General features: G+C 38.1%; 4 protein-coding genes across 17 annotated transcripts; 1 reads left to right on the top strand and 3 right to left on the bottom strand.

Annotated features, from left to right (window-relative positions):
- Positions 1–39,431: 39,431 nt before the first annotated feature.
- On the bottom strand, positions 39,432–488,748 carry PTPRM (protein tyrosine phosphatase receptor type M). Of its 11 annotated transcripts, XM_050306131.1 has the most exons (35): positions 488,304–488,748; positions 385,120–385,242; positions 350,557–350,822; positions 340,383–340,461; positions 337,367–337,482; positions 322,984–323,158; positions 312,581–312,874; positions 255,149–255,457; positions 251,940–252,049; positions 249,054–249,255; positions 244,682–244,784; positions 217,551–217,824; positions 216,381–216,417; positions 211,182–211,256; positions 193,691–193,823; positions 186,795–186,824; positions 134,664–134,815; positions 132,570–132,644; positions 132,337–132,363; positions 128,230–128,241; positions 127,287–127,474; positions 98,358–98,445; positions 92,172–92,248; positions 89,361–89,397; positions 72,627–72,724; positions 60,067–60,183; positions 55,355–55,509; positions 54,914–55,049; positions 54,185–54,334; positions 53,536–53,709; positions 51,615–51,746; positions 48,437–48,562; positions 46,486–46,649; positions 44,593–44,728; positions 39,432–40,330 (listed from the first exon to the last, which is right to left on the bottom strand). In XM_050306131.1, exons 1-35 carry the CDS (start codon positions 488,374–488,376, stop codon positions 40,277–40,279), a joined length of 4,497 nt encoding a protein of 1,498 aa, XP_050162088.1. In that variant the 5' UTR covers positions 488,377–488,748; the 3' UTR covers positions 39,432–40,276. The 11 variants fall into 11 exon arrangements, with proteins under 11 accessions (XP_050162088.1, XP_050162092.1, XP_050162128.1 ...); XM_050306135.1 differs by lacking the exon at positions 128,230–128,241; XM_050306171.1 differs by lacking the exon at positions 211,182–211,256.
- ARHGAP28 (Rho GTPase activating protein 28) lies at positions 70,849–794,339 on the bottom strand. Of its 3 annotated transcripts, XR_007627579.1 has the most exons (16): positions 794,157–794,339; positions 752,792–752,994; positions 748,031–748,248; positions 742,587–742,674; positions 740,508–740,665; positions 736,828–736,993; positions 736,623–736,714; positions 735,215–735,292; positions 731,790–731,952; positions 730,535–730,617; positions 727,672–727,869; positions 726,825–726,968; positions 724,969–725,123; positions 724,250–724,314; positions 719,112–722,462; positions 70,849–70,859 (listed from the first exon to the last, which is right to left on the bottom strand). XR_007627579.1 is itself a non-coding variant. In XM_050306222.1 (15 exons), the coding sequence occupies exons 1-15, from the start codon at positions 794,279–794,281 to the stop codon at positions 722,371–722,373; spliced, it is 2,028 nt and encodes a 675-aa protein (XP_050162179.1). In that variant the 5' UTR covers positions 794,282–794,339; the 3' UTR covers positions 718,302–722,370. The 3 variants fall into 3 exon arrangements, 2 of the variants coding, with proteins under 2 accessions (XP_050162179.1, XP_050162190.1); XM_050306222.1 differs by lacking the exon at positions 70,849–70,859 and having other exon boundaries at positions 718,302–722,462; XM_050306233.1 differs by lacking the exons at positions 70,849–70,859; positions 794,157–794,339 and adding an exon at positions 768,689–768,752 and having other exon boundaries at positions 718,302–722,462.
- LRRC30 (leucine rich repeat containing 30) lies at positions 591,756–592,796 on the bottom strand. The gene is given in 1 exon segment (XM_050306245.1): positions 591,756–592,796. A coding segment is annotated over 1 exon segment (1,041 nt).
- LAMA1 (laminin subunit alpha 1) lies at positions 617,218–717,070 on the top strand. 2 transcript variants are annotated; one of them, XM_050306106.1, is made up of 63 exons: positions 617,218–617,311; positions 637,834–638,004; positions 638,353–638,465; positions 646,768–647,010; positions 651,115–651,294; positions 654,120–654,209; positions 654,668–654,785; positions 655,878–656,056; positions 657,383–657,488; positions 657,975–658,135; positions 661,031–661,171; positions 662,135–662,308; positions 663,885–663,986; positions 664,709–664,920; positions 666,204–666,315; positions 667,215–667,325; positions 667,728–667,855; positions 668,464–668,550; positions 668,789–669,000; positions 669,487–669,593; positions 670,569–670,749; positions 671,981–672,117; positions 674,708–674,944; positions 676,001–676,144; positions 676,514–676,693; positions 677,314–677,499; positions 678,317–678,444; positions 679,519–679,639; positions 679,781–679,918; positions 681,364–681,485; positions 682,382–682,468; positions 682,728–682,921; positions 683,834–683,976; positions 686,668–686,766; positions 687,738–687,849; positions 688,004–688,166; positions 690,872–691,082; positions 691,321–691,437; positions 691,525–691,688; positions 692,550–692,688; positions 693,880–693,973; positions 695,174–695,290; positions 696,694–696,876; positions 697,195–697,349; positions 699,091–699,234; positions 700,052–700,185; positions 700,343–700,493; positions 701,022–701,146; positions 702,432–702,582; positions 703,671–703,815; positions 704,443–704,584; positions 705,752–705,866; positions 706,057–706,227; positions 706,660–706,811; positions 707,297–707,482; positions 707,940–708,096; positions 709,204–709,316; positions 710,418–710,607; positions 712,561–712,719; positions 713,905–714,058; positions 714,626–714,759; positions 715,842–716,064; positions 716,543–717,070. In XM_050306106.1, exons 1-63 carry the CDS (start codon positions 617,218–617,220, stop codon positions 716,701–716,703), a joined length of 9,300 nt encoding a protein of 3,099 aa, XP_050162063.1. In that variant the 3' UTR covers positions 716,704–717,070. The 2 variants fall into 2 exon arrangements, with proteins under 2 accessions (XP_050162063.1, XP_050162074.1); XM_050306117.1 differs by having other exon boundaries at positions 707,940–708,100; positions 709,208–709,316.
- Positions 794,340–982,614: the final 188,275 nt, after the last annotated feature.

Genomic DNA, 982,614 nt, shown 5'->3' with positions numbered 1-982,614 from the left:
CTACATTGCTAAAGCAGGGAGGTTGGACCAGATGGCCTGCTGTGGTGCCTTCCAACCTGACCCATTCTGTGATTCTGTGACTCCATAATTCTGTCTCACCCAAATTTACCTTCAGGGAGTCAAGCAGACCCCAGCCCTGGGCCTGAGTCCCTGAGTGTGGCAGCACATGCAGGGCTGGGCTGGATTTCACTGTCAAATCTGAACCTGGTACCTGCTGGCTCATGGGCATGGACCTTTTCATAACAACCTCCAATACCAGCTCAATTGTATTCCAAGAAAAGGAAAACATGGCTTTAGAGAAAGTAGAATAATAAATCATGTGAAGGAAAAAAGACTAGGATGAGTCATCATTAAAGATCATCTAGTTCCAATACCCCTTCCATGAGCAAGGATACCTTTACTAGACCAGATTGCTTAGAGCTCCATCCAACCTGGCCTTAAACACTTCCAGGGACAGGGCATCCACAACTTCTCTTGCAGAGGTAGGAAGGATTCATGGTTTTAACTGAGATCTATGGGTTCAGCATCCTCCTGAACACCAAAAGAAAGCTAGCAGAAATGTGAGAAAATTTGGTCCCCTTTTGTAGATTCTCACTAGTGTTTGTAAGCTAAGGAAGTTCTACAAGGGAATGTCAAATTGGGATTTACATTTAAGAAACCATTGCCATGCAGGAATGATTTTCTGAACAGCTAATTTTCTTGAAACAGGACCATTTGACAGGAAGAGCAAAAAAGAAAACAACAACAAAAGCGACAGGAAAACCATTTTTCTTAATTGCCACTAATTTTCATCAACAGAATTATTGGCAGTCTTTCAAACAAGTAGAATGGTCTAAACCTTAAAACAAGCAAACCAATTCCATAATTCCTTGTGCATTACTCTCACCCCTTCCTGTTCTTATTGATTATCTGTAGTGCTATAATTAAGTATTTTGAAGGGGCAATCCATCTCTAAGAGTGAAATATTCTAGCAAGTAGAGCATCATAACAAGATAGCCTTTTTGAGCTGGGTTTTTTTATCCCTCAGGTCCTTTCTCTAGAACTATAATGTTCTCCAAAATCTGTATCTTTGATAGATACTCAAGACTGCTTAGCACTTCCTGAAGGGTGCAGACCACTAGGTATGTTGTAAACATACAGTCTACAGTTGTAGGCTGTTCCCCCACATTCATTATTGGTCATTAGAAGACCCTCAGTTCCACATGCTATTTTGTGTTCTACCAATTCACTTTCGAACAAGCTAATTCAAGCAAATCTAGATTGACCACTCTATTTCTATACCTGCAAAGTAAATTCCTTTGTGCCTCCAGTTTGTCACATTTAGCAATCTGTCACCAGCCATTGCAGATCTTCCTTTTTATTCCTCTCTGGCTGTTTAGTGGGGTCATCTCAGCAAGCATATATAGATTTTTCATGTTAGCTAGTCTCTGGCATCCAGACTTTTCCTTCAGCATCTATTTTCAGCTTCCCCACACTGACATGCATAGTCAACTGCTGAGTATCATAGAATCATAGAATTATTAAAGAGAATATGTCAAGTTGGGAGGGACCCATAAGGATCCAACTCCCAGCTCCTCACAGGGCTGGCTAAAACTAAACCATCTGACTAAAGTTGTCATACAGATGCTCCATGAACTCTGACAGGTTTGGTGCTCTGCCCACTGCCCTGGGGACCCTGTTCCAATGAGTGACCACAATCTCAGTGAAGAATATTATTCAAACATCCAATCTGAACTTTCACTGATGCAACTCTCTCGTGTCTCACCAGCACTAGAGAAAAGATCAGCACCACCCTCTCTGTTGCCTGCCTTCAGGAAGCTGTAGACTGCAATGGGATGCTTCCTCAGCCTTCTATTCTGCAAGCTGAACAAACCAAGTGACCTCTGCTGCTCCTCCTAAGTCTTGCCCTTGAGGCCTTTCACCATTTTGGTCACTCTCCTCAGGACACACTTAATAGTTTCACATCTTTCTTGTATTGAGGTGCCCAAAATTGCACACAAAAGTCAAGTTGTGGCCACCCCAGTGCAGAGCAGAGTGGGTCGATACCCTCCTTCATCCAGCTGGTGATGATTTGCCTGATGCCCCCCAGGACACGGTTGTCCCTCCTGGCTGCCAGGGCACTGCTGACTCGTATTCAACTTGCCACCGACACGTCCAATAGACCAAAGACTTGCCATCAACCCAAAGCAACCAAAGGAGCAATAGATTCTTATTTGTCAAGATTAAACTAAAAATCTTAGGCAAAATATGAAGTATTTGGACAACCTGATGTACTGCAGAAATGAGTTTGTCATACCCTCAACTACTACATTCCAAAAAGAACAAGTTTTTTTTCCCCCCAATAGCTAGGTGTGGATTTTCTTTAGAAAACAGACAATTCCACCAGTAGCTGCTGATGGAGAATTTTTCAAATAGACTTCCAAAATGGTCTTCTGAGTTTTGCTGTTTTATACCAGACAACATAATTTGTTGCATGGAAGGAAGTTGAGAGACACTGGTGCCTTCATCTAGATTTCTTCCTCTCCTATCCATGCCAGAGGAGTCATTATAAAAACATGTAAAATGAGTTCTCTGGCTATGGTGGAAAGAGATGATATATAGGAAATGTTAAGTCTGATTTATGGCATAAAGAAATTATTCTGAATTAAAATTGGATATGATTTTAATTACTTGTATTCATCTCAGATGAGTTTAACTTCTTTTAATTTTAAAAAATGTGTTTGATTTAAGGGATAAAAGGTGTTAGGATCTGAACTGCATGGTTATAACATGGAACAACTTTGACTGAGAGTGTGATTTTTTAAAACCAAAATACTGTTACCATTCACTATGTGAATACACTTTCTGTTATAATGAGATTTATATTGTTATGATTCATACACTTTCTCTAAATAGTAGCCTATATATATCATGTATTAAGTGCATGTGCATCAGCAGAATCATACCTACCTACATACCTACATACATGTAATAATAATAATTATAACATACATGTATGCATACGTAAGAATGCACGGATATTACTATATAAAAAATTTTTGGTAAAGCTGTACAACTTTTATGGACATCCTGGCCTACATTTCAACTCATTTATGTACAGAAATAAAAGGTGAACATGGGGAAAAAAACCCCACAATCAATCAAAAACTAGCTCAGAAAGCAGAGGAAGAGATGAGATTTTGATTTCCTTGTAATTGTTTGGTGAAAAATAATCAATATGCTGGTAGGTAGTATAGTCTGAGTTGCAATGTTTTCATTACAAATTAAATTGGTATTGTCCAGCAGAAAAAAGCTTGGGGCAAAGCTCACATGGTCAGTACAGCAGCAGGGATGAAATAGAAAAAGAGCTTCTGTCATCTTGAAAACAAAGAAATGAAAGAAAAAGAAAAACCCCCAAGACCTCAAACTTCTCATTTTATTAATAAACATAATGGATAAACATTACATATATAAACATGTATGGAAGAAGAGCTATTTTAATACATTATCCAGCTGTGTTCTTGAGGCAAATCTAAGCTAATATTTCCATCCTTCCTCTACATCCCAGGCACTCTAAGGGAAGCCAGTGCATGTCCTATGTTCAGAAATGTGAAAGGAGCCTTGCTTCAATGTGATGAGCTGTTTTGAGATGTCACTTCATGTCTATACTTTTAATTTCCACTGTACAGTCTTCAGTATGTGTTCCCTATATGCCATCTGTCATGCCCCAGGTCTCAACTCTTTGTTTTCATGCAGGTTTTTTTGCCTTCTTCTGTGTCTTGTGCTCTTCTAGATTTGATCAAGGTGAAATTTATTTCGGGAGAATTATTTAAAAGAAAACACGTGAAGTATTCTTTTGGAGAGAGTCGGGAGAGCAGGACTGATTGGAGTCCAAATCAGCCTCTGTGACTGTCAAACCCAGCCTCTCTAAGCTTAAAGGATATTGACCTATTGGTCCTCGTTCCAGTGGAAGGAACTCTTGCTACTCAATGGAGTACGGCATTATGGTTAATTTAAATGTCTCTTTAATCAATCTTTCTCACAGTCTGTTGTGTGATACTTACACCATCACATCTGAACTATGTTAATATTATAACTAATTTATATTTTCAGTACACATCTATAGGGATACCATTGTGCCCATATTACAGATGGGAAACTGAGGCCTTGATATTTATGGCTGTGTACTCTTTTAGACTGATTAAAAAAAAAAGTTAAGACCATAGCAATTAAAAGGAAGATAGGGGCTGGAAGCTTACATATGCATGATGCCAGAGTAGTCTAAAAGCAGGACTTCAAGGCTTCTGCTATAGTACATTGGAAAATTTATAGCACCTCAGAAGGGTGATCCAAGAAACAGTAGTCTTGAACTACTCTGCAAGAAATGCTCAGCACAGGGTATAGCTAACATCTTTCTCCCCCATAGAGTTCAAAGTTTTACAGAACTTCTTCAAGGTGCATGGCAGAATGGAGATTCTCCCTCTCAGATAAGTATCCTAAAACAATCTCTCATCAAATATAAGTTAACTCAGTGGCTTCTGTTTGCTTCATTGCTCCTTTTTCTACTTTATGATTTTGTGAAAAGGTATCAGTGCTCTGAATCTATATGCAACTTTTTTTAATAAAAAATTACCTTATTTGCAGAAACTTCATCAACTCTGATTATTTTTTGCCTCCTCATTTCAGAGTCATCAACTGTGATTCCCATGTGGATTTTAGATATACCTTTTAAACAGTTTTTATTCTGAACAATAAACCTCCTTTTTAATATGATTTGTTCCTTTTCACATTCAAAAGTTTTGTTTACTGTGTGAGTGGACTGGAAGAACCTTTTTCATGGGCTATCAGAACCCATTCTAGGATATAAAAGAATAAAAATATTGAGTGATATCACACTCTGCTATAGTTTCACAGTATATTTTTCCCTGAAAATTCAATATTAGCATTATTACATCCATATTAGTTTCATTTTTGAGAAACTCCTTTCATGGGTGGGATATTTATCATCCAGTGTCAACATGTCAGATTGAGTGTGATTAAATACAAGAAGAAAACAAATGAAAATTAGGAAAAGTCCTACTGTAAACAACTCTGTGAATCTTTTATTGTATTATCAATTTTAAGCAGGTCTTCTCATTGATTTCAGTGTGGAGTTTGATTAAAAATCAATAGTATGAGGTGGCCTCCTGATTGTACATTAAAATTTGTACAAAGACAATAAAAGGATTTTTTGTGAGGGAGGGACCTTTTTACTGGTACCATCAGTGTGAGAGTTAATGAGCTGTATTCTGATCACTATCACTTCTGAGTAAATTTTCCTTTGACACATCAATCACACAGAAGACAGATGTACAGTGGAATCCATACCTTTCTGCATGCAGGAGTGAAAAGCTTTCCACTTCTTTCTGTGATCAGAATTGATTTCTACATATGCAGGGGCCCTTGGGAGTGGTAGAAGGAAATAGCTAGGAGAAGCAGGCGTTCACTTAGCCCTCCTTTTTTAACAAATTTGAAGATGAAGAATACCTAATACCCTTTAGCTATTGCCATGGATTTGTCTGGTCTACCTCAGGAATTCTAGTCTGTCCTGTGAAGGCAAGAGGCTCCCCATCCCCAGTGGAAGGGTCTTGTAGAACTATATTTTGCTGAATTCCTTAGTTCACAGAAAAACACTAGCACAAAGGAACAACATCTTTCTCATCATTGACTTCAGTGGAATGACTTCATAGCTGCACAGTGGCTTCAGGTTTGGCCTTACTTCTGTAGTGATGTGTTACTGTCAGCTTTCCAGCTCTCTGTTTGTTTTTAATGTAACAGGAGATTCTTCTAAAAGAAGATGGACGGCAGTTTTGAGAGCTTCAGTACATGTATAAGATCTACCCATCCATCCATTTATCCAGATAAGGCTGGCTAAAGTTCTAGATGAACTGTGGGATGTAGTGAGGGAGAACAGAGAAGTCCAGCCGTGACCAGTATGTGGCTTGGACAGCTGCTTCAGCTTCTGGTTACCAATGTTTGAAGCAATTCCCACTCTTCTCTTGGTCCACCCATATCATAGCCCTTTGTGATGCCAAAAATGGAATTCAATGACATCTATCAAACTGATACATACTTTTTTTTTTTTGTCACTGAAGTTTCAAATAAAGTTCAGAAGAAAACAAAGAAATGTACAAAGTTGTTTTGCTGATGCCAGCATATTTGCCTCAGTCCTGTTTCTAGCAATGCTTCAAATAAAATATATTTGCTATTGAAGTGAAAAACTCTGTAAAGAGCAAAAAATACATCCTGAAGATGCATGGATCTACAAGCAAATGATTAGAATAAAATTAAAGCTTATGATCCAATCATCTCTGACTATGGTAATATGATAAAATATGAAACACACCTTCAAAGTATGCAATCTTATGGAGCTCAGGTTGTTATAATAAGCTTGACTGACCAAGTTGCCTCATCTCTTTTATTCTGTGTTTTTCTTAGCAATTTCAGAAAGCTATTGTTGGATAAATGAATTTTTAATTCGTTTAAACAGAATAAACTCTGAGGTTTGATAATCAATATTGATAATTATTATGATTAACACAAAGGCCTTGATTTTAAAATGGAAGGGTTACAGTTAGATGAAGGCATTAAAGTACTTTGCTCACTATAAAGAATAGCAGATTTTTTTTGTAAACTGTGGAGGTTTTATATGACTTGTCTTCATTGTAACCAATTACTTTTAAAAACTCAAGGGGTTTTTCTTCCTTGTGTTTGTCTGCGAAATAATAAAGGATAAATTCACTCTAGATAAAGATCTAAATCTCAGGGAAAGTAAAAAGTAGAATGTTTCCCTTCACATGCCAACGCATGTATACACGCATTTGCGTTTGCACACACACACATATGAAAATAAATATTTACTTAAAGTTCATGAAATGCTTGCTTCAAGAACTCAGAACTGTTAATGTGAACTGTTTATGCATATCAAGACCACTAGGTGCTGCCTATTCACTGCAGCAAATGTTACAGTCCCTTATAGTGAGAGGAATTAAATGAATTATTCATAGTATCAAACTGAATTTGAGACCTTTTGTTTCCCACTGTAGTCTGAACAACTGAGAATAAAGCTAAAAATATGTAGAGGGCTTATGTTGTGTAATTAGGGGAAGCATTTCCTTGGCCATTCAGTTTTGAGCCCTCAATTACTGACATGGTGAATAAAAGGTATCAAGAAAATCCTGCAAAAAGCCTTTCCAGTGTTTTAAGTAAAGAGAACACAAAAACCCCTCTCATATTCTAGTCTGACTGGCATAGGAGGGATTTACTGTCAGGCAATTACTAAAAATTGAAAATGTAATTAAGGTTCACTTAAAAGTTTATAATCTCACTTTAACTCTGATGCTCATTATCATCTTAAATGCGACATCTTTTGTTTTTTAAATAATGTGTGAAGAGCTGGGTTCTTACAGTTAACACTCAATCCTTCCTAATATATTTCATTACCTGCTAATTCTGTACATGCAACTGCAGATTAAGGATAGACAGGAACAGGAGAAGAAAGTTTATTCTACATGGTTATAATAGAAAAAAATAATGCAAATATCTAGCTTTTTACAAGCCTGTCCATGATAGTTGTAAACATGCTTGAGAGTGAAATGCCAACAGCAATCACAACATGTGAGCTGCCTATCCACAGATAAATGGAAGCAAATGGCTGCAACACATTTCGTGGAAACCGTTGTGATTTGCTGCACTTGACAAACCTGTATTTCAATCTCCTAGAAGATGGACTACTGTATGAAGTTTAACACCAACAAGTGCTGGATTCTGCACCTGGGACAGGGCAGCCCTGGGTGTTCATAGAAACTGGGGAACGAGAAACTGGAGAGCAGCTCTGTGGAAAAGTGCTTGGAGTTCTTGGTTGATGGTAAGTTGAATATGAGTCAGCAGTGCCCTGGCAGCCAGCAGAGCCAACCATGTCCTGGGGACATCAGGCAAAGCATTGCCAGCCAGTCAAGGGAGGCGATTGTCCTGCTCTGCTCTGCACTGGTGTGACCTCACCTTCAGTATTGTGTGCAGTCTTGGGTGCCACAATATAAAAAAAGACATTAGGCTATTAGAGAGCATCCAAAGGAGGACCATGAAGATGGTGAAGGACCTGGAGGGGAAGCCGTATGAGGAGCTGCTGAGGTCATTTGATCTGTTCAGCCTGGAGAAGAGGACACTGAGGGGAGACCTCATTGCAGTTTACAACTTCTTTATGAGGGTAAGAAGAGGGGCTGACACTGATTTCTTCTCTGTGGTAACAGGTGACAGGACCCAAGGGAATGGCCTGAAGCTGTATCAGGGAAGGTTTAGGTTGGATATTAGGAAAAGATTCTTCACCCAGTAGGTGTTTGGGCACTGGAACAGGCTCCCCAAGGAAGTGGTCACAGCCACAAGCCTGACAGAATTCAAGAAGCGTTTGGATGATGCTCTCAGGGACATGGTGTGATTCTTGGGGTGTCCTGTGTAGGGCCAAGAGTTGGACTTCAATGATCCCTGTGTGTCCCTTCCAACTCAGGACATTCCATGATTCTATGACTAGTTTGAAAATAGATATGGGACAAGAAATAGAAGTAAAGAGCATTGCTAGTGTGTTTATATTAGCATATTATGAAAAATGAAACATTGAAATAAGATGTGCAGTATGCAGAAAGCAGGGTTATTGCTCCTATGTGTGTTTTGTACCACTGTTCTCTTTTCTAACAAAGAAGTGATGAAACTTCATTTATCCTTTAACTCAAATAGAGCATTTTTTTTCAGCAGGAAGAAAAACAGAGATATGAAACTAATGTTGAAAAGCAGAACTGAACATTATCAAAAGTTTTTGAAAAGATTTAGATAAAAAATTGCAAGAGTACAATTGTTCTCTCCACGTCAGTAAAATGACTCTCAGAATGAAGCTGTACCCACATAATTTTCAAGATCTGGAAAAAAAAAGTAACGCTCGAGTAAACAATGTAGAAAATTAGTAGTCTAGGCGAAGAGATTCATCATTTCTATAAAATATCTCTCTATTAATACTTCATGTAAAGATTGTCTTAAGAGAAGATATATTCAGGTGACAGAACACCCATAGAACAAGGTCATAGTTAGAGAATGGGTAAGATTCTGAAGCAAAGTTTAGAAACTGTAAGAGCCTGCACATTCAGCTTTTCCTTTTCCCTCTCTTTAATTGCAAGATACAAATTATATGTCCCAGAATGATGTTATCACCCAGAAAATTTAACATGAATCAAAACACACTCAGAGTTGTATTTTTTCAGTGGGAAATCCCAAGTCCACTTAAACTAATGGGAGGTTATTTTTTTTCATCTCTAATTTCACTATAGTTAAAATCCATCCATGTTTCATTTTAAGCACTGGCTAGGAAGCACAGGCTGCTGCCATTTGTGAGGAACAGGAACAACATTCCTATCCACGTCTCTCAAACCCTTGTTTTGGGGGGTTTGGGGCCATCCAGTCAGTGTTCTTTGCTGCAGATGTTCTCTCCTGTTGCAGAACAAGAGACTTGGCATCAGCTATTCATACTGGCAGTGTTGTGTGATATTCACTGAATATGGTCAAACCAAAAATGTCATGTCCTGGAGGTGGGAAAAGTCGAGCTCATCTGGTCCACGCCACTGCTTTTTAGTGCACATTTTGCTTCCCAGCAGTGAAAATGAGGATGACCTTGGGAATACTCTTAATTGTCTGCATCATTCCCTTCTCCAGGAGATCTGACAGAAAAACAGCTTTCAATCATATCTGGGAGTATGGAGGAGGTACTATGGCAGAGCCTGCCCCAATGAACCAGCTGTGTGGGGTCAAAGCCTTAAATTCTGAATTCCTGAAAACCATCAGTTATTAAATGGTGTTATTTTCAGCCACAGATGGTAAGCTTGACAAAGGACCTGCTTAGTGAATTTCACTGTTCAGAAATTAGTGTGTAAATGCCAGACTCGTGTCTAATCTCACAGTTGCCCAAGTTACAAGGTGTAACTTTATTTGTCATGAAGCTAGCTTCTTTATGACAGTGATAACAAGATCGCTGTAAAAAACATTTTATTTTCTGGGTAAGAAAGAACATTTACTCTACCTAAGGAATGTAGAAAGGAAAATATCTGGTAGCATCTTCTAAAATTAAATATATTCATGTGCTGTTAAAGTTCTACTTGAAATGACATTAAATAACAATAATTTTCAAATTAACTTGGAAATCTGAAGACGTGCCAGGGTGAATTTCCAGCATTGTTTTAGAGAAAGTGAAGGAAACTCAAGGTTTTACTTATTTACTTAAATACCATGCAAAGTAAAAAAAGTTAATTTTGTTAAAAATAACATCATAAACTTAAACTTTCAAGCAACATAATTTCATGGCAAATAGATCTTTCCAAACAAACTGTTATGTTTATTTTATAGTGAACATAGTGGATCTGATGGAACAAGACAGTTGTATTGATACACTAGTGTTGGATTTCTCCAGTGGGTTTGATAAAATGGTGCACATTCTGAAAAAAAGATATGATTATCATGGGACAACCAGAGTGCACAGCATACAGATTTAAAGTTGGATTACTGAGAGGTCTTGAAATGCAGCTGATACCAGGCTGTCAGAGCTGGGTGTCTCAAGCAGGTTCCAAAGGGGTCATTAAAGTACTTCAACGCTCTTTTTAAAATCAATTGTGTAGATGATGATACAGAATCTTCGCCTGGATGGTTTAAAGATGACATAAAGATCGACCAGGGAGTATAATGAATACAAGTTGCTTTACAGAGAGGACCTCATTACCTAATTAAATGCAATTACTCACTCCAAAGAACTGTGATTCAGAAGAGCCACATCTATAACTAGAAGTCATTACAGGGCACAGCAAAGTCTGAGCCAGCACCAAGTACTCTTCAGCAGGGCTACATTGTCTTGGCATGTGGTTTTGGCTATTCTGTCTGTTGTATTCAAATTAACTCTTCAGGGGCCATCTCAGGCGTATCTCAACTGGCTTGGATCCAATTGTTTCCAATTGGGTTGGATCTTGCTTACTCTGTCTTGGTAGATGAGTGACTCAAAGAATAGCTGAAGGTTCACTGTAGGTGATCATCTCAAAATCAAGCATAAAGTCTATGTTTTAGGAAGAAGGAGCGAAGGGAAACAGCGAAGTGACTTTGCCAGTACACATAGCAACAATAACAGCATTACTAGAATTCTGTTTTAATTTTTCATAGCTTCGCTATGAAAAGAACGTGGAAATGTGATTGAAAGGTGCAGAAACATACAGAGCAATGTCAGCATGAGGTCTGTAGATATCCTAGCTTGGTTAATTGGCTTCTAACTTTCAGGGAGTTTGAAAGAACGCAGAATACCTTTCCACCAGTGGCTAGTGTTCATACTTCACTTGCATGGACTGTTCATTACTTGGTTAGAGAAAGTCTGAGCTAAAAGTATTCAGCATTGTTTTGAGAATCACATCTGCCTAGTCTCCAGTCTGTGCACTGAAGCAGTTGGACTAGGTGATCATTGTAGGTCCCTTCTAACTGAAATATTCTAGTTTAGTCTAGACTAGTCTATTCTTCAGAGTTTGCTCTATCATTGGTTCTTTATCTTTGGGCTTTTCATCCCCCATTTGATTTTTAAGCGGTCCATATCTTGGGACTTTCTTTTTACGAAAGCCTATTGCACACCTAGAACAAGATGAGTAAAGGAGGTTAACTAAATAAGCCATGCAGAAGCAATTGCATAATACTGTAGGCTTTTTAAAATTTAAACCTGTTTTTTTTTTAGAAAATGTGTTAATCATTGTATACTATTCTAAAGACCCTCTATAATTACCTTTTCATTTTCACTGACTTCACTGATAGCAGAGGGTGGACCAGTAATGATCTTTGACTACATAGCACTTTCTTCCTTTCAATAGAAGGACAATAGATAATTACAGCTTATTAATGGACAAGAGAACAGTTATATGCATACAGGAAAAAATGTTTGGGTCTCATTCAGAGCTGCAGAGGGGAGACTTTCAATGCATAGAGGCATGTCGTTTCATCAGAAGACTTGGTTTTTGTCTTTCCCCAAACACTGATTCTTCAGAAGCTCAATAATATTTTACATACTGCATTATTCTGTTATGTAGAAGTGTGCAAGATTTGCATCTTATGGAAGGAGAAATCTGCCAAAATTTGAAGCTGTTTCTGATTTGGTTTATTGACTCTAGTTCAATTATGTCTATCTTTTTTAGTTAACTACAGATTTCTAAACAGGAATTTTAAGTGTGATGTAAAATGTTCCTGCCCCCGAAAAACTCTTGCAATCTGCCAGCATCCTGGATGACATTTCAATGTGTGCTTTTGATATTTTTAAAGATCAATTTTTTATGTAACTTCAGTAACAACAAGTGTTATTTGAATTTAAACGGATTCCAGAATATGTTGTAAGTCTTGTGGCTGCAAAAACCCATATATCTCATTAATAAAGCTAGGCCTCCTGCCTCCTGCCTTGATCAGTACATCAGGTGTTAGGAAGGGATAAAACTATGCTGTAAATTGTAGCTATTTGTTTGCACTCCAAACCCTTTTAATTACATTTTTCTTTCTTTTTTTTTAAGGGAAGAGAAATATGTCCTCTTCCCCAGTACCTAACAAATATTGCTATGACTCAGAAGTGCAATTTGAGATTAGGTTATTTCCAATTCAAAAGGAGCTTTGCGAAGAGCGGATAAATGGAAGATGCAAAACCACTGTAGTCTTTATAGACCACGATTTCTGAACTGTAACAGACTTTTTTTTTTTAATTACTTACTGTTAATAAGATGCACCACAAGATGTCTCTCTAACAACAAAAATAGTCACGACATTCAGAGCTGGTTCTAAAAATAGTTGAAGAGCTCTGAGTGGGAGTAAGTTCACCAGCACAAACAAACCTATGTGCGGTGCTGTTGCAGCTGAGGAGTAAGAGTTTAACCACCCAGACAATGCCTCATGAATCCCTGTTTTTTACCTGCATGTTGTTGTTTGTTCATAGAAAGCAACCAGAATCTAATAACACTTGCTTAAAGGTTTGACAGTAAATAGCTATCGCCACCTGTGACAAGGTAACAGTGTATTTGTTATGTGGCTACTGAATGTTACAGCAGGAGAACTCAATGGGCATTTTGAGCTAAAGAATAATTTTAAAATAATTTATACCCAATTTTGTGTGAAAGAATGAAGCATTTGTTCTTAATTTGTACTATTTTTACGCTACTATCCTACTGAAAAGAAGATAAGTATGTTTCAGAATTCCATTTATTTACAAAAATTATGTACAGAGTTATTATTTGACTGGTTTGCGTGTTGGAAACAAAAGTTTTCATGTGTGCAAAAGTGTGGGGAGAGAATATGCATATGGAGAATACATGACCAGTTAAAGCACCAGCTGCAACTTGTGTGCTCTAATAGTCTTAAGCAGGTACAGTCAGAAGTGACTACTGGGCAAGGCCATCTCCTAGGAAGTATGGCTTCGCTGGAGATGAAGCACCAGACTTTTGTATTCTTGTCCTTTATCTCATAGATTATTATCAAACCCCTGAGTTTTTGTGTCTGTAGCAAAGACTAAAACAAACTTCATTTTTTAAAAACTGTTTTTGGAGAGCCATTCGGTAGGTGTACACAGTCCCAGTACAGGACATTTCATGTCCTGGGTAAATGAAAGATGCAGAGACTAGTCTAACTTGACTGGTCTAGTCCAGTCAAATTCTTCTTGGAGCTGAAGTGCAAATTTCACAACACAGAGGAAGAAATAAGGTCGGCATCTAAGACTGACTCCCCTAATCTTGCTGAGCATATCAGGACCCACAGAACTGAGAGGAGAAAGTCAGAAACTGTCCTTAGCTTCTCCTCATCTATCGTTGCTGATAGCTGCAATTCAATAATTGCCCATGTGAACACTTATGGACTGTGTTAGGATAAAAATCAATTTAAATTCACCTGTTTGAATTTTCCCCTAGGTGGAGCATAAGAGCCCTTGTAGTTAGTTAACAACTTTCAGCCAAGGGTTATACACTATCCAATTCATAGCAAGGCAAAATAACAGATTAGTTTGAACTATCTTCAGCAGCTTCTTAAGATAACATGTCCTGAAATGAAGTGCTCCCATAGCCAGACATAGCAGAGATGTGATGCTAGAATATTTTTTTCCTTCCCTCACAGCTGCTAGCTGCTGCCTCAGACCCATACCTGACTGTGGAAAGGCTTAGGGAGTACTAATAAATCAAAGGAAGGCACAGATTTAATGTGTTAGTGGTTTTGCTGTGACTGAACTTGGGATAGAGAGCTTAGCCACAACCCAGTGTTATTATGGTGCTGATAGAAACCACTTCACAGAGGCTTGTGGTGCTAGTAATGAAATATAAGAGGATTACTGTTTTGGACAGAGATTTATATCTAGTCTTCCCAGCTCTAATAAGAAATGGTCCTAAGCCACATAAAATGGGATTTAAGACTTTCCTAAAGTTTAGTTGTGTTCTGAATGGGGACTTTGGTTCAGAGGAAGTATTTATAAACTTACAGATCCCGAAGTGTCTACTGTGTGAGGCTCCCTAGCTCTCTCTACAGCTCCCTGTGGAGCAGTCCAGCAAAACTACTGTGATGAAAGTTCTGCCTTGCAGTTCTTCAGCCCTAACCCTGTCCATGTTTCTTATAAAGGGCTCTTGTTGCTGAGCTGGGCTCTTTGGTTACTGCTCTTCATGTAAATTATCTTTCACAGGGGTGAGCTATGCTCACAGACAATGCCAGCAGCATTCTCCAAATTTGTTATAATGTGACCACTGTTTGATTGCCCATGTGAAATCAAAGGATAGACTGTGTCTGTTGACTGATGCCAAGTGACATGATGTATTAGACACTGAAATGGCTGGATTAAACTGGAAGTGATGACTGATTCCTTCCCCACTAGTCTTATATCATCCTGATCATTTTCTTCATTGGAAGAGTAACCTCCAGTTGTGATCTGTTGAAAAATTTAATCTGATGAAAATTACTCATTTTAGGTGGAAATGGAACAAAAAAGGATCCCTAGATCTGTGGAATGGACCAGGCAGATTATATCCATTGTTACAGAATCACAAGATGGTTGAGGTTAGAAGGGATCATCCCTGGAAGTGTTCAAGGCCAGGTTGGATGGGGCCCTGAGCAAGCGAGTGACATCTCTGCCCATGGTAGGGAGGATTGGAACTAGTTGATGTTCAAGGTCTCTTCCAGCCTCTATGATTCTGTGACCTTCTGGTCCAACCTCACTACTCAAGCAGGGCCCAGAACCATGTGTAGTCAGATTTTGAAGAACTCTGCAAATGGAGACTCCACAACCTTTCTGGGCAACCTCATCCAGTGTTTGGGCACCTTTATGGTAAAGTGTTCTATCATGCTCAGATGAAATTTCGTGTGGTTTAATTTGTGTCCTTTGATTCTTCTCCTGTAACTAGGCACCACTGACAGGAACCAGGCTCTGTCTTCTTCACTCCTTCCATAAGTTATATATATATAAATTAGTAAGTTGTCCGTGAGACTTCTCTTCTCTAGGCTGAGCAGTTCCATCTCTCTCAGCCTTTCCTTGTGTGAGACACACTGCAGTCCCTTCATCATCTTAATGGCCCTTAGCTGGATTTGCTCCAGTAAGTCACAATCTGTCTTGTACTAGGGAGCCCAGAAGTGAACTCAGCATGCCAGGTGTGGTCTCACCAGTGCTGAATATACAGGAGAATTACTTACCTCCTCCTTTTTTTTTGTCACAGGAGTGCATTGCTGGTTCAGAGTCAGTTTGTTATCCATCAGGAATCCAAGGTCTTTCTTGGCAAAGCTTTCCAGCCCACTGCTCCTAGTGTGTGCTACTGCCTGCTATTATTACTCCCTCTGCACTTTCCCTTGTTGAACTTCATTACATTTCTTTCTGCTCAGCTCTCCTGTCAAAGTCTCTCAATAGTGGCACAATGATCTGGTGTATCAACCACTCCTCTCTCTTTCGTATTATCTGTGAACTTGCTGAGGGTGCATTCTGCCACGTTCTTGAGGTCATTAATGAAGATGTTGAACAGTATTGCCCCCATAATGGAACCCTGTGATTTGTGCCACTATTGACTTGTGTCCAGATGGACTTTGGGCCACAGATCACAACACTCTCGACCTGGTCATTCAGCTAGCTCTTAATCCACCTTACTATATATTTTGTCAGCTTGTCTATGGTGATGTTACAGGAGTTGATCTTGAAGTCTTCACTGATGGTGAACATTGTCCACTGCTCTCCTTTTGCCCACTAAGCTAGTCATATATCATTGTAGAAGTCTATCAGGTCAGTCAAACATGTTCTCCCCTTTGTAAATCCTTGCTGACTCCTCCCCACAACATTCTTGTCCTTCATGTATTTGGGAATGCTCTCCAGGAAGATTTTCTCCATCGCCTTCACAGAGACTGAGGTGAGACAGATTGGCCTGTAGTTCCCTGGATATTTGTTCTTGCCCTATTGAAGATAGGAGTGATATTTTCTCTCTTTCAGTCTTCATTAATCTCTCCCAGTTGCTATGACTGTTCAAAGTTAGTCAAACTCAGCCAGCTCCCTCATCACTCACGAGTGCTACCTGCCAGATGGTTTAAGTGCTCCCTGAACTGTTCCTCCTTCACCACGGTAAGTCTTCCTGACCCCAGACTTTCCCTCTGGTCTTAGGTGCCTGGGGTTCCTGAGGGATGAGGCAAAAAAGGCACCAGGTACCTCAGACTTCTCTGTATGTATCATTTGTCACCAGCTCCCTTGATGCATTTGACAGTGGGGAGTGGTCTTCCTTTTGCTGTTTATGAACTGGTAGAATACTTTCTTGCTGTCTGTCACACCTCTTCCCAGACTTAACTCCATGTCAGCCTATATATGTCAGACTCTATACTCCTCTTGGATTGCCGACCTCTGCTTCCACCCTTTGTACACTTATCTGTCATAGCCATGTACCTGCTGAAAATACTTCAGCAACCATGGAGCAAAGCAACAAGATTCTTCATTCTCCACCAGTCCTTTGCAAGACAGACTGTGCTGAGTTTGTCAGCTTCTCCCTTCATGGGAGAAACTTTATGTTAAAGCATGGCTTTAACACCTAACTACTGTCAGCAACTTCTGCCCCAGAAGATGCAGCGTCACTGGTGCTGCAATGGAAAATATTGGGGACTAAGGTTCTATTCCTACTTAGATGGCTTACAACTGCACTAGGTGTTACAGAGATGAAAACTCTGCTGGTCTTGCAATGCCAGCCTTCCCAGCAGCGCCAGGAAGAGAGTGTGAATAAAACCAAGACATTGCTGGTCTTTAGTGGGGATAAGGCAAAATACAATGTACACTGATTTCTGCAGAAAACCCAGTAGAGCACTTTGCAACCAGCTGGATCTACCCAACGTGCAGCTCAGGTTTTGCAGCAAGGGCTTCCAGGTCCCAGTGCCACAGTGGGAAAAGAAGGAAGCACAGTGGCTGCAGCAGCATCTTGTGATCTGCAGCAGAGTTGTACTGGGCACTGCCATTGGATGTTACATTCCTCTCCCGTGTTTCCATTTGGTAAATCCTAACATGGACTTTTTTGAGTCTTGGTATATATTTACAAGAACAATGTATCTTTTTAATAAATAAAGGAAAATGATAAAGAATATAATAAATATGTTGCATATGTTGTTTCATTTATTTCTGTTTAATAATTTGTTATTGAAACTTATAATGACAAAAGTGACTTGGCGAGTTGGAACACGCAATCTGCGTACATTGGTCTTTGGCAAGAGATGCTTTGGGATGCACAGGACATATCATCATTGCAGTTACCATACCAGGGAGACAACTGGAAAAATATACAACACAGTAGAAATCTCTTGATCTTGTCATGGGTTAGAACTCACAAATCTTTACAGAATTAAAGGAAGGAAAAACGTATTTTTTATTTTGTTAGGATTAAACTATAGAACATTAATAACAAAAACAATAGCAATGCTTTGTAAATAGAAGTATAATAGTATACTCTGTGCATTCTCAAAAGTTAGCAATTTGAGTAAATTCGGTACAAATGAAAATAAAACACAATAAATTTCATCTGTGGTGTTCAAATGTATCACTACTCTATTGTGAAATTTGCAGTCTGTGGCTCAACTAATGATACTTGAAAGTCTGAAGCAATAAAGCACAAAACAGTAGCTCATACAGAACAAAGAAATCGCATCAACATCCACTCAGCAAGTAAGGCCATAAGAGGGAACAAAAGGAAAGAAAATTATGGTTATGCCTTCATTGCTTTTAGAGACAATGTGGGGATGGGAGAGGAAGATACCTGTTTTAGAAAAATACTTAATTAAAAAAAAAATCTATTGACTTAGTCAGCAGTGAATAGTATTCTTGGTGTATTAAAGCATCAACCAACATATTTCATCTTGTGAGATCTGTATCATTAATCCATACATGTCCCCAGTGCAATGCTAGGTTAAGTAGGTGCAGGTGGTTTATCGAAGTGTATAATATTTTCTTATATCTGGCAGTCTCTGGGAAGATGTCACACCACTGATCAGCATTAGAAGAGGCAAAATACTTTTCCCCTCCATGTGGGGAGTTTATGTTCCTAGAGAGCTGACAGGACACCAGAGACTTTTATTTTCTCATTATTAAAGCTGAGTGTGCCACCAGCACATGGCCAGCTTTAACTGAAAGGTGTAATTCAAAGCTAATGTTGATGAAGATTTTGGCTCAAGGAATACACTGAATGGACAGTTTAACTTTCCAGTGCTTGTGTAGCTGGACCTGCATTGGAATCAAAGGTGCCTGTATGTCCTCACATGATTGAATCTGATCAGACATCAGAACTGTTAATTTTCAGTTCGAAGTTGAAATACTGAAAGTTGGGCTGCCAACACCATGTTGAGCCATCAAAGCACACATTCCAAGAAGGTGCAAAACAGCATCAGGCTACTCCTGAGTGAGTAGCAGTAGAGTGGGCAGTGCCCTCCTGGTTTTCTCTTGCACTCATCTAGCTAGGAGAAATAAAGATTAGCCTTGAGTGAGACTGCTAATATCACTTTGAAGATTATATAAAAGAAGTCAAGAGGCTGTAGCACCAAATCCCAAAGTTCATCTCCTGGGAAAGAGCAAATGTTTTCCCCTGTACTCCAAAAGTTCCTTATTGGTGAAAGAGCTGCCAGTTTAAGAGCTGAGGTTCAAAATTTCCAGGCTTTAGCCTGCTTTGCCACACAATATTTTGTGTGTTGAATACCACTGTTTTCCTATCGGTAAATTTAAGGACAGGCACATGTAGTGTTTCAATGTCCTAAAGTAGTTCCTGACACCTGGTACTGGGTATGTCAGGAAGAGCACCTTGCCTGGTTCTCTGCTGTACCAAGCTTTTCAGATGTCCCATTAAAATCAGTGCTCTATCAAAATATATTCAGTATAATGAATGTATTTATTTTTTTTTCATCTAGGATGGAGCTATTAGCAGAGGCAGTAGTAAATAGGTTAAAAAAAAAGATTAAAAAGCTGTTCATCTAGCAACAGTATTTTTCAGGCTCGTATGCTACCACATACACACAGGTCTTCCAGGGTTAATCCCTGGAGCATGGGGTGCTGGAGTTCCTTAATACAGATAAATAATCTGTAGCAGAACTAGTCCCCTGGAAGAAGATGCCTGAGTATGTGCAGGGCTCAGCAGTTCTGTATTTGCATTGTGCAGTTACAAATGCCAAGCTGAATGGCACTTGAGTGGTTAAATTTTTGCATGAAAGAGATACCATCGCACTGTAGTAGATTGTCTGTGCATTGGTCCAAGGCAGTGTTTTCTACAAAATTCTGTACTAAATTACAATAATAATGCTTTATTTGCTTAATGTCAAGCTATCATCAATCCCATGCAAACTGTTAGCTTTGCAGCAAAACACCATGTAATTGTCACTACAATCTTAAGCCTCAGCAGTCTTGATTTTCAAAATACTAGTTCATCAATAAACCATTGTAAAGGCTTTAAGCTCCAACAGGAATGCAGTAAAGAAGCTCTTTTCATCTGTGATGTCAATAAGCTGAGATGAGAAAAGAAACTAGATTCATCCAAGTGACAAGTGGATACATATATTTTAACCATAATGAATAAATGACATCCCTATTAATTATTTATCTCCTTTCAAGATTAACAAACAGTTCTAGTGATAATGACTAAACTTTTTTTTGCATTAAAAAAGTAAACTGACACATACCTAACATAGTCAATTAAAGCCTAGTTCGATATTCATAAATGCTAGCTTAGTGTATGGAAGCTGAGTTGGTAATTACAACCAGAACTACTCATTTTCTTTTTTAAGAGAAGATATGTGGGAATGCCATTTAGTCATTACTCAGAATTACTTGTTATCTTTGATGAACTTAGTCTATGCTTTCATCTGGTACCAGACTTCATGCTAATGCCAATCAACAGTGTAAATATGTAAAGAAAAAAAAATTTGGATGCAAATTTTAAATAAGCTCGGTGTCATTTTCACTCCGATCCCTCCCATTGAGTCAGAGACTGCAGTAGCAGCACTCTCTTCAAAAGTGCTACCACTGGGACAAGAGGGGATATCGTAGTGCTTAGAGAAATCCATCTCTATTCTTGTGACAAGAAATGCACTGCAAATGGGCATTTTTCCTGTCCCTCAGTCCATTCCATTTGTTCCTATTCTTATACCAATTTCAAGCCACTCACCCATATCCTTCCCATTAGAACTGGTTAGTACGTGCTGTTCATTTATCATACAGGAAATAGGCTGCTTCACCAGTCAGATGCCTTTTTTCAGGAAGGTATCCGTTTCAGCAAGGCTTTTTCTGAAGGTTTGAAAAGCAAGAGAGTCCCATGTCCCATGGCAGCCAGGGGTCACAGGCGCAGGCACTGGATAGTGAAAACCAGTATCTGTTTGCTCTGTTTTGTGCAAACAATGGAAACAGGGTGTTTTTGTCCACGTACAGAGAAAAAAGCACAGCAGCAACAATAAATGTCACAACCTGAAGAGCTGCCACAAAATAGAAATGTCATCCTCCGGTTAACTTTTGGAGGCATTTAGTTTGGAGATCTAACTCAGCATTTAGGACACACACAACACACATACAAAAAAAAGCAAAAACCAACCCAAACCAAACCAACAAAACACCAAAACAAAAAGATGATGTAGCTGTTTTTCTGAAATTTACTTCTATTTTTTTTTTTTTTGTTTACATCCTTATAGTTAAAATTTCTATTTTAAGCTTTACTGTAGTGTCTGTCATCATCCCCTTTAGGTACTGCAGAGGAAATTTTGAAACACAAATACTTAATAATAATAGTAATAAGAAAAACAATAACAATAAATATGAATGTCAAGAAGACAATTACTCCTATTTTTGCCTATGAAAAGTTCTCCCACTGAATCATTAAACATCCCTAGAGTTCTCTAACCTCAGTACATTTATCTGTAGGGAGATTAATGCTCTTTTGAAGTTATGGGTCATTTTTCAAAATGTTGCTTTCCTCCTGTTTTCTGTTCATTTTTCTCAAGATGCCTCTGCTCTATGGAGATGCTGGTTAGTACATTAGCTCTTCACCTTTGAAGAGCCTGGGTGAAAGATTTTAGCCTTTCACACTTGTCCCTTATATTTACTCAGGCATAAACCACAGCACAGCTACCAGAGAAGCAGAAGGAAACGCAGAGTGGAGTTTGAGCAGGAGGCATAGGTAATGTTAGTACAGCTGCAAAGGAAACACTTATTAACGGCAGCAGACCTAGTTAAATCTGAGTTAGGCTGTCAGCACTGAAGTCAAGGCACCTTATCAGCTAGACCAAGGTGAAATCAGGACTTACCCCCCTTTTTCTGCTGGTTGCAGATTCAATGCCTCACTCTAGCAAGACTGTAAGAGCTCTCTCCCCACCTTTGGAGAACAGACATTAACCTTGAAGGATAGCTATTTGCATAAAATATGTTGCAAATACTGGATTTCTGAACACAGGCTTCTGTTAACATATTTCAATGGAAGCACATTAAAAAAAAAAAAGAAGATGGTTATTTGGAATTGTCACGCATTACAATGAATACAAATACACTCTTATAAATGAATAAAATGCTAAAGCTTCTTATGTTAGGATCTGTCAGTCAGTCTCAGTGGAACTTTATCCTCTTCGTAAAGGCTTAAATTTTCTCCTGAAATAAATATAAATCAGCACCTCATTCTCAGTCATTGAAATGGCGGTTTGCTTTGTTTTTCCTCAACAAAAATCAGATGGGATCCAGTTGGCAAGCTCGTGATAAATGCCTCAGTGGTCAGACTAATCACCTTTAGTCATTTCAAGCCCTGAGCCTTTCTGACATAAAAAGGGAAAATCCAGGCATTACTGTCTGCACCTTCCTGAGAAAAACTGTCTTTGGGCGCAAAGCCCAGCGGAGGCCACGACCTGGGAAAGAGGGGCCAGAAGAAACAGCAAAGTAAGTTTAGCCTAGCCTGGAAGTGTCCTCTGTCCCCGGAGAAGGCTTCTGCGGCCCTTCAGGCATGCTTTAACCTAACTGGGGAGGTGCAGGGGAAGCAGAGGGAAAAATGATAGATAGTCCCTCCTGGTGTGATGGGCTGTGCAATTAAGCAGAGAGGCGCTATTGAAGAGCTTCAGAAAGTAAGCTTTGAGAAGCTGGCTGGCAGGAAGAAGCGAGTGTGTTGTTTGTGATTCCTCACTCCCAGGAAGAGGGCCCTCAATCTCTCTTCGAATGAGGATGTTTTATAGAAAGTCATCACAAATATCAGGCCAGGCATCAGGCACTTCTGAGGTCTCACGGTCCTCAGATTTCAGAAATAGTGTATATAGGCCATTTTGTTATTTACACTGGAAATCACAGCTTCCTAGCAGGGGCTGGGGAGGTTAAATGAGATTTGTTAACATCTCTGGAAGTCCTGCTGGGCTGAGGTCTATGGTTGGCATGCAGGTGTTGATAGTGTCTCTGTATGACAAGGAGACAGAAGATAGAAATGAAAATGGTTTTTCAGTGTGAATGTGTTTTGTGACCACAGACTCTGCAGTATCCATGAATCATCTCTTATCCTGTAATAATAAGATGTAGAAATGTATTTCCTTTGGAAAAAACAATGTTAACAGAGCTTTTAAAGTCAAGTTTCTACCCTTTTGCCCAGTTTTCAGTTATTATAAGAGTAGAGAAAGACAGGCATTTTCTTCTTCCCCTTCCTCCCTCTTCCAGCTCCCATTTCTCCCTGATCTTCAAGCTCTGTCAGGCTCTGTCTGTTGTGCATGAGGTGCTGTTGGAGCTGACTGATTGCAAACAACATTTAGGAGAAAACTTCTGGACTACCGCCAGAAACAAAGTGAATGGAAAGGAGGGGATAAGGTATGTGTTACAGACCATTTGTTTTCAAACTTTTCTGTCCCCCACAACATCATGCAATCAGATCTTGATTATCTACATTAACAGAGACTTCAGATGGCTTGTGTAAAGCAAAAATAGAGCTAACAAATACAAACCATATGGCAATTAGACTATTGGAACATGAGTGAAAAAAATAACAGAGGAGAGAAATAAGGCCAGTAAAACTCTCTAGAGTGGAGCATGGTGGTCCCCATCCTAACACTGATTTGAGCTAGTAAGTCCACACTACCCTTTAGAACCTGCTCCCAGATAAGGGAGTGCTGTAGAAATCTTTCTCTAGGAGTGGTTACTTACTTCAAAGAGTCTGCTGAAAAATGTTTCAGAGGTAGTGACTCCAAAGAAGCTGCAGGACCTCCTTTCTTCCTGCATTTTCATGAGGAACAAGGTCACAATCTCCTGGATTCTGTCCTGTCTTAAGACTGAGTTCAGTAGAGGACCCTTAATAGCCATGTCCTTCTCTGATTGGTTGGATTAACATGGTACCAAGTTGTTCTAATCTTTTTATTCAACAAAAATAAAGAAAACTTCACAGAGTCCCTCAGTTTACTCATCCCTTGCCCAGTAGAGGTCAAAGCAAGATCCAGGCCCTAGGTTTGTTTTCTTTTTCCACACAAAAGTTGGGATTGACTCCTGCGTTTTAATGCCAGTGTAAAACACAACACTCACCCTTCAACAACTGCATTGCAAACCTACCACTTGAAAAATTGGGCTTTAAAATTATTAATCCCACTCTGTCTTCTCTGTGGTCTCCTGGAATAAAAGAAATATTTGTCCATGCTCAGCAACCAGCCGCTGCAGGTTAAGGTGCCCGGTGGTCAGCACTGAGGGATAGTACATGCAATCACAAAAGGTTAAATTAAAGCTTGAATGTGAAACATTCTACCTGCTTAGTGCCTTGCCTGAATAATGAAAGGCCTGGGATCAGAAAAGGTTCCTGACTGATGAACTGAAAATGACAGCCTTTGAGTAGTTCATTGTTTAATTGTCCCATTAGGCTTCAAAGTGCTTTTCTCATCAAGAAGATAAACCTGAAGAAGTTGCTTGACCAAGATGTGTAAGAATAATTTGTTTGTGAGTTTCCTATGTTTATCCTGTCCTAGTACACTCCAGTTCTCAGTGGAAGGAAACAAGAAATTATCCCTCTTAAAAAGGTTTCTCTCAAAACCAGCTGTCTGCTGATAGTTTGATTGAGATACAAAAAGTCTTTGCTGTTTGGGAATGTTGAGTGCTACCCTTCGGCATTAAAAGCAAAGACTCCATAGTGCATTGTGAACCAGATCTTGGGATTTCAGGGCATGATGAAAACATATGGGGGACTTCAGATGTAGAGCAATTGTGAGGGAAAGCAGTAATAAGGAATCTTACAATGATAGGACTGAAACCACCAGATTCCCCATGTGCTATAGGATGTCACTTGTCTTGAAATCTAGCTCACTTTTTCCCACAGTACTGCAGTGAAATGACTGGAAGGATCCTGCAACCTCTCCCCACCTGCTACGGCTGTCAGAGTGTCTTCTGGTGAGTCTAATATCAGACTGTAGTTCAGTAATGGAATACTAAGTGGAAAAGAACTCCATACACATCTGGGAGATAGAAAACCCCAAGGAAAAAAATCTGTGCACGTTTGCAGAGAACAAATTGTACCACCCAAGCTAGATTATTTTTGATAGAATTACTAAATTAATGAATGATGGGAATGAAATCGATTAAGCGGTTCTGAGCTTTCAGTAAGGTATTTGATATAGTGTGTCACAAAATCTGGTGTGAAAAATGAGTAGCCATCTGAGCTGCAAAGAAATTGTCATGGATTGAATCAAGGACTTAAAGGGAGGGAAATAAAGCTCAAAAAAATAAATGACAATGACAAACTAGAAGGACGTATTTGCTCTGGGCTCTCCAAAATCCAGTGTTCATTTCACTGGTATTTCATGCCCTATTAGGGAGCTGTTACAAAAGGTAGAGGTGACAATAAATTAGGAGATTCACCTGAGTTATAAATACAAGCAGGAATTAGTAGAAAGATGAATTTCCCCTCAGCCTCAGATTCACTCAACATCATTCACACACACACTCCGGACCCCCCTTAAAACATCAAATCACACCTAATATACTGGGAGAAGGAGAGGGAAACAAGCAGGACTGAAATGTGTGCCTGGAAGGAGTGGTGTGGTGAGGTCAGCACAAACCTTGGTGCAAAGGAAGGAGGAGACCTTTTGACTGACTGACTTCTGGTTCAACCCATCTTATCATCCAACTGGAGACCCTCCAGGCTGTGGGTTTTGGTTCTCTCTCACAGCTTGCTTGGCCTGACAGGTGTGCTCTGCTTGGAAGGCTGAGAATTCAGCACAGACCTATGGAGATGGGAATTCAAACTAAAAAAAGAAAAATTGGCAATCCTACTCACATGGCACAGAAAAAGGGTATTTTAAGGAGTATGCAGGAATCCTTCATATCATGTCATGGGAAGCTCCTGTCTGCACAGTGATGATGGAACTAGGCTTCAGCTTTGCTATACTGATTTTTATTCCCATTTCTATGTCTCTTCAATAATAACTAGTAATTTCTCCCCACTTCTCAGGTTAGCTGCACCTTTTGAAAATATTACTTCTTGAAAATAAGCAGACAAATAACGCACATTCTCAGATAAGCCAGGCAAAGTGGCAGTGCCCTGCCCTGCTTGGTGCCAGGGAAAGGGAACAAGGAACAATTTCTGTGCCTCACTGCATAAAAGTTCTTTGATTTGCCCTCTCCTGTATTCACTTGACTTAAAAATATCTCATGGCTGTGCACATGAGATCTATACTACCAACTTCCAAGGCATTTCTAAATAATGGGGTAGGTATGGTCTTTTTTATCTTCGTGTCCTACGTGAAGAATTGGAGGTGACACAACCAGGCTAAAGGGTCAGCATGGGTCTGTGACATAGCCTAGGACAAACCCATGAGCCCCTGATGCCTTACAACTGAGTGCCAACATCATTTTTTTCTAACTTCTTATAAGCAGTTATTTCTCTCCCTCGCCCTTAATATTAACATTTATTCCCAAATGTCATTGTCTGAAACCACTAACAGATCTGGAAAATGCCTTTTATTCCATTATATGTGTTGCAGCAATTTCTATTCTGAAGGCCTTGGGCTTTCTGTGACTCATTTTTTTGGGTGTTTTCAGATTTCTGAGCAAGCGAAGTAGCAACCCTGAGTGATAATAAAACTTTGCCACACAGAGAGACTAATTTTCTTCTGTTGCAGAGATTAATGTTACTCTTTTTGGATAAAAAAGAAATCTCCTGGCTGATGAACTTTGCTCTGACACTGGGCGGGAATGGCTCCAGACTTCGTTATTCTCTCTCTTTCTCCAGAACCGCTTTTCTCAGCAGCTATTTGTAGGATACTGAATAAGCCAAGGAGCTGTGCCAGTTCCTGCTGAGAATCAGTGATCAGCTCTTGTGCTGGGGGAAAAGGCAGTAGGAGCTGAGCCCTTCTGAGGGAAAGCTGCCTTGCTAAAGACCTGTCAGCTGCTGCCAAAGTCAACAAGGCGAACAGCCCTCATGGGCAGCCGTGAACCCATGGGATTGGGAGGTCTTTGATGGTGGCACAGTCCACTGGGTAAAAACACCTGTGGTTTGAAGGAGGCAGCAGTCCTTTCTGATTAACAGCCTCTTACAAAACACATTTTCATCTAATTTACCTCTTTTGGCTTTCAAATAAGCAAGTAATGTCACACCTGCTAAGCAGCTAGAATTATGCGGCGTAATAAATTAAACTTTTTAATTTGCCAAAATTCCTGGCTTATGCCGTTTATCATTCAGAGTCATCCTTCAGAGAGGCAGAATTGTTTCCTGCATGACTGCGCATGAGAGGGGAATCTTTTTCCCTTGTCCTGAAGCACAGGATGAGGCACAGGGGGCAGCGGGTGCGAGCACCAGAAGCTCTCCAGAAGGATGCATCATTAGTGAAGCCATTAACCCAGGACACTTGTGTGGCAGTGCTGTGTTTTGCACCATGTACCTCCACAGCTGCTTTAGGCTGGGAGACTGGTCCACGAGTCCTGCTGGCATAGTCAGAAGCCCTACAGTGCAGGCACCTTCCACCAGTGGGGTAGCACCTGAAGAGGCAGCTGCTTTGCTGATGTCAAGTACTGTGAGAAGTCCTTACAAATGGGAGCGTGATGCTCACATCAGTGATGCTGTTCCAGCTGAGTAGGCTGGCATCAACTTCAAACATTCCTCCTTACAGGGTGGGAAAGTGCCCTTTTGAAGTTGGGTAGTTTTGGCCTCCCTCTTCCTGTCCCTTGACTCAAGGCTCAAAGCTGCTTAACTCATGAGAGAGGGAATCAGCAAAGAGGCTACTTCTGTAAATGTTTTTCAGTGATGGAAGCTGGGCTTTGAAGATTGTTGTCTCTTGAAAGCTATTTAATGCAGTGAATAGCTGTTGGAAAAATATTGATGAGATTGGGTTTTACATTAAAGAGCAAGGTGACGCTGCTGCTTAACACAAGCTCCCTGGAAGAGAAATCAGAAATGTGATCTTGTCCCAGGTCTGCTAACTGCAGAAAAAACGGACTGCCTGTATTCTCTTTTCCTGTGAACTTTTTCAGTGGGTTTTCTCCCAGTGCCTTTCCTTTCAGGCCAAAAGCTGAACCCTTTTCATTGTTTGTAGAATGGTGGTGGGTTCTCCTTCCTAACAAGAAATAAAGATTTGTTCATGGACTAGAATAATTTGAGATCAGGAATGTAGAGTGGAAACACTCTACTAATAAAGTAATTTCCTTTTGAAGAAATACTTGAAGTCACGACAAATTGTTTTTTGAACAAATCTATGAAGAGTTATCTAGGCACCAAGTATTACAAATGAGTTCAACTGCTCATAAGCATTTGCCCTTTTCCATAAGCAAAAAATCCATATCAAAAGAGATATAGATATATGTGGATGTGCTGAGGATAAAATAACTGCATTTAAAGAACCCAAAAATGGTCTAGCAAAAACACAAAGATGAGGGTGATTTATGGTACCTTGAAGAGAGAGAGTTTAATTTGGATGCTACACTTTCCTTCTGTAAAACATACACATAGCTGCTGGAAAACAAGTTGGGAAGGAGCCAAGAAGAACAGCAGTGAATGGCATGAACCCCGCGGAGGGAGAACAAAGACCACCAACTGAGTGCAGCACAGCTTGGCTTTCCCTCTCTGCTGCCGGCTTTGCTCGGGCCAGCAGCACAGCCCCGGGTCAGAGGGCAAAAGGCAGGTTTCATCTGCCGGGCTGGCTGTTGGGAGCCTCCTCCCATTAACTACGAACAGCCTTCAGAGGACCTGCAGCTTCTCTGGACATTCTGCTGCCTGTTTTACAGCCCCGCTGTTCCAGCAGGGGCCTGTGCCAGGGCCACGGCCCTGGGCTCAGGGAGATGCCCGCGGAGCAGAATACCATGTCCTGTGCCCGCTGTGCCTGAGCCTGCAAGGCAGTGCTGGCTGATGGAATAGACTGTCCTGTGATAGACTAACCCACAGACAGAACTGTTTGGAAAATTATCCTGAAAAGGCTACAGTTCCTAATACTTCAGGAGCAAACTTCGGCAAGGCCGGAGGTGTTTGCCAGTTGCTGTTTGCACTGGTTTCCCTCTGTGTGTCCTTCTGGATAGCCCTCTTCCAGTGGGATTCTGGGCTTTTCATGGGGAGAGTAAAAGAGCTGTGAAATCTCAGAGATGCACACGCTTACGTGAGACACCAAAACTGCTCTTTGACATCAAGCAATCAGAACAATTCATGGAGGTTTTATCTTGTTGTGGTGTCTTCTGAGAGAAGACAAACTCTTAATCAAGTTAAATATGCACATTGCATGTGTGATACTGATAAACAGTCTTCTACATTATATTCCTGCTGTTAGGGATATAAAAATCCTTTGTTTAAGTTAAGACTACATTATTGCTGTTCACATCTAAATCAAAGCGTGGAAGCCAAGTCTGGAGTAGTTACACACATCTCTTCCCGAAGGCCTGAGCCATATTTATTCAGTCTAGGGATAGATGTGGGAGGCTCAGGCTCTGTATAAGCCTATTCATGCCTACGATGTGCTGGCACCGCTGATCCCCTCTCAGTTAGCAATGTGAATGCATCCTACGGGTATCAGAGTGTGTCTTGCTTCAGCTTACTGCTGGGTCTGGAGAAGCAGTGCAACTAATTCCAAGTCCAGTGGTGGAACAAACCCATCCCCATGGGTCAGTACTATTAAATATCTTCTGGAATCCAAATCAAGTAAGTTGGATACCTCATCACCATGTGAAGCGTATGTAGAACTTCACACCTGTGAGTTATAATAAAAAAATATGCTAACATATACAGCAATAAGGTGTGATTTGTGATGTTAATGACTTTCCCCTCTGTACATTTACTGACAAAATATATTGCATAATTTATGGAATTGCTTTAATGCTCAGAGCACAAATGGAACCTCCTGATTGGCTCAGTTCAGTGCCATCTGTTATATAGAAAATGTATTTATACTCAGTGAAGATGTAAATTCTAAGGAAGCCTTGAGTACAATGATAAAATTATAAATGCATTTTCCGCTTGTTGAACACAGAATTTATATTTGTAATCTTATCTTGGTTGTGTTGCAACAGTCAGCTTGGCTTTTGTTTTCACCCCTAAAGGTTTTCTTCAAATATTCCCCTACTAGAAGCATTTCTTGAAGCTCTACAACTAGACAATTAAGTGAGTACAAAGAGCACAAGAATGACTCCACACTGCACGTATCATGTCATGTGTGGTAATGCCTTTCTTTCTCTCAGTTTATTTGATCTAGTGATATGTTACACTGACAGACTGGCTTCCAAGTCCATATTCAACTCAGTTCCAATCACTTTTAAGAGAACGTTGCTGTTCAAAAAATACATGAATGTGCAAAAGCTCGAAAGCTTGAGAGTTAAAGTGATCCAGGGATTTTTCATTCTCACTAATTGAAGAAAGCATTTCAGTTTTAAACTCTCCTGATATAATTTCACACACACACACACACACACACACACACACACATATATATAAATTGCATTTCCCCAATTGTCTATGATGTGTTATCATAGAGCAAGTTACTTTAAACAGTAAATTTGTCCTTTCTGAAAGGATTTAGGTGCAAAATATGTAAGAGGAGAGGAGAGAGAGGTAATGGTGGCCCTTATTACACATACATCATCACCATCAGTCTGTGGAGGCAGACAGATCCCTTCAAGATGTGTCACCCCACAGCCATGGAAAAACGGTTTTGGGGTAGGCAGAGTCCTAGCAGGGTCCTCGGTCAGATGGCCATGCTGATTCAGAGCCTTGGAGCATGTGTTTTATTTGAAACACAGATTTCTGACAATCCTGGTAGATATTGGACAAATTGGCCAAGTTTTTTATTCTTTCCTAACTCCTTTCCAGAGAGAAATGAAGGTCTGTTTAACTGCTGCCAACTTCGTTAGTTGATTGATAGGCTTGCTGGCCTGGCCGAGCACTGCTCTGAAGGTTAGGTTCCCTGAAAGCAGAAGGAAAATCCCCCCATGATCACCCTGGCACTTGTCGAACAAGCAATTTGTCTGACTGGTTGCTGAATGTATTAATATTTGAAGTTAATTTGTCTCCTTGAATAATCTGGTGCCAAATCATGTAGCCATTTATCAGCTTTAATGGGAAGATACCGCTCTTGTCCGACCGCTTCTAGAAAGTAACCACCATAATCTCAATATATTTGACACAGCTGGTTGTGGAAAATTACACTGCAATATTGTTCTGACTGCTTGGTTACAGGAATTTTTTAGTAGGTTTATATTCAAGATTGGACTAAATTATATCTTTGTTGTCCAGAAGAAGTGTAACAGACGAATTTGCAGTTGTACTAAGCAGTACCAGTTAGGGGAGGGTGTACGATTCTTCCTAAGAGTCTCAGCTAAATGGGAATCTCATGCAACATGTATTGAAAGAGAGCATTCTCAGCAGAGGTTTTGGGAGGGGAGAGAATGCTCTATTTAAAAACATGGAAGGTAAACAGCCCCCAAGCCAGTAAACCTCCGCCCACCTTCAGGAGATGATGCTCTGCCCTGGGCTGCACTGCTGACAGATGTGCTGGGATGGCAGACAGGAGAGCAATGCTGTCAGCATGAATGAGAGCCTTTGCTGGAGAACAAATGTTTGGCAAAGCTGCCTGTCAAAACAGACACAGGATGACCACAGACTGATCCTTCAAGTGTAGTCAGACATTCAGAATGTGGGTCAGAGTGATTTGGCAAGAGGGGAGGTTGGCAGCAGGAAGGGAGGAAGGAAGGGATGAGGGCCAACAGAAGGAGAAAGAAGCTCGATTTGACCAGCAGGCTTTGTCATCTGATAGAAAGACAGTACAGTTTAATGCATCAAAAGCTTTCATTTAATGTATCAAAAGCTTTTATTCAAATCAATTACAGCAGCACTCGCTTATGTGCCCTTTTGGCTGTCAGGCCAAGGCGTAGCTCCACGCAAGGCAGCCTAAAGAAGGCAGAAGACAGACTGATAGCAGTTCATTCATTTATTGTAATTGAAAGAGATACAGATTTGTGCATGTGCCATCTTCTTGCTAGGACTTGGCAGAGGTTGGTACAGGCAGGCTAGAAGAACCTGTGAAGAGTGAAGAGTATGTAGTTTGGGTGATGGCTTGTATTTTGCTCATATCCTACCAAGAAAAAAACCTAATCTGAATAAAATGAAGAGTTGCAAGCCACTGGCAGATGGTTTTTTAACAGTGCTACCTCTATGGATTTGCTCAAAAGCTGGTTGTTTTCAGATGAAGACTGTAATCATTCCAAAACTCAGGGCTGCAATCCACTGCAATCCGGAGCTGCAATTCAGCATGGCTGAATGTGTGCTGATCCCCTGTAACAGCAAAGCTATGTTTTGTTTTATGTGGTGTGTAATATTGATTAAATTCCTGTACATGGCCAACAAAGGACAGTCCTCTTACATCTGGGTGTGCAAGAGTTTCCCAGGTGTTCCCACCAAACTGTGCAGACTGGAGAACACAGAAATGAGCAGATAATGAAGTCTTCAAGGACCAACATCAAATTCGATTCCAATTCTCGTGTGGCAAGGCAGTAACCGTATGTTACTGCAAGGACTTTTCATCCCCAAAAGGCTTTATATTATAGGCTGATTGTTATACACCATATAAATCAGAATTTCAAGGGGCCACAACAACAGTCTAGTTCCTTGTGCATTCAGCTCAGCTTCTAAAGGTTAAAAATACAGAGAGTAACAAGATGGCATACGTACCAGTGTCTCTTTAGAGGCTATCATTACTAGCCTGATGTGTAATAGAAGTCTTAAGTATGTGATTCATTGTGGTGCTCTGCCTTCTGAGTAATCTGAAGTCAAACGTCACCCTCTTGTAAAGTGTCTGCAGTTGTGCAGGCCTGCAGCTCTCAGGCAAGGTTCTGCTGCACCTGTAACATTCATTCATGGCATAGGAAAAGCACTAGCTGAGGGTTTTTTTTTGCTGCAGTAACTTCTGGTTATAGACATTACTTAAAATGAACTGAATACTGTACAGATACAGAGAAGGCCAAGTGTCTGCCCCAAAGTTTCTGCCATACACAGTTAAATTCAATGTTTTTATCACTTTGAGTGAGTAGGTCAATCTGTCCCATCTATTTAGATCCATTTTCAAAATGTAGTTTTAATAACATATATCATGTGCTTAATTTTTTTACACCAACTAAGCAATCCTATTCATTTTCATAGAATCATAGAATCAGCTGGTTCAAAAGGACCTCTGAGATCATCAAGTCCAACCCTTGATCCACTACCACCATGGTTTCTAGACCATGGCACTAAGAGCCACATCCAGTCTCATCTTAAGAACCTCCAGGGACAGAGAATCCACCACTTCACTGGACAGCCCATTCCAATGCCTGATTACCCTCTTTGTAAAGAATTTCCTCCTAATATCCAACCAAAACCCCCCCTGGCAGAGCTTAAGACCATGCCCTCTTGTCTTACTGATAGCTGCCTGGGAGAAGAGACCGACCTCCACCTGGCTACAACCTCCTCTCAGGGAGTTGTAGAGAGAGATGAGGTCTCCCCTGAGCTCCTATTAAAAAATTTTCTTGAAGCACATTGTTTACTGATGGCTGTAGCCTATTAGTCCTATTAGGCTGTACCTATTTGTCCTACAAACACTTCAGTGCTCTGGTGGACTGACCCCAGACAGCAGCTAAATCTCCACAGCTACACTTGCACAGTCCTTCCACACTTGATGGGATGGGGAGAGAATAAGAAGAGCAAAAGCACGGTAACTTGTGGGTCATGATAAAGAGAGTTTAATAAGTGAAGGAAAGTGGAAGGAGAAAGTGGAAAAAAAGCCACAAACAATTTATGCAAAAGCATTAAAAAATTCACCCACCTTCTCCCACAGAGAGACCAATGCCCAGCCAGCCTCCTAGAAATTGCTTTCCCCCTCCACCCCCATTTGGTTGCTGATTGTGATGATGTGTGGTATGGGATATCCTGTCTTTGGTCAGCAGAACTCATCTGTCCCAGCTGTGTTCCCTCCTCCTCTCTAGCTGGTCTTGACCATCGGCAGGCTACTTGCTGGGGTGGAGGCAGAGTGAGAACCAGAGGAGGTCTCGATGCTGTGCAAACATTGATTGGCAATAGCTAAAATGCTGGTGTGCTATCAGCACTGTTTTAGTCACAAACAGAAAACACAGCAACATATGGGCTGTTATGAAGAAAATTAACTTAATCTCAGCCAGACTCAATATAGCATCATGACAGGATATGCACAAGGACTGATGAACTCATGCAAAATGTGAGTATCAGATTGATTTTTTTGTGCAACTTGGAGTAGACAAGAGGGTATTGGTGCAAATGTTTGCAGGACTAGGCGTTCTGATTGCATTTACTCAGGCCTGGCAGCAGCATTACTGCATGTCTAGCATGAACGAGACTTAGGCTTTAATTGTGGCCCCTGAGCACATCATCACAAAAAACAAATTGCTAGAAATATCACAATTATTAGAGATACAGTTAAAATTTTTCTAGCTGCTACTGAAAACACATCAATACAAGAGTTTGAGGAGTGAAAATACCATCGCTTGGAAAGACTGCCAGTGAACATGAGATATTAATCTCCCCTGACACATTCCCTGAGACAAGCTACAGCAAGCATCACTCTCACTCTTCATTGTCAAAGCCCATTTTTCCTGTGCCTCTGTACATTGAGTACTATCAGCAACATTAAGCAAAATCATGATAGAGTGTTTGTAGACATCACATGCTGTGGTGACAGGACTGGGAGGGAAGAGGGGGCACCAGAGGGCAATGCATCTTCCAGGAGGGCCCTTGGAGGTGGAGATGTGACAGCCTTGCCCTGAGAGTGGGTGAGGAGCTGCAGAGACAGACTGGAGGAAGTGGGGGTGGCAGAGGATGGATTTCAGGCTTGGAGCAGATCAGGTGAGTCTGGAGAAATAACCAATGCAGGAGCTTCCTTTTCAGCCTTCCACAGAAAAGTCTGCTTGGAAATACCCAGCAGAAGTGAAGAAGGCATTTTGCTGTTACTATTTATTGCAGTTTGCAAAGGGTTGACAAGGCTTTGGAAAGGTTCCTCCATTAATGTGGGCTGAGATGCTGAAGGGGAGTGTCATCAGCTGAGTTGGGGTGTGCAGAACAAACCCCCTCATGCCAGTGGTGTACAGAAAGCTCCTGCAGAGCATACGAATGGCTGAGGCAATGCAAACGCACCTATCAGTTTATAATTTCACCATATAGACAAGGTCTAAGCTACAAAAATCAACCAAAAAGAGCTCCATTAGAAAGAACGTTATTTTTCACATGGTCTGTTGGGTTTTACTGGTACTGTGCCCCCAAAATTGACATTGCCTTCCTTAACAAGCATCACATGACAGACCTAAGCTGTAAAATTTTCTTTGATTCCTAATTTATTTTTCTTTTAATAAAGCCTCATGTCTCCCATGAGATATGGGCTGCATGAGATTTTGTAGTTCAAGGCTCCAAGTTGATAAAAAAGGTGTAAACCAACAATAAATGTAAAATGATATGACAAATCATTCTGTTACAGTGATCTGTCTACATACCTTGCTGCTTCTGAAAGCAAATGCACAACTGCTTGAAGAAGTTACTTTGGGAGGCAGAGCAACCAAATTGCCTTTGAATCAGAAAGTTAATGAGGCTGTAAAACTTGAAATAAACTTTGAAACTTACTTTCCTTCAGTCATCCTTGATATGAGGGAGAGCACAGGGAAGAAGAGATGAGAAAAAACAACCATGAAAGGAGACTTAGGAGCTGATCCTGCAGTATGTTTTGGATTGAGTAATACCAAGGGGCTTTAAGTTTGCTACTGCCATTACAGCCTCTACAGGCCTCTCACAGGGAAAACGTCTGGAATAGCTGCTACTGGAAGTGTCAATTTATCATTGCCACATGTCAAAACCAAGTCTGTTGTGTCTTTGCTATGTGTCATTAGAGGACTGAAAAGGAGCATGCACAGTAAGCAGCTGGACCTGGGGGAACACCCACACACAGTGAAATAAAAATTTCAGAGAGATTAAAGATGAGCCCTAACCAGATGAAGGAGAAACCCAAAATGAAGATGGTCTTGATGCTGTATAGTACCTTCAGATCAAGTCTCTGTGGCACAGACATCCTTTTGAGACACACTGTTTACAGCTGGTTAAGAAATTTTTTCTATGTTTTAATTTTCATTATTACTAGATGCAGTCCTTAAGCTAATTAGTACTCCATGAAGGTACCCTGCCAGTGACAGACTCATTTTGCTGATAAAGAATCCTAGGAATCTGTTGGGAGCCTTCATGTTATAAAGATACAGGTTAGCTGCATCTTTACTTCTCTCACCATCCCCACCTCTGTTCTTTGAGAATAGCTTAACAAAAATAGTCTACCTCAAGTCCCAGAGAGGTGATGAGCTGGGTGATACAAATGGCTGACCATTTAAAGTATCTCATTATTCATTGACATACCTCTTATATATTGGGCATTGAAGAAAACATCCCTTCCTCTGTTCCAAACTCACACTGATGTCTCCCTAAGTTGTGCAGCTCTATTTGGCTTGTATTTGTGTAACTTACTTCTGAAAAGGGAATTTGGTTTATGAATACTTAAAATGGCTGCCACTTTTTTTGTCTTCTCTGGCACACTCTAGATGACTTTCAGAGTTCTTGAACACCAACTTCCCATGTTTATATAGTCTTTCTCCTCCCTTCTGATTCCTTATATTTTCTCTGTCTGTAACTCCTGAATTATAGAATGGTTTGCATTGGAATACATTGGTCCAAACTCACTGCCATGGGCAGGGACACCTTCCACTAGATCAAGTTACTCAGAACCTAGTCCAACCTGAACCCCTGAAAGTTTCCAGGGATGGGACATTTACCACCTCTCCGGGCAACCTGTTCCGGTGTTTTGCCACCTTCATTTGAAAAAATTTCTTCCTCATATCTAATGTAAATTGATGCCATTTTAGTTTAAAACCATTACCCCTCATCCTACTGGCAACACCTTCTTTCCTGTAGGCCCCCTTTAAATACTGAAAGGCTGCAGTAAGGTCTCCCTGGAGCCTTCTCTTCTCCAGGCTGAACAACCCCAGCTCTCTAAGCCTTTCATCATAGAAGAGGTGCTCCAGCTCTCTCACCATCTTCATTTGCTTTTTTTTTTTCTTACCAAAGTATTGTTTTACCTAAGCCTGGATTTCTCCATCATTTGTATTGATTGATAGCTGTAGTGTGAGAATGAGGACACAGAGCTACTTGCTATGCTTTCTTTAGCTGGCTCCAGTTTTATGGCATCGTAGTTCACGGAATGCCTTTTGGAACCACATCAGACAGACTGTAACGTGTACTCCATAACTTCTGACTTATGCCTATGTTGAAAGAATTAGGGAAAAAAGAGTAATATCAGTAAAACAATAAGAAACACTGCAAAACTCTTTTCCTCATCTCCTTCCACCCCTCACTCCCAAAGATTTACCTGTGCAAAGAATGTCTGCAAGAGTACAGCAGGTGGAATAACGTCTGGCTGACAGGGGCAGTTTCTGTCTTCAGGAGAGGTACCCACGATTCTTGTTCCATTTCAATCTCGTTCACATTTGGGATCACGTTGCCAGAATCACCTTCTTGTCCAAGGGTTCCTCTGGTACACTATCTTAGTTATACTTTCTGAAACACTGGACATGCCCCTGCATATTTCAAAGGATACATCACAGAAGCCAACTTTTTATGGTCCCATAATTATTACAAAGAAGCATGCTTGGCTGGCATACCTGGTCTCTCAAGATGATTGTGAGGAATACGATGTTAGAGGTTTGGATTTTGTTTCCTAACACTAGGGTTCTAAAATGAATCAGAGCACATTCTGCAACAGGCTGAGGGTTTATCCAAGGACCATCATTCTTCTCAGGACTGGGGTTGTTTTTCCTAAGTTCTTCAGTACTTCTGTGCAATTTATAGCAATGGCCAATATGTGTTGGCTACATTTTCAAGCAATTTTAAAAGAGATGCTTTCCAGCTGCAGAGGAAACCTATCCTCATGTCTTCAGATCTGAATTTTGGAGTGGCTTTGAACTGGGAGTTTGCAAGATGTGAGTCATTCTGTCCAAGTTGGATCTGTCAGATTTAGAGGTTCTCAAAACATGTTGACTGATACATTTATATAGCTACTGCCCCCATTCCAGATGGCTAGCATGTTGAAAGGATCATTTTAAGAGCTGAAATACTGTGCAGTCTACCACTTCCTTGAATTTGGTTTCCCATATAGCTTTGGAAGGCTTCAGTATTAAGCAGTTGCTCTGCCTGCAATGTCCCCTTGACACCTTTGGGTGAGAGAAAGTTCTGCAGTTCCAGCAGATGGTGCAGCAAACCGTTTCTGGCTCATTCCTCCTTTTTGCTGCTTTGTTGCTGCACCTCCTGCATCCATAAACATCAGGCAATTCCAAGCATGTTCAGACACCTGCGAGTGCTTTGTAGAAAGGGGAACCATCCAAACGCATTGAAGGTCACTAAAGCTATTCTCAGGACAGGCAAGAGCTTCAGTGCTTTAAACTTGTTCAGTGGCAGTACTGACAACAACTCTACTAACAGACACAGTTTCATGAAATTTTTAACAATTTCCTGACCCTCCTCAATCACTTTAGTATTAGTACCTTTAACATCTTTAAGAAGAGGAATTGCATCCTGCTCACAGCACTCATTCTTCCCAAGTGCACCATCACCCCTTTCGCAGCAGCAGCACAGAGTGAATGGCAGGGAATGCGCAGGGCTGCAGAGGGATGCTGTGACAAGACTGAGCACCACTAGCCCAAAATCATCTCTCCTTCAGAGCAGGGCATCTTTCAGGTTCTGCATTTGTGCACGTGCACCTTTAAACATATGTTCCAACTCTTTTATATGGTGGCATGGCACAACCTTGCTCTGGTGAGACCCTACCTGTAGCACTTGTATTCAGCTGCAGGATCCCCAGCACAGGAAGGACATCAACCTGTAGGACCAAGTCCAGAGGAGGACCACCAAGTTTGTTAGACAAATTGAGCATCTCTCCTGTGAGGAAGGGCTAAGAGAATTGAGTTTATTCAGCCTGGAAAAGAGAAGGCTTCAGGGTGACTTAACTGAGACCTTCCAGTACCTGAAGGGAGCCTATGAGAAAGATGGAGAAGGACTTTTACAAGAGCATGTAGTGAGAGGACAAGGAAGAAATGCTTTACTGTGAGGGTGGTGAGACACTGGAACAGGTTGCCTAGAGAAGTTTTTGATGCTCCATCCCTGGAAGTGTTCAAGGCCAGGCTGGATGGGGCTCTGAGTAACCTGGCCTGCTCATGGCAGGGAGCTTGGAACTAGATGATCCTTAAGGTCTTTTCCAACCCAAACCATTCTATGATTCTATGATTCTATGACCTTGCTATTGGCTGGATCAACAATGGATAACATAATAAACACGCTCTGGAGTTAGCTCAGTATTTACCAGATTGAATCTGAAAAGAGGCTTAGTTGAAGTCTCTCAGATGCCAAGAGATACTAAATTAAACGAGATTTTATCATGTATGTAATTATTTATTGAGCTGAGAATCCATACAAGGTAAACAAATGTTTACACTATCATACAGTAAGCATTTCTAGGGCTTAATAAAAATGATTGTCACTCACTGTGCTTCACAAAAAAATCATTTTAATGAATAAATAATTTGATGAAATCAAAAAATATTTACAATATAAACAAATGAAAAAGCTTTGGATATATTAATCTGAACATCCTGTATTTTGCATTTTCTAACTGTATTTCAATCAAGATTCTCTCTCTGAAATGGTACAAAGTGGATAGAAATTACAACTCAACAAAGTTAACATGATTTGGTACATTTCTTTCTGTTAGTTCAGATAAGCTACATATGATTCATTTATTATGCATGTGTTAGAATACAAATATAACTAAAATCATATATTATCAAAATGGCAGACAGCATTCTCCACAGAACAGAAATGTACACTAGGCTGTGACGATAACTGAGAATCACAGGCAACGAAATATAACAGAAAGGTACAAATTCCTTCATAAGAATATAATTGTGCTCTCTTATTTACCAGAGGACTATGCTGCTTCACCACGTCAATGGCTATGTATGAATACGGTGTTCAACAACTGCCATGTGGTTCGGTGTACGCTCGTAGGGGTGTCAAGCAGCGGCATTGTAAGTGGAAAACGGGCAGTGCAAGCGGCTTTATAAACACGTTTCGGGGCTCTTAAAAAGAGCCAATTATACAAAGCAGTATAAGCGTAACACTGAGAAGTCTTCATCTCATTTACACAGATATCATGAGGCGACTTGCTTTGTTTGTGGTGGTGAAAAGGAGCAACTTTGTCTGCGCTGTTTATACAATCAGCCAGAATTCAAGTATTCCAAAGCCACTTCGTAGCAGAATTTGTATTGATCCTGAAAAATCAAAAGAAAACCACAAAGTCAGTTACTGAAGAAACTTAATTAAGGGGATCAATATTTCTCTTCTGTTGAAATTATTTACTACCAGCTGTTGTCAATGGGATCCAGTTTGCAAATCCAATTTGTATTCAGATAAGAAAATCTTTATATTTACCAGACAACAGACACTACACACAGTAACTTAAGGTACTGTTTATGTTAGATGTGTATTTAGCTGCTCTAACACATTTGCATGAGAAAAATTGGCTGCACGTAAGCAAATTGACTTGCAACCCTTCTGTCATCTGTCAAAATGCTTGTGTAGCCCTTTACCTGAATTGGAGCTATTGAAATTCCTCCCTGGAAATGTTTACCTTAAAATAGATCCCGTGTTTAGTACTTCCCAGACTGTAACTTTTATTTTAATGTCATTCATACACTTGCTGCATTTCAGGGCAAGAGCCACTTACTGCTGGTCCTCAACATGCAGCCCAGACCCATTCTGAAAGTCTGTCCCCTATCCAATAGGCAAGCAATATGCTTGTGAGATCAAGCCTGAGCTAAATTAATTGAATTCATTCCAGGTAATTTTTAGCAATTAACAATGATGCACAAGTTAGGCTCTTAACAGCTCTCTTGTTACCCAGGGTAAGTTTTCAGGGGCCAAGGCTGTGCTCCAAACGCAGACCTGCTGTTTTCATTTACAACTGCGCGGAAAGAGAGTAAATCCCAGGGAAATCCCCTTCCTGAGGGATGCAAACCCAGTCTGCATCCTTCAGGGACAAACGGTCTCGACTTGGCCCCCTTCACATCTTCAGCAGAACAGAGAGGCCAAGTGCTTTTGACTGACCTTTGCCCACCCTGCAACTTTTAATGATGCAACTTTTAAATGATGCAGTCACGGATGCCTTCACAGTTTCGTACGTGCACACGTATCCCCCTTACGTTTTCATTCTTGCTACTCGCAATACTTAGCAATACTACACACATTCAAATGAAACAAAAAAACCTGAAAGAAACAGTAGGTGCAGATTCCCTGAATCCAAGGGCTCTGGCTTTTGAAAATCCAATTTGGAAACAACTGCCGGTTTTATGACTATTTCTGATACAGAAATGCCTCTTTTGCTTATGCACTTTAATCAATAATAAAAAGATAACTAGGCACATACTGTCATCTAGGAACAACAACAGGCTTAACTAGCTGACAGCACTCAGACTTCCCCATCCCAGCATCATGAGTAGGAAGACTGAAATTACGCTTTTTGTTGAAGCAAACATTTTAGAGGATTAAGTCTTTTGGCCTGTACTTGTGCCTTTGGGTCACATTTTAGCTGAGAATAGAGTCCACCTTAACATATGGAAGACCACATACCATTACAATAATCAAAAAGCCATCAACAAGCATGGACCATTTCCAAGTTCTTTTGTTGAGAGCTGCGACTTTAAAAGAAAACAAGTTTCACATATAACCTAAGTGATGAATGAGTTGTATATGAGATTTTAAGACCTGCAAGGTTCCATAAGCTGCTTGTGTCTTCTTCAGAGTGAGAAAAGAATAAAAAAAGTAGAAAGAAAAGGAGTATTATGTAAATTCCTTTTCTGCTTTTATTGTATACATGTTTCTAAATAAATGGAAATTATTCTATAACTACAGAACAGACCAGAACAAGAGATCAGCCACTCATCCACTTCCACTCTTCTATGCTCATTTTATGCTGATTTACTGATCCAGTTGAATAAACGTCATTTTTAGTAAACAGAATACCTGTCTTAAAGAGCAGACATATATTATTTCCCACTGACTTCACTCATGAGTGTCTTTTGTACATTTTATTATTCACTTGAAGGTGGATATTAAAAGAGGTATATTTAAAATTTTTTCTAGGACACCTACAGGTAAGTCGAATAACATTTGTCACAAAACGCTTCGGGCATTCTGTAATAGAGATTTTGTAAGTGTTACCTTTGTATGATGGCTTAAAAATTTCACAGATTTCCATATTGTATGGATGCAGTATTCAAATTTTTACACTTTGAGGAAAACCAAAGGTTTCAATGAAATTAAGAGATGAATCTCTAAGTATTGATGTAAAGACAGCCTTTTAGCTTGTCAGAAAGTGCCCAACAGGTATTGATAAAGCAGTCTTAAAACTATTTTTGTGAAATACTGTCATGATTCTGAGCACTTAATCTTTTACCATAAAATTTTACAAGGTAGATGAATATTACTGTTCTCATTTTTCAGATATGGAAACTGAGGCAAAGAAAGATTAATGTAAGAAAGGTCATAAAGGATAAATTCAGTAACAGGAGTAGGAAAAAACCTCAAGTATCCCAATTCCCTTATACTATGGAGCAATCTACATGGAAATTGAAACCTGGCTAATTCAAATATTTGTTCCTACAAGGTAGCAGCCCAAGATCAAAGAGATGTCATTCTAACTCTGCTCAGTCAGTGCATTACGTGATAGTGGGGAAAATTCTGACTGTCCCCTGCCTTCATTCCACTGATCTCGTTCACAAGTGCTTTGAAATTTCTAAAAAAAAAAAAAAAGTCCCTACAAGGCCTTTCAATGCCTTCCAGATATTCTCAATAACACCCTCAATTTACTAAAAGGTACTTTTATATTCTAAAATAATACACTTAGCTTTTGATTAAAAAAATTCTCTTCTGCAAAATGAAGACAGCTGCCTGACAAATCTGTACCTGGGAAACTGTCACAGATGGGAATTTATCGAGAGCATTTTCAACTGTACATCTTCACACAGGTAATTTTCTTTTTATTTCTATAAAATAAATGAATAAGATATCAGTGTATTCTGTGGACTTGAGCTCTGGGAGAATGGGGAACAGCAGGCCTGCCAAGTCTCTGTCCAAGCTATACTACCTGAATGAAGATGTAGGACATTTTTCTTAATATCTAGGAAATAAAAATGTATGGTTCTCAGCATGATGATTCTTCTCCTGAGAATATAAACTAGAGGAAAAGAAGCCAACTAAGCTGCTGCCTCCCAAGTGAAAGCCTGGCAGTTTCTCACTGATACAAGATTCACAGTTCCACATTGCTGGCTCATAGTGCCATGGTACTGCTTGTAATTCCCCCTCCTTGCTTTGCACAGCTGACAAAATCTGGTCTTTTTCCAAGTGCCTGGCCCTAGCAGGGCCCAGGGGAGGGTCTTGGACTTCACAGGCAGGCTGGAAGGGAGCACTGCGATGGGGGATGTGGTGACGTGAGAGATGGGGCACAGTGATACCTGTGTTGGGCAGGTGGATATCCCTGCCTGTCTCCACATACACCTGAAAGCCTCACTCTTTCTGCCCATTCTCCAGCATGTTTTGCACTCGGACAGTGTTAGCTCACCTGAGGGGGATCTCTCCTAAAATTACAAGAGCTTGGGCCATCTTAGCGGGATGCCTCCTCCCTCGCCCTGGACTTGCTGTAGAAAAGTTGCTAAAAAGACCCAAATTTGTTTAACCAGAACTTGCAAAATTGGCTCAGATTGGGTTAGCAGCCCTGAAAGCACCCAGATGCTGCTTCCTCCTGACTATGACATTAAATCAAACACAGCTGCCTCTTAAGCAGCTACCTCTGCAGCAGGATGTTGTAAAACAGTGTCTTTTATAGCCCAGGCTTCAGAACAGGTTATTACACTACACCCATCCCCAAGTACAAAACTGCACACTGGAGTGTAAGAACCTGCTGGTTTAAGCTGTTCTGCAGCTCTTCTGGCATAGCAGCTGGCACTTCAGCAATTCTCCTTTTAAAAAAAAAGCTCATAAAACACTCTCTAGGAAAATAATTGCACATGGCCCCTTGTTTCTGAACTTCTTTAATCTTTCGATGAGATAGAGCAACCATAATTAAATGCAATATTCTGGATGTCAAACTGAAATTCATGGCTTTGATAAATATTAGGCGATTAAGCTATTTATAAAATATATAATTTGAAAATCTGGCATTTCATTTTACGTAACTATTATTTCTACCATGCAAGGGCTGCTCTCCACTTGGCTCAGCCTGCTAGAAAAGGAAATTAATAAGGATGTTCATCTGAAAGTTTAAAACTCTTAAAAAATTCAAATGAACGGAGACAAAGTCTCCTTGGGAAAAAAGCAGTGTAAAAATACTCTTACAAGTGAAGTGACTTCATTATCCCCTTTGAAAATGACTTGCTTGCTTTGTGAACAACTCCCATTGCAAATCCTGGAAATCTTACTGAGTCTTCTGAGAAAAAGGAACATTTTGTATTTAGTGGTGCAGTTAAAAAGCTCATACCAGAAGGTCCACCATGTTAGGCTTATTATTCCTCAGTGTTTTCACAGCATGGAATACGTCAACAGCCCTCTGATGTCGAAGCATTTCACAAACAATACTGATTGCACAAAAAGTCCCACTGCGGCCACCTCCATTCCTACAATAAAAGCGATAAAACGGCTCAGTTACAATTGAGTCTGTGTTACGTGTTTGTACAGCAACAGGGATGGCTACAGAACACACGAGTTCCAGCAGGGAGAAGCCACAGAGCATTCCTGGCCCCAAAGGCTGCTGAACTCTAGGCAAAACACACATTTTAACTGGAATTAATGTGATGAAAGATCTCAAAGCTACAGATTCAGAATTCAGCAGGCTGACAGCCTGAAGGGAATTGAATGGCTGAGTTTTACACCACTCTTCCATGCTGCCATGTTCCCCTGGCTGATGCCCTCACCCCGCGGCAGCAGGCAGAGGGGATGGCTTGTTTCAGAAGCACTGGTTTTAAAAAGTGTATCTAGTTCCCCTCCACCCACAATATCAGAGGATGAGAACCTGAAGTGACTTGCTAACAAAGAAGCCAGGCACAAATGCTCATACGCACGACCAAATACAGCATTTAATAATACTTTATCCATGGTTATTTTTAATCTTCAAGAGAATCTCTTTCTTTCTGGAAACCCCATTATTTCTGCCGCTATTCTAATCAGAATTTTTAGGCTGCGCTTCACTGAAAATAATAAACCTTAATAATTACCAGAGTGCAGACTAGTTAGGTAGCAGGTCTTTCAAACCAGCTTCGCAAATGGTTGATTTTCAAAGGAAGATACAACATCGCACATCTGTCACATCCAGGCAGTATGAAAAGAATGCTCTCTGCTGCCAAAACATTGCCTGATATTGTGGGACTCTTTGAGAATTTTAATTAAAATAAAGTCATTTAAAAGGATTATATTAGAGCTTTTTCTTTCTTTACTGCCTGGAAGTGACGCATGTGTGATGTTGTACAACTATTTAATATCATCAGCCACCTCAGAGATAACAGTAATTTGCACTTCAAAAGGATCTTTTCAGCTAAAGATCTCAAAACATTAATTAATCACACTGCACAATGCTCCTTTGATGAAAGTATTATTATCCCCATTCTACAGATGGGGAAACTGAAGAGCAATGACTTGTTCAAGGTCAGTGATAGTGGGAATTATTAATATATTCTTAGATTTTCCTCCATCATTCTAACATGGGGTCCCAACTTTTGAACATGGTTTTCCTCTTAGCATGACCCTTCTCCATCATGGCAGCACCTTTAAACAGATGTTTGGAGGAAAAGGGATACAACTTCAAGCACTGAAGACTTGGTCTCACAAGACTGGCTACTGCTGAGGGCAAAAAAATACTGTACAGGTATTAAACCATATCAAAAGGAGGGTGGTGGCAGAGTGGATGAGAATCTGCATCAATGGATCACAAAATCACAGGAGGACAAAAACATATAACATTATTAGAGAAAGGTAAGGCAATTACAGGATCATCGTCACATCTGTCACACCACTTTTGCTTCTGTGCTTTATGAGTGGAAGAAAAATCACCCTTCAGTGCTACCTATTTCTAAGGTTCTTATCTCTAGAAATAAAAGGTACATTGTTCTGAAGGTACAATTCTGATTTACTCTGAATAAATATGCAACTTTTCCATTTGCAAAAGTCACTGGACATTTTTATATAAAACAGACTTAACTTGTACCCATGATCTTCTCACAGGGGTCTAACAAAGGACAGAGGGGGAATTACGCAATATCTTATCATGCAGTTCCAGATTAGACAGATGCCTCTTTATCTCTTCACAGATCTTTTAAAATCTGTCACAAATTCTGTAACAGTATTCCCCTACTTTCTCTCTTCCTTTCCCAGTACTTACAAGCAATGTACAACTGTGCGTCCCTCTCCCCCATTGTATTCTTCCTGCCACTTATCCACTTGACGGATGAGTTTCAAGAAGGAGCGCTTAGAAACGGGAGTGTCTCTGTACATGGGCCATCCCAGGAACTGAAACTGCTGCACCATCCGATAGCCGTCTTGGGGCTGCAGAGATTCAGAAAAAAAGCAGGAAAAATAACAGCATTTTTTTGGGGGGTAAATAATTTAGATATTTGCATCAGCAAGGGAAGTTGTTCAAGCAGATGATTGCTGACAAACTGCTAACGTAATTTCAACTGCCCTTGAGGACTTGTGTGACTTCTAATTTCCAACTAAGTTATTACAACAAGAATTTTTAAATAGAGTGCCATACAAATAGTCTGGAATAGAGCAATAATACAGCTGCATGATCAAGCAAATAATTAATTAATATGATAGCAGGAACTTGGTAGCAAAGATGGAGCTGCAACACAACTTCAGTTATATACCCTTTTCACATATATGCTTCAACAATTTTAAGAACGTTTATGTGTTTCTGTCTTTTTTTATAAGAAAGGTCAAAACCTTTCAAGATATTTTGAAGCAGGAAACATATAAAAAACTTTCAGATGTTTCTGGCTTATAAGATATATCTAACTATATTTTGTTTTATTGTGTTCTACTGCAGCAGTCAGAACCCCTTTGGTGAAACGTTACTGAGCAGTTGCTTTATGGTGATTTAAAACAAAAAGGGAGCACCGAACAAGCGTTAGTGGCAGAAAACTACAGTCCTTTGAAAAGGGCATAATAAACGTGCACATGAAAACTGGTTGTGTAGTCCACGATTTGCCACTTCTGTGCACAGTGAGGGCATTTTAGTGCCACTCTTAAAATGAACAACACACAGAAATGTTGACATTACATTTTATTCTCTAGATAAGAGTTAATAGAGAGAGGATGTAAGATTAACAAGATTCGGGAATAAACCAAACTGGATGAAGCATGAGGTATGTTCTCCAATCAGTTTTGTCTGATGTACGTCAAAATTTGGAATTTACTGCCTTCCTATCCAGTTTCTTTCAGCTGATGGCCCCTCTTCCCAAAGCAAAGAAGCCAGACCCAGCTCCTGCTGAAGCTCACATCAGCAGTGCTGGAGGTTGTGTTTTCATATTGCCACATTTACTGAGAATACGAGGCCTTTATAGTATTAAAGAAGTATCTTTAAGTTTACCATCTGCTTCCCTGTTTGGATATTAGCATATTTTTGGGTGTGGTTTTGGAGTCTTTCACTGTACTGAGATCTATCAGATCTCAGGGCAGTTCTTGATTTTTTCAGCAGGGAGTGCTACTTATTCCCTAGCTATGGCTCTTTTGTGATCGATACCAGCCCAATGCAAAGGCTCCCTGGATGGGAAGAGATGCCTGGTCTGTGGTGGAATCTTTTTTCCTCTCAGCTCGAAAGACATGCCTTGTTTAGTCTTCTATCACCTTTATGGGAGCATAAAAGCTCGATATGAGAATCCACTTGCCTCTCTGAAGCTCTTACATATTTTATGAAGTGTGTTTAGTGAGGGCAGGATGTTCACTAAGAGTTTGGGACTGCTACTGAAAAACGTGCCTTGCATTGGTACACAACTTTCTTCACATGACACAGGATACAAATATGCAAGGTGGCCCATTTCAAACTGTTGAAAACAGACCTAGTTTCAGTATTTCTTGGCCACCATACAGGCTGAATACTGCATTTATTTCATTTGCATTTAACACACCTGTGATATGCAATAAAATATTTTTCACTTATACACAGAAGGGTTCTCATTCATTATGGTGTGACTCAGTATTGCACCATTGCTTTCAAATAAGTAGGCTGAAAAATGAAAATGGTTCTCTGTGAGTTTAACTTTCATTTTTTTGATTTGAGTAGATTCAGTTCATCTACTGATACAGAATTGTTTTGCAAATAACATCCTTACTCGGGCTGCATTATAAATTCGGAATATCCGGCTGATTATGTCTTCTTCTAAATCAGCTGATACAAACTCCACCTGAATAGGACCGTGCCGGTGTACTCCATTTTCTGGCCAGTACTGAGGACATAGCTATAGAAGAAACATGAACGAAAAAAAATACAGTTAATCACTTTGAATTTCATGCTGCCTCAACATACTTTTCTGTATTTTAATTTGTGATACATGTATTACTGAAATTCTTGCACAGTATCTCTATAAAATACACAATCTTCCACCAGTTTTGAGCACTCTGCTTTTACAATTCCTTTTCATGTAACTGAACGTGCTATTTCTTGCTGCTGCACTCGCTGTTCTCTGGTATTTGGAGTAAGACACTTCTGACACTCAATGTTAATTCTGCAATACATTTTTACAAGACAGGGAGATGCTGACAAGTATTACCATATCTCGGAGACAGTGTGGAGCCTAAAGACCAAAGACCAACTGCCCTGAAAGGTGGCTAATAATTCAAGCTACATTAGAATGTGTGATTTATACTATGAAGGGTTCATCAGTTCTCAAAACTGGGGACTTAAATTTCACATCTGTTTCACCCGTGACCAATGATATTGTCTAATAACAGCAATCCTTTAAATTTCAACAACTGCCTAATTTCTTCTATGAATGACACCTGAAAATATAATCTTCAGTGCTCAGAAAACACTAGTTCTAGGTATCTAAAGATCACAAAGTAATATTACAATTATCTTGCACAGTTTTAGTGTCTAATAATATATGATGGCTTAATCCAGGAACCAATTATCATCTATATTAATACTTTAAAGATTAAATCAACACTTCCCAAGGAGGTTTTTGAAGCTAGACTCTGCCTGTCCATTTTTATTTCCATGAAAATCCGAATGATTTTTTTTTTTTTTTGCCAGGGATATTTAGAGCAGTTCAAGCATATAGCTTTTGTAAGCATTCACCAAAATTAAATACGAACTCATGAAATTTTGTTTGCTTGCAGAAGTATTGATGTCAGATTTGGAACTTTTTATTTTCATTCAGCAAAACAGCTGTGGTCTTCATTCTGCTGCATTGCTGTTGGTGATCCAGAGCTGAGCTGACAAATCACATTTGCTCCAGATGTTGTTTTGCATTTCTTATAACACTTAGTCCTCAACAAAGCTGTTTAGAGATGACTACATTTTAGGAAAACATAATCATTTACTACATCAATTAAAAAGAAAACAGGGTCTGATTTGCAGGAGATCACTTTAACAAGTTAAAACCAGGAATTTCAAGTAGGAAAATATATTTTCATTTATTTTAACCCCCCTCTATGATTTGGTCTGCTGAGCGAACTGCTTTCCAAATACTGTCTAAATCTTTCACAAATTTTTTTTATGAAACATGCTAGTGTACAGGATAGCAAAATACAATGCATACAACTGGTGCAAATGCCAGTGCTCAGATCATTTAACACATGCACAATTTTGGACACATGTTCCAAATACATATGAATACTGTTTCAACAGATATTTGAAAAATACTTAAATGATAAAAAACAAAGATGTTTGCTGGAGCTGTTTCAGGAAGCCAAGATTTTCAATTTCTAAAGAAATCAGAAGCATTGAGATCTGCACATTTTGCATGCAAGTGATGCTAGCCACTCTCTTTAAGCCAGAGTCACTGTGGAGGGTTAAATTTCATTTCCCAATAGAGCATAACAATCCACATAAATGGTAATATCTAAACAGAGCTTTAAACACTTCATATATACATAAATAATAATGATAACAGTAATTATTAATAAATCTGTATGTAATGCGTGTTTTTAATAAGCTGTGCCCTCTCTCCACTTCTGTTTGCTCTGAGGGTTTTGAGATTTATTCCTAATGAAAAGATTGTTACTCACATTAGAGGTAAAAGGTTTAACATACTGCAGAGGCAGGTGCATTAACTGCATATCCCAATAGCTTTTAAATCCTGTGAGGGTAATAAATGCTTGAAATAGCCATGCCCTATTGTAAATTCAAAACACAGCCGACAAATTAAAAAAACTCTGTTCAGCACTCCCTAACAGCCTGACTCCCTTGAGTCTTTCCTTATTCACTCAGAAAATAATCTTAGATTCATGAATAAAAGTTTTGTCTTTCATTTCTATTTTTTTCTCCCTGTAGACAGTGAAGGGCTTGGAATCAGAAATTCAGTCTTTAAAACAGTGTGTGGAAACGTGTTCCTTTGAAAGACCAAACGGAAGATTAGGATCTTTTAAGAAAAAATTCTACATGTTCAGAAATTTTTCTAAGTGTGTGCAATACTGAACAAAGCTAAAAAGACTTTTGATCATATCACAAATAAAAATGACGTGCAGTCTTCTATAAAAAACCATAACTGCCCTTAACCAATAATTAACAAATATTTACATATTAAGAATCCAGATTACCACCACAGTATTCCAGCAGAGGGCTGGTGCAGTTTTTTGGAACTAAGGAAATTATATCAGTGTAAGAACTTGGAATTGCACAGTTGTGACCGAGGCTCTAGGATGCTTAGTGATTAATCCTAGTGATTAAATTGCCAAACCAGTAGGTTCGGTTTTCCAATTTTCTGAACAACATCTACAGCATTGTACAACCCTTTTGTAAGGTAATTACATTCCCACACACATTCCATTGCCCTGTTTTCTCTTACGAAGGAAGCTTAGTCTCCAGTCTTGCTTAGATGCTATCTCCTTGCTAACGACGACATCATTTTGTGCAAAACACAACAGAGATTTCCACACTGGGAACACCTATTTCACTGGTAAGCAGACCAAGGTCATTGACCTGTTTCAGGTAGGCTAAGGAACAGCTGTTGGCTTCTGTTTGTGGCTTTTGGCTATTGTTAGTATGTTTCTGACTTGAGTCACAATTTTACAGCCATCATTTTTGGGCTTTAGCGGCTCTTCCCAAACCCATGTTCTCTTAGAATAAATTACAGGCGCATACATTTATGTGTGTGTGCATTAAGATTTTGGTGGAGAAGCTGCTGGTGGTCTGATTTATTCCTCTTTCCCTAAGTGTATCCGCAAGCTACAGATCAATTTTTTAGCATGTAAGTATTTAATGTTGTTTTATAAAACTAATTACATCCTAAAGCTCTTCTGAAATTCTGAAGCACTCCTCTTTTGAATGAAGCAGTTTTCTGGACTTACTTGTGCAGGATCTACATCATTCAGCATAACTATTGAAGTGCAGTGATAATCTAGGACCAGTCTCCAGAAATCTTTGACGGTATTTGGTAAAGGATGCTGTGTAACTATAAAAGCCGATGGTTGCTTGTAGCTCTGCAAAGAAGTAATGAGATGATGAGAAGAATGGTAAGAGGTAAAAATCCATTTAGCAGAATGTCAGTCATAGCCCCAAAACTTTGGGACTGAAAGTATTATTTCTATTTTCTATATAATTAATATATTGTTTTCAGCTCTTTCTTGAGATCTTATATGCTTCAAAGTTAATAAACTGCATTTGGGCAGAATATAACTTCTGCAGATGTTATATTTCTAAAATGTATTTCATGCCACAGGCATAGAGTAAAATCATCAGAGGTTTTTGCTTCCAATTCAACTCCTAAAAAATTTTGAGCAACGGGTTTGTTTCGAGCTGCTAATGGACAGATTAATCTTCGATGTTTGCATTTAGCTCTAAATTTGAATGATGCCTGTGAAAGGAAATATCTAGTTATTTTTCAGAAATATTATTGAAATTCTGGTCTATCTGACAGCACTGAGGATACCCAGGGGATACATTTTAGAGCTCTTTGTTTCTTTTAGTACCAGAGTATGTCATTGACAGAGCTGTTTGTTGGAACTTTTCCACTGTGGATCTCAAGCTAGCATTTTCACTCCTGAGTAGAAGGCTAGGGTGGCCATTCTGGGGACATCGCTGGGATGGGGTGCCACTGCCTTCATTAAGGAGGGTGGGGAAGTCTCTAAAGGCCTTGCGGGTCTCTTCCAACTCAGGATATTTTATGATCCTATGACCTCTCTTTCAGAGATGTTGTTTCAGTAGTGAAAAAGGGAAGCATTTTCAAAGCAAATATTAAGGCACTGCTCTTTCTGAGCATTACCTAATTCTCAGAACAAATGGTGCTGAACTCTCCAGGAAAGAAGACAGCGTAAGGGCATGGCTGCAAATTGCCAGTTAAGAAAGCTCTGTTTTAATATGTAATGTCACTGACCTACTGTGGGAATCTGGAGAAGTCACTTAAACTTTTGTTCTCACTTTCTCTGCATAGATAAACATAAAGATACTACTCCTACCTTTTCACAAGACTGTTTTGAACTTAGGCTTATTTTAGGAAAAGGCTTTGAGAACTTGCAAGGAAAGAAATTAAAACACTGCTATAAACTGTTATTACTCTAGTTTCACTTTTTAAAAAGGCCATTTACAATGTGTTCGTTCTTTGCTAACCTCTGTTTTCTTGTTGTTTATGTGTATGACAACTGTAATGACTATAGCTCTAAATCGTCAAAAATAGACTACAAATATCTACAGACTGTAAAGGCAGTTTAAGTGTCTTTTTACTGTTACTCTTTTAGCAGATTAGAATTACCATAGATGCACTAGAAAAAAAAATCCACACACACATGAAGAGGAACCATTCATTAAAACAGAAATAAACAGAAAGACTGAAGTAATGGCTTGTGTACTATCTTGTGCTGACAGACAATTACTTTTTTGTTAATTACTGTTTAAATTATAAACAAAGGGAACTGAAATATTGCTGCAAACCTTATTATTCTATTTAACTGCCTTAGTCTCTTAATAGGTAACTCTTGTTTTCCTAGGCCAGATGGTTAAAAATTCAAGCACTAGGGAGAAATCCAGACAGATTTAATTTATCAAAACTCCCTGAATTGCTCTCTGCGCATGGCTTTGGAACCTTGGCTGCGACATAACATATGTGTGATCCTAAATGTACTCAGAGGTTTAAAGATTTTGTGCCATGCTTTTGGAAAACAAAACAAGCTAGAAGGATTTCAGTCTTCTTATGCTGACTCCATTTTCTGGCATTGCTCAGTTTGTAGGGCTGCTTATTCCCTTTTTATTATTAATGATGTAGAGGAGACTTACATCCATCAGTGCAGCATTGATGTAGTTACTGCTCTCCCCATCTATCGTTATGAGGAAAGGCAGGCATCTGTCTGGAGGCAGAACATCCATACAACGATTCTTTTCATGATTTCGTGGTAGAAGCGCTATGCTGCAGTCTTCTACACGCAGTGTCGGAGTCACCATATTTAAAGTCTTTCAAAAAGAGTAAACAATACAACAGAAAAAATTAACACAGCAGTGAAAGCAACCCAAAATATTTAAGAATAGATCAGCTCAGCATTCAGTTTCAGTGGGAATCAATATGCAGAGAAGTGAAAACACATCACAGTCAGCAGGGTTTGGAAGAAAAAAAAAATCCTGGAAGCAAACAGATCTGAAAAATAACCTCAAAGACAGCTGCAGAGTAGCCTGCCTTCTGGAGAAAGGACAGTGGAAAGAACTGACATATTTCCCTCGAGTAAAAAGAATATTTTACTACTTCCCCACTGCAACCTTTCATGATTCAGCATCACTCAACAGCAATGAGAGACATGTTATTTTTCCTTTTTTGCACTCTTTCCCTCCCAGCCCTGGTCCAAAATTCCCGTAGTTATAAATAAGCACTTAAACAGAAGTCTGTAGTATAAATAAACTGTATAGCTTCTAGGTAGTGTTAGCCACCACTTACCCTAAATTCCTCTTTGATTTGGCTGGAGTTAGTTTGAGGATCCAGTTTATTCATTTCATAGTAAGCAGACCTAACTTGAGAAGCTGGAATAGATGTGTCCCCACAAAGGCAGGCCTCCAGGATAGCATCATGAATGAATACATACTGTTCCTGGTAAAGTAATTAAAATATATAGTTACTGACATAGAGAGCCCAGGCTATTAGTATTTTGGTAAATAAAAAATAACAACTAATACAGTATCTACTTCTCTCTTGAGTTTAACAGCGTTGAAGCAAGACCAGAAGGAACACCACAGCTAATAAAACTTTATCCTACTCACTTAGAAATTAGTACAGAAAGACTGACTTAAACTAACTACAAGTAGTTAGAGAAGTACAGTAACACTCTATAATAAAATTCAGAATGTTTCTGGTATTCTCATTCCTCTATACAGATCTGTAGGTGCTATCACATAACTGAGCCTCAACTAGATGTACTCCAGAATGAACCCTTCCCAGAGAGGAAACACTCCTGGTTTTCCTTTTTTTAAAAAAACAACACTGTGAACCTTCAATGCAGTTAAACTGTGCACTTGTTTGGGCAGGAATTCTTCAGGTTTGTGTGGGGATTATTTTCTGTGTATGATTGAATAAATTACTTTCTGGAGGATGCGAACTACAAAGCTCTGTCTTTATGGGCTACAAGAATATTTTGTTTGCAAAGCAGAATTCCAGTACATTTAACAATACCTCAGTCTGAACCATGTTAACTCTCCGGGATCGAAGCTCTCTCACGCAATTGTATATGTCTACAACACCTTCTCTTTCTGCCATGTCTAGCATGATGTCAATAACAATGAAGCATCCAGTTCTGCCAGCACCAGCACTGAAGTAAAAGAAGAGCACAGTTAATGTTTAGCAGTGTGTACTGGAAATGTGAGGGGTAATGGTTCATCTCACAGGTACTCGATCAGTTGGATGATTACTGAAATGGAGCCAGGTATCTGCAGGACTTCAGACTCAATATATTGCATACATATATATTTCATATATATTTTTTCTCATTTATAGTTATTGTGGGTAGAGCTCCAGTGGCTTCAGCAACCTGTGCGGGGATAACAAAGTACAGGAGAAGCAAAAGTAGGTCCTGGGTTTAGCATAAAACACAACAGAGAGATTTCTGTTACCTACCTGCAGTGAACAACCAGAGGGCCAGCATTTGGTGGGCTCTTGGATTTGACCTGCCGTACAAATCCCAGCAGGCCCGTCGCATGGTAGGGTACGCCGTGGTCTGGCCAGCCCGTGAAGTGAAACTGACGTATTTCTCGAATCTCGTGGGCACCTCTCTGTTGAAAAGGCAAGGGTTGAAAACTTCAAAAGCCTGAGCCTTGCTGAGAAGCATCCACCCCCTACCAACACAATCTGTACAGGCTGTTGGAGAGCTTTCTCATAGCATGAGAGCAAGTTCAAAGGTTAGATATCAACTGGCTTCAAAGCCTTACAACAAAATTAAGTAAGCTCTAGATTGGTTAGAAACCTTTAGCAACAAGACAGATGCTCATCTCTATATTTAAGCACTAGGTTGCTCTGCAAACTGTGGCCCTAAGACGCATGCCATGATCACAGAATAGGTCAGCAGCAAGGCTGAACATGGAGCACAGATGACTTCTTTCCCCTCTGCTCTCCACAGGAGTTTTGCTGCTGACTTCAGGGAACTATAGCTTCAGCATAATTTTCCTTATCATTTGTCTCCTTCATTGGTCTGAAAGAAACAGCTGAATAGTAAGAAACCTTTTTGCACCTCCAATCATAGGGGCTGCATTTGTAGCCCTCCACAAGCTAAATCTTCAGGTGATTTGCTACAGTCCACAAGGATATGGATACAGTGAGACAGGGATGAATGAGAAGCCAATCGTGTAAGTAATTTCCCATGTGACTTTCGGGAGCAGTCTGGATATTAGAAGTGTGTATGCTAAGTTTTATTTTCTTAGTGCTTGTATTTTCCCTTCGTCCTCTAAAAATTTAGCTGCCAGTATTTTATTCTTGTGAGAAATCCACGGTCTGGAGGCCATCATACATACTTCATCAGCAAACAGCAAAATTATGGCATATCATGTTTAGGCTGGCCTAAATGTCTACAATATTAATAACTGGTAGTTTACAGTTTTTATTCTTAAAGACATATTTCCTGTCTTGGGCTGGTTTGCATACAGAAGGTCTTACTCCCTTTGCATAATAAGTAACATAAGTTTCCTAATTTATTACTAGTATGCATAGTCTGGGATTTTCAATGGGTGAGAAATTTTGACAATGCCAGTGTCACATGATTGGGGATGGTTTGGTGTATCTTGGAGTCTTTGATACTCTGACAGCTCAGGCTGGGGATCTGTGGAGGCAGGGCATCTGCTCAGAGGAATATCTCATCTCCCTCGGAAACTGTGACACAAAAAGGCAGGCAAGGTTGAGGACTGAGAGCACATGCAACAGTGGTGTATACTGAGGAGACCACATCCTTGCAACATAAATGACCTTATCGCCTAAAACCCAATTTTAAAGCATATTGAAGCCCGGGAATAGACAAAACAATTTGCATTTTAAGACAGTCTAGCAAACACATTCGAATGCAATTTGGTCTCTGTACTCTGGGGATTTTAGAGTGTGTTAGTTAATACATCTCTTTGCTACTGTAAACAAGGCCTTCAACTGAAATAGCTGTGCGTAGGTGGGGTATCCATGTCTGAAACACTTTTATATCGCTTGTAACAACTGCCCATGATCCCCTAAGAAACAAAGATCCCACAGAATATAGCAATGCCATGACTATACAAGCTGAGGACCCAAGTGAGTGCCCCATACAAATTCTTCATGCTGCATGCAGCCCAAATTTTCAAACAATTTACAAAAAGCAAACTGCACCTCCAAAACAATGTGCCCAGCTGTTGCACAGATTAGGTTATGGTTCTGTGTATCCTGTGCATTAGTTTTGAAAAGGCTGTCTGTCATGCTGACTGCCTTTCTGCCTATCATTGATAACAGCTACTTAGAAAAGGTTTTGCATACAGGATACTTTTATAATGAGTTTTCTTATAATACCTCCAAAAGAATGATTTTCATGTCTGTAGTTTCCTGCTGGTTTCTAAACCCAAAATAGCACCACAACTGTATGAATCATAAAGCATATGCTCAGCTTGGAAAGACTATTTTTTACTTTTTCTTTCCACTGAAACAAACAGAAAATGGTGTATATTGCTAACAAACCCTAGGATGTTAAAGTGCTACAAATGCTTATGCTGCTCTGTGTTACTATCTGACTGATTCATCTGAGTTAACTCTTGTGCTGTAAAGGAACTGCTCCAAAGGAACTGCTCATTCACACAATGCAAAGTGTATCTAGGAAGTGGTTTTCAGAATCAGGCTGCACTTTTGGGTTTAATTTTCCTAGCATTATCCCCCTACTATTCCATAGCCATTAAAAAAAAATTAAAATAAGTGATCAATTTATCTTCAAACAAATCAACTTTTACATTGTACTTCAGGAGCATCTGAGATGTTCATCAAGAAACAGAAAAGAGGGTCAGAAGGGACCTCTGGAGATCTGCAGTCCAACTTCCAACATCAGAGTGGGTCTATGGGCAACACTACATCTGCCTAGCTGAGCCCTGATGACCTCCAAGAGCGGAGATTCCACAAACTTTTTGGGTAACCTGCTCCATCACTGCACTGCCCTCCTCCTCACGGAGTTTCTCCAGTGCAAACTTTCCATATTGCAACTTCTTGTCCATTAACCCCTTCTTTGGCATCTACTACTACTGAGACAAAAGTGGAGAATTTGATGCCTCTGATTTTCTAAACATATTTGAGGTAGTTGCAGGCTGAAATTACATCTTGCTTACCCTTCCTCCTCATCTATACCACACCAAACAAGGTTTGTTGCCTTAACCCTCTTCTTTGCAGCTCATATGTCCTAAATCCACAATTATTCTGGATTTCAGATGTTGTCCCCGGATGTCAGCCTGTACTGACACAGGGTGTTAGGCCACTTAAGGCACAGAACTTGGCAACTTTTTCTTGTTGAATTACAAAAGTTCCTGTCAGCCAAATCTTCAAGTCTTTTGGAATTGAGGATCCAATGATAAGTGTTCCAACACCATCTTTCACTTGGTATTATCTGCATGTTTGCTTAGGGTGCTTTCTGTCTCATCATGCAGGTTGACTTAGAGAACCCGAAAAGCATCAGTCCCAGTACCTCAAAAATATAAACTTGAGAATTATGGTGGAAGAGATGTATGGATTTGACCTTCCAGTACCACTGGAAGAGTTAAAAAATATGGAAAATAGGGTAAAAACAAATGTACTTTACTCAAACTACACTGACACTGCTTTTAGAGGCTTACTGAAAAACTACCAACTATTAAAACGCAGTGTCTAAATAAAATCTTTTCAAATGGAGATTTTTTAAAAGAAATAAAATGTTTAGTGCCTTTTATCTCTATCTGTTCTAATGCACTTATTCAAGACAGTTTGGTTATGTTCAACTGTAAAATCCTCTAGGTCTTTTTTTTTCAGTCCCAGTTAAGAAGTGAAAAGCTAACATCAAAGCATAAGCTTAAAATTCGCAGAATAGAAATCAACCAGTGCTTCAGCTACTTCAAAGTGTAGCCACCGTTTCTCATCTGTTTATTAAAAATACCTAAATGCAAGGAAACAACAGGCTCGAATGAATTCAATGTACAATATGTATAGTGGTAAACATGATACAATATTTCAGTTCATTCAAACCACGTAATTCTATTATCATTAGCCTCAGGTTGCTGTTTTGATGCATATTTAAGTATTAGATTGAAGAATAAAACAGGAAAAAACCTAATTCCTTTGTTACTCTCAATGTATGTACAGAGACCCTGTTGGGTTGTCTTTTTGGCAGTTTCAGCTACCTGGGTGCAGAATTCTTTGATGTTAAATATTATGTTCTTCCAAACCATAATTGAATACTATTTCATCATTAGAGAGAACCAGGATATCACAAGAACTGCAACTAAATCTAAAGGAGTTTTCTAAGTTTGTTAGTTGAAAATCTACTCATGGTGGTACTGAGTGAACATAACATCGTTGTGCCATTAGGAATATCTAGTCTTCCAGAGAGGTCCTCTCCGTGGTGTTCTGCAGCTCAGATGAGTCCTGATGTGTACAATTAAAACATTTCTGTCCTTTACTGAAGTCTGAATGAAACTGCTGAATTGACACAAAATGCATGACACCATTGACTGACCCTGCCCACTTCAGTAAGTACCTTCTTTGTTAATTGCATGTTTTCCATATATTGTAAGCTGTTTGGGAGAGCTACAAGTTCTAGTAAGCATCAAACAAATTCCTGGCATCATTCTAATAAACAATAATGCAACACACTGATTGGAATTCTCCATATAAAGACAGATTCCACATGAAGAGGTAAATTGCTTTGAGAAGAAAAGTAGTTTGTTACAACTATATCTCTGCAGAGCAAGAACACACCGATCCAAGAGATAACAGTATTCTCCACCACTTCTGAATAATGTTGCATGCAGACAGAAAATGATTGCAGGGAACATAAGATGGGAAAGCAGCACGAATGTGTTTTTCAACTGATTGTTGGGAGGGAGGCTTTGATGTCTCTCTCCTAGGTAAGGAACTAACTTGGAACACTTAGTAACTCAGGCAGGGGCCAACAGTGATGAAAAGCACGGAGAAGTTGCTGCATATAAAGAAAAACACAGTTTACCATAAGAGGGCGGTAGTCGTTTACCCAAAAATAGCTACAAATCCGGGATGTCAGTCAAAAGGTTTAACTTTCCCTCCTCGAATCTCTATATAAGTTACTTCAGCAGACACCATTGTATTTAAGAAAACTGAATTTGGAAACTTACCTTTTCTACAGCAAATGTTCGAATCACATATTCAGCCAGGAGCTCTGTTTCTATTAGGGTAACTTTAATGTCTTTATATATCTCTGTGTCATCTGGCCAGTATTTGCAGCATTTGACCTTTAAAATATACAAAAGAAATTAAGGTTCATTTATTTTAGAAGGTTCACACTGAATCCATTCTGTATTCTGTGCAATGATTTCTGATTTAGAATGCAATCATGCACGGAACAGTCACATTTTCTGCACATGGAAATGATTAATGTTTAAAGAACATTGCCTCTTCATTTTTTAAAGACAGTTTTCAGAGTTGCAGGTAAGCTTTGTGTTGCGGTTAGTGAAGTAAGGCAAATTTGTATGAAGCACAAGGGATATTTATACCCTGCACAACTCAGTTACAGTAACAGTTCATTTCCTGTGCTTTCCAAAGCAAAGTGTGCCCAGAGGAACAACTACCACCAGAAGGTTTTTTTCCTCAACCTCCAGATGGTGATTTGTCTCAAAAATATCTTACCCTCTTCTAAAATGAAAGTGTTTTGCAGACAGGAAGGACACCTCAGTGCAGTTTACAACTTCCTCATGAGGGGAAGCAGAGGGGCAGGCACTGACCTCTTCTCTGTGGTGACCATTGATGGGACACGAGGGAATGGCCTGACGTTTTGTCAGGGGAGGTTTAGGTTGGATATTAGAAAAAGATTCTTCACCCAGACGGTGGTTGGGCACTGGAACAGGCTCCCCAGGGAAGTGGTCACAGCACCAAGCCTGACAGAGTTCAAGAAGTGTTTGCATAATGCTCTCAGGCACATGGTGTGACTCTTGGGGCTGTCCTGTGGAGGGCCAGGGGCTGGAATTTGATGATCCTTGTGTGTTCCTTCCAACTCAGGATATCTTACAATCCTCTACTGCTAGAAAAGTACCTGTTTTCTCAGGTTAACTTTCCAAAGGAACTGATGAGAGATCAAATAGCAAAACTCAGTGACTTAAATCAAGAGGTGAGTTTTATATCCAGGTTTTAACATTAATTCACTAGACAACCCCAGTGACCATGGTTAGGACTCATCACTCTTAGCTCAACCTAAAATGAGCAGGACTAATGCCTTCTAGAGGTGCATTTATTTTTGTTAACTATGAAAAAAGTCTAGATGATTGCCTTCACCTCGGTGTTTGGTTTTTTAATGACGTTAGGTGAGATGAACTCTCCCATACTGCTATCACTACGCTTTTGGAGCTTTGTGTTCTTGGCAAATTCATCTTAGGAGATGGAAAGGAGGTGTATTTTTTGAACTGTATTTCAGATTTTCTAAGCCCTGATGTGGTCTAGATGGGATGGACTTCACAGTACTTACTGTATACAACATGCACTGTTCTGCTATTTTTTTGAAGTGGGTCATTGTGGGGACTGTATGAGACAATGTAGATAGCTGACAGGCTTAGGAATTTTCTCCTCCTTCCCATTTGTGTGGACAAAGTGGTGGGCAGGGAAGCTAACATATTACTTACATCTCTCACTCTGCTTTATCATGTTAGTAGCTATGCTATCACCACTGCATCATCCAGTAGTGCAGTATGTGCTAGGAGTGGCATCTGTTACACATCTGCTGCATGGAATGGTTTCTGTCTTTTTCCCACCAACGGGAAAATTTAAAATGGATCTTTTAATACATGTAAATCTGGCTTACTTAAATATGCACTTAAAAGGGTTGCGTAAAAACCCCAAACACTTCAAATATTCAACAGAAAACTGATTAAAAAAATTTAAAAATTAAACTTCACAACTGATAAGAGTATTTCTCAAATCCATTTTCATACCAAAATATTTGGATTACTATCATGTCTAGTCTTGAGCAAAAGATGAATGCATGTATAAGCATACGGTGAAAACTGTAATGCATGATTCAAATGATTTATTTATACAACATCCAGGTTCAGTATATAAAGGATTATTCAGAGAGACAAACCTTGTCCTGTCAGGCAGAAGAAAATACTTTTCTCAGAATTTATTTCAAGGATGTAAGTTATAATCTGTACAACCCCTCTTTACTGTCTCGATAGAAGAGAGTGCTTGCCATATTATAATAGTGACATTGGCTGATAAAATAAAAAGTTCGTTCAGGCAGGGTCAGTAGTTATGATCCTTTTTCTGACTCATTAGCAGGATAAAATTTAAATCCGAATAGAACTGAGCTGAAAGGCTGGAAAAACACAGCCCCACATCAGGATTCTCTTCAGAGAAAAAGAGTAGCTCGGTCAGAAGCCCTGGCTCTCAGCCACAAAATTATACAAGCATCCAAACAGCTTATTCCTGCTTACACAGCTGATGGAAAGCTCCTAGAGCAAAGCTGAAGTTCAGGTAGCTTTATAAGCAGGTTTTTATTTATTTTTCTATGCTTGTCTTCAGACCCAGTAACTATATTAGTATTGGCCAAGAAAAAATTCTTGATAGTCTTCACATTTCATCTGGTATTAAAGGTGGTTTCCAGACAAGTGGCAAACATCAGTCTATACAGTTCCCCTCCATAGCAAGAGGCTTGGAGCTGGGATACTGGACAGTTCTCACAGTGCTCAGCACTCCTGTACCAGGGGCAAGGGTAGCAAGACTGCTCCCCCCACCACGCTCAACAGCCAGCAAGCTGACAGGGTGTCAGTGGGGATGAGAAGGTTTCCACGAGCCAAGGGCCAAACTGAGGGCCATTCCCAGGATGCCTAAATGACAGGATCTCCGAAAAATGTGTATTTATCTCTAAAGCATATCTATTCACCGTGAGCAATGAACAACCATTTCAGAAGCATTAAACACTGCTGCAAGCAGTTTAGCAGTTACTGTTGCTATCTCCTGTTGCATCTACTTGATATTTATTCAGATCTTATCTTGTTTGAATATATTTCCAAAAGATAGAAGCTAAGTGAAAAACACTGAAAGCTCATTGTTTTGTCTGTATTGTTAAAATAATCCAGAAAATTCACACTGTTCAAATCCCTCAGGCCAGCAAACCGACCCTTCTATAGTCACTGGCATGAACTCCTTGAAACAGGGTTTTCCTACGTACGGCTAAGAAGGTTTTTTGTGTCCCTCCATGAAGAATAAGGCATTTCACACTGCCTCTGGGCTGGAGCAACACACTGACAACCCCTTCTCTGGAGTCGATTCCCTTTTCCTGCCTGTTCACATATCCGTTCCATAGGTGGAACCTGAAGCACACGAAGACAGCCAGCACACGTAGGAAGGGAGCAGCTGCAGTGGTGACCCTAGGCACAGCACTACGGATCAGCACGTCTCTTTGTTGCTAACTTCAGCCTCGTTTTTTTCTGACGGGCACCTGCCATCCTCGAAACAGCTCTAGTTTAGGAAAATAAACAATCAGGGGGAAAAAAGCGCAACCCTGGATGAACTAAATTGCTCAGCCTTGAAGGAAAACATGCCTGTTTCTAACTAGCTAAGTTTAGACAGTCTGGATTATGACTAAGAACTAGGGACATTCAGAAAGACTAATTTAGAAGAGCACAGTCCCTATCTTATTATGCCTCAACTGTTGGATTTGCTTCCACTGTTTTTTAAACCTTATTTAAGATGATACAGTGGAATAATTAGGGAAGCATTGGGGGATGTTGCACAGAAGTTATAGCCTTTTGTGTCTCGTGCAACTTGGGCCCACCAGGGATTTCTTACTCCGCTGCACAGGGGATTTTGGGCACAGAGCAGACTGGAGCTGAGCAGAAGGATCCATGACAACACAATTTCCTGAAAACTCTCCCAAGTGGAATAGGGGCTGTAAAAGCCATGGGAATGGTGCCAGAGCTGCAGTCAGAGCCACAGACCAACTGATGATTCACTCACTGGAAGGGAAAAAACCCACCCAAACCCAACTTTATTTTAATTCAGGCGTTTTTCCTACTTTTGGCTCTTGTTCTGAAATGCTCTGCATGTATTGAGCTTGGGACCTGGGAACTCCATGGACTCCCGGTCAGCCAGAATTTAAGTGAATGCTTAAAGATCCATCTTCCATTGTCTCCAGGACCACTCAAATAAATGCAAAGATGTCTTAAAGACAGAAGTAGATTAAATAGTGCAAATCAAAATCACATTTATAAATGCTTTTTGGATCAGGGCCTTTATTTGCACAAGGAAAGACAATTGCAACAAAATAGAATATGGTTTTACTCATTAAATATGAGAAACACTGCTGGTAACATATGCTCATTTTTTCTTTTTAGCACAGCTTTAGCTATCGTAACTTGATGAATCTCTTTTCCATTTTATAAACATTTGGTACATGTTTTACAAAAAAAGCCTACTAACAGAAGGTTTAGCTAAATAATTGATACACGATTCCAGAACTGAATATTAAATGCATTACTTTTTTTTTCCCCCCACAGTTGCTACCATAACAGTAAATATCGTCCTCAAAGCAGAAAACATAATTTTGAATTCTCATCTGAGCAGAATTATAATTGAGAGTTTGTTCAGATACACTCCCCATTTATATACCAACCACATGCCAAAAAATACAGATGTTCATAACAAGATGAGATAAAGGGGTGATTGCCAGAGACACAATGAAAATGCTCTGGTTTAATCTATTCATCCCAAGGTACACTGTCCAATTGTTTCAAACACGTTTATTTTACTAATAATTTTAGAGATTTGGAGAAGAGGATTATCTACTTCCACCCTCTAGTTCCATTAAACATAAACCAGTTTAATGTGAGAAACTTAGAATTAAAAATTAAGGTGGAAAGTTGTTGTTGGTAGTTCTAAATACAACAAACAATGTAGGCAGTGGATGGCTAACAAACCCAAATTGTGACTTTCGAAGCTGTATATTTAGCAATTTGGCAATGTGATACATCTAGCTAAAGGCAGTATGAAAGCCAGGACAGTAATTCAGTTACTTAGAGGTTTGGAATAGGAGTAATATTACAGACTTAATATGTGAGCTGGTTGTGAAATATACTTCATAGTCTGTACAGAACAGTTTAAATAACACTGATTATTCAAAGTTTCCAATTTCCTTTGATTCTGAAATACTCTTACCAAGAAGGTGATTTAACTGACTATGCCCTGCATGGATTGTCATTAGTGAAGAGCAGTAATATATATTCTAATTTAAAATTAATCATGCACTAAGTAATGATGATAAGGCAGACATAAATTCTGAAGTGAAACCTCTTGGATATAAAATGAAATAGCCAACCAAGCTCACTGCTGAAAATTTTTAACAGATCTTACAGATGTAGCTAGGATAACATCATATACTTCTATTTGGCTGACTTGAAATAAAAGGACATCCAATAATTGAAAGTATTTTTATCTAAATACTTTTCAAACAAAAAACGTACTGCAATTTAAGAACATTTTATATGTTATAAAACAAATCTTTGACAGAAGATAAAATCCAGTCTTTCTTTTTTTCATTTTCTTTTGTTTGCTTTTGAGCAAGTCGGTTAATTGTTTTATACCTCATTTTAGAGGTTTCTAAAAGAGGTGTGGAAGACTATTGGGAATTACAACTTTTGAGACACTCTTTGGTACCACTGGATGAACAGGTCTCTATAAAGTTGGCCAGAAGTCTCCATGAATTTCACTAGCTCAGTCTGACTTCTTCCAGGGATGGCTCAGAGCTGACATAATTTTCCACCTTCTGCTGCTCTGTGTTGCCTCAGCAGTGCAATCCTAAGTCGCCTGCTGGATGTACTCTCATATCAACTTCAACCCAGAACAGATGGTTTTCTAGACATGTCCAGTAGTAGCCACACACTAATGCTTTTCACCTGAGAAAATGAGTGTTATCCCTTTGTTCTTAAGAATCAGGTATCCTGTTAGCTTGCCATCAGCCTGGTTGCTTGGGTTAGATGAAACTAAACTGACAAGCCAAACTCATGGTGTGGTTTTCCTTTGGCCATAAAGAAGAGTTAGTCTAGAAGAGTTGCTTTAGGGTAAAGGTAGTCCAAGGTAAAGTTGTTCTAGTGTTCCTGCCTCCATTGTTAATACCAACATATCAAATATGAGTGCTCTCCATTTCATTGCTTATGTTTAGGCAATTTTGTGCACCTTAGTACAGCCCTGGAGGAAAAAAGGTTGAGCACAGAACACATGAGAAGGGTGGTCCTATGCCAAGACTAACAATGGTTACAGGATTAGCTGGAGCTCCTCACAAGCTATCTTAATTCCTGATACAACTGTGAAACCATGGGTATATTTCTCAGATCCTCTGCTCCGAAGACCTGATGTGCCTACATCGAGCAGAACAGCCTGTGCTCTGAGACATGCTTCCATTCTAAGAGCAAAATCATGCCATTAGCTGAGTACAGAGCACCACCCAGTTAGCGGATTGCATTCTGGTTCTAAAACCTGATCAGCTGATGCCAGGTTAGAAAGCTCTCCATGTTATTTTACTGTGTAAAGTAAAACTGTGTCAGTGCCTCCAGGATATTTCTTCCCTTATAGGGAGACAATGTCATGAGACTGTTAAGGTGAGGAAACTTGCAGTTATGAAGCAATTTTGCTGGCCCTGACATTTCAAAGAACCTGAAGCCCTACCTCTTTGCAAAATGCACTTAAAGTTGCATCTTACACCTTGGCAGCACTTCAGCTAGTCCAACAAGGGGGTCACTGCATTTGTGTATCCTTAAACCTCTTTTGTTTATTTCTCAAAGTGAATTATCTCAATAGGATTAGTAAGCATTAAGATATCAATCTCTGTTGATTAACATTCTTTGAAACATAGCTTTTACTGGAGATGAGAATGCTGAAACCATGTCTGCTTTGAGTGACATGGGACAGTGCTGAATGCTTGGAGCTTGACGTTCTTTTTGATGATGCTAACATTGCTAATCTGGCGACATCTTTATTATATGATTGCAGAGTCCTTTCTTCTCTTTTCTGAAGAAAAATGTCCAACTTTTCCCTAAGAGCTCCTCCCTTACTATACATAATGCAGTAATGTAAACTTGTTATTTCTGCTTAGAAGTCTAGAAAGTTGAAATCTGTTTTTATGACTAGAAGGGTTCTCTGACTTGAACGTTTAATTGTTTTTGTGTTTTTCCCATTGATACTCTGTAAAAGCATAAACTGTAGTCTATTCGATAAGAGATACTGGAATTATAGTGAAATCTAAAGTATAACGACAGAATATAAACCCATGTGCTTATGTATCATAAGAACAAGTCCCTTTTTTCGGGTAAACATGTTTAAGAAAAAGTTTTCTATAGATGGGGAAGGAAACTATTTATAGATTTAAGAAGCTGAGAGTAGAGTTACCTAGAGGTAGGAAATGGATTCATATAGCAACCGTTTCCTCTCTTATTTACAAAATGTGGTGTCTTTATTTCAGTAGAAAAGTTAAAATGAAATTTTAGTCACCAGTAAGCATACAAACTCTTTGGCACATCTCCTAAGGAGCACTAACACCAGTATCCTGAATTAATTCCAATCTAGGTAATTTGGCTTATTACATTTAGAGGCAGTTTCAATTAGACAGAGTGTTCCTCCATTTATACTAAATACAAATGTGCTGTTTGTGAGATGTGCTGAGGAGCCACTGTGTTTCACCTCTGCAAGATCACTGTCTTGGGTGATCTGAATCTTAAACACAATTTGAGTTTGTTTATTAGAGGGTTCTTCTGCATGGAAGTTTCTCAAAACTTGTAAAATGTGTAAGTGCAAGCTTCATAATAGATTTGTGTTAGAAAATTCTGTTTTCATTCTAAGCATAGGTAGCAAATCCATTGTAAATTTCACACAGATTTTATGTTGTTAGAATTTCCAATGAAGTTTTTGGTTTGCTCTTGCAATCTGTTTTAAGTAAGAAGACTTTGGACAGGGCTTTACTTAGAAGTTTTTCTTGGATATCTAATGTCTGTCTAAAACAGAAATGGATCATCAGGTAGATATGAAGATCTAGTTCATCTACTAAAGACTTCTGTATTTTTTTGTTAAGGAAACATATTTGTATCTGTTTTAGAAACGTCTCTTGAAGGCTGACCAAGGCTGCCTGTCCTGAGCACCCAAAGACACGAACATAAGACTGCTTAGGGCTGGGCCCACTGATAGGCTTTCCTGAGAAGAATAACTCTCTTCTGACAGCATTTATCTTACTTTTTAGCCAGCCAGATATTCCCTGTCTGTCACAAGACCATTGTATGGATCTCCTCACTGTCATGTGGAAGCCAATACTCTTTTAAGCATGAAAAGTCGGAGTCATCCACATTTTTGTAGCACTGCAGGTAAGTGCTATATATGTAACATGTCAGCCGCAGGTCTGGTAAAACAACCAAAGAAAAAACTAAACCACCACTGTATTCCTTCTTTTCCCCTATGCAGACACAGCCATTCTGGCTGCTGGGACAGAAATGTCACCCAGGAGGAGTGTGAAATGGCTATCAGGAAAGCACACCACGCCTGAGAGATAAGCTGGCAGTGAGAAGCTGTTTTGGTAGCATTAAGGTGTGCGTGCAGGCACAGGGGCTATTTACCAGTTTACAGCTGACCTTCATTCCCCTGTTTGTGTCACATTCCTTCTGTTGTGGTCAACCTTGCTTCCTTTCAAAAAAATGGATCTTTTGTGTGCTTATTAACACTATTAGCCCTGGCTGTTTTCTAATTCTGGATAATAATTGAGAAACTCTAATTACGGTAATTACTATGCTCCTGGGGTGAGGTTTTATTTTTTATAATTATTTCTAGTGATTTTGTTTGTGAATACTTTTAATATAACAGAGCACGATAGACAATCATGAGTCCTTGCACCGCATTTATTTATCAACCACCTCCACTAAATTTCATCAGTGCCCTTCACCATTTATTAATCAGATACTACTTAATTTCTTCTGCCTCAAGCAAGCGGGAAAGCGACTACTGACAAACATGCCAAGTTTGATTCTGCCAACTAAGAATTAGTACCAGCCCAACAAAAGCAAAGATGGAGGTGACAGCTAGATGGCACAATTGAATATATTCTAAATGTTCCCAACATGACTCTTTAAGGAGGAAAAAAAGGCTCCGATGTGTGCGAACACTGAAACAAAGCAAGAAGCAACCTGAGACTTTGGCCAGTACATAAAGTCATTGATCCATTCCCATTGCTTTCCACAGAAGGATCCAGTTGTGTCTTTTGGAGTTTGTACTCCAGAACAGTCTCTTGGAGTGAGTAAGCGAGATGTTCTTCTGTGTCTGTTTTCTGATCACCCCAACACTGGTGGGATTAAAAGTTTTGTTTCTTCTGGAATAATCCACCAGATTATGCTAAATTGCTCAGGAAATGATGTTCCCTGAAATTACACTACTATTTTCAGTTGTTCTATCAGTTACAAAACATGGGCAGGGAGGCCTCTTGCATTAATATAATCCAAAATACATTATTTTGAAATAGCTTGTTGTCAGATTGATGTAATTTTATGAGTCTTAATTCTTGGTTATGCTTTTACCCGTTAGTGTGTAGTTTGGAAAATTCTGATCCTTGGACAAAAATGTAGGTATATTACACCACTTGTAATTTCATTTTTGTGAACTTCATTGTGAGTGGAAAGTTGTTGACCCGGCATGAAGAAGACATGGACTTTTTTTTGAGGCTGCTTCAAGAGCTGCTTATTTGTTTAGTTTTTTTTTGTAAAAGCTCCTATGTCAGCCTAGGCCAATCTCAACTAAACACCGCTTCATCACCTGTTATCAAAGAACCGTTCACGCAACTCAGCAATGATTTTCCTAAATGACTGTGAGACCTCATTTAGATTTTTAATAAACAGTCACATTCTAATGAGGTCTTCGTAAAACTGACTAAATATGTTTAGAAATCATTAGCTTAAATTATCAGTACAAAAGTCTCCTTAGGGAGCCCCGCAGATTTTGTGATAAGACTTCTGGCAGATGGATTAGTGTAACAGCGCAAGTGAGTTCTGAATTTCCACACAAGCAGTGTAAATGTGAGTGACTGGGTAACAGGCTACTAGATAAAGAGCTAAATGTCCCTCAGGTGGGTTCATTAAAGAGAGAAAACAATCAAAACACATTTCGGTGCCATTTAAATACCAGGTGCACAGCAGTGTGCAGGTGCCAGAAACACTGACAAGGGTCCCTCGCTGGAACACACAAGAGCTTAAAGGGATGTGTGGTTTTGACAAGTGTGCCTCAGATAATGACAGATATTGGCTGATGTACCCGGACCCTGCTGGAGGGTAATGTGGGGACTGAGTCATTTGCAGCAGGTGCTTGCATTAGGGACAGCCTCATGGTGATTCCTCCACCCGCAATTAAAACAGTCCTGATGCATAATGCTCCAGGGCAAGAAGCAAGTTCCTAGCACTGATTTAATGACTATCCAGCCAGTCCTGGTAAACAAACACACATAAGCCCCCTCAATGATTAATTCATGAAGGCTGTACACAGTGTGGCAAACATGTTAAATAGATATCCCTCTTTCCTGAAAATATAAGGGAATTTTCCTCCTCGGCTTACAATGGGTCAACAGGGTTAAAAAATTAAAAATAATAAACTCCTATAAATCTTATACCAGCAATAGCAATTGAAATAGAAAACCTCAAATTTGGGAAGGTTATAAAGTTTGCCCTACAGGAATGCTACCAAAAGGTCCATTAAAATCATTACTAATCAAGGTGGCACTGAGCTTGTGTTAGGGGCTGCGGGACAGATGGTGTGTTTGTAATTTGCCTCCTTGTTGCTGATGGTTCCAGCTCTGGGAGTGGCACAAAAACACCAGCGGAGGAGTGACTGCATTGTTCTGTGGCTCATACAATTTCATTTCCATTAAAAGCTCATTTCAATTTCTGCTCTCCGATCTCACCTGTGCTGGCCTCCAGAGAAAGTGAGAACAAAGTCATTTCTACCACTGCCAGAAACGACAAAGCCACAGATCTGTATCCCACTAGGACTCTTGCACCCTGAAGAAATCTCCACGGTGGCACAAACCATTATTTGCTGCTAAGGGAATGTGCTGTGTGTCTGAATGCTGAGAGTGGAGGCTGCCAACACTGGCACCAAGACTGGCGTCTCCCTTGCTGACACCCGACAGTTCACTCTAATTGGCGCTTTCAAATACTGACTTTAGGAAAACAGTATGTGGTTTTATGCAGCATGCTATTTTTGTTCTGAGGCTTGTTTATTCATACCCTGAAAACATCCCTTTTTTAAGTTGTCCACTTGGGTACTTACAAATGTGTATAAAGCTTTAACAAAGAGGTTTGCTGGAGAGCTTACTATTCTTACAAATCTATCTGTTTTGAACTGATACGTGACTATCCCGCTATTTCTGCCTTCTTTCTTGCTCAAGGGACTGAGGAGGAAGCAGCCTCCATGATCCTTTTTTGTCTCTGCAATTAGTTGTACACGTGTTCCTGCAGCAGGTGTTAATTGCAGTCAAAACCCCCATCTTTGTTATATCTAAAAATAATATTGGCACTTGATATGTGCTTGAGCACACAGACATCTTAAATGTTAGGATTTATATTATCAATTGACAAAGGATATACGGAAGAATAAACTGAGATTGTAAAACTGGACTTGCTAAAAAGGACTTCTACCACACAAACAGTACTCTCTCTCCTCACACAAATGCCACAAGGCAGAGGGGGTATCAGACACTCCACCAGCATGAAATTAAAAACATCTCTTAAAACCACACAGTGCACACACCAAGATGTGTGCACTTGACTTCCTATTTCAACACTTCGATTTACAATAATTGCAGTACTTCCCATAAAAGCAGGGGTTTTTTCATTGCAAATGAAAACTATATGCCAAGTTCCCAGGCAAATTTTCTTGAAAAAAACATCCCAGAAGAGAATTAAGACACCAGTGCATAGACAAAGCAGTAAATGAAAAGACTCAGTTATTGACAGTTGTGGGAAACAAAGAACAGGGTTCCATTCAATACTTGTTGAAAACAAAATTAGCTATAAAGACTTGCGTAGGAGGCTTACTTTAGAAGTTACCAAGCAAAGAAAGAGAAGTACACTGTATCAACCAGGTAACTCAAGCTTTCCTTTACTACCCAGCCCCTGAAGATAACCTCCTGATAAACAAATTTAGTGTGCAAATGAGTAAAACTAATTTTTTTCTGGTTTAGTCCAGGAGGCTTACAGGAAGTAAAACCCAAACAAACCAGATTGATTTAGACTTATATACAATGAAGCAATTTCATACTTCAACTACTTTTCCCAGACATCTGTTTCAGAATTAATCCCCTTAGCCTCCCTTTAAAATAACGATGATTCCATACTTTGTTCTGCAACAAATTCCCTGATTTCCTTAATAGAAACAGTATATCTGAGATATGTAAAAAGATATGGTACCTTCTCTCTTTGGCAGTCTTTGCAGACTCTGCTGTACATAATGCAGCTTTATCAGTTACTTTTTCATTGTGCAAATGTTATCAAAGCCAAGCATCCAAGGCATGTTTAAAAACAATTGATAACGAACCTCTTAGTACAGGCAGTCGTAAATATTTTATGTGCTATACTTAGTATATTAGCATCTTGTTGGTCTGTTATTTAATTTCCAAAAGCAAACACCTGGGATGTCTTTCATCTTTTTAAGTACAAAAATTACTTACCCTTCCCACTTCTACGAGATTAGTAACCATGATTATGCTGGCTGTGTTTTCATGCCATACCATTCTCCAGAAGTCATATATTGTCTCCTGCATTGGTCCTGAAACAATAAATCAAATGAAAGGTTACAATCTGAAAGTCTCATGATTGGAAGCTCGTCTCTGGGGAACTTTGAGAGACCATGACTATACACATATATTCATATCACTATCATCGTATTTTTCTTTTAGGGTCGGTCAATTTCTTTTCTGTCATCCCACCTATCTGCATTTAAGTATTTTCCTCCTGAAATAGTGTTCTGAAAGAAAGTTAGTTCTCCAGTGCTTAGGTATTTATCTCCATAATACCCAGAAGTGGAATTATAAAAAATGGATAACATTACTCTTTCATTTTAACAATTGGATGATACACCTAGGGAAGGTGTATTTGGAGTAAAATGAGCCTCGATGGACTATGTGGCCTTTCCTGGTTTCCAATATTTTTCTTAGTACACACTATCCATCAAATTAACCCAGCTCCTAAACTGTAGTTCCTGAAGTGAAACAGTTTTTTTGCTGCAGTATATCACTTTGCAAAACAGTGGGGAAAGTGGCAAAGAAACCTGACACGCCATGGCAGCGTGTCCTCTGCACTGCTTTCTTGAACAACCTGTGCACTTTTGTACATGCTGGGCTTCCTCCAGCACCGTGATGAAGTGGGGTACCAGCCCATAGGAAATGCTACAGAAAGGTAAAATGTTGAGAACCACCACACCACTCTGCATATGCCTGGTCCTGTCTGTTTTTGGTCTACATGCCCCACCCTTTGTGTTTGGTGTACTACTGCAATTTTAAACCCCTGCTTTAAAATCACTGAGCCATTAAGAATAAACAATATAAACTATAAACTTAACATCCATACTGAATCCATTACCCAACTGTCACACTAGAGTAAGCAATTAGGGGCTTATTTAGAGCAATGACTTAAATCAGCTAATTGGAGAACAAATGGATAATGTATTGACCTAAATGTTCCTTCAGTAAAGAAGTAAACACTCTTAAAGCATTACAAAACCACACATTGACAGATCTGGGTAGTTTGCATCCACACTTTGGCACTTTGAGCTCTCTTTGAAAATAAAATCTTCAGTCTTGAAATCAAGTATTTTGTGGAAAATGTAGTTATACATTATTATTACATTATCATGCACAGGGGTCGGACTAGATGATATTTGAAGAGCCCTTCCAACCCAAATCATGCTGTGACTCTGTGACGTTGTGATATTACAGACAAGCCAAAACCAAATCATGAGGCAAGTAGCGCCACTACAATGACGTAACTTATTAGAACTCAAATTTAAGAAAAAGGATGATAGTCTAAAACTCTGAACACTTTAAAATTCCAAATGATAATTTTATCAACCATAATTTGCATAGATCATTTAAAGAACTTATGCATTCTCCCCCTTACTTTATCTGTCTTCAAAAATGCTGCATATAAGTTTCACAGGTTTTATCGCAGTCACCTGACTTCTCTTTAATTGTTTTGGTTGTTCATGTAACAGGAGAAAAAGCCATTTAAAACAACAGGAAGCTACGATTGTTAGAACATGAGAAATGCCAGAAGGTCTTAAAGCAGAATTAACAGCACAACCTAAAATTACAGTTTCTGAAATTACTAAATTCAAGACGACGCTGTGGCTGCAAAACTGGACATCTTTCTTTTTTTCTTTTAATTTATAGCACAGAACAGGAGATACTTTTGTGAGATTTCTTCTGAATTATGATGAGAATTAAATCACTCTCCATCACATGGAAATTTACAGTATTTTACTTCTACCAAAGTGTCCTGGATATGTAATACAGTCATGGTCCAAGTGCAGTTTTGAATGTCACAGTAATATAATTAATATACATTACAGTGAGAGGTTAGCTTGTTTGTGTTTTAATATTGTAGGATTCAATGTAGCTTTCTGTGACAAAGTCTCAACAGCATTAGAAAGGTTTTGTGTCAGCCTCTCCTACTGATAAAAGGAAGGAGACTGTTCTAGTCACTGTAGGAATCTCTATATAGTGTCTTCCTTTCTCTCAAATGTCAAACAAGTATTGAGTGGAATCACTATTGCTATCATCTTGCAAGGAGCACTGTCACAAATAGGGTTAGGGTTTTACACAGAGTAATGTCCTAGAAAGAGTCTGCAAATTCATGACCCCTTATTACTACTATTTAAGTTTGATCAAGGACCAAAAATAACAACACTATTGCTTCAAGAATTCTGGTTTAATGGAGAAAATCTAAATGGTTCCACTGCATTCTGTCTCCATGGGACTATGCGATGTTTCAAGAAATTTCATCTATTTTTGGTAACGCTGCAGGAAAGGTAAGAAAAGATCTTCTGTCCACAGTTTTCTTTTCCTCTTGTGAGAAGCCGGAATCTTTGAGAAACTGAGGGGCAATGTAACAAGTCTCTCTATGCATTAATTCAGTTTTCTTTCCCACAGATTCATCTGAGGTACAAGACAATTGGGCCCTACTTTGCAACAGTCATTTCTTTTTGACAGCTCTGGGATAACCTGCAACAATTTATTCCCGACTTAATTTTTTTTCCCTACAGACAGCATAATTTTGTCATGATTTAAATATTCCTGGATTTCAAACCCTGCAATCACAAATTACAATTGGGAAGAGATCCTAAACATTAATTTATTACTGTTGAACTTGAATTTATCATTCTCTATAAAGGAAAAGGTAATAGGTTATAAGAAAAATAAATCTTTGGAGAAAGTAGCAATTTTTTTCAGGCCAGAGAAAGACTTGAGCTCTGACAAGTCTTACAAGCTTGATTCTCAAAGTACTTTGAGAAGAAATGTCCTACTCTGCAATGCTGAGTATGCTCTTCTCAATCTTACTATCCAAATGATAAGACAATCATAATTAAAAGTGCGTGACAGGATTTCCTGCTCTCCTCATGTATTCTCACGTGTCTTCTTGCTTTTCCTCTCCAATTCTTACATGTAGCCTCCAAACTTCTTTCACATTCAGGACACTGAAAAAAAAAGCCCCAATCCAAAACCTACCTTAAAGTTTCAGAAAGTAATTCTTCTATACCCCATTTTTCTTTTCTTCTTGACATTTTAAAAATTATTTTCTGACATATGAATAAATTATTACTCGTCTCCAGTGAGAATTGAAAAACATTAGAGACCAGGTAGGTTTGGAGGATTTATTGTCCTGAAGAACTGAACAATTTGATTCCATAGACTCATGGCAGGGAGAGAAGGAGACTATAATTGTTCTAAGCATCAGCTGAACAGACGTGTGCACAACAGGTAGAAAGGTTATTTGCAGCAGTTGCCCCCTTGCAGAAGGAGAAGGTTGGAAGAGAAGGTACTCTGCTACCTAACACTCAGCCTGTAGTGTACCCCATTAGTCCCACAATATAGTACTTGGTATCAAAGATCTCAGCTGTGAAAAAAAAAACAAATCAGCAACACAGTGCAACCAGAAGATGAAAAACAAAGGAAAATAAGAAAAAGAAGTCAAACCTCCAAGCCCCTAGCTAATTAAATGCATTATTGAAAAAACTCAACAGAAACAATTGGTTGTATATATCACTACCACTAGTTGTATTGCCAGCAGTTGTTAGTTGCTGCTCTGGGAATGCAAACAGATTAGGAAATGGAACATCACACAGCTTTTAAGAATGGCTTAAACTCTTAGGAAACTGCTTTTGTACACAGAGATTTCTAGAGCCTCTATTTCTGCTTGCTATCATGAGACCCAGTTTGAACAACCAGTATTGCTACTGGTGTATGTGATCAATTTGAAAGTGATGAACTAGCTTAGAATACAGGAAAGAAAGCAAACATACCAAGAAACAAGTAAAACCTGAATCTTGAAATGTACCTGATACTTACTCAGACACAGGACTTGTAAACCTATGGGTAACTTTTCAATTTCTAGAAAAGCATCTTAAACAAGGAACAAATAGCTTCTAAAACATTTTTTCTAGCATAGAATGTCAAATCTGCAAGTTAACATTTGGTCCACCAAGTTCAATGATAGATATTAAAGCTAGAAATGTGCAGAAAATGCATAGATACCCTTAAGCTTCAAAGGTTCCCCAGGGACAGTGCTTGGGCAGTGGGAGCCATAAGTATGTGTTGACAAAGGCAGTGGACTGACAAGATGCAAGACTTATATCTGCAGCAGTTAAACTCCACCTTGAGAAGAGTGCAAAAACCTCCTCCCAGTGAGTAGATGCAACTGCACCGCATGAAGAGGTGATTATAAAATGGTCCCTTCACCTAATGGTTACTGCATTTTCTAGTAGCAATGACAACTGTCTTCACCTTTTGCTGAAGCCAAACCTACTGCTTGCTACTGTGACTGCTTACAACTTGACCCCTAAAGGACAACTAGCAAATATGCCTCCCTAGAGGGAGCTGCATTTTAGCCCTCAATCTTTACTGTGTATGTTCCATTCAAAATGAACTTGAGACTCAGTAAATGTTTTCTTATTAAGAGATATGGCTGCATGGCAACAACAACAACAACAACAACAACAAGCCCAAAAGCAATGATTCCCTTTGCAACTACACGGTCAAAAAACCCCAACCCCATTACATAGCAGAAATTGTCTAAAATACATATGAAAGCATAAAACCAGAGAGGGAAAAAATACTTGGAGAGGAGACTAAAAGCTAATAGATTAAAGAGTTCAAGAACTCTCATTTTCCTAATAAACCTCTTATCTGGGACAGACATAGCTGTTAGTAGGATAACTTAAAGAGTATTTCACAGACTGCAGGCAAGAGAACATATCCTGTAACTGAAATACATTTTTTCCCTACTCAGTAAGGCAATGTGCCCAAGATTTTACCAACAGGAATTTGCAGGTGCATCATTATGTGATGAGGCTTTCATGAGTGTTCAGTTCTGTTAGCCTCCAAGCTACCTCATGGAAAGCTCATCACTGGTCATCAGCTCTGCAAACCTTTCTGTGACCAGGTACAGGCTAAGGAGTGTAAGATTGGATTCTACTTTTTCATAAAGTAAACTGCCTTCATCTTTCTATCTAAAATAGTCAGCTTACTATAAAAAAAAGGTGCAGATCCCAGATGTGCTGACTTAGCCAACCAGCAAGATAAACGGCTGGTTCACTATTTTTTTGTAACTCCATGGCCACAGAGCAGTGCAGCGGTTGCTGGATCATCTCCACCCTCCCCAAATGAGCTGGTTTCTGAATAGAAGGTTCTTTGAGGATCTGATCAACTGCTGATCATCTGATTTGTCAAGAGCAGTCCTCACCATATGCTTGTTGAATAGTTATGGTATTATATACATTTACCTTTCACTCACACTTCCAGGAGTTCTTAATGGTTTAGTGCCTCCATGGAAGCCAGCAAAGTCCAGAACAAAGCTGTGCTATAAAAACTTAAAAAACTCATACAGTCTTTCTGCCCTAACTTGCCTCAAAATCAGTGTAGACATTTATTTTCTACCATAACATATACACTTTAAATGCTTACAGAGGAGTGTTTTCATAGGCACAGTATGTATGTTCCTATTATGTGAATAATTTTGAAATCTGCAATAAAACTGTGGTCAAGGTATCACTAAACCACATGGGCCTGCTGCTTACCAGTAGCTATCCAAATGCATACAGATTAAGTCTTTCGTATTTTTAGGTCTCAAGAATGTAATGATGAAAGAAAATCAGGTCATATAACCTGGATGTCTTCTAATGCTTTAATTAAAGCCCTCCCAAGTCTGTTCCAGAAACTAAAACAGCATTGAGGGTAAAACATACCCCAGTGCCAACCACCTGTTCACTTTTACTGAAGTTTCCTGCAGGCCTATCACTGTCACAATTAGCACATTAAAAGGCAACAGACATTTGTACTGGCAAAACTTGGCCATAAATGCTTCAGTGTTATTTTATTAATTGCTGGTTTCTAGTTGTCATACTTCAGTATTCATTATTATTTGTTGCTTCTGTGGATTCCAGCCCCATACATTTTATGCACTAAAGAATCTCAATGAAATTAAAGTAAACCCCTGTAATGAGCTGAAAAAACCCCACATATACTTGCTTTTATCCCATTATTTCCTTTGTGTTACAGTGTTGACTGTGGTGGCAGCTGAGAAGCACCTTCCAACTTTGGGCTTACAATTTTTGTTACATAATCTTCAGCAGGGGTATATTGTAATTACCCAGCTATGCTGGATTTCCTGATAAAACTTTCTTAGAAATTGCTCTTGCCTTGGAAAAAATATAAATACACAAAGATGTGGATGGACTCCCAATGAGGCTCGTTTCCTATAGGTATGTTAAGCCAGTAAGGAAGCCTGAGGCTATGGCTATTCTCATGTGAGGCATGGAAAAAAAATCTGCTCCTCAGTTTTAGACCTTATTTTAACAATTTCTCGATCGTAGTAGATTCAGAGATCGCACACACAGGAGGCACTTGTTTGCAGAGGCAGTAATTAACACGTAGTCAGGTAAGAAAAGAGACCATTTTGTAAGACAAAATTCTAGTAGAACTTAATTCCCAAGCAAATAAAATTGTTCTCTTCCTCCTAACATTAGTTTTAACCCAGGCTTCAGAATATACCATGCACATCAAATATATGCAAAATCTGTATCTGAGTGGTAGCCAGTCCACCATTTCTTTTTTTGTTTTTTTGCCTTGCAATGATACCACCCTATAGTGCAAGACCCCCAAGAAAACAGTATGCAGCAACACTGTTCTACAGTAAGTCACCTCAGCTATACTCAAGTGGGTTAATCAGGACTGAGATATGAATTTAAAATGTGTTTTTCATTATTTCCTTACTTAGATGGATTGTCAATAAGAAGTAGATCTGACTGTATCTTGTTAGCTTGACATTTCAGGAAAACACTGCTTATACAGTAAGCTGAAATACTTTATTGGGACTAATCCTGCCCAGTGCAGCTACTGGCAACATAGAGGCTTTTCTGTATCCTTTGCTCTGGAAAAACACAGCTTTCTCTCATTACCAGCCAAGGGACAGCAGAGTGAATAGTAATTGGCTGATTTTCAAGCACAAACTAAATCCTACCTGCTTTGAGCCAGCCAGTCAGCATGCCCTGCTGCCTGCACACTGCTATATGTGAAAATTGGCTTTCACAAAATGAAATGTTCAAAGCGCTTTCAAGTCCCATTAGCTTTCAACGAGGCTTACATTACTAAGTGACTGAAGAGCATGTAGAAATTTTATCTGTAGCTCCCATGAGACTGACCAGTGCTTTGGCTGGCTTTCTATACCACCTCCTCCTATATTTATGGTGTTAGCACTATAGACCTCTTCCGGAAAGAAGAAAAGCAGAAGACCTGTGAATTCTCCATCTCTTTTCAAATGTGAAAAGAAAATAAAAACGTTGCTATTTACAATGTGATAAGCCAGAGTCCCACTGTTTTATGAGTTACAGGCAAGTGGCTCACAGATAACTAAAATAAAAAAACCCTCCATTCTAAATTCCCAGTTTAATATAGAGATGCTTAAAAATATATATCCTTTGAGTAATGACAAAACTGATTATTCCACAGGATATTTGTCTTTAAAATTGCTCATTTGGTAAAGCTAGATAATCACTTTGAAAATACGTTTTTTATGAATATCTATATACACATACACATCAACTGTTGGCTAGAGCTGGATAATTTCTCTTGCTGGCATTTCCTCTGATCCTATTCTGCATTGACTCTGAGGGTAGTCAGATGGGGGGGATGTGGTATTTATTCTCTGGAATACCACATGGTATTTTCTTTTCTTTATTGATGCAGATCTAACTGGGCTGGAACAGTGCACATCTCAATGCATTATTCTGTCTGCATTATGGTACTATCTAGAAATCCCAGTTCAGGACCAGAACTCCACTGTAGCAGAAGTGCATTACATATTAAATGACCATGAATACACAAAAGGTGTTCATGCCCCTCACAGTCACAAGTCAAACATACCTTGGAAGACAACAGAAGCAAAGTAGGGTTAGAATGAACTGAACAGTCTTGGTATAATATACAGCAACCAACATGCCAGCTTTTACCATTTCTGACTAATCTTATGTGTTCCTGTTCCAAATTAGTATGTTCAGAAACAAGTCTTTGCTGCACTTGTTTTTAAGTCTGAGACCACACTTTATTTGTGCACTCTTGACAGGTGCTGCTTAAGACATTTTTATAACACTACGGTTAATGCTGCCAGCTAATTTTCCATCTAATAAAGTGTTACACTCTTATTGATTGACATTTCTCCACAGCTAAATTTCCAATACTAGCTGAGTTTGTTATATATGAACAAAATAAAATGAGAATGTCATATGGTTTCCCAAAGAATAAATAGCACATTTCCATAACACCGTTTGACTACTCACAGAAGTACTGCAGACTGGGAACAGAGGAACTGGCAGCAACAGAAATGGTCCAGATTTATACAGTTAGCCTGAGATTAGGCAAAGCTGAATGCAATAAAAGCTGTGTACATAGTACTAACACCCATGTATGCATCCTTATGCCATTCAAGAAAATGGCTTTTTCTATCTTAACTGCAGGAAACCAAAAAAACTCCCCCATCAAATCAGTGTAGTTGTAGTTTAATGTAGTTCATCCATTACCATTGAAAAACTCTTTCTTTCACATAATTTTGCTTGTCACACAGCAGGTATGTTGAATGGTCCGTTCCTCTCATTAACATTTCCTAAGACTGGATAAATCTGGTATCTTTCAAATGTTGAATTGCATGTAGCACTCCTGGGGCTTAGCAACTCCCTAGTGATGGCCATGGAATACCTCAATAAGGCTGGAGCATTGAATCTTTACCTCGCAGCTTTTAAGACGGCACTGCTAGACAATGGCTTGCAGGGAGCATGTTTCAGTTTCTTCTATGAAACCTGAATACTTTGAATTAACTGTAATTATAGAGGCCTTGATGTATTTTCTGGTGGGGTGTACTGGTTACAGAGAAACAGGTCTCACTCCCACATGTACCTTTTTTCTCTCTATGTACTACAATTACTATTGTAATTGTTTAACTACAGTCAAGCATGTTGGGAGAACGATAGGTTACTCATCTGGGAGACTGAGATAGAGATCAAATAGTAACATGAGGTATTGTCTGAGGTCATGGCTGACTGAAGGCTTATTCCAGGAGCCTTGAGACCATGGTTCAAACCTGAACTCTCTTTGTGAAAGGAGCCCAACAGAAAGTTTCATTTTAGCCAAATCAGTGTTTTCCACTAAGAAAGCTAGTTTTATTTCTAATTTGTGCATACTTTTCAATAAGGGTGATTTGCATCACAGAAATATGAATACCTATTAATCACTCATTCTAAACAGCTCATCTGAGCTTGGGAAGACTAACAAATACAGAATTTATTTTGTAAAAAACATGCTGTCTCTAACATTTCCAAAACTAAAATCTTAGGTAATTGACTTGTTGGACTGGGTTCTTCATATCAACTTATAATGCAGAATGAATTTTGATGATGGATGAGAAGTTTAAGATCATTTTATCGCCTTCAGTAGAAGGTTCCTTAGGGAATGGACAAAAACCCTAATTAGTCTTTTGCATTTCTACTTTCTATTTTCATGTTGAGTCAATCATAAGCATCAGGATGTAATAAAATCATCACTATTCTCTAGTTCAAAAATATGAGTTCATTTTGGCTACTTGTTTCTTTTATTTTTCCCCAAGGACCTTATTGTGAAGGAATGTTGCTCATGCATGTGAGTAAGATATTCAAATGCTGTATTTTTAAACTTGTACTGGGAGTTTAAGTGCATTAACATGAACGTTTTACCTACATGAACAAACAAGATAATTTAGTCTACATTAAAGCATAAGCAAAAATGTTAGAAAAAAACCTGTCACAATTTATTGTCCTGATAGATATCTCATGAGTGAGATGTATCACTCACAATATCTTTTTCTATTTAAGGCTAGAGAACATTCGTACATTCATTTCTCAGTCATAGAAATAGTCAGTAGCAAACAACTGTTATTCAGATCAAGATACATATGAAAGTCATTAAAAATAAATGTGTATTGGATATTTTTCCTTTCAATATTGAGATAATTACGGTAAAAATTAAATATGCATGACAACAAATTCTCTCAGCACTCTTATTTGTTGTCATTTTTTTGAGAGCACATTGGTAATTTTCGCCAGGAAAATTTTCACTGGTTATTTTCAAGCAGGAAAGGGAAATGCTAACATTTTAATTCTATTTTTTCCTTATATTTTATAGGAGACTGCAGTATTTGAAGTACACTGTAAACAAGGAAAACCATTCTAACATGCCACATGCATTTGTGCTTAGTTCAGACACAGTAACATGAGCATGCTTGCAAGAGAAGGAGATTAGCAGTAGCAGAGGGAATCTCCACAGTCTACATCTGAATATGCATCTGCGTGGAAGAATACAGATGGACAGGGAAAGAAATTAATCCAATAAGCTTGTATATTTTCTTTTTTCCAAAGGCAGTGCTTAAAACATCCAAACTGCCATGTGCATTGGTGGCCATATCAACACAGAGATTTCTGTTGCCGTCAAAGGATACATAATAGAGAAAAGATGACAGGTTTCACGGATTTGGATATGGTGACAAGACAAAAAAAAAAGAGCTACCTTATTTGTTTCTTGATACATTTGTTTCTGAAATACATTCTGTTTGTAAATTTGCTACACTCTTTTATTTTCCAGCAAATGAGAGGACAAAAAGCCTTCTTCCTTCAGGCTGCTGAAGACCAGCTGGAAAGTAAACTTTACAGAAAAAGGGATGCTTTATGATTTTCCTGACAAACTACATTTTTCTGCTCCTTTTTCTGCTTTAGCATTAGCCTTCACTGATTAACAGGCCTTTTAACAGTACTCTGTCAAGGGTGCTAGGTACCATCCTCATCAAGTCCAATTTATGACTGATTCTTCATCAAGGATGAAAAACTTAATCATCCAAAATCAGCTTTTCATAATTTGCATTCCCCAAAATACAGACATGTAAGTTAATTTGTAAGGCTGATGTTGTATACATCTTTTTTTTTTTTTTTTTTTTTTTGGTCTGGACAAAAAACCTGGATTCTAATGCATAATATAGGTAATTTAGAGCCTGAGCACCATTAATAGATGGCCACCTCCATAATGTTCTTTTCTGAAAGTGTTTGGTTCACAAGGACAGTTTGCTCAGCTCTTGAGTGTCAGGAAAAGCATAACTTCCTTGTTTGCAGAATATATTTTATAGTCACATTTTTTGAAAGAGCATAAATATATTACTTTTCACACAATCTTGTATTTTTTACATTACAACCTTGAAACATTTCCTTTTGCCTGATTCACCTCTGTCTACTTATTTACAGTAATCTCTCATTTCTCTTATTTCTTACTTCTGATATGCAAAGGTCTGTTGTAACTATTCTAGATTCATTTCACAACAGAGAAATCAAAGCAATATCTTATCTTAGAGAAAGAGATCTATATATATGCTCTGAAGACCTTTATGTCTGATTTACAGAGGGGGAGAGGATAGGAAGAATTGCTTTTCCTTCCTCTGTGGCTTTGACAGTGGACTACAGAAAAATCATCAGTTTCTCAAACTGTTGTTTCACAAGCTGCATTAACAAGCAAGTGAAAGAACAGCCTGTGTGGGATTTGGGAATTTTTATGGGCAAATAAATATTAAGTAATTATTTTTAACGTATGTAGAGCTTGTTTGGACTTTCAAAGAATTTCTGAAGGTTTACGAAAGGCTGGCATATATTCTATGCAAAATGTAGCCAAAGGTGAAGAATGTAAGAGCGTCCACCTAGTAATGAATCTATCAGCAGTTTTCTAACAATGCTCCCATTTCACTTGGTCTATACACAAAGATTCAGAGAAATCTTAGGCAACAAAGCCTAAGTCAACCTTGTATCATAGGAAACTATGCTAGCTCTGCATTTACAGCCTTCTAAGCTGAATGGAAAGCCACAGAAGTGTCTCGTTCCCTGTACAAACAAAACTAACACACAGCTGATTAAGACAAAGATAGAAAAATACAGATATGACAAAAATGGTGGAAGATCACTGTTCTGACCGGTATCCCTAAAATCTTCTATTATAAAAAAAAAAGAGGCAGAGAAACTCTGGTATTCTCATTTACCATAAAGTGATAACTGTTAAAGAGTGTTGACTTTGATAGTTACCAGTTTCTAGTACACACTGTCTCTTTTTGTACTAAACACTAGTAAAAAGTACCAACTTTTAAAAGAAACTCTAAGGTTGTAATTGTTTTCATCAGCCTTTATTAGGAAATGGTACCAAGAGAGCTAATGTGAATTTGCCATGTGGCTTTACAATATAAACTGGAAATATACTTCCACATGTAAAGGGTCTATTACTCCTATATGTGTTTGGGTTGGGGGCAAAAAATGCCGACTTCTTTGGCATTTGTCACAACTACTGCAAAATAGGTGAAGGACATGTTTCAGGAAGCCTCACCCATTAAAAGGGGTGCTTAAGAAGGGGCTCATCTCCCTCACTGAAGACAGATGGCTTCAACCACCTTTTTAACATTTTAAAGAAGTAAAGAATAGCATCAAACACAGTCGAATCTTCAAGATTAATACAGGCACATAGAATTCAATCACTTCATATATATATCAGGAAAACAGCCTGCCTGATTTTAGTCCTACATCCTGCAAAAAATGACAGCATCTATAAAGCTGAAAAATTGTGTAGAACTATTTTGCTTTTCTGTTATTCATTTCTCCCTGAAGTAATTTCAAATGTTAATATTCATCTGGAGGCTAAAACTATAGAAGCAAAAGTTTCTTTATAAAAAGAAGTGTTGAGCTTCCACACTGCTGTAGTTTTGACAACTTTTTGCAACATAAAAACAAAAAACATGCCAAGCAAGTTAAGAGTATTATTATTCAATGCAGTATTTCTGCTTCAGATGCCTAAAAGAGAACTTTCAGTTTGGAAGAAATTGTACTTTTGTTTCTGAAAACCCTTAATAAAATGTTCACTAAACATATACAGTTGTGTGTGGAAGAAAGACAAGTATTTTGCAGAAATGAGAAGAAACATGAAAGGGGTTATTACAGTGGCAAGTTTATACTGTTGTAGTCAAGACTGTAAACATTTCCCTTGTAAATATTTATTTTCAAAAGTTTATAACTTATTCCTTAAAAAACTCTTCCTGACTGAAACTTAACTTGATGTCTGCCTACATAATAAGCAATGCAGAAAGCAGTTTAGCATCTGCTTTAGTATTGGATACAAACAAAAGAGATTGAAAGGCTACACTAGGTCATTGTATCTAAAATGGCTTTATTTTTAAGAGCTCCTTTTTACAATCATTAAGATATGTTCTGAAGTACTTCCACAAATTATCTTAGATCCGGTTCCTCTGCATGCTGCAGCAAGCAGAGACAATCTGAACTGTGGGGAGTATTCAAAAGTCTGAGATGCACAAAGGAATGTACTTTATATACAAAGACGTGCAGGTTCCATGTGAGTATCTGCTGTTTCACATGTGATTGATCTGCTTGAAAAGCAGCCCTGGTGGAAATGGCAATGAGTGATGCGGCAGAACTGTATTAACATTCGTTTCTCACTCGTAACTGAGTTGCTGATGCTGTGGTGGAGGAAGCACAGAAAACCTTTGACAGAGGCTTGCTAAAAGAAGCTGTGATAGCTCAGTTAACTACACGAATTTCAGGACACAAGGAACAAGTGAATACAAAACCAATTATTTTTTTCCTGCTTAGTAATCAAGGTGAGACATGCAAGACCAACAGTCATACAATAGTCAGAACATCCAGCAGTGTGTATAAGTACTGTACAGATATTCAACACAACACTCTCACTGACAGACCTGGTTAAAATTCATTGATTACTTAACTCCTGTTAAAAAAACCCCTAGCTGCCAGTAAATTGAACAGATCATACAAGAGCTCGATATTCTGCTATTAAAAAAAAAAGAATTATATCCATGGGAACAAGGGATATATAAAGCAAAATAATGAGTTTTAAATTGCACCAGCTTGCTGGTTCTGCATGACCCGATAGGCTGGCTTTTGACAAGAGATTCTTTTTAATCATGGTGATTCAGGTGTGGATCCCATCTGTTGATGCCAGTTACAGCACATAACCAAAAGCCTTTATTAGCTGTAAATTCAGTCTACCCCTCACATTATACTTACCACATAAAGGAAAATTGACATTAACTTTATAATTGAAATTGCACACTCTGAATGTATTACTCTTAAAAATGGAAGTAAAATCTTTTTTGATTCTTAGGTGAGAAACCCTTCATTAGCAAAGTCTTTTAAAAAACGTTTCACCCCTAATTCATATTAGCAGAAGGATGCTATAACTGCCAAGGTGGAAATCTGAAAGTTTGTATGTCAAACTCTGGTTAGTATGGAAAGCAGTAACACTTTAATAAACAGGTGATTAGGCAGCTCTCAGCTCTGTTAAAAGCAGATTGGTAGTCTATTACAAACTGATTAAATTTGCCACTTCTTCACTTCAAACAATTATATTTGCTCATTAACACTTGATATGTTGAATGCAGCTTAAGAAGAACATAGGAAAATTAAATATCAATCATTCTAACTCCTCAGAGATTTAAAACTGACTCACATAATGATACTTTCCTTCAAAGAACAATAGGCATATGCACCTGTGAAAGCTGCTGTGGAGGAGAAAAGGGAGAATGGGAAAAGTTATTTAAAGACTGATGAAAAGCAGACATCAAGGGAATTAAACATGCAGCTTAACTGTTGTGCTGCCCTGATGTGTTCATACACATCTATATGGAAGTGTGTTCTAAAACGGAGCATGCACATGGCTGGCTGTACTGCAGGCTGTGGCACATGACTGGTTTACTAGTAAGGAAGACAGAAAACAGAATCATAGAATATCCTGAAGTCCAACTTTGATCAAAGTCCAACTCCTGACTCTGCACAGGACAGCCCCAAGAATCATACCATGTGCCTGAGAGCATTGTCCAAACACTTCTTGAACTGTGGCTTGGCGCTGTGGCCAGCACTCTGAGACATTTGGAGGCATAGTCTGTTTAACATGTGAAACAAACGCCTTTTCTTTCAGAGCCTTAAAGGAGTTTAGAAGATTATTCCCCCTTACATTATCACCTTTGCAAAAGACAGAGATGCCATCTTAATGGAAGCATTACTATTGTGCAAAGGCTTTGTCAGAAAAGTGGGATACTGGAGAATAACACTAACTAGCTTTTACACAGCTGCATCTATCAGGACATTGCAGAGAACTATAAAAAGCAGGTGAATGTTTTTAACCCTATTCTGATGATGGGAAAGGTGAGTCAGAGGACGGAAAAGAAACATTCTCATGATTCTTCATCAGGCCACAGAATACATAAACCTTTTGAGATCGGTGCTCTTCATTCCTCCAAACTAGATAGACAAATCTGCTTTCTACCAACCTTAAAAAACAAGATGCTAAAGATGTTTCCAGCCAGATAATTTTGAACTTGCTGTAAAATGTATGCCCATTTAAAAATGAATTATATATTCTTCAGAGAATTAGTTTCTCACTCACTGCACCATGTGTGGCTATTTACCATCCTTGAGATGCATCCCTGTGTGCACTTACCTGCACCTACCCAGCAGACACTTATGGGACCTGTCCCAAAGTTTGATAGTTGGAACGGTTATATATCCTTTACATCTTGGAAGAATATTAGTTTATACTTCTCTTCTTGACAGAAAGAGCTCTTATTTAACATGCCCAACATTTTATCTGCTTTGATCAAAAGTCATTATAAAGTATATGTAACCTCTAAATCCAACACATTAAGATTATTCTGAGTGTATTATACCCAGGGTTCCAGCGGGGTCCCTTAAAAGGTTGAAATAACATCCATGGGTATAGCTCAGGTCCTTCAGATCCATGAGAAAATGCAGGAAGCTCTGTCACAGACTACCTATTGCAGAAAAGATTCCCTCCAAGCAGCGGAGGAGCAATCAAATTTTCACATGCATGCTATCCAAGTATAGGCAGGAGATTGGCATATTGTTCAATATTGTGATTAAGCAGTCACAGAAGACTCATCTTTCCCATTCGTTCCAGCTCTGAACTTGACCAAAAAATAAATAAGGACTGCATCAGAATGTGCAAATTATGTCTTTCAAGACAAGTACAAATTGAAAATTAAATAATTTGTGTGTTGACAAAAGAATAGGTTCTCACTCACAAGCAAGCTTTTAAATGATGGCCTGTAAAACTGTCTCTGTAGAGCCCCGTGACGAATCCCCCTGGCAGTGTTTAAGTGTCTTTGGGTCCTCTACCAAAACTTGCTAGCTGAAGAGTTTTGTATTTTAGGGACCTAAAGCCTAGTTATCACTGAACAGTTAAGAGAACATACATTTTCATGACACTGTTGTATTGGTGTAAAGTTTACTGCATGTTTCTACCATGACTAATTTCTTTTTTCATGAGTAACAACATGCTGAGTAACTTCTTCCAAAATGGATGTATTTTGCTTTTTTTACTCAAAACCTATTTTAACACAAAGGTAAAGGACTGCTTACTTAAAATACCTGAAAATGTGATAATAATTCAGTTTCTTTGCTTCTACCCAAATGATTGAGCCTCCTCTATCCTGGCTACTGACTGTGGTAAGAACGCCTATTAGACAGAGTAATTCACAATCCAAGTACCAAAACCTCTTAGCCTCACATAACCAAAAAGAAAGGGTGATAAACTTACCTTGTGTAGCAATGTAGTGATTCGGTCTATGATAACCCTAAAAAAAATTGGAAGAAAAAATCAGCAATATGCACCTTGGCTATATTCCTATGAGTGAAATTTCATTTAGAATTGTATTCAGGAAACCTCAGTACAGGTAACAGATACAAAAGTTTGTTCGAGTTGAGAAAGGGCAAGTGAGAAGGGAAACAAGAAACAAATGTGTTTTCTGCAAGATACGTAAATTGCAGCCATGTACATTCAGGGCCAGAAGTAATTCATTCTTTCAGTCCCTTGTTGGCTCTGCTGAAAATGAACAGCATGAAATCCTCTCTAGCACTTGCAGCTAAGGGCTGCAGATGTTCTTGGAGTCTAAGATATACCTTCACCTGTTGCTATTGACTGCAAAGCCTATCCATTTTCTAACAGTTAAAGAATGTCAGATTTATATTCAGCCTGGTGAAGGGAGAGAGGAGGATGATGTTCATGTGCCCATGGTGAGCTGTTTATGTTTTATTTCAGAACTGTAAAAAGGAAGGTAAATTCTTTGACTAAATGGTTTGGTATGAATACACTTCTTCTGATCTAAATAGGAAGAACATAAAACAACTCTGTTACTCTGATGACAAGAGCAACTTAATCACAAGTTGGCCAAACAATAAAGACTAATACTCTATGCCTTCTCTGCAACATCAAACAGATTGCCAAAATGTAATGATAGCATTTTTATAGTATTTGAGTTTCTGGTGTGATGGGAGTGTCACCAAATGTTTAGATCGTGCACTAGTATGTTGGTAAATTCAGTTGCAGGAGTGTTAATATTTGAATAATGGTAATGATGCACTGTCAGTCATCAACAGGAAGAACTTAAGGCTGTAGCATGCATGGCCACTGCAATCTATTTGTAAAAGAGCAAGGGGAAGTGTAGTGATACAAGATGGGAAAGACTCAAAACAACTGAAGATACTTTGAATATTACAGAAAGAATAACATTCATTATGGAATTGATTTCTTTACATGACATTGAAGCAAAATACAGAAATCTGAACTGAGAAGTGTTCAGAGAGGTACAGAGTAGATTTTTTTTCTGCTATGTGTTACCTAATTCTTAGTGGCTGGGATCAGACACTTCTATTTCCCAGTGGAAAAAAAAAAAAAAAAAGGAAGAAATACAGCATAACCATTGTGCCTATGATGGTGCCATTCCTTTATTCTCATGTTTATTCTGACAACACAACAACTCTACGAATAACTGCATGCAAGAGCAAAATTAAAGCTGCTTCTGTAGTAGAAAAGCAGTGCTTCCCATAGAAACCTGAGTAGCAGGATTATAAACAAACATGCTGTGTTTTGTGGTGAGTTGTCTTTGGAAGATGCCTGCAGTCCTCCAAGCTTTGCAATGAAGCCATCTGCCGAGGATGAGGGAAAGACTTTTTTGCTGCTCAAGTGTTGTTGCTTTTAGGACCACATTCTCTCCATCCTCTTGTACTCTCATAAGCAAAAAAGAAAAGGTTGCTATGCAACTATCAGCATCTTATATGAGACTGTATGATATAAGCCTTCTCACATCAAAATGTGACCAGTCAGATCAAAATCTCACAGAAGAAGATATTACTAGCCTAAAATGACAACAATCCTCAGTGTTGGAGAAAGCGTAAAAGTGAATTAAAATCTAAGTCCCCAGTGTGAACTCTCTCTTTCCTTTCATGACAGATTACTCCCTTCAGAGTTTAGTGAGGCATCTAACTAAATGTATTTCCATATGTGCCTTTACTGCTTGGTGACTGTGCTATTTTTTCAAAGGGGACTAAGCATAAATCTGAGCTTAGCTTAATGATTCTTGAACATGCTTATAGACATCAAGAAGGAGGTATCTTCATAAAGTTCTGTCAGACTTCAGATTGTTACAACTTAAGTACCTACTTTTCTTGTACAGCTCTAGTTCCTCCACATTTTGAGAGAAAACATCTGTTACATTCCTGTTTCATACCAGTAATTAAATTTGAACTGCAAAGTGTGGCACCATTTTTCAAAGATGCCACTGATGAACAAGAAGTCTTTAGCAGATTGTGAAGCAACACTTGTTTTAGTTAGCCTAACATCTAGCACGCCATGTAAACAGTAAAATTATTATCTTTGCTGTCTATAGATTTCTGGCTTTAGATAATATTGACTTTCTAATGATTTTCAATTCTAGTTTTGAGTTCATTCTTTCAACCAAAAACACCTTGTCTCTTAAAGAATTTATTCTAATGTAAAACATTAAGTTAACATGATGCAGAATGAACAAAGAAGCCACTTTCAATAATTAAACAGCCTACATATTTAATGAAATGTCTTGCTTGCATTAGAAGTACTGGTTAACAGCTGCAGAATATACTTTGAAGGCGACTTAAAAGTGCAGAGATGACAAGAGACTGCAAATCTCCGCATTAGGCATTACAGAGTTTTGTCACATTAATATGCAAACAGCTTTCTTTTAAATGTGGAATGATGCCAAGCTGTTGACAGAAAGTGAAAATAACATTTTGCTAGCCCATATAAGCACCAGCAGGCAAAGTAGCCACACAGTGTTGCTGGCAAGGTTTCAGTCCAGTGGCAGTTGGAGGAAATGACTCATTTCATTTACTCATCGACAAAACCTTTGAGACTTTTTTATTTCCTCCAGTGTATACCTAGCTTCCAAAGATAGTACTTTCCAATGCTAAACAATGTTAGCAGCTGATATTAGCTGCGATATCTATTACAAATTATGAATAATGTGAGAATAATAAGAGTTCCCTCTTTGACTGAACACAACATTAAGCTTGTTGACTACATCAGTATACGCACATCAATATAATTTCCATTGATGTAATCGGAACTTGTTTCTCCTTCAATAGGCTGCAATCTCACTCGAGAATGATCATCTGAAATGGGAACAATGGAGAGGAAAAAAACAGTAATTAAAGACACATTCCGTAAAAAAGCCTTCAAAATTCCTTTCAAGTCAAACTAAAACCTCAGCAATTGCAAGTTCATGATTGTTTGGTTGTCCATGAAAAAACACTGTTATCTACATTTAAACCTCATTTCAGTCATTCATAGGCTTTCTAAATCCCCTCTGATTTTCAGCATGAACATCTTAAATATTGTAATGTGAAACCCATTACAATTACAATTTTTGCTTTGACACCCCCTGCTTTTGCCAATAAAATAACACTAAGCTGTCAAAAGTTTAATCTCTTGGAAATGCTTCTGCTAGTACTCAAAAGAAACTGAAGTTATTGCACAAGACATACAGTTTTTGAAGGAAAGTCATTATGTTTTCAACAGGGCAGAAAGCAAAATAATGACAAAACCCAAGCAGTCAGGCAATGATTTTGTCACTGAATTTTTCTCTACTGTGGTCATCTGTATCTATCCATGAACGTGCAAACATTTCCAATTCTATTTTCCAAATTCAAATCCAAAACACCATGGCATGAATTTGTTTCATGTCAGCTGCCTCACTTTCTTCATGATATAGTAACACTGCTAGAGGCTAGTTCCCTACCCTGCACAACAACATCTGTATGCTGGCAGGCCTTTTTCTTCTCTGGGACTCCGTAAGCTCCCCTTAATTCTCCTAGTTCAAAAACAACGAAGCACAACGGTTTTTCCAGAATGCTAAACAAGTTGTTGATAAAATAATTTGAGGGTATATCTCAAGGATGGAGAGATGGTTAAGAGCCACTTTACTGCTGCTTTGTTTAGGAGTTACTTTTGCTAATTAGATACATGTGTATTATTGTTTCTGCTGCTTGCCTGCTGAGCTAATATTACTTGCAGCTGATGACAGACATTCATGACTGTCATTATTTTGTTGTAAATGTAAATAAGCATTAAAACACCTGAAACTTGCCACCTATGTTCTGAACAGCTATTTTTCTCAGCTTTAAAATTCCTAAAAGATAACAAATGAATGAAAGAACATGAAGTGGCTTAAAAACCTCAATCATAAGCAGGATAATATTTGCCCACATTATGGTGGAGGGAGAATAAGGGAAGTTGTTCTTAGGATAGCATTGTTTTACAGCTACAAGTCAAGAGATTTTCAAATGGCTGAGAAGGAAAGGAAGAGGTAAATTCTTTACTTCATCCTCTTTTATGCTCAAAATCTCAGGAACTAGAGATCTCAGAGCTTCATTTATTTCCCTGGGATTCCCATGGGAGAAAGAAAGGGCACAGTTTAAACCCAAATATAGTAAACCAGAATGAATTAAAATTCCATCTCTAAGTTCCACACAGGTTTTACTTTGCTATTTTCTTGTGATTATTTCATTTAACAGTCATCAAGAATGAGTTTTCTCAAACATGCTGGAATATTCATATCAATTATGTTAATCAAGTCAGTCTTTTCAGCCTCTTTATTCATTTTTTTGAGAATAAAAATTTATAGAGGCGTGACTCTCCATTACATAACCCTTCCTGATCTGATCCTACCACGCTATGCTTATCCAAGTGCTGTACTATTCTCTGCTTAATTAAGCTATTTATCAGTTTCTTCAAGAACAGAGGTTTGGCTCACAGGACCTTAATTCTAAAAATCCATCTTACTTAAGAAAGATACTAAGAAACTTTCTAAGCTCCAGCTTTTTTTTACTGTTTTGGGACCTGATACAACTTCTGCTGAAGTCAGCAGACTCTGAGGTCAAGCTTGCTTGGACTTATGGTATGTCTTCATCCATATTTTCTTGATATCCTGCATCACTGCCTTATAAACATTCTCACCAGGACAACTCAGGCTAGTAAAGATCTTCACTTTTGTATTCCTGGCTGTATTTAGGACAGGGTTCAGTTGTCTAAGCACAAACAACTCATACCACTTTATACAGCCACCAGGACATACTGCCTAGCTTTTCAGCTGCCACTTTGGAAATAACATGTTTGTTGTGTGCTGTGTTCCATTTGTTGGTCCTGTAGAGATGTCTCAAGTCTATGTTTAGTCAGCTGAATCCCCTATTTAATGTCTAACACACAATTGAGTTCCATGTTGGGCAGAATAAGCTTAAATTTCCCACTAAGAAATATCTTACAAATATAACTTCCTGTTTTTCTTTCTGACTGATTTATACAATTGAATAATATGCAGTAGTATCTTTTCATTACATTTCCTGTATTTTGTTCCTTTCCTTGCTTACTCCATTCTTTCCTTGCAATAACTCTTGTTTCAGATAGAGCAAAACTAAAGAAGTTACTCTATACCTATATCTTCATATCACCTTTTGCCCTTTTTTTTCTTTGTATGTGCATCTTTTCTAGTACCAAATTCTCAGCTAGAGTTCTGTGAATTTTCGAGGCAATGGACTGTTCAGTACCCATTTATTTAGAGCGAAACTGGAGTGATTCCCTTTTTTTATTGCTTTGAAAACTCTAGTTGACTCCTTACTTCATGGTAGCACTTCTTAATTTGAAAAAAAAAATCCTTCAGTCAACAAAAAGAAATGTTACCATGTCTTTGCTGTGTTTATGTCAGGTAGATCCAGGCCTATGAGGTACACAAGCCATATATTCTTCAACATGAATGTTGATTCCTAAATAGCTACTAGGTTAACTGTCCAGATTTCTAGGGTATTTTTTTCCTTTATACTTCAGTTACTCTTGACAATTCTTATACCTTTTAAACACTCTCTTTTCCATCTCATTGTTATTTTGATACCCTTCCATTAAGAGATCAAATTTAACTTTCCACTGATCACTTAAGTTTTCAAAGTTAGTTATGATAGAATCAATATGTCTTTGTAGAAAATGGTAATAGATAATAAATATAAGCATTATATTCTCACTCCCCTCATGTTACCTACAACATGAATATGCCACCCTTCAGACTGTGATCTCTAACAAGCCCCTTGAGCACCTGGTTGATTAGCATGCTTTGCCACTGACCCTTTCTTGGGACGTGCCTTGCTGATTCTTTGCAAATCAAATCTTTTATAAATGTCTCACCTAAAATCTTTAGCTGCTTTTAAAAGCTGTGATCAATATTCTCTTCTCATTTAGTCAATATTGAGTTAGGTAAAAATAAATACAGAACCACCCCACACCCCATTCCCAAATTACCTCAAGATCTCTCCTGAGGAAAAAGTAATAGATTTTACCAAAATCCATGCATAACCCTGTACAATTATGTCAGAAACAGAATTTTTCTTATGTAAAGAAATATTCATTTAGCAGATTCATGCTGGTTTTACTTCCTAATTAGAAAACGCAAAAGTTTTTGCATTCACTAAAGAAGGAGCATGTTTTCTGTGGGGGACTGGACTGTGATCATGATTCAACTTTTTGATACAGTGGCTCGCAAGTTGTAGCCACTCATACAATGGGTAGGGCACGCTTGGAGCCAATTAAATGCACACCACTGGAGTAACATAAAGCATACCGCAATTTTGACAAGCTCCTGCAATGCTGGCCACTTGGTGCTATTGTTTTAGTTCCCTCTGAGAACAATAATGACTACAAGCAATAATGAAACAGTAGTATCTTGGGAAAAATTTAAACAAAGAGGTTAAACAGAGAGAAAAAGATTATATTAAACACTTAGCAGAAAAAAATATACATTTCATTATAATCACGTAGCCAGTCAATGGCATCTGAACCCCAGTATTTTTAAGTGTTTGAATATAGCTAAAAGGGCAGTTTATTAAAATGCTTTTAAGCTAAAGCATATACTTTATTCAGCTATCTGGGACAAATTTTAAAAAGTGGACCACTGAAATTGTACTCTCAGACTCTGAGAAAAATGATCAGTTATCCAGCCAAACAGTTATCCACCAGAAAAAAGCATAAAATAATTAAACAGTTAACTACACCATTTGCATACATGCATTTAATGGACATACATTTAACTGTGTAGGTAGTTTCAGTTTCTCTTTTAAGATACTGCATTTAAGTCTAACAGATCTTAATTTTAATTTGTGTTATCTTTGTTCTCACAGCCACATGAACAGGAAGTGTTTTTGATAACAACTCCATCCAACTCCTTCCCTTTGCTAAATACTGAGGATATTTCAAGTAAATTGAGGTCCAAATGCTCTGAGTTATATTTGACCTCTCAGAGAGCCTTCAGTATCACTTGTAATTGCCATTGATTTGTGAATCTAATATCTTGTTTTCCCTTGGCTACTCATCACTTCATTACCTCAGACATAAAGCACTAGTAGTCTAGTTTTCTTCAACCAAAGGGTGTCAAAATGTAAGAGAATGGCTAACTTGACATTAAAGAGGGGACTGACAACACTAAACCTGACTAAAAGAGAAGATCTATTTTAAAAGGCTTGGGCTGGAAATAAAATTCCACAAAGCAAGGATAAGCATAAAACTTCTTGGTATTCTTATTTATACCTCCTTCAGTATTTCTGCTTAAATGATTAGTCATTACTCAGCTAATGTGTTGCTACATCCTCACAAAATAACAGGTTTGTTACACATTAAACATTGCTGGAGGAGAACAAGCAAAACCACATTCAGCAAACTTAGCTTCTTTTGTTTATGCACCAGCCCACTGTGATATCCACATTTCTCTAGAAGATTTCATTTCCTTTTTCAGTATGTAGCACTGTACACACCCAAAATACACAACAATACTATCATGCCCACTCAAAACGATGTGGTAGATCATCTCTTGCTTGACAAGCATCTCTTGCTTAATTTGCCTCTGCCTCCACAAGCATTTGTTGCGGGTTCTCATTCTGCAGCAAGTTACAGAGCTGTTTTCTCTCTGTAGATCATCTCAGCCTGGCTGGGCCTATTCATATCACCTACTGTAAGTCACTAAGTTAGGAGTTTTTCTCTCCAGACTCATTACGCAGGCACTGCAGAGAGGACCACTGGAGGTGGTGATTCAAAAGCATTCACATGGGCTCTATTTCTGAATCATTTCTCTAAAAGGCCTGTCCTTCCCTCTGTTAAGTTCATGTGTGGTACACTGATGAGGAAACCTAGGTAGATCTGTGCCTGGGCAAGCACCTATACTAGGTGCTGAAGTTAAGTCACTGTAAATAAACAGCACATGCTCCTTCTGCAGGTTGTCCAAATGTTAAGACAATCTGCACGACTTACTCTTCCATGCTGTCCCATGTGCCTAGGGCTATATATGATTTCTAAACTGCAGTATCACTAAATGATCCCTCCTAAAGACCGTCCTTCATGCTTACAAAACTTCTGACATGCTGTGATGGCTGCATATTTCTGTATTTATACCTCCTTCATGGTTATCTGGCTGGCTGGTAGAAACAAATATATGCTCCATATCTTAAATTTAGATTTAAAAGGAAAAATCAGGGAAGGGAACATCTCCTACAGACACATTAAGAACTTATCCTTTAGGTGCAACAATACTGGGGTGTACATAATGTATTTGTGGTGAATTTGACAAATCTTCTGCCCCCACATTCATGTGCAGCATCTCATCACAATGCTTTGCAATCTCATAATACCAGATTTAGATGTCACTCTCCAAACTATGCTGTCATCTCCTCAAGTTATTTGATTATTAGTATATCTAATCTTTATCAAGCTTGGCCTCTTAAAGTAAAACACACAGAATTTCTTTTTTTTCCTTAGAGTTTGTCTAGCATTAAAAGGGTAAATCGGGACAGTTGTCACTGTTATTGAGGAACACTTAAGCAGCAGTACTGTCTGCTCCTACAATATCCAGGACCTAAACCCAAGGTTTAGGATTATCATGGGCACTCTTGCACCAAGCTGACAGGAGCAGTTTCAGAGCTGTTACGAGCCGAGTACTGGTTAAAGGTGTCATTCTCATTAGCCAAATGTTGATCACAGGATGAAAGGTATACATAAGGTTAGTTGAGAAAACGCATTAAATCTGACAGTTTTCTCAAAGAAAAAAAAAAGTAAAATAAAGTAACATCTTCCCTCACTTTTCTCTTCTTAATTAGAGAAAAGGAAACCTGATGTGAGCACAAGGCTGGTGGTCATTCCTATCTAGTTCTGAAGGAAGTTAACAAAGTGCACAATTATGCTGTCAACACTTACATGCAATGATATTCCCATATCTATTTTTCATTCTGTTCTCATCTTTCTTAGCCGAATCCCACGGTGCGGACTGTCCTTCAAAGAAACTCTAAAAGAGGAAAGAAAGCGACATTAAGAAAAGCATGCAGAAAAGCATGTTTACCTTATAGGTAAATAAAGGAGAAAGACAAACAGTACTTGTGGGTATTTTTGTTAAAGTACCATTTAACTGATTCTTTTATTGAGAAAAAATATGAGTCTCCTGTTTCAGTGGTGTTTATGCATAGCTTCAGATGTTATTTAAAATTTGACATGAGATTAGCTGTGTAACAGCAAGAATAACTATTTGCGAGTGAAGTGCTATTAAATCTTCCCCAATCTGCATGCTTGCAACACTGAGAGTCCTTCATATCTGCTATCCAGATTCCCCACATAGTTCTTATACACACACATGGAGCTGAAGGAGCTTCATCATCATGTTGGAGTTGCTCCAGTATTTGAGTGTAGAATTACACACTGTACTGACACGTTTTATTTTTGACATATCAAGTTTATTTTACTTCTTGGCAGATGACCTCATGGATCTAAACATACACAGGCATTTGGAAAACATGGATTCAACTAGCATACATGTATCTTTTTTTTCTTAAGCACAAATTATGATACCACCATGATGATTGTTTTCTCAGAGAATAAAAATAATGTGACTCTGTGAAACGTACTATCTTATTCAACCAACCACTGCGCTCTAGTTAAAAAAGTTCATGTAAATAGGAAAGTTGAAAGTGCTAGAAGTGTATTTTTACATGAATAAAACACAGAAGCAACCAAAAAGGCAGCAAGCAAGTCGTTATGCCCTATCCATTCTGTGCTTTCTGTGGTCTAAAAGAGAATTTTCACAATTTCTTAATTTACACACTGTATCCATAAGTCATACAAAGTAGATGCAATTTATCATTTCATATTGAAATATTAATCTTGTCTTAAAAATATTTAGTTGTCAAGCAAATCAGTGGAATTCTATCATGATGATGGCCATTCTTAACTCATGTTTTTATCTTTTTACTAGAATGATCAGTATATTAAATATTTTGATTCAGGAAGGACATGAAGGTACATGATAACTTCTCTGGTAACAGAAGCTAAAAATGGCTAAGCATCAACCTAAATAGGGAACACCTTTGGAAGTTTTTATCTCTTGCAAAACCTCAGCACATTCTGAGTGGTTTAAAACAGATAACACCCATTAAATAGACTACCATTAGTATCCTTTGCCCTCATACTTGATAAAACGTTGTTCAAATCCCAATGATTTCCAATAGCAAAAAGCATAACAGTCAAAATAAACCCTTGATCTCTTGCTGAAGTCAATGGGACAAAAGGGCATTCAGTGTCCAAAATGGGTATTTCTTTAGTAAGTTCACTAGAGTACTGGTTTCCAAATTATGATGTAGAAATTCCTGGGAATATGTTGATTATTTCTAAAAAGTTTGTAAATGATAACTCAAGAAAAATAGGACTGCCAAATGACTTCAATCTGTTTGTCCTTCATCTCTCCACATTTTCCATAGAAAATTTTTAATGATTTACAAATTGAAATGATTAAAACCCATTAATACAAATAAATTTCTCCTTTATCATAGCATACCATCACTGGGTACAGCTCTGAGAAATGCAGATTGTTACTAGGATAGAGAAGTGAAACTCTGTAAATTCTAAGATGATTTATAGCTTTGGGACTGTTTGCCAAAAAAGCATCAATTGTTATCTGATTACAGATTTGCCAATGGCATCTAAAGCAAGCAAGCCCTCCCACTCCAGAGCACACTCAACTCAGTCTGGATGAAAAATACTTTTGTAATAAGCCCAATTGAATGGCGTAAGGAATGACTTTCTGCAGGCAAAGATCTATGTCTCAATTTCTTGCAAAGTTCACATTCTCAGAAGACACTGGATACTGAACAATTGAACACAGTTAAAGGCAAAATAGACATGGAAATGTTCAGCAGCAAAGCTCCAAAGACAACAAACTAATCATTCATCTGATCTAAAATCTGATGTGGATTTCAGGATTTTGCATTTCAGACACGTAGACAGACTACTGAAAATTCTAACTTTCTTACAGTCCTTCTGATAGAGACTAGTTCACAGAATTGGTTCATAAGGTATTACCCAGCAAGTGGTTTTCAGTTTAATCCACTAAGCATTGCATGTGCTGTTACAGAGAAACTGCTGATACAGCTTCTGAGCCTACACCAAGCAAAATGGAAGACCCAAATATATTCCTAGGGACATCTTGCTTCCCTCTGTCCCATTAATGAACTTTTACAAAACCAATCAAATAAAGCAAATCTCTGGAGACAACTGGGAAAGATTTACATGGTACTGAATTCAGGGAGGATATATAACAGGCAATGTACTGCTTTGGGCAGCTGATCTACGTCTCATCTGCTAATGTATGGGTTCAATTTCTCCCACCTGTTTGGATCTTCTGAAAACAATGATAAGTTTAATGAGCCTTACAGTTAAAACATCTCTTAACAATATGTCTGCAACATAGATAATTCTCTTCTCTAGAATACATATATATCAAACCTCACACAATAGTGAAAACAGACAGATTTACATTTCCAGCTACTGCATATTGACTTCACTTTCTTTATTAAAAATGTACTATAGAAAAAGAACTCCACATATATTTTTTCTTTGGGTTTTAACAATAAATTAGTTAATGAAATAAAACATATCACATACGGAAAATAAGACAAAATTATGTAGATCCATTTTTCTGTTTAATTCATTTTGGGATACACATTGGTATTTCAGTGAGAAGTGTACAGAAAAGATAATCTGAAGGAAGAGGTATTACAGTGCAAAAGCATAAAAAGAAACAGTTATTGTAAAAGACAGCTGGAGTGTCATTTCCTAAATTCCCCATTTGCTGCCATTACACAAACCGCAACAGAACGATAATCCACAACGTATTATATGGAGAAATCTCATTTGTCCCACAAGTAAAGAACAGAGCAGATATCTCATAACAGATGATCTGTCAAGATCTTTCCTTACTTGTGAGAAATATATGTTTCATTACAGAAATTTTTCTAATCTCTTTCCTGACATATCACTCCCCAGGGAAACTGCTGCATAGCAGCCCACACATTATCTTTGTGGCTATTCATTCTAATTCATCCTTAGAAGTTTCTTAAAATTGTGGACCATTAGGAAGAAATATGCCCCCAAACAGCTTCCCTCCACAAAATGCTTGGTAAGGGCAATGAAGAACTGAAAACGAATGTAGGACATTTCTCATGTAATTTAAAATAAGCATTTCTTTAACTCAAATCACATAGAACCCTGGTTACCCAGCCTCCACGATCTTCTAGAAAAAATGAAACACTTTTCAAGCCAGCTGTTCTTACAGCAGACATTTCAGTGCACAGTGTCAACTGTCATTCTGTTTAGCAGAACACATTTCAATGATCAGAATAAAACACTTACTGAAGAAAAATGAAATACAGAGAACTGCTTTATATGCAACACGAAAACTGGTCAGTGATGCAGCAGATGGACCATCTTAGGATGACTTTTGCATGCTTTAACTCAATACTGCAGTGGTTTTCCATTAAAAATTAAATATTTGCCAAGGGCTAACTCACTGTGACCCTCAGACTAGAAAATAACTGCAATATCTCAAATGAGAGGGAGACATAATTGTTGCAAATACAGATTTTTTAAATTATTCTCTTTCCTCATTTAAAATTCATAAGGCAAAAAATATTGGAAGGGACCTACACAAAACTACAGTTTGAAGAGGCTGGAATGTGGAGAATATGGTAAGATCTTCAGAATACAATTTATAACTCTGTTGATTGTAATTTTTGGCAACACACTGTCCATTCTAGATTTTCACGCTTCCAAGTAAGGATAGTAAAAATAATGCATCTTTGTGAGCGCTTTAAGATCTACAAATGTAAACTGTTGAGTGGAATTACTATTTTTTATTGTTAATTAAAAGCCAAGCAGCAATATTTTCAAAAAAATACTTCATAGTTGCTAGGTGACAACAGTGTAGACTCCTACAATGTCATTTACAAAATGCAAGCTCTTACAAGCAAAGAAATGAGAAGTTAAGGACATCATAAATCTTGCTTTGCCTACTTAATAAGCAAGAACATTATTCATAGGTACAAAGAAATGCATATTGCACTGTATGAGTCTTAAGTTTGATCTGTGGATTTGTTTTTAAGTGTATAACTCTTTATGATATCTCATTTTCTCTATTGACTCTGAGTTTCTCCATTGATAACATTAATTTTCCATTGGTATTTCTAAATAACCAGATTAAATTCTAGCAAAATTATCAATTTGACCTATTCAGTTCTAAACACCTCTGGATTTGTTTTTAAGCAGAAAGTTATGGAGAGTGTCTAATTTAGGCCAGACCAGACATCAAACAGTGATCCTAATGGAAGTCCCTGTCTAAACTCAATTAGCTATAGAAGAAACTTATATTTCTACTGTAGTTGTTTGACTTGCAGCTAAATTAGATGCCTAAAATGGCCCAAATTAGATAGCGAAGATTCACTATTAGTTTTGCCTAAATATATATCACCTTTCACTAATGCTATGTCCATTTTGCATGTAGAGATTACAGACGGTAAAAAATGCATCCATTACAGTCTGAATTAAGATTCTAGGGCCACATAAGACTCTTCTTTGTATTTACAAAGCCTAGCAAACATGCGCTCTATTTTAAGCAAGTCCATAAGTGTTTGGAGGACAAGGATCTTCAGGCTCATTTAATGAACAGTACAAGATTTATGAGTACTGTAAATCTGTCAGTTTATTGGTTTTTCAGTACTCAGAATCTGCTAAATATCTGACGCATGAGAATGTTCTTGTGACTTAGCAACATAAACAGGTTTTTTTAACAGAAAATTGAAATAATCATGTTCATTTTGTTGATAACTGAGTATTTAGATTATTAAGGAATAAAGAAGTCATTGATAGTTACGTTAAAAGAAATCTGCAGGGAGGTCCAAGCTATGAAACAACATTTTTAATCTTCTAGTCACTCTGAGGGAAGATTTTATCATTGAAAATGCATTACCTGTAAGTAATAGATCACACCAAGTGTTTGTGAGCAGTGGTAAATGATTTCACTGATGGCAACCCACTGTATGCAAGCAGCTCCTCATACTTCAATCATTGCTTTGGTCACTGAAAGCATTTGTGGATGACAGCATGCCACTAGAGAATATGTTAACCATCAGCTTTTCCTTCTCTGTCAGCTTCAATCACTGAGAATTATTTCCAGTTTTCAAATAATGGGATTTTAAAAAAAACATTTTACTATGCCTAACCTTGAAAACTGTCTGCTGCAAGAGCCAATGTGAAAATCTATCTAATCAATGTAAACTGCCTTCAGCAGTTATAAAGCACTTACCGGTGTGTTCCTGTAGCCTACGTCTGAACACAGAAGGAAAAAAACCCCAACAACAAAGACTGTTGCAAATAGAATATATTAATGTTATTGCTAAAACTACCCTGTTCTGTTTAGAATTTTCTGGTAAAATTAGGCTGGTAGTTTACATAAAGTTTTCTGTAAGATAAAAGATGCAGATCAGTCTTAATGCACACACAGAGCTATAGTCTGACATGCAGCACCTCTCTAATATTATTCCTGGTGCTCATTTATGTGGTTGTGCTTCCTTGAACTGATGTAAAAAAACCCAGAAACCTCCACTCATAAAGGCTTGCATAGCCAGAGGTAAGAAGCAGAGTCTTTGCCTTCTCAGGTGCAATTACATTAGTCTGCATTACACCCCAGAAGAAGAGCAGGAAAGCAAAAGTCCTTCTAGTCTTTTGAGACACTAAACATCATAGTCACTGCCTACATGAAATGCTGAAATGGAAGGGAACTGTTGTCTCCTAAACTGACTAACTGCAGCACGGCTTAACACTCAGGTTTAAAAAATTGGACTAAAACCACACAGCAAGACATAATCTGGTACTAATTCTGTGATTGCACTGGTGCTCTCATTTATCAGAGGCAGTGCTTTCAATTAGTGTATTTTCTAATAGATTTGTATTTTTGAAGTCCCAGAATTTGGTACTCCCTGGACAGCTGGCCACTCTAGTCAACCTATAGCTGCATAAGGAAAACACAGTAAAATGATCAAAGTGCTTCAGTGTGGTACTATGAATGATACAGGTACTTGCAGCAGTTAGTATGAGTTAAATCCAGTTGACAATAGCATTAGCAAATATACACGAAATTTAGTTAAAGCTACAGGACGAGAGAGTAGCTCAGTTACAAGAATAGAGCAGTAACTTCAGTGAAAAGTGACTTGTCAGTCACTGTGAAAGTTGTGAAGGTTTGCACACCTTTGGGAACAGCAGGTTGTGAGTGCCAGCCGTGGTGAAGGCTAGTTTTCAGGTGCCAAGTGCACTTGAACAAGATAACCAAGAATTAGCTATTTTTTGCCTACTGAGCACTCCTATCTGAAAGTCTGTAGGGTTGACTGGGGAAAGGACCCAGAGGATGAGGCCCTCTGAGAGACACTGTAGGAGAACACATAGCATGGCTGGAACCACCCTACAGACCCATATAATTTCTTTCCTGGAATGTCTCCTCTCTCCTGTGGCATAGGAAAGTTGTGCAATTTGTTAAATTGCATATACTGGTGACTGAAAATATTTTAGTAGCTTAGTACATTTAGTCTCCAATAACCAATTGTCATTTGGTCTTAAAGCTTGACAATACTGCAAAAAAGAGTGTCAAGGTGCACTTCTGTAATAATGGACAAAATGTTACTTTATATATATTTTTAACCCAACCTATTTATGAGATCTGTTGATGTAATTTCTTATCTTGTCATCCAACATTGAAGATAACACCTGTAAGATTCAAAGCACGAACAGAAATCTTTACAGATTCTGCAGGGTGGTCTAAAAATTTGATAGATAACCTAGTTTTGATAGGCTTTCAGAGCTATTTCCATTTTACCTTCACAAGTTTTACAAACTCTATTACTTTTATTCCTTTAAAATTCTTTAAGACTTCTGTATAAGGAAAGATTTTAGAAATATGGTGAAATGTGAATTAGTAAGAGGACTGCAATAGAACATACAATTAAAATTCTAATTTAGAAACTTATTCCCCGGCATACTAGAGAGCAATAACTTAACCTCATTAATCTTCCTGATTTATCTCCAGCAGAAAAATATAGTATGTTGATAGGATTTTATGATCCTTTTTTATAGAAAGGACCCTCTGGGTACAATATACACACTTGCACTGTAACTAATGTGCAGGATATATTATTTTTAACTTCTGTGTAAAAGGAAATAAAGTTTGGTCTCAAGCAGTGCTTATTTCCTCTTATGAAAATAAATTTGCTGCTTTTGGAGGATTTAACAAATACTTTTCATGTACAGCCTGTGGGATTTTCTTATCTCCCCACTCCTTCCCCACTTTTTTTTCCCCACACAGCATGTAATTAAAAGTTTTGTTCACAACTATCATATCTTGTGTGTTTTCAAGAAGAGAGTGAACTTGAGCAACACTCGTGACTGTAACGTCTGTAAACATGAAGTGAACGAACACAGGCTATTTTGAATACCAACTAGTTCTGTGCTTTGATAGGAAACCTCTTTTGGGGAACTACAGAAAGACACTGACCACCACAGAGGCACTATCCATCCTTTCGCGAACAAAATTATCTGCTTCATTATTCAGTAACTCTACCATCTCCTTGCTTCCTCCCTAAGTTGTTCCAAAGGCTCTAATTACATGTCAGCTGTACACACATGAGTAAAAGATGGAGCAGAGTTGTTTATTTCTTAATGAGAATTCCTACTTACCAAGATGCAGGTATTTCTTCACAATAAGGATGGTGTGGCACTGGAACAGACAAGTTGTGGATACCTCACCCCTTGAAGTGTTCAAGGCCAGGTTGCATTGGGCTCTGAGCAAGTAGTGAAAGGTGTTCTTGCCCATGGCAGGAAGGGTGAAACTAGATTATCTTTAAGGTCGCTTCCAGCCCAAACCATTCTGTGATTCCATGATTTACACAAAAGGGGTAGGACTCAAAGTTACATGCAGTGCTTTGAATGTGTAGGTAAGACAGATTCTAGATTGGCTTTTTTATACCATCTTTGGAAGGCTAACGTGTAAATACCTCAAGCGACTTGGATGGGAGGAAAATATTCAGTCTGATCACTACGACATGGTTTGAATGAGGCCAAAGGGGAGAGGTATCTTAAGATACTGTGTGACATCAGTGATACCAACTCTGAGCTAATGCCAGTAGCCAAGGTACCATTTCAACCATCTACTAGTATACTACTACTACTGCCACTACTACTACTAATGTTACTGTTACTAGTGATCATGATTATGGTGATAATGTGCTTCTTTTGCCCCCACCTTTGCAAACTTGCCTCACTTTCCTCTATTAGAGGATATGTTATCCAAAGTAGCTCTTGGCTGTCAAATTATCAGTGTAAATGACTCCTTTTTTCAATGTCACAGTGCAACTTGTGCTGCTTTTTTGTTGCAGTTGTTTTTCAAGTAGCCACAAGGACAGGCCCCTGGAACTTCCAGACTGAGCAAGTTGCAATATTGCTGTCAAGGGTGCAGGCTTTGATTACTTGCATCATGGATCTGCACTGTTTGCTAAGATTCCTTGAGTCTTTTTGTTGAGTAAGCATTGCAGAAGAAAGGAAATGACATCCCTGTTTTTCCCTAGCAGCAGTTTCCTCCTCTTTCCTCCTTGGCTGCAACTCTGTTTCTCCTTTCCCTCTGTTTGGAGTTACATTTACATAAGGATGTCTGTATGCCTAGGCATTGCTACTCTAACCAGAATTTGGAAAACCACGGAGTTGTCTCCTCTTGTATTTTGTTACCAATTTTTATTCAAGAAATTGTTTTTTTCAGACCCTTTCTGCCAAGCAAAGCATTCCTTCCACAATACTACTTAAAACTCAGAAGTACATCACCCTTAGATTTTCTCTGTTGTACTCAGAATGTTAGCAGGCAGATGGATTCCAAAAACTGGTTTAGGTACCTTAGAGCTTTGAGGCATTATTTGGAATCTTTTTGTGCACTTTAAGTTTTAATTCAAAAAACTAATAGAAGATTTAAATATTTTTTCGGAGTTTAGCCCATTTTTCCACCTAAAGATTAGCACTTTGATATTTAATTTACTTTACAAATAATAAAAACTTGCCCCAGAGAATGGTTTCAAAGAATAATGAAATGTTATTAAAGCAGAGCATAAAAATACAATGTGCTATGAAAGAAGTAGGCAAGAACTACAGATTTGTTTTTCATACAGTAAAGAGAAGAGTTTGCAATTGGTTTAAAATATAACAAAAAAAGAAAACAAAAGGAAGAAAAGAAAAAAGAAATCAAAATGAAAAATTCAGAGAGCGAGAGAGAAGGAAGAAAAGCAGAAAATATAAAAAAAATTTAGTCATTGTAAGAAATAGTCTGTATTTAGCTGAGGTGGTAAGCGTTGTGTTTTAGTCATTAAATTTTTCTGTCCACTCATGTTTTACACAGTGATTGATGAGAGCTGTTTCACTCACTGCCTGCATATGCTACATAATGCACAAAATGAGGCTTAAGGCTTTAAAGAAACTCCTGAAGTAAGTGGGAAATACTTACTTTCCATGGCAAAATACTTACTTTCCATGACTTGACTGACATTGTAAACCTATGACATTATTCTTTGAGCAACTATATTATGTGAAGAGGTACTATTTATTAACAGCTGTGCACTTCTGCTTACTGAAGATTATTTCTAACGAAAGGTGATCAACATTAAACTGGTGGACACATACACTGGTAAGAAAGGTGACTAGTGACACATTTCTAGCTAATCCAGTAATATTTTGATCTGATTAAATCTGAATACATAATTGTAATTGAGACAGTGCTCTGAGCTCAGAATTCACAAGAACTGCCTGACTCCAAATTATCAGCTCACCCAAGTACAGAAAACCTGATAAGATCTTCAAATCCCCTGTAAAGACAAGCTGTTTGTGATTTAGAACCACACAATTTGGAAAAACCTTGAATGTAATAAAATTCCCTGAAGCAACAGAAAATGGCATGTGGAAAAACGAAACAAAAGCAAACAAATGTTGAATTTGAAAAGTGAACAAACCCCTCCCCTATCTTCATCCAAGTTGTAATGTACACACAGCTGATCTAACCTTTCAGAAGTGATAAAGCACCCCTCAGATTTGGCTCACTAAGTGAGCCTCAAGGGTTTTCATGACTGTATCTAGGCTGCTCTAGTTAATATAATTTGAATAGAAGATAAAGAAACAAAGCTCACACAATACAATTTTAATTCTGCTACAGGGCGACACTGACATCACATTCAACTACAAGATAAAAGCCAGAGTACGCTAGCGTGCACAGATGAAACACAAATATTTTGCACACTGTTGTTTTTCCCAATGTATAACAGAGTACTTTTCAAGGGAAGTAAGAGCAGTAGGGTATGCTAAAATAGATAAGGGTCTATTTGCAGTGCCGTTTCAAAAGAAGGACGGCACTTCATTGTGCTGGTTCATTACATTTTTTTGATCTTCATGGGAAACTTTGGTGCCTCAATGTCTGCTTTGCTTGTTTGCAAATACACTCTTTGCTAGCATATATGAAGTCAATTAGTCATTCCTCTGGGCTTGACTTTTAGCCCAGCATTTTCCCTGTTCTAAAGAAAATAATCTCCTATCTAAAGTTGCATGTCTATTTACCACTTTTCCTGGATGACATCCAGTCCCTGAGCCTATCATTTGCTACACTGTTCTGCTTGGGGGAGAGCAGTAATGTGTCACAGTAGAGCCACTGAGTACTTCCACAGTAACAGGAGCTCCTCCTACTTCACTATTCAAAAATCCTGGCTCCAGTTTTTAAAGTTATATTTCCTTTTCCCAGACATCCCTCTGCAGGCTCTCACTCTATAATTGCTTCCTGTCAATCATCTTCTCTTTGGACAACTGCACACTTACTGGGAAGGAGTGGTGAAAACTTGAAAAAAAAATTGGTCTTGGTCCTAGATGATTTCCCAGCTCTCTGAAAAACCACTGAAACAACAATACTGAGTATTTAAGAGCAAAAAAAAAGAAAATCGGCATAAAAATAGTAGAGGTAGTAATGGGACTGACAATAACAAGTATTGCTGTCAGTGGTTACCCTAATTATTTTTAGTTTGCTCACTGTATACTGACAGACAGCAGCACTTCAATAAAGCCCCAAGACTACTTGTTAGAACAAAGAGTGTCTGCTTAGGCACACTAACAAAGAGCAGCAGCTTACCAACCTGAATTGCCTTATTTTGATGTCTGAAATGTATATACAGCACTTTCTCATTCAGAGAGGTATCCCTGCAGCAGTTTATCAACCAGGCTTAAAACTAGATAGTTTATTTGTCTATATAATACATGGAATCAAGGCTCCTCAAATGCTGCAGGCTCAGTTAATGGGTCATGTGTAGAGGAAGTACTCCGTGGAAGTTAAGAATAAGGGAGGGGCAAAAGGAGTTTCTGTTCCTAAAGGTTGTCATTTGAAGACCACTTCTGCATCATTAATCTAGCATCACACATGTGGTACTAATGTATAGAAGCTTATTGATGGACATTTGGTTTGTCCAGCTCCCTTTCCCTGTAATCAGCTAGTAATTCCTGATGCCTGAGAAAGAAACATTCAAAGAGCCTTGAGAAATCTTTGGAACTTGTACTGACCCTGTGCAATACAATGGAGATCTCTGGATATTGGAGTGAAAATGTCTCTTCTTCCTTTTTATATCACTCACACAGAGAATATACGCTGCAAGTGAAGTAAGTATTGGACTAACTAAAAGAAGAAGAGCAATCCATCGGACAGAAATGGGAATTCGAGTGTCATCAGTTACTTACAGGGCAGAACTGCAACAGAGATGTCTCTTCTGCTCTAGTTTGGTGGTGTTTCACAATTGCTATGTACAAGTAACAGCACAGTTTAGTAAAATAATGACCCAAATGTAATACTCACAGAGAACAGACTCTGGAAAAAAAAGGAAAGGAAAGTGCTATTGTTTGACAGATTAGTCTTTATTCTAAAGGACAATACGGTGAGGACATGAAGGTGAGTTGTTTATGCAGTAAGGGAGCTAACTGAAAAGTTACAAAGTCTATGTTAACACAAATGGATTATGACGTAAGAAACTTAAGAAATAAAAGGTTAGTCACAAAGGAAAAACATTGTAAAATACTGTTTATACTCACAGCTTTAAGAACAGAAAAGAAGCAATCATAGTTCTGCACTTAGATCACACCCATGACATTATTCTGTGGATTTTTTCCTGGTGTACAGCACCATTGTGAACATGTCACCTAGATACTCTTTTGTTCAGATTCTGATCTTGCTGAGTATCAAAACAATTCTTCAGTAATGAAGACTGAGGTTTAATGACTTGATGTATAATTTTGGTTTTTGCAATCTGCTTCTTCATTTTCTCTTTTGGATTAACTGAGCAAAATACAGCAATTTATCAGCTCTCTGTGGACATTTCAAGATTTATATACATTGCAGCTCTACATTTTTATTCCTTTCATTAGGACACTGCACTGAAGCTAGATTAATTGAGGCAAGCCAACACTATAAAAGCTCTGTTGAATAGCAGCAGATGCCTTTATTCTCTGCATCCCTCTATAAAACAAAACTTTTAAAAATTTGAGTCACTATATAAATATTTTCCTTACAAGACAATACAAAGATTCCAGGCATCTGTCTCTCATTAAGCCAATTACTAGTTGTTTAAAATAATCCAATAAAGTCCATATTTATTAGGTTTCTTATTAAAAGTATTATTAAACTCTATAAGCCAAATTCTGCAAATGGAACACGATGAAATGATGAAGAGTGAGCTAGATGGACAAGAGTGACTTGGCAATGAAATGTTCCAGTCCTGACATTTGGTGGGAGTTCTAACTTTGAGAAACACCCACTTAAACAACAGGGGGTGGCTTACTGCTATGAGACTTGGAGATGTCAGCTCAGTAGGGACCAGAGCGGGAGTACAAGGGGGGGACATATATTAAGGAGTAAACAGCTGAAGTGTTAGGGAGGTCAGCAGTGCTCAAGATTTTCCTTAATTACCTGGATGATGGGACAGAGTGCACCCTCACCAATCACAGAATCATTCAGGTTGGGAAAGACCCTTAAGACCATCGAGTCCAACCATTAACCCAGCACTGTCGAGTCCACCACTAAACCACGTCCCTAAGTGTCATGACTACCCTTTTAAATACGTGGCAACTTCACCTCTTCCCTGGGCAGCCTGCTCCAGTGCTCAACAACCCTTTTGGTGAAGAAATTTTTCCTAATATCCAACCTAAACCTCCCTTGGCATAATTTGAGGCTGTTTCCTCTTGTCCTGTTACTTGTCATCCGGGACAAGAGACCAACCCCTACCTTGCCACAACCTCCTTTCAGGTAGCTGCAGAGAGCAATAAGGTCTCCCATCAGTCTCCTTTTCTCCAAGCTAAACAACCTCAGTTCACTCAGCTGAAGAAGAAGAATGATGGTTACAGGAGCTCTTTGAATGCAGATTGTGGCACTAAAATTCTACCTGTCAATGATTAGGATACCTTCCTGACACCAGCAATTTGCTGGAAAAGGGACATAGTATTCTTTAAAATTAAGTTTCAGCCCAAATTTCCTCAAAACTAAAAATGCCCTGGAATTACCTAAGTTACAAAAAAAGATTTGACTTCCAAAACAACACCAGGGTCCTGGGATATTGGAATGGTAAAAACAGTCAAATTAGTAAAAGGTGGTATGACATTAAAAGGCAGTAAAACTGTTTCAGACCCAGTGAACCCTAAACTCCGTTTTTTTCCCCATACTTACAGTACAATAAAACCTCATTAACCACACCCCTTTTCCCATCCTTTGATATAATAAACAGACATAATTCCTTAGTCTGTGGACCATCCATGCAAAATGTCCAAGAAATATCCATTGCTAACAACAATTTAGTTTCCATGAGGAACCTTTTACTGGCTGTAAAGTGCCTGGATTTAGTGCAAAACTGTCAACATAACATGGTGGTCCCATGTCCCACTCTGGCTTCCTACCTTGCCCTAAGTCAGCCTCTGTAAGCTGAATTTTAGTTCTGTAAGAATACATTTAAAAATATATCTGAGACAACACCCCAGAAATGTATGGTTAGCCTTTTTCATATTAGATAGCTGAATTTGGAAGCTTCGGTTCTCTGTAGCTTCATTGTAGTCATAACTGCTGGCAACTAAACTTGTCCTATCAGTTAAAATACAAAAACTTGGTATGATACCAGATAAAACCTGAATTCTAGGATAAACTGAGATAATTTTTCTGCATTTCATTAGAAGATGCTGAAACTTTTCCAGGTGTGGGCAGAACTGCATGGCGAATGGAGTACTTCACTGCTTCATGCACATGTTTCAGCTTTTTAAAATGTGGTGCGTATTAGCGGCATTCAAAATAGTACTTTCTGTAGTGCATTTTTTTTTACCTTTTTCTGCATGAAAATAGACCAACCTTTTTCATGTTCTTATATAATTGCACTACTAAGCTTGAGCATTACAACACACTGCTCCTCCACACTCAAACATAGTCACATGGGTAACCCTATGCAAATATTCCACTACAACAAAAAAAATCATGTTACTACTACACTTACAGATGAGTCAGGTTTCCATGGACTCTGGGACTTGCTAAACCACAAATCGGAGGAAGAGGACATGCAAAACCACGGCCTGTTCCTCCCTCAATCCCAGAAACACAGAATCACTACCCTAGTATAACTCCTTTCCACAGTTGTTTCCATATCCTGACCTCCTCAGTCAGGACATCTTCTCCACTGTTTCTCTGGAGGAAAAAGATTACTTATGGCTGAAAGGAGTAAAGCAGGAATGTAGTCCACCTCCTGCTCCTCACTTTTCCTGGTGTTAGGGAGGAGGACCCCTATCCACCGTGCTGCCTGCTATGCTCAGGAGGAGGAGGTGGCAATGGCCTTGGAAAAGGCCACGATTTAAAAAGATTCAACCTGATCCCCTATAAGATATTTAAGGCAATTCCACTGTTGTGAACTTTAGCTAAAAGAAAACATATTCCAATTTATGTCAAAAGGAAAGACATTTGCTTCCTAACTAGGCTGTCCTTCTACCTCAGAAACGATCAAATATTGACTGATAGCACAATTATTATGTTTTTAAAAAATGCCATAAAAAAATCACAAACACATAATCTCAGTAACAAGAAATAAAAAGCAATCCACAAAACAGCTAAACTTCAGAGAAGCCCTAAATGTTGCAGATAGCATCACTTTTTTAGCTTTCTTTGTGTGCCAGACGCACGTGTGCTTAGTAAATATCAGTAAAAAAACCAAAAATGCTGTGCAAAAAACTGACAAACGGAGGGAAAATATGTCAATCTCAAATCAGATCTACAATTAGACACATAAAAAGCATGAGCAACTTATGAAATTTTTCTTGGATTAAAATGTTTCTGTAGGCTGTAGCTACTGTCGGTTCTATAGACTTGATTTACAATGTAACCATCAAAACGAAAAATTCAAGCTGGTGATGTTTTAAAAGAAGAGACAATTAAAAAGTCACTGGTAAAACTGAAGTGTGTATAAAACTACTAGGAAAGCAGCAAGACACCAAATTTGCTTAGATTTGAAATGTTTTTCTCAGTGCAAACCCAAAACAAATGCTTTGGTGTGGTTTGGAAGCTCAACCTGTTTAATTTCAAAATCCATACAACTGTACCCCTTTTGCTCTCCAACGTAGTTTACTGCCCACACTAGGAGTTTAATTCCACTACCTCAATGTACTGTAAATAATACAAATCTCTTGAAAGGGTCTAATTAATGGAAACAAGGTTCTTTGTAAAATAAAGCACTACTCAGAATAAAAGCTAAAGGATTAGGCTTTAGCATAGCAACTACATGCACTTTGAATAAAAATATTTTGCAATTGGATTTCTTTTTTTTCTTTTTCCCTTTACAGCATCATTAACCTGCAGCCCCAGTCCACAGAGGTCCTATAGTCCAATAGCAAGACAGTGGGCCAAGAAAACTGCAACTGAAGTAAAAGAACTACAAACCACTGCGAATGCTAACTGACTTAAAGAGTAATTTTTGTACTTCATAAACATAAGTGATGTTAGTTCTATAAAACTGACTACCAGTATGGGAAAAAACAAGAATTACCATTTCACGCCACATTGTTTGCTTTGTATATACAGGAGCATTGATTTATTTTCTTCCTCTTTATGTGTGTTAACAGCCATACTGGGTCAAACCAAAGGTCCATACAACCAGTTAGTTTTTCTACACCAGAACTAATAGCAGATGTTTACAAAAAAGTATGAAGAACAGAGCAAACAGAGAGTGAATCTTTCCCTAGCATACCCTTTTAGCTTCTAGCAATCAATGGCTTTCCTGAGCAATCTCTTCCTCAGCCGAGACTGCACACAGTCATTGTGTTTAATAATGAATTTGTCTAGCCCATTTTTTAACCCATTTATAATTCTGGCTTCACAGCATCTTGAGGCAATGAGCTCCACGATGTAATTATGTGCTGTGTGAAAAATATTTCCTTTTGTTCACTTCAAACCTGCTGCTAAATAGCTTTGCTGGGTGCTCCCGATTCCCTGTAATATTAGGAATAATGAATAATTGCTGTTAGCATTGCAGAAGTAACACTGATCTCTGGCACAGCTCAGAATTTCCTAATGGGATATTACAGCAGCCACGAATATGAGTGATATTTCATTACCCTGGAAAGTAGGTAGAGACTTGGTACCGGAACAGATAAAAAGTACTGTCCGTGTCACTTTAAGGATTTCCTTACTCACATAATCTTTACAGAGTTTATGAAAAGTTTATGCCAACTTTAGAGAAGCTGTGGACAGCAGCATTACACAGAGTACAAAAGCTGGAGCTGAAGTATGAATTGGTGAATGAGCAAAATTACAAACTGAAAATGCAGTTTTACTGTAGTTTTTTTTGTCTAGCTTGACCAGAGACACCACAAACAGCCAAAGATAAAAATTAAAGCTAAGTGAACAAAAGCTCAGCAGATAGCACAACCTAATGCAGTGGACAATGTTCTGAAATACTCTTCAAGCTAAGAATACAACAAAGTGTTCTGGCAATGACTAATGGTTGACAGCACATGGAAGAGCAATACAGGGAGCACAAAAGGCTGAAGAACTGTTGCATACAGTCTATCTCAAGATTAAAAAGTATGTGTCTCAACTTGACAGTCATGCTTAGGTTCAGAGGATCTTGGAAGGATGCGAAAAATCTAAAAAGAGCTTTACACTACAAGCTTTTCTCCATCTATTTAAGTCTCCTCTGTTCTTTCCTACCTATTCATATGGGGTTGGAGGTGGCTGCTTTTACTGTTCTTTCATGAGCCAAGGACACAGGATCTGACCTATCTTTCTAACATTTGTTATGGCATACTGGAATTCTTGTAAGGAAAAGCACAGAGATTGCTCATGTGAAGGTATTTACTGTAAACAACGTGAATGATAATATTATCTCACATAAAAACTCTAAGTTCTGTGATACAACCAAGTATTTAAGCATCAAAGGCAAAGAACTTCTGTTGTTTTCTCCAGGACTAATCACAAACTAAAACTTTATGCTTACTTCAGGAACCAATACTGCACCACATGGAAGCTTCCACCACTCCAGAGCAAGCTGCAGGACACATCTGTTCAGAAGAGACTGCTGCCACTGCATGCAGAGGACAGAGACAAAAATCTACAGCGTCACTAAAAAGAGCTTATTCCCCCTTTACAGCAGGCTGCCTTTGCTAGGTGAGTGCAGCCACAGCTATGTCTGCTTCTGAACAGCCCAAACCTGTGCATCAGGGAAGGTTCTCACTTCTTTTTATTCCCTTTGGTGTGTGGTGTAAGAGCAGAAATAGCCTGTCTCTTAGAGACTCAGACCTCTCTTGTAGATGCAAGAGCTTTTCTGTTACATATTAAGAATAGTTATTATTGCACAGGAAAGCACCTTAAAGCTAAATGAGTAATAACTAAGCTCAGCTGATTTTAACCTTACAGAAACACATGCCACTTATTTTTTCAACAGACCAAAGCAGAGCACTGTCAGCCATGATTCTTTTAAAGATTTTAAGGGGAAGAAACTGCACCATTTTTGTGGACAGATATTCAAGCTTCATCACCATTACATGAACATGTCTAAACTATCATGTGTCTGATGTCCTGGTGCTCCTTCCATTTATGTGAATGGTAAAATGTAAAACAGGAAAGAACGTATATTAAAAGCAACTTCAGAACAATCCCTTAAATCCCTTTAAAACCAACTAGACTTAAACACGTGCTTAGGTCTTCCCTGCCTTGGTCTCCAAATTGTGTTGTCAACCTAAACCTTTCAGCTCTTGGGTACGGATTTACGTTGAGTGACTCCAATCTGCTGTTTCTGTCTTGTGAAGAAGTTGTCAGTATTATGACTTTTCATCAGTCTTGAACTGAGCTGCAAACCCAGTAACTCCAGTAATTTTACGAGACTGATGCTGCCATCACGTAATTTCTGAAATCCTGACTCTCACTAACAGTATTTCACAAGTCCAAAAAGCCAGCCTACTTTTACTTCTCCTCACTTCTTGGACTCCTTTTTTTCCATGGGTTCTCCAGACTTCCCATCAGCTTTGGCCTGGAGGCCAATTTTATCCCCACAGTTGTCCTGCTAATCTTTGCCTGACCAAGATGCCTGCACCTTCTCATGTCCTCTACATCTCTCAGATGACTTGCTGAGGATTCAGGACAACGTAACTGCTAATTAATAAGACAGATACAGAGCCAAGCAGTTAGAAAACATCACGGCCCCACAATAGCGCAGGCAGTGGCACGACTGAGATCCTGTGTGAAGGGTATCTGGGGAGCAGATATCACACTGAGACAGAGGCAATGGCAGGAAACCAGCAAGAGAGAATGGAAGCTTGCCAGCCCTCTTGTCTTCCCAGTGACGACCTGGTAGATTTTCAGTGGACTTAGCGCTTCCCAGAGACTCCTTTGGACCAATCAAATCAGAATGTTGTACCAAAAAGAAATCATTCCTGCTAGAAAGTGATGATCATCTGTTCCACTGATAGGACAATTACTCAAGTACTACAAAAAACATGTGAGAAGTCATCTTGAAATCTTGTATTCCAGTTAGAAAACTTCTTAAAATGTACACTGATCCACAGGTTACACAAGAATAAAAGTTTTCAGTTCCTGAAAAATTTATAATATTTAAAATTTATTACTTTAACTTATTTAAAACAAACGCATTACAGAAAATATTGTGTATTTTATGTATTCTGTGGGTAAACTGATGCTAAATGTAAACCCAATAGCTAAATTATGCTAATTTGATTTGAAAAGCGTTCCTCTCGCTTTACAAACAGCTAGTATTAATGCTCTGCTCATAAGACCAGTAATGGACTAAAATGCCTAATTATTTGTAGTGAATAAATGCAATCTATAGAAAGCACATAGGGTGCATATATAATTAATAATAGATTATAATTGCATTTAGCATCATTTGCATAATTTAAAATGGAATAACTACATGACTGATTTTTTATGTCTTTTTAAAGGGCACTAATAAAATATGAAGAAGGTAAGGAGGCTTATATGAGTAGAAAGTAATGAATAATATCTTCAACATTAAAGCACAATATATTATTCTGTGCACATAAATTGGACCAATTCATTTTTTCAGGTGCAATGGGAAAAGTACAGTACATCAGCAGTTTTCAAAAGTAAATAATGTGTTAACTGAAGAAGGGATTACAGATTCTGATCAAATATTCAATGTCTTATTTGAATAATTAATAAGTCAGGCTGGTGCAAATATGCAGCATATAGCCTGCAATGTTTCAAAAACTTCTTTCTTTCAAATCATACTTGTCACTAGCATTTAGAATGTTTAACCTATCACCCTGCTGCTGTGAGCATTAAAGCCATTCTTACATATTTCCCTCTGGAAACTCACATTATGACTGAAATGAAGTTCAGTGGCCCCATTTAGTTTCCTACTGTGGTGTTCAATAGCCCATAATGATGCACAGATTGGCTAAATCTAAAACTAAACCCTAATTTCAATAGGTACAGAGAGAGCACAGATTTCATACTAGCAAAAGCACAGTAGCAAGATTGGTCAGAAGAAGTGACTTGACTGACAGATAACCAGAGTCAGTTATACTCTGAGAAGTCTGCTCAGTACAGTTTGACTATTTCTCAACCAGTGGCTGCCAAAGGGGATGAAGACAAGAAAAGCTGGAGAATAACGGTGCAACAGATTCCACGTGCTAAAATAGTGATGTGTGCATGCTGGTTATTGAAAGAATAAGAATACACTGCTGTGTACATCCAAACATGAGGAAGCAGTAAGATGGAAAAGGTTAATTCTTCTCATTAAAATGATATAACCCCTGTGTTAATTACTTGCACTTATCAGATGTGAATACAGGATTTCCAAAGATCTGCTTAGTGCCAAGTTGACAACAATCACTGAAACTTGGAAACTGCTTCTTTTACTGCTCCAATTTTACATTGCACATGCCCACAAATCTTTCCAGAATAAACTGAGAAATATTTTACACTGTCTTTAGAGAATAAAAGATCCTAATGATGGAGTCATAGGCCAGGGAAAAAGGGAGCAAGATTAAAACAAGTTTTGAAAGATTTCTGTGGTGGCTGGACCCAAGAGGGGAAAAAAACTTCCTTAAGTAAATTGAAACTTTATTACCATGGGATAATTAGGGGCCAGAAGCATATCAACAGAACTGCATGCAACAGTTAAAATTATCTATTTTAAATGCTTAAGCAGACGCACTCATTAAGGATCAGGAATAACATCAAGAGGTGCTTATCATTCTTTAAATGACTTCTAGGTTTTCAATCCAGCTATACTGAAATATGAAACAAATGTCTGCTAAATATCTGTACATGGAAAAGACTCCCAGGGCATCTTCAGGACCATGAGAAATGACATATTACAGCACATTTTTTTTTCTTGATATATTTTGTACTCATTACTGTGTTTGGCACTGCATGCACCAGGAATACCAGACTCAGCGGACGCAGAGAATGACTGAAATAGCTGACAGAGTTCCTACATAAGAACAACCTGCACTTGGTTTATTCATTCAACTGATCAGCTTAAGAATCTATATCTCACGACTTTTGAGTGGGCCAACATTTTCGTGAGTGGATCAATACCACCAGACTCTGTTTTAACTGCTTAGAGGGATACAATGGTCATGAAAAACGCACTTAAAAGCTACCAGGCTTTCCTCAAGACACAGTCTAAACTTCACATCCAAGACTGAGACTGGTAGACTTACATGAAGAAAAACATTGGGCTGAATTAGTCATTCTTGTTCTTTTTTAGGCATCCTTGCTGCCTGACATCACAGACAGTTCAGATTGTTTAGGCTACTGAGAAGAAGAAAACAAGAAGTTCATACCCAAGTAAATCATAGACTGATCAGTACCAAAAAAATAGCTGAATCGCAGCATGAGCAAACAGCTGCCTATACCCTACTGAGAATAATCCTAAGGATACTGGAAGTGTTCTAGTCTATACACTTCTTCAATTTTACTATTCAAACAGATAAAAGCACAAAGCCTTTCTAATGAAGCCATGACCTGCCTAAATCTATTTCCTGTGATAAGGATAAATTCTAATTAAACAAAACAAATTAGAGAGCTGTTTCTGCATATACATGCACTTCTATTTAAATTGTAGGAGAGTGGATTTAGCAAGGGTGGGAGAGGGAAACAGTGTGATTTAGAAAATCCTGGGACACCTTGATCACTACACAGTTAACCACTCTGTGGCACAAGGCAGTGTCATGTGAATGATATTAAGCACTGTGACAGCACTTCTCATACATTTGAAATCTGTTAAGAAGAGAAATTCAGGGCTATTAAGTATAGGTTTAGAATTGCATAAAACTTGCTGACACACCAACAGACATTCAGCAAACTAAGTGTCCCTCCTATGAACCGAAAAAAAAAGTTCCAAATTAATTCCCATTAACTGCCATACAGTTAAAATTGTTGACAACTGATTCTTGCTGATCAACAATGGTAAGTCACTATGAGACTTATTAAAGAATTAAATGGATATCGCATGCACTGTGTCACTAATAACATCAGCTATTTACTAGTGAATGTAGCTTCAGGTTTGAGATTACTTTATTTCAACAACCTGGTATTGGAGTACCTTAGGATTTTCAAACCAAAACATGCTTTGTGGACATGGCAGTTGCTCTTTTTTACTGTTACTTTCAACCTCCCTAGATATGATCTCCCCAGTGCCAAGTCTTCCAGTGTCCAAAAGTCAGCAATAATCCCAAGCAGGAAAAAGTTACCTGGGATTGCTGGAAGGCTGTTGCAGATCCCACAGCAATCTGAAGAAACTAGCACGGTCCTTTGATAAAGGAGGAATAGCTACCTCATATAAAGGACCTTCATATCCCCATTAGCTGGAGTTACTCTTCATTGAGAGAATACTTACATAGTAATATATGCCTATAATCAAATCAGAGCAACATTTCAGTATTAGAGATTGAAGATTCAACTGGGCATTCAGTTTGAGTTCCCAGTTCCATCTAAACAGATGAAACCTGTTCTGAGCCCCATCTAAACTGATGGAACTTGAAAAAAAACCCCACAAACTTATGATCTCTATAGTTAATTATTTCTAACAATTTTCCACATCATTTTTATGACAAGAAAGAAACTGTTACCTGCTCTTGGTTCTTGAGGACACAGATGCTGTCCTTCCTGTACTTACACTGTGGACTAATGCCCCCCATTCCCACCCAATGTTTCAGAGTCTTTCTGTTTTCTGTGTAATTTGTGTCTGGTGGGATAGGAAATAACCTGCACTGATTGTGGTATTGACTGTCTCAGCTGGTGTTGCAGAATATCAAAATCAGAGAAAAAGGTGTGATAAAAATGTACAGGTTGGAAGTGAGGAAGGTTAGTTGCAGTCACAAGGAACATGCAGGAAAAACCAGCACCAGTTGGGTCTTACCAGTAGCTACATCAACATAACATAAAAAAATACCTATTTTTCCTACTATTTTCAGGATTTCAGAACAGGGCCCCTGAAGCACAGGGCTTAGAAGTGTCATGTGGAAGCAAATTTGTCTTCCAGCTGAAACCAAAAAGAAAGAAAAGATGCGACTGGAGACTGGGTTTGAGTGACAGGATTCTAGTCTGTTATGGCTTTACATGACAGCAGAAAATGGAAATAATATCAGACTTCTTTCCTAAGTCAGACATCAATCTAACAGTGGTCTGGAGAAAGCAAAACCTTAAGCAAGCACCTATGGGGTAAACTTCCTCCATAAAAAATCTCCTGCTTGCCTGCAATACTTTCTGTCCCCCAAAACAAGGATCTGTATTTCTACTGGTTTTAGAGATGGTTTTTTTGCCCTATTTTGCTTCTTAAAACCATTTTGTATTTGCCCCAGATTTTCCACTTGCCAGTGAAAAACTTGGTTTCTTTTGACTGTTAGCACGTCTACCTTATCACAACTACCTTAGCATAACTTCTGAAGCTCCATTTCAGTGAACATACTGCTATGAAGACAGAATTTCTTCCATACCCCCACTTACTCTCAACACTCACCTCCAAATCCTCTTTGAATTATCCATTTTTTTAATGATCACCTTTCACCACAATCCCCCAGGGTATAACTGAACAATGACCATGGTCAGATAAACTATTTTTCAATAGTTCTATCCATCTACAACAGGTGCTAAGAAGTGCTCAACTGAAATGAATTGTTTAACAATACATTTCATGTTCCTGACCTTGACAGGCACTGTAAGCCTGTCTTCATCTATTTAACTGCAATGATTATGACATTAATACAGTTATGTTGGTGCAAGACAGCAGAGTGGAGACCATGCAGCACAAAAGGGACAAAATCAGTGCAGTTTTATCTTGACTGCATGTAACTTCACTGTATTAGAAACAGTATTTGTTTAATGGCATAATATAATTTCCTGACTGAAACAGTTAACCACCAGAAAACTTGAGAAAGGATGTGTTTGACAGAAGGGGAAGGGAAGGAAGATGAAAGACAGTGGGGGCAAGGCCTTAAAGATAAAGCTACATGGAGAAATCTTTTTTTAAAACTCTGTTATTGACCGAGTCCTGTTAGTGACAGTAAGTGAGGCTGATTTGAGCAGGATACCCTTTGCAAATCTTGGGTTTTCAAAGAAACCCCTCGTTTTGAGATAATGGAAGCTCAGAACTCCCCGTCATGGAACATAATGTGAAATTGATTTTCCAAGGCTCTATCTACACAAAGTTGCACTGGTTTAATTAAAGGTGTGGTTTAAAATCAATTTTGTTAAACCAGTCCAAGCTCCTGTGTGGACACTCTGAAATTGATTTGAAACTGTCTTATGTCAACTAGCTTTAATTTGGTAAAGAACCAATTTATACTGAGGAGGCACCAATTTAAGTTGATCCAAATACAGGGTTAAAAATAAAACATATCTGAAATTATAAGGTTTTTGTTAAATTTCTCTGTTTCTGTCCTAGCTATGCCAAGCTATGCTGGCTTCCAGTAGCATAGTCCATGTGTTTAGGAAGGAGAGGAACTTGTTTCTTGGATTCTATGGATTTATGGCCTTTTGACAGATACATGTTCTTGAGAAAGAATACACTGTGATAACCAGGGAGTCTGAAAACAAAAGGTGAAAGGTGTAAGGAAGAAGAAGCAACAGGTTGTCAAGACCATTTTTCTCTCCTTCTCTATTTATTTTGTTTCTTTAATGCAGAAAGCAGATGAGCAACAAGCCTACTTTGTGGTCAGTAAAAGCTCTCCCATGCTGTAGTATTGGGGAACAGGTTAAATAACCCAAAATTAGAGCAGGGGAGCATGGGAAATCAGGCCAATGTTATCCTGTAAGTCTAACACTGCTGAAGCTGAGATCAAATCTCTCCTTTCTTAAGGCTCTGGCAGGGGATAGAAAGGATTTTAAAAATCCACTGCAGACTAGCTCTGGGGAAATTTCCCCAAGTTCAAGGATTTCTGTGCAACCCCAACCATTCACACTCCAGTAGGCTGCAAATGAAGATCTGCATTTGAGTCCACAACTTACAGAAATGCATTCACATTTTTTGACGCCTGAGAAACTTAAGGGAAGCAGGCAGTGAACTCATTCCTGGTGTGCTGCTAAGGACGTGTCTGCATTTCCTCTGGTTCTACAGGCACAGTTAGGCACAAGATGGGATGCTGCACCGCTCCAACCAAGTGCCAGGGCTTGATCCTGCTTGAGGGAACAGCAGATCGCAGGTGCCATCGCAGAAACAGGGCCAGGCTGTGCAATGTGTTCCTGCTGATACTCAACTGAAGTCTTTTCAGTGACAAGAGCAAAAGCATTTCTGCTCCTCCCAGAAGGAGAACAAAAGGGCACCATCCTGCAAAGAAGGATGTTCCTTCAAGCCCCCATGCACTGGGAGCTACAGACACTCACTATCCAAAGTAAATCCTACTGCAAGGTTGAGCACTGAGTGATTCAGTACCAACCTGCCACTGCTTAAATATGATTTTTCAGCCTTTATTCTTTGTGTTGGTTATTTTACAACAAAAACTTGTTCATGACACCAATAGGACTTAAAACTACATACATGTGCTCAGAGGGTGAACTATAGCCCTAATTATTGGGAATAGTGGCCCTAATTATTAGTTTTTATTGTAAAGTACTTAAAACTATGCATGACAGTAAGTGCTCTATATCCTTGCACTCCTCTGAAGTGTTCCTAATGGGTAATGTGCTACTTTACTTTCTGTTGAGTTCAACAGATTTATTTTCACAGTGAATCCTGTGTGAATTCCTCCTGAATCAAACTCTCTCCCTGGTGAGACTATATAATCCTGCTGTCTTGTTAGAGCAAAAACCATCTACGAGACTTCATTCAAAACAAATCCCCTGTCAAACTATTTCTTCCTTTTCATTTGGACATTTATCCTTCTGATAATATATAAGCAAAAAATTCTTTTGTTGCCCAGTTCAAATTTGTAAAGAGGACAGAATCAGTCTGACAGCAGTGTAAACAAAGAGATCTGCAATCTTAGCAGGGCTAGAATATATTGGGCAGTTGTTCACTGCATATGGAGGTAAAACAGCAGTACTGTAGTATTTCAATGGGAAAAAACCCCTCAAAGACATGGCTACTTATAAAAATTCCCATATATAAAGAGGACTTTTTCAGATGCAGCTGCACTATTTCAAGTTCCCCTTCCCTGTCACTATTAACAAGCTGCACCCTAATGTATTGCATCTACTGGCATTAGTCATGACTACACCTACTGTCTGTAATGGGGTGCCATTCATCACCTTGGTAGGCTCAGAATTAAGTGATTTTCCTGGAAATTGTTTCTCAGCAACATCATTTGATCCGCTGTAGTTAAAAAGCCATGTCATTGGTTGCACTATAAATTCCATTTTACAGTCTTCATTTTTTTTTTGTAAATTAATTGTAGTTTTCCTCTAGGCTTAACGCTGGTATAAAAGGTTTTGGCTGATGAGCAAATCTTTTCCAAAGACAAGAATTTTCAATTCTATCATTTTTAAATAACAGTGGCATAAAAAACCTCACAGGAACAAACTTGTTTAAGTCAGCTACACAAATGAAAGTTGACAAGTGATTAGCTCCTTCTGGGAATGAATTGTTATCTATGTTTTAGGGGAAAAAATGTCTTCAGTGACTTTGGAAGTGGCCTGAAGCATGGGTTTTAGAAATCTAATACTACAAATACCAGTTTAAACAATTATATATTTAAGCAATTCTTATAACATGAAATTGCCATGACAAAGCGTGAAGTTAAAAAAACACCATCTCTGGTAAAATGCAAGCAGTATGCACACTTGTAAAAACTCAGCAATGTACTAGTAATTGTATTAGCCATTTTGAAGGACCTGCAATTTGAATATATTAGTTCCTACCTTTAAAACTTAAGTATGGTATATTGAATCTCTAGAGCAGTGCATACCCAATATGCCCAAAGAGAAACTGCTGCTTGCCCAACTGGATGGAAATAATTTAAATGACTTTGCTGTTTGTCCTCCTCCCTCTCTTTCCATCACATAAAAGAATGAGATTTTTCTTTTTTTTTTTTTTGGCTTCTGCTTTGAGGACACAGAATTAAAAGTGAATCTGTACCATTCTCCTTCTTGCTGGCTATGTCAGAGCCACATCAGAGTATGACCCATTTACACCCTCTGATTTCTCACATTTTAATGTCCAAGGAAAGGAACTTCAGGGCTGTGTACTGGGTTGGAGATGCAGTGTAATTTGGACAGGTTCCTCAAGTGGACAAATGGACATTAACATATACAGAGGCCAACACAGGCTTTGTCAGGTGTAGCTTGCTCCTGGAAATGGGAGAGTGGACTGCTGGTGATCAGTGTTTGCTTCCTAGAGCACACAGCAGGGAATGATCTTTTCAAAAAAATCTAATTACACCATCTTGGGTCATAGTCCACAACAAGTATTAGAAGTCAAGAGAGTATTTCAAAGGTGACAGCTTCAAGTCTGCCTACAGATCAGACCCCACAGGTTCCTATGCATCTTCCTACCTGATCAATCAGAATTATCTCAAAAATTCTTTGACAATTTACAGTCCAAACCTCATGATCAATCTTATGTACCTTTCCCCTATGAAGTATTATGTTTGTGCTACTTTGTTTTGTGGGTCCAAATCCACTGAATTGTAATCTGCAAGGAACTACTTGCTGTAGACATCTTATCAACCCATATTAGTGTTTCTGTATGTGAGAATCATTCACAAGAATAAACTACTTAAATGCTGAGCTAAAAGGCAGAGAAAAGTGGGCAAAAGACATTTGTTGCTATCCCCTAGCAATTAAAATATTTGACCTACGCAGATTTTTAAAGGGTCTCATATCTTCCCTCACATTAGACAAGAAACCCAGGTTGGTAAGTCTCTGTTCATTCAAATATATGATTTGGATGAGGAGTGGTGCATTCTTGAAACTCTCTAGCAAAGCTAAGTTTTTGAAATCAGGCATAATATTACTCTAATTTTTGGCATGAGAACAAGTTCTGCTAGTTTTTTGCTTTTTTTCACTTAGTGAAGTGACTCATCTCACAAGGAAGTCAGGATCCACAGCGTAGTATGCTGAATTCCTACAATATTTGCCAGGATGTAGTGGTCATGACATTTAAAACAAAGATGATGACAGGGAGGAATAGGTTAATCTAGCATGAAATGAAGAAACAGAACCTGAATTTGAAAAAAAAAAGGAAAAAAACCCAGACTATAAATTCATATGAAAAATAATGAGGATTAGAAAGAGCCTCCAGCTACTCCAAAATGGTTCAGGCACCACAAAACAAATTTTATAGCCCTATGGGACTCTCTAAAGATTTGTGCACTTCCTCTCCATGATGAATGCTGTTATTCCAAGAAATACTGCTTGTAGAACTTGATTTCTAAGCTAATATATTGTTACAAGGTACCTGTAATTAGACAATCTGCCATACAGAACACTGCAAAAAAGCTATATTCTTCAGTAGTAAAAGGAAAATATGAGAAGTTCTGGGGGAACGCTAGTGGACCTGTTTTTTTGAATATTTTTCGAATTCTAATTCACAAAATTAGAATTAAACAGAGATTTCCAAGGAATCCTGGCTGGCTACAATCAGAAAATTTGCTCATTGTAGAGGTGATCCTTTCCATTCAGCATGTTCTCTCACACAAGAAGATGGTTTACTTGGTTGAGTAATTATTTTTCCTCTTCTGTGGTACAGGCAGCAGACAGATACAGCCAACAGTGCAGAAGACAAAAATAATCAGTTCATTAGACCTGACACTTACTTCATATTCCTCTTTAAATCCATAGCCTTCTGCACACTTCATCTGGGTGATGTGCTGTAGCAAGTCAGCTACACGGATGGCTGGATGGAGCTGTCCGGTCTGGTAGGGCACATCCACTGGATCTCGCTTCTTGTAGGTATGGGATTGGACCAGGCTGCTTGTGTCACTGACCATCGTATGGGTTTCATCTAGAAAAAGAGCATCTCACAATGTACTGACTCATTTTCACTTATTAAAAGAAACAGAAACTACACAGATTTCTAGAGGAGTGGCAGAAATCTGACGCCATCAGCATTGCTTCTGTCTGTGAGGGCTACACCAGAAGAACAGTAAATCCATGGAGCAGTTTACACAGGAAAATTGCAAGACTGATTGGAATGAGGCAAAGTCCATAGTTCTACAATGGAAGCATTGCAGAGCAGTCCAAACTCTAATATTGTTTTAAATATCACTAGCTGATTGTATTTTAAAAACAGGCATTTGGTTTTAAACTGCACAAAAGTTTAAAACTGAAACTTCAACAAGTTCCACGGAATGAAATTGGACTTGTATTCTTCAGAGATTACCAAAGAGCTATGTTTTACACTGCAAATTTAGAGCAAATGTTTGGAGTGAGCAAAATAAAAAGATACACAAAATGGCTTATGGTTTCATCAAGCTAGGACTGCAATGGAAATGTAGATCCGAAAACAACATTTGGAGACACACTACAAGAGGACAAATGCAAAGGATCATCTGATAAGGAAAAATGTCTTGACTGACTGCTGAACATGCTTTAGGACCACGGCATATCATGAGCCACCACATTAGGCATGGAATGTTATATGTCAACTGACATGCAAGCCAACAAACAGGAGACCCCCGTGGGCTGGTTAAAATTTGTACGAGACACATACTCTCCCAACCCTCCACATTTCTTCCATGGGGCAAATGGGCAACTTACCATTGATTGGCACTTTTAAGAAGATACATATCAGGAGAAAAAAAGAGGAGGAGAAAAAGGAAACAGGGCATAAGCAACAGTACTACATTAATAATTACAGGTAATTTTATGTTTGTAATTTAGTCTTTACAGAATGATTTCCTAAGTGAGTTAGATTCTGATCTCAGTTTCACAGTATAAATTAGATTTACTGAAACCAAGGTATCTTACTGTGAGTCAATTCACACATATGGAACTGAGATCAAAACCTACACTTTGCAGTGAACAGATAGATGTGCATTCTACCTAAGGAAGCAATATGACTTTCTTCCTGTTTAGACGGAATTCTAAAAAATTTTTCAGACTTGACAAAGAAAAAAATCCAACCCAAATTCTACGGTCCAAGTATCATCATAAATATTTTATCTCTTTACCCAAATAATAATTTTTTATAGATAATAATATCTATATACCCAAATAATTATAAATCTAAATAATTAGAGTTTTTGAATTTTAATGTGAATTTAAATGTGGTGCTTTGACTTATCCAAGCTACTCCTCACTGACTACAGACTAAATAAATATACTAAATCTGTAAAATGTTCATAAAATATGGTATTAGAATAATATGTCCACATTTGTAAGTTAGATATATTACAGTAGAAAGTTCCACAAATAATCTCTATGAAATCTGTATGTACCAGATTCTCACGTACAACCCAAAAATACTAACACACCTTGTTAAAGGTGAGATTCTGGTCTTGGTTATACAACTGAAAATTGATGTTAAAGCCAGAAACCTCAACGAATTGTATTTCAAGAATGATCTGAAGTTTTCTTAATTCCCACTAAGACACATGAAATCTGGTCCTCACTAAGCATACAGTCAATATGAATTGAGCATTTACAGCTAAACCAAAAATAGCAGAAAAAAATTTATGGGTATGAGTATGGGCATTTCACTCCCTTTTCTGCCAGCCTGCTAACCAGATCTAACACAGAGGAAAGGGATTTACCTTTTAGTAATAAAATTTTACAACATACTTCTAATGTGATATAAAATTGTACTGCAAAGCACCTCAGGATGCATGGCATGAAGCGTGGTATACAAGTGTAGATACAAGTATGTTGCTGCTGAAATGGCACCTGAAAACTACAAGGTGGCTAAGACACAAAAGACAAAAAAAGTGTAGAAAGTTGATCATGATTTTTTGGATTGCTTATTTGAATTTTAGAAACAAGTTAGAAAACTCGAGGATTGATTTTTTTTTTTTTTTTTGCAAACTAGGGAAATTTTTTATAACCTTTTGTTAGTAACTAAGATGAAGGCAAAGTTATCAGATAGCAGGGTCTTGTACTATGAAAGCAGCACTAATACTTATTAATCTCTTTCCTGTGAGCTCTCTACTTTTAGAGTAATTTTCCTCCTTCCATTTCTTTATCTGTTATAGTTTCATTAATACTTTTTTTTTCTATATTTTCTCTATTTGGGAGTTATCTTTTAAGTTGTTTTAAATAAAGTTCTTTCAACTCTTGATCTATATGGTACATATATTTTTACTCTGCCTCTGAGAACTGCAGGGTGAGCTTTTCAGGCTATGAGGTTTATGAAGGGTGAGTTTCTTCAGATGCAGTATTCATATGAAATGGAAAGTTTATTCAGCTTAAATACTCCTACAGCTGCAGCTGTCCTACTCTCCACTTACTGCCATAGAGCTGTACAACATGTGTTAAATAATATACTTATTTACTAGTTAGATGAACTCCCAACATGGAAAATATCTGGAAACGCAGCCCATTATCCTTTCTGGGCTGAGACTCATTTCATTCTCCAATTTCAGAAACATGCACATCACTGATACTAGACAAGCATGATCTACAGTCATGCTCAGACACTATAAACCTGGTCACTGTTATGCAAAGTTGTTCGGTGTGTGTTTTTGTTTTCTTTTTTGTTTTGTTTGTTTGTTTAATTTCAGGCTTTTGCTTACGTTATTAGGCCAATAATGAAAGTTTTCCTTAAAATAGAAGAAAATTTCTTCATCTGAAACTAAGTAGTCAGACTGTTGCCTTTTGCATCATTTAAAGAGCTTGCCACTAATTACCAGTTCCTAATTCACGTAAATAGTCCAAACATCCTGTTGTACATAAATTTGGAAACAGTAAGTGTGTTGTGGCTTTTCTAGAAGATTTTGAAAACTGAACTCAGCCATTCACCACACGTGTAGCCTTCCCAAGAGGTCACAGTGAAAAGTTCATTTAGTTCTAACTCCAGGCTCAACTCTGCAGTCTAACACAACTTCTTTGGACATTGGACGACAGCAAGAGCACATATTAGTTGCAATTAAAACCCAGCATACTTTATTTATAGCTATATTCCCCTACCAACTCAAGCATAGCTAATCTGATTTACCTCAGATAAAACATTATTCCTATACAGACAGTCATAAACATATATTGGCAGACAGATCTGATCTGAATGGAGTACTATTCATAACATGGTGCAGTATTTTTAATACGCAAAGTTACAAAAATATTTCTTTTAAGCAGTGAAATAACTGGAAGATTTTCTAAGATGAGTAAGCACAGGTTTGCTGTAGTAGATCATAAAATACATATCTAGCTCATTAAAGATTTTATAGACTTAGTAAAATCAGAGAATTTATTTTTCCCAGTGTGTGTTTGCCTGATACCTGAATTACTTGCTTAGAGATTATTTCTTGTGGGGAAAAAAAACCCTACCGTAATTTCACCATCATTATTACATAGAAAAAGATCACAAAAACAATCAGAGAAACCATTAACTAAAACTTAATAATACAGATAGGAAATCTCAAAGTTTTTCTCCTGATAACAGTACTTTTCTCCTTGCCCACCCACAAGGTCAGAAAGAACATCTACTGGATGAAGCGTTGAATGAATGCTAAAGCACACAAAAAAATCTAACATCTCAGGCAGTTAAAAGGCACTGCAAATTTCATTTGCATGCAGATTATTACATTGTTACAGTCACTACCATTACCTTCTTCCAGATTTACATAATGTATAAAACCAGCAAAGTTCCTTCTCAAAGTTATCACAGTGAAATGCACTGCACAAGATCACCTTCCTAAACTTCTGCCTCTTATATGCTTCACTCTACTTTTACATAATCCTGTTTAACTTACAGTTTAAAGGCAAGAATCTGCTAAGAAGTCTTATGTTTTTTACAGTGATTTAAGAAAAAGGAGTATATTTGTTGTGAAATTCTAAATTGAAAAATGAGGAAATAGGTTTAACATTGGAGTTTGAATTCTTGTTTCAGTGCAATGTTATATTTTGACTTATTATTATAAAAAATGCCCGTTTAGTAAGTTAGCATGGGAAGGAGGTGTAAATGAATACAAGCCACAAAGCAGTTAGAGTTAAGCACTGAAAATGCAATAGTGCTTCATGCTTATTATTTATCACTGTGCAGAAACCTTTCTCATTTTGACATTGGACAATGTCAGATTTTCCTAAATTCCCAGAGGAAATGCTTTACACTTTGACTGTATGTTTTTAACCTACAGTTCTTCTGTTTTATTTCATTCCTGTGACACCTAATGTATAATAAAGTATATACTTTAAGTGTCATGTTATCATTTTGCTGTTCAAAATACCATCTCCCCTCTAAAACTTCACTTTGACAAGCACATCAGGAACTCTGCAGTATTGTGAAATGACATGATAGCTGGTAGATGGCCAAAACTGTATTTTAGCTGAATTTCTGTATCCTGAATAGTCTAATTAGGAAAAAAACATTATTTTTAAGAAGTGACATCTTCAGTCCTGAGATAAAACAGAAAAAAAATGAGGGAAACTATTTGAATTGCTGCAATAATCAAATTCTTTTGTGTCACTCCAAATACATGCATAAACATTTCCTTGCAAATCCACTTGTTAAAATTCTCTCTTTTTTCCCAACTTGCACTATGACAGTAGTAATCAAGCCTGATAACTGTCCTTAGCACCTCAGTGTAGCCAAGTCTACCACCCCTTCCCTTAGCTTAAAACTCCAGCATTTTGCATACTATTCTCAGTACCCCGAGAACTGCAACCTCTGAAATTACTTCAGCAATAAACTTTGATAAAGGGAAATGTTCTCACCTAAAATTGCAGTTGGCACAAATGGATCTGTCATACATCATAAGCAGGTCAATGCAGAAAAGGTAAAAAGAGAGAGAACAGTAAATGATTGATACATGTTCCCGAGTTTTCTTTCAGAAAGCTACTGTAAGCAACCAGTATGCTGCTTATATATGTATTAAGATGGCAAGAAGTATAGTAACATTAATATGTACACTTTTGTTATGCAAGGGTCTAAGAAAAAAATCGGTTACCTGGATAGTAAGAATTAGGCACTGTTGTGCTCAATGTGTTAGTTTTCATTGTAAATGAAGATGGTGAAGATACAGCTGCAAAGAGAAACAAAGCTGGTTAGAGACAGCAAAGTGATATGCAGCTATTTAAGCTGAGTGATCCAGCATATGTGATTGACTTGGCTTAGAGTTCATCCTGTTGGGTTACTTGCACTGGAATCAGGATAGATATAGGGAAAACCAGGCATGCCTAGTGAATGAAATCACTTATCAAATTTGACTGGTTCTCTAAAAAGAAACGTCATCGGAGAACTCATTTTGATCGGTGATGGCAAATATAATTCTTAAATCACAAGATTAGACTGAATACTGATGCTTGAAAAAAGACATCACAATGACAACACGTGTTTTTGACAGAAGCTGATCTTTAGGAAGTTTTCTTAATAATACTGTAAATACTGTATGCAAATATTCTACTAAGGTTTATTCTTACCTCTCCTTTTTTTAATGTGATTTGTTCAGCCAGGTGGATAATGCAAACAGAGATATTAACAGACAGTGAATATTACCCTTTGTTTAAGACTGGTTTTCAGGGAATGACACACAGACTCATTGGTATTTAATCATTTAGCCATTTGTAAAGCCAGTGGGAAAACCCTATGGATCAAATCAGTTTGTCCCCTGGCATACAAAGATCAGGGTCAAAGACTGAGGTCAAGGCTGCAGAAGATAATAAAACTTGCTCGATAGAGAATGCAGGTAGAATAATGAAGTTTCATAGGAAGTAGGAATGTTCTAAATCTCTTGACTACAATGCCTTACACAAATACTATTCCTAAACACTATCAGACTGCTTATTCTGGTGACCATGTTTCTTATGGAAAGTCTAATTAGAGGTTTTAGCCTTCCAGTGGTATAAAAAACTTGTTATGCCAGTGATTGCAAACAGGTTTGAGGTGATTTGCATAAAGAGAATTGACTCTTAGGAACTCATTGCAGCTTCTTTTGTAGTTATGACCATTCAGTAACACCACTGGAAAACTAAATCATGATGATGGAAGGTGAAGTCAAACCTCTTCATCTTTTCACAGGAGTGAGCAATCTCATTAACTGTAAGAGTATATTCTCACTAGAAAGGCAAGTCTAATTTGAAAGACCTATTCAAATCTATTTCAAAAGTAACTCAAATGCAAACTAACATTGCAAACTGTGAGCCTAACACTGCTGAGAAAAGTCTCACTGCGTAAACCTCACAGAGTGTTTGTATAATTGAGTTTGTTAAAGAAATTCTCAAGCATATTGTTGAAGAGTGGGAGTTGGACCTTGCAGACTGCTAGTACTCGAAACAAAATTTAATCTTTGACAAATTTTGAAGATGTTAAAAACCACTGGCAAAAAAACCTGAGGCTCCTTAAGGACTACAGAATTAAGAAACTTTTTGAACACAGTCATTCTTTTTAACAGTTATAAAAAACTGCTGTTTGTTTTGGTCTTTGCTTAGTGCTAACCCTCTGATAGGAGTGAAACCTTGACTAAAATTCTAATGCAGGAAATTTTATATCACAAATTTTATTTATTTTGGGATGGATACAAGAAGACCCATGACATAGAATCTCTTATGAAATTGCAGAACAGATAATTACACTGAGTTTTTCCTTTGCACAAGCAAAAGAAAGAGCATCATCTAAAACTGGAAATAATGAGACAATCAGATCATCATTATTAGGTTATGACACTGAAAAATAAATTTATCTTAGAAAAAAAGAAGTGAGCAGGGGAAGCATTTGAAGGACTTGGGACAGCATGAGGAATACAAAATTTTTAACATAATAGAGATTGGAGAAAGGTAGAACTACTGTTTCAGTGATGTCATTGCCCTTCTGCAGAGGAAAAGGATGGACAGAAAAAAGCTCAATTATCCTTATTATTTTTAAAGAAGTCTATTCTTGATGTCTGACTGTCTTACTCATTTGAATAGACACTATAATGCGCTGCACAGTGGGAAACTCTGCATCCCATGGATTTTCCATGACTGAGTAATGAGGAATATTTTAAAAACCATTTGCACCTTTCTTCCACCTTCAAAAAGAAAGAGAAGAAAAGAAAAAAACTTACATCTCCCATTTAGATTGTGCGTGTCCATGAAAGAGAAAGCTTCGTCACAGTTGGTGCCTTGCTCATTGTAGCTTTTATCCATTGAATTCACCATCACTGTCATTTCCTGCCGTGTACTACTCAGTGTCTCTTTCCGCTTTTTAGCCAATTTTCTTAAGAAATGAATGATGAGAAAAAAAAAAAGAAAAAAACCACAACTCTCAGTAAGCAGACACAGTCTTCATGTTATTTATATCGGTACTGTAGTTTGTAACCACACTATTAAGTAATATTTACATTTATTTCAGCATTTCTGAAACCTTAAATTTTACTCTCATGCCTTTCAATCTGATAATCAAGGGATAGTTGCCAGTGCTCTGAATTAATGGTCAACACTTCAATCCTTGGGGACCACCACTGAATTAAAGGGGACTACTTGAATATGAAGGTGATGTGAGCTCCTGTATTAGAGGCTGGACCAGTTTAAACATGTAAATAAAAATGACAGGAGAGAAGATTTCACTGGAACTGACAAATCACTAACAATATTCACTTCACATGCATAGAACTGTCTGGAGCTCTTTCCTTGAGACACCATATAACACAGCTGTCTGTTATTTACATAACACTGTATAGTACATATTTAAACACTTAATTCACATTGCACACTCAAGTGACATTTTGAATTGACTTGCATTCCTACAGACTATTTTCTATCACTCTTGATTTCAGGAGAATTAGTCATGTGAATTAGTCGCTTCTCAGCAGGAGTAACCTATCAGAGACAAAATCCGATACTGGAGTATCACAAATTGCTTTGGATGCATTAACCTCTTTTTTTTTTTTTCCCCCAGATCTGTCTGTTTCAGTCTAAACTATTAAAGTCTCATTGTCTCCCCCTGAGTTATGCTGAGCTACATCACAAAATAACATGTTTGAAACTCTTGGTTTTTCCTTCAAGCTCTGTGAGACATCTGTGATCCTGATGACAGTGGATCCCATGACCATTTGGTTTATTTCCCTGGCCTTCAACTTCGTCTTAGACCATGCCTTTCTGTAAGTTCTTGCCTACAGCATTCATTTTAATTGTTCAGATTCCTCCTGTACAGTATTTTCAAGGTACGGGTTTTAGAGAAATAACAGCTCCACAGACTTTGAACTTGTCCTGTCTGTTAATTCAATGACTTTTCCTCGTGGAAAACATAATGAGCCATCTCATACTCATCTGCCAGAAACATATTTTACATATCTTCAACCAGAAATTACAGGAGCTTATTATCTCATCTAGGTTTTCTTCCTCTTCTAGAGGCCAACCGCATCAAGCGGTTAATAATAATCATAATCAACTTGTGCCACCTTTCAAAACCTTTCTCTTCGTTAACTCATTCATCATGAAGAGATGACTCCCACCACAGACCAAAATTTTATACCAACCTCCTCTAGATTTTCAAACAAGCACATTCGTCTCCACTCATGCTGCACAGGAGGGGCTTATTGTAACCCTCCCTACTCATATCTCCTTATTTTGCTTCAAATCACTGCCTGAAGATACATTTTGTAAAGTCCTGATATTGCTGCTCACTATGCTGAGCAGGACTGCCTCTGAGTCTCCTCATCTATCTACCTGTTGTCTCTATCCTACACCTACATAACAAGCCATTTGGGTAGGAGTTGTGGTTGTGTTCTCTATCAAAGTAGTACCAAGCTCAGCAGTATCTTAGTCCATGACTACAGCTCAAAATGCCTTTGCAACTAAAGTCTTGCAAAACAAGTAGGAATAGTAAGTGCAGGCACGGTATTGAGTCGCTGCACACGCAAGTACTGAGGGTCACATTTGCCCCTCAATAAGGTGCTAGATTGCCACCCCATTCATGAGGCCATGTCCCCATAACTGGGAGAGAATGAAGTACTCTGCCTTAAAAACCGGCTACAGTATCTGCAGCAACGAGTAGTGTTATGCCTTGGCTCATCCCATCTCAGGAGTCACCTGCATTTGCTTGAGCCACAAAGAACACACTCTAGACTGAAAATGAGGCTGAGGAGGAATGTGCTTATGGTCAGCTGGATGGCAGTCACTTGTGGGTCTCTGTACTATGCTATAACTATACACTTAGATGTGCAACAAAACATCATCTGTAAATGCTCATTATTGTGGACTTCCAAAATCACTAATGGTAATACAGTCCAGGTAAGCAAGAGGGGAAGATAAACAGTACCAAGTCCTGCAGATGAAGTTTAACTCCTGATTTTGAAATACCACTGCTGGACACCAAATATAACTCAGTTTATAAACTAAGTTTTGTTTCTAAATTTTGATTTAATTTTGATTTAATGAGATTAAAAGGAGGAACTTGTTAAGTCCCAGTCTGAACAACACCACTTGACTTAGCAGACTTGATAAAAAACCTGGTTCTTTACTACTTCATGGTGCATAAACGCAGAAGGGAGCATTAGATAATGGTCTGAACTCTTTCATATCAGTGACAGTTAAATTAAGTAAAACAAAACTCTTAGATCTTTGCATCCCTCAATTTCCCTCCTCTTTCATATCTAATTGTAATGAATGAGTCATATACTATTCAGTGTGGAATCTGAGACATATCATCTGAGTACACGAATTACTTAATCGAAGTCCTTTGTAAGGACAGGCTTATCAAAATGATAACACGATTAGATGGCAGTGAACTAAGTCATGCATGGCTTCCCTTTCAATCCTCTTTAGCCTTAAGCTGAATATACATACATCTACTCCCAACACCTGCCAACAACTGGGCAATTCCCAGCTTATCTGGGCTGTGAAACCAGAACCTGAGCAGTGACAATGATGGCATCCACAGTGTGATCACTGAAACTTCACCTGTAAGTCACGTTATCATGCTTATTTTATTTCATGGCTCTGCAGACCTGAGGAAAGTACTTCAGGACAATCCAGCCCTACATCAATGCTTCAGGAAGGCATGCAGAAGGAGCTTCTCTTCATGAGCCTTCCCTTTCTTCAGGCTGGAAGTAACAGGTTCTTTTTAACCAACTGCCAACCCAATTAGCGACCTAAACCCTGCATAGGCACTAAAGCCAGGAAACTGCATATACAGTGGCCTTCCCTTGCCCTTCAGCGGACCTGTGACTACGATCTCTATTCACAAAACCTTTAATCACTGTTAATCTTGCTAGCTCAGCACTTTATCCAAGAACTTTTGCATCTGAATACTGGTGAACAGATGAAGAAACGTTATTAGGAGAATCACCCTGAGCAGAAGTACGTTGATGCCAATCCATATCTGAAAATACACAATGTGGTAAAATACATGATACCAGAAACTAAGTGGGATTACAAAAAAGCCCAGTCCCAGTAGAGTGCACATCTTGATCATCTGCTATTACAAGGAACGTCCTTTGTTTTACAGTAAAAATTGTATCCTTCACAAGGAAAGCCAGAATTCTTGCTTATTGCACCAAATTTTATAAAAACCAGCTAATTTTCTTAAAGAAATTACACTAACATTTTCTTGTTTCCATAATTTTTGGTTTTGGCCCCATAATTATGCTATAATAATTTTTTTTTTTTATGATAGTAACGACTGTACAGTACTTTTTAATATGAATCTAATTCTGGAAACAGGTCTTGTGGGAAAAGTTCAAATCTGAAACAACTGTTAAAGGAAGAGAGTGATACCAGCCAGACTTCTGTACTGTGAACAAAAACACCCACTGGACTTAGTCAAGTAAACTTTAGCTGAATATAACATTTTTTACATCGGCAATTTTCAGATATTGCTGAAAGTGTTGCAGTCTTGCAGTCTCTGCAACTCATCCATTCCTTGGATCTCTCAATCCCCAGGAGGCTCTAGTTATACAAGATTTAAGACACTTGTAAAACCAAGGTGCCTTACATCACTATCACCATTCATGCACTTAGATTTGAAGTAAATTTTGGGGGAAAAAAAGGTTTAAATATTTGATCATCTTCACTCACGGAAAGGATGATCAAAGGCTACTCTCTGATGTTTCCTCCTTCTTAAAGGAAAAGAGATCTACAAACAAAGGAAAAAAATAAAACAGATGGAAGCTCCCAGATGACTACCTAGGATGAAATTATTTTGTAGGGAAAGCAAAAATGATTAGCTTATCACACAACTAATGTTACCATCACTATATGAGGAAAGAGAATGTAGTACGTCAGACTCCGAAAAGAGAGCCTGATATTCAGAAAAATCTCAAGACTAGCTAGGAACTGTTGGAATTTTAAGGCACAAGAAAATAGCAAGAAGTCAACCGGTGTAATGGTAAAAATATGGTAAAATGCAGAGCAGACAAACATATAGACTTCTGCTGCAAAATTGTGTGGAATTCAGGGTACAGTTTACTCTGCTCTGTTACAAATATAATTAAAAAAAGCCTAGGAAAATTATAAGCAAAACACTTCATCACAGTCTGTCCCCATTTTATATACCACTATGAAACTCTTGAATGCTGCATCTTCTCCTGTACAGTCCCCTCTAAGTGAAAGGATTACCCTGCAAAACTTTTGCAAGCCTAACTCAGTGCCTTTCTCAAAATCTTCTTTGTGAGTTCTCCCTCAAACCCATCCAACAAATCAACTCCAATAACTGCTAAGTTTCTACTACATTGTCAGCCTCTGTTTGCTTCATTTTCCATCTACTTTCTCTGTCCTGTCTTGACTTAATTAACAGACCCTTTTGGACCTTGCTTGCCTTTTCCCTTTATAAAGCACTGGGCACAAAGAACAAGGCACGATGGAACACTAGTATAGTTAGCAAAAATTAAATTTTTAAAAAAATGGTGACTGAGGTTGATACCTGGAATCAACTGAGACCCTGAAAAAACAATGTGCCTTCCATTTTAATTTAGGAACAGTGAGAAAAGCATATCATTTTGACTCAAACAAAAGCACTCACTTCCTGCTTCCTCATTCCAAACTGAGTAGCACTGTCCTTTCTGTATGCTTCCTTTCCTATGAGGAAGATATTTGCTTAAGACAAAATTCAGTGTTGACAGACATAAAGTCAGGCAGATGGGAAAAATAATCCTAATTATACAGAATCAATATTGCATATAAGTGACTACATAAATAACAGAAGAAAGAAATCTGTTAGTCACTGATTCTCTGAAGACAAAAGTTCAGTGCTATCTACGGTCAAAAAGGCATAAAACTGTCAGAAATGACTAGGTAAGGAATAGAGAACAAAATGGAAAATGTTATTAAGCAACTGTATTAACATACGGAAGTTCCACATTTTGAACACTGCATGCAGTTCTGCCACATGCCTATCCAAAAAAGACTTTCTCAAACTAGAGAAGATATACGGAGAAGTGATGAGAAGATCAAAGGAGCAGAAGTCCTTACATAGATAAAGAGTCCCTAGTTTAAAGAAGAGGCAGTTGAACTGAGAATATGCTAAAAGTATATATAAAAAAAGGAGAAAACAAAGAAATTAAGAAAAAATTACTATTTCTCAACAATGTTAGAACCAGAATCAGAGAGTATAAAGAAATTTTTAAACATAAAAGTAAACACTTTCACAAGACCCAGAAAATGTTCTATTCTGCACTGGTGTAGCCTCACCTTGAGTACTGTGTGCAGTTTAATATACACAATATTAAAAAGATTTTAAGCTATTAAAGAGAGTCCAAAGGAAGGCCATGAGGATGGTGAAGGACCTGGAGGATAAGCCATATAAGAAGTAGCTGATGTCACTTGGTCTGTTCAGCCTGGGGAAGAGGACACTGACAGGAGATTTCATTGAAGTTACAACTTTCTTGTGAAGGTAAGAGGAGGGGCAGGCACTGATCTCTCCACTCTTGTGACCAGTGACAGGATACGAGGGAATGGTCTGAAGTTGTGTCAGGGGAGGTTTAGGTTGGATATCAGGAAAAGGTTTTTCATCCAGAGGATGGCTGGGCACTGGAACAGGCTCCTCAAGGTAGTGGTCACAGCACCAAGCCTGACAGAGTTCAAAAAGCGTTTGGACAACACTCCCAGGCATACGGTGTGATTTTTCAGGTGTCCTATGCAGGGCTAGGAGTTGGACCCAGTGATCCTGATGGGTCCCTTCCAACTCAGCATGTTCTTTGATTATATGAAAATTATGCAACACATCACCACAGAGATATCTAGAGATATCACTCTAGAGATATCAAGGTTAATACTGGTAAAAGAAGAACTGATTAAGGGTTGAGCAGAAGGCAGTGAATGCATTACCTTATCTTTACTCTGTTTATGTGTTCATGTAAAGATTTGTTCCTGGTCACTATCAAAGACATGATGTGGACTTTTATTCCTAAATTTTATGCCATTTTTTATTGTATTTACAATCCCTTCACAGATTTTCCAGGAAACAGGACGCAAATACACTATCTGCTTTTCTAACACTCAGAATTATGCTTTTTTTTTTCATTGTTTAGGCTACCTATAACACCAGCAGTATTAAATAACTCATAAAATAATTACTTTGCCCATCTACTTTGGCTAATTTTGGGGAAGATGCTTTAACCTGAAACAATTTAATGAGCATAACTGATTCAGTGACATTCAGTATGAGGATGTAATTTTATAACACAAGAAGCATTTTCTCCACAAGAAGCATGTAAGAAAGTCTGCAAATGTAACTGACTTATTCCTTGTCTGTAGAGTTTTATACTTTTTTCCAACTTATGATGCAATTATTTTTTCTTTAACAACAAAACAGTCCTTCTCAATAAATGTGAGTGCTTTCCTATGTTCAGCAAGGGGTCCTCTAAGGTAGAGACAAAACCACGCATCACATGTCACTGTGAGAATTACATGTGTGCGATGCAGTTTAGGTTTAATCTGTCCTCTCTGGTTTGCAATAGTACACATTTGGTAACACTGGGTATTGTTCTAAACTGCATTAGAAAATTCAAAATACTACTTTCCATTTTTTAAATTTTTTTTTTTAGGTATACCTTGAATCTCCAATGTCTCATTTGTAGTCTTTCTGTTGCTTTTTATGGTTAAAAAGTTCTCACAGAGTACAAGTTTTAGGAATCTGAATATCTAATCCAATTCAATCAAAACGCTAAAGTTCTTTAGTTGTTATTAAATAAATACCATTACAAGCAATTAATATTTTTGTCTACTTTACAGTTCTTACGAAACATCACCACTCTGCACAGAACCCTTTCTATCTCCCAGAGATGGACTGAAACACAAATATGAAGCAATTGAAATTAAGTAAGGAAGTCAAATATAAGTAGTATGGCATTAGTGATAGTGAAGTTCTGCTCACCATGAACTTCTGTCATTCAATTCCACATTTATATGCTTTATATTGAAATGCCGTATGTTCAAGACTGCAGTTTCACAGTGACATTGAACTGTGTTCTGTCAATATTCTATCAGACAGGAAATAAAGTTAGGAGAATTATTTTTAAAGGCACTACATTTTGCATGAAGAACTAGTGAACGCTTAATAAAATACTTCAAAAGTGGTCCCCACTTCAGGAAATAGCATTTCTAGGGAACAGGCCAAGGGAAAGTAGTTGTCAGGAGAACTGAAAAAAAAAGCAAAAGGTAGGCAGGATATCACTGAATTCTGTTGCTTCTTGCTTATGTTCCCTTAGTATGCAAACCTGTATTAGATTATAAAATTATTCTTTGTCCTAAGAAGTTCCATATATATATTTTGTATTGACATCAGAACAAAGTAAAGCTACAACAGTATGGAAAACTGATGTAGAGATTATGAATATTTTACTACAGCCAAGGGTGCATAAGCCTTTTTACCTGACTTACAAAGGGGTGGTTTATTATAATTTCTTTTAGGTGCCTTCTCTTTGTTCTAATTATCAACCTTCCTCTTCAAAGCAAATGCTAACATTATTCATTTCATTTTTATCCTGCTCTTGCATTCTCTGATAAAGAAAAAAGAATTAACTTTTTTAAAAAATGCTGTGATGATGCTTGAATTTTGGGAACAGTGTTTCTGACACCATAGGATTTAATTTCCCCCCCTTTTATCACTGAGACTTTCATTTCTTTTCACAGAGACTTTAGATGCACTTCCAGTGACACCAAAACCAGTACTGGGAGACCAAGAGGACATCCCAATACTAGCAGGACTGTCTAGAAAGGGAAAAGGAGAAAAGAATACAAGTAAAGAGGTGGGGGGAAGGATTCCTTTAACTTACGGAGTTACAAGATTTGAGCGTAAGAAGAGTGCAAACCTTTTACATAAAGGTTAATGAAAATGGTTTTGGTTTTTACTAGCATAAACGAAACCAGTTTTGATTTCTGTGGTATTTAACCTGCTTTTTTACTCACTGCATATAAGAACTTTAAAGGTCTTTTTGCACTTTTTTGTTACTAGTAGATTGGTTCACTTGCATCACAAGAGTTCAAAGCAAAAAGAAAAGTTATTTGGCTACATCCCAATACCAGTGTAAGCTCACAGGTAGAAGTATTGCATAACTCAAGAAACAGTGGATCAGAAAAGAGAAAGAGGAGAATGGAATATGAGAAGGAAAAGACCATGGAAAAGTGACATACAGCTGCAGCCACAGACAAGTAGCTCACCTACTTTTGCTGCTACGTGTTCTTTCTTGCATTCCAGTGTACAGCACCTGCTTTGAGATTTTCTTATTGTGACATCATTAAAAACTCTGCTTATTTGTTTCTTAGTTTCTGCTTAGTACGAACTCCTACATCAGGAGTTTCTGCAAGTGAGGGTTATAGCATAAAACTGGAGAACACCTCAGGTCAAAGAAGGCATTGCACTGACAGAATTTCTTTGCTGATGCAGTGGCTGATGCAGAGGGGGAACACTTGTGACCGACTGATTGTGAAAAAGATGGAGCTATGTGGTGCATCAGATTAATGTAACAACATTTATTTGAAATGAGCTGACTCTTGTCTTAGCTCTCAGAGGAAGTTAATTCTGTGGTTACAGTTTAGTTCTTGTTTGTCCATCTAAGAAGACCTCAATATATTTTAGTGTGATTGACAGGTTCTTCAGGGAAGGCTCTAGGCTATGGTAGTAAAAGGGAATTTGAGAAGCTTTGGTAGAACTCTATATCTGCAAAGCTTCTGGCTGAACTATTTTTGGCTCAAGTTAGTCACTGGTCTTGGTCCATAGAAAAATGCACTCACACACTTAAAAAAAAAAAAATTCAACACCCTTCTGCCTCCCCAGTAGGAGAATAAAACAGTAAGATAAATAAAATAAAACAGTAAGACAAGAGCAGCAATATTTTTTGTAATTTACCATTATCTAATTTTGACCACGATCCTGAATATTTTAAGTAATGAATCAGACACTAAAATGTCCCTTCTTCTTAGTTGAACTAAGGATAGAAAAATGAAAAGCACAAATTCTCTGAATTTGTTTCAAAATTTAGCAATTTTGCAATATGAATTTTGATTTGTGTTTTGATTCTTACAATCCTCAAATTAACCAAGAAAATAGTGTATACAATGCTTAATTGACCTAGAGGTCCTCCTGAATTGTAAGGGTGTGTAAGAAAAATATTTTTCCCCAAAAAATTAATTACAAGGTAAATGCTTATGACTATGTTAATTTCACTAAAGACTTATTTACTTAAGTGATTAGAGCAGCCATGTGGAATTACTTGCAGGATGTGGATCAAGGTGCCACTTAGAATCTGGGGGAGGCCAAATTAGGACAAATCCTTTATGAGCACAGGGAGGAACCCAGCAGCCCAGCTAGAACACCTGAAGTTCAAAAAAATCAGAAAGTGACAACAAACTGCTATGCGCTCGTCCTCTCTTCCTAGTAAGAGAAGATGACAGCCAGGCATCTGAGAGGGCTGTTACGGTGAGAATTGCAGGGACCTGGCGCAGCTGGGAGCAGCTAAATCAGGGTATGGAGATGAGGGGGTGAAATGACTGCATTTCACCAAAAAATATCACTGCAGTCTTTGACACAGGAGCAGGTCAGCACCGAGGCCTCTTATGGCTGATGACCCTGCTCATTAAACAAGGAAGTCACACTTTCTGATCCAGTCGACCTTGAATTACTTTCCTCAAAGCAGCATATTTTAAAGGTTTTGGAGAGTTCTTCCCAATAAAAACCATGTATAACCAACCAACAAACCAATCAGCCAACCAACCAATCAATCAACCACCCAATCAAACAAGGGACTAGGACCTTCTGATAGAAAAGGAAATGGACTTTCAAGTGTTATGTGACTGAACAGGGAATTCAACCTTCATCTCTCCAGTAGACAAATACTGGACAGGGAGAGACTGACGGAGCTCTGTTTGTTCTGCCTGGAGAAGAGAAAGCTCACAGAGGACCTTAGTGCTGTTTTTAACTACCTAAGGGGGGAGGATAGAGGAGACAGAGCTACACTTTATGAACAAGGTACAAGGACAAGATACACTAGACACAAATTGCAGTTCAGGAAATTCCGGAATATATCTCAGTAAAGTTTTTGTCACCATTGGGGTAGTCAAACAGTGGAGCAGGTGCTCAGAGAGGTGGGATCTCAGCCTTGGGAGATACTCAAAACCCTGCTGGACAATGTCCTGAGCATCTTGATTTAGTTTAAGTCTGCTTTGAGCAGCAGGTTAGAAAAGATTATCTCTAAAAGTCCCTTCGGATCCAAATTATTCTAGGATACCCATTTAATATTCTGGTAATAGGTGGTTTTTTTCATAAAATGGAAGACATGGGGATTTAAAGCATTACAGATTTGAACACAATACTCAACTGTGCCTTTTCTTTGAAGAGTCCTATATGTGAGATTCTGTCAGAACCAATACAGGATACTACTAGCAAAATTACAGTCAAACAATTAAGTATGATGATAGATATAGATTCTTCTTATTTAATTATTTCATTTTTAATCATCATTTTCTGCCACGTACTAAACTACCCTTCTAACTTAAGGAGTAAAGCTTGCATAAATACTTTTATCAATGAAGCCTTTTCATTAGTGAGCTAGTTACATTCACATTGAACTGCATAATGTGAATGAAAAAATGTTCAATGAAAAAAGCCGAATTGTGTTTTGATTTTTCTAAAATGATATTAATAATAACATGTTCTTATTTTAATGAAAATTAAATGTTCAATTTTCCATTATGTTTCATTTGTATTAATTTCTGGTACATTAATTGTACATAAATGTAAAATGACATTACGCTACTTTACAAGCTTTTATTACACTATTTCAATTTTACTGAAATGAAGTATTTGAAGACTATGAAGAAATCCTTTTCTGAAATGTATGGTCACAGCAAAATTCCACACCTGACCTTTCCTTTGCCTTTCTCTTCGCTAACTCTGTTTGAGGAGCAGTAAATGAAAATCCTCACAGAAACTGCACTTTCTCTTTTGTTAGCATGTATGCCGCTTTACTTAGAATTACAGAATCACTAAGATTGGAAAAGACCTCCAAGATCATCAAGTCCAGCCTCTGACTGACCCTGTCAATTAAATCACAGCACTAAGTGCCACATCCAGTAGTTTCTTGAACACTTCCAGGGATGGTAACTCCACCAGTTCCCTGGGCAGCCTGTTCCAGCACCACCTTTTCAGTGAAGAAATTCTTTCCCATGTCCAATCTGAACCTCCTCTGGCACAATTTGAGTCCATTTCCTCTTGTCCAATCACTAGCTGCCTGGGAGAAGAGACCGACCCCCGCCTTGCTACAACCTGCTTTCAGGTGGTTGTAGAGAGCAGTAAGGTCTCCCCTGAGCTTCCTTTTCTCCAAGTTAAACAAGCCCAGATCTCTATTTAAGAAGAGTACGTAGGTTCTTTTGTATGAAAATACATATACATACCTCATTTTCTTTTAAAAACCAAAACTTTAAAAGAACCTATTTAGATGAATAAAAGACGTATAAGTCATATCGGGCTCACAGAGAGATATATTTCATCCACAGTACCGTGTAGATGGGTATTAAAGATCCTGTACATGGTAGAAGAATACTCCACTCATAATATTTTGCATTTGACATTGCAATCCTTCCCCTTTGTCTCAACAGCTTTTCTTTTTCCTCTTTCCCCCCATCACATTACCCTATGATCTGAATCAAGAACCAGACAACACCGGGGCCTACTCAGGAGGAGGCAGTTGCGTGATGTGCAGTGCCAGACAACATGAACATGAAAGCTTTTCACAGGAACACATCCACGACAGATTTTGAAATTCTATTCCAGAAACTAATTACCATTTTAGAAAAGGCTGGCTAATGATGAAAGAAAACACCTTCTTATCCCATAGCTGTCAGTTTTAAGTAGAGCCTCAAACTCCTGGGGATGGTGTGCACTGCAGGTGCCCAAAATCCCTCTGATTTCACAAACCAAGACAAGAGGCAGTGTTAAACTAATGCAAATTTGCTCTGGGATGATTTTGACCACACCAAATTTTCACCACATTTTCAGAGGTGTTCTCAGTCAGCATGAGGAATTCTGAGTTGTATGGCAGATGTATCTATTACGCGGTAGTCTCACATCCTCTCTTCCCACTAGCCTCTGTCTCTGAGATTTCTTATGGTATTTTGAGTCCTTAAGCATGGTCCAGCAAATGTTCTTCTTCAGAAGTAAATCTGTCGCAGAAGCAGTTCCCTCCACAAACAGTAAATCCGTAGCCCCACAGCGCATCACTATCTGATGCTCACCTGGGTACAGGACAGGTATGTTTTATGTGAAATACCTTGTTACTTTCACTATGGGGTTAGAAAGTTTGTCTTCCAAGTTCCAGTGGAGGAAACAGATCCCCAGATCTCTGCAGCATCCAACAAGTTTGTTCTAGGCTTGCATAGGCTCAAGCTGATGGAAAGCAATAGTAACCGGGACAGTTTTAAATACAGGAAATAGCTTTCCCTCAAGGTATTTAGGTCTGTACACAGATATCTCTCTCACTGGACACAAATTAAGGCATTTGAGGGCCAATGGATCTGCTGGGTATACATCAGAAGAAGCAAGCTTATGACAGGCATGGTCCTGTGAGGCCAGGTTGAACAGGGCTTTGAGCAACTTGATCTAATGGAAGGAGGTTTTGAATTAGATGTCTTCAAGATCCCTTCCAACTCAAGCCATTCTATGATTTAGTTTTATCAGTATAAGGACATAAAATGTCACCAAAATAAATTGTTTGAAGTTTTCTGAAACTTTCCTTAAAGGATATTAGCATATTTTCTATTTAAATATATGTAAATGTATTATATGTATTGTATATAATATATGCATGCATGTATATATGTAAACATATAATTAAATATATGTAGTGGTGTAGTACAGAACCAAAAGCAAAGGTTTTGATAGGTTTAATCTAATACAACTCATTCACTGCCTTACTGCTCCCCAGCAGTATAATACAAAAGAGCAAAAGGTTTTTTGCTGATGAAAAACCCTACTGTGTTAGTACAGAAGTTCTGGTAAAGAGATAAGCATCCTGACCTAGCTCCTGCATAAGTCCTGAAGTGGGAGGTACTTTTTTGGTTCCTGGCTATATTGCCTGCTATGAAAGACAGAGTTCCTTGTTCATGTTGGCTTTTGATCCACAGTCCTCACTTGAATAGATAATTTTTGCCTCTCTGTATCCTAATACAGGCAGCAGCCTGTACAACATATTTGGTAGTCCTGGTACTGAGCATTCACAAACTGCTCATACGTGTTTTTTTCTGCACTACATACACTTCATCATGTGCCTTTCACTTTTTCAAGCAAATCCCTCCTTCAAGACTTCCACAATATTCATTACACCTCAGCAGTTCAAAATACCCAACTGCATAGAGTTTTAATCAGTCTTCTAGAGGATTCTGTCTTCCTTTTCATCCATGAGAAGTAATCTCTCCCAACAAAAGTCACTGACTAAAAGCCCAGAATAGGCAATACTCAGCCATGTAAGAAAGAAAATCATTTTTCCTAGGGGGCTGCTGAAATTGGGCCACCCCCTTAGGGTGGGTAGAATAACTAGTGGGATGCATGAAGATACACCTGGAGCACAGTGCTCATTAGTGCACTGATGTAACAGTGCTCTGTGCTCACTGGGGGAAGGCAGGCACTAAACAGTGGTCCTTTAGCAGCATGTAGCTTGTAAACCATTCAAGTGCTCTCCCAGGCCATGGGTACATCATTAATTGGCAGTGGAAGCTCAGTGGCAGATGGACTGCTGGTAATCCAAAGACACGAGCAGAGAAGGAAGTGGTCCAGCTGAGACCTTGTGCGCCTGACACTATTTGGTCAGTCTAAGATGCAGCTGCACGCTCAATCCAATTTAATCCTGCACAGCAGAATGCGGCTTCTGGGAGAAGCTGTCATCTGTCCCCTGTATAAACTGCTAATGAAGCTTTCCAGCCCCTATCTCTCTCTTAGCAGGTGTGTGTGTTGGGGTCTTACGTACTGTATCCACTGGCTCATAAGGAAGATGTTAATATGAGGCTTGTATGGCAAGGAAGGTTGATTAATCTGCTTTAGGGGCTCTTATACCATGGTGGAAAGGACAGCTGAAGTAGCTGCATACCATGGTGGCTTTAGGTAAGAACATTTCAAATACATATGTTTAGATCCCTTCATTTCTAATTCTGGCAAACTTGAACCTATTAACACCAAAGGCTTTTTAATTAAAAGATGTAAGAAAGGTGTCAAAGAAAGCTTCTCTAAATCCTTCTAATACAGTTTCATCTGAAAAATAAAATCGGTTTTATAGCCACAATAATGTTAACATTTGAAAAGAATTTTAATTAATGACTGCATATAATATGGGATTTTCATTCAGGGCTTTGCCACCCACAAGCAGAAGGATAATCCAAAGACTGAGGAATCAAAACTACTGCATGGAACCACGTTACCTTTAAGTCTACACCTCTGTCACAGAGACACAAACAAAAAAATGAATGCCTTGTACTTGTGCTCAAATCTAACCCTAATTTCTGTGAAAATGCACTTCTAAAGACAGAAAGACATTTTTTATCCTTGGAAAAGGAAAAATCTGAAACTTCTAAACAGAGCTTGCACAGTAAAGGTCCTTTTGAATGACAAATAATGTCATAGGCCTTCTCCTGATGAAATCATCCATTACAAGAATATTATGTGTACTAAAATGAGCTGCTAGGCACTGTGCTGTTCTTCAGAAGGCAACAACCTCAAACTACTAAAATACTACTGTATCATTAAAAATCAGTCAGTTAGAATTTGCAAGTGCAACAGTAATGACAGTTGCTGTTTTTACAACACACAGTCCAGTAGTTCAAATATATTGAAATTTTAAGTTTAGGGTAGTGATGTAATACAGTAAGTATACTGAGATTTACAGAGATACACAGACCTGCCCAAAGAGAGGTGGCCATGAGACCAGAAACAGAACTTAACAGGCTTTTGCGTTGGAAATAGCAAACTATTCCTTTGCAGTAAAAACAGACAATGGTGATTTCTAAGATACAATGTGTTAGTGCTAAAATTAACTCTCCAACTTATCATTTCCAGGAAGGATATAAATTCTGACAGCTGCAAACTGCTTGCTCTTTATTAAAAACAAACAAACAAACAAACAAACAAAACCCACAAAACCCCCACAACATGATTTGATAACAAAGAAAGCAGTATCTCTGTAGCGAAAATTAAAAGAGTTCCATCAAAATGATTCTGCACCCCTGAAGAATGTAATGGTTTATAATATCCTTTCTATGAGTTTATTCAATAATATACCTAACACCTCTGTTAAAGCTCTGTATGATTTGGGAGATGGTACTTAGGAGGAGTATCTTAATGCTTGTAATAAACTGTAGATTAGGTTAAGAGACAGATCTGGATAAGAGTCCCATTAACAGAAATCAGAGAGAGAGACATTAGCAGGAGATTACATTGCAAGACAATAGTACCAGTCAATAACATTTGGGAATATGTGGATATTTAATCCTCCCAGAGAATCTACTGAAATTTTTTCTGCACTTAAAAAAAAGTGAGTAGGAATGTTTCTTAAGTAGTGTAGTATTTACTGTAAAACAGGTTCTTTTTAAGTTTCAGCATAAGAGCTGTATGTTTTCTAATGAAATAGGTTAAGTAATCCATACTATATTTGTTATGGCTATTTAACTATAGGAAAGCACGTGAAAATATCTATAGTTTTGTGATTGTTTTCTAAACCTAAAGAAATATGAATGCACAATTGCAACTATATCACATTCATAAACTAGATCATAACAATTTCTCTTTAACATACTGTTTGATTCAAATTATAACTATTCTATGATCACCTGTCAAAAAAATGTTTTGACTAGACTGACATTTCCTAGCCTATCTAGACAACTTGTTAAAAAGGAGCATGTTTCAAAGGAAATTACAAGACTCCTTAAAGTTGACTTCAGTGGAGAGTTAAGTGAATGAGGAATTCAGAACAGAACATTCCACTCCTGGCCTTGGAGAAAGGAGTGCTCTTTCATGGAGCTAACAGGTTTCCATTTGCTAACTTTTACTTGTGTGAGACCAAATGTAAAAGCAGGATCTCTAGTAGAGCCATTAAACCCAGTCACTCAGTAAACTTAGTAATGGAATCCTCTTAGTGCAAAGACGACCTAAGTGCTGCACCGTGGGTACTTAAAGAGCATTACAGCATTTAAAAAGTACCCCTCGACCAAGGGTAGTGTTGTTCCATACAAATCACTGCATGGAACAACATTACCCTCCATCAGGGGGTAATTTTTAACAGTCATCAGTAATCTTTAAACTTACAAACATTGGATCAAAAATAGTACTGTGACAGTTTCTTCAACAGCTAGGAAAGAAGCACCTTGAAAACAGATGAGTGGACATCTGTGTGATTCATCAGGTACACATGTTCACTATTTAAATAGCATCTTCCTTTAAAATGCTGCAACACTATAACTAACTAACTAACTAACTAAGAGTGGGCAATGACACTCCAGTAGTATTTTGACATAGGTGAATTACAGGTGAGGAGAATCTAGCTGACTTTAGATGAGAAGCTATGGTAACAAGAAGCTAAATAACAAAGAATTTTCCCCAAATCCAGACTCAGAAATGCAGGCTGAAGGAGATACTGGGCACATGGATCAGACACTTTGACATATGTTAGGGTAGAATTTTAAATTTCTGATTTCAGAAATTAGGTAAAGTTTATGAATTATTGCCATGTGCAGGTAAATCTGAAAAAAATTGGCTTACTCTGTCAGGGGCAGACAGAAATGTTTGCATAAATTGGAAAATCTGTTTTACATGTCAAAATAGCCTACAGACAGGAATGTGTTAATATTGTGGCCTGCATCTGATAAGAACAACTAATCTCCCCTCTGCAGTCCCAGCCTGAGTTTGCCAATTTCTACATTTTTTTCCCACTATGACCTATGAAGTTTGTGTTTTTACACAATATAAGACTCTCATGCTATTTTTCCACTTTACTAATATCACTCCTTCCACCTGAGGAGGTTTAAATATTTCATAGACTTTTACTAATTAAAACTTACATCACCCTCCGTGAAATATGGTAAGGGGACAGACAAAAACCACTTCATTCATTAGTAACATGGATCTTGTAAGGAAGTCAGCAGTAGGCTGACAGCAGTGTTAGTCTTTAGACAGAAGATGGAGAAGACTATTGCATTTGGTCGACAGATGAAAGGATTTCAGTAGGATCAATGTTTTTATCTAAATGGAGGGTTGTTCCAGAAAATGGAAGCTTTGCATTTTCAAACAACTTTATTTATGAGCAGTACAACTAATGGATTCAAGCTTTCTACGAATTAATGTCCTATGTTCTCTGAGTATTGTTTCCCCAGACCACCTCTTTGTTCCCAGCACCTGCTCTCCAACATCTCCCAGCTACCTCTCCTATTTGGATAATGAAGTAAGTGGCACTAAATGATAAACAGTAACAAGGCTAAAAAAAGGATGAAATTTTAAGTGTCTCCATATATCTGTAAATTCCTCATTTAAGATGATGCAACAGATGGGCAGAGTGTCCCTCAGCACTCTACTGGGACAGTGATTCAAAACAAATTTGTGGATTTCAATTTAGGTAAGAATTTAAAGAGAGACTATAATTTAAGCTCGATTCAGGGTTGTCTCTACAAGTACTGAGCTCCAAGCAATCACATGATGACAAGGCTTATGGCAGTTATGGACCACTCTTACTGACAGACTGGGAGAGCTAAGCATGTCTTGCTATATTTATTATTTTATCTCCTACATCTAATGTCCCTCTCTCAATTTACCTTACCCACTTTTTCTGTCTGATATTTTGGATTTCAGGTTCAGCAGTGGTAAAACCTTCACTGACTAGGTGTTTGAACACCTAATCTGAAAGTGTGACATGGAATAGCTTGAGTGAAGTATTTAGGTATTATTTTACTAGCAATTTTAAATTAACTAACAACAGGCAAAAATATCACAATATAATATGAAGTAATCTCAGTGCCCTCTGGAGGTCCTCATCTCTCTCCAATGTTTCAAAATGGAAACCAGGGATAGTAATATATTGTATTATGTTTATTTATTTAGCATTATGCACACTAATGCATCAGCTCTTACCTGCTAAAAGTAGTTCAGGTCTAAAACTGGTTTGAGGCACAGAGAGAGAGGCAGACACATTCATAATATTTTTATTTTGGCACTGACGAAAGCACTTCAACTGCGAAATAAATCGCAGTGACTGGCTTATGTGCACTTATGTTTACTAGAGTGTCCCTGCTACTAAACCAGGTCCCAAAAAAAAAAACCAATCAGGCAGAGTAACTCCTGGTAATGCGAAGAACTACTTTGCATGCATAACCACACCTGAAATATTTTGATTTGCTTCTTGGAACTAATGCATTTTGTTATTTGCAGGTACAGCCAATATCACACGAGTTATTAAGAAGCAGGAGGCAAAAATAAAAAGAAAGAAACTACTCAGTTTCTTCTTCACTGTGTGCCCTCATCACACTGTCTTTCTACTGGTTTTATAAAGAAAAAGAAGGGGTGTAATGGTTAATCTATTGTTTATTCAAAACCACCAACAGAAGTTAATAGACAGTTATAAACTAATTGAGTGCGTCTGTAGTGCTATCTCCTCATTCATCTCGCTTATTCGATTTAGCTCTGTTAGTGTTCCATATGGTACAGTGCCCCTGCTGCTAGGAACAGTCATTCATTGCAAAAAAACCCCTGTAACAACAGGAAGCTAATAGTTTAACTGTTCCTCTAAATTTGTTTGACAAAACTGACATTTAGTACGCCACGTCACGTTGTCAGTAATCTGCAATTTACCCTTAGGCAGGCAGTGGATGCTCATTTTATTTACCTCTCGTAGTTAAAAGCATAATTAATATTCCACTCTGAAACAAAGATTAGAGATTTGACAAACATTGCAATTTAAAGTCTCCATTATAGCAAACATTAAAATTAAACATCTTTCACACACCCCATTGCATAAAGGACACGTGTAGCTGTAATTTAACTTTTTAGTTTTTAATACCACAAACTAATTTCTGCTGTCAGTTTAATGAGGTGGAAAACACAAATCTTGTTGCACTCTGTGCATGCAGGCTGGGACAGTTAGATTGCAGAGAGACTGAATCAGTGTGCCTCACAATGTTTCAGTCAAAATCCCCTGTTTTGTGAGTCTTTACATTATTGTGACTCTAAAAAAGAGAAAAGTATAAAAAAATGAAAATGTCTTAAAGACTTTGTTTAACAAGAGGCTTCAACGAGAACTTCAGGAACAAAAATAGTGTAACCTCACAGTAGTTTTCTGAACTGTTGTAGGATTGCTGAAAAACTTCCAATAATTGTAGTCTGGGCTGCAACTTTGCATCAGTGCTACTTGTAGTACAAAGCCCAGATAAATCTCCAAAGATTGCATAAGGAGGGCATGCTTCCCTCCTCAGCATCTGACCTCCTTCACCCTGCTTTACACACAGCTGAGGTTAGGCAGTTATTCAAATCATTTAATCATGGGCTTAAGGCAGAAGCAGTTTGCAGTGATTCCTGACCCGGGTCAGCTCTCAGGTTGGATGCAGGGGCTTGGCTGGCATTGTCTCTGCCCCTTTCCCAGTACCTTCGAGGCCAGACTGGCATACTCCTCCCTCCTCCTCATGCTCCTTCAGTCTTTGCTCCATGCCCACAGATTTTACATGTGTAACAAATGCAAAACCAATTGCAGTGCTTTCTGCTCACAGTAGCTGTGCTCTGTGTACAAGTCCCATTGCAGGCTGCTCAGCGGCGCCTGCGTAACAACTGATTTATTTGTGCCAGACTCTGTGACAACAGGGCATATTATCAAACTGGCAAAGTAGGGGGAGCTCTCAGAGAAATAAATGACTGCGGTTTTAACTCATGCTAATTTCAATTGAAATTCTAGCTCCATAAATTCTGTGTGACTGATTAAAATTATTAACATGTAGAACACCTTTAGGCAACCATGCTGGCTCATTAAACATGGAAGCCTAGAATTATCTCCTCTGTAACAAATGTGTGTGCGAATGTGTGTGTTTCAGAGATATACATCAGGAATTTTTAAATTTTTTTTTTTTTTTGAGATTTTCTTCACAGAAGCACTGATTATGCAAAAAAGAAAACCCAAAAAACAACCAACCAGACAACATAAACTCAACAAAGAGGCTGCTGTTACTCTCTTCTCAATCCATCCTATGTAGTAACCCACTGACTCCTGACTCCTTCACAAGACTTCATTAGTCACTGCCAACTTCAATCTGCTTCAGTTATTTTGCATTCAGGTCCCAAAGGAAAAGCATTCTCCCCCACTGATCACAGGCTAAACTAAAGATAAACTGGCTCATTTTATAACACATCAACCGAACATGTCCTGAATCACACCAGCATCACAAACCAGGAAAGAAATCTCTGAATGTTATCTAACCCTGTCACAATACTAAATAAGAAAGATGCACATTTCTAAAACTGGATCTCCAAAAGAATTCCAGTTTTAGATGCAGAGAGGTTAGTGTTATTTCTCTCTTAAATGTCATAAGGAATGCCTACATATAAAAAAAATCTTAATAGTAGTAGTATACTTTAGAAGAGTGCTGCTGATGTACAATCTGAGATTCTGTGAACGAATAACTTGAATGAGCAAATATTTGAAGAGGTTATAGCAACTGAATGGAAGTTACTTAGATTTTTATTTTATTCAAAATGAGATGTATGTTATGAGGATGTATAAATCAGGTGATAAGTAGCAGAGCCACAAAGGTCAGAAACACAGCTGTTGATAAAGGGAACCTCATTAATCATAATATAAGAATTGCCATGTTGGATTAGACCTGAGCCCAACTGGTCTTATATCCTGCCTCCATGAAGTTCTGGAAGTTTTAAGAAAATTATAAGAGATACCATGAAATGCAGATGTGGAAAAATACTGTTTCCAATTCCTTAACGGCAAGAGATTGCTCTAGATTCTGAAACATCAAGGTTTGCAAGCCTTCCAAAGTGCTTTTTTAGCAGTATTTACATGTGAATTTTAACCATTTTACTTCCACATATTCTTCAAATCCACAGAGATGTCCAGTTTACCTTTGAATCTCGCTATAATCTTAGCTCAAGTAGCACCTGGTGTCAGTCAGTTTCATAGTGTAATTGTGCATTATTGTAAAGATTTCCCTTCTATTTTAAATGGAAGTTAATTAAAAAACTGTTCCCTTTATGCTTGTATTAGCAGACTTGTGGAGAATAAAAATTCCTGGTAGGATCTACAGTTTATTAATGTATTTACTTTTACTCTGCCCATTTTTATGTTTTTCCTTAAATGGTCAATACCCAGTGTTTCAGTCCCTGGTCATGTACCTTCTGTGACTGACTGAAATTTCTCCCCCCCTTCAATATTCTTTCTTGGATGAAGCCTGATCAAATTAAGAGTGACTTAGAATTGTACAACTCTAATGCTCGTCTTTAATGCAGTGTTTAATTCTTTCACTACTTTACTCTAAACTGAATCCTTCCACTTTTTGTTATGAGACTGATTGCAACAGAGACTCTTGAGAAGCCACCTGTAAGCCTTTTGTGTTTCTGAACCACCTAACAACAAACAGTGGATTTTGTAAGAGCAAATTAAGACAGAAACTTGCAGGACAGGAAAATTTATTTCTTTCCAAATTCTAAGTAGCAACGCTTGACTCGACATGGTTAACTTTTCCTCTTCCAGGTAAATGGAAAGACAAGATGGCCTTCAAGGAAAATCAAAGAGGCACAGCACATTTTGGTAGCCCTCACATGTAATTAATATGCTCCACTGGCTCAGCAATACCATAACAAGAAGAGGAAGGGACTTCTTCCCTTGGGATTGTCTAGAATGATACAAAATCCATTAAATTCTCAGGACACCAGATTTTTCATATACAGGGGAAAATGGGAAAGCCTGACTTTCATTTGAAAAGCTAATAACCATACAGGGAAAGTGTCAGGGGGTTTATAAAATCTGGTTTATATCTATGGTGGACACGGAGATCACAAGGTTTTCTGTAACCTATTCAGAGCTGCTTTTGTCTCTTTGCCACCTGACTTGCCCCCTAGGACCAAATACAAAAACTACCAACATTCTCATCAGAGTCTCCGGGATTCTTTTTTGAGTTTTGCTCTCTGCATCACAAAAATCACCTGCAATTATTTAGGCTTTGCATGACCCTCCCTCTCCATAAAATTCCTCCCTCTGATCACGCTACAAAAAGCTAGAGAAATCAACACAAGTTGTTTTACTCAATCAGGACATGGGATGCACTTGTTTTTTCCCCTTGCCCTACTTTTAAGAGAGAAATAAAATATACAACAATTGCTGTGGCAATAGAACACCAATAATTAAATTCTTGGCATTTTCATGCTCTTCTAAGTGACACGCTCTAATCAAGAAACCTTTAACTTCTGTGAGAATGGTCTTCAAAAGAGACCAAGGCAGCTGTGAATAAAACATCCAGTTTGAAGGTTTCACTTGAAATGTTCCTATCTTTGAATGATGTTGAAGGTTTGTTTCAACATTTGTACTTTAAATGCTGAGATTAAATTTATGAAGAACAGTCTGGTGGATTCTAATTAACACAAATTTCTGGGATTTTTTTTTTTTTGGTCTAATTTAAACAGCACAGCAATGTCTTACTTCCCAAGTCATTCAAGAAGCTCTTGACTCCACCTGTGCCACTCCTTTGAGGCACAATGGACAAAATTCACAGGCATTCATGAAATTATAGCATTCTTACAGATAGTGCCTTTTCAGCCTGTTCAGGGGGAATCTACCATCAAAACATTCAGCTTACTTGCTGTGAGACATTGCAAATGTTTTGCTGAAACTGACAGAACTAACTTAGATTTCTAATCTTTTGCCATAAAGCTTCTCCTCAAAGAAAAGCAATTTTCTCAACATGGAAAATGTCACCTAATATAAACTCCACTTAGGAAACTGAAGTTCATTATACACCTAAAATGAGACTCTATCATATTATACAGAGTATGCCAACATTATGTCCACAGATGACTAGGTAGGCAATTAAATATGAAAGCTAACTGAATAAACAGAGGTATTTTTGGCAGTCTAGATCATAGCTAAAAATGTCTTTTTTCCTGATCTGTCAAATTATTTTCAAATGTATGTATAATACAGATAAGTGTACATGCATCTTTCCGCATTACCAGACTAATGGTACAGGGCAATATAATATAACAAGACTTTCCTTATTTCTATTATATAACCTCTTAAACAACCTTTTCCAACTATAAACTCACATTATATGCAAATAGACAGTGAACTGACTTTACCATTATATGTTTAATTTGATGATGCTTAGGGCTTTCTTTTAAAATCTTTCCCAGTGAACTAATTCATTCCATAAACTTAAATGTGCTCTAGGACATTACTGTATTGTAAATTGTTTTTTTTTTCCTTCACAGAAGTCTATTAAAAATTTTCAAATCTGCTCTGCCACTGACATTTGGGGATAATGAGTGAAAGTCTTGCATTGGTATCTACGTGAGTGGGAGCTAAGTGTAAATGCTCAACACATCTTGAGAGTCTGTACCTCAAATCCTTTATGAGAAAATTTGTTGTTGTAACAGCCATCATTTATTGAACTTTCCTTACAACATTAAAGTATTATTTCAGCCCACTTACCAATTCTTTTAAGAGTTTTTAGGAACTGGACAGAACTCTCCACACACTCTCTCATATTCCTTTTAGAACATGTGATTTACAAATCCAAAGTATAGGCGTGAAATGCACAGAAAGCTCTGAAGGGAATGTCTGCATTCCTGAAAGGCTATTTAGGCATTTATCACTGCAATAGATAAGTCAAAAGTATCTACTTATTGTTCAGAATTGTTGGAAACCCTATGATTTAATTGGTTATATTAATATATTAAAGAAGGGCAGAATCACAGACATGGTATTATTTTAATATTTTCGGAGTGGATTTGTGTCAGTACAAATATAAACAAAAAAATCTTGATTTTTTGATTTGTACTGTATATCAGTTCACTCCTTTATCCCAGGAAGAATGTGAATTGAAGCTGTGCTGATTGGATTGGCCATAGATTTGCAATAGGGAGTGACATAGATAAAGTTCTTCATCAGGGGCCTCTTCTAGTGTAAACAGCTTTTTTTTATTTCCAGTTGTTTCTAATGTTCCTGGGATTCTGCAGTTTTCTAAGGTAGCTGGCAGCTAATTAACAGCCATAAAATTTGCCAAAAGCTCTTGCCAGGAAGGTTCTACTCATGCATGCTGTGTTTAAGTTGTGTATATACCGTGTAAATGTTTATATGTCTGTGATGGATGAATCATTAGGTAGATAAAGCTAACTGAACAGTAGAGAACTGCTGTGTTTTAAAAAAACTAATTTTGCCTGTTCTAGATAGTACCAAAATGTATTTCCTTTATACATGACTATGACTGTGATGGTTTGATATACAAAGCTCTTGCCAGATCTCAGTCTTAAATGGATGTTTTATCTCAGTTCTCTTAATACTACAACAATCTCAACATTTGAGAAGACACACTGCATTTCACTACTCGAGACACTTTAAGTCCCCATAACCCAGCAACAGGGTAAACAGGGCACCATTCTGGGGTGCCCACCTCTGGGGTTTCCAAAATAAGAAGGACCTGTAAAGTGAGTCCAGAGGAGGCCATAGAAATGATCAGAGAGCTGGAGTAGCTCTCCTATGAGGACAGGTTAGGAGAGTTGGGATTGTTCAGCCTGGAGAAGACTCCAGGGGATGTTATAGTACCCTTCCAGTACCTAAAGAGGGTCTGCAAGAGGGACTGTAGAGGGCATGTAGTGATAAGACAAGGGGTATTGGCTTCAAACTGAAGGAAGGTAAGCTTAGATTAGTTTTAGGAAGAAATTCTTCACTGTAAGGGTGAAGGGTGGAGGACTGGAACAGGCTGCCCAGAGAAGCTGTGGATGCCACATACCTGGAAGTGTTCAAGGTCAGGCTGCATGTGGCTTTAAGCAACCTGGTCTAGTGATAGGTGTCCCTGCCCAAGGGGTTGGAACTAAATGATCTTCAGGATCCCTTGCAACCCAAACCATTCTATGATGCTATGATTTTATTCTTTTGGCTAGAATACTTATCTGATTGACAAGCAAATTCAATAAACTCTCAGTATTTAACTTGGTAGTATTTGGGTCAATAACCACTCCATAAAAGCAGCAGTAAAGTTAAAAGCAGTACAGGTACAAGCAACCTCAGAAATTACATATCTTTTGAAGTTTTCATATAATCTTTTTGAATACCATAACTATCTCCATTACTAGACCCGAACATTACAGATCACAAAGAACTGAGAGAATTCAAAGGAATAAAAGTAACTTAGGATGAAAGAAAGTTGAAAAGAATAAATCAGCATACATGGAATAATAGGCTGGAGATGATGTATAGATATGGAACTTCCAATCCAATCACACTCCTGTATCAGATGCAAATACAACTTCAGGTAAGTTTTAAGTGAACTGCAGAAGACTGACCTTTCTTAGGACACCACCTTCCGTTCAGCACACTTCCCTGATGCAGATACCAGGCTGAAAACCAACTCCTTTCATCTCTGAATCTTTCTCTCCCTCCTCTTCTCCTCCTCCACACCAACCCCCACCCTAGAAAACTGTTACCGACATCAAGGTATGTTCGTCCCTTTTTTCCCACTATTTTGTAGTCTGTAAGCAGCCATTGTGCTTTCAAAACTAATCTTCTTTCTATTTATATATCAATAAAAAAGAAAGCCTAGACTGCAAGCATTTCACTAAACAACTTCAGGGATTTGAAAAGAAAACAAGCCTATCTCACTTCAAAATGTCAAGATTCAATTCACCCTACCACACTATTCAGCACACACAAAGAAGGGATAAAATATATCCTAAAGTGTAGTGAGTGACTACCAATCAAAAATGTCACATTTAGGCAGAGAGCTATTGATAAACTTGGGGGAAGAACAGGAAGAAGTGGGAACTAACAAAAATTATACATGCACACATCTCCAAGAGGGGGAGGAAAAAATGTGATAATTAAGACTTTAATCTGTGTATCCAGAATAAATACTAACTGACACTAAAGCAACAGAAATGAGTTCACTGTTGTCTCTGTTAGCATCCAGAATACAGTGATAGCATCTGTCTGTGTTCTGTTCCTACAAAAATAGCAATGGCAGTTTAAGTAGAGAGACTGTTCTGAAGATTTTTCAAGGTTGTTTTCCCCCTTTTTCGTCTGTCTTGGAAGAGTGCCTCTATTCTAAGGAGATGATTGCAAAATAATCTAAGGAAGACACTTTCAACTTCAATACCAGCCACTAGAATTCCTCTTGCCTTTTTTCTCCCATTTTCATGACGTTATGTTTACTAAGAACAAATGCACAGACATAAGCCAAGAAAGAATAAATCACTCCTAGATATATAATGAAAGTTGGTCTTGAAAGCATAATTTTGAACAGTCTGCAAGAAACTAAACACTGGAGAACTGCCTTTCAGCTATTAAAGGTATGCTCTACATAATTTGCAATATTTAATTAGTTGCTTATTTATCACATCAAAAATGCTGGCAAAACCCTCCGCTGCTTTAATGCAAAGGTATTTTGATCGCACAACATGTTTTCACTACATATACTGTACCACTCAGGGATTTATTCTATTCTTGTTTGCATTGTGTTGTAATGACTCCAGGCAGTTCAAAGGAGTAATCTAAATACTGCAAAGCACACAGAGATGCATGATTATTTTCTGCTGTCAAAATATCTACCTTAACTTAGCTTTAGATTAGCACAAGATTGCATGTACAGCCAGGAGAAGCAGAAGAGACTGTGCGGAGGAAGACTGAATGTCAGCTAAATTAACAAAGATGGAATCAGTGCAACTTGCTTCAATGAACCAGTTATGCCTTACTGTCCTCATCACTGTGTAACCTTCTTGCCCAAGTAAAGACCCAAGACTGCAGGAACAGTGATTGATTATAAACCCTGAGAACCCAGGGATCAAAGGACAACACTGCCAACCAGCATACCATGCCACCTCCTCAGTTTCCCAGATAGCAATTAATATTCATACTATGTTAAAAGTGCTAAAAGTTATTTATCATAAGATTGCATACTTTCTACTATTAAACTCCACCATCCTCTCTCCAGTACTTTCATCCTGGGCATGCAAGTTTCACTTTACTTTTTGCTTAAATAAACTGCCTTATCCCAAACCACGAGTTGTTTTTTCTGCCTTAATCTCTCCCTTATCTGGTTGGGAAGAGTAGTGATAGAGCAGCTGGATGGGCACCTGGCATCCAGCCAAGGTCAACCCACCACACATAACCAAGCATCTCTCCTTCGATCTCTTTGCGTGCTTCAATTTCTGTAATAATTGCCATCCTGCCTAGCTTAAGTTAGTACATATCCAAATGGTATTGCACCTGTTGTCTTACTGAATACCAGACAGACTGACCATCTACATTTCTGCTGTGTAGAAGATAATTTATACTATTACAAAAAAAAATCCTATTAATCTAGCACCACCTACCCTGGTAAATCTTCTTTCGTACAGTTTACCTTTAATCTCATTTCCAAATAATTTTATTAAAAAAGGTTCTAAAGTCTTGAATAAAAGTAGGATTATCTGAGACAATAGTTGACAGTGTAGTTTTTTTCTTGAAGACAGGGACCACACTTAATATTTTCCAGTCAGACAGAACCACTCTGACTCAATAGCTCCATTAAAAACTTTTGCTAGTGGACCTGTCACTTCATCTTATACTTCTCTTGGAATTTGAGAGGGAGCATCATTTGCTTCCTCCAGCTTGGGGCATCAAGAGTTTTGAGTTTTGCTTCCACCAAACAGGGGCAATTTCCATTTCTATACCTTTATTCATGTCAGTCATTCTCCCTACAGGCATTCATCCCCATGTTTACCATGATGATAAGATATAAACATAGTCTTTGTTCAAGAAACACTTTAAAGCATGAAGACCAGGAAGAAACAGCGTAAGAAAGATAAATCATGAATAGAGAAAAGGTATTATGTTGAATGGCTCAAATCTTTGAATGCTGACATCTTTGATGATTTACTTGGTAAGTTATGTAATAACTGAGCCTTATGGTAACAACCTGATCTCACAGCTATAGGAAATTATTTGAAGAATACTACTTGTGTTGATTTTGTGGTTTCAATCATCCCCATGTCTGAGCACTGCTGAGAAGCAAAGAAAATATATTTCCACTGGTGCTCTGATGCAAAATATCACATTGCTCTGTTCCAGAGAGGAATAGAAAGTTTGACTTGTCCCAGGACATGCAGAAAGATTTTGATAGTGACAGAAATTTTAATGCAGCCTTGGGATACAATTTAAAAATAATTCGACCTTCCTATTGTAAGTCCTACAATTTAGTACAAAGTTACACACTGACTTTTAGTATCAAGGATTTCTGGTAAAAGCTGAGAGCACATTATAGGAAAATGAAAGAGGAGGTAAAAGACCTGGGTATGTTATTTATCATCAGATTATTATAAGCCATCAATATGGTGTAGCCTTAAATAAGGAAATCCAATTCTCACGTGTAACAGGACAGACATTTCCAGAGACAGAAAAAATATTAATGTCAGGGTATGAGGTACCAGCAATACTTACCTGGACTCCTCAAGATGGGGAAAAAAAAAAAAAAAAAAAAAACCTCAAATTGGATCAACTATGAAGTAGGGGTTCTGGGTTATCTAGAATGGAGACCTTATTTAATGGTGGAGAATTTTCAAAAAGCACATACTGAATAAATGAGTTCCCCATAGGACACATACAGATATGTGGACAGACACATGAAGACCACATACAGGTAGGAAGAACTAAATGTCTGCCTTTAACAATTAATAGCTTGGAGATAAAGAGAACCACACAGATTAGAGGACAGTGCTGGCACAAAATAAAAAAAAAATTCTATAAAGTGTATGTGCTGGAAGTAGTAAAATATGGACCAAACTGTCAATGTCTGGACCGACCTTCAAGACAGAGGAAGCTTCTCAGTAAGTATAAATTTATCAAACCAATTTTATTACTGAGAAAGTGATTAGTTTTGATGATCCTTCTAGTCTGAGTATCCTACGTTTTTAGAAATTTATGTCCTATGATAATCAAAACAGCAAGAGCAAAATTATCATACATGACATTGTGCACATGGGTTTTTACTGATTTATGCAACTTGGCAAAGTAAAATACCCATATTTTCTGTACACACATTTTTTGTGGTTGGATAAATAGTATATTTATCTGTTGAAATTTCAGTGGGGAACAGTATCTGTCTACTAAACAACGCAAATCTGATGTATTTTAACTAAGTTTTTACACTATTACAAGCTATTTTCTTGACAGATCAGTAAGAAAAAAAACCCACCCAAGATGGGCCAAACCTTGCTACTCCCTAATTAATGAAAAGGCAGTCAATGAGAGTACAAAGAAGGTAGAATACAGATAGCACGTTAAACCTTTAGCTTGTGACTTATATTTCACTCATTGTCAACAATTTTTTTCCAATTGAATTAAATTAAACGTAGAAACTAACTGAAGAGGGTTAAACGGAGCTGCCCATCTTGATTAGGTGGAGTACCTTTTTGAAGCAAGGGCATCTTGACCTACAGTTTTACTCTCTACTTGCCTTGCCTGATTTATTCCTAACAGAAGACCTGTACTAAGAAGTTAGTGAGTACAACCCTCTGTGACAGATTTCAGCAGAAACGTGGCTGATCTGTAGACAGACATGAGTGCTTAAAAAAGTAGCAGACATAAACGAGGTGTGAGTCAAGCAGTGCTGATCACATGTAAAGCTTGAACTCAGTCCAGTTTCCTGCATAAGGAGGTACTTTAATGTGGTACATCAACGGACATGTTACGAAATCCTGCATCTCATAAGCGGTTTGCCTGAAAGGGCAGGAAAAGAGTCTATATTCTCAGAATGATCATACTGAATCACAGTAGAATATAATCTAGTCTATTATTAATTTAAAAAAACCCTCCCCCCCCTCATGAAGTGCAGATTTACAATCATGGCTTTTACTGAGAGTTACACACCCTCAGCTCTCTTGCACTGCTGCTGCCTTAGATAGCATGTGAAGGGAGTTTGGTGATTTAGTCATACTGTAAAATGGAACCCCAAAAATGCATCCAGCTGTAAATGAACAGAGTGAAGCTCAACGATGTGCTTCCTAAAGATGAAGTTTCGGTGTCTGGTTCCACTTACAGAGCGTTGTGCCTGTACTGAAGAGCTAAAGTGAATTTGGGATCTATTCAAAGATGCAATTTAGGCCCTCGTGACTAAGCTGGCTATTTTTTCCCAGGAACTAAGGAGAATATTCCCTTCTTGCTCCTCAGAAGTAGAATAAAAGGATATTAGATACAGAATATAATTGTCTTTCCATTGCTATTGCAGTGGACAAGGAGAATCACAGTTGAGGCTGGTCGTAAAGGCTTTACCTCTAAGATATCTCATTTAGAACAGCTGGATCAATAGATTCCGGATGTATTTTTCTACTTTCGCAGTGGAAAACAGACATAAAGTTGACTTAACTGGGTAGTTAAGTCCAGTTAATGGCTGGCTTGAATCTCTAAAGTATCGCAAAGCAGTTGGAGCATAGTAGTGAATCTGGCCTTTGCAGTTTTATTTTGTCTTTAATAGCAACATTTTAACGAGGTTTTCCTATGCTTAAAGTATATTTGTTTTTAACCTCAAGTCTCTCTAAAAGTATTTTGGCATAAATTTATGATGTTGAATTGGATTTTGTGATCTTAAAAAAATAAAAAACCTCAAATAAAATGCACTTTCTCCAATGAAATCTTTTTCTCCCCAATAAAACTACAAAATGTATATTTTATATAGTTGATATGTACACAAAGTATCTTATTTTTTCAATTCATTTTTTTTCCACTTCTTTACACCAACTGCAGTAGCAAGCAGCTTTTTTTCCAGATTCTTCAATTTATCATTGAACAAATTATCAAGTGTTGGATTATGAAGTCTAGGGGTTCAGATATAGAATGGAAAATGGTTTCTCATATGTGCAATTAAAGAGATGGTAAAAAATATCCCTTAAAAGAGGATTTATTTAAAAAGTTGCTTGAATTATGTATTTTATTTTAAATCCTGCAATTTTTAACAGTCAGTGAAAGTTGCTCTTTAATACATCTGTAGCAACTGGGGGCAAACTGCAGAGGCAGGTCAAGATGCAGGAAATTTGCAGCACAGTCTGGACGGTGGACCCTGAAAACATCTTGTGAGATGTCTGCTTACATAATGTATTGCTATGCAAGGGTCATTTGCAAATTAAAAGCATGAAAATGCTGATGCTACTCAAAATACTCTGTATTAGCAGAATCACAGGACAGCATGTGGCCTGATTAATCTTATGAACTCGGCATTAACATATTACTAGATCACAATGTAGATTACACATTTATGAGCATATCAACATCCAATGCAGAGTAAAATATGCCCTGGAGCACCTTTTGAGTGTAATTTTCTTCTACAAATAAAAACAAAGGTTTCAGAGCAATGGCCGGTAGCACTTTCAGGCTCAACAAGAAATAATTTGGTCATATTACTTTCAGTTGCCACAAATGGATGCTTCAAAATTCTGTCTCCAGTTTCAGACTAAGTCTATGATTACAAAGAATAAAAAAGAAAATCTATATACAAAGAATTATTTTCTGTACAATCCTCTCTCAAGACATATGGAATTCAACATTTACTATGTACACGTGTGTTGCTAATTTTAATATGCAGCTAGTCAAAAGGCACGAGGGGAACATCTTGAAGTTACTTCTCTGTGTTGATGGTGTGTAGTCAATCACCAAAAGAAAGTACATGTACATACATGTACTACTCACATGGTTGTTATACTCTATAAGAAACAAACAAGAAAGACATCCTGCCTGCCATGGCTGAATTGTGTGATTTCTAATACTGCCCATGGGATTGGTACTGCCTAGTATTACTTTCTGTCTTTAAGGTAGATATAACTGAAATATTGAGAAAATGGGTAACAGTATGAAATCAAAGGCCAAGAAGGAATAAAATGTATGTGTCTGGGATCTTAACAGATCATGCCTGATGTAATCTTGATACAATATTTTCAATACACCTCAACACAAAAATACAATAAATATTTCATGCTCTAAAATGATTTCCACTTATTTTTTTCCATTATTTTTTTGAATCAAAGGGCCTCTGTGCACAACATAGCTGCTCTGGGAGTGGGTCACTGAAAAGCTGACATTCAGCCTGCCTTTGAGCACAGACCCACTTGACCAGTTTCCAGGCCCGCATCTACAGAAGGCCCCAAGCTCTCACCAACAATATTCGGTAGGTCTGACAATGAATATGACAAACACACCACTTGCTTTGCGTGCACATAACAACTGCGATGCAATGGAATTACTGCATTGGGAACAAGCATGCTCAGTGTTTCTAGAAGCATGCAGGCAGCCCAGCCAGCTGTGAGATAAATTTGCCAGTGTCAGAGGGTCTGACATAATGTAAAGCACAGAAGTTTTGTCTTGTCCTTTGTCTAGTTTAGCACTAGGTGACCATATAGCGTCTACGACTCTCTTCCATCTAGAATTGGTAACAACTACAGATAAAACAGGAGACTTGGAAACAGCCTCCAAGTCCTGGCTCCTTGTGCACACCTTGAAACTGTACTGAACTGCACCAGTTCAGTGCATCAGTTTGTTCACCTTTAGTGACCTGGTTTCATGGACAGGAAACATGAAAAGATTTCTGTCTGGGCCTTACATATTGCCAGTATGGTTTATTCTGGAGGAGACTTCAGATTCAGGATACAGCCAGCCCAGAACTGTGGGGATGCAAAGAAATTCTTTCCAGCACATTTTCACAAGAGCTTCCTTGAACACATATAAGAGGGCTTGCTGAATAATTGCAACACAACTGTTAAGAGTTTTCACATTTCATTTAGTGAAAAAGCTTTGTGTAACTCAGCTGTTAACTGATGATACAGCTCACCATCCAATAAACAAAACAGAAAAAGTAAAGATTAAAAGAATAATTGTGAGGGATAACCTTTTTTTTTTTGAAAGGTCATTCTAAATGACAAAAAAGTTGCTGAGGTTATTTCCTACTTTATTTATTTCTAAATATCAGAATGTTCTGCTTACAAAACACATATCACAGCTGCTCCTACCTTTTGTCATCTTGATTTACTGTACCGGATTCTAAACACCTGTGATTGCTCTATCAAAGGCATTTCTAAATATACAGGACATTTTACCAGAACAGATTCAATGACGTCCATATGATGATGTGACAGAGGATAAGTGTCATCAGACCAGATGCCCTCACAAGGTCCCTTCCAACTTAAATTATTCTGTAAGCATGGATCTGCTTACCTACTGATACTTCCGATATTCAGAACAGCCCAAACTCATCAAAGAGAAGGCTACAACTAAACGAAGAATTATAACAAGGCTTATCATGAATTTCACTGCTCCCCTCTAGTGATCTAATATATGTCAGGAATTTGTACACAGATTGTACCTCAGACACAGGGGAGATAAAAACTAAGAAAAAAATTCCACTTGCTTTTGAGTTAACTACATACGTCCTACTATGAAATTCTTTCTTGTTCTGACTGTGCTCAAGCCAAATATTGCTAATGTAGTTAAACAAGCAGGAACTCTGGTAAGGAATTTTTTTCCTTCAAAACTGGGATCATTGCCTATCAGGGTTGACAACGCATGTGTGTATTTTTTCCATCATATTATGCCCTTGTAGTTCATAACAGAACAGACGGAAGGCATCCTACTTTTTCCTTTGTTACCTGCTAATAGGACAGGTGTTGACTGTGGCATTACATAAGTTTATGAAACATCGTAAATTGATTTATTTCAGAGTTTTCTTCTTTTTGCTATACATCTGCTGACATTCAACCCCACAATAAGATACTGCATTAAAAATTCAGTTTCCACTTGGCTGAAATAAAATTTACGAACATGTTTGATATGAAAACATCATTTGTGCAACTGGTCTTCAAAAAATTAACTGTTTTCCAAGCAACAGAAACCATGATCTCTGTGAAAACACACTGCAGCCTTACCATATCTTGCTGAAAGATGAGATACAGTCAGTGGACTTTAGAAATAGCCTTTTAACTGCCAGCTGTATAATGAGAGCAAATATCAAGAGAACATAAATTCACTGACAGTTATTGAGAGCAAAACGGTTGTGTCAAAACAATACGATACTACAGAATTGATATGGTAGGCTGCTTTTCTTAATAACTTGTGCTAGTTGGATTCAGCTTTCCTGCAATTTAACATGTCTCTTCAGAAAGATGGTCTATTTCATTGCTAAAGGTAACCTACTGAAGAGCTGGCTGAACAAGAGGTTGGTTTGCAGTTACGATTTGTTTATCTTAGATAAACTATTTGGCATAATTGCATATGGGAGGGTAATCATTAGATGCCTGAAACAGTGCTGCATCTGTTTGGAGCAAAGTACAGTATTGCCATAAATGAAGTACAGTATTGACAGTCAAGAATTCTCTTTCTTTGGAGTCAGTGGTTTTATATTTGGATGAAGATTAGGCCTCGAATTTACGAACTGCACCATGTGCAAGCCACACATACATGAAAAAAAGAACAGCCAATAGCTGAGGGACACTTCTGGCTCAATTTTTTTTTTTTTTTATATGAAAAGCACACTGAGATACAGAAGCTTTGCTTTTAATGTTCTTTGTGAAACATCATTCTTTTCAAAATCTTTAATGGGATTTGTTCCAGAAATGCACCTTTCTGTACTGCTACATCAACTTTACCTCTGGAAGCTTGGTCATCTATCACACTTTTAACCATATGATCACGTGTAACTAAGTAATGATAAGAAAAATGCACTTTCTGAAAATTAACATCAGCTCCAGGACCACTGAAAGGACTAAGGTAGAGTGCTCTTTGCTTTTCTTACAGCTGTGGTGTGATTTACTTGGGAACTACTCATCCTTCTTGCTCCTTGTTAAGTCATTTAACACCTGAAAATGCCAGAAGAATGTTGTTGTTGTTTTTTTACCACTATTTTTCCATGTCAATGTGAAAATGCCATTTTCTTTACCATTCTACATGTTGCCCAGAAAGAAAAAAGATTTAGAGGCCTGGTTCAGTATAGAGTATCAGTATTCACATGCACATTTCTGGCAGAATTTGCTGCAAAATTATGGGTTGGTCTAATGCTATGGAATAGAAAAATGGCAGCTGCTGCTGCTACAATAAAGGGTAGCAAAAATTCCAGCTGTGGATATGCAATCCCTTTTTCAGTGTAATACAAAAAGTGATATTTCCTATGACTAAATGCAATGTGCAACTTTGGCTTGTTTCTCTCTAATCTCATGTTTTCAGCTACTTAACTTTCTTCAGGATTGAAAAAAACAGATGCTCAATGCACCACTCCCACAAACAAAAGTATCCATGGAATAATTAATGAAAGCCATGTAATTTCTTTTTTCTATTTGTGAATCAACCCATAATTTCAATCTCTTCTGATTTCTGTATAAACATTTATTTTTAGCTTCAGAGATGAAAAGCTCTCAGGCTTGGTAAAGAGACATTCAAAAGAAATAAGGCATAGGAAAATTTTAATAGCTATTAGATATAAGCATAAAAATGCCATCTGTATATAAACTCCAAGCAGCATATAGGAAGAAAAAAATGCAGCTGACATTTTTAAATGTCTATATTTCACTGGTAAATTAGGCTACTGTAGGAAATTTTCCAGTATTCGTAATGAAAGATTTAGTACTGTCTTGTAGTGGAGCTGGCTAGATAGATGGTGAAGGAAACATAACACTGTACCGCTCCCTTAGGTTTGCAATGGAAGAATTTAATAACAGAATGTCTTGTTGCATTCTGCTACAGACTAAACCACTGAGAGCTGCAACTTCAAATTTGGGCCATCCTGAAGTTTCCGTGGACCTCTGCCACCTCTTTCTTCAAAGCTTTTTATGTCATATGGAGTTAGTTACAGCACCACAGCAAGCTGCAACAAGTGACGGGTCTCACGTTCCTGCTGTATCTATCTCCACTTCAGCAATACTCGATGGGTGAGTGCCTGGCACAATGTTGTGACAAGGTGTGTGGGTATCAGGTCAAAGAGGAGAAGGATCACAGTTACTTCTCCTCCCACAGAGTACCTTTGCTATCGTATCACTGAGAATTACAGTCCAAGTGGTACCAACTAATTATTTCTCTGGTTGAATGATTACATGTGCATGTTATGCTCTAAGAAATTTGTCAGCATCTGAGGCACTGTCAGCTGAGGATTTTCAGTGCTTTTCCTTTTACTGATAGTGCTATTGCAGTCTCACAGGTATTTGCTTTCTCTGGTTGCCTCCTGGAACATTTCTTTTCCTTATCTGTTTATATTTGGGTCACTTTTGTTCCTTGACAAAGCATACAGATGTGTCACAGCTTATGGCTAAACTGAGGAAACCAGGAGCACTCATTAGTTCCAGCAGCCTGGTGCATGCCCTGACTTCATCCTGGCTCTCAGGTGAAACTGAGAACGATCATACCAAAATCCAGACTGTTTGGTTTCCTGGCAGACACAAGTTAACCAACATACTCAAGAAACTAGCATGTACAGTGGTGTCTACCTGTCTTGCAACGGAGTTCCTGAAGGAAGGACTTAGTGGCTGAGGACGCCTTGGCCTTCCAGGAAAGTCATCAGTGGGATGACGTGGCCCATTGGTTGCTACCAGCTCACAGTCATTTGTCTCACATCTTACTACCTGATGCCTATGGGCTGTTTCAGTTGTCTCCTGCAGTAAAGATGTGAAGCTGTAATTGCCTTATGTCTTGAGATTTTTAAAAAGCATAGTTAAATACCCTGAGATACCGTAGCACAGGCTTCCAAATTTTCTTCTCAAAAAGTTCTGTTGAGTTACAAGACAGCAATATGAAGAGCTGAATGGCTTGCTTTTTCAAGACCATCCATGCACACACTGCCTGATCTTTTAGAAAAGGAGTGTGAGCAAAATGGAAGTGGAAAGCTTGTTCAAAGATGAGGTCATAGCAAGCCAAGTTTTATAGCTTGTTGCATCATCTTAAACCCACAAAAAGCCCATTTCAGGATAAGAGAGTGAACATAACCCATACTGCACTACTTCTCCAACAGCCTGCAGTAATGACGTTACTACAGAAAGCCACAGGACTACATCAGTCCCTTTAATTTTGAAAACTGGTGTACATGGATTATCATCAAAATGTCGGCAACTAGATGTTAATAAGATTTCATCCAAAGAAGTCAAAGTCTTGTCTTCAAAGCTTGATAAAAAGTCACAGCTCAAAATCAACCAATGGAAAAGACTCAAAGGAGGCACTTATTTACTAGTTATTGGGACAAAAACCTGAGAAGGTTTACTGTGCAGAGCACAGGTACACGCACACTTACAGAGTTCCAAATTACAGCCTGCATAGAGAAACAGAGGTACGAAATACCTGAAGTTAGTACTCTGGCACATCATTTCCTTCACTTCAGATACATCCGCAAATGATACAAAAATAGACTAGCATTACTTTCTGACATGACTAAGGATCTTCAGTTTTGATCTACATACAACTACATCAATAATAGATTAAGGGTTGCTATCAAAGCATGATCACATGCTCCAGAAGGAAGAAACTACAAAGTACAGCTGTCAAATCACTCTCACTAGCTAAAGCAAGGGCAAACTAACCGTATCTGAACTTCTAGGACATTTGCTGATCTATTCAACCTCTCTTTAACATTTCATTCCTCAGCAATGACTTGCATGCACATGACACAAGCATTCTCCTTCTCCTACTTACTGACACTGGACAGATAAGGAAAGAAAAGATTTTTTTCTGTAAAGATGGCAGTATCATCATAGTACTTAATGCAATAAAACAAAGAGTCTGCAGAGAGAAGGAGGAACCATGGCATTAGTATTTTGTTAGCTGATACCACAGAAATACCATGTGACATAAGTTTACTTAGTATCTCAATCGACATTCTCAAGGATTACTAAACATTGAGTGGATGATGTCACTTCAAAATGCCAAAACTATGAGTAACCATTTAACTACTTCTTGTTTCCTTGTAACTATGTCACTCTCTTAAATATGCAAACTAATCTGTTTGGCCTGTGTGTGTTTTAAAAATAGCTGTTTTGATTTACTTTCTGATAAGCATCCAACAGCAAAACAAGAAACAAAAAAAGACAGCCCTTCACTGTCTGTCCTCTGAAAGGCAAAGCCATGCTGCCAGAGTCCACTGCAAAATCTGCAAAGTGGACATTTCTCAAAACCAAAGAGAAACCAAGCACACAAAACTTGCTAAAATAACAACAAATGGCTAATGGAGACCCCTTTGGTCACAAACAGACATGATCTTCACAAATATTTACAGACAATCACAGAATTGTTGAAGTTGGAAAAGACCTCTTGGATCATCAAGTCCAAGAGTACCTCAATTACAGGTACTCTGGAGGTTAATGAGATATGGGGAAGATGAAGACAGGCCAATTTAGCTATGAACTTCTGGTGACAAATCAGCAATCACGAACCAGGACAGTGACCTTTCTTGCTGAGTTCTCATTCCTGGTTAGTCACTCCAATTGCTCTCAAATACTGCAAAATGAGAAGCTTTTTCATTCATAGTGAATTCACAAGTACCAAAATAACATCAAGTGGCTTTTTATAGGGTTTTATAACTTTTTTGACCACTGAACTTTCTCACCCATATTAAAAAACTTTTGTAAAGAGAACTGATTTTAGTTTAAAAGTCTAGGTTCTCCACTCTTAGTCAGAAGTAAGAGATATATTATGAAAATCCTATGCTACAAATTTCGCCGAGTTTTTCACTAGACACTGGCAGATCACAGCAGGAAAAACTAGGCTCCCAAGAATGTCCACAAAAGGAAAATAAATCTAATGTTAAAAAGGGAGACATATGTGATAAAAACGTTAACCTGTTGTCAGTATTTTCAACACACCAGGCAATAACTTAGTGATTGGAAACAAAAGATATTAAGTGATGTGGAAGACAGCACTGCTCAAACAGACCTATTTACAGTAAAATACAAAACAAAGCACTAAATTTGATAGAATATTAATGGGATGAGCACTATGACCACATTTCTTGTGTTCCTAAAAAATAGTGTGAGACAATAAAAAAAGTGAAAATAAGTTTTAGTTTTTGGATCCTATATTAAGGATGTGCATTCCCCTGTAAATAATCAGAATGGCAGTTAGAGTTCATAGCTCCAAGAGAAAGATGTGATTAACCAGCAGCAGCATATCTTGGAGTGCACATAGTGGACGGTAACCTTTCATTTATCATTGAGGTTAATTTCCATTTCTGAGGGTCACTAACTTGATCATATTTGCTTGAGTTGCTGTTGATCTTCTTTAATCATAGCAAAAAACCTTTTTAAGTAATGCCTATCTGAATGCAGCTAATTTAACCATATGACCTTTTCCATCTTATTTTCACCCTATGGCTGTATGACTTCTAATCAGACAGCAAATTATTAGACTGTAAATGGCACAGTATGCTCAGTTATTTATGCATTTCTGAAAATGACGATATGCTAAATTATTATATTATGCTGTTTTATTGTTTTCATACCTTTATTGAAAGGAACCTACTATTGCAGTATCTGGGCTTTAAACAATGATGCTTTTTTTTTTTTGTGTGTCAAACACACAAGAGTGCACAAGAGTTCAAGCACTAAAGCTTGGACGCTGATTATTCCTACTGTGGGAAAAGAGGCAGCACTGCAGTCACTGAAGTGTCAAAATAGGTAGTGTCAGAGAAAACACTTTACACCTCCCCTGGTACTTTTGCAAGGGCTACTCATAAAAGAACATGTGTTTCTGCAAGTGTATGTGGCTAACCCTGACTTAGCTGGTGATATCTCCATCACTGATTTTCAGGTACTAATATTCCAACGACACATATTCTTTAGAAACACAAAGAACAAATTTTCTCAAATCCAACTGATGATAAAGGAAGCATGAAGTACTCTGACTCCCTGACTATTAGACCTCCAATAGCTCTGATACCACTGCTCTGCAGCAGTTGATAGGAATCAAAATTTAACTAATGTGGAGAATATCGCACCCAAAGGCGTAGGAACTGCCACCAGCAAGTTGGTGGCAGAAACTAGACTTCTTGATTCCCACACTCTTTCCATAATCTACTTGGAAGCTTTTTTAAAAATCAAATGCTATTATTAGATTTTTATGCCACGAAGAAGCCTATGGGAAAGAAGTGAACACCAGAATTCCTGAAAGGATGACTTCAAAGGACTGCAAACCTATGGATCATACTGGTGTGAAACGTTCTGCAAAAGAATTCAAATTACAAAACCAATGGAAACTGTGGGGAAGTTGCAGCCCTACAAACTTCCACTGAACAGACAAGTTTATTCCCTGCCACCACAGCTCCATCACTCACCAGTTAATTTCTTTTATATTGCATGGCAGCAGTCATGGCAATATTTAAACACCATTAAAACCTGCTTTAATCAGCTATTATTTGGATCTGAGAGATGGCAATAATGTTCATGGTGGCTTTATTGCCTTACCAAAACTATATCTCTCTTTGTTTTTAATAGAAAAATGTACAACTGGGCCACAGATAATTTTCAGAAGTCAGTATGTAGAAAAAAAAAAAAAGTCCCTTATGCAATCAAATCTACATTCTACCGATGTATGCCTTACAGTATCACATATTTATATGAAAGACAGTAAACCAGCTAATTCATTACAGAACACAAGACAGTGATTTATTAGTCCTTTGTCGTGCTGTGAGAAAAGCTGGAGTCTCTCGAATTTTAGTCTCATATAGTTAGGTTTTGCAACACCCTAGCAATTCCACCCAGTTCAGTGTAGCATCTGACTCCATGCAGAACACAATCCTTTAGTCATCAGGCCCAGAAAAGATGGATACCTATTCTTTAACCTTTAATTAGTACTTAGCTACATTACTCATGCTGAGCAGAAGATTAGCCATAAATGCTTCTAGGGGCACTACACACTTACTAGTAACCTCTGCACGTAGAACGTATGTATTTCACTCAGAACCAGCAACTGGAAAAATAGCACAGGGGGTTGGACAGCATATAATTAAACTCGCTTTGCATATTAGGTGAGCGACTAAAGCAGAAACCATTACTCTCTGTCTGAGAAGCAACTCCCAAGGTTGTTGCAGGCAGAACCACAGAGCCTTGCAATACCAGGTGTGCTCTGCATATGACCAGTGAAAAATAGGCTTTTTGTTCCGGCAGGGCTGAGATATCCAAACACAGGACCAGGTTCTGTACAGTGCCGAAGTCAATGGGAATTGAGGGCATTCAGTACTTAAATGAATTTACACAGCAGGATATCAGAATGGACCTTGTTTTAGATATTTTAGGCAATCAAATTTAAGTGGTTATGCTGAGTTTGTTTTATTCATTTGATGTTGGCTTTATCATTCCAAGATTTTAATTCAGTGAAACTTTCCACTGTCTAGTCAAATTACCATCCGTTTTCTTTAAGGATATGATTTTAAGGAGCATGCTGATTTCATTACATTATACAGTGGGGGAAAAATATATTTATAATCTTAAACATCTCATCTAATACCAAGCAATCACACCCCAAACAACTAAAGCAATATGTTCTATTGAATCTTTCAGTGTTTTTTTTCATGGGTATGTCAGCACTTTGTAAGTCTGAATACATCATAATGGACTCACACTAACTTAAGTTATGAACATTTTTTGTGAACAATACTTTCTACTTCTAGACTCCATGTCATTGAAAAGTCAACTAATAACGATGCTTAGAAATTAATTTATTTGTGGTATACTGTAACAATCATAATCAGCCATAAATCCTTTTGCCCTGTTTGCATTTACTGAATTTGCCTTAATTATACTGCTGCCTAATTATGAAGCTCAGTCTAGAGGGGAACTCGCAAGAAGCAATGATGCAGAAAGCAGAGGACAGTTTATTCCACTTCATGGATTTACAACTTTCTACTACCGCAAACCATTTGGAACAGACTCTGTTTGTGAGGTCATTAACATGTAAACAGTGTCACACAGAAGATGCATGGCAATGACCTACCATGCTAATGAAAAGTGATATTGAGTTTGCTAATTCAGATAAGGGTACACAGATTGCCTTTTCTCTAACGTGCAAGGGCCTGTCACCGAAATAAATGCATGGTCCTTGTTGCAATTAATTTGATTCTTGTTCTTTTAAAGCTTTACTTGTAGATTTAATTAAAGCTTTCATGCTGCACACACTTTCAGGAAGTATCTATGTTTAATGGCTCTTTCTCCTAAATTAAAGAAACGAGTGAAGGTTAAGATTCAAAGAAGAACAAGAGATCATAAAATGAAAAGCTGTGCTTAATACAGCAAGCATTACCTTGTTTTGACATAAGCAAATATGCAGTATTTATACACACTTCTTAAAATTAATGTTATATTGCAGCTCCTGTTGTGAAATCATTTTCCATTGCTTAAGATAATTTTTTTTGTTTTTGAACATAAAATATTGCATGCTCAGTTTCAACCTGGAGGTGAATATTTTAAACGCCTTAGTAAAATCAATTTTTGATAAGAAAAAAATAAGCAAATAAAACCATTGTATTGTTTCCCCCAGAAACTAAAAAAGAAAAAAACACACCATTGCAAAAAAATTGTGGACATGTAAATCAGTATTTCCTTAATTTTACCTTGTGAAATGCTTCCACAGAGTCAGTCTATCTAAGCAATAATCTTCTGGTAAATATCAAGAATAAAAATAATTAAAAAGGATATTCTGATGTTCTCTCCCTTTCCTCTACAGATTCTGAGGAGAGAGCTGGCATGACTCCCGTAAGGTCTTTGACATTGTCCTACCCAACATCCTTATTTCCAAGTTGGAAAGACCTGTATTTGAAGTGGGTACTATTTCGTGGATAAGAAACTCGCTGGACGGGTGCAGCCAGAGAGTTGTGGCAAGACAGACATGCACGTCGTGGAAAGAGTCCAGAGGAGGTCACAAAGATGATCAGAGGGCTGGAGCATCTCTCCTATGAGGAAAGGTTGAGAGAGTTGGGGTTTTTGAGACCAGAAAGAGAAGGCTCCAGGGAGACATCATCTTCCCCCTCCAGTACTTAAAGGGGGCTTATATAAAAGGGGGAGAGAGACTTCCTAAACAAGCAGATAGTGAAAGGAAAAGGGCTTTAAACTAAAATATGAGATTTAGATTAGATGTTAGGAAGAAATTCTATGCTGTAAGGGTGGTGAGAAACTGGAACAAGTTGCCCAGAGAAACTGTGAATGCCCCATCCCTGGAATTGTTCCAGGCCAGGTTGGATGGAGCTTTGCTCTAATCTAGTGAATCCCCCATGGCAGGGGGTTTGGAAAAAGGTGATCTTTAAGGTCTCTTCCCACACAAACCATTCCATAATTCTATGATTCTGTGACATGGAGCAAGAACAAATGACTAGGCAGTCTGAATTAAGTATTGGGAGATAAAGCAGAGCATAGAGAATGAAAATAAGGCAATCTTAAGGAAATATTTTCCAAGACATGACAGACAATATAGTATCTGGGGGGGAGAACGGAAAAGGGGATAAAAAATGGGAGGAGTAAGTAAAAAGAGGAGCAGAGGAAGAAGAGAAATAACAGAAAAAGTAAATTATAAGAAGAATAAGGAGTCAGGCCTAAGAGCTGGGCATATACATTAGTGTTGAAAGAGAAAAAGTAGCTGGAAAGAAGACAACAACAGTTAAGATTTAAGGAGTAAAATCCTGTTTTGGACAGAGAACTGGAGAAAGACACTTCCATGAATGCTCAGTACTCCTGCCTCAAAATAATAAAATAGTTATAGGGTTTTGGATTCCAACAAAAGGCAGCTGAAACTGCATTAATCTATTCATAAAAAAATAAACCTGTTCTTGCTGGAAGCTTGTATTACGACCAAGGCACCCTGTTTTCCATTTTGTTTTTTTTTAAAGCATATTGTAGGTAATCCTTTTAGTTTAGTAATACCCTTACGTGCTTCTCTTTTTTTGTTAGTTTAAAATATCTTATATAATCTTAAGCATATTAAAGTGCAGACATGATTCCTCCCTACTCAGCAAGCAGAAAGGAAAGTCCTACTTCCAGTAACACGTGAATGTTACAGCTAAGGATAAGGGCTCTGTTCTACGATGTATCATAAACATGACAATCTTACCTGAAAAATGCCAGTAAATACAAAGCATTCAGTATTTCACCTGATTTTGAAAATACACTGTAAGCCATGAACTTAAATGATATGAAATGACCTTTCCATTGACAATTTCCAAATAGGACCATAAATGGCAAAATACGTACCATTATACCTAAAGCATACCTAAACACTACCTAGCCTACCTAAAACTGTTATTTGTTGCAGAAAATATTGCATATTGCATTTTTATGCTCAATATGAACATGCTGGTGAAATCCATACTGGAAGATTTTATTTTTGGCTACTGATGTCACCACACAGGAGGAAGGAACACTATCACTTTGCAGTAGGGGATGTGGAGTGGCATAATCGCTCTGAAATAGCTGTTTCTCTCATTCCTGTATGATTGTGAAATGCACAAGTTGGCTTTTCACAAATGGAATGCTTTACTTTCCCCTTCCTTCAGACGAGACAGATGCCTTTGGTAGCTCTAACTTGTGTCTTCATGATCAGAGGAATCAGTGAATGGGAAAGAGGGAAAGAAGCTACCTCTCTCCGCAGGTGAACTGAGTATAACTGAGACAGCCCTGGACATTTGGTTCAATATCTCACTGAGGGATCTCAGATCAAATGCAGAAGCAGTCCTCAGCTTCAGCTGAACACATAAAAATAAATGTGCTGCTTTATGTTCACCAGCTCAGTACTCGCAGGAGCAGACAGTTCACTGCACAAGCCCTACAAAACTCTGCTCTGCTCCAACTACTACTTCTTTTTATTTGGATCACTGCTGCTGTCTGGTTGGCACAGGAACTGATGGAATTATGCAAGACTTTCCTGACAGTCCTACAGATTTCTCTCTATAGCATACACTAAATGTTACAGTCTAATAATAATAATAGCAGTAGTAACAAACCCTTTCTTGCACGCTAGTAAATGAAATGAAGTCATGATTCTAATATACTATGACAAGTCTCATAAAAGATATTCTTTTGCAACAGGTTATCTAGGACTGAAGAAATACCAGGCATGCTTTGCTGGATATGTAAGCACTCAGCACAGTCATTCTTCTGGTTCCTTGTTTGATTAGTTTTTGTTATGCTCAGTTTCAAACCTGGTGCAATCTCCCAGATACAATTTGCCCAGAAATTAGGAAGGACCCTGGTCAGATAGAAACCTTGCCCAGATTCTCACAAAGGGAAACACAAGGTCAGAGTGATCAGGAGTGGTAAAAGAAAGCAAGAGATATTTTATTCTCCCATATCAGAAATAGGTAATTTATTGCAGGAAAACAATGACCAAGAAAAATTACTGAAAGAAAATTTAGAAATGAATGATGATTTTGGTCAGCTAGCCATTCCAGAAAGCAAATGGCCACTGTTGTTCCCTCCAGGTATCTGGCAGTCTAGACTTTAGGGGAGCTCAAGGTGTACTGTAAATAAGAAAGGAAACGTTAAGGCGAAGAAGGAAAAGAAGCCAAGATTAGAACATTTTCCTTGTGAAACTAAGAGTGAGCAGTGACGGATGCTACTTTGAGGTGGATTATAATTCACCTGCCCATAACCCTGCAGACAGCTCAAGAAAAATGTTTCAGGTGAAGCATCTCCTGGGGGATTCAGTGGTCAGAGAACAGATTTCAGATAACAAGCTCAACAAAAACAAACAAACACTCTCCCCCCCCAAATCATTCAACAGAAAGTATCCTAAAAGAGTATATGGAATCCACAATTTCTAAAAGCAATCTCAGTATTCAATTCAAATCCCACATATTAGTTTAGAAAACACCACAAACCTTTTATTAAAAAAATATGGAAAAAACCAAGATGTCTCCAAGCTGCATAAGTATTTCTTTTTTCTACAGACACATTGGTTCCAAAACTAAATGCCTGGTACCTTCACAAAACAAGCAGTTTCCCCCTTCAAGATCAGAAAAATCTCCAAACCCCAGCTCATCTGCAATCTACTGCCTGACACTAAGGGAGCAGAGACAGTAACTGTGATGTGGTTTAGGAATGGTATTCTCCAACTTATTGCTCCCACTGAAAACCTCGCTCCCTCCCTCCTGCCTCCTCCTCTCCCCCTGTGGCAGGACAGAGAGAACTGGAGGCACAAAAACCAAAGATCACAGGTTGAGATAAGAACAATTTACTGGAAACAGCAATGACATAAACCGAACAGTAACAGCAACAATACCAATAACAAAGGGTACAAGGAGGAGATAAACGATTCCTGTGGAATCCCCCCCCCAACAACAGATAATACCTGACCGCCCCCTCTGACATGCTATGGGACCTGGAAGGAGCCCTTTCCCCTCTTGCCAGAAAATGATGTGAGATGGTATAGAATAACCTCCAAGTCCTGGCAATGCTGCCTCCTGGCTACTGCAAAAATTAACCCTGTTCTGGCTGGAACCAGGACAGATTGTGTGACCAACACAGCAGTCAATCACTTCTGATACGTCACCTCTCTCTGTCATACTTATTTATTTGAAAACCTCTGTCTTGCAGTACAGATTATGGTTTCTAACTCAGTACATCTGGAATATTGTGGTTTTAAAAGTCTAGGTAAGTTCTGAAATGACCATGGGTTTCCAGTACAGGTATTGGAAAAGTAACCTGACGTGAGTATCTAAACATGCCCAGAAAAGATGAACTAGAGCAGAGCTCTTCTTCCACATAAATGATCTCATCTCAGCTGCACTTCAAGGAAGCTATTTCATATAGTCAGATCACTGTCCTGTGGGGCTCACACACTTCAGAAAGAGCTGACAAAATTTAAAAAAAAAAAAAAATACTGGTGGTCTGTCTGTTAAGCATTATTTACAATTTTTTCTACAGAGAAATGGGAATGTAAGCCTTGGCTATAAAGCAGTACAATTAGATCCAAAAGAATCAGAGGATACAAGGAATCAGTATACGAAATAACAACTTTAGATAGGTTTTTTTTTTAAATTACGTAGCATAATTTAATTGAAAATAAAGTCTCAATTCTGAGACTGCTCAGTATCTCTGCATGAAAGCTAGATACCTCTGTACACAAAGCATATGACACATAGCACACAAATGTGTTTTTCTGCAATGGCGATTTACTAGAACATCCTTCTTGCTATTTTGGAACTAAGTATTTTCCAAAGATTTTAATATGTTGGCACTGTAGACTTTGCAAGATGCAGCAAAACTCATGGGACATCCCCAAATCATTTAAGTCTACCTTACAAGACAATTACAGGAATCCATGTTTATTTTTGATTAGTACGCTATTCTATGATACAAGTCTATGTACCTACGCATATTTAAAGATTCAGAAGAGATCACAGGTCTAACAGATCAAACAGTTCAAACACATTCATGTTTTTCTGTTCAGTATTCTCTCCCATGTACAAGATGCAAACTAATGATCTTATTCTGGTTCCAGGGGTAGTTGAAAATACAGCACTGTTTTCAAATTATTGCAGAAATTTAAAATTTGATGACTGCATATTCCCTGGAATTATCCAGAAATCACTGTTAAGAGATTTTATACCATTGATTTTTTAAAAATTTGATTACTTCAATTATTAGGATCATTTTGCAAATCTAATAACCTTGTGCCTTCTGCCATAAGGTCAATGGCAATGGGACTAGAGAAATAAGCCACAAATTAAGGCTCTGAATAGAGATCCAGAAGCCAGCACTGAGTATCTGCCAGTGAAGCAAGAGACACAAACATAACTAAACTGAGAAGAGACTCCCAGGCTCCTGAGCTCAAGTCAGATACCAAGAAAAGCATACTTCAACTGGGCCCCAAACTACTAAATTCTTGTGAAAAGGGCTGACATTTATATGAAAAAGCTCAATGTTTGTGGAATAAATTTTCTTGCAGCAGGAATTCTGTCGTCTGAGTCATACATACCAGGCAACAGAGCCTGTAGTCCTACACAGTCTATGTTTCAATATAGTACTGGGCTTTGGGATTGAGATTTCCATACAGAGGATGTGCCTTGGTGCATTTCTATTCCAGGTCACCCAACTAAATTATCAGTGCTGCGATAGACAACAGTAGATTTCACACTACGAAGAACATAACATGATTAGGACTGTAAAAGAATACTGGGCAATAATTGTCTCCTATTGAAATGACTTGTGAAAAGGCACAAAAATAGAATAAAATTATGCACCTAACTGCTGTGCAGCCCTGTTGTTGCGTAAGCAACTAATTTCAATAATAATCACAACTTACAATTTTGATATCAAGCTTAAACTGAGGAACAGCACCAAAAGCTGCCTTCACAACTCTGTATTTTAATTTGGTGTACATCCTACTCCTAGAAATATAATGAAGTCTATTGAAAGCAACTTATCAGAGCCACAATCTCCAACTATCATCTCCTCAAGAATTTGGGGTAAACTGAATTCCCCAAATTATCTATCAGGCAACAGTGTCTTGAGTAACCTGTGATGGTCCAACCACTCACTTTGTCTGATATTTGGATTCACATGAATCTAGCTGTTAGCTCCTGCCTAGTGAATAAAGACCGCCAAGCACAGAATCTTTATAAAAATTAAAATCTTGAATATAAAAGTTAAAGGCCAACAGTCAGCACAGTGGTACTTGTTGTCACCTTAACAACAGGCTTGCCTAGTTCATTCAAACATAATTACACACACAAAAAAAGAATGTATTTTTCTTTCTTCCGTCAATGGTGCAGTGATTTTGCCCATCAGAAAATGTGTCAGGAGTAAGCAGTCATGCCAATGCTTCCTGCCATGCTGGGAATGCCAGTTGTTCCAAGTGTAACTAATGATACTATCTCCATTCTTCCTTTTTTCCCACCTGGAATCGACTGCCAAGTCAAAAGACCTGCTGCAGAGTTAATGAGCACTATTAAATTTGCTCGAATCTTAAGAACAAAGGAACTTATAGAGGACTAACTATGGCCAGACAAAAAAACGAAAATCTAATCCCTGACTGAGGTGAAAGGTAAAAATGCACCAGTTTTCAGGAACACAAGAGTGGGAGGAAAGACTGGCAGAGGGCCTTAAGCCCATTAAAAAGAATTCTCAATAACAGTACTCAACTTCTTTTCTCTAATGTCTCTTGACTGGCTAACTAGTAAACACAAGATAAAATAGAAATAATTATCAGCCAAATATGCACAGCTGTAGGTCCACCTCTGATGATTCATCAGCAGCTCCTGGCATCTGCCAATTTTTTCTTTTTTAATTTTAATTTAGGATGGATCTAGAAGTGGCAGAGATGCAGTCTACCAGGGAAAAGGAGCCCACAGTACACAAGGAAAGCAGCACACAAGACAACAGTAACTATTTCAGTGCATAGATGCTCGCTTGGATGTTACAGCTTGCATTTACAATGACTAATCAGTAAATTTGAATATGATGCTCAGTATAGAAGTGGCAAATTAGCAATGGCAAAGTACTTGAAATTATGTTTCTCAAAATATAGAACATTTTATAATCCATACCAACTTTCTCAGCTAAAAATAAAACTGTAATGAATTCTGCATTCATCTAAGATTTCCATCAATTTCAGTGAAATTCCATAGTGTGTAAACAGGTGGAGAATTTGGTCCAAAATACTTCCTCCTACTGACAGACAATCTTGACTGCTCTTTTCAGGGCTCTGACTTCGCTTCTTTTGCCAGACAGGGAACAAAACAGTACAAGGTCAAGATTCCACCATTTCTTTTGGACGACTTAATGGACCCAAGCTACAAAGTTACTGAATTTGTATCACACTAACAAAAAGATAGATCTTTTCTTGAAGCCACTGGGAGAGTATTTCAAATAATCCAGAGACACCCTACTCCATCCACTATTAACACTCCCTATTATTTCACAACTGGGGACAAAACCTGTTTGTAAAACTTAGAAAACCCATTTCAATTCACATATTTTCCTCTGTCAGTGGAAAAGGAGAAAAAAAATATAATCCAATTTCTTTGAATAATGAAACAGTGTTTCATTTAATGTTCCATTTGTTTCAATTTTGGTTTTGACTTAGCCTTGAGACATGAATCATATTAAAATATTAATTTAAATATATTTACTTATTATAACAACAACATACTATATGACTTAGTGTATTATATTCTTTTGACATTTTAAAGAACTACATTTAAATGATCCCAAACTGAATTTATTTTTTTATGCCTAAGAAAATATAGTCTTTTCATCTCAAGAAATAAATTTTGAAATACTGTATCTGTGGCAGAGATAATTTTTTCTGACCTTCACATTAATACACTGCTTTAAAGAACAGTTTTAAAAATTGCACTTCATGTAGAGTGTCAAATAATGTAATATGAAATCTGAATTACTAAGCAAATGAGCACTTTCAATATATTCAGAAGTGTTAGGGAATTTCAACTAAGAGGTTTAAATTTTAGTTGCTTTCATTCACTTGAAGCATAAGTCTACTTACCAAGTTTTCAAGCTAGAAAATATTTACTAATTTTTCCATAAATCCTATAAATGAATTTTTGATCCTTTTTCAAAATATCAATTGAACAAATGTGTTTAAAAAGTCCGAAGAGCAACTAGAAAGGAACATGAGAAACTTTATATTGCTTTTAAATAAAAACATTACTGAAATGTGTTCTGTGCAAGAGCATGCTACTACCATATGTACTTGAAAACAAGTACTAATATTTGTCTCATGCAAGTAACACCCAAACTTCTCTAACTATATAAATATATCTCATAGGTTCCCATGACTTTTAAATCTGAGGTTTAGAGAAAACTGCTGGCCAGTAAGATTAAACAAGATTAAATGAGTCTCATTTTGCAACTAAGCCAGACCTCTAATATTTCGTTAATTCAAAAACTATTATGTACTCCTTGTACCTGGAAAGCAAGTAAAGGTGAAAAGCCTAAGAAATGGATTTGCTAAATTCACAGAAGGACCCTTCCCATTCATCACCTGCTGACAGCAGGGAAGAAAACGAAGGCTTTGGGTAAATAAAGAAGCATATAATGGTATTACTAAGGATTGTATCAAAACAAAAAGTTGTTACTTACTGAAAGTTATGCTTCATCCTGCCCTCATTTTTTAGTGCTCTCTCCTTTGAAATTCACTCCAGAAATGGTAACTCGTGATGTTTACGCATTGTCGTTATTCATGAAAAAGTAGTAATATGTACACAGCAACAAATGGAAATGCTTGTACATGTCTAACCAATGCTATATTTTCAACAGAACAAATGAGAAAGAAACTACTAAATAGATTCTGAAAATAGTTATTCAGGCATGAAAATTTCTCATTGACATGGTAGTGGTATTTATACCTACTACTTCTCAATTAAGAAAATTCGTTACATAATGATATTCAAAGGACTCTAATGCACAGTACGAGGCATAAGAAACTGTTATTAAGCTAAAAGCTAAATATTTCATTACATTATTGACCATGTTGTTTTTATCTTGGTAAAACTTTTACAAAGTATGTTTTTATACAGGAACTTTCAATATTAGCATTCACTACTTAGGCATGGAACAACATGGCAGAAAGTGTGTCTCTGATGACAAAGAAGTTACTTACAGGTAATAAGTGTAGGAGTGATAGCTTCTTCTGCCATGATGGTGGAAGGATTAGGCAGTGGTGGAAAAGATGAAATGGAAGGAAAGAAAAGTCAAATATTAATGTATGAAAAATCAAGATGAAACTGAGACCTGAACTGGTGACACAAATGAAAGGTAGCAAGAATGCATATCTGGGCACATCATGCAATGTGTCTGAAATAGACAGATGACAAATCCAATCTCCATAAAACTTTGAGCAATACAATATATAATGCATCTCCAACTGTTAAACCATCTTAAAGTACACCTACTAAGTAATGTTAGGTATTTAATGTGTATTTATATCTGCATATACTACACACAAACACTCTCAATGGAAGTGCTAAACCACCTCTGATTACACCTCAGCTGCATTAGGAATAAGGATATGGAACTTCCAGCATGGTGTTACAAGGTTAACAATGCAGAATTTCCGAACATGTATGAAGTAGCTTCCCTTCCTGTCACAGTACTGTAGAATCTTAGGCTATCCCTTTCTTAAAGAAATCAATTCTGCCATTGACAGGACTTGAACTTGTTTCCAGAGCATCTTTTCCAGAGAAAATCAATGGCCACGGCTTTTTCAGTACCTCAGCTTTTTAATAGCCTTTTAAATTCTAAAGAGAAAGATACTTATTGTCATGCAAATAAAAAGGCTATCTTTGCTGGTTAAAATTACATTGGTGGTATTTCCCCATGTGGTGGAGATAAAAATGAGAACTAATCCTGTATCCACATTATTTCTGTCCATATGAACGGCACAAAAAGCAACTTTGCAGACCTAGCACCATCAGCTTGAGGAATATGGACTCAGTCAGTTTTGCATAACCTCTTGCACAGCCAGATCCTCCACCCAGACATGCTTTGTGTGAGCACAAAGTATAGAAGCCCTCCAGCTATGCTCTTCTGCTTTACATCTTTCTCTCCCTCAGTTATGAGCCCACTACAAGCAGGACTGCAACTCTCCAAAAGGGGTAAGTTTCAACCTAAATGATTTCCATATATTGACTGCAATTAAAAAAAAGCTAGAGATCTTAAAACATCTCTGAGCATAATGTCAAATAGCATTCACATGTTGGTAAGATAAAAGACTGAAAGGAACCATGTAGGCATTTGTAATTTTGAGAGCACATGCATACAGCCCTTTGACTACAGAGGAAACATGTAAACAGGCCTTGCAAAGGACTATAACTAACGTTAACTTGCCTCTGGCTACATGCTTCAGGCATCCCTTTGAAAACTAGGCTTTCATCAAATTTTCTCTCTCATCTTCTTTGTGTGAAGATGCCGTTAGAAATATTTCCCAGTTTTTATTCCCGTTTTTCTGATGCAAACAGTATTGTTCAAACACGAGAGGCTACATACTGAATATTTAATCACGTGGCACATCTGGAAAATGCATACCTGTTAAAGTTGAGCTTTAAAAGATATCTTAAGAATAGAGCAAGGGACAAGCTGCAAAACAGTGACATGCTTCCTCCACCTGCACATACCCCACTGCATTCAGTAAGGAGCACAGGATCAGGTCCTAAGACATCAGCAAGGGGCTGTTTTCTGGTTCAGTCATAATTATATTTCCCCCTGCCTGTCTTTTCAAAATTACTTATTCTCTCACTTTGATTTAGAATCTCATGACACTGCCAACCCTGTTTCTTGCCATATGTTGCCATGAGAGAGATTTAATGTAATTAGTACAAATATTCTCCTACTTCTAAAAGATGTATAATAATTTGAGAAAAAACAATAAATACAATTAATCACCGAAGCACTGATGGCTCTTATATGCAGAATTTTGCCAGATATGTAATAGAGATAAATTATTCCTTAAGAAAAAAATGCTGAAAATCCAGGAGCCTTAATTGTGTAAATGTTCCATTAAGAATTTGTGTAAGATGAGAAAAATTGGAAGTCTCAGGCTCCAGTTATTTTTATATTGCTACAGTTGTGAGATTTTTCCATATAAAAGTCCCTGAAAAAGAGCACTGTGGTTTTTGACTATCAAGAATACATTACGCTGAAAGAAACAGGTAAAAAGAACAAATTAAAATCTTGCAAAACCAGAAAGTTTTATACTTGCAAGTCCTCAGGCCACATGCTAAAGCACCATTTGTAAGTGAATGGATTTAGTTTTTTTAATAAATATGAACAAGTTCCATTTTACTTCCTACATAATGAATACAAACTTAGGTCTTCATCTATGCATGAAAAGTCTTTTTCTGTTAAAAAGACTGATGCAAAAATTCTAGCTAACCTAGGCCAAATCTTCTTATGAGGATAGCCTCAGTCACTTCCCAGTAGTGACATTATTTTATATCAATAAACTGCTTCTGCATACAGTGACAATCTAAAGCATTTTTATATCCTTTACAACTGAAGACATAAATAAATTTCCTGACTACCACTTGTAGAACAAGGCTGCACTATAAAATTTAACAAAACCAGCAGTGCTGGATGCAGGAGGATTGTCCCACTGGAAGAGAAACTTCTCGAACTGTGTCATTACCACAGTGTTTTCTTTCATCATCTCTCTTTTGTAGTTGGCCTACAGGGAAAAACAAGGTTCAGGGAGAGGAGGCTGGAATTTTCCTTCAGCCTTATTATCTTCAATTTCTGTCCTAACTGCTTGAAATTGTTGGCAAAGGTGTATGTATAACTGAACAGCCTGATTTGCTATCATGGAATGAGAACAATGCATTCCCAGCACAGCTCCACTGAGTGCAAAAGCCTTGCTTATCCACTGCCAAGAACCAGGGTCTCTGACTTAAACAGATGCCGCAATTGCATATATTAGAAACTACTGGAAAGCTCAGGCATAGAGACAGCTGAAAACAGAAACTAAAGACAGGCAAAACAAAGTAACCTCTTTATGGAGAAATGTGATGATCAGAAAAACTCCATTCTACAATGGAAGCAGAAGCCAGTGTAATAAAATTTTAATAATGGTTTCCTTACTGCACTCCCACTGCAGTAACAAGATGGCAGCCTCAAAAGAAACAGCTGCCCCAAAGACATATATGCTTTTAAGCAAATGCTGGATCAACAACTTATCAACTTATGCATTTTTTTTTACTTAAGTTATATAGAATATAAAGGAAAAGAAAAAAAAGGAAAGGAGAAAAAGCTGTAAGTGTCTGATTTCTGCAAGCCTTGATTTAATTGCTATTGCTTTTCCAAAGCTGTGGGAACATTACTCTCATTTTCATTGCTCCACTTCAAGGTGATCAAAAGGGAAACTTGCTATATTCTTTATTTTTTACTTTTTTATAAAGTCCTGTGCAGGTATATCAAGGGCCTCAAGCGAGATTTAATATTCAGGATGAGATTCAAAATTCCCTTTACTGTGGATCAATATTGTGTAAACACATGTATTGTTCTCATCTGATTTTGTGTTAACTCTTACATGAGAGATACACAGTATATCTGAGGAGGAAAAGCTTATTGGTATTATTCTGACTTCAGAGAGACGAATCACTGCATTGGTATTAACCTTTTGGTATTAGCAACAGCTTGCAGGTTCCTAAGCTATGTTACATGACACCTTTATGCAGGAATGCAAATGGATAAAGAAAACATAGAACAGAATGGATAAAGAACTCTGAACAACCAAGTGGAGAGACAAACCGGAAAGCACTAAGTCTTCCCCTGACCCAGGGGACAAATTTACAGGTTTGGTTTACTTCAATCACAGCCTGAGTGTCCATACAGAAAATGTGTCCATGATGTTTCTACCCTCACTAGTGACTCCATACCACACACTGAAATCTCTAGGCCACCTAATCTCTCTGTCACCTGGTTTATAATATAACCACTTCAGAAGACCACTATACAGTGAAATTAATAATGTTGCCTAATGACTATTGATATTTGCAGAAGTTCTCTACCTACTGCTTTGATAGTGGCCAAAGCATGTCTGTATGGCACTGAAAACTGCTTTGAATATTGGTCTTCTCTACTTGGCTACTGAATTAAAAGTTCAAGAGACTAATCTGTAATAATCTGTGGTGCATGGCACCAACCAAGCAACGAATGGTTGCTGAGTGAAATGAGGTGATTATTAAAGGAATGCGTTGGACAAAGTCATGGTTATCACTTAAGTAAAACTGCTTTCCAAATTAAGTTAATTAAGCACTGTGAAGCCCCAGAGTAAGTTTAATCTACTGGTATAACCTGGAGATCAAGTCTACAAGACTCTTCTCTGTGAAAGAAAGAATAACACAAAGTACAAGCCTTGGGATATGCCTTGGGAGAGTGGAACGTGAATGGGATACTGCTGTAGCCAATTCCAAGCAAGACAAGTTTCAGAACATGTAGGCTCAGTGTGGTGGAACCTGGCATTGTTGCCCAGAGAGTCTGCACGTAACAGTGCAGAGAACAAAGTAGTTCTCAGAGGAAAGGTGACACTGAATTACAAGGTGTTATTTTATTTTTCACTCAGATCTTTATGCCAGTAAAGTTCCTGGTAAAGTAAATGAAATAAAATGATCAAGTGCAGTAGTCAAACGACACAGTAACTTGATAAGACTGTTTCCCAAAGTAGCACCTAAAGTATCATAAAACTGCAAAACTACTACAGTTACATTAAGCTTGTGGTATGATTTATACATTTTCTTCAAATGCATAATGTATACACAGTAACTGAACCAAGGTGAAACCACAAGGCCTCTCAGCAGCCTAGTGAATTAATGCACCAATAACAATCTACTGAATAATCTGCTCATCTTTTGCTTAAGTCATGAGTGTAATCGTATTCAAGATATTCTATGCTACAGCAGATGCTTTAAAGGCCTGGGTCACGATATACCCACCTCCTGAAACTCTCATTTACGCCTGTTACACAAACGAACCGTTCTTACTTTTTAATATTCACTTTAACTCATTTCAGTTTGTTTTGCTCAAGACTGCAGCATCGTTCTGGGATATGTTTAAGTTATTGGTATTGTTATTTCTGTATTACATAATGAAACTGTATGTATTTGGTAACAGGAGTTCCTGGATTTTTACTTTCAATAGTTTCATCTCTGTCACAAGCAAATTTATTCCAAACCCCAAAGAAGCTCACATAATACACTTTTCTTCTAGCAACAGAAGTACAATGAATAGTAATTACTCTGCTGTAGTAGACAGAAGGAATCAAGTATCCTTCTGCATTAATGCAAACACTTAGGATCTGAGACCTCCCGCCTCTAACAATTAGATTATCAAAGAGTTTTTCTCTCGAGAATTAAGCAGGAGCTGGCACAGCATGCATTTAGCCAGAGACCCTGACACCTTATTCACTTTGAAACTATTTGTATCGTTTTGCAATGCTCTCCCTTCAAAATTAAGAACTTGTCTCCCTTGGGTGAATACATTCTACCTTTGGCAGAAACACTAAGGAGAGGCTCAGAACCGGGAGAGAGAGAATGATGAATGCTGGTCAGGAAATGTTTGAAGAAGTACTGGCCAGAAAATGCAAGCAGCCTTCCTTCCTGCATGCCAAGTTCTGTGTCGGGCCCTAGGGAGGAGTTTGGGAGTTCAACTGTTAAAATTGAAGGTATGAATGATGCAAGAAATCAGAAGTGGGAAGAAAAAAAGTACTGCAAAGTCAGAACAGAACCCTGATAACACTGTACTTTATTGAGCAGATTTGGTTATTGGGTCAGTTTCATTGCCCCAGTCAGACTTACCCTGGGGCTTAAGTCTCAGGCTCTTCTGTATGGAAGCTTTAGACTGTTTTACCTACCTCTTGTCATGACCTAGCCCCCAGCCCTGGCCACAGCTCACCTTTCTCTTCACAGAGCCCTTCTAATTCATGGCCCTGCTTCTGTCTTCAAGGAGAGTGAAAAGCAGCTACTTCTGTTGCCTGCCCTGAGGCACTGTCAGACAGCTGCCTCCTTTGCTGTGCACCTCCCCTGTTCAAATTCTGGAAGAAATTCAGGCAGCTCAGGGGTTTGGACTATCTCAGACCTGCCAAACTAGTTAACATACAATTAAATCACATAGTGTTGGGATGAGTAAAATGAGGCCAGGATTGCTCTCAAAGGAAGAAAAGGGGATAATACAAAGTGCAAAGCAAGAAGGTCAGGGGTTATGGGACAGTAAGGAGACGTGGTAGAAGTGGAAGGAGAATTTGTGACTCAGATCCTTTACACAGCATTTGCACACTCCCAACCGAACCTCTAACAGCTGCAAATCTCACATTTCTCAAGATACAACCTAAAACCTTAATTCTATTTGCTAATTAATTTCTCCCAATCTAGACTTAGCTTCTAAGATCACATGGGGGTCTTTTTCTTATCTATGCCTCCTCCCTAGATATATTTTTCCCATTACTATTTTTCCTTTTACAGTGTTGAGAAAGGCAAGCAGTTTTAAAAGCCTCACTCTTCTAATACTGTAGCAGTTTTCAAATGATATTTGAAACAAAACAATGTAATGCGTGAGTGTGTTGAACCAGCATTTGAAAACATTCAGCACCACTGTAACATTTTTCTTTGTTTTCAGGGAATGAAGTTTATGCAGAACAACATACTCCTCATTCTTAGCACAAACTACCTTAGCTCTAGTTCCTGTTTGACTAAGAATTTCTTTTACATGAAAGAACGAAACTACATCTAACTTTCAGCTGTTCTCTTGAATAGGGTGGAGACTCACAGGACAGAGATATTCTTCTGTTATTAGAGCCCATCATGCAGTACTGATCTAAAAAGTACTAGAATCACTAACCTCGAGTTGGAATATATATATATATATGTGTATATATATATAACAAAGAGAGAAACATTATTTCTCCGTGGACATGAAGGTGGCTGGACACTTCTACCATTACCAAATTGAGAACTGCCACAGGAGATGCAATATGACTATGTACATGGAAAACATCCACTAATTGCTCACCTTTTCTTCATTACCAGCACGACCCCCAGAAATATAATGACGAACAGCAAGATGCCTGCAATGACTCCAGCAATTTTAACAGTATGGTCGGTCTGTTTCTCAGGCTCTGGGTCCGGTTTTCGAGTGGCAGCCCCTATGGAATAATTATAAGAGAAAGAGGGAAAAGAATAAAGGTGTTATTCTTTTGATGTTTGTATACTTAACCTATCAGTGTTATTAGTCCTATCCAGGGCCAACAGATATCAATACTAGGTCTTTTAAGAAAAAAATCCTGCTTTCATATGCATTGTTGGGAATAGAATTCTCTCCATATATTCCAAGACATTTTGCAAGACCACAATACAGGCAGATACCACTGCCAGACCTAACCCTTTTACAGGAGCCTCTTCACAGATTCACAAATTTCTATATTTTTATTATCTGTGCCGGCTCCCTTTTCTTCCTGCCATTTAGAAACTTGCTAACAACACAATAACTATACTAAGCCTTTATCCAAATTTGATTTGCTGGAACATTTTCCTCAATTATTTTTCATAAATGAAGCTGTAATTCCATAACATATTAGCTTAAACACCTGGAAAAGTGAGATAAGCTCATTTACCATGCATTTTACCCGCAATTGTTTTTTACACAATAGACTTTTTTTTTGCCTTTGGAAATCTAAATCTAGGTCACATCTGGTAGGAAAAAAGACTCCTTCTAAGCAATTTATTCACAAAGTGGGAAGCAGCTGATGATCACACCACTGGCACCTACATTTAATATCTGTTTAAATGAGATAACCAGTGCCTTACAGCAGCTACTGTCTGAGCTCTTCCAGCTTCTCCATTTAAAAAAAATAACATCGTTTGTACTGTTTACTGTATAATGTGATGGAACGTCAAATCCATGTCTGATGAAATATCCATTTCCCCTACTAAATGAGTTCAGGATGAAAAACGTTAAGGAAGCAACATTCAATTCACTAAGCTGATTCTGGTTTTTTTATGGACTTCCATTTTTTTTTAATCAAAACGTGACAGCATTCATCATTTGAGGCACCATGCCATAAAATGGACACAGGGATTTATGGATTGCTTTTCTGCTGTAGCTTTTTTTTGGGAAGGGAAAAGGAAGAGTAAAGCCTAAGTAAAGTGTAATATTTTAAGACGATATTCTTATCTTGCTGTCTGAGATAAGATCTGCTCTTTCAGAGAGGATTTTGAAAGCACCAACTATGTTTTACTTGTTTCTTCATTTCATTATTCTGGAAAGAAAGCAAATTAAGGCTTAATTTATATGCAGAGATATTTTCTGAAAAGTAAAAGGAAAACATTTCCAATGTCTCTTCTCAGTTCTAACCAGGGTATTTTAAGATCCAGAGCACTTTTGAGTGCCCACAGTTACAATTTTGGACTACATCTTGCCAGGACGAATGCCAGGAAAACTTGCCAGAAAAGTGATAACCATCCTTCAAAACATATCTAAAGCTAACTGCAGGAACCAGATTCTTGGGAAAATTCTGGCCATGGTATTTAGAATGAGTGCTAAATCAGAGAGGATGATGGGCTACCTCTATCTGTGCCCAGTCCCACAAGTGTATTAGAGTATATATATATCTATCTATTAGAGTCCCACAAGAGTATATACTATTCTGAATTAGCAAAATCCTGACTTTGTATGAATAAAGGTAACAAAATCTGGCTCTGTATTTTCTTCAATATAGATGCATAAAATTCCAATATAAACAGTTTTATTTTTAATCTTCCTGTAACACATATAAATAATTTTGTTAAATTCTACATTGCTGTAATCTTCACAGCACTCAGAAGGGCAGTAGATGTCTAGACCATCTTCATGAATAACGGAGCTGTTGAGCTGAATTTGGCAAACAGTGAACCAAGTATGATGCAAATATTAAAACATAAGAAGGACTCCAAAGTTCTCTTTTAAATCTAAAATCCAAGCAAGGAAGAATGTGAAGTCAACAACAAGTAGTATCTTTTTAGATGCAACTTACAGAGTTCCTTCCAGAGTATATTCTTCATTATCTCCTTCAGGCTACCTCACACTACTGGAATACTCATCAGTAATGCCTTCTTAACAACAATTTCTGCCTTATGGTTTCATTCCTTTTGTTAAGGCTTCCAGTGTTAGTTTTGGGAACATGAGTGCTAAGCAGTTAAAGTAAGTGAAGGCACTCTTGCTGTGTTTTTACAGAGAATTCTCAACTATCCAAGGTGTTCTATCTCAGTGTCATGTCTCTGACAGCTCACAGTCCTCACTTCAGTGGAACCAGCTAGACTTAAACTATCGCACACATTTTCTATACATGACAGAACAAAACTTTCATGAAATGCCTTCAATGAGACAAAGCATTACCCTCTGAGAGTCGTGGACAAGCTGAGGAATTCACCACTATTGCAAAACCTCCAAAGCGAGCCTACACAAGAAGAGATATAGAGCCTAACATCAGGACACTCAAACTCCCACGCTGAATCATCTATTGATGATTCTATGAAAAGATACGTAATGTCAATCCAAATTAAAAATAGTGTAGTGCTTCTCACAGTAATGGATTCAGCCTGACTCAGAACAGAGATTGTCTTAAACTGGAAACATGGTGTTTGACAAGCCTTTTAAAAACTCCTATCACTAATTATTATTATAAGCCCCCCAAATATTTGGATTATCTCAATTCTCCTTTATTTCCATTCAGCAACTCATTCATTCCCCAACATAATGTTGCTCCTTTCCCTGTGTCAGTGGTTTCCAAAATCTACTTGGGTAAAAAAACCAAGTCTGCCACCTTTCACCTCTCTTGAGCATCCCTCGAGTCTTTTGATATTAGAAATTTGGGATTAACTTCCTTCATTTTATTTAATACTGTTTATTCCTTTAACGTACTTCAAACCTACTCTTAAAACCATGCAGAATGCTAAGGGGGATAATTTCAACATCAGATGGACATTGAACATGTCACTGGTGCATTGTTTACAGTGAAACCTGCATCCCTTTCTTCAGTGCAGTGCTCAGTTTTGAACCCTTTATGAGTCAGAAGTCATTTAAATTTAGCTCTGCTGAACACTACATAGCATTTATCAAGACTGCAGTTTGAGTTGGTACTACTTCTTCATTCAGTTTGCTTTTGTCTTGCTGAAATTCTTCACAGTCCTGTGTGAATCCTGCTAACACATATCATCTAGCATCATAATCAAGAGCTGCTGCCCCAACAGTGACTCACACACATTTAATAAACACACCGTACCACATTTAATATTAAATCCTAAAGTGCATTAGCTATGATCAGCAGTGTCATTTTACTTCTCTCTAGTTTCTATTTGACAGGCAGATATTGTTCCAAAGTGATATCTGCCTCTCACCTCATAATTACTTCTTAACTGACTTTTAACCTATAGCCACCTGGGCAATTGCACTGGCACCATGAAGAGAAGGGTAGGCTGTGCCTAAGGGGATTGAGGAAGCTAGGGGCAGTAGTTCTGAGGTTCATTCTGCCTCGTGATAAACTGCAATGTCAATCTGTGCACTGAGTTTTGTTTGTATGTTTTCAAGAGAGATTGGGAAAAGTACTATTGTAAGTCTAAAGAAAAGGTGCTGTGGTTTCTCCTTTACTCTTCTGTACTGACATGAGCTAAAAAAATTGAGTCAAATGTCATCTTCCATTAGAGAAACAGTGTAACCACCTATGCACTACTGAATCAGGATGCTACTAAGTCTTGGTGGTTTATTTATTATTACTGTTTCAACCACTTCTTCTGACACAGTAATTTTTAATTATTTGTATTTCTTTTGATCATTTTACTTTTAGGGTTTTGATTCTACCCTTGGATACAGAAGATTGACTTTAAACCTTGCAAAATAATCTCACTTCTCTTTTCTTACTGAGACTGTCTGGGCTAGTGGAGCCAGAATAATCAAGGCCAAACTGACACACAGACTGTGGTGCACCTCTAGAAAGACAATAGGTCAGTAAAGAGCAGCAACTGCAGGATAGCTCAAGGGAGCTGCTTAGAAAATGAAAGGACAAGGAAATGTTTCCTGCCAGTTTAAAAAGGATTAAGGTGCTGACTTTGGAAAGTCTTTACTTGATGAAAACAAACTAGAGTGCTTCCTGCCAGAAGTGAAAAACAGAGATACACTTAGAGATAAACCCTAAGGTGCCACAAAACCCAGCAAAGTATTTCCCCAGGCTTCCTGCACTGAATAAAGTGGAAAACAGTAACATTGCTTAGTTCTACACACTTAGATATTTACTCTTCGAATTAATCTAAGCAATTCTAATTTCCCTTCTACTTATTTATTCCCTATTCTTTGTGGCTCTCTCTACAGCAGCATTTAAAATGTGAAATACCTTTTTTTTTTTCTTCACTTAGGAAGAATGGCATTCAGCTGGCCTGATTTATGACTTTTCCTCATGGGTTCCATTTTGTTCAGCACTTTGCAAGCCCCAGTGATAGTATTTCTAAGTAGTACCCATGAAACACCTGAAGATAGTATTTTGCTTATTTTTTACTCTCAAGACCTATTCCACTAACTTTTCCTTAATACTGGAATCCCATTCTCTGAAGTTTAGTGATTATTCAGCCACTTCATGACATTTTTCTTCAGATTGGGAACTGAATTATATTCTAGTTGGTAATATTTGATGTCTCTCATACTTTGAATTCTTAAATTAGTTCGGGCAGTTAAATTTCTATGTCTGCACTATGGGCTAGAAGATTGGGTAAAAAAAACCCCAACTCTTTGAAGAACTTCTAGTTCTGCCACTTCCTTGGGTGCAGAATTTCCCTTTCCTTTCTCACTCAGAAGGCACACGTATCATGTTACTGATCAACCTCAAGATTTTATAAAGAATAATCTCTAGTAGGTAGTTTATGGATAGAAAAGTTGGAGAAGAACTATTTCTCATTAAATGGAAACTAAGACTATTTGCTGACTGAACTAGTCAAGCAAAATATCATTCTTCTGACTTAGATGCAAGCATTATCTTGTTTTCCAAAACCAATGAAAATGTTCTTTAGTAAAAGAAATGCCCTCTACCAAACTGAATAACAGATCTCTCTCCTTTTCTCTTTGTAAATGAACAAAGTTTGGACTTTTTCTCAGTGTGTCTCAGTCCCTTCCAAAAAAGGCACTCAGAAATGACTTAGTACTGTATAGAGTAGATTGATCAATAAAATAACCCTGGTTCAAAAGTCTAGGAGCTGATGGTTATACTTTTAAACAAAAGAAAAAAAATGTTAGTATTAAAAAGCAGCTGTAGGTTGCTTTGTCTAAAGCAATCTTAAAAATCCATGTTTCTTCTCCTATTTGAGTCGAGTCAAAAAACAATCCCTTCAACTAATTAAGTAGACCGATCTCATTTTATTTCTCCCACTCAAGGCTGACCATAATTGCTGACTTTTTTATTCCTTTCTGCAGCTTTAAGCTCTCAAAAAGTAAGTGCTTGATAAGTCACTTGCAAGCCTTTCCAACTGCATTTCATCCACAGGTGTTCCAGTGACTGATGTAAGGGCTAACTTTACAAGGCTTTAAAGTAATAATACAGTTAGTTCACATCATCCTAGTTTCCAGTCAAACTCGAAACTAACTTTTTGAGTTAGTAAGTAGACCGTGATTTTTTTTATGCAGGCAGTGCAATTCAAACTATCATGTCTCAGCACCTACTTTTGAGTTATTTCACAGAGTGAGTCAGGAAAATGAAACATTATACCCCTGTGTGACAGCTGCACCATGATTAGGAGGCAGAAATCATGCAAAATGGAACAAAGTAGAAGCAGGGCAGAGAGGTGTGAATCTTCCTTGAAACACCCATCACTAGGATGCTATTGTCCCTGCCAGAAAGTAAGAAGACTGAAAGATCAGAGAACTTGGATTTGCCCACGCTCTCCAAGGACAACGCGAATCACAAAGGCTACTATCATTACTGCTCTCTGTTATTTGTGTGATAGTAGGATCTAGGAGCTGTAAATCAGACTGGGAGCCCGACTGTGCTAAGAACAGTGCAGGCACACAGTGAAGCAATCTTCAGCACTAAAAGCATACTGCCTAGCTTAGCTGGGCTGTAACAGGCAGGTGTGGCAATCACAGGTGGAAGGGGGAGGCAAAACCCTTTAAGAAAATGCATTCACAATATCCAAATAAATGAACAGTTCTATCCTTCCTGCTCTTCTAGCTAGCTGGTATCACTCAGCATTTCCAGCTGCTACCACAGTAGAAGCATATCTTCAAGTGGGATTTGAGGAGCAGAGTAATGTATTTATGGATGATGTTGGTTGGGGTGTTTCAAGGAAGGAACCAACATAAAAGTTCATAAACATAAAGGCAGGAAAAGCAGAGGTGCCATAAGTAGTAAAGGGCTGGGATAAAGGGCAGTATGACAAGGTTACCGATATGAAAAGAGGTGCTCCACAGAGGTGGGTCCTTCTTATAAATGTTAAATGACCAACAGGAAACCCAATCCTATATCACAAACTGCAAAACTGAATGGGGTAGTAGTGCAAACTGACTGGTGTCCTCCAGAAAGTTCCTCAGCATTTCTACCCTCATCTCACCCACGGCTGCAGAAAATGGTACTCTAATTTTTAAATCTGTAGCAGTATTACCAATGTTGTGAAAAGACAAGCCCATCCAATGTCCTTTTTATGAGTTTCAAGTTCACTCCAGATGCCAGGATTTGAGACTGTCTTGGAGAAGACCCAAAACACATACAGATTTCTAGATGAAATGAGTTACCACCCTAGCTATTCTGTTTATACTGTAAGTGACTGGCACTCAGTCCTCATCTGCTAGCCAGCATGTATTCCGCTTAACAAAGTCTTTGTTTTATTACTCCTGGTAGAACTCCAGCTAAGGGAGACTTTTCCCTTGCCATCTTCATTGTTAACTTTCCAATCAGTGTTTTTCATTCTCCTTTAAAACTGCAGGGTTTTTGTCCATATGGCAGAAGTTACAAAGTGTTGTTGGGCAGGGTATACTTTCTGCCAAAAGGTGGTTTTGATCAGTATTTTTTCAGTTTCCTCTCTCTACTCCAGGTCTTGAATATAGTAGTTTAGTAAATGTCTCACAGTAAGTTCTGTTTATCTCTCCTTTTACAATACTTTTCCCTTTCTGTTCCTGGTTTCTTTTGGAAATGCTCATGTATAAACTGCTATTTCTACATGGCAGAGATTATGTCCTCCTTCTGTTTTGCTAAGCACAGGAACTGTTTAAGTGTTGAAATCAATGTAGTTTGATTTTCCCTCCTATGACGTGTTAGTGCTCACCAATCTATTTTTTTAATGTCTGGGAAAAAAGGACAAGCGGCACTTACATTTTAGCAGGACAGTATTTTCTTTGCAATTTATGATCATCAGCACAATACATATGGCTCTTCTTTTCCTAAAAAAGGTTTTCTGTACTTCCAGGACAACCATGTTGATTTGGGCATTTTTTATTTGATACTCTTCAAATGTAGGAAGAAACAGACTTGCTAGGTCTGTGGTAAGGGACTATCAAAATAAGGCTCCGCTGTGTAACAATAATTATGAATTATTAATTTTGTTTGTGATATGCTTTAGGAAAATGCAAATATAGGTGACAAAGAACCGCACAAATAGAACTCATTTAACTGACTATCAAATGAATTGTATTTCTCACTGGTGGATGTGAGTAGAAAGACATTTTTGGTTAAACATCTGTGTTTCCAATTGTCAGGAATAATAACATTCTTTACAAAACATGATTAAAACAAATAAAGTTCCCATTCTGACACATATGTCTTGGTCTCAGCATAATTTATTTTTTAACAGGATTTTAATCCAGACTATTTAGACTGGATTTTACCGGAGACTCTGTTTTTTAAAGAACTTTTTAAAGGACTTATAAGCAAGCAAGTCTTGATAAACAGCTCATTTGTTCCTTTGCAACAAAACCACCAACCTTTCCGCTAGCTCTTTTTTATCTTTTCTTTTAATCAAAGAAATCTAAGTAATTAAAATTCATAAAAATTTTCCTCTCTAGTAGGCACCCAAGGTGCTGGAAGCCCTCATTCATTCTGGAAAAAAGTGAAAGCCCTCAGACTTTAATAGCACTGAGATCATTATGGGATGTTTAAAGATTACTCAATAGCTACACCACAACCAAAAATTATTAATAAGTCTTAAATATGCAGACACAGTGTACCTTCTTCTTGGAAATAAATCATTTACGAAAGAAAAAAAATATAAGGCCTTTGGAACCTTAAGCTTCCAAATGCCCGTAGAAGGGTACTCCCACACACTTTAGATTACTTTTTGAAGAAAAAAGGGTTGTTAAATATTTACAAGTACTCACTATGTGTGGCCGAAGAAGAAGCCACAATGGTGCCCATCACAGATTTCTATGTCAACAAAAGGAAAAGTCATGGCAGCATACCTGAAAGACAGACCTCACCACTGAAGTGAAAGACAAAATTCTCCTGACTAGTATGGAAAGAAGAAAACGGGCCAAACTTTACCAAACTACTCTCTGACTACCCAAACACAGCAAAGGTCCATATGATGTCATAAGACACAAATTTCTGACCAAGGTTGACTGAGGAGTAATGAGAACACACTTGCATCAAATTAGCTGTATACACATAGGTCTCATTCTGAGTAAGGATGAGGATGTCTGAGAAAGAGGCACCAGCAAAGGCTGAAACTTCAGGTGTCACAGTATTTTGAAATATAGGGCTTGTTACAGCTGATGCTGAGTGGAAGATATCCCACCTGCAGCCATTAGAAGTGCAACTACATCTTACAAACCTGACTTCTGTGAACAAGAAGTCATAGAGGTATACTATCCAAGAAGGGGAGCCTTTAGACCTAAAATATTTGATTTTATGGTTCTCTACATAATCTCAAACAGTACTCAGAGTAGAAGAGTAACTCAAATTAGCTCTGAGCAACTGAAAGCAATCAGTCCAGACTAATCCTGTCCATACACAATGCATTTTCTAAGCAAGTCAGCATCACTTTCAGGCCATCCCTATAGAAGCAGTGGACTATTCATCATCACCCATACCAAGGACATTTGCTCAAGGAGACCCCCTGCTTTTAACACCAGATCTACACTTGAAAGTACATTGAGATATGTCAAGAAATATCAGGCATCACTGAAAGTTTATTTCAGCTATGCTTTAGTAACTGAAAAGGTGAGGATATGAAGTCTGCCTTCTTTAGGGGAGGTAAAATGTTTTCTAGTACTCAGATGGCCTTCACCAAGCAGGGAAGACATGAATTCACATCACAGTAATGTTTCTGTAGCTGACCTACTCAGGGTGAAACTCAGCTACAGAACTAAATGTTCTTGGCCTGGACAAACACAGCTATTTTATTTTCCATTCATGAATGCAAGGGATTGCATCCAGCATGGAAATAAAGTAACCTGAAGCTATGGGTAGGAGGTAGCGGAGTGAGGTACCATCTTCTGATCTTGCTGCCAACTGAGAACTTAAGTAGAACACTAATGAACAGTTCCCAATGGAAAGTCAGTGAAGGCCATTGGGAGGACGGGGCCAGAAGGACAATGCAGTATAGGAATCCTCAGGGGAAGGTCTGTACACACATGGATTTATCGGCCTGTGCTGCCATTGGCTCATAGATGAGGCTGACGTTCCTGGTGATTTCCACTACCACCCTCCTTTCACTCTGTAACCCTTATGAAGGGTTCTTCAGAAATCCTTTAAAAACAATAACACTCTAGCAATTTACTTATCATTACTCACTACCTATGTATTTTCTTGGAAGAAAGCATAACAAAGTCCATTCTACTCAAAAGTAAATGGAATTATACATATAATGACACATGCAGAAATATAAAAATATATTTGTGATAAATTTATAAAAAGTAGGAAAAAAAGCACAAAATCTTTTTTCTTTTAAAGCTTTTCAGAGTCAACACTGGTTTTGGTCAGGAAGGTTGGCTAGAGGAACTGGAAAGGAGAATCCACACAACAAAGGAAAAATAATTCCACGGAATTCTAAATGTGCCCTTGTGCCGATACAGTGTAGCAGTTCTTTTTTCACATTTCAGAAACGTTTACAGTATTGACAATAAAGAAACCTTTCCAGACTGAGACATTGTTGAACTCACTAATATTCTAGTACTGGGAAAAGAATAAACTAGGCCTCCTCTGAATAATTTTCACTGATTTACATTTTATTTTTCATATATTTCATGTAGGTTTTAGGGGTTAAAGGAAAAGCTCCATCTGTCTTATTTTATTAAGAATGCCTTAAACAGTCAATTCTATCATCAGTTCTTTTCACTTTTAATTATTGACACATTTACTCATATCCAGAAGTGGTCTAATTCAATGATAGCCCGCTGAAAAGTACAACTATTTTGCTTCAAAAAAGTTGAAAGAATACTTTATTTGCTTCTGAACAATGGCTATTTACCATTTTTCCTCCGTTTCCCTTAGTGCTTCTGATATGAACTCAAAAGATGAAAGAGAACCTGATAATACTTATTTCCCCTCTTGACAGCTTGAAACCCTGTAAGACATCAACTTCCACTCACTTTTATGCAAAAGTGTGACTCAACTTTCATTCGCATGGGAGTTTGCCATGTAAACAAAAACTTCTTAGTGGTCAGCAGTAACAGAATATCAGATTAAGAGAAGGAAAGGAAAATTCAATATTTGGAAAAATAAAGACTTGGAAATGCACAGATATACTTGAATGACTTTCTTATAGCTCTAAAATCATCAGTTCTTGCAGTAAAACTCCCATTACTGTAGAAAAGGACATTTTCAATATATTGTCTGAAGAAGGTGTTTAGAACCCACCAATCACTACAAGTCATGGCTTGCACAGTGTTCAGCAGACAAATGCAGCTTAGATATTTATTAAGATTTCAATTATTTCAAGGAATCTCAGTTGAGTGAATCGCTGAAACATCATTCTGCCAAATGCAGTATCTTATGTAACTCTTCATTACAGTTGGCAGTATTACTCTCCTCTTTACTGAGCTACTCTATTTAACTGTAACACATCTGAATGTTCATCTATAGATTAACACAGAGGTAATCCATGTAATATTGTATTACACATTTGTTAAACTCTTTAGTGATACAAATACCAGATTTGCAGTTTCTGAGGACTACAGATTATTTTACTCACAACTGGTCTGACATTTTATTTGGAATTAGAATTCAAATTGTTTAGCATTTTATGAATACAGTCAGTAACTACAGATGGGAAACATTCAAATTCACAGGAGTTTTTTAGTTACTTATTATATCTCTGTTCCCTTATCTCTCATTAATTTTTCACTGTGGTACATGCCAAACATGTTCTGCTTCGAATGTAAAAATCAGAGGCATAGTTTTTTTAATACAGAAATGAAATAACACAGTATATGACATACAGCCATACTCCAAAATTACCTAATGGTGTTTTTGCTTTGTTTTCTGTTTTTTGCTTCTCTGTACATGCTGGTGTTTAAATATTTTGGATTAGGTGTGATACTGAACAGTACCAGTACTATCCAGATGGCAGAGATTCCTTCAGTGTGTTAAGAATTTATCCTGGTGATTTCACTCACAGTGTTACTCTCGTGACTGGGTTTTGTGTTTCCATTCTCTGTAATGAGATCAAGGAAAGCAGCCTCTCTCCCCAGTCCAACCTCAAACAGCCTCACAGATATCCTGACATTAAGATTACACACTACTAAGAAAACAGATTATTTTTCAAGCTAGGATGAACCAAATAGACCCATCTTTAGTGGTTTAAGTTAAACTCAGCTCACGCTCTTAATGAAAGCGATATCAGACACTGATACTTGGAATCATATTTTTCTCTCAGCTACACACTGCGATGCTTGAATTTCCAAATTGGTTTTGTAACCTGAGGGACGTAACACAACTGCTGCAATGACTGACTACAACTTCTGTGGCAACCAACTTTTTAACTCATCTGACCAAAAATAAAACTGTTGCTTCAATGCAAAACAAACCTAATTAGGCTACTTGTCCTTCCTAAAGGGTAAGAGAAGACTGATACTTTTTTCTAGGTCATGGGATCTTCTCCAGTTGTTCCTACCCGAGGTCTGTAACACCAGCTGGCTCTGGTGATAAAGTGCCAGGGTAGCTGGAGAACCCACACCTTCTTGGTCAACCATAAGAATCAATGGCCAGAGCAAAACCTTGGATATGACCCATTGCACTTTATCCTCTCTACTCCCCTACTTACGCAGGAGAGTTGCAAAGGTCCCACTGTCTCCAACCCTACCTGTTCAGAGTAAGAGGAGTTGAATGGGAAGAGGTCCTGAAGCCCTGTTCAGAGCCTCTGGCTTTTCTGTAGTTACTTGGAATGCATTCAAAAGTGAGGCTGATAATTCATTTTCAGAAAACCTTAAAGGAATTATTATTACTATAAAACATGAAGTGGAGTACTTAATATCACTAACAGAACCCCACTGGTAACTGACTTCTAATAAGCTCAGGTCCTCTACTGTCTGCAGCTGGAAAGGGCTTGTATTTATATCACAGGTTATTTCACCAATTGTAAATTGTTATCAGCATTATTTTTGGGCACTCTTAGGTCTTGTTAACTTAAGCTCTTCTACAGGTGCTCTGTGGAAAATGTACATATGCTTAAAATCGTAGATGCTCTGGCTGCACTGTCTTACAGAAAACCTGACATTTGACGCTGTAACATACTAGTGGGAAAAAGAAGGAGAAAAGGATACAGCAGTTCCCATGGCACTCCTGTATCCTCTTAACATTTTCTTGTAACTATACTGTTTTATAGATGAAACTGTCACTGCAAAAATGACAAATGTAACACATAAAAGAACAAAAATGGGCAATAAATCACAAATGACACTCCAGCCCATTGAAATGCATTCAGCCAGTGCTGCAGAAAGTATGAACATTTCCTTGTTTTGCATTCTGCCCAGCTGAGCAAGAGGACCAGAATCCTTGAACAACTGGTACAACAATCGTTGCAGCCATCATATAAAAATAGGCTTCAAATTTCACTTTGGAGAGCGAGATTCATTCTCATTCTGCTTTCCTTGTCACTTGGCCTTGTCACAGCATTGTTAATATGGCTTTGACATTACAGCACACAGGTGCTCATTCTCCCCTGGATAATTATCCACAACTCCCACTGATATAAACATTGTTCAAAAGTATCAAGAGAAGAATAAACTCCTAAAATGGTGTATTCAACCTGCAGACTGACACATCTGCACATAGCTTTGTTATTACAGACACCACTGAATTCTCAACTAGGAAATAGTGGGTTCTACATTACACAAAATAGCACTTCAAGTTTCAGCATATCAGAATACATCTAAATCAATGTTACATGGTTCAGGATGGAGAAAAAATGAATGTGAGTGTCTGCCCAGACCATGTTGTTATACCTCACATGCACTCTAAAGTACGACAAACCAGCTAAACAGCAAAATTCCTTCTCAAATTCATGTTGTCAGGTTTTGTGTCAATAAACAAGCTGTGCTTTCAATAATACAGTATAAACCTGGAGTAAATCCCTTAAAATAAAAAAATTCCATGAAGTTGCGATTTAATGATTTCAGTTAATTTTTTTTCACTTTTACAGTGGAATGGTTGAGAACAGAATCTGACCCAGAATATAGCAATAAATCTTGCTATATATTGAATACACATCTAAAGAAATCTGTATATTTAATTACGTTGCTAACTTCATAAGGCAGAATAAGCCAACCGGGATTATTTTATGACTGCCTTCAACATGTTCATAAAATATGCTGCTCATTTAGACCTTAAGGTTTGCAGGGTAAAAATCACATAAGTTTTAAGCTTTTGCCACTATTTGTTAAAAAAAAAAAATCTTTCTAATTCTTAAGTATCAGTTATTCTACAAAACTTCTGATGTATCATGTTGCATCTGATTTGTACCAAGAATTTAATCTATGAAGACTGTACAATACAGAGCTCTCTCTTCCAGCTGCATGTGTAATTAACAATGGGTAGTAAAAAGGGCATTTTATAGAAATCAGTCTTAATAACATCTAGTAGAGTAGTGGCTGCTCCACTAAATCACAAATGGAAATACTTTAATTTAAATATAAGTAGCTCAGACATATTTCAACAATTAAGAAAATGTGTGAAAGAATGAACACCCTAATCGTAATTCCAAGCATGTTATTTTATCAGAATGCAGACAAAATACATGAGGGCCAAGTGAATACCAAATATGGCCAATTTAAACCTATTACATGATGCGTCTCTTACAAAACAGTGAAGCAAACTGCAAATGATTTCAGTCTTTCTCAAAAACATGGTTTCGTTACTCAACTTTAAAGTTAAAATCATAGTGACATACATATGTGTAAGTCTTTTGATAACCTTCTACGTGATTTCAGCTGCACTGTTAAACAGTATTTGCTTATGAAAACGCAGAGACAGTATCATGAGGACTATTATGCTTCATGTATATAGTGTTTTCTCCTAGCTGACAGGTGTTAGACAGTTTGATATTCTCCCTGTCTGTTGGAGGATAGGATCAATTGAGCGGATTTCAAGTTAGTTGCTTTTTTGTAAGGATAACACTGAAAGCTAAACACTATCCCTCAAATTTGAATTCCTTAGTTACTAAGTTATTGAATCAATGATAATAATGTATTCACTCATACTAACAACACTAATTTCCCTATTTTGGCTTGTAAGAGTAAAAATCACACAGCTGCCTTTACAGCATGTTGTTTTATGCTGTAACTCCAGGACAACTACATTGTAGGTACTTAAATGAAACTGCAAGGAAAAGTTCTGTTTTCTACAGTCTGCAAAGGCTGTAGCAATGGGTAAAGCAATAGGTGGCTGTCAAGGTATTTAGGGCAACTAGCAGGTAATCCTATAAATGGAAGACATATTATTTTTATATGAAAAAGGAAATGAGAAAAGAAGGACAAACAGAAATTAATAATGCATTGTTTATAAACTGCATCCTTAAGAGACAAGTTGATGATGAGCGTGGAGGAAATGAGTGCAAGTAGAACTGGCTTGAAAGCTCAGCTGTATTATCATGATATTTCTGAAGAGACCTTTCAAAATTGGTAACGATATTCAGGAATGCAGCCAAGATTTTAGATTTTCATTATGCAAGAAGCATCAACTTCCCACTTAAAAAAACCCGAAAATGCCAACCTTGACCTCCCCACTGCCAGTTATGTATCTCCTCAAATGCTAAAAGACAAAAGTAATTTCTTTATCTCAAATGTAATTACTTTGGTTCTGAGCAAAGAAATGAGGAAAAGGCACTGAACAGAAAATGCTAAGTGACACTATTTAACAGTTACAGGTGTAGGGCTTGTGGTAACTAGAGTTAGCAACAATCCTATCCTTTCCGCATGAAGAAGTTCTTTTACATGCAGATCCTTTCCACAGTCTTGGAATTCATAGGAGAAAAACATGGGGAGAGTGTGCAGTGCTCCCTGCTCCCTCATGTGCAGTCCAGCTTCTGCAAACCTCCTTCTAGAAAACCTTTGGGTTTCTCAGGATATTGCAGATCCCATTACTGCTGTACTGCTGTAAGGCTGTACTGTTGAAAAAGCCTGCCTTGTTGCTATCATGGGACAACGATGTGGGCTGGGTGAGGTTTCTTCAATCCTTACTGCAGTTGTGGCAAAGGAAAAGGAGGAAGATGCTTCTTTCCTTTTGAGCACAGAGTCTTTCAAACATGAGAACAGGGTTGGAAATTATGAGGGGATTTTGAAGGCTTTCTAACACATTTCGTGGGTAGCCATAAGTGGTGTTCACAGTTATCATTTGATACTTTCTTTTCTCATTATAAAATCAGATTCTAGTAGAACTTCTGGTTTTTTCTTATTTTTAATAAAAAGTAAGCAAAAGTCACAGACTGCCAATGCCACCAGTGACCAAAACAACCAAATAAATACTTTGCCAGCTATTCTATGCAAGTTATATCTCTGTTCTCTCACTGTTAACTACTCTAGCCTTCTTGAGGAACAGGCATATCTCTAGTGTTTCATATAGCTACCCAGTTTTGCATTGAAACAAATAGAACAACAAAACAGGAGAAGAAAAACATTTCATCCTCCACATTGTAAAATATATGGGCTCATCTGAACCCTGTGATGAAGAAATCAAAACCTGCTGAAGTTCAAGAATAGGGAAGAGATCTTGTCTCTTCAATGCTTTATTCGAATTGTCAAGTAAAAAATTAATTGAGGTATAGAAGTGTATGTGGTCACAGCTTCTGACAAGCAGATCTATCAAGAGCAAGCTAGTACTTCCTGGCATCATCCAAATATGCTGTTCTGGTTAGTTCATATGTTATTACATAATACAAATATACATGCAACAATCTCGTCTTGACTGACAAGGCAACTTGGGCATTATGGATCACTCAACTTTGTTATTATAACACATACCCCAGAATTAACAGCTATAGCAGACATGACATTAATCCTCTTATCTTAAACTGAATCATTTAACTCCCTGTTATTGTCTACAGCAGTATCCAGATGCTAGGCATCTGAACTTGTCCTGATCTCCTAGACACCCCCGTGGCAACATACACATGCTTCCCAAGGAACTATGCCAGCATTCTTGAAAAAGGTAATTATTTTATCAGATGCTAAATGCTGATGGACTAGGTCTGACTTCCCCCGTTACACATTCCATCACACTCAACTCAGATTCTAGAGTTTTTAATGCTCTTGGCTTCTGTTTGAAAATAAAAATACTTGCAAATAACTGAAAATATTTATGCATGTGTTTATATTCTGACAAAATGAATATTTTCCCCAACTTCACAAAGATTTTCTGGTATATTCTGAATCATCCTTCAAGTCACATACAGGCTAATAATGGTTTCCCTTGCATACTGAGTTTACTTTGACAATTAGATTTTAAACCCTTAAGTCTTGCTTGTTCTCATATGTCACATGCTAGTTTATTTTATTTTAATCCTAGAACTCATGTACGACATAATTAAGAAGGAATCTATTTTATTTATTTTAATTTCTTCCATATTAAAATGTTGCCAGAAAATATGATCTTCCCAACATTACACAGAAAAAAACCCTAATCCACTAACACTAGATTTTTGTCCTAACTTGCACATGCAACTCTTGAGCCTAAATTATTTAGAAATTCTAGTGTCTTGATCTAATAACACAGAAAAAAATAAACAGGTACACAGATATATATCTATATTCAAACTGTCATTTAATTTCCGGATGGAGCAAGACTAGATCTCTTTACAACATCAGGCTTAAAGGAACATTCCACAGGTCACACACACAATGGGCACATGCAGCGGAGTTGTATGTACAGGGATGTGTGTGTAAGTCTTGGTGCCAAGCGAACCATTTCATTTAATGGAGCTTAGGAAAAACTTGTAAACGAAAAGAAACTTTTAACATAGAAAACTGTTTATGAGCAGAGAAAAGAGGAAACTGTCAGGGAAAGGGAGCCAAAGAAAATGAGACAAAATGCGCATGATGACTTGTCTGTACTTGAACATCTGACCTGTTAGTTGGTCGTCGCCTGCAGCAGGGGCGATGCGAATGTATGGTGTTGTAAGCTGAGTCACGATTATCGCAGCTAAGGCAAAGGAAGATTTCCAGGTCAGCATGCATGAGGGAAAAAAAAGCCAGACTGAAGCTATGCCAGCAAGAAGAATCTTAGTCAGTAGTTAATTGTCTGAACTTCTCACAAATAAAAACAAAAAATTCCCGTAAGTTTTCATCTTCAGTTGTTAGTTTGGTTATTCTGCAAATTAATAAGCTTTTGTATGTGACTTTCATTCAGGAAGAGGACTCAAAGCACACTATTTACATATAATGCATTTGAGGAAACTGGAGACTCTTTGGGTCTGCTAGTCACAGCACTGGGCTTTCTAAGCGAAAGCTAACTGCTTATTCAGATTACTCTAGTATGAACTTCTCTAGGTAACTTGACATTGGTTTCACTTTTTATTTTCCTATTTCATAATACTACATTTCTCCTACAATTCTTTTAAGATAATGTTTATGTAAAGTATTTTTGAGCTAGTTAAGATTAATTTTTCTTATACCCACTTGGGTTGTTGTTTGGAAAGTGCACACACTACACATATACTTAACATTCAGCACACAGAGAATGACCACTTAGAGGTGGCAAGCTTTTAATTAGGTGTGTATGTAACAGCCTGAGGTCTGAGTTTTACCACTAAGACAAGAAAAAGCTGAAAACCCTGAACTGTTTATGTGCCTGAAGTATTCAGTTTTTTCTGACAGAGCTGTAACAATCACTGTCTGCTACAGATAACTATTACCACAGCTCACATTAATAAAGTCTGTTGTTTGTTCATTTTCCAGCAGTTCTATGATTGCCTCTAAATGGTTAAGCACACTCTGATACATATATATTAAGGAATATAAAAAAAATTAAAAGGTCAGATCCAACATGATGCAGCTGGAGAATGATGCAAAGAAAAAATATTGGAAAATTAAGGACAAAATTATATGAAAGCTCACTCATTTACATAGAACAGCCTGGGTGCTATTAGAAATGTGGCAACGAGTGAGGAAAATAGATCATCTACCATCTGCAGACAATTAAACTCAAAACTGCTGCTGCATAATATTTTGAAATATCCCTCTGCAACACTGAAATGCAGTGTTGATAGTAGCTTCTAGAGCACTGTTGCTATTGGATTTAAAATATTATAATATCCTTTTCTCTCTCATAATTAATGAAAGGCTTCCAATATTGCAAAATTAGAACAATGATGTGTCCCTCTTGAGAACTGGATTCCTAGGAGATAATCAAGATGTTTCTATCCAGACAGTGTTGTAAGTCATATCAGGAAATATAGTCTTAATATAAATCACAAACCACCCCAAAGTTGATAGTAATAAACTTGGAGGAGTTTTGGAATGTTTTCAACTTCGTCTGCTGAGATTTTACAGTCATTTAGCTTGAAAAAAGAGTAGGTATATGAAAGTCATATTTCAAGCAATATATGACAACCTTTATTACCACTGGTACAAAAAGTTCTTCCTGATTTTTGTTTGTTTGTTTGTTTAATTATCTTGTCAAAAATAATGGGAGTGGAAACTCTGCAGTCTCCACATTTGTATATACACCAAATAGTCTCAGAGGTCCTAGAAGCCTTTCTCTATAGAAAACTAAGATCAGAAGACTCCACATCACAAGAATATGCTGTCTGATCCTTCTCCTAACAAAGTCAGTGGCAAAGGCTTCCTTTGACTTCGGAAGAAGCAGAAGGAGAACTTTCAGCTCTACAAAACCCAATATTCTCATCCTACATTACACTTGCAGTCATTGCAATTAGGATTTTTATATGATCTCTAAAAGAACGCATTTAACAGAGGTTTCATTTGCAAAGACGTAATGGTCATAAAACAAGAGCATTTTTTAAAAGGGTACAAGTTGAGATTGCTTAAAATATACTTGATGGAATGAAAAGAATTATCTAGCTACTGACCCCAGACATGCATTTGATTCCAGTAGAATTAAGCTGTACTTTTTTAGAGATGGGCTGTAGTCTTCTAAGAAGCCTGTCAATACGATAATTGATGTCTGGTGCATTTTGTCTCTGATATAGCAACACAGTTTAGTGTCACCAGTTGAGCACATGCTTTATTTCTGTTGACATCAACTTGAGGGGAAAGTGTACTCAAGGTACAGGACAGTTCTGCTGGATCTGGGGAAAAACCACTTTCTATGCTACACTTATTTATTTTTATTTTAACCAAAAAAAAAAGCTTGTAGTGGGACACAGAATGAACACTGCGTGACTCAGTGATAAAACTGAATCTCAGTGATCTTACAAAGGTCTTAAAGGACACCAACAGATTTATTATCTGGAGGTGAGATAATTAAAGGAAATACAGCTAGCAAGTGATACAGCTATGCTCATGACATGTTCTGAACTGCCATATTGGTCCTGAGGGCAGAGTTCAAACAGGTTAACCACATATCCTTAGTACAGACAACGAGGTGGCTTGGCCAATCTTAGCTGGCTCAGTGGAGCAGCTCTGAGGTTGTCTTAGGTGACCTTGATCCCAGGAATGGCTGCCAATGCACTTGGTGTGATCATCAAATTACATAGGAATGGAATTGCAGAAAATTTCAAGGAAAAAAGCAGACAGTTAGCTACACTACCATGTTTATTTTGCAGCTCATATTTTATGGCAAAGGCCTTTATCCAGGATATGTCTACTTTATGACAGAATAGTTGCAATATAGTCAGGAAGATTATTCTTTGTGCTCCAAATTAGGTACATAACTGACTTGATTAAGGCCTAAAAGCATAAGATTTCCAACATTCATATGAAATTCTAGAGCATACCCACTAATTCCAACGCCCTACACAAGGCTGTAGATAATTTAAGGATCATTTAAAAGAAGATTTCAACAGTTTTATACATGAATGGCCTAAAGCACTTCCTCCAGCTTTAAAAACCATCAAACTTGAACTTCTGAAGATAAGAGAAGCCTAGAATATAAAGATTTCAGAAATGCTAATATATGAAAACCAGATGTTGTACTGGAGAGCGTTCACAATCTTATTTGTAAGAAGCACTACAGTGCATAAATAGAGGGACCTAACAAGCACATAGAGCTTAAGTAGCTTACTGTCTACTAGCTACACTGTAGTCAGAAAGCTCGGTGGAAACTGGTGCAAGCCTGTAAGAAATCTGACACAGAAAGCCATCAGAGCAGCCTTTGCTTACTGGGTAACAGACAATATGAACGCTACACTTAGCTGTTTGGGGGGTGGGGGTGGAGAGAAGGAGAGCTGAATGGGAGAAGACAATTTTCTGTCTTGTCCCAGTGCAGGTGTGGTGACTTCTGACCTAGAGACGTAGGTCATTTTCGCTATCTTTTGCTAGTCCAAATGTGGGAAGTCCAAAGAGGGCACAGAATTCTGCTTTTCTCTTAAGTATCTCTGTTAGATCTGAAGGGAAAACATCTGCTTACACAGATATTATTATTAACATATTAAAATATGTCATGGTCTCCATTTAATTTTTTTGATTAATACAGATTAAAAGTACAATATAAACATTCAGTTGATAAGCAGGGAAATTAGTGCTTTACAGAAGCCCCCCAAGAAAGTTTTGTACCAGGGACCTGCTTTCAAAGTCCTCACAACAACCTCTCCCATTATTTTACAGGCTTCACAAAGGTATTACGAAAGATTAAAAAACATGCTTTCAAAACAGAAAGGTAGAGAGATCTGTTTAAAATAAAAGCTGCATTTCTCACATCTCCATTGCCAAATGGGTTAGCTCAAAGCAGCTTGTTGCTATGGGAGTTATTCCAATACACAAAGTTACCCTCGCTTCTCAAATGAGAGAGTTAGGAATTTTCAGTCAGTCAAGTAATTTGAATAGTTGAACATCCATTAGTGATTATGAACACAAATCTTCAAATAATTTAAAATCCATTCCTCTAATCACTTATTATGATTTCCGAGGCAACATAGTCCACTCCTGGTATCTCCGATAGTACTCAAAAGTAACAACATAGGATTTCACTTGAATCTGGAATTAATCTCTCATCTATATTATATTGGGTTTTAGTTCAAGTATTTTCCATGTTTTAGTAAGCAGTCAGTTAGTAAATTAAAATCACAACTACTTCCTTTGGCTTGGCAAAAAGACACGAATCAGTTCAAAGAGGCATAAAAATGTATTTGTCACATAGGGAAGATCCAGCCTTTCAACAGGAGCAACTTCATGCTAACATTACTGATACTTTTAACTGATGAGATTCTCATCCATCCCATTTAGAGACTTAGTGGTGGTGGTGGAATTGTGGAGTCTGCATGTAAAGGAAATCATAGTGGGATCAGCTGAAACAAGCATGATCTCCTTCAAAATACAGTGGTATGATACAGTGCTACAGGGAGGAAGCATTTTTTTTTTCATACTCTTGGCCAGGTGCCCGAACTGCAAGGTGGTATTACCTGTTCCTACTCACAGCAGCACTTTCTTCCCTTTTCCTCTATTACAATCTCCAAATAATTGCACTATGCCATCACTTCTTTTTCAGATTTTGAAGTTGCCACCAGCTAGAAGTACTACAACAGTGAGACTACAAAGATAATCACAGACAGATCTAGACCCCACAGATAAACAGGTCAGCACTATGTTTTTCTTTCCTTGTTTGGGGATAAAAACTGTAACTATCACTGTCTCAGTTATACAAACTTATTTCACAAATAGCAGTATCATGTGCTGACAGTCAAATAAATATAGATGATCTGTACCATGAAAATGAAGAACATGTATTCTCTGCTCTTCTTTTATAAAGCAATTAAGATAACACACTTGCTTATGAGTAAGGCGTGATTTTTCACTACGGATACACAAGCAGCTAGTATGCACTCTGCAATTGGCAACTTTAAAACTCTACTACATATGTAAAAGTCAAAAATATTTATTGTGAGATCATATAAAAACCCACAGAATATATTTTAAAAACTGTGTTCAAAAATAAGTAATGCATTTATTATTAAAACAAACAAACAAACAAATAAACAATTTTCCTAAATCTCAGCTAGAAATGCAAATGATTCTATGAAAATTCTGTAATCGGTTTGTAATAGTGATGCCTTTGAGCAATATCATCTCTTCTGGAAGGTTGCAAGGACCATGTGAGGAGAAGGTCAGCAAGCTGAAGTACAGAACACATGACATAACATGAACATACCTTTTGTGGCTACCCTGACGCAGTCGATTTTGGTTTCCTGTGTTAAATAAAGAGGAAAAAGGTCACACCTTGTGTTTCTAAGAAGAGAAAATCATCCACAATTCTATTCTTAAATGTACCGATAAAATGTCAGAGAAGAATGTGCCTCATTACATACTTAACTGCTTATTAGGTAACTCCAAAGTGCGTTCATAAATTGGACAAACACTGCTTGGGTTTGCTACATAAACATTTCACTTAAGATTCCTCTAAAAGGAAAAATATGTGAAAGATATTCACAAGAGCACAGGCAAGTGTTCAGCTTTTTAACTTTGGTAACATAATGACTTTTGGAGATTTTTCTTTTTCTTACAGATAGTATAGTTTAAGGCATCATGGGAGATAGTTTTGGAAAGAAAAAATAATCAATGGTGTTTCACATTTCTGCACCATCAGTGCACTGTGAAAGAGGGACCATTATGGTTTCTGGCAGAAAACATTTCCAGGCTGTCAGCACCGACAGCCAAAGCTTATCAAGAATTGAAGGGCTCTGTGTAGGTCTGTCCAGGAAATGAAAAACAATTCCAGGAAGAATTAGTCTGATGAAACATGATCTGTGAAGATCCTTTTACACACTTTTCGTTTTAGTTCCATCTATCTCTTTTTCTTTTACTGTTTGGAGAAAGGAACAAAAAAAGTGGTTTCTAATTCAATCAGGGCAATCAAATGAGAAAATGAGAGTTCAAGGCATTAGAAACTAAGGTAATAGGACTGGACATGCCAAGACAGATGTGCTAAAACCCATAATCAAGTTTGGCTTAAACTTAACAAAAAAAAATCACAACATTCTCCCGTTCAAAGCAAAAAACCAAAAACAAACAAAAAAAGAAGAAAAAAAGCCAGTCAAATGTGGTCACTGGACAGCTTTTAGATAATAAGACAGAATGTTAACATACTATTTTGCCTGTTCACTACTGACAAAATGTGCTGTTTTTCCCTCCTCTTTCCTGTAACCTTTAATCATTAAGCAATATTGTGTAAGGAAAACTGTTATTTTTTAAACTCAGTGTGTTATATTTCATGGTTACTTCATTTTCTCATTAGCAACTAAACTGGGCATCTTGCTAGTTGGTGCCAATCATTTATTTACACAAAAATACTGTACAAAATCATGCGTGTCACAAGACTTACCCCATTGGCTCTGCTAGCAGCTTGAAAATAGATGCTGTAGCTCTTATGAGGAAGAAGAGGAGTGTTCCAGAAACCACTGTAGGTTTTGTTATCACCAATAGTAAAAGGTTGAGCAACTTGTAAACCATTGGCTGGGAACTCTGCAGCAAAGTAGTACTGGGAATTCAAGAGCGAGGCATTCTGGAAATGAATGGGCACTGGGTAGCATTTCAGGATTTCAGTTGTCTTTTTGGTCCTCCTTGGGCGTTCTTCTTCAACAACTATTTGATAGACACTAAGAATGTAGAGAAGAAAGAACAAAAGAAACACACTGGTTATTTTAAGACATGGGCAGTCAACTCATTCTGAAACCACCATACAATATTTACGGGAAAAAAGAACTGTTAAAAAGCAAGGAACACAAGAAAAAAGTGTCATTTTGATATTGAGCTGTATACATCTCTGGAACAGATATATACTTTCAAGCAAATTCAGTTTCTTTTGGAAAAACAAAATTAGCCATACACACCACAGCTTTTCATGCAATGGATGAAAGAACATTTTCTTGTTCAAACTCTTGTACAGAAAAAGTGTGTTTAATTAGTGCTAAAATGTGGAATTAAGTATTATTTTATTCACCAAAATAAGTATAAAGCTATAGGTTCCATTCTCTATCCTGTTTATCCTATCTAAATTAAATGAAATTAGTACTAAGTAGAAATTAATAAATAAATTATAAAGAGACAGAGAACAGCACTTGCTTAACTGTTGACATTAAACTATTTATAAAAGCACAGAGTAAAGTTTCAGTAGCATGTTGACTATTGCTGAGCGAGAATAAAACATTTTTTGATGGAAGTTATTCTCACTGAGAGAATAACTCTTACACACTTCAACAGATAACCATATTTTTAAGTGTTTCTCTATTCTGCAAAGCAATTCAGTTTGCGCTTGCAGTCTTTGCTGTACTGGGACCCACAGAGAATGGTCCATCTCTCTCCACTGTAAAGGTGCTATGGACATTCAAGCAGGAACAAAGAAATTGCAATTTCTGCTGTATATGCAAACTGTAATCATTATACCCTTGCAGTTGCTGAAAAAGACTGAGTCAGTGCTTTTAAATTTGTGAAGTGGGAAGTCCATGTCTCTAAAGAGGACTGGTTTGCAAGTTTATTGCTTCACTGGGGACCAGTGATTCTTAATCAGTATTTGTCTCCTGGAATCTTGAATCCCAGTAAGCATGTTAGTCTAGATAATTGATGTTAAAGTGGCAATGTGTCCACATTCTTGCACATCATCCAAATCCAATAACAATTTATGATCTTTGAAGTTGATAGTTCAGAAAAAGCTGCAATCTCTGGGTAGGTTAAGTTTCTTAAAGACGAAATATCCACAGTCTTCTGACATATTCCCATTCCATCATCTGTAGGTAGAGGATTATGTTTACAGAATCACAGACTCAATTAGGTTGGAAAAGATTTCTGAGATCATCGAGTCCAATCTACGATTTAACACCACCATATCAACTAGACCATGGCACTGAGTGCCACGTCCAGCCTTTTCCTAAACAGTCCAGCCTTTCCTTAAACATGTTCAGGGACTGTGACTCCATCACCTCCCTGGGGAGCCCATTCCAATATCTAATCACCCCTTCCGTGAAGAACTTCTTCCTATGTCCGATCTAAACCACCCCTGGTGCAGCTTCAGGAAGAAGACTCTGCCCAAAGTACAGTGACACTTGGGCTGAGCCTCTGCATGTCTGTCTCAGTCTGGTCCCAGTGGGGCTTATTGGCTTAGACATATCACTGCACAGCTACGGCTGTTCCTCTTCTGAAGGCAAATCTGGTTTAGAAATAGAGATGACTTTGTGCAGCCATCAGCCCAGCTCACAATCAGTGAGCTCCTGCACCTGCTGGGGCTGTGCTAGGCTCGAGCTCCTTTGGGTGCTGGCATAGAGCTCTCCAGCCCTTGCACTCTCTCAAGCCTTACCCACTCAGCACACAAACAGACTCACATACTGCTCCTACACTGGAGCTGCCTGTGCATGTTGAGATAATGCCGTGTGCTTGAATGATGCCTCACCAATGGGACTTTAAGTAACGTGGTCTAGTGGAAGGTGTCCCTGCCCACATCAGGGGGTCAGACTAGATGATTTTTAAAAGGTCCCTTCCAATGCAAACCATTCTATGATTCTCTGACACCACAATGCTGAGTTTGCAGAGTCTTTGTAGTTAAATATCACCAACAGGCAGAAAATCTCTCCACCTCACTGTCTTTTTACCAGACTTACAGACCCTGTGCCACAGACCCTGTTAATTATGATTTTAAGATCTAGCATCTCCACTAGGAGATGTTGCCTTCTATGCTGACAAAAAATGCCCAGAAAGTTGACACTAAGAATGCTTAAATACTTCTTCTGTCTGATGCAGACTTTCACCACAGTGCAGCTTTAGTTTAATGTTAACACACTCAAATCTAACTTGTCTTCATGAAGATACCTACACATACACAGATCTACATATCCTAAAGAACTGAGCAGGCAGAAGGTGACTGCTTTTAGGTCAAGTTAATGGCTTCCCAGGCTCCACTGACTATAATAACTAAATGCTCAGCTCACATGTAGACATTTATAAGTGGACACCTAAACTTAAATGTTTAAGTCTGATGCTGAAGCCTACGCAGAAATCTAACAATGCATAAATTTAGTACAGCTAGGGAGACAGAGAAATGTCTTGAGGGTCCACTGGAAGGCCACTGTCTGTACCTTTTGCAGCTCTGTGCAATGAATTCTTCATATCAAGCAGAAAGATTTTCATTAGTTGATTAATTCCATCCTGAGTAGTAAATGAAGGTCAACACACAGCAATCTTTCTTTGATCCTGTGAGAACTGATTTGTAAAAAAAACTAGCCAGAAAATATCGATATTACAATCTTGTTTTTCTCTTCCAAATCAATTTTTGACATGATTTTAGAAATTAATTTTCTAGAACAAAACAGTTGCTTAGAACCCATATTCCAAGCTACTTTGAAGACAGCATGTTACCTCCTCTAACTACTAATTTACAGTGAATCTACAATAAATACCAATTGAGAATTTAAATGGAGCATTGGGAAAAAAAAGTAGAAGGTGATGTAAACTTCTATTCTTGCAAGGCAGTGAAGTTGGGTACACTTGCCTAATACTGTAGCAAATAAAAGAATCTCTCAGTTTCACTAAAACATGATGGATAGTAAGCTGCCACCTTAGGAGAGTACTGTTACCTTTTTATTGCAGCAGAATTGAATATAAGAAGGACCTCAGACCAGATGAGGCAATATGCCCTGTTTCAGTACTGGTTGCAACAAGGATTCTAATAATTTTTCACTCAGTGAATAAAGCTAAAGACTGTAGATACTTTAGAAACAAATATGTCATTAAAATGTTCCTTTTCCTGGGGGAAATCCGTGTTTAGTTATACTACATGCAGTACTCTTTGTATACATTTAAAATGCCTGCCATCTATTCATTCTCAGATACTTTAAAGAAAGAAGTAAGTTGAATGGAGCAATTTCAAACTCAAAATGTCTTTTAATCCTTACTCCACAGACAAATTAGATTTGCAAGCATCTAGACCTCAAATCTATTTGCTCTTTAATAATTTAAGCACTGAAAGGTCAAACAGCTCTTTTCTGTTCCCCTTCATCAAAGTCCAACTGCTAATGAAAAATAACTAAATCCTATCTGCTGGCCAATTTCCACACACTGCTGTTTCTGTCATGTAAATTAACACATTATGAGCACCTGAGTCAGTGGAAACCTGACAGAATTTTATGAGTGATACTTTTCACATCTGTAAAAATGAGATCATCTTGCTAATGAATTTTTAAAAATTACCCCAATTACAATTACAATCCAAAAGCTATTTATAATTCTTACTATTAACACTGCTTTCTTTAATACGTAGCAGCTGATCTGCCTACTCTGAAAAGGGTTCAAACTTAGTGAATTGAGCTAGCACTGCACCAAGATTCTATTATTCCCCTTAGGTATTAGTCAGATTTTCCTGCTTGTTTGAAGTTGTATTATTCCTTTTCCACACCTCTGCAATTCAGAGAATAACGTTTTCCTATCTCTAATCCAAAAAATAAATTCTACACTGCAGTGAAAGGTGCCAAAAGCATATCGGCTATCGGTAGAATTTAGACTGATCTTTCTGAAGGAAAGAAATGTAATTTAAGTATAATTCACATTATGCAGTTCTACTATAGAATATCCATGCCTTGGAAATTAAATACAATTTCTATTTTTATATAGACTGAAATTTACTGTTGCTTTCAGAAAGGAACATATGGGAATTATTTTTAACCCTGGATTCAAATATCTCAAATTTGAGGATTAAAAAAGGTTTGTGGCAAAAGGAAAAAAACTCAATGTAATATTTAAGCTACTTTTTATTTTTATTTTTTATTTATTTTATTATTATTTAAGCTTCTATTTATTTTTTACATATTTATGTAAATGATTATGCAGAGATACAGATCTGACTATAATAGCTTTAAGTTTTGTTAGAAATTAGACATAGCAGGCTTCTAAGATACTACTGAAATTGTATTGTTTAAATTGAAATAGTATGCCAATGCCTCATAAACATACTAATTTTTTTCAGTCAAAAAAGTGACATGAAAGAAGCAAGAAAACATGTTAACAGAGTAATAAAAGATGCTCAGAATATTTAGACAAATGAACCAAACCATTCAAAAAATTTAAAAGAAGATTTAAGCATACATCTATTCTGAAGTATACAAAAGGATGGATTTTAGTAACTTCCCGAATCAGGAAATTATTCCACGTTACTGGAATGCAGTAAAACAAAGTTTAGTTCATCAAAGTCTCATTCAAAGTTATGAAATAACTTTCCAAGAAGGACCCACTGGATACAAGCATGGACTTCAGGATTCTTCATACAGGAGTCCTTAACGTGCAATCTAAGCATTTATTACTTGAAATTTAGGAATCTACAATTATACCTCCACCAAAAGTAATTCCAAATCAAAAACAAAAGAAAAACAATCTTGATTACTTCATTATTGAATCATCAATTTTGTCTCTCTAAAACAGTCTTGATGCTTCACATAACTGAAGCAATAAAGAATTTTTTAAAATTCCTTTTACAGAAGGAACTGAATATAGACTAAGACTATCTGAAATTATTTACTAGTCTTAATACAGCTGCTGTGCATGATCCTAGGCCAGTCAATTCAATATTTTGGGCCACAGATCTCTGGCTGCAAAATGAGAACAGGAAACTTTCTTATTCCCTCTGGCCTGTTTCAACTGTTGAAAACTTTTCAAGACCTTCCTTCTATTTTCCTTGAAAAAAGGTGGGTTTTTTCCCTAGAAAATGTACAAAGCCTGTAAAGCTCTTAAGCCCCAATAAGAGTGCCCTGATCAGCTGTGTAAACTGTTGGGCTACCTTAGCAGACTGTTATGGTGACACTCTTGAGCCTAATTTGAACTTTTCTGCTCCCTGTAGTTAAGTATCTTCTTATTCTCCTGCTTTATTTCAATTATAAATAACTGGTACTTTTTATATATCTATTTCTGTATCTTGACTCGCATGCTTGCTTTGTTTTATGCTAACAGATTCAAACAATAGAATGACCTTTAATCTACAACTTGACCATTATTTCAGTAACGCATTCCCATAATTGTATTTATCTATGCTAGAATCACTTCACTGCATTCTTCTACTAAAATACTAGTTACAATAAAAGGCAAAATTAAGCCACCCTGTTAGCTCAGGTTTATGTCCAGAATTGCTCAAACCATAACAGTCTATAGAGTCCCAACAGCAACACTTCTGTAGACCCTGAAAATTCGCCTATTGTACTGCCATTTAAGACATAAGCTCTTTTTAAAGGTATATTGTTTTGTCAACGTTTTGCTTCTAAAGCTTCATGTATCTTTGCTCATCAAATGTGATGCAGGTTTATTACCTAACACTGCTGCTGGAAAAGAATATAGTCTTCAGAAATTTTTTTTATATATTACGCAACATAACTTTATCTCTGTCATCAGTTGTCTCTGAGACAGTCATAACATATTTATATGGATTAAGATTGGAGATTTTGATCTACTTCTTCCTGCCCTTATATTGCAGTAGATTCTTCTAATTCATCCTATAACTTACAATTTCACAGTCCTAGAAATTATATGTAAATCACATCTTGAAATGGAAGAGAGAAATTACTCTTTAAAGGCCAGATATTAATAATTTACAGTTAGCAGGCAAATAGAGGAAGGCTACAAGAAATTGCCACTCACTCTCCTCCTACTGTGCAAGAGTCTGTGTATTGATTATAGGTGGCATTAAATAAAGGTGATAAGCAATCTCTGATTTATCAGGTGTCTCACCATCACGGCTACATAGGCTTTTCCAGTGATCAGGAGTTCTAGCAACACATAATATATAGTGAATAAAATATATTTTCAGTTCAGATGCGAAGCCAGAGAACCAGCTGAATGGCTGTCCTGCCCCTCTGACCACTGCAGAATTTTGCATATTTTATCAGAGGGGGAAGCACACGCTGTTCAGCTGTGGACTAGAAGTACGACCAGGGAGTTTTTGATTAGCAGTAGGACAAATGAGTATGACTGTTAATGATGGAGAATACTCATCAAGGTAGACCCCTCTATTTCAGAAACATTTTATGTGGGAGATCAGAGATATTCTGAGCTTTTTGCAAAACACAGCATTGCACACTATAACTTCTAAAATGATAAAAAAGTGAAGAAGCCTAAAAAAGATCCCTTGTAGGAACATAATGTTCAGAAATGAAAATATAGAACTTACAATAATGAAAACCAAGCAGACCAAACAAAACCTCCAAATTAATCCTGCTATACTGAGGAAAACAACAATATAAGCATTGTTAAAGTAATATATTACTATATAATTTATAAAGGGGGAAAAAAAGGGAACTAAGCAATGCTGTAAATAATATTAACACAACAAAGAAGTAATCAAAATTCTTCCAACTGTTCACATTTAAGCACTTCACATATCGGTGTTTAGAGGTGTATTGCCTTTTTCCTTGTGTGAGTGAAGGGAGTCCTAAATGCTTATAACTTTTTTGTTTGCATCTTTACTTGGCGTCAGGAAGTTTTATGTAAACAAAAGCTCCACAATCTTTGGCAGGTTTCTAACTCTGTAGGACAGTTGTTCCTTCACAGAAGTAGGAAAGGGACTAAGTAAATAAAATACTTTGTGCTAGCAGCTTGTTGAAACTTCAATGGAATGATTCTACTTCCATACCTGGCTTTATTTACTAGCTTTGTAGGTCAAGAGATAAGTCTGGCTAGATTCTCCAAGGCAGGGTCTGTCTTTATTCTAAGGAAACACTATTACTGGCACCTGAAATTTCCAACCCATGGGAAAAAGTCAAACTGAAGAAATTTTTCTGAATCAGACCTGGAGTGAACATAAGAGAGACTAATATTATACAGCACCTCCATTGTCATGCAAGGAGCCCTATTTGTCAGATCAATCAAAGCAGAAATACTTAAACAGCTGTAAAGGAGGAGATAAGACAGCTTAGGTTCAGTCCCTAGAGGTACTGCCAAATGTAAACTCTCAGGTGTCGTAATAAGCTTTATCTTCACAGACCCAAGCCCACTGGGGAACAGTATCTGGTTTTTAATGTAAAAGTCCTAAGCTGCTCTGTGACTGCCCAACCCTTTTGTATGGACAGTCTCAAAAACTTAAAAGCCAGTATTTACAAAGGAGATTTTCTGGGAAAAACACATCCAAGCAAAACCTCTCCTTACCATTCCTATGAATTTATACAGGAAATCCTGAACAATTTTTCAAATGGGAAGAATTGTTTCACTGGAAGTTAAAGATATTATGCTTGTTCTTTCCTCCAAGGACAGTCACTAGGGGGGGATATGAAAATAGGTTCAATTCCCTTGAGACAGAAAACATTTGCTACATAATATCTTAATAGCAGAATAGTCAAATAGGGTCTGAAAGCGATAATTCAACAGCCACTATAAGTTCATCATAGATTCAAATGCTTTTTCCAAACACAGAAGAACTGATAAATTTATATTAATGCAAATTTTTCTTAACGCAAATCTGGACTCTCTAGGAATTAAGGGACCCATTAGAGCCTTGGCTCCAAAAATTCTTAGAAGAAAAACTGCAGGGAAAAGGAGACAACGATGCATGCTCCTTCCACTTTCCAGTGGCCAGAGGACAATTACTGGTTGTAACTGCAGACAACCACACACCATTCACGAAATGTTTCTGAAATGTTTCTGCCTTCAGATTCGGTTAGCACAAATAACAATTCAAAATACAGTTTCGTTTTGTTAGTAAGTGAGTCGGAGAAGGAGGGAGAGAGAGAGAGAGAGTAAAAAAGTCTTTTAAGGATTTCAGTTTGTAATTCTTTGCTATTTAGCAGGTTGGACTTGATGATCTCAGAGGTCCTTTCCAACCCAGCTGATTCTATGATTCTATGATAATCTATATTCTGATTTACAGCATATAGCGTACTGAGGGACTGCAGTTTTAACTTTGTCCAATCTTTTGCAAAAAAAATACATTCAATACATTTGCTAACCTACCCTTATTCAAAAGAAGTATTAATTTATTACTGAAACAGCATATTAAAATTAAAAGAACCATTTGCCCAACACATATATAAGTGGCGGTTTAACAATGCCAACAGAAAGTGTAACACAAGAGAGTACTCTGTTGTTAACTGAGATTTGTGAACGGGCAAGGGCATCAAAACTGTTCTCTCAACACTACCAACCCCTCTAATCCTTGATAAATATTGAAGAAATTATATCTTTTTCTCCCTGGCTATATATATATAGCCCCATGGTTAATTATTTCTACTTATTTTAATACTGGTGCCCAGCTACGCCTTGGCACTGATATTACCACACTGGCCTAGAAGTGTGACTGTCATGATTACCACAAACAGGATGAAAAAGATGCAACTATGTCTTCACATCTGTTAAATACACATCTACACCTGAAATTCCTTAATCTTAAACCCTCACTTTCCAAGGGACTGAGTACTACTCTATACTGATATGATCAATTTGATGAGACATAGGATTAGCAACTCTCCATACTTAAAAATAACCACATAATTCTATCTCTCTTTTTTTTTTCTATAAAGGTAATCACATATATTCTTTTGTCATACTGAAGGCTTTTTATTATTTTTTCTTCTGCTGAAAAAATAATTGCTCTAAAATATTGCAGGCCACAAAAAACCTCTATGATCAGATACATACTTTTTCTGAATATTTATAACTTATCTGTGGCTTCTGCCCTCCACTTATAATATTAATATATGTATTTGGTTCTATTTTTGTCAAACTCAAAAATGTCAAGAAAATATAAAATTTTTGTAAAGAGTCTGTAGACCTGCATGGAACAAAGCGAGTAAAAAATGAAAATAAAATTAAACCTACTTATAATAGTACTGTTTCACACTCAGTTCAAAGTACCTTTCTAGAGATGTCAGTAACATAATACAAGACAGGATTTGGCTCTATATTCATAAATTCTTTCAGTTGTTACTTGTGTGTTTGCTGGAAAAGCAAAAGGCGTCTTTGACTACAGATCTCCCCTAATGTGCTCCCTACTGTATCAATGAGATCTACTAAATACAGACTGCAAGTGACAAGCTAAGAAAGGCACCAGAGACTTGGCAGTGTTTTTTGGTTGAGCTTTTTGGTTTGTTTTGTTTTGTTTGCTTGTTTCAGAAAAAAAAAAAAAAAGAAATGTTTACAAGGAAGGAACTGTAAGGACACAGTTTTAGTCTGCAGTAAATAACTGTGCATATAAAAAGAGAAAAAAATCGGGCAAACAGAACTAGAAAATGATTGAAACATTCAAGAATACGAAAGGCTACACAGGATAGGAATGTAGAGAAGAAGAGAAGAAAATAAAGGAAAATAAAAGAACACATAATGTACTGAAGACAGCTGGAGATGTACCATCATGTTTGGTAATCAAGAAGTGAAAGAAAAAGTAACAGTAGGAAAGATAAAATAAAAATGAAGTCTATCTAATATAGTTACACTTTAAACAAAGCATTTTTTAACAACTTAGTCAGCTATTTTTTATGAATTACATGCAATACACTTGTAAAAGGTGCTTGATTTCATAGCACTATTACAAAACACCTTTTACAAACAATTTGCACATAATTTATAAAATTATATATGGTTGTGAAATCATGTCACATATTTTTGTAAGAATGCCATTTTTATCCAAGAAAGACTGCTACAAGATCTCTTTAGACTCACTATGATCTGCTCAGTATTTTTCTAACTGTACTATCAGCTGATATTTGGCTTCTTCCATAAATAAGTCTGGTAAACATAAGCTTACAGTTTTTCCAACAGGTATGCCACCATTATATTTTTGGCAAGCATAAAATCTCTCTGCTGACAACTCTTCCATGTATATGGGACAACATCCCACTTACAATGATCATGCACTGGGTTTTTTAAATGCTATTGGAAACAGAAGATGCTTCAAAGCCTTATAAATAGACTAAGATGCTACAAGGTTTTCAGCAAGAAGTTCAGAATGTGTACCCAAGAACATGCCGTAATCCCATTTTATATTCCACATGTCATCCGTGATACCCAACTCCCACCCTCAGTACGCTCAGCTCCTTTTAGTATCTCCCAAAAACACACTGGAAAAGAGGCAACACATGCTGTGGCTGTTTCTGGGCTACATACAGGCTTGCTGCTATATGAATTGTAGCTCTCTACTGGTGGACCAAATGAACAGAACTAACTAACTAACTTACAGAGCCTATCCCCAGATTAGCACAGATGCTAATCTGGGTCCTTCACAGAGATTCCAAAATATGTGAGAAACTTACTATTTATGCAACATTCAACTATTTCATATGTGCTTGAAAATTTCTAAGAGGTCCAATGTTAATAAGGGAAGGAAGGAAGGAAGGAAGGAACATACAGGCAGTTGAACAGGGTGATACTTAAGACTTGCTTTCTTAGGAAACCAGGAATCAGGTGTAAACTTTAACTTAGTTATGTTCTGGAAAGTTTAATTCTGCTCCTAGATATATAATATAGCACACACAAGTGAAGCAGCACTCCCTTTCTTCATTTTACCAGTGAAAAGTTTTATTCCTACTGAGTAAGGACTCAGTCCCTCTAGGCAGCAGATACTATTGATCTTACTCCACAAGGCTTTATGCTCTTAATTTAAACCCAAGCAGCAATATCACTAACTTAAATGATACTGGTCTAAACTGAACTAACCTAAAGCTTCAGATTCTCCAGGGATTTGAGACTGACTTCACTACAGAGAAGCATAAAATAGGGATGCCTCCTACTTTCTTTATAGTCTGCTCACAACATGGCTTTAAAATGAATGCAAACCATGGACAGATTGCGAGGATATTAATTTCACAAAATAGTCTACAAAACCATTATTCTGAGATCTTCCAGGGGTCAACATGGAAAAACTGAATAATAAAAAAACCAAAATTATCTTCAGAGAGTTATCTATACAGATTAACCAGTTAGCTGGTTATTATGGCACTCCTCACCACTGACAAGTTGTTCACAATCATACACAGACATGTATCTTTTTCTTTAAAGAGGAAAAGGCTATTTCTATTTATTTTAACTTTAGAAAATAGGAATGGAAGAGAGCACGATATATTGATTTGCAGAAAGTTACACAGATTGTCACTATCCGCACCAGAAATAAAGCTGTGCTCCCATCTGTATCGAGCCCCAGTGCTGTATCTTCTAGGCCATCCTTCCACCACTGAAAGATTATGGGTTTTCTGTAACCAGAAACACACTGCTGTTCCTCTCCTGACCATCTGAAGAGTCTTTGCTCCTCTTCATCTCTGCAACAGAGCTCTCCCTCTGGGAAGAGAGGCCCACTCATTTTCTAAGTGGCTTTGTTGTGTATAAACAAATAAAAATTATTTAAAAATGTTGCAGGTGTAGATTTCAAGAGGCTATTTCTGCTGATATGAAAGAATTAATACACCAATTCAAGTACAGAACTTCTTCTACAAAGGCCTGCTGGTGATCTGTCTTAATTTGAGTACTTTTTCCAGCAATCATCTATGCAAAACAGTGAGGAAAGGAGGAAGAGGGTGAGAGGAAGGCAGGGAGAGAGAAGAAAGCAGAGGAGAAAAAGGAGAGAGGGAGAGGGGTAGGAAAACTTCTGTAAAATCCTGCCGAGAACAGGAACACCAGCTAGTCAGAAATTACTTGGGAAGCTTTTATAATGAAAACCACTGATCATCGAAGTTATCTAGGTTTATGAAACATTTCTCTACAATCTTGTTTACAGTTATTTATATGATAAGACTTCCTCCATCTTCCAAAATTTATATTAAAAACACCTTATTTCCATCATAATAGCTTAGAGTAACAACTTTCCCACTCCCACCCCACCTCAGTACACAGTGCAGTGAAAGGAAAGCATTTAGGTTTATTCCAGTTTAAAGAACAAATAGCAAAACAACTCAAATGCTCTGATTTTTACATCTGTCATGCTGTGGAGATGTTTGTGCTTAGCACAGCTCAGAGAACAGTGTGTAACTCTTAGTACAAAAAGCATATGACTTAAACTGGTCTTACTCATAAAATACAATAATGAAAACAGCTAATAGCTGGTCTTGCACAGACCATTTTTGTTAAGATGCCACAGGTCTGATACAACAGCACAGCACCGAGCATTTCAGTCTCGTAACTTTAATTTCTCTTTGTCCCGGTTTGATCAAGATAGGATCAGTTCTAAATTGCTTTGAAATATTAGCTGGGTACCATGCACGTATTTTGTATTCTCTCAACCATAACTCATTACATGGAACTTGTTTGGCATCGATAAGTCACTCTCGCTTTTGTGTGTGCACGCGTGTGTGGCAGCGTGTGTGTGGCTCAATACCCTGCTGCTAGGCTATTTAGTGATAAAATCTGATATAATAAAATATTAATTACAGCTGAAAGGTTGGGCAAGAAATATGAACTCAATTACAGTCCCATATTGTGAACAAAGGGTAGAGTGAAAAAATCCTTTAGTTATAGAAGTTTGGGATAATAAAAGAACAACTAGAACATTAGATTCAAGCTGAGTGCTCCCTAAAAGGCCACCTGTTAATAATCTTCACATCAGGCACAGAAATTCAAGTAAATTAGGTCAAGATGAAAGATTTTTGGTGCTGATTTTTTTGACTTAACTAATTTAAAGATTTCTTTATCTGAGCATTTTTTCTTTGATGTCATTGCAGCTCATTAATTAGAAATTTGTAAAAAGCACAAGGAAACATTAATTGTAATTAAAGGTTAGATATCATACATGGTATGTAAAATGATCACCTTACACGGTGACAAGAATTAGCAGTATATTCCAAGAGTCTTCGTTTCAGTCACATTGGCAGTTTCTCAGCATCAAACTGTAGCAGAAGTGGTTCTACCATCTTCAAAAGCCTTTTTTTTGGTTTGCTCGTTTTTCAAAAAATGTCGGCAGTGGAATATAAACTATTTTAAGACTTCTTAAAAAATACATTTTTGTTCATCTGTTCAATTTACCTGAGTGTGAATTCAGATGTATTACCAAAGACTTAAGAGAATGAGACCAGAGTGTAAACAAACACAACTGTGAGCCAAAGCTAGTCCAATCAAATAATATGACCTTGAAATCACATGCATAGTAGTGAATCGTAAGAACTGAGCCATCTTATCTACTACTGCAGGCTAAAATGTGCCATTAGATCATAAAATAAGATTTTCATTGTCTGAAGAACCCTGTTCTCTATTAACAATGTTTTCTATTTCAACAAATGTTGCTGAAACTGTGGCAATATATTTTGGTACCAAGCCAGAAAACAGACTTTCAGTGAATTTACATTTATGATACTTGGAACAATCCAAAGACCATTTCAAAGCTTCTTAATCAGCTTTATGTTCTTTGCTTAATTTCTTTTTAAAAAGAACACAGAAAAATGATAAGTTCATAAGTTTGAGATAAAAGTATCTTGGTACAGCAAAGAGGTGCTTTTATAAGCCAATATTACACCATTTAACTCACCAGTTTTCAGGTTGCCAAGGCCGATTTATAGAACAACAGGAAAGCATGAGAAAAGGAGTAAAGTCTTGTCACAGATTAAAAGAAATTAAAGAAAGCAAAACTGTCTAAAATGATTTAGTCTAGAAAATAATGAAGTTAGAGGGGATCTGAAAGAAATACTCAAGATTGAAAGCCATGGCAGGGCTGACTGATTCTTTCTATTCAATCTGTCACAGAGAAAGAAAATACTGATGCACAATGGTACTGAAGTACAGATCAGTGAGGAAGGAACAAAAGGAAATTCCAGGGGTCTAAACACATACAAACCAATATGCAACAATCTGTGAGATCACACAGCCCATCTTATCAGAATCAGAAGTAGCATTTCTGAACGTGTATGTTTTACTTTGTGATACTGAAAGAAAGCTCGCTACTGCTTGAAAACTGTGGGTCTGCTTCTGACTAGAATGCATTACAAACCACTTTCAGCTCCAACAAAATTGTTGATGGCACCTGAACCATCAGATTCTACCTGGTTCCATCCTGCTATGTAAACCAGGGTGCAAAGAAGAAGCAAATTAATTATTTTTCTTATTAAACAGCTATTACCCACTCTTCCCAAACTGGGTAGGAACAGATATAGCAAGGTTTAAATGACCAGTTCACTTGGATCTCCAAGGAAACAGGAAGGCCAACTCCCACTTGACAGGGCCAGTCCCAACTCTTTAAGTCTACATAGGATGAATGTGTTGTGTTATTTGCACTAAATAATTTTGAGATTTGAGTATTTGTTTTTAAATAAATACTATACAATGTTGCTATCATTCTATAATCTTCAGAGTAGCTGTACATAATATGATAAAATGCTGTACTGGAACTGAAAGGAATAGAGTAACAGAAAAACATGGCAGTCTTCATGCAAGAACCTGCCCAAGCAATTTCTCTTTTCAAAGAAATCCAGGGCCCCTTGCAAACCAGAGGTTTCTTCCTCAATAGCCATGAACAAGAACAGTAGCAACACAAAGCTATATTAAGAATAATGAAAAAATATACTTTGGGGAATAACGTGACATTCTTAAGGAATATTTGCACAGATATAAATCCATACATAAATGATAAGATATACTATTGCTCATTCTCGTATATTCAACTCCCAATTTCTCTTTACTATGTGTGACGGTGCATCCTAGAGCAGTGGTTTTCATTCTGTTCTCCACAAATACCTAGAGAAGTACTTTGCAAAAGGTAAGAAAAATATACGTAGAGCTTATAGATTTAAAATCTCAACATAAAGATCTGCACGTACACTGCAACATCTTTGGGGATTTACAAATGAAAAAAAAAAATCTATTAAGAAAAACAGATTACAAGCAAGTGATATACTACTACAATATTTTCTAGTGAACCATAAACCACTGAAATTCTGTGACTATGCTCTGGAGAGTGTCCAGGAGGTGTGGACACTCTGCAAATGTAACAATGCTCACATGCATAACTACAGCCAGTTGCGCAGCTTTTATTTACAAATGTAAAAAATTATGCACATGGATATTGATCAAGGAACATGAATGTTACAAAGAACTTAAGAAGTAGTATTTAGAGCAGAAGATGAGCTAATGGATTAATGACACTGTTAACACTAAAAGAAAAAGATCTTTGTATCTACAAAGCTGTGTGCAGGAAATTCACTCCTGAATTGAGCTAGGGAATTAAGCAAATAGATGTATTAAAATGAGTGACTTATAAGTAGAGGGAGAATGCTTGTTTTCTCCCTTTTTTCAGGGATGCTCTGCAATCTGCTGGTTTGTGTGCAGTACTGAAAGAAAAATATTTGCTGAGGCAGCTGAACGAATACACAAGCCAATTTCAACAGGTTTTTTTCGATTCAAAGCTTGAAAATTGTTTACCGCTTATTAAAACACTCACAGAGGATATGAAGTTTTTAATCTATTCAATGAGGGGACACAACATGGAGCACAGAGACACTAGCTCAAACAGATCCACTACGGTCATTTAAGATGTTGTCTCATTTGTCTGTTTTCTGCTGCCAGATGCTTTGTTTTCATGGGAGATTGGTGGAATGCCGCATGTGCCTGTGCTTCAGTTGCAACTGCAAAGGCTGGTGTTATCACTTAAGCAACCCAAAGCACAGACACATTTTTCCTGCCGACTCTGCTGTAGGAGAGCAGGACCATAGCAAAAATAACCACAACAAAATTCTTGCCTCTCAATGCTATCATCTCTTTCCACATCTTAATGGCAGTGGGTTCTGGTCCAACAATTTGGAAGCGGAGATTACTGTGTTCATTTTCATCCTTTCTTCCTTACAAAAAGGCTCTGCAGGGCACTTTAATCAGCAGTGCAGAATGATGCAGGCAGACACAAATAACAAGTCATTTTTTGTGGCATCGTCCCCAGCTTCTCAGGACTTCTGTGGATAAATACAAGGCTGACCTTCTATTCTGTCAGTGAAGGTATAACTCTTCCTCCTCCCTGCACTGGGAATGACTCTACTAGGATTAGGTGGCATAGAAACCTTGGCAGCATGACATTGTACAGCTCTTCCCACAGGAAATCTGGCCGTAGATAAAAGATTCTGCACAGTTCAGGATTAGCACAACTGTTAAATACAGATGAGATTTTGGCCTTGTGCTTCTAGTACCCTATGAAGCTAATCTCGAAAACAGCTTCAACTCTAGATGTAAGAATGCAGCTAATTCATCCGTCCTTGTCTGATTTCCCCATGGTAATTTCTTCCTAAATTCAACATTTTTATAATGCCTTAGACATCTATCCTACTGCTCTCTGAGCATGTTTTAGGCTGAGGCATTTCTACTGCTCCTGACTAAAGAGTTGCTGCTTTCAGTTGTAGAGCCCAGTAAGTGACTCTAATGTTTCTTTATGTCATTTAATGTAATCCAGTTGAGCAGATTAGCTTTTACTTAGCAATGCTTTAGAGTCATGATGTTTGTTGTAAATGCCAGTGATTTCCTTTCCTACTTCAATGAACAGTAAACCAGCAAGTTTTTATGTTAATATTCAGTAAAATGAATACTCCTTCAGCATCCAGTGTAGGAAATGCCAGCGTTTCACTCAGAGTGCAACTACACCTTTTCTTCATCTTTCCATGTAGCATTTCCTTTTTTTTGTTCCCTTCACCATTACTTAATAATAAGTAAGTTCGCTTGCAATGCATGATCAAAATGCTTTAATACACATAGAATGGTGCAATCAAATATTATTTACATTGAGAGTTAGAAACTGCCCCAAATTACTTTGTCCTGGAAACTACAGTCCTCCAGCCATACATTTATGTATTAGTAACAAAATCTTTTTAAATGCAGCCATTTAGTCTTTGCTAGTGAATAAAAGGCTTACACAAACTTGCTCAAAATGCACAATATTGGAAGAAAAAATCCTAAGGTCAGTGGCAGTATGAAAATGTACCATTGTTAAAGAATCTACGGAACAGGCAATTAAAGTGGTACCAGTTACTTCTGTGTTGCAGAAGTTGTGATTACGGTACTGTGGTGCTTTCCTGTGTACGAGAAAAGCCTCACTGAATTTTGTTTCCCTGTCACTTGGACAACCCAGGTTCCATGAGAGAATCTTGTCAAAACCTTGTGCTTTTTTTTTTGAGGGGGGGGGACTGTCGCAGCACCACATCTCATAATCATTTATATAAACTTAACTAGCACCACCTTCCTGACATGTATATCCACCTGTTTCAATGCACCACTGGGTAGAGAATTTATATTTGAGCTGTTTATATATATATATGCTCTCTGAACTGAAACTGCTTTCCTTCCCCTCTGAAGTTTATTCCCCTGATGTATTTTCAGAAAATAACCAAGTCTTCTCTTGGCCTTAACAGGCTACCTGAAACAAGTAGAGTTCTCTTGGTACCTCCATATGTAACACAGGTTTTCCCTGACAATTTATGCCATAACACTCCGCTGCTGCAGTGCCAGTAAAGGGGTATTCGCAGTTCAGCACTAGGCACAGGAGTTCACTTGAGGTCCTACCAGTGTCTTGTACAATGGTGTTCACAGCTTGTCACCTTGGCTGGAAACCCCACTCGGTGTGTAGTTGGTTTGCCTGTTTCACAGTCATGCCATGTTTTGATGATTCACAGTCACACTGAAAGCCATCCGTACACACTTTCTTCTCCTATGTTATTTCCAAAAATGAGCATCTATCTTACAATATGTATCTTTGTTAACAGCTCATAAAATGAAAACTTTGCATCTCATCCTGAACACTATTCAGTATTTTCTGTACAATGTTCCAACCCAATGCTGTAGGTAGGATTACTGTTAAATGGATTATAATGTGTTATATTTATATTTTGTATCTACAAACAAAACACTCAGAATGTCATTGGGTCACCTCTCAGTAGATAATTCAGTTCTTCATAAAATAGCACAGAGAACCTGTTCTTATATCATGGTCACTGGTTTATAGCTCTTGTGAACCACTTAAAAATACACAGTTGATTTAAATACTTATGAAAGAAAAGGAACTGAATCTCAAGAACCACAAAAAATATAAAGTGCACGACATAGCTAGAGCACAGAAAGACTGGTGTGCATCACTGCCAAGGCTTCAGTCCTAACAGGGTCCAAGAAGATATGTCTTCCTGTAGGACCTGCAAACCTGACTTGAGTGCTTATTGAGTCAAATGGGTGAATGAATGTGAAAAGTGACACCATACTTTTCACTTGGGACACCTCACTTGGGCACCTAGCACTCAAGAGTAAAAATACCGATGGGATTCAAACCTTCACAAAAAAACAAGAACTGAGGTAAGATGATAAGCTACTGTGGAAAATATAATTTCACGTTGACAAGGATATGAGAAGGGCACATACTATAACACATAATAAGATCAACAGTGAAAGAAAGCTATGGGTTATACGTGCCTGACAATTCCTAACTACAGTTTCACAGGACTTTAGAATTGGTCACTCAGCACTGTGGCTACAAACTAACATACAGCTACTGTGATACACACTGTCAGAAAATGACTTTAAAATGTCTCCAGAAAGTAGGTCCACACATAATCCTGTTCAACAGCCATTCAGGGAAATGTAGCTTACTCAGATACTCCCTCTTCAATCTTTCCACAGCACACAGTAAAATGAAAACAAATCCCTGGCACACTTCAGTAAGCACAGAGCAACAGCATCTCTTTCTTACATATTCAAGGCGTGCTCTGGTTGTTCTGTGTTTGAAACTTGGGTATGTATAAACTGACCACCCTTTCAAAAATCATGCACTGCAGCAATTTACATTAATGTTCATAACTTTCATTATAGTCCCTCCATTAAACACCTCTTTCTCTCAAGGCAAACACCCAAACACTCAAATGCATTTGACCCCCTACACATTCAGTGGGAGAAACTTGTCTTTTTGCAACTCCAGAGAGCTACTCTGACATGATGGTAGGATATGACCTATCATACTGTCTCTATGGGTTGATCAATGGACCCTTTAACTGAGGAACTTGCCAAATTCAGCCAGAAGTAGATGCTTACATTGAAAGATCTAAAAGGCACTTTATTTGGGGCTTTACTGTATAGGTCTGTATCTGCTTAAGATATAAATGTCTGGGCTCTCTCGTGAGAGGTTTGACAGTCATGCCAGCTTTTTCCATAATAACCTAACAACTCTAGCATGTTCTCAGAAATTGGTTTGTCTGGGGTTCAATACTGTTTTCAACCTGAGAGGCTTTCACTGTACTGCTCCCACACCCCAGCCATCTGTACAGCGCTTCTGTGATCGAGGCTGAGGCTGGCCTAGCATGAAAACAAAAATACAAGAAGAATCAGAAAACCAGGAGAGCATTCAAGAAGAAACCTGTCTAATCAAATGGAGATTCTCCTTACTCTGTCCATTATTTCTGTTTTTATGTAAATACTATCTAAAATGCAACGAACACACTAAAAGTCACATGAGAAAGGAACGTGGATCTCAGGTCTCTTGCTTGCCTAGGAGGAGCTTTAGGTGTACTTCTAGTTAGAGGTTTCTACTTGTTTACTGAGAACATGATGATACGTGAGAACAAGTTGGTGACTCAGACTTGCTAATGCTGAGCTGCCTAAAATCCATCTAACCTATATGTGCACCACTCTCCTCCTGTTAGATGGTTTGAAAGGTCCCCAGCAGGGCTGTGGCACCCGCCAGCTACCATTCTTCCCAAAATTTCTAGACATTAATCAGGGCCCATTCCCAACTAGCAATCTGTAAGAGGTCCCAGTGTCTGGGAGCTCTGTAGCATGAATATGGACTGGTTTTAGCCAGCTGGTCTCAGTACAAGAGAACTGTATTAGGCACACAAATTTCACTAGTAAATGCACACACTTGAAGTCAGAACTCAAGAAGGTTAATCTGAGCACTGAGCAGACATTCCTTAGAAAAATATCATGAAAAAATGACCCTGATCTCTTCCTTGCATACTCAGAAATTGAGCAGCTCATTTTAGAGAGTAGATTTAATAAAAAACATTTTTTATCAATGCTGACTGAAGTTGGCAGTCCAGAGCCAGCAAAACAGGTATGAGTTCCAAGAGCTTATGATTCACGAAGTTGAAATGCTGCTGGATTTCAGCCTTCACCAGGGAGATGGTAAAAACCCAGTGGACTAAAGGATCTCAACAGCGAACTAGCCCAGCTGAACTAGACTACTATCATGCTGCCACAGTGAGAGGTACGCAGTAGGGAGGACTATCATTAGGAATTATGCAAACATATGGTCTCTACTGCAACCTATTTAAGGCCAGCATGCAGAAGGAAGGTTAAAAAAAAAAAAAAAAAAAAGAACAGAACATCATAAAAGTGCAAAGTTATGGAATAATCTATTTTCTTTTTTATTCTTGAATTGCTCTAGCTTGCTTTATTTATCATGGATTAATTTCTATGAATTGCTAAATGACAGACAGCCTTATGTGCTGGGGTCTCAGTGACACAAATTAGTACACAAAGAAATCATGGATCAATACTCCTTTACCCAGGGACCATGTGAGAAGTCACAGGAAAAGGGCCACGGAAATTTCTGAACAAGTCAGTAGGACTTGTGAAGGTGCACCATGCATGTCCAAGCAACACACACCATAAATTCTAACTCAGGTCACAGCAAAAAATCCAAGGACAATTTCTACTGAATAACAAAAAAGAATTACAGCATTTTTACAGCATAAGTAGTTACTGCACTGTTACCTCAAGGAAACTGAAACTGACCTTTCTGCTGTTAAATAATTATACTTGTTGCTATAGAGAAGGGACGATTATGGACATTAATAAAACCCAGTCCCCTTTGTACCAGTGACATCCTCAAACAAATTTACTGGCCACATCACAGGTTTTAAAACTATGATTTGGGAAGAGTTGACCCTATAAAATACAATTCAAGCCCTTACTCAATCCTCAAGCAATTGAAGTGATGCTTATGGCAAGCAAATGAAAGAATGGACAGTATGTTCCCTTCACGCTCTCTAGACCTTGTGGTCTCACAGTATTTAAAAAGGCTATATTTTGAACACAGCATTTCAGAATACTAGTGAGTTAGTAATGCTACTTGAACACGTATAGTTACATTATTTCAACATAATAATTTCTTTATCATTAATTCACCAAATATCCAGACCAAATATCCTGAACTCTGGAAAGGCCAGAGTTCACTTTTCATTTTATTGTGAAGTTTTCAACTGTTTAATCTACAGTTGTGATATTTCTCTCCTCAGCTGTGTCTACATAAGCTTTATTTTTTTCTCTTTATTGCATTACCATGTAAAGTCACTGAGAATAGAAGGAAATTACAGTAACATGCTAGCATTACATAATGTGCAAGGTAGGAATTGTGAGAGAACAAAGCTATAAGTACAGATATTGTAATGCCTTTATTTGCATGTGCCGTTGCCATCTTTCTGCCCACACGAACACTAACACATCTCTTACTGTGCAAATCAGCATTCTCCCATTTCAAACCTCACTTCTTCACGTGTCCTGAATTTATAATCATACCCATGATATCTGTCTCCATAATTCATGCATGAGAATTAATGCTGCACTCTTACCATGCAACATGGAAACTGCAATTGAGATACCAGTACTCTTTCTTTGAGAACTGGATTGCAACTTTGAGGCCCAGGCCTGTGGCTGTCATGTGCTCCACAATACCAATGCAAGTGTTTTGTGTTCTTTTCAAAGTTATGGAAAATATCCTAAAACTTTTTTATTCTGAGTGTTTGAAACTCTGATACTTTCTGAGTTCTAGTGATAAATGCCATGAGTTTCCAAACACCCTGTCTAGCTTGCTAGTTGGTTTTTGTTTGTTTGTTTGCTTGTGGTGTTTTTGTTGTTGTTGTTGTTGTTTCCTGATTGCCAGGGAAACAATTTAATCTGCTGATCTCCTGACCAGTTGGCGTTTTTTGTAAAGATGGTACGCTTCAAGAATAAAAATAGGCAGTGTCTTCTCTGGAAGGCTGTCTATCAGATTGGAGGATCCTGAAAAATCTCTCTTAGGCTTCAGATGATCCCATTTCTTCATGTGGAAGCATATGCATGACCTAACTGATGTGGCACAAGGAGTGAAAACACCTGCTGCCAGCAGGAAGGTTAGGGAGTAGAAACAGTGACAAAGCAGAGATGATGGCCAGACTTGAGGAAGGCTGATCCTCATAGCACCCATCATGCTGAAGGAAAGAGATGAGGCCCTAAGACATATTCTTCTGCCTTAAAATGTGTGTGGCAGGAATAGGAAGACAACTGTGACCTCTGTTTCGTGTGTAGCTCATGGTGGTTCTGGCAGGGAACTGCTGCATCACACACAAGTCTTTGCATTTCAAAGGTGATGCCCTCAGTTTAACTTACTCCTTCCAACTGCCAGTCAGCAATTAGGAACTGGATGTCCTCTGTCATTCAATTAAAAATTACTGCACTATGAGTGCTGATGAAATGGCTAAATCACATACAGAATGAAGTAGTCTCTGGACTTGGGTTGACAAAGGTTTCTTTACACCATGCATCTTCCTTGAATCATGCTTTTCCTATTCCAGGGACCGTGTGCAGAAGGCCTTCATTCCACCTGTGACAATGAACCAAGTATTTAAAGGGTTCCTCTAAACGTCTGGATAAGGCCAATAAGAAGTTCTAAAGCAATCTGAACATCTAATGAAGAGTTCCTCTAATGAAGTAGAAGAAAGGAGTGCTTATCACTTTAAATAACATGTAGTTTGAAATTTCTACATTTATTTTAGCAGTTGTAATGCAAAATACTTAATAGCTTATTATTGTATCTCTTCAGGGTAGAGAGATTAAAAGTATGTTTCAAAATTAGCACTTCAAGTAAAGAGATGTTTGCTGTATTTTCCCAGTAGAGTTCTTATTTATTTATATTGAAGAAGACAGAGATGACAAAGGGTACTCATGAAGAGTATACAGATTGCCTCAACTCTATAACACTCAGCTTTCAACTCACATAATTCAAAGTTTATTTGCTTCCTTCTGCATGTTTGTTTTTTTTTTTTAAGGTACTTTTAAATTATACTACTTGGTGATCGCTGCAGATCTCCCTCTCCTATCTGGGTTTTGCAGCCCTAGGTGATGCTGGACTGACCTCACATACTCAGAGCAGGAAGTACTCTGGCATCCCAAAGTATTGCATCCACAGGGCTTTTCTAGCTGACATATTTGGTCATCCTGTTCTCTCACTGTAGACTGGAAGAGGAAAGGACCAACTGCCTGTGGTATCTCTAAGAGAAGAAAGGTTGGCTGAGTGGGCTATTAACCAGGATTTAATGGGGCAAATCCAGCTGAGCCAAACTCTGTAATGTAATATGAAAAAGAGAACAGGAGGCAGAGCAGAGCCTGGATGTTCTTGCCTTCTCTCTTACTCATCTTGCTGCTTTCCCCAGCCTGCTGCTCCCATTGTGTTTGCTACTGTCAGGTGGTTTCGGTGTTATCTGGGCCAAAATCTTTGGGATGTTTACTGTTAAAAGTTTTTTGAGGATGTTGCAAGGAACAGCAGGAGGAGGTGGTATGGGGACATTTTGCTGCTTATGTAAACAGATAAAAAGAGTGGAAACACTTGACCTTTAACAAGGCAAGACTTAATGGAAATAGGTGCAACGAATAGAACTTGCTCCTCCCCACTGAAGCTAAAAGCTTGTAGGAAAACTTTTCCAGGGAAGGTCACAAGAACCTTTTATAATGGAACGTGGCAAACAATCTAAAGCTTTTTCTTACACGGATGAATATATAAATAACACTAAATACATGCAGTCACTGAGCATTACAGTTCTCATTTCTGTGTATAAGCCACGTCTTTGCAATAAATTAGCATTCCTTAGTTGAAGTATATGGATATACATTTGCAGACAATTTGGCCCCAGAGTCTTCTAAGCTTTAGGTTGATTTGCCCTGAAGAAGTAAAAGATACAAATGTCACTGCCTTGGAAGAATGACTCACCCCTCAACAGATGTTGAAGAGCCCTCATAGAAAAAAATATTTGCATTTGTATGCTTTTTATGCAAATTCTTTAAAACTTCACTGACTCTTACATACACATATCTGAAAAAAAGAGAATATCCAAAATAAGACATATACTACACATTTTCCATAGAGTCATTACCTTAAACTAAACTTTTGGTTGTTTAATTTAAGCCTTGCAAATTACAATCACTCTAAGAATCAAAATAGCTTAGCCAGCTGTTAAAGAACTACATACATTCATCATTACTGAATGCATTACTGCTTTAAACATATATGATTCCAAAATAATCTCCTTGAAATAAACACAGCAAGAGCCACAAAACATGCTGGATCTGAAATTGAAGACAAAGCAAGCAGTATTTGTTGTATTAAAAATCTGACAAAATACATTTTAATCATGTCCAGTCTTATGAATTCTTAAACAACCTGGAATGCCATTTGGCCTTCATGATTAATGTGTACTTTATCATTGTAACCATTTTGAACATTTCTATAAAGTCTTTTTGAATCAACATTTAAACAATCAGCATTGCCCCTTCTATCCTTTTATGTTGTGGTGGTTGTGTGCACATTCTGAATGGCATAAGATATAAGGATTTTTTGTATTTAAGCAGAGAAAAAGAATCAAATCACAATAAAAAGCTGGAATTCTGAATGACCTAAGGTATCAGCTTTGTTGACTTGAATGGTAGAATTTGTGCTCTCTTTATTCATCTCAGAAATTAAAAAATTTCATGTGTCATGGTTGATATGTTGATCAATAAAGCAACAACATTCATTTACACTGCAAGTTTAGTGCAGTTTCAAAAATCTGCATTAACCAAGCCAGTAGCTGTAGCAGAATCAATAGACAAGGCATCTTGCTTAGCGGTGTGGATAAATGAAGTATGACTAAACTTTTAGCACCCAATGAATACAGATTAACATGATAAAATCCATATGCAGAATGTGTACTGCAAGCAATGTGCCTGAGAGTGGAATGCACAGGAAAATGTTAGAAGTATTAAGAAATTCCTACTTTCATTTTCACTCTCTGCTTCACTCAGCATTTACACTGTGAGTTTGCAGTCAGTATTCATTTTCTTTTAAGACCTGTTGCAAAGGACCTCAGTAAATTCGCTGCTGTGTGTTCATCTGTCAGTTCTACAGCTTCATCTCACTTTAAATCTCTCCCTTTATTTTCCTAACCACTCATCCACTTATTTGGCACACTTTAATCTCCTAATGAGCTCCTTCCTATTGTCAGTGAAGTTTCTGGTATGTCATTACTGGTATAGGAGTCAATCATCCTTAGTTCATGATGCAGATAAAAGGAATGAAACCATTTTTTTATTAATGGCCTAATACGTTCATGTTTAAACAACAGTGACTCCAACTTGTATTATTTTAATCCAGATTCTTGAATTTAGGAGTACACTAAGCTTTGTGAGATGAAGTAAGACAAACATCAAGTAATTCTGTTTCTAATCTAACCTGCTAAATCAGTTTCATTAAATGTGCAATGTTTTCTGCTTTTTTCCTCAGGTGGTTTGGACTGCCCCAAAGGGTTACATTTTCTTTTTAAAAAAGCTGTCCGAACCACCAACCGTATAGCATTTCCTAAATGCATACCCATGAAAATATAATATATATAGCTAATAGTAAAAAAACCCCGAATTATATGAAATGCTGAATATTCTCAGGAAACCTAAACAACGCATCTTTTCATTCCTGCACATATAAAAATACCAGATCCGTATTTCCCAAACAGAAATTATCAAAAACCTTATAATCGGGATGAAAACTTGATAGTCACTCACTATAGACGGAAACTCTTCCTACAATAATGAAAGAATTAACAAGGATACACAATGAGCCACACGGAAAAACAGTCTACAGCTCTGAAAAGTCTCCCATCTAAATAAAGACCTAATTTCTGGTTCTCATTCAAAATAATCTAACCATTCCTCTGTCTTCTTCACTAAAAAGCAGGCATCTTTTATTCTAGCCAATGAAGAACTTACACAATACCATGTATCTGGCATGGAAATAAACCTCTGAAAATTGGAAATTTATTAATGGGTGCTATATAAAATTAAAGAATCCAATCTCCTGGTTTTCCGGGTTCATTTTTAGAATTATTATTTCTGCTTTCATGGTCAAATAATGTAAATACTTTATGAATATGACAGTACATACTGTTTAAATTGGCTAACTTACTAAGAGTTGACTATCTTAAATCTGTGAAGTAAACAAGAAAACTGAATATTAAAGACAGTAGCTCAGCATAAAAAATGTGATATGCCCTTGAACTTATAACACTGCAGTAAGCAATTACCTTAAAGAAGCCACCCACACAACAGAACTATGGCTTTGTTCCTTATCTTCAAAGAACAAGCCACTTGCATCTGGATCAAATCCTTTAAACAATACGCGAACACTCAACATCAAAGCACTTGCATTTTCTTCAGTTATTTAATTTAATTAGAGCTAATACGGACACGAATTTAGACACTGATTGCTGTGTAGAAAATCCCCAGAAAACATGTTCAAGAAATTAACCAATTTGGTTTTAATTTTATAAAGATTTTTCCCCCCAGTACCTGACAGGAGCGCCTCTGCTCTGTGCAGGTTTCAGCAAGACTGTCACAGTGCTGTCAGTTTGATTCAAAGGTGTTTCAAGTTCATATGGTGGCATAGAGGGTGCTAGAACAAGAAAAGAAAAGAAGCACATAAAATCATTATTCCTGTGTTTCCTCTTTCAAGAGCAATATCTTTATCTGAATATGTAATTTTAAAGGTTTCTTCAAATACAAAGACCAGACTGTAAGTCTAAGATACTTTGTGTTAAAATGCAAGTGTGAGACAACTGTTAAATAACTTCAGGAAAAAAATAACAAACCAACCCCAAACAAAGAAATACCAGTTCACTGCCAATTTCAAGACAGGAAACAGATACTAGCAGGATTAAGTTTGCATGAAGTATTGAGAATCCATGACTTGGAAATGAAAAGTTATCTTGAGAACAGCATCTGCAAATGAGCATGCAGTGACTATAGTTTTTGAAACAGAGCCCAGCTTTCTCAATATGTCAGTTGTATCAGGATGCACTCTCAGAATTTGTCATTCCTGGAATTTTAACTAGTGCTATAACTGTCCTGGGTCTGCTGTCCACCACAGACATTAATTTACAATAATGAAGCAGAATTATCACCACAAGAGCTTATCTTAGTTCCAAGCCACACTGTCAGCACTTTTCCAAACAGTGTCTTCATTACAGAATTACAGTTGTGATTAAAACAAATGATGCCTCAGTTATTGTTTTTTACTGTTGCTACTTCCTTCAGTGCTATCCTCTAGTCCCATTTTTATCACTACATTGGATGGATGGCTACTCCGTTAATTGGTTGTTTGACAGCCTGTCGTATCCTTTTTGTCCAGTTGTTAATGATAATGCACATTCAACAGATTTAAAGCCTATAGTAGCAAAAAGTGGTCATTGAAATGGTCTTTTCTGACCACAGGAATAATGCAGGGCAATGAACTTCCCTAAAATAATTCCTGCTTGAAAGAGAAAATACATTTGGTGGGGCAGAACATCTTTTCCTCAGCAGATTCTTCCAAAGGCTAATTATATTCCACATGTTGAATGTGGAGACCCATTTGACATTTCAACTCATCTAGTTTCTTCTTCCAGTCACTGGATACGTTGTGTGTACCATAACAATGAAGATACTCAAGAGTGTATTATGCTCCCCATACAGACAGTATCAACCTCTAGGCTCCTCTAACAAATTAAATAACACCAACAATGTGAGTCCTTCTTTCAAGTGTATTTTCCAATCATTTTTACCTTCCCAGCAGCACCTGCATCTACTTGAAAGGTAAATGAAAGTCTCTCTCCTTATCCATATTGCCCTACATATGCAAGTAAGGACTGCATTAATACTTTATTGAAGAACTCCTCAGTGAGTTGTGAAAATATTAACATCTCCATTGCTTTTCATTGATATTTACCAGTTTTGAAATACTTCACAGATAAAAAAATTAATCTTCAAAAACCTCCTTGGAAGCTGAGCAGGTTTTATTCTGTTTACAACCCTGGATATAAGGCACAATCATTTAAATTAATCATTTTAAGTGATTTGGATACTCACTTAAAGGCATTGTATTACACAGTATTTTAAAGATTAAGAGACAGTTTACAGTTCTGAATATCAGAACTTGTTCATGTAATGCCCCATTATCAACCTGACCATTCTGAAAATAAGGATGGAGGGTAACTGCATCTCCAAAAAGCTGAAGTTCAGAGTATGAACTCTGAACATTACTGGAATAGTCTGTCATTTCCTGCCCTTGGTCTCCTGCTCACATCTTCACAAGTCTTTTAATTTTCCTAATTTATGACTCCTAAGTCCCTACTTGCTCTCTTTACTAATTTTAGTGTTCCTATCAAGACCAAAACTGTCTTCCTGTGCCAGATAGGATTTGTGGTTCTCCCAGCCACACCCTTTAGTCCTGGCTATTTTTCTCTTCTCTATTTTCTCCTGTCTAGGTTATGACTCTTCCTTCTCCACACTGCTTGGAGAACTTAAATCTGTTTAGTGAGTATGGCAGCTATAGTGACATACCCTGCTCAATTCTGTCGAATTTCCACCATTTGTGTGCAAACTGTAACATTTACAAGTTGCCTGAACTGAACAGACTTTCAGAGTGATGGCTGAGAGTAATGTGTCTCTTGCTAAATATTTAAATCCCCATTTGAAAGCCCTTCAGTAATTTATTGGTCCTCTGAGTTTTTAATTATGTCAGCCATGTCCCTGAAATGGATGAAATTCTTCTCAGAATGAAAGGCAGCATACAAAATTTCAGCATCCACAGTTGACTTTTCACAAAGTTACATGCAACAGAAAACAGTCTCCTAATAGAGTGCCCATCAATTCTGAAGCATGTACTGCTATCAAAAGCTCTGCTTTTGGTAATACGTACAGATCACTTCATCCATCAGTGCCAATCACACAACTGTAGAACAAAACACAGCAATGATTTACAGTACAGAACAGCACTACTCAAATCACTTAAGGCAGGAAATTTAGAGATTTTTATTCAGAAGAAAATACCACCTAGACTTACACAAAGTAAAGTGCAGAAATTGGTCAGAACGCACTGTTGCCACCTCATATGTTCTAAAAAAGAGTGAAACCTTAGAGCCATAAATGTTAAGCAGTATTGTTTCACAACTGTCCAAAATGGAGAGCACTGGCCAGATGAAAGAGCCTCAAAGCCTTCCAGCGGGACAGTGAAATGACAGACCAACAGCACTGCAAAGAGGGTACCAGATTCAACAGCTAAAATGTCAAAATGTCAGTTGTTCGTTTTTCAATTATATTAAAAAATATATATGCATTTTGTTTCTATTCTAAATTCATCAAGAGATTGGTTTTAACTACCCATGGAAAAGTCACAAACAGTCCTTGTTAGTACAGTAACTAACAGGAAGCAATGAGAGAGTGGGGTGCAGACAAGACAGTTTGCAGAACCTCGCCACATGGTGACTTGGATGTTAGCCTCGCTCCCTGCATGCCTGCAGTGTCTGTTCCCACTAATGAATTTTTGTCTGGTGACATGTAATTTTAGATAAACACAATTTAAGATCCAGTACTATTCTCAAATGTCCAGATTCTAATCCATGCTCAATACCTCCTTCATTCCTCATTCTAATAAGAGTGCCAACTCTTAGTGCCATCCCAACTCATATAAAGTTTTGCTGTGTCAGAAATTATATTTCTGACAGAGAAACTTTCTTCTCAGTACAGGAAAGGGGATGGAAAATGAACTCTATTTATACGAAGCAGTGTTAATTATATTTAGATGTTCCACAAAGAGCAATTGTCTCACTTGAAAATTAACACCTTTTTTTTTCTCCAGAAACACCAGTATTAGCAGTAACTTCCACTTGGTATTAACTGCCCTTTCCTATAATAAGAAAAAAAGAAATCACTCTATTTCTCATTAACACTTGTCAGTTTTTTTCATTCCAGTGAGGGCAGAAAATGAGGGATGGGGAAGAGTACACAGAATGAGAGTAAGAGAGAAAGACGACTTTGGACCCAAAAGCTTTCCTTTATCCTTTCTGAAAAGCACAGTTTACCACAAATAGATACGGCAACTTTCTGTAAATATTATCAAGGGGCCATAGTTCAACTGCCAGTTTAATTCCAAAGTGGAACTGTAGTGAAGTGGAGAAGAAAGGGATTTCAACTGCAACTTTGGAAAACATTTTGTCCTCAATTACATAAGCATTTTAGAGGATGTAATAGTATTGCATCCCAACAACCAGAGAAATGAAGTGTTCCTTTGCCTCTGGGAGGGCTTTAAAATATTGCTCAAGGATCTGCAGAAGTGACAGAGTCACACTGCTGTTATTTGAAAACCACTAGTCTTGATGTTCCTGTCTAATACAGTTTCATATCCACTTCAGTCCACACGCCTGCTAGGAACATATGCAGACTGGCAGTTAACTACACTTTCTAAGCGAGCACTAGACGTACAGTATTTCTGCTCTACTCTCAATTGTTCATGGCTCATTAAAGAGATTTTCCAGCACTGTTACTGTACTAATTTAGAATCATGTCAAGGCTGACTAAGCTCTGAATGAAACCCTCATCTTCAGGTCCAAAAAACCCTATGCTGAATGTTGCAACCGCAGCTGGCACTGGCTGCAACACATAATTCATACGGTTTCTTGAGTGATATGTTACAGTTGTGAACACAAATTTCAAAGTATGAGCTAATACTGAAACACTTGGAAGTTCTTCAAATATGGTAATATATGTCACTTTGACATCTTCAGGGATGAACATGTTTTTTACTTTTTCAATTTGCTGTTTGTTAAATTATAAAGAGGACGTAAACAATAAAAGAATTACCCAACTCGTTATCATAAGGAAATAATAATATTCTTTGATCAAGTACCTGATATTTTAGTGGTGAACTGATTTGTTATTGGAGGTCCAAACCCTTTAGCTGTGCTGGCTCTGATGGTAAAAGAGTAGGTAGTGCCAGGATACAGTCCAAAAAAGAGATAGTGCGTTTCATTTCCTAGCTTTGAGACTCGTCCACTTTGATTGGATAAATCTATTTCTGGGTCAAAGGAACTCACTGCTTTGTAGGTGATCTGCAAAAGAATAAGAAAGTTATAAACTGCCTTGAGCAGATGGACAGAGATTGCATCTTTATCCAGTAAACCCTTCTGATGTATGCGCTGTCAGACATTTTGTGATAAGCTATCTTACTCTCTTATACTCTTCAAATCCCGAATCCCACGAAGGGACACAGAAACTCAGTTGTAACTGGTATGAGTTATTACTTCTATAGATACAGAGACTTAGAGGCAGCTAGATTACAACTCTAAATGATGGGTTCAGGCTTACATTAATTCCTTCAAGATGCTGGCTTTAACTGTGTCATATTTTGAATTCATCTCACTGTTGGTTTTGATCAGCAACGGTAACAAAACCAAAACAACCAGGTAAAAACCGAGAAGTGAACAACATGGGGTGTAGCCCCCCCGGTTCCAGCTGACTTAACTGTAATTACACTTTGCCCTGAATAAGGAAGTCTACAAAAGATAATAAGTGCAGCTTAGGGCAAATTTTTCAGAAACTGGGTAAAGCTTCTATTTTAGTCTAAAGCTCAGCTATTACATTTGCTAATTTGGAATTTTTCAGGTTATTATATTGTACCTAGGTCAGATTCTCATTTGAAGGAAAGGAGAGATAAAATGTTAAGTAATATATGCAGAGGGTATAGTGTATCCTCAGTTTGATTCAAACGGTATTTTTAGTTTTCATTAGAAATATTAATGTAAGTTCACAGTAAAACTTGATCCAGATTTCTTCTATTAATTACTGATTTCTTTGCACTGTAATGAGAATTTAAAAATAAGAAAACCATAAAAAAACTAAAAAGTAAAAATTATTCATACCCCCTTTTTACTTTTAAAGTTTCATTTTTATGCGAATAATTCCAACACCCTTATTATATAAAGTGATAATTGACATTCTTTTGGCTATATTTACTCCACATCATTATAATTAAGAAGACACATAATACAATACATCGAAACATCCAAGTGTTGGCATTACACACCTCAGAAACTTGCAATTTCCTAAAACCTTTGACTTAATGAAAATTGATTTTTATATGACCCATATAGTATAACATCAATAAAGTGCTAGTAATTAGTAATAAAAACTTTGATACCATTTAAATAAACCTGACATTGTTTCAGTAGATTTGGTAGATACTCTCTACTCCTAATCCATAAACTGAACTAAAAGTGCCTTAAAAATGATCCCACTGACCCTTCTAATTCTTACAGATGACAGAAGAAGACTACATTACTAACTATCTGAACTTTTATCGGTAAAGAAATGGAAGTTATATATTGCTTAACTGAATCTCCCTATCTCATGCTAAGTGTTGTTATGTCTGATTTTGGGAGAGTGGGTCATAACTTTTTTTTGAGATTTTAAAACACAGGTTAAACAACTACATCACAGATAAGCTTTAAATACAGGTGATCCTGTTTGCCACAGATACGTGAACTAAATGACCTCCTGCAGCTCCCTTTAATTCTGTTTTCTGTATTTCTATGATTCTTAACTGGATTTTCCAAAATCTCACTTAAGTTTTACTCAGACTCTGATACCAGGCTATCAGAGAGTCAGCAGTGTATGTTAAGATTCTTACAAAAATTTTGCAGTGTTTAGTTATTAGACAGCTAAGTGGCTGATGTTCCACAATGAAACATGTTCTTCCATGGTTCATGCAGAACACACGAAAAAAAAAAGTGAATACACCTGCACAAGTCTCAGTGTAGCTGACAGACTTAGATTCATGTACATATTTAGGAATGAACTGCCCATATATGTATGTATAATCCTCAGCAGAGTAATTAGACAGTCATGCACTTTCCTAAGCACAAGGAGGATTCACCACTGTGTGTTTCTATGTACATAAGGTCTAACATCAATAATAACATTAACACTTAACTAAAACATTCTGATCCCTGAAGGCAGACAACTGTTGAACTAGCTACGAAGTTTTTAGCTTTATAAAAAAAAACAATTCATACTTGTTCATAACATTTTAGCCTCCTACAATAAAGTAGTTTTCAAAACAGAATCAATAGGTTACCACTCAATTTAACTTTTCTTTTACACTGTATCTCATTTAGGTGGGTTTTTTTAAACAAAGCATTTCAATACCAATTTTATAGTAAGGTCAGGTAAGAAGCTTAACAGTGATTACTGTCTGACAGCTTAATCTGTGCAGTCTTTTGTCAATTTTTCTAAGAGGTATTCAGGCAGAGGTTCCACATGAGAAAAAGCGGTGATTTTTTGACATCTAACAACATACAATTTTGTTGAATTTGCATTTAAAAAATGCTAGATTTTTTCTGAATTATGCCTGCTTGTTGCTATTATAATAGGCTTCCTGTAACGAGTCCTATCTAAATGTGACGTGACTGTCGCTGCTGTGTTATGTCTCCTATTTTTTTACGAAATTCACTAAGATCTGTCTTCCAATCGTTTAAATATTTGATCCAGATTACTCGATAGACTGCGACATCACATGGTTGTAAAAACAGCAGTTCTCTTAAAGCTGGTAACTCAAGGACATTCTGGGTCCTGCATAATTCACTCCTACATTATATTTACTTTCCAAATGCTACTATTTTCAAACTGAAGTTAATTTTACATAAACTGTAAAAAAAAATTAATTTTCATACTAATTATGCACTTCTGAAAATCAGAACGATACATAAAATTTAGAACATGGCAAATTTCTAGATACCTCATACAAAGTAATAACACCATAGGTTTGCACTGGTTCTCTCCACTGAAGAAAAATCTTCTCTTCAAAGGTGCTCCCTTGAATGGATTCAAGTGGCACAGCACTCGGGACTAACAGATAAAAGAAGAAAAAAAGGAATTTATTTGAAGAAAAAATTCAGAAGACACACTCTGTTTAATATTTCCACTGCTGAGGCATAAAAACCATCCCACTATTATTTCCCCAAGACTGAAGCAAAGGCCAGAGTAGCTCAGGAGGAGAATGATTTATTTAACAAGACAGTGCCATTATGCGTCACCTTCAGTTTAAGAAGGAATTCGTGAGCATCACACATTTCCTGTAAAACTTTATGGATGATAAAAGGACAAATCAGCTTTTTATAAGGAATTAGGCAGTATCTCAAATATAAATTTTTGCAAATAAAACCTACTTGTGATACCTACTTATCAACAGTGTTACTGTCCTAAAATGGCAAACACATTAAACATTCACATATGAAAATGGGCAAGCAGTGAAGTAACAAGGTATAGTTTCAGGAGACAACTAGAAAGGTTAACTTGGAAAGACGAGCCATGTTGAATAGAACACTAATGCTCACTGACGTTAGGCCTGAAGACCTACAACAAGATGAACATAAGAAAATTACAAAACTAAAAATCTGACATTATTAATTATTCACAAAGTCTCCTCATATATGAGAAAGACCTCTGAAGAATCAGGGAAGTCAGAAGGTTCTGATAAAAGGTATGTGAATCACCCTTGGGTATCAAATTCTGTTTCCCTTTTGCTCTGCAACCATTACCTCACCCCCGAGACAATCTCAATGCAGTTTTCAAAGAAGGAGGCATGTAAACAGCACGTGATCACGCACCTGTGGTTTCATTTTGTAACAACACTGTCAAAGGAATGTGGAAAGAAAATCCAAAAAAATACACACAGGGCTGTTGTGAGGCAAAAGGCATTGAGGCGTTAGCACCTTTCCACAAACTGCAGGTAAAAATCCAGCATGAAAATACACTTAACATTTTCCACTTGCTACAGAAAGAAGGTGGGAACTGCTTTTTGCATTGGTTGAAATAACTTCTCATACCCCTTACTGATGTTTCCTGAATGGTTAAGGAAGAGAAAGATCTGCAAGCAAGACGTTTGGTGACTCCTTCCTGTTGACACTTTTGGTAGAGCACTATTCTCCTCCTGCTGCTCCATGCTGTTGGTACAGGAGTTTACAAGGTCCATAGCTCTCCACAGAGTTCCCTGTTCTACCAAGGGGAAGATCCAAGGCCACAAGTGGGGGTTTCTGAACTGGCCTATCAGTCCTCTGTGGACCAGTAAAACAGCACCTATAGAACATCTTTAATTCTGGGCACTAAACCTTTCTTCCAAGTAGGAGAGAACTGGTAGAACTCATTCGGAATCCTGGGGTTAATGATTTATGTGTAGAGGATGAGAAATTAAATATAGCATAAATAAACTGCTAAAACAGCAAAACTCCGTAGTAACCCTCTAAAATTATCTGAAGGTCATAAACTCTGAGGAGTTATGCCATTAGCAGGGGGTCAAACACTGGCAGAGGTCACCTAGACATGTACTCAGACTCAAGTGTACAAGACCTTGAGCAAAATGCTCTCACTTAACCTTCTCTGAGCAAAAGGCTAGACTAAGTGAGCTCTGAAAGTCCCTTGCAACAAACATGAGTGTGTGACTCGAAAAATTAAGATGATTATTTGGGTCCATATACTCTGTTGTGTTAAATTCAGATTTATACACTTTACTGAATGTGTATGGTATACTAAAATTTTGTAATTTTTGTCCAAGGTACTCTTACAGCCACTGATGCTGGTTTTTAGTAGGTCTTAGACTAATATAAAGTTCCAGAAGGCCATGAATAAGGCAATTTATATAAAAAATAAACATCCCTGATAACAACAAGCTCTTTAGCTTTGTCATCCTACAATTGAACTGAATCAGAGTTAGAGAATGACACCAAAATTAATTCTAATTAAACACTTTTTTTTGTTAGCTACGCTTTGTTGAATCCATTGCATTAGTAACTGTATATTCCTAAATTGTTTAATTTATTCCCTTATATATTTTGATTAGAAATTAGTACAACATAAAACCAATGCAGCATACATTAAATAATTTAATGGGTTTAAATGACAGACTTCAGGTATTTATTATAAAAGGAACTCATCACTGCTGAAGTTTTTACTAGAAATATTTCCAAAATGTTTGCAGTAAACCTATCATCGATCTGGAAGAAAATACAAAGCCATTCCTGCTCAGATTGCAGACGATAAAAACGGAAGGAGGACAGCTCTGTTATACAAAGCGATGCCAGTCATTTGATAAGGTTTCTTTGAAATATATGCATTTAAAATAGTTAAAAGCAAGGTCAAAAAAACTAAGGTATGCTTGTAGAGGGCACTAAGGGACTATATATCAGCACAGAATGTTCTGGAAAGGTGAAACTGATTCCTGGTGCATGACCAATTCAACAGGGAGGTCCCATTTTGGTATAGTAGCTACCAGAGCTCCAGTAAACTCTCTGCATGTGTAATCAAAGTAATATCATGGAGGACTTAGGAGGATGATATAACCTTTTCATGTAATATTTTTAAGAGCACCTCAAAGACACAGTAGCAAATTCTGCTGTCCCTGCTTCAAAAAAGACATTTTCAAATTAAATTATGCTCCAAATAAAATATAATTTTAAAAAAAGAGATCTAAAAACCCCATGTGAGTTGAAAATTATTAAAAGGAAGGGAATATCTGTATATTTCAATGTCTATATATGGAATTGTCTAAATGAGCAACTAACATTGTCCAGTGGTTAGAAAGCCAAAGTCAGAGAAACTGAAACTGCAAATCAAGAACAAATATTTAATGCACATCACTCAACAGAAAAGCTTACATGAGGATACCATGGACAATCACTTGAATTTTCTTCAAACTGATGCTGGAAGTTTAAAGTGGCAGAATACAGTTCCAGCACAAGTTACGAGTTTAATGAAGGAATTATTAAACGATGTGTGATGTTACAGGTTATGTAAAAGATCACTGTAATAATGTAGCTTTACTCTCTTAAAGTTGGTGAAGTTGGTGAAAAATCTCTGAAGAATTTTAGTGAAAGTGGAACATTTACTTACACAGAAAACTGCACTGAGTAACAGGCCATGGACAATGTATATGTAAATAGAAAAACTCACCATCTTCATCAGTTTGCACTACGAGTTCTTGGCTTTCTTTTCGTCCTTCGGGATTCATTAATACTAATTTGATGCTGACATTTGTGTACGGTGACAGATTGGTAATTGTGTGCTGGGGATGTGAACTTTCTGTATCCCAGCTTACTTCTTCTCTCACTTGCTCTTGTCCTCCCGCCTGGTAACGGTAATGGACTGTGAGGTTGTACCGATGGCAACGTGTGACATTATATCCAAATGGTTCCCAGCAAATAGTGATTTGCCTAGATTTGATCTCCACAACTTCTAGTTTTCGTGGTCCGCGCATTGGATCTGTAAAAATTGCCCACATAATTCTAGCATGACTATTTTTTCACATTATAATAGTAAGCAACATGAGAAATAAGGAGTTGTACAATTCTATAAATATGACATATAAGCAGAAATAGTAATCCATTGCTTTATAGAATCACAGTGTAATAGAGATATAGGCTTCTGACAAACATGAAAAAAAGTGAGGAAAGAAGAGAGAAGCATCTTTGATGAAAAATGAAGAGCAAACCAAACACTAAAAAGTTCTTATTCTTAGACTCAAATTGCATGATACAGCTGAAACGACACTTACTTTTTAACTTATCTGTTGCTTGCAAAAATTAAGTCCAATTTTTTTTTTTTACAAATTAATTTTTGTTAACATTTTTAGAGCAAAACCCTGTGAAAATAAGTATCTAAAAAGAAAATATAATTTCAGAGAAAACTAGCAAATACATGGTGATTTTCTTGAAGGACTGTTTATACAAAGGCTAGATGGTTCTTCAGCTATTTCATATTCATGTGGTTTTAAGTTGGACTGAATGCAATTACTTGATCTCTATTTGCCAAGAACATTAAGTTAATAATACAATTCCTTTAAAATAGTCCGTAGGGGTTTTTTCCTACAGAAACATTAGTTGTTAATAATGCAAATACTTCAGCTTGTCATAGTGGTTTAGCAAAGAATCTAAAGAAGCAAGACAGGCAAGACATCAGCTCCTATTCTACTGCACCTGTGCTTTCCTAGTGATCTCCCAGTTGATAATATGCCATCGATCCCATCTACCAAAATCTACATACAAGCACCAAAGATTGTGGTTGATGAGGTCAAGTTCTCTTCAATCCTACAGATCCCAGCGACTGAGATAGAAAATTGAATTAAAATTTCCACCATATTACAAGCAGAACCACTGAGCTGACACACATCCCACGTTTTCAAAACACTGCCATTAATAGAGCTATTATACATATTTAGCAATAATCTGGGTTTTTTTCATATTTGAGTCCTCCAGAAGATTAAAGACAATGTCAGGTTTTATCCACTGCTTCACTAGTTAAACACTTAGAAGACTTTTAATGAGTTAGAAGCCTCTTATACATAAACAAATTAATATGCATCTTCCCTCTTTTATGTTTATTAATCAACATGGCTTCACTAGGAAAGTTCTAAACAATTTACACAGGATTTCATCTTTTTATTTTTTAATATAATCCCCGCATGCTTGAAATATTTGTTCAAAGATGTTATTCATCTTAACTCCTTGAAGAAAAGGTGTTAAGAAATTGCTTGTTCTAACATCTACAAAGCAGGGTATTTTTCCCCCCTTTCAAATCATCCAGCTTCTTTTTTTTTTTTTTTAATTAATTTTCGCTATCAAACAGTGTTGATCACCAGTACAGAGTATTTGGCAATTGGTGAAAAAACGGCAAAACAAAACAAATTCTAATCCTGGTCTCCTTTCTAGTGACTCAACTGAGAGGTAAAAATGTCTCCAATAAGGATAAATCACTGTAGAGCCATTTAACTGCTTCGACACTCACATATCCCAGTGTTTGGAGGGCTTGAAATGTTTTCTACTGCTACAGCATATAAAATTAATAAGAAGCAAATCTCAAGGACTGGAAAGTCTTAAGAGTTTCACATATCCCTAAACATTTACTTCTGTGTAGTTCAGACATAAATTTCATGGAAAATGAATTTCCTTTTTTTTTTTTTTGTTTCATTTCAGCTTCCAAGAATTTCTTCATTTAGGTGAGATGATGAATAGCAAAGGACATTTGATAGTTATTGTGTACTATCTGAATGGGCTAAGTAGGACTAGAAAACCATCAAAATTGAGGTGACCCTGACATAGAACATTAAGCAACTGAACAGAGCTCCTAGCTGCAACAATATGGAACAATCTGCTTAGTTCCATGGTAGGCACATCAGAAAATTCACAAGGGACCTGAGAAATCATTTTATTAGAGACATAAAACTAATTCATAGCATTTTAAAACTGAAACTGAGTGGCTGTAAAAAATATCTGGATCAAAACCTACCCAAGATTTCTGCCCAGGAGGAAGATATTCTTATGTCATTTTACCTTAATAAGAAGTACAAGTTAGCTCTCTAGTTAAATCTTGAAGTCACTGCTATGAGAATGACAGATAAATTTTCACTTCCAACAAAACAGACAAAGGAAAAAAGAGATTAGATTGCAAAAGATGGAGACAATACAGCTTCTGTTGATATTCACTGGATAAAACTCATCAGACAAGGCAGACACCCTGGTTGCTTTTGTTCCTGACTTGATTCTGTAATCTATAGCATCAGATAGGTACATGGCTCATATCTATTTTTCTTACCATTCATTCAGAGATAATGTAACTAATAGGGCCCTGATGACCCCTGCAGCAAATGAATGTTACAAATAAGGTCACTACTTTTGACCATAAAGAAAAGGCTAAGGTAACAAATGAATTTAGGGATTTAAAAAAAACATGTGCTTCAAAACAGCCATGAAAAATAGCAATTATTGCAACAAAAGACAGAAAAAGAAGCTTCCATTTGATCAAGTTAGTGCTGAACTTCTCTGAAGGTATTAGTGTATAACCCAAAGGAAATATTTCATAGAACAGAACCAGCAAGGTTGAAAGAGACCTTTAAGATCACCAAGTCCACCCAGCACTGCCACTGTAACCTCTGAAACACTAAACTGTATCACCCAGCGCCAGATCCAGACTCCTCTTAAGCACTTCCAGTGATGGTGACTCCATCACTTCCCTGGGCAACCTATTCCAGCACCTGAACACCCTAATAGTAAAAACTTTTTCTAATATCTATCTATCTTTAACTTAATATGGTTCTGAGAGCACTGTACATAACTTCCAATACACTGGAAGGTATATGCTTTTCATCAGGAAGGATACAGGATACTTGGGGAAAGAAAACTGCATAAAAAGAATGACAGCTAATGACTATGATTTAAAAGGGAAAGCTGAATTAATTACTACAGCATGATGACTCCATTTAGTTGATTTTTATTTTCTACAGGATCTTTTTATCATTTTCCCACAGCAAGTTCCCAACTTTAGGTGAAAAAGTGGGCATTCTGTAGAGATGCTGCTATTGTGCTCGTGAGACTTGCACTACCTATTCATGCATTAGTAAAGGGTTGTCATCCTAGCAATGGTCTGCCCTTGGTAACTTGAATCAGGTAAAAAAAGTGATAGCTACATAAAGAAGTGTCATTTCACAGTGTTAATCACAACTGAAATGGCACTTTTTGGAGAAGATGATGAATAAGGAGATTAACATACCACACTGATTGTACTACATACAACATATGCGCTTCAAACCACAAAAGCTATTTGCTGAACCTTTGCTTCCTCCTTACTCAGTCAACTCCTACCTGCAGAGAGGTCATACAGCCAGATCTCTCCACCCACTGCAGTTTACTAAATGAACCGAGCCTCTGCTGCTCCTCAGTATTCTAGCTGTTTTCTTATGCCTCACTGGCGAGGCAAATGGGGGAAAGTAAGGTCTACCAATTCGTAAGAGAAGAGGTTTTCCTCCCAGAGGAGCACACTGCCTGTCACGCTTGAAGCTTAGCCAGGTAGTTCTTACCAATTCCCCTGCTGGTGCCTGCAGCATTTTTCATACTGCTCTCCTTCTGCCAGCTTCAGCAGGGTATCAAGCAGTGAATTCTGACAGTTGCAGCTCTGACCTGAGGGACCAGCAAGACCGGTTCTAGCCCCTGGCACTTCAGCATCCCGTATAATCGGGGATCTTGGCTCCTTCTCTGCTCCACTCTATTTTCCTGAGAATATGGAGCAGAGACTGACAGACAGGATCAATTTCCATTGCAGCTGCAATTCACAGCTCATTTCTCTGGAACTTCACACTTTACGTCTTACCACAAGTGTAATGCTTTTTCAGAAACTCGATTTCAGAATCACAAAGACATTTAGGTGTATTTTTAGTATCCTGTCACTGATCATCAAAACTCTGGTTTTAGAATTAACACCCAGACTGAAGTTTTGTCTTTTCGTCAAAGACTGCATAGACCTACTGAAATAAGAGATAAAGAAAGCAATGGTGTGGTGATTTTCTGCCACTCCACGATACTCCATGATACAGGAGCTGCAAACATCTGGTATGTGTTAGATACTAGTTGAAATACATCCAAATAATAGGAATTAAGAATCTACTTCTTGTCTAGGCAAACTGTTAGTGTGGTTTAGCTATGTAACAACTCCTGGGACTTAAATTCCAGATGGCACTCTACTGTCCTTCCACAGGAAGTAAGAGATAAACAGAACAAGAAAATATACAAATTTAAGATGAAACTGAAACATTTGAGATTTACATTATTATCCACTATAGCTTTTTAAAACACAATACTTAATTAACCATAATTAAATGTAAAGACTTTTTCGCAGATTGTCTAAGCAGTCTTTTTCAAATCACTTAACATCTTTTCACATCAATTCACTCTGAGTAAAGTGTGAGCCACAGCACTCTAGCATCAGTATCCAACTGACTCATATAGTTTCATGAACACCTGCAAGGAACTTGTATACTACAGTGATGGAGATCATCTATAGGCGAACACAAAATAGATCTTGTGAGTCAGCTGCTATCAAAGTAAGAATATATGACTTGTTTCTAGAAAACAAATCTACAGATTTGCATACATCTATAGTCAACACCGAAGAGGAAAACAGGTAAAATAATTTACTTGTTTGTCTTGCATTTATTTGATTTGATTTGATACCCAATCTACACGACTGCTAACAATTTGAGATTGATTGAAAACCTGGTCAGACGCTTTTGTAAAAGACCCCATTTAACTGTGATTTTTGTACTGTAATTATTCTTCATCTGAGTTCTTCAATAATAGATTGAAGTTCAAAAGGGTTCTTCCCTCAAAATACCACATGATCTACCAGACCTGATAACTGATCAGGGGTTTTCCAGTTTCATTTTACCAAAAGCTGCAGAATGCAGTGAGGAAAGAAACAATGGGCAAGACTTTGGGTGGTGCAATTTCACACATTTTTATTTCAATCAGATTTGTTAATAAAAAGAGCTGCTTTGTAGTTAGGATTAGAGGAAGAAAAGAAACCCTTTACCCACATGATTTTTCATACTGTCCATTACTTGGGTTATAAAAGAAAGGAATCCAACAAAGAGAAGGCAAACGAAGAAACAAAGGGACAAATGGCTCATGAGCAAAATCAAAATCCTAATATGAGGTTGGTGGCATGATTATACTGCTGAGTCCAATTATTTTAAAGTGAAAACAAAGACTAAGCTGCCAGTGTGCACAAAACTGTTAAAGATCCAGAAACAACCCTTGGAGTTCCAAGAGAGACACATTAAAGGTTGGCCATCTTAAGAACACAGCATGTTGAGGTAGCAAGCAAAAATGTTAAAAAACAGCAAAGAACAATTATAAATTTGTGGAACCCTAGTTTCATATGAAATATCTGTACTTCCTGTCATGGAGTAGACATGGAAACTGATAGCAATAGTTACTAGGAATATTCAGGTAAAAGACCATAAAAGATACACAGCATCTCCTGGAAAAGATTCCAAATTACAGCAGTCAAAATTCTTAGCAATCTTTTATATTACTAACTAATAGCATTTCTAAAAGAATATGTCCCTAATTCTGCAAAACTAGATGTCTCCCACAGAAAAGCAGCACTTCTATCAGTCTTCTAAATGTACTCCCTGACACTTGAAAAAATATTGGGATGCAAACCCTGCAGAGAGCTTCACCGCTAATGAGAGAAAGAACTGTGAGATAGTAAAACTGAAATGGTAGTCACCGCCACAGAGGAAGGAATAATTTAGCTTATATATATATATATCTATGTATGATGTGCTGAAAGCTAGATTATGCTTGTTTTTCTTTGAGCAAAATCTGGGGAAAAATGGCTTCCTTTTAATTGTTTTTTGTGTGTATGTGTTTTTTTTTTTAATTATTCTTTTCAAATATATTCTTTTAATTAAAATTATTTTTTTCCACAGACAAAATGCTAGTGAAAGAAGATGAACAGAAGGGTGTATATGCCCTAAAGCTGGCATGCTAGCTTCAAGCAGTAGCCAGGGGAGCCCTTCTGCACTCTTGCAAGTAATTGCTGACTTAAGAGCATTGAGAAGTAGGAATTAGCCTCCTATACACATTTTCCCCAGCACCTTTAGTACCATGTTTAGCATCCACAGTGTCACAATGGAGAGAAGGTGTTAACAGGACAAGACTGAAGCAAAAAAAAGCCCCACATCTCAGGGCAAACATCCCCCAGAGAGAGTTTTTGTCTCTCGACTAAACTACTCTCTGGCATCTGAGAACTGGAAGATTCATACTTAAAACATGTGCTCATACTCAGGTTCTGTTTCCTGGCCAAGATGCCAGCAGCCTATGGACAAAAAAGAAAAGCTAGCATCTCCCAAACTACCCTGCTGTTAAGATTACAGCTAAGATCATTCTTCTTCACTGTGGAACCAGATGCAAGACTGTGCTTGTTTTATCATATACTTTGGAAATACTGTGTAGTTAAACCTTATATATCTATATCAGGTAAGAAAATAGCATATCACCTAGTTTATAGCCAAAGAAACTGAAGCTCAAAAGAAACTAATTATCTGCTGAAGGTTATGAAGCTTCAGCAAAAGCCGTGGAATCCTAATTCTCTGTGTGATTTCTAAACCACCAGAACACAGCACTAACAGAGTCTTTTCTGTACTTTGTAGCCAGAAGTAGTGGCTAGTTCCAAAATGTAGGAGCTCAGAAAACAATAAAACAGATACTCACAGTTCACAGAAGTAAAATGAACAGGATGAGTTCTTAAAACAAGTCACCTTGAACTCTCACTCACTTCACAAATTAAAATGTGAGAGGTTACAGAGATCTCCTTTTTCTAGGAAGGATCATAAATACTAACATCAGCTTATCATTAGATTTTTTTCTGTGATATTTTGAGATGAAACATAAGCTAAAATACAGGAATTTTTGTGAGAGAACCATAATATTTAGCTAATTATAGAAGATTGATTGAAAGCAAATTCTAGTAAGTACCCAAGGAATGAGCTCACTTCTTGAAAAAATAAGTGTAGCTGTTGCTTGAAAGTAGATCAGGCATTGGATTTAAGAATTTAGTAATGCATTATTACAAGCACTGGATACAGAAACATGAATGAGTGCTATAATCCTTCACAAGATAGTTTCCTTAACTTTTTATCCCGTCTTCTCCAGTTCATGGCTTCATGTATTCCATGAGGCCTATGTCTTCAGACTGACGTTCACAGTTGCAAAATCTATAGGTCTAATCATCAATAACAGCCCTTTAATTATCAATTACATCCTTTTGAGGTCAGTAGGATTTTTAAGTATTGGTTTCTATACACTATTTTCTTTCATGAGAGGGCTGATATGAACTTTTCATTTTATAGCAAAATTTAAATCCGAACCAATGCAAATTGAATCTAATATTTCTTTATGTTGTCATTTCATAGGAATGGTGTGTCATTTAAATTCTAATACATTTAAATAAGGAATGAAAGAAAAACACCATTTGATATATTTTTGTCAAATTACCTACATTACATGATTACTCCTCCATAATCAAAATCAGATTTTAAGTATGAATGATACAAACAAGATTACATTCCAAATCTGCAGCACAGATTTTAGTTGCTTGTTTAAAATGACATACCTAGCTATTCAGTAATCACTTTATAATAACCCCTTTCATTTCTAAATCTTCTTAGCCATCAGCCACTAGTGAGGAAAATGCTGGCAGTAGGTTTTACAACTACACATTAGTTTTACATTTCATGACAAGCTAATTCTACAGAGTTTGGAAGACAGACAAGCATGTGTTCTTAAGGGTTTCTTTCTTGTGCATGAAGAAAGCACATATCTAACTGAGAAATGAAAAATAAAGAGTGCAGACATATACTTTTCACTTCACATATATGGCAGTGACAACTTATCCCAACTTCACCCCAGAAACTTCCATGAATACGTAAACCAACAAGAATTAAAAGGTGGCGACAAATAACTCTCAGAAGAATTACTATGGTAAGACAGCAGATAAAGTGCCTATTTGTGGTAGATGTTACCTTTGGTAGATCTACCTTTGACAGGTACTTGGACCAGAACAATCTTTCAGGAAAATTAAGATCAAACGACCTATGTCTCATATACTCTCCCTCTCAACTGAATCTATCACAGGCTTAATTTAATCCTTTTACTGAGTTACCACATGACTGCTTTACAGTGTCATTACTGTCCTTGTCGATCACTTCTCCATCAAATGTTAACAAAGCACATGCCATCACCTCCTGATCTGACACAGAGACACATTTAGGCAATGTACCTCCACACCTGTGGCACCCTTCAGAAGCTGGCATAGACTTTCAGGGAATTTATACAGAATGCATGCCAGATACTGTTCATATTTGAGAAGACACAGGGAACACAAAGGAAGGCCTGAGGAGTTGCTTTTGTGGTCACACGACACACCTCCTCCACACAGTTATCACGCCACAGACTCGCAGTGACTGAATGTGAAACCATCTGGTAATACAGGGTCAATACATAAACTTTCAGAGGTACTAAGGAATGGTGCAGGTTGCTGGCTCATAATTAAGCATGTTCACGAGAACAAGAGACATAATTTGACCATACACCATGAATAGGGGAAATGGTATTAATGTAACATACACTTTTCTACTCACTGGTCAAAAAATGGGAACCCAGGAGAATAGTATAAACACTTAAAAGTTCTAGTGTGAAGGAAAATTCCATTCTAGCCCATTTTCCTGGACACAGCTGGAATACATCTATGGTGTTGTAGTACAGCAAACCATTCTCTTTATACAAAAATACAGTACATGTATTTTTTTCAATAAATGTCTCAATCACCTCCTGATTGTGACTAATATTAATGGCAAAACTGTTGCTCTGTTGTGTGATACATCAGCATGCTCAAACTCATTAAATTTTATGGTACAGCTGCTTGAGTTACCCCTGAAGTCAACTGGAGAAAAGATAAACCATTGTGTAAATTAGTGAAGGTTTCAGCTGTTCAATACCTGCCCTGGAAGTACAAGCCAGAGATTGTTTATTATGTTGCACGAAAGAATAAATGGGCAATTCTGTTTCATAGATCAGTCAGAATAAGATGTAGCAGCGTGTTCTGGTTATCACTGTGGGCTATTGCCACTGACAAATCACATTAATTCAGAGCTGGTACGTACAGCAGTGGTACCTAAATTGGGGATTGAAAACAGGCCTTTACTGAACCAAGATGACAGGACAACATGGTCACATAAATCTGCGTAAAAGAGAAAATGCCACCAATCAATGTTATTCATCGAAAAGGAGTATTTACCATTCTTTCTAATCTGACATGTGCAATCAACCTCAACCAAATGATGTAGAGTGAGATCAGTTTTGACAAATAACTCTCAAATGCATAAACCTGGTAAATGAATCAGATGCTCTGTAGCAACTGGTAAAAGAAACTTTGAACTTACATACATGACAAAGGGGAACAGAATATTCTCTCTTCCTACTCACTATTACGTGCTAACCACTGTTAACACGTAAGTACAATACTTAATGAGAGGTAAGTACTATAAAATTGACACAGTCATCTGTTTAATTTGTGACAAGACACAGTTCCCGGAAGAATCTCCAGTGTAATTGCCACTCAGTCTCAACATAGTCTTTAACCTTCCTCATGTTAGATCCATCCACAGGACTATCCCAGGAGCTCCACACAAACCTGAGGAGTTACCAGCTGCTGAGTAAATTAAGATGCTTTTTCGGCCACAATCTAAACTACCGTCTTTGCCTTTGATACTGTCAGTAATTAATAAATTTGGCTTCAATATCAGTTGCAACATTCAACTATGCATGGAATCTTTATATATTAAAGTACTTGAAAAGCACTTTTATTGAGAGTATACACTGCGGACTTACTGACTGAATATATTCAGCCTTTTTTTTTTCCTGTTATATCACAGTATCTAGAAAAATTCTTCAAGAACTCCCTCAGATTCCTCTCTCTTTGGTAGATTTTTTTGAAATTTCCTGTGACAGATCAAGAAGTTATTAGCCACCACTCTTCTCTGCTATGCCATTCCCTGCAAAAAGCAAACAAAAAAACTATGCTTGCTGATGAAGGGAATTTATACTGTTAACACTGCACCACCAAATATAGAGGAAACAAACCCATCCCTGTTTCTGACACATTTTAACAAGGAAAAAACTGCCAGACAGGAAGATAGCAGAAGGGCTGAAAAAAATGGGTGTACTGGATGGTAAACTGTTTCAAAATTATTTTTTTTTCTTGTAAGATTTAAAAGAGTCATAAGAATTCCCACAAAAAATATATACCTAGGAATTTGATATCTGCCTTAACACAGATATATATGATCTACTGACAAGAAGAGTAGGAACAAATTAATACAAACACGGAATAAGAAAGAAAATAAGAAAATAAACAAGCTTTTGTGTAACAGATTAGTTAAGCCTGTGTTGTTTATTTCCTTTAAGCCATGTTTTATTTCCACACATGATCTTGAGCTTGTGTTGTTTATTTCCTTTCTCTAGTCATAAAGATTAATCATTTATCAGGACTACATTTCCCTCTGTTGCCTCCAGCATCCCCTACTTTAATCACTACAGGTCACTTTGCATTTGGTTATGTCCTTTTGCTTCCTTCTCCTCTTCTAAACTTGGTCCTGTCAAATGGATTAAAGAATGTGTGCATTTATGCCAGAACCATAAGTGACATGGAAGAACACAAAGCAACCATTAAATATTCAGGAAAGAGGGGGTTATGGGAGGTTGCTAAAGTACCTGTGCTCATGAGCAAAGGAGAGGGGCCAGGACCAGATTACAGCTTTGCTGGTCAAAGACAGGCAGATGCTTTACTGTTGAGACATAAACCAGCTCTGCAGGTTATTCACAAACCCCAGATCCCAGTTTTACCACACAACTCAAGGAAAACACAGAAGAGGTGACTGGTAGAAGTCCACCAGACATAAGCTGGTGCAACAATTACAGAACTGCCTAAGACAGCAAATACATAAATCTGAAAACTCTCTAGTTCTATCACCAATGACATGGGATTCTAGGCATTGGTTTTTTTCCAGTTGAACTGAACTAATGGGAAGTAATTTCTATGCTGAAAAAGGTCGTACACAAAGCAACAAAAAAAAGCAAGTATTATACCATCTCTGTTTATATGTTACTCTAATTTGAATTTATAAACTGCTGACATATGTTTCAAATCATGCAAACATGATTTCTTCCAAACACAGACATTTTTCATTGCAGGCTTTCCCCTGTCTTTATCACAATCATGAAACTGAAAAATTCAGCATAATAAGTTGAGAAGAGTTTGTGGAGTGCTCAAGTGGAGTGCTTTAATCTTTAAGGATGCTTTTCCTAACAAAACTGGGGAGATAGTAAAAAAGAAGAAAAAAAAAAATCCCCAAAACCCAAATTCACAAAAAGCAACAAGAGCCTACGACTGCTCAAAATGAGCACTTCCCAGACTTTTAAGTCAATGAATAGCCAAAGAAGTGTCCTTATTTAAAAATGAAAATACGGTTTTAAAGAAGTTGAATTTTAGAAAACAGGAAATATTCAGGAAGACATAAAACATGCATTTTAAGTATCAAAATTTGTATTTACATGAGAGAAAATGTAAGCTATTATTGCAACTCACAATTGAACCAAATGAGAAGGTGACAACAGAAGAGCTGATGCTTTTGCATTTGCAAAATGGTGTAGGGGTTGTCTATTTTAATCTCAAATTATGACAATGCTTTTTTTTTTGTCCATAGTTTCTGGATTTAGTATATAGATGCATATAGTATGCATTCTAGTATCTAGAAATATTCATATAATGTATAACCAACTTCAACTAGAAGTTTCTTGACAACTAAACATTCACTTTGTGTTTATGCAAGCCTGTCAGCAGCACAACTGCATTTTAAACTATATTTGCTGAAACAAGTAAATTCTTGACTTGTAAATAAGATTGTGATATTAAGAACTCCATTTCCAATAGTTAATCTGCAAAAACAGAACATAGCCATTAATAAGGTATTATAAACATTAATTGATATTGTTGTACTAGATCACAGAATCACAGAATGTTCTGAGTTAGAAGGGACCCACAACCTATCAGCTGAAGTCTGTGTGGATCAGTATTACTCACACAGGTGTTAGGGCTTAGTGAAAAGATCCCTGTACCAGAGAATTTGAAACCTCAGCTCAATTTCTGGTTTAGGTACTTGTCCCTGTAAGATCATTAAAATCCTGCTCACTGCCTCCAATTTGCATAACTAAATCCTCAGTTTGTAAAGCACTTTGATACTTATAGAATCACAGAATAGAATCAGAGAATCGTTAAGGTTGGAAAAGACCTTTAAGATCATCTAGTCCAACAATTAACCCAGCTCTGCCAGGCCCACCTCTAAACCATGTCCCTAAGTGTCACGTCTACGTCTTCTAAATACCTCTAGGGATGGTAACTCCATCACTTCCCTAGGTAGCCTTTTCCAGTGCTTGACAATCCTTTCCATGAAGAATTTTTTCCTAATCTAAATTAGGAAATCAATCTAAACCTCTCCAAGAGCAACCTGAGGCCATTTTCTCTCATCCAATCACTTGTTACTTTGGAGAAAAGACTGGCACCTGCTTCCCTACAAGATCCTTTCAGGTGGGCGTAGAGACAGATAATGTCCTCACTGAGCCTCCTTTTCTGCAGGCTAAACAACCCCAGTTCCCTCAGCTGCTCTCTATAACGCCTGTGGTCTAGACCCTTCACCATCTTCACTGGTGTTGCACTGGAAGGAGATCTTACCACTTTTTCGGAGAGTCAGGGTGTCTGTAGCTATTCCACTGCTGAGCACCCTCAGCACTTCATACAACTGCATTGAGCTACACATATGTGGCACTCTGCTTTACTGATATGTGACATCAGAAACGATGACAAACTGATGTCAGGGAGGCAAGTGATTAATTCAAGACAAAGGGGTGAGCTAGGACGGTGTCCTGGGTGCAGCTGCTCAGGCACTGGCAGAGGGGCTGCAAGGCAGCCTCTGTGAGGAGAGGCCGAGGCTGTCCTGTGCCACACACAGACAGCTCCAGATGGCTCCAACCAACACACTGCAGGACATGGCTGTGAGGATGGGCAACCTTGTATTTTCATTTTGTCTTTGTTTCTCACTACCCAAGCCTATTTCAACTCACATAAATTCGTATTAGTTTTCCCCGAGTTGAGTCTGCTTTGCCTCTGATGGTAATTGGTAAGTGATCTCCCTCTCTTCAGCTTGACCCATGACCTTTTCCATCTTATTCTGTCCCCCATCCTGTTGATGAGGGGGAGAGAGAAAGCAACTGAGTAAGCGACTGGCAGGCAGAGCCAGTAAGGGTTAGACTGGTATGGGATTTTGAACCTTTTTCATCGCATTCAGGTACTAGTGAGTGTTCCCTGAATGAAGAACACGGTATCAAAGCCTCCATATATAGCAGCATAAAACAGACATGAAATCTTGCACTATACTGATTTTATTTTGTTTAATTTTTGATGAATTCACACTGTATTAAGTATTGGAGGAGAAAGCAATCCTTTTAAATTCTATCAGCACTAGCAGCATGTAACCATGGTAATTAAAACAATATTATTTTTTAAAATTACAAAAGACTACTCAAGACATATAAAAAAGAAGTATCCAAGAAAGAATATCTTTCTTTCAATAACTACAGTTCGTTAAGTCTGGAAAATTATTAAAGGCACAGACATTTTTCACTCCTGCTAAACAATTAGTTAGATATGCCACAGAATAATGATTTTAATTAAGAATTAAATTAAACAGGGAGTTTGCATGGACAGAACTTTCAAGAAGCCTTACAGCACATTACTATTAGATGTCTGAGAGAATATTTTGATTAGAATTTTCTTTCTCTCTACTTATATGAAGATTTCACTACCTTAATGTATATTTACAACTATTCTAATACAGGAGTGGTTCCCAGTTGGAAAAGAAACCCACCACCAAAACCATAAAAAAATCTGTCCTTTTAAGAGTTAAAAAGAAAGTGCTCACATGACAGCTCAGAAGCATACAAGCCCACTTCAGTCCTTTCTCTGAACTGAACTAAACATCTAGTAGTACCATTAAGAATATAAATGAATAGGGGTTGAGGGACTGGTCCCTCATAATGTAGTCTTTGCTTACGACAGATGGAAAAACTCAGTAGGAAACAGCAAGAAACCACTTAAGTACTGATTGATATAATAATGTTTAGCGTGACACAAAAGCATTTTTATTTAAGTCACTGATCTGAAACAACTTCTAACACTGGCTTCTGCCAATAACAAAAAAAGATACATTCTTGGAAGAATTACAAGAATGTTCAATATGGCAAAACAACTATCCCTGGAGAAAATCTGGTTTTGATTATGAACTAAAATAAGAAAAATGCTTCTGCAAGACCAAATGTAGTTGCTTCCTCCCTGAATTCATGAGTGAATTCAGCCACTGCATAGCCATACATGTGGTTGTCATAGAAAATGTTCTGTAGCCCATTACACTGAAGAAAGATTTGCAATTTCAGAAGACACATATCCTTTTCCCTTTCCAACGTGCTGCAATTCCCCAAAGGGTCATATGGTGCATAGGATCCCTGTAGTGGCTTTCTACCTACAGCAACGAGATCTTAACAGTTCCCAGACATTACCTGAAGCCCATCAGTTAGCAAAGGGAAGTTTTGCCTTAACTGAACAGGAGGGTGGATGACAAACTACTGATAGGTGAAAGATTTAAGACAAACAAGTCTCACACATTCCCAAGTTTCCCATCAAACACAAAATTGGCACCAGAAGTCAAAATACAACATGGTTACTAACACTAAGAGACTGTGGCATGTAAGGTTAATCTCCTATCATATTCAGGGAACTTCTCATCCTTCCCACTTAGAGTTGTATTTAAACATGCAAATGCCCTGGGAGAGATGTCCACCACAGCACTATCATGTATTCCTGTGCATGTCCCCAGTACTATGACATGTCCTATGCTCTGGATGCATCCCAAGAACTTGCTGCCTTTCCTGAGTGACAGGTGTAGTAAAAGCTGCTGGCTCACATAAACAGGAAGAAGACACTTCTGGTTTTCTTCATTTCTCTCTGCTGCCCTTCGCAAAATGCAGAAACAAGTGGAGATGGGAACAAAGGCTTCAGCTATTTTCAGCTTCCTACATGAAGCATAAGTGACCCACCACAGATATGTAATTGGATAATGAGGAAGCTCAAGGATGCTGGAAACCTTTGGTTATTTCTATGGCCATGCTTAGTGAAAGCTTCAAGTTAACCAGACTCCCTGATAAGAAGCAGAAGTCCCAAAAGTCTCATCAGAAAGCCTTTTCTTGGTACTGGTTGATTGTTCAGCTTAGCAGATTCAGGGCATACGAAAAAACAGCTGAATAAAGACAAAGTCTAATTATTTAAATTATGCTTTGGCTCAGAATGTCATCTGTCACTAGAGGGAAGCACTACATGTCAATGCCATAGGTGAAAGAACAAACCATGCAGTGTTTAGGCATGCTGTGCAATGCCACCTTATATATTTGTAAGAAGGCTTTAAAAGCACAAACAAAAAGCTTAAAAAGCTGAACCTGTTATTATGGTGATTTTGCTTTCTAGCAGAGGGAAGTCTAAATCATCTATTTTTACAAGTTCATGCCAAATCACCTATTCAAAATTTCTTTAGATAAATTTGCAGTAACAAGATTAAAAACACACAGAAGAAGTTACTTACAAATGGCAGAACAAACCCTAGGAGGCTTCTGGCAGCTTCACAGGCATTAATCATGGTCCATACAAAAGTATTCCCCAGGAACTCACATTAAATAAGGCAATAATTCCATCTACAGTTGCAACGACATGAACAAATGACTCAAGATTCAATCCTGTTGTTTATGATGTTGCTAGAGCCTCTTGATAAAGGTAAAGCCTAGAGTTTACAACTACAGACACATTATTTTTTACAGTATGTTGAGCAGACCATAGTATTACCTACACAACTGTATGTTGTTGAAAGAATTTTGCTTTCAGTACAACTGAAAACCTATTTAAAATTATAGCAGATATAAACCCATTTGCTTCAAAAGAATTTGCAACCCATTTCAAATTTTAAAAATAGAAATAGTTTTCCTGGTCATAACTTAGAACTATCTCTTAAGTCAAGAGGGAAACATAGGGACAATGAAACAAATATAGCAATACTGTGGAGATAAAAGAAATACATGCATGAAGGTTGTCCTATATGTATACAAAAATACTTTATTCTTGCCTAAGACACTGTCTGAAATGTCCTGAAAGAAAATTCCTAATAGCTGCTTTGAAGTTTCTCAATTTCTTTTAACAAAGACTGAAGAAGAGCACCTGAAACATTCTAAGGGCAATTTACCAAAATCACTAATACAGAGTTCCCCATATAACACCCAGTAATAATTATAGCAATCACTTTACATACAAATACCATTATGAAAACATGATCAACAGTTACAAAAATGCCAGACAGTATCACAGACATCACTGAAAGTCTCAAGTTGCTTTAGTAATTAAAAGAATTATAGAATTTTATTGTTTCTCAAAAAAGCTGCAGAAGTGCACAAACAAGGCTGGTATCCATTCCAGCTCTCTTGTGGTTATCTTGTGTATGGCTTTAGTATTACATTTAGAGGTAGGTATAGCTGTTTGTCTTACCAGGAGAGAAATTTAGCAGTTACCTGCAGATATCTCACTCCTCTGTAAATATATTTTTATGTGCATTTAAGTCTGGCGGCCCATATGGCAACACTAACTGTTTCAATTTAAAATACATCTACATATCCAAAATTTAACTAAGGCAATGTCACTACATGAATTTTTATCTTGGACCGTATTATTAAGTAATATTAAAAAAAAGCCATATTAAAAAATTTAGTATCATTTGCTTTCCTGAAAATAAACAAAACAGCTTTTAAATAGCTGGTTTTTTAGTTGAAATAGAAATGGATAATTATAGAGGTTATGGAAAGAAAGTAAAGAAAAATCATAAACTGCATGAAGATGCAAGCTGGAGAAGAGCAGAGAGAGTATTATCAGAACTTGTATTAGCACAGCAAAACTCTCTGTATTCAAAGCGCAAATTTCACAAAATACAAGGTTTGTGTTCTTGACTGCCATCAAGTTTATGGTTGAGATCTCACGTAAGATGTTCATCGATAAGCGCGTGTAGAGAAAAAAACCTGAGCTCTTCATGTGACAGCTGGTATACTGCCACAGAACTGTCCTCATTTCAGATCACAGGCAGCTTGGCGGTCCAGGCACAACTGGTCAGAAACACTGCAAGGGCAGGAAGAGACATTCCCAAGTGCTGTGGAGGAAAGGGCAGCTTTGAGCACTTACAGGAGAACATCTTTACTGGTGAGTAGAATTTTACATGGCAGCAACGGCAAAGACGAAGTTTAAGGAATGGAAGATGCTGGCAAGATTCCAGAGGAGAAAGAAGTTTTCTATACAGAAGGACCTGTATAGAAAGGACCTTTCTATACAGAAAAATGAGAAGAAAAAGAAAAGAAAAAAGAACTTAAATTACCACCTTTACTTAGCAATTATTCCAATCAGAGAAGTATATGGATAGTCCAACTCATACACTTTTTATGCTGTGGATAGTCATTGCATTTCACTTTGAGTTTGTTATTCTAAATAAAGTATTTTTTCAGCAATGCTGGGGAAATAGAAAACTTAACTTTTATAACGCAGTATCTGAGGTTGAAGAAGAACAGAAGTCATTTGTATAAATCAAACATTCATGGCTTAAGGCATATGGCAAAGCGAAATTGGTAATGTTTATGGTTTTCTTTCCTTTTGCAACTGACTCTACTTTCTAAAATGCATCTGTTTCACTTGCATCCAAAACAAAAACAACTTCATCAGATGGCAAATGGCTCACCTTGTGACCACAGGCTAACATCTCAATCTTGTATTATAGTAAAACACTGCCTATAGTAAAACACACTCTGTCATTTCGGGTCAGGCAGCCTGATACCTAATGTACACATCCGGGGGCAGAATTGGCCACATGAGTGCAAAGGAAATAAATCCATCCTTTTGACGAAAGACAAATTGCAATGTTACAAAGCTAAGCCAAGCACATTGCCTTGGGTATCTGCAAAGTGCTTGCAGACTGTTCACCTACTAGTTGTAAAGTAAGAAGACAGAGGACTAGAGGTCGTTGTGCTACGGTGGTACATCAGACCTGAGGCTCTTGTATCTTAAAAAAACCCCAAACAGTACATTTGAAAGAGTTTTCAAATCATTACTCTTTTATTCTTAGGTGCATATTTTCACTTAATGGTCCTTCTTTACTCCAGATGATGGTTCTTTAATCTTTCATACCAATTTCTAACCTGATTAAACAGTCAGCATCCACTTTCATTAAATATTTGAAGATTACTTAGCTCTCACAAGGTGAAAAGTTCCTATGTAGGTTTTGGATGTTTTGTAAAGTCCTGAAAGTGCACAAAACAATGTTTATGCCTTAAAACGTAGCTAGGTATACACTGTGATACAGAACAGCTAGTCTGCATTATATCTGAAAAATGCTTTAATTCAAAATAACGCACAAGCATTTAATGTGTGGCAACCAAAAGCCTGAGTGCACAGTTTTGTTTTTATCCACTAATTTCAATGTTTTCAGCAGTAATACAACTTGCCTGTGCTATTATGCATCATTGGTTTATTTTATTAACAAAAGTCATGAAGACATTGCCTGTCAAATCAAAGCATTTACTACAGTGCTTATCTCTAGGAATAGAGAGAAGCCTCTGTGAAGAAATAATGTTGGCAGTTGATTTAGTCTGTAAATTCAATCTGGAGACATCTCTGCCTGGGAAAACATTCTCTCCGGTGCTCACAAGCCTTGCTGACTTTGCTTCTTTGGCAACATAGCCCTGCAAGTTTGTGACTCCTAGCAAATGGATTCATAGTAGATTTGGTGCTAATGATATTCCTGGCTTGCATATGCTCCGATGTCATGTTTTGGTAAGTTTGTCAGGAAACCAACCGTAACTCAAGGGTTTGGAATGAGTGCAGTACAAGCCTCAAAAATCTGTATGACGACTAGACTGTTCTGATTGTCAAGCAAGGAGGCTGCTCTACCAGACAAATGACAAATTTAGTCTTGCAATCTGTCATGACATTTTCACAGAGCACTTCAATTTCTGTGAACAAGACAGTTTTCCTTGCTGGTTTTCCTTCAAGGTGGAAGGCTGGCAAAGAGGACCACATTTGGTCAGCTGTTAATATCCACTCTGTGATGAATTATCAGATCCACGTTTATCCACTGGGCAAAAGATTCAATCTATGTGAATCATATGGCTTCTTCCACATGTGATGAAAGACAAGACGTTAACTTACGGATCACCCTACTGGAAAATGGAACAGCAATGAACAAAGAATGTTGAAGCCTGAGATTTCATGATGGATGTCAAGGTTTCCATGGGGTCTAAGATCCTAACTGGAATACTGAAAGGACATTATCACCACTTGAAGCTACTGCCATAAAGTCACAATAACTGAATGCAGTATTCATTCCCTATGTGCTATCTTCGCTTTGCAGGCATGTATCAGGAAAACACAATTTCTGGAATACACTGATTTCTCTTTCTAGAAAGCATGGAAATAAGAGCAGTCCATTGCAGAGCCTCCCCCAGCAGTCCGATGACTAGCTAATGATATCTAGAAATACAAGGTGAGAATTGCCTAAAAGCCTCATGGTTTTGTTTTCAGCTGCCTAAGGTACTATTACTATTCACTATTAAGGTGAACTGGAGGCCTAATGGGAGGTCTGTACAAAGACACGGCATCTTTAGCAAAAGCTTCTCATTTGTTTGCACTTTTGATAAGGAAAGTGGCCAATAGTTTCAGATTTATTTAAAAGACAGGAATACTATAACTCCTGGTCCCATGCCAGCTCTTCTTCTCAGGTGACATGTGGAGTCTCAGGGAGAGAGCAGTTCTGAACACATTTCACATCTTGCTCTGTTTTTGCAAGAATTGTGCTAAAACATCCCGACTTTGTGGCTTTGTCACTGTAAGAGTATAATTAAAGGTCAAGTGTGTCTGCTGCAAAGCACTGCAAGTGTACAGACATGTTGGTTGTAAGCTGTGAGCATGTGACTGACATCTAACTATTCGCAGAGAAACAGCACAGTGTTGGTATTTCCCACAATTTGTAGATGAGAGTTGTAGCAGCTGCTGATGCATCTGGCAATACTGGGAGCTAGCAGTGATGGAGTGGCTCCTGTTGTCACAAAAGGAGAGAGGAAGTGAGACTTCTCAAATAATGGAAAGATAGCTCCAAAGATGAGCAAATCCCAGTGTAACATGAGCAGCTGACCTAGAATGACCACTTTTATTAGGTGCCAGACCTGAACTCTCCACATTACTAGAGCTACAAACACTTACAGAGTCTGCAGAGACCCCTTTCCAAAATGATGCCATTATTTCTATATTAGCATAAGTATAAATGACATTTTCCTCAGCCAGTGTGCTTTCAGCATGTTATCTGAACTGTTTCCAAAGCTTAGAAGTATAACTAATAGCAAAGATGTTTTATTCGGCCTCTTCCTTTCTGTTAAAATGCCTCCTGGTAGACAGGTAAAACTGAAGTAGTATAGGAAAACAGACTGCAGAATCAGAGCTTTCTCATACACTGGAGGAAAGCTTCCTACTTCTTATTTTAATACAGCATTCGTTTTTATCTTTGATTGCAAATTACATGTTTAGAACTCTTTTCTCGTGTTAGCGCTTGTGGATCTGATGAACAAATGTGTTTATATTTTCGTCTCTGTTGCTCTACTTCTCTGCCTCTGACCGGTTTTTTTAATCTTACAGTTTTTGTTTGTGTGACCACACAGCTCTGGTTCTCTTTCAAGTAGTAGCTGTTAGGAACATTGAAACACAATGCACTGCTTTCCTTATGCCATAATTAAACAAAATCAGATCTCAGAACATAATAAAGAGACTGGCTGAAGTAGAGACCATATTTTTGGTATTTTTAATTGCAGCTTAAACGAAAAGAGAGGGAGAAGGGATGTGAGATAAAACCAAAAACAGATGAATAAGTTATTGAAGGACTCAAGCTCACAAGTGAGAACCACCGTTTCTAACTTTTTCATTAGTTTCTCACATACTGTATTTGACAGAACTATTGCTCTGCTTGCTGACATAATCCACTGCCCTCCAGATATTGTGACAGTAATGTCCTGGTCAAACTTGACACCTGTTTTTCATGTCCAAACATTGATTCTCCATCTTACAGACAATGTATTTCATAAGATTAAATTACCATTATCAGCAAAATATTGATTAGGCTAAAATTCCTACCTGTAAATTTATAGCCTTAATTTTCAGTAGGTTTCATCAGTTATCTTCAAGCAGATGAAGATGTAATGGAGTCATTAACATGTGTGAAGCAAAATGTGAGCTAGTCTCCAAAGTATTTATTAAAGTTTAATGAAAACAATGAATAAATAATTACTTCCATATAATTGGAGAGAAACTAAATAAAAGCACAAGCACCTGTTTAGGGACAGACAACAGAAACTCAGAATTATAAGCCACAGACTTTATAGCTAAGTAATAACATCGGCAAAAGTCTACAAGGAAAGAGCATAATTCTTGTAGCTGCAGAGCAAGAAAGAGGTCTCTCAACATTCAGCCTATTACCAAGGCCAGTTCTCTCTGCCCCTGTGGTACTACCAAAACACAGCTTGTCTGCAGTCCCTGGTTCCTGAAAGCCTCCTTGGCTGAGTTATCCTGCATAAATGAAACCCTCTCTGACCTTCACAGCTCTCATATTCCACCTGAAGTAGCAGAACTACCTTCTGCCGTTTGTTCCTATAAACTGACATATGCTGTCTTCAGTTTGTCATGCGCCATTTCATTATATTTAACTTCCACATCATGGGGAGATATTAATTTTTCCCTACATATTTCCACAGTTGTCATCCTCCTGATTCCCTTCTCATTCATTCAGCTTGCACTTATTATTTTGTTGTATCAGTTCCTCGCCCTTGGCCCTTGACTGTTCTTTGTGTGAATCTGTGCTCTCTCCTCTGAGTTTTTTTCTGTGACTTTTCATGTTCTGCCCCTTAACTCTCTATTCTTGTTATTCTTCAGGGCCATGATGATGCTAGTTAGCTACTGTAGAAACACTTCACAATGCTCTCTTGTAAAAGGTTCTGCAACAAGCATTGTGCTCCATCATTTTGCCAGGTGCCTTATTTTGTATGTTCAAGTTGAAATCTTGGACATTAGATCACTGAAGAAGAGGGTCCAAAGTAGCTTTTTTTAGCAGAGTGATCTGTCAAAGCAGCCTATGAATGTAGCTCTTCTGAGCCTTAGAAACACATGAGGACACTTTCCAACATACAGTGCACCTCTGAGACAAACAAGAGCTCTGGGAGATCAAGGGTATTCTTTTTTCTTACTATCCTTTAAAAAAATTCTTTGTTTTGCTCCTTCAGTTACCAAATCATCACCATCTGTACATTGGAAGAACAAATGAGGCATTTTCATAGGGAACAAAAAGTAAATTTGTTTACTTATAAAGTGTATTTCTAAAAATTACACTGTTCTGATTTAATTGATTCAAAATGCATTTCAGGGATTAATTTAAGGATCAGAAGTTTTACTTATTTTTCACACAAACCTGTGTTTTTGGAAATTATAGCTGAACAAAGAAACGCATGTGAATGTACACATTAGTTGTGTGAACCTTGTGAAGTTATTTCATGGACCATATATTCCAGAAGATTATGAAGTCTCAATATGCCAAGAATGCAGGAATACATTTCTGATAGTGCATGATGTGTGACCCGTTTAGTGGATGAGGGAAGAACCGTGGATGTCATCTCTCTGGGCTTTTCTAAAGTCTCGGACACTGTTTTCCAAAGCATTTTCCTGGAGAAACTGGCTGCTCATGGCTTGGACAGGTACACTGCTGGATAAAACACTGGCTGGCTAGATGGCCAGGCCCAGAGAGTGGTGGTGAATGGAGTTACATCCAGCTGGAGGGCAGGAAGGCCCTGCAGAGGGATCTCAACAGGCTGGATGGACAGGCTGAGTCCAATTGTACGAGGTTCAACAAGCCAAAGTGCCAGGCCCTGTACCTGAGTCACAACAATCCCATGCAGTACTACAGGCTGGGGGAATAGTGGTGGGAAAGCGTGCCAGCAGAAAGGACCTGGGGGTGCTGGTCAACAGCAGCTGAACACGAGCCAGTGTGTGCCCAGACACCCAAGAAGGCCAATAGCACCCTGGCTTGTATAGCAAATAGTGTGGCCAGCAGGACAAGGAAAGGATCATACCCCTGTATTCAGCACTGGCGAGGCTGCACCTCAAATCCTGTGTTCAGTTTTGCGCCCATCACTACCTCAAAGACATTGCGGTGCTGGAACATGTCCAGAGAAGGGCAACAGAGCTGGTGAAGGGTCAAGCTTTAAGAGAAACAGCTGAAGAAACAGGGGCTGTTTAGCCTGAAGAAAAGAAGGTTGTAGCATGGTGGAGGTCAGTCACTTCTCCCAAGGAACTGGAAGGGAGGAAATGGCCTCAAGTTGCTCCAAGGGAGGTTTAGATCGGATATTAGGAAAAATTCTTCACGGAAAGGGTTTTCAAACCCTGAAAAAGGTTGCCCAGGAAAGCGATGGAGTTACCATCCCTGGAGGTATTTAGAAGACATGTAGATGTGACACTCATGGTTCTATGTAATCCCTGAAGCCTCTTTCTCTGTCTTCTCCCTATAACATATAATTCTCATATTTCTTCTTCATTATTCCTTCAGTAAAGAAGTTATTTTACTTTCTCAAAAGAAGTACTTTTACACTGAAAATATCAATCTAAAGTAAATGTATGTGGTTTATTCAACAAACTTGTGTTGTCTTCAGCTGTACTGACAATGATACAGCTAGGAATGAAAATCCTATAGAGTGACACTACATGTTGATAGTGTAAATAGAGTAACTCACTGTTCATTAATTAACCACATATTAGGACTGACAAATGTGAGAGAGACAAAATGACTATAAGAAAAAATGCTACATCTTGCTATTCATTTATGCCTAGCTCTACAATATCCTGGAGCACCTTTATATGGACATACTCAAAATTTCCCTGGACATCAAGACATAATAGATGAGATTTACATGCTCAAACAGCAAACAGCATAAAATTCAGGAATTACAAAGGTTTCTGGGGAAACAAATACATAGACATTTTTCAAATTATATGCAAGGCATTTACACTGCTAATGCTGATATGCATTTCAGGGGGAGAAAAATACACAGTGTTCATTGTGACTGACAGAGTTGTGCCTAAAACCAGAGAGGCAGGTCATTACTCCTTCAATTTACAGTGCATAATAGAAAATTTTGCAAACTGTATAAATATTATGCTCTTGTTTATTCTGCTGTTGAGTTAACATAGTTTATGGTTGGTCAGAGTGACATTTTACTTCTGAATAATGCAGAGAATCAACAGTCCAACACAGGAGAGGGGCAGGGGAAAGGATGCTTTGGGGGACTTGCAGAAAAACTTTACTAGTACTGTGCATATTAAACAAGTCCCCAGAGACCACAGAGTAATACAGATACCTATGCAACCAGGTCTAGTCCGCTACCAATTTCTCTATACAGAGTTTGGAGGGCTTTATGCACCTCTAGCATTTATAACCTATGAAATTTTCATTGGCTGCTACATCTTGAAAAGTAGGTGTTATCTTCTTTGGAGCAAAGACGATGACAGTTAAGGAGTTATCCAAGTTTACAGAACCATCCTCTGTACTTTCAAGCCTTGCAGATGAGAAGGAAACATATGACAAAGGTGATGAAATCACTAAGTACAGATGCCTGGCCACAAAGACAGAATCAGTAGGGTGCAGCAAAACTCTGCAACTGTAAAACCAACTATGGTGAAAAGAATACCAAAGAGAGAAGAGGTTTGCTGTTGAACAAAAAGGAAAAGCATTCAGTATGGACATCAAGACAGCTGAAGTATGTAATGCCCTACAGGAAAGCCTACTAAAGCTTACAGTAGGGAAGGAACAAGTATGCTGAAAGGTACTCAGATCTAAGTTGGATATTTTCACATCTCTAGGTTTGTTGGTCAGCCTGCTCACTTAAAAATTGACTATCTGGGAAACTTGTGTGCAAGATCACAAAATGGCAAAAATAAAGCTGTATGCTTTTTTTTTGAAGGCTATTTCGAAAATTCTAAAGGAGAATTCAAGGCCCATAGAACAACTAACTAGACCCTCTGCAAGAAATGGAACTGCTCCCCACCAAATTAGTAGAAGACAAAAAAGTGTTGCTAAGAACACATCACATGGAAAATTAAAAACATTTTATTTCTATGACAAAGCAACAGGCCCTAACTTTGGAAACAAAGTAGCAGATAGATTTGTTTTGACTTTACCAAGGCTTCTAGTACTACTTTAAATAAGTTTTCCATAGCTCAAAGAAGCTAAGGGGGATTAGTCTAAATGAAGATGCTACATTGTGGACTCAAAATCCCACTGGAAAACCGCACTGAAAATGCAGTGATCTGGTACCCTGCCAAAGTGAAATGTAGCTAAAAGGAAATCTGTCTAGGATCTGTAGCTATTCAAAATTTTCACTAATGGTGTGTGCAACGGCAAAGTTGAGAAGATCTTGGCAACCAAATCTGAGAAAGAAAAGAGGAATAATCCCATCCTACCATCAACCGTGAGGACATTATTAGTAAGTCAAAGTTGCAAGCTGTTAAGATGAGGCAGGAACAATGAACTACACAAACTTTTTTGTTATTTTTATTTAGCAATATCACATGAAGAAGGTGACACTGTTGGAACCACTTGGGACTCAATCAGAATGCCATGTTCAGGAAGAGAATTACCTTTTCTCTGTATCTATAGCTGAAAAAACACAGATTTGCACTGCAGCAAAGAAGACTGAGCAGAGATTAGAACAATTTCTGATAGCATGAACTTCTGGAATAGGTGGGATGAAGAAATTACAAAACCTAATGTCTTTGAGAACTTTCAGAAAGCTAGTCAAAAAGATGTAACAAACAACAGAAATGTAGCTGATACGCTATACAGAATATTTCAGGACAGGGAAGGAACACAAAAGGCCTCAAGAGAGCTTTTCCATTCTAGGACCCTATGAAAAGCAAACCATGGTGACACACAGAAATTAAGAAAAATACTAAACAATTTATTTAGGGTTTGGCTTGGCTTTAGTTTTTTTGTTCATAGCTTTTACTAAGAAATATTCAAATATTATTATTGCACCATTATTTTGAAATGTAGCTCTCAGTAACTAATGTGGTTTGCTTTGGGCAAGCCCCTAGGAAACTCAGTTTGACATTGTTTCCTTGAATAAAGTTTCTTAGTAAAAAACATGAGAAATTAAAAAAAGAGAACGGAGTCAGTTGCTTTCCTTCCAAGCAGAAGTTTCCCATTAACTGTTCCCTCCCATGCTTACCTTTTGAAAAGCAGTGCTATGAATGGACTAAATATCTAAAAATCAAATTCTGATTTTATCTTAAAAAAACAAACCAAACCAAACCAAACCAAAAAATAGCACCCAAAAAAATTCTACAAAAAACCCCAAGCCATCTTGCATTTGATGGCAATCACAATGATTATGGCCTGTATACTACACATTCTTCTTTAATCTGCCATTAATTTAAAACAATAGCTTCAGGAGACTTAAAATCCAACTCTGATGTCAAGAAATCCTTAGTTCCAAAACCTGCCTACAGATCAGCATCACTAACTACTTTCTCTTGCTGGCTGGCTATTCTCTCTTGCTCCCAAGGCAGAGGTAGTGGCCGCTCTGATGTTAAAATTCAGGATATAATCTTTTGAGGGGCTTGTCTGTGTGTGCAGGAGAATGAACACAGAGGTGCCTGAACTTGAGTGATCATTTACAAATTAGCCCTTCTCTCTCCTGAAAGGAGGTATTTCATCTAGATATGAAATGGTATCCTGGATTCATTCAGTTGGTATTTTCTTCATCTCCTCAAGAAGCTTAAATGTAATGATGTCATGCCAATAAAAGTTTCATTTCTTTTGATAAGTAGGCCAAAGTAGCAGATGTCTAGTTTAGCCTGGAGGAAAGGATGTTTAATGGTGTGTTACAAATAAGAAGAAATAAAAAAAAGGCAACATTTTTTCAATATTGCCTACTTTAAAAATGTGGTTTTACTGTATTATTTAAGTTGTACATCCCTGCTTATATTGCATTAGAATGACAGTAATAATTTCTCATTCAAGACTGGGTATTAAAAACCACCATAGTGACCTTTAATACACTTAATAGTTAGCTCTTGATTTTATTAAAGTCTTGACCCACTACTTATCTCTTGAATAGCCATCTACGAAAACTGGAGCATGATGGAGCTAAATACAAGGAATCAGTTGTTTCATTCCTTTCAAGCCCTTCACGCATGTACACTGCAAAATCCACTCGGCTCACTAGACTGGTTTAAAATGCAACACTGGTTTCCCAGAGAGGATAATGGACTAGTGTATAAAAAACCAGAAATGTAAAAAACCACAAAAACGCAACAAGGCAGCCCAAGTGATAGAAGCCTCTCAGGGGGGAAAAAAATCATCTTTGAAAGGGAAAAGATACTTTAGATACAACATGAATATAGTTTTCAACATCAGTCTACCAAAAAAAAAAAAAAAACCAAAAACAAAAACCACAAAACATGACAATTTAAATATATTAAAAATAATAATGTTATAACATTAAATTATCAACAAAGCAGACAATACTTTACCAGTAGTGCCTAATCTACCATAAATAATAATAATTATCACATATTACTAGTGGGCCTAGATTATATAATTATTCAATATTTCACTGACCTACTAGCTAAATACATATAAAATTAAATAAGAGCACCTGTTCCCTGTTTGCAATCCTAGCAAAATCAGAGACCACAGAACTGATTCACACACAGGAATGGTAGAGAATAAGTGAAAAATCAGATAATATTCATTATGTACACAACATGTACTTGATGTTGGGGAGGAAAAAAATTCCTACAATCTGTATTTTAAAACACTGGAAAAAATCTATCTCTACACATCTCTGGCAAATCTCTTGGATAACTCCATCTTTATCTGCAACTTGTTTCTTTTCCCATAGTCGATAAAAGATATTACTTAATTAGATGTGAAGAGACTCTGATCATCTTGTTTTCTATTCTGGATAGTCCATGAAAAATACTTAGTATTTTACAGAATACAGTTTTAAAAGTACTCCTCCCATATTCTTGTTTTTGGAATAAAAAGTCCCTAGTGTGGTGGGCTGGATTCTTTAGTTAATTTTGAACCAAAACATTCTCCGCAGTACTTACGCAGGGCTCTTGCACACCCTGCGAGCACAAGGGGATATAAGAAACAGCACAGGCCTGAAAGGGACAACCCTCCACACCAAATTCTGTCTTCCACAGTCTGTATCTAGGCTACATTCCTTCATTTCCCTTTTCACGTGTTATAACATTTAGCAAACCAAAATGTGTTTCTTCTGTTTTTCACCAAAAGTCATGGACACAGAAACAAAATTTTTCTTTCACTGCTCGACTGCATGTTTTTACATTTCATGGAAATTCATACTCCAGAAGTTCCTTTGGAGAGCAAGGTGGAAAAGGTGAGATCTTAATTTAGGATGCTTCAGAAGAACCTTTAAGAAATAAGTTGACTTCCCTTTTACTATTAAGAATGAAATAAGGAAAATAGAAGAAACAGTGAATAACCCTGTATTATTTTGTCTAGTATGTGTGGTGGATGTTGTGAAAGGCATTCTTTCAAAGCAGTGATTAGGGTCAGTGTAGAGAAGAACTGTACACACTCTACTTGTGATTACATACACAGTTTATGCCCTTTCATACTGTGATTTAGTCTGCAGCGGATGCTCTAAATAACGCGCGTAACTGCAGATTTATTGAAAGGAGACAATTTCAGCAGTTCACTGAGCTTATCAGAATGAGTTTGCAGATGAAACTGCACAACATTTTTAGAAATGAAATGTGAAGGACAGAGATGAGCAAAGTCTTTTTCTTCAAGGCTCTGGCTGGCTACCAGAGCATACAAGTGGATACTTGTAATTGACAATTTTTCTCTGGATTTATAGCAATACATTACTGGGATGCAACATACATGCCTAACAGTCACAGGGAATGGTGCATACTTTCCATGGTAGAAGAGGTTTTTTACAAGACTACAGGCTTAGCTGACTGAAGACTCACACTCATACATGAAAAAAATGTTCCTCACTCAGAAGCCACAAGCAAAGAATGGGTTCCCCATCTGTCAAGCTCTCGCCTTCATTATTGCCTACTTTGATATCAACTTTTCACATTTCACTTAGCAGTAAACAACTGAGGCATAATGTACCCGTAAGAGGCAATTATCCTCACAGTGCTAATTGCTATGTAATATTTCTGCACTTTAAGAGTAATAGAATACAAATGGTTGCCTGGTGCAGAAGCAGTATGCGGATGAAGATGCTACTGTACTAATCTATCAAGATTTCACCCACACAAGCAAATAGTAAAATCTGAAAATATAAATGAACAACATATTCATCCACACAATACACTGCTTTTGAGTGCAGTTTAGTTGCCTGCTACCTGCTATGTTCTAGCATATCTGACTGATCTGTAGAAGGATTTCAGATACAATGGCCTCTGTGGGAGATCCTCTGTCCTTCTGGACTGGCAGAGAGACCAGGAGGGACACTACAAGGAATCTCCAAAGATACTCACAAGTTGACTGTGTTTAGGGATCTGACCTGAGCCTTACGATTTTAAGGGAAACAAACTAAACATGATTACTTAGGACCTTTTAAATAACATTTTGTTCTACACATGACTTCATGACTTCTTTCTGTACCCACTGTACTGCTGTACTTCTTTTTTCATTCTTCATGAAGTCATAAATGTAAATAACAAAACTAACTCCAGAATGATGGAAAAGAAATCCTTCAAGTGGTAGTTCTGTTTCAGCAAAGTGTAATGCTGTCTGTAGCTAGAAAAAATTTGAAGGTGTGAAATGAATTCACATGAATTGAGAGACAGACTATCAGAAGTTAGCTTTGTATTTCAGAAGTTGCAGTGAATTAAGAAAAGGGAAGGTCTTAGAAGTAACTGATTATGAAGCTCTTTCTCATTCTTCTGTGCAATTTTACACTGATATCATCAATATTAAGCTTCTCAAGCAAAGAAAAATTTTTATTCCAATCACAATATGAATTCCACACTGCTGGAGGAAATGAATTAGGGAACATACACATTTGCCCTTTGCAGGTTATTAATGTGCTTACCTGCTTGAAAAGTAGTGCTAAAATGAATCAACAAAACGTGCCTTGCTGCTCTAGCTGCGGGGTTTTTCATCAGCCTCCCTTTAGCCATTTCCAACAACACTTAAAAAGAACCCATCACCTCTTAATTTTGTTTCTTGGATGCTGATGTTGGCATGATATGACGCCACAGGACAAAAGTATGCTCTCAGTTTTCCATGTTGGAGCTTAGAAATGCTTCTCCAGCTGAACTTGCAGGACTCCGAGATGTCCCTCCTTTGGCCCCACGTGTCCGTGTAACATAAGCTGAGTTGCACTCTGCAAACTGAGTCTGAGAGCACCATTTGCCTTCAGAGCCATATCCCTTCACTGAGGTAAAACCAATGTCTACATTCAAGTTTTTCAAGCTCTTGTGCAACATAAAGCCACGGATAGGTGGCTTTGTAAAGTGGAACAAGCAAAGAAGGTTTTCCTTGTTTGTCTTCTGGGTAACACCCATTTCCAACAAACCTTGAAGGTGTGAAAAAAACCAGAAGCTATTCCTGTTACTATTACTCCATGGAAAAGACAGCCTTCTGCCTTGGAAAAGAAAATCATGTGCTTTGTTAAACACTTCAAAAAATTTAAAAATAATTGTTTCTTAATACATTCATAGTGCTATATGAAGATGATTACCTTTTTCGTTACTGATCTGTTCTAAAAACAATTTATACAGACAAAAAGGTGAGTTTTTTTCCCTAAAAAAATTTATTTTAAGCTTAATAATGAAACATTTCACCACCTTTCTTCCTCACCCATTAATTTTCCCACAGTGTGTCAGAGCAGCTGTTTATTGACCTTTTTAACATCTCTTTTGCATTGTATAGGACTTCACTGTCAACCCCCTCCTGTACACATCTGGTAGTCTGCAATTTCCATGCTATGTAGGAGGATGATCTGATATTGGTAGTTAACATGGCAGCAATATTAGCACCTTGCTAAGCAGGCAAAGACTTGTTATGTAATATTCCTCTGCTAATTTACCACATATTCCAATCAGGAAATAACAGGCTGAAAACTATTCACCTACATTCACCTGCATTTTACATCTCCATACCAAAATATTTGATGATCCTCTGTGGGGACCTGTCAGGGCACATGACATCTAAAAATTTCGTAATCTGCATAACCAGGCATGGATACTTGATCATTTTGCAAAAATATTCCAGAACAGCCCTGAAATTCTGTCTTTTCCTAACATTCCTAAGATATTTGACAGCATTAAAAATTAAAATGCTTTATTTTCTTACAAAATTTGCATCACATTTGAGTTAGTCTTAAAGAGGTTCATCCAAGTAAGGATTTTAGTTTGCTAATATGCCCCAGAGCCACAGCATGTCCCTATTACTTCAGAAGCTATAAAAATTAAAATTTTTTTTGGCATTATCTAACTTTTCAACACAGCTGGTGTAGTTTTTATGCAGGACATAATGATTACAGAACTCAGTTTTATTTTTATTTTGTACCTTTCCTGATTAAGCAAATACCTCCAGAGAGGAGGTAAATCTGCCTACGTGATCGAGGAAGTACTGAACAGACCCACAGCTAAATACTACACGTCTGGTTTTATGGTAAGTCAACAAGTCTGGCAATCCAAAAGCTTCTGCTCAGAGCAGAAGCTACAATCCCAACATATCACACTTCCTGCCACCATTTAAAACCTACTGCTCAGGAGGCAAAGAGATCTGCCAAAGCTCTTTTTTGACCAAAGAAGCCATTTTTGAGAATAGAAAATTTGTGAATAGGGCATTTCCTCAGGACATTAAGCTATTAAAGCTTTAAATGTTCCTGGAGACTTGCTCCTTCTTTGCAGGACTAAATTCAAACTCACGAGTAGGATTTCACAGCTCACTCGAAACCACATATGATCCCAGATTTTGTTCCACTGCTTTATAACAGGTTTAACAGAAGTATAATTTGGATTAGATGGGCCATATTCAAGTGTCCACAGACATAACACCCCACCAGGCCACTGCAGACTAAGGTTGTGGAAACTTTACTGGGTTAGATTTCCTTCTCACTATGGTTGGCTGAGAAGGTAGGAAACACAGCCACCAGCAGTTGAAAAAGACCTGAGCAGTTATACTTGTAACTATCAAGAACAAAAATTCCTCACAGAAAACAGAGAAGTGGCAAGATGCAAATCTTAACCAGTTCAGATAAAACACTCCAGCCCTTTGTTCAAATTTGCTTGAGAATGCCTTATTTAGCCTAAACAAGTTTCTAGTTACCTTAATATTATCTGAAAATTTAGAGAGTGCACACACATTTTACTCAAGCTACATCAGGCTCATATACAAAAAACTGGACCAAGACAATTAAGCTAAACATTATGCCAGGTCAAGAAAGCTGCACAGTATCTGGAATTTATCTGATTAGCATTTGGTCAACTTGTAGCTCATGCCTCAAAAACCAGTATAAGGCCAGGACTCCAATTAAACCACTACAGCCTTACAGGCATACATCATAAGCTACAGCGCCAGCCAAGTTTGCATGGCTGCGAGCCATTAAAATGAAGATACAATCAATTATCTATTGCACAGATTAGTGGTAAGATGAGATAACTGAGATGTAAAACATTTGTATAAATTAGGCCACTGCAAAGTTGAAATGGAACGTACAATATGGGAGTAACACAAAAAAGACAGCCTGTGGAGAAGGCTCAGGAGGAAATGCCTATTTCTCCTGAGGGGTCCAATGCACAGTCTCATGCAAACACATCCATGTGGTTTCCAGACCCCAGTTAGTTCACTGGCAGCCAGCTCAGGTCTCTGCACTGGTGGCACAACCTACCCTGAAGTTGGATTATCTACCATTGGATAACCATGGGCTGAGTGTGGCTCAATTTCCTAGTAATGTACTTTGTGATGGGAGATCATGATAACTAGAACTGCTGTTGCTAGAAAAATACTAGCTAAGAAATAAGCAACCCAAGTCAGTAAATGTAAAATAAATATTTAGTGTTGTGAGTTTCACCTGGAATTTCTCTCTAGTCTACATGTCACACAGCATCGTACATTTCCTTTAATGTATATAATATAGCTACTAATTTTATGTGATACGGCTATAATATATAGCTAGAAATATAACAATAGGTAATAATACAGTTTAAGTATAATATTATAGAAAATATACTTTCTATACCGTAGCTACTACTTTTATAACCCATATAATTACTATTTAGGGATAACACTACCTTTAGAAACTTGTTTTCTTTTTTAGCCTTTGCAGGGAGTTATTGGTTACTGGGTTATGTATGGGATTTTTTTTGAAAGGCAGAGAGGGGAAAAACCAAAAACCTCAAAAGATAAGAAAATAATCACATAATTTTCTCTATCTGAATTTCTTAAGTTGTGTACAACCTCAAGAGGGTTCTGCCCATACAAAAGAATCTGAACCCCTCCAGCATAGGCTTGATGTCTATTGATAAACTAGAACAGAATAGAATACTGCATCCCTAATTAGAAATATTCCTTTAAACTACAAATGATTTGTCTAGGAAGAACAGATTAACATGGTAAGACACCAGTGCACAGAAGCGTAAACAAAGCTTGACCTGTGTTTATTATTCAGGAACGCACATATTTTAGAAAAAGCTGGCTATACAAGTTTTTAGGATGACTGTATTCCAAGAACTTAAATCTTCAAAAGTTATTGTCTAATGTCTAAGGGTATTGTGCAAGCACTGAGCATTTTCAGGATCCATTCCTTCTAATACAGAACTTAACTCAGCTAGTAAGCTTCCCAAAGCACAAACAAGGAAATGTGCATTTTCCAAATTCTCACCTGTTTTTTCACAGGTAGTTTCTTTTTCCTTGACTGAACTTTTCACGGTTTATTTTTAACTTTTCTTAAAATCATTCACAGTTATCTGATATTCCTTACTAATACCTAGAAACAAGATACATGTTGTATTTGATCTTTGAAAAGACTTCTACTATCACTAAAATAAAACTTGTTTGAAATTGAATGTAAATAAAGCATACTACAATAACAACACTGCCTTATTCTATGTCAAGTATAACCTCTGTTTTGGTATAGACCAAAAATTGCAGGAAGAACAACAAAAAAACTTCACAATGGAAGTATATCTGGATGCTTCTTGCTATTCAAACTTTACCATATGGAACATGTTTTTTTTGTGTACTGAACAATCAATATCAATTATGAGCAGCAGTTATGGCCTGCACTGTTTACGTGAAGTTTAGGAAATCCTTACAACATTCAGCCGAGGAAACTTTTTATGTTGAGCTCTTTTACATACAATAAACTTACTATTATAAATGCTTTGGAGTAAATAGGGTAAATATGGCCTAACATTTGTATCACTATTACTGCGAATCTCTGATCTTATCACAGTGCCTCAAAACTGAGGCCCTCAGACGAAAAGCCCTGGTCTCTTGTTTCGTGCTTCTGCAGGCACTGCTGGGTTTTCCATTGCTTGGTATGATGCATCAGCAGGCCCATCTGAGCTCCAAAACCTCTCCTATGCCTCACCTGAGCTGCTACAATAGGAGTGCAACACAGGACTTTCCAAAAAACACACTATGCTTCTAACCACAGTAGGAGAAACAAGGCAAAGAGAAGTTTTAGCCCCTCTCACACCTAGAGGCATTCTCTTAGCAACACTTATACAGACCTAATTTGGGTTAACAAAAATCTTATCTATTCCTCCTCCTCCTAGAAAATTCCTTTTTCTCTCCCTCCCATTATTCCTGAGTCAGCAAATACCTTTAATCCACACTGTTCTGAACTGAGCTTTCAGAGATGATCAAATGAAAAAGTCTGAGAGTCGTGTGTTGTACTAAAAGGCTACAAGAATAGAGATGTTATCAGGATTTATGCAGAATTTAGCACAGGTCTGAACCATCTGCTAGAAAACACACCCTAAGCAACTGAGTAACAATCATGTAGATTTACAGTGTTTCTAATTCCCAAAGTGTCACTATCCAATTTAGTCTAGATGACACAGTTTACCATAAACCCTTCTATAAATCACCAGGATTGGTGTTTCTCACCGGAGATTTCTGGGGCTCCATCAATTATTTCTATGTGAACCTCAGCAGGTAACTGAACAGATCTTGAGTCAATAAGCTTATATGCATTATCCAGAGCGCTGCATGCAGTAATGGTACAGCTGTACAGCTGTTAAAATTTTTATGGAGGTCTGCAAATGAAGGACAAGAGGAAAAAAAAATAAAATAGAGTACTCACGCAACTGTCCTTTACCTAAACTTAAAACTACCTGATTTATCAATACAATGAAGGTACAAATTAAGAGCTCTAACCACCATGTCTCCAAGACTAATTTTGAAATTAAAGATTTCATGAGGTTGCAAGCCATTTCTGGGGGAATTCTTAATTAAAAACAAAGCACTAGTGAAATTACCCTTCTGCCTGCAATTTTATAGAAGAGGTGGTTGTTATCACTATCTGCATCCAAGACCAGGTAGTTTTGACCACTCTGAAGATCACAGCCTGAGACTTCTCACAGTCACAGTGATGCTAGTTACTCTGGCAACAGCAAAGCTCCTGCAGAGAAGACAAGGCCCCAAGATCTGAACTTTTTGTCTGCAGTCTAGCAGAGTCAGTTCAGCCCTAATCCAGTACAGCCACGAAAAAGCCTGGAAAGGACCACACCAGTACAGACTTTTCAGACACCTAGTGGTTAAAATGAAACCACTAACTGGTAACAGAATCAGGCACTATAAAATCAAATCAAAATAAATCAAAATAAAAGCATGAAAAATACATGAAGAGTAAGATCCACAACCCTGTCACAGACTGATTTTACATGACTTATTACGGTGAAAGTCAGGTGGTGTAATTAGTTTCACATCATTACCGCTACGTGTTTTGGAACCACATTTAACTACAGGTATCATTAAAGTTAAGGAATTGCTTCTTTTATGAGGAGAGAAACATTTGCAGCTCCACAAAACACAGACTAGCCATCAGGGAAAACATACTAACATCTGAATTTAATCATATGTTCCTTCCATCTCAACAAATGGACTTCAGAAAGTTTAGTACCAATGCAGTAGTATCAACACAAGATGTGGAAAATGTTCTTGTGGTTAAAATGTACTTGGAAGAAATATTTCAGACTGCCATTTTCATATGCCAAGCTTCTCCCAGATTGAAGTTCATAAAGGAAACGAAAACACTTTTTCCATCTACTTTTGCTCTGCCCATTTTTTTATTTGCTGCTTGCATGCATGGAAAAGAAAGTTGATTTTGCAACATGAAATATTATGACTTACAGCTTGTTGAAAGGATCATTATATATTTCCTCCTATTTCTTTCCTTCTGCTATTAACACTTATCTAAGTAATAGCTATATTCTGTATAAACTGTATCTTGACAGCAGATCTCTCCACAAATCAACATTTCAGGTATAATCCATGACATTTAAGATCTGCAAGTACTGTTCCTGATGACAATCCTGCTACTTATTATAGCATAATCTGGTTCTATAAAAAGTGGCTGATAAACTGGCTTTTTCCAAGAAAGGATAAGGTATCACTTCTGTATTTTCTAAAGATCTTCCAACCCATGACATAAGAAAAATTTCACCATATATCTGCATGGTAATAGGATTTATATAGGCTGTAAATCTCTTTTCATCCCTTTTTAAAATACTGATTTCATGATTCTTTCTTAGAAGACTAGGCACCCAAAATAGCTTTCTCTGAATATCTGAGTTCTCTCAAAATTTGACTTTCAAAAGCAAAACAGTGAGACTGAATGAAACTGGTCTGTGAAAAAGCAAAAGGCCTCCAAGAATCTTGGCTTGTGTGTATCTAATGGCAAAAAATAATCTACGGCTAAATCTACTTGGATGTTTGGTTATCCACATGATAATTTTCATCTCTGCATTTCCAGAGAAACCCTGAAACTGGTGCAAAAACTACGGGAAAGCATATGTGCTGGGGCTGGAATCCAAACCTTTGGGAAGCCAATACTCCTCCTTATGTCTTTCTGCAAAAATACTATTTGAAACTAGTCCAAGAATTATTTCCTAAAAGACTTCTCATTACTAGGGACTTTCCTCAACAATTTAACACTCTCATATTCCAAGATGCTAAGGCTGTACCGCCTTCTGACTGATGTCCAAATTCCTAACCTTACTCCTTCTTGGAATGTGCTCTGAAATCCAGAATGATGCCATCTGCCAGCAGACCCTCCTTGCACACAGGGTTACCCAGGTTTGTGTCAACTAAAATATTACTAACGGGATTCCAGCTACTCCTTTGCATCCAGGATTGGTTCCATGATGAAGTTAGCACTTTTTGAGCAGGTTTGGAATCTCTGTGGGGAAAGAAATCATTAACTCTGAATAATCCAAAACATGACGTGTATCTGGAAATCTGTGCAGAAACGCAGCTTTCATTTTTCTAAATCTGATTTCTGAAAGAGCAGGTCTGTCTCTTTCGGTGTTTATCTGAATCCCTGGAGAAGTCAGTGGTCCACTGAAGATGAGACTGCTTTAGTCTAGATTTACTGCAAATCAATGAGCGCTGAGTTCACAATTCACTCTGGTTATATTCTAAGTGACTTTTCTCTTGGATGATGGCTTGGTAAAACTGTCATTCAACTAAAGAAAAAAGTTCATCACCGCAAGTTTCAAAAAGGCTTTACTAATTCTTGGGATCATAGAGAAGCCAAATGGCACATACATATCAACGATAGATGTCCTTTCCATGCTGAAACTTTACGTTAAAAAAAGTCTCCTCCCTGGTTTGAAAAAACATCAAAGAAACTGTCAAGAGTTTCTTGGATCAAATTCGGCTCTGAAGTAGCTCTTTATTTTACAAGGAAGATTAACCAGATGATGCAGGACATTCACACTTCTTTGATTCCTTTGACATTATTCCCTTTGGGATTTCTCTGATCTGTTTCACAAGGCAGTTCTGCTTGAAGCACCTGAAGAGGGCCTATGCCAAATATAATTCCTCCACAGGACAGAAAAGAGCTGCTTCTCCCTTATTGGCATTCCCTTTGGATACTTCAGCAGACCTTGGCTGGCCAAGGACAACAGATCACAACTGAAAGAAACACTTAGCCAAAGCTTCCAAGAAGTTTCTATCCCTAAAAGTGGAACTAAGGAGAAATGGAAGGGCTCAGACCACAATCCACAAAATCCTAGCTTTACTGTCAGGTAAGTAAGGGTGGGAACATTTTTGTCGTCATTGCTATGACCGAACCTCTTCTATCGTGTGATAGATAAAGTTTCATCCTTTTACAAACAAAGCATTCCAATGTCTTATTTCAAATAACGTGCCCATAGCTTCAAATTTTTAAAGAATTCTTTTGATCATTTCTAGTACTTTGAAAAACTTTAAATCCCATATGTATTAGATTTTCTTTAAAACCTATTAAAAGTTGGGGGAAAAGAAAAGAAAAAAAAGAGACTTTCCCTTAGATCATAATGCCTTAGTTGATTTTCTTCTAGCATTTCCTTTTCTGGCGGACAGGATACTAACAGTAAAGAAACATACAGTCTGCATTGTAAAACTAGGTTTTCACTCCATTCAGTCTTACTACACCAAGCAGAGCAAAAATGGAATAGCATAAAATTACCACATTCTTTCACGTGTGCATATTTACGTCACTGGGACTTAAGTGTAATGTGATCCTAAATGCCATGCTTTTGAGGGAGAGGTTGTCTAAATCAGAAGCAAAATATGCAGCAGAGGAAGAAGAGTAAAAAGTAAAGGTTCTAGACAAAAGAAGCTGTCAAAAGAATAAACTAAGGGAAATAACGTGAAAAAGTAGGTAGCACAGGATGACGTTCTAAGAATAATCCGAACTGTGTATAAATGCCCTAAATGCAAAACCTATGCTGAAACATTAAAAAAAAGAGAAAAAAACTCCAAAAGCAGACATATAGGTAACCTGTATGTCCTATACTGATTTACCTACAGCAATGTATTACATCTATTTTTAGGAATATAATATAGTCTCTTTTTAACTGTTGACTGGAAATAAGAAAATGCAATGCCCATTTACAAGCACAGGTGGAACCACAAGCCTGTCAGCCTGACCTTGCACCATGGAAGGTCATGGAGCAGATCATCCTGAGTGCCATCACATACCATGCACAGGCCAACTAAGCCAGCATGTGTTTAAGAAAGACGGCTCCTGCTTGACCAACCTGTCTGTTTTTACGACAAAAGTGACCTGCTTAGCAGACGAGGGAAAGTCCACGGATGTTGTCTACTTAGATTTCAGCAATGTGTTTGACACCATCTCCACAGCATCTTCCTGGACAAACTGGCTGCTCACAGTATGGATGGTTGTACCCTTTGCTCGGTGAAAAACTGACTGGATGGTTGTGCCCAGAGAGTGGTAGCGAATGGAACTAAATCCAGTTGGTGTCCAGTCACAAGTGGTGTTCCCCAGGGCTCAGTATTGGGGCTGTTCCTGTTTATTATCTTTGTCAATGACCTGGATGAGGGGAGCAAGTGCACCCTAAGCAAGTTCAGAGATGACACCAAGTTAGGTGAGGGCGTTGATCTGCTGGAGGGTAGGAAGACCCTGCAGAGGGATCTGAATAGGCTGGCTGGATGGGCTGAGGTCAGTTGGATGAGATTCAACAAGGCCAAGTGCCAGGTTCTGCACTGAGGTCACAACAATCTCAGGCAATGCTACAGGTTGGGGGCAGAGTCACTGGAAAGCTGCTCAGCAGAAAGGGACTTTGGGGTCCCTTGAACTGGTCAGCTGAAAGCAAGCCAGCAGTGTGCACAGGTAGCCAAGAAGGCCAATGGCATCTGTCAGACACCAGATCAGTAATTACTGGGTCAGAACCATCTTGTGGGGAGTGTGTGTGTGTGTGTGTTTGTGTGGAGGGGGAAGGGATGGGTCGAACCTCACAGAGGTGAGATGGCATTGTATCCTTCATGGTAGGCCCCTGGAGCCCACACAACAGCCCAGGAAAACCCTAACACACCACACCTCCTGGACCCCATCACACAGTTTAGATTGGCAGGGACAGTGAGGACACTGCCCCTCACCCTGGCCTGGAACCCCAGGGTGGCTGGTGGATCAGAGGCCCCACCTCTATACTGCTCCCTCTACTTCTCTTTCTTTGCTCCTTTCTTGATGTTTTGGGGTAGCTTGGAGATGGAGGGATTGGATTTTGACTTAAGTGTTGTGGATTAATATGTGCTCGGTTGGAATTGTGGTGGAACATTTTGTCTAGCTTGTATAGTGCCCTTTTTAAACCTTTGCCAAGTTCCCTTATTTTCTCCCCTAAATTAGTACAGAATCCTCTTGGGAACAAGTTCATGGGTTATTCTTTTGGTGCTATCTCGAGATACTAAAGAACCCTATATCTATACTTTAAAGTAAAACTCCTAGCTGAGCCCATGAGCCCGCAGATCCAGGGCTGGAGTTTTACAGCATCCTGGCCTGTGTCAGGAATAATGTGGCCAGCAGGAGTAGGGCAGTGATTGTCTCCCTGTAGTCAGCACTAGTGAGGGCACACCTCAAGCGCTGTGTCCAGTTCTGGGCCCCTCACTTCAAAAGGACAATGAAGTGCTGGAGCATGACCAGAGCAGGGCAATAGAGCTGGTGAAGGGTCTGGAGCATAAATCTTACGAGAAGCAGTGCAGGGTGTTTAGTGTGGAGAAAAAGGAGGCTCAGGGGGGACCTCATCACTCTACAACAACTTGAATAGAGGGTGTAGGGAGGTGGAGAATGCTTTCTGCCAAGTCTCAAATGAAAATACGAGAAAAAATGGCCTTAGGTTGTGCCAGGGGAGGTTCAGATTAAATAGTAAAGAAAAAAAAAATTCCCTGAAAGTGTAGTTAAGCAAAGGAATATATTGCCCAGAGAGATGATGGAATCACCATCTCTGGAAGTGTTCAAGAAGTATCTTGAATGTGGCACTTGGGGATACGGTTTAGGGGTGAATATTATGGTTGTGTTAGTCTGACAACTGGACTAGATGATCTTGCAGGTCTCTTTGAACCTTGATGATTCTGTTATTATGTGAAATTTGACAAAAAAAGATCCTCCAGACAGCCTCTCCTCTTCCATTAAGAACTGTTAAAAATACCCAATCCTTCTGACAAGATCACAGAATTCTTTTTCCTTTCTTCTAGAGTATGAAACTCTGCCAGTAACACTATACTGTTGTCAGCTTATTCTCAAGCAGCACAACTACCTGGCATCTCTCACAGTATTTCAAATCAGTTGCATAAAATCCAGAGCAACTGACTTCATAATTTGGTCTTTATATCTGGTATGGAAATTTCCTTGTTTATATTAGATCTTTGGACAACTTCTAACCCCACTGACATAACAAATAGTATCATCCTTGAAACAGTTATTGAAAGCGAGCAGAGTCAGTGTGTTATACTTCAACCTTGGCAATGGCCCATCTGAAAATTAATGGATACAGTCTGGAAGATTAAGGAGACATTTGTCTTCTCTCTTCAGAATAAGAACACATTCTGCTCAGATTCAGAAAGTCAAAGCACCATTTCACATTATATCACAGAACTTAATCAACAATGTCCTAGCAGTGAGGCTTTAAATAAGATCTTTGTTTTAGGAAAATAACTGATTTTAGCCCTTCTTCAATGGATATTAGGACTGACACTATCACCGTTTCAACAACCCAGGCAGGACTTTACATATTTTATAGGAGTAACTAATCTTGCCTTCATCCTAGAATGCTTTATCTTTATCCCCAAAGAGACTTGTGGGTACTTACAAAGATACAAAGATGTTAGTCCATCTAGAAGCATTTTATCATTAGTGAAAACATAAGAAAATTTAAAAGATGAATGTAAAACAGAAAATATAAAAGGGTTTCACTTAAAAGATGAGTAAGAACATCTTGTTTAGATCCTGCTTTGAATCAACCTTTTACAAAGCTGTCCTTCCATGCTGACTACAGAACTTATGAAAGATACACTAATAGCATAAGTAAAAGCTGGAGGCAATTCTTAATCTTATACTTCTGTCGAATCTTAAAAAATAAGTTCATGGCAGTAATATTTACTGTTTCCATAGGCACTAAGCTGTCTAAGGAACCACAGCATTTCCTTAAATTACTCATAGTAATTCTGGGGCAAAATCAACAGAAAGTTTATTATGAAAATATTGACAAAACCTTTCCAAGTTTGATCACAGGGGGGCAAAATTAGTCTAGTCTTACTGGCTGATATTTACTTTTGCCAAAATAAAATGACCTGAAATAACAGCATAGTGGCAATACAATTATACAGCAGAATCAGATCCTTATCAGTACATTAAAAACAAACATTTCTTTGCTTCTGTGATTACTCTGATAAATATCATAGACTTGTCTCAGAATTTTTTTTTTCAGCAATAGATCATTATTAGTCAAAACCAAAATCTGGCAATATTTCAATTATTGCTTTATCAACTGTGCTTTTCAGAATTATGCTTACATAACCTACGGCTGACACATGAAACGCTACTCAAAACTGGTGGCTAACATAATGAATAAAATGGAAAAGTCCATGACAATGAGGAAAGAGGTTTTCTTCATGGATATAAGCAAAAGAAAACGCTGAAAACCAGCAAAAAATGTAGGTCCAGGTGGGATTGGATTAATGAGCTTCAGTCAAAGCAAAACCTTAATTTTTACCAAGGGAAAGGACTCAAAGTCTCCTGAACATCATCTAGAATGCTTCTATCTGAAATAAGCTTACTCCTTTCCCTCTTCTCTCATCAAAAGGAGAGAGATTCCACATTTACTTCTGCCCAAAAAAGCTACTCTGCCTTTTGCCCTTTTTGTTTCTCTGTATGAAGAGTTAGGATAAGTCTGTAAGGAGTATCAGTTTTTACAAGTCTTAAGCTTTGAGCAGCTAAATGCTTATTGACCCATGACACTTTCTCTATCTTCCTGCAGGTATCTCATTCTAGAGCAATCTTGAGTTGCTGCACATTTCAGCTTCTGTTTTTCACTGGGAAAAGTGACTCCATTTATAATCTCCACATCTAATACCACTCCAACAGTGTTGAAGCCTTTTTTCCCTCTCCCAAACAGCAAACCCAGAGATTTTTGTAATCCATGGAAATGTAAAACTGGAAAAAAGGTAATTTTTTTTCTTCTACACCATGTGCCCCGTGCCTTTTATTAGAGCAACACAAGATTCTGATTTGATCAAAAATTTTGTACTATCAAAGACAAATAACACAATTTTAAGTTTCTTTAAAAAGAGTATCTGAGTAGCATATATTCTTTATTACTTCATACTGAATAAAATCAAAGATACTCACTACTCCTACTTTAAACTATATTCAATGTATTTTATTTTAGCCATACATCATCTACTGCATGTTAAAGCAACTAAACATCTTCTGAATTCATTTGCTAACCTGAAATTTGATGTTTTGCATGAGAAACAGCACAAGCACGTATACGCCTACAGACACCAGTGCACAGTCACATTTTATCATCAGTCCCTTACCAACTGCTTGTGTAACTTTGCCAAATATTAGCAAGTTGGTGTGAAATTACTACTTTTCCTATTCTAGCATGATGAAGATTTTCAGCAAACATAGTTCAGTTTTTGCTGAGAATGAGTTTAAAACTAGTTTATCCATTACTACATGTCTTTCTACCATCATTTAATAGCTCCACCACCGCTTTCAGGCAAGAAATAAATCTTGTGCAAAAAAAAAATCAAGAAGAAAAAAGAAATTCGTTACCTGTGCTCACAAAAATAAACCTACGTGTATGAGCTGAAAATCTGAAAAATAAATAAGTCATCATTTATATACATCCTAAGAACTTCATAAAGATTTTCTCCAATCAGTTGCTCAGCTTTGCTAGATGCAGCCAGTTTTTATGAAAATAGTAAGAAATTATTTCCTATGAAGGAATAATTAAATGTTTATGTGGATCTGTGATTTAGTCATGTTTACAGAATTCTCGGAGGGTTTTCTTTTTTTTTTGTTCTTCATGTACCTTTAGGACATTGCAAAAGCAGAACACACAGTTGTCCTGCCATTTCAGCATTTCAACATGTCAAATCAACTGATATTAGATTATAATTGTTAGAGAAGACATCTAGGACCATGCCACCTAAAACTTCTCAATAACAGTAGACAGCTCAAAAATCTTAAGGATAAAACCTCATCTGATCCACTGCAGAACTGTGCATCTATGAAACTCCAAATGCAGAATAAAACCTTAAGATGTTAAATAATTGCAAATTATATAGTTCTAACAATCAATGCATGAATCACTTTGTGGGGATTAAAGCTGTTGTCTGGATGAAAAGAAAGAGACATACAAACTGGTCTCAGTAGCTTGCAGAAACATCCAGGAAGCAGCTACTGCAGTGCAAGAAAATGAATAGAGAAGAGTACTTTTCTGACACATTCTAAGATATTAACACCGACTGCTTTTATAAGTAATGGTCTGTAAGTGGAAACTTCACAGTGGAACTGTGAAGTAATAGTATATGCAAAAGTAAATAATCACTTCAAATTTTAGTAGACTCTGAAAATTCTCATTAGGGAAATAACCTATTTTCAAGTCACTTGTTTTAGGAACTCAGTACAATATCGTATGCTAACTGCTTAGAAGACTGTGCTACTGTAACACAGAATAAACTAAATTAGTTTTGGAAGATTCATACCAAACTATTTTGTGATGTTATCAGAGCAGAAATAGTTCCTTGTTTTAACAGATTCATAGGTAGGATCAAAGGCAGTTTTAATCAGTCAAGAGTCCAACTTTTCTGTGAATGTAAGAATCATATTTTGAGACGAATGGCACATAGACTTTGTTTAAATAATGAACAGATAGTATAGTAAGAGCAATCAGTGTGCAATTAGACTTGTGTCTAATTAACAGCGATAACAAAAGCACATAAAACACTTCTGTAAATATGGAGCTCAAATAGGTGTACTGAAGAAGAATTATCTAATCATTAAATCAGAGTGATTCTGAGCTTTGCTGTTGCCTGTGAAAATTTGGTGCCAAAACTCTTTAAAATACTAATCTTTGCTGGTGCTCCCTTTGAAAGATTTTGTAAGAATTAACAGGGTACCATCATAATGGTTTTTTTCACTGTCTTTGAGACTCCATTACCAGAAACAAAGGATCCATCTCAATAACTGGAAAATTTGGAAATCAGAATATGTTGTCATTTCTTCTATCACAAACAGTTCTGTTCAAGATTAAACAGAATCTTGATAAAATGGCCTTAGAAAGATCCTACTTCTCCAGGAACAGTCTTATAGACCAAGACAAAGTCAATATTAATGAAGGGAAACAGTCTGAGAAGCCCTATCTGCATAATATTACTCTGAATTACTGCAAGACTTGATTCAACCACCAGAGTTTTTCAGTTCCTTTTACAGTAAGTGAAAAAACAACAAAAGAATTTTTAGTTTCTTTTTAGAACAACTAACAATGCAATGCTGTTTGTCAGTGAAAGGTTTTTTGACAAAAGAAATGCTTTCATTGATTACCCTGAATTATAAATTATAGCTTTCTAATTCTTCGTCTCATAAATGAATACTCTTCACAATCTAGCCTCACATGTCAGACAAAAAAGATGAAACTTTTATAATGGAAATTTAATTATAGTACAATTTTTGCCAGTTGTCATTCCAAAGTCATCTATAATTATGCTCAGGTCATTAAATTTCTTTTTTCCATTTACTTGGCCAAACATGCCAGTTACACATTGGTTCATCCTCTCAAATTCAACACTATACAACAGTAATTAAGTAAATTATTGAATTTTTTTTTATTTTTTAAGCTAATTGCAAATAAAATATCTGCAAAAACAGTCAAAACAAAGAGTAACTGACAGACAATTTGATTTTTGTTTCCAAAGAACATACATTTTTAGAAATGAAAAGGCACTTCTGCATGTCAAGAGTAAACACTTATTATTGCCTTTTTGCTTTACATGCATTTTCCCATATGTATAATTCTAAAAGATAACAGTCCACTATAAACATAATTTTCTACTGCAAAATTTCTGCACCAAAATACCTTCAGAGTGCTTTTTCAAAGTTCTGAATCATGCATTAATGAATAAAACTAAACTCTCTCTTTCCCAAAAGAAAATCCTCTTCTTTCCTTCCAAGAAGCAGATCAAGTTTCACAGAATGAGCAGGCATGAACTAAATGCACAGATAGTTGTTAATATACTTAAAATAATAACAAGGGTGCTTAAATGATGGTATACATTGAAAGACAGCTAAATGCAGACATCAGCTGTATAAATTTGAAAACAAAATTGTTACAAGTATTTTAGATGGTTGGGTATACTGAAATGCAAGACCCCTAAAACATTAACTTCATGGGTAGTTTTGTTTTAATCTCCACTATTTTTCTTTTAATACAGTACCTCATGATAATGCTATGCAATGCATTTCCCAATTTTATTTCTTATTTCTTTTTAGATATTTAAGTAAGCATTAGCTTGCTCAGTGCTTTCATGCTCAAATGTTTTATTTACTTTGGGCCAGAGTTCATCTAGCCATGTAAGCACAAAAAGAAAAAGAAAACAGAGAAACTTTACTCCCTCAGATGTTTGTGGTCTACAACAGTCTGGAAGAACCTCACTTCCACAGGGATGCCCCTCCCTGCCTAACCAACACACTCAGCAGCAATTAGATGGATTGCCAAACAAAGCCACTTTTTTTTACATCTATAGAAGTTGAGGTCTAGCGCTCTGTGAACTGTCTCAACTTTGTTTTTCTGTAGTTGTAAACAGAAACGTGATGCACACTTGCTCACCAGAAAAGACAGCACTGCAGTGACCTAGCACCCTGGAAAAAAAAAAAAGTTGTGTTTTTTTCTCTAAAGTCAGGATACCTCTTCAGGATCTGCCTTGATTTCAGGTCTCAAATTAGGCACATAGTCTAAAGTCTAGGCTATAAAGTTGTAATTGCACTTTATAGCAAAAAGTAGTACCAGAAAAGCCAGAAATCACACCACTGGCTCTTCTCCCTCGAAACTTTCAGGAAGTTGGACTGAATTCTGCATACAGCTCTACATTTGTAAAACAAACAGGTCTGCAAAGCCAATATGCCTCCCAGGCACTGAAAAAACCTGAGTGGTGCCATTGTTCATTTCCCTTTGAAGTGAGGTAAAATTAATATACCATTCATTCTACAAACCTTTGATATTGCTTTTTTGTAAGCAATTTTAAAAAACCCCAAACTACTAGAAGGTTTAAAAAAGTGAAGTATCTCTGTGTTTCCGTATAGTTCCTGGATGTTTCATGCTTCACAGATACTCCAACAGAATTGTGTTTTTTTACAGCTGGCCAAAGCTGCTGGGCAAGACAGCACATGGTCTAACAGTTTCAAACAAAAGAGCAGGCCTTAAAAATATCAAAACCAAGGAGCATGCCTGTCTGTTGATCTATTTCCATCTTTCAACATCTATTATAACTATTGGCAAATTTCATCCAAATAACTTGTTTATAATTTAAACTTATTTGATACGGTGGTGCCAGAATTTAATTCCACAAGATGAGAGAGAGCCAAAGAGTCACTTTCTAGTACCCACAATGGTAGTGAATTAAGGGTTGGACTTGATGATCTTTAGAGGTCTTTTCAAACCCAGCTGATTCTACGACTCCATGATAAAGTAGTGCCCTCATTCAGGTGGCTCAGGGCAGGCAAGTGGAAGTCAAATACTCCATTCAACAGCAAATTTGTGGTTAGTTTGGTGCTACTTCTTGCCTTGCAGGTCTGTTGTAAGGGAAAATGGGATTACCCTCATAATGTGGTGATATTTAGAAGACACACCTTTCAGAAATTAGGCTTCTGTTGTCTATAGGACATCTTATTTTCTGACTCCTCAAACAGAAGGCTCAGAGGTTCATGCAACTTTTTTTTTTTTTTTTTTTTAATTACAAAACCTATCCTTTAGAGCCTAGATCCTCTTTGATCATAGAAGTGATACACTCATATATATATATATATATATGAAGGAAAAGAGATGGAAATATGTATGTGTGTGTGTCTGTATACACATATACACACTTGGGCATACACAATTAGTTATTCTTTTAGACACAAATTTAAGTAAATATACTTTGGACACTTCAAATGTATAAAAGATTTTGCTTTGGTTTTGAGTAAGACCTTCTCCATTGACTAAGAGGAAAAGCCATACTTTCCTGTCTTGTTTCCTAATGTTTTTGCCAAAGGATCAGCATTATTAATAGTGAAGTGTGCCTATAACTGAAAGGCAGTACGGCATAACTGCATGCGGAAACTGGAACAACTGATGTAAAAACTGGCCTCAGGAGAGGGGAGAAAGTGCTCAGCAGAAAGTTGTTACAGAAAAATCCAAAGCACTCATGGAACTTCACAGGGAAGGCAAATATACCCAAACCATGCCCTTTCCCATTACTTCTAATTACTTTTAATAATAGAGTACCGATACATTTATTTAAATCTGCAGTAATAATACTTTTGAAAAGAGAGATCCAAAGCAACTATGAAACAGTTCACATTCAATTTGTTCTCAACACAGTAACACTAAGGAATGCCGTATCCGTATTTTTCACAAGTATATCTAATTTAGCATTTCTATTAAAGGTGCCCGCATAACGGTCTTTTGTTTATAACAAGTACACTCCCAACTTGCTGAGTTTTTCTCATTCCACAATGAGACATTCTTCCTGAATTTAACTTGGGTAAAATAATTGAGTGTGTGTTCTTTGGAGCTTATCTTTATAATTAATAAAAACCTGCAACAATTCTAGATATTGAGATACGTCATAGGAGAAATCATATTATCTACTTTTTCTCAAGGGTCATTATGTTTTCCTCACATTCCCTCTACCTGGCAGATGTGAAATTAATAATTTTGCCCCTCAGGTTTGCTGTAAGTTGGTGAAGGTTCATTTGTCTCAAAGAGCAGGTTAATTTCCTCCTCTACAAATGTTTTGAAATGGGAATCTAATGAAGTGAAGAACTAAGTCTCCATTTATATGATTGCTTTTCACATGACCAAAGACAGAACTTCTGGCAGTTCTTTTTACACACACTCAGTTTCCACTCCTCTATTAACTCAGATGCAACTGTCAGGAATACTTTCTGATTATTTTCATTTGGAGCTTCTCAAAACAAACCAATCTTACGAGTCAGGTTGCATACTCTGTGTCTTTATCATCACGAGAATGTATATATATTCTTCACATACTTCAGCACACGTGTCAGAGAGCAGGCCAACAGACCTAGGTATTTGCAGTTTTCCTGTCTTCTTTTTGCCCTCCCTGTCAGATGGTGGGAAGGGAAGATATTCTGTTTCTCAAGTGAGATCTCTGGATGCTGTAACTAACCCAAAAATATGTATTTAGGGGCTGATGGAGACACAAAAGTACAGGTATTACTAATTTCTACATAGCACCAGCTTGCTATGTAGATATTAGGAAAGTATTTTTGTGTGATTTCCCCTGCAAAAGAAAGACACAACTGGAATGAAAGGGCAAATACCCTGATAAATGTTTTACTTTATAAAAGAAAATGTTTATTTTTCCCTATCATTGGCAACCACAAATCTGAAGAAGCATCCAGAAATAATGTGTTGGAAATCAAACCTTTTTCTGTGATGAAGTCTTTCCATCCCACTGTACCTTACTGTTTGTACAGCTTCAGGGAATGACAGGAATATAGTGGAGAGATCATGATACATCCCTGCTTGTGAAAGAAGAGTCTAGGACAGTTTAACAGACACCATGGTCACAGCTCCTCTTCCTAGAGTTTGAAAGAAACTCAGAAACACAGAAAGGCTGAGACAGGAAGGGTCTGGTTCATCTGGTCCAACCACCCTCTCCACCAACCACCCTTGCTCAAGCAGAGCATCTGGTATGTTGTCCAGATAACTTTTGAGTATCTCCTCTCCTCCTCACCTACCGAATCATTTTATCGCATAAGGCTATCATATTCATCAAGCATGACTTCCTTTCTGTGAATCCATGCTGACTTCTCCTGATTATGTTTTTGTCCTTTATGTGCCTGGAAATGACTTCCAAGACTAGTTGTTCCATCACCTGACCAGGGATTATGGTGAGGCTGTTCAGCCTGAGTCTTCCCTTTTGCCCTTCTTGAAGACAGGATTGGCATTTGTTGCAGTTGCCGTCACTGCCACTTGCTGCATTTATTTTTTTTTTCCCTTTTAGGGACTTTAAGGACTCCCAGAGGGGATTTTTAGCCTGTGAGACAAAGAGGAGGAGAACTGAATTTAAAGAGATCTTTTATGTGAGGAATTTGGATTATTTGGTTTTTTTCTTGACCAAAGATTTCCAGTAACACAAGGGAAGGTTGTGTTGTAAGACATCATCAGAGAAATCATCTTAGTAAGGAAAAACATGGGGACTTCTTTCCAGACAAGTGGCTGCCAAAGAAGAATTTTCATATACTAGTCACAGCTGAACATCATTTGTGTTTTCTGTAGGGTCCTTTACAAGAAGATGGGAATTTTCGTTTCCTCATCAGAAGTAAGCAACAAGTGACACAGAGACATGGACATGCACTTTGTAGTGTTTTCTTGGAATTGTATGAAAGTCTATCAGTTTACTTTCTGCACATCCAAAAGCTGAAATTCGCCTGCTACAGTGCAGAAAATTCAATACTAGCTTTTATGAGAAAATAGACCTTGTATGAGAATGGTTTGTGTATCAGAAAGGCATTAGGAGAAAGGACAATACGGTAGGCAATTACTTTCACAATAAAACCATAAATGAATGTGAGTTCACTGTGGACTTCTAGCACTGATAAATCAATGTAACTTCCCACTAAAGTTTATTACAGTTTCAGGTTAGTAATGGGGACTTTAAAAATATCATGGAACTTTTCCGTGGAAAATAAAATGGTGCAATACCTGCAACCCTCCTCCTCAGGGTTCAGCTGTCTGTGACCTGAGGTCTAGCTCTAATACAACACAGCTGCAAAACCTTGGTTCAAACTTCTGAGAAAATTGCTAAGTTCTGAGAAAGAGCTGTGGAAAAGAACCTGTGGTACAGCTCCAAGTTGACATTTTCTTATGATCACAAAACGAAGCCATGTTAAGACTTTGTTATATGTCTGAAAAAAAAATTTGAACCTCTTCACAGTCAGTCCTCCAAGGTAAAGCAATGAGAAGGAATAACTAAATTCCCAGAACAGTAAGATCCTTCCTCTCTTCTTGAGACAAAAAAGTTGAAAGATCCAAAGAAGCCTTCAAGGACATAGAAAGGCAGCTGCCATTTCAACCTAAAGAAGTTTTTAGGAAGGAACTCATCTTTCCTAATAGTGATATAGAATGGGGAAGGGCATGGAAATAAGCAGTAAGTACCACTGAGATTTAAGAAAGGCTAGGGCATGGACACTGACAAAAGGAGGAGACGAACTACAAAATTAATAACAAAAGAAGATAGGAGGGTAAAAAACAGGGAAGACCAACTGCAAAAGTGACTTTGTATTCAGAATGTTGTACGCTAGGGGCTGCAGACCATCTATCTTGTAGGACCTGGCAAGTGTTCCATGTTATGGGGCAGGAGGAAAGTGGTGCCATGGAGTGCTGTCTAACATACCTGAGCACACTGAATTTACATGCAGGGTTCAAGACAGTTGCTGGTGTGTACCACTTGCCTAAAGATACTTCTGTCTGTGGCAACCTGATGCAGGTCTTAAGTGATCAGAGGGAAGAGGATGCTCATTCCATCAGTGTATTCTGGCACATGTAGATTTTTTTTTTGCCATGCCAGTGGTTGCCAGTGTGCAGCACAGAACTAGTGAAGTGATCTGTACGCCTTTGGAAGGTTTATCCAGGTTAAGCTAGGGCAGTAAGCAAAATGAGTAAAATAAAGATTATTCTTTTTCAAGAGTGGGGATTTAAAGAGTTCCTCTGCTCTGCTCTTACAGATCGTAACAAGCCTTCTAGGAGTACCAGACATTTTACAACAAACCTGAAAGGAGTGTTTCAAGAGCTCAGTTGTACGGGGAGTAACAGCTTTCCTCCTGACAAGATCAGGAGATGGGGTAGAAGAGACAGCAAATTCAACTATGTTAATTAAAAAATTCCTGTTACTTCATCGTATGAAAATTGTTGGTTAAATTGACAGTTATTGTTTTTGCAAATACTCCAGGGCAATAATTGTTTCTCAGCACAGAGAAGTAGAGTTCTGACTGTTAAAAAACCCCCACAGTTTGGGGATAATTAATCAGAAGTTACTTATATTGCAGTCTTTTGGTTTTTTTTCTTAATTTCCAATAGATTTTCTGGTTCAGCAAATAAAAATATGCTAATTTTCAGGAATTATTCCAAATGTCACAGTGAAAAAAGAAAAATTATGAGAAAAAAGCAACCATTTTCCCTAGGGAGCCTTAAAAATTCCCTCCCTTAGCAGGAGAGAGGATTTTATTTTATCTTTTCTTCCCAAGGTAGCCGTCTTTAAGATGTATCTGTTCACCAGCAGATTCAAGAAACAACATTGCTTAAAAATAGTCTCCTACTAGAGAGGGCATAGCAAAAAAAAAAAATAATCAGGAGCTCATTTAGCAGTTCTGGATTTTGCAGGAGTGTTTTAACTGGGGCACTATCTCACCACTGGAGTGGAGGAACACATACTAGATCAAGATTTGTATCATACAATGCATGTTAAAGACAGAACTGAAATAAATAATTCTACCCACAAAAATATTTATATGGATAAGAAGAAATTACAAAATAGTCTAGCATTAATCCTTCCACATACCTACCTAAGTTTTACTATGCCCAGCTCTACTGGTTTTGGGTCAGAGTGGGTCTCATCAACAACTGTAGTGACAGGACAAAGGGGAATGGTTTTGAACTGAAAGAAAGTAGGCCTACATTAGATGTTAGGAAGAAATTCTTTATTGTGAGGGTGGTGAGGCACTGGAACAGGCTGCCCAGAGAAGCTGTGGTAGAGAAGGAAGTGTTCAAGGCCAAGCTGGAATGGGGATTTGAGCAACCTGCTCTAGTGGAAGGTGTCCGGGCCCATGGCAGGGTGGCTGGAACTGAACAAATGTTAAGGTTCTTTCCAATCCAAACCATTCTATGATTCTATGATTTAGAGACAATTTGATTCAGGACTTTTTCAGGCACCAGAGAATTCCCAATCTATTTCAGTAAGAGATAAGAGGGTGGTTTTTTTAATAAGTACTGATTTTCAGATCCTCAAACTTCTTATATCCCATACGGCAGAGCTGCTCTAAGTACTGTTATATGCCTACATACAAGGTGATTTCTTTGGCTCAAATACTTGTGCAGCTATTTCTCTGCTAGCAACAGCTCACCTAAGCTCTCTATAGCAGTGATTGACATTATGAGCCTCACACTGGCTAAGAGTCTTGTTCCTCAGATAACGGTGCCTGAAGTGTGGGTGACTATTTTGGAATAGTTTACACCAGCCTAAAAATGTATCTCCAAGTAATTTGAAATATACTGTATAATGGAAATGTCCTGCCATGTGCCTATATCCTAATGAATTTTCTTCCTATCTGTCCCTGCCCCTCTTTTATTTTAATTGGCATCAGTCTTCTAGGTTCAACCATATGAGATGTTGTGGGAAGAGGGAGCTCTGAGCACAGTAACTGGTGATTCAAATTCCAGACAACCTGGGAAGGCCTCCATTTCATACCCTGAAATAAGAAAACCCCTTTTTTCTAGGCCTGACTCAAATGTGGTTCACAATGGCCAAAATCCACTAAACTCCTCTTTCTTAAACCTGAGCTCCACATTCTCGGTTAAATCTAATCCAGACCTGAATGTAATTCCTGGACCTTCCTGAACATTATGCTGAAATAACACTTACATTTACGATATATTTCAGCAAAAGGAAGCAAAGCAGTTCCAAAAGTAGTAACTGCTCCACTGAGCGTGATGCAACCAAGCCTGAAGAGATATTTTTTTCTTTGCATTCTAATTATAGATGCTTTTATTTAGTAAAGTTACAGATAAGACTTGTCTATTACAAGCCTCTGAAATCTCATTTTGCTAAAATGAAAACATATTTCAAATGCTTTGGAGAACTATTAAGATTATTGAATGCCTAGCATACTGCTTCAAGTCTCCAAGTGGTTCACCATCTTCCCCTAGGGAACAGGCAAGCAGCATACAATTATCACAGTAATTAAAAAGGTGCAATGATTCTTCTCTTAAAGACTCCTGTTTTATTAATTCTATGGTATGCTTTGGAGACTGGCATTATTTTACTCCTATCCAGCTTAATTATACCATCATTAGTTTATCAGCATCTCTTTTCAAACCCTTGGGCCAGTTATTAGCATGTCACTTGCTAACAGTTAACCAATAACCACTACACCTTCAAAGCAGGATATTCTGCTATAAAAAAGCCAGTTTGTGGAGACAGATTTAATATCATCATTCAATTTACATTTTTCAGTCACTTCAGTTTCTGCTTTTAATTTAAGAAGGTTACTGCTTAGCTTAATGAAAACACAAATAATTCTGATATATTACAAGACATTACCAGGTAGTAAAATACTTCCAGTACACAGTGGTTTATGAAACTGAATGCATGTTTTATTACTGAACAGTATGTACCACTGAAAAGAACAGAAAGCATATGATGTTCCTAAATATAAGTAAAATTCTGGATTTCACTTTCTACTAGGTCTGGCCCAGATGGAGTTAATTTCCTTTATACAGCCTGTATAACACTGTATTTTGGATTTGTAACTAAAACAAGCTTGATAACATACCACGTTTTAAATGTGCTTTCGCAGACTCAAAGCTTTCTTTTTCCCACTCCACTCCCCCAGCAAATATACTGGAAGTGGACAAGAAGCTGGTAGGGACACAGCAGGAACTGTTGACTTCACCTGACCAAATGGATGCTCCGTATCGTATGGTGTCACAGTCAGAAATCAAAGCTCAAGGAAAGGAGGAGGAAGGGGGGATGCCAACTGTTATGGCACTTGTCAAGTAACCAGTCTGTGTGCCAAGGCCCTATTTCCCAGGAAGTGGCTAAACCTCTGCCTGCCAATGAGAAACAATGAATAAGTTTCCTATTTTGTTTTCCTTGCAAGTGCAGCTTTTGCTTCCACTGTTACACTGCCTTCACCTCAATCCATGAGTCTTCTTGTCTTTCATTTTCTCCCCATCCCATGGCAGAAGTGACCAAGTGACGAGCCCTGTGGATACTTGGCTGCTGGCTGGTGTTATCTCACCAGGCTCTCTAACCCTTTAGTATAGACAGGCTCATTTAGCACCCACTATTGCAATAACTGGTCATATAAGCAGATGGTCAAACTATGAGAAGAACTGTTTTCATTTTAAAATAACTGAAGTACTTGTGTATTAAATACATAGTTCCCTTGTCTAGACAGGTATTTTATGTTACTACAAAGGGCATATTGACCTCAAAACCCTCCTGAAGGAAACTATAATTAATTTTTATGTTTCACTGTTGACTAAGTTGAAATAATCTTTGTCTGATGCAGAAAATCCTACAAATACTAAACACTTAACCATTATTATAACTTAGATGTAGTGCTTTTGGTATTTTTCATTAAACACTTCTTTCCAGTAATGAAAGGAAGAAAAAAAAAAAATCAATGAGTGAGTACTTGTATAAGCTTGCATCTTCAAAACATAAAACTGGGATTTTGAAAGCTGCTATATTTCATTTGGTGTTTGACATCACACCAATTCAATTTAACTGAAATGCCATTTAGTTACTGACAGATGGCCAAGTGACTTCGCAACAAGTAACTGTACTTTCACATGCACTGCAAACACACAATTATTTCTGTTGAAGTGTGTAATTTTTCCTGTTCAAAGGACAAATAACACCAAGTCATTCTTTAAAAGACTAAGAACAATAAGCTAATCGTACCTGCTTACTTCCATTTCGCTCTAGGTACACTCCTGCCTATCTTCCACCAACTTTACAGTAGCAGAAAGAAGATTCAAAATATTGGGGGAAAATACTAATGATGAAAAAAAATCCAGGTCACAGTATTCACTATTATTTTTGAGCACTTGAATCACCAAGTAATATTATTTTTTAATCAGCTGAATCCCAAAGTAATATCACTGCCACTCTTACTGAAAATTATTCTGCTTTGTATGTTTTTACAATCAGAGGTCAGCTCTATTAATTATAGCATCCAAAACAGAAGCCAAGATTGCTACAACGCACCAGCAATTACACTTTCTCATTTAATAAAAAGACATGCTGTCAGTCACTCAAGAAAGCAGTCCTTTGCTAAACCTCATCTGCTAATTGAGACTTAACAGTGAATGCTTTTGCTGTTACAAAGGATCTTCTTCCACTTTATCTACAAGTTTGAGATGACTGACATTGAAAGAAGGAAAAAAGTAACTTCAGCCAAAACAAACAAAATTTTAATCAAGCTTGGGAAAATAGCCAGGGGAAAAAAAAATAGAAAGAATGAACTAACCTGAAACTCAAACACACACCAGCAAGAGACGGGTGTAATGAAATGGAGAGAGCTCAGTGCATACCTGAGAGTAAAGCATGATTTCACCTACAAACTACAGTGGCAATGAAGGCTAGTTTCAAGGTCATCACAGCTGGAAAATGTTAATAGCTTATACTTAAAAACATTCAGTTTTAAATTCCTGCAGGTTTTAAGACAGACAGTAAAAACTGCTAGCGAAATAACTTATGTTTTCAGCCCCAGAAAGATGCTTACAACTTTCCTATCACCTTTGAGTACTCACCAGCACATTTTGTTCTTGTTTTGAGAGCTGGGCCAGGAGATCCTGTTCCTCCTTCACCTGGCCTTGTAAGTAATACACTGATTTCATATTCTGTATCAGGATCCAGGTGCCCAATCTTATAGCTTGTGGAGTCCACAGGTTGTATGTCATACCAGCTTCCACTTGAAGTGCGATACTCAACTTCTCTTTGAATAATGGGTCCATCCCCATTGATGGAATTGGCATTCAACTGTATCCACAGGTAAGTTGCACCGACTGAGGACAGCTGAGGTGGAGCAATGGGAACGGGTGGCTCTGAAGGACAGTCACAAGAACAAGCAATGATTATACTTGCAATTTTTCCGCTTCTAAAACATTCAAGTAAGTGATGTGTTTCATACCATATTAGAGCTGAAGACTGCATAGAAATATGGATATAAAGAAATCTCCACGACAGACTGACTTATTTTCATTAAATTGCAATATGCACACTCTTTTGCTTGTGCACTTGGAGATTCTAACATGAAGCTTTTGGTTTATATCACATAACTTCAAACAAGGTGCAAATGGAATTTTATTCATTAGACATTACATGGTAACCCAACTTCAAATTTAAAAAGAAAGATAATCTCAGGTTTTCCTGTTCAAATACAGATCTTCCCGGATGTTAATGTTATTCCTACTCAAAACTAACATTTTTAAGGTAAAATTGATGTTGTAGTCTATACTTAGACATAATCAGAACAGTAATTTCTGCATGAAAACAAAACGAATTTTTTTATTCATCACTTTTCGTGTACTTAACTACTCAGAATTCATATTTTCAGACTTTTCTGTAAGCAGAATAAGTGTAGTCATTTTTCAAGTCCTATACTCTAGTTAAAATGAAAGCATTTCTAAAGGAAAGCTAGGGGATTTCTGGACTTTTTACTACAAGTCTGATTCTACTTCATGTAATGGCTTATTTTCACTAACTACCACATAGAAGCAATACCCTATCACAGAGCAAGCATGCATGCGATATCCTGATAGTTAGGACTCCAAAGATTTTAAAAGTGAGCAAAATTTTAAACCCATTTTTATTTATTATGTGATGGGCATCTAATTTTAAATTAGACTGCAAAAATAATTTACAAATATCATCTATTTTTAAAGGTAAATAACAAATTGGGGTTTTCCCTACTGGTTAAATTACTCTGCTGCTTCATGCATCACATCTGCAAAAAATTCACCTTCCCACTGGTTAAATATATTCAAGTAGAATGAAAGCAGGCCACTGTAATAAGGTACTGTTTGATCCAATAGTCTTAACATATCTATCAGCAAACACTGCCACCTTCTTAAGGGTACACAGAATACGTAATGAACGTGGGACATGTCTTCCCTAAGCTTTAGATTCAGATTTATCCTCTTCTGCTAACCATTTCCCTATGTGTTGAGATATAGGTAGTCAAACAGACAAGAAGCTGAATTTATATATTTCATCATTTTCTCAAGGACTTCAAAGTCACAGCAAAGAACATAAAAGAATGAAACAAAAGGGAAAAAAGAACTCTGGAAATAAGTCAGTATTTCCTGAGAAATAACAGAATTGCTATTTTAACAAACATGTAATTATCCTACAGCATGCTTTTTTTGATTTACAGAAAGAGTAACTCAGAGCACTAAGCACACTGAAGATTAGCTATGCCTCAGATAGATGGTGTTTCTAATTAGCACCATGCACTTGTATACAAACTTCGATCTGTGCAATCTGTTAGCAACTGCTGAATATGACATTACAAAACTGCAAAGATAGGAATCATCACTATATATTCTCATCCTAACACAATTAATTGATTATTATAATGAAGAACATGATACAAGGGCAGTAAAACAGTATGTGTCCAGAGATGTCTACTAATACTTACTAATGGGAACAGACTTAAAAATAGCTTAATATATTGTGGTAGATTCCAGCATATAGGGACTGTTGTTTACATTTTCAAATCAGTAGGGCAAACACTGCATTAGCAATATACGGCAATCTGATGTCATCACTGGGTTAGAAACATACTGCAGTTTTATTGAAACTATTCTTCCTGAAATATATAAACTATGGTTTCATACAGTGATACAGCATGTCTGGAAACAGTTCTGACTTGACTCAAAATGATTTAGAATCAATTTAAGTCATTAGGCTGTTTTGTGAACCAAGACATGAAATGGAACTTTTATAGAGCATCCTAAGGCATTTACTTAGCCATGCTGAAAGAACAGTTAATTACTTTCAAGTTTCAAATGCTACTAAAGGCTGTTGAAGTGCCATTCAAAATGCAAACTCAGGAGTTAGGTCACTAAGGTTAGTGGTTACACCAATTCATTCCAAGTATTACAAGTACTTGGAATAGACAGTATTTTATTGTCTTTTTATACCTCAGGGAATAATATTCATTTCTCTATGGCCACAATGCCAAAGGGTAATGCAAGCTGCATTATTTCAGCACAACCTGCATATAGTGCAGTTTAATACTATTAGCATAGTCTAATACTAGAAGTTGTCTTCTTACCAGAGATGAAGATTACATAAAATCAATCTTTCATTACAAACATGATGCCTTTATTGAGAGACTATTAAAAACATGAGACTCAGGTAAACAGATTCTTTAACACAAGCACTACATATCCAAATATGATGGGCCAATTTCACGACTGAAGTATGAAAGTTATTTCTCTGTCTTTTTCATCTATGCTTTCTTTAGATAGAATAATTTAATTTTTTTATGATACTGAGGAGTTTGAATCCCTTAAGCCAGGTAAGTACCACACTGCAGCACTACTGTCTTTCACCAAGAGCAGCTTTATGGTTGCCAGTGGGGCAATCTCAATTAACTACCACGCAAATTAATGCCTTTATAAAATGGTACAATAGACCTGAGATCTTACAGATGTGCATGGCCAGGGAAGGAATTTGAACTGACAGCAGAAATGAGTTTGTAGCAGTGGCTATTTAGTACAATGACCTAGCTTAAATAGGAGCTCTTCCTTGTAGATCTCTCCTGAAGTAAGTAAACAAAGCTATTCAGTACTGTAAAACCCTTCAAATAACAGTTTTTAAAATAGAATATTAACTCAAAAAAAGAAAGTAAGTTTATCCATATATTCAAATTTTACACTTTTTAGACTTCGGACAGATATGTGACCTCTTCTTGAACTCTATGACAAATTATGATGGATCCAACCCTTTATGGAAAGAAAATAATGGCTGCCTTACAAAGCCAGAGGTCTGCAGATCACAGAAAACTTTAGGCAGATGCTCTGTCACCCCACACAAATGGATCATTTATATTAAATAAGATAAAAAGACTGCCTCTATGATAAGGAGGCAACCCTTACACAGAGGATAAAAACAAATGTAGCCATACATGCACGTAAACTACTTATTCTTATGCACTTCTATATTAATTGAAAACATACTTGAAACTACAACTCCTTCATTTAAATGCTTTGTACTTAAATTATACAGAATTTCCAAACATTTTCTACAATATCTTAACATCTTTATGCTTTGCAGTTCTTAAAAAATTTTAATTGGGAGGGGAAAGGTATCACACAGAGATGCCAGTGGAGATAATGTAAATCTCTAAGATTTGAGAAAGGTCTAAAGAAGACCAAAATAATAGACATTACTTCTCTGTGGCTCAGAACCACTAACTTGAAAAATGACAAAAACCTACTTCAATAGTAAAAATAGCAGTTTTCTATTTTTCTTTTGAGTTACAGAGTGGGAGACGGAGCCATGCTACATTTGCAGGAGGAACACGGAAGAAATATTTATCCTGCAAGCTGATTCATCTTACTAAATAGTAACTGTTAGGAAGACAATGCCATGTTATTCTCACGTGACAGTGTTCAGCACATCATGAGCAGCTGAAGTGAAAAAAATGAGGTATCAATCATCTCTGATGCTATGCCCACATTAATAATATCCTAATTATTATAAAACTAATCAAATAATTACAATTTATACTGTTAAAATCAACTGAACTGCTTTAAGAATATTTTTTCCCATCTTCCTCTCTAGTTTTTATGTGTATGTATTATTGTGCTCCTTTTTTTGAGCATGCAAATTATTCCATCGCTTTGGAAACTATGGAGAACAGTGCCATTTTGCAGCATTTAACTTTGGATGAAGGGCAACAAATAACCCCACTGATAACTATGATTTTGAAATACCACAGTTCTTCATGCAATATTTTTTTTTTAAATTCTTGCAATAATTTCTGCCAAACTTTTTAATTATTTAATTAAAAAATACCTCTAAACAGTATCATGGATAATATGTGAACTAACTTTACACTATTCCTATACCGAGACTGCTCAGGATGAAAACTTTATGTGACTCAGTATTCTAATGTTCCTAAAATTACTTGTAAATTAATCATTTTAAAAAATTTAATTGTTCTACTCTATACATATTTTAAAATTAAAAAAAAAAAATCCCAAGTATCCTTGTACTGTCCACTTATGCAGGTACAATCTAATTAGCTGGACATATTAGTAAATATCCTGCTAAGCTCTGTAACAGTAGTAGTACTTTTACCACCCATCCCTAATTTGGCACAGTTTCCTTTCCCAAACAGGATTCCTCCCAAATTCAATTGCTCTGACTTGTGTACTCCAGCCATGCCACCTCTCTCTTATGACAGAGGTGTCTCAGCTTGCACTGCACTCGCTTCATCCTCATTTCCTTACTAAAGTGGTCTAAATCCATCCACTTTTCTTCCTCTCAGCTTTGCTCAGTTTTTTTCTCCCCACACTATGGGTCACCATCTCCATATTACACTCCAAATACCACTGAATTTCCACTCCAGGTTTCTTTGTGTTATTTTTTACCTCATCAGGCTTTATCAATAAGCTCTGTGCCTGCTCCTCTCCTTGCCATCCAGTCTGCTGCTGTTCTAATCACGCCTCTCCTAGCATCTGCTTTTCCTCTCCCCTCCTGCAATAGAAAGTTATCCTTTCCAGACAGTTCCTTTTTCCTGGCCCCATTTTTGCATATGCATGTTTGTATATATGTTTATCTTCTACTCATTGTCACAGAATCATAGAATCAGGGATGGTGACTTCATTACCTCCCTGGGCAGCCTGCTTCAAGGCTTAACCATTCTTTCACTGAAAAAATGTTTCCTGATGTCCAACCTGAACCTCCACGGAACAGCTTGAGGCCATTTCCTCTTGTCCTGTCACTAGCTGCCTAGGAGAAGAGACTCCCCATCCTAGAAATAGGAGTTCTGTTTAGTAGCTTGTAAACTGACTATACTCGAGATCAGACTTTCACAAGAACAGAAAACAGCATTCTTGACATAACTAGCACTCTTCTGAAAAAATGTTACTGCTTCAGAGTCTTCAGCATTTTCCTATGGCAAGTTTGCTAAGATGGATGAACTGTGTCAGCTGCTTTGGCTGTAGGTTTTTCAAAATCTACAGGCTGAGGCACACACCTACACTGAAAAATACTACTCTCAAGTCAACTGGTCAAAATATGAGCATCTGAAAGCAGAACTTCATGATAGGAACTGTTAGGCAACCATAAAAATAAGTCCCAACACCAGCACTATTTGTAAAAAAGGGGTACAGACTGATGACTCCAGCATGAAAGGTTAGTTGGCAGAGAGCAAAAACAAATATCAAGGATCTGTGTATATTTAATGTATGAGAATAACTGATACCACAGATAAGCAATTGTTAATATTTTCCTACTGTGTCTTCGATATCAAAATGACTTTGCCCTCCAGAATAAATTCTTTGTTCTAGAGGTCCTGAAGGGCTTTGGTTCTGTTCCCAGTGTTAAATTTTTCATTTGGAAAATGCAGACATTTAAGCTGCCAGCATTACAGATGGCTACCTTTCTATGTCCTTGCTTAAAAACCTAACCAAACTCCTTTTAACCAATTTGACACCTAGGTTTACCTTGTTTGAACTCAATAAGCAGTCTGAACTCTGTAATAATCTGATGTCTGCTCAGACAGGCTCATTCTGTTCTCCTAAATCTAATCTGCGTTGGATCTGCCCACTATTATAAAAATTCAACCCAGGGACCGTATGTAGAACTCTAATTTACTTCACCAAATACATTTAATCAATTCCACCCTACTATTTTCCTTTTGCTCAATGTTTGATTACTTTTATGTCATCTATTAGATACGAACTGCCATTTTTTACAATAAGTGGGTGATCTGACAAGGCCAATTTCATGTCTCCCATTAGATAACGTGACATTTCAATCCAATTCTCTGACAAACTTAGATGAGGACACTGTGCAGTTTGAGCACACACAATGACAAGGCACTTGTCTTTTCAGCCTTTCCTATCAGAACAAACACTTGGGTAAATTGAAAACCTTCCCTTAAGGATTTATTTAAATAGAGCAATCAATACTTTATTTCACCAACCTCTAAAAGGCATATAACACAAAGAAGTTTTCAAAAAAAAACCAACCTTTTTTTTCCCCTTGTTTAAGGCCAGACTAATTGTTCACTGACAGCCTTTTTCTCATTAACTAGACAGTATTCATGTTTACAATTCTTTAATAAGAGAACATGGGATTAACTGACAGCTCTTTAATTGCGCTTCCCCCCTTCCCTCCCAATCTGATGAAACCTTGCTATAATGTGCCTGCTCAGGTAAAAAAAAAACAAAAAAAAAAAAGAAGACAAAAAAAGAAGAAAAAAATCACATCTGATAGTTTCTGACATACCATTCATTTCCAAGATTTCATTCCTATTCCTTTGTGATTTCAGGTTTGGTTTGCAGCACCTGACACTGGAAGACCTTCTGCTCATTTCAAAAGTTCTGGTACCTGGTCTCCAGTGCCACACAACATCATGCCACAGCAGAACTACAAGCCTTAAAGAAGTTTACATACATAATCGGAATCTACTGAAAATAAGTTCTTATTTCGTGAAATTATGTCTCCAGTGAAGTAGAATGAGTGTTGTACGGAGCTATAACCCATTCTACTGTGCAAATGTCCCTACTTAAAAGCAAACATATTTTGAAAAAAGCCCTACTGCAGTGCAGGACTTACTTTTTGAAACTCGAGTTAGAAGTTCAGTAACCAGAATGAAAAAGAGCATGATAAATGTGAAAAACTGATCCTCTAACTTAAAAATGCTCAGTCTGACTCTCCTGTCATCCTAGCAATGTAAATACAGAGAAATTCCTCTTAAGTCAGTTTAGTTACACCAGCGTAAATGAGAAGAGAATTAAATTCATTGTTTGTAACAGAGTAATTACAGGGGAGTAATTACACCACTGTTTCTACACATGCTATTATTAAGCCATCAGTAATTCCCAAGTATACTAAGCATTACATGCAGTGGGTATACGTACATTTTTCATGAATTATTGATGATAATGATTTAAAAAAATATATATAGCTTTAGTGAAAAAGTAGCTAAAAATTAGGAAAATACAATTTCTGAATTATGCCATCAGTAAGAAAGCATATTTACTAATTAGCCCCTAATGCTATTATTTCAGTATAGTCATCTAAGGTTTTAGAGTACAGTGTTCAAAATGGGTCTTTTTAGGTCAGAAGGAATGACCTGCAGGTGGTCTCATAAAAGCTCCTACACAGGCAATAGGGATTACCATAATTACTTTGCCACTCTACAAGTAGTTAATGGGATTACACCCTAAGGCTATCGATTTGCTCACAGTACCCAGTGCAAATTTTCTGAAAGAATCTGGGTAAGCACAAATGCTTTAATGATACGTTTCATAATTTCATCTACTGTACCTCAAAAATAGAATAGCACTAATAAAATAAAACACCCTGAATCAAAGAAACTGAAAAAAAGACTAACTCCTTCGGCTTCCTATACCTCCTGTCACTGATGCAGTAACTCTTCTATCTGCCTCCTTCAGGGAGTCTCCTTTCTTCCTTGTTTTCACTCATGGTAGGTCTGAAAGATGCTTCATCATTCCTACTGGGGTTATAATCCATGCTTCCTTTCTTTGCTGACTTTCATACATATCTATTTGTGGCCTACCCCTTTATTTCCTTTTCATTCTTGGACTGAAATTACCTCATTTCTTCCACCATGCCTTAGAATTAAATTTTCATCCCACCCATTCTATTTGTTTCTTTCTTCATCTGTCCATTCAAATAGCTCATCTAAGTTTTCATACTACAATTTGTTTTCTCCTTTTATCTTCATACCTTGGTATGAAGACCATAACATCTTGTAACATCCTTGTCCTGTCTTGTTTCTCTTTAATTTCTCTACAACACACTCACTGAAACCATATTCTTGCTTTTCGAACATGGTCTATCCTTCATTTTGGCTCTCTTGCATCTTCTTCTATTGGTGATGGATTATTTCCCAGTATAAGCAGAGAGGTTCCAGCTGACTGGAAGCTGGCTAAGGTTGTCCTGGTTTTCAAGCAGGGCAAAAAGAAGGGCCCCAGCAACTACAGGTCCATCAGGTTCACCTCAGTGCCTGGTAAAGTCATGGAAAAGATTATTCTGGGAGATATTGAAAAACTCCTGAAGGACAACACAGTCATCATTTACAGCCAGCATGGCTTCATGAGGCAAAAGTCCTGCTGGTCAAACCTGATTTCCCTCTACAACAGGATAACCCACCTAGTTGATCTAGGAAAGCCTGCAGGTGTAATGCCTTTGGACTTCAGCAAAGCTTTCAATCCTGTCTCTCACAGGATCCTTCTGGACAAAATGTCCAGCGCACAGCTGGATAATCATGTTATACGACAGGTGAACAAGTGACTCACGGGTCAGGCACAAAGGGTTATAATGAATGGGGTGACATCAGGCAGATGTCCAGTCACTACTGGGATTCTGCAGGGCTCCATCCTTGGCCCAGTTGTTCATTAATGACTTGGATGCCGGACTTAAAAGAATACTAAGTAAGTTTGCCAACAACACTAAAATTGGGAGGAACTATCAACTCCCTCGAGGGCAGAGAGGCTCTGCAGAGGGACCTCAACAAATTAGAGAGATGGACAATCACTCTCCATATGAAATTCAACATGGCAAAGTGGCAGATTCTGCACCTGAGACAGGGAAACCCGTTGTGTGTACAGACTAGGGAACTAGAGGCTAGAGAGCAGTACTGTAGAAAGAGACCTGGGGGTCCTGGTCGATAACCAGCTGAATATGAGTCAGCACTGCCCTGGCAGGCAGGAGGGCCAAGCGTGTCCTGGGGGGCATCAGTCAGAACATTGCCAGCTAGTCAAGGGAGGGGACTGTCCTGCTCTGTGGCCTCACCCTGAATAGTGTGTGAAGTTTTGGGCACCACAATGTAAGAACAAACATAAAGCATTTGGAGAGCCTTCAAAGGAGGGCAGCGAAGGGTCTTGGGGGGAAGCTGTATGAGGAGTGGCTGAGGTCAGTTGGTCTGTTCAGCCTGGAGAAGAGGAGCCTGAGGGGAGACCTCATTGCAGTCTTGAACTTCCTCATGAGGGGAAGAGGAGGGCTGGCACTGATCTCCTCCCTCTTGTGACCAGTGAGAGGACTTGAGCAAACAGCATGAAGCTGAGTCAGGGGAAGCTGGATATCAGGAAAAGGTTTTACACCCAGAGGGTGGCTGAGCACTGGAATGGGCTTCCCAGGGAAATGGTCACAGCACGAGGCCTGTCTGAGTTCCAGAAGAATTTGGACAACACTCTCAGGCACATGGTGTGATTGTTGGGCTGTCCTGCACAGGGCCAGGAGTTGGATGCAATGATCCTGATGGGTCCCTTTCAACTCAGGATATTCTATGAGTCTATAACCATAACAACATGGCTCCACAGCTTAGATGCTAAAGAATTTGGTTTTGCCTCTGATAGAACAAAAATAAAATCCTGTTCCTCCAAAATACTAATATAAAACCAAGAAGCAATCAAAATGCAATTTAAATATAATGAATGTTAAAAAACTGCTCTAATGCAGTTTTCCATAATAAGGATGTGGAGTTCCATATGTATTCTATTTAACATTTAAGTGTTTCCCAAAGTTTTTAAAAACACCCCTCATATACCAGAATGTGTGATTTTTATGTGTTCATTTTAATGCAAATCTTTCATATTTTGAATTAAGTATATTTTTAGAATACCATCTCCACAAAGGATGCAAAGAGGCATTATTATGTTCATAATTTAAATAAAAGCTTGGAAAGATGTATAGTTCTAAACAGTGCATTTTAGGGAAATATTTAAAACAACACTCAACAAGTAACAAGTTAATTAGCCCTGGATGCTTCTGTCATTCCCTTTTTACAGTTTGCTAGACTCTTAATATTTACATAAACAAAATCTACTCGTTGAACCTCTTATTGAGTTGATCAGGCTATGGGCGACATTCTTACTGCATTAGCCATTGCAGATCCTTATTCCATACACCAAGCATGCAAATACTGATTGGTATCATGAAATACCTTTGACTATCAGCTCTGCATAGTTTGATACACCAACTCCTCCTTCCGTCCGAATCATACAGCGATAGTTGCCGGCGTCCCTCTTCGTGGCATTTACCACACTAAAAAGAGCTACAAATCGTCGAGCATTGAACACTTTTATGTCCTTCAAAGGTGCATCCCTTACATAAATTCCCTAGGCAACGAAACAAAAATAAAGAATATTGTTAGTCATATTTAAAAAAAAATACTGACAACCAGTATTATTTCTCCCAAGTTCCCCAAGAGGGAAGGCGAGGTAAAAGTACAATTCTGTATGTTACTTTTACAGATATTTATGCTGTGTGAGACTTTACTGCCTTCCCATGTGAGTTAAACCATTCATCATGAGTGGGCAACTATTCATCTGGAACAGCTGCTTTCAACTCTTCATACGTTAACTAATAGAAAGATTTAAGAGCCATGTAATATTTACTTGCTTAGCTTGTCTTACACAAATATTGAAATTAATTTCTTTTAAAGAAACATGAAATCCAGCATAGTCAGTCTCTGCTTTCTCTTCCTTCCCTGCATCTGCTACTTGGCATACGCATTTTGCACATATGCAGTTGCACAGATACATCAGTGGATGGTTCTCAAGGCAGCACGCACACGAGGGGTTATCAGCAACTCAGGTAGAAGAGACTAGGTAAAGATCTACCCAGCAAATAACCAGTAAGGCTGAAGCTGTCTCTACCTCTCACTTTCTCAGCATGGTATTGGGAACGAGGCAGTTTCTACTCCACTGCAGTTTCTTGCTCTCAATACAACATACTACATTTATGGCACAAGAAAGTGAGCCATGTAACAGCCGAGGAGAACAAAGAGTGAAAAAGAGAGGGCAGAAGACAGAAGAGTGCAGCAATGACACTTGGCATGTTCTCTGAGGGCAGAGAGACTTGGCTCTCAGGTCCTCATCAGAACTCATGCTCCGCCTGGCCATGAAATAGGATATGTGCGCTAGGAACACTCGGAAGCCCTCAGAAAATGTGTAATCATCGAATTATGACAGCTGGATGAAAAAAACAAACAAACAACCACCACCAAAATCTAATAACATTTACTCAAACAAGCAAACAAGAAAAACACACTTTTTATAAAAATATATGTATTTCGACAAACTGAAGACTGCAGCCATTATCAAACATGACAAGAAACCGGAAAACCCCAACAATCACCTCACAAAACCTGCTCTCTCCACAAAGGAACATGCTCAGTCTGATGCTATATAATGATATCAGTTATTCTCAGTAGGTTTTTCTGACTTAACGAGCTTCAAGCAGGTCAAGGGTCCTGCACTATTGACCTTCTATAAACCATCAACACACCTGGTGATATCTTTTTTTCCTGCCCTAGAGTTTGTATTTTGTCCAGCAGAATTTAAGACATGTAGGAAATACTCATCTAATTTTGTTATGACCTTTGTTTGACACTACATTGGAAGCACCCTTGCAATGCCAGTTATAACTAGGTAGAGAGATTCAAACACCAGTCACACAAAATTAAACTCATCCATAAATCACAAAACCAAGTCTAAGTTAGCCATGTTGTTAACATCAATTAAAACTGATTCTCATGCACAGTAAGGTAATTTCCTCTTCAAGAGCAAATGTGGGTGATGCACAGCTTATTGAAAAGAAAAAAAAAGCTTGTAAGATGCCCAAAGAAGAATGTTCTATCATGCCCTAAAAATTACTCAGTTGTAAATTATTACTTCAGAATTACTTCCGGTAATTGACAGCTCCTCAAAATTCCTCCAATTTTGAGCTGACAATAAACCAGCTTGTGTGATGTGGCATGGCAGTAACCAAAAACTTAACTTGGAAAAAACCATTTCAAACTGCTATTTCAAAACTACTATTTTTACTGGTTTCACCACTGTAATATCCTGCAGCGAGGATGGCTGCAGATAGCAAGAAGCAAGCAGAGTGGGTTAATTAGGATTCTGGAGAATAAATATTTCTTAAAAGCAACATTATTTTTCACCCAAGACAATAACTTATTAATCCTAATTATCAGAGCTGCTAATCAGTCACAAACAAGAAACCAATTTTAAGGTATGTTACTACAGCTTCTAGACTCTTTAAGGATCTTGTGCATAGCCAAGTCATGTGCTCACACTACATCCACCCACACTAGTTTTTCCTTTTTTCTAGTCACAACACCAGGAAGCTTTACACAGGCTATTTCATCCTGCCAAGAAATAGGGTAAATTATTCTCTAGGGAACAACATACTGCCACATACTGATTAATTCTAGTACCTAAACTAGCTCAGCTTATTTAGACTGTGAACAAACTCCTCTGCACTCCAGCCTGCACAGCACATTTACCCTTCCACATGGGGCACCTGCATCCAGAATTTACCAGGACTCCATGAATTACAACACAATTGAAGAAGCATGTAAATAACAACAATTTCTACCACCCCACCATGCCACTCAGACCTCCCAGCACCTGGTAGAAATCCTGAAACACACAGTCTTGGTCTTCATATAAAGTGCTACCAATGCTCAAAGGGAACCACTCAATAGCCAGCCCCACAGGGAATTATTTCCCATCTTTTTCGTGCCTATGCAGAATGAAAATTGTAGCTAATCAATGCATTGCAGCATTTACAATAAATTACTGTCTCACTTGGGTCCCATAACCTTTTTCACCTTCTGCTGATCCTCGAACACACTGATCGCCTGATTTCAAATGTTTTAACTGCTGTTCTACAACAGGAAGTCTCAGTTTGATCAAACAACTGGCTTTGCGACACATGCTATCCATTCACACACCAACAATTTTAACTGAAAAAACGAGAAGCCAGAGCACATTTTAGAGGCAAACAATTTGCTCAAATGAAGGAGGTACATGAGCCTTAAATGTAACTCAGCTTGGCTCATTTGAGCATTTTTATCCTCTATCAAAATTCAAATGAGAAAAGATTATTAATAATGGCTTCAAAACTCACTAAGCAGCTCTGGAATAAAAAGCCTTTATTATTATTACTATAACACACCTGTAAAACACATGTGAGATTATTATCAATAAAGATCACCTTGACTGACTTCTCTCGAACATTACAAACTCACGGAAGCAAAGTGTACCGTGGCTAGTTAGAACTCAAATAGTCCCACAGAAATCAGTAGCATGACATTTTCTATTAGAACTCAAAGGGGTAAAACCCCCAATTTTTTTCTTTAGTCTCTTTGGGAAAAATATTTTCAAGGAAAACATAGTGTCTGGAACAGACAAAGACTAAGAAACGTAATTGCTTCATGTTCCACCAGAAAAAATACAGCCCAAGAGAGTAAGTCTTCCCTTTCTTTTGGGACAACAACAAATGAGTAGGAGAGTTGCCTAACTGATTTAAGCCCAAGCATAAAGGAACAGTAATGAAGGTAATGAATTCAAGTATAAGAAAAGTTCAATCCATAGGTATGGAAGAAGGGAGTTAAAATAGCTGCACAGTAAAAAAAAAAAAATAAATCCCATAGCTACAACCTCTCCCAAACTCTTATTTCAGCAATGGAAGAATGGTAAAAGACTATTTTTCGTCTGAAAAAAAAGCTATTTATAATTTGATAAGATGAATACAGAATTGTTTCTGTTGTAACTACAGCCACATGGGCAGGCTTTGCTCCCTTTATTGTGATTCACGTTTTGTTCCCTCTGACCCTGCATTGACGTCAGTAAGCTACCAAGGTATATCAGTGGTTACTTTTATGGGTTAGTTAACTATCTGAGATTTGGAGGAGAATGCAATAATATTTTCTTTTCCAGTATTTAACAGGCCCATTTAAGCTCATTGTCTGATAAATTACAAACTCTCAGTCCTGACTGTCAACAGCTATTTCATTTCGAATGGCCAAAAATAACATATCCAATGAACATTTGTTTATTAAACATATTAGCACATCCTGCTACAATTGCTTTTATGAAGAATTATTTTTAGTAGCATTCAAAAAAAAAAGAAATAGCTTTTAGTACTCACTAATGCAACAATCTGAAATTCCACAAATAAGTGTTTGCTTTTGATATACTGTTTTACTGATTACGGTCATTTAAACTTACATCTCAGGTTTTTTAAGAGATTCTGAAATTTACCAGTAGGTCTTGCAAACTCCCACTTTTTATGTGAAAGCCTGAGTCTTCCCAAACACATCACATTTTATTGAAAATTAAACAAGAAAATGACAAGTCTGTAATTTACTAATCCCATTCCAGAAAACAGTAAAAGATTCATGATTTACAATGCAACACTGGTGTTCATATTAAGACCCATTAGAACGGCTTGTTGGAGCAAATTTGTACTATCCTCTTTTCTGGGTGGGGCATATTTCTTTGTTCTAAATACAATTAAAAAATAAATATGGTTCTTTTACTTTCTTTACTTTAGCCCTGATCTGCCACATGAAAGGCTGTGGCTTTAGTACCGATTAAGGCTGTTAGCTTTTCCTGCCTCTGGGACTCAGAGAACTGCGTGAACAGGGCACTTCATGCTTTGGAAAGAGGAAACTGCTGAAATCATTTAATGCTAGACCTGCTTGGACTGCAAAGGCCACGTCCCCAGGGGAGAGCTATCTAACCTTCTTAGAGCAGAATTATGACCACAAAATAAATATTACAAAATGCTGAGATCTAAAAATTAAAATAACAGATTCCAGTGGCTGCTGAGCAACCTGTGAGTTTTCAAATGCTCAGAGAAAGCTTTTAAAAAAATACCAAATACACATATCTGAAAATACTACTTAAGCCAACTAATGAAAATATTTAACTGGTAAATCAGTTGTAAGAATAATTTTTCTACTAAACAACAAGTTATTTACTACATAGGGATATAAAAAATAATCTTAATTAAACCTCAGGATATACACAGCTTGAAAATCCATATTCCTAGTACCAGCATATTAAACGCATATAAAGACAGCTTTAAGTACTTTAAAATGCACATTATTTTTCCATCTTGGGCAAGCCAGAACGAAAAGAAATAGGTTGATGGTTATTTAAATTAGACTTACAGGCTCTTTTAGGCAATAAACTAACTCTTAAGTCTTTTAAATGAACAGCAATTTCGTCACAACAATCTATATATTAAACCTTTCAGAAATACTTTTAACAAAAATGCAGCACTAATTCAAAGGCATTGAACTTCTGGGATGCTATATGCAGTACTATTACTGCATTAATCACTCTCGAGGCATGTGTCAACAATTTTGCCAGAAGAGAGTTAAAAGGAAACATCAGTCACCCTCTGCCCATACAGGTAGATTAAGCAGCTTTTCATACATTTAATAAAAGAAATGGTTTGCATTAGCCCACTTTCAAACAGTCCCATTTATAAAACTGTGATTAGAGTTATACCAGTGGGATCTCAAATAACATCAGTAAGGCCAGAAGAAATTTTGTTTAAAATACGCATAAAATCTAAATCAAATAGTAATTAATACCTAAAGAAAATTGCTTTGCAGAGTTCATAAAATTCCAGTAACTAAGACAGTTGGCTCTACTTCTGAATTTCTAGAATTGCTTTCATAACCAAGACAACCGTTTGTCAGTCTAGATTAGAGCCATCACAGATCCTGTGATTATCTTATATTTATTCCATCTGTGTAAGTTAACAAGGATATTTCATTCAAATAATGAGGCCATGCTGGAAAAAGATTATTATTGTTCTATTTGGATTTATTCTGCTGTGAGCCAGAACTGCACTCTGCATGTGAAACTAATGGGCATGCAAGCAAACTGTTATTATTTTACCTTTCAAGAAAGATTTCAGCTTTCATTATTTTAATGTTTGATAGCTGAATCTTTTCTTCAAATCACACAGCTCTCAGGAAATCCCTGTTTATTATGACTAAACCTAAATACTGGCTGGAGCTGTCAGGTAATACCGTAAAATACTACCGAAGTTATGCACCCGAGTAGTCATGTTATCAAACATTAAGCACTGATATTTATTTGAAAATACATTTAAACACACAGAAAGTAACCAAAGACAATTAATTTTCTAGAGTCATTAAACTCAGTGTAATTTACCAAAAACAGTTACTTTGTACTTATAAAAGGAAAAAACCAAAACCAAAAACCTATTCAATCTATTTTTTATTTTTACATTAAATTCAGAGAAGCTGAGAAGAGTTAATATTCTCTAACAATTTGTCAGTGCTCACAAAATACGCAAAATTCCAAATCTTTTTTGGATTCATCTTTAATAGCACACAGTAGAATACAAAATGACTTGTAGGAAACTACATGCTCAGAAGCATCTGGAGAAAACAGAGCATCAGGAAATCTCTCTCTAACGGGGAGTTTAACACTTTGGATAGAAATTCTGGCAATGATCCATGCATCTGCTAAGCATTTTCTTGAACTTGTAGGCTTACATATAAAGTCACTTAATGTAATACTGTATTTTAATTCTTTAAAGTATGCAACACTTAGTACTTCTTATCATCTTTTTATTTGTATTGAAAATTCCAAGAATTAGGATGAACACCTTGCTAAAAACTGAAGAGAGCATACACAGGATTTTAAATACTCTGGCTTGGCGTTCTGCAGATGCCAGGCTTTTGGGGGGCTGGGAAGGATCAGAGTGAGGAGGAGAAAATGAGAAAGTAGAGTTCATTAGCATAATTTTCATCCCTACACACAACACAAAGTATAGTAATCCAGGTATTTGCCTTTTCTATGCAACTACATAACAGGAGACTTAAAAACCAGAGCACTCACATCCCATATTGCCATCATTGGGAAAGTGTCATCTTCGGAAGAAGAGTAGCTCTGGGATGAAGAAACTACAACATGCAAGTTCTGGGGACAACCTGAAGTCTATTCCAGAGCTGCCACAAACCAGAACAGCAGTCAAAATCAAAGTGATACTGAGTCCTACAAAGCAGGTAAGGAAGAAGCAGCCAAGAAAGAACATATGTATTTGATGATAAGACCCCATGCCCTCTTAAGGGCTTAGCTCTGGCCTCCTGAAAAGATGCTTCCAAATGGGAGGAATAAATGGCGAGAAGACAGGCAGGCCCTATGGTTAAAGCCAGCTGTAGTAAAAAATGTCACACCTTCAACAGTGACATTGTAATTTGTGAATTAAGACAACCATAGCAGTAATAATCACATGTTGGTTCATGTAACAGGGAAGCTAATAGAGGGGTTTGGCTAGAGGTGTTTTGGTCTTAATTACTGAGCAGGTCACAGTACTTAAGTCACAGTTTAACAGCTCCCACCCCCAAACTCACCTTCCCCAATGCTCTGTTTTCATCCCATTATCTTCCCTTTGGATTTAATTTAAATTTTACTTTGGTTCTCCTTGCCTCAAAACAGTTTTCACAGTCCTTACTTCTTAAAAAGAGAAGCCTCTGCTGAACTCCAGTTTGAACATGGTACCTCCTAGCAGTAAATTTGTACATTTTGCCTACAGTATTCACGGTCATTGTTTCTTTCTCCCAAAGGTCCAAGACACAGTGTAGAAAGCTTGTTGAATTTATTTCAGCAGTTGGCTAATTCTTATGTGTCTTTAAGTGATTCTACTGCTGCTGACCTCATATCAAGGAGGTCCTTGAGGTCCAGAAACAGGATGTCTACCATGGTCTTGAAAAGCAAGTTGAATTTAACCAGCCCCTTGTGACAGAGGTCAATAGTTCCATTATCTTGGGTGTGGCTAGTCACCATATACTATATGATTTAACAATCCAGACTAACTGGAAGACTAACACAGAATGACACAGAATCACCAAATCAACTACTTTGGAAAAGACCTCTGAGATCATTGAGTCCAACTTATGAAACATCCCACTGATTTTAAAATCAGACAAGAATTTCAAAAAGGTTTGACTGATAAAGGTAATCCCAGAATAACTTTTATTACAAGTCACTTTATCAATTTAGAATATATATGGGGTTGGATGAGGATGGAGGAAAGGGACAGGTTTACATATATCCCCTCCGACTTGCATATGTCCATATATGTCTGCAGGTAAGTAAATTTTCTGCAAATCTTTATATGCAGCCAATTCATTAATATTTGGCAGTTTCTGAATACCTGAGACACACATCCAAAACAGGGGAAAAAAAGAAGCAACAAGAAAACTACCTGTTACCAGAAGGTAACAGGTGCAGAATCCAAGTTCTACATCATCCTTGCTATATAAAAATAATAATGGCTGTCTTAGGTGATACTTCTGACACTCTTTATAGATATAATGTACAAAAGGGCATCTTCCACAAATGCAGAGGACCGCTGCACGTGGTTTACTACTAAAAACACCAGGTTCAAATGTTTCTGCCGGTCAGCTCTAAAACACCACTGAAGTCAAAACACTTCACAGATAGATAGATTGATTTCAAGATGACTTTTTGTTTCTTGCCTATGTTCACTGGGATTCATCCTTAACAGTCCACAATGAATTAATTTCTCCCAGTAGGTATCAGATTATTCATACTGAAGACAGATAATGCAGCAACAGCTTTCATCAAATATCACAGCTCCTTAGACACTGGCTAGAACGAATATGATACACATCACAAGCCTCCTATATTCTGTTCTTCATAGAAGTTTCTATGCCATATAGTAAGAAAAAAACAACTGAAACTGATTAAGATCAATTAACAGAAAATATAGAATATATACTGCAAGAAAGCCACTAAATGCGTACTGGAGTGGAGATGGGGACACAAAAAAATTAAGATACCAAAACCTGGAAATAATATTAAATGGTCACCAGAATTTAAAAAAGAAGTTTTAACTTTCATCTATGCAGTAATGGACAGTGTCCTTTCCTACAGGGCATTAACTATTCTTCCAAAGTAATATCATCTCAGCTTATCTACAAAAAAATCACATCACGATGCACATTCAGGATACATGTAATCTTGGCAAAATCTTTAGTTGCCTAATGTCCTTAAAGGCAATGGATGTCATTCTCAAGGCAATGGATTCAAGACAATTTGCTGAGCACAGTTTGGCCAGTCTTGGAAGAATCTGCTACTTAAGAGCGGGAGGAAGAATGATCCTGTGCACTCCTGTAGTACACAAATACACCTACTGATCAAATCCCAAACATTTTAATATTCAAAAGAATGTCTTCTATCCCATCCCATCATAAAGTTTAGTTTAATAATTCCACCTGTTTATGTTATCAAGTTGTTACATATGTATACGACTTAATCTAACAGGTTTCATTATCTTAGTACTCAAAAATGGCTGAAACATTTTTTTCTCAAGTACTTCAAAACTTGGCAATGAAAATGGTAATTATGAGACAGTCTCAGAGAGTTTACAGCACAACAAAAAAATTCTTATGAAACTCCAGGACTCTGGTTCATGTTCTGGGATATTTCACGCAATTTATGTAAACAAGCACAAGCGCACACACACACAAACTATTTTGTGTATCTTATCAATATATTTTATTTTCATCATCTGTCAAGAGTCATTTCACTGGTTCTACATTCTTACAAGGATGTGTTTGATACCTCTCATTTGTGTATGTGTGTACTCCTGAGAAAAACAATTTGCTTTCTAGAACTCGCTCTGACACAGGACTATATCTCTTCCTTTGAAAGAATAATAAATAATGCATACAGGTAGTTTTGTATATAGATGAATAAAATCTTTGATACCCTTCATACTTTCAGCAAAAGATTACTGAAGATACAAGAAAAGATACACTGAATAAGGTGAAAGACAGCTTTCAGGAAAGACAAGAAGAAAAGCCAAATCCTGGATTAACAGGTAATAAACTCTTTACATAGGGTAGAGGAGAGATTGGCCACAGGAGTGATACTGTTCTTAGTTTCTTGGCTGCAAACAATGTAGTACGTGTTCTGCATGCATAAACCATAGGTATGAGAGATTTCACCCTCTACCCTTCTATCAGAGAATATCCATTAGTATCTTGCTGTTGGTAAATCTGATGATGCTGCTTACTATAGCTGTCAGACACATCCTGAGATCCTATTGCTATTTGCTTCCCTTCAACAGATTTTTACTCTTAGTTCTGTATTTTTGCAATAAAAGTTATATGTTTGAGATTTAAATTTAAAAAACCACCATATTTTAGAATAAAGCTAGAAAAAATAACTTTAGTGAAGTTGTCTTTCCCATCAACTGCAGCTTGACATTGTTTGAGAAATCTCTACCAAGAAAGGCTACTCACACTGAGTCAAGGCACATGTCTGAAAAATGCCACATTTAGTGACACTACAACAAATCTTCAGAAATGAACTGTATTTCAGAAAAGATTGTGTTGGGAAACATATTAAAATGTAATTTCATAATACCTGGGTATCACGTGACAGCAATTTCCCTGAAGTCACACTCTAGATCATTCTAAGAACAAGTAGCATGCAGAGGGAATTGAAAGAAACCACTGCACATCAGCAGAAGCAGTAGATGAAAATGGGAAAATTAAGAGAAGGAGCCAGGCCTGAGAAGCTAAGGAAAAACAAGCCCATTGTTTGCAGCCCATAGGCTGCACCAAAAGCATGTTACTTCCAAAAAAGAATTCCACCCTCTCTCTCCTATAATATAGATTTGTGTTTCCACAATTTACTAAATACTAACACAGGCTTTACAGAAGACATTGTCTCAGCTGCTTTCCTTTGACTATTAACTGTTCAACCTGTTCCTTTTTTTCCAGCAGTGGGAGCAAAGGAAAGAGCACAGGAATGATATTTTTGCTTAATTATTCAATAGAAGAGAAAGAGTCATCCCATACTGGCAATAATCATTACTGTCCACAGATGTGAAAAAAATGAAAGCAGATTGGATACATCTATTAATTATAAACATTCAGATTTATTTTAAAGGTATTTTTATGTTTAGAACATCAGCTAATAGGGACGTGACTTCATAAACGTACAATCTAACCAATGACCATATTAACTGGACCCTCATTATGATTACAGAACAAAAATTGTATGATGCTGTGCTGTGTTTTTCATTTGACTTTAACCTTAAATGGTATCACTGAAAACACTCACAATTGTTTTCAAATTATCTGACAAGCTTGCAATCACAGCTCATGCACCAGGGTGCATGTCTGCCTAGTTGGGGTGAAGAAAAAAGGTTTTCTTACAAAGCACTGCACTACACAGTGGTTAAACAGCTTTCTTTCTTCCCCTTCCCGAAAGAGTAAATACTGATCACAGCATCATGAAATAAATTTCATGCCTCACTGGTCTAATTTGGGCAGCTATTGTACGAATTGTGATTCCTCATCGCCCTTTCAATTTTAAAAGCTGTCATAATACTCCATAAATTAACAGACTTCATATTCCCTAGGGAATAGGAGTAGGATAGACTTGAAAAGGGGGGGAAGGCAAAAAGTATTATCTATGGATTTCACTTAGGAGTGCTTCAAGCCTTTGGCATTATTAAACCAAGAGCATCTAGGTTGTTTCCAAAACTACTCAGCAAAGACAAGGATACTAAAATAACCAACCAACTTAAAACTATTCATTTGTTTTAAGGAACATACATCACTCACAGTCTAACAGACTGTAAAAAGTAAAATATTTGCTCACCAGAAAAATGTGTCCTACTAAACTTGAAGTCTGGAGCATAGAAGTGGAGCGGTACTATATTAAAGAGACAGAACTACAGGAGTAAAATCCTGCCACCAGGGGAAAGTGTAGAAATATCACTGAATTCAGTGAGTTTGTGATTTCAATTTCACCCTGGCAATTTACCTGTACTTCAGACTGACTATGTCAATCTGAAAAAAAAAAAAAAAAATGACAGGTACCAGATATCATTTGGGAGCAAATTATATCACAGTTTTCTGGAACTGCCACATCCAGACAGATTAAACATCCTGATATGACTAACATGGAAGAAATGCTGAGAGACTGCATGATTTGTTCACAGTACCACTAAAGCCTGAATCCCTATGACCTGAGTGCTACTGGAAATGTTTCCAGAGACTGGTGTTCATTTTATTCTGGCTCTGGTGCATATAAGAACGTCTTTCACTGAGATGTTTTGTAGTTTCATATTGGTTCTATTGCTATTGGGAACGAAAGTATCTTTAATGTCCATGTGACCAGTCATATGATGTAGAAGATGCCACATTTTTTGACAGCTATTACAGACAGCTGCATTGTACTCATGGTCCTATGTCAGCGTCATAAGATGTCATACGCAGGCATATAAAAAATTCCTCAGTATCACACCATGAAACCAGACAGTCACCTGATTGATGGAGAACTGCAAGGCCTGGGGATCTGTTACCTGATAACCACAGTATCACTGAACATGCTGAGTTGGAAAGGACACATATATATAAAATATAGGTCATAATGACCTAGCATGCTAAAATAAAGCTAATCCTTTAGGGAACTGTATCTCATAGCCTTGATTTGCAACATCCCACACACAGAGCTGTTTGTTCAGTCTTACTGTAAGTTGCAGCAGACATCTGTGGAAACTGGCAAACAAGTACAAAAATAAATCCAAGCTATCCAGGAGATCCTGTGAACTTTTAAAATGTTCTTATGCAAAGGCACACCTGGAATATGCACAACCTTGGACTGATTACCAGAGAGACCTCTAGCTGTCTAGGCAGAATAAATACACAGTGGCCCTGTAGGAAGATAAAATTCCTCAAAAATCTGTCACTACTTTCTTATCCTCCATATAGAAAAAGAAATCTCATAATCATGCATAAACAAGGAATTGACTTAACTAAGCTCAGCAAAGGTATTTGGGAATTGCTACTGCTGTTAAGAAAATTGTTTTATATTACATAAAACCTAGAAGGATATTTAATTTCTACAATAAAGAAATTACATTCCAGCCTTGTAAAGAATTTATGTGTGTCCTAAACTCCAAGAAAAAAAAATTAAAGCTGAAATTATATTGTCCTGAAATGTACGTAAAAACTAAATGGAACCAGGATTTCCCTATATTGAATTCTACCTTCATTTTCACAATAGAGAATTCTGCTAAAGTTCACAAGTTCTACAAGGGTATCATTGATGAAATAGCAACCCATTATTTTCCCCTATATGCTAAACCCTTTTCATGAGTGGAAAAATCATTCTTTAAAAAAATCTTGGTGGCTTAGGAAACACAGGAGTCTAATTCTACCAATTGAAATGTGTAATATTGTCTTTAAAAGCGTTAGAGAAATATTTGCCTTATATCAGCACAGAGGTTGAAAATAAAATCCAAATAAAACCAAAGCAGATTTTCATTACTATCTACTGTATTTGATCAGGTTCTTTCTGAACAGACATATCAGTTCATCATTCGTATACAGATAAATATGAGTCTTTGCTTTTCAAGTGGTTTTACTTATTTTTTTGTGTGTGCTAGATTTCATATAAGTACTCCGCTGTTTAACCTATCACACTTACATGAATAATTTATGAAATACAAATGCAATGTTAAAGGAAAACTATAGTAAAAGTATGAAATTGTTTAAACAGCAAAACCACAGAATTTCATCTCTAAGTCCCACCTGTTACCATTGCTTCAAATTCTCTTTTTCCTCCTTCTCCCCTAATCGCAGCTTCATCTGACTGATCTCCTTAGGCACTGTTTCATTTATTTTAATTGCCCTCACTTCCTTCTCACAGATAATGTCTCAGTTCTAGCATGTTGTTTTCCATGTATGTAAATCACTGGGATCTGGAGGTCGGTATGTACCTAATGCTAAGTTCAAATACTAACTATTGTTTGCTGTAGGCACCAACTCTGTAATGATGGCAAGAAGGCAGCAGTTAAACCTGCATGCCCATTACTGAAAGAGATCAAGCAAAAAAGGCATATTTTTGATACAAGATTACACATACGGATAAGGGAGACTGTCTTCACTGAAAGAAAATGAGTTGGAGAAATACTTTGAGCCAAGATCCAACACCTATTTAGAAGCTACATTACTGATTAAGTAATAAATAATGGACTCAATGAATATAAGAAAGATTCTTTGGCTCTATAATAGAGAAGGTCAGATTTGATTATCATACTGGTCTTCCCTAGACTTAAAGAGTAACAATGCAATTTTAGCTAAAAATACTAAGCAGAGATAGAGGCAAAAAAAAAAAAAAAAGTGTAATACTGCAGTTAGCCAGCATAGACATTTTAAGAAAGTCATGTGCTCTTCCTTGGGGATTTAGCCTTTACTGATGATAGCCACATGTAAGAAAAACAGTACCTTTATTTTTAATAAGGCATTCCACTGAAATAAGAGAGGAAAATCTTCCAGTATCATTTTCTACAACAGAATACCTACTATGCAGCAGTTCAAAGGCATTATAAAATCTAATATTGATGAAAAGGACAGCCCTATAATTTTTGATGTTTTACGTTCCTCTCAAGAGTCTCTCCTTTCCAGATCTCAGTGCATCAGGAAAGAAAGAAATTACCTGTAACCAGAGTCTGTCACTTGAGTCTGTTCCACCATTGGCAGTGCATTGAAAAGTAGCAAACTGTCCTGCATTGACTTCCACACTTTGAAGACGCAAGAAATGGGGAGTTTTTGCTGTTGGAAAAGATAAAAGTATTGAAGTTATGCAAGACAAAAGTACTGGCTATGAAAGCAAATGAAACAGTTCTGCTTTAAAAGATTCAACTCATTGACTACACATTAGATTCTAGGTTGGTTTATTTCTGTACCTGGGAAAGAGCAGAATAGAAGGATGCTGTTTAATTGTTCCTGCTGTGTAAATTACCTTAGCTCAGCATCCCTTTTGTAATAACGTTCTATTAATAAAGATCATATTGGAAACTAATAATGTTTTGAAGGAAAACCTGTTAGATGCTTACACTACCAACTAGAAAAAAATGTAAGAAGTTCAGTGATGTTATCAAGGGAACAGGTTTTTCTTTTCAATCAAGTACAATGTCTACAGAAGAGATTGGAAAATGTAGCATAACAAACAGCTAAAATACTAACAGAACACCAACTACAGCTGTATTCTTTAAATGCAATTCTTTTCAGCAACACTGCAGAAAAAAAACAAAGCACAACACATTCTCCATACAAATGTTTATATTTCATTTAGAAAGAGAAAACAATCCCAGTATAAGTCAGGGAAATATACCTATAACCTTACAAATGAAATTGATCTTCAAACAACAACTATGTCCACTAAAGGAGGAAAGAGAGTGTGTGTATTTTTGTTTTACTAGAAGGAGTCAACCACATGACACAGAAAAACATAGATATTTGATACAGAAACTTATCCTTTAAAACACAGTATTCCCCCAATACAGTCTGCAGACAGGCAGACTTCTTGCACTGTCTATACTAACAGATAAGTCAGGCTCTGAAGATTGCTTTTTGACATGAAAATCTTAGTACTAGCATTAGACTAGCAAACTAAAAATCTATTTTCTAGCAGACCATCACAACCATTTAAACTGTTGATATTTTTTAGAAGACCTTATTACTGGGACAAAGCACATTTTTAAGGCATTTATAAATAACCAGCGACCACAATCCAAGAAAAAGTTGCTAAATATCCAGTGCAAGGCAGCATAAGAAGGATGAAATGGAATAAAATACCCCAAATTAATATTTAAGTATGAAATAAAATATTTTCATGATAACTATCCTTATGGTAAATTTATTACACATACTGCTTTTTTTTTTTCTTAAACACTTCCCAGTTAAGAGAGACAGACTTTAAGCCAGAAGCATTCTCCTTTTTGCCTATCAAACTATTAATGTCCTACTGCAGTAAAATTCTTCACTATACTCCCCTTTCTCGGTCACTTTTTTTTTTTTTTTTTTTAATTTCTGTTTTTACCCCACTCAATTTTACTTTTTTCTGGGTCTTCTTAAATTCTGGAAAACTAGCTTTATTGAATTACCAGGTATGGCCTAAGTGGAGAAGGGCATAAGGTTTTAAAAACAAACAAACAAACATGCAAACACGCACACACAAGAAAAAACCCACCCACCACAACACATCCCTTTCCTTTCTACATGCTCATAACTTGACCTCTGCCTGGTTTTTGTACTACACAAGGAATTGCCTCTCAAAGTTTTCTCATTTAAATTTTTTGTTTAAAGAGTTAATCATTCCAAAAGTATTTTTTCTGGCAATATACAGAAAGAATAGCATTATGAACTTTGCCAAGTTTTAGACACAGAGTAGTTCTATTCCAATTTTCACACTTTTTCAATTTTCTTGTAGACAATTTAACTGGTTTGATGTCTTAATTTCTAGCATTTTAATTACTTCATCAAAGAACTTTTCATTAAAGCTTTTGCATTTCAACACTGTCATGTTAGAACTCTAGGTGCTATGGGCTGTAACTCAGTCTCCACAATAACAAGAGCAGGTTTTGAGAATGGATTGGTACAAATGCACAGATCAAACCTCTCAAAATCTGTATACAAAAAAATAGTAAGCTGCTAAAATGCTGCTTTAGACTTACCCTACCTGAACCAAAGATATAAATTGAAAATGCAGAAGCACATATATTGTCTAACAACCTGAGAGCCTGCTGTGTTTATTAGAACTAAGTGATTCAGAAATAACAGCTGCTGATTCTGCATAACTGTCTCTGTATTTGAAGAAATGTGTGTGTCTTCTTGCCACTAAAACTAAAACCATTTTTATGACATGCTCTGGTACTAACAGATACAGTACATTTTATTTGGAATCACAGCTCTTACCTTTAGCCACAATAAATGCATAACAAGATCAAAATGGTATAAGAAGAACAATTACAGAGAAGTTGGTGTCTTGTCTTCTTCCACTCAGTCATTTGGTCAATAAGACTACAAAATACTATTCCATGTATGATCTTAATATACCTTATTAAAAGAATAGTATATATATATATATATATATGAATTAATAAGTTTTCCTTAATAATGGAATGAGAAAGCGTATCTGAAACATAAGGAAGCAGAACAGTGCAGAAATGAGCCATGAACCATGGGAAGTACCCTAAGTAGCCTTGCTAAGCAAAGCTTCAGTCCTCAACCAACTGAGTTTTCCTCCTTCCAAGCCTTGGAAAAAATAATTGTACATATATTCAGCTCTTGTGTTGCTCATCTGTTCTCACTCATGTCTCATCCTGCAGCCACACTGAATTTTTGATGCAGACAGAAAACTCGTTCACAGATCTTAGAATCACAGGATCATGATGACTTGGTGATTTTTTTCTAAAGGAGTTGCTATATGGTGCAGTTGAGGTCTGGGACTCATGCAAAGTGCCGTACACAAGGTGCATGTAAGACAGATGTCTTTAAAGCCAGTAAGGTGCAATGATGCTATGTCAGGAACACTTTGTACATACACAGCCAATATTCACAGTAGTGACATTGTTTTCTCACATTTTCCTTACCTTTACTCCACATTTATTCAAACATAATGGCACATTGATTTTAGGGGTCTGGCTTTACAACAGAAGATAGGTACTTACTACATGGATGTCCTAAAACTTTGACTTCATCAATAGCCACATATCCTGGGTGACCTGAAGTAACCACTTCAAACACAACCTGAGAAGCAAAAAGAGAATTTCAGTTAGTAGCTTTGTAACACAAGGAATATAAAAATATTGTCGTTTATAAAAATATATCAACATTTTTAACATGTTGAAAACACCCTGAAAACAAAATACTATCATAAAACCCTCAAAAAGTGCTGTTCCTAGAGTTAAAATTAACCAGAACATTTTTTTCATGTTTACATCACTTTTGGAGATTTACAAGTGGGATCATATATAGCTCACAGTAGAAATAACCAAATCTCCCCAATATATGGTCTGCCAAAGTAGTTATCTAATAATCACCTTAAGTATTAAGACTGGTATTTTATTTTCAGTCCTCTGTCTTGCAGAACAAATTGCTTTCATTTTAAAAATTACAGTTCTGTAGTACACAGGGATTTGCAGAGTATCACACACAAACACACCTATTCTCAGGAATCTATTTTCCATGTTGTTAATCTTCCACCAAATGTAGAGAATTAAGTAAAGCAGATCCATTTGCCACGGTTTGTTTAATGGCTATAAATAGGTCACAAAATAAATGGACCGTTCTTGTCATTTGAATTAAGTACACTCTAAAGTAAACCTCTCCAAACTTTGGCAGCCTTAGTTTTGAACATACCGTGAATGTTTATATGGAACAGAAGAAAATATGCCAGTAATGTTAGCAGGTACATTTCCAAACCATTGCTCAAGAAGTTCATGCTTAAATCCAAGTTGTGGTTTCTTTTTTTTTAGTACTCCCCTTTTGCTTGGGAAGTTAACTCTAATTGCCTCTTGTAACTAATCTCAGGAAGCACGCTGAGGAGGACAAAGTTTAGAAACTATTTTTCACACATATGCTGTACTTGACCTTGGAGCAGATGTAGACACTATGTTCTTTCAGCAGAAAGAGAATGATACAGAGTGCAAACATATTACAAGGATAATATACAGCTCCATAATATATCACAATTTCCTGATGCTGAATAAACAGTCAGAGAACTGACTCTGATTCAAAAAAAAAAAAACATCTTGAGGTGAGAAAAATCTTCACACTCTCTTGCCTCTGCCTTCTCACTTCTTTCTCATTGCTTTACCTGTGGACACCGATCCTGTTGTTCTCTCCCCCATATCAACTTCCTAAACTGTGTGCATTTCTCTCTCCCAGCCTCCCTGGAGTGAAATTGATGTAAATATGGCTTTAACTCCACATGCCAAAAATACTTTTCATTCTAGTTCTGCCTCCTGTCCACACAAAAATTTCAACCTACAGCGCTAATGTTGCCCATAGATGAATCATGCAGCAACAAGGAAAACACAAGATGGGAATGAGCAAAGTCCAAATGCCACCAAACACATTTTTCAGAAGCAAGTTCTGCCAGAAAAGGATTGCTCCTTTTCACAAGCCTCAGCCTGTAACCCTCTGAATGCCGGATGGCACTCTACTGGTGTTTTAAGTTACTGATCCACAGCAACAGTGTATGCATTGGGTTTCCAGCATTCAGTAGAGCATCCCGAACAAGACTATTCAAAATTTCCAAATATCTCTTTCCTACAGAGTGAAAGAATCTTCCGGTGGAACTGGTCTTAAGAACTATATTGGGAAACAGAAGTCCCTAAGAAGAAAAAAAAGTAGAAGACTCATAAAGAATAACTTGAATTCAGAGACCCAAAATAGCCTTTCCAACCACGACTATTCTTACCCTCACCTTAACTGCTTTGAAATGAAAACACAGAGAGAGGTGATGTACACAAAGTAACCCTAAGTTCTGATGGCAGTGCGAGACCCACAACAAGAAGCATTTCTATTAACAAATGTGACAGAGTTGCACGTTCTCCAATTGTATTATTCTATCTGAAAAAAAAAATATGCTGGTGCCTCTGGAAGAAGGTGGAGATGCTCTATTTCTGGAGGAGCTACCAAGCCTATTCAAAACAGAGAACATCTGAAAGACCACAGGGTCTGAGAACCACAGCATAGCTCCGGGAACCTGCACTTAGTGCAGAGATGTTACAACATGGTAGTGAAGAACTGGGAGCAGACAGACAGGTCTCAGAAATGGTGGAAAAGTTTCCCAGGGAAATACACTGTCACAAAGAAAGTCCCTGAGATAACTGAATCCAGCTGTGAAAGCAAAGACCTGCCCATAAAGACGAAGGGCTGGGGACAGTTATTGATTTGTTTTCTTTATTCTCTAATGGCTTTGAATTTTCTCTGTTTAGAAGAAAAATACCCCAACAATTAAATTTCTGGGTTTTATTGAAATATAACTTTTTAACAAAATAAAACCTCTCTTTCTTATGGAGCACTCAGTATAGGAAGATCTGCGCAAAGCCATCTGAAAGGCCTACCAGATCTGTGATCCCATCACTGCAGAGCAAAGTGAGTCTTTTCAGGTTCTCAACTTTTAGACAAGCTAAGTTCTAAAAAATCCCATGAGGAACTGGCACATGCACACCTGTGGAGCAGCCATCCAAACCAGTTTTTAGTTTTCTGTAAAAAATATTACTGCCAGACAACAGGGACTTTACTATTATTTTAAAATGTTGCATAATAGTGTCTTTTCTAAAGAAGTATCTGACTTCCAGCAAGACCAATAACCTGAGCTTTAGGAAAGAAAACATACACAGTACCTGATTACATCTCAAAATAATTTCTGTAATTCCAGTACCTAAAAGGGACCTAAAAGAGAGCTGGAGAAGGACTTTTGACAAGGGCATGTTGTGATAGGACAAGGTGTGCTGGCTTTAAACTGAAAGAGGATAGATTTAGATTAGACATAAGGAAGAAACTCTTTACTTTAAGGGTGGTGAGGCGCTGGAGCAGTTTACACAAAGTTGTGTCCCATTCCTGGAAATGTTCAAGGCCAGGCTGGATGGGGCTTTGAACAACCTGTTTCAGTGAAAGGTGCCCCTGCCGGTGGCAGGGGGGTTGGATGATCCTTAAGGTCCCTTCCAACTTAAACCAGTCTATGATTCTATGAACATGACAGTTATTCTAAGTTTTGTAATATAATCCCTGTTCTGTTCACAGGCTGTGAAATACTATCAGCTGCAGCATACAAATCCAGTATTTTATTAAAATTTATTATTATTTAAATTGATAAATGAAGATTATGGACTCAAATATCTCCTTATCTAAGCACTTTCTCTTTTTAGACTAAAAAAAAATTTCATTGTATGCATGACACGTTTCTGAAAGTCCTAGCAAGTGGGCTGCATACTGTGAGAGTGTGCTCAGGAAGAGACCTAGAAACACTTCCAATAGCTCATTTATTCACTGAAAACCTTATAGTAGGGTTATCAAGACTCTTCACAGATCTGGATCAGTTTTGCTAGTAATTCCACCAGAAATGAAACTTAGAAACTTATTTCACATCCAGTTCTCTCCATCATTTCGCATTTGAAAAGTAGCCTGCCTGGTAAATGCTAACATTTTTACTTGTGCCTCCAAACTTTGCCTTTTCTCATGGCTGACACAACTCCCGCAGGCAATGTAAAAGGCTCCAGTCAAAACAGAGACAACACTCCAGCAACGTCAGACTGGGCGGCCCTTGGATTTTTTTGCCTATTATTCCACCACCTTATCAGTCCGGAAACAACTGGTTAAAACACTGAATTCATTTGCTCAGGAAAAACTCTGCTGAACACTGCCCTCAAAGCTGTGTAACACCGTTCTCCCTGCTGCAAGCCTGCCAAACAGGAACCAGGGAAGCAGCTTAGCACTGCACTGTCCCTGATCCTCCCTGCTTCAGTGAAGAGCAAAATTAGCTTTTCATTCCTGCCATTTCCCCTTGCTACATATGAACAAAGAAAGGAGGTCTGCTCACCAACATAAATGCTTACTGCTGAAAATGTGCGACTCAAGATAACCCGTCTGCGCCAAAGAACAATAGAAATAAACAGGTTTTGTTGCCACACAACCTCACTCAGTAAATTCCTGCCTTTGTTGCTGCAAAATTACAACGCTTTTAGTCAAAAGGTGGATTGTACCTCATATAAACACTCTCTACTTCACACGACTTAAAAATAGCACTTTGCAAAAACAAGAAAGAGAAAGGAGCATTAAGAAAGCTGCTTAACGTCAGGCTGCAATCCCGCCCCACTGCATCCCCAGCAAGCAGGCAGTGCTGTACCACACGCTGCCTGTATCACCACGCTTCCTCTCTGCCTGCTCTGCTTTACTGCACAGAGTGCCTTTCTTCAACTGCATTTTACAAGGTGCTGGGAACAGTTTCTCTCCAGAAAATTGGCATTGACTTGCACCCCGTGGGTTGAGTTCTTCTCCCCTTTCTGACTCATACCTGCTTTATCACCAGGCCACAATCACAGCGGCTGTTTCCTCATCACAGCCATGTGAAGGGCGGCTCCTGACCTGGTCCTTCTCAGGCCCCACAAAAGTCCATCACAGCTTATTGACTTGGGCTGCCTAAAATGTGTTCAGGCCTCCCTGGCTGGGAATTCCGCTTCACGCTGTTCCCCTCCCCACCTCTCACTCCAACACAACTGGCACTTGGCACTCACATGCGCACTCAAGCACACCAAATAACATTTTGGTGACTGCTGCCAATCTGAGACTACAAAGTAATCTCTTATAAGCAAGAAGGACTGAAAATCGAGTCCTGACATTAAGGCTTCTTAAATCTTATTCTTCTCTTTTTGTTTTTAAACCAGTTGTTGTCTTAATATTTCTCTTCTGAAGGCCAAGAAGCTTTCCTGGTTTAGGAATAACGGAAGGGAGAAAATAATAGAGCCTTGTGTATATGACCAAAAGCACATGCCTGATGACTCTTGGACATTTTTAGACTGCTGGGGTTTTTAAATTTAGCTATGTGGTTTGCCCTGGTGCATCTTTCTCAAAATATCTATTCCCAAAGCACCCAAGTCAATGAAGAAGAGCTATTTAAGATGCCTAACACAGGTTTTTGATTCAAAATGCAATATGCATTTCAAAGTTTCTCTGGAGTTCAAAGTGCAGTTCAGGAACCGTATGTGTGCAGTTGAATGAAACATACAAAACACATGAGAATGTGAGCCTGACCTTTACTGCACAAGAAGCTTAATTCTCTGTCCTGGTTGATGACTTAAGTACATTGCATGAGCGAAACTCCAATCAAAGCATGTACAAAGCAGGTTATGAAAGAAATGAAAGTTTAAGTCCAGATTTGAAAAGGTAGGATGGATCTGCTGCTTCTTATTCCCTAAACTCCTAATTTACAGTGTAAAGTGTCAGAATGGTAAAGGGTAAATCTTATCTCTGTGTGAAGTGAAACCATGTAACTCCTTTGTGTCCTTACTAAAAAACATCAGGAATTACTGCCAGGCTCTTATCCCATTTTTTTCATTCCAGCTTCACAGGAATTTATGTTTAAAGATGGTGCAGTGGCGTAGACAGTTGCATTATTCCACTGGAAGTTATTTTTAATCCTTTCAATTCCATCTTTGGATTTTAAGTCTGTAGAGTTTGTTGTTTTATTTAATCAAGATTTGTTTCACTTCACTGCTGCCATGACTGACTCCCAGCAAAGTACAAACCAAATAATTCAAAATACAAAAACTGATGGGGGGACAGTGTGTAGCTTGCAACAGTGCTGTGCTAAATTGCTTGCTTGCGGGGTTAGAAGCAGGGAACACAAAGCCACTCACCAGACTCAAACCAGCAGTCATGTTTTGCATATTGTAATGTTCCAAAATGGCAATACTTCAAAAACATAAAATATATTTTAAAAACTATTAATTGGTCTGAGAATCATTAACTAACCCAGGAAAAAAAAAAAAATAATTACTCCTTCACCCCAAACACACAAAACAAGAAAACAACCCTGAAATCAACAGATTTTACTCCCGCTAAAAAATCCAAATGAGAAAAAGAAATCAAAACTTAGAAGAAAATAAAAACATACATCAAAAAACCCTCAAACCCTCCCACCCTCTCCTGACTATAGGAGCTGCCTTTTCAGGACCTACTTGTCAAAGCATAATTTTAGAGCCTCTCAGCCTGCTGAGGCTGCTCCCCAAAAATCTAAAAGCAATCTCGCCACTAACCATAGAAATCTATGCAATGTTTAGTTCTCTTTTTCTGTATACATTCTAATTCTATTCAAGTAAGGAGGAGGGTGAAGGTCTTAGCAATTATGTGAAACCTTGTTTTGTTTGCAGGCTGTCTCTAAAGGCATGATACACTCCTTGATGCTCTTGCTTAAGATGCACCAAGCAGACAATAGCTCAGTAAAGCAAACAATTTCTCCCGTGACCAACGATAAAAAGAGGAAGGCAATGTTCCCTCAGGGGAGCACTCCTAAAGCGATTTTATAATACAAAAAATAAGACTGGTTCCTGTAGAAATATACCAGCCTCGAAACAAATAGCTCAGAGACCAGGAGGCACAGTAGAAAAGCACAAGCTGTGCTGATTATCTTTGACCCTCAGAAGGTGTTTGGAAGCTTGAATCCATGTTACTGCAACTACACTGTAATCGCTAACCGGACTGCAATGCAGACATACCCTAAAGTCAATGGCAGATGTTAAGCAGTGCTACTTAGAAGACCATTAATTATGGAGTTAAATATATCCTTAATCATCAGAATACTTGACAATTTAGGTTTAAATAATCGGTAAGTAAACAACAATTAACGTTGTTACATGCAGGTTATAATTGTGATTTATATATGTAATACAGTTTTCACATGGGGTGAAACATACACAAATAACTACCTAGTAAAAAGAAAAGGGTATACATTAAATGAAATTAATTACTTTGCTCAGAGACTGTACTTCTGAAAAGTCGATTCTAAATGTAAACCCAACCTGAAAGGTATTAACAAGCTTGGACAACTGGCGATACAATAATAAAGTACTGTTAATTACTAAATCTTTTAAATGCTTTGCATGTACACATTCATAATACATGGTTTAAACAAATAAATCTTTAGAAGTTGGATTAAAACTCACTCCATACTACATAATCTGATTTGTAGTCAGCTACCTTTAGTGGGAGTTATTTTGCCTATGTTTTTCAGGAATCAACAGCAAAACAGACACATCACACTGTGTTTTTAAAAAAACTGAATTGTATAAATAACTCTGAAATGTTATCATATAAAATTTGTCCTCAGAGTTCTGTAGTACATTTTGGTTTCATTTGCAGCTAGATATCTTGTATGTGTTCCATTAATGGAATGGAATTATAAGGCATTCACAGACATGCAGATGGATACACGGATTATGCAATTTAAAACACAACGAAGAATGATTACACTGCTTTGTCCCTTCATCTACTAATGCCACGTCTTCTCTTGAAGATCACTTATCACTAACTTACCATCCTTCATATACATGAAGCTAAAAGGTCTTCATCATTCCTTAAAAATCTTCTTAGTGGACTTATCTTAATTTTGTTCAATAAGGTCACACAAGCTCCAAAAATCACTGGGAGATGAAATCTTGTACATTTTGGAGGTTTCTTGAGGAATTAATGGATTCGTGCCAAGAGAGGTTGGGAGTTGAGGAATCAAATGAAAAGCAACTTAGGGAACAGACTGAGTACTGTACACCTGTCAGATGGGTCCTCTGCCTTCTCCCACTATTCATGTAGTCATCTGAGCTGTCACCTAACTTGGAGGCACACTCTCACAAGGCCCACATACACCTTCTCTCCTCCTCCTGCCATCCTCCCGGCTGCTTGCAGCTACCATCCTGACTCCCCCCAACAACAGACTCTGTGAAGAAGAAAAAGCATGACAACGGAGGAAAAGAGTTCAGGAAACAATGAAAAATTGCAAGTGTCAGCAGGTGAGTGAGGAAATTGCATTACAGATTTCTGAGAGGATGAAGGCAACCAAAATGGACACAACTGACCATAAGCTGTCGAAATGGTGACAGCGCTTCCTGAAGAATAAATTAGCTTATCTACAATAAACCCAGTGAAGTTACAGTATTTAACACAGATTCCTTGCACCACCAGGGATATTAACACAGCATAAGATGTTTTGGCACATCAGCTGAACTGTAGTACCTAACCAGGTATTATTTCAGACTAGATGCAGCAAATGCAAAGAAAATGACTTACTGTACTCCTCAGTGAAAGAAAGATTATGCAAGAATTTCTACATTTCCAGAGGCAAAGAAAGCACATGGAATCCATGACAGAAAGACTCAGGCACCTATTTTATATATCAGATGACGCATGGTAATTTTCCAAACTGCAGTACCCCATCCAAGCATATAAGGGTTCACCTGTGAATAAGGGCGAACAGTCCAGACGGCAGGTTTCGAGAAGAAAGAGGACAAGAAAGGTTATCCCTCTATTTTGGTGTCCAAATGCCCATATTACTCAGACATCAGTTAGATTTATCACACTGTTAGAAATCTGACACAGATTATTACTAATAACATTAGTAATAATGAGTACTAATAACATTAGTAATAACATTTGAAACTGTCGGAGCTTGCGTGTATTTTATGAATATGTTAATTTAAATTAACATAAATAGTCAGAGTCAAGGCTTCTATTAAAATTCCTCTGTCCACATTTGGTTCAGAGCTACAGTGAGGCTTTGAAGCACAACCATCTTCTTTACTGACTGATGATCATGGAGTATCTTGAGTTGGAAAGAACACTTGAAGATCATCGATTCCAACTCCCTCCTCCTCACAGTACTATCTAAAACCAAACTATATTACTAAAACCACCATCTAAACACTCCTCAAACTCTTACAGGCAACAATTAACACTCTGGCCTTTCAGCCTGAGAGATGTTAAGGTATGGCTAAACCACACTTAGACTCTGTCATCTGGGTCTGCAAGTACTGCATGCACTGACAGGCATCCCAAATTCCAAGAGAGTAATATGGTCCTGGCACTCCAAACTCATCTTTTGGACTAGAACTTTCTGTTTCATTCCGGCTGAAACAATCACAGAGGTAAAAACTCCAGGAAGTCCTTTGTCTTTATCTTTTTTTTCTTTTTCCTTAGAAGAAAAAGCATTCAAAAGGAATGGGTTCAGTTCACATATATCAGTTGCTGCAGCTACAGAAAGAGGCCCTCTATAACCTCCTCACAGTGGACACTGACAAACTCATCATGAGAAATTTAGTCACCTGGAACCGCACATGCAGGAACAGAAACAAGACTCTGCCACACATGACACTGATAATCAAGGCATTGATGTAGGAATTAAGATGTCCCCCCCCGTGGAACAACATGGTGGAAGAGCAACATTGTACTTCCTAGGGAGGTCTACAGTCAAAGAACCCCCATCTCTGGGACAGCTTTTCTTCAGAAAGTTTCACACCATAAGTATGGTGAGAATGTTCAGTACAGGGGACCAAATAAAATCCAAATAAAACTTTCTAAAGTGCATCTGAAGATGGAGGATCCTCAATAACATCTGTGTTTTACTGGTCTGCTCTTATTACACCACATTACTTGTTTGTGCAGACACAGACTACGCTTTCATGGGAAGAAGGAGAAAAACTGTTGAACTACTACACAACAGTAAATAACAGTATAATCTGTAAACCTTCCTACAGAAAAGCAGCACCCTGGGGAACTGTCAAGTGAAATTCTCCCTAAATCTCTAGGATGCAATCAGAACCCCATTCCTATGACAGCTACTATTATATCTATTCTTACTACTGGACAGAACAAATGTATATTACATTCAGAGTGAAGACTTCAACTGAGGATTCAGAGGATTCTGCTGGTTTTAAAGAACCACGTATTGCTGACCTAAATCAAACTTGAAGATTCTACTGTAATAAAATTTATTGGCATTCAATTCCAGCACCCCTAATGAACTGAAAGAATGAGTGAATTTATTAGAGAGAAACTGAGGTAATTGACTGAAACCAATGGCAAAATTTCTTGTTTCAACATAATTAGTTCATACACATTTAAAGCACGTGTGTGTGCATTCATTTCATACGCATCTATAAATATATATAAACTTATAAACACAGTCATATGTATGTAAAAACAAACATTTAGCATCATGTACAAAAAAGTAATTAAGATAAATATCAACTAGACATACTGAAAGGTATTTTGATTTAAAGTCAAAATTACGATTAAGAATGAGGTGACATAAATGAGAAACAAAATTTCATAAAAAGTAAAACATACCTGATAAAAATTGGGCCAGAAAGTGCTAATTGCCAGTTCTGTTCTGTTCCAAGCACCAGTGATAGATGTGTTCCAGACCGGGTTACCAAGAGGACCATCATTAACCTTCACATATATATTCAAAGTGCCAGGGCTAGATCCACTCTTGCTTGAAACATAATAGTGGAAATCAATACAATGTGTATCATTTTCTTTCAGATGAGGCATCAGGAGGTGAGCTTTCTGTCCCGCAAATCTCCCAGATGTATTAACCAACATGAAAGAACCTGCAAAAACAAAGTCACTGGTTCAATTTTTTTTTTATTTTATTTTTCTCTTCCTAATATGGTGATCTCTAACTAAAGAACCGTTAAAAAACCAATAATAATAATAATTCATCCATTTTGCTTTGCTTCTATTAACATAACAGTAGTTTGTATTCAGTAGGTATTTAATCTCAAATTACTTTTGGAGGATCTCAAGATTCTTTTGCAAAGCTAGTAAATATTGCAATCCTTATCCTACAACTGTAGAAAGAAAGACAGAGAAAAACCCAAACACTGAAGCGACCTGCACTGTGCTAAATCTAGAGATGTTAGTACAGAATCAACTGCAGGTCTTAACTACCTGAGGGTTTCTATATGCAAGTCTTTATTGGGTTTGCATGGCAAGGTTTTGGTGAAGGTGGAACTACAGAGGTGGCTTCTCTTGAGAAGCTTCCCCCCGTGTCCAGCAGAGCCAATGCCAGTTGGCTCCAGATGGATTCACCGCTGGCCAAGGGTGAGCCAATCAGCAATGGCAGTAGTGCCTCTGTGATAACAGAATTAGGGGGGAGGAAAAGAAAACGACAGAATTGCAGCCAAAGAAAGGAGTGAGAATACGTAAGAGAAACAAGCCTGCGGACACCAAGGTCAATGAAGAAGGAGGAGGAGAGAACTGGTGCTCCAGGCAGTGGAGCAGAGATCCCTCAGCAGCCCATGGCGCAGACCATGGTGAGGCAGCCCAAGGAGTCTATGGATGGAGTAGATATCCACCTGCAGCCCATGAAGGATCCCATGCCAGAGCAGCTGGATGCCTGAAGGAGGCTGTGACTTCATGGGAAGTCCACACTGGAGCAGGTTTACTGGCAGGACTTGTGACCCAGTGGGGACCCACGCTGGAGCTGTCTCTGTGCCTGCAGGACTGCACTCTGTGAGAGGGACCCCACTCTGGAGCAGGAGTAGACTGAGAGGAGCCCTCCTTCTGAGGAGGAAGGATTGGCAGTGACAATGTGTGATAAACTAACCACAGCCTCCACTTCCTGCCCCTCTGCACTGCTGGGAGGGAGGAGAGAGAGAAAATCGGGAATGAAGTTGAGACCAGGATGAAGGTGAAGGCACTTGGCATCCAGCCAAGGTCAATCCACCACAAGAGATGTAACGAAATTTAAGAGAATATATGTGTTCAAATGGTGTGTATGACACAGATGGAGTCTATCTAAAATGTTCTCAATTCCTTAGCCTTACTCTAGCTAATCACAAGTTATCTACTTGACTAAGTGTGACAATAGTCTCCCATACTCAAAAGCTGACAACAGAACGAACAAATAAAAATACAAACAAACCAGCAAGCTTTACAGGTAAAAAAGGGCATGTTGGTGTGAATTTTATATTATCATCACAACTTAAAACAACAAATGACAAGAAATGTAAAAGTATTCACATAAAATTACATTCAAATAACCCTCACACGAGTAGCTAGTCAATTTACACGCTGTTTTTCAATGCCTATTAATGTATTTCATTGAACTGTACATTCAAAATAATCATGTTACAGAACAGATGTGAAACTAAAGAATCTGTACTACTATACAGACATTAGAAAAATATAACATGATTTTCAATGTGACACTGAGATGTGCTGTTTTAGTGTTTCTGATAAAATGTATCTGGTAAGCTCTTCTTAGTTCATGAGAGGAGTAGGATGTAAACCGATCCTTTTAATTGTTTGACTGAAATATCATCTGAATCTCAGGAAATACACTTGGCAGTGTCATGACAGGTAAATCACATCACCTAGGTCTTTTGGGGCAATTTGATTTCCCACTTCTGCAAGTCTCACCAACTAATGCTTTCAGAAGCTGAAGTTTCCTCTATTGCAGTGCAACTGGAGCAGCAGCTTCACTCATAGAACTTTAGAAGTTGAAAACCAAAGGACATTCAGCCATCTAGTGTGGCCTTCTAAACCCAGAGTTAATTAAATAATGTGTAATATCTTGCTGTATCAAACATAGTAACTTCTACCGTGGCCTAAACTTATCTTCTAGACAGAATTTAACAAAACTTTCCTGGAGCAAGAAGGAATCTAGATGATGGATCCAGGAACACTGTACTGTAGGAGCCTGCTTCTGGCTTCATAAGAGAGCAGACTTCTTGCACCAAGCAAGGGTCACACCTTGTGTGCATGACAATGAAATCCTAAAGAGTCTGTGGATTAAGCTCTGTAAAATCAGCCTGTTCAAGGCAGAGTTAAGCAATAATGAGAAACTGATTATAGATACATCTGCAACATTACTCATTTTTTAAATTACATCCTTTGCTACAGGTACAAGAATGTGCCTGTCTACCTAGAATGGCTAGCAGTGCTCTTTTGAATGCTTAGGTGTCTTCTTCCAATGGGCCAGATGAACACAAAACATACACACAGTGTTTTGGTACACACTACCATCAGCATATGGGGCAAATCTAAATTTCAGGTGTAATCCAGCAACGCTGTGTGGGTTTCACTGAGGTCAAGCAAAAAGAAAACATGGATAATAAATGTCATGGAAGCCCCCAGCTGATGCCTTAAACCCTTGTCTTGGAAAGGCTGCCACACGACATAATTCACTATTTGGTTTGACAGAACCAGTTTTTCCAGGCATGGGAATTCCGATAAAGATCAACTTAGCTTCTACACCCAGCTTTAACTATGGATCTTCCCACAAAAAACAAACAAACAAACAAACAACAAAACAAAACCCAAAACCACTAATGTGTATTAAAATGAAATGCCATAATCACCATCACAGAATCGTAGAATGGTTCGGGTTGGAAGGCACCTTAAAATTTGAAAATTATGGGGCTGCTGTAATTTGAGAAAGCTCTCAAAGCATGACTACCACTACCTAAAGAAGCTGGAATTGTCATTCAAATGACATCACCTAAAAGGTATGTGCACACAAACATCAGTGCCACTTACACCCCTGAACTGGCATAATGAGGTGTGCCAGTTGAGAGTCTTCCCTTCAGTGCCTCAGCTAACATCCATCAGTTCTGCTCATTAACTTACAAGGCATTATTGTCTCAGGTGAATTTTAAGTCTTCTTTTGAACAATATTTACTCATATTAAATTTAATGTGATAAATTTAATCATTATTTATTACCCATCCTAAAAACATCATTAATCTCAACTTTCAAGTTGTTTATCTTCCAAATTTGCAACTATTCAAACTCTTGGAAAAAAAATCCATTAAACTATTCCATCATAAGTCTTGCATATCATTTGAAAAGATCAATTCACTTCTACCCATAATGCCCTCATCGTTTTACTAGAACTAATAAGCCTAATAATTCTTTTACCAAATTCAATTCTTAAAATTCTTCCTCATCTCATATGCATAGATACATCTCCCATTTTTTGTTGGAAATCGCTTTGATCAAGCTCAAACATGAAATCACAGATTTCCGAATATTATATTACTGCAGCCTCTTTTCCAGTAATAGCCAGTAAAAAAAACCTGCTTTCTGATGAATACTGCTTGTTTTTTCAAGCTTTTTTAATATTTAATGATTTTTGACTACTCACCCTGTAATCTTTTTCTGTTTTCAACATGACTATTATGCTTATAAACACTCCACTGGCATTTTGAAAGCTATTTCTTATATAACTAATATTATCTTTTTGCAAAAAGCAAGCAATGTATAGTAGGTCCATACAGACACAAGTTCACAAGCTATCATAGAATCATAGAATTAACTGGGTTGGAAGAGACCTCCGAGGTCATCAAGTCCAACCCTTGATCCAACCCCACTGCGATTACTAGGTCACGGCACTCAGTGCCACATCCAGCCTCATCTTAAAAACCTCCAGGGATGGTGAATCCACCACCTCTCATGGGCAGGCCATTCCAATGCCTGATCACTCTCTCTGTAAAGAACTTCTTTCTAATATCCAACCTAAACTTCCCCTGACAGAGCTTAAGCCCGTGCCCTCTTGTCCTGCTGCTGATTGCCTGGGAGAAGAGACCGACCCCCACCTGGCTACGACCCCCTCTCAGGGAGTTGTAGAGAGTGATGAGGTCACCCCTGAGCCTCCTCTTCTCCAAACTAAACAACCCCAGCTCCCTCAGCCTCTCCTCATAGGACTTGTGCTCAAGTCCCTTCACCAGCCTGGTTGCTCTTCTCTGGACCCGCTCCAGCACCTCAATATCCTTCCTGAACTGAGGGGCCCAGAGCTGAACACAATACTCAAGGTGTGGCCTCACCAACGCAGAGTACAGGGGAAGGATCACTTCCCTGCTCCTGCTGGCCACACTGTTCTTGATGCAGGCCAGGATGCCATTGGCCTTCTTGGCCACCTGGGCACACTGCTGGCTCATGTTCAGCCTCCTGTCAATCAGCACCCCCAGGTCCCTTTCTGCCTGGCTGCTCTCCAGCCACTCTGTCCCCAGCCTGTAGCGCTGCAGGGGTTGTTGTGGCCAAAGTGCAGGACCCAGCACTTGGCCTTGTTGAACTTCATCCCATTGGAGTCAGCCCATCTCTCCAGTTTATCCAGGTCCCTCTGCAGAGCCCTCCTGCCTTCCAGCAGGTTGACACTCCCTCCCAACTTGGTGTTGTCTGCAAATTTGCTGATGATGGACTCAATCCCCTCATCTAAATCGTCGATAAAGATGTTAAACAGGACTGGGCCCAGCACTGATCCCTGGGGGACACCACTGGTGACCGGCCGCCAGCTGGATGCAGCCCCGTTCACCAGCACTCTCTGGGCCCGGCCCTCCAGCCAGTTCCTAACCCAGCACAGACTGCCCCTGTCCAAGCGATGAGCTGCCAGCTTTTCCAGGAGTATATTATGGGAGACAGTGTCAAAGGCTTTGCTGAAGCCCAGATAGACACATCCACAGCCTTCCCCTCATCCACCAGGCAGGTCACCTGATCGTAAAAGGAGATCAGGTTGGTCAAACAGGATCTGCCTCTCCTAAACCCGTGCTGGCTGGGTCTGATCCCTTGTCCATCCTGTAGCTGCTGTGTGATTGCACTCAGGATGATCTGCTCCATAACCTTGCCAGGCACTGAGGTCAGGCTGACAGGCCTGTAGTTTCCCAGGTCCTCCTTGCAGCCCTTTTTGTAGATTGGCGTGACATTCGCCAACTTCCAATTGTCTGGGACCTCCCCAGAGAGCCAGGACTATTAGAGAAAATAACTGCATGTGCATAAATTCTGAGATATTTGTCTCAAGTTTCAGATTCAAATTCTTATGCAATCATTGCATTTTAGGAAAAACAGAAATCAAAGTAAGAAAATACTTCAGAACAGGCAGACCCACATAAAGCTTCCAGAAGCATCTCCCCAGGTCTGGAACAGTCAAATTCAGGTTGAGGATTCTGAAGCAGGGAGCAGGTATATATTGGAAACAACTAACTGAAATTAACTGAAAAGTAATTAAAATTACAGGACAATGTGAATGTTTCCAAAGTCCTAGTATCATAGAATCCTTTAGGTTGGAAAAAGACTAGAATGTTGACTTTGAATAAAGATTAGTTAATACTGGGTTTGTATAAAATTTTCTGAAGGGTGGGGAAAAGGGATCACATTTGAACTGCAGTTCCACTCATGAACACAATTTTTCTTTTTCTTTTTTTTTTTTTGTTAACAGGAAACCTGACTTTCCTGAATTCGAGGTTGATGCAGCTACAAGGTAACTCTCCATCTGTCTGATAAGGAGAGTCATGTGCAGTGTGGGTTATGAAATCTCTAAGGAGTTGTGCTACTCCTCTCACCCCTGGAGAGCCACTTCAGATACAGTAAGGCAGTACCATCCCAGGTGGAGGGCTTACTTAGCAGCTCTAATCACTCAGAAAATCCACAGGCAGATAATCAGCCAAGGTGTACACTTCATGGGGAAGTTTTTCACTTTTAAAAGAACTGTGCTCCTTCTGGGGTTCAAAGAGATAAGTTTGGTGCAGGACAACTTTCTTCTTTGCTTTAATTTCTGTCATCCCACATTTGGCCTATCCCAATATGCTCTGGTGGCTCTACCACTATCTTCTACAGCCAGTGAGAACTGTGCTACAAACTCCTAAAACTGTGAAATGATTTAACAAACACACTCACAACAGAGAGCTTCCCACAGAAGGTATGCAAGTTTTCTTCAAATCTCTCAATAGTTCTCATGATGCAGTCAGCTGGATTTCTTTAAAGGTGACCTAACATATTTCCCCAGCTATAACATCTTTTTAAGTTTTATGCTATGACTGGATCTCAAACATGCCACAGCTTTGAGACAGATCTGTCTGCACTTTTCCTTTAAAGTGAACACACCAAAAAATACCAAAAGGGCTTTGAAGAAATGATGTTTTATTAGAACATAAACTTGAACAAACTGTCTTCTGTCTGAAAACCCAGATTCTTTTGAGAGAGCAGTAAAATACAGCCATTTGAAAACAAATACCTTTTCTGTCCATGTCTTTGCAACAAGGACCCTTTTCCTCTAGACCTGCTCTGTACCGTAGCAACCTTCAATAGCCTTTATGGATTCAACAAACTCTACTTGTTCTCCTCTAGGTCAAAAGAAAAATCTTTCCTCTTCTCATCATCTCTGGCCTAGTTTTGTGTCCCTTCTCTATTACTTTAAGAAAACCTCCCAGGTGCAAGCTCTCCAGTCAGCTCATCTATTTCTGCCTGTCCTGTTCTTCCATGGAAAAATTTCTCCCATGGTCAGGTGCTCTCAAAGAAGGAATCTCCGTCTCTCCTGAGAACTTCCCCTAACCAAAAAGCATTCAGTTACCAACCATGGACTTATGACAGCATATAACATACATACAAAAAATAATTTTAAAAGACACCTTGAATCCTTACCTCATTATCACACAGAGAATGATATTACGTGCATGAAGAATTTTCTGTATGTTCCTTCTGTATTCAAGGAAATGAGATGAAGTTTCCAACGTCACCAACAGAATAAAACTTGTTCAGCACAAAGGCTTTCTCCCTGCCTCTGAGGTTATATTCACAGATGTTTCCTTGCCTTGTTTATTCCTAATAGGGCACAGGTCCACTAATTGATTGTTTAGCCTGCGTACCTGCAGTGAGATTTAAGAGGTCTGCCAGACACATCTGCTAAGTCTACCCTGAACAAAAAGAAGGGAAATCAAAATACAGGATACAGTATACAAAAGATTAAAGGATAGGAACAGAAATAGTAACAATCCACATTGTAACAAACGAATGGCCCTTGCTAAATAAAAAACCAAACCAACTCTTGGTTTTATACCTGGAGGGGACTGCAAATATTATTGAAAAATAGAGCAGCTAAAGATATAAAAGACTTCTGTGACGTGCTTAACGTAGTAAACAAACTGAGCAGCACAACAGAACACATCATATGTATTAAAAGCTGAGTAACTGAAGCAACTGTTAATGAAGAAATTCCAGGAAACATGGGATGAGGCTCTACTAGTGGGATTCTTTGCATCACTGTTAAACCAGATGCTATTTAACTTCTTTAACAAGGACATAAAAAGAGATGTAAAATTTTCTCTATGACAAAAATGGAATTATACAAACACTGGCAAAAAACCCCCTCAGGGCCCAGGATGAGTCTTCCAGCCTGATGGGCAGAGGGCTGCTGCAGTTCCATGTCCCCAGATCCATCTGGTGGTGAGGCTTCCCAACACAGGCAGACAGACACACACAGAGAGGGAGATGGCCTCACAGATCAAATACAGACAGAAAAAAGTGCCTTTACCAGCATCCCTCTAAACCCACAGAGCACTCACATAAAGAGCATGGACTGCCCCACCCTGTACCTCCTCTCCAGCCAAGGGGAATCTCACTCTGCTAGAGGAACCCACACCCTGCTCCTCCCCAGGGGCTGGTCCCCACACCCAAAAGGCTGTGACTTCCATGGTCTCACACCAGCTGCTAGCACTCCAATCGCTTCTACTATTTCCTGGTTAGCCTGGTTTGAAGTTTATGAGCATTCACACACACAGTGAAGATCAGAGCACATCCACACACAAGATTGTGAGAAATAGGATTTAATAAGAACTCAGGACAGATTGCAGTGATCAAGCATCAGGCATACTGATGTATGCACCAGCATACTGAGAGGTCAGATACATACACGTGATAAGACTCTATTTCTCCCAAGCTTGCCCCTTCCCAAAACAACTTTCCTCTTGCCTTTGGTCCCCACATTAACAGCTGCAAATGCAGTGAGAGCAGCAAACAAAATGGCAAGCTGTGTTTTCCAGTGAGTTGCTTACCATATTAACTTGCATTTTATTATAACTTGGCATTCAAAGCATGAGACAGTTGTTCTGTCACTGAAGATAAGTATCTGTAAAACTAACCAGCACATGCTAACAATTACTGCTGCCGCCCAGAAAGTCTCCCTTCTGTTCTAAGCACATTCTCTGTGCTGCACCACCAATAACATTAGTCATTATTTTTGTAAACCATTCAACCACGTAACTCAGCATTTAAGAAACAATACTCAGGAGATAAGCAGAAATCAGCTTTAGCAGGTTTCAGGGGAGCTCCTGGGGCAAACCAGTTAGCTTTCAGATAAAAGCTTTGGGGAAGTAAATATAAGAAAATGGGGGGGGGGGGATATGGCTTAATCCTGCATGTTAGCCTTATCTGAAAAGGGCCATCTCCAAGAATAGGGTTAAGTGCTACTGGTGCTCTTCTCCCTTCCCAGTGACAGGCTGAAAGGTTTGTTGAACACAGAGGTTAATGTAAAAAGCTTCTGAAGGCCCGAAGACAGTGAGCTTTAAGACTTTTATAGAAATTCTACTTTCTTTCAGCCTCAGGTTGCTAGGTTAATGTTTGACTAACGATCATACCTATGTATACTCTTCCAAATTTTAGAACACCTCAGCAATAAGTTACTTTTAATTTAAAAGCTGACTGTCATTGTACTTTCTGCATACAGAATTTCCTAGAAATCATTCTGCCACCTGGCTGATTACTGATTTCCTAACTACTGGTAAAAGCAAAATGTTATCATAATACTATCAGGTGTATATACTGCAACTAAGGTGTTGCACAGACGAGTATCTGCAGTAACAAAGCACATGCAAATACCATCCATCTTTTGAATTACACTCAAATGTCTGACAGTTTTCCACAGATCTTTAAGGCATAAAACAAAAAATTACTATATTGCCTATGGCACTAAATCCCACAACAATATAGAGCCTTCTGTAATCTTGTTCGACATATCAGTAATTTCAGAAGCATATTAGCCTCAAGGGCCTTTCTGTTACTGGAGTAATCTAGTCCTGGTTACATGAGTGTGAAGAAAGACAGCTCATAAGAAATCTACATTATCCATCAAAGTATCTATCAAACGAAACAACTCCACATATCTACAGTAGATGACAATGTAATGTTTAACCTACTCTTTCCAATCAAAGCAGTCATCTTTGTCTCATCTGTTTATTACATTCATCCGAAAGTTCCCTTAGCGTGGGCCATGTATCACCTCAATTCTTTTACTTCCACATGAAAAATCTTCCTCAGAAATTAGAAGTTTGCCAGTATAATTATAATCACAGTGGCTTCTCTAAAATATACGTTTATGCTCTGTTTTTCTAAACTGAATCACTCACTGAAACCCCAAAACACAAGTAGTGGGCTTTCTTCCCTGGTTAAACTACAAATTACTTCAGATTAATATTCACAGCAATTTTCTTACACAGACACACTTCAGAGACCTTAGACAAGACTTGCTGAGTAAAATTTTAAGCACATCAGGGCCTGGGTTTCACTGATGAGCAACAGGATGGCTCAGGATCTTTACTCTTGAGCTCATGTCCCACAGGAAAGCGTTGTTACACCAGCACAGAGGCATGCATGCACCCCATGGCAACTACATGGCACTATTAGCCTTAATGGATTAACTACTGCACTTTCCACAGGCATAAAGATTGTCTTTCCTTAAAGAACATATTAAACTATTAATTCAATATATTTGAAATATCACTTCTAAAATAAAACTCATTTTGCAAAAAAATGCCCTCTTGGCAGGAAGAAAAAATACTTACTGTTGGTTATTTTATTTTTGACATATTAACCACTACAGTACAATCTATCTTTAAAGGCTGTTATCTAGAAGGGATTACATCATAAACTACATCACAAAGAATGAATACTGTGCAGGTTGCCAATTTATCTGTGTTTATTCACATAATAATTTCCTTCACTGTGGCAACCGGCAGACTTCCCAAAGCCATCTGCACACTGATAAAGTGGGAATTTTGCTTTTCATTTTTTTAAAGAGACTTCTTCCAAGCCACAGATGGAATTGGGTTTAAGCCTTGCATTACTATGGCTATTTGCAGTGTCCTAGTTAGTCTCCACTTGTATCCTCCTTAAATACAGGAGAAAACATTCCTAAAGCATTTAACTGGTATACATAATAAAGTTAACATATTTACCACATGGAACTATGTATTGCATTTTTCCTGTGCAGTCCCATGGAGGATACTGTTTGATGTACTTATTTTCAAGTTCTAGTCTGCTAGAGATGCATTAAAAATATTAATTTGGACCTGATTCATCCCTGAAACAAGCCTTCCAGTTTCCATGACTCACAATCCCAGGAACTAAGATTGCCATTAAAGAGAACAACAGGATCAAGATTTTTTTTCCAAAAAGGAAAGCTTAAGACTCTAATTAACACAAGGGCTTAATGATGTGCTTAAGTACCATTCAGGAAAGCACTGAGACACTTACTTAATTTGGCTTCAATGGGATTAAAAATTGAGAAGGTACACGCATAATGTTTCTACATGATGCTTTCTGGAGTTCTGAGATCCTGCTATTGCAGGAACCCGACATTTCACAGCTTATTTTAAGAATTGTTAATTGTGATGACATTGTATTGACACACACAATTTTCAAAAAAAACCCCAAGTAACACAGAAATCCTGGAGTTGATTTCATGAGAGCTAATTTGTCAACAAAGAACAACAGCTAAAAACAGCTACTTAGGAGCTGCAAGCTGTAAAATTTTATTGGCAGATATATTTACTATGCATATTAGTAGTGCATCTGAACTAACCCTTGCCCCAGAGAAGGAAGTCCTAATCAATTCAGCAACTCTTAAGCCCTGAAACTACTTATTTTTGAACAATATTCAAGCATTTCTCAGTAGCTTTGCAACTCCCAAATTTCATAGGGAACACAAACCATGAAGAACCATATTCAGCACCATTCAGTATTGGGAAAACAGATAAATCTTATATTAAGGGTGGCTGGTGGTCTGTAAGAAAAGTTAAGGCTTTGTAGCTGTGCTCAAGGCAAAAAAATTTGGACAACACTGACATAAACTCTAGAAATTTGGGGGGTTTTTTTGAGCCCTGAATTTAATCCAGTAGTTAAATATTTGGGCAGGTGAGTGATTCAGAATGGGAAAGAGGGATAAGTAAGTGTTTTCACTGCCGTAAAATGGGAATGTATATTTACATATATTTAAAATATGCTGCAGGATAAAGCAGAGTCAAACAGAAACCAAACTAAAAGACAACAAATGCTCTGCACTTTTCTTCTTCATTGACTTTGTCTTACCTTTAAAAGCTTCTAGGCCGAAAATTAGAGAGACAGCAGAATCCCCTGGATATAACTGTGTATCAGTCAAACAAAAACTAGGGAACTGAAACAACTTTTTTTTTTTTTTTTTAATCACCTCACCCTTTTCTGCAATAATTTTAGCCTGGCACCCTCATGATGCATTATGCTTCTCCGTGCTCCCCACAGAGATGTGTCACTCCCCACTGAAGCTTTCAGGGGCATCTCCCCAGTGAGACCTAGACTGCCATTTGAGCCACTGCTCCATCCTTGCCGTGATGTGCCTGCCACTGCCAAGCTGTGCCTGGCTGCTGGGAGGACAGAAGGAGCCACCCAACAGGGCCATATTGCCCAAAAGAACAGGGTGAGATGCCCAGAGTGCTGAAGTACTACAGACCTTTTGTTGTTGTTACATTTAAACCCTGTTTCATATAACCAAATAAGCTATACCTCAACAGCATCTTATGGGACAAAAATCTTCTATTATGAAACATTATCATAATGAAACAGATTACATTCAAATATTAAGGGAAAATGAAAATTTTATAGTGACTAACTGGTAGGCTCAATTATACCTTAGAGTATAATAAATACTGTGTGTTTCATTAAGACTACAACTTTGTGTCAAAAGGAGAAATGCAAAACATAGCAACATAAATTCATTTTTAGGCAAGTAACTTGGTTTTACTTGAGAAACTGTAGCATTTACTTTCTCTCACCTCACTTGTTGCCTTCTTATTCTGCCTAATATAGTTATTTTTGTTTTATTTACCAAATCTAAACTTGCATGAACCACAGTTTGTTCTCCTGGAATTTTTTCTGTGATCCTTCAAAGCCTGGATAACTTAATTTTTGAGTATTTTCAAATGTTTTAGTGATGAAGTTTGAACTAAACGAAACATGTACCAAATGCTAAAGATTTACCTGCGATCAGACCAGGGATAATTTAGCAAGGAAATCATACTAGTGGCAGAACATACTCAAACTAAAAACTCCACTTCTAGCACAGGTACTTTTCAATCAGCTATTATTACAAGCAATACCTACAGCTCTAATACTTAGTCAAGATTAAAAAAAAATATTCCCCATTTTTCAGTGTACTTGGTGTGTGTGTCAGACAATGCTTTCTATATAGAAGCATTGAGATTCCAAGCTGGAGATGGAATGGAAAAAGAAAAGAAAAAGACTGGTGGTAGATACGGTTCCGTAAACACATTTAAAATTACTTCGGAAGTTGACTTATTTTGAAATAGAAGTCCACTTTTCCATCTTCTTTAAGAGTGTTAAGTCCCTTCTTCAGAAAAGATAGAAAATAAACTATAAACAAAACCACACCTTAGAAAACACTCTCTGAAAAGCCTAGATCCTCAGGCAAAATGGATCGTTTGCTAATCTGCTGTGTTAATCTGAACACTGAGCACTACTCACTCATTCACTCACTCACTCGCTCTCTGTTTATTACAGTTGTCATATTCTTCATTTCCTTCTTATCATCTGCTGAAGACAAGCAGAAAGTTGAGAATAGCCTACTGGAAAGAGAATGCACACTTAGTTAGCAGACGTCGCAATCTATTTCACGTGTTGCACAATTACAGATCTACAAATTGAGAGATTAAGATTAAAGAACACACTGAAAACATTTGAATGAAAATTCTTCTAAATGTATTTCTTGAAGCGTGAGGATATATTAAACAAATATTCTGAAATGCCTGCTAAGACACAGAAGTTGCTATGTGGAGCCCAACAAACAGATATGTACTGAGTGCTATTTACGCACAGAAGCTCTGCACCAATGTTTGCATTTTGCTTAAAGTTTGCACTAACTTTTTTAACTAAAGAAGCCTGTTGAAAATAAATCCTCTTTTTACTCTCTTACATAAGTCTCTAGAGATATGGTGTTTTCTTTCATCATTTGAAATGTACTTATTTTTAAAAGAAAAAAAACTTTTCAGTTAGGCAGCGACATCACCCATTTCATAACACTCAAACCTGATTTTTTGTGCAGATTGTAACTCGACAGACTTTGCAATATGATGAACAATTACTAGATAAATGCATCTAGGCTATTCCTACTCTTTGCTCATCATTTTGATAAGGCCTGTCATGAGATAGGAGGCAAGACTCGCCAAGCTTTAACAGAATGTAAGTTAATTTCCTGAAAGAATAATGTAAGGGAGATTTTTATTAAAGCCTAATTACTTCTACTTCATTATCACTTCAGTAGGTGGATTGGTTGATATCATTATCGTAATGGAGGTCAGTGAGAATTAATCAGTCCAGTCTTACAAATATACTGCTTCCTCTCATCTTTTTGTAACAGTGTGCCACCTTTTCATGTATTTCAGTAATAAAATTCAGAGAGGTCATACCAGGAAAGTGAAAAAGTAGTGACTGAAAAGGGTCAGTGACAGACAAGCTCTTACTGCCTTTTTAAAATAAAAACTTCATTCAGAACTTCCTCTACGTGTACGGGCTGGCAATATTGCGAACATGAAATAATTTAACATTCAGCCTGGTTTGGCAGATGAGAAGAATATGTTATGAATCTCTTGGTTTTGTCAGAAGTCAGGGTCAAAACTTCTCCTCAAGCAAGTAGACTGGAATAATCTTGAACTCCTGTTTTCTCTAGAAAGCCCCTTTTCCCCAGACAAATATTTTAAAATAAGATTAGAACTAAACTTAAATGGTTACAATTTATAGCCTGTTTCAGTTATTTAAAAGCCTTTGCTGTTGATTAAGCAATTGCTGTCTTGATACACTTCAGGTGAACTTTTCATCAACAGTAGTCTGCAACTACTGCTATCCAATCCTTCAGAGTAAAAAGCAAACATGGGAACAAAAGTCTAGGAAAAAAACAAAATCCTACAAAACCTAATTCCTTTTAAAAATAGAGTTGCTTTAAAAAAAAAAAACCACAACCTATTTTTATGTAAACCTAGGATTCCTAAGAGGAGAGGTTGGTTTTTTTCTGATTGTAGCTAGGCTCCCTGTGTTATTTTTAACAAATACTGGCATTTATTTCACACCTACAAAAACTAGTCTAAGATTCTCACAGTTTATATGTCTAATTCTTTCTTTAATTTTCTGAAGTTTCTTGTCCTGCCACACTCTACTTAGCTTCTTTGCTGCATGAGTGATGCCAACCTCATCAATCTCTTTGGCTTCCTCCTGACCATGTCCCTGCATACCTTCCTTATGACTGAATATTCAACAGCCCAACACCCTTTCATCCTTCAACTAAATCAGTTTGAAAGTGCACTCAATATGTTAACAGACTAAAGAAGATGATTTTTGAACTTTGCAGTTTCCTCTTGAAAGGAGGATTCCTTGAATCACGATTCCTTAATTTCTGTTAATGAGGGATATGGACACCATAATTTCTAAAACTGTAGCTGGACTGTGTATATAAGTATTTATACTGTCTGGCTTGTCCCAACTTCATGGGTACCAGGAAGATTGCTACACGGTAGATGAAGACTTTGAACTTCATCAGAAATACGTAAAATTATACAAAAAGCAACGTAATGTGATCTAAACGCACAAAGAGCTTCTTAAAGCTATAGAAAGTATTCACATCCTTACATCCCTCAGTTATCTACCTATTATGTGTTCTAAATTATGTGTGAAAACCATTCTTTAGATGAACTGATTCTAATTCTGCACTAAACAACAAAAATAGTATTTCACACTTTTAAAATCTCAAATGATTTTCTAACAGATGGAAAAACAGAGATTGAGCCAAAATACAAGCACTTCAGTTATTCTCTGTAGCATTCTCTTTATTTCATGGTAGCTAAAAAGATATTTTTTTCCTTTTCTTTCTAAAAAGTGAAACACTAGCTCCGTCCATTAAAAAAAAAAAATCTCAAAAAGATTTTCTGAGATGCTACTAAAAACGTTGTTTAAAGGTTCTCAAATGCCCAAGAAAATCATTACCAGGAAATTACTTTTTAATCAAGCATGAGGAGGAAAGCAGAAAGTATTTTATTCCCTATAACAACATAACACATGCTTAAATAGTTAGAAGCATTATTTATACTTCAAGAGAGACCGCATCCCCAGAAATAACTAAAATTCTCTAATATTTAGCTTATATCCACAGGGAGAATTAAACTCATATTTCCCTGTAGCTTACCTTTGCTTACAAATTTCTAGCATAAAATCATATTTATCATTTTTCATGTGTCTCAGCTAGGACAGTAAAACTAGCTGTTTTTCCTTTTACGCTATGCAATTTCAGTAGTTAGGTTACTAAGACCTAGAAAGATCTTTCCGATCTTTTTTTTCTTTATTTTTTTTTATAATTGTCTGATAAGAAGAAACGGATACTTACTACTGTAATTACTTAACAATTACTCCGATATCTCAGTAGCATGCATAAGTAGTATTTTAGGGTTGGATGTGTCATGAAAGCTCAGCTAATATAATAATAGAGTAATATAAACATTCACCATTTAAAAAATATAGTTGGCGTTTTAATAAAAAAATTCAGTGGAAATAATTTTGAACAGTCTACTACAAGCTCTGTATTTATATACTTTTCCTTATCCTTCTCCTTTGTTTTTCCATAGATTTTCACACAAAAATGTCAAAAATTTTAGTCTCAAAATGGTCAAATTGATCCTGGGTAACAAGGGATTCCCAGGACTTTCAAATCATCACCAAATATGCTGAAAAACATGACCAGTGACCATCTAGACCTGCATGGTGACTTGGTCTCTAAAATGAAAGCCTTGGCAATGAGAGAATAAGAAATTTCAATAGCCAAAGAAAATCACTAGCTCTTTAAAAGCAATCTGCATCACAAATCTGTGTCACCTGATAACACTTAGAAATTTAAACAATATATTTAGTACTGCTGACAAGTAATAACAGAATATTATTGTTTATACATGACTGCAAAGTAAAATTAATCTGGAGAGAAAATTTCACATTTGGAGCAATTATACAACATTCTGTTGCTAAGTAGAGGCTGAAGAGGTTTAGCTCAGGCTTTCTGAAACAAAACTCCCTAAAGAATAAGAATGACTTTTACCAGCCTTGGACTAGGATAAAGAGATGCTTCACCTGAGTCAGCTGTGAGCTGAAGCTCACTGCAGTGAGAAAGATACGCAACATTCGAAGCCACATCAACACCTGTCACATTATGTGGGGATACCTGCACTGCTTCTAGTGCTTTTCTTTGTAATCACCCACTGCTGAGTGCAAATATCCATTATAAAAACTTGGTATTTTGTCAATGCCTCTTTTATTAAGGACTTTTTATATTTCAGTGAAAGCTTGGGATAAAGGTGATTGCAGATTTTAAGTCAGCATTGGTGTTCTGGAGTGAAAAGCAATATAGGCGTCCTGTTAGGAATCGTAAACAAGCTTAAGTATTTCTCATCTTTATTTCACACTCTGACATTGATTCGTTATCTCAAGTGAGTCACTTAACTGTCATAGGTCAGTCAGATTGTCTGTAAATTATGCAGGACACCCCACAGCCGAATGGTTGATATGAGGTGTTACTCATTTCTGGAAAAAAAAACAAGAGTGTAAATTTATTACTGCCAGCTAATGGGAAATTAGCTTATGAGGGCCATGTTATGTGCCGTTTGCAGTTATTTTTGCATGATAAATGATTCTCCCAAATAGTCATCAGTGATCAATGTCACTTTTCCTAATCCCAGCCGTTTTTAATATTTGCAAGCTTCTACATTACTGTGCAAGAAAATAGGCATGAAACAAGGACAATAACTGTCAGTTCACACAGAACTGACACAGAAATGGGCACACAGCATCCACAAAAATGAGATACAGAGTTCATTTTGTTCTGCAAATTAAAACAAACAGTAACTTTTTAGTCATGATTACTATGTCCTTGACTAATTTTCTTGTTTCCTGAAAAGTAGAACCAAACTGTGTAAGCAGTACTGAGCCCAAATACTTAGTTTACAATGTACTATTATTTATTTGTCAGGTATGTTAGAGTCAAGCCCATTGAAGCTGTTTATGTGGCGTTTACTGTTTTATTATTACTAGCAGAAGGTGGAAACAGAAAGGCTGTTTACTACACAGTAATAAGCAATATTTGGCATTAGCAGGCATAAGAGATACCAAGGTCATCAACTTTGAGTAAGGGAATACACTTTGACTGGTTAACCACAGGAAACACCTTGTTACTATCACCTTCTTCTGGGCTCTTTCCCCCCTTATTTTAATTAAAACAAGACTAAACTATTTTTGAGTTTTGCTAAGCAAACCGAAAACAGACCAAGCTGAAAGAAGAAGAAAAGGTCTTTTCTCAGGAGACATTTCTTAAATGCATAACCTTCAATTACCTTACCTTCAATAACCTTTAGCTTCTCTAGGTACAACACGAAAATTTTGTTGAAGTCAAATGCAATTGTTTTTTCAATGGGCAAAGAACTGTTGGAACTATTACTGATACACCATCTCTTACATATCAGCTAGACAGACACACAGAAGGTAGTCTAGGAAGCACTTCAAAGCCTACCTCTGTAGCCAAAACTGCTCTTTAAGCCCTACAGAGTCATGCTGCTACTGAAAGTGATTCACACATTTCTACCTTGCCTTCCTATGTTTCTGTCCTATGAGGCTGCAGAGTAAACCAAACCAAGGACTCAACTGATTTTCTATTTTCTCTCTGTTGTTGGATTTTTTTAGTGCTGGGAATGTGTGAGACGGTGGTTTTGGATCCCCAAGGGGCACTATCAGGCCATACTATCCCACCCTGTACCTTACCCGTGGGCCCTCATTTCAGCTCAGCCCTGGGCCATCAGTTCCCATAACAACCGCTGACTCCGTCCCCTTCTCCTCTGGCTCCTACACCAGGCCTTCAGTTGGACCCTGGACCTGGGACCTCCCTTGGATCCCAGTAGCATGACGTTATTCCTGTTACTGGCTCTGCATTTAGATGCTGTGGAACTGCACCCTGTCTGTGAGGGCACAGCCAGTGCCAGCCCTTGCTGCTACCTAACAGAGAAAGGAAGGTGTTGCTAGAGTTGATAAAACCATGTGTGAAACTACTGCCTAAAAACCTGGCAGAGTTAATCCATAGGAAATAAAAATAATGTCTGTTCAAACCTCAGTAAAACTGAAATCCTAAGTAACTCTGATATTTAAACAATCCTGTTTGTTATGTGAGATAGCACTTACCAAAACAAAGAGCTATTGCTTCAGGTCTTCTGCAAAAGCAGTTACAGAAAATTTAAACAATTCCATCACATTTTAAATGTTTGCAGCAGTCTAACAGCTAGAGAGTCACTTCATTAATTTCAGTGAGAAAACTTATGCAAGAAATCTATCCCTACCCTAATAACTGCTTGATCCTTAATCTATCGTAAGAAAAGACATTATGGCTCTCCCAGTTCTCATGCTAATGACAGACCAGGAAAACTGACAGGGATGAGCTGACAGAAAGTAACAGCAGTGTGACCTATCACACTTCTTTCAATGGATGATTTTGTATTGCAGGAAAATGGGAGCTGAATGCATAGCATGATCGTGAAAGGCTTCTAAAAGCAGGAGCTATTCCACTCCATTTCAAAATGCTGAAGAAAGTGTTTCAGGATTAGAAAGATTAGATTCATTTGACAGAACCCAGAAAGGACTCATTTCAACTTTATATTGATTTAGGACAAAAAGAAACTACCAAAAAATACCCAAAACAACTGCTTTGGGAGTTTTAATATGCATTAGACTTGAATTAATGTAAACATACAATTTTTCAACATCATATTGGATGTTTTATTTTTTAAATGCATCCTGCCTTCCAAATTTTGTTCCACGAGCTACCGATTTTACTGACCACAGATCATGACTGACCAACTTGCCCCACTCCAACCACAACATGGTCTTTGTCTGCTTATCTAGCACAGATTCTTCTGACTCCCACAACAAGATAAAAAGGGACAACATTTATTCATTGGATGGTGTCTTGAACTAGACTTAAAGGATGATTGTTGACAGACAGTATGTACCACAAGACCATAAAATAAGTATGTACTTTTCCTATTTTCTTATTTTCTAAGCACCCCTTTCCAGTTGTATATTGTATTGTATCATATTGTTTTACAATATAATGTAACTAATGGAAAAAAGTCTAAAACTCCAAGAGGACCCTACCTTTGAGCTCTAAGTCTGAGCAACATTTCAGCTCCCTCTTATCTCTATTGAGAAGTACTGCAAAATACTGAGGGGAACTGCAAGAACCTCGATGTGGTAATACTAGGTTGGATCTGATGCCAATCTATTCCAGCAGTTGGCATCTGGACTGGGCCGAAAAACAAAAGCAGCCCTTTGCAGATAGGGGCTACAAACCATAAAGCAGGGTGGCCTGAGGCAATTCGGATGCCATGTCAGTCCTTTCCTGACCTCTAGTAGTCAAAAAAAAAGGAAAAAAAAATATTTTATAGAAGTAGAGAAGCTAATGCTCCCAGCTTAGGGAAAAAGCATACTACAACATGATGCAGCCATATGGCCACACAGCTTTATTGCCTTGAATTTTTTCCTTTAGCTATTTGTGTGGTAGCATTTAATACCTGCTCTATATTTGGCACATCAATATTTAAATATTATGCTACTTTATTACACAACTGTTTGCATGAAAGTAGTTGATTTATTGTTTCAAAAACTGCAGTGGTTTTGGTTTACTGGAGCATGGGGTTTTTCATTAGTTTTTTTGGGTTTTTTAAAGAAACCTAATATTCCACTCTCATTCACCAGAAGTAATACATATATTTGAAAAGTGCTGCTGTTTGAATATACAGAATACTAAGACATGTAGTAAAGAAACAAGAACCAAATATAAATCCTTCTCCCAAAGGAACTTCAATAAAATTAGAAGTACATTCCCATTTCAGTCTCAAATTAAAAATATTTCAGGGATTCTTACAAACCATTTCGAACTGCAAAGTAAACCTACAGTTATATTTCCTCAATATAAAAGAATTATCAGTATAATACCCCAAATTAAGGTAATACAATTATACAGAACAAGCTACTCTTTGTTGTTCCTGGAAAAGGATGTGAAAGCAGAGGGATGAGCAGTAAGACAGCAGGAGAGGAAAAAATAAAACAGAAAAATTACTCAGTCATGTCCTCTGCATAAAAGTTTATCATTATTTTGAATTACAAGCAATCTATACTCCCAACATACAGTGTACTACAACTGAGTTGTAAGCATTTGGATATATCTAGCCTAAAAAGAGAAAATAAGGTTCAGATGAAGTCAATGGCAGTGATGGACATTTTAACTGTAATTCAGCTTCAGACCCCAGTCAGATAAAATATCCATTTTTTTTTAATCATTACATTGCTAAAAATAAACATGTTGTTCAAATTTCAAGTATCCTGTCCTCATAACTTCCATAAAGAAGTTTTGTCTTTTTATGATGTGGGAGGAACATGTTGAATGTGTGAGCAATTTATATTGTGTGTTGGACTTTTATAAATTTTTTATGCTTTTATATAGTTTTATAAGTTCTATAAGTTATAAGTGCCAAGATGGCTGTGAGTCTCTTTGCTAGAACAAAAGGAAATCAGTGCCAAGAAGAAGGTGGAGTTTGATAAAGTAAATAATTGCCTTGTTACCTGTTAATAACCAATTATAAATGTATTTGTAATGCATGTTTACATCTGGACAGTGACCTGTAACCAATTATGTGCTTCTTGTCACGAGACCTTGTATACAGATACTATAAAAATTCTGAGTTATCCTAATAAATCAGACATATTTTAGATCTCACAGGTTATGTATGTATGTCTCGGAGCCTCCCTGCCAACATTATGATAAACATTTCTATTAAAAAAAAAATACTCAGAAATTTAAAATAATGAGATATGGGTCTTGTAAAAGACCATAAGAATATTTGATGCAAAATACTTTTTGACACTGTAAGAAAGAACGTACTGAACAAAGAAAAATAATAATTAAAATTTTCATTACAATGTTGTAATTAACACTTCATGTATAACAAACTTCAGAATTGTAGACAAATAATATCAGATGAGGGCAACACTCAGTGTCATCTGCTATTTGCACTTAATTAGCAACCAAAAAATTGCAGAAAACTTTTATCAGTTTATAAAAACATGCTTTTTCACAATTTAATCTTGGCACGGAGAGAAGCAGGTGTTATGAAGCTTTGTATTAAGTATCGAAGCACTGAAGAATGTCTTGGAAAAAAGCACACTATTATTATTTATCTTGAATATAAGTAATGCATCTGTGCGTGCAGAAGCCAAGTGAAACCAAATCTCTTCATGTGTTCATTTCAAAGTAAAGGCAACTACCTTGCTCAGAATATCCTGTGGCTCAGCAGATGTATTGAAAATCATCAACGTGGTTACATCCAATTGCTAGTCAGGCCTTCCGGAGTCGAAATACACGCAGCCATAAATATTAATGTGTGTGCTTTTCTAGACCTATCTTCAAATGTTCCATCAAATTTTCTTTAAATGAGGAATAACATAAAGGAACACATTTTAATAGGCAAAGCTAAGCAAAGCTCAGGCAACTATTAGGTAAAAAAGGATATCCCAGAATTCTTTAGAGAATTTAATAGTCTCTGCTTCCCAAGACTCTGCATCATTGACATGTTTAAATGCGGTACACCAACAAAGCTTTCTCTGGGAAATGAATCCGCTGAAAAATAACAATGCTTAGAAAAAGCACCTCGAGTTTAGAGATGGCAAAGAGAGAAATTTGGCACACAATAAACAAACATGACAGCTGATGTAAAATGTAAAGTCTGTGTGTGGCTAGAGCATTCAGCAGAATGTAGAGAGGCGCTATGAAGACTTTCTGTACATAGAAATCTCATGAACACACTGAGCTTAAAGCAGAAGGATGAGTGAATTAAATTCTTGTACATAAACATATTCTCCCAGGAAGGGAGAACGGCACATGAACTGTACAGAATAGGAAAAAGAAAAGAATCTTGAAGCAACAAAACCCCAGAATCTCAAAGTAACAAAAATGAATAAATGTTTTGGCAATTAAAGTTTGCTTTCATTGCAAAGACCTGTCATTTAACAAAGGTAGTACAAAAATTAGAAGTTCTTTTAGGCTTCAGCCTTAGAGTAGTATTGAAAGGCTCTTAAATGGCAAAATAAAGGAAAATCACACCTTCAACATAAAGGCAGCCTACCTATTTACACACAAAATAGTGGCCTTGGGTTACATAATTTTAAATGCTTTTCTTCTCAATATGAATAAAATTCACCAGTGAAAGAAACTAGACAGCCTGAGATTATATCAGAGGATTTTCTATATTCTTTATCCTATATTACACAGCATAGGTTTTATTTGCCAAACACAAAGGATAAATAGCAGCATCACTGCAGCATCCATTTTTATTTCCATATTACAGGTGGCAAAGTAGCTTTAGTAGCTTTTCCAAAGGAGTATTTTTATCTGAATGACAGTAATATGGGTTAATAAAAGATCTCAGAGGAGCCCTTTTCGGGAACTTTAAAGGCAAATTCATTAATTGGAAGCAAACCCACAAAACTTTTTATTTCTGTCTGGGTAATTTCACACGTGCGTTGCTAAGCATCTTTCAGTATATCATAACAATTGTGGATTTTAGATTCCAGAAGTAAAACACTTTGGTGAAGATTTCTTTATGACCCATTTGCTGTTGAGTCAGAACATCACTGCAGTTTAGTGAAAATGACATCTACAATCTATAAAGGGGAATAACTTGATAGAAATGGATGCATTTATACTGAACCTTAATACTACAGAGAATGTCAAATCAAGAGTTGGAGGTATTTTCCTTACATTTAGGCTTCAAGAGAAGCTGGAGACAAGAAAGATGAAACTACAGGGGAGGCGGGACAAGGTTAATTAACATATATGTGTACCACCAGAGAAATACTGTCATACTGCTGGTGCTATGCAGCTGTGAAGACTACACCTAATATAAATTCACTTTTTACATGTCAAAATCCTGACGATTGACTTCACTGGTACATACAGACCATATCCAAGGTGCCAAGGTGTGTATTCTAAGGGCTTTTTCTTTTCTCCTTTTTTTTTTCTTTTTAATTTAAATCTGCTTTTTTATAGACTTCACAGGAGCTAAAATGATCTGCTTTAATATTTTCTGTTACCATAAAAGTACAACTCAACGTATACAATCTACAACATGGATAATTGAAATTCAACAGGCACTGTAATATATCCTTGCAAAATATAGTTTTCCTTGGTGTAACTAAAATAATCATTAAATTCTTACTAATTATATAATTGTTAGTACATCTACACTAAAAAGCAGAAAAAAAAATCTGCCAGTAAAGCTGCTTGCATTTTGCAAGCCATGTCAGTAAAGTGCCTGAATTGACATTTCTCTAAACAACTTTCTGCTTCACAAATGTGCCTCACACTAAAATTAAACACGGCAAGAACGCCATAGCCAACGTAACACCTAAATGCGACTGCTGAAAAATACCACATATTTTTATAAATCGTACATCAATTTATTCCATTAAAATTTCAAGGCCACAGGCTGCCTTAAAAGTTTCACATAGAACATAGTGCACTCATGAAGGAAACTTAATGCTGTTGCTAATCAAGTCTACTCTAGAATATGATGACTTTTTTGTTTCTGACACCTAATCATTACTATTGCTGCTACTCAGTGAGCTTCCAGAACTCAGGTAACATCTTCACCTTGTCCTGCCTCATGTTTTTTAGATTAATCAGTTCCCAGAAGCACCAGCTCAAGAGCCAGTGCACAATATCCAACCCATCTCCTTGGAACAGGACCCTCATCAACTATCATCCTGGAATTTTTAAAGGTGTGGTTCCTTAATAAGGAAAACTCAAAAGGAAATGCCAAGAAAAGCAGCAAGTTTTACATCTCGTTCTTCAGCTACCCTGCTAGCTTCTACAAAAGCACCCCTCTTTATTTGGGATACAGAAGAGTCCAGAATCCTCCTCCCAAAGCCTGTCCTCTCTTTCATTTTTTTCTTGGGATATCACTTGTAAGAGATCGTGACACTGCCCTTTCAAGTAGCAGTACAACGGTAGGATCCCTTTCCTAACATGTGAGAACCACAGGGTAAGTGCTGTCTGCCACTCAAACAGCAATTGGCTTTGATTCCTATTAACTGAAAACTGCTGAAATACTTTAGGGGCAAAAGACTGGACCGGGGACTTGCTTCTCTTCACCTTCTGTTTTCCTTTCCAGAGCCTTTCAAATGCCTGACAAATCTTAATTTCTCTTCTACAGATTGATTTCTTCTCTACAACATGTCCATGTGCAGAAAGAGGGCAAATTACAAACTTAGGTTTTCATCTTGGGAAGACATGAATGTAAAAAAGTTTCAGAAAGAAGCATCTCCAAGTCCTTTGAGCAGTGGTCTTATTGCACAGCCCTTGCATGGAAGAAATCTGCCTCTTCAACAAATTTTCATTCCCTTCCCTTCTTTTGTAGCTCTCAACATCTAAGTAAGAGAATACACTAGGGATCATCCCATTGTCACTATGTCTCTGATCTATTTCTTGTGCAACTGCAGGAGACAGCCATGCTGGGAAGAACAACCTCTGACTCCCGGGTTCAGGATGGTGCCACCATGCTCAGCTGCACATGCACCAGGCACTTGGAAAATTCCCCTTCATTACAGTGTGACTTACATGGGTGCTTAGGTGCTTCCAGGAGCAGGTGACAACACTCTGCTCTATCTATCGATCAGTTTCCATCATAATTTTGAACCTGTGCACCTTAATTTCACTCTTATCCTACTGTGGGTTTCTATGTGCCTTTATGAATCTAGGTCTCACTCTCACCTTTTTCTGATGTGAAAGTGTTTGGGGTGTTGGGAAGAGCTGAATGCTGCAACGCAGTAACTAATGAACAGTGAAATATATCCTGCCCAGTCATCCTTCAGCAGAAACCAGAATGGAACAAGATTTGACTGTGACATCCGGAAGAGGTAAAGACTGTAAAAGCATGGGGAAATCAGGAACTCAAATCTGGCAGAAGAACATTCCTCCCCTCTAGGGTACAGGGAAAAATGAACTAGTAAAAATTTAAGTACCAACACAGTCATATTTAAACTTAATGCAAAATCATAGTATATGAAGTTACAGGAGAGGAAAGTGCATCCGTGGCTTCCATGTTCTAATACAAATACATGTGTACTGAAAAGTTTTTTTCAAATCTGTAACATGAGAAGCACAAAACTGTGATCAACTGCTTGCATGCAATTATCACAAATATTTGATGTTATTAGCTGCTGCAACATTATCACTTGGATAATTACCTGCACCTGTTTCCTCATTAAATGGCTGTGTACATCATTACATTTTCAATGAGGTCCAGACAGGATTTTTTTTCCTTCGTGCTGCGGTAATACAGGTGATTGTAAATATGACTTCTAGATGCAGAAAGCATTATGTCCACTGGTGAGGGAAATAACTACATTGCTTTAACCCTGAGAACAAAAGCACTCAGCTCTTTAATTCGGCTTATGACATTCATGAAAACCTTTTAATTGCTTCTTCTCTGAGTTCTGCTAAGTATATATAAAGGATTAAGACTGTGTCTGATATATTGGGAAATACCAGAGGACATGAAATACAACCCAACCATTTTGCTTGTGCAATAACCGAGCTCTGCTGCCACGTTTGCCACATGACAAACGTGTGGCTTTCCCCAGCTTGGGAGCAAAGTCCAAAAAGTGTAGAAATCTGTGAGCACTTGAAGACGCTTAGGAAGCGGAACTTGTAGGTGGCAATACGTAGTCTCCTAAGTGTGCTGCTTTTGGCCGAACCAATTCCTTTCATTGGAAAAACGTTGTGTATGCCCAGACACCAAGTGTCTGCAAAATTATAGCCATTTTCCAATATACTTCTACTGTATATCAGAATTCAAAATACTACACAGAGTATTTCCTATGAGGCTTGATTAAGGTTAATGAAGTTAATTTAAACCACGTAATTCTCTGGTAAAAGAAGAAAGACAACAGGAGATGTTAAAAACACATTGGTTTTTAACTGTGATGAAAATATCAGCATACAGGCCTGGGTTTTGACACTGATGAGGGAGCAGCTTTCTTTACCGCTATCTTGTACTTCAGAGTAATTTCAAATTCAACCCAAAGAACCAGTATTCTATGAAAAATAGGCTTGCCAAATAGTTTTCTGATACAGCATTTAATGACCTGTGCCTCAAATCAATGCTTTTTTGGCCACTCTTACTACAGTCATAGCTAGACCTGCTAACAACATACTATCAGTCATAAATGCCTGCCAAGAAATTAAGTGTTGTAAGAAGAGATGAAAAAAAATCTCCTATAAATCTAACTGAGACAAGAAATCCCTCTTAAATTTCAGCAGAAAACTTAACGTTTGTGCTCCTAAAGAGGAGTGATGGAATCCATCTCCAGCTCACTGTCACTGACTTCCAACTCAGGAAACAACTGACTTAGGCTCTGAAATGGAGGCAGTCACATTCCCCACTTCAAAGCCTGTAAATGCAAGGAAAGGTTTTGATCCACACTTTATTAGTTTCTAAAGGGCAGGAGGGATGAAAAGAAATCTAATGGGATAAGTATGAGACTGAAAGAAAAGCCCTGAAGACTGCAAGAAATTAAGAGGCTTTTTTTTCCAGTAGATTAATTACTAAACAAGAAAAAGCTTATTTAGGAATACTCTGATTATTCTCCTTTCTCCTGATCCTGCAATGTAGTGAGTGCAGCTCCTAGAAGAAGATCTTCAGACTCGGTTTTTATTTGCATTCCTCACAGACTTTTTACAGGCCACAGCTTTGCAGGAACTGGTAAAGTATTTTCATTTTTCAATAGAAGAGAAAAGCCAAACAAAAAGCATAAAAATGGTATTGCTACTTAATAGAAGTCTGCTAAAACTAGAACAGAAACTGTAATGGTTTCAGTAGAGACAGTCATGGCAGGGTGCAGTAACATGCCTTCAGCACCAAGTACCTAGGGAACCCTACACTAAAGCATGTGCTACTTCCTTTATAATTTTACGGAGTCTCAAGCTACCTAGATTAAAGCTTCTTGAGGTACATTTACATGTTTTGGGCATATATATGCCCAAGACACAATGTTTACATTCTTCTCGTGGTCTTTTCTGAATCAAGAGCCTGCACCAGAAGTAAATTCATTTTTCTTTTCCAGACCAATATTCCACTTGAAAAATTACTTTTCACCAGAAGGTAATGCAAAAAAAAAAAAATTTTTTTTACTGCCTTTACAACTTTGTCTCTCTCCTGTTGGGATTCTTTTACCTCAACTTCCTCTCTCCTACTGGGGTATTCCTATCTCATCTGAAGGAACTCCTCGTGACTACTCCAGGAAGGGAAAACAAACACACAAACAAAAGCTCACTTATTCAGAGTAGTTCTACTTTTAATCTAGCAGGGAAATACGAGACTAGATTCTGATGTACTTAACCAGCAGGATAGTGTCTGGCACTATGGGTGGAAGACTGTGAGGGAGACTGGGTTTCCAATATGTAACAGTAAAACTTTCTAATCCTAAACATTTTTGTTTGTCAAGAAATCCATTTCAAACTCGGCTCCAGTGTCTAGCTTATTATGTTAGCTGCTTCTCAGCATATATGATGGCAGGTGTTAGATATAACCTCAGCAGGAGACATGTAATCACAGCAAGGTAAATGAATTAGGCTAGAGGACTTGCTTAGCACTCTGTGGCTCTACATGGTGTTACACAGAATTACCCTCAGCAGTCAACTTTATCTTTCATGTTACTTTGAGAGTACTCTGTTTTAATGAGAAGTGATTTCCCAGATCTTTCATACAGCCTCTGTCTTCAACAGAAGAGTTACTCAAATATTTTAAAAATGCCATAATTTATTATATCATTATTTTCCAGCCAAACATCTTTAACAAATCTTTATCATATACTGGTAGTTCTAATACAGTGTCTCCCACTTAATTCCATGAGTTGTAGCATATTCTGCAATTTTGTACTCAAATATGCCATTTTTAAGAAAACAAGAAAACTGATATCCCAAAGTTACAGTAATGAACATCACAGAAACCTTGTTGCTTCAAAAAAAAACTCAAAAGTCAGTAATCTATGTTAAGTATTACTTCATAATCCCCACTGTTCATATTCAAAATACTTTGTTCTATATAAGAAGAAAAAAGTGTAAACTAAAAAGTCATATGTAGAGAACATCTACAACAAAAGAGTAAGGAAATCATTAGCACTAATTTCTCTGAAAGCTACTGGGCTTTTTGTATTAGACTTTATTTGTAGGCAAAATATGTTAAAATAACTTGTCTAGTTAGCCAATTAAGCAAGTCAGGAACATTGTCTGTCAGTGATTCAGAAAACGGATTTCTGATGTTGATTAACCTTTTACTTCCCTTTGCAAGAATACTGGATGTTCAAAGCTTGAAATAAACCCAGAATTTGTGCCAGGTTTTGAAATCTCTGTATCAGGTCAGAAGTTACAAAAATTACTGTAAGATTCCTGTAAGTTGTAACAATAAGCAACACCTCAGACACAGCTGGTGGCATTATTTTGTTTTTTGAACAAACCTGTTAAGCGCCCTACTCACTAAGTCTTCAGGTGTGTTTTTAAAGTAGCAAACCCCTCCAGTGCCTGTATGGTAGCACAGAAGTAGCTGTGTCCCTATTCTGGTAGTTTGTTCAGTCTGATCTCCATGTTGCTCTGTGTTAGCAGCAACTGGTATTAACTTACACAGTTAATTGGAAACTGGCTTGAATATGTCAACATGGGCTGGAGCTGCTTTGCCAAAAGCCATGTCCTTAACAGCTGCAGCTATTACCTGGATGTGCAATAAAATGCTAAACATGCTAGTGTTCCAGGTCTAGAAAATTCTATGAAAAAATTTAACTTTAACACAGCGAGCAAGCTGCAACTCCCACACCTTGATAGGACTTTTTGTTATTTCTTGATGGTAATCAAATGAATTAGAAGTACAGCTAGTTAAAGTGATCTGGGGGAAACCGAATTGAGTATGAAATGTATTGGATTCTCTTCAATATGAATGAAAACGGAGAAGAGCAGCCCCACTAACATAAAACATAAACACAATGCAGCGCTAAAAAACATTTAACAATAAAGTACCCATCACAATGGAAAATCAAAAGAACTACAACTTTACATGGCAAGACACTGCAGTTGGCTTGAACTACACACTTGCCAACTGATCACTTTACCTCTCTTTTTAAAATGGATCACAACTCTTCTACGCACAATTAAACAACAAAGTACATTTTTCACACAACTACTTCACATTTTATAATACAAAATACTCCTTTGAATCACTGTCTAGTTTATAGGATATCTGCTGGCTGTGCAAGTCTGGTTACTAGGTCATTTAAAACAATAATTAATATAAGCATTTTCTGCAGATGTTGCATAGGCATTGCTAAACATTATGCAACATTAGATATTCAGAATAAAAATAAGCATAGTAGGTCATTGAAAAAAATCACACACAGCCATAAAAATCATCTATTATCACCTCAAACAGTACAAACAGAATCCTCTTCCTGGCTACGACCAGCACTATATTAAACACAGAAGGTTTCATTGCAGGAAACATCCTTTCAACGCACTGAAAGGCAGCCTGTGAAGATTTGATTTTTATTTGGATTTGAACTGTTTTAAAATGAATGAAAGGCCGATGCCAGTGACTCATTGCAAATGCAGTGACATCCCCTTAGAGACATCAAACCAACCAGTGCCTCGAATAAAAATGATGCTACTGTCCTTTAGAAATCAGCTGTAACTGTGAAACATTGTGGAAAGATTTTACACAACTGAACACAGTGTTTCGTAAAAAAAATACAAGGACATGAACAAAATTATATCCAGCAAATGATAAACAGAGCAGACTCTTGACAACATTTGTATTTCCTAACAGTAATTCGTAACATTCTAATTGCATCACTGTCAGTGATGACTTCCTGTAGCAGAACTAATACAACGCACTAAATTTCTAAAAAAACCCACAGGCCACACGTCCTGCAAGAAATCCAGCCCCTGTGTGGGCTCCTCTCCATGGGCTGCAGCTTCCTTCAGGGCATCCCCACCTGTTCTGGCCTGGAGTCCTTCACGGGCTGCAGGTGGATCTCTACTTCACCATGGACTTACAGGGACTGCAGAGGGACAGCCTGCCTCACCATCGCCCTCACCACAGGCTGCTGGAGAATTTCTGCTCTACTTCCTGGAGCACCTTCTCCCCCTCCTTCTTCATCGTCTTGGTGCCTTGCAGGGCTGGTGCTCCCACATGTTCTTACTCCTCTCTCTGACAGCAGCTGCCCAGTGTTTTTTACCCTTTCTTTAACATGCTATACCAGAGGTGCCACCAGGACCTCAGCTGTGCCCAGCGGTTGGTCCACTGGAAACAGCTGGAATCAGATGTGTCCAACACAGGGCAGCCACTGGCCTCTTCTTGCAGAGGTCACTCCTGAAGCCCACAACTTGCCAATAGAGTAATCTGCTGTTTGGGCATATTTTTCTGAAGACATCTTTATTGGACTACAACTAGAGGACTTAGAGTCAGCTGTAATTGCGAACGTGTATTATATAAACAAATTAATATCAAACCAATGTAACTGTTCTGTTGGATAATGGAAGATGGCATTAATAATGACTAAGTGTTTCTATAATTATAGCTGTGAACACTGTTATAAACACACATTCTTGGAACAGAAAGACAAGGAGAAAGACAGGCTGAGAGGAGGGAAGAGTCACTCTTCCTACAGCATTTACTCCATCTGACTCACAGGACACTTGAAACAGAAGAGCAATGGATTAACCACTCTGATTTAATTCATACAAATATATACAGAAATACATACATGTCATTACTTTTTGGGTCTATTTAACACAATTTCAGATTAGTACTAACTCACTAAAGGCCATGCTTTTATTTATCAAGAAAATTGGAGCACTGGCAGCCTACTTACTCTCCAATTTTTATCTAAAACAAGATCTCTCAAATAACTACTAATATTCACAAACATTTAAACAGATAATGTGTACATTAGAGCATGCACACATATGCACGAATCTTATATGACATTTCTTTTGTCCCACTGAAATAACATACCAAGCCAAAATATTTATCTGAAGTGCAGCCATTCTCTCAACAGCCTCATGTGGATTAAAATAAACCAAATGCCATAACTAGTGTGCTTCCCCCTGACTGCCACCAAATTATACAAAATATTATATATCGACATCAACTCACTTACTGGAGCATGTTGCCTGAAATTAGGAACGTTATGTGCATTAATTTTTTCTACTGACAAGGGAGTACTGAACTGGGAGTTCTTGTTTCAGTCTAGTATTACAACATTGTTGCATAAAGCATTTTGCTTTCAAGCCAAGAAATTCCCCACAAACCATTAATCTAAGATGTTCTACTCATTATCATCTGAAGTTATTTCTTCTAAAATATGTAGCTCAGAAACTGCTGACAAACTACTTGAAATCATTTTTTAAGTGTATCACATAACCCTCTGGCTAAGGCTAACTGAAAACTAATTAAAATCATTAAGATGATGATTTGAACAAGAACAGGAAAAAACTGCCTAGATGAAATTATGAGGAAAAATTAGATATCACTTGACTGAATCGTGCCCTTAGACACACTGCTTCTCATTTGCAAAAAATGAGCATTTCTTTCCCTCTCAAAGGGGTTTTTGACCTTTTCAGGCACCAGTATCCTCAACCCTCCTCAGACTAACTCGTTCATCTTCTGACCCAAGGCTCTCAAAGCATATTTCACTTCCTTTATGGGCAGAAATAAAACTCCCCAAACTGTAAATATAACTTGTTATCAAATTTAATACCTTTTTACTTGATCATCAGAACATTATTTCAGAGTTCTGATAAAAAGGCAGGAACACAAAAAAGAAACAAGCTGTATGATATCTGATAAATAAAGTTATATGTATCATTTTCCCTCTATAGAAACACCAGTTCCTAGTCTGGACTCCTGCCACTGGGAAAATAAACTAAAACATCTTCAAGCCTATGATCATCACAGAAGAGAACACTGATCTGGACCTGTTCTATCTGCCAAGAAGACTGAACATCACATACCAACAACTGCCTTCACAAAAGCCAAGTGTGGTGAGTAATTAATGAAATTTGGAATAGAATTTCCACTGACTGAGAAAAAGAATGTATACCTTGTACTGAAAGCCAAGATGACTGATAAGCTATGTGTGTTAGCTCCAACTTGAGAAACAGTATTAAACACTAATGAAATGGTTCAGAAAATGTTTAGGAGTATATGCCAAGACCACTGGACAAAAGCCAGTTTAAAAAGGAATTTGAAAGAACCTCCTTTATTTGGGACAATGAACTTATCGTAGAAGGATGATCCAAGTGCCAGAAAAACTGAACATTCATCTTCAAGTTGGGAGTCCTGCCTTTGCCAGAGGACAACAAGATGCTGAAGGAAAAGGTACTAAAGTTCAGCCATGAACCTCAGATACGATGTCTACAACACAGGGCAACATTGATAAATCTACAGTGAAGACCACTGGAGGTATTTTTGTAAGTGAAGGATCTCCAAGGTCGATTGATACACATCATATACATCACAGTACATTTATCAGTACACTACTGATGAGTGCATATGTTCAGGTTTTGTTTATACAGTCACTTCTGAACATTCACATTGTTTATCTCCTAATTGCCTTATTCAGAAACTAGGGAGGAACACTTTCTCAAGAAGGACAACTGTTAAAGACATTTTACACAAATGCCAAAGTACAATACAGGTCCTTTCAAGACCTAATTGAAATGGATGTGAAATACCAGGACATTCATCTGCAATGCTTTTAAGTGTCATGGATATATTTATACTGTTATGAGGCTACTGCAGAAGAAGTCCCACGTTGCTACAATCAGTGACTTTATGTAGCACCTTTTTGTTTCGCCTGCTTTTAGGTGACAATAGTCACACAGGAGGCTCAGTCTATAAAGCCAAAGCAGATGCTGAGCTGGGTTTAAGGCAATCATCTCCCAAGAGATGGAGATTAGTACATGGGGGAACTCTTACCATGTCTAGTAAAAACTAGAAAAAAAAGAACAACTGGTAAATTTTAGGCTAGTGAATAGTTTAAAACCAATGGACAGATTCTACAAATCTGTGTGGGTGAAGCCCTAAGGAATGACTGCATTAACAGAGCAAGTTTATAGTTCAGCAGAATGCAAGGGTTGTTGCTATGGAACAAGGTCCAACTGCATGCAGTGCACAAAACACATTAACTCATAGTATCACAACTGTCTTTTAAATGCAACAAGCATATTATCATTGAGATCCTTTGTTTTGGGATATCTCTGCTTTTTCTCTCACCTCTTTTGCTTTTCATAGTAGATTTTGAGTAATATCTCTTTCAATTAAAATGCCTAAGGCCATCTTTGTTTTCTCTCTTATTATTCCTTCTTCCTTTGAATCTCAGTAGTCCTGTCTACCTGTTTCTAATACTACTTCAGATTCATTTCCATGACGCCATTCTGTTTTCTTTCTACCTTCCCTGATGACACCAACTTTCTATTTTCTAACCTTTATATTCCCCACACAACAAAAGAAAACCTTTGATTTGCAAAATACCCCTTGAAAGATCTGAGGACTGCAATTAACAAACAGATTTCGATGAAACAGCACTTCAACAACAGTGCTCTCAAGAAACGCTGAATAAAACACAAGAGGTAACGTCAAAGAGAAACAAAGAGACGTCAAAGAGAAACAAAGCAAAATAAAGACCAACCCGATGGCATCCCTTGACCTGAGGATGGCTTTATCGGTGCGTTCACCTGATCCCAGTTAAGATCATCATCATCTGACTGACTATAGCCACAGGAACCGAGGGGCTCATCGAAAGTACAGCATCCTGTTAAAGAAACACAAAGATAAAAATTAAACAAGGCATGCAGATAACAGAGGATGAACAGCTAATCCTAACAACTGCAACATCATTCAAGGCAGGCCATGTCCTTTTTAAGCATCGTTTAATACAAACATTTATTTATTTAATAATCATCACTTTCTGAGAGGGCATAAAACCTTCCTGTCACGAAAACGAGATCCCAAAGGTAAAAGAGCAGATTTAGGACTGCAGACAAATTTTCTCTTACAATGTGATCATCAGGTATCAAAAACAAAACAGCAAAATAAAAAGCAGCAAAACTCAGAATATTAAAAGATTGCAAGATTAGCATTCCTCAGGGGAAACAAACTAATTGATGCCCGAGGACCTAGATTTTAGAAGAAAACCATAAGGGTGGGAACATCGGCTCCCATGTACCTTGGTTACCAAGTAAGGGAAGGCCTGGGTGCTCCCAGGTGTGCTGCGCTGCAAACAAGTACCACCATGGGCAGGATCAATGTCTCAAAATGTCAATCTATGCTTAGTCTCAAGCTCTTAGAAAGAAAACAGTATCATTTTCTCTTTTTTTCTCACTCTCTTATAAGTAAATTAGGAAAGAATGACATGTTATAAACGCTCATGCTATCCCAAGCTGAGGTAGGGAAAAAAAACCATTCTGAATTTAGAAGAATAGATTCTAACATTATCCACGAGAAAACAGAAGAGGTTTGCTTTTTATCCTGTGGAAAAAAGCAGGAAACTTCTCCAGCTTTGTTACATCGTTATCATCCAACAGGAGACTAACACAGGGTTACAAAATTCTGTTTTATTTGATGTTTCACTCCAGTGAAGAGTGACATCTTTCCTATTTGGGAAAATAAATATAACCCTAGTCACAGATATTTCTGTCCATATTAAAGGAAATTCTGCAGCTGTTCAAACAAAACTGAACTTTAGGGCTATTCATCATCTTTGCTATCTCTCCATAGCTACAGTAGGTTTAGCCTTGCCAAGCTGTATTTAAACAGGAAACAGACAAAATCTAGCTTTAAGAATTACTTTAATAATCTAAATTTTCATAGAAAATGGCATTACAGAATACCTTAATGAAATGCAGAATAGAAGGCAAAATTCCATTATACCTGACAAACTTCACCTAACTGAAGTCCAGCCTTCTTAACTAGTCCAGTTGTATATTTGAGATTCATGGCAAGAACTCTGCAACCATATAATCTTCAATATAAATTATTTTTATATGCAATAGCTGAATAATTTAATTTTTTGTTCTCTTAACAGTGAGAACATAACATTGGCCTTTCCAGACATACTATGTTTGGCCTGCCCTCAGATACAGGTCATCCTGTACTAGTCTCTGTTCTAAAATATCCTTCTGTAGGAAGTCTCTGTTAAGATCTAAGAGGATGAGGGAAATTGGCACCTCTGGCCACTGTTTCTTTCTATACAAATTAAAGTGCAAAAGATTCAATTAGATAATCCAGTGGGAACAGAAAACCCATTAAAAAACTGACAAATCCAAACTCTAACATTTCACCTCAATGATAACAACATATATAAACTCTCTCTCTCCTGAAGTTAAACAAATTGAGAAATATGAGAGATTTTTATAAAGCATATTAAATAACATCTGCAACATTTCCAAAGGGAAGGCTTAGAAATTTAGGCAGTCATTTAAACATTTGTTCTAGTACCTGCATTACTTGCATAAATATTACTTCAACCTTCATAAAATAACGTCACAAGCTAGGTTTCAGGCATAAACGCTAAACATCAACTTTCATAGACTGTGCTTTTTTATAAGGATTAACAATAAAAAACCCACAGGTAAAGCAAAAGGTAGTTTTCTTGCAGAAGTACTGCAAATGATAGTAGGACATAAATTTAAATACCAAGTTATGCAGTGGACAATGTAGTCAAGCTTGGCAAAAAATACACACCCAAGTAAAACCTGGCATAAATCAGGGTTTACAACCCAAACCAGGATCAATGGATGTATGGAATAGTTCCCACACCTCATTACACCATATATATCTCTAGTGATAAAGAAGAGTTTAAGGTGTCTTCTCACTCAAACCCAGAAGAAGCCAAGCACTGCAAAACGTCCAATCCTGGAAAAACGGCACGAGCTGCGATTCCAGATTGTTAGTAAAGGCTTCTATGCTTCTCAGGAATTAGGAAGAGATGTCAAAAATGTGGATAAATAGAATGACTGTTCTACTTGTCTAGACCTCTTGTCTGTCTCACTGCTTGGTTTTCTTCATTTCTCTTGCAAGTCTGTAACTCTGTCGGGATTATTTTATTTTTTTTGTCCTTTATGTCCTTTTGCCATTTACATCCTTCAAAGCTTTGCAAGTTTACTATTACTATAATTTCCTCCAAATGAGTACCTAACCTTCACATCTGCTATAGGAAGAGTTTTAAAGGAACTTCTGAGCTCCTTCTATTCCTAAGCCCTTTCCACCCACAACTAATAAGGAAAGTGTAGCAAGTATTACTATGAGTAATCAAGCCGTACAGTCACCTATCCAGAGGATCGACCAGCATACAGAAGATCTTTAACAGCACAGATGCCAAGCCGTGTTTCTTTTTACAGCCAGCCACGAATGATAAGATGAATACTAATGAAGGCTTTGCACAGCCATGACTTTTTGTAAAGTCTTTTGGAGATTAAAACAGAATATATATACGTGTTGGAAGTGGAGGCAAGCTTATAGACTGAACATCTTAATGGGAAAAACAAAACAAAACAAAACAAAACACAAAAAAATGCTTAGCCAAATTAGCCAAGATATAATTACTGTAAATCAAGAGTCATTGACAGGCCTAATGGCTTGTGCTTTCTCCCAAAAGTTCTGACCCTCACATCTGACTCTACTACAAAAGGTGAAGATCTTTAGAAATAGGTCCTAACATTTGACAAACCTCTACATTTGCCACTCCTGAAGCCCTACTGCTTTCTTCTGCAGCACTTTGTCTGTTTTCCAATCAGGATACCCTTACTGTACAAGGTTCCAGTTCATAAAATGTTATGGACACATGGTATGAACAAGCACTGCTAAAATCTGAGCAATTACCAGCGGTCTTGAACATCTCTCATCATCACACTGTTTTGAAACACGAGCCACTGCCAAGACAGGCAATTGTTTATAATCAACTAGCACACTTGAGAAATTCTGCTCATTTTTTGCTATTAGAATTGAAAATAACAATCAAAATACATATTGTCTGTTACAGAGTTTAATCAAGCAAAGCAATTTCCCTTCCTCTTATACTGACATCCCAGTTTGGATAGCCAAACTGTATTTTAAAAGATGAATTCTGCGCTGACTGAAATATTTATAACTAAAACAGGAGATACATACCCCATTAAGATTCTTTGGCTTATGGTGCATTTTATAGATATTTTTGGATTCCTAAGAGGACATGAATTGACAAATGCAAACGATGCAACGCAGTCTATTACAGCCTATGGTTCTTTCAACTGCAATTATCCATTTAACCATCATGAATCCAGTTCAATATAACCATGCCATTGTCTAAATGTAGTCCTTTTTGGATGCTTCTATTTTTATTTGGTTAAATTACTTTAGATATTGCAAAATTTATGAGTTCAAACAGGGAATATCATTTAAGATGAAAGCAACCAATTAAAGTAAAAGGGATAAAGAATACACTATATTTTTCCTATTGTGAATAAAGTTTTATTCAAATTATTTTGTGTTTTACAACTATAACATTTGTTATAAAGCATTCTCAAAGAATATCTTAACAAATACTAGGATAGTAAAAGAAGAAAATCCGTTAAGTGACAAAAAACAACATAGAAAAATGTTCAAGTTACACTGCACACTGCTTTGTTTTCATTGGGTTTATATACTTCAAAGATCAATATGTACTTTCCATCAAAAAATTTGCCGCCAAGTGTACAAGTGCTAAAACTTGTTGTGTTAGTGCTAGCATTGGCAAGGAAGGTATGTGTATACCAAAACTGGTGTGATGGCCCTTCTTCAGTATAAAATCAATTTTTTTTTTACAGCAAAGCCCTATGGTTTATGGTCTGCCATAGTACCATGAATGCTATTGCAGAGTATGTGAACCCAGAAGACGAGTTTCCTGAATTCCCCATGTTACTAGTATTCTCCTTTATCTTATTTTAAAAGTATTTTTTAATTCTGCTGTCTCTATATTTTCAGTCTCATACTGGGAATATGTTTATGTCAATTAACCCTAAATACAATGTAGTGACTCTTAGAAACAGAAATAAAGATTTTCATATTTGATCTGAAAGCCGTCAAACCACATGATATATCAGGGGCTTGGATAATGCAGTGATTCATTTCCTATTAGGCAATGGATCTTTCTTTTCTGTCTATAACAAAAAAAAAAAAAGCCTGTGCCTAAACCAACCATACACCCTTCCTCAGCCAACCTGATTCCCTCCTCTGCTCATGAACACCACGGCATCCAAGAGCAATGGAGCAAGCGCATCACCAGGACAACATACTGAGGTAAATGAAAACTAAAATAACTGAAAAACTGTGACAAACTACAATTGCTAAGCTTGCTTAAACCATGAATGAGTCAGCTTAGCCCCAAGGGTTACTGCTCTGGACAATCATCCTATCTAAACACTCTCATGACAATTAGAAAGTGATCTTAGAAACACGGCATTAGGAAAATGGGATCCTGAGCCTCCAAGTTGACAAACCATCCCATTAGAGAATAAACAACTACTTCTTTGGTGGTAGATAAGCAGTCATAAAGTGGAAAACAAAAAATCAATCCCAATTATAAACTCAATAACGGAGAAAGCAACAGTGGGAATTAATGGACAATTTTTAACATTAAAAAAAATTAAAATACTGCCTTTAAACTTGTGTCACAGGTCTGATCTGCAGTGTAACTTTTACTATAGATTGGGTGATGACAGGAATTGCCTAATACAAAACTGTTTGCTTCCCTGAAACCAGTAAATTGTTGAGCCAATAAAGCTGAAATAAATTTCAAGTTTTACTTGAGTAAACAAACCAGAGGTACATAAAAGGACGGTTTAAGGAACATATGAGAAACTGGACATAGTGGTCTGCCTGGATCTGCTCTCTGTGTAGATTCTCAGTAAAAAAAGGCTCTATCTGCCCTTTCAAAAGTTGTTATAGCATTGCATGTTTAAAGGGCTTTCCAGACATGCGAGCTCAGAGATAGCTACTAAAAGAAACTCTTCTCTGTGTGCCTCCAAAGTACACACAGATCTGCCACATATCTGCAGTAACAAACAGGCACCAAAAATTCTTATCCAGGCTTTACAAGTGAGCTTTTAACAGTGGGTAGTCTGTTTTAAAATGTAGCCTTTATTTTCTCTCAAAATACACCAAGTTTTTCGTTTCTACTAAAGGCGAGTGTTCAGAGCTCTAAATTAATCTTGTAATCTGTATTACTGGTCAGGGAGTCTGAAAACCCATGTGCTGCATAAAATTGACCAAATTTAAAACAGGATCTACATCCTGTCATGTCTACATATGCATGGGGGTAAGAAAGAAGAGCAAAACGAAAAAAATTTACAATTAGATAACTTCTTGATGGTGACTGTGCTCAGAAAGGGTTTTAAAAACAATAGAGGATGGGAGAATTGGTTGGAAAAATCTCATGAATGAGAGCAAAGATGATGAGGTAAAAGTATGCTTTGCAACTAAGAAAGGCCAGATATTAATTCTGTCCATGAGGGAGAATAACAGATTAAAAAATTATACAAAAATGTACTACGACACGCTGAAAATGTGGTATGAGAATGCTAGAGAGTTATGAATTCATGGACACAATTCCAGCAGTATCACAGGTGATGACAGTATACAGAAAAAAAATAATTTCAGACAAAGATTTAAAGCTGTTATTTATAAGACTTCAAAAGCTCACCACATGTTCATAAAACATTTACAGTTGTTCTCTCTGTTCTCTCTCCACTTACCTGACAGAAATTGAATCAACATAAATGTCATCAAAAATGTTTCAGTTTTTGTGACACAGGACACTGTAGCAAAGTTGAATTTCATGGAAAACTTATCTGCCAGTTTTAACTTTCCCTGGAAACCTATCCACATTTAGGCAATTAAAATGTTTTCTAAACAATGACATTTGTCTAATAAATACTGAGAAGAACTCAAAATTTGGGTTTCTGGACTTAGGTGAAAAACCCTGAAAAACATTTCCTCTCAAAATATGTATTTAAAGTCCTTTGAGCTACAGGACAGACACGGGAAGAAACACCACTCACCAAGGCAAGACACTGAATAAGGGCTCTTAAAATAAATATCATTCATCTTATGTAAGCAAATAATATCCACACATTTGTGTCATTTTTGTATCAGTGAATACTTATGACAACCACGGAAAAATGTGTGCATATTCCATGAGCAAACTTATTTCTGGCATTTTTTTAATGCCAGGGTGTTTGATTTTGCAATATTAGTGACAGCTAAGATCATCATTACTTAGGATATCCACCAAGAGAAATATCTGAGTGTTCAAACCAACAAAGAACTTACAGAATTACGCAGAAATTGAGTAAGGAAACCCTATTTTGAAAGGTACTATTAAAACAAACATACTTGCAGAAGCCATCAGATCTTATGCTTTAGGGCAGGATATCACGCTAGGTGCTAAAACTACTAGCTGGTCTTCCAGTTCAACAGAAGTGAATACTAAGAGACATTTCTTGTATGAATAGCTGCTATGGATAAATTTTAGTGGTTGGGGGATGGTTGGGATTTTTTTTTTCAGGTTTTATTTCTTTTTTGGTATAAATACTGTTGCCCTTTTCAACCATTAATTTAATGCTTACACTGAGTTCGAGATTAGGGAATTGACTTCAGAAATGTATGTTACAATAACTTTCTTTAAAAAGCCTTATAAAAAAGGCTTTTTTATATGAGAAGTACTTAGGAATGACTTTCCAAGAAAAACTAGAAGTCCAGTTTGTAACACCTATTTAACCTACAGATGCATACATCTTATTAAAAAGATCACACTGGACATATCAGTTGCAAAAGGGAGACAGGTGATTTACATTTTTATTGCAGCTGAGTGAACCTGATGAAATTCCGGACCATGGTCAAAACCACTACAAAAATGAATAAACAAAATGGAGATCTGCCATATGTTTTGCATCTTGTTTATCACAAATACATGACAAAAACGTTCTTCCAAATGCAAAAATCTCTTTTATAAACTTTCTGAAACGTTCTGACATAAAACTCTGACCTATAAACGACTAACAAAAGGAACCTTCTTTTCACATACTTAGAATTAAAAATTCAAACGATATTTTGGCAGCAGAATAAGCCTACTGAGAAGAACGAAAACGCAACTGCACACCTATTTCACATAGTTTATATCATAGGATTTACTTAATTTATTTTTCTAGCTACCACCCAGGAGTGCACAAAGCCCCTTTATTAAATATGTAAAAGCATCTAGTCATCCTGGCTGGCAAAGAAAGCAGATGCCATGGAACAGAGATGCGGAAGACATTATTTTTTCCCCATATACTTGGAGACTAGTAAGGACATAACCAGGAGCATGGGATGTACATAGTGCATTAACATATACAGAAGGTAACAGTAAGGCATACTTTCTTTTGACACCATGCAGTACCTCTTAAAGGACTTGAAACTGACACCTCTGTTTTGAAAAACTACAGTAAAACACATGACAATGTTTTCTGTACTCTTTTTTAAGGAAGAAAAGAAAGAGGAGTGATTTTCAGCCCAGCTCCTGGACCACACAAACATCCCTACCTCCAATTGTGACTTTGAAGCAGCAGCAGCCTGCAGCACTTCACTGTTCTATCATCTGAGGGACAAAACACATACCATAGGTATCTCTTTTCCTTTCAGCATCTATTTGTGATTTCTTATATTGGTAACAGATGCTGCCTCCATTAATTTAATTATTATGCAGAATGCCTCTATCCTTTCCTCACTTGGATTTTATTGTAATTTTACCTTCACTTCTCCTTTCAGTTAACTGAGGAGATCTATCACCAAAATATGTCCAAGCGTATGCAGCTGCAATGAAAAAGAAAATATCTAAACATACTAAGTAATTATTAACTTGATTTCTTTTTTTTCCTGGTTTAGTTTGCTCTTCTAGAGCTACCAAGGCCTAAAGGCAAAATCCTAAATTGTTTCCTTAGGTGAAGTGTTGCCCTGAAAAAGCTAAGCTCAAGAATCACTCACTGTTAATCTGGTATTTACTAGGGATGTAAGCAGTTGTGCTGATCTGTTGAAGATAAGCAAATTCCAAGAAAAGAAGACAGCTGAGACAGCTGTCTGCTTTCAGTATTTTCATATTCATTCCAGTTTTTTAACTGATTATCCTAAAAACAGTTTAGTCCTTTTCATTTCACCTCACCACAGTAACCCAGCATCTTTATAACTCACTAAAATACAACAGAGCTGTCCCAGAAAGATCCATCCAGGGAAGGGAAGAGCAGGGGAAGACATTTGGCAAGCCACACAAAACTGTACAGGTGGAAAACAATATGGAACTGCACAGATTATGTTCAAGAAAGAACCTTATATAATGGAAAATCTGAAGTGAAACAAAATGTAATTCAGAAGGAAGATAAAAATGGGGTGGGGAGATCCATTCTTCCCCCCACACACACAACCTAGCTGTGAGGAAGAGATTGAAATGCATACCTTGCAGCCAATATTTATCATAATAAAGGGTCTGTTCACCCCAACACTTTATTTAAATCACAGTGTAACCTAAGAAACATACAATCATCAAGACTGTCGTTATTAGACCACACCGGACCATTTCTCTAACATCTGTTCAGGAAACACTGTATTAGACTTTCAGTTTGTCATGAGGACAAACCTTTTCATGCTACATCCATCCTAGGGCTCTGGGGAAATACAGCCTAATAAAAGACAGTCAAACCACCTTTTCCACAACCAGCACTGCCAGCCATTCAATTCACAAAGCCATTAAATTCCTGATCCCACTGGATTCTGATTTTCACTAAGGTACATTTTTAATAACTTCGAAAAACAGAACTTTTTTCTTAAAATTAGTAAAATCCAACATGTCAATTCTTAGTTAGAAATTGTGCTACTCAACTACACCCCCTGCAAAATTTTTCCCTATTCCTCATGTAATGTATATGCATCAATGAATGGATGTGAATTAAGGCAAAAGTAAGCAATACAGTAAGTAGTCACTGTTCTTTTGTCTATGGTTGTGACAGGAGTCATACAAGTTTTCACAAAACAAACAGCTATGAAAAGACGACTATGTTGCTTCAACACATTGCATAAATTAACAATTCAGACTGAGCTAAAGAACACTTGTTCTGACGGAACAAACCAAACCAAACCAAATGTTACTTGCTAGGTCACTACTGCTTTGTTCACTCCTTGCCTTACAGCATTAGGTAAATGGACAGACACTGACAAGTAATCCTTACGCTCTCATAGACTAATCAAAACCTGTGATATTTTAAAATACTTTAACTACTGTGTAACAACTATAACTGTATCTGTTAACAGCACAGATTATATCTGAAAAATAAGCAAGTAAGAAGCCATATACTGATTTTAAAGCTCAGAATCATGTTTACTAAAGTCAATAAGTACAACAGTGCAAAACAGTTCAAAGTCTTGATTTGGTAAAAGCCAGCTCTAGGACAACAGGCCCAACACAAACTATAGGACACCACAGCTTGACTGCTAGCACAGGAAGAATATCCTCAAAGGGAGGCCCCAGACTCCTTTCTTGCCCAGCTTCCACAACGTTTACAGGCAGTTAATGCTGCCTCTGAAGTTACCAGATAACAGGACTGAAGACAATGTGTTTTATCAAAATACAATTTTAATAGCTGAGAGGTTAACTATCATTTCATTCTACTACCAGGACATTCTGAGCTGAGTAAGTGTTTTGGGATTGGTTGTTTTGGTTTTTTCCTGATGTTGTCAAAAAACTACTAAAACACGCCATTTATCTCTATATAAAGGGACTTCATCAAGAAACCTGACAGGATTCTTCTCATCTGCCAGTTGAGCTTTTAAAATGTATCTTTGCCTTTAAACTCTTCAGGCTAAAAAACAAAAGTGTACTTCAAGCTCAATCATTCTCCCTGGTGCTGCTCATTTTTAATGAGCCTCTTGTCTTTACCTCTCCCAGCAGACTCCACAAAGCAATCTCAGGTGATGTGAAACCAATGCTTGATGCTTCTCCAAACCTCTGTCTTTTTGAGCCTGAAATCTTCCTGCTAAACCCATATGGGACTGATGGGCCATTTCAGTCAAACCCAATTTCACTTATTTATCACAAGCCCCTACTTAGAAACTCTACTGTGGATTGCTTGTACACACAATCTGTTTCCAGCTTTGAACTTTAAAAAGGATTTAAGCAGTCAATCTCAATATCATTATAAATCCAATGTGCATTACTTGTCTATTGATTGTGAGAAACTAAAAGTTTGAAGCTTGATTTCAGGGGTAATCTTTCCATTTGCTTGATGAGTTCTGCAGTTGTTAGAGAACACTTAATGCATCCTCTTAGATAACAACATATTAAGCTTGGATGAGAAATACAGACTATTTACAACACAGTTCTCACTTTAAGTAAAGAACAAAGGCAGCATTAGCTTTGCTAGTCTCAAGAGGCTTTTCAGCTATGCCACAATTAAAAACAGAAAAAAAAAAAAAAACCCAAAAAAACCCTAAAAATGTCTTTATAAAGGATTTCACAGCATGCATCAAAATATTTATTAAAAACTAATAACATTAAGATGAATTCTGTGCAATATATCAGAAGTTTATACTCTAGTTCTTCAATGGGTAGAGCAAAAGAAAAAGGTATTCATTCCTCTCCTTATCAGACTACACTATAAATGGTATTTTTCCCTATAAACTAAGTGAAATAGTTTATCATCTAATTAAATGAGCTCTTAATGTTTTGAGTTCTAATGTGTCTACTGAGACATCTGAGAACAAATGCCATAAAAGAATTTTATATATAGAAAGAATTCAAACAGATATTGAAGCCCATGCAGCCTCTCTCCTGCCTGCTAATCCAAGAATTCTCCCACCCTTTTTTCTTTTTTTTAAACCGTGGATTCTCCTTCAGGTGAGAAAGGCCATTACTCTTTTTGGTTTGCTTTTTAATGTTACTATATGTGCATTTTCCCATGCAGTGAGTATGAACTGCTACAGATGCATCCCCAACCATTAAGTTCCATGATACAGCTCTACCTACTCAATCAATAATTCAGGAAAGTATTCATCTCGTTTTAGTTACTGCTGTCAGTACAACTCTGTGCGCAGATGAAAGGAGAGCAGGACCTCCATCTGGAGGTTCTACCTGTGCTGCTCAGTGAATTAACCTGTAGGAGGTGCCACAGTGATGAAGCAGTCAAAAACCTCCAGCAGGCAATTTCATCACACGGGTAATTAGTTCACTGCATCAATAACGCCTCCAGTCATTAGCAGCACTAAGGCTGAATCCCAGATCTGCTTGCTAAATTCAGTTATCACAACAGGCTTTAACTGTGCTACAGGTATAAGTAAATTTCTATTTTTAAAAGTAGTTAGCTGCTGCTTTTCTTCCCTCTGTTTTAGTCATTATCTCTTGCAGTAAATTATACTTTATTTCATTCAACACATCTATAGCCTTATTTCAGAAGAATTAAATAATTTTAGAAACCTCTGACGAGGTCTCATCAACTATATGAGAGATCCACACTTAACACTGCTGTAAACACTACCACTGCAACACTGACATGCCCAAGCAGATACGACCCAAGGAGTGAACTCTTGAACCTCCCACACAGAATAACAGGGCACTATCACTACACTACCCAGATAAAATAATTACTTTCAATTCTTGCCTATAAGAGGATTAAGTCAGCAGTAAACTTGCTTAAATGTTGTTCTGTAAAAGAAAAAAAAAGAGAAATGGAGGCCACACAGAGCTTCACACTTTCTAACCTTGTAGAAACTATTTCAGGTCTGTGTGTGAGGGACTGTAGTCATCTAGGTACAAGCAAATCCAAACACTACTAAGTTAATTCAAGTAATTTTCTGCTTTCCATTAATTCCTGCTCCATGCCTGATGCAAGGGATGTTTTGTCCAGATCATAAGACTGGAATAAGCATCTCTGATCCTTTGTAAAAAGGGTCTGATATTCCTGGGGCCCCAGTATGTTACACTGGGAAGGTCTTACTCTCTCAGTTGCCAAAGTTTGCTTCAGGATAAGCCAGTCTAATAAAAGCTAAGTGTATGCTCACATCTCCAAACAATATAGATTAAGACAGTATCACTGATTTATGACAGATTAGACTAGCTCAGAGGCTTTTGGCTCAGTTATCTGAAAGTGTCACACTACTGTTACACAATCAATTGTTATATATAGTGTATACATATATATATTTTAAGTGTGTTTTGAAGTATCTTTCTTGCTTTACCTCTAATTACTTAGAAAACAATAAACGCTTGAGCTTTTGGGGCAATTTTCTTCTTGTATAAATGCACTTTCAAATGTTTAAAAGTCTTCATAAAAGTTATGTTTGGTCTCTCTACATGAAGAAGCAAACAAGTCTAAAGATTTCAACGTGTGATAAGAATTGTGTGCCAGGTGACAACACCCAAACAGTTTCTGACTATCTTTAGGGCTGGAGACTCCACAACCACCATGGGCAACCTATGACAGTGCTCAGTTACATCTTTCACAGCTTCCTGCTGTTCAGAGGGAACCTCCTGTGTTTCAAGTTGTGCCTGTTGCCTCTAATCCTCTCACTGGGCACCACTGAAACAAGCCCTCTTTGAGTCCTGCCTTGAGGTATTTATAGATGTTGGTAAGATCCCCCTGAACCTTCTCTGCTCCAGGCTGAGCAGTCCCAGCTCACTCAGCCTTTTATCATAGGAGAGATACCTTTGCTGCCCTTCACTTAACTTTCTTCAGTATACTCATGTCTCTGTTGTACTGGGGAGTCCAGAATGGGCCCAGCACTCCAGTTGTGGCCTCACCATTGCAAAGCAGAGGTGAAACATCACCTCCCTTGACCTTCTGGCAACATTCTTACTACTGTGACCCAGGATACCACTGGCCTTTACTGCAAGGGCACATTGTTGTCTCAGAGTCAAGCTGGTGTTCAGCATGATCCTTGAGGCCTATCCTGCAAAGCTGTTCCACAGCTGGTCAGACCCTAGCCTGCACTGGTACAAGGGCTAGTTCCTACCTAGGTGCAGGACTTTACACTTCCCCTTGTTGAACAACCCCTTAGTGTATCAGCCACCCCTCCCCAGTTTTGTGTCATCTTCAAACATGCTGAGGGTGTGCTCTGCCCCCTCATCCATCCGAATGAAGGTGCTCAGCAGCACTGGACCCCTCAGGTGCACTGCCACTCACCAGCCTCCAGCTGAAACTTTGTGCCACTGGTCACTACCCTTTGGACCTGGCTGCTCAGACAGTTTTCTGCCAGCCCCACTGTCTGCTCATCCAGTCCATACTCTGCCAGCTTCTTTGTGAGTTACTGTGGTCAAGGTGGACAATATCCAGTGCTCTCCCCTCATCTATCCAGCCTGTCATTTCATCGTTGCAGGTTATTAAGGCGTTCAAGAAGGTTACCAAGTTGGTCACTTCCCCTTGCTGAATTCCTGCTTACTGCTCCTGATGACCTTCTCGTCCTTCCTATGCCTGGAAATGGTTTCCAGAATTAGTTGTTCCATCACCTCCTGAGGTGACGCTGACCTGCCTGTCGTTTCCTGGATCCTCTTAGTTGCTCTTTTTAAAACCAGGAGTCACTTTTGTTTTCCTCCAGCTTTCCTCTCTCCCAGGTTTCATGATCATTCAAAAGTTATGAAGAATGGCCTCATAATGTCATCAGCCAGCTCACTCTCATGCATCCCTTTCGCATCACAGTTACCAAACGAACAGCAACTTCAACTCTTCAGTTTTTCCAAAAATTAATTCACCTAATTCTCAGTCTAATTTTGTTTAGTCATTCAGGCCTGTTTGACTAGTGGCCTGCCTCAATTTAAACAGCAGTTCCCTACAGCATGCTTGCAAACCCAGAACAAATATTATAAATTTGAATTACTGAATAGATTCTGGTAGCAGATTTAAGAAATTTATAATGTGTGCTTCCAAACACTTAGTGGTTCAACAGAGTTCTTCTGAGCACTCCTGAGTCTGTGGTCCTTCATGAACTGTGATGCTGCATGAGCTAGATCAAGTATTCCAATGACATAATAATAATGCCAAGTATTCCTCCTGTTTCAGATACATTTGATCACACATCAAAAAGCATGGTTTCCAAATCTTTTTGAATCACTGTTTCCTTGATAGTGTTTCTTGATGCTGGAGGCACGTCTTCATTTCTGTGTCAGAACATACAATGCTTTCTTGCACTCCAGCTTGCAAGATCACTTAGCTCTCCTCTGATCACTACTTACCATGGCACTAGCCCTGTTGTCATCTGCATGTTTTCATCAGTAATGACTGTATTTCTCCTTCATCACTAATAAAAAGGTTAAACACCATCAGATTTAAAATTAATCCTCAGAGGACCTCCACATACTCCACACTGATTACCTATTAACCATTTTTTTAAAACACACTTCTAAATCAACATATCCCATGGCACTAAATCAAACATTTTACAAATATTAAATGTCACATATCTCTGCAAAGTCAAACTTGTTCTCTCAAAACATCACGTTTTCCTGAGAAAAGTACCTTCTACAACTTTGTGCTGAGTAAAATTACCTAATGAAGAATTACAGATACATAACACAGTGAACTCTCAGGCAGCCATGCTACTTCTTGCCAGATTAATGTCTGTTTGACTTACTATTTAACCTTTTAGTGCTTTGTCTTACCAATTTTAAACAATTCTTAGCATCTTTTTTATTGCACATCCTATTCTCCTTCTCCTCTTTCCCCTACTTCCTCTCTACGTTTGTAACTTTTTTTACTTTTTGTCCCTTCTTAACAATGATAAACCAAGCAATTCTATTATTGCAACTAGTAATATTCTGCATATAAATCTGACTATCTCTTCTTCTACTCCTTCCAAATCCACATTATTTCTGCTTCCAGAATAAGTACCTATGGATTGTTAGAAAGAAATGTCTTATCCTCATGATAATTTATGATGCTAGTAAATAAATTGTCAACAGCAGAGGTAGAGACACTACTGGGTAACTCCTAACCTAAAAAGGAGTTCTGAATTGTGAAGCAGGGAAATTCTTTAGCAGGTCTATCCTTCCTCTAAAAAAAAAAAAAAAAAAAAAAAAAGGAAGAAAACCCACCTAATCCAAACCCTAAAAAAACCCAACCAAGAATTAAACATAAAAACAGCAACATAGATAATTTTACAGAATTTACAAATCCAAAACGTTTCATGAAAAAAGCATATAAAGCCAAATACTCAGAGTAGAGATGCAAAACAACCACCTACACCAGAAAATATCCTCATCATCAGCAAAGTTACCGCCCTTTCCAATAGTTCCACTAAGATGGACTGAAACTTTTAGGAACACACACATGCCTTTTAACGCAATTTGTTTTATTCACAATGGTAAAAAATTACTGTATAACTCATCTGTAGCATGAATTGATTAGCAGTGTCTGGGAAATATGGTATTTTATTTAGAAAGGCATTGATTTGCAAACAATAGGGCTACAGAAATAGAGCTCAACCAAAGTAAATAAAGAATTGAACAAACATTCATTGAGACAGGAAATTCTGTACATGAGAACTTTCTGGAGAGAAATTTATAAGGTTTTGTTCTTTAAAATTAGGCTAGCAGTTGCAAGATGAATGGTCAGCTTTACTGTTTGTAATAGTTTCTATTCCTTAGAAGGTTATTTTATTAATGTAAAATTTAAACCATGGCTGACAAAATGCAACTCTGTTTCTCCACAGTTGTGAAAGTTCTAGAAAATAATGGATCTCCTTTCTGCAGAAAATTGCCTCATTTACAAGACAAGTGTCCTACATTTTATGCACACATTACATTTAGACATATTTTCCCATATTCTTAAGCATTTTTTTCCTTTTCTCTCTGTTACCTCAGGTAAGCCTGAGAGCAACCAAGAATTAACCTACAGCAATCACAGTGAAATAAAATTTGTATTTCTTATTTTTGTTACTGCTGGTTAGCACATTTACCTTCCAATTTTTTAGGATAGTATTTTAGTCTAGCTTCAAATTCATGCATACTGTAGACTTATGGTAAATGGTGTACTAATCCTATAGGAATCTTCCTCCACTGAGTTGCAGCAGTAGATCTGTTCTTTGATCCCAAAGGACTAGTGGCATTCACCCATACTCCACTCCTTGCACCTTTTCTCAGGGTGGGGTGGGTGTGTGTTTTGTTATGATTTTTTTTCCCCCGCAAAATAAGCATATTAAAACAGAAGAAATGGTCTACTCACAGTCTGTGCTTTTAGCCAGCCATACTTCAGAGACAGGTAGATACAGGATATGAGGCTAATGAGGATGTTGTACATTCACTCAGCTGCCCTCTGATCACATTCTTCCCAGGCACTAGAGCCTCCTTCTATGCTTGTTGGCTGTCGATCTCATTACTTACATATATGCAATGCCCAGAATCTGGCATTTTCTTTGCAGGGAACTGAATGCCTGTGTTACAATACCCTCAACATTATGTGGAGCCATTTGACATTCACCAAACCTGACAAAAAAGAAAACCTGAGGTCTTTTCTGGTAAAGCAGAAAGTAGCCCCTGAGAAGGTCCACCCTCAACAGACAAACAGAAAAGGAAGCCTTCAGAATAGTGAAGCCAAAGATGGCTTCACTATTTTAAAAAGGACACACCACCATCATGCCAAGTTATGTGTGAAGAAAGTTTCAAGATAACATCTGAAATTAACACTGCTGCAGCAGTTCTCACAGATGGTAAATCAACAACAGCTTCTGTGCTGTAAATCCTTTACTAAAAACTGTAAATCCGCGCCTTTAAGGCCCATCTCTCTGTAATCATCTTTGTTCATCTTTCACTCCATTGCCAAAAGCCTCTAATTAGTATCATCTTAGGCTGCCTTTCACTGCTCCTCAACCTAATCAGTTGACTAATTACCTGCACATAATCCCAGAGTCAGGTTAAAAGATGGTTTTTGAATGAAGATAAGCATGTGGAAGAATTCCCTTAACTAGAGGGCACAGAAGATAGCCCATAGGCAGCTTCGGGATGAGCCCTGAGTAGCAGGTGGGTAAAGCTATCGAGTCTTGCTTAAGGGAAGCAAAGGGGGAGGAAGGATGCAATCACAGCCAACACCAAAGTTACAAACATGATAATCCACAAAAGCCGACAGCAGGAAGCTTTCAGTGAAGAAGGCAACTCAAGGGAAAGACTGCAGTCTGAACACTCATTCTAGCATGACAGTGGGGAATGCGACTTTGGATTACCAGTGGGTTATATTAAGCAACACCAGCAAATGCTGCAGGAACTGATGGAGAGGGAGAGGAAGGCATACAGAAGTGTTTTCTGCTAAGGCAAGAAAAGAACACATCTGATTTAAGGAATATATGAAAATATTTGGAGATGGTATGCACGTGTGACAGAAAAGAAAGCACCAGACATGTACCCCAAAAAAAAAGTAACAAGTAATTAACCAAGAGCGTGGGTAAAAACAGAAAGAAGAGCAGTGTTGAGAACAACACTTAAGAGTATTTAACTGCCCGCCAACTCAGACAGCACTGATGCAACTACCTCAGTGTAATTATATGCATTAAAGAGTAAAGGAGATAATGCAGGAAAGAGGAAAAGGACTGGATTAGGAATGCAATAATTTTGAGACTCTTCTGCAGAGAACAGACCTCACACCTGTGTTGTTATACGAACCAGCAGCCAAGGATGTGGGTTTACAGTACAGCCAGAATCTCCAAGCTGGTGCTATGTGTCCGATGGAAGCCACATTCCAATAGTTTAAAAAAGAAACCCGGACAGCCCCTAAATTCATGGTATTTCAGGCAGAGGATGAACATTTAACTCCACAGTTGGCAACAGTGTTGCAACACGTCACGTCAATCTGTAAGTTTCACACCTGGGCAGCGTCCAACATCCAGTGCATCCTGCCCTGTGGATCGTGACCGGGGAATCCTCTCAGTAATTTCTACCCTCCTTTGCTACTCCCCTTCGCAGACAGTGACACGATCCAGAAGCAAATGCTTACTCTAAATCATTACATGCCAAGACCCAGAATTCAGAGTTAGCATGCCATAACTTTTTTTTCTATGAAAGCTTCTTGTGGAATATTACAAGTCCAAAAGAGAAGTTCTCACTTAACACAGCATGTGGATCTGATTAAATGGCTGTCACATATGTAAAAAACTACAAGGAAACTACCTGGTTAACTGGATTTTCCTCTTTATTTAGCTTATTTCTTATTAATGGCGAGAAAGTTTAGTTTGGCTAAACTATCATACAAGCAACATACAATGTTTCTTTATTTTAACAACAGAATAAATAAACTAAGGCACCTACTAAACCTAAGGGTTAAAGAGTCTCAGCGCTGCAATAGGATTCACCTCCCGTTTATTTTGGACACAGCAGCTTAAACCAGAAAATCAGTTCCCTGGAAGTCCTGGCCCCCCATCATCTAATCCAGTGAACACACAGGTACTTCTAAAGGACACTTGTAGTATGGGTTCCTATTTACGTTTGATTGCTGCCATTTATGTCTCTATGGAAGTTTGTTTTTAAAACAGCTTGAAAAAAATCTCCTGTTCAAACTAAATGTTTTGTAATACATGTCAAAACTGAAAGTCACTGAACAGTAGCAGTAAGCTGACAAAGAAGATGCAACTTGCTCAATACTGTTCTCTGAATCTGCTAAGCCAGAAGTTGTTTAATACAATTTATCATACCCTGGAGTACAGGAAAATAATTGTGATGGATAGCAGCATGTCTTAGTCTTTTCCATTTGTTATATTATGATAGATGAATTATGCACATTATTGAATTTCAATGCATTCTTTCTGTTCACCACGCCTGTTTCATGAAAAGCACCCAGTCAATAAACAGTCTAGATCCACCTCCATCAGAACAGTGCGATGTTCTGCAATTGCAATAAAGAAGTTGAAAGACAAAAATGTTTCAGAATAAGTCCCTTGATATTAAGACAAGCAATAAATGTATGCAATTAAGGTAACTAAGACTTACTACTGTCTCTTTTTAAAACAAAGTAACTCGACCTGTATCTGGCAAAAATTCTTGTTATTAGCACTTCATGAGATATTTGGGGGAGGGAGGACTACAATGAATCAACCCCCCAAAAGACACAGACTTGGTTTTTTTCTCTCTCTAGCAATTAGCTAACAAGGGTATTGAAGTCACACCGATAATTATGTAAAAACAATTCTTTCAAAATAGAAGAGTAAAAAATATATTGCTAAATATAATAGAATGTTTTCTAAGAATAACTTCACTTGAGCAGCCATTAAGTCTGGTCTTTGTCAACACCCTCACAAAGAGTCCTAGGATGTACAGTTTTTCATTTTAATGAAATCCCACAGCACTAAGCTTCAAAAAAGAAAATCCATACCATCTACTTTTTCAAAGGGTTTTTATCCTGCAATAATTGTCGCATGTGACTGCATCTGACTCCTAGCCATCTCTGGTATCCATGCTTAACCAGTGAGGCACTTCAGGAGAACGTTTATTTAGAATTATTCATTCAACTGGATTGGTCTTTCTTTAAATCACAGACTTACAGCACCTTAGGTTCCTCAACTGAGAGAAAATTATAAAGTGAAAATGACTGCTATGGATTCCCTTCAGAAGAGGACAGTGTATATCTCCATGTATAGCTCTGTATATATTCACAAGCTACCACAACTCAAAATGTCTGACAGATGTACTGGAAGATTAACAGAAACCACTTCTGATTTCAGATGTGCTGATGTGCGCCAGGAGTGCGTCTGAGAAATCTGTGGAGATGCATCAAGGAAAGACAAGTCTGCAAAACAACCTAGTCAAGCTTTAAACGTGTCCCTCAAGACTTATGAAAAAGGAAAACAAAATCAAGAAAACAAAAAGGATTTGGTTTGACAAAGTGCCACACATTTCAAAGATTACAGGTGTTTACTTTAACTGTTGGTGAGGTATAATTTAAGACAGCTGAAGGACAGAATTATGTATACGATTCACGTTAAGAGACTAAGGTACCTTCCACAGTAGGTTTTTGTAAAATAATAGATGGAGGGACTCAACTTAGAATGGTTACTCCAAAGCATAAAAGGAGCAGAAAAAAAAAGAAGAACTAAAACTAGCCTATTAACTTCACTAGCGAGTTTCTCCATCTTTGATGAAAAGACTTATAAAAAGTTTATGAAAGTACAGACACGAGGTAGTAGCTCTGTCAAATCTCAGCGATCTGGTCTGACTGACAGGCACACAGTTTCACAAACACATCCTGACAGTTACACACACTGCAGCACAAGGAATCTTATTTTAAGTTTGCAAAAACTAAAATGTGACATTTACAAGACTTCTGAGCAAAAAAACCTCAGGGACAAATTCAATCTGTATTTACCTTCATTTCATCCTAGCTTTCCTTAAATATATTGTCCCAGGATTGTTATATCTCCTTTCCAGATAAAGGCCTAATGCCTAGGAACTACCTTGTCACTTTGTGTCTGCCAGGAGCTTTCAAAAAAGACTTTTATCTTAAATATGAAGTGTTTTCCTGCTGGCAAAATGGCATTACATCTTGCAGAATTCTTCATTCATCCCCAGTGATACCACCTACTGTGGAAGGTTAGACCTGAATCATCTTCCTTAAAGGAAGCTTGACAGTTCATTTCAGAGGTTCCTTTTTGTCTCCAGTTTCAAGAAGAAAGTAGTGTACATTCAGAAATTTCAAGCAGCTGTGCACCACTGCAAGTGCCACAGAACTAAAATAACATTTCTCAGAATTAGCCTGTCATAGTTTAAAGCATCAAAATTGTTAAGCAATTCTCGATTGACAATGTAATTACAGAGTACAGCCTCAGTGATGCCATATACTTAAGGTTGAAAAATGCTATTTCAGTCTAAAACACTATTTTCAGTTTCTTGCAACTTTCTTGGTACACCTCCCTTTAAGGCATACCTGACACAGGACAGAGAGAAGCACTCTTTTTTGACATAGGCCTCCTTCACAATTCCAATTTTCATTGGCTAAACAAGCTCCTGTTCCTTGGAGATGTTATAGTCAAAGAGAAGAGATAAGAAATTGCTATACATAGACATCACAGAAAAATAATTAATTAAAATCATTCATTCTCGTCACACTAGGTCCTACCTGGATTACAAATGCATTATCTACGCATGTAGATAAAAGCAGGTTATGATAGCAATGTGGACAATATGAAATGTTGAAAAAGCCCCTGGATTACGTGTAGTACAATTTGGAGGAAACTGTAACATCAAATCAGCTGTTACTTGTTGTCCCTACTTAGTTGTCCCATAATCCTGGACTGCCTAAACGTAATGAGTGACAGAACTTCCCTCTGAATTCCCTAGAGCTAAGGCTATGACGAACCCAAAAGGGCTGCATGAAATCGTTGCATTTGACTCCTTGCGTAAGTCTGTTTTTGAAAGCTCAGCTGAATAATCAGGTATGAGCTGAGCCCCGCCACTCTTTCTCCACAAGTCTAACTTGTGCCAAATGCTATCACCCCTACTGAGATCTAAAAGTGAGACAGCTTCTAACTGCAGACTCTTGAGATGCTATTTGTAACACAGACCATGCCTAGCACACACTCCAGGGAAGGAACGCCACACAACACAGTAGCAGACACCTTTCAAAAAGCAAGAGAAGAGGGTTGCCCTATTCCCTTTTTTAAAGCAACAGACTAGATCTGAAAGTTTACTGGCCAACATAAAATCATCCTGCTGTGCAGAAAATGATGCAAGACTCACCAGCTGAAAGGTGAGGAGACAGAAAGATGATGACACTACAATTTCACAATAAAGAGAACTTAACTCTGTGGATGAAAAACTTTTAAGTTATTATACAATAACAGAAGAGAAAAACAAAATAAAAAATAAAATAAATAAATTTAAAAAAAAAACAAAATCTAAAAAAAGGGAGGGAAGCAAACAATTGTATTAAAGAGCAAGTTACAGACTGTTGGGAAGATGCATCCACCAGAAGACCCACGAAAGCTTTTGAGCATTGAGCTGTCCTCATCGTTTCCCTGCTGGTTAGATCTAAGCAGGTTTGACAAGGTGAGCCGATGAACCTGCCTGCCTACTCTGCCAAGCATCCTGGAATTCCTGTCTTTCTCCTTGTTTCACAGAGAATACCTCAAATGTATTAGGAAGACCCCACATGCCCAAAAACAAGCCAGCGTTTCACTGCAACACCCAAAAAGCTCCACAGTATGACAACTGAGTTCTTTTACCCAATGCTTCTCACTTCAGGCCCTGAAAATTGGAAACATCATTGCCCATTGATAAATTGTGTTCACTGCTTGCTCTGGCCCATTTCAGCAGATTTGTGGTTAACAATCATCAAGACACACTAAACAGTTTTTACCTGCCCCTTTTCACAGTAGCCTACAGGACAGGAATACAGACAGCCACAGTTTCCTCCTTTTCTTTCTCCTTCATCACTTTTTAATATTCAATAACTTCTTAGTTCTGTAGCTTTTTCTGGGCTTTCTCAAGTGTTTATTCACTTACAAAGATTCATAGTGCAGGATGTTGTCAGTTTTATACAAAAAATAGCTTTTTTACCCCCACTAGTACTCATCTTTAGTAATTACCAGTCAATAAGCAAACAATGCCTGTTTAGTCATATTAAAATTCTTCCCAGAATATGCCATAACTGTTTCCTTACCAAGACTGCCTTTTCAATTGTTAAAGTTGATTGAAGGACACAGGGACAGAAAAATCACCCGCCATTCTTTCCATCCTACCACATCTGTGTAGTACTTAATCCAACAGACACGGCAATTTATCGCACAACACATGCCAAGATCATGAAAACATAGATTTTGTTATTCTACTTCCACTTTTTACCAGATTTAGTTACTGAAACTGGTCCCTGGGCTGCATGTAACAAGTGAATGTGCTGAATTTTTATTGATATAAAAATGGTAAATTCTCTATTGATTTATTTATTTATGTATCTAGGGAGTAGACTCTATTTCTTCCTTTTCCCTAATCAACACAGACAGTAACTATCCTTGATTTCTGCAGGTGAGGTCCCTAAATGTCAACTTAATAGGAATTTATTCTGAAGAACCGGAGAGGATGAAACAGAAATATGTCTCATAAAAATAAATAAATAAATAAATAAATAAATAAATAGATAAATAAATAAAATAAGTGGGAGTCCTTTTGGCATACTGAAAGTGAGAGCTAGTGATCTTAATAAGCAACTTTATTTCAAGACTGCTTAAAAACCACTAATGGCTTTAAAAATAGAAATGAGGGTAACTCCTCAGATCCTTTCTTTCTTCGAAGGAAAATTAAGAATGCAAAGAGATCAAAAGAGCCATGAAAAATGATTATTCAGCAAATTTTCACAGAATCACAGAATATGCCGAGTTGGAAGGGACACACAAGGATCAGAGTCCACACAGAATCATCCTCAAAGAGTCACATCACGTGCCTGAGAGCATCATCCAAACACTTCTTGAACTCTGTCTGGCTTGGTGCTGTGCCCACTTCCCTGGGAAGCCTGTTCCAGTGCCCAACCCCACTCAGAGTGCAGAATATTTTCCTAATGCCTAACCTAAACCTTTCCTGACACATCTTCAGGCCATTCCCTTGAGTTCTGTCACTGGTCACCACAGAGAAGAGACCAGTGCCTGTCCCTCCACTCCCCTTACAAGGAAGTTGCAGACTGCAATGAGGTCTCCCCTCAGTCTCCTCAAGGCTGAACAGACCAAACTCCCTCGGACTGCTCCTCACAGGGCTTCCCCTCAAGGCCTTTCACCACCTTTGTTGCACTCCTTCGGACACTCTCTAAGAGCTCGATATCTTTCTTATGTTGTGGCGTCCAAAAGTGCACACAGTAATCAAGGTGAGGCCACCCCAGTGCAGAGCAGAGCGGGACAATCCCCTCCCTCAACTGGCTGGCGATGCTTTGCCTGATGCCTCCCCGGACACAGCTGGCCCTCCTGGCTGCCAGGGCACTGCTGACTCAGATTCAACTTGTAATTGACCCCCAGCTCCCTTTCCACAACACTGCTTTCCAGCATCTCATTCCCCTGTATGCTCTGTACGTGCATCCAGAGTTGCCCCATCCCAAGTGCAGAATCTGGCACTCTCCCCTGTTGAACTTCATACGGTTGGTGATTGCCGAGTCCTCTGATTTGTTGAGGTCTCTCTACAGGACCACTCTGCCTCTGAGGGAGTCAACAGCTCCTCCCAGTTTTGTGTTGTTTGCAAACTTGCTTAGTATCCCTTCCAGTCCTGCATCCAAGTCATTTATGAAGATGTTGAAGAGAACAGGGCCCAAGATGGAGCCCTGTGGAACCCCACTAGTGACAGGTCACCAGTCTGATGTTACCGCATCCACTATCACCCTCTGTGCTTGAATCGTGAGCCAATTGCTCACTCACCACATGGTATGTTTATCCAGCTGTGTGTTGGACATTTTGTCCAGCAGGATACTTAAAACAACAGTTGAAAGAAATTAAAAGAAATACAGAAATTTGTGAAACCTATCTCACAGACTGAAGACATAGAAAATCATATTTATTATTTATTATTAGATTGAATAAAATTTTTTATTCATTTTGTTCCTTTCCATCTTCCAGTCATAAAGCTCTACATAAATTTATTTCGTGCAGCTTTGAAATAGAGCTCTTGAGAGAAGAGAATATGGGTGGGGTAAGACCTTTTCCATCTGCAATGACCAATCACTGAAACGCACCAACATAACGAACCAGTCCATTATTTTAAACTTGAACTAAAACTGACATTCTATCAACAAAGTGTATTATCTGAGTTTTATTAAGACATTTTATTAAGACCTAATAAAAATTCTTCCTCTTTTGTACGTACAGTCAACATGACATTTTTCCTTCCTCCCAAAAGCTGGAGACAAAAGAATTAATTTCATCCCATTGTGAATAACCTAGGCCTATTTCAATACTTATTACATTTCCCTGCAACAATTTATAAGCCGAACACTTGCAGTGACAAACACTAGGACACAATTTTTCAGTAAAATGATGAAAAGAACACAGTAAGTAAATAACAGAAAATGTTTTCAGCAAACAAATTGCTCCCTTAAAAATATAATCTCCAGCAGATTCTACAAAGGAGGCCTGATTATAATTTGCAGTCCTTCAGACCAGGTTAATTTAATATAAAGAAACTGGAAGCCAAATTGTTTCATAATTACCAACAGTTATGTTTCACATAAATCACCATCGTAAAATATGTCTCAAATTGAGCCTAGAAAGCTTTTTTCTTTCAGTTCAGATATTTTTTCCCCAAAAATCATGTAGAAGCACCTTGGATGTGGACAGGTGTCAAACTTTTATCCGTGATTGTGAGAAAGGCTGTTAAGAAAGTCAAAACCAGTCTTTCCCAAGATGAAATACACAAGGTGAGAAGCAGCAATGCTCCTCCATGCCTTCTGCCTACTGTCAACAGCTGATAGTGAAAACAATGCAGGAAAAGGTATTTCCAGTCCTTCTACCTACAGACATTTCCCCAGTAATTTTATTTACTGTAGTGAACTACAAAATGTATAGGCTTCCCCATAAGAATAATTCATGCTCTAATGTTTAATAAAATGCTGGATCTTACCCATATCAAGACTCTACTGAGACAGCTTATACAAAGCCTATACACTTTCTGGCTATAAAGCACAAAACAAAAACAGGACTTTGCAGCTTATTCAGTGACAACAACTGGACATTACTGCTAACTTCAATGCAATCAATAAAAATTAAATGTATACGTTACATTTAAAATAACTACAACTGCTTGAACAACTTACAGGTATGTCCTCAACAACGATCAGAATAGACACATAAATAGTAATTTTTTTTTTTATGGAACCTTTCTCATAGTCATTAAGCTTTTCAGAAAATTAGTCAAACATAAATTTTGTATCAACCACTCATAAAGTTTGAAAATAACATGACCAGACCTTCAACCTTCGAAACTAAAAATGCAACACTCACTTTAGACATCTTTTTCGATGTAATAATGTCATTTATTCCCCCTGTTTTGGCAATTTGCAAAAGGTCAGCTTTTTACACACTGTGGAGAGAATTCTTAGACCATAAATTATTAAACTGAGTTACATGACATTCCTCATCAACCCTAAAGTTATTCCCCGCTAAGAAGTCTTGCAGAAAAAACATTAAATTGCAAGATTTTATAACTACACCTCCAAACTGTAAATGCTTAGCCTTTCAAATATATATTGAGAAGCAGAGGAAAAATCACCATTATATCCAAGAGGAAAGGCACTCACAGAAAGGAATTGTTTTTAAAAAATTCTTAATTCTCCCTGTGCACTACAGAACATCAGAAATCCATTCTTTGATGATGCTGTAATGAAAGTAAGTTGCTCTGGTAATATACACAAAGCCCCAGATAAAAGCTTACAGGATTAAAGGATTACATGAAGGTTATTAAAGGGGCTGGGGAGGGAGGGAGCAGGATGCACGCTCTTTTAAATAATGATCATCATTCTGTTTGGAAACACGATAAGTTTGTTTTTAGGTTGTGTTTCAGCTTCAGTAATAAATGCTCTACTTACTGTCTTTTGAGCAAAAACAAACCAGTAATATGTACGGAAATAAGCGCTGAACTTGGTCTTCAAATGTAGAAGAAAGATTTGTTTGCAACATAAATCTGTTGCACTGGCATAGCTTCATTAAATAGAGTTTCAGTTCCAAACTGGCACATTATATACTGCACTTTTATCCATAAGACTGTCAAGCACCATATTTTCAGTATTTCTTGCTATGGAAAAAATGGATCTAAATGAAAATTGACGTATTGGTGTAATGAATTACACTGTTTATTGCTCCTAAAATAAATACATGACTACTGTTAATTTACTCATGTTATCCATATACATTATTCATGAGTGTCACAAAGTCTACAGTTCACCAAGATTAAATCCACTGTGGCATCTTATTTCACTTATTATTGAAAGTAAATGCAACTCATCATTTGAGCAAACATCTTTTATAAAGAACCTGGAGTTTTCTCATACATCTCAAATTATCAAGGTTTCAGCTCATCCCCAAAAGAAAATTCCAACATTAAGAATATATAACTGCCTCCCAAGGGGAAAATCCTCAATATGATTAGGAATTATTGTGATTATTTAAAAAGCACTGGGTGCACCATACCCACTATGATTTTATTGACTTCAGTGTAGTTAAACTGACTTTATTAAATATAAAATATTTATCTCAGACATGTAAGGTATTAGACTAATGGGCTATTATTTTCTTCTAATGCAGCTGTACATTTAACAATTAAAGCTTCCTTGAGAACTGATTTCTTAAACTGTAAAAAAATTAGGAAAAAAATTAAAATCAAACATTTCTTGATTCTGAACAAAATACTCATGTTCTCAGAGTACCGGCTGTAGTTGGTATAGAAAGCAATGAGTGAAGTAATTGAAACAGCACTCTAGCTCCTTGCAAATATAATGAAATACATGACATCTCCTTGGGGACTCATTTGTTCTTAATAATTAAGCATAAATTGAAACTCTTGCTGAGGGCAGATCTGTAAACAAGTATTTACCGTAGCTATCCAAGAAAATAGGGAAGCCTGTCTATTCTGCTAACCAGCAATTGCTAGTAACTCTGAATCATAGAACGGGCTGGGTTGGAAGGGGCCTTTAAAGGCCATCTAGTCCCTGCAACAAGCAGGGACATCTTTAACTAAAGCAGGTTGCTCAGAGCCCCATCCAACGTGATCTTTAATGTTTCCAGGGATGGGGCATCTACCACCTCTCTGGGTAAGGTAACTTTTAAGGTAACACTTGGATTTAAGCTCAAATATTTGGACTGTACTCAGTAAATGTATTTCATTTTACACATAACAAATCCTGTTCATATATTATACAGTCCAATGAAAAAAATCAATTGAGATAGTTTATCACTTTCCAAAAGCAGGTTATTTTGCAAGTTCACACAAGAAAACATTTTACAGTAAAATATTTCTTCTGCACCTCATAGTATATGTCACAACATCTACTAAAACTGGTACAGAAATTAGCTGAAGACTCTGTGATCAGGTTTTTTTTACAAACCTATTTTAAAATAATTAATGTAAAATATATTCACAAATTATGTAATAACTGAAAAGATCCAGAAATCAAAAACATAGGTATGTGTCTGATATCCCACTTAAGAGGCATTTGAAACCAACATTTTAAGTCTTTTTGCCAATCACTAAGTTATCTTACAGACAACAATGGGAAAAAAGGCCAGAAAGTGAATATGCATGAAAATAATGAAATGTATGAGAAACCCAGATTAAAAAAAAAAAGCTTTACAATTAATAATGAGAGAACGTGGGAACATCATTTAAACATCAATTTTATCCCTTCAATAGTCTTAACTTTTAACCTGTTATCCTAATAAACCCACTGGAAAGAAATATTGCTAAGTAACCATGGATAGGTACAGAGGATTTACAGTAATAATTTTATCAACATTATTGGGTGCCACTAGCATAAACTATAACCAGAAAAAAACACGATATAAACCTACAAACACAGATGCAATATGTACATAATTTTGCTTGCATTTATAATACACTAATCCACTATTAAATCCTTGTGTTGCACAGCAGTTGCACAAAATCCTATCTGTTACTGGCACCTTCCTGGAGAAAATGTCAAAAAAGCTGGTAAGAAAATTCCAAGCAATTGAGAACATGATTTCCTGAATTCCACCTCAGTATTTCCTATGTACCTTTCATTCGTAAAGATGAGGGGATTTATGCCCATTAAAGTTATCAAGTATTCATAAGTAATTTCCCTCCATTCTGCTGGTAGGGAGAAACTATTAAGAGACACAGGCTGGAGCATATAGCGAAGTCACGCTTTTCCCAAAACACTGTCCAGCTCCTGGCATGGGAAAAATCAGTAGTAAGACTCCCAGCACTCCAAAGCTGTCTTGCACCGTAACCACTAGCAGAACTTAACGATGGCCTGACAAAAGGGCACAAAACTGAACCACTCATTCTGAGGCCAGACCCTGCCTTGGACCTTTTTCTCTGCTGAAGAGTCCCGCATTTCATGTAACTCCAGTCTTCAGGACAAGCTCAAATAAGCTACATCCCAATGGTATTGCCAAAATTTTCTACAGATGGGCAGTACTCACTACACTAGAAAGCTCAGAGATGCAGCTTCTTTGGATAGTTTACTAAAACACATCACTAAAGCAGGCACATTCATAAATTATCTTTGTTGTGTTTTATACCTTTCACTTGCAGTACTTGCCCAACTTGCTCCAGTTAGAAAGCTTCATACATATGGATAATGCTCCTTTGTATGTGCTAACAATCCTGGCAGGTTTTCCTTCAATAAACCACTCCAGATGTTAGTCTCAGTAATTATGTCTGACATCTCTCAGCTTTGGTAATGAAATACTGCTGATACAATTCCTTGTTTGTATTTCTATGGATCATTTTCAGACATAAAAACTACAGAGTTAAAACAGGCACATAAACGAGCACAGAATGAAAATCTGCTAAAATGAATACACAGCAACCGAGTGATTAGCATAAACAGGATAAATATGGAAATACAGTATTCTGTGAGAAAACTATCAGTTATACAGTATACTTCACTCTTCTGCTTAACAAAGTTGTCCTTTAAAATACTATATATACATATGTATGAACTACACAAAAGACAAAATTATGACTCTTATCAATAACATGTAACACCATATAAGATATAACCTCTTTCTTGCTTCAGAGAATCAGAATTCAACTTCACACAATAGATCTGTTGCCAACAAGGTGTGAGAAGAAAGATGCACAGAGGAATTTCTACCCTGGGAGGTCAAGATTCAATACTTACTTTGCCTATGATATTACCACATCGGCTAAACTGAACATTAAAAGTGTTTAGGCAAAAATGTAGCTAAATAATTTCCAACCAAAAACTTGAATTTTGCAGATTAGTTCTTAGAAAATGCAGATTCTGGAAGGCATATTATAAAACATGTACAGTTTCTACATTCCTAAATAAGCCTCCTCAAGAAGTCTTCATAAGCCCATACAGTTCTCTTCGGGTTTTTAAATTACCACATTAAATGTCAACACTAACAATAAAGTAATTAAATCAGTACACAGTTACTGCCACTGCCCAAAATTTCAAATATTAGTAGTTCTGTCAATGTTGTATGGGGCCCATAGAAGGGAATTTAAGCAGGAGCTGATTTTTAGAAATAAATATAAATTAAAAATAAACATTTCTTACAGTCTTAAGCTGTAAGAGGTGCCAAGCCAATAATTCTGCTAACATTATTTTACATCAGATAAATTATCAAATAGTGTTGACAACTTTTTAGTGATAATAGCTTTTCTATATATCATACACAATAAAATCAGACATATTACACAAACATATTAATTACTATGACTAGCCCAGCACTATTAAACCCCCTCATTAAGAAGCAACTTTTAGAATCTATTAGCACAAACCAATGTTTGGGAGTTTTTTAAGTAAGAATGTAAAAGTCACTTCAACTACTGACTTCTGGAGGACTGAAACTAAGCCAAAGTAACTTAAATCAGTAAAAACTTAAGTGAATGCTAATTTGAAGTCTCCTTAATTGAAAATCAGGAAGCTACTCACATTTACTGAAATATGCAATTCCACCATTTTCATCACATAAACCAAAAACTTCAGCACATAAAGCAACGAAAGAACTTCCCCACAGGCTACATGAAGTATGAGAAATGGGTTGTTTCCCAAATAGTATTATGACTGTTCATATTGTTACTCTGCCACTTTATACCATAACTGAAAATCATTCATGAAAACACACAATTGCCATAAGGATGTCCCATCACTGAACATTTTGTTTACATAAGCATGAGCAAATGCTTTAAACAGAAATATGTGGATGCACATACAGCTGCCCATTCCCATGACAAAAAACCCAGAGACTCTTACAAAAGCACATGCAGTACGCTGGATGTGCTTTTGTAAATTGAAGGTCATCCAAAACAGTTAATGGTTTTGGATTTCTCCAAGTATTTTGAGGCATTTAAGTCAGCAAAATGTTTGCCTAACTAAAACATGCAGTTAATGATCAAACAAGAAAACCAGCTAACTGGCCACCCATGACAAAATCTCATGACTAGAGTTTACTACTGAAGCAATAATTATGTTTGTAAGAAATAAGGAAGTATATATTTCAAAGGGGGTCATATATTACAAAAAAACCCACTTTAATATCTCAGAAGAATGAATTAGGGGTTATCCCATCAAATGAGAAAAGAAAGGTAAAAAGAAGTCAGATGACCATTATCTGCAATTCTGAACATCTCAGTTTGTCCATCACATGAACTCTGTTAACAACAACTACAGCATTTAAGTGGAGGAAGTGAAGATGCCAATGCTGTCATTCATAACAAGGTATATGAAGTGTCCTGATAATAAGATGATTTTATTTAACCTAGGCTGTGCTAGTTACTTTGCAAGTTATTTTTTTCCTGGTAGGATGAAAGCAAAGGACTAAGAAAAGCTCAGCAGACTTGGAAGGGAATGATGCCAGCAGTATCTCAGCACTGTATTTTGAAGGGGAGACATGAGAAGAAATATACCAAATGCTTCAGATGATTCAGAAAGTTCAAACAGGTAGTTTTACAGACACTTAAGATTTTAAGACACCACTGCTATATATGACTTTAAACAGAGAATCATCAAGCTCAGAAATAAAATTTTTTAAAAAGCTGCATATTTTAATTGTGCAGATTCATTAAACTCCCTGTGTTTTCTTCTAGAAAAGTCTGGCTGAAGCCTAGAACCAATCAATAGGAAAGAGCTGACACTGGGGATTACACTCTGCATGAGTACATCTGAATTTATAAAAGAGTCAGCTCCTTACAGAGAGGACAGAAAGACCAACAGAGCATTAGTACAGGCTTTTCTAAGATTCAGATGAATGATTTCATGACCTAGGACAAAGCTGATATGTTGGTAAATTAAATTCAAAGGCAAACCTTCCTTGTCCATGCATATGGCCCATCCTGAAGGTATACCATGGAGAGTGATAAATTGAATCTCTTAGAAGCAGCAGTGCAAAATGGCACATCAGAGGCACAGAGCTCTGTCTTCCTGTAGCCTAGGCCATCAACCTATATTTTTAAATATTCACACCATGCAAAATAAAAACGTTAAATCTTTTATACTGACTACATGAAGAGAAAAGAAGAGCCAGGGGAAGATAAAGCAGTAACAACTATTCTTTGTGAAAAACAATAAACTATGTGTTAGGACTGTTTTATTATGCAGAGCAGATAAAGTAACTTTAAATAGCTCTACAGTGTTATTTTCTGTGTCTTCTCCGAGAAGAGAACCACCTCCAGCTAAAGAACTACCTCTTGATCACTCTGTTCTTCAAGTAAAGCCTTCCTCAGCACTATATATAAAAATGTACTTACTTAGGATCCAAAGAGCATCATTATTTTGACAGGTCTGCCTACAGAACAATATGTTTGTGCTAGACTACTTTGCTTAATTGAGATCTGAAGGCTGAAGTAATGAGAGAAAAAACATGAACTCCATCACATTCTCCAAAGGCAAAATGACTGACTACTAAGCGAGACACCAATTTCCACAGCCAGAAGTTCCTGTTCAAAAACCTTTAATCTGTGATTCCTTCCAAAATGGTTTAACAGTAGAGCTTAAAGACCTCAGTTTAAGAGGGCTCTCTAGAGAGAAGCCAACACCACTCTGAAATCCATCAGAAAGAAACAGGTAGCTTATGCCATGCCTGGATGTATTTCCCAAACAAGGGTTTTTCACAGAATCAAAACATTATGAATTCAAAGACTAATTTTATGTGCTCTCATACAATATGCAGCAAACCTGTTCCTCAAAAAAAAAGATCCTTTCTAAAAACACAAGACCATACTAGTCTTCCATTATCAGGTATCATCTTTGCTACTGTTTTTCAGTACAAGCATCAAGTAAGCTCATGTTAAAAGTTTCTAGAAGAAATATTAACTCCTAAAAAGCATCATTACTGCCTTATAAATTTCAAACCAAGTAGGAGGGCATGCACAAAACAAAGCTGCAGCCTTCTCCCTCCTGGCCTATGTGGAGCTGAACCAGCTGGCCATTCTTTGAAAAGGCAGACTCCTATTTGTGGTACTTAATTCCAAGCCTAAGCTAGCTACATCCAGAAAATAATAACTACTTTTATTACTTGGTTTCTGAGATAAGAGGATTTTGTCATTAAAGTGTTCTCTTATGCAGTGCTTATTCCTGTTCTAGCATACTGGTTGAGACTGGGAAAGCTCGGAATTGATCGCTTCCATTGTTTTAATAAACTGCCCTACTAAACTCCCAAGGCTGTATTGGCTTCATTCTCCTAGATGTTCCGATGACGGTGGTTAAATGTGTCATTTTCAGATTACTTCTAATTACTATTTTTAAAGGAAGTATTAATTTATTACATATTTTCCAGCAAACTACACAGATATCCTATGCAAACTATGAAGATATAAAAGCCCTGTTTCTATTCTCAATGGAATAAGTAGCATGTATGCAAAGAATGTGACGCAAAGAATTAGTATGAGTGTCTTTCTGCACCTGAAAATATCTTGACAGCTGCACTGCTTGAATATTGTTATGAGTTTACATGACCATATGGTTTCAGGAGGTTTTGAGTATGTTTTCCAAGTAAAGTTCTTATTTTATTTGAATCCTGGCAGTGTCGGATCCAGGCCAGCTGAACACTGTTACTATGTGCTCGTACTATGTTTTAAGGAACAACGACTGCAGGGGGCTTTGCAGTATTTCCCCCCACAGTGGAGGTGGAGAACATGATCAAACCCAGTCTCAGAGGAATGGCTACACGGCAGCACCATGCCAGTAAGATTGCATCTTCAAGTAAGGACAAAAGTGCACACCCTCTGTAACAAAGCAGTCTCCTGCAGCACTGAGTCACAGCACAAGTGAAAGGTAAATACAAAGATACAGACATGAAAAACAGAACAAGTTCCTGAATCTTCTCAGGCTGCGAGTATGTGACAGAAGTAAAGAGTTGATCTGGGTCAGAGGAAAGGTCTCATAACCTCAGATTCTTCCCCATAGTTTTTCGTGTTACTGCATCACTAACAGATTGGAAATCACCATTTTCTCCCCTTTATCTCCAACTATTAACACCAGATTATGCTCGGTTCTGAGATCCCCAGTACAAGAGAGATGGATGTACAGGAGAGACAGTCCAGTGATGGGTCACAAAGATGATGAACGACTGGAGCATTTCTCCTGTGAGGAAAAGCTGAGAGAGCTGGGACTGTTCAGCCTGGAGAAGAAAAGGCTCAGGGGGATCTTATTGACATGTACAAACATCTAAAGGGAGGGTGCAAGGAGGATGAAGCCAGGCGCTTTCCAGTGATGCCTACTGCCAGGACCACAGGCCTGGAAGACAGGAGGTTACCTCTGAATATCAGGAAACACTCTTCTCCTGTGAGGGTGTCCAAGCACTGGCACAGGTTGCCCAGGGAGGATGTGGAGTCTCCCTCCTTGGAGATATTTAAAAGTCATCTGGACATAGCCCTGGGCAACCTGCCGTAGGTGTCCTTGCTTGAGTAGGGGTGTTGAATGACACCCAGAGGCCCCTTCCAACTCCAGACATTTTGAAATTTTGTGAATTATGTAGAGGTCAAAAATAATGTCTGATCCAGGATTTGCCTGTTACACCCAAATGACAGGAACACTTATTTTCAAGTGTCCATTATAAACCTGACCAATTCCTTCAAGTTTTGACTGCTAGGAGATGCATACAGTATTTTATATTACCCCAATCAGACTAAATTAAATGATTGTAGGAAGAAATTAGTATTTTCAAGAAAGTTGTGAATCCCTGTGTGACTTACCTTCTCTAAATTCTAGTATATTTTGAGGCATCACATTAGTTTTTAGAAACTCAGAAGTTCATATATAACTAAAGCACCTAACGGAATATGACTGAAAATAATTGGTAAATACTTCTGTCTTACAGAATATTTACTATATATTTATGTTGGAACATGGTTAAAGTAATTAATTTTTTTTTTTTACTTTTAATAATATGGTATATGTTATTCTAAGTTTTAACATCAAGTAAAATTTACTAATTTCCCCCCTTTAAACATATTTCCTTTCTGTTTCAATATCGCATAACATGATGCAAAACCTCCGTCTGACTCCGTCTGTAATTAATTTAATATTACACAACATAACCATTTATATTCTAAAGTCAAATAGCTAGCCAGTATCATGCCAAACATAACTTATTTCCTGTATATTCACAGGAATATTAGTTTAAGACTCTATTTACCAGAAAATGTGATTTTCTGTAGACACAGAAAATACACTTTCTTTTGCAGTAGTTATTTGTCATAAAGCAAATACCACAACCTTTTTTGGCAAGCTGTTACTCTCCTACTTGAATTACATCTTTCAGCTTTCTGTAGCTGTCATTAACTTTGGCCTCTTCTTTATCTTCAATCTGAAGTTAATTCTCTGGCCAGCATGTTGCTTGCCGCTTTGAGGGATTAAATATAAGGGTTTATGAAGAAAAGGAGCTTTTCATACAATGTTATTACACCATGATAGCTTTCACGGAAATTGTTGACTCTTGAAAAATGCACGTTAAACATACATGCTGTTCATTTAAAAAGAAATATTATCATATTGCAAAATAATAAAAAAGGATTATTTTAAAGCATTCACTAAACATATACACAATCCTATTACAAGAAGTAGACAGTAACATACTGATATTGTCAGCACGGCACACAGACATTGGGAATGTTGTTTGCTGTTTATATGCCGTGTACCATTATTCTTTTGAGACAAATTTGAAATACCTAAATTTTTACTTACAGAGGAAATGCTCTTAAGAAAATGGTAAATCTAGAGAAGCATTCTGCTGTTGCAGAGTTACAAATCTGTGTTGCTATTGTATCAGCCTTTCATTTCACCTCATTTTAGCTGCAGATGAAGTGAAACGTTCATCTACAGACCAATTTTGAAATTTAGGACAGTAATTAATTAGATGGTTTATGCTAACCATACTAGAGTGTGTCTGTACTAATGTCTAAAATCTGTCTAAAACCAATGGATGCAATAACAGAGGAGAAATTTTGTGTATTTGTGGACAACACTTCCTTTCACACATACTTCAAAACAGAAACTCACAGGTAATTTTTTAGTGATAATAAATACTTCAATTCTTAAAAAATTTTGCAATTTCAGCTGACCCTGCTGATCCAGCTGAGTACAAGTACAGTACCCCAGGTTTTTCCATCACAAAAACCTGGGAAAATCTTAGAAATCCAAAGTATGTGTGAGACACTAGCCAGGGTTAACCTGGACCAGGTCCTCAGTTGGGAATAACAGCAATATCACTCTCATTTCCATTCCCAACATGTTTTCTATCCCATAAAGTGAAGAATGGTATAGGAAGCTGTAAGAGACAACATTGCTAACAATTTAGCTACTGAAACGTCTCCACAGTTGAGGGAATTTTCCATAGCATCTCAACATCTACCACTACCTAATACTATCCATTTAAAGCCCCAAATTCTGCATAACAAAAAAACAAAGAAAGCCACCAAAGGTACATTTCAGTCAATATGGGAACACGATGCACCATGATTTTGTTTCACTGAAAATCACATTACACGCAAAAAAGAATGTACCTATCTCTGTTCCCAGAAGTATCAGGTCGTATCACATAGTGACATCACAGGGTGTCATCGGGCACACGAGCCTATGGGGAAAAATAGGGTGCAGTACCATAGACTCTACCGCTAGGGGAGCGGTCCCACTGAATAACATGGGACTAGGTGGCGCTGTTGTCTATGGGAAAGCTGTGTGCCAATGTGCCAAGGAGCCAAGGGCAATAATAGGGCTCCTGGCACTATCTTAACGGCACACGTTGCTACAAAAAAAAAAGGGCGTGGCTACAAAAAGAGTTGGCACTATGCCTAGTCGGGAGAACACGTGACAGGGGTCTGTTTAACGGAACCTAACTATGTCAGTTTCTTCTACAAGCAATAATCACTCAGATGATGTGCTTTCTTGCCTGAAGTGCTCTGAAATACCAAAATAAAGACTGTTTCTAACTTCAGTTAATTTGCACCGGATTACAGCTGAGACTTAAGTAAAAAAAATATATTATTAATATTACACCTGTTACAGATGGAATAAACATGGATAAGCATAATCTTTTCATTGCTTTATGGACCCACAATCCACCAGCAAGTGTACAAATCCGCATGATTGATATCCTTGAGTGCTGGATTTAAATTTGGGTCTTGGAGAGAGGTGAAAGATGTGCAAGAACTTAAGTACACAAAGAATCCTTAGCCGACTAAACATATAAGCTAGCTTTTGCAACTCATTTACAGGGATAAAGCACATCTTTATTCCAGTATAATCAACATAATTTTTCACTTATTCCTGAATTTCTAAAGGGTCAAAGAATAAACACACAAATGGATGCAACTAGGGCCTTGGGAACCTGCAGTTCATCAAAGCACACTGCACTATTCTTTCCACAAGCTCTCCACGAAAATCAGAGACAAAAGCTTTGCTGGGGTAGCTCTGAATGCAAAAGCCCTGACATATATATCCACTCAGCAAGGAAAATTAACTGTCAGTGAAATAATTTTTGTTCCAGTGTAACTGTATATACGGTTGGACTTCAGCACTCAAAAGTTAGCAGCCTACATAATATATACAGTTATTTATATTTTGAAATACGCTAATACCCATATCTCACTTTTCTGGATGGCACCGTTACCTTTGAAAACATTTTGAGTTTATCTCTTTAGACCTTGGCTTCCGATTAGAAAAAACTAACAGCAGAAACACTTCCCCTGAAAGTGTTCTAGAGAACTGAAAGACATTAAATATTACGAAATATGTCAGATAATCAGACAGAATGAAGAGTTAGATGTCCTCACAGTCAGAGATCTGAAGTATCACTACTTTCCTGCTAGGTACAAAATCTCTCTCCTTTCCCTAAGTGTCCACCACTGATCATGCAGTAACTTTCCAGAAATCTCTTCAGCTCACCTTCCATTTCTAAACAAGCTGAATATGCAAGCACAAAATTGCTGTTCCGCCCATTCCACAAGAGATTTTCCTTGGCAGAATACTTTCCCCCTACTTAACATGCACAGGCCAAAGGGGAAGATGGTAAGCAGTCCATCATTTTTACATTCCTTGTCTTCCTTAAATACTTCAGGTAATTAATTCTAAGCACTTATTTAAAAGTTAAGCTACATAAAACACACCTGTCTCCCTGCTCACTGGTTGTGTATTAGACCAGCCTTTATACTGCATATTCAAGAGATGAGAGACAACATACAATCAACGTGTAACAAGCAAGGTACGGAACTGAATAAGCAGCATATTGCCATATAACGTGCAAAAGTTAGCAAAGTAACATATCCCAACAATACTCACCAGTTATTACAGAATCACAGAATCAGTTAGGTGGGAAAAGACCTTTGAGATTGTTGAATCCAACCTTAAGGTAAACACCGCCATGTCAACTACACCATGGCACTAAGTGCCATGTCGTCTTTCCTTAAACACCTCCAGGGATGATGAGTCCACCACCTCTCTGGACAGCCCATTCCAGTGACTGACAACCCCTTCTTGAAGAAATCCCTTCTAATGTCCAGGCTGAACTCCACTGGTGCAGCCTGGAGCTATGCCTTCTTGTCCTATCACTAGCTGCCTGGGAGAAGAGACTGTCGCCAACATGCCTACAACCTCATTTAAGGGAGTTGGGGAAAGCAATAAGATCCACACTGAGCCTCCTTTTCTCCAGGCTAAACAACTGCAGCTCTCTCATTTGTTCCATAGGGCATGTGCTCCAGACCACTCACCAGTTCTGTTGCCCTTCTCTGGACTTGCTCCAGAAACTCAATATCTTTCCTGAGCTGATGAGCCCAGAACTGGTCACAACACTTGAGGTGTGGCCTCAGAGGTGCAAAGTACAGGAGGAAGTAGCCACTGGAAGCTGATAGAAAGATAAAGGTCGAAGGGACTCCACTCCTAAATGTGATAACTCGCATGAACACACAGATGAAGCCCTCCAGCATCTAGGAAAGAGGGCTTTAATACTTCAACATCTGCTCTTCAACAGCATCCTGCTGAAAGCTGAGGGGAGGCCTTCCACTACTGGAACTCTATACATTGGGAAATGGCTCTTTCTTTTTAAACAAAATTGCTTAGTCTAGACCTCACATATTCTGTTATTTATTGTGAGTGTGTAGGGGGTGTTAATTGAAAAGGGCAAATTAGATATGAGGTTCAAAGCGAAGGTTAACACTGTACTCAGTCACTTCGATTAACCAAGCAGCATTCAGACAGCACTTGTCTCTGACCATTGGCTCGGCCTGTACGTGAAATACAAAACTGATTTACCTAATTATTTTAAACTAGGCATGAAGCCCTTGAAACTTACAGTACGGGTATAACAATGAACAGTAAACAAATTCTTCACAGAAAATACCAGCACAGGTGTCTACAGGATACTCTGTGTTACACAAATAGCAGATGAATTATTATTTAATTAAGCATGCCTTGAAAGAATATCCAAAAAAGCCCTGAGCATCTGTTTCTCACAGAAAATTTTGCCTTCATAATGTTGACTATCTACTGACAAATACACCACTCTTCCAAAATTTCTGTCATCATTCTTCTTGGTTGACTCTTAACTTCATCTGCACAACTGAAATAAGTTGATGTCAGTTAATAATACTACTGAGACCTATAAAAGCCCCTTGATGGCTTGAAATAGTAAATTAAGAATAATTTCATAGTCCCAGATCCTAAAAAAAATCCTAAATGTATTCTGAAGAAATTCAAACTTGAAGCACTTCACCCACTAAGTTTTTGGACACCATCAAACCCACATTGTACTCTTCAAAACATAAGAAACGCTTATTTAGACAACCTATTTAGACAAGAACATTCTTTCTTTCCTCTGCTCCCTAGCTGGGTCACAAACCATTTGTAGTTGAAGATAAGCCATTTAGCTCTCAAAGGTGGTTTAGAGTGAATTAAAAAAACAACAGCTGGGGAAAAAAAAACCAGTCAACATTAAGGAATATTACATTGCGAATTGGAGTTTTTTAGAGATGTAGAAAATATCTGAGTCTAGTTCAGAACTTCTAGCCCAATAATACGCATACAGAACCGCCACAGGAAGTATCCTGCTCTCTGCAAAAGCTATCCAATGGTTGGCACCCTGCTCCCAAACAGGAACCTGAACTCAGTCAAGAGAATAAAATTAATCAACTTTAAAGCCCAACTTTACACTGCCAAAATTAAAAGTCTACTAAAATATTAAATAGATTAAAATAATCTTGCGAGCATGTAAGTTTCAATTAAAATTTTAGTGGAAAAAAATGAGACAGCAGTAAAATGTAAATGTGACATGGTGTAACCCAAGGACAATGAACCAGTTTACACAGCACAGAAGCAATGAAGACTGGGAACAGAGTAAATCCCGTGACACCTTCTCAGAGCTACAACAGGATGGATTCAATACCTATCTAAAATAATTAGTGTGGGCTGAGGGAAGCAGGTGAAAATATGGTGGCAATCATCTTAAAGCTCACTGTTGAGAATGTTACTATCACTAAACAGCTCAGTGACCCTTTTCCAGATTGTACATCAGCAGTTCCCAGGTTTATGCCAGGCACCCCTGCCAAAATGACTGATCCAGCCCAGAGCACGCTCAGTACTCGGAGTCAACACTGAAACTGGACTTTGCATAGGATGCTGCAGTTGCTTAAAAAGCAGAGTTTCGTATCATAAAAATTCAAACTAAGGTAGCCATTATCTTTTCAGGTGAAATTCAGTTTATTAATGTTTTTTAAAAAATACTCAAATAGACCTTATAGATCATCTACCCTCCTCACACTAGGTTCCTCAGGTAACTTATGTGTTCTAGTAAGAATTCCCCTCTCCTCACAGAAGTGAGAATTCATATGACAAAGTCTACTGTACAAGGCTGTTAATATCTGTACTTTGTCCTCCATTTCCATTTCTCATTAAAGTTTTCTTCTTGTGACTTTACAGACCTGATTCCTTCTCCTCCACCTCACCTCAGCCTTACTCTGTGGGCTGCAATCCTTTAATTTATGATATTTGAAGACATTCATTCAGTAAAACCAAGGAAAAAAGTCTTTTACTATATATTTTTTGTGTATTCATTCTTTTATTCATAGGGGAAAAGTCTAGAGCATTGAATAAATACCTTGAGGAAAATATACAAAACCATATTTCAATCAAAATAATTTGCCTCCAGAACAAACTCACCTAGTTTCTCCTGGAAACGGAATTTTCAGATAGTTCTGTCTGAACAAAGTAAATCTGGAATTTGTTAGATAAAGGAAAAGTGGGTCAATCAAAATCTCAATTGTTCATGAAGCAGAGAATGGTTCAGTGTTGTGTGTCACGATCATAACCAGTTTCAAGTTTGTCAACTGCAGTTTCTCTGACAAGGGCTGGTAACAAGTCAACTTTTATTCTTTTATCCCAAGGCTGAGAAAAGAAGAAAATTCTTGAAGGAACATTAAACTGACCTCACAGTGCTAACTCAGTCCACTCTAAAGTGATAAATGACCAGCTCTACAGGGCGCCACTTAGAAAAACTTTAAATAGCACAGCTGACCACTAACACTAAAAGGTTCTTCAGTTTTGACCCACACTTTTCCTTACAGATGCAGGGAAAGGGAGGGGGAAAGATTTTATCCTGAGGGCAGGAAAGAGATGCTGATTGAAATCTTAAATGATACTTCTACTTAAGACGCTAGAGAATATACTTTTTTATGTTACTGAGAGCAATAAATATACTTACTACATGTTTAACCTTGACTATTCGAGTTTTTCTCAAATCACCAGAGACACAAATATGGTAATACAGAGGCTATAAATTCTTCTCCTGGTCAAAATGCTCAAAGGTTTCCAATTTAATTAAAATCGTTGTTAATTTATTATCAGTTTCAACTGACTTGTCTCTATGTGTCAGGAGTACTGATTTTTTTAAGAAGTTTGGTGGGGTTTTGTTAGGGGGATTTTTTGCAGTGTGGTTTGTTGGGGTTTTTTTTTTGGTTTGGGTTGGGTTTTGTGGGGGTTTTTTTATACATTGGGGTTTTTTAAGCAACATTTTATTCATAGTGTTATGATCAACAGTAGATGTGTAACTAAGTCATCAATTTTGCTTATACTATTGAAAGGATGTGCTTCACCTATTTGAGTAAAATTATTGATTCCTGCTGATATCAGAGTGCACTGAATCATAGGCTTTTTCAGAGGTTCAAAAAGTATGTTTAAGAATATCTAATTTACAAATTATGGTTATATAGCAATATGTCATGCCAGCTATAATTTTTTATTAACTCTGAATTTCTTGTTGGAAGTGCTGAAAATAAAGGACAGATTATCTCTAAAACAGTAATTTCATATTTATGTAAGATCTTCCAAAATAATCTCTTATCATTCCTATATCCACAGCAACTGCATATAGCTATCCACATACAAAAACTTGGGTTATGAACTACATAAAACACAATCAGATGTAAAAAGATACATATTAAGGAATATTGCATTGATACTCAATACATTTATTTCATAGATATACACTATGTGAACCTTCAGAAGACACTGGAACATTTTTTTCCCAAATTAATAAAATGTAGCATTCACCCATTCACTTAAAAAAACCCCAACAAACAAGCAAACAACCCCCGCACACCCACCAATGAACAAGTCCTTTCACTCAACACCCCCAATATATTCCTACATCCAAGAGAAAAGTAACCCAGAAGTTATGGTGGTTACCCTACCAATGGACTCAAAAGTGTCAAAATGAATAATTGATCGACTGTGACACTGCAATAGCTGGGACTACACAGCAAAAGAGAGAGAAAGATCCCTAAGGACCAAAGTGCACATCTCTGTAGTGAGAGTAGCTGTAATAAATCTAAGCTGACAAGTATTCAGAGACTGAAGCAATGTTCCATCAAATATTTTTAAAGTCAGTTCCACACAAGTCAACCCAGCTTCGCCTGGAGATTTATCAGACATTTAGCTGGTGCACGTGATCACTTGTTAAAGTGAAGAGGAAAGCAAAAGAAGTGGACAAATGAGAGATACTGGACCACGGCACAGTAAGATTGTAATGCCTAAGGATGAACTTTCACATTTCATTAAAGTATAGAAACATCTAAAAAACTGTTCTCACGACTTGCCTTTTTAAAATACCTTTTGTTTTCCCCTAAAGGTTTTCATTTAAGGAAAAGAACTGAGAAACTACTTACTTTCTTTTCCTAAAATTAGGAATGTGTTCCAACCAAAGCTTCTGAATTTTTTTTTTTTTTAAAGTTGCATGCATATGTTGTTCTTTATGTCCTAATGCATTTGCACATTTTAAATTTCTGAGGTTTTATAGAGAAGTTTGTAAAATGCTGCTGGGAAACCCAGGAAAGAAATCATACAAAAGCAACCAAGACATTTGATTAAAAGGACTTCAGGAAACTACTAGAAACGTAAGATCTCATTTATTCAAGAAAAATCAGTTTAATAATATCCTTCACAGTATCAGCAAAAGAATAAGAATAGTCATGGAGTCCCTGTTCAAGAACCACCATCCTCAACGGCCAGATCGAGTCTCTTTAATACTGGGAATTCTTCAAAATATCTATCAAAAGGGACAACTTGACAAATCCTTATGTCAGCAAAAAAACCCCAAAATATATCGAGTACCTAATTATTCCAGGCTGAATCTGTATCCTTCTTCAATCCCTACCTCCACAAGAAATGTGCAACAGCTCTCAAATGCTGAAACTCAATGCAGTTCAAATGCAGACACCATTAACCAAACTCTGCTAAGATCAAGCCTTCCCTAAAATATAGAAAATGATAAAGCAAGGAGTGGAAAAAGGAGATGGGAAAGGGAATAGAGCAACACACAGAGGAAGGAAATAAAAAAATCAACTGAAGGTCTTAAAACAAGACGAGAAGGCAGAAATCCTGTACCATTTCACAAAGACTGTTCAGGGAGAGTGGAGATGAGAATCAAGACATTCTCCAATGTGAGCCGTGGCTCCATGCTCCTTCTGGAGCATATGCGTGGTAATAACACAGACTGCAAGCACGATGCCATTCATGGTGTTAATGGTAATTCTTTTGTTTTGGTTTCATACAGGTGAAACGTAAAGACATTGTGGAAAGTCCTCAGTGGTATTCCAGACTCAAACAGGCTATCTGCTCCCCAGAGGTTCATGTTGGTAAAACTTAAAGGATCTGAGTCAACTGATTTAGGGATTCTGGAGTCTGAAGGTATTTCTACAGAAGTCTCTGAATCTCACTGCCAGCAGGAAATCCGGTGACGACTTCTACTCATTTACATCCACATTTTCATATCCAAGTTTGATGACAGCCATCTACTGACAATTAGGTTTATGGAGTGAACGTGGATGGATAAACTGTCACACAAACTGACATCCACAGTTTTACTCATCTGATGATGGAAGCTGGCACCAGCTCGTCTATGTGAATGAGAGAAGACAGCACAGGGTGGAGACGTATCGTACGGGTTGTTAAGGTCCCTGAACACAAACACAAGGACTTTATAATTGATGAGGTAAAGATGTAAGAGCCAGATGGATTTCTATCACACAGTCTTTTTTCATCCTCGTTTACGTTCTCTCCTGTTGAAGTATGCGGGAGCCACTGGTTTCAATGATGCAGAGCTACCCTACCTAATACCCATCGTGGCAGAAACGTGCCATTACATCTGGGAACCCTCCTACTGCAACTGCCATGGAGAGCTCAGCACAGACTAATCCCAAGAAAGGAGATGCAATTCTACCTCTGCTGTAGAACCAATACTGTCACAGTACACAAAGAAACAAGAACTACAGCAAGATAACCAAAACGAATATTTTTTTTTTTTAATTTTAAGCCTTTGACTAACTTCAAAATTATTGAACAGCTTCAGAATTTTGAAATTCACAGGTAAGCATTTTTATGGACCGACATTTATCAACTACAAACTGAACAACAAAACCTAATTGTCACAGAATGGTTGGGATTGTGAGGGACCTTAAAGATCATCTCGTTCCAACACCCACTGCAAAGGGCAGGGATATCCTCCATTAGACCATTAGAGCTCAGAGCTCCATAAAACCTTGCCTTGAACACTTCCAGGGATGAGCGTCCACAGTTTCTCTGGGGAACCTGCCTCAACACCCTAACAGAAAAGAATTTCTTCCTCATATCCAATCTAAATCTACACTCTTTCAGTTTAAAGTCATTATCCCTTGTCCTATTTTCCAATACCATTCTGCAACATTATTGATATCTTTGATACTGAGACCCTCCAGAGTTACTGTATTATTTAGTAGCCTGTGTAGATACTAACATATAAAGAAGAGGTTTTTTCATCAAAAGGTACTAATACAGAATGACATGTGTGTTAATTCAAGTTATGGAGGGGTCAGGGACAGATCAAGAAAAAGAAAAGAGTGCCCATTTATTTCTGCTTTACAGGAGCTCAGTAATGACAGAATTGATGCTGATACTGTGCAGCCGCAGCACCATCTCTGAAGAGGATTCCCAAAATACCAATGAAAATACCAATGAAACCACTCACTGTATTTCATGTCTCTACAACCCATTGTTTAAGTTAGTCATTTACAACCTCTCTATAATAAAGATTAGACAGACACTGTATAAGCTAATTCATCCCATACTAAGAAAGACAGCCAAGAAAAATGAGATGTGTGACCCTACAAGAAGTCTCTTGCCACTATCAACTGGAGAAGCTAAAACAACTAAACTTACACAAAATGTCTGACTTAACACACAAAGTCAGAAGAAATAATTCAATCCCCTTGTTTGCTTGACTGAGTTGGAGTGCTTGATTTTATGTTAACTGAAGAACTTACTTTCCATTAACTTCTCTAACTACAAATAGAAGACAATGCTTCAAAAGAATCAAAAAGCAGCCAATGAAACTGATTTATTTTTAGCTCTTTGTCACACTTTAAAAAAAGACAACTCAAGGCTGTTTTCATTCACAGAAATGCTATAAAAACCACAGAGTGGTAGAAATTAATTTTAAAAAAAAATATAGATAGATAATTTTCCAGTTTTTCTGTAGTGCTTTTTAAAACAGCTGAGAGGCAACATGGACATTGCCTACTCCAGCTACTGCAAAGCAGAGAAAGAGCTCTAATAAATTTTGCACTTGTTTCAGAGAGGTTGGAAGATTGAGTCCTTATCTTAAACACCAAACATGATTGATTTTATTTAATAGGACTACTCACGTTAGCAAAAATATTTGTATATTTGTCTGTTTGCAGAGTAAGAGCTAAAGCAACTTTGTTCTCCTTGACATTCTTTCATGCACAGGCCTTTTATTTTCCACATATGACACTCATATTTTATACATGGCAGCTTGGAGAGCCCCACTTTCATCAACCTCGGCACCTTTTTGAAATCCTCTGTTGCACTGAAGCTCATGTCAGAACACAGCAAATCTGTATTCTGCACTTGAGATAAAGGAGGAAGCTGTTGTTTGAAAACACAACACAGAAGACTGAAATAAAGTATATAATTTAGTGAAGAAACAGAAACACGTAAGATTCATACATCTTTCATGGGTTTTATATCACAAAGACAATGCCTGCGAAGTACACATATATTCTGTGAGCTGGACTCAGATAATTTAGGATTAAAAACTGAATAAAATAAGTAAAATAATTATCTGAATAAGCAAACATTAATAGGAAGTAATTTCCTTCATTTTCACTTCTCTGAATAATTATACCTGTGGGCTATTATGAATAATTTATGAGATGGCATGCAGTTTACATGTAGCCCTGAAAGTCTATGCATTTATAATACGATCACTCCAAATAATTCTGGGGCAAACCATGCCTGGTAAGTGACTTCTGCACAAATAGTCTTTCAGCCTTAGGATACTTTAGGCTTCTGTTAACTGAGTAAGGCACACCGTAAAAAAAAAAAAAAAAAAAAAAAAGTATTTTTAGTTATTTAAATCTCTCTCCCACAAGTCGCATTCAATAATTCATTAAAATCTTGTAACTCCAAACTTCCTTTAAGCTTTGCGAAATATTGACTAACTACTTTATATATTGATCTTTACAGTGATTAAATTTTTAAGGCACTTGAGACTAAATTCTGGTAAGGGCAAAATCTTCTTTTCCCAGCAGCATACAAATTATGTCATGCAGCCCAAACCCAAACCATTCTGAGTACCATGCTCTAGTTTTAGAAGTACAACATTGTGTCAAGAACAAAAAACCAACTCAATCAAAATGTTCTATTTTCTGACACAGTGCAATATATGGGGAGCATTTAAAACAATTACATACCATTCTATTGAAACTCCTGTTTGCCAAGAAATAGTTTACTGTAAAGATACTAAAAAAAACCCCAAGAATATGCAAAACCCCTTTTTTTGTCTACAGTGAATTTTAGTCTTGACCAAAGATGAAAAAGCCACTTGCAAGAATATAATAGGACTACACATTCTTTTCTCTCAAGATCACTGTGCAGATTTGTAAACACACAGTACTTTGTCTTCCAGAAGAAGTAAACTATACTTAATGACGAGAGGACCACTGTATGAAGAGATAAACTAGAACAAAAGACATTCTGCAAAACACAATGCAGTCTTTATGCATAAATTAGCCATTCACAATACTGGCGTCTTTTAATAAATCTTGGCCTTTAAAACTTTATTAGCTTTCTTTGTTTCTAACACATTTACTGGTTTTATAGTACATTTTACTCCTTTCAAGATGCAGTGGAAATAACAGTCCAACGACAGAAACTGTATATTGCAAAGCCTGAAAGTTTATTTATGAATTCTTCTCTGCTTAAAATGTGTATCTCCAAAATATGCCTATTGTGTTCCTCTGCACTTTAAATTCACAGGCTGAAGTTTATTGTTTCATCCATATTTCCCTTGTACATCTGAACCTATCTTCACAGTAAACTACAATGTTCCTTAGAAATTAAAAAAAAAAAAAAAGAAGAAATATGTTCCTGACAACCATCCAAAGCACTGACACAGCTCCATCTTCTACCCACTGCATTTTGCTAATTATATCTCAACAGCTCAGCTTTCATAAGACAGAGAAGGAAGCAGATGACACCATCAGTATGCCAGGCAAAAGAGTCAGGGGAAAGAGTAACATAAGTAAGCAAGGGAACCCCATGAGGGAGGAGAATCGAGAGTTGCTAAATTTTGTAGCAAATACCAAAACCCAAGACAATTGTATGTAAAGATGACATGTGCCTCAAACCTGCAATAAAGCCACTCTTTGCCAAGAACTACCATGTGTACTCCTCCTGTGCATAAAAAGGTTGGTCTGCACACAAATTTTATGATGTCAGAGTAAAAGATGTGAGAAGAAAAATAGCCTGTTCAAAATAACATGGGGGAAAAAAGACTCAAAGGTTTCCTCTTAAAATAACTTTCCTTGTCCTAACATCCTCCATCTCTTGCTACTGCATGCTTTTACTTCTCTCCACCAAAAGCATGAGGCTTTTGAGTTTGGACTACTTTATCCCTTATATCTTCTCCAGTTCAAGATCTTCCAGTAACACCAAGCATCTTACCTACCTTCATCCAGAGCAACTCGCATCCTACTAGCACTTCAAATTACTGAGCACATACCAAAAATAACGATTTTTATAAACAGAGTTGGTACTGTACAAACAACAAAACTTAGTAACCTTTAGCCCTGCCTGGAAAGGGCATTGAGCAATACCTACCCTACTTGGAAGCTGTTGATGTATCTGAGAAGTTCATCAATTTCCTTTATGAAAAAGGTCACTGGCCAAAGAACATGATTCCAGATGTCCTTTCTTGACTTTATTATTTTCCATTTTGCTCCAAGGGTGATTACACATAAAATTTTCCTTCCATAACATATGTTACACCATATTCAAGCATATGCTTACATTGTTTATAGCACTGAAGTACACAAGCTAGTTTCAACATCAAAGCTCTAGTATCCTCTTCATTGTAAATGAAGCAAACATTTAAGATTCTTAACTTAGAGACCCATTCATGCAAGTGAAGTGGAGAAACTACACAGCTACACAGCACTTGTGATCCAAGGAAAAACAAGTTAAGCTTGAATGGGGGGAAAAGTAGTAAAAAACATTCTAGTTTAATTCTGAATCAGCAATGCAAGTATTCACATTAACCCACCGTTTTCTGCTATCTATTGCCAATGGCACACCACAAGAAAACTTAATCAAAATTAGTAATAAAGCTATTAAAACTGGAAAAAATTTCTGTGGGCCAGATAACCCTGCATAAGACTTTTACTGCATGAGAGAGAAAGAGATGCTGTTCATGTAATGGTTCTCTTGATAGGATACCTTAGCCAATTTCGTATCCTTCCAGCAGAAAGGGCATGTCAAGAGGAGGGATGACAAGATCAAAAAAAAGCCATGTTCAGCCATTTCCTAGCAAATGCCAGTATAAAAAGAGCATTAAATGCAAAGATGATTCAGAGAAATTTGGCTTAACTTTACATGAACGTCTATTCAGTTGCATAGTAAAAAAAAAAAAAAAAAGCACAACACAATCTCTTCCTCTATCACTTGCAGTTGAAACGAGAAAAATGACGTATAATGTATGACTATAAAACATTTTCTGTTTTATAAGACATAGACGGCACCAAAAGAAAGTGTAATTTCTTACAGAATACTGATTTTTCATTTTTACTGAATAAGTGGCGATTCAAGAAATTTAGTTAATCCTAAAACAACCTACATGGCTATTTCACATGAAAAACTTCAGTAAACTGGATCTTCATTTCCTATTATCTTTTCTCCTGAGAAAACTATTGGTCAGGTTTCAACTATCTATGCTAGAAGACGTATGAAAGCAGGCAGATTTCACAAAGCACAGATGGTCCACTCGATACTGAAGACCCAGTTTAGAGCCAGTCATTGGGCAAGCAGAGTCAGGAAAATGAGACACAAATGGGCAAGCAAACTCCATCAGGTTTTTGGATCTGAAGCATGGTACCAAGCAAAAATAAGATGGAAGCTGCTTTAATAATTGCATGTAATCCTTGTCCTCCAAAGAAGGAACTATTTATGAAGGCAGTTACAGAGTGAATCAATTTAGAGAACTTTTGGAAATTGAAGGCTTCACAGAAGTTTTATTTGCATGGTGTACTAAGATTCATGTGCCTACAGAAAAACACCACACTTGAAACTTTCTCTTTTCAGAATTATTATTTGACATAGACTGGTTTTGCTTTCTTGTCCAGGCCTTATTTATCTAAGAGGGTGATTTTTGGAAGTCTTTGTATTCTGGAGTTAAACACATGTGCACAAGTACAAGAGAATCATGCATATCTGACTGAAGCATCTATGATTAAGCAATAAAATATCCTGCCCTCATTTCCACATACATTTAAGGATAAACATGCCTTAAAGCAGAGGAAAAATAGCTAGTAGACAAGAAATTATTTTTAATTCATGTTTGTAAGGAAATAAAGAAGAGATGCTTGAGGGGCAATATATGTTAAACCAAGAGACAGTCAACACAAAGAAGGTTTGCGTGTTTATGGCATGCAGTATTTTACTGCGTAAATACTAAGAACTAAAACAAACAATTTACCAGAAGAAATCTAGATTTTTAACATGGGAACCTGGTGCTATATCATCGCATATGACGTCTAAGTCCTATTAAGTACTCCTCCTCAGAGTACAAATGTCTGGAATAATACAACTTGAAATAAGTAATTATTTTAATGAAATCAGAAATATCATCTGCAAAACTCTTGCCAGGCACACTGTACTTTAAATGGTCTATTAAAAAGGAAAGCTGGCTTATCTCTGGAGATCAGTCTTTCAAATTAATATCTTTTAAGTTCTAAATAATGTATTGTAGCTCAGCAGCAGAGAAATTGGAAAATTTATGAGTAACATTATAGATGATTATAAAAAATTAACCTTTTCATTTTTTTCTTGAACAAATCTGGCATACTATTCTTTTTCAACTCATAGTAAAGCATCTGCAAATACTCGTGATAGTCCTTTTTATGTTTTCAAATAGCAGTTTTTCTGTATTAATACTAAACACGCAGCAGCAGTATCCTTTTGGGAACAGATATGATTTTACACGTAGTTTTTATCCATAAAATAAAGCTGGAGAAACAAATCAGTCACAGTGGTCAGTAGAGCTTCATAACCCAGTGTAATGAATTTCTCAGTGTAATAACAGACACTATGAGAATTTTTGTATTTTCAAGAATGATGGATTAGAGATAAATGAAAGATGTACACGCCTTTATTTTGGAAACAAAGCCCAAACCTTTCTCTGTCCTCATAATTTGTCCCATGGCAGCTCAATTTGCAAGAGGATTAAACAGCATAAATGAAGACCTAATACATTTTGTCACAGAACAACTTCCCTCCAAAAATTTGGATCTTAATTGTTTTGTATACAAAGGAAGAACTGGGGAGGAAAAAAAAAAAAAAAAAAAAAAGGCAGTTTTGGTTTTTTATCACATTATTTCTTAAGACATGACAATGTTAGAGTAAGGAGGGCTACAACGACAGAAGGCAACAGACACACAGCCATTATAGTTCTTCAAGATCCTTAAGTAAATGAGCATACATTGCTCAGTTCTTCAACAAACAAAATCCATAGCTGAAGAGCTTTCTATTTTCAGCCATACAAAACAGTACAAAAGCTCACACACTCAGCTGACAACTGAGCAGGTCACAGTTTGTCTGGTCTCCAGCTTGTAGGTGGGCCCCCTCATCTTAAATAATCCTCTAGAACTTAATTTAAATTCTCTGAAATTCATTAAAAAACTGCATTACCACAGCTCCATAAACTGTTCTACACCACACACAGGAGCATCTGAAGGGGGAAACAGCAGAACACTGAAAATCTCATTTTAATTCACCCTTACCACTGCTATTTGTATCTTCAGTGTGTTTGAGTAGATAAACACTATTCCCTATTCCAAAAGACTACTTTCTTTCCCTTTCCAGATTATTACTTCAATTATAAACCCACACTCAAAACACTGAATATGACCGTAGATTTGTAATGGGTTTAGTATTTTTGATAGTTGTAGTGTGATTGTAGTAAACTCAGACAATAGTTACAGAGTAATAAACTGAGTACCTGCACATTCTTTAGTATCGAGGCTTCATTAAAAACCAATGAAAAAGCCACACACAAGTAAAGAAAAAAACCCAAACCAAACCAACAAAACCCCAAAAAACCTCCAACACTTTATCCTGAATGATAGTTGCATAAGGTCAATGTCAATTAAATCTTAAGTAACGTTCCATTCATGGTTCAGCTCTTGAGGCTCCCTATATAATTTTGCTAGAATATACAGCATATAAAATGAGTAATGGAGCTTGTATTTGTATTCTGTCATTCTCTATTAGTGTTGTGTACAGAAAACAAGACCCAAAGAGTTAGTGATGAGTGAGGTGAAGAAGGGAAATGAAAATGTCAAATGCAGGAAGAAACTGTTAAATGGCACCAAGTGCCTGGGTGAGGTGTTTGTCTACCCATGTGCTGCTTGTCTTTCTCAATCTATCATCAGAAAGGACAAGGAACCTCAGGAGGGATGAATGTCCTAAGTCAGAAGGATGGAGTGGGCTACATCTTTGACTGCCTCAGGCAATAGCATGCTTGCCCTAAACTGTCAGTTTATGGTCTTCACTGCAATCTGCCTCCTGTCAATGTAAAATTCAGAAATTGAAATCCGATGTGACTTATAGCCTTCAAAAATAAATACTTTTTTTTCCTCCGCCTCAAAAAAATGGTAGAACAATGATTACAGGCACGTTCATGGGGGGAGGAGAGGGGCCACAACATGAGAAGGGACACACACTTCAGTGTACCAACTTGCCTTGTTTTTCACACAGACTGATGCTGAGAGATAAGAGACTGACTGGGAGCAGTTGGCCCAAATGACCATCTGACCATGAAAGAGAAATATGGGCTAAAATTTGAAAGGAAGTCCTAATGGAAATGTAAAGCAGAGAGAAGCTGCACTGCCATTACTGTCAGTAAGAAAAGACTGGAATAACACATGAAAGTTGATCAAAACAGTTAAAAATAAGAAAAGGCACAGAAACATGCTTGAGTTTTTACACCTCATTTCACCTCTCCTGTTTCATAATAAGCAATGACATGACAAACAGGAGGAAAGCTAACAGGTAGCACACTCACCATTGTTCTCAGAGATGAGCCACAATTCTGCTTGAAAGACCAGAGGCCACCTACTTCTACAAACAAAGCATCATGAACATGGTAGGTACATCTGAGTTTATCCTAGTTCTGTTTTGCCTTTTTCTTTTTCCTTTTTTTTTTAGAGTATTTTTATTTTTTCATCTGATGTTGGGTGTCTGAGCATATTACAAAGAGAAGAGGTGTCCATGAGTGTTAAATTCAGAATGGTTGTTTCCCTTTTACAGCACAAAAGGTTACTAAGAGGGTTATATCCTATTTCATCACCGAAGAGCAATTTAGAGTTTATTTTGTTAAATCTTTCTTATAACTGGAGATTTTTAAAGAGTTATTTTCACATTTTCTAAGATTATTTTATAAATGAAGGCACATTATTAATATTAAATATTCCAGAATACTTACAATATTACTAGAAACCATGGATGTCATCCCTTGGTCAGGCACAGACACAAAGTCAAAGCACAGATCTGACAGTATTTTACTAAGAAACTCTAAAATTCACAACCCTTTAATGAAGTCTAAGCCACACTGGACTCTTGCTCTAGAAGTTTTTATTATAGAGTGTTCTCACTGAGTACACAGTAAATTAATTTAAACCAAACACATTTTGTGTAAGATCTCCAATAAAGACTTACATTTACAGTCAGTTTACAACTTGAAAAACAATGTTACATGACTTCTACAGTCATAAAAATCAACAATGACAAATTTTATTCTTTTTTTTTTTCAGAGTAACATAGATCTACTTTTGATTTTTTACTGAACCCCACAACCAGGATACCAGCCTATTAAATGGTAGCAAAGCTAGGTCACAGTTTAAATCTGAGACCCAAACACTACATCCACAAGGGTATCTACAAGGGTGAATGTTGCAATCTTCTGGGTCTTACACACAGCATACTTAGGACTAGATGTTGTGCTACAGCAAAGCCTACTGCTACTCTCAAGCAAAACTAGTGTCCTCTTCTCATAACAAAACACTGAAGCCCAGAGAAACATATGCTGGTGATTTACAAATAGCCACTATAGGTGAGAAGGACATGGAAAACACGGGCATGAACACACGTGCTCTGGCAAGTAATGCCCAATTTGCCTGATGCTTTAAGCAGGATACCAGACAACCTGCACCCAGCACAGTTACTGTCTCTAGGGCAGCTGCATCAGGATCAACAAGATTTTTTTGAATAGCCTCCAGAACCTTAAGTAGTTGCTGGCATAGGTTACACCTTGGCAAAGGGGCATGCTTGAAAGTTGACTGTATAATTCTGATGGGGTTCTGTGCCAAGCCAGGCCATGTTTTCACCTTCTCCCCTACATGATGAGCACTGCTTCCAACCTAATATCCACATATAAACAGGAAATAAAACAGTTGGTGGAAGACTGTCACACAGTTCTGGATTCCTCTAATGGTGGTGTATAGTACAAGCACAAAAAAAACCATAAAGCTTCATTTGTCAACATATGCATTACTGCAAGAATTTTCAATCTATTTAAAGGTATTAAGAAATGCAAAAAATTCTTAAATTCAGAGTAACTGCAAATTCTATCTTTTGTTGTTGCTGGTTTTGTTTTCAAATGCAAAACTGTCCAAATATCTTGAATTGTAGCCTTTTCCTCTTACAGACACACAGCATCTCTAAGATAAATGCAATGTGTGGATCTATCTATCTATCACCATCCTCACTACTCAATAATTTGGTGTGATACCAAGTAACACCATTATGACATCTTTTCCCCCTTCCACCCTGTCCCCTCATGTCCCCCCCCCCCCCCCCCGCAAAAAAAAAGTTTGAAATTAAATTACCCACCTTACACTACCTTGGAAAATAAGCCCTAATAGAAGACCAGATAGTTTACTGAAGACCCTCCATTCCCCTGCTCACTGCTGACTCACAGCTTGCTTTTCTTTCCCCTTCTAAGCTCCCCAGTCTCTGACTCTTCCCAGGCTGGGTTTTTGATCTTTCAGCAGTCCCTTCTACCTCTCACTGTCTGATTTTCCTCCCAGGACTCTGCTTTTGCAAAAGCAGATATGGCAAAATATGCAGTGTAAGGGGGAGACAGCAGAGGAAAAGACTTCTAAAGACAAAATAACTTTTAAGGAATCGCACAACAGTGTCTCTATATTCACTTTCACAAAACAAGAGTAAATGTAGTAACTCTGCAAGATTTGCCATTCTCCCTCAACAGCACGATATTCTCTATGGGAAAGAACAGAGAGAAACAGGTATGGGGCCATAGAGGAAGAAGAAGAAGCAGGCTCAATGACTTATGACACAAGATTTCTCTCCTAGCAGGACTAATCTCCATTTACTCTATTAAGATGGAGCTTCTTTATGGTACACTTCTTATACAGCAGGAGATTATTGATTCACTGTCCATCACAGACAAATTTTATTTTTTTGTTTTTAAACTAAATAGCTTTGTATTTAGAGTTCTACTGGATACATGTAATAAGACTGTTTCTTACTTAGTGGCTTATTGCCAGGTATAGAAATAATATCCCAAATATAAAAGTAATTCAGCTTCAGCCTCATCCCACCATAACTACCTATCTGTCTTAACAGTATGATCATCACTGACCACAGGTCAGATTGCCTTGGGTCAAGTGAATTTGCAATGATCTTGTGATGCAAAAATAATTTAATTTGAAGAGAAGAGAAAGCCCCAGAAGATACAAGTAAACGCCAAACTGCTGTCTTTCTAACTGCAATAATCACAGAAACAGCAGCTTGCTCTCCAGAGCAAGAGAAACCCAGCCCAGGTTTCCTAAATGAAAAAGGGACTCTCGCCCCTGCCCCCATAACACCAATCAGCAAAGACAAGACAGGCTTACAAATAGCCAAAAGAGGAAATGCAGCGTTTTTATTCAGCCCAGTGGAAAACAATCCTGATGGCTTTTCCAGCATATGCAGATTCTGATCATAAAAATATTCTGCTGGGTTTCTTACTGAATTTTTTTATAAATAAATTATTATTGGTCAGATATTCTCCAAGACCGGACACAGTCTCTTCACAGTCTTAGCTAAGGGTTCGTATTAGGAAAACTAGAGCCAGCCAGTGCAAAGGGGAAACACTAACAGACACAAAACTGAAAATGCAACTGTACCAATTTAAAAGTTGAATCCAACGTGGTGTTGCTTTTACTCCAGCAGCTCTGGTAAGTTGCTTAAGGTTCGAGCTAATAAAAGGTCACTCTGTAGCATTTTTTTTACTTTATTTTTTAATGTCAGAGAAATCCCCAGGGCTGTTGCCAGTTGCTCTGAAAATGCCATAACACAGGATGGAAGAGAACAGCTTTCGGGCTGGGGGCAGGCATCTGCGAGAACCCAAACCTTCTTGGTCCCCAAGGTGACAGTAAAGATGAGCCCACTGCATAGATTTAGGAAGACGGACGGAGCTACTGAAGGCTATGACAGTCTGCTCTCAGTGCCCTCACATAAAATCTGCAGAGTGAACACCTCTTTTACACAACCTTCCACTTGCTCGTAGCATACACTGATCACCTACTGTTTCACCAAATCAGGAGAGATGAGAAACCTGGAGAGGATAAGGACTAAAAGCACACACAATTCAACCAGAATCATTCAAAAAGGGTAATTTGGAAGATAGGCTGTTCAGTACAATAAAATAATCACTTCCAGACAGAAAATTCTCACTGAATAAAACAACTAGAGTGTTATACGAAAACACTGCACATCAGGAAGACTATAATTGCCCTCTGAAGAAATTGCAGAAGGAAGTTACAAGAAAAATGAATTAGAAGGTAAAGTCAGCAAGTTTAAAGATTAAAATCATTACTTTTTGCAGAATGAAGAAAACTGATCTACTACACTTTCATCTTTATATATAACATTGGTAACACGAGGTGGTCATTCAAAAATATGGAATCTATGAAACTGGGCACCATAGTTAGCACATTTCTGACTCACTCCAACTTACACTGACTGTATTTCTTCCCTCAGTAAAAATCCACATACAGCAAAAACTGTTAAAACACAAAACATTTCAAACCAAAGCTAGAAAGGCAACACAGGAACTACATACAAGTCTGCTTTGTGCTTCACACGGTCATGGCCAAATTACCCAAATTTTCCCCTAAATACCAAACACTGGAACAAGCATCCATACCTGTCTCTCCTCCATATTAGACAGCTGATGGTGAAATGTACCCACAATAGGAAATCACTTTAAATCCTGTGCAGAACTCTGCAGCCCGTATACCAGAAAATGCAGCCACACAAGCTACCTATGGCACTAATGAAATCCCAAAGTAGACTGACCCTTATTTATCTGAAAGCTCTCGTTTCATCAAAAGAGACTTAAGTCACACTACTGCAGCTGCAATAAATGTGATACTACAGCTAGAGCTCCAGTACATAAAGGATGAACAATTGACATGGTATTTTCAAGGCATATTGCAAGGTTGCTAAATGTCCACAAACACAGAAGACCCAAAACATTTTCACAATGAAATTACTTTTGAGTATTTTTTACCACTGGCAGTAAGTTCATATAAATGGTCAACTTTTACACCATGAGCGTATAACTAAAATTCAGCAAATATGTGTTTGCTAAATGGACCTCTCTCATCTCAGACAGCCAATTGCTTTCATTCATTAATCTTAAGGTGTATTGAGTTTTTTATGTTGAGTTTTTAATGTTGAGTTTTATGTGTAGTTTTTAATGACCATGTTTATTCCAATAGGGTTCTGATTTGAAATATCTTTAGCTCTACCATTAAAAACCATTACACATCTGTCAATAACCATTTTGCAGAAGTAGTGCCATTATATCCAGTCTAAATATTCAAAGGTGCAGATGACCATCACAAGATGTCAATGAACTCCACGGATAACAGAGTCTAATAATAAAACATTTGTTCAAGCAGTTGTTGCTAATTTCCAATTAAGAATACAGGGTACGCAACAAGCCAATGCACTAAAATAAACACAAACAGAATTCCACCTGGCTTTGGCTTCACCTGTATTAGGTGATACATTTCAAGGAAAGAAAGGAAAACAAACATATTTACTTCTCTCCCACCTGCCTCCATATTGCATCCAAGCAGGGATCTCTTTGGCCCTAGCAAGGACCAGAATAAGACTGCCTTCAATTAAATCCCCACAACCCTTCCAGTAACGGGGATAAGGCAAGAGTACATTTTGGCAAGTGGATTTATATATATAGGTCATGATTGACCTGGAGGCTGTGTGATTTTGGCAGCAGAATAAGTAGGAAGCCCTCAGCTCTTCATTTTCTGTGGAGTTTGAAAGCCAGTCAACTGACCTCAAAAGCAGAACATACTAAAGAGGCTAGTGGACCTGGAAGCAAAGACAGTGGCTGACCTGCAACAAGAAGTAGCCAGATGTACCCTGAGCTTTACAAAAAGTAGGCAGAAACTATGAGGCCAGAGCGGACAACCTTTCTTAACCCAGTGCAACGCAACCCTTACAAAGGACTTCGATATTTCTTGATAACAGAACTAATACTGTCAATAGAGGGGAATCAGAGCTCATTCATGCCTGGTTGTGATTAAAGACAAGTTGCTATCTGCCATTCAGTCCTACATGATGTCTCTCTATCCTTCCTGTCTCCACATGTGAGCCAAATAGGATTGCAAGGTTTATCACTTCAGCCATCACGGCACTTACAGTGCTCTTGTGAAAGTACTATTCAATCAAAAGGAGAAAGCACCTATAAATCCTCTTTTATCTCTATAATATAAGGGCACATAATCTGCAAGTTCAATATACTGCATAAGTTACAAATTAAATCAACTGCTAGCATTTTGAAGAGTTCTCATTTTTAAAAGCTCGTCTTTCAGCACAGAAATGAAGCAGCTTGTTCTAAAAACTTACAAGGAATATAAAAACTTCTCTGGTTTAGTGGAACTGCTGTGCTTCATAAGGATCAGACATTTCAGATGCACCTTTGCATTAATAATAATAGTTAAATGCATCTAGATTAAAAATATAAAAAAACCACCCAAGCTCCTTTCAGTGTGAATTTGATATCAGAGGTGTTATGGCTACATAGTAAGTGATTCATACAACAGGAGACTATAAACACTAATGAAAATAACACAGTTATTTCTCAAATTTAAGTAAGCTGTAATAGCTGTTTACTAGCTTAAAAGGTACAAGACACCAGAGCTGTCACTTGATTTTAAGAGTATCAACCACACACCCCGTATCTGCTTTAGTTAACAGTTCTACCACCATTGCTGTTAATGACACACTGCAGCCTGATACATCAGAGGCTAATCCTGAGGTTTAAACAAATGATTCCCTATTATCTCTTGGCCTTAGAAAGTGCTACATCAGAGATCTGATGGATTAATGAAACACTGCTCCTGCTAATTGCTGACACAGGAGTATTTAGGGCACTGAGGCAAGCACAGGAATAAAAATAATGATTAAAAAAAAAAAAAAGAAGTAAAAGAGAGAGGCTTCCTAGCTTTCCTCTGTAGTACATTAATCAGTCATAAAATGCCCTTTTGTGAAACATCACTAAACATATGCTTTATTGCTTGGTCCCAAACAAATCAAGTCTTTTCCATATTAAATGTTCTTTGGTTCAGCAGTTGTACAACCAGCAATCAAAGAAACTAAACACTGACACAGAGCAAAAGATAAAGACAAGTTTGTACACTGAATTCATGCAAAACTGTGCATATTGCAGGAACATGCTAAGGAAAATGAGAAAACTCTTAAACAATATAAAACTTGGTGCCTGATCTGTAGGAAAAAGTGCTGGAGCATTTGCACTGATCAGCCTTGCTTTTACTGACATAAAAATCTAAGATTGGTATTAAACAACAAGACAGGTAGACAGACAATTTCACTCAGCAGAAATCACAGCTTTTTTGTTGAACAATGTGGGTTCATTGTGAATACCTGTAAAGGAAGTGGAGGTGCTTTGTTTTGAGTCCATGACCAGAAAAAGTCCCTAAATACACAGACACCTGAATTGCTTATGATCAGTGTACTGAGCTCACCACTGAGTTCTTCCACACTCTCACCAAGTTATTCAGTAACGACATAAAAGTTTAGTAACTTCTGTAAATTTGAATCAAGTTGGTTCTAAAGTCCCTTTAAAGAGCTCCACCATTCAAAAAAAAAAAAAAAAAAAAAAGAAAGAAGAGAAAATAAACTAAATGGAATGTGATAGAAATATAGCAAATATGCAGTTTACAGGGAAGTATACAATAGATTTGCTTTCTACTTAATGAAAAAATACCAGTCATTTTCTGTGACCCACCAAACACTGATAGGCATGTTCACTTGCTATATCACAAATTACAGAAACAAAAGCACAAACCCAAACAAAAATCCCTCACAGAGGTGAACAGAAAAGATGGCCTTCCACCCTTGGACAAAGGCAAAGCACTAAACTGCTATTCAATGATAAGGAGAAAACATATGTAAAAAACTTCCCTACCTTTGCCTGTACAATGAGAAGACAGGACCTTGGCATGGCAGGATAAGGCAACATACAGATGAAATTTAAAGAGAGTTGACCAGAAAAAAAAAAAAAAAAGAAACAAACCATTTATGTGTCTTACTTCTAAGTTAAGACAAATAGCACCAAATAATGAAATAAACATATCAACTAATTCCTCATCATTTCATGTAATGATCTCAGCATACAGACATCCAGTCCTAAATTTCAATTAATGAAAAGCTATGTAACATTGTAACACCATTTTTCAGCACCACATCCAGTTTAGGATTTCCAAAATTCAGAAACCTCTCGAACTGCCAACGTGTGAAGGTTTAATGCTGCAGCAGCAGCAGCAAGAGGCAGCATTTCCAAAGAAAGCAGGAGAGTGTGTTCAGACTGCACCACACCATCCCAGCTTCCCACAGCCTGGGCACAGAACTGACCTGGATTTTTAACTTCACTACAAGACCTCTTTCACACATTCAAAGTGAAGTAACCACAACTACCACAGCATTTAACGCCTGGGTATCCCACAGTCGTTATCAGTGCCTTTACCGTGGTTTGCTACCATGACCGAAAGTGGTTGGAATCATTCCGCATCATCAGCAGATTACTGCCCATAAAACTCATTCCCATGAACTTAAGAATTTTAATTCAGCAACAGACATCCTGAGAGAGCATTTCTATTTTATCTCAAAGAGTATTAAAACTCCTGAAAAAGTGATATTAAAGAGATCTGCTACCTCTTACTGATATTACACAGTTAATGGTGCTCCTTGTCAGTGTTTTGAAGAATTTTTCTAAGTGGAACAAGTTGTAAAAATTATTTGCTAATTTAACTGCTTCACAGAATAAAAATGAGGAGGTGAATAATGCAACACACAAAGAAGTGTGTTGAAATTCTGATTTATTTCTCTTACCATACACATCTTTACTAAAATATGATTCATGTGCTCTTAACACATTATTTATTGTTAATCAAATATGAAACTCTATCTTAGAAATCAATATGAGAAATCCTTAAAATCATCTATTACAATATCTGATATTATCTGAAGATTAAAAAAAGGATTAAGATGCTTTTCTTTAGGAAAAGAAAGAATCAAAGTAGAAAGACTTGCTGTTCTAGAATATTTTTGAATATACACAACAGGCTGAAAAAAAGAAATTTCTGAAAGCCTGAAATTAAATATCATTACAAGCATACTAGTGTAAGTTTCACATGATTAAATATACCATATTGCTTTTTTAAACCCAGATATTTATGAAAAATGTAACACTTAGAAGTGGCTAATACAGTAGAGGCAACCTTCAAATGTCAAGATTCCCACCAATATTACAGTATGCAGTCTTTTGCCAGAGGTGAGTAACATCCAAGTCACACAACTTCTGGCTGTCACTTCCAAGAACATGAAAGTTAGAAAGTGAAAAAGGACTGTTGGAAAACTGAAGATTATTGAAAGCAAGACTGAGACAGCAATGAACTAGTACATTGAATTTACCCTCCCCCCCCCCCCAAAAAAAAAAAAAAAAAAAAGAGTTTGAATTTAAAAGGGATCTTTTTCCTTCTTTTTTTTTCAATCACCTGAAATGATTCCCCTGGTACTCTGGTACTAAGAGAGCATTAAGAAAACATCCAGTAGACTTCAGCATATGCTGCAGTTCTGACCAACGTTATGTCACAGGAATTGCTGCACTTCAGCAGCCTGTGTATCCCAGTAGCAGAAACCAGGATGAACACACGTATTCTGTTAAGGGCAAGCAAAATGCATTTTGTTTCAGAAAGCAAGCTAATTCAGCCCTCCTAAATATGCATTACAGTTTTTGGGTTGTAGCTTGTTGTTGTACCTTTGGCTGTAGCTACGTCAACCATGGTAGAGATACCTCACACCAAGCCTTTGCTTTAATGACTACTCTGTAGACTTCCCATGGTGGAAATATGAGAGCCAGTAGGTGCTGGAACATCTGAGCGAGGCTGTTATTATACACACATGCAGCACGGAACTAGGGAAAGACAACCCACGTAGACAAGTTACTAAGCAACTCAGAGACATCAACCACTGCTCTCAGTGTGATTCTAGCAGATCCCCTACGAGCCAGCAACCAGAACTGTTCCCAGGTTTAACCATGCACTATGCATCTGGGCAGTCAGCAGAACAGAAAACTGGAAGATTGGAAATACAGTTAAACAAGCTATGGGAGCAGTTAGCAATTTCCTAATTCACTCTCTAGCCTATGTCCAAATATTACCAATTACCTAAATAACCGCTTCCAATGAACTGGGATTTCTTTCCCTGATTACATTTCAACTGATTTTAGCAGCCATTATTTGCTATGCATGTTGCTGTGGCCACAGTGGCATAAACAATTAGAACAGTGAATTACTATGTAGAAGGTGATAGTTGGGAGTAAAACTTACGGTCATGTAAATCTTCATGACAAAAGAAAAAAAGAAGGGAAAAACGCAGAAAAGAGATACTGTGCAAACTATTAAAAAAGGCCTTAAACCAGTTGTAATTTATAATACTTAAATAAGATTACATATTTTACTGCTTTAAAAACTCTCCCCATCTCTTTTTTTATTCAACAGATAAAGTAGTAGAACACTCATAATGTGTCATTGCACTTCAGCTAACCTTTCTATCTAATAAAGCAGTAACAGTAATTTTAACTGAAATTATCACTGGAAAAATGGTGAATTTGTCATTTGGCAAAGATCAGATTTTCAAGGGTTTTTTCAAGACAAATAATATCCATTATTTGCTATAATTCTCTTCCAGGCTTTTTCAGGTCAAACAATTATAAAAAAACTTTTTCTACTGGGAAACATTTATTCGTTAAAATCTGCCTGTGAACTATTGAACAGATATTATTCCTTCTTATTTTACTACTATTATGATAAAGCAACCACATCACCTACTAATATTCAGACTAATTACTTGTTGTATTGTATCTACTCCTGACTAGAATGGTTAGATTTTGATTTTAGAAGTTTGTGGAATACAACCAACCCAGTATTATTCAGCAAAACCGAACTACAAGATATGTAGATGAAATTTTTTTTTCCCTCCAGGACAGTAAAAGCTATTTAATTATTTAAAAATTCAATTTAATTTTTGAGGACATATATACAGAGCGAATCTTCAGAGACAACAGTAATGTCTCCTCTGCTTAATTTAGTTCTTTATATTAGTATTGCAGTCCTAATGTTTTCATTATTTGGACTTTAATCTGCTGATTACTTTCTGGCATAGTTTTATTAATGAATGGGCTTAGTGCCCCCAATTAGTGCTTTTAATTATTGGTTCCTTGCTGGATTTTTCCTTTCTTTTGTAGCTGGTAGGCAGCCTTCAATTACTTTTTTAGTTTTTTTAGTTTTTTCTCATGCTTTTCTTTAAGATAGTACATTTGCTTCTGTAACAAGAACAACAGTATATTCATAACAGCAGCAAGCATTAAACGACACTTTCATAAGCAGCACTCTTACCAAGGTCATTACATTCAATATTGTTCTTTGTTCCCTTGTTCTTTGTCACCTTTGTGAGTGATGCTTTCACAGCCAGAACCTCATTCACATGCTTTATTTTCACTTGCTTCCTCTCCACGTTATAGTGCAGCTCTTGTAAAAATCCTGATGTTATACGGACCACAAAGTGACACATCTGTTTACTCAGATCGTCTCTGATTTTCCCTATGCGGCAGTCGACTGCCAAGGGTTCAGTGAGGTATTTGTGAGGGAAAGAGGAGTGGAGGTGTGGGGATTGGCAGCACTGAAATGAAATTTGAGTCAGCCACTTAGGAAAATACATTTCTTTTTGTATTATACTCTGGCAGGGCTTTTCAGCAAGGGACGCGTAACTCTGAAATTGGTTGATTCTGCAAAACTACACAACACTGACCTTCATGAAAAGATGCAAAATGTTCCAGTTCTCTCAGAAGTTTTAGAGTAGAGGATGGCTAGTAAGGAACAAGCAGATCAGGAAGGTCTGTAGCTTTCCTGAAGACCGTTGTTAATGTAATATTTTTGTTTCTTACACTGGGTTAATAGCGTGTTTCAACTGCTGGTCAGGTAAATATTTTGCCATAATATTTTATTTCAACTATCTTAACTTGCCGTCTGTCTTTGCAAGAGCGTGACTTCAGAGTCCCTTGTATTTCTGAGCAATTTTTCAGTACAGGGATGTACCAAAACACAAGCTAGCCAGAAATTCCTACAACATAACTCAGCTCCCACACAAAACCCTCGTTAGCTGCTACTCAGTCCACCAACAAAAATGATGAGCTGGCACTCTTGTTGGCAACCTGCATCAGGGCAAGGGGTTTCAATGGCACTCTCCCTGTCAAAATGCAGTACAATTCTTCCACTCTATGTCACTCAGAAAACCTTAATGGAACATTTATCTAATATTTAAGTGTAACTATGTTGAAAGTAGCATCGCTTCTTTTTCCATGAAACCTTGTTTTATGTTCTTAGTTTTTAAACAGCATCCAAGTTGATGATGTTGTCTTTTACTCATTGTTTTAATGTGTTCCAGTCATGTAATTATCGACTGAGACTTTTCGTAAGTTTACCTTAGATACTGTCCACCTATCTAGCTTCAGGGCAACAATAGACTTTTGAAAATAAGTTTAGCTGCCCTTTGCCACTCCTGTTTCATACCAAATTAGTTCTCTTGATAACAAAAAAGGTACAGACCTCAGCATTTCTAGTTTTCAGTCAGTGTGGAGAGGGAAGCAACCTCACTAAATTGTAGCACTCTTAGAAAGAAATGCAATTTGACAGGAATGCAAGCAGCCTTCATTATTACTATTCTTCTATTCTCTATCAGGTTTTTTGGTTAGGTTTTTTAACTACCACAGAAATACGTAATCCATGCTTTGTTATGCAGATCTCCTATCTGTGTTTAAGCCAAGATCACAAAAGCAGTGGTAGACCAACCAGCTAATCATATTCTTCAACTTACAACCTCAGGCAAATGACCTTAAACACTGCAAAACATAATCTTCATCAAATCCAAATAGAAGTAATAATTAATTCAGTAATGTTAATATTCAGAAGCTTAAAAACCTGTCCTGAGGACACAGTAGAATGTTAAATACACTAAAAATAGCCTTGAAAGAAAATACAGAAATGAAGAGGCAAAATATCTTTCTCAGAAGCCCCCTCCACTGCATGCCACTTAAAAGGGAATTTTAACTTGCATATTTATGTTTTATCAAAGTTAGAGGAAGAAAATCAGCACTTCATCTTCTTTCATAATGGAAATAATATGAGTTCTAGGAAATATTTTTGACCAGGATTTCCTGCCACAAGTTTATCATATTTTAACGCAAATTCCACAAAGTGGCGTCCTCGCATTTCCCTCAATACCTTTAATGTTCCCTTCTGCCTCCCATGAGCTGTGACAGAACCCCACTGTGATGGTTCCAGGTGGGAAAAGCAGCTGGCCAGGAGCACTGCGGCAACCACTCCCCTTGCACACACTAACTCAAATCTTGCTCCTTCACTCACTCACAGATTTACACAGAACAGGAACTAATTACCTCTTCTGAGATTTTTTTCAGCTTATAAATGCAGAAAAGCAGGTTTCAATGTTGCAACGAGGGACTGACAGAGCAAGAAGCAGAGTGGTCACATAAACCACACCACTTAGGACAGTAAGCTGCAGACACAACACATCTGGCAAAGCTAAAGCTTTTGTTTCTGACTCAAGGTTTACATAAAAAAGTATGTACAGCCTAGATAATCCATACTACATTATGCTTGAAATTCCCTGATGTTTGTGTTCAAACAGCACACTTGGTGACAGTAAGGTGCGAGATTCCAAGCCAGTTTTCCCTAGTTATATCAGTACCAATCACATAGGTATAATCCCATGCACTTTCATTTGCTTCCAAAGCGTTTCCCTTGTTAAATTCCAGACAAAGTTGGCTAAAATTGCCCAGTTGTATTACTAACCAACAAGCATGGCCTGATGAACCTGGTCAGTCACTGTCTGCTTTTTAGGGCTGAGGAACTCAAACCCAGAAAATTCTGTGAAGTCACCCAATTCATTACACAAAGATGGAAGTAAGGTTCAATTTTAGACTTGCTTTAGCCTCTATACATGAGAAACACTAGGTAAAGCATCCAAGGCTGCAGACACGTTACCTGTGTCAGAAGACAGAGGAGGAATTCTTCTCATACAATGCAAAAACATACTATTTTTTTAGTAAAGGAGGATATCAATCAATAACAAACATCACATGGGCAGCTCTTCTAAGATCATGTACTTTAGATCATGTAGTTTAGATTTTCCAAGACAGATGACTTCAGCAATTTCTGAACCATGCATAGTTATTTCAGGAAATAACTATGCAAGAATTGAAGTCCTGGAATAGCAGCAAATTTCAGGAAATAAAGCTGTAATCAGAAGATAAAGCTGTAATGACAGAAAAAAAAAAAAAAAAGGACAAGAAACCTCTTGAACTCTCCCTGGATCCTGGAACAATCCCCAGTGAGAGAACAGCTGTTACAAAGTTCAGTTAAAACAAACTACCATCAATTAGCACCACTTAATGGAGATTGCCTTAAAAAACCTGAAGTGTGTGCTTAAAAGCCAATTTTTCAAAATACAAGTTTTGATGAATTTTTTTTCATGAGGGCTTCGCAATAACATTTCAGAAAAATCAGAATACTACAAAAAAAATTGTATTTCTTAATTTAAATAAAACCTGGTCAAAGACCAGTTAACTACCTGGAAAAATAAAACACAAAACCTCAAGTAGGTGTGCAGAGGGAGGCCTTAACAAAAATGTTCAATAGGACAGTGTTAACAACCTTTAAGAAAGCTACACCGTCCCCAAACTGAGCTTCAAGATGACAGAAAGACTGAGGAAGAAACATTAAATAATAAAGAGCATTACACAGCAACCTCAGTAACATTCAGTGAGTCAGAGATTAATATATAATCACGTTGACAAAAAACCTACAGAAACCTGTGTTTAGAAGGAAAAGATGAGTATGGAGAATGAGCGCATATATGCCAGGAAGGAAGGACTGAAAGAATAAATGGAAAATAAAAGCATTTAAAAACAAACACACCAACCCAAACAAAACCCAGATGATTAATGAAATGTGGGTTCTTCATAAAACGCTGGGGCCAAAGAAACAGCCATGAACTACCCGGACACTAAATGCTAGGTACAAGGAGGACGTAACTGTGGAAGTTGCTACAGCCTAGAGCAGGGAGTCAGACCGTATCCACAAATACCAACCCCACCTCAGTTCTGGTATTATAATCACGTAAAAACTTCCATAGCCCCAAAACCAGATTAGCTTCCTTTAAAAGGAAAAAGAAACAAAAGAAGGAAACTGGCCTTTAACAGGCAATTAATAATCTCCTAGCCTTTCTTTTTTTGTTGTTCAAAAATACTTTCCCATATCAAATGACTTGTAGGCTCCAAAAGAAGGGGGAAAGTTCTTTCCTATTAAAATCAATTTTTCACAACAGCAAACTATGTTGATTTTGTGAATAAAAAGAAATCTCTACCAGATCTCCACAGCAAAGGATAAAGACCACTAGAATTTCAGTAAAGCTCTAATACAGGATGCACAGGTCAGATGAACAGTGGATACTACTATCAGCAACAAAACACAGAAATACTAAAAACTACAAGAAGGGGCAACTTTGAGGTTATAGATATTCAACTAGCAGGACTATAATTAGTAACCTCTGGAATTTTTCATGAACTCTTGCAGCTTCATTGCATAGGGCACTGTACTGTACAGAAACTAAACACTAAGTATGTGTTAACATACATACACAGATTTCTGCCTTGACAAAACAGTTATATACATTTTCTTCTAATCATCAGCAGTTTCAAAAGCAAAGAAGTATGATAATTCACTGGTTTTGGAATGAAGGAGTAATGGCTATTAGAGGAAGCAGCACCCCCTTCTGAGTTTCTAAGCACTGCTAATATCCATAACATGACTTCAGAAGTACCAAAGTGGACCTTTTATTTTATAATATTTTACAATATTACTGGAGGCTAAGGGCTGGAATATGATCCTGCTTTTAAGCTAAGAACTCACTCAAGTAATATTAAAATGCTGAGCAGAGATGAGCCAGGTAACACAGTGTGTAGAAAACAAAGACAAAATACATTCTTGAAACATTCTTCCCTTACACTCATTAAACAAAGTAACTGATAAATGTATGCAAAATATTAGCAGAAACAATAGAGCAACACAAGGAAGGCTGCATTCTCTCAAAGGTGAAAACTTATTCCTCAAATTCAGCACTAATAAGACTATAAACTGGCAACAGAAACAAAAAGAGAGCTGTGAGCTCGGCAAGCTGGGTTGCCTCTTAGCTTGGGTGACCCTGAGCTCAAAATTTCCTGCTACACAAACACAATGCAGGAAGCCCAGAAGACTTCTTTGCGAGAGAGCCATCAAGAGCAGATTTATTATTAAGAAAAGCTTCCCCACACTAACTCAGTCTGCCCTAAACCACCTCAAGAATGGTAAACAAAGTTTTCACACAAACTGCTAAATACCAGGAGACTCAGGAATTGTACTGCTGTATTTTAGAGAAACAGAGTGCCATGGATTTGCCAGAGAGTTGTCAGTATTTGCAAGAGCGTGCACACTAGCCTGCATATACTAGCATTTTACATTTCTGGAAATAAAGGGCAATTAAGTTCTTTTAATTCCATTAATACTTGCTCTTTTGTAAATTATTTAACACTGTAGAGTATCCACCTATCTTATTTCTCAAAATAACTATTATATTTGAATTAACCGAGTTCCTTTCAGCACCATGAGTTGCCATGATTTGCTTATGGAAGACTTCAACCCGTGCTGCAATGACCTCTGTATATACAGCTGGAATGTCACCACAGGATTTCTGATTCCCGCCCTCCTCTTTTAGAAGTATGCTGTGGAGAGCCAGACTCTAAACATCAGGGGATTGTAATGATCAGATCATTAAATTGCCCAATCTAATATGAGGACACAGAGTGCTGTTCTTGAAAAATTTACATTTCAGAAGTTGCATTTCTTTAAGAAAATTAATTCTCTAGCATGCATGCACTCTCACAGCAACTAAAACATTATCTTTTCGCCAACATCTTCTCAGCATTAATCCAGTTATTTCATCAGTGCCAATCACCTGATTTTTCAGCGCTTTGCAAGTCCATGCAACAGAATTACTGAAATTGTACCTTGCCTAGGAGCGTACAGGTGAGGATCAGCCACCTGAGCAACTACTTTACTTTCCAGTTGATTCCACAGGGAATTCATCCCAAACACTTAGCAGAGATACTAGCAAATAGCAACAAAACGCCTTACTTCATTGGTTCCCAAAAGATTAAAGGAGAACAAACCTGTCCCATTTCATATTCCTCATTTCAGAAGTCTTGTGCCTCACTTCACAATTGAAAAAAGAGTGCTTGACCTGGAAAATGGCACTGCCTTTCCTTAAAATGGGAAGAGAAGCTTGTAAAAGCTGACTATGCCCTAAAAACATGAGCAGAATCGTAAGCATGCTATTTCTCATATAACAGGAGGTGACCAGTCTTCAGGTTGCCAAGAACATTTCAGAGTTTAGCTAACGAAGTCCCTGAAGAGATGATCATTTTTAAAAGGCAAGTAAATGTAACAATATCTCAGGATGAGGTCTGCTGACCTGAACAAAAGCGCCCTTACTTCCACAGCGAGAGGTCACTAAATGGATTGTCAACCAAAGAAAGCCCTGACCAAAAAAAACGGAGAAAATAAGAAGCAGGTGAGTGACTAAAAGATACCACATAGCTTTCAAAGACTGCTGGAGATGGACAACATTTTCCCATGGGAACTATGAATTAATCTACCATTTTGACAGAATCCTTACAGAAGAGAGTACATGTCCAGATGGACATTTCAGGTATTACCTAAAAGCCTTTTGAGGAAGACTTGGAGCTTTTCTTAGAGGTTTCACTCCTTAACATGGCTCTTTCTTAGAAATAAGCAAATTATTTCAACTGCTATGCGTTCTGCTTTGGTTTCAGCCTGCTTGGAAGCAAGGTCTGCTCAACATCACAGTACCCTCTTATCCTGGCAGTAGGCTTCATGATAGTTTCCATTTGCCATTAAATTCCACAGACAAATTGTTGCAGAAGACAGCAAGACATGACCAAATTAGAGTGGATATTCTTTTTACCTGCCAGGGAATCTAATCAGAGTGATTCTGACTCCACTGGAGACTAAGAGCAATGCATTAGGTGAGATCTGAAGGGACCAGTGGCAGATACAGGCTTTCATGATGCAGTTGTAGTAGTAGCAGTAGTTGAGCCTTTTTGTCAGACATGAACTTTAGCTTCTAAAGTCTTTGGATGCTATGGTTTAAGGGATGGTGGGGGGAGGAAAACCAACCTGAGGGAAATAACAACCTCAAGGATTAAAAACGTGAAGCCAAGGGTAAAAGCCTTCTACTGCCAATATTACAATCAAAATACTCAACAATAAAATACACTATCTTTTTTTTTTTTTTTTTTTTTTGCTAGATAACTTAGCAGACTTCAGTGTACAAAAGACAATTTTTCCAGAATAAAATCAAAGAATCATTAGAAGAAATGCAACCAATAATGAAGGTCTGGAAAATCTGCCATTTAATAACAGACCTATAACATCCAAATAACTATTTCAGAAAGGTTTGATAGTCAATTTACTTATAGTCTCAGGAATTTAAAGAACAATAACATTTCTGATAATAGGGAACTTCATCCAGCAAAAAAAAATGCATAATGAAATACAACAGAGCAGAACCTCAAAGCTTAACCAAACTCAAATTAGAAACAGCCAGTCATTTAAACTCGACAGTAATTTACTACTGAAACCCCTTACTCCAGGATTTGGGGGTTTTAGCCATTAGACAGACCCCTGTATCAACACCTTTCCAGATACATGTCAAAAAAATAGTGCAAAATGTAACGGGAAAGCCTGTGTAGGCAACAGAGAAGTAATTAGCAGGGGCAGAAATCAGATGAGCTGAACAGGCAAGATTCTTTTCAAAGCACTGAAAATTATCCTAGGTTTGTGTGTATTCAGCTAGAAGAGTTTCTCACATTACATTTTGATCCCTGTAGTAAAGCTTATAAATACTAGATATCTCATTAGCAGGTTTAATATGAAACTTAAAGAGGGGAAGGAAGTATTGGAGGGGAAGGTTTTGAACTTTTTAAATTTGGAATCCTAAATAATATTCTTCTACTTGGCAGAAAACAAAGGAAATCATAGGCTGTGTAAACTTAATATTCTTCCAGTTCTAGCAGCATTTCTGCTACCTCCTCCTTTCAAAGAAAGGATCTACTTCATATAGTAAGTAAACCTTAAACAAAATAAAAGAAAAAAAACCCAAGGCCAAAACAAAAGTGGAAACCTGATTTACAGGCAGGATGGGAGTTTATCCACAATCAAAGACTATCAATGCACACTTCCTAAATGTTTTAGTAAAGACTTTATTAAATGTAATTTATTAAAAAATCATCATAAAGGAATTTAACAGCAAACATCTCAAATTATGAAATAGTTCAATAATTTTATGCCATCCTCACAAATGTAACATCTTTCTTTTTATGAAGAACATTTTTGAATCTTAAACACTTCTGCACAAACCTCAGACAATCCCAATAGATTTTCCTCCTCTTTTTTTGAATCATCAGTAAATGTTCCCTGGGGCAAAGCTCACACAAAAACTACAGAATGTCTCCTGGTACTAAACCTTCTGTGAATCAAGCTTTTAGATACTTGCAACGCTCTGGCATCAAGACATTCATACAACTCTGAATTATTTATTCATCAATCTTTGTGCAACTTCCCAAACACCAATGGAGACCAAGACGATTTCAGCTATTTGATGTTACATCTTCTCAAGTGGCTAAAGAGGCTATAAAGCACCCCATTGCTTAAGCCTGCCATCTCAGTTCCATTAGCAGTAAAGACCTCTCTATTCAAACTGCTAAGTAAATCCTCCGAGAGCCCGGGGACTGTTTCATGCTTGAAAGCAACTGTTAAGAATTTGACAACAACCAAACTGTTCCTATTTAATCCTTCTCCCAAGGTAAAAAGAATTATAGGTAAACATATGCCTTCATTATTTGCTTTGCTGCATTTCAATACTCAATCCCACACAAAATTGCCAGCCAAGGATTTAATGCAATCTCTTCTGTATTTCAGAGCTATTGCCTTTACAGAATGGAAAAAGCTTAATAAGGGATGTAGAGTTGGTTAGAAAACAACTCTATTTCCTATAACACACACTAGAGATTTTGCAAAGGTAACTTTAATAATGCAAGAAGTTTGGGATTTTTTTTTTTAAGTTAGGATTTTCAGGTAAACCAGAATAGTTGTTAATTCATTCAATCTGCCAATAAGTATTTTTCTTTTCATTTAAAAGAAAAAAAATTGATCTATTATGGAGTACAACTACTCCAGTTTTAGTATATACACATATTTACACAGGCTTTCGAGTTAGTAATATGTATGCTAATCAAACACTAGAATATCAAGGAAAGCTTCTTTGATACACTCAGGAATGCAGCAGTATGAAAACTTTAAGCCTTTGGTCAAGTTTAATTCAGAAACTAAAGAACTTCAAAGTTTTTCAAGGAGCCCAACACTTTGTTACTTTCTTAGTGATGTACAGTGCTCTCACCCACGTAGTCACTGTGCAATCCCTCTTCTTTCTGATAAAGTATGAACCATCACAGACAGAGACTAATGACTGAATGAAAATAAACACACATTTACGCTCTGTTGCAAGAGTCACCAATTGACAAAAAGAAAAAACGACACCACAAAGCAGCAGCAACTCCTACAGACGGCTGCCACAGTCCTGGCACTAGAAGCCACAGACTTCTGGTCATCCCAGCCGTAAGGGCTTCAAAACAAAACGGTGCTGTGTGCTGGGAGGGCCCTGCCGAGCAGGACAACCAAGCTGAGCCATAGCCCGCACTGCTCTTGACTTGAGAGTAACTGCAATGCAGTCCCACGGAGTGGAGACCCATTAGCATCAGCAGACGATGCAGCTCCTGCACTGCATCTCCCATTTGAGTTTCACCTGAAAAGAATCCAAATTTGCAAGCTCCAAAACAGTGTGACAGTGCAAACTCAGATGCACAAATCCAGGCAATTCCAGAGTTGATTTCAGAGGTACGTACCTGACTCAAAATATAACATGAATGTAAGTGCTCCCTAAGAATGTAAGCGAGGGAAGCATATAGAGAAGTAAGTGTATTAACCCAATTAATTTTTTTTTTTTTAAACTGAGAGGAAACAACAAACAACAAAGACCTGCAAAGAGCAGATAACCTTTCATAAGCATTTAGTCAGACTGCAATCTCATTTGGAGACAAAACCAGGGCTAATATTAAATTGAAGAGGAATTTTCATTTAAAGGGATGAAAGAAATCCACAATTTAAAATGAAAGCTGTGGGCAATTCATTAGACATTAGAAATCAAAGATTAAATCCAGATCTCTCATTAAATTTCTTGCATTTGGACTGAATACATACTTCGGCAAAAGTATCACTTAAATACAGTACTACAGGTAAGTTCAAAATAATTTAGACATTTCACACAATCACAGAATCACAAAGTAAGCTGATTTGGAAGGGACTCATAAGGATTATAGAGTCTTAGCCTTGCATAGGACAACCCCAAGTCACAACATATGCCTGAGAGCATTGTCCAAATGCATCTTGAACTCTGTCAGCCTTGGTGCTGTGACCACTTCCCTGGGGAGCCTGTTCCAGCGCCCAACCACTCTCCGGGTGAAGAACCTTTTTCTAATATCGAACTTAAACATCTCCTGACAGAACTTCAGACCATTCCCTCAGGTCCTTTCGCTGGTCACCAGAGAAGAGATCAGAGTCTGCCCCTGCTCTTCCCCTCAGGAAGTCTCCCCTCAGTCTCCTCCAGGCTCAGTAGACCAAGTGACCTCAGCAGCTCCTCATACGGCTTTCCCCTCAAGGCCCTTCACCGTCCTTGCCACCCTCCTTTGGACACTCTCTAATAGCTTAATGTCTTTTTTTTATACTGTGGTGTCCAAAACTGCACACAGTGTTCAAAGTGAGGCCACACCAATGCAGAGCAGAGTGGGACAATCGCCTCCCTCAACCAGGTGGTGATGCTTTGCCTGATGCCCTGCAGGACATGGTTGCTCCTACATGTCAGAGGATTTTTTGGACAATTGTCCCTGTATTAGCAAGAAGTAAAAAGAAGAATCATATATTTAACTGACAGGGGACAACTAATCACTGGAAGAGCTAAACCTAAAAATCAGAACCTTGAACTTTAATGCTTAAGTTAGAAGTCAAAAACAAAACTCCCAAACAATTTTTCATACCGTGCATCATTTATCATACCCCACTTTCTAGTGGGTTTATCACACACATCTTAGTGAGCAAAGCTCATTATTCGTTTTAATAATACTTCCTGCAAGTAAACAAGGAGGTCATGAAAACAAACATGAGACTTGAAGACACGCAGACAGTTACTGTAAGGCTACTTATGCTATTTAATGGAAAAGAAAGACTTACTAGCTTAATTTAAGCAGCAAGAAAAAGCCACTACTAGTTTTGAAAGCTGCAGCTTTCCCTGACATTCAATTAGGCTTTCTTCTTTTTCCTGCACATTCACACATTAAAACTTCTTGTTCTTTTCATAAACATTTAAATAATAAATTCCCTTTTCTGCTCTGTACTGCTTAAGGAAATGGGCACAGTACAGCCTTTATATTACTTCTACGCTTTTTTGCCATGTCAAGTCTCTACAGATGCCTTGTGCTTAACATAATACTACAGCACTGCTGAAAGCATTATGACTATAGCAGCAGATTAAAGGGGAGTATCTTAATAGTTGTTACTTTTCTTTTACAGCAATTCTTTAGAAACATCTAAAAACAATTTGGCATTAAAATCATCATTCTTTTTCCTTTCTAACTCATAGTTCTGTTCTAACCTGTGATTCCCCTGCAATGACATTTGAATACAGTAGTGCACTAAATTACTACCTTTTGAAGGGAACAAAATATAACTAATAATATGTCATCCCATCCATGTGCATAAAGAAGCTCAAATGAGGACCTGGGTGGACCGATGCTAAAGTAAATATTTTGAGACTTCTATATATTTAGCATATTTCAAGTTTCTTATTATTCTTCCCGAGAAATGCTGCTCTGCTGAGGAGCTTGCTTGTTAGTAAAACTCTGTTCTAATGGAGAAGAGTGGTAAACTAAGTGCAAAATAAAAACAATAAATGTGTACAGTAAACTCGTTCATTCCAATGGAGATGGAAAATGAAGGTCATGGTGGAGAGTGAATTATCTTAACAATCTGCCTTAGGTGAACTGGCACGGTTTGGTACATTTCTTCCATACTTTATCATCTCTATTTAGCATCATTAAAAACATCACAAAGTATAATAAAAATTTCACACTCAGTAGTCAAGTACAGAGTAAGAAAGCAAACAAAAAGTATCTTGGTAAACAACCAGCCACTTAATAGCATCAATCTTGACACACTTTTATGTGTCACTCATAATTTTACTGCTAGACAGAGATGTCTGCTACCTTATAAACAGGGGATAAGGCTAACCAGAATCTTATCTAGACAGAACAATTTCTTAAGAAAACAACTGATAAAGCTGCTTTGATCAATGTTTTGTTCTCTGCATCGTCCCTTATCTTCAGCTTGTAGGCTTCTCCAGGGCCAGAAAGCATCTACTGCTTACACAGTGCTGGCCATGATGCTCATTTGGTTCTAAAGAACCGTCCTGCTACTCACAATGAACGGTGACAGCTTTCTTGCTTTACATCTGCTTCCGTGCTCCTTTTTTTTGGGTGTCGTGGTTTAGTATGCCTAAATAATAACCAAGTGCTCCTTCACACTACAGACTTGGGGGACAAGAAACTTGAGGGTTAGATGCACATACATCACATGTATTGCTCGTAAAAAATTCAACAAGGCACAGCTCATCTATATTCACGCCCCTACATCTGTACATTTCTTTCTATAATTATGATATTGTACAGTCCACAAACAGCCTAAGCACTAAATGATACACTGTAGCTGTTGCTAAGGCAGCAGTACATTTACATGGGTGAAATCTAGCCAGTGTACCATCCTTATAAATTATCAATAATTACGCTGCTTCTCCATTAAGGTTGCCACAGTCAAAAAAAAAAAAAAAATTAAATCTTTATTTGTTATGAAAACGTAGCGTAAAATAAAGGTCCATATAGCAAAGACACCAAATATTTTCCAGCTTTTAGAACATTTACAACAATTGGGGTTTTTTTGAAAGTGCAGCAGCAACTCATAGGTTGCCTGTGTCGAGTCACACGAACTTCTTTAGGAAAGAAAAACACCAACTCAAAACCAGTTGCGTCAAAACTGTTTCATAACCGGTTTCACTGCAAACCATCATGCTTCATCTAGGTTAACTGCATTGCAGGTACTCCCATCTTCGGGTAGTTTCAGTAAACTCCTATCTGTGTCCCTCTTTAAGTCAACACAAGTACTCAAAACAGCAAAAATTTTGAAGACTTTTCCACAGAAAAATAAGTGAGGTTTGTTTACTGGTTTTACCTAGCTGAAACACTTTCAGATGTAGAGTAAAAATAACATAGAGTTTTTATTCTGAAGCAGATCACAGACAAAACTTTGCTAAACACATTAACAGTCTAGCATAGAAATCTCTACATATAACCCAGTTATAATTAAGACCAACTGTGAGTCATTTAACTAAACTTTCTGGAACTTATTTCCAAAGAAGTGGTTGGGTTTGTCTGCACACAGGTTTTGGAAAACAGAAAACATACTCTCAAGCAAGCTGTGTATCAGAAAGCGAGCACAACTTTCTATATTCCAATACAGAGTACCAAAGCCACAGCAAATTATTTATATCAGCTCAACTGATTTTATTACAAGTTCCTATGTTACATGCTATTATGTTAATAAAGAATTAGTGGCAAATTAGTAAGTCACAGTAGTTGCATTACAAGACAGTGATATCGAACATGATAGTTTAAATGAGACTGGTAAAATATACTTAAGCAGAACATTATTTGCATAAGGAGCTTCATAACTGATATGTCTTTTTCTAATTAAAACAAAAATTAAGTTAATTTTTTCTATCTCCCAAGATCACTCCAATCTACATACAGCAGATAAGCATTCTAATCTATACTGTGTAGTATTTGCTGAGAGGATTGTTAAAACTTTGACAACTTTCAAATAAAAGTTGCTTTGAGAAAGTTTACATTGTGTAACCTTCCCCTAAACAGAATGTGCTTGATGAATGGAGAAAAATGTACAAAATAAAACTATTATAAATGCCTGCCTTTAATTTCAGAGAGAGAGAGAGAGATAAATGTCTGCATGTTCATTTATGTTGCTTTAAATTTATTTACATAAAATGCTATGTTAGGAACCAAGTGTTACATTCATGGAGATTTATTCAGATTAAATATCTACACTTTTGGAAATACAATATCCATAAAACCCGAAACTTTTCCTTTAGTCCATTTAATTTCTGCATTGGGTGAGGTGAATGAAAAGTTCCACAGAAGGATCATATCCGATCACATGAAGAGGTATTGTACCAGAACACTTGCAGAAGACAATAAAATAGTGGTTCACCATTAGTGACAGCCTGCAAGAGATTTTGAGGCATTTACAGTTGTTATGGCATATTCAGGAAAAAAAAAAAGAAAAAAAAAGTGTGCATTAATCAATACGGCAGATGATCAACATTCCTTCCATAAAATGTGGAAACTTATCTTCCTTTGTAATGTGCTCTGGGATCTGCAGATGACAGATAGCTATAAATGATGAGAGCGGAGGGAATAAGCAAATATCTTTTCAGCTTGGCACACCTGCTAAATATTTTTTAACCTTAAATAACATGACATATTTATACCTCTTACCTAACACGTATTTTTCTGTATGTACCATTTCAACAATATTTAAAGAAATAAAAATATGTCTAGCTTTAAATAAGAACATTTAATATATTTATTAAAAAGTTAAAATATTTAAAAATTAACCCAGATAACCATATTAGAATGAATTAATAAATCACAATGAACATACTGACAACAAACAGCAACATACAAAGTTTTGCTTATTCCAAGGTTTTACTACTTCAAAGTTATAAATATTTTGCACGTGCATACAGAATTCTGTCTAAACTAGAATAATATGACTAAAACATCTGAAAACTGGGAAACTACCAGGACATCACCCTTCCCTTCTTAGATTACTGTCATATTTTTAAATTGTCAATTTTTATCAAATGTCATATTTAAGAAATGTTCAGAAAGCAGCAGTTCAGTTGCAAGTATTAGCTAAGTCAATATTATTAAAAGTTGTTTCTCTAGACATTACAAACCAGTATTTGCAGTAATCCCTAAGGTGATTCTGTTTTCCCCATATCACCCTGATTGAGAACCTGGTTTTCCCACTGCAACCAGCATAACTTCAGAAGGAATAAAGAAATATTTCAATTATACCAGCAATGAAGCATACAACAACCACTGTCCCCACAAAGCAGCAACTGGACAAGAGGAAATTACGTGAGATCTCATTAATCTAAGTTTTGAAATGTCTGAGAACACAAAATAAAAAGGGGGGTGAATGTTATAGACTCTATTAAAAATATACACATATATAACCATATCAATTGGTATTACACTACTATTTGAGCTCTATTTACAATTTAGACACAAGCTTTGAAGGGTGGTAGATGATGTGGTATAGTTAATATTTTTGCTTTGAGATCTGCTGAAAAAGTAAATAAAGAACACTGCCTAGCTTCTTTATTACTCATCAGTTCACTCTTGAGAAACCTCTTGGTGCAAAGTGAGAATAAATCAGTGTAACTACTACAGCCCTAAGCAGAACTGGACTGTATAATACCAGAAACAGGGGAAAATAATCACTGAAGGTGATTTTTTTTTATTTTATTTTAATGTTTAATTAAAAAAATAGAAAAAGTAAACAGTTACAATAGCTGTCACATTTTTGCACGCTCATCTAACTTTGAACAGCTGTGGCAACATAATTTGCACCAACAGCAACAAATTCCCATCTCCATGTGTATGTTTCTTACATTGTCTCTCGGGCTTTTATTGTTGTTTCTTCATGTTAGTAAGATGCCAGAATCAGGAACAGCAACTGCAAGCCATCCAGTAACAGATACGGAGGAGGAGAGGGAAATCTTTTGCAATAATCATCATCTTTTGACCAACTCAAAAGATTCCTTTGAAACTACTGCAGAAGACAATAAGAGTGGAATGAAGTGTAATAAACACAGAGCAGAATGAAATTAGAACTTCCTTTCATTAACATATTACACAAGATACACACAAAAAGAAATCCCAAGAAAAGGAATTTACAGTATAAAGCACTATAAAGATTACATAGATTCTTTTCATAGTGCAGCTGGAATACCTTCAAGCTGGGCTGCCAGCTCTGCTTTGCAAGTACTGGTGGTTTAGGACACTATTTCACATGCAGAGCCTCTAGAGAACCCCCTCTCCACAGCTAGTACAGAACTGTCAGTACAATGTAAATCCACACCTTAACCTAGTGTACAGTAAATTTATTCATACACAAATCCTGAAAGCAAGATAATTTACCATGTTTTTCAAATAGTTAGGCACATTGTCAGTGACTATTCAAAAGGGAATTAGTGCCATCTGATCTCACACTAACTCCTGAGCACTCCTCTCCTGATGCTCATAGGTGCAGCGTTACTTGTTCTTCATTCAGCAGCAATTCTTGATCTATGCCCCAGAGATCAGGGGAGATCATGATCTAACAGTTCCATCTAGCCTTAAACCACATTATGTTATGCATTTGCACTAAAACCAATTAACCACTGGAATTCCACTATGTACTTAATAAATATTTAAAGTCAAAAGATAATTTAGTCACATTTTCTGCAAAAGGCAGAATTTTATTTTAAATAATTAATCCCACAAAAATGTACCCATAAAAGACTGTGCAATACCAGTGGAAAACCACCTGTTCAGTCAGACATTCCCCTATATAATAAAAAAAAAGAACTAATTAAAAAAAGGACTGATTAAACAAGTTACATTTTACAATTACCCACATAAGATCCAAAATCGCGTTTCAATCACTAAACTTACATATACCATAGAAATCCTTTTCCCTGATGAAGTGACAGTTATGCAATAACAAAGCATTTTCCCACAGCTGCCTGATGGATTCAAACACCTAATTATAGCTGTGGCATTTCAGTTTAATAATGTACATACATGTTATACATTCAATAAAATAGGTATGAGAATATATCAGCTGAAGTTCAACAGTGTATCTTTCATGTATATATATATACCGTGTGTTTTATAAGTGACAACCCACATAACCCACATAATCCCATGTACAGATCTACCAGACTATTTCAAAACATCAGTTATTTCCTTTGTGCAATCAGCTTGCTTGATAAATGAATTGAGCACCAAACAATTATATTTTTTTAAACTCGTGATGTGGGGTTTGTTTATTCATTTGGGCTTTGTCTGCTTTGGTTTTTAAGTTATAAAGACTATGACTTCCAAAGGATGTCAAAAAGAAATGAAGAGCAACACATTAGCCTCAAACTCTGCCCCAGTGCAGTTTTGCCAGTATTGACAGGTCGGATAAAACCAACTAAGTCAGTAAACAGATCTATTTTAATTTCATGCTCAATTAAAAACACAGTGGGTTGCCCAGACTGAGAAGAGCGTGGAAACTTTTTTTTTTGAAGTTTCCTGATTTTAAAGATTTTTTTTTTTAAGGGCAAACTATCATTGCAAACAAGGAAACAACACAATACATACTTATGGCTGATATGCATACAAGAACTTGAAAAATTAACTTGATGTCTGTTACAGAACCAAATCTACCTGCTAGAGTGAAAAATGCATGTGCCATCAGGTACACATGAAAAAAAGCAAGCTTTTCAGACAGCATGTAATTTGTTTAGCTAAAATATACTGTAACTAGTTTTCACTAAATAAACTGAAAGCTTTGAATTTGTTGCTGGCTTTCATTTAATTTCATTTTTCCCTTCCCTACACATGAAATACACATGAAGTACACATACTTCCTTATGTTCCACATCCCTCACACTTTTTTTTTTGCCTTTCTCTTCTCTCTGCCTCTGTACTCACTAATTTCTTACTCTTCAGCTCTGCAGAATTTTCCACCCTGTGTTTTTCTATTCCCTTTCTTTCTCCAGTTCTGTTCATATCCTCCACCTCTCTCCATATTTCAAATCCAGCACCACAGCATTACAATCAGACAAATTCATTTAAAATATTCTAATACAAGATAAGTACAGCCACAAATATGTGGAACTGCTGTTGACTGAAGAGAATCATGCATCTCTTCTGGTAACAACCTTCATGAGCAGCCAAGTTTACCCCAGCCTAAAGCTTACTTCTCTCCCAAGGACCAAAAACCCAAGGGCATCACCACACGCACAAACCACTGCACCAAGACTTCTGTGATGACATTCCAGTCGTCGACTACTGACATGAAACAAAAGGAAAAGTAAAATGGAAATGCAGACCACCATTCATTGCTTACTCTATTTCTCCCATGCAGGGGTAAAACTCGCTCTTACAACAAGTAACGGTGCATGGCATAAAAAAGCCACTGTAAAATTAGCCAGAATTTGAAGCTTCAAGTGGCGGCAGCATTAGCTGCTGTTCAAAATGCCCTCCCGCCAACAGCAAGCAATACTCGGACAAAGAGCCACAATTACTGCTAGAGTAAGAAGGATGGTATATCAGATGCTGAAAAAAAGAGGCTAAAAGTAGCACGTTGTGTTCTGGTAGTGCCAAATAATGAGACGGCAAATGAAAAAAGAAAAGGAAATCTACATTTCGGAGGTTTGCTTGTGGGTTTTTTATTTCCCTGTTGGCCTAAGTCAAATGTTAGCTCTGGGGAAATGTTCACGGATATCTTTTATGTACACTAACTCCAATATTCACAAGTCTATTGATCTGCAAGTGTAAAGTGGTGGTGGTTTTTTAACTATTTATATTTGTCCTGCTTTGAACTGACAGTTCTTAAAATTGGCATTTACGTGCCCATGTGCATGGACACACAGATTCAAATAATAGCAGCTACGTGACTAAATGCAGAAGCATGCTACTTAGTCTTCTGCATTTTATCCCCTGATAAGACAAAATCAGCATGCTGTTACCTAAATCAGCAGTAACTAAATAAAAAGAACAAAGAAGGCCTTTGCAATGTTTTAAAGAACTTTAAAAAAAAAAACCTACACCCACTGTGCATTTTAAACAGTGCTTACACTTGCATCTAGAATCTAGATTTGGTGTTGACTCTACAGAGCCTGTGGAGATTCTTGAAACGCAAAAAGAAAGAAAGAAATTTATTTTAGTCATTTGTGAAACCTCAGCTATAACACACCAACTCCTAATTAGAAGTCTGACACTGTAATTAATTTAAACATGGAATAACCTATAACCTTATCACTGTTCAGTGATTGCCAGCAAGATGTTTTTACTGTGACTATAAACTCTAGAATTCTCTGAAAACATGAACTTTAATCCCCTGGAAATGACCATCATGTGCCATCTCATTACTTAGCACTTTTCTGGCAGGAACAAAATTTATTGCTGAAAGGACAAATAAGGAAAAAGAACAGCAATGGAGACCTGTGTTACATAAATCTCAAAGTAACCAATACCCCTGTGAATAGCAGCATGCCTGGGATCTAAGGGGATCTAAGCATGTCTAGTCAGGCCCATTTCTCAGAGTCTTTTTTTTATTTGTTCTCTAAACAAAAAGAAAGATTCACGTTTCTACAACACTTGGAATTAACAGAACCCTATTGAAATGGCAGCCAGCGACAGTTAAATGAATTAGGAAATAAAAAAGGGATAGGAAAGAACCTCTGGACATGGAATAATAACCTCTAGTTCCTCTGCATCAGGAAAACATGTCTGTGCTTGTTGTTTCTTTCAGTAACTTCTCTAGAGGCATCACTCACTCTTCCTTCCCCAGAGTCTCACAGTTAAAAGTAATAACATTTCTTTACTTGCCAGTGTTATCTGGGACAAAACTCGGTTACAACTCTGTAGTTCTTATCCTCAACTACTAATTTCCCTCCACTGGGATTTTTTTTAAATACATTTTACTCATTTTGTTGGTTCTGCAATTTGTTTTCTGCTCAGTATTGTCCTCTATTTTCTCTTTGCTGAAGTTTTTAACGGGAAAAAATACCTTCATCAGGGACAGCTCCAGGAGCTCTGGAACAGAGCTCTGTTCAACAGGAATGCTGGTATCATACAATGAAAATTTCTATGAAGGTAGTTGCCTATGCCTTTAAGCTACATGAATTTGAAAACCAAAATGTTTTCTGGAGCAACTCGCTTACTTGATATAGGTCATCACTTTATTATTTGAAAAAGTAACACAATCTGAAACTAGTACAACCACATTCATTCTAAACAAACCTAGGACAGAAAGCAACACGAGTTAATATTACTTACACCCTTAGAAGTATCCGTCAACAGTATGGGAAAGTATATAGAAAGACCTTCCTGATAGATGCATTTCAAACACAGAACATTCAGAAGCCTAAAACAGTTCTGTAACTTTTACCTTTTATGTTTTAATATGCACCGGAATATTTTTCCTTGTACAAAAGCATTGCTGTAACTTACTGAGAAATTTTTAAAGCTCGTATTTTGTTTTACAAGTTCATATAACATAGAGGTTGTAGAACCTCCCTCCATCCTTGAAGAACTCAAAAATCAACTGGACAACCTGAGCAACACTATTTAGCTTTGAAGTTAACTCTCACAGCACTCTCACAGCAGGGGATGAGCCGGACAAGCCACAGAGGACTATTCCTATTTTAATTTTCTCTGACTCTAAACCCTTCCAAAAGCAACTGAAAAGAAACTGCAGCACATAAATGGAAAAAAAAAAACAAACTGATGGCTTAAAAAAAATTGCTGCTTCTACCTATGTAGGATATAGAGCGGAAAGGTATTTCTCCAACTCCACATCTACATTTCATAATCTCTGAAAAGTTGTTTAGAACAGCAATAGTCATTCTTTGAGGTGGAGAAATCTAGTAAGTGTGGACCAAAGCTGTGTCACTTCTCCTCTTCTTGGTTTCTAGACCTGCTTCTTGAAGGCAAAGTCTGTCAAGAAATATCCAGGGAAAAGCTGACAGCAAAAACCTCACAGTCGAGCCTCATTTGGCAGGTAGTGGCATTTTCTGGCTCCATCTTCTATCTCCATCTGGTGAGGCTACCTTTCAAGATTACAGGAAGACAGTCAAAACACAATAAAGAGTGAAAGCCACAGTTGCCAAAAGTCAATCTCTTTTTAGGTCTAAATGCTAATTCCTCTGGCGTCAGATTCTACCTGTCACTGCTCAAAAGCAGGTGATGAGTGAAAGAGCTATCTCCTCAATGCAGCGCTCATCATAATGACAACACAGCTCATTTGCAATTTTTGCCTATTAACTTCTGGTAACACACTATTCATACAAACCAATTTGGCATAAACATCAAAGTTGTATATGTATATACATTTTTGTTTGATCTAGTACGCTATTTTTTTTTTAAGGATTCTTCAGCACCTCTAGTAAGTGATTTGAGACTTGGCTGCTAATACAGCTATGGCTAGGACATGCAGTACACCCCTTCTTCCAACAGCATCCAGCCCGGCAGATGCAGAGAGAAACCATTTCACTCACACTTACACACTTTACTATGTAGGAGACAGACACTAGAAACAAAAGCTTAAAAGCTTAAAACTTGACTTTCAAAAAATACAAATAAAAAACCAGAATCAGACATTCTTCATCAGTGATGTTTTTACTTTTTGCTTTTAGACAGCAAAACAAAACTGATTTTTCCTAATGCTTCTTGGCTTCATAAGCAAATATGGCAAATGCCATGGGATTTTGTATGCAAACACTATAGGAAAGTATTTTAATATATAAACTATGTCAATAAAGACACCTTTCAGTTTACTAACTTTCTTTTAATTATGAAATGGCTCACCTACTATTATTTTTATTTCTAAGAGCAGAGTTTCCTACTTGGACCTAAGTTCTTAACTGTCCTTTGAAATGTTTGTATTGCCTAAGTATGTAAAAATACAACAGTTACACAGGTTTTAGCATACAAGGTCAAACCCACCACATTTTCAAGTGCTGCACACTGCCTCTGGCAGAAACCATTAGCTGGAACTTCAGAAAATAAAATACCCATAATGCATCTAAGTAGTTTTGTTGAGTGTTTTGGTGCACTTTAGAAAAACAACCCTGCCATCAACAAGTCTAAACTACTGCAGGTAATAAATTTAGGCACTATTAAAAGTTCCTTGTCTTTAACAGGAGCACTCTCAATCAATAAAAATGTCAAAGCCAAATCAGTTTTGCTTCTTTCTTCTTCTTGATCATACCAACTCAGAAACTCCCAATGCTACAAATTACCACTTCTAATCCTTCTCCCATACAGTACAGTCCCTCTTCCTTTACAGGGAGGGTCAAGGTGAAATGCTTGTGATGTGGAGCTGAAGCCTTGCAGTTCCCTAATTACCAAGCCCTCCAGACAAGAAAACTGGTGCATGTGAACCAAATCCAAACAACACTAATGCATTAATGACTGACATGTGGCAGAGGCACAGACACACAGATGCAGCTTGACATTAATGGAGAGATTTGCCTGTGGTCATGCACATAGAGGGGGGGGAAAAATAGACCCACCTGCCTCATGTTTTAACCTGAGTATGAAATCAAATGTCAGACAAGATTAATTAGATGCCTAGAGTTTTATTCTTTTCCGTTGATAGAAAAAGCACATTTCCATAATGTGAGGAAGCATTTATGTGGATAGCAAATCAGGTTGACATTGAGAGAAGGTTTACTTTATTGTGAATGCTAGCTGTGTGGTGCTTGTCAGTGCAATTACTTTCTACTCAAGTGGTTTGCTTTTTAACATTTTATTATCTTAACAATAAAAACCCTGGAAGCAATAATTATTTATTATGCTAATTCTTTAGCTTTTTTATTATTAATTTCTGCCAGACCATTAAAACTTGCTGTTTTCCAGAAATAAACCTGATTTATTAATATTCAGCCAAATAAGAAAAAAAAGAAAGGCAAAAACAATCTCTTTACTGGTAATTAGTTACTAACCAGTCAATTTGTACACTTATCAGCTTCCCCGTAAGTTCTATTTTCATTTATTCAATAACCAACATTTCTAACATCATTCTGATCGAAAACAACTTCAAAACACTAAGTCCACTGCAGCATTTTTTATAAAGAATGATTGAAGCAGCCTGAGAGGCAGCAGGATTTTAGACCGCTCTGAAAATGCACTATACTCAAGGACTGCATTTTAATTATGGAAACCTTTTAGAACATCCCTGTTTTATTAACAGTAAGTGAAAGACTATAAACAAGGCTTCAGTATGCACCACTTCTTCTCAATCCTGCCTAAAGCCCTCAAGGGGAAACAGCTTCAATGTGCTTTCATTTCTTCCCCCAAGCATTCTCATCTCTGAATGCCTCTTCTCACCAGCTTTAAAATTCACTTAACGTAACAACCACACAGTTATGCTTTTTTCTTCCCTTTTTTTTTTTTTAATATACAAGTGTTCCCTCCTTTAGGAATAAACACCAAGGCCACAGCTCTCAAACTCCCACGGCATAAATGCAATATAGGAGACCATAAACAATCTAGGCAGAAAAGCACTGCAACTAAATGTACCTTGAAAAGCTCTTAGTTTGCAATGCTTTCATAAAGCTTCGTGTCCATGCACAAACTGTCCCTACATTTCACGCAGTGACAGCAGTAGTAATCCCTGGAAAACTTCTGGAACAAATTCTGTAGCTCAGAGCTCAGTTCTCTCTGAGCCGGTGCAGCACGAGCTGCTTCCATAGCAAAGGTCTGTCACAGCAGTACCCCCCAGCTTCAGTGAACAATACAAATTCCCGTGCTGCCACACACAAGAGCAGAGCCAGGTTTCTCCATAGCCCTCTGCTTCTCAAACAGCTTTCTCCTGTACCTCCCACTGGGAGATTTTGCCTGTGGCAGCAGAAAGTTCCCTATTAATATGTAATACATACCATAATTAGCACTGTAAAGAAGGTAGTTATCTCAACTGTCCACCCATCCCTCTCTCATAATCGGTAAAGTTTATTTACAGGGAAAATAAAGGAAATAAAAAGAACTGCACTAAATTTATTCGAAGACCAAACTATTTTCTATAGGATCCCGTCCTCTTGTACAAAAACAACACGAGGAAAACCACCACAAGAGTGTTACCAATGTTCAGTTACCACTCTACATCCTAAGGGAAAAAACAAAACCAGACTATGAAAATTACCAGTGACTATTTCACAAAAATTAGAGTAGAAAGGCACACTTCATAAAGTACTTCTTAAGCACAGTCTGGAGTTGAAGGAAGTCACTTGCTAAATACATGCACATCCTTTTGTCCCTCCCAGGACATCAGGTTAGGCCTTTAGGGTTTATAACATTAGTTCATCCTTTCTAATTAAGTGTGTGCCTCAATGACCTGCATTATTCTCTTCTATAGAAGCAGCATCCTGATTTGGTACAGTCGCTCTATTCCTAGCCATGCCTCTGACAAAGTATGCAAAAATATTTAAGTTCTGTCAGTTCCTGGATCCCAAAATTATTTCACCTGCAATTCTAAGTCAGTGCAAGTTGCATTTCCTACCAAAAGTTAGGTAAGAGTTTCAGGCTGAAATTCAATTGTGAGTTTCAGCCTGATTACCCCTCTTCAGCAGAAATTTAGAATCTAGTGCTCTTAAGCTTTGGTGTCAAGATATACTGTACTTGATTAAGTAAATGCTATAATTTTTTTTTTTGTAAAACATACAAAAACTCTCTCAAAAAAACTATTCATCTACCAAAATACTTCAATAAGCATATAGATTTGGGAGCTACTCAGAAACTTTCTAACAGATTCAAGCTTCTACAGAACACACCTGAAGACAATCAGCTTTTGGCAAGGACTTTTGGCTGCTCTACTTGCAGCATTCTACAACATAATACACAGTGTGTAGGCTGAGAAAACCAACATACATGGAACAATACAAGACAGAAACCTCTGATTTTTCTGTTAGGACAGACACCATTTTTTTTTTTTAATACACTCCACAAAGCACATTACTACATGTGATGCAGAAATAGAAACAGAAAAAGCTCTTTAAAAATATAAGATTTACAGCCTATTATTTTCATTTATTATCCATGCTTTTCAAATGGCATTAATTTGCAAAGCCATTAAGTACATACAGGGCTCTGATAGTTTCAGATGCAAAACAGACTACTTCCTCACAACAGCTCAGAGTGCTATTGTGCACAGAGTAAAGTGTATACAGTAAAACTCGATGGCCATTGCAACTCTATCTCATGTATACATAGGAAAATGTATGGGGTAGCTGTAAATATTCACTCAAAGAAAATTAATTGCCCTGGGTGCAATATTCGCGTATCAAGGCGCAATAGTTCACAGTTACCTTCCACATTAACATTAAAATTTATCGCAAGGGATGTCAAAATCCATTAAGTCCCATGTTGTTTGTTTATTACTGATCCATTGCTGGAGGCAATTAGCTCCATCCCTAACCAGGCTGCATTAGCAGGCTGACTCCAGAGCAAAGTCAGAATGGGGAGCATGAACCACCTCTGAAAAAAACCAGATTTGCACAGAAACAAACTGAGGAGTGCTCATGAAATCTATCACATAGCTGAGTAATAAGGGAAGTATCTCCATCTCTAGGTGGGTAGTGAACATCTTTGGAAATAAAAATCTAACTCAAGTGATTTGTTGAAGTTAAGGGTTCATCCACCTTACAGGAACACACCTCTACTAAATTCATTATCCTGTTATATAACAAGAGCCATTTTAAAGCTTTTGAACCATTTCAACAATTTCCACATAGCTGGACCTGCACACTGTGTATACACAGGATCAGAGTTATCCTTTTCTAGTCCCAATCATGACCTCACCTCAGCTAAACACAGAATATTACTTCTTTCTGATATGTGGGCCCATGATTGGAAACCTTGACCTACTCTCAAAGTCACCCTGCTTTTCAAACATGATTCTGTTGATACTGTAGAAGCCAGCGAAAGAAATCAGCTGCAGTCTCAGAGCTACGTAACTGAAGAAAAGGCGCCAGCAAAACTTGCTCCTGTCATTAAAGAGAGGAGACAGAACCCAACCAGCATTCAGCTTCCCAAAGCTCTGTGATCTAATTCTACACAAAAGGCTTAATAAGGTTTAGGCTCATAATACAATTAGTAATTTAGCTCACAAATTAGACTATCTATTAACACTCCAGCAGAGACATCAGCCATATGAGGATTAAGAAGGAATCTTCTGCTCTCAATATGGAGCGAGAACTTGAATGCTTTAATAGACCACTTCAGCTTCTACTAATGTGAACATATATTGCATTGTACAGAATGATATGAGCATGGCCAGCACCCTCTCATATATTGAATTTTCATCAATGGGAACCATGATAATAATTTGCATATTTAGTACAGAGTGGGAACTTTTGAGCTCATCTTAAAGCATAATTTTAGCCAGTAAAAATATGTAATGGTAGTGCAGAACAGACTCCATGTGAATTAGATGTGCACATAAAAACAAGGGCCAAAATTAACACGTCAGTATGGACGAAACACAGGTTAACCCAAGTTATGGATATTATATTATGACATTTAACTGCAATATTTGAATAAAGAAGGAACCGTTATCCAAATCTTTGCATATAACATTTATTCTGTATCTATTAAGAATGAACACATGTAATAAAAGATACTTCATCATCTTCTCCCACAAAAGCACACAAAAGATTTAGAAAATAACTGATATCTCTGGCATACTACTTAATGGCACATTGTTCACACAGAAAAATTTTCCAGATGAGTTTTCAGAGGTAGGCTAAAAAGGCAAAAATCCCATTCATTACAAGGAGCTAAAATTTCAATTGCTGTGTTTGAAAAGTGCTGTTCTAACTTACAGAAAACTATATGTGTAACTACATTTCTACCAAAAGCCAATATTGGTGTGTTCATGCTGACTTGTGTTAACACCTGATTTACTTCCAATTATTATGTCAACAGGAGCTTTTTGTAATTACTTTCACAGTATGCCCAAAATGGACTGTATTCATCTTGAGGTTTTGAGTTTGTGTTTGTATAATTAGGGCCAGCATTGCTAGCTCTTTTTAGCTTGAAAAACAAACAAACAAACAAAATCTTCATCAGTTTACTTCACACTCTAGTAAAAACCATTCACACCCAAATAATATTATGAACAATGTCCATCTGGTCTGAAATCTAGATCTGGCTGGTGTATCTCATTCCCCACCTGCACTGCCTGCTGTTCCTATCAAGTGCTCAGTGTAAATGCATTCAGTGCAAAGCAAGACTTTAACTTCACTTGTTCCCAGTACTTCCTCATAAGCACATGCTTTGCTGGCATGTGTGTTAGCCCATGCATGGGACCATTTTGGTCTTATTTGTCTCAATTAAAAAAAAAAAAAAAAAAAAAAAGAGGCAAAACCCCCTAACTTGCTATGACTTAGGCAGTCAGGAATTGTATCCCCAAGCTTTTACCATAGCCTCCTAGAGGGTCTGGGGCTTTCTCCAAACGAGCACATAGGTCTCCAAACTGTAAGGCCAAGAGAAGTGGCCCATATCCACAGAATATCCACATCAGAGCTACCACCCTACAGGCTCAGCTCTCTCCTCAGCTCAGCCACTGCTGCCCAAAGGATGGAGCTGGCAGAGAAGACACAAATTATTTGAGGAGAGGAGAAGAGAAGGCTGCATGGAGACCTTATAGGAGCTTTTCAGTATCTGAATGGGGCCTACAAGGATGCCAGAGAGAGACTCTTCATAAAGAACTGCAGTGACAGCTCAAGGGGGAAGGGATTCAAACAGAAAGAGTAGGTGGAAGTGTTCAAGGCCAGGTGTGATGGGGCTCTGAGCAACCTGGTCTAGTGCAAGGTTCCCTGTCCGTGGCAGGGGGGTTGGAAGGAGATGATCTTTAAGGCCTCTTCCAACCCAAACCATTCTATGATTCTATTTGTTTCAACAGAGTGATGAGGAGCTGAAATCAACAGAGAAAACGAGGTGGAGATAGGACAGGAGGGGGTAGGTAAGCAATATATTTTAGAAAGTGGCCTGGTGGTTATCAGCTTTATTAAATATGTATGATATTTGCTGTGGAACAGATGTTATTGAAGTGCAATTTTAGAACTGTGAGCAGGTAAGAACCCTCCTTCTTCCTCTGCACGAAATTCCACAGTACACAGCTCTGGCAGATTACTATAACTGGCTAATTCTTTCTTTTATTGCTAGACCACTGGGCAGAGTCAAAGCACTGAAATAATAGAAATGTGGCTGCTGGTGAATGTCATGTATTTGCTCAATGCCAGTTTCAAGCACACAGATCCAATTTTTTTGCAGTTCTGCTCCCAGAGGTCCAGAAATACACATCATCTATGTCTGGCATACAAGCAAGAATTAATTTTTCACTGCTGCAAATCTAGTGTGACAGTCTGCAGTTTGTGAAGACTTTAACAGAGTGAGTTCCGGAAAAGTGAGATTTCTCACTCACAGAGAGTGAATGGTTCCCAAACTGTGGTTGTGAAACTGTGATCCACCCACTATGTGCACTGATTTTAAGCAAACAAGCCTGTGAGATACTACTTGACTCAGGGAGATTTACTGTGAACCAATTTGTGAAACCACAAGTTTATATTCATTTTGAAATTGGGATCTTCAAAAACACAGTTAGTTTTCATTGCCAAGTCTTTGAGTTTGGGCTACACACAAGAAACTGACTCCATTTCTCGCAATGGATGCAAAGGAAGTGACAGGCAAGCTATATCTTTAAAAACACAGATTTCCATGTTGCAGTCTAAACTGCATCCATCGCATGTAACAAGAACCTCCAAAATAGTTTCTGACTGATGCCAGAATGACTCCACTGGTTCTGCTTTCCACCTCCACTTGTCACCAAGTTATTACAGAGATCTTTCAAAATAAAAATTTAGACTTCCAAAGGCTGTACCTGTTTGTCTGCAGAAATCAGAGAAAAAATTTCAAATGCAGCAGACCATGCATGCATTATTTACATTCCCGCATTCCCCTTGAAGTGACCTTGGCCATTCAGCTAGATAAAGCCCAGACGGTCTTTATCTGAACTTCTCAGTCTGAACATATGCTTCACCCCTACTAGTCAGAATTACTATTTGCTCTCCAATACTCCAAGTCCACTATATTACAGAGGAAGGTACTGGTGGGTAAGGCTGAATTTCACATTCAGTAATGATCGGCCAGTCAATCCATCCACAAACACCACAGCATGTTTGTCTACAACTGAAAATAAGAGTAGCTAAACAATATTATTCTTAAGTGGTTATTTCCATGTCATTTCCCTGCATGGATAATCTTATTCTAGATATTTGGCTACAGTTTAAAAGAACATTTTAAGGCTTTTTATGTATACATCTTTTTGTGGCCATGTAAAGTTTTTAACACGGGTAATATTTATCTGCTCAATTTTCAGGATGCAAAGAACTAACAGGTTCTAGCGGACAAACTTTCTGTAGAGCAATTGTACACGTAAGGATCCAGCTCTGAAGCTTCTGCAAGACTCATTTAAAAGCCCCAATCCTCATCTGCTGTTGGTGCATGGCTGCTGCAGAAGGCAGGTTTTTATTTGTCAAGAGTGCATTTCAACTAGTCACAGGCTCCTGGGCCCTATGTAATTTCAATGCATATTTGCTCCAAAGGGCGTGTGCTAGTCTCAAACACTCCTAAATAAATAAAACAAACCCCAGCGTTTTCCCAATCTCCACATGAAAATTCTAGGCTAATTCACATAAATCCTGTACTAGCCTAGTTTTATGTAGGCAATTCTAACAACAACTCCTGAAGTAAAAATAAATAAAACACACCTCAGGAACTTTATATGTGATCTTCAATGCACGTGCTTTTGCTGTCACTATAAACAGGAGGTAGTAGTGTTGGGCAACATACAGGCTTCCATTTGGCCTTTTCAACCTCTAAGGTTTTAAATAAATATTAACTTTAATTGTGTTTTGGTTTTGTCGGTTTCTCAACCAAAGGTCTGTGACACTCACAGACCTAACCCCAAAAGATTTCTTCCCTATTTAGGAAGTTGCTTGTTCTCCTGAGCTAGCACCAAATCAAGATGACATCTCTCAGACACGGTAAAAAGGCCATCAGCAGCACAGTGCCTTAGAATTATTATCAGGACAGCAATTTATCTTACATAAGTGAGAAATTACTTCAGTATCAAGCTGTCTCTGCAGAAGTTAAAAAGAAAAACAGCTTAAGTGATGTGTTATGTAAAGTGCTTATATTAAAGTGTTAAATGCCGTGCTTTGTAAAATAATCTTCATCTACTCTGCAGAATTCAGAAAAGGTAACATTAAAGGAAAAAAGGCTATAGCAATTTTCTGTCATTAACATAGGAACTACCCCACTGAGAACTATGGTTCCTGGAAATGTCCACAACTCTCTCCATCTCCTAAACATGTGACAGCATTTAAACACTTCGATGAGTTTCTAGGGAAAACTGAAGTTACAAGTGGTGACAAATGACTGCTGTAGATTTTCTCTAAATATTTCGTGGGGTTCTGAACTGTCATCCTCCTTCTTTTATTTTTTTTTTTAATGAAAATTTAGTAGATTTATCAGCTATGGGGGATGGGGAAGGGAAGAAATTCCTACCAGTCCAAACTAAACAAAAATCCCATAGAACAAACAGAAAGGAAAGTTTGGCCATGAAGATCCTCATCCATGTCACAGTCAGATTCCAGAGCACAGATTTAAATCCAGGTCTCCCACACCTCTGTGGGAGTTCTGATCACTAAGCAACTACTACAACAGGAGTTAAAATATATATCTTTGTCTTCATGCTGTGCTCCAGGGGTGTGATTCACATTAGGCTAAGTCATCCCAGTGTAGAACCAGAAAAATCTCCAAGCTCAGAAAGCTCCACTGAGAGAAAATCATTTCCCTTTAGGAAACCTCAGCCTTTGCTTGAGATAGAACCTGGTAACATTCTTTTTTCAAAAGTGTGGATCTCTTTTCTCAGAAACTATGAGAAACTCTGCTCTCAAAAACTATGTAGACTTGGTAAATAAAACTTTAAAAAGTGCAGGTAGATGACCACTTCTTGGTCACAAATTACTGTATCAGCCATAACAGAATTATGAAGCATCAGCTCCCAAAATAAGGAATTGTTTGACTATAGAGGGAAAAGAAGCAAAGAAGAAAAAGTAACTCCCCTGCAGCTACCTATGCTGCAAGTACACTGGGAAAAATGCAAGAGTCTGCTAATGGGTAATAATTCATCAAGATCTTCATCATTATCTTAATCTTTAAGATACAGACATACAAACTACTGCATAGATTACAGTCATGTATACAAGTAGATAGGAGCAGGTATCATGGATGGAAATTATTTATTCAGTCTAGTGTATATTCACTGGAAGAACAAATGTGAATAGCCACTCTATTCTTTTATCTATAACAACCTCATTAAAAAAACCTTAAGCATTACATTACTGGTCCACTATCCATCCACCTGAAAGTGCACAGAAAGTCCTGTAATATTCTCCTCAATCTTATGTTAGGGTCTTATCAGCACAACTAAACAGTCCTTTCACCTAATCAGCCTACCTTTATGCTCTACAGAATTAAAGGGCCACTGACAAAAATATTCTATCCACTATATTACTTATAAATAGAGTTTAAACAATATTTGATTTTAAAGTTAAAAGATGCGATAGGATTCAAGATAATAAAGCACCATCTTTCTGAAAACTTCCTCAAAATAACTGTGCCTTAAACATAAAAAACAAAAACAAAAAACCACCAAACAATAAACAACAAACCCCAAACAAAAATCGGGGGGGGAGGGGGGTGTCAAATAAAAACCCTGCTCTACTATAGGCAAGTGATGCTCTATTTCATTCTCCTAAAAGATGAAGAGCTAAAGTGATGAAAGAGGTAATTAGCTGTTAGTTATTCCAGAGCAAAACCACATTTCCAGTGATTAACAAAAAATGCTCTAAGAGATATTTATAATAGCTTAACATTGAAGAAGATTAAAAATAAAAAGGAAGGGAGGTATAAAAAAGCTAATCTACCCTGCAAAAAACCCTAACCAAAATTTACTGCTCTCTAAATCAGGGCAGATTACATGTGGGGGGTGGGGAAGGGAAAAACAAACACATTCACAAGCAAAATCTTGTGTTTAGACCATTTCACTGAAAAAAATTAAAGAGTCATTAACATCATTACATTTAACCATATGTGTAAAGATAATCAACTATTGCTATGTATAGCTGTCAGAAGGTACATTCAAGCCTTTAATATATTATTAAAAACAAATGTGTTCAAAAGTAAGATAACAAAAAATAAGAAAATGTAAACAATTATAAATTTGGTTTTGCTTTCCAAATGTAATTTAGCTTTATTCTAGACTTTAGTTTTTTGGGGTTTTTTTCCTGCATCTCTTCCATTAAGGTTCAACTCTTCCATTTTTCCAGAAAATGTTACACTTTCCTTCCTATCTTCCCCCTCCTCCAACACCCTACGTCTAAACCTGTTTTCAAAACTGCTTCTTGTTAATACCGCCATGGTTTTGTCTCAACAACTGTGGCCATTACTTCTTTTTTCCCCCCCTCTTACCATTGCTCTTTATGCAGCAAAGGGTCACTGTTGAGTCAAACACTTCTGGCTTAGATGCTTCTTTCCTACTCCCTGTAGCTACTGAGCACGAGTATGTGTTAGAGGCATAAATACACCTTAATTTTTACTCTCATAAATCTGGGCACAAAAATGTCTTTCCTACATTTTTAAAGCATATATGGGACCTTACCCTCTGAACCTCCTCATAACATTAATGGAAGTCACATGGCTTAAAAAACAACACAACACCTTATGCCAAAAGTAGAAGAGAATTCCACTGACAGCAACATCACAGCTGAAGATAACTATTTCGAATGGTAGAGAAAGGTTCTTAATAGGTTGTGAGAAGACATATGCTCACACAACACTTGAGGTTGTATCTTAACCATCTTGATTGATCCTTAAAGAAAAGCTTATCGTATCTCTGCAGCAATAACCCTTGCATTTAAAACACTAGGAAAGTGCTGACAATATCTTTGTAGTTTCCTGCATTTTATTGTGTACTTTTGCCATATTAGAGCATTCATGCGTCTTTGTGATGAATACTGAAATCAGCCTTTTTACAAGTAATTAAAAGTTCATTTGTATTATAATCAAACTGATGCAAACAAGCCACCATGGATTAAAATTCTCTAGGTCACAAAAATCCATCATCTATTTTCACACCTCCCCAGCTCCAAATACATCTACATTCTTACAAAGCCCAGTTTATAGCCCTTCCTCTTTCTGTGCTTAGAAAAGTGGATTTAGAGATGCAGCTACACCTAGTGATCAGCAGCAGGTCACAGCAGGCAAAACTGAAAAACACTGCAGAACTCTCAGAACACAGCTGGGTCAACAGAGTGACATAGGAAAATTTACTGCTAGATTTTTATATTTTTTTCTAAATATATGACCATATGCTCAAAATTGGTTATGGTTTCTTGAAATCCTCTTTAACACATTTATAATATTGTACATCAGAAATACAGAACTGGAAGTTATCAGCAAAATCAAGTTAAATAAAGAAGAGACTAATTTTTTCCTTTAAAAATTGAGCAGATAATTCAGCTGCATTCACACATTTACAAACAGTTTGTTCCTGTTGTGAAAAGTTCCAGAACTACTACTTCTTTACACAGGAGTCATAAATGTGAGCTGAAAGGTTCATAATTACATGTCACTTCCTGGGGAAACATCTTCAAAACTTAGTGATTTAGCTACCTCAAATTAAGTGCTTGACAGTGATACTAACAAGTTTGAAAAACAAGAGATACCCCTCTCAAAATAGCATTTCCTTTAGCATGAAGTTGCAACAGGTAAAACACATGTTTAGTTCACAGGTCCTGACCCCCCAACACAACTGGACTTTGTTCCACCAAGTCTACACCTGTTATCTTTCCCCAGCTGAATCCAACGATGCAAACTGAACAGATGGTCTCAGCAGTAATATGTAAAACTTCCCTGGCCACCAGCAACAAGGCTGTTTGACATATTCACTGACCACCACAGCGCACGAGTGAGCGCACAGGAGAAACAAACCAACCCCACACATCTTCAGGTCAGACTCAAACGACATTAGTGAGAAAGAGTTCAGGAGCTTGCTCACCCTATCCTAACATATTTTGTGATTTGCCTGAAGATTTGTTCTCTCTACCTGCCAATCTAACAACTTCTGTGAGCACTAAATATATTATTTTTTCATACATTATATGCTGTTATATTGTTTCAGGATACTGTGATTTCCTCATTAATTCTGATGACTGGTAAACTGTGAGACCGAATAAACACCACAGCATTTCCCCCCCTTCCGTGTTATTACATTCTTGTAATATTTTGTAGGATTTATTTTTAATTTCTGATGAGGTTTCATTACTAACTTTATTATATTTATTTAGCTGATCATAACTAACATGCAAAACAGCTAAATAAAATAAATAAAGAAAACCAACTCACATACCCACCACAGAGTTTCTTTTTTGATGAACTGTGCTACTTCCAAAGCCCAGACTCATTTTTACCTGAAGCATTCTTAAGTAAATCCCAGTTTACAGGGGAACAGAAACTTTATTTCATTTAACTGTAAAAAGTGAAATCCCACCACATTTAGAAGCTGACTCTTCATTAATTTGCTGGACTGTTTTGAATACGAATAGTCTTGGATGTAAAACACAAATCAAGTCATTCACCTATTCACCTAACAGCTGTAATAGGAGCAGCGAAAATCTCTAACAGCAGGAAGTTTGGTTTGAAAATCTTCTCCCACAGCTCTCACTGTTTAGCAAGGCCAAGTCCATGCTATAACTTTAGCTGGAATAGTTTTCTGGATGAGCTGACAACTGCGTCAGCCACTAATAAAGCTGCATTTTCACTACCATATGTTACTTCCCTTAGGAAGTGCAGGCATACAGACTTGATGGATGGGTGGAAAGACAGAAAAGCAGGTGAAATAAACGATGCAAACAAAAGTAGAATTTGCTAAAATGAGATATAACCACACTTGGAGATCTTTGCTCTGAAGTGATCAGAATAGCTATTAAAGGCTTTCAAACTGAGAACCTAATACTACGAGAAATCTCTTTAAACACAGTTAATTATACCAGAAACTTCTTATTTCCTAGACATTGGCAGGAGCTTCATTTCAGCTACAATAGGACCTATGAAGACTTAACCTATATTCTTTCTTTTCATTTTCCTTCTCTGCAGTCACCAAACATCAATGTGATCACAGTAAGTCTCAACTTCAGCATGTCAAACTCCTCCTTACATCTCTTTTCTGGAAAAAGTGATCCTTCTTTTTAGAGTGCCTACACCCAAAAATGAAACAGATGAATCTAAGGCACAACTTCTATTCAGAATGCAAGTTTTTGTGGTTTTAATTTTAATCCATGAAATAGCTTGAGGATTACTATTCTCTATGTAAAACCTTTACCAATCACTAGGAAAAATAACTTTCAAGTTTTGTACAACACCCTTCCTCCTGTTCCTTTCTTCGTAATTGCCAGTAGTGCTGATGCAAAGTTCATTACAAAAGCACTTTAAGTCAATCCATCCATCCCTCTCACTGCAATAGGACTCACCCCTTCTCAGAGAAAAGCTCAAACTTTTTGAACCAGTATCGAAGAAAGATAATATACAACCTTGATGCTTTTCATGGCAGATTCTGTTTGTAAGCAAGAAGCATCAATTTCAGAACTCAGGCTCTGTGCAAATTTACATCTATCTGAACGATGACTTCATAAGCACAGTTTCTGAGTTCTATTACACATATCCCTACCTTCAATTTCAGCTCCCCATTTTGATACTTGACAGAACTCATCCCATTCAGACCCTTCATTTTAGGCAAGGCCAAATATTTAAGTTTACAACGTCTCTTCTAAATTCCCACATCTCTACATTTGACCTAAATCCCTTACAGGAGTGAAGTGCTTTCCCTAGCCTCAATAATCTACCAAGTAGGTGGAAGAAGGAACACAGCAGAGTCAGGGGGTATTTTCTATGACAGAACACCACATTTCAGAGACTTTTGTAATATTAGCATTCAGTCTTCACACAAAACCACTTAATAACATTTATGCTAAAATTATAAACAAAACCAGATAAATCAGGTGTGCTACAGTGCTTCAGAAAGAAACCAAAAAATAGTAAAAAACCCCAAACCCAAAACTAATCTTGCAGAAAGAGCCCAGCTACATTTAAAAACTTAGGATAAGCATCATTGTCCATTTAAGACAATGTTTTCAGTAACATCTCTTTAATTCAAATTCATGAGATCATTTGCTTCTTGAATTGATGAATCCAGAATTTTAAAATCTTTATTTAAGGACTCAGAGAAAATCTCATTGTTATTAACTGTTAAGCTGCTTTCAAAAGATTACTTGAAATCTCCCAGGCCTTAAAAAGCCAAGATCTGATCTTTAAGTAAGATTATTTTCTAAATAAAAAACTCAAATAAAACAATAGCTGAACATAATGTTAGAACCAATCTTTGTAAAACAAATCCGTCAATTTAGAAAAGGGTAAAAATAAAAATGGAACTATAAATGCCAAAGATTACTTAACTCACACGCTGCTATTCTTTGCTTAGAACATGTGTGGAGTTGGTTTTGTTTCTTTTTTCTTTGTTTGCTTTTAAACTTTTTATAGGTTAGTCACATAACTCCCGTCTGCAGTAGGGGACAGCTATTACAAAAGACAACTACACAACTCAAGGATGGCTTTTTCCTGTCATTTAATTTCTATGACACTGATGCATCAAGGTTTTAACAAAAGAAAAAGCATTTTTTCCCCCAAGCCAAAATGACACTCAGGCACACGCTTGATATGGTAAAGCATAAAAATGGGAATTTCCTCAATTTTGTTCTGAGTGCCAAAAATCAATATTTAAAAAAAAAACAATTCCCTATGTGCATCTTCACAATAATCTTCAGTCAATATGTAATGTACATGTACATATGCACACATAGGGAGAAAACAGGGCAGATTCTGCACCCCATGCCATACTTCCCAACCTCACTACAGTGTGTGAACTGCAGCCTCTGTTATTCAATACTTCAGAAGGTATGGAATCGCACCTTTAAAAAACCTATATGCACGAGTCATCTGTGAATTGTTTGTGGTTTACAGCACAGTTCTTTCCACAGCATGTGTCAAGGAAATGAATACACCAGATACAAATCAAACACTAATGTGGGATTGTTCTTCAGCAACATGAACAGCACTTCAGTGCTGACCCTAGTATAGTATCAGCACACCACATGCACAAGCTATTTAAATATCCACAAACAGAAGAGCTGCCCCAGCTTAACTTTAAACAAGAAGGAAGACAGTTCACTCAAGTCAGCAATGAGTTATGGATTTATCTTAATAAAGCAAGAGCTCCCATTGAAGTCTGGACACTAGACTCCCAACATTAATGAGTTATAGGGCTAATATAACCGAATCCAGTTCCATAATTCACTGCAGAGCATAGCTTCATCCTAACAGAAGTGTTTGGAAAATATTTCATCATTGTTATATATCACCTCGGAACAAAACATTTTTCTGCTCAGAGATCTTCTGTCTCGCCTGCAGTAAAAATGCTGGCAAGAAACTAGGGGAAATGCAGCTATGTACACAAAAGGTCCCTGAAACCAAATAAAAACCAGAATTTTTAAATTTTTTAAAAGTTTTAAAACAGACCACCAATTCCTAGCCATAAAACTTGGTTTAGATACAGTGCTGCATAGAAACAACATGTAATGTACAAAATATAAACTACTCTGCAGCCTGAGCAACAAGGAGTCAGAAATATTACTTCCCACCAGATCAAAGCACACTTCACATGAGCTGAAGACCAGATGTCTTCAATTTAAACTGCTTTTCTGTTGCACTAACTTCATGTTAGGAACAAAACAAGCCAAAAAAAAATCTGAAGTTACTCTTTGCAGTGAAGCGCACAGAACTATTTCACAATCCAAATTTTTGTCTAAAATTACGCGTTTCTCCAACATATAAATAGGACAGGGGTGCAGGCAGGGGGCTCGGGACCAAGATAACCATCTGCAGGTCCGAGGTTCCGGGGAACGAGAGGAACGCTGCTGATGGGGCACTCCGCCGTGCTGTTCCCCCGGTAATGCATCCCCGGTACCGCTTAGGCGAGGGCAGCTTCTGCCCTGCCCTTTCGGGCGACGATCTGGGGGGGCTGCAGAAAGCGCGGGGCCAGGACTGCACCTCCGGCTGTGCCGGCGTTTCACGGCCGCACCCCCGGGCAGGCCGAGGGCAGGGAGCGCCGGGGGCCAGCGCGGAGGCACTGGCGGGCAGGCAGGGCAGGCACCGCCGGCCCCTCCGGGAGCACCGCCAGCCCTCCTGCCCTCGTCGCCAGACAAGGGCTGCGGACGGAACGCCGGGGGCCGGCGGCGGCTCACCTCGCCCCTCCGCCCCCCGCGCCGGGCCAGCGCGGAAACTTTCGGGAAGTCCGCGGCGGAGAAACGCCGGAGAGCCCGAGTCCCGCCCGTCCCTCCAGCCCTGCCCTGGAGCTGCCCGAGCCCCGCCAACCTCTCGCCCTTCCATCGAGGCGCACGGGCGCGAACCGAAGGGCATCCCGGCACCGCCGCCGCCTCCGGACACTTTTTCCACCCTACGCACGCAGCGGCTCCGAAGTGTCAACCCCGTCAGGGGGACGGGGAGGGGAAGAAAAAAAAAAAAAAGGCAGAAGAAAACAAAAAAACCCAAACCAAACTAAACACCCACCGACTGCGAAGTGGCAGCGCTCCCCCCTGCCCCTTCGCCGCCCGGCCCGCGGGAGGGCTGCCATGGGGTAAGGCGACTCCTTACCTGTGAACGTCTGCGCTCCCGCTGCCAGCAAAACTCCGGCCAAAGTAACCAGGCAAGTTCCAACTTTCCCCATATTTCCACCCCTTCCTGCTCCGGGTCCAGAAAAGTGCCAAAGTGTTTGCCAAAGTAGGAGGCGCCCCTCTCGCCCCCCTCCAGTCCGTGGGGCAGGCGAGGAGGGGGCAGCCGGACTCCCGCACTTGGTGCCTCGCGGGCTGTTCTCCTTCTCCTTGACCCTCTGTCCGCTCTTAAGGGCAGGGGAAGAGGGTGCGAAGTGGCCGCGGGCCGCCCGCCCGTCTGCCTTCCTCCGGCCGCGTCGCTGCCCCGGTGGGCGCCGCTCGCCTCCCCCGGTGCCCGGGGGGGGGGGCACCCTTAATCCCGGAGCCTCCTCGGCCGGCGCCGCCGCTAGTCCCGGTTCAGCTCGGCTCCCTGACTGACTCGCGGTCCCCCGCGGCGGGCGGGCGGGCTGAAGGGAGCGCGGAAAGTCACGCCCAGCCGCCGGCGCCGCCGCTCTCCCCCGCTAGAGGGCGAGGCGGCCGGAACCCGCCGCTGCACAGCAGCTCGGGGGCGGCCGTCGCCCGAGGGGGGAAGCGCTCGAACCTCCTTCCCGACCTGCTGCCCCGAGCGCGGCTCGTTTTGCAGAGGTGGCGCCGTGCCGGGCAGGGCGATGTCGAAAGTTCGCGGACAGTGGAGGGAGGAGGGGGAAGAGAAAGAGGAACCAAAAAAAAAAAAAAAAAAAAGCCACGCATCTCGGTAACTTTGCCGCGGGCCGGCCCCGGCCGGAGCCGCCGGCGCTGGAGTTGTGGCCGCCGTGGGTACCTGCCCCGCCGGGACGGGGCCTCGAGGGGACGAGCGGCGCGGCCCCGGGGCAGCGAACTCGCCCCCGCCCCGCCGCTCTGGCGCTGCTCCGGGCACCGGGACAGGGAACGGGAAACGCAGGAGCGGGGGAGAGCACTGGCTTTCCATCACCGCTTCGGTTTGTTTGTACAGGCGGTCTGGAGTCTGTCTGAAGAACTAGTTGGAGGCCGCCACTCAGCCTTCCTGGGGAACCGCAAGCGTAAGAGCCCTGCCCGCACAGCGCTCGGCTGATACAGAGAGAAAATTGAGATGTAGATGGACTCTCCGGGTTGGCGAGGAGAGGCACTGTCTTGTAAATTAAATGCTTTGCATTCGGGTGCTGCTCATAAAACTTGAGCGCCTTGCTTAGCTCCCGGTGACAGCGACCCTTGGCCTCTCCGGAGCGCTCCGGGAAGGGACCTCTGGAGATCGCCCAGCCGGCCCCGGGATCAAGACACGTGGGCATCTCCTACTTCTGCGAGTAAGAATAACCTCAGGAATTGGCAGGGTTAGAGAGTGGATGATGGAAATAAAATCACATTAAAATGGCAGTTATCTTTCATTATTTGCAGCGTTTGACTTTTGGCAGTGATCTCCACGTCACCTATGAAACACTGCCGCTTGACAGTCGTCCTCACACTGGGGCTTTGGCTCCTGGTGTTCATGGCTCTGCAAGGATGTGTTTGCTGGTTTTAAACCACTTCTTTCTAAAGTGTGGCTCTAGAGGTGGAAATATTTTTGTTGGCTCACGCTTTCTATGAAAGCTTTTTCTTTCAAGTGCAGCTGTGGCCAAATTCAATACCTTGCCTGTTCCATGTGGATTATTAATAAAACAGTAAAACCAAGAATCTAGATAATGCTGGAATTAAGGGTTTGAGGTTCTAGGTTCTCATTTTTCTCCAGCACGGGTCCTCTGTTTTCCATGCTGCTCTTATATATAGTTAGCTTACTTCACTCCTGTTTCAATTGAGGTCAAAATTCCAACCATCCCCCACACTGTCGTGCGAGTTACAACATATTAATGATTTGTCCATATTTTATATTATTTTTACATACAACACGTTATCTTCAAACTTAGGCACACGGCTGTATCATTTCCAGGGATCGGCCAACCATGCTGTTTTCGGGACGCTGCTCTATTGTGTTTTGGGTAATGCATCTCTTAGGTGACGCAATCTTAGCGACGGGACATGAACTTTGAGATGTGTGAGGGTACGGCAGCTGCCTCAAAAGTTAACGCAAGGGGGCAGAATAGCATTAATTGTTGTGTTTCCTGACGTCAGACTTTTTCTTTTGAATCGTGAGCCTTCTATTAGTTTATTGTTTGCCTGGACCTTCGCAGTCTTCCCCTCCGCCCCCCGAAAAAGTTCCCTTAATTCACCAAAGCCTTGGTAACCTAGGGGTATTTCATAATAAAAGTGTGTGGTTTTTTTTTAATTTTAGTTGTAATTTCTTCCTTGTTACATAATGTATGTATTTTGTATGTTCTTTAAAAGCTGCTGTTATAGTTTTTAAAAATTAGAAACTGTAGGTAGTCTTGAAAGTGCTACCTTTGTAACTAAAAAACTCAAATCTCATAAATAATCAACAGTAAATTAAACTTTAAAATGTGTCTTCTAGTAGGTCTGTACTAAAAATAAAAAAACCAAGCAGTTACACCAATGCGTATGCTGATGATGACCTCTCTCAGTTCAGGATGTCCGGACACACATAAAATTGTATGTCTAGCCAGCCATTGTCAATCCCAACAGAGCAACTCTCAACCCCGACTTTGTTACAGAAAATCGAAAATTCCATGTCTGTATCCACAGCTATCTGGCATTAGCTTAGTGAAGATGAGATAGAAAGTCAGAAGAACATGTAAGAGTGTTTGGTCACAGTTACAGTAGGACTAAGTGCGTGACCTTCAAGGACACAAATGTTCTGCTTTACTTACGGGAAATGTAAGAAACAGTTAAGCTCCGGGGAATAGCTAGACCAGCAAGAACAATGGAAACACAGGTCATGCATGGCTGATCGGGAATTGTTAGCTGTGTCATAAATATCACAAAATTATTCCTGCAGAAAGGAGTCAAAGAATGAGACAGTAAGACGTGGAATAAGGAGGAAATCTGGAAATTGTCGTAACTGATTTCTAAATTTTAATGTACAGCAATAGGAAACGCATATAACTAGCCTTCACTGCAAAGATCCTTCTTTATTTTAAAATAGAGAACTTCTATACATTCCACTGGGGGGAAATTAAACAACTTGATGATAAATTGTGAATAATTACACTGTTTATTACAGAAACTTCTCTGGCACAGCTGCTCTCTCCCTGCTAATCATTCTCTTGCAGAACCATTTCCAGTATTACAGATCTCTGAGCTCCTTCTGGCAAATGATTTTTGAAAATTTCAAACTGATCAAGAGCTGTATTACTGGCTAGAGGGGTCTGAGGTCCAAGTACTTATCATCATGTGGAAACAAGACTACTTGACCTATGTCAAGAATAAGTTCTTAAAAAGACATACATATAGGCTTAACAATTAGTTATGTATTGTGTTTATCTACTTGGCTGTTACCTTTCCTTTAAGATGCTAATGATACTCAGTGCTGTTCATTCTGTGTTGTTGGTGCAAGATCAAGTAAACATATCTCAGATTCCATAAGGCATCAAGGCCATCCTGCATAATCCGTAGCATGAAGTCACCCTTCCTATAAAGAAACAGAGCAGGAACACTCTCTTGCTCATGTTACAGCAGAAATAGAAAAGCAAAGACTAGTATTCAAATATTGGAGGAAGGCCCAAACATCCTGCCTTTTTTTGACCTGTGACAATGCTGATTAAGTGGCCAAGAATGTGGGCTACACAGCTGTCACCTGATCTTTTGGTTCAGTAGCAGATAACATCACTCTCACAGCTTAAAGCTATTTTTTGCACTATAAAGTAGTCAGAGAAGAGTGATTTTCGCTAGGCCACTCTATCTTGTTTTAAAGCTCAGACAGACAAGCTTCATGAATCTTTCAATGACACTACTGTTTAAATATGATGAAAGTTAATTTTCTTCACAGGACAGGGGCACATTTTCTTAGTTAAGTACAGCTAATAAGTGAAAGTATGATGTGCTTTTTTAGAAGACAATGATTCACATTCTCTGTTTTTATCAAAGCTGCTTCTCTGCTACAGTGAAATCCACACCACCTAAGAAAAATCACATCATCTCTCTAAGTCAAGGAAAAATATGCCAAACTGAAAAATGGGTGATTTTTTTTCCATTTGGGGCTCTTCTTAAATACAGAGCAACCTCTTCTCCTTTGCTACTGTTCAGTTATCTTTAGGTAGCTTTCTCTTCTCACCTAGTTTTTTACTGATACTCTTCACCTTTTCACTGCTAATTTTTGTCAAGAGCTTTTTAAAAGAAGGGTGTTCATATCTGTGTGCCAGGATTTATCGATTACATTATACACAATTATGTTCTCTTTCATAATGTTGAGTATATCTGTATCCATAGATGTTGTAAAGGTTTCATTTGTTACTGAAGAGCTATTTCAGTGATCAATGTAATGTTCTGAATAAATCTTCTAGTGTTTATTCAAAAAGTCAGGTATGCACCCCTCTGCCTTTTGTTGAGGGGTAGGGTGAGGATGTAGTAGTGTCCTTAAAAGATCAGATCCACCCCATACCCCGTGTTTCCTTGCCTCCAAGGAACAACAAAGAACTCCTTGGAATCTAAGGTCAATCTAAAGCAGCTGCAAAAGTTGCTGCATACAAAATGTTCCATCTTTAGCAGAGGCTCATCATCTTTCCTGCTTATTGCTGCTGGGGCTTTCTGGCACTGGAACTGATCCCTGATCATTCATTTGGCATTGAGATGCTCTAATCACAACTGTAGCTGCTCCCTATCAGATATTGTCATGTGTAATGTGACTGCCTCTTTTTTTCTTTTTTTCTTTTTTTTTTGTTACTAATGATTTGTGCAAGCAACAATAATGATCCATTTTGTCCTAAGGACATCTTGCCTTATTCACTTGATCACTCTGAAATTTGTGATAATAAAAACTAAAGGCCTCTTTGTTTTCAGCTGTTAGAAAAACTTTTTTTTTGATAGCTGAGGAAATGCTACATGGCCACTCCTGGACTTGATATTGAACCATAGTTGGGGCTTGAGAGGGAAAACACACCTGTATCGTTGAAAAGTATTTAAAAGACTAGAGAGAAGCAATATTTAATCAGAAATTGTTGAAATACAAGTGAGAAAAAGGTCTGATGTATCCAAGGAAAACAGTGGGGGAACTTCAGGATCTGAATGTCAGGAGGGAAGCAAAGAGCAACAGATCACACTGTAGAGATATGGTTACTGCTAGTTTAAGCCCAAGAACAAAAAAATGGCTGCATTGTGGAAGTACATCTATTTCAGAAGGTATTCTGATATTTGTTATAATAAGATGGATAAGAGAGAGTGTTGACTGTGCAGGTAGAAGACTGTAAAGTCATAAAAAATTTAACTCTATGTACGGTGCTCTGTCTTCTGCTGGAAGCAAAGTTTTTATTGCCATGATCAATATCAAGTCTCCTTCAACCACTCCTGTGGTTTGTACGAACAAGGAAGAACATGCACCTCCTACCAGACTGCGTTTGGTGTATTTTCATGTCTGCAATCCAAATTCTGTCTCGCGTTCTGATTGTCAGCATTTTATCAGAAAACTATTGTTTTTAACAATCTACAAAGACTTAAAACCATTTGGCTTTTACCTCTACTCTTAGAAGTATATCACTGTATAGTATGTGTAAGAAACAGGCCTCTTCAAACTAGAGCTTTCTGTCAGGGAACAGAAAGAGTCAGCTGTTTCCTAAGGGATGGGGAGGCAGGAATTGAGTGCAGTAACACCTTCCAGCAGGAGAGGGGCCAGGGGCCTGATCCACCAGACCCAGCTAGGTAAGTAGGACGGGCTGAGAGAGCATGGCCACATTCAACCAAGGCTCCAAATCATGAAGGAAGTTCACAATGACAAGGAAGCCAGGAAGATGATCTGCAAATCAGGATTAGGAACATGTTCGGTGATCATCATCGGTCTACTCTGATAAGACAGGTCCAGAAGTGAACCTACAGGTTGGGGCCTGGTTCAGCAGGGCCTATGACCAGATACGTGGAGATCAGTTTTCTTACACCATAGCTCCAGCAGAGACTAATGGCCCCAGAGTGAGCAGAAATGGTGCTTGTGGGACAATGGTGCTTTTGGTGCTTGTGGGACAGAAGGTGTGGGTGGGGGCCCTAACTGAGGCTGATCAGAGGCATTACTGAAGTCAAAATCACCTCACTTTCCACCTTTGCATCTTCAAATATATTACATGGCTTTTAATAAATTTTAATAATTCCCATGCTTTGAAAAGTATATACATTGATTTTCTTTTACTACTTGTTCTTAGCTTCTCCCAAAATATGTATGTCCTTAGCTGTGTCTCTGTCCACATTTTCAGGAGGTACATACAGGAAACGAGCAAAATAGTCCAAATGCCTAATATTGTTAAACACCTACCAAGAGTATACAACCTTCAGATTTGTGTAAGGGTGAATGGGATTGGTCAGGAGCAGAAAGAAACAGAAACACTGAATTGATCAAATGCAAATACTTGGAAATATTCATATATTCAGTCTTCAAAGTCTGTACAAATACAGACTGTAATATCATCTTTGTCACTCGTTGCTTTGATCTTGTCATTCATCTGGGCTAACATCCTTTTCTATTACAAATTTAGGCTTAATTTCATTGTCTTCAAAGTTCTGTACTGTTCCACCTCTCCCTACTCATTTGAACTTCAAGTTGCTATTCTTTCTATTCAGTGCTTCTATAATCAACCGTGTCAAGGAGACAGACCAGAAGAATCGAAATTTAGATGAGCACTGGGAAGTAAGCTGACTTCTTAGTCTTCCAAGACAGAGTAATTGTTCCAAAATAAATTAGTCCTTATTACATAATAGAAGAAACACACACTGAGTTTCACCAGCAGAGCTATAGCATTGTATTTTTTCTGCTAAAAATATTCTAGTCCATCCCTCTTCACAGATAAACCCTTTTTCAGGGTTTCTCTGCAGGCTCCTGTTAGATGGAACATTCCCTTTAGGAGTAATCCCTAGAAATGCTTGGCAAAATTTTGGTTTTCAGATGTTTTCTTAAAAGGCGAAGAACTGAAGCAGACAACTAAAATACTATCTGTCTGATGCCATCAGTGCTAACACTGACAGATCATCTGTGAGGGCCCTTCAGATGGTGTTTACAGTTAGGAAAACATAGTTCTGACTTTTTGGATACATTCCATCAAAAATGCATAAAAGCAAAAGCCAACTGAAAAGCCACGTTCAATATAAAGTTAGTTTTCTCTGCCTGTGAACTTCTCTTGAGTTTCTTCACTCACGTATATTTTTCTCATTTTTCTTCAATAGCTCTGAACTAGCATCAGATAATAGGAGCTGTGCCTTGGCATAAGATTAAGTTTTTCCGAAAGTTCTTTTACAGTTAATTAGGAGTTTGTGAAACAAAAGAAGTGAAATATGCAGCCTCTTTGTTTCTTTTTGTGGGTCTTAAAAACAGTCATTGATGGATGGAATTAGAGTTTCTTCTGCCTCTTTATTACTGACTCTGATTTAGCAATGTAGCATTCATGTTGTCAGCAGCACCTCTAGACAACTTCCTAGTATTTGATGCCATTGTCACATGAGGTGCATGAGACGTTATTAAATTGGATCCTATTGGAATATGAAGTTAAGATTCTTATTTTCCTACAGTTGTAGTTTAACAGAAAGACATGCACTTTAAATCTTGTCTTTCAACAACGAAATAATTTTTTTTCTCATGAAAATCTACTATAATAACAATTTATACTGTTGCAAAACACTGTGATACCTTCTCATCAGAGGCAATTCTGGGCAGGCAGGCACAGTAGTCAGTGATGCAGAATCCATCAGAGGCAGCATATGAGCATAGATGTAAGTACCACCTCTCGTACCACCACCTGTGCTGACTGCAGGTTTTTACCTTAATATGTTAAAAAGTTGTTGATAAGTAAATTATATGTTATAATGATGACATTTCTAAATTACACAGTTTGTGTTAGTCATTTATAGAATTTATTTCATATTTGTGTATTTGGAAGTATTTGAATTAGTTCTTTTTAAATTATAATAGTGGGTCAGGGGAGGTACTACAAAGTTGAAAGGTTCATGTTTAGCATCTATTCTTATTTAGTAGTTTTTTTCCTATTTATTTTCTTTTTAAAATATTTCTGCTTTTTTAGAAGGGGAGGAATATATTTCGATATACTTATGATTGAATTCTTGTTGATGTTCACTTGTGCAGAATGATGAAGAGGCGTGAAAGTTAAATGTGCTTCATACCATCATTTTTTCCTCTTGATTGCTTTCATACCAACAGCAGATGTCCAGTGAAGGGACACAAATATTTCCCTTTAGGAAGTCATTCCACTGAAAATAATGGGAGCTTATTTAAATAGCATAGCCCTGAGGAGACAAAGTGGGGAGCAAGCACAGAAGAGAATAAGAGGAGAAATTTATTCAGTCAAAGAATTACTTTATATGCATGCCGTGTAATTTTTTAGCATGTTACACATAATAAAATGAGTAGGAATTCAACTACCCATTGATTTGTCAAAAGCATTGGGAATGATAACTTGAAATTTGGTGGATAGCCATGGATGCTGTTCATTCTCCTGCTCCGTGCAGTATTGTGCTAAAAAACAATTATGTAATATTTTATTTTATACTGTTAAATTATTTTATTAAATATAAATAAAGAATTATGATGGATACAAATGTATGTGCTAAAACATAATGCTGAAATGGATTCCTCTCACAAGTTAAATAAGCAGCTCTGATGAGACAGGAGTGATTGGCCAAAATAAAAGCATGATAAGTAAAAGTCAGGAAGGCTTTGCAGATGTGGTGAGTCATTACATACTACTTTATTTTTCAAAATCAGTGCTGATCCTGCTGTTCCTTGTTGTGCAGAGCTTAGATTAAAGTTAATGGGAATTGTATGCAGAGGAAAGCTGCATTATGGAAGTTCTGGGAGTTTTTTTACCCTCACACCACTATTAATGGGAATTACAGGTGTGGTTTGGGGCAAAACCACTACCTGTATAAAAAAAGTCTAGTCATATTCAAAGGGCTACACAGTAGTATCAATTACAGGTCTTAAAACGGTGAATCTCTGTGGAAAATGAGGAAGTGTTCTCTCCGGTCTCGTACACAATGATCAGGTGTAAGCATTGCTGAGGAAATTTTTTTCATGTTGAGGAACTGATCAGACATTGTGTGAAGCTGTAAACTAATGGTGTGTTGTTTCTGGAGACACAGATGCTAAATCAGAGGCAGTAAGTTTTCATCAAAAATCTCTATTGTTTTTACAGTACAAACAAAAACATATTAAGGGAATACTAATAAAGATGAAGCGCAAGTTATAAAACACCTACATTAAAACAATACTGTAACATCAGGGCTATACCTCTACCAAATTCAAAAGTTCAGGTGCAAACATTGAACTGACAGAGTTCTGAATGAATGAAGTACAATAACCTTTGTGGTCACAAGCATTGAGGTATGAGCTAAAAGTTTCCTAGATTAGAATTCCTCCCTTCTAAGCACCAAATGCTTTGGAATAATCTGTATCATAACTGAAAGTAGCTGCTTCTGTTACTGAATTAAATGCTAAAATCTCCAAAATGCCTCAAAACCAGGGACATGCAGCTTCTGGAACAGAGTAACTGTGGAAAAACTCAGAAGGAGAAATTGAAATACTCCTGCATTTTCATGATCACACTAGTAGAAGAACAAGTTTGTGGCTGATTTATCTGCTTTTACACTCTCACCAGTAGAGCTGTTCCTTTTTGAGCAGAAGTCCTGTTCTCAGTGAAACCAATAGTAGCAGCGTCTCTCCCTCAGTACTTAGGCTGCACTTCAGATGCTACAGCACCATCCTATCCTTGTGACAGCTCCCTGTTGTCCATACTGATTCTGCTATGCAGCTGTGAAGAGACGAGGCAAAGATGACCATGAAAGGCAAGGGCAAGGCCTATTTGTTCAGTTCATATGGAGAACACATGGGACTCCTGAACCTGTGAGTTCACCATCATGACTCACGGGAGCCATCACATTTTGGTGACTAAGAAGCTACCTGAAGTAGATAACCAGTGTGCTTTGGTTGAACTTCAAGATATGAATATGGAGCAATAGGCTGCCCAGTTATGAACACTAAAAGACATGGCTCTGTCCTAAGGCCGTTCCCCAAACCATGGATATCCACTAATGGAGGATGGTGGCAATATTCATTCAAATATCTTTGTGTCATGGTTCACTGTCAGAAGGCCATGGTTTTTATTTGGTTGTCTTTTGCCACAGTTCCAGGAATATGCTTGTTAATGCTGTAGGTTTCTGACCACTCCAGAAAAATTGTTCTCCTGTCTCCCATTTTGATAAACATTCACTAGTCCTGGATTTTTATTCCCACCAAGTTTGAACAGAGGAAAAAACCCTCCCTACTGAGTAGTGTGTGTTGTCTACTATCTAGAGAAAAAGTGTTTTCTGACATGTCACTTTGGGAAAGTGACAGCGTGTGAATTTTCATGTGTGCCTTTTACCTAGCAGGACTTCTTTTAGGAGAGCTGTTTGTCCTTTAATTCCTCTTGAGAATCTCCCAGAGTGAATGTGCCTAGGACAATATTTCCTAGTATGAACCACTTCTCACTGTCTGGGCACTTTACAGCTCCATCTCAACCCGTTGGTTCCCAGTACTGCTCACTCTGAACTTGATATGGATGTGAAGGAAATCCCAGCAAAATTATAAAGCAAATCAGGAAATGCCTGTGTCATAGCAGATGCTGGCAGATGCTGCAGCATGCCTGTATGAGGTGACACTGTATGGAAAGGGTGCTTGAGAAAAAGAAGCCATAGGTGTCCCATCCTGACAGACAGGAATGCATTATATTCAAAAAAGAAACCACCGGGGTTTTTTAAATAGGCATAGCTTTGTATTTTTGCACACTAGCTTGAAAAGACAAGGAAATAACACTAACCTCCTCTGTGCTAGAAAGAGGACTGAGGAGACATGATAGACAAGAGGAAGCAGTGGAGACTGCATTGGACCACTGGTCCACAGATAGTGTCTGTCTGGAAGCATCCTGGGCTTAAATACAAGAGATTACAAGACACACTCACAAGGCAAATGTCTGGTGATTCTGGTAATTCTAGAGCCACTTTGAGCGGAAAACATAGTTGTGAAAAGTGGTCTCCAGCAATGAACAGGAGCTAAAGTGAAGGAGTGTGGGTGCTAGCTACTGTGATAGCATAGTCAGGACTGTGGATCTCCCCTATCACCCTCTTTTCTCTGCTTTCTTTTGTTTCCCTTCAGCCTCAGAACTGTGCAGCTGAACCACAGAATATACCTTGCTGTGGTCTGTTCTGGTTGTTTTGGAATTAAAAGTCCCGGAAAGAAATTCTCTGGGTCTTGTTCTCCATCCTTCAGCAGCACCCATGAGGGTTTCATAGAATCATAGACTATCCTGAAGGCATTATTGAAAGTCCAACTCCTGGCCCTGCACAAGACAGCCCCAAGAATCACACCATGTGCCTGATAGTGTTGTCCAAATGCTTGAACTCTGTCAGGTTTGGTTCCACGACCACTTCCCAGGGGATCCTGTTCCAGTGCCAAGCCACCCTCTGGGTGAAGAACCTTCTCCTAATATCCAACCTAAACCTCCCCTGACACAACTTCAGGCCATTCCCTCGGGTCCTGTGACCGGTTGCCAGAGGGAAGGGATCAGTGCCTGCCCCTCCACTTCCTCTCATGAGGCAGCTGTAGACTGCTGTGAGGTAGACTGCTGTGTTAACCCCCCTCAGTCTCAGTTTCTCCAGGCTGAAAAAGCCAAATTACCTCAACCATTCCTCTTATGGCTTCCCCTCAAAGCCCTTCACCATCTTTGTTGCCCTTCTTTGGACACTCTTTAATAGCTTAATATCTTTTCTTACATTGTGGTGCCCAAACCTGCAGACAATATTCAAGTTGAGGCTGCACCAGTGCAGAGCAGAGCAGAGCAGGACAATCCCCTCCCTCAACTGGCTGGCAATGATGTGCCTGATGTGCCTCAGGACAGGGTTGGCCCTCCTGGCTGCCAGGGCACTGCTGAATCACTCAATATGCTGTTCACCAGGACCCCCAGGTCCCTTTCAGTGGCACTGCTTTCCACCATCTCATTCCCCAGTCTGTATGTACATCCTGGGTTTCCCTGTTCCAGGAACAGAATCTGGCATTTGTCTTTGTTAAAATTCGTAAGTTTCATGATTGCCAGTCCTCTGATTTGTTGAGGTCTCTCTGCAGGGCCTCTCTGCCTTCAAGGGCGTCAATACCTCCTCCGAATTTTGTATAATTAGCAAACTTATTTACTATACCCTCAAGTCCTGTGTCCAAATCATTTACTAAGAAGTTGAAGAGAACTGGACCTAAAATTGAGCCCTGTGAAAGCCCCAGAGAGGTTTGTCAGAAGAGTTCTCTTACTAATTTGTGTTTGATGGTATGGGCAAAGGCATGCCCCTGTCAAGAGTAGGTCCTCTGCCTGGGAGGACTGGAGCTGCTGGTGGCTTTGCCTAATGACACAAAGCCAGGTTGTGTAAACCTTGGCCCAAGGAGGATGTCTGGGGAGACTTGGATCAATGCAGAGTGAGCATTATTCCTGCAGCTGCAGTAGAGTGGATTTGTGGTACCATAGATTATGTTCTCTGTTAGGGGTTGATCTGGAAGCTGTGTTCTCTGGGATGATCTGGAAGCTTTTTGCGTTATTCTGTCAACAGTTTGGGGATTAATAGTCTGAAAACTGTTGTGAAGTTATTCAGCATGAGTGGTCTTTATAGTGCATTTGGCCTTAAGGCTGCCTCTGAAGATGCTCTTAAAAGATAGCACAGAGGTAGCTGTTAAAGATGCCAGAAGGAAATAGCTGGTTTTATTCTTGCCTTTTTCTTGGTCCAGTTTTGAACTTTGTGTGTTTGTGTTCTGCTAAGAGTCACCAAGTGCACTGGTAAAATAATAAATTTGATTTAAAAATTAAGTCTTACAGGAGTTGGGAGGAGTTGAAATTGCAAAGATGAATGACATTAGTCTAACTTCCATGGCATGTCAGTGTTTCTGTTAATGTTAAAAATAGTGATTGTACAAGAAGATAATGTAAACAATGTCACAGATTTGTAACACTCATAATGATTGTTAGAAAGCTGTCACTTTGCACATCACAAAACAAACAAAAAAACAAACAAAAAACCCCAAGAATTACATAGAATTCCTCCTGTAATAACAGTATTTTTGCCCACTTAAGGTTACTTTCTCCAAAACCAGTGCTTAAGTCTCCAATCAGCCTAAGTCATATTTTGACCTTTATAAATACCATTTTGACAGCTTCTTTTGTAGCTCACTTGGTCACAAGTCTTTCTTCACTAATAGCAGATGTAAGTGAAAATGTCTCTCATATTCACTGTATATATTAGGCCTTACTGAGAAGCAAACATTTCTGGGCTGCTCCTGATGCCCTTGAGAACAATTTTTCTCATTTTTCTTAATTCTTCTCTGTGATTCAGTTTCAAAGCAGAGACTCTAGGAAAAACACAAAAGTCGGGAGAAGGAAAGGAAGCGAAGGATAGCAAAGAAACGAAGAAAGGAAAGGTGCAGTTACGAAACAAAACAGTACCAAGAACCACCAGTTCTGACTAATAACTTTACTTGACATAGACTTCTGGTTCACCATCAAGGACCAGTTCCGATAGATTTAGTGGAAGAATGATAGATTGGTGTGAGTGGTGATGTGTACATCATCACTGAACAGAGAGATGTTAATATGGGATTCAGCTCTGCAGAAGAGAGGATGTTGTTGCATAAGAAGAGATCAGAGAGGAGAGAGGAGACTTGTCAGCCTCAGTTGCTGACAAAAAAAAAAAAAAAACAAACCAAAAAAAACCCAAACCAAACCCCAACTAAACAGAAGCAAAAACAAAAAAACACCTAGATTTATAGAAAAGATCAGTTTAGTTTAGGATGGAGTATGCCAAAGCACCTGTAGATTTCAGAGAATCTCCTAAGGTAAACTCAAAGGGATTTCTTTTCTGAACTTGAACTCCAGATTTCTGTGGCATATGGATTCTGAAGGGTATAAACGTGATCTGCAAATCATTCTGTCACAGTGCATGACCAGAGGGCTTCGGAATGTGTAGATGCTGCAGTAAAGACTGGAGGAGAATCACTTTTTTTAATAAAAAAAAAGGATGCTAGATTGCTATACAAAAAAATCTTTAGTTCAAGAATGTTAATTTCAAACTAGACACCTGAGAAACTACGAGAGGTCTTGAAGCAGAGCCGCTTTGCCTGAAAGCATCTGAAAGTGAACAAATTACTCTATTTGCAGCAGTTTAATGGATAATTAGGTTAATATGTAACTGGATAATTTACCCCATATTCTGGTCTACCTTGCTCTGTGCCTGTCTTTATGTACAGCTACAGAAAACAAGCATATTTATATGGGAATAATTAAAATAGATATATGTATGCATGACCTGCACATACATTCTTGGAAAGATTATTTGCTCTGAAGATTACATTCCTGCTGGTAGAATGCAGATCTAATTTCATTTAGACAAACCTTTCACAGCTTTTTAATAACAAATGAGAGACAATGCTATACATTAAATATATGGCTAAAATGTCACACATGCTGAACAAAAATCATTGTCAAAGCAAATGAGCATTTGGATGATACAATGATAAGAATAATGTAATTAAATTCATTTTCATACTGCTGATTTTATCACCTCATTTTCACGTTGTTCCTTCTAGCCATATGCTTTGTTTCCAATCCAAGTCTACTCATTAAGTAACAGTAACTAACATTTGTTACACACAATGCCGAAGATCAGGTCCTGGGCTTGCTGGAATAAGGTTTAATTCAACTGAGGAAGTAACAACACAGTAAGAAAGAAGAGAGGGAGAAGCTGATATAAATGGAAAAGCCCATGAACACAGCTGGGTAAAGAACTGGGGAGCTGAGGAGGCAAATGATCAAAAGGATTTGGAAAAAAAAATTAAAGTAAGGGAAAATGAAAAAGACGTAAACAAGGATGAAAGGGAAAGAAGGAAAAAGGATAAGAAGGGGAAAATGAAAAGGAGCCTGTTAATGGTGGCTGAAGATAAAAGGGGAGAGGGAGGATAAGGCATAAAATGGGACTGAATTTAATTATGCATACTTTTCTTTAAATGGCCATCTAGTCCCAAGCTCCGTGGGCCAAGTGTCTGTTTCAGTTCGATTGGTGGAACAAGCTCATTGTGTATCACAGCTTAAATATTTAGCAACAGTGGTACACTGAAAGGAGCTCACTGCTTTTGCAGAGGCGCTAGGCAGGATACGATGCTGGGGGTCAGACTGCTAAAGGAGCAGGAACTCTGGTAGCAATATTCATCCCCAGGACCAGGCTGGCAGGACCTCACGTGCACTCCTCCGCTGGTATGAAAGTGGCACTTGTGAAACCAGGGTCTCCTTTACTCTTTCTAGATGTATTTTGACTCTTTTCTTTGTCAGGGCTCACAGGGCCAAAGCAGTTGGACATTTGGGCCAAAGTTCCGTGTACCTGTTTGACTGTAGCACTCTGCCAAGCTGTTTTGTCTGCTGCAGACCTTGCACTCGTGTCTGCCTCCAGCTTCACCCTTGGCTCTCTGCTGTGCTCTTTGATTCCTTCTCCTCCCTCCAAACTGGGTATTAAGAGGGGAACCAAGCAAGTAATCATTCTCTGATCAGAACCGGCTGTTCTATATTAGGAGCAGGGAAAAAGTTAGGATTAAGCCTTCTTCTGTTTGGCATTTTTAGTATTCAAGTCTTGGTGTTTTATTTAACCAATTAGCATACAAAGGATTTTCTAACAGCTTGTTTATAAAAACTTATGTTTTGGCAAGTCCTGAAGATCACAGATGAAACATTCAGCTCCGTCCTTAGATAAAGAAATGTCTTTATCCTCTTGGTATGGTGTGCTAGCACTTGAAAGGAGCTTCATACATTCCTGTAGGAATAGCTGGTCAGGGAGGAGAACCACTGCCATGCTAAGAGAGGACTAGCCTCTCCAACTGCAGGAAAAAGACACAAAAGAGCTTCTATGAGATGCACATTCTTTTTGTCCCAAATGTTCTCAGGTCAGAGACTAAAAATAGATTATTTTCTCCTCTTCTGCTCTTTCAGAGACAAAACACCATTGTCAGAAATGTTAAAAGAATCGCTCTAGAGTCATGATGACTCACAGCATTGAACCACTCTTCGTGATAGGGATAATAAGATTTTACATTTTGAGGCTTGTTTTCCAGTTCAATCAACATCAACAGTCTTTGGATCTATTTTTCTTTCAATATCTCTGGTACTGTTGCAGTACATTACTTTTTGATAGCAGGGGTCGGGAGGTTATCTTGCTGTCTACTGCCACCACAGAAATAATGTGTAGGAATGTGCAATACATTCCATCTCTCCCGGTGAGTATAATTTGTAATAGGTCTAAACGTGCTGAACAGTGAGGTCATGACATGCTCTGACCTCTTGGTCCCTCAGCAGCAAACCAGGGTGTGATACAAAGCCATTTCTGCCCATACAAACTTTTCTTATTTTGATAGGAAAAGTGTACATCTAGTGGGTGATTGTGGTGGGGGCTCACATGACAGAACAGGATGATGCGCTTGCTCATGAGACCAGCAGTTTAGACATAACCACAAAGACCACTTTCCATCTTTTTGTCCAAAAGGCTACTTTATGTAAGGCTATATTAACTTTCTTTAAGGCTATAAGGCTATAAAAATTAGGATTATATCAACTTTACTTTTTCATTAGCTTTCTTTCCTCCTTACCCTGTCATCTCATTTTTCTCTCTCTTCACTTCTTGTAGCTGTGATTCTGTCTTCTCTAAGAAAAGGTTTCTAATAGAATCCCCACTATTTCCTAAATGAGCTCAACTCCATTTGGCTTAGAACCCAAGTGCCAGCAGGCCACTGTTGACATTTTTAACACTCCTTGAGATTCTTCTCCTCTAAACCTCTTCTGAGCACACGAGCAAGGTGGGAGTTTAAAAGGACACCTAAGGTGTAATGCTAATGGAACAGTCATATTCTGTTAGTATACAGTGTATATGTTACTACCCATTACACAGCAAGCTGATCATGGTTTAGAACTAAGAGAAAACCACAGAGAAAAGACAGAAGCCACCTATTGTCCTGAACATTGAAAGACCTAAAATACTGATGGTTTTCTGCACTTTTATCATCATTTACCTAAGTCTTGACTTAGGTAAAGACTTACTTTGCTGGTTATATTCTTACACAGGTACGTAGTTATAACATTTGACTTGACATGTACCCCTTTTTATGTATATTTTGTAAAAATAAATATATCACTACAGGTGGGGGAGAATCCAGTTTAACCAACAAAGAAACAGGTTGAGTTATTTCAGCTCTTGGAGAAATAGCTAGCAGCTGTTCTTCTTTTTCTGCTGCTGAGAGGAAAACCAATAAAAGAATCGTCATAGGATGTATATTATGCCAATTAGATGTCTGTATTTAAGGAACTTGCATCTAAAACACTTTTCTGGACATTGTGCTATTCCACCAATGGGTTCGCTGTTTTACTTTTTTTAAAATAACGTGAAGAAAAGACAAATGAAGAGGACACAGAATGTTAACTTGCCCTCAGAGCCAAGTCTAATCTTTGGATTTAAACACAACCTCTCAAGGGACTTCAAAAAAAAGCTTTAGATAGTCATCTAGAGAAACAACTAAATTGAGCCAGTAAAAGGGAATCCTCACATCTGCAATTTCCATATTTATCAATATTTCGTCTTTAGACATTTTGTGGAGAAAGGGTTGGAACCCAAATTCGCTGTAGGTTAAAAAAACACCCTAACAACTAGCTTATCAAACAATCCTTTTCTTATTTTCTTTCTCTTTTTTACAAACAATTTTACCATAGGGATTTAGGGATTTTTCTTTTAATCTATAAAAAGTTGAAAGTAGACATTTCAACAGTTCATTATTTTTCCTTAAAAAAAAGAAGTCTGTTCCATAACAGACTATTTTAAGTAAAAACTGTTTTGGTGTTTGATTCTTCTTAACAACTTCCTTACTTGTAAAATCAGCATGGCTGCATTGTTGTATTTTAAAGATCATAAACACTTATTGTTCTTCTTCAAGAAGGAGAGTAAAAATTATTCTTTTTACTTCAGTCAATAACAAAATGTTTGAAATGACTCACAGATTTCAAATTCAGATTTCTAGGAGTTTATATTTGTTTTGTAAGAAGCCTTAACAGACCTAGAGAACATGAGTTCAGACCTGTCCCTAAATCATATTTTACAGTGAGAGAAAATGGTAAAAATTTTATTCAGTAAGGAAATGAATCCCTATTGTGAAAAGAAAAAAAAAAAAAGAAAAGTAGGGTGTCTTGTTCCCCAAAATCTACAGCTCGCACTTACTCAAATTTCAAAGACATATACAGAGGAAAACATTTTCAGTGATTTGTGTTGCCACCATTCTGTGGTAAGCAAACATGAAATCATGGGCTATTAAGAGCCTTTGAGAGCTTGTTTGATCTCACTAATATGTTTCAGGCAAGAATTAAGGCAACGTCTGCATTCCCAGATATGGTAAAATAATTTAAAAATAATTTAAAAGGGTTTCATTCTGCTATGAAAACCATGCCATGTCTTGAACGGAGTACAACATTGGAGAAATATTTTTTTATCTATTTTTAGTATAGAAGATGGAGTTACATCCTTTTTTGTTCTCCTAAAATCTTAGGATTACTGTACCTGCTTCAACCAGCTACTAGCTTAGCTGGCTTCTGCTCCAGCTGTCAGGGAAGGAGTGCAAGCAAGGCTGCTGTCAGTCAAGAAGGCCTGTGGAAAGGCTATTCTGAGCCTCTGTGTGTCAAGTAATAACAAGTAAATCATTTCCCTTCAAAATACTGAGACTGATTCTGCAGTCACTGTGACACAATTTTCTCAAAAATTGTGGAATTGGTGCAGCGAAGGAAAAAATGTAGGGCTGTGTCTGTTGAGAATTTTTTCTGAATTTAGATAATTTTCATTCCCAAGTTCTACAAATTTTCTTTGCAATATCAATAAAAAAGGCAACCTTTGATATGCTTTTTTAACTAGAATACTGTTTGTTGTTAGATAAAAAGAAATGCTTCTGGTATGTTATGAATGCCAGCTATCAGCTCAATAGGTAGACCAGGTGGACCATTTTGGCAGATAAATATTTATTAACTGGACCATTTTGGCAGCTGAATATTGATTAACTGGGCTGCTTCCTGTGTAATTGCTGGCTCAATTCTGAAGCAGGTCAAATTTGATTAACAGGTAGCCAAAAAATTAATCTGACTTTTTCATTGTTTTTGTTATTATGAAAAATTCCTCCTCTCTATGTAGTGGCAATCTGCTTTAAAAAATTGAAACAGTGAAGTTAAAATTATTTAGTCATAACTGAAAAGTAACAGTGAAAAAAAAATGCACAGAGCAATTGCCTTGCAAAATTGATGTAACAGTGCACATTTAAAATTGTACACAAGTTTTACATAGTAAATCATTTAGCAAGTTGTTTCATTTACTGCATCCAGAGTCTCACTCAAGTCTCCCCTTGTTCCTAGATCAGCTTTCAAGAATAATAAATACCCCCTTAAGGGGGTATATTTTAAAGCAAGTAATGACTGCCACATAATTTATCACATGTAACCACTGGTTTCCATCCTTAATTACGAGCATTTAATTCTACTGTTTATTTAAGAGAAGTTAAGCCTAATGTCTATTCTCTGTATATTCTTCGTTTTCCCCAAGAGCTTCTTTTCATCATATATTCAGAGTTTAAACCAAACTGTCCTTTTTTTTGTGAACAAAAGCATTTCCATGGGACTATGCCTATGGGACCCTGTGGCAGAGAGAATCCCATTTAACTCTTGGCATGAGACATATAAAAGGAGTCCTTATTTGATTCAGGTTCAATAAGCAGTAGTTGGTACTTATTTGCATAGGGTAAGCTCTATGCTTAACTTTTGGCTGGTTCAAGTTTTGCCTTCTGTTCAATATTTATTTCTTTCATTTATTTAGTGCAGCAATATTTGGATGGTGTTTTTCTGGGAACTGAAACAGAATGAATAGTCTGACTCCTTGTGGTTTCATTGAACTTTTTTCAAGGTCATAACAATTTACTTGGACATGACTGCCTCTAAGATCCAAGTTAACAAGAATTTATTCCACTTTTAAAATGGTTTGGCTCTAAAAAAGAGGGAGGAAAAAAACCAGGCATTTTTATCTAGTTTATTTCACTAAGATACTGAATAACCAAAATATGATATTCTCCTCTCATCAAACAGATACAATTCCTCTGACATAATGGATTTGTGTCAACAAATGTCTTCCAGCTTTTACTGTATATTAGGAAGGAAGTTTTAAATAGAACTGATAATTTTAAACAGTGTTATAAATCAGCTTTGATTACACAAAACTAAGAGATCTGCTTTACTTGCAGTTTATTTTCTTAAAGTCACATCATCATCTGGAGTCATGGAACAGAAAATGAACAGGAGTGATCCTGACTCTTTTCATTACACTGATGTGTTAAGCTAGTTTTGTCAGCTCCTTAACCAACAGATCACAGTGAAAGCTGGACTCTGCAGTGATCTGAGCACTACACATGGCTTAAGCTGGATACAGTTCCCAGGACAGATCTAGATAGGATCTGTAGCATCTAGGGAACATCATCTGGGTGAGAAGCAAAAAAAAGCAACATCTCCTCTACTTCTGCCTAGGCTTCTTGAGCCTTGTGTCTTGATGCAAATGTGTACCAGTATTCAGAGAGACAGTGATTGACCTCAGCTACTGCACACCAATATGTCTGCAGAATAAGAACTGCATCATCAAGACATACCTGTAACAGTCAAGGCCTCTTGGGGCTGCCCCTGTTCTGCTACCTCTGATCTCTTGTTCACTGATCTAAATGTCTGATCTAACTTGTGGAATTGAAGATGTGTTCTGTTTGGGGTTACGAAAGGACTACTGACAGTCATCCATGCAGACCTGCACTCACTAGTTGCCTGGAGAGTATACCTGAGTAGGTGTTTTGCACGTACCTAGCAATCTAAATGTGAGTACAACTTTTCACAACAGCAAGGACTGAACTGCCAAGATCCCATTATTTTCATCATTTAGACAGAAAACTTGTCTTTAATACAGAGGTGGCAATGTACCTCTCATCAGAGTGGCTTGCACGTGGAAGACTAAGACTTGAAATGTTGCCTAGTCTCTGTGGTGGAGCTATAAAGTGCTCCTCTCAGTTTCTCTCCCCTGAAGCAGCAAGATCTATAATCAGATAATGGAATACTTTTGTGAATCAAAACTAGTGTATTTCAAAGCGTATTAAGAGATAAAGCTATTTGAAAAGTGGTTACATCATAATGAGTATGCTTTATGTTCAAAGCAGAGGGAGCAGTGCTGCATTTCATTCAGCATTGAAGTTAGATTAATGGATTGTTTGTCTCAATGTAGATATTTCAAAAAATAAAACAGTAGTTCTGTGTTTTTTTAAAGAAAGCCATCTTAACAACATTTTTTTATATATAAATATAGAAAAAGGAAGTAGATGTGCAAAGCAATATATTAGAATTAAAGCAGTAATGTGTTTTAGTACCTACAGATGCATGAATTAATTTTCTTTTCATTTGTTCTTTTACTATACCTTTCCTTAAGTAGCTTGAGGATGTATGTGAAGTGGTTGTTTCATATTTCCTCATCTGTTCTCACCAACAAATTCTGTAGCATATATAGGATGAGTAAAACAAATTCACTGGATGTGCTCAAAAATAATTGAAATAAGTCCAGTATCTGTCTTGTCATTATCACAATTTACATCCTCCAGATGCTAATTTCAGAAAATAAATCATTAAAATACAAGTAAAAGATTAAATATGGGTAAGAAATAAAAGTGGCTAAAATATTTCATAGAATTGCAAGAAAAATATGAATTGTGTTTTGGTTTGATTTGTTTTCTTAGACTGTAGGAAAGATATTACCCCCAAAATCATAAGAAATAGAGCCAATATAATCTAGATTTATTCCTAACAGAAGGCTATATTAGGAAATTACAAGATAATCAAATATTCACTCTAAACAAATAGGAACATTCAAGCCACATTTTTCCAAAGAACCAAGGGGCAATATTGACAGCATAAGGTTTTACTGGGGAAATGAATGCAATTCCCCAGAGGACTCGAAGAATTCAATGCTAACTACTGCAAACAGTGGAAGTTTTCCTTAGAGAGAACACACCAGTGAAAAATTATTATTAGCTGATTCCAAATGTAAGTTTGAAAAAATAAATGCAGAATGCAAAAGGAAGTAGTGTGGTAGTAGAAGGTTTCTTGAATGAGTTATTGTCCAATTCTAAAATACGGACAGAAATTAGCAGAAAATTCATATTCAGTGTTGCCTACCTCTGTTGTTTATTGCTTATTTTTATAGCTACTTCCTTTACTCACATAAGTAGAGGAATTTATACATTTCTAGCATTTATAGATTTAGGTTCTCCCATTATCAATTATTAATTCTTTACAGACTCTGAAAATCAGCAGGCATTGTGGGCAGTCTCGCACAATTGCATGAAGCATCATTTGAAGTAGAGCTTGGAGTGTGAACAGAGCTTGTTTGTGTCCTGTCTGCAAACTAAATATATTTAAACCATACAAATAGCTAACAGAGGCATCACAACTGTTGTCCACTGATCACAGAGGGAGTCAGCATCTGGCAGCCCTGACTATTTGCTAGGCAGCTTGAAGTGCATGTTGCTCTCTGGAACTTCAGTGACCCCACAGTAAAGCTGTAGGAAAAACACAGCCTCTCTCAGTCTGCCAGGACTGCAGCTCAGATACCTGCTTTTGATGGTGGAGTCCATACACAGAATCTGCAGCAGAGGAGAAAGTGTTTATAATTGATGACCCTGCTATGAATTGATCTAAGTGCAGGTTTGCTTTCCTTCAGGCATACACAGATCTTGTCCACTTTGTCTGACTTTTACCCTGTATTAACTGTGGGATTCTTAGAGGCAAGATTTTGAGGAAAATTCCTGTCAGCTGATGTTTATTGACATTTCCTGTGAAATATCACACAAACAGGGTTTGATAGACACATTTTTATAGATCTTGAATTTAAACAAAATACCACACTTAAAAATGGAGTTGTATGCTTGTTGTCCTATCCTAGTAAACAGAGTTAAATACATTAAATATGCACATTCACTTTTTGGGTTGTGGACCTGATGTGCTATCCAGAATCCTGCCATATTAACTGTAAAAAATTCATAGGAGCTGTGTGGAACAACTCTGTGTGGAACTGTGCAGAACAGTATTTAATCTTACAAAAAAAAAAAACAAAACAAAAACCAAAACCAAAACCAAACAAACAAAAAAAAACCCTCCAAACAACAAGAAGAAACACTGTAAAAAAATTTACTAATATAATACCATCAATACCTAAATTTATCTAAATGTTTGTAATGCAAGGTGATAAGTCTTGTGTGTAGGATACACCATCTTCAAATTTTAAAAGATGAAACTTTTCAAGAGAAAGCAAATTTCTACCAACCAAAAAAATCATGGAATCATTGAGTTGGAAGGAACCTTTAAAGGTCATCTAGTCCAACTCTCCTGCCATGGGCAGAGATATCTTCAACCAGATCACGTTGCTCAGAGCCCTGTTCAATCTGACCTTGAATGTTTCCGGGGATGGGGCATCTACCACTCCTCTGGGCAACCTGTTCCAGTGTTTAACCACCCTCGTTGTTAAAAACAGGTTAAGTCATAACTATAACAAAGAAAAAAATCTAAGTACTTGATAGTTAAATGCAGATAGTTTTATTACTTACCTACTCAAATCAATCAAAGTAAAAGAACTCAATGATTAAATTTACAGATGATAGATTGATCAGTACATTTTTTTAAATATTACAGTTAATAATCAAATAATTACTTTTAAAGCATGCTAAAATTTCCTGTTTTCAGTACATCAGCACTAGTAAAATACCATAACTCAGAAGTATTTTCTAAATTTCTTTCTTCTGAATTTATAGAAACTGTCTCAAGTTTTTATTTGTCAAAAAACCTCAAACAATCGAGTTTCATTTTATTTGCTGGATATATGCTCTACTTTCATATCACTTTAGGAATCTTAATTTTCCTACTAATCAGCACTGAATGATCTAAGGAGGTGTTCATACTATCTATTTCATGCAGTACAGAGCACGGTGAGTAGAGCAGTCCAGCCTCTCTATACTAGAGATGTCACCAGACATTCAGGTCACCTGCAGCTAAAAATATACAGTGTGAATCTCTTGCTGGAGGTCTTAGATATATTCAGACTTGAGTTGTAAATTAGTTTTCTTCCAAAGGGCCTTTTCCATCACCACCATTCTGTTCACAGTTCAGAAAGGAATTGCCTTTACACCCTCAAGCACAGGTAACAGCACTGAAAAGTGACAGTTCACATATGGGTGGCTAAAGCAAATCCTCTTGGCTGTTGCAGCTGCTCTTGCATACATGTATGCCTGGAAATACTTCCTGTGCTATCAAACATGAAGCCTTTGTCTCAATCATATTAGCAAATGTGAATATTACTTCAAATGCCTCATTTCTATCCAAATGCATAATTTTACACATTCAGTTTCTTTTCATCTCTTTCTTTTGTGTTTCTGGTTTGTCCATGCCTGTAAGATCATCCTAAAACAGATAAGATGTAATTTCATATACTCTATAACTTGATTAGGAGGTCAGAACACAACCTAAAGCTGTTGGCAGAAATCTAATGAACCTCCATAAGAAGACATCAGTTTTTAAATATTATGTAAGCTAGTATTAAAAGGCATTGATCTCAGTAGAAATGCCTCTGGGTCCGTGTTTTTCTGAAAATGCTAAGGCCTTTGTAATCTCAGCCCTTTGCTTTCCACCTCCCTGATGTTCCATAGCTATTTTTTTTTGTTTTACTTTATTACCTGTCCTATACTTGAAAAGATCATGACACAATAATCCATCATGTCTGAAATTAACTACAGGTTTGTGAAAATCCAAATATGTTAAATCTGCTGGCTCTGTCTATACCAACAGTTATTTCATTAAGTACTATGATTTGTCTGAGACGATTTACCTTTCACAAATCCACAATGACTCATGCTTATTAAATTGTTCTCTTCCAAACTGAATGAATATTTAAGATAGCCAAAAATAGCATCTCAGAAGTTCTGCTACTACTGGCTCAGGCTTTGGCACACTGCTAAGTACCTTTCTTCACTAAATTCCAGTTGGGATTTCTTTTTCAGGGTAAGTTATTATTAATCTTGAATAAAGGTGGCAGACTCTTTCTCATGGATGTTTTTCTTAAGATTTACTGTGGTGTTAATCACTACAACTTCTGAAAATGATCCATTCCTAATCTAGGTTACTTTTCTTTCTTCTCAGCTGGTGAGACATTTGTAAGTGCTTACTCATGATATTTGAAAGGTCTAGCTATCTAAAACATATTAATTTTTGTTCACAAAGACAAGGCATTAGAGATACTTTTCTGCTTATCTGTGGAGGGGAGAGAGAAGCTTTAGAGCACTGGGAAGACTAATGTAAGAAACTGTTGAAACACCTTGAAAAGTATTTATTTTACCATCTCCCTTGATGAGCACAAAATGTGTCTGGTTTTAAAACTACATTTATTTTACCATGACTATCCTAAGCAGTCTTCTTTTTCTAAAGCTGCTGTTTCTTTGTGGGTTTTTTGTTTGTTGGGTGGGTTTTTTTACGTTTTCTTTTACTTTTCATAAGCTTTTTGTATGTGTTTCATACGCTGTCCAAGTTAGGGAAAGATTAGTAATGCTTGTGAAATAGTTCAAGACTTGTATCACTGTTGTTGTTAAGGCCTTTTTATACAGTTTGCTGCTTCCCCTGCCCTCCTCACTTAAGTTAAGGACTCCTTTTAGTGCAACCTGTTTTAAATAAGCTGTACAAGAATAACGAAGCAGAGCTGGAGCAGAAGGTAAGACAGCATAGGCTAGTCTATAAGACAGTGAAAATTAATGACTTATAAAGGAAAGAAGTAATGTCAGAATAATATGTCAGAGAATAAGGAGAACAAAAATAAAGAGCAGGAAGGTAAGGTGACCACAGTACAAATGAAATTTTCATTATTTGAATTAATTTTTGTTTATCCCAACATGCCACACTGTTCTAATGATGAAGTTGCCAAAATTCTGGAATTGTTTCCAAAACCCGAGGAAGCATCTCTAATTTGTGCAGTGAAACATAAAAGAGACAGTCACTGGCACATGTAGAGACAAGAGGCTTCCACTTGCAGTGACTTTCTCATATTTATGAATATATCTTCTAAAAAACAATATTCGCTCCATTATTTTCCATGTCAACACCACTCAGCAGTTCATTGAATTTGACTAGGAAACCTAACAGCAACTCCTGCTTCCTCTTCCCCCAGCATTCTCAGGCCATTTTTTCTTGTGCAACTCATTACTGTAAAAGTAATCTTTTCTAAGGTGTTTCAGTTTCAGAGAGAAATGCTGTATTAAAGCCATTCTGCTTATAGAACATTTTGTTTCTTATGGAAAATGTCTTAGGTGAAATACACCATGACAATAAATGTTTTCAAAAAATGAGTTCCCCTAACTCAAATGAAATGAGCATTTACTGCTATGGTGGTACTATCACGGTTTCCACAATAACACCATTGAAGGTCATGTAAACTTTCATATTGCTCGTTTCATGATTCATCTAGTTCTATAGCTATGTGTGTGTAAATTTGATATATTGTAGAAATAGGGGCCTGGGAAGATTCATGCTATATAATTGCTTGCATGGAGTCATCCAATACCACGTTTAACAAAGGTGGTGACTTTACCTAAGAGATCCCACAGAGTCTAATTGTTAGAAAACATCCTTTTCTTAGAAACAGAAATCCAGTTGCCACTCTGATTTTATCCATCATTAAGTTTCTCCCTCTTAGGCAAGTTCAGTCCTTTAGTTAAGAAATTCTCTTCTCTCTTTGGTATGTATCCTTACAGTAAAAACACAGACAACAAGATGCACACAGTCTTCATTTGGCTAAGCTGTGCATGGCACATCATCTATGCTTTCTTTGTAAGAAGAGATCTCCTTTCACAGTGCATTTTCATTTTTTGCTGGGTTCCATATTCCTCTTAATCCTTTTGTCTCGTGTATTTCACATTGATGCCTCTATATTCCTGCCTGTCTGTCTCCCTCCTTCAGCTCATCTCTACATCCCCCACTTCTTCACCCTTCTGTCTCATCACCACTTTTGAAAGCTACCTGCACATCCACTTTCTTTCTTACCTGCCATTGCAATATTAGGCTTCAAGCAGCAGCTGGCAGCCTTTTCCTCTTCTTAATTAAAGGCAACCCTTTATGTTCATAGGAAATATTTGTATTTGGGACCTCAGGACTCTAGCTGTGCTTGGAACAGCAAGAGAATTTTTTGATAAAATTCATTGCATTAATGCTGCTGGTGCTTAGACTTCCAAAGTGGCTACCAGAACCCATACGAAACAACATCCCAGAAAACCAGAAATAACTTTTTTTCATTAATTATAATAAGTTAAAGGTAAAATGTATGGAACAGGAAAAAAATACCCTACTCCATATGCTTTGCTATGAGAAACTAAGTCTTAAAGAATAACCAGTAATTCTTGGGATTTTGTTTTCATGAGCTAAACTTAGTTTAGCACCACTGTCTCACAAACACCTCTGCCAAGTCAGATGTTCTGAGAATTAAAGAGGAAGGAAAGCAAGTCTCTGGTTTGAGAGAATAACATCTATTCTCTCTCTCAAAAACATCTGAGAAATAGAAGATGCATCATCTTCTGTTTAAAATCACTCTCCAGCTGGGTTGGTTTTAAGTGTCACACATTCCAAATGTGTGTCATCTATTTGGTCGGAAGTGTTTTAATGTCATGAATCTTTCTGAATCATCTCTTCCAGTAGTACATCCAGGACTATCTTCCCCAGCAGGCTGAGAGCAGCCCAGCCTGGGTTTGGGTTGCCCCAGCCCACACATGCACTCGTGCTGCACTGATGAGAATTGTACAGCAATGATAAATTCTGCTGGGAACATAAATGGCCCAGGAAAAATCCTGTCCAACACTTAGAATCACAAACAGCAAATTAAGAGATGCTTACAGATATAATGTATGTGAACCAAAGAGGGGAAATTGTAGTAATCACACATTTTGTTTGAGGAGTACTTTGTATTGTGAAAAAGCTTAGCATAATATGGTATGTAACTAAATTGCAGCAGGCCTGTCATTTGAGAAGTGGGAGGGTAAGAGTTTATCCTCTCCTCCAACCCTCATTTGAGTTTCTTTTTGTAAAAGTCATTTCAAAATCAAGAAAAAGCTCACAGTGCAATAACCATGAAGATAACCAGCTTTCAATGCCCCCACTTCCCCTGGATTTTAAATAGCAGAATCCCCTCAGCATAGAAGAGTGGTCAGAATGCTTTGCTAAAATGGGGGCTCTGCTGTTGGTGTTCAAGGGCAAACTCTATTCTACAGGCATATTCATCATCCACAAGACTCAGATGTTCCACTGGGCTTGTCAGGCCTTGTGAAAACAGAGTCATCCACAGGTATGGGGAAACTCAGGACAGTGCTGTGTAGCCTTGTGGGACTGATCACCTGCAGCAAATGGGAGCTGCATAGAGTGGTGGCCACTGAAGCACAAGCAGCTGTTGTCGCCCTGCACTTCTGACACAGAACCAGAGGTGATAACCCAGGAAGTCTGCCTCCACAGATCCAAAGTTTCACTTGCTTTCATCTTTCATGTAGATTTTATAAAATAAGAGATTTTAAAAGAGAAAGACAACAATTGGAAGCTCCAGAAATAGTTTGTATAAAATAAACCCCTATTTTGTGTTTTGTGAGCAAAGCTTGTGCTAGATTTTAGTTGCAAAAGAGCATGTGAGCTGCCTGTGAAATGTCCAACATTCTCATCTGGAAAAACTTTTAGATTTTATTCCTTTATTTGGCTTGAAACAGAGCTTTTTTGCTTTTGTTAAATCTTTAACTGAGGTCTGGACCACAGGAAAAGTAAAAGGCAACATGCTGGCTAGAGGCCATCATTTTACATTTTAGAAGAAGGATTTGGAGTGAAAACAGATGAAAGCTATGGGGGCCCTGGTCAGATGGCAGTCAAAAGATCTGCAGGAGCCAGAAGGAACAGAGTCCAACATATTTGAATCCCGGCTCAGAAGAAATCAATGATCAGCTGAAACTGGGGATGATGCAAGGAAAAATAAAGAAACAACATTCCTTGAGGTATTGCTTCAGCACTTTGTGCAGTGAATAATGGAAAAATACCATCAAGAGGAGATTTCATAATTCTGGCATCAAGAATTTCTGTGAAGTTTTCTCATTAACTGCTGTCACTCCAGTGATATTTCTAAAAAGAACAGAAGCTGCAGAGGCACAGAAAGCAAAAGATGGCCCAGAACAAACAAGAAGACCTGGAAAACCAGAAGAGAGCAGATTAAAGAGTTGAACAGAAATCTAGTCCATGCTCAGCACCAAATGGGAATTAAAGAAGTAATTAGGGAGGAAGCATACTGACGTACACTAGATGAAGTAACCCATCAGGTCAGAGGAAGAATTCAGTTTGAAGAAGGCCCTGTTAAAGGAGATGTTATTAGAGGTCATTGTTTTTTTGAAAGCTAATGAGTCAATTAACATACAGGAACTCCAAACTTGCTGCCTCTGAAGTGTCCCATGCCCTTGTTTAGAAAAGTCATGAAGGTCACAAATTGCAAAGGAACATTTTAGCTTCACTACACAATCTTAAAGAGGTACAGCCATTGCAGGAAATACAAGAAACAAGGAAATGCTGGAGGTGTAACTGGAAACAAGGAAAGCCTCCGCTAACAGCTCTTTTCTGTTCTTAGACTTTGAAGAAAAACAGTTCCAAGCATTTTTTTTTTTAACAATGAATTAAGAGAAAAACATGGCTCACAAGAAATGTTTTACTGTTTTCCCTTTTAAAATGAAAAACTAAGATGATCATGCAAAACACTGAACATTGCACAGGCATAGTTCTCAGGTTGATCAGCTGACACTCCTGTTTGGAAAATCCTTAAAATCACAGAATCATCAAGGTTGTAAGAGACCTTTAAGATCATCAAGTCCAACTGTCAAGCCAGCATTATCACCCTAACCACTAAACCACTAACCACCCAGCACCATACCACCCAGATCCAGACACCTCTCAAAAACCACCAGGGACGGTGACTCCTCCACCTCGCTGGGAAAACCTGTTCTAATGCCTGACCACCCTGACAATGAAAAAATATTTTCTAATACCTAATCTGAATCTCCTTTATCTCAGCTTAAGGTCATTTCCTCTAGTCCTCTCACAGTAGAAGAGACCAATCCCCTTAACTCACAATGGTACCAAAACATGGCTTCGTGTGTTAACCATACTGCTGTTACAGCTATTTGTATTGCTATGGTTACTAGATGTGCTATTGCAGTCAAATCCTGCTTCCTTTGTCATCTACGTATAGTCAGTGGAAGTAGGATATGCTCTTCCTGCTCTGGGGCACAATCTTGTTTTCCTCACTCAATATTGTTTTCAGCAGCAGTTCGTGTAACCATGAAAAGCATAACCAAGCCCCTACAATGCTTCTGTGCTCTTCAAAAACACCGTGCAATGGATGTGACCCAAGGAAATTATCACGAAGTTCAGCTTTTACTGCAGTGCTGCACTCATGTGAAGTTACTGGGAAAAAAACAACCCAACCAACAACAGCAATGTAGGTGAACTTTCTGTCACCAAACTATAGCTATAAATTTTATAGTGACTGAGGTGGTGGTGAGAGAGAGAAGACTCCGTTCTTCAGCTGTTTCAGTTCTCCTTGTTCTGCAAAACTTTGTTACCAGGAAAAGGCACATACTAGAGATTTATTTTCATCAGATAGTTTGTACCATTAAACAAGATTACTTAAAATGTCTTACCTCCCCACCAACCCTTCAAGTTGCTATTGACACTTAATGCATCATATTACTATTTTATTTTATAAATGCTGAATGTCCAGCTATGATATAAAGATCTTATATACATTTACTGGGGTGATGAGGAACAGGGAGTGAGAAGGCTGAAGGAAGTTAGATCTGAACAGTCATTGTTCCTGAAATTCATCACTAACTATTTTAAAAAAATTAAACAGTTTTCCACATGTGCTATTGTTAAAGACTCTGCATGTCACACCGGATGATGGCTTGTGCAGCTGCACCGGGCCCTTGAAAGGAAATGGTGTTGTTCAGCCAGTCACTTATTTTTCAGCTTCTACCACTGTGTCAAGGTTAAAGTTTTCTTTCCTTAAGGATTCTGGCTGTAAACAAGCACCCACTAACCCTAACAGTCTCAAAATAAAAATTGTTTTTTCTTTTAATAGAAGTTAAAACACCTGTTAGTCTTTTAAGTTGGTGCTATAGTGCACACTTCAGTCTAACATCACTTAGCATTTAATTTAAAGGACATTTCCTTCATTAGAAAGTTCTCTCACTACAGGAGAAAAAACATAAATGAAGTCTCTTTAGAGACATTTTGCTTTCAGTTGATACTCACAACTGCCTTACACCCTCACTCCCCTTCCACAAACACAGCCTTCCCCCTCAAACACAACCTCCCCCCAAAAATGCTCCCCAAACCTTCTTACATGGCTCTGTTTATCTGGACTTTCTCCCTAAAGAGGAACTAAATAAACTTCATTTGTAGAAACAGTATTTGCTAGCAGAAATAAATTTCTAAATGCATATTCACAAATATGTAGTCATTGACTAAAAATTTTGGAAGTACAAAAATAAATATTGACTACAACTTGTTTAGCAATCCATTTTTATCAGTCTGTGCTGACCCATAGGAACAAAGGAGCTTAACACTCACACATTTTATAATTAGAAATTAAAGATTTTGTGTTATTATGATGCATCTGTATTTAATAATTACAAAATGGGAAATAAATGTTACTTTTATTATTATTATTATTATTATTATTTTTTAGTAGCATTTTCCTTGGAAAATGGAAACTGCTTTAAAAACCTAAAACTAATACAGAGAATTTCTCTCTCCCTTCTTCTCTGCCATCATGGGTAAAATCCTCTCAGGAAAAACCCTCACAGGAGTATTACATTTTAGAGATCATTGATTGTTAAACTGTAGAACATTCTTTTTCTATGATCTTTTCACAGTGAACACTGCAAAGGCCCAAATTGTTGTTTGCTAGCATTATTGCACCATTTCACATTGTTTCTGGTGGCTCATAAAGTCTATGTATCATCATATCCTCTTCCTAGGACTTTACATTAGCACTGTAAAAGCCCAGAATAGAGATTACTGTTTTGGACCTAATTTTATTCCTTTTTTTTTGTATTATTTTTCTTGAATAACTTTTTCCATTAAATGAAATGTATGTCAGATTAACAGCACCTTATTAAATAGCATGTAATTTTGACACATGTGGTCCAACTGGTCTTGAGTTGCTCTGGTACAAAGAGGTGCAGTCCATTTTTGCCACACCTGTGCCATACTCTTGCTGTAAACAAGAATTTGGCATTGACGTGGGTCTGCAGAGAACAATGAAGAAAAGATCAGGAGCCAAACGCAGTATTTTAGGTAATTTTCACTGTTAATCATTTCAGTGCTGATGGAAAAAAAGTAGCATCAGGCATGAACGTAATGTGAACATCTGCCCAACGTCTGAGAGCTTTACCTTGCAGCTTTGGAACTCGGATGGTACTTGGGGTGCCACCTTCTTTTCCCTCACAACCCAGGTTAAATATTGACTGGACTGAGCTCAAGGCTGTTTGTTATGTGTGAGCCAAGGTCATTATTAATGCAACAACTCTCAGGGTCCAAAATGTGCTAAGCACTTTACGGAGATATAGGGCAAGCCAGGCTCAATCCCACAAAGCTTACATATCAGTGTCAATTTTAGACACAGTAACCAACCCTGCCACTCCTCCCTCTTTCTCCTTCCCTCCTGTTCCTTATTCCCTGTGCTGTGTTACCTTTCCAGTCACTTGGAAGATCAGAACACATATTTAGCTTTTGGAAACTAAAATTTGCCTCAGCATGTGAGTTTTGAAAACACCCAAACCCTTTGCAAATGGAATGGGGATTAATAGCAGACTGTGGGATCAGTCCCCTCTGGTTGTGTGGTGAGTAGAAAACCCCTTTGGCCATATCAAGGGCTGAACAGAGATCTAGAATAATTTCTGCCTAGATACAGCAATGGGTAAAGGCTCCTGCACCTGGTGGCAAAGGAAGTGGGGGAGTGACAGCCTCCATCACTTATAAACCCATCATTAAATTATCTATTTTCAAAGAAGAAATATGGCAATTGTGCAAATATAATTTTTTTTAAGCAGCTTCATATAGACTAGTTCCCACTTCTCTGTGAGACACTAGCAGAACCGTAACATTTTCAGAGAGCAGGTTTTTGCTTCTCAGATGTTCTGCCTCTTTAGTCCGTTCAGTTGAAATGACAGTTCAGGGTGAACTGGCAAAAAGTTATTTAGTTTAGATCAAAGGTTAAATTTTCAGCTACCCCCTTTAATCATAAATAAAGTTTTGAAAACATGTTTTCTAAATTATATTTTGTGAAATGAATTTCAAGGTGGCCTTTTAGGGTAGTCAGAATTACAAGAGCCAATGTGACACACATTGTGTAGGAGAGGAAAAGAAAGAGCTCATGTATAAGGGATTTAAGTAAGCTTATCAAAACTGCTCATGTTGAGTTGCATTTTTCTCCAGCTGAATTCCTGCTCAGTTGCAGTTTACCAATTGGGTCCTCCTCAAATTAAATCTACAGTTTTCTCTGTGAGAGAAGGGAAAAAGTAATAAATCAAAACTAATGAGATATTCTTTATACTATTGACGTCTTTATTTTTTTCTTCCTGCGTCACTGTTAGATTTGAAAGGAGGAAACAAGGAGTGATATTGAATGTGAAAAATGAAAACTGCCCACCCGGTGAAAAGAAGGGAAGGAGGAAATCAGGAGGGTGAGTTAGCAATTCCTTAAGCACATGCAATGTCTGTAATTTTCAAACTTGACAATTGCACTGAGACACAGAGGAGAAGCGAACTGATTGGGAGAATGCTGGCTCTTTCATAGACAGACTGGTGAGAGAAGTACATCAGTCATTTTGCCCAGGATGTGTGTAACACATGCACATCTTAAAACATGCGCAGAATGGCAGCCACAGGAGGGTGGAGGACTCTCAACTGTTTTTCTTCCCCTGCTCTTTCTGCCTTCCCTGCAGGGAGAATATTGACACAGCCCTTCTTTTCTCCAAGCTTAAAATCTAACCAGTTAAAACATTTTCCCTATCCTTCTCTAGATACATCCACAAAAGACTGTGTAAATTTCTTTTTTTTCCAATTTAAAGATCGTATTATGCTATTTCTTTTTTTGCTATGTGATGCCTTTGTCTCGCTCCTTCTCCAGCTCCTCCCTTACCTCCCTCCCCCCAGAAAAACAGAGTGTCTAGACTGAGCAAACATTGAAACAGACAACATACAGATTGCTTTCAAATGCACAAAAAACAAAACCATGAGAGAAGACACAAAAACTGATAGGTTTTGTTTTCTCCCTCTCTAATCGTGGGTGTTATTATAACAATACAGGTAAAATATTGTCCAATGGAGGTGTTATTTTTAAGTTGATGATGTCTCTAAGTTCAGACAGTGGTTGAGAAGCTGGCACTCATCCGCTTCTGGGTGCTGGAGCACTGGCACGTTAGGCAGAATGAAGAGTGCAAAGGTGCTTTGCTGATCTGTGCTCATCCATATCATTGCACCTGATTAATATCACATGTAGCCTTCTTGCAGTTCTGTAGGAAGATATATCTGGAGTTTGACTGTCACCAGACTGTATTAAATTTAGTGGGCATTTCTGTTGCACTCACTGCTTGATTTTTCTTGTCTGGCAGCTTCTGATTGTTATCCAGAGAGCCATTCCAATGTCTAAGAAATTAATTGATGCTGTAGTCTTGCTAGGGTTTGTTTTCAGCTGCTACTGATTACTTGTCTAAAGGCGGTTCTTCAGATACAGAAATTTGAATAAAATTAGCTGCGAAACCAGAACATTTTCTCACAAGTAAACCTTTGTAGTGAACAGACAGACACTGAGTATGATGTGTAGCATTCCACACTGTTACCGAATTTCTCTTTAATGCAGGCATATGCATCTAAAAGACTTGGCATTATTTCAGAGATGCTGCATACTCACAGTTCTGCCTTTAGTGGGGGCTGCAGAACACCAATTCTCTACAAACCACCAACTTGCAGAAAGATAACTTACATTCAATCCATCTTTTCTACAAGACCAGATATGTAAATATATTTGCTCATGACCAGAAAGCTTCTGTTATCTATCTCCTGTTGTACTATATTAGAATGTTGTTTCTGTCCACCTATCTCAACAATTAGCTCACACTCTACAAGAGGCCATCATTTGTTTTTCCTGAAATGTATGCCTGTGTGTGCAGTAGAGGACATTGGTATACACAAGACATAGGAAGTGAAACATCAACCTGTATTTTTGATGAGGCAGTGCAGAAGGTTTGGGTTTGAGTCTAAGTCCAAGAAAAAAGAGAATCTGTAATCAGCTTACGTGAGAGAAAACTCTTTTCTTGCACTTTCACTTACTTTCTTTTAGGACTCAAAAGATCACTGTCTGGAGCCATCAAAAATTCCTCCCTTTTATGACAGACTGGAATTAGAAGTAGAACCTTGGTTGACAGACTGACTCATCTGACTTCCCTGAACAAGAGCAATGCATATCTTTATAGTCCCTCTCACTTTATGGTTGGTAGATATAACCTGTAACTGTGCAGTTAACAGCAAGTGTCTTGCCTCAGTATATTGCAGACTCTCCAGGAAACTCAGACAATCAGGGCAAAAATACACTGGGATCTAGGACTCTCCCTGGTTTTCACTTTCACCTGACCAAGGTTTAAAAATGACCGTTCCTCATATTAATTCATTATAAGTCATGGCTGGTAGCATATCTTCTTCTGGTAGCCACTACAAGCATACAACTCTATACATTGCAGCATAGAGAGAAAGGACAGTGTAGAAATTAGTGACAAGAGCTGACCCTTCCATCAGAGAAAAACTGATTATCAGTCAATTTTTTATTTGCCTGTGTAGCACTCAAGACACCAATTAACTACCTGTCATTCTCCTATTACTAATATCTGCACTGTGCTATGCAGGAAAAGAGTCTTAGTCAAAATTAACAAGGCAGAAAGCACTAGTTGGATTGCAATTAGCAGACAGTGTCGTTGCCATATCTTGCTAATAAGATGAAACAATAGAGAAGGAAATATATTCTGTGTGTCTAATGGATGCTGTAGATCAAATAACATCTTAGTGATTTCTGAAGCACCGTAAACAGAATGACTCCCTGTTGTGATAAGTCATCTTGGATCAATGGTGGAACTGGAATAATCACTGGCATGTAACTGATGTGAAGAAGGGAAAAATACAACATACTGAATTTTGTGTTATCAGATGAACAGCATCATTTGAGTCTGCAAGAGTGTTTGACCAACTCTGCACTGGGCAGGAGACAGACACTAACGGGGCTGGTTTGTTTTTGCAGACAGATGTCTACAATTCCACCCTTTCTCCCTCTTGTTGCCCAACCTCAGCCCAAGATCAACATGATTCAAAAGCAGGTTTCATTTATCTGACATCCACATGTGCTCCTTTAGGGGATGGAAGCTTAGATAAATGGTCTGGGTTTTGAGGTCATCTCTGTAACAGGATTAAAAATATTAACTGGCTCATAAATTTGTTTTACCAGGGTAGCATCGCCTGTCTGAGCCTGTATCATTTTTATTGCTAGCTACAGTTATGTTTATTGACAGACAAGGATTATAAAATGATGACACAAAGCAGTAGTTATTCTGGGTTCCAGGAGGAACAATAAATTCTCTGCCTCCAGTTCTGGAAATGTTTCAAGGCTTTTTCTTCATGAATAGTTACTCTATAAAGCTACAGTGTTTTCTTGACTAACATTATTCATTTACTTCACCTGTGTTGCTCCAATCAGTACAACAAAGATGCAGAAGAAAGTGGTATAATAATATAAAATTTACAAAGCCCTAAATACACAGAGCTGAAATTATATTTTTTCTGTAAACCTCGGTTGCCAGCATCAAGAGCAGAGTTTCATCTGTCTAGGGATATTTCTAAACACAAAGAAAAGCATCAAAAAGGCAAACAAGAAAACTTGATAAACATGAGGATCTTCAACTGGAGAGAAAGAAATAAAGAACATCTACTCTTTTAAATACACAGCAAAATGGCACAAAATCAAGCATGCATCAGATGTCTGTTGAAGCCCAAGGTTTCAAATGTTAGTTATGTGTTTTAATGACACTAAGAAGTTGGATGACATTTGCTGCCCAGTGCAACACATGACACAGAGGTGGCCTACTTCCATTTCAGCCTATTTCAGCCTATGTCAAGTTTTTCAAGCCTCTATCATTTATCTTACCTTCCTTTTGCCCTTTCAGTGTTTGTTTACATCTTTCCCATAGTCTGAAGCCTGAATTTGCACTCAACTGAGGTATCACTGGTCTCAATAGCTGGATTGATTGAGAAACACGGAAGGGTTGAGGCTGGAGAGAACCTCTGGAGGTCATCTGGTTCAACCTCCTTGCTCAAGCAAGGTCATCTAGAGCCACCTAAAGCCTCTTACCCTTTACAAATGAAAATTAATATATCCAAGAAAAAGAAGAATCTTTTTTAACATAGTAGTGTCACGCTTTTGCCACTGTCTTTGACCCCCTAACTTCTAACTCCTTCTCTACCTTGTGATGCTTCCTAACTGTGTTTTCCTCATTTTGTATACACAAAGCACTTCTATTGCAATTGAATGTGTCTCTATCAAATCTCCATCTGCTGATTTTCAAACAACTTTCTAGTTTCTGAGGCTCCTTCCAAATTTAAAATCGTCCTCATAATTTCATCATCCAGATCATTGATCAGCAAAGGATTGAATAGAACTGGGCTCAGAAATACCCCATTTTAAATGTCCTCCCAGTTTGACAACAAACCAGTGATAGTTTTTCTTTGGTTTTGTTTTCTCAACCAGCCGTGAGCCTTCTCTGCAGTGATTTAATCATATACCTTAATTTGCTTACGAGAAGGCTCTGTAGGAGACTCAGAAGCCTTACTCAAGTCAAGATATATCACATCTACTGCTTCCCTCTTATTCACTTAACCTGTCAAAGAAAGAAATTAGATTGGTTTGATACAATTTGTCCTTGACAAATTCACATTCACTAGACTATTATTACCCTCGAGGTGTTCATAAATTGATTGATTGATTCTCCACTATGCAGCTTCAGTTCAAGGAAAATCACTTCACCAGCACCTACTCTGATGTGCAACTAATTGGGCTCAGTTCTGTGATTTCAGGTCTACTTCTGCAAGTTTGGTATTGTCTTCCCAAAAAAGGCCTCCTCACTATATTGACCATGTGTTCTCTTCAGTCCCAAAGCTAAGCAGGTTATATGAGCTTTACCTGCCATACTCAAGAGCACCAGACCAATGAACATGATCTGTGCTCATAAAAATAGCATTCACCCTTTAAACCACCTCTCTCTAATGTACTATCAAGCATAAAATCACTACCTGTTGGTAAGAGTTATCTACCAGTTCAGGGGTGCATGCTAGTCTGGTGCATAAGAAATAATTTTTTGGGATTTATGAAGAGCAGAACACAGTAGATGACATTATTAATAAACAATATTTGTAGTTTATGTAAATGGAACTGCCCAGAACTGCCTCATCTGCTTTTTTTTTCCTATAAAGGGGAACAGAATTTCATTTTTCTAAGCCATTGGACCCTGAGGCTCACATTTGGAATTCCATGCTGATAGACACTAAGTAATTATTATTTTAATTAGAAAAGCTGTAAAATATTCTACTGTGTCTCTTAATTCTAATGTTACAGTTCCCACAGAGGGCTTAGTCCTACAATGTTTTCAGTGTAGACTTGAACTGAGCACAGTTGGCTTTTTGCTCAGAACAAGATCAATATTTTGGCATGGCATCCTCACAATGCAGAATTAGGTAACTGAAAGGCTGTTAGAACTCAAGTGGAGCACAGGTATACTACACTATTACACACTGAAAGTTTGACTTTTGTGACTTACGAGCAGAAGATTTTTTTTAAAATCATCAGCATGCAGAGGTCTACTTTTCTAGTTCTTATTTGGGCAAAACTCCTGTAACTAAGATAGAATAGTCCAAGTTCAGTGTTAGGTGATCACAATGTGAGCTCAATATGAGGTAAGCCTCAGTTACAGTCTTCTCCTAATTTTACTTTGATGGTTTCCTATTAGGTTCTGCCATTGCAAAACTTACGCATAGAAATTCATTGGGACCACTCCCACTAGTAATTAAGACTTTTAGAATCACAGTATCTGTTTCCTAATCATGAATCAGAAATAAATATTACTTTCCTACATCAATGTTTGAAGAGATGAGACACATTTTTAAGGGCCAGAGAAGTACCAAAATAATAGACTATTTGTTTCAAAGATAATGCAAAACACTGAATAGGTCATTATGGAATAATTTAATTTGAGGAAACACTACCACAGAGCAAAATGAATAGATTAATGGTATAATTTTGCTATTTATTTTCTTTCTCTGTTTGCAAAGATATAAAAGATACCATTTGCAGAATGATAACATTTTTTTATTCCATCATCTACCAATGCAAATATATCCATTTACTTCATTTTATAAGCAGTTAAATTACTCTGACTCCTTATATACTTCTGTGAAAAAAGACATCTACCTAAAGATTTACATGGCCCCTCTTCCAGTCATCATTAAAGACATGTTTGTGTTTGGCATAGGGATACAGCATGATGCCTGAGGTAGGTTTCATCCCAGTCTGTATGTCCATACGCTGCTATTCAGAGCCCTGCTACTAACAAAAAGTGGAAGCAAAGGAAGTTCTAAAACACAGCACGGTACCTACACAAGTAAAGCCTCCCCTCTCAGCCACTGGACTGGGACCCAGACTGTGATAGGGCTGGGCTGCTTCCTGTTCTTCTTTTCCATGCAAGCCTACCCCAACAACAGTCCCATCATTGCTTTCACGTTCCTGCCACAGGTCTTTCAGTAAGATATGGAAGCTAAGGTGATACAACAGGAACACAAGCAGAGCCTCAAATATTCCATGAAAAATTAAGAGCTGTGAAATAAGGAAATATATTTTAAAAACCACAGGGAAATAAATTTTAAAATGCATTTCAGCTTAATTACTGATTAATTTGAATATGAGATTTGGATTGTATCTTAGTTTTCTGCCAAACCAACAGCAACAAAATGAGCTTACTTTGTGGCTCTGTAAGTGCAGCTGGCTGAGATCATTGTTCCCAGAGCTGTGTGTGCTCCTCTTGACACTGCCAAGGTTACTTGTGAATAAGAGTCATGTTTGCTTCTGCTGCATCAGAAAACAATTAATCTTCATTGTTTGCCAACCAGGAGTAATCAAAAGCAGTAGGGAAGTTAACTGTGTTTTCTGGTACATATGAAGATATTACAGGAACAAAGGTAAAAATGCAAACTGTAGCTGTGGACAGCTCCTAGACTGCCTCTTACAGGAAAATAAAGACCTAGGTATTTTACAAACAGAATTTTTTTGTTGTTTTTTTCACATTTCAGTGAAGATATATTTGATGGGGTAAACTCCAGATGTGTGGTAGAGTGATCCAGAATACTTTATCTGCCCTGGAAACAGTTAAGGTCAGAGTGAATATACAAGAGCTGCTTTATTTGCTTGGGTTTGATTTGCAAAGGTGATTTTAGCAATACCAGTGGGGAAATTTGGCTCTTTTTTACTAGATTTGAGGATAAAATTATGGCTAAGAGTAACCAAGAATGCACGTTTAGGGTACTGACATACTGCTCACCACTGTAATTACAGGGATAGATAGTTATCTAGGTTTGAACAGAGCTCAGAAATTAAAAGAGTTGAACTACTGACTCCATATTACTGAGAGTTAGAAGTAAGAAAGGATTTGTAAGTCCACAAATTAGGCCCTGCTCTGTCCAAAACAGAAAACACTCAGTTCACTGAGCAGAAACTAACACCCAGCTTGTCCAGAGAATCCTGAGCAGGTACCTGCTTTCAGCTAGTTAGCTGGCTAGCTGCTGAGCAGGTTTAAAAAATAAGAAATCATAGTTTCAGATTTATATACATAAACACTGCAAATGCACTTGTGGAGAGCTTTCTGGGGTCCAGCACCCCATGTTTCACAGTGTACTGCCAGATTACAAACCGCTACAGTACAGGAGTCCACTACAGTCCCCTGCACTGCAACCCACGTGAGGTTTCTTCTGCATGTGGCTCGTGTTTGCCACAGGGACTCTGTATCCCTTTGACTCTGTCATAACTTCCTTTAACAGAGAACATTCAGCTACAGACTGGCTTTCAAAAAAAAAAAAAAAATCAGATTTGGAAGGGTAAATCTGTCAATTTTAAGCATAGCAGAATATAATTTGGAAAAAAACTGCAAACATGCTGACAGTCAAATCAAAATAACTCCGTTTGTAGTAAATACCAGCAGGACAACAGGCGGCCTTTCTGAGACTTGCTTTCTAGGCTAGTGTTACGCATGTTGTTAAAACTTCTTTCTACGTGTAAGCTTTTTTTACAGAATTTATCCTGGAGTATCTAAGCCTTGTACAGCTGCTCCCTCACTGTTTAGTGATTATCTGAGAAGCCAGCTGAAAGCTCGGTTTTAGGTTTCTCCTTTTTCATGTGATACTGCTTTACTGCAGTTGTTTGATGAAATGCTGTGTGCGACAAAAAAACATGTTTCAGAACATAAACAGAAATACCCTTGTAAAAGTATTTAAAGCCTCAGGCTTGTCCTTAAACTGCTCACCAATGGTTGTGGTCTCCATCAGTGTTGCTCCCATTGGTGTCAGGATACTGCAGAGTTCCATGGGCACAATGAGGGATTTGAAATGGGGGACAAATGCATAAAAAATTCAGAGAGAACTCACTGATAGAGTGGTTATTTCAGATGAGGTAGAGAGGGGCTAGGTGAAGAGAAGGGTAGCAGACAGCTGTGCAGCAGTAGCCCTTTTCAAAATGGGGATGCAGTGGTCCTCTACTGAGGCACCCTAGCTGAGACACAGGGGTAGTAGGTTATCATATGCTAGTAGACATCCAACATGTGAATCATAACTGTAGAACTATCCAGCGGACTCAGGCAGGAATCAGCATCTCCCTGCGTGTAAGAGAGCTGACACAGTGAAAAGTTAAGAAAAGGGGGAAAATACAAGAAGCTTTAGAAATAATTATATCTGTAGATGAGACCAGTGCAAGGTGCTTGTTCTGCTTCCAAAGCATAACTCTACCAGGAAGCTTTGTGCTGTTTACCTTACATACTGCATGGCAAAATTTCTTCTAGGTGACCACTTAAGTAGGCGAATAAAAATATTTGTTAGGAAAGATTGTCTTCAAATAAAGCAAAGCATAACTACTCAACAGGCTGGGAATGCTTTGGGATGGTCTGCTAGGACAGATGGCTGCTTAACAAGAATGGTCTCTTGACCAGGTTTCTCTGTCTGCATTCCAGGTGCCAGCACGTAAGGAAGCAGATTACATGCGCTGTTTCAAATGTGTATCGATTTGCCAATGGGGAGAGAGAAAACTCCACCTTTGATAAAGAATTTGATTTGATGATCATTTACAGACCACACCACGTGAAGTCTTGACACTGTTTCTTCACCCTAATTACTTTGTGAGCCATCTGGTGCACCTGCTGTTACAGTGAGGCAGGAATAACAGTTTTATACCCTCCCTCCCTTTTCTTTTCCTTTTTCTCACACTGAGATGGATCTTTTAAGTGAACATCCACCTGACGTGGCCAGACAGTGCAGATGTAGACGCAGGTGCAAACTCGGTCAACCATGCCTCCAGATGGCTCTTACTTATTAAGGCAGCCAAAGTAATAATCACAGACAAAGGGCCTCCAAGAAAAAAAAACAAAACCAAGACCATTCTGCAGGAAAACACTAGGTTAAGAGATGGAGTTTGTAAGGATCCCAGAGAGGTAATCAGCTTTGAATCTGTGGTGAAAACAGAGCTGGTCAAGTCCCCTTGAAATTTGGATGAAATGACAGATTGATAATTGAGCAATCGGGAAAATGGTTAAAATGCAATAGTCTCTCCTAAAGGCTGATTACATAAGCATAAGTGCCAGCATCTAGGTGCCAAGATAAAAGCCATGGCTTCCTTTTCTCCTGCTGAGTAATATGCTCTGCAACTGAGAAAGCCAAGAGAAAAAACAGTAAGATATTTTATAGTCTGATTTCTTTTAAACATCAGAGGCTTCCAATGGCTGAACTCTAAGGCTGAACTCTAAGCAAACAACCCAGCAAACAAAATGAAGCAATTGTACCCTCCCTCAACCTCTCCCCTTAATATCTTTAATTACTAGTCAACAAAGTGCAGAAGTTCAAAGGAATAAGTTTCAGGTTTGGGAAGCTGTCTCACTAAACAAGTTCATTTGGGCAGAAGAATCTCACAGGAGTCCAGGGGCCACCTCTGCTCCCACAATTGAATGAGCTTCCCCTTGTTGACCTGTATGCTCAACAGGGGAAGGGAATCAGGAAAAAAACTATCTTTTTCAACCAGCTATTTCTAAAAATATCTTTTTCAACCAGCTATCTCCTTCAGGACTATCACAGATGACTTGGGGCTTTTCTGGCCTTGAGGGACAGCGTAAAAAAAGTGCCCTCCTCTTCAGTGATTGTCCCAGCAACCTAAATGAGTGTTTTGCTAAGCAGAATTCGTTGCTGATTTCCACCTGTGTTTTCATGAGAGAGGATTTGTGGCAAAGTGCCCAGCAGACACTGTGCTACTCAGGACAGCGAGTCCAAAAAACCAGCATACAAAAGTGATGGGAGGTGCAGATCCACAGGCAAGACTCCCTTGGCCCTGCCATGCCAAGTGTGGCACACAGACACCTGCAGTGTTGGCTGAAGAGCAGACTCAACCCTGCTCCAGCTCCTCTGCTAAGTGAGAAGGAAATGCCGGGGGTGGGAAACTTCATAATAGCAAACCTTAGTGAGAGGTAGGGTTGCAGTGCACACAAATCATGCTAAGCTCCCCAGTTTCAATCCACAGTGACTATGAAAATGGCTTAGGTGTATGTCTCCTCCTGTATATAACACCTCCTTAGATGTTGTCTGAATTCTTCTGCCTAGAGTGTTCCTTAAAGCCTGAGGCCTCAGAGCCATCAGCCCGAAAACTTTCATCATTATGAAGGCGATGAGATCCCAAAGTTGTCTTATAATTCCTGACATACCCTGGAAAATCAAATCAATTTTCTCATGTGTCTGACCAACACCCTTTGTCCAGCTTGCTTTCTTTCTCAGTCTTACTCACAGGCTTCTGAAGCAGAATTGGCTTGCACAATTTTGACTTTCTGAAAGCTATTCCTCCCCAGCACCTCCTGCACAAACCCACAACACGAGACATCTCCCTACCACAAGAGCTATAAATGCTGTGTATTAGGCAGCAGATGGAGAAGGGGAGTGTAAAGAGGCAGCAAGACCTTCCCCACCAGTGTGATAGACGCTGTTCTTAGGTGTGTTGAGAAAGGAGAGTTTTACTGAGGTTTTGAAAGAGCATAATACAAAATAAAACAGGAACCATACTCTAGATGATCATGCTTTTTCAAAATTTCTTTTTAAAACAAAACACAGGGACAGTAAAGCTAGTTTTTAAGTCCTGTACTCTGTGTTGCATTGTGAGAACAAACCTTTCCCCAGAAACCCTGTTTTATTTATTGCCCATTCAGTTTTCGAGCCATATGTAAAGCTAAACCTTTGCTGGTCTTCCTGGAAACTAAGCCAGCCAAACCACTGAAGAGATATATTTAGGATGGAGGAGTTGTAGGGGACAGCTGGAGCATATCTTTACTGTAGCACTATTTAGCCTTGTCACTGGGCCTGGAGTGAAATAGCTGGTACTCGTATTTTAATGAATGACAGTGAGGTAAATTCAAGTGATGAAGCTGTAATCAGGTCTTCCACAGTAAAACAAGATTTTGGCTAAACCTGTGTTTGGTTTGGACTATAAATATATTGTCCTATCAACGTCACCCAAAGGCAGCCTTAAAACTGGAACAATTTGTTTTTCTGAAATCAGGGCTTTCAGTGGCTGCTGTGATTTGGACGTAAAATCCAAGGACAATCTCTGTGTCTTTTTGATGCTAGAGATTCATTGGGCAATTTCTGAATTCACTGAGGAGTAGTTATCACCAATACTGGGATTTGCATGGCGAGACTGTTCTGTGTAGGAGGGATTTGTTTTACAATGTTGTCTCTTTTCTGGGCTCACTGTGATCTACAGTATGTGCTTATCATTTTGCATCCTGCATTCTGAGCAGCCTGCATTGGCAGCAAGACAAATTTTATATCACTTATTAGTGATATAAATCAAGCGTCCCAACATTTTATTAATGGCAAATCTGAGGCTCATAACCAGAAAAGGGAAATCAGGATCCTCCTTTCAGCACAATAAGATGATTCTTGCAGCACCTTGTCTCCAACTCCTACTTTTTTTCTCTGTTTTGCAGCTGAATTTCTGTTTGGAAATGCAAAATAACAGGGCTAACTGAGAGCCTTTGCAATACACTGCTGTATACCAGAAGCAGAAGGAAGACCTTACAGCCTGGCTAAAGCAACCCAACTCCATAAGAGGGCAGTGTAAGAAATGAGCACTGAATTTCTGAATTCTGAAAATTCAGAAGTTGTTGTCAGTAGCATTAAAGTAAAATTTTCCACAGAGACAAGGTTCCCAGTGGGTTTAGGTAGCTAGGGGGAAAAGCTCTCCATGGAGCAAGGTTTCAAGGATTGCACTGAAGCCTGAAGAATTACTGCATACAGAAATGTGTCCTTTTGGCACTCCACTCACACTAGATTTTCTGTCTAAATCCATGATTTAATTTGGGTGAATCCTGATTTATACCTCTATGAATTAAAGGAAGCTGAGGCCATCCGTGGTATAAATACAGTCTTAGTTCTTGCAGTCTTGCCTGTGTAAGAACTGCAGGATCAGACTGTATAGCACTGGCTGGTCTTTGGCATTTGATGAGCAAGTTACCTTTATTTATAACATGGTACAAGCAGGACGTGTTGCTGTGACTGACTTATAACAGCTGCAAGGTCAGAAGTTTGATACACTGGGAGAAAAGTGTCCTGGCAATGTATATCTGAAGATTGTGTTGAATCAGGGATATGTAAAAGGTTAAATAGGGTAAGTCTAGAAGCTTTGGGCTTTTTTATATCTCAGACTAGCTTTTTAGAAACATCCTTGGAGGATACTAAAGAGTGCCTTCTGTAGCAGAATGCTGAATTCACGCTTTTTGCCACCTTCTGTGACCTTTTCACCACCTCCTTATTTGTGCTTTGTAAAATAATAACGACTAAAACAACCCTGTCATCAAATCCGTGGCATCTATTCCTTCATTGATTCTTGAGAGGCGATAACAAGCTCAGCTAGGAACACATTTTAATAATTATACAGCTATAATTATCATTTAGGCTTTGCTAGGATTTTTGAAAGATAAACTGTGCAATCTATTTATAAGCTTGATAAGCAGGAGGACCCATTGCCCTTTCCTTCTAGTAAATCTATGGGAAGTCTCATATGCAGAATGAAATCATCTAAAAGACCATCAAACAAAACAACAAGGCTTCTAATTAAACAAAATCTTGCAGGAGGTGGGAGCAGTAAATGCCTCACCAATGAAGGAAAAGAAAGCTTTGCATTTTACACAGAAATACAGATGTTTCAGTAAATACTTGGAAAGTGATGATTTTCCATGAGTAGTCCCATCCACGCTAACACTTATCCCAGGGCAAATAGTGAGGGTAAAAAGCTACTCCAGGAATACTTTTGGTGTATACCAAGAGGGTACAATTTGAAGGAGATCTCTGTTTTACACAGCTGGTTAGTTACATGATATGTATCTGCACATTTGCACAATTGGATTTTGTAAGCAAAAACAAATGGAGAAAAGTAGCAGGAAAGACAATGAAAAATGAAAACACAATTTCAAGGATGTCAGAGCTAGGGCTTTGAGTAAAGTATGAAAGCAGTCCCAAAGACAAGGCTTATGGATGGGGTCCTGATAACTGTTTCCTAGCAACAGGAATACTATTAAGGTGGATGCTGAAGTCCAGTTTAATACGTTTATGCAGTGCTCTGAAGGACAAGTAACTAACATCAAATTCCTCCTTTTGTACAGGACTACTCAGTCGGGTTCTGTATCTGTCTTTACAAGAAGAGTTTCTACTCTTCATCCTGCATAGTTACCTCTATATATCTGTATACATATGTTAGTCCTTTTCTGGCAGAACAGAAGAGATAGTGTTATTTATTGGGATAAGTACTTTGCATTATTTAATTAGATACAAGACTGAAAATTAGTTAAACACAATTATGTGAGAGTAAACTACAATGCCTTCTGGTTTTATTTCTGGGATATTTGGACTGCTAAGCTCACAAAAAAGTCCATTATGATATTAACAACTGGCTATCATAAAAGTAGTTCATGGCATAGCTTTAATAGAGAATAACCATCATCATCATCATGGCTAGGCTTCGCGAACGAAGATTTGAGAAGGGCTCTACCCACACTTGCTACAAAGAATAACCATCAAAAGGAGAGGATAACACACAAACTTTTGAAAAGGAATTTGATAACTTGCTTAACAATATTGGATAATTCAGTAAAATTCCTTAGAGTTATAACTCAACAGCTGTATTTATGTATACATTGAAGTGACTAAGACCAAAGCCAGAACTGAATCAAGATGTTAGAAAGTATAGAGAAAATTAGATATTCAAGAGCCAAACACTGAAAAAGGTTAGTTGCTGCACATCATCATGCTTATATCAGTGTAGCTTTACTCTAGTAAGCTTCAAATGGAGATAATTAATGATCACCATATCCTGGAGAGCCTCCCAAGCCAACCCTCGGGGGATTGCCATCCAATTTCCATGGCAGATGACCTTTGAAAATGATTCTTTAAATTTTGAGAGGAAGGGGACAAAACATAATAGGATTCCTATTATTTGTCTATTTGTTTTCTGCTGAGACTGAGGGTCTAGTTAGTACCCCATATCTGAGGGGTTTGCAGCACTGTTTCAGAGGTCTGATTTTCCTCCGCAACATTTGGCAGGTCTTTAGATCCAAATAACAAATAGGATGCAAATAGGCTATAAGACCCAGAGCCATTATCTGAGAAATTTTCAAAGGAACCTTAGGTAGAGATTACCTACCTAAGTAGGTTTGGTTTGGCATCTCTTGCTTCCCATTTGGAGTATGGTGTTTCATTAGCCAACAGATGCAGTAGACTTGACAGCAGCATTATTAGGCTAGAACTGGCAAATTTTCAAGGCTCTCTTATTATAGCAAGACAAGTGGTTTTGATACTTTCCCTCCATTTCCCTCAATGTGAATTGTTGTCTGAGTCCACCCTTGCTTTTAAGGCAGCAGTCTCCACAGGGGCTGGAAGACCGATGTGTCCCTATCCCATCCCATTTCACAGGAGACCTCTGCAAAAATGCCTGCAAAAATGCCTACAAAAATGCCTGCAGGCAAGCTCTCTAGGTGGGCCTGCTGGGGTAATAAGCTGCCTAATGGCATACTAAGCAACTGAGCAGCTGGAAGTGCTTGAGCCATCAATTCAGGTGACTCATATAGAAAGTACCTGCATTTTCACAAGCTGTGGAGATCAGTCATGTCACTTTTTGGGTTTCCTGTCAGGAGTGGAATGAGACGAAACTGGCAACCATAGTGGAAACAATTTCCCACCCAATTTGGCATGCTTGAAAATCACAGAATATTCTGAGTTGGAAGGGACCCACTAGGATCATTAAGTCCAATACCTGGCCCTGCACAGGACAGCTCCAAGAACTGCACAGTGTGCCTGAGAGCATTGTCCAAATGCTACTTGAACTCTGTCAGGCTTGGTACCATGACCACTTCCCAGGGGAGCCTGTTCCAGCACCCAACCACCCTCTGAGTGAAAAACCTTTTCCTAATATCTAAACTTAACCTCCCCTGACACAATTTCATGCCATTCCCTCAGGTCCTGTCACTGGTCACCTGAGAGATCAGTGCCTGCCTCTCCACTTTGCCTTCATGAGGAAGTTGTAGATTGTGATAAGGTCTGCTTTTCTCCAGGCTGAACAAGACAAACTTGCTTAGTATCTCTTCAAGTCCTGTGTCCAAGTCATTTCTGAAGATGTTGAAGATGCCTGGGGCTAAGATGTAGCCCTGCAGAACCCCACCAGTCACCAGTCACCAGCCTGATATCACCCGATTCACTATAACCCTTTGTCCTGTGACCATCTTTGCTTCTGGAAATGTCTTTCTGTACAGCCCTTTGTGGTAGTCTGACTCAAAGCCTGTTTACATCAGTTAAAGGATGGGACAGGCACCTTTACATAAAGCAAGGCAATAGACAGCTGCTTTTTGGCATAATTTCTAAGAGTAAAAGCACAATTTTAAAACATTAATGTTCTTATCTTTTATCCTTCTTGAAGAAGTTCTGGGTTTTTTACCTGAAATAAACTAATTCTGTCTTTGAAAGGAAAGTTGAGGTAATTAAGATACATATACAGAAAAAAACATTCCAGCAGTGAAATCATTTTGCTACTTTGAATGCATCTGCAAAAAAAACCCTGTGTATTGCTTCTGTAACCTTCACACAATAAACAAAACCCCCACTCAACACATCTCTATGGAGAGATTTAGGTACTTAAAGTGTTTGGTGAAATTCTTGGGACACCATCATGTAGGCTCTATCATCACCCACAATTAAAGGGAAGCCAATATTTTTTTTTTTTGTAGTGAAATACATTTGATAGCTTGTGCAATCTTCCGCTTCTATTACTGTTTCTCACCAGTTTCAGCAGCAAAGCAAGGGTCTGTGCTACCCTTTTATTTTACACATGAGCACTTGCTCACAAAATTGTAGTGTTAATGTAAGATAAACAAAAGGAAGGAAACAGCTTTTGGAGCCCTGAAGAAACAAACTGCATGAAACACACAAAGGGGTTCACATCTTTTGCTGTTCCAGTTAGGAACCGGGGGAGGTTGTTATGATCTTTTCTTTCTTAAGGTCTGATGTTTGAAAAAATGACAACTCTTTCTACCACCATTAACTGGCTGTGCTCCTTTTTCTGTGGTAATAGAGGGAGACAAAACTTGGGGGATCTAAAGGTGTCAGGCTTAAGCCCCTGCTGTGTTGGATTCCTCACAAGAGCACAGCAAGGAAATGCCAAATGAAGGATTTTCTGTGTTTGACATTTTTACAGGTTGTTACAGAATAGTTTATAAAACATCAAATGATAAATAATCTTTCATTTCCTCTGTTACCTGCCTAACCTATGTCTACTTCCTTAAAACATGAACTATGACAACTCAGCAGACATAGCTTGTCTTTTACACATTCTTGTTGAAAATCATAGGTGGGGATACTTATACACTGGATATGAACATACAAGTAAGCTGTCCAAATTAGATCACATCCAGTCTTACTTGCCTGGATCTGAGGCTGAATGCCACAATTTGTTAATTGTGGTGCCATTAACACTTAAAGATTTTAAGAGACTAAACATATACATATTGCATATACAATTTGGTACTGTGTTTTACTGCTCCTGCTAGTTAGAAGCAAACATTGAAGAAGCCTTCAAATGGATTAGAGACTGTAGAACCCAGTCTTTAGTGTGTGGTTCTTATTACAAGGTTATTTAGGGGCTCTCTTTCGGGGGTATCTCTGGATTAAGGATTTATGGTGCTAGACCAAGGATTTCTTGGTAGGTACTTAGTAGTTACATATGTACCATATGTTGCTGTTTTTGAAGTTTTCCTGCATTTAATAGCGTTGTTTTTTGGCTTTTCCTTAACTTTATTTGCAGTTATGTCGGAGGTCCGCAGTCCTAAACCCTGATCTGAAGGCACTGCAAATACATAGTGTTTGAATCCAGCCCTTTTCATTAAGCACGTATCAAGTAGTAATCAATTCCTAGCTGAACTTAACCCAAAACCAGACGTGGATTACAAGAGACAGATCTGATGACATCAAAAGAAACACTAGTCAGAAAGCCCCTGGAAAGATGTTAGGGACTTCATGAAACTCGTGCTGAAATTCCATTTACTCAAATCAGCACGGGACCATGTGAAAGAGGTCAGAAGAGAAAAACCTCGCCACTCCTCAAACTGAAATGCAAACAGTATTCAACTTATCAATAAACATTTTTATCACAACACCTACTGAAAATGTGTTGTTTAATGGTGGTCAAAGAAAAACACTTGATATTTGCCTATCCATGTACAATGAAACGGGTAAACATGTGGGCATAGCCAAAAACTCAGATTCATATTTGATGTGCATTTGACTACATCCCTCTTTGATTGTTAGTTTTCTTTTAATCAGTCATATCCTGAGCTTACATATAATACATTACAGTTATGACCATTAGGTGTTTGACACAGTTCTAATAGTAAAGGCTTGATTTCCCCACATTAAGTTACATATGTATTACTTAATATGGTGATGGATTTTTGCCTGCAGGAGCATTTTGGAACAATAAAAATTGCTCGTTCTGTCAAAAAATGCTTTGATTAGAATAGGCAGAAGCTTGATTTTCACCTGCTTGCCTCTTCTGTCTGGGTAGAGCAGCTGTGAAACACTCCATAATTGAGCAAGTGGTTACATCTGCTCTTAGAGTCCCAAGTGAAATTACGATAAAGAATTAAAGAATTAATTAACCAATAAGGACTTAAAATAGGGCAGAGTATTTTGCTTCAATGGAGGCTTGATTTTTTTAATGTTGGCACTTAAAGCAGTGAAAGGTCTTCTGTTACTGGTCATGATCCCTACCCATAAGTAATTTTTAGACACAAACATTTAATTATTTTATTTTGGACACTCTACTGATTTTTGATAAGCAAATATCATTACATATGCTGTTATTGGCAAATCATGGCAGATCTTCCCATGGAGTTCATTCAGGGAGTATCACTCTATCACAAGTATTAGGCTGTGTCAGCTTTGCTCCTGCTGTGACAAATTTTAAATTAAATTTTAAAAAGCAGAGGAGGATAATGATTTCCAATAAATACTGTGAAATTCACTTCCTCTGGTAGTAAAAGGCGCACAAGTTACAGCACACTAAAATTTATACATTTGCCGCAATTCACCTTTAAGGAACGCAAGAGGAAAGTTAGTGATTTTGAATAGTTGATGTGTTTTATTTTATCGTTTGGAAGCATGCCCATTATTCAGGATCACAGAACTCATGAATTGATGATCCAAAGGGAGGCTCTTTTACTGTTGCATCTCCTGCATTGCCTCTATAAATATCTTTTTTTATTATTATTCTGCATTTTTTAGATTTGTTTTATGGTTCTGGTTATTAATGTTCTACCTCTGACTGTTACGAGAATTCATAGCTCTGTTAGAAGTCTGACATGTCTGGGATATTTGCTTGTGTAGGTAGTTTTCATGCAGTAAACCAATCTGCTGGACAGGGAGGGGAATATTCTGCCTTTGATAGTGGATATATTTCTGATTACAGTTAGTAGGAATATGTGGCTTCAAACAAAACCAGCAACCCCAGAAGTTTAAATTACAGGAAGTGCAGAGTGTATAAGCTTTTTGGATGTGATTGCATAGCCTAGACAAAGAACAAGGAAATAGCTACTGCTGTTTATTCCTACCAGAGTGAGAATCAGGCATGAAAATCTCATGCTCCCTATTAACTTCTCTGGGAATGTAGGGGATTGTCCAGCCATAGGACTGTGTCTTCAGCTCACTAAAAACTGCAAGTAAAGGAGATCAGTGTTACTAACAGCATTGACGCTTCTTTATTCTTTTTACAATCTCCACAGTTTCTATCCTGAAAATGCTACTGTGACTATATTGAGGTTCCCCTTCCCCTGCCCTCAGGATATTTTAGAGCCAAGAAGATACTAAAATCTTAGAAGATGTTATTTTGTGTTTTACTTGCATCTTTGGGGTGTAATGAAATGACAAAACGCAATGATGAAAAAGAATCAGCAAAACTATGGCAACGAAGGCTTTCCTTTCTCCAGCAAGACGTACTAACCTGGAGTCTGCAACCTACTGCAAATCACCTCTAACAGACCAAATGATTCGCAGACATTTAGTGCGTAATTGGGTAGCTGCTGGTGCAGCAGCTTGACAGTGAGGTCAGTCAGGAACTAGTTTATCCATGAACGCTACAGTTAAAAAAACGCAAAAAACTCCTTTTTTTTTTTTTTTTTTTTTTTTTAAAAAAAAAAAAAAAAAAGCACCCAGGAGGTTAAATAGCTCCTACCCTGTAGGTGTGATTTTTGGAACAGAAGGCAGAGGGAGAAAATGCATGCATTGCTTTTTACAGCATGTTTTGTCATTGTAGGGGTGATGAGGATACCTGGGGGAGCTTTGCACCTGTCAGCTATGTTTTTAACACACCTTTCAAAAAGAAAGAAAGACCATCTTTAAAAGCCCTAACATCACATTTAAGATCCTCTCCACGCTGGGCTTGTTTTACTTGCCTTCCAGCTTTCTTCTCGATGAGGGAGGAATATCTCTTTTGACAGACATCCCCACAGGCAAGCAGGAATGAGAAGGCTGGTTCTTGTGCAAAAAGCTGACAGTATGATCTGGACTCTCTCTCTCATGGGAGCTTTGCTATTGACTTTAGCTGGACCAGGATTTCACCCATTGCTTGTGTCAAGTTTGACAAGGATTACTGGCATGCAACTGATCCTGAGGGAAAGAATCAGACCACTTTTCTACACAAATGCCCAAATGTCCAATGTGTACTACAAAAACTGGAAGGATCATAAAAAAGACTAATGTTTTAGACATGCTTAGCAGACCTGACGATGCTCCCACTGAGGCTGTTGGAGCTGACTTGAGGAGCAAGCACGGTACACCAACACAAGCGCTTCACCTCTGTCCCTTGTTGCGTTTCCTTTACAGCCATTACAGGGTAGCTATTTCTTCACTGTACAGCTCCAAATGAAAGAAGCTTGAGTGGCCCAGGAGACATTTAAGCTGGTCACTGTAAATTGATTCACACAAGTGTCTCTGGTGTGAAGATGTGCTACTTCTTAAGCAGCAAGAGAAGGGGAAATGAAATGAAGAGGTTGTATGGCTGCTCTCAGGAGAACATCAAGCTAACAAGAGCAGATTGGTGTTAATTTAGCTGGGACAAAAAAGCCTCTCCTCTTTTAATTCTTGAGGATTTGAGATTCCAGCAACATGTCGGTGAGGTAGTCACTGGGTAGGAGTGGGAAGGAGATCACTCTTTCTTAAGAGATCGCAGAAGTGTGGAAGTAGGTTATGGCAGGTTAGGGAACAGGAAGAAAAATACATAAGTGAAAGAGAAACAAAAAAAGGGGAGAGCACAAATCTGGGACAACAGCCGGCTCTTTGCTGCTTCAAAGACATCTCTTTTGGGAGAGTAGGGCAGGTAATTGCTGCTTCGCTCCACAAAAGTTTTTAAAAAAAAAAAACAAAACCAAAACCCAGAGGAACTACTCCCACTCTGCAGCAGTACAGATCCCATATCCTGTCTTTCAACAGGGTAACATTAATGTGGAAGCACTGTATGGGTTTGGAGCAGTGCTTATTCATGTCAGATAAGACTAGAGCATGGCAGGAGCAAGCTACAAGTTTGTCTTTATGTCAGCCCAAGGAAATGTACTGTAGCCATAATCCCATGTACAATTTCAGCAGTTAGCACTGCTAATGAAAAAGGCAGTTCCCTGTCGTGTGCTTCCTAGTTCAGTGCAAAACCCCCAAACAGCCTTGCTTGAAAGTGTAACAAGTGTAAATGAGCAACTGTGGGAAGGGACAGAAGGTTAAAGCACTCTTTCAAGTCTTAGAGTATGTGTGAAACTATGGCTGAAGAAAGATCTTCTGTAAAGATAAGAGAGTATCCACCAAAGAGGCATTTTTTTTCTGGACAGCCAGAGGTTTCCGATTAAAAGCTGCGTTTGAGAGATGCTAAACATAACCTTGAAGAAGGGTACTGCTTCATATCTCATAACATGACATAGCATGTGGATTTTTAATACGATGTCATGTATGTGAAAATAATAATAATAACAGCATAGGTGGTTTTGAGTTCTTCTGCATCCTAGGGTTATTGTTATTCTGGTTTGTACTGTCAAGATAAAGCAGAAACAAATGGTTACCTAAGTGCTAAGTACCCTTCAGAGAGCTAAAGAACAATTTTCTGGAGATGGAGAATAGGATAGATTGGCATGAGGTAAAAGAGACACCTGCTTCCGTTCTTTTTGTTGATCCAAAGCTTCTGTTGATTCAAGAGATAAAAGAAGTCCCCTGATGGGATGTGCCAAGAGACACTTTTAATGACTTTTTCTGGGGAGTGAGAGATTCTACTGCCAACGCTTGCAGTATGAACTTCATCCAGTGTTTACTGTGTGAAGAGACAATATGAAGGGATAGCTTTCCCTGCACCCCTCAGACTTAAATAGAGGGATGAGAAATAGAAACCTCAGGGAAAGGACAGAGAAGAGATACAGGTACAAATCCATAGGATGAAAAAAATGCCTCCATCTTTGGATCTCAGAAGATCCTTATTTATATTTTTAATGTGTCTGATCTCCTGAAGAATGACTACTTTATTGCAAATTTAACTCAGTGTGGTGAAAAAGCAGTTAGCAAAATGTCAGCTGATGAAACACCAAGTGAACGAGAGGCCTGGGGCACTTTCATCTTAAATTCAGTGCAGAATGATGTCCAAACACACCATCTGGAAATTTTCATATCACCTGCCTGGTTACATAAAGGAGATTAATGGCTTCTTATGGCTCTTTTCTGTGGAGGACAGCAGTTGCAATTCCCTGAGTTTCCAAAGAGGTTAACTTGCATGCTCATCCAAACAGTCAACTGAAGTGCTGTTTGGTAGGAATGGAAATTCATGTTGAAACTAGATAGCTGTTATGCATTCTAATCTACTTTCCTTGGCTACAGCAGGATTCAAGCAACAACAACAACAGTGAGAACAACAACAAAAAGCACAGGGCAGTGAGAAATTAATCTCTTTGAACTAGCACCCAACCCAAAAGTTCTCAGGGTTTTTTCTCTGAAGCTGTTCTACCTGTCCTTCTATACCTATCATATATATTCTTTGTTAGTCTGTTGTTTGCTTCCTCCCTTTTTTCAGCATCTCTGTCCTTGCAGTATTTTCTCCTGCAGATACGTAAAATTTCCAGCAGTGGGTAAGCCATCTCTGCTCCTGCCTGCCTGTGCTCCATCTTTGGGGTGTAGAGGTGAAAATGCTATGGTATCAATTCTCCCATATGTAAGAGAAATCAGAACCACCCACTGGTTTTCTTGCAACTATACTGAAGTGGAGAACTGTGATTAGACATTCGTCCGGCTCCTGGTTACAAAGGTGTTTAACCAAGTGTTTAATTACATAGTTATTTTACCTTTATCACTTGGGGTTCAAAATTCTGACAGTTCCAGAGGGCAACCCTGGTAAAGTCTCATTGCATTTGACTTTGTCAAACCTCTTCACTTTTCTGTGGGATTCACATAACCCCTTTGCATTTGTGAGACTGCCCCAAACACTTTATCCTGGGCAGAAGCAAACAAAGAAGAACAAAACAAAAATTGGCAACCAGAAGAAACACCAAATACTTCAAAATATTAAGGTCAATACATTCTTGAGTGGCTTTGCCATTAGGACTATGCTCCTCATTGGTCAACTAGACCTAGCTGGTCTAGTGAAAGCAGCATGCTGAGAAATTTGGACATATTGTTTTATCCCCAAAATTTTTTTTCCTATAAAGCGTTTGACTCACCCATTGTTGTATCAGACTCCAATGTAGACTTCTGCATGTTGTCACCTTAGCAGTAGGCCCTCACAGTTGATGAAAAATTAGGCTCACTGAAATTTCTATTATCTCAATATGCTCCATACACTGCTGTTTGCAAGGTACTTTTCGACCAGGGATCTTTAAGTAATTTGCATCTGCATATCCTGTTTTCTGAGTTAGTTTTCTACATTTTGCTTGCATTGCACCCAGTAATATATTCTCTCAGCTTTGAAAAAGGCTTTGCGGCCCCAAAATGTCCAGGAGTTTTACAATCATCTTGTATCTTATAACTTAATCTCCCCAGTTCCTCATTTAACTGCTCTCTTGAAGTATCATGTCTCAGCTTATATCCTTCCAACTTTGGATGAATCAACAACACTAAACATCAGAGAGAGGCAAACACTGTGATGCTTATATGAATATTCATCTGTATTTTGAAAGGAACACTGCATTTCCTTGGTTTTAATTTTCATGCCATAAATTTTCTCACAAGTAATATCAGAACAGAAATATTTGCCGAAACAGCATATACTACTATAATAGCACCAAGTACTACTAGAATGTTAATATTCAAATGAATAATTGATATTCACATCAAAAAACTAAATCAAAGAATTATCCAATTGAGGCAAGAAGACACGCCTTGTGATCTCTGTGTTAAATTGGATCAGACTGAATTTCTTTTTTTGAAAACCTACAATAAGCTGCCTGTGAATGGGCCTAAACTTAAGTTTCACTCAATGTAAATCATTCTGAACGACAAGTAGCCTTGTTTACAGACAATTTCCAAATGGGAAAGAGGCAAATGCATTGGAAAAAGTATTTACCCTGAAATATTGTCCCAGCTGAGCTCTTAGATAAGTTACTGTCAGGCAATCCAGCATGGTGCTTTCCCTTTGCATTCCCTTGCTCTTAAATTATGTCAATTTGAGGAGCAGAAGATTATTCCAGTGACCCTGGTATGTCAATCTTCTGCTTGTCTGTGCAGAAAACTATCTTAGAATCAATGGACTCTCCTTAGTTAAAGTACTCTTTCACTGCCTGGCCAAAGTGTGCCCATATAGGGAGTTGAATTATCCATGAGTATTCTTACTTCACCCACTGACCTATATTGGTATGACCATTACCCAAGGTGATGCCTTACTGGTATTTCTGCTTCAGCAGATGAACATTTTCAGATCTAAAATACCCTTTATCAAGACATTACAAGGAAGCAGCCATATGCATGTAGTGGGTTGACCCTGGCTGGGTGGCAGGCACCCACCAAAACCACTCTATCACTTCCCTTCTCAGTAGGCCAGGAGAGAGAATATATAACAAAGGTTCATGAGTTGAGATAAGTTCAGGGAGAGATCATTCATAAAATACTGTCATGGGCAAAACAGACTCAAACTTGAGATATTAAATGAATTTATTAATAAGAGAACTAAAATAAATTTTAAGAACACATTGCCTTCCCCCCTCCCTCCTTCCCAGGCTCTACCTTTTGACCTGCCAGTGATGCAGAGACATGGGGTATGTCTCTGCTCCAGGACCTGGAACTCCTCCTCCTCCTCCTTCTTAACTGACATTGATGTCTGCAAGGCTGTTCCTCTCGCATGTTCTCACTTGTTCTTTCCTGGCTGCAATTATATCTGCTCAGTAACTTTTTCTTCCTTCTTAAATATGTAACCACCATTTCTGTTTGGCCCAGCCTTGGCCAGCAGCATGTCTGTCTTGGAGCTGGCTCTCATAGGCCCTACTGGACATTGAGAAAGCTTCTGGCAGTTTCTCAGAGAAACCACCCCTGTCTACTGCCCCTGCCATTACCAAAACCCGGCCAGGCAAACCCAATACAATTTACTAGAGTGATCACCAGTAAGAAAAAAACCAGTCTTTTCATAAGGAAGATTTTACGAAATACTCACAGTCAGTGGGAAAAAAAGCCAATCCCCAGATGAGCCAGCACTGCTTTATTCCTCTCCTGGGAGATAAGGGGAAAGTCCAGTATAGGAAGTAAGAAGCCTTGCAGGTTGTTCAGCAGCTTGGTCATGCAGTTTGGACCATTTAATATGCACTTAGAGACACTATTTAATGGGGTAGGCTCCCTGAGAGGATTCAAGGGGATGTACTGCTGGAGGTCCTGGGGAGTGCCAGTCCATCTACCAGCTGCAATGGAAGAGTTGGAGAGGAGCCAGCTCGTGCTTGGTGACCTCAAGGCAGACACAATCTAGAAAAGCCCTCCTGGAGAAAAGGAGGCTAAGGGAGCAGCACTGCAGACCTGTTAGTGAGATAAGGGAAGGGATGCCAGGCTGCTTTGGGCAATCAAGCATGTCATTTGCTTTCCCTGCTTGGCAGTGCTGACTGAGAAACAGGTGTAAAAGACAGGAATCATAGTGAGAGCATCAAGAAAGCTGTATCTTAAAGAGGTCAAAATGCCAGCAGGCATGGGAATAGGTGAGATGACTCGCAGGAAAAGGTACTATGCTTGCAAGGAAAGGGGAAAAGCATACGTCAAGCAGCAAGGGGTTTAAAGGCCTCTTCAGATTATGTTTGGTTTTGTGTTTTTTTAAAAAAATAAGACAACCAAGAAAAAATCCCATGTTCTGCAACAGGAACAGTAATTTCCAGGATTATGGAGCACCAAATGGCATGTTTGTAAGCAGTGCAAGCCAAGTAAGCATTATGTTTGGCTCATAGGAGAATGGTGCGGAGGGAAAAACATTGGTACAGCATTCCCTTCAGCATGCTTTTACAGAGCCAATGTCCCAGGAGCTGTAGGCTTTGTGGCACTCTTAACCCTCACCCTAATCCTAATAGCAACTCTGGGTTGAGGTCCCCAGCGCCATGGGTGGCCCAGATAAGAAAGGTGTGGAGGCAGTAATGTTGGTGCAGTGCCATGATCCCCTTGGCATGGGGAGCCATGGTCTGGAGATACTGGCTTTGAGGGTCTCTGAACCCTAACCCAAACCCAGATGAGGAATGTGTTGAAGGAATGTCCCTGTGTCCTTATCTAAACCTGATGTCTTCTGTACCAGCTTACCCTACGTATGCTGGCGTCCCTGAAACCATCTTTAGCCCAGATGAGTTATGTGTGGATGGGGTGCCACACTGTCCTTGGCATGACTTTTGCTAGCCCAGTGTCCCTGGAGCTGTAACCTTTCTGGCTCTCTGAACTCTCACCCTCACCTTAACCCTCATGGCAGCTCTGGGCTGAGGCGGACGTTCCCAGTAATTTGGGTGGCCCAGATGATGAGCCATTCTGCAGTAGGAGATAAGCTCACTTCATGTGCCTTGAGATCTGACAGCAGTTGTTCAGATAAGGGACTGTTTGATCAGCTTTCTTATGTTTTTTACACCGTGAGCTGTAAGTGGGTTGAGGAATCTTGTTATACTTTGGGTCACCCCGTATCTTTTTTGGTGCCTAAATATAGTAATCCTATCATATTCCTTGGCTTTTTTTACTTTTTTACATTATCCATACCTTACATACAATAGTAACTCTCTGTTGAAATTCAGATTCAGGGCTTATGTCTCCCTTACCTTTATGTCTACCTGTGAGCTCTGTGATATCAGGATTGTTCATGAATCAGTGTCATAACACTTAAAAAAAATCTGTCTTTGCTGTCACTTCTCTTGCTTTTTTTGTCTTGTAATATTTGAGCTAAGAGGAGAGCAGACAAATAGCAATACAAAAAATTCTGCAACAAAATCCTTTACTAAAAATTGATAGTACCCTATTATTTGGAGAGCTACCTTCTAAACATCAGTCTTTGCTTGCTGTGTCTTTACACGTGTGGAATTGTGAACACCCTCAGCATTCCCAAATTAAGTAATCCAAGAGACCGGTGGCACTTTGTTGCAGCTTTATAACACAATCTCCTTGCAAGGATTCAATGCATAAAGGTGTTATTGGGCAGTGTATTCTGGGAATTATTTCATCTTCCTATACAAAGGAAAAGCCATTTATCAGCTCAGATCCATTCATTATCCATTGCTACAAGACAACACCTTTTTACCTACATATTGCTTTCCAGAAGCCTGGCCATATTGCACGAAACAATAAACACTGGAGCTATCACTGAAAAGCATCTTTCCTGGCTTTGCCAGCAAACCTTCTCTTCTGGGGAAATGTGTGCAGACAGGATGCTCCTCCTCTTCCTTCCCTCTGATCTCCAAGCCAGCAGCTGTCTGGGGACAAGAGACCTCGGTGAATATTGTGGTTGATGTTCAGATGGCCTTTAGAGGCCATGATTAGTCCATCTAGAAGCAAGTAGGATATTTCATAGGTTTTTCACCATGCATGCAAATTCTGGATTATTTCCTCCTCTGCATAAATATTCAGTTTAAAAAAACAACAATAAAACAAAAAAAAACCTAAACGAAACCTCTCCCCCCCCAAAAAAAAACCCTTCTTGCTGATTTGTTTACTCACTGACTGTCACGTAATACAGCAACTGGCAACATGGTCCCTGAGCTAGTTCTTCCACTATCATCACATCAGTATTCAGGAGTCCAGCTGCTGCTGTTTGTGAATATGTGTAGATAAATGCAGTCCAAAATGTACAAGTTAGACTTAAACATTAAACTCCATTTACTGTATAATTAAAACTAAGTCTTCAACAAACAAAAAAATGAAAAACGTGGGTCTGAAAATATGAGCAAATAAAAACTTTGGGTTTAATATGTTTGGAAAAGGGATTTTCATGCAGTTTCTATCTCTGACATTGGTCTGTTTTGCATACATTTCCTCTCCACACAAATGTCTGGACTTTACAAAGTAGATTTTTGAGGCTGAGTATTAAGTTGCAGCATGAACAGCTAATGAACATAGATAATGAGTTGTTATCTATAAAAGTTTTGTCCAAAATTCAATGCCAAAGATTAAGGAAATAAAGCAAAGACTCTTTTCCCTGCCAGGCAAGGCACCTTAGCTAGACTTCATACACACAGGTACACACACCAGGGCCCAAAAGGGTTCTTGTGATCCTGATATGAAGAATGGTCTGCAATGGCTTGTGACATGAAAGCCTTCAATACAGCATTAATTTTTTTGAACTTGCTGAGTGTACTTCTGTCATATTTATATTACCTTTTTTTAATACATGGTAAGCTTTCTTTACTTTGGGTGTATTTGGCTACGTAGGCTGATTTTAAATGCTCTCCTAAATGAACCCAGTATAATATGCTGCATGCACAAATGAGAGAAGACCATCAGTGATATTTACTGTGCTGCTAAAGCACTCCCTTGATCCAGATAGAGAAATTTTGTTGTGTACTAGCATTACAAACATTTCAGCACCTGGAAGATTTGGAGGCCAGCCCAGGGTAAGAGTGGGACCTCTAGGTACTTGAACTTCGCACTGATGGAACTTGAGGAGCATCTTGACAGTGATGGAAATGAACCCTAGACTGAAAGCTGAAGTGGAGACAAGCAGTTAAATTAATGCAACAGCTATCCAAAGTTCAGAGCATCGCTGGAGCCAACTGCGTCACAACTCAGATTGCTTGTGAAGGCAAACCATCAGCAGTGCCACTTTCATCCTGGCAAATAGATGCTTGGACAAGAAACACACACCCATGGGAACATGCATCCATGGAAATCTTTGCTGTGTTTGAAAGCTGACCTGTCTCCTCAAAGTGCACCTTATAGGCATGGTGCTATCTGAAGAATGCATTCTGACTGAAGCAATTTCACGTTCAAGGAACCAAAAAAAAAACATAGATGAAGTGGAAAATGGAGTCCCGGGAGAAGCTATATGCCCACATAGTTTCAAATTAGACAGGGGAAAAGAAAAAGTATATTGTCAATGTAGGATTTGGATGATAACAAGAGCCTTTTTGTGGTTAGCCACTGCATTGCTTAAGCACAGGGGGATAAATCAGTTTCATCCCTGACTGATAAAAAACATGAATCTGACCTGACCAGTCTACAAAGCTCTCTAGGAGGCAGCCTAGCAGGCTGGTTCTGCCCTAGATACCACTCTGCAGCTGCTAGCCCACTCGTCTGGACGTGGGGTACACCTGGATCACTGCCTTTTGGATCTCTGCTAATTAATTCCTTCTTGTCCTGGATAGACCTAAACAGTTCAGTTGCCCAAGAGCAATTCACAAGCATAATGATGCTTGTTAGTGCATGTCAGTCATTAACCGGGGTTTGCACATTTTGCCTAGTGCCCACAGTCAAAGCACACAGGTGCACACACTCAAATGGACATGAGCCTGTTTGAGCTTTCATATTCCAGTGACTAAACAAAGCAAAGAAAGTGATTTCTCCTCAAATCACCCCAATTTGCCTGGACATGCAATCTTTAGAGTTTTCCAAATCAATCAGCGGGCAGATGGGGGTCCCTCTTTCTACAGCTCCTCAGAGGAGTGACTGATCTAAATGGTTCTCTGCAAAGATGAGGCATCTCATATGTCTTTGTTCCTTTGTGGAATGAACACAGAGAAAAAATAGAGGAAATTGGTCAGGCTTGTATCTGATTTATTCAAGAAGGTGATAAAACTGAGAAGCAGTCAGAGTATCCACTGAACTACTAATTAAGTATGACCGCAAAGAACCCTGTATGACCTACAGGCTCAGCTTAGGTTGTTATGAAGTTTTAGCATCCATTCAGGAAGAGTGAATGGATGCCTGGCTTTCTCTAGATAGTAACTGCTACTTTGGGTGCCTTTGGCTACCGTCTGGCCTGACATTGTGAAATCTAACTTTACAAATTCAGATATATTTTGCATTTCCTTGGGTCAAGTCTGAATTTAATCTGCAGGGGGAAAAAAAAGGATGATTATTTAGGAAACTGAAAATGCTAAGGGAGCTCTTGGATGCTATGCTTCTCTTCCCCATCTTACTGCATGCAAATAACAGCTTTCCTTACAATTTCCGACAGAAAGTATTTGGAGCACTCATTTTGACTTCCTGATTTGAGTGTGTGCTTGACTCTGTGCAAGTGGCTACAGTTACCAAAAGCGCTGAAACAGAATGCTGTGCCTCAACATGAATATTCAAGTTCTTTCAGGAGGACACCGCTAAGATCATTACAATTGCTAATTATAAAAGTGGTAGCCAAAACTCCCGCTTCCTTCTATTATTCTTACATCCTGCAGATGTCCTGATTTAGCCAGTTAATCATCAGATTCTCTTGGGAATCATCTGGTCGTTCAGTCTTGTGCTTCTTTTTTTAAAAAAAGAAGTTGCTTTGAATTTTTAGTGTGGTGTTTCTTATTTTCTCAAATGCTATGTTTAATTACTTAAATATTGTATGTGATGTTGCATTTCTTAAACACTGTTCTTGGCAAGTGTGCCTGCACTTAAAAGGTCTCCGAACCACATTTTAGTTCCTGGGAAAACAGCACATATCCCTTTAGTCACAGCAGACATTTCATTTTGCTTTCAATCATTATACCACCTGCTCACCATCAGCCACAGCAGCTCTTTCAACAGCTCTGTCATGTGGCTTCTGTAAGTTTTGTTTACATCTGAAAATATTGCTCCTATGTGGCAGCACTTGTTAGACCCGTACCAGAGACTGTGGTGTGCTTGTGATGGGGCTGCTGTGGTGCCCTTCTCAGCAGCAGCACCTTGTGAAATGTTGTTTGGGGGAACGGTAAGCAGCGTGAATGGTTGGCTGGAGTCCCCTGGCTGTTCCAGCACTTTTGTGCTACCTGTCAGCTCTAGATATCTGAATGACCTCCTCATCTTTTCATATGCTCTAATTTTCCCATAGCTAATGAGATAGTATGGAACTGCCACATTATAATCTGTGAGGAAAAGACTATGAAGGGAGGAAAGGTCACCCATCAGGAAACCACGACCCCAAGGCCTAGGAACACATAGCCGTTGTGTTCCACCTACTGTCGCAAGAGGCTATATTTGTAAATCATTTATGCTGTACTATGTTTGTAACGCACTGATGGTGTGGTATTCACTGCATGGCATAGTCTGACACTGTGAAAACTCATATCCTTTGAAAAGGCCACTAATGGAGATTGGGAATAGAGATAATTATGAGAGTTGGCAGAGCTAAACCATCAGATCACAATAGCAAATTTGGCTACCGAATTGATTAGCAGCATGAGAGACTCTTCTATACCAGAACAAGTTCTATTTTTTTCCTCCTTCTTTCTTTCCAAAAAGCCAACTGAGCTCAGCTCCATCGGTTGCAACAGAGTCCACAGATTATTCTCTGTGCCTAACTCGTCTCTTTTCTGTTGATTTTCTTTCCAGCAAATAGTGCAAAAGTTGTGTTTATTTCTTCTGTGTGGGTTACTGTATCTGAAGATAAATTCTCTGTTTTCCTCTGCACATGCACTCAACCTCTGTGCTGTATTACCACCAAGGATTCAAGTCCCAGACCGTGTGTTTAAAGGTGCAAATCAAGAATCTTATCATGTTCATGTTACTTGCTGATTTTTCAGTCAAGCCTAAAACTACTGGCAGGTCATTTTACTGAAGCACTGGAGCTCACTGCTCAGAAGCCAGCCCCAGGGACACGCTCCAGGCTCTTCAGAAGTGAGAGCCAAAGCCATGGGAAGAGAGGATGTCTGAAAATGGAAGAGGAATGTGAAAAGCAAGATAGGTGGGTAGAGTGGGTGATAAAAGGGTGAGTAATGGGGGAGGGAAATAAGAGAGAGAAGTAGCTCTAATGAGCCTTGGAAAAAAAATTTAATACAAAGAGAGTTTTAGGGAATGAAAAGATGCCAGATTTTTTTTTTATTCTTTTCCCTGTGGATGAGTCCAGAGGAAAAAAATTCATCCATACTGAATGGATGATATTACTCTGGAATTCACATTATCCAGCTGGTAGGATGTTGTTTCCCATGTCTGTGTGAATTTATGATGCCATTACAGAGAACAGATACTGAAGCCTCAAAGCAGTCGGGGTTTCCCCTTGCTGCCATCTTGTACTGCCTCTCCTCATCTGCATCAGTGTGAAACACTGCCCGTGGGGTTCAGCATCAGGCAATACCTGCTCTGTGGTGGAGTAGATGACTGCACAAACTATCCTGCCCAAGGCCATCCACCATGCCCAAGGTGCAGCCTTCACCCAATTTCTCAAGCCCCATTTCCGAGTCTGAACCTCAGGAACAGCCTTCCTCTCCCAGAGCCATGCGGTGCACCAAGTTGCCCTGTCCTCATGTGAGCAGATGGTCTGAAGGACCAGAGTGAGATGCTGTGCAATGTCCCACATGAGAAAACAAAGTAAGGCTTTCCATCCCCAATTGCTTTTGTTCAGGAGTACTGAGGGCTGAAATCATATGAGCGGGCAAGCAATGGGCATTTACGATGCCACGGGAGCTCCAGTCCACTGCTCAGTATAACAAAGGTATTTGAGCTGCTCACAGTTTTCCTGCTAGGCAACAGAGACATGGCAGCCATCCAGCATTCATCTTCTCCTGCTGGACTGGGCTCTCCTACACTGACCATCCTATGCATTTCTTTTAACCTCGCCTTTTGTGTAGCACTTCACATCTGTGCTCTGTAAAATCAAAACCTTAGACAGCTTTCTTAATCATGGTTGAATTTATTAGCCCAGATTCTTCTCTTGGTTACTTGAGGCAAATCCAAATATTCTCCCAGGTATATCAGAGGGTAAAATTGTTGACAATTTTTTGAACCTCTGCCTTTTTGCTATAAACAATGCCCTTGGAATAATTCTTCCTTGCTTTATGAACTTCTTTTTCACCATTCGGAAATACTGAATAAACTGAACAATTTTACGGCGCATCAAAGCTTGTTTGAAACCACACACAAAAGATTTTGTGCAGCTCAAATGCCAGAGAAATGTGTTCACACATGATTGAACACAACAGTCCAAGATTAGGAGATCTAGCAAGAAGCAGGAGGGATTAAGAACATGGCCTCATGAAAAACTTCGTAACTTTGGATGAAAGTCGAGGCAATGAGATAACCAGATGAGACCAGTTTGCTGAATTGTATCATTCAACCACAAAATAAGCAATGTAAAAAGAAGATTTTACTCATTTCACTTCCACTCTTATCCTGCATCTAGGCATGAATATAAATTTTTAAAGCCTTGCAGTATTAAAGCTATACATTTGTGTCAGCAAATTGTACATAGTCTGTTTTGTAAATATTAGGAGCTCTAAACCCTTGGGCCAAATTCTGCAATGAGATGCACAAATACAACTCTGACAGTCTTCAGTTGAAGCCATGCATGAAACAACAGAAAGCATAATTTGACTAAGCCAAATCCATACTTTTTAGTAGCATAAAACACTGGAAAAAAAAGTTGGGCTAAACTCTAATCTCAGATACATTATTATAATTGAGATTATAACACAGCTAGTTATGTTACTCTAATTTAAAAATATGCTAGCAAGGAAGAGCAGAATTAGATCTGTTTGTTGTAGAGTCTAATAGAGAGTTTCTCCTTCTTGATAGAGATGCTGGCTCTTCAAAGAAAACATTAACACCTATGTTAAAAAAATTAAATTCCTACCTATGTAAAGTGTTTTGTGCATTTTGATAGAGTGGAACTACAAAACAGTAAGTCATCAAAGAGGTCTCAAAAACTACTTTTTCTTGTTCATTCCACCAGAAGGATGAATCTGTGAGATCAGCTAAAACTGGTATGTGACTCTGTTGCTACTCCTCACTGGTGAGATTAGTAAATGAGATTAACATTTTCACCCACCATATCCTGAATAAACTAATATGGTATATTCCTCCTCTGAAAATTCATTACGTTTAAGTGCTGGCCTCCACCCCTCTGTAACGGAGATGAAGTTTACTGTTCTAGTGATGCATCTCTATTTTTATGAAATTTTAAAAAGCTTGTTTCCCTTAGATTTTAAAACCATCCCATACTTTTCTAGTTCTATAAGTCTAAAGTATCCATTCTAGAAAAAAATTTCTATAACTCAAGATGAAATTCATCAAACATCTTGCATACTTTTCCTCTGTTCTACACTCTAGCAGAACCTTCTAGCTCCCATTTCTTGAGCAACAAAAATGAAACATAGTTCTGTTTTACAGTGACCCTGAACTGAATTATTTGGTCTTTGGCACAGGTTTTAAGGTGGACTTATTTAGAATTTTTTTTATTTTCAAGGAGAAACATTTATTTCTTTATATTGTCTTGTTTTGTTTGCAAAACTAATATGTGGATCTAGAACTGGATTTTAGAAACTGTGGTCAGGAGTTGTCTGATCTAGGGCTGGGGAATGGGTTCATCTCCTTTTATCTCTGTGATTTATACTGTTTTGTTGCAAGGACAATAAAATGTTATTACAATTCAATGTGTGCTACTACTGTCTAAGGAAAGGGCAACCTATTAGGAAAAAGGCACAAAACCCAATGTAATTTGAAAATAACACAGCATAACTGATATTCCTTTAGAACAGGCTTATATGGAAGGGAACCAGAGGTTAATTGTGCAAAATAGTATTACCGCACATCCAAATGCCATTTCTAAATGTTATAGTACATTAAAGTATTCTGCAGTGAATTAATAGTCCTAACAGTGATGATAAGCATGAGAGGACTTGAGGAGGTATCCTGCAGCTGCTTTTGTCAAATATAACAAGGAAACAAGGAACTCGGCTTTTGGCCAGAGTTAATGAGATATTAACAGTGAATAAAGCAACTTCAAACCATAATTTCCTTTATTATATTTTAGAAAAATATTGCCAAACACTTTTTCTGTAGTGACCAAGATGGAATGACCTTGCAGAGAAATTTGGCAAGCCTGTATAGTGTATTCATTTAAGGTGTCACTAGTAGGTCTACTTCATGCCATGCAAATGTCCATCCAGCCTAGCTTGGTTCAGCCTAAGAATCTTTCCACACTTTGACATGACTGTCAGTGGTGTTCCCTAGATGTCTGGACTTGTATTCAGCAAAAGGCAAGCCAGTGCAGGAGAGGCTGAACAAATAATTCTTGCCAACAGTCGTATCGAACTAGCAGCTTTTAACTGCTGAGGTATTAAGAGAAACAGTGTGGGAAATGGTGACTGAGTGTCTGTCCTGAGAGCCCTGGGTAGCTTTCAGTGTCACCTGGCTCGTAATGGTAGAGGTCACCTTTAAAGGAAGTTACTCAGTGCTGTGGAAGGGTAAGCTGACTTTTATGATAACTTTTCTAAGGTAACCAAAGGACTCAGATGCCATTTATGTATTTATTTTCAGAGAGTGTGGGGCACATGCTCTGCTTTTGAAAAGTCTCCCCTGGAAAGACTCCAGAAATGTATTGGAAATTCTATCGCTCCACAGCCCCTCCATAACTCCAGTGCTCGTTGCTGCTGGACATATCTGAGGGAAGGACAGAGGCAAAAGGCTCATCATGGAATGTGTAGTGCTTCAGCACATGTGAGGTTGTATTTATAAACCCAGATCTACATAAACCTGGACTAGAGGAGTGCCAAGAAGGAAGCAGTGTTCAAGGTGGCTGCACTACCCAGTCTCTGTAAAGTGCGATGCAATTCACTCTGTTGCTTGGTGCAATTTGGAGCTATGTGCTCCTAAATGTGGTTGAAGATTCCAGAGATACTGAACAGCACGGAACTGCCTAGTGCAGGAATAACATATTCCACCCAAAGAAAAACTTCTCTGAAGATTGGCATGCAAGTTACCACTGAACGATTGTAGGGAGAAACTTCTCAGAGTTTCATTTGTATCTCTTAAGGAAAGTTCTCTCAAGTAATGAGACACAACAATTTCCTCTGACTTTCATATATGTACTGATCTATTATTGCCTTAAGCAAAAAGGTATGGCATAAATCAGTGCATTACAATGCAATGCACACTCGAGAGCATTGTAATCATAGATACAATTGAAACAGCAAGTCTATGTTGTCCTGTTAAATAGAGATCTGTAATTCAGACCATGCAGAATTGAGTGTGGCTTGTACTGCTTAGGATCATAAAACTAAAGTGGGAGTTTTACCTCTCAGCTTTCTTCACTATGGGGATTGCCATCAACTGCAAGGATAAGCTGCTTCATCAATTCAGTGCTAATAGGACTCCCTGGGTATCATCACCCAACTGTCTCTGACCAATTAAAGTTTTTAACTTAGTCAATCCAGCATAAATATTCTTTAATACCTATTAACACAATCTGTTCATCATAATGATAGTTCTACAATCATGCCAGCATTTGCAGATCTTGGAATACATACAACATGGAGAGAAAACCCCACAGCCTGAATGAAACATACTCTTGTTTTTGAAATAGCATCCTGGTATTTTCACATGTAATGTTCTATCAGAGAATGAAAGAATGCTCCAGGATAGATGTTCAATTAAATCTCTTGTTTTTATTACAGAAAGAGTGCAGCCATACATTTTAGATTGTTCTGCTGTGCTATATTATTAGGAGCAAAATATATTATTAAGGTTAGTTAAAGAAGGTATCTCTTCCCTTTAAGCTAGTGGTACTGGGAGGGTTTGAGGATATTTTTTCAGCCCCAACAATATTACTTCCCCAAACAAGATTGTAATTACAGTGTAAAGGAGAAAAAACCAGATTTACGGTTTGACGACAGTGAAGGCAATAATCCTAACAAATAGAGGACAGAGCCCAATAAAAAACAGTTATGATTTTTGCCTTGTCCCTGACTATGTAATTTCCTTGTTCTATCTGTGGGAGGACATACATTGCCTGAGCTACTCCTGAGGCTCTCCAAAGTCATCTTTCACTCTTACATTTCAGCAGCAAGCACTTACAGCAAACTTTCATTCCATATAACAGCTACGTATTACCTAAGAAACCTCAGCTGCAAGATTGTTCAGTGTGATTCTTGGAACATAAAAATGATTGTTTTTCATTGAAATGTTCTGGTCCAATTTGACCCACTGAGACCAGCAAATAGCAAGTGCCTGAAATAAAGCATTTTCAGGTGACAGGAGAAAAGGACTGGGAATTAGGAACCTGAGGGTATTAGTTCTTGCTCTGCCACTGGCTGCCTACACAGCTTTAGTCAAACTGCTTTTTTCTCACGTTTCTCTTCCCCTGTTCTTGCTACTTAACTTGCAATCTTTCCATATTAGTTTGCACAGACAGTAGCACAGTGCAATTTCATCTAAGAAAGGGCATATTTACCAAACCAGGCAAGCTTTCTCTCTCATTAACTTCACTAGTCCTGTGTTGTCATGGGGCTTGCTGGGGGTTTGTTAGGTATGAGGATTCAGAAAAACAGCTGCTGAAACTGTATATTTTTGTAAAAAAAATAATTTTGTAAAAAAAGTAATTTTCTGGGGTTTGAGCCCACTTCCTCTTTCCTACGGAGCTGTGGGTGCAGCAAAACATGTGTAGACAGGGATGCTGGGCTGCTGGAAAGAGCTGCCGGCAGCAGCTGGTACCTATTTCTCCCCAGGCTACTTTTCTGTCCTGGAATCACCTCACCACAACCAAGAGGGGTGTTCCTTCACCTGACTTCAAGAAAACACCGCTAACTTGGCTCCAATGTAACTCAAGCAGGCATTTGGTGGAAAAATTACAAGGAAGGTAGAAAACAGCGTCATTGTGAAAGCCCCTCATGCCTAGATTACACCGGGATTTGTATCCAGATAGGTTTTTAGCTGATGCAGTCATTACCACATCTTGAGACCTTGGGTAATTTTCCTCCATCACTGGATTGATTGAGACAAGGTGAATTTTTCTGCTTTTCCAAGGAACCTGGCTCAGTCACTAGAAAGAGTAAGTTCAGACTGGCCCATTTCAGGAGGCGACAGAAAGCCACTTTAAACACTTATCTGATGACAACCTCATACCTTGCTTGATAAAGCCAGATTACGTCAGAGAACAATAAGAGGGAAAAATCCACTTTTCCTAGGCCTTAGTCCTTGCATGATCAGAGAGCACCAACATTAGGCTGGGGAGTAGCTGTAGAAAGGAGCAAGGGAGGAGATCTCTGAATGGCAGGGAGATAGCAGGGAGTACGGTAGAAGGGAAGGAGGAAATAGCCCTGCAGCAGGTGAAAACAATTAGGGAAGAGACTGTGACCTATCCTACACAAGTTATTAACAGTTGTTCCCAGATGGTTTTTATTAATAAAATTTTGGCCTAATTATGCCACTGCACTTCAATTTTGTTTTACTTTCTATGCTTCTGGGACAAAAAGCAAAATATATTCAGAAGAAATGAGAAGATGGTCCTGGAGACAAAAATCCCTGACACTCTTAAAGATATATTAACCAATACAGTAGCAACTTTGCTCATGGGAAAACAGACAAAATTGTGAAAACATGGAGATGGAGACAAGAAAAGAAACAGAGTTAAAGGAAGAACAGAACAATGTGGAAGAAATGAAGGATACAGTGTGGCTTCTTAACTTGTAAGGGAAAAACGTTATTGTCAAATACCGTGCATGACATGTACAAACAATGAATACTTTCTAAATCCTGTACAGAAGCGTGAAGGGTGTAGAAATGTGTGCCAGTATTGCCTTTCCTAAAAAGATCCATCCATCCAGGGCAAAATTATGCAGGCAGCTTCACAAAAGCCTGCTCTGCAGAGACCAGTTTTCTCCCCTCCTCTCTTCTGGTGTTACTAGAAGAAAACCTGGAAAAAAGGTGCTTTTTTTCTGTTCTTGGCAGTGCAGTACACAGGCCTTAATTTATGAAGACTTGTTCTGAATAGTCCTACTGTAACCTCAATGTATCTGCCAAAGTTGAAAAAGTTCAAAAACATTGCAGGCTGAAGATGTCCTCTAGTGTTTGGTTTATTTTTGGTTTTGTGTTTGTTTGTTTGTTTGTTTGTTTTGTTTTGGGGGTTGTTTTGTGTTTTGGTTGTTGTTGTTGTTGTTTTTTAGGGTTTTTTATTATTTATTTTATTATTTTATTTATTTTTAGTTTGCAGGTTGCTTTTAAAAAGCCTTGTGTTGCTGTGGTTTTAACTGTGATGGTCAAAGGACATGGGTGAGCTAAAATTTGCAGGTCTTTACTGGAAAAAGTAGTACAATGGGAAAAAGGAGATAATCTTCCTGGCGTACAAGCCCTTCCTGTCTACTTTTTCCGACTATAGGGGTTGGTCTAATAAAAGATGCTGCTCCCACTCACAAACCTTACCTCACCTGCAAAAAGACTGTAATTCATTTACACGTCTAAAGGCATCAGACAACTATTTATTTTAATGCTGGAACAATCCTGAACAATGTGCCTGTGTATTTGATAGTCTAAATTTGAAGCACTAAAGGCAATTTGTGACATAAATCACTCAGGCTTTTTTTATTTTTGGTCCCAAATGCATAGCTTTACTCACATAATCAGAAAGTGGATTTACAAAAGGCATTGCAACTTTAATAGTTGAAGAAGCATTAGCAATTTAGGAAAAGGTAGTAGATAAAAACACTGGAAATTTTAGAAAATGTTAATCCTTTTCCTTACTGAAATATACTTGCCTTGCCTGAGGCATCATTCCTAGAGGGGGGGAAAAAAATGAGGAAAAAACCAAGCTGCATTAAGATTTAACTGCAGGATTAAATTTAATTTTGTTCTATTACATTTGTACACAGGAAATGTATATGAATAACTAGTCCTTCCTGCACAAGGTATCATAAGAGCATTGTCTGATGTGTTTGTAATTGCTTATTCAAAGACTGAGGAATGTGATGGGGAATGCTATGTCCCAGCAGTGGTACGCTGTGTTAAAATCCAGTATAAAATAAACTATTGCTAGTTAAAGTCCTTAAGACGACCAGCTTAAAGCACATTCGTTGCTGCTTGTGCAAGAATAGCTCCTCTGTGAACATGAAAGAAGAATTTTGTTCATCTCTAGTATGTAGTTATAAATTGTTTATATTTGGGCTGGAATCGCATCCTGGTTTGTTTTTGATGAGAGTATTAAGCATGTTTTTGATACTGGACAAGTAATGAAAACCAACAATATTAAGGACACAGCAATACATCCTAGGTACCTATTGCTGCAGGAGATGAGAACCTTGGCAGATGCGGATAACGGAGACAGAGACTCTACCAATTCATCTGTCATTTCCTTGTATCAGCTTACCTTCTAAACCTGTCTGGAAAAGAAAGGGAGTAAACTGCTGTTTAACATGCATACAAGAAAATTTGTTCTGCTGCTTATGTGCATGTAAGATTGAAGGATTTCTTTTGGGTTTATTATTAGCATAATCAGAAACATTGCACTCCATCATTTTTTGATAGTAATCCTTGTTGTTGTTACAAGGGCAAAATAGATAGCAGGATAAATCCTTTTTCACTTACTTTGGGACAAAGCCAAAATAATCACGTTCATAACACATTTACTCTGAAGTTTACACTGGGGTAAATGAAATCAGAAAACATTGCAAACATATGTATTATGGACAGTAATGGGCACCAAGTGTAGAAAATGCAGCATTACTGCTTGAACACAATTTTACCTTTCACAGCATTATCGGACTGCTTTTTTGCTCATGTCAGCTGCTCAGAAGGCTAACATGCCTTCGAAAAAAAAAACAAAGTGAATTTTATATAACCAATTTTTTTAAATCCTTGAATTTCCAGATTTCATGCTCCATCCACTGTGATTTCTTACGAGATCTAAAATCCACCGCCTTTTAAATTGACAATATTATAGCTGAAGCAAAAGTTAAATAGCGCTCTTAAGACTGGATTAGCATTTTTTCTGGCAAAGAGGTAAAATTATATTAACAGATTTTGCCAAGGACACTTCCATGTGTGCTTAGGGAGCAGGCAGTCTGAGAAGCAGTTAGATCCTCCAGAGAAGTGGTTCATTGTTGGTTGGATGATTCTAAATGAACTAGCTTGTTTAAATAGCAAATTATTTTAAATATGAAAGGAGGCTTCTTCCAAGAATTGTTACATTGGGCATCACAAAATTGCTGGTGTGGGTTTTTTGTTTCTTTTTTTTTTTTTTTTTTTTTCCCAGAGAACTAACCTCCATCTACTTCTGACAGAGCTTAGCATTCATAAAGTAAGAAATTATATTTCAGAGCATAGCTTTTTATCACTCACCAGTGTGAAAAAGATTTGAGAAGATTCTTCTGACTGCAGTGCAGACTCGGAGGAAACAAAAGCAACCACCTGGAGATGTTGTGAAGGCATAGTTATTTGATTACAACTTAACCTCTTGCTATCAGAAGGCAATGAAAGGACACACGACATTTAGGTCACTACAGAAGATGCCGGCATTTGACGGGTCATATTTCAACTGAGATCTGAAGACTGAAATGCTATTAGGCAAGCAACACAGTGAAAGGAACATAAAAAGAGAAAGCACCAAAAAATGCAAGAGACTAGTAGCGAAGGACAACACCTTTTAGAGAATACACAATTATCAGTTCCCTCCTCCGGAAGCAGTGATTGTTTGACATATCATTGACCAAGATACTTCAAGGATTTGGGATTCCTCTCTGTGTGTATCTGAAAGCACTGGAGAATTGAACTTTATATTAACCACTCAACTCCTGTTTCTTCCTCTTGTTGATTTGTTGGAAGGTTCATGGTAGGCTACTGTATATTCATGGCATATGGGGGGCAATGCATCAGCTTCTCCTGATAGTTACCTGATAGTCTGTGAGCAAACTGCTGCCTAGCACAACTCTTCTTTGTCACGGTAGGGGTTTTTAACAAAAGCTTTCCCTCATGTCCCTTTGGTTCCTTGTCTCAGTGAAGGCAATTGAAGGAAGGCCATCCAGTGGATAAATATTCAGTGCATCTTTCTTATCCAACCCTTCATTTGATGCTGCTGAGTGTTGCTCAGTCTGAACCTTGAATACTCCAGAGAATTATTATTTTCTGAATAGGTTACCTCATTTTAAAAATTGCTTTAATTAGGGCAAAGAAATCTCTCTTGTCATTAGATGAGATCAGTAACAAAGATACTTGTTCTCTCCCACCCCAAAAATCAAGCTCCAGGCATAAAAACCCATGAAAAGATCAAAGAGTTAAAAGCAAATGAAAACTTGGATCTGATAATAGACAATTTTCAGTGTAGCTGTCACTGCTGGTAATACGTGAATCCTTTTGTAAACACTCCACACCTCTCCAGAATATACATAAATGAATACCACATATAGCAAATAATCACAAATGTTGTAACCATGACAGTTTTATTAGTGCTAATGATACTATTTTATTCACTCACAAAACATATGGCAAGTTAATACTTTTAAATTGGCTAAATCTCTCTAGTTTGACAGTGCTGTACTTGCCCTGAATTTCCAGAATTTATTGCAGTTTTTTTCTCCCACCTTCAGGGCGATCACTCAGAAGTGCCCTGGAGGGGCTCAGTATTTAGCAACAGATCAGCATGTCTAAGGGCAGCTCCTCCAAGGTAACTCACCTCACAGAAGTCAAAGTGTAACACATATATAGCACTGCCAACAGCACGGGAACAGCTGTGGTACTGTTCAGCTGAAGCGGGGAGAAAGGATGCATTTAAGGAGACACAATACATTTCTCTGGTTGACTTGGCATAACCTGATGCGATTTTCCTTTCAATTTGCTGCAGTCCCACGTGTAAGTCAAATGGAGCAGTAACACATGTATCTACAGCAGTTGCAACAGCAAACTTGCTTGGGCACTGCTGGTTTGTTGGGAGGGGGTTGTTTGGTCCTTTGGTGTGGCTTTTTTAATGTGCAACCTTTGCTATGACTTCAGGGTAGAGACATAATTTATTAATTTTTAATTTGGTATATTTTAACCTGATGATGTTTTGCCCTTATGGTTTGACTGATGTGTTTACCAGAACAGCAGTAATGTTTTTCCATTATTAGTAAACTGAACACAAATAGAAAAGAAGGTAGGATTTTGGAGGTTATAAAAAGTTGTTGTTGCATGCCATCTTTTTATTGCTAGCATTCCCGATGCCCTTGAACCCACTGGCTGCACCACCCACACTCAGTTTGAAGGTACGCTGGAAAGTCTCATCTTTCAGTCTAAAATAGCATCATTCTTTTCCGTTGCAAAAGCAATCTGAAAGACTAAAACCACTACAAAAATCAGTTCACTGGGTTAAGTGAGTGTCACTCAGCTTTCAAATACCTCATTGTGAAATTCTCTTAAGTGAGGTGAGAGGAGGAGGGGGAACTTAGTTCTCTCAGTGTTGCAAAAGCCATATTTTTGCACTAGGAATGAGTAGGAATCCATGTCCACTGGGAAGAAGCAGCTGCTGTGGAGCTCCGAGTCTCAGAGACAGTTATAGTCAGCAGCCAATACTCAGGAGTTGTTGTCGGAAATCCTTGCTTAGAAATCTTGTTGACTTTACCAGTTTAGCAAAGGTCTTGAACCTGCTCCTGGAAACAAATAAACAAACCAACCCTTAAGTCATTTATTGCACAGAGTGATAAAAAGTGGGAAATAAAGCCTTGCACGCTGCCCTGGTACATTCAGTATGATCAGTGCACAAAGCATGCAGCCTGCACTGAGCAATTCTGTTCTTCTTTGGGGTACCTGCAGAAATGTCTGAGAGCATCATCCTCCTCCTCCTCAGTCATCTAAGTGTTCGGCAAACGAGTTTGCATTGTTGCTAATGGCATAGGATTTCTAATACCTTTTAACTCTCACACAGTGAGAATGGGGACAACCTCTAGAGACAACAGTAAGATTTTCTGAAATGTGGGTGATAAAGATGCTGAAGTCTGCAGATGTAAATGGTTTTCAGTGAGGAAATCTGAAAACAAGAACAATATCAGCTGAGCTTACTTTTGGAGTCCTTCAATTGTACTTTGTGAGGGAGAAGAAAGCAGTAAGCTTATTTTATGCAAAATCAGAAGAAAGCTTTAGGCTTTTGATTTTTAAAAAGTAAATTTTATTATTATTATTATATAGTTAATAGCTGAAAATGGTAACTTCTAAGAAACCTTTTCCCTCCTAACCAACAAAAAAATGAAAAAAATCAGCTAATCTCAAAATCCCTCTGTATCCATACCTGAAAGATTTAAATGGACTAGTAAGACTAAGTGAAAAGTAGTTTTCCACTGAACAGAGCAACTGAATAATTTTTACAATTCAGCATATTTAAAGGCTGTTAGAAAAAGGAGAAAATATAGGGGGAGGGAGACAGCAAAGAAGTGTAAGCACACATGCACGTGCATGTGTGGGTACATGCATGTATGTGTGCTTTCAGAACAAATTAGTAATACACAAAAGGTGCAATATAAAACTGACCCTGCTGCTGCAATCTCAATAGATAAGGCAGGTGAAAATGAGTTGTAAGATTTTAGCTGCCTCTGTTGAATGCCTTTTCCTCCACAAATACTTCATGTTGCATTCTAGCCAGGAGGGAACTTTTATGCTTACTTTCTTGGAAGGCACCAATATGTACATAAGCATATGCTGGCTTAAGGCTTAGATCATAAAGAAAACTTCATTCAGTAGCATCAGCACTGCTACTGTTCACTACTATGTTTTCTGCTAAACAGGTATTCTGGTCCAATGCGATGTGGAAGGAAATTTGCTTCTTATAAATCATAGAGATGGTGGAAACACTTCCATAGGTTTCCTGCTAGAACTGTAAGGATAAAACAACCACCACACCACCACCAAAACAAAGGAAAAAAGAGGCCAAAGAAATTCAGTATTTTGCTGCATAGTGTTGACACCTAAGAAAGTCTGCCTGAAGTAAACTGGCAGTACTGTAGTTGACAGCATTTTACATGCCCTGAATGATGTCCATCACCATTCTGACTGATCAACACCACCAGGAAGCTGATACCTAGTCCTAAATTAGGTGGACACGTCAATGCACTGAAAGGTGGGGTTGATACACTCATACTAGGCTCCACAAGCAGGAGAAATGTGTTGACAGGAGCATCCTGAAGTTCAAAGGAAGATGCAAAGTCCTTCCCCAAGATTCTTGTGCTGTAGCAGAGGCTTGGGACTGGCAAAAAGGCAGTTGTGCAGAAAATTACTTGAGGCCTTGGTGACAACAAATTGCACAGGGGTCAGCAATGAACCCTTGCAGCAGTGCAGGTGGACCTCTTGTTGGGCTGCTTCAGCACAGGTGTAGCCAGCAAGCTGAGAAACATAATTATTCCCCTCTACGTGGTACTGGAGGGGCTGCAAAGGAAATACTGTACTCATTCCAGAGCCACCCAGTTCAAGAGTGATATGGTCAAGTGGGACCAAGTTCAGAGGAGGGCCATCAAGATACTTGGCAGCTTGGGGACATGACACATGAGGAAAGGGAACTGGGGTTCCTTTGTTGCAGAAGAGGAAGTGGAGAGCTAACCACCTTCCACTGCCAAAGGAGGAGTTACAGAGAAGGTAAACCAAATCCTTCTCAGAGGCACAAAGGAAAATAGAATAACAAGTTGCATCCAGGGAAATTTGGACTGGATGTTAAAAAATGTTTCCTTTACAGAAAAAGTGTTTAAGTCTTGGAGCCAAGTAAGTTTGTAGAAACTCCACCACTGGGGATTTTAAAGCCGGACAGGTAAAAGCCCTGAGCAACTGTAATCTGACTTGGAAATCACTTCTACTCTGTAGCAAGAAGTTGGACAGGTTGACCTCCAAAAGTCCCTTTTGACAGAACCTTTCTATGATAGTACGCTTCTTTGAAATTATTTATTCACATGGGGAAGTTATCTGACTAGGAAGAAAGAAAAGCAAGAGTTTACAAAATCCTATGAAACTGAGCAGGACTAATTAGAATTATAAAACTGTTTCTATATCACTGCCCTAAACTCCTGATTCTTATCCATATATCTAATTTAGCTAATGTAAGCATCCCAAAGACTAGTAGATAATGATCCAGATCCAGAAAAGGAAGTTTAATGCAACAGTATGGTGTGGTCAGTCCAGGCAGGAGGAGGCAGGGAACATCTGTGTTTTCTGCCCTTTCAGTCTCTGGAGACTGATTAAATGCTGTGTCTGAGTGCAGGTTTGCAACCTGACAGTTTGGCTCGGGGCATGAAAAATTTGAGTCCTAATTCCACCTTACTCTTTGAAGTACAGTGAGGAGTTGCCTTTAGGCTCTCAGTGGAATAAGCATGTGAATCTGGGATCTGAGAAGAGAGCTGCCTATGCCAGGAGACAAAGCAGAGTTTTCTGGTCTGTGGTTCTTGAGACAGGAGAAGTGGATAAAGAGCACTCATATTCCTTTCTTCTCACAGTGTTTACAGCCTGACACCAGCTGGAAGTGGGTATGGACAGATTTCATTTCAGAAAGATCTAGGCAAGGCAGAGGACACTTACTACCTCTTTATACCTTAGCAGCAGCTAGTGAGCTCTTTGTGGAAGCAAACGTTTGCTCAAAAGCAATACCCTCCCTCCCACTCCCTAGCTTGAAGAGTGTCTTATGTCTCAGGACATTTACTAATTGTCAGCCTTCAGCTTTGTGAGAGTGGAGGAACGGAAAGGGAGACATTCCCAACTCTGTTGTGAGAGCTCTTCAACTGATGAAAATACAATAATTTATTTTTACTTTAAACAGAGAGAGTTGGGTCACATCTCAGAGCCTTATGTTTTGCAATTATACATACACGCTTCTAATAAAGGCTGGCTCTGTGGCCCTTGCCAGTTTTTGCCTGGGTAATTACTTAGTCAAAGATATGTATGCAAGCCAGAGAGCATTAAAGATGTGTTTCACTTTTAAGAAGAATGTTCACAGAAACCAGCATCCCCAAGCTCAAGTATACAGGGAGCATTATGCAGATCCAGCAACTTCATCCTTGCGTGATCCCATGGCACCTTCACATTCTCATTTATATGAGTGGCAAGAGGAGGAGGAGGTCATTCATTTCACAAGTACGGCCAAATTTTTTCTTCATGGTTGCTTCTTCAGGTGTATTCCCCAGTGCAGGGCACAAGGGAAACTGCAGCACTGACCTAGCACAGAAGTAGTGACTGGGCCACAGAAAAGGGATGGGAGTAATAGCTCCTGATATTCCCTAGCAAATATATGCTAGAGGCTTTTTGCTGGTAAGCTGCTGCCTGTGCTAATGATATTAATGAGTAGCTTAGTGTTGTGCGCCTGTCTTCTATTTTGGCAGTAGCAGCATAAACCAGAGCTAGTTCCTTCTCATGAAATGGTGGTTTTATGTGTGTAAGTCTCTACATACCTAGCTCCAGTGTTGACTAAATTATAGTCTCATTCTACTTTATCTACAGCATATTTACTTATGTAGCAAACTAAATGGAGAAATATTGTCCCTGTTACCAGACACTTTATCTACTAATGCCCTATGACCTCAATAATAAATTATTTCAGGTTTGTGATATCAAATACCTGTTTGGTCTGACTACACAAATAATACTGATTTGCCCCTTGTGCAACATTACCAAATATTTTTCATGCTTGTTAGAAATTCATAAGTATTTATCGACTCAAGAAAACTCAGAATCCAAACTGTTAACAGTGAACTTACCTGCAATGAGTGGGTTTTTTTCCAAAAGAAAATGATCTAAGATGGTTGCTTAAGAGATAGGAGTGAAATCCATGCAGTTTTAAATTTGCATTTTCATAAAAGTAGGTCCTTACTTCCACACTTACATCAAATCTGCTTATGTTCTTCAAAACATGATGTACCACATCTTTTTCTTCACAGAGGTGAAGCCCCAAGCCTATCAAAAGAGGAAGAATGTAATTTAAGCAAGGATATATTTTTAAAACCTGCTTCACCAGTGGGTTTCAATCTGTAACTTGCCCCAGTTACTCTGTTAGCTTCAATCAACCTGAAAGTTCATTATTTCTTTTAAATTTATAAAGGCTGCATTCATATGATAAAGCAGAAGATAATCCTTGTGAGGTAAGATAAATCCATAGACAGTGCTCACTTTAGTTCTAATTCTAATTAGCATCTGCATGTTTATTATGGAAAATGTAAGCTGTATGATTTAATCTTTCATATTGACAGCACTGACTATATTATTTCTGTATTATAAGTTTGCTTTTCAAATATATAGCAATATAAAAAGGATTATTAACTTAAATCCTGTATTACACACAATACAGTGTACACCATACAGTGAAGCAATTACATTATAGTTTAATATATAGGGGCATAGAGCTCTTTCCACTACAGTCAATAGCAATTTAGCCATTATCTTAAATGAAAACAAGGTTAGGTCTAAAAGAGGTAAAATGCCTTTTTTTTTTTTTTTAGCTACAGTTAATGACAATGTCAAAGTAAAAATAATGAGTCAAATAATTCATTGTGTACAACTGTCACTACTATCTAAAAAAACCTACTCAAACCAAAAATCCTTATTGATAATGGCATTTATATCATCAATCAGTTTGCAGCATCAATTTGCAACATCTGGAGAAGAAAATAATTGCTTCAACTTGGTTCTAAACTTCATCTTGGATATAAGTTCAGATAGTAATTAGCAGGGGCTTACCTTCATCAGATCTCAGCGACATCAAAACTCTGCAAGCTGCTGGGACTTGTGCCTACCAGCTCCCTATGTGTGAGGAGCTTGATGCAGTAGATGGTCTCTGAAAGCACCAGCTGTCATTAGCCAGAGCTGCCTGTCTACACAGTCTAGAGTACTACTTAGTTCTCCTTTACAGACATTATGCTGGTTCCTTTCAACTCATAGATATAAGTATATATTTGGTATATGAGGGTCCTGGTAGGTGGCAAGTTGAATATGAGCAGTGCCCTGGCAGCCAGGAGGAACAACCGTGTCCTGGGAGGCATTAGGCAAAGCATCACCAGCTGATCAACGGAGGGGATTGTCCCACTCTGCTCTGCACTGGTGGGGCCTCACCTTGAATATTGTGTGCAGTTTTGGGCGCCACAATATAAGGAAGATATAAAGCTATTAGAAAGCGTTGGTGACCAGCGACAGGATCTGAGGGAATGGCTTGCAGTTGTGTCAGGGGAGGTTTAGAAAAATATCTTCACCCATAGGGTGGTTGGGCACTGGAACAGGCTCTCCAGGGAAGTGGTCACATCACCAAGCCTGGCAGAGTTCTAGAAGCGTTTGGATGATACTCTCAGGCACACAGTGTGACTCTTGGGGATGGTCCAGTGCAGGGCTAAGAGTTATACTCTATGATCCTTGTTGGTCCCTTCCAGCATACTCTGTGATTCTGTGAAAGGAGGCCTATGAAGATGGGGAAGGGTCTTGAGGGGAAGTCATATGAGGAGACTGAAGGGAGACTTCATCACAGTCTACAACTCCCTCATGAGGGGAAGTGGAGAGGCAAGCACTGGTCTCTGTGGTGGAGACAGGACCCAAGAGAACGGCACAAAGCTGTGTCAGGGGAAATTTAGGTTGGATATTAGGAAAAGGTTCTTCACCCAGAGGGTGGTTGAGCACTGGAACAGGCTCCTCAGGGAAGTGGTCATGGCACCAAGGCTGCTAGAGTTCAAGAAGCATTTGGACAATGCTCTCAGGCACATAGTATGATTCTTGGGACTGTCCTGTGCAGGGCCAGAAGTTAGACTTCAATGATTTCTGTGGCTCCCTTCCAACTGGGGATATTCTACAATTCTATGACATACTTAAGGCTGAAAACTACGTTTTTTGCTACATTTTTTAATCACATCAGGTCTTTCAGCAATTTGAATACAGATTTCTGGCTCCATCTCTATGAGAAGTAAATCTGTGCAACTTCTCTCTTAAATTATTATAGCTTCCTAGAATGGCAGCTGTATGTCTAAAACAAAGGCTGGGAACTACTAGGAAACATATATAAGTCTTGGCAGAATTGGGAGTCAAATGCTGGCTTCCAGCTCTGAGCAGATTCCCAGAGGCTGTGAAGCATTTTGTATTTTTGCAGAACATTGGCTGTCTTTGCAGCGCAGGAGATGAGGCAGCCAATATGAAGAAAATATGGCAAAATCCAGTATACCTAAGAGGAATGAAAATATCAATGTTTTCTGCCCAAGGAAAAGCTTGAGATTAAATAAGAACCAAACCTACCTCTTCATCTATTTGAAATCAAACATAAGCAAGAGGTTTTTTGATGCTTGAAAATGCTTCTTTTATTCCTTTCTTATGGACATTGCTGAAGAAATGAGTGGGTGGTAATGTATTCAAAGCATGCCTTGTAATGTCTAATTAACTATATAAAGAAATAAAATAGCCTTCCTCTTCAAATATATATAGCACATTAACAAGAAATAATTATTTTATTGATAGAGCTGACTATTGGCTAGAAGAAAAAAAAAGTGTTCTTGAAGCTAATCAAGATCCAGATTTTCCAAAATGTTACAGAGGACCATTATCACTCAACTGTCTAAAGAAACCTTCAATAAATTGATTTAATAAAAGCAATATCAATATAATAAAATATTGTCAAAGAAAATGTCTCATAGTTTGCTAAACTGTGTCTGAGATTTGATTTTATAACTGTCCGTGATTTATCTTGGGCTTTTTTAATCTCACAGTTGGAGACCATTCTCTTATGATAAAGTTCTAACCAATTGACATTCATTCTTAATTATTTTTGTAACTTATTCATTGCAGAATTTGTTCAAGTAAGAAGTTATTCTTTAATTTCCATGATGGATGTGCTCATTTCATGAGTATTAGATTAGTGGAGAGTATACAATTTGTATTAACATGCATATGTCATTAAAGAATACATTGTTTTCCAGCTGTCTTCAAACAAATGCAAGCCTATGAGATACTAATTTGCTTTTTCAGCATCTACTCATGTGGATAGTTTCAGTTAATATTCATGTGAGTAAGGATTACATAATTCAATCTACAGATTTTGCATCTATTTTACTTTGTTTTGCCTGATTTTTCTTCCATGTTCATTCTCCTAGAAAACAAGTGTTTTCTTGAGACTGCTTTCATAGTAAGATTAATTTTTAAGCTAAATGGAGCTAGAAAAAAACCTAAAGAGCAAAACATTTTGCCTAAAGAGGATGAACATTTCTGTGCTCTGAAGGACAATCCTGGACTTCTAGGGAAACTGAAGGGAAGAACTAACCATAGGTTTCCATTCTCTAAATCCCTTAATGTCGATTAACTCCTGTAACAAACAAAAGAACCAAGCATTTACAGGGAGTCAAAAAGGGCAGCACAGACTTTCACAATTTCATGCCAAATTAGTAGTTCCTATACTTTCCATTGTCCTAGCAGTCAGGAAGCTCCTGCACCCATAATCATGGGCGTTCCCGGTTCAGCCAGTCCACTGCTCCCATGTGCATCCCCAAGGTTTTGTCATGGCTTAGCACTCATTGGGATTTAGAGTTCTGGAAGATGTGTGGGCTTCAGTCAGACACAAAGGTCTGTCTTAAATTGCTGGGCCTCAATTATGCTTCTAGATCAAATCTACAAGGCAAAAGTGATGAGGGAAGTAGTACTTTCAGTAATCCTCATACCCACCAGATCTAGGCTGGGATATGCTGAATTACACTGCATCACCCTGCACGAAACTCAGGGCACAAAGGGACCCTCAAAAGGATGATGGACAACATGATTTGTCTCAAAATGGTGGCACTGCATGATTATGGTTTTCCTCAAGAACAGAAAGTGGGAAGAACTCCTGACTTTCACAGCATAGATATAACTTTGGTTACCAAAAGAGGATTCAGTGCCTAATTTGTGGCCCTGGCATTCAGCAGTCACTTAATTCTGCTGGCACCTTTACTGAGTACTTTCTTTGTGGCCTAACATGCTGGGAAGCTGAGGTGGAAAGAAGAGCAACGCCTCAACCACCTGAGGGGATGCTAACATCCAAGATCTCAAGTCAGGCTTGCTTTGAATTGTATCGCCCATGAAGGTCACTTTTATTTCTTGACTATTCCCCCACCTCCACAGGAAGAGGTAAAAATAGGTATGAGAAATCTCAGTCTGGTTGGCAGGTTTCCTACTACTCAGACAAATAAGAGCTGAATGCCAGTACCCACATCTCCCATGTTTCCTCCCATGTTCCAGAGTAAAACAGTGCTCTGTGTCCAGCTCAAATAAAGAAGATATATGGGTCACTACCCTCAGACAATAGTTCTCCCTGTTGTATCCAGGGACACAGCAGATCTTCCCTGCAACTTTGGTTCAGGACACAGAATCAGAGCTGTGGAGTATGATTCAGACACTCCGCTAGGCCCAGGGTTTCCTATAAACTGCACTAGGCACCTTCCATTCTCCTTGTGGGACACTCATCTCCCTGATCTGAAACATCAAACTATTTTTTTTGCAAGAATGGTGCGAACTAGTGGGTTTCAGTTTCCGTGCAGGTGTCCAGGCACCTCAGGATTACACATTTTGGCACCAAGACTATGGCTTTTAATAGGGCAGAGTCCTGTTTGAGTAAGCATTTGCCAGGGTAGACATAAAGTAGTTGCAATTCCTTTTTTTTTTTTTTAATGACTTTATCTTCAATAAGATTCCAATTGCCTTGATGCTAGTTGATCTTAGTTGAAGCTTTCAGCAGCTTTCAGGATAGGATTGCATTAAAAAGCCAGCTCATGCATATGCAGCTAGTGGTAAATAAACAAGTATGTCTCTAATTAAAACACATCTAGGAAAGTCTAAACTAATTTAACATCTAAATGGCAGGTTGTAAAGAGGTAAGGAAAACCCAGAAATATTAGCTCTTTAAAAATTGTTTGGCGTAAGAATTGTAAAATGAATGGAGATAAACATCAAGGCATCTAGCATGCAAAACCAAATGAAAAAAAAAAAAATCACTGAGACAAAGTTATGGAAAGAGATAAAAGTCCATGTGTGCTTTAAGTGAAAAGACATGGCAGAAACGTGCTCAGCGTCCCCAACATGCCATTACCATCTGAGGGAAAAAACTACCGGAATCCTACAAACTAATTAAATTGGGCATGCAAGGCAACCAGTGGGAATATATTATTATGCAAATGCAAGGTTTTCCCTACATAAAGCAAATGCTAGGAGTTGGTATGGTGTCAAGCAATGAGCGGGTTGGATGCAGGGCTGCCTAGGAGGCGATGCTCACACCAAGGGATCCTGGTGTTGCACCATCTCACTAGGGTGTGGATGGACCTGATCACAGAAAATGGGGTAAAATCCCACAGAAAGAGAGGGTAGAAAGGAAAAATGTACCTGGTACTTCCTACAAAAGGAAAAAGAGACTGATTCAGGACTGCTAAAGCAACAGTGCCATCTGCTGCGTACTCCCTTATGGAAGCCAGATGATTTTAGCTGCCTTCTGCTCTGCTGCAGTGATGGCAGCAAATCTAAACGCTCCCATGTAGCACTGGGCTGAGTGGGACAGGATGAAACCCATCCTTCCCTTCATCCTGCCTTTGTACCCAACTGTTTGTATAGGCCTCCTGAAAAAACATTTCTGGACTGTCCTTGTCAGAGACATTGCCTCTTAGAAAAAAAAAAAAAAAAAAGTTTACTCTCTCTCAGTGTAGCAGGACCTCAAGCTCACTTTTGAAGGATCAGTCCTCTATAAAGCTGTCCATCAGCAAGACATGCGTTGTGAATACGTAAGCAACCAAACAGCTGCTGTCCAGTGTCCAGTCCCTTTCCGATGATGTATTTCTATCACCTTGTAAAAGAGCTTTCTGTTACTTCTGCAAATCTGGTGTCAGTTTCAATCCATATTTTTACACACAGTCCTTTTCACGGTGTTCGTTACATCTCTGAATGCCTTTATACATTGTATTATCTGAAGCAATTATAACAGGAAAGTCTAATCAATATTATGAATTTTTATAATGCCTTCCATCACAGTTCTCAAAACTAATTTCAAAATATTAAACCTGACAGAACTCATGAAATGCAGGTGTAGCCACTCCATGCACATTTCTGGTGGAGTTAAGTCTATAAGCCATATATTCAAGTTTATGCATCTAATACTTTTAGCCTTTACTCAACATCTTCCCTTTTTTTAAAGAGTTCCCCAAAATCATATCAGGACAGAGTAGGAATAGAGTTATGATAAAATGATTCTCTTATGTACGATCTCCTTCTGGATGTATAGCCTATTCCTTAAGGACATTTTGCAGGACGGATAGTCTAACCTCATTAGCCTAGGAGGTGTTGTACTTAAGAGGCCCCATTAAAAAAATCCCCAATACTAGGACCATTCTGCTTAAAAATGTTTATAAGCAAAAGGCTATTTTTGACATACTCCAACATCTACTTATTTTCCTCTTTTTGTACATGTGCTGCAGAATCCCTGCAATTTGTCTGCTCTGGGTTTTCAACTTCAGTTTTCTGTTAATTTGCAGACTTTCAAGCTGTCCTCTATGTCCTCTGCTACTGTTCCTACACTCATTAACGATGTGTGGAGGCGAAGGTTTTGGAATTAGAGTGGGATTCTGGGGCAACAGATGCTCTGTGGTAACTTAGAGATGCTTCATGTTTCAGACCTGATCTTCACAATCAAGGGTTTAAATTTGAATTTCAGAAAGGGGTAAAACTTGTGATGAATTGTTTGCTATGATGAGAGATGACTTCCAAGAACTGAAGTCAGCTCCTGCATGGGTTCAAAATATGAATCCCAGTCTCTAATGGTAACAAATGAACACGTGTTCCATTGCTAAAGTACCTGAATCTCTGCCTTAGCACACACAGGTTGCATCAAGGATGCATTTCTTCTTACTGATTCTTCCTTGGCTTCTTAGAACTTTATATGATTACTTTAGATTGGAATAGCTATAAGATCTGGAGACTTCACATTAATTATTAACCTCAGTATCTGACTCCTATATTTTAAGATCTACAGCTCTGAAAAAGGAGACACTTCTGGCAGTAGCTACTTTGGGAGGGTTGAAATTTATTAGAAATCAAACTAATCTATACTGTCTCCTGCTCAGGAAATTGAATTCTAGAGGTTTGTGAGAGTCAACAGAGTTGACTGAGAGTCCTAATTCACACAGATGAGCAACATTTGCATTGAGATAAGAAAAATCTCGTTGATCTGTTTCTTGTTGCAAATCACATTTATTCATTCTGGAATCAAATATCCCATATTTAAGTTAGTTAGTGGGACCTTCAAAAATGGAGAGCAGAGACTTTGTTCTTTAAAAAATAGATGCAATGAGGTTATCTGTTAGAAATAAGAGATACTCATTTTTTGCATATTTAGCCAACAGATATTTATAATCAAAGGGTGATAACAAGTTCCCATTGTTTGGTTATGGACCTCTGCTGGCTGAGGTCCCACAGTGGCAGTTTTTGAGAGGGTTCTTTGTACTAATGAGCTTAATCAAAAACAAGACTCATTTCTGTATTTTCCTCCCCAGAGTCAATGGACTAAACTCATCAAAGTCATAGGGTTAAAATTAGCTCAATGTGTCTTTGTTAAAATATTTATAATGCAAATGGTGGCTATTCACAAAAAGAAGGAACAGAGAGTCTGTAGATGGATTTGTTTTTGTTGTTACCTCACTGGGCAGCTGGAAGATTTCTCAAGGAAGAAACACGTCTTCTTGTGAGCCTGAAGAAAACCCTACCCTTCTATTGTGTAAACTCTTGGTTGCCCATTTCCAAGAAGGTGATTGACATCTTTGTGTCAATGCTTATAAACTATAGTTAAGAACATTATTAAAAGCTCACACATGCAAGTTATTCCAGTTAGCACAATAAAATCTAAATAAAGTGATGGATGTTCCCTCTGAAGTCAGGAATTTCAACATTTGCTCTGCCCAACACCTGCTGGGGAAAGCAGAACTGAATTTCAGTGAGGGATGGCTGTGGGAACTGTCTCTGGGAAGCAAGGAATGGTTGTAACCTCTGCAAACCACAGACAACCAGGCCCAGTCTCAGGTGCCTTTGTCACAGCAAATGTCTGCAGGAATCTCGTTGGTCTAGAAACAGCTTTCTGCTGCCGGCAACCCTCTGTGTGGGATGAAGGCATCTGACACTGATGTTAAGTGAGCAAAGCCCTTTGAAGCAACTGGATCTCAATGCCACAGGCATGCTCTGGGTTAGAAGCAACAGTGGGGGGAACTCAGATGAGGATTGGGGGGATGTATTACGCTGTTAGCAATATCTCCATGCTCTGGCTATACCTGTGGGAGCTGCTCCAGCTGCTGTGTTCTGTCAGCAATGAGTTAAATTCTTAGCACAGACAAGGCTGAAGAACATTTCTTGATTTCCAGCTTTGCAAACACCTTTGACCAACATCTCCAAAGTGTGACAGTCAGAGAACATATTAATAAGCAGCCACTTCCCATCGAGAACTGTTGTATCAGCATTTCTTCTCCCTGTGTTGTTTCCTGCCGCTATCATGAGCGGTAACATAGACGTGCACGAGCAGCTCAGAGATGACTGCAGCAGTATAGGTATCTAAAACAGCCAGGAGGCCTTGGGATATGGAAGCAGCTATCCTCACCTTGGAATGACAGCTCTCTTTCCTCTGAAGATAGGGTTATGAATACAGCATTTACTTTTATACCATCAAATAGAAATGGTAACATAATGGACAGGCACTTCTGCTGTTGTTCTGCAGCTACAAAAGCATACTAACTGAAAGGCCAGGGGAATGATTCTTTTGCAGTTGGCCTTAATTCCTCTGCAGATACAGAAGTACAATGGGAAGCCAGAAACAGACGTCTACAATGCCCTATTTAACCTATGGGAATCTTTCGCTAGAAAAGGGGGTGGGCACACTGTCAGAAATTATATACATTGCTAATGATATATTAGACAGGAGATAATAAGCCTTTCAGGGATTCCTAAATGCACTGCTTGTTAATTTAGGAGGTACCCTGGGTGCAACTTATGAGGTGGTACTAATTTAGAAGGTATCATGAGTAACTCTGCTTGCTGGAGGGCTGAAATGTAAATCCCATTGTGCAACAAGGAAAATGAAAATGCTTCTTCCATTAAGTCTGTGATCTGTCCTGCACTTACCACAGGGAATAGCATAATTTAGAAAGCTGCCTTCTAGGGTGTTGAACAATCATGCCTCATCAGTGAGATCTCTAGATTAAAAATGAACATTTTTACATTACTAGAGGGATTATTATATTTTGCTTAATATTTTATATATTTGACATCAAACTACCATGTAACAAGTGTAATGTATTAAAATGTCCTTCTAGTCATATTATTTGCCTGCTTTCATGTGATAGGACTCTAACTGCATTTGTTCAGTGAAACCGTACAGAGGTTTGATTAATATTTTGCAGTGTCAGGCTGAAAGGGACTTTAAAACTGATTGTCATAGTCAGTTCTGATCTGTCTCTGAGTTTCTACGGGTTCTGAAACAGGACGTTCACCTCAGAGGCAGAAGAGTTTTTGTATCCTTCCCTTAAATGTAAAACTGATGCAGCACCACCTTCCATGGAGCTGGATGCACCTTCAGGCATCCAGCAATATGCAACAACAGTATTTTCAGCCCTGACTGATTCCTTCCAGAACTAGGAAGAATTCCGGGACTTTCAGGTCCATCCCTCTTCACTGCTGTATGCCCACAGCTCCTGCTTTGCTGGGGTGAGCACCTCATGAAAGGAGATCCCCTCCCAGAAAGAAGAAAACACCTTACAGTCATGACAGAGCAGTGCTGAGCTTCAGGGCACACATGCACATCAGCTAGGTCAGTCCAAACAATGAAGCGAGTTTGTGCTTCTTTACTGGATCCTGTTGTCTTCCCGTTCTTTATTCTACCTCTTTCCTCCTGTCCTGAAGTTAAAGGGAGTGCGTCCCTGTGAACAATGTAATTGTTACTGCTCTGTAGTTGTGGCTATGCATCATTGCTCCAGTTTCAGACTGCAGTTTCCCTTTTATAAGACCAACACCAAAGAGTAGGAGCATTAGACACAGGTGAAAGGGAGCAAGGCAGACTATTTTTACAGCAGAAAAGGAGCATTAGACATAAATCCTACTGTCTACAGCTAGACAACGGAATGTTATGTGGTTCTAAATGTGTTTCTAAGTCGTTCTGTGCCAATATGACAACAAGGGGACCAAAATCCCTCACATCCAAAATATAGATAACAGAGGCAGTGCATTTATGTGGAGCTTCGCTGGGAACAGGAGGGAATCTCTGGAGAACATCAGGAGAGGACAGGACTTCTTATTTCTTCATGGTGGCACATGGAACTCTTTCCTATGTCTTTAATGTTTGCAGTAGCCCTTAAGGAGCTGGTTAATGTAAATGTCCATCTAGAATCATAGTGAAAATGGAGGATTGATGAGCTACAGGGACACAGAAAAATGCCACTAAGTGCAAAGTATATTCCACTCTTCAGGCTAGATGCTGCTTCCTGAGGCTTGTTCTCCAATTTTTACTTATTTTAGTTGGGTTTTTTCTTCTCTCTCTCTCTCTTTTTTTTTTTTTTTTTTTTTTTTGCTATTCCTCTGTGTAGTTGATGAAGAGAGACTTCTGCTAATGATTAACTTGTTTTGGATGGCAAATTCAGAGAAGGAGGGTTGAACTGGCATCAGTCAAGCAGTCAGCTTTAATTAAAAATGTTCAAAAATCAGTAATAAGAAACAAAGAGACTAAAACAAAAGAAGGAAGGAGAGTGGCTGGCAAGAGGAAAGAGAGAGCATAATAAAAAAAGGATGAAAGACAAATGAAAGGAAAAGGCAACAGAATTAATGGGGAAATGCAGATAAGTAGTATAGAAGAAGCTTTAGTACCTCAGTTCTGGCTTCCTATTAAAGTGCCAACATGTCTGCCAGCAGCCTCTAAGTAGTAATCCTTTCCCCCTTGTCCCCCCTATATTTACTGATTACCTGATACTTTAAAATATTCTGTTGCTAGTATGAACTGCATCAAGGCAACTGTGAGGCATTTCTGCTGGGCATTTTTTGTTGAATATGCACACAAGCCTAGGTTCTCCAGGATAGTCAGCTGCTGGTTTGGGGAGTAGATGAGAGGACAGACTGTTGCAGACTGTTGGGACAGTTTGGTGATTATCACCCTGGCAACACTGGCAAGAGAAAAGCGATGCTTATCTTTATCCAAATCTAGACTATGTTAAATTGATGTAAATGTGAAAATGACTTACTGAGAAAAGCTATTAGCTCCACAGAGAAGTCCTGAAATGTCACTGCTTTGCAACATATTAGCCTTACTAAAGAACATTAAATAGCTTCTCTAATGGACACCTGAGACACCAGGGAAAATTCTGAGTCTCTGGTAACTTTGCACATACAGAAAATGAATGTATCTGCCAGTATGATTATTGATCAATAAAAAAAAGACCAAATGAGAATTCTTCCATATTTTAAATCCCCACATCATTTGATAAAAGTGCCAAAGAACTTTGTGATATCTAACACTAAAAACATGCAGAAGAACTGACAAGTAATTCAAAAGCAACATAATTTAGCATCATATACTTTTAAGTCCTGTTTTGATGCTCAATTACCAGCATTTTATTTGCAGCAGAATATGCTACTTTTCAGTTGGCTCACACATATTCCTCAGATACTACGTTGCAAAACTCCAAAAACACACGCATGCAAAGGTGCACGCATACACGTGCTCAGAAAGATTGTATTTAATGAACTGAATTCAAGATTAGGATCTTTGTGGCTTCATTTGTATGTAGGCAGAACACACAAATGCCATTCTTCACACTGTTGTTTTCCAACTGGAAAGAGAAGGTAAGTGTGCTGAAAGATATACAGGACCCTTGTGCACAGAAATGGCTGTGCAAAGGCATTATCTTAACCAAGTCACACTCAATTGAACAAATTTCCCAAAGTGAAGGTTTTATTCTTTTATATTCTTCAGCGCTTCTATCAGTGCCATTCACAGGGCACTGTATTACTCTATGCCAGAGAGACTTCTCTGCTTACACAGGCAAACAATTTAGGAACCACTAATAGCCTCTGTTGTTCCCTATAGTGAAAATATGTATACATGCATGGACCAATACAAAATCCCATATATACATACAGACACTTCCATCACATTTTTAAGAACAAAAAGGACAAAGAACAAGCAAGGAAAGTATAATGAAAATAACCATGTTTTCTAGGACAAAGCAATTTTTTTCACTGTAACAGTTTTGCTGTTACTGGGTGATTTCTTTTAGCTGATTTTAGAATGCTGTTTCTAAAAAATACAGGGGTTTCTTTTACAGGTGTCCTGCTTACTCCTGTTTTGAGGTGGAACATTTTAATAGTGAGGGAGAAAGGATTTTCTGACATCAGAAGCATTTGGCACAGAGAGTTGAAGGTGTACTGGTGTTCCTGTGATACATCTTCTCAGTAAATCTGAATGCTATACTCTGTTGACAGTACTTCGTGTGCTCTGCACACACACTGCTGAGGGAAGGAAGGCCAGGCAAAGGAAGGAAGGCACTTGTACCCTACAGCTTCACTGACTGTACTTCAGGTGCATAAATAAGCCTGCAGATATCCTAGAGCTCTCTCAGGCCAGAGGGGAGAGACTACAGGACAGCATGAGGTACTTCAGCAAGTACTTCTCCTTTCCCAGTGCCTCTAAGGAGGTCTGCATCCATCTCTATCAACCATGGAAACAGTGCCCTGGGACTAACCACTGTCTGATACCTCAAAGGCAGGTGCATAAAGCTGGCATTGTGAGCACGAGAGCTGTTTTGGGCGGCCTACCCATGCTGTGACCAGCAGTTGCAGAGCCTGCCAGCCTCCTCTGTCCTGCACTCCTTGCATGGAAGGTGAGAGATAGGACTCTCTCTAAATTTTCATGCCCACCTATGTAGCAGTTATTAATATAATAAATAATACGTCCCATGGGGACCATAGCGACACCAACGTGGTGTGTAACGAGAGAGAGAGAGAGCTCTTTATTCAAGGAGTCCCGGCTTATATAGCAGCTTCAAATGCTGCCACGTCACACAGGTAACTACTTAAGCCAATCCCATACAAGCATTCAACAGAGCATGTGTGACAGAGTACTTAGAACTACAACTCCCAGGATGCTTTGCAGCACCTGGTGTAACCAGACCCCACAATTCCCCCATTTTTATTAATAACAAGATACAAAAGAGTGTAAATTCAAAAAACAGTGCAATTCTTAACAAAACGTTTTTCACTTGACATAGTAAACTTATTTCTTGCTTAAACCTTATATACTTAAGAGTTCTATGCAATAACAAAACTTTATTCATTAAAAACCTTATTTACCTAAGAGGTCTATGCAATAACAAAACTTTATTCATTAAAAACCTTATTTACCTAAGGATTTTTTGTAACTGGGTAGAACAAAAACTTTTATCAATCTGAGGGTTTACTTATAACTGGGGAAAACTTACTTTATTAAAACACAAGGAAAAGTTTAAAGGAGGAACATCATGTTTTGAGTTGTCTTTTATTAAGGTGATGTATTAGAGGTAGTGTTTGTTGTGTTTCAGATATTTTGTATAAGGTGTAAATGGTTCACATAGATTCATACATTCACACAATCTCTCTTTCACTCATTCGGGTGGCCACCCCAATCATTTTTCATTCATGCATACATGTAATCTTTGTTTGTTTTCATATTCTAGCTATACAACTTAAACTTTTATGTAGTGTTTGGTCAGAATGAAAATTGTTTGACTCAGAATTTACTTACTTAATTACATGCATATTCTACTCTACTCCCCTTCTTTTGTTGTGAATATGAAAAGTTAATGAATTTAAAGGTATAAGAGTGGTAAGTAGTGTGCATATTTTTGAGTGTGTACTTAGAGATATGAATAGGTAGGTTACTATTACAATCTGTTAATAACAATAGAAATTCTTAAAGATGTTAATTACTACTTAAACGAGATAGTTACAAACTTAAACCTATTTAGATACATTTAAGAACTTAATAATTTCAAACAATACTTAGTTAATGTGATTATTAGTAATTTAAACGATAGTATAGGGAAATTAGAAACTTAAAAATGTATTAATAAGGTAATGTTGAATTTTTCTCTATTATTAGTGTAAATAGAAAACTAAAGATAGTTAACTAAATTATTTTAGACAAAAACATTTGTAATAATTTCTAAAGGCTTATATGTAAAATATGTAAAAACAGTCAGTAAATTCAGCGTCTGTATAGTTTTGGTCCCAGCCCGGGTATCTGCCCGGGCCGCCGCTGTCCCTCTCACGGGAGTGGGGAGGCGGCGTTGTTATTGTTGACGCTCCCGGAGGAGCCGGAGTCGCTGCGGCCATGGCCCGGCCCGCTCACGGTGGGGGTCATGTCGCTGGTCATCGCCGCCGGGCCTCGGCTCGGCGCCGCGTTGTGCCGCGTGTGCGGCTGTCCCGGGCCGCGCTGCTGCGGCCGCGTGGTCCGCTTCAGGGGAGCGGCGGCACGGGCGGGCTGGCTCCTGTAGTGGGACGCGGCCGTCAGTTCCAGGCACGGCCTGGCCGCCGGCACGGGTTGTTCGCGCTCCAGGTGCAGGCGGGTGGCGAAGGCCTCACAGCTCTGCGCCGTCGACACGTACTCGCCGAAGCCGCCGCGCCGCCCTCGGCGCATTTACAAACTTGCACCACAGTACCGGTGCAAGCCTGTTCGGCCGCCCGGGATGGCCGCGGGGCCGCCCCGCGGCTTCTCCTCAGGCACGGCGGCCGCCCCCCCGGCCCGGGGTTCCACGCGGAGTTCCGCCGGGAGCTCCACACGGGTCGGGGGTGCAGCGGCAGTCGCCGCCAGCTGCGGCGGGGCTTCCGCGCTCGGGTCACCGCCTCCCGTTCGGCCGCGCCTCGGCCGGACCTTGGCCCGCTTGCGGGCTCCGGACAGAGGCTCCCCGCGGCGGCGCCGCTCCGGCCGCCCGGCTCCCTCCACGCTGTGCGCCGGGCCCGTCGCTCCCGGTGGTGCCACCGCCGCTGCCGTCTGGGTTTGCGCAGGAACCGCCGCCGCAGCCTGGTCGACACCAGCCGGCACCGCGAGAGGAGGTCGCCGTCGCTGCCGAGCCCCGTCCCGGAGCCGCCCGCCCCGGGGGGGCTGGAGTCGCCGCCCGTCACCAGCAGTCCTGCGGAGCCGTGTGCAGCTCCGTCCCCGGCCTGACTTGCTGCGGCTGCCAAGCGTCCCGACAGCCCCGCGCTCTGTGCTCGCCGCCGGCCTCGCCGCTTGCAACGTCGAGCGGTTATTACGTATCTTTTTTAAACATCGCGCCGCTGTTGCTGGTAGGCACAGCAGCTGTTGCTTAGCTACCGGCTCCCAGCACGGACCATGTTCCATGCGTGCCTCCAGCAGAGGCAGTCCACAACATGGCCACGAGACAGGAAGAGAAGGCACTACCTCCTGCTCCCGGCATGGGCAAGATGGTGCCGCCCACGCTCCGGCGTGGTCTCCACGTGTCTGCAGGTTTGCCATGGCTTGGGGATTCAAAGTTTGTTCCCTTTTATCAGTTACATAACCCGCGACACGCGCTTTCTTCTCGGAATTCACGCATCCGCGAAAATTCAGTACAAAAAGGTATATTCTAAGGCTTTTCTTCCGTGCTCTTGGACCCCCTCCCCCTTTCCACACAGCAGTACCACGTGGAGTTCCATGCTTTACAGTGTTTGGGGGAGGGGAAGATTTAAAGTTTCTCTCTGTGGACGAGTTCTCTTGCGAGGATTTTAAAGTGTCCACCTTTTCTACTTCTGTTTTTTCCCTGCTTCTCCATCCCTCTTTCCAAGTAATTTCACTAAGAATTGTAAATAACAGCAGTCCTAAAACAGTTATTTTCATCAATTTTAAAAGTCCAGCTATTTTATGTTTGTTAACTTGTCTCCAAAGTCTTTTCAATATTAAGCTTAAGGCTTTTGCAATATTCTGCGGTTCACGTGAATTAAAAGTTTTCATTTTTTCTCTTTTTCTTTTTTTTCCCGCCCTCTCACCTGGGACGTAGATTTTTCTTCTCGAGGCGTCCTCTCAAAGCGTAGGCAATTTCCTACCGAATTCAGGCCTTTTTCGAGCTCAATCGCGGTTTCTCCCGCCTTCGCCCATCAGAGTTTCCTTTCCTCTGGTACCTGGCGTTTCTTTCTTTTTCACGGCGGACGTCCCTCAGCGTTAAATATAGGCTGGTACCTGACGTCTGGTCCGTATTTCTTCCTGATTCAGGACAAGGCTTAGGTCCCTGTTCCGGGCGCCATATGTAGCAGTTATTAATATAATAAATAATACGTCCCATGGGGACCATAGCGACACCAACGTGGTGTGTAACGAGAGAGAGAGAGAGCTCTTTATTCAAGGAGTCCCGGCTTATATAGCAGCTTCAAATGCTGCCACGTCACACAGGTAACTACTTAAGCCAATCCCATACAAGCATTCAACAGAGCATGTGTGACAGAGTACTTAGAACTACAACTCCCAGGATGCTTTGCAGCACCTGGTGTAACCAGACCCCACACACCTACACCTGGCAACACTGCCTTTGCAGAGGCAGAAAAGCAATTAGTTGCTTCTGTGAATACATCAATGGTGCAAAGGTCGGAGATCAGGAAGAAAATGGAGCAGTACCTATTTTCCTCAGAGTTATATCAAAAGAGCAATTTTCTTTTTTTTTTTTCTTTTTTTTTTTTTTTTTTGTCTGGGAAGTGGAAATTAAAAACAGGCTATCAATCAATGAATTTATGGTATCTGAAATGCCTCTGAGCCCTAGGAAAACATAAAGCTCTGCCCTTTGGTCTTCTTTTCAGTCTGCCTGGGTAAGCTTACTTTATGAGGCAGCATAATTTGCAGTGACCTTTTCTGAAGCTGTTGATACACTTCCTGCTTCACTGGAAACCACCTTTTTAGCCGTGCATGATGTGACTCCCCATATATTGGAGTACAAATTTCAGGTTTTGTCATTAAACCCTGCAAAGTAATCCCATGCTGTAGGTGGCTGTACTGGTGCAAAATGCTGTCAGTACTGCTGGGCTGCAGAAGGCAGTGATGAGGGGTGGTTTCTGAAGGCTGGTTGGCCCTTGTTGCACCACAGATAAATGCATGAATCAGTGCATAAATGAATCAGTGGGGGAGGGGGATCTTTTATAATTGTTATTCTATCTCTTACTTGTACAGAGGAAGGATCACGCAATTTTATAAAAAGATTTTCAGACTTACTCCACATGTGACTGTTTAAGTGTACCTCTGTACCAATACATCTAAACCCTTATGCAACTTTAAACCTCTAGTGGTTTTTTAAATCTTGGTTTTGCCACATACAAAATGGGAAAAGTGTATATTCTCATATAAATGAAGGCGCTTCTACAGCCAGAAGTTTTCCTTCAGCTGTAACTATTTCAAGATTTCAGCTCTCACATGTGAGAACTGCAGAAGCACATGTGACATAATAATATGCTTATTTTCTTAACATTTTACAAATTATTATATATTGTTATTTTCATAGAATTATTTTCATACATACCAATTATACTTTGTAGAACTGTGGAAGGCAGTCTGAAACACTCCTTGAATCACTCAAGTACTGCTGTCTGAAGGCTGTGCAGCAAATTTATCCTTGAAATTTAGTGAAACCATACTGAGCAGATGATTAGTTCATTTTCTTTGCTTGCTTTCTTTATCACTCTTTATTTACTCTTATTTATCTCTCACATGGTGAAGACCTTTGAGGCTTCTTTTTTTTCGTTGTTTAAAGAAATAAACTGAAGCATCAGTGATTTTTCTACTTGCAGAAATTATGTTCTGTGGTATGTTTTTTCAAATAATGTGCTGGCCTAGCAAAGTAAATAATGAATCCAAATATCTCCATAATCAAAGCAATAATTTCGGGTGCATCCTCCTTCACTGAAATCATGAGTTAAAAATATTAACTGAAAGATACGGTTTCCTGAAGCTATAGTGTAGTAATAGGAAATTTATTCATTTGTATACTAAAAAGTTTAAAATGCAGAATGCATATTCTTACCTTAAAAAAACCTTAGAAACTGTTCTTGAGGTTGACAAAAAGCAGCAGAATTTTGATGAAAATGGAAAAAAAAGTATGGAGATAATACTGGCAAATTGGCAAAAAATCTGGCATATTTTTCAACAAAATTAATAATCATAAACTTTTTTAATCTGAATTTCAAGAGGTTTCAGCTGGAATCTGAAAAGCTCTGTTTTGAAATGCCACTTCAGTTCACATCTTAGAAATTTTCTACATCTTGGAAATTGGTCATTGTAGGTTCTTGCTGCTTTGCTCATGTAATGGGCTGGTGTTCCTGGCCAGGTTAGATGCTGGGCTGCTGGGACACTGCAATGGATTTTGGGAAGTTACCAGTTACAAGTGACATGAAGAAGTTTGCCAGTGTGCCAGAGTTGACCAGTAGCCCCAGAGCAGTAGGTACAACGCATTTCAGCTTTAACTTCCTGTGAGATATTACAGCAATACTTCAGATGAAAATGTTTTTCTTTTGGTCAAAAGTTGAAACACTAGGTTAGGTTAGGCCAAAAGCCTGACCTTCCAGTTTTCAAGTGCTTTTCTGGTTGACTAAACTTTAAACTTTTCACAAATGCAGTTTTCTTTTCAAATGTATCAGAATTGAGATTTGAGCAACAAATTGTATAACCCTATTGTATATTACATTTATCCCAACCATTCGATCCCTGACTGTGTTCTTTCTACTTTGTTCTTGGTTTTGCTCTTTGTTTCATTCACATCAAGAGTTTGTTCTAAGCACTTTCAGACCTTCTCTGAGTGAAAGCCACAGAAAAGTAACCTTGCCTAAAGAGTATCCTTTCCATGATTGGATCCCACTCTTTCCATTCCTCTAAAGAACACCATGAACAACAAAAACAATAGATGCATCAAAAATTGTGCTGCTTTGAGGCTTAGGATGAGACAACTTCAGTGTGTACTAGAAACAAGTGTAACGTTCGGCATACAGTTCTCTGAAAGGTTATAAACTCGTATCATTTGATATACATAAAAGTGGTACTGTTGTCATATGAGACATGACCACAGTCCTTGCAGTGTTTCAGTTCTTTTTTTCCCCTGTCATCTGCACAACTAATAGCAGATGACAACTCTAAGATCCACCAATTCTTTTCCAATGCCCTGCTCAAAACTAGAGCCAGCATTTGACATAATGTGTTTTATCTCCCTCTCATGCCCTTGTTTGCTTTTTCTATCTTGCTCCCTCTCAGATGCAAATATCTTTTTATTTGCCTCTCATGCATATTTCTATACTTTAACAGCGATATACAGTCGTTTCTTTTTACAAGAAGAATTCGGAACAATACCTTCAGTCCTGTGGGATCATTTTCTGTATCTCTGAGAAAGGTATTTATAAGAGTCTTGATTGAGGAATGAAAGAAAAATTAAACCAGATCAGTAGAAATTATTTTCCTAATGGTAAAATCTGAATTATACATTAAAGTACCATTTATTCAATCAATTTTATTATTCTGTTTAAAACGACAGTCACTTTTATGTGTTTTGTATGCTAACAGAGGTTTATTAGCTTGAGTAAAAGGTTATTATTATTCAATTGAATAATTGAATTTTAAATTATTGGTATTGCACTTCATATTATAACTGCTTTTCTGGATGCATTTGATTATGTCAAATATACCTTTTAATCCCCTGTTTGGAGACCATTTTCTTTCTCCTCCTGCACTCTTTCTCGCGCTTGTAGTGATACCCTAATAAACACACACAGTCCAGCCTCACATCTTCCATGTAAATTACTGTGCATACCTCTCCTAGTCAGATCACATCAGAGGCTATCTGGTGTCATATAATCCTGGATACTGATATGTGGAAAATCTTTGCAGGTGATTAATGCCGTAGGCATCTCATTTTCCTGCAAAGCAATATTGCAGTGTTTATGTGAATGCCAGACTTAGGGATATGAAATGGACATTTAGAAAAGTTAATAATCCGTGCCTAATCCTCTCCAAGAATTATCTGTTGGTATTTCTATAAATAATTGCAGCTTTATTTCTTGTCGCTAGTGAAATCACATATTAATTTATTAAATGTGTTGTTCATTAAAAACTTGGAACTTTGCTATAAATCTCATTGCATGGGTGAAATATATATATTTAAAGCTACACATGAAATATCATTGCATTTGAAACATATATTAAATAAAAAAGTCATAAAGTAACTGTGCTTTGGTGTTTGTTTTCTTGCTTTGTTTGTTTGCTCAATGCTTTGAGCAAATGTGCCCTTCAAAAAGGTTTCATGTTTGCTAGAAACATGAGATTTGTTCTCGACTGCACACATGGATACTGTGATTCCTGGGCCTAACACTGAAATTCTCAATTAAAATGACAAACCATACACAAAACAGTCCAACACAATAAAGTATCGGGGCAGGCAGTCCCAGAACAGAATATTCTGTGAGCATTCTTCATTGCTGGCATTCAATACCCCACTGATAATGTTAGCGTGGCCAAAGGTGCTGTGAATATTTGCACGTACCTGTGAATTACATAATTTTCTGCTGTTATCAGACTGCTCCTACCTCTGCTGAAGAGTTTTTCCCTCAGCCAGGGATTGTCCATTAACTTCACTAGAAGGAGGATCAGCCTTTCACAACCTTCCATAATTTTAAGCAAATTATATTTTAGAAAGTAATCATTGATTCCTGAGATTTGACATAGGAAGCACTTTAAAAATGGCTTTGAATACTCTTAATTAGCTCAAGAATTACAGTCTCATTCCTCTTCTATGGTGCTATAACAAGCATTTATCTCAACTGATTTCAACAGAGCTGCTTCTGTTTTACACTGGTGCGAGGGAACAAAAAAACCCAGGTTGCATAAATTGTTAACAGCTCTTTCATAATGCCTCTTTATTACCAGATAAAACTTTGATGAAGGACATTCACAGAAGATCAATATGAGAAACCACATAAGACCTGACTTTATGGTACTGGCTTATACAGAAAAGCACAGAAATAAGTACTTGTTTTTTAAGCTCTTACTTAAGGCGATGACTGGTTTGATGCTGCTTTTCCTGAAAGAAATATTTCACCTTTAAGAGATGTACTGCCTCCTGAGTAAAGTTAATCCATAGCTCTGATTAAGGGGAGGAGGAAAAGGGAACAGAGAGCAGTTGTCCATCTAGCAATGAGCAACTCTATGCTTTGTTTGAGGGAAGAGCCTGTTGTCTTTTCTCTGCTTTGTGCAGATGCTGCTCCTGACTGATGCGATGCACTTCTGACAGCATCCGAGGAGGCTCCATGAGGAGGGCTGCATGTCTCATGAGGGAAATCAGGAGCTTTGGCAAAGTTTGGGATCTTCTTCCAAAGAACTGGGAAATATCACCTCATCAACAGCAATCTTTACCTGTAATTTATAGAGGCCAGAGCACAGCTGTGGGGTAAACAACAAATGGTATTGAACTGGCCAGTAATATATTGTCTGTGAGCTAATATAGCTCAGGATGTATTCACTGCCAAAAGCAAACATTTTCCTTGAGATTCACTTAGATGACAGTGTTTGTTTATGCAGTGGTTTATCTGTGTATGAAGAAGTGAGCAGGAATAAAAATGCAATTGCAATCACAGATAGTAAATCCAATTTATATTAATGTTTCTCCAACCTAATGGCTGTCAAATACACTCTTCTGCCTGTCTGGCAGTCTGCCTTAATTTGTTTCTGCCAAATGAAGAACAAACATTTTATCACAAGTTTGTTGTTGGGGTTTGTGTCTAAAAAAAACCCCAAGCACACCAACACTGAAGCCTAAAGAGGTGGCTATTTTTAGAAAGTTTGCTCTTCACACACTTAATCAAGACCATCATACTTTACTTGCTTTTCTCCAACTGTTACTAAAGCCATCCACAGCCTTCGAAATCCAAACGTTATGGAGTGGAAATGCCTGTGCAGGGAAGCTCTCTAATGAGAGAGTCTTGATGACAGTCTTAATCCCAAGATCAGTGGAAGCTCAGTTGTGCTCCTTTTTCTCCCTGAGGTAGCTGAAGAGGACATCCAGGCCCCCCTCGACAACCTCGGGCAGGGGCCGGGACAAGGGGTTGTGGGCGATGTGGAGGCCTTTGTCCATTGGGTTCCAGGCAATGCGGCGCAGCCGGCGCAAAAGGTAGAGGTCGTCAGGGAGAGTCTGTATGGCATTGTAGTCAACGTTTAGCAACTCCAGAGTGGTGATGTAGCAGAGAGACCGTGGCAGACTGCGTATGTTGTTATTCTCCACGATAAAGATTTGCAGATTGACCAGATACTGGATACTCTCTGCGATGTTTTCCAGCCTGTTGGACCCTAGGTGCAAGAAATCTAAGCTCCTCAGTGCGAAAATGCAGAGGGGAATTTGCACAAAGCGGTTGTTACTGAGGTTCAGTTTCCTCAAACTTGTCAGGTCAGTGAAGCTCAAAGGCAGTTGCGAGATGCGGTTGTGCGAGAGGCTCAGAACCTCCATCTTCCTGCATAAGCTGAGCTCTGCTGGCACTTCTGTCAGGCAATTCATATTGACAAACAAGACCTTCAGGTTCCTCAGCAGCCCAATCTCTTTAGGCAGACTCTTGAGACAGTTACCCCCCAAGTTCAGCACTACCAGCCTGTCCAGTTTCCCCAGCGAAGGAGGAATCACCACCAACTGGTTGCGTGAAAGGTTCAGCTTCTGCACCTCAGACAGTCCCCACAAGAAGTCAGGAGTGCTGGTCATCCCTTTCATTATGAGGCTCAAGCTGACATAACGCAATCCCCGTTTCAGCAGTGACTTGGGCTCTCTCCCTGAGAGAAGGGCATCTTCCCATGCAGGCAACTTTGGACCTTTCCTAAGAAAAACCATGCTCCTTCGCCCCTCGTTCTTCGAGTGCTCAGTTCCCATAACACTCTGGTTCCCTCCTGAGAGAAGTGAGGTTTTCTTCCCTTGCAAGTGCTACACCAATATGCAAATGCCAACAGAGGATGACAGCTTGCAAGAGGTGGGAAAGTCAAAGCAAGGAGAAAAGGAGGAGCCTGTGAAGTGCATCTCAGTCCACCAGGGCAGTTTCCATAGCTGCTGAGGGAAAGTTTCACTTTTGGGGGCTTATGTTGATCTTGGTGCAGAGTCTGTAATGAAATACTTGCTCCTGACTTGTGAGCAAACCTGTTCAATTCAAACTGAATGCCACAAGACAGCTGTCACTGTCATTTGGCCTGGGCTTTATTGGACAGATATGTATCTTCACTGCAAAAAGGTCACAAGGATGCTGTATATAACTTCACCATGTCAGCTTTCTTGGCTATCTGGTACATACCATGGCTGCAGGACAATTAACAAGAGTCACTTCAAAAAAAAAAAAAACAAGCAAGCTAAAGAAGAGAACAAGCAAAGAAGACATCATTTAGATTCAGATTTAAAGGACATTTTCATACTAATTTTTTTGATGTTTCTCATTTCACTGAAGTAGTTACTGGTGTACCAGAAATTTTTACATGCTGCAAAACATTGACTTGTTATGTCAGTCCTTGTTTCTGTTTAGTTTAAAAAAAAAAAAATCTAAAAAAGAAAAAAAAGCACTCACAAAAAGTGTTACCTTTTATATCCCCTTTGTGGTGAGGATAGTCCTCTTTCTTTTCAGAAAGGGTACCACCTTCACTACAGCAGTGACATTTTCCAGTGGTATCTGCGCCCACTGGGATGATTGCTACCCACGTTGCCAAATGTGAACAGTCATACCTCAAAGTTCTGCCCAAATTACTTTGTCCTAAATGTCCTGTGCTAATTTCACATCTATCAACCAGATTTTTGGAGTCTGGTTCTTTTGTGCTCCAGAAAATAGAGTCTCTTGATGTCCCTTTCCCTGTGAACTTTCATGTCTTTCTGGGCTGTTCTGGTGTACAGGGGGACTAGCAGTCAAATAGCTTGAACTATAAATGACATTTAGATCTGAGATAGAGGGACTGATGGGAGAGGAAGGAAGTAGTGAGGTATAATAATACTCAACAACAGCTGAAGCAAGCTCTGCTGGCGAAAGGAAATTGCATTGCAGTGAGTTTAAACTCAGAGGGACTCTAAAAAGGATCTCCAAAAACTTTAGGCACCATTTAAACTGGGTGAAAATTGCAACAAATAGTACAAGATTTTCAGGGCTTTTTCTCTCCGTTGGATGATTAGTGGCGATGAGCATACCCTCACTTCAGAGATGCTCCCCTTAAAACCTTTCATCAGCTCAGATGTTAAGGGATTATGCAAGAAGTTGCAGCTGGGAGTCAAGGCTCACCAGCAACCTCTTTAGAATCAATCCCCACAGTCCTTTCTTACTGACAAACACCACTCAGTCTCCTTTGAGCTTTGGGTCCCTCATAGAGCTGCATCAGCTTGGGAAGAGCGGGGAGAGAGGAGGCATTCCTGCAGTTGTATCTGGCAGCTGAGGAGACCAGTCAGGACCACAGTGAGAAGCACAAGATGGTGGCAAGCTGAGTGAGCCACACGATTAAAACCTGTGCTTTAACAGGGCTGCCAGCTGGTCCTGAGGCCAAAGTATTGCATTCCCTGGAGTGCCTGGGCAAGCCTGAAAGGGCTGAGGCCAGTTGTATCTGTTTGGTTAGAGAAGGTTGGCAGCCTGACTGTGAGTCATAGATCCCTCCCTCACAAGCACTTTTTGCCAATATTTGTCCGTTTGCAAACAAACATTACATTAAATGCCATTGCAGCCATAAGCTCTGACTCTTGTTAACCATCATTCCCACATGCTGCTCAGAGTGGCAGACATAACCCTGCCACTACAGGCAAAGGAGCCCTCAGTGGAGGAAACCCAGCAGCTGGCTGAATTTGGACTTGATTGGGCCTTGCATGATGGGGGGCATAAGCCTAAAATGTGGCCCTTCAGCCCAAGCAGGTGGAGAAGCAAAAGCAAGAGCCTCTCATGAGCTCTGTCTCTGGGTTGTCAGCCCAGCTGGTGTTAAAAATGCACCTATTTTCAGAAAACCTCCATGGATTTCAGCAAGGCAAGAAGAAAAGAGCTTTTTAGAGAGCATTTATAAGGTTAGGCATTTCCCTTCTTTTAGTCTCACTGCTAGAATGAAGAACCTGCTGCAGTTCTACTCAGGAATCAGTATTGCTGCCTTTGACTGGGCTCCCACCTGTGACCACAGCCCCACGGTCACTTCAGAGCTTTTCCTTCTACCGGTTATCTTAGTAAGAAACAAAAACAAAACACAAAGGAAACACAGTCTTCCTGTAGTCACAGCCTGCCCCCATGGCTGGCCAGATATTTTTGGATGAGGACGTCATCCTCGTCTCCAAAACACATTGGAGTTCACTGCCTGGGGACTTGGCAGTGCCCACTCTGGCCTCTCACCACAGAAATCCTTGTTTCCTAACAGCGTGACTCAGCCAAAGCGCTCTGTACCCTTCCCTGGCTTTGCACCATGCTGTCCATTTGAAACTAAGCCTGTGATACAGCCCAGTACAGTCTGGGCTGGGCTGGTGCTGGAAAGCTTCACCCGGGGATCTCTATCAAAGAAAAATGCTTGCTCTGCTTCAGCCTCAGAGCGTCTCCTGCTATTGCGCTGCTGTATCTCCCCTGCCTGGCAGGCAGCAAGCAGCAGCAAAGGGGATTTTCAAAAGAAATTCCACATCTGTAGCTCTCATTGTCCGGTTCCCTTCCTGCCTCCACGAGTACCGTAACTGCTGTGTGAAATAAAGAAAAAATAACCATTTCCTTTTCTTTGTTCTCCAACAGAAAAACACGCTATTGAGCACACTTGTAGTTGTGGAGACGGAAAACTCTGAGGTAAGCAAATTAATTTTCCTTCTTGTAATCGAGATAGTAAAACAACAGTGGCCTCATCTGGACATCTCAGGAACTAAAATTCTGAACAAAAATAGTCCTTATCCCTTGGTGTCCAGGACTGGTTTTGTTCAAACATTTTTCGCTTTGCTTTTCCCTGCGTTGCCTGCTTCCCTGTCCTGATCCATGCTGTACTGTGCTGTGAGGATGGATCAATTCCTTTGGGCTGCTCCTAGGTGGCTGGGCCAGGAAAAAACACTGACCTGTGTCCACACAGCCTGGCAGAAAGCAGAAATGAATTTTGTGCATGCATGTTTGGAAGGGAAAACAACCCAAGAAAATTGCTGGGCTTTACATGACACAGTGTAGTTGATAATTGCTTTGTAGACTAAACAAAAAAGTTAGTGTGCAAGGGGAAAAAATAACCCACAACTTGCTAAAGAATTTTTTAGTCTAACTAATACAGTAAGAGAAACTGCACTACTAACAATGATAAAAAACTGATAAGCTGACAAAAATGACAAGTTATATTTTCTGACATTCTTTGACAATGCAAATTATTACATTTTTTTTTCTTAAGGAAGCAGGATTGTCAGCCCTCAAAAAAGCTGAAGATGAGTTCACAAAAGACTTGGAATTTTAAAGTCTATTATCTTTGGGTTCTTTTATTTGTCTTCAGGTTTGGAGTCTATAGAATGCACTTGGGAAACATTTTCAAGGTTTTCTCTGCAGTCATTGAGAAGTTGCAATAAAACCAGTTGCATTGTTTTTAAGTAAAATTTGAGGTCATCACATAATTACTTTTCCATAGGATTTGCACTTTTGATGAAATATCCATAACATCAGGATTTTAAAGAAAATATAACTGAGTTTAAGTTTTGTTTTGCTTCAAAACAAAATACTGTCATTGTCTTTTAAATTGTTGAGCACACAATAGATGCCTATAGTTTTGTTAGCACATATTTATAAGTTCATAATTAATTTTGAAGGAAGTTCTACTTTCTCTATGGAGTCAAAATCATATATAGTTCCTCTGTCTCAGCATTAAAAATATAGTAATATAAGAAGGAATCCTTTAAATCTTTAAGCATAGCATTTTCTAAAATGCTGGTAACTTCAACTCATGTTCTTTTAGAAGAAATTGTCATTTCAATTCATTATTTAGGTCTTATAATAAACAGCCATCTAAACGAGGATTCGGAAAATAGCTAACACTTCCTGTCACAAGAAGGATGCTTTGGCTAAAAAGGGTTAACTGGTTTCAAGTTCAGCAGAAAGCAACAGTCATGCTGGAGAAATATTCAGTACAAATACAGCTGCAGCTACTGAACCATCTTCTCTTGTGCTATTTCTTTCCTCTGAAGTAAATAAAGAGTTTAAAGAGCATCAGTGCTATTCAGACTGTCAGAGATATCCTCTGGTCTTAGTGCTAAGGAAGCAAATTTTGTAGATTTTTAACTGCTTTGCAGTGGTTTGTTGATCTTGCAGCTATCCTGAAATACTAAGTCAAATTTCAAAGGTAATTTGAGATTTATGAGATGTGGCACAAGACAGGAACAATTCTTCAGGCAATTTCAGATTTCCTCTTAATTTGTTTTTAATTATGGTGCTGTTAACAGCCTTTAATGACTGTCTGTCCCTGGAGTTTTCCTGGAATGTTTTATTAAGGTCTCATGTGGAGCTGCTGGATGGCCTGACCCATGAAGAATTGGACTTGGAGGTGAATGCCTGCCTGTGCAGAGGCTGATTTTTCTGCAGACCTCTTGACAGAAGACAAGCTTGAACTATCCATAATATGAAATAAAGAGAGAGAGATTTGGGGTTGTATGTAGCCTAGAAATGACAGGCTCTTCCTCCTGACAGTCATGGCCAGCAGTAATTCTCATGTTACACAGAATTACTGGAAGTTTTATTTCTTTTCTGCAAACTTACCGTAATATTTTAAAATCCCAGCAAATGGATAAATGACTGGTTAGTCACCTCCTACTTCTGCCACAATTTCCCTGTGTGTATGCAAGTCAAATAGCTGGTCTGTCTGTCTATATTAAACAATGATCCTCCACCCATGATCCTGCACTGCACAATCATCCATGTTCTCTGTGGCACTTTTTCATCCAGTGTTTATGACAGTTCTCCCAGGCACCGCCAAAACCCGCTTGCCTTAGGTGCTTGCTCACTCCTCTGCAGGAAAAGGAGAGTTTAGCACATGGACACGCCCTAGGGCACACCTACTCCTGCAGGAGTACATGGAGGGCCCTGTCCTGCTTTATTTAACCATCTGCACACAACCTCCATGTCTCAACCTTCTCCTACTCTTATGGCTAGTGTGGTGACAGATATGACACCAGTTAAAAATATATTTGAAGTCATTACATGGGGGATACCATTGCAATATAGAAGCCATACACTGTTCTATATTTCATCACTACATTTGTGAGCAGTCACACCTACATTCATAAGTTTCCGTAAAATAGCCTGTCTAGTAGCAGCATGATGTTTGCTAAATGCTAGTTATAGTATGTGGCTTCCTAAATCAAACTGGAAAAAAGTGGAGCAGATTGTTCAAACTGGATGAAGTAGCTTTTACTATAACTGCTGCCACATTACCTCTGCCTCAGGTACTCTTTCTCATGGATCTCTTGAAGGTCATTTTCTTACATTTTCAATTCATCATAAGAAAGAAAGCAGACATTTTTTGGAAAGTAAAAGAGAGACCCTGAATTATCCTTACCTAAATCTAATCCAATATAATAAGAGATATTTCTTGGCCTGTCTCAGAAAAGGAGTCAGATCACCTAAGCATCATTCACACGCCTACATGGTTGGCACCACAACTCCTCCCAGACTTGTTTTAACTCCCAGAGAAGATTCAGTTCAGCTGCCTGTGGTGTACAATGCCCAGCTTTCTGAAGCATCTTGTGACCCATCTCTCTGAGATAATCGAATATGCCCACCTCTCGCAAAACTGTTGCTCAAATTAGCATTAGGGTTTTCTTAAACATCCATCCATGGGTGCCAAGAGTCCAAAAATAAGCATGATTCTATGGGCTGCTGGCATAATTCACAGTCCTTCCTCCAAAGACTGTTTAAGTATTCTACATTTAATGGGTCACTGTAGTTACCTACTTTTCAGGAATATGAAAATCCATGCTCTGTTCTGAAAACAGAAGGCAGAGATAACCCTGAGAGTCCTGACTGGAGACAGGCATTTCCATGGGGTCCTACGTGTAGTTCAGAGACAGATAGGATTTAAGCAAGACCATTAATTCAGCATTATCCAGTAAGAGCCTTAAAGACTCTCCCCACTCAATCTGCCAATATGCTGATTTTGATAGACTTTTTAAAGTAAGCAATTCTCTCCAGGCACTGTAATGTCAGTGTGTCTGTGTCCTGGCTCCATGAGAATTTGCATGCCACAGTAAAGACCAGGTTACTGCAAAGTTCATTGCTACTGTACCAATACCCTTTGTTTTTACTCTAATTGTTTAGGTGTATTTGAAAATGCTATTGTATCATAAAGTTTTAATGGAAAAAGCCAGAGGGAAGTTGACAACTTATTTTAGAAATAAAGCACTAAGTGATCCAGTTTTTCGTGCCTGATTTAGTGTTTAAAATAAATGCATGCTTCTCCAATTGAAAGTACAAACCCTTCTTATCTTGGTCCTCATGAAATTGGGCAAATCAGTACAGCAAATCAACGTGACCCAGTGTGAAGGGATCCTGGCATTTCCATTCAGAGTCCATTAAAATAATGATTGCAAAAAACAACTTAGGAAATAATTCAATCAAAGCTTCTGTGGAGACTTAATCTCAGATCCATGACTCTTACACAAATTTTACTGATATAAGAAGAAACTCTGCATTTACCTTCATATGCCTATAAATGATAAAACAGAATCTAATTAAAACTCCCTGAAACAAATACCAGTGTCTCAGTTTGGGATTTTTCAGAGACATTATGAAATGAAAGGGCAGACATCCCTCTAGACATTTGAAGACTCAATGCTGACAATTAATAGCTTGACTTTTAAATTTCCTAGCTCTGACTTAAGGAAAAATATTGAATGCTTAGCTCAAAGGGCTTTAATGAACAAATGAAACTTCTCAAGCTATTGGTAAAGCAATGCATCTAGGTATTATTATATGACAGTGATATTTGAAATCCTATGAAATAATATGGGTCACTGTATGGTCAAACAAAGGCTGGTGAGATCTGAGCCAAGCTGCAGGTAAGGGGAGCTAAGGACATCACACAGAGCACAGCCTGAAGGCAGAAGATATAGCTCGGTAGGTGAAAAAAGCACATGAAAAGCAACTTGCATAAAAAATTACATTAAAAGTAATAAAACAGAGCAAATCAAAGGGAAAATACAATCTTCAATCCTGAGTACAGGCGAAATAAAAAAAGGGAAAGAAAGGCTCCCCCATAATTGTCATCTGTCTTATTTTACAACTTCTAATGAGCAACTTCCCAATAGAGAGAATCAAACATGAATCTGTTCAGTTCTTGAACATCAGAAGAGATTAATTGTGGTGTACAACCACAGGGTTTCAGCACATATTGGACTGTGAGAAGACAGGATATTGTAGTTAATGATTCCACCTGGGGTGGAATGGCAGTACATTCAGCAGCCGTGGAGGTAAGTGGAAGGGGAGCATTGATGCTCTGATGTGTGGCCAGGTCAGCTAACAACAAGGAAAGCTTTTTCAAAAAGGTAGAAAATGATGTGTCACTTGAAAGGAATGCAAATGGCGTTTAAGAATTAAATTAAACAGGAGGTTGGAGTGGGGTGAGCAGGGCAAGAAGTTGGAGTATTTTATTTTTAATCATATCTTCCTGGACCAGGGAAGATGACAAGCAATATTTGCAGAGGATTTGAAACAACACTGGCTGGCACATTTGTTATTAAAATTTACTACACACAGAACTCAACAAACTGATGAAAGTCATTCTGTGATATGGTTGCCTGAGAGACTGGAGACTAGATGTGGTGACCCATATTGTCTCCTCCCATACTGTGGTCTTAAATCTGACCTCCTCTCCTGCTGTCTTCAACTCCCCTACACGTGCAAAATTCAGGAGCTTTGGTTCACAGGCCACTGCGTTCACATTATCTTTGGTGCTGATCTACACATTTTCTGCCTCGCTGCATTTCACTTTTAGTTTATTGGATTTGAACAAATGTAGGCAATTAAAGGAAAACGCAATTATAACAGAGTTGCAGACAGTTGCTTTCCTAGTGATAAGAAATCTTATCTGTAGCCGGGGCTGAGCGCAGGCATAACTTGGGCTGGTGGGCTCAGAGCAATGTGCTGGCAGAATGCTAGCAGAAGGTTAGAGTCTGTTTCCCTCCCTCGTCCATGGAAATGCATTCTAGTTTTCCAAGGCTAATGAACTTTACTAAGCCATTTCATGAATCCAGGCTGAATATACAATGTGTTACAAATGTCTTAATTGAGTCAGTTTGGCAATACAAAAATTATTATCGTGAGATGTATTTAACTAGCTGTCTGGAAACCACCAGTGTTCTACGGGTTTAGACAGGTAACAATTCAGGAATATAGATTTTGGCAGCTTCACTTTAAAAGGCACTGGTGGAATGGAGCAGAAAGAAAAATGTTTCTAATATGACATTTTTACCTCCCGTTCAAATGATGGTATCATGATACTGAAGTAATAAATGGTAATTTATGGTGACAAAGGAACGGTGCTATTCCCCCACTGATAAGGCAGAGCGAACATTTGTCTGCAGCCACCTGTTCTTGAACTTCTCTAACTGCACTTTTTCACTGTCTCACTCTGGAGCAAACCGTGTGCAGTACAAGTGGAAAAGAGCTAAGTGCACTTCCTTGGGTGAAAGTGATATGGAAATACTGAACACTGTCTGCTACCTGACACAAATACTGATCTAAAAATATACCACCTTCCCCCCAAACCCTCACTTTACATCATAAATGAAGCATAAGCAGACCCCAGAAAGATTGAAGCAGAACATCTCCTGAATTTATGATTAATAAGCATGTCAAGTTTTATAACAGCATCCTTATGTGGACACAGCTAATGGCCTTAACATTGCTTCCAGAATCAAAATTGAATGGTTGAGCAGATTTAGCCTCAGGAAGGCCCACAGTGATAAGGGAACCATCAGAGAAAATAGGTGTACGCATTTTTCAACCTGTCAAGTGAAAAAAAAATCACAGATGATGATAAGTCAAGGATATGCCCTCTCCTATATGAGTTGTACGATTGTTTGTGCTGAACAAGGCTGCTTCCTAAACAGGAGGGAAAAGGTGAATGTAAGCAACAGCAAGCTGCACGATTATCCCTTAAATTACGCTCACCCAAGAGCAATAATTACTTTGCATCAGCATTTTAAAAGGGAGAGAATTGGGTTTTGCTGCTCAAAGCTGTTGTAAATTGCTAACCCTGTAAGAAGTGCAGGAAGAAAGAAGCACACAGGTAGGCTCGGCAAAAACGGGGGTGCAAATTTGGGTAAAGCAACGTACAGACTTGAAAATTATGTCAATTTTTTAGGGGGTAGGATTTTACTTGTCAGTCTTATCAAAGGCTCTAGAAAACATCTCAGGCCATAGGGACTGAGCCAGGTTGCAGGTGCTGAGGATTAGGAAACTGTAAACTGGAGGACAATCTAAGGACCTGCCAATCTGATGCAAATTTGCCTTCCTCTGAGGCACTTGCTCTGCTGAAGAGAGGGCTGAAGGGACTGTAGACCAGCCAGGTCTCATACAGAAACACTCAGATGCCAAAAGTACTTCTTTCTGTTTCTAATCAACAAAACAATGTGTACAAGTATGGACACAGGTAAAATGGAAAGCACTGCACATGGCATGTTGTCTTTTAATATTGATAATTGCTGCTCTTCTCCTGGATCAGTCTTCTGGGAGGAACAATAATTGACTAGTTAGAGATATTATTTGTCTCAGCCTGAACTCTCCTCTTAAATCTCATAAACAAATCTTAGCTATTACTATAACGCTTACATGCTTTATTAGTTTTCAAATAAATGCTTTGAATGAAAAAAAAAAAAAGGTGTTATAAAGGTGGAAGTGATAAATTAAGGTGAATTCTCCATTAGCAATGGTATACAACCATAGCATGTCCTTGCAGAAGTGGTATCCAGAGAACTTATTGAACTATCCAGGAAATCACTGAAAAGCATTTGAGACAATCTGAGTTGTCTATGTGCAGCATATAATACCTGCTGCAAAAATGTTAACTAACTTTGTAAGAGATTCTGTTTCTATGTAGTAAACACAGCTTTGCACCACTGATTTGTGAGAATATCAGCTGTGATGGAGTAACAGTCTCTCTCTCATTTCACAGGCTGGGAAACTTTTCTCCCTGATTTGCTTTTATTAGGAAAGCCCAGCCATTACCCTTAATATTTATACCAGTGAACTAACCAGCAGCACCTAACAGTGCTACAGAGGCAGATTTTTCCTAACTAGCTTCTGAAGGGCGGTTGTATTCTCCAGTGAAAACAGGTCTATATTTCTTCCACTCCTGTGTATACAGCTTGTAGGAAGAATTAAATTTTACTATTGCAGCTGTAAAAACAAACCAAAAAAACCAACAAGGGAGATAGAATTAGGCAGGACACTACAGCACTATGCCCCAGCCTCTTCCTTAAGTGCTCTATCGTGAGTCCCTCTCAGGATACCAGTGAGCACAGTTTCCACTGCACAGCTCAGGTGCAGAGGTGAAAGCCTTGGCAACAGCACATTTTTGACAGTGGAGCTCCAGTTCCTGCTGTGTGCTGACTTAAGGCAAGGCTGGCCCCTGATGATACTTACTTCATGGGGCATTTAGGCAATTTGGAGTCTTCTAATTCAAGTGGTGACAGATGAGGTTTATTTCAGAGATGAAGAATACATGTGATACAGTGATAAATCCCTCCTTCCTGTGGAGGTCCCAGTTGACAAGAGGTAAACCCATCTACAAGACAGGCTGGAAGGAGGATCTGGGAAACTCCAGGCCTGTCAGCATGACCTTGGTGCCAGGGAAGGTCAGGGAGCAGTACATTAGAGTGCCATCATGTGGCATGTACAAGACAACCAGGGATTGGGCCCAGCCAGCAGGGTTTATGAAAGGTCCTACTTGGCTAATTTGGTCTCCTGCCATTAAAAGGTGACTCAGTGGATGAGGGAGAGGCTGTTTCTACCTGGACATTAGTAAAGCTGTTGACACCATTTCCCACTGCATTCTCCTGGAGAAATTGGCTGCTCAAGGCTTAAATAAGTGTACCCTGTGCTGGGTAAAAAACTGGCTGGATGGCCAGGCCCAGAGAGTGGTGATGAATGGAGTTATATCCAGCTGGTGGCTGATCACAAGTGGTGTTCCCCTAGGCTCACTGTTGGGGCCAGTCATGTTTAACATTTTTATCAGTAATCTGGATGAAGTGATTAAGCGCACCCTCAGTCAGCTTGAAGACGACACCAAGTTGGGCAGAATTGTTGATCTGCTGGACGGTAGCAAGGCTCTGCAGAAGGATCTGGACAGGCTGAATTGATGGGCTGAGACCAACTGGGTGATGTTTCATAAGGCCAAGTGCTGGGTCCTGCACATGGGTCACAGCAACCCCATGCAGGCTTGGGGCAGATTGTCCGGAATACTTTTCAGCAGAAAAGACCCTGGGGATGCTGATCCACAGTGGCTGAACATGAACCAGCAGAGTGCCCAGGTGGCCAAGAATTCCAGTGGCATCCTGGCCTTTATCAGGAATAGTGCGGCCAGCAGGACTAGGGAAGAGATCGTCCCCTTGTACTCAGCACTGGTGAGGCCACACTTCAAATCCTGTGTTCAGTTTTCACTACAAGAAAGACATTGAGGTGCTGGAGCATGTTCAGAGAAGGGCAATGGAGCTGACGAAGAATCTGGAGCACAAGTTTTATGAGGAGCAGATGAGGGATCAGGGGTTGTTTAGCCTGGAGAAAACAAGATTCACAGAAGACCTTACTGCTCTCTACAACTAACTTCAAGGAGGTTGTAGTCAGGTAGGTGTCAGTCAGTCTCTTCTCTCAAGTAACAAGTGATAGAACAAGAGCAAACAGCCTCAAGTTGTGGCAGAGGATGTTTAGGTTGAGTATTAGGAAAAATATCTTCACCAAAAGGGTTCTCAAACATTGGAACAGGCTGCCTAGGGAAGTGATAGAGTCACCATCCCTGGAGGTATTTAAAAGATCTGTAGAGGTAGCACTCAGAGACATGGTTAAGTCATGAACTTGGCAGTGCTGGGTTAACAGTTGGACTCAATGATCTTTGAGAACTTTTAAACATTTTTTTCTCTATCATGGAATCATAGAATCATATAGGTTGTAGAACCCCTCAAACATAGTGTTAAATATTACCATGACCTCTGGTTCTGTCTCTTTATAGGTGGTCACTACTTTTACAAGGCATGGGGCTACACTGTGTATTTCCAACATGATTATTAAAATTATATTAACATTGTATTATGTTCCATGTATATTTTATGTATGTAAAAAACACATTTTAATGCAATCCATTGCATTTAGGCAATTTGAGAATACCTGTGACTGTGTGAAGCTATTTTGTGTTCTGGGGCATTAACCAGACAAAAATATTTTCTAAACAACGGGCCAAATTCAGAGTCAATGTCAGTCAATATTGTTTATTTTGGAAGTAACACCTGCTAGCTCTTAGCTGGAATGTGACCCGGCTTTGCATCGTAAACATTTACACTTATATTAAAGTAAAAAGTGGGGTGGGTTCCTTAGATTCTTACAATCACATCTCCTCATCCCTTCCTTAAGTCTGACAATAGAAAGTCCTCTTCTACTGATTAATAGAAAACTAAGCCTGGACAGCTAGTTTCCTTTTATTTAAACTCTCTGTTGACATTTTGGCAGGAAGTAACTGTACAACACCCACTGAATTTTTTCAGTTGTTGTAGTAGGTGAGACAGAAAAGTGTGAGTCTATACATCTTCATTGAACTGAGGTTTGCACACATTGCTGAAGTTATTAAGTGTGCATCATATAATTTATTAAATGAAAGGCCATTAGTTCCTAACAGAAACTAGGAAAAAGAGTCACTGAATAAATATTTAGGGTTTTAATTCAAAGACTTTTAAGGAACATGCAGGTAACACTGGAGTACAGCAGCCAGGCTTTGTGTATGTCTTGCCATTGCAAGGTTCATGTGTGAGATTTCTTCTCTCTAAACCACTGAACATCTTAGTAGAGTATAAAGCAGCCATTGAAATGCTTAATCAATTATATAAGAATAGGTGCTTAGATATATCAAAATATATATACAATTCAGGACTTGTTTTTATTGATTGCCTCAATTGATGATGTCATTAAAATATAACAACAAGATGTGTTTTAAGGAAACACTTAAATTCCACTAGTATTCAGATTACAAAAAAAAAAATAAGACTTAAAACCTCTTATAATTTTTTGGCTTTTTGTCATAATATTCCGTATTCAGAGAGATGTTGAAATCGTGGTCTTTAAAATTCCTAGGTGGCTTATGGCATTGCCCTTCTCTGGCTCTGACTGTATTACTTGCATTTCCAGATGGATTGGGACTGCCTGAGAAGCACAGCCACACCCCTTTTTTGGGGGGAAAGCTAAAAAGCCATGGCACGTGCTTACTTTGCTGTTTGCAAAACAGGTGATGCCCTTTGGAAACATACTCAGAAAACATTCATCTTTCTGTGAATGGAAGGTGTTCAGCTGATGTGCTCTGGCCAGAGAGGGACACACGGCTCCACAAGCAACATCTGGCCTGCCTTTAAATCATGTCTTGATTACAGATGCCTTTTCGTCCTCTGCCTCTGGAGGTGACGAAGGCAAAGCCTGGGCAGACATGCTCCTCCTGATGGCACAGACATGGCTGGGAACCTGGTAGCTGGAGCAGAGCCATTGGGTACTTGTCGTGACCTGAACTTTTATTTCACACTCTTAGTTTAGCCATGCAACTCCCAGTTTATGTGCCCTGCATGCTTGTCACACTGGCTTTGCTATTAAATGAGGGGCATTTCTGCAACTCCAGCATTTCTGCAAGAGGAGTTTAGGAGATGTATGGCTACCACTACCCTGGAGCCCAATCCCTTCATCGAGTCACTGGCCATTCTACAACTCTGCCCTGTGAAAGCTCGTCTATAAGGTAGAAATTTGGTACATTGGCTCTTCAGAGGACAGGGAATCATGATAGCAAAAATATTAGTGCTTCAAACCCATTTCCTCATGGTGCCTCAGTCCTGATTCAGAAAGATCACTTTTAGAGATAAAAGGATAATTCAATCATCATTGAGTTTCTCTTCCTCTGAGACTCCCAGCCAGGAATGATTTATTGAAAATTGTCATGATAGCTGATATGTTTCAGACATTCTTGGAAAGGCTTTTTCACAATGCGTAGCCAATTCACATGGGCACAAAAATGAACTCTATTTTAAAGACAGGTGTTTTAAAATATGTATTAGAGAAAAAGAAGACATTTGAATTTAAACTGAACAGCTATTAGCTTCCCTAGACAGTCTTTCTTTTTAGTAACAATTACTTATTAATTATTTAGTGATAGCAAAAGATTTGATCTCAAGCAAATTCTTTGGATTTTGCTGGCTTCATTGCAGTCGCTGCTGCAAAGTCTGGCACGTGGTAATTCCAAATTCCAGGCTCAGTTATTCACTTTTTTTTTCTGTGCTAAAGTTTGAACTGATTCTAATGAGAGATTTGCTTCAGGATGGGATGTGGAATTTTGTCAGTATTACACAATGTTACACAAAATATATTGAAGTTAAACCCGTTACCTTGGCAAAGCAATTAAACTTGTGAACTTTGAAGGCATCCTACTTGTCAAATGCAAATAGGTTAGTTCAGTATGGTACCAGGAGAAGCCTCATATCAGAAATTTTTAAGGAATAAATGGCTCCATGAAAGTTGTTTTTCAAAGACATGAGGGTAACGTGGCATTTAGATGAAGCAAAAGGTAGATATTATGTCTTTAAATGTACTGAAACGCTACAGCCAAGAAGTACCACTTGTACTCGTGATAATTTTCAAACCTTGCACATAATCACCCCCACCCCTTTCCTACCCACGCTTTTGCAACCTCCTCTGGACTCTGCCTGTTGCAGAAATACTGTCAGGGGAACAGTGTGAAATAAGTCTGATACTGCCAATCTTTGAGCACTAAATGCATGATGAGGACACTCACGCAGCTAATAAGTTACATCAGGCCTGTGAAAAATAAATGCTTGAAACTCATGCTTTATGAAATAAGCTAATGTTAAACTGCTCAGGAGTTTAATGTTAAACTCCCTACAGACAGCCTGTCTCATATTTTTTTCCATCAGAGTGGCTGTTTTGTCTGCCTGAAGCATCCAGAGCTGGCCAGCCTCCCGCTGGGTACTGCCAGCATCAAGTCCCTGCCTGCAGCGGCCAGCAGCAGGGTCTGTGTGACCCTGAGCCTGAGGGTGCTGATTTGCTTTGGGAAAGGTGTGGAAAATTAAAAAAAAAAATATGCCATTAAAGAGGAAGTTGGTGGGATCTGCTTTGTGGTTACTGGTTGCGTTGATTTCAATCAGCGTACTGAAATGTGTGTTAGCCGGAAAGGAGTTAGAGGTTTTCACTTGCAGTTTTACAGTGCCATCCTGTGGCTGCCTTAAATACTGCAGAATAAAATCGGGAAAACATGAAGTTTGCTGAAGCTTTCACTATGCAGTAATATTTTCAAGTCTTAAAAGTGAAACTCCATTAAATTGATTACAATAGTTTGTATTTCTTGGTTTTAATAATTATGTTTTATTACAAGTATTTACTCTTTAATGTGTTTTAAGTACTTCTCTACTTTTAAAACAAATTAATTTTTGTATCAGTATTAACAATTTGATTAAGAATACAATTAAATATCCTGTAAGAATACAATGCACCAAGGCACTATCCTGTCATAAATAACTTAGCAGTGTCTGAAAATTGAACTAATGCAAAAACTTCTGTGCTTCAAATAAGATTGTCCCATAAACTTTGTCCTCTTGCCCGAATTTATCTATTTATGAATTAATAGGGCATCTTATTTCTCTATGAAGTAAAAGACAGATGTGTTTAGTTCTGGGCCTCCCATTATAAGAAAGATATCGAGGCTCTGGAGTGAGTCCAGAGAAGGAAGGGCAACAGAGACGGTGAAGGGTCTAGGGAAGAAGGCTTATGAGAAACAGCTGAGGGAGCTGGGGTTGTTTAGCCTGAAAAAAAGGGGGCTCAGAGGGGACCTTATTGCTCTCTATAACTACTGAAATGGAGCTGTAGGGAGGTGGGTGTCAGTCTCTTCTCCCGGGTAACAAGTGAGAGAGCAAGAAGTTGTACCTTGAGTTGTACCAGGGAAGCTTTAATTTAGATATTCAGAATTTTATTTTCCATGGAAAGGATTGTAAAGCATTGGAACAGACTGCCCAGGGAAGTGGTGGAGTCATCCTCCCTGGAAGTATTCAAAAAACATGTGGATATGGCACTTGAGGCGTGGTTCAATGATGGACAGGGTAGTGGTGCTACATTAATAGTTGGACTCACTGATCCTAAAGGTCTTTGATGCTAAAGGTCTTTTCCAACCTTAATGATTCTATGGAAAACAAAATTTTAAAAAACTAAAACAACAACCAACCAAACAAAAATAACCAAACCAGCAACAAAAACAACCAACCAAAACAAACCAAAACAAAAAACCCTAAACTCGTTGGGAAGTCCTTAACCTACATGTTAGTCCTCCGGTTTAAGATTTAAAGATTGGGCTTTTTTCCTGTAGGGTCTTTTGTTTGTGGCTTCATTGTCATGCTAACTATTGAATTTTATATGTTGCTCGCGTCATCAGCTTACAGAGTTCGTAAAGTACTTTGAAAATGTTATAATATACATTATTGCCTCAAAATCACTGTATAACTCTATGGCTGACTTGTTTATTTTATAGTTGGCTTCTCTGTCAGAACAACTTCCAACCTTATGTAGTTCTTGATATTTTATCAAAAATCCTACAGCAACAGTAGCTATTTTTCCTGTTCCTTTATAGCAGTTGCAAAAGAGGCTAAGGAAAGGAAAAAAAAAAAAAAAAAGAAAATCTTTCTTGGTTGTACTGTGCATGAGATACCAGTCAGGGTTTTTTTCCTTGCTTTTAGAAATGAGAAAAGCTGAAAAAAAAAAAAAGAGAGAAAATGATGGATTAATGGACGATGAGATATACAAACATTATCTTCAGGCTGATGGAGCCTCGCATCAGAGATTTGCACATTCCTAGGAGTGCCCGTGGTAGGGTCACCTTGGGCTGCAGGGTAATGGAAGGAAAAGGGGAAAGAGAAGAAAGTTTTTGCAGATAGGGAAAAATTTTAATTGCCTCTCATAGGACAGCACCTCTGCCTGCTCCCTGCAGACCACCAGAAATGTGCAGGGAGGAATCCAGAAGCAGTAAATCCAGCACTGCAGTGTTGCTGCTGATAATCATTGACTAAAGTTTGCTAATGTTTTCATTTGTTTAAACACAGGAATTTCTTAATTGAAGTCAAAGACAGCTAGAGAGCTCAGCTCCTAAGCTCTCTACTCATCAAACTGATTGGCTTTGTGTCTTCTTCTCCAAAACAAACCTCTAATTAGCAATGGAGTTTACACAGAAACGTCACCTTAGTAAATACAGCCTGACGATCCATCCATCATGTGTATAATTTTTATGTAGACCTAGTTGTCTCTTTTTGTTATGCAATTCAGATTCTAAACATTTCCAGTATCTCATCAATTTTAATAGCAGTTCTTTTTAAAGTGGAGCTGATACCTTGCTAGATATTAAAAAATGTTAGACTGCTTCTTCACTGATGAGTGTTTGTTTACACAGCACAAAAGAGGCAGCAAACACTACTGTCAGCCTTGCTAAGCATTTAACACAGACTTTGCACTGTGGATAGCCACGTAAGTAGAAAGGGAATCATAAATAAATTCCATTCAGTGCAATTTCATCTGACAGTAATTAACATAAGATTGTCCCATAAACTCTGTCCTTTTGCTATATTTATTTATTTATAAATTAATAAGGCATCTGATTTCCCCTATTTTACAAGTCAGGCTATTCTTTCCGCACAACTTAAAGACTGATTCCGTAACTACCTGCAGTTAATTAAATGTAAGTGTACTTAATTAAAAGATCATACCCTTCAAATACTACAGAGTTCATTCTATATATTAATGGCAATTGAATAGCAGAGTATCTCTCTAAATAGCATTAAAAAGGTGAAGGACAGAGATTTCCATACTGGAGTTTCCCATTTTTATCCATTTGTGAAAATTCAGTCGAAATACATGTAACGATGCCCGTAAGACAGCACATCCACCGTAAGGAAGGTACATCCACCTGCTTTTATAGAGAGGAAAAGCTGGTGGAGGTTTTAAAATAATGCTCCCTGAACCGCAGATTAGGACCCTTCCTACTGTTCCTCAAATTAGGAACCTGACATAAGTTTTTGAATTATTGTTTTTTAAACGGCTTCTGGTTTCAGTCTTAGGCAGGGCTAATTTCTTGCAAATTGGAAGTGATAAATTATTCAGTTTGCTAATAATGGCTTTCCAGATAGGTGTTAGGCACTTTCTTGCAATAGCAGGAATGGCAGTTAAGATTAAAAAATAGCTCACATTATGCTCATATTTCCTCCCACATTAATAAAGTTAAATTGCCTCTTGAATTAGATTCTATGGGAATTTTCTATTAAAGAAGTTATAAGCTGACATCAAATTCATGTTTAAGTGTATAAATAAATTACTTAATTCTACAGAATTAAAAGCTACAGAAGACAACTGGAGATGTTCATTGTTCCGTAAGTTGGACTAAGGTCACATATTTAAGCTCTTGCCCTTCTTTAAGTTTTGTTTCTGGAATTATCTCCGTATAATCTACAAAAAAAGGTGATGAATCCTTGCTAAACTCACATCAGATCTTCTAACACAAATTTTTTTACATAGGGAGGTATATTCTCTGAGCAGGAAAATGTGAGCACTTGCTGTTAAAAGCTCAACTACCAGAACAACACTGGTGTCCTACAGATCTTTTCCCAGCTGCATACCCCACTACACTTGAAAAGAAATGCAAATTCACTGAAGAAAAGATCAGAGGGTATGATTAACTGATTAACTCCTACGTAATAATTTTTACAAAATAATAAGGAAGCAAAAATTAGCCACAAACACCAACTGCTCTCACAAATTAACTGTGGTTTGAAAGTATGAGGTAAATTACTTTATAAATTCTCTACTGGGATGTTAGGAGCATAAATTAAATATCATTCAGCTTGCACATCTCTGTAAAGGCCAAGTTATATTCTCACTACTTCCTAACACAAATTTGGAGGTGATGGGCTTGGATCCTTTAAGTTCCACAAGTCCTTCCAAAAAGGTACGTATGGAGATGATCAGTAAGATTTTTCACGCCGTTAACATTTATTCTTCATGTTATAGATGTCTCCCATGAACTTAACTGTGGCCATTCCCTAGCCTACATATGCTACTGGAGCCTTCAAGATTTTGTTTAATCAAAGGTCAAGTTTAATCAAAACATAAGGAAAAGTCCCCTGCCCATACTGGGAAGAGCATTATGGAAGGGTTGTTGCTGATTACCAGTAGTGACAGTATTGTATTCCCTATTGCCTGTGGGTTCCATTTTTTCAACAAAAGAAAAATTAATGTGAATCCACTGTGATCTTTTGGGGAGGATTGTATTTGCCATAATACAGTATACCATCCAATCATTCCTGTTGGACAATAACCACAATTTCCAGCCTGTGACCTGTTCACAGAAAACATGCTGAGGCTTGCCTTCAGCATCGTTGATGCCAATGCGTCTGTTCTATCAGGAAAACAGCGGAAGCCAATCAACAGAAAAACATCATCACTTATTTTGCAATGTGGAATCAGCGTGGCTCTATTAACCTATTACCAAATCATATCACCCTTTGCAGGTATACTGACACCTGCATCTCTTGCTACCTGCATTCTCCTGCTTTGGTAGCCGTGAAGAGACCAGTATCAAAAGCAGAGTCTCTATAGTCATGTGTCTAGGCACAACATAGGCATGTGATACATTTACCACAATATAATGAAATAGTTCTGTATTTAATTTCAAAACAGAGAGTCTGAGGCAACACACAGCTTTCATTATGTCTATCTGATGTTGCATCGAAGCAGGGCTCCCAAGATGAAGAGATCTAGGAATTACTGTCTGTATTCCTCTCTTATTAGTATCCTATTATTAAAGCACTTTTATTATGCTATTTGCTGTTGTGCTTCTCTTATTTAGATGGTGGAAGGACCCTACACATTCCCCATGCACAAACAGCCAGTGATGATGCTTCTGTGTTCTCCTAACTCCTACCCACATCTCCTCCTTGGCAGGGCTTTTGATCTCTGCTGAAGCCCTTGGTATCTTCTTCCCAGCAGACTGGCAGGAGGTGGCTGGAACCTCTGCCTGCAGTGCCTGGTATGGATTTACACAGTTTCCTTTTTTCTTTCTTCTGCTTCCCCTTTTTGGCATCCAGACTGTCCTGAAGTTCCTGCTTCTCTCCAAAGCCAGCCCTCCTCTCAGGTGAGCACTTTAGTCCAGGCAACTCCTGAGGTCAGTGAAGCTTGTACCATGAAGCAAACTCCTGACGGAGCTTGTGGTTGGGGGCAGCTGACATGGTGCCTTTTTTCTGGCCAGGCAGGAGGCACTCAATCTGCTTGTGCCTTTTCCACCATCCCATGACAGCTTTATGCAGGCTCCTGGGGCAGCTGTTTCTCAGATTCCTGTGAAACAGCAGTTTTTCTTGAATCCTCAAGGAAGCCTTTGTCATCTCAGAGACAAATTATTGTAACATAGATTTCAAGTTACAGCTCCAAGTCACTTTCAGGAATAGAAAGAGGCAGAGACTTTTGCTGCTGAAGCAGAATGTCAGGCTACCAGCTGAGGAATACCAGGAAGGGCCTGGGAGATGCCCCAGCCTACATCTCTTTCCTTGGTTTGCACTTCCAACCTGTCAGGCTGCAGAGGTGGTGTCTCTGTTGAGAGGAAGTTGTGGGCAGGGTGTGCTGTGAAGGGCCTTTTGCTTTGAATTTACTCCTCTCTTTAGTCTGTCACAGCTCAGATTTATTAACCTCTGGATGTACTTCTCCGAAAGAGGCAGAAAAATGTTTGAAGGGTTCTGGACAACAGATGAAGAGTTATCTAAACCAGCTTTTAGTAGTGACTGAATGTTTATATTAATGGCAGACAGTTTACTGTATTGTTTTTTCCTCTGATTACGAGTGATAACTATTTCCAGAATGCTTCTTCAGAACATAGAGATGGTGCTTATGAGATAATGAAGCCGAGAGCAGAATGGATAACAAATGTGTCCAAAAAGCCCCCAAAAAACTGAGCTAAAAATTAGAAACCCTTTGTTGTACAGTACAGCTACAGATAAAAGCCTTATTTAGCCATTGGATGTAGTTCTGGGTGGGTTTATCAACTGGTTATAACAGTATACCTCCTTCTGGAAACTATTCTAAATTCCCTACCCCAATTCCAACAGCTATTGCATCAGTGGTGTTCACAGTGTAGAAATGCCCCTATATGCATTGAGGAGAAAGGATCATTGGGAGTGGGATGGATGGTAAAGTTGGGTGCTGGGATATGCAAGTTATTAAATGCTATGGATGAGGAAAAGCACAGCACTGCTGACAGCTATGAGTGCCCCCGCTGCCCTCTGGGGTCAGTAGGTGACCTCATGCTCCTGAGGGGCCTGAAGGGAACCTGCCATTAACACAAAAGCTCTGCCTTAAGCACAGCAACACAGACAAAAGCTGAAAAAACATATTTGGTGTTCACTTGGAGTTTACTTAGGTGCAGGATAGCAGAGTGGTTCCATTCAGATTCTGTATTTGGGTTTTCTCTGGTTTGAACTCTCCCAAACCTCTGTTTTTGCCAACGGCAATGTTTTTATCCATAGGTTCTTATCCACAGACAGTTGAATTAACATATTCACTTTGTCCTACATCATCCTAAATATCAGGATTTTCTATTCCTTTGCAACTGAAACACTTTGTCAGGCAATTCTAATTCATGAAAACAGTGAGAGAGAAAACAAGACTTTAAGCTTCCTACAACCACATCTCTGAGTATTTTCTGTGTATTTACAGATTTTGTATTACATTTCAAGTTTATTTTCTTGTTTTGTTTTGTAGTACAATTAGCAAGACCAGTAATTGTGAGACATTCAGAAATTAACGTTCCTGAAGTTTGTGCAATCTCCGTCTTTCTTTCAAGTGAAGTTGAAGCAGCAGCTCCATGGGCAGATGTCTCCTGTACTATTTGTAGTTCTACTACCTATGTTATGCATATATGACATAGTAGCACTCAGAGTTTCAGATTATTTAGATGGTTTTCGGGAAATGTATAAGCATGCACGAAAGTGCAGTTCTTTAAAATTATTTCATTCTTGTGCACATTTCTTCAGTCATTTGTGGTCTTACCTGTACCACAGCATTCCATTTTCTCATTTGGTTAGTTTGCCAAAGACTAAGAAATTTCTAATCTTCAACTTATAATACCTGATGAACTTGCTCAGCGTAAATGTGAAGTTACACTTGCTTATGAAGCTGAAATTGTCCTCTATAATCATGACCATTCAAAGCTCATTAGAAAACGATGTTAAGAAGGAATTACATTAATAGTGAGAAGAGTCTGTTTTCTCAGGGAATGATTATAATGAACACCGAACAGTGCTGATATACTCCTGCAGACTAATTTAGTGTACATATATTTTGCATTTACAGACTTATAGAGATGTTTCATTAGACAATATAATCAAGTCAGATGACAAAGTCCAGAGATGGATCTCAATACACATTCTCTAACTCTTGTGGAATAGTGTGATGAGGATAAATGCATGTAATAATAAAATGCCTATGCATTAATAAAATGCACCTATCAATGCATGGGTACAAGATAGTACTCCTGAGCTTGCTGTTATTTGAAGAAATGGTTAAACTGATTAAAAAGCTTAAACTGGCAGGATTTTATGTTGCACAGATGCTCCCTCTTTCTCTTTCCTTTGTACTTGGCTCCCAACTGGTATTTATGATCCTGCACAGAGGACTCCTTAACCTGACCTCTATGATTTTAGAACAAGCGACACTTTGGCTCTTGAAATTTGTTGACTTTTCTCTCCACAGATGTTTTGCTTTCCTCCTCCTTGCCTGTCCTGAAATTTAAGAAGTTCCTGGTGTGAGCAAAGAATGGATCTGTTGGAAGGGACAGATGTAGACTGTTATTTATTTGAAGGCCTTTGATAAGGTTTTATGGTAAAAATTTTTCATTTTATATCTCCTTGACCCATAGATTTTTTTCTGTTTGTCTGTTTTGAGTATAAACTTTGCTATGGCTTCTTAAGTATAGCTCATAACTGAATTATATGGTAAGAAATAACTTTATTTTATATAACAAATGTAAATTAACTATTATGTTCCTGACTTTCTTTACCCTGATCAATTAAAAAACTCTAGCCAAACAAGCTGAAGTCCTAATTCTGCAAACAGCTGCCCACAATTTGAAGAATGCACTTGTAGCCTAACTCTGCTCACGCAACTCATAGATATGATTGTATTTTGAAATGCTGTTTCTAATGCAATACACTACAGAGGAACATAATGTTTTCCTAAAAAATAAGCAGCGTACATTGTAAGAGGGGATTCGCATTTGAGGGATATATCTTTTGACTAAAATTCCGCCACTTCAACCAATTTTGGCATACAGTTCTTTTCTCAGGAAAATGTTCATTGCTGCAAACTTACTCAAAAAATCATTAAGGAGTATTGTAGATAGGAGTTCTGCCACCTGACAAACCTTAAAGCAATAAAGCCTAGGGGGGATGAACTTTTCTGAAATATTGAATAAATGTGTCCATCTTGAAGAATCTCTACAAACTTTTTGCTATGTTTTATGCTAGTTTCATGAGGTAGCTGATCATTAAAAAGCTGCAAAGAATTCTTACCAGACAAGAACTAATCAACCTCGTAGTTTAGCAACTGAGAACTCATTTCATTCACAAACATGGCTGATTTACTGTGTTTATGTGGAACAGGGTCTTGAAAAATATCAGCACGGGAGGGAAGTTTCAAAGGGGATGAAAATTTTACAAGGAAAGCCGCAACAGAGAATTTTTTACTTTCTTTATTTTATTTTATTTTTGTTAACACGTGAAAATATCAGCCGTACGCGAAATTTGTACACTGAAATAGCTTAGCAATGCTTTCTCACTCCCCACGCTTTTACCTTGTTATTTTGCATACTCACCTTTCCCTTCTCCCTCTCCTTGCGAGAAGTTCCAGTTCAGTAACTACAGCTTTCCAGAACTTTTTACTCGTGGGACTGGGGCTCGTCGCGCCCCACGCATCTCTCGCAACGCGCGGCGGGGGCTGCCGAGTGCTTCGGGGCCGGTTTTGCAGGGACGGACACACTTGCGGTGCGCGGCGCGGGGTACCCTGAGCGTGCGAGTGTGTGAGCGTGTGAGGAGGTGGGCTGTGTGTGTGGGAAGGGGGTGTGTGTGAGAGAGCCCCCGGTGGTGCGGGGAGGGGCGGGCCGCGGGCGGTGGGGGAGGATATAAGGCGGGCGGGCTCGGTCGGGCGGGCAGGGTCTCTCCGGCGGCAGTGATGGGCAGCACCGGGCAGCGGCTGCTCCTCCCGCTGCGGGTACTGCTGGCGGCGGCCTCGCTGCTGTGGGTGCCGGGGCAGGGCCAGCCCCGAGGTGAGCTCAGAGCGCGGGGGTGCGGGAGTGTGCGCTGCGTGCCGCGCAGTGCAGTGCAGTGCCTGCGGGGTTTGTCTGCAGCTGACCGCCACGTCCTGGGGCAGCCCCGACGGAGCGTCCTCCGCCCCCCGGGGCAGAGCCGGTGCGGGGGCCGTGTTGGGCTGCCAGGAGAGCCCCGCGGTGGGAGGCGGGCTGGGGTCCGGCAGTGCCGCCCGCCCGCCTCGCTGCTGCACTCTTCCCGACGGCCTCCCCTATCTCCTTTATCCCTTTTCTCCCCTATCTCCACGTTTTGCAGCTGCCCTCCCCCACTTTCCTGGAGCCCTTTCTCCTCTCTCGGCGGCGGGGGCCACTCCGCCCGGCAGTCTCCAGAGCCGCCCACTCCCTTTGTGGGAGCCGGGAGACGCTGTGGAGCGGCAGAAACCAGGGGGAAGGGGGCGACCCTCCTGGGCCATGGGGGAGGGCTGCGGCGGCCCGGGGGAGCCCCTAGCACAGCCTCTGCCCCGGCGGGAGACGGAGACGGAGCCGGGGTCGGGGCCGGGCAGGGGCCGCAAATCCCGGGGGTTCCACTCCGGGAAAGGAAGGGGACTCGGCAGCCCCGAGAGATGCCGCACGCTGTCGTTAATGTAAACTAGATTAAGCTCTGTTATAAGGAGCAAGAAGGGATCTAAACCACTTTCCGGGCACGAAACAGAGGTAGCATGAAGACGTAGTGGAGATAACTTACGAAAGTTCTCTTCTTTTTTTTTTTCTTTTTTTTTTTTTTTCCCGCCTTGCACGTGGGCTGGCCGGGACACCGGAACGCTCCGCGGCGAGCTCTTCCTCTGTGAATAACTTCATCACACCGCACCTTCTTTGTTCGAAGTGCTGTTGTAGCTTGGGTTTTCCTGATGAGACCGAAGTTACCGGCACATCGGTTCCCTCTGTTGCTGGGTTAACAGTAGCTGACTCTGCGGCGTGCCGGGTTGTGATGGGAAGCTCTGGTAGGCACCAGGCGCTCTCGCCTTTGGCGTGATTCAGCTCCTGCTGAGGTCCTCAGCAGAATTTCTGGAGATCCCCACTCCTTGCACATCAAGTCCCAGCCGCATTAGGTCTCTAATAGAAAAAAAAATAAAAAAACGTGAATGGAAAATGGTTGGAAGGCATATGTTGTGCAGATGGATGACTTGATTTTCTTTATGGTGAAGTGTGGTGTTTGAGATGGATGTAGTGTGGAAGATTAGCATCTGGATATTTACGGGCTGCAGTAAAAGAGAATGTTTATTAATATAGTTATGTATACAAAACATCTAGGTAAGGAGGACAAAATCAAGCCCAAGTGAATTTTAGAGTCCATATGTTTCAGCTTCTAAATAAATACACTTCATCTTGGTTATGAAAATTCAGTCTTAGAAACAAATGAAAATTCAGACAAAGTGATGCAAAATTTGCTTTTCAAGTTTTTGGTAAGGTACCGTCTTGCACACACCAAATAACCTTAATTCAATCTTAACTCCCATTTGAATATGTATGTTAGCATGCAGTTTAAAAAGGTAGGAATTTTCCTGTTGCTGGTCAAATATAGGAGACAAGAGTCCATACCTTTTTTTTTCATAGAACTTTGCAGTAGTCTCATATGCAACAGTCTTTGGCTTTTGCAAACAGCTGATATTCCAGCTTTTATATAGCAGCTCACATTGCTATAGACATCTGGATAAAATGCATATTTCTTGTATCAGTGATTGAAGCTACCAATGTATTTGATTGCTTCTAAGCCTACCCTCCTGGGGATATTTAGATGCATAATTATATTTTTCTAGTGGAAAGATCGGGTCAGGAGACCATTCTTTCTACCAGATTAAGTTGATAGGGTTTTTTTTTCTCAGCATGGGAGCACAGATCCTCCTGAGCAAGCTGTGAGTTTCAACCCCCCTGGTGGAGAACTGCTTTACAAATCCAGAATTCAAGATAACTGATCCTAAAACAATGTGAAGAATGCGATGCAGATTAGAATAGCCATGTTGCTTTTGTAGAAAGTAAATAACTGAAACTCCCAACTTCTAAGCACTGTGATGATGTGAAAATACAGGTTGAAATGAGACTGGAAAGGTTTCTCAAGCCGTTGTCAAGAGCATTGGAGATCTTTGGGGAAAAGGTATCTTGACAAGCCCATGGAGAGTGCTGTGGTAGAACTCAAAGCATTTCTTGATTTTTCTGTTCAATTCTGCTTCTGTCCTGGCAGCAGGTGAAGAACTTGGTGCATACCGTGGCTGCAAGCATCTGTCAGAAAGTTCTTCCAGTCCAGTCTAAGAAATACACAATACTAAAGTCATTGCACTGAACAAATTTGAAAGTTAATGATTGGTTCTTTCAGCCTAAAGATTAATATCTATAAAGCTATAAAATTTAGTTGGTATTTTAATTGTAGGTGTTTTGTTTCTCCATCATACTGGAAAGCTGGGCTTGTATTTTCAGGAGTAACTCTTCATGAAGTGTGTATCACTAATTTTCAGATACAGAAGAGTTATTTTACAACCTCAGAAGCAAATAACCGTCTTAGAGGCTCAATGTAGCAGCTTTGCTCTGCTGGAATGCATTCTTTATTACACTGGAGTTAAATGATACACATCTACAAAGCAGAAAATAAAATCAGTTAATGATTTTGAACACTGTTGTCTATATTTCATAAACTTGATTTTGCCATCATCAGGTGACTTCTTCTATAATTAAAACAAAATCCTGCTACTGTAAATGTGTGGTAATGGTTACTTTTAAGGCTATAGTTGTAGACTAAATATTTCCTCAGCTGCATCTCACATCAATTTTTTTGTAAGCTGGTGTGCTGAAGTAACCTACTCTGTTGTTTCTTCCTGGGGTTTTGGGTAAGTGCTGATGATCAGGGAATTGAATGGCCTCGGGAAGGTGCTCCATTGGGCAGAGCTGAATACAGATATTTCACATGCCTGTCATTTACTTGGGTTTCAGACCTGCCTTGCTTCGAGAATCTGGTTTAGTGAGTATTCTTAGGCTATGACTAACACACAAATCATGACATTATGGTCAGAAACCACATTTTTTTGCTGAAACATGTTATATGGCTTACTTATAAATCATATTGTTAAAACACTGTCCCAGGAAGTGGCAGATTTATATTAATTGGATTAGTTTGCAGGTGATTTGAACCCACGTCTCCAACTTCTGAATGGAGTTCTGTATTGTCAAGTTGCTGTGATAAGTTATGCAGGAGAGGAGAAGGAGCATACAAAATCTCTCCAGACTTCGGTTTGAAACTGAGCTACTGCACAGCTAAGAAGGCAAGTTTAATGAGTGCGGAAGGAAAATGGGAAGGAAAAAAAGTTGATGCTGTAGTTGCATCATTAGGGTGCTCAAAATGGAAGGAGAATACAATTGCAGGCCTTCCTCTTTTATTTACTTGCTTCAAGCAACAATCAGGTGTCCGAATTCAGTAGGAAAACTCCTTTTTATTGTGTCAGTGTCTGCTGGTTTTTTTTGTTTGTTTTGTTTTGTTTTGTTGGCTTGTTTTGGTTGTTTTTTTTAAATTGGTTTACTCAAGCCTGGCACCACTGATCTGGATGGCTGTGCATCCCGCTTAGTGAAGAAGAACTCTTTGGTGCCTTATTCAGGATGGTGAGTTTAGTCTTAGAGGTAATGTGCTTTAATTGCAGGAGTGACATAATTTGACAGGAGTTTGGGTTTTTATAGATCTGGCTGTTAGTCTACAAGCCTAGATAGGTGGATCTTACACTCTTCGTTGCAAAATTGGGAAGAATGGTATACTTAGCTTAAATTCCTGCACTTTTCCTGAGTTGGAAATCTTGGTTACAGTGAACCTATATACCCCTTGTGCCTTTAGGGCCACAGAGTACTTATTAACTGTCCACACTCTTATGTAACTTGTTAGATTATGTGAGAAGCCTCATGTCCATGCACAAAGGAACACAGGGGAACAAGGTGGGGCAACAGCAATAACAAACCCAGAGAAATGAGCCCCTACCAGGGTTGTCCCATGAAGCCACCAGAGCTTATGGGATTGAGGTCTGCAGGGATGGAACTCATCATGCAATATGGGAAAAGAACATTTTGGGATTGCACAAGACTTACTTTGGGCTGAGTAAAGGAAGAGCCAAGGATGTGGGGCAATCAAGGTGGTTTAGGAAAGAAGTAAGGGGGTGATGGGGAGAGGTGAAAGATGCTAAAGGAGGCCAACTGCCTGTAAACAGATCTCAGGTCAGTCTGTTTGTCTCTCCATGCCCTGTACCTCATCAGTATGTGTCCTGTAGTGATGTATCACATCTGTCTTTTTATTAAGCTCTGTGTCTTTTGGGTGAGGGGAAAACAGTTGTGTTCTCTGCTGTGTGCATAAGTGCCAGCCACTGGGGAGAGCACCACGAGTTACAGGGGCCTGCTGCATCCTGGGTGCCTGTGGCTGGAGAGTCTGGACTGTGTCCATTTTGTGTTGGGTCTGTGTGTCAATGTGGAATTGCCAGCAAACACCAAGTCACACCAGCCAGCAGGGTAAAGGGCTAGGGATACCTGCTCAGCTTTATTATTGACTGGACCTGGCAACATGGAGCTGCAGCAGCTCACTCCCTGTTGGGCTACAGGACTTGGTACACCCTGGCAACAGTCTATAGAAGAGCAGATGTAATTCTGGAGCTCTGGGCTTTTGTTTTCTGTTTGTCTGTTAAAGCCTTAGTGCTGTATAGAACAAAGTAAATTTTAGATGATCTGCTTATTACGTCACCTCAAACAGACCACATTACATGTCCTCAGGAGTGCTAACGTTGTGGGTACCATTGTGTTGAAATGATAAGTTTCCCTAAATTCATGATAAAAAATATATTTTTAAACTTTTTATTAAATAGAAATGAGCCTTGATCATGTTAAAAGAAATTTGTAGTGTAAAAGGAGTACTGTAAAAATTAATGGATCTCATCTAGAGGCAAATTTTGCAGATTGAGGTGTCACTTGAGGTTGGGAGAGAGCAAGAAAGAACTGTGAGAAATTTCATTTTTTCTGGTGGTCTGCAAGGAACGTCTTGGACATTCTTTGGGGAAAATGTTGTGCTTGGCATTGATTAGAGTCCTAAATTTAAAATCTGCTTTATTTTTCCCTTCACTTATTATGCAAGAAATCAACAAAAAGCCACGGACTTTCTTTTTTTGTCAGAGTACAAAGGTATGCAACAGAAAAATCCCATGAAAGCATTCTAAGTAAACTGAAGATTAAGATAAAAAAAATACTTGTCGTAAATATTTTCTCCATTCCCTGAGGGCTTAAAAAAATGCGTCTCTAGAAATTCAGGGCTATCAGTGTGGGTTGATCAGTTGTTGGTATTTGCATCAGTCTCACAAAGTATCTCCAGGTGGGGTTTGCTGCCTTCACCTACTTTTTTTCTGTCCTGCAGACATCTCTTCCTGACCAAAATGAGGAATAGCATGTTGGAAAAGTTTTGCAAGACAAAATTGGTTAGGTCAGCATGCTGGAGTTTTGATCTGTTAGTTGGCATAAACCTTGGGAGCATATCAGTCAAATTTCCCATGTATTTGTGCTTTTAGGTACTTATGTGATATCTCAGAAGTTGTGTAGGGGGCCTTTAAGCACTAGGATATGGGTACAACTCTGGCTTTTGAGATTTGAGGTGAGTGCTTCATTTGCTTGTGAGTCGGAGCAAAAAAGGTCAGGCATATCTGTATTCATTGTTTTTTAGTTACTTATGCTATTTAAGGATTTTTAATAATTTTTCAATCATTCTGTTTTTTAGAAGGGGGGGGAACTACTTTTGCCCTGAAGTGTAACTTTTTTTTGTGCATATTTTTTGGTCTAGAAATTATGTATACATAACAATTTTACGGGAAAAGTGGAAGACTTATTTTAAAATAACAGTCTGAAAATTAGGAAGCACAGAAGTGTAAGACTATAAAACACCATTCAGTATCATAATTGCAAATAAGTATAGATGCACATAATTTAGATGCTTTGGTTTGACCTGAAAACCTTGTTTGTTTAGGGGTTTTTTTGGTATTTTGTGGCTTGGGTTTTGGGGTGTTTGTTTGTTTTGTTGTTTTTGTTTTTTAATATCCCTGGAAAATCACTCTGCTGTAAGGGCCATGTGAGCTTACAGAGTCATTGGAAGGTAGGCAGCTTTCATGGCAGTCATTTTCATCCACTGCCCTTTCCAGGAGTGGTTTAAGTTTGCAGGCAGTGTAAAGTGGCAGCAAATGTGAGTTGATGGACTGATTTGTCTTGTCTTGTTCTTTCTGGGATTTTCCTACCAGGCAAGGCTATGAGGATCCCACTGCTGCTTTGTGTAGGCTGAGTAGATTTCAGCCTTTAGCAACCAATTCCTTATGTTTTCTCATCTTTAAATTGTTAGCTTTTGATAATTTTTTTGAACTGTCATTTGATACAGTAACAACTCTTTGAGAGATATTCCCTAACCAATTCTTTTAGATTAAAGTTTCAGATTTAAAAGTTGTGTTGCAAGAATAATGTAATTCCTTTCTGTGAGATCTAGCCCCCTTCTTGATTCTCGCATGAGATTAAATATTATAAAGCTTCTTAAGAAATGATCTTCTCGAAGTGGAAACTTGATTTTCCTCTTGGCTCTGCCTGTATTTTTGTTGCTGTTTTGCACCAAAATGACCTTGAAGGTAGGCCCATGTCCACTGCCTCCTTTATTCTCTTTGTATAAGCTTTTATTTGCTGAAAGTCCAAGAGGACAGTACAGAACCTATAGGTACAGGGAATTTGAAAGAACTTATATAGTCTTGATTTCATTATTGGATTATTACTTTTTCCTGTAGACCTGATGAAGCAAAAATTTCTTAATAGCAGAATCGTAGCTCTTTGCAAATCAGTGACACAAGTCTTGCTGTCTGTAATAAACTTTGGAATTCAACCATTAAACATAAACACAAATTGCAGCTAGCACTGGTGCTCATTTAGATAAGTATTGACAGTTTTTATTCAGATTCTTGAAAGCACAGCTGGCATTTTTCCTTCTGTCACAAAACTCAAATATGTGGCAAAGAAATGTTTGTGTGGGAAGGAGAGGAAAAAACCATTGGTAGCAACAGACACAGCTAGGGTCGCTTAATTGTGGTCAAGGACAGCCATTCCATGGAGCGCTGGAGCAGGGATTCAACTCGTCCCTCACTGTTTATATGGATGGTGGCAGAGTGAGCTTTGCAGGCAGGGCACAAGTTGTTGGGTAGGCTGAGCGCCTGGGAGGCTGCAGAGCCTGGCTGCAGCCGGTGTTCCTCAGATGTTCCCTAGCCAGACAGAGCTACTGTCAGCTGGATTGAGTGGAGCCTGGCCAGTCTGCACTGGCAGTAGGCCTGTGCTTGAAAAACCAGGTAATCAAATTCCACCTTCCCTGTTTCTGCCTGTTTCTTTACAGAAGTGAGAAATCCAGCTCCTGAAGGTGCTTCATACCGATAAAACTGTTCACAGAGTCCACTGGTTTTTCTTGTCTAGTTTTCATTCAAATGCGAGAGTAGCTAATGTGTGGGGGTTTATTCTGCATGGCACACCCTTCATATATTTTTACCCTTCTTTCCAGTGTTGTCTTCTCTGCCTATCTTGCCGTGTTTTAAAAGGGGAGGGTAGAAAAGGGTTGTAACTGTGTGCTAATGCCTCTGATGATTAGGTTGTTTCTAGTTTATTGGCTGAGAAGGGCTAGATAACAGAAGTTTCAAGTGAAGGTTCTTTGAATTGTCAAGATATGTGGAAACCCTGGTTTAAATTAGGGTTGTGAAATATATGCTGTTGAAATTTCTAGGATTCCTTTTATTTACTTCAGCTTGTAGTCTCTAAAATGTGTGCCCCATGACTTCTAGTGGACAACACCCTTTAAAATATGCTGAAGAGATAAAAATTTTGATGGGAAAATGAAGGATCATGACTTTGGGGGAATTGCTGTGAACTTACATTACATGTATAGAATTACTCATTCCTTCCATTGTTGCTAACCAATGCATTGCTTTGGTATGCCTCTTTTTACTTGCCCAAGTGGTTCAATTTGCTTTTATGTGGTAATATCTCATTACAGCGTTAAGAGAAAAATTTTTACAAATAGAAAGCAAAGCTGCTATGTGTCTCCATGATTTTTTTTTTACTATAACTGGATATGTTTCAGGGTTATTTTTGAATATTAGCAACAAATATCACTAAAACTTAATGAGGATTTTAGAAACTATACCTTTTTTTTTGCTAGTGCAAAAATGTGAGCTTGTTACTGAAATTGTTTTTAGATATTAACATGAATTTTAAGTTAAAACTTACAGGAATAAGTCCTTTCCAGCCTTATCCCATTTTATCTTCATTGAAGTAGGTTTACATTGTGTCTGCCAGTGTCCTCCAAAGCAAGTTTACCATTGCTAAAGGCATGCAGCAAATGCAGGGTGTCCCTCTTCGGATGATCACCTGGGAGTGGTCACACTAGGGACAGCTTAGTTTTGTGCATATCTGATAATATTGTAATGGGGTCATTTCTAATTTTAGAAATGATTCTGCAAAGTACAGTGCAGGTTTTCTGAGAGGTGGAGGAGGCTGCCCTTTGCAGGCAGTGAGAAAGAGGTGTATGTGACTGGGCAAGGAGCATCAAGATGAATTGCATAATGACTAAAGGAGAATCGATCTCTCCTTAGTGATGAGCTGTAGGATGTGACCTAAAGACAGCAATGAAGCAATAGGTACAAATTATGACTGCTGGTGGACAGCTGTATTCAGTGTGTATCTTGGCATGGGTCAGAGATTGCCATGCTGATGTTTAGCTTCAGTGGTATGTCAAGATGTCCAGGAACTTTTTACTATGGATATTGCTGTGCTGCCATGGCTAATAGTGGTAATCGACACATCCAAGTTTGGATGTCTCAGGTAGGCTGAAAATCTTATGGGAATGATAGGAAAAGAGGGTAAGAAGGGGCTTTTTGATGGTACAGTGGCAGGGAAGAGTTCAGGATGTTTGCCCCAATGAGGAAAAACCCTTCTGGTATACTACAGAGCATCAACTGAAGATACAATCTCTCTTTAAAATTTGAGCAGCCCTCCTTATCTTTTCTGTTCTTAAGGACAATGGGAAATAAGCTGCCCTCTCTGCAACTCTGTCTACATTGTTGCTACATTTCCCACAATAATCAGCAAAAAGTGTTAGGGGTGTTTTAGGCAGCATCCAACTATTCCTTGGTATTTTTTAGTGTCACTGTAGCATTGCTGAATTTTAAATTAAACTACTTGAACTCTGTCTGTTAGAATTTTCCTCAAAAATTGTGCTTTGGGCTGAAATGCATAATTCTTGTTTTCAGGCCAAAGGCAAAATACTTTGAGAACACTTGATTAAAATTCCATGTGGCTGGCTGAGTTCTTGTGCATTGATGGCAATACAGAAGAGAACTTTGGTTCCCCTCCCCCCGCATTTGTTTTTGTGTGCTAAAAATTACACTTTTTCAGGAATTCTTCGTGTGTGACACACAAATGCCTTTGATTTTCAGGAAGGCATTTACTGTAAAATAGTAAGAATTTGCAAGTGGAGAGAGTTTGCATCATAGAAAATGTGCAACAGTTGACTTGGTATTAATGTTTTTAAACAGTTGCAATTTGTGCCCCTGTACATTTGTTAATCTGTGTGCCTGGAGAGCAGAAAATGTAAGTAAACAAAGAATGGGGTCATGCAATTTTACTTTGTTGCCTAGAGTAAAATGCCTAAAAAAAAAAAAATCTTTTTGCAAAGAGCAGAAAGCCACCTCTATAGTATGTTACGACTGAAATAAAGAAATCCTAGAGGTTTTTCCCAATTTAGCAAGCTCTGATTTAAAAGGTTAATCTTAGTCAGTAGAGATAAGGGAGTGACCAAGCTTTGCATGTCTTCAGGGTTGCACAGTTGCAAATCCTTTCAGCTCCATTCAACCTGGAGGAAACGCGCTCCCTTCTACCCAGGAAGATCTGGCAGTGATATAGGGCTGTGTGTGCCCTGATAATGGCTTTGTGTCTGCTGGAATGAAAACATTTTTCTTCCGTGTCTGAAAACAGGAGAGCTGGTAGTTCTCAGTGCCAAAAACTCTTCAACTTGTAATAGCTTTTGTTCAGTAATGGACAAATTCCACTTAATTTAAATAGACGTTTAACTCCATCTAAAGCAGCTGCATTTTGTAATGTTAGGATAATGCATTCATATTGAGAAAGTGAAATAAAAATATTTTTTTTAATTAGGAAAATGAAGTAAACTTTGAATTTCTCTAAGGCTACTGAATAACATGCTTAAATGCGCTATGTAAAAAATATATTTCAGAGTTCCTTTGTAGTGCAGTTACTTCGTTTATGATCACAAGGTCATGCCAACTGACTCAAAGGTATTTATAAGTGTTTTAACCTTCTTAATGTTTATACGGGAAAAGAAATAGTAACATATTGTTTGGTTGTGTTACTGAGTCACAATATCAAAGTGTCTGGAACCACTAAACCTATAAAATTATTCTCAAGCTCAAGTCTCTTAGATTTCACAAATGATAGAAATTTAGGATCAGAAGAGAGCTAATAGATACTTGGGTCATAACTTCTTGTCTATTATAATAAATGATTAGGTGTGAAGCCTAAACCTGCATATTTATGCATGTAAATATAATTAGGATTAAACCTAACAGGGTTTTCACTTACAGGTAGGACTATTGCCTCAGCTTGAAAACTAATAGGAAAGAAGTTGAGGGGGAGATATTATTTGTTGAAGGAGTCATAGTAAAAGGTGGGGGAGGGGGAAAATCTACTCTAGATCCAACATCAGTAAGAACAAAAATATTTAGTTTTGGCGATACTGGGACACATCATAGGTGACAAGTGACTGAGGTCCTTAGATTGACATACCAGTCACACTGCCAGTACTACTGTCATGTTGCTCTAAGCTAATATTGTGCCTTAGGCAGCATATAAGCAAAACTGACAAGACACTGAAGTATATAATAGCTGTGGCCTGTATTTACTTCAGGTTTGAGTGAAGATCGTTCCTAAACGATGACTTAAGAAAAAAGCCATTGTAATGCTAAAAGAAAGAACGACCCTCAAACCAACAAACACAATGATGTAGACTCCTCAACAAGTGGAAAAAGCTTTTGGGTGACCAAGAAAGAACTAATTTCATGGTCTGGCAGGTTTGTTGTTCCTTGGCAGCCTGCCCATCTGTCAACTTTTGGCTCTTTTGCTTTTAGTGTAAATGCTGTGACAATTTCTGGGCAGATTCTTGAACAGGCCAGCAGCATTAAAAAAAATCAATACTTGCAAGACATGACTTAACAGAAGAAATATTGATTATGCTTTGAAAATGAATGATAGAGTACTCACCAATTACCCACCTTTTCTATGAAACTGTACTGTCTGATGCCTTCTTCTACCTTCTCCTTCTTCTACCACTTAATTTGTTCTTATTGAAATAAGCAGCAAGTTAATGCCAATATCGAATGTATTAAACATTTATGTGGTAGAACTCGTTTATTTATGCCCAAGTTCTTAATTTATTTGTCTTAGATCCCTGAAATTTATGAAAGCACGAAGACATAATACTAGATACTGCATCCAGGGGCTGGTGTGTAAGCTATTAAACCTATTGTATTTGCCAGTGTTTTCTATTCTCAGGCTGTCAAAGATGATGTGTGCTCCTTTAAGAAACAAGGTAGCTCATTTGTAGGAATCTCTGGATGGGGCTGAAAAGCTCTTAACTCCTTCAGTGTCAAGCATTTGCACCCTGACCCATGGTCTTTGCATCCTTATCCTTTCTACTTCCAATTTAAGCACATCACACAGTCTCTGTGATCTACATCTGTGTTTTCAAGCTGAGCATGTGATGGATTCGGAAGGTGGGGCATTGTGAAGTTTGCACCAGCGAACTTGTTAACGCTTAGCTTTGTAGTCTAACACATTTTTAGTGTTAGTATTCGACTTAAACTATTATCTAACCCATCTGTGGTATTAAAAACATCAATACTTTGTGTAAAGTAAGCATTAGTTACTGTGTAACTGAGATGACAAGTTTCAGTTTCTTCTGCAGATGCATTAGTTAGCTTTCCACGTTCTAAACATTCAATTTGGAAGTCTGGGATTTCTTTGTTACAGACACTTTTCAGCGAGTTTGATAATTCCCTCATTTTAATTAGTGTTCCTGATAACCCTGTTCCCAGTACTGCATATTGGGAAACTTAGCATCTTGCAGTAGCACTTAATTGGAACATAATGCTTTCCTTACTCTTTCTTTACCTTAGTTTTCTACTGCCTTATATCTATGGCATGCTTCACGTGCTTTGAAATTTAATATTTTGTTAGGGCTCAGGCTGTTCTGCCCTCTTTTAGAAAAGAAAAAACACTTTTTGCCTTGTTCAAATTCTATTACATCAGGGCCATCAACCTGGCCACGTGCTGGTGTTTGGGAATTTTAAGGAAGACATGCAAGTTATGCCAGACACTTGCTCTTTAACCTTCGACAAACTAAATGGAAGGAACTAGTCGTGGGAGAATAGTACAGCTGGTATTCATTCTTGAAAGAGTAAACTTTTGCCTTTTGTGTTTGTGGTCTGAATTTGACATAATTTTATTAATCTGTAGTGTTATAACTTTTACTTTGTTAACTTTATTAATTTGTAGTGTTATACTTCTCTTCAGTACATTTCTGAGCACTGAATGCTAATTAGCACATAATCCAGCCCAAGGCAGACCACAGTAGGCGACAGGCTTTTGCTGCAGTACCCTGTCTGCATTAAGGCTCTTATTAATAATGCTGAATGCACATAAGCAACTACAGAAAATATTTGGCAGAGAAGCCTTTGCCATTTAGAAGAAGGGGCAAAGTTTCATCCTCTGTAGCTTTTTTGCGCTTCAACAGCTTGCAGGGTTCAAGCAGAATGTTTTTGGTAACATTAACTTCTGTAATGAGTTTTTTTCTCTCTTTTTTTTTTTTTTTAATTGGTTGGTCCACTGGGATTGTTTAAGTGTAACTTGCAAAAGCTTGACTTAATCAGAGCTGTGAAATAATCAGATTGTTCTGAAAGCCCGTGTTTGAGTGTTCAGCAAATGGCTGCCAAGTAATCTGTTTTACAAATAATATGAGCTCATCCCAGGGCCTGATGTGGAGGATACTTCTCTTTCATGACTGACCAGTCTGCAGTACAGCAGACAAGGATCTTTTACTTACCTTAGCATGCAATGCAAAGTGAACTGTAGTATCTTGAAAAAAACTGCAAAACTTATTTTCGTGTGTATTTAACAAAACTGCAGAATTTAAGAAATTCTACTCTAGCTGCTGAGGTCTGAGGAGCCATACTGTTGGAGAAATGCAAACTGCCAATAATTCAGAAGGATAAGGTTAAAAAATTGACTGTGGAAAGATTGGAAGGGTTGTTTACTTGGTCTAGAAAAGGTTGTGTGATAGCAGCCTTTCAGGTAAACAAAAGCTGTAATCAAGATCATGGCAGACCATGAATGCAGCAAAGAGGACTGAAAATTTGTAGCTTTTAAAGTGACAAAGCACCCGAGTAGACTTATCAGGGGGGTTGAGGAATATCCTTCATTGGAAGCTCTTGAGAATAGACAAACTTAGTATGTTCTTCCATTGAAACATGATTGAATCAAATAAATGTAATCTTCACCAGCTATATTGCTGTGATTGACACATTAGTCAACTTTACTCTACGATATGAGAAGAAACAGAGAACAGGTTTTAGGAGAAGATAGTGGGCTGTCATGGTAGAGGCTTCTTTTTAATCTGAAGTAATTTAATCTAAACATTGCAAAATAAAGTTTCCAGAGGTTTTGCTAAAAAACCTCCAACGTGCCCCTTAGTTCCTGTGAACTTGGCATTTTGCTAGCAGAAATTTTTCTCTTTGGAGAGCTATAGAAAATAATTATCTTTCAAAATACTTTCTAACTAGTGGCTTGTTACCTCAGCCTATTGTGTAAATGGTGGTGAAGCTTTCAGCTTTTCAAATGGGTTAATGCTGCAGCTAACGCATTTTTAGGCAATGTCTCCACAAAGCGGATTATAAGGCAGGTTGAGTGTTATACCCCATATCTCTTGCTGACTCTCAAGAACAAGGAATTAGTGCCTTAGTTCCCATAGTTGGAAGTTAATGATTTCAGCCCATTTATTTGAAGGAAATTAGCCTAGATATTTGATGTGATGACGGGATAGGATTCTGATGAAACTGTATAGAAAAGGTTAAGCTAGGGATGATTGCTAGTAAAATATAATCAGGGTAAATCTATTGAGCAGGCTAGGAATCTGATAGTTCCAGGGCTTTCATTTAGTGAACTCATTTAATCCAAAACGTGAATAAGAACAACTAAAACAAGTCTGTGGTATTGAGAAGTGCCTGAGAATGGTATAAAAAAATGTGATTTCAACTTCTGCAGTGTAAAACTATTACATATTTTATACATTCTAATACTGTGACATTTTATTACATTTTGTCCTTAGTCCTTTCTGTTTTCCTGAAGTGCATCAAGCTATTCTGAACAACTATTACTGTGTCCTCTGTAAATGTTTTCAGTAAATGGGGAATCAATTGCTTGCGAGCAAACTTCAACATTGCCTGCTTGTTATGAACTACTGATTGCCTTAACATTTTTAAAAACGCAAACTTGCAAATGAGAAAAGACCCCTTCAAGTATTTCTGTGTTCTGAGAAATGACACAATAAAAAGCTCACTGTTACTGCACACATCAGCTCTTTGTTTTTTAAGTCAGATCTACTTTGTTCACTTGCAGATTACTGCTTTATTACGCTCAGCACAAAAAAGCCAAAATACTTGAAGAGAAATCAGGCTGTTGAAATCAGGCTGTTACATTACTGAATGTCTCAGAGATGAAGTCTGGTTTGGAGTCTTCATTGTATATTCTGATGAACAATCCAGAAAGCATATCACCTCTGGACTCAGTTTGTGGCTTGCTTCATATAATCTTTTGTGTTAATTTCCCATGAGTTTTTGTCTTCTAAAAAAAAAAAAAAAAAAAACTCCAAAAAACCAACAAACACCTCTGTAATTTATTCAGCTTCCAAGGAATATCACATCAGTGAATCTGAGTTCAGAAGGAAGCTGTCTTAAATGTGGCATTTCTGTAAGGAGTTTTGACATTCTTACTGTGTTGATCTGGATACCAAAAGTTATCTTTATTGTGCTTATTAAACATACATGCTGATAGAGTGAAGCCTGTCTAAAGCAGAACTTGTACATGCATCCTTCTGTTTTTACAACTGTGTTTGTAAAAGAAATTATTTTAATCAGCTATGCCTCTGCTAGGAAGATTGATATTCTGGGGCCTGTCTCATTTTCCTATATGCCCTCTGTGAAAAGTATTTTCAACCTCTCTGTCACATTATGAGAATCCATACAGTCAAACATGGTCAAAACCACAGGTAATGCATGGATTTTACTAAAAGGCACAAATCCACTTTCCTTCTACCCGAAACAGAACAGTGATGAAATACTATTAACTTCCTAAGTGAAAAAATCATTAATCAGAAAATGGAATTGGGGTTTCATTCAAACTAGCTCTACAGAATGCAGTCAAGTGAATTCTTTAATATAAGGCAGTGAAAAAATATGTTAGAAAAGCCTTTGATAAATGGCACACAAGTGCATATGGTTTCTGTATTTGCATTAGGGATGTGTATGTGCTGTGGGCTGAGCATGAAGAGCAAATCTAATGTCTCTGGAGTGCATGGATGCTGCTGTACATGGACAGGGTATCAGAGCTAGACAAAATGGCCAACAAGTCCAGGGTCTGTCAGACCCACTGCACATGTACAATGGACTTGATCTGCTCATGTGCAGTAGATCAGGTGTATCCAGAATGAGACAATGGATATGCACTGGAAATGTCCCTAATCCTTGAAGTGCTTCTTGGTGAAAACTTCGGGGGTACTTGGTAGTCTATATCTGTAACAAAGTAAAAACTTAAAAACCTACAATGAATTAAATTGAGCCTCCAGGCAAAAGATGATGGTGGTACTTACATCTGCAACGAAGAGCTTTTGAGGACTTCAGTAGAACCTGTTTTAAAGTAGAATAATTCCTAAAGAAGTGGCGGTGGTATGATCAACCATTAACTTGACAATAGAGAGCGAGCTGTTCTGGCTAGAGATATCTTTTACTTAGGCAACGATGTGTATCAATCCATGATGACTTGTGTGAATTGTCAGCACTTTGAATCTACCCCAATAAGCTGCATGCTCCAACTGTCCCTATTCGTTCTGAAGAATCAGAGTCAATAGGCATATTGAAGCAGACAAAATAGAAATTGACTGCCTCATCTACCTTAAAGCTCTTTGCCTATCTTCCTTTTCCCTGGCATACTGCATGCTGACCACCTGTTCATCATCTAAATACATTACAATTGGCTTCATTATGAACAAGCCTTTTCCCTGACTTTTGGTGAGATATTAATGTGGCATTTGTCACCATAAGGTCTGCCTGCTTAGCTATGCATGTGACAAATCCATCCAACCTTTGAATTATTCCTTCTTGGCATTTCTTGAAGAAATGAACACTGTAGACTGTGAATGTGACAAATTCTGCCGTATCCACATTGCAGATCACCTTATTAGGGATGTGATTCCCTCTGCTTTTTCTGAGCTTGAGTTATTTTGTCTTTCTTGTAGGAAAACTCTGAATGACATAATTCTGACAGTACCAACTCACCTTTTCAGTTCTCCTTTACTGAGTTTTAGTCACACATCTGTCTAAAACCAAGTCCTTACAAAATAGAGCAACTTGCTTGAACATCTAATGAAAACGTGCTTAGCTTTTGCACTGAGCTGTACTGAACCAGTTGCTCTTCTTTCTCAAGGTCAAATTAGCATCTGTACACTTCATTTTCTGGCAATGGGAGGTATGTGAACCTGTGGGGCAAATGAGCAGCAGAGTAGCTGGGAAAAAAATCGAGTTAAAGAGTTCACCTTACCATGAAAAGAGATAGCTAGCAGTTAGAAGTGAAAGAGCTGGATTTAAAAATTCTTCCAGCTTTTCTCAGGACCACCAGAGTTTCTTGCAAAACACAGAACTGAAATTCCTGAACAGAGATGGGCCCAAGGGTGGAAACACGAAGTAACAAATACTTAAGTGCAAAGTTGATTGCAAGGTATTTTTACAAATAGAATACAGTCAATCAAACTTGATTAGAGAGCTGAGAAGTCTGCTGCTGAATTCTTACAGATCCATGTGAAACTACAGTCATCTAAAGTGATAATGGAGCCTGATAGCTCAGCAGTGAAACAGTGATGGTTTTATATGTAGCACTTGCCTTCCTTATTAGTGGGAATAATATGATAAATCCAAGTCAGTCATTGATTTGAACTGTACTTTAGACAGACAACTGTAAAAGTTACATCAATGAAGGGTCTGGAGAGTAAATCCTGAGGAGTGGGTGAGGGAGCTGGGGTTGTTTAGCCTGGAGAAAAGTAGGCTCAGGGGAGACCTTATCACTCTCTGCAACTATCTGGAAAGGAGGTTGTGGCAAGGTGGGGGCAGCTAGAGACAGGATGAGAGGACGTAGCTTCAACCTGCGCCAGGGTGGTCCAAGTTGGATATTTGGAGTAATTTTGTCACAGGAAGAGTTGTTAAATATTGAAATGGACTGCCCAGGGAAGTGGTGGAGTCATTGCTTCTGGAGCTGTTCAAGAAATGACTTGACATGGCACTTGGTGCCATGGTCTATTTGACAAGGTGGTGATCAGTCAAAGGCTGGATTTGATGATCTCAGAGGACCTTTCCAACCTAAATGATTTTGTGATTCTGTGATGTCTTCATGAGTGCAAATATAATTTGCCAAAAGTTCAGTTTAATGAGACATGGGATCTTCTGCTGGATTTTTATATCAATTACAGCCACTTGGATTTTATAGCAGCATATGACAACAGTCACCTGTTATCTGTAAAGGGCTTATTTAAGTGTGGTTGCTCATTTTTATCATACCTACCTCTTCCTACAAGCAATAAAAATATATATAACCAGATGTTTGGTGTTTTTTTTTTTTGAGAGGGGGGGAAGCGAAGGTTGGGTGGAGATTGGCAGAGGAGCATCTAAGAGCTTTTGAACTCCAAACTCTGCCTGGATTTTCTTAATAAAAGATTAAAGAGAAACCAAGTTCTTTAAAGATGCAACTCATTTATTTGCAATTTACCTTTTTTTCCATTTTTTTATTGCATATGCTTATTGTTTCTTAATAAATCATCTTCTATACTATTCTCAATCTTCACGGAAACTTGCAGGGTGGCTACACTTCTGCAGTTTGCCGTAAAATGTAATTGTGTTAAAGAGACTCAGAGGTGAACATAATCAAGTAGGATTTGAAGAGATGCAGTACCTTGCAGAGTAAAGCTAACAAACTCTTTTTTTTTGGATGCTGGGACCGAGCTCCAGTGCAACTCACTTGCATTGAAGTGTTCTTTCTTCATATCTCTGTGGGACCCAGAAAACTCATCATGAGATATCTTTGCTATTCCTTTGGCACAAGTCCGTGTACCAAAGTTTATTGGAGACAACGTCACTGTAACAAATGACCCCGGAAAGAAATGGCAGGGCTACTGTGTAATGGGAGTGAAGGTAGTGAATGACCTGAGAATGAATGGATAGCTCTTGAAGACAGGTTGGTAGACCCCTGCATCAACAGTAATAAATACTGAATAACGCAGATTTTACATAATTGGAGAGTAATGTAAATAAAGGTACCCTCTTTCACCAGTGAGCTTTCTTGTCCAATAGGAGATCGGGGAGCAGCATTTCTTCTTTGCTTTCAGCTACAGATCTGGAGCTACACTGCATGTAGTACAAGAGGTGAGAGAAGCCTGGTGCAGAAAGCATGTTGCTGTCAAAAGAGCCTCACTAAAAGTGATCAATAGGATGACTTTAGCATCCTCATCTGCATCAGATTTAGGTATAATGAGAACAAGGCATCTGACCTAGTCTGGATTTAACTTAAGTAAAGTCAGGATTCAAAAAAATAAAAAGCTCCATCTCTCCTATTAAGTTTCAAGTAAGACACAATTGAAAACACACCACTTGTTATTCATGCTCTGGTACAGAGGGTTACGATTTAGCCAGATTTTCAATAGCTGAAGGCAAGTCTTAAACTACACTGAAACTTTTCTCCAGGCTTTCCAGGATAATGCAATTACTAGGCAAAGACACTTTATATTAAAGGAATATTTAGTGTTGCCTTGTTGAGAACACAGAATCACGGAATTGTTAGGGTTGGAAGGGACCTCTAGAGATCATCTAGTCCAACCCCCTGCCAAGGTAGGGTCACCTAGAACAGGTTACACAGGAACATGAGAGGGAGACTCCATGACCTCCCTGGGCAGCCTGTTCCAGTGCTCTGCCACCCTCGATGTAAAGTTCTTCCTCATGTTGAAATTAAACTTTTTGTGTTTTAGTTTATGGCCATTTCTTCTTGTCCTGCTGGTGAGCACCACTGAAAAGAGCCTGTCACCGTCCTCTCAGCACCCACTTTTGAGATATTTATGTGCATGAATAGCTAAGAGAAGCAAAATTTTAATATTACAATTTGTTTTGATGTAGGTTGTAGATAATGAAATAAAAGAATTCACACAGCTCTACTACTGAAAAAGGCTTATATTTTCCTAACTATGACTGGGTTTTATTTTTTCTTGTTTTCAGAATTCCTTAGAAGAAAAATATGATTTTAATGCCTCGCTATTGCAACACTAACAATTCTTGTGGCACTCTACCACACCATACCAAGGCTCTATCTTTGATTTCTACCCAGTGGGTTTAATCTCTAAAGACAGGACTTGTCAAATTAATTCTGTTTTTTCAGAGTGGCTTCTGAGTGGAAATGGAGTATCTCTGTTACACCATAACTATACAAGAAATAAAAGCTTTTTAGCTCAGGAGGGATGTCTGGAAACTGATAACAACATTGCTGAGAAGCTGTGCTTAACTTTTGTGGCGTACCGTATTCTTGAAATTTTATCAGTAACCTTCAAGCCAAAGTAAAACTTCACTCCTTTTCTAAAAGGCAAAGGATTCCTTGTCTGGTAGTAGTAATCTTGAAACGCTTAGTCTGTTGTTACATTGTTCCAGTGCACAAGAATACCACCATTTGAAAGTACAGTGAAGTGTCTGTGTAAAGATTAATAAGTAGCAAGTAAGAATATTCCTTAGACTTTACAAAGACTGCAGAAGAGCCTGTAGCAAAGGGCTAAAGTTCAGTCCTTAAATCTTGCAAGCCTGGAGGGTCTTGTTCAGGCTCGTGGTGTTGCTGCTGCAGAGAGCTCCTGTTAAATGCCGTTTTCCATACCAGCTGAGTGCATGCTGTACAGTCCCTCCTTGCTTCTGGAAGTGGGCCAGTTACCCTCCTGGTTTTGATCAATTCACAATGCAAAAGGTTTCCAACTGGGAAGGATGGTTTGCAAAAACTTTCGTACTCCTTAGAATAAAGCATGCAAATGTGGAGTGAAATAACAGGGTATTGCTGTCAGGGTGCCAATTTTGCATGCCTTGCAATGTCACATTATTTCTTTCAAGGCCTGTTCCCTGCCATTCTGAACCTGGCCAGCAATGCTCACATCTCCACCAATGCCACCTGCGGGGAGAAGGGACCAGAGATGTTCTGCAAACTGGTGGAACACGTCCCTGGACGGCCCCTCCGCAATGCCCAGTGCCGTGTCTGTGACAGTCACAGTGCCAATCCCAAAGGCAAGTTTCACGTGTTTTGTTTTTTGTTTCGTCGGTTTTTGTCTTTCTTTTAACCATTCCTCGTTGAATACTGAGTGTATTACTGTCAAATATGTTTTTGTTTTAGTCTCTCTACTATGTGAGTGCAACTGCCTTTGAGCAGAGAGCTGAGGGAAAGTGTGAGCACTTTGTATCCCCACTGAGCACTGCAGGATCCAATGACAGCCTTGTTGTTTGAGGGCAGATGTCAGTTTTTACTTTTTTTATGACAGGAAGAAATTGTGCTCAGTGTGAAATAAATGTACTGGGTCAGAAAAATGCAGTGAGATTTATTTCCAAGAGATGTTTGATTTTTTTGCTTTGAAACAGAGCAGCACCCAATTTCCAGTGCAATTGATGGTACCAATAACTGGTGGCAGAGTCCCAGCATTCAGAATGGAAGGCAATACCACTGGGTCACCATCACCTTGGATTTAAGGCAGGTGAGTAACATTTACGTGATTGTAATTAAATGTATGTAGATGTATGCCAATGCAATTGATTGCAGCTCCTATGTGTTTAGGTGGTAGGATATGTACTAGTTAACTCTTCAGTAGCACTGTAGTTAAATATGCTAATATGAACTTATTTTAAATAGCTGTGGTTTTCAGTCATTGTCCTAGAGCATCTTGAAAATTTTGTTCCTGTCAGACTTCCTATCATGGCACAGTAACAATTGTATATGTGTGGATGAGAGGCTTTACTCTCATCCACCTTTCTTTGGTTTTGGTAACCAGTTCCATCTCTTCCAGTTCCTTATGTCTTGATACAAACATGTATCAAAGACGTAAGGAATGACCCTTCTGTCTTTTCCCCAGCAGTCCTCTGATATTGTGTTCCTCTACCTTTGATTTCTTATGAGTTACTTGAAGTCTGTGTTATCAAGGACTCATTTTTAAGCAGCAGTGTTTTCAGGGTATTGGCCTAAGCACAGATTTTATATGTGAGGATACATCTGTTTATGTTTCTTAACTATAACTGTCAGGCCATCACCTGATTGTTGTACAGTTTCTTAGAAAGAGTAAATAATTTGGAATAGGACATAGTTGAAATTCTGCTATTTGCTGTAAGAAAACAGCACACAATACTTCCAAGTATTAGATCCAGAGGTATTGTAACTCAGATAATGAGTTTCAGAGGAGAGAAAGGTAAGTGACTGGAGGGTTAGTGCGTTCACATCAATTATCTCACAGTAGGTCGCAAGTTAAACTTTTTAAATTTCTCAGTGTTTTTGCATATTTACATTAAATATGCAAACCTGTTACTGTAACATAATGGTCAGATTGAAGTATAAAATGTCAAAAAGTTCAATTGCAGGATATCCAGAACCCTGGGAAGTCTGACTTTCCTCAGTTGAGGGGTATCCTTAAGGGCTACAATGCAAAACATGCATAAAATGGGGCAAAAGTGGTGCTACTAAAAGAAAAGTTGATTTACTACTTTCTGTGCTTCTTTTCTGACTTGATTCTGATCACCACCTTGTTGGAAGGAGCACTGGGAAGAAATGTTCTGTATTATATCTTCTGTGAACTTTTGCTGTCAGCTTTTCTGAAGAGTTAGGGATTATATTTCTGAAATACTGATTTCTGACCCTGAGAAATCTAGAACAGTCTTGGCAGAAGTTGGTTCCTCTGTTTTGGGACTTCATGGCCAAACCAGGAGGGGTTCATCATTCTTAGGCTACTAAACTGTACAGAGTATTTGCTAATTTATTAGTTTGTCTGTTAGACATGGAAGAATCTGAAATCTTTTACCCTGCTCCAAGAAAAGACAAAATAATTGCTGAAGAAAAAATATTTTTCTTGGCTTTTTCTTGTTGTTTTGCTTTGAACAGATCTATGCACTGGGCTAAGTAAGTTGTTTGAAAATCATAGCTCAACAATTCATTATTAATATAAGGATGCTTCCAAACTCTGTAAGAAGCTTTGTTACTTACTAAGAAATGCGTACTTGAGGTGTACAGTTAGTAAGAAGCTTTTGCAAGATCTCTAGACCCAGTTTGAAAGTTATTTTAAAGATTAAAACAGAAGGTTTAACTTTGATGTTTTCAAATAAAGCATAGGTTAAGCAAGTGCCTAGTTTGCTCTTTAATTAGAAAGCAGAACTGTTTGGAAAATAATCACAAGGTGTGTTTTGTCAGTGACAGAGGGTTTGGATAAGACTTTCTTGTTGTTTGAAGAGATAGCTTTGTGTTTGGTTTGTAGATGGACAAACAGGAAGGAAAAATGAAGGAGGAGGGAATGCCTTAGTTTTTTATCCTCCTAGAACAATTTCACTTTGGAAGCAGACCAGCTGAGCTACTCTCCAAATCTTTTATTCTCCAGTGTTAGTGCTGTTGATGTTTCACCACATACATATCTTTCCTCTCCTGACCCACGCTCAGTTTCACTAATTCGATTTGAAAAGTTTCCCCTAAGGGGCCTTTCTTCTGTGTTTTCCTTAGAGACTTTAAGGGAGAGAAGGCATCTAGGGCTATGCAAACTGAATGTAAATTATGCTGTGTGAGAAAGGATTCGGTTAATAGAGATTGCTTGAAGTCAATGAGTTATTAGAGCTGACTTGGTGTGCTTACTTTAAGCGAGTCAGCACAAGTAAAGAAAACACAAAAGAAAAGCATATGAAGGACCTTAGTGACTTTAGTAATTATTTACTTCATACATTAGCTTGAGAATGAGTTAAAATACTCTTCTAGGACCTTTAAAAATATTCCTGAAAGTCAGTACCTGTAACTAGGTGGGTTACAATATAACTTTAGCATTGGTACTTTTTTTTTTTTTTCACATTTCAAGCCTTGTGCATGAAATCTGTTAAGTAGCATATTAAAGTAAACGAGTCCTTCAGCTTTCCTTGCCAGAGTGTAGTGCCCTTTTGTGATGTGAAGAATGACCATCTGATCATATTCATGGTGGGTTCTTCTGTAATTACCAGAAGTTCTAGATCTAAGAGGATTTGATTGTTTCTTGGGATTGTTATCGTTGTACTTTTTAGAGATATAATCCAAGCAATTGGGTTGGTGAGTGCTGAAACATAGCCTTGTCTGGCAGATATGGGGAAGATTCCTTTAGCTGGTGAAAGCTCAATTCCAGTTTACCCTGTGTGAATTTCTGTGGCTGTACTCATCTCTTGGCTCAAAAGTGAAGGGAATAGAGGATATTCTTTGAGCTAGTATTCTGCCTTTTACTTAGTTTATTTAGTCTAAAAACAGCTGGAATGAAAAGCAGTTTGATGGAATCTCATTAAGAGAAGAGGGCTGACTAATAAAAGCAATATTGTAATTGCTGTTTTGGTCTTCCTCCTTTGTGGAATCTATGCTATTAATAACTAATGCTAAGCATTTTGTAAGGGTACCTAGGGCTTATGTTATGATTCTTTAGCTCACTTACATCATAACAACTAGGTAAATTTATTCTAGTGTGCCTTTCAGTCTTTCCAGGATTCAGATGTATGATAGTCTTTTCTTCCCACACACTCCACCACCAAACCGCCCCGGCTCCCTCTTTCCATTAAATGTATGGCAGTGATCCAGAACTGCGGAAAGAGCAGTTTAGCAATGAGGTGTCGTATTGATGTACAAGACACTAAGATTTGATTTATGACCTTGTGCTTCCTACACTGCCAGTTCTACAGAAACAAAATGCACAGCATCGGTTTTTGATAAAAACAGCATTTTTGCCTGAGTTTGACCCCCTGGACAGCTATATTACAAAATTTTAATACATTTTAATAATTTTAATAAATGCTGACTGTTGCACATTTAAGCAGTGTGATTGGGCCAGCTGTAAAATATTAATCTGTGACAACATTAAACGAAGACTACTTGCCTCAGTTTTATTATCGTGCTTCAGACTTTTAAAGGTATTTAAATGTCCTGTGTATACTTGGCGTAGCAGAATGGCAGACGTTTGTATATCACAAAGTTCTTGAATTGTAAATCAACACCAATTCTTCTTAGAAGACCCATAGTATTGAGTTGAGAAAACAACTCCGCTTCCGAGTAAGTTGTAGCTCATGAATATTTTATGAGTACTGGATTGCCACTCAGAGGCTGATGTAAGAGTAATTTGTACTTTCTGCTATTAGAAAGTTTAAAAGAATGTAAATATATGATTTGCGCAGAGCTTTCATCTTGAAATGAACTGGCAAGAACAGATTTCTGTAGAGATGCATTGCTGATGTAAAAAATATTACTCTGTTGACTTCACTGGACTGATGCTAATTTATTGTACGTGGCAAGCTGCCTTAAAAGCCTTTTGTGGCTTTGTAAAATTGATGATGCAAGATTCAGGGTGTTCATCTGTGCATTCTTACAAAGCAATTCTTAAGTTAAATGAATTTTTCTTCTATTCCAAAACAATGACTGCACATAATGAATCAAAATCTTAAAGAAAATATAATTAATGAGACTAGAAATTCTGCTGAATTTAGTGTATTTTGCACTTTTAAGATCGCAGAACTCTCAGAGCAAAACGTTGCAAACAGTTGCTAGGCCTCACGGTCTCTATGAGACTGAAGCCATCTTTATCCTTTAAAAAGACATTTCTGTGAACAATACAAGCTGATACTTAAAATGTCCCTTTATGTAGTTTTCTACTCTTGGAGAGTTTGCACAGATTATTTTGGACTTTTTTTGGGCAGCAAAATGAAGTCTGAGAAAAAGAGGATTTCCTTGTATCCAGGTTTATATGTGTTGACAACACTGAACTGAATAAATTTTGCAGTTTCATTTTAAATATGTGGAGTAATGCTAGTTGTAATAAACATTTTCAGCACAGGACTGGTCATGCTGTTTGAAAAACATACTTAGCTGCTTTTTAGATTCCCTTTTTGCACTCGTCAATAGGACACTGAAGTTAATACTGAGGTTCTAAAATCATGTAGTCCTTTCAGGTTTTTGCAAGGTCAGATGGAGTTTGGACTTGAATTGGAGTGTAGATTTGAAGTAGAAGTCGGTACCTATGTTCTTAAGTTAAATATTTCTGAAATTTAGAAAAAAAAATATGTTGGGACTCATCTTTAGCTTTTCAGTTTTGGAGCCTGGGTCTCAAATACTCATAATTACACAAAGACAGAATCTTCTCTATTGTTGTCCTCAATTCATGTATATTGAAAAATATAACAGGGAGACTTTATCCAAAAAGATACCAGGAAAATTGTGCTTGCCAGGGCGTGTCGTCTGTGTTGAGTTGCAGAGCAATGACCATACCCTTGGAAATTGGGATTTGTAGCTAGCATCTGCTGTGTCCCCACTGCTGGCTGACTGTAAACTCAGCTGCTATACAAAGAAGAGGTTCTTTAGAACAAGTTTATTTGGCTGGTCTTTACAGTCAGGATTGAAATGCCTGTAAAATGACACTTTTAATCCATGGCTGCTTGGGAATTGTTAACTTGCTTTGACTTGCCCTTTTTACCCTTGTAGTTCAATAAGGAAATTAGTTCTGGGAAAGTTACACAGTCAAATTAAAGTGTACAAATCATTAGCTCTTGTGCCCCACAGCTCAGGTTTATCACGTAGCTGGTTGGTGGGCATTGAATGGATGTGGAAAGTGGCAAGAAACTGCCTTTGGTGATGTTCAAATCCGACAAACTTATAAAAGTAAAATTCTGTGAAGAAGTGCTCAAAGGATGTTGGAAAATCAGTTTGCATTACATGGGCTCAGTTCAGATCCATTTTGGGTTGCAGAGTTTATGGGATATGAGGTCTGCAAAATCCCTACCTACTGACAACTCTTTAAATGTTTTCATCTGTGAACATTTGAATCACCTTGATCCTTTCTTTTGGCTTCATTCCCTTACTTGGAAACATAATCCTTGAGAATATAACTCCTACTGATAGATTGTCTTCTGATTTCTTGAGGCCAAGAGCATACAAAATCTTTAATTTTCTTATTTAACCTATATAATTTCAAGGACTGATAAATTTTTCTGATGTTGCTGATATTCATTATCCTGTGAATTTACCTGTAAAGTATTTTTGGATACCTATGTGCTATGTATGTAAAGGGAAGAGAGTTGAGAGGATCCACTGGAAAAGAAGGCAATTGTTTTCTATACTGTGCATATTTAAACGTCTATAGAACCATTCACTGATTTTTTTTCACTTCTTCTTTAAGGTTTATACTGTTAAATATCTGCATTTCAGCTGTTTGCAAACTATACAGAAAAAATCAATCCCTACATGCCTTGGGTACCAACCATGGCTGCTGTTTTCCTGAAAAAACACTGACTTGGAAAGATTTAATTTATTGAATTTGTGCACAGTTGCTGTGTAAATGATAATTTTTAAGTGGCTTTTCCCTTTACTCCTCCCTCACCAAGAAACTTGATATTTAAAGTAAATTTTAGTTGCATACTCTTGTGAATATCTTTTGCTTCTGCAGCAGCGGCTAAAGTTAGTTTGTGATGAAGGATAGCTCATTGTTACTAGTTGGAACTGGATTTAAAACTAGCCACATCAGCTGCAGACTATAATGGGTCTTGAAAAATCTCAGTGTAATCAAAAGTAGATCATTTGTTGTTCAGCCAACTGTGTAATAAGTAGGGAAACAGTTTAGTTGATGACAGCAAGCAGAGAGGAAAAAGAAATAAATAAAGTGCATAGTTGTTCCTAAGCTCAGTCAATAAAACTTCTCTGAAGCTTTCTGAAGTTCTCATCTGTGATGGAGAAAATACCCATACAAGTGACACCTGTCACATACACATGTCTTTAAATTCAGGGTACCAAAATGATGATCCATCAGATTCTGCATGTGCACAACTGAGTGCAAAACAGGTATATGACTCAACTACCTCTGACTGAATCAATGAAAAGCAGGTTGTAGGTAGGGAATATAGTTGTTTCACTTGAAATCTGCCCAAATTATGTTCCTTTTTCCTTTAAAAGCACATATTTTGGCTTTTCGTGGCTTTTCCTTTTTTTTTTTTCCGGTCTGAGATTGTTGGTGTGATGTAAGTTTTATTTAAAAGGAACTCTTCTCTTCATGGAAACTGGATTATAATTCTTGATATTCACTTTAATCAAATTCTGAGATCGTGCTGAACAACAGAGGACTCACAGAGCCCAGAGAAATTTTATTTCTAAGACTGTAAGGCTAGATAAACACTGAGCTGGCTTCTCCTCTTGTTTGCTTCTGCTTGCATTGCTGAAACGTCATAGTAGGCAAAATCCTCACTTGGTGTAAATTTTCATATTTATTTAAATAACTAGGAATGTTCTGTTTGTATCTGCTTGATGTCTCAGAGGATAAAAGGGAAGTGCCTGGAAAGAAAATCAGACCAAGTGAATATCGTGTTTTAATTCCATATGATTTTAATTAGAAATTGAGGTGGTTTTACTTTTTTTAAGGTGTTAAAGTTAATAAGTCATTTGAAGATAAGTATCACCAAATTTTTTTCCTTGTCATGTGTGCAAGATCTCCTAATCAAAGTTCTGTTCACTTAAAGAATGTCTTGTTTCAAAGGTTACTATTTATCTTTGGGAGTTTATTTCCCCATTTGAAAAAATCAAAACCTGCTTTTATGTGGCAAATACTATTCTTGCTCTGGTTTTAATCTGTATTGAAAACAAAAGCCTAGAAATTTGAATTTATAATGTATGAAAGAACTGATTTCAGCCAAATTGGAGCTCAACATAGTATTAATACTACACATGCAGACAGGAATTATGATGATAATAGCAGTCGACCAGGCAGTCTGCTCAAGTGGGAATACATTCCTCTGAGATGGTTGAATAATACAGAGTTTTTCTTTCATCTGAATGTGGCTTTATACTCTAGTGTGTATGAAACATTAAACTTCTGTACAGAAGTGTTATGAATCTGCAAAATGCAATCTTTTTTCGTGAGGTGATGTAGTAGGTGTTGGGTGAGGGAGAAGATGGTAGATTTGCTGTAAGTGCACTTCAGTGTTCGCATCTAATGCTGTAGGGCCAGTGTGGGTTATGTGGCTCCCACGACAAAGTAATCTAAAAGGTGATATGAACTTAATTACTGCTCTGCCTGCTCACAGAAGTGATGAACAGTGCTGTTGTGTGGATGGGGATTTCACTTTGGACCCAGGGTTGTTAAAAAAATAGTCAAGATACCTGTATAGCTCTTACACATATTAACTTCATTTAAGAATATTAGCTATTTTGCCATGATTGTTTCTGTCATATTCACCTTATTTGTCTCGTAGTATTTTTAGCAGTGTCTGCAAGTAGTCTTCTGCTGAAATAACTGACACAGAATGAAAGTACAATGCACAGAGATTTTTAATATAGTGTGTAAAAAACTTACCAGAAATGCTATTACAAAGAGGATTAAATTCCCAGCTAAAATATGAAGCAAAGAGGTTTTTTTAGGCTGCATCTATGTAAAAAAAAACCCCAACCAACACAAAACAAAGAAACACACAAACAAACAAACTAAAAAAGCCCAACCAAAACACAGATCTTTCAAGCCCTCAGTGACTCCAAAAAGCTAAATAGTACCTTTCTCACGGAACAAATGTTATACCCAACTAATCCTGAAATGTACAGTGTAGATAGATTTCAGCTATTACATCAGCACAGACTCATGCCCTGAACACAATTAGATGGACCCCTAGTCAAAAATTTGTGCAAAAAATGTATCCAGAGTTACTGTACCAAATTTTACTCTCTCCCTGTGTAAACTGCTTTTAAAGTTTTTAATTTACTACCCAATTTGCTTCTAGTGGTCTTTTACAGCATAACAAAGCATTAAAATTTTCTCCTTGCATTTTTTTCAGGTCTTTCAAGTTGCGTATGTCATCATCAAAGCTGCTAATGCTCCACGACCTGGAAACTGGATTTTGGAACGCTCCATAGATGGCACAGAGTTCAGACCATGGCAGTACTATGCAATTAGCGATACCGAGTGTTTAACTCGTTATAATATTACACCAAGAATTGGGCCACCAACTTACAAGAGAGATGATGAAGTGATCTGCACCTCCTATTACTCCAGACTAGTTCCCCTGGAACATGGAGAGGTATGTTTGTTTTTTGGAATTGTAGTTTGTGATGAAGAACATGGACTGACAGCAATTGGAAAACTTTTTAATTGCAGTTACAGAGTCCATCGCCATCAGCACTACCAGGTGATCTCTTAATCTTCTTTAATGGTATTGTCTTTATATCATGTACCAGTAAAGCAAAACTTTTAAATGTTGGGCTGAAACATGTCTTTGGTTCTATGTATTCCCATTACTAGACTCTTTGTTCTGTTTTTCCACATAATTTGATGGTAGCTATTAGCTGTAAATTATTAGTTATTTTATCCTGAAAGACTGTAACAGAGGCTCTATGTTCTGCCAGGTTTTTCATTTAGTAGAGAAAACTCCTGTGTTAGGAACACCTGGCTGTGTGAGATAAAGCTGCAAATGCTGTTGAAGTGCTTGGCACAGCGGGAACTCCTAAACAAGCCTTGGCATTGTTTCAGGGATGTAGCATAATTAAAAGGACTATGAGTTGTGCAGCCTCGCTGTTGATTGTTCTTTCTTTTAACAAACTCCATTCATAGTACTTGTGTAATTTATTACATAGAGGCAGCCACATAATGAAATGATACATTAAAACCAGCAGTTATTCTATTGTGAATGCTATAATGTATAACCATGATAATAAATGTGGCGTTATCCCATGGAGAATGCTAGTAACTCTTAGCTTAATAGAAATCAATATGTTTTTATTTCTTGAATAAAGAAAGATTGGAATATATGCAGCTGAGGGCCAAAGTGTGTCAAACATTCACATAAACTTGAAAATATCAGCAAGAAAAACAATGAAATTCAACAACATCAAGTCCCATTCACTTTAATCAAATGTTTATTGCAGTCATGTTAGTGTATGCCCAACCTGTCTACATAATTAACCAGAAAACTTTTAGGTTGACTATATACAAACTATATGCCTCTTGTAATGTACATTTAATGGAGCATGCAACTCCAGCTCCAGGGATGCCAGAGATTCAATTTAGTGACTTTTTTTTCTCATTCATTTTTCCTGATGGTACACATAATTAATTAGGTCACACTACCCAAAACATTGTGGCTTTTTTTTTTTGAGTGCAGTAACAGAAAAACATAAGAACATAGAAAATTACAGCATTAAATTTTAGTGTATTGCATAAAATCATAGAATCATTTAGACTGGAAAATACTTTTAAGGTCATCAAGTCCAACCATTAACCCAGCGCTGCTAAGTTCACCAATAAACCATGTCCTTAAGTGACACACTTATTGTCTTTCTAATACCTCCTGGGATGGTGACTCCACCACTTCCCTGACCAACCTGTTCTAGTGCTTGACAACCCTTTCCTTGCAACAAATGTTCCTGCTTTCCCAACTGAAACTCCCTTGGCACAACCAAAAGCCATTTCCTCTTGTTATATCACTTGTTATCTGGGAGAAGAGACTGACACCTGCCTACAGTGTCCTTGCAGGTAGTTGTAGAGAGCAATAAGGTACCCCTTTAGTCTCCTTTTCTCCAGGCTAAACAACCCCAGGTTCCTCAGCTGCTCCTCATGAGACCCAGCACTTGGCCTTGTTGAACCTCATCCAATTGGCTTCGGACCATCGATCCAACCAGTCGATAAACACACAGGCATAAAAGCTGTTATTCACTTTGGCTGCTTCTTTGTACCTGGAATGTCTGTCAGACAGGAATATTTCCTCCACAGAACATCTCACAAACTGGACCCTTGGCACCCTTTTGAAAATTCTTATATTTAGTGCTTTGTAATTGGTTCTGGCCACTCCATTAAACTTAAGAATAGCCCTGTATGAATCCTTGAGACCAGCTGATCTCTGTAAGTGTCTGCCTTGTATCCAGCACTTGTTAGCATCCTGATGTTCTGCAGTCAGCCTGAAGTGTCTTGGTGTGAAATAACTGTTTGGGTAAAAAGACCATGTATCTAAACATGGATGTCAATAATAACATGTTTTGCCAAATCAGACATTATCCCATTTTGACTGCTAGATTTTTTAGAGGTTTGAAGAGTTATAGCTGCTCTGCTGTAAGCTCTGTTGTTTGCCTGATTTATACTTCTTGAAGATCTGCTTCCAGAAATTTACATAATGAAGTTAGGGCTTGTGATGAATTCCAAGGCTTAAAATGCAGTTATTTGAAAATGGTGCTGAATTATGGGGCATGAATATGCTAAAAAAATACAATACAAATATATTGCTGTGTGTGAGCTTATATAAACAATATATTAGCCAAATGCAGCAGTGTGTGAGGAGAATAATTATATTTCTTCTTTAGTGTCTTAGTCACTATCTCTACTGTTTTTGCCTTTTCCTACTTGGAAAGATTCCTTTACTGTCTATAAAAATTGCAGTGTATTATTACAGATTTTAAAATACATCTGTTGTGGAGTATATGTGTATTAAATTTTTCAGTAGAAGCAGTGCAGTGATATTTGAATATTTGACCAACAATTCTGCCGCGTAATTCCCAGCAGATAACATGACTTCTGAATGAATATGTTGCCACTGATTTTCCTAAAGAGAGCAGACTGACATGTGGTGGGCAGGTTCAGTCTTCATAAAAGACTGAATAGTTGCATAAAACATGGGTACAAGGAGGAAAAGTCCTGTCTGTGACAGGATGCAAGAAGAGTTTTGAAACTGCAACAAGGAAAACATGGGTTAGAGAATAGGATCGTTTCTAACAATAAAGCCAGAAAGGGCTGGAATAGATTGTGTTGGAGGATTGTAGAGTCAGCACGAACAGTGGTCTTCAAGAACAGATTGGTCAAACATCTAACAAATCTAGTAAATCCTATTTTGGCATAGGAAATGGACTAGAAGAATTCTCTGTGTTTCTATGAGAAATGAACACTTTATAGGGTGGTCTTAATTTGCAGATTCGGACCTGGAAAAAGTATTGGTTTTCAGAACTGTTATTCTGCAGTTGGAAAATGTGATGGGTTATCAGAAAAGTGGAATTCTTTGAACACAGTGTGTTAGAATATTAAGATGGAATGGTGGTAACCAATAAATAGCAAAATTATAATTTTGGGAGTGTGACCTCTATTACAAATCTCCCTTTGTATGTCTTTGAAATAACAGTTACTCTCTAGGAAGCCCCTAGCTCCACTACAGAACTAAGTTTGTGGGGTTTTTAAAATACTAATAAAAAAATTCTTCATTATTTAGAAATATTTTCAGGGGAACAATTTGACAGTACTGGACAAAGTTAAAACTGTAAGTTCAAGAGTAGTATATGAGACAAAATTACTCCTCATAAATGGGGATATGTCTTGAACTCTAAAATGCAGCTGACAAACCCATTTGTCATGGACATCAGGTGAACTGTTTAACATTTGTTTGTTGCCTGTACGGTGTTGGTTTTCAGTTTTGTCCAAAAAATGGAGCAGGAATTGTGTGGTCATATGAGACTATATCCTTGTGTATTCCTAAATTACTTTGGAAGAAGGGAGCACAGAATAAGCTGTGCAGCTTGATACCAGAAGTCATCTTAATGGGACCAATTAGAATTGTGCAAGAAAGATGGAGGCCAGATGAGTGGATCTGTGGTGGTAGCCCCTTGCTTTCAGTTGTCATCTGTGTTGTGGCTTCCCACTGCATTCTCGTATCACCAAATATTCCTTGCTGACTGTGCAGACCTGTCACTGGTATCTTTAGAATTAATGACCCCAGACCAGATTGAGAATGTGTGCCATATTATGTTTAGCAATAAGATCTTTTCTATTTGTGGAGGAGAAATCTGTAATGACAAAAACTGTGCCTATGGCGAAAGTTACATGTTCCATCTCAATGAGGGGTGAAGGAAGAGTGCAGGAACTAGGGACTAGCCTTTTTACTGTTCTTCTTTTTGTGCTATCTCCACGACAGTCTGGGAATCTCAGGACTATGATGAGCTGATAGTGGTGGTTTCAGAAATGTGTGAGTCGGGAAGCAGGAATTTTACCTGCAGATAGACAGCGGGGAAATAAAAGAATTCTGTGTAGTCATGTCACCATCTTGAGCTGTTGGGAAATAGGCTTAAGTTCTATGGTTTTGATTCTCAGACTGATGTTGTTCCAAACGAATCACAATTATATTTATGATTAAGCCAGCCTTTCTTTCTAGATTCACACATCACTGATCAATGGTAGGCCTAGCGCTGATGATCCTTCACAGAAGCTTTTGGAATTTACTTCTGCACGATACATTCGCCTACGACTGCAGCGTATTAGAACTCTGAATGCTGACCTCATGACTCTCAGCCACAATGATCCTAAAGAACTAGACCCCATTGTTACCAGAAGGGTAAGCTGATTGTTCATAAAGGGTATTCAGAATAGCTTGATGGGAGAGAATATTCTTGTCTGTTTGGGAAAGAGGCAGTTCTTAATCCTTGCCATTCACAGAGTTGTTTTGATAGGTTGTTAATTCTTGCCTTCGCTTTTACAGCATTAACAACAATAACCTTGTCATAAACAACTTTGAGAAAAAGCTTTTTAGAGATTGTTTTTATTTTTTTGTTGTTGTTGTTTTACTTGTAAAATGATTTATGCTAGGAACAGTGTTTGCAATACTTTTTCATCAAAATAAAAAATATGGTTTGGATTATGGAAATACCACTTGAGGTTGCTCTTGATGCAAATGTAGTACCTTTTCTGGTGTATCCAGGATTTCAGGACCCAAATAATTACTTGAAAACCTTGCCACTGTGAGTTTTCAAGTCTCCTGAGAGTTTTCTTCATTTTTGTTTCAAAGCCCATGAATTAATAATAATGAAAAACCTTGGAGAGAATTCTGAGAGTATGATATGTACACACTTGATATTGAAGTTGGGGAAACTGAGGCCCCAAGCACTTAGGCTGACTTCTCTATGCTCTCACATAAATTCAGTGTTGGAACCCCAATGACAGCATCTACTTTGACTGACACTTCTGCAGTATTTCTGCTTTGTATCTCACTATTTTAACTATCTTAATTTGCCCAAGATTCATAGGTTATGACATCACAGACTTCAAGTTTTTCTGTAAAGTAGGCTTTCTGATGAGGACAGAAAAACATGAGAAGTGTTCTGTCTATCCCTTCCTTTCTAGCTCTTTGCCTTGAATAATATCTGCAGGCAATGCTTCCTTGTGAAGGGACAGGCCTCTTGCAGTTTGTGACTTCTCTGATCAGGCAATCCTTGTGCTGTCTGGATAGCTGAGTACAAGGGAGAAAGGAACTTAGATTTGATCAGGTTTGGTGGGTACTTTTAAGGCAGCACCGCTTCTACCTTGGTCATGGAGGTGCTCATTCAGCTGCAGCATTTTAAAGTGTAAAATCTGGATGTTCTGCACGTTCTGTCTGATTCCTATGGGAATTGCTAGCATGAAGTCTTCAAGAGCAGAGTATTGGACAACTGCTCCAGCTTGTGCCTTGCTGGCAGTGGGGAAATGCAAAGCCTGAGCAGGTGAGTTCCTGTGGAGCAGGCTGGTTGATATTTAGATCTATTGACAGTATTGAAATATCAAGAAATACACCACCAAACAGAAAGGGTTGATATGGAAGCATACAAACATACAACTGGGAAACAAGACTGTTGAAGACATGCATTCCCATTGCTTTTGTAACATACACAGTTGTGCAATCCCAGGCTTAGTACTACTCCACCTAGCACTACTTAGTGCAGTTTTACATGAAAAGCTACACATTCTCGTTTTCAAAACAGGCAGGTTTTATTGGCCAGCATTCCCAAATCCCAGTGTCTCACTTTGTATCTCACTGTGCAACCAACGGTAACAAAGATAATCACTTCCAGCTTTTTGGATGCTGTTTTATTGTTTTTGAAGACCTTGCATCCAGCTGTTGATACCAATTATGTTTGGTTTCTTGTACATAGCTCTGGAAAATGGCTGATGCAGAACTTCTCTAAGTGTTCAACAGCACCTTTATTTCTGTATTTGTTTATTTATTTCTGTCTGTAGCATTTGATTAACATTGGTCTCTTGTTCAACCTCAAGCTGTACACAGCTGCTGTGATCCATACTCTGTAAGGAAATAAGACGAAGGAGATGAAGGAGGGAATGCAGTGAAAAATACAATTCTGCTTTTGTCCTCCTGCTTTTCTCAGTCTAACTTCCTTCTCTGTAGTTAAGGACTTACTGTTCATGATAAGTCCCTGAATGATTTTTGTAGTTCAAACATAACATTAAAAACCCTCCTAAAACACTGAACATAATAAGAAATTTTTAAACATTAAAAAAAAAAAGTATGAAATCAAAGAGTCTATTTTACTACAGCTCCAAGATCCTTCAAAGAAATAATAGTCCAGCAGTCAGCATGTCTGACCACCCAGGAATACCTCCTCTTCCTGAACCAGATGATTTCAGGGTTGTTAGGTCTGAAAGTCTTGAACTCTTCCCTTAGAAGTATCCTCAGAAAGTGTTTCTTTTTCATTCCCCTGTAGTACATATTTCCCAGGGTACAAACAGGCCAACCATGTTGATACTGCAGCTGTAACTGAACCCAGATGGTCATTTCCTGCCTCTTCTTTGCCTTGAAAATTAAATCCTTTCCTTATGTATTTTGCTTTTGCTCACCACCTGGCAATATTAATGGATAGCATTCTGCTGTATCACCAGTTTTGAAGCTAAGAGTTTGGATGGAATATTTCACTGGCTACACAGTAGTAACAAAGAGCTGGTCTGAAAGTGAGTGTGCAAAGTGGTTTTAAGGGGTGACAGAGTTCCCTTGTTAAGAAAGCATATCTTAGTTCCCAGACTGACATTAAAATATGGCAATTTTTTAATGCTTTATGGTTTCTTAAAGGGTGAAAAAAGGAATTTTTTTTTTTACAAGTAAATTTTGGCTGAGGTCGCATTTGGTGGGCTTTCCTGAAGCTGAGGAATTTTACATACCTACTTAGAAGTTAAAAGTCAATTATTGTTTCATACCAATGAGAAAAAACATGGAACAAATAAATAAAGCAAAAATGGACGTTTTCCCAAAATGGCAAATACTTTAAAGTATTTATTTTATTTTTGAAGTCACAGTGGAATTGAATGCTGATATTTTATTTTGCAGAATAGGACAGGGAAATGCATATACATTTAAATGTCTTTTATTCATCCCTTTTTCAACTTTGTATTTTGTAGTACTACTATTCAATAAAGGACATCTCTGTTGGTGGTATGTGTATTTGTTATGGCCATGCTCGAAGCTGCCCTCTGGATGAAGTCACAAAGGTATTCCTTAAATCTCATTATTTTCACAAAACAGCTTTTCCAATTAAAATGAAAAATTGCCTAAGGAGAATGAGAAAGAGGAAGCTAAAAGAGATCTTATGATACAGTGCATACAAATTATTTTCTACATTTTTCTTCCTTTTCTGAGCAAGCATATCTGGGTCTCTGGTAGTGTAACTTTTCTGAAGTAATCTCTTTTTCTTTGGCATTGAGTTTAAACAATTCAAGGGGCACAAGAAATACTCTGTCTTGCAACACAGGAGATTTGCGCCTCCTGTTCTAGAAAGGCTATTTCCCAATAGTTGATATGGCATAGTTGAGCAATTTAATGCTAATTGTAGGGTATTTGTGGGTCTTGACATTTTTTGTAGTTAATCCGATACTGGGCAGACTTTTGGCAACATTAATTAAATTATCCATTAAAAAATATTTCAAAGAAGTGAATTCTTTATTCTTAGAAATTGCAGTGCCAGTGTGAACACAACACATGTGGAGAGAGCTGTAACAAGTGCTGTCCAGGCTACCACCAGAAACCATGGAGACCAGGAACCATTTCTGCTGGGAACAAATGTGAGAGTAAGTAAGCACAGACATTTAGATAGTTTCATAAAGTGTTATTATTTTCTTGCTTGAATTTGCTTTCATATAGATCTATACTAATTCCCTAGAAAAATCCATGAACTCTCAACTGTCTTTATGGGATTGTTCATAGTTAGAAAGCCTACTTTTAGTCATAACTGTTAAGTTGGTTTTGAATAATCTGTCCAATCTGACTTGCTGGCAAGTGAAGTTGTCATGTAGTATAGCTTTCAGAGTATTTTTTTCAAAGGAACTTGTGGATTTATTGTACTCCTGTAGAAACTAGCAGATTTGCATCAATCATTTTGTTAGCTACTTGAATTGCAAATTTCTTACATTGATCATAAATTTTGTCAGATAAACAACTTTGTTCTGATAACAAAGGTTTTGAAAGAAACTCCCTATTGGCCAATTATGTTTCAGGTTGTCTGACAGGCTGTCTGATAGATTGTGCCAGTGTGGCTGAATATGTTGCTAGGGCTAGTTGATGCATTTTCTCTCTTCACAGTGCTAATGCATAGCACAAGCTGCAGACAATTGACAATTAAGAACCTATTAGATAAAATTTAAAATTCTGCATGGAAAAGTAGTTTTTTGGTTAAAGCATTTGCACCAGTCTTAATGTCGCTCTTTGGAAAGTAGTTGTTTATGACAGTTTGGACTGAAGTATCCTCTAACCTAAATCAAATGTATACCTGTGTACTGGCATTGTTGACTTTTTAGATTTTTGTCTATAATACAAGTAAGAGAAAGACTAGGAAGATTTTTTTCTCCAGAAGACAGAAAATGAAGGAACAGTTATTACTAATTGACACTGCTGACCTCAGTCTTGACAGGATTGTCTTAGTAGGATCTACAGAATCCTGTTAAAAACAGTGCAACTAAAGTGGTGATAGTGGTTTTGAAATGTGCTAACTTGCTAAGAAATAGAGTGTATTAAGACTGTTGAAGCATATAGCATGGTTAAAGGGAAAAAGCACACTTTTGAGATAAGTTGATAGGCTCTTCTACTTAACATTTTCCACTTTGAAAAATGTCAGTGGTATAGGAACTGTTACACAATATAAATTAATTTCCATTTCTTCTCAGAGTGCAACTGTCATAACAAAGCAGAAGATTGTTATTACAATCAGAGTATTGCAGATCAGAAAAGGAGCATGGATATTCATGGCCAGTATACAGGAGGTGGCGTGTGTTTAAACTGTACTCAACATACTACTGGGATCAACTGTGAAATGTGTGCTGATGGGTATTTTAGACCGCACAAAGTAAGATTTAGAAAATACCATTCTAATGTTTTGGTGAATTACAATGTAGTATCATGATGTGTATTTCAGCTGGTTGTAAGTAATATATATATTTTTATCAGTTGCATAATAGCTAAGAACTGTAGAGTGTTCTTTTGTAAATCATATAACAGCAAAATTTTCAGGAAAAACCAAAATACTTGTCCAGCTGTGTGGGACGGCAAGTCAAGCTGTTGGAGAAGAAAAAAATAAGTGAGGATAAAACTTGACATTGTAGTGTGGAAATGTGCATGTTCTGATAGGAAACCCATTTTTCCTGTGGATAAAGCTATAAAAAGTGCCAGTATTAAAGTCTTAAAAAGTGCTAACATTATGTACCATCCTGTATCAGCCCCTGTCAATCAGTGTTAAAAAGGATTGTTACATGGTTCTAAGATCAAACTCTTTGGCTTATGAGATGTTGCAACAAATATTATTCTTGATGCGATTAGGGTATAATGAGACATATTGAACTAAATTTCTACTCCACAAGGTCTTGCTTTGGCAGGTTTATATGTATTTTGGAAAACCCATACTTTACAAATCCAGCATAAATTGGTGCAGAGACCAAGGGTGAGTCCGTAGGAGTACAGCTAGGCAGCAGGCACAGCACCTTCAAAGAAGTAAATTGGAGTCAGAGATTGTCTTACAGTTCCTGTAAGAAGCATTAAAGAAAAGTCTTCAATCAACTTGTAGTCATTAAATGTGTATCTAGAGGTTTAGCAAAACTAGCAAATTAATGATTTGCTTTACAGCTGAATCACCTCAAAGGAAAATTTTCCAAGAAAAAAATAGTCTTTGCCATATAGATTGTGTCACCTTATATTTCAAAGATATTATAGATCATGAAGTCAGAATGAGTCTACATTAATAGATAATCTGTCCTTCCATTGAACACAGAGCCAAAGATTTCTTTCATTTCCTTCCTCTTTGAACCAGAATATCTTTGCAAAAAGCATCCATTCTTGTCTTCAACATTTCACTATCTTTGGCAAACCATCACAGTGGTTAATTACTGTTACATTAAAAAAAAAAGTCTATTTATGCTCAATGTGTCAGGCTTCAGCTTCTAGCCATTAGCAGTCAGTATACCTTTGTGCTATTGGAGACCAAATTTTATACCTACATTTAAGTTTTTTTCTAGGCTGCAATCCCCTGATCCTTCAGTTTGCTAAAATTAGACTAATCCCTTGATCTGTTGTTCCATATTACCTTTTCCAGTCTTCGTCTGTTTTAGTTTTGCTGATTGAAGACAAGATAATTTGAGTTAATAATTTGTGAATTTGACAGAAAAGTATCATTTTGTAGGTTTCTCCATATGAGGATCACCCCTGCTACCCCTGTGACTGCGACCCATTCGGCTCTCTGAGTTCTGACTGTGTTAAAGATGAGCACTATTCTGACTCGCAGCGTGGTAAGGGAGCGGGAAGTGCCTTTTCCCGAAGCTTCAAATCTGGCTGTACTTCTAGTCTGAGGGAACACTTACCTACCTTGGAATGGTTGCCTGTTAGGTACCACTTCAAAGCAATGCTATATCTTTAGGAAGGTGAGGCTGAGGTGCATAGCACAATTTTATGGTTTTAAGGTAGGTGAGGTCCCTGAAGGTGTTCTATTGGGATTGTGGGCTCCTAATATGTAAAGCAATGTGAGGGATTGAGATCTGTTGTTTGTGAATGCTGTTACAGCTGTCACAAAATCCCTTTTGCTGCAGTTTCTGTGCTTCTGGTACTTTAGCATGAAAAATAGCTGGTAAGACTGACCTTATGCAAAGTATCTGTGTGAAATATAACATAGAGTGTAATAAAAAAGGAATGCTAAATTATTTACACCCTCTGAGACATCTTGAAAACAGCCTATTGTCTGCTTTTATTTATTTTTTTCTCTACTTTTGCTACTCAAGGAACTTGGCCAGGTCAGTGTCAATGCAGAGAAGGTTACACGGGAGAAAAATGTGATCGTTGTGCGTTTGGGTATCGGGGCTATCCAAACTGCCTGCGCTGCAACTGCAGCCTGATTGGTAGCATTAATGAAGATCCATGCATGGAACCTTGCCTTTGCAAAGTGAGTACTGAACTGTCGCTTTTGTTTAAAATTGAACCTGTGCATTGATTTGTAAGCTCCTTTTTAATAGTGAAGTTACTTCATTGACTGAGGAGATAACTTCTTTTATAGGAAGTACCCTGGTGTAACTATACACCTGACAACATACAACTTAAAATTACTAACTATTCTCTGTACTGAAAAATATGGTGATTTATATTGAGTAGTTCCGTGCGTTACTGATACAACGTTTGCTATAATAATGGGCCAGAGTTACATTAAAATGAAATAAAACTGTACATGTGAATGTGAGGGAGTCACAGAGAGAACGAGTGTATGTCTAGCTGTGTTTGGTTTTAGGGATGAGCTGATATTTCTCTTTGAAGTCACTGATTTCTCGTAAAAAAAACTGGATGTGTTTAAGACATCTGCTTTGTGTGAGGAAACAGCAGGCATTTGGAAACAACTATTGGAACCATTGCACTAGATGTATGTATGAAATATGATTTAACTATTCAGTTGCAAAATATAACCCATAAAAAAATATTTTAAAAGAGAGTTTTGCAGCCTTTTGTATTTTGGTAAATATCCAAACCCCTTAAAATGTCTTGCAGCTGTAGATTCCACTGAATTTTATTACAAAGCTGTATGTTAATATTTAAAGAAGTTACTTAATTGTCTGAATGAAATGTTAGCTAGTAGTTTATATGTTTGTTGCCAAGTATTACAGTGAACAGGAACTGAAAAAACATGGTTTGTTTGATAACTTTTCTGAAAATTCTTAGTTCTTTTGCATAATTTATCTGATCCAAAATATCAAACACATAAATAACCAGAGTCTGGAAGAAAGAAATGGCTCCAATAGTCAATTTAAATATGAAAAAAGGGATACAACCTTTTTGACTGATTTTGAACTAGAGTAATGCTACATCAGCCAATGCAGCTAACTGGTGAAAATGTTGGTACAAACTGGACAAGAAACTGCCCCCTTTCAGTGCTGTGATGGGCATGAACCTGGCATACAGAATTTTTAGGTCAGATTACTGAGAGTGTCACCGAGCAGCAGACCACCCTAAAGAGATGAAAGGAGAAAAGTTGTGTGCTCCAAATATCAGGTGAAGGAGACAGGATTTGAAAGACTTTGCAGACACTGTGAACGCAGTAGAGCAAGCATAAAACAAGAATAGTTTTATACACTGCATTTCCTGGTATTTGATCTTTCACCAAACACAACTCTTGAGGCCTAGTCATTGGGTAAGATATTTATTTTTCATTAAGAAATAAATAATTTCAGTGTAATAACATTACAGAGTTGATGAAATGTGTGATCCTAATGCATCCTAAGACTGAGAAATAAAAAAGCTGAAAAGACCGTATAAATACTATTTTTGGAAAAATCCAGGATTTTAAAATCTCATTATCTCAAGAGCCCCTTTACCTGAGATTTTTTCCAAGCTTGGATATTAACAAATACAAGCAGTCATCCTCAGCCATTGAATCAGAGGTAGGGATTATGATTTTTTTTGCAAAAAAAGCTTGTGCTTTGCTTACAAAAGCACATAACCTGCCCGTTTACGGAGGTCTTAACATAAACTTGACATGCCAAACATTGTTGCAGAAGAAGAGACAGCTGGAAGTCTCAGATTTCCCTCTGGTAGGCCTGAAATTTGCTCTATGGGACCAAATCTGATGTGAGTCTGGAGTGATTCTTTTGACTGAAGTGAAGATACCCTGGTAACTGCTTCTGAAAGCAGAATTTGGTCCATGGGCTTTGCATTTCACATGACAATGCAGAGGAAGTTGTGCTTCGCTTGTATGCCCTGCAGCCTTGGTGTCCTAACCTGTATGTATCTGGGAACTTTGTGGGTGCTCTGTGAAGTTCTCTTTGCCTTTGTAATGGAATTTTCCCATAGTGGAAACCAAAGGTTTTGATGGGAGAGTGGTACGTGTCCATGTTTTGTCCTGATACAAAACTAGGACATTATCAGAATCTTGTCCCTGGCAGTAGGAAATGTTCTGTATCTTACTGTGTAGATATGTGCTCGGAGATCTACTGTTCACATAGCTTTGTGGGCATTTATCAAGTACCTCTGCTGGTTTGTTTGTCAGCAGCAATTGTCTACAAACTTTTTGATGAAATAATGACATATTGGCCTTACAAATTTTACATTAAAAAAAATACTGGGTGTATTGTTTTGGCTTCCCCCACCACATCCTTACAGTCTGCATTGAAAAAAGTATGTAGCAATATGCTCTGAACTACCCAATTTGCATGGTAAAGAGGCAGCAGGCCAGTGAAAGTAGCTAAAGGAGTGTAGCACCTGTGGTTTTGGAGTAAGAGTTTCTGTACCTTAGCCAGAGCATATTGGGAGGAAGAGCTGCCAGCCAGCACAAGTGTATGTGGTGTTCTTCCAGAAGAGGTGGCAGCAGTAGGGGGAAGCACAGTGTCAGTATTAATAGATAGTTGAGGAACTGTTGTCTTGATGCTGCCTGTGGTAGCTCCAAGAACCTGGCCTTAAATGTCAACTTTCTGGATTCTATCTGGTGAGCTATCTGAAAGATAATCCATCTGGATTCAGTACATGTGAGAACTTATATCCAGAGCAAACTACAAAGTCAAGCTACGAGAGAAATAGACTGGTAAGTGGTTTTCAAACACAGCCTGTGTGCTGAAATTTTACTGCAATAGAGCCCTTGCTGGGACTTGTTTAGATTTTGATGAACTGGCATATTCTGATGAATTTTTTTAATCAGTTTCAGTTTTAAGCTGTGAGTCTTATTCAGTAATCCTGCTGTGCTGAAATGTGTTTTCTTTTATAACCTTCTGAATGCTGTTATGCCTAAATCCCATCTAATCCACTGTATTTGTTACCATAATAATACTGATGTGAACCAAATGTTATATACCTTTGACAGGAAAATGTAGAAGGCGAAAACTGTGATCTCTGTAAGCCAGGATTCTACAATTTGCAAGAAAGAAATCCTCAGGGCTGCACAGAGTGTTTCTGCTTTGGCGTTTCTGATGTCTGTGACAGTCTTACATGGCCTATCAGTCAGGTATTCATGTGTTCTGTCCATGACCTAATATTCTTTCCTCAGGCAGCTGTGAAATGTACTGTATTTCTCTTTGTCATGTGCCCAAGTTAACTGCAAATTCTGGTATGTGTCTCCTTACAGAGGAATGGATTTTCAATATCATTAGGCAGCTCTGAGGGAGTCAGCATGTCGTCACAGTGCATGTTTTGCCCCACTGGCTTGCAGTAATATGAGAAATATTGGGTAGTGGAGACTGCAGTAATGCATTGGAAAAAATGCGGGTTTTTTCTGACTGTTTTTCTCGCTCTGAAGCGATGAACCAAACCTGTTTCCTTGCTCTCATACCTATTGGACAAGGCCAGAGTGACCTGGCAATATTCCCCAATACTCTTTCTTAGCAAACAGTGATTTAAATATCACTGTCTTCTAAATAGACAGTACTTGAATTAGGGCGCTTTGGGGACACTATTTTCCCACCAAATTCCTTATGTATCTTCACAGAGCTAGTCACACTTTAGTCTACTGTTTTGTGTGCCAGTAAAAAGGGAGTAAAATACATAAAATTGATTCTAAGATGATTCTATAAAACTCAGTGAGAAGAACAAAGTTCTCTTGTCTTGCTCCTTCTTTTGGGACTGTAGATTTCACTTTCCTGCAGCTCAGTGCTATCTGTAAATGGGGATGATCAGCCTCAAAGCCTTGGAAGTTCTGTATTTCTATCTCAGGGAATTGCATAGGTATAATGTTAATTTTGTTAGAAGGATAAAAAATCACACACGTGATATTTTTGTTCCTGTCTACTAAAGAGGTGGAGAATATCTTATTCTGAAATCGCATGTTTGCACGTATTGAGTGTCAGACGTGGCTAATGAAAGTGCTCTGTATCCATCAGTTTGAATGAATATCTAGGAGAGGGTGAATGCTTTCTCAGTGACATTAATATTATTCCGTATATTCCATTAATGTTATTATTCTTTCTTGCAGATATCAGACATGACTGGATGGCTTGTTACTGATCTGTATAATACAAGGAGTGTGCAACCTCAGAGAAGCCAATTTGATGGTCCCCGTCAAATCAGTGTTAACAACACTGAGGCTGTGAAAGTACTGAAACATACTTATTACTGGTCAGCACCTGAAACATATCTGGGAAATAAAGTAAGTACTCAGCTAGGGATTCAAAACTCCTTTATAGTTTCTCTATCTTAACCATAACCTATTGGTCTAAAGATATAGTTTTTGTAACTCAAAATTACACATAAATCCTAGTATTATGAAACTTCCCAATCTATCTGTGCTCTTCAAATCATACTGTTCCTGTCCAGACATTTCCAGTGCCCTCTTTTTGCTCTTTGAGCTCATACATTTCTACCCTGCCTATTCTTGATGAAATATGTCTCTTTTTCTCTTGACTGTTATTGACTTATATGTTCACATTCCCCATATTCTTAGTTTCTATCCTGAAGCTTACCCCCTTCATGCCTTGTCCAATACAGTAGACAGGACCATTAAATTCCCTTACCTGTCTCTTGTCCTTCTTCTGTTTTGCATGTATTAGTTTTCAGCCAACTAGTCTTTAATTTTTGCCCTGGTTGCTAGCTAAAGCTCTGGGTCTCCTATTTGTTGCAGCAGAATCACAGAATAGTTGAGGTTGGAAGGGATCTCTGGAAGTCATCTTGCCCAATCTCCCTGCTCAGACACGGTCACCTAGAGCAGGTTACCCAGCACCATGTCCAGAGAGCTGCTTCTGAGTATCTCCAGGAACGGAGACTCCCCAACCTCCCTGGGCAACCTGTGCCACTGCTTGGTCACCCTCACAATAAAAGTGATGTTCAGAGGGAACTTCCTGTGTTTCAGGTTGTGGTCATTTTTGGCCTCTTGTCCTGGCACTGGACACAATTAGTAAGAGTCTGGCTCAATCCTCTTTCACCCTCCCTTTAGGTATTTGTATATATTGTCATCAAGCTCCCTGAGCCTTTTATAGTCTGGACAGTCCTGCTACTATCAGTCTTTCCTTGTACAAAAGATGCTCCAGTCTCTTAATCATTTTAGTGGCTATTTGCTGGACTCTTTCCAGCACATCTGCCTCTCTCTTGTACTGGAAAGCCCAGAACTGGAGACAGAACTCCAGCTGTGGCCTCGCCAGTGGTGAGTAGAGGGGAACCTTTCAGCTTTACCTTTAATTTTTTTCAATCCAGTCTCTGCCCTGTTTTATTAGTATAGTCACACAGTAAATGAAAACAAGTCCAAGAAGTATAACCTTGAAGGAGTAGCTTTTGCACAGGGCAACCCTCGCTCAAATTGTGATCTCTTACTCATTTAATATAGGTGTAACTGTTGGTTAAGTTACTTTGAAGTAGTCAGCAGCAGCTGTGGGGCTAAGGACTCTCAAAGGTGGAGTATGGAATGTGAATAACTCCAGCGTGCTGTGCCCCTTGGCTAGGATGATTGTGTATACCTCTGCTATTTGTTGAAAGTCCTGTAAGTGTTTCACTGAATGAGGGCACTTACTTGAATCACCTGTAGAGCCTTGAGCTAGCTTTCACCACCTGCACAGCAACAAGCCAGCGCTTGTCCCTGTGCTGATACTCATGGCATGTTAATTTTTTCCTGGAAAGTGGTATTTGTAAGCCACATACTCCTATAATTTGGACGCTGTACTGACCCATGTAATTTCTTTGTGTTGGTTGGAGGTTATCGTGTTGTTGAGACTTTGCTTTTTTTTTTATTTCAGCTCACAGCTTTTGGAGGAGACTTGAAGTATACGGTATCTTACGACATTCCAATGGAGAGTGTGGACAGTGATATAGTATCTAGTGTGGATGTCATCATTCAGGTGGATTTTTTTCTTCAGCTTGTTACTATTTCGACATTATTAGGAATCTATGAAGGAGTTAAAAAAATAATACTTCTATAGTAGTATTGTCAGCTTTAAGTCCCTTAAAAGTCACTATCAAGATTTTATTACTACTCATTTCTCTGATTTTCTGACCCTTTTATCTGAAATTGTACGTGTACAATACTAGTTTTAAATGATAAATAAGTAAAATTCAATCTGTGTAAATGGGTGAGGTGTTTATTACAATTTCTACAAAGCTGTGTTTACAAAGCTACAGTGAACTGGAAGGACTCACATTTGTGAAACAGATGAGTGTTCTTGCTGATTGCTTACTTTTCTAGATTTATGTTGCAGTTAAAAAGTAAGGCTCTATGTTGAATCCAGGCACCTCCAGAAGCAATATTTTTTAATACATACATAGCAATAAAACAAAGGAAAGAGGAGGTTCTGTTTTGTAGAGGTGTTTGATTTTTGAAATTTAATTTATTCTTTTCCAAAAGAAAATTAAGTATTTCTGCACTTTCTGAACCAAAAGAGAATGGGATTACAGTCTTTCTTGAAGCCATGGAAAATTTAGACCTTTTGCTTACCTAATGCAAGAAATAATTTGATTGCCTATTTTTCTGTATTAAATGGGTGTATATTTGACACTGAATGTAATTGTTTAATAAAATTTACATACAAATGTGGAAAATGTTTTCTCTGTCTTCCGATTTCAGGGTAATGGGCAGATTCTGAGTACAAGAGCAGAGGGCTTGTCATTACAGCCATACGAGGAGTACTCTAATGCAGTGAGATTTGTATCGGAGAATTTCATAGAGTTCAATACAAAAAAAGCTATAGACCGGGAAATGTTGATGACTGTTCTGGTAAATGTGACCCATCTTCTGATCAGGGCCAACTACAACATTGCCAAGAAAGCTGTGTACAGGTGAGTGAGACGAAATATTTAAGTTCATCTATATACTTCTATGATTTTTCTGCATATGAATCACTATTCTTAGTAGAGTATTCCTGAGGTTTTATGTTAATATTTTCGAGAAAAAATGTTATTTATTGAATTTTCTCAAGACCAGTCTTGTCCCCAAAATACAGTTATGGAGTGTGTGGAAAGGGGCATTTGGTTTTAAAGATATCTCATAGCAGAAACACTGTTTTGTACTTTAAAGGAATACTTCATAAAATCCTTATTACAATGGCTCCTTTGTTTATAGTGAAATACCTCCAAAGCTCTCAACAGTATGCTTATTTTGGTATGTGGCAAGTTAATCCTTTACTGACTACTGAAAAGTAAAGACATTGGTTGTAACTTCTTTTGATGTTTTTTTTTAGATGTTATTGACACTCATCTCTAAGAGAGTGGTTAATTGTGCTGGAAATGACTAGCTGATCATTCCCTAGTCTCAAACCAGCATTGGCAGTATCTGTGTCAGACCACAGAGATCTCTGTTTTACCTGTTCTCCAAGATACAGGAATAAAGTTGTATCACTCTCCAGGGAATAAGCTCATCCTTCATGTTCTTAATTTTCTTAGACTCACCAACAGCCTTTCTTTCTCATTCCCTAATTTGGAAGCATTTTATGCCAATAAAATAGGACTTAATGACAAATTTGCTTTGTGCCCTTTTGTGCACCAACACCGTTCCAGGTGGTATTTATGTCCACTTAGGTATAGTGTGTTCATCTTTATGGAATGTTTGTAAAGATTTCTTTAAAAAATTTTGCCTGTGGCTGAGAATATTGTCTCTGCTGCAAAAGGCCACTGTTTGTATTAAGAGATTTTGTTTTGTTCTGTTGTGTTCAGTATCAGTGAGCTGGTGCTGTTTCTCACTACTTGCCACCTGTGATATGTGTCTATTTTAAACATGGTGCCAGTAAAGTTGCCTTACTTCAGGACAGCTATAGAAGTCTGGCCCACTGAGATACCTCTAATACCACAACAGAGGAGGAGGGTTTTGTTTAAACCACTCCACAGCAAGGGAGACAATTGCTAGTAACAGTAATGATAACAAGAGGAGGGCACATCTGCTCCCAGAATTGGAAATGCTGTGATAAGGTCACAATCATAGACTTTTTACAGCAGAGATTTGTGCCTGTTCCTCAGCCGTCCCTGCCAGGGATCAGCATTCAGTGGTACCCTCCCTAGAAGCAAACTCCTGTTTGAAATCAAATTTGGGGGAACAAATGATGAGATGTTTTCCTGCTTGATCCTAGGTTGGACTCTGTGACCCTGGATACTGCAAGTGCAAATGTTATAGATCTTTCTTCAGCACCAGATGTGGAATTCTGTGAATGTCCTCAAGGTTATACAGGAATATCATGTGAGGTAACCTCTTACAGTGTTTTGTGTATGCAAAATTATCTCCTATCAAAAAGGATCAAAGTTTTAAAGGCAGGCTGCCTTTAATTATACTGCCATAAAAGTATATGTTCTGTGGTGAATTGCTGCTTACTATACTTTACACAATGCTGGAGATATTTTCTTTCAGGTATGCTACGTGGGATTTTAAACGTATTTCTTGATTCTTTTTGGTGGCACTAAAAGATGATGATGCACTTCGAAACATCAGTGTTGCAGAGGGATCAGCTGTGAAAGCTCTGTGAAGCTGTTTTGAGCTTACCTTACTCATTAATAGAACTTTTTATGGATCTGAATCCTGTACACTTTATTTCTGTTATGTGTCATTAAGTTTATGGGGGTAATAAGGAACCTCAGCAGGGAGGAAAGCCAGCTTTTGGAAGAAACCACAAGGGTCAAATGCATTGTGCAATGTGGTGTCTTGTATATCAGTGAATAGAAGATTAGAGAGGCACAGCCCCATCTGCAGAACAGCAGGAATTATTTTGACAAATAATTTTAGTACTAAGCCCTGTGCCATAGCATTGTTAGTGTTTCTGCAGATGAGGTAAAACATCTGGTTTTTATCTTGTCCCATAATAAAGAACTTCATGTATTAAAGCGCACAAAACTTTCGTGCCTCCAGGGGACAAAGAGCTGAATCAAAGTTTTATGAAGTTAATTCTCATCCCCTTTATTCAGTGCAAGTGAAAAACAACCACCAGAAAAGAGCTACAGTGACTTCAATAGAGTTGAAAGAGCATTCAGTTACCACAATGTGAATGGGTTAGATGGTGGGTGGTCAGAAGTGCACTCTTTAAAAATGTTTTGATGTGTACTTTCAACACAGATAAAGCTACTGCTTTTTCCCCCTAATTTCTTTTCAGTCCTGTCTCCCTGGGTTCTACCGTGTGGATGGAATACTCTTTGGAGGTATTTGTCAACCCTGCAAGTGCAATGGGCACGCAACTGAGTGTGATATTCATGGTGTTTGCTTCGTAAGTCACCCTTCAAAGTGTTTTGTATTTTAAGCATCTATTTAGTAATTAGGAGAGCATTTTGACTGTGGGAGACAAGTTTACAGTGTACGTAAATTTCAAGCTGTGAGTACCAAGTGTTTAGTTTTTTACTGCAAATGTGTTCGATATGTAAATATATTTAAGTATGTGTGTAAGTAATGTGGTCGGTTTCATAGTATAAAGTATTTTCTAAATTTAGAAAAAAATAATTGGGATTTGCTGTTCCAACTCAGAAAAGAAAAAATCAAACACTTGTTTTTTCAAAGTTCTATACTGTTCTTCATGGCTTGTTATACTGCATGCAGACTGCTGCAGTAGTCCCTCAGGGGCTGAAAAACCATCAAGAGAAAATACAGGAAGATTTTTTTCCATGTCTCACAGGCTTGCCAACACAACACGACAGGACCTTTCTGTGATAAGTGTTTGCCTGGCTTCTATGGAAGTCCATCCCAGGGAACATCTGAGGACTGCCAGCCCTGTGCATGTCCTCTCAGTTCTGCTGCAAACAAGTAAGCTGCTTATGTGAGACTGTGCTTTGCATCTTCAGCAAAATGAGAAAGCGAGATAAAGCAAAAGGTCATGAAATCTGAAGGAGAGAGAAAAGGGCTTTTTAAACTCAGTGATTTGATTGTATCTCATAGAAACATTGTTTTTTCCTGGTCCGCAATTGTGTAGACCAGGCTAAGAGAGGCTGAGTGAACTGGTGCAATTTGTGTATGGTGGTTGAAAGTAATAATTCAACCTGTCCTTGAACTTGGCAGCAAGATCAGGGTTATGTTTCATGTTGTTTCAGAAAACAGCAGAAGGACGGAATTGTTGCATATGAAAAAGAGGAACTCAATGCAGAAATTTTACAGATTTGCTAGAATGAGAGCCAAGTTTTTAAGAACTTTAAAAATCTTCTATTAGAAGAAAAATAAACTTCAAAAAGAGCTTTTGAAAATTATACCTTATTTTGACATATTGTCATGTTTAAAACATTGATGTTAAACTAGAAAACGTTGCAATTACATGCTCTTATGGATAGGTGCATGGACTTGAAGGGTGGAGATTGAAAGTTTGTAGAAATCTTGTGATTCTGTATATTGATACCAACTGCCATAAATATTTTTGATAGTTTCAGTCCAACTTGCCAGCTGAGTGAAGAAGGTGGAATTGTCTGTGACAACTGTCTTCCAGGCTATACTGGTTCTCAGTGTGAAAGGTATGTAGCTTTGGGTAAAATATCCATATAATTGTCATCACTAACTGTGCATCTTGCCTTGAATTGTTCATACCACATGTACAGAACATTCCTAATAAAATTTTCCTTTCCATTTTGTCTTTCCTTCTAATACAGAGACACTGTAGCTTAAAATGTAATAGGGAACATTCCATTTAGTGGGAGGAGTGTTATAATATGGCCACACTCCAGCTGATAAAGTTTTTAAACTCTCGTGCAGGTGCGCTAATGGTTACTATGGAAATCCACTCATGCCTGGACAATCATGTGCTCCTTGTGAATGCAATGAGAATGTAAACCCTGAAGAAGATGGCCACTGTGATACCTTCACAGGACAGTGCCTGAAATGTCTGGGGAATACAGCAGGTCACCACTGCGAAAAATGTGCTGATGGGTATTACGGGGATGCAGTGATTGACAAAAACTGTCGTGGTAAGCTATTATTATTACTCTTAAAATTTAAAGAACACAAAAATGTGGTGTACATGTAGTAAAATGGATGGGCCAGTTTGCACCTTTACTGAAAGACTTAATATTCAAGTTGTGAGTTGGCAAGTGCAGGTTGAAAACTATCGTGTTGGATTAGGTTGAGGAAGGGGAATGTATTATGCTGGGGTCTGACGCTTGATATCCCTGGAACTTACAGGCTCACTGTCCCTCCAGTGATGTGCTGTACACATTTCCCACTTCTGAATGTCACATATAGGGCTGGAAGAAACAAACTTCTCAAATGTAGCCATTCAGAGATGTTTATGGTTTTTTTCTTTTAGCCTAAATGCACAGGCATTACTGTATATTAGCATCAGTGGGGTATAAACAGGTGAAGCACAATGTATACCAAATTTGGAATTCTGTATAATAATGAATGCATATGGATACACATGAATAATTTTTTTTTTGGTTTCTTTTTGTCTGAAGCCTGTGAATGCCATGTGAATGGTTCTCTTTCAAGTATTTGTCAACATGAGACAGGTGTCTGTTCCTGTAAATCAAATGTGATTGGAGAAAGATGTGATAAATGCTTGGTAAGCAAATATTTATCTGTTGCTAATATATACATGTGAATCTTGTCTTCCTCTATCTATAGATATTGATTCAAGCAGATAAAGAGACATAGCAAGAAGCATATTCAAGGGAGAGGGGACCTGTTGGTGGAGGAGACACCAAAGTTTGTCTGGACTGGCCTTTGCAGTTGCAAATTACTCTGCATGTGCTCTTTGCGGATGTGAAGCTATGTAGTTGACTGAGCACCCTTCTGCATAGGGCTGTTCAGGGTGCAGTCATGTTGGCTTACCAAAAATCAAATGGAAAAAATTATAACAAACCTGAAGGGATCTTAGGGCTGTGCTTCTGTTAAATGAAGTCTGAGTGGGAATATCTGAAGAAATGTAGTTGGTGATAATAAATATATCATGGCTAAATGCCAAAAAGGTATTCAGCTAAAAGGCAGGACTGTTCTAAGAACAAGTAGATATTCACTGGTGATACAAAACAGCAGTTTCCCAGCCATGCTAAGTGTAAAACTGCATCAAAGACCAGAGCAGGAAATCTGTGCCCAGTTACTGCCCTTGTGCCAGCCCAGCTGAATGACTTTCAATCCTCATGTATCATAGGTCACTGACCGACTCTGTTCTAGGCTTTCACTGATAGTCACTGATAGCTGTGCGTGATCAGCCCAGCCCACCCTCATCTCATGCAAGTCTTTAAATTAAATAATGTCAGACTTCAAAACATAGTGTCTTATTTGTGGTAGTAGAGGACCACAAGAGCATTTCAGTGTTCAGCTTTTCACCTGAGTGTATGTGCTATACTTGCATATAGCTGGGAACAGTGAAGAAGTAAGGCCAGGGAGTCTTCCCACAACAGGCACACGGTGCTGACCAATATTCATGCAGGTCAGACATCATGGAAAGTAAAGAAGAGAAAACAAGAGTGTATATTGTATTGTTTTGAAAAATTTATGAATCATAGCTCAAATCTATTTATTTCTTGTCCAACAGAACGGTTATTATGGCCTGCTTACTGGGCTTGGCTGCATTCCCTGCAACTGCAGTCAATTTGGCTCAGTCTCTGAGGACTGCAATGATCAGGGGCAATGTCACTGTGTACCAGGAGTGACTGGAGAAAAGTGTGATCGTTGTGCTCACGGCTTTTATGCATTCCAGGATGGTGGCTGCACACGTAAGCTCTAATCCATAATCCTTTTAGAGTGTGTATGGAATTTCTTTCAACAATGTATGTTGAACTCTGGAAAAGGTCAGTTGTTTTGATGACTGTATGGAAGAATCTGTAGAAAGGCCTACTGATACTTTGACTAAGCTAGGGAACAAAACATTTCTTTGCTTATCATGTGGTTCCTTGTAAAAGGTGATGACTATGAAATAACTCATAAAGGGTGCATGAGAGAAATATCACATCCTCAATAGCTCCTTTGTGTCTTCTACAAAATCCTTTAGTCTTAAAGAGGGTATAAAACCTTTTTTTTTCTGCAACTGTAAAAATGAAGAGCCACTACTCTTAAAGGTTTTTATTTTTTCATTCAGTTCTTAAGTATATGTTACATCCTTTGATAAGATGTCATTGATTTTGTTTTCCCATCATCACCTGGGTGTGTACAACCTGTAGTCACGATAGGAAAGAAAGTGTTCATCCAAGGGGAGAACACGCCATCAAAAACTAATTTATCATGCCAATAAGATACCTTTTCAACACAGTATAGATAAAGGAATGCCTACCATTTCTCCAACCAGACAGAAACAGTCGGTTCATACCTCAAATAGTACAGTAAAATGGAATATACAGTGAGATTATGTTATGGGATTATGTTCTGAAACACATATACTGTGTCTTTACTAAGATCCCTTAGGTACCTTTAACCATTCCAGTATCTGAAGTTTTGTAAATGTTTTAAAACAATCAAACTACTTTTCCAAACTTCTGGTTTTTAGGTGGAATAGTACTGCATTTCTTAAATAGACAAGTGTTTCCTGCAGTTATTAGTTGTAATAAAAAGTTATCCATCCCTATTATTCCATAAGCAATTCCTGAGATTAATCTTTTCTCCTGATGAGTTTTATACCTTCTATAATAGAATTGTTTTCCTACAGATTTACTCTTCTCCACAGTAATTTTGTTTAGCTCTGTTGATTTCCCCCATGGAAATGCAGCATTGCTTTTTAAAACATGAAATAGGCCAAGTAAAGAAGCAATAATGGGCTGCCAGTAAAAAAATGAAATGTCACTTTCATCATAATTTGTTTCTCAATGATTAAGAATGGCAAGGGGTTCCTAGTGAAATGGGCAAACTGTACTGCATAATTAAGAAAAATAAGACTATTGGTAGTCTTGCAGATTTTTCTCTGTAGCTAAAGCAAGGGTGAAGTTATATAATTTGATTCTGTTTCTCTTGCAGCCTGTGACTGTGCCCATACTCAGAACAACTGTAATGCTGATTCTGGCCAATGCATTTGTCCCCCTCACACTCGGGGACAAAAATGTGAACTCTGTGAAGAAAATCACTGGGGACTCTCTCCTAAACTTGGCTGCAAGGTATAGTAGGCTGGATGAAAAGCCATGGCTGTTAAATGAAATTTTTCCTTTACAGAATTGGGCTCTTGTTTTGAGAATCATGATCTTTATTCTCTGTCTCAAAGTGCAACATGCTCCCATTAGAACAAAAACTGAAAACCAACAAAACAACAGAGTGCAGAGTGTTTATTGAGGAACCTTCTAAGAAATCTGTCTTTGAAAATACTGATCAGAATGCTTATTCTGGATAGGTGTATACTGCACATAAAAATTGTGAAGTGCATATTTTAACTTTTAATTGTTTGAATAGTGGTACTAAACCAGATTAATAGCAACAATTGGCAACTGGGAACATAATTTCTAGGCAAATCAAGAAGTGATGATACTATGTATTTTAGAACAATAAAATCCAGCTTATTTTGAAAGTTATTGCTGGTGGTTTTTTCCGAATATTTGTAATTACAATAGTATAATATAGTTAATGGTTCATGAATGGAACAATGGTAGCTTCCATTATCTCAACTTAATCCTAATGATTAAGCAGTAAAATGCCAAGTCAGTGCAGATCCGAGGAACAGCAACCATTTATTCAGTTAGGTTCATGCAGTAAATTCCTGACAGATATGGCATTGGGCCAATCTTTGTTAATATAAATACTGAGATTTTTAAAAGCCTCAGAATTACATGAATATAATGGGTAATTTCAATGGGGAAACCACAAATGCAATCAACGTGACGAAGTCTGTCATTATATGCAGTAAGCATTTAAATGTCAGCCAAGTTGTTATCTTTTTTTCTCTCTTTAATTTTTTAGAGTAAGGATGATAAAGTAGTAAGTCTTCAGAGTTAATTGTCTTAGTGATTTATAGCAACTTACTTGGCAACTGGTCTTTAAACCACTGCTTTGTTAGCTACCAGTTACTGTCATTCTTACCCAATGTACTGCAAATACTACGTGCTGGTCCTTGTGCATTTCCCTTTCATAGGGTGATTCTACGGCACTTGTCAATGATCAAGTGTAATTAAATATTTAATTGATCAATTTTGCTAAGTTACTGTAACCTTTTGGTTACAGCATCACAGTAATTAACATGAATTACTCTAAGGTATTTTAGTTACTTTCTTGGCGCAATGAACTATAGAGTGATCTTCACATAACAGTCCCCAATAGAAGCTCCCCTGTGCTGCGTGGTCAGCTGGGATAAGTTAAGATCTGGAGCAATGCCTTCTGGCAAACCCTGGAGAGACTCTTGCATGCTCCCTACATGGATGAAATGGGGGAGGTACTATCAGCAACACAGGCAGTCTGTTTTTGCACTACAGGCTGCCTAAGTGGGCACTTCTTTTGGCTCTGTTTCATGTGGTTTTCTTGATATGCAGCATCCATTTCTGCATGCAGTGATGGAACAGAGCTGGAGTCACTGTTTTGCTTACAATCCTTTTCAGGGATTGCTGCCCCACAGTGCATTGTACCTTAGAGTCCTTATTTATCTTTATCACATAGACATAAAGATTGAAGTACATGTAAATTATTACTATTATGATTCTTAAAATAGGGTTTGACTTTTTAGAGCTGTAGACCTTTACTGGCATCTGAGAGCCAAAGTTGTCAATTTGTTTGATCATAAAGCTTGCTGCTAGACAAAAAACCGCTTAATACAAAGAGTGTTAATGGTGAGCAGCAAACTTGTGAAGAATACTTAAGGATAGATAGTAATTCTAACAGATTTTGTGGGTCTGGGTGTAGAGGGCTTTACAAGGTAAAGGCTTGTCATCTCAAAGAGAGATGATGAAGAGAAAGACTCATGAAAAGTGCTCACAATCATGTGATGATAGATGGAATTCACTTTTTGCCTGCAATGTTAGAAATAACCACAGGTCAAAATTGGACTTGTTAAGTAACTAGAGATATGAAATTAAGACTGAAGATTAATCCAGTCTGCTTCATAAAAGAATGACAAATCAAATACATCCAGTTCACATGTTTGTAATAACAGTGAGTGCATAATGAAGGACATACTGTACCAGTAAACACTATTCCTTTGGTCCTGAGCTGCACTGCATGCTGAGCTTCCCACCTTTGGATGCAGTGAGATTCTTGTTTCCTCATCAAATAGTAAATGAAGCTTAAGCAAGATGTAGGCCCTGTTAATGCTCCTTGAAACCTTAAAAGAATGATTTTCATTTCTGTCGTATTTATAAAATGATGGTACTTACAGATTTCTTTCATTCATCATTTATATAACATTATTTTAATTTACTTGCTGCACTCAATACATAATACTGTAAATAAAGCATTTTGGATTTTTTTGTTTGTTTGTTTTGTGGAACAGATTCATCCAACTCCTTTGATTCCCAGTCCATATTTGGGAGTCAACAAAGCTTCTAATTTTTGTCATCTATTATTTACTGGAAATGCAGTTCTTTGTTAAAATACAAACCAAACAACCTCATTTCTCTGGGGAAGTTCTTCCCTTTTAGTATCGTATAGTAATTATTGATAAACCTTGGGTTTTAAGGGGCACTCTAAATTTACTGTGCTGCTTCTCTTGTAAAAAAAAATTAGTTTTAAAGATCTGCTGTTTATGAACATTTCTTCTTTTCATCTAAGGCCTGCAACTGTAGCAACACTGGTTCAGCCAGTCTCCAGTGCAATGTATTGACTGGCCAATGCCAGTGCAAAACTGAATTTGGAGGACGAGACTGTTCCAGGTGTGCATTAGGCTACAGGGACTACCCAGACTGTGTTGCCTGTGACTGTGATTTGAGCGGAACCAAAGCGGAGACATGCGATGACACTGAAGGACTTTGTGGTTGTGAAGAAGAAACTGGCCTCTGTACTTGCAAGGTACTGAACTATTCAGACCCTTCTGGAGCAGCATTGGGGGTTTCTGGACATTTATTGCATTGAATTCATGGAAGCTATAGGGCTGAAAGGGCTTCAAAAGGCAATCTGCATCCATTCTTCGAGATGTTTATGAGTACACCTAAATCCCTGCTAAAGGATTTTCTGTGCCAGTGCTAAACATGTCTTATTATTAGCCAGGAAAAAAATTAAATACAATGAAGTTTTTCTTCTCATACACATTTGGTTTTATTAGGTTTGGGAACAGCATATTGATTCAGATGATATAACCTGCTTTTCTGAAAATTCAAATTATAATTATAGGAAGAAACCAAAAGATACAAAACTGAGAATATCAGTGGGGTTTTAGGTATGTTTATACTGCAAGTTCAAATTTGTTTCTTATGCTATAACCAAAGTCAGTACTTAAGAATAACTGAACATATATTGCTAATAGTGAAATCTGAATCGACATTCTTGTATACAAAGAAGGAAACATTGAACATACGGATAGTATAGATTTTTCTGAAAAGGTGGAAGTCTGTTCTTGAAAGATTGAGTGATAGAAAACTTACTTCAAGACAACAAACGTATACCTTCATAAGTGTCTCTCCAATATCTGGTTAAAGGTGCCAGTGGATGCCAACTGTAGTTTTGGGTGTTTTTTCAAGGTCAGTTTACCAGCTGGGGATTGAGAGCAAAAATAGACACTTGGAATAGGGCCCTTGATTCCTATTCATACTGAGTAATTTCTTTGGCTTTGAGAGCTCCAGATGAGGGTTTGAGGGGAGATTCTGTCTTGAACTGAAATTTATAGCTGCTAAGTTTTGATAGAAATTCAGATATGAGTTTAGCTTGAATGTTCCATGGTCAGGTTTTTTTGTTTGTTTCTTAATCAGCATAGGAAAATATTGGAAAAAATAATGTGCTAAATAGTAAAACAGAATAGGTACAATAAATAGCAACTAGTTTTTCTTCCAAAAATAACCATCTTTCATTTAGCTAGTGAAGTAATATGAGTGTAGTGTTATGGTTGTTGTTGTTTTTAATTTCCTTCAGGAAAATGTATTCGGTCTACAATGCAGTGAGTGTAAACCTGGAAGTTTTGCTCTGTCTGCTAACAATGCACTAGGATGTACTCCATGCTTCTGTTTTGGGATGTCCACACTTTGTTCAGAACTAGAAGATCATGTGAGAATTCCTGTAAGTAAAATGGCATAAATACACAGACACAGTCTGGTGTTATCCTCAAATTAAGTTACCACACTGGTGTACCAAAAGTTGTGTGCATTTAATGAATCAGGCTGAAGGTAGTTGACTGGTTTATGGAGGCATATGTCAGAACAGAAAAGAAAGCAAATGGCAAATGGTCACAGTCCTATTTCTAACACCTTCTGTTTCACTCTTCACTTCTTAGAAAAGTAAATATCAAACATGTTTCCCAGTTGTTTCTGTTGGGCATTACTCCAAGATGGACTGTTGACTGTTTCAAAGCATCTAAACCTTTAAACAGTATATTACAATGAGATAGAATATTTTTGTTGAATGATTTGTTTACTCTTTGTGTTGCAGATAACCTTAACTCCAGCTCAGTCCATTCTGCATGTAGTAGCTCAAAGTAACCTGACTGGAACAGTGGAAGGAGTATTTTCACAATTTCCTGATATTTTACTGGATGCTGCCATAGTCAGAAAATACTTAAATACAGAAACGTTTTACTGGAAGTTACCAGAGCAGTTTCAGGGAGATCAGGTAAGAACAATAAATAACTCAAATGCTTTGTAGATGACTTCTTTATTGTCTTACTAGACCTTCACTATATAATAGTAGCTTTATCTTGATAAACTTTTTTTATGTTAGTTCTATATCTTGTAGGTCATAATACTATAAATATTCAGTGACTGAACTTATTTATAGCAAGCACAAACAATATGTTTACATTAGTCTTGCCTAATGAGATTTTTCTTGACCCTGTAAATTGGTAACACCCATATTTAATTACCACGTTACTCTTCAGAGATCCTAGGAGGGGGAAACAGTGGTATACTCAGTTTCACTGTAAAAATCTGAAAGCTTTTTTAACCTTGATGCTCGAATCAGTATATAGACCATGAAATCTGTATTGCTTAGGAATTAAATAAAAATTGAGTGCACACCTTGAAGGGTCCAGAAGAAGAAACTAAGACTGCTTTTCAGAAATATGCATTTAACCTTGGTTGCAAAAAGTGCTGAGTTTAAGTGAATTTTCATGTTTTATTGCCAGTTCTTCAACGACCTGGCAGTTTTCCAGTCTACAGGTAATATTAAAGTATTTTCAACTAGTAACTCTAACCTTAGAATAAATAAGAGTAATAATTTTTTTATCCAAACAGCTCATGGCCTATGGAGGGAAGCTGAGATATACTGTTGCTTTTTATGCTTTGGATGGCTTTGGAACATCAAATTTTGAGCCACAGATTCTAATGAAAGGAGGTCACACCAGCAAGTTGGTCATATATGTAGACATCCCTTCTCCAGAAAATGGAGTAAGAACTGACAAGGAAGTAGAAATGAAGGAGGTAAGCCAAAACATTTGTGTAAAAATACTTACCTCTCTTCTATCAACATTCACAGAAAAGCTCTATGTGTTGAAGAAAATACTTTGACAAATGTATATCTGATTTCAAATAGGCTGAGTAATTAGAGTGCTTAGATTAAAATGCATCTATTTGAGGAGGTAAAAATGGCCAGGAATATCATGCTAAAGCAGCTCAGATTTCGGTGATAAATGACTAGGCAGACAGGTATTGTCCCTCTTGGCCAGTCTCATAATTTTTTAGGCTGTAGGTTACACTTACAGCCAAGATGCAGCATATAGCACCGTAAGAACCCTAGCCTAGCAGGAGCAGTAATTTGCAGCAGTGCTCATCGGGCAATTTCAGAAGAGATAATGGCCTCCTATGATTTCTGGGAATCTCTGCTGACTGGGGCTAAGGGGAGGTCTAGTTTCTCTTTACAGTTCACAGGATGCAGTTACAGCAGCTTTTTAAACTACCCATGAAATGAGTACTGTGAAGTCCTGATCTTTTGGCTGTCTGGGCTCTCCAGATCTATCCAGAAAAGGCTGTGCCATACAGGCTTAAACTACTTCACTGTAGAAACTAGTAATGGAAGTTGAGCACAGGGAAGTAAGGAGAAATTATATAATTATATAAAATTATATAAACCCATGTTTTATTCTAACGTGGAGCAAAACGTGGAGTTTTGGATTTTCTGGGACTTAGAGTTTAGACATAGTCACTGTGACTGTGTTTCTGAAAGAACAGGTAAGGAGGAACAGAGCATGAGTAAGATTGAAGACTCATAGTTTTAATAATATGTGTTATATTTCCCTAGGATTCTTGGAAGTATTTTAACTCTGTGTCTGATGAGCCTGTCTCGCGTTCTGACTTCATGTCTGTGCTAAGCAACGTTGAATACATCCTTATCAAGGCAGCTTATGGCCAAGGTTTACAGCAAAGCAGGTAAAGCAATCTCTGATTGCATTTATTTATTGTATTGCATTTACTGTAATTTAACCTACACATAGTCCCAACTGAGCTATATAGTAAAGATTTAACTCAAACTAGAGAAACTTCGATTTCCTATTTATGACTTTTGATCTTCCTCTGATAAGAAAACATTCATGACCCTTAATGGCAGTAGAATTCCTCTTTAATTCTTTCTGTGAAACATTAAATGACTCTACTACTTACTTTGATAGCGAAGGACATAAAGAAGCACAGGCTGATGCAGTGTTCTGCAGGATGGGTGGTGTATATATATATATAAAACCACCCATATAAAATATATAAATAAAATATTTTATAGATTGTTTATTTCCCATCTATTTTTATGGATATTGAATTTTTGTTTGTTTGGTTGTTGTTTTTTTTTCAATTTAAACATATGGTCTCTTGAGTTCTTGTACCAATTTAGGTACCTCCTGTAGTTTTCTGCACTCTGGGCAGTGGTAGTAAGACATTCCCACCTCAGAATGGTAGCATTTTATTACCCTTTGGAACAGAACTAAGTTACTAATGGGAGGGAGGGGATGGGATATGGTCATTGCATCTGTCAGTCTGGACACTTGCAAGAGAAGCAAAGAAATGAAAACCCAGTATCTGTACATCTTCACTGCTGGGAAGAAGTCTGATTCCAACTCCATTTTGTGTTAGTTTTTATTCACATGCCCTCTACTATCTTTTTGTTAGGTCTATCCAAAAATGTGTGAGACAAACCAAATGTAATTGTCTAATATTTCTGAGTTAAAAATACGTACTCTTACATGGTGGGTTTGACCAGTTTTGCAGACCAATAGGAATCAATCTATTTGAATGACTATTTTGAATGACTTCTGATGTATTCGTTGTAGCTCCTGAAATCTCATAAGTAAGTAAAGAATCTTCAGTTTTTGAGGTATTTGCATGGGAAAAACGGGATGATAGAAGATCATGTATGGTAACCCTGACCTTGAAACATGACAGTGGTTTTGGATCTTGTTTTTGTTGTTAGAGATTATTTAGACATTCATGCTCTCTTCTGCATATATCTTGTAGAATTGCAAATGTCTCAATGGAAATTGCAGTCAAGTTTGAAGAAATGCATCTAGGCAGAGCTAGAGCTCATCTTGTAGAGCAGTGTAGGTGTCCTGCTGGTTATACTGGATTGTCCTGTCAGGTACAGAATCCTTGAATCCTTTTTGTGTGTCTAATAGTGAGATAATAAAAATAATTACTTAAACGTCTTTCAAAATTGTTTGTAACTATTGATAGCTATGATAATTTTTTAAAAATTTTATTTTACTTCCATTACAACTAGAGCTGTGCTTCAGGATACTACAGGGGAAGGCATACAGAGCTCAGTATAAAAGAGCCTCACACTCTGATGGCACCCTGTGTGCCGTGTCAGTGCAACAACCACAGTGAAACCTGTGATCCTGAAACTGGAAAGTGTTTGGTATGTACATTTTATACATTTTTCTATTAATTTGACCTGGGTATACAATAGCAGTAACTATGGAAGGAGATTCTGGGAGAAGTATATGGCTTTACTATTTGGTTAAAGTGTGATTTCCCCACCACCACGCAACTCCAAAAAAATGGAAAATCTGAGTATTGTTTCCCTTATGGTGCATTCAGTAAAATTATCAAGGTTTTGGGGCACTAACATACTCAAAATCATTAATTATTTTAGTTTCAGTTTCACTTTTAAAATTACTTGTGTATCAGTTCAGTTTATCTGTTTTTCTATGAGACTTTTTGGGTTTGTCAACAAGGTCTGCTTAGTCACATAACAAAAAAGAAGTAAAGGAAGCAGTAAGCCGTACCATAGCACAGACTAAGTCAAAGGCAAATTCTTTGTCTTTCAGGAAGCGAATTCTCTGGACAGCTTTAGATGAGGCTTTTTTATCACTCAGAGACTAAAGTATTGTAAAAATATGCCTCAGCTAAGTTAATTTGCTCACTTTCTTATTTTATCCCAAAGGTTGGAAAGAAATGCATAGGTCTTTCACACTAGGGAATACTCACCATTCTTCTTTCCAGCTTCTTATTTCAGGGGTAGCAAGTCACCTATGTGTGCTGAGATTACTACTTAGACATTTCCAGCTGAGGGTTGTAGGCAAAAGAGCTGGGTTTCACCTCTGACTTCTGCTCCCATGCAATAGGAGGCTGCATTGCTACTGTTTGTTGTTGTCAACTAACCTCTAAAATACACACTAGCAAGTATATGAAATAAAAAAAAAAAGTGAAAAGAAAAAAGAAGCAGAAAATCATTTTTATTCACTTGGTGGATTAGTCAGTTAAATTACGTTTATAATACGAATTTAATGTTTTAATATTAACAGCACTGGTTATTGATCAGTACTCTTGACAAATTAAATGTAGTGTCTGTGGATCCTGAGTGTGGATAGTCCTTGGTTTATAGCATTCAGATGCATTTGCTGAAATATTGAAACTTGTATTTTTCATCCATGTATTCTATTTAATTTTTCCACCAGGTTCTTTTGTTGTTATTTGTTTGTTTGTTGGTTTGGGGGTGTTTGGTTGGGGGTTTTTTGTTTCGTTTGGGATGTGTCTTTTTAGGATTTTTGGTTTGTACTATGATGTCCTGGCCTGAATTGGATTATTAGAAGCAGAAATATATAAACCCTAATGGAAATTTAGAGCAGAAATTAGGTCAGTGTGCCTGAAGGGGATTCACATAAGAGAAAATATGCTGGCATTCTGCTTATTTTTGCATAAAAGGTTCCTCCACTGAGAGAATGCTGACCAATGGGTAGTGACATTTAGAGATGATTGTTGGAAACTGTATACATGTATTGATTGGGGGGGGAAGATACAGTTACTCCTGTCGTTTGTTGTTGTTGTTTTAAACTGTCTGAATTCCATTTTGTGTATCAGAACTGCAGAGATAACACAGTTGGTGACTACTGTAGTGCTTGTGCCCCGGGCTACTATGGGAAAGTGACTGGATCTGTCAATGACTGCTCTCTTTGTGCCTGTCCCAGAGCCAACCCTGTTAGGTAACCAGAACTGGCTAAATCCAATGTACAATTTACCACTCTGTATTTCTTGTGTCGAATGTCCAACCTCCTACTCCTCTACTCTTCTCACACTATGACAATACGAGTTAGTTACTATTATTTGTCCTTAAGTTTTAGACATTTGAAAGATACCTATTTAGTCGTTGGAGCTAGCATTCTGAGTTGTTCACAGCTAGTGGTAACTCTGTGAAGTTTTAAAATAAAAAGATTAACAGATAGAAGAGTAATTTTTTTTCTCTAAGAGTAAATCAGCCACATAGACTGTTTTATACATAATGGAGTAAGTTGCTCTGACATGGTTTAATTTCAAATGTTGATCTCTTTCATTCAAAGGACAATGCTTTTGTGTTTAGAAAGATTTAGGCCATCTTCTGTCAATGCAGGAACTTTTCATGAGATCAGTCCTAGGGGAAGAACAAGTGCTCTTTTGTCTGAAATTTATACATCTGTTTGGTAGAGGAACAGTTAACTTTGCATTTTGAAAATCAAAATGCTGTGTAGGCTGTTTTTACTTCAGAAGCTTGAAAAGCATATTTGTTGTTTGCTTCTGTATGACTGAGTCAGAATGAGAGTCTGGGAACTCTGATGTTCTCATGCAAACCTCAGTTGATACATATCATGCAACATCCATTTTCATTGTCTTACCTTTTAAAAGGAAGGCCATAAGGTGCTTTAGCATGTTATTCTGTAATAAGGTCCCACTGGTAAAGCAAACTTAATATAAATCATTTAAAGTAAAATTCTAGAGCACTGCATCAGATTGAGCAGAAGATGCTGTTGCTTACAGTAGTTTAAGCCTGTGGTTTAAGGTGTTACCTGTCTTTGTATGGTCTTTTATTTATGTGTGAGCATGTATTTGTTTATCTTTCCTCCAGTTTTAGTCCCACTTGTGTCCTGAAAGGTGTTCAGGATTACCACTGTGATGCTTGTCTTCCAGGATATGAAGGACAATACTGTGAAAGGTGAGTTACATGAAGTCCCCATTTATCCCCAACTCCCAAGGACAGTTTGATTGATGTGAACCATATTTGCACTCAGAATGGATTATTCAGTGTTCAAAGATAGGTATATGAATGAGTGCTCCAGGACTTAAAATGATTTATTAGTTACTGTTGAGCTACTAATAAAAAAACCTATTAGTGATTCTTAAAGATAAGTGTAACTTCTGATTTCGTGATGAATATCCCCTGATGTTCAGTGTCCCGTTCCTGTCCTGTGTAGGTGCTCCCTTGGCTATTACGGTGATCCTCAGCTCCCTGGTGGCAGCTGCCATCCATGTCAGTGCAATCCAGGTGGCTCTGTTCATAATAATTGTGACCCTGGAACTGGCCAGTGCCTCTGTAAGCCAGGAGTGACAGGACAGCTCTGTGAGGAGTGTGAACCAAGGCATCTTCTTGTGGACGACGAGTGTGTTTGTAGGTGCTTTTTGAATTGTTTTCTTTCCCAAAGGGCTTTGGTCTACTCCAGTGATATTTATGTGCACATGATTATTCTCCTTTAATGCTTTTGTGATGTCATGCCCTCCTCCTTCTATGAAGGAAAGAAATCTTAACAACTTAATATTGCTGTAAAATAGAGGGGTTTGGACAAGGTGTTCTCTGGAGGTCTTGTCCAACCTCAGCCATTCTGTGAACACAGGAAACTGCAGTAGAGATCATAACATCAGTCAAGCAGTTAATCCTTAAAATGGCTTATTTAGTGTTACAGACAAGTTTAGGAAAGATAATTTTAAGACTTTTTTACTGGTTGTAGAATACCTATATTTATTAGAAAATGTTGAATTCCTGTGTCATTTACCCTTTGGATGTGAGCTTGCTCTAATGATACTTTTGGATTATCCCAGGTTTATAGGCATTCTCCATCAATAATTAGTCATATTCCACCAATAATTGTTCTTGAAATTCCTTGTAAGAGAGTAAATAGCAGAAAGACACAAGTAGTACAGTAATCTGCTTTTACAATGAATTGGGATTTAGAACTCAGATTTTACTTTGTATAAGTGAAAAAAAAATACAGGGAAGAAATGGAATTACAACACTATAGGCTTGAATTTCCTGTGTTCCTGTTCGAGTGAGTGCCAGTAACTTCAATCTTAATTTATAGTAAAATAGCTAAATAGGTCAATAAGTTTATAACGCAGCAAGTAGCACAATAGGTAGCAGGACCAATAAGGCTTTAATGGTGTGCTAAACTGAGGAGAATATGTTTAGTTTGTATATTATACCTTATCACCCTTAACTCAAATGGTGAATACACATACTGTCTAAATCAAAATGGCTTCATTTTAATACTAATACTTCTTCCTTCTCATAAAATTGTTTATTTAGCCTGTGATGACAACTGCACAGGAGTTTTGTTAAACAGCTTGGATGATCTCAACGAGGCCATACTTTCAGTGAACCTCACTGGTATTGCCCGTGTGCCCTATGGGATATTATCAGAGCTGGAGAATGCAACAAAACATCTGAAGGTAAAATGAACATATAAAAAGCAGAAATACACCTGGCAATTTCATAGAAGCCCTCCTGAAGTTCGTTGCTTGAATATGTGTATGTGTGATACTTGTTTAAGGCCATTATGTTTGCTGGTTGTATTAGTTTCTTTTCATTTGTAGCACTAACATTTAAATAAATGAGTTAATATATTTTTCAATCAGTAATATGATTACTGAATGTGCTATATGTATGTGCTTCACCTGGATTATGTGCATTCTTAAATCTGGCTCAGGAAAGGGGATTAATTTTCAGCAGTGGAATAGAAACATCAGGCCAGGTTTTCTCCCTTTTTGGTCCCTTTGGCCAAAAGAGCTGCCAAGGCATAGATTTAGAGGCTGTTCCCCTACAGCCCCCTGAGTCCTCCCCTAGACTGCTAGGCTGCTTCTCCATTAGCCAGGGTGCTCAGAATGCAGTAATTTACTTCCTTCTTAATTGTGTGGCAATCGAAACGCCTTACTCTATCCTCATCTCAGGAAACTAAAGTCAAGTAGGATGTTTCAGTGTTGGACACTTTCAGGCTGCTTGGAGCAAACATCCCTTCAGCTCCTCTCCCCATTAAGCAAAGCAGGAAATACCACATTTAGTGATTCTAGAAGGTCATTTATTGTCGGTGAGGATTAAGTTCATGTGGTCTCTGCACAAAGGCAGAGATAAACAGGATCCTCCCTACTTTATGACCACTAAAATAGGAACATTTATTGACAAAAGTCTTCTCAGCAATAGTTAAGCAGGCAAGCTCTGAGTCAGAATCAAGTTATCTCTTTTGTATTTCACAATATCACACCAAAATCAAAACAACGTGAGCATTTTTGTGCTACCAAATTCAGCAAATTAGGATTTTGATTTATAATTTCTTCTATTTAAGATGTAAGCAGAATGAATTCCAGTCAGTGTACTTCATGATGTTAATAATTACAATATTTGAAGGCAAACTTGATTAAATTAAATGTTTATGCTTCAACAGAGATACTCTTATTCTTTAGTTTTAGTTGCTAGCTTTCTAGTTTTAAAGCTTGTTATGCTTCCCTTCCTTTATGTCCTAAGGCATAAACGTTACTGAATTATTGTAATACTTCAAGGATACAATTGACTTGCTTTCTTTAATTGTTTTATATTTGTATAGGAGTGCTGTCTTCTTGAACTTGGATACATTATTCAATATGTAACTTTTGTTTAGCAGTTTAATTGCAAAACAAAGTCAAATTTTATGTAAAAATAAAGGCAGTTTAAGTTTCTCCTTTAGTACATAAATTTTTTATATTAAAATCGAATTGAAGACAGCTATCATTTTCTTGAAAGTGGGGTGCTAAAAGTGATATAAAACTTCTTGTGACTATGATGTAATTTTGTTCATGTAGTGTTTTTTAAACAACTTAATCTTGAGGGTAAGTTTCTAGCCATGTAATTGTTTTCTTTGGAAGCAGGTTTTCCCCTTTTTCTGGCTAATTAAAGATTACCTTGCCTTTACCTTGTACCAAAGAAACTGTGTCAGAAAGCCAGAAAATCCCCAAGTTTATTTCTGTGAATTACAGATCTTCCCTGAAGGACTGTTCCCTGCACTAAATTGTGTCTTCTTCCTTGTGCTGGTAGCTCAGGAACTCGAGTTTTTCTTCTTTTCTATAACTTAACTACGGGTCTTTTAGTGACGAGAAGGTTACCAAATCAGATTGTCTGCTCCTCATTGCTTCAGTAGTTCTGTTTTTCTTAGTTAAAGCCTCCTGCTTTACTCCTTCTGGTAGACTTAGCCTTGATTGCTGTCCATTTCTGGTTTTTGGACCTAGGCTTTTGAAGAAGCTTGCTGTCCTTTATTCCGGGAGACAGCTTCTGCTTCAGCTTTCTCTGTCATTTGTTCTTACTTCATGCTGAGGCAAAGATTTTGGAATTTCCATTTGACACAAGGCTGTTGGAATACCCTTGTATTATTTCTTTAAAAACCTGGACAAAATTATACTTACTATGGTGTTTACGATGATTGGCTCTGAAACATCTGAAATCTAAAAATAACCTTTCCTAGACTTGTTCTCTATGTGAGAGATGCCTTAAGTTTATCTGCAGCTTTAGAGAAGTGGTATTCTGTTGCAGGCCTTGACTGTATCAAATATTATAGACTTGGGTACAATGGCCTATTTATTGCCTTATAGGGCAATTTTGAGATGACCTTGAAGCCAAATACAGGCTATTAATCTCCCTCATTGACGAAGGGATGCACAGGGCTGCTGATCTCCAGGGTCATCCTCATGGATGCACCTTAAATGCAGCTGTTCTGATAAGACCAGCTGCCAAAACAGTAGTAGCTATGGGACTTGTTGGAAACATTTAATTTGATGGGCCTTGGAACTTGTCAAAGTAACTTATTTGGCAGCTCAGACTGTGGTGAAATTGAGAACTGGGAAAGCAGAAATGCTGCTTCCTTCCTTTTTACTCGAAATAATTGAAAATATGACATGGCTGGACTCTTGTTTCTTTATTTAAAGAAATGGTACACTGTGTTGTATGAACTGTGTGTATGTAATTATTTTCTGTCATTTTATGTGCTCTGCAAATCAGTCCTTTTAAACATCTAAATAATATAAATAGTGTGCATAGCTATTTTCTTCCCAATACTTCTCTGGACACACACCCAAGTCTTCAAATTACAGTGAGCTGTTCCTTCTTGTTTCTTATAGAGGTCTATAGTTCCTAGACCAAATCCAACTGACTCGTTAGCTACAGCAGAAGAAAGTCTTCTGAGTTTATCAGAAGGAATTGATCAGCTGCATGAAGAGGTAGGTGCTGGCTTCTTTATTCTTAGCCTTTCTGGGAGAGATCATTTGAGGTTTCATAGCATGGTAGATTAGTGCCAGAGAGCTGTTAAGAAATTATTTTAAATCTGTGGAGTTCAGTGAAAGAATTCAGCCCGTTCTGTAGTCTTCCTGAAGAGGGGAGTTCTGGGAAATTCTTCTGCAAGCTACAGGTGGTTTATGATACTGTAGAGGAGGTTTACCTGGTTTCTGTTCAAGTTCATAAGTTTTTTATACTTTTTTTGTGATCATTTAAGGTCCTAAAACTGGAGAAAGTGAAGTACTATCTTCTCACTGGTTTTAACACATGGAGGTTATTCAAAATTATGTCATAGCTGAGTATTCACCAAAAAGTCCTTGATACCTGTAGTATTGTGTTTTAAATTATCTCAGCAGAAATAAATCTGTTGAAAAGTTGCAGAAGTAGACAACCTCTGTATTCTTTATTCAGTTTTAACAGAAGAATAATTGTAGGTAGAAAATTGACAGAAGTACTTCAACCATTAGGTCTCATTTGCTGACCATGTGTTCCTATAATTTTCTGACTATGTATACAGAATATAACTATGTGCTTCCACTGACAGTGCTGTTACTGTTAATAGTGATGTATCCAGAACAGTGATTTTCTAAAGAAACATAAGTTGTAGCTAAAAAATTATGCAATATTTACTTACTTAAAGAAATGGCTTTGGTAGCTATTAGCTTATTGATTATGAAAATAATTGATAATTCTTCACTGATCTCAGAGTCTGGAACTTTAAATACAATTAAGGCATCAGCAAGCATGGAAGCATCATAAATTTATGAATCAGCTAGATCTACCTTATCTAAAAGCATTGTTTACTCTCTCTAAGCATTGTCATATTGGGAAAAAAAGTATAAAACCCATACAGAAGTGTCATGATTTAATTAGTGTTTTAGGAGAACTGTCCAAGATTATCTCTGATTTTTTCTAGACGACTAGATTTTTGAAAAAGGCTTGGCACCTTAACACAATGACTCAGAAAACCAGGAATAAAAGTCAAGAACTGACTGGTTTTATTGACACAGTGCATACAACCATCAAAGGTATTCTCTTTTTAACACATTTCCACATCTTTACAAAATGTAGAAGGATATTTCCTTTGCAACTCTATAAGAACTATTTACATGGAAAGTGCTGCAGTTTGTACAGGGGATTCACATATGCTCTTTTTTTTAAATTGTTTACTCTCCTACTTAGTACTTGCTGAAGTTGCAATGTCTCTAAATGAAACACTTGGCCTGAATCTCCCGCTCTCAAATGCTACATCTCAGAAACTACAGGATGATATTTCTGCCCTTTTGGATGCATTGCGCAAGAAAGATTTTGTTCAACGGCACCATAATGCTACCAGAATCCTAAGGTAAGCCTGCTCTACTGAAAACTTTATTTCATATCTGTTTGTTCTATTCAACACTGCTCTTTGAAGAGATATCTGTAGAAACAGTTTTCCGTAATAAGTGGTAGTATGTTGGATAGTTAGCCCAGATGGAGCTATATGAACTTTGAGTTTGGAGCTACGTGATTTGACAATATTTGATCATCCCATGGGGTACTAATATGGGTAAAGCCTGTTCATTTGTATGGGATACAAAATGCCCTTTGAATAAGTGAAAAGACTCGCTGGTTTCAGTTTGTTTAAGATCTGGCCCTAAGTTTGTTGAGTTTGTCTGGGAGACATCATAAAACTGTCCCAGTCAATTGCAAGCCCAGGACATGTCAGACCTGCTGAAGGGCATGATGATTTGTTGTTACTGTAATACGCATCACATGGATATGCAAATGAAACCAAGGCATGTGATTAAGCATTCCGAGCCACTGTTGAGGATTGTATTCTGTTGTCTTGATTTGTCCCAGTTAAAAGCTATTTGAAATGGCTTTTTGTTAATTATCGGTGCTTATTGCTGGACTTGGCAAGATTAAAAATTTACTGATTCAAACAGTCAGCAAAAATTTTGTTTTGGTTTCAGAAATACTAAGTAATGCCACAGGACACCAAACACTTTAGGAATGTTAACAATGGCTTCAGGGAACAAAGATTTAAAGTATTCTGGATGCACAGCTGCTTCTGACAAAGAAGAACATGTTGGCCAAAGTGGAATATTTCTGAAAATATGGCTTTTCTTTATGAAGTGCTTTAGATTAAGCAGGGTAGACTATCTGTGTTGCTGGCATGTCTCATTTTGTTCAGCAGACTCTTGTGCTGAATTGTATAGAACCTAAATAGACAGGAAAATGGACTAGAAATATGTGATTTATGTCTCAAAATGTCATGTTGCATAGTGACAGACTTCAACATCAGTTTTTAAGCTGTTATACAAGGTGTTTGTAAATTAACTTCTTCAATTATAAGATCTTCTAAAATTTCTGAAAGTCCTCTCATTGAGCACAAGTCCTATGAGGAGAGGCTGAGGGAGCTGGGATTGTTTAGTCTAGAGAAGAGAAGGCTTAGAGGTGACCTCATGACTCTCTTCAACTACCTGAAGGGAAGTTATAGCCAGGTGGGGGTTGGTCTCTTCTCCCAGGCAACCAACAATAGAACAAGGGGACATGGGCTCAAGCTCTGCCAGGGGAAGTTTAGGTTAGATGTTAGGAAGAAATTCTTTACAGAGAGGGTGATCAGGCATTGGAACGGCCTGCCCAGAGAGGTGGTGGATTCACCATCCCTGGAAGTTTTTAAAAAGAGATTGGACATGGCCCTTAGTGCCATGATATAGTAATTAGAGTTGGATCAGGGGTTGGAACTTGATGATCTTGGAGGTCTTTTCCAACCCAATGTATTCTATGATTCTATGATTCTATGACAGATGGAAGAAGAGTTAACACGTTCTATAAGGTTGTTTGCTCTGCAGAATTTTTCATGCAATGCATCTGTAAATTCAAAATGCACTTAAATAAACAGCTTGCTGATCCATATTTCAGGAAGCAGAAGTTACCACATGACTTGCAGTGGACTGAGTTTGTGATGATGTACTTTAGGCAGCATTTGTAACTGAGGTCTCCACACATTTGCCATATGAGGCAAAGTCCTGAGACAGTTTGGAATATATAACCTTTTTACTCTATGCTGAAACAGAAGGCATTACTATCATGTAAAATACTTTAAATCTTGTAACTTTTTTAAGGCTATGACTTCTGATTGAAAGGACTCTGAATTATTAGTTTTTAGGAAATACATGCAAATGCACATCTGCTGTTCAATAAGAAAGATGGGAAGTGTTTTGCTGTGTATAACTGAAATAAACTAGGTTTCTTTTCCTCTGGCTAAAGTTCTCTGTGATTTGCAGTCAGATTAAAAGGGACAAACATTTATGCAAAAGTATCATTATAGGAATTGCAGTGTTCAGCATATGTGCTGAAATGAAGAGAAACAAAGGATTAGACTTTCAGGTTCATTTTCAGTTCACTTCTTTAAATACTGGAAAGTGTTCAAATGGAGATATAAATATTCTCAAATAGAACAGTTGAAGCAATTAACAATTGACAAATTTGGAGGGGATTTAATATTTGCCAGATAATCTCTGTTACCAATTTAAAGTATAAGTGCAGAGATTGCTCATTTCAGTGTTCATTTTATATGAGACTATTCATTTTTATTTGATATTTAAATTTTTCTGGAGTCTTGGATATATATCTTTCAGTTCTGGTTACTTGTTTCTTTCCAGTGTCAATTCTTGTATCTGATGTTTTGATCTTACATTCAAAATATGAATCACTACAATTAGGATAAAGAGCAGGCCCAGAGGAAAGTTTCACAGACATTTTGATGTGAGGGATGTCCCAATTTAAGACCAAACAAATGTGATTTATACTAACCCCTTTCCCCTCTAATCATCACATACAAAATTTTTGAACTGTATTACTGTCCTCTCCCCCAGCCAACCATCTAGTTGTGTAGAAAGATGAATAACTAAGCTACCATGTGTATGTATACTATTGTAGAAAAGAAATTGTAGACTTTTGTAAGAAGATGCATTTAAATTAATTTCATGTCTCCATTTTCTCCTCAAGAAATCCATGCCTAAGTTTCTCCTTTCCCATTTAATTTCTGATTCCTCTCTTTGTCAGAGCTGCAGAAAACTTGTTGATCCAGGTTCAGAAAGAGTATCTTAAACCTCAGCAGGAACTTGCTGAACTAAAAATGGATGCAAGCCAGCTCTTGGCAAAGCACAACAGGAGACTTCAAGATGCCCAGGACCTGGTGAATGAGGCGCTCGTGAACATCAACGAGACCAATCGTTTGTTTCCTCTTATCTCTAGCAACCTGGCAGAGTTAAATGTAAGACTGGATAGTCAGTACTGTTGCATAGGAAAAATCAAATATGAGATTGTGTTTAAAAGGTGCTTTTTGATTTATTTTTTTTAAAACATATTTAAGCATTTTAATATGTACGACACCTTAAAAACTCAAAGGAAACCAGGCCCCTGTATGAAAACCAAAATATTATGTGTTATGTGAAGTCATCTGCACTAACTGACTCTACAGACTACTATAAAATGCTTGATTTATGCTACAGGACAAAAAGCTAAGTATAAAAGAAGGTGAAGAAGTCGCTACCATGCACATTAAAGAAGGGAAGGTCCTAGTGAATGCTGCTGCTGCTCTTGCCCAGGATGTAAAGAACTCAACATCCGTAAGTCCTTAAGGTTTAACATCCTCTTTGACTCTCGGGTGTATTTTGATAGTGAAAAAAAGAAAGAGGAAACATTTTGTTTTGCAGAACCTGGAAGTCCACCAGGATGGGTTAGTCCTATGGAGCAGCAAACTGCGACATCATGTGGATGAGCTGGTGATGCAGATGTCTGTGAGAGGAGTTCTTGACCTGGTATACAGAGCTGAGGACCATGCCACCCAGTTCCAAAGACTTGCAGATGCACTGGAGAGGTGATTAACTCAAGAATTATGGAATAATGATATTTACGTTATGTCACATTTAATATAAATAGGTAGTAGCTTAATCCACTAAATAAATTCCCTACCCATGGCAGGGAAGTTGTACTGGATGATCTTTAAAGGTTTCTTCCAATCCAGTTGGTTCTGTGAACAATTTTTATTCCTCATTTCATTTCAGGTGCTTTCTATGTTTAATGTAGTGTAGCTTTGTTAAATGGTATGAAGGATGGTTGATCAGTCTTGCATATTTTGTGGCTGACTTATGCAGTAACTAGTGAATTATTAAATGCCCAGTGAGTATATCCTGGTACAGCTTGAAAAGCTTTTGGTCTGTGTGTGAAAACTTCTTGACAATATCTCTCTGAATCTCGTCAAGAAGCTATTCTTACTGTACCTCTGTTATTGTTGCTTTCAAAGCATTTTGCAGAAATGAGTGGGTTGCAAGTCCACTCAAATTTGGAAGTTGCTAAGTCATTGCAGTTAATTCAATGGAAATTAATTTTCTATCCCAGGAATCCTTATAGGTTGCTTGCTGTTTTGTCTTGAAGTCAGCTAAAAGTTAAATTATATCACACTGGAAAACTGACATGTATTTTTAAGTTTGAGGACATAAAATTTTGCTCTGAGTAGCACTGAGCAACAATTTACTACAGCAACATAAATTAAATAGAGCAAAATTTAATACAGTATAGCTTTCAGAAGCAACATCGGGCAAGGTGTGCTCGTTTTTTTTCAGAATGCATCATTCTGGAAAAATGTGCATGTATTCTGGAAAGATGTGCATGTTTTAGTTGAAGACATGGAACTCAGTGCTTGACTGAAAACAGAGTTACTTGTCAATTGTCTACTTAGTGGCCTCTCTAAAGTAAGAAATGTGACTCTGAACACAACTGCTGCTATCTACACTCACTCCAGTGTTAGAAGTGTGATTGAAAGAACAGAGAGTTTGGCAGATGATGCATCTAGAGTCATGAATGGCCCCTTGGATTTAGTAAGTATCAATATTAGTATCTTAATGTACATATTTCACTTTATTATTTTGGAATATTTCTTCTCGTTGTTTTTGCACTTGCTGAAACTTGATTCTTCTTGATGGAGGCATGTCCTGCTTGTGGCAGTCTGTCCTACCAACTAGTATATGCTGTATCCTGAACCCATACTCCAAAGCAGTAATGGTACCACAAAGCTCTGTTTATCTGTCTATTCTCTCTTCCTCATTTACCTTTTTTTGGTTTGTTTTCTTTTTAATGTATAATGCATGACTAGCTGTACTGGATTTAATTCTGTGAGGGTTTATATCAGTCATCTGACATGCATTCCTGTGGAACTTGAGTTCCCAAATCTCTAGTGCTCCCTTCCACCTCTGGAATTATTCAACCATCTCCTTATTTGACCTGTCCCTCTTCCATTTCTTTCTGGGTATTCTCAGTCACAAGTTTTTTGCTTAGTTGACAATGTTTCACAATCAAATGTATGTTTGTGTCTCATCTACCATCCCTCTTCCTTGAAAGATTATCAGATTGTTATTGAAACAGTAGATTAAAAAGACCTGACCAGATTCCAGTCTGATGTTCTTGCTTTCATATTATTCTATTTCCCCCATTATACCTCTTTTTGCTTTTCCTTATTGCAAACCCAAGGAAGGAATGGGCTGTATTTTACAAGTGTCATGCACATTATACCTGCAGAAACAAATATGTGACAATGCATTTACATGATAGTGATCAAAATAGTCAGCATTGTTTTTTGCATATGTTATTATATAGTGCTCTGTTTTATTGAAACTTTGTACAGCATAAATCTTCCAAGGTATTTTCTCAGATTTTTTTCTGTTGGAGAAATGGATTAGAAGAACAGTTTCAAGGCTGGGATTTTGAAATATCTCACTTTAAAGTGCTCAGTGCCAGAAATTTTGAATTTGGCCTGAAACTAGAATTACTGATAGGTTTTGTTTCACAGTCATCTTTTTTTATTAAGTCGCAAAGAGATTCAATGTCACATTCTTGGATAAATGATTGCAACTTGTGTTTTTTATAATTGATGCTTAATGCGATAATAAGTAGAATATCTCATAAATAATGAGAATGTTCAGTAACCTGAAGTAGATATCTGTAGGTACTTATATGTTTTCACCCGAATTTCCATTTTTCATATGTGGCAACTCAATGTCTGTGTTTTTCAGCCAGATGAGTCTTTCAATTTACTTGGAAAAGAAACTCTACTGCTTAGCTCTGAATTTCAGAATGAGGCTAAAAATCTGAAGAAAAAAAGTGATGGTCAGTTCTTTAGAGTTCACATTCCTGCTTCTATTTAGTTTTTCTATTTTCTGTTTTGTGGAGGTTTGTCCTTTCTTTCCTTGGCTTTTTTTAATGTAGTGGTTTTTTAAAAAAAAATTAGCATAAGCTAAGGTGTACATATTTTCATTCAATTAAGATTAATGTACTATAGAGTTGTAGTATTTTCATCTTTGGGGTAAGATTATAATTTTTTCTCTGTAAACGTTTAAAAAGTTGGCCTTCACTATACCTCATTTACCTGCAAACAATGCCTTTTTTAAATGGCTGTTTTTCCAAACTTTATGAATTAAATCATTAGAGATTGTGCAGTAGACAAAGGAAAAGCATAATTTGTGAAAAAGTCAATTAATCAATTTTTATTTAATAAATCATGGATTGCACAAGTATGTAGGATGATATATTTAAACCATAATCATTTTTACTTGTTTGTTCTACAAAGCTGAGATACAAAACCAAGCTGAACTTTGTCTCCATAAATTTGAAAACACTTTTGGTTTTTTCATTACTGCAAAGATAACAGCAAGGGATTGAAGTCTACACCACGAAAACTCAAAAGCATTTTGAACACGGACTTTGTGTAGGAGCAGAAGCGGGCCCCAAGTTAAATTTTGGACAAAATGAGACAGAAATTGAAGATTTCACAGAGATAAACTGTACCTGTAAAATGGTCTTGTCTTATAATATCAATGGCTTTACAATTATGGAGGCATTTTATGTGATTCAGATGGACAGATGTACATACATTTTTTGTTCCTTCTGTTCCACATATTTTTATTTCTAGTGAGAGGATTTTGCAAACAGATCACAAATATATAGGAAAAAAACCACTTTGGCTTCTGTCAAATACCACAAAATGTGAAGAACTCTAATGAAAAAAATTAGATTTAACAATCAATGAATCATTTTAATTTATAGCCTTTTCCTCACTATGTTTTTACCAATCCAGTCTCATGGAACTGGGCAAAAAGGATAGCTTTGAACAGAACAGTGCTCACAGGAGTTTATCTGTTCATACTGCATTCATTTTGCATTCCTGTTTTTAAAATGCACTTTCTGTTGGGGGAATGGGGGGGAGGGGGAAGTTCCATTGATTAAATAAATGAATGCTTATTATCCCTGTACTTGGGGTTTGTGTGGGTGTAGGGTATTTTTTTATGCATATGTTACTTCTTTCTACAGGACTTTTATTTGGATTGAATGGGTTGAACAAAAAGGTAGAGAAGATTCAGGAAAGTACTAATAAAATTGTTGACCAACTTAGTGATTCTCTTTTGTCACTAAGAGTATTGCCCAACAGTAAGTGAAATTTATATTCTTTATATTCTTATTACAGAAATGTCTAGTACAGTTGTAATAAAATCCCGTTCATTGTCTGATTGCAGGGATGTAGAAATAAACTATATTAGGCTACATTTAACCTTCTCCCTTACGAGGAATATTTTACATTTTTTTTGGTAAACCCACTAGACATAACTGGGTTATCATATAAGATCAGTAATCTGATTCCCATTTCACATAACTGTAAATCACAAGAAGCTCTGATAGCAGTATAATTACACTGGTATGAGAAGAGACTGAAGTTCTAGAATATTTAATCCCACATGCAGAGAAATTTATATGTGAAACACTGAGATTTTACTTTGTTTTGATGACTTGTTTCAGAATGGTTTATGCTGCACAGGGAATCTTACAGTCTGCATCTAAACGTGTTCTTCTAGTAAATGCTGACTTCATTTAACTTATTAAAATGTACTTTTCTTGGATTTTCCAAAACATAAGAATTCCCTTTTTTTTTTGTCATTACTGTGAATAAAGGCAGGACCTAGGATTTGTGGAAACTAATAAGAGAAAATTGTGAATTCAAGTTGTGAATAAGAGGGGCCAAAATACTTTGCGAACCTTATTAATGTTTTTAAGTTAGAAAAACAATGATAAAGACTTCCTGTTGGAGTTGTTTTGTTCTAGTGTATGTCTGGATTAGAATGCTGAATTCAAAGCCTTAAAATACCCATTTTGCTACTCAAACTGTTAATTCATGCTGAAGGGTGATATTAATGATAAAGTCACACTGGATATTAATTGCAGGATGCTATCTAACATAAAGCTACAACACTGAAAATTAAGGCAGTATTGAAATCACAGAAATGTCCTTCTTAACTAACTCTGTTTAACATTGTTTAATTTCAGTTTTGTTGTCACATTTCTTCAAGTTGCCTCTTTTCTATCTGGTCAGAGATTCATGGTGGCATTGCCCTCTGTGTAGGGTACTGGTGGTGAAGGAGGATCCTAGCTCAAACCTTTTGTGCCAGCTGTAGCATCTTTCCCACTGTTCTGGGCACAGAGTGTGTAAGGCACAAGCTGAGATTGGGAGTGGTGTACTCACTACGTAAGTGATTGTAGCCCAAAGCAAGGGGTGTAGGATTCAAATCATAAGTCTCAGACTAGTGTCTCTGGGTGCCAACGCTCATTTAGGAAATTTAAACACTATGAACCTGATGTATTCATATAATCTTACTGTTGAGATAGGCAGAATCAAATTTCCCAAACAAACAAAAGTAGAGTTCTTACTATGAAAAGAACGTAACTGACAGCATTTCTAGTGTTTTGACTATGTTTGTAACTGCTTTTATGAAGCCAGGCATTTGTTAGTCCCAAGTATGTTACGAAAGTTTTGAATTTTTTTTTATCCTGTGTTTCAGATACAAGGAAATACATGCTTGAAGTGAAAGAGCTGGCTGTGTCTGCAAACACCAGTGCTGTGGCGGGTTTAAGTCACTTTGGGGATTTCAGTCAAAAGCTAATGAACACATCTTCTACATTGTCCCAAGTTAATGACACTTTGAGGAAAACAAGCAAACTTATTGCTGATTCATCAAAAGCTGGTAAATTTATTGCCTCATTGCTCTATAGAAATGTCACTTCTTGCAGAAGCAGTAGTAATATTCAATTTTAAGAGGCATTAAATATGAGTCTGATGGACTGAAAGTTTCTTTCTGATTCAATGAAAGTGTATTAACTTTTTTTTAAAAGACCTTTAGAGAATTCACATGGGATATCCCTGAGTATATATATTCCTAACTGATGTTTAAAATTGCTGAAACCAAAATGATCAGAAGCAGTCCACCTTGGCTAAGTATTTTGGCAATGAACAATACCTTTTGCTTTCACCCTGCTTCAACATTTCATTTATGTTTTTGCAGCAATCACAGCTGAAAAACAAGTTAAAGAAGTCGAAGCACAAGCAAGTATTTTATTGGATAGGCTCAAACCTTTGAAAATGCTGGAGGAGAACCTGAACAGAAACCTGTCTGAAATTAAAGAGCTCATCAGCCAGGCCCGCAAGCAGGCAGCGTCTGTAAGTTCCATCATCCCAGACTTAACTGACTTCACGTTCACTTTTAACAGGGATAGTCTTTGAGATAAAGAGCCTAAAATTTACTGTCAGGTAAATTGGTTCTTCTGGAGTTTCACTGAAGTCCGAAGAGCTCTAACTGATTCTAAAATTAGACTGGCAGGGCTGTTGGTACATTTTAAGGTTTCAGCGTCACATTTCTTCTTGCATTTGTGAGTTTATCAGAACAGCTAGGTAGTAATTTATCTACTATTTCCTTCTGTTTACTATAAAAATAGTGAAATACAGTTATGTCAGAAAGCAGTCACGAGAGATTTTTATGAGAAAGAAAGAAGAAGGGGAGGGTGCCTCTTCTTTTTAGTACAAGATATTAATTTTTGAATTTATTTTCGAGACTGAGGTGGGGTGCCCCCATATAACATCAAGTTACAAATTTTTTATCAAGACTATTGATTTTATCAATAAATTTGCCATCCGTGGCCTGTCATGGCAATATGTTATTCTTTGCTAGAAACAGCTGTGCACCCAGAATACTTTTAAGACAAATAATATACTTGTTTTTAAATTGCTACTTCTTCCTTAAAGACAGTAGAAGTTTACTATGGATATCATTGGACTGAGAGGAATATGAAAATGACTTCACACTTAATAATTTTTAGTATGCCTTTGACTATAGTGTGGGTATGTTCTTGTAATGTTTAGGGAGGTTTTGTTAAAAAAAAAAAAAGACTCTCAGTTCTTTCTGCAAATCTTCTTAATTATATGGTTATTGCTTCTCTGTTACAGTCTACTGAAGCTTAATGAGTCTGCTGCAGAAAACAGGGAATGTTATTTTCTGAAATGTCAGAAGCCACAGATGTTCCTGGCAGGGTGAAAAAAAAAGTGTTAGCAAAATCCATTTTTCCAATTTTGGGAGTTTCTTCTGGGGTTTTTTTTGTAAATTTTTACTACATGGAAGAAACTTTATGTTTGTGTGTCCATATGCATGCACACATGTGTGCTATATGCATTTAGTTGTTACAGGCATATTCAATGAAGATGATGGAGTTAAGGCTTTTCTGTTAAAATGTGTTTTCTGTCATTACACTACCAAGCTCTTTGGAGATGACTGCATTTAGCTTGAATCAATGTCTTATCAGTATACTAGACAGTGGTCAAAGGTGTTAGTGGTATGACAACAGCAATATGAATTTCTTTATTTAATCTTTAAAAAGTTGAACTTGTTGTATATTCACAAATGTATTTTTTGAATAACCTTATAAACTGTGTTAAAACATTGAAATAACCAGATTTATTACAGACTGTCTACCTTTTAAATTGTTTTAAAAAAAAAAACCTTTTTCTTAACATATATTAGAAATGGTTTCCTTTTTTTGTAAAACATTTTGAGTTTCTGTATCTTTATTTTCTGTTACTATTACAGTGGCTTTTAGTGATATGGGTTTCTGACCCAAGATTTATTGTTATTTTCTGAGGTATTTGAATAGTTTATTTTACTGATTTCAAACCTTCTAATTGAGTGAGGGTATCAAGACAGATTTCATTCTTTTCTATTGTGAATCTCCTTGTCAAGTGATACCTGGAAGAATGCTAAGATCTAACCCAGGTAGCAATACTTAGATTGCATGAGAGTATCTCAGCAAAAAGCTTGCATTTGTTGGTCAGAAGCTAAGTACATACTCCAGAAATATGGGCTGTGTACACTGAGACTTCTTTAGGTTCCATTTCCTTCTTTTCCCCCCAGATTAAAGTTGCAGTATCAGCAGACAGAGATTGCATTCGTGCCTACCAACCCCAAATTTCATCTACGAATTACAACACCTTAACGCTCAATGTGAAAACTGCTGAACCAGATAACCTGCTTTTCTACCTGGGTAGCAATGGAAAAGTAAGTTTCTGGAGCACATTTTCTGAAGGTGGTGGTAGACAAATGTTTTAAATGTCTATAGTTATGTTTTTCTTACTTGATTTCAAACTAAGTAACCAAGTTTAAAGCCCCTTGCAGACAAATTTGTTCACTAGGGGTGGAAACATATTTGTACCTTGGAAGATTCCAGAGATTCTCAAAACTAGAGAATAAAAACACCTGATTCCTTAGCATTGCCTCTTGGCCATGTCATGGAGCTCTCCCTTCCTTTTCCTGTGTTGTGCATTAACCTTAAGGAGTGTAACACTCTATGGGATGCTTTCATATGGCATGCTGGAGTATATCAAGTGATTTGCTTGGTAACACAGCAAAAGTACTTGAATTTGGTGCTCATGAGCATGGTGCATCTACCCAGTTTATAAAGAGCTTGATGGCTCACTGCCACATTGCCCTCCTCTTCATTCCCCCTATAATCCCAATAGAATGCACAGCTATTAGCTCCTTGTGGCATGCTATCATGTGAAATATAGTGGTTTTTCACAGACTGGTAAGTCACTTCACATACCCTCAGAACAGTATGTTTCTATACATCTGTGTGTGTTTACATCACAGTTCTACTTACCTGTAAAGAAAACATTCACCTACTTGTGTATAACCTGAGTGGGGGTTGTTTCATTATAGGTAAAAGTGAGTGAAAACTTACTGGGCCTGATTTTGCTAAAGTCAACTCCTGTCATATGGAATGTAGGGACATGAATCTGGAAAGACTTTCTGCAGTGTGACTTGTTACAATACACGTTTGATGCCATGCATTAGAATAAGCCCTGCTGTTTTTCAGACAGACTTCCTTGCAGTGGAGATGCGACGGGGTAAGGTTGCTCTTCTTTGGGATTTGGGCTCTGGATCAACAAGAGTGGAATACCCGGATTTTCAAATTGACAATAACAAATGGCACAGAATACATGCCACCAGGTAATTAAAGTGAAAATGTGTAAGTGTTGTACACAAACCATCTTCTGAGTTTTTCAGTGATGAGATGTTTCTTATCCTTAGAAAGAGAAGCCTTATAGTATGTGTGGATTAAGCCTGGTGATTCCTAAAACTATTTATTAGTATTTGTATTTGGCAGGTTTGGAAAAACAGGTACACTCAGCATAGAGGAAATGAACTCCAATCAGAAGCCTTCACCTAAATCTGCAACCTCTCCAGGGACAGCCAGCATATTGGACGTTAACAAATCAACGTTAGTGTTTATCGGAGGACTTGGAGGGCAAATCAAGGTTAAATTCTGAGATTCTGTTAAATGGTTTTTAACATGTTTGAGAGATGCTTTTGTGTTAGAAATAATTGCATGATTTGGTTACTTCATCAAGAAATGCCAGGCACTCTGACCATAAAGCAGAGATACTGTAAGGGTCTTCTAGTATCCTGAAGTTAATTTTCCCTGGAAATTTTTGCATAAAGTGTTGACCAGGATAGGCTGCATGTGCATGCAGGTTGTATAGACATTAAACAATGAATTTGGTTTTTGTTTGCACCTTCCATAGCTTCTTTTAGTTTGCCATTGTTATTCATGCCATGAAACATGTAAGTAGGTCAAGGGCATACTTCTTTTTACTTTTTTATGCACTAATCTATTATGATTTGAATGATAATTGTTAATAGTTCTTGCTAAAACATTTTGTTCTCCTGTTATGATTTATATCTAACAAAGTTAGAGTTCAAGGAAAACAACCAAGCAAAAATTTTGCTGCATAATTTTCAGACTGCTAATTAATTGTATTCATGAAGTATTTCTTGTCTTATAGAAATCACCTGCTGTTAAAGTGACCCATTTTAAAGGGTGCATGGGAGAGGCATCCCTGAATGGTAAATCTATTGGTCTTTGGAACTACATAGAAAGAGAGGGCAAGTGCAATGGCTGTTTTGGAAGGTATTTTATCTCTATGGGTTTTTTAATTAACTGATTTAGAATAATTGACATTTGTAATATTATATTTGTGTGCTAACTAAAAATAATGAGCTCAAACAAATTGCAGTGTTTCACTGATCATTAACATACTGTTCTGAAAACACTAATCTGAATATGCCATTGGTGTCAAATAATTTCATGGTATGGAATTTTATCACTTTTTAATCACTTTTTCAGATGAGCATATTGTTGTTGTCTATTTTGCACATTGGAACTAGGGACTAGAAGTGAATCAAAATATTTAGGAATCTTTGTTTTCCAGTAGTTTTCCAGTAAGACAAATTTATTCTTTTCTAGGGTAAGAAACAATGTAAAGCAGTCTTATAGGACAAATCCATAGCAAAACTGTAGCCCCTAAGCTTGATACCTTTTGTGGATTGTACTGTTTTTATGTTGAAAGAATTGAAAAGAAATAACACTTGTCCATATTCCCTTTTGCAGAATATTTCATGTAGAAACAGCAGAGGGTGCTGCTTGATTGTATAAGATATTTTTTAGAAGTCTTGTATTGCAGAGAAAGGGGCTAACATTTATTTTAAGTGCAATTATACAAAGCATTTTGATAACATGGATGACACGTTTTAATTAAGAGGGTGTATGCTGTAACAATAATTTTTTTTCCTTTGGAATTCATTGGGAGTTTTTTTGATACATAAGGGAAGAACACTTATCTTGTATACATCCTTCCCCATGGCAAAATCATGTATTGTGAGATTCTGTAATGAAAATGGCCTTTGGCTGGAATCCTTTAGTTATTCATAACATCAAGTTTCAAGTCTCTTCCCACACTTTCTAAACATATTTCCTGGGGGCTACACTGACTGATCAGTACCTGAAGGGAGCCTACAAGAAAGGTGGAGAGAAACTAGTTACAAGGGCATGTAGTGACAGGACAGGCGGGAATGGATTAAAACTAAAAGAGTGTAGGTTTAGATTAGGCACTAGAAAGAAACTCTTTACTGTGAATGTGGTGAGGCATTGGAAAAAGTTGCTCAGAGAAGCTGTGGATGCCCTATCCCTGGAAGTGTTCAATGAAAGTTTGGATGGGGCTCTGAGCAACCTGATCTACTGAAAGGCGTCCCTGCCAACAGCAGAGGGGTTGGAATGAGATGATCTTTAAGGTCCCCTTTTAACCCAAACCATTCTGTGATTCTGTGATCTAACTTTTCTTGTATTTTATATAAAAATTACTGTAAAACCACAAATCTTCACTTAACATTTTTTAATTGTTTTTCTACTTCTGTAGCCCACAGGATGAGGACACATCATTTCATTTTGATGGCAGTGGATACTCAGTTGTGGAGAAGGCACTCCGCTCAACAGTGACTCAGATAATAATATTTTTCAGTACCTTTTCACCTAACGGGCTGCTTCTGTATCTCGCTTCAAATGGCACTGTAAGAAAATGGATCAGATTCCTAAACTGTCAAAAAATATGTTTAGATGATTTGATGGTTTCTTGCTTTCTCTGTTATTTTTCAACTTACATATACTAGAGCAGTTTACTATCTTTGTGTAGATTATCACCTGCAATTGACATCATAAGCCAAAGGAGTAAAGAAAAGAACCCTAGAGATAACTCATTAGAGCCAATATTCACCTATACTAAGGACAAAATTAAACAATGAAAATAATTCCCCACAATTTGTTTCGATTTTAGAATAAAATTAACTAAAGGAAAGAAAAGAAAACATCAGGGACAAGAGTCTGAGTTTTGTTCAATTAGAGGAACCTTTTCAGAACATAACATCTTTTGGAACTGAGCTTGCAGAAGGACAATGTAATATTGAAAAGACGTATTGAATTAGATCCATAAGATGACAATTCAGTAAACTGAAATAAATTAAGTACAACTCCCTGCAAAAGCAGTATAACCCAGACCCATCTCAAGACCTTCATTGTCATGTCATGCAGTTTACTGTATACATAGCTGGTGGATTTCATTTTCCTGAAGGAGGTCAAAGCTTTGTTTCGATACAGATTGTTTCCGAGTCACTGCATTATTAATTTACTATATGTATGCCTGAATACATTGCACAGTGATATCTGACTTAAATTTTACTGTTCATAGGGGACACTTTTAATGCGATTCAGAAAGTCTTTTTACTGCATGAAGAAGGTCTTTGCTTCATACATAGTGTTTTTGATCATTGTGCTAGCAGTCAAATCAAACTACTTTCAACTTCGTCCAAAAAAAGGAAAATGTGGCTCTGCTATTTTCCTGCCAAGTAATCTAACCTCATGGTGCATTTAAATGAAAACAACAACAAAACAAAAGAAACATCCTTGTGAGGTGCTTGTAACTTAATTTTCCTAAATGTAGGAAAGATAAGCATCTTGGCCCTAACAAACAGTTCAGGTAAAAGAGTTACCAAACCTGTTTCACGCATTAACTCAAACCTGCCAACAATGCATTCTTTTGGAATATTTAATTTCCAGGAATATAATCTGTTGTTTGTTTGGTTTTGGTTTTTTTTCCTCACAGAGAGATTTCTTGTCCCTTGAGCTTGTTGATGGCAAAGTGAGACTGACTGTTGATCTAGGTTCAGGACCTCTTGCTCTTACAACGGAAAAGCGTTACAACAATGGAACATGGTATAAAATCTCATTCAGTCGGAACAAGAAGCAAGGTAGGCTGCAGATTGAAAAAAAACAGGTGTCTGCACGTTAACAAATACAAATATCAAAGGTAGCTGCAGGGAATATCACTGCAACCAAATCTGATCACTTCCAATGCAGTGTCTTTAGCAGCTGCACCTATCTTACTTTGCTTTTAGAAGGACAGCAGTGTAAATCTTGTGCTTGGTTTAGCATACCTTATAAAGAGCAGGTAGTGCAGAAACTACCAGAGAAAAGCGCATTAATAGTCTCTAAAGAGTGAAAGATCGTTGTCCAAGTCTGTATATCAGGGATTATGTTTTCTGTTCTGCATTTTAATAGTACCTAGTACACCAGTGTTTGGGGACCGAGGTTTGGCCAGTAATGCATTACAAATAGGATGTGTTAATAGCTATAAGATATTCTTGTATGTATATATTTTCCTGCAGACTTCCCCAGATTTGGTTTTGTCAGAGAAGAATGAATGAGATTAACAGAATAGCTGGAAGTACAATAAATTACTCATTCTAAAAATAAGAAGATTGTCCATACATGTCTAAGTCAAGGAATACATTTTCCTCTATTGTGGACAAGACTGCCAAAATGGAAGAATATGTATTCATGTCCTTCTCCAGATCTTTACTCTCTTTTATTTGCAGGAATTTTGGCAGTCATGGATGCATATAACCTTAATTATAAAGAAACCAAGCAAGGAGAATCTCCTGGGGTTGCCTCAGACCTGAACCGCTCTGATAAGGACCCAATCTTCATTGGGGGGCTGCCAAGGTCTAGGACTGTGAGGTAAAGGATCTTACTTTTCCATCTTTACTAAGACTCTTGTTAGTAGAGGGAAAGACTAACAAACTCTATCTCCACTGAAATTAGAAAAAAATCAGTGAAGTCTGATTTCTTGTTTATGGCCGTGTATAGCATATAGTTATCTGTCCTTTGACTTCAAACTCCAGTGTGGTGGTTTTCACTGGTAGGTCTGATGATGCTGCAGTTCAGATCATGATAAGTTTCTGTTTTCCTCCTCCATGGGTGATTTCCACCACAGCAGCTGCCATAGCAACCACCTACTCCTAGGGTCAGGCTGTAGCAAGAATTCAGCACTGCTGTCTGCAACAATGCTCCTGTGAGCTGTACTGGTGCAAGCCTTTTGTTTTCTGTCTGGCATTTATGGGCAAAGCTGCACTTAGGCATAAATTTACTACTTCAGAAAGGAATTCTTGTAATTTTGTAACTTAGAACAGAGGAGAAACAATTGTGAACAGATCATCAAAAAATATTGCAGATACATATTTTATAGTACGTCTCTAGTTTATGTTTGGGTTTTTTGTATTGTACTTCCATGCTGAACTTGTGAAGTCATATTTTTTCCACTGGCTTCACTGTGAAGGGATAAACATGGCAAGAGAAAATCGAATTAAACTTTCTCCATGCTCTTGGCAATAAGGTAAATTCTAGCACATTGTTGGTCTCTGCAAAGTTTTTGCAGAGCTGCATATTTGTTAATTTTAGCTGGCATATCAACCTGTGAGGGATTGTGGCAGGACAGTCTTAGATTTCTCTGACTTAAACCTGGGACCAAATTAGTCATCCTCCAGACTTGAAAAATCAAAAAGAAATACAATGTAGTAGAGAGCTACAGTTACCCTTTCACACAAAATCCATTATATTCCAGCTAAAGATTAATCCTAAAGTTTTGGAAAATGACCTGACCTGGCAACACAACAATACACACTTGTATGTTTCCGTTTGGGCACAACATTATCTGACTCTTTTTAAGATTAGATTTAGCATCTGCTAAGAGTAAGACCTAAATTACCTCTCTTTTCCCTTACACTGGGCTGACTGCATTCTTTAAAAGAGATCTCTCTTTTTGTCTTATTGAAGAGAACTTGATCTTTTCTCCCAGGGAATTCCAAATACTACTCCTTGGAAAGAAAGACTTGTTTTGTGTTTCAGGAAAGGTCTTACTAGTAGAATGTATGTGGGATGCATCAAGAATCTGGAAATATCTCGTTCCACCTTTGACTTGCTTAGAAATTCATATGGAGTAAGAAAAGGCTGTGTATTGGAGGTAGGAAACTAAGGTTTTGCAACATTTATTGTTATGGAACGGTGAATAATAATGTTTACAGTGAGTTGAAATAGATTTATTTTTAAAAATTCTAAAATGATCTGAACTATATTTGACTTCAATTTTATTTTTCTTACTGGGCACTATGTGGGGAGAAATTCTGTAATTAATTATCTTCTTCATAAAATAGCCTATTCATAGTGTGAACATCATGAACAATGGATATATTGAGTTGGTACCCAAGTCCTTAAGCCCAGAATCAGAACTGATGGCAACTTTTGCTACCAAGAACAGCAGTGGCATCATCCTTGCTGGACTCAGCAGGGGACTGGAAAAGCGACGACGAAGACAAGCACATTTGGCAAGTACTGGAAACAAAGATTTTTGGGGGGATTATTTTTGCCATTTTTATTTTGTAAAATCGAGTTAGGTTGCTATTTATATCCCATGGACTGTTGGAACTTCTAGAATCCAAAGATGAAGGAATATCTGCCCCTTCTTATTTCCTACCTCTAAGAGAAGAAGTGTGTGTGTGTGTGTGTGGACGGTATAAAAAAACTCCTGCGTTTTAACTGGAGCTTGACCAGAGAAATTTCCAGCTTTTGTGTTTGCTATTAGAAGACTTTGCACTCTGAGAGGTACCAATACAATGCTTACTAGTCTCTGAGTTTCATTAAGTTTATTTAAAACAAGGTTGGAGGAAAATTTTTCTAATGTATGTTCTATTTAAACACTGAATGAGTGTCAGAAATTGAGCTGTAGTTAAAAATTAATCTTCTGGTTATGTCCACAGCCCTTCTTTTCCATCATGCTGACTGATGGTCATCTGACAGTGCATGTTAATGCTGGAGATAGAGCAAGTACTAGGAAAGCAGTGGTTCAGTCTGCTAATGGAACATACAGTGATGGACAAGAACACTCTGTCATCCTAATTCGGAGTAAGAGGTACATGCGACTGCAAAGCGTACTACCTGTTTAATTATTGTATGCTGTTGTCAGTTCACTGCACTCTCTGAGGAATTGCCTTTGCTAGCTTATTAGGTGGAATAATCAGGGCTATGTTTTTCTGCTGTTCATGCAGATGTTCTGATTTGCATGGTAATTGTAGCATACAGCCACTGATAGAGGTGTAGCTGAAAGCTCTCAAAATCTCTAGACAGCTTGGGGCACTTTGAGTAAAGTATACTAAATAGTATTAGAAAAAATACAGCTATCAAAGTAATTTAGAAAGATATTTGACAAAACCTGACATGTTAAAAATCATGTAAAGAAGGTCTTGTAGTTTTAAGACATAGAAAGGATTATCAAAGTGATGGAATCTTTATTTATTAGAACAGAGCGTTTATGAGGCTGAAAGGAATGCTTTTCATTTGAAAATGGCTGTCTTAGACCTTTTAATGTTTAATGTTTTCCTGATTTATCTTTTTCAGGATCATAACTGTACAGGTGGATGAAAGTAAACCTGCAGAATTGAGGCTTGGTTCATCAGCAGAAATGAGTCCCATTAATATTTCCAACTTTTATGCTGGTGGCATTCCAGCAGGAGAAGGCATCTTAGGGCTAAAATTGGCTGGCTCCTTTCATGGCTGTATCAGCAATCTTATCTTTAACAAGGAGTAAGTCAGAGGGGTAACTGCTTTGTTTTGGAAAACTGTGTGTAGTAATTTAATGTAGTTTGTGATCTCTTGTATGACATCTCTGTTTGCCTGGTTTTCAACATAAGACAAGCATGATACTCGTGATCTGGGTATTATAACAAGCCAGAAAATGGATAACCAGCTACATTTCTAAATAGCATTAAGAATGTCTTTAATGTTTACAGAGATGCTGCACAAAACATGCTTTCTCTGCTATAGTTTCATCTGCATTCACATGCAGACAAAATGGTTTTCCAAAAAATATTGTTCTATGGACAGATTATTTGCCACTGCTCTGTTTGTCCCAGATGTCACTTCTTTCCCTTTCTCCTGTTACTAGTGAAAGACCTTGTAAAATATTCTCCTTGTGCTTGGGAAATGTAGAGATTGGGGACTGCACCTCTTAAAATGTCTTTTTTTTAAAAAAAAACCACAGGCTTTTATATTTCACCACTTCCATGAAGTATGAACATGTGGATATGGACAGTTGCTTTCTGTCAGAGAAGCCTAAACCAGCCATACAGCCCACAGACATTGAGATTCAACTTCAGGCTTTACCAGTTCCCTCGAGACCTCTTACAGATACAAAAAATGTATGTACTGGAGCAAAGCTCTATTACCTCTTCTTTTGTCCATTCTTTGTGGAGAATTATCGAAGTACAGACTACGTATGTTTGCCTCTTTTGTGCTATGGAATGGTTCAATGAATGTGGATTTGAAATTATCATTCCCTGTAGAAACACTGATGTTAACCTTTGTAACAGCCTGTTGGGCATTTGGAATGGAAATGTAATTAGGTTTGTCATTGTTCAGGCAGCAAAAAAGAAAGGACTAAAAAAAAAAAAAGACAAAGTCGAGTGATAAACTCCCAGCAGAAGGACTTGACAGTAACTGTTATCTGTAGTGTATTCCTGCCAAAGTGACTCTGTGCTGAGTTTTGCATTAGCTGTGCAATTCTGCATTCACATTTTCCTGGTCACACACATGCAGTCTCTGCTCTTTGTCAAAGAGGAGGCACAAACCATTTGAGAGACACACAGTGTCTGAATGCAGCTTGTGTGGCACCTGTTTCCTCTCACACAGTCCCCGTTCCCAAGAGAGAAGGAAGCGTTGCTTCTCTCATTCTCCAGCTGCACATCTTTATAATGAATGGTTTCCAAAGCATCCTGAAATCATTTTTCTGTGACAACAGAAAGAAAAATTTTATGCATTTCATACAGCTGTGGCTATAAAAAGAAATAAGTTGTCCTTCTTAGAGCTAAAGCATGGCTTTGGCTCATACTCTGTTACTCAGCTCTCCATTCCCCAGATCATAACATTATGTGTGTCCTCATTAAATGGGAAAATATTGCTACCAAGTCCATAAGATTTTCACACTGAAATTGTACTGTTTTCCAGCATTTGTTATCAAAAGGGCTGTCAATTAAGACAAATAGTGAATGAATACTTCTCAAACTACAAACATTTCACAGTAGAAAAGATAGTGATGTCCATGAGACATAGCTTAATCATTAGAACTAGGTCTTTATGAGCCTGAAGACAGCTTGGAATGATTGTGAGTTTAGCTCATTGATGTTGCTGTATACTCTGTGGTTACCTTGTGGCTCAGTTTTGCTTCTTACAAAGTTGCACACTGTCATTCAGCACTTGCTGGTCAGCACTTGATACTATTCTTCCTAATAAATTCCTTTTATTAACAGGTAGTCTGTGTAAAAGACGAGCTGCCTGATCATGTTCAAGGTGCCCATCAGTTTGGACTTGCCAAAGGCAGCCACTTGACACTGCTCTTCAATCAGTCTGCTGTCAGGAAGAAGTGAGTATATCGTGAATTACACATGCATACGGTGTTATTTTGTATAATGCAGTGACAGTTTCCATGAATGATAGGTGCACTGCCAGCTCTGAACATGACCCTCACTTCAGGTTCCTGTGGGGTTCTCATGGAAGAAAGTATCACAACCATCATAGTGTAACTAATGGTACATATATTAAACTAACCTTTCCCAGGTTAGTGGTCATGAATTTATTAACTCCTGGTCAGAGTTCTGCATTTTTTTTTCCCCTCAGACTTAAGAGCCTCACTGTACCTTCTGTAAGTAAGCTGATTTCTGTTTTCCACATACCTCTGTATACATGCCTACTCCTTTGACTGATGGAGATAACGTTTCACCCTTTCCTCTGTATTTGCTGCAAGTGCACCTTCCATGTCTGAAGGTGCACTTGAAGGAGACAAGACTACTGAGAAGAATCAGTTTGTTGAGACTTAAGGTGTGATAGCCTCTTTGCCTCTTTTACTTGTTTGAGAGGCTCCCAGCAAGGTCTCCAAACCATAGCCTTCAAGTCACTTGAATACACTTCTTTCAACTCAGAAAGTGTCCACAGGCAATGAGAAAAGAGTGTTTTTTCCTTCCAGCTTTTCTGTTATAGCTGTTGAACATAAGGACATTGCAGAGGTTTGATGTCGTGTACTCTGCACCTAGTGTCTCCATAATAAATGGCTCAATCAGCTCCTATGCCTTTCAAGCCTCCCTCTGTTCTCAGTCTGCTCATTATATCCCAACATTCCTGGCTAGTAGTACTGTATGCCATCACATTATCCTGGAATGGGTTCCTTTCTTGAGGCAGTAGGCAAGTCTGCATTCACAAGCAGCCTAGCCTGTCCCTCTTGAAGTCCAGCTCACCCTATGACAAGCACTTTTTATATTTCTGACAGGTACAACACTGACTTCTATTACAAAATACATTATAGGTCATGATTTCTTAGAATCAGTGCAAATCCTACTTTTCTGACCTTTGTAAAAATAAATTTCCTTTCATAATAATAAACTGGTTGAGGCAGTTCTCTGCCTCCAGAAAAGCTTTTTTTCACTGCAGAAGAAATATTTTTCAGTAACAATGAAATTTTATTGTCTAGACTTTCCATCCAGCTGAATCTCAGAACCTTTGCCTCCAGTGGCCTGATTTACTACATGGCTCACCAGAACCAGGTTGATTATGCAGCCCTACAGCTTTATGGGGGACAGCTCCATTTCTCATTTGATCTAGGCAAAGGAAAAGCAGTAGCTCTTCACCCTGCTGTTATCAGTGATGGAAAATGGCATACGGTAGGTAGTCACCAATCTCTTGTGCTCCATTTTCTCTTTGGATTTATTGATATGGTATTCCCCTACTTTTCCTTTACGCTTTCTCTGTTGCAGAGGCAAACTGGTTTTTAACCCAATCATGAAACCGTTCAGAAAGCTTTTATTTGGTGATAGTTATTTCCTTTTTAAATTCTCATTATTTGTACATCAGTTCCAGCTTCCAACTCATATTAAGTATTTCAGATTATTTAGAAATTAAAGAGTTCACCAGCTATGTAATAATGGTCATCTTCAACAGAGAAGATGCTAACTGAGAGATGTAAAAACTTGGACATTTTCTGCAGGAAGTTTTCCATACACTATGTCACCAAAGACCTGCAATGGAATGTGTGACAAGGTGAAAGATTTGTGGGTGCAGAGTTTCTCTTTCCTCCAGCTTATTGCTTAATAACTGAGCATGTCACAGCAGCTAGTGATAACAGGGAAGTACTGACTTTCCGTTCCTTGGTTGAGGAAACATGAGAAAGGGAGACCTTTGAAAAGAATGGAGGCTAGAGGGGGAGGGCTTAGCTTAAGGAGAGTTTGAGGAGAAACTATGGCTACAGCTTTCAGGTGCCACATAGCATTCAGGGTCTTCTGAACAAAGACTGTGTGTGTCAGTCTCTATTGGCCCAGTTCCTCTGAGCAACCCACCTGGTGCTGACTCAGGCTTTCTTTGTGAAAAATGGCTGTGATGTCTGCATGAATTTTAAAAGTAACCCTGACCACATTACTTCTCCTAAAGGCAGGTGAGGATGACAATATTCATCCTGCTATGCTTCCCCTCCCTTACCCATATGTGAAGCCTTAACTCCAGGAAGCGGCTTCTGTGAGACACAGTGATTGATGACACAAAGCTACCAACTCTCCTAGGTGCTTTGGGAATAAGCAGAGTTATTTTTGCTATTCATACATAATGTGCAGGAGAAATAAACAGCAAAAACTAATATAAAGAAAGCAAATGTGAACTTCTGTCATAGAGAGATATCACAGTTAATCTCTGCTCTCTACCCTGAAAGGAAGAATGCTCTGGGATTTACAGCTGCATGTTTAAATTTAAATATACTCACGTAAAGCTCATACTCACACTATCCACATTATAAGACATGAACAGATTCCATGCAAGAGCTGACCTACCTTTACTACCTGGGACATAAACGTGTGAACTTCCACCTTTTTCAGAGATTAAGGCTGAGTCACACCACTTCACAGCTGGGGGTGAATACTGCAGTCGATCTGCAATCGATTTGAACTGATATGCATTGCTACCGAAAGAAGCACCACTTCTTTCCATTCTCTGCCCTCTGCCCATACCACCCTGCTTTACCACTTTATACCCTTACCAACCCAAATGTTCATGAAACTTCTTGTTGAACCTAGTCAGGATTCTGAGTGGGGCTAAAAGTAAACAAGTGGCTATCGGACTTCAAATCAAGTCCCTCTGCTGCATGTGAGCAATTGCTTTACGGGCAAGGAGGGTATAGGGACACAAGTGAACAAGATGGATAGAACTGGAAAGCTTTTTAGTCATAGCAAATTTAGGGCTGCCCATCCTAATATTACAGCATAGGAGTGTGCACTTCAGAGAGCTGAGATGGGTCAGCTGGTGGGCAGCACAGTAATTGGAGAAGACCAGCACAGTACTCTTCTCTTCAAACTCAGTGATGTACCTGTATCCTAAGACAATAGTTACACTGAAAAGCTTGGGCAGGACCATATGCAATCAATGTGAAAGCTGTTAAGCTGCTCAGTTGCTTTCTGAAATGGCCTCAGCCTCAGGATAAATTTCAAGGGGTACCTGTGAACAGTATGTCGAACAGTATGTCGAAGCAAGCAATCAACTAAAAAATCATCATGCTTACTTCTGTGGTAAATGATGACTAGATAACTGATTTAGCTTACTGATTCATGTTTGCGTGCTTTCATTTTTTCCAGGTAAAGACGGAATACATTAAAAGAAAAGGTACCATCATTGTGGATGGACAGGAATTGGTAGCAGTCAGTGCTCTTGGAGATGGTAGCACTTTGGATGTGGAAGGGAAGCTGTATGTGGGAGGACTCCCCTTAGACTACGTGCCAAAGAATCTTGGGAATGTAAGAAGGTTTGGTGTGGTGGGGTGTCTCTGACATTTTGCAAGACTAGAATGATCATACTGCATCAAACCCATCTAATTCAGTATCCTGTCTCTGACGGGTGAAAAAGTACTTAGGGAAAGAAGCAAGAAAGAAAGTAATGACCCTTTACCAAATAAATCTTTCCAGTTTTCCATGGCTTAATGACTGTAGCTAGAGATTGTATCCTTGTGTGTTAGTAATAGCCTTTTTTTTCCTCTGTCAGTCTCTCTGTTAAAAATGGATAAAGAATATAAACTTCTGTGATTCATAGTATAAGGTAAAAACATAACCTAGAATCTCAGACATATTGGTACTGAAGTCTTGTTGCATTGAAATATCTCTAAAAGGCTAGGTTTACCTGAGACTAAACCATATTTTGTACACATGCTTTTAGAGAGTAGGATTTTATTGCTTTCCCCCTTGTGCAGCCCATTACATCAGTGATGTATCATATCATATAATATAATATAATATTATCATATAATATTCTGAGTTGTAAGGGACCCACAAGGATCATCAAAGTCTACCTAAGAATCACACCATGTGTGAGATGAGACATGAGAGCATTTTCCAAACAATTCTTGAACTCTGGCAGGCTCAGTGCTGTGACCACTTTCCTAGGGAGCCTGTTCCAGTGCCTGGCCACCTTCTGGAGGGGTTGGGCAATTCTCAGTTCTTCTCAATTTGGGGCGTACTGTCTTCACCCGTGCTTTTTAATTGGATAATGGCGTTAACAAATTTTTTAATACTTTGAATCTGCAACTGCTGAAAATAGTGAGAAATTTAGATGAAACCTCTTGCTGAATAGAGCTTGCAGAATGTTATACAAAATCTTGATTTACTCATTAATTTGCTGAAACATGTTTGGAATGTCTAACTGCTGGGGCATCTCTGCTCACAGTTAAGCTAATACAACCTTTTTTATATGTTATAGAGAGTCTATACTGTGCTTCTAAGCTATTTATTTTGACTCTTAAGACATTATGTACATTTGTAACCTTACATAATTATATGTAATAATTGAAATTTAATTATGTAACTATTTTAGATCTGGCTGTGTTTTGTTCAGATAACTTTTTAACTACAATAATATCAGGTGAATCACTAAGAGAGCATTGCAACCATTTATAATAAACATTATCTCTTATATTTCCATATGCCTAGGTGACTCACAGTATTCCTGCCTGCATTGGTAGCATGACAATTAATAGCAAACAACTGGACAATGAGAGTCCTGTCTCCATCTTTGCTGTGAATAAATGCTATGTAACAGCGCAGGATGGTACTTTCTTTGATGGAAGTGGCTTTGCTGCTCTTGGTAAGTGTCACTAAATGAAAATTGTACCTTACTGAATTAATGTTAATGAAAATGTATGCTTTTTAGGTCTTGCTGGCACTGTGTGCAGTCAATTGACTCTTCACACAGCAAGTGCATGCCCTGCATGTGTATTTCTAACCAAGTCTTGTACATCCAAAAGTGGTCATTTCTGCAAAGGGCTGTCTTCCCCAAATGAAAGAAAGCACTGGGAAAGAAATGTACTACCTCTTTCTTCAGCTAAGAATATCCATGTTCCTGATGTTTAGGTCTGTAAAAGGGAATGGAGACAAAAGACTTGTGAAGTAACATAAAGGATTACATTTGTGCTCTTTGCTATTTCTTACTAAATGTGAATTAATAAAAAACTCCACTTACTTGGTAATTTATTTTTTCCAGTATAAAATATGAATTATGACTTTGGAAAATTTACTTTCCAGAGGTTCTGCAAGGTCATATTCCAGCAGAATAATTAACAAGCCTTTTAGAACTTCTAATGCCGATCTATGTATTTTAATTTGTACTGTGGGTTTATAAGTCTTCTGCTAGAAACCTCTGCCTTCTTTTCAGTCAGGGAAGGTTACAAAGTGCGGTCTGATGTGAACATCACACTGGAGTTCCGTACGACAGCAGTGCATGGGGTTCTTCTTGGGGTCAGCAGTGCTAAGGTTGATGCCATTGGACTGGAGATTGTACATGGCAAGGTAGGCTGCCCTGTGCTGGCACACTCATTTCACAAGGGTTGCTTGAAACTGGGAAGCTAGAATTCTTGGATTGCACTAGATACACACCAGCGAAATGTGATGGAGGCACAAATCCCCACAAAACTAGTATGGGACATTTTCAGTCTCCAGGTTTCTCATTGCCATCATATGATAAAATGTGCTATTAGCAACAACAAAGTCACTGGAACTTTTTGGACTTTTAATTAGTGTAATTTATATCAGTGTGCAGCCACTCTGACCTCCTGTACTACGTACCTTGTATGTTAGACCAAATATATATCTTTTTTGTAGCTTAATACTTTTTCTGCCATAAAGCTGTACTTGTCCTTGAAAAACATTATTGCATGTACTAAGCACACTGTTTTGTAATCACTTCTTCAATATTCATGAGGAATTAACTCATTCTCTACTTCTACTGGCCATTATGCTCCACAAACCTTTTAACAATCAATACACGGTTCTCTGGTCATGTCTTGCATAAAAAATGTATACTTGATTGCTCTTAAGTATTTTGTTTTCTCAGAAATAGCTCATTTTTTATTCAAAGCTTCCTAGCTAGAGACAGTGTTAAATACCACTGTTTCTATGGGACATACTTTCTCAGTTAATATTTGCATATTAATCCTCACCAGAGAGTTGAGGAAATGTCTACTGCTTTGAAAAATAAATCCCTGAAAACAATCAATACATGTATTGATAATGACAAGCGCTTTCAGTTCACTCTTCTTTCTCTTCAGTTAGATACAGTGAATCATCTTTCAGGTCTGAAGTCTCAGGTTCTGTGAAAAATGTCTGGATTTGTATTTGTAAGAAACATTGAAAGCCCTAGTGAAGTATACTGAGCTAACCCAACAGATGATTGCATAGATAGATCTAAGTCTTTTAGATTTTAAAGACACTTCAAAAAGGTTACTCTCTATCCATCAAAATGAACATTTACTTAGCATATTGCCGAACATTTAAAATGGAAATCTCTGTACCAGCATGACTGTGCATTTATCTAGGCAAATTAGTTTATGTTTTCTTACTTTATATCTATTGGCATCTGGCTTTTTTCGCAGGTTTTATTCCATGTCAACAATGGAGCTGGCAGAATAACAGCTACATATGAACCAAGAGGCACAAATAGTTTGTGTGATGGGAAATGGCACAAGCTTCAAGCAAACAAAAGCAAACATCGCATTTCACTGATCATTGATGGGCATTTGGTTCAAACTGATAATCCCTACATCCAGTCTACATCTGCAGATACGAACAATCCCATTTACGTTGGAGGCTATCCTGGTGGGTACAATAATATTTCCCTTCCCTTCTGTCCCTCTTGCTCTCACTCTCACAAGAGTGACTCTTAACACGTGTGCCCTCCACCCCCACCCCTTTTGGCTCGCCAGTGGAGTCTGAGGCAGTGTACAGCTCAGCTGTTGTTTCATGTTCTGCCAGTTTCGATTTTAACTTAAAAAACACCTATGCAGAATGGCTTTCTCCTCTGTTTTCCCCTCTCATTTCCCACTGTCCCCTGGGACATACTATTTCTGCAAACTCTGCGCAAGTTATCCTAGTGCGCAGCTTATGCTTGAAGGCAGCAGTGACTGTTCATGTTGAGATGTCCTAGATCATCCAAATGTGAACAGAACTTGGTGCTCCTCAGGTGTTGGTTTTATCTCTCATTTCAGAGGGAGGAGAAGCAGTTTAATAACCTGGGTCTTTGTACTGTTTTTGTTCCCTGGAAATAGATTCTATGTATTTCATGTTTATTTTTCAGCTGATGTGAAGCAAAACTGCCTCACGAGCAAGAACTCATTCCGTGGCTGTTTGAGGAACCTTGTTTTGACCAAGAACCAAAATGCAGAATTCTTTGACTTTAGCAGAGCTTTTGACCTCCGTGGAGTCTTTCCTCATTCCTGCCCTGGGGTTGAGCACTGAACTGTAGCAAAGCCCGTCTGGACTGAGAGAGGGTTTTTTTTGTTGATCTGTTATTTTGCATTCTCATTTTGTAATGAAAAGAATCGGTGAGAGCCTGCATCTCTTTGATTTTTCTGGTTGTTTTCCAGCTCAGGTCATTTTTTTTTTAAATCAGTTCTATGTCTACATTTTAACTAAGTGGTTTTAAACAACAAATACCTCTACTACAATGTAATGGCATTAATTGCGTATTTTTCTTTTGGGAATTTTTATTAATCAGTGTTTACAGTATGTTTTCTTTTGATTACTTGACAGTATTTCATTTTATTGTGTGTTGGTTGTTTTGTAAAAAGGTAATTATTGTGGACCACCAAATAAAACTACAATAAACTGTGCATTATTTCATGTAGTTCAGTTGTCCATACATTTCAGTCAGGAGAAAAAGAACCGACAGACTAAGAAGTGACAAATGTGCCCACAACAGGGAGGCTGGAACCAGATGATCTTTAAGGTCCCTTCCAACCCAGGCCATTCTGTGATTCTGATGCAATGAAGTGTAAGTGCATATAGTCCAGCAGAGGGAGCAGGAGACTGACTAAAGGCATAATTTTGAATGTCTCAGATTCAGAGTCTAATGAATAGAATTTTCTACTTTATATGGTAGCTCCAGTTTCTTTTCCTTCTGCCTTAAAATCCATTGCTTCTGATCCTCATTATAGATACATTACAGATATATCTAGGAGGATTTATGTTGCTCTTTATACTTTCATGTAATCAGCTTCAGGACAAGCAGCAACTCCTCAGCACAGAGACAAGTATGAAATGTGTTGGTGAAGAAACAATATGGGTCTGACTTGGGAAATACCAGGCATTTTGGCAACTAGAACTAATGCGCATCATACTTTGGAAAACAGTATTTCCTACAGGAGACAGGGAGGCACTTTCGGTGCTCTGCAATTCCTAATTCACAGGCCAGTCAGCCTTTGCTGTTGTTCTGCCTCTTCCTTTTCTTACTGTGCTTGCCTCTGTTTCTAAAATGAGTCTTCCAGTAGTTGCTTTTGATCCAGGTTTGGGAGACATGTACTCGATCTGACTCAAGTAAGGACATTCATTCATCAACTGGACAGATCACTGACCACTGATAAACATGTCTCATACTTTATTATACATCTATAATAAACACAGTTCTTTGCAAGTCACTTCCATCTCCTTTTTTTTTTCCTTCTTTGAATTAGCAGTATTTTTGCTTGCTCCTTACAATTTTGTTTGGCTTTTCCTGTGCCCTTTTGCAATTTTTCTGGAATTAGTTTTGCTCTATGTATTTCATACTAGTTTAAAAAAATACTGGCTGAAATGAAACCCCAAAGTGGTTTGCCATTGCTTTCAGTGAGGCAGGATTCCAAGCAGTGTCATTTTGAACCCTGCATCAAGGCAGTCCAAGAGAAGAGCTCCTGGAGCAAAGAACTCCTCCACTTAAGCAAGGGTGGCAGAACACAGTCCTTTGTATAGCTAGCTGTACAGGTGCTGTAACAACATAGTTGCTTTGAAGACAGATTCACCACTGCTTTTTGTAATTTCTGTCCTCTGCTTCTATCCAAAAAAACACGTTTAGATTTAAAGAGCTTTCTTTGTTGGTATGGTTTTATTTTTGACATGGGTACAATACAGTGGACACACTCTGCTGTACAAATACACTTACATATTGGCGTACTTCAACAAAACACAGAACATAATGAGGATTGCAAGGGAAACATACACACAAACACTTTGCTTTGATTAGTGGCATTATTGTATTATTTTCCAGAGAAGACACACATTAATAGAAAGCCATTGAAAAGTAAAAATGAAACACAGTGTGTTTGTATCTGTTGTCTATTTAAACCCAAGATCAGATCTCATAATGTTCACATTACAAGCAGTAATTTAGGCAACATAGTTTGGATAAAATTTCATCCATATCCTGAAATATGTATTTTAGTATATATTTTTTTGTAATTTCAAATCTTGCCCCACAGAATAAAGACATTTTGTCAATGATAACACTAGTGGAGAAGTGAAATTGAGAATAGAAAGTTCTTGAGTAGTAAACCTCTAAGCCAAAATATTTTTCCTGGAAAATGCAGAGTGAGGTAGTTAATATTATACATGGACACAGACACATCTGCACGCACGCACACATTCGAATGACATTAGCTGCATAAACTGGTTAGAGTATTCCAGTCTGTTTCCAACACCTACTTTTTACAATACTCTCTCAAAGTTTACAATAGTAAACTCTCTCAAAGTCTCAATTTTACAATACTTTGTTGATACGCAAAATGCTTGTCTTTGTAGAACCATGGAGTACATAAATAAATGCTCAAAACATCTTTGGAATTTGAATTAATTTCTCCCTGCTTGCTACCACTTTCTTATTAATAGCTTTCCACACATGTTGCTTTCTGTTGGGTGACAATCCAATTGTAACTTGGTTTTGACTTCAGCTGCTGTGAGGAGGAACAAAATTTCTCATGCCTCCACCAGCATCTTGAAATATATGGCCTAAAGTTGAGACCTCATATTTCAAAATGTCATTGAGACTGTTCCATATGCATATGGAACAATGCAGCGCATGAAATCAAGTTAGTGTACCACAACAATACAAACCAACTTAATGTGGAACAGTATTAAGCACAGTAGACATGGGTCATTAGGTCCATTTGTATCAAAAAAGAATTTTGACATTCCGTTTCAGAGACGGGAGGTGTTTGGCCACGCTGCAGTAGTCTGGGCACTGCACATAGAATCTAGTTCATCTGATAATATGCACGTCTTATAAAGTTACAGGCAGTTTTAGCATAAGACAAGTGCTCACAGGATGGATTTTATTACATCGTATATATAACTTTATAAGTTGTGAAGTGGTATCAGTCTTTCAAAAACCCATTGTATTCTGTATGGAATGCAGGGAGATCTATTTCAGAAATAACATTGATGAGATCCAGAACATGCTGAGCAAATTACTGCATGAACACAGGGCTTTCTGTGATTTCCCTTGCATGGCCATTGAGAACCCAGAGTGAAGTTAGTGGGCAAGATGGAGGAGGTCAGTGTATTTGTCTGAAAGTACTGTAGAAAGTTAGCTCATTTGCTATGACATTTCAAATGCTTTTGTTAATGTTTGGGCTTTCTGTATAGTCATAGAACCTCTTTTAATTGGCTATAAATACAGTGATGCTTAGCATTTCTATGGTGCTCTTAGTATTCAAAGCACTTTCCACGTAAAACACCTTTGCCAAGTTTGTCCTTCCTAGATGGATGTTTATAACTCCTCATTGTTCAAGGAATTGTTTGACTGCATCTGAGAGTAGAATTTAACTAATTATCATGTTGCCTTTATATAGAAAGTATTCGTCCTGCTTTACAGATGAAAAAAAAGGGCAGCATAATTAGGAAGAGTTGTCCATTGCCACAGAGGGAACTAAAGGGTATTGAGAGTGAAACACATGACAAAACATTTATCCTTAGTTCTATAAACAAACCACAGATCTACTATCTCTTGTATACTTATAAGAAGTAGTTGTCAAAATAAGGAGTGTATTTTATAATACAACTGTCCTGGTCTTTTCCTGGCTGCAGCTATGTCTCCATTAGTGTTAAAAAGAAAAAGAAGGGGAAAAAAAAAAGCCAAAAAACCCAATCAAAACCAAACAAAAATAATAATAATAATAAAAAACCCCACACAAAATCACAAAACAAAACAAACAAACAAAAAAAAAACAACAGAAAAAGAAACAAAAGCCCAAACAAAATGTCAGGAAGTTTAAAATGTCACTGTTTTAAAGAAAAGGATTATGTTGCTAAATTTTTATCATTTTTTATCCAGAAGGTAAGAAAGAAGACAAGATCTGCCCTCTGTAGACATTATTGTTGCTGGTAAAGTTATTAATTCAATGTTGATTTCTTTCACTGATCACTAACAAAGAAAGTTAACTACTGAACAACACAATTAACTTAGCACATTCTAGAAGCCCTGCTTCTGGTTCAGATCCTCATTGCACAGCTTCAGCAGAGAATCACAAATCAACAGACTTCCTTTGCAGGACACCATCCTTCGTGTTCACCTGGAGGACTTGGTTCAGAGCGCTTTTATATTGCTACATGATAAACAGCTTCTGCCTCATCCGTGCATCCAGGTCAGGAACAAAACTCACTGCTCAGGCTGTGGGTGGATTCACTGTGCAGTATCATCATCTTAACGATGGAGACATCGCAGTGCAGTTGAAGGTATTGAAAAATGGGTATATCCCATTTTTTTGCATACGACAAAGATGACAAAAAGACTTGCTCTTTTCCAGAGATTTGTGATTTCCCTACTCAACAAACATGCTTTAGTTCAGTAAAGTATAGCCCCAAAGGAGATGACTAGGTGAAGAACAGTGCTTGCTCTTGTGACTAGCTACAAACTAGACACGCTGTCTTACATTTCCAATGCAGTTGCAGCACGTTGTTCTCTTGTCAGCCCGTGTTTTCTTAGACTGCATGTCATCTGTAAAAAGAGCTGCAACTTTCTCTGTGTTTGTAAAACCCCCAGCATGATTGGGCCTAGTTTGGCTATGGCTTTAAAGACCTAATGTGTAAATTATTAAATCCCACTGCTCATTGGAAACTCTTTTTCTTCTCCATGTTGTATTATACAAGACCTGAACAAAGATCTCTCTTGTCAATACAGCTGAATAGTATAAAAATTGCTTACATATTAAAGCTAAAATAAACAAAATAAAAATAATTAGGTTACAAATAAGAAACTATAATGTTTGACAAAAACAAGTGGTGACTGTAAGTGGCACCAGTAACACATATCTTATAGTATGGCATTACACAGACTTAATTCTGGGAGTATCAAGTAAAAGGCAGAGCCAGGGGCATATGCCCCTTCTTACCTAGCAGTTGTCTCCTGAAATTTGTGTGTGTGACAGAGGAAGGAAGGAGAGAATGGTTTGTGGCATTACAGTTGCACAAAGCTACATGATCCAGACAGACCATTTTGGAAGACTGGTAGTGATATGTAATACAGTGGTACACACTGGGCAGTATAGCTGTCTGTACAGTAGTCCTTCCTTCTACCTCCTGCTCCCAGTGTCAGGTACTCCTGAGTGACTGAGAGACAATTATTGCAGTTATGCACACTGTACAGGTTTACTTTCAGCAGAAAGATTTTGGTTTGTCACAAGGCTGTGTCTTGGCACTGCTGCATGTTGAGCTTCTGTCTTCCACATCTGACAGGTACCTTCTCTTCTTGAACGTCTCTGTGGTGCTTCTGTGTTACACTGTGGTAGGTAGTGTTTCATTCATCCTCTGATGTCACTGGATTATTTTGAAAAATCTGTGTTCTAACACCAGGTCAGGAAATGAACAACTCGCATGTGACAGGTTGTTTTCTGCACACCGTACCTTGGTCTGTCCTCCTCAATTCCTGGGCCAACTGGCACAAGTGTAATCCATATGAAAGCATAACTGATGTGATATTTTTCTGATGGTCAGAATCTGGAATACCAAAAGTAGTATGTGCTGACCATCAGTTGGACAGTACAGTAGGAAGGAATGATGTCCTGTAGCTACTGTTCTGTCTCTGCCAAGAGCTTCTTAAAATGACAGGCATCACTCTTGTCCATTTGGCTTTTGTCCAGTACACTGCAGCCTTCTACTTCAGCTCGCTTTTGGTTTTATCACCCATTCTGCCTGAGGATTTGCACGGTAGACATCTAACATATACGCATCTGGATCCAAGCAGTGCTGACCTGAAACAGAAATTGACGGCCATGAATCACGGAATGTTACGAGCACATTGGGACAGAGTTTCATTTAAATGTCTTTGAATGTTTCTCTGACTTGCACATAGTAAGCCTGGTTTCGTGTGTCCAGTTAATATCTTGCCAGGACACACAGAGGGCCTGTGGTAAATTTGCCAGTAATTTTACTCCGGGGAGCCATGAATGCACTCACTTCCAGGCAAGATGACATGCATTACATGGCGTTATGGACAAGACATTTAGTTAAATGGTGAACAAATATGTTTTTTTAAGAAGTGTTAACAACACTCTTACAGTAAAAGTGCTACATTATGAAGGTTTTTTTTTCTTTGAATTTACTGGGCTGGAATTACAACTGTCTGACTTTGTTGATTTTTTTAAGTGCTGAAAAGATAGCTCTGCAAACAGCGTGTTCCCATCCAGATAGGATCTAGTAAAGAAATACAGGGACTATATCAAGGTTTTAGGTAGTTGCCATTTGGCTGGTTAAAATAAAAAAATAAATACAAAAAGTCCTCCTAAGGCTGTTTCAGGGTTTCATTAGGTGGTGATTGGGAAGTCCCTTCTGCCTTTGCCAGAATGAGGCATTTGGTGCCTCTTAATTGAGTAATAAGGCAATAAATTCTAGAGTTAAGTTGATTTGTTGGACTATATTACATTTATGTGGGGTGATGAAGTAATTTAACTGATGAGGTTACATTGCTGTGAGACAAAGGATTATGGTAAAATTTTTGGACAGTTACTTATAAGGTCACTGGGGTCCTAATGATTTTATTCAAGTGAAAGCAATATAAATGAATTAATGCCTAATCAGTGGACTAAGGTACCCTGAAGTATCTAGAATATAAAAATAATTTTAAATGAAGATGCAAATTAAAACATCCTAATTTTTTGAAAGAGCATGGTGGGAATATTTGGGATTGTTTCACAAGGCCTTTAAGTTCTTCTCTTTTAGCATCAGTTGGTCATCCTGTTAAGCCAGGCAAAAAGTCACTAATCCAGTTTAGCTTTGTGTGTCGCCAGTAACAAAGACTGCTTCTTGTTTGCTGCTGAAGTGTGATGTTTTGTAATAACTTTACAAAAACTCTTCTGGGGTGAATCAAGAAGAAATAAGGAATAATCTAATCAGACAGTTGACAACAGACTTGAACAGAGCATTCAGAATTTTGGTAAGAATAGAGAAAGAAGAGAGCCAGGATTGTGCAATATCAAATTTTGACCTTCAGGCCAGAAACTTGTGGGGCAAGCCACTGTTGTTGTTATTACAAGAAGTGTCACTGCATGAAACACAGAAGAAGACAAAAGCCCTACTGCAAATAATTTGCAATCTAAATAAAGCATAAGTATAGAACATCCATAGGTACGGGGAGGTGAATTCTGAATTCTGTGTTTTTTATTAGAAGGAGGTTAACACTTGGGTACACTGAGGAAGAAATAGGTCTTGGGAAAAGGCTTGACAACAAGATGGAATGTGCTCGCAAAAGGAAGACTAAGGATCTCTTAACCATGGAGAAATGCTGAGTTATGAGAGAGGTAAGCAAAAGGTCAGATAATTTTGGCAAGACTGTAAGGGGTGCTCCTGTGGGGTGCCCCTCCAGTCACACTGGAGTTGGAGTAAATCATGGCATTTGTTTTAACAGCTTTTGGGTCAGGCTCCTTTTCTCTAAATGCACTGGAGAGTAGGAGCGACCCAGCTGTGTCAGAACTGTGCTGCCCCGAGGTGTTTTAGGAGGTTAAGGACATTCAGAATTAAATTTTTGAAAAATGAGACCTACCTATATTTCCTCCAATTTCATGTAAACTTTGGATCTGGCCTCTCATGTTCTGTGATGATCCACGGCTAGGATGGAAAAACAAACTTTCAGTGTGTATTTCTGTTATAACCACTACCTTATCACGCACCATCTATGGTAAGCAGAAGTGTGATATCTTTTCCCCTGTGAACTGCCTTATCGAAAGCAGGAGCTTCTACCAACTGGAACCACTGCAGAATACTGTATTTGCTACAGAGGTAGTTTACTGCATCACAGTTAACTAAACCTTCTATATTATTTATTTGATGTTATATTTATTCAAAGAACAAAATTATGTGGCAACATGGGAAGACTACAGAAAAGACTTTCAGATACAATTTACGATTTCCCGTAATCGTTAATAGTTATTACCTTACAGAAATAAAAGCATTAAAGACTTATGGACAGATGTAAGACAATTCTTTTGGGTTCTCTATGCAGCAAGTCTATAAAATATATGTTTAATGTACATTTTTAGTGGTGTAAAAGAGGACAGATTGATTCTATATAGGAACTAATTATTAAGTAAAATTAAAAAAATTAAATCAGATTAAAATTTATCTGTTCAACATAACCATAAATTAGCAATTTTAAATTAGAAAAAGAGTTCTTGTAACACAATGAATCTCTGAAAAGGGAACAATCCATTTATAGTTCTGACATTGTCGTTCAGGAAAAACAGAATGTTCTGCTTTACCCACCTGTTTTCACAGTGGAATCGAGCCAGGATGTCTTTGGCTTTTGTTTGGCTGTTGAGTTGAATTGCCATAGAGACTTTTGAATGCAGTGGAGCATAAACTCTTATCACCCCCTCGGGTATGTCAGACTGCAGGTATGGGGGAAAAGTGACAGCTCCCTAAAATCAATATTCAATAGCATAAGTCTAAGGCAAATATTACTCTAGCTCCATTTCAGAAGCAGTTCTGCAACTCTTTTGAGGTTGCTTGCAAAAATCAGTGTCCTGCACTCACTTGATTATTCAAAAAACATTATTTACAGTCATACAAATGCAAATTTGTAGACACAGTATAATGAGATGCAACACAAAGGCCCAGATTCCTTGGTAAGTATCACATAAATGCATACAGAGTAAAACCTTTGAATTTTAAGCTATTTCTGTTAGCATTGTTCAGTGAGCCAACATCTTATGTAAAAACATATAAAAATTATTAGGAATATCTGTTCTTCCTTCTAAAGATGAAATTCTCCTGAGGCATAAAAATCCAGTTCTCTGTTTCCGCTTTCTGTAGCTTCAACTAGACTGAAGTGTGTGTACAGTAAAATATCAAAGTACCATATGGTTTCTGTTAATTTGAAATTTGACCTTGTGTAGGGTTCAAACTATCATCTATGATGCTTATGCTTTCTTCCATGATTAATGGTGGATAAATCAATTAGCAAGGTTTGCATTCCAGTTCTAATCCAGTTAATACCATGCTGAGCAGAACACAATAGTCTCTCCAGTCTCTATCTCTGTGTAATTTAGAACATCTGAGACCTGGGGATTGTATTAAGTGCTCTCAAAATTCAACTCAGTTATCCAAACAGAGTTTGCCTCCAATTTACCCTTCATATTTCAGCTACCTGCCACAGCTACCCTTGTTTTTATTAGATGTAAAGCCAATTACTACGATCAATGGACTTGTCTTCCTGAAGGTGCAATGACCACAGTAATTGACTCTCCTCGGAGAGAGAGCCTTTCTGTGTTTGTTCCAGGCTGAATACAACTTTGCAACACAAAGTAGTCTACATGACCAATTGAAACAAACTTCTCTGTCTCCATTTGCATCACCAGTATGTCTCCTACCCACAAATATATATTGGTCAATGCTGGCAAATAAATTCTCCAGAAAGCTGAATTAGCATGGACTCACAATTCATACATTACATTTAGTTTTCTACTTTTTTTCCCATACATTCCCTTCCGCATTTTCTCTGTTGTCTGCACTAGGCTGCTCATTCTCTATTTTTTATAATCTCTTAATATCACTCCTTCCTCATTTGTCTTTTCTTTTTCTTCAAGACTGTTTTTAAGTAACTATAGAGTCCTTAACCATTTCCTTAATTACTTCTCTTACAATTCACCAATTTTCATTCTTTTAAACATCCATGGAGGACTCTAAAGACTTCCTCTGCAGGTTATTAATGGTAGTTACTACATGAAAATACTATATATAAGCTGCTATAGTGACTGTATATGTTGTGCATGTAGACACAACATTCTTTATTGCCCAAATTATATGTTGCACCTAATATGTAATTATTTTAGTTGACTATCAAAGCAGCATACCTCAAGCAACCTCCTAATCTCCATATCTAGGCAATGGAGAAAAGTTGGTGGCTTTAAGATCTTCAAAGAAAGATCTATCAGATCCTTCTGATTTCCTATCAGATTTTCCTAAGTTGGAACTGCACCTGGAACCCTGGAAAGCCTCAAAAGTACCGACCTCTCCCCTTTGACTATACAGGGAATAACAACACAAACTACTTCACTGGGCGCTTAACCTTTAGACCCAATTTAGGTCCCTATGGCAGGCAAACTATCTTTTTATCACACCTCTGGTCTTTCAGGTCTCTCCCGTTCCATGGTCTTTCTCCTTAGAAGTTTTCTCACTCCTTTGTCAAACATCAGCTGTCTCTTGCTGTTGCTCATCGCTGCCTCATTCATTTTTCTCACTTGGGAAATCAGGAAAGATGGGACCTAAAGGGAGGAAACCAGAATATAAGAATATATAGTCATTTCCCCCCCAAGATTGCTGTTGGATCTTTAGAAAGGCGTCAAATTTTAGGCAGCAGAGACCCTATTTATTCCTAGAAGATACATGCAAATCGTAGTTGTCTCTAGCAGCCTACCGTTATTCCTTCAGTGACACTCTAGATCTTCTTTCATGCCATATGAAACCCTTAGGGATGTTTAAAGTTGCAGGAACTTCATTAGGAAGTAGTCTTTGCAATCCTCCTCATACCCTCATTTTTGAGGAAACAAACTGAGACTGTCAAAACCTTCATGCCAGCCTTCAGCAGCCCAAAAAGTAGTACACACTTTTGGTCTCATATTGCCATGGGCTAGACTTTAAACAGACATTTAATCTCATTCAGATTTACACATATCACCTAGACATCTAGATTAAATCACTCTCTTATGCATTATTCTACATAAACAATGGTGTGGGACAGGGCAATTCATGCTAAAATAGATGACTTAGGTAAGTGAGGTAACTCTCAATCCACAGATATCTGTCACCCTATCTCATTCTGGACGTAGAAGACTTCAGCCAGTTTTCGAAGAATAGCCAACTGTTTCTTCTTGGAAGGTCAGTTTACCCTGATTTCTACAGAGCTCTTGCATACAGCAAAATACTGGCCTGTATTGGAGCCCTAGAGAGGGAACCAACATTACTCACTGTCCACAGGATGTCCTGGTACCGAATTAAAAGCCGCACGATGTGTGCTGTGGTGGCAGCTGCTTGCATTTCTTGTTGGTTTGCACGTTTCCCTTTGTAGATGAAGAGGTTTGGTGCAACAATCATAGAAACATTCCACAAATTCATCTTGTTTTTCCCTTCATTAGCAACCACCTTCTTCAGGAACTGAAGAAAGGCCTGGAAAAAAACCCCACTTGTTGAGTCTCATGAAATAATTTGCTTCTGAAATGCAACACTTTCAATTGCACAGCATGTCTGGCTCAAAAGCTGCTATAATTGCACTTCAAGGTGAAATTTAGGGTTTTTGGGTTTTAATTTGGATTATTCTCCTTGGTACAACCACCTGAGTCAATCAAAGAGGAACAGTTAATGCTATCTAAATACACATTAATAAATTATCTATCACTTAGAGCATAATCCCAAATTTGCAGGTTAAGTACAGTGTCTACACTAAGGCACTGAATCCTATAGTGGAGGAAAGATGTACAGGTATTGCAAGGGAATAGTTACTTTCTTCATAGATTTCCAAGCGTCCATTTTGGTGTGTCTGACCAATGCTTTTTATATCACCATCACTAGGGTGATCAGTCTTTTCTTCAAATGTGCACCAATCCCAAATGTGATTCGAAAAATTTCTGCCAGCTACCCCCAAACTTTTATTTTGGGATAATGAAAACAAGAAGAGTTCTGTTGTTGTTCACTGATGTTACTTCTGCACATGCATGGCAGAGTCAAAGCAAACTCATTTCCCTTTTGGGTAGTTTATTCAGAATTTTGCTTGAGTGACTGAATAGGATGGATTGCAGCTGTGATTAGAGTTGGGGACTACCAATGAGCCCTTTTGCAACACTGTTATGGTTTCAGCTGGGATAGAGTTAATTTTCTTCCTAGTATTTGGTACAGTGCTGTGTTTTGGATTTAGGATAAGAATAATGTTGATAACACACTGATGTTTCAGTTGCTACTAAGCAATGTTTACACTTAGTCAAGTGTATCTTTAGTTTCTCAGGCTGCCCTGCCAGTGAGAAGCCTGGGGATGCACAAGAACCTGGGAGGGGACACAGCCAGGAGAGCTGATTCCCACTGACCAAAGGGATATTCCATACCATATGGCGTCATGCTCAGTATATAAATGCGGAAAAACTGGTCTGGGACTGCTGCTCAGGGACTGGCAGGGCATCAGTGATGAACACTGGTGATCAGTGGTGAACAACTGCATTGTGCATCACTTGTTTTGTATATTCTAATTATTTTATCATTATTATTTTCCCTCTCTTTTCTGTCCTATTAAACTGTTTTTATCTCAACCCATGAATTTTATTTTTTTCTATTTTTCTAATCCATCCCACTGGGCGGGGGAAGAAGTGAAGGAATGGCTGTGTGGTGGTGTGCAGGTTTTGGCTGGGGTAGAGTTAATTTTCTTCACAGTGGCCAGTATGTTTTGGATTTGTGCGGAACAGTGCTGATAATATAGAGATGTTTTTGTTATTGCTGAGCAGTGCTTACACAGAGCCAAGGCCTTTTCTGCTTTTTTGTACTGCCATGCTGGTGAGGAAGCTGCGGGTGCATGAGAAGCTGGGAGGAGACAAAGTCAGGACAGGTGACTACAACTAACCAAAGGAATGTTCCATACCATATGGCATCATGTTCAGTGTATAAAGCTGGGAGGAAGAAGAAGGAGGGAGGGAACTTTTGGAGTGATGGCATTTGTTTTTCCAAATAACCATTGTGCATGATGGGGACCTGCTCTCATGGAGATGGCTGAACAAAACTCCCTGACATTGCAATTAAAACATTTTTACAAACCCAAGAATTACAAAATAGAAACTACGTTGGAAAAATTTCTAAAATCTCATCATATATAGCAAGTAGAGATACACAGAGAGTTTTCTCATCACTTCCATTTTTGTAAAAAAGCCTCGTAATAATTAAGACTACTCCTCTAGCATGTGTTTTCCATATGCAGCTCTATATCAAAATGTACTTTGGTAGCAGAAAAAAATTCTTTACAGAGCACTAGTAGATAATCTCCAGATGCTTTAAAGAGGGTTGTTCCTGTCCATTACTGTATATATAAAGACAGGTAAAGAAGGCACCTGAACTCATAAAGTTATACGTAAACTCACTAGGGCGAGACATTCAGAGGTGGGGGACCTGCATGGTCCTGACGAAATGTCTGGGGGCTCCCAGGTAGCTTGTTGCCTTAGGTTTCCTTTATGTAGAAACAGGCCTGAAAATGCAAGCAATGTCCCCTAGGGTCGGGACATAGTTGCAGTCAGATTTGAGAGCTCCCAAACACCAAAAATGCTTGTAGCCACCGTGTTTGTATCAGGAAGTAGTACACGTGAGTGGGCATGGGTTTGTAAGACCAGCCATCTGAGGATGAGATCCTGATATCTGTGCTACAGATACATGTTTTAACTTTGGATTATTTCCAGTCTGGTCCAGTGCCCCAGAAGCCCTTCAATACTGGGATTGGACTAGGCAAGCTCCTTGAGGGCAGCTTCTCATTTATATTCATCCTGGAGAATTTCATTTATACAGAAAACCCAGAAACTGGACTTTCTTTCTCCAAACTATGTGAACTATGTGAGGAACATGCTTATTTGAAAAGGATGCCCCAGAAAAAACGATGCCTGAGACCCAGCAGTTGGATACCTCCAGCAACTGTTTCTTAATTGCTTGTAAAAGAAATGACAGCCTGGGAATTTGAACATCTTTTCAAGGAGATAATAAAAAACACGGATGAATACTTTCATGGTAAATCCTCTGAAAAAAAAAGTCTCTCATTTAAAAGTCAAAAACACCACAGATGGCAGGTGATAGCAAACAAAGAACTTACCTTGGCTGTATCTCTGTTGGCTTCAGGCAGCAGCATGATCAACAGATGCAAAGCTTGTAGCTGTAACTTGATCTTGGAGATTTCTAAGGATATGAATAATTAATATTTTTGAAATCCCAGTTGCAATGGGTTTGTGCAAAAACCTTGTGTGTCAGCAGTTCTAGAAATAATAACTACTACCCGGTTGAGACTAGCATGTTTAGGTGTTGTCTAGGAGTGGAGGTTTTTTTAATGAGTGGAGGTTTCCTCATCACCTTGGATCTTTGTCACAAGGGGAGATAAGGCTCTATAAAATTCTGTTTACATAGTAACAAGACAATATTTTTCAGTACTAGCTAGTTTTTCTTAGTTATCTGGGTATTTTTTGTAAGGAATAAAATAATTTCATTCTGCACAGACACCTCCTGTTCATTCTTCTCCAAACTGCTACGCCATTGTAACTGCATGCAGTCCAGGACTCTCAAGGAGCACATTCAGGTATGTGAAGGTTATAGGAAAAGGTCAGCTCCTTCTGCCCCTTAAACTACCTAATGGAGACACTAAAAACTTGGCTTGAAACCTTGCATAAAGTTCCTCAGTTTTCTGTACCAATTTTCCTAATTAATTCATCATCATGAGAGTTTCACTCTGTCCTAGCTCAAGTGACTTTACAGTGAAGTCATAGGTATGGTAAGGTACAACTGCATTCTTCCTGGAAGAGAAATGAACAAAATGTACTGAGAATGAGAGAGTGTATGTACACTGAAAACAAAACCTGACTGCCTGCAGCTTTCTGTGATCACACATAGCTCTGTACCAATATTCTGACCTCAGCATAAACCTTAAGTGACATAAAATAGATCCAAGAGAATATCAGCTAAAGAGCTGATTTTGAGTTTACCTTGCAGAAATTTTCATTTGTGAAACTTGTAACTGGTGTGAATCAGAGTCTATATATGAAAGTCATTGCTCAGTCATTGTTTACTCATAGGTTCCAAATTTTACACTGAACAGTTGTGTTATTCATACAACATACTTATGCTATTAGCTAAATGCAAACACTTTTTTCTATTTGTAAACAAAATCTTGCAGAAAATTCAAATATTTAGGCAATGCACTGGGCCTGTTTTTCTCACACTGGGCCTGTTTTTCTCTCTTCCGAGAGAGAGAAAAATTACATTTTTTTTCCTCTATACTTCAGAAAGAGAAAAAAAAATGTAATGTCTACTCTTCCATTTTATCTAGATCAGTCCAAACTAACTCAATTTCCACATACTTTCCACTAGCGTGATGAAAGCAGGCAGATATTCTACTGTGAAGAGTGGGCTTGGGAGTTCTCTTATAAACATTTTCAGCAGTCCCGCTGCATCATTATTTCGTACTTGGTCCCAGTCAAAAGTGTCTTCGTAAAATTTTGCCTCAAGTTCTTGATGGAGATTCTGAAAGATAAAAGAAACATTTGGCCTTTAATCATTGTTGTTGACCCAGCAACAATAATAATTTCATAATGTCATAATTTCAGAAGTCCCATTACAAACAGAATGCAGGTTTGCCCAGCACTCGAACTAAAGCAGCCCTAAACCAGTGGCAGTCTTACACCCACGTGGAGTTCAGAGCAGGTTAGCAATCAAGTTCCTGGGGGTATTTGGTAACCCAGGTTAAATTTGGTCTGCTATTGCTAGATTTCTGCCCGTGACCCTTTGAACCATCTTAAAGCACGAGAGTGTTGTGCAATGTCTTAGAACTAGAAACAGAAAACTCAGTTAACCAGGATCTTTTTAACACAGATGTTCTTTTTGTTTAAAACACTCTCCAGAGGTTCTGACCCTTAAATCCCAAAGGAGTGGTGTTTCTTCCTCACTGCTAGTGAACTTGCTAGATAGACTATTGGCATCTGAATTCATGCACCTTTAGCAAATGGCTTTAACTTTGGGTCTTCCTGTCTTTAGAAGGAAGTTTTATGTTAAAATAATTACATTAGATTTGGTCAAAATGCAGGAAAATAAAGGTATCAAATTATTACTGTAAGAAAAACCTCCACTTAATGCATAACCCTCCCCAATCCCCAAAACTCAGAAAACACAAGAGAGGTCTAAGAAATGATGCTTATACCATTTTGGGTGCCCATTTAATCCTCTTGTTCTAATATGTAAGCTGCATAATAGATGTCTGTTTAGTTCTGGGGCATCACTAATCAGTGTTCAACACACATGTGAATGGGAAATACTCAGCAAGGTTCCTAATAGGAAGAGAGTTTGGCTTCAAACCCAAATGACTGTTTGGAAAATGCAAGCTCTTAAAAAATTGTTGAGTTAAAATGATTGAAGGACGCTATTGTAATATAAGGATATCCATAAATAATACAGCTTTCACAATTATTACTGGCCAAACACTGTCTTATCCGTAGGAAGTTGGTTGCTGCTTTTTATGAGACCCTTTATGACAAAATATATCCATAGCAAATATTCAGGTTTCAGATCATGTTTTTGTCAAATGTTCTCTAACATTATGCAAAAAGTTTAGTCTGTTTCAGCAGAAAAGCTTTTAAAAATTAATTCTGTTTACCACGTCTCACATGAATGGAAGGAAATTACATATCAAATACAGTCACACATAATGAAGTAGAATGGTTGCACAAAAGGAAGTAGAAAGTCATTCAGGATTTGGCATATAATGTTACAGTCTCATTTTTACTAGCACATTTAACTGGTTGTAATCTGGGCTATCTCAGCTTCCTCTGTATTCACATCCTTTGCACATGATCCATACAAACACCTAGACTAAATTCTCTCCTGGAAACTGACTGGGAAATGTGGAAGAGAAATCCCCACCTCATCAAAAGCACAAGAGGACAGATATCTACTCCACATTATTCTGCTTAGAACTGGGGAAAAGCCGCAGAAAGAGAAAGCAAGATTTTCAAAACAAAAACATTATATATATATATATATGTATGTATATGCATATATACATACATATATATCTCTCTCCACACAGGTAAGAATATATTTTATACACCCAATTCCCTTCACCACCCCATATAAATATATATATATATGTATGTATGTATCTAAGTACTTTTAAAATATGTGTGTGCAGTTTTTTTTAAACATGATTGACCCTACACTAGACTATCATACATTTTTGGTTCACTGGAACTTTTGTTACAAACCAGATTACAGAGGAAAACTTGTATTTATTTCTTTATTCTTTGTTTTATAGAAGAGTAACCTTTAATCACTTCCATATGCCTTTTCTTTCTCCAAACAAGACTGAAATAAAGTTGGAATGCCCTCAAATCCTAATGTCATAATAATGTATGAAGGCTTTGAAGGATGAAATCTGGATATGCTTTGAAATCCATCTTGCTCGTTGGGTTGTTGAACAGATTTAAATGAAACCAAAACTCAAATAATTTAAAACTTTCATATGGGCAGTTTAATTTACCACCCAGTAAAAGAGAGAGAGACTTTATATTACATATAAAGTCATACCTTATAGTAGCTCCCTTGATATGGGTTGTGAATAAGAATTGAACAATATGCAGTACAGTGTACACAAATAATATGAAAATAATTGAATTAGAGCACAGCCCTGCTGTGTAATCTCCCTGAAGAGGTTGGTAAGATTTGAGATTGTGTGAAATAACATTTAAGCATTTGTATGAAAAAAAGAGAAAGCTGAGAAGTACAGGGCAAATTAGGAACTTCCATCTGCAAGATGGGGCACTTTTCAAGGCACCGGGTACTTTTATAAATCCACAAAGTGAAAGGAGCTGGGATACTACTGCCTATCGTTGGTGTGTTTCACATAACGTTGCTTTTCCGTGTACAGTAACTTTTTCTCATTCCCAGCCCAAGCCAGTTTAGCAGTCCCCAACATTTGTGTGGCTGCCACAATGTTGAGACTTCCTGCCTCAGAAAATAAGGCTAACTTTCTTGAGGACGACAAAGTGGGAGTAGAATGCACTATAAGGTGTTGCTTAAACCAGATCAAAAAAACCTAGGGTAAAAAAAAAGAAAAAAAGGCAAAAATGTTGGAATGAGGTAGACACTACTAAGCCCAGAAAAAACCACCAACCCAACAAAAAACACCATGTTTTCCTAATTTGCCTTTGCCAGCTCCCAGAATCAAATTAGTCTGGAGAAACAATAGCAAGCATTACTGCCCCAAAATGTCAGGTGATTCACTACCAACTATCCTGTGTTCACAGCCCGAAAACAGCCTGTAAAAATGCAGTGAACACAGGCCAAATTTCTCTCAGTTGGAAGATGAAACTGTAAGATCACAGAAGATAAATGAGAAATAAAATGCCACAGAGGTTAAAATGGCATGGAATAAGATCTTTATCTGATGTTCACTCAGTTTAGCAACTCTGGATTTCTGAAATAAATTAAAACAGAGATAAGATCTTAGCAATTTTGGATGACAGAGATAAACTGAAAGGATCCCTCAATGTTTCATGGAGAAAAACTGCATTCAACATCAAGACTGTGCTTTATATAGAACATTAACTAAAGTAAAGCAATAGACTACATGTTCTGTGCTTCACTGGTTCCCAGGAACCAATCTGACCTTTCACTGGTAGGAGAAGGAGCTAGACAGATCAGTATTTATGTGCAGTGTGAATTAATGTGTGTGATGTATTTTTTTATAGAGAGTCTACAGTCCAGAAGATGGAAAATTGGCACGAGTGTGTACCTTGACTCTGGAGGCAGATCCGGGAACCCGTAGAATTCCTTCAGTTTCCAAACCTGTTTCCTCAAGCTTGAGCAGCAACTGAAAGACAACAAAACACTCAGAAAGGAAAATAATCAAAAGCACTTAAGACTACTATTGACTTTCTTTTTCAGTCTTGGTATCCTTGAAAATAATTTGAAAAATATATATTTCTATGAAATCTGGTCATGAAAAGATGCCAGCTCATGTAAATAAACCTGCTTAATTTGTTCTCCATATTCCTGACCCTGAAATAAGGAGTAGGCAGAGTACAGAAAACTGCTAATGCAATAGGCCTCTTCTGTACTAGACTTGAGAGTTGGCTCTGCTATAGAACAATTAACACATAAACATATTAATAAAAGAGCAGATACACTGGGTAAAACACAATGGTGCATTGAAGGAAAAATAACCTCTGAGAAATGTTGAAATATGCCCCAAGGATCAGAATGGAAAGGTCCATAGTTAACATATGATTTTGGGAACTGAGAACTCAGATTAGAAAATGATCGCAGGATATTTTATTTTGAAATTTCTGTGAATAGAGGAATAAGCTTTCCATTCTAATTCTTTATTAAAAAAAAATTGACATAATTTTGAACACTGGGAAAAAAAAAATAATTTCCTAGCCTTTAATCATACAGCTCTGGATTTTCACCACCAGATCTGCTTCCTGCCCTAACTCAGATTCTTCTAATTTCCCATGGCATCTTGACAGGGGAGCTGTGGAGCTAAATGCAAAGTCATGTAAATATTCAAGTTGTGTCAGTGTTTCCCCTGACGCTCCACACCACTTTCCCTTTTGTCAGTATTTACAGGGAAATTTGTTGTAGTTCTGAGTCCATGTGAATCTGTGTAATTGCACATGTACTTGTGTCTGTGTACCTGTCTCCAAGACATCCACCAGATGTCATTGTACTGCCAAATGGTTCATATAAGTGTTGCTGTCTTGTCATACAAACCTTAGTGAGAAGTTATCACTTCTATTCTGGAAATAGTAGCTAAGTAATACATACAGTTTCAACTAATGTGAAATTAAAGCTCCTGAGAAAACTCATGTCTGCCATTTCTGTACAGACAAAACTTTGCATGGCTCTCTAGTTTAATGAAAAAGGGAAGCAGAAAGACATTTGTTTCCTAGAGTTTCCTGTGTGGTTTCATATAATTACAAAAATAAAATGAGGTCCACACCACAGATAAAACACACAAAAGGAGTAAATTTTGTCTCCTTGTCAAGAGGTTTTCAAACCACCATATACAGTCAGACAACCTGGACACACACACAAGTCTGTAAAGCCTGCATCTTCTCTTATCTGATGACTCATTTGAGTGTCAATGCAAATGATGGAGAAGCAAATCTTACTGGCCAAGCAGGCTGAGTTATACTCACTTTTTGGAAGATGAGGGGAACTTTTATTCCGGGAACCTTCTTTTGATCGTTCTCCAGCAGGACGGTGAGAGGGACTCCAAAAAGACCATTCTCTAAAAATAATAACAACAAATGTGAAAAAGAGTAAACACAACCTCGTATGCTCCTTCTTTGCAAGGCTGATCGACAGGCAAGTGGTTGCAATGGGGATGCCACAGCACAGTACCTCGTCCCCGCACTCTCTCTGCACGGTTCCTCTTCAGTTCCACCCCCAGAGCATCGTAGAAGGCTGTTAGCTCAATCAGGGAGAGGTAGCGGATCTTCTTCATGTCTTCAGGGGAGAGGTCTCCAACCTCTGTCAGTCCAAACCGGCTTTTCCGAACAATGAATTTCTACAGTAGAGATGGGTCGCATCTTTATTTGCACAAAAATTACAGGGAGTGAATTTTTGTTTTGAAGGAGGTGCCCGTATGTGATAGGAAGTCAGGTTAGGGTAGGTGGATAACAAAAAAAAGATGAACTATAGCCCTATATATTGGCCTGGTATGAGGACACTGTTTGCATCCACCTGAACATAAAATTGAGCTTCTTGCTCACCACATTCCCTTGCAGTTTGACTGTGAAGTGGTGCTGGAGCACCTCTGTGCCTGTACTGCAGCTAGGACAAATGAGTTACGTACTACTTCTTGTAAACTTTTGCCCTGTTTCAGCAGGATGCAACATTCTACTCTGATTCTGCTTTCCCCAAAATGTCTTGAATGTTGTTGAAGTAGCTGACACAGTCCACCATGGATATGGTTGTGTATCAATTTGCATAATGCTATTAATTTAGGAGGTCTAGTAGAAGAGTTCAAACTAAAGACCTGAGGAGAAACCCAGAAGCAAAATTACTCAGTCCTGATGCCAACCTGCCAATTTACTAGTATTTTTTATTACTTAAGAAGCATTTAGGCTTAAAAACAGGACTCCCAGCAGCTCAGAAATAATTTATTCAAGTACACTTGGACTAAATGATACTGAGGAATTTAGGGGCATGTGAAGATGTCTACATGTTTTAGAAACTACAGTGTCATGGACCAGAGTCAGGATTATTACCTCATGACAGACACATTTGTACAAATGTCAAAAAGAACAAATACCCATCAGTTTCTGACATAATTGTTAGATATAATAACCAAGTTACAGTAAAAAACCCATGCTTTTCAAAGATCTTTGGTATTGCATGACTTTTAAATTTAATTGTACTTCAAAAAAAATGTTAGTCAGAGGTATAAACAAACAGTATTACAAATTATCTCCTCCCTTTAGGGATCTGAGTAGAAAGCCAGCCTTTAATAATGTTTTGCTTCTGGAGATTTCAGCCCAGTCCTTCCTTTTTTTTAAACAAATTTGGACTCCCTAGGTCTAAACCATCTTTAAATGAAGCCAGCCAAACTGGTTAGGAAAAAGGCAAACAAAAAAAAAATTTAAACATACACCAGATTTCAAAACAAGAGAGCACAAAGACATCTAGATATGTAGTTTAGGACTTCCTAAATTATATTGCACATGGTCAATAGGGGTTAATAATAATTGGGGCAGAAAGAGTGCAGGGAACAGAATAAATAATGAACATGTTGTCTGGAGCATTTTAGCCCAGAATATTCCTTCCCTAGAATGGAGTAATTCCACAATTCCCTTTTGCTGAGACTTAATAATGTAACAAAAGTTGCATGCAGGATAGTCTTCTGAAAACACATGAAATACTAAAGAATATCTATGCATTTTGGTTCCAGTGATACAAGAAGTCCAAAAGCAGTCAAAGCACAATAAATCACCTTGAAAATAAGGAAAAAAATCAGATAGTACACATATATTTTCTGAGGGAAAGTGAAAAGGTATGTTTGCCCATGAAAAAATGCCAGACACTCAAAACTGATTACAAAGGGTGCTACAATGATTTTCCATGGTGGTTGTTTGACTTATAGGGTCATTATGATGTGATGCCATGGTTAGCACAAGGTTTGGGGCTGGGTCTCTTTCTTCTGTCTTGTGCCACAATTTTCTAGTGTTTTTTCCTTACAAACAGTGCTGTTGAAATATGCAGCACTGAAGGAGGTTATGCTATCCTGAAATTTAATTACTAATGTTTTGGCTAAGGACCATGTCTGATATATTTTGTGATGTTGTTTTTATGTGGAACTATGCAGTGTATTCAGATGGGCCTGAAATGCTTACTGACTCATAGCTCTGTAATATCTTTGACTAAGTCACATGGATTATGGCCCCACGCTGGGGAAACTGCACGTAACACCATGCAGCCAGTGTTGTTGAGGTGGCAGTTCTGGGAGCTGTGGGGGACATGCTATTTTATGACATACAATATCTCTGTGGAGCTCTACATACACTGTCCGTGTAGTTGATTATGCTGTCAGACCTGCCCTGGAGAAAGTATGATGTTGGACAGTCGTCAGTCTAGCCCCCCTGGCCCCCCCTGGGAAAGGAGGGACCATCCTCCAGAGCATAGGTGGCTGGTTGTTTGGTGTAACAGAGCAAGAGGTGATTTTTCTGCTGAGGCCCGTTACAGTCCGAGTCATTATGGGAAAAAAACAAATACCATGACTGACAGCAGATGAAGTAAGGGGAATGCCAACACCAACAGCTATGACTGTTGACTTTATTACAGAGAGAATCTCTCTCTGTAATGTCCTTTCTTATTTCTTGTGTACTCATGAACTCACAAAATGATGTCCTGTATGCAGAGTAGTTCAACTCCAGCCCATAGATCCGTTTTTTCTAATACTAATCAATCATGAATACACAGATCCATGATATTCAGTGTGGCATCTTCTCTTCACTCCTTGTCAGAAGTTTCCCTCCTTGGTCAGCTGCAAATTCTCTTGAGCTTCTTCAGCAAACAATTTGTGTCTGTGTGTGTTGTACTAAAGGTCAAAATCATAACGAATGCAGAAATACCCTTACTTTCCACAGGACACCAAGTTATCCCCCCAAAAAAAACCCCAAAACAACCAAAGACACAATAAAACACAGGGATTCCACACAAGTTGTGTAATCCACTTGGTGTCTTATCTTTCAACAAGGAAGCTTACTTCTGCATCTCAGCTTCTTCTTCTTTGGTAGAGTCTGAGATGGACAAATGAACGTCTGTGTGGATTATAGCAGCTTCAGATTAGTTCAGGACCTCAGGACATCATGACAGTCAGGAAATGCTTCCAAATAATTTACTGCTGACATCATACATGTCACTAAAAAGGTGGCATTTGAATCACTAAACTAATGCTTCTAGAGATGGAAGTTGTGAGGGCTGATGGAAGTAGAAAACAGATTTCCTCTACTTCATGAAATAATTCCAGATAATGACAAAACTGCTCAGTGTATGTCTGGTTGGATGATATGTAAATTTTTCTTTAACCATTCATATAGTATTTCCTATAGCACTGAATACTGATTGGAGACAGCCAGTACTGCTGCAGGACTAAGGTTTGCTTTCCTCCTTTCATCTACAGAGCAATTTTAAATCCATGGGTTAACAAAGGCAGATAATCTGTGGGGGAATAAAGTGGAAAGCAGACTAGTAATGATAATGATTGTTAGTTTCCATGCCAGTAAGTGGTTTTTATTTCTGTATGAAAAAACTGTGGATGATGCAATATTTCTGGACTGAGTTACACATATTCATCTGTGATGGGTACAAGCAAAGACCTGGCTTGGATATCCATATCAACTTTGGTGCCTCTCTGGGAGTCAATCACACGCAGTAGGCAGGCATAGCAGGCAGTCTGTACAAAGCACACATCTAAAAGGAAAGCTCGTGTATCTTAACAGACTCCAACATGCTGGGATATGAAGCAGGAAATTGCTGTGTTAAAGAAAACAACCAAGGAAATATGTGGAGAACAAACTTACAGGCAAAGCCGAGTCTTCTTTTTTGAACCTCTGATTTTTTGGCCACTCTTGGGTTTTTGGAAGGACTGCAATGGATTCTGAGAAAGAGACCTCATAAGATAGCTCTTCTGTTATGGATGGGCTGCCTTTATCTAGTCCACAGTCTAGACAGCTATTAGCTGAAAATAAGGGAAATTATATATGAATCCTGAATATATGCTTGCATTTAGTACAGAGACATTAAAAAATTAAACCAAGATGACAAAAATCTTGAGACAGTAATAAAGGAAGTGCTTCAAAGAGGAGTTTCAGTGCAAACCACAGCATGTTCCTGTTTTGTCTGGAGGAAATAACCCCTTAGAAATAAAATCCCTATTTTCATTTTAGATTATTTAACTTGTTGCTTTTTGTGAGAAAGATAGTCAAGTTGGAACTTCCTGTTTATCAGGAATTCCAAAGTTTTTGTACTCTGTCCTTGTCTACCCAAGCCAGCAAACTGTGGTGGCACTTGTCTAATGAACAATTAAAAATAAAAGGTCTTGACAGAAAAATGCTGTCGACACAGTTTCTCAGGTTACTGATGACTTATTTATAATCATAAGACATTGTGCATATATTTTATGAGGTCACAGATATTTCTCACAGTTGCTAGTTTAGTTGTGTGGCACCAAAACAGGACACAATGTACAATATTCCAGTTTGAAAAACACTATATCTACTGGCATTTATGGTAGACATTGTGAACTGACTTATTGCTCTTTAGTGAAATAAGTGGATGCAAGAAGAAAATTTTTTAAATCAGTGCAATCAAGTTCAGTAATATGCTATTGTCATGTAATCCAAAGTGTGATAACATACGTGATTCCAGTGTTGCCAACTTTCATGACAGATCTCTCATATCTCAGGTCCATTTTTAGTTTTCCCTTAAGGTCCAGCTCCTAGACTAACCCAATTGGAATATAATCATAAATTTAACTGAAAGTGAAGTAAAATTTCGTCCCCCAGGACTGCAGGGAAGAATTTACTAACATCACCCAAATGTATTCAAAAGCCATGAAAATCAGAAAGTGAATTAAAAAACATTACATATTTTATAAACCTGTGCATGCCCCATGTTTTTTGAATCATTGCATTTACAGATACAGGGACTTAAATATTTTTTGCAACACCCTGTGTTTTGCAAGTCTGATATGAAAAAAACTGAGTATGTTATTGAGTGGCTTCTGGTTTCTGAACTATGGATTTAGATTTTATCCAATAGCCAAGCCCTTTAAGATGTTTTCCATCTCTCTTTCCACCCTTAGACCTGGGACCACAGACTGTCCTTGGTAGCCCTGGGCATCTGGTTCCCCATCTGTTCCAGTACAACTGCTTGAAGAGCAGAAGTATCAGGAGAGCAGCTTTTGCCACCAAGGAAAATACCTGTGGCACTATATCCAGAGGTAAACATCTAGTTTAGTACATCTAGACTAGTTTAGTAATTTGGGTATAAATATACATTTAGTTAAGCTCTGAACAATGCTAACAGGAAAAGCTTTCAAAATAAGAGATGGACTTTCTCATGGAAGGCTGCTGACAGTTATCCAGACACTGATTAGAGTAGAGCTATTGTTTTCATTTGCAGTGCCAGTGACTGTCAGGACAAAGCATTTAAGGGATAACACCATTAGTAGATCAGAATAATAAGGCAGAACCAGGTAAATGATACATTTCTAATACTGCAGTCACTGCAGTACCAGAGAAATATGGAGGAAATATGCATCTTTCTTGTCATGATATACAAAAAGAAAATACACCGATGACATATTTTGGACAAATTCTGCAAAATATTGCTTAGTGATTATTTTTACAATACCAGTCTTGCAATGATCAGTATTTTTCAGATGCTGATGCCTCGAGGGCAGCAATCTGTGTCTGTACAACACCGGTCATTCATAGGAAACTGGGTCCTGCATGACAATAAGCTGACAACGATTTTACAGAAATATATGCAGCACTGCCCCAACATAAAGGAGGGGACTAACCCCTGAACACCAAAAAGGTCTTTCTGCCTATTATTTTTCCAGGAGAAAGTGAACACTGGTTACATGTCATACTCACAGGTAACTGATTTCCAAACTGGCTTTTGCCCAGAGAGCTGGATACCATTAGAAGGAACTGGTGGCACTGGAACTGTCTCAAACGTGAGCTGGTAAGCAAGGAAAAATGATCAGACTGCAGTGAAGGTAAAAGTCAATGGACAGAAACTACTACAGTTCAAGCAATGATGTATCCTTCTCAGCTTACACTCTTTTCAAAAGATAGAACAACCTGTTGTGATTCTCCAGACTATCTTTTTCATAGCCAAGACTGAGAATTAATCTTGTCCAGCCTGCACAGATTTGGATCATGTTGAGGTCAGTAATATTACAGCCTGCTGTACCTAATGAGTCCTGTCCTATATAATGACTGAAATTAGCTAAGTAAATTGCTGTATAGAATTATACTAAGCAAAAAGTCCTCGTAGAACTGTAATTCATCCTGCATTTAATCATTTTGGCCACAAATCTTTTTGAAGACTCTTTGACACATGTTAAATATCTACTGGGCCCAGGCATCTGTCAGAAATTAGGCTCCTTTGGTGTCTCTTGCAATTTGGGCACCAGCAAGTTATTAATGGGTAGATGTCCTCCCATATACACTCCCATATACTAACACTTTTATCAGTGAACGGCAAAAAAGAGTTTGAGGGAATAAAGAAATTTTCTTTAGTCATCTTTCCACTTCAGAAGTCATTCTGCACTGTAGAGAAAGGGCATAGTAGCCCACGATGTGACTTTCAAGCAGTGTCACCTCTTATTGGCAGGGGAATTTTGGCCTTGTTCTCAGCAGTTCTGTGACTCATAAAGACAAATCCGAGTGTTTCTGTGTACACGGGGCAGTAGCAGCTCATCTACGTGTTCTTGGGTAAAAAAACCAAAGCAAAAAACACCATAAACAAGGTCAGGAATTAAAAAAACAGTCTGAAGATTACTCTGTGAAAATTACTACAATGTTCCAAACCTGTCCTGTATTTTTTTCTGCTGTCCTTTTCATCCTTGTGGGAGTCCTTGGACCCTCCACCTTCCTCGAACCTGCTGCCTCACTCTCTCTCAGCCTGATGGAGCAGCTCCAGTTTTCCAGCTGAACATACAGTTGAGAGACACCCTGAGCCCTCAATACCCGCTCTTTAAATTGCTTTTTAAATTGCTAAATCGGCTGTTTATCAACAAGCAGCAATGCCTCAGGGCAGAAATTTTGTCTTCCCCATTTGTAGGCAATGCACAGGAGCAGCATTCAGGCTGCTGAAAAATGTCGTATATTTAAAAGACAGGCAGCTCTTCCAATTGGAAGCCTGAAATAATCTTGCAGTTGTTTTGTTCCGCCTTATCCTCTGAGCTATTTGGGTAACAAAGTCGAATGCAACATGAATAAAAATCTCTCCTGAGAGAGTCCATTCAATGGCCTGCAAACTTGAGAGCAAACAGGATTTGAGTCACACAGACTTCCTTTGCCAGAAAACTGTAAGGACCATTGATTTTTTTAAAAAGGAGAACTATAGGATGCTTTTATGATAAAATCCCACAACATTTACACAAAAAGCTTTAGGACGTTAAAACCACTATAAATTTCAGGTGTGAGTATGGAAGTGAAGGGGATGGTTAAACCTGTCTTAGCAGTCTGGGAAAATCAACCATAAAAGTAGTTATGCTTCTGCTTAAGATCCAGATGGAGAAATTAATGGTAAACATTAGCAACTGGCTCATCTACTTTCAGTGCTCAGAATATCTGACCCAGCGAACAGTTTTCAGAATAGATTTACAATGAGCCTAGTTTATTAAGGAAAAAATACTTCCAGCCTTGTTACAAGGATGAAGTCAATACTGAAGCACTTGCAGTAACCCGCTTCCATGAAGCACACAGAGCCAGCAGAAAGTTTTGTACCCATCAGGGCTTGCAATGGCTTGTGGGCTGCTCTAGCTTCTAGAAATTATAGAATAATGTGGACTGTGCATAGTATTAGGGGTAGCTAAAATGTCATATCCTCCTATTTTACTTTTTTTTTTTAATCTTAGGATAATATGATAAAAAAAGGGGAAGACTTGGAATAAACCCTTTTTAATACATGAATTTTAAATATCCAGATTGTTTCTGTAGTATGAAAGAAGAATAAAAAACTGTGGAAGACCTTAATGAATGTGAAAGACCAAGAGTCAGATTGTGTCCTTAACTAAACTGGGATCAATTTATTCATTTTGCTGGGGATCCAGTGAAGGTGAAGCTTCTCATACCCTGATTTCTGACTAAAAATGATTCATTAGACATATTTAAAATGAGCCCTCTGTTTACTGCCAACGGGGAGAGGAAATCAGAAGAGCAAGGAGAAGGGGACTAGGTAGATAGTTCTTTAGTAGTTACCCTAATTGTAGAAGATGTAAAATTAAATCACTGGAGCACCAAAGAAACCAAATTCTATTGTCAGCCCTGCAGCTAAGGGAAATAAAGACAGAGGAGGATAACCATATAATTCTGGTCAGAATATAATTTGCCAATGCTTTGAATATATTCATATCTCCAAGCACTGTCATTACAAACACCTTTTCATGCAAATAGCTCTGTGTTAGTGATTCCTCTTAGAACATGATTTTCTTATGCATTGCTGAAGTAAAATGCTTCTAAAAACTCTTAAGCAAGGTGCAGAGCTGGGCTGTTAAGCATGATGCTTCACTTCCTCCCTCCAATAACAAAATCAATGTATGTGTGTGTGTGTGTGTGTCCATTTGTATTCTGCTGATTTTTCCACGCTTTGAGCACTAGAAACGCCGATGGTTTCTGATGGAAGCAGCAGGGTACCAGCAATAAGGAAAATCAGGCCACGGTGATTAACAAACCATCCAACTTAAAAGTCGGTTTTGTGGCTGTCAGTCGAAGCTGCTGGCTGTAGACCTGTCTGAAGCAGAGCAAAAGCACCTCAGCTGGACAGGCTGCTCTATCAAGGCATGGCTCTTGCAAGGGTGAGGTACCGTAGGGGTGGCATTTTGCCCCCAGGGATCATGGCACCTTTCCAGGACAGGTAACAGAAGAAAAAAACCCAAGCAAAAAGAGGAATGGCTGCATTTCCTTTTAGTTGAGTCCACTTTGTCTCTTGAGGGAACACTCCAGCCCTGAGGGGATGGACCTCAAGGTAGGATGACTGAAAAAGCACCCTTTGCTCTATGTTGACTCCCGCAGAGGCTGACCACCATCTAGCAGGCAGGCTTTTTTTTTTTTTTTTTTCAGAACAGAGACAAAAAACCAGGGTAAATCTGTCTTTCTTTTTCCCCACTCAAGAGGACAACTATTTACGCCTCTTTAGTGGTCCCCTAAATCTCATCTCAGGTGACCTTAGTGAGCTAATCACCTTTTATCTCATCATTAAGCACAGAAGAGAGTAAACCATTCTGTGACCCATCCCTCCAGGCTCTTGCAATTCTTAGGTCGTCGGGAAGGAGGTGTAAATCCATCCTCCTAATGGGGAGGATTATAGAGTTATGTGAAACAATTAGAGCTGTTTTGCTATTTGCACCAGGATTACTTCTTCCTTCCCAACAAAAAGGCAGGATGGGAAAACGAAACTTCATGTCATTTCAACCACTCTCCTTACCACCCTCTCTTCACCAGCTGTGCTGAAAAGATTTGCCCCTTCCCATCCCGTGTCGCTTTTTTCTTTTGGCTTGGTTGTTTTTAATGCGGATCTCCTTCCTAAGAAGATTAATCACAAAGATTCACCACCAGCTGTAGTGCCGTGCCCAAAGAGGCAGCAGAGCGCGAAGAACTGCTGATACCCCCTGAAAAATACTGCTCGGGAAACCCTTAGGTCGGGAACACGAAGTGTATTTATCCCTGAAGAGCTGATAATTAGAACGAAGTTTCTAAATCCCATAATAAGCAGCAGAGATAGAAGCAATGGTCAAAAGGAAAACCAAAAGAGTGCTGAGAACCTTGCAGGCTTTTAGAAATACGATCTGTGTCACAGTCCATTTAGGGGAAGTGATGATGTGCTCTGCAGTTGTATTTGTGCATCTATGTTTAACCTGTGGAACTGCATATTTTTGTGGGAAGAAAAATTAGAAGACTTAATTACTTATTTGATTTTATCTTTTAAACTTTAAAAATGCAGAGCTAGTAAGTGAAATTAATTTCAGAGGAGGTAAAAAAGTGATTTGAAAGGCAATTGGCTATAAAGATACAAATTCCTCTAGCAAGTGAGAAACTTCAGAAAGTCAGAAAGTAGAAATTAAGCAGGTAAAAAATACATCAATAATGTGCCCATCTGAGAGAACAGATACAACATTTATTTTTCTGATTGAATGTTATTAGCAAGCTTAAGCTTTTTTAAACACATTAAGATTTACGAAGACTTGAATCAGGAGAAGTGTGCTAATCTAATTAGAAGAACCATCTGCTTTTAAACGTTCATACAAACTTGCCTGATTATTTCTCATGAAAGAAAGTCTGACCACAGGAAACTACTGGATAATTCTGGATGTATTTGTGGGATATCCACAAGAGATTCAAAAGAATCCAGATACTCAAATTTGGAGACAAATAAGTTAACTTTCTGGCCATTATATCTTTTCAATTTTATCATAATTATGCAGCTACAATTTTGTTTCCCCCTTTTTTTTTGTTTGTTTTGTTTTGTTGTTTGTTGGTTTGTTTTGTTTTAAGTAATCCAGGGTGCCAAGCCTTGAGGAGAAGATAGTTTTGTGATGGCAAAAACGTTGATATCAATTTTAAAGGTGAGATTGTGAGCTTATTGGTGACTCCCACTTAAGATATGACGAGTGACTAAGGTAAAATCATGCATGTTTCTTTGAGCATCAGACTAAACTCACACAGTTGACTGCATTCACCAGAGTCAAAATATGTAGTGCTAGGGATTGGTTCGTTTAGAGTTATGCTCAGGGAAAAGCGGAAGAAACCACCAGAGGTTTTGTTCACTTCTGAAGCCATGAAGCAAATGAACAGTTAATAGATTTTCATTTGCTACGTAAGCGAAACGTAACTGCCAGTGTACCAGTTGCAGTCATGCTGGCAGGTGTTTAATTTCTTATGCATATTTGAACCCCAATTGCTTCATTAGAGAAGTTTTACTTCACCACTGAGACTGCTGAGTAAATAGCAAGTGTCCCCAGAAGCCATAGAAAATTTGAATAGCTGCCAAGTGTAACTCACCAATTTCAAAAAAATAAAGGAGTAAATGTTAGTCTTGGTAGGAGATTGCAGGAGGAAGGCTGGTAACAGATACAATGTTATGTTACAGGTTAGTTGCAAAACTGTGCACCATCTATTGTGTTTGGTGTCTTCCTTTCTTCTCAAAATGTAGTAAATACAGTACTAAAAGTCTGGTCTTAGGGTCAGGAACTGCCACTGGCTGTCTGTACATTGTCAGCAGAAAAGGGTTCCTGTCTGGCAGAAACTTTGGTGAGCTATTTGCAAATTGCACAAAAATTAAGATCAAAGGCATTCACTGGGATACTTACGGAAGAGTCATTGGTGCCAAAGATGTCTCGCACATCCCGGACTGTGTGCTTGTTCTTCTTCCTCAAGGTCTGAGTGTAGGTGTTGTACCTCTTCTGTACGGCAGCAGCTTGAGTTCTGGTCAGAGTGGACAGCAGAGCTTGGCCATCCTCCTCTTCAGCTCCAGAGATCAACGTAGACAAACCTACATCTTGCAGCCATTCTGCCTCCAGCTCCCCTTCTGTGGAGGAAGAGAGTTATGTTACCAGGCCTGGCAAGGGAGGGTGAGGGGACTGAAGGAAAGGACTTGGAGTGATGGACTGCTGCCATAGCCTTTACCTTGACAAAACTCCAATTCCAGCCTTTCTCAGGCCACAATTTAAGATGGTTTTGTCAACATGCTCTCAACTTCCAGTTTGTCAGTGTCTGCACAAGAGAGGCTTACAAGAAGAACAGAAGAGGCATTTCTAACCTGTGCATCAGCATAGGCACGTGAAAAAGGCAACAGAGTAGTGAGCCTGACACAGCAAGGTCCTTAAAAGCTAACCCCCTTATTCAAGAGCATAAGTCTCCTCAGTTACCATTTATACCATGCTTACCATTTTTAGCAGGTTCTACTGGATAAAGACATTTGGCTGATAGAATTTAAATTGGTATTCAAATTCAAATAAACAAAAATATTGAAGATGTGTATACAATGGAATAATGTATTTGCACACTAACAATGGAATTTGAGATGCCGGAGGGCCAGCTGGTAGTCAGGCACCTAGAGAAGAAGCCACACTGAGAGAAGGGTGATGTCCACCTAGTCTAGTAGCTTGTTTTGAACAACATGATTAAGAACCAGAGCTGCTTACTAAAGAGCAAGGTTCAGTAAAGGGTAGGTAGCAAAGAGGTCAGGTAGGGGTGGAATATGTAGAAATAGCCGTCCTTGCATGCTAGGTATCACTCTAATTTCTAATAATTACAGATTCACTAGCACTGTATACCCCAGCATTTCTTGGTATCTTAATTAGTGACGAATATCTTCTTGAATCTTGTTTCTTAGGTGATTCAACGCTGCAACTGATTCCACTGTGAGATTAGGCACTGTGTGAAAAATTGCTTTCTATCCTGGCTCTATTGGACATGGGGGAAACTTCTGGCATCTTTTCACAGAGCCGCACCTGCAGTTCCCCCACTACCAAAACCTGCCCAGGCAAAGCCAATGCGGGTTTTCAGCTTGCTACCTGTTACATCAAATTAATATACCTCGTCATTATTGGACTAGGAGAAGCTCCCAACGTGCCTTCTCTGAATCATTTATGATTTTAACTTTTGCTGTCATTGCTTTTTTATTTGTCTGCTTTTTCAAGTAAACAGTCACAGTCTTTTAAAATCTCTCATCACACAGGAGATTTTGAGGTCCTTCTTTTCAGTTTTGGGAGCAATCCTAGCTCAGTAGTATGCTGCTTGAGACAGGCACTAATTTCATTACAGCTCTGACTGAAGAAGAGGTACTACAAATAAACATGTCAAACAGGAAATGGATTAATTTGCAGCATGTTCTATAAAACAACTAGTCAATGCTCTTATTGTTCTTGTCCCAGTGCTGGTCTTAATGGCAGGTTGGTATTTCCACTCTCCCTTTATTGCCTCTTCTTGACATCAGAATGCAGGCTGATTGAGGGACACCAGTTTGCTGCACTTTGGCAGCTAGATACACAAAAGAGAAAATTACAGGACTGGGCTGCAGGGACAAGCAAAAGCATCTTATGCATGTGCCATCACTGACTTCATTGTTAACTGCCCTGCCTCTTTACAAAGCTCTACAAAAATAGCTGCTTCTAAAACCCTTGCTCTGTGTTAGCCAGGGGTGTGACCAGCCCTGTATCCCGTGAAATAGCTTGTCCACTCTTATCCTTTCTGTCTCCACAGACAGGATGAGAGAGTGTTCCCTTCCCGTCTTTGTAAGTTTTGAGCTTCCCTCCTCGCTCTTCTTTCTAAGAAGGTCTCTTCTCATTCTTGTGTGCTGCCGTTGGAGCCACATCTGTTCATGTTTCATTTTAAAAATTATATTAATTTTAGCTTTTGTCTTGACATATTCTTTCCAAGTATTGAGTTTTTAATCAAACTTGGTTTTCATGATGCTATGAAAAATAGTAAGGCAGACATGAAATTCTGCCTGCTTACCACTTGTTTTCTCTGGCTTTTGGCCTCTTCCTGTTCCAACCACTCACAAACAATAGACTAAGAAATAGCAACAGCAATCAGAGGAGTAAAACTATCAAAGAAAAGAAATTTATGCATTAAAAAACCCTCAAAATTTTATGACACATAGGTTTTAAATATAGGTTAAAAAAACCCCATGTTGTTTTACAAAATCTTGTTTTGACAGTGTTTGCTACTTATATAGCAGGATCTTGATACTGTTTGATTCTGCTCCACCAGAAGACAAACAGATAATTGAGAGGGTAATTATCTTTTTCTCATAGAGATTGCTAGGAAAGAGGTGTGCCTTGCTTTGAATTTCAGATATAAACTGAAATAACTCACAGATATAACTTTAAACAATGCACAATATCCCAGCCTTGAAACATGGAAGTTATAAAGCAGCTCAGCACATCACAGACATCTGAAATACCCCGTTTCTTCCTCCTCCCCTACATTTTCACCCCTTGTGTCACTTTTTATAATCTTCTGTTCTTTTTTGATTGTATTTACTAACATCAGCAGAATAAGTGTGCTGTTCTCTGCCCTCGCACATGTTGTCTGGCAAACCACATTGTGGTTTTGACAGTATCAGCGGTGCCTGGCTGCTAGCACCCTTTGGCCTCCTTTTTAAGGATCCTGCATCTCTTCCTCTCAAAGACATATCAAAAGGGCGATGAATATTTGGTTTTATTTTGCCCCAAGGGTTTTCACATTGATTTGACAGGGAGAATTATCCTATTAGGACCTTAATAGAACTTCCAAGATTTATAACCCCAAACTGAATATATTCCTGAGCTTAATAACTAGGACAAACATTGCCTGGTTGTGTGTGAGTGTACGCAATATGTTTAAAACAACAAAATGAAGGTAAATGAAGTGTGGAGATGTACTGCATTTTGACTTGCAGTCTCATTTTTAATTCAGGTCAGAGGGGAAAAAATCAATGCATTGTAATGAGGTGTAATCAGACAAAGGGACAAAATAGGACTGGAGCAGTGTTTGGGCTGTTGTGAAGATTTCAGCAGTAATGAAACTGATGGAAAACTTTCTGGAAAATGAGCTCCTGTATTGACTTTCCCTACTAACTTACACAGCTTGGTAACTCACAGATTTGTGACATTCCCCTGATAGTGCAGGCTAGTCAGAGACACCTGTCAGTTCGTGCTGACAACTGAATGAAGAAGAGGCACCAATAGGGTTTATAACCTCTTTCTAATATCTTCAAGTTAAAGAGCATGATCAGACAAGAATTTTCTCAATAAGGAACACAGGAGTGCAGTTTAGATTTAAGCTGACTGACCATAATCCTCACAGCAGACCAAGATTTCTGGTGAACTGGTCTTTTCCCTTGGCTTCCAAGAGAGCCCTACCAGGAACTAGTGAGTGGGAGGTGTTTCCGATGGAAACAGTACATGGCTGGAGTTAGATACCTCTGTGTAGGCTACTTACCATGACTGATTACATATTTGTTTGATTAATAAAGTAGTACTTTTCCCCTCTTTTCCTGGGAGCAGAACTAATGACATCCCATTGTACGTCAAGGTAAAAACCCCCCATCATCACTCGTGTTAATTATTGTAAAGAAAGAACACGCTATTGTTTCAAAATCTATCTCTAGATCAGTAATTACTAGGCTAGTAGCCATGAGCCACAAGATATTCTCTAGGAAGAGTTATCAGTGGGTCCTGACCTCAGAAGAAATTCTTTTTCATCCTGTAGTAACACCTGGTATTTTGTGTTGCACAATATAATGCATTTGTAAATGGGGTCAAAACCGGAAAAAAATGTGAACTGTTGTTCTAAATGTTATCAAATCTAACACAAAGCTGCGTTGCATCAAGCCAGTGCAGACTATTACGTGTTTTTCCAAATACAGTACAAAACAAGACAGGGGAAAATGTTACGATAACAGAATGATGTAGTAATACCTTCAGGATATGTTGTATAAATGATGAATGAATTTGGTCAAGTGGGGAGTCTGAACAATGTAGGCATCCGTATATTCAGACTTACCCCTGAACTAAACTCTAAACTCTTCTTGAATTATATCTAAATTGAGTAATCTCATAGAAAATGGCAGTTATCAAATTCCTGATAGCACTAAACAATATCTAACCAAAAAATTCTTCAAGACTTTAATAACTTCTGTATTATATCCTATCAAAAGCCAGAAAATTTAAAATTCCAGCATACTAAATGAATTATTAACAAAATAAATTTAACAAAATACATTGTTTTACTTTAAATGTTTTGGTTTAGTCTATTTAATGCTGGAGATTTAGTTTTCATTGAGTGCCTCTCTTTTCTGAATTACACCATATCTGTTCTCCTGAAGCACAAACAAAGTCAATACAAAAAAAAATTACTTCAGAAGTTAATTACCAGCTCCAGTTATAAACCAGACTGAATTATTGCTTCTTTCCAGTGATTGACTGTGATGTTCATAATGGAGCTACAGTGACCCAAGCCTAATACTTGGGTACTAATACCCAAACTCATACCAAGTGACATGAGAAATGAGATCAGGGCTCAACTCTTTAGTGAGGAGGCAAAGCCAAGGCATAAGGAAGAAGCAGTGTTTGTGTGCTCACCATCAGCAGGTTTGAACTCCAAGAGTGTTGCCTCTTCAGATCCATCTTCTCTGCTCTCCTTGATGTTCTCCACTTCACACCAAAAGTCCTCCATGGAAGTGCTGTCCATGGAGGCCTGTGAATTGGAGCGACTGAATGCAGGAGGAGGTGCGGACTCGTTGGAAAGCATCCTGTTAATTCTTCGACAACGAGGGAGAGACTTTCTGAAGAGAGTGACACAAATAAAATTACCTTTCTATCTTGTTAACTTGTGCCATGCAGATGAAGCAGACAACTAGGGCTTCACCCATGACTATACCAGGGAGAAGGGAACAAGATTTCAGAGACCGAGTACACAGTTCTGGTGATTGTCATGACCTCTGTTGCTCATAAGAATTATGGTTGGACATTTATTTTGCATCTAATAATTTATGTATTTAATATTCTTTAGTGTTTATTACTAAAGAGGGATGCAGGAGATGAAATTTCTATTTCTAATACTGATATCCACCTAATGAGACACTGGAAAACTATGTTAATGTTTTTGTTCCCCAGTTTCTCTTTCTATCCCTTCTTGTTTTGCTGACTGGCTGAAATTTTTCAGTGAAAACTTCTCTGGGGAAAAATAATGAAACTTGGGAACCCTGAAATATTTTACAAACTTACACTGGCTCCAGAAAACAATTCAAAACTTGAAATGTTTTAATTCAGAGGAATCATTATCTTTTATTTGAAAATCCTTTTAAAAATATTCCTTTTTTTTTCCTTAAATTAAGCTAAAATAGAAAAAATTGTAACAAAATTTGTCTTTGAATTGAAATAGTATATTCTAGGTCAGACAAAAGGCTTTGATCACAGGTTCAAAAATTATGATTCACTTAAAATCAAGTTTCAAGCTACGATTCAATACAGTGATTAAATTAAAACAAAGTTTGTTCCTAACTCTTTTGTTCTGGCCTTTTCCCACTGTAAGTACTTGCAGCTGAAGACAGTTATATAAGTTCATTCAAAATTTTATACAACACCCACCATGAAAGTCTCGTCTGACTTTACTCTTTTGCATTATTGTGGCTGTAATACCGTAAACAGCTTTTGTAAGTATAATTGTAGTAGATACAGTAATCAGTAATAATAACCACAACAATATTTGTACAAAGGAGTTAGGAGGTAATGCAATTATGACAGAGAGCTAGACTACAGGAATTAATGGAAAGTTCTGTCATAAGGTCTTCTGGCCTTCACTTATCTGAATTAATTAAAATGCAGTTTCCCTTTCTCTTCCTTTTCTGTATGGCACGATTCTGCCAACACGCCTTTGTTTAAAAACACAGGCAACACTTTTACTCCACTAAAAAAAAAAAAGAGAGAGATTTCCTTTTCAGTGTTTCCCTCCATGTCAAAGTTTTGGTAATGGATGTATAAAGAATATGTTATTTAATAAAGCTGACTAAGCATGCTTTTTCCTCTTTGTGCTGCTGCCGCTGCTTCATCCTTCCTTGCCAGTGAAGGGCCAGCTGCTTTCCTGGGGCTCCTGGAGCCTCCTTGCTCTATCTGGGTGGTTCCTTCTGGACTAGGTCTGAGTCTCAGGTTGGAGAGATGTGGTAGAAACAACGGAGCACATCAAATCCAGCTTTGGACATGATCAGGCTTTATAAAAGTTAAAGCTCAGGCCTTTGCCTCTTTTTGAACACATGCAAGTGTAATATGGATGATTCAGCTGCCCAAACTGACCATGTGCTCTTGGAGAGATGCTGAGAAGCAAAGCTTTGTGATGGGTGACTGCACTGCAGCAGGAAAAAATGTGCTATGGAGCTGTGGAGACACGTACTCCAGTCAGAGAGAGAAGAGCTATCTTCAGTGTTTTTCTCCTTTTTTCCCCTCATAAACAGAAAATGATTGTTTACTTTAAAACACACTGCTGAAGCTGTTACTGTTTTAATTAGAACAAGCCACAGCCACCAAATCTAAGAGGAATTTGCGACACAACTGTGGTTAAAGCTATTTGAGTGTTTTCCACGTAGCTTTCCCTCTGGGGAGATGTGTTTCAGTTGGCTTTTGTTTGCAAAGCCTCAGATGACTGGGGTACCTTATTAATTATAATTACTGGGATTATGTATTCGGGATGTGTCACTCTCTGGTTTCTTATGGGTTTCTCTTTCTTTTACGGATTCAACTATCTCTTTTCCCTGCATCAACAAGCAAGAAAAAAAAGCATATCTCATGGAACCTAACTATCATGAGTTAATACTGTACCAAGCGTCCCCAAGCAGAGGTTTTAACCAGCAGAAGCACAACCCCTGAGAAGCAGCCAGAAAACCCCATCTCTTCAGCTGGGAGCTGGCAGGGGGATGGGGGAAACAGTTACCACTGGCCATTTGCTTTCTGCTGTGAAAAGCTGAGCTCTTTTGTTTAAAAGGTGATAGTGAACACAAATAAGGAAAAAGGCAAAACTTCCTGGCACTCTAATGGCGTTTGGGGCCCCTGTTCTCTGGACATTCTGAGAGCAGAGGAGACAGCCCAGCCCACTGCCTATCCTCCCGCTGCAGCCTGTCCCTCACCAGCCTCCGCTTGAGCTCGGGGCTCTGCCTGAAACCCACACACTGCTGCCCACTGAGAAATTCATGTCTCTACTTACTATAAACTGGTGTGATAAATAAGTTCCTACATGTGCTATATAGCACAGCCCAGAGCTCCCAAGCCAGCAACTGCAGTAAGGAACACTCTCACCAGTCTGGAATCAAACATGCGCTAGGAGGAGAAGAGAGCACCTCTGATAGCATCATTAGGTCCCATAATTTAGTCATGGTCAGAGAATTTTAACATTTCCTGCCCTTCCAGTGTGAATCTTGACCATGACCCTTGTGCTCTTCAGGAGCCACATGATACTGCTCCTTGGGCCTCGACTCCATCAGCACTTCAGCTGGCTCGAGCCAAGGCTTTTTATTTCACCATATTAGGAAGAAAGAGGCTTGGTGGGTTGCTGCTTTTCTCCCCACAGTGCGTATGCTTATTTTGTAATACTACCATACCAAAAAGCTAAATGCAAAACAGACCACGTAGCACAGCAACAACTGCTGTGGCAACCAGCTTTACCAAATACGTCTAAGGTTCCCGGGTAATTAATGTGCATTTACAACAATATTAAAGTACAAAGCCTATTTGGAAAATCAGCTGAACAAAGTCTCCTGAGAACTTCATCTATGAGGCTTGTTATCTCAACCTGGATTAAATCAAGCTGTGTAAAATTCCTGTAACGAGAAAGGTTAGGCAGAGGTGCTTTATCCTTATTGGTAAACATCTGAAACTTGCTTCCAGGTGGTCTGGTACAAACCTTCGTCAATTATTGTCAGTCTGCCTATTAAAAGCTCATCATGTGTTTGAAAAACTCCAGCTGCTGTTTTGACCCATATACCTGTGACTTTTGTCCTGCAGGAAGTGGTCTCCCCTTTATGTGATAATAGCAGTTGTCTCCCATTTCCTCCAGCCAAAGCCACTCAAAACAGTTTCAGGAAAAAAAAAGTCCTACTGAGGAAGCAAAGCATATTCTTCACTGCTTTTAATTAATTCTTGAAGGACACTAAATGAGCACTGACTCAGCAATCTGCCTGTCTCAGAAACAGTTCAAGAAGCCCAGGAGGCCTGTTACCTGGGAACTCTCACAGCAGAAAACCTCTGTTCCTGACGCCTTTTTCACCTTCAACTCATTCTGTCTCATTTGCTCTTTTTTCTCAGTGTCTGTACAGAAGGTTAGAACAATAAAAAGTTTTCACTAAGCTGATTCTGTTGTTCCTACAGAAAAGTTGAAAACCAGTCATGTAAAGTACGTAGCAATTACAAAGCTCATGCTCAGTTTCTTTTGTTCACACACATGGGTAGTGGTGAGCTAATCTGAAACACTGACTAAATTAAACACAGGAGGGATCTCAGATCCTGGCTTACTAGATGGAAAAAGCTGGGAGAGCAGCATGAATCTAAAAGCACTGAGCAACAGTTATAGCAACTCCACTGAATGAGCTGAAATTGTTTTCAGGGTGGAATAAAAAAAAAAAAAAAAAGGAGAAAGGGTTAAAGAGCGCCAGTAAGGAGAAATACGTTGATATCATTTAGAAAGCTTTCTGTGGAAAGCTTTTTGCAAGGAAGCAGGGTATTTCCATGGGCACAAGGAGACTGATTCAACAGTGTGTGACTGGTTTTGGTCTGGTGTATGTTTATAATTGTGATGAAATGCAACAGCAAAGCAGGCCTACTGACCCTATATTTTATCTTCCATATGTAGTACAGAAGTGTGCTGTTCTGGATCTGATACTACACATTGATTTCAGGATAGCCAAGCCAGATTCAATAAGCTATTCTTATCCTATGTCCGAAGTAAAAGTTTGTCAAACCACATGAAGAGCTGGCTCAGTGACACCTAATGATTTCTCACAGGCTCAGTAATGATAAAGCTAGGCTTGTGCTTTGAGTTTAATTAAGTAATAGATAGTAAAGAATCCATAAAACAAATGGGAGCAATAAAGCCATCTTGTAGTTAAAACCAGCACTTAGTCCTTGTTTATAGAGAGAGACAGGACATCTTACTCTTGAGGGCTGTTATACTTCATTTAATTTGGTGGGTCCTGAACCTGCTTCACCACAATTAGTCACATTTATAGGAATGGGGAAGATGAAGGAAGCAAATTCTCCCGGTCACTGTAGGACGAAGATCCACCTTTTCACATTGCAAGCGTTCTGTCAGTATAAACACTTGCTCAGCTCTTTCCAAATGTAAAAAAGAGGATGGTAGCTTGCACTGACAAGCAAAAAAACATTTATTCCTCTTTATTAAGAATTGTTCTGACTTGTTAGGAAGCAGTCATGTATCATTATTTATCTTCCTTTTAAATAAAATGTATACAAATTCCAGGCAAGGGAAGAGTTCAGCAATAGGAAATAGTATTTTTGTACACAGTTCACTACACAGTTCACCCTTGCCTCAAATCTCTCATCTTCTGATTCCTTCCTGGAGACCCTGCACTGTTTGCTGTCTGCTTATTTCCTTCTCTCCATGCTTGGTGGCTTCTGATCACAGAGAGGGATATACATCAGATAACATCTAACCCCCAACTCCATCTATACACTTCTGTTTCTGATTATCTTGAAATGTTAGGCAAGTTGTATACAGTGGATCCTAAAGCTTTCCAGTCCTTTCTCTAACATCTAGTATAGCAAACATTTAAACTATCAAGCTCACTGATTTCACAGAGCTGTCACCCAGCCCCCCTTGTAACAGAGTATTTGAGTGAGAGACAGAATAGAATTTTATTTCATTATTAATTTTCTCATCCTGTGGCCCAGCAGAATTCCAAAAACATATGAATCTCATTGCTCTTGTTAGAAAGCTGTGTTTGAAAATAAGCTATCATCTTATTGTATCGATTAGACTTGAAACCACAGGAATTCTGTATCTTGCCTGTCTTTGTATTCTACAAAATATTCTTCAAAATATGATTCTGTCAACTTTAATTTTACTTCAGATTCTGCATCTGGAAAAGGTCAACCCTGGATGTACGTACAGTCTGCGGAACGAGATGTTGGAGAGCAGTGCCACGAAAAGGGGACCTGGGAGTCCTGGTCAACAGCAAGTTGAATATGAGTCAGCAGTGCCCTGCCAGCCAGGAGGGCCAACCGTGTCCTGGGGGACATCAGGCAAAGCATCTCCAGCTGGTCAAGGGAGAAGATTGTCCTTCTCTACTCTGCACTGGTGCTGCCTCACCTGAAGCTCTGTGTGCAGTTTTGGGTGCCTCAGTTTAAGAAAGATAAGAAGCTCCTAGAAAGCATTCAAAGTGGGCTACAAAGATGGTGAAGGATCTGGAGGGGAATCCTCCAGAATACAAGAAGTGAGTGAGATCACTTGGTGTTTTCAGCCTGGAGGATACTAAAGGGAGACCTCATAGGAGTCTACAGCTTCCTCACCAGGAGTGGACACTGATCTTTTCTCTGGTGACCAGTAACAGGACCTGAGGGAATGGCATGAAGCTGTGTCAGGGAAGGTTTAGGCTGGATATTAGGAAAAAGCTTTCCACCCAGAGGGAGGTTGGGCACTGGAATAGGCTCCCCAGGGAAATGGTCACAGCACCAAACCTGTCAGAGTTCAAGAAGTGTTTGGACAAGGCTCTTAGGCACATGCATGATTCTTGGGGCTGCCCTGTGAAGGGCCAGGAGTTGGGACTTCAATGACCCTTGTGGGTCCCTTCCAACCTTGGATGTTCTACGTCTATGATTTCATGATTCCGTGATTTTTTGCACCCAAGGGAGTTGTCTAATGAGTCTTGAGATTTAAAAGACTTAAAAGAGAAAAGACTTGTAAGATTTATGCGAATAAAAAGTTTAATTTATTTAATTACACTCTGTCTCCAATTCATTGAGGCACTAACAGAAGTTAGAAGATTCAGCTGTAGAGTCTGCATGGTAGTGTTACCTGTCAACATTTAAAAATGTCTTTCACCTTGGGTTCTTCAGCTGTCTCTTCTGCAACTTTTTTTAAGTGGTAGGGAAGTCCCCTGCTGTAACAAAGGCCCATTGTGACCCGCTCTGTGGCTGATGATGGAGATTGCAGAAGAATCTCTCTCTGTTTGTGCATTTCGATGTGAGGGCTCTCACAATCAGACCCTTTGAGTTAAGGGAGTGGAGGGAATATACTCTCTAGGTATTGCCTGCTGGCAACAGTGACCTTTGGGGACATAACCCAGACCTCTCCTCCACACTGGCAATCACATCACTTCAGTGCTGGCCTGATGCAACAGAGACAGTGCACTGCATGGCTGGAGTGTGTCTGTCAAAATCTGAAAGAGACTCTATTCCATCTTCTTTCTCCTGACAAGGCTGTTCCTAAAGGGCAGAAGGGATTCACAAACGACTAACACTAACAAGAGTATGTTCTGTTAATCGTGGTTTTTTCAAGTGAATTGAAAAGAATTCTTTTCATATATATGAAGAGGAAGCAGTATAAACCAGTTTTCAATGTTGAAGACTTAAGAACATGAGCAGATCATGGTAGAATATGTTAGATGTAATTTTCAGTGGGTATGGGTAAGATAAGAAACATCTGGACATGGCCTACAGCAGGCAAAAGCTGATTGTGAGCAACCAGTTTAAACATCTTACACATCTCTAACACATTTTTATTGTTAGAGGTGACAAATTCTTTTGTTGTGTTGACGCTCACTTAAGTCCAATTGCTTTTATATGAAAAAAACCAAACCAAAACAGAACAAAAAAATCCATGCATCCATGTTGGACATGTATTTGGGCAGGCCAAAGTTTTCCAGCAGGAAACATGGCACATGGGCCATGTACTGTGGGCTTAGGAAATCCTGTGCTTCCAGAAAATGTTTGATCTATTGTGCCTCTGCAGTACAAATGTACAGTACAAATGTACAGTACAATGATTTGTGCCCGAGCATTGAACCCAGTGGATGTCACACTTTATCAGCTAGAGCTGATGAGAGACTCCAGGAGCACCAGGCTCACTGTGGATGCACTGTACAACATACTCACTTCTGTTCAGTAGATACCTCCAAAAATTACATCTGAAACTCACCCAGAGAGATTCTAGGTAGCCGAGCACCCCAAAATTCAAGGCAAACCCTTCAAATTCCACCTGGACCAAATCTGAAAACAAAATATATGGCAGCCTCGGATTTACTACTACAACGCTACCAGTCCTTTGCATGGATTACTCGGTCAAGCCACACAATAAACATGAAGCTGACATGTCTCATTCTGCAGTTTGGTGCAAGCAGCAACCCAGCATCTTGCCCAAAGTAGGAATGAAAGACAAAGTAGAGTCACATGAATGAAAAGGAGAGGAGGAAGCACAAATGCATTACATTGTGTAAATTCTGGTGCTGCTGTTCTGATGCTGTTCACTGCAGGCACTCGGTCCCTCCTCAGAGAGCTAGCTATCTGTAGCAGTGAGGAAGCTCTCACAAAAGACAGTGGAAAAGCTGCGATTCTTTTTTGCTTCCTACTGCTCTGGCAGTGTCACTTGTAAGGTAAGCAACAGCTCTGTAAGCACTCCCAGGAGACAGCATGGTCTCAAGTGCATCTGAGTACATCAGGGTCACTATGCATGCACGTGTGTGCAACTGCAAGGAGGTTAGAAGGAGGAGGAGAGCAATGTGCGACTAATCCAGAATCTTCTTTCACAATAAAATTGATAAATCTCTGCCAGCAACTCACATTTAACCAGATTCATTACTTATAACACAACAGGCTACAGTTAAAATTGCAGGAAATGCACAGGTTCAAGAGCTCCAATGAGGCTTAAATCATTCACCAAGCAAAGAAGCAAACCAAGTAAAACCCACAGGGGATATAACCTGGACAGCGTTAAAAGAGTTTTAGCTCCAAACCCCACATTAAATTTTTTAAAGAAAAGGAAATATTAAAATACTCAGCAGGCACAAGGAAACACTGAAACATAAGGGGTCAAACCTTCTACAGCTTTCAGTACATCTTCTAACATTGCAAACAGGAAAGAATATATATATATTTATTTTAGATCACTGTAGAGGAGCTATCCTTTTAACAAGCATGATTATTATCACTCACAAACTCACAATATTTGTGGGACATTCTGTCTCTGAAACACTTCAAAAGTCAAATTCAGCCATTTTGGTTGAATTAAGGTAATAATAAGAAGAACTGGACTATACTGTCTACTGGAAGGCATCTAATGCAACTACATACATTTCAAGTGTAGACATTTTAAGGTCCTGATATAAACAATGAAGGCAGGCAGATAAATCTAGAGAGCGAACATGTAAGCTAAACAGGAGCTTGAAGTCATGCGATATGTCTTTGAAGTTTTCTTGGTGCTTAGTATTAAGTGAAGTCCAGTTGTTACTTTCTTCCTTCCTATAATTAATGCACCCTTTCAAGTAAATGTTGCCACTCCACCCATTACACTTTTTTCAAAGGCTTCAGGACCTAAGCAAACAAGCACTACTCATTTTTGTGAGTTATTGGGTTTTCCCTTGGATGTGTTTTAACCATATTGAAAACCATGTCTGACCTACAAAATATTAATATGTAAACTCTAATGTATTCTTTTACATTTTTGTCATGAATGGTATGGGTTACCCTGCAATTCATGAGAAAATGTTTTGAACGTTGTGCTTAATAGTATTTACAGGACTGGACTGAAGTAATGTAAAACAACACATTGAGCTTTTAAAGCTAAGAAAAATACAACCTTTAAAGTTACTTCATTGAAAAATGCATATGCAATGAAGATACTCTTGAATCTTTTGATAGAGTGAGGAGCAACTTCACGCTGCCATTATAAAAATCCTGGATCAGATTCTCAGATAGTAATAAACTGTTACAAACCCACTGGCTTAATTTATCCCTTGTGTTTAAATTCAGAACATCCCTCTTTGTGGTACTGCTAATGTTGAAGATGAAGATATTACAAATTACAAAAATTTCATGAGCAAATGTACATCATATAAATTTTTCTCATCAGCTCTGGGTTGGTTGTCTGGCAATTCTGAACTCTCAGTTTATATTTTTCATCCTGTATTGTACTTTGTCCTATACTGAATCAGTCAGAAGGAATGAAAGATTTTCTGGAAAGTTCTGCAGCCAAATAAAAATCAAGATGTGAGCATAATTCTATTTTTTACCACTCAAGTACATTGGTAAAGATTGTATGAGTTACTTTGGAAGGAGTCCCACATTTGCTGAATAGGCTGTTCTTTTGTTAATGAAACTTCTTAAAAAGCAGTGTAGATAAAGAATGTGAATGAATAAAGAAATGTAGATGGATCTTGGAGAATATCTCAAAGCACTATGCTCCTATTTTTACCTGAAGAAAAATGGTTACAAACCAGCAGAAAATTGATGGAAAGTACATCAGCATGGAAACTCTTGTCAATGCCCTGAACAGTCTGTGACTTTATTCTTAATGACTTCAAGCAATGTGAGGCCTCATCTCTAAGTCTGTCTCCCTTTCCATCCCCTCTGTCTCTGAATCCTGCTTCCTTCCCTTCCTTTTCCATTTTCCATAAATCAAGCGCTGGGTGAGAGATTCATATAGGGATGGAGCAAGGAGAGAAGTGGAGAAGAGCTCTCTATGCAGGGAGCATGTGATACCAATGTGGCACAGGGGGACCAAACATAAACACACAAGGCACAGGATGGGAATTGCAGCTGGTGGATGCATTCCCACGTTTCTCCAACAGCGTTTGACTGTCACGTATTCTTATCAAAAGAAGTCACCCATCAGCCCCTCTTTCCATTCAGTTCTAAATATTTATAAAAAGCTCAGTCAAAGCAACCAAGGCACTTTATGTTCTAAAAAAATTTACGACTAAAAAATCCCTTACAGCCAGGTAATATTAACAGAAGTAAATCCTCTTAGCTCTGCTGAACCAGTGGAAGTTTTTCTAATGTGGTGCACATTTTACCTTCAAGCTTTAAAAAGAAAACTGTATCAGAATAGGTTTTTGACCTACACTTTTGCTGGGAACAATGAACGACTAATTTTTTGCTAATTCACTTACGTTCTTTCAGTCAAAATTTCAGTCTGTTTCAGTCACTTTAAAATTAAATTGCAGTATATTATTTGATAACCTCTCCCATTCAGGGTATCAGTAAGCATACAAGCATAATTGTATAAGCATACAGCTAAATTTAAATCAAAACCTGGTAGAAGACTCCTCCTGGAGATTGGTCGAGAGATTTTTTATTTATAATGTAAGTATGGAAACATGTTGGCAAGAACCTCTTGAGTTGCCAGATGAATCTAGTAGCATTACCAGTACTATGAAAGGTCATGGTGAGATGATGGCAGATGTTACAATAAGAAATGACAGAACAGAGCTGAAAATGAAAAGTGTAGGCTAAAATTTGGTGGAGACAGACAGGGAACACCAAGTAGAAGATCACAGAGCAGAAATTCCTGTTTTCAGAGGAAATAGTGGACCACAAAATCAAATTTAGTTTATTATGTTCTCAGGTCTTCAACAGAGGAATGAAGAGGTGAAGAGAAAAAAAAAAAAGCTACCCAATGCATTTTCTTATACATTGGCTATATCATTCTGATCTATGGAGTATAAAAGGTTTTCTGTGATCTTAAAATGATTTCTAGGCCTATAGTAAAGAGACAGAGGGAACATCTTCATGGGAATTGTGAATGCAACACCCTACATTTTAAGTGGTGTTTTTCTAATCTGTGTTCAAATGTTTATACTATGTGAAAAACTGTGAAAAACATGACCTTTCTATGTTAGCAGTCAAATGAATCAGTGATGCTTCAAAACCACTTGGACTCCAGTGAGAGTTGGAAATGTTGGACTAAGCTACATGTCTTCACAAAACCCATAAAAAAGACAAATACCAGAATAAGAAAAATCACCTTTTAAATGGGAAAACTAGTCCATGATGCACAGGAGCTTTCAGTTTTCTTTCAACTCTTTTTTCTTTCCTGCTTATGTGATTTTTGAGGTTTGTCTCAAATCATTCATCAGCACTCTGAGGGAAGCTGCAGCATGCCAGATATTTCAAAGCTAAGTTTTCAAATATACTGCAGCTCCTGAAGGTCTTAGAGCTCTTACAGCTACAGAGACCACTAATATTTACAAAACACAATGCCTTTGTCTTCAGTACCTCAGCGATGTGAGTAATTCTGAATCCTACAAGCAGCCCTGCTGGAGTCAGCCAAATGACTCCTGTGCATAGGGTTGAATGTTTGACTTTCTTAATATTGATGCTGGAGGAGTTAGATATAGCTCTTGGAAATCTCTGAGGAAAATGAGCTCTTGTTGTATGGAAGACTGCAAGACTCAAATGACATAGACAATATTATCTTTCCTTGAAGCATCTTAACATAGGCACAAAATGCCTGTTCATGTTCTCCTGAGAAGCAGAACCACACTAGAAAGCTTCTCAGCACCTTTTGTAGACATCATGTATTGCAAGAAGGGATTACTCTTGGTTGTTTTGACATTTACCGATTTGTTCTGGCTTGTTCTAAGCTCTTCTGAGTTGTACTGGGACAATGGAAAGAGGACTTGGGACAATTGCCTCTCAGATATCAAATCATCATGCAGTGGATAATAACTGCAGAACCAAGAATTTGGTAACTACCAAAACCACCCCAACCCCTCCCTGTAGCATCAACTAATTATATGGGCAAGAACTAATTCATCATATTGCAACCACAGAGATATCAAATAAGATTTATGGAGGCAAGTGAAGTGAGATCTCCAAAATCACTCAGATGTTTTGCCACAGAAGAGGGTTAAAAACACAACAGCTAGTTCATGGCATAAAGCTATGGTACACTGTGAGTAAAAGGACTGCTAAACTTCTGGATGTCCTACTGAGCTTGGCTGAAGTTTCTACCTGAGCTTTTTCAGCTCTGTATATATTCCTGGCTAGATAACCACTAAAAAGTAATTAATATTGCTATGCAAACACAGTAAATCAAGTTCGGAAGCTCACGTGCTCATGTCAAAGGAGTACGACTAAGCTGTTGTTGAGCCCTCTGTCACTGTGGGTTCACACTCCTCTTCCCACACATGCCTAGATAAGAGCGGTGATCCATGACAGGAGGTGAAGATTCACCAGGCGTTCATCCATCTTTTAATGATTGTATTAGATCCATCACTGTGCAGGCACTTTATGAATGTTGTGAAACTGTAATGCAATCCTTCCCATGAGGACACCAAATTACTTATCCATGCTTTTGATATAATGCATCTGGGCCGAACTGCTGCAGCTCTCTCTCTCTCTCTCTGGAAGATTTCCAGGCAAAGGCTATATTTACGTCAGTTACAATTGATTCAAAATGCTTCCATAGGATCTTGAACAGGATAACACATCTTCAGAGTTTAATCCAAACCAGATGATATACGGCTTTCCAGTAAAACCAGGGAATAATCATGCTTGTATCTCTAGTTCTTTGGTTTGAGTTGGTATCCCTGCTGGCATTCAGTCACTGCATGGACCAGCATATTTTTTGGACTCTCAGGTGACTACAGGTTATGCCTCCAAAAGGGATGAAGGAGGGCAGCCACCTAACCCCTATTTTCAGGAAAGACTAAAGGATTCACAAACCCTGTGGACTTATAGGGAGTAAATGCTCCTGCTCTCAAAGTCAATTTTGACTTAGGCTTTTAAGTCACAGAAGCATTTTTGAAAATTTGTCTTCAACTTAATTGCATACCATTACACTCTTTGTCTTCGGAGTTCTTTTTTTTTGTGAGCATTAAGCTTGCCCAGTTTTCTGGGACTTTGACAACCTAAATTCAAGTCTTATCTTTTGAATTTGGCCTTGACTAACACAGCTGTTATTTACTCTTTTGGTTGGCAGGAGTTTCTGCAAGACTGCCATAAAGTCAGCCTATTTGTATTGTATTCTACCGTTAATCTCCTTTTCCTTTATGATATACATGTACAATATCCTAAGGGGGAATGTTACTATACATTTGTATGGATTCATGCACACATATAAATATATGTATGAATGCACAACAAAGATGGGAACAAGGGGAAGGAACATTTTAGTAATCTCCTAAAAGCCTTTGTGAAAAAGTCTAGATAACACATAAAATGGAATGTTTTATACAACGTGAACCAGGGGATCAACATCAATTGGTTGCTTAATGAAAGTGTAATTCAAGATAAGAAATGGAACAGATTTTATTCAAAGAAGTTGGAATCATTTGGGTGGGAGAAAGATCTGTCAAATTAAGAGGCTGCCATATCATTATGCATAACTTACGCACCACTCACCACCTAAGGTTTTTCAAAATAATGCATTTGAAGAGACTTTCTCGTAAGAAGTAATTAAAGGAGTTGAAGAAAATACAGTATTTCTTAGAGATGCTAAGTTAATTTCATTAGAATTTGATCATCATCTTAGACCAGTATCAACACTAGACAGCTCTACACTTGTGTGCCATGCAGAGATTTCTGAATTAGGAATCACTTTTAATTTTACTGTAAAGCCCTGCCAGAAAAAGCCCTAATATCCCAGTGTGAGCTGCCTTTTCATGGCATGTATAGGTGATCAAACAGGAGAAAACCCAGTGATGGGAGATCCCTCAGAATTCTTCCATTCATATGAAAAAAGAGTCACAAAACCAGAAAAAGTAGCTTGGACAATCATTTATGCCAGTAAGCCTTACCTCCCATTCCGACAGAACATAGCTGGGACTTGTAATGACATTGTATTTACCAAAGAAACTCTATTGTTGCTAAGAGTACAACTCTCTAGTAGAGTTCTTAGTAATCCCACTGATTCGATTATCTTTTCTAAACTAATCAATCAAGAATCCAGAGAGCAAAAGCCAATCTCCAGGGATATTAGCTGCCTAGACTTCCTTTCAGTGAGACTTCATGTTTGACAAGGGAAAAAGAAAGTAGTTGCTCTTTCATCCTGATCAAAGTCAATTAAAATCTATTATGTACTTATAATTTGGCCCACGATCATCATTTTTTGCTGCTCTGCAGCATCTCATGCCATTTCAGACTTCCCTTTGATCCCCAGAATAGGCCTCATGCTGCCCCTACAGAGGGAATAAGAGGGTAAGAAACCCTTGGAAAGTTTTCCCCAAGGCAAGGAGTATTCTTTCTGCTGATGGTCATGACCCCAGCTCATAATGTTTTGCTGCAGGGGGACTTTGGAACCGGAAAGGTTGAGCTGGCCATTTCAGTGTGTGCAAACTGTCACAGAGCAAGAACAGCTAAAAGAAACTCCCCAAACACTCCTGGTGTTTATTCTGGAGGTGCAGAGCTGTAAGCATCATGCCAGCCAGCCAGCAGGAGAGAAATCCCCTGGAATCCCTCTGCAATGGATGAGAGAGCCTGTTTTGAGTGCTAGGTTGATGGTCTATTGTTTTCATTTATTTAGACTACATAAACTTGCTTCCAGTTTCCTCAGAACTATGGGGTCAAGTCCTAGTTTCCAGCTCCCTTGAATGTCTCCAGTTTTCATCACTGGGTAAACAGTTTTAGCTGCTGTTCCCCACCAGTCCCTTGCTACCCTGTTTTTTTTTACCTAATTACGTTATAAGCACTTTCAAATTGAAAGTAGCCATTAGAAAGAGCCCACACTACCTGCAAATCCCTGTCTGCAAAACGGACAGGACCAAGCCAGATTTGAATGAAATTTGAAAAACGAGGATTAGGATAATGTCTTTGTGAATGTAGAAGCCCTTTAGATAATTTAGCCCTGTAATCTTGATGAATGCATCACTTAAATTGTCAGACCTGGCTTTCCTCCCATGGAGTAAGTCCTAAGTTTCTGCTTTCCATACAGCTAGATTTGTATAAAGCTCTACTTGTGCATGCTAGAGTCTGGCCATGACACTGAGCTGAAATACATGTAATTGCCATAAACATCCATATGATCAGAAGGCAAAAATTGAAAAAGACAAATTTTTGACCGCTAATCAAATGAAAGGAAAAATGGGAAAAATTGTGAATAATCCAATTTGAAGTAAAGATTTTTCTCCCTCTGGAATATTATTCCAGTGGAACACATTTTTACGCAGAATAATTGGTGAGAAAAACATTGCATTATAACAAAGTATAACTTTCCAGAAGCACACCTTATTAATAAAACCCTAAAAGAGTTGATGTTAATAGATTCTTGAGACATATTTTCATACAGCTTTAGTCAATGTAAACCATGCATATGCCCACCCTGAAGTTGCCTATGCTTGCACTGTGTTCAGTTGTTTTTCTACAGTGGGTCATTTTTTTTGTCCCCTCTTTCCTGCCTGGTAAAGCTGGAAAATTCCACTAGTGATAACTTTGACAGCTTGCTCCCCCTCCTGTTGCTCCCTGTTTAAGGAAACGAGAGGGAGGGAACAAGGGCTGGAAGGCTGAGAAGTCACTGATTTAGTAAATTTTACGAAGTCTTACCTCGGAGCAGAATAGAGGCTTGGTGTTATCCTTAAAGAAGCAGAGCAGAGCCCTTCTTAAACACAACTTCTTCATGCTTCTAGTGGCAGTCAGTCCCTCCTCAGCCTATGATTGCATATTCTGGGAGTTATCTAACAGCCTGTGATAGGGTATTCTGCCTCTAGTCATACAAGGGCTGCAGGAACAAAGAGTGGTGGAGCTTCTGGCCCTTCTGGGAAACTGACACTGCTCCATCACTATTTAAAGAGCAGATGCGTTCAGGATAAATCCTCTTAGCATGTTTTCCTGTTTGTGTCAGAACTTAAACCTTTTATCCGTTTCCTAAGAGGAGAAATAAAAAAGTAATCAGCACTAAGCTGCACTGTAATTCAGGAGAGTCCCTGTGGGGTGGCTCAGAAAAAGACTGAACCAGTCTATCTGTTTTCTTCTAAAGAGAAATGAGACACTGCCAATAGCATAATGCAAAAAATCATAAATGGCCAGATGCAAATTAATGAGGAGCTCTTTCTGCATGGAGATGGCTGCTCTACCCATAAGAGAAGCATAGTGTGCAATGCCAGTGAGGAAGGAGACAGCTGTTAAGAAATCAAGTATTTATGGGGAAGTCTTCCTTGCTTTTCTTACAGTGGGATAACCAGTGGGGGATCTAGATGAATACTGAAAAAAACATTCACCAGGTTTGTATGAACTGTGGCCCAGAACTGGGTTGTGGCCACAAGATCGATAAAGCTGTGATATTCAGGGACGGTTTTGAGCTGCAGCTGGGGGATGAGAAAACACACTGTGCAACACGTTCCCTACCACAGGCAGTAAACGCTGTCAAAGGGGCCCTAAGAAATAACTCTTGAGCATGGAAAACATATGAGATGGTCAAACTTTACTCCCTCCCTCAAACCTTTGTTTATGCATTGAAATGCTTAAATGGGTCTGTCAAATTTACAGCATTCCTGTCATCATTCCTCCAGCCTGAAATACAGGAGGAAAAGCTGACTTTCTGGTTATAAGCATTTTAACATCCTTCACTTCCTCCAAAGACATGGCTAAAACCCTACAGCAGAATTTTCCCTACCAGAGGGAAAAGAAAGCCTGTTATTTAACCAGAGAGAGAAAAAAAAAAAAAGACTGAAACAAAGGAGAGAGAAGGGAAAGGACTTCCTGAATCAGGCACAGATTTCCTCAGGGGCTGAAAAGAGCAAAACCAGAAGTGGCTTGGTTTTACAGTTAATCTTGAAGACAAATTTGCTCTATGTTTTAAACAGGACTTAATGCTACCTTTCTTCTAGTGAACTTTTATGACTGCATAGATCCTTGAAAATTTTGAAAACTTCTGGTAATTTACCACTGTCTGTATGTCTGTTTAGGGACTGGTAGGTCATGCTTTAAAGGACAAACTGCAGGAAAGAGTGAGCATGGCTCAGGAATTTGGTAGTGGACTGTGGGGCTGTTCATGCTACAAATGTAAAGATGCTCATCCAATATCATCCCCACTAAACACCTCTACAGTGTTACCTCCTACAAACATTCAGAGGCAACCTCGAGGCTGAATAGTTTTGAGACTGCACTCTCTGCTTCCGTCAAGGATGTCCTCTCCTTCTTTTTAGTGGTGATGTACTGCCCCTGCTACTACTCTCCTTGAACTATTCCTGTATGAAGAAAAGTAAGTTATTTTCACCTCATTCTAGGCTTTGTCAGAATAGTCATATAAATATAGTTTTTGGATTGCCTTTTCCCAAAGTTACTGTCTGATGGAATTTATACAAGCCTCAATAACGGTGACGTAGTTTTTCCTAGAGATTAAGATGACATTTGGTTGCATTTTGTAAATATGAATTTTTCAACTACATCTCTTGCAGCTCACTGCCTGTGTGGTAGAGAAAAATGCTGTTGCAGAGGGAGAGGAAGATGCAGAGGTCAGCTCACTTGCAGCATTTCACAATGAATGTGTCTTCCCTCTGGCTGCTGTCAGCAATTAAAACACTCCCTGTGTTTCAGTAAAAGCTGGATCCTCTCATTTAACATGAAGTGTTGAACCAGGATGTGTGAATTAGGATGCTGCTTGCCACAGGCTTTTGAGTACAGCCAGCAGAAAGAAAGTCACGTCCAAAGAGCAATTCAGCTCACCTACTGGTGAGAAGTCTCTCTTGCTGTCCATAAAGTGAGGGACTCACCAGAGAGCTATTAGATGCTGGAAGTGGAGAAGTGCTCACTGGGCACTGGGTACATGTAAAATTAAGGCAAGTGTGACCCTCTACCTCTAAGTGCAGGTCTTTGCACTTAAACGTATTTTACCTCCAAAAATACAGTATTTTCTTTAACTACTTTTTAAATAAGCCTTAGGTCAAAAGTCTTGCCATTAAACTGTGTAAATATATTTAAATATAATTTTTTTTTTTGTACATTCTTTCAGGATCAGCACAGTGGTGAGCCTTGATCACATCTGTCCTATGAAAAATGAACAGTGATGAACTTATATACACAGGTGTCTCTCCAAAGCCAGTGGGGATTTGCATGACACAGAGATCTGTCTGCCCTGGTATCTTTATTCATATTTGAGTATTCTGTTTTATGGTTTGTACAAAAGTAACTCTGAAGCAATTCCACATGTGGGACATAATGATGAAATATTTCAGCCAATAAACTGAATATCATGCAGTTGATAAATACTGACACATGGCTTCATACTATTCTTTTTTTAATGTTAAATGTTATAACCAGTCATAAACAATTAGCTATGTAAATAACTGATCTTTTTTCAGGGCTTTGGGCAAACCAGTAATTGAACAAAGTCTTCATTTAAAGTTAATCTCAAACTAAGCCATTTTCTTTTCCTATAGAAATTCAGAAAAATAATAAACAGTTTGATCTCAAGCATTTGTTTTACTTTTCTGTTAAAAATTAAATCCACAGAAATTAGAAAGAAAACCGTTCATTTAGAAGATGTTGCAATGGAATGTTTCAGCTTTTTCTAATTTTTGCCTGTTTCTTTCCTTGACTCAAAACATGCTCTGTAGATTGTTCTGATCAATCCAAATTTTTTTTTTCCCTTGAAAAAGAAATGTTCCCTTTTTTTTGGTCCCACTTCTGAATACAGTCTCCTTTTTTAACAGGTCACTGCTGCTGGGGAATAGCTTTAAGGACTTGTCTAACTGATGTCATATGGCAGGCATGAAAATAAAACTACAAGGAAGGAACTGGAATAATTAGCACTGGATTAATTATTCCACAGAAATTAAACTGGCATGATCATAACTATGTGGTGGTTTCTTCTGAAACATGACTGCTATTTCCAGAGTCTCTATATGTTGATCTATTCCAGCTGTAGTGAGCAAAAACCAGAGGCTCTTCTCCAAGCCGGATTTTACATTAACACTGGGATACATTTAGCACACATGCTCCAAATCTGGCTTGGTTTTTGTGGTATAAAAATGGCAATATCCTAAAGTCTAATAAGTGATGTATTTGAAAGCAACTATGTAGATAGGAAGAAAATAGTCACTCATGGCCAAGCAGTCCAGCCTTGACATCACCTCCTCAGATGACATGGAAGATAAAACCTCTTCAGAGATCTCTGAAGATCTGCTTCTGCTGTCTGGGCTTCGGCGGAGGATCTGTGAAATGTACTACCTACATCCATGATCGATTAAGATTTAATTTGTGGTCTTAGCTCTGCCTAGAAGACCACTAATTTACAGAAGAGGGTTTTTTCAAAAGAAAATATTTAACCTCAAGACCATTTAGACATAAAACCAGTCAGGCAAGAGAAGAGGGTTTACAGAGCATGACAAAAGAAGGATTGCAAAATGTGCAGCGATGATCTATGAAAGCTGAGGAACAGAGAAACCCTTGCAATGCCTGCAGGAAGGGTTTTGTTTGGCAGAGCCCCTGTGCCTCCTTGCAGGAGCCCCATGGCAGACCGCTGAGCTGGGCTTCAGAAATACGCTGAGACAGCATTCTTTATCTGCAGGAACGCTTGGTGTCAGCTGCGAAGGTCACCTTGACAAATGAACTTGCCTCGTGGAAAGAAAGCCCTCCTCCACCGGTAAATTAGCAGGAAGGGACTGAGCTTGTTTTCCAGTGCCCATTGCGACATGGCCATATGTACACTGGAAACAGCGTGTGGAGCTGTGTGTGTGCCGGATTTGTGAAGTTTTTCTCAGGTGGCTCTTTGATCTTTGGACACTATTTGTTCCCTTTATTTTCAGTCAAATTGCCAAAGTTGACTTTTGACAATATTCTCCTATTAGACCCTCCAAAAAAAGCCTGTATTGCTTCTTGCATTATATCATAGACAAGCTGTTATTTAGTTATCCTAATCCCAAAGATTTACAGTACAATTCCCTAAGGAAGCCACTTAGGGTCCTTTAGAGCCATAATTTCTTTCAAAACTAAATGAAGAAGGCCAAGAATAAAAAGATGGCAATATGAAAGAAGAATCACTGACTGAGGAGGACATGAATAACAAGCACTATCAGTCACATGGAAAGAAGATGAAGAAAATAATTACTTGCTAATATTGCTGATTATTTTCACCTGGAAAGAAGGACCTGAGCTGATTGTCTCTAATGCTACTTTCGCCAGGACCAACTTCTGGCTTTTGCTCCTCTGCAACAACAGCCTGATAACAGAATCATAGAATATTTTGTGTTAGAAGGGACCTTAAAGAACATCTAGTTCCAACTGCCAACCATCTTCGAACCCTCAGCCATGAGTTCCAGTCATGCTTACTCTCTGAACCAGGTGTTGCCTTGAAGAGGCTTTTCTGGGTATAGTTTGAATCACCCCTCAAAAGCAGTGAAATTCTGATCCTTAAAAGCAATCTTTTTTGCTAATCCTTCCCCATTTTTCTTTCTCTCATTCCAAACCATCTTTCAAACTTGACTTTCTGCAACGTCTTCTGCTTGATGCTGCTGCACGTCTTTGATGCACAGGGAAGTGTTAGGGGCAGGATTTCTGCAGTTTAACATGATTGTCTGCCTCTCCAAAACAAGAATATTCATAACATATGATGTGGGCTGCGGGTTCAAAGATTATTATAAAGAGTATAGAAAACACAGAATGCATGACATCAAGGCCTGAAGTATTACTGCAGCTTGAGCAAAAACAGAGGAACATTGTCTAAACCCAAACAAAGCCAAGCAATGGGTAAAAGCCCTGGCTTACTGATTGCCAAATGTAAGACATTTACTCTTCCTCCTGCCTTAGATGTTAACCAAGTACTTCTAAACTACAGCTAAACCACTGTAATGTATCAGAGATATTTTTGTATTAACAGATGTTCTTCACAAATGTGACTTTTAAGGTAACTGCCAGATTCACATTTGGCCAGTAGATTTTATTTTAAGAACTGGAGTAAGTTTCTACCACATTTCTAGTGGTCTGCCAACCAATTCACTTCTCCTTAAAGGTGTGGTTTTAATTTGAACCTTAGATAAGTTACCTAAGATACCTTACTAGTTTCGCTCATTAGGTAATGCTAATTTAATCAACAATATTACTTGAGCAGGACTGTAAATCATGAAATTTGTTCCAGTAAAAGGACTTTAAAAAAACCCTAACTAAATAGGCATTACATCTGAAAATTCTATTGGACACAAATAGACAAAGGAATAAAGACATTTTTACTTTCTTTACGTAATGACTCTGAATATGCTCAATGCATTACAAATGGCCCATCTCCTCAGTTCAGTCTTTTAAACAGAAACATACATAAGTCAAAGACATATCTAATTACCATGTATAATGTAAATATTAGGTTAGTCTAAAATTTTGTAATTATTTGACATGAAAGCAGAACTGGGCTTGGCAGTCAAGCAGAATTTGGGGTGCTTGTCTTGAACAATGCAGTGAAATAGAGGGTAGGAGAAAACAAACTTCTAATAGCAAGTTTAAAAGAGGGAATCCATATTATCCACTCCACTGTGAATCATCACAGATATTTCTAGATAAAAAATAAAAATGCAAGAAAACTAAAAATATTAGCAAGAGGTTTTAAAAAAAAAAAAAAAGGCAGCAACCTCCCCTTAAAAGTAAATGCAGTGCTATTTACCATGCCACAGGTATGGTAAGAGAGTGACAGTAGCTGAGGCCACAGATCTCCCTTGCCTGGCTTCAACTCAGAGACTTAGAGCCCATCATGCTCAGCACTTGGCCTGCCCGGTGCAGCCAAAATCATGTCCATGCCACCTAAGGAACCAAGACCATCACTTTTACTGCTGAAAGTGGTGTTTTGCCTTTCTTGTGCAGGTCTTAATGGCTGAAGGTAGTGGAGACAGAGACCCTCCAAGGCACTTGTATCTGCTTGGGAAATGGACAAACCCCTTGTCAAATGCAGATGCCCTCAGAAGCCTGAATGAGGTTCCTGCTTTCTTTCAAGGTCAAGGCTTTTCTCAAGATGTAGAAATCTCTGGCTGCAACAGCACTGTCCTAGCAAGATATACCCAGACCCATGGTTTTCATGAACAAAGATATACAGAGGAGCATTTCTACAGGGCTAGCCATCACCTGCTCTTTCCATATACTTTTATTTCCCAATCCTCAAACTTGATCAAACCCGGCTGGGAGACTCAAAGAGGACACCAGCCACATGACAATGTCGCAGGTTTCATGTAGTCCTGCAAGATCATATCTGGCAGTTATTTCCTTTTGCAACACTGTCTCCTGCATCAAAGCTCTCCAGCTTCTTGTTCTTTTCGTAACAGCTGGTACTGACCCCGCACCAGTGGTTTCACTGGTAGAGTTTTTGGCATTGGCAAGACAAAAGAAAATTGCTGATTATGACTACTGGAAAGTTCTGGATCAGAGAAAGGGAAAATTCAAGATATTTGATAAGAGATGGTGTTTCAAAAAGGCTTTCCTGGCAACACAGTAAGAGCCTCCTTTGCCAGCTGTTGCAATCGCAGGCAGGGCTCTTCAGATGGTCTGGTGGACAAGTGTTTCACATGACCCTGTAAGAACTGAGAGGGCAACTTATGTGCAAGACATGAGTTATTAACTTAGCAGTGGGTTATGTCCGATGGGTTGTAAAATCTGTGAAATCTGACGATGTCACCCACACAGGACACATACAAGTGCTATCTGATGAAGACATCCCTTACTCCCCTACCCCACCAACATCTGGCTGGGGGTTTGGGTACAAAACACCTGCTAAGAAATTCCCTGGGACCATTTCTTGGTAGGGCTGTCGTGCTGCTTCTAGTATTCTGGACCAGCTCCAGCATGGTCTGTTTACAGAACATGCTCATGAAATTTCAGTCTGCTGTTTAGGCCACCTGTGCTTGCTGCATTTGTTTCTGTATGCTGTGAAAATGTTTGTTGTTATTATTTTTATTATTATTATTGTGATTACTATTGTTATTATGCACTGAGGTGGGAGTCAGAAGCAAAAGTTTCCTGGTCACTGTGCTTTGTACCAGCTACACTGAAAATTACTGTTTACCATCAAGACTCTGCAGCCCTCCTCTGCCCATGCAGAGCCCTATCTATGTCCTGATTGCAGTTTAGGCAGAAAATGTCATTTTGTACCCCTAAAACAGCTACATTTCAGAGACAGAATTGCTTCTTTCTTACTACATAAACTCAGAAAGTTAGGGATATAAGAAAAGCATAGCAATAACAACAAAAAGTCAGAGTCTTTCCCACATTCAATTACATGGCAATTTTAAAGCTGCTGTCTTGGGCCCTATGAGGCATAGTGCTCTGCTCCAGTGAAAAATGATTTCTAGACTCAAAGGGTATGGACATATGTGGGGATATACAAGGTCATAATCTAATCAATGATCCAGAACTCTACTTTGTCTTTTTCAGGCCCCAGGCCAATTTTATAAACGAGACAAAGAGGTTAATATTTCCTTTATCTTTGTTTTTCTTTCTGGCTGGCTGTTTTGAGAATATAGCAGCTATTTGAAGACAGTTGGAGGTTTGCAGTGCTGGTAAAAATTTGTTGTGGGGGAAATGGAAAGTCAGCAGGGGGTAGGTGAGCCGAACTGGTATTCCTGGAGAGTATTGTTTTCCACAGGGCTAAAAAGCTGGGTGCCTGCACTTCGGCACCACAGCTGATCAACCGCAGGTGACAAACACACCCTGTGCACATGCACACACCCCACCCCCCCATGGATGCACAAATGCATATGGAGCACAGGAGAGATCATAACATGTATGTCTATACACCTCCGGGATTTTTAAAGCATTAATAATCAGCTGATAAGGGAATTACACAGCCTGACCCTGAAACTAAAACCTTCAGTAGATTTGCTATGACTCTGCTTGCTTCACCATCCCTTTTCTCACTACAGTCTTCAGACTGTATAAAATTTGGCTATAAAATTTGAAAATTTGCTTAGGAATTGTAATTTACAGCAACTCTTTGCAAAGATTCACTATTGGAAAGAGATGGAAGTTGAGTGCACGGAGGTTGCACATCATATTGACAGCCACGTTCAAAGTTATTGACTTGAAATATTTCATGTAGTGTATGCTGTCAGACACACCACGAATCCTGGTTTACCAGGGATTTCTTTGATTTGATTTAACAGCTTATTGCCCCTTTGGAACATATGCTGACTATGCCTGAGAATTTATTACACACTCTCCCTTCTACTCTATAGCTGAAGTTTTTCTTTTTCACAGGTTGAGCAAAAGGAGTTTAGAATAACTCTAAGAAGGATCTCAGCTCAAGCAAAAATATTGTCCCCTGGAGTTTCCTCAGAGGCCAGTGATCTCTACTGGAGTTTCCACAGTGGGGAACCAGTGGCCTAATCCTGCTTGGCACTGACTATTCAGAATAAAAAATATGGGGGTTGGAATAGAGTGGAGAAGGAAAAATCTCAGAAGTGCCAGGGCTCAGAGCTGGAAAGAGTGTTTTTCTACAAACCTGAAAAATTAAGCAAGGTCTGATTCCTTTGAGGTGCTCAGCACATTGGCCATGATCCAGTAAAGCACTTAAAGGTTAAGTGTGCTTTGGAGAGTGCCCTAGGGAATAGTCTGAGCACTAAGTACCCGGCAGGATCAAGCTCCAAATAGGGACCAAACATAAAACAGATGGCATTATGTTAGCTATGCCATATTAATAAGCTATTTGGTTTGCATTCTGTCCTTTTTTCCCCTTGCTTGCTTTACCTTTTCTATAAAACAATCCATGTGTACCAGGAGAGGAGGGCAATGTACTGAAAGTGCCCCTTATCACCTTTTCACAAGTACAGAGGTAAAACAAGAGCTGGGAAAGCTGCGGCTTGATTTTACCTTAAACTTAAATCAGCAGTGCTTGGACAAGAACCATCGGGAGTTTGGAACTGCTGAAAGAAGGAAAATGCTGACTGTCCTCTAATGAGCTCTCCAAATGTACCTGCGTCAGAGGTTACTGCAATGCCTTGAGATTTTTTGGGGGATAGTGGCAAATAGGATGGCTGAGCGGTAACAATGACAGACAGCTCTCTGCCTGTTTATAAACTGGGCTCAAACTGAACTGGAGTGGTGCTCAGCACTCATACATCCACTGAGGTCACCTGCCAGAAGGCAGTGGGAAGAAAATCAAACTCTAGTTGCTGCTTTGTTGTTTTTTTTTTTTAAATAAGCTCCTGGCTTTCCACTTTTTCCTTTACAGCACATTTACAACTATCTCCAGAACTTCCTCAGACCTGTGATTTGTGCAGATGCCAGCTTTTACATGGATGTTTTTGAAACTGAGCGCTGCCTGACTGGAAGCTATTCTAGCTGGAGACACTTTCCTACACAAAGCCGAGGTGAAACACGTGCCTCTACCTCTCTCTACGCTGCTGACTCTCAAGACAGAGCAATCTGGGCTCGAGTCTGAGCCTCAGAGCCTGGATTAGGGCAAGCCAGCTGGCTCCCAGGCAGGTTAGGTGTACTTCTGTGCAGGCTGAAGCCATCATTTTGTTGGAGCTGTGCATGCATGTGGGTTGTACAGTGAGACTTAAGAGGAAATTTCTGTGATCATTTTAGCATTCAGGGAACTGGAAAAGGAGCTGACAGAGGCGCCAGGCCTTTGCTTCCATGACAGCATTAATCTTCCCCTGGCCTTGGAGAGAAATTCTAGATGAACTTAACACATGTTCTCAAAGAGCTTTCTTTCTCAAAGTTATTCGTGCTGTGGGTCCTGCACTGATAAATGATAATCCCAATGAATTGGCCAATGTAAATTAAACTTCACTCCATTATAATTTTAGTGAGGATGTCTGATGCTCTGTTGTTATTTAAGAAGCTGACAGATGACTACCCTGGCCTGGAACTTTTAAGAAACATGGATTTTCCTGTGTCAGAAGTCGGTGGTGGAAACAGGAGGAAGCACTAACGCACCTTTATTTTAAATCTATGTATCATCCAAGAAAATTTCTTTCTTAGGTGTAGTTATGGAGTTCTTTTGGTCCAGGGAAAGGAGTTTCAGATGAATATAATTTTAAGAATTAAGAAAAAAATATTATTTCTACTGCTGGAAAAGTTCCTGGTTGACAACCAAGCTATGTTATCTGTCATGTTAAAGTTTAGTCCATGGCAAATGCAGCATAATTCAGAGTAATTCTACCATGAAAGAAGTAAAAGCCCAGTAAAGTTCCTTTTTATTTGCCACAGGCTAAGAGCAGGTTCCCAAACAGTTATAAAAGCTCACAGTGTAAGTCGCAGCTTATTTTGTCATTGCAACTTTATTGTGATTCTGAGTCCTCATAGACTAGGAGGGAATGAAAGTAGTTTGGACATAGCTGACTACCAGAAAAGTACCTATGAGCCTGGTTGGAATTTTACAATAACTTTTGATCAAACAAGGAACAAACTGAAACTAAGTCATTTTACATTTGTGAACTGCCTAGTCCTCTAAAGTTTCCTCCAGAAAATGTTCACATAGGTGCAGTTTTCACAGCTTCAGGAGGTACAGGAGTGTGTGGGTAGGTATTTTGTTTGGTTTTCCTACACTTTCTGTCCACACATCCACCACAGAACTACAGCTGTGAAAACTGTCAGGGAAATTTCTCTGGCTTCAGTGTGACATTGAGGCAATGATGTGAGCTGGGAAATGGATCAGGAGAGCCCCAAAGCACCCTCAGGCCCATCCTGCAGTCAAGCTTAGAAGTTGTCTGAGTTTGTTCTTCATAAGCAACTGGACAATGCAACTAATTCCCCCAGGTGTCTATCTGTGACAAATTTTTGTCAAAAATTTTATACAGAACATTTCTATTTGAAACAGAATATTAATAATAATAATAATGTGCGAATCAGGGTCAGCAAACACTGGAGGAAACACAGGGCAAGTGCTATTAAGAATAGGTTTATGATAAAGTTTGCGTCCAGTGAAAATTAGACAACTACAGCAACTCAGAGAAGCCATAGAGCTGCTCTCATTTGTCTTGTTATTAGGGTTAAATCAGCCCATCCATCAAAAAGTGTTTGAAGTACTTAGAAATACAGAAAACCATAAAACCTCCTATGGTACAGACAGTACCAGTGTATAAGTCAAGGCTTTCTACTCCAGATATTATCTGATTGCTTTTTTCATGCCAAATAAACTAATTTCATTTCTGTGAGGCAAACATTGGATCGTAGCATGAGGTCACAGCTAACTAAGAACCTACTCTCTTATCGTAATTCCCGAGGAAGCAGGACTTTCCTATTTACATATTGTATAGGATAGCAGTCAAAACTCAAATACAGTGTAGTATATCATTTGATCTTAGGCATTTCAAGGGTTGCATCGCAGAAATGTACAGACTTGACCTTTCAAACAACTTCTCCCGTCATATCTGGTATAAACGTGTATTTTCTTCCTTTGGGGAAACGCCTAGTGACATCAGCCTGTTTCAGTTACTTGTTTAGTTCTGAGTAGCAATTTCAACAATCCCTATTCAATATTCTAGTCACCAACTTTCTTTTCCACATAATCCAATCAGAGAACTTTTCAACAGCTTTGATTTCAACAAGTGTATGATTAAATCAGTAATTTAAATAAAGCACCACATCAAAACAAAACACTGAATTCAAGAATAAGCTTCAGCTAAAGAATTTTGCATGATCTTTCATCTACTTTCATCATGGTTTTAATCTGTCTTTCACTTTACTACTTAGTAATGGAAAAGTGTATCTACTCAGCAAGATCTCTTCCAATGCTGTCAAACATTTCTCATTTTCAAACAGTGACTCGCTAAGTTTTTGTCGACAGCAAGGCAAATGCAAAAAAAAACCCCATTTGCGTAGAAAAGGCATTTACATCAAAGCAAGGTTGTCATTAAAGTAGATTTAGGTACAGCTTCTTTTTTACTTATGTACTTCTAATTTCCTTAACTAATTGCCACTTTATCCTCAAATTTTGAGTTTTCTTCTGAATTCTTTTAGGTTCTTTTGATGATTGGAAGTTTTCTTGGTTAGGGTTCTGATTTGTGCTGTACTAGTTAATTTTATCTTTACATAAGCTACGCATTCTGAAAATACAGATAGGATGACATAAATCTCCACCAATCTTTTTATCTCAGGCACCTAAAATTATATCTCTATATATTTACATTCATTTGAATTGATGTCTATAATCAGAATCAATTCAATGATTCATCTCTAGAAGGTGCAACATCAATTGCAAAGACCAAAATACCTTCCCCATTCTTAAAATCCACAGGAATTATTCCAAAACCACAGAAAACCAACTCATCAAAAGTCAAAACTAGTACCAAAAGCACATAGAATGTCACCAGCAGAGGAAAAAAAATCCCATAGTTTCGTACTTACAGAATTCCTTAAAATTTATCTGTTTCTTTCCAGCTGCCGGCCAGAGGATTGCTGTGCATGAGGCAGAGACACAAACAGTACGTCCTTTGTTACCTGTTTACAAGGCTATTTGAAGTCTACTAAAGAGCAAACTTCTGAGCAGACACATAATGACAAAATAAGATGAAGGAAAAACCACATACATGATTTTGAGTCAGCTCTTCTGCTTTCTGCACAGCAATTCCTATGAACATTGCAACGCAGAATATTTTTTTGCTGTTAGTATTGCTCACTTGGAGTTTTTATAGCTGCTTGGAGATCTGCTTCATTGTATTTGATTTCAGCTAATCAAGCATACAAATGAACAGGAATGCAGACACACAGCACTGTAAAAAACACAGAAGGAAGTTTTTTCAAACAAAATCCCTTTATTTTTCAGTGGTTCCAGTGATGCAATCAGAATAGGAAGGAAAGTCTGTGTTGCTTCATTGTTTTGTTTGGATTTTGGGGTCCAGTGCTAACTCGTGATAATATTTCCATTTGTAAGTATATTTCTCTGAGGGCAATCCAAAAAAGTGACTGTGATGAATCTAAAGGGAAAAATATCTCACTGAACTTGCTAAATTTTTCCATCATGAGTGACTGTTACAGAATTGTCCCACTCAATTATCTTTTCTGTGTAGTTCAGTAGCTTTTGGCTAACTTTATTGTTTTTTATCAAAGTCCAATAAATTCACAAAGTGGATTCAATAGAAATGTAAATACAGAGAAATTCAATAACTGATTCATACCCATATGGAGTTTAAGAGTTTCTAAACAAGAGAATAGAGTCAATAGGATAAGTGACCAAAAAGGAGTACTTCAACATGTATCAAAGATACAGTTGGTTGCAGGGTACTGACACAGGACACATAGATCTTTAGAGGCAAGCCCAAAGCCTACTGTCACCAGCAGTTTTAATCTGACCTTAATTGTGGTGAGATGTAAATTACCCCAAAGATTCAACTCTACAGCCTCTACAGTTCAACAGTTAAACCAAACATATCCTCTCTACAGATGTGACTTATCTGATTGGCCCATCACACCACCTAACTCTAAACAGGATTTTCCAGGTGTCATGTATAGAGCACTGTATTGTCTCTCTGGCTTTAGGTAGCATGGTTTAAGTGTGAGAAAGGGCAATGGTGGCAGAAATGTTAGCTTAAGCAAACAGGATTTTTCGTTATGTCTCCAATACTTAAAATGCAGCAGTCTTGCAAAATGACCAAACTCTTTTCATCAAATGTAAAATTGATATTAAAGATTAAGAAGTTTTCTCCCTTTCTGTGAGAATATGTCACTGCTGTCACTGTACATGTGTTGTTCATTGTTTATCCCTGAGACCTACTCATTGCGTTCAAGTGATCTTCAGAAGATGATGAATTTGGTCTGCTATAACCACATTACTGGGCATTACTCATTTTATAGGTAGTTAGAAATGATAGAAAAGTGGTATTAAGTTTTTAACTAAATACAGATCATAGAAAAGTACAGAAAAATAAATACCGAGCTTATTATCTTCAGCTATGCCAATTGCATAAGTATACTGACGTCAGTGAATGTTTTAAGACCCTGTGAAGATGGCCAAAGCCATAAATGTGTGTTTTGTCTAAAGATACCAGAAATACTCTTCCCCCTTTATTTTCTATTATTTTCTTTTCTGTTTCTGGTATCTGGTGCAAATTTCTGTTCTTAACTTCAAAGGCAAATGCTGTCCTAATTTTAAATTTATTAAAAGTCTTCAAAGTTGCTTATTAAATGTTATCACTACTGCTATGTCCAGTGAAGTCATGGGATAGGGCGATCTGTGGGTTTTAGGGCAGCCCCACAGACGTATCATGTCAGCGTTTGGGTCATTCTTGTTGTTGCACAGCCTGAGATCCCCTTTGGTTTGGATGAAATACAAAATCTATCTCAGAGATGGAAACTCATCACCAATAGACTCAAAAGAGGTAACTTTATCTAGCTGTTCACTCCACTGACATAATTAGGAATGCACTTTGTCAGCCTTTGAGGGTTTAACTACAGCTGGCTGGGTTCAAGGCAGTCTCAGAAACCAATCTGTTCTTAGTAACACCATCTCCTTCACAAAATTACAGACATACTTTCAGCAGATATACCCAGCTGACTGCTGAATGATGTTTTTCCACCCACTTTTGCAGTGGTCAATGTTTTTTTTTCAGCGTAACTGAAGCTCTGGATTAATGCCATGAAATGATTCAGAAACCAAAGGCTGAACTGACAGCTCAAGAATAAAGGTTATAAACCTTATTTACAGTGTTTGAGTGTGGCTCGATTCAGCCTCTGAACATAATCATATTTCTGATCCAGCTGATGAGATTTAATTAGAAAAGATATTCTAGATGCTAACTGGCCTAACCATTGTTTAAGAAACAGAAGATATTTTAAGCTCACTTCTCCTGGAAAATCAGAACTCTATTCTTCAGATGGATTAGTTAAGCTAGAGGGAAAAAATTTAACCTAATAAAAATTTAAAATGTTCTTTGAATTTATTCAGATCAGAACTAGATCTGGATCCCTGCTGTACCCTTAATTATTCTACTGGAGTCTGCAGGCATTCAGATGATGAATACTTTAATAGTGTTGTCAATAAGCTTTTCTAAGTGAATTTCATAAGCACCACACCTTTTTCATGGGCTTTGCTCTGGTAGGAATCTGATTTACAGAAATGAACAAGATTCATACACAAATGAACTATGGTTCAGGTAACTTGGGTGAAGCTTCCCCTCCAGGCTGCAAAGTATTTGAGAAAAGTGCAGTGTAACTTTATACCTGTTTACGCCTCTAGACCTGAAAATACCCAGCCTAACCTATTAATCAGCAGAGTGGCCTGCTCAGAAAAACACATACCCTTTTTTCTTTTTTCCTTATCAGTCCTGAAGCATTAGTCCAAACACTTTGAATTCCAGCCTTCAAGTTTTCACCTCCAGCCATGCCAGTCGACTGGACACAGGCTCCCCAGGACCAGAAGCCCTATAGAGCTGTGGTAGTGAGTCACTGTGACTGCTTGTTGGCTTGGGCAAAATTCTGTGCTAATGTAGCTGCACAACCCCTTGACACAGGCAGAAGGAGGTCAGATTTTCTTGCAGTCACTCTATAAAAGTATATTCTGAATTCCTGTGTGCAATCATTATGTGGTAATCATGAAATTCACTAAAGCCACAAATTAACTCCCTTGTTGTTAAAACCATATGATGTCAGACTGAATCTTTTTTGGTTTTAGTTTTTTTCTCATTGCTTTATTTGGTTCCTTCTTGCCTGTAATGCAGATTTTCAGTAGGTGGCAGAATACAGAAATCACAGTTGGGCCTTAAATACCAATAGTAGACAAATTACAGTGGCCTGTGTCTGAGAGCAACAAAAAAAAGACTGTGAAATAAAAAAGCAATACACATCTTTCTTGCTTCAATAAGTCTCCATGTAAGTAGAAGAAGGTTAACTCTGAAAATTACAACTTCCTATATCTTTTAGAATTCTTGATAGCACTAATGGTGTCAATTATTGACATCCTCATTATCCACATGAATATCATACCCCATGTTTGAATCTGGAAGGAGAAAATGAGCCTCCAAGGACATACTGAGACAGTAACGCCACGTACAAATGAGTGATTACTTGAAACTAGCGACTCATTGTTGCATGGCATGTACTGTAATTAACTACAGATTTACTTGTGTTCACTGTAGACTGGAGCAAGCTGATTTGGTTTGCAGTCTTACTGCATTGCTGAGTATGATGCAGTTAACTTCAGGCCTCGCTTAGAAAAATCTTGCAAAACCAATTCAGTAGTTAAAAAAAGCTGTAAGAGACGGAGTCCACTATGGATGAAATGCACTTTGACCACAAAAAATAGCTGCAGAATCAATGTACCTCCCAAAAATATGTGGTGTGCTTCCTAAATACAGAACATGGAGGTCTTATACGATGAAGAAGGTTTTTCAAAAAGTGATGTAGTAGGTTCCCTTGTTTGTTTATTTTTAATTACCACTTTTTTGTCACAGGCAAGAGATGGTTTGAACAAATATGCTTGAAGAAGTTTCCAGTTAGTATTTGACTTGTGGGATAAGTAATTCTAATATTTGCCATGTAGTCTGTGAATTTCAATGACATGTGGGTAACCTTAAGTTTCATCCTCCATCTATGGACCTGCATGTACTGTACACAAACACCTACATTAGAATAAATGAATACTTTCAGAAACTTCACATTCCTAGTAATGCTATCCTTACATTTTTGTGGTTTAGTTGCTTTTACTAATTGAAAGAAAGAAGAAGGAAGAAAGCAAGCAACAAGACAACATCAAAGGATTGCAGTAGATCACTGGAGCTTATGGCAAAATACATCTCCTGAATGAAAGATGTAAGAAGGACCTTATACAAAGTGGATACAACTGTTTCAGCAGACAATAAAAGATTCCCACTCTAAAGACCCCTCTCCTGTGCTTGGCTAGCTGTCCCAGTTTCCTTCTGCCAACCCTTCACTAAAAGTGAGTGCTTGCAGTATAAAGCCTTGTTGCAGCTTGAGTACCAAGGCTTCCCTTGTCTCTGTTCATCAGGATAAACTCACTATTTCCTTTCACTTCCTTGCACATGTACGATATGGGCACCATCTGGCCCAGAAATGGTCAAGGACAGCCAAGCCTGAAAAGTACATCTTCAGAGAATGCCCTAGGCTCCCCCGCTCCATGTTTCACCTGTAACTACATTAAAGATTTTATAATCATCTCTGATAAATCCAGACAAATATTCAGAACTCAAGTTTTCAAAATATTTGAGTAATGGAGACAAGTACTGCAAAAGGAAGGCAGGCCTAGTTACCATTATGTTTAATTATCTAAGACTTCATACTGGTGTCCTATTCTGCAAGAATACTATTAAATGGGAAGTCAGCCTGAGCTGAGAGAAGAGATAGCATAATCAGATCATGCCCTGTAAGCAAAGTTACTGACAAAAAAATCTGAGTTCTGATGTGATTCCATTTCCACTGAATTCAGAGGTAAAATCTTCATTACTACACCTAAGTGTCCATTAATTCAGTTCATGTGTATAAACAAGGCTCATTACTCACTTGATGTTTCACTGCAAGATTTATTATTGACTTTTATTAGACCAGAATAGAAAAGAAAGATAGTGCACTTCATATTAGATTGAATGATACAATTATCCAGTTCTTGCTCTTGTACTAATGTTAAACTTAAAAAGGCTCTGTCGTTCTCACTTTTAAATTCTCCCTTGACTACTAGGTATGACCATCACTGGGCCAGGGAATAAGCTTGAATGATACTTGTTCTAAGCTTTTATTAGCCAGAGAAAGAGATGGTGAGGATACTCTCTGGTGCCATACCTAGAGTTTGCATCAACTATCCCAGAGTCTGGGTAACTGCAGACTCTATGACATCTGCAGGGTTGTAGTTAGCTAGGAACATACTACTCCGTGAGGCCTCTATAAATTTATTATTCCCTGCCCAAATATGACCATTGGGCAGCTAGTATTTTTTTGATTAACTGTAGTAAAATATCAGGACTTACAGCTCTAGAGCTTCTTCCATCTTTGGTAGCAAACTCTGAGAGCGATCTGATGTCTGATGTCCTGAAGTCTCACATACAGGTGTTTAAAACACAGTTCCCTGACTTGCCTCTTGCTTTACTTGTCTTTCACCTAGTCAAATGATGTCAATCCAGATGGATTTCCACACCTGATGCAGGTTTTCTGCATATACTGCCCTCTATCTCTCTCTAGTAGGGCTCTTTTACCCTCCACAAAGGGCCTTGTAGCCATTATTTTTCTTATTATTTGCTCAGAACACCTTCTGCACTGAAGAGATGCTATAAAAGGCTTGTATAGTCCTCAGATGGAAATTAAATAACAGCAATACTTAGTAACAGATTTCTGTCTCTATTTTGTTGAGCCTTCTTCTGCCTAAACATCCAACATATGTCCATCCTAAACCAGATTTTACAAATCTGAAAATCCCACAGATTTACAATAGTATTACACATAGCATCCTAAATAAGACAACATAACTGAACAAGCTAATAATAGGCTCCTTGCTCCTGTGTTTGTTCCATTCTTCTCAAAGACTCTGACATTGTCTGGAAAGTTAGGATTCAGGAAAGGGAAAAAATTAATTACAGAGATGAGAGACTCCTCACAGATCATCAATCTTTTCCTTGCATTAATTACAAGGGATGGCAACTCAAGCATTTCTGCCGATTTCTCCTTAAATAGTCCTTCAGGATAATAGGGCTCTTTTTCAAGCAAACTGTTTTTTAAACCATTTCATGTTTTGACTTCAAAATCATCAATTAAATGCCATTCCAAAACCCATGTGTCTGATGGGATTGAGGCCCAACAGTAAATTGCCCCATCACACAACAACCTTTGGAAGACTCCAGCTCCTTTTATTTGCACTCAAGGAGAATCAGGTCACATACCTGTGAACGTGGTCCTTCTTCTCTTCTCCTTTGCTCCCCTCTTGTTCCCAACCCCTCACATCTGTTTTTTGTCTCCCTCTTCTGAGTCCCTGGCACATACAACAGGACTTTGAAGACCTGGATGGAGCGAGTCAGTTTTGACAGAAGACAGAAAGTAGGAAGGAGGAAAAGGGCCCAAAATGCTGGGTGGGATGCCTGGCTTCAGTCACCACCTTGGGATGTGAACCTGGGCATTATTCCCTGGGTTTCCCTGCTGTGCTGTTTTAATGCACCACGTTGGAACCTGATAGCCACATAGAGCATGGTCCTGCCCTTATGGAAGATGTGCTGCCAGCTGGACTTACTCTGCCTGACCAGCTGGAGCAAAGCACCGCAGCGGGCCAAGTGGCTGCTGTCCTGTGGCTAGCCAAAATCCAGGATGTTAGCTTGCTTGTTTGCTACAGATACTGGGCACTATTTCAGGATGCGACTCTATATTTGTTCAGTACTAACCAGATGCTCTTCAGATGCTGTTCTAGACTTTTACTATTACTCCATAGTTGGGTCTTGCAGTTGCCACCACTGCACATTTTTCCACACTTTTGCACTGAATTATTCTGATATCCTGTGCCAAAATAACACTAAAGTTCTTGATTCCTGTCAGTTTGTTATGCCAGTGCTGTCAGACTGCCAGATGCAATCTGAATGTGTCTCTGTAGGGCACGCAGGGCTCTCAGGTCCTACTCTTTTTTGCAGGCAGCTCCAATCCTCATGTAATCAGAGATAAGTGACTTAGTTAAAAATGAATGGGGCAGCTGGCTAAATGCTCAACCAAACAAAATGATCAAAGGGACAGGGCCAGATGTTTTTCATTAGCTCTACATATGGAGGTACCAGGGAGAGCAGCAGGAGCACCAAACTAAAAAGAAACCAGAGAAGCCAACTCTAGTTTCAACCATAACATGAGGAGCTGGCTATAAATACTACATTCCTCAGTGTGGCTCCCAGAGGACGTGCTGTAAGTATTTCTAAAACCTACAGGAAGAGCATGTCTACTATTGTCTGACTTATTTATATGCATCCTCCTGGTAAATATTTCATTAAGAATGATCATTCTTAGCATCTATAAAAATATACTTTAAAAATTATATTTTAGAAAGCTTCTATAAATTGTAAAAAGTTTTTTTCCCCACAAAATTTATTTTTGGCCCAGTTGGTGCAAATGCAGACTTTTGCCAGATTACTGATCTGTAGGATTTTCTTTTACCAGTTTTAGTACATTTTCAAACTTTAATTTCATAGGTTTTGAGTCCAAGTTACTGCAAGAGGCCCAAGCTATGTCAAGATTTACAGTGAAAAAGGAGCCAGATTTTTATTTTCGTCTTCTTGGGAAGTTTATGGTAGAGTGAGATAAACATGCAAAATAGTTAAGGTTGTTTATTCTGCATCACTAAGAAGACATTCTTGACATCATTTGTATACAACTGAGCAGAGGAGCTGTTCAATCAGCGCTGACAGAAATCCAACCCAGATCACCCAGCCTCAGGGTATACAGACCTTACTTCAGCATGATAAAATCTGCTTCTGTTGGGATAAAACCTGAACTGTGCACACAGATCCTCTTGTCACAAGACAAATTTTGGTGCATAAATGCTCCTCCTCCAGTTACTTCCTTCCAGGGATGCAGTCATAATTTCAGGACGCTTTACCTCACTCTAACATATTTTTGTAGTATCTTGGGGCTTGCAAAGGGGAATGAATATAACAAAACAATCTGGTGCCATGCTTATAAAACGTAAAGTGTAATGACATTAATATTGGCCCCAAATCTGCAAGACTTAGATTTGGAAAGCAGGGATCCTGGAAGCTGCCAGCCAGCAGGTAACTCAATCAACACAGTATCTTTCAAGCAATACAGAAATTATTCCTGTTCTTTTTTGACTCTACAGTATAGCAATGTCTGCCTGAAAGTCACCCTCCAACTGTAGGAGAGAGAGACATGCTGAATGTAAAGAGATTGGAAAGACATTTCTCTGAAAAAAACTGGAAGTACCAGACTTGTAGTTGACTAGGAAAGAAGCTAATAAGGGGTCTTGGCTGTGTTGATCAACTGTGCTGAAATCCACTTAGCCTTTTACCTGTGTAGCAAGCTCCTAGGCTTGGCAGTATATATGCTGCTCTTTGTATGAGTATTGATTACAGAGGTTGTTCCATGTATAAAAAGCTTGATGTGCACTTTAATAGCTGCTCTAATCCCATTCTGCAGGAACTAAGCTCATGAATGTGATTTTCTTTTCTCTGATACTTATATCATGCACACATTAGCAACAGCCACTCATTCCAGTGAAAGTATCTGTGATTTGCAGTGCAGAGTGAGTTCTTTGCTGGTAACTATGCTAATAGCAAATGGGTTGAGGAACTTAGTAAGTCTCATAATGGAGTCAAGGAAAGCTTGAGTATGACTCACTTAGGAATGCTTTGTCCTCCCCTAATTGCATAATTACCTTAGAGAGCTCACTGGCCATTTGGCATAGAGGTCATGCCTGTTTCCTCTGAGCACAGGAATAACTCCTCCTAGCTTCTCCTAACAGGATAAAAAGGGGATGTGAGGAAGACATATGGCCATGGCCCCGGTTTTCCTCTATATAATCCAGGAGCAGTATTTGTGCACAACAACAAAGTCCTTCATTCTCTGAAACGAGGATGGGAAAGTTCATCATTATGTAACAGAAATAAGCACTTTTGCCTTTGCACTGAGATAGTATCTGTATTGAAAGTGATAGTGTGATATTCTGGTGTCTCTGGTACCTGTACTTGTGACATGTGTATTCTAATAAATGGAATTAAAAAAGAATAATGAGTGTCCCACAAGAACAGCAATCTTTCCCACTATACTCATATGCCATAGAGTCAGCCTCACTGCCAAGCAAACAAAACAGAGATCTCCCCAACACCTTGTTCTTACAAGCAATAAATAAATAAATAAATAAATAAAAGCTAAAATAAATGCTATCAGCAATTACAATCATGCTAAGCAGATGGCAAGCAAAGGGACCTTATCCCATGACAAAAATGGAAAATGAATTTGCTAGTTACACTAGCAGAATTAATGGAAAGTTTTGCTGCAGAATTCTCCTGAACCTCTAGGAAACTCAACAGTGCAGTTTTCAGGGCTCATCCCATATATAGAACTGGTTAAGTAAGTCTGCAAGATGCAACAAAAGGATAAAGATATAATTGAACAATACAGATAGCTGAGGCAAAGATATTTAAGTATTGCTATCTTTAGTCCCCCAGATGAACTCTTGTTCTGGAGAATGGCTGGAATTTGTGGTCCCTCTTATTAACCTTTTTATTGATGTTATCCAACATTACATCTGGAAGCTAGATTTCTCCTTTGCAGACTGCTGATGGCATCGCTATGCAGTTAAACTTTCATCCTGCTCTCCCCTTCATTACTCCTATGAATTCTCTATCCTTCCTTGTGCACTGATGCACCTTCCATTTAAAGTAACTAATGCAAATTTTCTCCTGTTCCCCTTACAGTCCAGCAGCTAATACCCCCTAACTTACAATGACGTATATACCCACTGGGCTTAGGAATGAAAATACTTGCATCTGCTATACTTCACGCTGATCCTGATACTGCCAGTGTGTTTTAGACATGTACACACAGCCTGCCTGGTTGGCCCTTCAAGAGTTGTAGAAGGATGTGAATACAAGTGGTCTGATACAGCTGCTGGTGTAAGCTTTGGTGTCCATGGGCTTCTTAGCTTTGTGCTGGATTGCAAAGAGTGTTTAAGATTAGTCAATTCGTTTCGCAGCTCATGATAGTTACTTAAGTCTTTCCTTCTTTTTTATCAGTGTGTTTTTAAATGGTGGGAAGCAGTGCAGTTAAATGCCCACTGAGGCTGCATTAGGTTCCCCTTTCTGTGATAAACCTCTACTTAGAAGGTTCCCAAAGTGAAAGTTTTTGCAAGAGAAAACAGCTGGAGGACAAATCTAAGTCTGGCTCCTATGAGTGGAACTGTTCTTCTGATATAAAGGGTGCATCACTCTAAAGCAAGAGAAATGTTAGGAGGAGAGGAAGGAAAATGAAGTACCTTGATTCCTAAGCTGAGAGAGAACTGGTCAGCAGTTTATCAAATCAAAGGCTAATATCCAAGACTGATTCTGTTCTCACAGATATACATCTCAAATATGGACTTCTTTAGAGCTACATCTAACCTAACCTAGCTGACTTCAGAGGAAAGTCAGGCTATGGGTCCCAACTGCTTTTGTTATCAAACAAAAAATAAGTGACACCTCTGTTCTTTTCATGCTTTTTTGAATCATTTTCCTGGAGAGCCAAGGAGTTAGCATGCCATAGTGCTAGTAGCTGCCCTCAGGATCAAGGAACACCAGACAGAATCTATAACAAAACTTCTTGCATTAGGATGGCAGCAGAGGAAACTATACAGAAAATACAGTACAGGAAAGAGTTCTTAGAAGATGAAGTAGGGATTAAGCCAGATCCTATTTTACCATTTGCTAAAACACTCAGTGCATTTGCCTTCATGGCTTCTGCATTCCAGAGGACTGCATGCTGTGTTAATAAAACCCCTCTCTTGAACAGGCTTTGGAAAGTCAGACAGCCATTGACTGCCCATATGGCAGAATTTGGCTATTGCTATTAGACAGCTGCAGGAAGTTGAGGACAAGAAAGGGGAGACAGCAACAAAATGCTATGGAGATATATATATTTATAGATAGATAGATGGATAGAGAGATATGGGTATATAGATGCATAGAGAGACACATGGCTTTTCCTCATTGGCAGGAGCTTTCAAAATATGTTCCCCATCAAAATGCCAGGATCCTCTTTTGTTTTTTTCTTTCAAGAACTGTAATTTGCACTTCTGCTTTTTGTAGGCACTATGTATGTGATTTATGTATGTGATTTAAACCCTCATACACTCTGAGCTTAAGTTTCAGGATCATTTTAAAACAATTAGCACACCTACAAGAAAACCAGCAAAACACCACATTTCTGTTGCTCACAAACTTAAAGAGAGAGAGAGTTTAGTGCTGTTCCTAGGGCAAGAAATTGCATACTCCCCAGTAACCCAAGGCCAAACCACTGCTCTCAGTTTTGAGTAGCAAATGCCATTCTTATTACATCTAAAAACTCAGACTCTGTTTCTTTTCTTAACATGAAATTGTGTATTTTGGTACTGCTCTCAAACAACTTCAACAGAACAAAGGAGTTATCTTTATGAGACAGCCAGGGAAAGACACAAAGAACAGGAAGATGCAGATAATCTAAATAATGACATTGAAAACAAAACAGCTATTGGCTATAAATAAACAATATGAAGTAAATGTCATTATTTTTATTAAGAGTAGACACAGACTTAATTCCTGGGTATAATGCCATCTGCTGTTTCGTCACACTTTAGGTTTTTTTTTCTTTTTAGTCAAGCCACAAAGTAGCATTTCCTACTTTCTTCAACTTTTCACAGTATGAATTTTTATACCGCTTCTTTGGAGAAAATCGCAAAACTCAGACACGCATGAAGAGAAAGATCAGATTTTCTATAACAACAAAATTGCCCAAATTGTTAGTTTTTGAACTGTGTAAATACAGGCATTCTTACAGGGCAGGGAGGCAAACATACACACGACTGCATTAATTAAGACAATACTTAGTTTCCTGCAACACAAAGGAATTTTCTTAATTTAGACTAAGTCTTTAACGATGCACTCTCCCACTGTGTGCTTGTGGGTGTGCAAAGAAACAACTCAATTTCACAAACAAAAAAAAAAAAAAAAAAAAAAAAAGAAAAAAAAGAAAAGAAAAGAAAGAGAAGGAACTGGTTTTGACCTGGTGGGTGAATGGAGAAGGAATTAAATAATCCTCTAAACCAAAGCCAGAATCAACTTTCTGAGCGCCAAACTCAGCCAGTCCAGCCATCTCACTTTCAGTAACATAGTGCTAGGCGACCTGAGCAGAAGCCTGATTCACGTGCCTTTTTTTCCTGGGGATTGTCTTGTTGAGTATCCTGGACAGGAAACTGGTGTGATCTGTTGACTCACAAGATCTAAAATAAGCACTCGCGTTTCCCCCCTCCCAAGCCTGACCCGCAGCCTTGGCCTGAATCACTTCCCCGGTGGAGGCGAAAAAATGTGCGACAGCAAAGTGCTCGCGAAGTGGTCGGCATACGCTCTCAAGCTGTCATACAGCCAGCAAACCTCACGTCCAACACTGGCAAAACATCAGGACACAGCACCGGTCCCCATCCCTCGGGCTTTACCTGCTGGCGGGCGAATGGCTGGGAGGGATATCCTGTACAAAGCTCTGCTCCATGCCCGGTATCCTGGCCGGGCTGTGCGGATGGTAGGCTGTGAGGACCACGCTGCCCGAGTCCTTCATCTCCATGGTCACAGGCACATGTCGGCCCCGCTGCTGGCGACAGAAGCGACAGGGCCGTGCTGTGTCCCCGACGGGCCCCGACGGGAGGGCGAGCGATCCTGTCAGGAGCGCCAGCCCATGGCCTGGCTCTGCAGCAGCCGCTCGCCACTGCCGGCTGTCAGGAGAGCTGTGTAACTGAGACACGGCTCCTCTCCCTGTCAGGAAAGCTGAATTAGCATATATTCAAAAACACCGCCCACAAAACAACCCACGGGGAAGTTACTACGTTCCTAGGAAACTGGAAACCTGAGATAATCCTGCACGGCACGGACTGAGCGCCCGGAAAACTTCTTGTTCGCATTTTTTTGTTTCCTTTTAACAGCAAATTTCTTAAAACTCATCCTGCTCCTGAAATAGTCCTGTAAAGTGAAAAAGTGAAACTATTTGCTGGTTATGCAGCCGGATGAGTGGAGAGCGCTACTCAAACACAAAACATGATTAGGAGAGATTCAGAAACCAAATGGGCTGTGCTAGGTTTAAATCATCAAGGAGCAGAAGCTGTGATTTCCTATGTGCCGTATCATTTCTGTGGCGGGGAACTGAACTTGCTCTCTTCTGAAGCCAGATTAAGTGTTTCAACTAGATTCTGGCTGATATGGCTGTGTGCATTATTAGAAAGGCACTGGGAAATGAGTGAATTATTTTTATAATAGTCTGTGTTCGTCTGGAACAATCCCATAAATGAGTAAACACCCAGATGCTTGATATCTTTTCATGATTTAGCTTGATCTCTGTACACTAATATAGTAGCTTTCACTCAAAAGTGAATAATCAAGCAAAACTATCGGGGTCCAATTCTGGAGTAACACACAGAAAAAACTCTGCAGACAAAGTGAGAAAATTCGCACATCACTTTATTTTCCTCTCCTACTTCTTCAGTGTTTTGGGGTTTTTTTCAAAGAAATGTTTCTGATAAATGCCAATTCCTGAAAACTATTGTCATGCCTATGAAATCATGGGAAGGGTGTCCCTAATTTTACTCTGTTGACCACAGCTCTCTGAGCACCTTGTGAGCACGTGTGAAACACAAGCCTCCATTCACCTTTGTCACAGTGGCCAGTGGCATCCCAAGCATAGGTACTCTATAGATTGCTTGTTGGGCCCCTCTTTCACATCTCTCGTGTGAGGGTGCTCTCTCTAGTGCTGCTACACAGCTGCCTGAATTACACTGTCAGTCTCTCCAGCTGGTGAAGTAGCTCAGGTTTTAAAAATGATTCATCTCACCCTCACCTTCTCCCTGAACATGGTATCCTGCCTGGAGGGACATGATGGTTTCGGTCAAATATGTTGCTGCAACTCATGTAGGCAGTGCCCAAGTTAATTTTAAATTAGCCAGCATAGGAGACTGATAACAGTACACTTGGCAGCACTTCTTGCCAGACTCACCCAGGAAGCATAAATATTTGAACATACAGAGCCTCTAAGCCTGCTCTTGCTATGCTGTTAAGATATCCTGGATTGAATATTTTAAAGCCGGGTTGCCCGGGATAAAATCCTGGTTGCTTCCATGGCAGCATGGAGGCCCTCTGGAAGCCATGTACATATGTTAGAAATGAAGGAGAAGGCTCTGAACTAACTCTGGAGGCATCACTGCCCATGCCATCAGGATTATATACTGTAGTGCTGCCAGTGAGGACTGGGATGAATGCAGTTACCAGTGCTCTGTGATTACTGGGGTATTCAGGAAAGACATAGGGCCTGAAAAACTAGGATCGAGGCTATGATGGATCTGATATTCCAGCTCTGTGGAGCACTGACTGAATGTCAGGCTGATGCCTGGCTTCTGGATGACCAGGGATGCTGCTGCCAGTGCCATTCTTTTCCCTTTCTACCTTGGCTTTATATTCTCCTTCCTGCACCAGAAGGTGAGTAACCCACTTATAAATAGAAATTTACATTTGGTACAAATGTAAACAGATATTTTTAAAATTAATCAGCCAAAATGCATATATAAAAATGAGAGAAAAAAAATCTGTATATGTTATAAAATATCTGCTGACACCCTTTAAGGACATAGTTCACAATTTACTTCAAGAAACTAAATACCCGAAGAAGCACACATGGTGGAAGGAACCAAACACTATCAGAAAGGGAGTGGGTGTCAGGTGCTGACAAAATATTGGCTGCAACTCCAGGAAAGTCTCTTTTCTCCCCTTCCTAGCCTCATAACACTACTCTTTCTCCAGTATCATCAGACAAAAATAATGATGATTATGTGCTTTAAACTATGTGTAGATAAAACCCACAATAGAAATGCAATATATTTATAGCATTATTTTTATTTCCTCTCTTTGCATAATAAAAAAACCTCAAACACCAAAATAACTTACAAAGAATACAGATACCATCTCAGTAGAAACATACATATAAAGAAAGGAGGCCCACACTTATTAAATGGGATTTTCTCTCTAAGAAAAATAAACATGGAAGATTTTATTTGGAGATTTATAAAGTGATGGTGCATAAACTGGAGGCTTCTATGGAAATGGAAGAGTATTTGGCACAAGTACAAATAGATATTTTGAAAACTAACCAGCCAAAAGACGTATATCAAACCTTGAGCTAAAAATATTTATATGCTTAATGGCTCTTGGGATTAGGCATCTGCATATTATTGAAACCCCAAAATTATGCTAAATCAACTAGAGATACATATCAGCCATCAAACAAAGTTTTAACTGGGCTAGTGATACAGCCAAAAGAAAAATGTACAAGACAACATAGGCTGGATTCCTCCTTCAGTTCTATCTGTGCAATTCTGTTAGGTAATGGAGAATTTATTCTCCTGGTTTATAAAGAAGCGAGTAGGAAAATATTTTAATCCAACATGTTTGTGTTTCTACAAGATTTCCTTGAACACTAGATTGTGAAGTACTCAGGACTATGACAGTTCTAACTGACTTTTCAGATAGTTGATAGCTTCCTAGAACTTTCAAGTACTATGGAAATACCATTTCAGTGAGAAAAAAAGTACTGTGAGAGTGCTTGTGGTGGCAAGCTGTAAAGTGAAGGTGCAGGAAGAGAAGAGTCCGTAGGGTGTCTGTGGCCAGTGATTCCATGAGCAACTGCCTTGGATTTGGTAGGCAAGAGTTTTGTGCTTTCAAATTTTATGTTGTGCTAGTGTCAAGGGGAGTGCTTTGTACTTTAACACATCTGGCAAAATAATGAAAACAATTATATATGGATCAGTGGACCTGAACTTTGAGAACTAAGAGTGAGAAACCTTTATTAACCTATTAGTTCAGCAATATGTTAGTGGCTATATAGTTGCATGATCAAGCCTTCAGCTCCTCTATTGTAGCAGTATATCTGTATACATGTCTGTGACAGCAACATACAAGAAATATAAACACACAGAAAGTCACTAGTTAAAGCTTACTGAAATGAAAAAGTAGCTGTCATTGTTATTAGTAATGTTTGTGTATTTACACAGGAATAATTAATAATAATTTGGACAGCATGATGATGGGCAACATTTGTTATCTTTTGCTTGGAAAGGGTTTGTAATAGTTTCACGTAGATTTTGAGCACCTATTCCAGGTAGGTCCAAAGGGAGCTGTCACTGAGAGGAATGGGATTGTCAGCTAGGGGTTCTTGTCCTGGGATGGCAGGGGCATACACCATTATATTATAAAAGTAGACCCACAGAGCCCTGGAAAGTACAAAATTCCCCTTTCAACTACAAATCACAAAAAAATCTCCAGTTATTGAATTTCATTTCTTGTTTCCAGCTTAAATTATCAAGGACAAAGTTGGACAAAATTATCAAAACTTTAAAGTTGGTTTTGGACCAGTTTATTGTGAACTTGGGTTAGACTAAGTTTTACAAGGATGCTGTTTAAAACACAGCATTTTTCCCTGATGAAATCAAAGGAAATAGAATGTAGCAATACACAGAAAAATGTCATCCTAGCACTGTGTCTAAATTTCCTTATCCCTCTTGAAATAACTTTTGTATCTATCTGTGTGAAAGAAACCAAAACCAGAACCACTGTACTTTTCCTTTATTTTTGGGGGAAAAAAAAAAAAAAGGGTATCCCTTATTTCTCTCTAATTTGTCATTTGGATGGAGAGATGCTCTAAGGATGAGGAGCAGAAAGCCTCACCATACCAAAGAGCTGGTGTGAGTTAAAAGCACCTGAAAACACGAGTGCCACAACACTGCGTAAAAGTCAAGGTCAGTGGTGTCTGCATCTTCTACTGCTCAGTAGCAATTCCCATGAAAAAAGTGTCTGGGAAGAGGCTGACTCTTGAGTCAGGAGACTTTTCACCATGGCTTGAGGTCTATTTCCTTTCAGATCATTTTATGCATCAGGAAGGATAGTTTCTAATGCTTGGATTTGCTTCTGAACTTTATATTCCTGTGATACCAGAAGGATTACAGCCTATTTTTTTTCCACTGTAAAAGTGATGTGTTTGTGTGCCTCACTGTGGGCACCCGGGAATGTGAGGGAATGGGTGAGATTCATCAGTAGTATCAAAACACATCCACTGCTTTCATAACACTGAAAAATTCTCAAGCCAAAACATAAACAAAATCAGAGGAAAATCTATGTTATTCTGCTATCTTTGTCTTTTCAAATTGAGAATAAAAATGACACTGAGAAAACTGTTGCTTGTCCTTTGCAAAAAGGTTAGTTAACAAGGCTGTTTAAGCAAAGAGAATAGAAATCAGGTATTGTGGCAATTGACGGTTTTGCAAAGGTTTTTAATTAAAGTATGAAACAAAACATTCATCTTTGTTAAATATAGCCTCACATTTTTCAGTCCCAGGCTCAATTTAAATATACATCACATTTTGGTGAACTTTAACATGGTGATTTTTTTACTGAGTGATTTACTGCTGATTCTTTTATCTTAAAAAAGATACAAAAGCATAGAAAATGAATTCTGTGGACAACTCCGTGTAGCTTCTTGCTTAGCAATGACCTTCATTTACTTTCTAGGAGTTCAAAAGTTGGTTCTCCTTAGCCCAGATGAAACTACCCATATATTATTCCCATGTTAATTATGTACAGAAAAGGAAATTTCCTTAATCTGTCTGCCACAATAGGGTTTTCTGGAGGTTTACTTTAAGAAAAAACTCATATCCTTTCATTCATCCATTAGGTTTATGCTCCTTCATGGCATGTTGATCTAACCACTTCAGCTAGGGCAGCTGACATCCACAGCTGTATGCTGTGGTTTGCTTTTTTTGTTCTGAGGCAGTAAGTTAAAATTACATGAAGGAGTGGTAATGTGGTTAAGCTAGGAAAAGTAGCATTGGGAGAGGCTGGTTTCTTCTTTGAAATGTTTCTCTAAGCACAAGTTGAAAATGGGAATTGGTTTCTGCCGCATGGAAAGGGGAAATTGCTCAGGGATAGAGAGCAACGAGCATTTTCAGTACATGTGTCTAAGTCCTGATGCATCTGAAACAGCAGAATTGGGTTAGGTATTTGAATTTGGTACAGGGATATCGAGTCTTTATATTAAAATTATACATTTTTATAAATATTTATGTATTCCAGATTGTACAAATAGGGTTGTAGTGAAAAACAAAATAGGAAGATAGTTTCTTATATAAAAAGCCAACCAGGCAGACTCTTATAACTTTATTCTTTTAAAAAGTACTCTTTTCCAGGGGCCAGTCAAATTCTTAAGCAGATGTGTGTATATGTATGTATGTGTATTTGCTTAGGATTTGTGTATATACCCACATAACACCGCTCACCCTCCACCTTTAATCACTGCTTTAACATTTAAGAAAGGTATTCTTTTTTTTTTTAAATGCTATGAACAGCAAATGAAAATTCTGAAGTTAGTAATGATCAGGCACACAACAAGAGACATTGCAATATCAGATATCTTGTTTTGGTTGAATTCTACTCCTTTTAAAATCAAGAGCACTGTTTTTTAAAATTACAGAGTCTAACAACACTATGAACTGGATTTACCACATCTGCATCCAAGGGGAGAAACCTCAAATTCTCCTTCTCACCTAGAGAAGAGGGGTGTATTTCAACAAAGCATAGGTTACATCTTCATCCTGCTTTGGCATTCTGTGGCGTGATGACTTGAATTCCAGAAGTTACTAAATTTACTTTTGCCTAGAAAGCATTCTTCTTACCTGCTAATTTCTTCATAGTACTGCCATATTACCACTAAAATAGTAATTGAGGTTGCTGGAGGAACCTTATTCTTTTATTGGTCATGCCAACATGATATCTCAGAATTTCCCTGCAATACCTGTGTGCACACTGAAGAGAGGTGAGGGTAAAAATAATCTTGGTCATTTTTGCATGATAAGATGGAGGGTGATTCAGGTGTGCACATAGCCAGTCTAGGCTGTATACAGTAGGTCTATCTACCTACTCTGCATAGTACCCACTCCTGGAAATGCTGTGAGCATGTGTGCCATCACCATATAGCCAAGCACGCTCTAGCTGGCCAGAGAACTTCATGCAACACTCATTTCTCAATTTTGAATAAACTCAGTTTGAAAAACTGTGAACTTCTGCATTCCGAGTTTGGGTCACTCAGATTTAAAAATCTAAGTTATTGCAGTATGAATTGAGTTAGACTCAAAAGTGATTTTGCTATTTTGATAGAGACATTTTTATAAGTCTCTCTCTCTTTATTTACTTCAATTTTAGATCTGCTGCAAAAGTGAGTAGTTGTCTATTGATTCACACCAGCCCTAAAGATTTTCAATAAGAGGAGGCACAAATAAACTTAATTAAAATCTCTATACTTTAATTTAATGCTGTAATTTACATGACAAATTTCTTATGAATTCAAATCCTAATTCTATAATTTATGAAGAGGAAGAAGAGTATGTTTTCAAATTAAAATTTAAAATGTTTTCAAATTAAAAATTTTCAGATTAAATGTACCTAAATAAATTTAAAATGGAGCAGAAAAGCACTGGGTGGTACAATTATTAATGGCTATTTGCATTTTGAAATCATCAATCTTATCAAAGACATGGATTTACTTCATAGCAATACTAAGTTCAATGTACCCGTGGCAAAGGTGTGTTTCATTAATCCCTGTAGGAACACTCTGTGTTTTAGGAATACAGACATTGAAAGATGAGCTGGCAGGGAAAAAGACTTGCCTGACTGAGCAGGGAGCTTTTGCAGGAACTCAGGGAAAAAAAGGAGGGTGTATCACCTTTGGAAAAAGGGGCAGGCAACTCAGGAGGTGTTTAAAGATGCTGTTAGGTCATGCAGAAAGAAAAGTTAGAACTTAATCTGGCCACTCTCTGTAAAGGATGATAAAAAGTGTTTTAATAAATGCATTAATAATAGGAAGGCCACAAAAAAACTCCATTCTTTATTGGACACGGGGTTGGGGAATATAGTCACCAGTGACAAGGAAAAGACTGAAGTACTTAATGCCTTCTTTCCTTCTCTCTTCAGCAGTAGGACCGGTTATCCTCAGGGCAACTGGCCTCCTGAGTTGGTAGGCAGGGATGGGGAGCAGAATAGCTCTGCTGTAATCCAGGAGGAAGCAGTTAGTGACCTGCTGACCCACTTAGATGCCCACAAGTCTATTGGACCAGATGGGATTCATCTTAGGGTGATGAGGGAGCTGGAAGAAGAGCTCACTAAGCCACTCTCCATCATTTATCATCAGTCCTGGCTAACTGGAGAGGCCCAGGATGGCTGGAAGTTGGACAATGTGACACCCACCCACAAGAAAGGCTAGAAGGAGGATCTGAGGAACTACAGACCTGTCAGCCTGACCTAGATGCCCAGAGAGGTTATGGAGCAGATATGGAGCACACATCTTGAGTGTGATCACACAGCATATACAGGACAACTAAGAGATCAGGTCCAGCCAGCACCGGTTTAGGGAAGGCAGGTCCTGCCTGAACAGTTTGATCTCCTTTTATGACCAGGTAACCCTGGTCATCTAGTGGATGAAGGCAAGGCTATGGGTGTTGTCTATCTGGGCTTCAGCAAAGCCTTTGACACCATCTCCCATAGCACACTCCTGGATGAGCTAGTAGTGTGTCCAGTTCTGAGCCCCTCAATTCAGGAGGCACAATGAGATGCTGAAGCAGGTCCAGAGAAGTGCCACAAAGCTGGTGAAGGGTCTGGAGGACAAGTTCCATGAGAAGTGGCTAAGGGAGCTGGGGTTGTTAAACCTGGAGAAGAGGAGGCTCAAGGGTGACCTTAACGCTCTCTACAACTACCCAAAAAGAGGTTGTAGCTACATGGGGGTCGACCTCTTCTCCCAGGAAGTCAGCGATAGGACAAGAGGACACAGCCTTAAGCTGTGCCAGGGTAGGTTTAGGTTGGACAATAGAAAGAAATTCTTCAAAGAAAGAGTGATTAGATATTGGAATGGGCTGCCCAGGGAAGTGGTGGTGTCACCATCACTGGAGATGTTTAAGGAAAGACCAGATGTGGCACTTAATGCCATGATCTAGTTGAGATGGTGGTGTTGAGTCATAAGTTGTTCAAATGATCTCAGAGGTCTTTGCCAACCTAATTGATTGTGTGACTGTGATTCTGTAACTGTCTTTTGCAGGAAAATGCTGGATGCCAAACATAACTATAGAGGAAACCTAAGCTGCCTGACTCAATCCTGTGCCCTAATCACATGTGAGGTTGCAGCTTTATTAATCAGTATTTTGGGAAGCACTTTTGCAAAGGAATGGATAAAAAGATAATACATTTAATCAGCCACAGAAAGAGAACCACAACAGGAGATGTGGAAAACATCCCATATGAGCCACAGAAATGACACATCTTCCCTGGAAGTGGCTAGTTAGAGATTTATTCTCTGCAGAGAATATTTGCTAATTTCAGTGGGGTATCTAGGGAGACTAGAGGGCTTTCCACCTAATGGTTAATAAATCATACAGATTAGTCCTAAGTGGAAACACATAAATGAAAGCAACTTTGCTAAGCATATTAACAGTCATGTTTCTAGGATACTTTTATGGCACAGTATTGAACACTATGAGCTTATATATGCTTTAGAAGCACTAGAAATAAATTTTGTCACTGCTCCAAGGGGGTGGTTGCATCATCATAGGGAACAAAATGAACTATGATAATCAGAGGGTGACAGAAGGGAATTTTGCAATAGAAAGTATCTGGGAATTACTGGCTCAGGAGATGCCAGATATTTTTTCAGATATTTTTGCTCAACAAAGGTCAAGCATGAGCTTTTCCCTCTGTGATACTGGCACAAGAAATTTTCTTTCACAGTTGAAAGATATATTGAAGTTTAAGGACATGGAAATTTACCATTAAATTTTGTCATTGTACATTGTTCATGGAAAAATAAGGATTCCCAGGGTTATTGTGCCAATTTTGTTAGTGTAAATTGCTAACCTTCTTAACACAACAGAAAAAATGTTGCAGGTATTCCAAAGGCATTTCTGTTAGAAGAAAAAAAAATAACATTCAGTTATCATTTATTTGTTTAAATTTTTATTTTTTTTTTTATTCACATGTTTTTTATCTGTGGTCTCAATGGGCTACAGTCCGTGGTATGTGACCCTATTAAAACAAAACAAAGTCCCACCAGGGATGAAATAGATACATTTTCTCCAGATTAATTTAATAGAGGAATGTTTCACACAGTAAGGAAGCCAAGACTGCAGATGACTTGTTTTTGGTTTGGAACTTCAGGGAACAGATGGGAAAGTGGCAGCATTAATGTACCTTAATGGATCCACAGGACCGTGTTTATTATTTGGCTTCAGTTCAGAATTTTTTTTTTTCAGTGACTGTGCCCTGCTGAATCACCTCTGAGTCTTTTCAGAGACTTTCCCCTTCATTTTCCCACTGCATTTTTTACCCACTTTTGATCCAGCCTTTGTTGTCGTGCTTGATTATAGGTTTCAGACTCAAAAAAGCATGGACAGTTTCTAACTGTTTTTTCAGAGTGACTGCCATACAGGAACGTGCTGAAGGGAAGAGGCAGAAGTGTGCCCTCTTGCCCTCTGCTTCAGGGGTTCGAGGTATTGGGGCGTTGGGGAGAGAACGGCTCAGTTCATGTTCTCTTCCTAACCAGCATCTCCTACTGCTGCTGTTTGAGACAAAGGTAGACGCACCACAGAACTGATCTTCTGACCTTACAGGGAATTTCTTGTGGTCCTCGGTTCTCAGTATGAGATTTTATTAACTCTTATTTGCTTATTATTTAAATTACTCTTTTTATTTGCTCCTCTCTGCTATCAGTCCACGTGGTGCACAGTAAGGCTTGGTTTACTTTTAAACACAGCATCAAAAATCTCTGGGCTGCCACTAATAGTACTGTCTCTGTATATGTCTTCTTCATGTTATATGCAGCACAGTTTTATTACTTGCAAACAGCAGTTTCATTATTTCTCTTAAGTTGTTTTGCTCTCTGACATTTCATTCTGTCTCACCTTCTACTGAATTGGAAAACAATACCATTAATTGAGGCTTTAAAAGAAAGAGAGAAACTATCAAACTTATAATTTATTAAGTGTAGGTCAGCATGACTCAAATAAGGACAAAGAAGCACATAAAAATATAGATGCTGGTACCTTGGGAGTATTTTGTCCTCCTCAAAGTCTCATCATTTGATGGATGAGATACTACAGGTCTTTTACTATACGAAAACACATTTCTTGTGTCATCATGCTAAGCATGCATATCTCTGCAAAGATATTATAGCAAAGCTATGTGGATAAATCTAAACTACAGCAAGCATAGAATGTTATTTAGTCATCCAATTTTTTACTCAGTGACCAAACTGGCATGTGTCAAATCTGGCATTTTCTTGCATAAAAGAGATGAACAAAATGCTGAATAAACTTCATTTTCCCAGGAAGTTACTGGTATTGCAACAAACAAAAGTCTTTCACATACAGAATGCAAGGCCACACATTTTCCTGGATGATCCATTGTATCTAGTGCCCAAAGTGTGCCTCGCTCTTTCTCAAAACAAGAGCTATAAATAGGCGGGTACTTTGTGCCGTTTTAACGCTGAGTATTACACATTCCAGTAACTTCAGTTTTACAGCTGGTTATTTTTATTTTCCTTTGTGGTGAATGAGCTAGTGAGCCCATCGTACTGAAATGCCACCCACTCCTTGAAAGAAAAATCTATGAATAAACTGAAAAACTAGGAAAGGGCTTTACCTAGAAATACACTTGAAACAAGGATGAGAGAATACAGAAAACTAAATGAGAAGACTGGTCTGAATGCAGTGAGTATCTTGTTTGAAAACAGCAATGAACTTCTGAATGAAAAACCCTGACTTTTCCGGTGTTAGTACAAATCCCAGTCCCTAGTGAGGAACATCATTAGGCTCGGGAGGGATGAAGGAACTTTTTTTTTTTAAATTTTTTTTCTTTTAATTTTTATTTTAATATGTCCCCCTGTTGTTTCCATAGCCTGGGATCTGACACTCAGAAAGCCAGTAATTTCCTCTGAACACTTTCAGAAAACACCAGGAATGTATTAATGTTCCTTAAAAATGAAAAAGAATTTCAGTTAGTGGGAGAATTACTCCAGCATGAAGATTTGTTTGTAACACATTGCAGGGGCTTCCTCACTCTATTATCATTAACAATACAGCCCTAAAACTTGCATCCACCATCCTGTTAGCAAAAAAATTCCTAAATACGCATTCATGCCAGGAGTGATTTTCTGGAATCCCTCTGTGTTACCAGGTCTTGATGCAATGCCAAGTCTTTAGTGTTCACCCGACTTCTGAAATCTGTGATGGACCTGTGCTCTGGGGTCCACCTGGGCCTTGTGTTGCCCATTTTGGCAACTGGAATCTGGCTGCTTGGGAATCCCATGTCCCCTGATGTCAGGAAACGGAAAAGGGTTGTCCCTTTTCCAGGGACAACTTTGAGCAGAGCCATCTGCCTTAATCTTAGGTACCACATTAAGGGTAGATGTATAGAAACAGAAAGTCAGAAAAGGTCCATCATGCTGGGTCTGTTCGTTGTGAATGCAACCGTGAAACTTTGTGTTTTGGGGAAACTGAGGGTGTACACAATGATTTCCTGGTAGATTTACCAGCTGGTTTGCCCAACCTGGTCTGTGAAACTACTCTAGAGGATAAACACTCAGCAAATCTGACCTTGAGCTAACAATAAATAGAATGGCTTCACTGTCACTCTTCTGAGGATTTAACAGTCTAATAATGAATTATAGAAAACTCATGTTCCTGGGAAACAGTTTTATTCTGGGCTTAACTTCTCTGACCAAAATAGAACTACTCCTTATTTATGCCACTGCAAACAATGTTAGTACAAATGGTTTAATCAAAGCAGCTGCTCTGGATTGTAATGTCTGGATTAGGAAGAGTGCTAGGAGCTGTGACTGAGGTTCTGTACTGCTCAGCAAAAGGCTCGTTTGCACAAGGTTTTGATACCCTAAACTTCTTCTGCAGTTTTGGTCCTTCATTAGACCACCCTCCTAGCTTCTTGGCCCTCTGCCATCAGTCCAGTGATGAGCTCCATAGACAAGGTTGCAGATTTGTTCTGTTGTTTCAGTTCTTATTTTTCTCTCAGTGGTGAATTTTGCTCAGGACGATTCTCTGCAGATGAATAGGAAAAGGCCAGCTTGGTGACCCTCAAAGAACATCGAAGTGTTTTACAATTGGTAGTGAATATACAACAAACACTACAGGACACTGGACATCTGGACTTAAACACAGGAAAAGGCTTGAGCATGACTGCATTTCCTGTGCTGCAACCCGCACTCTAGTAATGGGTGTCTCTGGGCGCCAGCTTTTCCTTCATAAGCTGATGGAAATGGGTATTTGTTCTTGCAGAAGCTAGAAGGGCAACCATCCAAATGTGGTCTGCTGTGTAATATGCCCAGGGATCTCTCTGCAGTGACAGCAACTCTCAGTGCTGCAGATGCTTTTACCCTTGATATTTTGCCCTTTACTAATCAATCTAACTCCTGTTACCACTACGTACCTGAGAACTGTATCCTCATATGGATTTGGATTGCAAAATTACTGCAGCCTATGTGCTGAAAATAAGTTGAAACAAGATAAATAATATAGTTTAAAATTTTCTTTGTGATTCTGAATAGCTACCAAGATTTTCTTGCTTTGCAATTACTGCACTAGCTAAGAGAGATTGTCTGCAGCAAATCACTCAATAAAATTACTTTCTGTCAGAGAAGCCTACTTACCTGACTTTGTGGAGAGGATCAAAGAGATTTCTTACTGCAAATGGTGTGCTGATTCTACTGGAATACAGTGTAATTATGATACATATGTACCATTTTAAGTTGCAAGTAATCCACTAAAGGGCTTTATAGTGTTCTACTTCACAATGCAACAGAGGTGCAAAGAGGGAGACACAACCCCAAAACTGATATATGGCTCTGAGCTTTGGCTCTCTGACTGCCATGTATGATGAATTGTGTGTTACTACTTTTGGGTCAGATACTACTAACACACTTCTTAGGAAAGGAATGGAGTAGTAACAGTTATCATATTTATGGGGAAAAAAACCCCACAAAAACACGCACAAAAGCAAAGTATGCCCTTTCACCTGGACTGTATGATTAGAAAAGAGAAGGCAGCGTAAGAAATGTTCAGCACAAGGACAGGAAGAGCCTGTCCGACTTAACATGCCCAATATTTTCTTTGTGCCCTTGTTTATCTCAAACTCACTTCCCTTCTTTTTCTGCTCTGCTTCTCTAACTCATTCTGAACTTGTCTTTATAATTTCCATCATTTTTTCCACTAACACTACATAAAGTCTTGGCATAAAGTAGTTGTGATGGAAACATTTCCCAGTTTCTTCTAAGTTTTGAACTTGGGGGAAGCGCTAATCTATTTGCCTGTATTTTTAAAGGCCAGTACAGACAGTGAGCACACAGTTTGTGTCTGATAGCTGTCTATGCTTTACAACTTTGCTGAGTTTTAAAATTCTTGTGCCAATTTAGATTAGCCTGAAAACTGCTCTCATAAACTTCTAGATAACCACAGTTGCTGTGGCCCTGCTTTTTGACCAGTTTGGCATGGAGAGTCTTTCTTTTCCCATTTTATCATTGTCAGAACAAGGGAATATTGGAAGAAAACCATAACTTCCCCTACTCCATCAAGTTGTAATCAACTTGGAAAGTTCTCTCAGGTAAGTTTGTGATATTTCTGAGGGACAGAGTGGATATACTCCATCAGAAACTGTGTCCATCAATTTATAAAAGTCCCATTCAAACTACACGTGCCTCAAGATTTACAGAATGTTTAAAGCATATGCTTAACTAACTCTGCCATATGCAGTAATCTCTTTTCTTCCTTATTAGTAGCTATGCATAGTTTTCCTTTGTTCTTTGGGGACAATTTTTATTCCACTCTAGTGCTTAGTCTTTGTTCTATACCTTTATCCAGTAATCTTTGATGTGGAGCAATGCTAAGTATCCTCTGAAAACCTAATTAAATTAGAATTCTCTTTATCTATCATGACAGTAATATCTTCAAAGAATTCCAACAAGTTAGTTAAGGTTGAATTCTTTTGCTTCAATATAGTCCAAGTGTTTTGAGATGTTATCCCCATAACAGAGAGCTCTTTAAAAGAGCTTTGAATAAATTCTTAAAACAGTCTTCAAAAGTCATCGGATCCCCATCTCATCCTATCTCTCCCATGTAACCGTTTTGATGATTGACCTTAATTATGTATCTTTGTTGTTTTATACAAGGATCCCACTGCAAGATAGTGAACTTCATATAAAAAATAAAATGTATGTTTAAAGGTTCTCTTTCTCCTCTTACCTACTAATACTCATAGACATCACTTTGATTAAATGAAATTATACCAACCAATTATATTATATACCTGAGATTCTTTCCACTTTGGCTTTGAAGACTGATTCCTAGCTGAGAGCAATTTGCTTCGTATTTCCTCTACAAAAATGGAAATATAATAAAGACTTAATAATTCTATTGTTTTTAATCCCATAGTAACCTCCTAGTTTTTATTTTTCAAAATTCCAGTCAATATGTAAATTTAATATATAGATGGACTGGATTCATGTAAGGTCTTAATATTGAAAGCTATCCTATCACTTATGATTGATTAAGCTTTACTTCAATTTTTAAAATAATTTTTAGGGTTTGGGTTTTGGTATGTGTGTCTCCCCCTCCCCATAACACTTTGGAGGTCCCACCTTGCCAAATCCTTTGTCACTTGCATAACGATAACCATACCTTAAATTTACACTGGAATAATTTCATTTTTCTTAGTAATTACACCTGTGCCTGCAAAGTACCTACTCAACACTTGTTCTTCCTGAGCTGAAGGGCTATCTGGGCTCATTCTTTTTTTTGCTGCTGCCAGGCACCTCCCATCATCTAGTGAGTGACCTTTCAGTTCCTTCCCCATACCTTCCACATCTACAGTGAGGATCTGGGCCTCCACTAGCGCTCGGTTAACCAGGTGCTTTTGCAGTCCTGCAGACCATGGCTAATGGGAACAACTTACACAGTGGTGTCTCAGTGAACCCCCCTTCACTATCCTCATTTGAGGGCTTGCAGCACCCCTGTTCTCTCCTCTGCTGTGTCAGGGCACAGATCAGCTGGGCTTGCAGTGTCGTCCATGACCGGTGGCTTCTGTAGCATCGATGGTGTAACCATTGCCGTTTAAACTTAGGGGCTTTAAAGGTGCTCTTGTTTAAATTAATAGCAATGACAGGCATTTGCACGAAGTAAACAAAAGTTGCCAAAAAATCAGAGGTATCTTGAACTGAACCTCCGCTTCTGAGGCTAATGTCTGTTTTGTTTAGGTGGGATACCGTGATATTCTTTTTGGCTGTTCTACAAACATGTGTCAGACAAATGTTTCACAACAAAAACATTTTGCTCCAATCGTGATAGATTGACTGATTATCATTTAAGAGACCCTTTGTTCTGACTCCTCATATGTCTCCTTGTGTGCTTACAGTCTGAGATTAATTTCTCTCTGAAATTGAATTCATATGTGATACAGAAAAGAATCCATCCCCTCATTCTTGTAGTATGAGCTCTTTTTTCTTTCCCCCCATGATGGGTTTTCATAGTGCTGTAACTGATTTTCATAGTCTGAAATGATAATTTCATAACTACAGGGAATGTAGATCACAGAGCACAGAAGAAATGAATCTCAGCCCCAGGAAGGAGGTAACTGCCTGGACTACCTGTGGAGAGCTGTGCAGAGACACCCATGTTAACTTTGAAAGAGGTGCCTTGGGCACAGAAAACAACCCAGCTGTTGCTTCATGGAGGGGACTCCCTGCTCTCATCCCTCCTAACACAGACCTCAGACACAGACATTAATTAATAGCAGCCTGCTGAAGTAGTGAAATACTATACCTATAAGAATTGCCTGCAGTCACAAACTGAAACAGAGCCAGGAGCTGAACCCAGCCGGGAGTTCCAGTCTGGTGCGTTTTACCACTTCCTTCTCTCACATGACTATTTACATTACTGACCTTTGGAAGAAAAAAAAAAAACCAACAAAACCCCCTACTAGATATTTATATATCTGCTCACATTTGCACACAGGATCCTTGCTTTTGAAACATTTCTAAAACCTCTGCAGTCCAAAGGTTCCTGTAAAGCCTGGTGTGTCAAAGGGAAAGCATGTACTGAAAATTGAAATATGAATTCTCATAACATTTGAATAGAGGTATAACCAACCTGGTAAATCCGGTTTTACCACATTATTTCCCTTTGACACAGAATAAAGGAATCTAGGGACAGCTGCTGGGTGGCTTCTAGGAAAGGTAAGAGTAGCAAAGTGTTACGGTGACAACAGTGGTTTAGCTCTTACAGAGATTTCAGAACCATGGTCTTGATTGCTCTCTACTGCGGACTTCAAGCTACCAGCTTGAGAGAAGAGTACTTACAAAGCTGAACAGTGGTCTCAGCAGCCTCAAACAGTTCCAGTTAAGCATATGATGAACAAGTAAAAACTTTATCACTTGATTGTTCTCTTTGCACAAATTTATAAAATGTTGAATTTGTTGACCTTATTGGCTTAAAATTGAAATTTTTAATTCACTTTACTGATCTCAATGTCCCTCTTTGGGTATCAAAGTGTGTGAAGTGGTTCAGCTAGACTACCATCAGGGCAGGTGCCCAGCCCACTGTGGAGGGTGTGCTGCCCCTCTTTGTCGAGCAAATAACTACCTACTTTAGCCTAGGTCTGTTGAGCCTAGTCCTAGATCACCACACTCCACCACCAAGTATGGGATTTTGGCTTGGAGAGGGCACCGTGGATGCAATGAGTGAATGCAACATAGCAGTCACTATGGGGTCATGAGAAGACACTGTAATTTAGAGGAATCCCTATGTCCTCTTGGAAAGTGAAACTGCTGTAAAAGGAGAAGAGTGATATATATGTGCTCAAATTAAAAATAAACAAGAATAAAATGACTCAACTCTTTGGGTTTTTAGAGCTAATACATCTAGAAGTATCATTTTATCAAATCAACAGGGTATGTTGCCCTTTTACAGGGGCATTTGACATAGATTAAACTGGAAAAAATTGACTAAATCTGAAATTAGGGGGAGTTTAAGTTAACTGCCTCCAAAGAGCTTTCTAAGAGAATTCTTTACATGTCTATGTTATCAGTTCATGTGCAACATGAACTGATATAGGAATATATGTTAAATACAAATACTGTATCTTAAGGCTCCTACATGCTAACAGAGGGTATGGTAGTCTGGAATGAAAAAAAGATTGTTCTTGTATTGTAAATAAGTCCAAATGCACAGATGATCTTTGTGTATGTACACGGACAGCAAAGTGAAAACACAGCTGTAAGGTCTAATTTTAGGAGCCGCTAACCTTGATCATGCTCTTTTAATAATCCTCCTGAATGGGAATTCAAAGATTCAAGGAGGGCATAACCTTGAGTGTTTTAACCAGTCCTTGAAACTGGTCATCTGATTTTAGAAACAATATTATCAGAATGCAGTGGTAAATAGTGACTCGACCATGAGGTCTTTCTCTGGTGTAGGTACAAAATTAGGATGTCCTGGAAGCTGAAATGTTGTCTTAAATATAAACAACAGAGAGAGTTCCATAAAAATGTTTCAGCTGAAAGAAATGTGCTAGGAGTCTAATATCACATTCCTGTGTCAATCATAACATTGAGAATGAACAGAAGTAAAAATCCTTCATTCTTTCAGTCTTCCACCAAACTACCTCTTTTAACATCTCATCCCTCTGAAGAGGAACTATGTTAGGGTTTTCTGGTAAAAAAATGAGGAACTACTGAGAAGTCCTGAAATGGAACTTATGCTTGAATCTTCTTTCTTTTTCTTCAGCATTCCAGGTTGAATTTCACCAAAGTAAAGCTTTCATACGTTTTGGATGCCACTGCTGGTTTTGCAAAGCAGAAGTATTTGCTACTTCCAAATGTATCATTAATTTGAAACCTTCTTACATGATAACTGACTCTCACTAAGCAGACAACATGTGTAAACAGTAACTATTCATGTAACTTTTATTCAGTGTGATTTTTATTCACATGTGATATGTGAAAGGAATGAAATAAGCCAAGTGTAAGCATCTATATAAACATAAGGCATATGGGAGATCTTAGTCCTGTTCTGCAGTGACAGAAAAGCTCAATGGCAACGTTTCAAGGATGCCCTGCACAACTGATCTGGCAATTCTAGAAGGACAATCCCTGTGTACGGCATTTCTGCAGAAGGGGATAGAACTAAGCTGAACCTGGATGAGTTAAAACTGTACCCATCACATACAGTGATGTTAAGAATCTGTCATCTGAGTATTATCTGCAGTTTTTAGGTTTGCTTGTGATAACATAGATGAATAGTGTTCCAGGATGGTGTTAAAGGAAAGTTCCACAGCAAAATCTACTCCCTATCATTTTTTTACCTTATGACCACAACTTTGTACAGTCCCTCCCACATAACTGCTCAGTTGTGTTTCAAAATCAGAATGATTCCCTACATTCCTGGTTAGCACATTCAGAGGTTAAACATAAACCAGAAACCAACACTGACTATCATTAAACATTCCTGTGCCAAATACCTTGCTGAAACAAAATGATAAAAGCTCAGCACGTCATTCTTGGCAGGTATGACTGATTATTTTTTTTTAATGCTTCTATTAATATTCTTGGTTTACTATGGTCTTGCAACTACTTTTATTCATTTATATAATTCCACTTTGCTTAGTCTCATGAGTTATTATTTCTGATTCAGTCCTGTGTCACGTACTGAAAAAAGGCTGCAGCAGTTCACAGCTCATTATTACATATTGCAATGAACTACTGTGAGGCTAAGGTGGTATCATGTGAGTTGGCAAAATGCCATGTGAAATTTAACTCTGAAAGGCAACTGCAGAAAATGGGCACCTATTTTCTCACATATTTTTCCCACTTAACCTTAATGTGCAAAGGGTCTGTTTGATGGACTGTAGTTTGGCTTCTGCATCCTGCCTAGACTTGTATTTATTACCAGAAAGTGTTCCCATCCAGCTGTGAAACATCTTTCCACTGATTGTGTTCTTTAGTATGTAAGAATGATTTTTCCTTGCTACTCTCTTTTAGGGGCTCCAGGCACTCCAAAAGAGGGTGGAAATAAAAGAGGAGTTCACAGGCCCTGGTCTGTGCAGCTACAGATCATGGAGATGAACAGGTTTTCAATCAGTGCATCACTGATACAGCATTTTAAACCCTGTCATGATCAAAAAGCACTTGTTCTTGATGGTGAAAATTCATAAGGTTTTCTGCTTAGTTGCAACCGGAATCAGATACAAAGCCACAAAACTAAAAAATGTGAACTAAGGCTATGGGAATAGTATGCCCATGGAATGGGTACATCATGGAATGACGTACCATTAATCTTTTATATTATACCTTGCTGCTTCTGGTCTTCTCCATACTCTGATGCATTCATGTAGGTTACGAGCTTGACGATGAGAAGGAGTACCAGTCTCTGGAACACTAACAGATTAGATTACACACCTCCAGAACTCAGAAGTGACATACATTACTAGAATCTTTCCCAACCCCATTCCTTCTTGCATGAAAGTTGATAAAAATGAAATTACTGTCAGTACATGAAGTACTTGGCAGTGCAATTCCATTCGTTTTCTCCTCTTTGATAAGTACAGTGTTACCATAGATTTGTAACACAATGGGTTCTACTTAGGCAACAAAACCCACCACCTTACCCTACCACTTGGAGTCCAGCAAGGATTGGCAGATCTAACTTCCAAGAAAGGCTACCAGACACAGGCAGAACAAGTCATGGAAAAAACCAGAATTCCTTTTTTTTTTTTTTCGTCAGGGGGAAGAATTCAGACAATTGGGATTGCCTTTGTGTTTCCTGACACTGAAATAGATTTTTGTGCAAGCTCCTTAAAATACTAAGAGGGGAAACACGAAAAAAATGCAAGTAAGAGTGTAGTAAACAAAGTTATGGAATCCTCTTGAATATTTGAAATAGCTAAAAATTTTGACTAGAATCCCTCAAATCTGATTGTCTGCAACAGGAATCACTCAGATCCTATTTGAAACAATAATACTGTGATAAAAATGTGACTCATTTAGCTTTTTCTGGATTAGGTAAAAAAAAAAATGCAAAGGTGTGAAAGACTGGCAATAAAAAAGTTTACATAGATGGATTTTCTTTGAAACACTGATTTCATTTTTGATTTTCAAGATTCTTATGAAAATATCCAGCCAAAAAATATGAAACTGTGCCTAGATAGTTCCTTTATAAGCAAGAACAAATGAATCTTTGCATAATAGGGATTTTTCATTCCCATCTTTCCGATAAAAGTAATTCTGGTTTAAGAACTGAGTTTAAGCATTAAAAAGCAAAGATGATCTCTCTTCTCCTCCCTAAGAGTTCTTTCTCTTTTTTTCTATTTTTCCAACCCCAAGCCCAACTCTCTTTGTCCATAAGACCAAAAAATATTATCAAAATTAGAAATACTTCTTTAAGGATTTTGTGTGGTTCTTTTTCTTGATGATGTTTTCAAACACCCAGTGAAAGCAGAATTTCCTTGCCAGAGAGAAATCCCCCAAAACACCACTGGAAAAGGCTATAACTGAGATAAAAACTTCCTTTTAAGGATTTTTTTTTTTACTAAACTCTCTTTTGTAAGTCAACCAAAACAGTTCACTCTGCTCTTAGGAGGTATCTCAGCACTACTTTTTTCTTTCATCAACTATTTCTCCCATAGAAGAGGAAAAATTCTTGTTTACTTTGCTTTTTCTCACATGTGTTTTTCTGTGAGTGTCTAAAGGTCCCATCAGTCTTATCATACTCAGTTTAAGTGTTTGAGTAGTTTAGAATTTGGTTCCTGGAGAAATAATACCAAAACAATACTTTGTAACCTGAAGTTCCTCATTTATTCAACCCTGTTGCAGATCTAAAGAATTTTTCAAAAAAAAATAGGAGCACTGACTTTGGCAGATTTTCTGGCTACATTTAAAGAGTAAAACAAAGGTATAAACATTTGGCCATTGGCCATAGCTTTAAAAAATAGTTATCTAGGTATCTTTTGAAATAAGGTCAATATTCTCTTTCTACACATCCTGATTTACCTTAGCATTTTGCTTTGTTCAACAATGTTATCTATCCTCGTCTACTTGTCATTGCTTGATGCAGTGTGAAAAATTAATCTTTAAGCCTTTAAACAACAAACATCACTGTTTATCAACTGTCAATGTTTATTATTCTTCCTACCAAAATCCATATTCAGAACAATAAGAATGAAGAAATATGTTTTGACCTCTCTTTAAAGAAATATAAATTTACCTAAGTATTTAAATCCTGTCCTCATTTAGCTAACCAGAATAAGTTAGTTCATGCATCATGCAGCCTGACAAATCAACTACATGGTACTTGGAAAAGGCTGAAGAATTTGAAAAAGTTTATTAGCTTAGAAAGTTGTTGAGTTTTAAGGGCAACTACTGGGACACAAGAGGAATTGTAGATGTAGCTCTAATATTCATTTTGTCTTAGAGTTCTGAGTCGCTGTTAGGCAGTCACTAGACACTAGACTCTTCCTGTGGCACAGAGGTGGGTTTTCCATGAAACACCTGTCTGGCTACTGCTGGCTGTGGGCCAAAATACCTGTGACAAATACAAGCATCTGTTTATGAGCAGCTGCTAATTCTCTGTTACACAGGATATGAGATGTGATTGGAAGAAATTAATCTTGTAAGACAAAATTCCAACATTAGAGGATAGATTATTGAGCACAGAACATATTCTGTTCTTACACTTTTCTTATTCCTACTTAGGAAAAGAAAAAGATTTATTGCTAAAAGGTACTAATTGTTTTTCTTCAAATAGAAGTTGATTAAAATTTTGTGATGGAATTAATCATCCTTTTTTTTTTTTCCTTCTAAATGACCTTATTAGGACCACATAATTTAACCTAGTTAAATCTAGTTCTAATTTAATCTAGTTCAGCTCACAAGAGCAGAAATCCATCTGTTCACCTACTTTATATGTGAAACCATTACATAACCTAGTTTTGCATGAAATATTAAGCTTAATATACTTTTCAACATCCCTGGGCTGAAAAGTAACCTGAGCTTCTAATAAGATATGGAAATAGTTGATCTGAACATAAGGAATGCTGAACAGTAGTTTGACATATGATGTTTTGTAGAGGACAGAAGTAGGCTTGGATGGTGTAAAGACATCATGAAAGCATTATGTTTTCCATTTTGAATACTAACAAATGGTTAATTTATGCTATCCTGCTGCTTATAACAATGTGGGCAGATGGCTCTCAATGTAGGAGAGATCAATCAAACAATGTCAAACTGAACAAAAGTTGTGATATTAATAACCTATAAAATGAAGCCAGTTAAATATAGTGACTATGATGAAAATATAAATTGATGTAATCATATTACTCTTCTGCACTAAGAGATCTGGTATTTAACAGGATCCATATTTTGGACTTAGCTTCACCATCATATAAGAGAATTAGTAATGACAAGCCTTTGCAGCCTTTTTTCTTTCCTACTGTAATTACTCTTATTTTATAATATTCAAACTATTCTGAAAGAATTGAGTCAGGTTGTTCTGAGACCAGAAGTGATTCCTTATATTGCTAACTTGTGTAAAATGATCACTGTTGGTTTTAAGAATAGTTTTCTGGATGGATCTTCAGCAACTATAATTTTTTACAAAACTCTTGGGAATGATGTACCAGAATGACAACCATTTCCAAATGTGATGAAAGGACCAGAAAGCCATAGCAAAACCAAATTTGCTAGATGAGACACCCTTGTCACTGAGAGGGAAAAATTTTAATGCAAAGCATTTCAATTCTTTAACCCATGTTGCTATTTTGAGTATTGGTATCTTTGGAGTGGACAAGGTCATTTTAGAAAGGGAATAGCAGCTGCTAATTTGAGAGTTAAAAAGACAACCAAAGGTATTTATGGTAGTTGTAACACTGTGAAGAATGACCTCCACAAAATCTCAAGAATCTGCAGGGAAGCACTCGAGAAGAACTACTCTAATTATTAACAAAGTTTCAATTACAACCCACAGCACATGCCAACAGTTGTCAGTGGCTACCATATTAAAGATCCTTGCTGAGCCTACAGAGATATAGCATAATCCTTGTTCTCTGTATCTCAATTGTCAAAACTTATTTATTCTTAATATTCTTATAATACCACTATAAGTATTTCAAATGTAAGGTTTTTTGCCACACATGAATGATCATAGGTCTGCTTGATCAGATCAGAAATGTAGCGAGCTGTCCAGGAAGACAGAGGAAAGTATAGTAGTTTGAACTTAATGAGAGAACTTTGAACTGCAGATTAAATTCATTGTTTTAACCTGCTCTTGCTTCTCTGACATCCACTGTTTCTTAAATGCCTCTATATACATAGGTAGAACTTGCTTCTGAAAAAATATCTTGCCTTGTTCCCAGGATGGATATAGTAAAAAGATATCACATCTTAATTTGTCATTACTGAAAAGAGTTGATCTGTTGTGGATACTGAGACTGCCAAGCATTGTACATGGAAACCAAGAGGTAAAGCATGGATTTAAATAAGAATTCATAAGAAGTAAGCCTCATGTAGATATGGAAAACTTTGGACAGGAGGAGAGTGGAAGCAAACAGCTTCTCCAGCTTTCACAGCAGGAGAAGTCCAGAAGACAAGGTGAGTCTTCTTGACTGTAGTTGCTGTACTCCCAAAGATTCCCTCAAGGAAGGGCAGAATACCTTTTACTTTTAGGATGGCTTTTTTTTTTTTTTTTTAAGAAGAAAAAAAAAAGCGCTTGAGATTTGTGAATGGCAACTGTGTAAAGCAGAAATACTCAAAACTGCATGAAGATCCTGAGAAGGATAGGTGAAGTGTTTCTCTGGGAAACATGTGTTGGAGTCAGTATCAAGGGTATCAGTATCAAGTCAGTATCAAGTTGGTTGTCTCTCAAGGGCTTATTTGTCAGAGAAGATGGTCAGCAAAGGTCCACAACTGAGGAACAAGAAGGTACACAGAAAAGTGTACTTTTTGCTTAGTGGCTTAGGATGGAGGTTTTTCTGTGAGTGAATTTTGATGAGAAATTAACTTGGGCCAAATTTAGTGTTAATTCATTGCATTAAATGACAATATTATGTCTGCCTACATTTATTTTTGTGTTCCACTCATGTACACTTTGCACTTCTATAGATTTTTCTAATGCTGCAAAGCCATTTTATAACAAAAGTGAATGACCTCACTGTAACCTGTAAAGTAAGCATTTTATCTCTATTTTGTGGTAACCTGGTGCACTGGATAATTAGTTGCCCAACCTAATAATACACCCAATAGAGTTGTGGCAGAACTGAAGGCAGAACATTGATCTTTTCCTATGGCTTCTTACCCCCTGCCTTTTTATGACAGAAAGTCAAACTATTCAGCTTTCTTTCCTGTCAGTTCATGTCCTTTGTACCTGCACCTTAGCCTCTGAAATCTGCCTCAATACCTTCAGATCCATCCTCCTACATATATTCTTGGAGTGTTCAGAATTTCTCAGCAATTCTATCTACCCTCTTTTGCCATCAGTGAGTGGTCTGTGAGGTGTGTGCCATAGCTTGGCCAGCAGCTTATGCGCCAACAGGTGCATCAATAGGTAAAACACAAGAGATGATCAGTCAACTTACCCTTTTGCTCAGAAAGGCTGCTAACAGGGTTTCTCTTCTCTAGTCATGTGAGAGTTTTCATGAGACTTGTATGAATGTAATGATCTTTAATATTTTCATTCTTCCATCACACCTTTTTACGTTGCCTAGTTAGGTCAATTGTTCGGGCCGGGGCGGGGGCTTGACGTGAAATGTGATTGCAATACAGCTTGCCTCCAAAGAAATCAGTTAAAACCAAACCTAATCTCAGCGAAATATAAACTCTGTATTGAAGAATTTATTACACTGAAATGATAGAAATAAGCTTTTGTGTGATTATTCCTAAAGCAACTTACTGCTGAGCTTCTTTCACTTTTCTTTGTAACTTCTAGTAATTGTGAATATCTGAGGCAAGGAAATGAAACTTCAGAAGTTAAAGTGCAAAAGTTGTCTGTTGGTTTTTTTTTATGATCAGAGGAAAAACTGCAATGAGGAAATATTCCACAGGGCAACTGATCTATGAAGCTCAGCTAGATCATTCTGTCTTTCACCCCTAATTGTTTTATGGATTCGTTACATATCAGGATTTTTCCTAGCCAATTTTTGACTAAGAAAAAGGCCACTGCTTGACAAATGGTCTTTTGGTTCCTGTTCTGTCTGAGCTTCCTGATCCTGCTTTGTTTCTGTGTCTGGCATTAGCCTTCTGTTTGGCTGAGTTACAGGTGGGTAGTGTTATTACACCATGAGTGCTTGGCTTGTGTAGCTACGTTTCTGTCAGTATTTATCATAACAAACTCTTTTTCCCTTCCAGTGAATTCCTAATTAGAATCTGAAAGCTGGTTCAAGGCTGTCTTAATATATCAAAGGCCCAGTTCTTCTTTCAATTACATAAAAGTAAGACCAGGGCAGCTAATGGAATCAATATAGATTTATGCCAGCGAGATCAAAGTCTAATCCAAGTTTCTGCTGAGGAAAATGTTTTCATCTATTTGGGAAAAATAAGTAACTTGATGTATTTTTTGTGTTAATAGCTTGATGAGAAAATGGCAGTTTTCTTGATGAAGGTGATTTTCCCTATGCTTTATTCACATGGAGAATGTGTGGTTGTGACGAATACCTACAGGTGAGAAAGCTGCAGGTAGTATTACTGGAGGTAGGGTCCAGGTTAGCTGCCTGTAGCCAGCATGGGTTAAAAGCCTTCAAAATGCTACAGCAAGGAAAAACAGTGAGGACAGGCTCACTCCACAGCTGGTGACAGGATTGTCCAGAGGCACAAACTGTTTCAGGGCCTCTATTGCCCCTTGTGCAGATAATGTCAAGTACAGAAGATTGATAAGGACATTTCTCGAAGGAATGTAGTGTCTCCTATCTCAGAAACAGAGAGCTAAACTGAAGATCTATTCACACTTGAGCAAGCACGCTGAAGTGAGCACGCTGGCACTCAGGGAGTTGCTTTAGGAGAACATAATACCACAAAATCATCAACAAGACTTCTAGACAACACCCACAAAGGGAATCTTGCATACAGATAATGTAGGTGGGGGAGTATTTTTTCCACCAAGAGATACTTTATATGCACTGTGAATGAATCTGGTGAGGGTTGGAGATACTCACATAAACTACTATAAACATGCAGCACAAAGGGAGAGCTTAGTCCTTTCAGTATGACCAAGAGAAGGAGGCATATCCAGCACTTTCATGCTCATTCTTAAAGCAGTCTGAGCTGGTTTTCTTTAACAGAATTGATTGAGAACAATCATAGGCGATTTTGATTATTTTCAGTAAAAAAATAGAGTCTTAGTCTATCATGCAAACAATTATAAGAGTTTTGCCTGGCAAAGTCTTATACAGAAATAGATTCTAAATATGACATTTCTTTTTCTTTGGATCAATGTGAATGGAGGTTTTAATTCCCAACACCTTGCTATTTTTCTGTCGCTTAATTTGTAACTTATAGCTTCAGTTATAATTCCCAATTTAGTTTACATATGACTGTTTATTTTAGTTACAGAACATCTGAAGTTCATAGTAGTTTTGTCATTGAATTCAACATGCAAATGTAGAATTAGGGCAGTAGAGCAGGAAGCAGATGTCCTACAGTTTACTACCAAACCAAGTCTTAACTGTGTTAAGTCCAGTATAAATACTTAGCTCTCTTTGATTTTATTTTATATGGGGTCTATCATCTGACCAAAAGGATCCAGTTTAGACCAATGATGTGTTTATCCTGACTTTTGATAGCTAGAAAGATCATAACAGAGGAATCAGTTGTTGATAAAGGATGAGAAGGTAGGAAAGCAACTAAAGTTTACAGCCTTGGTCAATATTTTCTTTGAGAAACCTATGAAATAGGCTGTTAGTTCATGCAGAGTAGTTATTTTTATTTCTGTAACTCAAGAACTAATTAGTGTGTGTGTCATTCTGGTTTGTACGTCATTTTTCCACCTTATAGCAATTACTTATGGCTGCTGTAAAACAGCATACTGCCACGTGGAGTCTTACAGCTGTATCTGTCTGTATCAATTAGATTTGAATATGGCATTAGCAACCCCAGGCACACGAAAAGCAAATGTTGAGATGTCCAAACTGATGGAGCGTTCTTCAGAAGTACTGTATCCTGATTAAGTGATTCATAACCTCTTTTACAGGAACCAATTGATCCCAGAGTACAATATGCTGAGCAGCACATTCCTGAAAGGAATTTGCTGATGTATTAACAAACGGTGATCCCAAGCTGTCCTGCTTTAAATTCGATCAAGCACTTGATATTCTAGCAACATTTAAAAGGGAGGCTGAGTCTTGAGAAGAAAATGAGTGTAATCATTTGTGGAACAGCAGTGGCATCTTTACGAAGAAAGCCAGCTGATGTGACAGGGTGTTTTCAAAACTTTTCTTGCAGACAGATGTTCAATTGAAAAAGCTCTGATTTCTCTGCAAACTTGCAGGAGGAGGCATAGGCACTTTAGGAAGTAGATCTTTTCACAAAATCACTTCTGTTTGATGTATCCTTCACACACAGATAACAAACAAGATAATCAAGCCAATGATCACAGCTGTTAAAAAACAACTGTGTCAGGAAGAAAGGCATGTGCTAGGAATTTCCCACAGAGATGCTTTGAATAATAGAGTTACTTTGCTGCCCATCATGTAGATGCCTTTTTGTTTTTGCCAAAGTTATACACACAGTATAGAGCTATTTCATGTAAAATCTACATGTAAGGAATATTTTAGACTTAAATTACTTAAGGACAGTTATATAAAATTCATTACCTTTCCATCACAGAAGTGGTAACAGAAAGATAGTTTTAGTAAGATTTCTATGGAGAGCTGCAAGTTTTCTATAAACAAGCTAAAGATTCTGAATGAATAAAGTTGTAGTCTGATATCTGAGATTAAAATGTGTAACTGTGCATTAATTTTAAAGTGTGAGGATGACAAATTTCCAGAAATCACAACTTTAGGATAGATTTGCAAGAGCTCTGTGCCTATATGTCTCAGTTTAGGTTTGTATCCTGGAGTTAGATTTTTTTAGTGTTCAGAATTTGTTGAACATGTTAAGCTTTAAGTGTCACTTGATCTTCCAGGCCATTTCCTTTCTTAGGACTCTACCTAAGGGTATAGGGGAAAATATCATCCTCATTTTCATAGATCAAATCTTTATCTTTTGTTAATTAGTTTAATCAAATTGATTTTGTACTTTTAAAGTCGTTGCATTAATTTCGGTAATTATGGTGCACATAACATAGGAGTTTAACCAGTAAATATTTCACCTCTTCACTGAGGAAATGGCTGATACTCTTTCAGTAAAACAACATTGGATGGATTTCAAAATGCCTTTTTTATGAGCTGTGATGGAGCTAGATCCAGCTGAATAGAGCTAAAGGAAGAATAAAAATTCTACAGTGGCAAGTGTACAGTTTTCTTTTCCAAAACTAAAAAGAATACATTTCTTAATACTAAACTGTCTGTAGATTGCAGCTGCTTCTGACCACCCAACACATTTAGTCTTTAACGCATAACTTGCAGCCATTTGGTACATGATACTTGGTTTAAATTTCATCTACAGTGTAAACACATCTGGGAGTGTCTTTGAGGTACTATGTAGGGATGCAGATCTATGAGATCCTGCCTGAATGTTTGGATGGCAGCATTTGGGCAGGATGAGAACCTTCTCCTTTGCATCCTCGGTTGCACAGGAGCATGGGCACTCATACAGGATCCATGTGGTCATGGAAGTAGGATTGCATATCTTATGTGGAGGATACCTACTTGTGCAGTATAAACACAATTTCTGTGACTTCAGTCCTTGAAGCAAGTACACCTTCAAGCACAGGACCACTTATATTTAGAATCGGGTTTTAAAAATCTTGACTGATTAAAAATACAGATAAAAATCACATAGACTCATAAATAAAGGGTCTGTGAGATATTTATAGCATTGAGCAATAAGTCACTTGGGATTTGCAATAAATTTTTATCAAATTTTAAAATAAATTTTGCTTTATATTTATAACATTAAAGAATTAATCAGTTGGGATGGCTACCTTCTTTGAAACAAAGGAATATTCTGTAAGAGAAATCATGCAAACAGAAATGCACACACCTTGGTAAAAATTGGAGCTGAAGCTGCACAGACAGCCAAACCAGTGCTGAACATAGGCCTGCATTAAAAATGTGATCTGGCTCAGATAAGAGTAGGGGTAATAAAGCCTTGAAATGTATTATATATAATGTTTGTTAGGAAATACAACATTATTAATGGTATATTAGGTAATTGTGCAACTCTTCCAATAGAAGACATGTTTACAACAGGTTCAAAAATGGCAGTCTTTTTGCAAAAAAATTACCTTTTTTTTTTCCTTTTTGAAAGGAGAAAAGCTTAAGCTAGCTTTGTTTACAGAGTGTGATTGCACTCAGCTGAGTGCTGTTAAAAGGAAGCCTGTTTAACTCAAACCCATCGAATCAGCAGAAATAAGAAACCATGATTTGAAAACAAGATCTATGTAATGCTACCTGTGTTCTCCAGGTAGGACATGCAGGATGTATGCTGTCTTATTCTGGTACTCTAAAACAACATATCTGTTTAAAGTTAGTTGTCTATTGCTCCAATTCAATGACGAGAGAGAAGTACATCCAAAGGGGCAATTTTTCCCAGCTGAAAGAAAACTTCTGAATTGACAAAATTTCCTTTAGATAGCTGAGGAAATAAGCCACAGGGTCACCCTGCATTTATTCAGAAGGGCAAAAGATAAAATTTTCCAGATATTCATTCTTACAATGAATGCTGAAGAAAAAGTACAATGGTGATTTGGAGTGTGATGCAAAATGAAGCAAGCATTAATTGCAGAATCATATGATTTAAAATGTTACGAAAGTGCAATGCAATGTTATTCTGAGAAAATTATCTTTTATTTCAACTATGGAGACAATAGCAAAATTTGTTTCCCATTTTCCAGACATAAAAGCATTGAGATTACTTGTAACTACTCAAATATATACTTTTAGTAGTATCACTTTCTAAACAGGACATGCAGATACATTTCTGCACTTAAGCTGTTAACCTTCTGTTATGGTGAGACAGTTAAAAATTATTTTACTGTATATGACAAAGAACCATGTTCATTATGAAGAGGCTGTACTCTGCATATCCTTTTTTTCTCAATTCTAAAACATAATTTATTCCAACAATCCTTTACCAACCAAAGCCTCATTTCTTTCAATCATAAGAACAAAGGCAGATCTTGATAAAAAGTGAAAGCAAAGAACATTATGAATGAGAAGATAGCAAACTTGCATCTAGAGTTAGGTGATGATTGAATTTGTGAAGACAAAACAAGTCTGAATGATGCACTCAAACTTTAATAAAACTTTAAAATTTAAACATTATCTCAAGAATTTACTGTGGCAGTCCAGAACTCCCAGAAAGAGTCTTCTCTTCAGTAAATCTAAGTACGATGTAGGATTTGCATTGAGAAAGACAGGCTTCACATTCTTGAGTGTTTCATATATTATTCAAATGTTCTGCATTTAAACCAAGTTCATTTGGTTATATTATTGGACCTAAATACATTAAAAAGCAACCATGCAGAACTTGAAAATGCTAGCAGACAATGAAGTTACAACAAAGAAAGTACAACATGTTTTAGGAACCATAAAGACAGACAGAAACATTGAAACATTTTCAGTGAGAAAGAGAAAAGCATAAAGTTAAAAATCAGTCTAACAAATCAGTCTACCATAGTCTTATCTCTTAGAGACATATTTTGAGCCATGGGAGCTTAAGTGGAGATAAAAGTACAAGCAATAAGTGAAATATCTGAGAAATCTCAGGCAACTGCTGATGGAAGCAGAAAAGGTAAAACTGCAGTTCTGCAAGGCACAGATAAGGCAATAAGAGAACACAGTCCCTGCCAGGAAAATCACTGCACTGGCACTGCCATGGTCCTTAGGTACAGAATAATTCAGGAGACCAAAATCACCAGTATTGCCAAGTCTGTGTAAGCATGGTGGGAAACTAAGTTCTGATCAGCTCAATTAGTATGATAACAAATGTTCTGGTGCATCTTTAACAAGAGAAGTAGGTAAACAGCTATAAAATTAACTATCTTTGATATAAATAAACTGTGTGTTTCCAGAAAGTCTGAGCTTAGAATCAACTGACTGATCCAATTTTAGTTCTTGAATGTTTCATAGAAGTGACAGAGCATTACTGCTGACAAATCTGGTTACTAAGTGCTTACCTCCTCATTCCCAAGGGCTTATTGAACATGATGTGCTACATGTAAAAATATTTTGCCACATCTACTATAGCACAGACAGACTGCAGAAAGCATACTATGACTTGTTAGTTGTCTGTCATAGCCAGACAAATTTCCCACTAACACACAACATAGTTCCTATGTTCAAAAGTAATAATAGTAGAAGTAAGAGATCTAAAATGAACATCTAAAAGGAACTTTGATCTCCTAGTTCATTCCTTTGCTGAAGTATTTCACCTAAGACTTTTCACTTACAGAATAAAAAGAAAGGATTGATTCCTATGTCTTGTAGAAAATAATATATTTTCCAGATCCTGGTTTGGCATTTCCCACCCCTCCTTTTCTTTCAATAGTATAACACGGTTAGTCTGTGTACTCGGTTTGTGTTCCGTGTGAGCCATGTGGCCTTTTTTACCTTGAATTCCTTTCTGTATCTCTATTTGTGAGACTAAGCAGTCCTACTGATTGAAAAGTATAATAATAACATTTTGAACCCGTATTTTGACTCCTAGCTCATTTGGAATCCCTTCCAGGCTTAATTTGAAAAGTATCTATCTTGACTGTCCAGACCATTAATTTTAATAGGTAATATTGCCAAATCCATGACTTTTTGATTGCTATGGTATTTATCCTAATTTGTACACAATTATCCTTCTTTGTACATTAATCATAAGCACTCAAAAAAGAAAGCTTGTTCACAGAAAGACCTGGTACAGGTCTTTCATTATGTCAGCAAATCCTCATCCATGTGTGGATAACACTGGACTGTGTAAGAGGTCATGAAAATTAAAAGGGAGACACCCAGAGGACAAAAATAAGGAGTGGACCCTTCTGAACTATGAAATAAAACCAACTATTTCTGTTTCACCAGATTCTAGGTGGTTTTTAGTGGTCTTGTTTGTTTGGGATTTTTTTTTTAGTGTGCACTAGCCTTGTTCCATTTTACAGTTCATGATTTTTCATATAGTTCTCTCTCTTTTTTTTTTTTTGTTAAAGCCTCAATGCTAACATTTGTGTTGAATTTGTGTTGATGAGCTTTGCTGGTGTGAGAAAGCTTAGGAGAGGTGTGAAGATGACACTGAGTGCATCAAGAGCATGATAAATTATATGAATAAGGATTAAAAAAACAAAATTTGGAAGAATTCTTAATGAACGCATATGCCAGCTTCTTCATCAAGGAGTCACTTGCTCTTTGAACAGGCTACTCCTTAAATTTCCCACCCCAGAATTCAGGAAGGTAGAATAAGAGTCAAGTTAGAAACAGAATATATGAAAACCCTTGCATCTGGACAAACAAGGTTCGGAGGTTGTCAGCGTTGCTCTTGGGAAAACTAAAAAGACCTACTTAAAAGTGAGAAAACTTTGTTCTTTATGTTTGTTGACCTGGCCAGGCCACGCTGGATGGGACTTTGAGCAACCTGCTCTCATGGAAGGTGTCTCTGCCCGTGGCAGGACGTTGGAACTAGATGATCTTTAAGGTCCTTTCCAACCTAAACTATTCTGTGATTCTGTGATTCTGTGGTTCTATGGTAAGATTCTATGATGTGTTAGTATAGTATGGAATAACAAATACAATATTTTTGTGCATAATCTGAATAAAAATTAAACAAAAGATTGATTTGCAAAGCTGCAGAAACTTGCATTCTTTCTGGCTTTGCAAGAAAATGTGTCTTTAAGCTTCTAGTTAAAGCATCCCTTTTAGTAATTGCTGCTGATACATATCTGCAACACAAATCAAAATATTTAATCTCACTGCCAGGTAGATGAGATCCCAGTTACAGTCTTATCTCTGCAAGTAAGTAACAACAATGTAAAGCTTTGTTTGTAATAAGTGTAAGTTTCCAGAATAAGCTTCTTCATGAACTATATACTAATGCATAACATTATGTTATGTAGTAACAGACTTAAGAAATAAAAGGAGCTGCATTTACTGTTCACAGCGTAGAGGAATCCAATATGCTGTTTAGTTATCCTAGGAAAAATTCTAGCACATACAATGTAAATAAGAAAAACATTCAGTTCAGGGTCTATTTCTAACAGCAACATTGTTGTTCTCAACATAACAATAATAATTCAGACAATACTAAAAAATTGGGAAAATAACATTTCTTTAGATATAATTCCTAAGTGATCCCAGAGAGCAGCAGCATTAAATCTTCTGCTCTGTCCATTATTAGAAGCCAAAAACATATTTTTTGAAAAAAATGGCATTTTCCCATGTTGTCTCTACTCTCTAATTTGAATAAAGTATTTTAAAATTTTTTCATTCTAACATTTTTGATAGCTTACAAGCATAGAAATGTCTATTATTGACTTTTTCTAGTTATTTTCAAGGAATGTATCAATAATTAAGTAACAAAGTTTTTCTGGGTCACACATCTCAGACCGTATTTTTTTTTTCAACAAAATATACTTCAAGCCTTAAGTGTCCAAAATCTCTCTAAAACTCAGATGTAACTGTTGAGAAGGTGCATTAGATTTGGAGCATGGATGCATTTTCGTGGATGTATTACCCCCTCAAATCAAAGGAAGGCAAAAGAGGCACTGACAATACTTACGCCCTGAAATTCAGTAAGGCTGCTCTGGATGTGATGTGATGGATCCTGAATTGACATACCATGCAGACAAAAGAATAAGTGTGGGCCAAAAACCCGGGGCTAACAAAATCTGAAAGTTCTCTTGTGAAGCGTTATTGTTCTCAAAGGAATCAAGGACATGGCTATGCCTGTATGAAGTCACAATGGCTGTTGTACAGCTGAATTATCTCCTGGTGTTATGTGGTAGGAAAATCAAGTCGTGGTGATCCCTACTGGGGAAACAACCAGACAACTGTGCTTTGTTAGGCAAGGTTTTATATTTCAAAAAACCAAAAGACAAGCACAAAATTTCACAAATGCGGCAATGACTGAGTAATTATTTATATACTCAGTATTTGTCTCGCCAGGCTGATTCTACTAAATCCCTTTCAGTATTATTCTACATTTCGAATATAGTGCAGACTCATTTAAGAGAAATAAAGAGTGACATCAGTATAGTAAGTAGCAGTAACCCAAGGACAGATTTTTTTCTCAATGAAAAGTGGTAAGTCATCTGTAAAACTTGAATTCTTCCTCAAAGAAAAAAAGATATAAAAGATATCAAAGTGATTACCTAATGAACTGTGAAGTGTTGTCAAATTTGATGATTCAACATTAATCTTCAATATAGAGGAAGGAAAACCTTTTAAAAGAGAAAAAACATTAGAAATGCTCCAATGCCTAAACCTTTGGAACTAGAAACAGTATTTGTTGCTATGATGTTTAACATAACATTTATTTACTGTAAAACTTCTAGAATCAAAGTTTCTTCATATATTCTAAAGATTTTGCAGAAGACTGGTTTTGGAATCTATAAATTATTTCTAGGTATAGTAGTCAATTTTTATCTTGGTTGATATAAGTGAACCTTAACTTCAGAGGTCTATAAAAGACATCAACTAAAGCAAGTGTATTAAAGGGTCTACTGAAGGTTTTTCAGATGTCTGCAAACATAAATTCTCTCAGATGAACAGTATTAAAATACATAAATCAGAATATTCAGTTCAATAAATGTGTCTGCAGACAAATCATTGTAGTTTGTACAGCAGAGTATCTCTCTTTATACGTGCTCATGTCCTTCTGCACTGAACCCATCAGTGTCCTTCACATTAGTTTTCTACAAAGTCTCATGCAGATATGATGGTGTTCTAAAACTTGGTGCTGTAAATTTGTGATATGGCTACTATTTAACAATTTATTCTTAATGAAGCAAATAATCCAACTTTCCTGTTTTCCTTAGACAAAGTCACTGAAGTTGTCTGCAGCAGCAGTTCTTTGTGTAAATCCACTGATTACTGCTTTGGAGCAGAACAATAGTAGGACAAAACTAAGCCTGCTTAGATCCTTATGCAAACACAGTAGTGGATCATACCGTAGTGAATCACACAAATGCAACTTCGGAAAATAATTTATAAATGTCTTTTCCTTGCTTTCAGCAAAACCTAATTGAATCTCATTACTGTAAGCTGTCTTCTAATGATCAAAAATAATGATCCACTTCACTTTACCCTATAACCAAATTAGTCCTTTTAATTAAAAACCCTGAGGTTTAGCATTCCTAATTCTACTTTATTTGGTAGTTTTGATCTGCAATTTTTCAGTAGTTCCTCACAGTTACTGATTTTGCATTTTATGATTACATTCTTCAGGCTGGAGTTTTCTCTTGCAAATAACTGCCCACCACCCATCAGGCATACAATAAAGAAGTTTTGAATTTCCATTCTATTGAGATGGCTTTGGATTCCTTTTGGAATCCATGTGGTTATTTTATAAAGATCCTTAATACTTAACAATTACTACAGGAAATTTCAGTTAAATGAAGTTATGTTGGTGAAGGATAACAGAAGGACAAAACAAAGCTGTTTTAGCAGCTTGTGTTTTATGAGAAACAGAGGTAAGGCAGAAACTACCCACGCGTTCCAGGGTGACAGAGGCAGTAAGAGAGCGTTCTCCCTTTTAGGTTTTCAGTGGTATGATAATCAACAGAGCTAATAAAATGCAGTATTACTTGGGCTTTTGGCAGTATGAGCCTCCAGAAGGACATAAAATTATTGCCAAGAAAAAAAATAAATCTTAAAGTCTTGGTTTTAAAACAAATATCCTGCCTGCTTTCTCTAGCAGCACTAAATTGTCCCTGAAGTTGGCAGTATAATCTGTCTATCTCCCTTTATCTGGATTAGATAAGGGAAATGAGGTTATTTATCATTGATCAAAACAGCTGTATTAATGACCTCCTTTCGGATTGGGCCAAAGAGACTGTCTACATTTGATACACTAAAGTTGAGAGAAAGCTTGTGGTGTTTGTGAATCCTGGGCCAGTATTCTGGGTATGAATGTGTGACACAGAGTCAGCAGTAACATGATGACTACTGCAAATAACAGATGGTAATATTCAGTGTGAATTGGTAAGGTTAGTCAGTCCACCACAGCAGCCAAAATCTTTGCCAAGTTTGTCTCTCTCTCTGAATGTACTCCTACCTATTGAGGAAAACACTCTCTTACACACTGTTGCTAGAAATGCCGAATTTATGAGAATCCCTAATGCAAAATCTTTACTCTTTCTTGCTTCCCCTCACAGGGAGCTACTCTTTTCATTACCTGGATTTAATCTAATCCCACCCCAGACTGAGCAGGCTACTAACTTTGCCAAAACAAATGTTTGAACAGTGATTCTCTAAACTGTAGCATTCAGCTATTGTAAGGCATGCACAGAGTTTACTTGGGTTAAGAATCCCACATTTGAGAGAGTGGAAAGATATTTTATAAAAAAAGAAAATTCCTTGCACTTACAGTCCTTTAAGGAGAATGCTTGTGCTTACCAATTGGCAAGACCAGTTGATATAAAAAGGACATCTTAATAGTAAGTGTCATGGTATTATTAAGCTGTCAGAACAGGGATCAATAAATCTTCTCTGGTCTCTGTGCACCCCAATAGCTAACTACTTGTGAGGGGGAAATCTTGTAGAAAGGTTGCAGAAACCCTGTGTTTTTATTTCTCCACAAGCTGGGAATGCTCCCCTCAGCCTGGCTCCCCACCTGATGTATCTGTCAGGTCCTGGAGTCTGATGCACCTTTACAGCAACTCTGCAGCAGATCTTTGCCACTCCTTTTTATTGCTGGAGCTTTCTCCAGGTAACACCTATGAAGAAAAAAGGGATTCTGGCAACAAAGTACAGCCAGCTCTATCCCTGGCCCTGCCACAAAGAGGCATAAAGATGTTAAGAATAGAACAATGGGATCCAAACCTGAAATGTTGTTCAAAATCATGGTTAGAGAATTGCAAGAAAGTTGCTTCTGGAAAAAGAGCTTAAAAGAAACTAGAAACAAAGCATTTTATTAATCAGCAAAACAAATCCTAGTTATGGAATTCTTTCAAGCTATTTCCTCTTGGCCAGCCTAGTTTAGCTGGAGGGCTGCTGCAGACTGGAGGCAGCACAGCTAAAGCAGCTCACTCTGGCTGAAGGCTTCAGGAAAGCAGAAATGCGGGATAGTTGTTTCACATTCTTAAAGTAAAGGTAATTAAACTGTGAGGTGGAATTGTAACAGCTCAAGTCAGATTTCCTGGATAAAAATGGAAAAAAACCCATGAAAAGCCGTGAACCTAGAGTTGTATTTCCTCTGTAAATTTGTTTAAAAATTATCAGATAAGTACGGAATTGTCTTTTTAAAAGAAGGAACAAAGAATGTTAGTAAGTAAGTAATAAGCGTATAATGGTAAATTGTTCAGAGTGGAGTAGATGGATACAATTGTAGAGTAATAGCATAAACTTTCCATGTTTTAAGGTCATGCACTACCAATTTCCCCCTGACAATTCCTGCAAATTCCATCTGGCAGGAAACCACTGAATACAGAGAAGGAGGGAAAAAGTATGTGTGACCTGTGCAACTCACGTACAATCAGGCTACCTCAATGAAATAAGACTCTTAAATTTTTATCACAGAAAAGTGTAGGGAAAATGGTGAGGAATTTCTTACCCCCCAAAACTGGAAAGGCTCTCACTACAGCCCCAGCTTGAGACTGAGGTTTCTCAGCACAAGTGAAACCATGATAACTCTGCTTGTGCCAGCCAGGACAGGAAGATGTCCAGCACACAGCTGGATAAACATATCATGTGATGGGTGAGCAATTGGCTCACAGGTCGAGCACAGAGCATAAAAGTGTATGGGGTAACATCAGGCTGGTGACCTGTCACTAGTGGGGTTCTACAGGGCTTGATCTTGGGTCCTGTGCTCTTCAACATCTTCATAAACGACCTGGATTCAGGACTGGAAGGGATACCAAGCAAGTTTGCAGATGACACAAAACTGGAGGAGCTGTTGACTCCCTCAAAGGGAAGGAGGTCCTGCAGAGAGACCTCCACAAATTAGAGGACTGGGCAATCACCAATCATATGAAGTTCAACAGGGGAAAGTGCTGGATTCTGCACGTGGGATGGGGATGTTTGTACAGACTGGGAAATGAGCTGCTGGAAAGCAGTGCTGTGGAAAGGTGCCTGGGGGTTCAAGAGCAAGTTGAACAGCAACAGCAAGTTGAAGTCATCAGTGCCCTGTCAGCCAGGAGGGCCAACTGTGTCTTGGGAATCATCAGGCAAAGCATCACCAGCCAGCTGAGACAGGGGATGGTCCCACTCTGCTCCGCACTGGTGTGGCCTCACCTCGTGTGTGGTTTTGGTCACTGCAATATGAGAAAGATATTAAGCTATGGCAGAGTGTCAAAGGAGGGCAATGAAGATGGTGAAGGGCCTTGAGGGGAAGCCGTATGAGGAGCAGCTGAGGTCACTTGGTCTGTTCAACCTGGAGAAGAGGAGACTGAGGGGAGACCTCATTGCATTCACAACTTCCTTGTGAGAGGAAGAGGAGGGGCAGGCGCTGATCCCTCCTCTGTAGTTTGACCAGTGACAGAACCCAAGGCAATGGCCTGCAGTTGTGTCAGCGGAGGTTTAGGTTGGATGTTAGAAAAACGTTCCTCAACAGAAGGTGGTTGGGCACTGGAACAGGCTCCCCAGGAAAGTGGTCACAGCACCAAGCCTGACAGAGTTCAAAACAGCGTTTGAACAATACTCTCAAGTACATGGTGTGACTCTTGAGGATGGTCCTGTGCAGAGCTAAGAGTAGGACTTTATGATCCTTGTGGGTCCCTTCCAGTTCAGCATATTTTATGATTCTGTGAAGAATGATCAACAGAGAAGGGAAAGAGAGAGAGAAAGCAATGTGAGATCAAAGTTGGCCTGGCAGCCTTCAGGGTGGAGTTGTTTCTCAAAATGATTCAAAAGTAGACTGATCCTAAAGCATACCAATTTATCCAGGGCTGAAGCAGTTAGTGGATTGAGAAGGTAATCAAACCCTCTGTTCTTGCATTAAGGATATCACAGAATGGCTGAGGTGGAAATGGACCTCTAAACATTGTTTGTTGCAAACTCTCCTGCTCAAGCAGAGCCACTCAGAGTCAGTTACCCAAATCATATCCAGACTTTGAATATCTCTAAGATTCCACAACCTCTGAGAAACCTCTGCCAGTGCTCTGTCAATCTCACAGGAAAGAAGTGTTTCCTGATGTTCAGAGGGATCCTTCTGTGTTTCAGGTTGTGTCCATTGCCTCTGGTTCTATCACTGGGCACTGCTGAAGAGAGCCTGGCTATGTCCTCTTTGCACCCTTCCATCAGGTGTTTGTATACATCAGTAAGATCCCCCCGAGCCTTTTCTTCTCCAGGCTGAAAACTCCCCGCTTTCTGAGCCTTTCCTCATGTGTGAGGTGCTTGAGGCCCTTAATTATCTTTATGGCCCTTGCCTGGACTCTTTGCAATTTGTCCATGTGTGTCTCATACTGAGGAGCCCAGAACTGGACACAGCATTCTAGGTAATGGCCTCACCTGTGCTCAGCAGAGGCAAAGGATCACCTCCCTCAACCTGCTGGCAGCACTTTCTGCCATGTACCACTGGCCTTCTTTGCAGCAAGGACACATTGCTGGCTCACGGTCAACCTGGTGTCCAACCCCAGGGTCTTTTCTGCAAAGCTGCTTTTGAGCAGGATGGCCTCTGGCATGTCCTGGTGCCTGGGGCTGTTTTTTTCACAGGTATAGCACTTGGCACTTCCCCTTGTTTAACTTCATGAGGTAATATCCTGGGATTGAAAAGAATCTGACCTGTTATTTTTCTTACTATTGGAATCTGTACTTTTCTAAAACATTTAAAAAATGCTATTTCATTAATATATACAAATGTATTAAATATATAATACATTTTTGAGCACAATTTTTTTTTTTTTGCTAATTCTTAGATGCCAAAAAGGTATTCAAATTAATTTTGTTTATGTCTTCTTTTTTCAGGTGTGGAGTTTTTAGGATAGATGAAAATGAGAAGTGTAGCTCTGGTATGTATGAATACTGATCAACAAATTGGAAAATATTCCCTTTACTGAAGCCATGTTAGCTTTTCCCAGACAGGCCATATTTCTCAAGTTATCCCCTAATTCTCCACTTGGTTAGTACTTGTACTAATTTACCCAGGAAAGAAGTCAGATGTAGAGGTTTCTTGATCCCAACAGAGTTTTAAAAAATTCCACATCTGTGATACCACAGATGTTACACTCCAGTCCTCAGATGCCATGGGAACCTAAGCCAGAAGTTAGATAGTGCTGTTATTAATTTAACTGTTTCATCCTTGAGATCTCTTAGAGTTCTTGGGGGGCACATGATCCAGGCCTAACGATGTTTGTAGTGTTTGTTTTGTTGTTTTGCTGCATGCCCTATCCTACAACCACTTCAGCTTCAGATAGGCCCTTTGCTGAGTCCACAAAGAGAAGGAGGTTATACAGGGAATTTTTCTTATTTCCATAGTGAATGCTAAGGAAAATAATTTGCATAACATTATATCCTGGTCATCCACAAACCCAAAGTCTATGGGTTTCTTCTTCTGATGTGTTTGAAGAATTTAGTATTAGTTTTTATAATTTTTTCTTGTTATTAGTTTCAACTTGTTGTTTAGTCTGCATTGTTTTTCTTCTCATTTGCTATGCCTAAGTTTCTATCACATCCTTTGTTTTACTACTTAACATATACATGATTTCAGCAATTCAAAAGATGTTTTCCTGTTTTTAGCAAATTTTTTCCTTGACATTCTGTCTTGTTTTCATCCTAATCTATGCTTTTCTTACTACAATGCAATATGCACATCTCCTGTAAGAATTTAACTTTCTTTCAAACTCTCTTTTCACAGGCTCTCTCATTTTTACATAGTTCTGTTTCTTCACGACTTCATGAAATAGTGCATTAACTAGAAGAATTGTTTTGCATGTGGAATCGTTTTCTTCAGCAGTAAGGTGTACAAAGCCACAAATTATGTTTCCATAGCAACAATTCCTGTATGTTAAAACCAACATGATTCAACAGAAATGGACTGGTCGACTTCTTGAGTGGTATTTGTATCAGTTGTGATGGAGAATGTTGGTCCAGATAGGATCTCCGGTTCAGGAAGTCATTATCTAATTGCTGAAAGCACAAATGGTGTACCAGGGGAAATATTACCCTTTATGCATTCTCCATCTCATATATACCTCCTTAAGCATACCAATCACTATCTAAGACAGGATATTGAGGCAAGTATCTTTTTTGATTTAACTTCATGTGCTTGTTTTTATAGAAAGTAAGTACTTGATGGAGTGAAGTAGATTTCCCCAGAACTTGATTTCACAGGAAAACAGCAGAAAAAGTTCTGAAGTTATTATTTCCCTTCTTGGGAATCTGGTTGCTTGTTTACTTTTGTGAAGTGCCTTTATACCCATATGCACAGCATGGGGAATAAACAAGAAGAGCTGGAAATCCATGTGTGGTTGCAGGGTCATGATCTCATTGCAATTACAGAGACATGGTGGGGTAGCTCACATGACTGGAATATTGTCGTGGATGGTTATGTACTTTTTATAAAGGACAGGTCAGAAAGGCAAAGGGGTGGAGTTGCTCTTTATGTGAGTGAGCAACTAGAATGTATTGAGCTTTACTCAGGGACAGATGAACAAGATGAGAGTTTATGGGTGAGAATTAAGGGACAGGCTAATACGGGTGACACTGTTGTGGATGTTTACTGCACACCACCTGATTAGGAGGAGGAAGATGACAAGGCTTTCTATGGCCAGCTGGAAATAGACTGACAGTCACAGGCCCTGGTTCTCCTGGAGAACCTCCTCTTTGTTGGAGGGACAACACGGCTCAGCACACACAGTCTGGGAAGCTCCTGCAGATCATCGATGGAAGTGTTGGAGGAGCCAATGAGGAAAGTTGTGTTTCTGGACATTGTACTGACAAACCAGGAAGGATTAGTTGAAAACATGAAGGTTGGGGCAGCCCTGGCTGTAGCTACCATGAGATGATGGAACTCAGGATCTTGCACTGGAAGATTTACCCCTGGTCGTAGAGGGCTGGCTTAGAGGTCAGCTAGGCATACTAAACACCCATAAATCCATGGACTCTGATGGGATGCAACCATGTGTGCTGAGGGAGATGTTGTTGCTCTGCTGCTCTCCATCATTTTTGAAAAATAATGGATAATGGAAGAGGTGCTCCACGACTGTAGGAAGGACAATGTTACTCCCATCTATAAGAAGGGCAAGCAGGAGGACCCAGGAAAACTACTGAGCAGACAGCCTCACCTCTATGGCTGGGCAGGTGATGGAATAGGTCATTCTGGTGGTCATCACCAAGCACGTAGAAGAATAAAAGGTCATTGTGAGTAGTCAACATGGATTCATCAAGGGGAAATCATTCTTTATCAGTCTGATAGCTTTCTAAGATGACATGGCAGGGGGGGTTGATGAGAGGAGAGAAGTGGATGTTGTCTGCCTCGACTTCAGCAAGGCTTTTGATGCTGTCTCCCATAACATCCTCACAGGTAAGCCTAAGAAATGTGTGTTAGATGAACGGACAGTGAGGTGGATGAAGAACTGGCCAAATAGCAGAGCTCAGAGGGTCATGATCAGTGGAGTAGAATCCAGCTGGAGGCCTATAGTTAGTGGCATTCCCTGGGGATTAATACTGGATCCAGTCTTATTCAACCTGTTTACCAACAACCTAGGCAAAGGGATTGAATGCACCCTAACCAAGTTTGCTGGTGATATGAAACTGGGGTAAGTGGCTGATACACCTGAAGGCTGTGCTGCCATTCAGTGGGACGTTGATAGGCTGGAGAGCTGGGTGGAGAGAAATCTGATGAGGTCAACAAGGCCAAGTACAGAGTCCTGCACCTGGGGATGAGTAGCCCCAAGTACCAGCACAGGTTGGGGGCTGGCCTACTAGAGAGCAGTTCTGCTGAGAAGATCTGTGAGTGCTGGATGACAAGTTGACCGTGAGCTGGCAGTGTGTCCTTGTGGCGAGGAGGGTCAGTGGTGTCCTGGGGTGCATAGGGAAGAGTGTGGTCAGCAGGTCAAGGGAAGTGGTCCTCCCTCTCTACTTGGCCCTAATGAGGCCACATCCGGAGTACCGTGTTCAGTTCTGGGCTCCTCAGTATAAGAAAGACAAGGAGCTACTGGAGAGGGTCCACTGGAGGGCCACAAAGATGATGAGGGGTCTGGAGCATCTCTCTTATGAGGAGACTGCTGGAGCTTGCCCTGTTTAGTCTGGAGAAGACTGAGTGGGGATCCAAAGGCAGATGCCAAGAGGATAGTTCCAGATTCTTTTCAGTGGTGTCCAGTGACAGGACAAGGAGCAATAGCAATAAACTAAAACACAAGAAGTTTCACCTTAGCATGAGGAAGATCTTCTTCACACTGAGGGTGGCAAAGCACTGGAACAGACTACCCAGGAAGGTTATGGAGTCTCTCTCTCTGGAGACACGCAAAACCCACCTGGACGTGCTCCTGTGTAACCTGCTTTAGGTGAACCCTCTTGGGCAGGGGCTTGGACTAGATGATCTCCAGGGTCCCTTCAAACCCTAACAATTCTGTGATTCTGTGAAATTATTAATTCTAAACCTACTTTAATTTTTAAAGTATCAATTAAAAAAAAAAGCAAATGAAATGAAGTGAAACAGTTTTGTTGCAACATGAAGTTCCTCATGTTCCAGAAGTATTTTTCTTCTCATCTCTTCCTTTCAGAAATATGTCACAATGGTCAGCAATGATCCTTTCAGAACATCAAAAATCTTGCAATCTTGAAAAACTTTCACAAATAAAAACATTCAAAACCTTGAAAATCTGAACAGTCTCAAGAATGCACAAAATTAAGTCCTTCCTGGCACATTAGAAGAAATTTGGTTATATTGAAACAAAAAGCTGCTATCTGGTGTTTTCTTGCAGTTTCTGCTATAAAAAACATCAAGGCAAAACTAGATGAAGAAATGCAGATTTAAAAGCAAGCTACAATCAGGATGTTGTCCTCTATTATGTACTTCTCAGTCACGCTCCACTAAGCTTTCACCTTTGTGAAATCGAGTTATGGTTCCTCCCTTGCTTACCCGGCTTTCATCCTGTGAGCAATGGATATAGGCTTTTTCTTTATTTCTTTGGAAAGGCATTTGATTATAAATGTCAACTGACTTTAGGGCTATTTGGTGGTGATCAGTTTGAAGGAACACACACAGTTTGTTGTGACTGTGAGCTGTTTCTGAAGGTCTGCCTTACAACCTGCTCCACTAGGCATTCCTGTGAATTTGGGATGTTCCTGTTTATTTGACCTATAATGGAATGTAAAAATTCTGAATTGCATAGTAAATTTTAACTATTTACCTATGACATGTTTATCAATGCATTCCTAGCTTCTTCAGGAAATGTCTCGTTCTCCTTGCCACAACATTATACTGACTTAAAAAAATACAAGTAAATAATATAATTTTGTTAAATGATTTAATATTTTGTAACGTTCATAGGAATATCCTAATTAAAAATGTATTAAATCTCATGAAAAGGAGCAGAAATTTGATAATTCTTAAAAAGCGTTATCTGACTTTGAACAGGTTAGCATAACTGAGGTGAAAACTGTGTTTAAATTAAAATGTAATGCTTTAAAATTGAAGTTTGAAGCAAAATCAACTTTATTATGTCCCGTGAACACTTATGTGCAGGAAAGGCTCAATATTTTACCGAAAGAGCTCTTATCTTAAACTACTGAGAAATACTCATATTAATGCTGTACTGGAGGACATGAGCATATCCCTGGTAGGAAACTTATTGTGTAGATTTAGTTTAATGAGACTTTTCCTGCTAGAGAAAGGATAATGTAACTTATTTTAGAACCAGCCCTGTAGTAATAACTTGGGTGCAGGTATCTGAAGCGATATACATATTTCAGAATCCACAGTGCTGAATTAATTTTCCTCCTGGGGTCCATCCTTACTTAAAAGGAAAGCTTTTTTCAAAGAAATCTATTTATTTTAGTAAGAAGTCTACCTTTATAGCTTTCCATGTTTTCTGTGAAGCTCTGAGCCAGCTCTGCCACTTTGACTATAAAGCTGTTACCCAGCTGTCATCTTGTACAGTGATACTTTTAATAGCAATGATATCTCGTGTTAAGTCTGTTTAGGCTTCCAGAAAAGATGTGTTCTTGGATGTGCCTTTGATGTGCTCAAGTGCACAGCAGAATTACTTCTTACTGTCTATCATCATATCTATTCAGCTGATGGTTTCCCTTGTCACAAGAGAAGAAAGTGTAAAGCTTCAAGCATCACCTGCATTTGTTGACTCCCAAGTCTTGCACCTTGCCTAATTCTTAGTCCTTCTATCTTTTCCCTTTTTTTCCACTGTTTCTGCTTGGTCTGTCTCCTTCCTCTGCTCTTGCTCAGGCATATACATTGCTGCATAGAAGGCCATGCTGCTACCTCCATAGTGTAGCACCAAAGAAACAAAGACTCTTCTTCCTGTCTCCCTTGGTTTTGGAATTGAAATTAGTGCTCCCAAGATTTTTGCCTCTCATAGTAAGCAATGAATCATAGCCTTAAAAAAAAAAAAAAAAAAGGCTGTCACATAACTGCAGTAACAAAGGATTTAAAGAAAAGTTTGAAAAGAAAGAAGGAATAGCAGCATACTCCTATGAAACCGAAAACACAGCTGCAATATGTCAACACTTTTTTTCTTGCTGAAAGGAAAAAACATCTTTCTAAAAGAAAATATAAAAGATATTGTTAAAATGGGACCTTTTTGATAAAGAAATATTTGTTACATTATAGTGGTAATTTATAACTAGGGAATCTTTGTTTGTTAATCTAGTTTTTTATGCCTTCTTCTACACATGGACAAGATTTTTTATGTCCCCAAAATACAGTAAGTTCCAAGTGTAATAATTTTAATATGTACATAAACCCTCAAGAGACACTGACAAAATGTGTTCACGGACTCAATTTAACATCAAATTTCAGATGCAGAATCTGAATCAGCCAACTCATTAAGTGCATTGCTGGAAGTAAAGGATAACTCTATCGACCTTAACGATCATATTAGCAGGTTTACCTTGATTTTAAACCCACCAGTATCTCATTAAAATAAATTACTATATAGGGGTCTAACCCATAGATATACATGATTAATCTTTAGTGGCTCAAGACCATAGTATTAATATGTTTGAAATAGTTATCACTTACGTGTGATAAGGTATACAATTAAGTATAATTATAGGTTCTCATGTCTGGACCAATTTAAAAAAGTAAATTCCTCTTTTGGAAGAGTATTGAAATAATCTATTAAGCTTCTAAAAAGAATATTTTTTATTTTCTCATGCTGCACCCGGATCAAAATCTTCCCTTCATTAGATGCTGACAGGATACTTCCCCTCTCCTATATCCTTTCTCAGAGATTAATAGATCTTTAATATTTGCAACAGCTAACAATTAAAAAATTGAAAGAAAAATACTATAATGATTTTAGAGAAAGTGCAAATTTATTTCAGAACTTCCATAACATGTATTTCATTCCTTCCAGTGGGAATGTATACACAGCTTTGAAATCTACAACCTTTTAATGACTATTTCTAGTCATTTATTGCAGTCTTAAATTTTGTATCATCAAGTAAAAGATTTCTAGGTGGGTTCTCAAAGAGGAACTCAATAGTTTAATATGCTGTGCTCCTTACATAAAGCACTGTGCTAGCAATCAGATGGAATTTCCTAATTAAATGTAGTAAAAGTTGTATAATGCAGGGGTTAGTAAATCTATGCTGTTGGCTCAGGAGCAAGACACACCAAATTATACATGATGTTCACCGGAAATTGAAACAGAATATGTGCAAGTTTAGCAATCAAGAAACAGTGGATTAAACACAGGCTTAATTCCCCTTTTAAATTCACAGAATATATGCAGGTAAGAAGTTTAGTATTTTTTTTAATCTTTTTAATCTAACACTCCCCAGCTGAACTTAGTCATTAAAAAAAGCAATAAAGGTCCAATCATGGGAGCCATGAAGGAAATGCAGTCCACAACTCAGGAGGCTGCTGTCAGGAGGGAACCATCAGCTGCTCTGTGTGACAGACAAATGCCACTGATTGTTACCCAGCTATTTATTATTCCTTTGCTAAGGAACTTCTTTAACATAGAAGCAAACAGGTAGAAAACTTCTGAGTATTTGAGCTACAAGAGAGGTGGTTGTCTGGCCTAGCAGTGTCCAGGTAACAAGAGTGGTAGGAATTCTTAGTAGTTACTGATGCTTTGTGGAAAATTGTCATTAATAACTGATAAAAATTCAATGGATTTTCTGCTCACTTATAGTATAAAAAAAATACACATCTTAAACTACATTCAAACCAAATAATATTAGAAGGACTACATAACAAAACACAGGGCTACTACATTTTAGAAATTAAACATACAATTTGACCTGATGCAACCAAAAGTTAGTCAGGTTTTCTGTTGGATGGGAGAAGTATGCTCTACAGGAAGGTATACTAATGGAAATTGTTATTTAATTTTTTAATCAACGTGCATTAAAATTATGAAATAGATTGTGAATTTTAGAGTGAATTTTAGAGCATTGATATACATAACACAAATCTATTCATAGGAGCTTAAATTTGATGGCTGTAATAACAAGGACTTAGAAATTAGAGGTGTTTATAGTGACATGGAAAGAAGCAAAGCAGGAGATTGTTCTTCTGATGCATGAATTACTCATTTTCTTGTCCTTATCCAAGGATGTTCAATAACCAACCAAGACATTAAGTGATTAACCTAAGCCGTCTTTTCTTATTCTGTCATTACATTTCACTCAGGCTTGCTTGCACAGCAACAAATCTGTGATATGCCCAAAGGCTGAAGAAGCAGCAGTGATTTGTGTATGTATATGAGTTTATAAATGCTTATCTATGTGTTCAGGTGTGTTGACTGATGTTTGACTCCCTTGCGCTACCTGAAAAAAAAAGCATTTGAAAAGTAAGGGTTTACTGAAGAAGTTTAAATGCAGAATAACTTTCACTTACAGAGGGATAACATTAGATTTACATAATATAAATGCTATCAATGGCAAGTATTAAGTGGATTTTTTAACTTGATCTATTAACCAAAATAATTACTAATGTAGCTAAATATTTGGAATGTTCTAGGATGACTTCCAAAGACTTCAGTGAGCTTTGGATCAGGTCTTCAAAAATGTAAAATGATACTGACCTATCCATTCATGGTATTTTTTATGCTATCCTACTGGAAAAAGTGTATTCAGAAAAAAAGCTATGGACAGTTTATAGCGCTAAATTCTTTCAATACTCTTTGGATTATGTATGTATGTATATATGCATGTAAGTATGTATCTATCTATATTTACAAATCCAAGATGCTTATAATTAAATATTAAGGTGCAGTATTTTAGATTACAATGAAGTGGTAAAGATACATTATTAGCTGAGACACCATCTGGTCATTGTCACTAAGTGTCCATTCCTATCTGAGCAAGTTATGTGTGTAGCTGACAGTAACCTTTTCTTTTTCTACAGAAACACTTTAATTTCTTAAGGAACACTTCTGAACTATTGTACCGTCTACGTAAGGCTAAACTTACTGTTATTGAACATTTAAGTAGAAACTATTCTTCAAAACAGGATAAGCTTTAAAAGAACAGCTACTGTTATTGGTATGCTGACAGTGTTTTACTCTTTATTGTATGGGATAATCTGTAACTTTTAAATGTCAGCACAGAAGAGGTGAAAATATGACATGACAACTGTCCTTTACAAAGGCAAAGATTTATTTTCCTCAGCTAAAGTGTATAATTATACTTAATGAAGGAATGTAGAGTGAGGAATAATTAAGAATTAACATTATGAAATAAAATGCTCAATAATAATTCACAGCATATTAAACATATCCATAATTAAATATTTCAGTTTAGTATGAAAAGTCATAGGAAAGAACTTTAGTTATCACACTATCATTGGCCATGGACTGTGAAAAACTAATATTCTGAAAGACTATGAAAATGATTGTTACTAATCTTTTAGCAAAAGCAAGTGTGAACTCTTCTTAAATTTCTTTTCACACAAGGATCCTCTACATTCTGTTGAGAAAACTGGGTGTGGATGCTAAATACTAAGCTGGTGTTTGGCCTGTAGTACATTCCAGTAGTAGACAATCCCTACTTTAATTAACTGAAGGTACAGTTAAAGATAGATGAACATACTGTCTTTATGCTGTACCAAAACCACAATGATGCAAATCTGCTTGTGCTTGGATCAATCTCACTGTTATGTTTGGTCAAGAAATTGATTTTAAGTAACTGTAATTGACTGCTCATCTCCTGCTGAGTGGCATAACCTCATGAGTCTTGAAGAGTTCATTACGCAGTTGGTTAATGAACAAACAGAGGAGCTCCTTGAGACAGGATTTCTGCTGGATCTCAGCTTTTTCTAATGAGGTTGAATGCACCTTCTTGATGCAGATCCTGCCTTTAAAATCTTGAGAATTCTACTGGCTGGAAGCTGAAAGGAGGCAGACCTTGTTGTGCATGCCTTGCATTTCTAGTTTTTCCCAGTTGAACCTTCTAGATGTCTCTTTGCCCTCATTCAGTTCAGTATTTCTTCAGATTTTATTTACTTGAATAGTCACGTGAAATCAGCTAAGAATCACATAACAAGGGGGCAAGACCTTGGGAACCAAGAGCATGGCTACACAACTGGAATTAACATCAAATAAGTTTTTACCAGGTAGTTGTACCAGGGTTTTCTATTCTTACACACCATATAGAATCATAGAAACACACACATTTCTATGCGGACAGCTTAGGATAAGTTCCCTTTATCTGAGAAAAGGGAAAGAAGAAAATTTTGGATGCTTCCAGATGAAATTTCTTGATCAGGCTATCATTAGAAAGCCTTGGAAGGTCTTTTATTTTATTTTCCTACAAAAACTCCATAAGGCAAGGGGCTGACATGAGTCTCCTGTGGAAGGAAATCCTGGGTAAGGTGGAGCTGGGACAACACAAAAGATACAGCTGTTTTTGTAGTCTAGTATTTCCAAGGAGGTGACAACTGCTGAAGCCCCTTGTTAATGTAGTAACACACCTTAAAATAGTCTCCACAATCACAAAGCTCCAGAAGTCTTTGGCACAATCTTCTAACTGGAAATTGTTGGCAGACAATATTGAGCAATGGTAAGATGATGAAGGGACGACACTAAGGCAGTCTTGATAAATTGTGTAACTTGATTGCTTCAGTCTTTCATTCACCAAAGTAAAAAACCAGTCTTTCCTTGTATTAACTGATAATTGGTTCATTTCTGAAATGAGAAGCTTGGAAAATAATCGCAGAATAGTCGTATGAAGAATTTAATACCTTCTGTTTATCGCAGAAATTTCACCCTGTGCTCAGAGCAAAACACTGTTACACTGCAAAGACTTTTGCAATAACAGAATGTGAAATGAAAGCTGCAATAGTATTTATAAGATATAAAACTTACCATGTTTGTATTATATGAGCTGCCTTGTAATTGCATGAAAATAGTGTATATTAGTTTGGTAGGAAATGCTGGGACAATCTTCTACATATCCTTTACATGATAATATTTCTACCAAGTTTATTTACTCATTACCATAATATGATCCATCTTCCAATTAATGATTTTAATTATATGCAGGTACATGATCATTTCATGTAAAATAGTTTTAATGGCGAGCAGTTCTGTAGCTCTCAAGTGTTTCAGTCTCCGCATTTAACTTCAAGCTCTGCAATGAATGCATGAAGATGTTCTCATAGGGAGAATGGTCTATATGTAAGGTTTAATTTCTTTTCACACAGTCCTGTAACATCCCAACTCTTGTTTCCAAGGTCCTGTTCTCTCCCAGGGTGAAACTGCAGATTTCCTTCCTGGTTTAATTTCGGAAGTTACACAGGGCAACCTTGGCCTCCTGAGTGCTGCTGAACCCCCTGCACCTAATTTGTAACTTAAGCAATGTTTTTTGTGTTTAATTTTATACTGAAAAACAAAAGTCATCATTTTTAATAAAACAGACATGGTCCAAGCAAAAGAACCTTTAAGACATGGCATTCAGATACTTGCATGACAGTCTATTTATTCCAGCAAATATAATCTTTAGTAGAAATCAGTGGGTTTGGTTTAGATTCAACAAAGATTTTGCAGAGGGTTACTCAGATTTCAGACTGAGAGTAAGGAAAGCAACACAGTTCTGGGACAGCTTCTGTGAGAGACCTAACAAGACCTGCATCCTGACACTTTAAAATTAAAAAAAAAAGGTTGAATTTGAATAAGCAACATGAGCATTACAAAATAGCTCTGTGATTAACTATTTTGTGTTAGATTAATAGGAATTTGTGTTACAAAATATCCTGCAGTGATCTTTCAGTGGTCTTTGCATGTCTGCATGGGTTTGTGGTCTCAGATGAGCATATTAACAGACACTTATGCTCACATATACCTATATTTGGAAAACTTGGGACCTTTAATTTGGTACTTCTTTTGCTTATTGCTTTCATTAAAGATCTTTCATGATGTTACGGTTAATTGAATACAATATTAATTTGATCACTTTATTAACAAGAGAAATCATGAAAAGTAGGCTGCATTTCTCAGTGAGCAGCAATGAATTTCCTGATTTAACTTACTATGCACTATTTTATGGCAAAGCTGATTGACAGTCTTCTGGTTATTATTTACTTTAATACTAGCTTTCTATCAGAGACTAAACAAAGTATAATCCCTACAGAAACCTGAGCTGCTTATATTAAAGTCAGATGTGATGTAAAATGGAGAGTTTCTGTTATTTTTGGCTCAGTAATATGCAATTATGATAATTTGCACCAGCATACTCAGTGCCTTGTGCTTTTGTGACAAAACAGAAAAGGCCTTTGCTTGGCTGTTTCTTTTCTATCAGTGACAGGATGACTTAGCCATGTTAATGGAGGCTAGAGACTTTCTGTCTCAGAGATAGCTTTGCTTGCACTTGGGAGATAAAGGAAAGATATGGAGGGGTTTTATAAGCAAAGTTCTTTATTATGCACCAGGGCACTCAGGTACGTGGACACAGAGGTTGTTATTCCTCCCCACTGGCCAACATCTTCCTCAATTTAATGGTTAGCTCCAAGAAAGGGGTACTAAAACCTTGCTAATAGCTGCAGGTTCAGCTAAGTTTAGCTGTTTCTTAATAGAGGCTCAGAAAGCACTGACAAGAGCAACACACAGCTGGGAGCCAGTGTACTCCTTTGCCCTCTAGTTCATTAAACACTGCTATGAACGTCAGGTATATGTGAAGAAGACAAAAAGGCTTTCACCAGAAACTCCAAAACTCTACTAAGAACAACAATATTTTGAAAAGTAAATAGCAAAGATAATAGTTAATTACAAAAATAATTTAAATAACTTTGTTGTTACATGTATGTGACTAGAACTGTTGAAATAATGCTATAGAAGGAAAGCTAAGGAATTCTTTTTTTTTGATATTTCTATTCTTTACTATCAACTTGGCAGGGAGAGATAGCGAGACATAAATAAACTTGCTTTACATGCTGATGCAAAGGATGTTGGATTCCTTCTACTCACGCTATAAATGTGTGAAGTAGGAGATGGAATACCATGCTTACAGGAAAAAAAACAGGTCTTGTAATTTATATTTCCACTTAGCATAGAAAGTGAGAGCAAACAAAATCAGTACAGAATGAAGCTTTTTTCCTTCACCTAAAAGAAACAATATGAACAGGAGATGTGTAATTTCTTTTCCAGACATGAGATTCTTATTAGATTTGCCAAAGCTATCTAAGTAATAATATTGTTTCTATTGTCATAGGCATCATTAAACAGAAAACTTAGTTTGCCTATAATACACATTTCCTGAGTCATAATCACCGTTAACTTGAATTATAACTATTCATATCTCAGAGCCTTCATTCATTTTAACTGCTAATATTTGCTAACACCTACTAACGATTTGCAACATAAATACTGTAGAAAGATGTTCCCTCCTCCAAACAATCGACAACAAAAATTGAATGTTGAAATATACATAAGGCTGGAAATTACATTTATTCAGCAACTGGCACCTATGTCAGTAGACAATAATTAGCTTATGACACATAATCAAGTAGTTTACAACATTAATATGCTACCCAGATAAGAGGATAGTAAGTTCTGTGCTCCCCAAACCAGCTGGTCACCCATGCCAAGATGGAAAATACAAAGTTCAAGATGGACTGTTTGCTACATCTGAACATTCAACTCCCTTGGAGACTTGAAATATTTTCAAGTTAATGAAAATTATGTGATGGCAAACTGTCAAGTGTTATTGGTTTTGGCAAATTACCAAACCCTTGCTCTTAAGTAGGGTGATTACATAGACATGGTGAAACATTAACTGCATTACCAATTAATAATTTGAAGATAATACAAGTTGTACGTAATTACTTTGTGAATTTTAAAGAATAATGTCATTGCTGCATACTACATCTTGGTTTTGTCACTGTGTGGACTTGTGTGCAAACACACAGCAACTTTAAGACAAAAATAGCTAAGTTAGTTCCAATTCCCATTTCAAGCATTGCTCTCTCAGAAAGTCTCCTTTTCACAGAGGATGTTTCTGATTATGACTCATCAACTGGCTGAAAAAAAATCTAAACAGATAAGAAAAAAATACTTTTAAAAAATTTAATTTCTGTGGGAACACACTAATTCTTCTGCGTAGTTTTGCAAAGTTTGTGTAAGGTCTTTGTTATTAGGTTGATTCACCTTAGAGGGATCAGCTTAGATTTTACTTTTATGACTCTGTATAATCCTTTGCCCTGAAGTTGAAGATGCATTGTCCCCTGACTCACAATAAGTGATTAATTACAAGGTAGTGCTGCCAATTTTCCAATACACACAAGATAAGAGATATAAACAATCATTTCCTCATAACAGCAACATGAACTAAACTGGGTTCAACAAAACTAAAGGAAAACCTGTAAACTAACAAAACCAATTTTTCTTGTGGAGTAGCTCGTTCAGTATCTCCTTTGGGTCCCATATTTGAAATTCTGGGTATAAAAAAAAGTGGAATTCATTTCTATAAGCCTCCAACCAACCAAGGCCAAGCCTGAATAGCATGAATTGATAAATATGCCCATTTATATATCTATATACATGAACATACATGCAAAAGTTTGTCAGCATTATTCCACACAGTGTAATAATTCAGAGCCATAAATTCTTAAGCCCTCATGGAACTCCTCCTTGTGATTTGTTTTTTTTAATTGTAGGTTTAACACTCAACGGCTCTATACCTTAAATCAGGAAGATCTTCTGTTTCTTTTGCCTCGAGTTCAATTTTTGCTAAAAACACCAAGAAACCTTAGAAATATTTCCCTTTTCTTCAGAGCCTTAATTTTGTTATTATATTTCAAATGCTGCTATCACAATACTACAACTTAGACACGTTTACTCTGTGTCTTAGGGCTTTGTTTTAATTACAGAGTTAGTCAGAGGCTTCAGGACTGCTTTGAAAAATTCAAAATACCCTGAAAACTGAGAATAGACACAGGGAAAAAGGACACCTTGCAGATCAGTAGGGGAAGAGCTAGAGATATGTACAAATACAGCCATATGCAAAAATGCAAAAGTGCTAATGCCTGCATACACAAACCTTGGGAAGATTCCACCTTATTCATGAGTATTTTTCTCTCTGTCTTCACTGTATGTTTTCTTAGAGTAGCAAATGTCACAGTTTTTCGTTATGTTTGACCCTGAAGTATCTCTGTATCTATGTAAGGGTGCCATCTTCATTATTACTCACAGGGTCAACAATATTATCCACAGCTTCTTTTCCTAGCTTAAAAGAGCTGAAATCTCCATGAAGAACAGGGTTTCTCATGAGGAGAAGAGGAAAAGAAAACTGACTCACAAGTCAGAGTGAAGGTGAGCTTTGAAAGTGAGCTAAAAAACAAGACCTTAACTAGTAATGAGATTTGAAGAACAAGTCATACCACTACAGACCAATAGGAAGCGAAGATTTTTGGCTATGATGCATTGGTTGATCTGAAAAGAAAGACTGCAAAATAAAGAACTGAAAGAAGAGGTTACAGCAGGTGTGTGAAATGACTAACCATGTAGGAGAAAGCGGTGACAATAAAAGGGAGGCTGATGGAGTTTTCTATTTTGGAGGAGGTGAGAGGGAAGAGTTGGAAAAAATCCCTGAAACCAGGCAATCCAGTAAAAAAAAGCAATAATTGTGTAAGAGGACAAAGAAAAGAAGGGAAAAGAGATAATTATTTAAGTCTTCTTTCCTTTATAGCAGGCCATGACAATAAAATCTGCCAAACTCCTTGCAAAATGCAATATTGATTCAAATCTGGGAGTTTGGAAGTGTTGTACTTTTAAGAAATATGAAACATCACACAGAGGGAAGATGAGTAGGCAATTTTAGAAAAGACTACCGAGGCAAAAAGCAACATGAATGCCGTATGTCTTCTGAACCATGAAGCAGAGATGAGGATGAGCAGTGGGAAATTCATACTCCAGTGCACAGAAGAGGGTCTTTCAGAAGAGGTCTTTTGGTATCTCACTGTGCATTTGATTGTAAAATGTTGCATGCAAAAATGAGAAGGAGGGGACAAGATATCGTAGGTGCTAGTGATTTATGGGGTGAGTGCTGACAGGATGTTGGGATTTGAACATTTGCCTTTTGCACACACAAATTGCCATAGCATTGTCAGCGGTCTGGGTCACCTCTTTTAATGACTCTCATTATCAGGCTAATTTTTGTGAAGCAACATTTTTTTTTGGCTAGGATTTTATTGTTAAGGTGAAATGAAGAAGGCAGAATAAGGGGCTGAAAGAAACCAGCTGAGAGATGAAAGGAATACTGACAGGAGATTTGTGTATAAAGGCTACCCCTTCAAGCAAAGCTGTTTTACCTAATCTTGTTTGCAAGCTCTCTACAGGCTCAGACTGAGACCTAAACACTGTTATTCATGACAGAGAGGCAATGTAGAAAAATCACCACTGTTCTGGAATTCTGAATTGCAAGACAGGTAATGATAACAAAGCACTGAGAGTTGATTCTATCCCTATACCCTGTAAGATCCAGTACTGGTAGAGTAAGCAGGAGCAAAGTATGGATGGAAGCATTTGTACATATGAACTGTCAGTGTCAAATCACCATCTCCCAGACACATCCTGGACACAGTTTTGGGCCTTTTCAGAACAAGTACTCTGGACGAAGCCATGGGGTGTGTGTGGAGGATGCTGCTTCCAACTCCTTGGGGCCAAGGGCTGCCTTTGTTGCTCCTGGTATGGGAGAAGGGACAGAAAGAGTGGAAACGTCCTTCTCCCAAATCTGTTTAAACAAGTGTGATGCATTTGCTCTCAGAAATAATTTTTTTCTTAGACTAGAGCTTCAAATGACTTCTTCCCTAAATTGAAACCTATAAGCTGTGTAATACTTACGTTTCAACTCTTGCAAAATTATTAAATTCACAACATTATTTCTAATATCTAAGTGGTTACATAAGTTTATTATTATTTCTAATATCTGAGTGGGTACATAAATATTATTTTTTATAGAAGTAAGACAAGATGGATGCTTGATTCATTTCAATATTTTACATGTTCATGATGAATATGCTTCCCACTCAATAAAAAAGATGCAAATAACTGCATCAATGAAGGTAAAGTAGAAGGCAGTATTGTGCATAATTTTCTAGATGTTCTCAAAATGTACCTAGAAAAAGCTTATAAGTTTTGTGTATGACTCTAGTGCTCATTTTAAAAAAAGTTTTTCAGTAAATGGCATCTGTAAAATCTTCCAAGTAAAAATGATTAAGGTAACAATACTCTTTTGATTCACTTATATTCACTTTCTCATCTCAGGTAAGTAGCCAGAGAAAAAAAAGCCTTTGTTTACAGTCAGTAATGATACTTGTAGTAGTTATAACTACCTTTACACACTTTTTTTTTGCCATCCAAACTTCCACAAATATGAAGGAATTTTACCTAAGAAGAAAAATAACATCTTTCTCAGAAGCTGAGGTTTGTAACTGCTTCCACCCATGACTTCAGCATAGCACTACCAACAAACAATGTCATAATTAGCCAGAATCCTCCCTCAATTCTCTGCAAAAACACTACCATGTTTGTTTACGTGTTCAGATGGTTTTGGTGTGTGTCTTGTTTTATTGGCAGTTCTGGAAAGGGCACATTCTCTAGTGATGACACACTCTTGGATTCTGCCCCAAAAGTGCATCAGACTGCACAGGATGTGTTGTTATCTGCTCCATAACACATAGACAGCAAATTACCGGCTATCAGACAGATGACAGACAGCTAAATTGAATGCTTTCATATGCTTTAATTTTCTGTATTTCTCGATACCTATCTTTTCTGATATTGCTCCCATATCAGATGTAAGAAGATCAAGTCTGTCAGAACAATGAGTAAAATTATTATAGATAGCAAAGTTACAGCCCTTCATCAGTGGCAGGCGCTTTTCAAACTAATGCCCTTAGTGTGTATTACACAAAGGCCTCATTTCATGGTTCTACAAGTGTGTTTTATCCTAATAATAATAAAAAAAAGAAGATATATTCACAGCTTTCTCAAATACGCCACCAATTGCTCTGAGTCCTTGAGGAGCCTGAAAAAAAATTGTATCTAAATGTGTGATATTTCCATAAATACACTGAAATTTTGAAACCACATTTGGAGGGCTGTGGATGTGTTTTTAGAAGGTTTTTATGACTTTTCAATTCTGTACAATTGGATTTCTTACACAAAATGAATTTCAATATGTGTCTGAAGCTGAAAATCAGAAAAGCAGAGAGTATAATTTGGGAAAATTATCCTTTCAATCAAAATTAGTTAGTACGGAAATCCAATAGTCAGAAAAATGCCAAATTCAGTCAATGTGTAAAGAGTAGATGACATTTTCTCTACATGCCTCCCAGCTATTAGCTTACTGAAAAAAAATAATATGCTGCAGTAATATGCACCAGACTTTTAAATAGATGTCTAAGAATTTACAGATTTCACTGGAAGCTTCTTATTACTATGTCACCTATCATGAAAAGTACAATGCTGGTGTTTTTCACATTCCTATGATGTGAATACATATTAATACATAAAAATATAGCTCTGTTATGTTTTATAACCATCCTGGTATCTGTCTACACAGCAGAAAGAAAAAAACCCACCCAACTGTGATTTGTGACTTCATCATAAATATGATCTGGTTGCAAAATCCAAGTAAGCAGAGATGTTATGGTAAATAATTAGATTAAGGAGGCCTGTTATTGTTACTAACAATTATTTCTGTGTGAAAAGGAGCTTCTTGAATTACCATGTGTGATGGTGGTTTGCTACTTGGTTTACAAAGATACTTTATCTGAAGGATAGGTAGCAATAATTTGTGGTAGAACATAACTGTATCCTGAACAAGTTTGTACCTTACGTAATATGTTTTTAGGTTGTCTGAAGTATTGCCAAGAATCACATAGAGTTCTGGAGGCGTCAATCCTTGTAGTAATGAAAGTGAATAGGAAAGCATCTCAGAGTACAAGGCAAGCACACCGCAGAGCAGAAAGCTGCATTTTTACAAAAGGAATACTTAAGACAGCTCTATGCAAAGTCTTTTAACATGGTGTATTTTGTAATCTCCATCTCTTATTAAAACTCTTGCTTTCCTTATTAAAATCCTTGCTTTCATATTTCTTTACCCTTTTATGTTCATGATGACATAAAATGGTAATTTTCATTCAAATTATCTTTGCCTACAGTTTCTGGTACTTGTGTCTTACGTGGCCAAGTGTATATATGCCTGATTGATAGATGAGTCTCAACTTTCTTCCTTTTTTCCACGCCTCTCCTCTCACTGACGTCTGGAAAACTTCCAATCTACTTTTATATTGGCTTTTGTGGAAAGAGAATTTCTCTTTCCTTGAATGTCCCCTAAATTACAAATTATTCAACCACTATACTTAAATACCTTACCCATGTTTTTAGTTCACATTAAATGCTGCAATCTACTTTATTGTACAGTCCTCAAATCAGTCAGTCAATCAGGTTTCAGCTGTACAGACCTGCAACCTTGAGTGTGCTAGTTCTGTACAGTAACAAAAAAGGAGACAATTAGAAAATGAATTTTAGCAGAAAATTATCCAAAGATAGAGTAACAATTTCATAAAAAATTATGAGAGATTTATAGTTTGATGTAAAAATCCCTTAAGACTATATACTGAACTTTTTTGTTCAAATTTGTCATAGCCTTGACAAATTCATTGGGTTACATTAGATAACCTCATTAGCCAAACACAGTTTACCTCAAGTCACAGATGCTTTTTGAAGGTTAAAACTGATAATCACATTTTGGTTGTAAGACTAATGTTGAGAATAAAGGTTTTTAATTTCCCTTAAGTGAAAAGTGGAGAGTTTCTTGTCTGTTTTGTAATGTTTTTGTTTTGTTCTTCTGAAAGTAAAAATCTAAAGGTTGGCAAGGAACGTGGGAATTTAAAATTAATAATGTCTCTTCTTCTCAAAATATTTTTGTTGATTTTGTAGCCATGTACTTGATAACTCATAAAAACAATAATAATCTCAGTGCCAAAGTAAAAATAAGAAAAAACAGCCTGAGGTAGAGGTTTGTCAAAGCTACAGATACTAGAGATACTGAAATACATGAGGGGGAAAAAAGGGATTATTTGCTGGCATGTGAGTGCACACTGAGGGCAGTGATTAAATGCTGGAGAAGGGCACGTATCAGACATTTACCAGTATGTAACACAAGTGAACATTTAAAAAACCAATATGCTTATGTTGCCCCAGGATAGCTCGTCTCTAGAGTAAACATGGTAAGTATGACCAAATCAGCAGTTATCTTCAAAATGTCTTTAGTGATGGATGGAACAATTTTTCTTTACTTCACTCCTTTTAGCAATTGGTGATTTTCTGAAATGAAAGAAAGTTCTTTTGAATGCAATATGTCATATTTGAATTGCACAATAGGAAGGGAAAACAATCTTAGTCATGCAGATATTGTTGTAATTTCTTTTCCTATTCCTTGGTGCGTATTGAGTATATAGACTTAATTGGCTTTACTTCTTCTGCTGAATTGTGGAAGTATCCTTATAGATCCACTGCAACTGTCTCCATATAATACTGCTTTCTACACTTTTGCACTAAATCTTAAGTATCTTGGGGTAGAAGCTAAAGTCACATCTGCGTCATGATAAATGTCCACAAGCTTATGGGTGGTTTGTACACCAGTCTGGAAGAGAACTTCGCTTTCATACTGAGATAGAGAGTTTGTGCAATGAGGTTGTTTTCCAGTGCTCTGAAGGCTGTTACCAAGCATTTATGTGCAAGAAATGTAAGAGTGGCTGCTTTTTTTTTTATTGCTGTGTAATGAGTGTTTCGTCACTCTGTGTTACAAAAGGTTAAATGTTCACAGTCCTATTTGGTGTTGGTAAGATAAATAGTTACGGGAGGACTTAAGCCAAGCTTTAATTTACTCTGTACATTTAGCTGGAGAAGACCCAGTTCTGGAAAAATATAAGACAAATTGAGTTTAAAATATCTTTGCTATGGCTAAGTGGTGTTGGGGAACACCACTGCAATCTATGCTGGTGAACAGTTAGAGTGGTCCTTGGGGACCTGCACCAGCAATTTACAGCTCAGCTAGTCGATTCGTGTGGGCCAGGTCACCAACCCCAAAATACAGTTTGGGTGCTGCTAGCCACTTCTGAAATGCAAATGAGTGTAAAATACATATGGGCTGCTGATCTGATTAAACCTGCTTTTGTAAACAGATTAAGCTGCAGGGCACCAGAGGAGTGACGTAGCTGAAATATTGCTAAATGCCTTCTGAAAGGCCTATAGTTGAGATAATCTCACAGTAAATAAAATCACTTTCTAGAATGAGTTGTGATCCACTGCTAGCAGGCAAACTATGAAAATTGCCTCTCCTTGAGCACTTCCCCATACCCTCTTTCCTGTCCTGCCCAAGGCTTAATTCTTCTGCAGTTAAAGCAAATAGTATTTAGGGCAGTGCTTTTTTTGCCATATATTCCATGTTTCTTGTGTCAGGCAGGGATCAAGCTTCACACATGATACAACAAGTAACACACATCTGGAAATCTGGAAAAAAAGCATATGTCATGTAACACTTGCTGATTACTGACAGGCTTCACCGTAGAGCTATAAGGAGTCACACTGAGACCTCACAAAATTTGGCTGCTCTTCCTTCTATGTCTCTCCCACCTCATTTGCACACTTTGGCAAGTTTTGCCACCAGGAGTCATCTACCCTCAGTGTTATTTCCATCCAGCCTATCCACTCATCCCATGTGCTTGTAATCTGTAGTAAATTTAGCTTTTGTTATTGGCAGAATTTATGAGCTGGGACTAGTCCATCTTTGTAGTAGAGACTAGGTGGATATTTCTGTGTCAACATGCTATGAACAGGGAATAAAACCTGAAAGTCACCCTAGCCACTTTGGAAGATGAGATCTAAATTCCTTGGACACAATCCCGTAAAAGTACTGAAACTAACTATTCTTAGGGTCTAATTTTGTAAAGACCTTTGAGCAGTCTGCATAGCCTATGTGCAGGTTTGGACTTGAATTTGGCAGTAAAAGCGAAAGCCTGCATTGCGTGTACCTGGCAAGGTTTTGGTAGGAGAGAGGGAACTACGGGAATGGTTTCTTTTAGAAGCTGATAGAAGCTTCCCCAGTGTCCAACAGAGCCAACATCAGCTGGCTCCAAGATGGACTTGCTGCTGCAGTGGTAGCTGGTAGCTTCTCTGAGATAGCATAAAGAGAGGGAGAGAGGGGTGAAAAAAAATGAAAGGACAACTGCATTTGGGCAGAGGAGTGAGGATGGATGAGGGAAACAGCCATGCAAGACACTGAGATCAGGAGAAGGACAAGGTGAGATCAGAAGAAGGAGATGGATGAGGTGCTCCAGCACCTGGAGCACAGATGCCTCTGCAGAGATCCACCTGCAGCCCATGTAGGACTCCATGCCCTACCAGGAGTCTGTGACCCCATGGGAAGCCCACACTGGAGTAGGCTCCTGGCCTGTGAGCCCACAGAGAGAGAAGCCTACAGTGGAGCAGGTTTGCTGGCAGCACTTGTGACTCCATGGGGACCCATGCTGGAGCCCTCTGTGCCTGTGACTGTACCTAGTAGGAAGGGCCCACACTGGAAAAAATGGTGAAGGACTCTCTCCCATGGGAGGGACTCCACACTGGAGCAGGGGAAGAGTGTGGGGAGTCCTCCCTCTGAGGGGCAAGGAGCAGCAGAGACAAGGTGTGATGCACTGCTGGAGGGGAGGAGGTAGAGAAAACTGGGAACAAAGTTGAGCCTGGGGAGCAGGACAGGGGAAGATTTAGTTTTGTGGTTTTTTACTTTGTTTGTTGTTGGTTTTTTTGTTTTGGTTTGGTTTTTTTTGTTTTGTTTTGGTTTGTTTTGTTTTTTCTCATTACCCTACTCTGATTTGACTGGTAATAAATTAAATTAATTTCCCAAATAGAGTCTGTTTTGCCCATGATGGTAGTTGTTAAATGTCTCCTTGCCTTATCTTGGCCCACTAGCCCTTCATTGTATTTTCTCTCCCCTGTCCAGCTGAGGAGGAAAACGATAGAGGGGCACTGGTGGGCACTGGGCATCCAGCCAGGGTCAACCCACCACAAAACCACAAAAGAAACATGGTGGTGCCAGAAACTTGGGGCGTTCAGCAGGGAAATGAGGGATAAAGTTCTTGCGAAAAGAAAAGTGACCTGAAACTGAATCTCTCCCATTACAGGAAGGTGCTCTGATTTCCTTACAGTTTACAGGATACAGGTGTTTATCTGCTTTGCCTTCAGCCTCCTACACCCTGAGTTTTCTTTAGAACCAAATCTGGTATGTGTGGTCTGAGAAAGACAAAATGGTTTGGGTCCTCCAGATCTTTTTTTTTTTTTGAAACTTAATGTACTCTATGAGATAGCTACCTTGCCCCTCAGCATTACCAAAGTTTTAGTGTATTTTGGCCGTCAAGAAACACTCCAGGAAGTGTGCAGAGAACACAGATGGCAATTTCAGAGCATGGAATCACAGAATCATAAAGTGGATAGGGTTGGAAGGGACCTGAAGGATCATCTAGTTCCAACACCCCTGCCCTAGAGGGTGTTTGGGAGAGAGGAAGAGGCCAGAAGCTCTTGAATTCATAGTAGGAGGTGGAAGAGAGGATTTTCTTCACAGGAGGCTCTGTCTCCCAGCTGTTATTCAGTCTCATTTCCCAAGCAAACACAGACTTTATCACATTTCCTTTCCCCACAGCTTCCCCCTCTCCTGGCAGCTCTGCATGGAGAAGAAAACAAACATATTTCTTTGCCCTGGCCACAGTTCTCCTCCTTTCTCCTATCCTATGCAGTGCTGTTCCTTGTCAGCAACATTTTCCCTGGTCTAGCATTCAGATCTAGTCCTGTTGGTGTCCTCAGGGCTGGTGATACAGCACTTCCAAGCACACAGAGAAGGACAGAAGAAGACAGAGGTTTGAAAGGACAACATCACTGGAACCACGGGTGTTAGATCAAGTTGTGCCATGTGCGCACATGTGTGGGGACATTTGGCATGCCCATGCCTTCAGAAGTGAAAGCCCAAACAGCATTCTACGTACCATACTAATATGCTGCCCAGCTGGTCCGTGGCATCCCAGCCCCAAGCTGAGGAACAAAACCTCTTGGGGTTGTACAGAGCACAGGGGGATCTGAAACTCAGAGGATATGGGAAATATTTGTTTCCAGTAAGTCAAATAGATACCATCACCTTGTAGGAAGGTCTGTCTTCATGAGGGGTGTCCTTTCAGGGTAGCTGCCACCCCCTGAATAAAAAAGTCACCATTCCCTTTCCCATTACCCTCCTCCAAGGGGTGTTTGGTTGATCAAGTACCAAAATGAAGGCAGGAATGGTGCTGGCAGCAGACACAGTGGTCCTATTCCTTAAATAACAAACACAGAATGGGCAAGAATAGAAATAATTTCTTGCTTTTCATCTCATACAGGACTTGGCACTATGACCTGATAGCCTCCAAAATGTCAGTGGGAAAGATGGGAAAGACTGGGACTAAATCTTCAGTTCTGGTTTCTTGTCTCCTCCAGTCCATGAAAAGTAATTGTATGGTGATTGAGGAAGCTGCTGGTTATAAAAATCTGAGTCTGAATAAGACCACCAGAGCAGCAGCAGCTCTTGGAGTTATTGGTGCCAAAGCAACACAATTCTGACAGCCTGAAATTGCTGACAAAGTTCACTGCATACTGTGCTGGATTTTAGTATAGACTGTGACAGAGGTTCCCCAAACTCTGCAAGTGGTATCAGTGGTTGAATAACATAAAATGAAAATTTTCTCTGACATCCGTCTTTAAAAATATATCCATCTCAGCGATGATGCTGTTTGACAACCCATACCAATATTACGTTATGAGATGGATAGATAAATAGAAAGAACTATGTTATGGATAGTGTACACTTAAAGAAAAGTGAAGAACAATGATTATGAGAGCTTTTAATATTAAAACTGTCTATAGAATGAGGTTTAATTGTGGTAAAGCTGAAGTGAGTTTCCAAGTTTGGACGCTGAATCAGTGCCATCTAGTGGTGGTGGTAGGGTTGGGGTTTTCATGGGGGTTTTTTGGTTTCGGGTTTGGTTTTTGTTTGTTTGTTTGCTTGTTTGCTTTTTGTTATGTTTTGTTTTGTTGGTTTTTTTTTTGTTTTTTGGTTTTATGGTCATGACGGTTTAACCTCATCAAAGTTCCACCTAATGAGTGTCTTTCATACCCTTGTGAAAACTGTCAACATATTTCTATTCAAGTTGAGCAAATAAAAGCCATTGATATGTAATGATCTACATGCACAATTTAAGAAACATTTAAATTTCCATTTGTTCAAAAAACTGTATCCTTCACAGACTATTTTCTATTGTAGCCAGCATTGCAGTACAACTTCTCCAACACTTTTAATTTTAAAAGAACATCTTTGCTTCACTATGACCTGAGGAGATATGAACATCAGACTGACCAGTATTAACAACCTTACATCAGTTTGTCTAGCAGAAAGTATTTCCTCTGATGACAGGCCATACAATGAGCTGCATTTTCTTAGCTTTTAATTATGAGGATCATCAAGTTCCCAGGTGTTTGTTATCACACCTGGCCCCTCAGCAATAAATTCTTTTACGTCAACAAGAGCTGACAAGAACAAGACTTAACAAGCAGGATTCATTTCAAAGCTTCTTAGGTAAACAAAGAAGTTCTGAGGTCCCCTGCAGTTGTATATATGAAAAGGAGCTACTTTGGTGGTCTGTTGTTTACTTGCAGTGTGCTGGCAGAAGTAAAACCTCAGAAACAAATGTAGTGCTGTCTCATTACCCCTACAGTTTGACTGTGGTAGTGAGTGTAAATTAGAAGGCATACACAGTTCTGAGTGCTGTACTTTATACTCATAAGACTAGTGTACTGAAAGTGCATCCTATGTTATAATTTCCTTGACTGTATTCTTCGTTTCAGGATTTATAGTAGAACAGATACATTCATAAATGTTTGGTAATCTCTTCAGTGATGTGTAGCTCTCAGAAAATAAATTGCTTTAATTTGTTCCTAACATCAGTGATGATCTAGAGTTCATCTGGCAACAGGAAAAAAATAATGAGGAAAGTACTAAAATGTGAAATGGTGATGCCCTGGGTACCAAAATTCTGTAAAGATTGAGTAACTCAGACACAGCTAAAGGTGACAAAAGTGAAGACTCTGGGAAGGACCTTAAAGAAGCCCTAGGAAAATTGCAGTGAGAGGTTTCTTTGTTCTGTGTTTATTGTATTGGGTTTTTTTGTTAGACTGTCCTATTTTTGTGTTTGTCTGTTCTCACTTTCCCTTATGGGTTCTCATCAGACTGGACCTTGAGAACTTGATTACTGCTTTCAACTTTTTCCCGTTTGTGAAAAAGCCCTCTGGGACTTTGTTAAAATAATCCAACGACACTGGAACTACAGGTCCTTACACCTGTGGAGCTCTAATGTGCTTTTACAAACATAAGTGAATGAATCAGAAGTCTAAGAAATTTTGCAAAAGCAAAGAACCTTTACCTATGTAGTACATGAAAAATCTGGTCATGTACATGAAAACCTACAACTGATGCATATATAGACAATATTTGACAGAATTAATAACTTCTGTGGACTACCCTTACAAACAGGAGAAAATCAGTAATAAATTAAGGAAAACACTCTCAGTCACACATTGCTTGAATTTATTTCCATCAGAGGCAACATATTGCTAACTGGAACTGCTGTTACCTTTCAGCAAAGTCCATTTTCTTGATGAGATTTGATGCCTGAACTAGTACAAACCATGAATAGTATAAACTCTCAGAAATTATCAAAAACAACTGCATCGCTGGGCCTGTAACATCTTCTTTGCATATCTTCTCAGTTGCATCAGCTGGGGTTTCAAAACCTTATAAACTAGTACTATTATCAAGCATTTTGCTTTTCTTGGCTGTAAAGTCACTGATATTTGGATGAACAGGATGCTTGGAAATTATTGTAGAGAAGGCTTTGAGCTTTGTAAATGAACTTTGAGGTGTGTTTGTGAGAATGTAGTATGATCACAGTTGCTGGCAGCAGTGTGAATGGTACTCATCTTTTCCTGGATCATCACTGCAGCATTTATTTTAATAATTTAAAATAACCGCCTCTGCATTTAAAATCTTGAGAACTTTATAAACATATAATACTTTTTTCCTCTACCTTTTTAAAGCTATGTAAGGATTATGCTTGAAGTTTAGACTGGGTTCAGTGCTGAACTTGCCAGATGTAGGGTTTAAACCTGAGAGCTCACCTGATGAAAAGCTATGGGTAAGCCAGCCAGACTGTGCTTGGCCATCCTCTGCTGTCCCCTCTACATTGCAGTGACCTCCAGCACCCAGCACTGTACAGACAAGAAGGTCACTCGCTTTACCTGTGACAAGTATCACATGTCACACAGATGGTCCACTAATGGTCAAGAGAATAAAAAACACTCACCACTGGAAATTTTTATTTTGTTAATAGAAGCCACTAGTCTTGTCACCGTCACATTTGCACTATCACAAAGCCTCAGGAGTTGAAACTGTGTCCTGACTTGTGCCCACCTCTTACCAGATTAAATCCTGGCATTACACTAAAATTGTAGAGGCAGCCTATCCAGTTGTAAAGTGGACAGTGCTGTTTGGTTTCAGCAGCTGTAGCACCCACCATTGTGGACCTAAGCTTGCTCAAGCATGGGAAGCACCTCTGACACTAATGGTCACAAAACAGCCAGGGCTGTGTAGGGCTATTCTGTATATCTTCATTTTTTGTAGATGGGGCTGTGTAAGAGTTAGACAGTTCAAAAGTGAAAAAAAAAATCTTACACTTGTGAAGGTCTCATGTGATAACAAAGAGCTGAAAGATTTTGAGCTTTGAAAAAAAGGTCCCCTATCTCCTTCTTCCCAAAGCATTATGCTAGAATTGTTTACAATATCAGCAGAGAAGTGAGGGATGTTGAGGGAAGCACCCCTACCATTGGTGATGGTTATTATGATCTAATTGGTTAAATAGAACTGGCCTTTTTTTGAATATGTTTGAAGATATTTTCAATTATAAAATTCAGTGAAATATCCTTCATGCTTTATTAAGAGGCAATAACTAGTAGTTGCTATTATGAAGAATTTTTTACTGATGAAAGAAAATGAATGTCAAATAAAAGGATAATGAAATGACACTTACTCTTTTCCTCCTGTGCGTGAATCTCACAGGAGGAGTGAATAGAGTTTTACTTCTACAGAGCTTCCAAGCATTCCTGGTGTATCTTTGCACTGTGGAGAGCTCATGGCAATTCCTCAAAGAGTTACATCATAAGGATATTATCGGGCTGCAGATGTGTCCTACTTAGACAGAGGGTACCCAGAGGCATTTTCTTGTTCCTCTTCTAATATTTTTGTGCTTAGTATTTCATGGTTTCTGAAAAGTTCTAAGAAAAATGCCTACTTTGTGCATCTTTGGGTGATTAAACACGTTTGAGAATCTGAACGGAGGAGGATTTTGGTGAAATCATTCTCATTGTATAAGTCAGTATCAATTGCAACAACTAATGCTGTGATGCTGGTGAAGGGACTTGAGCACAAGTTCTATGAGGAGAGGCTGAGGGAGGTGGGATTGTTTAGTCTGGACAAGAGAAGGCTCAGGGGTGACCTCATCACTCTCTACAACTACCTGAGAGGAGGTTGTAGCCAGGTGGGGTCGGTCTCTTCTCCCAGGCAATCAGCAGCAGCACAAGAGGGCATGGGCTTAAGCTCTGTCAGAGAAGGTTTAGGTTGGATATTAGAAAGAAGTTCTTTACAGAGAGAGTGATCAGGCATTGGAATGGCCTGCCCAGAGAGGTGTTGGATTCACCGTCCCTGGAGGTTTTTAAGATGAGGCTGGATGTGGCACTGAGTGCCATGATCTAGTAATTATTTAGTTATCTAGTTAATTCTATTATTCTATGATTCTATGCTGTCTTTCTACTAAAGAATACACTTTTGCAGACGGAACAAAACTCGATCACTTGAACACAGAATTTCCCTTCTGTTTTCAGTTACTGCCCAACAGGTGCCTTTTCTCACCAGGTTTTTTGAAAGAAATGTCTTGTTTTCCTCCAAAAAACTATGTATGTTTAAGCAACTGGTGGCGAATCAGGCATTACCATGACAGAATATTTTTAAACCCCACATTCACATGTGTAGTTTATGTCTTTCTTTTCTCTCCAGTACTAATTTTCATGTAGAAGACAACTAATCAAGTGCAATGCAGCAAAATGCACTGAAAAAAGACAGCACTAAAAATGAGTTCCCAAAATGTCCCACTGCTCAGGGAATGGCTCCCTCAGCAGTGGAATTCCCTTTCGTTTAAAATCCATTCACATTGTTACACTGAGCATCAATCTGACTCCACGATTCAAAAGCTGACTATAGACTGCCTGGCGGCTCTGGGACAGAAACACTGAATTTATGTAATATGTTTCTGACAGCAGGTGAGGTAAGTCAAATCTCTTTTACTGTATGACAAATGATTTTTCTTTTGGCAGAAGTGCAAGAGGTGAAAAGTGCACATTTCTAATTAGACTACAGAAAGAGACTGCAGTACATGCTGCTCAGAATAATAGCTCTGCATGAATATGTTTATGTGTAGAGGACAGTGACATTGGAAGTAAGGGTTCTTTCTTTTCTTTTTTTTCTTTTGTTTTTCTTCTTTCTTTCTTTTCTTTCTCTTTCTTTCTTTCTTTCTTTCTTTCTTTCTTTCTTTCTTTCTTTCTTTCTTTCTTTCTTTCTTTCTTTCTTTCTTTCTTTCTTTCTTTCTTTCTTTCTTCTTCTTTCTTCTTCTTTCTTTTCTTTCCTTCTTTTCTCTTTCTTATTTTCTTTTTTCTTTTTTCTCTTTCTTTTTTCTTTTTTCTTTTTTTCTTTTTTCTTTCTTTCTTTCTTCCTTCCTTCCTCCCTCCCTCCCTTCCCTCTCTCTTTTGCCCCTTCTCTCTCTCTCTCTGTTTCATCTGTAACAAAATCCCAGTTATTTTTAAAGCAATTTGTCTTCAAATTAATATACACCAGTGTATTCACTGCAGTTTCTTAGCCAACTTTTGACCTATGCTTAATTAGAAATACAAATATGTTTGTATTTTTTTCTGACTTCAGGATAGATATTTTTGACAGCTGCTCATCAGCTAGGTCTCAGTTTTCTTGAACAGAAGTTCTGCAACCTTTGATGGAGAATAAAAGCTATATCACCTCAATTGCATACAAAGGGAATTTAGTGCCATGGGATCAGAATAGTCACTTGTCATGGACTGGACTTGTTTAGTATGCACGGGTATATTCCAGCAGTGAAATTGCATTTCATGAATTACCTTCCTACAGCAGCTCTCCCCTCAAATCAGGTGCTCCCTCTTCCCTCTGCACAACCACTGACAAAGGGAAGAATAAAATACACCTTTAGCCAGTCACATCTGTCCACTGCTAGGCCTAATCATCAGCAATTGTGTCACAAAGCTCAGTAGCTCTGGAATTATGCATTTGAAGTGAGCTTTAAACTGGAGATTGCAGGAGTGTGTCAGAGCTCTCCCCATGCCTCTCTCAACACATTTCCAGATTTCCTCTGTGTTCAAGGATTTTGGATAAGAAACCATTTAATACCCCTAGTTTCTTCCTTTATGAAGAAAGTTGCAACAATTTGCCATGATGACTATAAATATACTTTTTTTGCCTACAATCAATCAATATTTGATTTCTGTTTCTGTCAGTACTGCATTATACAAGCAGACAAGTTTTTGATTTCATTGTGTTCTTTTCTTTGAGCCAGACAAATTTAAATATCATTGAATAGTGGAATCAGAAAAGGAATTCTGACTACGTCAAAAGGATACACTTATTTGTATCTTAAGTGATATGAAAAAGAAACAGGGAGGCTTGTCTAGATTATAAAGGTGAGGAAAAAATCCCAGAACACGCTGAGAACAAACATGTCTGGCCATTTAGCAACTTCACTGAATCCTACAATTAGAAAAGGCACAATTGTCACAAAAATGTATATACTTGCATTTCCTATACATATGTTAAAGGTGAAAATATATATAACGTGTTTTTTAGTGAAGATAAAGAAAATCACAACAGCACACTAGCTGGTATGCCATAACCACCAAAATGGTAAGTATTCTCCAGAATTACCATTACAAATAGAATCTAAATGGCACTATGCTCTTGGGGAAAGAACATGAATTAGAGCCCAGAGTCAATGAACTAATTGGTGAGATCACTGCAGCAAATCAGTGCAAGGAATCAAGAAAACTGAAAGATGTTACTTGATAGGAACAGAGATTTTAAGAGTAACCTAAAAGCCTTTCTACATTGGACAGAATCAAAAGCAGCAGGAAGAAGAAATAGCAGCCAAAACACAGGACGTGTTGAGCAAGATGTTTTGAACTTACACAGCAAAAATGTGTATTGTCTGCTAGCAGTGTTTACTTAGCCTTTCACACATTATATGTTCAATTAAAGTTATAAGATCAAAGCAGACAGAAAGTAGTGCAGGAAACAACAAGTGTTGTTGCATGAAATCTTTGTGCTATCTCAGGGCAATGGCCATCCAACACAGTCTGTCTACAGAGGTGACCAGCTACAGCAGAAGCAAAATAGAAGTGATGCTTTGGAAAAACCATCCTATTAGACCTATTCACCACTTTCCATGGTTAAACTGAATGAATATTAAACCACAATAACTTCCACAACTTCATATTTGCAGCAGCTGGGCCTTCTCATCAGCTCATCAGACACTGAAGACCTCATATTGTTCCTGTACCTGTACACACTGGTCAAGTTTATTGTGGTCTTCTTGGGTGTCTGAATGAACAAAGGTCTTTACATATCCGTTAGAAGTCTTGTTACCCAATTCCCGCATCTTTCAGTGTACTTTGAAATTTCTCCAGTTTTCATAATCATCTTGAAGCACAATCAGCTGCTGAAAACTGAGCAGTTTGTAAGTAAATTCCTTACTTTTATGTCACCATCCCTGTATAGACAACTAAAGTTCCCCTTCATATAGAGACAGACTCAAGCAATTACATTTCTTACGAGAAATTCTGAGGACATTACCCAGAACTTATCAGAATCACTGCTTTCTATGACTTCAGTTCTCATCCCACAAGTATTCAATGTTCTGGTTTTAAAATATCTTATTTAAAGTGTGAAAATGCACTAAAATCTGATTTGTAATGGAAGTAGCTGAGTTTATTTTGGAGTTCATGCTAATCAAAACAGATTTTCAGATCTTTTATTAATTCAACAAAAAAACCAGTTGTTGCAAGAAGACACAAACAAATAATTTATTTGATTTTATACTGTCATCATTGCATAGTCACTTTTCTTGAGCTACATTCTATTCATTAGGGGGATGACTTGGGAAGAAATTAATCTCCCTGATTATCTAATCTCACTCTAAATAGTCTAAATAGTCTAAAATCTTATTTTAGACTATTTGGACTATTTCTAGATTCACAAAGAGCTTGATGAAATAACTGCCCTAGTTTCTAAAACTCTTTTAGTAAAATGTGACAATTTAAAAAATATAATTAATTTACATTTGTTTCTATGTGATCATGATTGAGAGAGGTGATCCTGTCAACCCTAGTGTGGCTGTATCTAGACTACTTTGTCTAGTTCTGGACTCTTCAGGACAAAAGAGACATGGAGCTCCTGGAGCAGGTCCAGCAAAGAGAAACAAAGATGATTAAGAGACTGGAGCAACTTGCTTATGAGGAAAGGTTGAAAGAGTTGGGCCAGTTCAGCCTTGAGAAGAGATGACAGAGAGGGGGTCTCATTAATGTCAATCAGTATATGAAGGAAGGGAGCCAAAATGATGGAGCCAGGCTCTTCTTGGTGTTGTCAAGCAATAGAACAGAGGCAATGGACAGAAACTGATGCACAGGAAGTTTCACATGAATATGAGGAAGAACTTCTTTGCTGTGTGGGTGACCAAGCACTGGAACAGAGCCCAGAGAGGTTGTGGGGTCTCATTCCATGGAGATATTCAAAAGGCACTGGGACTCCTGTGCACTGTGCTTAAGGATGACCCTGCTTGAACAGGGAAGCTGGATGAGATGACCCACTGTCATCCCTTCCAACCTGACCCATTCTTTGATTTTATGACTATTCCATAGCTTAACAAGTGGACACAGGCACCCATTCCAAGCTACAGATTTAATTCAAGACCTGATTTTTAGTACATATGATTGAAGACTGTATCACTGCAGCTATGCAATATTATGCAGGGATACTGAGATCAGTTTGCTAAGTGTCCTGTTTACTGCAGCAATTGTAATAGCTAGAACTTTATAAATACACACAGTAGAAACAGTGGCAAACAATATGATGTCTCTTACACAGATGAGCTTTTATCATAAGAGGTATGATGGAAAATTTCTCAGCTTCTTCAGCTTTTCCACATTTGACAGTTAATCTAAAATATTTCCATTTTATATAGCACCTACACAGTCATTTACTAATCAACAGTGATCATTCTTTATAAATAGAACCAAGTCTAAGGTTGATTTGAGGTAATTTATTTTAACACACTTGGCCTGAAGATACAAATGAGAGGATATTGTGCTACTTAAATGTTTCTAAGTAGATATGATAGTGAAATCAGATTTGTGACCCTTCATGTTATTTACACAATATAAAGATTATGTAGACTGCAAATATTTAATAATTCTATTTTTTTTTAGTCTCTCTCGTTTAACAGATTACTTCTCTTTATTTTTCAAGTTAAACTTAGAACAATGAATAGCCAAACAGATCAGCAGCTGCCACAACCATAAGTAGAGCTGAATTTTGATTATTCAAAATATTATGAAACTATGAGTGTCTACTGTAAGAAGATGTGAACCTTCACTTACTGAGAAATACACTTTAATCATCAGAGTTGATTCACTGTGCCATGACTACAGGTTGACTATAACCAGAGAAAGATCATAACCTGTTGTTTACGTCAGTCACTTGGGAAGGGGATAACCTGGGTTTCAGTAATTTCTGAAATTCCTTCTTCATTTACATACTTCAGTGTAACATCAGATGTTTTCTGTTGCTGGAAGCCACTTCCACGTTCAGGTTTTTTGAAGCCTGTTTCTTTTTTTTGGAAAGTCCTTGGGGATATTTTTTATTATGAATTTGATGGCATTTTTTCCCATCAAAAAAGGAAAAGCAGCTCTTTTCCTCCTATTAGGTTACACTTTACGATCAACTTTGGCATACTGACGATTTGTCTTTCTGAACATGGATAAGCAGGATTTCATACTCGTGTCTTCAGTGATGTTTATCAGAAGTCAGGACATGAAAAGCAACTGGGAAAGAAAGAGCATGCACTGTAAAATTATTTTAACAATTCTGAAAACGTAGAAAATTTAGCCTCTTTGTGAGTGGACTGTTTAAGGGGTGACAATGATTTATGGTGAAAATGCAGACAAGGAAAGAAGAGCATAGCCAGGAGAAGCAGTGAGAATTATGAAGGCATGCACCAGTTAGCTAACTGATTATCCATTTGAATAATATACTATTGTGAATATTGCTTTTCGGGGAAATTGCAGTTTTGTAAAGAACATTAAAAAGTTTTCTGTACTTACAGCTTTCTGATGAAATTACTGTGGGCCAAAAAATATATCCAATTATGAAACTACATCTGAATATGCACAGCATGGCACATTAATATCAAGAACAACAGAGGTCAGAAATGCAAGAAAATAGAATAATATATTTGTGAAAACTGCTAGTGTTACTAGTTTTCACATGTCTTACATTGTGATGTTATTACTATTGGTACTAAATATAATAATAAAATAGATTTATTTAACCCAATATTTTTGTATAAATTATTTTTTGTAAATTATTAAGGTTCTATAATCCATTGGAATAATATCTATATCAAAGATGTACAGAATTAAGACTATATTTTATCTTCAGCAACAATTTTTGGAGCATAATACCAATAAGCATAATAAATAAAGCTTTAATATGCTGAAATAGGGAGTGGATTTTCAAACCAGGAAAGAAATATTACAGTAAATATAGTTTGCACATTTTTCATTTTACTTGAATACTTCCTCTAATGGGATCTACATGAATTATAATCTCTTACTTCAGAGAATTCCCATTTTTAGATATTTTATTTAATGCAAAATATTTAAATAGCTCTGCACACAGAGTGCACTATATTAACTTCCCTAGCAAAAATGTTGAAAAAAATTTTCTAACAACTTCGTAATTTTTTTTGTTTTGATGAAAGTTGGCAGAAACAGTAATTATGAATGTGGTCTGTATATGTGAAGGAGTAGAAGGTGGTAGGATGGATGAGAGGTGGGCAGCAGGTGTAATTTAATGTGACGTTAGCAGAGCTTTTGACACTTCTGCTACGTTCTTGTATACAAGTTAGGCTGGATGGAGGGCCACCAGGATGGCTGGGACTGGAGAACTTGTCCTGTAGTGTAAGCTTGAGGGACTAGGGTTGGTTCAGCCTGAAGATAAGAAGATTTTGGGGGCACCTAACAGCTGGTACACACAGAGTTACCCAGAAAAACAATAGCCAACTCATTAAAGAGGTATGTGGTGGGAGGATGAGAAACAACAGTCAAGGAAGGCCTTCAGCCTGAGGACAGACAGGCAGTGCACTGTACAGTCTCTGTCCTTGGAGGTTTTTGTGACCCAACTGGAAAAAGCCCTGGGCAACCTGGTTGGATCTCACAGATGACCTAGCTTGGAACAGGAGATCCTTTCCTACTAGTATTATTGTGAGATTAAAACTGTCTGAAGTACCCACTACAACTACATACATTTCAACCATTTTGGGGGATCCTGTTCCTGTTACCTCAGGTCTGTGAAGGAAAGATGATGCTTGCAAAGAGTCCTGTTGCTTGTTAAGAGTGGTATCATGACTGCAGCTTGTCTCTGGAAAAGCAATTGTAGACAGGTTTCATATAAATACAGTAATCAGAATTCATTCATCTGACAGCGTAACATGGCATTTCATTTTACAGAACAAAAACAAAAACAAACAAACAAACAAAAAAATCCCAACCAAACAAAAAAACCTTTCAAAGGAAGCAGAAATCTTTTACTTCTCCAGAAAATGAACACAGCCTGGCAATCGCAATCACAGCTTAAAGATTAAATGGAGCAGTTTTACAGGTAAAGGGCTACTACTGTCACAGTGAAATTTCTGAAAGTTTTTCATTTGGAAGTCAGGAAAAAGGGAGAATAAACCTGGAGAAAAGGAGACTGATTTTCCAGCATATAGTTAAGTGTTTGCCTGGCGCTTTCCATGAGCTCTAAATCAGAGGTGCACGTGACAGGTGCTGTGTGTGCTACTGTTTCTGCACACGTGAGGAAGACGTGCATTTAGCTCAAGTACTGTCAGTCTCGTTGGCATTGTGAAAACATAAGAGTAAATGGGAAAAGTATATGTGGATTCAGTGTGTGAACCTTGGAATAATGCACTAGTTGTTATGCAATGGGTTTGCATTAAATCACTGAGAGTCAAGCTGATGTCCATCTCAGTTTGTTTGTGAATACTGCACTATGACAAGAAATGTGCACTCATGTCAATACTACTGTGGCATTACAAAATATGGGCCAGTGCTGACTCTTAACCTTCCAGCACTAAAAAACTGCCTCTGGAAAAAACATGGGCTACACAGTTCCCTGTTCTTCTCTTTCTTTTTAAGCCTTTAATCGGCACTAATTGTTTTTGCCCCAAGAAAGAATAGTTAAGAGCTTTTAGCTCTATGAACTGATTTTGGTGACCAGCTGCAGTCTGGAAAAATATTAAGTCTGTAGTATTTTCACCCGTTGGTGACCTGCTAAGTAGAAAAATGGGCTGACAGGTTGAATTCTGAAGGTATCATGGGGTGATAATCACAAGGCTACCAAACCAGTCATGTGGTATTACAGGTACTTTGCTGCCAAAAATCCCCAAATCCCACATTTTGTGCCAAATATATTAACAAGCTGTATCTGTGCTAATTTTGTTTTTATATAGCTTACAGGAAATGTGTCATGAATAACAGCTAAGCCATCTTCTAAGAGTAACATTAATACTTTAAGCTTCTGTTAACATAGATAGAGTGAATGAAATGGGAAGTTAAATATTCTGTGAAAGATGGCTGCTTCACAAAAGTCTGTTCAAGTCCCCTCTGACAACATAAAATGGAAATGTGAGCTTATGTGAGGAACTGTAGCCATTTGAACATTGTTTATCATTGTTTCAGGATTGTAAAAAGACCTTAGAGTAAACATGAGGGAGATGGCTGACAAGTTCTACAACAAGGCCAATTTTGATTTGAACAAGGTTCTGAAATATGAATTCATGCGGTTGAGAGCAGTTCTGCATATACTATTCTTTAACAAAATTAGCCCTGCTCTATCATTTTGAGGATATGGATCCATAACTGCATATTCTTTTTTAATAAACTGACAGAAAAATATGACATTATGAGCAACTGATGGATTCTATCCATATTAAAAGCTAGCCAAATGCATAACAATAAACATAAGGAAGGCATATTAGTAGCTTTAATATTTTCTTGTTTTCACTTAATTAATGCCCTCGAGGAAGTTGCTTCCCTTTTTCAAACAACAGTCACATAAAAAATGAATTCTGAATGAATTGAAATTCATGACAAAACTTCAAAAGGATCAGCATTTCATCCTTTCTTATACTGTGAGCTTTCTGGAAAGGTTTCCAAAAGGCCTAGGGCTTATGAAATACGATTGTAGACATACTTTTGCAACAAATGCTCAAGGAATTGATGGCATATTCAGAAGTGTTTTCCAAGAACCTCACATTTATTTATGAATCTAAACAGTAAATAAACCAGTATTAATGCAAGTGATTGTTAAAAATGACTATTGCTTTCTTGTCTAGACAAAAAAGAATTTTTTGATAATTATTAACTTTGATAGTTAATGGCATTCTAAGGCATATATTTGTCAGTAGATTCACATGGTGAGTATCACAGCATAGCATTTAATCTTTCTCTGTTTTATCAATCACATTATTATCTGCAATTAATGGCAAGAACTTCTAACAAAAGACAAAAACTGAGTGGCCTCATAAGAGAGAATGCCAAATTATTCTGGGATTAAATATCTTGGTTATTGAGTTGTAACCTCAGACTGCTGACTCCTCCAGTAGACATGAAACAAATAATTGGCAGGCTATCATACAACAGTGTTTTGTCAGATGGTTCTACCAAATTAATAAATGAACCCTACTAAATGGCCACAGAAACTCTGTTTGAACATGTGTAGTTCAGTGGATGCTGAGGAGTGATTTTGAACATGATTAATTTAGGTGAACTAGAGTTTTCAAAAATTGCTGAAAATCTCTAACAGCATGTCTTTGTAGCTTCAGAGATTTACTGGAGAGAATATTAGGCTGTATTATTGAGCTATTAGTAAGCTTCATGAAGAGAAGCACAGAAAGCAGCAAAGGCAGCGCCATTACAGAAATCACTGGCATATTTTCCAAATGAGTAGGCTATAGAGAATTTTGGTCACTGAGCAAAAAAACAAACCAAAAAAGAAACAGAAGCAGTCCGAGAACTCTGACAGAAAAATTACGGCTTTAGAGATTCTTCACAATAAAAGATGAGATAAATACCAGCATCATCTCATTTTGAAATAGCCTCCGTGTGAGGTGATGGGACAGATATTTAGGAAAATGCATGTTACTTTGACTGTCATTCAGACAACCTGAAAATGTAGAACCGTGAAAGCCCAGGATGAAATAGAAAGGAAGGCAGGAAAGCAAGCTCTCATTAATGAAATGTATAAATATGAGGAAGAAGTAGATTCAAAGGTTAAGAATGAGAATAGTTCTTAACATTCCTAATGATTTCAGTGATAACCATAGCAAGGACAAGAGAAACTCTTCTCCTGAGTGCTCTTTTGAATAAGAGGACCTCTCCACAAGCCCTGATGTACAGCTTTGAGCCATCCTTCACCAACCCGTATAGCTCCTGCTCAGTTCTGTGACCTAAATTCAGCCTCTTGATCTAAGTGGTGGCTTGTTTCACAAGGGACACAGTGTCAGCCTACAGCTCCTCTTGAGGCCAGGCCGTGTTGCTAGGGACCAGCAAAGCTGAAATCATAGCAGGTGCTTGGAGGGTGAGAAGAAATAATGCAGCTGAACTACCAGCTTCACAGCTCTCCGGTTCTACATAATAAGTGAGAATAGTCTTAGGCTGGTATAATCACCTCCAACTGCCTACCACCCATAGGACAATTTCGGTAGCCAAGAACAGATAGAGTGTAAGGGCCTTTGACTTTACTTTCCCACCTTGGCCTTGCTATCTGATATGTCACATGCTAGTTCCATTTACACCCTGGAAGTCCTCTAACACCAGGTTCAACTGTCTCTCTGATTATTTTTCTGGACAAGCAGCGGGCTCCAATCTTATACACTGACATAGATTTTCCCATATCAGTTGTATTACCTCTAGGGAAATCTTCTTTTCTACTTTTCATCTTCCTTTTTGCTGGCATTAGTCAGCATTTCTTGTTGTATCTTGTCTTCAATTTGGTACACAGCCTGAGTGATAATAAGTATTTGCAGTATACCTGCCTCCCACTGACTCCCATTAAAATATAGCAAGTTCTATGATTGTCTTGGGATCTGACCAGTAGACTGTTCCTCCTTCCAACAGCAACATTTGTAATGCATTGGGAACTTTTATAGAGCTGTCAGCAGAAAGCATTCAGCGTAAACAACTGCACTGTGCAATCCCAACATCCAAGCCTTAGCCTAGCAGCTACTACGTGCCTAAATCTTGCACACAGGGGATTCTGAGTCTGCGTGGTATTTATGATAGAAAGCAACTAGGTATATTTTGTATTTTAAATAACAACAACAACAAAAAAAATCAGGGTAATTGCATTGAAATAAATCACATGAAAGTAAAATTCTTTTTGTGTCAGGCTGTTAATATTTATCATTAAACAGCACACCTCTTCTCCATTGCATGACAAATCTGTTCTGTTAGTCAAGGTAAATATGATGTGCATACACATCCAGTGATTCTGAACTTGTTTTTTAGAATGGAGTTTAGGATATGACAAGGACTCTATAGATAGAAACCATGACTTTTGCTTAGTGCTAAATCAGCTCAGGTGATTGCAATGAAGACAGGCACCGTATCGCTTGTGTGGGGACTATTTTTCTCTTACTCTCTTTATTTTTTTCAAACTTATTTCTACTTCAGACTGAAAATTTGGGAATGCTTTTGGAGGCAGAAGAGCAACCTTTCCTTACCCAATTAGTTTTGCTTTACGGTGTTCAAATTGTAATTTTTCAGGATACAAATTTATTTATTTTTATATAGCTTCAGAAGTATCCATGTGGATTGTTATTCCTACGTAGAAAATCTATTTTGAGAGAAAATGAGGGGTGACTGATTTGTGTCTCTATAAAAACACTAGATGTAGGTGGCTTTGATTTTTGAAAGACAAAAGAGATCAGTCTAAAGACATCAAAAACTTGAGTATTGGTGAGGCAAAAAAGACTGTGAAGAGTGATCCCATCTTGTGGAGAAAGTAAAGGACAAAACAGCACCAGCCAAGCAGCCGAAAGGTCTTGAGTTGTATGGGGTTTGCTATCTTGAAAGTCTTGTAAAAGTAGCTGCATTCAGACTGTGTCGGAGTCAGGATGCCAGATTGTTTCTGTTCTTCTTAGGTGGGGAGAGGAGAGGCATAAGGGAAGGGGGAGTGTCTCAAGTGGGCACTTCTCAGGTATCCTTTCGCTAGAAAGCACATGTCATGACTTCCAGATCACAGCGCTAGAGCCAAGCTCATCTTCCTTAGTGCAAGGAAATATTCCAATATATATCCCAGTATATCTATATATCTATATATCTATATATCTCTGTGTGTTTGTGTGTTCATGTACATACACAAAAGACATATACATACACGCATACAATATTTTTTAAAAATCCTTTTGGAGGAGTATGGCTATCACTTCTATCTCTTGTATTTGCTTTTGTTAGGCAGCAATTGACTACACATGTGAGTGTCTGTGCACACAGAGGCAGGGAATGTGGGGGGCTGCAAGTGTACAAGCAAGATGGAAGAGTAGAGTGATATTTTAACACCTTTGTTTGATGTGGGCTACATTTGAGCACTGATATCATACTTTCTTGAATATTGTTCCCTTCGCTACTACGCTTACTTCAGCATAAACTGGGTTTTGCTGCATTTTTCCAACTTCATAACTGAAGAACAGAAGCAATAAAATAAATATCAGCTGAAGGGAAGACTTTTCTGCATGTACCTTAATAGTGCAGCTGACACCTAATACAGAAATGGAATAAAATAGTAACATTTGCTGTCCATTTTATCTTAATGAAAAAATTATAATTTGCATTAGACAAATGGAATATTTTTTTCTTTTATGTTTGAAGTAGCATGAAGTCTGAACAAGGTGCTGGATAAGAAAAATGAACAATATCTTTATGGTGGTGCATGGATGCTGACAAATGCCCTGCTGAGGGTGACTGCAGCAATGGGAACAGGTTAATTGGCAGTACAGAGGTAAACCCATCTGGGCTGGCACATTGTGGCAAGATATTGCTGCCCAGGGTGGAAACCCTGGTTTTTGAAGGGATGTCAAATAGAGGCTCATTTACCCAAAAGTCAGGCCACTAAAGCACAGCTCCTCCTGGCACTGCAGCTGCTGGTGCTGGGCTGGATGTTCAAGGGGTCTCCTTGACACATCTTGCAACTGATGCTACATGGAGTAACTGGGTCACACTGATAACACAAGTTCTAATAGGAAGTCCAAGTCATCCAGGAATCTTGGAAGTGATAACCGACTGGCCAGAAGGCAAAGATTTTGAAATATCACCAAAGGAGGAGGTGAAGTGTGTGAAGCAGCCCCACGTTGGGTGCCCAAAAGGGCTGTCACGGTTTAACCCCAGACAGCAACTAAGTATCATGCAGCCACTCACTCACACCTGACACCCAGGTGGGATGGGGAAGAGAATTGGGAAAAAACCCCAAAACTCAGGGATTGAGATATGAACAGTTCAATAATTGAAACAAATTAAAATAGAATAATAATAATACTAATGATAATAATTATACTAATGAGAATAATGAGGCTACTACCTAGACACTAATGAGACTACTACCTACTTAAAATAGTAATAATACTAATGAAAAGAGAGAGAGAAAGGTCATAAAACAGAAGAAAAACAAGTGATGTCCAATACAATAACTAACCACCTGCTGAGAGATGCCCAGTGGCACTCACTTCAGTATAAACTGACTTTTGATGTGCTTTTCCATCTTATTAGCTGAAGAAGGAAATCAATAAAAGAAATTCCAATCCAAGAGAAGACTTTTCACTGTGTGCATTAATAGTGTAGCTGTACCTAATACAGAAACTTAATGAAATACCTTTTTTTCTTTTTTTTTCTTTCTTTTTTTTTTTAACTTTTAAAGTAGTATGGAATCTCAAAAATACCCTCAAAAACTGGTTTAGTTTTTCTGAGAGATAATAAGATCTCTTTCACAGCCAGTTGCACAGATTATGACTTCTGTTTCTACAGCCACAATTTGCTTTTAAAAATGGCTATTTCATACTCAAAGTACACAGTCCTGAAACAGGCAGTCTTCCATTCATGGCATTTGCATTGCAGAAATGAATCTAAGGCTCTCCTAGATGTACAGATGCATGCAATCTTTCAAGCATTAAGCCCCAGAATTGTATGTTTGCATTACTCCCAGCACATTTCTGAAGTAAAAAGTGAGAGACCATTTCAAAAAGAATCACACAGAAATATTATTACTAATAAGAATATTTTTCTGATGTTTTCCTGTCAAGTGAAAAAGTTCAAAAGGAAATAATTGCATATTTCAGTACTGGATGAAGAGCATACATCAAACGTCAAATGTGGGAATGATATCACATGCTTAGCATCAGACTCAAGTGTAATTCATCTTACTGTGGTGGAATATGCTACACTTTGTTTTTCTGAATACTTCAATGTTATTTGAAAATGTCACATGGGTTCTGGTCTTTGAAGTGAAGAGATTCTCATCTATAACACTGTTAGTCAGCAAAGCTCATTGTTAGGCAAAATCATGCAAAATGACACCAGGATTAAGGTTTTTTTTACAATGGAAACATCAAAGCAAGTAGCTAAAAATCTCAAGCCTGAGAGCATACTATTAGCTTGTTTTCTTAAAAAAAGAATAAATTTTATTTTTAACTAATGGACATTTTGCTGCACATTTTCACCCTCTTCTTTGTGAGGGGTTTATTATGTGAAGAAGTGTAAGTATAAGAAGACAAGCAGTAGATTCAGTGAAGGTATAAGAATAGGATACCAAGAAAGAGGATGTTTTTTCCTCTTCAAAGCAAACACATGAACTCCATGGTCCACCACATCGTATTTTTCTTTGTTGCAACCAGGAAACAACTTACTCAAAATATGTACATTTGAATTTAAAGTAGATACTTTAAAAAGGAGCATAAAAATTCTTTTCATTGCGAAAAACCTGGTTTATATGATAACAGTTTAGCATTTATGGCATTCACTGAGCTTTATGACTCATGTTCTGTTTAAATTTTTTAAAGTATTTCCTCTTTGCTGTTTTTCATTCAGGCACTTGGACTATTGTAGTAGGTTCATAAATTCTGTGTGTTGTTTTTGCACAGGTACTTGTGGTGAGAATGGTTTTGGAAACTGGGCTATGAGCTTACATGCGTATAATTCAGGTCTGTGCGGACATTTACACTGCCAATATTTACCTAAGCATTCACCTGACACTGCTAAGTACGTTCAGTCATTATAGTGAAAAGTTTCACAAAACTCCCATTTTGTCCTCAGTTGAGGGACTGTTGTGGTATTTAGTCACAACAAGCTTTGCTTTTTCTAGTACAGAATAGAAAGTGATAATTCTGAAAACAAATTCTAATGGAAAGAAATACAGAAAATGCAAACATGCAAATGTCTGTGTATTTGTAGAGATACTATGTTTAAAAGGGAGTAGTTAGTGTTCTTAAAGTAAAACTTCATCATACACATGTGGTCTGAGCATAGGTGGTTTTCTCAATTAAGTATGAATCCTGTTTCAATTAGTTGTATTCAAATGAAAAAACACAAATTTTTAAAAATGCAGTGCAGTCAAGAAGACTTTTCTTCTGAAAACCAGATTTTCCCAGTAATGATTTCAGAAAAAGCAGACAATAATAATATCTGAATTGCAGCCAGAAGTTCTTCACAAATAACTACCCTTCTCCAAGCTTTAAAATACAATATATCTGTTTGTTCAGCTTTAATGAATTAAAAAAATACAGCTTCCACAGTTAGGTGGCACTGTTTCCTTTTCTTATTAAAGCTTTTAAGCCTTTGCAGTCACCGTGATCCAGAAGCACCGAAAAATAACGCCTTTTCCGATTAAGGCTTCACTCTGAAACAGGACTGGACAAACATCAGACTGTCTCACGGGTCTGTAATTATTCCTTTACCTTCTCTTTGAAGCTGATACGTGTTTCCTACAGTCTTTGTCTATCACCTTGTATAATGTGCTACAATTACTACGGGTATTTTCTAGCCTGGGGAAATGCTTGAGGGTGAAATTTCCATCCTCTCCAGGTGTCCTGCACTTACTGCTGTGCCCTGCTTTCACTTAACCTGCAATGTCATTAGAGCCCTATATTCGGCTTATCTGTATCAGCCATGTTGAGGATCCTCAATAGTAAAAAAAATGCCATTTCCAAAAGACCATGCTTACTGCAAAATTATAGTGGTGAAAAGGTGCCTCCACTTTAGCCATGGTTTTACTGTGATCCATCCTTCTGCAGCTGTATTATACCCCTTGAAAACTGAACTGTCTTGAAGAGGAAGGAATTTAACATTTGGAGGGGAGAGGGAGGGAATGGGGGAGGGAGCCCTACCATACCACATGCAGAAGCAATCACAATTTTTTTTTTCATATCACCACTGAAAGAATTTTGATGTGCAAAATTTTGCTCTGAAATGGCCAGTTCAGAAAGGATTAGGAGCTAGGCTCTCACCTACACCAACATGATAAATTGGACTCTCTTTGAGTATGAGAACTTCTGTGGATTAATAGGTCACAAAGAAGTTTTGATGAAAATGATACTGAACATAAGCTGAAGCTGCAATATCAAAAGCTGCCTCATTATTTCACCAATATTTCAAAATTCTTCTTATTATTTTTTAAACTTACCCTATAAAATGTTTCATATTGTTAAAATCTGGGGTTTTTTTAAAACAGAGCATGTCAACCATCAATGAGCCTTTGTCACTGTACAAAGAAAAAGTAATAAGGCAATCCATTCCACTTTCTGTTAAGACAAAAATATTATTGAAACGGTTTATGAAGTGGACTGAGATGTGTCAGGAGGTATTGTGTTCACAGAAGCACAATGGTCTTATCCCAACAATTGTAACCCAAGTTTAAGCAAGTGCTAAAATTTGCAAATCTGGAGCTCTGCCCTATATTTTCTACATCACAACCTGATGCAATGTCTTAATCAAGAAAAACACGTAATAGTCAATAAGATCCCTTTTTTTTATTTTCTAGGCAGTCATGACAGTGATGCCACTTTAGGAATGATTCCTGAACTTCTCTAATTAAACATGAACTTCATTTCATGTGTGGACAAGAAATCTCAGAAATACACTGGACTGTGCCTGTGGAAAACAACATTGCTTTGAAATTTCTGAATTGCTTTTTCGCAACATAATTCCAGTAAGGTTGGCTGATATAAATAATTTCTCCAAATATTTACTTAGGCTTAGTAGTGGTGTTTCCCAGTTGCACTTTTGCAATATCATGTTTCAATAAAACTGCACTATTGAGTCATAATTTGTTCTTTCTGAAGAGCTACCTTTTTTGGATATAGTTTGTTCTGCTGCATAATTAAATGCTGTTTTTTAAGTGGGAGCTAAGTAAACCATGAAACTTGGTTTCATTGTGATATCTGAGTGTTATTCTCCTCCTTTCCTATCCAATCTTTTCCCAAAGCTTTATTCTGTTCTTTAATTAATAATGGTCTATAGTGTTACTAGAGACTTTATGAACTTGAGAAATTGTCAGCTATTAATATAGCACAAGTTACTGAACACCGTGAAGAATGTTTTGGTATTCTAATACCCCATCTGTGAAAGAAGACACCAGGGAATGCAAAATACCTACTAACATACACAGCTGTTACTACTGTTTTTAATTTAATGGTTCTCTTTTTCTCTATTGACATTTAATTTGAGAGAATTTTTCACAGAATTTGACCAAATCTTTGTAAGTATTGAGGCTGTTGGCTGAATTTTCTCTAAAAAATAGATATTTACTGTGTTTAACAAAAAAAAAGAAGAAAGATAATAGAAAAATTTAAAAACCCCTGACTGCATAGAGATCTCTAAGACATCCTTTTACTGACGATGTCTGCTGACATTTCTGTTAGAAAATCTGGAAGAATGGAGAGATTTAGAGTAGGAGTTGGCTATTTCTTCTTCCTTAAAGGCAACACCTGTTCAGGGTTAGCAGGCAATGGTCCCATAATTTGTTTTTAAGTAATCTGAACTCTGAGGGAGTAATAGCAGCTCTGGGGCATGGAAGTGTTAGATCTCAACTTTTTTGGTAAGATCTGCTGATCAAACTTATTCCTCTCCTCAATGCAACTGCCTCACTTTCATAAAAAAATCAAAGGAAGGAAGACTCACTCTGTAAGTAAAATCTGTTGGACTTTCTGTCCTGTCTGCAGGAAAGTATGTAGGGGATTTATGTGCCTTGAGAAGTTAAAAAAGAAAGTTCTCCTCTACAATATTATTATTGTTTTGGAAATCCTCAGTAATAACAGAAACAATGGAACACTGTCCAGAAAGGACCTAATTTTATTTTGTGTGATTAAATGAATATAATAAAAACAAAGTCTTCTGCTGAAATATTTAGATAAATATTGAGTTGCAAAATGTCAGGTAAATAGCACTATAGCACGTGAAATTGGACTCTTAACATCCAAAACTCGCATCTGCTTTGAATATACTATGTATTAGTCAGCCTATATGAGGCAGATGTCCTTCCCAACAACTGCTGGATAGCAAAGGAAAAAAAGGTTTAATATCTATTAAGGATACATATGATAATATCATAGAATAGATAGATTGGGTTGGAAAAGACCTCCAAGATCATCAAGTCCAACCCTGATCCAACTCCCATTACTATATCATGGCACTAAGGCCATGTCCAGCTTTTAAATGAGGGATGGTGAATCCACCACCTCTCTGGGCAGGCCGTTCCATCTGATCACCTCTAAAGAATTTCTTCCAACATCAACCTCAAACTTCCCTGGTATTGAGCCCATGTCCCCTGTCCTGTTGTTATCGCCTGGGAGAAGAGACCAACCTCCCACCTGCTATAACTTCCTTCAGGTAGTTGAAGAGAGTGATGAGGTCACCCTGCCTCTCTCTGAGACTGCAACCCCAGCCCCCGCCTCCCCTCATAGTTCTTGTACTCTAAGTCCCTTCACTCAGCCTGGTTGCTCTTCTCTCTGACCCGCCTCCAGCACCTCAACATCCTCCTTCCTGAACTGAGAGGGGCTGAGCTGAACACACACTAAGGTGCGGCCCAACGCAGAGCAGGAAGGATCACTCCTGCTCCCTGCTGGCCACACTGTTCTTGATGCAGGCCAGGATGCCATCGGCCTTCTTGGCCACCTGGGCACACTGCTGGCTCATGTTCAGCTTCCTGTCAATCAGAATTTGGTGTCCCTTTCACTGGTTGCTCTCCAGCCACTTGTCCCTCAGCCTGTAGCGCCGTAGGTTGTTGTGGCCAAAGTGCAGGACCCGCACTTGGCCTTGTTGAACTTCACCTGCTGGGAGTCAGCCCATCTCTCCAGTCTATCCAGGTCCCTCTTGTTCTCCCTGCCTTCTGGTAGGTTGACACTCCTCCTTAACTTGGTGTCATCAGCAAATTTGCTGATGATGGACTCAATCCCCATCTGTAGTCATCGATAAAGATGTTAAATATGACTGGCCCAGCACTGATCCCTGGGACACCACTGGTGACCGGCCGCCAGCTGGATGCAGCCCGTTCACCAGCACTCTTGGGCCCGGCCCTCCAACTAGTTCCTAACCTAGCACAGAGTGCTCTGTCCAGCCATGGGCTGCCAGTTTTCCAGGAGAGATATGGGAGACAGTGTCGTCGCTTTTTGCTGAAGTCCAGGCCATACCACATCCACAGCCTTCCTCACCAGGTGAGTCACCTGACGTAAAGGAGATCAGGTTACCAAGCAGATCTGCCTCTCCTAAACCCGTGCTGGCTGGGTCTGATCCCTTCTCCATCTTGTAGGTGCTGTGTGATTGCACACAGGATGATCTGCTCCATAACTCTGCCAGGCACCGAGGTTGGGCTGACAGGCCTGTAGTTACCAGGGTCAGCCTTGCAGCCTTTTTTATGGATGATACATAAGATATGCTATCTTATAACATCACAGTTCCCTGGCCATGAATATTACAATATCTGAAATACAGCTGAGTTCTGTATAATGTGTATATTAGGTATACAGGTCTCTTCCTTTCCTTTATTCACTGTTTCTCTGCCTCATTGTACCTTAAGAAATTACTAGTTATGCCTGTATTAAGCATTTGACACAGAGGAGTTGAAGCGTTGGGTAAAATGCAGATATTTATTGAATAAATAAACCCGAGGTCTATGGTGGATAGTTCTCAGCATACTCTGAGGTCCTATATAATAAATGTTCTGCTTTGCACTTGTCTGATTCTGTTGTTCTTTCTTGAGATCTGTATGTACATAAATTAATGTAATTCATCAATATGACAGCTGAATTTTAAATTTAGGTTTGTTATTTTTTTCAACAGTTCAGCTGTTCACTTTAATGTCAACAGTGATTCAGGCTTTACATTTTGTACTTTTCATCATTTTTAATTCCAGATTTATGTAGCATAGATGAAGAGGAATGTGCATATTCCTCAGTGGAGCAGACATTTTTATTTTCTAGAGGTCTCCCTCAAACAGCACTCTAAGCTCTTCTGATGTCATGAGACCATCCATGTTTAACTTAATCTTCTAGTGGGCCATCAGAGTGACACAGGAACTACTCAAAGAGCTGGAAAGTCATGTTTCTGCTTCTGTTCCCTGCCAGCAGCCCTGCCTCAAGGCAGAAGTTCAAAACTCTTTTTACAACCTGAATCCCTCTGCTTCCATATAAGTTTCTTCTAAGAGAGCAAGCAAAAAAGCATACTCACTCACTCCCTTTCACTGGCTGATGATATAGTTTTCTTTTGTTGTTTTTAAACACCCCCACACACCCTCCAAAAATAATACCCCCCCAAAAAACCAAACAAAGATCCAAAACAAAAAAAAGAAACAAACAAACAACCCCCCCAAAAAACAGAAACAAAACCAAACCGTCACCAAAAAAACCATCAAAAAACCCAACAAAAAAAAACCACCAAAAAAACACACCAAAAAAACCCTCACAGCCAGATAAAAATAAAAGATTATGGAAACTAATGAGGAGAAAAGCCTTATCTAAACCTCTGGTTTTTAGTGTTTATGAGTGTGACAGAATTAACCACAACCTTTCACAAGAGGCCATTTTCCTCTTTAATGTGTTAACCTCTTAGGAAAAAAAAAAAACAAACCAATTCCAAACCTCTGGCTGAACCAAAGGGAAGCCCAGCTTTTTGCTTCCTTGAGAGCAAGATCTGGTCAACTGTCCTGAGGCTCTTAATTTGCCGCAGGACATAGACCATAACTGTGCTACTAGATTGCAAACACCTTTTTAATTTTTTCAGTGGAAGCTGATGTGCTAGCAATGATACCAGCTTTCTGTTTGTTTTGAGTAGCACCTTTCCTTCGTTTCCATTTCACTGAATCTGCAGCAGAGCCGCAGCACAGTGCTAATGGTAGTTTTAAAAGAGTAAACTCTCCACAGAACAACAGCTGTCAGGCCTACCATATGGGAAAAAACCACCCTCAACATAACACGTAATCAAACTTGGGACAAACAACCTGATAATAAGGTAGCAGCAATAGGAAATCAGTTTGATAGTAGACTAGAAAAATAACTATAAAATTAATCAATGCAAAGGATGTTTTTATTTGAAAGTGCTGGATGCATTTAACTTTTACTTGTTTTGAAAGGAACCTTTATTTCAGCTAGCAATCTGATTTTAGAGTCCTGTACAAAATAAGGACCTTACAATGTTCAGACAGAAGTTCTTCAATTATGACAATGGCCGTGCTCTGCATATTCTTACAAATTTCTCCATGAAACATGCAGTGGAACTAGCTAGAATTAAATATATGCAGATATCACAATAATAAGAGCTTGATTAACTTAATTCTATAGGAAGCTCCATATTAATTTCCATAATGCTTAAAATTAGATGAGTTCCATCTGAATTTTAACATTTTCCCTTGACAAATGAAGATGCTAATCGCACTATTCAAATGTTTGAAGAGAGAATTGAGAAGCTTAGTGCAGACAAAAAAACCTATGGTGTTACCATTTTAGCAATACTCATGTACCCAATGTAACCAATCATGAATGAAACCCTTTTGCTTAAATATTTGGGAAATGTCTAGTACCTCAACAAACCAAGATATTTTATATTCATCTGTGGAGAATTAAAAAGGAATGGATGTTTTCTAAATAGATTACAGTGTTATTTATTCTTCTTAAGAGAGAAAGTCAGCACAATTTGGTTGAATATAATATTAGTTGAATTTTAGTTGATGTTTATCTAAATACTTCTTTAGTGAAACCATACATGTTTTGATGTTATTTTTGACCATTGGTTACTTTTTGGCACAAAAGATTTTTTCTACATCTGGATACTGAATCATCTACATATGAAAAACTATTTGATCAAGCCAACTTATGATTACAATAATCAACACAACACTAGAATCAAGATCCCCTTTCTAAGAAAAATATGCTGGTTTCCTATGCTATTCCTTTAGTTTCACTCAACTCCTGTAGCTAAAATGTAAATTTTATATTCCATACAGGTTGTTTCTAATCCAGCTTTAGGGGATGCATTGGGCTTGGGGATTTGTCCTACTTAAAATTGAGTCTGCTAGCTGTAAATAGCTATTGCTGCTTTCAAGATCTTTTCAGTTAAGGTATTGAGGGAAATGCCCCAGCCAATTTAATTCCCAGCAGGTGTCATGGGGTCAAGCACCTCAGAACAGTAAAGTGTTGTTTTATTTCTTCTGGAGTTACTAGTTCAACATATCAAGTTTTTAAGTGGTGTCAAATGGGAAGTCTGTGATGATTCCTTAGAGTAACAACAAATAAACCAACACATGTTAGAAGAAAGATTCTGTGACAGCAGTAAAGAATCAATGGTTTTCTAATAGTCAACCTTCTCCCGCAACAAGTACAACTTGTTTTAATCCTGTTATTTAAGACTTCAAAACCTTTTAGGGTGCCAGTTTTCATTTACACCATATTCTCCTTCTAAGAGAGATGGTGTGATGCACAAAGCATTATTTGAGAGAATGTAGTGATGATTGCAACCCACCGCAGAGCAAACCAATTCTTTTTCTCCTCCTCCATTTCACCTGGCTTTTGTCTCAGCTTATTGATTTCAGGATATCATCAGGTGTCAGACATTTATTTAAAAATCATCGTGTCTGAACAAGAGCATCACCACAGAAGTGCTATAAAAATTACACAGGCTTTAGCTAAATCTTAATCAGTGAATTTTTGAACAGACTGATGATGACAGATATCATGCTGAAAAATGCCATAATTTATGACACATCGTATGTGTTCTCTGAAAGACTATAAACCACTATTTTTGCTTTTACTAGATATTTAGGATACAGATTGCTATTTTGCATAATTATGGCTGCCACAAAAGATAAAACATGTACTAAAAATATATATCACTATTTAAACACAAAGTGTGGTTTTTTTCATTGCTCTTCCTCCCTCCTATCTCTATTCAGTCCATAGCTCATTCTCTTTATGTTATGCTGCCTCCATTCTCTTTCCCAGTCATTCTTTTCTTTGTTCCATTTTCCTTTATGTCTTCATTATTTATTTTGGGGAAGAAAAGTTCTTTTCAGCCTTTCTCATTTATTTTTTTTTTTCTGGTTTAACATAATTCTTGATTCCCTTTGTTTGGCTCCTTTTTTTCCCCAGTATGATTTGATTCTCCCCTTTTCACATCTTTGCAGCTTGAAGTTCTTCCGTTTTCCAGAAATCCTGTTTTTCTATGCTTCTCCAACCACTTATTCTTCTATTCACTTGCTACATGTGCTTCTGCCCCTTTCAAATGAAATATGAGGGGTTCTTTTCAAAATGGTAGGTCAATCTTCATTTTAAGCAAGGCTCAAATAACTAGAATGTCTTATATACAACTGAGTGTACCTGCAAAAATCCATAAGCCATCAGCAGGTATGCATCTGGTATTCTACTGGTCTGGGCCGTGAAAAACAGGAGTGGGCTGCAGATTTGGATGAAGAAAAGCTAAAGAGATCAGGGAGAGTGATCAGGTTAAAGAGGCTTCAGCAGAAGTGGGAAAGCAAAACTGTATGACAAGGGACTGTAAAAATGTCTGTTCTTACCAGAGTAAGTGGACTTTGAACCCCATCTTTACCTAAACTTTCCTGAATTTCATAGTATTTAGTATGTTTCCTTCCAGTTCCTATGTGATCTGCCCTTCCATTGTCTTCATTTTTGGACTTGAGCATAAACAGGGAATTAAGTTAACCTTCCTAGGCCTTTAATTTATACATTGTTTAAAAGGATCTAATTATCATTGCAATGTTTTGATAAGGTATTTACAGTTTGCTTACTAATTGTAAAGAGCATCAAGATTATCTCATTAAAGTTAATTTAAATGCAAATTGTTATAATTTCCAATAGAACCAGTGCCCTCACAAGTATGCAGTTCATTACTCAGTCATGTAGCCCTCAAAATTACTTGGTTTAGAAAAATCTATTTTTGCTTTAGGTATTGCATTTAAATAACAGAAAATTACTTTTTTCTTGCCAACTTGTTATTAGTATGTCATATATCAGTTCTGAAATATCAACTTCTTATTAAGCAATTGTTAAACAGAAAAAGACTGCAAAAATATTCAGATCTCAAGGCTTGTCTTGTCATTCTCTTACTTTATGGCCTATGTGTATGCTGAAGAACAGAATGCATACTGGCTTTTTTGCTACCTAGAAGAAATTTATAAATTAAATAAAACTCAGTCCTTGGTTGGTACTGGCAATCTGCTGTGACAGCAGTATGAACAGTCTGGTAGCTGAGTAAGAGAGTCACTATCAAGGTCTTGCATTCTGCACTGACTTCATATTAGCAGTTTAAAAAAAAATCTGTTAGTACGATCCCTGCTTTAAGACTACAGTATTAAAAATCTTGGCTATGAATGTTTAATGTCGTTTAATTAATTTAAATTGTACCAACCACTAGCTTACTAAGGCGTTCATTGATGACTGAGATACCGAGGGCCTCATAAGTAGCAATTAAGAATGTGAAATGGGAGTTGTGATCAAGAAAGTAGTGCACTGGTGCCTCCATCTCCATGTTGTTGTTGCACTGCAACATTATATGGGAAAAAAATGGAAGCAACTGAAGCAACAAATACCAGTAGACCTACATCATATGAGACAGGATACTTTGTTTTAATTGAAAGCCTTTTGACTTGCCTTGTATGCCTGACCATGTGGCTCTATTTAGCTGTTAAGTACATCCAGACAGTCTCGGTAGTGTGCTCCGTGGGATTTTGGGGCGCTAGGATTTTTTTACCACAGGGCAGGTGAATTGCCGCCTATAACTGCAGTTGCTCTCTGCGTAAGGATTGTTGCCTTCCAAGTATGCATATATACAGATGAGTAGCAGCTTACCCCTAAAGGGTACCCTACTCACAAGGTTTCTCCTATTCAAGCAACTGAAGGAAGCAAAGGGGTAGGACAAAACCAATATTAGTATTCTGCTGACGTGGCATTGAGGTCTAGATAAAACCCTAAATCTCAGATACTCAAAGGATGTCTTTGCACGTCTCCTTCAGGTTCAGCAGCTTCACTTGCAGCCGTTTGGTGTCTCTGTGTGCCCAGGGAGGGCTGCAAGTCTTCCTGACGGCATGGGGCAACTGAAAACCAGAATAGATTGTAGTATCCAAATTCACTGGTCATTCACGCCCTTCATCTCTCAGGTGGTTTGTATATCATGAAAAATGGAAGGATCTGCCTCTGCAGTCTGTTATACCATCCATTTCAAGTTTGAGAAACCAAATGCCTATGTAATGTTGATTTTGTGAGGGAAAATAAGCATTTTAAGTTTCTAATAGGGAACTAAGAGTAAAAAGAATATAGTATTCAATTAAAAATTTTTCCAAAAGAGTGGTCTTTGAGTTCGTCTGTGTTTAGTTCAAAATTCAACACAATTTTAACTCATAAATGCAGTCCATAAGATATAGAAGAAATTTATGCTGAGATAAATACAGTTCAGTGAACTTTGTCCAGAGACAGCAATAAAGCTCCAAAAATACTGAAATGAAACTTTATGTAGGGACATCACTACATTCCTCAAAAATGTATCATTAATGCACCCTTCCTGGGTTAACTGTAGAGTTGTTTTTAAATTTTAAAAAAAAATGTTGGCTTGCTATAATTGTTGATTTTTTTTTCTTCTGTGTACAGACTGATATATAAGTACAAACTATTATTATTTTTTTAAAATAAGCAAATTATCTGCACTTGAGCTGGTTTAGTGCCTGGGGGGATATAAAATCACATCCTAAGAAGGTCATTGTTATAGCATGGTTTTAACCTTTGCTGCATCAATATAGCACTTGTCTCACTGTCAGCTTTTAGTACTCTTTTCAGCCTCATGGTAAAAGGCAACTTCCAGATGATTTAGTTGTCAAATAATTTTCCTGAAAGCAGCAAAATAACCAGAGAAAGCGTGGCAAGGCCCCCAAGATGTTGTTCAGTCTGTGGAATTCAGTCTAAGGCAGGGCCATCTGCTCTTAAATCATATCTTGAAGATGTCTGTCCTTTACCTTGACAGATAACTTTTTCTGGAAACCTAAAATGACAGCTCTATATCAAGTTAGATATTAGGAATTTGTTTCTAACTCTAATGGTAGGACAGCAAGGACACAGCTACCTGGAGAACCTGCCACATGGGAGGTTTTTAACTACAGTTGAGACAAACATTAGCCAAGTGTGATGGAGTCAGAGATGGCTGAGCCTTCCTTGGGGCAAGGAGGTGGATTGGATGAACTTATCGAAACAGGAAACTGGAATTGTCTGACTTTGTGCAGTGTCCCTCATCAATAGCTCTCAGCTCTCTCAATGCTGTGCACCACATATAGCATGGCTTTTTCCCAAGGGGCTGTCCATCATCTGGATCACTTTTGCTGCCTTTCTCCATGCATTTTTACCAATCAAGTGATGTTGTCAAGGCAGTATGTTGTTGCTTCCTGCTGTGATGACTGAAACTTGGGCTACATACATGCTGTGTGACTTTGACTTTTGAAAACACAGCTAAACTAGCTCTAAACCAGGTTTTTTATGCCCTGCTAGCAGGTCCCAAATATGATTATGACTGCAGCTGCACTATTCTTCCTATGATATGCAAACCAGTAAGGTTGAACCTATTTGTGCCACTGAACACAAGCCCTCAGTTGCTCCTGCAAGGAAAGCTAAGAGCATATTGGGCTGCACTGGCAGGAGCATAAGCAGCAGTTTGAGGTAAGTGATTAGCCTTGCACTGCGGTGAGGCTATATGTTCTGCACTGCATCCTGTTTCTGCTCTCCCCTCCCCAATGCAAGAGGAATATCAACAAAGAAGAGACAATCAATCCAGCAGACATCCACCAGAATATTTAGGGAACATGGAGATATATTTTACAAACAAACTGGTGGAGCTGGGCTTGTTGATCCTGGAGAAAACAGTCAGAGAAAATTACTTATTGCCTTTGTGTACCTAGAAAGAAGGTGTAGAGAAGATGAAGCCAGTGTCTTATCAGAGATGCACACTGGAAGAATGAGGCAAGGGTCCCAAGCAAAAGAAATTCCTTTTAGACACAAGGGGAAAAAATAATGGAGCAGTCAAGCTCAACATCGTGAGGCAATGAAATCTGCTTTTTTTTGAGGTTTTCAACTTTAAATGGACAAGAACCTGAAAAACCTGATGTTTACCCTGTCTTCAGTACAAGGTTGGCTCAGATAACCTTCAGAGGTACCTTCTGACTCAAATCTTCCTGTGATTTTAATTCAATCCCTTATTGTGTACTATAGTTACTTCTCAAACTTCAGGGAAGAAATGTCTTATAGGACCATAAAACAGCCCAGGTTGGAAGGGACCTCAGAAAATCATCTGGTCCAATTCTTCATGGGAAAGGTACCCTATGAGGTTATCTACCATCCTGTCCCATTACATCTTGAAACCTCCAGTGATGGGGACTCTATTACAACCCTGAAGAGGTTGTTCCAGAGACTGATTGTCTCTCTGCAGTACAATTCTTTCTTACATCAAGATAAAAGCTCTCAGTGCAGCTTGTTCCTGTTCCCATTGTGTTCGTCATGTGGTTCCTTGTGGAGGGCAAATCTCTGTCCTCTCTGTACCCACCCTTTAAGTACTGGAATTCTTTAAGTACTATGATGAGGTCCCCTCTCCCTCCTTAAGGGATGAAAGGCCTCACTCCTCATGGAGCAGGTATTCCAGCCCTTTGATCATCTTTACAGCCTTCCTTTGGACCATCTCCACTTTGTGCCTTTCTTGAAATATGGGGTGCAGGAACTGGACTCCAGGTGTGGCCTGACACGCACTGAGTAGACATCACATCTCCATATCTGCCAGTAATGCCCCTGTGGATGTAGCCCAGGATCCAGTTCGAGTTTGTTGTTGCAGCTGTGCTCTTCTGACTCATGTTCAGCTTGTTGTCCACCAGAACCGCCAGGTCAGCAAGGCTGCTCCCCATCCACACAGATCCCAGCCTGTGTTGGGCTCTTTGGTTATATCATCTCAGATGTAGGACTTTGCTCTTGGTAAATGACCTAAGCAAAATAAAAACCTTTGTATCTCTTGTATATGAGAGCTGCTTTAGCTGAGTATGTGTGGGAGGAGAAAACATGAGATGACTATGACTCCATATTAGAGTTTACAATAGGATCCAGTAATTCCTAGGACTCCTGGAGTGTATTGCAGGGTATGATTATTAATAATAATAACAACTCCTGGAACTTTCTATTAGGATCACATTCATCCTCCATTGAATAATAGCTCTGTTAGTCTAATTTTGAAAGGATTTGATATAATCTGGGTATGAGCTAAGAAACTGTGTTTATGCCAGTAGAAATGAGAAATCATAGTCTTTTTAAAAAAACTGCACAGGGAAAATGATCCGGTGTTCAGCCTACTGTTTGCCTTGTTTTCTGGAATTCATAGTTCCTTTCCCTGTGCTATATTTTGTTAGGAAAAGGCAAATAGCTTTTTCATTACTGAGAAACTCATTGGATGAGTGTGGTATATATAAAGTTCAAAAGGAGTTTTTAATATGTGTGTTTAGCATCAAACAGAAGCACTCTTCACTGTTGTAATCACTATCCTTTGAAGTTCCAGAACCTGTAATTGTCCAACAAAAAAAATATCAGCTATGATCTACTTTTGCTTTAATGTACAAAGTTATGTCAATGACACTACTTCTAGTACTTATGCTACTCCTGTTCCAGAACATACATCTAAGTCTCAAAGATGTTTTAAGTTTTTGTACAAAAGAGATTTCTCTGCTTCTGAGAGTGAAAAATTACTTTAAAGTAATTTTTTTTACAGAGAGGTCAATCTGTATTACCATGGTGCAGTCCAATTAGTACTGCAGCTAGTGGTATAGCAAAATGAAACACATAGATCATGTTTTTACACACCTACAAACACAAGAATATTTATTACATTTAAAGTAATTAGTTAAGTAGAGTTTTTGCTGGGATTAAAAAAGAATTTATAAAAAAAAAATCAAGGTTGAATTTATGGATTTAAATTATAAAAAACAATGATTTAAATAAAAAGCAGTGTTTAGTCTTGCAGTTTTCAAATGGAATAGGGACTTCTGTATTTCTGTCCTGACTCCTTACTAATTCTAGGGCCCCATAATGTACAAAGAGCATGTCCTTTCACACTGGTTCTTATGTGCTGGATGCACTGTGCACTCACCTCACTGTCTGTGAAACAACTGCCCTTACTTGCTAAAAAGCTTCAGGTAAGAGCCCATTCGGGGCATGACAATTGCCATAGTATTCCTTCCCTCTACTGATGGTGTGTAAGTGAAGAGACAGTTTTGCTATATGAGTAATTTATCTTTTATATGCCTTTGACACTCAGGAATGTTTCTAGAAACTGTCACATTATTTTGTCAGCAGTGCAACAAACAGATCTTTTACAATCTTTTCTCATAAATATATAAAATATTTTCTATTTTAATCAGTGAAAAGTCTTTTAAATTGATAAATTTTGTGGTAGAATAAACAGCACATTTTTTTATACACTTTTCTCCAGCAAAAGTTGCCCATTTTATCTGAGAAGCTTTGGCATTCCCGCAGTGAAAATCATTATCTACTCTGAAAATTGCTTTTGGTTTGTAGAAGAAGTTAAATGAAGCTGAAAAGGATCAGTTGCACTGAGAATTGGCAGAAATATTTTTCATTTGCCTAGATATGTTTGAATTTTCTGCACATTCCCGACAACACAGTAAAAAGACTGCACATAAGTAGGACTATATGCTATATTTGTAACCTTAGCTTAACATCTGAGACAGTAAACACCAGATCTTATGCACTTATCATATGGTACCCTTTCAATTTGGTGTAAATGTCTTGTACAATGTTATTTAACGTTGAAGCCTAGAGGGACAGCTGTGAACTGAAAGCCCAAGAGGCAGTAGCTAAGCCAATATGATGCAGTGCCAGCTCACAGGTTCCAGGACTGGGTTGACTTTTGGATTCTGCTGATGTTATACTACTGGAAAAATGAATAATGTTACACTGGAGGAAATTATGTCCAATATTTCCATGCACTGAAGCATGTACTTGGGTTACTCAGTGGTTTGGGGTTTGTGTCTGCTTCAGTAAAAGGGTGAAACATAAACACACACATTTTGGACTACAGAGAGTACAGAAGGATTTCTTCTAGTTTCTCAGTAGTGTTTGCAACTCTGATCTGAGTCTCAGTGAGGGAATTGTTCATTTCCATGCTCTCTAAAATAATAAATACAGTCATTTCTAGAAAAAAAATGCATTGGCAAGAGGTAAATAATATTTTTTCTCATTCTGCAGATGCTGTAGTTCATAAACTCAGATATATTACATGGAAATGTACACATATTGAAGCCCATATGGAAGATTTCTTTTTAATTAGCATGTGTGTGTGCACTTCCATACATTTTATTGTGATGCTTTGTAGCAAGTTATCTAAAGAAACATGTATTTCTAAGCCTGTGAATAGTCCATCTTATTTCAGCAGCCCAATTTAAAGCAGGCAATAAGGTTCAGGGTTACATCTTTCACAGTGCTGGGCTTTTAGGAAGCAACTCAGTACCAGCTGAAGCAATAGAAGAAATATTGATGGTGCTAGAGGTGGTAGAGTCAGATCTGATCACTGTGTTTTGTGATTTTTGTCCAGTTTGCCTCATAGAGGGCTGAACAACCAGAAGTAATTTGGAGGCACAGCAAGCACCTATGGCAATCTGCATCCTGATGACATCTTTCCAAACTACAGAGGCATTGCATCTGTACACCCTCAAAGACAGTTTAAGTTTGTCACAGCAGGATCAGCAGCAGTGCAGTCACAGAAACAAAGTAGTCTCATGAGGAAGGTGGAAGCCTGTGAGCCAATGTTACCCGTTAACACTGAAGACTGATCCAGACTCAGATTAAATTAGAGATGAGAATGTGCATGAGTGCAGAGCAAGACCTAAACTGGTTAAATTTATACCCATCTCAGTAGTCCTCTCACCCACCACCCTGTCAAGATGCCAACTTAATGAGCTAGCTTGTAAAGCAATGCCATCTTCCTCTGTCCAGATAAAAATATTCTTTGAAGATTATTTGAAGAAAGTGGAAAAGAGCACTTTCAGGGAGTCCTGAGCTTCATTAAAGTGGGATAGAATAGTGATAATGGATAGTCCAGGGAAAAGACTAACAAGTTACTCAGATCTGATATAATTGGGAAATGGCACCAGCTGCAGACTGATTACTCATGTGCAAATTTGGTAGTCATAAAAGATGTTGATATCTCATATAACAGTTTGACCTAAGAAGTTTCTTGATGTAATCCACCAATATTTTTGATTGAATATTTCATTCTGATACAATCTGCCTTGTGTTTAATGAATAAATAACCTTCTGTCTATACATTAGTGGAGAATATGAACTATTTTCTTATTTGTGTTTATAAGAATGAGGTGAAATCTGATTTCCACCACCCTTTCTCCTATCACTTCCTTAACCAAACCAGCTCTATTTTCTTCCAGTTTAGTACTGAGCAGCCCAGATGATTTCACTCAAAAGGATGCACCACTGATAATGATAATTCTCTAAACCTCCTGACTATCACATAAAAAACTGTACATAGATCTTCCAAACCACAGAAAGGAGTCTTTAATCTGAATGGTGAAGAGATTTAGCTGAAGCTTCTTAAAAAGACAAACAAGAATATCAGCTTCTGGAATGCCCCATCCCTATACATACAAAGAATGACTAAGATGCTCATGAATACTTTAGAGTTACCGGTGCTTGAATTGTCCAGAGATGCTGGAAGAGGCTGCTTGTTTACCAACTCTACTGAAATGTTTTCCTACTAGTAAATACAGAGTGACACTTATGTTATTAAGATAGGCAAGAGACATAATGAAATTGATCAATATGTAGGAAATGTACCATTTTCTCCCTGGAGCCCACCACATTTTTTTGCCAAATCCATATACGTTTTGTGCTATTTTACATTCGGATTCACATTTTACAGTGAATTCCGTACAAACAGAAACAGTACCGAGTCCACTACTTGCTGCATAAATTCCAGGACTTCTTTCCAAAGTAATTTTTTTTTATAAAAGGCAAAACCACTGTTCAGTAGGTACATGTAGAATTTACAGTGAAGATTATAGATACAGATACAGTGAAGCAAGAATTCCTGGGATTTCATGTTATATATACCAATATTGGGTGCAACCATGAAGAAAAGGAACCTCTGAAAAATTATTATATTCCCTATGTAGCTTAAATAAATATGCCCTAAAAGCTGAAAAAAAGTAACAAATAGTCTTTATATTTACCTAAGTATGTCGGTATTAGTGACTGACATGAGAAGAAAATATTTTCTCTACCAGCAAGAAGACAGTCATAGCTAATTTATTCCTTAATTTTTGTCCTAAGAAGTAATACATGAAATCTTCATATATATTCAGAAATCAAGTCAGGTTTGAAATTTGCCATCTCTACTATAAATTAAAATACTTTCCTCCTAAAATCCTATCACTCACATCATTAACTCCAATGCCTTACAGTAAGTTGTAATTGAATTACTTTATCACATCATTTCATCACATTGTATTCACTCAAAAAAAATGTTAAGACCTCTCTATTTTACCTTAATTTACCTAAAGCACTTTGAGCTGCTCTTTTGCTCTGTTCACATCTGGTTCTGTGTTTGCAACCCACTCCCTGAGGCTGGCAGATTGAAGGTCTTTTAACAGAGATGGAGAGGGACAGGCAGGTTGCAGACAGGCTTTCCTGTCCCTGTTCTAGGACTGCCTCTGTTCTCTCTGTTCTAGGACTGCCTTGAATGGGGATAAAGTTAAAAGCAGAGTTCTTGCAACAGCCATGAAAAATCTCAAACATTTCTTGCCACTATATTAAAGAAACATGTCTTCATATTGGGTGCCTTCTGCTCTCAGTTTAACCTGGGTGCATTCTCTAATTGTGCTTACCACTTACCTGTGAAACAGAGCATGGCACAGCCATCCATTTATGCTTTCAAACTTCATTTTTGTGATCATCTACAAACATTAGATCCACATTTGGTTTTAGTATACCTTCTAAAGGCTAACTCAATGAGTATACAAATGCCCCTATCATCAGTCTTTCAAACCCAGGGGTTTTACTCAGGAAATTGCATCTCCACAGAGTAGTCTGTGTGCCATCTTCAAAGTTCATTTATTCTCCTCAAAGATGAAGTCTAGACTTTCCATCCATTTCCCATATTTATTTTCTGTTATGAGGAACTGGAGACAAAAGTTCAGACTCTATTTCACAGGACTCTATTCCATTTTACTTGTTTAAAATTCAAGCCTTCTACCTGGGTACTTCGGTGACTGTTCTGGACAGACTGCTCTAACATTTTTATCTTCATAGGATTTTGATCTAAATGATCATGATATCACAGTCACATAGTCTGTAGGGATTTTCCCTTGGATACCAAACCAAAAAGAGTATAACTCTTATGCCAAAAAGAGTTATTGCTTTCTGCACCTGCATTGAAGTTGATTGAAAAACTTGATTTAAAGTACGGCAATACTCAATCAAATAAGTATTGTTCCTGTTTTTCAGTGTTCAGCACTCACTATTTTTTCCTCTTTCTTTCTGTTTGGTTGAAAGGGTTTCCTAGCACCTTGGGGAAAAAAAAAGATGGCAAGCATTATGCAGCTACAGTAAAAAGATTTCCTCATACACTAACGTAACTGAGGTATTTTCATTTCTATTTCAATCACAGAATAAAGAAAAAAAGTGAACTTGAAACTGAAAACTTATTGCCCTGCAATTATCATTAACTGGTGAGAATGATAATCCTTCTTGCTATCCTTGTTTGTTTACTTGTTTCCCCCAGTGTCCACAACACCTTGTTTCATGAAGGAGCAACAGATTGCCAGGTATTTCTACATCTCTTGGTTATGAGTTGGAAAAACTGAGTTTCCTGGTGTTGATTATTTGTGTGAAGACAGTGAGGGCTCAGAGAAATAGGTTCCATATTGTGAGAAGCATAACCCTGCAGTGAGAGCCCAGGCTTAGGTTTATGGCATTACAGTTCTGCCTCCCACTCAGCCACTTGATACATGCTACTTTGGCATGTTGCTGTCTGTGAGTGCCACAGAAAATACTGTGTGCCTTGCAGGATATCACCTAATATGTTTATGATATTAAAACAACCTTTCTGTTATTTCTATCAGGGTTTTTTTGGTGGTTTTTTTTGTTTTTGTTTTGGTTTTTTGGTTTGTTTCTTTGTTTGTTTGTTTGTTTTTTTGGTTTTTTCACTGAGAAAGACTAGGAAGAGAAAGCATCATTCTTCTCTCCAGTAATCATGTATTCTTCTTTATACAAGTCACAGATATTACAGATTATCCATATAATAGTAGTTATTTAGGTTTCCACAACTAACTGTTTTAACAGCTCATTGTGATTCTTTCTGAGCAGGTATGTAAAACGGGGAGGACATAAGGAGTTTTATCCTCCCTGCCCCATCCCTCACATTTCATATGAGTTTTAGTTCTAATCATAGTATCTACACAGAAAGAAAGATGTTTCACATCCTCAGCAACACACCATCTGAAGGAATCTGAAGATCCATCTTCAAAGGGTGCATATTTCAGGTTACATAAGGAAAGTGTTTTTTGAGCCAATCTCTCTGTTGTCTTCATTCATAGCACTTTAGGTTATATTATGAAGCAGTTTTAGAAGTCTAGGATCCCTCAGTGTGAAAAAAAACATAACCTAAGAGCATGCATAATGCATGGCAGTGATCAGAGGATTCAGTCCAAGGGGCTGGGCTAGAGTTAACGTAAAGAAAAAGAGGTGCATACAGGATGCCTCAACAGCAGTGGTTTTGCTCTTGAGAACAACTCTTATCAGAGATGCTGCTGTTGTGTTTGTGTGGGATTAATGTAGGCATAGACTCAGTTGTACAAGTGATTGGAAACACCAGAAAGAATAGAAAGCACTAGGGAGTTAGTGAGCATATAGTTCTGCATCACAAAACCCAAACAAAAGAGTAGAAAAAGCTGTATCCCAGCACATTTTGTGTGGAACACAGAGTTTCTCCTTTACCTATTCAGTTTGGACAGATCACAGTGTTACTTTATCTTGCTCTTCGTAGTGTCTCTTCACTTTCTGATTGCTACTAATTACTCTTTCCTTGGTCCTTTTTAGAGATTTCAGCAAAATGACAGCGCTGTTGTGGTAATCAGACTGGCTCATGGCAAAACCTTCATTTCATGGGCTCATTATTTGGTGCTCACCATGGTCAGGTCAAGGCAGGTTCTGTTGCCCTGGGGTTATAGTCCAGTACTACTTTAGCTGAGGGGCAGTAGCTGTCATGCTTGGAGACTGGAAAACAGCTGCAAAGTCAAAATTGTAATTTGTATTGTACACATTAATTTCACAGGACAAAGGAAAGAGTGCCTGACCTTTTTTGCAAAGGTCAGCAGAATGATAATTTTCTTTCTTTTCACCTAACATTTAATCTTATCTTTTTATGCTGGAGGCTGGAGGAAGACCATCATCCTAAAGGTGTGGCAAGCAGGTTATCTTCTAATTTCTGTTTTTATACTTAAAGGCCTGAAGGTATGACCATGCAGTAGTTATTATTTATTGTTTTGTAATGTTATCAGTGAGACTGCTGTATTTTTTGCAGCACTGAGAGTCTTGTAAATTTGTTTCTTGTTTCTGATAAAGCCCTTTGGGAGTCCTAAATATTTCTAGCATGTTCTTAATAAGCTGGAAGGAGGAAGAGCGAGATAAGCTATAAACAAAGACTCTCATTTTGTTGTGGCAAGCTGTGAGTCATCATTAATTACTGAAAGCGAGGCAGGCATCAGGACATGTATTTGTGACACATGGCCCAGGGTTGGCAGCTGTGTGCCACAGGCATAGATTTTAAATTGTTCACTTATAGAGAAGGGCAGAATTTATAAATTTTAGTTAGACAGTATGAAATTAATCTTTTGTCATTATATTGAATTTATTCAGCCTTTGTCTCCCAATATCAACAAGTAGGGAACTATTGAATGTAAATAATGATTTAAGATTAAATAAATACACATAAAAGCAAAAATCAAAAGTAGTATTGTTGGACTGGAATATTTCTTCTATTGTCTTTTTGAACTACCAACATTGTTTCACATGCTCTGTTGGATCCATACTCACTGTTCCCGGAGATTTCTGTAGATAGACCAAAAAAGGGTGCAAGTTTAAGTATAACTAATTTTCTTGTGATTCTGACAACTACTTCAAAAATAAAGAGTGATCAGTTACTATACATTTTAAGTCCCTATTGTATTCTGTTTGTTCTTTTTTTCCTAAAATCAGATGTTATTGCTCATTGTTTGTTCTCTGAAACTGTGTCTCTACCATATGAACACCAAGGAGAATTATTAATGCATTTTCTCTGTCCTGAACTTTAACAGAAAGTTGTAGTATTTTTTTCAAGAGCTACATTGTTCACAAGGATTTTGCTAAGAGATTTCTGTTCTTTAACATGAGGTAAAAGAAACTGAAAGGGGCCTGAGATGAAGATGAAAGACAGTCATCCAGTCTCTTTAGTATTAACTGGATGTGTTCTAAAACATTATCCTTAAGAAAGAGGCACTTTTCTCTAGACCAGGCTGCTCAGAGCCCCATCTAATCTGACCTTGAACACTTTCAGGGTTGTGGCATCCACAAGCTTCTCTGGACACTGTTCCAGTGCCTCACCACCCTGACAGCAAAGACCTTCCTCCTAATATCTTATCTAAACCTATTCTCTTTTAGTTTGTATCCATCCCCCATTGTCCTCTATCTGCATACTCTTGTGAAAAGTCTCTCTTTGTCTTTCTTGTAGGCTCTCCTCAGGTACTGGAAGGCCACAATTAGGTCACTCCAAAACCTTCTCTTTTCCAGGCTGAACAAACCCAATTCTTTCAACCTTTCCTTCTACGAGACGTTCTCCGTCCCTCTAATAATCAGGTAAATCAAACAAATACAGAAGTAATGAAACAAATTGCATAAATGTATGTTGTGCATTCTTTCAAAATGTACAAAGCTAACAAAAAATGTACACTGATAATATGCAATGTTATTCAAATTAATTCTGTTTTCTTATTATGCAGTTCATTAATACATATGCATAAACATACTTTCTTATTAGGAGTAAATTCTAAATATTACAATAGTTAAACTGTGTTAGGTTTCCAAAGGATACAATTATACTGTCTGCTTGCAGAGAGGTGCTATAATCATGGAGTCTTTTTTCTTGTGTAAATTTTCCTTCAATGTAAGACTTGATTTGCTTAAGGTTTTAGTTCCTCTTTAATCCAGCCAAGAAGAATAATGAAATACTGTCTGGAGGGTCTCCCCAGTATTGTTGCCCAGGTTGAATTTCTCCACTCAGATTGATTGGAAAAATTTTTCTATGAGACATCCTGAGAAAATCTTTATGTTTCAAAGGAAGTCATTGAATATAAGATTAGTCTGAGCTATCAGAAGACAAAATGTAACTCTTTGTATCCTAACTTGGGACTCCTTTTATCTAACTTCAGCACTTTAAATATGAGATATCTTGGCATCCCAATGTGGGTCTAAACCCAAATGAGAGCAAAAGACACCTCCTACAGTAATTTATTGAACCTTTGCCATAGTTTCTGTACTAGAGTTTTACATTTTTAGGTTAGTCACACTATACTCCAACACACGTCACGTTTTTGTACATACAGAGTCAGGTGAAAAAATCTCATACCACCTTCTGAAAGAGAATCTGATAATGATTATGAAATATTTTGATGACATTAATATAATTAAGGCAGAAATATGTAATTATATGTTTCACAATTTCTTGTTAATAATAATTAATGTGAAAATGTTTACTAACTTTATTAACTATTTTACATGGATAGATATTAATCAAGTGTCATTTTGAAAGGGTGACCTGAAAAGCAGAGAGTTGTGTTTAGCAGATATGCTCAAAAGCACGAATGGGAATAGGGTATGCTAGTTCTATGCATATCCAGTGACAGTCACACAGTCTAGGGGGAAAAGTTATCTTTTAAAATATTATCTGTTTAATTTTCTTCTGTTTTTTCTCTTTGATGGCAATATGACTTGGTGATGAGTATCTATACAAAATGACTTCATAAATTGGTCTGGTTCATCTATAATTTCTACTACATATTTATTGGGTTTCACCAACAGATATACTGGGAAAAATACAAATTTCCTATCTAGTGCAATCTCTGTACCGTGTTTGTTAATTAACAAATCCTGATTTAAAAAAAAAACCAACGGCTTGCAGTTAATTCCATAAAGATATTTAAGGTGTTCCAACTGCTTAGTAAAAATGAAACTAGTTTTTAAGTAAGACTAGATTTGTAAGTAAGTATGATTGGAAATGTCAGGCAAGCCTTTGGGTACATGAAATCATCATCAGTTTGAAACATATATAAGTCTGTAAGTTTAATAAACTTTCCAGTAATACCAATCTTCTAACAGAAGGTACTATCTCTGTCTATACATATTCTCCTCTCTGTACTCTTAAATCATGATGGATATTGCTAGTTTTAAACTCCTTTTACAGGGTTCATAGTTTATTCCTGTTAAACATTATCATAAAACTTACTACAATGTATTTTGATAGTAGAGAATTGCATTGTTTCCATTGTTAGAAATCAGGACTGGAGATAACAGATCTTATAAATAAGTTTTTTTGTGTTCAAAATCTTGACATGATAAAAACAAGTCGAAAGGTGTACCTCTGAGTGTAAGAATGGCTTCTAAGTATTTCCCTTTAGCACCTCTTATATATTAAAGATATCTAATTTACATGCCCACTAGCAAATTATATTATTACAGGTGTGATCTCCACATGTTTTATTGGTTTTTTCCATGTTTTATTGGTTCACTATAGCTACATCTGCATTTAAAGCAAAGTACCGTTTACAGCTACCATGAGATCAGAACAGTACTAGCCTCGCTCAAATACATAAATTTTTAATACATATATTGGTGTTAGGCAATAAAGTATAAGCTGTACATACTAAAGTAGGCTTATTGTTTAGGTTTAACATAAGCAAACTTCATATCATGACAATCAAATCTTTCATGTCAAGGACAATCACCCATGTACCATACTTACCTATGCCAACTATTAACACTTCTACATTAGTGGAACTTATTTTGTGATTTAAAGACTAATTTTTCTTCATTAACCTAATAAAAATTCTTAAACATTAATATTTAGGCAACTGTGCCCTACTCACTTTTAGGATGAACTGTTATACATATGGATCTATTAAAAATGGAGTTTTCTGCATCTTTGGCATCGGCACAATCCTTGAGTTAAGGGAACTAAATCTGTTCTGCTACACTGAAACCTGCCCTCACTTATGCCACTAATCCTGATGTAGCCTTTATGCATTTGTTTCTTTGTTTTCAGGGGAGAAAACAATCTTCAATAAAAATTATTATTTTACCTTCCAGATTATGTATTATTACAGGATATATTAGTTAATTGGAAAGCTCTGAAAGTTCAATGGGATGATTTTAAAAAAATTAAATATGTAAGACACCCTTACAATAAAGAGGAATATATAGTAATATGTCAGAACTCTGCTCTTTTGCTTGTGTTGTTTGAAGTGAAGATAAACATGCAAAACTATAGAACAGTTTGCACTGTTTCTAGGATTTTGTTGGGTTTTTGTGTGTTTTGTTTGGGTTTTTTTGTTTTGTTTGTTTTTTAACATGCACAGTTTCTCCAGCAGTACTTATACTAGCAGAGAATAACAATTAATTAAAATTGCTATAATAAATAAAATCACAAGTTCCCACCTTGGAATGTGAAGCAGGAAAAAACTTATAAATGATACAAATATGCACTGAAAGCTTTAGCACAAATTTGATAATTAACATCCGATAAAATTAGAGATTCCTAACTGCTTCTAATTCACCCAGAAACATGTAGGGTTTTGCAAGATTAAACCAAGGACAAGGGCTATCACTTGCAGGGATTTACTCAGATTGTTCATCAAGCTTTTGAACTCATTTGTGAAAAAACAAAATTGGCCCACACATCACAAGAGAAAACAGTATTTCCAGGAAATGAGGGTGCTGATTCACCAGAAAAATGCACCTACGTATTCCTGCAAGGATTTCACCTGGGTGGGGATCCTAGGGGCTGTCAAGCTGAAATTTTCATGTTCAGTCTAGAACTGGAGATGTAGGGACACTTAAGTCCCATTACTCAGGGCAGAAAATCTCCATGAGGAGTCCACTTGCTGCTCTCCACGTTATACCATGCCAAATTTTCAAGATCCCTTCACCAGCAAGCAGGAAGTCAGCCTTACCAGCAAACCACCTCTAATGATAAGCACACTTAAATATGTAGAAAAACGCCTCATAATTCACCTCCTTCGTTACGGAGAATTGCAACCTGATAACCGTAGTAACAGGAACGATGCACCATAGGGTGAAAATATCTGCCAGCCCATTACAGACTCACCCTTGAATGCTCTCGGGTCACAGGTGTTGAGGAAACCAACAGAGCATCAAGATAAATAGGTACAGTGACAGAAGGTATTACAGAAAGTGTATTATTGCTGTTATTAAAGTATTATTTCTCAATCTAAATGGCTTTTCTCCACTGTGGTTGTCACAGACCAGTCTCAGAGAATACAGCTTATATGAACTATGAAATTGCTCTCTCACATCAGGAAGGGACTGTGTTTCTTTCTAAAAAGAGTATGAGAGGTATATGCAAATTAAAATACAAGGTAAATATTTGCCAGAAACTATTTACTCATTTTTAGCAGAGTAGAGGGAATATCCAGTACTGTGTAGGTGCTATGTATTGCTATGCTCAAAAGCTTGTTTTACTGGCAAAGAGGAAGAACACCTTACATACCTAGGCTTGGAACTGATCAGGAAAACATTTTATTATTATTCTTTTCAAAGTCTTTTTCGTGTCTGAGAATTCTTGCCACATGATTTGAGTAAGATGCAAAAATCAAATAAAAAGTCTGACTGCTTGGACAGAAACCGCAGCAGAAGAAATTCCGGCAGAGAGATAACAAAGTGTTCAAGGCCAAAGCTGGTAGCCAGAGGAGAGAAGTTCGATGGGGGGACTGTTTCTCCCTCCCCTTTCGCTCTCTCTCTCTTCAGCAGGTAAAAGACTGAAAAATAAATGCCTGCTACCTTTAGAAAGAAGATTGTTAGGGTGAGGAGGCCCCCATGCTGCTCGTGGAGGAGACTACACTGGAGTAAGTTAATGCATAAAGAAACTGGAGACTTTATGAGAGACCTGAAGTAAAGCAGAGTTTTATTAAAGATTTGTGACCCTAGAAGGGACAAGACTTATGCCGGAGCAGACGACCCGGATAAGCTTGGGATCCAAGCAAGGGATCCATGCTGCTGCTGGAAATTTGTGACCTGGAGAGAGACAAGACTTATGCCGGAGGGAGGACGGCCCAGGTGAGATGTTGGGATCTGTGTGTGGTATCCCTGCTGCTGCTGAAGATTTATGACCCTGAGAGGGACGAGGCTTACGCTGGAGCAAGGACGGCTCGGGTAAGCTTGGGATCTCAGTGAGGGATCCATGTTACTGGTGCTGGACATTTGTAACCCTGAGAGAACCTACGCTGGAGCAAGAACGGCTCGGGTAGGGTGTTGGGATCCAAGTGAAGGATCCATGATAGACCCATGTCGGAGAGGTCTATCAAGGACTGTTCTCCTGTGGGGAGGGACCTCACAGGAAAACAGGTGTGGACTCAAAAGCCATTATCCCCTGTGACCCTGTGGTGAAGATCCATGGTAAGCAAGTGTCCCCTTGCAAGCTCTTAGAAGAGAAAACCTTCAGGGCCTGGGTAGCTCCCAGCCTCCAGTTTTAGCCCAGGAGGGGTGTGGTAGGCCCAGCCCTAGAGGCCAACGCAGAGCAAGAGAGAAAAAGAAAAGAATTCCAGCTACAATGAATCGGAGTTGTCGTCCTGAGATAATAGAGGAAGAGCTTTAAAGTGCTACAGAGTTATTGAAGAGACCTGGAGCTCTGAGAACGGAGAAAGAGACTGCTTCTCCTCCTTGGACTAATATAAAGGGGGGAGAAGTAATTCTGTAAATACATAGTACTTTTACTTGAGTAGAATTATTGCAGATGTAGTTCTTTAGTTTTATTTTGCTAGTAATAAATGTTCATATTATTTTCCCAAATCAGGTCTCTTTTGTCTGCATAAACCTTCTCTCGACTTAAAGTAATTGTGTGTGGGGTAAGCAAATTGACCCAGAGCAAAACTATGACATTTTTGGTGGAGAATGCAGGCAGAGACTGCCCAGAGAGGCAATGGCCAGATTTAAACCACAACACTAAACAAATCCAGCTCCCTCAGCCATCACTAATAAGACATGTTTTTTAGCCCTTTCATGAGCCTTGTTGCCATTTGGTGGACAGTGAGGGGCCCAGAACTTTACAATCTGTAGTGCTGCATGGTATTATTGTGGCCAAAATACAGGACCTGGCACCTGGTCTTGTTGAACCTCACACCGTTGGTCTTGGCCGATCTATCTAGCTTGTCCAGATCCCTCTGCAGAGCCTTCCTACCCTCCAGGAGATCAACACTCCAACTCAACTTGGTGTTGTCCACAAATTTACTAATGGTAGATTCAATCCCCTCATCCAGATCATCAATAAATATGTTAAACAGGACTGGGCCCAGCACTGATCCCTGGGGGACACCACTAGTGATCAGCTGCCAGCTGGATGCAGCCCCATTCATCAGTACTCTCTGGGCCCAGCCCTCCAGCCAGTTCTTAACCCAGCAGAGAGTGCCTCTGTCCAAGTTGTGGGCTGCCAGCTTTCCCAGGAGTGTGCTGTGGGAGATGCTGTCAAAAGTTTTGCTGAAATCCAAGTAGACAACACCCACAGCCTTCCCCTCATCCACTAGATGGGTCACCAGGTCATAAAAAGAGATGTGGTTGGCCAGGTAGGACCTGCCCTCCCTAAACTGCTGGCTGGGTCTGATTCCTTAGTTGTCCTGTGTGTGCCATGTGAACACACTCAGGATGATCTGCTCTATAACGTTGCCAGGCACTGAGGTCAGGCTGAAAGGCCTGTAGTTTTGGGGATTGTCCTTCGAGTCCTTTCTTGTGGATGGCCAACTTCCAGTCATCTGGGACCTTCCTGGTTAACCAGGACTGATGATAAATGATGAAGAGTGGCTTAGTGAGCTCTTCTTCCAACTCCCTCATCCCCCTAGGATGGATCCTATCTGGTCCCATAGACCTGTGAGCATCTACGTGGGTCAGCAGGTCACTAACTACTTTCTCCTGGATTACAGTGTGTCCCTTAGGTTCTTTATTCCTGTCTACCACCTTGGGAGGCCATTTGCCTTGAGGATAACTGGTCTTACTCTTGATGATGGAGGCAAAGAAGGCTTTAAGTAGTTCAACTTTTTCCTTGTCATTGGTGGCTATTATTCCCCTCTGCGTTCAGTAAAGAATGGAGGTTTTCCTTGGCCTTCCCTTCTTTATTAACATATTTATAAAAATACTTTTTATTATCCTTTACAGAAGTGACTAGATTAAGTTCTGAGATTTTGCCTCTCTACTTTTCTTTCTGCATTACCTAACAACATCCTTAAACACCTTGTGAGTTGTCTACCCATTTTTCCAAAGGTGATACACCCTCTTCTTTTTCCCCTGAGTTCCTAAGAAAGCTCCCTGCTCAGTCAGGCCCATTTTCTTCCCCACTGGCTGATTTTTTTGGCACATAGAGATGGCCTCTTTCTGAGCTTTCAAGATTTTAAGGGCTGCTTCCCAAGGAATATTCCAAATCAGTGTCCAAAGTCCATCCTCTGGAAGTCCATGGTAGAGGTTTTGTTGACATTCCTCCTCACTTCACCAAGTATTGAAAATTATGCTTCTGTAGATGAGAAAGTGAGACATTTTGTTTAAGAATTTTTTAAAAATTTAAAACATTATGAAGTGTTGAAAAAGATGTAGCTTTTTCGGAGTCAGCATTGACAATAGAATTAAAAACACTTCTGAATTAACTGGAGGTCTACTGATTCAAAACCTATTTCAACCAATGGAAAAACCTTTTGCTACTTTGGAAGAGTTTGGTTAATTATTAAAAGTACTGCAATTAAATATTTATTTAATATATTTACATCTTAAAGGTGGTATTTGAGGATATTTTATTAAATTGGAGTAATAAATCAGGTGTTAAACTGTCTTATGCTTAAAAGCATGGTAGTAGTGTATGGAAAGCTGATACAATAGTCAACCTACAGCAAACATGGCGAACTCTAAGTATGTCTACCAAATTGCCTCTGCTGTAACAAGATGAACTGGACAGTCCCACAATGAGGCTGACCAAAAATAAAAATATACTTCAGCTTTGAGGGTCACCAGGGAAATATTGCTCACTATTAAAAAAATGTGTAGAAAGATTTGAAAACAGCTTTTATTTTTGTCCTCTGAGTGTTCTCTGAATGATAAAAAAGCCATCTACTTGCCCATTAATGTAGCTGATTTGAATACTGATAAATATCAATAAATGAATAGCAGAAACATTTTGCATTATTATTTAATCTAATACTAAGGTACTATAATGGAATAAGTTCCATTTTGTATCTATGCTGAAAAAAATTGAAAAAATACCCCCAAATGTCAGAGGCATTAAATGTGTTTGTAAGCTTCTGATTTTCATACAGAAGGAAAACACAACAAAGAATATGTGATTAGATAACTCCTATTTATTCAAAGAAATCAGCAAAAACTTAGTACTGTCAACTGTCAATGAATACCTTCTTGATTGCCCTGTTTGGAATGCAGTAATTTTCCCTGATGTAATATTCCATGTGTGGTTTTAAAAGAATATATTGGCACTCTTTGGATAGGTTCTCTTCTCCATTTTGTTTCCTCCCAACACATTTAATGCCTTATAACTGGGCTTAAGGTAGGTTTTGAGCTTCCCAAAATCTTTAACAAAAATTCCAGCTCTAACAGAGCAAGAAGATTTTTGTAAAGCTAAACAATGCTGACAGCAAAATGTCCTTTCGTGGTTTTTATTTGTGAAGGCAGAATTCCATGCAAAGGTGTTATTTTTTTATATTGCACATGAAGAATGTCTCCTTCAGGCTGATTTTCTTATGGCATAAATATTTCAAAAACTAAACAGAGTTTTCATTTCCTTTAACCCCAGGTGAAACATAAAACAAATGTATGGCCCCACTTGCCACATTACTGCCTGCCCCTTGGCACTCAGCATGAGGGAACAGAGTGTAAAAGAGCACCTCATAAAGCACATACCTCCTTGTGTAACACTGATCATCAGATCATAAACTGCCCTAGTATTTTAAATATAATATATATCACCAATTTTTTTCCATTACAGAAAAATTTCTTTCTCTTTAGTTTATAGTGGTCTGTGCTTTATGTCACAAAAATGACATGTCACGTCATTTATATCTCTTTTTGTTTCCCCACAGCCTTCTCCAGCAGGTCTCATTGTGCAGGGGGAATTCAGGTCATGCTCAGGAATGCAACACACCCATGTCATCAAATATGCCTTAAGAGTGTAGGCAGCTATACCTCTTTCTTTGCTGTCCTATTGTGTAAGTAGAAGTAGATGTTGCCAAGGTTGAAACTCATTTTCCAAGCAGTTTATTTTTCTACATTAACGGGAGAAATGTTGTTGATGAGGCAGGCAAATTGTTTTCCACTGATTATAGAACAGACATTATATAATCTGTGTGAACAATTGTGGCCTGTGTTTTCTTTCATCTTCTTTGCTGGATATTTGAATAAAATGTGAAGCTGATGAGGAGTGCACATTAAAGCAGACTGCAAGGATTGCTGCTGGGCAGCATATTCTCCACATTACAAGCTAGACAACACAAAACAAAGCAGTGCCTGAGTCAATCATAAGTAAAGAGAGGAGAAAAATAATATTGAAGAATCCCTACTGCACATGTCTAGAACAAAACTGAGAACACAGTATCACAGAAACATAGAATGGTCAAGGTTGGACAGGACCACTGGAAGTTATCCAGTACAACCAACATGTTCAAGCAGGGTCCCCTAGGGCACTCAGGATTGTGTCCAGACCATTCTTGAGTATCTCTAGAGAAGCAAACACCTCAACCTCTCTGGCAAACCTATTTCAGTGCTCAGTCACCTTCACAGTAAAGAAGCTCTTCCTCATGTCCAGGTAGAACTTCCTGTATTTCAGTTTCTGCCCATTGCCTCTTGTCCTATTCTGCAGTACCAAGAAGACCCTGGCTCCATCCTCTTGACACCTGCTCTTCAGATCCTTATATACATAGGTATGGTTGATCCTGGTTTAGGTTTGGATAGGGAACTGGATGACTTAGTGAAACCTCCTTTAAACTTATTTTCCTTGATAAAACGGCAGGCAGAGTTCTGTGCTGTGTTGAATTGTCCCATGCTGTGGGTTGGCTCTAGAGTAAATAGGTCCCACACCATCCTTCCTTGGCACGTGTCCCACCTACCACACCCAACTTGTCCATCCTGGGCTATTTCTGCATATATGCAACAGTGTGAATGAAATAGCTTACCCTGAGCTATTTCTGTACATAGGCAACAGCTTTCCTGGAAGTTTCCTGCCCACTTACGTGCATTAAAGCCGACACCTGGGAATATGCTGTGCCCCATAATCTTGGGGCCCTGTAAAACAAGGCATGCTCTGGAAGAAGAGCATCTCCCTGACAGCTGGTACCAGAGGACCAGCCCTTGAGTTCTGAGCCTCTCTCTGAGAAATGCAGAGGAACCCGAATCATGAATCTCCTTCACACAAGGAACACCCTTATCTCTGGCTCTGGACAAGTGCAAAGGGTAAGTAAGACTTCTAAGTAAGGAATAACACTTTTCCCTGTTTTGTCTCTAGGACTGCATGTGGAGGAGCACACAGGCATCTCATCACTCTTGGCTATGTATGCAGGAGGTGCTGATTAATAATGGTATTTCTCCAGATTTTTTTTTTCTCTACCCTAAAAAACCCTGAAAGATTGAAAGAATTTAAGAACATTTTTCAAATTCCCCAAGAATGCTGAGGTAAAATGACTTGTGGCATCCCCTTTGCAATTATTATTTGTAAGAACTTTCTCAAGAACTCAAAACCTCATGGGTATAGTGTCTATATAATATTAATTAGCACGTTACAACTCTGAAGGAAAAGGTGTAGTATTAGCCTACATTGAATTTGACTGATTAAAAAATGGAAAAATATCTGTAAAAGACTTTGAAATACAATTCCACTCCTAGCTCCTGAATGCATTCTCAGTTCTGCACTTTATTTTTCACACAGTTGTTTAAAAACAAAACATTAGAATCTGTGTTGCTGTGTTTTACAGTATAAATGGAAGAAAAAAGGAATTTACAGAAGAAAGGAGGAACTTGAAAAATGGTGTGGTCTTTTGTGGATAGCTTTTAAGCTCAAGACATATATTTAATGTCTTTTTGCATCTCTACAAATCCTGAGGGAAACAAGCTGGTCTACAAAAGCATATTTTGCTTTGTTAAATATCCCCACATAAAATTGTCTACAGAATGCTACTGTGTTGTTGTTACCCAGAACACTAGGGTTGGGAAATATTCTGATTTCAAACATTTAATCGTGCTTATTTTCTTTATTATGCAAGTCTTTAGAAAATGAAAAGAAACTCTGTATAGGAGTTTGTGATAAGTCAGCAATATATTTTGTACGTTGTTCTTCAATTTTCAATGCCAAAACTTCTTGACTTTGTTACATTCATATAGTCTTGAAAACATTAAGTAATGAGAAGGAACAGTTATCTGTCATAAAGAAGTATCAATTTGTCTTATTATCCTATTACGTTGTTTTCATGTCTGTTAACAACTGATTTTTAGCATTACTCCTACTCATTTGTTGGCTGGTACACTGATGAAAAGACCTGAGTACACTTTGCATTTTCCATGACAGAATGAATAGCAGGTAGCATATGTTTTTAAGATGTAGCAACAGATATTACAGGGTATTTGTTTTTTAACTATACATTCAATCCTAAGTCTTTTGAAATCAACATGTATCTTGCCATCGCTTTTAGTCAAGATAAAATTTTATCCTTTAATTTACAGAATATGGCAAATTTCTTGTCTTAATATCAGCTGTATTTATATAACTTTCTTGGACCCCAGAAGTCTGGTACGCATTATTACTGTAGTTGAGTAAAGCATGTTGCATTAAAAGATGGAGGAAAGGCTTTAAAAATTTCTTTTTATAGCTTTAAATATTTTAGCACGACCAGAAGTAACACATCTAATGAAGGTGCCTAGCTGACTGCAGAAAACTGATTCATGTGACACAGTTTTTGTGCCATTCCTGTCCCTGTGATGGATACACAGCACAGGAGTTGTGTGAAACTTTGTCCCTACTAAACAAGGGGGAAATGCATGCTTTCTGTGACAGGTAAAATATTAAAGCCTTCCGTATTTTTCTTGTACAAGTCATGAAGGGGAACTTGCTGAAAAATCAAGGGCAAATGTATTTAAATTGCATAAGTATATAACTTAAAATTCAGCTATACTGAAATATGTTTAGTTAACAGTAGAATTTCAAAAACACATTTGCTACATCAAACTCTAATAACAAAACAGTTCTTCTCATAGTTGAAATATGTAATTGTGCACTTTATCGCTTCTTTTTCTTACTGTGCTATCCCCAAACTAAAATAAGTACATGAATAAATAAAAATGTATTGTTATTGGTGTTGTCATGTTCATCATACTTAGTAATTTTTCTTTCTGTTACTATATTATGATACAGTTTCCTCTAAAACAAAACAAAACAAAACAAAACAAAACAAAATAAAACAAAACAAAACAAAAAAGAGGAGGAAAATTATTATGTCTGGCTTGGCTGAATTAAAACATCTGCAGTTGGTTTTCAATCCATACTTCATCTTTTATGAAATCCAGTATTGTGATTAGCATCTGTATACATATTTTCTTATTTAAAAAGTGTTTCTCTTGTTGCTGCATTCATGCTGCAAACCTTCCTGTGGCTATGACCCAAGAAGGGAAGCCATATCAGAGGCTGAAAGCTTTAGTTTTCAGGGCTTACAGGACATGAGCTGTTCCAGTGAATAGTGAGAGAGAATCATTCCTGCCCATCACAAAGCAGTGTGGAGGTAGCTGCTGTCACAGAAACTTTGCACCAGATTACAGGACAGAGGATGCTATTTTTTACCCTGCAATGCTGTTCAAAGGAAAGACATTTCTCCTGCTGAACAAACAGTAATTTCAGAGGTGAGCAGTGGTATTTATTAGTCAGTGAGAAAGAAGAAAGTAAAATTAGTCAGTGACTTTTGGATTGAGTCAAAATGCTGCTACCCCAGGTGAAAACCTGATGTAGTTGTGTGGGAGAGATGATACTTCTTCTTGGAATATTCAACAATAATCAGAAAAAGAAAAAAATCACATTTTGAAAGAAAAGCTCCAAATTGGACATCTTTCTTTGTGAAAGATTTATGAATGTAGGTTTTTTAGAGCTTTTTTTTCCCCAGGGAACAATGAAGGTAAATTTTCTAAACTGAATTTCAAAAAAATTCTATGTGTCAGCTACTCTAAGTCTGAAAAAATATAGCACATACTTAATGTAGTTGGTTTTCTTTCTTTCTGTAGCATGTATCTCTGAATACCTATGTTAGTGTGAGGAACAAACCTAACATACATTTTGTTTTTTCCCATACCCTCAGGTAGGCAATACAAGGTCTAGGGAAGGTAAAGAAAGGTATAAGGGAGACTGTGAAGAGCATGAGCTATTTAGTTGAATAAATAATTACATAAAGTAGGACACAGGATAAAAGACATGAATCTATTTAAGTATAGTTTGTAAAGCAGAACTAGTTTATGTCCCTAGCTGAATTAATGAGGATGTCCAGTGAATACCAAGGGAGCTAGACTGAGGCTACTGCTGTGGATGAAACAAGGGTCTGATTAAAAGTCTGTTTTAAAGAACAGAACAGAGGAAAGAAAGGCTCCTGTTCACTTCAGCAGGTCCCAGTTAAATTGTGTCCGTGTCCATACTATATATGAAATTCTCATATGTCTTCAGGTAGGCACACTAAAAGGAGTGGGATTTTTTCAGATTACCAAGTGTGGAAAAAACTTTCCTTTATTTACAGAATAACTCTTTTAAGCATGCACATTGCACAGTTATGCAATGTTTTACCATAACTATATGTTCTATACATGCATTTTATACATGCCTAAATATAGATACAAACACTTCAAATGAGTTCAACACAAACTGCTTACATAATGCAACACTGGACACTATTTCAGCACTCAATGAATCCCAAAGAATTTTGCTGGACATTGCTTCAGTGGAAGGCAGCCAGGAAAGGGACAGATAGATCCTCTTAAAAATATGTCTATAAGCTAAAAAACTGATTGAGGTGAACATTCTCGGGGTGTGAAATATTTTATGGCCAGAATTGTGGATGTTTTCTCCATCCACAATTCAGGAAATGCAGTACTTAGTGAATATTGGCCTAGGTCTGCTTGTGAATACTAAATATACACTTTGGGACAGCAACTCTGCGAAGTCTGTCCTTGTCAATGAATGACGATATTCCAGACACTTGCTGACAGAGATTTATGGTTCAGTGACGTATGGAGCTTGGAGAAAAGTTAGGAAATGTCACATAGCTATAGCAAGGCCAGAAGAAGCCAGGAACTGGCAGAAAGTTTATACAAAGAAGAATTCTAGGAGATTGGAAAGAGACCTGGACCAAGGTCAGAAGGTTTCTCATGAATATTCATGTGCTTTGGTTAATTTTCTTTCCATTGCCCTTCAAAGTTATGCATTGTTCTTTAAAAGGAATCCAATATTTTATGTGAGATGTTCAGAGACTGAGTTTTGCAACAGAATCTTCCATTAAATGTGAGGTTTTTTCCTTTTTCCCTCAAATAACTCTGCTATCTTTCAGCCCAAATCCACACGTTTGGGCACACAGCACTGCTTTCTTTAATTATAGTCTAAAATGTAACTGCTGAAGTATTACTCAGTCATATTTTGAATCGCCAACTAAAATGGTTACATTCTCCTCAGTATTTGTCTTTCTTGCCCAAATCAAGTAATTGGGTTTTCCTGAAGGTTTTACATATCTGAGGATAACTGTTTCAACTCAGTTAGACTCCTGCCCAGTGAACTATAGAAAGAACCCTCCTAATTAGTTGCAGTGTATTCTTATCTTTGCAAAAAGAGAGGTTTAGTCAGAGTGCTTATTTGCCCTTTAGATCTCAGGTTGATAGCCTGCCGAAACATTCTATCTACCTTCTCTCGTCTCTCTGCACAGACTCTCAGTGACACTTTTCACTTGACTTCTGTTTGTCACAAATATCAAAGATGATAACTTAGTGAGTTCTCAAATGTCAAATCAGTGTGTCAGATCTGGGTAATTTAGATGTATCCACAAAGTTTCAGGTTTAAAAACTTCAGTAAATTCTAGCATTTCAATAGTTATGCTAGACCCATCTTTTGTTTTGACTTTGTTATCTCACCACAGGAGAAGTACACTGTCATTTGTCTACAATGACTGTAACTAATGCCTCAGCTTCCAATTCAGTCTTTGGAGGGCTGCAACTGGATAATTCATTCTCTGCAGTGCACTAAGAAAATAATGTATCTACTTGTCCAAAATGACAACATAGCTCCTGTGTGCTGTCAGACATTTGTTTGCATTCACTCAAGTGATTTTTTTAGGTTGATCTTTGTCTAGACAAGTTGTTAAGTGATTCATCTGTATTTTCCTTGTTGCTAAAGTGTGCTCTACTGATTTTTTTCTTAAAATTTTTCCATCATCTTATAAATGGCTTGATTGCTTTGTGGCTTCTGGGAGAAGGAAGTACAAAGTCACAAATAGGAGTCTTCCTTCTTAAAAAACACTCAAAAAACCCAAAAAACGTTTTCTTCAATTAAAACAATGTGTATCATATTCCCTGAACGAATAATGAAGATGTAGAAAATGAGTTTCATGAATGGGAGAGACAACCCCCACAGTAATTACAACCTTTGAGATGTCATTCTTACTTATCAGATATTTGAATAACAATAGTGATTATATAAATATATATATATGTCATCTTCACATCTACTTTAACAATGCAGCAAATAACTATTGTAGTCTTATTAGTATGTATAATACCAATGGTAGGCAATTAACTGTACTTGTGTAAAAGATTCTATGATTCTATGACAATTGTTGGAAAAGGGATTCCAGACTTAATGAGTATTTCAGCACTTCTGTATCAGTAATCACTTCAGTAAGGGCTTTATGTGAGAAACTAGCAGATGGCATCACGAAATGCATCTTCTCTGCTACTGGGTTTGTATAATGTCCTGCTCATCTGTTTCTGTTGGGTTCATAATGTGCTGTTCATCTATTTGATATCTGGCTTTTCGTTTGACCCTTTTGAATCTGTCAGCAATACACCAAAGCATAATAGATACCTTGGGAGTGAAGGAAAAAAAGTAGGAGAGAAAAAAAGGGATCCTTAGAGAACTGCTCTGAGAAGAGCAGTGCTGCAGGAACAGACCCTGTCGAATCATGCAGCACCAACTGCAAGACTTTTCGAAAGAGGGTTAAGGGGTGAACAGGATGCTGCATTGTTTTCATAACCTAGTTGTACCTGTTTCTGAAACAGCCAATTAAGCTGTATGCCCAGCAAAATTCTTACTGAATCTTTGGTTCCACAGTAGTGCCAAGTTTTGAAACAAAACGACAGTCCCAAAGGAACCCCAAGGAATTGGTCAGAAAGTGGGGAAAAAAAAAAAGAATGGATATTTGAGAACAGTGAGTCCTCCAGATTATTAATCGATAAAATTCACCTAGTGGTGGACTAAGAAAAGACTGGCAGAATCAGAAGAGATGAGTTTGCTGTGGTTTCTACTCCCTTCAAATATTTAATAAGTTAAAATTATTGGTATCTAAAAGTACCAGAAACTAGATAACAACATTTGAAAACTTTACTAAACAAATCTACTAAAAAAATATCTAATAAAAGTGAGTATGGTCTATGAATGTAGGCATGTCCAACACCTGATTTAATGTTATGCAACCAGTACTATGCATTATAATTATAATAGAATATAGAAATTATCATATATAATGTATAATATGTAATACATAATATGACATCATATTATATGATATTGCATTATATTATATTGTATTGTGTTATATGATATTATTTTATAATGGAGGCATTATTTTAAATATTTCTCCAGAAAATGTCCTATATATTTTGCTACCAAGTTAAATGCGAGGATATAAGTCTGAGCTAGAAAAGTGGAAATAGACTGTGATGAATTGTGAGGTGCATGGTCTCTGTCACACTTTAAAAAAACCCAACTCAGTGAAGTAACAACTGAGATGATGAGAAATAGAAGAACAAGTTGAGGGTGTCACCATACCTTATTTCAAGTGTTTGATAGGCACCTACATATAAAAGTACAAAAGAGAAATAAGCACTTCTACAGCAGCTTTCCTCTTATCCTAATTTAGATCTATGCATTCTAGTTGTTTATAGAGGTGAAAAATGAATTCCACACTTATGTGGAATTTTTTGTTTTATGTGTTTGCAGCATCTTATTTATGGTGTTTGATTCAACAAGATTTATGTGCCCGCAAGAATAAGTCAGAAATAATTCTGCTTACTTTGATTTCAATAACCGTAAAAGCATCAGTGCTTAGCTCAGTGTGTGTGCTGGACAAAGGGACAACAGAGGGGAGAAGGTACATAAGAAGAAATTTATTTACAACAGAACAGCTCAAATGGTTGTTCTGCATGGAAATGGGAAGCAAGTAATTTTCAAGGACAGACGGTTATCCAGAGGAGAAGCAATGACATGAAGACTAAGAGAGAGAAATACAAATCATGGGTAGCTGGGAGCACAATTTAAAGATAATCTCGCAAATTTAAATCTTGAGCTTGGTGTTCAAAAATATCACTAAGTGTACTGAACAATCAACTGTATAGGAATATAAAGTAATTTTCAATCGTTTGAGAAACAAAAAAAAAAAAAGCATGAATAAATTTGGTGATATTTATTTGTTAAAAATGCCCTGTCATTGAGCTTCATTTATCTAGTCCCTATTGTCTAGATGATGTCTCTACTCAATGTGATGTTTAACATTACTTTGTAATTTATTTCTTTGGTTAACCAAAAGCACATTCCATAATTATCATTAATATGCACATTATGTGGCTTATTTAGACCAGTACAAATAGCAGCAAATGTCACTTAATTCAGAACAGTCCTACTGTAAAAGCAGTGTGAAGGTATTCAGAAAAATAATTATGTAAATTTAGAACTAGTTTGCTCAACTGAGCAGACAACAGGTTTATTCATAGTAACTTCTTTAGTGCCTGAATTAAGCATTACATTCCTTTCTGGGGTCTTGTGATTCAATACAACTGTGGGAATGTAAGCTAGATTCTATCCTGACTTTTTTGTAATTAATAGAATAAATTACTTAATTAAACTTCAGCCATCTAACAGTTAGACATTGAGACTGTTCAATTTGAGACAATATTAAGTATCTAGAATTTGTCAGTAACCATTGATCATGTTAGCTTTCTTATCCTAGCTGTTTCAAGTACCTATCCTGAGATTAAATAAATGATCCTCTGGAGGCTTTCACTGTGGACAGTAAGATCTGACTAACCTTTAAAGGGCTGAAATTGAGAGAAGTCTCTCCTAGATAGTCATTCTGTAGCTGTTCCATGAGAGTTTATCACTGTACCTATTTTAAGCCATAGAAGAGATGGGCTGTAGATTGTTCCTGTAATGGTTCAGAGTTCAAATTCATCACAAGACCAGAATATATGAACTAGACAACAAAAACAAAGAGTCAGTTTGATATGCTGGTATTTGAATTGAATAATTAAACTTGTCACAAAAAAAGGCAGCTCCAAGTTTTTGTATAAAAGCTGCAAATCTACAGCACATTTTTGTATAAACACTGTTCAGAGTAGAAGCTCAAAAGTTGCATTTTGCAGACTAAAAACATGAAAGAAAAAATAAGTACGATGGATTCTATGTAAAATTCCTTGAGCATGCCAAAACAGTTCTTACCTTTGCAGCAGAGATGGAAGAGTTGTACAAGAAAGATATGTTTCTGTGTATATTAACACTTGGTCATCCTCACTGAAGCATCCCTCACTGTAATTCCTTTTGCATCTAATGATGCCTTCTGGAAACATGTCCTCCCAGAGATGTATGACAGCTGGCTCCAGAGGCAAGTTGGAAAACTCATCTTAAAGTAAAAAGATCATCACATTGTGCCTGAATCCTGAATGCCTATTATAGGGGAACAGCAGCCACATAGGTGACAAGCAGAAGAACATGGTGCTAATTACAGTAATTTCAAGGAAGAAATTTCTGAACTCAGGCTGAGTTAAGAAGTACTGCAAAAGGAGTGATTTTAGGCACTCCAATTTCCTCCAGATCAGGCATTTTGATGCTTAGTAAGAGAAAACACCGGATGAAGGTAACCCCTGCTGCTTGTTGGTAAGAACTGTGCTAGGGCAATATAGGTTTTTTTACAACAATAAAGCTTATGTTGCTTTTACGGTAGCTTAAACTGCGCATATGACAATGTTTCTTTATTTCAGTTCTAAGGGCCCTGCAGCTCAGTAAAAGCTTTCTGCACATTTAGTTGCAGGTTAATTTATGTTTCAGAATGCAACTGTGATTTCATTAAATATTTTAAACACCTGCAGTGAAGCAAGTTTTCCTGTCTCTGCTAGATGCCTTAGGATAGAACTACTGATACTCAGATAGCACAACTATTCTCAGTGAGATTTCTTTGCATGGTCACGTTGCTCTTACAATGGCACCTGAACACTTCCACTACCACTCTGCTCCTCCCAATTTCCAATATGCACCTGCTCGCAGTATCATCATTAACAGCTTTATCATCCTCTCTAACTGAAATTAATATACCAAGTAGGCTCTTGGCCTGCTGTTTGCATGTGGTTGGCTGGATGAGCATCAAGGCCACCAGATGTATGTGTTTCATATACATTTTTGAGGACCTGAGTGCTGAAGACCAAAGATTTGAGGTTTTCCACACACATTGTGTACCTTGCCCCTGGTAAAAAGTTGGCTGTCCCTACCCTGCCTGTCGCCTTCTGCGGCACTCTGACGTCTGTGTCCAAAAACAGCAACATACAGACAATACCTTCCACTGACCACTGCTTAGTACAAATTAGCAAATAGCACCCCAGAAAAATGACATTTCTAACCTCACACTCTTATTCCCCAGGCTGATGTCATGCTGTGCTGCCATAAGGTTTTTGTTAGGACAATAAAGTAGCAATCATCAGCTTTTTTCAAAATAAAGCTTCTGAGTGCCAGACGGATTGCAGTAATTACATTTTCCGAAGTACATTCAAAAGTTGATGCCAGCAGTTGGGTTCAAGGTCCCTGCAGAAGGGTTTTTACCACATGGCAGGGGTCTGCTGATCCCAGGAAACCTGAAGGAATTTCTTTTCTCTACAGTTTTCTAACACATTTATTGGTATGATTTTGCATTTCTAATTCATTGCTGCACAGAAGTAGCTTTTCAAGGTGAAAATGGTGTTTGGAAAATTCACTACCCCGAAGTTATTGAATTGGATTTACTCTGCTGGGAGAAGCGATAGCTTACTAATGATTGGCATATATACTTTAATTCTCCTACCCAGTTACTTAATCTTTTTCTTTATAAGGAATATTGGAGTTACCCATCATAGCTACTACTTTTTTCTTATTTTTGTTTGTCTTTTTAGTCATCTCTACAACATTCTTTCTTTGTATTTTTGGCAGCAGAGACTTCAGAGACTGAGTGGTTTTAAAAAAAAACCTGTTTTCTTCACAGTTGCTAGACTTCACTGTAACATGTCTTTGGTTCCTTGGTTTCTTATTTTAAAATTATTTTTTATCACACTGTGTGAAACATGACTAATTTCTAACTCTTCCTGCCACATAGATGAAAATTTAGGAAATGTGATTTTTTTTTTTTTTAAGAAAAGTTATTGTCATTTGTTACAATAAGGCCTAGTTTTCTAGCTAGTTTTGGCTACAAATTCACATCAATTTCTCTTTACTACTACAGCTTAGGACTAGGACAGGGCTTGGTAGAGGGCAACGTGTCTGATGTGGGAGTTCTCTAGGCTTAACATCAGGCTGAATCTCAACTGGCAGAGCAAGCAGTACAAGGGTGAGGGAGGCATCGCCTCTATCCAATAGTAATTCTCCAAGAAATGATGAACCAGCAAAATTATCTCTTTTCTGTTCCTCTTGAAAGGCACTAATACAGCATAATGTTGCAGGTCTTTTCTATAAATTATATTTGCTGTATAAGGTTAGTAAATACGTGACATTATTGGATGCCTGGACATCATCCTTCCTTCAGGGATCACCGTATCCACAGTCCCAGTCATTTACACACAAGCCTTGTAGAGAGCCCAGGTAAGAGCTAATGCTGCCCAATCTGTCTTTGCATAATGCATGACCTTTGTAATACCTGCACAAAAACTCCCTTCATATTTCATGTTGACATTAGCTCTGGCCTTCACTGATAATCTCCTACGTAAATTAAATCTGAAACTGTTTTCTGAGACTAAAGGAACACTTCGGTCCTGTATACCCAGCAGCATCAGGTTGTGCAGTCCTTTGTAATATTAAGAAGCATGTCTGGCTGTCTTAGAGACCTCACCTCTCAGAGCCCATGAGTTGAGTTTTTCTCTTGCCTCTAGAAGTTAAGCCACAGGTTTTTGGCTGTCCTTTGAAGGCTGGTGGGGCAGCCTCTGTCTCCACGTCTCTTTCAAATAATGACAGTGTTTATGGGTGTGGTTTCTGCAATCCCTCTTGTATTGGCAGAGTCAGCTGAACTGCTCTCTAATGTGAGTAACCCTCGTGTACCTTCTTCCTTCACAAATTGTGTAAAGGGGAGGATCTTAGTTGCATCAACAAAATAGGGCAATAACCTCCTGCAGGACATGTCGGACTCTTGTCACTCCATCATTTCCTCTGGGTCATTAGGCATCCTAGTTTGAAGTCTGATGGCAGTTGTGAATCCTAACATATCTGTCCTGTACACCTAATAGCAACATGCTTAGTCACCTTAATTAGTGTTAGATTCCTTGAGTTGGTCATCTTAGACTTAGGCATTATTTAGGCACAACTCTAAACATCTTCTTTTTCAAAATACTTTTTCTCAAACAGGCAAGCTATCAGGAGTAAATCCCACCCAAGACTGTGCCTGGAATTTAACAAATGTAGCTATCTATAGTACAGCTGTTTAGATCTGAGCTTGTTTTGTAGACACCTTTCTTTGCTCAGCAGAGAAAAGCAGGCATTTCTGGGGAGAGATTCAACTCACTCCAAGACTAAAATAGGTCAGACAATTACATTCTTGGGTTGGGGTGAAATGAACCTAAATAAACCTCAGACACTATTTCAAGGGCCTGCTGCCAAATTTGGATGATGCAAATGTCACATAAGCTTCTACCATAAGTCAGTGAAAACAGTCACTTCTTAGTTCCTGCTGAGTGACTCAGAAACTGTAATAAAGAAATGGGTAGAGAGCTGCCACAAAGTCAATAAAACCCACAAACCACAGGGAATAGGAGGTAATGTAGGCTGTCTTTATTTGCAAACAATGTATGCCTCCAACAGACATTCCTGAGAGTGGGCCTCCTGCTCCGTGATCAGTCACCGCAGCTGGAGCAGAGGATGACAAGCTTAACAGCAGGTTGGAAGAAGCAGCAGCGTTGATAGTTAACAGCCCCTGCTGAGCCCTGGAGATAAAACTGCAACTTCCTACCCTTACAACAGGAGATGAGGTTTCTTTGTTGCATAGAAGCAGCATACATTCTCCTTCGAATAAAATTGAAAAGTGGGAGGGGCAACTTGTTCTTAAAAACATAATGCATTTATTTCCACTGTGTAAACAGCTGTATTCTGTAAAAGAGGAAAGGGGGAAATTTTCTTTTTCCCTGGGAGAAATGGTGTCCTACTTCTATCTAATGGCATCCTCAGAAATGCATGCAATGCTAATAATGATTCCAAGGAAGAGATAGGGATTTTTAGGGCTCTGCTTCTAATGTTCAAACTTCTACAAGGACAAGGTTCTAGAAAATACTCAGCAGTTACCTTCATTAAACTAGTCCCTTTTTGTTGAATTCTGAAGTCAATCGTCTGTCATTCTGACTATCTCAGGCCTAATTCTCCAACAGCTGCTTTAGTGCTTCTGCTTTTTTCTGTTAGTGGAGGCACGGCATGGCAGAATTGCAATGTCATAGTAACAACAACAGGTAGATAACAAGACATCTGCTGTAAATTAAGACAGTTCCCACTGACTGGTTTAAAAATCCAGACTTAATCCATTACTGTTTTTTTTATAAAACAAAATTTTATGACTTAGCAACTTGTTCAAACAAATTATTCTCTAAACTAGACCTTTTGTGGAAGTGCCTTATGATCTTACATGTAATATATTTGTGTCATCCTACACCCAGACAGATAATAATAGTAATTTTAGTGGACATTTGTGTTGTATAAAATTTTGCTTACTTCATTGACATCTCTCTGCTTGGTTAGGAAGATTTGATATTTAGCCTTTCTCCCTAATCACGTCTGTCCTTTCCAAGGGCTTGTTTGTATCTTGCCTATTAATTTTTAGAACAACTTCTATATGGGTCAAACAGGTTCACTGCTAAGGGTCTGATCCTGCAATTCTCAACCCTCAGAGGAATAGGACCTTTGACACCTGCAAGTTACAGTCTGTTTGCTTTATTTATATTTGTTGAAGTCCCTGAATAACCAACAGGCCAAACCAGTTATAGGAGTGCAGCACTGAGAGCCCAGAGGCCTCCATGTCAGTGCAGGGGCTCAGTGGGCTGCCTGGGGGGACTGATGCAGCTCAGGGGCAGCTCAGGCATTCACTTGAGCTTTGATGAAGGCAAGTCTTCTCTCTACATGCAAAGGATAAAACTTCTTGGGACAATAACTTATTGAGCCCTCACTCTCAAGGCCCGAACTGGCACTTGCCTCCTAAAGGCTCAGACACTTTGTCTTACTTCTCTTCTTTCCTTATTCAATTTCTTACTAGAGGGTTATGAGGTTTTCTACAACCATTCATTGCTGGAAGGATGTCTTCAAGCTCTTAACTTTGCAGCAATTATTCACACTACATACATTTGTATGTTGCAAATTTTTATGTTTCCTTCCAGAAGTATTTTAGATGTACCAGCTTACTTCATTTGTTAGGAAAAAAACCTAGGCTATTTGCCCTTTTAATCAAGCAGTCCATTTGTTGAGCATTCCCTATTGCCACACTTACAATATGTTTTGAATTAATGATAATTCATTTATGGTTTGCCTCCCCAAGTAAGCTGTTTATGCAGTTGTCACACTGTAAAGGTCTGAGGAGGGACTTCTTATACTCATTTGACTCTTAGTCCCAGCTTGTCCCAACTCTACTGACAAGTATGATCTGTTCTCTTTCATTTTTATGTTCCCACATGACATACTTGGGCATCTTGTGAAGAGTTAGACATTTAATTTTAAATATGCAAATATATGTCATAAAACTTTTTGTGTCAGGGTTTTCACTCAGTAAAAGATTGAGTTGCCAGATGAAGGAAGACAAGCTTCATTTGGTCCATCTGTACTGTAGAACATTGAAATTTTATATTCATCCACAGAATCATTTAATGGGAAGAGCATGAGAAATTAAAAATATGTGTCTTTATGGAGCTTAAGAGACTCCCCCCTTTTATTTATATTTTCTTTTTTCCAAACTTGTGACATAGTGGTTCAAAACAGTCAAGGTCACGGTTGGGTGCATTGCCTCAGGAATCCAGTGCTCTCAAAGGGAAACTGGAAAGCATATGTCTCTCATGTATGCACTTCACCATAATTAACATCTACCAGACGTGCTTTAGTTTATATTCAACATCATCAAGTTGCCGTATCACCTTGCTCAAAAAAATTCAGAAGCTGTATTAGATTTACCATTACACTGTGCTTTATTTCCCAGAAGTCTGTATTAGCTGCAGTTTTACTTCCATATTTCCACCTGTGATAACAGTAGGGCCTGTTACATGCTGCATTTTCTTTGATGAGTTTTATCTCTTTTTGAACAAATATTGTTGTGACTTGGGAACCATAATAATGTCTTGAACTATAAATACACAGTAATGTCACCTGAAATTTTTTGTTTGTTTGTTTTGTTGTTGGTTGGTTTTTGTTCTAGTTTTTGGGTTTTTGTTTGTTTCTTTGTTTTGAGTTTTGAAATTTCACAAAAAATGTCTTTTTAAAAAAAAAAAAAGAAAAGAAAACTTTTGAAAACTTTTTGTTAGCTTAGTACTTAATTTTATGTGTTTGTTTTGTATTCTTGGAGAGAATAGGAATTTTCCATGGTGTACTTGATCCAAATGCCTCATGTTTAGAGTTTACAAAAAAATCTGTTTCTGCAGATTTGATTTTAAAACCAGAGCACTGTTTAAATTATGCTACCTAAGTGATCCCAGATCGACTGTAATGCTCATATCTACTTAGAAAACAAGGCACACAGAACTGAAATGCTAAAGTATTTGTTTTTATTAAATCAAGTCTTTCATGATGGGTACCCTTTCAAGGGAGTATATTTTTTTAACAGGTATATCTCAAATATCATAAAAATATTTTTGATCAAAACCCATCCATGCTATCTTGCTTTCATCAAATAAAACCATATCAGCTGAACTTCAGAGACCTCTCAGGAGAGTACGGTCATTAAAGTAGGGGTTAGGAGGAGAAGTGAAATTATTCAAGTATGATATCATCAAGAATACCATTGTTTTGTAAGGAATCTATTCTTTTCACATCCCTAAAAATTTCCAGAGAGGTGATTGCACTAATTACTAAAACTGTATGAATATCTAGAAATACAGTAGATCAAAGAGTTTTCCTTGAATAAACAACTGGACCAACTGCCAACATGGAAATGTCAATGAAGTATTTGACAAAATTCATGGTTTTGTCATCTTTTTGTGTCTTTTCTTCTCCTATCCCTGTGATAACAAGCAAACACACAGGAGATCCTGAAGATACTATTTATACAGCAGCAGTTTCCAGGAAGCAAAGGTTTGCTGTGCTTTATATTAACAAATATAAGAAAACATAGACACTGTCCAGAGAGTTGTATAGGGAACAGTGATTTACTATTGATATAACACTGGGGTGCTAAGAGTTGAAAGGGAGAACTACAACAAAAGGGTCCAGGGGTTCTAGACCTCGTTGGCTGGGCTGGGCAGTTAAAGGAGGATTAAGTGAAGTATCTCTTTTATGAGAAACCTTGCTTCTGCACTATTTGAGAGAATATGGATTAGAAACATGTCAGTGAGTAAGTGATGGTACCCAGAATCTTGTGAACTCTCTTAGAGATACGATCAAAGGAAGACATGTTCTTCTCCCCAGAGAAATGAAAAATAAATTTGTGTCTCTCAGACCCCACAACTGAAGACTTGAAAGAAGAAGAAGAGTGCAAATATTCTGCCTGAGCCAGACCTGGATTTTAATACTAGACACCAAGGAGACACAAGTATTTCTGAGGTCAGAAAATAAATGTTTGATTGTCATTTGGGCAGCAGGTAAAGGAGAGGAAGGAAGACTGCAACTAATGAGAAAGAAGAATATAATTTGGGATTAAGGGAAATAAATAGATTCCACTCCTAAGGGTAGAACTGCAAATTGATTCATAGATTAAATGAAAATGGACTAGTTAAATTACATATTAAAATTATTATATTTAATTAATAAAATAAATTATTTTTAAAATATAAGTTTTCATTATTCTTTATTTGTATGGCTGGTATGGCACTTGTGGTCTTCCAAGGTTATCAGAAGATACTGTTCTACCTGCCAGGAGTTGAACTTGATGAGTCTTGTGGGGCCTTTTCAACTCAGAATATTCTGACCTGGGAAAACCTCTGCCTTGATCTTGCAAACAGATCTGTGCCCTAGAATTCTTATATGAAAATATTTAACAGATTTTGCAAAAGAAACTCTACCAGTAGCCTGAGTCAGGGTTTGAAATCTTACTAGGCAACTGATACGTATAAAGAAAAGAGTGTTTAAGACCATTTAGGAAACTATGACATTTAATAGAATTTTTCTTAGAACCTCTCTTTGTCTTTGCCATTTTTAAGAAGTCCATTCTTTGTGAATTAATATTAATATTCTTCTAAGAAAAACTTACTTGCAAGAATCATAATTTGAATAAAAGGAGATTTACTTCATAATTTTTCTGGTGGATTCACCTTTTGTGGGTTTGGAAGAAAACTAAATAAAATCACACATGGAGTGTGGTTTTATTTCAACTTTATTTTTGTGTTTATATGGTAATCTATTTGATCCATGAATTAAAGCCATGTCAAGCTTATTTTACCATCCTGGAAATGCTGTCTTATTGCTGTGCTTGGTTTGCTGAATTATGAAGGAATTATAAGAAATAATTATTACTTTTGCTTTGTCCCTTATATTAATGCTATATTTCAGTATACGTCTTTGACAGACTCATTAAGGCACGAGGGCAGGCTGGAGAGTAGTGCATCTTCTCCTGCATTTAAATATTGTGAATGCATAGCAAGTGCTTCCCTGTCAATTAGAACTGGCAAAAAGGAACCATTTTTAAGTTTTAAGAACCCACCTTTCTCTGACTGCACTTTAGGTAACAAAGGTAAGGATAATATTTTGTCATAGAGGAATGCAGAAATCATTCTTGTATTTCCCCATAGTTTCTGATAGGGTTCTCAGGTTTTAAAGTTAAGTGAAACTTTTTAATACCTGAAGCATTTTGCCATTACCAAAATTACTCATGCAGTTCTTCTGAAGACTGTGGAGAGCTTGGATTTGCAAAGAAATTAATCCATCAGTGTGTATTAATGGCATTGCTTTCAGTCACTACCTTGCTTTAATTTGAGCGGAACTGTACTTTCCAAGAAAATTGAATTAGCTGAGAGATTTTTTCAAACTTCTTTCCTTGAATGAGATGAAAACTTTCTGTCATTCTGCATTGCAAAGATTTCGTTGTCCTCAACAAGCTTTATACAATATACAATATACGATATAATTAGACAATATAATTGTATTATGTGATTATATAATAACCCTTTCCAGCTCAGTGTATTTATTCACAATATTTGCTGTCTATTTAAGTATTGCAACTCCTATCACAAGGAAAAGCTTACATATTCTTTTGCTAATGACCAAGCAAACCAGGAAATTTACATTTAAGGCTGAAAACAGAAATGCAGCTAGTCCTGTATACCTCAAAGCAAAGACATATCTCATTCTAACTGACATAAAATCTAAATCAAGTAATAAACCAGACATAAACATCAGCAAAACAGATAGGAATCATATTTTCCCAGTTACAACATAGGAACTGAAGGTATGTTTAGTATTTGCTGAGTGTGCATGGAGCATAATTCTTCAGTTAAAAAAAACTCACAAAAACATTGTGAAGACATCCATTTTGATGTGCAACCTTGGAGAATAGTTATATTTGTCACTCTCATGCAGTCCTTGCTCACATGAGAGCGGTGTTCATGTGACAGCAATAGTCCCAGGAGAGAATCAGTGAAGATTTGTGGAGACCTGGCTGATAATGGTAGGTGAATATGCATTGGCAACATTATTTCAGCTTAAGGTGGTTGAAGCTTCTGCTACAGAGGCATTAGAAGGTCAACTGTAAGATTTAGAGTGGTGCAGTGTTTTGAGTTCACGGCTACAGAGACCACTTGAGGTTGCCATTATGATGCTTTGATGAGGTGATTAGTCTAGGAAATTTATTCAATGTCAAACCTGAACCATTAGAAGAATCATTATACATTATGAGACATTACAGTATGTTCTGAGACTGTGATTATTTTAGTGTTGTATTCACAATAAAATAAAATTCATGACAAATTAGAAACTCGAAGCAGGACTTTCAAATAGCATTATAGGCAAAGACAGAAAACTAATTGGCACTGTATTACTTAGTACATCAGAAATCAGAAGATAGTTAAAAGAAAGAATCAGAAGAAGGAAACATGCCTTACAAGAGCTGACTAAAGAAATGAGTGGTCATGGAATGAGATAAAAAATACATTATCATTAATAAAAATCAGAACTTCGAAGGAAGAAATTACAGTGTCTCAAAAGTATTTTTATCCCAGTTTCATGCCTGAAAACAGGATCTGTAACCCTCCTAACAGATATTTGACTTACTGCTTCGTAAAGATGTCTGTTAGCAGAGACTGCATAATCTATCCAGGCAATCAGCTCCTGAGATCCACTACTTTCATCAGTAATAATAATGTCTAAACTGAATCTTTGATAATGTATAAACTGAATCTTTTTGTGTGTTATTTAAGCTTATTGCTTTTGCTGTGTGCATATCATGTACCCTCCATATAGTAAGCAATTTTTTTGTGTATTTCAAAACTATTAGTATGTTCTCTGTGGTCTTTTCTCTATCAGGATAAATAATCTCAATTCATCCTATCTTTATCCAAAGGTAATTTTTTCTAGGCTTCATCATTTTTATCAGCATCTTTCCTTATATACAGTACCCCAACCTGGACCTGTTCCTCCAGCTAAATCCTTTACAGTGGTAAGGTTAATTTCATCTGTCGAAAGAAAATCAGAAAATTGAGAAATGGACGTTTTTCTGCACAGAAAAGAATGACTAGTTGAAATATAATCTGAACAAAAGATTAGTTTATTTAAAATGCATTCCATGTGCACATCAACATGGCTTTGAAATGGCCTTGGTGTTGGGGGAAGAACTAGTGTATCTGATGTTTTCAGATTTAAGAAAAATGCTCTCTTATTTGAGATGGTTTTATTTTGCCTCGAACCTTTTCAGTTTTCATTGCTAGGACTCTTCATGACAAATGTGAGATTGCACATGAACTTGTAGACAACATACCATCTAACCATATGTCTGTTCCAAGCATTCCAAATAATATTGGACTGCCACAAGTCTTCTTTTGGAAACAAGTATTAATTTAATAATAATATAATATAATAATGTATCTCATGCTGCTTTGTGTAATTTCCCATGCTTTTGAAAGGAAATGATTTGTTAGGTGACAAATTTACAGCTGGCAAATACGTACTTGTTACAAAACTCCAAGGAATATCTCTAAAATTTTAACTATGGAACCTAACAAAACTGTAAGTGAACAATGCACGAGTCAAAGCTGACCATACATGTTGACAATATTAATTTGAATTGCTCATACAGGTCAACTCATTCAAAATTAATTGCAACCTCACAGAGGAAATACGTGATGTCACTGTGGAGAGCTCAATAAAAAAATGTTCTTTAACGTGTACCATCCACTAAGAAAGTGAAGAAATTGCTGCAGTACCTAGAGTATAAAACGTAATGGAAAATAATGAGGGTTTCACTGTCTTGTACAAAATGGATCCGAGGCCCGGGTTCGATTCCCGGTCAGGGCCACTCCCGGGCAGGTGGAGCTCGTCAGCCCTTAAAGGCAACCCACCTACGTCCTAAGGACCTCGCTGCCACCGTCCAAGCTCGCTTGGCCCCGGCAGATGAACCTTAGGATTAAAGGGTGGGCTCAGTTCTGCGCACACTGTGTCTCACCTAAAAAATCCAATGCGCAGGCTGGAAGGTGTAAAGACCTTCCCCGGATCTTCGCTCGTGAAGACTGGCCATTAAAAATGGATGCATAAGCCATACACATTTTGAATCAGCTCACTAAGAATGGATGGCTCAGAAAAAAAGACAGTAAATATGAGTATAAAGAACATATATTAAAAAATGCTGAAAAGAGAATTTGCACTGAAGAGGAAATGCTCAAAAGAGTCCATGGTAGAAAAAATTGAGGCAATAAGTTGGGTTGAGAGGATAAAAAACAAACTTCTGCTCCTCCTTTTTTTATGTAAAAAGAAAAATAAGTGCCAACAAAAGAACGATTGAAAGCAAAGGCATACCTACCCAAGATAGTTCCCTGATATTTGCTGGTTATGTCCAAAAGATGGGATGCAGCAACCTTTCCCAGCTCTCAGGAAAGGCCTATGCAGCTCACACAGGTCTGAGCCAAACAGTGCAAGAGTACTACAGATTTCTCCTTTGTCTCCCAGTTTTCCAGAAGAGGAAAAACCCATTATGCAGGTCAAAATCCATCCATCTTGCCCAGGGACTTGAGTGACAAATCCATTTGGTTGTTGGTGAGCAGCTGCCATACTATCTGACACTAAGTAGTACTAGCCATTGATATCCACTGTGACAATACAAATGTTGATATAAAAATAAGAAGAGAATAAAAAGTGACAAAATAAACACACGTGGATAACAATAAAATTCAGATTATTATTTCTATTAGGAAAGAGATAAACCTCATGAGTATGATTGCATGATTTTTCTGTATATTTTTATATTATTATATCTGTTTCGGACCATTGTAAGAAATGGAAATATTCGAAAAAGATCTGTCTGTTCAACGTATTATGAAAAACAAACAAATTCAGGCTAAGAAAATGTTAAGAATTCCTGTTTTAAATGTCTAGATGATATGAACTTCAGAGATTCATTTTTCCCACAAATCTGTTGCTCAATTTTCTTTTTTACATTTTGATAGTCTTTATTTTGTACCTGTCTAGTGACTAATGTGGCAATGTTTGCTTAACAACCAGTGCTGCAGATGGTGCCCTACCTGGAGCTGGAAAAATGTATAGAAATCTCATTATAACTTAAGAAACTAAACTCTCGGTTTAGATTATGCTATTATGAAAAAAAAATTAAGTTTCACGTCATGTTAAAATGCTGACATGGTGACAAAATCGTAAATGCAAGGAAATGCTGTGCTAAAGCTTTCACAGACTGCTTTACTGTTTGGTCAGAAGCTGGCAGCAGGCACAGCCCCGAATGCTCCCAAAGAAGGAGTTCATTTATTGTGAGAGATGCTGTATTTCCCCAAGAACACCTAATCATCAAGTTACTTTAACAAGTATCTTTCATTTGTTGTCACTGCCTTGTGACACGTAAGAGAAATATAAGCTGAATTATTCAGTCTCATGTGTAACAGCACTGCAAATTTCTCTCCAGGGCTTCATGGAAGACCACTGTCTCTGAGCACAATAGACAGATTTTCTCTGGCTCACACCAGCCAAATGTGCTCTCCCTGCACCCAGTGCTGCTCATGTTTTTCACATGAAGCAACTATGTAAAGAGTAATCAGCTCTCTTGATTTGCACATCCACAAGCTGAGGAAAGCTCAAAACCCCCATGATATTTCTTGCTTGCTCCCACAAATAGCCGCAATTGTAGCGACAAAAGATTCTGTCCTTGTCTACAAGAGTTTAAAATGACAGGCTGAGTACTCATAATTGCCACATAAGCTTCAACGGCCTTATATAAAAGGGTTTTTTTACAAAAAGAAAGCTGTTTTATCTCCTTTATTTTTGAATGTTACATAATGCCTCACATTGCTTGAAGTAGGTTTCAGTAGTGAAATATGTAAAGATCATCATATTTCCTTTGGGAAGTTTCAACTCTATCTTGCAAGTTGCCTAATACTTAAAATGAGCTTCTTGTTCATAGTTCTACTACTTAGTAAATTTAGTAATAAAGTTACAGCCCAAAATGCACTGTACCACTAATTTAGGGTATTTCTGGCTTTAGGGGCCTGTGTGCTAATTGCAGAAACAAATTTATTCACAGTAAATTAAGACAAACAGGAAAGCCTTCAGCTGAAATACTGTGGAGAATATTTGCTAAAGCTGAAATGGATTAAAAAGCTTCAGTAAGACTTTATACTAGCAACCTAAATGAAACATGTTTCAGAATTTAAACATAAATAGATAATTCAGTTTTTTTAAAATACCAAGAGAATATTAACTGGGAGTCATGTACGCTAAATCTTGAAGAAATGTTACTGCTCTAAATGCTTTAAGCTTTGCTAGCATAACTGGCAGAGAGTATTTCTACTTAATGGAGAACGCAGAAGTCTGCCAAAATGTTTAAGTACATATTTTCATAACCCATGAGAAAGCACACCTGCCTGTGTTTCATTTTGTACAGATGCATCCCTCAATTTAACTTTGGTATTTTGGATAATCATTATATTTTGATTCACTGTTATACAATTGTAGTCAAAACATAGGTACTGCTTGTAGCAGAAAGCTCCCCACTTAGACACTGCTGAGTTTGTATAATGCTTTTTTTATAGCATCAAACTTCCATTATACAATCTGGAAATTAGATAACCACGTAATAAGGAAGGTATAAATTCTTGGTGTCTCATCCATAGACAAACAGCATACGTAGAGATTTCAGCAATCTGACAGCAGTCTGATAACTATTGCCATTATTCCATTGGTTTAACAAATATTACTTTTCATTGGACCAAAAAAATTCCTGAATGCAATGAAATCAGTTCCTACTTCGGGTTTTATTTTTCCTTTGTTAAGTACTTGTCATGGTTATGCCGTGCCATACCATGAAGTTATGCCATGTTTTTTTCTATAGCAATAGGACTACTTGGTGAATCAGCTACAGACCTGACATACCCTCTTGTATTATTTAACTGCAAGAAGGACACAGGAATCTTCTTTTCCTTTCATCCAAATAATGGATCCTTATGTTATCAGTCCATGGAGCAAAGAGGTTTTACCATCTTCTGGGTATACATCAAGCCAGCTTTGGGATGCAGCCCAGCAGTGGGGCACACATGGGCTGTTGAGGAGGCTGTCCTGTGCCCTGGGAAGTGTAGGGGGTCTTGCATCCCCTGGTTGTACCATCTCCTCCCTGGGAAATGCAGTGTAGTGCTGTGTGGTTAGAGTTCAGATTGATGAAGAAGCAGAGGATCTGTCTCCCTTTGGACTCAACTTCTTTTTCTTCATTATACAGCATCAATATCTATTCCTCAGACTAGTGAAACTAGACAAACAAACTAAAAGGGAATATAAAAAGGGTGCATGACTGGGTCCTTGCACTAAATTCTAAGAATAGACTATATAACTTATCTTTATGGACAGTTAAGGCCATCGATGTGTCCCTGAGGATAACTAGCTGCCTACATGAAACATATTGTCTCTGCATTTGTTGACCTTATGATTCACACACTAGTTTTAATCAAATTCTTCAGAACACTTAGTTTCCCCATGCTGAAAAAAATCTGAACTTTGTACTCTGAATATCCCTCCTAGAGGTATAGTTTCACTGAGGAGTCTAAAATGTTTCTGCTCTGGCAAAACTTGCATGAATAAAGCCCAAAGGAGATGCTACAACAGAAGATATAGCTCAATTTTAGACAACAGAGTTTTGGTTATTTACAACATTACTTGTCCCCAAGCTCTTCTGTAATTTGAGAATGTACTCAGGATATGTATTGTAGGGTGATATCTAAGTTCCCATTTCTTACCCTCATGACATGACTGAGTTTTCATGGTCTCTAGAAGTAAATCAGTGTAGTTGGTCTGACTTCAGTGCAACATTTAGAACCAACACAAACTTTGTTCATTTTGGAATATTTCCTTTAATAAAATGCCAATTAAAAAAAGACTTATTAAATGACTGTCCATTTTTCTCTGCTACTGGAATGTACTCACTGTTCAGAGTTTAATTTAGTTACTTTACTTTTCAGAGATTTATTCTAAGCCTTCCTGATTTGTTGAAATAGCAATTTGCACATTGTATAAGCTGTTTATAGATTTCGACTGCTAGAAGATTGTTAGGGATATGAATCTGTTTTGCCTTCAGGCATGTCTGTCGAAGACTGATCTGAAATGAAAAAATAATTACATACTGTTTCAGATTATGTTTTGATGGTATTTTTGATATCCAATACAACCGAAACAGGCTTTTTTCTTTAGGGGAGAATAAAAACCACAAAACCACTTTGTTCCAGTAGAAGGAGAAGATTGATTTATACTTATGCTAAAAAACCCATAATCAGGGTTGGAAGTGCTCTCTGTGGAGAGCATGGGATATCATATCTGGGAGAGACAGAATTGGTTTGATTTGTCATCTTCTCCTTTCAAAGTCTAAGTGAAATATCTACAGCACTTCAGGAGAGGATTACTTCACCTAATCACTTGTCCCTGTGAATAGTTGAGTAGATGTGTTTTGTAACCACAGAGGGGTGAAAAACAAGCAGGCAGAAGGTAAAGGCTGAGCTCTGGATGGCAAGACATGTAGGCTGCTTGACTGCCCTTCCCTTCCTGAAGAGTATCTCTGCTATGGCCAGATCGGAGGGAGTTCTTCAACTCTGGCAGCATGGGAGCAACATATCCTTCACAACCAGTGATGGTGAGTTGTGTTTAGCCCTTAGTTTCCTATAGTTAGAGCAACCATTCATCATGGTTGGAGAGGAGAAAATGAAAACTGTTTTTGTCATTAATTTTAGTTTTCTGTACCTGCTTTGCCTGATATTTCGGGTCTAACAATGGTTGGGCTGGCAAAAGAATAAAAAATAATGTCCAGTTCTAAACCTCTAAGGAATGACAGTTTCTTGCAAATATTTTTCTTAGAGAGAAAAAGTGAACTGGATGGGTGAACTATGAAGTGAGTGAAAAACTGGCTTAACTGCTGAGTTCAAGAGTTCAACTGAGTTCCAAAGTGCAACCAGCGTCTGCTTACAATCAGAATCCTCAGAGATCACCACTGAGCCCTTCTCAAGCAAGCTGGAGAGATGGGCTGACAGAAATCTCACCTAGCCCAACAAGAGCAAATGCAGAGCTCTGCACCTGCAGGGAAATAACCCATGCAGACCCTGCACAAGCTTTGAAGCAGCTGGGAAGGAGAGGACAAGCAGGCCTGGCAGGTGCAGGATGAGCAGGAGTCAGCAGCAGGCCATGGTAGCAATGAAACTGAGCCTTCATCAGGGCAGTGCTAGCACATGCACGGCCAATTCAAATTACATATAAGGAAAAATGTCCTCACAGATGGAGTGGTTAATTCAGGATTAGGTTCCCCAGAGATGATAAAGATCATGCCTCCTTGGAGATATTCAAAATTCACCTGGCCAAGGCCATGAGCAAGACCCATTTTTTTTGAGGAGGACCTTGGGTCCCAGGAGTTTTACTATCTAAATTATTCTGTGTTTCTATGTCAAAGAAGAAAAGCATAGACTATGCCTTAGTGCTCTTAGAGATAAAGTTTTGTGTAGGTGACCTGGGTAGGTGACCTTGTTCACTGCTCCATCTCACAGATCAGGAAAATTTCTAACAATGGAACAAATACTGAAAGAGGGGACAGGGAATAATGGGAGAAGAGAATTAGCTCCCTTTTGAACACATTCATAAGCAGCAATAGTCTTTTTGGATTATTAAAACTGTAGGCTGGAGAATATTGTATCTACCAAACTACTGGCAGAAATGGACAAAATTCTGTGAGTTTGACATAACGTTATCTGTTTACATGAACTGAGCTGTATGATGAGCTATTTTTAACTGGTGATAATGAACTCCAACAGCTTACAGGACATATGAGTGTCTGACTTGGCTCCCAGCCAAGCAACTGTACCTCAGTGAAAAACCTTTCCCTCCCTCTCTCCCTCTTCGGACAGACCGAAAAGACGATATCAGACTAAAAGAACCCAAACCACTACAACGAGAAAGATGGGTCCAGCTGTGCAGAGATAAGATTGGAAATCAGAAGGCTCCTCACAAAAACTACAGCATGCTAAATGTTTTTCATAAATGTTTTGAAAAAGCTCAAATGGAAAATACTCTACAAATGTAATAGAATAATACTAATATTATTGTACTTAGTATAAATACTGCTAGCAATAAAAGGAGATGAATAACACAACCCTGCTTGCTATGCCATAAAATTTATATTAAACAGAATTACCTACAAACAGAATCTTTTAAGAAAGAGTCTAATTAAGGATCAGGTATCCTTCATGATACAACAGATGAGTAGTAACCACAGGAAAATAATCTTCCACCTGGCATGTAAGTGTACAGGATGCCACAAATGGGTATATTTAATAACAGAAATGGAGAACAGACAAAGACATAAAAAGGAGAATCTTAAAACAAAATGTGGCTGTACCAGGAGACTGTGGTTAACTACTATCATCAGTTCCAGAAAATATTGAGTCTTTCCAGTATCGGTCAGTCTATATGTAGATATGATTTTCATTTCACTGAAAAGCATAATGCTCTTTTAGTCCTATGTTCTGAAGACCACAACAGTTTCTACCATTGTCTCCTGTGGCCAGGGACTATCACTTTGTGCCTTTTGCTAGAGCACATAGCTCTGCTTAGCCCTTCATTTTCAAATTCATGGGATGTTGGGGTAGCAGAGAATAGACAAATATGAAATGTGACGATCTGGTCAGTGATAATTACATATGAATTTTAGGATGTCAGTGTTTCCTCTGGGATGAAGTTTTAAGGCATTAGAAAAACTCATATTTCTGTATTTGAGCTGTTTCCAACTATTTTTATGTGCTGCCTACCTAGCCTGTGCAACTTTCAGTCTGAATAAGTGTTTCCTGTAGAAATTCTAAATAAAGAGAAACTCATCCCACACAAGCTCAAAACTCGTCAGGTGCTATTTTGCATCACTGCATGAATTTCTTTGACAAGGATTAGAGATGCACAGAAACAGGTGAAAAATAAGAAGTTACAAAATTTAAGGTATCATTTCCATAATTCCTTAAATTGTAAGTAAGTAGCAGAAAAGAAGAAGTAATTTGTATTATAAAACTATTCAAACTGACAAATTGGAGAAGTATGAGGTTCCTGGCCTTTCCTGCATCCCCTTCAAAGGATTTCGGTGCTTTAAAAATGATGTTGCTTTCTGAGGTCACCTTGCTCTTTCTTGCTTCTGTTCCAGCAAAGGTCAGAAGCAGATGGAGAGCCCTGAGCTTGGAGAGCAAATGGGGCTTACTACCAGCTCTGCAGTGCCTAGGAAAACTATATGGTAAGAAAGGAGATTTTTCAGCCTTTTACCAAGCAGGGTTCACCCTCAGTGTGAATCACTGAATATTGGATACAGTCTAGTCTATGATTTGCTATGGCTTGCACCGGAATGAAGTTCTTAATACCCATTTTGTATTTGCATCATTTCTATGAATGATTTTAGAAGCTTCTGTTTTGATTTATGCTACTGAATTTGATGTGCTAATTTTTAGCTACAGGATTGCCATTGCTGGTTTTGGATAAAAACAAAATCCATTATGGGGCCTGGAGGAATATGTTTTCCTCTCCTATTTGTTACCTGACATTGTTTCTGCTGAAATTTACTTGATGAGATTTCTTCAGTAACTGATTTCTATGCCATGGGTTTGATTTTCTTTCTGTTTGTTTGTTTGCTTGGGTTTTTTTGCCTGTGTTTTGATTTGCTACTCTCTCAGTTCTTCAAATCATGCTTACCAAGACATGAAGGAGTATGACTTTAAAGCAGGGAAAGCAGTAGTGACCACAAAAATCCTTTTAAATCCAATCTTCTGGATATTGGAGTAATACTTGTGATTGGTGGGGAAACTTTACATGCTTTTGACTTCTCTGTAGACAGAAAGTCCTTTACAAGATTTGCATGGGATTTGCATTTTCATTTCATGAACATATATTTTTGTTAAATTAAGAAGGAAATTATTTAGGTGTGTGCAGATATTTCCTCCTCATATTCTTGTTTGGGCTTTGAAAAACTTCTCTAGTACATTTAGTAGTGATATTAGCAAGGAACTGTGTATGACTGATGACCACATAGTTTATTCTCTATAGTAAGTGTTTAGTAACTTTTTTAATTCAGAAAGATATTGTATATTACATGCAACTGTACATAACTTACATTAAAAGTTCAGATAATAATCAAGAAGCAGATAGGATGGAAGGGATCATGAATTTGTATGTTTTGCATTTATTTGTGACTGTTCCTTGTACACTGTAAGCTCTCAAGCAAAGAAGAGGGAACTTGGAAGTGTGCTGCTTTCTGCTGGCTGTATTCTTAACCATTCAGTCTTTCCAGTGTGCTTTTATTGTCTTTTAGAACACAAAATATTCTTTAGCTCCTTTGGTACAGGTCGGAAAAGAATTAAAGTGCTGATGAAAAGTTGATGCCTTCAGCATGGGTAAATCTACATATCATCTCCTTGGATATACACCAAAATCCCATCAGTTTTCCAGGATGGAAAACTCAAATATACACAAAAGAAGAAATTAGAAAAACATGTGATTTAGAGACGTTCAGGAGAAGAGCTTAATTGGAAGATGGTAGTCTGAGGTTATGTCTGACACACCCTGGAACATGGTGTGTCAGCACAGGGCAACTGGGACAACAAAGCCCAAAGGGAAAAGGACAGAGGGAGCCAAACCTGATTGTCTTCCTTATACTCCCTCTCATATGGGACTGTGAAATAAATGAATCATAGAATGGTTTGGGTTGGAAGGGACTTTTAAAGGTCATCTAGTCCTACCCTCCTGAAATAAGAGGGACATGTTCAAGTATTTTGGTTTTCTCAGAGCCCAGTTCAATCTGGCCTTCAACATTTTGAGAGAGAGGGCATTAATTAACCAACTCTCTGGGCAACCTGTTACAGTGTTTCACCACCCTCTTTGTAAAAAGCTTCTTCCTTATAGCTAGTATGATCCACCTTCTTTTATTTTAAAGCCATCAGCTCTTGTCCTTTCACTATGCACCTTTGTAAACAGTCCCTCCAGCTTTCCTGTAGGCCCCCTTTAGGTACTGGAAGACTGCAATAACGTCTTCCTGGAGCCTTCTCTTCTCCAGGCTGAACAAACCCAAGTCTCTCAGCCTGTCTCCATAGGACAGAGCCTATGATCCAGCCCTCTGATCTTCTTTGTGGTCCTCCTCCGGACTTGCTCCAACAAGTCCATGTTTTCTTTGTTGTGGGAATCCCAGAGTTGGATGCAGTAGACACCAGGTGGTGTCTTACCAGAGTGGAGAAGAGGCAGAATCACCTCTCCTGACCTGCTGGCCATGCTTCTTCTGATGCAGTCCAGGATGCACTTGGCCTTCTGCGCTGCAAGTACACGTTGCCTGCTCATGTCCAATCTCTCATTCACCTGCATCCCCAATTCCATCTTGACTGTTCTCAATCCATTCATACCACAGCCTGTGTTGATGCTGGGAGTTGCCCCACACCAGGTGCAGCACCTTGCACTTTGCCTTGTTGAACCTCAATGATCCCCACATAGGGTTTTGTTTCAAAGGAAGAAAAACTTACAAAAAAAGGACTGTACTCATTCACAATTATGCAGGGTGGGCAGCTAAGGACTTAGGATCAAACTGTAGAGTTAGGCTATATGCTAGGTGTATCCATAGGCATCCAATCAGACTTTGCTTTGGATTTACAGTCTAACACACAATTTCCTGCAGAGCACAACAGCACTGATTCCACAACAGATGGGTAATTCTGGTCTCATGAATTCTGCACACAAAATCTGAAATAAAACCTGATATAACAGCTGAAATGGCCACTAAAGATTAAAATTGCATCCTGTGAAGGATCTCATCATGGAGTAGGGAGCGCCAATAGTAATGTCTTTTTCTGAAGCCCTGCTGTGACCCCACCTGCAACAATTGTATGCACTTCAAAGCATCCCCAAAACAGAAAGATACTCTCAGGAGTGTAGAAAAGAGCAACAGGAAGTGTTATGAAGACAGACAGATGGATTAAAAGAGGTGATGTGGAGAGAAAGAAACTGTAAGAGGCTATGAATGTTCAAATGAGGTTAAAAGAGGGAAAAGGTGGATCTCTACTAGGACCAACATGTTGCACTGCTTTTGAACTGGGAATTTCATGCTGAATGTTAAGAAAGAAATCCTTGGCATTATTTCTCAGGGAGCCCTGTAGCAGCATTTCCACTTTGCTCCTGCCCATCCTTAGGATTGCACTAATAAATATTGCAGTAATGTTTTGCATTTGTATCATAGTAAGGACCAAAAAATGTTTCCACAACAGAAGACATATTGCTCTATGCCCTTTCCCACACTAATTTCCATGAAGCAAATAGAAAGAGAAATACTAACACTACATCTTCCCTGGACATAGTCAGCCAAATTATGCTCTCAAAAATACTAGGTCAGTGAAATCCATGCACACAGCCAAAAGCTGATTTGTCCCATAGTGTGAGATACAAGTAAAGCAATAGTAGTTGAACATTTAGATCCCTTAATAAGGTCACATTTAATATGCTATGAGCGTTTCTGGTCACCTTAGCACAGTAAGGTCATTGGAGAAAGAAAGTGACAGCAGTGAGCAATCAGTATTGTATAATGTAGAGACTGAAGTGTTTCGGTTTTTTGCTGAACATTTGTGAAAGTAGAGCTGTGTTAAAAGGAAAAAGGAGAATTGGAGGTGTATTGAGGTACACAAAAAACTGCCACCTATTTAAATTCCAGTTAGAGATAAGAGTCCAGGTTTGTCACTGATACAATGTAAATAAAAGTTTAAAACAATGAATTCATTATGATTTTTTATTAAAGTGTGGTTATAAAATATGGCTGCAGTCAGTTTGAATTAGATTATTGATGATTGGAAATGGGATATTAAAAGCTACTCACATCAGTCATTTCCAAACAACTTTTTTCCACCCAATAGCATTCTGTTATAGGTTCTGTGTGCCACTTTAAACTGAGGGAATTCTGAGGACTACGAGGGCTGAAATCCAGTTTAAATTGGAGTCCTTTGGAACGCACTCTCAATTGTCAGAAAAAAAATTAATTGTTTTTCATTTTACTGCAGCTGCCTCCCACACTCACCCGCCCCTTTGGGCGCAGAAATCCAGAAACACAGTAGGTTTATCACAGGCACGTTCTCATGTTCTCTTCCTCTGGCTGAGGACAGAAAAAAGAGGCTGAAGCAATAGCTTGAAATCTGCAGCTGTGCATTGCCTGTCTACATCTGTACTAAATCCTAGAGCAGATTTTAAACTTCTTATTAATTACAGAGAAGTTATATAGGAGGAGTTTAATTATTTATTATTTTACAATATAGATGTACAATATTATTTTACTATATAGATTTGGTTTTAGTATTAAATCACTCAGTTTGCTTTCAGTGGTTAGCTTTACTGAGGACTCCTCTGTTGTCCCTATGGATTGTCTCCTTTTGTTCCGGCAGATATTCTTATTCCTTTCAAGATGCTATTGATTTCAGTGCAGAGTTTCACCTCCACTGCTTTAAATGCATTGTGTTCTTAAAAAGTACAGCATCAACAGGCAGTATCACACCACCATTTGTGCCCTTGAAGATTAGACCCTCAAATATTAAAGATTTTAGAATCTTATTTTGAAAATTAAATGTGAGCATTTTTAACCTTTAGTTTACTATGCCATTAATATGATGTGTGCTGTGGTAACTATCTGTTCATGCAGTAAGTATCTGTAAGTACAAAATCCCAGTCTTTTGTCTCAAATAGATCAAACTGGTCTTGTGATTGACACCAACCACACTTTATAACAGAAGAGTGATAGAAGTAAAAGTAATGGAAAGCAGATAAATACATATACATATACATCTGCACTGTCAGTCACCCACAGTAAACTATTCTCTTAGAAACTGAAAGGGGATGAAATAGTTACTGTTCAAAGAGAGGAAAAGAAAAAGAAGTGTGGTAGAGAGAGAAACATGAAGATCAACAGCATGACTGACATAAAAATACCTTTCTTATGCAGAGATCATGGGCTCAAATGTAGTTCAGAACAGTTGATTGCAAATTGGACTATTTGAAGATTTAAACATTGAGGAGATTTGTTTTATGTAAGCTTAATATTTAGCACAATTAAAAAAAACCCCAACATGATCTATTATTCATACTCCAAGGTGAAAATTATGTTAGAGCTATGGCATATATAATTTTTCTTTTCCACATTGTCATCTTTATTCTATATTTCCAGGGTTTTAAAAATTAAAAATGAAGTCATACCAATTTCATGTGAAATACTGGGACTAAAATAATATATGTTCCCTGGGAGGAAACACTTTTAAGAAATAGGTGTTATGATGGCTATAAGATTATACATATATTTCACAAGATGATATCCCTGTCACTAGGGCTAATATTATTCAAAATGGTAAAACACTTTTTAAAATTTCTTGCTTTTCTAATTGCTATATTTATTCATTTGAATGCAATGATGCATAAAATCAGACATTTCTTTTACAAATGTATATGTTCTTCCCTTAGATTCATCAGAAATATTTTTTTCTTAAACATAAGAGGTTTATCAGTATCTTGTCTTACAATTACTTCACATGACATTGTATATTTTCTATATTGCATCATTTAAACAGTTTTCAGAAAAAAATACAGATAAAAAGGTTGTACGTATAGCTAATTGCTCTTCTGAGGAGAATAAATACTTGAAAATAGAGCTGCATTGGCTGAGACCAGGCAGCTGTCCCTAGTGAGCTACGTTAAATTTTGGGGGACTGCAAAAAAAGGAAAAATGTAAAGGGGAAAAAACAGACAAGTAAAAAAAAAAAAAAATCCATCTTCCAGCAGAGAAAATTATTAAACAGTCATAGTTTTCAGTTATGCAAATTTCTGTCCAGCAGTTGTTTTAGTGCTCTGATTTTTGTGTTAATAAACATGAGCTTTTTTCAGATAAAATAGATTTTCTCATTTGAAGAAGGTACTTGGATTAAAAAGTTGAAAACAGGGAAGATACTGGAGAATATTCAATTATCCTTTGATTCATAGATTGGTTATTCTTATTAGTCTGGAAAGACTTCAGATTATTCATTCTATTTTGTTGTGCTATATATTGTCTGCATTTGATTGCTAATACATGATAAGCGTTTTCTGTAATTAAAAATTCTAGTTGTTGTAAAGAACAATAACATATGCATAATTTCCCTTTGTTTTCTTTTTTATTTCTCTTTCTTCTTTTTACCTAACTCAAAGCTGTTCTTGGTTTGTCATTTAGGAGAGGTAAAATGGTCTATAAATGTGTCAATGACAAACAACCACTAAGCTTTTGATTTTATGTTCCATTTAAACCCATAAGCAAGATTTCATTAGTTAATGAGATACAACTGTCCTCCTGACATAGCTTGATCAAATGCTGAAGCATGTTGACAGATTGAATCGGCTTGAATCACCCAATTCCATAATTGGACAGACTAATGTTCATACGCCTACTTCTTCAGAGAGATAGTCTGGAGAGTGAAGCCCAGGTTGGCCTCTAACCCAGAAGGGTTCTGGAATCCGTCTCTGCCATCATCACACTGTATTTGTACGTTCATGGTCCCCCATGCTAAATTCATCCTTTAGCAGACACTCAGAATCGGATTGCTAGAGATCATCTTGGCATATAGATAAACACCAGGTTTGACAGTAAGTTATTTTGTCAGCGCTTGTGATGGCCCTGGTGCAGAAAACCAGGAAGCTTGTCCCTGCCTGCCCTTGCCTGCAGGGCTACAGAGGCCACAAAGCAGCATTCCCAGCATGGTGGCATCCAGTGGAGGGATAGAGGCAAGGACAGCCTATGACTGATGCTACAGAAGCCTCCCAACTTATATTCTCTTCCTCTTCCCCAAGATCCACCTCAATCAGAGGTCTCCCTGTAGACAACTACTGTATGTGGTGAGAATGATTTCTTTGGTCTCCATCCCTACACAGCTTCCAAGTAATTACCTTTTGTCATGGCTATAGACTGAAGTATTTCTTTTTGATGTTGTTATTTTCATACAGGGTCCATGCATGAAGTACTGTCGGTATTTAGCTTTAGTTGAAAGTATTCAATACAAGCAAGAATATTCTAAATTTGCAATAAAGATACTGAAAAATGTAATGGCTATTCTGGGAGCGCAAACTGCTTATGATCATGAGTATATCAAGTAATCACAATCTTGATGGAAACCAATATTGAAAACTAAAATATATTAGAGGCAAGAAGTGGACAGAATAGATAAGACCTAAATTGAACGTGTCCAGTATCAAATCTCCAGCAGCAACCTGACAATAAATGTGAAAGCTTCAAGCTCTGTATCCGAAATGTTTTCTAACTCCACTGTCAACTTGACAGTAACTTGGGCTTATTTTCACAGTGTGAATATCAAAATGTATATGACATGATGTGAAAGTATGGCATGAAACCATGTGAGGTTTACTCAGGATTAAATGCTTGATGAGTGGTGCTGGAGTGCTAACTAGAGCAGCAGAAGAAAAGCCTGATGCAGTTTCTTCACTAGAATCAATATTACCTTTGGGGAAGGGTCCCACAATCCTTGTAGTCGCACCAATCACAGTAGCTCACTCCTGTGAGCTAATGAATATCAGCAACACACAAGACTGGGACCTGGGAATGAGCTGCAGAACTAAAGGCAGCTTGGCTTTGTGGTGCCCAGATGAAAACTAGGACTTGTCAAGATTCAGCTTAAAGCTTCTTGTTTGGTGTACAGTAAACTCAGCTTTGCCACTCTAGTTATGAGGATGTGGCATTATGAGGCATTTACTACTTCTGGTGTGGTTTACTCCCCAGTTATAGATATCTGGAAGATGTCTGTCTATAGCTGAATAGTTTCCTCTTCATTGCCTGTGGGGAGATGTAAGCACTTAGGGAGTGATTAACTTTATCCTATAAATGAGAGAGACAGAGCTGCCTGTTGAAAGGGGGCACTGCATTGATTGGACTCAGAAACCTCACGCTGGCATCCATGGGAGGAGCTGCAGACTGGGCAGGCTGGACCGCTACATCAGTCTTTACTAAAATAACTGTATTTTAGAACTAACTAAAAAATAAGTGTTTTCACGTGGAAGAATGTGTGACTGCTTTAACTAGCATAAAGTTGTCTCTCACTGAATAGCATTTGTTGAGAAAGGGACAAAGAAAATCAAAAATATAATCTTTTTCATTTAGGAAATGATAGAGCCAGGAAGATTTACAGTGTGTGTTAATATTCTTCCTGCAGGCAAATAGACGTAGTAAATTGAGTTTAGACAGTTTTGAAGGGAATCCTTTTGTAAAAGTCTAGGCACACAGTATTTTATTTTATTTCACAGTGGTATGCATATAGAATGCAAAAAAAAAAAAAAAAAAAGAGAAGGCAAGATTTCAAACATAATTGTATATAATTTTAATTTAAAATGATAATGATCTTTCTTTTCCATAACTTCATTTTTGCAGTTTCTTGGTAGAGGAAAGAGCTGGTAAGTGAGAGTTGCTGATGAGATGCATACTAAATGAGATGCTTTCAACTTTTGGGACAGGTTTAGGGACATCAGCTGAGCTTCCATTTTAATATCTAAACATGAGGAAACATCTGTTCCCTGATTGCTGTCATTCCACTCCAGTGGAGTACTCCACTTGCAGTATGAGAATATCAACAAGAAGTCCCGAACCTCGTAATCCAAGGGAAAATAAAGCAACTGCTTATGTTGATCAAATGTTGATATGGGGAAAATATTAAACCAAACCTATTCCTCATGCATAAATGTTTTACAAATGCCAGTTTACCTATTCCCTTAATAATCTTATAGGGCCAAGAATATTTGATACTTTTTCAAAGTTACTTTTTCTTTAATATTCCTATGGAGCAACCCTTGAAAAACTGAAATGGCACTTCACAACAAACACAGAAAAGTAACAAAAAAATCTGTGGCAAAACCAAGTTTTGAATCCAGAATTATCCCAAACCCCATATAGATTTTATTTTGTTTCTAAGACCTCTTTTTTTTTCTTTGTTTCCTTTCTAGTTTAACTTTTAAGAGTCTTGCAAACTGTCAAATAGGAAAGACTGACATGGATGCATGACCTTTAAGTTAATCACATGCACTTCCAACATCTGTCTTGGCCAAGTAGCCAGGGGTCCTTTGGTCCCCTTGAGGCTCTCATAAGACAACTGGATAACTCACCCATGCAAGCAAAAGGCTGCATTGCAGCAGAGATGGACTCCCATCCTGAATTACACATTTCCCTTCAACTGGATCTGAGTGTCTTCAGAGCCCTTCACAGCTACAGAAGTGAGTTAGAGGCTACTCCTGTTTGTCTAGTCTCCCTTTCTTTTCCACAGACATGCCTTGGTTTTGAAAAGTGTTTCATATGGTCATCACATTTGTAACGATTCCTTTGATTTCTCTTCTACCAAGGCACTGGGGTGAGTTTTCCAGGATTAGTGTAGGAAGAAAAAAACAGAGCCTCAAGGAATTCTGCAGAAGTCTTCCCTCAGAAAACACACTAACACTTTCACGGTAAGGAGACAGCCATGCATTTAAGTGTGAGCACATTTCCACATTTCCACCATCTTGCAGTGCAAAGTCCATTACAGTTATTGTGAAGGTCAGTAAGTTATCAAAACAAAGGATATAAGGTTACCCTGCCCCTCAACTCCAACACCTTACTAGAAACAATCATAGAAAACAATGTCAGCCTCCTGCTTTCTCAACCTGTTTGAGAGGACTGAAGGCTAGCGTATTTTCTGCTTGTGCTTAGGTAGGCACAAGAAGGCACTTCCTCTCACATCCCACTTCGTTATTTATTTTTGTTAGCCTACCTCAGACAGTTCTTTGCCTACCACAATTTTTGCAACTCTGTGGAGCCACAATCTCCTCTCTATTTTCCTGTTCCAAATGGGATAAATTCTGAAACACATCCGTAGATCACCCTTTCCAACTTGCTTTTTTGATGTTCACTTGAAAATCTTTCCTGTAGAGACAATAGAGGGGAAAGGATAGATTTCTTTCAGATTTGACTAATATCTTTCTTATAAAAACTAAGAAGGACCATTTAGAAACAAAACTGTCTGCAAAACCTGGCAAATATTTTGCAAAAACTAGGTCACTGAAAACATATTGCCTTTAAAAAGTTGCAATAATACCAAAGGCTTAATTGGATCACCTAAAGCATAAAAATGAGGAATGTGCAGCACTGGACTTGCTCCTATTGCCAGCATTTCCTCTGGGCTCCTGAGCCATGTGAGTGCCACCTCAGCTAGAGGCTCCTCAAGATGCCTTTGTTTCTAAACTCTGCTAATGATGGATTTCACAGCTGGTCAGTTTCTTTAGCAGGTTGCTGATATCTCAATTAGCAAATCCTAACTGTGAATAACACCTAGACATGGGATTTAAGCTTCTTAAACCAAGCTTCTGACTTTTCTACAGCTTCCTGCATTTCATAACTTCCAAGTCTCTGGACCATCACTTCATCCTGCATTGCGCACAAGCATCAAAAGTCAGTTTTAGCTGAATCAAAAAAGGAGCTGTGAATAGAGAAAGGGTGTATTATCATCTCAGCTGGATCAATTTTACAGTCCCTTTAGTGTTCTGTCACTTATAACAGTGCAGGTTCAGTACTGAAGAAACCAATATGAGGTAAGTGCTAAGGTCTTTTAATTGTGTGGGAATATTCAATCCAGCACTCATGTAATACCGGAAGCTGTTTATAGGCAGTACATTTGTCACTTAAGACAAAGTGACACCTCTCCTTGCCCCTCTTTTTGTTGGATTAAGACCTCATTATGTTTTAAATATCACTCTTCCCCGAAATATGGGAGGATAGGCTACCACCTAAAAATATGCTGCTGCTGCTCATGTGGTAGTCAGAGGTTGAAAACATATCCTTTCATCACAGGAACATCTTCAAGCTGACCACACTGCTCTTCTTTTGATGCTCAGCACTTCTTCATAGAGACACCGGCTTTGCCTTCAATCGATCTTCAATAGAAAACTGAAAAGTGTTGTAGGTTAGAAATATACAGTGCCGTAGCTCCTCACAAATGGCAAAGTGGCTGATGAGCTAGTAGTGGTGGTCATGAAATATTCATGTGGACAATATGAGGAGTGGAAATGTAAGTTATTAATGTCCCTATTTCATTTAGGCTATTGCAAATCCACAAAGGATTCTTCAGAATAATCAGCACTTGTAGTGTGAGATAGCAGAATAAAGCATCCTTAATTCCTATGAATGCAAATGACGTCAGAGTGGAGTCTATTATTTCAGCATGAATATTGACACATCTGATTTTTTCCCCTTAAGACTAAACTTTACTGCTAGCTAGTAGAAATGCTAAAAAGAAATTGCTAAGTATATTTTCTTACTCTACATAAAAGATTTTTATTTTAGGCTTGACTATCTGATTTGCCCACTGTGTTGTTCAGGACACCACATCTAATCATAGTTACATTCTCACAGCACAGTGAGAAAGGAGAAACACTTTAAAAATCAAAGACATGGTCAGTACAGACTCTAAGGAGAGGCTAAATTAAAATTTAAGCAGTTTCAAGAAGCACAGTAATGCTCAGAACTGCAGGATGATTGTGGAGTAGAAAGCCTTAAAATAGTTCTGATACTGATTTCAGAAGTAACTTCTGTATGGCGTTGAATTAGAGCTAGGCTAGTATTTTGGATGTGTTGTTCTGTGTCTCTCAGTTGGCTCTCTCCCTTGTGTGGCCACTGCAAAAAAATTCCCTCCCTACCTGATCCCTCCATCCCTTGCAAGCAGACCTCCTCCCAGCCCCATTCACTGCCAAAGAATTACAAGGAAGAGACAGGATGACTCTGACCTCACACTGTGTTTCGGATCAGTCTCCTCTCATCATGGAATCATAGTGAAGTGTTGAGCTGGCTTTGTCATTTTAACATTTCCCAGAGATCACCAGCATCACTGATGGTGAAGCACAATTGTAGCCAGCATTAGGGAACACTGCTCTTAGGGACATTACGCTGTGTGGATAATTTCTAATTGTAAGGACAGGATACTTAGCCTTGCTTAGAACTTCTAATAGCGAATATAATTTGGGTTTAATGAGCTGTGAACAACCTGGGGAATTTTTTAATCTTGTGGAAAGAAGTGCTTGGCTATCGAAGTGTTTGACCACAGGTACCGCAAAAAAAATCTGGAGTCCCAAAATGTCCATCCTGGGAGATGTGGAACTGATTGAAGGAAAACACTTTCTTGAAATTGGCCTCCTTTATGGGTCTACCCTTTCCTTTCTGGTTGACAGACACAGTGATCACAGAGGATGACCAGCATGACTAAGAAGGTGGAAAAATTATAATAAGGGTATGGATCTCGTCAGATAGTTCCATCAGCAGCAACATCTAAATAATTCACAAGTTTGTATTGCCATACATTTGCCTTTCATCTTGGTGCTAATGTAGTTAACATTAATTACAATGCTTTGTTACACTACAATGACAATTAGCTGTCCTTTTTTGAGTTTGGGAAATCAGGAGTAATTTAGTATGCTGTTGAAGATCCCCTGTCGATCTACAAGCACCTCCACACAGTCTGACCTCACTCATTCATTTTTGGAAGAGGATTACCCTCTAGTTCTTTTAATTCAGCACCCAGCTGGATAACATGAAATGACTCAAGAGGGTGAAAAAAAGTAATTATTGTGCAAATTCTTCACTGTCATTTGTTTGGGATCTATCACAAGATGATACCCATGTGAACGTTTTACTGTGAATAAATTACCATCTCCTCAGCCCAGAAAGAGTTGGCTGGTAGGAAGAATCTAACTCAACAGCATTGGCACAGCACTGTCAAGTACACCTTTCAGAAAGATATTATTACTTCCGTTAAGTCAGTAATAGTTTTGGTTCCGATGATGAAATCTTTGTCTGCAAAGTAATGTGGTTTTTTGAAGGTGATGTCCTTAATTAGCTTACTTTAGTTCAATTAATATTTATAACATTTTGCCCAAGAATTTTTTTCCTGTATTCCATCTAACTCCACTTGTTCAGACTCTGAACTCACACTTTGCTTTAGTGATACAGTGCAAGTGTTTGCACTGTCTCAACCAAATGCTTTGGTTTTGTTTGGTAGCACTTTAGCAAAATAAGCACTTTCTATTCATTACCTAAATCAGTGACTGTAACATTTTGGTGCTTTGCTGCTCTTTGGTTATATATACTGTTGTACAGATAAACATTTCTGGTGGACTTAGTAGAAGTCAATCTTTAATAAATGACTGCCTATTAGGAACTTCATCTAAACTGTGAAATTAATAATAAATGTTTTCAAATAGATGCTTTCTAGCATAAGGCATTTTGAATCATTTATAAGTTGGGTCCTTTCAGTAAGTCTTTTCATATTTAATGCATTAAGTTGGAGTATTTATTACATTCCTGAAAACAACAAAGAATGAGGTTCAAGAGGAAAATCACTGAGGGTTTTGATGAAAGGAAGACCACATATTTTAGGTCATATACAATTAAATGGGGGTAGGAAGTGCATTTAGGTAGAACTTTAAATAAAATGCTATACATCCCATCCTCAAGCAAAGGCTTAAGCCTTGCATTCACATCTGAAATATCACTTCTCCAGCACCCCCTCATTATACAGAGCAAACTTTTGAAGAAGCTCTTAAAAACTTGTGGTGGGCTCTTTGTCCTAGCACAGACAGCAGACAACTAATCCTGCCCACATACTCCCTGTTTCCTCTCCTCCACTGGCTTCAGGGAGGGTCCAAGGGCACACATTCTGGAGCGTCTCTGGACTCCTCTGGTGAGCTCTTCTGCCAGGATTGCTCAAGTGGGTGGAAAAAAGGTTATTTAATTCACCTCTTTATAAACTGGATTAAGTCTGTGGGCAATCTGGCTCCTAATGATCACAGAATTACAGAATCATAGAATGGTTCTGTTGGAAGGGACTTTAAAGATCATCTAGTTCCAAACCCCCTGCTATGGCAGGGTCTTTACTCGCTAGACCAGGTTGCTCAAAGACTGGAAAACAATGTTTTCTTGAATTGGTATCTAAAGGCAAACTTTCAAGAAGGTTTGGCATGTAGTCATGGCTGAGGTTACTGAGTAGAGACTAGATACTTTGACCATTTAGCGCTCGTGTGGAGGTCTGTTGAGGAGACTGTAGAGTCATAGAATCACAGCATCATAGAATGGTTTGGGTTGGAAGGGACCTTAAAGATCATCTAATTCCAGCCCTCTGCTGTAGGCAGAAACACTTTTCACTAGACCAGGTTGCTCAGACCTCCATCTAGCCTGGTCTTGAACACTTCCAGGGATGGGACATCCACAACTTCTCTGTGCAAACTGTTCCAGTGCCTTGCCACCTCACAGTAAAGAATTCTTTCCTAATATCTGATCTAAACCTAATCTCTTTTAGTTTGAATCCATTCACCCTTGTCATCTCACTACACGCTCTTGCAAAAAGTCCCTCTCTTTCCTATAGGCTCCCTTCAGGTGCTGGAAGGCTGCAATTGGGTCACCTGCAAGCCTTCTTTTCCAGGCTCAGCCTTTCCCCATGGGAGAGATGCTCTATGGCCCTGATCATCTTGGTAGCCCTGCTCTGGACTCGTTCAAACAGGTCATTGTCCTTCCCGTACTGAGGACTCCAGAGCTGGATACAGTGTTCCAGGCAGGGTTGTCACCGGAATAGAGTAGAGAGGCAGAATCACCTCCCCTGACCTACTGGTAACGCTGTTTTTGATGTAGTTCTGGACAGAGTCAGCTTTCTGGGCTGCAAGTGCACATTGTCAGGTCATGTCCAGCCTCTCATCTACCAGCACCCCCAAGTCCTTCTTGGCAGGGCTGCTCTTGATCAGTTCATCTCCCAGTCTGTGTTGATACCAGGGGTTGCAACAACCCAGTTGCAGCACCTTGCACTTGGTCTTAATAAACCTCGTGACATTCCCGTGGGCCCAGTTCTTCAGCTTGTCCAGGTCCCTCTGAAGGTTCCCTTCTCACCCCTTTGAGTCTGTTTGAGCCTTTCCTTGCTTTTGAAGGACAGCTGGCAAATGTGCAGCAAAAATGGCTACTTCTGTGCCTAACTGGGGACAAGCTTGGGCACCTGTGTGGCTGAAGCTGAATTGCAAGTGGTTATTGCAGTATAAGGTGCTTGTAAAAATCAGTGTTCCAGTTTGCAAACATTTCATGGGTACAGGGTGGCCATGAGAAGAGATAGATGTTGTGCTCCATGTAACACACTTGGACTAGACTAAAAACAATGTTTAACCTGAAGAAAATATAAATGTTTTCAAGAGCTTTAAAACACTGGCATTTTTCATGTGCCTTTCTTTGGGCAGCAAGACAACTAGCAGCTTGCATTAATAATTATGGATCATTTCATTTTCAAAAGCTAGAAACTGTATAAGCATGCTCTTAAACAAGATCAAGGAACCAAAACAAAAATAAAATATTGTTTCATTTAAGTGAAAATTATGGATTACTTTTTTTTGCATCCTACTGCAAATATGTGCTGTAATGTACATGTTTGTAATTCAGGTCTTCTGGATGAGTTTGTACTGCTGAATTTACATTTTTTGTTGCAAAGATAAATGTTGCTAATATACGTGAGAAGTTCTGATCTGTAACACACAGGGTGTAACACCCAGCACCCTGCCTATTTATTTTGCTGTGATGTCCATTTGTCTGAAATGTGTGTTCATGCTGTGGTTATCACTAACAAGATTAGGATCTGTTCAAATGGCCCGATCTAGGCCTCACAAGGTGAATGAATAACATGAGGCATATATTAGTATGATACCCTGCAGATTCAGTAGGCCCTACTGTGATATCAGGCCCTGATATAATTTTATCTTATATTGATACAAGGCAGCAGGATGTAGCTGTGGATGAACAAGCTCTTTGCCTCCCCACCAATGAACCATGCAGAAACTGTGGAAAAGCAGCAGCTCTGGTTTTCCATCGTCAGTCCTGAACTTGAAATATTTCTTCAATATAGTACAGAAGAGCCCAGGACCACAGGAGAGCCAAGAGTTACATCTGTAAAGCAGAGGAGGTGCTTCCCAGCAGGACAGAAAAGGGAAGGAGGATGCTGACAGTGAGTGAGATTTCAGACTTAGAATTTGATATCATTGGCCTTGCAAAGCTCTCTAGTCATGGACTGGCACATTCCTATAAGGGTAATCTTCCCATGCACAGAGACACAAGTGCTGATTTAGACATTGCATACTCTGCCAAGCATTGAGACAGCTGAAAATTCAGTGTCCCAAAGTGCAGCACCCTGGGGTCCTCCAGGCTGAACCAGATCTTTCTGTTTTCTGCACATATACACAAAATGGCACATGATGTATCAAATCTTCACTAGGCACTGTAGCTGAAATTTGTAAGAGTCTTAAAATGAATAATTTTTTTCTCAACAGCCTGACTAAAACACAGTGATTTTCAGCAAAAATCTAGAGGTATAGATTTATATATTCTTACACTGATTTGATAATTTCATTACGGCTGGTTAATAAATCACTGTATCCAAGTGCTAATAACATTAGTTTGCAACAGATGCTTTTCATTGGTTATATGACTCTCTTGCAATAGTATTTTAATTAAACATTCTGGATATACGCTATAAAAATAGATTGCAGACATCTCTCAAATTCAACAGATTCATTTGAACTTTTGCTTCAGATTTCAGTTGAGTTTCCAGACTCTCAAGATCTTTACTTGGTTTTCTTGCCACTGTTTATGTAAGCAATTATACAGGACATATATCTATGAGGACAATCTATTTTTGGATTCATAAGAGCCGTATATTCATAGACAGTAGAATTACTACTGTTTTCACTTCTATTATATAGAAAGAAAATTGTTTAAACTGAGGGTTTGAGAAGCAAATGAGTGCAAGAGTCCATGTTTTACTCTCTGTAACAGAATCTGATGTAATCTTTATGTGTCCTCAACAGTTCAGTAGGATGAATATGTAGAGGAAAAAAAGTGGTTCTACCCTCCAGTCTTTACATTTAAAATTCTATCAAAATGTAAAAATTAACTTTTTCTTCCTAACTTCTTCAGCCATTAGACACACGAAATGTTGCTGTTTTGATATTTCTCTTGTTGAGAACATTGGTAGGCCAGGGCAGCAACAAAGGAAACAATTTTTAGTCCTACTGCTTGCTCAGAGTTGCTCTAAATTGATACAAATGGCTCTGCAGTTTACAGCAGTGTTCTAATACAAACAGTTGCTTAAGTCATTGTTTAAGTAATAGTCACTTTACTTATCCTGCAAGTTGGTACCTGTTTTCTGGAGGCCGTGTTAAACCAAGATCCAAAGTTTTCACAGTTTTAGAGGAAGTAGCCTCCCCTCAGCCCTTTTGCCTCCTCCCTGTCTGCCTCCCTTCCCTCTTGACCCCCATCCCTCCCCCTGCGATATATAAGCCCTCAAGCTCTAACCAATACTCTAATACACACAAACATGTTTTTTCTTGACAGAAAATGCAGCTTTTCTTCACTTGTTTCAGTTGTTGGAGACTGAAGAGGCAAGAGTCACAATGGTATTTTCTCTAAGGAACATCCTATAAATTTAAAGAAATTTATTTGTGAACATGGATTTCAATAACAATAATTTCAAAATCCCTGTGCTGTCCCACATGCTCTATGAAGAATATAGTCTAACAGCTGGAGATAACATTAGTGAAGTGCAGCAAAGCCTATTACATATAAAATGAGAAGTCAATACCATCTTCGTAGTCATATTCTGATATGAAGGAAAGAAATCATCTTGTGAGAAAACTCATGTTTGGTTTTCCCTAGGGCTATGAGAAATGAACCATCAAGGATTTAGCCATGCTGGATTAAGATTTTATTGCTCCTAAGAGCCAGCTCAGCCTGACTGGCCATATGCCAGGGAATGCAGTTTCTTGGGAAAGAGGGAAATAGCAGTTTTAGGAAAACTGTCTGTACCTCGGGTGAAGTCTGGTAACCATGTTGAATTCCACCCTATCAGCAGTTTAAGGCATCATGGGGATGTACAAAACAAATGCTCTATTTTGATACTCCTCCAGGACAGTAATAATTTCCAGGCAAAAGCAAAATTTCCCACATGCCACCTCTTGTCCATCAGAAAGTAGAGAGGAAAAGCAAATGTGCTTCCAACTGGTTTCCTAAGTTGCCATCACCCCAGGTGTGAAATACTCTGCAGGCATACTCTGGGTTAATAGTGCAAATCATGTTTAGATAATTTAGACAATTTTAACCATTTTAACCATCACATCCTGCTTAACCAGACTGATGGTGGGGTTTTTTTCCGCTTAGTGCAGTGGAGCCTGGCAGCAACTTGGTCATAAAGAACGTTTTTTTCTTGTGCTGTGGTCAAGCAGCAACATTACCCAGTAGAGAAAGTGTCCCACAAGAATCTATAGGGCTTTAGGTTACATGCTTAAAGATGAAAGTAATGAAGGTAGTGGGTGGGGAAAGAAAAATAAAAAGGAAATCAATATTACCATCTAAAAGCTTGAAAGAGGGGAAGCAGAAGAAGGACACAAAGTCAGGAATGGAGATGACATTTGCTATTGTATACTAATAAGGTACAAAAATAATTCAGAAAACCTGAAGAGGAATAATTCAGAGAAAACAATCAGTAAGGAATTTACACAGAAACAAACAAACAAAATAACTGGACAAAGCTGGCAAGGCGAGTGGTTGAATTGCCGTCCTGGGAGATATCAGTCTATGTGAGATGGCTGTGAATAACTAACTCAATCCAGGCAGATGCAAAGGGATGAAAATGACAAGTCTCGTCAATTCAGTCTGCAATGTCACTCCTATGCATCCTGTCATTTTGGTTTCCTGGAGTGCAAGTCACATTTTATCTCATAGATGACAATCAGATTATTTCCTGTCACAAAAACAACCCTATTTTATTCATATAAACAACACCTATCTCAGCTGTCCTCTAGCATTATTTTTTTTCATTACAAGAAACTGTATTTTGGCTGTTTGCAGTTTGTTGGTAAGCCTCCCTCGGTCCTGGGTTGGATCAAATTCTGAGATCACCAGCGCTGCAGTACACAAGTTGTTACATCTGAAAGTCAATGCCTACTAGGCACACCATTCTAATCTAGCTCTTAGTACTCTGTTTGGAGTTGGGTGTCCTGCTCAAAGCTCCTCAGAGTAAGGCAATCATGAAGTTATTGGAAAGAGTCAGGCAAAGGGCCAGAAAAATGATTAAAGGCAAGAAGCATCCTTCATACATAGAGGCTGAAGGAACTGGAACTGTTCAGTCTGGAGGGTGAGGAGGAGGTTCAGGGGGATCTTATCTATGTGTATCAATACCTGAGGTGCAGAGTAGAGAAGATGAAGCCAGGTTTTTCTCAGTGGTGTTCAGTGTCAGGACCAGAGAAAGTGGACACAAAATGAAATACATAAATTCCATTAGACTTTTTTTTTTTTTTTTAATTGTGAGGATTGCTGGCAGAAGCTGTGGAGTCTCCATCCTTGGAGATATTCAAAACCCAGTATATATGATCCTGAGCCACCTGCTCTCACTAACCATGCTCTGAGCAGGGCAGTGGTACTAGATCATAACTTTTGAATCTCAACTATTCTGTGATTGGTATATTCTGTAAATGCAAGGAAAAAAAAAAAAAAAAGCCTGTCTTAAAACGATGCCACATCATTAAAATGGTATATCATTTCACTATCCACAGCTCTAGGATATGTTTTTTACTTGACACTTTATCATGGCACTGTTAGAACACTGGCTTTTTGCAGGTTGCAGCACCATTATACTAATAACCCACATCATAGAAATCTGTATATTCTTCTATTTTACTGCTTCCTAATGTACAACGAATATCAAGGTCTTTCATGAAAAGCAATAATTGTTGCTGGATTTTTCATCACTGATGACATTTTGAAAATATATATCGCTTCAAAGCATAGTCACATGCTCTTTGACATGACAAATATTAATTGAAGACTGAGTGAAAAAAGACTTTCTATTCATCCCTAAACTTGAGAAGTAGTGAGATGTTTTCCCTTTACTTGTGAGTAAAATCCTGCCTGGTATGAAGAGAAGTTTTGCTATTTCATTCAGTAGGGCCAAAAGCTTGCAAATAATCAGTTCTGAAATACACTTCTAAAGTAATGGGCAAACGGTCCAATCAGTCAATATAAATTCTGTGGGATGCTTTCATAGATTTCTCCAGCTGACAAAGAGCTAAGAATAATTAAATTTACTTTAGCTAAAACTTGCACTGTTAAGCCCCTAAAAATGCTCTAGGATTCCTTATAATTAAGATTCCAGCAGAACCTCAACCAAAAGAGTATGCAATGGGGATCCTAACCATCCTTTCCTCCTGCTCCCAGTTAGTACCAGCTGATGACACTAATTACACATGAAATTTCTGAGACTGGCACAAACTGAAACTACATCTCCCAATGTTCCTTCTTACTCATCCAGAGTGATGGATAAAGTTTTTGGGGTTTCCTGGTGGATGACTTGTTGTAACAAAACCATGGAGCAGGCATAGTGGGAGCTTTGGTTCCAAAATTCCATCAACAGCCTGCCAGCTCTTCAGCATGTTCTACTGTCCTGTAGGCATCACCAGAAACAAGTTGTTTAGCATCAAGTTTCCACTCAGCTGAGCCCCATTGATTTCTGAAGAATTTGAATGACTTGTAAGTGCATTACAGGCAAACATCTGGCAGCTCAGGACTGGGGTGAAGAGATGCAGGGCAGAAACATCATGATGAGGTGGGTAAGCAGAAGGCTTAAGCAAATGAGATTAAAATCCTTTTAACTTTGGATGACTGAAATGTCTAATTTATACTTACCCACAGTTTGGATTAAAATAAGTCTATTTTCAGGTTACTTTTGGCAGTTTTATTTCAGATACCTTATCTGAAGCAAAGCAGAGAACAGAGTAATGTTGGTACAATTGGAGGCACAAGTGAATAGAGTGACTTTCTTCAGAATGTACTGTAATGACACTTTAAATCCAGCTTCTTACAAGATGCACTCTTTGATTGTATCCAGACTGTCATTGGCTTCCAAAATATGTGGACTTTCTGGGAATGCACTGAAGTACAATGACATTTTATATATACATATATATAAATGAGCCAAGAATGTCAGAAAATTGATATCACAGATGGCACAAATTTTAATCCTGTTTAAAGTGTTCCAAACAGTGAATTGTATCTTCTTTTATTGTAGCTAATAACCACTCATCATAATGAAAACTCCAAAAGTTTCTGACATCATCTCATGATATTCTCTTACGCCAGTAGTGCAAACCTTCCATTTTTTTTGTGGAAGAGAAATCCGCATGGAAGTCTGGATTTAAAGTAGTTATGATCATTGTCAAAAGGGATAGAATATACATTAAATAAAGGTGCTACCCATCCTAGGTTTAGTAATTTTTAATTTATTTTTAATTTTGAATTATTAATCATGAATTATGAGTAAAACTGAATACCCTGCAGTTGATTATATGCAGGAGAAACGAACAAAAAAAATACCAAACAACAAAATCCAGTGATCATATTCATAGGCACAGAAGCACTCTGTGAAGAGATAACCTTACAATACAGGATAAGTAGTGATGGGGAGAAAATGCAGGAAGAAAGATTCTGTTTAGATAACAGGAAAAAATTATGTTCCTTTGTACTTCTGTTTCCAGAGTAATAGAGATTTAAGGATTTTCATAATCTGGTTTTTAAATTTACAATTGAATTCTGAGTTTTGCCAAGTCATTTGGATATATAGCTCCAAAGATCTGGAGAAGCCCGAGTCACATTTATAGGAATTGCAGCCATAGCCAGGGTAACAGAGGAGCTCCTACCATTGCCTGGTGAGGCATTAAAAAATAACCAACACACATGTGCCCAAACTCTTTCATCTGAACTAAATGTGTGTTTGTATGGAGATAACTTATCATACCATACCCAGATATTACACCCAGAAGTGTAGGGTAATAATGTCCTACATTAATCACAAGTACTAATTTTTATACATATGCATGTGTGTGCACATCTGCAGAGGTAAAGACGGAAATAAGCAGCAGATATTTAAAGGCAAATTTGCGCTGTGTCTGGTTTTACTATAAAAATAACTTATCAATGTTACTGAATTTCAGTTGAAGTCCCTATAAAAAGTACATGCATACTGAGAGATTTTTGCATATGGAAATCTCTGTAGAAGTTGGAATTCCATTTTTTGTTGTTCTTAATTTGTTTGGAGGAGGGGATGAAGATTTTCAGATGTAATTATTTAATTGCAGACTTGCAGTTATCTTTCTAAAGACAACACATAATTAAGACAGCAGAATATTGGTAAATAATGACTTTCAGTTGTAAAAAAAGGAAGAGTTATTTTTAATAAATATTTTCGGTTGCTTCCAATGGTTTTATTGAATACATGCAGTTTAAAAACTGTAATTTTAAAGACTACTTATGTTTTTATAAGTTACAGTAAACATAAAGAATATTCTGGCATTAGTCATGCACCAGATCTATGCAGTGGGGTTGCTGATGTAAATACTTTGGAAATAGTAGAGTAGTGAGTCCAAAATACGAAGGTAAATTTTCTGCAAAACAACCTAGATAATGGGATGTAGAAGAAAACAGCTGTACTTGGTCTGAAAATCTCTGAAGGAGGTTCAAACCTTCTCAGCAAAGTGAACATATTTTGGCTACAGTCCTCAGTTACCATTAGAAAGAGGTGCAGAGAAAACACTGCCCAAGGACTCAAGAGAGTTTGGCTCAAGAGGATGCTCTCTGGTCCAGCACAGCACTGCCAAGAGGCAGCATGCCAGAGAGGGTCTCATCCTGCCACTCACAGCAGTGTCCTGAGTGCGTCTTGGCAGCCTGGAGATGCAGAGGTAGAAGCTCTGTAGTAGATGCACAGAGCTACAGTCAATGCAAATAGAAATTAAAGCTGTGGTTATCATATAGACATGCCCACAAAAATTTGAGTTACAAAATCTATGCTCATTAAAGGGTTTGTCACCAGAAGCTTTTCCTTTAGTGACAGGAAATACCTGTCGCTGCTCCCACAGCTGCCAGGGGAGAAGCAGGATCCGTGAGGAGTGAGGAAGCTTTTGTGCTGACTGCCACAGCGCTCACACTGAACCAAAGATGTGTGTTACCTAATGCTGCTGGGCAGTGATGCTGGAGAAACAGGGTTTTTTCCCTGTTACCATGGTGATGGTTATACCAGACAACTAATGAGATGTCTGATGGGGCAGGCGATTTAATACCATAAGTGGCAGGCTGAATGTGGGACAATAATCCTGTATATCAGGTACTTACTTACCAGAGCTCCTCTAGCTGACATGTGATAAAGGTGGCAAAAGGAATATCTAAGCTGTGGTCTTTTACTTTGAGAATGACTTTGGTCCAAAATTGGATATTTTTCACCCTTTTTGAACTAATACCTGACACTAATGAGATCTGTAGTATTATTATACTCTCCTATCTACTATTTAGAATTTTGTATTAGTCTGTTGATTTTAAAGATCTGGGAAAAATCACTATGATAGGAACATGCTGCACTTAGGCCTGAAAAGAAAACATTAAATCTTCCTTAGGGTGTAACTTCTTTCATATCATTTCAATGCTTTAGCTTCTAGCTTCCAGCGTTTTTAATATGGTTTCCTGGAAAATCAGAGGAGATAAGCACATATGTCTGAATAACCAAATAAGCTCATCTGTAGTGGAATAAACAGAGATAAAGACTTAGGTGTTTATTTCACTAGTATATACTGTTGCAAAATATTTGATATAATACATATGAAAATATTTTGCGTATTATTTTTTTTTGTGCTGTAAGTCCAGATTTACTTTTTTCTTTTGAAGCAGAAGAGCATGGAAACAATATTCTACTTTGAATTTTATAAGTAATCTGATATTTAACAGCCTTCTGAACACAAAATCTTATGTGGGTGGACACAGAGGTATGAAGCTGGGATTTCAGGCAACATAGGGGGACAGAGGTTTTGAAAGCAATAGAGCTGAAGCAGAGAGAGGAATGAAAGTAGGAAAAAAAATTACAGCAATTTCTACTGTTGCAGGTGATAAGCACTTAAGTACTTCAGTTTGAGAACTCTCCCTACTGCACATGATCCTACAATCAGACCCACTATAGAATAAGGAGTGCTTGGGCAATAGTAGCCATATTTCTCCAAGTAATTTTACATAGGCTGCTTATCATTCACATTTTAAATCTAGTGATGACCTATTTTGAATTATTCTGTTTGGGTAATTACTCTGCAAAATGCTAAGGCATAATGCTTTGGTTCATTATTTACACCAAATGTCATTGGACATACCCTAAGAATTATCTGAGCCCAGTTCCACTAGGTTTAGATTTTACATTCCACATATAAAATATCTATGATAACAGTTACTCAATCGGCTACTCAAGCCATTGTTCTCTTGGGGGAAAAGAAAAAAAAAAGACAGGACAGGGAACACATTACTGAAATCTAATCCTGCAGTAATAATAGGTTACCTCATTATTAAGTACATATCTTAAATCAATTATATAGCTAATTACACAATCACTGTTCAGGCCATCTAGTTAAATGCGTCTAGATGAACATGCAGATAAAAATGAATGCATCTAAACTAGAGATGTGCACTAGAACTTAAGAAGAGGCTAATTAAGAAAATGGTTTGTTCAGTAATGAGATATAAAACTCTTATTCCTTTTTTCCCCCCTTCACTTAGAAGCATAGTCTTCCATAACTCTTAAAAAAAGGCTATAAAAAGGTACTGTGGAAAACAGTTTCTACACTGAATGATTTTTAGACTCAGGTGTCTGTAATGCAAAGACTAGACCACTGTCTCTGTTGAAAGGGTGCACTCCAGAAGAGAGTTTCCACATGTATTAGGTTATTAAAAACAAAAACAAAACCTCCACAAAATATTGGAGAAATAGTTCTCTGTGGTCTGTTTTTGTTTGGTTGGGTTTTTTTCCCTAAGATCTGTCCAATTATACTAAATTATTTGATTTCATGTGTTTATTTACTGTAGAAATTGTTCACTAGGTGTGAGAATAAGAATAATCTTGGTTTCATAACCATCTCATTCCCTTTAGATGAATTTAAATAGGAACCTGAAATATTGGAGGCAGGCTAATCACAGCTAATTTTCCAAAGAAATACACCAGGGATTATACTGAATTATTATTACTAGCTGTTATGTGCGTTATAATATCATCTAGAAGTTTTACTTATGGACCTGGACCTCACCCATTGCTATACATGTTAACTCTGCACCACACTAATAGCTGGAGACAGGTAAGAAGTAGGAATGTTTGTGTTGATTTCAACAAGTGCTGAATTCTGCATTCCTAACATCGGTACTGTAGCCGTTTCAGTTCTGTTTAATAATGCTGCAGTTAAAAATAAATAACAGAAAATGTTAGCCTTTCTCCATTCTTAGTCTGGGGAATACACACTGACTGTTTTATGTTGTAGAAAATGTGTTTGCAAAGCTAAGATCCACCTTGCTGCATTTCACAGAGAATTATTGTCAAGTTCTATAAATCAAACTATACAAGCAACAATTTAGTGCTCTGCATTCAGCAGTTGTTTATGCTAGCTGTTACTTATGTCTGAATTTTCAGTCCAGCTTTTTTTTGTTTATGTCTTTCAAATTACAAAATTTCTTCCCAACATTTTTCCCTCGAAGTATTTGTTAAGTATGCACATCAGAATTGTACAGGGAAATCCAACTAATGCTCTGACTGTGGCAGTCTCCAAAAACAACATTATCTCCCTCCTTCTACTCATTAAACCCTTGCCTATTAATCCAGGAGCTGTATTCAACCCACCTGTCACATCCTCTGTCAGTAACTGAGCTGCTTTCTCCCTTGGACTCAGATAATTTATAAGTCGTTCCTTTCCTTACAAGTGTAAGATCTCCACTTCTACAGGTACCTGCTTCTCTTAGATACAGATTTTCACATTTCTCTGTGTTTAAAACCTCCATTTTTGTTTGAATGGAGTCTGCCTTATCATGTAATACAGAGCCTCCGATGTGATGAATCACACCGCTTGTCCAGAAGTCCTTGTGGCATTTACACTTGCATTTTGTGCGATGTTTATTGCTGACACCTTTGCTGATGAAAATGCTCAGTGTCAGGTTGGTCTTAATTCTCCTAGGACCTCTATTTCAAGACAAATACCCACTGGCAACAGTTTTCCCTCGTTATTATCCATTTAACATGAATTTTATTAGTGCTCTAGAGTACTAATGTTCTCATGGTGATACAAAACCTATTAAAGTTTATAATGTTGTTGGTATTAACCAATTTTCTAACCTCAAAGAACAGAAATAGGACTTACTCTTCAAAAACTTTTGTTGAAGGACTTCTGCTGTGCTGTTATGTTTTGATTTTATTGTCAGCTAGTGCTCCTACCAAGCTCCAACCTTTTCCCTTTAATTTCAGTAGGGTCAGCCAACAGTTCTTTAGACCCTTGCTCTTTTCAAATTCAGGGAATTATTCTGTTTCTCTTTGAATTTCTGTAATATATTCAAAGAGCAAAGATTATCTCAAACAGATTGGATTCAAGTTATCAAAGCTGGCTGATATTTAAGATATCTGTCTCTGGATAGATGTGAATCACCTCTCCAGGGTACTAAAAATTGGAAAGTGTATGGTCTTCCTCTGAAAACAAATCACAGAACTCTGTTATTTTGCAAATACAGAGCAGAAACATTTATTGAACATGTATGGTTTTTCATCATTTATGAATAATTTTACTGTTCTTCATTCCTAACATACCTTCAAAAGTATCCTTACTTCTGACATGGATTTTTGCCTGTATGTAGCTACGTTTCTATCTGTATTGCATTTAGTAAATTCCAAGTAATATCAGTTCCCCTCTATTTCCAGTTTTGAGTATTTAATAAAGATTTGTTTTTAATGTTATCATTTGCAATTGTTATCACTGGATTATCTCGACATTTTTCTTCTTTCTGGGGGAAGCGATAACTTCCTCCTACCAAAACCCGACCCTCTACATTTCCCTTTCCATAGTTTGTTCCTATTTATAATTTTCCTTTATAATTTGCTTACAAGACTTCTCAGTAAAAGGGAAAATCAATCTGGGATTACTTAGCTAATGCTTCAATTCGAATGCATTTTTGATTCTGATTCTCTGGGGTAATCAATAATTCTCAAAGAAGTACACTGTTACAGAATTCCACTAACCACCACCACTCTTCTGCTCTGCTCTTCTAAGAAAGTAATTGACAATGTTATTTTGACAAGTTTTACAGATCTACATGAATTCAGACTTTGTTGTTTTCTTTTTCTCTGCCTCACCTCACTTTAAAAAGAGGAATAAAATAATGATTCACAAGGGGTGCTTTAGACCGCCTAGAATATGCACACATGGATGTACACATCTCAAGAGACTCAAAGGACCGCAGAACAGAAATGGTATTTTTCTTTCTTTTTTTGAGGACTATAAGTTCTTGAACATACTTGCATTTTCATTATTCTGGCATGTGATCAATATTGAAAGAAACACTAAAAAAATTCTACGTCATGAAAATTATTGGTTTAACTATGTTAGCACCCTTATAATTGTGGACATTTGGGTGATGAACATCTTGATTCCTGAAAAACGTTTTTTTAAGGAAAATTTTTGTTTCTTCAAAACCAACCATCATTTCTTCAAAACATGCCCCCACAGAAGACATTCATGCCAAGTTAAGAGCTCTCAGCAAAGAGCCCAGAAGAGAGATAAACCAATTTTTGATAACCAGAGATAACCAGCAAGAGTCTGGCGTGCAGGGCAAAACTAAGGAGCACACCTGAGTGTCAAAGATTCCTAAAGATTTGTTACAATATATTCACATTTAAGAATTTACACAGGCATCCCAGATGTTTTTTACAGCTCAGTGGAAGGAAAATGTCCACATGTGTGCTCTTGACTGTGCTGAAAGGCATTCAGGGGGAAGAATATTATTCTGCATTGAACAGATAATTTAACTCATCATTGAGAACCCTTCTGGAGCAACTTTATACAGCCAATTGACTAAATGAGAAAGCAGCTCATCACTGGGACTGAGCTTTGCACTTTGCACTGTAGCAAGCTCTGTATGTGATCATTAGTGGAGAGGATGGTGTACATCCCTTGCATACGGAAAAACAGAAAATATCTTTGAGTCGTTGTAAGGAAATGTGTTGAAATGGGGAATATATCCCTAGAAAAGTGTTCCTCTAGATCCAAGATATTATTAACCAATTTAATGCAGTCCACTGAAGAAAAACAACTGCCTTCTTCAGTAGAGACTGATATATTTTACTCACTTTAATGTAACATTGGTAATTTTAAGACAGCCCACATACGAACATCTAGTCCAGAGCTTTAGAGGCAACATGAATGCTGCCTGTCAACTGCAGTCCTTTAGCTATCTGTGACTCTGGCTTTACTCAGATTGCATTAAAATATATTTTTCCTAGTAATTATAACATCCTGTTGCCTGCCTGTGTCTTTCAATTTTTTTCTTTGCAAGCTACCCTCACCCTTCCTATTAAAGAGTCAATTTAATGGTGTTCTGCTCCTGATCATAAAAATTCAATCATCCAGTCATGGAACTAAACAAAACCCTGTCATTTAAATGCCTGATCATGAAGTTATAATGTTACAGTTTAACCGACTTCCAGTCCTAACACATAATGTACTTCATGAGTTATGGACTGAAAAACAATCACCCAAAAGAGCTGCATAATTATACTGAATAGGCACTTAATGCATGGACCTTATTTTTATGCATTTCTTTCTCAGAGAAGGTAGAAAAACTGCCCTAATTGGGAGTTTTTTCTGCTCCTCAGAGATTTTTCTCTCTTTGTGTGGTGAATAAAAGGCTCTTCTTTTCTCACTGGCTACTTGCACAGACAGACAATTTTCACACACACACACACACACATACACACACACACTCTCACACACACATCCTCAGGATAGGGGAGAGGGTAAAGTGAAAACAGTTGAAAAGTCATGGGTTGGGATAAAGACAGTTTAATAGGTAAAGCAAAAGCCATGCATGCAAGCAAAGCAAAGCAATTCATTCACCTCTTCCCGTAGGCAGGCGGGTGTTCAGTCACCTCCAGGAATGCAGGGCTCTGTCATACACAGTGATGACTTGGAAAGACCAACACTATCCCTCCTTCCCTCTTCTTCCCCCAGGTCTATATACTGAGCCAAATGTCATAGGGTCTGGAATGTCCCTTTGGTCAGCTGTGTCCTCTCCCAGCTCCTTGTGCACAACCAGCCCCCTTACTGGTAGGGTGGGGTGAGAAGCAGAAAAGGCCTTTACCCTGTGTAAGCCCTGCTCAGCACTAATGAAAACATCCCTGGCTTATCAACAACATTTTCAACACTCTTGAGAGAGACTTTAAGATGACCACCTAAACTATACATCTGATTTTTTTAAGCAGTAAAACCAGGTAAAATTACTCCTGTTCATAGTGCCTTTTTCTCATTTGTTCTCCTGTTCTCAAAACAAAAGTAATCACATTCCACAGAAGAGTTTCATATTCAGTTAATGACTGTGAAGCACTTCAGTGGAGAGGAATAAAACTGATCACAAACAATCATTCTCAACTGTCTAAGAATTAGAGTTTTCCAATTAAACTTCCAACAAGATTTCAACCGAATGATGAGGTTCCTTGATAATTTTTTGCAAGGTGAAACTGAAGAATTGTTAAAAGAACATAAACTTTGAAAAGTGAACTATGTTTCTATATATCAGTGTACAATTATAAGCAGAAATGACCATGGAATATTTTCATAATAGAGAATTTCCCAAAGAAAAATCTCTTCCACAGAAAAATTAAAACCCTGACATCTTCATATTTGGCTCAGTGTTGACTTCTATCTCTAAATCCTCTCGACTTTTTTTGAAAAGTGCTTGGTTCTTCTCCATAGCACACCTCTAGGTTGCTGGGACACACTGTCTTAGTTTACGAGGTTTTTGTCTAGGTGAAATGTAAGACTGAATGCAGGTGGAGGGAGAAATCAAATGCTGGCAATTAGTGATTTCTTTTCCAGATTCTGGACCAGAAACTCTTCAATTACTGACTTAAATTAAATGCCTGTTGTAGTTACCAAGAGATAAATCTCAGAGGAGACAGTGTTGACCAAGGCTCTTCTTTGGCCATATTCCTTTTGGTGGCAGGACAAGAACACAGTGTTGTAGACGATAATTTGTTAGGTCTGTAGTTTTTTTTTCTTCCCCCTCTCCCCCCAGTTATTAATAAAACTGCTGTTTTTTCTTAAAAGTAGGACTAATATACAAAGAATTAATATTAGCAACATTTTAGGGCTTTGAAATATTATATATAGATACCATACTATAGGACCAAATAAACTCATATCACAATGAAAGTCATAGAGCGACTGACATTTAGGTAAGTACCTGTCAGATCTGGCATTAATTATTCCTATAAATAAGCTTAACTGCGGTATGGAGATTAAAATTTTGGCCTTTACTCCAAAATGTGCTCTTTGCAACTCCTTTTATAAGGACAAATGAACTTTCATTTCTGACAAGTAATTTACCATGCATGAGATCAATACTATTTTAAATGCTCAAAATATGTTATTTATTGATTGACAATTTTTATCTTTGCATATTATAAAAAAATAATTAATTTTGACATCCAGGTCTTCTGAGAAGTAGTATTTTATCTTGTTTTGTACTGTGTTTTTCTCATTTTCAGTGAGGAAATAATTGAGTCTTAGCTTTAACGTGAACATCATGACAAATCTGGGTTTGCTGTCCATTACAATATTATCAAAGAACATGTCAGAATTAAAAGAAAGGTATACTATGTGGAAACTGGTACAAAATATGCTTCAGTATCTCTGTGCTTATTCATTCCTCAAGCTTGTCATGTACATTGCTGGTTATATTACAAACACGTCTATAAGGGGTTGTATTTCATTTCTATTTGGTATTCTAATAATCTTTTGACATCGTAATATGAAAAATCAGAGTGAAAGATAAAATGAATTTTCAGATATATTGAATACTCAGGGTCTAGAAGGCATTTTAGACAATAAAAGCAACAGTCTCATCAAAGGAATTTGTTAACCTGGGCTGCAAATAATATTGGTATGTTAAAATATATTCATAGTGCATCAAGTCCTGTTAGATTCTAGTTCTGGTAAGCAAATGCCTCAGAATTTTATTCATACACTCTGAACAGCCTCAAAACTTAGTATGCTATTTTCAAAGTCATTCTTTAGTCCTAAAATTTAAGAATCAGTAACCTTAAGGTCATTGTGCTACTGGATAATGGTCTTGATTCATGGGCAGAACAGGACAAACCTATGCACTGTAGGTAGATATTAAGTAAAATGACTCTTTCAGCATGTAGAAAGCTGATTAGCTGGATCACATCCATCCTGCTATAAAGAGAAGGGGAAAGCAGTCACCTTGCTTGCTTTCCTGGCCCTGGGCTCTGCAGGGCTGTCCATCTTCAACTGAAAGGGTGCAGAGAGGGAATTGCAGGTTTTGTTCTCCAAGGCTGACGATATTTCCTCACTAAATTGTTGCAATCTTGCATTGAACTCCAAAGCTTCTGCTCACCCATGGGTAGTTTCAGTCCTAACACTGTCTTTTCATCCCCTTGTCCACCTTAGCTGTCTCCAGAGGGGTGTTCTGCAGCCCAGTCTCATGCACAGTTCCCATTTAGTATGTAGAGAACCAAGTGCCTAACTCAGCACTGTGAACTGTACTGACTTCTGACACCTGGATATGCAATACTAGGGGCTAGGAGCACGTCTCTTTCTGAGTAAAGTCCCTAAACTCAGTGGTCTCAGCTCCTGAATTTCTAAACCCAGATTCAAAAGCACTTTTGAACTGATGCAGTTTCCCTAGCTATGTTAGAAGCTTTTACTTTCCATATGGTTTATAAATCCAATATAGTACTTTTATATAAAGATTTCTTTTGGGCTGTTTCATACCACACAAGGTTCCCTAGTCAGATGTTCAAATTACGTATTTATAGTTAAAGACTACTTTGATCCTTCTAGAGCACCTAATAAAGCCTTTTCTCTTTGTGTCTGTCTTCCAGTATCTATCTTCCTACCAACATCTTCCTCTGTGTACAAAACACCAAGTCTTGGCTCACATTGCAGAAGGCTCTGAGAAGCTTTCTCTTATCTTCAGTGGCACATAAGGAAACATAATTTCACTGTTCTTCTCTCCTCAGTAACACAGAGGATATTCTGGTCAACACCAAGCTTTTTGGCAAATACTTCTGTCCACCCTGCTTGGCTGGAGACTTAGGGACAGGAACAACCAAGACCCTGTTCAGGTAAAGTGAGGGAGAGAAAGTGATGTAGCTTTACTGCTACTGTCTGACATCTCTACGAGCTTACTATTCAGTGTTGCTTTGTATGAACTTGGCAAGAGGCTTAAATCTCTCTCTGTCATGCCTTTTTGTCCACTTCCACCAGCAGTCTGTGAAAGAAAAGCCTACCTTTCAGTCATTTGCTGAGGAACAGTAAACTGGAGAGCACGAGGAGTGCAGGCACTGCAGGAACTCTCTATCTCCAGTGGAGAGGCAGAGCTTTGCTGAGGGGAAGGGGTAGGTTTTGCTGAATCGGCACCTTGAGGACCTACTGAAGTCCCATTTGCTTACATGCTGGAGTGCTCTGCTAAATTATAGCCCAGGGCAGCCAGCTGCCAGCCCTTCACTTTCTGATTAAAAACAAAACAGCATTTCTCAAAGCTGCTCATGTGTTACAAGCAGTGTCATCCAAGGTCCCCCTCTTTCCTGATTATTCCTCTGTGCCTACCTAAAAAATCTCCATCCAGAGCAACAGAACTGCTTTAGTTTGAACAAACTGTATGGAAAGAACTATATTTTCTAATTATGTGCCAATTTCTCTTCTCTTGCTTTTCTCATTCCAGAAGACAGTGTGGCTTTAGCAAACATCCCAAGGCAGTACAATTGCCTATTAAATAGGACTCCCTGTTGATTTCAATGCACTTTCAAAGTGCTTCAAAAGGTTGATGGCACAACACGGCTCAAAGGTGCTTTATACTAATGCATTGCCTGGCGCACAGAGAGATAATAATGAAGGAAAATCTGACTGCTTCTTGAACTTGGGTATCAGCACTGGTATTGCTAGAAAAAAAATAAAATAAACCTTTCTTGGTAAATTAAATTTTTTGTGTCATGGAAATGCTGGGTATGACGCAGAGTATAATTCTAACCTGGTCTGAGAAAATGAAGTGACTCCTACTCCTAAATATGTCAGAAAATCAATGAGAAACCGTCCAGGCAGTACCCACCAGTGAGAATTGAGTGAAATACCAGAATACTTAATGCTCTCAGAAGCCATGTGATGTTTTCCAGTGCAATCCACAGTGCAATCTCTCATATTAGATTAAGATATCTGAATAGTTTCAGATGCAAACACATGGTAACAAAGCCAGAAGAGGAAGGTAAGGCTGGTGAGCAGTTTTTGGGGAGGAGGCACTGCTTTCCTCAAGACTGCCTTTTCTCAAGGCAGAAATTATATTTCAAGACAGAACCGTGGCCAGCTTGAGAAGATAAGAATAAATCTTTTTTTATCAGCAATCACCCTGCCCAAGCACATCTGCTATCAGCTCTGGATTCAAAGAAAGTTTGTGTAAACTAATCACCAAGATGAACACACTGAGAGGGAGAAAAGGGATTTAAAAATTGATTGATTACATACTTCTGACACTTTATTTCTTCCCATATAGGTTCTTAAAGTAGGTTAAGCACCGTTCTTTAACTTTTCAGACACAGTTTAGGTGACTTCACTATGGAATAAAGTCTTGCTAATATCTGTGAACAGTCGTTACCCAAGTTCCAAAAGTTACTGCTGATTTTATGTGCCCTTTATTTGGAGTGTCCTATTTAATTTAAAAAGAGGTGTTTTTTTTAACTAAACTGTCCCTACTTTTAACTTTTAAAGGTCAAGGACATCCAGTTTGGCAATTCCAATTAATGGCAAAAGGAATTGCTAATAAGCACAGCTGCTGCTGAGAGAAGTAGCATCCTGTCTAGATGATGATTTCAGTACCATCCTGATCATTTTTAGCATATAGATTTAATATATACATATGGTAAACAGGCAATCTGTGATTTAAGAATCCCTACTTACTCATTAACTTATTTGACAGTTATGTTGTATTAGGTGCAACTAAAAAACACAATTCTCTAAGAAATCCCTAATTATAAATCTATCTGATAGATCATGATAAGTAAACAATGGACTTCAGAATGTCTTTACATTTTTACATTTGTCTTAATACATTGCTAAAATTCCAATTTTTTTTTTTTTCAGTAATTCAACCAACTGAGCAACCCGTACCATTTTCTAGGTTCATTTTTCTTACAAATATTTGTAGTAACCCTGGACATAGACAAATTTCATTTTCTACGTTTTTTCAAACTTTGAATAAATTAATTCTGTTTTAGATATTAATATATTTTCGAAGATGATCTTTAAACATGTAACACTTACCTTTCTTAATAAAGTTCTCAATACTTTTCTTGATTTCTCACAGAATGGCACTTGTGAAAATGTTGAATAAATATTTTAAGGCAGTGTCTCTGGGCTTGAATCAAGTCTTCTTGTTTGAACCCTGTAGATATCAGTCAGGAAAATTTTAGACACCTTTTTCCTGATTCAAAATTTCATATTTGTGTTTCATAGGGCACAAAATCTTTGGTCTTAATTCAGTCAAAGGTTAGATGTATTATAATTCTTCATCTAAATGTTGTGTTTTTATCCTAAAAATGTATGTCTTATTTTGGAAGAGTGCCACGAGGAATCAACATAATCTACTGCCTTTCTTCCTCTAAATTTACTTGACTTCTTTTTAAAAAACAAAAGTAGTGAAGAAGGATCCTATTCTTTTACTTCTTAAATCAAATCTGATTTTGTGTGGCACGATAGTGCATGAGACACAGACTGAAGCTAAATATGGATAAAGTCTTGCATATACAAACATTTCTATCAATTCACCAAGCCTCTGTGAAAATCAAACTGTGTAATCAAATTCATCTTTGTAATGGCACAGGAAATCTGAGCAGTAAGAGTGTTACATGCAATATTGTAAGTACTTGCTTTTAGTATGCGACTGCAAGTCCTGCATTATAATCAACTACGTGACAGAACTTCTCACGTGAGAAAACTTCACAAGGAACGAAGGCATCAGTTAGTCCTGCTATAAAGAAGGTAAAACAAGTTTGCCTTTTTCTAAAGCACAACAAAATCCAGAATATTTCAAAATATTCCACAAAATGAGCACCTGACTTCTTTTCATTTTAAATTTACACTGAAAAATAATCCATGTTTTCTTCTGGAACTGTCAAACAGCGATATTTCTTTGCTAACTTACAATTTTTTTCATATTTCTCTAAAAGGAAGTGGATAAAAGTTGACACAAGGGCAAAATAATTACTGATTGATAGAATTTCGTACTCTTGCATAAATTTTCTATAGAATTTCATGTCTTGAGGTTTTCTGCAATCTCTGTAACTTGAATTGATTCCTTGGTCAGAATGACCTTTTCAGAACTGTGTTATGCCTCTTTAAACCTAAAGCTACATCTAAGAGACAGCTGACAATGCAGTTTGACCCCTTCCCCTCTGTGTAAAAATCAGTGTATGAGAAAATCAAACCCATAAATTACACAAAGAAAATGTGCTGCACACTCTATATCAATAATGTTTCTTCCAGCAGACCCAGACAGAGGGCTCCCAATATTTCCACTGCTCAGTAGAAGGTTTCAATATTTAATGTGACAGGCAAAGCAAGAGGAAAGCTTTCTGATAGCAGGAAGCAGATGGATTATTCCTTATGCCACAGATTTATTTAGACTTAAGTGCACGTTCCACACCTCTCCATTACCAGATTTTTCGGGACTGATGTTGTATTTTAGGCAACACATGTTGTTTACCTAACCTGGATGGACAATGATAACTTTTCCTCTAACAAATACATTTTTCTAGTTATTTTGCAAAAAAATTTATCAGTGTCATTATTATAATAAACGATGAACTGCAACAAATTTAGTGATGCTATGCTGGTTAATGTGGAAATAGATTTTTGCAATACCTGAGCTGAGAGTTTATGGCTCAGAAACAAAGTATTACGTAAGGTGGATAAGGCAAAAACATGTTTTCAAATATACCTGGCACTTGCCTGAAATTATCAAGGCTTCCATGGAGCAGAAATTCTCAAATTCATCCAAATTTCTCTGACACAGTAATACCAGCATACTTGTGAGAAATTTTGTTTGTTTGCATTGATTAAAAAGGACATCCAACAAATTCAGTATCTCACATCCTTATTTGATCAGTGACTGCAGAATTCATTCTTTCATTTCTGGATCTTGAATACAAGTGGAGAAGCTTGAGGAGGCCTCCACTTAAAGGTTTTCATGCATCTCTGAGACTCTATCTCACCAATAACTGCAATTGTTTATGATAGTAATTGCTAACTGCTGCCTTAATGCAACTTACTCTGGTTAAAAGAAAGAGAATGCTTCTTTTGCTCTTTTAATTTTCACTCTTTTTTTTGGAAAAAAAAGGAAGTGTATGAACAAAGGGAATATTTAAACACCGAATCAATGTTCAAATGTTGTACTGTTCTATAAATGTCCCTTGTAATTGCCAGGTAACTCAATGGTTTTTGATGGGTTTTGATGCTTCTTACAATCCTTGCAGCAGTGCTCATTCAAACAAGTTGCCACTTAAAGCTGCAGTGCCTCTAGGGAATCCTCAATGACACAGAAAAAAAATAATAATTTGCAAAGTGTAACATTTTCTCTCATCTAAGATGGAATTTTGAAAAACATTTTACATTCTCCCAGTTGCCCCAGAGGGAGCCAGCTAAATATATTCCATGGTATTTAGTGAAAGCAGGCTTGACAACATAATCCCCAATTTTTGCTCACAAGTAAGCTTCCCCTGTTTGATCACCCCTTACCTAAACTATCAGTCTGTTTATCCTCCTTTGATCCTTTCCTTTGATGGGACTGCTGAGACTCCTCTCAGCAACACAATATGTTCTAGGGTCTGTATAATCAGGCATAACACACTTTTCATGATCAAAAGGGCTTTTTGGGCCCATAGCTGTACTATTTCCCATGGCCTTTCCTGACAGCTGAAGATGCATATCTAGGATGCCTTTCATTCCCTTGAGGGACTATGGCTATTCTGGGGGAAATGAAAGCAGCATTTTGGCTAGTCTCAGGACAGCATTATGGGTCACTGAAGCTGTAGGTGTTATGGGACTCCACCTTTAAGATAAAAGAATCACTGCTCAATTTTGAAAGTAGTCTCACTGCACTGCAGTAAAAAGGGTTTGTGAAAGATATAGAAAAATGGAACAGTGCATGCAGAAGAAAAGATGGAGAGGCAAAGGAATTAAAAAATCTGAGAACAAAGAAGAAAATCCCAAGCATTGTTGTGTAGCACTTAGGAAGAGCGCAATGAGAGTTATCAAGGAATTTCTATAAAAAACAATATTCAAGAGAGGTGGGACTTGGCATTCAAGACTCCTCTTTTCCCCATGTTAACAAGAGAAATATTAAGAAAAGAAGCAACTGAAAGAAAAGAGAGAATGGCTACAACTTAAAGAAATAGCACCTGCATAAAATTTAAGAATTGACCTGCAGAGAGCCAAAATAATTCTGCGGGATTAAAATAAAGTGAGTCCAGTTCAGAAGCTCTGCTAGAATCTTCTTAATCACTTAACTTGTGAAACAAAGGAGAATGTTGTCTTTTATCTCTACCTATTGTGTTCAGACATGATTATTTGCTAGAGGTTGTAACTATTAAGGATATTGATAGAGGTTTGTTCTCAAGAGAAATAACATTTGTGTCAGAAAGAGTGACAATCTCATTTTACACACATCAATATTCCTTGCTTGGTATAGTCTCCTGTCCTAGCACGATACATTCTATAAAAATAATTTATGTTTGGTATCCTGTCAATTGAATTATGAGTATTTTCAGCTGAGGCAAAGCAATTTCATGAACCATTTCTTTGCATTCTTGGGAATACTTTTTCACAACTCAGCACACTGCATATGTAATCACCAATACATAATAATTTTCTTATAAAACTATTAAAGGAGAAGATAGTGTGTTCAAATAGCAGTGTAATTTGGCTTGTTTACTCATCTAAGTATTCATACAAAGAGACAGTGGAACATCTTGAAGAGTAGAAGCACTAATGGTAAACAGAAACTTCATCCCCACACCTCAGACTACTTTACAAATGGCATGGCATCTTCCCCTCTTTTGAACTGAAAAACAAAGAGCTTGAACAAGGTCTTCTTGCAGGTTGCCCATTGTCATGGACAGAGTTGATAATAAGGCCTAGGGAATATCATCTTGCTGGTAATCTGGAAGGCACAGAAATCCAAATTTATAATTTCTTTCTTTTGATATAGCATCAGCCTCTCTTAATCCCAAGAAATGTGTGTCATTATATCAAGCATAACCTACTCCTCATAAGTAATTAATATAAACATATTTTAGATAAACTGATAATGTCAATAAACACTGAAGACTTTGCTTACTTTGTTTTGACTCAAATAGGGAAAAATTCAAGTACTCACTGTTCTAAATTGTCTCTGAAAATATCTTTATATCTATTTTGACAAGCCTTTTCTCAAAGCTCAAATGTTCCCATCAGGATGTTCCCACCCACGACTGCATTGAAAAGACAATACAAGGAAAGAATCAGACTCTGCTTCACGAAAATGGATATTATATAGCAACCATTTAACACACAAAAAAGGTAATTTTTCTCAGGTATTATGATTTTACAATTTCTAAACTGCTTGTTTAGATTTCTAAAAGAATGTTAGAAGCATAGAGTTGAATTTCCTTGCTTTTACTCTATCTTGTGTGATGTTTTTATATGCCAGCACAATCAAGTAAAGATTAATTCCAGTTATGTTTCAAATATACAGTCTGATGAATTGAAAACTAGAGATAGTCCTTGTTTGTAAGTTTGTTCTCAGTAAAAGTTTATATGTTACTTTTTTTCATTTATTTTTAAAATTCATTCTGCATTTTAAGCACTTTAAGATATCAAAAAGCACAGCTCAAATTTCTGAGAGAAGTAAAATGTTTTCTAAGCTAGAGGAATGATTAAGAATAACTGGTTGCTACATGCGATTTTTTACTCAGTAGTGTTCACATGCTCTCTACAGAGTGCAAACAAAACGAGAAGCTGTTTTCGATGCACAAGGAATGTGAGAGGTTCCCTTTTCTTTCTGAGCGAATTATTCCAAAGTACACAAGGCAATAAGAAAGCTGTTTTTCACCTACAGTAGCTAGGAATACATAAATCATACCTGGAAGATACCAGCACCAACGGATTCACTGAGACAAAATATAAATCAAAACCCCCTCATTTTGGTTTCAGTTATCATCAGATGCAGTTGATCTATTAAAAATCAGAAATTGAAAGTACTCAGAAGTGTATAAGATGTACCACAAACACTGATGGAGTTGATAGGATTTTCAGAAGTATTTTCAGATAAGTATCACTTGGAGTTCCAAAAGTAATCAGATCACCTTGTAAACCCGTTATCATTAGTTTCATTTATTTTTTTTCCTTTTTTTTTCTCTTAAGGGACAGTTGTACTGGGGTATCTAACTTCTGAGAAAGTAAATCAAGCTAAGACACATTTATCTAAACAGTGAATTTCCAGAGTGTTAGTTGAACAAGTGGTTTCAGCTCATAGTGAACTGAACATATGTTTCCTGTCTTGAAGATCCATTCCTTCTACAACAAATTCAGGTTTTGTTAAAAGGATGATCATTTTCCCTGTAAGTGACCTGATTTTTAACATAAAATTAATAACAAACAAGTAAACAAAGTACTAAAAACAAAAGGAAAACATGAAAATAAGACATTTAACAAGGACAAGTGCTGGATTCTGCACCTGGGACAGGGTAATCCTGTTTATACATATAGATGAGAGGGGACGAGAGGCTGAAGAGTAGCTCCAAAGAAAGAGATCTGGGAGTTTGGGTCGATAGCAAGTTAAATGGGATTCAACAGTGTGCCCTGGCAGACAAAATCAAGCACATCAGCAGCAGATGATTGAGGGAGGTGATTGTACCACTCTAAGCTCTACTGGTGGGGTCACACCTTGAGTACTACATGCAGTTTTGGGCACCTCTATGTAAGACGATGTTGAATTCCAGTGTGTCCAGAGAAGCGTGACCAACATGGTGAAAGACCTCAAGCACAAAACTTGTGAGAAGTGTCTGGGATCTCTTTGCTTGTTCTGCTTGTAGAAGGGAAGGTTGAAGAGCGACCTTATCATAGTCTACATCTTCCTCAGGGAGGGCAGCAGAATGAGAGGTGCTGATCTCCTCTCAGGTGACCCACTGTCGTGGTTTTGCCCAGCTGGCCAGCCCCTGGGGCTGAGAATGGTTTTGTCCAGGTGGATTTCCGGACAAAAAGTCAATTAAAACTCTCAGTAATGCCTTTGCTAATTACATATTTAAGAAAAACGGGAGAGAAGGCTTGTGGTGGAGTTATAATTGAGAGTCATGTAGGGGAGGTAGCAGGCCCTGAGGGGGCTCAGGCCCCCTCCTCCCCCGGCTTGGGCTGGGAGCAGGTGTAGCACTGAAGCCTTCCTTCTCTAATGTAAGAGAGTGAAGAAAAAAAAACTTTAAAAGACTGACTACTTGGATGAAGAACTACTACAGAAGAATTCCAGCAGAGACATAAGGGACTAGCAGTCAGAGGAGAGAGAGAGAAGTTAGAAGGGGGATTGTTTCTCTCCCCCCCCCGCCTTTCACTCTCTCGCCTTCAACAGGGAAAAGACTGAAAAATAAAACCCTGCTACCTGTGAAAGTTTGTTGGGGTGAGAAGAACCCCATGTTACTCGTGGAGGAGCCTACACTGGAGTAAGTTGATGCATGAGGAAGCCGAGACTTCATGTGAGACTTGAGATAAGGTAGAGTCCTGTTGAAGATTTGTGACCCTGAGGGGGATGAGGACCTTACACTGGAGCAGAAAATGGCTTGGGTAAGATGTTGGGATCCGAGTGTGGGATCCATGCTAGACCCATGCCAGAGAGGTCTATCAAGGACTGTTCTCCCGTGGGGAGGGACCTCCATAGGGAAAACAGGGATGGACTTGTAAACCATTATCCCCTGTAACTCCGTGGAAGAAGATCCATGGTAGGCAAGTGTCCCCTTGCAAGACCATGGAAGAAAAACCTTCAGGACCTGGGTAACCCCCAGCCTCTGGTCTTAGCCCAGGAGGGGGGTAAGCCCAACCCTGGAGGCTAACACAGAGCAAGAGAGAAGGAGAAAGAGTTCCAGCTGCGACAAGAGTGCTGCAAAGTTATTGAAGAGACCTGGAGCTCTGAGAATGGAAGAAGAAACTGCTTCTCCTCCTTGAACTGATATAAAGGGGAGAGAAGTATTTCTGTAAATACATAGCACTTTTTACTTAAGTAGAGTTGTTATAAATATAGTTCCTTAGTGATTTTTATTTTGCTAGTGATAAATGTTCTTACTATCTTCCCCAAATCCAGTCTCTTTTGTCTGCATAAACCTTCTCTCAACTAATAGTAATTATGGGGGGGGGTGAAAGTAAATTGACCCAGAGCAAAACCACAACACCCACAATAGAAATTTAGCTGCATCAGGAGAAATTCATATTGAACATTAGGAAAACAGTCTTCACTGAGATGGTAGTCAGTCACTGGAAGAGATTCTCAGGGAAGTGAATGTGATACCAAGCCTGTCAGAGTTCAAGGAGTTTCTGAATGATGCTGTTATCATTTAGCTTAGTTTTTGTTAGTCCTGTAGGAACCAGCAGATGATCCTTATGGGTCCCTTCCAATCTGAGATATTCTATGATTCTGTCGTCTAACCAGATTATTATTTTCCTTCTAGAACTTGAAACTTGAATTGCTACTAAATGAAGAGGCTTGCTCATACTTTTATATAGACTGTGGTTCAATGACCACCACTTAGAGAAGCAACTAACATGGACACCAAATGATAATACTTGAGATAAATCCATATGCAGGATAAACCCTGAGGAGAAATAACATAGTTATTTATACATTTTTGTAACTTGCTCTAAACGCTTTTCTGTTGTGTGAAAAGATGTGTTTTTAAGGCTGATGTGTCACTGATTACTCCTTTGAGAAAAGAGAGGACTGTGGTAGCAATGCAGCTCCTCTCTGGACAGACTGGCGACATGAGCAGAGCTTGTAGGCTCCATGTTCTCCTCACGTAGGCATGAGGAAAGACATAGGGTGTGCTCAATGTTTTACATCATAGGTGCTGAAGACCAGTTTGGTAACCTGAGTTCATATGTGAGATCTTTTCCGCTCTTTGTTTTCATGGGTCTTCTCAACCCCGATCTGGTCTGGAAAGTGTGACAAGTGTCCTTTGTTGCTTGCACACCACCTGTTGTAAGAGGTACATTTGATACACCTCTTCATGCCTTCTGTTTTATGTTCTGCCAGTTAAAAATAGAGAAAGCAGTATGAGAAGAAAGAACACCTTGTCCGCTCTATAATCCCTCTGTGCTGGGACTGGGGTTCCTTGTCCAACCGATTTGTGCTATGCTTAATTCCACGCCATTTCTTCATTTGTATTACAGTTTTCCCGAGATGACGGTGGCTTTGCCCCAGTTTTTGATACAATACCATGGAAATAAATCCATGAAAGAGGTTTTGAACAGGCAAAAATCTCAGCATTATGGACTGAAATCCTGAAACACAACATCTCGGTTTTTTCTTGCCATAAAAGCAATTGTTTTCCTCTATGAAGTCCAAAACAAACTTGTATATAATTGATTTCTTTTAATGTGTCTTTGTAGTGAAACTAGAAAGAGCAATGACATCATGAAAAGAGGAACAGTGGTTGTTATCTATTTTTTCAGCTTTCACTATGACATGATTAACTATATAATTAGTAGAGTCATTAATGAAGTTAGAAGAGATCACTCATAAGTGTTTAAAGCACTCTGATTCATTACTATAGAAGTCTTTAAAGGTTAATGCATAGGTGTCATTGTGAGGTACAGAGATATTCAAAGTAGCATAAATTTTCTCACCTGACTATTATTTATGGATTTAAGGTGTGGATTAGAAAGCTGAATTTTCAAACCTTAATTAGCCAAAGGCAGGTCACTGAGGCATATCCCTGAATAGGGAATCAGTGTATAAGCAAAGTCATTTGACAGCAAGATGGGGGCAGTAAGACATCCTACTTTTCTGCAATGAATACTTTTAAGACTTTTCAGTATGCATGCACAAGGTGCTTGGATTCTTTCTAATACAAAACTGCAGTTCAGACTGAAAAGGCTAAATCCTTGTCTTTCCTAAGCAAGAAGACAAGCCTTAAACATTGCAGTTATACTAAAAATATCTTTTTGTTTGTTTGTTTGTTTGTTTGTTTTGCAAAATTCCAATTACAACCAAAATAAATGCATTCTTACAATGCTCTGCTACCTCTATCCAGCATCCAGTATTTGTTATATTTTAGAAATATATTTGCACCCTGCCATATCAGGACTGGGCTCAGCTCATGGGTGCTGAATAGTTCAGACACTGAGCTCTGAATTAGCTTTAAGTTCTTGACAGTGTTCCCACTTGTGCAGTCACTTCTTTGCGCATCATTTGAGTTTAAAAAGGAAAGGTCGTTGTTTGCCAGACGTGGGAGAAAAGAAGTTAAACGTTTTCTGAGTAAAATATTGACTATCTTTAAATGCTATTTGATAACTGTAAATTTATACTGCCTCCAGGAGTTGAGACTGAAAATTAGAAATGAGTGTGTGGGCTGTGTGCCATAAGAGGGAGGGAAGGGACAGCTGGAAAAGTTCCTCCTTGTTTCACATTCCAGGGAGGGTACCAGTCTCCACCACAAAATTTTCAGAAGCTTTTGCACCTCATGATAATCTGAATTCCTACGGAAAGCAGCACAGCCTGAGTATCTACCATGGGATTTCACTCAGTGATGTCTGTCCTGCATCTAACCTACCATAGATGCTCAAGGTATTAACTGTGCTCATCTTCATCCTTCCTACCCTGGGAAGGGGACAGGGAGAGCCAAGCTTGCTTTTGTTTACACCTTTATAACCTTGAAAGCCTAGCACAAAGGTTTGACTTTTCAGCCTTTTAATTAGTGTTTCATGTATAGTGGAGTAGCTGTGATGGGCTATATAATTAAGTGTTGATGTTTTCAGGGAGACAAAAAATCAAACCTTTTATGAGAGTTACTGATACTCTTTCAGATCAGCAGCACAGGGGAGGTTTTATGAACCAGAAATGCCCACGCTTTCTTCAGCTACAACGGATGATCTACAAAATAAATTATTTACGCTGACAAATCTTGCCTCACCTATGCTGAGAATATGAATACTTCTCTGAGCTTCTTAAAGATACAAAGAAAAATAAAGAACATATAAACTTTAAACAGCCTTTCATGAAAAAGAAAAACAACTCACAATAAAATAATGGTCTATCATATGGTCAATACACTTTATATCCTCAAGAACTGCAGCACAGTGAAGGCAAACCAAATACAAGACAAAGGACTACAGTTAGAAAAATCAACAATACAAAGGTGTGAGACAATTAAATCTTGGACTTTATGTTATCAACACCCCCACACACATACACAGCACAAGGGAGAGAGTTCCTGAATAAGCAACTGTTTTTCCATGTCTTATTGTGAACATCAGTAGTTAGTTACGTTAATTTTGGGTCACATACACTTTCCAAAACATATGTAATAGAAGCTACACACCAATTCAGTGCATACTGGACTATATTTTATTCCTTGCATAGTGTGGTGTCCCTACTGTATTTGCAAGAATTCCTGAAAAGTTACAGTTACGACTCTTTTTCTGGTCTCTATTTTGAAAATATCTTTTTATTAATGATGTATAGACAATTATATGCCATTATGCATTTCCTCTTGCAAAACAGTTTCACCAGAGATAACTCAAGAAGCAGTATGTGGACAGTGCATTGCAGAAGGCAGTCCTGAGATGGCTTCTACAAAACTTGGGAATGCAGATATTTGGATCTCACCTTTCTGGAAGCAGATAATCTGATTCTAAATTCCTTAACAGACCAATAAATCAAAATTCATTTTCAGCTCTTGTAACTAGGCAGCTGTATACCAATCTCTCACAAGCAGAATATGCATCAATGTTTTAATTATGGAATTATGTCCCAGAGCAGTATATTGGATAGATGGTAATTTAAAAA

The sequence above is a fragment of the Myiozetetes cayanensis genome, unplaced genomic scaffold (assembly GCF_022539395.1).
Source record: "Myiozetetes cayanensis isolate MyiCay16 unplaced genomic scaffold, myiCay2020 scf1, whole genome shotgun sequence".
Lineage (NCBI taxonomy): Eukaryota > Metazoa > Chordata > Aves > Passeriformes > Tyrannidae > Myiozetetes > Myiozetetes cayanensis.
Note: the sequence above shows the minus strand (reverse complement) of the source record. Positions and strands in the feature narration are given on the sequence as shown.

Bases quoted from the DNA above. Each gene is read 5' to 3' on its own strand.
- PTPRM (XM_050306131.1), bottom strand. From the start codon at position 488,376: ATGGGGAAAGTTGGAACTTGCCTGGTTACTTTGGCCGGAGTTTTGCTG. The intron at 186,825-193,690 runs GTGAGCAATTAG...CCATCATGGCAG, and splicing joins GTGCTGGTAATGAAGAAAAG to AAGAAGCTATCACTCCTACA. The intron at 51,747-53,535 runs GTAAGTCTCCTC...ACTTCTTTGCAG, and splicing joins TCAATGCTGCACTGATGGAT to AGCTACAAGCAACCATCGGC.
- LAMA1 (XM_050306106.1), top strand. From the start codon at position 617,218: ATGGGCAGCACCGGGCAGCGGCTGCTCCTCCCGCTGCGGGTACTGCTG. The intron at 678,445-679,518 runs GTAAAGCAATCT...TATATCTTGTAG, and splicing joins CAAGGTTTACAGCAAAGCAG to AATTGCAAATGTCTCAATGG. The intron at 686,767-687,737 runs GTAGGTGCTGGC...GATTTTTTCTAG, and splicing joins TTGATCAGCTGCATGAAGAG to ACGACTAGATTTTTGAAAAA.
- ARHGAP28 (XM_050306222.1), bottom strand. From the start codon at position 794,281: ATGGAGATGAAGGACTCGGGCAGCGTGGTCCTCACAGCCTACCATCCG. The intron at 752,995-794,156 runs GTAAAGCCCGAG...CACTCTCTTCAG, and splicing joins AGCCATTCGCCCGCCAGCAG to AAAGTCTCTCCCTCGTTGTC. The intron at 726,969-727,671 runs GTGAGTAATGTT...TCCTCCCTTTAG, and splicing joins ACCAGGACATCCTGTGGACA to GTCCCATCTTTCCTGATTTC.